Below are 1,153,433 nucleotides of genomic sequence, written 5' to 3'. Positions count from 1 at the left end.
GGGGCGGGGGGTCCCCAGATTCCAATGATTCAGTGGGGGTCCTCAGAAGACAAAAGTTTGGGAACCTCTGCACTTGGCTGTCCTACTAAGGCAGCCATTTACACTCAGATGTCTGTGCCTATGAAGCACCTTGTGATGATATCTCCCCCTGGGGTTTTCCGGCGAGTGGTATGGTCCACACTAGGGCTGCAGAGGATAGGTTCAGGGGGGTGTGGTCAGGGGAGTTTCAGGTCAGCTATTATGGCACGTAGGGTCACTTGAGCTCTTTCCTGACAGTCTTGGTTGGTCCTGTGGTAGGTCATAGAATTGTTGTGCCATCTACTCACTCAGACTGTTTAGTACTTTGGGACTTATTTGGTGTGGTGGTGTTTTAAGGTTTTCAGTTTGCGCTTTTTTTTAGGAGTATGCAAAATTCATGTAATTTGCTTTTTCATAATTTTGGAAAAATTATGCAAACTTACAAATAAATATGTGAAATGCAACACTGGCATTTGTCACTGTATTTTATCCCGAAATGCATCCTTGTGTCTATTCTGGACTCTGCATTTCACACTACAAAATAGTGCAAAAAACAAAAGCACTACGAGCAACAGGCTTGGAGTTTGAGAGGAAGTCAGGTACAGACTGGATAATGCGGTGTGTTTAAGATGAGTTTTGGTTGGTGAGCGTGGGTGGTTGTGTTGTATGGCATGCTGGGAAATGGGGTTGTTTAAGGGTGGAATAGGTGTTAGATATCTTTTGTATTGGTGAGGTGTGGGTACATCTCCTAATACAGTGTCATTTTACCCTTTAGTTGAGGCTTCTGTGTCTTTGCACCATTTCGCCTATTGTAAAGGGCAGTTCCAACGCAGTGTCTGTGAGGTCACAACCCAAGAGCGTCTGGAGCCCTTGGCTACCTCAACAGATTCAATGTAGAAGTGGCAACCATTTTTCAAAACATGAAAGAAAACACCTTAAAAAGGGTGAGAGCTTACCAGACACCTATGAAGAGGACAGAAAAAGCACTAAGGGCCAGATTTACTAATAAATCTTGCAACTCTGCAAGTAAAGTTGCTGTATTGTGTGAATGGGAGAAATCAGAACGAGCCACAGCTGCTCAGCCGTGGAGCTATTCTGCTCTCTCCCTTCGCTGGCAGACTATATGCTAGACGTGTCAATGCAGAAACCTTTGTACCATAGTGCAGGGGTACCTGCGTTGCGGTAAGTACAGATTTGATACAGAAAGGATCACTTCCTGTACAAAAACTGCTTAAGTTGTTTCTCTCTTTGTATGTGTGGTGTAGAATGCTGCACACAGGCGAAGAGGGGAAAACAAGGAGAAATGAAAGCATGTGTCCTCATTCTGCTTACCTCCAGGAGGTGCAGGGTTTTAGCATAAATCCCTATCTGCAACTCTTTGTACACAGGGAAGCACATCAAAACGCATGGGTGGATGAATGTCGAAAGACCATGCACCACTCATGAAACGCCCTCTTGATGCAAAGTAACTCAAGGAAGCACATTGTGCAGCTTCATGTTACTTTTAATATTTGCGTTGCATTTTAAATACCGACACAACTCTTCACATCAGGTTTGCGTTAAAAAACTAATGCAAATCCGATGAAAAGTCTTTGTAAATCTGGACTGAAGTGTGTTGTGAAGTGCACAGCCTCATAGGTAGTACGAGGGGATCATGTGTTAGCAATTTCTTCTTTACGTTTTTGTTTGTTAGACCCATGTCCTGGGTGGGAGGTTAAACCTCGTCATTATGATTATGAGGTGAGTGTACTTGGGTGTACTTTATGTGTATTGGCGATCAATCAAAGTACGTATTGACGTCCAAATATAATGACTTTTTTTTTATATAGAGCTCAGACAGCCCTTCTTTTGTTCATAGGCGGTGTGAATTACCCAATGCCACGGTGTAAAATTTACCAACCTCTGAAGGATAGAAAACTGAGCCAGTCTGGCCAGAATTCAAGCTTGTGATGTTTAGATCACTGCATATGTCAGCGGTGAACATTCAACTCATTGTGTCAAACTACGGCTCAACAAATGAACACAACAATTGATTGATTTGTGTAGCTCTCCCAGAGCCGACATTAGTTAAGATAGCACCCTGGGTGTGGGCAGAGAGAAATTTGGCACCCTTGCTGATGGTAGTGAATTAAATGAGGCAGTAGAGAGTCCCTTTTGTGTTCACTGATCAGTACCTGGATGAGCAGCGACTGGCCCCTGAACACAAATAATGCCAGACCTCCCCCAGCTAACCTGCATCACCCATAGCTTAGCTGCCTCACGCAGATGATGGTTTATGTGTGTCAGCAGGGGTTAGAGGGTGAAGGCAAGGTAAGGGGCTAAAGGAGTGTTAAAAACATCGCCCTCGGTATAATGAAGGACTAAAATGACTTCAAGTTGGCAAATCAGACAGAAACGAACAGGCAGAGACAAGGCTGGAGCAAGATGAGAAGGGCGCTGCCATTGGCATAACCTTAATGCACACAGCTTCATGCGCCCCTCGGAATGTTGTCACCCTGGGCCCAGCTGGCCCATGCTTAAAGGCCAGCCTGAACCCTACAATACAAATCAAGATACCCAAGCACTGACAACGCCAGATGGCGCTGCTTAAAATAGAAACGTTTGCATGGCCTTTCTGAATGACAGGAGGCGTCCAACGCTGCTGTCTTCCAGAACATTCCATTCCATGCAACCTCTGGCCAGGAAAGTTCGGCTGCCTCGTCGATACGCTCAGACATGCCTCCTCTGAAGATTTCAGTGCTACAATGGAGTAATAAGACTTTGGGGGCAGGGTTGGGCCTGCTCCTGACCAAGTCAGAAGCTCTTAGGCCGGGTGCCACCGCACGTGCAAAGTGCTAATGGGGGCTCCCTGGAGCTCGTTCCCCTCTGCATTGTGGAGGCTATTGTTACACCAACTGTACACTAGGTTACAGCAAACAGAGCCCAGATTCTCAAAGGTTTAGCGTCTGGTTAGCCTTACTTTTGAAATGCGAAACTAATGCTAAACCTTTTCTGGGATTCACAAACCTACACAAATAATAAGGAAAAGTAATGCAAAGCGCATGATGCCCTGCTTTGCTTTACTTTGCGTCAAGCGGGGGGTTACGTGGTGGTACATGGGAGAACCCGTGCTGCCACCCATTCTCTTTGATGCTAAAGCCTATCCTCAAAAATCAGTAGAAACGGTTAAGCACCAAAAATTAATGCTGCTGAAAAGCAGGCATTAAATGGAGACATTTTTTAAAGTCATGGTCTTTTGTACAGGAAGGGTATCCTTACTGTACAAAACCTATGCTTGACACACACACATGCACCATGGTGCTAAGGTGTGCGTGGCTCTTGGCACAGTGGTGTAACAAAAACTTGAGGGGGTGCCCCTGCAGAGTACATGGAGGGGCCCCCCTCTCCGGACTCACTCAGGTGATCTCAGGCTAGTGTACTGTGCTGAGGTGGCCCCTGGAACTCCACCTCCCCACCCCCCAACCTGCACCGCGGGGGCCTTTGTTATGCCACTGATTTGGCAGCTGGAATCAGCACTGGCACTAGGGAGAGGGGAGAAGAGTGTCATTTCTAAGTGAATATGGTGCTCTCCTGCTCTGTCCCTTCATGCAACGCAGTGCAGAAACTTTGGGTACACCCTATATGAATCAGATTTTTAACTGGTCTCCTCCCTCATATAAAATGTGTTTTGGTAGATGTCAACCTGCTTGATTAATATTAGGGCTTTAGGGTGTAGGTTTTTTTGTTGAAAGTGGATTTTGAGTGGAGAGCTCCCATTTTTACTTTCTTTGCCCTTCTTTGATGTGATGCTCTTTTTAAGTATGGCCTGAAAGCACGAAATGCTGTCTATCATATGCAAGCCTGTAAGTAGGACGAAATACTGTGGGGTGGGTGTAAAAGGGGCGATGCTGAAACATGTAAACTAAACATATTTGCTTCAGTGTGCTGCCTGACTGGTATTTTCTGCCCTTCTGTGCTTCTGCTATTCCATCCACAAACATAACACCACAACAGACACACACCTAAAACCAGCAAGGTATTTTGAATTTGTCAGTGGTTGTTAGCAGTATAAGATGATTGAGGAATAACAATAGTTTTGTTGTAAATACATATTATTGAAAATGTTTCAGTTCCGAAATGCTGACTGTGAATTGAACATTTCTGAGTTCTGTGGAATGGACAGTGGTCTTCAATGTCTCAATGACTCCCCTCTATCCATTCGCACAATTCCTCTGTAGTTAGACATGGGCACCCTTTGTCTCTTCACATTTTTTAACTCCTCCATCTGTTTATCTCACACTTCATCTTTTTCTTCTTCAGCACCCTCTCCACTCTGTTCTTCTTCACATCCCCTTCACTTCGCCACTTCCAATCATCAACACATCTTCCCTCCTGTAAGAGACCAATTATAAGGAAATGCCTCCTTGGCATGGTTACCCCCTGACTTTTTGCCTTTGCTGATGCTAAGTTATGATTTGAAAGTGTGCTGGGACCCTGCTAACCCGGCCCCAGCACCAGTGTTCTTTCCCTAAACTGTACCTTTGTCTCCACAATTGGCACAACCCTGGCACTCAGGTAAGTCCCTTGTAACTGGTACCCCTAGTACCAAGGGCCCTGATGCCAGGGAAGGTCTCTAAGGGCTGCAGCATGTCTTAAGCCACCCTAGGGACCCCTCACTCAGCACATACACACTGCTTGCCAGCTTGTGTGTGCTGGTGGGGAGGAAATGAATAAGTCGACATGGTCTCAGAGTGCTATGCCAACCTCACACTGCCTGTGGCATAGGTAAGTCACCCCTCTAGCAGGCTTTACAGCCCTAAGGCAGGGTGCACTATACCACAGGTGAGGGCATATGTGCATGAGCACTATGCCCCTACAGTGTCTAAGCAAAACCTTAGACATTGTAAGTGCAGGGTAGCCATAAGAGTATATGGTATATGGTCTGGGAGTCTGTCATGCACGAACTCCACAGCACCATAATGGCTACACTGAAACTGGGAAGTTTGGTATCAAACTTCTCAGCACAATAAATGCACACTGATGCCAGGGTGCCCTTTATTGTAACAATACACCCAGAGGACATCTTAGAGATGCCCCCTGAAAACATACCCGACTTCCAGTGTGGGCTGACTAGTTTTTGACAGCCTGCCACACACCAGACATGTTGCTGGCCACATGGGGAGAGTGCCTTTGTCACTCTGTGGCCAGGAACAAAGCCTGTACTGGGTGGAGGTGCTTCTCACCTCCCCCTGCAGGAACTGTAACACCTGGCGGTGAGCCTCAAAGGCTCACCCCCTTTGTTACAGCGCCACAGGGCATCCCAGCTAGAGGAGATAATGAGAAAAACAAGGAGGAGTCACCCCCAGTCAGGACAGGCCCTAAGGTGTCCTGAGCTGAGGTGACTCTTACTTTTAGAAATCATCCATCTTGTAGAAGGAGGATTCCCCCAATAGGATTAGGGCTGTGCCCCCCTCCCCGCAGGGAGGAGGCATAAAGAGGGTGTAGCCACCCTCAAGGACAGTAGCCATTGGCTACTGCCCTCCCAGACCTAAACACCCCCCTAAATTCAGTATTTAGGGGCTCCCAGAACTGAGGAAGATAGATTCCTGCGACCTAAAGAAGAAGAAGGACTGCTGACCTGAAGCCCTGCAGTGAAGACAGAGACGACATCTGATTTGGCCCCAGCCCACCCGGCCTGTCTCACTACTTCGAAGAAAACTGCAACAGCGACGCATCCAACAGGGTCCAGCGACCTCTGAAGCCTCATAGGACTACCCTGCATCTAAAGGACCAAGAAGCTCGCGAGAACAGCGGCCCTGTTCAAGAAACTGCTCTTTGCAACAAAGAAGCAACTTTTATAGACCACACGTTTCCCGCCGGAGGCGTGAGACTTTCCACTCTGCACCTGAAGCCCCCGGCTCGACCTGTGGAAAACTAACACTACAGGGAGGACTCCCCAGCGACTGCGAGCCCGTGAGTAGCCAGAGTTGACCCCCCACAGCCGCGCCTGCAGAGGAAATCCAGAGGCTCCCCCTGACCGCGACTGCCTGTAACAAGGAACCTGACGCCTGGAACCAGCACTGCACCCGCAGCCCCCAGGACCTGAAGGAACCGAACTCCAGTGCAGGAGTGGCCCACAGACGACCCTCTGCCTAGCCCAGGTGGTGGCTACCCCGAGGAGCCCCCCCTGTGCCTGTCTGCATCGTTGAAGAGACCCCCGGGTCTCCCCATTGATTCCTATCAGAAACCCGACGCCTGTTTGCACTTTGCACCCGGCGGCCCCTGTGCCGCTGAGGGTGTACTTTCTGTGCCTGCTTGTGTCCCGCCCAGTGCCCTACAAAACCCCCCTGGTCTGCCCTCTGAGGACGCGGGTACTTACCTGCTGGCAGATTGGAACCGGGGCACCCCTATTTCCATTGAAGCCTATGTCTTTTGGGCACCACTTTGACCTCTGCACCGGACCGGCCCTGAGCTGCTGGTGTGGTAATTTTGGGGTTGCCTTGAACCCCCAACAGTGGGCTACCTTGGACCCAAGTTTGAACCCTGTAAGTATTTTACTTACCTGTGAACTTAACATTTACTTACATCCTCCAGGAACTGTTGATGTTTGCACTGTGTCCACTTTTAAAATAGCTTATTGCCATTTTGGTCAAAACTGTACATGCTATTGTGATTATTCAAAGTCCCTAGAACACCTGAGTGAAATACCTTTCATTTGAACTATTACTTGTAAATCTTGAACCTGTGGTTCTTAAAATAAACTAAGAAAATATATTTTTCTATATAAAAACCTATTGGCCTGGAATCAGTCTTTGAGTGTGTGTTCCTCATTTATTGCCTGTGTGTACAACAAATGCTTAACACTACCCTCTGATAAGCCTACTGCTCGACCACACTACCACAAAATAGAGCATTAGAATTATCTATTTTTGCTACTATCTTACCACTAAGGGGAACCCTTGGACTCTGTGCACACTATTTCTTACTTTGAAATAGTATATACAGAGCCAACTTCCTACACCAATTTTTGGATGACCATGTATTCTGAATACCTTTTTAACCTAGTGACAGGCACAGTGAGAACTTCACACTGCCTCCATTGTCAACGCCAGAACTCTCAACCGTAGTCCATTATAAACACCTAGAGGGGACTCAGTTCAAAGTATGCATTTTACAAGACAAATATGCTTCACAAGAAAACTACAGAAACTCAACACCCAGGAAATAGTAAAGGCTCTTAAGAAATCGAACATTAAGTACAGCATGTGACATATAATCAGAAACTAAATCATGGATCTGAATTGCTTTAATGTTTTTAAATTCACTGTTCTGAAACAGATCAGTTTTGTGTCTGTAAAGGGTTTGATTATAGAACCGATAAGGATCCATTTTAATCATAGCTTTTAATTACTACTAGGTCTGAGGCCCAGAAGGACTCAGCCCACCTAAAGTTCTGAACTTATGAGATCAGTAGGTCTGTAAAACCCTTCTGCCAACTTAAAAAAAAAAAAATCACTGTACAAGGAGAGGGCAGGACTTTGAGATGACAGAGCTTAGTACCGAGCAGAGCTCAGCGCTTCTAGATGCCCACAACCCCTCCGCGTAAAAAAAAAAAAAAAAAAAGTTTCTAAGCCTTACTGCAACTGCCTGGGAAAGTTTCATACCCAGCAATCGACATTGACTGTGCAGGCCCTTAACAAAGATGAAAACCCACTCTATGAAGCGGTTTCCCACATCTTTTGAATCACCTTGTGATATTGGCTCTTCATCCAGAGACTGTGTGAACAAAGCTGATACCATGTGGCACCATGTGAAAGGGCAGGTCTGATTTTGTGAAGCATTAACAAAAGAGACACTTTGGCTCCACCCAAATGTTCATACTTTTGAGTACAGATTTTGATGTGAAGAAGTTGTATGTTTCTGCTAAAAAAGACTAATTGTATTGCACTTTTTGCTTGAGGGAAAGCTTATTCTCAACACATTAGGGTTCAGTTTGGTAGGCTGACATTTTATGTAGCAAGGATATAGGCCTTTTTTTATTTATTTCTTATGAAACCTTGCGACAAAGGCAGTAGGCCTGAGTTATTTATTGTGAAAACCATACCACCAACAGGAACCTAAGGGTTGATTGCCATTACACTGTGCTAAAGGTTGCAGAAAGGTATTTTCTAACAGGTAATCTCACCATCTACCACAGCGGGCAAGGGTTTTGATGTTGGTTACCATATGTGACAAACACTTGGGAAGGATTTATAGTTTGAGAATCCTTGTTAGGTCTGGTTAGCAAGGGTCGATAACGTTTTGCCAATTGTAAATACTTGTAATTTTAGGACTGTGCCTGATGGTTGTCAGCTTATGTGCAATAAAAGGCCTCGGTTGGTTAAGGCAACAAGCCAGTGATGAAAGCTACAGGTTTGATTGGTTTACTGGAAAAAGTTATGTCAGATGCCATAGGTATGATCTGTTTATTATGAAACCTTATGACAAAGGCAGAAGGCCTGACTTTTTTATTGTGAACAGCATCTGGCACCCCGCCTTAGAACACCACCATACAAGAAAAATACTATAGGTGGTACATCCTTCTCCATTCAAGCAGCCAAACTATGGAATTTATTACCCTCAAATATAAGATTCACTGATAACTATCTTGTCTTCAGAAGACTACTCAAGAGTTGGCTCTTTCCTTCATAACCACCATACTCAAGCAGTAATGGACTGCGTATGCCTGTGTTGATAAATATTTTAATCTGAATATGTGTATATTCTAGATATGTATAGTTCTTTAGAAAATATGTATCGCTACTATGTCATAACAATACATTACACACACACTCTTTAAACCTGTTTACTAAATGTATATTTACTCACGCTTAAATATGTATATATATATATGTGTGTATATGTGTGTGTATAAATAAAAATAAAGAAAATAAAATCTATAAATAAAACTCAAATTATAAATAAGTAAAGTAAATAAAATAAAGAAAATTAAAGAAATATAATAATAAATAAATTACAGAATTTTTTTTTTTTTTTTAAGTATATATATATAAATACAAATATAAATAGACATAATATAATTGTACTCTCTTGTAATCTTTACTGTCTGCCCACCACCTTATGTCATGTCTCTATCAATCTAGCCTCCATCCCCACTCTGACTCATCCCAAACCCTTTCTACTAATTTTATCTCCAAAATAATCCTGCCTAAGCTCTTTCCTCCTCTTCCACATCTAGCTCACCCAAACCTCACTTTATTACCATGATCTCCCAAACAACCCTAATAAATTCTCATTTATCTCACCTTGATTCATCCAAAACCCCTCCTGATACTATGATCTCCCTAATCCTTTCCACAGACTATTCCCACCTCCATCTCTCCTTTACTCATCCCAAGTATCATCCTATTACTATAAACCACCAATTAACACTTCTGGATTCTTCCCTCCTCTATCCCTCCATTACTCTAGTCAATCCAACTAATAAACTCACATATCCCGTGCTCAAATTAACTCATAAAAATACTAAAACTGAACTCATATTTCCCTATACTAATCCACCACTAATTCCTCTTGGGCTCCGGAGTAGCGTGCTACTTGCCGAAAAGCGCTTTGACGCCTCGTCATGGGTAGTAAGCGCTATATAAATGATATTACAATCTGTTAAAGAAAATAGGCCTATAAGGGTTGAATGTCATTGTAAGGAAATGCCTCCTTGGCATGGTTGCCCCCTGACTTTTTGCCTTTGCTGATGCTATGTTTACAATTGAAAGTGTGCTGAGGCCTGCTAACCAGGCCCCAGCACCAGTGTACTTTCCCTAACCTGTACTTTTGTATCCACAATTGGCAGACCCTGGCATCCAGATAAGTCCCTTGTAACTGGTACTTCTAGTACAAAGGGCCCTGATGCCAAGGAAGGTCTCTAAGGGCTGCAGCATGTCTTATGCCACCCTGGAGACCTCTCACTCAGCACAGACACACTGCTTGGCAGCTTGTGTGTGCTAGTGAGAACAAAACGAGTAAGTCGACATGGCACTCCCCTCAGGGTGCCATGCCAGCCTCTCACTGCCTATGCAGTATAGGTAAGACACCCCTCTAGCAGGCCTTACAGCCCTAAGGCAGGGTGCACTATACCATAGGTGAGGGTACCAGTGCATGAGCATGGTACCCCTACAGTGTCTAAACAAAACCTTAGACATTGTAAGTGCAGGGTAGCCATAAGAGTATATGGTCTGGGAGTCTGTCAAACACGAACTCCACAGCACCATAATGGCTACACTGAAAACTGGGAAGTTTGGTATCAAACTTCTCAGCACAATAAATGCACACTGATGCCAGTGTACATTTTATTGTAAAATACACCACAGAGGGCACCTTAGAGGTACCCCCTGAAACTTAACCGACTGTCTGTGTAGGCTGACTAGTTCCAGCAGCCTGCCACACCAGAGACATGTTGCTGGCCCCATGGGGAGAGTGCCTTTGTCACTCTGAGGCCAGTAACAAAGCCTGCACTGGGTGGAGATGCTAACACCTCCCCCAGGCAGGAGCTGTAACACCTGGCGGTGAGCCTCAAAGGCTCACCCCTTTGTCACAGCCCAGCAGGGCACTCCAGCTTAGTGGAGTTGCCCGCCCCCTCCGGCCACGGCCCCCACTTTTGGCGGCAAGGCTGGAGGGAACAAAGAAAGCAACAAGGAGGAGTCACTGGCCAGTCAGGACAGCCCCTAAGGTGTCCTGAGCTGAAGTGACTCTAACTTTTAGAAATCCTCCATCTTGCAGATGGAGGATTCCCCCAATAGGGTTAGGATTGTGACCCCCTCCCCTTGGGAGGAGGCACAAAGAGGGTGTACCCACCCTCAGGGCTAGTAGCCATTGGCTACTAACCCCCCAGACCTAAACACGCCCTTAAATTTAGTATTTAAGGGCTACCCTGAACCCTAGAAAATTAGATTCCTGCAACTACAAGAAGAAGGACTGCCTAGCTGAAAACCCCTGCAGAGGAAGACCAGAAGACGACAACTGCCTTGGCTCCAGAAACTCACCGGCCTGTCTCCTGCCTTCCAAAGATCCTGCTCCAGCGACGCCTTCCAAAGGGACCAGCGACCTCGACATCCTCTGAGGACTGCCCCTGCTTCGAAAAGACAAGAAACTCCCGAGGACAGCGGACCTGCTCCAAGAAAAGCTGCAACTTTGTTTCCAGCAGCTTTAAAGAACCCTGCAAGCTCCCCGCAAGAAGCGTGAGACTTGCAACACTGCACCCGGCGACCCCGACTCGGCTGGTGGCAATCCAACACCTCAGGAGGGACCCCAGGACTACTCTAAGACTGTGAGTACAAAGACCTGTCCCCCCTGAGCCCCCACAGCGCCGCCTGCAGAGGGAATCCCGAGGCTTCCCCTGACCGCGACTCTTTGAATCCTAAGTCCCGACACCTGGGAGAGACCCTGCACCCGCAGCCCCCAGGACCTGAAGGACCGGACTTTCACTGGAGGAGTGACCCCCAGGAGTCCCTCTCCCTTGACCAAGTGGAGGTTTCCCCGAGGAACCCCCCCCTTGCCTGCCTGCAGCGCTGAAGAGATCCCTAGATCTCCCATTGACTTCCATTACCAACCCGACGCTTGTTTCTACACTGCACCCGGCCGCCCCCGCGCTGCTGAGGGTGAAATTTCTGTGTGGGCTTGTGTCCCCCCCGGTGCCCTACAAAACCCCCCTGGTCTGCCCTCCGAAGACGCGGGTACTTACCTGCAAGCAGACCGGAACCGGGGCACCCCCTTCTCTCCATTCTAGCCTATGTGTTTTGGGCACCACTTTGAACTCTGCACCTGACCGGCCCTGAGCTGCTGGTGTGGTGACTTTGGGGTTGCTCTGAACCCCCAACGGTGGGCTACCTTGGACCAAGAACTGAACCCTGTAAGTGTCTTACTTACCTGGTAAAACTAACAAAAACTTACCTCCCCCAGGAACTGTGAAAATTGCACTGTGTCCACTTTTAAAACAGCTATTTGTCAATAACTTGAAAAGTATACATGCAATTTTTATGATTGAAAGCTCCTAAAGTACTTACCTGCAATACCTTTCGAATGAGATATTACATGTAGAATTTGAACCTGTGGTTCTTAAAATAAACTAAGAAAAGATATTTTTCTATACAAAAACCTATTGGCTGGATTTGTCTCTGAGTGTGTGTACCTCATTTATTGTCTATGTGTATGTACAACAAATGCTTAACACTACTCCTTGGATAAGCCTACTGCTCGACCACACTACCACAAAATAGAGCATTAGTATTATCTATTTTTACCACTATTTTACCTCTAAGGGGAACCCTTGGACTCTGTGCATGCTATTCCTTACTTTGAAATAGCACATACAGAGCCAACTTCCTACATTGGTGGATCAGCGGTGGGGTACAAGACTTTGCATTTGCTGGACTACTCAGCCAATACCTGATCACACGACAAACTCCAAAATTGTCATTAGAAATTCATTTTTGCAATTTGAAATTGTTCTAAATTCTTAAAAGTCCTGCTAGGGCCTTGTGTGTTAAGTCCCTGTTTAGCATTGTCTTTTAGAGTTTAAAAAGTTTGTTAAAAGTTTGAAATTAGATTCTAGAAACAGTTTTAGATTCTTTAAAAAGTCTTCCAACTCTTAGCAAAATAATGTCTGATACAGAGATGAATGTGGTGGAACTCGACACCACACCTTACCTCCATCTTAAGATGAGGGAGCTAAGGTCTCTCTGTAATATCAAAAAAATAACCATTGGCTCCAGACCTACCAAAATTCAGCTCCAGGAGCTGTTGGCAGAGTTTGAAAAAGCCAACCCCTCTGATGATGACCTCACAGAGGAAGAAATTAGTGACTTGGAGGCCAATGTCTCTCCTCCAGTCCTAAATAGGGAGAACAGGACCCCTCAAGTCCTGTCTCCAACTGGGTTAGTCAGAAATAGTGAGTCCCTCACAGGAGGGTCCCACATTTCTGAAATCACTGAGGATGCTCTCAGTGAAGATGACCTCCTGTTAGCCAGGATGGCCAAAAGATTGGCTTTAGAGAGACAGCTCCTAGCCATAGAAAGGGAAAGACAAGAGATGGGCCTAGGACCCATCAATGGTGGCAGCAACATAAATAGGGTCAGAGATTCTCCTGACATGTTGAAAATCCCTAAAGGGATTGTAACTAAATATGAAGATGGTGATGACATCACCAAATGGTTCACAGCTTTTGAGAGGGCTTGTGTAACCAGAAAAGTGAACAGGTCTCACTGGGGTGCTCTCCTTTGGGAAATGTTCACTGGAAAGTGTAGGGATAGACTCCTCACACTCTCTGGAAAAGATGCAGAATCTTATGACCTCATGAAGGGTACCCTGATTGAGGGCTTTGGATTCTCCACTGAGGAGTACAGGATTAGGTTCAGGGGGGCTCAAAAATCCTCGAGCCAGACCTGGGTTGACTTTGTTGACTACTCAGTGAAAACACTAGATGGTTGGATTCAAGGCAGTGGTGTAAGTAATTATGATGGGCTGTACAATTTATTTGTGAAAGAACACCTATTGAGTAATTGTTTCAATGATAAACTGCATCAGCATCTGGTAGACCTAGGACCAATTTCTCCCCAAGAATTGGGAAAGAAGGCGGACCATTGGGTCAAGACAAGGGTGTCCAAGACTTCAACAGGGGGTGACCAAAAGAAAGGGGTCACAAAGACTCCCCAGGGGAAGGGTGATGAGACAACCAAAACTAAAAATAGTAAAGAGTCTTCTACAGGCCCCCAAAAACCTGCACAGGAGGGTGGGCCCAGAGCCTCTTCACAAAACAATGGGTACAAGGGTAAAAACTTTGATCCCAAAAAGGCCTGGTGTCATAGCTGTAAACAGCATGGACACCAAACTGGAGACAAGGCCTGTCCCAAGAAAGGTTCCACTCCAAACTCCCATCCAGGTAACACTGGTATGGCTAGTCTCCAAGTGGGATCAACAGTGTGCCCAGAGCAAATCAGGGTCCACACTGAAGCTACTCTAGTTTCTGAGGGTGGGGTGGATTTAGCCACACTAGCTGTCTGGCCGCCTAACATGCAAAAATACAGACAGCAACTCTTAATTAATGGGACTAGAATAGAGGGCCTGAGGGATACAGGTGCCAGTGTCACCATGGTGACAGAGAAACTGGTTTCCCCTGGCCAATACCTGACTGGAAAAACTTACACAGTCACCAACGCTGACAATCAGAAAAAAGTACATCCCATGGCAATGGTTACTTTAGAATGGGGAGGGGTCAATGGCCTGAAACAGGTGGTGGTCTCCTCAAATATCCCAGTGGACTGTCTGCTTGGAGATGACCTGGAGTCCTCAGCATGGGCTGAGGTAGAACTAAAAACCCATGCAGCAATGCTGGGTATCCCTGAACTGGTGTGTGTGAAAACAAGAGCACAGTGCAAGGCACAGGGTGAACAAGTAGAGCTGGAGTCTGGAAGAATGGCCCAGCCTACCAAGAGAACAGGAAAGTCAGTTGGGAAACCAACTGCAACACAGCAAAAGAAAGGGGACCTCTCTTCTCAGGAAGAAGTTCTGCCCTCTGAAGGAACTGAGCCTTTGGAGCTTGAACCTTACCAGGTTGAGCTCTTAGGCCCAGGGGGACCCTCAAGGGAGGAGCTGTGTAAGGGACAAGAAACCTGTCCCTCTCTTGAAGGCCTTAGGCAGCAAGCTGCTGAAGAGTCCAAAGGCAAGAAAAATGGAACACATAGGGTCTATTGGGAAGATGGGCTCCTGTACACTGAGGCCAGAGACCCCAAACCTGGTGCCACTAGGAGAGTGGTAGTGCCTCAGCTGTTCAGGAAGTTCATCCTAACATTGGCCCATGACATTCCCCTTGCTGGACATTTGGGACAAACCAAGACGTGGGAGAGGTTAGTCAACCACTTCTACTGGCCCAATATGTCCAACATGGTTAAGGAGTTTTGCCTCTCCTGCCCCACCTGTCAAGCCAGTGGTAAGACAGGTGGGCATCCAAAGGCCCCCCTCATTCCACTTCCAGTGGTGGGGGTTCCCTTTGAAAGAGTGGGTGTGGACATAGTTGGTCCACTAGAACCTCCCACAGCCTCAGGAAATATGTATATCCTGGTAGTAGTGGATCATGCTACCAGGTATCCTGAAGCTATTCCCCTTAGGTCGACTACTGCCCCTGCAGTAGCCAAGGCCCTCATTGGTATCTTTACCAGAGTGGGTTTCCCTAAGGAGGTGGTGTCTGACAGAGGTACCAACTTCATGTCAGCATACCTAAAGCACATGTGGAATGAGTGTGGAGTGACTTATAAATTCACTACACCATACCATCCACAAACTAATGGCTTGGTTGAGAGATTCAACAAGACATTAAAAGGCATGATCATGGGGCTCCCAGAAAAACTCAAAAGGAGATGGGATGTCCTCTTGCCATGTCTGCTTTTCGCTTACAGAGAGGTGCCACAGAAGGGAGTAGGATTCTCACCCTTTGAACTTCTGTTTGGTCATCCTGTAAGGGGACCACTTGCCCTTGTTAAAGAAGGCTGGGAGAGACCTCTCCATGAGCCTAAACAGGACATAGTGGACTACGTACTTGGCCTTCGCTCTAGAATGGCAGAGTACATGGAAAAGGCAACCAAAAACCTTGAGGCCAGCCAACAGCTCCAGAAGTTTTGGTATGACCAAAAGGCTGCACTGGTTGAGTTCCAACCAGGGCAGAAAGTCTGGGTTCTGGAGCCTGTGGCTCCCAGGGCACTCCAGGACAAATGGAGTGGCCCTTACCCAGTACTAGAAAGGAAGAGTCAGGTCACCTACTTGGTGGACCTGGGCACAAGCAGGAGCCCCAAGAGGGTGATCCATGTGAACCGCCTTAAGCTCTTCCATGACAGGGCTGATGTGAATCTGTTGATGGTAACAGATGAGGATCAGGAGGCAGAGAGTGAACCTCTCCCTGATCTTCTGTCATCAGACCCAAAAGATGGCACAGTAGATGGAGTGATCTACTCAGACACCCTCTCTGGCCAACAGCAAGCTGATTGTAGGAGAGTCCTACAACAGTTTCCTGAACTCTTCTCCTTAACCCCTGGTCAGACACACCTGTGTACCCATGATGTGGACACAGGAGACAGCATGCCTGTCAAGAACAAAATCTTTAGACAATCTGACCATGTTAAGGAAAGCATCAAGGTGGAAGTCCACAAGATGCTGGAATTGGGAGTAATTGAGCGCTCTGACAGCCCCTGGGCTAGCCCAGTGGTCTTAGTCCCCAAACCTCACACCAAAGATGGAAAGAAAGAGATGAGGTTTTGTGTGGACTACAGAGGGCTCAATTCTGTCACCAAGACAGATGCTCATCCAATTCCAAGAGCTGATGAGCTCATAGATAAATTAGGTGCTGCCAAATTCTTAAGTACCTTTGACTTGACAGCAGGGTACTGGCAAATAAAAATGGCACCTGGAGCAAAAGAGAAAACAGCATTCTCCACACCTGATGGGCATTATCAGTTTACTGTTATGCCCTTTGGTTTAAAGAATGCCCTTGCCACCTTCCAAAGGTTGGTGAATCAAGTCCTTGCTGGTTTGGAGTCCTTTAGCACAGCTTATCTTGATGATATTGCTGTCTTTAGCTCCACCTGGCAGGATCACCTGGTCCACCTGAAGAAGGTTTTGAAGGCTCTGCAATCTGCAGGCCTCTCTATCAAGGCATCCAAATGCCAGATAGGGCAGGGAACTGTGGTTTACTTGGGACACCTTGTAGGTGGAGGCCAAGTTCAGCCACTCCAACCCAAGATCCAGACTATTCTGGATTGGGTAGCTCCAAAAACCCAGACTCAAGTCAGGGCATTCCTTGGCTTGACTGGGTACTACAGGAGGTTTGTGAAGGGATATGGATCCATTGTGACAGCCCTCACTGAACTCACCTCGAAGGAAATGCCCAAGAAAGTGAACTGGACTGTGGAATGCCAACAGGCCTTTGACACCCTGAAACAGGCAATGTGCTCAGCACCAGTTCTAAAAGCTCCAGATTATTCTAAGCAGTTCATTGTGCAGACTGATGCCTCTGAACATGGGATAGGGGCAGTTTTGTCCCAAACAAATGATGATGGCCTTGACCAGTCTGTTGCTTTCATTAGCAGGAGGTTACTCCCCAGGGAGCAGCGTTGGAGTGCCATTGAGAGGGAGGCCTTTGCTGTGGTTTGGTCCCTGAAGAAGCTGAGACCATACCTCTTTGGGACTCACTTCCTAGTTCAAACTGACCACAGACCTCTCAAATGGCTGATGCAAATGAAAGGTGAAAATCCTAAACTGTTGAGGTGGTCCATCTCCCTACAGGGAATGGACTTTATAGTGGAACACAGACCTGGGACTGCCCATGCCAATGCAGATGGCCTTTCCAGGTTCTTCCACTTAGAAAATGAAGACTCTCTTGGGAAAGGTTAGTCTCATCCTCTTTCGTTTGGGGGGGGGGTTGTGTAAGGAAATGCCTCCTTGGCATGGTTGCCCCCTGACTTTTTGCCTTTGCTGATGCTATGTTTACAATTGAAAGTGTGCTGAGGCCTGCTAACCAGGCCCCAGCACCAGTGTTCTTTCCCTAACCTGTACTTTTGTATCCACAATTGGCAGACCCTGGCATCCAGATAAGTCCCTTGTAACTGGTACTTCTAGTACCAAGGGCCCTGATGCCAAGGAAGGTCTCTAAGGGCTGCAGCATGTCTTATGCCACCCTGGAGACCTCTCACTCAGCACAGACACACTGCTTGGCAGCTTGTGTGTGCTAGTGAGAACAAAACGAGTAAGTCGACATGGCACTCCCCTCAGGGTGCCTTGCCAGCCTCTCACTGCCTATGCAGTATAGGTAAGACACCCCTCTAGCAGGCCTTACAGCCCTAAGGCAGGGTGCACTATACCATAGGTGAGGGTACCAGTGCATGAGCATGGTACCCCTACAGTGTCTAAACAAAACCTTAGACATTGTAAGTGCAGGGTAGCCATAAGAGTATATGGTCTGGGAGTCTGTCAAACACGAACTCCACAGCACCATAATGGCTACACTGAAAACTGGGAAGTTTGGTATCAAACTTCTCAGCACAATAAATGCACACTGATGCCAGTGTACATTTTATTGTAAAATACACCACAGAGGGCACCTTAGAGGTACCCCCTGAAACTTAACCGACTGTCTGTGTAGGCTGACTAGTTCCAGCAGCCTGCCACACCAGAGACATGTTGCTGGCCGCATGGGGAGAGTGCCTTTGTCACTCTGAGGCCAGTAACAAAGCCTGCACTGGGTGGAGATGCTAACACCTCCCCCAGGCAGGAGCTGTAACACCTGGCGGTGAGCCTCAAAGGCTCACCCCTTTGTCACAGCCCAGCAGGGCACTCCAGCTTAGTGGAGTTGCCCGCCCCCTCCGGCCACGGCCCCCACTTTTGGCGGCAAGGCTGGAGGGAACAAAGAAAGCAACAAGGAGGAGTCACTGGCCAGTCAGGACAGCCCCTAAGGTGTCCTGAGCTGAAGTGACTCTAACTTTTAGAAATCCTCCATCTTGCAGATGGAGGATTCCCCCAATAGGGTTAGGATTGTGACCCCCTCCCCTTGGGAGGAGGCACAAAGAGGGTGTACCCACCCTCAGGGCTAGTAGCCATTGGCTACTAACCCCCCAGACCTAAACACGCCCTTAAATTTAGTATTTAAGAGCTACCCTGAACCCTAGAAAATTAGATTCCTGCAACTACAAGAAGAAGGACTGCCTAGCTGAAAACCCCTGCAGAGGAAGACCAGAAGACGACAACTGCCTTGGCTCCAGAAACTCACCGGCCTGTCTCCTGCCTTCCAAAGATCCTGCTCCAGCGACGCCTTCCAAAGGGACCAGCGACCTCGACATCCTCTGAGGACTGCCCCTGCTTCGAAAAGACAAGAAACTCCCGAGGACAGCGGACCTGCTCCAAGAAAAGCTGCAACTTTGTTTCCAGCAGCTTTAAAGAACCCTGCAAGCTCCCCGCAAGAAGCGTGAGACTTGCAACACTGCACCCGGCGATCCAACAGCTCAGGAGGGACCCCAGGACTACTCTAAGACTGTGAGTACAAAGACCTGTCCCCCCTGAGCCCCCACAGCGCCGCCTGCAGAGGGAATCCCGAGGCTTCCCCTGACCGCGACTCTTTGAATCCTAAGTCCCGACACCTGGGAGAGACCCTGCACCCGCAGCCCCCAGGACCTGAAGGACCGGACTTTCACTGGAGGAGTGACCCCCAGGAGTCCCTCTCCCTTGACCAAGTGGAGGTTTCCCCGAGGAACCCCCCCCTTGCCTGCCTGCAGCGCTGAAGAGATCCCTAGATCTCCCATTGACTTCCATTACCAACCCGACGCTTGTTTCTACACTGCACCCGGCCGCCCCCGCGCTGCTGAGGGTGAAATTTCTGTGTGGGCTTGTGTCCCCCCCGGTGCCCTACAAAACCCCCCTGGTCTGCCCTCCGAAGACGCGGGTACTTACCTGCAAGCAGACCGGAACCGGGGCACCCCCTTCTCTCCATTCTAGCCTATGTGTTTTGGGCACCACTTTGAACTCTGCACCTGACCGGCCCTGAGCTGCTGGTGTGGTGACTTTGGGGTTGCTCTGAACCCCCAACGGTGGGCTACCTTGGACCAAGAACTGAACCCTGTAAGTGTCTTACTTACCTGGTAAAACTAACAAAAACTTACCTCCCCCAGGAACTGTGAAAATTGCACTGTGTCCACTTTTAAAACAGCTATTTGTCAATAACTTGAAAAGTATACATGCAATTTTTATGATTGAAAGCTCCTAAAGTACTTACCTGCAATACCTTTCGAATGAGATATTACATGTAGAATTTGAACCTGTGGTTCTTAAAATAAACTAAGAAAAGATATTTTTCTATACAAAAACCTATTGGCTGGATTTGTCTCTGAGTGTGTGTACCTCATTTATTGTCTATGTGTATGTACAACAAATGCTTAACACTACTCCTTGGATAAGCCTACTGCTCGACCACACTACCACAAAATAGAGCATTAGTATTATCTATTTTTACCACTATTTTACCTCTAAGGGGAACCCTTGGACTCTGTGCATGCTATTCCTTACTTTGAAATAGCACATACAGAGCCAACTTCCTACAGTCATTACACAGTTAATGATGTTAGATAGGTACTGAAAGTGGAATCTCCAAGATAACCTGCCTTTGGTTACCCCTCTGTGACAAACCCTGGGGTAGATTTAATCTCTGAGAATCCTTATAATGCTGTTTAGGAGAGGTTGTTGTATTGTTTCATGGTATTTCCAGCTGAAATTGTATACATAATGGTAATTTAATGACTGTATTCTGATGGTTGCTTTGTGGCAAGTCTGTACTCCATACAATAGGCCTGTGGTTTTTATGGTGACAATCAAATAATAAATGCTCTAGGCCTGATTGGTCCATTGTGAAAAGTTATGTCAGAGATTAGTGTTCATTATGAAATATTATGACATAAACAGTAGGCCTGTCTTAGTTATTGTGAAAAGCATTGCTTAAAGCCAAAAGACCCCTAAGCATGGATTATTAAACTGTGTTAACGCCTGTAAACAGGCATTGTGCTATAGAGATTTTCCTAGATTACTGTAATAGGCAACAGGCATGGTATTCATGACCAATCAGACAAAGCCCTGTGGGTAAATGCAATTCACTGTGAGAATCCTTGTTAGGCGTTACTTACACATAAGTACAATTCCACTGTAAATGCTGTGAAAGGCTACCGATGAATGAGAGGGATAAGTCGGAAGGCATTTGGAGCATAGCATCACAGATGTGCAATGGTTATACTACTGATGTCAAATTAAAGATGTTTCTCCTAACTGCAAATTTGTTTGTAAAGCTGAAGTAAATACACCAAGCCCACTTTTCCCCCCTCTTACACTGCAACATTATGGAACGGCTGCTAATTGAATCTGTTGGAGATGCGGCAATCCAGATGCAGACTTCCTACACATGGCATGGTCCTGCCCATCGATCGCCACATTCTGGCAGAGTCCCCTAAGGGAGTTACAGCACATTACTGCAATGGATCTAGATGCCTCCCCAAGAGCCGCTATAATGGGGTCTGTGGAAGAGGTCCCCAGCCCTTCCAGGAAACTTGTTGTGTAAACACAGAGGGGGTCATTACAACCCTGGCGGTCGGTGATAAAGTGGCGGTAAGACTGCCAACAGGCCGGCAGTAAAAAAATTGGAATTACGACTGTGGCGGAAACCGCCAACATAGACAGACACTTTAACACTCCGACCGCCACGGCGGTACAAACAAACAGCTTGGCGGTCACCGCCAACAGACAGGCAGAGGACAATGTACCGCCCACAGAATTACAATCTACCAATCCGCCACCTTTTCCGGGGCGGATTCACCGCAAACAAAAAACACGGCGGAAACAGGACTTCGAAGGAAAAACGCTCACCTCTGCACACCCCACGAGGAACCAGGACGCCATGGAACCAGAGCTCCACATTTTTCCAGCCTTTATCTTCCTGCTCCTCTACCAGGAGCAGGAACGCCGGCAGCGAAGACCACGGTGAGTACTGCACCTACGATACAGGGGAGGGGGGAGGGAAAAAACTGTGACACACACACGCAACACCCCCACCCCCACCCCCACCCACGACAAAACACACACTAATACAGCATGATACATTACAGTTACACCCCCCCCGCCCCCCGGAAGAATGCAAAGACAAAAGGAAATGAGGTGAACGATTGTAATATATTAAAATTCAGTATTAAAAAAATAGACATACACTATTTACAAATATATACACCAATAATATTAGTCCAAGGTATTCTACCATTAAAGTCCGTGGACCACTAGGCCCAAAATGCATGGGCGAGGCCCACACAAGATACCCGAACAAGACGGAGAGAACACTGCAGGGGCATCAGACAGAAATAAAACAGGCACCTCAGGGGGAAGGGAAAGAGTGGGCACCTCAGCCGGTTGAGTGCACAACGCCAAATCCACGAGGGGGCCCCATGCCCACTGTTCAATCCTGGGGAGTGCAAAGCCACAGTCTCTCAAGTCTCTACAGTGGGTGGTTTGCCCACTGTTCAATCCTGGGGAGTGCAAAGCCACAGTCTCAAGTCTCTACAGTGGGTGGGTTGCCCACTGTTCAATCCTGGGGAGTGCAAAGCCACAGTCTCTCAAGTCTCACAAGTGGGTGGTTTGCCCACTGTTCAATCCTGAGGAGTGCAAAGCCACAGTCTCTCAAGTCTCTACAGTGGGTGGTTTGCCCACTGTTCAATCCTGGGGAGTGCAAAGCCACAGTCTCAAGTCTCTACAGTGGGTGGGTTGCCCACTGTTCAATCCTGGGGAGTGCAAAGCCACAGTCTCTCAAGTCTCACAAGTGGGTGGTTTGCCCACTGTTCAATCCTGAGGAGTGCAAAGCCACAGTCTCTCAAGTCTCTACACTGGGTGGTTTGCCCACTGCTTCATCCTGGGGAGTGCATAGCCACAGTCTCTTGTGGATAAGTCTCCACTGGTTCTGGAGGGGGCCTTGTGCCCAGAGTGCTTCATCCTGCCAAGGGCAGAGGTAGTGGATGTCTTTCTCCACTGGTTCTGCAGGGGGCTTTGTGCCCAGAGTGCTTCATCCTGCCAAGGACTGAGGTAGTGGATGTCTTTCTCCACTGGTTCTGGAGGGGGCCTTGTGCCCAGAGTGCTTCATCCTGCCAAGGACAGAGGTAGTGGATGTCTTTCTCCACTGGTTCTGGAGGGGGCCTTGTGCCCAGAGTGCTTCATCCTGCCAAGGACTGAGGTAGTGGATGTCTTTCTCCACTGGCTCTGGAGGGGGCTTTGTGCCCAGAGTGCTTCATCCTGCCAAGGACAGAGGTAGTGGATGTCTTTCTCCACTGGTTCTGGAGGGGGCCTTGTGCCCAGAGTGCTTCATCCTGCTCCTGGCGGCCTCAGTAGCGTCAGAGCTTTTGGCGCTCATGGGCCTGCGGTGCTTGTGGCGGCGGTGTCTGTCAGCGGTGCTTGTGGCGGTGGTGTCTTTGGCAGCGGTTCAGCTGCTGGCGGTCCTGTCTTGGGCAGCGGTTCAGCTGCTGGCGGTCCTGTCTGGGGCAACGGTTCAGCTGTCTTGGGCAGCGGGCCTGCTGCTGGCGGTCCTGTCTTGGCCCGCGGGGCTGCTGCTGGCGGTCAGCTCCGTGGCAGCGGGGCTGCTGGCGGTCCTGTCTGGGGCAGTGGGGCTGCTGGCGGTCGGCTCCTTGGCAGCGGTGCTTGTGGCAGTGGTGTCCTTGGCAGTGGTGCTTGTTGCGGCGGTGTCCTTGGCAGCGGTGCTTGTGGCGGCGGTGTCTTTGGCAGCGGTTCAGCTGCTGGCGGTCCTGTCTTGGGCAGCGGGGCTGCGGCTGGCGGTCCTGTCTTGGCCAGCGGGGCTGCTGCTGGCAGTCGGCTCCTTGGCAGCGGGGCTGCTGGCGGTCCTGTCTGGGGCAGTGGGGATGCTGGCGGTCGGCTCCTTGGCAGCGGGGCTGATGGCGGTCTTCTCCACCGTGCTGATCTTCCCAGACTTGCCGGTTTTCTCATGCCCGTTCCCCACCTTGGAAGGTGTCGCAGCTGACTCCACACTCCCACCTGTACCCCTGGGAGCGGCTTTGGTGGCTGGTGTCTTCCTCCTCTCCCGCCGGGCACTGGCCAACTTTTGATGCTTGACAGGTGGGGGACTGTCCGTGCTGTGGCTCCTTGCCACACTGGCTGCCCTGCTGCCTGGTGCACTCCATAATTCGGTGACTACTGGCACCACTGGTTCTGCCGATGTTGTGGCTGAGGTGCTAGGTTGGGACCAGGAGAGTCGGGCCCTGGGAGACTGACGGGGTGGGGGAGGTGAGGGAAAGAGGACAAGGCTGGCCAGGAAATGTTTCTTAGAAACACTGGGACGGGTAGATGGAGGGGGTTTGGGAGTGGAGGAAGAGTTAGTGGTCGTAGGAGGTGTACGTTTGCTGACTTTGGGTGAAGGTGCATGGGCTGGAGGCTGTTGTGAGGTGGATGGCTGTTGGGTGGGTGTGTGGCTGCGTTTGTGGGAGGTGGCCTCACAGACACACTGGGAGTGGACACAGGGGATGTGTGAATGGTAGTGGGGGTGGTGACTGCACGTGAGCGGGGTGTGGTCGTGGGTGATGGACGTAGTGGCTGAAGAGGTAGTGCATGCAGGTGTGAGTGGAGACGAGACTGGGAGGGATGAGGGAGACGAGGATGAGGGGGACACAGTGGAGGCAGTGGATGTTGGTATGTCTGCATGTGTGTGATGCTTGCGTGTGTGCCTGTGGGTTGTGTGGTGCTTATGTTTGCCAGAGCTTCCTTTGTGTGTTGCGGTGTGTGCATGCTGGTCTGATGGTGTGCTTGGGATAGGCTGAGGTACAGGGGTGTGGGTCTGGATGGAAGAAGTTGGAGGGGGGAGGCTAGAGACAGGGACAATGGCTGCCATCATTGCTGAGGCCAGAGTCTGAAAATCTCACTGAAGGGCTGCCTGACCAGAATGAATGCCCTCCAGGAATGCATTGGTTTGTTGCAACTGCCTCTCTACACCCTGGATGGCATTCAAAATGGTAGAATGACCAACAGTGAGGGATCTGAGGAGGTCAATGGCCTCCTCACTGAGGGCAGCAGGGGTGACAGGGGCAGGGCCTGAGGTGCCTGGGGCGAAGGTGATGCCCACCCTCCTGGTTGAGCGGGCACGGGGCAAAGGCTGAGGGGCTGCTGGGAGGGCGGTGCTGGAGGGGGTGGTGGCGGCTGTACCTGTAGATGCGGGGGGCACAGAGGGGCCCGCCACCGCAAGGGAGCTCCCATCAGAGGACGAGTCCGTATCACTGGTGTCAGCTCCTGTCCCCGCCGTGGAGCTCCCCTCACCCTCCGTCCCACTGGTGAAATCGGAGTCCGTAGTCTCGCCCTCCAGGGCCATGTGGGATGCAGCTCCCTCCTGCTCCGGTGCCACTGCTCCTCCACCTGATGATGCTAATGCACACAAGTACAGGGAGACCACAAAAAGGGGGGGGCGGGGTGGAGACAGAAGAAGACATGTTGAGTGCATGCATTACCGCTACCGTTGGCGGACACGACAGACACAGAAGCCCCCTGCACTACACCGCGCACTTGGGGTCCACTATTCAATCCCTGGGACATGGCCTACAAGGCTATGGCCGATATCTGCACACATGGATGTCACAGGAGCCTGACTAGGTGTAGTTGGCACTTTACCCAGGTGGGGTGGGGTGCCACAGGGTCTGCCTGAAAAAGGAGACTTAACTAGCACACTCGCCCTGGCCTAGGGGAACCCACAGCCCACCTCCCCCACCCAGACACCTCCACTGCGCACTGAATCAGCAGAATGAGAGTGTACTCACCCCCTTGTTGCTGCTGTGATGCCGTAAAGCGCCCATCCAACTCCGGATACGCCACCGCCAGGATCCTGAACATCAGGGGGGGTCACGGTGTGACAGGCACCCCTCCCACGTTGGGAGGCCATCCCCAGCTGGGCCTCCGCCATCTTCTTGCTCCAGCGGTGAATGTCCTCCCATCTTTTACGGCAGTGGGTGCTCCGTCTGTGGTAGACCCCCAGGGTCCGAACGTCCTTGGCGATGGCATGCCAAACATCCTTCCTCTGGTGGGTGCTGACCTACAGGAATTGTACAGGGGAAAAAAAAAGGTTATTACCAACTGCACCGTCACAGTCATTGGCCCGCATCCCTACTCTTGCCATGTGGCACATGCACTCACCGTCGTTTCATGCACACCTCATTCTCCCCCCCGCATCTTTCATCCACCCCACTCCACACAGGCATTGCCCATATAGCATGCTCACAGTGTACTTACCTGTTTGTCTGGAGGACCGTAGAGTAGCGTGTACTGGGGGAGGACCCCATCCACGAGTTTCTCCAACTTTCGGGTTATGAATAGTTTTCTGAGTAAGCTGTGTTTACGTACCTCTGAGTTGGTTGACTCTGTGCCCGCTGTTGTCCCCCATAGGCACCGTCCGCTGGGACATGTGAGGAGATGGCGGCATCCTCCTGTGTACAGACCACTGGTGGACCTGTCGACAATGGAGGAAAGACATGTAATCATCACCTACAGGCTTGATCGTGCCACAGTCCTGGAGCTGTGTGCCCAGTTGGAGCCAGACCTGATGTCAGCTATCCGCCATCCCACAGGGATCCCCCCTCAAGTGCGGGTGCTGTCAGTACTCCATTTCCTTGCAAGTGGGACATTTCAAACAACAGTGGCCATAGCATCAGGGATGTCCCAGCCTATGTTTTCCAACGTGTTGTCCAGAGTGTTGTCTGCCCTGCTGAAACACATGCGGAGCTACATCGTTTTCCCTCAGGTGGAGAATTTGCCAACAGTGAAAGGTGACTTCTATACCCTGGGACATATCCCCAACATCATAGGTGCCATTGATGGGACACATGTGGCCTTGGTCCCCCCTGCAGGAGTGAACAGGTGTACAGAAACCGGAAGAGTTACCATTCGATGAATGTGCAGATGGTGTGTTTGGCAGACCAGTACATCTCCCATGTTAATGCCAAATTCCCTGGCTCAGTGCATGACGCTTACATCCTGTGGAATAGCAGCATCCCTTATGTGATGGGGCAACTATGGAGGCACTGTGTGGCTACTAGATGACCACCTGGAACCAAATCAGTGGGAATAGTTGTCTGGGGATATCCCTAAGAGTTTGTGTGTGTCTAACGGTTGTCCCTCGCCATCGGCAGGTGACTCTGGTTACCCCCAACCTGTCATGGCTACTGACCCCAGTGAGGAATCCCAGGACAAGGGCAGAGGAACACTACAATGAGGCCCATGGGCGAACTAGGAGGATTATAGAGCGGACCTTCGGCCTCCTGAAGGCCAGGTTCCGGTGCCTCCATATGACAGGTGGTTCCCTATTCTACTCACCAAAGAAGGTGTGCCAGATCATCGTGGCCTGCTGTATGCTTCACAACTAGGCTTTGCGACGACAGGTGCCTTTTCTGCAGGAGGATGGTCCAGACGGAGGTGCTGTGGCAGCTGTGGAGCCTGTGGACAGTGAAGACGAGGAAGCAGAAGAAGAGTACATCGACAACAGGAACTCTGTGATCCTGCTTTACTTCCAGTGAGACACAGGTAAGAAGACAAACCAGCCTACTACATGTACTTTAACACTACTACCTCTCTACTGTCTGTCCTTTTCACTTTCTCTTACGATTTCACAGATATGGGTCCCACTGTGTGACATCTGCTTTGTTTCCTCATAGACTAGAGCTGTGTGACATAGGTTTGTTGACATTACCATTGAAAGAGCATTTTGTCACTGTAATTGCTAATACACTAATTCGAAATCACAGACAGACTCCAGATTGTTTTGTGCTTTAAGGGTGTTTATTTAAGTGCTCAATATTGGAGTGGTTGTTAAATGGTGAGGGGTGATGGTGGAGGAATGTCCATGGCAAAGTCCAAGCTATGAGTCTCACAGGTGCATTGTCCAAAGGGGCATGGGAAGTGGAGCTGGGGAAGTTTGAGGATGGACAGGGTGACAAGGTGGGACAAAAGGATGACAGTCAGGGTGGTCTAATTTCTTGGCGGGGGTCTTGGTATCGTTCTCTGTCTTTTGTCCTGGATCTCACGGACTGTTTGCGGGGTGGTTCTCCGTCTGCAGGGGGTGGGGTGCTGGTGTGGTGGTCCTGTGGCGGTGCCTCCTGTCCACTAGCGCTAGCTAGGTGGTGGGCAGTTCATCGTCCAGGCTAGTGTCAGGGGCCCCTTGTTGTGCCACAGTGTCCCTCCTGGTGTTTAGGACTTTCTTCAGCACCCCTACGATGGTGCCCAGGGTGGAACTGATGGATCTGAGTTCCTCCCTGAACCCCAAATACTGTTCCTCCTGCAGCCGCTGGGTTTCCTGAAACTTGGCCAGAACCGTTGCCATCGTCTCCTGGGAATGATGGTAGGCTCCCATGATGTTGGAGAGGTCCTCGTGGAGAGTGGGTTCCCTGGGCCTGTTCTCCCCCTGTCGCACAGCAGCCCTCCCAGTTCCCCTGTTTCCCTGTGCCTCTGTCCCCTGAACGGTGTGCCCACTGCCACTGCCCCCAGGTCCCTGCTGTTGTTGGGGTGGTGGGTTAGCCTGGGTTCCCTGTAGTGGTGGACACACTGCTGATTGACGTGTCCTGGGGACAGAGGTATGGGCCCGCTGGGTGGGTGCTGTGCTAGTGTTTTCAGAGGGGGGAAGCTCTGTAGTGGCCTGTGACTGTGTGAGGGGAACCAACTGTCCCGAGGTCCCAGATGGGCCGGGCTGGTCGTCTAGATCCAGTTGGACAGAGCTTCTGTCATCACTGTGAGCCTCTTCTGTTGGTGGTGTGGACATGTCTGGACCCTCCTGTCCGGTGACGTTGGGTAGGGGCCCTGCAGGGGTGTAAAAGCATGATTATTGCATCTGTGTGTGCCATGGTGTGCAATGGGTGGGTGACTGTGTACCCCAGTACTTGCATTCCTGTGTGGGACCTTGTGTGATGATGGTTTGGGGGTGTATGGGTATGTGCAGTGGCCGTGCTTTGGTGATGGGTGTCCATGCTTTGGTGTTGATGCAGGGCTTGGTGTTGGGATGTGTGGTTTGTGATACTGGGACATTTGTGAGGAGTTGGAGTGATGGGGGTGAGGGCGAGGGTGGGGGTATGTGATAGCATGCAGGTAGGGTGGGGGATGTAATAGTTAAGATTTGACTTACCAGAGTCCATTCCTCCAGCTACTCCTGCGAGGCCCTCAGGATGCAGAATAGCCAAGACTTGCTCCCCCATGTTATTAGTTGTGGAGGAGGAGGTAGGGGTCAGCCGCAAGTCCTCTGAACCGCAAGGTGGTGTCTTGAGACCACGGAACGCACCTTCCCCCGTAGGTCGTTCCACCTCTTCCTGATGTCATCCGTATTTCATGGGTGTTGTCCCACTGCGTTGACCCTGTCCACTATTCTTCACCATAGCTCCATCTCCCTAGCTATGGAGGTGTGCTGCACCTATGATCCGAATAGCTGTGGCTCATCCCGGATGATTTCCTCCACCATGACCCTGAGCTCCTCCTCAGAGAACCTAGGGTGTATTTGCCGTGCCAAGGGGTGGTGTGTGTTGTAATGTGTAGGGTGATATTTAGTGGTGTGTTGTGTGAGGTGCGTGGATGTTGTGTGAGTGATGATGTTGAGTGCCTGTAGATTGTGGTGTCTCTCTCTGGCCTTCTTTCGGAATTTGTCGTAGGGGTTTGTGGGTAATGTGGGTGTGTGTTTTATATTGTATTGGGTATGTGGGAGTGGTGTGTGTATGTGTATCAGGTGTGTGTATTTGGAATTGTCCAATGTGGATGTGTTTTGTAAATGTGTGTGTATTTTGAGCGCGGCGGTGTGTACGGCCAATGGAATACTGCGGTTGAAAGACTGCTGCGTGGATTCGTGGGTCGTGATAGTGTGGGCGTATTCCTGTTGGCGTGACGGTGGAGGTTTTGTTATCGCCAGTTTATCACTGACCTTTGGTGTGGCGGACTTGTGTGGGTTTGCTATATTTTCATGCTGTAGAGCTTGCACAGTATCTTCAATATGCTGACCAGTCAGTTTTTCTGTTCACATCTGTTAAAAATTTGAAAACATTTTTTTTTTTAAATGCTTCTTAGGAGCAGTTGTATATAGTTTTGCCAATTCAAATCCAAAAATTTCAAATTTTATGATTGTTTACTTCATATTTACTTTGTAGGAAAGCTTAGGCTCACTATATTAGGCATTAGTTGGTTATTGTGATGAAACAATGATAAAAGGTATAGGGCTGATTAAGTCATTAAGAGAGTTATCTCAGATGCCATAGGTTTGATCTGTTTATTATAAACAATCACAACAAATGAAGTAGGATTGATTTATTTATTGTGAAAAACATATGTTAAAGCCCAATAAGCTGTTAAGGGTGAATTGCTATTACACCTTCCAAATGCATGTAGAAAGCCTGTTGGGTAAGTGGAATCCAGACCTGCTAACTTGAGAACAAAATCGGCTGTGTGAGGAGGGGTGTGGTCTTGAGGGGGACGGAGGTTTATGCTGAGAACTTCCCAAGAGAGCCTTCTAACCCCTCCCTGTCCCCATTGACCTCCTCCTTCAACCAAAAAAAACAATAAAAGGTTGCTGAGGCTGCTGGTGATGTCATGGGGTGGTTTCACACCCCTTATTGGACATCGCCTGCTTGCAGCCTGAAAAGACGAGCTGCAGTGCAAAGTTGAGAGGCAGATTTAATGTATGTTGGCTTTCTGATTGCCTAAGCTCATCAGTAAATGAAGAGGGACTTTCAAATATAACCCAAACATGTTGGAATTGCCAATGGTTGTTTGAGGTTTATGTGTGGTGCAGCTCTAAGCATAATATGGCTGGAGTTCAGAGTGTGACAAAAATAAAAAAGCCGTGAGTGGAGTGCTAAAACTGGACTGCCTAAACCCCCATGCCAAGAGGGTCCCGTTCACCCTGGCCTGGCTTATCAGCCAGCGCCATCTCACACTGCTGGGTATATTGTTGCTTTCCACTGTCGACTAAGATACAGTGTGGTTGGCTAAAAAGCAAGGCTTGTTGGCAGCTTTGTGCCAAATTAAAAAAGGAGAGCGGTGAAGGTTTGGACTGGAATGACCAGGGGCTTTTTACACATTCTGCCTCTTTACTCGAGGACGCTATTGCATCACATACCAAACTCACTGCTAACATTTGTCAGTTCTACCTAAGAATGCCAATAGGTATCAAAACTGCCTACTAGATAACTTCAAAACGTTATCCACCGTTATCCAAACCCTAGTCATCTCCAGTGTGGGATACTCTAACTCCTTGGTTATCAGACTACGCAAAACCTAACTCACATTAAAACCACCCTATATGCAGCTGTTTGCTATTTCTATAGTACTCAAAGTTTTAATCAGATTACTCCAGTCCTCAGGGCACCACAAAGGGTCCCTTTTAAAGCCAGGAGCACTTATAAGCTGGTATATATGGAATATAAAATCTTCCACTCTCAATCAGTGTAGTACAGTGTAGTAAACTGGTCATCTCTGGGGGACAACACAACTTCAATGCACAGACCTTGGAGGTTCCAGCCTTCAACATATAACCCTCTCAACAGTTTTCTAGTTGTGCCCCTAGAATTTAGAATTCCCTTCCTCCACCCTTGTGAGTGTTCCTGTCACACTTTCCTTTCAAGAAAAATCTAAAAAATGCTACTACTAAACCGCCACCTCCCATCTTCTTGAAATCCCTCAGTGCCCATTTCCACTCAGAATGACCCCTCTTTCCCACTTAGTTTTCACCTACTAAATATTGAGGGGAAAAAAATTGTGTGGACTGTAGGAAAGAACCCTCTTTTTGGCTTGTTACCCCCAATTTCTGTTGATGTCAGTGTGATTTTGAATGTGTCACTGGGATCATGCTAGTCAGGACCCCAGTGCTTATGGTTTAAGGCCTGCTTGTCAGTGTGTTTCAGTTTTCTAAATTATCACTGGAGTCCTGCTAACCAGAACTCCAGTGCTCATGCTCTCTTTATCTCAATTTGTCACTACAGTTTAGTGAATCCGTACTTCACTCCAAATTGGCACACTGGTCCCTCCTTATAAGTCCCTAGTATATGGTACATAGGTACCCAGGGCATTGAGGTTTCAGGGGATTCTTATGGGCTACAGCATTTCTTCTGCCACCCATAAGGAGCCCATGCAAAGGCTTCTTCAGGACTGCCATTGCAGCCTGTGTGAAATAGTGCATGCACTATTTCACAGCCATAGACACTGCACCAGGTCACTTATAAGTCATCTATTTATTGGGGCTTCCAAACCTGAATGCTGGGTGCTAAGCATCTGTGTGTGAGGGCACCCCTGCACTAGCAGAGGTGCCCCCACGTCGTCCAGGCCCATTTTCCAGGACTTTGAGAATGCGGGACACCATTTTACGTGTGCACTACAGATAGGTCAATACCTATATGTAGCTTTACAATGGTAAAACCGAATATGTCTATGTACAGTGTCTAACAACTGGGAATTGTACCCCAATACTGATTCCAGTATTGGTTTTACAGTCCCATGCACTCCACCATGGACCCCCAGTACTGCCAAACCGGCGTACTGAGGTTTTCACTGCAGCCCCAGCTGCTGCCACCTCACAGACAGGCTTCTGCTCTCCCGGGGCTTGAGCACCTCAATCCTAGGAACGCATAACAATGCATTTCCTTTAAGAGAGGGGTGTTACACCCTCTCCCTTTGGAAACAGGTATTACAGGCATAAGAAGGGTCTCCTCCCAGAGCCTCTGGAAATGCTTTGAAGGGCACAGATGGTGCCCTCCTTGCGTAATCCAGTCTACACCGGTTCAGGGACCCCTAGTCCCTGCTCTGGTGTCAAACTGGACAAAGGAAAGGGGAGTGACCACTCCCCTGTCCATCACCACCCCAGGGGTGGTGCCCAGAGCTCCTCCAGAATGTCCCTGGGTTCTGCCATCATCGTTTCAGGATGGTCAGGGAACTCTGGGAGCATCTGAGTGGCCAGCGCCAGTAGGTGACGCCAGAGACACCTCCTGATAGGTGCTTACCTGGTTAAGTGATCAATCCCCCTCTCAGGGCTATTTAGGGTCTCTCCTCTGGGTGTTTATTCAGATTCGAATTGCAAGACTCCAGCAGGACTCCTCTGCATCCTTTGCTTCACCTTCTACAGTCGGATCAACCGCAGAACTGCTCCAGGAACTCTACAACTTGCAACAAAGTATCCAAGGTGACAACTGCAACTCTGTAACTCCAGCTCCTGCCAGCAACTGCAACAGTTTACAGGTTGTGCATCCATAGAAGGCTCCCTGTCTTCAGCCTGCACTGGAGGAATTGAAGGAATCTCCCGTTAAGTGATGGAGTCACTTCCCTGCTTCAGCTGGCACCCTTCTGCAGCGACAACCAGTACTCTGAAACCCCTCTCCTGGCGACGAGTGGGGTCCCAGGAACACAGGTGGTGGACCGAAGTGACCCAGACTGTCCAAAGGTCCAGCTGTCCGAATTTGGTGGTGGTAAGAGCTTGTCTGCCCAAGCCAGACAGTACCCCTGTGCACTGCGTGCTTTGTAGCTCCTGGGGCTTCTGTGCGCTTCTCCAAGGAATCCTTCGGGCACAGTCTAGCCCAGGTCCCCAGCACTCTATCATGCGACGCTCAGCTCACTGAGTTGTTCTCCAGAGGCGTGGGATCCCTTTGTGTAGTGCTACGAAGACTGCCATTTACAACTCCTTTGTCCCCGTGTTCTGGGACTCCTGTGGGCACTGCCGGGTCTGTCTTCTAAGGGCTCTCTGAAGTGCTGAGAGCCCCCTCTGTCTCCTCATCCTGAGTTGAGACCCACCCCCCACCAGGTCTCTCCTGGGCTCGGCCAGCGCTTTTTCCCGCCAAATGGATTTCTTGCATGAGCCAAAGCTTGTTTGCGGAATTCAACAACGAAAACCAGCCTGCATTCATCTACTCAGCGTGGGACATTTCCTGTTCCAAGTAGGACCCTGCAGCTGTCTTCTTGGGTGCGTTTCTGATGTTTTCTTCCAACCAGAGGTTTCACTTTTGCACCTTTATCCGGGTTAGCAGGGGCTCCTGTTCTTCCTGGACTCTTGGACTTGGTCTCCTCTCTCCACAGGTCTTCAGGTCCAGAAATCCATTGTTGAGGTCTTGCAGTCTTGCTTGGTTTTTGCATTATTCTTTATCACGACTTCTAGTGTGTTTTTGGGAAACTTGCTGTACTTAACTTAGCTTTCCTGGTCTCTGGGGTGGGGTATTTTATTTACCGTTGGTGTTTTCTCGCACTCCCAGCGCCTCTCTACACACTACTCTTGCTAGGTGGGAAACCAACTTTTGCATTCCACTATTTTAGTATATGGTTTGTGTTCCCCCTAGGCCTATTGCAACCTATGGTGTTTTTCGCTGTTTGAACTCATTTTTAACTGAGTACATACCTGTTTCTGATTAATAGTGTATATACTGTGTTATTTACTTACTTCCTAAGGGAGTATAGCCTACAGTGTATATTTGGCATTGTGTGAATAAAATAAAGTACCTTTATTTTTGAAACACTGAGTATTATCTTCCATGTGTGTAAGTAATGTGTGACTACAGTGGTATTGCAAGAGCTTTGCATGTCTCCTAGTTCAGCCTTGGCTGCTCTGCCTACAGCTACCTCTAGAGAGTCTGGCTTCTAGACAATGCCTACATTTCACTAATAAGGGATAACTGAACCTGGTACAAGGTGTAAGTATCCACTACAAACCAGGCCAGTCTCCTGCATGGACAAAATATTGTGTCAAGAATATCAAGGGCAAAAATATCATGAAGGTAAGCTTTTATTGGAAAGCACAGTTTTACCTTACTTAACTCCACATCTATGTACCTTAAAAATACATATATCTTCAAGGTACATAGATGTGGAGTTAAGAATAGTAAATCTATACTTGACTATATTTTTTACATGATATTCTGTCCACACATTATTTTCGCAAGCAGTATTCTATCAGACATATTTTCAACATACATTGATTTTATGTTAATTCATCTTGTTTCAAGCCTGCAAATCTGACATGAACGCTTCCATCCTGGGCCTATTCTGAACTCCAGTTGTAAAGGCTCAGAATTAATGGTATGTTTAAAGATCAAGCTACACAGGATATCTACAAAAACTCTTCATACCCTCAACACTCCCCCTTCCCCCACATTCTCCACTCTGTATAGAGTAACTCTTAACAACATAGGTCTTTCAAGATGCTCACGTCTAGCACTTTGAATCAACCAATAACAAAACATGATCCATTCATCTGCCCTGCTTAACCTCACTGTGTTCACTGCTTCTAGAAATAGAAACATTTTTTTCCAAATGATGCGAGGGCAAACCATGTTTTTGTTTTCTTATTACAGCAACTAAAAATATTCAGTCCCCTGAAAATACACCCATCTCAAGGCCTCTTGTGTTGGGGGAGGTACAGGTCTGTGAACAAGCTGTGTGTGAGAGTGCAAAATAAGTATTAGCAGTTTAGTCTCCACTTGAAACTGACCTCTCTCTTGTGAATGGGGTATATGTGAAATATATCTTAAAAAATCTGCAAGGGTATTGTCCATGTCACCAACCGGATGAATGCACCAATTTTAATTTTGTTGTTTTGGTGCAAATAAACCTTCAGGGGTGGGAAGAAATAAGCTTCTCCCACAACACCTTCGGCTTCTTTGATTCTGGGGTGAAATTAAGCTAAAAAAAAAAAAAGAACAGATGCAGAGACAAGTGTATATGACAGGATAGTGGGAAACATGCATTGCGGATTATTTCGGTCAGCAGGATAGCTCTACAAGTCAAGCGCTTGCTCCTGAGATCTCTAGAGGCCACATCAGCCTTCCATCCATGATAGGGTGATAATATGAACAGTTAATTAGTGGCAACCGATGCTATTAAGGTGGTGAAAAAAAACGCCTTTAGTGACCAGGTCTACAAAAAGATTTTTATAATTACTATATCACATGAAAGACAGTATATTGTTTAAATACAATCTTATGAGCTCTGTAAGGTTGAGGGGGCCAAGAGCATCAGAGGCTAAAGAGACCCCTTTATCTCCATGTACTCTAACCCTACTCAGGTGGGGGAAAAGAGCTGTGCCAGGGCCCTGGCAACTAGACTGAAGCGTAAACATTGTTACCTGCCTCCATTTGCCTTGACCACCCATGAATGCCCAGGTTCAATAGGCACCTTAGCTGGGAAAATTGAAGGTGCAATCTCCTTGTTGTGGGTCTTAATCCTGGCAGCGTCTGAGCCCCATAAGATATCTAGTTGCAAAAGACGGGATGCTCTGGCGACTTGCCTCACTCTGTCTGCATCCCTTTCATTGACATCTGGGTGGAATTAAATCACTCTAGGGAGATCTTGGGCCAGCTGTGGGCAAATTCTATTTACATTCAGTTGCACCTTGGAGCCGGTTCACTATGTCAATCACTACTTTGTTACTGTTGGCTGATGGTGCCAATTGGCCAAAGTTGTTTTTTTCCATCTTTTTCAAATACTTGGTTTGAATTCTTACATGTTCTGCTGCCCACCTAGGCAAGATGGCCACTGGGAGTTTGCTTTCAGCCAGGCACCCGTAGAGGAAGTTGGCACTTCGAACGCACCTGGATTTACATGCTAGTCGCTGCCCAAGCTCTCATATTACAGCTTCAAATACTCTCATCAGAAAAAATGGATCAACACAACTATGAATGTTCTAAAGGTACCAAAGAGCAAAGCTGTTGTTTTGGGTCCCATCACTGGTGTATGGCTACAAGACATGGTATGGTTTGCCAAAACAGAAGAGCAAAACTGCCAGTAATGTTAATCATGCAATGATGCCAGGGCTAATAGAATGATGCTTGTGATGTTTTAGGGCTAGTGATAATAGAACCCAAATGCCACCTAGACCCTTTTGAAACCATATGATACCTCTACCATTGGAATTTCGACAAGGGATTCTTAGGACTGAGAATTCCATCAGCGACAATCCCTTAATTGAAAGGGGTGCTGGCACATGCAGATTAGATATTCTTTAGAATAAATTAGAGATTGGAGGTGGATAGCGATCTCTCAGATGTCCAACTGGCACCTGCCGCACTGATCCATGGTTGCGCAGCTGCAAGCCTGTACCACTGTATATTCTCATTGAATAGTGCAATAAGGGCCCGAGATGCAGCAGTGTCCACCCTCCTCCCCGCCTCCTGTCTACCAAGCCCCCGTCTGCAGTCAGGCGCTGCGTTGAAGGATGAAGCGTATGTAGAAGAGACTGGCAGAGTGCCAAGTCGCAGGCACTCCCAGGAGGGCGGAAAATAATAAGAAAAGAAACATTAAATATTCATTTGAAATCCACAGCATTTTCTTCACAATTTGCATATGCTCCCCATCTACCCTCCACACCTCCCCCACTCAGCGCCCATCATTACCAATGTGCCAGAGGTTGGCAGGCTCGTGGGCTGTCACATTATTTACACGTAATAGATTGTATTTGATTGCCTGGATGGGGGCTGGGAATACTTTGTGTTGCTATTTCCATATCATATTCTGTTTGTTTGCTATTTGTGTTTATTTGGGTACTGATTTGGAGACTGCCACCGCAGGCTTTAGAATCATGAGATCCAAGATGTGCCTCATGTGGATTTTTCTGAACTAGCTACATGCAACACCCCCACTACAAACCCTCCCGCCCCCAGAACTCCCTCCTTGCTTTGACACCCTCACGGCCCCAAGCCCCCACCCCTTGGAGGTATGTGAGCTTGAAACAATTGCTATCCCCAAAGTATAGGCAGGTCTCTCATTTCTCCTTCACCTGTATTCTTGATGGTCGCCCTTTTCTTATCTGAACCCCTCAAAGCGCTGTCTGAGACAAAGGACTGGGGCACGAGACAAGCAGAGCCAGCCCTTGGCTGTGCCCGGAAACCTGGCTCCCAAGGCGGTAAGTTAAGAATGACTACACTCTTAACAATTAGTCCGCGTGGTTCTCTACGGAGTAACTCATTAGAATGCGAGACGCGCAGCCAGTCGTAAGCGTGTGCAGTCTTTTCATTAGCGAAACGCAGGGAGGCACCATTAGGCATCAGCAAGATAGCTAGGTGAATTGAGTGCCTGCTGCAAAAATAATTGTGAGAACCCCATAAGTCAGGGTTTTGAATGTCTACTTTGCATATTGCCTACTTGATAGAATGAGGACCATGGGTTGTGGTAATAATAAGACCTACCACTCAAGCATCAAGAGACGATTCCCTATGCGTATGTGCCACATAAGCAGTTAGTACAATAGACTCTTAATTATTACTGGGAGATTAGTGAATGAATGTTGCCTATTGCCCTGGAAGACCTGACTACTCTCAACGAATTGAGTATTATCTGCTGCGGGTGCCTTTGTCCTTATTTGAGGAGCTGCTTGATAGCCCTTACATTCTCAAGCACCAAAGATGTTCGTGCTGACACTAAGTGATGGCACAACTGACTAGATGTATCTCCCCACACCTGTCCATGGTCCCTTTCCTGGCCGACTCCTGACAAGGTTCATTGCATTGGCACACCAACTAATTTTGTTTGACTACTTCATAAATCCAGAATCTGGATAGTTGGAAATCCTATTGTATTTTCTCCTGCTTTGTTTAGTTAATATTGTAGCCTCTTTATTCAGATGCCTAAGTTGTATAGTCTAAAGATAATTGAAATGGGTTGTCTAAAGGGTCAACGCAGATAGCAACATCAGGACTTCAACTGAAAGTAAAGCCGTAAAGTTAGCCACTGGGAGTTTGTTGTCAGCCAGGTGCCTGGTAAAGGAAGTTTGCACTTGTAACGCACCTGGCTTTTTTTTTTGCTGGTCACTGCCCAAGCTCTCAAATTAATATGATAATTTCCTCCAAATGCTGTTCAAACAGCAGCATTACTCCATCTTCAATCACAACCCCCCCACCCAAAAAAAAGGATCAAAACATCTAGGCGTGTTCTATAGGTACCAAAGAACAACGATGTTGTTGTGGGTTCCGTCACTGGTGTAAGGCTACAAGGCATGGTACTGGGTTGCAGCTCTTCGATCACTCCCATCAGAAAAAAAGGGATAAAACCAAGTAGGTGCGTTCTACAGGCACTAGGGTTCCATCACTGGTGTAAGGCTGCAAGCCATGGTTCTGGGTTGCAGCTGATGGTATGGGTTTACCAACACAGAAGAGCAAAACTACCAATATTATTAATCATGCAATTATGCCAGGGCTAGTGGAACGCTGGTTGTGATGTTATATGGCTAGTGAAAATAGGATGAATGTCTCAGAGGAAGCCTTCTGGCGATGTTGCGTGGCTACTGGCGGTAAAAGGCTGCTGACAAACGTTGCTGGGCTACTGATGTAGCTGGTCTGTCGGCAGTAGCGGAAGGCTGTTCTCGATAGCGAAATGTTGCTGGGCTACAGGCAATATGGGAAGCCTCACTCCTGGCGATTTTGCCGGGCCACTGGCGATTATGCAAGCCCACCAGCGACAGGGGAAGTCTTCGGAGCGGCTGCTGTGGGGGTGCAGGGCTGCAGACGCTGGTTCGGGCGCGCACACGCTTCCTCTAGCCCTCCCTCGTCACCTTGTGAAACCACCGCACGAAGCTCCCTCTCCCCCTCCCTGCATTTAATGAACTGCTGCTCCAATTGACTCGGCTGCGACGAGAGGGGAGGGAATATTTAATTACGGCTGTCGTGTCGCAATTATCCACGTCAGTTCCATTTCGCCTTGACGCGCGCATCTGACAGACATCGCCGCCCCCCCAACCCTCACCCTCTCAGTTTTCCCAGGCTCCCGGTCTGGCCTGGCACCTTCATTTGGATGCGCCTCTCGCGCCGAGCCTGGGAAAGAGGCTGCGGGGGGCGGGGGTGATGAATCGCGGCCTCTGTGCCGCAGCGAGACCTTTTGTTCCCGCCGCATTGTTTGTGTGGGACTTCAGGGACCAGACGCAGGCCGGGCCGCCGACGGCTGGGGCGTCGGGGTCACGGACCGCGCTGCGGGTCACGCACGCCGCCATTTTGAACAGCGGTTCTTCGCGGGTCCGCTGGAGGGTGGCTCCTTGGTCGCCATGTTTGTTTTTTTCCTGCTTTTAAATGCAGTTTTATATAGCGAGAACTATACCCGAAAGTATTGGAGCTCTTTACTTGATCATCCTTTTGCATTACACAAGGACACATTGATTTTTTTAATAGGTTGAGAGATGTTAATCGAATTGTCTAGGGTGACCGAACGTCCCGTATTTGCCAGGACAGTCCCGGTTTTTCGCCAGCTGTCCATATTTCAGGAAATGTAGCACATGTCCCGTTTTTTTTTTTTGAGGGGGTTGACTAAACTTTTGAGCGATGCCTTTTATGTTTTCAAAATCAAGGGTAGTTAGCAGCTGTTATAAAAAAGCAAATAATTAACAGGCATTATACTGGCTTTAAAAATTGCGTTGTATTTATGTTCTTAGTGCCTCTTCTGGAATTCTGTGCTGACAACCGATGTCATTCTGTGCGCTCAGTTCAAGTACGATTGTAGTCCTTCTATTTTTGTGAATGTCACGTTTTTGGCTTTACAATTCTGCTCACCCTAGATTTGCCTAGAATCACAGGATGTTGAACCATCTTAAGCTCCAAGGTCGGCAGCTCTGCCTTTAAGCCACATCCTGTCCCCTGAGTACACCCGGTGGTGACGACAAAATGGATCTTAAACCCAACAACACACCAGTGAAACACCTCGCAAAGCCTATTGTGCGTAACTGCTGATGAAGGAGGACTGGGGCAAGAGAGCAGTTCTTTTCACTTCTTTAAAGACAGCAGGGTCGGTTAATGCTCCTGCTGCCTGAGGCCTTGCGCATCCTGAAGCGGCACATCCGAGGTGGATAAAAAATATATATATAATTCTTTGGTATTGTAGTGCTAAAAAGTTCTGCAAGTGGGATCCTGTAGTATTATTATACACACTAACAATCAGAAGCAGGAAAAGGGAATGTTTTGATAAAAAAAACAATTTTGGGAATTTATTTCCCCATTGACTTGCACTGAAGTGGAGGCAAATTTAAGTGGGGAAAAACTAATTAAAGCCTGTTTGGCTTTGAAAAAGAAGTTGCTCTACTGAATCGGGTATGTGGAAATGTATTAAAAATATGCATTTTAAAGAGAAAAAAAAGAGACACCAAAACACTAGCCAAGTCTATCGTGTATAGTAAGAGTAGGTGGAGTTGTTTACGCTCCATGTGATACTAGCAACATATTGAATGGTCCTGTGTTTGCTTTTATTGGTGATTTATTAACTGAATGCAACCCAGAAGCTGCTTCGGGTCATTACACAGAACATCTGGGATGAAATGCCCTTCCCTGTACATTATAAAGATACTGCAAGGCACCAAGGAGTACCAGAGATCCTACAGAAATAGGGGAATGAAGGATAAGTTATTTTATAAGGAAGGGGCTGGGATCAAACTACTCTCAAAGACATTGAGCATTTCACAAGTAGCGAGCTATAGTTCTTCGGCACTCCTTAATACTCTTGTGCTATGTTTTGTTATGTTCTGTTACACTATGTTTTATGTAGGATGCCTTTGTTTAACTGATTCATAATGTAGAGTTCCTTTAAAGATCTCGGATTATCATTGGCAGACGTTAAAGTGGTCTGTTGATAACGTATTCAGTTGTGTTTCATACTGGTTAGGACTCAGTGATGTTGGACAGCAGCCAGTAAAGTAGGAGGTAAAGTTTAGTGATGGATTATACTGGCTCATGGCTTCCTGAATCTTGTTAGGAATTTGTGCGGGGTGATCCGGGTGTTAGTGTTATATTATAGTGTACTATTTCAAAAGCAGTTTCTAGAACTCTTGTTGAGGTCACAAAGCTCCCTCGAAATGACTGATTAAGTAGGGCCAAGTTTGAAGGCTACACTCCAAATATATTGTAGTAGTACTCTCTGCATGAAACAGAATGTAGGGAAATGAGAGAGTTTCATATGTAAATTAGGTTGTCCGTTTCACAATTTAAGAGAGCCCAAGTATTTGTTGGAAAGTTGCATTTGAGTGTCTTTAACAATCATTATTCTTTGTAGTAGAGTGATTCAAGGTTTGCATGGCGTGACAAACAAAACTGTGCAATAGTGGGCTATGTTTAGGGATGCCTATTTTCCCAGAAGAAGACAACAGCTGTTAGTTCATGTTTTAAAATTCTGCAAAGGCTCAGGCATGATACTTAAATAGGAGTTTGTATAATACCATTCATATTCATCTTTAACATTACTTTTCTGCCTTTGTTTAATTCAGCCATCAGCTATGGATCATAAAGGCAGATTTAGAACACATTTTTAGTGCTTTTTTCTTATGTTTGCTGTAGGAAGTTGGCTCTGTATGCACTATTTCAAAGTAAGGAATAGTATGCACAGAGTCCAAGGGTTCCCCTCAGAGGTAAGATAGTGGCAAAAAGAGATAATACTAATGCTCTATTTTGTGGTAGTGTGGTCGAGCAGTAGGCTTATCCAAGGAGTAGTGTTAAGCATTTGTTGTACATACACATAGACAATAAATGAGGTACACACACTCAGAGACAAATCCAGCCAATAGGTTTTGTATAGAAAAATATCTTTTCTTAGTTTATTTTAAGAACCACAGGTTCAAATTCTACATGTAATATCTCATTCGAAAGGTATTGCAGGTAAGTACTTTAGGAACTTCAAATCATCAAAATTGCATGTATACTTTTCAAGTTATTCACAAATAGCTGTTTTAAAAGTGGACACAGTGCAATTTTCACAGTTCCTAGGGGAGGTAAGTATTTGTTAGGTTAACCAGGTAAGTAAGACACTTACAGGGCTCAGTTCTTGGTCCAAGGTAGCCCACCGTTGGGGGTTCAGAGCAACCCCAAAGTCACCACACCAGCAGCTCAGGGCCGGTCAGGTGCAGAGTTCAAAGTGGTGCCCAAAACACATAGGCTAGAATGGAGAGAAGGGGGTGCCCCGGTTCCGGTCTGCTTGCAGGTAAGTACCCGCGTCTTCGGAGGGCAGACCAGGGGGGTTTTGTAGGGCACCGGGGGGGGACACAAGCCCACACAGAAATTTCACCCTCAGCGGCGCGGGGCGGCCGGGTGCAGTGTAGAAACAAGCGTCGGGTTCGCAATGTTAGTCTATGAGAGATCTCGGGATCTCTTCAGCGCTGCAGGCAGGCAAGGGGGGGGTTCCTCGGGGAAACCTCCACTTGGTCAAGGGAGAGGGACTCCTGGGGGTCACTCCTCCAGTGAAAGTCCGGTCCTTCAGGTCCTGGGGGCTGCGGGTGCAGGGTCTCTCCCAGGCGTCGGGACTTTGGATTCAAAGAGTCGCGGTCAGGGGAAGCCTCGGGATTCCCTCTGCAGGCGGCGCTGTGGGGGCTCAGGGGGGACAGGTTTTGGTACTCACAGTATCAGAGTAGTCCTGGGGTCCCTCCTGAGGTGTTGGATCTCCACCAGCCGAGTCGGGGTCGCCGGGTGCAGTGTTGCAAGTCTCACGCTTCTTGCGGGGAGCTTGCAGGGTTCTTTCAAGGCTGCTGGAAACAAAGTTGCAGCCTTTCTTGGAGCAGGTCCGCTGTCCTCGGGAGTTTCTTGTCTTTTCGAAGCAGGGGCAGTCCTCAGAGGATGTCGAGGTCGCTGGTCCCTTTGGAAGGCGTCGCTGGAGCAGGATCTTTGGAAGGCAGGAGACAGGCCGGTGAGTTTCTGGAGCCAAGGCAGTTGTCGTCTTCTGGTCTTCCGCTGCAGGGGTTTTCAGCTGGGCAGTCCTTCTTCTTGTAGTTGCAGGAATCTGATTTTCTAGGGTTCAGGGTAGCCCTTAAATACTAAATTTAAGGGCGTGTTTAGGTCTGGGGGGTTAGTAGCCAATGGCTATTAGCCCTGAGGGTGGGTACACCCTCTTTGTGCCTCCTCCCAAGGGGAGGGGGTCACAATCCTAACCCTATTGGGGGAATCCTCCATCTGCAAGATGGAGGATTTCTAAAAGTTAGAGTCACCTCAGCTCAGGACACCTTAGGGGCTGTCCTGACTGGCCAGTGACTCCTCCTTGTTTTTCTCATTATTTTCTCCGGCCTTGCCGCCAAAAGTGGGGCCTGGCCGGAGGGGGCGGGCAACTCCACTAGCTGGAGTGTCCTGCTGGGTTGGCACAAAGGAGGTGAGCCTTTGAGGCTCACCGCCAGGTGTGACAATTCCTGCCTGGGGGAGGTGTTAGCATCTCCACCCAGTGCAGGCTTTGTTACTGGCCTCAGAGTGACAAAGGCACTCTCCCCATGGGGCCAGCAACATGTCTCGGTTTGTGGCAGGCTGCTAAAACTAGTCAGCCTACACAGATAGTCGGTTAAGTTTCAGGGGGCACCTCTAAGGTGCCCTCTGTGGTGTATTTTACAATAAAATGTACACTGGCATCAGTGTGCATTTATTGTGCTGAGAAGTTTGATACCAAACTTCCCAGTTTTCAGTGTAGCCATTATGGTGCTGTGGAGTTCGTGTTTGACAGACTCCCAGACCATATACTCTTATGGCTACCCTGCACTTACAATGTCTAAGGTTTTGTTTAGACACTGTAGGGGTACCATGCTCATGCACTGGTACCCTCACCTATGGTATAGTGCACCCTGCCTTAGGGCTGTAAGGCCTGCTAGAGGGGTGGCTTACCTATACTGCATAGGCAGTGAGAGGCTGGCATGGCACCCTGAGGGGAGTGCCATGTCGACTTACTCGTTTTGTCCTCACTAGCACACACAAGCTGGCAAGCAGTGTGTCGGTGCTGAGTGAGAGGTCTCCAGGGTGGCATAAGACATGCTGCAGCCCTTAGAGACCTTCCTTGGCATCAGGGCCCTTGGTACTAGAAGTACCAGTTACAAGGGACTTATCTGGATGCCAGGGTCTGCCAATTGTGGATACAAAAGTACAGGTTAGGGAAAGAACACTGGTGCTGGGGCCTGGTTAGCAGGCCTCAGCACACTTTCAATTGCAAACATAGCATCAGCAAAGGCAAAAAGTCAGGGGGCAACCATGCCAAGGAGGCATTTCCTTACACAACCCCCCCCCAAACGAAAGAGGATGAGACTAACCTTTCCCAAGAGAGTCTTCATTTTCTAAGTGGAAGAACCTGGAAAGGCCATCTGCATTGGCATGGGCAGTCCCAGGTCTGTGTTCCACTATAAAGTCCATTCCCTGTAGGGAGATGGACCACCTCAACAGTTTAGGATTTTCACCTTTCATTTGCATCAGCCATTTGAGAGGTCTGTGGTCAGTTTGAACTAGGAAGTGAGTCCCAAAGAGGTATGGTCTCAGCTTCTTCAGGGACCAAACCACAGCAAAGGCCTCCCTCTCAATGGCACTCCAACGCTGCTCCCTGGGGAGTAACCTCCTGCTAATGAAAGCAACAGGCTGGTCAAGGCCATCATCATTTGTTTGGGACAAAACTGCCCCTATCCCATGTTCAGAGGCATCAGTCTGCACAATGAACTGCTTACAATAATCTGGAGCTTTTAGAACTGGTGCTGAGCACATTGCTTGTTTCAGGGTGTCAAAGGCCTGTTGGCATTCCACAGTCCAGTTCACTTTCTTGGGCATTTTCTTGGAGGTGAGTTCAGTGAGGGCTGTCACAATGGATCCATATCCCTTCACAAACCTCCTGTAATACCCAGTCAAGCCAAGGAATGCCCTGACTTGAGTCTGGGTTTTTGGAGCTACCCAGTCCAGAATAGTCTGGATCTTGGGTTGGAGTGGCTGAACTTGGCCTCCACCTACAAGGTGTCCCAAGTAAACCACAGTTCCCTGCCCTATCTGGCATTTGGATGCCTTGATAGAGAGGCCTGCAGATTGCAGAGCCTTCAAAACCTTCTTCAGGTGGACCAGGTGATCCTGCCAGGTGGAGCTAAAGACAGCAATATCATCAAGATAAGCTGTGCTAAAGGACTCCAAGCCAGCAAGGACTTGATTCACCAACCTTTGGAAGGTGGCAGGGGCATTCTTTAAACCAAAGGGCATAACAGTAAACTGATAATGCCCATCAAGTGTGGAGAATGCTGTCTTTTCTTTTGCTCCAGGTGCCATTTTTATTTGCCAGTACCCTGCTGTCAAGTCAAAGGTACTTAGGAATTTGGCAGCACCTAATTTATCAATGAGCTCATCAGCTCTTGGAATTGGATGAGCATCTGTCTTGGTGACAGAATTGAGCCCTCTGTAGTCCACACAAAACCTCATCTCTTTCTTTCCATCTTTGGTGTGAGGTTTGGGGACTAAGACCACTGGGCTAGCCCAGGGGCTGTCAGAGCGCTCAATTACTCCCAATTCCAACATCTTGTGGACTTCCACCTTGATGCTTTCTTTGACATGGTCAGATTGTCTAAAGATTTTGTTCTTGACAGGCATGCTGTCTCCTGTGTCCACATCATGGGTACACAGGTGTGTCTGACCAGGGGTCAAGGAGAAGAGTTCAGGAAACTGTTGTAGGACTCTCCTACAATCAGCTTGCTGTTGGCCAGAGAGGGTGTCTGAGTAGATCACTCCATCTACTGTGCCATCTTTTGGGTCTGATGACAGAAGATCAGGGAGAGGTTCACTCTCTGCCTCCTGATCCTCATCTGTTACCATTAACAGATTCACATCAGCCCTGTCATGGAAGAGCTTAAGGCGGTTTACATGGATCACCCTCTTGGGGCTCCTGCTTGTGCCCAGGTCCACCAGGTAGGTGACCTGACTCTTCCTCTCTAGCACTGGGTAAGGGCCACTCCATTTGTCCTGGAGTGCCCTGGGAGCCACAGGCTCCAGAACCCAGACTTTCTGCCCTGGTTGGAACTCAACCAGTGCAGCCTTTTGGTCATACCAAAACTTCTGGAGCTGTTGGCTGGCCTCAAGGTTTTTGGTTGCCTTTTCCATGTACTCTGCCATTCTAGAGCGAAGGCCAAGTACATAGTCCACTATGTCCTGTTTAGGCTCATGGAGAGGTCTCTCCCAGCCTTCTTTAACAAGGGCAAGTGGTCCCCTTACCGGATGACCAAACAGAAGTTCAAAGGGTGAGAATCCTACTCCCTTCTGTGGCACCTCTCTGTAAGCGAAAAGCAGACATGGCAAGAGGACATCCCATCTCCTTTTGAGTTTTTCTGGGAGCCCCATGATCATGCCTTTTAATGTCTTGTTGAATCTCTCAACCAAGCCATTAGTTTGTGGATGGTATGGTGTAGTGAATTTATAAGTCACTCCACACTCATTCCACATGTGCTTTAGGTATGCTGACATGAAGTTGGTACCTCTGTCAGACACCACCTCCTTAGGGAAACCCACTCTGGTAAAGATACCAATGAGGGCCTTGGCTACTGCAGGGGCAGTAGTCGACCTAAGGGGAATAGCTTCAGGATACCTGGTAGCATGATCCACTACTACCAGGATATACATATTTCCTGAGGCTGTGGGAGGTTCTAGTGGACCAACTATGTCCACACCCACTCTTTCAAAGGGAACCCCCACCACTGGAAGTGGAATGAGGGGGGCCTTTGGATGCCCACCTGTCTTACCACTGGCTTGACAGGTGGGGCAGGAGAGGCAAAACTCCTTAACCATGTTGGACATATTGGGCCAGTAGAAGTGGTTGACTAACCTCTCCCACGTCTTGGTTTGTCCCAAATGTCCAGCAAGGGGAATGTCATGGGCCAATGTTAGGATGAACTCTCTGAACAGCTGAGGCACTACCACTCTCCTAGTGGCACCAGGTTTGGGGTCTCTGGCCTCAGTGTACAGGAGTCCATCTTCCCAATAGACCCTATGCGTTCCATTTTTCTTGCCTTTGGACTCTTCAGCAGCTTGCTGCCTAAGGCCTTCAAGAGAGGGACAGGTTTCTTGTCCCTTACACAGCTCCTCCCTTGAGGGTCCCCCTGGGCCTAAGAGCTCAACCTGGTAAGGTTCAAGCTCCAAAGGCTCAGCTCCCTCAGAGGGCAGAACTTCTTCCTGAGAAGAGAGGTTCCCTTTCTTTGGCTGTGTTGCAGTTGGTTTCCCAACTGACTTTCCTTTCCTCTTGGTAGGCTGGGCCATTCTTCCAGACTCCAGCTCTACTTGTTCACCCTGTGCCTTGCACTGTGCTCTTGTTTTCACACACACCAGTTCAGGGATACCCAGCATTGCTGCATGGGTTTTTAGTTCTACCTCAGCCCATGCTGAGGACTCCAGGTCATTTCCAAGCAGACAGTCCACTGGGATATTTGAGGAGACCACCACCTGTTTCAGGCCATTGACCCCTCCCCATTCTAAAGTAACCATTGCCATGGGATGTACTTTTTTCTGATTGTCAGCGTTGGTGACTGTGTAAGTTTTTCCAGTCAGGTATTGGCCAGGGGAAACCAGTTTCTCTGTCACCATGGTGACACTGGCACCTGTATCCCTCAGGCCCTCTATTCTAGTCCCATTAATTAAGAGTTGCTGTCTGTATTTTTGCATGTTAGGCGGCCAGACAGCTAGTGTGGCTAAATCCACCCCACCCTCAGAAACTAGAGTAGCTTCAGTGTGGACCCTGATTTGCTCTGGGCACACTGTTGATCCCACTTGGAGACTAGCCATACCAGTGTTACCTGGATGGGAGTTTGGAGTGGAACCTTTTTTGGGACAGGCCTTGTCTCCAGTTTGGTGTCCATGTTGTTTACAGCTATGACACCAGGCCTTTTTGGGATCAAAGTTTTTACCCTTGTACCCATTGTTTTGTGAAGAGGCTCTGGGCCCACCCTCCTGTGCAGGTTTTTGGGGGCCTGTAGAAGACTCTTTACTATTTTTAGTTTTGGTTGTCTCATCACCCTTCCCCTGGGGAGTCTTTGTGACCCCTTTCTTTTGGTCACCCCCTGTTGAAGTCTTGGACACCCTTGTCTTGACCCAATGGTCCGCCTTCTTTCCCAATTCTTGGGGAGAAATTGGTCCTAGGTCTACCAGATGCTGATGCAGTTTATCATTGAAACAATTACTTAACAGGTGTTCTTTCACAAATAAATTGTACAGCCCATCATAATTACTTACACCACTGCCTTGAATCCAACCATCTAGTGTTTTCACTGAGTAGTCTACAAAGTCAACCCAGGTCTGGCTCGAGGATTTTTGAGCCCCCCTGAATCTAATCCTATACTCCTCAGTGGAGAATCCAAAGCCCTCAATCAGGGTACCCTTCATGAGGTCATAAGATTCTGCATCTTGTCCAGAGAGTGTGAGGAGTCTATCCCTACACTTTCCTGTGAACATTTCCCAAAGGAGAGCACCCCAGTGAGATCTGTTCACTTTTCTGGTTACACAAGCCCTCTCAAAAGCTGTGAACCATTTGGTGATGTCATCACCATCTTCATATTTAGTTACAATCCCTTTAGGGATTTTCAACATGTCAGGAGAATCTCTGACCCTATTTATGTTGCTGCCACCATTGATGGGTCCTAGGCCCATCTCTTGTCTTTCCCTCTCTATGGCTAGGATCTGTCTTTCCAAAGCCAATCTTTTGGCCATCCTGGCTAACTGGATGTCCTCTTCACTGGAGTTATCCTCAGTGATTTCAGAGGTGTTGGTCTCTCCTGTGAGGGAACCAGCATCTCTGACTATTATTTTTGGAGTCAGGGTTTGAGAGACCCTGTTCTCCCTAGATAGGACTGGTAGGGGGGAATTGTCCTCCAAGTCACTATCCTCTTCCTCTGAGTTGCCACCCTCAGAGGGGTTGGCCTTTTCAAACTCTGCCAAAAGCTCCTGGAGCTGTATTTTGGTAGGTTTGGGGCCCATTGTTATTTTCTTTATTTTACAGAGTGACCTTAGCTCCCTCATCTTAAGATGGAGGTAAGGTGTGGTGTCGAGTTCCACCACAGTCACATCTGTGCTAGACATTTTGCTTCTAAAAGTTGGAATACTTTTTAAGAATCTACAACTGGTTCTAGAATCTAATTCAAACTTTTACAAACTTTTAAACTCTAAAAGAAATGCTAAACAGGATCTAACACAAGGCCCTAGCAGGTCTTTTAAGAATTTAGAAAACTTTTCAAATTGCAAAAATCAATTTCTAATGACAATTTTGGAATTTGTCGTGTGATCAGGTATTGGCTGAGTAGTCCAGCAAATGCAAAGTCTTGTACCCCACCGCTGATCCACCAATGTAGGAAGTTGGCTCTGTATGCACTATTTCAAAGTAAGGAATAGTATGCACAGAGTCCAAGGGTTCCCCTCAGAGGTAAGATAGTGGCAAAAAGAGATAATACTAATGCTCTATTTTGTGGTAGTGTGGTCGAGCAGTAGGCTTATCCAAGGAGTAGTGTTAAGCATTTGTTGTACATACACATAGACAATAAATGAGGTACACACACTCAGAGACAAATCCAGCCAATAGGTTTTGTATAGAAAAATATCTTTTCTTAGTTTATTTTAAGAACCACAGGTTCAAATTCTACATGTAATATCTCATTCGAAAGGTATTGCAGGTAAGTACTTTAGGAACTTCAAATCATCAAAATTGCATGTATACTTTTCAAGTTATTCACAAATAGCTGTTTTAAAAGTGGACACAGTGCAATTTTCACAGTTCCTAGGGGAGGTAAGTATTTGTTAGGTTAACCAGGTAAGTAAGACACTTACAGGGCTCAGTTCTTGGTCCAAGGTAGCCCACCGTTGGGGGTTCAGAGCAACCCCAAAGTCACCACACCAGCAGCTCAGGGCCGGTCAGGTGCAGAGTTCAAAGTGGTGCCCAAAACACATAGGCTAGAATGGAGAGAAGGGGGTGCCCCGGTTCCGGTCTGCTTGCAGGTAAGTACCCGCGTCTTCGGAGGGCAGACCAGGGGGGTTTTGTAGGGCACCGGGGGGGGACACAAGCCCACACAGAAATTTCACCCTCAGCGGCGCGGGGGCGGCCGGGGGCAGTGTAGAAACAAGCGTCGGGTTCGCAATGTTAGTCTATGAGAGATCTCGGGATCTCTTCAGCGCTGCAGGCAGGCAAGGGGGGGGTTCCTCGGGGAAACCTCCACTTGGTCAAGGGAGAGGGACTCCTGGGGGTCACTCCTCCAGTGAAAGTCCGGTCCTTCAGGTCCTGGGGGCTGCGGGTGCAGGGTCTCTCCCAGGCGTCGGGACTTTGGATTCAAAGAGTCGCGGTCAGGGGAAGCCTCGGGATTCCCTCTGCAGGCGGCGCTGTGGGGGCTCAGGGGGGACAGGTTTTGGTACTCACAGTATCAGAGTAGTCCTGGGGTCCCTCCTGAGGTGTTGGATCTCCACCAGCCGAGTCGGGGTCGCCGGGTGCAGTGTTGCAAGTCTCACGCTTCTTGCGGGGAGCTTGCAGGGTTCTTTCAAGGCTGCTGGAAACAAAGTTGCAGCCTTTCTTGGAGCAGGTCCGCTGTCCTCGGGAGTTTCTTGTCTTTTCGAAGCAGGGGCAGTCCTCAGAGGATGTCGAGGTCGCTGGTCCCTTTGGAAGGCGTCGCTGGAGCAGGATCTTTGGAAGGCAGGAGACAGGCCGGTGAGTTTCTGGAGCCAAGGCAGTTGTCGTCTTCTGGTCTTCCGCTGCAGGGGTTTTCAGCTGGGCAGTCCTTCTTCTTGTAGTTGCAGGAATCTGATTTTCTAGGGTTCAGGGTAGCCCTTAAATACTAAATTTAAGGGCGTGTTTAGGTCTGGGGGGTTAGTAGCCAATGGCTATTAGCCCTGAGGGTGGGTACACCCTCTTTGTGCCTCCTCCCAAGGGGAGGGGGTCACAATCCTAACCCTATTGGGGGAATCCTCCATCTGCAAGATGGAGGATTTCTAAAAGTTAGAGTCACCTCAGCTCAGGACACCTTAGGGGCTGTCCTGACTGGCCAGTGACTCCTCCTTGTTTTTCTCATTATTTTCTCCGGCCTTGCCGCCAAAAGTGGGGCCTGGCCGGAGGGGGCGGGCAACTCCACTAGCTGGAGTGTCCTGCTGGGTTGGCACAAAGGAGGTGAGCCTTTGAGGCTCACCGCCAGGTGTGACAATTCCTGCCTGGGGGAGGTGTTAGCATCTCCACCCAGTGCAGGCTTTGTTACTGGCCTCAGAGTGACAAAGGCACTCTCCCCATGGGGCCAGCAACATGTCTCGGTTTGTGGCAGGCTGCTAAAACTAGTCAGCCTACACAGATAGTCGGTTAAGTTTCAGGGGGCACCTCTAAGGTGCCCTCTGTGGTGTATTTTACAATAAAATGTACACTGGCATCAGTGTGCATTTATTGTGCTGAGAAGTTTGATACCAAACTTCCCAGTTTTCAGTGTAGCCATTATGGTGCTGTGGAGTTCGTGTTTGACAGACTCCCAGACCATATACTCTTATGGCTACCCTACACTTACAATGTCTAAGGTTTTGTTTAGACACTGTAGGGGTACCATGCTCATGCACTGGTACCCTCACCTATGGTATAGTGCACCCTGCCTTAGGGCTGTAAGGCCTGCTAGAGGGGTGGCTTACCTATACTGCATAGGCAGTGAGAGGCTGGCATGGCACCCTGAGGGGAGTGCCATGTCGACTTACTCGTTTTGTCCTCACTAGCACACACAAGCTGGCAAGCAGTGTGTCGGTGCTGAGTGAGAGGTCTCCAGGGTGGCATAAGACATGCTGCAGCCCTTAGAGACCTTCCTTGGCATCAGGGCCCTTGGTACTAGAAGTACCAGTTACAAGGGACTTATCTGGATGCCAGGGTCTGCCAATTGTGGATACAAAAGTACAGGTTAGGGAAAGAACACTGGTGCTGGGGCCTGGTTAGCAGGCCTCAGCACACTTTCAATTGCAAACATAGCATCAGCAAAGGCAAAAAGTCAGGGGGCAACCATGCCAAGGAGGCATTTCCTTACATTTGCTGTTTGACATATGTAGTGATGTGAGGAAGTGCTTTTTTTAACTTTGTTAACCCCCCATTGTTTGCCTGGAAAATGATGTGGTTTTGATTGTAATGCACAGGGTCCCTGCCAACCAGGCCCCCTGTGCCAGTGCTTCTTCTCTAAAACGGTACCACAATTGGCACAACTTCAGACCTCCCTATAAGTCCCTAGTGAATGGTACCTTTGGTACCAAGGGCATGGGGACTGAAGAAGGTCCCCTAGGGACCCCTCACCAAGGCCATGCCACTGAAGCTGGTATCCCTTGGTGCAGGGACTAACAACCAAGTCGACATGGCACACTGCCTATGTACTATGTCCAGCAGCACTGCCTAAGGTATAGGTATGTTACCTCTCTAGCAGGCCTTACAAGCCCTAAGGGAGGGTGCACTATATCTCAGGCCAGAGCATATCTGCATGAGCAGATATGCCCCTAAAATATCTAAGTCTATTCTTAATATTGTAAGTGCCAGTGAAGCCGTAGAGAGTACATGGGCTGTAAACTCGACAATTCAAGTTTCCCAGCCCTAGGATGGCTTCACTGAACCCAGGAGTGTTTGGTACCAAACAACTCCTCTCAGTAAACCACTGATGGCAGTGTTAGATTTACTGCAATATGCACTCAGACGGCACCTTAGAGGTGCCCTCTGAAAACCTACCAATCCTGGTGTGGACCTTGACTAGTTGTAGCCAGTCTGCCACAGCCAGACATGTTTCTGGACCCATGAGGTGAGAGCCCTTGCTCTCTGCGGCCAGAAACAAATCCCCTTCTGGGTGAAGGTGTCACCCCACCCCACAGGAAGGCACAGTGCTCGAGGGTAATGCTTTAAAGGCCTGCCGACCTTGTAATGAGATCCCAGCCTCTTCGGCGAGTAGGAGAAGCCCCCCCAGTTTGAACCCCCACATTTGGTGGGAAAACCTGTGGCAAAAACAAGTGAGAATAGAAGGTGTGCCCCCCTTCGCCAGTTCAACCCCTGAGGTGCTGGAGGTGAAGTGAAGCACATTTTTTTGTGCCCACCATCTTGAAGATGGTAGGACTTACCCAATCAGGGCTGGGACTATGTTCCCCTCCCACAGGATAGTGGCTTAATAGTGGGTGTAGACCCCCCAGGTATGGTACCCATTGGTCCCTACCTGTTTCTCCCCTGCAGTGCCCCTACAACTAGTATTTAGGTGGCTTCCCTGGACCCTGAAACTAGCTTCCTAACAACCTAAGAAGAGTTGGACCTTACAGGGTCGCACCAGCAGAGAAGATTGTAGACAGTCTTTTGATGCAGAATCCTCGAGGGTTGCAGCCCTACCTCCCTGTCTGCAACCCTAGAGGATTCTGCATCAAAAGACGACCCTTCCTGCAGCCCAGCGACCTCCAAAGCCTTGGAAGGGCTGTCAGCCTTTGACAAAGACCAAGATCTCCTGTGGACAGCAGACCTGTCCAGAAGAAACCAACTTTAAAGAACAAAGAATAGTGCTCTGAGGAACCACAAAGCCACAGCCGGACCAACCTCTGCACCTGACACTCCAGGCCCGAGTCCAAGTGGCCCACTGGTCCTGTGAAGGTTCCCCAGCGCTTCGGAGCAAAAGTCCATTGTGGGCTGACCCCTGCCAGACTCCATAGCGATGCCTGCAGCCTCAACCCAAAGACTTCCTCTGACCGCGACCTGCCCGGTAAGACTTTACCGGCACATAAGGACACCCCTGTACCTGAATCCCCTGGGCCTTGGAAAGCATGACCAACGGTGCCCCTATGTCCCTAGCATCTCAACTTATCCGGGCAGCTGTGAGTTGTCTTCTCCCGGTCTCTTGGCTAGAGTCTTCAGCCTGTTTCGGAAACTGATCTCCCCCTATAAGATTGCATTGGGTGCCCAACGCTGTGTTGGCACTCGGCCGCCCCTGTGCTACTGAGGGTGTAAGATTGGTGCTGCCTTGTGGCCCCCCCCCCAGAGACTGGGATAGCAAACCACTTTACTCACCTGTGTGCAGCATCTCTTCAACAACCCCCTGTCTCCATTGGATAACATTGGGCGCCCAACACTTTGTTGGCACTCTGCACCCGGCTCCCCTGTGCCGCAGAAAGTGTAGGATTGGTGCTGCCTTGTGGCCCCCCTGTGCTTACCTTAATCCCTGGAGACTTAGTTACCAAACGACTTTACTCACCTGTGAGCAGCATCTCTTTGATTACCCCTTTCTCCATTGGGTAACACTGGCAAAAGATTCTGAGTTTGAACCCTGCACCTGGCTGCTCCTGTGGTGCTGGAAGTGCAGATTTGCTACTTACCTCAAGTTCGCCTTGTGCTGATTTTTCATCCTGAAAACCAAAATTGTAAGTTGTATACTTACCTACTAAACCGCATTCTTGTTTCCTCCCATAGGTTAACATTGCTGAACTAAAAATTGCACTAAGTGCCCACCTTTTTTAGGTGAAAAGTATTTTTCTTGAAAAACATACTTACCTTTTACGTATTTCTTGGTCTTAAAATAAATCTTGAATGAAGCTCATTTTTCTAAAAGTGGTATGGATCTTCTTTTTGAGTTGTGTGTCATTTAATAATGACTGTGTGTATAGCAACGGTCTTACACTCCTCTGTGTTAGGTCTAAGGCTGCTCGACCACACTACCACAAATAGAACTCTTTGGGTTCACATTGAGCCCTGTCCACTTCTGGTGGAATCTCTGGACTCTTTGTACTATATAACCAATTATTGGTATATCATATAAAGAGTCAGCTTTCTACAAATGATAAGAAAAAACATACTGCTGTTGAAGATTTTCTTTATTTTTGTACAGGCCAGGACAATAAATCGCCATCCACTCCAGTAAAAAAATTGCCCGGTGTCACCTATAGCTGTGGTCAAAGTCAAACTGGATGCAATAGTAACCCAACCTCTGAAGCCACTGTTAAACCACTAGTAACTTAATTTGATGGAGTCAACACAGGAGAAACACAGGAGAAACAGGAACCTGATCCATGGAGGAACTGTTAAAACTAGTGAATCACTTGACGCAGTCCTCCCAGGAGCAATAGGAGCCTGGCATCAGAGCACACTGAAACCCCCACCAGTAAATCACTTTAAGGAGCCCAATCTGAAGTCACAGTTAGGCAACCAGAATTGTATTGTACTGGCACTTTTAGATCACTTTCCATACCCCCCGAAGAAGTTGAGGCACAGCACAATGATTGTTGCTGCGCATAAGTGTGGCTGTAGAAAAGACTGAGAATAGACACAGCAGTTCATGCAGGTGTGTACTAGAGTTGGGTGGGTAATAACAAACATAGAAACCACCATTGATGTGTGTCTTAATGCTACATAGAGCTAACCTATAAGCATCAGAAAGCCCAAACATTGGAGACCCCTTAAAATCACCAGGGAGCTTGTAGGAGCCTTGCAGGAGTGACTTGTGAGAACTGAAGAACTACCCATAGGAGCCACTCTTAACCACAAAGGGCTGTATGGGGTTCACCCCGGAACGACCCCCAGAGGCACTGGTGAAACACCAGGAAATGTAAGTATGCCACTCACCTTCAAGCGACAGAGGAGCCCCCCACGAGAAGGACTGTTGAAACCACTGGAGAACTATCAGGGGTTGTGGCCCTAGACCTGAGCCATACCTGGAACTGCACAGTCCAAAATGTGCCACAAGGAGTCGCCCTTCTGACACCCTTTACCTGGACGTACTGGGTTGACACCGTGGGAGAGGTGGTTAAACAGATCAGAGTAGGTCAAAGGGAATGTCCCCCAAGTAGCATGGCCCTTCACGTGATCAGGGAGAAGCCGCGCATTCCAAGCCTGTCGTGTAGAAGGGCTGGGAGAGGAGGTGAAATAATGACGGATGATGGTCACTGACAGAGAAAGGGAAGAGAACAGGAAGGACGCAGCCTCAGGCTGCATTCGCCCTCAATACCCTACCAACAATGTTTAAAGTTTCTTGGCTGCAGAGACGTAACTTCATCAATACTATGTGAAAGAACAGAGATCTGGCTACTAGAACCAAACTTCTGTAGCCTTTTGCATAACTTCTGAGACGTGGTGTGTCTTCCTTATGCCCTCTTAAGGAAGGAAACATAACTTTCTACCCAAAATTATATTACTACTCATTTCAGAGGAACAAATACTCCAGGTTAACCCTGAATGACTTTGTTGTCAGAAAAAAGCCCGTTACTACAGGTTCACGTATGCAAATGAGTGCAGCAGCATCAATTATGTCACATCCTTATGGGACCAACTTGTGATCCCCAGTGGTACAGCAACCCAGTATAACAGATGGCCCTGGAACAAGGAAGTACCGGATATAGGTGGTATTACAGCGGAAGCTAGAACAGGCATAACAAGGGCCTTGGGCCCTCTTTACTTGTAATTTTCCACTAATAGATTCCGGCAGCTCAAACCTTCCAAAATTAATCAGGGTGGAAAAACCTTTAAAAGCGCAAAACGTGCAGAATTAGGTGTGTTAAATACTGAGTAAGCATGCTGTGCCTCATTTTGAAGTTGAGAACCAGGAATACAAGGCATGTACCAAATGTGGTAAAATACCCCTCCTTATGCTGTCCAAATTGGAATGAGGATGTCCTCTACCTTTGTCTTCCCACAAGACAGTGTTTTATGCTGTGAACAAGCCCACAATGTAAAGTGAATGTGAAGCGATAGTCAAGAGGTGTGTGAATGGCACATCATAAGATACTAAAAAGACATGGGGACGCTCTGAGGTTTTTCATGCCCATTTTTATGCAGGCCATTTTATAAGCAACAGTAAAGTAAATGGATTTACTCCACTGTTTTGGTATATTAGGAAGCACATGTGTTCCCAAACTTGCCAGGGGCATACCACAAATCGTTTATGGTGGAGAATGAGAAGCCAGACTTAACTGGTTCCTCTCTAGGCCAATTGATCTATCAAAGGCAGCTGGCGTGGCACAGAAATGACTCAGCCCAACAACTGTAATAAAGGCCAAAGGTTTGAAGATACTGCTAGCTAACCCATTTTCCAGACAAAACATCTAACCCACTGGGGTTTTTTGGACTGTATACTGGTAGACTAGATACACAATTATCTCTACACACTTCCTTCCCAGCATACTCGGCCAGCATCTCCGCTTCCGATACTGCTTGTGCTCAACAATATATTTCACTTAATTAATTTTTATTTCAGCCCTATTCTGAAAAATATTCACTTTCCAGATCAAGATCATCTTTGCAAAGAGAAAGATCTAAATCAAAGTATTTATGGGAAAAGTAAAGTGAATCTTCAAATCCACAAAAAAGTCAGGACCTTCAAAATGCAGCCTTCCCTATCTGTTTATGAAACAGTTATTGTTTAATGTAAGACACTTGTGCAACTCCATTTGGAAAGAATAGTGTTTAAAATCTGTATAGGTTTGAGTCTACAGTACTTCCAGAAGACTGACTACCAAAGTTCTGCAAAAGTCCCTTCTTCGTCACTTGTGCTTCTCAAGCTGCACCCTCATCCACCTTCCAGTCAATGTCCACTAAGTTCTGGTCCCCTCCTTTTCTCCCTCTTGAAAATATCTCTTCTAGCATGATATCTTCCTTGGCATTCTCTTACCGTTAATTAGTCAATGTTGAAGGTGTAGGGTGGCTCCTCAATAAGTCCTTGGGACCCAAGTATACATTGAAAAGTAATTGTCCCTTGAGGGCAGGTATCTAACACCAAGGAACATGGAAGCGTTAGTGACCTGTTTCTCTTATATGTTGTACTGGTACAACATTGAATCAATTATATGTTAATGACATGATTAAGACTCATGATAACAATAATCCCACAGGAAGAAATACATTTAATGCTTGTTATAGTCAGAGCCACTGGAATTATGTAATTCCGCGGCTGCAGCTTTTTTCACTTGGTTAAGTATTTATCACATTTGCCACATACCTGCATAGTGTGCAGATTTTATTTTTTTAAATTGTTTCTCGCTCAAATGGATCAAAAGTTACTATAAACGAGGCGGTATGTGTTTGTGCAATTTAAGAATCTTTGCAAAGGTTAACTGGTTATCTTTCAGTTGCTTATTTGTGTATTTATTTGTTAAATTGGTACTAATGAGGTGAAATCTTTCCCCAGACAATATTACCATGTGTAAAAATGACAAAATAATGAAGTAATACTATCACATAATGTGCCACATTGTACCTCATAATTTGCCTTTTCTTGCTGCATAATTTAGTCACCCTGCCTCATAATTTGGTGCTCCTGTGTCGCATAATTCCAGTGGCCCTGGTTATACTCAACAATAAGGAAAGAACACTGCATCACGATGCAGTAAGAGTCCACAAACCAGCTCTCTCTCAAATCACTTGGTGACTGTATTCCTGTCTTTTACCCTGTACGGAGCTCTGCTGCCTTTGGCTAGGGTATAGCTATACATATTTCACACACATGCATTAAGTTGTGTTTGGCTTCCTTTGGAAACAATTAGTGAGGGTAAAAAATCCAGTTATTCACCGCTGTGACATCAAGGCAATGAAAACAAAAAGTTGTTTTTTATGGCTGTGATGTCACCTTACGTTGGAAGGGCCTCTGGACACCTGTGAGAAGATGGGGATGGTAGTCTCAGCCTCCTTTGTGTCATCATGGGCTTGAGAGAGGCTGGACACACGATTCCTCTGCTTGCTAGCTCTCTCAGCTGCTGGCCGGACGAGGACACCTCTTCCTCCAGCATTGCAAGTAGTGAGTTTGTCTTAGTTTGGTGAAGAGAGGCACAGGGAGTGGTGGCAGGATACCTACTTGTTTATGTTTAGGCCAGGAAGGGATTAACATGAGGGTGGTAGAAGAGGGTGGCAGGAATTCACATATTTATTTTCAAGATATTTCAGAGGTAGACAGGAGTCTTTCAGTAATGGCTGAGACAGGGTGGAAGGATGCCGCGTACCCTTTTTAAAAATGAGTGAATACAGCCGAAGGGATGGCTTGAATGTGGGTTGCAGGCACCGGGTATTTATTATTTTTAAGATATAGTGGGAAATGAGGGCTAAGCGAGGCAAGGCTCGGGTGGGCATGGCTCCCCCAATACCTGTGGAGCTATGCGAGGGGCATACACAAAATAAATTGTAGATGAGCAGCTGTAAAAAATGTGGAATTTTGCATCTCAGGCTTCCAGGTCTCATTAGAGGCAAATCAACTTTCATTGTATTTATCTATTTGATGTCATTTGTAAAGTTTCTGTGCAACAAAAACCTGTTATTGACACTTAGCTATCCATGATGGTAGATTTTGTTGTTTCTTGCCTAGACCCGGTAAGAGATGCAGAACTGAGGATGTCAACAGGGTAAGCAATACATACAATAAAATATACCATATCCAGGGACACTGGAATTATGCAATTTTCCAGCTGCACCGTTTATCACATAATTATGTATTTGCCAAATAACCTATTGCTGATCTATCGTCAGTGCAACATGTGTGGCTGCACAGGGTACGGTCGTTCACAAAGGTTGACTGGTGACCTTTCTGTTGCTTATTTCTGTATTTTGGTGTCAAACGTGTAGTAACTCGGTAAAACCTTTGCCCAGATTGTGTTTACACATGTAAAAATTACAAAATAATGAGGCAATACTGCCACAAAATATGCTGCACTACGCTGCATAATTTGCCTTTCCTTGCCACATTAATTAAGTCAGCCCTGCTTCATGATTTGGTCCTCCGCTGCCGCATAATTCCAGTGGCCCCAACTGTAGCTTGTACTAATATTTATTTGGATCCTACACAATAATTTAGAAAAAACATAAATGTTCCCAATTGACTGGCTAGTTTGGACACCCTAAATATGCCAAGCTCCCGACTTTTCATCAGGACTAGACATTACAAAGAGGACTGATTTTTCTGATTATTGTGTAAAAATGTGCATGTGGTATTTAAGACTAAGGAATATATATGGTTTTAAGTAAGTGGTCCTATCAGAATGAAAAATACTTTACATTTTAGCCTTGCTGGCAGCAGCAGAATAAGTCTGCTTGCGAACAAGATGCAATTGTCAATGGCACGCACCTCATCTCCTCCTGCAGGGACCCCCTGCTTCCTCATGCTGGGCTAAGCCATCTCCCACTACACCCACAACAGTAGCACTCCCCACCTGTTCCGCCCGCCACTCCTGGCCATAATCAGTATTGTGCATTTCGCAGCACAGATTTTCAATTATCTTCACCACGCACCTACCCTGGCAGATCATTATATAGCTAGAACCTCACCTGAGGATGTACCCCGAAGTTTAGGGTCAAGCCCAGAGCCGTCATCTCAACCTTAGATGCAAATAGATCAGGTTCAGGTGGGAGACTCGTTATTTTTAAAGCCAAAAATGGCTTTATTTTAGCTGTCTCTCGCCTAAAATTGACTCGGTGTTCATGTTAGTCAACGAGGAAAACAAATTCCCTCGATTCTGTATTCACTTCCTGCCTCCTTCCTCTTGTATGCCCAAGGTTCGTCAGAAGTTAGGTGGTCCGCGTTCAGCCAAAACTGAGGCCCGAGTCTGTTGGACAAACACCCCTTTGGTTCACTCCTTGCTTAAACGACCCCAGCTTTCCCTGGTCTGCCCTGCTCTTGTTGGGCCGTATGGGGTGGATCTCCTTTGAGTCCACAGAGGTGATGTGGATTCTCTGGTACTGAGTTCACATCAATGGACCACTCACCACCTGTGCATGGAGATACATCAGTCTGACTACTTTTTGGAGAAAATTCAAATCCTACTCTCCAGAAGGATGTGCAGCGAAGCCCTTCCTGCTAATAACCGGGAGACTGGCTCGAATTCGCACTTACATGCTTATATCATATAAAGCAGAGAGAAGTCCTCAACATCTGTAAAACCTTACGGAAATGGTGGCAGGGAAACAGCAAGGTGGGGTCAGAGTGTTCAGAGCACCACCTATCCAGTCCTTTCCTTTACATGACGTCTGTCAGGGCGCCGTGACCCCCGAGCACTTCGGTTCTGACAGACCATGACATGCCCGACAGACCATCATGCTACCAAGGTAGCCCACTCATGCATGAGATTGGCATCAACGGCGGGAAGCGTGAATCCAATCCAGCAGCTGAAGAGGTGCAGGCAAAAGTAATTTGAGGTCAACACTGTGAATTGGTTTTGGGAGAAGAGGCCGAGAATGGAGCCCGTCCCTGCATTTCCTGGAGAGTCCCTTAATGAGCTACTGGAACGTGTCTGGCTGACATGCTTTTGACCTTGAGAGGTGAAGAAGAGGCCACCATCTTGGATGCGAGTTTGGTAGCTCTCTCGTGCTGGGCCGCATTGCAGAAACGCTGCACTGGTGCATATGCATTGAAAACATTGATATTGTTATGCTAATTCTTTGGTAAAAGCAATACTTAATTTGAGCAGGTGGTTTTCAGTGGTGGGCCCCGGCACTTAATTTTTTGGGCCGGCACTTACTTTTCTGCCTCATGCATTTAATGCGAGCTAAAGACACCTATGGGAAAGAGGGAGTAAGAGAAAAATGAAAACGCGTCATAAAGGACGAAAGCTTAAAGCTGCAAGAGTGATCTGAAGGGGTACGAGGGGCTGAAAATGGATTAAAGAGGCCCGACATGGCTTCATGATTACACGGCCTCAGTATTCTATGACCGCACATTTAATTGCAGCAGCCGCGTGTTTCAGAGGGGAGCTTTGGCCACCGGCACGTTTTTATTGACACATTAAGCACTGGGTAATTGCAAAGAAAGTTTGCCGAGGTCTATGTAACCAAAAGGGTTATGCAACAGAGTAGAAATGTGACAATAAAAGGTGAGGCTACATAGCGCTCTTTATTTTTTCTTATGAATGAATCTACTTGTGTCGTGGAGATTTTAACACACAAATCCTAGACCATGATCAGCTCTTTCTTCAGAAAATGGGCAAACTTTTTTTGTTTGATAATTATGTAAAAACATGCGTTGCCAAACATAGTAGGTCTTGTTTGCCAATGTTCTTTGATGACCTCATTATCAAAAAAGCATTTGTAATGCAATGGGTTTTGCGTTTGCCCGAGTTAGAGCTATTAGCACTGGAAATTCCTAACAGGACTTTTCTTGCCACAGAAACTTAAAATGAAAAGTAAAAGAGTTGACATAAGGGAGCCGATGCAAAGCTCCATGAGCGCAAAGGAGCGACACAAAAGGAAAAAGAAGTTCGCTCACAAACATATCGGCAAATGTGCAATTATCCATGTGACAGGGTTGATGTCCAAGACGGTAACAAAACCTCCCCAAGGAGGGACAAGCCCATGAACGAGTGATAGGCGTGCAGTGGGCGTGGTTAAAAGCCCACAAATAGATTACAACAGGCCAGAGCGCTTGCGCCCACGACCTAAAAGTCCTCACCATCGTTAAAATGAAGTGCTATCTGCTGGAGCTGTACAGTATTGACAAAAAAACGAAAAAGGGCAGTGATTTGCGCATGGCACATGCATCAGCATGCATCACCACACATGCTTGTGTATATGGCATGGCGAAGCCACAGTTTTGTTTATTTTTTATTTTATTTACCATTCCAAGATGGTTGTAGCCAATCATGGAACTATAAATAAAAAACATTATAAATCCAGGATTTGTAAAGCGTGGTAAATGACCTGTACGGGTCTCAAGGAATTAAATGTGTTTAAAAGTGCATTTTAAAAATGGAGTAACCTGGCAGGAAATGGCTCCTGCTGGGCCCTTCAAAATATTTAAAAAGGAAACTTATTTTTTTTAAAAGGCTGTATGGGAGGAGTGTGGGAGCAACAGAGGAGCTCTTTGGGAAGAAGTCCATGCAGGGAGAATGAAGCAGCGGGCAGTGGGCAGGGAGCAAGAGAGCATCAGAGGAGCTTAAGGCTCGAGGGACATAAGTTAAAAAGCAAAACATGCCAGAGACAGGCGAGGGTAGCAATGGAAGAGCTGGGGTGCAACACTGCGCTGCAGTGAGTATTAATGGGGAAAGCAGCACACAGGTGCGAGGGCAAGCAAAGGTATGCGCACCCGTGAAATGCTGATACAGAAAGAAAAATGTCGTTCCCTGGATGGAAACGGCGGAAGGACCTAAGACATCCATTCAAAATGAAGGCAAATAATCGGTGCTTCATGGAAAAGACAAGTACAAGGAAAAGAAAAAAAGCCATCAAACAGAAAGCTAGAAAATGATATTGACAAGAAAGTTAACTAGCAGCAAGCAGTGGCTGGCCAAAGGCCCATTGCAGGGTTTGGTATTGTCTACAAAAGTTCTTTTCAACAACAGACCAAAAAGTGGGGAAAAACTGTTTTACATCAACATAGTACCATCTTTTACATTTGAAGAGGGGAGAGAGTGTATTTTATCATAATCTTACCAGCTAATTTACAAAAAATGGTAAATCAGTTTGTGTCGGTGTTGTCCTGATGCAAATACAATTAGCTCAATTCGCTATTACACAAGAAAACACATGTGGAAAGATAATTGTCCTGTTCTGGTTTTTCCACTAGTTAGAAGTTTCAGCAGTACCTGGTGAGTATTGCCTCAGCTCATTGACCAGGGTCAGCAGCTGGGCATGAATAAACTGTGCCCATACTTTCCAAGCCATACATGCACTTCTGCATGCACAACACAAACAGATCCAAGAAAGGGCGCTGAACTCTTGAAAAGCGTGCTCCCCTCTCCTACCCCATATTCAAATATATTACGGCTTCTGATGATGTACAAACCTTTGGATGAAATGTGGTGCAGTTGTCAAAGAAAGTGCTCACTCTTTACCCAGAAAGCCAGAGTTGTAATTTAAAATTTGCCCCACTTGACCAAATTGTGTAATCCTCTGCAGATCACCTATCATCTGCCTTGCTTCCTTTATGTGAAAATACCACTAGCACTTTTAATTAGAGTAACTCCATTCTTGAGTCCTATAAAATAAACTCACTATTAATGAGGTCATTTAGACCCTGGTGGTAGTAAAATGGGCATAAGCGCTATTTGAGTTTGTTTTAGCATGAGCACCAGTTTAGACCTAGCTTACACTATGTTCACACATAGTTTGCCTGTGCATTTACCACCTGCTTTTGACTGCGAATGCAGTATGGAAAAATGCATGCATAAACCATTCCATTACAACAGAGCTGATTATTCCTCATTTTTCATAGATACTTAAATCAAGTGCAAAAACTCAGAATACAAATGTGCAAGCAGGGGCCGCTCCTCCGTTAGGGCATAGGAGCGTTTCCCCCCACCCACCCCTGTCTGCGTACGCCAGCAGCGGCAGCTGCTAAACCTTTACCAGAAAAACGGTAATAAACTGAGTTTATTATCGTTTTCTGGTAAAGGGACGGGGCCACGGGGTGACGAGCAGCGAGGGGGAATGAGTGCTCAGCACTCCCTCTCACTGCGCATGTATGTTTGGCCGGCCGTCTCGGGACAGCCAAACACACATGCGCATTAGGGTCTCTCCAGCCCAGCAACACAGGGCTCCCAGCCAATCCTGACGCTGCTCTGAGCAGCGTCAGGATTGGCCGCAGGGCAGGCTAGGAGCCTGTGCCTGCGTGCAGCGACAAAGGAGAGGAGGGGCGCAGCGGCAAAGGAAGGTAAGTGTTTTTTTAAATTAAATGAATATTTATTCCCCCGTCACGTCCCTTCCGCACCCCGTGAGCTGCTTCTGTGTGCAAGGACTGCTTATGCACAGTCTAATTAGTCACATCAAATTCTGTAGAAACGGGGTGCAGTGTCTTGCAAGGACACACCCCACCAGAGAGGCAGAGTTGTATGTATGAGATGCAGTGCCTATTTCTGACCTAAAATGTCAAGTCATCTTCATGTCCCCGGGGACTGCAGATCACAAATTGAGGACTTGTGCAAATTGACCCCTGTTGGGTCTGGGTTGTGTTGCTACTGCAGAAATAAAAATGGCTGTAAAAACACTGCACCTTGTATTGTGGGGCTGGTAACCAAACCCAGCCAAGGCAAAAATGTTCTGTATAGCACAGGATTGCACCATGCAAAAGAATATGGTAAGCAAGTCTGATCCTCACCCTGGAGTTTGTGGGTATACTCCTGCAAAGATTTTATTTAGGAAAAATGTGTCTAAGTGATCCAAATTACAACAAAATTGTTCAAATATATGATTTTATATGACATTTATGTAGTCAAAACGTAGCCAAAAGGCAGATGCGTGTTGTACATGGTCAAAGACGAGAATAAAACCACCAAGTAAAAGGAGAAGAAGCTGTGTTGTGGACGATTAATGCAATGTCATGTAGTGGTCTTTGAAGAGGTGAGTTTTCAACTCTTTCCTAAATTAGAATGGCATTGGAGTGGCCCTTATGGATACGGGGACTTTGTTCCAGACCATGGTTGTAAACATAAGGTCTGCCATATTGTTTTTTTCTTTTTTACACTTCATAGTCTGCAGTCTGATGGAGCCCTGAATTCAGGTGCCGAGAACCACCAGAGATGGTCAGCATCTCTGTAAGATAAGCGAGGATGCTGGTTGTGATCACTTTATAAATGATGCAGCTGGTTTTGAAGATGTGCGAGCCGTGAAGGGTAGCCAGTTAAGCTTCATAAGAATGGAGGGTGATGTGGTGATATTTCTTCAGGCCCTTGATGAGATGTGATGCGATGTGTAGTAGGTCTCTAGTGGGTGCCAGTGTTCAGTCATTCTGGCCATGGAGTAGGGCAATACTACCATCCAGATGCAAGGTTATGATGGCTTGAACAGCAATTCTGAAGTTGCTTTCTGTAAGAAACAGTTTGACTTTCCTTAGAAGAGAGTGCTGGTACCAGGCCGTGTTTATGATTTTTGGCAATGATTCTGTGTAAGTTTTGGTTCAAAGACATCAAGATTCATAACTTTGAGCCAGGTTTGTACTGTGTCTTGTTTGTTGAACTTGGCAAATAACAGGAATTGGTTGGGTTGAGCTTCAGGTAGGCGCTTGACATCCAAGTCTTGGTGATGTCTGAGCAGTGTGTGAGGCACTGGATGTCTGAATCATAGGAGGCTTCCAAGTAGAGTGGCATATCATCAACATACTGATGAATTTTGATGTTATTTGTGAGTAGAGCACTGAAAAGCTCCATGAACAGGTGGAAGATAATAGAAGACAGTATGGAGCCCTGAGGGTCTTCTCAGGTGATAGGAATCTTTTCTGACCTGAGGGTGCGTATATGAACCAACTGGTGTCAGATAGAAAGATAGAAAGGTAGTAGGAGAACATATGAATGACACTGCCAGTTAGTCCCATTCAAGGCTCCATGGTGTGTATGAGGATGACATGGTCGACTGTGTTGAAGGCAGCTGGGAGGTCCAGCGATATCAGGAGGCTGGGGTCATCTTCATTTACGGTAAATAGGACATTGTCTACAATGCCTAAGGTAGCAGTCTGCATGCTTCAGCGTGATCTGAATCCAGATTTGTGGTTGGGCAGGAGATGGTTAGGATTAATGTCATTTTGGAGTTGAACATAGACTCCTTTTTCAATGAATGGTGAGTGAGTGGGGTGACTGTACTTGGCTTGGTCATAAGGGCCTAGTGTGGGTTTCTTTAGGAGTGGGAGTATCTGGTCTGTCTTGAGAGCCTCTGAGAAGGTGCCTTGAGCAAGGGAGGTATTGACAATGGTAAATGTAAGAGAGCGTCCCCAGAGAAAGCTTTGATGGAGAACATTAAGACATCTCTATAAGATGGAGCTCGGAGGGAGATGAATGTCAGTGAGATCTGGGAGATAGGGTTTTGAAGGCTGGCCATCAAAGGATTCTATGGAAAGTGGTTGGTATAAGATTAGAAACAGCCTTGTTGTCATCAATGTGCTGTAGGATCTTCTATATTTTTTTTCCCTAAAGGAGAGGATGATGGTATTGCAATTTCCTATTGCAGAAGGAATAGGTGGGTCCAGCAGGAGCCTCCATTCTCCATATCCTCCTGCTTCCCAGAATCTTCTAGTGAGTGTTCCTGGGATAAATAAATAGCCGATTTCAAGATGGCAGCCACGCCATTATTGCCTATGAGAGTTTCCCAGTCCAACATGGCAGCATAACTGCATTTGAGGTAATTTCCTGTTTTAATGGTCTAAAAGAAGGGAACTGCTTTAATCCTTGTGTCACAACTCTTTGTCAGTCCTGTTGGTGCATTTCCTCGCTCCTGACCTTCTCTCGGTGATATCTGGTTAGTCACTCTCTAATTGTTCCTGTTCCCGGCTGTGCCGAGTTTGGATAGTGTTTAGTCTTACTCTTGGTTGTCTCCATTCATCCCACATGGAGCCTTGCTGCCACGTAAGATTTGTTTGCTCCCTGGCGTTTTTTTTCAGTTCGGAGCTCCTTCTTGAAGGCACAACCTGTTTAGGTGCTACCAAGTGTCTGCAGCACCGTTGTTACTGGAAGGGGTCTCCCTTATCTCAGGCAGACCACGACCGTTAAAACCTAGGTTTTCCTACTTACCCACAGCTCCAGGTCTCTCTCTAGACATCAGTGCACTGACATCACATAGCTTTTCAAAAAATTGCTGAAGTTGTTTAGAAGGGTGTTGACACTGCATATGGAGTTGATAGGGTGAGAGATGAATTCAAGTACTAGGTTGTCCCTGGAGACATTTTTGAAGGATGTGAAGGTTTGATCTTCTCTTTTGTGTTGGTCTTGGTTGGTTGGTAGATTACTAAGAAGAAGATAAGGATAGCAAAGAGGTGAGTCCACACTGGGGGTATCAGTGTTTTGCATTGGGCTTTTCGTGATGCGGACTCATATATATTGGCTAATCACTTTGAAGGCTGGTTTATGGCAGCACTTTTGGCCTTAAAAGCAGCCCTCTAGCTTGCAGCCCACCAAAGAAATGCCAGAGTGCCCAAATCGCCAGTCTGGCCCTGGACCACCCCAAAACAAAAGGAGCATCATTTTCTATGAGTGTGCCTTACCTAGGACAAACATATTGGTAGGCTGTAAATACTGCCATGTTTGTATTACATGTAAAGTCAGTTTAGACTGCTGCGGCTGTGCGTGTACCTGGTCTGAGATTGATGGTCACTTGCACCAGTGCTGACTGCCCTGGGCCACTTCTGTTCTGCTGCTTGTCCTAAATCTGCTTGTAAACCAGCTCTGCTTTCTGTTCTGTGTGCGTATGGGAGAGCTCAGTGCTGCCAGTTCTGTGTAAGGGAAGCTTGCAGTGTTACTTGTCCTGCGTAAGGGAATCTTTCATTGCTGTCTGTCCAGTTAAAGGGAAGATTGCATTGAAATCTGCCCTGCACAATGGAAGCTTGTACTGCTGAGTGTTGAGCACACAGGAAGATCCCACTTGCTGTCTGTCTTATGGAGGTAAAGTGTGTACAGCCGTCTGACCTGTATAAGTGGAGATTGTACTGCTGTCTGCCTCTGCCAGAAAAGCTTGTACAACTGTCTGACCTGCGCAATGGAAGGATGCACTGGTGTCTGTACTGTATAATATAAGGTTGCACTGCTGTCTGTCCTGTGTAACAGAATTGCACTGATGTCTGTCCTGTGTAATGGAAGGTTGCAGTGCTGTCTGTCTTTTGTAATTGAAGGTTGCCATGCTGTCTGTTCTGTGCAACAGAAGGTTTCAATGCTGTCTGTCCTGTGTAATGGAAGGTTGCAATGCGATCTGTCCTGTGTAATAGAAGGTTGCACCGCTGCCTGTCCTGTGCAGTAGAAAGTTGCAGTGCTGCCTGTCCTGTGTAATAGATGGTTGCACTGCAGTCTGTCCTGTGCAACGGAAGGTTACATTGCTGTAGGCCCTGAGTAATGGAACTTTGCTTTGTCTGACTGTCCAGTCACTGGAAGGTTGCAGTGCTGTCTATTAGATGGTTGCACTGCTGTCTGTCCTGTGCAATAGAAGGTTGCACTGCTGTCTGTCCTGTGCAATAGAAGGTTGCAATGTTGTCTGCCCTGTGTTATGGAAGGTTGCACTGCTGTCTGTCCTGTGCAATGGAAGGTTGCAGTGCTGTCTGTCCTTTGTAATGTACGGTTGCACTACTGTCTGTCCTGTGCAATAGAAGGGTGCAATGCTGTCTGTCCTGTGTAATGGAAGTTTGCACTGCTGTCTGTCCTGTGCAATGGAAGGTTGCAGTGCTGTTTGTCCTTTGTAATGTACGTTTGCACTGCTGTCTGTCCTGTGCAATGGAAGGTTGCAATGTTGTCTGTCCTGTGTAATGGAAGGTTGCACTGCTGTCTGTCCTGTGTAATGGAAGGTTGCACTGCTGTCTGTCCTGTCTAATGGAAGGTTTCACTGCTGTCTGTCATGTGTAATGGAAGGTTGCACTGCTGTCTGTCCTGTCTAATGGAAGGTTGCACTGCTGTCTGTCCTGTCTAATGGAAGGCTGCACTGCTGTCTGTCCTGTGTAATAGAAGGTTGCACTGCTGTCTGTCCTGTGTAATGGATGTTGCAGTGCTGTCTGTCCTGTGTAATGGATGTTGCAGTGCTGTCTGTCCTTTATAATGTACTTTTGCACTGCTGTCTGTCCTGTGCAATAGAAGGTTGCATTGCTGTCTGTCCAGTGTAATGGATGGTTGCACTGCTGTCTGTCCTGTGTAATGGAAGGTTGCACTGCTGTCTGCCCTGTGTAATGGAAGGTTGCACTGCTGTCTGCCCTGTGTAATGGAAGGTTGCTCTGCTGTCTGTCCTGTGTTAGGTAAGCCTGCACTGCTGTCTGTCCTGTGTAATGGAAGGTTGCTCTGCTGTCTGTCCTGTGTAATGGAAGGTTGCTCTGCTGTCTGTCCTGTGTTAGGTAAGCCTGCACTGCTGTATATGCTATAGAAGCATCCACCACTGTCTGACCTGTATAAGGGGAGATTGTACAGCTGTCCTGTATATGGGAAGCTGGCACTGCTGTCTGTCCTGGGCAATTGAAGATTGTACTGCTGCCTGTCCTGTGTAATAGATGGTTGCACTGCTTTCTGTCCTGTGTAGTGGATGGTTGCACTGCTGTCTGACCTGTGTGATGAAAGGTTGCACTGCTGTCTGACCTGTGTTATGAAAGGTTGCACTGCTGTCTGTCCTTTGTAATGGATGGTTGCACTGCTGTCTGTCCTGTGTAACGGAAGGTTGCACTGCTGTCCTGTGCAATGGAAGGTTTTAGTGCTGTCTGTCCTTTGTAATGTATGGTTGCACTACTGTCTGTCCTGTAAAATAGAAGGTTGCACTGCTGTCTGTCCAGTGTAATGGAGGGTTACAATGTTGTCTGTCCTGTGCAATAGAAGGTTGCACTGCTGTCTGTCCTGTGTAATGGAAGGTTGCTCTGCTGTCTGTCCTGTGTAATGGAAGGTTGCTCTGCTGTCTGTCCTGTGTTAGGTAAGCCTGCACTGCTGTATATGCTATAGAAGCATCCACCACTGTCTGACCTGTATAAGGGGAGATTGTACAGCTGTCCTGTATATGGGAAGCTGGCCCTGCTGTCTGTCCTGGGCAATTGAAGATTGTACTGCTGCCTGTCCTGTGTAATAGATGGTTGCACTGCTTTCTGTCCTGTGTAGTGGATGGTTGCACTGCTGTCTGACCTGTGTGATGAAAGGTTGCACTGCTGTCTGACCTGTGTTATGAAAGGTTGCACTGCTGTCTGTCCTTTGTAATGGATGGTTGCACTGCTGTCTGTCCTGTGTAACGGAAGGTTGCACTGCTGTCTGTCCTGTGTAACGGAAGGTTGCACTGCTGTCTGTCCTGTGCAATAGAAGGTTGCACTGCTGTCGGTCCAGTGTAATGGAAGGTTACAATGTTGTCTGCACTGTGTAATGGGAGGGTGCACTGCTGTCTGCCCTGTGTAATGGAAGGATGAACTGTCCTGTGTAGTGGAGTGTTGCTCTGCTGTCTGTCCTGTGTTAGGTAAGCCTGCACTGCTGTCTGACCTGTGTGAGGGGAGCTTCCACTGCTGTATATGCGAAAGAAGCATCCACCACTGTCTGACCTGTATAAGGGGAGATTGTAAAGCTGTCTGTCCTGCATATGGGAAGCTGGCACTGCTGTCTGTCAGGGAAATGGAAGCTTTCACTGATGTCTGTCCTATGTTATAGATGGTTGCACTGCTTTTTGTCCTGTGTAGTGGATGGTTGCACTGCTGTCTGTCCTGTGTAATGGAAGGTTGCACTGCTGTCTGTCCTGTGTAATGGAAGGTTGCACAGCTGACTATCTTGCGTAATGGATGGCTCCACTTCTGTCTGACCTGCCAGATGGAAGGTTGCAGTGCTGTATGTCCTGTGCAATGGAAGGTTGCAGTGCTGTCTGTCTTGTGTAATGGATGGTTGCACTGCTGTCTGTCCTGTGTAATTGAAGGTTGCCATGCTGTCTGTTCTGTGCAACGGAAGGTTTCAATGCTGTCTGTCCTGTGTAATGGAAGGTTGCAATGCGATCTGTCCCGTGTAATAGAAGGTTGCACTGCTGCCTGTCCTGTGCAGTAGAAAGTTGCAGTGCTGTCTGTCCTGTGTAATAGATGGTTGCACTGCAGTCTGTCCAGTGCAACGGAAGGTTACATTGCTGTAGGCCCTGAGTAATGGAACTTTGCTTTGTCTGACTGTCCAGTCACTGGAAGGTTGCAGTGCTGTCTATTAGATGGTTGCACTGCTGTCTGTCCTGTGCAATAGAAGGTTGCACTGCTGTCTGTCCTGTGCAATAGAAGGTTGCAATGTTGTCTGCCCTGTGTAATTGAAGGTTGCACTGCTGTCTGCCCTGTGTAACAGAAGGTTGCACTGCTGTCTGTCATGTGTAATATAAGGTTGCACTGCTGTCTGTCATGTGTAATAGAAGGTTGCACTGCTGTCTGTCCTGTGTAATGGAAGGTTGCACTGCTGTCTGTCCTGTGTAATGGAAGGTTGCACTGCTGTCTGTCCTGTCTAATGGAAGGCTGCACTGCTGTCTGTCCTGTGAAATGGAAGGTTGCACTGCTGTCTGTCCTTTATAATGTACGTTTGCACTGCTGTCTGTCCTGTGCAATAGAAGGTTGCATTGCTGTCTGTCCTGTGCAATGGAAGGTTGCACTGCTGTCTGCCCTGTGTAATGGAAGGTTGCTCTGCTGTCTGTCCTGTGTTAGGTAAGCCTGCACTGCTGTCTGTCCTGTGTTAGGTAAGCCTGCACTGCTGTATATGCTATAGAAGCATCCACCACTGTCTGACCTGTATAAGGGGAGATTGTACAGCTGCCTGTCCTGTATATGGGAAGCTGGCACTGCTGTCTGTCCTGTGAAATGGAAGATTGTACTGCTTTCTGTCCTGTGTAATAGATGGTTGCACTGCTTTCTGTCCTGTGTAGTGGATGGTTGCACTGCTGTCTGACCTGTGTAATGAAAGGTTGCACTGCTGTCTGACCTGTGTTATGAAAGGTTGCACTGCTGTCTGTCCTGTGTAAGGTAAGGTTGCACTGCTGTCTGCTCTGTGTAACAGAAGGATGCACTGTTGTCCTGTGCAATGGAATGTTTTAGTGCTGTCTGTCCTTTGTAATGTATGGTTGCACTACTGTCTGTCCTGTGAAATAGAAGGTTGCAATGCTGTCTGTCCAGTGTAACGGAAGGTTGCAATGTTGTCTGTCCTGTGTAACGGAAGGTTGCACTGCTGTCTGTCCTGTGCAATAGAAGGTTGCACTGCTGTCGGTCCAGTGTAATGGAAGGTTGCAATGTTGTCTGTCCTGTGTAACGGAAGGTTGCACTGCTGTCTGTCCTGTGCAATAGAAGGTTGCACTGCTGTCGGTCCAGTGTAATGGAAGGTTACAATGTTGTCTGCACTGTGTAATGGAAGGGTGCACTGCGGTCTGCCCTGTGTAATGGAAGGATGAACTGTCCTGTGTAGTGGAGTGTTGCTCTGCTGTCTGTCCTGTGTAGTGGAGTGTTGCTCTGCTGTCTGTCCTGTGTTAGGTAAGCCTGCACTGCTGTCTGACCTGTGTGAGTGGAGCTTTTTGTCCTGTGTAGTGGATGCTTGCACTGCTGTCTGACCTGTGTAATGAAAGGTTGCACTGCTGTCTGACCTGTGTAATGGATGGTTGCACTGCTGTCTGTCCTTTGTAATGGATGGTTGCACTGCTGTCTGTCCTGTGTAATGGAAGGTTGCACAGCTGACTATCTTGCGTAATGGATGGCTGCACTTCTGTCTGACCTGCCAGATGGAAGGTTGCAGTGCTGTATGTCCTGTGCAATGGAAGGTTGCAGTGCTGTCTGTCTTGTGTAATGGATGGTTGCACTGCTGTCTGTCCTGTGTAATTGAAGGTTGCCATGCTGTCTGTTCTGTGCAACGGAAGGTTTCAATGCTGTCTGTCCTGTGTAATGGAAGGTTGCAATGCGAGCTGTCCTGTGTAATAGAAGGTTGCACTGCTGCCTGTCCTGTGCAGTAGAAAGTTGCAGTGCTGTCTGTCCTGTGTAATAGATGGTTGCACTGCAGTCTGTCCTGTGCAATGGAAAGGATGCAGTGCTGTCTGTCTTGTGCAATAGATGGTTGCACTGTTGTCTGTCCTGTGTAATGGATGGTTGCACTGCTGTCTGTCCTGTGCAATAGATGGTTGCACTGCTGTCTGTCCTGTGCAATGGGCGGTTGCTCTGATGTCTGTCCTGTGCAATGGAAGGTTGTGGTTCTGTCTGTCTTGTGTAATAGATGGTTGCAATGGTGTCTATCCTGTGCAATGGAAGGTTGCACTTCTGTCTGTCTTGTGAAATGGAAGGTTGCACTGTTTGTCCTGTGTAATGGAAGGTTCACTGCTGTCTGTCCTGTGTAACGGAGGGTTGCTCTGCTGTCTGTCATGTGCAATGGAAGGTTGCACTGCTGTCTGTCCTGTGCAATGGAAGGTTGCACTGCTGTCTGCCCTGTGTAACGGAAGGTTGCACTGTTGTCCTGTGCAATGGAAGGTTTTAGTGCTGTCTGTCCTTTGTAATGTATGGTTGCACTACTGTCTGTCCTGTGTAATGGAAGGTTACAATGTCGTCTGCACTGTGTAATGGAAGGGTGCACTGCTGTCTGCCCTGTGTAATGGAAGGATGAACTGTCCTGTGTAGTGGAGTGTTGCTCTGCTGTCTGTCCTGTGTAGTGGAGTGTTGCTCTGCTGTCTGTCCTGTGTTAGGTAAGCCTGCACTGCTGTCTGACCTGTGTGAGGGGAGCTTCCACTGCTGTATATGCGAAAGAAGCATCCACCACTGTCTGACCTGTATAAGGGGAGATTGTAAAGCTGTCTGTCCTGCATATGGGAAGCTGGCACTGCTGTCTGTCTGGGAAATGGAAGCTTTCACTGATGTCTGTCCTATGTTATAGATGGTTGCACTGCTTTTTGTCCTGTGTAGTGGATGCTTGCACTGCTTTTTGTCCTGTGTAGTGGATGCTTGCACTGCTGTCTGACCTGTGTAATGAAAGGTTGCACTGCTGTCTGACCTGTGTAATGGATGGTTGCACTGCTGTCTGTCCTTTGTAATGGATGGTTGCACTGCTGTCTGTCCTGTGTAATGGAAGGTTGCACTGCTGTCTGTCCTTTGTAATGGATGGTTGCACTGCTGTCTGTCCTGTGTAATGGAAGGTTGCACTACTGTCTGTCTTGTCTAATGGATGGTTGCACTGCTGTCTGTCCTGTGCAATAGATGGTTGCACTGCTGTCTGGCCTGTGCAATGGAAAGGATGCAGTGCTGTCTGTCTTGTGCAATAGATGGTTGCACTGTTGTCTGTCCTGTGTAATGGAAGGTTGCACTACTGTCTGTCTTGTCTAATGGATGGTTGCACTGCTGTCTGTCCTGTGCAATAGATGGTTGCACTGCTGTCTGTCCTGTGCAATAGATGGTTGCACTGCTGTCTGTCCTGTGCAATGGGCGGTTGCTCTGATGTCTGTCCTGTGCAATGGAAGGTTGTGGTTCTGTCTGTCTTGTGTAATAGATGGTTGCAATGGTGTCCATCTTGTGCAATGGAAGGTTGCACTTCTGTCTGTCTTGTGAAATGGAAGGTTGCACTTTCTGTCCTGTGTCTTTCCTGTGTAATGGAAGGTTGCACTGCTGTCTGTCCTGTGTAACGGAAGGTTGCTCTGCTGTCTGTCACGTGCAATGGAAGGTTGCACTGCTGTCTGTCCTGTGCAATGGAAGGTTGCAGTGCTGTCAGTCTTGTGCAATAAATGGTTGCACTGCTGTCTGTCCTGTGCAATGGGAGGGTGCTCTGATGTCTGTCCTGTGCAATGGAAGGTTGCGGTTCTGTCTGTCTTGAGTAATAGACGGTTGCTATGATGTCTATCCTGTGAAATGGAAGGTTGCACTGTCTGTCCTGTGTAATGGAAGGTTGCACTGCTGTCTGTCCTGTGTAACGGAGGGTTGCTCTGCTGTCTGTCACGTGCAATGGAAGGTTGCACTGCTGTCTGTCCTGTGCAATGGAAGGTTGCACTGCTGTCTGTCCTGTGTAACGGAGGGTTGCTCTGCTGTCTGTCACGTGCAATGGAAGGTTGCACTGCTGTCTGTCCTGTGCAATGGAAGGTTGCACTGTTGTCTGTCCTGTGTAACGGAGGGTTGCTCTGCTGTCTGTCACGTGCAATGGAAGGTTGCACTGCTGTCTGTCCTGTGCAATGGAAGGTTGCTCTGCTGTCTGTCACGTGCAATGGAAGGTTGCTCTGCTGTCTGTCCTGTGTTAGGTAAGCCTGCACTGCTGTCTGACCTGTGTGATGGAAACTATCACTGTTGTATGCCCTCTAGAAGCGTACACTGCTGCCTCAATCGTGTAAGGGGAGATTGTACAGCTGTCTGTCCTGTATATGGGAAGCTGTCACTGCTGTATGTCCTGTGTACTGGAAGGTTGCACTGCTGTCTGTCCTGTGTAAGGTAAACTTGCATTGCTGCCTGTCCTGCAGAAGGAAAGTTTCCACTGCTGTCTGTCCTGTACAATGGAAGCTGGTACGGTGCCTGCCCAGCTTAAGTGAAACTTGCACTGCACTCTGCCCTCATAAGGGAGCCTTCAGTGCCATGATTCCTACGCAAATGAAGCGCTCCTGTCTGTCTTGAGCCAGGAAAACATGCACTGCTGTCTGTCCGGTGTAAGAGAAGCTGCGCTCTGGGGCATAATGCAGATCCCTGCAGCCTCTGCGGTGCGGGGGCCGACCCTTTAGGGGGCCCATCCCTTCAAGGAGCCCCTATTCAGCTCAAGGCCAAGGAAGAATATATGGGAGTTCTGGAAGACTCAGTAGCCCCTCAGCATATGTTACAGAGGGGAATCATTTTGCATTACGTCACTACTTTTCCTGCGTCTGTCTTGCAAGGGAAGCTTCTACTGCTGTCCATCCTGTGTAATGGAAGGTCGCGCTGTCCTCTCTCTGCCCATCAAAAGGGAAGCTTCAACTGCTGTCCGTCCTGTCTATGGGAGGTTTCTGCCTTTGCATTATAGCCCACCGTATAGCCCGGACCCACTCCATCTTTAAAGGCCCGAACTAAAGGTGGGAACCACATGGAAGTGGACCTTTGACGGCTGGTATAGCCCTGCTACGGCAGGCCGTAAGGCTATTAGAACATTCTGCCCCATGAGGGCAATATGTTATAATAAAAAAAAAAAGGCCTCACAGAGCCAGAGGGGACTGAAATCCCTCAGCCTCCTTGAGGCCTTTGTTCACAGCTGTTGCGAGAGCTCCGGGCATCTGCCAGCTATTAGAAGCCGGGAGTACTCCATTGCCTTGAGTGCTCAACATTCCAATGTTCTAACACCATATTTCCTGTGCAGGAGATGCTGAAACTGCTGTTATCCTGGGCAAGGGAAGCTTGCACTGCGGTCCATCCTGCTTAGGTGAAACTTGCCCTGCCTTCTATCTTCGTAAGGGGGCTTGCATTGCCATCTTTCCTTCGTAAGGGAAGCTTGTTCAGCAGCCAGACCTGTGCAAAGGAAGCTTGCGCAGCCGCGGCTCGCAACGCTAATAAGGGGCGGAGCAGGGGTGGCGCAAGGAAGGAGGGAGATTAGGGGAGGTACATTTAATTATTTTAAAAAATTAAAACTTACCTTCTCTGCCGCCGTGCCACTTTTCTTGCTCCTGTCGCTGCAGGCTGTTCAGAGCAGCATCAGGATTGGCTGGGAGCACCCAGCCAGGGCGCTCCCAGGCAGACTGTGAGCCTCTGCAGGCTCTCTCCAGCCGGGCATCTGTGTTGCTGGGCTGGAGAGAGCCTGCTGCACGTGTGTTTGGCCGGCCCAAGACGGCTGACCAAACACACATGTGCTCTGAGGGGGAGTGGAGTGCACTGCTAGTCACCCCCATGGCCCGCCCCTTTCAAAACGAAAGGATAATAAACAAAGTTTATTATCCTTTCATTATGAAAGGTTTTCAGCTTCAGCCCTAACGGTGGAGCTGCCCTTGCGCAGCCGTCTGTCTTGCACATGATCCCTGCTATCTGTTCGTAAGAGGTGCCTGCACCCAGTCGCGGTTCTAATCGCATGGAAGGGGGAATAAGATTTAAATTAAAAACAAATAAAAAAAATGACATTGCTCACCACTCCTCGAGTGCAGGCACACAATCCTTTGGCTGCTCAAAGCAGCTACAGGATTGGCTGGGGGTGCCCAGCCAGGAAGCTCCCAGGCAGAATGGGAACCTGGGCAGGCTCTCTCCACCCCAGCAACTGTGTTGCTTGGCTGGAGAGCGCCTACTGCGCTTGTGTCTTTGCCTGGCCCAAGATGGCCGGCCAAACACACATGTGCTCTGAAGGGAGTGCTCCGTGCACTCCTGTCACTGCCCATCACCCCACTGGCCCTGCCCCTTTCCAAGGAAACGATAATAAACTCAGTTTATTATTGTTTCCTTGTAAAGGTTTTGCAGCTGCCACTGCTGGTGGGGGGGTCGCTCCTCTGCCCTAATGGAGGAGCCGCCCTTGCCTGCACCACTGTCGGTCCTGTTGCAGTTTGATCCTTCTCATGAGACGCGGGAAAGATGGGAAAGGCCTTAGGCTCGGCAGCATCGCTGCTCAGTAATGCCTGCCCTCCCACACGCTCCTGCATGAATGCTACAGGTGGGTAGCAAATGCATCGAAGGAGTAGGGTGTTTGCATGGCCGGCTTTAGGGCAGTGCAACCAGAGCGTTCGCACAGGGCGCTCACCTGGAAGCGAGAGGGCACTGACCTCAGTGAGGGGGCGGGGGGCTGTGTCTAGCAATAACTTAATAAACACATGCTGCAGGGTTCCTTGTGTCTCCAGCTTTCAGGCAGCAATAAACAAATCAACATAACTCTTGTGATTAATGCTACTGCTAGAGAGAGATGAAGTTTTGTCCAGGGGCAGTTTTGACTCTCCACAAAGTAGCCCAGAGGGTTAATATGCCTGCTAAAAAGAACAGATCTGTATTTTAAGTAGAAAGCAGAGTGGATTAGTAAAGCCAACGTTTGCCAGCGCTTTAAAACAAATTAAGTGTGTGAGAGAGGCGGGGATACGAAGAGATGAGGTCCACCTTTGAGGGGTGGTAGTGAGGGAATCCGGGGAGGAGGTTATGAGGGGAAAGGGCGCCAGAGAAGATTGTCGCACTGAGCGCCACCAGCGCCGGGGCTCAAATATAGGCAAAATAGAGAGCTAGAAGGCGGGAGATCGCGAGTTTGGAACCAGGCAGCGTTTGCACGTCTTCGCCCGCAGGGCGCAGCAAAGTACAGACTTGCAGCTGGTCCACACTCGGAGCGCTAGGCAACACATTCCACAACCTTATCAGCTGCTCCTACGAGCGCCAGTGTTCACTATCATGCCCGCCCCAAGGTCGCTTCAAAGCGCTGCCTCATCCCCTGCACAGAATTACACTTCAGAATAAGAGACCCGTTCCAGTGAAATTATAAAAATAACATAAATAATAATGCATGCCTATGTTATTAATACTAAAATTAATAGGTTTTATGCGGTCCTCACATCTAATTGTTGGTATTTAAGGCGCTGTACGTCTTCCTGTGCAAAGGGGCAGCAGCCCTCCCCGTTTGAGATGCTGATATCTGTCTGTGATTTATACCAGCCTCTCACTCCCATCTCTCACGGGGGGGGGGGAGGGTTGGGGGTGATAAATTACATGAGAAATGGGGGTCAGGGTTTCACGAGCCGTCCCCTGCTAGCTAGGATTAATTAGACCTATACATAACGGTGCCTAATTGTGACTGATTGTGACTGTGAGTGAATTAAGGCGTACCGTGCACCTAGAGTATGGGGTGGGAGGGATGCCGAGAAGAAGGGGAGACAGAGGCCGCCGGGGGAGACCCTAGCCTGCAGAGACAGCGGGAAGCTAGACGAGAGAGCGCCGTGGGGGTGGTGGGCTCAAGGCCTCATGAGTTAGCTTCCGGGGCCAGAAGAGAGACCCCGAGGGGACGGCAGAATTCACGGAGCCTCGAACAAAAGGAGAAACCACCAGGGAATGTTACCTTTAACCACTACTTAAGCGGGATAAAAAGGTGAGGAGAGGGTCTTTAAAAAGGGGCGTGACCTACATGCGTAATTGGCAATCCTTTCCCAGTGGAGGGACCCATGTAATTAAGGGTGGGACTTTAAACATGTGAACTAAAATCCTCTGCTTCACTCAGCATGCCACCTGGCCAGTATCTGAGTGCCTGTGGGAGTTCTACTGCAGGGGCCTGGCTACCATTGGTGCAGCAGGTTCAGTGGCACCGGTGCGCAGAGCCCTGAGGGTCCAATTGAACTCTGTTAATTGCTTTATTTTACTACCCTAAAATAAGCCAATGGGCTCATTTTTTAGATTGAGCATAGCAGCACGCTCGACCTATTGCAAGCTATTGTGGGGGCTTTAACCATGTCCATTTCACGCCCATCCCTTTCATTAGTTCCTAGGTCTACCTTTTAAAAAATCCCTTTATTTCGTTGGTAAGTGCTTTCTGTTTGCCCGCCTTGAGGCTGTTTTGTTACCGCCTTGCAGACTGACCCTGTTACATGGATTATTCCATGATGGCCCATATACTTCAGTGTGTTCAAACTTCTTTTTACTTTTGTCTCTCCCCTTCGCGCTCCATGGCGGCCATGGCGCTTTGAAGTTTCAGACAGCAAAAACTCAATCAAGGAATTGGAGCTATTTGCATGCAGGAGGCGGCACCAGCTTTACAAGCACAGTCTATTTTTTTCTAAAGGAACCGTGTCGACCCACCACCTTTCTGCCTGATCTTAATGTGGCAGATGTCTAGGGTGCAGGAGTTTGGTCTACTTTATTTTCGTTCACAACCTAAAGTTAATGCTTCATGCTATATACCGTACACATTGACTGTACAGGCCCTGGCGGCAGACATACACATCAGAGAGAGGCCATGCTTGCATTTGAGGTGGATCCCTAGAAGTGGTAGTTCGCGCACAACACTTCTTTAGGAAGGAGTCGCCGGGTTCCACAAGCGCACAGCCCTTCTTCTCTTTCCTGTGAGAAAACCGGGTTCATGAAAAAGTGGGAGCTTTTGTAGTCTCAGAAGTAAAATTGTCGCAAATAGTTAGGGTGCTGCCATCAGGAGGGACGTGTAGCTTACGTTAAACTTCAGTTTTTCAACTAGGGTCACCTACATTCGGAAAATGTTGGCCCAAATCACCGCACCTTCCCCACTCAATGTTTCCACAAAAAAAGATGTCTATATGCATTGTTTCTGCACGGTTTGATGACGTTATTATTGCATTTATATAGCGCTTACTATGCCAGACGGAACGTTGAAGTGCTTTGCGTCAAGCTGCTCCAGAAGCCATGATCAGTGGTTAGTCCGGTTTTCTTAGCTATTATACTCTCTCGCAAACCACTGCACGCATTCATTCAAATTTGTTTGCGGCACATTAAAATTAATTTGAGTTTGAAGTGATAATTAGTGTAAAAGTGGGGTGGAGGTATGTCAGTTCGGACACACCATTTCATTTTTTTTCCTTCGGAAAGAGTTCATTCTTTTATGTTTACCTTTTGACTTATTTAAATGGTTTTCCTTTCCACTTGCGTTTTATTTATTATTACAAAATCATACATAGGGTGGACATAGCAGGTGTTTTTTTTCGTTGGCAGAAATATGTTTATAACTGGTTCTCCGTGTTTAAGGTAAATACAGTCTTTTGACTTCTTTGGTTTACCTCCTTTTATCTGGTAGTTCTTACGCGCTGCACCCCTTTAGGCATTCTTTGTCACTAGTACTGCTCAATTAGGTCTGTTCTCGCCATTTTAAAATTTAGTTTTTCTCTCCGCTATAACTGCTACAAGACCTGTTATGGATTTATAGCCTGTTGCTGGGTTCTGTGGTTGGCAAGTTTATTTCCTTTGCCCAGCACAAAGGTGCAGGTGAAATGGTTTTGACTTACCAAAACATTTTTAAAGTACACAGCATAGCATTAATTGTATTTACTACATTACACTGGCCAGGAAGCATTTCTGAAATGTTGTATAAATAAAGGAAAACATAACAAAGGTAAATGGAAGTGCTTTAGTTATATGCAGGGCTACTGGAATTATGTGGCACGAAAGGGCCAAATTATGAGGCAGGGCTGACCAATTTATGTGACCAAAATGTCCAATTATGCCTTTACAGTGCCAATAGCTCTAACTCTCATGAATGTGAGATCTATTGCATTGCAAATGCTTGTCTTTACTGCACCAGGGCCAATTGCATCCTTTCTACACTATTGTGTGACTGGTCTTTGGAATGTTGGAATCACTCCAGTTCTTCCTGTCACTCCACTCTCTCTGCCGTCTATAACCTTCTTAGACACTAATGCCCATTTTCTCCCAAAATCTTTCTGAAATCCTCCATCTGCACATCTCACACGTCATCACCTCCCTCACATCACTGCCTTTTCACTTTGTCCTTCTACATAAACGTCCTTGCATCACCTCCTTTTCATCATGCCCCCTGTCAATGTGGGTCTCAGACATAGTAATTAAAAAGACATTGGAACGGTTCCCTATCAGACCCTATATTCATGTCCTTAAGTTTAATGGCAAAACACTGATCGATTTCTGAACAATCAACTTAAAACACATCCATCCATGTCAGCGATTTAGTTCCTGTTTTTATTTCACCTGTTTTAGTTAATCTTGCTTTCCATAAGAGTGTTAGCTATTTCCTGGATGTTGGATTTCTGCATTTTTTTGGTTTAGCATATTCATTTTGCATGAAGCATCTTTTGAACAGCGTCACCGCTAGTTTTTTTTTTTTAACGGGCACGATTGAGATCTCTGAGGCTGAAGACGGTGCGCGTTTCTCACAGTGCCTGTCAGTGGGTCAAAAAGGTGTGAAGACCACATGGTCATTCAGTCTTTGACTTCCGTGCAAAGCACACAGAGCCATGGTCACCTGTTCCAGTTGCAATTGTGATTCTGTGCAAATGTGAGCAAGAGGTACACAGTTGTCAAAACCCTGACAAGACCAAAGTAAAAGGTAATGCAACCTGCTGTAAGTTTAGAGATGGAGGCCTGCAAGGAATAGCACATCTACATCTGTACACTCGCAAAGTGCACATTTTGTAAAAAGTGCCCAAAAAGTGCCACTTTCCCGAAACGTGCATAGAGAGGAGCACGCAGCATCCCATGAGACCACTGCCTACCCCTATCAGTGCACTCAGCTGTCCTCACAGGTACCAATTGTAACTATTCAGTGCTTTGCACCCACTGGTGTAGTCACAATCCATTGATATGTGAATCACAAAGCCAGTTTGGTGCACTGGGTTTGCTTTTCACTTGAGCATTGTTTGCCACTTTGTGCTGCGCAGACTTTGCAGATTTGAAACATTTTTAATACATTGTACCCTGGTCGGGCAAAGGCCGGAGAAGCAAGCTTCATTCACATACTTTCAAGCTTCGCCAAGCCTACTCCTACAACAGTGGCTGTCATTCATTTTGTAGGTGGTAGATGTTGTCTCCCAGGAGTTACACTATGCTATTGAAAATGTGTGGGCTCCTAACTTGTGAACCGCATGACCTGGTAGAGACACGATTTTCATGGCTTATCATTATTTTAAGTGTTTTTTAGTCTAAGTGCGAGACACACATTTTTGCAAAGCAAGAATCTCTGGTCGAACACTGAGCATTACTATGAGTAGTTTTATACTACACTGTTTTACAAGCATCCTTAACATCAGCTTCCAAAAGCCATCCTCCAGAGTTACACCACAACTACCACTGGAGAGTCAGCTGACTGAGGACAGGATTTCTAGCTTTGCATGAGATCAGAAGCACTAAGCTGTGCAAATGCTAAATAATTGTGCACCACAATATTTTAATAGTCACACACCAATGATGTCATTAGCCAGCGCGTGTACTAAAAAAAATACATTTTAGCACGATGCAAAGAATTGCACGGGGGCACAAAAGCAACCGAGGGCTGCCTCGCTTCAGATTTATACTCCAGAAACACTCTCCAGTGGAACTACTGTCTAAGGGTAACCCTGGGAGCCATGAATATTACACATGTTAAGAGTAAGAATGTCACATGAAATTCTGTTTGCCCCATACTATAGGTGTTTGCACGTTTTCTGCCCCATTACATCCTTTACAGTGAATAAGTGCTCCACAGTATAAAGCCATTATGAGCTGTACATGTGCAAACTTTTCAGCACAAAAAATATATTTTACACCAGAAAGTAGATTGGTATGTGAGCTGCTTTGCAACGCACAAGCAACCGTACAAAAAAGCAGTAAATCTGTGCTCAGGTGTCCAGGATCATGGGTTAATTGGGAAAGCATGTAATCCCTTCTATGGAGCTGCCAAGTGCCCCCTACAGCCAACAGGACCTGGAGGACAGGGCCTAAAAGTAATTTACAAAATAGCAGCATTAACAGGCACTGGACACTAATGACAGCATGGGGGACACGGAGACCCAAAGAATGTCCCCAGAGAAATTGCATTATTAGAAGGTGCAGAATCCCTGAGCAATGAAATCAAAAACAGACATTGGAATCCTGAGACAAATCCTGGAAAAAGGGCAATTGAGACAGAAGGCACTAAGGTCGTTGAGAGATGCTTTGGAAAGGCTATCCTGAAGGACACGAGGCCCTTGAAAGATGCATTGCAAATCATAGCAGTGAAGGGTACTGAGGCCCTTGAGAGATGCCTTGAAAAGGGTTGTGCTGAAGGGCACTGACACCGTTGAGAGACTCCTTGGAAAGAGTAGCACTGAAGGGCACTGAGACCTTTGAGAGACACCTTGAAAGGGTAGCGCTGAAGCGCACTGAGGCCCTTGAAAGATGCCTTAGAAAGGCCAGTGCTGAAGGGCACTGAGGCCTTTGACAGACGCTTTGGAAAGGGTGCCGCTGAAGAACACTGAGACCTTTGAGAGATGCCTTGGAAAAGGTAGCGCTAATGGGCACTGATTCCATTTAGAGATGCTTTGGAAAGGGTAGCTTTGGAAGGGCACTGTGACCTTGGAGAGATGCTTTGGAAAGGGTAGCGCTGAAGAGCACTGAGACTATTGAGAGATGCTTTGGAAAGGGTAGCGCTGAAGGGCTCTGAGACCATTGAGAGATGCCTTGGAAAGGGTAGCGCTGAAGGGGACCGAGACCCTTGAGAGATGCTTTGGAAAGGGCAGTGCTGAAGGGCACTGAGACCATTGAGAGATGCCTTGGAAAGGGTAGCGCTGAAAGGCACTGAGACCATCGAGTGATGCCTTGGAAAGGGTAGCGCTAATGGGCACTGACTCCATTTAAAGATACTTTGGAAAGGGTAGTTTTGGAAGGGCACTGTGACCTTGGAGAGATGCTTTGGAAAGGGTGGTACTGAAGAACACTGAGACCTTTGAGAGATGACTTGGAAAGGGTAGCGCTAATGGGCACTGACTCCATTTAGAGATGCTTTGGAAAGGGTAGCTTTGGAAGGGCACTGTGACCTTGGAGAGATGCTTTGGAAAGGGTAGCGCCGAAGGGCACTGATTCCATTGAGAGATGCCTTGGAAAGGGTATTGCTGAAGGGGACCGAGACCCTTGAGAGATGCTTTAGAAAGGGTTGTGTTGAAGGGGGCCGAGACCCTTGAGAGATGCTTTAGAAAGGGTAGCGCTGAAGGGCACTGAGACCATTGAGAGATGCCTTGGAAAGGGTATCGCTGAAGGGGACCTGGACCCTTGAGAGATGCCCTGGAAAGGGTAGTCCGAGAACCTTGAGAGATGCTTTAGAAAGGGTAGCGCTGAAGGGGACCTAGACCCTTGAGAGATGCCCTGGAAAGGGTAGCACTGAAGGGGACCTGAACCCTTGAGAGATGCCCTGGAAAGGGTAGCGCTGAAGGAGACCAAGACCCTTGAGAGATGGCCTGGAAAGGGTAGCGCTGAATGGGACCGAGGCCCTTAAGAGATGCTTTAGAAAGGGTAGCGCTGAAGGGGACGAGACCCTTGAGAGATGCCCTGGAAAGGGTAGCGCTGAAGGGGACCTGGACCCTTGAGAGATGCCCTGGAAAGGGTAGCGCCGAAGAGGACCAAGACCCTTGAGAGATGCTTTAGAAAGGGTAGTGCTAAGGGGACCGAGACCCTTGAGAGATGCTTTAGATAGGGTAGCGCTGAAGGGGACCTGGACCCTTGAGAGATGCTTTAGAAAGGGTAGCGCTGAAGGGGACCTGGACTCGTGAGAGATGCTTTAGAAAGGGTAGCGCTGAAGGGGACCGAGACCCTTGAGAGATGCCCTGGAAAGGGTAGCGCTGATGGGGACCTGGACCCTTGAGAGATGCCCTGGAAAGGGTAGCGCTGATGGGGACTGGCCCCCAGAGTGATTTATTAGATAAGGAGCACAGAGGAGGAATGTGACCCCTGAGATAGCACAAAGGGCAGAATTACACAGAGTCACTCAAGGACGGGGTAGAACCTTCTGATATTGAAAGGTGATACAGAGCATTGAGGCTGCAGCTAGCACAATCAGACCTGAGACTCACTGTAACGGGTAGCACTAGACCTCACCGAGCAGCCTAAGAATAATTGGAGGAATTTAGGTCACTGTAGGTGTGCAGAAAGAGAGCCCCAATGCAGGTTGTGTGTGAAAAGACACACTATTTAGTGTGAGCACACCTGGTGGGCCCCTGAGCTTGTCTTTACCGTCCATTTAATATCACAAACGTATGACACTCTTGCCTCTTTTTTTTTAAGGTTGCCGAAGATTCCTGCGCCACCGCCGTAGGAGCTGCCAAAACCACCAGTACCCCTCATGCCTCCGCCGCCAGGGGTCCCGAAGAGATCTCTTCCAGTCTTACTCAAGCAGGCATTGCACAGTAAGGACCTCTGACCCCATCACCCATTGGTTCACCTGACCTACAGGCTGAGTAAGCTGTTGTGGTTGCATTGATCCGGCCCTAGTGCCTCCTGGGCCCTCGTTACTAGCGCCCTATGATGAAAGCGACAAGTATCTCTATTTCTAAAATTTGCCACCACAGGGAGCGGAATAACCGGTGCACCAGATAACTCCTAATACAACTTTTGCTTTTTCATTTAAAAAAAAAAAATGGGGCATAACATGTATTTTTGTGCTTTGTGCACCAAAATCCGCATACAACACGCTTGCCAAGCCTTTTTCCACGGTAAATTACAGGGAATGTGATAATTAACAAACAAATTGTGATGCTGATCTCTGTGCAAACAGGAGTTTGTGCAAAGATCCCAAAAGAACGAACCACTCATGTTAACATCCTTGGTGTGAAGTTTCTTAACATGTTATTAGTATGACCTCATGTACACGCCATCCCTCCATACAACTGATGTGTGCATTCCGTGTGCAGCATTGGTGCATGTGGATTTTAGTCTCACACCATTGGTCTTATTGAGACAGTGTGGCAACAGTTGGAGTCACCAATAGGAAGCCTGCACCCAATGGGAAAATATTTTTGTAAACGATATTAAATAAATGTTTTTGCTCCCAAGAGAATAATGGGTCCAAAACCTTCAATGTGAAATAGTCTTGGTGCACGGCATTGGTTTATTTTGTTTGCCTCTGTAATATGTTTGTGGTAAATAATCTGGGGCGGCTCCTCCGTTATGGCGGAGGAGTGTCACCCCCGCCAGCAGTGGCAGCTGCAAAACCTTTACAAGAAAACGATAATAAACTTTGTTTATTATCGTTTTATTGTAAAGGGGTGGGGCCACGGGGTGACGTCTCGGGCCGGCCAAACACACATGCGCAGTGTGCTCTCTCCAGCCCGGCACTGTGTTGCCGGGCTGGAGAGAGCAGGAACAGGCTCCCAGTCTGCCTGGGAGCGCCCTGGCTGGGTGCTCCCAGCCAATCCCAACGCTGCTTTGAGCAGCGTCAGGATTGGCTGCAGGGCAGGCTGGGAGCCTGTGCCTGCGATGGAGGAGCGGAGCAGTGGCGAGTGAAGGTAAGTGGGTTTAAAAAATACTTTTTTTTTATTCCCCCCAGCCTCCCACTGCACGCCGCCCGCCCCTTCCGCGCCCGTGACTGTAAGTAATGCGGAATAACGTCTGAACATGTTTTTTGCAACTGTGTGTTATGCACTGTGTTAGCCCAACTGTATGGTTTCGACCCTGCTATTTCCTTCGGGTATAACGTTGTAAAACTACGCACCTGAAACTCAGAAAAGGAGTGTTGTTTGTCCTTATAACATGCCCAAAGTGTGAAAAAAGATTTGTGCACCTCTACGAATGATGGATCATATTTTGTTTTCTGCTTGTAACAAAACCACTTTGTCTGCACAAGTTGAGCCTGTATTCATCTAGTGACCTACTTACACCCATCTTAACCCCAGTTCAGAGGCTCCTATTCTTCCAATATTTGTCACGCTAGGGCAGCGGTCAAAGTGCATTAAAAAATGCATGGGAAGTGTGGTGCTGCTTGCATTGGGGGTGGAGTGTGGCTAAAAAAAAAACCAAAATATTCTGTAAGATTTTGGGTCTTTCACCACAAGGTAGCTACATATAAAATAGCACACAGATTAAATGAAAAATATAAAAGTTGTTACTCAGTGGGAGATGCACCATAGTACGTTATGAAACCTTTCTTATTTAATGCACAGCAGAGGTCTATGTGTGACCAGAAAGCCACAGATTTAAATCTTGGTGATAGAAAGCACTGCGAATATCTAAGTCACTATTTTAAGCTTGCATTACACACGCATAAGATAGACTGCTACAAATTACACAAAAAGGTTTAAGATAAAATGGTGCTTCCTAAGTATGGATTTTAGTACTACCCAGACTGTACATAGTGCAATTTTCTTCACATTATTGTTCCTTCAATACCTCCAGTGGTAGTAAGTGCTATATAAATAGAATTACAATTAAAAGTAGGCACTTCACAGCTCAGTTGTTAACTCTTTACACTACCACTCAAAAAAAAAATCTTTGTCGTCACAAAGCTTCTGATTTGATCAATTAATGCCAGTACCAGTTTCAAAGCATCATGTACATTTGCAGATTACCATTTACATTTGCAGATGAACTCGTTGTGCACATTTGCATTTCTTTCGTGCAAGCAGGCACCCTGGCAGGAAGGCTTGTTTAGCTGTCTGCCCGGCTTCGGTTTCACAGCATAGGAGACTCACTGAATGACACTTCAGCCACAGCATATAACTCCCAGGACAATTGTCTTTTTACAAAAAGTAGAGGAATGTTTTTTCATAAATTAAAGAGTATGGGTACATTGTGTCCCTCCGATCCCACCCACTTCGACATCTGCTCTAGAGACCATATGGTTTACACCATGAACTGGAGTTGTGTATGTCTGTATGTGTGTGAGTGGAAGGTAGGGGGCAGCTCCCAGAGAACCATGGAGTGCGCAGTTGCAAGGTTTTTGTCTTACAAATGTCCCATATTTCTCGCAAATACTACAATTTCATGTTAGAACTGAGACTTTTACAAGACTCTCTTTTAAAAAAAAATATTGCCACTATCCATCCAGTTTCAAAGTCAATGGGAACACGATGTTAAAGTGAAATCCTGAAGAAACAGAACATCACATTCAGCACGACTTAGCATTCGCAAGGGAACATTGGCACTCGTGAGGAAGTAGTACCAGTTTGCAAGGTAAAACTAGCAGAAGTGATTAGATGAAAGAACAAGTATTTGCAATGCAATAGGTCTCGCATTTTCTTGAGTTAGAACTATTTCCATTGTAAACTCAGAACTGGACTTCTCTTGCCAATTGAATTGGTCAACCCTGTCTCATAATTTTGTCTTTTCCTGCCATATTCTGGTGATCACTGGCGGCTACTGACATTAGAAATCACAATCCCTTGAGGAGACACGAGAAGGTGACTGCACTACTTCGTGTTGTGTAAACGTCTGAACAGAAATTGAAAAATAAGGCTGGAAAAGTATTTTATTTTCATTTGACCAGAATGATAAGTCTTGTGTTCTTGCCTCTCATTTCAATGAGGAGAGCAACCTGAGAAGATTTATGCTGCCGAAAAGGAGATAAGCAATGGCCTGTGTGCAGTGTCGTGAGTGTTGGCAGGGAGGACCCCTGGTGAGAGAGACTTGAGATGTGATGCGAGGCTAAACAAGTTTCACATCATTGCTTCTAGGTTTAGCTACATTCTACCAGAAAGGGCATAATGTGGTTTTGTGAGCAGTGAGCTAAACGTCCTGGTGTTTCTTTTGTAAAATAAACTTATTTTAGGAGCTAGAGGTAAACAAGGACAGCACTGGAATAAAGCCAAAACAAATGTCAGCGACGTGGGAGGAACGGAATGCTGCAACAAGGCTCAACTGTTAAAAAAACATACCATCGAACATGAAGCATGGCTCCGAGCGCGAGGAGAAAGGATCGCGGCTTGGATTAAAGGGAAAACTAAAACCAGGCGGGAAGAGAGAGGCGGGGCCATCACATGCTGGAGGAAGCGTGAGGTAGTGTGATGGGCAACAAAAATGTTCTCTTAGTGAATGCTCCCCAGGCGGGAACTTAGCGCGCAAAGGAGGAACATTTAGCACAATGCACCAATAAAAGTGAAGCATTTAAGACAAGCTCAACAAAGAGCAAATGGCACGAGTGGGCGTGGTTAAAGCCCATATACTGAACACAGCATGTCTCGCAGAGACAGCGCATGCGCTGCCTAGGCTCGACCTAAAAAATAAAACATCAACAAACTACAGGTAGACACATAATCGGGAACAAGGCATGGCTCTGGTCGGGCAATACAAATTTTATGCACACATTGAAAGTGTGCATTCATAATGTCATGTACACGGAGAGTATTTGACTGTCTTCTATTTAGTAGGGAGATAGAAAGATACCCTTTGTATAAACAGTGGCACACTGCATGTAGCAAGCAGTATTTGTGCAGTGCAGGCTGCAGCACAGAGTGCTGTGTGGTGCTAGTCAATAGTAAAGTATAAAAAATTGAAATATCTAATGCTTGTATTATTCTCGGCCACTGGTAATTACTTAGGCCGCATCTCAATCCATCATTATTTTTCACACCATGCCACTTTAGTTTGGACCCACCTATATGCAAATCAGTCTTAAACCAGCTGCAATAGGAATAGTCCAGCCTGAACTGCTGAGTCAGGTCCTCCCTGAACCAAAACACAAGCAACCCAGGACCAGCTCCGGCCTTGTTATGGGCTCATCAGCCAGGTTTAGCTTGGTTCCAGTAACAAAGTGTGCATGGAACCTGTCCACTTAGGGCGGCATAGTAAGGTTTCTTTGGTTATAGAAATACCACCAACAGAGACTTTTCTGTATCTGCCATTGGATCCACCATTATGGAGTACAATTTGAGTGTTGAATTTTGGTGCCAGAAATTCGACAGCCTGAGACTGCCACTGGCAGCCTTTTTGCCAGAGACTCTTGCAGCACAATTGACATGGCTCTTTGTCATATTTAGGGCATTATGTGTGTGTGTGCGTGTGGGGGGGTTCCATTGCAAATTCAAATGTAGGGGTGGTTGTTGGGAAGGGGAAATCTGTGTTTGTAAAGAGATGATGACGGAGGTATTATGAATAAACTCGCATCTCACTGTGTCCATCTCCCTCTGTCTCCAAACATCATCAATAGCACGTCAGTCATTCCTTTGTACCACCTCATTCAACCGAGTCTGCTGTGAGAGACTTTCTCACCAATTCAAACTGAGAACTCCCAGTAGTTTGATGTGGTGTCGTCCTGTAAGTTACAAGTCTATTTGTGACTTCTTTTCTAGGCTAGTCATCCAGGCCAACTGTAAGCTTTCAATCAAAGTCATATCAAATTGCTCAACCATCTGGCTGGACTCTGGATGATACACACACTTCTTGTGCTTAATACCGCACTCGCTCAGATAATCTTCCACCTCCATTTAACACAGCTGAGCTTCATTACCTGTCAGTATGGTTTAGGAACAATCACCTCTTTGATAGACCCTCTCCAAAAACCTAATAGCTTCTCTTGAGCTGATGTCCCTTGCCACTGGTCTTAAGGCCATATAGAGAACATGTCAATCAAGACAAAGATTAAAGCATGGCTTATCCTCCTTTCTAGTGACCAATCAACTCTAAAGCCACCTTCTCACGCGCCCTAATGAGATGACTGAAACCACACATTGGAGGATTGCTCATTTTACAAATCTGGTCACTCTTTCTACATTTGCAACACTTTCTTGTCAACCCCCCAAAAACACATTTAATGACTGGTCCCTGTCCACCCTATAATCAAGTTTATCGTCTTTAAAGTCTCTCAAAAGTCGAATCTAAGTGGTTCTGGTGACGCAAGTCTTGTTCCTCTAAACAACAGAACTTTTTGCTCTGACCTCTCTACCGTGAGTCACACTTGTTTTATTGTCTCATTTGATTTTCAGTTGTTCTAACATCACTCTCAAAGTTACATTTTTAAGCATTTATGTTGCACTCATCATTTGTCACAATCCCATTAGTTATTACACAGTCTTGTAGCCACTTTTGTTCACTCCATGCATTCTTATGCTTAACCTCGTTAGGCAATCTGCCACATTGTTTCTGCAACCATAAATGAACTCAACTTTAAACGTGAATTCTTGTATGCTCATCACCCACTTCCTTAATCTGGCTGAGAATGAATCTATTCTCTAGTGGGGGCTTTTGATCAGATGTAATAGGGAATGTAATGTTTTAACTCACAAAAAACGTTTACACTTACTAACAGCCCAACGGACAGCCAAGTCTTCCTTATCGATAAGGGCCTGATTTAGGTTTTGGTGGAGTGAATCATGTCTGCTGTATTACGATCCCCATAGGAGATAATGGTATTTTAATTCTGTGGATGGGATATCAGTATTTACCTCCGCCAAGACCTAACTCAGGCCCTAGGTAAGTTCTGCTCCTCGCAGTCGTCTAGTCGCAAAAGCTATGGTATGTTTCTGCTTTTCACCTTGTTGCATCAACAAGGTTCCTAACCTTTTGAAAGTGAAACTGTGACAACCACACACAACCGCACTGGAACAAATGCTTGAAGATTGGGAGCTTTGAAAAGATCTTCTTGTATCAACAGAAACTCCTCCTCCTCACACTTTTGTCCTACTTGAATTCCGCATTCTTTTTGACCAACTCTCTAAAAGAGCGAGTCTAAATGGATTGGTCTTCCAGTCAAAACCTATGGGTGTTTGTGCTTATCCACCCAAGTTACACTTCAGTAATGCCCCCTTGACGTAAAGTGCTAGAAAATAGTGCAAACCGCTATGTGTGCTAAGAAAATGACACATTTGAAGCTAAAACAAAATTTTTGCTCAAAAGTTGAGAGAGACAGGCAGAGAAAGAAAGTGAGAGGAAGAGAAATTGAGTGATATAAGGTAAGAGAGAAAAATGGAAATAGATGGAGAAAGAAGTTGAGAGGAGAGAGGAGAGAGAGAATGTGAGATAAAAAGAGAGGGTGAATGTGAGAGACTGGCATCTTGTTGCAGAACCCCCACACTTTTTGCCTGGTTTCTGAATGCGACTTGTACTGGAGTGCACGGAGTGCCAGTGTTCTTTCCCTAAAACATTGTAAAAGTAATTGGATACACCTTTAGCTCGCACTATAGGTCCCTAGTAAAAGGTACTTAGGTACCCAGGGCATGGAGTACTATGGGTAGGCCCCCGAGGGCAGCACCACTGATTGTGCCACCCTCTAGGGCCAGGCATCCAGATGCACTGAGCACTGCCACAGCAGGCTGAGTTTTCTGGTGCAAACCTAACACACAAACTCGACTTGGCACACTACCTGTGTGCTCTGTCCACCATACACTGCATTTACTATGGGTAAGACTCTAGCAGGCCTTACAGCCATAAGGCAGGATGCTCCATAGTATATGTGAGGGCATAGCTGCAAAAGCAATATGCCACCACTGTGTCCCTGCCAAACCTGGGACTTAGTGAGTGAACAAAGCAGCCATTTTAATGTATGTGCTGGAAGTGTCCAGTGGGTCAACACGAGTTTCCCAGCTACATAATGGCTACTCTGAACCATGGGTTGTTTGGTATCAAACAACTCAGAATGATAAATCCAAACTGGTACTAGTACTGGGTTTATTATAAAATGTACAAAGGGGTAACCTTAGAGGTGCCCCCTCCAAAAGCTAACTATCCTGGCATGGTTACTGACTGGTTCCAGATAGCCAGCCAATACACAAACCTTTGGGGAGAGACCTGTCCCTCTGGTTTGTAAAACAATGCCCTTCCTGGGTGGAGGAGCTAACACCTCCTCCCTCAGGAATGTGCACTCGCCTGGCAGTGGGCTTCAAAGGGCTACTACCTTTGAAACTCGATCCCCAGGCCTGCTGCTAGCAGCAGATGGCCTCCCTTTTTGCAAACTCACAATTCTGGAGGGAGCAAAGGGAGGAAACCAAACAAAGGGTTGGAGGAGTGGCCTTACTTAGAATGCACCACCCCTAAGGTGTTGCCTGTGAAGTGGACCCTCAAATTCAGTTTCCTCCATCTTGGAATGAAGGAAAATCACCAATTAGGTTTAGGGCAGTGACCATTCCCACAGGAAGTGGTCACTCTAATGGGTGTAGCGACCCTAAGGTAAGTGTCCCATTGGACACTACAAGGTTCCCCCTAAAACACCCACTAAATTCATTATTTAGTGGGCTCCCCTAGACCAAGAAATCATATTTGAAAGGACAAAGAAGACCAGCATCAAAGAAGATTCAAAGCAAGAGAAAAGTGGACCTGCTGCACAAGAAAAGGCGCCAAACCCTGCCTGCTGCACCCAGGACTCAAAAATCGCCGCTGGGGATGAGCTGGACACTAGCAGCTCCTGGATCTCCAACTCGGTCTGTATCCGGCCATCCTGCACCCTACAACAAGGAACCAGCTGTGCGCCACAGGTCCCCAACCCCTTGCAACCTAAACAGCCCAAGAGGACCCCAAGGCACCACCTTTAAGTTTGCACACCATCTCCTTTTCCAGGTGGCCCCTCCAAGTGGCCCTCTGCCAAGAGACTTTCCAGCTCTGCTCCTGCCGGAACCGGGAGGCACCCTAGGCTCTCCAGTTGGTACAAGGCACCCACCAACTGTTTCAACAATCCTGCAAAAGAAGAGACTGGTATCTCAAGTGAATGATTTTTAAAGCATTTTTAAAGGTGACTGCTCATTCATTTCAATGGTACGTAATTGCGCACATAAAGACTAATTTTATTAAAACTTGAAAAAGTAATAACTCAAAAAGTACTTAGTGTATCTTAAGGATCTGGGTCTTAAAAATTATATAAAAGTCTGAAGTATTTTAATAAATTCTGGTCTCAAGATATTCACTGAGTGTGTGTGGGGCATGATTGATATTGTGCGTTCCAAAAAGGCTTAGCACATCTCCTGGATTAGCCTAACTGCTCGACCAGCTACCTTAAAAATTGGAGCATTAGTCGGTCTAATTTTTTTCCTCTGGAAACCAAAATGTGGTTGCCTGGACCCTCTGCACACTGTGCCTAGTTTTGCACACTACATAGAGGGCCAGCCTCCTACAGAGAAAGAGTGAGAGCAGGTGCGAGATGGAGAAGGAAGAGAGAGAGAAAGAAATAGCAAGAAGGTGAGAAACATAAAGAGAAGAAGAATAAGAGAAAGAAGAAAGAGAGACTGAGCGAGTGAAGAGATTCCATAAGAGAGGGTGATAGAGTACAGAGAAAGAGCAAGGCGAAGAGAAGAAAAAGTTTAGAGAGAAAACAAAAGGAGTCGGAAGAGAAGAGACAGAGAAGTATAGAGATTAAAAAGCATCTAAATAGAGGGAGATAGACAGAAGAGATAAATAGAAGAAAAAAGAGGAGAGAAAAGTAGACAAATAAAAAGAGATGTTTACACATGTGACAACTGGAAAGTTCACAAAATTTGTAATCCAGCTAAAAAAGTGACAAGAAGCACAGTTGGTGTTTTTTGTACTTTTTAAAAATAAAATGAACCAGGGTGTGACTACAGCGAGGATCCATGTAGATGCGTCTTTGCAAAGCTCCAGGCAGCTGGTAGCGTTCTTTGGTATACAAAAGATGCCTATAGCGTTCCCCTGCAATTGTGGAAGCTCCTCTCTCGCTCACTGCGAAGTCTGACAAAGACCCGATGCAGTGTCAGCCCTAACGTCCAATTCCATTGTTAAACCTGGACATCAAAAATATGGTCAAAATTCTAGCCAATCGCCTGGAGACCATTTTGCCTAACCTGGTACATGCAGGCAAAACAGGTTTTGTCCCAACCCTGCCCATGAGTGACAGCACCAAATGAGCCACCCATGTCATAGTCCTGGCGCAGAAATGCCACAGGGAAGTCGTATTGCTATCCCTTCGCATGAAGAAGGTGTTCGACCGGATTGATTGATCCATGCCATCCATCGAGTAGGATTTGGAGCGCAATTTCAGGGATGGATCAAGGCGCTGTATAACTCCCCCGGGCCAGGGTTCCTGTTAATGGGATCTGGTCACACAAGATTATGATACAGAGGGGAACCAGACAGGGCTGCCGTCTGTCCCCTAATCTCTTTGGCTTCTATTTGGAGCCTGTTCTACAGAGGATCTGATCCCACAGGGGGGTCCCTGCCACCAAGACACCTTCAAGGTGTCAGCCTTTGTGGACGATGTTCTGCACACTTTGACGAACCCCGTGCACTCCATACGACATCTTCTGCCCACTCCTGAAGGAGTATAGCGCTCTTGCAGGCGTTAAAATCAACATTAGAAGGTTGGTGGAACTTCTGGTCTCGGGAGAGACCACCCTCCAGAGAATGCAGCTGCAGACTCCTTTTCTGTGGTCCTTGGACTCACTGCCATATTTAGGGGTGATCTTGAGCCCTGTCCGAGGACCATTTTCAACATCGTGCCCACACCCTTAAAGCCCTAGCTGCTTCCTGGCGACTTCATGCACTCTCCTGGGTTTGGAGAATTGCCTCTTTCAGTATGACTGCCTTTCCTAAAATCTTGAATGGATTTCAGGACCTCTCCCTCCCATTACAGAAATCGTATCTCAACCTGCTCCCTACCAAATATAGAACCTTCATTTTTGCGCATGTCTCCTGTACAACACGAGTTCATTCCATTCAAAGTGGGGAGGGCTAGGAATCCCCAATCTCCAATTCTACTACCTCGCATTGCAGGTGAGATTAGTGGTGGAGTGGCTCAAGGGGGAAATAGTCAAGCCATAGTGTTTTATAGATCGGAATATGACTGCCCAGCCACTAGCAGAGGTCCTCTTGGTATCTAGATCAAAACACTGTCATCATCTTTATGTTTTCCCGGTCACTCGGGCTACCTTTAATGACTCCCTTTCTAGATATAAATGGATCACTAGTACCCATCCTGCTTACCCCAATACATGGGAACAGAGACTTCACCCTGGGCATAGAGCGACCAAAATTTAGAGCATGGATAGATAAAGGCTGTTACCCACTTCGAGACATGTTTCATAAAGGTCGCATCTACTCCTTGGAAGATACCAAACTCACATTCTGCATCCCAGAACAGGAGAGAGTCCACTATTGCCAAATTAGATACTGTGGGTTCTGCAACCCCCAATAAAAGCAGAAGCTGTGAGGCCTCACACATACTTTGAGAAGTTTTTTTTTTAGTAGTTTAAGTATATTGTATAATTAATTTAAATATTTAGAATATTGTGCTCAATGATAAATTAGGGCATTTTGATTGTAAGAAGAAGTTCTTACGGACCCTTTCCACACACGGCCACTTAGTCACGCAAATATACTCTACACTACTTTTCAACGAACATCAGTTACTCCCCGAATACAAGTCTAGGTGGGAGGAAGACCGGGGAACCCCACTAGGTGATAAACAGTGGTGGGCCACACGCACACATACAACCAGCTTTGCAAGGCATTCCCAGGGTAAGGAATCTCTCTATAAGATTGTGTATCGATGGCACTATACTCCAGTGCAGTTGCACAGATGGGACAGCACCAGATCTGGGGACTGCTGTAGGGGCTGTAGGGGCACGGGATCCCTATTCTCTATCCTGTGAATGCCTCCATTTTGACCAGTTCCGGGGGGAGGATTTGTAAATCATCATGACCATTGAGGGGAAACCCCTGGCCAGAGACCCTGTCTTCGTCCTCCAGGGGCTACCCCAGAAGGACTCCTACAGACTCCATTCCACTAGGACAGGGTTCTGCAAAGTCAGTCCTGAAGAGCCGGGTCAATGGCAGATTTTTAGCATATCCACATTTAGAAAAATGTAGATTTCTGAAACATCTTTTTTCTAAATGTGGATATGCTAAAAATCTGGCATGGACCCGGCTCTCCAGGACCAACTCTGCAGAACCCTGCACTAGGGGGAAGAGGATGTCCCATTTCCTATTGGCAGAAAAACAAGCCATCCTGAGCCTTTGAGGGAGGGACAACTTCCTGAACACCTCCATATGGCACCAGAGAATCTGGCCCATCTTGACCAATGAAAAAATAGAGTATGGCATGCAAGGTGCCTCTGATAAATTCACCACTACGTGGGACCCTATCTTAAAGTACCTTAGTCAAGGCAATTGACATCTTCAGGGCTCTATGCCTACCATCCCACTAAAGGTGGCAAACAAGTGACACCGCTTTGTTGACCAGGTGAATAAAAATACCACAATTCTGCTGCTCTCACTCCCTGCACTAGCACTGTGGTGGCACCAGGGGAAGGGGAGGTGTTGGGGCTTAGTTCCATACCGCTCATTGTGGATTGTTTGGTTTCACTGGTGGGTATACTGATTGTATTGTTGTATATAAAAACTCTAATAAAATCAGTTGAAACTAAAACAGATACCTAATTGAGTTGAGTTCTTTAGAAATTGGAGTGAAGCCCTGAAAGTGGAAACGGAGAGGAAACCCCAGAGACATGTTTACATAGAATAAGTTTGGGAGAGCAATTTAACTTCTTCGGAAGTGGTGCTCCTGTAGGCTCGCACGTGGTGGCTCCAAGATGGCCGCCACTGCTTTCTCTCTAGCAACAGAGAACATGATGCTAGGGCAGAAAAGTTTCTCATAAGTACCTGATATGACTGAAAATAGCACACAAGGAGCTATAATTCGCTTTGGGGATGCCCCTGTTTGTGCAGTGATTACCTATTTACTTCACCTGGCAGTCTCTGGATCTCTTTCCGACCTGGGTTCGCTGACTAGTAATTTTTGCGCCAGTTCCTAATAGCATGACAGAGGCTCTACAACCTTGCAATGGGGCTGGCTACAACTAAGACACCCAAGGCCCAAAATATTTAAGAACTCCTCAGATCTCAAAACTTCAGTCTCAGCCCCACTGTTTGACTAACCAGTCAGGTCCTGAAACTTAAATGTACCAGAAACAAGCACTCATGGTGACATGGCGGAACCTCCCAGGAAAAGGGGATATTGATCTCGTGTTATTTGAGTTCAGAAAATAAATGAGCTCCCGCACACAAGATTTCGCTAAATCATTAATGGACCATACACTACAAAAATCAGTCAAGTAATGGGAAGTGGTTGTAGCTAATGGAGCACATTAGTGGGACGAGCTGGAATCTAGAATGGATGAGCTGAGGATATGTGTCAATCTCTAATAAGGTCACAAAGGCAAAAATAGGTCACAGCAGAATAATGTGACAACTAAGGGTATCTCCCAATTAATCACAAATTGAGAGCTCAGACAATAAGGGCAGGTTCTGTTTCAGTGCTTTCTGGACAGCTCAGAGGAATATGTGGTCAAGTGTGACAGAAGTCATAGAGTTTTCAACACCTACCAGGTTAAGATATACTAATGCCTGATGTACCAACCCAGATTCATTATTTTACGAAAAACAAGAACTCATGAAAGTGGCCAGACAAACGGACACAGCAGTGTTTGGAGGATCCACGATCTCACTCTTTCAAGATGTCTCTGCCCTGATGTTAGAAAAGAAGAATTCCCGGAAAAACAGCGACTAACCAATTGATCGCTGGCGATCCCTTACTGATGATGATACCCATTTAAACTACTCTTTAAAATGAATGATAAACTGGTCTTGACTTCCACCACACAATAAGCAATTGAACTCCTAAGCCTAAAAGGGAAGCAAGGAAGTATTAACAGCAACGCTGATGAAAACCGGCCAACATGGTGAAGACAGAAGTCCAAAACCGCCAAGAGGCTTAAGGTGTACAAAAGACAGTGGGAGACATGGTCGATTTGCAAAAGAAACTTAGTGACCACTTAGCCCTGTATATAGGGCCTTATGCAGCTTGTCTCCAATACCAAAGGACTTACTATATGGTTAAGCAGGCTGCTTGACTATTGCTGGTTTCAGTTCTCATACGCCTGCAGTACTGAATGAAGATGGGGTGAAAGTTGTATTTTTTGGGTCTGGTGAGATAAGATGCTTGGGGTCAGATCAGAGAGTTGATGCCCCCTACTTCTGATTCTTTCCTTTTTCTATTCTTTTTATTTTTAGACTGACTTCAAGGTAAACAGCCAACCAGGAGGGGCCACAACTCCTGGCTGTCAGGGGCTACCCTAACCAGAGAGGTGAGATGGTCAAAATACCCTTAATATTTGTGAATCCCTTCTTGCTTCTGCGCCTTTTGACATCCGTGGACCCCCACTTTATCAGTACTGGAACCCAAGGACCCCCCACTGAATCATTACTGAAATCCAGGGCCCCACCCCTGCTGAGTCATTAATTGAAGGCGGGGACTCAGGCCTAAACATAGTCGATGATTTGAACCGTAACACAATACACAAAAAATACAGAAACAAGCATTCCATCAAACATATACACAAATGATAACACATTTTATTCAATTTGTAAGCAAAATAAAAAATTAAAACTTTTAATAGGAAGTTTGGAGCTTTTCTAAATTCAACTGAAGCCACACATTGTCCATACTATATTCTGTTTGATGCACCTACACTGCTCCCACAAATCAATTTGAGGGTACTAATTTAATTTTTAGCCTCCAATTTCAAATCCCATGTCACTTACAGTACATTTTTTAATTTTCAGTTGTACATTTAGCAACTGTATTTATATACACTTTATTAATCTTTTATATTAGTTAATTTTCTAAGCAGTCACGGACCCTCTGAATAGGCTTTGCGGACCCCCAGGGGTTCCCGGTCCACAGGCTGGGAACTACTGTTCTAGGCTATTATGCACCGCATCTATCTGATTACTTTTTAGATAAAGGGATGCTTGAGATTTATGTTTTTTTGATGAAAAGTTTGTTCTTAATAAAATGTAATTTTGTCAAATGGGGACGCAGAGACGGATCCCAACTCGTAGGAAAGTCACCTACCTTCCACACCAAGGAAGAGTGGTGCATAATACTCAATGGGGAAAAAAGGAGTCCATTGCTTTGGAGGGCGTAGACATCAAAACAGTGAGGGACATTAAACAATTTTAAAAGAGGGTGCAAAGATTATACAAGAAAGAAAATAATAAATGAGTCCAGCTAACGACTGAACCCTGACCTTCAACATTCAGGGTGTATATTCCCCATTAAAACGTAAGGCGCTCCTTAGACGGTTACATACAAAGGGTGCAGACATGTTACTTTTACAGGAAACCCTCCTCCTGGCAGATGATGCCAGAAGGCTCAGATCTTCTACTAACTGACCCAATTTCACTCAAGTGCACCATTAGGGGATTGTGATAGAACTGAAGGCTGGTATTCCCTTTCAGGTAGAACCCACCCATAGAGACAATGAGCTCGCTTTGGCAGGACCTACACAATAGTTTCAATTTATGGGCCCAGTGATTACAAAGAAACCTTCTACTCCTGGTGATTCCAGTTGATATCCCAATACACAACAGACATCCTGACACTTGTGAGAGACCTAAATGTAGCAATTGACCCAGGCCAGGATAGATGTGGTCCAACTTGGTACCAAGCAGGGATTCCTCCATTGTTTTTTTAAACATATTTTATTGGGTTTCAATTAAACAATAACAGCAATTGTAAATATCGGTGCATGCAGTAATGACAATTATTGTTATCTGTTGCTTTACACCTTGCAGTTTGAATCACAGTAGAAAAGTATAGCCTTCCTGTATACCCTCCTCTCCCACGCCCCCTTCCACCGAACCGTGACTCTAGCCTTCATATTTGTATGGTCATCCTACGAGTCCATTAGGTGTATTTATGGTTCCTGCTTCTACTTGTGTCATAGCATTATCCTATTCTCAGTGTCTGGGGTGTAGGAGTAATCGTTCAGTACCTGGTGGTGGAGTAGCGTTACTACAGTGTTTACCTGTCTGAGACTTTAAGGGGAAGGAGGTGCCTCGGGGCGTTCTCTTGATAGTTCTGTTGTGTGGCAGATCAGGGTCCCTCAGGTAATCAGTTATGTATGGCCTCCCAGGCTTGAATTATCTCTGTAGTGACTCGCCCCTTTCTGGCGTCTCGCAATAGGATATCGCCCTCGTACCTCGCCCAGTGTTCCAATTCTTTACGTCAGATAGCGATTCCGGGCCCTCGGGGGATCTTCCAATTCCTAATTATTTCCCTCTTTGCCAATATGTATGCCAGGTCTTGGAAGCAGCTGGTGGCTTTATTCTTCGGGGTGTGTGGGAACTAGAGTAGGGGACAGTGTGCAGGAGGACCCAATAATCAGTGCGTTTGGGGCGTCAGTGGCAAATCATGTGGAGGAGTTCCGCTCCCACCTCCCCACATTTTGGGGAAGCTGCATCTGTGGTGTGGAAATATCTGTTAATGCACCGTGGGGTAATGTATGCCCTGTGTATTACGTAATACTTAATCAGTTCCTGGATATTTTGGGTGCCTCCTCTAGGATTGCGTCCCAATCTCTGTCTCGGATAGGGCATCCTAAGTCTTCTTCCCAGCGTGTTCTTAGGGTATCGAGTGGTTGTATTATGTCACTTCTTATCGCTCTATAGAGCCATGCCACTGCTTTAAACATTCCAGAGGATAGCACTATGTATCTGCATGCAGAGTGTGGTGGTGGCTTTGCTAACCGTGAACCCCAGTGCTTTCAAAATACTGCTATGACTGTTCCGTGCAAGAGGAAATGTGCAATTCTGTGTAATCTGAAATCCTCAAACGGGAAAAGGCTCCCCTCCCGAAACAGGTCTCCTACTGTGGTCGCCCCCACTGCTGCCCAGTCACTGAGCGCCATGTGACAGCATTTCCAGCACAGGTAAGGACATCACTGGAGAATAGGGAGTTTTAGGGCTTTTTTTCTGCAAGCATCAGTTCCTAGAGTTCCGTATGGTGCTGAATTCTAGGCTATTGTTGGGTATGGGGCAGAGAATTCTGAGCAAGGTGCTTGTCAGCTGAGAGATCTTGAGGGTAAACAGTCCCATTGCTCGCCCTAGTGTTTAACGTCCCACCATCCATTGTGTATACCACTGCAGCTGTGCTGCCAGGTATATGTCTCGAATTCGGGGACTTCTAGTCCCCCGCTGTAAGGAAATGCCTCCTTGGCATGGTTGCCCCCTGACTTTTTGCCTTTGCTGATGCTATGTTTACAATTGAAAGTGTGCTGAGGCCTGCTAACCAGGCCCCAGCACCAGTGTTCTTTCCCTAACCTGTACTTTTGTATCCACAATTGGCAGACCCTGGCATCCAGATAAGTCCCTTGTAATTGGTACTTCTAGTACCAAGGGCCCTGATGCCAAGGAAGGTCTCTAAGGGCTGCAGCATGTCTTATGCCACCCTGGAGACCTCTCACTCAGCACAGACACACTGCTTGCCAGCTTGTGTGTGCTAGTGAGAACAAAACGAGTAAGTCGACATGGCACTCCCCTCAGGGTGCCATGCCAGCCCCTCACTGCCTATGCAAGTATAGGTCAGTCACCCCTCTAGCAGGCCTTACAGCCCTAAGGCAGGGTGCACTATACCATAGGTGAGGGTACCAGTGCATGAGCATGGTACCCCTACAGTGTCTAAACAAAACCTTAGACATTGTAAGTGCAGGGTAGCCATAAGAGTATATGGTCTGGGAGTTTGTCAAACACGAACTCCACAGCACCATAATGGCTACACTGAAAACTGGGAAGTTTGGTATCAAACTTCTCAGCACAATAAATGCACACTGATGCCAGTGTACATTTTATTGCAAAATACACCCCAGAGGGCACCTTAGAGGTGCCCCCTGAAACTTAACCGACTGTCTGTGTAGGCTGACTAGTTCCAGCAGCCTGCCACACTAGAGACATGTTGCTGGCCCCATGGGGAGAGTGCCTTTGTCACTCTGAGGCCAGTAACAAAGCCTGCACTGGGTGGAGATGCTAACACCTCCCCCAGGCAGGAGCTGTAACACCTGGCGGTGAGCCTCAAAGGCTCACCCCTTTGTCACAGCCCAGCAGGGCACTCCAGCTTAGTGGAGTTGCCCGCCCCCTCCGGCCACGGCCCCCACTTTTGGCGGCAAGGCTGGAGGGAACAAAGAAAGCAACAAGGAGGAGTCACTGGCCAGTCAGGACAGCCCCTAAGGTGTCCTGAGCTGAGGTGACTCTAACTTTTAGAAATCCTCCATCTTGCAGATGGAGGATTCCCCCAATAGGGTTAGGATTGTGACCCCCTCCCCTTGGGAGGAGGCACAAAGAGGGTGTACCCACCCTCAGGGCTAGTAGCCATTGGCTACTAACCCCCCAGACCTAAACACGCCCTTAAATTTAGTATTTAAGGGCTACCCTGAACCCTAGAAAATTAGATTCCTGCAACAACAAGAAGAAGGACTGCCTAGCTGAAAACCCCTGCAGAGGAAGACCAGAAGACAACAACTGCCTTGGCTCCAGAAACTCACCGGCCTGTCTCCTGCCTTCCAAAGAACTCTGCTCCAGCGACGCCTTCCAAAGGGACCAGCGACCTCTGCATCCTCTGAGGACTGCCCTGCTTCGACGACGACAAGAAACTCCCGAGGACAGCGGACCTGCTCCAAAAAGACTGCAACTTTGTTTCAAGAAGCAGCTTTAAAGAACCCTGCAACTCCCCGCAAGAAGCGTGAGACTTGCAACACTGCACCCGGCGACCCCGACTCGGCTGGTGGAGAACCAACACCTCAGGGAGGACCCCCGGACTACTCTACGACTGTGAGTACCAAAACCTGTCCCCCCTGAGCCCCCACAGCGCCGCCTGCAGAGGGAATCCCGAGGCTTCCCCTGACTGCGACTCTCTGAAACCTAAGTCCCGACGCCTGGAAAAGACCCTGCACCCGCAGCCCCCAGGACCTGAAGGACCGGACTTTCACTGCAGAAGTGACCCCCAGGAGTCCCTCTCCCTTGCCCAAGTGGAGGTTTCCCCGAGGAAGCCCCCCCTTGCCTGCCTGCAGCGCTGAAGAGATCCCTTGATCTCTCATTGACTTACATTGCGAACCCGACGCTTGTTCTAACACTGCACCCGGCCGCCCCCGCGCCACTGAGGGTGAAATTTCTGTGTGGGCTTGTGTCCCCCCCGGTGCCCTACAAAACCCCCCTGGTCTGCCCTCCGAAGACGCGGGTACTTACCTGCTGGCAGACTGGAACCGGGGCACCCCCTTCTCTCCATTGAAGCCTATGCGTTTTGGGCACCACTTTGAACTCTGCACCTGACCGGCCCTGAGCTGCTGGTGTGGTAACTTTGGGGTTGCTCTGAACCCCCAACGGTGGGCTACCTTGGACCAAGAACTGAACCCTGTAAGTGTCTTACTTACCTGGTAAAACTAACAAAAACTTACCTCCCCCAGGAACTGTGAAAATTGCACTGTGTCCACTTTTGAAATAGCTATTTGTGAATAACTTGAAAAGTATACATGCAATTGAAATGATTCAAAGTTCCTAATGTACTTACCTGCAATACCTTTCAAACAAGATATTACATGTTAAATTTGAACCTGTGGTTCTTAAAATAAACTAAGAAAAGATATTTTTCTATAACAAAACCTATTGGCTGGATTTGTCTCTGAGTGTGTGTACCTCATTTATTGTCTATGTGTATGTACAACAAATGCTTAACACTACTCCTTGGATAAGCCTACTGCTCGACCACACTACCACAAAATAGAGCATTAGTATTATCTCTTTTTACCACTATTTTACCTCTAAGGGGAACCCTTGGACTCTGTGCATGCTATTCCTTACTTTGAAATAGCACATACAGAGCCAACTTCCTACACCCGCTTTCTGTGGGCCATTGCAGGGTTGTCAGGGCTACTCTTTGGCACCCTCCTCCCCACAGGAAGGTGATCACAATGGAGTCGAGTTCACAGAAGACTGACCGAGGGATCCATATGGGGAGAGTGACAAAACAGTAAAGAAGGTGAAGGAGGGCCACCATGTTGAGCAGGGCCACTCTCCCTGACACCGATACCAGAAGCATTTTCCAGAAATCAATGCTTGACTTCAATACTTTGATCGCCATTCCAATAGGTCAGCACGAGTATGAAAGATCCTCACGCCTAAATAGGTCAGGCATCTCGGTTCGCACTGAAGGGTGCCGAGGTTCACGGATGGGGGGATGTCTTCCACCAATGGAAGTAATCTTGATTGCTGCCAATTGACTTTCAGGCCCGACAAGGAACCAAATTTCTCTAATAGGCACCAACCCCCTCTAAGGTCATCCTCTGTGTTCTTCAATCACATTAGCAGATCATCTGCACATAAGGCAATGTGGTGAGGACGGCCCCATACTATGACACCCTGGTACCAACCTCCCCCACTGGCCTGTTCAGCCAGGGGTTCCATTGCCAGCGTGAAGAGTGATGGGGACAGGGGGCAGCCCTGCCTTGTTCCCCTGCCGACCTGGTAGCATCCGGATATGGCCTTGCCTGTCCTCACTCTCGCTGTTGTGTCGATGTAGAGGAGTTTTAACTATGAAACCCTGGCCGAGTTGCATCTGCCCCAGGACTCCATATAGGTAGTTCCATTCGAGACTGTCAAATGCTTTCTATATATCAATGGCAAGCACTGCCGCTTCCTCCAGGCCGGCAGTGTCTACTTCCATTAACGCTTGGAGCGGCCTAATATTCTGAGCCATATTTCAGCCTGGTATATAACCTGCTTGGTCTGGGTGGACCAATCTGGGCATGAAAGGTAGAAGCCTGGTAGCGAGCATTCGGCTAAGAAGCTTGTGGTCGGCATTTAGCATCAACAATGGTCGATATGCTGTGCTGTTGTGTGTCAATTTAGTGGGTTTCAACAGAGGTACCACTAATGCCTTCCGAGTGGACCCCAGTAGTTTGCCTACTTCTTTTGCTGTTTTGTATATCTCCACCAGCTTATGTTCCAATTTGTCCAGGTACATGGCATAGAACTCTTCTGGGAGTCCATCAGTGCTAGGAGCCTTCCCTCAAGATAGACCTTTAACCGCTGACCAAATCTCGTCCAGTGTAATCTCCCCTCCCAACCTTTTTTCCCCCCCTTGCAGAAAGGGTTGGAGGATCCAACTGTGTCCGTCAAAGGAGCAGAGGAAGGTGTCAAGATGCACATGCAACTCGTGTAAACCTGAGAAAAAGGAAAAATCCCTGGTCTGTTGGTGTAGCCGCCTCCAAGAGTCTATTAACCTCCATTGTGTTTTCCAGGATGTGTAGGCTCGAGCAGTGCGATTTACCAGGGATTCCCTCAGGGGTGGATAAGATCGATCCTATAATAGGATCCGCCACACAGCTGAACTCCTCCCCTGTGATAAGTGTCGGGTGAATGAGTTGCGGTGCCAGTGTGTGCGATAGCCTCGCCAAGAAGGCTCCCTGATCGATGTTTAGAGCACACATACTGATAAGCACTATATCACGCCCCTCCAGTTTGCCTATTACTGCTATGAATCTGCCCTCCGGGTCTATTACTTCCCCCAGTGCTCTGGAATGGGACTCCCGCCAGATGAAGATGAGTTCTTCCTTGCATATGCAGAGTAGGTGGTGAAGGATATTTGGCCCCTCCATCTTCTATGTAATGCTGTTCCCTCCTTTGTTGTTAAGTGAGTTTCTTGTAACATAGCTATTTGGATGCCCCGTCTGTTCAGGTATGAAAATACTTTGTAACACCTTATCATTGTGTACATCCCCCGGAACTTCCAGGAGAGGATCTTTTAGTTCATGGGGGGCACCATTCACCTGTCTCCACTTGTCAAGCCTGTTGCCAACATGACTCGTCCCACATGCCAGGGGGTGTTATTCCCCAGGCACCTGTTGGGTCCCCTTGTCCCCCAGGGTCACAGCTCTGTGATCCCCCAAAAAAACAACATTAAACACGTTCCCCAACTCCCGCTCCCCAGGGCAAGTAGATGTCACTCCTCGTACAAACGTGTTGTCTGATCGTGTCCTCTTGTGTGAGGGTGGGTCGAATAACTTGTAGAAATACTATGTTTTTGTGAGCCTCCCCGCATAGGGTGCCATCCAGATGTCCAGTAATGAATACAGCACCCTGCAGAGCTGATAGTGGATGTTCAGTTCCTTGTTTTTGCTTGGCAGCAGGTAGTGTGCTTGTCAGATAATATAATCAGACATTCCCAGAGTGACGACAGGTAGGTTGCTGCTCAGCGTTCCAGTGGAGCTAGAGTCCTGGTCCAAGTCAGAGTCCTTGTCGGCCTCAGCTGTAATCGTGGACAGGCGACTGGTGCTTCTTCCACTGATGGAAGCTACAAGTTCCATTGCTCCCTGTCTTTCTCGACGTGCTTCCAAAACAGATAGGGCAGTTTTCGTATTGCTCTGTGACCTCCCATGGAGCTGTCCCAGGGAGATCGTTCTTTGTTTCGATTTCGATTGCGGCCCATGGGGATTGAGGGGCGCCTTTCTGTCCAATCCCATGCATCCTGGGGAGTATGGAAAAACTGCACCCCCTTATCTGTGGTCACTCGAAGCCGAGCTGGAAAAATTATTGCGTAGGGAATACTTAGTTCTTTCAGTTTTCTCTTTATTGCAAGAAATGTGGACCGCTGCGTTTGGACCTTCCTGGAGAAGTCGGGGAAGATGCGTATAAATCTGTTCTCAACTTTGATGGTTCCCTTTCATCTGTCCTGATTAAGAATGTAGTCATGATCTTTATAGTGTAGTAGTCATGTCACTACTGGTCGCAGAGGTGCCCCTGGGCTGGGGAAATTTTGCCGGGACAATATGTGCTCTTTCCACGGCACAGAATGGAGTAGGACCTTCTGGTGCAACTTCCCCGCACAGCCATCTCTCCAGAAAGACCAGCATATCATCTCCTCTGATTCTTTCATGCAGCCCGATGACACAGATAGTTTCGATATGCCCTGTTTTATGACATCTGCTGCCCTATTTTCCAGTGTCTGTCCTTTTGCTTCCCGATTGGTGAGGCGCTTGCTCGTGGCTGTAATTGTAGGGGCCATGTCCGCGATGTCCTTTTTCTTTAGAGTAACCCGCTCTGCCAAGCATTTATGGTCGTCGAACAGTAGACCTAGACCTGTCCCCGGAATCTACATGAAATATTTGGGCTAAGTATAAATTGGGACAAGTGCCTAACCTTCCCGATGAGTAGCTGGATGCCTCTGCACCCCCTGGCCATGCCCCTGAAGTTCACAGACGACCACTTCAAGTACCTGGGGCTGTGGATATCCACCGAAGAGAAAGCACATTACAAGGATAACCTAGCCCCCACTCACTAAACTAGAGTCAGACATAAAACACTGGAGAGCTTTGCCACTCTCACTGATGGGCAGAACCTTTTTTAATGAGTGTGCTGCCCAGATTCACATAGATACTACAGGACAGTACACTATACCACCTACCTTCTTTCAGCTACTGAACAGGCTGCTATGATCCCTGCTATGGTAATATGGTCCGCCTTGAATAGCACTCACTACTCTCTAGCGGCCAATATACGAAGGGTGCATAGCACTACCAAATATCCTGAAATACTACAAGGCGGCACAAGTCTGCATCATCACTGAATGGGCATATGCACCACTGGACGATACGACATATCGACTGGACTGGCAGCGATGAGTGAGAAGGGCTATCTCCACGCCCTAAAAGTCAGCAGGTTTGTGTCTGATGCACTACTAGCACTGCCACGGTGGTCTGTACTTGGTGTAGACCAGTGGTTCCCAACCTTTTGACTTCTGTGGACCCCCCACTTTATCATTACTGTAGCCCAGGGACCCCCACTGAATCTTTATTGGAATCCGGGGACCCCTCCCCACTGAGTCATTACTGAAAGCTGGGGACCCAATCTGTTAATATTTTTTTTTTTCTGAGCAGTCGTGGACCCTCTGAGGAGGCTTTGCGGACCCCCAGGGGTCCCCGGACCACAGGTTGGGAACCACTGGTGTAGACTATTAAGAGAAATGGTTTGGAAAAGCAACTGACATCTAAGAATCCTCTGTGGCCTGGGAATAAACTGGGCCCAGTCAAGCACTACTGGCATTCAGGAAATGAGGCTTGATGAACTTGTCTATGTTAAAGGTTGTATGTGATGCAACCAGCATAGTTCCTTTTGAACTCTTGAGAAAGGAGTATGATATGTCACCCAGGCAGCTGTTTAAATCCGTGAAGGAGACATAGACATAGACAACAGTGTCTAGAGGGACGCTCTACAGTTCCCCTGAGAAGTGACAATACAGGCACACTTTCGCCTAATCTAACTCAAAATATTACATAGGATATAGAATGTTAAGTGTTTATGCTGTGGAATGCTGAGTGTGGATGCTGTAGAATTTTGAGTGTGGATGCTGTAGAATGCTGAGTGTGTTTGCTCTAGAATGTTGAGTGTGCATGCTGTAGAATGATGAGTGTGGATGCTGTAGAATGCGTAGTGTGGGTGCTGGGGGAAACTGAGTGTGGATGTTGTAGAATGTTAAGTTTACATGCTGTGGAATGCTGAGTGTGGGTGCTGTAGAATGTTGAGTGTGGATGCTGTAGAATGCTGAGTGTGGATGCTTTAGAATGTTAAGTGTTGATGCTACAGAATGTTGAGTCTACATGTTGTAGAATGCTGAGTGTGGATGCTGTAGAATGTTGAGTGTGGATGCTGTGAAGTGTTGAGTATGGTTGCTGTAGAATGTTAAGCGTAGATTCTGCAGAATGTTGAGTGTGGATGCTGCAGAGTGTTGAGTGTGGATACTGTAGAATGCAGAGTGTGAATGCTGCAGAATGTTGAGTGTGGATGCTGCAGAGTGTTGAGTGTGGATACTGCAGAATGCAGAGTGTGAATGTTGTAGAATGTTGAGTGTGCATGCTGTGGAGTGTTGAGTGTGGATGCTGTAGAATGTTAAGCGTAGATTCTGCAGAAAGTTGAGTGTGGATGCTGCGGAGTGTTGAGTGTGGATACTGTAGAATGCAGAGTGTGAATGCTGCAGAACGTTGAGTGTGGATGCTGCAGAGTGTTGAGTGTGGATACTGTAGAAAGCAGAGTGTGAATGCTGTAGAATGTTGAGTGTGGATGCTGCAGAGTGTTGAGTGTGGATACTGTAGAATGCAGAGTGTGAATGCTGTAGAATGTTGAGTGTGGATGCTGTGGAGTGTTGAGTGTGGATGCTGTAGAATGTTAAGCATAGATTCTGCAGAATGTTGAGTGTGGATGCTTCAGAGTGTTGAGTGTGGATACTGTAGAATGCAGAGTGTGAATGCTGCAGAATGATGAGTGTGGATGCTGCAGAGTGTTGAGTGTGGATACTGTGGAATGCAGTGTGTGAATGCTGTAGAATGTTGAGTGTGGAAGCTGCAGAGTGTTGAGTGTGCATACTGTAGAATGCAGAGTGTGAATGCTGCAGAGTGTTGAGTGTGGAAGCTGCAGAGTGTTGAGTGTGGATGCTGTAGAATGCAGAGTGTGAATGCTGTAGAATGTTGAGTGTGGATGCTGCAGAGTGTTGAGTGTGGATGCTGTAGAATGCAGAGTGTGAATGCTGTAAAATGTTGGGTGTGCATGCTGTGGCGTGTTGAGTGTGGATGCTGTAGAATGTTAAGCGTAGATTCTGCAGAATGTTGAGTGTGGATGCTGCAGAGTGTTGAGTGTGGATACTGTGGAATGCAGAGTGTGAATGCTGCAGAAAGTTGAGTGTGGATGCTGAAGAGTGTTGAGTATGGATACTGTAGAATGCAGAGTGTGAATGCTGTAGAATGTTAAGCATAGATTCTGCAGAATGTTGAGTGTGGATGCTTCAGAGTGTTGAGTGTGGATACTGTAGAATGCAGAGTGTGAATGCTGCAGAATGTTGAGTGTGGATACTGTAGAATGCAGTGTGTGAATGCTGTAGAATGTTGAGTGTGGAAGCTGCAGAGTGTTGAGTGTGCATACTGTAGAATGCAGAGTGTGAATGTTGCAGAGTGTTGAGTGTGGATACTTTAGAATGTAGAGTGTGGATGCTGTAGAATGTTGAGTGTGGAAGCTGCAGAGTGTTGAGTGTGGATGCTGTAGAATGCAGAGTGTGAATGCTGTAGAATGTTGAGTGTGGATGCTGCAGAGTGTTGAGTGTGGATACTGTATAAAGCAGAGTGTGAATACTGTAGAATGTTGAGTGTGGATGCTGCAGAGTGTTGAGTGTGGATACTGTAGAAAGCAGAGTGTGAATGCTGTAGAATGTTGAGTGTGGATGCTGCGGAGTGTTGAGTGTGGATACTGTAGAATGCAGAGTGTGAATGCTGTAGAATGTTGAGTGTGAATGCTGCGGAGTGTTGAGTGTGGATACTTTAGAATGCAGAGTGTGAATGCTGTAGAATGTTGAGTGTGGATGCTGCGGAGTGTTGAGTTTGGATACTGTAGAATGCAGAGTGTGAATGCTGTAGAATGTTGAGTGTGAATGCTGCGGAGTGTTGAGTGTGGATACTTTAGAATGCAGAGTGTGAATGCTGTAGAATGTTGAGTGTGGATGCTGCGGAGTGTTGAGTGTGGATACTGTAGAATGCAGAGTGTGAATGCTGTAGAATGTTGAGTGTGGATGCTGCGGAGTGTTGAGTATGGATACTGTGAAGTGTTGAGTATGGATACTGTAGAATGCAGAGTGTGAAGGCTGTGGAATGCTGAGTGTGCATGCTGTGGAGTGTTGAGTGTGGATGCTGTAGAATGTTAAGCCAAGATGCTGTAGAATGTTGAAGGCGGATGTTGTAGAACGTTGAGTGTGCACGCTGTAACTCTGGATGCTGTAGATCGTTCAATGTGGATGCCCTGAGAATGTGATGATACAAAGAATGTTGGTGTCTGTGTGCTGGGTGACGTTGTAGAAGGAGAATGGGGTCTTATCAGGACCTATCAGGCTGTAGCTGTAAAATCCGAGGGCCTATTGTTAAAATAGAACTCACCTTCCACCTGAGTGCTCCAGAGTCCTGTGTGAAAGCCTCGCCCTCCAACTATAACACATAGCTGCTGTGAAGGAATTGGCAGCCTGAGTGAGTTATCTGCTAAACCCAAGCAGTTGCAGTGCCCCTCCTGTGGACTCAGCTGGCACACTGCTAGGATTCCCACCGCTGGGAAACATGCAAGCTGGGAACCTTTCAGACCACAAACACCTATAAGGCCGGTTGTGCTATGTCCTGAAAGTAAAGATGGGGATTTGGGAAGAGAAGAGGGGATTCTTGAGGATGGAAAGTCACTGCATGTATATCTGCCTCAATAAGCCGGGAAAAATGTGTAGGAGGAAGATATATGTTCTGTCAAGACACCGACAACTGCCACCATGCTATCACTCATTGCAGCCTCAAATACATAGACAGGAACGTTAGGGGATTTGTACTGCAGGAGCGCGCCACATACACCTAAAAAGGCTGTTTTCAGGTCCTATAAAGAATTTGTCCCCACCACCACCAGAGCCTTACCCCCCAGTGGAAGCGCTGGCCTTCCACATTTAGTAGCTTTGCTGCTGGCCGCAGTGAGGGGAAGAGAGTTCCTATATGTAGATGGGGGAAAAGTTGGGAATGGGGAGAAAAGCATAACATGTGCCCGGACAGAAGAGAGAGACACCCAGCGCTCTTAGCTCATGCAAACATTAGGGGATTCTGTGTACTACAGCAAACATGTTAAAGGGGGACTACAACATTAGTAAAAAAAACTCTACTCTCTCTTGGGCTTACAAATTTAAGAACATTTTTGCATCAAAGCGAAATTTCTCAGATTTAATCAAAATTTCTGTGCGCAAACCTGTCCACTGCCATACATCTGGCTTCGTTGGAAACAGATGTCGTCCAATTTATTAGATTCCTCAGCTTAAATCAATTATTATTACCCCGTAAGTACACAACATCTGATATTCATTTGGTGCAATCGTTATCAGAAAAGGATTTCAAATTAAGACAAAAAAAAGATTTAACACAGCCGGAGTTGACAACTCGTTCTTTATTTTCCAAACCAAACATGTGAGAATCAATTTTCATTTCCCATAAGTCAAGTCCATTGCGGCTGTGCCTCGGTGGGTAACAAACTATTCGCTGCAGTTCACAGCGGTGGCAACAAAAAAAATCAATAGAGATTATTGATTCCAAATTTCCAGAATGGATATTGCAGGCCACATGGGCCTTTTTGTGGCCAGAGATAACCGCCTGAGCTGGCAGGCTGTTGAAGAATCAATACCGTCATTGATCCTCAGTGCTTGCGACCTGCACCCGGGGCCCCTGCTTTTGGTATCTTTAAAGGCCTTGACCTGTTTCAGCAAAAAAATGGAAATGTAATCCTTTAAGTATACTTCTACATTTGGAGCAATTTTCAATTTTGTTTGAAATTTACTAAGGTTTTCAAGGTGATGCCTGGGATGCCCGGAGTCTGGGACAGTTGAAAGCTCCCAGGAGTACTTGTGAAATACAGTTGTGAATTCTTATTTACTCCCATGTGGATGTAGGAGTACATTTACATGTGGGGAAATCTTCAGATGTGTGCAAGGGCATTCATTATTTTTTAATTATTTTTTGCTCCACCGGGAAAAAAATTGGCTGTGGAGAAAGGGCTTCCCCTATGCCTCCGCCAGGCTCGTGGGGTTTCTGACTCAATTCCTGTCTCAAAAAGCGATTTACTCCTGTCACTGACAGACGTGTTGTAATGGCTCTGTGGGCTTTTAGCCATGCCCACTGTACGCCCACACTATCGCTGTTCATGGACTTGCCTTTCAAAAATCCTTTGTTATCATTGGTAAATGCTTTATGTTTGTTGCTACTTGGGGCAGTTTTGTTAGCGCCTTGGCAATCAACCCTGTTACATGGATAACTGCACATTTGTCGATACGCTTGACTGTGAGCGAACTTCTTTTTCCGTTTGTGTCTCTCCTTCGCGCTTATGTTCATGGCAGCCGTGGAACTTTGAATCGGCTCGCTTATGTCAACTGTTTTACTTTTCATTTTTTATTTATGTGGCGAGAAAAGTCCAGTTATGGATTTGCAATGCTAATAGCTCCACCTCGAGCAAACGCGAGACCTATTGCATTCCAAATGCTTGTTTACAGCGGAATTGGGCCCAGCAAAACTTTGCGATTTACTGACAAAAACAAATGAGTGCATTTTTTTTACAAGTGTGAAATCACGTTTTGTGATTCACAAAAGTGGCTTTATAGTCGCAAAAAAGAGTTTGCATATGTAAATTGAATTTACAAGTACAAATAGTGTTTGTGACTCTGGCCCCTTATATTTCTGTGTTTGCAGCAGGAGTCCCACATAGGGCGGGAGCCTCCATCGAACAACAAGCAGGTTATAGATTAAACCTCTGTAACCACTTCTTCCCTCGTGATCTGAGGCAAGGTACAATTTGGAGTATCCTCGGGCAGGGTGAAATGCCAAAACTAACACACATGGGACAGTTATATTTCATTTTTTTCAGCAGAAAAAAACTTTTTTTTTCTTTCAGAGATCTATGTAAAAATTACATTTTGTAACATTAAATACAGATACATTATCTTTTTACCATTAGTTTACATTTTATAACATGAAAGGCAGATCTTTGAATTCACAAATGCATATTTCAGGCCTAGATGTGGTTTGTTGGCTAAAGTACTGGCTGTGTAATTTCATAACTACAAATTTTAATACAGACATTCCCACTTTCTCAACTTGTGTGACCCTGACCAACTTACTTTAATATTCAGTCACCTTTAGCCTAAGTCTCTGACGCACTCATGCACACATTACAGTGGAATCTTTTATGAAGGGCTAGAGACAGCTTTAGTTGTTGAAAAGACCATATGACATCACAAAAAATACATTACACCAGCGTTTCCTAACCATTTGACTTCAGTGGCCCCCCTCCACGTAATCAATACTGGAACCAGGTACCCCACTGAATCATTATTTGGAATCTGGGGCCTCCAGTCAGTAATCAGTGGAAGCCGATGACCCCGGCCTAAGCATTTTCAATAATTTGAACTACAAAACAATACATAAAAAATACAGATAATAGCATTCATCAAACAAATATACAAATGTTTAAATATTTTGTTTATTTCTCTAACAAATATGACAAAATCTAAATTCGAATGAGAAGGGTGGAGCTTTTCTAAACTCAGTTGAGGCCACTTATCGCCCATAATCCTTTTTTGTGCCTAGTACTGCTCCCATGAATCAATCTGAGGATACCACCTACATTTTTAGCTTCCATTGTCAAATTCCTTCATGTTTACAGATGTTTTTACATTTTCAATTGTACATTTTGCTTCTTTATTTATATACACTATGGGGGTTATTCTAACTTTGGAGGAATGTTAATCCGTCCCAAAAGTGACGGTAAAGTGACGGATATACCACCAGCCGTATTACGAGTTCCATAGGATATAATGGACTCGTAATACGGCTGGTGGTAAATCCGTCACTTTTCCGTCACTTTTGGGACGGATTAACACCTCCTCCAAAGTTAGAATAACCCCCTATATTATTGGTTAATATTATTTCATTTTTCAAGGAGTCACTGACCCCACGAGTAGGCTTTGTGGACCCCTAGGAGTCCACAGACCACACGTTAGAAACCACTGCATTAAGAAATACAAGGAGAGAGTGTAGGCCTTGGGTCACCCTCTGCCCTTTCAGCCCTTGGCTTGCATGTGTTTTACATGTGGCTGGATGGACTGTCCATTTTGAAGGTGGCAACATTGTCCCATTTGTGTTCCCACTAGGTTTTGGCCATGGGCCATCAAGTCATCCTTTTTTCAGCTGCAGAGGTGACATCATGTATTATATTCAGGGCCACTGGAAAATATGTGATTGTGCGTCCACAGCGTTTTTCACCTAAATTTGGATTTGCAGCATTTACCGCAAAAATTATCATCTGCTGCATAATCTGTAGATTTTAACGAAAATATTGTTTCCAGCTCAAACGGATCAAGATACGAAAAATGCTGCAACAAATGTTGCCTCAAAGTGGAAGGCCCTTTGCAACGATTGACTGATCACATTTCTGTGGCCTATTGCGGTATTTGGGTGTTAAAAGTGTACTATTAGGACCAAAGGTTTGCCCAGATAATCTTAGCATGTGTAAAAATAACAAAATATTTGCATCCATCAGGGAAGGACTGCAAAACTTGATCCTCCCCATATGCATATTTCCATTGGCCCTGATTATACGATATTGTAATTCAGCGGTGTAACAAAGGTCCCTGCAGCCCCTGCAGTGCGGGGGGGGCTGAGCTTCAGGGGCCCCCCCTCAGCACAGCACCTGGCCTGAGTGAGTCCGAGGTGGGGCCTTTCCATGTCCTTTGCAGGGGCCCCCTTCCAGTTTCCGTACGCCACTGTTGTAATTGCACTTACTACCCCCGACAAGGCATTGAAGCACTTATCTGGCGAGTGGCATTCTACTTCAGATTCCGTGGCTAGTGCTGAATGTAACATTTTTTTAGTTAGTGGGTTTAGTCTTGTGTACTTAGAAGAAATCCTTCCATGCGTTACTTCATTTTGTTTAGGGGGGTATTAGAGGAGCTAAGCCTAATTGCTGTGCGTCTTTGGTGTAGTGAATACATATGGTGAAGGATGGTTAGATTAATGATAGAGTGCAGGCAAGTGGTTACCAATATTTAAAGAAATGTGAACTTGAAAGCAGCGTGTGTTCTTTGCTGTATTTACTTTGCCGATACAACAAAAGTGTATTTGCTGATTTAAGTTTCTTGTTTAAGGAGTGCTTGCTATTTGAGTCCCTTAGCCTGTTGTAAAGACACAGTGATATTCACTTACAGGACTTTTACATTCATTTTTTCACTGCTGTCATAATATTGTTGTTACTGCTTTTTTCTCAGAAAGTAACAATGTGTGCACATGCTGGCATTCTTAAGGATGCAATAAAAATAATCACATTTGTCGAAAGTACCTACTATGTAATATTTTGCTTTGCATGCCTTTCGAGCTCAGCATTTACAACAATAACATAATTTTCTGACTCCTTTTCATGACACTCTTCTTTGAGGGAACAGCTCAACTCCATTAATGCCATCTTTTCAGCAAAGGGAACCCACTACAAGCATCCATATCGTAACCCAAGATGGTGCTTCATTATAGAATTTTCATTCTTGAAAAGTTGAAAGCAGCGCTCACGGATTAACCCAACTAAAGCAATCACTTATTCTAACAAAAAAGACACACCTCCTGGCTTTCCCAATGCTTGTTTTGGTAGTCTTTCAAGCTCTGCAGGCCAGAATTTGTTTTGTTTGATCAAAACATTCCAGTCCTCCTAAGCACACCTGCACAGGGCAAACAATCCAAAATGTTCTAACTTACGCAACAAGAATTTTCGATTCTATTAAGGACACATAGACGAGGATTATGCTTCTCTTTCTTTACTGACAGAAATAGCAGCCAATAAAAATTATAACTACAATACCCATGAGGTCACAGCCTCGACATCACCCCCAATCAGGGTCTACCCCTCCCTATATATAATATAACCATCAAAGTCCGTCCTCTTTCTTTGCTCTATAAGAACCTCAATAAAGAGTAAAGTCCAACCAAGAACTTCTTCAACTTTAGGAACAACCCAACCGGTGCAGAACGTCCAACTTCAAGTCCCAGTCCATGCAGATCTTTCAGGAAGTCTTCTCATCTGAAAACAGAAACATAGTGCAATAATCTCTTGCATGATGAACAAAATAATCATACATAACAAGTCTGGGAGGGATAGTCAACAATAATACAATATTTTACAATAATCCTTAATCAATGAAAAAAAACGGGTGGGATAATCCTCGCCTCAGTGTCCTTAACAGAATTGAAAATTCTTGTAGCGTAAGCTAGAAAGTTTTAGATTCTATGTCAGGACCGGAGGCTTCTGATTAGGCTTGTTTAAAGCTGATCTACGATTACCGAAGCCACATCCACAATAGGTTTATGATAGAAAAGCTTAAATGTGGAATCGGACGACCAATCTGCGGCCTTCATAATATCTTCCCACCTAGAACCCACATTAAAAGATTTGGAAGCCATAGCCCCTCTAACAGAATGGGCTCAAAGACTGTAGTGTCAATGCCCGCTTCTTGAAGCAAACATCTGATCCACCTGGCCAGTGTTGCAGTCGAAACAGGCCCAAAGGGTTTTTGAAGCAAAATCAACAATTGTCCAGTCAAATCCCTACGAAATTCACGAGTGACATCTTCATATACTTTTAAACATTTAACTACACAGAGCTTAGCGTTATCTCTAACACTAGGATAAGAAAAGCACGTTGAATGAGATTTGGTACGTTTAGAGATTCTAAAAGCGACCCTCGAAGGGGTAAATACTCTACCTGCAATATCCAGTGTTTTAACATCTGATACCCTCCTGCAGGAAATAAGACAGAGCAACATAGCTAGTTTTGCCGACAATTGTTTTCTGGTTAGACCTTCATTGGCTGGCCAAGCCACTAGAAATTTCAAGACAACATTAACATCCCATAAAACCGTATACTTAGGTTGAGGGGGCTCAACTAATCTGATGCCAAGCGAAAGGTTACAAATCAGTGGATGTTTCCCAATTGGTTTACCATCTATTCTGGGATGTTTAGCTGAGATGGCTGATCTGAAATCATTAATAGTCCTATAAGCCAGGCCTTGAGAGGCTAGATGAGATAGAAAATCTGCTATCAAATACAGAGGGGCCCCCATGGGATCCATGTTCCCTTGACTGCACCAATCGCTTCCAGGCTGAAGCGTATCTTGAATGGATGAATGATGGAATCAGGATCAAATTGTACGTTCTTTCCCATAACTGGTGTCTAGGGGTCATCGGCATGATGTGCTTTGCATTTGCCCTGAATTTTTTCTTGAACAGGGGATTTGTCTGAATTGGAAGAATCCGAGTAAGAATTCTGGCTAGTCTGGCCAGAGGGTGTAGGGAGAGACTGAAAAGCCCCATATTCATGATCATTTAAGACCGCATTAATGGTCTGGTCAAGTAGGTCGTCAGATGACCGGGCAGGCTCAGTAATATCGACCTCGACAGGGGTGGGGTTCCCCGAGCCCGTGCCAAAGCGCCTGAATCCAAAGTTGAAAATAGGTTGCGCAAAAGGACGTAAGGCTTTGACCAACGCCTTGTTAACAGAGTCCTGCACATGGAAGTCAAAGGCTTCAACAAGGCGCTCTTCCATGTGCTGATCATATTGACCAGCATCATATTCTCCACATTGGTCATCATTAAATTGTGCCATATTTCTGTGCTATAATAATATATATTGAGGTCCCAATGCACAGAAGTAGAGTGGGGGCGAAACCCCAAGTGCCTTGTGCTTGGAGTGTGCCGGTTAACTGAGGAGGAAGGCACTTTTGTATGCAAAGCTGTTCCCTAGAACCAGGCTCTCTAGTATTATTTCAGCCCCTCCGGGCGTAGCTGAAGCAATGCAGGCAATAAACTTATTCTGTTGGGAGAAGACGCATTCCCTCACCGGGAAACAAGCGTTCGCACAGAGGAGTTTGTGTGCATGCGTGCGTTCCCGCGAGAGAAGGTGATTAAAGGAAAGGCCCTAACACTTCAGGCCTCCTCTCCGGCAAGGTTATGGGATGAAACTCATGCGCGCGTGTGAGATTAATAAAAAGCAGTAATAAAAAACAGAAATAAACTGCCAGAAACATTGCAAAGATAATGTGCGTGCGTGCGGGTGCTTAAGCCCGACACACACTTAGCCGACTGTGAAACTGTCAGAAGTTTTTTTTAGCAAATAACGCGAGTGCGGGCGCGAAAGCCCGACACACACTATGCAGATCGTACTCAAAATGTCACATTGAAAGTGTAATTAAATAAAGAAATAAAGCACTTGCAGGCACTAGGCCGTGCTCAAGTCAATTATACACATTAACAGAAGGAAAGGTTGAAATAACTTAACTTTATGCTGCAGCAGCAAAGAAAGAGGACAGACTTTGATGGTTATATTATATATAGGGAGGGGTAGACCCTGATTGGGGGTGATGTCGAGGCTGTGACCTCATGGGTATTGTAGTTTTAATTTTCATCGGCTGCTATTTTTGTCAGTAAAGAAAGAGAAGCATAATCAGAAGCTTCCGGTCCTGACATAGAATTATACAATGTAATGTTGGTTACTTGCAGTGCAGGCCTGAGACAGCCTCCAAATTATTGTTAGGGGGGAGGGCAGGAGGGGCCAAGGAGGAGGGGTGGAGTCTTGTAACTAGAAAGTACTACCCCCAAATGTTCATACCACAACTACTGACGGTGTGGTGGCCCATAACAGGTAGGACCAAAAGGGGCCAGCAGTGGAAATGGAGGCAAGGGTGGAACAGAACGTCCGCGTGGGGCCAGCAGTGGAAATGGAGGCAAGGGTGGAACAGAACGTGCGCGTGGGGCCAGCAGTGGAAATGGAGGCAAGGGTGGAACAGAACGTGCGCGTGGGGCCAGCAGTGGAAATGGAGGCAAGGGTGGAACAGAACGTGCGCGTGGGGCCAGCAGTGGAAATGGAGGCAAGGGTGGAACAGAACGTGCGCGTGGGGCCAGCAGTGGAAATGGAGGCAAGGGTGGAACAGAACGTGCGCGTGGGGCCAGCAGTGGAAATGGAGGCAAGGGTGGAACAGAACGTGCGCGTGGGGCCAGCAGTGGAAATGGAGGCAAGGGTGGAACAGAACGTGCGCGTGGGGCCAGCAGTGGAAATGGAGGCAAGGGTGGAACAGAACGTGCGCATGTCGCTGTGCAGCACAAGTATCTTTCTAGGCTGGGGAGAGGCCTGGGTTCCGCTATTTAACTCGTTAAAACAAGCTTACTTGATATTTTCTAGAAAGTGTTGGAATAGTAGGACTAGTTCCACTTGGTATTTAATCCTGTACTGCAGTGATGCAATCATTTTCAGAGCGAGGGCGCTGAAATTATGATTTCAACTCACAAAATGTACACCACCGATCACAGCAGGTACTGTGGGGCATTGGTTGTACAGCACCCCTGGTCCCAACAATTGAATAATTCAGATCCAATAACATCAAAGAGAATTAGGAGTATATCCCAACTGGTTTATCCATGGATTGACAGATTATACAGGTGTATTTTCAGTAGTTAAAGAATTTGGGGATTTTCCACAAGCTTGTGCACATAATTGATTCCAATATGTTATTTCTTTAAAGCACAAGTGTACAATTAACTACAGCAAACCATGCATCTGCAGAGCCCGAAAAATAAATTGTGCAGTCAGTGCATTATGTTCCTTTTTTGCACCTTACCTCACTTAAACTAGCATTTTCCATGTAAATTGCCACAAGCGTGTTTCAAGTTGGAACAACTCCAGTATGAAACGATGGTTGTAAAATCACATGTGGCATATTCATGGTTTTTCTCACATCCTGAGAAGAAAGTGTTTGCAAACAGTGGTTAAATAGGTAAGTTTGAGTTAGGCTTCAGTGGGCTGAGTGACAAATTCAAATGCTCTTCATCAAGAGTGAAGGGATGATGGAGAAACATGTGCGGCTTCAGGTGGAACCGTGAGAAGGGGTAGCCTGCCTCTGAACGCCGTGCAGGAGCTCAGTGGGCCTGGGAATGACCCCGCAGAGACCCATCACCGGGACTCCGTCAGCGCAGCATCATCACATAAACCGGTTGACTGTGGTCGGGATGTGCTCAGAAAGCCCCTGGAGGCCTTTTATAGTCTATTACAGGACTCGTCAGCGATCATTTAATAGACGGAAGGGTTGGACTGCAGTTATTGTGGGAACAGCACCCACAAAATTGATTGTTAATTGCCAGGCATCGGTGTCTGATGGTGAACTCTGAGAGTGATGAGGCGTAAAACCCTTCTTCGCATTTGCTAGGCAAGTGAGTCAGACATCATTTAAGGAGGTTCGGATGGGTGCACTTTGCCTGAATTATATCTGCATGAATCAGGGCAAAACGGCGCATTTTATAGTACATTTTATACTTCAATTGACTGAAATTCCAACGGTTCCGAAGGGGTTCTAATCAGTGCTTAATTTGTGCTTGTTGTTTCCGGTGCTGAGCATCGGCACTTATTTTTCAGGGCTGGCGCTTATTCTTCTGCCTCAAGCATTTGCTGAGAGCAAAAGACACATATGGGGAAGACGGATGAAGGTAAGAACGAGAAAACGTCACAAAGGTAGAAAGCAGAAAGCTGCAAGAGTGCGCTGAAGGGGCGATGAGTGGCTTTAAATAGATTGAAGTGGCCCGAGATGGCTTCAGGATTACGCTGCCTTAGTTTTCCGGGCTCGCACGTTTAAATGCAGCAGCCGCGTGTTTCAGAGGAGGGCTTTGAGCACCGGCACGTTTTAATTTACAAATTAAGCACAGGTTCTAATTAAAAGATTCCGATACTTTTGTCTTGCCTTACCTTGCCAGGCGTGTAAGGACCACCATCCTTAGGAAACGGTGCTAGCACAACAGTGGACATTTCTACCTGTCTCCTACAATTTGCCTAAAATGTTTTATATTTAACAGGCAGCTTAGACAATCTAGTCTAGGTCGCATGGACCTTCTTTTTTCAAAATGTTTTAAGTGCCATTCTTCACTTCAGTTTTCTTTCCAGTCCCTTTCTAGTAACTATTCAACCATATCTAATGATTGAGACTCTTCATGAAAGGGGAAGGGTGAGCAACCACAAATCATACAAGGCTTTCAGTTAAAGCTAAACACATCTTATAGGCCGAGCAACAACCCTACTGCTCAGTTCCATAGAGATCAGGATCTGAGAGCAGACAGATTACACCAATCATACTTTATTGCATGATTACTTAAAAGCATTAAAAACAGGATGAGAAGATGCATCACCATAACAATGTAAAATAGTGGACGCAAGGTGCCACTGAATAAATAAACAAGTAATATCAAATGAGCAATACAAGACTAGATAAGGAAATGCATGATGAAAACAGAAACAGTGTAAAACAGTAGCCCAAGGTGATACTGGATAAATAAAAAGGTCACGACAGTGACTGAAAAATGAGAGCACAAATTAATTTAATAAATAGACACACATTTGAACAATAAGCAGACCGCTACCAAAAAAATGAGACGCTCTCTAAGTATGCGTAGTATCCGAAATGCAAGATTATGCTAAAATCTAAAGTGTCATGTGCAAGTGCAGATGCATTCTATATATGTGCTAGCCTTTAAAAGTGAGCCTTTTAGAGGCCTTGGGTTGAGACTGGTCAAACAGTACTAGAACAGTGCTAGAGTTGTGTTCGGAGTGCTCCAGGCAGCTGCGTGGACACCATGCTAAGGCACAATTCTGTATCTTCCTATACAAAGACTGCTCTAAAGTGTCAGATGTTTAGAGCTGATCCACAGTTCTGTAACAGAGCTAGAGTTATGTCCAGGGTGCTCCAGGCAGGTACATGGACACCATATTATGGCAAAATCCAATGGTCCTATGCAAGACTGTTCTGAAGTGACAAATGCTTACAAACAATGTGCTTGATAGATATAATCCTGTGGCTCTAGACATTGCTGAACATACACATACAAATTGTAAGAGTAGAGACCATCCTTTAGTACACACTTCTAATCATATCAACCCCCTTGCTAGACTTACGAGTGTCGAATTACAGGCTCAGGGCTCTCAGGAAGCCTCTGCTTTTGGTCTACTGATGGTGATGGTGACCTGGCGGCTTCGGAGAAAAACTTGCCAAACTGTGCCAATTCCTTAGGGGCCACTGCAGAATACAAATACGTCAGCGTCGATTTGCAAGTTTTTACCCCATATTGTACAAATAATGGCCTTACATACATTCGCCTCTGGTTTAGCAGACCAGGGCAACAGCATACAATATGGGCAGCTAATTCCGCATGGTATTTACACAGCCTGCATTGTCTGTGACCGTAGACCGGTTTCCTCCAACGACACCTATATTCCTAAATAGGCTTTGTTAAGAGCCCAGCCAACAATATATTCATAAATGCGTGTCTTCCAGTGGCTGCTTTTAGACATGGTTGGCAAAGAGTGGCTTCGTGTGAGATCGCAAGACCCTCTGCTCCTCTGATTTTCCTGATTGAGTCAATGTCTGATTCTCTTGAGACCTTCCTACTTTGCTCCTTTAGAGTTTTCTATAACTGGACTATTGTGAGGAGTGCATTTGTTAAGTACACTGAGGCCAGGTTTAGTGCAGCCTGGGCACTGTCCAGATACTTAGACCATGGAATGTTTTTATCATGGCATATTACTTTCCGAGCCCCATGCAGAGACTCTGGACCCACCCTGATCACCTGATGGTGAAACTTAATGATATCTTATTCCATTCGAAGTCCCTGTTCACCAAATTAAACTCAAGGCAGATCAATGTGCGCTGAGTGTACTTTGGGATAATAAATAATTTCTTGTATGCAGCTATATGGCAACGCTCTAGTGGCTCGGTGAGCCCACCGGCGGAAGAAGCAAGATGGACATAGTTTATTGTGGGTAATAATTTTGCCATTATGACTTTCCGGATTGCCTCTGCCGAGGGACTATGTAGCTTGTGATGTAATTTGGATAAAGCATAGGTGGTCTTAGCTGATTTTTCTGCAAGTTTGGTGCCCTGGATCATAGATTTACCAGTTTCTGAGAGCCAGACTCCAAGATAGTTGTATTTACTGGATGTCTCTACCTGCAGCAGGCCTAGTTTACTCTGTTTAACAATTGATGTTTTTTTATTCTTTGGTCGAAAATCAGAACTTTGGTCTTAGCCACATTTGCCTGCAGAGCATTTGCTGTGTTATATGAGTGTACTATATCTAAGGCCCTCTTCACCCCAATGCGAGTTTGATGAAGAAGAACCAAATCGTCGCCATATAGTATAACAGGAAGTCTAGTATGTCCCAATTTGGGTGGGAATATCGGTTAAACAAGGTGGGGGCAATGTCACAGCCTTGCTTGAGCCCTTTGTTAGTATAGATTTTCCCGTAGCATGGGTTTCTGTTATCCTGATCCATACCCAGGTATATAGTGTTGCTGTTGTCACCAATAATTACCTGGGTATGCCCAAATCAGCAAGCTTTTTTCAAAGAATGTTGTGATCAATACTGTCAAAAGCTGCATCCTAATCTATGAAACAAGCGTATAGTGGCGGAGAAGTAGTTTTCAGTGCTTTGGGGCCCAGATAAGAGAGAGTGATCACGTTATCCATAGTGGAGGATTTGGGTCTAAATCCTGTCTGGTCTATTGGTATGATGTTATTATCATTTATCCTGGCTTCAACCTCCTGTAGGAGTGCTTTTGGAAAGGCCTTGCTGTCAACATCCAGCAAGGCTATTAGCCTTTATTTTCCGGGCCTGTGGTATCCCCTTTTTTATGGATTGGATGCAGAATAGAACCTTTTCATGAGTCCAGAACAGAGGGAAAGTAAAAACATTTGTTAAACAAATTAAACATGTGGGGGGCCCAAAAGGCATGGTTGTCTTTAAAGATAGTACCAGGCAGGCTGTGTGGTCCGGGGGCCCCATCACTCCGGATGCTCTTCAGGACCCTTAAAGTGGTCTCTTCAGTGACTGTCAATGGGCTGAATTCCAAGCGTTCTAGCGTGTTACGTAACAAGGACTTATTAGTAGTCTTTGTATTGACTGGGTCCACGTATAGATTTTTACGTGCACCTCCCATTCATTGGCTGATACAGCGCTCTCCTTGCTGGAAGTCAGATTTGCCAGACTATGGACACGTCCCAAAATTCCCTGGTTTTACTTGGCGGCAACAAGACGCATATATGTTTCCATTGCTCCGCTATTTGCTTTTGCTTTAGTTTCCGGGCTAGTTTTTTATGTTGTTTCCTGGCCTCTTTCATCTTACTTTTCGTGACAATGTTCTTCTCTCGTCTATGTTTCTGCTCTGCATGATGGCAGTGGCGTTTACTCTCTGGACTCAGGGCCTGAGCGCGTTATCCTTCTTATGTCCCCAATTCACAGGTTGTGCTGTGTAATAGTGGTTAATGCCCCATGAAGATTTTTAGCACTGAGCCCCACAGTTCTTTAGTCAAGTTTATCTAATTTCCTGGAGTCGGAAGCCTTAGGTAAGTTTCCAACGTGAATATTTATCCATACAGGCTGGGCCCCATTTCACTCTTTTTGTTAATGGGCCAACGTTAGTTGAGAGCAAGTTGACGGCCGGTTTGTATGTCCTGTCTGTCCTCGCACTCAGATGGACTACATGGATACAGGATTAAGATCGTTTTCAGGCCTGTCCAGGACCTGATAGTTTATGAATCTGTTTAGCAGGTCCTTGCTTAAAAAAGATATAACCCAGAGTGGAAATGTTTTTAAAAGTGGGTATGGATATGCCCACCTTTGTACCTTTTTGGTCAGTCGAACCCAGTTCAAACTCACTTAGGCAGACTTCAAAGATAACTTGGGAGGAAACCCCATGGGCTCTGCGGTTTGACACAGAGCTCATAGATTAAAATGCCCCGCCACCACACACTCATGCCCCGGATGCCCATAGAGAAAGGTGTTTATCCGTGCGGTAATGAAACTTACATTGGCCATTTTTACCTCCCGGCGTGGATTGACATGCAAGTTTATAAACGCAATCGGAGTGGGTTTTCCATTTAATGCCAGTCACTTTAAGCTAACTGCCTGCAGGTCCCAAGACAAATTATTCCATACATTTACTTTCAGCTGTAGATCTAATTTGACATATATAGCAAGAACTCCCATAGCGCTCCCAAACAAATATTTCTTGTATGAATTGTTTGGAACCCTGGAATAAGTACTGGTGCAGTCGACTAGGTTTCTTGTAGGCATATTATATCATTACTGCATAGGTACTTCAGTGTTTTTGGATTCCCCATAAGGGATGCCAGACCTGCCACATTCCAGTTGATTATCTTTATGGTGGTTCTTGTCAATTTTGCCTTTTTCCCATCCCAGCTGAAGACTAATCTGCCCTTTTGTAAGAAGGGCTGCAGGGAGCCAAGCTCAATCCGACTGACTTGGACTTGTATGTACTATTGGCTCCTCGACACCTTGATTGTCGCCTGTACCCCTTGACAATTGCACTGTGATCTTTTTATCCCAAGACGTAAGAGTTATTTGTGGTGTTCCTTTCAGGATACTACTTGCTTCTTTGTTTAGCAATGAAAGTTGATGCCTCTGTGATAATACATGCCAACATTTTTCTTTCGCTGGCTTGTTGACAAGAATGCCCCATTCTTTGAATTGGTGAAATTCCTCAACAATAATAAGATTGGACCACTCTGTTAATGTGGTTTCTCTTTGGCTGATCCGAGGATAAGTCTTAAATTTCATGGAGACGAGTTGCCTAATGTAAGATAAGAAAGCGAGGGTATGTTGTGTAAAAGATGTATAATGTTGGACCTGTTAAGAGAGTCCCAAGTCCCCCGCATTTTTAATTCTGGAGGAAATATCAAGGTGGTTGTTGTAAAAGTTAACAAACGTTCCTCGTTGTCTTCACTGTCTTGAGGCTTTGGAAATTGGCAATTTATTCTTGTAGTATGCTCGATCTGTTGTCCAGGGCCCTGCACATTCTGAGTAGCCTCAATCAACCTAGAAGGGGTGGCCTGCTGACTAGTTCTTTGATCTACTGAAGCTGTCTCCTTATGCGCTATAATTTGTTTGGCAATAATGGTGTTATTGTGGCACTTTTCGCCATGTGATACAATGGGTAAGAGTTTGCAGCCCTGATGTTTCTCTGCCACCCTTCCTGGGTTGTTTCGCTTGGAGATAGGATGATGTACCCCCAGCTTGTTTGTACCCAAGCCTGTTACTACCTCCCATCTGGGGCACAGGTGTACATTCAGACTGATGAGAGTTTTCTTGCTTAGCAGCACTACCTTTGATGTTAGCGATCACCGCCTCTGAATAGGTTTCTATTCGATCATTCTGTACCATTTTGGCTGTTGTCTGAGTGTCATAATCCTTTTCCCCAGGACTGGCCTGAAGCAGATATGGCCCAGCAATTATTGAGGTGGATTACCTTTCTGCAACTTGTTTAGGTTGTGTAGGCTGTTCAGATGTGCTATGAGGCACTGTTTTTGTTGAAATATCGGAAAGATCGCTAATCGCTCCGACTTATTTTCTTTACCTTTATCTCTCCACTTCTCTGTTTTATTTGGTGGCGGGAGTTGCAATGGGATTTCTTGTTGCCTGTTTCGGCTTAACTTAGACCGTCTTTTGCTATTTTTTTGCAATTTCCGTAATTTCTTCTTTTGTCTCCACGTTAACTGTGACTTGGCCTTCGTTGCCTCTACATTGGTCCCACTTGCGTGTCAGATGTTTGGAGATGCCCCTCTGTGCACTCTCTCAAATTGAGATTATCAGGGGACAGCACTTGTTATTAAACTGTGTTCAACTTCCACTTCAGGCGAGTGCGCTAAAGTCAATTGTATATTGTGTTGTGACTTATCGTTGATTTCAATCGCCATGTCATCGTTGCTACCTTCTTGTATACTTGGAACCGTGGGTACTTTACAACCAATTGGTCTTCTATTATTGGTCGATGCAGTGTCTTTCGTTACTCCCACGCCTGTGTGGACTGGCAGTTCACCACATTGTATATTACTCTCATGGATAATTTTGCAGCCTTTTATCAATGTGGCTAAAAGATCTGGCAAGGTAGTTAGTTGATCAATTATTGCATTATTTACACTGCTGAATGTCACACTCTTATCATTACATTTGTTTATTCAGTGGTCTATTTTCGTATTAAGTGTGTCTATCTTCTTATCATTCGCTAGCACACTTTGGGCTAGCACAAGTGTTAATTCCACTTGAATTTCAAATTCATGTGATTGCCAGGTGAGAGCTTTAACTGCTGCTAATAAGGAGGAGTTAATGGTGTTTATGATGGAATCAGACTATCCCCGCTTGCTGCAATAAAGCTTGATGGATGTTCTTCTGCCTGTGTTGAGTTTGGTGCTGCTCTGATTCCTGCTCCCATGTAGTTGACATCACATTTGTTCTTCTGTGATGGCACAACAGTAGACTGCCAATGAGCCATCCTGGATTTGTCCAGGGGGTAGAGCAGATCTGAGCTGAGCAGATCTGATTGGGCCTCTCTGATACCAGATTATGTGATATATCATGTTGTTTGGAACCTGACTCATGTGTGATTTCCTGCTAACTTTGCAGTGTAGCCTGATTATCCATCCACAGGCCATCCCTAAGTGTATCAAGTGTATACCTGTAGGTTTGGTTAGAACAAGCCCCTAAGTAGTCCCATCCTGAGTTAGTCTGTCCAATTCTGTACTTGTTTCTCCAGCGTTCATAGTTGAAGAGATCTCTATCACCTCTATGGCTTCTTCCTCTCCCCCAGACGTGTTAACTGCACAAGTATTCATGGTATAGTTGCTTCTTTCAAGAGCAGTCTCTGCGAGCTCTACCATCTTTGTGTCGATAGAAGTTTCTAAACTGTCTGAGGATGTGGTCTCTTGAATGAGCTCTTGTTGCTTTAGTTTCAACTATTTTAATTCTGGTCCAACGGGGCCTCATGGAACTTTCTGTGTCCCAGAAGCTCCAGTATTTTCTCCCATCCCTGCCCTTGCTCTCATGAAATAAGTAGGCATCACGTTTTTGATTGCTGCGGGTCCTAATGCTTGAGGCCTTCTGCTGTTGGAGCCCACCTTACCAGCATTCCCCTCCGGGAGCAGGATGCTCTCCGATGTATTGTGGGCCTCCAGCTTATGCATATCCTGCGCGTACCTATTTTCCACTTGTTGCTCCGGGCCCCCTGCTTCTACTTCTATTGCTGTAAATCCAGCAGTATAAGTCGCTACAGATCTCTATATTATTGTGTTTTGCAACCTCCTTAGATTTACAATGCACCTGCGTGTCTCAAATATCGTATGTGCTAGTGTCCAGATTGCACAGAAAGCTGTAGACTTCTGGCGTGTTCTGTATGACTTAGATGATGTCCTTGGTTGCTTTGTGAGCGCTGTCGGGCTCTCTAGCGTGCAGCCTATATTCTTAAATGGAAAGTTTGGGGGAGCCTTAAAAACACTGGACTGCTAATGGTGAGATTGACCATAGGGCATCCTTCAGAGCTTTGTCTGCTGCTTAATAGTCATTAGCGGAGGTATTTGCTCTTCACAGCTTTCACTACTGCTTAATAGTATTAGTGGTGGTATTTGCTCTTTGCAACCTTATCTACTGCTACAACTGCATCTGCTGCAGCAATCATACCACTTCCACCACCACGGCCGCTACGGTGGGCCGGCTGATACCTCTAGTGCCGCTGATGCCTAAATAGATCCTAAGTAGACTGTGTGCTAACTATGTACGGCTGTGCATCTTGATGCGTTAATGTGATGATGGGTTGATAGGTTGGTTGCCCTTTATTGTTTCTTTTTGGTTCCTTTACAATTTCACCACTATGGCTATGTCTGTACCCACTGTGTCCTCTGAAGCGGGCAGCCACAATGGACCTCAGGAGCCGGCAGACGCCATATGTGTGCCGCCATACCCCAAGGGACTGGCCTCTAAGCTTGGGGGGCATGAACACGCACCAGCACACATGTGGCTAAATTATGTGAATTATATGGCGGTCCTGGCCACTTCTTGTCAACTCCCTGTATGTGCCTGTATATGCCCTGTGAGCACCGCCCCGCCCCTTAATATCGTTCTACAGGGAATGGGCTCCGAAGAACACCATCTGCAATTGAGGTAGGTGCAATGTGTTGTACTGAAGGACTGGAAACGAGCAGTCAGATAGATGGGAGGCGAGCGACTTGCAGCTAGGCCTTCGATCCCTAAGTGAACACTGCTCCAAAAGGTCTCTTAGCTCTGCATAGAGCGTTGAGGGAGGATAGTAATGCATGGGGTCAATGGTATCAAATAAAGCAGCCAAGCCAAGGATGGTAAAGCACTATTCGTATTGGCTAACGTTTCAAAGTTTGTTACATAAGCAAATTTGGTTTCCCTTGTGTGGAACGAAAGGAAGCCAGGCTGGAGGTGGTTACGCATACTATTATAAGAGAGGTATGGGGTAAGGTGATTGAAGACCATCTTTCCAGTATTTTAGAGAAAAATGGAAATGAGAAACTGGGAAGTAACTAGAAAAAGGGGAAGGAAAAGCAGTAGTTTGTTTAAAGTATGGGCAGGGTTTGGGGAAGAGCTTAAATAAGGGGTTACGTGGAACAGAACTTCTTCGAGGAGAACAAAAATGTAATAGGCTGTGGGGATCAGGAGGGGTGCAGTACAGATTAGCAGGTATGATTATGGAAACTAGCTTTATGATTATGTGGACATGAAATGCAAGAGTGTAGCGGAGTGAGGCTGGCGGGTTATGATGATGTGGGAGGGTGGTGCTAGAGCAGTAAGTCGTGCAAACCAGGGTTGCTCTAAAAGTGGTAATTTCTTCAGAGGTGCGGGTTGCGGAGTCACCTGCTGATAGTGAAGAATGTGCTACAGTGGTACCTGGAGTTGAGAGGAGATTTCTGATCGAGCACGAGCATCACAGTAGGTAATGAAGATATGGAAGTATGCCTTTCTGGCCTGTATCGGGTCGAAAGGAGCACGTCCAGAGTGTGACTGTCAGACTCAAGGCCTACGGTAGTAGCATTCTAACATGACTGCAAAGAAGCGCTTGCATCATGGTACTCATTGTACAAAGGTGAAAGTCTGGATTGAGGACTTTAGGTGGCTGGGGTAACGGAACATTTTTTTTTTTTTTAAATCTGTTTATTAAACTTAAAGACAAACGAGGTCTGAACATAGCAGTACATTACATATATTTAGGTGAAAAGTCACCTATCTTCTATCGTTTGTACATTGCACAGTATTGATACATTTCAGTGTACTTGCTTTCCATGAACATTCAATAACCAGTAACATTAGACATGCTGAATAGTATTCTTAGGTATGTCTTTTGACGTCCATAATGATTGTGGGGGCGTGATGTTGTGCTGCTTCCGAGGGCTACAATTCTGTGTGTATTTTTTTTTTTTGGTGTAGAGGGATGGTTGTGTCATGGGGCTATCATTGGGTAAGTGTGTTGTGGGCTAGTCCTAGTGATGTAATAGTTTGGGTCCATTCCTAGCAAATTCAGTTATTGTGTATAACTTTATGGATGGCGTATTACAAGTTTATTAAAGGGAATGGTTCATGGGGGGTATTTGTCATCCCTAGATTCAATTCTAACTACAAAGAGATCCCAATTTTCAATCCCACTTAGTGACTGACCTCTATGCTGTGATTGCCTCAGGGTTTGAGCTTCCGCCAGTGTGTAGCCATGTAGGTCGCGAAGCCAGATAGAGTGTGTAGGGGCATTTGGGGCCTTCCAATGTGTGGCTATCAGGCGTTTGTATGTCACGAATGCTAAATCTACAAACTTGTGGGTGTGCTTATCTTTTTTTTCTCGGTATCGTATATTAAGTAAGCAGGATTCTGGAGTCTGGGTAAGCTGTTGGCCTGATAGGTCTATGGTTGTGTTGACGATTTGGTTCCAGCCAGTATTGATCGTGTGACATTCCCAGACCATATGGTAAAAGGTTGCAGCTGGGGTAGCACATCTTGGACATATGGGGTTAGCTCCTGGATATATTTTATGAATATGAGCTGGGGAGAGATAAGCCTGATGCAGATAATTAAATTGCGTATATCTTAATCTAAAGTTACGTGATACGGACTTGATCGAGGTTAGGGCTGTGTCCCAAGATTTTTGTGCTATTGGTGTAGGAAGAGCGGAATCCCAGCGGAGTTTGACCTGGGTTAGAGCTTTACAGCTTCTTGATAATAGAATTTTATATAATTTAGTGACAGTGTGTTTTGCCTCTCCCATAGAAAGTATTGCAGAAAGTAGGAGGGATTCATTTGGTTCGTTTTGACCACAGCCCCATATGTTGCGTAGGAGATTGTTAATGGCATTGAATGTCAGAAAATCTCGTGGCTGCAACGCCCCCGCAGCTGTCAGATCTGCGAACTTGATTGCTTTAGATTCGCTGTGTAGGTCTCCCACATAGAGGGTATTAACCGTTTGTAAGTCATGATGAGAGGATAAGGCATGGAGGCCCGGGAGCTGAGATATTGGAATCAAGGGAGAGTAGGGGAGTGAAGGCATTTTGCCTTGTACATATTGTATTGTATTGTAATAGTATTTATATAGTGCTTACTACCCCTGACGAGGCATCGAAGCGCTTTTCGGTGAGTAGCATGCTACTCTGGAACCCAACAGGAATTAGTGATTGATTAGTATCTGGAAATATGAGTACAGTTTTAGTATTATTATGAGTTAATTTGAGCCGCGGACATGAGAGTTTGTTATTTAGATTGACTGGAGTAATGGAGGGGTGGAGGAGGAAAGAAATCCAGAAGTGTTAATTGGGAGTATATCCCTCATTTACTCATCCCAAAGGCTTGGGATGAGTTAAGGGGGATGGAGGAGGGAAGAGTCTGTGGAAGGGTTAAGGAGATCATAGTAGCAGGGGGAGATAAATGAGGGAGAATTTAGTAGGGTTGTGTGGGAGGTCATGGTAGTAGAGTGAGGTTTGGTGAGTTAGATGTGGAAGTGGAGGGAATAGCTTAGGCAGAGTTATTTAGGGGATTAGAGTAGTAGAAGGGATTTGGGATGAGTCAGAGTGGGAATGGAGGATAGTTTGATAGAGACATGACATATGATGATGGGTAGATAAGTGTGATAAGATGAGAGCAGGGATTCATAGATATCTAGTATAACAACCCACCAAGGAGCCATGCAATGATCCATGAACATGCCAAGCACAGAAACATATATATATTTATATACACATACATGAATACACACACATATATGTACATACACTACATTATTAGAACCACGGGTAAATATATAAGGTGTAAGTACCTAGGGTACCCACTACAAACCAGGCCAGCCTCCTACAACAGTACCTTCTGTTCGGTTCACAAAAGGCTACCAAGAACACAGTTTTAGACAGAGGTTTAGTGATCTTAGTTTAGAGTTTATGGGGTGCTTAAATGTCAACTCCTGGCAAAAGATTTCAAAATTACAGCACATGGTTTGGGGTAGCAAATTTAGACACGCATACAGTTTACAGGACGGATGTGTAGAAGTGTGCAGATTATATTGGCAGTTCTCACATTTACAAGAGGCTCAGGAGACTGGAAAGCCTGATCAAATACCTCATACTAGATTATCAGTATTCCCCTTAGGATTTTTATGTGGCTACCCATTCAAATTGTCGGCTTCAGCTTCTGGTAAGACTTGTGTAGACCAGAGTGACTTCAATCAGTTTAGTGCCAACATTTGCCCTAGTCATTCATTCATATATATTGCAGTTTTCTAGCATGCAGACAAGACTTAAATTGGGGGGCGTGGGTCAAATAGCTTTACACAGGACGTAATTACAAGTGAGAACCAACAAATCAAAACGTTGGACTATTATTTTATGAGGCCATTTCCATGGCTCTATATAGACTTATCACAGGTGAGTGCGATACAGAAGTATCTGATATTTTGATCCCCTTTAGAAGGTTTTGAAGAAATTCTTTTGGCACTCACTCAGGCAAGGGTTGTCAAAGTGTTCCTTTCATTTGGAAGGCTGTAGCTCAGTAAGGAGGATACAATATGTTCAGTTTACTCAAGGCTAACATATAGGCCCATAATGCACTGGGAGAAAGATTTAGTCACACTGGCTGGTGTGAAAATATAAGAGGTGGAACGAGCCAGCCCATTTAAACTTCTATGAGCTGGTCAGATAACCTCCGTTACTGTTGGACACTTGTGTACAGTTATCACCATGAATTGGAGAAACTGGTAACACCTAAGCATCCATATATGTTAGGTGATGGGCTTCACATCAGTCTGGCCTGAACAATAAGGCGGATGTACCGCAGAAGGTGCAATGTTAAATTAGTGATTGATGATTCCAAGAAGCCAGCGTATCCCAAATACTTTCAACTGTGCGCCTATGCCCGGCAAAACGTCCTTTGTTAAGCGAGTGTATTGATGACAGATCATTAGGTAAGTCGGGTAAATCCTTTACTGAGCAGCCTCGTAGTATGCAGGTAAACATGTCCGTCCACAGGTACTTCCCAGCTCCACCTACCCCAACTCCCCAAAACGTTACCTTATGTACAAGAAACATGCTAAGCACCCACAATCCAAACTCTGCACGACACATCCACATTGTACCCCAACATTACAGACACCTAGCCAGGAATTAACTAACACACACACACACACACACACACAATGCATTTTGGCCCCTTTTAGCGAATAGCTCGGCCAGTACCTTTGGAGGCTTGAAGGGGTACTCAGGCGTGAAGGCGATGTCGAGGAAGAACACGCCTCCTTCGTACACGGAGCCGGGGGGGCCGAGGATCGTCGACCGCCACTCGTAGATGTTGTCGCCTTTCGGACCCGCGCTGCAGTTTGCCTGGCCGAGCTAAGCAGAGGAGTATTATGTCGTAGGTGAGGGAGACCTGTCAGTAACCATGCCAATATCTGTGCAGGGGTTATGTAACCCAATATTGCTTCAACCTCTGTATTGGACGGCTCATTGAGCCATTTGGTGACCCATTGAAGTTGGGCTGCTGCATAATATAGCTCAAGGTTCGGCATACCTAGGCCGCCTTCCTCTTGTGGATATTGCGTGGTGTTTAGAGCTACTCTACGCCTATCCCTGCCCCAGAGTAAGTCAGTTAGCAGAGAATGTGTTTTATGGAAGAATGAGCGCGGTAAGGCCAACGGAAGTGCCGAGAAATAATATAAAAATCTCGGTAGTATTAGCATCTTGACTATTGCTATCCGGCCCATGGGCGATAGAGGCAAGGAACTCCAAAATGCCAAGGAGCCCCGGGTGGAGCGGAGGAGCCTGTCTAAGTTACCTTCTCTTAGATCTGCTATAGAGTGATACACTTGGACACCCAGGTATTTGAAGGTTTGGTACGACCATGGTAATTGATGTATGGGGGATGCTGTTTGTTGTTCAGGGGGCAAACCAGTGAGGGGAAAGATACAAGATTTAGACCAGTTCACATGTAAGCCGGACACCAGAGCAAAGCTATCCAATATATGCATTATCCTGGGCAGGGAGTCAGAGTAATTGCGTAAATATATCAGGGCATCGTCTGCATACAAAGAGATTATATGATATGTTTCGAGCTCCTTTATTCCCCATTTATGTGCATTCATCCTGATCTTAATTGCAAGTGGTTCCATAGCTATTGCAAATAGCAGTGGTGATAGTGGGCAGCCCTGTCTGGTTCCTCTGCACACAGGGAAGGCCTCCGACACAACCCGGCCGGTTTTTACTCGGGCTGTTGGTTTGGAGTATAGTGTTATGATCCAGTCAATGAAGCCGCTCCTGAAACCGAACATCTTAAGGGTAGCGAATAGATATTCCCAGCCTAGCGTATCAAACGCCTTCTCAATGTCTAGTGACACAGTCACACTTTCTGGGTCAGAGGTGTTGTGCATGATACGAATTAGGCGCCTTATGTTAATAAAAGTGCTTCTACCCGGAATAAAGCCCGACTGGTCTGGGTGTATCAAGTCAGGTAGATGGGGGAGCAATCTGTTTGCTAAGATTTTTCCAAGAAGTTTGCAATCTGTGTTCAGCAAGGAGAGTGGTCTGTATGATCTGACGTCCAAAGGGTCCCGACCCGGTTTTGGTAGGACCACTATTAATGCTTCCCTCATGGAGTCTGGTAATTGTTTTCTGTTGCGTGCTTCATTAAACACCTCCAGCAGAGGTTGCAACAGGTGAGTGCTTTGCGTGTTATAATATTCTGGCGGTAGGCCATCTGTGCCAGGGGTCTTGCCTCGCGCCATCTGAGAAAGGGCCAAGCGAAGTTCTTCAATGGTAATGGGGCCGTCTAGTATATCTGCGTTGTTGACAATGTTTGAGTTTTGGGGAATCTGAGTTAAGAATTCTGCAAGTTGCTGTTCTGTGGGAGATGTAGAAGATTGGTATAACGTATAATAATATGAGAAAAAGGCCTGGTTGATATCAGTTTGAGTGTTGACCACTCTCCCTGTTTGTAGTTTGATAGCTCCTATCGGTGATGATTGCGGCGATTGGCGCACCAGCCACGCTAATAGTTTGCCCGATCTGTCCCCCTCAGCATGTTGTCTCATTTTAAAATGTCTATAATTGTGTTTACCAAGGCTGTCGTCCGTTTCTCTGTATTTTGCTTTCAGTGATATAAGTGTTTCTGGTGATGTATTATTTGTTGAGACTTCAATCTCTGCTCTATGTATTTTGGCTTCCAATTTTAATAATTCTGAGGACAGCATTTTCTTAATGCCCACCGATGCTGCCAGGCAGTGTCCTCTGACTACTACTTTATGGGCATCCCATTCGATAGCTCGGGTTGATGTTGTATTTTTGTTTAGAGAAAAATAGGTTGTTAGGCATGTGGTCAATTCTGTGTTAAAGGGGGGATCCGTCAGGGCGTCTGGCTGTAGGCGCCATGTTGGAATGCGGGCATGAATATATCCCCACATCAGTATGGAGTAGTGTGGATTATGATCTGATATGGTGCGTGCCAGGTAGCTAGATGCAATTACCTTTGGGATTATGTTAGAAGTAGCGAAAAACATGTCTAGTCTAGTATAGAGTTTGTGTACTGGTGAATAAAATGAGTACTCGCGTAGTGTGGGGTGAGAAGTTCTCCATATTTCAGTGAGCATGTTATTGGCAGCCCATTCTATCAGGTCGAGCGATGCTCGTTTAGTCGGGGCGTGTTCCAGTGGGGGGATAGAACGATCATTCAAAATATCCAAGACGCAGTTAAAGTCTCCTCCCCATATGGCATCTATTGCAGGGTCGCTGAGCATGCTACTGCCTATTGTTCTTAAAAAGTTGCGTTGATTTGTATTAGGAACATATACGGTTATCAAGGCTAATGGGACACCATCTAGGGTACCTTCTAGAACTACATACCGTCCATTTGGGTCACACTGTTTGTGGGACACAGTATACGGAACCCCGGGGGCTATCCATATTACAGTACCTCTGGCATATGACGAAAAGGTGGTCCCATATACTTGACCTTTCCACTTTGTTTTAGTTAATGCCAGTAAGGATTTATCTAAGTGGGTCTCCTGTAGCATGGCTATGTGTATTTGGTGCCTCCTGAGGTATGTGTAAATCCGTTGTCTTTTGCTTGCGGAGGCCATGCCCTTTACATTCCATGTTAAGGCTTTATACTGTGTAGTATATTGTTTATTTTGTGATGCCATAGGGTTTGAGTAAAATAATCTGAGGGGATATCGCTCAGGGTTGTGTAAGCCCAAATTTTCTTTATTTTTTGGTATCTATGCCTAACAGCTAGCCCTCTAGATACTGAAATGTGTGCCCTGCTCCTAGGTTTTACATTATGGTGTGACGTTCTATAATTATTGCATGTCGATATACATAATAACCAAACTTTCCATTCAACTATGGCTACAAGATCCGCTATGTCTAACGACAATAGCAGGAGAAGTAAAAACAAGGAGATAGACAAACTTGTCTGCTTGGGATAACAGTCTATATAGTGTGGAGAGTGTTCCATGGTTACGGGTATTGAAGTGGTTTTAGATCCGGCCTATTTTGCGTATATAGGTGTCATTGCCAGGGTCGAGCATCGGCGGATCGGACACACGGGACAGAGAAAGCATCTACATAATTGCAAACGACTGCATTGACTAAACAGCAACAGTTAAAGAAATGTTATCCTGTATATGGGATCAGGTATTTAACAAATGTCGTCTGCTGTTCTTGGGGTGAGGCTTGGGCCCCTCTCAGTTTCCGTTGAGTCAGAATTTAACTCTGGATCAGGTTCAGCTTCTGATTGTTCAGAAAGAGATGTCGGTGATACATTGGCAAAACGCTGCGCAGATTGCAGTAGTAGCGATCTTTCCACTCGTGATTGTTCAGGGGAAGGTTTGTTACCTTGTTTACTGCGAGGTTTACGTTTGTTTCTCGGAGGTAGGCTTTTGACATTAGGAGATAGAGGATCAGCTAGTCCTTTTGCGTGCAGCCATGTCCACGCATCCTCAGGAGTAGTGAAAAATAGGGTACGAGTGACGTCTTGTACTCGAAGTTTAGCGGGGAACAGCAAGGAATATTTAATATTGTGTTCTCTGAGACGTTCTTTGACCCGGTAGAATGAGTTTCTTTTTTTTGTACCTCAGCTGTGAAGTCCGGGTAGGCGGTTATTTGCGTGTTCTCAAAGTGAATTGGGTTTAATTTCCGGAATAATTGTAATATAAGGTCTCTGTCGCGGTAGTTCAATAGTTTTGCTATGAGGGGACGTGGGTAGGCGCCCGGTGGAGGGGGTCTACCCGGAATCCTGTGAGCACGTTCTATTGAAAAGAACTTTGGGACATTGTTCTTCAACACTGTTTCCGTCAGCCATTTTTCGATAAAGAGTTCTGTATTTGGGCCTTCGATGTGCTCTGGAAATCCTACAAACCGGATGTTGTTTCGTCGCGACCTGCCTTCGGCTTCTTCAGCTCGTCGCTTAAGTGTCTCCACCTCTGTTGTTATGGCGCTTAGTTGGGATTTGACTTCCAAAATAGTTGGTTTGTAGTGCGACGTATCCTTTTCGAGTTCGTCGACCTTTTCAGCTAGCGCCTGCTGATCCGTACGAAGCAGGTTAACATCTTCTGTAATTGAGCCAATTCTTGCTTCCAGAGTTGTTTTAGTTTCCAATATGGCTTGCAGCACTTTTTCGAATTGTGCTGAGTGTGTTTGCAATGTCTCTTCCATTTTCTGAAGGGTTTGGTATGTGTCTGTGGCACCAGGTGCTAAAGGCGGATTAGTTGGACCCATGGTTTCTGGGGGTGCACGTGGGGTCTTTGGTTTACCCATCAGATGGTACACGTTTAAAGGTATTGCCAAGCTCCGAATTCAGCGTTGCGCTGTTTAGTTTTGTCACAGAGGCTAAGTGCTGTAGCGTCGGGAGGTCATCGTCTATGCTGCATAAGCGCTGAGCCACGGCACAGAGTCTGCAAACGACGAGTGGCCTCCACCTTTCCCTATGTTACGCACTCATCAGCCGGGACTACGAAGGGTTGATCCTATTTCCGCCAACCTCTGCGCCGTTTTGGTATCGGCTCCTTTTCGGCCTATCTACTAGGCACTGTTTTTCTTAATTTGCTCTTATTGTGTTGATCAAGCTCGCTCACTCTCTTAAGTTTCTTCAATCTACTATGGTTGAATCGCGTTGTTTTTGGCCCCTTGGTAGCAGTGTTACTATGTGACTATCGGTTTTTCCCAGGTTTTTATTCTATCAGCCAGGGTCGCTTCCGACCTCTAAAGGAATAAAAGAGATCTGTAGGGCACGTTGTTCGTACTGTCCAGTTTCCCTCCGTCAGGCGTGCGTCGGGACGGGGGCCCCAGGGTTTCGCGCCTACCGCCTCTTAGGAGCTCTGTAGTCAGCACGGTTCTCGCCGCCTACGATTTTCATTACAGGAGCACTCGAGTGCTTCTCAGCTTAGCCTCGCTGTAGTGGAGGGCGTCACGAGCGCCTCTCGGGACTATCGCGGATTAGTTTTCTGTAATGACTCCCTCAGGCCCATATGCGTTGCCGCCTCTACGTCATTGGTTCCCTATCTGGTGAGAAATAATTTTCCTCTCCATGGTGGTTCTAGACGATTTTGCTACTGTTTTGGAGTTCTGTATCCTTATACCCCGCGCAGCTCCTACCGCCACGTTTTTTTTTTTTTTTCTGGGCCTCAAGCACTCGGGGGTTACACAGCTCGATTGCGCGGCGAGGGAGGGTGGCACAAGCGTCTCTCAGTTCTGGTGTGTGTTATGTGTTCTGGGCTGTTCCCTCAGGTCTGCATATGGTGCCCTTCGTGTTCCGATTTTAAAAGTCTTGCACTTACTATTTCGCGGGAGCTCCGCGTTATGCAGGCAGCGCGGCTCCGGCTGGCTTAGCTTTTCAATTTTGAAGCACACGGTGCTTCACATCGCGTTCGCACGTCGCGGCAGGGCGTTGCCGGCATCCCACGGGCCCGGCTCGGATCTCTCGTCCCGGGCAGCTCCCCCAGGTCCGTGCTCGTCACCGCCGCCGCTCCGTCTGCTCCGCAGCTAGGAGGGGGTGTTTTTTTGCCTCCGCCGCTGGTCAAAGCAGCTCTTTGCAGGATCTTGAGTATAGGCCGAGTCGAAGCTGTGAATTATACGTCCGACCCGGTCGCCATCTTGGACACGCCCCCGGGGTAACGGAACATAGAAGATAATTGTGAATCTGTCATATGACCTCTCTTGCAAGGGCATAAACCTTATGTCCATCCTGCTGACCACAACGATGCCCTCAACAGCCACTTCTGTTCTTAACACCATCCACACAAGGATTGTAAGCAGTTTCATGGGCGACTGAGTCTCTTCTCCCAATCTCTGGAGGACTCATGACTATGGACCTGATTTAGATCTTGGCAGAGGGGTTACTCCATTACAAATGTGATGGATATCCCATCTGCCGTATTACATATTCCATAGGCTATAATGGAATTGTAATACTACGGAAGGGACATCCATCATGTTTGTGTTGGAGCAACCCCCTCCACCAAGGTCTAAATTAGGCCCTAAGGGCCTCATTTTGAGTTTGGCAGTTTCACTGCGGGACCGCCAAACTTGAAGGGAGGACACCACTGCCATGGTGGTGATGTCCTCCCCCCAAGTGTTTTGCAATGTTCCTGCCAGGCTGACCAGCAGGAACATTGTAATACATAGTTCCCACCGAGCTGCTCGGTGGAAACAGTGCTACGATATTGGCCTCGAGACCAATATTGTATCATTCCATCATCCTCGGAATGCGCACTGTCTACAAAGCAGACACTGCGCATTCCGAGGGTGCTGGGCAGGGGGGACTCTGCACTGTCCATGCCATGGGCCTGGGCAGTGCAGGAGACCCCCTGTGGTCCCCGGCACTGGCTTTCCAACAGCCTTTCCATGGGGGGTACCCACCAATGAAAGTCTGGCAGAAAGCTGAGTTGTAATCGGCCAGGCGGAGCTGAGTTCATCGCCACCCTGGCCGAGTACAGCTCAAGCCGCCGTCACCACATCGGGAACCATGTTCCTGGTTGGGATGGTGGTCTTTAGGCTGGTCCTCCTGTCAGAGTTGTAATGTGGCAGTCAGATTACCACAAGTGCGGCGGTCCTCGGGCTGCCACACTTGTAATGAGGGCCCAAGTGCCCTTCCACTCCATCAAACTTACATACATGCGCCGCTTCCAAATGTTCCCACATAAGCTAAACTACAAGCAATTCTCTTTCAAACAGGCAACTGAAGATTGCCAGAGCCCAGTGCAAATTGGAATGCTGCGAAACCTGGTCACGGCGGAGAATCACCATATAAATGAGATATATGCTGCAACTGCTTACCTGACAATCCGTATAGGCGTTCCAGCCTCGGATGGGGTTGGACACTGCTATGTAAATGCCAATACTGCATTGTTGGGGAAATGTTTAAAGACTGTATTCCTGAAATAAAATAATCGTTATTGGAAGCTGAATTTGTGATATGCCAGGGAAGGCAGCTGGGGCGGCTGTCAGGCTCGACGTGCACCAATCTATATTAGGAGTGATGTAGGGGACCTTAAATGCACCATCCACCAGCACTTGGGCCAATACTTAAATCCCGCTGAGTATCCCCACTTTCACAGGGTGGGGCTCCGGTCAATTTCCCTTTGGTAAATAGTCCTCAATGTAAGTGGTTCTAAAAAAATGGGAGGTTGTGGATCATTGCATTGGGGGACTACCTACACAAGATGCGTGAGGGAATAAGACGGAACAAGTAGCCAAGGCGGTGTACTCCTTGTCATGCAGTAGATCAGACAACTTATGGCACGTTTGCATGTTTGCATAACAGAATGGTTTCCTTTAACTGTGCCTGCGATATGGCTCAGACTTTAAGTTAAATGCTAGCCGCTGACATCTGCTGTGCCCTACAAGATACAATTTCAAATTAATGAAAGGCCAATTAACCCTTCTAGCCTTCTGCGGTCTGTACCTGGTGCACCATTAGCATCACCAGAAAAGGTTGAAAGGTGAGGTGATCGGATTAGTATCATGGGAAGCAAATGTGAGGATTATGAGTGTCATTAGCTTCACAAGAGAAGGTGAGAGGTAGGGGTCGAGCCCCGCAAAGCCCCACGGCTACCACTTTAGGATGTCAGGTTTCCAGATTCAGTGACGTCCTGAATCGCACAGGAAGCTCATGACATGGACCTCATTTAGGGGTCGCTTGGCTCTTGCCCCTTGGTAATCCTGACACTGCATTTGCAACCCCTGGCCTCAGAGGTGGCAAAATCCGTGGCAGAAAACACGTGGGCATCGGTTGGGGGCTTCAATCCCCTTGTTTTTTGTCACTGTTTTTATTACACTGAGTGAATAATATTCGCTATTAGAATAATAAAAAAATTGTGTACAATTGGTTGGAATGTGATTCTCAATGGCAGCTAAGGTAAGTAACAAATGCTTTTAAATGTTTGCCGTGTGCATGCGTTCAGGGGAGAGCGTGTATGTGAGAGAGAGAGTGCATGTGTGGTCGTGTATGGATGTGTAAGCAAGTGTGCGTAAACGTAAAGGCCAGATTGCTGTGATGTCTCTCCGCTACCCCTGGCTTTATGGTGAACTGGCGCTCATGAATGATTTGAACAATGAAGAGCTGTAAAAACTGATCCGAGGCGCGTGGCTTTCCGCCCCTCTGCGCTCCGCGAGGGCTCGCGGGCTGTCATAGGCCGCCGGCCCCCGCTCTCCCCCCTACTCCCGAGCCCGCACCGCGGGCGCTGCCTTCCACCGCCCCTCCCGCGAGGACGCGAGCTGCAGCGCGCTGCATTAGCGAGGGCGCGAGGCGCAGCGCCTGAGGCCCAGCGCGTTGCCATGGCGACGGCCACCGGGGCCTCCCGGGCCGGCGCTGGGGGAGGCGGCTGGGACCGGGGCGGGCCAGTGCAGGGCTTCGAGGAGCCCCACCGCCGTAACTCGTGTGTCCCTCTCCTCATGGCCAAGGAGGCAACGGGCCTCCCCCTGGAGCTCCTGCTCTGTGCCGCAGCTCCGGCCCAAGGTGTCCCTCCTGTCACATCCCTCGTACATGCCAACACTGTAGAAGAGGGAAGTGGGAAATAGAAAAAAATATATAATAATCGGGAGGATGTATTTCTCCCATTGACTTCAATTGAAGAAGAGGCAATTTCAGGCGGGAGGCAGCGCAAATGAATCCTTTTTCGGTGTAAAAAAAATCGGGAGTCTCCCGTCTGAGGCGGGTCTCTAGGCATGCATAATGTCTTCATGGAAGGATGCAAAGGCAAATACAATTGACAACTCACACACAGTTGTAAACCTGATGAAACGGGCCTGTTATGGCACAGGGCCACCCGCAGTACTCACACCAATTTTGAAATGCTGCAGAAACAAAAGGAGTGATCCAGATGCGATGGTGGGGGGCGTTTTATTTTCGTTCTGTTGCTAGCCATAACAGTGGCCACAGGGATTACACAGCACGGGAGGATCTAAGTATGCAACAGGGTTTACTAAATTATGCGGCAAAAAAGGAAAATCATGCAGCATTTTGTGACAAAATTACCTCATTCTTTTGTCACTGCTTAACATTTGGTGGCTTCATTTGACTTGCATTTGCTGCCTTGTAATTGGCCAGTGCATGCTGGCTTCACTGCCTCTCGTTTCGGCTGGAGCATGTACCAATTACTGATTGCTTCAGCTTGATTAATGCCCTTCGGCTGATTGCACTACAATTGAGGCTTTACTTTCGTTCTTTCTGCTTTCCTGTCATCCTCCTTGAAACTCCTGTCATTTGTAGCTGCTGGGCCACACGCACTTCAAAGAAGCCCTTTTCTCCTCTAAAGTGGATGTTTATTGTGGCCACCAATGTTATGAGCTTTTATTGTGACAACAGATGTTATCTGCCTCAAAATGTATTTTCACTAAAGAATGGACATGTGCCAATTGCTTTCTTTATGTGATAGGATTGTTTGCCAAAAGTCATATTTGTTTCTCTTTCACACATTGAGCGATTAACTGATTTGCTCATAAGCACAGGGATGTTGTACGAAGAGCTAACACACATTGGCAAAGCCAACAGGTCTCACCTTTGCCTTTTGTCTCCACCATTGCCTTTTGTTTATGCTGTACATACAGCATGGGCATTGCTGACTCTGGCAATGATTTGTAACTATGCTGTATAGTAGCATGGCTAAAAGTCACAATAATAATAAAAAAAGCACTATGATGCATCTCGCACTTGTGCACTTAAGAAAAAAAATCATCACATTAGCCCTGGCTGCATCATAGCACTATTTTAGATTAGTTTTAGCGACAGTGCAAAGCATCTGCACTGCTGTACAGCAAGGCTACAAAACAATGCCAAAGCCAATAGCTCTCAGAGGCGAGAACTATTGACTTTGTGAATGCTTGTTACTTGTGTTAACACTATCTGGGAAAAGGGTTGACCTCCTTAGAACCATTCTGACACCCACATACAGCAGTAAGCAACAGAAAGAAGACCAGTCAATCTTTGCAAAGGGCCTTCCACTGTGCAGCAACGTGTTGCTGAGTATTTGGAAGCTTTTGATCCGTTTGCGCTAGAAACAACATTTTACTGTTAAAATCTGCAGGTTACCCATCAAATGATAGATTATGTGGCAAGTGCAGCAAATTCATCATTGTGGGGAAAACAGGGCAGACACAAAATTGCATAATTCCACTGACACTGACTATAACTTTAAAAAATGAAAACACATCAAGCATATTGTATAGGTGTTTAAGCTATTTACTAAACAACAGTTGAGGCAATTAGAACCAGAAACCTAGGGCCAGATGTATCAGAATCTCATTTTGCATTCCGTAAATAGCAGATTTTAGGAAATCGCTATTTAGGGTGATGCAAAATACTATGTAACAAAATAGCGGTTCCCTAATAGCGATTCCTACAGAATCGCAATCGCTATTAGGGAGTCGCTGTTAGGGGTTGTGACTCTATTCGTTTCTATGGTTTTGCATTTTCACATTTGTGATTTCCTATTAGGAAATCACAAATTAGGAAATGCAAAAGCAAGGGTGCTGAGAGCCTAAGGCCCACTTTGATGCACCCCACCCAAAAATTGTGCACATGTAAAGCGCCCACATGCCCTTGGGGCATGTGTGCGCTACATGGCACTTTAAAAATGCCATTTTATTGCACTTTACAATTGCACATGGTTACCTACAACTTGGAGTTGATGGTAATAGCATTTCCTAAATGCCCAGTTCGCATTTAGGAAATGCTTGTTACATGTGCAAAGGATATCACAAATAGGAATTCCCTATTTGTGCTTTCCTATTTAGGGAATCGCAAATTGTGATTCCCTATTTGGAGTCGGAATTTTAAGGAATCGCAAAAAAAAGGATTCCCTAAAATTGGACTGCGATGTCTTTCATACACTGTGAAAGGCTATTTTGCATTTGCAAACAGTGAAATTTACCGATTTGCACGGTTTGCGAATGCAAAATCTTTTGATACATCTGGCCCTTAGCTTTGAAAATACAGATGAGTTTGCACCAATTATAATTTAAGGGACACCTCCAAGCACGTCAGAACTACAAAACATATAGAAATGGGCAGTATTTCCTCAGAGAAAAGTTTCAACCCTTGATATCAGCACAGCAAATTTTAAACAAAATGTAATCTGTAAATGTGCTAGAGTTTTTGAATCATATGTATGAAGGTCTTTCGGCCTATTAAGGACTTAAGCATTTCAGCAGCATTTGTGAAACATTAAGCTAGCTTTAATCTCCATTTTTGCCTGAACTTCAACTCCCACCTGGTAAGATATATTCTATTACTTATTTTCAATTAGTAATACTGCTGATTCAAAGGAATGTTGTCATACAAAACAGATGGGCAAGAGGGATCAGGAGAGGGGAAATAAGGGACCCTGAAAGAGAACTGAGTGAAGCCCATAGTCTATTGACTGGTAGTGCCTAAGACGCTATTATCTCACTGAATGGAGCAACAGTGCATTGTGGGTATCAGGCCTAGTTGCCATTTTAGCAGGTAGTATTGGAGGGAATTTGAGAGGCAACGGGGGCAGAGGAGAGTGCAAGAAAGGGAAGGAAGTAGAAGTCAAAGGATGTTAGCCTACTCCCTCCGGCAAGTGTCACACAGTTTACAGAGCTCTGATCTGTTGTATTTTACCCCTAAATAGAAGGTATACACTTATTCTTTGCACAGCTCCCTATTTATTTATTTACTTAATTGGGGATTTTGTAGAGCACGCAATTGTCAAAAGAGCGGATGGTGCTAGCAAATGACTGATACAAGATAACATATTTAATTAATGCAAAAAAAGCCGTGATTTGAGCTGTTTCCAGAATCTAAAAAGATTAGTCTCAGAGCGAAGGAACAGTGGGAGCTTATACCTATAATTTGTTGTTGAATATTCAAAACAGCTTTACTGCATTTGACAAATTCCTTGGACATGAAGAAAAGTGGCCATGGCAAAGCGCTGCAACCTAGGGGCAGATATGAGAAAAGTAGCGCTGCACCCAGTGCAGCACCACTTTTCTTGCGCCCCTTAGCACCCCCCAACCGCCGCCAAGTGTGCGCCCTATTTAAACAAAATGTATGCTATTGATGTACTGTTCAGGGTTAGAGCCAAAATGTTGGCGCTAACCCTGGACAGTACATAGGGGGCCATTGTAAACAATGGTGTGCCCCCTTTTAACGCCTGCTCTGAGCAGGCGTTTAAAACGCCGCAGGGAATGCGCCCACTTTAATACATTATGCCTGGTGCGGGCATAATGTGGTGCAAGGGGTTTCAAAGTGGCACAAAGCATGCATTGCGCCACTTTGTAAATCTGGTGCGGCGATTTTGGTCTTGTTGGGCCACATTAGGGTAAAAAAAAAATACGCTAATGTGGTGCAAGGAGGCGCTAGGGGCTCTTAAATCTGGGCTCTAGATGGACAATTTTGATGAAGATGCTGATGGTTAAAGGAAGGGCCGAAGTTGTCAAAACATCCCCCCTTTTTAGGTCAGACTTAATAGCGCAGCTGTCACCAGACCTAATGTTATCAACTTAAGAAGAATTTTGAGGAGTAGTACAGATAGGGGCTTTGGCTCTGCACACATGTTGGTGGACAAGAGTACATGTTTTGAGTGGGCTCAAGTTGTGTGCTTCCACAAAAAAAGTGCTTTGTCTCCACTGAGCTGGGATTATTTTGTTTGTTTATCCAGCTTCCAAAGCCAGCCGAAGTATGGCTTCCTAGACGCTTTGGGGGCATACATAGAAAAGTTATTCTGTTAAACTGTCCTGAACACGTATAAAATTTACTGTGTTTTTTTTTCTGAAGCATAGATAGGATGAGGGCAGTCATGAGGAATGTATTGCTGTTTTCCAGTCCCAGCACCCTCCCATTCTATCGTTAACTTTAGACTTCAGAGTGTATTTGTGGGCTTGAGAGCAGTATGGGATCCCAGGGCCACACTAAACTGCATGGATTTTTAGGTCTGGCTTAGCAGCACAGCTGTCGCTTGACTTCATCAACAAAAGAGCATTCAGAGAAGTACAGAGAAAGCAGCTTAGGCTCTACCTACATGTTGGCTCCTCTGAGCACAGAATTTGATTGGGCTGAATTTGTGTACTCCCACTAAAAAGAGTGCTTGTATTTGACTTTGTGGTTTGTGGAAATGCTTATATTCAATACATGAAGACTGAGCTAAGTTGGTTATGGTGGCAAGCCAATGATCATGGCTAGTAACAGGCCTGATCTGTTTGTTATGAAATATTACGGTAAAGGTAGTTGGGTCAACAAATTTATTGCAAAAAGCATATGTTAAAGTCAATAGTCATTTAAAGGTGGAATGTTATTACGCTATATTAAAGCCTACAGATAGGTATTTACATGAATCTCACAGATTCCAGAAGTAGGCATGGGGTTTGATGTTTTAACAGCCTATGGCAAACCAGGATATAGAAGATTTGGTCTCTGAGAATCCGTGTTGTCTAAGGAGAGAGGGTATTTTGCTTAGCAAACTGTAATGTTATGTACCTTTCTAATTTTATGACTGTATGCTTAATGGCTGTCTTGTGAAAAAACTTACACTCAAGACTGTAGGCCTGAATTTGGTTATAGTGACAAACAATAGTACTGATTAGTGCACTGGGTTATGTCCCATGTCAAAGGCCAGGTCTTTTTATTGTGAAATTTTATGAGGTAGTTGGTCAGCTTATTTATTGTGAAAAGCCTTTCTTAAAGGCAGTAAATCTCTAACAGTTGATTGTTACCACATAATACTACAGGCTACAAATAGGTATTTTGTTGCATGTAATCTTGCAGACTACGGTGTATGAAAGTGTTTTGGAGTTGGCCAGCCACTCTGACAAACCCTGAGGAATTTTGCTTGGATAATTGTTGTTAGGCCCCATTGAGAGGGGGTGTATATTGTTCTGCAAACTGTACTGCTCTACATACTTGTAACTTTATAACCATATGCATGATGGTTGCCAATTTATATGCATTTGAATAGAGCTGTGTTGGTTAAAGTGTAAAACCAATTGTGAAGGGGATAGGCCTTACCGGTTCATTGGGAAAAGTCATGCCAGACTCCACCCGGTTCATCTGTTTATTATGAAATGTTATCACAAAGCCAGTAAGCCTGACTTACTGTGAAAATTACTTGTTACAGGCAATCTTCTTTTAAAGATGGATTGTTATGGCATTGTGCTAAAGCCTGTAGGCATGTAATTTGTTACAGATATATATATTTTTTTAGAAATGTATTTATTCAGCTTTTATGGAAAAACAGTATAACAGCGTTGCCTAACGCAGTAAACAATACCAATAGCATGACAGGGTAGCAGTGCACTTCCAAATAGTCACATTTTTCCAGTGTGATATCCAGTATTCCTTAATTCTTCAATAACCTAGAGACTATCAGCAAGTGATTGCACCAGTAGTTTAGGGGTTTGGTGTTGGTGATTCACTTGAACAAACCGTGGGAATAGAAGATATGCACTACTTGAATTCCTATTAGGCTGTTTTAGGAGGGACAGTATTATGCTTTGTCAACTCCATTTATGTATACATCGGTGATTTTAGGACTGAATGCCAGATGGTTGCATTTTTGGAAAGCCTTAATTGGTTATGGTGACAAGCCATTAATAACAGCTGTAGGTCTGATTTCTGCAGTGGGAAAAGTTATACCAGAAGACATAGGTCTTGGCTGTTTTTTATGGAACACTATTGCAAAGATAGGAGCCATAACTTTTTTTGCACAAAAAAAAAGTTTATTTAAGCCAGTAGGCCTCTGGAAGTGAATTATTATGAATGAATGAATTAATACATAATATTTATAGAGTGCCTAGTTACCCCAGAAGGGGGTGACCTGGTGTTGTGATTAGTCTAATCTGAAGGGCATATTACAATTGTTAAAATAGCCACGTTTGTAGGACTTTCCAAAATAGATATAGGCAAGCTTCAGCCTCATGGAGGCAGGCAATGAGTTCCACAGCTAGTCCTATGATGGAAGAAAGAGTGCCCTCCTGTAGGAAGTTGGCTCTGTATGTGCTATTTCAAAGTAAGGAATAGCATGCACAGAGTCCAAGGGTTCCCCTTAGAGGTAAAATAGTGGTAAAAAGAGATAATACTAATGCTCTATTTTGTGGTAGTGTGGTCGAGCAGTAGGCTTATCCAAGGAGTAGTGTTAAGCATTTGTTGTACATACACATAGACAATAAATGAGGTACACACACTCAGAGACAAATCCAGCCAATAGGTTTTGTTATAGAAAAATATCTTTTCTTAGTTTATTTTAAGAACCACAGGTTCAAATTTTACATGTAATAGCTCTTTTGAAAGGTATTGCATGTAAGTACTCTAGGAACTTTGAATCATTACTTTAGCATGTATACTTTTCACATAAAACACAATAAGCTGTTTTAAAAGTGGACACAGTGCAATTTTCACAGTTCCTGGGGGAGGTAAGTTATTGTTAGTTTCAACAGGTAAGTAAGGCACTTACAGGTTTCAGTTTTTGGTCCAAGGTAGCCCACCGTTGGGGGTTCAGAGCAACCCCAAAGTTATCACACCAGCAGCTCAGGGCCGGTCAGGTGCAAAGGTCAAAGAGGTGCCCAAAACACATAGGCTATAATGGAGAGAAGGGGGTGCCCCGGTTCCAGTCTGCCAGCAGGTAAGTACCCGCGTCTTCGGAGGGCAGACCAGGGGGGTTTTGTAGGGCACCGGGGGGGACACAAGTCCACACAGAAAGTACACCCTCAGCAGCGCGGGGGCGGCCGGGTGCAGTGTGCAAACAAGCGTTGGGTTTCCTTTAGTTTTCAATGGGAGACCAAGGGGTCTCTTCAGCGATGCAGGCAGGCAAGGGGGGGGCTCCTCGGGGTAGCCACCACCTGGGCAAGGGAGAGGGCCTCCTGGGGGTCACTCCTGCACAGAAGTTCCGTTTCTTTAGGGGCTGGGGGCTGCGGGTGCAGGGTCTTTTCCAGCCGTCGGGAAATGGAGTTCAGACAGTCGCGGTCAGGGGGAGCCTGGGGATTCCCTCTGCAGGCGTCGCTGTGGGGGGTCAGGGGGGACAACTTTGGTTACTCACAGTCGTAGAGTCGCCGGAGGGTCCTCCCTGAGTTGGTTGTTCTTCACCAGTCGAGTCGGGGTCGCCGGGTGCAGTGTTGCAAGTCTCACGCTTCTTGCGGGGAGTTGCAGGGGTCTTTAAATCTGCTCCTTGTAACAAAGTTGCAGTTCTCTTGGAGCAGTGCCGCTGTCCTCGGGAGTTTCTAGTCTTTCTTGAAGCTGGGCAGTCCTCATAGGATTCAGAGGTCGCTGGTCCCTTGGAAAGCGTCGCTGGAGCAGGTTCTTTGGAAGGCAGGAGACAGGCCGGTAAGTCTGGGGCCAAGGCAGTTGGTGTCTTCTGGTCTTCCTCTGCAGGGGTTTGTCAGCTCGGCAGTCCTTCTTCTTGTAGTTGCAGGAATCTAAATTCTAGGTTCAGGGAGAGCCCTTAAATACTAAATTTAAGGGCGTGTTTAGGTCTGGGGGGTTAGTAGCCAATGGCTACTAGCCCTGAAGGTGGGTACACCCTCTTTGTGCCTCCTCCCAAGGGGAGGGGGTCACATCCCTAATCCTATTGGGGGAATCCTCCATCTGCAAGATGGAGGATTTCTAAAAGTTAGAGTCACCTCAGCTCAGGACACCTTAGGGGCTGTCCTGACTGGCCAGTGACTCCTCCTTGTTGTTCTCATTATTTTCTCTGGCCTTGCCGCCAAAAGTGGGGGCCGGGGCCGGAGGGGGCGGGCAACTCCACTAGCTGGAGTGTCCTGCGGTGCTGTGACAAAGGGGTGAGCCTTTGAGGCTCACCGCCAGGTGTTACAGCTCCTGCCTGGGGGAGGGGTTAGCATCTCCACCCAGTGCAGGCTTTGTTACTGGCCTCAGAGTGACAAAGGCACTCTCCCCACGGGGCCAGCAACATGTCTCTAGTGTGGCAGGCTGCTGGAACCAGTCAGCCTACACAGATAGTCGGTTAAGTTTCAGGGGGCACCTCTAAGGTGCCCTCTGTGGTGTATTTTACAATAAAATGTACACTGGCATCAGTGTGCATTTATTGTGCTGAGAAGTTTGATACCAAACTTCCCAGTTTTCAGTGTAGCCATTATGGTGCTGTGGAGTTCGTGTAAAACAGACTCCCAGACCATATACTCTTATGGCTACCCTGCACTTACAATGTCTAAGGTTTTGCTTAGACACTGTAGGGGCACAGTGCTCATGCACTGGTACCCTCACCTATGGTATAGTGCACCCTGCCTTAGGGCTGTAAGGCCTGCTAGAGGGGTGTCTTACCTATACTGCATAGGCAGTGAGAGGCTGGCATGGCACCCTGAGGGGAGTGCCATGTCGACTTACTCATTTTGTTCTCACTAGCACACACAAGCTGGTAAGCAGTGTGTCTGTGCTGAGTGAGGGGTCTCTAGGGTGGCATAATACATGCTGCAGCCCTTAGAGACCTTCCCTGGCATCAGGGCCCTTGGTACCAGAGGTACCAGTTACAAGGGACTTATCTGGATGCCAGGGTGTGCCAATTGTGGAATCAAAAGTACAGGTTAGGGAAAGAACACTGGTGCTGGGGCCTGGTTAGCAGGCCTCAGCACACTTTCAATTCAAAACATAGCATCAGCAAAGGCAAAAAGTCAGGGGGTAACCATGCCAAGGAGGCATTTCCTTACACCTCCCTTGTGGTAATGTCTGAGGTTATATCTGAATTTGGGGACCTGAAGAATCCTGGCTCCTGCTGAACGAAGGGTGTGCACAGTGAGTAAGCACAGATCTTCCTGGACAAGTAAATGGGGCCGGTGCCAGAAATGACTTTAAAAGCCAGACAGAGAACCTTGAAACCACATTTCTGCTGGATTGGTAGCCAATGAAGTATAAGAAGCAGATATTTAACTGAGGTCCTGTGGGAGAGATTAACAAAGACACGAGTTGCTGCATTCTCTACAATTTGGATCTAATCCAAACGACTATGATGGCAAACCTAGTTAGAGGACATTGGTGTAGTCTAGATGTGAGGAAATCAGTGCCTAAAGTATAGTTAAGGGTGGACTTTACAAATGGCCCATAGCATCACAAAACAATTGTAAGCTACCGTTGTAATTTGAATAGCAAATGAAAGGTCAGAATCAGATAGTATACCCACGTTTCTGGCACAGTGAGTGGGAGATTCTAAGGCACTAAGGGACATATGTACGAACACTTTTTCCCATAGACACAGAATGGGTAAAAACCTTTGCTACATCTGGCCCTAATTGCTTCCGGTCACCATTTGTAGCACCACTTAGAATTGTTAGTTCCCGAAAGTAAGACTTCGGATTTATCCGCATTAAGTTTCAGAAAACGTGAATTAATTATTTCAAAGATGGCTAACACACAATCCAAGAGTTGGCTCTGAGTTTCCTATGGATTATCAGAGATGGAAACTATAACCTAGGTGTCGTCTTCAAAGGTCATGCAGGATGAACCAAACGATCTAATAAGAGTCTCTAGGGGAGACACATATGAGTTAAATATGTGGGTTTAAAAAAAAAAGATCCCCTGGGCATCCCACATGGCAAGCTTAACTTCTTGTAGACAGATACGGAAAGAAGAACACAGATCTGTCAGAAAGAAAGGTTTTGATCCAATTTAAAGGCAGATTTGAGACTTCGATGTTCCTTAACTTTTCTTACGGCATTGATGGGCAGCTGCTGAGGGGTCCAATAGGATTAAGGCGGCAGAACCAACTTGATCCGTGATTGCTCTGATGTTCTCGGCTACAGCAAGAAGGTCTGTCTCTGTGCTGTGAAATGGTGTGAACCCTGATTGGACCTTGTCCAGTAACTCGTTCGTTTCTAAATAGGTGGTTAGCTGGAAATTAACATGACTTTACGGGAGCAAAGAGATGGGCCTGTAATTTGTAGGTATGGCCGTATCTATGGATTGGCGTTTATGCGGAGGTGCTAAAAATGCATTTTTCAAATTGGAAGGAAGGATAGCAGTTGCCAGCGATTTATCACATAATTCCACCAGTTTAGGTGACACAAGATCCTTAGCCAAGGCCAGGATACGAGGGGGCATGGATCAGCTGGCAAGCCTTATTTTATCACTAGCATCAGCATTTCTGTATACAGAAGAGGAAATTCTGACAGACAGAAGCATGAGAAGGGTAGGGGCCTGGATCACCGCCAGGAGGGATGCAGCTAGTGTTGTATGGCCTGGAGGAGGATCACATTTTCAGTATATTTTGTTTATAAAAAACAGCTAGATTATCACACAGATCTTAAGTGTGAATTACTGTGTTAAAACAGACATCCGGTGTAGAAAACTCCTGAAAATGGAGAAAACCTCTTTAGAAGGGTTCGTGGCACTTTCAAGTCTGCCCACAAAGAACTTTGCCAGAGCAGAAAGGATGCAAATGTGATATTTCTTAGTGGCTTTACAATATGTATCTTTAGCTTCAGCTCTGTAATCTTTTCTCCAATGACATTTGGGGCTTTAGCATCACAACTTGTATGCTCTGAGCTCATCAGAGTACTATGGTGCTGATGGTTTAGTTTTATGCACTTTAATGATCTTGATAGACAATTTTGTCCAAGGGATTAGATAACCAATGATTTCATTCCAGACGTCTTGAGATGATGATGCAGATGAACTCAATGTAGTATTCAGTAAGGCTGATGTCAGTTGTTCTCCATTAACCTTACGCCAAGGTCTAGTTGACCTATCAGGCAAATTAGAAGTATGGATATTCGAGCCTGAGGGAAACATAATACTGAATGAGACCAGAAGGTGATCCGTCTAGATCACCAGTACAGGCGGGAGGCAGAACAGGAGTTGAGAGGAAAAAAAGGGACCTAAAATGTGGCCTGCTGATGAGTAGGTTGAAAGCAACCTCTTCTAAGCCCAGTATCTCGAGCCCATTGATGAGTGCCAAGGTGTAAGGAAATGCCTCCTTGGCATGGTTGCCCCCTGACTTTTTGCCTTTGCTGATGCTATGTTTACAATTGAAAGTGTGCTGAGGCCTGCTAACCAGGCCCCAGCACCAGTGTTCTTTCCCTAACCTGTACTTTTGTATCCACAATTGGCAGACCCTGGCATCCAGATAAGTCCCTTGTAACTGGTACTTCTAGTACCAAGGGCCCTGATGCCAAGGAAGGTCTCTAAGGGCTGCAGCATGTCTTATGCCACCCTGGATACCTCTCACTCAGCACAGACACACTGCTTGCCAGCTTGTGTGTGCTAGTGAGGACAAAACGAGTAAGTCGACATGGCACCCCCCTCAGGGTGCCATGCCAGCCTCTCACTGCCTATGCAGTATAGGTAAGACGCCCCTCTAGCAGGCCTTACAGCCCTAAGGCAGGGTGCACTATACCATAGGTGAGGGTACCAGTGCATGAGCATGGTACCCCTACAGTGTCTAAACAAAACCTTAGACATTGTAAGTGCAGGGTAGCCATAAGAGTATATGGTCTGGGAGTCTGTCAAACACGAACTCCACAGCACCATAATGGCTACACTGAAAACTGGGAAGTTTGGTATCAAACTTCTCAGCACAATAAATGCACACTGATGCCAGTGTACATTTTATTGTAAAATACACCACAGAGGGCACCTTAGAGGTGCCCCCTGAAACTTAACCGACTATCTGTGTAGGCTGACTAGTTTTAGCAGCCTGCCACAAACCGAGACATGTTGCTGGCCCCATGGGGAGAGTGCCTTTGTCACTCTGAGGCCAGTAACAAAGCCTGCACTGGGTGGAGATGCTAACACCTCTCCCAGGCAGGAATTGTCACACCTGGCGGTGAGCCTCAAAGGCTCACCTCCTTTGTGCCAACCCAGCAGGACACTCCAGCTAGTGGAGTTGCCCGCCCCCTCCGGCCAGGCCCCACTTTTGGCGGCAAGGCCGGAGAAGATAATGAGAATAACAAGGAGGAGTCACTGGCCAGTCAGGACAGCCCCTAAGGTGTCCTGAGCTGAGGTGACTCTAACTTTTAGAAATCCTCCATCTTGCAGATGGAGGATTCCCCCAATAGGGTTAGGATTGTGACCCCCTCCCCTTGGGAGGAGGCACAAAGAGGGTGTACCCACCCTCAGGGCTAGTAGCCATTGGCTACTAACCCCCCAGACCTAAACACGCCCTTAAATTTAGTATTTAAGGGCTACCCTGAACCCTAGAAAATTAGATTCCTGCAACTACAAGAAGAAGGACTGCCCAGCTGAAAACCCCTGCAGCGGAAGACCAGAAGACGACAACTGCCTTGGCTCCAGAAACTCACCGGCCTGTCTCCTGCCTTCCAAAGATCCTGCTCCAGCGACGCCTTCCAAAGGGACCAGCGACCTCGACATCCTCTGAGGACTGCCCCTACTTCGAAAAGACAAGAAACTCCCGAGGACAGCGGACCTGCTCCAAGAAAGGCTGCAACTTTGTTTCCAGCAGCTTTGAAAGAACCCTGCAAGCTCCCCGCAAGAAGCGTGAGACTTGCAACACTGCACCCGGCGACCCCGACTCGGCTGGTGGAGATCCAACACCTCAGGAGGGACCCCAGGACTACTCTGATACTGTGAGTACCAAAACCTGTCCCCCCTGAGCCCCCACAGCGCCGCCTGCAGAGGGAATCCCGAGGCTTCCCCTGACCGCGACTCTTTGAATCCAAAAGTCCCGACGCCTGGGAGAGACCCTGCACCCGCAGCCCCCAGGACCTGAAGGACCGGACTTTCACTGGAGAAGTGACCCCCAGGAGTCCCTCTCCCTTGCCCAAGTGGAGGTTTCCCCGAGGAACCCCCCCCTTTCCTGCCTGCAGCGCTGAAGAGATCCCGAGATCTCTCATAGACTAACATTGCGAACCCGACGCCTGTTCCTACACTGCACCCGGCCGCCCCCGCGCTGCTGAGGGTGAAATTTCTGTGTGGACTTGTGTCCCCCCCGGTGCCCTACAAAACCCCCCTGGTCTGCCCTCCGAAGACGCGGGTACTTACCTGCAAGCAGACCGGAACCAGGGCACCCCCTTCTCTCCATTCTAGCCTATGTGTTTTGGGCACCACTTTGAACTCTGCACCTGACCGGCCCTGAGCTGCTGGTGTGGTGACTTTGGGGTTGCTCTGAACCCCCAACGGTGGGCTACCTTGGACCAAGAACTGAACCCTGTAAGTGTCTTACTTACCTGGTAAAACTAACAAAAACTTACCTCCCCCAGGAACTGTGAAAATTGCACTAAGTGTCCACTTTTAAAACAGCTATTTGTCAATAACTTGTAAAGTATACATGCAATTTTTATGATTTGAAGTTCCTAAAGTACTTACCTGCAATACCTTTCGAATGAGATATTACATGTAGAATTTGAACCTGTGGTTCTTAAAATAAACTAAGAAAATATATTTTTCTATATAAAAACCTATTGGCTGGATTTGTCTCCGAGTGTGTGTACCTCATTTATTGTCTATATGTATGTACAACAAATGCTTAACACTACTCCTTGGATAAGCCTACTGCTCGACCACACTACCACAAAATAGAGCATTAGTATTATCTATTTTTACCACTATTTTACCTCTAAGGGGAACCCTTGGACTCTGTGCATGCTATTCCTTACTTTGAAATAGCACATACAGAGCCAACCTCCTACATTGGTGGATCAGCGGTGGGGTACAAGACTTTGCATTTGCTGGACTACTCAGCCAATACCTGATCACACGACAAATTCCAAAATTGTCATTAGAAATTGATTTTTGCAATTTGAAAAGTTTTCTAAATTCTTAAAAGACCTGCTAGGGCCTTGTGTTAGATCCTGTTTAGCATTTCTTTTAGAGTTTAAAAGTTTGTAAAAGTTTGAATTAGATTCTAGAACCAGTTGTAGATTCTTAAAAAGTATTCCAACTTTTAGAAGCAAAATGTCTAGCACAGATGTGACTGTGGTGGAACTCGACACCACACCTTACCTCCATCTTAAGATGAGGGAGCTAAGGTCACTCTGTAAAATAAAAAAAATAACAGTGGGCCCCAAACCTACCAAAATACAGCTCCAGGAGCTTTTGGCAGAGTTTGAAAAGGCCAACCCCTCTGAGGGTGGCAACTCAGAGGAAGAGGATAGTGACTTGGAGGACAATTCCCCCCTACCAATCCTATCTAGGGAGAACAGGGTCCCTCAAACCCTGACTCCAAAAATAATAGTCAGAGATGCTGGTTCCCTCACAGGAGAGACCAACACCTCTGAAATCACTGAGGATAGCCCCAGTGAAGAGGACATCCAGTTAGCCAGGATGGCCAAAAGATTGGCTTTGGAAAGACAGATCCTAGCCATAGAGAGGGAAAGACAAGAGATGGGCCTAGGACCCATCAATGGTGGCAGCAACATAAATAGGGTCAGAGATTCTCCTGACATGTTGAAAATCCCTAAAGGGATTGTAACTAAATATGAAGATGGTGATGACATCACCAAATGGTTCACAGCTTTTGAGAGGGCTTGTGTAACCAGAAAAGTGAACAGATCTCACTGGGGTGCTCTCCTTTGGGAAATGTTCACAGGAAAGTGTAGGGATAGACTCCTCACACTCTCTGGACAAGATGCAGAATCTTATGACCTCATGAAGGGTACCCTGATTGAGGGCTTTGGATTCTCCACTGAGGAGTATAGGATTAGATTCAGGGGGGCTCAAAAATCCTCGAGCCAGACCTGGGTTGACTTTGTAGACTACTCAGTGAAAACACTAGATGGTTGGATTCAAGGCAGTGGTGTAAGTAATTATGATGGGCTGTACAATTTATTTGTGAAAGAACACCTGTTAAGTAATTGTTTCAATGATAAACTGCATCAGCATCTGGTAGACCTAGGACCAATTTCTCCCCAAGAATTGGGAAAGAAGGCGGACCATTGGGTCAAGACAAGGGTGTCCAAGACTTCAACAGGGGGTGACCAAAAGAAAGGGGTCACAAAGACTCCCCAGGGGAAGGGTGATGAGACAACCAAAACTAAAAATAGTAAAGAGTCTTCTACAGGCCCCCAAAAACCTGCACAGGAGGGTGGGCCCAGAGCCTCTTCACAAAACAATGGGTACAAGGGTAAAAACTTTGATCCCAAAAAGGCCTGGTGTCATAGCTGTAAACAGCATGGACACCAAACTGGAGACAAGGCCTGTCCCAAGAAAGGTTCCACTCCAAACTCCCATCCAGGTAACACTGGTATGGCTAGTCTCCAAGTGGGATCAACAGTGTGCCCAGAGCAAATCAGGGTCCACACTGAAGCTACTCTAGTTTCTGAGGGTGGGGTGGATTTAGCCACACTAGCTGTCTGGCCGCCTAACATGCAAAAATACAGACAGCAACTCTTAATTAATGGGACTAGAATAGAGGGCCTGAGGGATACAGGTGCCAGTGTCACCATGGTGACAGAGAAACTGGTTTCCCCTGGCCAATACCTGACTGGAAAAACTTACACAGTCACCAACGCTGACAATCAGAGAAAAGTACATCCCATGGCAATGGTTACTTTAGAATGGGGAGGGGTCAATGGCCTGAAACAGGTGGTGGTCTCCTCAAATATCCCAGTGGACTGTCTGCTTGGAAATGACCTGGAGTCCTCAGCATGGGCTGAGGTAGAACTAAAAACCCATGCAGCAATGCTGGGTATCCCTGAACTGGTGTGTGTGAAAACAAGAGCACAGTGCAAGGCACAGGGTGAACAAGTAGAGCTGGAGTCTGGAAGAATGGCCCAGCCTACCAAGAGAACAGGAAAGTCAGTTGGGAAACCAACTACAACACAGCAAAAGAAAGGGAACCTCTCTTCTCAGGAAGAAGTTCTGCCCTCTGAGGGAACTGGGCCTTTGGAGCTTGAACCTTATCAGGTTGAGCTCTTAGGCCCAGGGGGACCCTCAAGGGAGGAGCTGTGTAAGGGACAAGAAACCTGTCCCTCTCTTGAAGGCCTTAGGCAGCAAGCTGCTGAAGAGTCCAAAGGCAAGAAAAATGGAACGCATAGGGTCTATTGGGAGGATGGACTCCTGTACACTGAGGCCAGAGACCCCAAACCTGGTGCCACTAGGAGAGTGGTAGTGCCTCAGCTGTTCAGGAAGTTCATCCTAACATTGGCCCATGACATTCCCCTTGCTGGACATTTGGGACAAACCAAGACGTGGGAGAGGTTAGTCAACCACTTCTACTGGCCCAATATGTCCAACATGGTTAAGGAGTTTTGCCTCTCCTGCCCCACCTGTCAAGCCAGTGGTAAGACAGGTGGGCATCCAAAGGCCCCCCTCATTCCACTTCCAGTGGTGGGGGTTCCCTTTGAAAGAGTGGGTGTGGACATAGTTGGTCCACTGGAACCTCCCACAGCCTCAGGAAATATGTATATCCTGGTAGTAGTGGATCATGCTACCAGGTATCCTGAAGCTATTCCCCTTAGGTCGACTACTGCCCCTGCAGTAGCCAAGGCCCTCATTGGTATCTTTACCAGAGTGGGTTTCCCTAAGGAGGTGGTGTCTGACAGAGGTACCAACTTCATGTCAGCATACCTAAAGCACATGTGGAATGAGTGTGGAGTGACTTATAAATTCACTACACCATACCATCCACAAACTAATGGCTTGGTTGAGAGATTCAACAAGACATTAAAAGGCATGATCATGGGGCTCCCAGAAAAGCTCAAAAGGAGATGGGATGTCCTCTTGCCATGTCTGCTTTTCGCTTACAGAGAGGTACCACAGAAGGGAGTAGGATTCTCACCCTTTGAACTTCTGTTTGGTCATCCTGTAAGGGGACCACTTGCCCTTGTTAAAGAAGGCTGGGAGAGACCTCTCCATGAGCCTAAACAGGACATAGTGGACTATGTACTTGGCCTTCGCTCTAGAATGGCAGAGTACATGGAAAAGGCAACCAAAAACCTTGAGGCCAGCCAACAACTCCAGAAGTTTTGGTATGACCAAAAGGCTGCACTGGTTGAGTTCCAACCAGGGCAGAAAGTCTGGGTTCTGGAGCCTGTGGCTCCCAGGGCACTCCAGGACAAATGGAGTGGCCCTTACCCAGTACTAGAGAGGAAGAGTCAGGTCACCTACTTGGTGGACCTGGGCACAAGCAGGAGCCCCAAGAGGGTGATCCATGTAAACCGCCTTAAGCTCTTCCACGACAGGGCTGATGTCAATCTGTTGATGGTAACAGATGAGGATCAGGAGGCAGAGAGTGAACCTCTCCCTGATCTTCTGTCATCAGACCCAAAAGATGGGACAGTAGATGGAGTGATCTACTCAGACACCCTCTCTGGCCAACAGCAAGCTGATTGTAGGAGAGTCCTACAACAGTTTCCTGAACTCTTCTCCTTAACCCCTGGTCAGACACACCTGTGTACCCATGATGTGGACACAGGAGACAGTATGCCTGTCAAGAACAAAATCTTTAGACAGTCTGACCATGTTAAGGAAAGCATCAAGGTGGAAGTCCACAAGATGCTGGAATTGGGAGTAAGTGAGCGCTCTGACAGCCCCTGGGCTAGCCCAGTGGTCTTAGTCCCCAAACCTCACACCAAAGATGGAAAGAAAGAGATGAGGTTTTGTGTGGACTACAGAGGGCTCAATTCTGTCACCAAGACAGATGCCCATCCAATTCCAAGAGCTGATGAGCTCATTGATAAATTAGGTGCTGCCAAATTTCTAAGTACCTTTGACTTGACAGCAGGGTACTGGCAAATAAAAATGGCACCTGGAGCAAAAGAAAAGACAGCATTCTCCACACCTGATGGGCATTATCAGTTTACTGTTATGCCCTTTGGTTTAAAGAATGCCCCTGCCACCTTCCAAAGGTTGGTGAATCAAGTCCTTGCTGGCTTGGAGTCCTTTAGCACAGCTTATCTTGATGATATTGCTGTCTTTAGCTCCACCTGGCAGGATCACCTGGTCCACCTGAGGAAGGTTTTGAAGGCTCTGCAATCTGCAGGCCTCTCTATCAAGGCATCCAAATGCCAGATAGGGCAGGGAACTGTGGTTTACTTGGGCCACCTTGTAGGTGGAGGCCAAGTTCAGCCACTCCAACCCAAGATCCAGACTATTCTGGACTGGGTAGCTCCAAAAACCCAGACTCAAGTCAGGGCATTCCTTGGCTTGACTGGGTATTACAGGAGGTTTGTGAAGGGATATGGATCCATTGTGACAGCCCTCACTGAACTCACCTCCAAGAAAATGCCCAAGAAAGTAAACTGGACTGTGGAATGCCAACAGGCCTTTGACACCCTGAAACAGGCAATGTGCTCAGCACCAGTTCTCAAAGCTCCAGATTATTCTAAGCAGTTCATTGTGCAGACTGATGCCTCTGAACATGGGATAGGGGCAGTTTTGTCCCAAACAAATGATGATGGCCTTGACCAGCCTGTTGCTTTCATTAGCAGGAGGTTACTCCCCAGGGAGCAGCGTTGGAGTGCCATTGAGAGGGAGGCCTTTGCTGTGGTTTGGTCCCTGAAGAAGCTGAGACCATACCTCTTTGGGACTCACTTCCTAGTTCAAACTGACCACAGACCTCTCAAATGGCTGATGCAAATGAAAGGTGAAAATCCTAAACTGTTGAGGTGGTCCATCTCCCTACAGGGAATGGACTTTATAGTGGAACACAGACCTGGGACTGCCCATGCCAATGCAGATGGCCTTTCCAGGTTCTTCCACTTAGAAAATGAAGACTCTCTTGGGAAAGGTTAGTCTCATCCTCTTTCGTTTGGGGGGGGGTTGTGTAAGGAAATGCCTCCTTGGCATGGTTGCCCCCTGACATTTTGCCTTTGCTGATGCTATGTTTACAATTGAAAGTGTGCTGAGGCCTGCTAACCAGGCCCCAGCACCAGTGTTCTTTCCCTAACCTGTACTTTTGTATCCACAATTGGCAGACCCTGGCATCCAGATAAGTCCCTTGTAACTGGTACTTCTAGTACCAAGGGCCCTGATGCCAAGGAAGGTCTCTAAGGGCTGCAGCATGTCTTATGCCACCCTGGATACCTCTCACTCAGCACAGACACACTGCTTGCCAGCTTGTGTGTGCTAGTGAGGACAAAACGAGTAAGTCGACATGGCACCCCCCTCAGGGTGCCATGCCAGCCTCTCACTGCCTATGCAGTATAGGTAAGACGCCCCTCTAGCAGGCCTTACAGCCCTAAGGCAGGGTGCACTATACCATAGGTGAGGGTACCAGTGCATGAGCATGGTACCCCTACAGTGTCTAAACAAAACCTTAGACATTGTAAGTGCAGGGTAGCCATAAGAGTATATGGTCTGGGAGTCTGTCAAACACGAACTCCACAGCACCATAATGGCTACACTGAAAACTGGGAAGTTTGGTATCAAACTTCTCAGCACAATAAATGCACACTGATGCCAGTGTACATTTTATTGTAAAATACACCACAGAGGGCACCTTAGAGGTGCCCCCTGAAACTTAACCGACTATCTGTGTAGGCTGACTAGTTTTAGCAGCCTGCCACAAACCGAGACATGTTGCTGGCCCCATGGGGAGAGTGCCTTTGTCACTCTGAGGCCAGTAACAAAGCCTGCACTGGGTGGAGATGCTAACACCTCTCCCAGGTAGGAATTGTCACACCTGGCGGTGAGCCTCAAAGGCTCACCTCCTTTGTGCCAACCCAGCAGGACACTCCAGCTAGTGGAGTTGCCCGCCCCCTCCGGCCAGGCCCCACTTTTGGCGGCAAGGCCGGAGAAGATAATGAGAATAACAAGGAGGAGTCACTGGCCAGTCAGGACAGCCCCTAAGGTGTCCTGAGCTGAGGTGACTCTAACTTTTAGAAATCCTCCATCTTGCAGATGGAGGATTCCCCCAATAGGGTTAGGATTGTGACCCCCTCCCCTTGGGAGGAGGCACAAAGAGGGTGTACCCACCCTCAGGGCTAGTAGCCATTGGCTACTAACCCCCCAGACCTAAACACGCCCTTAAATTTAGTATTTAAGGGCTACCCTGAACCCTAGAAAATTAGATTCCTGCAACTACAAGAAGAAGGACTGCCCAGCTGAAAACCCCTGCAGCGGAAGACCAGAAGACGACAACTGCCTTGGCTCCAGAAACTCACCGGCCTGTCTCCTGCCTTCCAAAGATCCTGCTCCAGCGACGCCTTCCAAAGGGACCAGCGACCTCGACATCCTCTGAGGACTGCCCCTACTTCGAAAAGACAAGAAACTCCCGAGGACAGCGGACCTGCTCCAAGAAAGGCTGCAACTTTGTTTCCAGCAGCTTTGAAAGAACCCTGCAAGCTCCCCGCAAGAAGCGTGAGACTTGCAACACTGCACCCGGCGACCCCGACTCGGCTGGTGGAGATCCAACACCTCAGGAGGGACCCCAGGACTACTCTGATACTGTGAGTACCAAAACCTGTCCCCCCTGAGCCCCCACAGCGCCGCCTGCAGAGGGAATCCCGAGGCTTCCCCTGACCGCGACTCTTTGAATCCAAAAGTCCCGACGCCTGGGAGAGACCCTGCACCCGCAGCCCCCAGGACCTGAAGGACCGGACTTTCACTGGAGAAGTGACCCCCAGGAGTCCCTCTCCCTTGCCCAAGTGGAGGTTTCCCCGAGGAACCCCCCCCTTTCCTGCCTGCAGCGCTGAAGAGATCCCGAGATCTCTCATAGACTAACATTGCGAACCCGACGCCTGTTCCTACACTGCACCCGGCCGCCCCCGCGCTGCTGAGGGTGAAATTTCTGTGTGGACTTGTGTCCCCCCCGGTGCCCTACAAAACCCCCCTGGTCTGCCCTCCGAAGACGCGGGTACTTACCTGCAAGCAGACCGGAACCAGGGCACCCCCTTCTCTCCATTCTAGCCTATGTGTTTTGGGCACCAATTTGAACTCTGCACCTGACCGGCCCTGAGCTGCTGGTGTGGTGACTTTGGGGTTGCTCTGAACCCCCAACGGTGGGCTACCTTGGACCAAGAACTGAACCCTGTAAGTGTCTTACTTACCTGGTAAAACTAACAAAAACTTACCTCCCCCAGGAACTGTGAAAATTGCACTGTGTCCACTTTTAAAACAGCTATTTGTCAATAACTTGTAAAGTATACATGCAATTTTTATGATTTGAAGTTCCTAAAGTACTTACCTGCAATACCTTTCGAATGAGATATTACATGTAGAATTTGAACCTGTGGTTCTTAAAATAAACTAAGAAAAGATATTTTTCTATATAAAAACCTATTGGCTGGATTTGTCTCTGAGTGTGTGTACCTCATTTATTGTCTATATGTATGTACAACAAATGCTTAACACTACTCCTTGGATAAGCCTACTGCTCGACCACACTACCACAAAATAGAGCATTAGTATTATCTATTTTTACCACTATTTTACCTCTAAGGGGAACCCTTGGACTCTGTGCATGCTATTCCTTACTTTGAAATAGCACATACAGAGCCAACTTCCTACACAAGGTGTCTGTATAATCTTTATTCAAAGGAAAATTTAGATCACCCAGCAGTGTAAAGTTGTAGGATTTTAAGATGAGATGTGAAAAATATTCGGCCAAATTAGCCATGAAGATGGCTTTGGCTTCAGGCGGCCTGTTTATCAGGGCACCACCCACTGTAAACGTATCATGAAACCTTGATGGAAAATACCAGGCAATCACAGTTCAAAACTGAAGGAGCCCTTATAAGAGAGCACAGCAGGAAGTCCCTGTGGTTTATGGCTAACGCTCCACCACAATTATTAGCAGGCTCAGCGCTTTTTGGGTAGTAGATCCCAGGAATGGCAAGTGCAATCTCAGGTGCAGAAGACTGATTTAATCCTTTTAATAATGTGGGTTTGTAATCTGATAGCGCTTCCCACACCTCAGCATCATGCTTCACCAGAACCTGGTGTCTAACAGGTAACAGCGTAATATGTTGCACTGGTTAGAGCCCACTTCCTCACACAGATTAGTTGGGAAATCACTGCCTTGGAGATATATTTTGTTACATGTAATTTCACAGATTGCCTGAGAATGCAAGGGTTTTGGTGTTGGTCACCCACTATGACCAGCTCTTTGAGTAGATGATTTTCACTATGATGAGTTTTGTTAGGTCTATTGAAAGGGGCTGTACATAGTTTTGCCAACTCCAACTCTGCAGGTATTTGCAATTTTATAAATGTATGTGTTATAGTTGCCAGTTTATGTGTGCATCAGTAGGACTATAGAGTCAAACCAATGGGAAAGGCTACAGGTCTTATCAGTTCACTAGGAAAACTTATGTCAGATTCCATAGGTGTGAACTATTTATAATAAAACGTTATAACAAAGCATGTGGGCCTGAGATACGTATTGCGAAGAGCAAATGTTAAAGGCAATAGACTTTTAAAGGTGGATTGTTAGTATACTGTGATAAAGCCTTAGGATGGTATTTTGTTACTCTGCACCTCGCAGATTACAGTAGTAGGCAAGCATTTTGGAATTGGTCACCAACCTTACCAAACCTTGGGGATGGCAGATTTGCAGTATGGTAACCCTTAATATTCTCTATTAGCAGGGATTTTATATTTTTTGACAACCACAATTTTGTACATACTTGTACCGTTATTATCCTACACCTGATGTATAAAAAAGATTATGCCTAACACCGAAGATCTGAGTTGGTTATGGTGATAAGCCAATGATAAAGGATATAGGCCTGAAGTTCATTATGAAAAGTCATGATAAAGGCAGTAGGCTTGACATACTGATAGTGAAAAGAAATTGTTTAAGTCAATCAATAGGTATTCAAGGCTTAGATTATTATTACTGTGAATTAAAGCCTACAGATATTTTTTTTTCATGGCATCACACAAGTCACTGAAGTAAGCAAGGATTTTGGCGCTGATCGCTGATTACCCACTCTGACAACTAAGCTTACAGAGGATTTGCACTGTCAGACTGTATAGACCTGCTGGGAGAGAATGTATTTGGCTTTGCCAATTGTAATTTTGTATACTTTTTCTAAATTTTAGGACTTTATGCCTGATAGTTGCCCTTGGAGAAGCTTGCGCTCAACACGGGAAGCCTCAGTAGGTTATAGTAACAGACAATGGTAACAGCAGGAGGCCTGATTGGTTCAGTAGGAAAAGAAATTTCAGATGCCGTAGGTCTGATCCGTTTAGAGTTAAAAGTTACAATAAAGGCAGTTGGCCTGACATATTGATTGTGAATGCATATGTTAAAGTCAATTTAAGAGTGCATTATTATTTGTGTATATTAAAGCCTGCGATAGGTATTTAGTTGCATGAAATGTCACAGATTACCTTTCTAGGGAAGAATTTAGTGGTAGATGACTTGCACTTGCTAGAATCTCTTAGAAGGCCTCACAGGCTTAGCTGCCTGCCAGTATTGTGTAATAAAAATAACTAAGTAATACATAAATCCACATATGTAAATGTATGCCTATATATAAAAATAGAGGACCTTTGGGTGAGTTCTCTTCTGCCATTGGTCTATCTGAGTGCCACTTACACTTTGCTTCTACCCATAACAGCATACTATGTGATGTATTAGTTCAGTCCACTTCAAGCGTCGGCTCCCTTGCCCGGTGAATGATGCCAATATTTGATCACATGTGCACATTCACCTGAAAATGAGGGCTGGTTGACCAGTCTTTTAGTTTTCAGTTGTCTCCTTTTATTGTTCCGCTTTCGTCTATTTGTTTCTTCCCTTATTATTTTTAAAAGGGGCATACTACAGCTTTACGCTGTGCGAACAGGTTGCTAACATGCACCTCTTTTCATCTGCAGCGCAGTGCATCCCACACGGCCACTTCTTCTAAACCAGGAGACCATCATGGAATGGTGTTGTCCATAGCATATCACAGTTTTACTATTCCATGATGGCCAGCACATTGGTTCTAAATATGGCGGCCATGATGGAACTTTAAAACATCATTAGACTATGTACAATACAGTTGCAAGATAGACACCTGTTGCTATGTTTAGTTTCATAATTTCAAGCATACACACACCATTTATACACAGCAGTATGTTTTAATTTTTCAACTAGTATACTTTTGATTTGTCTTGCATATGTTGTTAAGTTTGTGTGTTTTTTATTATGGTTGTATCAAAGGGTGAATGCTAGAATGGGTCAGTGGTTGTGGATGCATGAATACAAAGATGATGGTCAGAGTGCATGTATGGTGATTTATTGAGTGCCTAAACCCAGGCATAAGCCATACCTATTGACATTGCCAATACCTGTTCATTTTTCTGGCAGCTGGCATGTTCCTACGTCCCATATGTTCATACACGGAGGTGAAGCTAGCAGGACACCTTCCCCTTTCCTTTCCTGCGTCTCCTATCATGTCATGATTTTTCCTTCTCATGTTCCCCATAGCGCTTTGAAGCAGTCAACAGAATAGTTAAGACTCTTCAGGCACCAACGTGACCTAACATGTTCGCTTCTTCCCCTTTCACGGCCCCTTATTTCCTACATCAATTACAGAAGTGCTTTGTAGTGCCCCAAGGGCGATGTTCAGTGCTACACAACTAATCAACAAGGCAAGTTGAAAAACTCCGTCACCACGGGTGCAGTATTCTAGTCCTGTACTTTCCTTTTACAAGTCATTTCTTTCAATTATGTAAGTTCAATTGGAAGAACTGAAATGGCCAAGACTACAACTCCCAGAATACAGTCCCAGGACTGGAGCACTGCATCCTCGGTAACCTTGTTTTCAATACAAATTTGCGTTTTCTCTGCCTCACTAAGAGCGTCAATGCACAAAACAGATTATAATCCTGCCAAAACAGATACTATTTCTAATTTGTAATACTGAGGAAGAAAAATGTAAGAATAAGGCAGGCAGAGGAACAATGGGGCTGTGACTGAGCAAGCGCCTATGATTGCAGTCTGAACACGTTTGCTTGTAAACACCGCCGCCCCTCATTGTTGAAGCCATGCCAAGGAAACGTCAAAGATAAGTCACCCCAGAGGAATTCTTTCTTGTTTGCATTCGCTTTCATTTGTGGTGTGATTTTACTGCGGCGGTTAAGGACTTCTTTGTTACAGAGGAAACCTAGGAAGTCGGCGTCCTCCTGACTGGAAAGCAGTGCCAGGTCTTGGCCACAGGCTGTGATTTGTGGCCCCTGGCCACCACAGGGCGATGCCGACACTTAGAAGTCAAATGTACTATTGTAACTCCGGTCCTAGAATATTTTGTGTAAGAAATAAGGTTATTTGTTGCAAAGGATTTGAGTCTTTCACAAGTAATAAGCCTGTGACGTCCTCTTTGCTGGGAACCAAGTACCACATTGTTGCACTTAATTCTCCGGGCAGCTAAGCGGAGCAGTCCAAGGCCTACTCAGAAGAAGAGATATGAACTAGAAATCTACATTTCCATGCATGCAACAATAACACTCAATAAATTATTGTCCAGTTAGCACTTAAAAAACAGTGAAAAAGTTAAAAAGTGCTCTTGTTATGCACATTACTAAGTACTGTGTTTTAAATTACAAATGCATAAATCAGGTAGATTGCCATGACATTGGGGACACCCTCATATCACATCTAACCTGTAGTGGGTTCTGAACTCCATCATCATAATACCCTCAGCTATACCCTATGCAACGCCACAGTATAAGAGGGTGTCATTTTAAATAAGGAAAACCTCACCAATGTTAAAAAATCAGTCATATGTTATGCTTTATCGTATAGCATCATTAGAATCATCAGAACAATATTAACATTCAAAGGTAATCATTATGGTATTCACCAACAATAACAATAAAGTATTTCTATTTGAAACACCAACAAACTTACGTCGCAGCCTTTTTTTTGATACTCTTCGGGTAGAAGGACAACCCTCATACCCCAGAGCTAAGAAACAAAAGCTCCACCTCGGCGAGTGCTTAGAAACACAAGAAACCTCTCCTGGGGTCAGGCTCATAAGGCCCCAGGAGACTTAACCATGTTAATCATTTCTGGAGTGCAGTGTTGGGCAAAGTGGGCTCTGGCCCAGGGCCACAGCATTTCAGGGGACACCTGCCAGAGACAGCTCTGTTCTGCAGAGTCTTGCCCTGATGAGCTTGAATATTTTTTTTAAAAGATTGTTTTAAATACTGTTTCCCTTTAATTTTGTTTTTAATGTGGGTGATGAGTGAGTCTATTACAAACATTTTGCAGAGAAATGTGTTTATGTTTCATGCAACATCCATGAAAACTTTATTTTAGATCAAAACAGGACCTTACACATGCAAAATGGGATGATGTCACAGAGATTATTGGCAGTAATATTAGTGAGCTCCTGATGTGGTACAATATTAAAAATAACACCTCACTATTCCCAGATATTAGATGTAAACACATTTAGAATGTTACCAATGTGCCTGTGCTGTGACCTGGCCAAAGAGGGCATGAACGAGCTGAAACTGAATCATAAATTCAAAGCTGTTCCATACAGAGGTCCCCAAAATGCATTTGGCCCAGGGACCCCCAAATCCTTAAGATGTCCCTGCTGGAGAAGGGTCTCCTGCCCTCCTCCCCCTGTGCTTAATTTATAAATTAAAACGTGCCAGTGCCCAAAGCCCTCCTCTTGAACATGGGGCTGCTGCAAATAAATGTGCGAGCACGGAATACTGAGGCAGCGTAATCCTGAAGCCATCTCGAGCCTCTTTAATCCATTTACAGCCACTCTCTGCCCCTTCAGCTCACTATTGCAGCTTTCTGCTTTCTCCCTTTGTGACGCTTTTTCGTTTTTCTCTTCCTCCGACTTTCCCATATGGGTCTTTTGCTCGAAGTAAATGCCTGATGCAGAACAATAAGTGCCGGCCCTCAAAAATAAGCACAAATTAAGCACTCCCCCTCCCCCAACACGCACACTTAGGTACAAGTACATTGGTATATGGAGCACCAGGAACAAAGAAAAACGTGGGTGTACCCTCATAAAGCATTACGTGGTGCTAGGAAATGAATGTTCGAGCAGCAGTTTGCCCGATTTTCTTGTTCTCTTTGCAGCCTGAACCTATAATCTTTCTGCTTTCTTATGTTTATGGGCGAGCACAAAGTGCTCCATCCATTCTGTAATCGCTCTTAGGGCTTGAAACCACGCCCATGCCACGTCAGTCACTTACTTTGGTTTGTGGGCTTGTCTTTTAAAATCTGTTTGCTTTCATTTGTGAAAGGCATGCATACGTCATGCCTTTTCCAGTGTTTAGCCCACCTACACAGCACCGGTAAAGTACCAAAAACATACAAGGCTCGATGTTTTCAGCCTGGAGTCCGGACTACTTTATCTGTTTATTTTCCACGCAGTGCAATCGCGCTGCATTTTACATAGCGCGATCGTGCTGCGTTTGTTTTGCTTTACAACGCTAATAGCTCTAACTCGAACAAATGCGAGACCCATTGCACTGAAAATGCTTATTTTTAAGGGGTGTTTCTGTGTGCAACGGTCCCAATGGTGCACCCAGAAGCCAGGCTACACTGGGGGCAGCGTGAGACGCCCGCTCCAGCTGCGCTAGCTCGCTCCCCGCAGGCCTGCATTGCTGGTTGTAGTGGTGGGAGCTGGCCACCTCTATCTCTTGCGCTCTCCACGAGGGCCGGGTGAGAGCTCCACGGTGGGCCCCCGACTAAGCTGTGCAGGCCCTTGGGGAGATGGAGGCCACAAGGGTAAACTTGAAGTCAAGCGCGGGGGGCACACACCCCTCTCCCTAAACAATTCAAAAATGAAAGATCCGCTGACCCCTGGCTCGGCCCACCGCATGGGGAATTATTGAAAATGCGTCAGAGCGCCACTCGCTCAGTTTTCTTGTTTGGGATTTAAAACGAGCTTGCACATGCCCCTGAGACAGAGGTAGCAAAGTGGCCCAAGGGGCTTTATGTGTGTGCTCTTGGTTAGAAGGCCCAGGGAGGAGCATAGCTGACACCTGACCTGGCCACAGGATTCCATGACCCTCAAGGTAGAACAAATGAGCCCATCAGTTGTCTCCACTTTGGAGACCAGAAGGCGCCCCGCCACGGTTTGGGCACAGCAAAGAAGCAGCAGGATTCCTGAGTCTGATACACCAGAGAGAAGCACTGTGGGTAGCCGAGCAGGCATCAAAGGCTGGCCATGCAAGCGGCCCCCAGGTAGTACCTTTCCAAGAATGCTTCTTATCAAGCAGCCCTGTGTGGAGCATGCAGAGCTGACAAATGACTGTTTCGGGATTGACCCTTTAAGGCGTGGTCCTTGATCCCACTTACACCAACTGTACTGGGGACCTTGGACATGGAGACATCAGCCTGATAAATGCTCTCTTTCTGTCCTGAAGCAGGCAGTAGGGGCTGGAGCTCCCTGTGTGACTGCTCTCCTAGTTATGAGACATTCTTCCTTCACCAAGTTCACCAAGAACAGCATGATCCCTTGACGTGTTCTCTGCTACGCCAAGGGAATTAATGAGCACTGCACAGCTGCCGACTCAGATAAAAAGCCAAACCCAGAGAATACAGGCTGGCCACTTACCCAAGCTGAAGGGGGGCACTTTAAAGGAGTGTTGTACCTATGAAATACAGGAACTAGGAAGGTCTGTGGAGCTGTCCAGCAAATATGGGAGCACCCTTCTCAACCGTATAAATCAGTGGTTCCCAGTCTGTGGCCTGGGACCCCTGGGGGTCCCCAAAGCCTCTTCAGGGGGTCTGCGACTCCTTAGAAAATTAAATATTATTAACAAATTAGGTCCCAGCTTTCAGCAATGACTCAGTGGAGGTTGTCCCCGGATTCCAATAATGATTCATTGGGGGTCCACAGGTTCCAGTATTGATAGTGGGGATCCACAGAAGTCAAAAGGTTGGGAAGCAGTGACATAAATCAAACAGTGAGCAGACTAGGCTCTTGTTAAGACAAAATTAACTACACCATAGGAGTATCTAGGAATAAGTAGAGGAAAGTTTGCTCATCCATGTACAGCAGCCTATGGTCTGCATGTTCTTCCCCCATGCGATCCCTGCTGTAACTGACACCATGGAGAGAGAGCCCTGGCCATGAGCCTGATTAAACAATAACTTTTCCAAATCAAAACATGGTGCGAGACAAAGAATGTCTCGGGCCTAATGCAGGAAACATACATAAACAATAAGGACGGACTAATGTGAGCAAGGGATTTACATATGTAAAAAATGATAACAAGTTGAAGAGAGTGTGAATACAACACTAAAGTTCTCTACAAGAGTTGGACGTCACGTTGGAAACCAGCACTAGACACTAAGGGCCTCATTATGACCCTGGCGGTCACCAGACCGCCAGGGACACAGTTGCGGTCGGATCGCCGCCAAACTGGTGGGCCGACCGCAACATTACGACCGTGGTGAAAGTGCCTCGGTCAGATCGCCGGCGCCGCCAGTCGACAGCCTGGCTGTCTCGGCGGTTGTAATCCCCAGGGCAGCGCTGCCCTGGGGATTATGAGTCCTCGCCAGCCTTTGCATGGCAGTAGCCCCGCTATGCAAAGGCTGATGGAAAGGGGATGCCGGGGGCTGCATGAGGGCCCCTGCACTGCTCATGCACTTGGTATGGGCAGTGCAGGGGCCCCATGGACAGCCCCATCACACTTTCCACTGCCCAAATTACAGGCAGTGGAAAGTGCGATGGGTGCTACTGCAAAGACCAAATACTGCTTGTACGAAGCACATTTAAAAGCCACATACACCATGGGAACACGAACCAAGAGACAAGGAGCTAGAATTTATCAGCTTTACTTTGAATATGGGCTCCTGCGAGGTAGGCTGCCGTGAGAAATACTAACAACTAATTACCAGTATGGGGTGTCTCAAAGGGCAAGCAAGCAAGCTGTACACATAACCCCTGGTCCAAACTGTCCAGGTGAACAACTAAAGAATCCTGCTCCGCATCTAAGGGCCAGTGGAAGCAGAGCCTATCACCAAAACTTGAAAAGTTAGGTCTTATTAACCAAATTAAATGCCTCCAACCAGTAGCAGTCCCCAAACAAAGTAACCAGGACAAGTTTGCCTCATAAATGACATATGCTTCCCAAGCAAAGCTTGATGCACCAAGTCAAGGAGATGTCAGACCTGAATGCAGTACAGTGTTTCCTGTGATTGACTTGAGGGACATCACTTGGTCAACCTCTTCTAAGACTCCTGCTATATTACATCATTCTCAACAGCCTCACAGCAGAGAAGGTACTGTCCCTTTTCCATCTCATCAGGTACTGGAATATTTCAGAATTAAATACAAGAATTCCAGGTGGGCCTACGTGGTGGGACTCATTAGAGCACATGTTTGTTTGCCTACTTTTCTCCCCACCAGGAGCAGACGCTCAGGGACTCAAGGCCTGCTAGCCGAGCCTGGAACTTGTCACTACCTTTTCATTCAGCTCCTGGTCAGGCAAATAAATTGAGTAGCCCAGAGGCCAGCCCGACGATGGATGCACACATCGTCACACACGCATCTAGTGATATGGCCCTGTGAGGAGTACGTTGGGTGCTTGACCACATATGTAAACAGGCCTCTAGGGCCATTGTAAAGGATGTCTTAGTCACAACAATAAAATATTTATTTAACAAATAAATATTTTTCTTTTTGGAATCACTCGCTCACCCTTGATAGCTTTCCACAAGCAAGCAAGCCCTTCCTCCGAGACAAATGCACACTAGACACGACCAGCAATAGCAAAATAATTACAGTTAAAAGGTAGGCGTTTTAAAATTCTCAAACCATTTTAAAGAAAACATTCCATTATCAAAGGTACTCAAAAATTAAGTAAGTATGATATTTAATTACAAGTTCTTAAAAAAAAAACGAAATTATTTTTTAATTAAAAAAACACAACCTGCCAATGTGTTGGCTGACGTTCGTGAAAAAAATGGGCACTAGAGAGCAGGAGTCTATTTATTTTTTGCACTGAAACAAAGCACTGTCTCAAAGTTTAAAACATAGTGGTCTGGGGAAATATATTGCCCTATGAAACTACAGCTTCACTCACTCATAGCATCCGATTTTTTAAAAAGTGCTTTTGTATCAATCCAGTTCACTATGTCTGGATTTTTAGTGTATTTCCTAGCTCCAAGAGTCCCCACATTTTCAGTGAAGGTTTCTTGGACAGCAAACTGCAGACAAGTAGGAAATGGGTTTCCCATCAATTACAGTCAAGTCTATGGCCATTAATCCTGCTAGTTTTCCACAAAGTAGATGCAGGTGCCTCTGTCCTAAGGTTCTTCCACATGCTTACACCCTCATGGAAAATATGTCATAGTAGGCATGCTTCCCCTAGTCAGGACATGGACACTATTTGTCCTTGAGTGGTCAGGCAGTGGTTAACTCCCTTAACTCTCAGACCGGCATTTCCACTTGCAAAAATTATATATGCCAAGCAGATGGCAATCCATCCAACATGTCCACATACAACAAGCAAAGTTTTAATTATCGTCTTTTCCACTCAGCTGTCTGACTACAGAGTGGCTGAACTGCAGTTTTAAAGAGGTCTCTCCTCTGTGACTGGCAATGACCCCTAAACAAATCGGAATAAAGTCCCCTTTCTGGTGCCAGGGAGAGTTTAGTACATTAACACACAGCTCTTGCAAAAGGGTTCCCAGAGTTATGGTGCCACGGAAATTCAAAAGTGTAGTTGTACGTCTTCAAGAGATTCCTCCTCTTCTCTGTCTATCTTCATCCAACCAGAGTTTACTCTGGTCACCAGTGGATCAAAAAACAATCATCTCCATCCCATGTGATAGAAGGCTTGTCTGTGAGACGCCTTCCGGTCAAAGAAGACAAGTGTCAGGTGTCCCTCAGATAGGGTGATGTTAGAGGAAGACCATTGTGTAAACATTCCTTGAAATAGTGTTAAGTGGTCATCTTCTTTCCAAGAAAAGATAGTGTGACTGGTCACGATTACCTCGAAACTTTAGAGGGTTCACCACAGAAAAGGAATTTACCAATCAGCAGAGATTTTAATCTGGAACTGTCACAATTTTATAAAATGAATTTAAATTTAATTAAAATACATTGTGACAAATTATTTTTAATTTGCTTTACCAACAGTGGTCTTCAAACAAAGGTTTTAGTGCTATTCCCATTTAAAATTATGTCTTTGGGCCCCACCAGAATGAAAATATATTTTCACAAATATGCTAAAAAATGGCAGCTCTCAATATATTCAAACATTGCAGTTATGTTCAGTTATCTTTAAAAAAAAATGCAAAATGTTTGCTATTGGCTTCCTTGTCTTCCTCAAGTGTAAAAGTATCCACAGAATATTTATCGTAAATGGTGGGGTGGGGTCTGTGAGGATTAATTGGACATCTACTTCTAGCCAGGATATAAGTGACAAAAAGATGCTACTGATGGCCTGTTACAGAGGGGGTTGCTGCCTCTCTGCTTTTCACTAAAAAATACAGCAGTGTGTTAGTAATGATGCTCCTCTTGGCCCATGCCTGGCACCCCCCTCGACACTTAGACCAATTTAGGCCCACCCGTTTGAAGAACTCTGAAATGCATGGAAACCATTACTTGTATCTGGTGTCTTTGTGTTTTGACTGTTAACTGGGTAGTGAGTGAGTGGTAACCAGATGCAGAATTTCAGCAGGCACCTGCCAGCTTAGTCATAGGTCCTGGAGGGACTCTAAAGTCTTTACGGGTCCAACATTGTCTACTAAAGATGGCAGGTGCAGACACTAACTTCCTGGGAGCACCTGAGACCCTCTTCTCCTTCTTTCGAGGGACATCCTGGGCCACACTCACTGTGCACCATGTCTATCTGGAGCATAGTGCGCTTCCTGATGGCCTCTGTAATATGGCATGAGCACACATTATTTCCTTATTTGCTTAGGGTTATGCACTCATACAAATAAGGGAATTCCTTGAAATCATTCCAACTCACATTTAACTCCAACTCAATCTGCTTTACAGGGGAGGCTGCACAAGTGTCTGTGTCCCATTCTGTAATACCAAAAATGCCTCTGAGAAGTAGAAAGTGGTTGCATACTAGCATCTGCCTCCATGTCACGGTCTATAATATGGCCCTGGGAGGTCAGAGCACGTACTGCTGCTCACCCCCCCCCCCCCCCCCCCCACACACACTTCCTATTGGCTGTATTTAGAGCTATAAAGATCTTCCCAGCCATCGAAGCCTGGAAAAAGAACTATCTGTGGTGGCCACAATACACTCATAATTTTGTGCTCTCCCTTGTCCACCTCCAAAAACCAGAGACATGAATCCACATAAACTAACTTGGCAGACATCTACATTTATTTCAAAGGTGGCAGGCATCATGATTAAACACTAATTATAATTTCAAAGTCCGCAACTTTGGATATATAAACTTTCACCCAAGATAATAGTAAGTCATTTTCACACTGGCTTCCGAAGAAGATAACTTTTCTTGGGGAAATATTGGAAAAGCACAACTGCTCCACCCTGCAAGGTGGAAGAGGAAGTGGACTGCTCTTCCTGTCTCCATAGACCAGACCTCGTGCTCAGCTGGAAGAGACCTGCAGCAAAGACGTGCATGGGAAGGAAAGAAGGAAAGGTCAACCCAAAACCAGAGGATCATCTGCCCAGCTGTCAAGTACGATAAAAAACAAGAACACTAATATTAAATAAAGGGGTGTGTGGAAAAGCCCAAGAGGATAATCCTAGCTTAGCAAGCATGCTCCGCCTCACCGCTGCTCCCTGTGCTAGTACACCTACAGTCTGCAGACCAGTTTATGGCAGTAATGTGCAGGAGTAAAACCAGAAGACACAGGATCTCACCCACCAATTAATTCCCCCCCGGTTAACTTTATCAGATGCTTTTGTGTCATCATGGACACCGCGGTCAGGTCCTGGGCTTTTCGTTTCCTCATCATTGCTTTTGGCATTAGTTGACATGTACCAGCAATGCAACTCGTACACCCTGTTTTATGCTGTGTGAACATGAAAATGTCCATCATGCAATTTCATGATAAATCTGATTCAAATAGTAAACTATTCCAGGCACGTTCTAACAATCCTAGAAACTGGAATGACATACTTTGGTCTCACCTTCCTGCCTGCTGTTTAAACTTCTGCCACAAACATTCCACGGCAATGAGAGGTAAGTGTGCTGGAACCAAAGGTAATCCAGAATGTTTAGCTGAAGATGGTGTTATCAATATTCCCGTAAAAAACGCATTATTATGATAGGAAACGTGAAGCCAAGTGAGAGTGTATCCCTGTTGGACAGTAGATCAGAGTTAATGAACCATGGGAGGTGCATAAGGGTGAGAGTCATTTTCGGGGGGAAAGCAAAGGTTATTTAAGTTTTGCACAATGCTCTGAGACTTAGTGATGGTAATGTGTGGAATCTGGATCGGATTTTTGTCACATTTAGTATATCGGATAGATTGAGTGAGAATCTGATTCGTACAGTAAATTATTACAAGCAACGATCTAACAATCCCAGGAAAAGTCAATATATATACACCTTTTTCCTACCCTTCTGGCTGCTGTTCAAACTTTCTCCGAAAGCATGCCCTAATAAAAATGGAATGTGGCAGTGGAATACAGAAAGATCACCAGTTTCGGGGCACTGGAGTGGAAGGGCGCCTTTCATACCAAGATGGTTATTGGTTTGGTACACGAATATGGGGAGCATGAACCATTTCACACACTAACTGTGGCCATCTTGAAATGAAGTAGCACCTTTGCAAAGCTGTAGCTTGTACCCGAAGCTCACAAATGATAGGCCAAAAAATGCAACTGTTTTAATTCTCTCTTCCAAAGGATATTTGTGTTCTTATACATGTTTCACAGACATACGCATAGATACGTTTAGGCATATAACCGCTGTGTTGCAATGTACTTGTGTTGCACGATTTACCTCATCTAGTCTCTGTTCCTATCGTCATCCGCTCTAGAATCAGAATGTGATCCTTGGACCTGATCCTTATTGTGGAGAGAGCTACCTGTGTTCAGGACCTTTTCGAAATATAGTGCCTAAGTCAAATATGTGGCTACCGTTTGATTCAGGTATTCCATTACAGTTTTGGCCATGAGCATGCGAACTGAACAATCCATCTACTCATACTTGTGGGGCACTACCTTTTAATGTGACTGACGTCTTTGATCTCATCTTACTTGCAGTTTCAGTCTGATATTTTGTTTCGGGTACAGAAATGTATTTTCTTTAAGGATTTTCCTGGGGTGAGTTGTATTGAGCTTACAGTCGATTGTAGCATGAGTGTTGGGCTGAGAGAATGATGCTTATGTTCTGTGTTGCATTCCTTGAGGACTTGTAACATCTAGCAGCATGACCTGACGCGTCCGCCACGATGGGGAAGGTGTTCTTTGCAGCCCAGGAAATCTCTGAGTTGATTGCTACCTAAAACCGTTTTCTTTGAGGAAAATTTGCAAAATTACCTTTGCTCGTTTCTCCACTATCTGCTGTCCTCTGTCTAAAGTACTGTTTCTTTTGAGGAAAATTGAGACATCTACCTGATATATATTTTTTTTAAAGTGTCCCATTTCCCACCTTTTTATTTTGATATTTGTGTTGGGAATTTAAAGGCTACCAACTGGGAAAGAAGGGGCAGTGAAGTAGCCCATCAACAAGTGAAGCAAGACCATACTGAACTAGTCCACTTGGTTATATCCCTATGATTTCACTTAGCCAACCTCACCCAGTTTAGCAACTTGACAGTAATCCATATATGAGAAGGTTGGAATGGAAAGAATATTTTGTAATTATTTGGCAATTGTGGAAGGAGGAAATGCTATCTTTGCTGCACAGAATGTGCTTTTTTTTTTACATTCCATTGGTCCTACAACGAAATGACTAAAATGTCAGGGAACAGTGAATGTAATTTATTTACCAAAGCTGTTACTAATTTTGATAATTATTTTGCGCCAAAAGTATCCATAGTACTATATGTTACTGATTCCTTCAGAGGAAACAATAGAAATATGAGTGAACTGAGGAGAATATTTCAGCTCTGAACAATCTGTTGCTGGACTATAGAATTGGTCATTTACAGGAGAAATTAATAAAGAATTAGGTAGTAATGCATTTGTGTGACTCTACAGTTCAGGAGAGAGTGTGGATAATTAATGGAGAGTCAGAGTTAAAAGACATTTTAGCTATCATAAGAAAGGCTGAATTGTCTGGAATATGCGCTAAGGCTGTCTTGAAAGAATCAAAAAATTGTATGAATGAATGTGAAAGGGAAAGAAGACAGCAGGTATGTTAAGCCCAGCAAAAATGAAATGGGTGTGAGAAATAAAGTTAGAGATAATGTGAAGTGTTACAGATGCGATAGTAGGAATCATCTTGCATACAGCCAGCCTTGCATACCTCCAGCCGTGAAACAGAAATGCAAATACTATGGTTTGGTGCGCCATTTTTCTACTGTTGTTCAGAAAAAAAGAGTGAGATATTTGGAGGATGGGGAGAAGATGGATGATTGTGATACTGTTGTGAGTAATGTGATGAATGTGGAAAACAAAATTTGAACAATCAGAATAAAGTGGCAGAAGAAAAAGGCAATATGCAATATGAGTTGTGAGGAGTTCACTTGGAAGAGTATGTGAATTCTGGTTTATCATACACCATTATAAATGAAAAATTGTAAAGAAAGATGTTCACTGGAACGATTGGACTGATGTTTTAGAAGTTGGATATTCTGTCTGAAGGGTATTGTGGTGAAAAATGGACAGCTTGGGTTCAGAACTTTAATTTTTAAATTTTAAAACAGAAAGCCATGGTGAAAGTTCTATGCTGCTAGCGAAGGACCATTCTATTAAGTTTCTTTTTCAGGGATTTCTAAGATGTTAAGTTCAAGCAAGGGAGCCAAATGATTTTCTAAGATTGACCTGTTATCTGTGTACCATCAAATTCCATTGCAACAAGAAAGTATGAAACTTACTGCTCTCATAATACAGGATGGGTGTTTTCAGCTCAAGTGAATGCCATTTGTTTATCTTCGACAGTCTCTGTGTTTCAGCGGATAATGATTAACCATTTTTGACAATATAATGGTGTTAGTTGTGTCCAAGATTCTATAATTACTTATGGGAAAGAAATTGGGAGAACATAATGAGAGATTGAAAAAGGTAAACAACAAAGATCATACTACGAATACCCTAAGTGGACTTTTGCAGAAAATCAAGTGAAAAATATATGTCATGTACTATGTGAAGATGGACTTAAACTTAAACCTTTGTTCGTAGAGGTCATTAATAATTCCCCTCACCCACAAAGAGGAAGTACATCTTTTCTATGCTAAGCAGAAGTTTATTCCAGGTATGTACATATTTTTGCTAAGAAGACATATCATAGTAGGCAAATCTTGAAGAACAAAAGTAAATTGTGGCTATTACAGCTACATTTTCAGCCTCTGAAAGAGAGGATACCAATTCTGTCCTGAAGTTTATGGAGTCATTTTTTATGAGCGAGAGTTTACCTGCAGTTCTGATGAGTGAAAACAGTATGCCATTCTCACCCTACAAAGCTGGTTTTTTTTTTTAATAGGTAGGGTATTAAACATAAAACAGCATCACTTTGTAATCTCATGGAAGGCATGGTTGAGACATTTAATCGAGTTCTCAAGGGTGTTAAACAATTAGTTTGAACAGCTGGTGCTGATTGGGAAGTTCAAGTGTACAAAACCTCTTGGATGTATAGAGCCAGGGTTATTGAGGCAACTCGATTTTCACCTTTAGAGATAATGCAAGGTAGGTGTGCTAGAACCAAACGTAATCCACTATGGTTAGCTAAAGTTAGGGTGAGAAGTAGTATTAGAAAAACTTTTGAGGGTACTAAAAAGTATTACGATAAGAAATATGGAGCGAAGTCAGCATTTATGGCTGTTGGGCAATGGATTAGAGTTAAGAAACCAATGAAGGTGTGTAAGAGTTAGAGTCAATTTTTTGGAGCATGCAACGTTATTTATGATTTGCACAATGCTCTAAGACTTAATGATGTTAATATTCTGAATCCGATTAGGATTCTTGCTACATATGGTCACGGCCACTGGAATTATGTGATTGTGCAGCTGCAGCTTTTTCTTGCATAATTATAGACTTGCTGCATAAACCATCGTCTGGTACATAATTTGAAGATTTTAAGAAAAAAAACGTTTTTTTTTAGATTAAACGTTTCAAAGGTTACTAAAAGTGCAGTGACGTGTTGCCGTGCATTGGAAGGCTGTTTGCAAAGGCTTACTGGTCACCTTCCTGCTACTCATTACTATATGTGGAGCCCAAACGGGCACTAATGGGTTGCAACCAATGCCCAGACAGTGTTATTAAGTGTACAAAAGACTAAATAATGAAGTAATACTGTCACAAAACGTGCTGCATAATTTGTCTTTTCTTGCTGTATAATCTACTCATTATTGCCGCATAATTTGGCCCTCCCTCGCCATATAATCCGAGGGGCCTGTCGTACGTGAGTTAACGCACGAGGCCGGAGGGACAGAACTAGTCTGTCTTCTGTGTTTAGGCGCCTCATGACGCCACGACCAATCTGTAACGAGGACGGTCGTGACGTCAGGGGGCGGCGCGGCGGAGAGGCAGAGGCGCGAACAAAGCGCGGTGTTGCGGCCGGCCGGCTGCTCGTGGGCCTTATTTCTTGTGGCAAGAATAAAAGATATTAACATGAAATTTGTCTCCATCGCATCCTTCATACTTGCCACTACAAATGGCGACGAGGATCACAGCTTCTACCAAGGCCCACGAGTGTAGCCCACCTTACCTGGTGTTTCGGGATGCCAGTGGAAAGCGCTGATATCCCTTCACTGGGGACTACATGCAACCCCTAAGGCGCTGATGCTGCGGTCTCCACACGATTGACTTTGACGACTCCTACCGTTCTGCGCAGTCCAGTAGCCTCCCGCTTTCCGGCCATGTCGCAGACAGGTCATATCTGCGTGCCTCCTCTCTTCCTGGACTCTCCTGGTAAGCCATGCATGAAGTGGAAAGGATGGCTGCGCGCATTTGAGAACTATATTATCTCAATTGATGGTCAGGGGTATAGCCCCGAACGGAAAAAGTCTTTGTTATTCGGACTGTTGGGGAAGGCTGGACAAGAGGTTTTCGATAGCCTGCCGGCATATATGAATCCCCATGGAGCCACAGCTCCGCTGAATGAGTACCAGGAGGCTGTACGGCGGCTTGAGTTGCAGTATGCAGAGGAGTGCAACATCATGGTGGGGCGCCATAAATTCGCACTGCGGAAACAAGAGGAAGGAGAGACTATCGAAGAGTATATTGCATGTCTACGTGTTCTAGCTCAAGATTGTGAATTTGCAGTGATGACTGATACGTACATTAGAGACCAGGTGGTGTTCTACTGCCATTCAAAGAAAGTGCAGGAACGTTTGCTTTCATGCAGGAATCCTTCGCTGACGGACGTAATTGCCATTGCAAAGGCAGTGGAACGCTCCATGGTATCTTCCAAGGAACTGGCGAACACTAGTCAGGCTTCAAATGTGTTCTATGTACAGGACAGCCGTAAACATGTGCCCGGAAATTCAGAAAGGGCAGCGAGTGATAGAGGGGGAGGCAGGAGGCAGCTCGTCTGTTATAGATGTGGGTCAAAAGATCACTTAGCGGATAGCAGGGCCTGCCCTGCCGTGCGCAAAAGCTGTTCTAAATGCAGGAAGTTGGGCCACTTTGCGGCAGTATGCAAAGCAAAAAAATATAATACGGGCATGAAAGTGAGCTCGGTAAGCGAGAATGATACTGAGGCGGATGCGGACATGGTGTTGTCCATTGATGGTGAAGACGGTAGAGTGAAGGGTCCCATTGGCTCCGTCATGATTGGTGTGATAAAATTGCCATTTACGGCTGATTCTGGTTCCCCCCTTACCCTGATCTCTGATAGGACATTTGATTCGAAGTGGCAAGATGTACGACTGCACGAGACGGATGTGAGTCCAAAGGCCTTCGGGGAACACGACATAGTGATGAAAGGTTACTTCTGGGACTTCCTCACCTTTCGAGGGCGCACTGTGAGAACAAAGATATATGTGGCTGAAAATGGGAGGAGCCTTGTGGGGTGGAAGGACCTGGCGAAGCTAGGTGTGATGCTAGTCCCTGGGGCAGAAGATCCCATAGTTCTGAGAGATGACTGGGTCAATTATGTGCAGCCTGATGATTTACATGATGGATTAGCTGAGGTCCTCGAAATGTTTGACTCCGTTTTTTAAAACAAGGTAGGGTGTGTAAGAGGATTTGTGCATGCTATACGGTTAAAAAAGGGTGCCCTACCAATAAAACACAAAGTCAGAACGATTCCTCTTTCAGTAAGGGGGGAGCTTAAGGCTGTTCTTGATAAGCTGAAAAGGGAAGGAGTAATAGAGGAAGCAGGTGCATCAGAATGGGTGTCTGCAATCGTGGTGTCCAAGAAGAAGAGGACAGGGGACATTCGGTTGTGTGTAGACCTGCGGTCACTGAACAGAAATATCCTGGTGAACTGCCATCCCCTGCCCAACATTCAGGAGATATTGTCGGCCACAGCAGGATCGAAGTTTTTCACCCTGATAGACCTGAAGTCTGCATACCACCAGGTATGTCTCACGGAGGAATCCAAGGAACTTACCACCTTTATTACCCCGTTCGGGGCATACAGGTACATCCGTCTTCCATTCGGCCTTGCATCGGCCTCAGGCGTCTTTCAAAAGCTAATGGACCACCTCTTCTGCGATATGAAGGGGGTTGAAGCATTTCAGGACGACATTCTGATACACACGGAAGACGAGAAGGGGCACTTAGAACTGCTGCGCAGAGTGTTGGAGGTGCTACAAAAAAGGGGGATGACAGTCTCCAAAGACAAGTGCAAATTCATGAAAGACAAGATAGAATACTTAGGGCACGTGCTTACCCCAAATGGCATCGCGCCGAAAGATGATTTAGTGAGGGCCATACGAGATGCCCCTTGCCCAGGAGACAAAGACGCCTTGCGATCGTTCCTGGGACTCAGCGAATACTATTCCAAGTTCATGCAAGGATACGCAACCACTGTGGAGCCTCTAAGGAAACTGCTACGGAAGAACGAAAAGTATACGTGGACACAGGAACAAAGCGCTGCCTTCGAATCCGTCAAACAGGCAATCGCCGCGGCCCCAGTATTACGACCGTACAACAAGGACCTCCGGAATGTAATCACGGTTGACGCTAGTGCCAAGGGAATCGGTGCAGTATTTTGCCAATTCCAAGGGAAGAAGGAGAACACTGTTTCATTCATATCGCGGTCATTGAGCGAAGCAGAGAAGCACTACAGCACCATCGAGCGGGAGACGCTCGCGTGCGTCTGGGCCGTGGAGAAACTGAGAAATTATTTGTGGGGCAGGGAGTTCGAATTAGTCACCGACCACAAACCCTTGATATACATGATGGACGGTGAAGGACGTGGCAATGGCAAAGCCAGCTCTAGGCTCCTACGTCTACTGTCTAAGTTGCAAGAATATCACTTCACCGTCAGACACATCAAAGGGGGCCTCAACTGCAGGGCGGATTGCCTATCTCGCATACCGATCCCGGATGAGGAGAATGATTCCCTGGACGACACGGAGTGCGTTGTGGCAATGGTTGACGCAACAGCCATGTGCGAGGGATCCATATCAGAGGAAGAATGGTTGACGGCTCAGGAGAAGGACGGGACTATGCGTAGGGTGATGGACCACATGAAGGCTCATTGGCCCCCTATCCGGAACTTGCACGGGGCACTCAGAAGTTTCCAACAGATTAGTCCCGAACTCACCATCGAAGGCGGCTTTGTGAAGAGACACGAGCTGTTTGTACCTCCGGAAAGTTTAAGAGACAAGCTAATCAGGATTGCCCATAAAGGCCATCCGGGCAATACCGCTACAAAGAATCTCCTCAAGCAGTACTACTGGTGGCCAGGGATGTGCAGCGATGTCAGCAGATTCATTGATCGGTGTGGACCGTGCTTAAGGGCCGATAAGCACTGGAAGACGACAAAAGGAGAGTTGCAGCTGGTGGACATACCTGCCGGCCCGTGGAACAAGATTGCCATTGATTTTGCGGGCCCATTTACAAGGCTACCTGACGAGTGTAGGCATCTCATCGTCCTTACGGATTACTTCTCCAAATGGATTCACTACAAGTTCGTCAGGGAAGTTACCACTGAACGAGTGATCAAGGCATTGACGAAAATGTTCGCGATTGAGGGACAGCCGAAGATCATGGTGTCGGACAACGGCACCCAGCTAGTGTCCAGGCGGATGACGGATTTTCTGTCCAGGTTGGGGATTAAGCAGGAGAAAACCCCACTGTACAGCCCGAAGAGCAATGGGCAGGTTGAGCGTATGAATAGATTCCTCAAAGAGGGCGTGCAACAGGCGATCGCTTCCAACATGAATGTGAAAGCGTTTCTGGCGGACAAAGTGAACACTTTCCATAACACGCCCAGTGAGGTTACTGGACACACTCCGTTTTATTTGATGAGAGGGAGAAGATGCATGAGTGAGCTTACCCCCAAATTCAATAAGTGGTATGACATGAACCGGGAAATTGAGGCAGAATCTGATGAGAGATTGAGAGTGAAAGCAAGAATAGTGGCCAAACAGGAAAACAATAAGAGGTACGCTGACATGGTGAATAGAGCCAAAACTAAAAATATAGCGCAAGGGGATTGGGTATTGGTGAAGAAACCCAACAGGGTGATGAAGGGGGAGTCTGTGTTTCAAACCCCGGTGCGTGTGCAAGGAGTGACAAGAGGGGCAGTCTGTCTGGAAGGAGCGGGGTGGCGGAGCAAGGACGACATAGTTAGGCTTAAGGCTGGGCAAGAGAAAATCATCATGAAAGATGTCCGTGTGGATGGGGCCGAAGGCACGGATGATGTTGACGAGTGGCAAACTCACGAAGCCAGGGATGTAGTCATTGATGAGGAGGAATGTGTGAATACGCCTTCCAGTCCAGGAATGAGTGGACAGGGGAGTGCGGAGCGATGCGAGAAGGCATGGCGTGGCTTGACGGCTGCCTCAGGACAGAATGGTTGCAGGCCCGAATCTGTGGAGAGCGACAGTCACAATGTAATGGGGTCAAGCCTAGAGGATGCGTGCGCCGTCAAGGCGAATTCACTTCAGTATGTTACTCCAAGCAGGCCAATTAGGCGTATCCGAGCACCCAAGAGGTTCGAAGATTTTGTTATGAGGTGAAGTTCCTTAAGTTTCTTGTTCTGTTGAAAAGGGAGATGTCGTACGTGAGTTAACGCACGAGGCCGGAGGGACAGAACTAGTCTGTCTTCTGTGTTTAGGCGCCTCATGATGCCACGACCAATCTGTAACGAGGACGGTCGTGACGTCAGGGGGCGGCGCGGCGGAGAGGCAGAGGCGCGAACAAAGCGCGGTGTTGCGGCCGGCCGGCTGCTCGTGGGCCTTATTTCTTGTGGCAAGAATAAAAGATATTAACATGAAATTTGTCTCCATCGCATCCTTCATACTTGCCACTACAGGGCCCCGCATGTGGAAATCGGATGAATTAAGTGAGAATCTGAATCGTACAGTAAATTATTACATGCAAGGACCAGGCAGTCCTAGGAGTAGTCATTATATACCCTGTTCTCACCCTCCTGTCTGCTGTTTAAATCACCCCCCCCTAGTATTCCTTAATAAAAATGTAAAGTGGCAGTGGAATATATGGAAAGATGCTACCAGATCTGCAGTTTCACACCACTGCAGTGCAAGGGCGACCTTCATTCCAAGATGGTCGTCGGTTTGGTACACGAAGGCAAGGAACATGGGCCATTTCACACTACACCGGCGGCCATCTTGATATGTAGTAATACCTTTACCTTGTACCACAACATCACAAACAATAGGCTAAAGAAATACCTATGTTACATCTAAATCCTTTGAAAGGTATTTATTGCGCTTTCACGTTTCACAAAAATAATTATGGATACGTTTAAGCACATACTATAGTCATATATTTCTTTATTTTACTAACAACAGTCAGTTTCGCCATCAAAAATCGTTTCCATCAGTTTAACTACGGCTATTGTTGCGTTACGGGTTTTGAAAACGGCCCCTACGTTAGTAAGGGGCTCATTTGATCCTCCAATGTTCGCCGTTTGCCTCAAATTGTGGCACAATCCTGCGAGCGCCACCTACAGAATCTCTTCAGGGTGTCGCAGGCGCGTGCACGGGGGTCTGCGGACCGGAAGTTGGTAGCGGCGCGCGGCCTCCTCTTCCTGAACAGCTTGAGTAGGGAGAAAATGGCGGCCCCGCCGAGCACCTCTATGTCTGCGGCGCTGCGGAGAGCGGAGTGAAGGAGCCGAGGCCGGGCCCCGAGGAGCCGCCCATGCAGCGCCGCCGCTCGGCGCCTTACATTAATGAGGTGAGGGAGGGTGCACAGGCTTCGGAGCTGCAGAGAGGGGATGCACTGCCGAGGGAGACCCCAAGACCGGGCGATGGGAGGTTGGAGGGCAGGTAGGCTGCACGGGCCGGGGTACGGTTTACGTTGCAGAGAGGGTTGCGTGCAAGGACAGGGGCACCGTGTCGCGGGGTCTGTGCTGCAGGGTGGGGTGTGGACAGGATGCACAGTTCTAGATTCGTGTTTCTGCTGCGGAGGAGCAGGTCTCTGCGTTATGCTACTACCTCTGTCCTGCGTGTACTTTTCAGTGTGGCCGCCCATTCCTTCAAATATTCATCACCCCCGTTACAGCAATCCACTTACGCCTTCCGCGCGTGCAGCCCCATTAATATGCACCATCCCTTCACATAAATCTGCAGGTTTGCGCCCCCCACAGTATTGCGTGCCCTGCACCACAAACATGGTTGCAGTGCTCCTTAAACGTTCGGGGTCGTCCTCCGCGGCACTGTACTTTCCCCTAAGAATCCACCCCTCTAAGACGTGCATGATCTATGCTCAGTACCTTGCACTGTGCTTGAAATTGCCCTCTGACCTGTGTACTTCCCTGCCAAGTAGGCATTATTCCAATTTTGGTTACCTCGGCCTCTTTTCGTCGCCTTGGATTTTTTTTTTGTCATATGTTTTTTTTAACTGCTGTTGACTCAGCTGCTGGCCCGTTTTGTCTTGCAGAGAATTGGAAGTTGCAGCTACCAAAGACGTTGAAGGGAAACATAGCAGGTAAGAAACGGTCACTACTAAAATAGTGTGGACGCTTTGCGTTGGGGTCTGTTGTGGGATTTCTCCGTGGGGTGTCTCATTGGGCCGAACGAACACGGTATATTCATTGGCCACTGTGTCCTTTGGACAAGTGACACACACTTGCCTTTTCTATAATGTTTATTGTTGGGTGTGGTGTTGTCTTTGAGATCGGCGAGTTCGCGCAGGGATACCTTTTGAGGTTTTAACTCGACTTGCGAAAGGGACGATAATTTTACACTGCGGTCCTGCTTCCACGCTAACTTTTTGCTATTTTACTGGTGAATTGCTATATGATGCCGTCTCTTCAGTGGCTTGGGGTAGGCATTTAATAACATTGTAGTAATCGGTGCTTTTGCGACGTCGCACTTATACCTTTCTTTCCAAAAGGTGTGCACATTTGGTAGGGATGACAAATCGTTTTGTCCTTTTAGATAAATCCCTGGCGCTAGCAATTTCTGCTTCTTAGTGTGTGTGGAACGAAAGACCGCTTTTAGGGTAAAGGCAGCTGCTGATTGTTGATGTGCATTGTAAAGTGGAATATGAGCTAAGGAACTAGCGTTTCATGTTCCTAAAAAGCGTTATTATGGTTATGTTGTAAGTATCCGTGGCTACCGGCTCTACCAGACCAATATTATTTGATGACCTAAGCGTGTATTCATCATCCGTATATAAACACTTGGGAGTGGCTACCATTGAGGCGAATTGTTACTCACTCACGTTGTGGAGCAACGCTCCGGCCTGTGTTGTAGTCTGTCACTTGAACTGTTTAGTTATGTAAACAATTAGAATGCGGTCCTAACTGGTTTAGGCATATGTCCCTGCTGCGCATGCTGTCAGACTTTCAAAATCGCCTCTCGTTCTGTTTAGTTCCTGTATGTTCATGCACTGTGTATGTGTAGTCTTTGAGAGCTCCCAAATGCATTCGGAAGTGTCCGGTTGTGGCATTGTTTATTGGAAGCTAGTCAGCCGATGACGAGTGTTTAATTACATTGACCAAAATACCGTGTTTTTTCCATTGGCTATACGTTTACTTTGGTGTGTGGATATATAACTCAATATGTAGGGCATGCACGTTGATTTCTCCAGATATGTGCAGCTGTTTATGTGCTTCCTTGTGATACAAGCACCACAGAAGTCAAGTCAGTTGCCACACCGAATTTTCAGGCTTTCAGCCTACACTCTTCTCCAGTGACATTCTCGCAGCATCAGTCATGAAATCTAATTTCCTGACCTGCTGCTCTACTCGTTACTATTGATAAACCTATCCATGACCCAATGTTTACTTATTCTTAAGGTAGTCCAAGTAATACCTTTATTTAAAAAGACCTCTAATTTTGAACATGCTGTACTTGAGTTTTTTTTTGCTCCATAGCCCAAATGCACTTTGGGATTAACACGGTGGGGTGGGTTCTGTCTGGCCTAAACTTAACTTTCTGCATGACTGATCATGATTGGTAGGGGCGCATCACTATGGGTTTTGAGAGATTTTTAATACCGCAGTTGTCACCATGCAAATTGTGAATAGTATCCTCAGCATACTAGATGAGAGTAAGTGTTCTGCTGGTCTTCTGTCTTTCTGCCCCTAGATCATTTGTGTGACTTAGCTTGCATTGTTTTCAGATTTTTATTTTTTACTCCCGCTTTTTTATGTAAATAGTTGTGGGTTGGTTTAATTTTCTTGGCCTTGATGCCCACCATCTGAGGATGTGTTCATCCGTCTGATCACGTCCCTTGTTGTGGGGGTGTCCATCACATGATCTTTAGGTGTCCCTGCAAGTAGACAAGCATACATTGGAGCAAACGTGCTGCTAGAGATTGGATCTGACATATTGCCTTAAGCTCCACACCAGTAAGACACAATGTATACTCTTTACCTTAGAGTTGTCTGTCCTGTGCAGCTGTGGCTCTAAGTTCTAGCAGTGGTTCGAATCACCCTACATTAGCCACACATTTGCCAAGTGCTGAAAAATGTGACGTTAAATACGAAGCAACCGTTTTTTTTTGTCAATTATCACTCAGTTTCGTTTTCATATTGAAAGCGCCAGCATTTCATTTACAAAGAGTCCTGGTATCCTTCTTTTCTGGGACAGCTACTTCATTCCTGTACTTTTTTTCTTTCTTACTGGAATTATAAAAATAATATCCGTTTTGGTTCTTCTGTTTCATAGTAGAATTTGTTTTGTTTGTTGTCAAACTTGTATTTTTGCCTTTAAATCATTGTATATGTAATTTCCTGAGATTAATTGCTCCACATCGTGGGCTATGGGTGACATAACGTCAGATAGTTGATGAAAGCATTGGTAACACACACTACGACCACCATAGTGACGCTGTACACTAAATGGGAAGCAGATTTCAACAATGTTGAATGGGAACATTCCCACACTAATCATTTACTATGTCCAGAAACTCCCAGCTAAAGCTTATACAATTTTATGTACTGCGTAGAGCCTTTCTGCCTCCAGGGAAGTTTAGCAAATTCTTTCTTGGTTTGGACTCCTCCTGTCCTTGTTGCCTGTTGGTGAATGCCGATATACAACATAGGTTCTGGGTGTGTCGAGAGTCCACACTGTTCTGGACAGAAGTTACTGATCAGATGCAAGAGTTATCAGGACATGGAAGCTTGTGTAGGTGTTACATATGCAACCTGGTACTTTTTACACGCCCCAAAAGACATAAGGCCATTTCCTGCTTCCTTGTCCCAGGATTTGTTTTTGCGCTTCGATCTGCGACTCACCTTTTGCTTTTAGTGATACGACCGATGGGTTTAAGGGTCAAGATCATGGCAATCATAGGAATAGGTTTTCTTGTCTTGGCCCAAGCCTGTATGAGCTCTGGGATTGCAGTTCTGAACCAACTGAAAGAAATGTCTTCTATAGCGATACATTGTGCAGTCATGTGAATTTGGACTTGTCAGACTGATTTGACCCCTCTCGGCAAGCGTAGTGAAAATGGAATCTTAACATCCCTCCGGGTCTTTGAGGAAAGGAACCACAGTTGCCTTGGGTAGTTGGTGAGGTCTGTAGCCACGTGTATCTTTATTTACAGAATTATTTACACTAAAATGTTGCCACCTTTTACAAGCCAACAAGTAGGTTTGAATGTATTGCCTTTCCATAGTTAGTGGCATGTTGTGATTAAGGCATTGATCAGTGGCCTGCTGGGAGTGGTAGTGAAGAAAGAGTGTGACTCACCGCCTTGACTGCAGCTTGGATCCAAGACCTGCATGCTAATCTTTCTGAAAATAGCCTTTGAAACTGAGATTTTTTTTGAGTTTGGGATCTGGAGCCCCCTTCCCCCCCGAAAAGCTTTTGTTGTAGTACTGCACCAACCTTGGGGATGTCTCCTAAGATTTCTGCACACAGTACATAAAAGTTAACTGTGGCCAGCTTGTCAGATGCTATGTTTCCAGGTTATGCCTTTGTGCAGTACTTACACGTTTCAGGACTAGTACAGTGCTGCAGACACCTCTTTCCCCGCCACACAACACACTCCCACTATATATATATATATATAAAATCTCTACCTTCTCTACTTCTGAATGTCCGATGTCCCCCAGACTTTGCTGAAAGTTCAGAAGTCTGAGTGAAATGCGTGTTTAAACAAAGAGATAACTGTGATAAGGTGTATGTTATGTCAATTATTTGCTTATAGTGCACGTTCACCAATTGTTTTTTGACACATTTTGTTAAGGCATTAACAATTTAGGACTATGACCATCAAAAACAGTATTATGTCAATTAATAGTATTGGCTAAATAGCCATGTTTTTAAAGCTTTTCTGGAATGACTGAAAGGTGACGTATTTTGTCCAGTAAAGAAGTTTAGATTGCAGGTGCTGATCTTCCAAAGCTGCGTCCATCCGATTTTGTGATATTTTGGTGGCAAGAGTTTTGATTCTGTGTGTACATATAAGATTCAGTGTTGATATGTACTTTGCCATTTTTTTTTTCTTTAGGCACAAACTTGTATCCAGGCCCTACCAAACTTTTAGAAAAACAATGTAACAAGTTTTGAACAGTGTGCATTGCTTCGCTGGCAACCAGTAGAGCTTTTGGGCAGTGGGGTGGCATGTGTAGTTCTGTGGAGCTGAAAGATAAATCTAGCTGTCTTGCTCTGAATTACTTGAGTCTGTGTAAGGTTGTATTAGATAGGCCCAGATAGACTGAGTTAGCATCGTATGTCCACAAAAATATGAATCAGGCAATCTAATCCGATGTCTAATATTGCACACCTTAAGGCTGTAAGTTACTTGTAACTCATGCATGTGGCTATAGGATCTGTATAAACGTTTGGGAGAGTGGGGCTGGCAGTAACTGGGCTGTATTTTTTTTTGGTCTAGGCGGCGCGCATGCACTGTCTGCAAGACATGCTGTATTCAATCTATGGGCCTCTAACCTCACCAGCTATTGCCATTCATTCTTTGTGGTGCTTGTCTTAAATGCTTGCTTTTTATTTGTGCATTTTTTAAAAATGTCCCATCCTTTGTGTGCTTAGTTCCCTCCCAGGCGATTTCACTAAGGGAACATTGTTGGTTATCACAGTACGTCACACTTACTCCTGTTAAAGCGTGTGATGTGACCTCGCCCCACCTGATTTCGGTTTTCCCTTTAATCCCAGCCACGATCCTTTCTCCGTGTGGCTCGTTCTGCTTTGTGTGTGGTGCTTTTTTTCGACCTAGAAGGCATTTTCACTAAGGGAATGTTATCGTTGGCCATCACACTGTCACGTTCCTCCTGTTTCCAAGTCTGATGGCCCCTCCTTCCTTCAGGTTTTGGTATTCCCTTTAAACCCAGCTGCGATCCTTTCTCTAACTGGCTTGTCCTTTGTGTCGTGTGTGCGTTTATTTATTTATTTTTTCCTTTCTTTCAGACATCTACTTTCATAGCCATTATTCAGAATGAATTAATTACAACATGTTTAGAAGGTGTTTTGTGAAAAATCAGAAATCTTGCCTTTCCCTCTGTTTAAAAAAAAAAGTCACTGTACTATAAAGTGCTGCTTCGTGTTCCTTTGTGGTGCTGTTCAAAGGCTGGTGTGGTATATTTGAGAGGAGAAATCACACTCTGAGAGCTTGAGTGCCTGGTCTCTGGCGCTCTCAGCCCTTGTCACTCAGGCCGGGACCCATCCAATCAGCACGCCTCCTTGATGCAAGCAGCCCGTCCTGCTGTGCTTTTATGTCATGCTGCAGTACATTTTTATGCATTTTTGCTGCTGCTGCCAGGAATTGAATCGAGAGGGCACAGTACAGGCTCAAATCAATAAATAAGGCAGCTGTTATAGAGTGCATTCTTGTCATCCCGGGCGGTCTCCTGATGCTGATTTGGTGCTGCAGGGTTGGTCCTTCTGGTGGTCAAAAAGCCAGGTCTTCAGCTGCTGCTTGGAGTCCTTTATGGATGGGGGCGGTCCAGAGGTAGGTGGGAACGTCGTTCCAGGGTTTGGCCTACAGGCCTCCCTGGTCTTGTTCTTGCTGCAGTGTTGTTTTTCCATGTCTACACTGCCACTGTGCCTTGTCTGTGACCAGGGGGCCCGTGTGGCACCCTAAGGCAGCAACACGAGCAAAGTAGAGGTTTAATGTGCGGCATGGCTAAATACTTACAAGGTCCCAAAGTGGAGACCTAGTGGCTATGCAAATGCTTGTTTCTCCTTTGCATCTATTCTGTATGAGTCTGTTCCAACCTGTGTTCTCAGGGAATAGCTTTGGTTGGGCTATGCCTGTGACATTGGCCAATAATTGTGGACATAGGCCTGTGTCAATACCTGGAAGACGGAGATTGCTCGCTGAGTTCTGGGGTGTTTGTGGATCTTGAACAGGAGCTGAGTAAATGCTCTTGACTCCATAACTAGGCTTGGTGCACCAAGGACCATTGTACTCTGAAGCTCGTAGGGCCTTGTGCACGGAAGGCGGGTGGCCATTTGACCCTCAATGGTATTCCAAAGGGGTCATCCCCTTAGTCTTACTTAATTGCCTGAGAATTAGTATGTTTTCAGTGCCACCTGACTAGGTAAGCTAGTCCCTGCCAATACGACAACTTGGCCACTGAACCTTGTCAGATGATGACATATCCGGCCCATGTAGGGGGTATTTAGGTGGGGTCGTTCTCGTTCTTTTCTTTCATTAAGGAAGATGTCGCCCAAAATAACATTGAAACAGTTGTGTTGGGTAGGGGGGTGGGGGAGCATAAATGGGGTAACACGTTTTCCAGAACAACAACTCCACCAGTAGTCTTGCACACCTGAAGATCTGGGCAAACTGGTAGTGGTTGATGTAAATGCTGAGCCTTAGGAGAGCGTGTGATGTTTAGTCTTTGACTCTCTTGATGAATTTTCAAACGAGTTTCCGGTGACTTTTTTTATTATTATTTTATTTTTCCCCGTACTCAAAAGAGGCTATATCTCCTCTTACCCGTTTTATGGTTGTCGTGATAGAGTAGAGTGCAGTAGGCTTCTGTTGTCTCGAGTCTTGTTGGGGGTCATGCGGTGGCGGGGAACGAGGCATTTATCATGCCATCACCAAAAGTTTTTGTCCAAGGAGCGGTATTGTTAGTTCAGAGGAAGGTGTGACGGACAGCTCGTGTTTCACTGTTGGCCTCCTCGTGTCGCAGTGATACCCAGCAGATGCTTGAGAGCTTCTCTCTCCTATTGGCCAGAAACCCGGCTCCGCAGAGAGTGATTATCTCGGTGTTTAATGGGGCTGGCGCTACAGGTACAGCTGCCTGCTATCCGTGTCGCGGGGACGGACTAACAAGCAGGTGGGAGTAAACTTCTGGGAGAAGGAATGCCGGAGAGACTTACTACAGCGCACGGATCACTGAAGACGAGTGCCTCCTAATTATATCTGCATTTCTATACCTTCCACCCTGTTTGAAATGTGTACCAAATACATAAAATAATCAAGCAAATTCGACTTTTGTTCGCCTTTATAGTGTTTAATTGCATGAGCAGCAGTTTTTTAGAGTTGAAATCAAGTGATTATGAATCGGTTACAAAAATTAGTTATTGTGGTGCTGTCATGAAAACAATGGGCATTTCTAACGTTCTAAAGCGCCTTAAACGGGATTTGCCTTAGGGTGGCATGGTGATACTACTGCATCCTCTGCAGCAGATGCTCAGTTTGCCTCTCTCGGGCCTTCTGAAGGTTACTTGGCGTGTCTTCTGACTTGTCTGCGGCATTTGTATATTTGCATGTGTACAGAGCGGCAGTGTGAATACGTGTTGCATTGGCCTCTCCTTCTTTTTTATTTTTTCTATTTCTGGACCGTGCTATATTACTAGCATACTGTATAGTTAGTTCAGACAACGAGGATACCTTTTTAAAAGCTGGACAGGTGGTGTGATGAGTGGCATGGAAGACTGTTTGTGGCAGAGTACAAGATTGTGCATTTTGGTCGGATGTTGGAGTTTAGAACGGTATACGATGGGGATTGAGGGATTTACGGCTTGTCTCCTGACCTAAAAGCGTACAAAGTGGCCATTATTGGGAGGACCAGTCACGGTGGGGTTTGTACCAAGAGATCTGATAAGCATAAAAGCAAGGCTGGTTGCAGTGCAGAGTTAACGTGGGCTCTTCAGAGGTGTTGCCTGTTTCCCACATGTGAAAAAAACAGACACATTTGAGACTGCCCAAGGATGTTTTACCAGAGTCCGCAAGGTGTAAATATATGGCAAACAAATGTAAACGGTCTACTAAGATATATGGTAAAAAAAAAAAAAAATCTAAACGGGTCAACCGTAAAAGTGAGAGTGGAGAGGTAGAACATGTAAACTCGTAAAGCGAATCACGGGTAGATGATGCAATAGCTTTTCACGCACAGACTACCTGTATGTAGATTGTGTATGAACCACTGAATGCGTTGGGCACCCTCTCATTGAGAAGCAGGTGCATGAATAAGGATTTTTACAGGCAGAGAGGAGCATCATTGACAAACGAGAGTGGCAGTGGTAAGCTTGCAAGGCAGGTAAATAGGTGGGGTGTAGTGGATCTGATTTTTTTAACTTTGTGTTACTTTTTCGTAGTTTTTGTACCCCTTAAATACTTTGACCCCTGAAGTGTAAAAAAAAAAAAAAGTTATTTTGATCATTGATCTACACATAAATGTAGAAATGTTAATCAGAATAACTGAACACTTTGTTTCCGAAGGGGCCTGTTCTGTCAAGTGCATTAGATACTGCTTCACCCATAGAACATATATTCCTGGAAACACGCTGATGCTCCACACAGTGCAACTCGGGAACCACGAACACATTATGCAGCGCACAGTTCATATCTTTTTATACAGTCGTCTCTGAGGTCGCATGCTGTGTAGCATGTGCTACCATGTCGAAACCCAAGCTATGGAAATATTTGTTCTGGCATGAGGAGCCCCCCCGTCAGGTTCATATATGTTGGGTCATATCCACGAAGGGCATACCAGTATTGTTCATGTGAAGCTTTTATACCGCAAGAGCGGTAATCGGCAGCTGCGCGGGTTTCAGGTGCAGGGTTCTGTGGGAGCCAGGTCTTCCCATTGCAGCCATGTACTGTGGTTTTGGGGTGCATGCCTTGGTAAGGGTCTCCAGGGTGGTGTTTTCTATGCGGTGCATAACACGAGTCAACCACCAAAAAACGTTTTTTAACTAATGTACTTTATTTAGGAGCTGATGAAAGACAGTCTTATATATATTTTTTTATATAACTGGAAGGCTCCACATTAAAAATACAAAATGTAGAATGGTCTTAAAATGGAAGCTTACATGTATTTTATGCACTCTACTGTGTATTTTAGCAGCCGGAGCAAGTTTCTTACATTATGAATAGTAACTCTTTCTTCTAGCATCTATTTTGTTTGTACTGTTAAGGATGTTAGTTTCAACAATATAAATAATGAATTTATTAGTCTGAATTGTGTTCAGGAATTTTGTACAGAATTGTGTATTGTACACAATAGCGATTTTACCTACCAGCTGGAGTCAAAGCGTTACCCGGGGATCCTCAGCATAGATCTAGGAAGCCTCTTTTAACATGGACACTTGTGTGTGATGTGAAGGCGCTCTCAGGCCAGCGGCAGGTGACGCCCACCCTAATGCTAATCACTGCTCTGCTGTCTCTGGTTAGTTTGAAAGCTTGATTTGCACAATTTCGTGCACTGTCACCTCTGGGACGCGGGTCGTGGTGGGTACTTGCAAATATAGGGTGGCGGATTTATCTGAGCACCGTAATCCAAGATAGCGGCCGAAAATTGTTTTTTACCTAGGGTTCTGCCCACCCTCCCCGATTAACGGTAGGATGGGCTGGCTGCACCCTGCCCTGTAATTCAGTGAATCTTGAAAAAAAGAAAAAAAAACTTTCCGAGTGTGAGGCGGCCTGGTAAACTGAGACATGGCCCGCTTGGGCTTGTTTAACATGAGGTACTTGTAATGTGGCTCGAGTCTTTCGTTTCACTTTTTTCTTCTTTTTTTTTCCTTTTCTGCTACCGTTGTCTTCTGTGATTTGTGTTGCCTACTGCACGTCAAGAAACAAGTGTGAACCTGCTAAAGCCTGCTTGCATTCCATTGCTGGTCCAACCTGGCTGTAATACAAAAGCCGGGGGCGGAAGTGTGCTTCGTTTCAAGGAATGTAAATTCCGTCTGCGCTGCCCTTTTAATAACGCGGATTATTTGACACCCCAGGGCTGGGAGCAGTTTTCTCTTGGGTACCTGGCTTTAAACGCACGATTTTAAGATGCCTGTCTCCTGGTGGTAGATGGTGAGCAAAGTAACTCGGCTTTTTGTGTAACTCGCCTCTCTGAACAGAGGTTGTGAGCTTAGCCCTTGGGGGAGGAAGAGCTTTGAAAACACGTGAAAGAGTAATATAAGCTCATTCCCCCTCGAACATGTTCATGCTGGGGAGAGGACTTGAGACTTTGTGCTCATAATATCCCGGCTGCCTATGCAGAGCCTGCCGGCACAAAGCCCACTTGTAGTTTCACGAGGCAGATGGAAAGGAAAGGCAGTTGTTGTGTCAGGAGTGGGGAGCTGGCAGTGTGTACCCGCCACAGAGTGAGGCACACGGACTCCCACCTTTTACGTAAGGTTTGCAGTGTGCAGGCGTCTCAGCCTTGGTGTTCTAGATTCAACTGCTGCTTGGTGGGGGTGAAGTAGCTTGGCACATGTTTGAATAAGTGAAGAGCCCTAAATGTTTAGTCTAGAATGCTGTAAAACTTAGGGCGGCACAACACACAAGCTTTGTGGGCAGTAATTAAATATATATATATATATATATGATACCTTAAGGATCATTAAGGCAACCAGCACTCCGTAAGAGTGAATGTTATCTACATTTTGAAATGCAGTTGTCCCAAGTTATATGTAGGAAGTACTAAACTACAAGTACATAAAAGGATACTACAACATCTAAGGGCAATTGTCAACAAAGATGAGTCCTACCCGGTTGCTCGACATGTGCACGACTTCCATGTTGGACGAGTAGAAGATGTAAAATACAGTGTACTTGATGGGATAAGAAAAGATATTCGTGGAGGTGACAGGGAGTAAAAATATGAGAAAACTAGAGTCCAGATATATACTGGCATTAGATTCAAGAGAACCAGTTGGGTTAAATTCTAGTGAGGAACTATACATACATTTGAGCTAACGTGTTTTTCATAAACGATTCAATAGATGTCTGCTATAATGTGACAATATAGCACTGAATCATTGTAGTAATATCTAGCACACCTTAGTAATATGTTTCTCCTTCCATAAAGCTTGCATCAGATTAATATCTCCACAGACCAGATATTCAACACATTTTATTACCTTTTGTTTATCATAGTCTTGTTATCAGTTCTTATTGTTGGTAAATAGATCAAGTATATGACTCAGTGTGAACCATTGAGTATAAATAGACATATGTTTCTTTAAACTTTAATAGATTTATTTTTTCTACTGAGTTCAAATTAGGTGACAAATATGTTACTTAGACATTGTTTACTTATCAATTGGCATTCATGCAGTGTTTTTTTATAATGTATTCTTTCGCCGTTTTTTCACCTACTATATTTTACATTTACTGTGTTGCTTTAAGTGAACTGATTGTAACCAAACACACATGGTATATAAAGGGGGCCAAAATGGCGGCCCGCAGGTTGATGAAGGCGGTAACGCCGAAACGCGCTCCTGTTTTGTTTAAATAAACCTTTGTTTTTCCATTCGCGGAGTGCTGGTTGCCTTAATGATCCTTAAGTTATCGTTTTCATGTTAGACGTGGTGGCACGCGTCAAATCCTGGCACCATTGGCGTTCAGGCGCGGCGAGGAAAATGCTGAATCAAGTGTTGAGAGAGAGATATATATATATATATATATATAAAAAATATGTACATGGAAGTATAAGACTTAACTTACAAACTCGAATTTTATGCTAACCTCCAGGCACTGATTTCAAGTCTGAATAGTGACATGTCACCTCTTATTAGTCGTAAGCCTACAACATGTTCGGAGGTATTTTGAATTTGATCATATCGTATTTAAGTTGCACTTATGGCCCCTATACTTTAACATTCGATATGTTTCTGGCATCCCCTTCAGAGCCTGTGTCCTTTCTCGCTCTTTTTTCCCTGGCGATAAGATCCAGGTTGCTGGTGGTTTGAGAAGCTAAGCCGGGTGTTGTGCTGTTGGATTGCCCTGTGTTTTTTATAAGCCTCATTTTCCAAACGAGGTTTAGCAACTGTTACCCTCGCGTACTAAATCTGTTTGTATTTTGATGGACTAATGCAAAACTTTAATGTGTGACTGATTGATTTGACTGGTTCCGTTGATGTGGGTTTAGATTTTTTTCCTTGCTGTTTTATAGGGAATTGTATTTGTATACTGTTTCTCTTTTCATTTGAATTGGAACATCTGTTTTCATTTTTGTGATGATTTTTTTTTCTTTTTTCTTTTTATATCCACTTTCTATAGGACCCTACTTTACTTCTGCATGGAGGCTGTACTTTACTAATTGAAAAATTAAATTAGAATTGCAATATTTTGTTAGAGCGGAGCATGTCCAAAAATGTTGCATCCTATTGCAGTACCACTGCGCGGGATGGGTTTTGAGATTGTCTTCTATCGAAAGTGTGGTTACTTGGTCTTAAATCTTGTAGGGTGAACTTGGCAGATTATTAAAGTTTTACGTCACTAAATGTAGATTGTACACATGTTTATTCTACTGCATCTGAATGCAGAACAGACACTTGGTGGGTAAGAGGAAATTTAGTACCTCTCAGGTGGTTGGAAAAAAATTATGCGCGCACACACACTCTGCTGCTACCACAATTTCCCAGTTTTAAAGAAGTTGATTTTCATGTGTTTGTTCGAACTATGGTACTCTTTTCTCTAAACGTATTTTTTCGCCTCTTGGCACTGATGATACTGGTAAACATCTTGACAAATTCTGGCCACTTGCCTCTTGCACAGATCGTAAATTGTATTCATATTGTGCATTCTACCCCTGACAAGCTTTGAAGCACTTCACTGTCGGTAGCACGCAAATCCAGAAACCATGTTTGTAGGTTAATAGTAGATTAGTACATTTTTTTGTGCCTTAGTGGTTAGGTTTATGCTCTTAATTTCCTGTGTTTTTAATAGAGTTGAGTAGGTATAAGATGATTGGGATGAATTTGAAAGGGGAAGTAGTCCATTGTTTTTTGTAATGGTGGTCGTATGTGCCAGTTAGTTGAGTGACATGACTAGAAAAAGAGGGGAAGTTTCACAATGATGCTTTGGGGGTTCATAGTAGTTAGAAAGGGTTGGGATGAGGCATTGTACAAAGGTGTAAAGGAAGGCTTTTTTTATTAAAAAAATAAAATATATATATACACACACTAGAGATTTAAGGTTTTATCGGTTGGAGGAATACCCATATGTGTATAGAAGCAGCAATAATTACATGGTCTGATGTGCGCACTTACCTTGTGGTGAAGTAATGCGCATTTTTTCATGACCGTCTGTAGTGCTTTCCTCTTAGCTAGTTTCTAAGCACTAACATAACACACCAGAAATGCACTTCTGAGGTCAAAGAAGACTTTTATTGTTGTTAATTCTTCCCCAACCCCAATTTTTATGTATGACGAATTAGTAGCTTTCAAGTCCGCGTTAATCAAACAAAATATATCAGTTTGCAATATACACAGCAGGTTATATTTATAAGATATTGAATGCAAAGCAAAACAAATACTTCACCGTGTGGGAAACTATTTACAGCTTCATCTTTCTAAGGTCTGCCAGCTGATGACCCCTGTCAGCCGCGAGAAAGAGATTCATCTACCCACACGGGATTGCTGGCAGCTGGCGCCAAGCTCCAGCACGAGGTCCGGCAGATTCGAATCTGACTCTCTGCAGCCTGTTACATTCGTTACAAAGGTGTGCCCCCTCCTCTCAGACCTGGGAAACTGAGCAAGCCTTTTGGAGACTGGCCAGGTCTCCAAGACTACTCCTGTTCCCAAGCTCAAGCGAAGAAAAACAACACCCATGTACCCTCTCTTATCAGGTCTAGTCTACTGTGAGAAAAACATCTTGGCTCTCTGGTGCAAAAACACAGCTTGGAAAAATACAGCTTGGATTCTCAACTGCAATGTCTAACTCCACGTTAAAGGCAATAGGCAGCTAACCTAAATATCAAATGCAATGTCATGTTAAAGGCAATAGGCAGCTAACCTAAATATCAAATGCAATGTCTAGTGTCATGTCAAAGCCGACAGGCATCTGAGCTGAATACAAAATGCAATATATAATATCATGTCAAAGCCCATAGGCAGAATATCTAATAGCATGTCAAAGTCAATAGGCAGCTAAATTGAATACATCATGTCAAAGCCAATAGGAATGCAATGTCAAAGCCAATAGGCGGCTAGACTGGATACAGCATGTCAAAGCCAATAGGCAGAATACAGAATGTAATGGCTAATGCAATGTCAAAGCCCATAGGCGGCTCAACTGAATACAGAAAATAATGGCTAATGCCATGTCAAAGCCAATAGGCAGAATACAGAATGTAATGGCTAATGCAATGTCAAAGCCCATAGGCGGCTAAACTGAACAAAACATACCATGTGCTACTGGTGAACATTGAGCAACTAATATGCGCAGTGGTGAAACACAAAGTCATTGGTCAAAACAAAATTTAACAAATGGCAGTACACCGTCCTTAGTTTTGATGGCTGCAATAAACTCCTATGTGCACCTTTTTTATGTATACTAATCCATCACTAATTCTTGTTGGGTTCCAGAGTAGCGTGCTACTCACCGAAAAGCACTTTGACGCCTCGTCAGGGGTAGTAAGCGCTATATAAATACGGTTACAATACAATACATGGGAGCAATTTTGACATCTTTTATATACAAGGGTATCTTGTAGTGTAATATACACTTTACTCTATAGGAATGTATCTGCTTATAACCGGAAGCACAGTTGAATGTACAGTGACAAGTGTATAACAACAACTTCATGTGCACACAGCATACTTTGTCATGGTTGAAAATACTGATGTGGCACACTTTTGTGTTTGAGTATATTTGCCATGTTGGGGAAGATCCAGCTCTTGACTAATCTTCTGAAGTTAAGCTGGTTTTCAGTGGATCTTAGGTGTGTTTGTAGTAAATTTCACAGTTTGACTGCTTGAACAGGCAAAGATGTCCCACCTTTGGGTTTGTTTCTTCCTCTTATTTTTGTATTGTATTTTATTTTTTTAAATCCCTTATATGTTGGAATGTTGAAGCGGGGAGCCATTCTCAAGTGTAGATTCCTTTGCATGTATTGGTTGATTTTCTTCCTGATGAAGAGTAGTCTCCCATGTATTGCTTTGTTGTGTGATACAAAGCAGCTTGTTGGTGGATCTTCTGGCAGCTGGTACCAATGGAGGGCCCTCAAGGTAAGGGAGGTGTTTGCTTGTTGCTTTACTTGCAGGATGAATCTGGCGCCAGCGTTCTGAATTCTTTATAGTCTTATAGTTGACAGAGGTGAGCTGTGATAGAAGACTATTAGTGTAATCGAGCTTAGATAGGATAAGTGGGGGGGGGGGGGGGGGGGGGGGGTTGGTAACTTGTGTGGGTGCCCTAGGTGAGTGAAGCTGTGTTTCAGTGTTTTCATTGTGAGAGAGCTTGATTTGGCTACTTTATCCACTTCTGCATTCATTGTCAGCTTCACATCCATAGTAATTCAGGGGTTTCTCACCTCCATAGATATTTTTGGCTGTAGATCGTCGGGCCGGTGTGATGAGGCCAGTAAGGATGGTTTTGGAGTGTAGCATGTTAGGTTTGTCAAACCATATGTGGAGCTTACAAAGGATGCGTATATTTGAGTGTATTGTGAAAAGGTTAGAGATTTATGGGGCCGATTAAGAGTTCCAAACTCCCTACGGGGTGGTTGCTGCCCTGCTGGCCAACTACCTGTCGCCCCCATTATGACTTTCCCACTGGGCTGACCAGCCAAAAATGGAGCTGGTGGCAATGCTGATGCACGCAGCGGGTACAAACACCCTCGAAATGCGCACTGTCTGCACAGCGGATAGTGTGAATTTCTAGGCTGCCGGGCAGGGGGACCCCTGCACTGCCCATGCCATGGGCTTGGGCAGTGCAGGGGCACCCCTTTGGCCCCCTGCACCTGTTCCCCGCCTGCCTTTTCATGTTGGTGGTACCGCCATGAAAAGGCTGGAAGAGAACAAGGTTGCCGTCAGCAGGGCGGCGCGGACTTCAGCACCTCCCAGGCTGAATGCAACCTGCACCTGCCATCAACCTGTCTATCGAAGATCCTGGTGGGGGCAATGGTAGGTTGGCGGGGTTTGCTCGCCGACCTCATAATGTGGTGGTCAGAGCACCAATGTCATAATAAGGCTCTTAATCTAACAATGTGTTTTAGAATGTTGCCTTAGTAGGTGGAAATCTGAAGAGGAAAGTAACATGAAAGGGTTGGGGTAGAGTTAGATACCTTCACTGGTACTGATACAGCTCTTGTAATACAGTGCACGGAAGCATTGTTTGGGGATTTAGTTCCCTAAAAGCAAGATGTCATTTAACTTTATGAAGACTTCTGGGTGTACCTCATAGCGCTGCAGCAGTGAAAATGGAAGATACCATCTTTAATCCAAAAGTGGCCAATGATGCTCGGCTAGATCTTAATTTACTTCAGTGTTTTGTTTTGTGTACTGTAGAGCCCTTTTTCAGCAACAGAAATGCATTGAGATTGCTGTGTAGCTCCCACTTGGTACTGGAGTTCATTCATTGGAATAGCTAACCTATCTGGGAATTAGAGATTTTTGTATAGAACTACGTTCCCATATTATGCCTTCTGCACGTGCAAAGTGTGCATCTTCTATTTAATTGGTTTCATAGACCTGTGGCTTTTAGGTTGGGTTTCACACGGCTTCGAGGATCACTCACAGACTAGAGTTTGACTCGTCATGAAATGGTGTATTTTTTTGTTCTGGTCCCCTCCCAAGACGTTGATGTGTCTGTTGCGTGATGTTAAGGTGGTTCTTTGGGTTATGGCAAGAGCCCCAGACGTTACCATGTTTGAGGGGTGATTGTCCGTGTCTTATTCATTGGGCTGGTGGGGTTTAATTATAGTGTTGGAGAGGTGAAAGGCTTCACCGCTAACTTAAGAATCCAGTGACTGACGATTAATGTAGTCCCTGGAAAAAAGTCTACATTCTGCTGAGCGTCATGAGCTATTTATTAAAGCAGTGCGGTGCCCTTACATCACCGTCTGGTGCCTCGCCAGTGCAGATAGCGCTCATTCTGCATGAGTGCAAACTTTTCTTTAGCTAGGCCGTTCAGTGCTGCAGTTAAATCTATTCTGCCAGTGACACGGTCTTTTTTTTTTTTTTTTTTTTTAACAGTACAAAAGCAGTCGTCGCCATTGTAAAGTGAGGGTCATTGCCGTTTTGGTTGTGAAGTTCATACAGTTGCATAATGCAGAAAAGTGTTATTTTTTTTTTTAACTGTCTGGTCCACTCCTCTCAAGAACAATGAAACAAGTCTCCATTTACTATGTGTTGTCACGCCAATGCTGATAGCTCTCATTCTGGCAGAGTGCGTGCGCGAGCGTCCCAGGAGCTAATGCTGATAATTGTAGCAGTAAGTGATTAATCGGGTATTTGCCATTAGGAAGGGGCTCACTGAAATAAGGGTGAAACCAGGTTATTTTTAAGTGAATTGTAGTGCCCACCTCCAAAAGTGGGTAGGCTTGACTCTTTCTTGCCCTGCGCTTCTTAATGCCGCACAATTAAAATTTAATTCCGCAAAGGTCACTTTAACAGTTACAGAAAACACTGTTCAGAATATATTTGTGTGTGTGTATGTATGTGTATATATATATATATATATATATATATATATATATATACACACACACACCTATTATATGTGTGTGTGTGTTAAGGTACTAATTGCCATCGTCGGAATTTCGGTAGGTGCAGAGAGGCCCGGAAGGTTGTACTGCAATTCTGGCGGCTTTTCAGTGCCTGATCTTTTGAAAGGGTCCGTTTTCCTTGATTTCATTGGGGCCCATGCACTCTTGCTGGGCCACGTACCACAGGCCCTCTTGAACCGATGTAGTGCTTCATCAAGGTTAGGCAAACAATTGGTACCCACCCATGCCTTCTGGCCGGTGGATACCATGCCCATCTTCGGCGTCGGGGGGGTTGTTCTTCTGAAGCCACTAGATAACCTTGAATGCGCAGGGTCACGACATTGGTTTCCTGGCCCTTTCGTCAGCTTGTCCGTTCTGCACTGTTATGTCGTGTTTAAGCTGCCCTTGCACAGCTGTGGGTGGAACATGGCCATCTAGAGACAGAGATCAGCTAAGCCCTTCTTATCGGTTCGTCGTAGTATCGCACGTCTCATAGTGAAGCCTTTTCTACTGATGCAAAGGGGGCAGATTTTTGCTGCAGCTGTCTGTCGTACACGAGTGTCCAAACAATGCATCGGCTGAGACCGATCTACTCCTCTCACACCAAGAGTGTCGAAGACGTGTGTGTTGTTGGAGCGACCCAGAGTAACCTCTGCTCAGTCGCGGATGCCACGTGCAGCGTGAAAAGGTGACCTTTGCGGACATTTAGTTGTGTAGCGCCGCCACTTGGAGGGAAAGCTAAGCGGATGTGTAGTCACACACCAAAATGAAGGCTTCTCCTGAAGCCAGCTCACACCCTGCATCAAAAACTGCAAATGCGGAGGCGTGCTACGAGCAGGCCCGGGAACTAGACACAAACTCGGAGGCAGGTCTCAGTCACGCCCGCAGTGAGCTGCAGGCGGGCCCCGGGTGCTGAATCCAGCCGGGGTGGTGCTTGAAGGCGCCTCCTTGACAGTGCAAGGCTTCCGCATTGGGCGAGCCCTGGCTGCACAGAGGCAGGCCTCCCTCGCCCCCAGTGGGGCTGCATTCAGGCCGGCGCCCCCCTAGCAGTGCCAGGCTGCGCATTGCGCGATCCCTGGCAGCACAGAGGCAGGCCTCCATCACAACCCCAGCGGGGCTGCCGGTTGCCCTGAGTGCTGAATCCAGCCGGGCGCCTCCTTAGCAGTGCAAGACTGCGATTGGCAAGGCGCTGGCCGGCTGCCACCTGCCTCTAATCCGCAGAGCCTCGCTTCCCACGGTGGCCCTGCGTGATGGGGCTCGGGCTGGCGTGGACAGCCCTGGTGGGGTTGATGCATCTGGTTTCACCCGTGGAATCGCTGGTTTGGCACCTGGAGTACACATGTACACAAACTGTGTGACGCTAACTACTGGGGCGGGAGACAGCCGGCGATTTTAACCTCGGTGTGACGTTTTGCATCTCAGCCAGGTGTTTGAATCACTCTTGTTGGAGCCCACTTTTTAAGTGTGTTTTCCATGATGGCGGTCGGAAGTTCAATACAGAAGTAGTCTCTTCCTAGGCCCCGGCTCTGCCGTGCGCCCTTCCGCACTTGAGAAGCTCCTTTTCGGGATCACTTAATTTGGTAATCCCGATCTGTCTGTAAATCAAGTGCCATCATGTCGGTAATTGTTTCAGAGCACGAGGCGCTGTGAGGAGGAAGGTTAGTGGTGTGTAAGAGAGGTATTTGGTGATCGAACTCGGTGCGCGAGACTCATTTAACAGATATCTGCTCAGATTTACAGAAGTAACCTTTTGAAGGGCAGAGGTTGGGCATAACTGGGCCCGTCACCCTGTTAGCAGGAGGCACCGTCTAACGAGCCTACACGTGGTATCTTCAATTTTGTGGTTGTTTTTCGGATGAGTGATTTGTTGTCGGTTCCTCATCTGTCTGCATACAGTGTAACTCTTGCATAGTATCTCGTTCGTCTGTTTTAGTGTGAACGCACTTCTCATGTTATCCACTGCAAAGATCTAATTCCCCCCTCCAGATCTGTCCTGGGCGCTGGGACTCGTGAACGTAAAGAATCGTTTATATTCTGGGTGAGTTCCCTTAGCAGTAGTGCACAGTGTGCCACCTTGCCCCCCCATCCTCGCCTCTTTGCTGGCAATGAAGAGGTGGGTGGGGGGAGAGGGGCTGTGGGTTCCAGAACACTAAAACTAAACTTAAAAGTATTTCCCAAGTGAAACTGAGCGAGTAAAACTTACCTGCCCACCCTTCTCCGCCCAAGCTTGTCTGCAGCCGTCCACCTAGCCAGGGTTCTACCCCTTGCTTCCGCCCTCTACTCTCCCACCTCCCCCACCCACATATCCCACAGCTCCATCGTGCTAGCTCCTAAGCATTGGTGCTCGTAAGCTTCTCTGGTCAAAGTCTGAGTAGCCCAGCACCTTTTTCCGCATCGCTCCTTTCTAAGAGTTCCCCTCTCCGGGCACCGCTTGTGTACGTCGGAAGCTAATGGTTATGGTTGTATCGAGGCTGCGGGAGAACCTGATATCTGTCCGCCCGGGGCAACGTGCTTTTATTTGTTTGCATAAAACGCCAGCTCGCGTGTTGGTGGTGAATAAGTGCACCGGAGGTGTCCCGTGACGAGGTATAGTAGCCGGGGGCGGGCGGCGTCCTCCGCGCCTAGAGTGAATTAGGCGCTTATTAGACGCGCGGCTGGCTGGGGCCTGATTGAGTAGGGTCAGGCACGGAGGGAAAATTAGCTTTGTGGGAGTCCATAAAAGGAGTTGGCGAATAAACTGCTCGTTGCAGTCTATTAGCGGTTTGTAAGCGCGCGCCTCGGAGGGGAGCCTGTCTCACCCTTCCACATTGAGGGCTGTGGTAACACTGATGGGTTGTGTGTGCAGGCTGTGGTATCACGGTGTGGTATTGGGGCAGGATTCACAGGGCAGGGAAGCGCCTCTTCAGGTGGTCGAATGGAAATAAAAGTATTTTAAAATATACTTTGCGGAAGCCAAAGCGCTTGGCAGTTACTTTGGTTTCTCGATTTACTGATGTCTCTGGGAAACTGATGTCCTTGGTGTGGTTTGGGGGTACTAACAGCAATCTGCTTTTAGCTATTTTCTAGACTTTTACAACGCTTGGGCGAACTATGACATTAGGAGTGCGTGATAGGTGGTTTAGACAAGAATAGCTTTTATTCATGTGACTCTAGGAATGCGTCACTTCCTGTGGTTTAGGCATGGCATTCAGCAGGCACTACCTCCCCAAATACCTCCCCCTGATTGTGGTCTTCATTTGGGTGTAGCTTGGTTCCAGTGGCCCAGTGAGTAATCCAATAATTCCATCCATCACCTTGTTTTTGTTACCATAAGTGGGACAGGTGTGCGCAGACTTTGGTCCCAGTGCATGGTCACTGGAACCAACTGATATCTGGCTGAGCCCTAATAAGGGACATACGGCTCCTGGGTTTTGTTTTCTGGTTATGGAAGGACCCGGTCTGGCAGTTTGAGCTGGTCGTTTTTCCATTGAACTAGGTCCAAAGCTGATTGGCATATGACTGGGCCAAGCTGGGGTGGTATAGTGGGTGATAAAAAAATAATGGATTGAGATGTGGCCCGCATGACTGCTAGTGGCTGGGATTAATTCAATTATACAATATATCACCTTGTTTTTTTGGCTCCTCCATTTTGTACCTGGGTGGCACCAGTGTGGCTGCAATGAGGAGAGATTGGCATTAACCCTTTAAACGCCAAGTACGTAATGATACGTCCAGTGGCGTGCTGCTGAAGGTCCTTGTACCTGCCCTCGGGGGAAGTGGTTTCCTGTCGTAGGCATTGGGCCTACCCACGCAAGTGAGGTACGAATTTTATCAGGAGACTTTAGGGAACACAGAATAGAAACACAAGTGTTATTGCCCCCTGTCTTTTTCTACACCTTTTCCTTCCAAATGTAAGACAGTGTGGAAAAAAGACTTCTATTTGAGAGATGCCCTGGAATTCTCATGCTAGTATGGGGACCCCGGGATTCAGAGATGTGAAAATAACCACTGCTTCTCAACACCTTATCTTGTGTCCATTTTGGAAATACAAAGATTTCCTTGATACCTATTTTTCATTCTTTATATTTCACCAAATGAATTGCTGTATACCCGGTATAGAATGAAAACCCATTACAATGTGCAGCTCCTTTGTCTCCTTGGGTACCTAGGGTTCTTGATGAACCTACAAGCCCTATATATCCCCACAACCAGAAGAGTCCAGCAGACAGAAAGGCATATTGCTTTAAAAAATCTGCTATAGCTGGAAAAAGTTAGAAGAAAATGTAGACGGAAATGTTTTTTTTTATTTTTATTTTTCTACCTCAATTTCAATTTGTTTTTTATTTTAGCTGTTATTTTCTGTAGGAAAACCTTGAAGGATCTACACAAATGACCCCTTGCTGAATTCTGAATTTTGTCTACTTTTCAGAGATGTTTAGCTGCCTGGGATCCTGCATTGGTTTCACACCTATTTCTGTCACTAACTGGAAGGAGACTGAAAGCACAAAAAGTAGTACAAATGGCGTATGTCCTAGTAAAATGCAAAATTGTGTTGGAAAAAAGTGGTTTTCGAATTCAAGTCTGCCTGTTACTGAAAGTTGGGAAGATGGTGATTTTTGGCACCGCAAACCATTTGTTGATGCCCTTTTCAGGAGGAAAAACACAAGCTTTCTTCTGTAGTCCTTATTCCCCATTAAAAATAAAATGCTGTTATTTTGGCTGATTTCTTGGTCTTCTCCAGGGGAACCCTCAAACTCTGGGTACCTCTAGAATCCCTAATATGATGGAAAAAACAGGACGCAAATTTGGCGACTGTAGCTTATGTGGACAAAGTTATAAGTGCGAACTGACCCAAATAGCCCAAAAAAAAAGGCCTGGCACCTGAGGGGGAAAAGGCCTGGCAGCAAAGGGGTTAAGAACAGCAGGAAGAGACTCAAGGATCAGGAAATGGGTGCTAGACAATGTCTGAGCATGGGAGAAGGAGATTGCAGTCCTCCTCTGTGAAGTGGCATAAATGAGTGAAGACCTCGCAGGATTCAAGTTGGAGCCTTTATCATACATCTCATTGTTAAGTATGTTTCCTTTCCACAAATAAACATAGAACAGGTGCAGGGAAACTGGCATTATTTTCATGAATAATACGGAGAACCCACGAACAACCTTCCACAATGCTCAGCTGTCCAGCAGCAAATGACCACTTGCTGTTGAACCTCCAAGCAGTGTCAAGAAGCCTGAATGTGGAACGCGTTGAATATACATTCTACAAAACTCGAGATGAGAACATCTCAATGCAATAACAAAAGGAGACATAAGTTAACACTTATAACACATCTTCCCCCTAATAAAAAAAAAATATATATATGTACATTGTATACATCTAACCAAAACTTACATTACAGTAAGTAATAATCCTTAAACCTAGTTGGAATGGAAACACTGCAAGAAGCTCTAGTGGTGATACCACCGAAGAACCCTCAACGTTACCCATTTCTCATGTGGAAGAGGAAGAATCAAAACTGCTCAGTGTCTGAATTGGAATTATTCTGAATGGTATTATTTACTGACTACACGTGAAGAATTGGGACATGGGTTGAAATCATGAACCCATGCAGTGCCATTATCCTTTTCTTCCGCTGATAACTAAACACTTTTTCTCCACCAATCCTTGCCATCTACTAAGATAGTACCTTTGGAAACCATTTTTTTTCTGGCATTGAAAATTTAGATTCCCCCTTTTGTTAATCCTGTTATTTTTTTAAAACAATAACCCAGTCTCTTTCTTTAAAGAAAACTTCTCTTATTTGATGTCTACTATATTAATATTTTTCTATTGCATATTGTTTCTTACATCACCCCTTAAGTTAACATGATGATCAAAACCCTTTTGCTCTTGAACCCAGTCAGTTTTCAACATCGTCCTAGGTGATCTGTTGCATAAAAAATTAAAAGGAGAAACTCCTGTTGCACTGTGTGGAGTTGTTAAACAGTTCCATGTCTTTTTTCTCAGAAAACTCTCGATATCCATTCTGGTAGACAAGGCTGTTTGTACTCCTTTAAGAAATTTGTTGACATGTTCAACCAAACCATTGGCAGATGGGGAGTACAAAGCAACCTGTTTTCTCCACAATATTGTGACTTAATAAACATCCTCATTTTTTTTTAGATTTAAAATGTGCGCCATTGTCAGTTATTAATTCTTTAGGGGATCCTTCTGTGTCAAATATTTTCATCAAAAAATAAATGTCGGTGTTCGGTGAAGCCACAAAATCAAAATAGTACCATTTAGAACAATAATCCACAAGAACCTCTTAGAACTAGGCAATAACTCAAAAGGTCCTGCAAAATCCTGTGAAACTTCAGACCAAAGACCTTAAAGCAGAGGAACCATGTGCAAATATGTTTCTGATGTCTTCCAATGCTTGTCTGACGCTAAACAAATTGCACAACCATTTACCCAACCATCCACCTTTCTGTCCATGCCAGGCCACCAGTAAAATTGTTTTAAATCCCACGCAGTTTGTCACTCCCAGATGCCCCTTATGAGCGACATCCATCCACAATAGAAAATTCACTAGTGACTTGAACATATGGTTTTAGACTAGGCTCCAAATTTCTTTACTTTGGCTGTCTGTCTTTGACAATTTTGCATGCAGAAGTTAATGTAAGATCAATTTCAATAGCCTCTAACCACGTTTCATTAGACATAGCAGCATTCTTGAAGTTGAGGTATCTTCAATCAGTGCCACAGCACACTACATCATCCTCTAACATATCAGACTCCTCACAAGCTAAGGGTACACAAGACAGGTAATCGGCTCTGGTATTTTTACCACCTAGTAATTACTGGGTGGTAAAATTATATTCTTGTAGCTTGGACAGAATCCTGACCAGCCTGTACTGTGCCTTGCCAACACCGTTACCATCAATCATGTAATTTAGAGTTTTGTGATCTGTACTTATTTCAAACATTGTGCCCCACAGATATGTTCTAAATTTCTCAATGGCCCATGCACAAGCTAACGCTTCTCGTTCATTTGTACTATAATTGACTTCAGTTTTAGTGAGTGTACGAGATGCAAAGCTATAGTCCTTTCCTGATCTTCAATCCTTTGAGAGAACCAAATTGACCTGCATCCACACTCAAAACACAAGTCTTCCCTGCAGAAAATGCTGCCAATATGGGTGCAGAAGTTATGAGGTCCTTAACCTTTTTAAATGCATCATCTCTAGTTTCCTCCCACACAAACTTCTGCCCTTTCTTAAGCGAGGACCTTCAAGGTTGAACAGTAAGCAAATAACCAGAAATGAAACGCGAATAGTATTCGCAAATCCCCAAATAGGATCAGAGATTCTTTATTTTCGGGAGGTTTTGAGTCTAGAATTGCATTGACATGGGGCAACTTGGGTTAGATTCCATGATCTGAAATGCAGTGACACAAATCATCTACTTGCTTGACAAGTAACTTACATTTTTCTTTCCATAACGTGATGCCAACTTCTTGAAATTTTCAAAGGACCCTTTCTAAAATGAGTTTGTGTTCCCTACATGTTATGGCAAAAATGAATACATTGTTTTGGAAAGCTTGATCTCCAGGAATCCCCGTCGAAATAGTGTCCATGAACATTTGAAACACCCTTGCTGCAGAAGCTAAGCCAAACGGCATACGCAGAAACCGGTAAGCACTAAATGATGTGGTGAGCTCTCTGCCCTCTCCAGCAAGTGGAATTTGGTGGATGGGCAGATCTGAGGTCAAACAAAGAACACACTTTGGACCCTCCCAAATTTGGTAACATATCTTGCACCTTTGGTGGTAAGGGATGACAATTCACAATGATGTTTTTTTTAATGTGCGTAGAGCCACACAAACTGATCTCACCAGATTTTTTCTTAAAGTTACTGCTGGATTAGCCCTTTCAGAGGACGGAGTTAGTTGGATGATACCTTCAGAACACAATTTATCCAGTAACAACTTCAATTCTTCTCTAACAGCCACAGGTACCCTGCTTACTTTGTGTGCTACAGCTGTGTGAGATTTTCTCAATTTAATAGTGTCCAAACCCACAAATGTTTCCAATATTCTCTGTGAATATGTCTGGGACTTTAGAGACTATACTGTTGACTATAAAGCACCAGGAATTGGCATGATGCAAAGTCTTGCCAAATCTTGCCACCCAATTATATTGCAACCTACATAGACTTTAGTCACAATTTGTCTCTCTAAACATGTAAGAGTGTCAGTGAAATACCCTAACATATCTATGTCCTGCTCTCCAAAGGCTTAGGGGTTTATGTCCGTCTTTAGCAAAGAAATGTCACCAAATTTGTCATTATACATATTGTAAGAAATTATAGTAATTGGGGCCCTTGAGCATGGAGAATTCACTATTCAAACAGGTGACCACTCGCTAGAGAGCAATGGTTGGAAGTGAACGGATACTGAAGTCACAATGGGCTTACTGAGCCAGTTGTGCTTGAAATATGGTCATTGTTTCTTGCAGATGTGAAGGTGTAGTATTGAGAGTTATGTTTTTGATGTACCTCTGTAATGACGTGCCATCTGTAGCTGTTACATTCCTGAATGAAGTTTGTGTTAGAACTTCTAAGTCAAGAGGTTGAGACATACATTTTTAATTTATTTCAAAAATAGAATTGTAGTCTGTGTTGAGGGTCTGTGGGATATTACCTATTCTATGGCTGTTATTTTTTTTTATTAAAGTGCTAAAGGGACGCCTTAACAGGGATAGACAATATTTTAACAGCAAAAGAAAATTCTTAAACTTTCTATATATGGACCCCAACACGTTTGGAAAGGAAAGGCACTTAACTAGCAAATCACATCCTGACTTAAGAAGTCCTTTGATCTTAATGATGAGTGTTCTGATAGTAAAAATACAAAATAATAATCAGAACAGTTTTTGTATGTATTGTTTATGTAATTTTAAGTCTCTATCTAAAATCTCATTTAATGTTGAACTGTCATTCTGTCTTGTAAAACAAAGGAAATATTTAATACCCATTTATATATTGAAAAAATATATATATTAGGACTAATAAATACTCTTGAATATTTATGCAGTCTTACATCTATAGATGTTGCGATAGGAGTTGATTTTTCTTTGTATTTTTGGATAGTTTAAAATAAATTAGATGTCTTTTGTAATGCTGTTGATAGTTGCTCTTTTAGACTTACTGTAAAAGTTTTGAACAAACTATACAGTACATGGGGACTAAAATGTTCTAATACCCAACCGAGGATCTGTCCATAAAGAGAATACATAATGGGTGTGGATTGACACTCCACTACTTTCTCAAACTCAAATATGATTTCCTTAGAGTGAAACATTTTTAGATGGTACCTGAGTATCACCAGCACGAGCGCCTGTCTATATTCTAGTACCTTATTTTTGCAAGAGTAAAAACACAACTCTCCCAATGGCCTGCACGAGTGAGGGATTAATTTGTTATACAGAAGATAACAGATGGACTGCCAGACCAATGTACCTTGCCATTTCCCTATTTGTGAATAACACTACTCCTTAGATGATCAGGAGGTAAACGTTTGTCCGGTTTTTAGGTCAAGCGAAGTGCTTTTCCTACTTGTTGGTATATATCTGGGCTTTTAACCACGCGCATCACATTCACTCGTTCATGGGCATGCCTTTCAAAAATCGTTTATTTTCGTTGGTAAATGCTTTATGCTTGTCCCTCCTTGGGGCAGTTTAGTTATCGCTTTGGACATCGCCCCTGTTACATGGCTAATTGTACTTTTGGCAATACGTTTGACTGCGAGCGAACGTATTTTTCCTTTTGTGTGCTCATTCACGCTGATGCTGTGGTGCCTTGAATCGGCTCGCTTATGTGAAATTCTATTACTCTTCCTTTTCAAATTTCTGTGGCAAGAAAAGTCCGGTTAGGAGTTTACAATGCTAACTCGAGCAAATGCGATACCAGTTGCATTGCAAATGCTTGTTAGTTCTTGTTTTTTTTTTTACAGGAATTTCAAGTAATATTTGTTTGCGTGCTTCAGTCGGTCGCTTACCTTGCGGATCTGGACTCTTGGGCTATTAAAAGCTCAACGGGGTCTTTATTATCCCATTTTAGGTTGCGCGCGCAATCGCTTTGACCTGTTCTAAGTATTGTGGGCTTTTAACCACACCCATCACTTTCATTCGTCCCTGGGATTGCCTTTTAAAAATCACTTGATGTCGTTGGTAAATGCTTTACAATTGTTACGCCTTGAGGCTGTTTTTGTCACACCTTGCACACTGCCCTTTACATGGATAATTGCATGATTGCCGATCTACTTCAGCGTGAACATTGTTTTTTTTTTTCTTTTGTCTCTCCCCTTCGTGCTGCTTGGCGGCCATGCCTCTCACAGTGCGAACAGGCACAACAGCTTGCACTCAATCCCGGCGGTATTGGAGCACTGGTCACATTGTTCACAGTTACCTAATCAGAGTCATTTCTTGTGGCTTTCCCCTTTAAAACACTTGAAATTGGTAAATGCTTTACATAAAACAGAAATCCTTAAAGTGGAAGCGGCTCTCCCTGTACAGCTTGAGAGATGATGGTAAAATATTCCCTGCACTCTGGAAAATCTCCCCATAATGCTTTTTTTGGCATTCCTTTTACAAAACATCTGTTTTGTGGTCCTAGGACAATAGGATCACCTTCAAAACGTTCACCACATTGCGCTCTTTGTCTAGATCATCTCTGGGTCCCCACACTAGGTTAGTGCGGATCCCAAAATAGCAAACCATTCAGTGTCTTTTTAAGCTCTCTTATGGCTCAAACTTATTTTACAGCTGGGAGTAGTTTGTGTTTTAAGAGCCTTGTTTGAAATAATATTCCAATAGGCCTGCCAGCTCTTTAGTTATATGCAAGGCCACTGGAATAACGTGGTAAGAAAAGCCCAGTTATGCATTTTCAGCTCCAGTAGTTTGAAGTCAAGCAAATGTGAAACTTATTGCATTGCAGATGCTTGTTTTTTGTTACATTTACAATAATGTACACCTTTAGAATAAAGGGAAAGCCGGCAGGTCTGTATTGTCAAAGTGCAAAAGCAAGACAGGTCAGCTTTGCCAGGGCTTATTTTCTACTGTTTGTTTCGAGGCTTTAATGCACTTCTACTGCCATCTTTTCGAGTTTGTAAACATGCATGGATGCTGTCTGACTTTGTGTATTGTGTGGAATTGCATGCCTTCTGTACCTAGGTGAGAGATTTTGAATAATGTTTGCTTATTTCATTAATTAATGTATTACATTAAAAATGACGACAACACTGCACTTTACAGAACTATGGTCCAGGTATACAAATGTTAGTTTGCGATTCCAAATAGTGAATGTTAGTGATTCGACATTTGATAATCGCAAAACATATGCACTGAAGTGTAGCTGACCCTGGTCCAAGTACTGCTCTATAGTGTTGCTCTAGACTAGTTTAGAGCCTGCTTCTTAGTTAACGGGTTAGTGCTGCTTTCTATGTGCCCTTCCCTTGCTGTCACTAAGCTAGGAGCAGTGTATGGTTTTGTTGGCTCAGTTCCGCTCTCTCGCTGCTAGAGGTGGGCGACCTGACATTAACAGGGAGGACAGAGCCAGAGCTGAGCCATTGGTCTTGGCTGGACCCTAGACCCCTTGCAAGAGCCGAGCCCTGGAAATGTTTACTGTGTGAATAATGCACAAACTACACAGTATAGTCTCTTCAAAATTCAGAAACATGTATATTTTTTTAACAGGTGAATTCTTTGACATTAATACGTCACATTGTAACACCGCACTTAGAAGTACTTAAAAGAGATAAAACTGATAGTGTTTAAACATGAACCATTTGTAAATTTAAGATACAAGACAGTTGTCAAGCAACCCTGTTCCTGGCCCAGCTTATTAAAGATCAGCATTCCAGATCTATTGAATCGAACACAATACAACCGGTATTATAAATTTACATATTTGAAAGGTCGTTCTTGTGTAATAATAAAGAGAAAGTTTCAGTGAAATAAAATATTTGCCTGTTAAAGCTAGAAAGACGCGATTTATCTGGGTTTCCTGGTTTCATTTTGTTCAAATTAGCTAGTAAATGGGTATCTATTTGTCTTTCCTTATGTTAAGGTTTTGTTTTTATCTGAGTTTTTCTACAGTTATTTTTGCACTTAAACCCCTTCACATTGGCACCAACTACATTAGGTACATTCATTGTCTTAAAGGCCTGGGGACATTAAGTGCTGCGCCCGGAATCACAGGATTTTGAGCTGATGTGGAGACTCTATCATTGTTCCCAGTTCCACAATCATAGCTCGTGCCTGGATAGAGAGAGGCAACCATAAGCCACGTGAAAGCCCGGCTTGTTATGGGCCCAAGGATCCAAGAGAGCCCTCTACTTGCAGTTAGCAGGTGTTTACGAGCTCTGTGTCTATTAAGTAGTGTGTTTCTGTAGCCTTAGTAAAACATTATGCAAACTTTCAAAGATTATTTAAGTGAATTTATTTCCCGAAAGGGAAACATGCAGAGGAATTATACATACATTGCCTCCTTGATTAAAGTGAAAACCATCCTGTGACGCGTAGAAAGACATAAACCTTGCGAATAGCAGACATCTGTCACTTCAACTCTGGATTGGCCTAGGTCTTAGAGTCTCGCAAGGGTTATGGCCTCAGATGTACATTTTAATTGCAGAGGAGAGGCAGCCTGAAACCCATTCAGATCCGCAGAGTAGCCTGCCGCTGTTATGGGACCTCCTTTGTCTCACCCGTGATAAGGCAGTGTGCCAGGGATCCATGGGGCCTATGTGCCCCTCGTGGACACTTGTAATAACAGTGCCCGCATGGGGGGCGGGGTGGCTGCCTTTCATGGAACCTGATGCCCCTGGATCCCAGGTGACACTTCAGCCAGGGCATGTCTCTGGCCTTCAGGGCCCTTCTGCGACAGCCGTGATCACTGGTACTCTTTGGGATTTAAGCACGACTTGGTAAAACTCGTATCCCGACAAAGTTCCGTTTACGTCCGTTCTGAAATGGTTGCTGTTCTGTGGATGCATGCTGGCGTGTCACCAATGACTGATGTTTTACTGTAGTATGGAAACCCGCGCCAATCATGCTCACTTCCGTAGGCGTTGCCGTTATCCCGCCTCAGATTGTTTGGCTTTCAGCCAGGCTGACGCGTGTGCTCTGGAGTCTAGATGTTTTGAGCGGTGGCATTAATGAGTTCTCCACTCTACGCGTGAATATTGATTTCATGCGGCTACCTGTGCAGCTGGGGCTGATGGCGTGCATACAGATCAAGCGGGTGATCTGCTCTTCCTATGAGGTTGATCGCTGCTCTTATAAACCGAAATATTGACCATACTCACCTTATCAGTCAATAATATCTTTATTTTGGCACAGGGCCATAAAAGCGCATAAAAAATGAAAGCTACAAATATTACATCTAATAAAAATATTCATATAAATAAAAACATTAGGGTATGAATTATCAAGTTACCATCTTTTTCCTCCTAAGTCTCCACGTACACGATAAAAACTTGAGACTGCAGAAACAAACATTTGCAATGCAACGGGTCTGGCATTTGGTTGAGGTTAGAGCTATTAGCTTGTAAACTCCTAACCGAACTTTTCTTGCCACACAAATTGGAAAAACAAAGAAAAAAAAGCAATAGCGCTATATAAAACCCAGCGCGATCGCGCTGCATGGAAAATAAAAAGATAAAGTAGTGCAGAAACCAGGCTGAAAAAATCGAGCCTCGTAAGTTTTTCAGTAGTTGGCGGGTGCGTTCGAGGAGGGCTAAAAACCGTGAAAGGAATGACGTATGCATGCCTTTCACTAATAAAGGCAAGCTGATTTTAAATGGCAAGCCCACAAACCAATGAAAGTAACAGGCATAACATGGGCGTGGTTACAAGCCGAAAGAGAGATTACATCAAGGAGGAGTGCTTGTGCGCTCATCCCTTAAAATGGACTTCCCGGTGTCACACCTAAGAATTCTAAAAGCATATTTGTAATGCCTGAGCCCCAGGTTATGGCACACTGCGAGTATCTCCTTCTTTCTGCACTTAAGGTATGCTGGACAAAACAGTAGAACATGCTCAGCCACCTTAACCTTATCCGGGCAGAAAGGACAAGCTGTCGATGGAACCAGAGTAGCAGCACTCCCATACAGTATTAAAGGAGCAGAGGGGTAGAATCCTAAGGCAAAATGTGAAGGACAACATTTTGGTGAAAGGTGGCTCAACCTCATCCAGAAAGGATTCCAGGGAGTACTCCATTTTAAACTCCAAAAAAGAAGCTGTTATTGTTTCCACACTGGAGATGCCCAAGTACGCTCAGCTACAAAGTGCCAAAACGTATCTTAACAATTAAAGTGCAATTTACTGATAATAGCAATCCCTTAAAAGGTTGTTTACGTTCCGCATAAATAAGGCATCACAAATCAAAGCTAAGGCACAATCCTTTTAGGTCAGCTGTAGACACCGACCGTAGCTGTTGGACCAGCCTTAAGTAATGAAAAGAAATCATGAATGGGCATTGGCAAAGTCAATGGTCATGGACTTGGCAATCTAGTTTGTTTTAAATTTTATGTAATTTATTGCAACTTCATGCCAAAAAATTGAAAAACTACCTGAATCTTTCGAAAAGTAGCAGAAGTATATTTGCAATAAATATTGAAATATAAATTAGCCTGATCAATTATTATTTAATAGCACAGAGTGGAGTGAGTGCCTCTTGGCAGGCAGGTTGACTTATATTTACATAATCGTTTACGTTTTAATGTACGTCATAGGAAACGTTGTTGTTGGAACAAAGACAAGTTGCTATTGCTTTGAATTACTGTAACCAGAGGTATCACCTTGGTGATATTTTGGCCTTGCCAGTGTGTTTTTTTTTTTTTTTTTTTTTTAAATACTTTGGGGGGAGGCAGCAAATGGCAGCTGTGGTACCCTCCAAAAATCGTTTTAAAAATGCTTAATTTAAGTACTATGAGGGGTCGGGTGCAGGCAGACGTGGAATGGCAGGGTAAGCAACATACACCCTTGAGGCTGATAAAGCATAATGAAAGTAAATTAAAATAATAGCTGACGGTGGTGCGTGGAGGGAACATCTGCGCACCTGGGGATGGGGAAGGTATTGGAGCAGGGCTATGTAATGCAAGAATAAAAGAGTGCAGGGAAGAGCAAAACACTTGCCCTCGTCTGCGATTCAGATAATACATCCTGTCTCTAAGCAAGACCTCAAAATTAACTTTCTGAATGTGAGCACAAGAAAGTTACAAGTCAACCAATCAAAAGGATGCTAAAGAAGCATGCTCCAGGGGCGGGACAAACAAAAGAAAAGCCATTGAGTAAAAGGAAGCACATGAGTGACAAGAAAGCTAACCTGTGGTAAACAACTGGCTGCCACAGAGCCGTTGTTAAGCGTTTGGTATGACGCACAAAAAGTCTTTAGCATACAGACATCTTAAAGCTGTCTGTAGACGAGACCTAAAAAAAAAAAAAAAAAAAAGCTAAAGAATACAAATAAAAAGCATTGTCAAAGTAGAATATTTGCGCACCAGCCCAGCCTTTGAAGTGCACTTCTTGAATGTGCATGTGTGTAAGAGCAAAACGCTGTCACTCAGTGCAATAGAGATGGTGCTAAAGTGAGCTACCCATTGCCCCATGCTGTAGCGGGAGAAGCAATATGTGAATGACTGTTGAACAGACCAGTGAATGAAAGACCACTGAACTAAGCACAGCTGTCTAAATACTTGTGATCTTTTATTTATGATTTTTATTTTTTATTTTATTAAATTAGGCTGGCAAGACTTACTCACATTTTACTTTTGTCCACCATCAAAGCACAAGGTGTGAGGCAATGGGTCAGCCCACTTCAGACATTGCCTGTCTTGCACCATAATTGAAGAATTTGTTCACACATGTATATTAAAGTGCACTTCAGTGCCAGAGTTGGCAGACCAATAGTTAATGTTTTTCATTACATTTTCTATCCTTTTTTCCATATTCTTGTGTTTTTATCTTTGTTATAGTCAATAAGGCTCTGGCTCATTTTCTGTTACATTATTAATAATCGTATGTTTTTACACCGCCCTATAAAACTAAACTGGAGTTCTGTCCCCGTTCTAGGTACACTTGCCTTGTAGGGAAGCCTCTTTAGTGTTTCAATAAAATTGCGTGTGTTCATTTATTTTTAAAGACACATTTTTCATTGCAAGCATCTGGTAGCCACATGTTTTATGGTGTATTTCTTTCTTGTGCTATATTATTTAAATAAACTTTGTATATACTCTCACCAGCTTGTTGAGGCCAGACCTGTTGGCTTTGACAGTGCTTGTTACTGTTACATTAACACCAGTATATACTGTCTGGATCATTTTCTCGTGTCAGTTTTTGATTCCGATGATGTGTGAATTATTTTGAGATTGTATAGAATAATTTATTCGTTTACTCACAGGCTGCTCTAGCTGCTGGTTGTTGATGACCTACTGTTGACTCTAGCATGACTTTCAGTGGTATTTGGTTTAGTCCATTACTTACCTTTGTTTGGCTTTCTTGTCTCTCGTGTTTCCTTTTTGGATGGCTTTCCTTCCTCTTCTTGTGTATGTGCCTCCACTGGAGCATTGCTTTTTTGGTCTTGACTACCGTGTTTGGCGTTTAGCTTTCTGGTTGACGAATGCCTACTATAAACTGTCCCCCAGACTTACAGTACACCTTGACCCAACTGGTTCCTTAATATGGTTGTCTATGTTGCCCCTCCTTATTTTTTTTATTTTTTTATTTTGCTTTCCTTTTCCATCAATGGTTTGTCCCTCCTCTGGAGCCTTGCCTCTTGACTAGCCTTTTGATTGGATTACTTGGACCCTTTCACCGCTCACATTTAGGAGGAGATTTATTTTTTTCAGCACTCTATGGGGGTGCACACATTATAGCTCCTTTCCTAGTGTTTCTTCCCTGCCAAATCACCCACCTCCGGCTCTGTGTTGCTCTCTCCCTGGTATGCTCCTGCTAATCCCACCTTGTGCTCCATGTTGCTCTCTCCCTCATATACTGGATATCTCATTCTCCCCCCGCTTGGCTTTAGGTTGAAAGAGAGGAGAGCACCTGCCTGGCATACAGCACAGTATTCGCTCAGATGCCTTGTGGTAAATGCAGTGCATGATAACGCTAGTTAAGTCTTTTGTATTTGCCATTATTGGTGCAGCAAGTGCCAGGTATTTCTAGATGTGAGTTTCAGGATATTGATCTCATCAGTAGAGAGTAACGCCTTACATTTGGGCATGCTACCCGTGCTGCTTAGTTTTCCGTTAGGCCTGCACTTTCCTGGTCCTCCTTTTTTTCTTTTTTTTTGAGCCCAGCTGTGGTCATCTTGCACAGCGAACATGAGACAGACACTTTATCAACCATAGGATTCCCATTAGGTAACATACTGTCCATGTTAAATTGTGCTTTGGCACCTCTTTGAAGGTATGAAGCGCTATACAGGCCTAAAAAAAACATAAAAATGTCACCAGACCTGCAGGTCTAGTGACCTGAAATATCTTCTCGACCTAACTGTAATGTACTTGATCAGTAAACTGGTCTCAAATTTTGTGATCCTAGGCAAATATTTTATTTCACCAAAATGGCCTTTTCTTTATTATCTTGAATGAGAGCACCTCAAAATATGTTAGGTCAGCATTTCTGGTGTACAGAAATCTTGTTTCATTAAATAGTCTAAACATTTGCTCCTTATGTAGCCCAAATACGAGGTACACATAACCCCTGACTTGCATCCTAATTCACTAATAGCATTGTCATTCAGGTTGGAGGAGGAAATGTTTCTCAGTTTGTTTAAAAACTCTTTTAAATAATATATTAAGCACATTGATTGATAGTGCATTGTCCTTTACAGACTCCACATTGAAGTGGCCACGCACTTTCCCAGTAACATTCATTTTTACGGATTAAACTATATGCACTGTAAATCTGTGGAAATTGGACGTCAGTAAGAATATTTATCATTTGCGCATCACTCTTTAAAGTGTTCTGATTTTGTTTTCATCCTATGAAAATCGAAATTCCAAAAAACGTGCTTTACTAATATATATTTTGAAATATTTGTACAGTTAAAGACCTACAGACTTTCATGTCACACTGTATGTACAGCACGATTGTCGCAGTGCACTTTACAAAATTCTTAACTTTGCAGTCAGAAAATGAGAAGAAACGCAACAAACTGTAGAATAAACAGAACATTGTAAGGCTTAAGGTGACATATAACCTATCTATTTATCGCAGAGTAAATGTGACAAGATAAAAACACGTTTTAAAGGCATATTTATTGCGTATTCACCTTCTAATTGATCAGAACTCCTGTTCTTTGTCAGCGTGCCTCTAAAAATAGGTTGTCCTGATAAAATGACTTGCCATAGCCAGTGGGTGATTACAGATCTCAGTCTCCTTTATAAACGCAATTACGATGCTTTGCCCTGTGGTTTCCTATATTTATCCTGAAGTATCTTATACTTACGTTTTCTTTTTAGAGGAATGGATAGGTGGCAAGTGGCTCTCTTCCTCTCCAGTAAGTTATGCTCTTTAGATGAAAATTGTCAGGAGTTGGAGAAACCAGTCATGCTTATCTGCAGATGCTAATAAATGGATCCCCCTGCCCTGTCTCACCTCCCCCCAGTCGGGCACACACACTGCTTGGTATTTTACTAATGCATGATTTTTTTGCAGTATCTGTCTACAAATCATTTGACGGAATTATGATACTTATAAACAACTCAGGATATAATAAGCATATCAGGGCAAATGTTGGATGGGCCCAAGTCGTGTTTCACCACACATCCATGACCGGTTAATCTTTTTCATACCCAAATTGTCTAGATATTGTCAGCTGCTATCCAACTCTAGGACTGTTTGTGTCCTGAGCCTAAATTATTGCAAACTATGTATAGTTTCTCCGCCTACTTTATGCGACATTATTGAGCAGTCTGAATTCAGTCATTCAGCATCTCCCCATAGCAACAGACATGTCTACCCCCTGCCCTGCCCACCCCGCACCGGTACTTTATATACCTTTAGCATCAAAAATCTATCTTATAGAGCGGGAAGGGGGTCACTTGTGCTTGTCTTCTGTTTCAGAAAACGATATACAAATAATGCTCCTCTGCAGAAGGATATGGAGGCTTTAGAAGCCACTGCTACGTTTGCCTCCCAAAACCAGCTCTACAGGGGTCATCTTCATTTGCAGCCGCAGTTACAACACGCACCCAAGAGAATTGCAAAGTTTTTTCATCTATATCCTGATGGTTCAGACAGTGACAGAAAATCTGGTTTCTAAACTGAAAACATGTCCAGCGAGTACACACTGCTTGTTATTAACATTCTGCATTTCTAGCGCCTACACCTATTACACACATTCTTCAATATTAAATGAAGTCATGTTATATGCATATGTAACATCAGGCCTGTTTTGCATGGAACATGCATTACTATTACGAATTGGAAGTTCTTTTCACTGTATTTGTGCTCAACGGTCTGTCTACTTTCTATAAATTGGTTTTATTGCGTTATCTAAAAAAAAAAAAATGTTGATGTTTGGAATTGTTTTTATCTTTCAAGCTTCTGTAATGGTTGTAATTGGGTATATTAAATAAAATATACATTTATTGTTATTTGTGCTCTGTTTCTTTGTGGCACAAAGCCTTATTGTTTGGGGGGCGCCAGAACAGACAGCAATGGTATTTTTTTATATTAATGGGGGTGTTGTTCAGTAACAACGGGGCACAGATGAAAACCTGTTCTGTGTATTTATTATTTTTGTTGCCTTTTTTTATTCTGTAATTGAACCCTGCGGTGACTGAGTGAGGAATATTTTCTCTGCCAAATAGGTCAGGTTTCAGAACTTTGGCACTCTAGGTGATGCAGCTGGCCTTAAACATCATGCACATGTGTAAGGGGGACGGTCCAGTTCCATCATGATTATTGTGATGTGGTTCAGTTTCTTCCGGCCTGTGTGGCGTGTAGGAAGCGTTCAGTTGCTGTGCTCATTTACAGTACCAGTACTTTCTCACAGCATGGCTCCTCGGGGTCCAGGGCACGTTTAAGAAATACAGGTCATGTTTGCAAATAAGAAATCGGGGACTGGCTGCAATCTGACAGCAAGTAGTGCCGTAGACATTAATGGGTAGACATTATTGAATATTTCAGGCCATTTCAGAACAAGTTAGATATGTGAATGTAGCCAAAAGTGGAAAAACATCCCCTCTACTGTATTACATCATTTAATCAATCAATCAATCAAAAAATTTGTATAGCGCGCTACTCACCCGGAGGGTCTCAAGGCGCTGGGGGGGAGGGGGGACCGCTACTGCTCAAACAGCCAGGTCTTGAGTTGCTTCCTGAAGGAGAGGTGGTCGTGGGTCAGACGGAGGTGGATGGGGAGGGAGTTCCAAGTCTTGGCTGCCAGGTAGGAGAAGGATCTTCCTCCCATGGTGGCTTTTCTAATGCGTGGCACTGCGGCGAGGGCGTGGCTGGTCGATCGTAGCTGGCGGGTGGGAGTGTAGAAGGTCAGGCGGTTGTTGAGGTACCTGGGGCCCAGGTCGTGGAGGGCGTTGTGTGCGTGGGTGAGGAGGCAGAACGTGATTCTCTTGCTGATGGGGAGCCAGTGCAAGTCTCTCAGTTGTCCGGAGATGTGGCTGTGTCGGGGGATGTCAAGGATGAGGCGTGCGGAGGCGTACTGGATGCGTTGGAGTCTTTTCTGTAGTTTGACCGTTGTTCCGGTGTAGAGGGTGTTACCGTAGTCCAGTCGGCTGGTGACGAGTGCCTGGGTGACCGTCTTCCTGGTTTCGGTGGGGATCCATCGGAAGATCTTTCGGAGCATGCGTAAGATGTTGAAGCATGATGAAGAGACGGCGTTGACTTGTCTGGTCATCGAGAGGGAGGAGTCCAGGATGAAGCCCAGGTTGCGTGCGTGGTCCGTTGGTTTGGGTGCGCTGCCCAGGGCAGGGGGCCACCAGGAGTCGTCCCAGGCAGATGGTGATGATCCAAGGATGAGGACTTCCGTCTTGTCTGAGTTTAGTTTCAGGCGGCTGTTCATCATCCACTCGGCTACGTCTTTCATCCCTTCGTGCAGGTTGGTTCTGGCGGTGGCTGGGTCGTTGGTGAGGGAGAGGATCAGCTGAGTGTCGTCGGCGTAGGAGATGATGTTGAGGTTGTGATGGCGTGCGATGGCTGCGAGGGGGCTCATGTAGACTGTTATTTGAACTGGGAAATAGGGTGAATAAGTTATTGGTGAGGTTCATTCTGGTCCACTGTTTCTACCTGTAAACCTTGGGATGGTTTCCTATTTCAGAACTTACAATGCGCCACTAGTACTGCCCTTAATTCACTGAATAAAGTTTGTCTGAGATCTGCTGAACCACTACTGCAAATCACTGCCCATAACCTGCTGGTGGGAACATGAACCACCACTTTAGTAGTACCTGCATATGAACTGGCTGGTCTTCTGCTGAGCCATGATTATCCACTGCTAGTTGGTCATGTGAATCATAGGATAAGCCCAGATGTGCACATTTTAAATCATCGCAATCACCTGCATGGTTCTTGATAGGCTATCTCCTGAACTCTGATCCACTACACCTGCTCCAATTCCTTCCCTGTGCGTTTAAGGCTAAATGATCTCTTGTGATGTTAGTAGTGCTTATATCTTTGTTTGCAACTGAGAATACTTTAATGAAGTAGCCAGGCTGTTGGCACAAAGAAAGTAGCTTTGTCAGACATCATTGGACTGCTGAATAGTTCCCTACCTTTTCAAGTACTGTTTAATCCAAGTGACCTCTGTTTCAACACGAATACCCACCCACTCAATCATGATGCTCCATTGGTTTAAAGAAGCACTTGCCTGCCAACTTCCTTTCCTGCTGTGTTCTAAATGCACTCTTTATTTGAGACCCATCCCAAAGTGAAACTTGACTGTACTCGAGTAAATCAGGAATGTCCGATTTGTGGTAGGCAATGTTATTGTTAGGTGAGACTAAAAAAACATACTTGCCTGTTGCAGTGCGTTTGTACTCAGCCCTAGACACCTGTTTCCTTAAAAAAATATATATATATATACTTTAGTTGTGTTCGTAATTGTTTATCTGAAATCTTCACCATAGTGAATGGACAGATGTTGCTAAATGGGTGTTAGGGTCGTTTGAGAGACAACTCTTTGGCATGGTTTAGAAACATGGTTAAGGCACATGTGTCTCTTGTGGCTTAACGTGCTCTGTAAGATGTCATAGGTTTAGCAAGATTTCACCATATTAGGCTCATTTTAAGGTTTTCTTAAAGTGCTAATAGGTGCTCACTGCTGCTTCAAAGCACTAGATGGAGTACAGAAGCAGTGTAGCTTCATAAATACGTAACTATGATTGTGATATGCTCCAGTAGCCCATGCCCTCAACTTGAATGTTTGAGATGGAGAAACGAGGAGAACGACGTCGAACTAGTGGGGGCTCGGTGACTTGTCTAGGGCATCTGACTGTGCTGATGAGGGTCTAGATATAGGGGACGTTACTGAGATCTGGGTGTGGGAGAAGAACGGTCAGCCTAACCAGATGACCAGGTGAATTTCATTGGCATAAGGATTTTGACTGCTCATTTGGTGTGTCATTCAGATCAAGCCTTTGCAATGCAATAAATCTCGCATTTTCTTGAGTTAGAGCTATTGGCATTGTAAATTCAGAACTGGACTTCTCTTGTCACATAAATTGGTCAACCCTGTCTCATAATCTCATCTTTTCCTGCCATGTTTTGGTTGTCATTGGTGGCTACTCACCTCAAATCACAAGCCCTTGAGGAGAGAGAAGATGACTGCACTGCCTCGTGTTGTGTAAACGTCTGAACAGAAAATGAAAAATAAGGCTAGAAAACTATTTTATTTTAACAGAATGAAAAGTCTTGCAAGCATTTTAAAGAGCAGAGCAGCATGTGAAAAAGTATGGCCCAAATAAAGGAGAAGAGCAGTGCCCTGTGTGCCTTGTCCTGAGTGCTGTGTGAGAGAGAGACCAATCTACCTAGCAGAAAATGGCGGGAGAGAAAGGCAGAACTGGCCACTTGCGAGCAAGACTTTTTAAGGGACTGCAACCAACAAATCAAATTGCTTTAATCCATAAGAAGTGTACTAAAATAATACACGAGGTTGAACTACTACGCTCAGCCTAAAAAGGATGGGACTGTGACAAGAATTGCTGAGTCCTTCCATGTCGAACCCCATTCCCAAGGTGTCTTAGGCTGACAAATTTGCTGGGGCTGGGTAAGGTGCGGTTCAAGAGAGTTTGTAGGATTCGTGAAAAAGACAAAAAGATGAATAGTTCTAAGTGCATGGCGTTTGCCGAGTTTTCCTTACTGGCTCGATGGTTGTGACAGCATTACTTTGTTATTTGAGGACTTACCAGAACAATTAAGTAACCACTCACTCAGTTAGATGTGAAAGGATTGGGAGGGGGGCGTGGCAAAACCATCGTATAAATGAGTGAGGCAAAGTGCGCTGTTTATGACCTTAAATGACACTGTAACCAAAGTGCTGTTTTCTCGGGTAGGGGGGGTGGTTGAGCATGGATTTTTTTTTTTTTTTTTCTTTCTGTTCTTGCTTTTGTTTGGATACTGAGTACCTCGACTAAGGACACTGCCGGGTAGTCTCTGCTCAGACTCGTTAGTCTTCTCAGGCGAGTGAGCTCTTGAACCTCCTCCTAGGTGTGGATTAACTGCACTTCCTCTGCTGTAGGGGGGCCGCTTAGAGTGCATGATGGCCTGACTGCAAGTGTGCAGAGTGTAGTGTCTGTAGTCAGCCCAGCCTTGGACGTGTTAAGTGTCCTTGGGCCTGGATGTTCTACAAGACTGGGTGGAGAAGAGAGCCTGTAAGAGGAGGGGGTATTCTGAACACCTCTAGATCATGCCCTTGCCTAGGAAAGGTCCTCCCACGTTCAAAATGCCGGGATAGCCCAGGCACTAGAATGGGGATTCCCACAGGAACTTGCTAGGGCATATTGTCCACATGCACATGACCTTCAGATCCCAGCCAGGGCAGCGTTGCATGTTTCCATACTCTATTGATGCAGTCCAGTGTGGCGAGGAGTATAGAAAATGCCATGAAAAGACCAACACCAGAAGATCACAGCAGAAGGCAGCGAAGATGCAGAAACCAGCATTTACTGCAGTTTAATCTACTTGCTGTGAGCGCTTGTGGCTACTTATCGTTTGAAGGTATCTCAGAAGTAGGAGCCTAAAGTAGAGGGCCATCCCGACCACACCGCTGGCGGAATTAGCGCCCCCGATGCCCTCTTGCTCACAGCCTACCCCTCACAGTTGCCAACACAATTGTCATTGCTGGTCTTCATGCGTCTGCCCTTACTGTTTCGCTGCAAACGTATCCCGGGGAGGTAGCGCTGCTACCTCCCACCAGAGGCGGCGGAGGCAGACATAGCAAAGGGTAAAATCGGCGCCGGAGGCAGACATAGCAAAGGGTAAAATCGGCGCCGGAGCAGACCACGCAGGGGTGCTACCTCCGAGGGACGAAGAGACGGGGTGGAGGCCACATAGGATGTGTCTGCAGAGCCGCGAGCAGGCTGCAGCCTCCTTGCTGGCTGTGGGGACCACCGGGGTGCCTTGTGAACCAGGGTTCTGCATGATGGGGAACAGCCGCTGCTGGTGAGGGAGGGCGTGGCCCTGGACTTTGTGTACGTCTTACACCGTAAATGCAAAAATATCCGACTAACCTGCACTTGTAACGAAGACCCTTCCCACTTCAGGGGTCCATTAATCTGTCAGTTATCCCCTCTATATGCCCCACCCCTTGACCCTGTAAGGGTGATCCCCTTGGGCGTGCTACACTGTTGCACCCAACCCCCCCAGGCTGTTTGCCTTAGGTAAAGCAGTTTATTCAACCCAGTTACTGCGTTAGTAATTCAGGCCCGAGCTGACATTGGACAGCAAACGTTGCATCTTAATATTTGATAAGCTGGGCCCCTCCGGTCCAGGGGTTATGAAAGCGCCGATCTGCGTGAATGAATACCCGCCCTGTGCGGCCCGTCTGTTTTCCTTGTATCTGCTTAATATCGGCCCTTAAGGTGGCAGCCCGTAACACTGCGAGACATTCATGCCGCCGCCGGCGTCTCCGCCGGTTTACAGAATGGGCTCTTAGAATAGCTTTCGACTTCTGACCTTTGGGCTTCCTCCCTCGGGTGCCATGGCAACCGCGATGGAAAACAAACAGCATCCTGGCCCGGCTCCACGGCAGCGGGGCCTGCCTGGCAGAGCAAGCCCGGACTTCTGGAGGCTCCTTCCCCACCCCTCCCGGGGAAGGCGGCTCCCGAGCAGCAGCACACTCCAGATCCGAGAACCCTGATCGTCAAACACATTTATGGCACCGTAAAACATAGGCTTCTTCTGTAAACAAGACCGAGCTGCATGCCCGAGAGGCTACTTCACTGCTCCACACCCACGGCGACGCCATCTTTTCTGGAGGAGCGGAAATGTTCCTGCAGAGTTAAATACACAGGCTTAAGGGGGGGGGGGGGACCACGGCACCGACAACGAAGGTTAAATGACAGCTAAGCATTATCACTGGCTGTGTGTCGCATCTGATGACCATGAAATCACACTTAAAAGGTGGGCATTTGGCTTTTCTTTCAGTGTGTTGTGAGGAAATCCACGACCAACCTAAGGCTCCGTCCAGCACGTTGTTTGAATTGGCCATTCAAATCTTGGTTAGTCTCAATATGTCTAGCGTCTAAAGGCTCTAAAGAGTGGTACTTCTGAGGCAAGTTTTCAGTTCGGAACGTCTTTATCCTTATTTTATTTGCTTCAACCTGGCCTCCTGACTTTTGAATGAATTATTTTACCATTTTATTTTCTATAAGTTTCATAACATCTGATATTTTCAATGATTTACATAAATGAGCCTCACTGGCCTTTCATTTTCATGGGCGAACTAAAATCTAAAGCCTACAAGACAGCTGAGGATCTGACAACTTCATTGTATGCAATTCTAGGCACATTATACAATTCTTTAATAATAAACAACTGATTTCTAGCTATATTGTTAGTTTCTTGTGAATGAGATCCGGCGCCCCTTTTGAATTTTTTCAGTGAGCTCTGGCATAATTAATTGTCAGATGCCCGTGGTCCTTGAACTCTCCTTATTTTGCACTATATAAGGTGTCCCTTTACGATTTGCTAATGCAATCTGTTGTGCCGTGGCACCGTGAGGCGAGAATTGGCAGGAAAGAAGTGCGGGTTGGTGTGTTCAGTGGTCCTGTACTGAGTGCTTCACATGTCCATGCTGCACTTATTTTTATTTTTGCCGCCTGCTGCATAGGGTCACCGGTTTGTGGATACTTAAAACCACCGCATACCTCTAGCAAGCGGAAGACCATAATTTTGCAGCAGCTGGAAGGCATTGAATGATGTCATTGACGACACTCAAATGATAACAAGGCACCAACCTTGGTATTTTTGTACCAGTGACACATGAGAATGAAATCCTGCTTTGAGGCACTGTATCTTTGCCACTCAATTGCTTTTTGGAAACTGCTTCAAAGTGATCCTGCACGGATGCACAGGAATTCTCTGTTCTTAGTCTCCGGTCTTTGAAGACCACGACGTGATATGTTTATCTGAATGTGCCTGTTTGATGTTACAATACTGTAAGTGTCCCCCAAATACGTGACTTCCGGTGCCACTGACTCCTAGACGTGTTGCTTTCTGGTGGGCTATTAACACCTGTTTGTTTTTTTGTTTTTTGTTTTTTTGCCACAGCGTCTACGGTTGCATGTCTAGGACTCACCCGATTTTATCATGGACTTTCACATAAAATCACTCCCAGATTGTGCTGTACTTTTTCCATGCTTCCGCATTCCATGGGTGTTGCAGCGTTTTTTTTTTTTTTTTTTTAAACCCCCAATTTGGTGCAGCCTTTTGTTTTGTACGGTTTAGCATCAAGAGTCCTCCCAGTAAAAACTAGTAGCGCAGATTAGACCCTTGTGGGTCCAGCTACTCTGATGCTCTAGTGGGCGGTGCTAGCCTCGACACTGGAGGTGAGGGGGGACCCCCTTTGGAGACATGAAGGGCACGTCATGGGCTGCCCCTCTCAGTAGAATGGAGCCCTGGGTGCGACTACAGACACACCAGGGTCAGGAAAGTGAGGGGTAATCCCAACCTTTCAGATACATTTATGTAGGAGTTTGAAGTTATTTTAACTATTGATATATACTACAGTGTGTCCAGAGTGGATACGAATACATAAGCGCGTTTCACCTTTAATGGCATAAATAGTACTGATGCCATCTGCTGAAGAGCCCAGTGCTGCGTGATAAGCCTATTGTACCCCGTGCCATCGTTCGTTCATTCATTCATTCATTGATGCCATGGTTTTATACGATGCTGTTGGCGGCTTGGCTGGGGTGTTTAGCAAGTGTACGCCGTGTTCGCCAATTTTGACTTCCCTTTTGCTAGAAATGACAGCGGTAGCCCCGGGATTGTTAGTCAGCCCGTTTGTTTTCTTTTTGCTTTGGGAACACAATCTCCCTGCCAAACACAACAGTGCACGTGGCTTTGCTCATCCAAAGCCGTTGTGTGCTCTCTTTCCATGACACCAATCTGGAGCACGCGGTCCAGCCCCAGTGTTTGCACAGAGCTGTCTGGAATGGAACAATTCATCCTTTGTGGCGGCGAAAAGCGGCTGCTCACCAAGAAAGGAAGAGCGCGGGCAGCCGGGGCTGAGCTAATCCTGTGTGCAGTTGGCGAGGGCGCAGCACGTGAGCCGGGGCCTCGCCGTTCCCTGCAAATGACCATTGGTCCCTTTGGCGGAGCCCAGGGACCAGCTTTTTCTACTATAAATAGAACTTGCTTTGGGGGGCAGCGGAATGGCTGTTTACTTAGTTCAATGTAGGTTTAGAAGTCAGAAGTTTGCCAAAGTCACGTGAAACAGAATGACGGGGGTTGCAGGAGCAGCAGCCACACAGGCAAACCATCCCGCTCTGTAAATCATCGCGGCCCTGTCTACCAGTCACCCGCCTTACCCAGGGCACCGCAGCCTTAGTGAAGTCGTCAAAGACCCCATTGGTCGTATGGACCTTTGTTGGTTGACTTGAACCACAGTAAGGAAGAAGTCACCAGTAATATACGTTGGACTTGTGAATTCGATGTGATTCCACAAGAAGAAGCAGGGGATTAATCAATTATGGTTAAACAGTTTTTTCTTTTGGATTTCCAATCAATCCTGTATATATGCAAACCAGAAATAAGTTCAAGAAATGCAGCACTACAGCAGCTAAGCTGAAATATCTTAGTACAGTGGTTCTCAACCTTTTGACTTCTGTGGACCCCCTCTTTATCAGTACTGGAAGCCAGGGACCCACACTGAATTCTTATTGGAATCTGGGGACCCCACTAGTGAGTTATTACTGAAAGCTGGGGACCAAATGTATTAATATTTCATTTTCTAAGCCGTCGTGGACCCCTCCCCCCAGAAGGCTTCGCGGACCCCCAGGGGTCCCCGGACCACAGGTTGGGAACCTCTGTTTTAGTAGATTAAATCGTAATAAGATCAGATCTCGATTAATAATAGCCACTACAATAAAGAAACACATTAAAGCAGACAGGTGTTCCATGAAGGAACTTCACTTCTCTTCTAAGCCTAAATCAATCATAGGATTATCTAATAAGGATCTCTATTTAGGGAGTAATGCGAACGTTTCAGCAACATTAGACTCTAGGAGAAGTCTCGGGAAAAGGAAATATGTTTAGTGTGAACCTTCACACTTGCAAAAATAAGGCAAACCGAAAGGTCTGTCCCTCTCGAAGTCTAAAGGGAATCTCTATCTGTGAGACCAATGATTAGTTACAGGAGATTCATAAACATCCTTATCTCCTTTCACCCCCCCCGATTACACGAGTGAGCAGCTGCTAAATCCCTTTGGTGTCCCCTATGCATTGAACTTGGACTGTAGTTGTAGGAAGTTGGCTCTGTATGTGCTATTTCAAAGTAAGGAATAGCATGCACAGAGTCCAAGGGTTCCCCTTAGAGGTAAAATAGTGGTAAAAATAGATAATACTAATGCTCTATTTTGTGGTAGTGTGGTCGAGCAGTAGGCTTATCCAAGGAGTAGTGTTAAGCATTTGTTGTACATACACATAGACAATAAATGAGGTACACACACTCAGAGACAAATCCAGCCAATAGGTTTTGTTATAGAAAAATATCTTTTCTTAGTTTATTTTAAGAACCACAGGTTCAAATTCTACATGTAATATCTCATTCGAAAGGTATTGCAGGTAAGTACTTTAGGAACTTCAAATCATAAAAATTGCATGTATACTTTACAAGTTATTGACAAATAGCTGTTTTAAAAGTGGACACTTAGTGCAATTTTCACAGTTCCTGGGGGAGGTAAGTTTTTGTTAGTTTTACCAGGTAAGTAAGACACTTACAGGGTTCAGTTCTTGGTCCAAGGTAGCCCACCGTTGGGGGTTCAGAGCAACCCCAAAGTCACCACACCAGCAGCTCAGGGCCGGTCAGGTGCAGAGTTCAAAGTGGTGCCCAAAACACATAGGCTAGAATGGAGAGAAGGGGGTGCCCCGGTTCCGGTCTGCTTGCAGGTAAGTACCCGCGTCTTCGGAGGGCAGACCAGGGGGGTTTTGTAGGGCACCGGGGGGGACACAAGCCCACACAGAAATTTCACCCTCAGCAGCGCGGGGGCGGCCGGGTGCAGTGTAGAAACAGGCGTCGGGTTCGCAATGTTAGTCTATGAGAGATCTCGGGATCTCTTCAGCGCTGCAGGCAGGCAAGGGGGGGATTCCTCGGGGAAACCTCCACTTGGGCAAGGGAGAGGGACTCCTGGGGGTCACTTCTCCAGTGAAAGTCCGGTCCTTCAGGTCCTGGGGGCTGCGGGTGCAGGGTCTCTCCCAGGCGTCGGGACTTTAGGTTCAAAGAGTCGCGGTCAGGGGAAGCCTCGGGATTCCCTCTGCAGGCGGCGCTGTGGGGGCTCAGGGGGGACAGGTTTTGGTACTCACAGTATCAGAGTAGTCCTGGGGTCCCTCCTGAGGTGTCGGATCTCCACCAGCCGAGTCGGGGTCGCCGGGTGCAGTGTTGCAAGTCTCACGCTTCTTGCGGGGAGCTTGCAGGGTTCTTTTCAAAGCTGCTGGAAACAAAGTTGCAGCCTTTCTTGGAGTAGGTCCGCTGTCCTCGGGAGTTTCTTGTCTTTTCGAAGCAGGGGCAGTCCTCAGAGGATGTCGAGGTCGCTGGTCCCTTTGGAAGGCGTCGCTGGAGCAGGATCTTTGGAAGGCAGGAGACAGGCCGGTGAGTTTCTGGAGCCAAGGCAGTTGTCGTCTTCTGGTCTTCCTCTGCAGGGGTTTTCAGCTAGGCAGTCCTTCTTCTTGTAGTTGCAGGAATCTAATTTTCTAGGGTTCAGGGTAGCCCTTAAATACTACATTTAAGGGCGTGTTTAGGTCTGGGGGGTTAGTAGCCAATGGCTACTAGCCCTGAGGGTGGGTACACCCTCTTTGTGCCTCCTCCCAAGGGGAGGGGGTCACAATCCTAACCCTATTGAGGGAATCCTCCATCTGCAAGATGGAGGATTTCTAAAAGTTAGTCACTTCAGCTCAGGACACCTTAGGGGCTGTCCTGACTGGCCAGTGACTCCTCTTTGTTTTTCTCATTATTTTCTCCGGCCTTGCCGCCAAAAGTGGGGCCTGGCCGGAGGGGGCGGGCAACTCCACTAGCTGGAGTGTCCTGCTGGGTTGGCACAAAGGAGGTGAGCCTTTGAGGCTCACCGCCAGGTGTGACAATTCCTGCCTGGGGAAGGTGTTAGCATCTCCACCCAGTGCAGGCTTTGTTACTGGCCTCAGAGTGACAAAGGCACTCTCCCCATGGGGCCAGCAACATGTCTCGGTTTGTGGCAGGCTGCTAAAACTAGTCAGCCTACACAGATAGTCGGTTAAGTTTCAGGGGGCACCTCTAAGGTGCCCTCTGGGGTGCATTTGACAATAAAATGTACACTGGCATCAGTGTGCATTTATTGTGCTGAGAAGTTTGATACCAAACTTCCCAGTTTTCAGTGTAGCCATTATGGTGCTGTGGAGTTCGTGTTTGACAGACTCCCAGACCATATACTCTTATGGCTACCCTGCACTTACAATGTCTAAGGTTTTGTTTAGACACTGTAGGGGTACCATGCTCATGCACTGGTACCCTCACCTATGGTATAGTGCACCCTGCCTTAGGGCTGTAAGGCCTGCTAGAGGGGTGGCTTACCTATACTGCATAGGCAGTGAGAGGCTGGCATGGCACCCTGAGGGGAGTGCCATGTCGACTTACTCGTTTTGTCCTCACTAGCACACACAAGCTGGCAAGCAGTGTGTCTGTGCTGAGTGAGAGGTCTCCAGGGTGGCATAAGACATGCTGCAGCCCTTAGAGACCTTCCTTGGCATCAGGGCCCTTGGTACTAGAAGTACCAGTTACAAGGGACTTATCTGGATGCCAGGGTCTGCCAATTGTGGATACAAAAGTACAGGTTAGGGAAAGAACACTGGTGCTGGGGCCTGGTTAGCAGGCCTCAGCACACTTTCAATTGTAAACATAGCATCAGCAAAGGCAAAAAGTCAGGGGGCAACCATGCCAAGGAGGCATTTCCTTACACAACCCCCCCCCCCAAACGAAAGAGGATGAGACTAACCTTTCCCAAGAGAGTCTTCATTTTCTAAGTGGAAGAACCTGGAAAGGCCATCTGCATTGGCATGGGCAGTCCCAGGTCTGTGTTCCACTATAAAGTCCATTCCCTGTAGGGAGATGGACCACCTCAACAGTTTAGGATTTTCACCTTTCATTTGCATCAGCCATTTGAGAGGTCTGTGGTCAGTTTGAACTAGGAAGTGAGTCCCAAAGAGGTATGGTCTCAGCTTCTTCAGGGACCAAACCACAGCAAAGGCCTCCCTCTCAATGGCACTCCAACGCTGCTCCCTGGGGAGTAACCTCCTGCTAATGAAAGCAACAGGCTGGTCAAGGCCATCATCATTTGTTTGGGACAAAACTGCCCCTATCCCATGTTCAGAGGCATCAGTCTGCACAATGAACTGCTTAGAATAATCTGGAGCTTTGAGAACTGGTGCTGAGCACATTGCTTGTTTCAGGGTGTCAAAGGCCTGTTGGCATTCCACAGTCCAGTTCACTTTCTTGGGCATTTTCTTGGAGGTGAGTTCAGTGAGGGCTGTCACAATGGATCCATATCCCTTCACAAACCTCCTGTAATACCCAGTCAAGCCAAGGAATGCCCTGACTTGAGTCTGGGTTTTTGGAGCTACCCAGTCCAGAATAGTCTGGATCTTGGGTTGGAGTGGCTGAACTTGGCCTCCACCTACAAGGTGGCCCAAGTAAACCACAGTTCCCTGCCCTATCTGGCATTTGGATGCCTTGATAGAGAGGCCTGCAGATTGCAGAGCCTTCAAAACCTTCTTCAGGTGGACCAGGTGATCCTGCCAGGTGGAGCTAAAGACAGCAATATCATCAAGATAAGCTGTGCTAAAGGACTCCAAGCCAGCAAGGACTTGATTCACCAACCTTTGGAAGGTGGCAGGGGCATTCTTTAAACCAAAGGGCATAACAGTAAACTGATAATGCCCATCAGGTGTGGAGAATGCTGTTTTCTCTTTTGCTCCAGGTGCCATTTTTATTTGCCAGTACCCTGCTGTCAAGTCAAAGGTACTTAAGAATTTGGCCGCACCTAATTTATCTATGAGCTCATCAGCTCTTGGAATTGGATGAGCATCTGTCTTGGTGACAGAATTGAGCCCTCTGTAGTCCACACAAAACCTCATCTCTTTCTTTCCATCTTTGGTGTGAGGTTTGGGGACTAAGACCACTGGGCTAGCCCAGGGGCTGTCAGAGCGCTCAATTACTCCCAATTCCAGCATCTTGTGGACTTCCACCTTGATGCTTTCCTTAACATGGTCAGATTGTCTAAAGATTTTGTTCTTGACAGGCATGCTGTCTCCTGTGTCCACATCATGGGTACACAGGTGTGTCTGACCAGGGGTTAAGGAGAAGAGTTCAGGAAACTGTTGTAGGACTCTCCTACAATCAGCTTGCTGTTGGCCAGAGAGGGTGTCTGAGTAGATCACTCCATCTACTGTGCCATCTTTTGGGTCTGATGACAGAAGATCAGGGAGAGGTTCACTCTCTGCCTCCTGATCCTCATCTGTTACCATCAACAGATTGACATCAGCCCTGTCGTGGAAGAGCTTAAGGCGGTTTACATGGATCACCCTCTTGGGGCTCCTGCTTGTGCCCAGGTCCACCAGGTAGGTGACCTGACTCTTCCTTTCTAGTACTGGGTAAGGGCCACTCCATTTGTCCTGGAGTGCCCTGGGAGCCACAGGCTCCAGAACCCAGACTTTCTGCCCTGGTTGGAACTCAACCAGTGCAGCCTTTTGGTCATACCAAAACTTCTGGAGCTGTTGGCTGGCCTCAAGGTTTTTGGTTGCCTTTTCCATGTACTCTGCCATTCTAGAGCGAAGGCCAAGTACATAGTCCACTATGTCCTGTTTAGGCTCATGGAGAGGTCTCTCCCAGCCTTCTTTAACAAGGGCAAGTGGTCCCCTTACAGGATGACCAAACAGAAGTTCAAAGGGTGAGAATCCTACTCCCTTCTGTGGCACCTCTCTGTAAGCGAAAAGCAGACATGGCAAGAGGACATCCCATCTCCTTTTGAGCTTTTCTGGGAGCCCCATGATCATGCCTTTTAATGTCTTGTTGAATCTCTCAACCAAGCCATTAGTTTGTGGATGGTATGGTGTAGTGAATTTATAAGTCACTCCACACTCATTCCACATGTGCTTTAGGTATGCTGACATGAAGTTGGTACCTCTGTCAGACTCCACCTCCTTAGGGAAACCCACTCTGGTAAAGATACCAATGAGGGCCTTGGCTACTGCAGGGGCAGTAGTCGACCTAAGGGGAATAGCTTCAGGATACCTGGTAGCATGATCCACTACTACCAGGATATACATATTTCCTGAGGCTGTGGGAGGTTCCAGTGGACCAACTATGTCCACACCCACTCTTTCAAAGGGAACCCCCACCACTGGAAGTGGAATGAGGGGGGCCTTTGGATGTCCACCTGTCTTACCACTGGCTTGACAGGTGGGGCAGGAGAGGCAAAACTCCTTAACCATGTTGGACATATTGGGCCAGTAGAAGTGGTTGACTAACCTCTCCCACGTCTTGGTTTGTCCCAAATGTCCAGCAAGGGGAATGTCATGGGCCAATGTTAGGATGAACTTCCTGAACAGCTGAGGCACTACCACTCTCCTAGTGGCACCAGGTTTGGGGTCTCTGGCCTCAGTGTACAGGAGTCCATCTTCCCAATAGACCCTATGCGTTCCATTTTTCTTGCCTTTGGACTCTTCAGCAGCTTGCTGCCTAAGGCCTTCAAGAGAGGGACAGGTTTCTTGTCCCTTACACAGCTCCTCCCTTGAGGGTCCCCCTGGGCCTAAGAGCTCAACCTGATAAGGTTCAAGCTCCAAAGGCTCAGTTCCCTCAGAGGGCAGAACTTCTTCCTGAGAAGAGAGGTTCCCTTTCTTTTGCTGTGTTGCAGTTGGTTTCCCAGCTGACTTTCCTGTTCTCTTGGTAGGCTGGGCCATTCTTCCAGACTCTAGCTCTACTTGTTCACCCTGTGCCTTGCACTGTGCTCTTGTTTTCACACACACCAGTTCAGGGATACCCAGCATTGCTGCATGGGTTTTTAGTTCTACCTCAGCCCATGCTGAGGACTCCAGGTCATTTCCAAGCAGACAGTCCACTGGGATATTTGAGGAGACCACCACCTGTTTCAGGCCATTGACCCCTCCCCATTCTAAAGTAACCATTGCCATGGGATGTACTTTTCTCTGATTGTCAGCATTGGTGACTGTGTAAGTTTTTCCAGTCAGGTATTGGCCAGGGGAAACCAGTTTCTCTGTCACCATGGTGACACTGGCACCTGTATCCCTCAGGCCCTCTATTCTAGTCCCATTAATTAAGAGTTGCTGTCTGTATTTTTGCATGTTAGGCGGCCAGACAGCTAGTGTGGCTAAATCCACCCCACCCTCAGAAACTAGAGTAGCTTCAGTGTGGACCCTGATTTGCTCTGGGCACACTGTTGATCCCACTTGGAGACTAGCCATACCAGTGTTACCTGGATGGGAGTTTGGAGTGGAACCTTTCTTGGGACAGGCCTTGTCTCCAGTTTGGTGTCCATGCTGTTTACAGCTATGACACCAGGCCTTTTTGGGATCAAAGTTTTTACCCTTGTACCCATTGTTTTGTGAAGAGGCTCTGGGCCCACCCTCCTGTGCAGGTTTTTGGGGGCCTGTAGAAGACTCTCTACTATTTTTAGTTTTGGTTGTCTCATCACCCTTCCCCTGGGGAGTCTTTGTGACCCCTTTCTTTTGGTCACCCCCTGTTGAAGTCTTGGACACCCTTGTCTTGACCCAATGGTCCGCCTTCTTTCCCAATTCTTGGGGAGAAATTGGTCCTAGGTCTACCAGATGCTGATGCAGTTTATCATTGAAACAATTACTTAACAGGTGTTCTTTCACAAATAAATTGTACAGCCCATCATAATTACTTACACCACTGCCTTGAATCCAACCATCTAGTGTTTTCACTGAGTAGTCAACAAAGTCAACCCAGGTCTGGCTCGAGGATTTTTGAGCCCCCCTGAACCTAATCCTGTACTCCTCAGTGGAGAATCCAAAGCCCTCAATCAGGGTACCCTTCATGAGGTCATAAGATTCTGCATCTTTTCCAGAGAGTGTGAGGAGTCTATCCCTACACTTTCCAGTGAACATTTCCCAAAGGAGAGCACCCCAGTGAGATCTGTTCACTTTTCTGGTTACACAAGCCCTCTCAAAAGCTGTGAACCATTTGGTGATGTCATCACCATCTTCATATTTTGTCACAATCCCTTTGGGGATTTTTAACATGTCAGGAGAATCTCTGACCCTATTTATATTGCTGCCACCATTGATGGGTCCTAGGCCCATCTCTTGTCTTTCCCTTTCTATGGCTAGGAGCTGTCTCTCTAAAGCCAATCTTTTGGCCATCCTGGCTAACAGGAGGTCATCTTCACTGAGAGCATCCTCAGTGATTTCAGAAATGTGGGACCCTCCTGTGAGGGACTCACTATTTCTGACTAACACAGTTGGAGACAGGACTTGAGGGGTCCTGTTCTCCCTATTTAGGACTGGAGGAGGGACATTGGCCTCCAAGTCACTAATTTCTTCCTCTGTGAGGTCATCATCAGAGGGGTTGGCTTTTTCAAACTCTGCCAACAGCTCCTGGAGCTGAATTTTGGTAGGTCTGGAGCCAATGGTTATTTTCTTTATATTACAGAGAGACCTTAGCTCCCTCATCTTAAGATGGAGGTAAGGTGTGGTGTCGAGTTCCACCACCTGCATCTCTGTATCAGACATTATTCTGCTAAGAGTTGGAATACTTTTTTAAGAATCTAAAACTGTTTCTAGAATCTAATTCAAACTTTTAACAAACTTTTAAACTCTAAAAAGACAATGCTAAACAGGGACTTAACACACAAGGCCCTAGCAGGACTTTTAAGAATTTAGAAAAATTTCAAATTGCAAAAATGAATTTCTAATGACAATTTTGGAATTTGTCGTGTGATCAGGTATTGGCTGAGTAGTCCAGCAAATGCAAAGTCTTGTACCCCACCGCTGATCCACCAATGTAGGAAGTTGGCTCTGTATGTGCTATTTCAAAGTAAGGAATAGCATGCACAGAGTCCAAGGGTTCCCCTTAGAGGTAAAATAGTGGTAAAAATAGATAATACTAATGCTCTATTTTGTGGTAGTGTGGTCGAGCAGTAGGCTTATCCAAGGAGTAGTGTTAAGCATTTGTTGTACATACACATAGACAATAAATGAGGTACACACACTCAGAGACAAATCCAGCCAATAGGTTTTGTTATAGAAAAATATATTTTCTTAGTTTATTTTAAGAACCACAGGTTCAAATTCTACATGTAATATCTCATTCGAAAGGTATTGCAGGTAAGTACTTTAGGAACTTCAAATCATAAAAATTGCATGTATACTTTACAAGTTATTGACAAATCGCTGTTTTAAAAGTGGACACTTAGTGCAATTTTCACAGTTCCTGGGGGAGGTAAGTTTTTGTTAGTTTTACCAGGTAAGTAAGACACTTACAGGGTTCAGTTCTTGGTCCAAGGTAGCCCACCGTTGGGGGTTCAGAGCAACCCCAAAGTCACCACACCAGCAGCTCAGGGCCGGTCAGGTGCAGAGTTCAAAGTGGTGCCCAAAACACATAGGCTAGAATGGAGAGAAGGGGGTGCCCCGGTTCCGGTCTGCTTGCAGGTAAGTACCCGCGTCTTCGGAGGGCAGACCAGGGGGGTTTTGTAGGGCACCGGGGGGGACACAAGCCCACACAGAAATTTCACCCTCAGCAGCGCGGGGGCGGCCGGGTGCAGTGTAGAAACAGGCGTCGGGTTCGCAATGTTAGTCTATGAGAGATCTCGGGATCTCTTCAGCGCTGCAGGCAGGCAAGGGGGGGGATTCCTCGGGGAAACCTCCACTTGGGCAAGGGAGAGGGACTCCTGGGGGTCACTTCTCCAGTGAAAGTCCGGTCCTTCAGGTCCTGGGGGCTGCGGGTGCAGGGTCTCTCCCAGGCGTCGGGACTTTAGGTTCAAAGAGTCGCGGTCAGGGGAAGCCTCGGGAATGCCTCTGCAGGCGGCGCTGTGGGGGCTCAGGGGGGACAGGTTTTGGTACTCACAGTATCAGAGTAGTCCTGGGGTCCCTCCTGAGGTGTCGGATCTCCACCATCCGAGTCGGGGTCGCCGGGTGCAGTGTTGCAAGTCTCACGCTTCTTGCGGGGAGCTTGCAGGGTTCTTTTCAAAGCTGCTGGAAACAAAGTTGCAGCCTTTCTTGGAGTAGGTCCGCTGTCCTCAGGAGTTTCTTGTCTTTTCGAAGCAGGGGCAGTCCTCAGAGGATGTCGAGGTCGCTGGTCCCTTTGGAAGGCGTCGCTGGAGCAGGATCTTTGGAAGGCAGGAGACAGGCCGGTGAGTTTCTGGAGCCAAGGCAGTTGTCGTCTTCTGGTCTTCCTCTGCAGGGGTTTTCAGCTAGGCAGTCCTTCTTCTTGTAGTTGCAGGAATCTAATTTTCTAGGGTTCAGGGTAGCCCTTAAATACTACATTTAAGGGCGTGTTTAGGTCTGGGGGGTTAGTAGCCAATGGCTACTAGCCCTGAGGGTGGGTACACCCTCTTTGTGCCTCCTCCCAAGGGGAGGGGGTCACAATCCTAACCCTATTGAGGGAATCCTCCATCTGCAATATGGAGGATTTCTAAAAGTTAGAGTCACTTCAGCTCAGGACACCTTAGGGGCTGTCCTGACTGGCCAGTGACTCCTCCTTGTTTTTCTCATTATTTTCTCCGGCCTTGCCGCCAAAAGTGGGGCCTGGCCGGAGGGGGCGGGCAACTCCACTAGCTGGAGTGTCCTGCTGGGTTGGCACAAAGGAGGTGAGCCTTTGAGGCTCACCGCCAGGTGTGACAATTCCTGCCTGGGGAAGGTGTTAGCATCTCCACCCAGTGCAGGCTTTGTTACTGGCCTCAGAGTGACAAAGGCACTCTCCCCATGGGGCCAGCATCATGTCTCGGTTTGTGGCAGGCTGCTAAAACTAGTCAGCCTACACAGATAGTCGGTTAAGTTTCAGGGGGCACCTCTAAGGTGCCCTCTGGGGTGCATTTGACAATAAAATGTACACTGGCATCAGTGTGCATTTATTGTGCTGAGAAGTTTGATACCAAACTTCCCAGTTTTCAGTGTAGCCATTATGGTGCTGTGGAGTTCGTGTTTGACAGACTCCCAGACCATATACTCTTATGGCTACCCTGCACTTACAATGTCTAAGGTTTTGTTTAGACACTGTAGGGGTATCATGCTCATGCACTGGTACCCTCACCTATGGTATAGTGCACCCTGCCTTAGGGCTGTAAGGCCTGCTAGAGGGGTGGCTTACCTATACTGCATAGGCAGTGAGAGGCTGGCATGGCACCCTGAGGGGAGTGCCATGTCGACTTACTCGTTTTGTCCTCACTAGCACACACAAGCTGGCAAGCAGTGTGTCTGTGCTGAGTGAGAGGTCTCCAGGGTGGCATAAGACATGCTGCAGCCCTTAGAGACCTTCCTTGGCATCAGGGCCCTTGGTACTAGAAGTACCAGTTACAAGGGACTTATCTGGATGCCAGGGTCTGCCAATTGTGGATACAAAAGTACAGGTTAGGGAAAGAACACTGGTGCTGGGGCCTGGTTAGCAGGCCTCAGCACACTTTCAATTGTAAACATAGCATCAGCAAAGGCAAAAAGTCAGGGGGCAACCATGCCAAGGAGGCATTTCCTTACAGTAGTTCTCAGCCTTGAGCATCTCTCTGTCCTGGTACATGATGAACAGAAGGATTTCTTTGAACCATTAATTCTCCACGTTCACTGCAAAGTTCTTCCCTCCAGGTCTCACTGTTGACCATTTTAACAAACAATATAACTTTCTCAAGCTAACAAAATCATGATAAGGTACCTGCAGAGACCGAATATGCTAGCATAGCTAAATGCATTTAAACTGAAGTCTGTAGGAAGGCTGCGTTAGACTAGCCATTAATACGAACTTCTAATACATGATTGTATATACACAGGTGTAATATCAAAAATAAATGCAAACATGAGTAAAATAGTACATTATATGTTCGAACTGGACATTTGTGTACACGTATATGCATTTCTAATCTGATTACATTTCATGAATACGTTTAAATGCTTCACACATGGCATTGTCAGTGCTCGTTTGTGTTTCTTGGTTTCACTTGTCAGCTGTCAGGAGCTTCCTGCAGACGCAGCATCTGCGCCTGTCTCACTTACCTACCCACATACCTGCCAGTTGAATGAAGCCTTTTCTGCTTCTACCCACTGGCTGTCGGTCCTCTATACCTGTGGCTACACACTTGCCTATCTGCACTTTGAGTTCTGCAGTGACATGTCATTCGAGTTGCACACTCTTACAGCAGATGCACACTGCTCTGGTGCTAAATTACTGCAAGTGAAATTGGACTCGCGCCAGCAGTGACCCTTCCTCCAGTAAAGATTTGCTCGGGTGCGTTCCCCCTGGCCGTGCTAGGTGTGTACAAGCTGCCGACCCCACGTGTTCTTCCTGCGGCTGACAGCGCCGGGTTTGCAGGCTGCATCGGACTCCGAGCTCCCCCGTGGCAGGTCTGCGCGCTTCACTTGCTGGGCCAGGCGTGCATCGGGCATCCTTCCGTGAAGAAGTCGGTTAGGCCTTCTGGAAAGCCCCACGCCATCCTTTTCCTGTGGCTGAAGCGGTGTAAGTGACTCGTTACCCTTCGTATTTCACATTAACCTCCGATTTTGAGTTGACCTTGTTTTGGTATTTTTCTCTCTCAAGGCCTTGTCCGATGGGTCTCTTGCCAGTCATGCTCTGTACTCTGAGGATGTATCGGTGTTTTTTGATACAGCGCCACGATTTTTTTTTGTAAAGCTGAGCTTGAATTTCAGCATTCCTGCGGCGACTGAGGGTGTGTATGTGGGGCACGTTGTGTGTGAGTGCACAAAGTAAAGCTGGCTAACGGTGAATCGTGTGCAGAAAAAACTAAAATCAGCGCATACACCAAAAATAAAATGTTTGAAAAGGTGGCAATTAAGCAGCCTCTCTAAAACATTTTCCAACTTGGTTTTTGCACTCCTGAGTGGCTTAACACTGCCTGGTCTGGAATGCTGCGATCGCTGAGTGTAATTCCTATTCGCCTGCAGTCTAGGTTCAGTGGGTGCAGCGAGGGGATGGAGCAGTCGGGCTGCATTGGCTTGCATCCGTTCCTGTGGTGGTTGTTATGGTAGCGGGTGTCGGTGGTGGTGGTCTATAATACGGATGAGTATTCATCACTTATTATTGCCCGTCATTCTGCATCCTCCTCGGCAGCTCTTGGCCCATCACTGTGGGGAGACCAGTTACCAGGGGCTAACTCCTTCTGCAGGTGGCGTTAAGCCCCTTGCTCCACAGCTCATACATCTGAATTGCAGGAGAGACTTTTGAGGGCGGCAAGTCATGAGTGTTAAAAACCGTAACGCAGATTTCTCTTCCACCTGCTTCTAGGGACTTTGATGGTTCACGACAGTGATGGTTCTAGGTACGTTGTGTGACCCTGTTGACTGCTGTAGATGTACATTTGTTTACAAGCGAAATGTGGGTTAATGTGGGAAGCTTGGGGTGCCCCGACTGAAACCTAACGAGGCTTAGACGGAGCCGTGGTGGTGGTGGTGGCTGGGGGGGGGCGGGGATGCTCGGCTCACCTCACCTCACCTCACCTTTGCGCGTTGTTCCCTGTTGGACCCTCCCTCACTCAGAAACATGCACACCGAGTGTGCTGCAGAAGCGGAGTGAGAGAGGGACGTAGACATCTGTTGCTATACTGGTTTCAAAGCAAAAACAACAAGTGATGGACGGAATGCTGAACATTGTCAAACATTCACCCCCAGTACAGTGATCTGGGCCTAAATCCATCGTTTTTTTGCTGCCCTGCCATTCCAGTTTGGACCCAGCCATTTGCAAATCAGTCTTGACCCTGTTCCCCATGGGAACAGTCCAGCCCGAACTGCTAGGCCAGGTCTTCCCTGGACTGGAAACAAGCATCCTGGGACCGGTTTGGGGGTTTCACCCCTCATCAGCCAGGCTAGCTTGAATCCAGTGGCATGGGAAGCACGGGACCCACGTCTGGGCATACCCTTCCCACTTAAGGCGACAAAGCAAAAACAACAAGTCCATCCAGTTACGCACATTCCGTCCATCCAGTTACAGCGTTTGTGTTTTGCTTTGCTATACTGGTTTCAGCAGAGATCCCAACATCCATCATCCTCATGGTGCTGTAGTCTGACAGCAGGTGTACTGCTTGTTGTAAACCTGCCCTCCGATTTACAAGGAGTCTCCTGTAGATCCGTCTCCAGCACTGTTGGAAGGCACTGGACTAATGCAACTATTAATGGAAGAACGCCATAAATGAAACTGATTAAAGCAGAAATCTTGGAACAAGCATTGGTAATGTCAATGCGTCTGTTATGAATGAAAGTGTCTTGTGTCAGTCAGTGGTGGGTTTAAGCACTCAAGTAATCATGCATGCACTCACTCACTCATCTTTGCACTCGTTCATTCATTAATCTGTGCACTGATTCTTTCTTGAATTCACCTTTTGAAACAGCCCCAGTAAAACGCACACACTTAACATGTTCAAAATAAATTAAAATAATCTAAGTCTCGCAGAGGTATTGAAAATACGCTATTGATGTTTTACAGTTCTAGCCTAGCCGCCACACGTAGACCCAACGTGTTGGCCATCTTGGAATGGTAAAACAATGATACTGTACAGACAGCATTCCAAATGGCCTCCTGGTTTAGAGAAAGTGGCCGTGTGGGATGTGGCGCAATGCAGAAGAACTGAGCAGCAAGCAAGTGGCCCTTTAGCATTTCTTTTAGTATCTGCTTAAGAATAAAAAGAGCAGAAACATGAATGTGAAACTACAAAAGGAGCCAATTGAAAGCTAAACGACTGCCAGCCGGCCCTTAACCACTCAGTTTCAGGTGGATGTGTACATGTGATCCGAAAATGCCACCATTCACAAGGCAAAAGTGGCAGTGTCTGATGCGGACTGAGACATTAATCTACGCACTACGCAGTCATGAATGGAAGCAGTGTGTAAATAACACTCAACCCACTGGCAGTAGAGAGCTCATCCTAAGGCCCTCTATGTATCTACATGGACATATATTCATATATGTGGATTTATGTATTATATAATGATGGTTTTATTACAAAAGCCTGTTGGATCAGCTCAGCCTGTCATGTCATCCGAAGAGATTGGAGTAGAAATGATTACAGTTACAATCTACTAACCATATGGTTTGTCAGAGGCAGTAATGGACAGCAAAATCCTTCCCTTTTCATGTAACAAAATACTTCTCTGCAAGCTTTAAATAATTTACCCTTAAATGCTTACTGATTTTAACATGTTCACGAACAATGTCAGGCCTACTCCTTTATCATCATTGTTCATTCTAAACAGTGAGGTCAGTGACTTGTCACCATAACCAACTCCTGCCTACTGAGTTGGCCATAAGCCTCCCCCAAGGCAACAATCGGGTATACCATAGTAAAATTACAAATATTTTAAATATTGTTTGTCAAAACACTATCAGCTCTGTGCTAATTTAGCTTAATAAGGAGTACTATAGTGCAGATCTATTCTCCTGGTTTGTCTGGGTGAGTGACCAGCACCAAACCCCTTGCCTACAATGGTAATCTGTGAGATTCTTTATAACAAACTTCCTACCTACAGGCTGTAGCACAGTGTAATAGCAATCAATTCCTAAATGCCCATTTCCTGTTATCACATGCTAACCACATTAAGCAAGGCCTACTTGTTTAGTTATAACCTCTTGTTATAAACTGAACACACATAGGGAATCTGACGTAACTTTTCCCAGTGAACTGATCAGGCCTCTAGACTTTGCCAATGTTTGCGCTCTAAATATAACAGGGCTGCTGAAGTGTGTGTAAACTGGCCACCATAAGGCATACAGTATAAAGTTACAAGTGTTTACGATGACAGTTGACAAAACAATAAACAACCCCCCTTGGAAGGGCCTAGAAACAACCATCACATTGAAATTTTACTCTAGGGGTTTTGTCAGGTTTGGTGACATACACCAAAACCATTGCCTGCTATGATAATGTGTGAAATTGCATGGTATAAATACCTGTCTGCAGCCTGTTACATAATGTGATAACAATACACCGTTACAGGCCTATTGGCAGTCTTTGAGATTCCATGTAACAAAATATCCAACAAGTGTTACCACAGCATAGGAACAACCTACCCTTAAATGTTTAGGGAAAGTTTAACAACTGCTTTTCACTATAAATAAATCGGGTTTACTGCTGTTATCATAACGTTTCATAGTAAGTGGACCAGATTTATGGCATTGGTCATGAACCTCTCGGAGTAGCCTAATCAGGCCTAACCCATGTCACCACAACAAACTGTTTGGAGTTTAAGTTTTCCACAAGAGAACTACGAGGCATATAACCATAAAATTACATAGTATGCAAAATTACAGTTGGCTGAACAAATACTATGCCTCCTAAGAGGGCTTACAAGGATGCTCACAGAGCAAATCTTCTATATTCTCAGTTTGTCAGAGTGGTATCAAACATAACATATCCCTACTACTTGAACCTGAGAGATTCCATGGAACAAAATATATATATATATATATATATATATATATATATATATATATAGGCTTTAATATAAAATAAAACCAATCTACCTTTCAGTGCCTATGGATTTTAACTTATGCTTTTCATAATTAGTACTTAAGGCTGTCTACTTTATTGTAACATTTCATAACAAACAGATCAGGCCTATAGCCATGATCATTTGCTTGCCACCACAAAAAACGTAGTCCTGCTGCAGTGAGAATAAGGTTTGCCACAAGCAAACAATTGCAAAACAAGCACTTTTCTTCCTAGCATAAGCAGACCAATCAGTCAAATCCTGTACCCTGGGAAATCAACAGGTGGGTCAATCCTGAGCAACTCTTAATAACAATTCTGAAAGCTTTTTCTTTTTTTTTTTGGTTTCAAGGTCCAACGAGAGCTGCACTGCCAAGCAAGACTTAAAAATCCTTGTTGATAAATGTAGTCTTGGCCACTTCATCCTGATCTCAAACACACAGCTGGAGTCTGAAGTCTAAACTTAATGATAGAAGAGAATCTGCACAAACTGTAAAACAGCAAAACATTTCCCATAACTGCCCTCCTCCCATCTGTACTGATGGAAACAAAAACAATTAAAATCATTTATCTAAGTCTTTAACAGAATGTACGTGCCTTTTGTGTGCCCTGGAAAGATCAAGATAACTATACTGCTGCCGGCACAGGCAGTTGGATACGTGTACAAAATAATCTCAGCTTTGTTGAGGAGAAGTTTCTGTGAAAGCACATACCTGCCCAATCAAAACCTGTAGTTCTGTCCACCAACGTGGGCGGAGTTAAAGCCCCTCTCTGACATACTCCTGTGTTGTGTTTTTTTTTTTTTTTTTTTTTTTTTAATTTGATCACATAAGGTATATCAACAGCTGCACTGTGAGGAAGGCAGACTTTAAAATAACTCAAAGATCAGCAGTTATAATCCTGTGCTACTCCCTTGTTAGATCAAGCGAGCAAGAGTTTTGACCTTTAAGTATTGCCTGCTTTTAACCACACCCACCTCACGCTCATCACTTTCACTTGTTCGTGGGCTTGCCTTTCAAAAATCCCTTGAAGTCATTGGTAATTGCTCAATACTTGTCCTGCTGTGGGGCGATTTTGTTTCTGCCTTGCAGACTGACCCTTTTGCATGGATAATTGTACGATTGCCGATATACTTCAGCGTGGGTGAACAATTTTTTTTTGGGGGGTGAGGGGTCTCTCCTTCGTGCTCATTGGCGTCCATGGTCCTCACAGTGCCAACAAAGCAAACTCCATTGATGGTATTGGAGCGCTGGTCACATTGTTCACACTGTTACCTAACGTGAGTCATTTATTTTGACTCTCCCCTTCACGCTCCTTAGCTTTCCCAAAAACGCTTATAATTGATAAATAATAAAATAAACATAAAAAAAGCACAGAAATCCCCAAACCCCGGTATAGCGGGAGAGCAGGTACTGCAATATTCAGTGCACTTAGGAAAAGTCACCCCATAATGCTTTGCAAGCATTATTTTTCAAAACATTTTTTGTCCATAGCTCAGCCTGTGGTGGTCATAGGGCAATGGGACCACCACCAAAACATTCAGCATGACACACTTTCTGTTCAGGTCATCTGTGGTTAATGGGGACCCCAAAGTAACCTCTCCCACCATTCAGCCCCTTTTTATGCTCTTACAGCTAAAACTTTTGTTTTACAGCTTGGAGTAGTTTGTGTACTAAGGGCCTCAGTACTGCAGTAGGCCTGCTAGGCCTTAACATGTTTAGGGCACTACACCCTCTAGGGGCTAAATATACAGTTGCACTACATTACTTTGTGCCATTCTATTTTCATGTGGTTATGCCCGCTAGGGACTAATTATATGGTTACTTGGCCATGTTTCTTACAAATTATATTTGTATTGTAGTGTCCTATAGGGGCTGTTCTGAGCATCACAGTCAACATACAATATTTGCGGCACTCTTTCGTTCCCATAATGCTTTGCTGGGCTTTCTTTTAAAAAACATTTTTGATCATAACTCAGCCTATGATGGTCCTAGGACAAGGGGCCACCTTCAAAACGTTCATCACAACCTAATCTTTCTGTCTAGATCATCTCTGGGTTGCCACACTAGGTTAGAGGGGACCCCACAATAATAACCCTTATCACCATTCTGTGTCATGTCTTTTTAAGTTCTTTCCTGGCTGGAACTTTTTGTTTTACAGCTGAGAGTAGTTTGTTTTAAGGGTCTTGTTTGCAGTAATATTGCAGTAGGCCTGCTAGCCCTGAAAATGTGTAATGCACTACGCTGTTTGAGCTAAGTATATGGTTACACTGAAGTACTTTGTCATTTTCTTTTCATGTGGTTATGCCCTGTGGGGGGGTAATTATATAGTAACATGACCATGTTTCTTACAAATGTTATTTTCATTGTGAATTAGCATGGCAGATTTAAATTAGGATGCTAAATGGCAACTTTTTCATGTTTGGCTGCAGGTAGAGGAAGAAGGTAAATGGAAGTGCTTTAGTTATTTATATGCATGACCACTGGAACTATGTTGCAGGAAAAGACCAATTTATGAGGCAGGGTTGGCTAATTTATGTGGCAAGAAAAGTCCAGTTACAAATTTACAGCGCCAATAGCTCTAGCTCCAGCAAATGTGAGACCTTTTGCATTACAAATGCTTGTTTTTTTAATGGAGCCCAGTTAGTGCCATTAGTCTTTTGAGTGTTCTTGAAGTGCAGCCAATGCTGATCAGTGGCCTCCTCCCACGTGGATTTGGCTAATCAGGGACGGTGGAAAATGTTATTGCACCTTGCACATCTGATTACTCTAAGTTGGCCACCTACTTGCCTGACTTTTCTACTCGAGTCCCACATTTCATCCCTGCGCATCTGTCTCACTTTTCAGCTTCTACCGGATCCTTAAACCAGAATCGCTGCTTCCTTGGCCTTGCGTCACACCCCCAATTAGTTTTGCAAAGAGCGTGCAAGAGCTGATAGATTGGAACTGAGACGCTATTCTGACCCCAACGTTACTGTATTGGGCTGCCATCCAAATAAGGCTTAGATCGGAGGCTGTTTTGCCCTCCTATTCATTGGTTGAGTAGATTTTAGCAGAACATTCCTTTATAGATGCTAATGTAAAATGTCTAAGCAGGTGTTCACTGTTATCAATTGCTTCGTCATATAGTAACCGTAAGAAATAATCTATTATATCTATTTTCCCCATGAACTTTTTTTTCATGAAAACTGACATTAACTAGAAAAGTGTCTCAACTGGGGGGGAAAAGTACCAATTCGTGATGTTTCCTATTAACTTTGACCTATTTAGCTAAGCACAATGTTTTTAAATATGCTAATATGCATCACATGTTAAATTACATTTAAATCCAAAATTGTGAAGAAAAATGTGTAATTGCAAACAAAATAACCCCTCAGTTTAGGGCAACAAATCAAACCGTTGCAGGGTGGTAAGCTTCTTGCACCTCAAATTCTTACAAAAATGCTAGGTTAGACTCCCAGCCTTCTCGCCACCCCTTCCCCAAGGCTTTCACCACCACTTCGGACTCCTTCAAAAGAGCAAAGGCTTTGTGGTGCCCTTTTAAGAGCCTTGCTGTCGTTAGCAGATCAGAAATCTGCCCACTTATGTTTTTTGTATGTATTACTCTAAAGATTCATCTTTTTTGAAGGATGCATCCTTTCACCTCTATGCATTCTGTTTGCTTGACAACAGGCCAGGTACTGATATTCCCAATATTGAGAAGGAAAGTGTTACTGAGCAGAGTAAAGGAAATTTAACTTATTGGCGATTAAGTGTTTCTAGTCCTTGCTCACAATCTTTCACTGTACCACGTGGCTTTTTCTATCTTCGGGCAGTATGTAGGAGCTGGATAGGGATTCCTGGCAACACGCATGGAAGGGGACTGGGTCTAGAGGGACAAAAGGACGCTTATTGTGGTGCAGTATCAAAACTTTGAAGCGACCTCGTACTCGTGTTACCTTTAATACTTACTTGCATAAAGCCACTGTAGGAAGTTGGCTCCGTATGTGCTATTTCAAAGTAAGGAATAGCATGCACAGAGTCCAAGGGTTCCCCTTAGAGGTAAAATAGTGGTAAAAATAGATAATACTAATGCTCTATTTTGTGGTAGTGTGGTCGAGCAGTAGGCTTATCCAAGGAGTAGTGTTAAGCATTTGTTGCACATACACCAGACAATAAATGAGGTACACACACTCAGAGACAAATCCAGCCAATAGGTTTTTATATAGAAAAATATCTTTTCTTAGTTTATTTTAAGAACCACAGGTTCAAATTCTACATGTAATATCTCATTCGAAAGGTATTGCAGGTAAGTACTTTAGGAACTTCAAATCATAAAAATTGCATGTATACTCTACAAGTTATTGACAAATAGCTGTTTTAAAAGTGGACACTTAGTGCAATTTTCACAGTTCCTGGGGGAGGTAAGTTTTTGTTAGTTTTACCAGGTAAGTAAGACACTTACAGGGTTCAGTTCTTGGTCCAAGGTAGCCCACCGTTGGGGGTTCAGAGCAACCCCAAAGTCACCACACCAGCAGCTCGGGCCGGTCAGGTGCAGAGTTCAAAGTGGTGCCCAAAACGCATAGGCTTGAATGGAGAGAAGGGGGTGCCCCGGTTCCGGTCTGCTTGCAGGTAAGTACCCGCGTCTTCGGAGGGCAGACCAGGGGGGTTTTGTAGGGCACCGGGGGGGACACAAGTCCACACAGAAATTTCACCCTCAGCAGCGCGGGGGCGGCCGGGTGCAGTGTAGGAACAGGCGTCGGGTTCGCAATGTTAGTCTATGAGAGATCTCGGGATCTCTTCAGTGCTGCAGGCAGGCAAGGGGGGGATTCCTCGGGGAAACCTCCACTTGGGTAAGGGAGAGGGACTCCTGGGGGTCACTTCTCCAGTGAAAGTCCGGTCCTTCAGGTCCTGGGGGCTGCGGGTGCAGGGTCTCTCCCAGGCGTCGGGACTTTAGGTTCAAAGAGTCGCGGTCAGGGGAAGCCTCGGGATTCCCTCTGCAGGCGGCGCTGTGGGGGCTCAGGGGGGACAGGTTTTGGTACTCACAGTATCAGAGTAGTCCTGGGGTCCCTCCTGAGGTGTTGGATCGCCACCAGCCGAGTCGGGGTCGCCGGGTGCAGTGTTGCAAGTCTCACGCTTCTTGCGGGGAGCTTGCAGGGTTCTTTAAAGCTGCTGGAAACAAAGTTGCAGCTTTTCTTGGAGCAGGTCCGCTGTCCTCGGGAGTTTCTTGTCTTTTCGAAGCAGGGGCAGTCCTCAGAGGATGTCGAGGTCGCTGGTCCCTTTGGAAGGCGTCGCTGGAGCAGGATCTTTGGAAGGCAGGAGACAGGCCGGTGAGTTTCTGGAGCCAAGGCAGTTGTCGTCTTCTGGTCTTCCTCTGCAGGGGTTTTTCAGCTAGGCAGTCCTTCTTCTTGTAGTTGCAGGAATCTAATTTTCTAGGGTTCAGGGTAGCCCTTAAATACTAAATTTAAGGGCGTGTTTTAGGTCTGGGGGGTTAGTAGCCAATGGCTACTAGCCCTGAGGGTGGGTACACCCTCTTTGTGCCTCCTCCCAAGGGGAGGGGGTCACAATCCTAACCCTATTGGGGGAATCCTCCATCTGCAAGATGGAGGATTTCTAAAAGTCAGAGTCACCTCAGCTCAGGACACCTTAGGGGCTGTCCTGACTGGCCAGTGACTCCTCCTTGTTTTTCTCATTATTTTCTCCGGCCTTGCCGCCAAAAGTGGGGCCTGGCCGGAGGGGGCGGGCAACTCCACTAGCTGGAGTGTCCTGCTGGGTTGGCACAAAGGAGGTGAGCCTTTGAGGCTCACCGCCAGGTGTGACAATTCCTGCCTGGGGGAGGTGTTAGCATCTCCACCCAGTGCAGGCTTTGTTACTGGCCTCAGAGTGACAAAGGCACTCTCCCCATGGGGCCAGCAACATGTCTCGGTTTGTGGCAGGCTGCTAAAACTAGTCAGCCTACACAGATAGTCGGTTAAGTTTCAGGGGGCACCTCTAAGGTGCCCTCTGGGGTGTATTTTACAATAAAATGTACACTGGCATCAGTGTGCATTTATTGTGCTGAGAAGTTTGATACCAAACTTCCCAGTTTTCAGTGTAGCCATTATGGTGCTGTGGAGTTCGTGTTTGACAAACTCCCAGACCATATACTCTTCTGGCTACCCTGCACTTACAATGTCTAAGGTTTTGTTTAGACACTGTAGGGGTACCATGCTCATGCACTGGTACCCTCACCTATGGTATAGTGCACCCTGCCTTAGGGCTGTAAGGCCTGCTAGAGGGGTGTCTTACCTATACTGCATAGGCAGTGAGAGGCTGGCATGGCACCCTGAGGGGAGTGCCATGTCGACTTACTCATTTTGTTCTCACTAGCACACACAGGCTTGTAAGCAGTGTGTCTGTGCTGAGTGAGGGGTCTCTAGGGTGGCATAAGACATGCTGCAGCCCTTAGAGACCTTCCTTGGCATCAGGGCCCTTGGTACTAGAAGTACCAGTTACAAGGGACTTATCTGAATGCCAGGGTGTGCCAATTGTGGATACAATGGTACATTTTAGGTGAAGGAACACTGGTGCTGGGGCCTGGTTAGCAGGGTCCCAGCACTCTTCTTAGTCAAGTCAGCATCAGTATCAGGCAAAAAGTGGGGGGTAACTGCAACAGGGAGCCATTTCTTTACACAAGCCCCCCCCAGCCCACAGGCCAGGAGACTCAGCCCAAGCTGGGAGAGTCTTCCTAGTCTGTCAGGCGAGGAAGAGTAGGAGAAATAGGCTGGTTAGTTGCAGGGCCTACTCTGCCTTACATCCTTCTGTTCAGGTCATTCCCTTTGGGGAACTGACCTACTTCCACAGTGATAGGACCTAGTCTGAATTGCCTCTTGTCTGCCTCTTCAATGTCTCCACCCATTCTTTCTATTTTGGTCTTAGAGGTATCCACCTCTGCTAACCTTATCTTGGCCAGGGTTACCCCTAGCTTACCCAGAGAGGTTACCCAGAGCTGGAGTAACCCCACCATGACCAATAGGGTCAGGGGGCCTAACTTGCTATTTGGCATGGGGTCAGACCACCATGCTAAGGATAGTGCAGCCATAAAGGCTAACACCCAGCAGAGGCCACTGACAGCTGTCAGTGCCCAGAACCACACCTTTAGCTCTTCACCTAAAAGGGAAGGGGCTAAGTTACAGGCTTCTTTGGGTTCAGGTTGCCTGTCTGCTGTATTAGAGTGGGGGGTTACCACATCTTGTAGTAAACACCCTTCTTCCACTCTTTCTTCTGTTAGCTGAGGAGCCACCCACTCAGGTTTAACAGTTGCCTGACTAGCCAGGACTTCTTGTGGGTCAGGTTGGACTTTATCAGGGCCATTTTTGGAGTTCTCCCCTACTGGAGCAAAATCTCCTTGGCTTGCTGTAACCTTGGCTAAAGGTTGTCCACCCTTCCTACTCTGTTTTCTTTTCGTCTTCTTCTGGGGCCTGCTTGCATTTACTGCAGAGGCAGGACTTCCAGAATCCTTGGGAGAGGACTGGCACGGGACCAGTTTCTCTCTTGGGCTCTGACTAACCTCTGGGTAGTCATTTCCAAGGAGACAATCAAGGGGGAGGTCTGTACTGACTACTACCCTTCTCCAGCTAAGAGTGCCACCCACTTCTATGGGCACTAAAGCCACAGGCCTCTTAGTGACCCTGTCTAGGCTAACTCTTACCCTGGCAGTCTCACCTGGGATGTACTGGTTTGAGAGCACCAGCCTGTCATGCACAATAGTGTGACTGGCACAAGTGTCTCTCAGGGCAGTGGTTGGGATTCCATTCACCAGTAGGTGGTGGAAGTGTCTACTTCCCTCTGGAATCTCCAACTCACCTGTTGGGCCCTGTTTCCAGTTGAAGGCTAAGAAGACCTCCTCATCTGAGGAGTCATCTCCCATGGCTACACTGGTTACCCCTGGAATTTTGTTCTGGGGTTTGTTTTTGGGACAAAAAGTGTCCTTGGTGTGGTGCCCAGACTGTTTACAGTTGTGGCACCATGCCTTAGTGGCATCCCAGTTCTTACCCTGGTACCCACCTTTGTTTTGGGTTGTGTCTTGGGGCCCACCCACCTGTTCTGGTTTTTGGGGGCCTACAGAGGACTCTTTTTCTTTGTTTCTAGTGTCACCCACTTTCTCCTGGGGAGTTTTTGTAACCCCTTTCTTTTGGTCACCCCCAGTGGAAGTTTTGGTTACCCTAGTCTTGACCCAGTGGTCTGCCTTCTTTCCCAATTCTTGGGGAGAAATTGGACCTAGGTCTACCAGATACTGATGCAACTTTTCATTGAAGCAGTTACTTAAAATGTGTTCTTTCATAAACAAATTATAAAGCCCAACATAGTCACACACTTCATTTCCAGTTAACCAACCATCTAGTGTTTTTACTGAGTAGTCTACAAAATCAACCCAGGTCTGGCTCGAGGATTTTTGAGCCCCCCTGAATCTAATTCTATACTCCTCAGTGGAGAATCCAAAGCCCTCAATCAGGGTACCCTTCATGAGGTCATAGGATTCTGCATCTTTTCCAGAGAGTGTGAGGAGTCTATCCCTACACTTTCCAGTGAACATTTCCCAAAGGAGAGCACCCCAGTGAGATCTGTTTACTTTTCTGGTTACACAAGCCCTCTCAAAAGCTGTGAACCATTTGGTGATGTCATCACCATCTTCATATTTTGTTACAATCCCTTTGGGGATTTTTAGGATGTCAGGAGAATCTCTGACCCTATTTAAGTTGCTGCCACCATCGATGGGACCTAGGCCCATCTCTTTTCTTTCCCTTTCTATGGCTAGGAGCTGCTTTTCCAAAGCCAATCTTTTGACCATCCTGGCTAACAGGGTGTCATCTTCACTGGAGTTATCCTCAGTGATTTCAGAGGTGTTGGTCTCTCCTGTGAGGGAACCAGCATCTCTGACTATTATTTTTGGAGTCAGGGTTTGAGGGACCCTGTTCTCCCTAGATAGGACTGGTAGGGGGGAATTTCCCTCCAAGTCACTATCCTCTTCCTCTGAGTTGCCACCCTCAGAGGGGTTGGCCTTTTCAAACTCTGCCAAAAGCTCCTGGAGCTGTATTTTGGTAGGTTTGGGGCCCATTGTTATTTTCTTTATTTTACAGAGTGACCTTAGCTCCCTCATCTTAAGATGGAGGTAAGGTGTGGTGTCGAGTTCCACCACAGTCACATCTGTGCTAGACATTTTGCTTCTAAAAGTTGGAATACTTTTTAAGAATCTACAACTGGTTCTAGAATCTAATTCAAACTTTTAACAAACTTTTAAACTCTAAAAAGGAATGCTAACAGGGACTAACACAAGGCCCTAGCAGGACTTTTAGAATTTAGAAAACTTTTCAAATTGCAAAAATCAATTTCTAATGACAATTTTGGAATTTGTCGTGTGATCAGGTATTGGCTGAGTAGTCCAGCAAATGCAAAGTCTTGTACCCCACCGCTGATCCACCAATGTAGGAAGTTGGCACCGTATGTGCTATTTCAAAGTAAGGAATAGCATGCACAGAGTCCAAGGGTTCCCCTTAGAGGTAAAATAGTGGTAAAAATAGATAATACTAATGCTCTATTTTGTGGTAGTGTGGTCGAGCAGTAGGCTTATCCAAGGAGTAGTGTTAAGCATTTGTTGCACATACACAAGACAATAAATGAGGTACACACACTCAGAGACAAATCCAGCCAATAGGTTTTTATATAGAAAAATATCTTTTCTTAGTTTATTTTAAGAACCACAGGTTCAAATTCTACATGTAATATCTCATTCGAAAGGTATTGCAGGTAAGTACTTTAGGAACTTCAAATCATAAAAATTGCATGTATACTCTACAAGTTATTGACAAATAGCTGTTTTAAAAGTGGACACTTAGTGCAATTTTCACAGTTCCTGGGGGAGGTAAGTTTTTGTTAGTTTTACCAGGTAAGTAAGACACTTACAGGGTTCAGTTCTTGGTCCAAGGTAGCCCACCGTTGGGGGTTCAGAGCAACCCCAAAGTCACCACACCAGCAGCTCGGGGCCGGTCAGGTGCAGAGTTCAAAGTGGTGCCCAAAACGCATAGGCTTGAATGGAGAGAAGGGGGTGCCCCGGTTCCGGTCTGCTTGCAGGTAAGTACCCGCGTCTTCGGAGGGCAGACCAGGGGGGTTTTGTAGGGCACCGGGGGGGACACAAGTCCACACAGAAATTTCACCCTCAGCAGCGCGGGGGCGGCCGGGTGCAGTGTAGGAACAGGCGTCGGGTTCGCAATGTTAGTCTATGAGAGATCTCGGGATCTCTTCAGTGCTGCAGGCAGGCAAGGGGGGGATTCCTCGGGGAAACCTCCACTTGGGTAAGGGAGAGGGACTCCTGGGGGTCACTTCTCCAGTGAAAGTCCGGTCCTTCAGGTCCTGGGGGCTGCGGGTGCAGGGTCTCTCCCAGGCGTCGGGACTTTAGGTTCAAAGAGTCGCGGTCAGGGGAAGCCTCGGGATTCCCTCTGCAGGCGGCGCTGTGGGGGCTCAGGGGGGACAGGTTTTGGTACTCACAGTATCAGAGTAGTCCTGGGGTCCCTCCTGAGGTGTTGGATCGCCACCAGCCGAGTCGGGGTCGCCGGGTGCAGTGTTGCAAGTCTCACGCTTCTTGCGGGGAGCTTGCAGGGTTCTTTAAAGCTGCTGGAAACAAAGTTGCAGCTTTTCTTGGAGCAGGTCCGCTGTCCTCGGGAGTTTCTTGTCTTTTCGAAGCAGGGGCAGTCCTCAGAGGATGTCGAGGTCGCTGGTCCCTTTGGAAGGCGTCGCTGGAGCAGGATCTTTGGAAGGCAGGAGACAGGCCGGTGAGTTTCTGGAGCCAAGGCAGTTGTCGTCTTCTGGTCTTCCTCTGCAGGGGTTTTTCAGCTAGGCAGTCCTTCTTCTTGTAGTTGCAGGAATCTAATTTTCTAGGGTTCAGGGTAGCCCTTAAATACTAAATTTAAGGGCGTGTTTTAGGTCTGGGGGGTTAGTAGCCAATGGCTACTAGCCCTGAGGGTGGGTACACCCTCTTTGTGCCTCCTCCCAAGGGGAGGGGGTCACAATCCTAACCCTATTGGGGGAATCCTCCATCTGCAAGATGGAGGATTTCTAAAAGTCAGAGTCACCTCAGCTCAGGACACCTTAGGGGCTGTCCTGACTGGCCAGTGACTCCTCCTTGTTTTTCTCATTATTTTCTCCGGCCTTGCCGCCAAAAGTGGGGCCTGGCCGGAGGGGGCGGGCAACTCCACTAGCTGGAGTGTCCTGCTGGGTTGGCACAAAGGAGGTGAGCCTTTGAGGCTCACCGCCAGGTGTGACAATTCCTGCCTGGGGGAGGTGTTAGCATCTCCACCCAGTGCAGGCTTTGTTACTGGCCTCAGAGTGACAAAGGCACTCTCCCCATGGGGCCAGCAACATGTCTCGGTTTGTGGCAGGCTGCTAAAACTAGTCAGCCTACACAGATAGTCGGTTAAGTTTCAGGGGGGCACCTCGAAGGTGCCCTCTGGGGTGTATTTTACAATAAAATGTACACTGGCATCAGTGTGCATTTATTGTGCTGAGAAGTTTGATACCAAACTTCCCAGTTTTCAGTGTAGCCATTATGGTGCTGTGGAGTTCGTGTTTGACAAACTCCCAGACCATATACTCTTCTGGCTACCCTGCACTTACAATGTCTAAGGTTTTGTTTAGACACTGTAGGGGTACCATGCTCATGCACTGGTACCCTCACCTATGGTATAGTGCACCCTGCCTTAGGGCTGTAAGGCCTGCTAGAGGGGTGTCTTACCTATACTGCATAGGCAGTGAGAGGCTGGCATGGCACCCTGAGGGGAGTGCCATGTCGACTTACTCATTTTGTTCTCACTAGCACACACAGGCTTGTAAGCAGTGTGTCTGTGCTGAGTGAGGGGTCTCTAGGGTGGCATAAGACATGCTGCAGCCCTTAGAGACCTTCCTTGGCATCAGGGCCCTTGGTACTAGAAGTACCAGTTACAAGGGACTTATCTGAATGCCAGGGTGTGCCAATTGTGGATACAATGGTACATTTTAGGTGAAGGAACACTGGTGCTGGGGCCTGGTTAGCAGGGTCCCAGCACTCTTCTTAGTCAAGTCAGCATCAGTATCAGGCAAAAAGTGGGGGGTAACTGCAACAGGGAGCCATTTCTTTACAGCCACCATTTCTCGTGTGTGAGAGAGAGATGACTGTTTTAAGAGATTTTTTTTTCCCTGTATGGTAGTTTCCGGATCTTTGAGGCTGGAATTCATTCTTGATTATCACAGCTCTATTTTTATTTATTTTTAAACTACAATTTAGTATTTTGGTAAACATTTTCTGACCTTTTTGAACTTCAAACTTTTTTTTTTTCTTCTTTTAGCTCATATTGTTTGTATAATAGCAAACATTTATCTGTACGCAACACTTGTTTTTTACTTGTGAGATAGTTTCATGGTCTCCATTCATAACAGCAAACTTTTCCAGCACCACAAGTTTGCTTCTCTTGAGATTGTAACTCGAGGATGAGAGCGGGATCATAGCGAGACTACACAGCGTCCTTTTAGAAAGACATGCCAATCTGGGATTAACAAAAAAGTACTCTGTAGGATCACAGCAGTAAAGTAGGAAATCTCAATCACTCATCTTTCAGGTCTTAATACTTTTAGTAGTCGAGACTTGTGGTGTATTGACTGTATGTAGGCAGTCTAGTGTCCTTTCGGATCCCCTCACCTTAGTTATGATGTGATACTACACAGGCGGCTGTGCTTCAGCTCTTTAAGTGCTTTTGGGCCTTTAGGTGAGGTGGGTTGGCAGTACTTCACAACTAAGAGCAGTAGTGCACCATATTACAGGGCATACTGATTTACTAATGGACATGATTCAAGCTACTGGTAGGGGAAAGTGTTACCCACTGATGATGTGAGGAGTCCTAAACCTGAGTGCTGCCAGCCGGTGGGTAAAACACTGATGAAGTATTTGGGTTATTAGAGGCAATGTTGGTGGTTCACACTGACCAGGGCTGTGCGTTGGCTTGGAAGAATTGGTCTCAGGCATAATTTTTCTTGTGTATCTCAATTTGATGGTTCATTTCAAGTGAAAACAGCTCATTGTCAGTCTTGACTAATTACTCTCCCACGGGTGCAATTTTTATCGCCTACTCTTAGCTGGTTGTTTTATCCGGACTTACGTAAAAACATTGTATTAGAATATATGCAGTTGATGTAGAAATTATTCTTTACTTTAATCGAACTCTTTTGAGCAATTAAGGTTAAGATCTCGGTTGTTTTAATTTATTGTTGTCCAAGTCTGACAGCTTCAATAAATGATGTAGAAAGGAAGTGAGGCTAGTGTGAGACATAAATTGAACTGAAATTGTCTTCCTGTTTCTTGAAAAATAGGAAGCTTGCACAAGACTCACTTTTTGTCTGAGGCGGAAACATGTCATGGCCTGCATTCGAGCCATTTCAGGTTGTTTACATGTAGGAATTTGTGCTCGTTGCAAGGTCCTCTGAAGTGCAACCCAGCTAGTAGCGAGACATAATTTGTCACTTAACGACTCTAGATATCCGTGAACGTTACCTACCCTAAAGCGCATTTGACGCCTCATCTCCCATCCCAGTAGCTGTTCTAGCACCTCATACCTACTCGGCCAAACTGCATCCGATGTTTTAGGAGACTGAAAACCTAATGTTTGTGGTCGGAAGGCTTCGGCCGAGTCGCATTTAAGCGTTTGTAGTGACTGTCAGTCGGATCATCTAAGCCAGGCCTTTTCACCTACTACAGCTTCATGCAAGTAGCTCTCCTCTTTGCAGCCAACCAAATTAATATTTGTTTCTTGGTTGTATTATATGAACAAAATTAAGAAACGTGTATTCGAGACGAAAACGTGTTTCCAGGACTGGTAAGCTGATGTTTGCAGAAAAACGGCTGAATTTCTTAAGTATACTTAAAACTGTTTGAGCACTGCAAACCATGCTGTTTAGGGGACTCCTATCGCTGATATTTGGTGCTGGGGGCATTGCAGTCGTGGCATACCACACTGACTAAGCATTTGTTTTTTCCACATTACTGCTGGCAGCTGTGCTTGATACACTGACGTGATCACTGTTGGTAATCATGCACATGGTGTTCACCAAGGTAATTTTATCTGACATGGTCGCTATTACCGCACTATTAATAGTAGCTCGGGGTGATTTTCATTGCACGTAAGTAGCTCTCATTAAAGAAAGGGGACACCTGGTCTAAGACCTCGCTTAATCACTCTGTGTTCTCCTTTCGAAAATCCTCCTTGAAGGATGACAACTTTTGCAGTGACCCATCACCAATAAGCAAACATTGGTACAGCAACATTACTTATTCCAACTTATTCCTTATGAACTGAATATTAAACCCAATATTCTGCCTTTGAAGCAAAGCTATTATATGAAGGGCTGTAAACCTTTCTATGTGAGCAGATGGCTAGAGTTTTCTTTACACCATTTGGTTCAAAGCTCTTTATAAAAAAAAAATTGTGAGCTGGTTCTAAAGATTCATTGTTTAAGCTGCTAAGAGTCTTTCCTCAAATGCACAAATTTGGTCATTGTTGTTTAAGTGATTGTTAGCCAAATAAGTTACTGGTTTAGTTTCAGGGAGTGACCGACTGAATTGTATGTAGTTGTGTGAGGTCGCTATTTCCAGGTCAATAAGTTGTGTAAATTTACACATAAAGAACAGATGTCGAAGAGTCTCTAATACAACTTGACAAGTTAAAGCAGATAGATGCTCAAGTAGCTGGAGAAGGGATACCGTTGGATTAAACATCTCGTTATGGTAGGTTTGTAGGTTAGGGGTGTTTCTCTAACCAGTCTTCTTGTAGGCCACACAATACTTAAAACCAGGTAAATTACCCATGTCTGTGCATGTTGATATGGGACCTAAAAGGATTTTTTCCAAGTTACAGTTGAATAGTGCTAATGGGATCTAAATGGACGAACTTCAATAGTTTTCTTTTTAATTATTCTTTTTTTTAAATTTAATGTTTATTATAATCTCATACATGGGATAAAAGCTCTATATTAACTTCACCTTACTGCTTTTGTGTGATATTTCAAAAATTGAGCTTTAACATTTGACGTTCTTTCTTGTCTCTTTTAATCTCATTGGTGCATCCCCTTATGTTTACTTCTTACGAGAAGGGACAAAAAATGAAATGCATAATTTCTAATTAAAACAAATGTTCTGTTGCCGCCAAACTATCTTCTAAGGATAGTGAAATGGGACTGCGCATAAAATGTTTAGGAATTTGTTCAACAGTTGGAAAATATATTTTTAGAACTAAAATCTTGTAAGGCAGAAGTTTGAAATGATAGAGTTTTAGATTGTCATTGTGAGGTTCGTGTTGGACCAAGTTCATCAGTGGTAGAATCTTTAAGTTAGAAGTGTCTCAGCAGCGACTCAGTAGCAGAGTATTTTGTTTCATGTTGCTGTGATTGGGTAGACCTACTGTGATTGTGGATTCTGATAGGGACTCTAAAAGTGTTAGTGGCTTAGTATCTTTTAAAATGCTCCAATTTGGCCCTTTGTTTAGCTTTCAGTTACAGGAGTCAGAAGTGCACAGGCCAACATTTATATATTATTATTGGAATCTTTTTTTATGGTCAAGCGCGTAAGCGCTCCGGCCCCTGTTGTAATCTCTCGGTGGGCTTTTAACCACACCCATGTACACGTCCATGAGTTTGGTTGGTTCGTGGGCTTGCCTTTTAAAATTTGCTTGATTTCATTAGTGAAAGGCATGCACACGTTATGCCTTTTCTGGTGTTTAGCCCTCCTCGAGAGCACCGGTAAACTCTGGGGCTCCGTGTTTTCCAATTGGCTTCTGGACTACTTTTTCTTTTTATTTCCTACTCAGCGCGATCTCGCTGGGCAGTAGTCGAGCGCTTTGCATGACATCGACCCTGTTACATGGATAATTGCACTTTTGCTGATACATTTGACTGCGGGCAACTTCTATTTCCTTTTGTGTCTCTTCTTCACACACGACAGCCATCTGCTCGCTTACGTGAAACTGTTTTACTTTTTTTTTTTCAGTCCTTTGTGGAATGGAAGAGTAATGAATTTGCCTAGATTTGGTCAACCAGTAAAGTGGTTAGTTGTTCTCTGGTGGACATCATGTAATGTTGGTATTTGAAAGTAAGGAAGGGATGCCCCAAATTGTTGCTCCCATTCTATCTAGCATTTCATAAATTCATGTCTGCATCTTTACTCCTTTGTTAGGGTTAAGAATAAAAAAAAAAAATTTTGTCCTTCAGGAATTTAGTGCAAGGCGAGGAAGAACGGTTGATGGAAGAAAGGAGAAAGAGAAAAGACAAAAAGAAAAAGGAAGCTGCTCAAAAGAAGGTACAGTAAAATTGCAAGCATGGTAGGATTTCCTTATGTTGCATAGGGCCGCTGTGCTTTGTTGCTCCAGCATAGGTGTTCTTGAGATTTACTTGGTGACTCTTCATTCATATAGCATTATTGTTAACTTCAGATGGAGCAGCTGTTTATAATAATTTGAGTCCCAGTGTCTTAAGTTAACTGTGTGTGTGTATGTGTGTATATATATATATATATATATATATATATATATATATATATATATATATATATATATTCCACGGAGTTAAAGACCCGTATGCAATCCAAAAGGATGAAAAAAAAAACTAACCGGTGGGTGTGTGTGTATGTGTATGTATGTGTATATATGTGTATATATATATATATATATATATATATATATATATATATATATATATATATATATATATATATATACACACACACACACACACACACACCCACCCACACCCACACCCCTGGGTTAGTTTTTTTTTCATCCTTTTGGATTGCATACGGGTCTTTAACTCCGTGGAATATTTTTATTGTCTTTGAACTTCAAAGTGTCCATTACACTTCTAAATTGGGTAGAGCGGAGTCTTCATACTCTCGCTGGTCGTCATCTAGACTACCTGTTTCTGATCAGTGTGAAGAGTCTACAGACCTTCAATACATATCAATGGGAGATATGTGCAAACATCTTGGAGTGGAAGTAATATCAAATGCCCATTGACAAACCCATTGGGTACCACCTATTGACTTTGAAAATGATCTTGTCAAATGGCATCTACAAAACAAAAAAAGAAAAGGGCGTAGTGTTCTATGCATGCATGTACACGTACTTCTGCAATTTGATCCTATGGTGGCCCAGTGGGATGACACATGCGCACACGTCCTATTACAGTAGCAATTTTATTTTAATCTGTTCTTCCAAGATTCCGTTCTGGAGTGGTAAATAATAATTTTTTTAAAAAAAGTAATGTGCCATTGTGCTTTTTTAAAGTTTTTTTTTTTTTTAATATATGCATAAAGAAATGTCAAATTGGAGCTGCTGGGTCCTTCATTTTTTTAATGCACTCTCTGCTGGCATAACTACTGGCAAATGCAGGGGTGTGGAATTCCTATAGCCCGATGCCCGGGGCATATTTTTTGGGTCAAGGACGACCGTTTTCATGTTTTATTTTGTCCTTAAGACCAGTAGACCCAACCCGCTGCTGCAAAACCCCTTTTGCTTGCCAATTTAGAGTAACACATTATGGACCAGGGAAGGGCATTGTCTGCTAAGAAAATATTTGTGTCCATGTTAATGCTGTTCAAACTTGTATTTATGGTTCATTAATGCAAAACCTTTACTAGAGTGAAGGATCTAGGGACCTGTACCTAGGTGCGCACTACTGATACTGGTTCTGTATAAAAATGTGTACACAAATTTGCAAAGTTTACCAATAGGAGGCTATGTATAGTTCTCCCAGAATGCTGTCTGATTAGATGTAAATATGTGCAGATGCTTGTAAGCAAGATTGATCATTCTTTGCTTTCAAAATAAAATGTTTGCCAAACTCCTGTGAAATTTTAGATACTGTTTCTAGCAAAATGTTATGGAAAATCAGTGTAACCAGTTTCAACAAGATTATGGGAAACATAAACCAGCATTGGCAAAGCCAATAGGTCTAAGATTGGTGGTCAGCCTCTTGGTTGTTTCAGTGAGTGTCTTGTTTTGACATGTTTATTTGTATAACTTTATTGTTGTGGGAGCTGCCAGGCCCTCACAATTACAACAAACATTAGCAAAAAAGCACAAATATTTTTGGTCTCAAAAAGCACACTATGCCACAGTAGTCCCCGGCAAAGAACAAACTACTTTGTGTGCAGATATACTCCTTGTGAAAGAGCAGAATGCTGTCCGTCACACTAAAGCTAGACGAATGATAGATGGATAGAATTTCATAAAAACAAGAGTTCCTTGGTTAACACCAGACCTTATTGGGGACCGAATTCTTAAAGAAAGTCACAAAAGTGCACCTACGGTATATGTCCTTGCATTTGTGCTTATTTATGGCTTTTATGAACTCACAAGAATTTATAGAAGTAGGCCTGGAAATTGTACTCCTAGAAAATATTAATGAACTGCATTTTAGCATGAGCGAATATACATGTGTAGATTTGCTCACACGAAAATCTGAGCGTTTACAAGTCCACTTTCCCTCCAATTACTTTTTTTTCCCCCCAACCCTAGACGAAGTTTTACTTCTGGCCTTGTCAGGAGTACATTTCCAACCTTTCTCAGTATGGAAAGGAGAAGCTTCTTTAGAGGTAGACTTTTTCATAAGATTTAATCGAGGTAGTCTTTGATTTGAGGTTTAGGCATGAGGATTATTCTTAGATCTGCGGGTCTGTAGGATACTTAGCCTCCTGGGGCCTGTGGTTTAGGCCTCACCAAATCCTGGGGATCTGTGGTTTTTGTCATAGTTAGTGACTTTTTACGTTTTTTTTTTTTTTTTTTTTTTTGGGGGGTTGGCTTAACTTTGGTCGAAGTCTAATCATATAGACTTGTATGTGCTTATGCTGGAGTGTGAAGGATTTGACCTTGGAGTTTATGAGCATCTGTTTTTTTAAGAGTGTAGGTTTCATATATTTAGGCTTCAAAAGTTTGTAGTTGCTTTCAAAGATATATCTTTACACTTGGCAGGTGGTTGGAACAAGGCAGACTGAAGGGTGTTTATTTTTTAGAACGTGTTCTTTTCTAAGGCAACATCCTGTAATCGTGTGTATGCAAGCTACAGTCTTGACTACTTTACAGACACCACATTTATGTAATTATCTGTTTAGCTGTGGTCATGTGTGAGGCAGATATACTCCAATCCCCAGCAAAGGGGCAGTAGGTAGACAAATGGATGACCTACACTGTGCTGGGTGGAATCTCGCCAAAGACCACCTTGCAGACCAATGTAACTAGTCGCCAAGGAAAGCCCATGTATTCCGGAGCAGCCTTGCACTTGAACTGTGCAGATGTTTCGAGCAAAATTCTTTGTTGCAGTAGTTTGGTGTCAGCTCCTTATCCGCACTGACTGTTTATGGAACCCCAGTGGAAGATGAAAAACCTTGTGATGGCACTTATGGCTTATCCCAGACTGTTTTACCCCCACAATACATCCAGTATGGGTTACCAACACTCACTCGCAACAAAATGGATATGATCTGTACTGGCAGCCACTTCAGGGGAGCGGTTAGCAGTGTCAGCTTGTCATTAATTGCAGCAAAAAAAATTCACCTGGTTACTTGAACCCCAGGTTGTCTAGAGTCGTCCTGAATGTTGCATCCTTTTCTGAGGCCTCTGTGGACTACAACGCCATCAGTCCAGGAACCTTCAAATTCGTTCCTGTGGGAGAGCCCTGGACTGTCATTCATGCAGTATAGGTTGCAGGAATCAAGCAGAGGTCACACAGAAGTGTGTTTAATGTAGGAGCACCCCAATGAAAAGCTGCTCGTAGTATCCCAGTGCTCGTCCAGCGAGACCATTTTACCCATTATCCAGCCTGGATATAAAGGTGTGCTGATGGATGATCTCTGCACATTAATATGGTACTGGCATAAATTTAGCTACTAAGCCATAGAAATCCCAGTTCAGTCCAGTAAGATCTAAAATGGCACAGTATGTGTCAATTTACTCCCGATATTTTGGGGGGTATCCTTTTCTGGTCCTATCTCCCTCTGGCTTCTTGCCATGTCAGAACCCCATCATCTCCCTCCCGTATCACTTTCCATTTCCCCCTTTTCTCCTTTCCTGCACTCTGCCTTCCCCAGTTCCCTTTTCCCTCCACCTGTATGTTCACCTCACTCTTCTCCCCTAACCCGCTTCTCTGTTGTCCCCTCCGTTCTTCGCCCTTGCGTTTCCTACCCCCTACACTTAAATCCCCTCACCACCCAGGGGTGTGGAATTTATTAAAATATCTACTTGTCCAGGGGACAGGTTGCTTCTCAAATCTACTTGTCCTGTAAAAAGATCTACTTGTCCCTTTGGTGCCATGTAGTGTGGCGACAAATTATGGCAGCAATTAATAGCCTCTCTGATTATACCAGGGCTACTACCATAGTAGGGCTTGAATACTTGGAGTTTCAATCCCTACTGTAACAATTTCCTTATTTTGCCACCTTTCTGCAGATCTGCATACTGGGGCTGGAGGAAGCAGTAAGCAATAGTTCCAGGGCTGGAATGCCTTTGAGTCTGCAAACCTACTAACCTGCATGTTTTAAAGATTTTTACCAGCTTCTCTCTAATATTTTCCCATAATAAGAAAGGTTGGACATTTACTCCTGACAATGGCAGAATTAGAACTTCTTCCAGGGTTGGGAAGAAAGTGGCTGGAGGGAAAATGAACTTGCAGATGCTCAATAGATTTTCACATGAGCAAATCTACACATCGTATTTACCCACGCTAAAATACAGTTCACAAATATTTTAACGGGGTACGACATATACCATGGGTGCACTTTTGTGACTTTCTTTAAGAATTTGGGGCCACAAGTAGGTAGGTTCAGATTTGTGACCTGCAAATTGCGAGTCGCAAATCCGAATGTAGGATGGTGTCCTTGACACCATCTGTGATTCGCAAGGGCTTCGCAAATGCCCACATCATGAATAATCATGAGGTGGGTCGCAATTTGCGACCCCCTCACGAATGGTGGCCTGCTGGAGACCGCAGACCACCATGTCTGTGACTGCTTTTCAATAAAGCAGTTTTTGGTTTTTTTTTTTGTAATGCAGCCCGTTTTCCTTAAAGGAAAACGAGATGCATAACAAAAACGAAAAATGAAACGTTTTCGTTTCATTTTTTCAGAGCAGGACCACTGCCTGCTCTGAATTTTTTTTTACAGTGACATTCACAATGGGGAAGGGGTCCCATGGAGATCCCTTCACTTTTGCGAAAGTGTTAGCACCCATTTGAAATGGGTGCAAACTGCGATTGGTTTGCGCCCGCGTTCGCGGTCACAAAACAATCCTACATTGCACTGCGAGTTGCAATTAGGAAGGGAACACCCCTTACTAATTGCGAGTCGCAAACCTGTTTTGTGATTCGGTAACCAGGTTACTGAATCGCAAAACTGGGTTTTGCATCGCAATGTGCTTTTTGCATGTCGCAAACAGCGAAAGTCGCTGTTTGCGACATGCAAAAAGCTACCTACATGTGGGTCTTGGTCCCTAATTAGGTCTGGTGTTAACAAAGACATTTTGTTTTTATTAAACTTCTATTTCTCTCTCTTTCGGCTGGCTTTACTGTGAGTGATCGCATTCTGCTCTTCCACAAGGAGCATATTGCCACACAAAGTAGTTTTGTTCAGTGTCAGGAACTACAGTGGCAATCAGTGACGTAACGAAACTGGAGGGTGCCCCTTTGCAAAGAACATGGAGGAGCCCCCTCTCCAGACTCACTCAGGGCAGGTGCTGTGCTGACGGGGCCCCCTGGAGGGCGGCTGCGGGGCCTTTGTTATGCCGCTGGTGGCAACGTGTGCTTTAAGAGTTCAAAAACTTTTGGTTTTTTTTTTGCCAATGTTTGTTACAATGTTGAGGGCCTGGTAGCTCCCACAACAATAAAGTGTTACAAAAGCCATGTCAAAATAAGACACGCATTGATGAAACTAAAAGACTTATAAAAATATGTCAGATCAGTTGGCTTTGTCAGTGTTTGTTTATTTTCATGCTTCCCATAATCATGTTGAAAATGGTTACACTGATTTTCCATTAGAAATGTTTTTGGGAAATACTAGCATGCATCAACACATTTTACTAAATGACACTTCATTTGCATATAATCAGAGAGCATTCTGGGAGCATTATACTTAGCCTAAACTTTTCAAAAATGTGTGTACACGTTTTTTTTTTTGTACTGGAACCAACGTCAGTAGTGAAGTGTGACCTTAAAACATTTATTTACAGCACGCACCCTAATAATGAAGTCTTTCAAATAATGAACCATAAATACAAGTTCGAACAGCATTATCTTTTGGAAACACATTACCTCAACTGCAGAGAGTTCAACTCTCTGTAAACAGGCAGCCAAAGGGTTTGTGCTGCAGGGGGTTGGGCCTACTTGTCCCAAGGACAAAGTAAACATAAAAACTTGTTGCCCTTGACCCCAAACAAGATGTCCCGGGCGTCGGGCGATAGGAATTCCACAACCCTGCCACCCCTTTCCAATCTCTCGTTTCTGTATAGCCTTTTTAGATGTGAAGTTAGCATAGACCAGCGATTCTTAACCGTCTGACTTCTGTGGCCCCCACTGAATCAGTACTGGAATCCCAGGACCCCCACAGTCATTATTTGAAACCAGGAGTTACGGCCTAAGCAATTTATTTTCTTTGAACTTCAAAACCGTACACCAAAATACAATTAACAAATGCTCAACTATTAATGTTATTTAATCCACAATAGACCAAGCTTTCACATTTTCAATGCTGCCTCTATTTGTGTATACTTTACTACTTTTTATGTATTCTTTTTAATATTTAATTTTGTAATAGTCGCAGCCCATAGTATGGGTCCTCAGTCCATAGGTTAAGAACCACTGGCCTAGTCCTTTTGATTTTATTAAAATGACATGTATAATATACTTCTGCATTGAGCTTCTCACCCACCCCTCTTTGTCCAATGGTTTCTTGTCGTCATTAAAGTTTAATTCCACCCACTGCAGCATTACTGCATGGGGCAGTGGGTCAGCCCACTTGAGCCATGACAAAGATGAGTGACATTCTGCTCTTTCACAAGAATCCCATCCACCCATAAAGTATTTCCATTAAGTGCATGTGACTAAAAAAGCAACGTGTGCTTTTTGATTTTTTTATTAATTTTTTAAATTTTTTTTTATGCATTGTTTTTTTGTTGATAATGGTGAGGTCCTCCCAACACACCCGCCCCCCAAACACACAAAAGCTTGTAAAAACTGTCAAAACAAGCATTGACCAAGCTGAAAGGCCAGTAGCCAACGCCTGACGTATTGGCTTTTCTAGTGCATTTGTGCTTGATATTTTTTGGGCACAATACACTTGAATATTTTATTTCTTGTGAAAACTTAATTATAGTGGTTTGTTATCCATATTTCTGCATCATAAACTGAGAAGACAGCACTCTCCTCCGCTCTGGCGTTCTTAAATGTGCTTTGGTGTTAAAACTGGAATTTAAAAAGAATTGCTGATTGTGTCTGTATTGACTGTGTAGAGTGAACAAGAAATCGCTGTGTTGTCTGAGCGCCTTGCCTACTCCATAGAGGACCTTCCAATGTTCAGGCAACACCTTTGTGTGGGTGGTGACGTGCCATAGCCCATATGCTTCCACCTTTTGCTGTTTTTGTTTAGCGTCTCCACTTATTGCTCATGGACCTTGATATTCCATACAGTAACACGTCTGTTTGTTTACATTTCAGGTCGTTGAACAAAAAAACAAAGGTAAGCCTCGGTTTCAGACGTTCTCGTTGTGCATTCCTCGTATCAGTGCATTCTATGATTTGATAATTCATTTTCCCAAAAAAATTGTGTTTCTCCATCAGTTAGGCGCACCCTAGTCGTGTGATTTCTGTTGCTGAAGAGTGGCTCTCAGATTGACTCTGAAATTCTTGTGAGATGGTTCCGTTTTTGGGATTATTGATAACTAGCGGTCCTCTTGCAAGAGGTCATACTCATCTGGTACATAAAAATATCTTCATTAGTGATAGCCTGCATTTGTACTGTGTCCTGTTTATGTATACTCTAGAGCCTTGGAAGTCCAATCAGGAGCTCTGGGCCATGGTGAAGGACAAAAAAGAATGTTTGGCAGCACGTAGAGCAGCATTGAGTTCGGTTATTTAGTGTCTGCTGCAAATATGAATGTGGTGTTCAAGCAGGCAGTTGTATTAATGACCCTTAATTTACAAAATGGGCGTTCCTCATTCATGCAGATGGCATTTTGAATCCTGCAGCAGAGAAGAGGTATATACCAAGCAGGATAATAAGCTGCCTGGTTATGGTGCATTTTTAACAGGTTGTCGGAGTGACCTTCCTGTCTGCCTTCCCATTACACCTTAACATCGGTTCTCTATCCGACACTAAAAGAAATAATTGCCATCAGAATTTTGCTTATTTTACTGTTGTGGTGAACGTGGTGGATCAGATCTGAGAAGTCACCTCTAGAGCCTGAACCTCGGCTTGTGCAGAAGATTTTTTCAGTTGGTCTCACCTGAGTTTGTCATTTCTGGATTCTTGTTTGGGGCAGCATCTGGAGTATTGTGTTCTTAGGGCGGATTTTGAGGCTTTGTGTTTGTTCCTGGAGGTCTATCGGTGTGCCAAGCTTGTCAGTATTGTGGTCAGGTTTGTAATGTAGTGATAAGATTGTAGTTAAGAAGCATCTCAGTTCTAGTCGTTTGCACAGTGGTGTGAGCCCCTTGCCTGACAGATTTCCTCTAGACTTTCCACCGAGTCGGCACACTTTTCCACAGAGCCCTTGTTTGGTCCATTTTAAGAATGTTGATTTCACTTTGGTGTGGCTTGGTTTCATCTGGGATCATATTAAATGTACTTCAAGCCGAGCAGCATTCAAAACCTTAATACGAGAGCCGCATTATGCAAATAAGGTTTTGTTGCAGGTAAGAATGACTGCCCAATATTTTTCGATTATCAAAGTTATTTAAAAAAAAAAAAAAAACAATGTAGACCTCTGTGTTTCTGAATAATCGGATTAGGCACTAATTTTCTTAACAATTTGAGAAATATGTGGGCTTCCTTTAAAGATGAGCATTGTGAATCAGTTACCGTGCCACTTGTTGAGCGAGTTTGTAAATTATGCAAGTCTGGAGTTCAGGGTTTAAAGAAGGTTGTGTTGTCTTTTCCACCTTATCTATCTTCAGAATACCTTGATTTGGAAACAATGTTCCTATGTATTAATCTCTGAACTGTAACTTTTTGTATGATTCTCTGATGCAATCTTCATTATCCCAGTATGGGGGTGCCCTGGCTGGATTCAGGCCCTCGGAGAACAATGTCAAAACCTCCAGTCACCTCCAGAAAAATGTGGTTTGTTTGGGCAATTTAGGACTCTAGACTGGCATTGATTTTACTCCTCCTAAAAATGTGATCTCCTAAAAGTGCGATAGTCAGTCCAGCAGTTGACCATTTTTTGACCACCAACACCCAGCTGTTTTTTTCCAGAGGCTTGAAGGTCTACAAGCCTCCTGTATTGAGGTGCTATCTTACTCCTATATCCACGTGTGTGATGTGCAGTTGCACTTGACTAGGTACTGGGGTAAGATGAGAGAGGAACAGTATAACCAGGGCCACTGGAATCATGTGATTGTGTGGCCATAGCGATTGTCGCATAATTGTAGATTTGCCACCTATTCTATCATCTTCTGCATAATCTGCAGATGTTAACAAAAAATATTTCTAGCTCAAACGTTACTAAAAACACAGTGACATGTTACTGCACATTGGAAAGTCCTTTGCATAGGTTCACTGATCACCTTTCTGTGCCGCATTGCTGTATTTACCTGTTAAATTGGAGCTGATGAAGTACAACTAATACCCAGTGTTAACAAGTTTCAAAATGGCAAAATAATGAGGTAATACAATCACAAAATGTGCCACACAATGCTTCATAATTTGCCTTTTCTTGTCACATAATTTACGTAACCCTGCATCATAATTTGGCCCTCCCCTCCTGCATAATTCCAGTGGCTCAGAGTAGAACTAATCCTGATCCACCCTGCTTCCACTGTGCTCTTGGTAAGGCCTGTTACAGCCTCCAGCTGGGATGAACTTTTTGCCTGCAGCAGTTTTTGTTTTCCAAATAACAGAAATCAACTACCACTGTACACTACCATTTTATCGAGGAGTGCAATGCTTTCCCAAAGTATAATCAAATTCAAAATATTATACAATCTAAAAAAGATGCATTTTATTTTTTTCACACAACTTTAACAAAAACATTTTCTATTAAATATTTTCTCGAATTTCAAATCTATCATTAAAACAATACATGCTCTTTTGGAATATGATGTAAGGTTCATAAGTCGAAGTTCACGGGTTACAGTCATAAAGTGATATTTGCAGCCAGCAGGTGTTTCGTGGGGACCCCTGCTTCTTCTGGGTTGAGGAACTAACTTGACCTCTGATGAAACCCATGACATCCCATTCTTGATCGTTCCTTCTTCATATGTATAATCGGGCAGAAACACGATCATCAGATGGAAGAAGACTGAACCCTTCCTTCAGGCACTTGAAAATTAGTTTCTTCCCGTCACATGCTAAGGAAGTCCCCACTGGACTATCTCTTCGTTCTGTGCTCCCCAATTTTACACTTGTACTATCTTAGATTATTGAGAAAGGTGTTTCATATTCTTCCGGTATTGGCCAAAAGACTTGTTGTTCAGGCCACAATCTTATCCAGGCTTGATTACGGAAATGGACTCTTTTTAGGATCTCCATTATATGTCAAGAAAAGACTACAAACAGTCCAAAACGCAGAAGCTCGCCTGATACTTGATGTTCCAAGATGGACCTCAGTTCGGACTGGCCTGATTGTGTTGCATTGGCTGCCAATAGAAAGGCGGATCGAATTCAAGGCCCAATGCCTGGTGCACAGGTCCCTCCATGACAGGGGCCCTCCGCTCCTTAAAAATGTGGTTACTTTCTATAGGCCGAATAGAAACCTTATATCGTCCTCCTCTGCTCTAGCCAGAATTCCCAGAGTCAAGAAAAGCAAATGGGGTGGGTCCACTCTATCTTTTCTGGGAGCCAAGCTATGGAACTCCCTTCTTGTTAGGTTGCGTCTGATGAATCGGGAACTGATGTTCCGCAAGGCACTCAAAACCTGGCTTTTCTAGTCCCCTTCCATAGTCTCTGTTTACTGGCCTGTCGTGTCCGCGAGTTCCATTAGCGCTGGGAAACCTGTTGGTAGCCATGCGCTTTACAAACTGCATAACATAACATAACATCCCGTTCCCACCGACCAGACCTCCACGGCTCCCGTAAATGAAATTGTACCGTGAAGAAGCGGGCGCCCCTGCTGAACACGTGCCAAAAATCGATGGGGACCTTGCATAATGTGGCGAGGACACCCTGATCTCTGATATTCATAGGGTCGGCAGCGTGGAGCGGGCCCTGAAGGGTGCGGACTTCTGCACATCGGGGTCCTGTGCAGGTTTATGTTGGTGCTGTATTTTGTGCTGTGTGCGCGCATCTAGTTTGCATTGGTGCGGGCTATTTGAAAATTGTTAGGTGTAAGGGAAAACATCTCCAGTACCCATTTTTGACGCCGGTCTGTTGACCTCTAGTGAAAATCCCGCAAACTTCCCGTGTGTGCTTTCTGTGGCAGGGGTTTGAGGCCTCCATATAATGGTATGCTGGGTGTCTTCTGGTGAGGCAACGCAAACCGCTTCATTGAGCTACATCGTGGGGGGAAAAAAACAAAAAAACCCTCGTCGGTGGCTCCGTCCAGGACCCGCGGGAGGCCTGCCCCTAGACGGGCTCGTGGCCCCCGGGGCTCGCGCGTCGCGGCTCTCCGGGCCCGCGGGGGTTAACCCGCCGGCGGCCCCCGGGAAGCGCCTGCGGGTCGGTGCGTCGAGCCTGCCGCCGCCATCTTCGCCCCGCGCGGTGGCCAGTCCGCGGCTCCAGCGCGCCGGAGCACGAGCAGCCCGCCCCGGGGGCCGTGCATCCAGCGTCTCCCCGAGGGAGGAGGCCGGGGGCTCGCCGGGGCCCCTGCGCAGGAGGAGTTGGCAAGCAGCGCACGGGTAGCAGTAAAATGACACCATGCTTCTCCTCCATTTTCTAATGAAATCCGCCGAGTGGGAGAGCAACAGGAGCTGGAAGCGCCTTTCCTTGGAGACTTTCGCCGTAAGTTCGGGCTCTAACTTTGTAAAGTTTGCATGTGTAAATGTTTCCTGCCGTGTAGAAGTGCAGCACACCGAGGACACTTAAAGACCGCTGGGTTGCTTGCTCCGGATGTCGCTGGTGGGGCTAGGCATGGCGCAGCAGAGAAAGTTTGTGAGTAAACACTTCTGCAGTGTTTACAAGTAAAACTAGCCCTGACTGCGGGCGACGATAAAATATTCGTTTGTTTGTCACCTTCTTCCTCCGTTTCAGCACCTAAAGGGGCCGTCCTATTTATTCCCCCAAATTATTATTATTATTATTTTTTTAAACATTTGTAGCATGCCTCGAAGTTGCCAGATCAGGCGTCCAAATCTACTGTCAATAGACCTTTGATTTTGTGTTTTATTTTGTTGGTGATTGCACAATATGTTTGGTGAGGACAGCGGTGTCTGGGTCGAAGGAGGGCGGATCGGTAACGGTGGAAGCTAGGACCTCGGCCCTCGGAGGGCCGCGCTGGAAGGGGGTGCCTTCTCGGGCTTGTGAGGCAAAAGTGGTGACGACTGGACTTGTTTCTGCTAGCTGCTTGGTGGGGGGAGGAATGCTGAGTTGAGAGTGGTGGGGCAGAGGGGAAGGGTGGCTGCCCAGCCTCGGCGTATGGCAGTGATAGTTGTTAGGCTGGGTGTGTGATGGTTGTGGTGGTGACTGGGGCTAGTGAGGGAAGCCTGGCGACTGCGAGGGTTTACGCTGACTGCTGAGGCGAGTGACGTTCACTGCCATACTTAAGATAAACCAATGTCTGAGGCAGAGCCCGAGAGGTGGGGGCTGAACCCTGCGAGGGCGTGGTTGCTGGGCCTAGAGCCCTGGCATGAAGGATGCTCACCTTCTGTTGTGATGGACAAGGGGCATTGACTGTTGGGGTCGGTGAGTGTAGAGTGGTGACTTCTCTGGTTAAATCCGACTGCTGATGTCCGTGAACGGACCGAGATTGCTGGTGTAGATTGGTAGAGCAACGACTGCTGAGGCCTGAGCCTTAGAGCTGTGAGAGTGCCGAGCCTCCTAGAGGACAGCACCTCTTGCAATGGAGGATGAGCAATGGCTGTCCATCTCCAGTTAATGCTTTCCATGCCACACCCTAGGAGAGTGCTACTGCTGAGGTTGGAGTGCGTATAGTGGTGGTTACTGACCATCAGGCCGTGCAGCATGAACTATGACTGGCGATAGAGGAGAGGCCGGAACTGACAGATGTAGAGAGCTGCGTGGATTGAGTGTTTTCTGGGAGATCTAGGGTGTGGCATGCGTAACATGCTAGGCTGGGTAGGGGGGAAAGGTATAATCTGCTAAGGGGTATAGTTCAGTTTCCCAGGCAGATGAAATCTCAGTAACAAAGTAAATCCAGTTCCTGTAATGTCATCTGGTGACCCAAGCGATGGAGGATCTCGGCTAACTTGGCTAAAGGGTCAAAGTTGAACTCTCCTGACGTTAGTTTTTGCTTATGACCCCAGAGTAGTCAAACAGAAGGAATATTTTCCACAAGACTGGCTGGTGCACAAACAACCACAGCTCATCTGGCTAAACTTTGTAGTTATCTGACATATTTCATACATTTGCATGTTCTTTACTTGTGTGCCTTCAGATTGAAGATGTGTATCAAGATGCATACAACCTGGAAAAGACTGCTTTGTATCGCTGAGCCAATCATAGATGCTTTATCTACAAAACAACAACTGCAATATGATGGCCTCACCACCTCAGCATTTACCAGTTCCAAAGACCACTTGCCTGTGGGCCGAGTCTAACTGGCTGTTCTGCGAGGAAAATTAACTGAGGACTGGAGCACATGTCACTGGCCCTCATATTATGAATCTGGTTCCTTCAGGGGAGGCAAGAGATGTCAAAAGGTTTGCAAGGTGCTGACCAAAAGTATAATTATCATTTTATGGTGGTGTGACTCAATGCCCCATCCCTCCAGTAGCAAATGTTGTTTTGCACTAATCCTTGATTTCTGATCTGTAAAGTTCATTTGACATTTATTCCTTACCCGAACCCTGTGATAGTGGAGCCCTTACAGGGAATCGGAAAACAAGTGCTATATCTAAAAATAAAAAGATACACTGAGACCTGGCAAGCTGTAGACAACAGCAGTATTCTTTTCTATACAGTGTGTTAATTTGGAGTTACAGAGAAACTGTCCAGACCTTGTTCGGGTAGTTTTTAGTGCACCACATGACGTCAGACGTTCTTGCTACATTGATGGATGTAATTCCCTTCAGCTTGGTTGATACTGATCTGTGACCTTTTACATGTTCTTCGAATAGCTCCTCCAATCCAACGCGGTTAAAAGGTCATATTTTGTCTTGGGCGTTCTGGGTTCTTGGTCTGAAAAGAATGGTTTTGTCCTTCAAAGTAACAGTGGGGAATTCAAAATCATTACATTTACAGCCTTGCATGCTTAGGTCTTAATACTGAATTAGCTTTACTAATTTACTCAGTGTTTGTGCCCACACATTTAGTGTAATCCTACATCTTTCTGGGCCATTCATCAGGAGATTTTCATGCAGCACTGTTGGTTCTAAATTTGCATTCAGATAGTTGGATAATCTTTCGTCCCATAGCCGGTGTCCTAATGCAGCCACCTTTCTGCAGGCACAGTTAAAGCTCTCCGCTGCAGTGTTCACACTACACTGGAATGTCCCGTTTTTAAGCTTTGCGAGAGGTTTAATTTTGAAATATTAAGAGGTGTCTCCATTCTAGTAATACTCACTCCCACCAGCTTTCCGAGAATTTGGTGATTGAAGAACGGAGTCGAGAAGAACCCGCTGGTTCTGTTGACACCGAGGATGGTGGAATATCTGTGCTGACAGAGGTTATGACTGATAGCTCTGGAAGGTTTTTAATATTTTGTGATGGTCCAGGAATCTGGTTTGCAGATTGCAACATTTAACCACATCTTTTGCTACAATCTCCAAATCTCCTCCCTCCCCCCCTTATTTTACTAGCACGTTTTAGAAGACTGTGATCCTTGGTTTGCCTCTCAAATAATATCACAAAGAGGTGGTACTTCTGGTGAGTTTTTTTTCTGTCTCCAGATTATGCAAAGTCCGCAATTGTATCACAAAACGAGGCCTCAAAACCTGTACTTGTTTTGGTTTGGACGAAGGTTATGCTCATAACCGGCTCTGGGATCTCTAATGGTGGAGTTCACGCAGACATCAGTCAGGTCGTTTGCTCCGTGGTGCAGGGGCAAAACAGCAAGGCAGGTACGAGCCGTTTCTGTGGCTCACCCCGCTCCATACACCTCGGCACTGCTCTAATATTTGTGAACGTTAGCTCGATTTATGCATCCTTGGGTGACGACTTTCAGGCCCCCCCCGCCCGTACGAAAACGATAACCAGCTTAGTTACTCCATTCTGATTTTTCTTTTTGGTTCTTTCTGCAAATGGTGCTGCAAAGAAAGATTGAGTCAAGCAGGCCTTTTTCTCTGTTTGCTTTGCAAATTCCTTTGAGCGGCGCTCTGCATAACGTTTGCCTTCAGTGTCCCTGATTAAGATATTGCAGCCTTCACCTTTGCCAACGAGAGATGAGCGCGCGCATCAGCAGAGCTCGGGAGGCCATTGGTGCTTGCGGAAGAGACGGCTTAGATCTGCCACGGCTTCTCCGCGAAATGTAATTAAGAGGCCTTGTTAGTCAATTTATCCAATCTAGCTGCTAATTGAATTAATGATTGAGGGGCTCCTCTTCACTCTGAAGTCCTGGACATTGAAATGGCTCGTATCTGCCGTCCTGTTTTGTCCCCCTCCGCTCATCTGTGAAGTAGAGTGGAAGTGGCCGCGCACTGTGGCCGGCGGAGGCCCGGGGAAGGGCTGCGCATCCATGCGTGGTGCGGCAGACAGCCCTTGGCTGCCTATCTTTGTCAAGCGCCGACTCGTGCTGTCTTGCTTGCTGCACCCGTCCCTCTCAAAGGGTTGTTTTCTGTCTTCATTAATGTCAAGCTCCGCCCGCCTCGCTGACAGGGCCCGGCTGCCTCGTTGGGAGGGTATCTGACAGCCTCATGTCATGCCTCCCGTCACCTGCCCCGGTCCTGTCCGCTCCCGCAGCGCACAGCAAACGGAGGGTCAGTCTGAATGAGTGTGCTGGCCCCTGATAGTTGATCAAGGCCCTCCACATTTAAACTCCCTAGCTTTTCTTTGCGTTAAACATGTAAGGCGCTTCGTGCTTGTGGAGGCCTTGAAATAGGTTTTTCACCCATCCACTCATTACATAGAGCTCTTGCTCGTGGGTGCTACTGATCTCGACTGGTCAAAAGACTGCTCTCCGCCTTGGTCAAAGCGCTTCTACAAGGCAAGAGAGAATCATGAGCCATATTGACATAGAGTAGAGCATCCCTAACTTAATGCTGTGCGAAATGTGTGTAATTTGCTTCTGTGTAATTATACAAAATTCTGCAAAAATTACATAAAACACAACCTACATTACTGTTCTGTTTTAGGAAGAAACATGTCCTTGCACCCATTTTGGACTTAAAAAAGCATTTTACGTTACAAAACATAGTGCAAATACAGAAGTGTTACCAAGAGCAGACACTTGTTTTCTGGTTGTTCGCATTGCTCTTGTTCTGCTTCCATGTTAAAATTTGGCTTGATAGCATAATTTGGTGTATTAGCATAATGTCGGGGCTTGTGTCTGTGTAACAGAAATTTCGCCCAGACCTGTGTCAAATGTGGTTGCGTGAAGGCACACCTGTAGTATTAGTATGCGAACCTGGCACTATATTACACTACATGAAGTCTTATGCCCATTCCCCATTGACAACAACTGTGTTGCGGGACCCATAATATGGGAGTGGAAGGACAAAAACAGCATCTTTTAAGTTTTTTTTTTTTCTTTTTTTGTACCAACCGATTTGCCCAGGGTTTGATGTGCCGCAACAGATCACCACTGTTCAGTGTGGTGTCGTGTTCTTGCCAAGACTAGCACTACTTCCTCGCCTTGCTCGCCACGAAGAACCTGAGGTTTCTGCATACACGACAAGCGACAAATCAAGCTTCCTTATTGGTTGCTAATGTATGTAGTCATGAAGGTTTGATCGCTACTCGCTCTGGTTTGACAGACCTACTTAAAATGATCTTAGACCAGTATCGGTCCAGGTTTAAGGGATATTTCCTAACGATAGTACATTTTGCCACATCTCCTTGGCACCTTTCATATTGGCCATCACCCTCCAACAGGGAATAAGAAACTTCCATTTGTATTTTGCTGTGGTGTCTTCTCGGCCATTGGATATGATAGGCAAGGTTCTTGTGTTTGTGTCCCTGTTAGGTGTGTCCTTAGATATAAAACTTTGTAAAACCTTAACTCTTAACGCTACACATACTTATGAGAGGATTGGTCATGTTCTGGGCTTCTTTTTTTTTTTTTTCCTTCTGTTTCTCGCAGACCTTTTAAACCCGTCTCCACTTGTGCCTCCAAAAGCAAACCAACCTGCTGGCCTCTGTGAGACAAAACAGATGGTTTCTTTATAAATCGCCCTCGTTAGCTTTGTCACCGACACTTAACTCCAAGTGTTGCAATGTGAATTGAACTTCAGTTTCGTGATCATATCCTTTCAGAATTCAGTTGAATTACTTGTCGTTGTGGTCATGGACCATTCCTTTTCTAGATGGTAATTATAGTTTTATAACTGTATTTATATAGCCCAGTCATGGATGGGTGTTTTACATGTTAAAATTTCACAAATGAAACCCATTCAGCTAGAAAAATTGCATCATGTTCCATGAAGTGTGGACCTGTGAGGATTAGAATTCACAACAGAATCACAAGAATTCCGGTCAAGTGCTGGGACCAGGATTAAAAGCAATAGGTGTCAAAGTCGACTGTTTACCACTAGGCCACATGTTCTTACCCTCTGGTCTAAGTTCCTTCCTTAAATGTAACTTCCCCACCACCACCCATGCCCCCCCCCCCCGTCAAGTGCAAATGGACTGCCCTTGAAGCCAGTTACCTAGTCAGGTGGGTCCCATTGGATAATGCTTTGCTCTCGGCTTGAGGAAGTAGCAGTGGATGAAGTCTCGGAGTAGCTTCCTTCGGTCAAGACCTGGAAGTCCGCCGCTTCATAGCCAGGACATCAGCACTTACTTTTCAGATGCATGTTTTTATTGGTACTTTTCCTGGGCTACTCCACCTGCTTACTGCAGGAGCTGCCCCAACACCAGCTCCGGGACTGAAGCCGAGTTCAACGTTTTGCATTAGTTCATTCTTGCTTCTGGATGCTGGTGCTGCTGAAATCCTGCGGTTCTGTACTTTCCTTGCTTTGTACTGCATAACAGTGGACTGCCGCGGGAATGAGGTTCTGATATACTGGAATAACCTGTATACAGTTGTGTTGGGTTGGACTTGTACTTTTGATCATTTGCTGCTCCTTCTGAATGACTTCTTCTTCCACACCGACCTCCTCAGCCCTCTCGAGGGCTTGTGCTGCTGGTTGCTGCTGGTTGCTGCTGAGATGCGCCAAGCAGGGGCAGGGTCAATGGGTAAGCCTACAAATGCATTTCTAACCTCTGTGCCCGACGTCATCAGACTGGGGAATGGGTAGGAAATGCTCCCAAATGTGGTCAGTGGGGGTGACTTGAGACTAAGTACACTAGTTTAGTAGGCAAGCAATTTATTAATTTCACAACCTCTGTTACTCTGTGTGGCCACTGTCCCCTTGGAAAGTGGAAGAGCTTAACAAGAGCGCATTGCGCAGAAGTGCATGCACTTACAATCTCACCTCGTTGTATAGCACTTGTACCGTTTTTTTGCACATGTGCCTTAAGTTTTGCATCCTTTGCTCCCGTTTGTGACCTTCCTTCTTTCTTTCTTTCTCCTGGGAGAGTAGCAGCAGAACAAACCAAGACCATAGTAAGCCAGCCTCCTCCTGCCCACTGTAATAACGGCACTTCCACTGCAACCAGCACTGTTAATAATGCCAAGAGGGCCACCACCAGCTGGCCGCCTCCGCCGCAGCCACTGCCTCGCTACCCTCCCCGCGAAGTACCACCTCGGTTCCGGCACCAGGAACAGAAGCAGCTTCTGAAGCGGGGCCAGCAGCTGCCTACTATCGCTGCCAACCTGGGACCTGCTGCTAAACTCTTGAACGGCCAATCAGGGAGCGGAACTGTCAAAAGCCAAGAGCCGGTCGCCAACGGAGAGGTACAGCCCAGCGACAACAAGCAATCAGGTACAGTGGGTGTCCGGAGGATGCTCCCTGGCAGGCATAGCTGACCCAGGAGGCTCACTGGGCAGCTTCTGTTTGTGTTCTTGTCATTGAAGCGACCCTGTGGTGTGTGTGTGTGATTTCAACCAAAGCACTTTTATATATGCAGACTGTGCCCTGTTTGAGCAAAGTGTGTGTGTCTGTCTGATTTCTTAAATATGCAGACTGCGCCCTGTTTGAGCATAGTGTGTGTCTGATTTCTTAAATATGCAGGCTGTGCCCTGTTTGAGCAAACTGTGAGTGTGTCTGATTTCTTAAATATGCAGACTGCGCCCTGTTTGAGCAAAGTGTGTCTGATTTCTTAAATATGCAGCCTGTGCCCTGTTTGAGCAAACTGTGTGTCTGATTTCTTAAATATGCAGACTGCGCCCTGTTTGAGCAAAGTGTGTGTCTGATTTCTTAAATATGCAGCCTGTGCCCTGTTTGAGCAAAGTGTGTGTGTCTGATTTCTTAAATATGCAGACTGTGCCCTGTTTGAGCAAAGTGTGTGTGTGTGTCTGTCTGATTTCTTCCAAAGCACTTTTAAATATGCAGACTGCGCCCTGTTTGAGCAAAGTGTGTCTGATTTCTTAAATATGCAGACTGTGCCCTGTTTGAGCAAAGTGTGTGTGTCTGATTTCTTAAATCTGCAGACTGCGCCCTGTTTGAGCACAGAGTACGAGTTGCGTGCCTACGATGCTCGGCTGATTATTTCACGCAGTGCATTGCCACCATGGTGGTAATTCCGGTGCGGTCCGCAGTGCGGATTAGTTGCGAGACAGTCCGTAGTTTGGATTCTGCGAGCCCCGGTGGCTGCCTTGTCTGACCCCGTACAAGCGCTGACAGCCCCCTGTGCTGAGGCGGGTTATTTTTGCCGGGGCCGCAGCCGGCGCCCTCGAGGCAGCTGCCCTTTGTGTGCTCAGCTGTCGCGTTGACTCCGGTCCCCGCGACTGAGTGGAGGGAGTCACTCGGGGATAGCACTAGCAGGTAGAGACGATTACCGTGGTTAATAGTGCAGTGTTTACGGGCACTTGTTGAATGTGGCTTCCAGTTTGTGTGGCGAGTAGTGTGAAACGTGGCGTAAACACACGCAGCGCCTTAGAGGGAGCGATCGCTGTTTGGCGAGGAGAGCCGAGACTGGAACCACTCGGGACTGGGAAGATGGCTGTAGCCCTCTTTAGCCGTCCAGCCGTTCTACATCCGTCTTTTAAGATGTGCACCTAAATGTGTGTGCGTTTTTATATTTTGCCATGGAGTAATTAAATAAAACACTTATTCCCGTCCGTATGCACAAAACACTTCTAAAACGGTGAAGAAAATCTTCCCGAATAAGCCTAAAACACTCTTGCGTAGGCAAGCTTCTTTCCATTTTTATTTTCGAAAGGGTTTTTTTTATAAATCAAACCTCACAACGTTTTATAAAATAAAAATCGCTTTAAAGCACAAAGGACTGTATGTCTCGAACCTATAAAAAACGTTTTTCTTATAAAAAATGAAAATAAAACTTTGTGTACGCATGCTGCCGAAGTACTATGCGTGGTTACACTAAGCAGGCAATTACGCCACTCTCCCTGAAGGACAGGTAGCCCCTTCGCTTGATTATCTGGTTTTACAAAAGAGATCGCGACTCGCAGGTCTCTGCAGTACTATCTGTGTTTTTTCCAGGTACACATCTTTTGTGTGACGTTTTAGGTTTCACTCCATGAATGTATTTTTGCATCATTTTCTGCTGGGGAAGTTTTGGAATCCGGCCCTATATTCACTTCCATTTCTGTCAGGGGAGTTATCTGATTTTTTTTTTTTGCCTACTATATGGTAATTTGCCCATCATTGCCGGGCAAAAATAGCTTGGTTTCTAGGCAGCGACAGTGTGTGCAGTAGCTGTACTTTTGAAAGGAATGCACTTAGGTATTTGGTGTTTTATACACAATAATTCTTAGTCCTGCGATTCTTCTGTTAAAGGAATTTATGACCTTGTTTATAAACGTCTTTAAAGAGTAATGCTGACCTTTTGTTACCTAGCTTACAGACTGCAACCCTGTAAATACCTGCTTTTTGATTCAGTCATATGAAACGGTAATATATTGTTGTGGTGTCCACATTGTCGCAAAACACTCCCGTGGTAGCGGATGGGCTTGGCATCTTTGGCAACCAACTTTTTTTTTTTTTTGATGAATCTAAAACTGAGGCTTGCAGCGGAATACCATCCTTCACTGGCCACTATTGTGAGCATCCATTATTACAGTTAGACCTTTGTAAATGCACATGCTGCTTAAGAAGACATTGTAGGTAAACCACACGTGGAAATTTAGACTAGCCTTTTAAAAATGTTTTTGTAGTGAGATTGGTCTGATTCCACTTCACTCCAAGTCACCTGGACAGTGGGTCCAGAACCAGACTTTGACAGCTTGTTGTGTCCTGAGAGTTGGAAGTCATGGTTTCTTCCATTCAGCCAAGTGGACTGAGACATGAGTTATTTCTAACCATGATTTCCAGTACTGGAGACATCTCCTCTTCTCACGGTCACTCCTTTCTTGTTGTAAAGTAGTTTTATAGAACACCATTGTTAGGATTTTAAGGAAATCCGCACAAGACTGACAATGAAACACTTTCTACTTCAAAGCTACAGTTCTTCTTGGATTCAGCCTTGTTGCCAAACATCTGTCATCGGTGGTCCTCACGTTCTTGCACAATTATGTAAACTTGTTCAGGGCCCTTAGGAAGGTCTCTGCACTATGGCTATTAAGCTGTGTGCCTTTTTAGCCTATCTCCTTGCAGTGCCAGCGCACTGCTAGATTTTGATCAAGGTGTATTTCTGTTTTTGGCATCAAGTGTGAGTGCACTTTGCTAAAGAAAGTGTGGCCTTCATAGACTCGGAAGACATGCACCTCTCCTGGAGCTTCTACTGCAAGGTTCCTTTGTAAGCCTCACATGTATGTGAGCTCTGATGCCTCGCTGTGCAATGTCTGCAGATCTTCAGACTTTAGCCTTGGTGTGAAAGCCATTCTCCCTGACTCCTAAACCATCTCATGAATCGGGCATTCTCTCTGGCTGCACTCCAAGGGGTGTTGTGGACCTCACAAGCCATCTTTGAGGTTACTCCTAACGTGAAAAAAAAGATAACATCTACATTCACAGCTTTTCAGTAAACTTAGCCATGGTTTATGGTGCATTCCCAAAAGCTAGGTTAACATCTGACATTTCTGAAGCTTCCATGCTGTAGAACCTACAGAGCGCATAAGGTATCTGCTGTATACTTCCTACTAGCCTAATGCACAGTCCTGTCAGCTGTTTATTCTCAGTAGGTTTCTTTGAGATGAGCGTTTCATGTTTTGCCACTTAACACATGTCTTCTTGGTCATGGTTGATTTCCCCCACCCCCCAATTAAATCTTTGACAATATAGTGCCCGCTACCATCCCTACTTCACTTAGGTCATTCTGTACATGATATGCTTGCAACCCATGCGAGCAGAGCTGGGTTGCCTATTTCTTTCATTGGTTAGTGGAACCGCAGGTGCCATGTAAAAGTTCTTGATGTTAAATGTGAGACATCCATTCTCTGTCCACTTGCTTCCGAACATCTGTAGTTTAACTTAATTGTCCATTAAGGTTACCCACTTACGTCTTCATAACCAATTAGCAAATACTAGGTCTAGTGGTGCGTTATATCAGTTTAGTAGTCCGTACTAAAGATGTTCACTCACTGACCTTTTTTATTCCTTTGAAGGAGCTTGCTCAAGTTTGGGAATGTCCACCCCACCACTCGCAGACATTCAGTTCATAAAACTTAAAGTATTTTAGTCCTACCTGGCTCAGTAAGCAATTGCTCTCCAGTTAAAATTGGAGTAATCAGACCAGAGGGTAACGTTCCACCCCTCTTTTAATGGTGGGCTGAGTAACAACGAAATGACTTCGCTACACTCAACCCTGTTTTCATCCCATGGGGCTCTTGCTCGCTTCTGGGTGTCATCTGCTCGTTTGCTGGATGCCCCTTGATGTCGGGGGAAGTGTTAATGGAGTCATATATTAGTCTTTAATGCTCTTCTGGGTGAAAAGACGACCGGAAGTCTCACTCTATATTCATTTCAAGGGGTGTTTTGTATTCTCGAGTTGCACTTCTCACAAGGATGTCTTCTCATTTCACAATCGACTCCATTTTCTGCTTAAATGAAAACTGTCAAATGACGCATACCTGTGTGAGGCCACTTGTGCAATGCCCAGAAGATGTGGGCTGGAGGTGATTTTTGTTTCTTTCAGTAGTAAAAGCTCAGTCTATGTAAGAATCGATGTCAAGAGCTGAGAAGTTTAGTATGATCTTGCCAAAGAAATAAAGTAACATTTTTGTAATTTCACTTTCCCCTAGGCATGCCTCCCATTCGGGATTTGGTCAACCACCCCCCTAATCAATCAGGTATTAACTCTTGCCTACGTTTCTTGTAAGCTGTGTCGAAGCGTTAAATGGCCACGAAGCCGCTGCTTTCACTTTTCATTTGCTTTTGGTTTCCAACACATGGGCTCGGTGACATTCGTTTTTTGTGCGTTTTTGGTGTTATGGCACACTGTTCATTCTTGGTGTTTCATGTCCAGGCTACTGTTAAATTGCATGTATCTCAGCCTCTACTGCTCACTAGTGGTGCAGAGTGGAATTGCTGCTGTAATTGAACATTCTGTAGATTATGTTGACTGCCACGTACGTCTGTTTCCAAGAGTGATGACCATGGTGCTGTGTGTGTGTGTGTGTGTGGAATTTCCTGCTTTGCCGGAAAAGGATTTCATGCTAAACAAAAAAAGTGACTCGAGAATGTGACTTCTGACCCACAAGAACATTATTTTGCAACCAGTGCTACTTCCATAATGTTAAAACACCAGAGATGGCAGCAGTGTGGGAATATGGCATAGTTTGTAATGTTCTCATTTTTGGGGGCATGCACCTGGTTTCCAAGCTACCCTTCTAGTGATAGTGCCACACGCTATTCATTTGGGTAGAACTACCCTTAAGCTGTCACAGTTCCTTCCACAACTAGGTTTAATCACTTAAATACTGTGAGGGATTCCTGCTACCTATTGGTAAATCCAGAAACTGCTTCTAAAGGTAGGACAAACCGTAATGTGCACCTTGCTAACATTCACAGATGTTGATATGGTTCCTCACTGAGCAAGCAGCTAACCCCATTTTCAAAATCCAGTAGTAAAGCCTGACTGGGTTTAAGGTGAACAGTGTGTGGAGATTGATGACTAGCTGAAGGGTAGATGTTAGTAAGGTGAAAGAAATTTGGTGTACTGGAGTAAATAGACTTTCCTTCATCCCACTACCTGATTCCTAAATGCCAGTATGATGGGTTACGCCTGGAAATAGCCCATCTAGAGATGGAGACTGCACATGCATTGTTTCAGAGCATTCCACGTTAGCAGAGAAGACGAGTTCGAAAAAACAAGTATTCTTATTTTAAGCAATCATATTCAAAAAAGATGACTGGCGTATCAGACATACGGGGTGATTCTGGCTTTGAGGTTGCAAATGTTGGTGCTGCCCAGCATATTACAAGGACCAGTGTAAAACAAGAATTAGCCTCCTGATTTGGTCTATCCCTTTTTGGGCTTCATAGCGGAGCAAAGAAAGGCTCAACGTCTTTACAAAGACAGATGATCTCCTGTCCGATATGCACATTGGAACCATGTTGGCATCTTATCCATTTGTTAAGCTGCTTAAAGTAGCCCTTGTGAGTCTTTAATAGCTCTGACTGTAGTCAGTCTGTCCTTTATACCCTCAAAGCACTAGAATCTTAAAAGCACACCTAACACAGGCTTATTCTTCACAACAAACTCTGATTGCTTCTCTCTGCAATGGATTTTTATTTTGGGTAATTGTAGAGCTCTTTTGGTCATAGCAATAATAATGTTGAGAATATGTGCTAAAATCTTAATCTTCCCACCACTCAAATTAGGACAGCTGAAAATGCCTCTGTGTACTGTTTTTGATCCAAATAGACATTTTAGAAATTCCTTACATTTACATGCCTTTTAAGAAGCACACTATGGCATCAGTGCAAACGTGTTGATGACTCCTTATGGAGCGAGTGCGAATGTCAAATGAGATTTGTTATTTCTCGCTCATCTCTCCAGCTGCGTCTAAAGTAGGTTTCTTTAGTGCTTTGATTGTGAGATCAGGACTGATTTTCATCCTAAAACTGTAGATTTTCTTAAACAATTTCAAAGCAAACTCGGAATGAATAAGAAATGTTCAGTTTTCACTCTGTTTGTGACAAGATCAACCATTTGACAAATACAGGGTTCACTTTCAATGGACACATGAAAAGCATTACTTTTCCACATTTTGATTTCTAAATAATACTGCTAGTACTTCTAAATAATACCGCTAGTAGAATATAGCGCACTAATGCCTGCTGGCAGATGTTTCGTCTAAACTGTAGGTCATTTCCGAAGAACAGTTTGGACCAGTTTACACTGCTGGATGATCTTCAGCCCACTGTCTTGTTTCTTACTGAAACGTGGCTGAATGAAAATAGCTGGCCAGATGTTGCGGCAGCCCTCCCGCCAGGTTATGCAATCATTAAAAATGATCGGGTTGGCAAAAAAAAAGGGGGCGGGGTGCAATTATGTTTAAAGATGTTCTTTAATGTAGATCCTCCTCACGGGATGTCTCAGGCTGCAAAACCCTATTCTCACCCACATATGTACATATACAGGCCTTCAGTAGCGTCCACCAGGGCCTGCCACAAACTTTGTGCAGATTATTCAGGAGATTATCGCTCTCCATAGCCTCCAGTCAGCTAATTTCACGCTGTTGTGGGATCTAAATATACCCCTGGATGATAAGTCATGTACACAGGCTTTAAATCTTATTCAAGACTTAGCGATTCAGTTCACCCAGGTGGTCTTGCTTCCCACACATACGAAGGGACATATATTGGACACTATTTTCACTAATTTGTCCAATATAACGGTTAAGACTCCACAACCTGTTTTATGGTCAGATTTATTTTCCGATAAAATTCTCAATTACCAATTTAAGAGATTTTCTGTCCTTATGTCCCCTTATAAACATTTCCTGACGTTTGTCTGAGCTGGACCTGCCTTGCTGGAAAGAATTCCTGAATGATTAATTTCCGAACCTGACTGTGGATATTGTTAATGCTCACCTGGCCTTTGAGAATTGGATTGAGGCTACGTTGGATGCACTTATTCCTAGGAAAGTCCAGAAATCCCCCAGAACGAGGGCCAGTCCCAAATGTTTCTCCCCAAAAATTAGGGGGCTTAAACAGATCTGCAAACTAATAGAAAGAAAATAGAGACTTCAGTACAATAAAGACAGGAAGTCTCAATATAAAAGGATGTGAAAATTTGCAAGCATGCAGTTCGTTAGGGAAGACTGGTGGACTTTGAGGAAAAGATTAAGATGTCCATACAACCCTCTAAGAAGATTTATGCAATTGTGAGCTCTTTTCTGAAGCCGAAGATTTCATGCGCAAGCCCGCCTCCTACTAAGGAGCGATGCAAGCAGTTAGCCGATTTCTTTCTCTGGGAAGTTATCCTTATTTACAGCTCCCTGGTAGTAGACTTGGATTCACCTTTCAGCATCAAAGAGCCCAGGCCAGTGAAAGAAGGCATCAACGGGCCTTCCCCCGGTGAACAGTGCCACAGCCAAAACAGTTAAGTCTGGTTGCCCACTGTACCCTCGTCCCATAGATGCTTTTTTGAAGTGAGGTGACCATCTTCAACACCTCCTAGGAAACTGGACGAGTCCTCAAACCTTGGAAACCTTCAGCAGCGGGCTGATAGCATGAGTCCTCTTTTGCACAAGATCCGATTGAGAGCAGTCCAATATCCTTGCTCCCAGGCGTCAGTAGGATCATAGAAAAGGTGGTAAATGACTATCTGAGTTCCTGGAGACTTATACCTTCCTGCATCAGATGCATATGGGCTTTCGGCCTGGTAACAGCTCTGAGACAGCCCTTTTGTCTGCTTCAGAGGAACTAAAAAAACATTAGATCAGGGAGGAACAGCTGCGCTCATTCTTTTGGACTTGAGCACAGCTTTAGACATTGCCTCCCATGTTATCCTTTGGCATAGACTGGGGGCAATATATGTCACTGGAAAGGCACTAAGGTGGCTGACCTCACTTCTGGACAACAGAAGTTTCCAGGTCAGGGAAGTTGCAAGTTGTTTAAAATTCTGCAGGGGCATATTGCTGCTTCTGCCAAAAACAGCCCTGGCTAGTCTTCATTCGCTGCCATTGAGTAGACAAATCAAATTTAAAGCTCAATGCATTGCGCACAAGGTAAATCATGCACAGGGCCCCCACACCCGAAGCCACCTTCTCAGACCATTCAATAATGCGAGAAAGCGTAGATCTAACAGTAGCTCTCTTGGTCATTCCCAGAATCAAAAGTCCGAGAGGAGGAGGCCGTTCGTTTGGCTATATTGTCTGAGCTTTGGAACACTCTGTCTAGTCACCTCAGATCCAACAGCAACCTGCTAAACTTCAGAAAGCAATTGAAGACGTATCTTTTCTCTTAAAGCAATGTTTTCTCTTTTCATGATTTCTGCAAGCGCTGGGTAGCTGTGCGCTCTACAAGATTCTGTAACATAACAATACATCTGAGATGAGGTGGGGGGTCATTTGGAGAGCATGGCCATCCATGGAATGTGTATAGCCATCATGCGTCCATTAGTTTCTGGCTGTAATACAGCTGTAATGTACTATCCTTTGAAATGGGATTAATTGGATAGGGTTACTGCATTTTCTGCTCAGACCCTTCGGAGTAGCCGTAAATACTGTTTTCAATAAAATGTTTGTTAAAATGAGTAACCTGGGTAGTAATTTGTTAAACTAATCAGGTGACCACTTTCTTGTGTTTGCTGGTGACATATGAAACCCCTGCTTTACCAAATCATATTTGCTAAAATAAATTAACAGACGAGGACTGCTATGCATTTTGAATCTATGCATTTCAAAGAAAAGTGTACAGTGGAAAAGTCTTTGCTTTGACATTTTCCCAACTGTAATCTTACGTTTAGTCCCTGTGCAGTTTCACAGCTGTTGTTGGGCTGAAGTAATGTTTAAATCTTCATTTGCAGCTCTTCCATGCTTATGTTCAAATCAACATCCATCCAGATGTGCGTCTTTGCTCCGCCCACCCTGTAAAAGATTCATAATTTGCCTGTTGAAGGGTACATGCATTGGAACGTTTTCAAAGACTTGATCCATGCATCATCCTAGTAGACCTGATCAGATGTGGTCAGTACTGTCCCTGCTAAGACCTGATGTGTTTTACCCTAGGACTACTATTTGAATGATCTCAGTCACAAGAACATCTGAGCCTGATCTAGGCATCATCCCTGCAACCCTCTGCTTTTTGCTCATATGATTCTTGCCACCTGCAGGTACTATTCCATAAAAACAGATTTTTGATGCAAACACCTTTGAAAAATCAGGAGCAGCCAGGTTACAACTTTGCTTTTATATTTAAATGGTGCTACGTAGTATTTATAATTGCAGTGTTTTCCAGTACCTCTGGCCTCTTTGCTCAGAGCAGATGTAGTTAGACAAGGCATTAAATGTGCTCGCCGAGGGTGTGATATAAGTTTTTCTAGTAGGTTGTGATTGTCCCTTGGTCTCAAACTATTCAGTGGTTATTCTGTAAGACCGACTGGCTGTAAATCATTTCCCAGAGATATTTTGATGTCACAGCTGAATCCCTTTTCTGAGATAGGTCAGAAATTGGTTACTTTTGTACAATGCTTTATTTTGCATGGATCATAGCTGGTCGACCTCTACAGTGGGAAACCACAGCCAGAAATTGAGAGACGGTGGTTTAAATAGTTGTTTAATTGTTCAGACATGCATGCAAGTTGAGGTTATGGGTTTAAATTGTGTTCCTTTGATAGTCGACACGTGATGCACATTAGTAATGTGATAGGATATAAACTGATAACCTGTAAAACTTCCAGCTTTCTCAAATCGAAACATGTTGCGATAGTTAATATGCATGCAGCTATCTAGCTATCATTTAGTTAGTGTACTCTGCTCTGTAAGTACGAAGGAGCGCCACATAATAGTCTGAAAAGCAATTTAAAAGATTAAAAAATACACTGCAGTGGGACAAGTGTACCCAGAAATTACAAGTCATGACTGAGGATGCTGTCATACTGGTTAACAAGCTGGGAGGATTAATTTGATGAGCTCTGGAGCTGAAATTTGTAGTTTGTGTCTTCAGACACTCAACCCTGTAGCGACTTGTTTAAATAACAATGATTTTATTTTCAGTTTTTAAAATATAGAAGTATAAAACTACAGACAAGAATTAGTCCGAGGATACCCATATGAAAAGGCAATGTTAGAGTTAAGTGTGAAGTTTCTTAACTATTAGTGCTTTAAAATGATTTGGGGCAAAGAAAAGCTACAACCCACTTCCCCTACATTTCGCAAAACTGCTTGTTTCAAATTTGCATAAACAAAAAATAGTACAACAAAAACTTAAATTGCGCATTTCCCGCATTTGACTAAATTGGAGATGTTTTGAATTCAGTTTGAATTTCAGCAACATGGCATTGACATGACCAATGTTTGTCATGAATATAAAGTATTTGCTCTATAGTCTTTTCCTAGAAGTTTAGAGGCACTACAGTGTGTACAGATAAACTGCGGGGATTGAAAGTAGGAGTTTAATTCATGTTATACGTTTTCTTAAATGGTGAGGGAGCTTTATGAACTAACAGTGTGTCTCCTCAGTTCAACTTCCAGGACCACTATCTAGAATTACAGTGCAAAACCATTACCTCAGAGATGAAACATCAGATGTACATTTTTCACCTGTTATCACTTTAAAATTCAGCACTATTCCTAACAAAGTTTCAGCACCATAAATTCTTACCAAAATCTATTATGTTCCTTTTTATATGGCCATTTTGTTCATATACCATTCTACTTATGTAATACAAAGACAAAACGCGCAAATTTGTAGGTGTTGTGAGTTAGACTCAATCTCTGGAGTCTGACCGGTTGTGGCAGTATTTTTCAAGGTAAGTGTGTGGGTGGTATACACTCACAGGTAGTTCTATCTGAGGTGGAGTAGCCTTCACCCTAGCACCCCTGGTTCCATACTTCTCAAGAGTGGACTTAGAAAACTTTACATCAAACTTTTTTTGTTCGTCTCTCAGAAGCGTATTTTCTTTTTTCCTTAGCATTTTTCAAAGTTATTCTCAAATATGTACACTTTTGAAATTGATTTAAACACACATATCCTGGATATCACATCAGATCCTCGTATATGTATCAGAGTGTGCAGTTAGTCTCTGTTGCGGTCTTTGTGTAGAAAGTGTCTCTGTGTCACTTGGAATTCTTTTCTGACCGATGATTTTATTTCCTATCCAGATCTGAACCACAACGGTCTAGGATCCCACTATGACAATTCACACTGGGGACCGGTCTCTTCCAACAGTGACTCCAGCACAAATTGGGACAATGTTATTGTAGACGGTTCGGACAAAGAGGCCTGGCCATCAATCACGGGCAGTGACTCGGAGCTGGCTTCAGAATGTATGGACACTGACTCTGCCTCAACCTCTGGGTCTGAGAAGAACCTCCACATTATGGCTTCAGGGAGTACAATGAGTGAAATAGATGGCAGCAGGAACGGCATTGGGTATGGTCCTCCAAGCAAATTCATGGTTGGTAGCAACAGCAATAATGTGGGCAACGGAAGTATTAATAGCCCGTGGGGTGCCTCCCACGGGGCCATCCTAAGCACATCTCAAGGTTCTGTCGACGGTCCCGAGAGCATATCTGAACGCAGGCACAACAGGATCAATGCTTGGGGCACCGTCGGCTCTTCAGCAAAAGGAGGCTTAAATCCAAGCACTTTGAATTCTAATGGTAACCACGGTGCCTGGCCCAATCCGGAGAGCAATGGACATACCCCAAATGGGCCTGTTGGGGGAACTAATTCTGGCACAAAGATGCAGCCCAGTACCATAGGTCAGGTGCCTAACAATCAGAGTATTAACTCTAAGGTGGGTAGCTCCACCCATGGCTCCTGGGGAAGCCTACAGGAGTCTTGCCACTCAGAAGTAAATGGTACAAGGAAGGTTTCTTTCAGTGGGCAACCTCAAAACCTTCACACTGAAACAACTGGACCAAATAACACTACTAACTTTACGACCTCTAGTTTACCAAACTCTGCTGGTTCCATGCAGATGAACGAGCAGCCTAAGACTCCTGGACACGGATCGTGGCGTGCGAACGGCACAAATCATTCTTCGTTTCCCACCCCTTCAAGTTCCAATGGCACTTCCAATTCTCACTTGAGTAATGGTGAGACAAAAAATGGCGCATCATATGGTACTACATGGAGCGTCTCCAGCGCTAATTACTCCGGAGACAAATGTTCAGTCCCTAACGGGCAAGCTAATTGTGACACTGTGAATGCAACTTTAATGCAGCCTGGCATTAACGGGCCCTGCGTATCGAACCAGAAAACTAATGGTGAGAAAAGTGGGTCATGGGAGCAAAGCACTTCCCATCCCCATATTATGCAGTGGGGAACCGGAAATGGGGATAGCTCTGGTGGAGATCGAAGAGGGTGGGGAGCTCCAGCACAAAACTCTGGCACTAATGTATCCAATGGGGAGTGGAGCAAATTGCCTAACAATCAGCATTCCAATGATGGTGCAAATGGAACGAAGACTAAGAAGCTAACCAATGGCTGGAAGTCCACTGATGAGGATGAGGATGCCAGCAGCCAGAATCAGCAAAACAATATGTGGGCCAAAGGTACGGAACGTGGGGGCAGCCGGGGCAGTACTGAAAGCAGCACAGAAAGCCAGCACGAGAAAGAGTCTGAAGATGGTTCTAGCCAAGAGAGAAGGAAAGTTGATCAGCAAGCATTGCTCCACAGTATTGTAAACAGAGCAGACCTTGATCCCCGCGTCCTTTGCAACTCTGGCTGGGGTCAGACACCAATAAAACAGAATACTGCCTGGGACACTGAAGCTGCTTCCACTAGGCCTGAGAACAAGACTGACATCGGAACAGAAGCCTGGGGTGGCTCTGCAACAGCACCTAACTCAGGGGGATGGGTGGGACGGCCGAGCTCTATTAGCAATGATACCTCATCAACCTCTGGGTGGGGGGATCCAAAGTCTGCTACAGGGTGGAGGGACACCAAAGGCTCAGCCAGCCAGGGTGGGTGGGAAGAGAATACTTCCACTTCTGCTGCTACAGGAATGTCAAAGGGCAATCAATCATGGGGAAATGGCAAAGAGGACAAACCTACATGGAATGATGCACAAAAGGTCAAACAGGGATGGACAGATGGACATAAGCCGCACTCAAGCTGGGGTTCACCAGCTGTTGACAGCTGGGAGGGGAACCCCCAAAGTAACCATTGGGGGGACTCTCAGAAAGCTAGCTCATCTGGTAGTGGCAGTGACAAATCGGCATCTGGTTGGAGTGACCCCAGTCGGTCAACTTCTAACTGGGGGAACAGTAATAATCCAAATCAGAGTAGTACTTCGGGTTGGGGTGACTCAGCAAAAGGCAATCAGTCCCAGTCCTGGGGTGGAGAAGCTACAAAGAGTGCTCAGTCCCAGAGGTGGGGTGGCGACCAAGCCAAGGTCAGCCAGTCACAAGGATGGAGCAGGGACTCTGCAAAAGCTGGCCAGTCCCAAGAGTGGGGAGGTGAACCGACCAAGGTTGGCCCAACTCAGGGGTGGGGGAATGACCCAGCCAAAGTTGATCAATCACAGGGTTGGGGGTCTGAGGTTGTGAAAGCTAGTATGTCTCACGGTTGGGGTGATGAAGCTGCAAAAGTTGGTCAATCTCAGGGTTGGGGGTCAGAGTCTACAAAACCTAGCCAGCCTACAGCATGGGAGGAATCTTCCAAGCCAAGCAACCCCTCTGAGTGGAGCAAGACCCAGGAAAAAACAGGATCATGGGGAGCACCACCTGCCACTAATAAACCCTCAGGCTGGTTGGGTGGGCCGATACCGAGTTCATCTAAGGAAGAGGAACCCACAGGATGGGAGGAGCCTTCACCAGAAACAATACGTCGTAAAATGGAGATAGATGATGGGACCGCTGCTTGGGGGGACCCAAATAAATACAACAGCAAGAATGTCAACCTGTGGAATAAGAATACACCAAACAGTAGCAACACTTCAGAGCAGATGGTCCAGGGTGTTCCTCAACCACTGCCTACAAGTGCCATGCCAACAAAAGAAAGCAGTAGAACATCAGGTGAGTCTTTTGTCAATAGTGGCAGAAACTATTTATCATTGCCATGCTTACAGGTAACTACCGCTGTCAAGCAGATGCCTTTATTAGAAAGTTTGTGTAAAAGGTGTGTGTTCCATTTAGGCCAAATATTTTTTCTAAAGATGCAGAATAAGAAGAGCTACATGGAAAAAGTGTCAGTGTAGCCTTGATACTTTAATTCTATATGCTGTTAAAATCCTTATGTCCACTGTGAAACTTTATGTAATGTCCTTTAGTCAGTCCCCTCTCTTGATCAGAACCTTCAGTAGACTTGTGCAAGGTGGACAGCGATCCAGTCAGTTGTTCTACCTTTTGGTGTGGCAGTAGACCTTTATTATTAGTAGTCTGACTTTCATTCCTGCCATCATCACGTGATGTCTTGTTGCATGATGTCACATTTTTGATTGGCATTACTAGTATGCGATGGATAGATTTTATTTTGTTCCTGATAGACAAATTTCATAAAATAACATACATAACCCTTGTACTCTATAGTTTAGTGATTGATGTCCAGATTTGTTTCTTATATTTTCCTGCTTATGCCAGATTTTATTTTTAATATTGTATTCATTTATCACCACGTCCCATTTAATAGAAGTTGCACAATGTATCTATTTTATATATGCCAATTCTTAATGTGCCACTTTGAATATATCGGGGCAGTTGTTGCTGATCTGTTAGATTTTCACTTGTGATGTTGATAGCCTGTACAAATTGTCATCCTCCATCCCCTGCACCCTCCCCCAGCACCACCAATCACAACCATGCCTTATAATGACCTTGGAACTTTGACCATCTTTCCCTGTATGACTTAGTTTGGTCTTCAGATACAAGGTATGCCTGCTTAATCCAATTTTTATTTTCCAAATTGCCCAAGTTGGAGATTTAATCTTGTTTTGGAAAATGTGGTTGTTGTCAGTATATTGTTTTCACTTGGTGCGTCTTGAAAAGCACTTTATTCAGAGCTTATTCATTATGTACATTGACCATGTTCTTTTCTTAAACACTTGTAATACACAGTGTTCTGAAATTTTGGCTGTCACAGATGCACTCTGTTTTCTCTCATTTTATTAAAGGTTGGGGGGAACCCTGGTCAGAAACTCCTACTCAGGCTACTCCTGTGGATAATGGAACGTCTGCTTGGGGAAAGCCTATGGAAACAAGTGGTGGCTGGGGACAGCACAACACTGATGCTCCTACTGGTTGGGGAAATGCTCCCATCGGGCATTTGGCTCCAAGCAAACCTGGTATGTCATACAATATTATTTATGCAGAGTTTGTTTAACCTTCATTTTAGCACTAATCCTTATGATGCAGCTGTTGATTGTATTACAGCTGAATTCATAGAACGCAACATAACCTTGACAGTGCTAAAATTCCTTGCTGATGGTTAGCGTTGCTACTCCATGACAGTGCTCAGTATGGAGTAGCTGGTCATATGGCCTGTACCAGTGGTGTTTAGATGTTTTGTTTTAGGGCTAGTGGAATTTGTTACTGTACCCCTGTTGCCAAGCCTTGGTGTGAATTTAAAGTGAGACTGGATGCTTAAGCACACTAGATGTAATAAATGGATAGATGTTAGAATGTGATTTGGCCTATGTTGGATATTTTATTTTATGTCCTAGCGTGCATGTGAGAAAAGATAGGCATGAAAATACAACTTCTACTTGTGTCTTCCAGTACAGACTGCACTAAATATGGTTGTACGGAGATTGCCCAGAGGTAAAAAAGAGCTACCCTTGAGTAGTGTCAACTTGCACCAAAAAACGATATGCGCTGAAGTCTGTTGTAGAGAAGCAGTTCGTAGGAATCGGCATAATGCCACCAGTCATAGCATATGCTCGGAGGAGTCATATGCAGTAGGAAACTTCCCATTGCAATGAATATTTGACCCACCAAAGTATTATTTGACCTACCGATTCCTTACAAAGGAGCAATCATTACAAGCAGCTATCCTATAATCTTTTGGGGGTCTATCCTGTTGTAACGTGGATCAACTGCTTGGAATTGCATCATATTACCATAAGATAGGCTCTGAAGGGTCCCCTAGTTGTGACTGTGACCGAAAGTAAGGGACAGCCAGCAATAGTACATTCTCTGGTGGGTCCTAAGAGCAACCGTTATGCAACCAACCAAGGAATGTCTCTTTGAAATCCACCCAGGTATGCTAGAGTATCTATTGGAATGGGTATTGTGCAACCATCATGGGGCATGCTCTGAAATTTCTCCCTCAAAGTAAACGACCAGCAATTAGGACTGGGCCTGGTACAGAATATCCCATTGTATGTATTGAGGGGCCCAACCAGGAGTAACAGTACAAAAAAAAACTATGAGAATAGGTGTTGTACAACCAGGCTAGGTATATACAATGGGGCATCCGCCCAAGAGTGGCCTAGACTAAACCATATAAATGGATATTGCACAAACGCGCTTTATTGTGCTTTGAAGAGCCCACCTAGGAGTGGCAGGAAGGGAAACCTGTAGAGTTGTGCATTCACCAACAAGTCATTTGTCTATTAGGATCCCTCCATGAGGTCTATAGTAGCAATGAATTAGAATTGTCACTATACAACCTTATCTTATGGTTTCAGTGTGGCGAGGGGGTCAACAGCTATATTGTCAGTTTTGTGATGTCAAATCAAGTGATTCAGAGGACAAAACAATAGATATGGGCATCATACAAACATCCAATCTTTATGGGATGAGGACCCTTAACTGTATTGGCAGTGGAGTAATCAGGAGAACCACCCATAAATTGTTTTGTGACCATTGAGCAGAAGTGAAAAAACAACCTAATGGTGGCATTAAAGAAACAAGAAGTCTTCAGTCTGTGGTTCTGTGGCGGATTGAATGCAGGCTTCAGAACAAGTGTGGTTAAAGGCAAAGACTTTATTCACAGAAATGTGTGTGTGTAATAGTGCAGGTGTTCTGGCACAAAAGCCTTAATTGACCTAAATAGGGAAGACTTCTTATCTTAGGAAGATGCTCTTAACCTCTGGACTTGCACGCAGTGCCTGGTCGGGACACCATGAGAAGAGACATTGGATGGCTGCAGTGAGGCAGAGTGTATGGAAACGCATGGATAGGTGAGAGGGAAGAGCTGGGCAGTGTCCTAGGTGATGATATCTAGAGTGGAATGGTGCTATATTCTGAAGGAAGGCCAAGGCTGTGGTATGAAAACCTAGCAAAATACAAATCTACCCGAGTACTTTTTGCGTATGATTTTGTGAAGCATTCAGTGTGGGTTAACCCATCAATATGATTTTTAAAAGAAAAACCTTTTCTGAAAGTTACTACTGTCTGCATATATTTCACTTCATGAATACTCTCCCGTTGACAGAAATGATACTCGTAAATGTTGTCCTGAAACACCACTCCATTGGCGCCACACAACTTCTATTGCGGCTGTGGGCCCAGATCTTTGTATATGTTCCACTAACTGGCATATTAGCGTTCAATTCCCTTACTCCACGCCTCATCACAGTGAATATGGAGCTCTTCAGAGGTCTTTAAAACCAAAATCTGAGTGAATTCAACAGTGACTAGGTCATATATCGCCTCATAAGGGCTCGTTGTTTCTACTGTAGCAGCAGTGTCGAGGGATGAGCCCAGGGCTGTCTGCAGCTGTGCAGTGAATTGGGCCCAGATGGTGTCATTGGCCCATGTATTCATGCTCTTAAGTTTTGCAGCACTCTGCTAGTAGCATATATCAGGGCAATTAAGTTTTTAACGAACTGGCCAAAATGGCCCCACCTAGAGGAGAGGAAAAAAATGCAAGTACTCTGCAAAAGGCCCAACATACATCAAGAGTAGTGCCCCAGCAGCCAGTTATAATCTCTGCTTCTAGAACGGACCAGTACCTCTATGGTCACAGGTTCAACACCAGAAAGAAAAGAGATGGTGAAAAGGAAAATTAAAAGGTCAACTGTGTATAGCAAAATCAGACGCCCCTCTAAATAGATATAGCCACCAACAGTTGGGGTAGGTGGAGCACTTAATGGAACATCTTCCAGAAAATACAAAAAAGCTAAAACCCATCATACAAGAAAGCAATCAGGCTGAACACATGGCTGAAATCAGGGTTTAGTACAACAGACGCAGCTAGCAGACTACTGTGCATGGGCACTCTTAAGAGGCGCGTGTGGGCCAGCGTCTCCTACTCCCAAAAATACGAGCCTCTATTAGAAACATGCAATGCACAGAGGAGAACCTCTTCAGAACAGCTGTAGATAAGTCACCGCAACAAATGAAAAGACAGTGACAGGGTGGAAGTAATGGGGGCCTGATATTTGAGTGCACATTTAAGACATGACACCCATCAATGAACCAGAGGATGGCTTCAACAAACTTCGACTCCACACACCAGCACCACCCAGGGAATACTTACTGCATTACATTTACAACTATGCCAGAGACCTTCCTCTCATGGCAGACCCAGAGTAAGAGGGCAAACCACCAGGGAGCAGCTGCAAACGATAAGTGACTTAAGGTAAGAGTGCTTCTGACACCAAACAACCTGTAGGGGCCAGGTTGGAAGGTTTCCTTCGGGAGTGGACAGTGATAACCTCCTCTAAATGGGTACTAATCTTGATACAACCTGGAACCTGCATAGAATTACAAGGCATAGCACCTGATGTAAAGCCAAAGAAAAGGGCCTGCAAATGACAAGGATTATTACTTTTGCAACATAAGAGAAAATAATTATTGCAAAAGCCAGCTATAGCGAAATTTCTAGTGAAGGAACAAAGTAAAAGAATATACACCTGATGCCAGGGCTCATCAATTTGCCCTGAGCACATGATAAATGCCTGAGTTAAACTTCCCGTTATTGTGGGAACGACCCTGCTATACCACAATGCAGGAAGTTTAGTCTGTGATCCCATTGACTCGTTCAGATCCAAGATGAAATAACTTGTTCTTATTCCAACAAAGCAATCTCCTAGCTAGGTTACCAGGGAACTTGTAATGGGGGCCTGAGCAGTGTTAAATATGTGGTCTTGTAAGTTTGCATTCTGCTGATCACCCTGTACCTACATTGACCATGCTCTGTTTGCAAATGTTGTGAACTCAATTCTAAGGGCTGACTAGATCATCACTGTTTGTCGCAGCACACCTGCAAGGTAGGCTTTTTGTGTGGAAACCATTGCCACTTTCTGTGGCTCTATTTTCCACCACCATAGGGGACATGAAATTGTAACTTGGTTCTCTTTGAATGCGCTCTGGCATCCCACTGTAGAGGCAGAAAGTCCATGCCATGTCAATATATTTTTTAATTGGAAAAAAAGAATAATAAAAATTCCATACATTACATTTTTCTAATGTCATGGAAGTCAGGTATCTTGAGGATGGAATTATTTCAGGTGGTGATTTTATTTTTAAAAAGACTGCATTCTTCTGGGCTACTTCAATAAAAAAAAATGCTAGGTATCAGTTTATGATCTTCATCACAGATCATACTGATTCCACTAAACAATAAAACGCTTGGTGTACAGGATTGCAGATATTGCATTGTTTTAGAGCCATTGCAGACTGAAGGGACTTCCAATCACTTCTGGACACTTTTCTGTGACTTGCAGTGCCCAAATCTATGCAAGATGGCTGGTGTGGAGAGGAAATGCCACCAACTGGAAGCCGTCATACAAGGTGGGAAGAAGACGAAGATGTTGAGATTGGAATGTGGAATAGTCACTCTACACAGGACTCGAACTCATCCCACCACGCTTGGCCCCCATATATGAAGAAAATGCCATCAAAGGTAATGGCTACTTAATAAATTAAGCGGCGATTCAGAATTGATATAAATGTAGCTTCCTCTGGGTATCCTGTTAACATGATTTTGTATTTGCTGTTTATGGTGTGTGTGTGTAATAGACTTCATAGTCTTTTTGCCTCCCACCTTGTCAGCCTTCTAAATTACACAGTTGTGTATGCTTTACTCCACTGGTAGTCAATGTCAAGTGTAGTTGACCTGTCATTTTGATTTTCATGTACATCAAAATGTTGTTACAGGGAACGATGAAAAATGTAAATAAGCAAGACGAATCTTGGATGAATCCATTCGTGAAGCAATTCAACAACATGGGATTTTCTGTAAGTATTGATCCTTTTCACAATTTCTCGCTAAAGTGAAACCATTTCACCCAGCTTGTATGGTTGTTATCCTTCTTCATACCTGTTAATTTGCTTTTCACTTATCACTGTGGTTCTAACCTTAAGCTATTTGCAGCTTTGCAAGCCCTCATCCCCACTTCACCTGCCCATCCCTGGGAAATCCAGCATTTAAACCCAGGCACCGGTGTAGGTCAGCAGGCACTGGTTTTAAAAACAGTTTGTAGGAAGTTGGCTCTGTATGTGCTATTTCAAAGTAAGGAATAGCATGCACAGAGTCCAAGGGTTCCCCTTAGAGGTAAAATAGTGGTAAAAATAGATAATACTAATGCTCTATTTTGTGGTAGTGTGGTCGAGCAGTAGGCTTATCCAAGGAGTAGTGTTAAGCATTTGTTGTACATACACATAGACAATAAATGAGGTACACACACTCAGAGACAAATCCAGCCAATAGGTTTTTATATAGAAAAATATCTTTTCTTAGTTTATTTTAAGAACCACAGGTTCAAATTCTACATGTAATATCTCATTCGAAAGGTATTGCAGGTAAGTACTTTAGGAACCTCAAATCATCAAAATTGCATGTATACTTTTCAAGTTATTCACAAATAGCTGTTTTAAAAGTGGACACTTAGTGCAATTTTCACAGTTCCTAGGGGAGGTAAGTATTTGTTAGGTTAACCAGGTAAGTAAGACACTTACAGGGCTTAGTTCTTGGTCCAAGGTAGCCCACCGTTGGGGGTTCAGAGCAACCCCAAAGTCACCACACCAGCAGCTCAGGGCCGGTCAGGTGCAGAGTTCAAAGTGGTGCCCAAAACACATAGGCTAGAATGGAGAGAAGGGGGTGCCCCGGTTCCGGTCTGCTTGCAGGTAAGTACCCGCGTCTTCGGAGGGCAGACCAGGGGGGTTTTGTAGGGCACCAGGGGGGACACAAGCCCACACAGAAATTTCACCCTCAGCAGCGCGGGGGCGGCCGGGTGCAGTGTAGAAACAAGCGTCGGGTTTGTAATGGAAGTCAATGGGAGATCTAGGGATCTCTTCAGCGCTGCAGGCAGGCAAGGGGGGGGTTCCTCGGGGAAACCTCCACTTGGTCAAGGGAGAGGGACTCCTGGGGGTCACTCCTCCAGTGAAAGTCCGGTCCTTCAGGTCCTGGGGGCTGCGGGTGCAGGGTCTCTCCCAGGTGTCGGGACTTAGGATTCAAAGAGTCGCGGTCAGGGGAAGCCTCGGGATTCCCTCTGCAGGCGGCGCTGTGGGGGCTCGGGGGGGACAGGTTTTTGTACTCACAGTCTTAGAGTAGTCCTGGGGTCCCTCCTGAGGTGTTGGATCGCCACCAGTCGAGTCGGGGTCGCCGGGTGCAGTGTTGCAAGTCTCACGCTTCTTGCGGGGAGCTTGCAGGGTTCTTTAAAGCTGCTGGAAACAAAGTTGCAGCTTTTCTTGGAGCAGGTCCGCTGTCCTCGGGAGTTTCTTGTCTTTTCGAAGCAGGGGCAGTCCTCAGAGGATGTCGAGGTCGCTGGTCCCTTTGGAAGGCGTCGCTGGAGCAGGGTCTTTGGAAGGCAGGAGACAGGCCGGTGAGTTTCTGGAGCCAAGGCAGTTGTCGTCTTCTGGTCTTCCTCTGCAGGGGTTTTTCAGCTAGGCAGTCCTTCTTCTTGTAGTTGCAGGAATCTAATTTTCTAGGGTTCAGGGTAGCCCTTAAATACTAAATTTAAGGGCGTGTTTAGGTCTGGGGGGTTAGTAGCCAATGGCTACTAGCCCTGAGGGTGGGTACACCCTCTTTGTGCCTCCTCCCAAGGGGAGGGGGTCACAATCCTAACCCTATTGGGGGAATCCTCCATCTGCAAGATGGAGGATTTCTAAAAGTTAGAGTCACTTCAGCTCAGGACACCTTAGGGGCTGTCCTGACTGGCCAGTGACTCCTCCTTGTTGCTTTCTTTGTTCCCTCCAGCCTTGCCGCCAAAAGTGGGGGCCGTGGCCGGAGGGGGCGGGCAACTCCACTAAGCTGGAGTGCCCTGCTGGGCTGTGACAAAGGGGTGAGCCTTTGAGGCTCACCGCCAGGTGTCACAGCTCCTGCCTGGGGGAGGTGTTAGCATCTCCACCCAGTGCAGGCTTTGTTACTGGCCTCAGAGTGACAAAGGCACTCTCCCCATGGGGCCAGCAACATGTCTCTGGTGTGGCAGGCTGCTGGGACTAGTCAGCCTACACAGACAGTCGGTTAAGTTTCAGGGGGCACCTCTAAGGTGCCCTCTGTGGTGTATTTTACAATAAAATGTACACTGGCATCAGTGTGCATTTATTGTGCTGAGGAGTTTGATACCAAACTTCCCAGTTTTCAGTGTAGCCATTATGGTGCTGTGGAGTTCGTGTTTGACAGACTCCCAGACCATATACTCTTATGGCTACCCTGCACTTACAATGTCTAAGGTTTTGTTTAGACACTGTAGGGGTACCATGCTCATGCACTGGTACCCTCACCTATGGTATAGTGCACCCTGCCTTAGGGCTGTAAGGCCTGCTAGAGGGGTGTCTTACCTATACTGCATAGGCAGTGAGAGGCTGGCATGGCACCCTGAGGGGAGTGCCATGTCGACTTACTCGTTTTGTCCTCACTAGCACACACAAGCTGGCAAGCAGTGTGTCTGTGCTGAGTGAGAGGTCTCCAGGGTGGCATAAGACATGCTGCAGCCCTTAGAGACCTTCCTTGGCATCAGGGCCCTTGGTACTAGAAGTACCAGTTACAAGGGACTTATCTGGATGCCAGGGTCTGCCAATTGTGGATACAAAAGTACAGGTTAGGGAAAGAACACTGGTGCTGGGGCCTGGTTAGCAGGCCTCAGCACACTTTCAATTGTAAACATAGCATCAGCAAAGGCAAAAAGTCAGGGGGCAACCATGCCAAGGAGGCATTTCCTTACACAGTTCCTTCGACTTTTATTTTTTTTAAATCTACACATTCCGTCATTATTGAGAAAATGTATCACGGTCACAGCCACATCATTTGGCTTGATGTTTAAGATGGAGACTCTAAAATGCTGGCCTGTACGTCAAGGCTACTTTTGCAAATAACTTCTGAACCTGGCAAGTCAGTCTCTGAAAGTTTACAGATTTTTTTTATTTATGCAATAGCTATTTTTTGTGGCAGAGTCCTGAGAAGGGAGTTTCTTTTTTTAGAGACTATTCACTGAAACAGTACAAATACCTGATTTTGAGACTGATTATTCTATAACCCACACACAGTAATGATGCTGTTTAATTTGAGATTTGTATCACCCAAGGTGTTCCTCTAGTTTACTGCGTTGCATAAATTTGGACACAATGTCTGCCCTTTTGAGATTGAAACATTATTAAATGGATTCAATGCTTTATTTCAGAGAGACTCACCAGAGGAAGCCATGCAGAGCAATAAGATGGATCTTTCGGGAGGTAAGCAAGTGGCCTGTGCTCCTGTGACACAGAATTAAATCCACTATATGCACAATTTAAAGTGTAGCTTTGACATATTTTGGTACTCGAACTCTCCTGAGCAGCAGTCACTTCAACATGCTTTCATACAAATTTCCTCTACAAATATCCTCTTAGAATGCCCTCTGTTCTGTTAACTTCCTCTGCGCTTTATATATCAAAAACGTTACTTCCCTCTTCATGTGTTTGTGTGAAAAACAGCAAAATCATCTCCGCAGTCTGCAGTGACTCAAGTACAAACAATGTTGGCAATTGGTGTAGCCTTTTTAGTTTGGCAATGCACATCAGACACAGCTAACAGGAACATAATTAGGGTTAGCACAGCTACAAACTTCCCAGAGCTTGTAACGTAATTTCTGGAGTAATGCAACTGCATTGCAGTGTTTGAAACATTTTGAGTTCTTCATATCTTGTTGGAATATTGGAAGTGCAAGTCAAACACTGGTAGGTTTTCATGCTGCTTCTAATGAAGGAAACATTCTGTCATAGCGTATGTTGAATTTACTTTTTAAGTTGTGCAAGCTTTAAAATTCTGAGCCTTATGAAAAAGCCCTTCCGGTGTCTATAGCTGACCTAACAGTAAATATCTGAACCAAGTGGTCGTTTGTAAGACCTCTGTAATTAGAGTACACCCGTAGTATGATGCAACTTTACCCCACCTTTACATTTTCTGGCTGGTGTTATATTTTAAGGTAAATGTCTCACCATTGCCAAAGTCCATTGTCATTTTTAAATCCCCTTTGTGATAGCAGTACAGTAAAAGCTTTCTGAAGTTTGCAGCTTGGAAAAACGATGTAAAGCATGTGAACAAAAAAGGCTTTTCCCAAGCTGCATTGGGAATTGTCTGATCTCTCTCACACACAATATTTAGGTCCAACAAATATATGTGACAATGCCACCCCAAACACCCAGTCCCCCCCAGACCCCTCCAACCAACAGACGGAAGGATTTATTGATGTGAATCTTTTCATAAGTTTTGTACTGCAAAGAACATTACAGTTAAATAACTGTTCGTAGCCGTAGGCCAGAGGTTTTGCAAACTCTTGGCATCTAGTAATGAGTGCTAGTGGATTATGGACAACACTTTCCCACAGTTTTTCTCATATGTAACTGCAAGTTCCTGTCAGACCTTCCTTAGCGACTCTGTAACCTCTGTCTACCCAGAGAATGTCAAAAACAAACATATCCATTACAGGATGGAACCTAGGTGGTTGCACTACAAAATGCAGCACCAAAGCTCTCCTGAGCCATCAACAGACAAGTTTTGAGGATGTAGAGGTAACATAATATAGTGAAAGACTCGATTTCCCGGGAGGTAAAGATGATGGGAGTTCCGAATGTGTCCTCGGAGGACTTGGAATTCAGCCACCATCAGTCTCTAGGGCATCCTAGTTAACCATACATCAGGACACAGACTGCACTTAAGCCAACTATGCAATCGGAAGGTCTTTCCTGTGGTGTTGGACCTCAGCAGGGGTCTCGACTCCCAAGCAAGCCCTCTAGAGAGCCTGTGCGAGTCTACAGTCTGTGCCCAGAAATCTGTGAGTTGGCCTTGACCACTATCCTGAGAAAACTCTGCCTCAAAAGGTAGTTTTGGCTATGGATAAACCTGGGCAGCAGATAGCAGAGCATGGACTTCATATATAGACCCATCCCGGCCTGTACACCAAGGTTGATTGCGAAGTCTGCTTCAAAACGGTCTTCGACATCTAGTAGGCCACCACCATTACTGGCATGGGCACATTCTGGAAAAGGGTCTACGTCCATCTTGTGATAGGACACATACTTGTATGTTTGTCAAGGCAGATTTCCAAGAGGCCCATAAACCCAAAGAAAAGGAAATCTTGCTTTTGAGGAGTCTATATCTGAGGATCTTAGGGTATTCCCCATATTATTGAGGCATAGGCCTCTGGATCCCAGTCCATTATCTGTCAGTCACATGCTGCGCACACTGAGTTTGACACTAAACAGGTGGTGGACATACCTGACCATTGGCAATCCCTTCCCTTAGTGCAGTGAAGAGGACCAATGGCATTCTTCTAGCATGGACCACCAAAAGCAGCCATCTTCAAACTATCGCCACTAGATGACAAACAGCATGCTCAAAAGCATGACGGTCTGCGGCTGACAACTTCAACAACCCTATGAAAACTAGAGAATGTTCAAAGCAGCGCCAGATGATCACACGTTCATTTGAGGCTACATACCTATTTGCCCATGTAGCTGGGGAAAGTGCCTTTGCATTCAGCACTGTGGCTGCACCTCCAACAGTCAAGGAGAGTAGAGAGATTGATGCAGTGTGCAAGAAGGCATGGATTAATTGCAGCCCCAAAATGGTGCTTTGCTGATTCAGTAGGTTTGTTATCCAGTTATGACGGGTACCACTGGAAGAGATGGAGCAATCGTGGAACACTTGCCACAGGCATACTGAAAGGGAGGCAGGGAGTTGGTTCAAGAAAGAAATCCTCTCCAAGATGCCAATCCACTGCTCTGCTTAGGAGATCACAACAGCAGTTTAGAGTACTGCGGTTTGGGCCAGTGACTGCTTCAGGATTAGAAAATATCTAGGAATGGTTGCAGTACATCTCCGCTGCAGTGCCATTAATGTTTTTCTGTATCTTGACAACTGGCTGAAAAAGAGCAGAAGCCAACCACAATGCACATCCTCCCAAATAATGTTCCTTTTACTCAAAATGAGATTCAACCGAAATAGCAAGAAATCACATCTTTATTCCTAACAAATACCACCCTGCTTTGGAGCCGTGCTGAGTACAGTGACGGACAAAGCACACCCCATACAATGAGTGTGATGGTGTTTTAAAGACTGCCAACTTTGCCGGACTTCACATTCACTGACTCGGAGTATGAACATTAAATGGCTGCAATGATTACATCTTGTAATACAATATTCAAGATGGTCACCTTCATATGCTTCCACTACAGGGGTGTCTGTTCAGGCAATGGGCCCAAGCTAAAGGTAAATGGGAAAAAGGTTTAGTGTAGGTAGAGCCCAAAGTCTTGGGCTCTACTTAAAATGGGTGAACAAAAATGTGTTACTGGGAAGAGTCATTTATCGACCCTCGACTGAAGATGACCGGACTTCCCTTAAAGGCTGAAGAGCGCATTTAGACACCCTGAACACTCAGGCCACTGGGACTCAACAGCTGCAACCACACATTAGTCTTTTGGATTTGATAACTGTGCATCCAGCCGTGAGAGCATTTTCCTAGTAATTTGCAACAAAACAGTGCTCATAAGACAACATGACTACTATGTAATACATCCAGCCACAGAATGGCACACTTGCGCCAGCACAGACAATATGGTGTTGGGTCATTTGATAGAAAGACTTCCTCCTAGCAAAACATGTACGGGGAATGGACAACAGCAGTGACAGACCTGTTAAGCAGGATGCAGCAACAAACACATGAAAGGCAAAAAGATTCCTCCCAAGCAGTGCTTTCAGTATGTTTGTAAATGGGAAGCACCCAGAGTAAATCTGTTAGCCACTGCAGAAAACTTAAAATTCCCAACCTTTGTCTCATGGTACCCTGCACTCAATGGGCAATGCCCTATGCATGATTTTCTTAGGGGCATTTGGTTGTTCTTTTATTTTACCACTACTGATTCCATATATAGTGAGGACAATTAGTGTTATCCATGACACACATTCCAATTGCTTCCTGCTTGGCATGGTAAAGCGACACCCCACCCCACCCCAAAAGACCTGCAGCAATTCGTTGGTTGTGCCACTTTATTACAATAACCATAAATTGATGCTGATTAGAAACAAAACAAAAATATTTATGGGAAAACCCGTGGCAAATACATCTGGCTTATGGGGGCTGTAAAATTGAACAGACACCAACAATCCAATACTGGTGTGGCAACATTGTTAGGCCAACTCTAGTTGACATGTAAAAGCACTGCACCATAAAGCTACCTATTTTCAGAGTGATCCCAGGAAGCTAGACCTGAATCTCCAAAGACCAAGGATAAATTCTTTCCTAACAGTTTCACGTCCAAATTGATTTATGCAGTGAGTTACAGAGCATTTTCATTTTGAAAAGAAGTTGTAAGTGGGAATTGAAAAGAGAATTAGCAACACAAAGTTCATTTTTGGTGTCCCCCATTTCCAGCTATGTAGTTCAGTTGAAACTAGAATTTGAAGTCGTGAACGTGGGCGGCATACTATGCATGCCGTCTCCACGTACAGCTTTCGCTTGCAAACATCTCAAAGAATCACTAAAATCATTACTCTGGAAAGAAATGTATAAACCACCTCTAACACGGCTATAATATTAGCTTTTCAGTCTCAATAGATATTACATAATCTGGAGGTATTTCAGAACCAGGTTAAGTCTCTATATGAAACCTATAAAATGGGGCAAGAGACCAAGCTAGTTACGATGCAACGGAGAAAACACAGAACAGCTATTGAGCTTGAAAAGGGAATGGGCATTGGTATTACTTTTTTTTTTTTTTTTCCTTTAGCTTGACCCAGTCAGTCTCAGAACGACCCCAACCCCCACTTTGCAAACAGAATTTGAGATTCCGTTTCTATATTTTGACTAAGATTAGGGTTGGATGGTAAGAGTTAGAAACATGTACTTATATAGTAGAACTTTAACATGTTTTATGTTTTGATATATTTGGCATGCTTTTAAGGATATTTTTTAATACTTTTCCTGCATATTTACGAATTTAGTGGGGTCGTTTTAGCTATGAATGAAAATTGATTAGTGATTTCAATGGTCATGGCTATCTGGAGGAACTGGACTTAGCAGTCAAAACAGTCTTTTCTTAAGGCTAGAACAGACAAAACATGTTTGTACAGCATAGGGCTTCATAGGTTTGCGTTGTGGGGGCGTCTTTTATTGCTTCTTTGCAACTGAAATCTGAGGTTGTGAAAGAAAGGACAATCTCTGTGCTTGAGAGCGTGCAGTGGAAATACCGGTAGCATTTGCACAAGTCAATCTATGTATGGTTAGAAAGCTTTCTGCTCATTATTTACCTCTAATTTGAATTGAAGAAAATGAGTATAATACTCTGCAAAGTTTAATATTAAATGATTTTAGAATAGATCAAATGGATCTATGCTGTCAAGGTCAATATATTCTTATCCAGATGAAGCAGCCTTACATTTTGATTTCGGGGGCAAAAAACTTTAGTTTAACATGGGGTTGGTTTATTGTGTGTTACCTTGGTCTGCTGTTGAAGAGGAACAACCTCTTCAATATTCTCATTCTTCCAGTTCATAAAAGCAAACTTAAGCCACTGAGTAGTCTTTGGTCACGGGCTAGGCATGGACATCCCTCAGTGAAACCTAATTTCTAGTCCATTGACTACAGCAGAATTTTTTAATGTTAAGTCTTAACAGCAGGAATAAAACTATTGGCCTTCAAAGGGACTGAAATCTTTAAGCAAGATCTAGTGTGCTCTGGCTAGCCCGAAGCTAAGTGGTTGTGTGCTGGCCTGGGCATGTATGAGTGAAAACTAGGTCACAAGTGTCTCTGTGTGAGTGAATGGAGTCAAGGACCCTCCCAGGTTCAGCTTCTGCACAGTGACATTCTGGGCTACAGCGCGAGTAGGATAATCCAGCTGTATATCAGGTACATAAGAAAAGAAGACAGGTCAGGGAGCTGTGATGGAGGGACTGAGAATGGTAGACTAATGAAAACACAGTAAAATTAGAGTTCCTCCACTATAAGACTAAGGTCACATCTCTATACGATGATTATTAAAAAGGTGATTTTTTTTACTAAGTAACTCATTGGGTAACAAGAGCATCACTGCATTTTTCTCTGTCTACAGGCCTCTGAGGTTGCATAATACATTAATATACTAGGCTATCTCATGCTTTCACGTTATCCTGGACACATACAAACTAAGAAGATTGTGTGCAACATGTGGCAAACAGCTAATCACTGTAAAAACTGTAACAGTAAACTGTAAACTTCGCACTTTTATAGTGCACTACTCACCCGTTAGGGTCTCAAGGCGCTGTACGCATACCGCTGTGAAACCCCTCCTGGCTTTTCCCTGTGAGGTGCCCACTCCTGGACAGCCTCGGGGTGAAGCCAGGCATCCAAGCGCTGTGAGGGCCGTTGTGGAGATTAAGCAAGCTTTTGCCCAGAGTTACAGAGTGGGACCCATTAATTAGATTAGGTACCGAAGCGAGAATTAGCTGGTCCAAGGGAATTGAGCCCAAGACCCGCTGAGGGGGAATTGAACCCTGGTCCCGGGCCAGTTCTCTGCATCAGGGTCTGCCGGTCTAACCATTGTGCCACACTTCTCCACAATCACTGATGTCCTAGTTTCTTTTTAGACTGGACACTGATTTACTCCTATATTATAGTAGCCTGAAGAGGAAAAAACTTCCCTTCCCTGCCTAAACATTTAATAGGGAAAGTATGTAGAGCATGCGACTGTGTAAAAAGAGCAAACTGCAAAACTGTTGCAGCTATGCAGCATGTTTAATCCCGATATGTGCAGCTATTGATTAAATTGCTGCAATGTGTATATAACAATAGAATCAATAGGTATTTCCTGTTGTCTGGTTAAAAGATCATTTAGTTGGACATAATTCTGTCTGTTTACTCACAGTTTTCTTCTTCTTTTTTTTTTTGTTTAAAAAAAAAAAAACCTTTTTAGGAATGATGCAGGATAAACGAATGGACGTGGACAAGCCTCCTCTTGCCATCGGAGAATGTAGCCGGGTGGTTGGGAAAGGTCCGGGGATGAGACCTCACATTGCCAAAGATTTTCCCATGGATCGCAGTCCTTACTTTGATAAGGTTTGTCTGATTCCAGAAGGTTTTGTTTCTTTTGTGTTGCCTTGTGTCATGTCATCCTATTTCCTTTACGTTTTTTAGGTCACAGAATGAAATACTAAAACATTCTGAAACCAGGCATAAGATGTATGAATGTCTAGGTAATAGAATTCCTACTCAATGGGACTAAATGGCTTTTAGTGTCCGACTGATGCAGTTACTAAGACATGCAGTGGGAGTCAATTGGGCCATAAATTTGTCGAATCAGGATGGTGGAAAGGTGGAATGCATAGCATATATATATATATGTATGTATATATATATATATATATATGTGTATGTATGTATATATGTATGTGTAAGGAAATGCCTCCTTGGCATGGTTGCCCCCTGACTTTTTGCCTTTGCTGATGCTATGTTTACAATTGAAAGTGTGCTGAGGCCTGCTAACCAGGCCCCAGCACCAGTGTTCTTTCCCTAACCTGTACTTTTGTATCCACAATTGGCACACCCTGGCATCCAGGTAAGTCCCTTGTAACTGGTACCTCTGGTACCAAGGGCCCTGATGCCAGGGAAGGTCTCTAAGGGCTGCAGCATGTCTTATGCCACCCTGGAGACCCCTCACTCAGCACAGACACACTGCTTGCCAGCTTGTGTGTGCTGGTGAGAACAAAATTAGTAAGTCGACATGGCACTCCCCTCAGGGTGCCATGCCAGCCTCTCACTGCCTATGCAAGTATAGATAAGTCACCCCTCTAGCAGGCCTTACAGCCCTAAGGCAGGGTGCACTATACCATAGGTGAGGGCACCAGTGCATGAGCACTGTGCCCCTACAGTGTCTAAGCAAAACCGTAGACATTGTAAGTGCAGGGTAGCCATAAGAGTATATGGTCTGGGAGTCTGTTTTACACGAACTCCACAGCACCACAATGGCTACACTGAAAACTGGGAAGTTTGGTATCAAACTTCTCAGCACAATAAATGCACACTGATGCCAGTGTACATTTTATTGTAAAATACACCCCAGAGGGCACCTTAGAGGTGCCCCCTGAAACCTTAACCGACTATCTGTGTAGGCTGACTGGTTCCAGCAGCCTGCCAAACCGAGACATGTTGCTGGCCCCATGGGGAGAGTGCCTTTGTCACTCTGAGGCCAGTAACAAAGCCTGCACTGGGTGGAGATGCTAACACCTCCCCCAGGCAGGAGCTGTAACACCTGGCGGTGAGCCTCAAAGGCTCACCCCCTTTGTTCCAGCACCACAGGGCACTCCAGCTAGTGGAGTTGCCCGCCCCCTCCGGCCACCGCCCCACTTTTGGCGGCAAGGCCGGGGGAAATAATGAGAATAACAAGGAGGAGTCACTGGCCAGTCAGGACAGCCCCTAAGGTGTCCTGAGCTGAAGTGACTCTAACTTTTAGAAATCCCCAATAGGGATAGGATTGTGACCCCCTCCCCTTGGGAGGAGGCACAAAGAGGGTGTACCCACCCTCAGGGCTAGTAGCCATTGGCTACTAACCCCCCCGACCTAAACACACCCTTAAATTTAGTATTTAAGGGCTGCCCTGAACCTAAAGATTTAGATTCCTGAAACTACAAGAAGAAGAGGACTGCTGAGCTGAAAGACCCCTGCAGAAGAAGAAAAGAAGACACCAACTGCTTTGGCCCCAGACCTTCCGGCATGTCTCCTGCCTTCTAAAGAAACCTGCTCCAACGACGCTTTCCCCAGGACCAGCGACCTCTGAATCCTCAGAGGACTGCCCTGCTTCAAGAAAGACAAGTAACTCCCGAGGACAGTGGCACTGCTCCAAAAAGTCTGCAACTTTGTTACAGAGGAGCAGATTTAAAAACCCCTGCAAATCCCCGCAAGAAGCGTGAGACTTGCAACACTGCACCCGGCGACCCCGACTCGACTGGTGGAGAACCAACACCTCAGGGAGGACCCTCCGGCGACTCCGAGACCGTGAGTAACCAAAGTTGTCCCCCCTGAGCCCCCACAGCGACGCCTGCAGAGGGAATCCCGAGGCTCCCCCTTACCGCGACTGCCTGACTCTAAAATCCCGACGGCTGGAAAAGACCCTGCACCCGCAGCCCCCAGCACCTGAAGGAACGGAACTTCTGTGCAGGAGTAACCCCCAGGAGGCCCTCTCCCTTGCCTAGGTGGTGGCTACCCCGAGGAGCCCCCCCCTTGCCTGCCTGCACCGCTGAAGAGACCCCTTGGTCTCCCATTGACTCCTATTGGAAACCCGACGCCAGTTTACACACTGCACCCGGCCGCCCCCGCGCTGCCGAGGGTGTACTTTTTGTGTGGACTTGTGTCCCCCCCCGGTGCCCTACAAAACCCCCCTGGTCTGCCCTCCGAAGGTGCGGGTACTTACTTGCTGGCAGACTGGAACCGGGGCACCCCCTTCTCTCCATTGAAGCCTGTGTTTTGGGCACCTCTTTGACCTCTGCACCTGACCGGCCCTGAGCTGCTGGTGTGGTAACTTTGGGGTTGCTCTGAACCCCCAACGGTGGGCTACCTTGGACCCAAAACTGAACCCTGTAGGTGGGTTACTTACCTGCAAAAACTAACAATACTTTACCTCCCCCAGGAACTGTGAAAATTGCACTGTCCACTTTTAAAACAGCTATTTGTGTTGTATGTGAAAAGTATATATGCTACTGTAATTATTCAAAGTTCCTAAAGTACTTACTTGCAATACCTTTCAAATGAGATATTACATGTAGAATTTGAACCTGTGGTTCTTAAAATAAACTGAGAAAAGATATTTTTCTATAACAAAACCTATTGGCTGGAATTGTCTCTGAGTGTGTGTTCCTCGTTTATTGCCTGTGTATGTATGTATGTAGGAAGTTGGCTCTGTATGCACTATTTCAAAGTAAGGAATAGTATGCACAGAGTCCAAGGGTTCCCCTTAGAGGTAAGATAGTGGCAAAAAGAGATAATACTAATGCTCTATTTTGTGGTAGTGTGGTCGAGCAGTAGGCTTATCAAAGGAGTAGTGTTAAGCATTTGTTGTACATACACACAGGCAATAAATGAGGAACACACACTCAGAGGCAAATCCAGCCAATAGGTTTTGTTATAGAAAAATATATTTTCTTATTTTATTTTAAGAACCACAGGTTCAAATTCTACATGTAATATCTCATTTGAAAGGTATTGCAGGTAAGTACTTTAGGAACTTTGAATAATTACAGTAGCATATATACTTTTCACATAAAACACAAATAGCTGTTTTAAAAGTGGACACTTAGTGCAATTTTCACAGTTCCTGGGGGAGGTAAAGTATTGTTAGTTTTAGCAGGTAAGTAAGTCACTTACAGGTTTCAGTTTTGGGTCCAAGGTAGCCCACCGTTGGGGGTTCAGAGCAACCCCAAAGTTATCACACCAGCAGCTCAGGGCCGGTCAGGTGCAAAGGTCAAAGAGGTGCCCAAACCACATAGGCTATAATGGAGAGAAGGGGGGTGCCCCGGTTCCAGTCTGCCAGCAGGTAAGTACCCGCGTCTTCGGAGGGCAGACCAGGGGGGTTTTGTAGGGCACCGGGGGGGGGGGGGGGACACGAGTCAGCACAAAAAGTACACCCTCAGCAGCGCGGGGGCGGCCGGGTGCAGTGTGCAAACACGTGTCAGGTTTACAATGGTTTTCAATGAGAGATCAAGGGATCTCTTCAGCATTGCAGGCAGGCAAGGGGGGGGCTCCTCGGGGTAGCCACCACCTGGGCAAGGGAGAGGGCCTCCTGGGGGTCACTCCTGCACAGGAGTTCCGTTCCTTTAGGTGCTGGGAGCTGCGGGTGCAGGGTCTTTTCCAGCCGTCGGGAAATGGAGTTCAGGCAGTCGCAGTCAGGGGAGCCTCGGGATTCCTTCTGCAGGCGTCGCTGTGGGGGCTCAGGGGGGACAACTTTGGTTACTCACGGTCTCTGAGTCGCCGGAGGGTCCTCCCTGAAGTGTTGGTTCTCCACCAGTCGAGTCGGGGTCGCTGGGTGCAGTGTTGCAAGTCTCACGCTTCTTGCGGGGAGTTGCAGGGGTCTTTAAATCTGCTCCTTGAAACAAAGTTGCAGTTCTTTTGGAGCAGTGCCGCTGTCCTCGGGAGTTTCTTGTCTTTCTTGAAGCAGGGCAGTCCTCAGAGGATTCAGAGGTCGCTGATCCCTTGGAAAGCGTCGCTGGAGCAGGTTTCTTTGGAAGGCAGGAGACATGCCGGTAAGTCTGGGGCCAAAGCAGTTGGTGTCTTCTGTTCTTCCTCTGCAGGGGTTTGTCAGCTCAGCAGTCTTCTTCTTGTAGTTTCAGGAATCTAAAGTTTTAGGTTCAGGGAAGCCCTTAAATACTAAATTTAAGGGCGTGTTTAGGTCTGGGGGGTTAGTAGCCAATGGCTACTAGCCCTGAGGGTGGGTACACCCTCTTTGTGCCTCCTCCCAAGGGGAGGGGGTCACATCCCTAATCCTATTGGGGAATCCTCCATCTGCAAGATGGAGGATTTCTAAAAGTTAGTCACTTCAGCTCAGGACACCTTAGGGGCTGTCCTGACTGGCTAGTGACTCCTCCTTGTTATTCTCATTATTTCCCCCGGCCTAGCCGCCAAAAGTGGGACCGTGGCCGGAGGGGGCGGGCAACTCCACTAGCTGGAGTGCCCTGTGGTGCTGGAACAAAGGGGGTGAGCCTTTGAGGCTCACCGCCAGGTGTTACAGCTCCTGCCTGGGGGAAGTGTTAGCATCTCCACCCAGTGCAGGCTTTGATACTGGCCTCAGAGTAACAAAGGCACTCTCCCCATGGGGCCAGCAACATGTCTCGGTTGTGGCAGGCTGCTGGAACCAGTCAACCTACACAGATAGTCGGTAAAGGTTTCAGGGGGCACCTCTAAGGTGCCCTCTGGGGTGTATTTTACAATAAAATGTACACTGGCATCAGTGTGCATTTATTGTGCTGAGAAGTTTGATACCAAACTTCCCAGTTTTCAGTGTAGCCATTGTGGTGCTGTGGAGTTCGTGTAAAACAGACTCCCAGACCATATACTCTTATGGCTACCCTGCACTTACAATGTCTACGGTTTTGCTTAGACACTGTAGGGGCACAGTGCTCATGCACTGGTGCCCTCACCTATGGTATAGTGCACCCTGCCTTAGGGCTGTAAGGCCTGCTAGAGGGGTGACTTATCTATACTGGCATAGGCAGTGAGGGGCTGGCATGGCACCCTGAGGGGAGTGCCATGTCGACTTACTCGTTTTGTTCTCACCAGCACACACAAGCTGGCAAGCAGTGTCTGTGCTGAGTGAGGGGTCTCCAGGGTGGCATAAGACATGCTGCAGCCCTTAGAGACCTTCCTTGGCATCAGGGACCTTGGTACCAGGGGTACCATTTACAAGGGACTTATCTGGATGCCAGGGTGTGCCAATTGTGGATACAAAAGTACAGGTTAGGGAAAGAACACTGGTGCTGGGGCCTGGTTAGCAGGCCTCAGCACACTTTCAATTCAAAACATAGCATCAGCAAAGGCAAAAAGTCAGGGGGTAACCATGCCAAGGAGGCATTTCCTTACAATGTACGTACAACAAATGCTTAACACTACTCCTTTGATAAGCCTACTGCTCGACCACACTACCACAAAATAGAGCATTAGTATTATCTCTTTTTGCCACGATCTTACCTCTAAGGGGAACCCTTGGACTCTGTGCATGCTATTCCTTACTTTGAAATAGCACATACAGAGCCAACTTCCTACAGTATGTATATATGTATGTATGTGTGTAAGGAAATGCCTCCTTGGCATGGTTGCCCCCTGACTTTTTGCCTTTGCTGATGCTATGTTTACAATTGAAAGTGTGCTGAGGCCTGCTAACCAGGCCCCAGCACCAGTGTTCTTTCCCTAACCTGTACTTTTGTATCCACAATTGGCCGACCCTGGCATCCAGATAAGTCCCTTGTAACTGGTACTTCTAGTACCAAGGGCCCTGATGCCAAGGAAGGTCTCTAAGGGCTGCAGCATGTCTTATGCCACCCTGGAGACCTCTCACTCAGCACAGACACACTGCTTGCCAGCTTGTGTGTGCTAGTGAGGACAAAACGAGTAAGTCGACATGGCACTCCCCTCAGGGTGCCATGCCAGCCTCTCACTGCCTATGCAGTATAGGTAAGACACCCCTCTAGCAGGCCTTACAGCCCTAAGGCAGGGTGCACTATACCATAGGTGAGGGTACCAGTGCATGAGCACTGTACCCCTACAGTGTCTAAGCAAAACCTTAGACATTGTAAGTGCAGGGTAGCCATAAGAGTATATGGTCTGGGAGTCTGTCAAAACACGAACTCCACAGCACCATAATGGCTACACTGAAAACTGGGAAGTTTGGTATCAAACTTCTCAGCACAATAAATGCACACTGATGCCAGTGTACATTTTATTGCAAAATACACCCCAGAGGGCACCTTAGAGGTGCCCCCTGAAACTTAACCGACTATCTGTGTAGGCTGACTAGTTCCAGCAGCCTGCCACACTAGAGACATGTTGCTGGCCCCATGGGGAGAGTGCCTTTGTCACTCTGAGGCCAGTAACAAAGCCTGCACTGGGTGGAGATGCTAACATCTCCCCCAGGCAGGAGCTGTAACACCTGGCGGTGAGCCTCAAAGGCTCACCCCTTTGTCACAGCACCGCAGGACACTCCAGCTAGTGGAGTTGCCCGCCCCTCCGGCCCCGGCCCCCACTTTTGGCGGCAAGGCCGGAGAAAATAATGAGAAAAACAAGGAGGAGTCACTGGCCAGTCAGGACAGCCCCTAAGGTGTCCTGAGCTGAGGTGACTCTAACTTTTAGAAATCCTCCATCTTGCAGATGGAGGATTCCCCCAATAGGGTTAGGATTGTGACCCCCTCCCCTTGGGAGGAGGCACAAAGAGGGTGTACCCACCCTAAGGGCTAGTAGCCATTGGCTACTAACCCCCCAGACCTAAACACGCCCTTAAATTTAGTATTTAAGGGCTACCCTGAACCCTAGAAAATTAGATTCCTGCAAACTACAAGAAGAAGGACTGCCTAGCTGAAAACCCCTGCAGAGGAAGACCAGAAGACGACAACTGCCTTGGCTCCAGAAACTCACCGGCCTGTCTCCTGCCTTCCAAAGAACTCTGCTCCAGCGACGCCTTCCAAGGGACCAGCGACCTCTGAATCCTCTGAGGACTGCCCTGCTTCGAAAAGGACAAACTCCCGAGGACAGCGGACCTGCTCCAAAAAGACTGCAACTTTGTTTCAAGGAGCAGCTTTAAAGACCCTGCAATCTCCCCGCAAGAAGCGTGAGACTTTCAACACTGCACCCGGCGACCCCGACTCGGCTGGTGGAGAACCAACACCTCAGGGAGGACCCCCGGACTACTCTACGACTGTGAGTACCAAAACCTGTCCCCCCTGAGCCCCCACAGCGCCGCCTGCAGAGGGAATCCCGAGGCTTCCCCTGACCGCGACTCTCTGAAACCTAAGTCCCGACGCCTGGAAGAGACCCTGCACCCGCAGCCCCCAGGACCTGAAGGACCGGACTTTCACTGGAGAAGTGACCCCCAGGAGTCCCTCTCCCTTGCCCAAGTGGAGGTTTCCCCGAGGAAGCCCCCCCTTGCCTGCCTGCAGCGCTGAAGAGATCCGTTGATCTCTCATAGACTAACATTGCAAACCTGACGCTTGTTTCTACACTGCACCCGGCCGCCCCCGCGCTGCTGAGGGTGAAATTTCTGTGTGGGCTTGTCTCCCCCCCGGTGCCCTACAAAACCCCCCCTGGTCTGCCCTCCGAAGACGCGGGTACTTACCTGCAAGCAGACCGGAACCGGGGCACCCCCTTCTCTCCATTCTAGCCTATGCGTTTTGGGGCACCACTTTGGACTCTGCACCTGACCGGCCCTGAGCTGCTGGGGTGGTGACTTTGGGGTTGCTCTGAACCCCCAACGGTGGGCTACCTTGGACCAAGAACTGAACCCTGTAAGTGTCTTAGTTACCTGGTAAAACTAACAAAAACTTACCTCCCCCAGGAACTGTGAAAATTGCACTAAGTGTCCACTTTTGAAATAGCTATTTGTCAATAACTTGAAAAGTATACATGCAATTGAAATGATTCAAGGTTCCTAATGTACTTACCTGCAATACCTTTCAAACAAGATATTACATGTTAAATTTGAACCTGTGGTTCTTAAAATAAACTAAGAAAATATATTTTTCTATAACAAAACCTATTGGCTGGATTTGTCTCTGAGTGTGTGTACCTCATTTATTGTCTGTGTATGTACAACAAATGCTTAACACTACTCCTTGGATAAGCCTACTGCTCGACCACACTACCACAAAATAGAGCATTAGTATTATCTCTTTTTACCACTATTTTACCTCTAAGGGGAACCCTTGGACTCTGTGCATGCTATTCCTTACTTTGAAATAGCACATACAGAGCCAACTTCCTACAATGTGTGTTTATATATATATATATATATATATATATATATATGTGTATATATATATATATATATATGTTCGGTCGCATGTGTAGCTGCCGATACCCATGCTGTGCATTATCCTGCCATCTAGTGTTTGGCTCGGAGTGTTACAAGTTTTTTTTCTTCGAAGAAGTCTTTTCGAGTCACGAGACCGAGGGACTCCTCCCTTTCGGCTCCATTGCGCATGGGCGTCGACTCCATCTTAGATTGTTTTCTTTCCGCCATCGGGTTCGGACGTGTTCCTCTTCGCTCCGTGTTTCGAATCGGGAAAGTTAGCTAAATATCGAAAATTCGACGGTATTGTTTGCGCTCGGTACCGGTTTAGTGTTAGTGTATCGACACCGATAGTAAAAGTGCTCCGGCGGCCCTTCGGGGCTTCCGCTCTTCAGCAGGGCCTGGTCGGCCCTCGCGCATCCATCGACAAAACTAATGGACCGGGACCCCCTTCCGCTTCTGTCCGAAGTGCCACTCGAAGTATCCCTACCAACACTTGGTCTGTAATCTGTGTTTATCACCAGAACACAGGGAGGATACTTGTGAGGCCTGTCGGGCGTTTCGATAAAAAAAGACCCTACGTGATTGAAGAGTGAGAAGACTTCAAATGGCGTTGACACCGAGAGAACAACTCGACGTCGAAGAGGAGGAAAGAATTTCCATCCAGGGGACGGACTCTGACGAATCTGAAAGCGAACGACCCCATACGGTGCCGAAAACAGTGAGTAAAACTGCCCCGTCCAAAACTCACACAAAGATCGTAAAGGCCAAGGGGATGCCATCGCCAGCAGGCCATGGCTTAACCCATAGAAAAGAAGGTGACCAAACATCGGCACCGAAAAAGAGTTGCCGAAGACACCCGACTCCGGTCGAGATTCAGGCACCGAACAATCTTGGCACCGAGAGTTCGACTCACCCAAGGTGAGAAAAGTAATGTCGGAACCGAAAAAGACTTTCTCGGAAGCATCGGTACCGAAAAAAGCAGCTTCGGAGCCGAAAAGAAGCTCTTAAACAGAAGAGCATGGACTTTCCAGCCAAATGCATGAAAAACACAGATTTGAGCAGGAAATAAGTATGGGGGAACCAGACCATACGCAAAGGAGGTTGCATATTCAGAAAGAGACTGGAAAAATACAAACTCTTCCTCCAATCAAAACCAAAAGAAAGCTGGCATTTCAAGAGTAAGAAATGCAGCCAAAGGTGAAAGTGGCAAGAGATAAAACCCCACCACTGAGGTTTTCGCCACAACCTTCCCCACTACACTCACCACAGCTGTCCCCAGTAACAACACCTCCAATGCAGTCACCTACGCATACAGGGATGACCCAGGATCCGGATGCATGGGACTTATATGATGCTCCAGTATCAGATAGCCCAGATTGTTACCCAACAAGGCCGTCACCTGCAGAGGACAGTACTGCATATACACAGGTACTATCAAGGGAAGCTACGTTCCACAATGTAGCAATGCATTCAGTGCCAATGGAGGATGATTTCCTGTTCAACACCTTGGCATCCACCCACACTTCCTACCAAAGTCTGCCAATTCTCACGGCATGCTCAAGCATGCAAAACAGGTATTCCAGGAGCCAGTTAAAGGAAGGGCTATCACGCCTAGGGTGGAGAAAAAATACAAGCCTCCCCCAACGGACCCTGTGCTTATAACACAGCAACTTACACCAGACTCGGTGGTTGTAGGAGCAGCAAGAAAGAGGGCAAACTCTCAATCGTCAGGAGACGCTCCACCGCCTGACAAAGAGAGTAGGAAGTTTGATGCAGCGGGCAAACGAGTGGCAGCACAGGCAGCCAATCAGTGGCGGATCGCAAACTCACAAGCCCTACTGGCTCGCTACGACAGGGCACACTGGGACGAGATGCAACATATTATACAGCACTTGCCCAAAGAACACCAGAAACGTGCCCAACAGGTTGTGGAAGAAGGACAAGCAATCTCCAACAACCAAATAAGGTCCGCATTAGACTCGGCAGACACAGCAGCACGAACAGTCAACACTGCGGTAACCATTCGCAGGCATGCATGGTTACGAAGCTTATGATTCAAGCCAGAAATCCAACAAGCTGTGTTAAACATGCCTTTTAACCAAGAACAATTGTTTGGGCTAGAAGTGGACACAGCAAATGAAAAATTAAAGAAGGACACGGCCAAAGCCATGGGCGCGCTCTACTCCCCACAGAGGAGAGGCACATTTAGAAAGCCACAATTTAGAGGGGGGTTTCGTATGCAAACACCAGAGCCTTCCACCTCGCAAACCAGACCCACCTCTCAGGGACAATACCAGAGAGGAGGGTTTCGTGGCTCATATAGGGGTGGACAATTCCCAAGAGCAAGGGGAAAACTCCAAACACCTAAGACAAGTCAAACCAAACAGTGACTTCACAACATGACAACAATGTATTACCTCAACAAACAAGGAGGGACACACTTGTCACAACTGTGTCTCTTAGCACAGAAAATTTGGCATTGGGCAATTCACAATCACATTCGCCTAATAGCACAATACATCCCCGGCATTCAGAACCAGTTGGCCGACAATCTCAGTAGAGATCACCAACATACACACGAATGGGAAATTCATACCCAGATCCTACAAGATTACTTTCAACGCTGGGGAACACCACAAATAGACCTATTCGCAATAAATGAAAACGCAAAATGCCAAAACTTCGCATCCAGGTACCCACACCCGCAATCCAAGGGCAATGCGTTATGGATCAGTTGGTCAGGGATATTTGCTTACACTTTTCCCCCTCTCCCACTCATTCCTTATCTGGTAAACAAGCTAAGTCAAAACAAACTCAAACTAATACTTATAGCACCAAACTGGGCTCGCCAACCGTAATACACAACACTGCTAGACTTATCGGTAGTACCTCACATCAAATTACCAAACAGGCCAGATCTGTTAACGCAACACAAACAACAGATCAGACACCCGAATCCAGCGTCGCTCAATCTAGCAATCTGGCTCCTAAAGTCTTAGAATTTGGACATTTAGACCTTACACAAGAATGCATGGAGGTCACTAAACAAGCTAGAAAACCCACTACAAAACATTGTTACGCAAGCAAATGGAAAAGATTTGTTTACTACTGCCACACTAATCAAATTCAACCAATACATGCTTCCGCAAAGGACATTGTAGGCTACTTAATACACTTACAGAAGTCTAAGTTAGCATTCTCTTCAATTAAAATACATCTCACAGCAATATCTGCCTATCTGCAGATTACACATTCAACATTGCTTTTTCGTATCCCAGTCATCCAAGCATTTATGGAGGGACTAAAAAGAATCATACCCCCAAGAACACCACCAGTACCTTCGTGGAACCTTAATATTGTATTAACACGACTCATGGGACCACCATTCGAACCCATGCGCTCTTGTGAAATGCAATACTTAACTTGGAAAGTGGCCTTTCTAATAGCTATCACATCACTTAGAAGAGTGAGATACAAGCATTTACTATACAAGAACCCTTTATACAAATGCATAAACATAAAGTGGTTCTCCGTACAAATCCCAAATTCTTACCAAAGGTCATATCGCCGTTCCACCTAAACCAAACGGTGGAACTCCCAGTCTTCTTTCCACAAACACTCAGTGGCCGAGAGAGCCTTACATACATTAGACATAAAAAGAGCACAAATGTATTACATTGACAGAACAAAACAATTTCGTAAAACAAAACAATTGTTTGTAGCCTTCCAAAAACCTCATGCAGGTAATCCTATATCCAAACAAGGCATTGTCTGAAGGATAGTGAAATGTATTCAAACTTGCTATATCAAAGCAAAAAGAGCTCTACCTATTACACCAAGAGCGCATTCCACTAGGAAAAAAGGCACCACAATGGCTTTTCTGGGGAATATACCTATGACTGAAATTTGTAAGGCAGCCACCTGGTCTACGCCTCATACATTCACGAAGCATTACTGTGTAGATGTGTTAACAACACAACAAGCCACAGTAGGACAGGCTGTATTAAGAACATTATTTCAAACAACTTCAACTCCTACAGGCTAAGTGTAAGGAAATGCCTCCTTGGCATGGTTGCCCCCTGACTTTTTGCCTTTGCTGATGCTATGTTTACAATTGAAAGTGTGCTGAGGCCTGCTAACCAGGCCCCAGCACCAGTGTTCTTTCCCTAACCTGTACTTTTGTATCCACAATTGGCAGACCCTGGCATCCAGATAAGTCCCTTGTAACTGGTACTTCTAGTACCAAGGGCCCTGATGCCAAGGAAGGTCTCTAAGGGCTGCAGCATGTCTTATGCCCCCCTGGAGACCTCTCACTCAGCACAGACACACTGCTTGCCAGCTTGTGTGTGCTAGTGAGGACAAAACGAGTAAGTCGACATGGCACTCCCCTCAGGGTGCCATGCCAGCCTCTCACTGCCTATGCAGTATAGGTAAGACACCCCTCTAGCAGGCCTTACAGCCCTAAGGCAGGGTGCACTATACCATAGGTGAGGGTACCAGTGCATGAGCATGGTACCCCTACAGTGTCTAAACAAAACCTTAGACATTGTAAGTGCAGGGTAGCCATAAGAGTATATGGTCTGGGAGTTTGTCAAACACGAACTCCACAGCACCATAATGGCTACACTGAAAACTGGGAAGTTTGGTATCAAACTTCTCAGCACAATAAATGCACACTGATGCCAGTGTACATTTTATTGCAAAATACACCCCAGAGGGCACCTTAGAGGTGCCCCCTGAAACTTAACCGACTGTCTGTGTAGGCTGACTAGTTCCAGCAGCCTGCCACACTAGAGACATGTTGCTGGCCCCATGGGGAGAGTGCCTTTGTCACTCTGAGGCCAGTAACAAAGCCTGCACTGGGTGGAGATGCTAACACCTCCCCCAGGCAGGAGCTGTAACACCTGGCGGTGAGCCTCAAAGGCTCACCCCTTTGTCACAGCCCAGCAGGGCACTCCAGCTTAGTGGAGTTGCCCGCCCCCTCCGGCCACGGCCCCCACTTTTGGCGGCAAGGCTGGAGGGAACAAAGAAAGCAACAAGGAGGAGTCACTGGCCAGTCAGGACAGCCCCTAAGGTGTCCTGAGCTGAGGTGACTCTAACTTTTAGAAATCCTCCATCTTGCAGATGGAGGATTCCCCCAATAGGGTTAGGATTGTGACCCCCTCCCCTTGGGAGGAGGCACAAAGAGGGTGTACCCACCCTCAGGGCTAGTAGCCATTGGCTACTAACCCCCAGACCTAAACACGCCCTTAAATTTAGTATTTAAGGGCTACCCTGAACCCTAGAAAATTAGATTCCTGCGACAACAAGAAGAAGGACTGCCCAGCTGAAAACCCCTGCAGAGGAAGACCAGAAGACAACAACTGCCTTGGCTCCAGAAACTCACCGGCCTGTCTCCTGCCTTCCAAAGAACTCTGCTCCAGCGACGCCTTCCAAGGGACCAGCGACCTCTGAATCCTCTGAGGACTGCCCTGCTTCGCAAAAGACAAGAAACTCCCGAGGACAGCGGACCTGCTCCAAAAAGACTGCAACTTTGTTTCAAGAAGCAGCTTTAAAGAACCCTGCAACTCCCCGCAAGAAGCGTGAGACTTGCAACACTGCACCCGGCGACCCCGACTCGGCTGGTGGAGAACCAACACCTCAGGGAGGACCCCCGGACTACTCTACGACTGTGAGTACCAAAACCTGTCCCCCCTGAGCCCCCACAGCGCCGCCTGCAGAGGGAATCCCGAGGCTTCCCCTGACCGCGACTCTCTGAAACCTAAGTCCCGACGCCTGGAAAAGACCCTGCACCCGCAGCCCCCAGGACCTGAAGGACCGGACTTTCACTGGAGAAGTGACCCCCAGGAGTCCCTCTCCCTTGCCCAAGTGGAGGTTTCCCCGAGGAAGCCCCCCCTTGCCTGCCTGCAGCGCTGAAGAGATCCGTTGATCTCTCATAGACTAACATTGCGAACCCGACGCTTGTCTCTACACTGCACCCGGCCGCCCCCGCGCTGCTGAGGGTGAAATTTCTGTGTGGGCTTGTGTCCCCCCCGGTGCCCTACAAAACCCCCCTGGTCTGCCCTCCGAAGACGCGGGTACTTACCTGCAAACAGACCGGAACCGGGGCACCCCCTTCTCTCCATTTTAGCCTATGCGTTTTGGGCACCACTTTGAGCTCTGCACCTGACCGGCCCTGAGCTGCTGGTGTGGTGACTTTGGGGTTGCTCTGAACCCCCAACGGTGGGCTACCTTGGACCAAGAACTGAACCCTGTAAGTGTCTTACTTACCTGGTAAAACTAACAAAAACTTACCTCCCCCAGGAACTGTGAAAATTGCACTAAGTGTCCACTTTTAAAGTAGCTATTTGTCAATAACTTGAAAAGTATACATGCAATTGAAATGATTCAAAGTTCCTAATGTACTTACCTGCAATACCTTTCAAACAAGATATTACATGTTAAATTTGAACCTGTGGTTCTTAAAATAAACTAAGAAAAGATATTTTTCTATAACAAAACCTATTGGCTGGATTTGTCTCTGAGTGTGTGTACCTCATTTATTGTCTATGTGTATGTACAACAAATGCTTAACACTACTCCTTGGATAAGCCTACTGCTCGACCACACTACCACAAAATAGAGCATTAGTATTATCTATTTTTACCACTATTTTACCTCTAAGGGGAACCCTTGGACTCTGTGCATGCTATTCCTTACTTTGAAATAGCACATACAGAGCCAACTTCCTACACTAAGCCACCGCTTTTAGGGGAGAATACTGCTTATTAATCTATGCACAGCATGTGTATCTGCAGCTAGACATGCCACCGAACTGAAAATGTCACTTACCCAGTGTACATCTGTTTGTGGCACGAGACGCTGCAGATTCACATGCGCCCTCCCACCTCCCCGGTAGCCTGTAGCCGTTGTTAGTTGAATAAGAATTGTAAATTTGTAAATAAATATTATTTTAATACACATTATGTACATACACACCTACTCCATTGCATGGGCACATCTAGTATACTCTCAACTCCTTCCTCGCACTCAGCGGGGAAAACAATCTAAGATGGAGTCGACGCCCATGCGTAATGGAGCCGAAAGGGAGGAGTCCCTCAAGTCTCGTGACTTGAAAAGACTTCTTCGAAGAAAAACAACTTGTAACACTCAGAAGCCCAACACTAGATGGCAGGATAATGCACAGCATGTGAATCTGCAGCGTCTCTTGCCACAAACAGATGTACACTGGGTAAGTGACATTTTCAGTATATGACAAAGTAAAGGAGGCACATGTGAATGCAAGGCTGAGGTTCTCAATTTATCTTAATGATAAATGTTCTAACTTCATTTACATTTGGGAGACATTTGTAGGGAGGATGTAGTTGGGTCACATTTTAGCAGAGGACATGCATAAGAAATCTGAGCTAATGATAGGGGGCCTTATTTTTCTAGTGGTGACTGCATTGTGTAACCTGCTGGTAAGATTGCTAGAATGATCGTTTTCAAATTAATTGGGGATTTCTAATCCACACTGTTGTCTTGTTTTGAGAATCCAAATAGCGTTAAAAACCTCTCCAGGAACTGGGTGTGCAGGGTGCTATAATCATGCACACTATTTGTAGTGTCTTAACACTCTCAGCTTGCGGTAAAATGTGCCACGTACTGGTGAGTCTGCTTCTGTAGCTGTAAACTGCAGAGCAAGTATTATAGTGTCCTAGGTGCCATGGCTGCTCCGTTGCACTGTGCAAGTTCTCACATATTCCTTGTAGGAAGTTGGCTCTGTATGTGCTATTTCAAAGTAAGGAATAGCATGCACAGAGTCCAAGGGTTCCCCTTAGAGGTAAAATAGTGGTAAAAAGAGATAATACTAATGCTCTATTTTGTGGTAGTGTGGTCGAGCAGTAGGCTTATCCAAGGAGTAGTGTTAAGCATTTGTTGTACATACACATAGCCAATAAATGAGGTACACACACTCAGAAACAAATCCAGCCAATAGGTTTTTATATAGAAAAATATCTTTTCTTAGTTTATTTTAAGAACCACAGGTTCAAATTCTACATGTAATATCTCATTCGAAAGGTATTGCAGGTAAGTATTTTAGGAACTTCAAATCATCAAAATTGCATGTATACTTTTCAAGTTATTGACAAATAGCTGTTTTAAAAGTGGACACTTAGTGCAATTTTCACAGTTCCTAGGGGAGGTAAGTTTTGATTAGTTTTACCAGGTAAGTAAGACACTTACAGGGTTCAGTTCTTGGTCCAAGGTAGCCCACCGTTGGGGGTTCAGGGCAACCCCAAAGTCACCACACCAGCAGCTCAGGGCCGGTCAGGTGCAGAGTTCAAAGTGGTGCCCAAAACACATAGGCTAGAATGGAGAGAAGGGGGTGCCCCGGTTCCGGTCTGCTTGCAGGTAAGTACCCGCGTCTTCGGAGGGCAGACCAGGGGGGTTTTGTAGGGCACCGGGGGGGACACAAGTCCACACAGAAATTTCACCCTCAGCAGCGCGGGGGCGGCCGGGTGCAGTGTAGAAACAAGCGTCGGGTTTTCAATGTTAGTCTATGAGAGATCTCGGGATCTCTTCAGCGCTGCAGGCAGGCAAGGGGGGGATTCCTCGGGGAAACCTCCACTTGGGCGAGGGAGAGGGACTCCTGGGGGTCACTCCTCCAGTGAAAGTCCGGTCCTTCAGGTCCTGGGGGCTGCGGGTGCAGGGTCTCTCCCAGGCGTCGGGACTTTAGGTTCAAAGAGTCGCGGTCAGGGGAAGCCTCGGGATTCCCTCTGCAGGCGGCGCTGTGGGGGCTCAGGGGGGACAGGTTTTGGTACTCACAGTATCAGAGTAGTCCTGGGGTCCCTCCTGAGGTGTTGGATCGCCACCAGCCGAGTCGGGGTCGCCGGGTGCAGTGTGGCGAGTCTCACGCTTCTTGCGGGGAGCTTGCAGGGTTCTTTAAAGCTGCTGGAAACAAAGTTGCAGCTTTTCTTGGAGCAGGTCCGCTGTCCTCGGGAGTTTCTTGTCTTTTCGAAGCAGGGGCAGTCCTCAGAGGATGTCGAGGTCGCTGGTCCCTTCGGAAGGCGTCGCTGGAGCAGGATCTTTGGAAGGCAGGAGACAGGCCGGTGAGTTTCTGGAGCCAAGGCAGTTGTCGTCTTCTGGTCTTCCGCTGCAGGGGTTTTCAGCTGGGCAGTCCTTCTTCTTGTTGCAGGAATCTAATTTTCTAGGGTTCAGGGTAGCCCTTAAATACTAAATTTAAGGGCGTGTTTAGGTCTGGGGGGTTAGTAGCCAATGGCTACTAGCCCTGAGGGTGGGTACACCCTCTTTGTGCCTCCTCCCAAGGGGAGGGGGTCACAATCCTAACCCTATTGGGGGAATCCTCCATCTGCAAGATGGAGGATTTCTAAAAGTTAGAGTCACCTCAGCTCAGGACACCTTAGGGGCTGTCCTGACTGGCCAGTGACTCCTCCTTGTTATTCTCATTATTTTCTCCGGCCTTGCCGCCAAAAGTGGGGCCTGGCCGGAGGGGGCGGGCAACTCCACTAGCTGGAGTGTCCTGCTGGGTTGGCACAAAGGAGGTGAGCCTTTGAGGCTCACCGCCAGGTGTGACAATTCCTGCCTGGGAGAGGTGTTAGCATCTCCACCCAGTGCAGGCTTTGTTACTGGCCTCAGAGTGACAAAGGCACTCTCCCCATGGGGCCAGCCACATGTCTCGGTTTGTGGCAGGCTGCTAAAACTAGTCAGCCTACACAGATAGTCGGTTAAGTTTCAGGGGGCACCTCTAAGGTGCCCTCTGTGGTGTATTTTACAATAAAATGTACACTGGCATCAGTGTGCATTTATTGTGCTGAGAAGTTTGATACCAAACTTCCCAGTTTTCAGTGTAGCCATTATGGTGCTGTGGAGTTCGTGTTTGACAGACTCCCAGACCATATACTCTTATGGCTACCCTGCACTTACAATGTCTAAGGTTTTGTTTAGACACTGTAGGGGTACCATGCTCATGCACTGGTACCCTCACCTATGGTATAGTGCACCCTGCCTTAGGGCTGTAAGGCCTGCTAGAGGGGTGTCTTACCTATACTGCATAGGCAGTGAGAGGCTGGCATGGCACCCTGAGGGGAGTGCCATGTCGACTTACTCGTTTTGTCCTCACTAGCACAAGCTGGCAAGCAGTGTGTCTGTGCTGAGTGAGAGGTCTCCAGGGTGGCATAAGACATGCTGCATCCCTTAGAGACCTTCCTTGGCATCAGGGCCCTTGGTACTAGAAGTACCAGTTACAAGGGACTTATCTGGATGCCAGGGTCTGCCAATTGTGGATACAAAAGTACAGGTTAGGGAAAGAACACTGGGGCTGGGGCCTGGTTAGCAGGCCTCAGCACACTTTCAATTGTAAACATAGCATCAGCAAAGGCAAAAAGTCAGGGGGCAACCATGCCAAGGAGGCATTTCCTTACACAACCCCCCCCCAAACGAAAGAGGATGAGACTAACCTTTCCCAAGAGAGTCTTCATTTTCTAAGTGGAAGAACCTGGAAAGGCCATCTGCATTGGCATGGGCAGTCCCAGGTCTGTGTTCCACTATAAAGTCCATTCCCTGTAGGGAGATGGACCACCTCAACAGTTTAGGATTTTCACCTTTCATTTGCATCAGCCATTTGAGAGGTCTGTGGTCAGTTTGAACTAGGAAGTGAGTCCCAAAGAGGTATGGTCTCAGCTTCTTCAGGGACCAAACCACAGCAAAGGCCTCCCTCTCAATGGCACTCCAACGCTGCTCCCTGGGGAGTAACCTCCTGCTAATGAAAGCAACAGGCTGGTCAAGGCCATCATCATTTGTTTGGGACAAAACTGCCCCTATCCCATGTTCAGAGGCATCAGTCTGCACAATGAACTGCTTAGAATAATCTGGAGCTTTGAGAACTGGTGCTGAGCACATTGCCTGTTTCAGGGTGTCAAAGGCCTGTTGGCAGTCCACAGTCCGGTTCACTTTCTTGGGCATTTTCTTGGAGGTGAGCTCAGTGAGGGCTGTCACAATGGATCCATATCCCTTCACAAACCTCCTGTAGTACCCAGTCAAGCCAAGGAATGCCCTGACTTGAGTCTGGGTTTTTGGAGCTACCCAGTCCAGAATAGTCTGGATCTTGGGTTGGAGTGGCTGAACTTGGCCTCCACCTACAAGGTGTCCCAAGTAAACCACAGTTCCCTGCCCTATCTGGCATTTGGATGCCTTGATAGAGAGGCCTGCAGATTGCAGAGCCTTCAAAACCTTCCTCAGGTGGACCAGGTGATCCTGCCAGGTGGAGCTAAAGACAGCAATATCATCAAGATAAGCTGTGCTAAAGGACTCCAAGCCAGCAAGGACTTGATTCACCAACCTTTGGAAGGTGGCAGGGGCATTCTTTAAACCAAAGGGCATAACAGTAAACTGATAATGCCCATCAGGTGTGGAGAATGCTGTCTTTTCTTTTGCTCCAGGTGCCATTTTTATTTGCCAGTACCCTGCTGTCAAGTCAAAGGTACTTAGAAATTTGGCAGCACCTAATTTATCAATGAGCTCATCAGCTCTTGGAATTGGATGAGCATCTGTCTTGGTGACAGAATTGAGCCCTCTGTAGTCCACACAAAACCTCATCTCTTTCTTTCCATCTGTGGTGTGAGGTTTGGGGACTAAGACCACTGGGCTAGCCCAGGGGCTGTCAGAGCGCTCAATGACTCCCAATTCCAGCATCTTGTGGACTTCCACCTTGATGCTTTCCTTAACATGGTCAGACTGTCTAAAGATTTTGTTCTTGACAGGCATGCTGTCTCCTGTGTCCACATCATGGGTACACAGGTGTGTCTGACCAGGGGTTAAGGAGAAGAGTTCAGGAAACTGTTGTAGGACTCTCCTACAATCAGCTTGCTGTTGGCCAGAGAGGGTGTCTGAGTAGATCACTCCATCTACTGTACCATCTTTTGGGTCTGATGACAGAAGATCAGGGAGAGGCTCACTCTCTGCCTCCTGATCCTCATCTGTTACCATCAACAGATTGACATCAGCCCTGTCGTGGAAGAGCTTAAGGCGGTTTACATGGATCACCCTTTTGGGGCTCCTGCTTGTGCCCAGGTCCACCAAGTAGGTGACCTGACTCTTCCTCTCTAGTACTGGGTAAGGGCCACTCCATTTGTCCTGGAGTGCCCGGGGAGCCACAGGTTCCAGAACCCAGACTTTCTGCCCTGGTTGGAACTCAACCAGTGCAGCCTTTTGGTCATACCAAAACTTCTGGAGCTGTTGGCTGGCCTCAAGGTTTTTGGTTGCCTTTTCCATGTACTCTGCCATTCTAGAGCGAAGGCCAAGTACATAGTCCACTATGTCCTGTTTAGGCTCATGGAGAGGTCTCTCCCAGCCTTCTTTAACAAGGGCAAGTGGTCCCCTTACAGGATGACCAAACAGAAGTTCAAAGGGTGAGAACCCTACTCCCTTCTGTGGTACCTCCCTGTAAGCGAAAAGCAGACATGGCAGGAGGACATCCCATCTCCTTTTGAGTTTTTCTGGGAGCCCCATGATCATGCCTTTTAATGTCTTGTTGAATCTCTCAACTAAGCCATTAGTTTGTGGATGGTAAGGTGTAGTGAATTTATAAGTCACTCCACACTCATTCCACATGTGCTTTAGGTATGCTGACATGAAGTTGGTACCTCTGTCAGACACCACCTCCTTAGGGAAACCCACTCTGGTAAAGATACCAATGAGGGCCTTGGCTACTGCAGGGGCAGTAGTCGACCTAAGGGGAATAGCTTCAGGATACCTGGTAGCATGATCCACTACTACCAGGATATACATATTTCCTGAGGCTGTGGGAGGTTCCAGTGGACCAACTATGTCCACACCCACTCTTTCAAAGGGCACCCCCACCACTGGAAGTGGAATGAGGGGGGCCTTTGGGTGCCCACCTGTCTTACCACTGGCTTGACAGGTGGGGCAGGAGAGGCAAAACTCCTTAACCATGTTGGACATATTGGGCCAGTAGAAGTGGTTGACTAACCTCTCCCACGTCTTGGTTTGTCCCAAATGTCCAGCAAGGGGAATGTCATGGGCCAATGTTAGGATGAACTCTCTGAACAGCTGAGGCACTACCACTCTCCTAGTGGTACCAGGTTTGGGGTCTCTGGCCTCAGTGTACAGGAGCCCATCTTCCCAATAGACCCTATGTGTTCCATTTTTCTTGCCTTTGGACTCTTCAGCAGCTTGCTGCCTAAGGCCTTCAAGAGAGGGACAGGTTTCTTGTCCCTTACACAGCTCTTCCCTTGAGGGTCCCCCTGGGCCTAAGAGCTCAACCTGATAAGGTTCAAGTTCCAAAGGCTCAGTTCCCTCAGAGGGCAGAACTTCTTCCTGAGAAGAGAGGTTCCCTTTCTTTTGCTGTGTTGCAGTTGGTTTCCCAACTGACTTTCCTGTTCTCTTGGTAGGCTGGGCCATTTTTCCAGACTCCAGCTCTACTTTTTCACCCTGTGCCTTGCATTGTGCTCTCGTTTTCACACACACCAGTTCAGGGATACCCAGCATGGCTGCATGGGTTTTTAGCTCTACCTCAGCCCATGCTGAGGACTCCAGGTCATTTCCAAGCAGACAGTCCACTGGGATATTTGAGGAGACCACCACCTGTTTCAGGCCATTGACCCCTCCCCATTCTAAAGTAACCATTGCCATGGGATGTACTTTTCTCTGATTGTCAGCGTTGGTGACTGTGTAAGTTTTTCCAGTCAGGTATTGGCCAGGGGAAACCAGTTTCTCTGTCACCATGGTGACACTGGCACCTGTATCCCTCAGGCCCTCTATTCTAGTCCCATTAATTAAGAGTTTCTGTCTGTATTTTTGCATGTTAGGCGGCCAGACAGCTAGTGTGGCTAAATCCACCCCACCCTCAGAAACTAGAGTAGCTTCAGTGTGGACCCTGATTTGCTCTGGGCACACTGTTGATCCCACTTGGAGACTAGCCATACCAGTGTTACCTGGATGGGAGTTTGGAGTGGAACCTTTCTTGGGACAGGCCTTGTCTCCAGTTTGGTGTCCATGCTGTTTACAGCTATGACACCAGGCCTTTTTGGGATCAAAGTTTTTACCCTTGTACCCATTGTTTTGTGAAGAGGCTCTGGGCCCACCCTCCTGTGCAGGTTTTTGGGGGCCTGTAGAAGACTCTTTACTATTTTTAGTTTTGGTTGTCTCATCACCCTTCTGCTGGGGAGTCTTTGTGACCCCTTTCTTTTGGTCACCCCCTGTTGAAGTCTTGGACACCCTTGTCTTGACCCAATGGTCCGCCTTCTTTCCCAATTCTTGGGGAGAAATTGGTCCTAGGTCTACCAGATGCTGATGCAGTTTATCATTGAAACAATTACTTAACAGGTGTTCTTTCACAAATAAATTGTACAGCCCATCATAATTACTTACACCACTGCCTTGAATCCAACCATCTAGTGTTTTCACTGAGTAGTCAACAAAGTCAACCCAGGTCTGGCTCGAGGATTTTTGAGCCCCCCTGAACCTAATCCTGTACTCCTCAGTGGAGAATCCAAAGCCCTCAATCAGGGTACCCTTCATGAGGTCATAAGATTCTGCATCTTGTCCAGAGAGTGTGAGGAGTCTATCCCTACACTTTCCTGTGAACATTTCCCAAAGGAGAGCACCCCAGTGAGATCTGTTCACTTTTCTGGTTACACAAGCCCTCTCAAAAGCTGTGAACCATTTGGTGATGTCATCACCATCTTCATATTTAGTTACAATCCCTTTAGGGATTTTCAACATGTCAGGAGAATCTCTGACCCTATTTATGTTGCTGCCACCATTGATGGGTCCTAGGCCCATCTCTTGTCTTTCCCTCTCTATGGCTAGGATCTGTCTTTCCAAAGCCAATCTTTTGGCCATCCTGGCTAACTGGATGTCCTCTTCACTGGAGTTATCCTCAGTGATTTCAGAGTTGTTGGTCCCTCCTGTGAGGGAACCAGCATCTCTGACTATTATTTGTGGAGTCAGGGCTTGAGAAGCCCTGCTCTCCCTAAGTAGGACTGGAGGGGGGGAATTTCCCTCCAAGTCACTATCTTCATCCTCTGAGTTGCCATCCTCAGAGGGGTTGGCCTTTTCAAACTCTGCCAAAAGCTCCTGGAGCTGTACTTTGGTAGGTTTGGGGCCCATTGCTATTTTCTTTAGTTTACAGAGTGACCTTAGCTCTCTCATCTGTAGATGGAGGTAAGGTGTGGTGTCGAGTTCCACCACATTCACATCTGTGCTAGACATTATGCTTCTAAAAGTTGGAATACTTTTTAAGAAACTAAAACTGGTTCTAGAATCTAATTCAAACTTTTAACAAACTTTTAAACTCTAAAAGAAATGCTAAACAGGATCTAACACAAGGCCCTAGCAGGTCTTTTAAGAATTTAGAAAACTTTTCAAATTGCAAAAATCAATTTCTAATGACAATTTTGGAATTTGTCGTGTGATCAGGTATTGGCTGAGTAGTCCAGCAAATGCAAAGTCTTGTACCCCACCGCTGATCCACCAATGTAGGAAGTTGGCTCTGTATGTGCTATTTCAAAGTAAGGAATAGCATGCACAGAGTCCAAGGGTTCCCCTTAGAGGTAAAATAGTGGTAAAAAGAGATAATACTAATGCTCTATTTTGTGGTAGTGTGGTCGAGCAGTAGGCTTATCCAAGGAGTAGTGTTAAGCATTTGTTGTACATACACATAGCCAATAAATGAGGTACACACACTCAGAAACAAATCCAGCCAATAGGTTTTTATATAGAAAAATATCTTTTCTTAGTTTATTTTAAGAACCACAGGTTCAAATTCTACATGTAATATCTCATTCGAAAGGTATTGCAGGTAAGTATTTTAGGAACTTCAAATCATCAAAATTGCATGTATACTTTTCAAGTTATTGACAAATAGCTGTTTTAAAAGTGGACACTTAGTGCAATTTTCACAGTTCCTAGGGGAGGTAAGTTTTGATTAGTTTTACCAGGTAAGTAAGACACTTACAGGGTTCAGTTCTTGGTCCAAGGTAGCCCACCGTTGGGGGTTCAGGGCAACCCCAAAGTCACCACACCAGCAGCTCAGGGCCGGTCAGGTGCAGAGTTCAAAGTGGTGCCCAAAACACATAGGCTAGAATGGAGAGAAGGGGGTGCCCCGGTTCCGGTCTGCTTGCAGGTAAGTACCCGCGTCTTCGGAGGGCAGACCAGGGGGGTTTTGTAGGGCACCGGGGGGGACACAAGTCCACACAGAAATTTCACCCTCAGCAGCGCGGGGGCGGCCGGGTGCAGTGTAGAAACAAGCGTCGGGTTTTCAATGTTAGTCTATGAGAGATCTCGGGATCTCTTCAGCGCTGCAGGCAGGCAAGGGGGGGATTCCTCGGGGAAACCTCCACTTGGGCGAGGGAGAGGGACTCCTGGGGGTCACTCCTCCAGTGAAAGTCCGGTCCTTCAGGTCCTGGGGGCTGCGGGTGCAGGGTCTCTCCCAGGCGTCGGGACTTTAGGTTCAAAGAGTCGCGGTCAGGGGAAGCCTCGGGATTCCCTCTGCAGGCGGCGCTGTGGGGGCTCAGGGGGGACAGGTTTTGGTACTCACAGTATCAGAGTAGTCCTGGGGTCCCTCCTGAGGTGTTGGATCGCCACCAGCCGAGTCGGGGTCGCCGGGTGCAGTGTGGCGAGTCTCACGCTTCTTGCGGGGAGCTTGCAGGGTTCTTTAAAGCTGCTGGAAACAAAGTTGCAGCTTTTCTTGGAGCAGGTCCGCTGTCCTCGGGAGTTTCTTGTCTTTTCGAAGCAGGGGCAGTCCTCAGAGGATGTCGAGGTCGCTGGTCCCTTCGGAAGGCGTCGCTGGAGCAGGATCTTTGGAAGGCAGGAGACAGGCCGGTGAGTTTCTGGAGCCAAGGCAGTTGTCGTCTTCTGGTCTTCCGCTGCAGGGGTTTTCAGCTGGGCAGTCCTTCTTCTTGTTGCAGGAATCTAATTTTCTAGGGTTCAGGGTAGCCCTTAAATACTAAATTTAAGGGCGTGTTTAGGTCTGGGGGGTTAGTAGCCAATGGCTACTAGCCCTGAGGGTGGGTACACCCTCTTTGTGCCTCCTCCCAAGGGGAGGGGGTCACAATCCTAACCCTATTGGGGGAATCCTCCATCTGCAAGATGGAGGATTTCTAAAAGTTAGAGTCACCTCAGCTCAGGACACCTTAGGGGCTGTCCTGACTGGCCAGTGACTCCTCCTTGTTATTCTCATTATTTTCTCCGGCCTTGCCGCCAAAAGTGGGGCCTGGCCGGAGGGGGCGGGCAACTCCACTAGCTGGAGTGTCCTGCTGGGTTGGCACAAAGGAGGTGAGCCTTTGAGGCTCACCGCCAGGTGTGACAATTCCTGCCTGGGAGAGGTGTTAGCATCTCCACCCAGTGCAGGCTTTGTTACTGGCCTCAGAGTGACAAAGGCACTCTCCCCATGGGGCCAGCCACATGTCTCGGTTTGTGGCAGGCTGCTAAAACTAGTCAGCCTACACAGATAGTCGGTTAAGTTTCAGGGGGCACCTCTAAGGTGCCCTCTGTGGTGTATTTTACAATAAAATGTACACTGGCATCAGTGTGCATTTATTGTGCTGAGAAGTTTGATACCAAACTTCCCAGTTTTCAGTGTAGCCATTATGGTGCTGTGGAGTTCGTGTTTGACAGACTCCCAGACCATATACTCTTATGGCTACCCTGCACTTACAATGTCTAAGGTTTTGTTTAGACACTGTAGGGGTACCATGCTCATGCACTGGTACCCTCACCTATGGTATAGTGCACCCTGCCTTAGGGCTGTAAGGCCTGCTAGAGGGGTGTCTTACCTATACTGCATAGGCAGTGAGAGGCTGGCATGGCACCCTGAGGGGAGTGCCATGTCGACTTACTCGTTTTGTCCTCACTAGCACACACAAGCTGGCAAGCAGTGTGTCTGTGCTGAGTGAGAGGTCTCCAGGGTGGCATAAGACATGCTGCATCCCTTAGAGACCTTCCTTGGCATCAGGGCCCTTGGTACTAGAAGTACCAGTTACAAGGGACTTATCTGGATGCCAGGGTCTGCCAATTGTGGATACAAAAGTACAGGTTAGGGAAAGAACACTGGGGCTGGGGCCTGGTTAGCAGGCCTCAGCACACTTTCAATTGTAAACATAGCATCAGCAAAGGCAAAAAGTCAGGGGGCAACCATGCCAAGGAGGCATTTCCTTACATTCCTTTTTTACTTTTGGGTTGTCAGCTTATGGCCAGTAATTTACTCTACTTTTCGTTGCCCTAATTGAGATTTTTGTGGTCCTGCTTCCTTAAGCTAGTGGAGCTAAAGCTGCAGTGATCAAGCTATAAGACATGCTGTGTGTGTCACCAACTGCATGCACAAGTTGACCTACATGATCACTGTCTGACAAACCAGTCATTTGGCACACGCCTGCACTTTTTGCACCACCCTCTGTATGAGGACCACAGATGACTTACATGCATATTAAGGATACACTATTCCCATAGGAGACATTGGTTTTCTAAGTTGGGAAAAAGGTCAAAGGTGAGTATGGGAACTCTGATTCAGCACGTGATACAGAGTATTAATTCTGCTTGTGATACATTCACCCCAAAAACAATATCTTTCTTTCAAGGGACTCTGTTATGAGATAATTCAATCGTCACAAAAGTGGTCTCATTTACCCTGGGGATGGTGATGGTGCTTTGGTTGTAGACCATCTATTTTTCAGTACCAGGCAGCTTGCACCAGCCAGATCAAGTGTTGTGATCTCAGGAAATAGCACGTACCGTGAGCTGAGGTCCCTCTCTAGTTTTGGAAATGGTTGTACCTTAGACTTGAGCTCCGCACTTTCTTTTGTTGTGGACAACTACATATATCATTGCACTTTTGTGGAGCTGTGTGCTGTGAGGCTCCTTTTAACTGAGTGGCTAAGCAAGTATCCCTTCTTGCATCCTGGTCGCAGGGCGGATTCTCAGTTCACTGTTGTGATTTTAGACTTTCATTGGATTGTAATTCCCAGCCTTCTGAAGCTGCTCAGGTCCTGTCCTGCAGTTCAGCCTAGCTCCCTTGCTCTGCAGGCAGCCGTTGAGTGTTTGCCATCAAATAAGCATAATCTCGCAACGAAAATGCAAGAGGACAGTCCTCCTCCAGTTTTGGGGCACACAACAAGCCCCTATTCGTAACAAGAGGCACAATAAAAGGCACACCGACAGTCTTGTTGAGAAATGGCCATGTATGTGAGCACCCCCCCCCCCCCCCCCCCCCAAAATAAAGCTAGAATTTGGATGAATATTAGGAGTCTCCCCTGCATTCTCAATAATATATGGTACCTGTAGTTCATCTGCTCATTATTCCTTTGTACTTCTCTTCGTTCGACCCTCCATCATTGTGGTGCCTCATATTGCACCAGACTCATTGGTGGACAGTTCACAGTTGGATCCATAGAATCTGGAGGTTGCCTACTGTAGGAAGTTGGCTCTGTATGTGCTATTTCAAAGTAAGGAATAGCATGCACAGAGTCCAAGGGTTCCCCTTAGAGGTAAAATAGTGGTAAAAATAGATAATACTAATGCTCTATTTTGTGGTAGTGTGGTCGAGCAGTAGGCTTATCCAAGGAGTAGTGTTAAGCATTTGTTGCACATACACATAGACAATAAATGAGGTACACACACTCAGAGACAAATCCAGCCAATAGGTTTTGTTATAGAAAAATATATTTTCTTAGTTTATTTTAAGAACCACAGGTTCAAATTTAACATGTAATATCTTGTTTGAAAGGTATTGCAGGTAAGTACATTAGGAACTTTGAATCATTTCAATTGCATGTATACCTTTCAAGTTATTCACAAATAGCTATTTCAAAAGTGGACACTTAGTGCAATTTTCACAGTTCCTGGGGGAGGTAAGTTTTTGTTAGTTTTACCAGGTAAGTAAGACACTTACAGGGTTCAGTTCTTGGTCCAAGGTAGCCCACCGTTGGGGGTTCAGAGCAACCCCAAAGTCACCACACCAGCAGCTCAGGGCCGGTCAGGTGCAGAGTTCAAAGTGGTGCCCAAAACGCATAGGTTAGAATGGAGAGAAGGGGGTGCCCCGGTTCCGGTCTGCTTGCAGGTAAGTACCCGCGTCTTCGGAGGGCAGACCAGGGGGGTTTTGTAGGGCACCGGGGGGGGACACAAGCCCACACAGAAATTTCACCCTCAGCAGCGCGGGGGCGGCCGGGTGCAGTGTAGAAACAAGCGTCGGGTTTTCAATGTTAGTCTATGAGAGATCAAGGGATCTCTTCAGCGCTGCAGGCAGGCAAGGGGGGGCTTCCTCGGGGAAACCTCCACTTGGGCAAGGGAGAGGGACTCCTGGGGGTCACTTCTGCAGTGAAAGTCCGGTCCTTCAGGTCCTGGGGGCTGCGGGTGCAGGGTCTTTTCCAGGCGTCGGGACTTAGGTTTCAGAGAGTCGCGGTCAGGGGAAGCCTCGGGATTCCCTCTGCAGGCGGCGCTGTGGGGGCTCAGGGGGGACAGGTTTTGGTACTCACAGTCGTAGAGTAGTCCGGGGGTCCTCCCTGAGGTGTTGGTTCTCCACCAGCCGAGTCGGGGTCGCCGGGTGCAGTGTTGCAAGTCTCACGCTTCTTGCGGGGAGTTGCAGGGTTCTTTAAAGCTGCTTCTTGAAACAAAGTTGCAGTCTTTTTGGAGCAGGTCCGCTGTCCTCGGGAGTTTCTTGTCGTCGTCGAAGCAGGGCAGTCCTCAGAGGATGCAGAGGTCGCTGGTCCCTTTGGAAAGCGTCGCTGGAGCAGAGTTCTTTGGAAGGCAGGAGACAGGCCGGTGAGTTTCTGGAGCCAAGGCAGTTGTCGTCTTCTGGTCTTCCTCTGCAGGGGTTTTCAGCTGGGCAGTCCTTCTTGTTGTTGCAGGAAATCTAATTTTCTAGGGTTCAGGGTAGCCCTTAAATACTAAATTTAAGGGCGTATTTAGGTCTGGGGGGTTAGTAGCCAATGGCTACTAGCCCTGAGGGTGGGTACACCCTCTTTGTGCCTCCTCCCAAGGGGAGGGGGGTCACATCCCTAATCCTATTGGGGGAATCCTCCATCTGCAAGATGGAGGATTTCTAAAAGTTAGTCACCTCAGCTCAGGACACCTTAGGGGCTGTCCTGACTGGCCAGTGACTCCTCCTTGTTGCTTTCTTTGTTCCCTCCAGCCTTGCCGCCAAAAGTGGGGGCCGTGGCCGGAGGGGGCGGGCAACTCCACTAAGCTGGAGTGCCCTGCTGGGCTGTGACAAAGGGGTGAGCCTTTGAGGCTCACCGCCAGGTGTTACAGCTCCTGCCTGGGGGAGGTGTTAGCATCTCCACCCAGTGCAGGCTTTGTTACTGGCCTCAGAGTGACAAAGGCACTCTCCCCATGGGGCCAGCAACATGTCTCTAGTGTGGCAGGCTGCTGGAACCAGTCAGCCTACACAGATAGTTGGTTAAGTTTCAGGGGGCACCTCTAAGGTGCCCTCTGTGGTGTATTTTACAATAAAATGTACACTGGCATCAGTGTGCATTTATTGTGCTGAGAAGTTTGATACCAAACTTCCCAGTTTTCAGTGTAGCCATTATGGTGCTGTGGAGTTCGTGTAAAACAGACTCCCAGACCATATACTCTTATGGCTACCCTGCACTTACAATGTCTAAGGTTTTGCTTAGACACTGTAGGGGCACAGTGCTCATGCACTGGTACCCTCACCTATGGTATAGTGCACCCTGCCTTAGGGCTGTAAGGCCTGCTAGAGGGGTGTCTTACCTATACTGCATAGGCAGTGAGAGGCTGGCATGGCACCCTGAGGGGAGTGCCATGTCGACTTACTCATTTTGTTCTCACTAGCACACACAGGCCTGTAAGCAGTGTGTCTGTGCTGAGTGAGGGGTCTCTAGGGTGGCATAATACATGCTGCAGCCCTTAGAGACCTTCCCTGGCATCAGGGCCCTTGGTACCAGAGGTACCAGTTACAAGGGACTTATCTGGATGCCAGGGTGTGCCAATTGTGGGATCAATGGTACATTTTAGGTGAAAGAACACTGGTGCTGGGGCCTGGTTAGCAGGGTCCCAGCACACTTCTCAGTCAAGTCAGCATCAGTATCAGGCAAAAAGTGGGGGGTAATTGCAACAGGGAGCCATTTCTTTACACCTACCATCTCCATCAGAGGGTGTCTCTGCATGCCCTCCTCCACACCAGTGCTGGCGCAGCTTCCACTCACTCTGATGGGTCACACCTTCACTTGCGCAGCTCTTGCTGATCATAGTTGAGCACCAGATGACCATCCCAAACTCTGTCTCATCTGGCACTGCCTGTTCCAGTTCACTTACTGGTACCAGTCTCATCCCAGATTTTAGTGATGGACAATAACTCTATAGATCTCTGAGTTCCTGTACCCAAATATACGCCACCTGCTGTCAAGGTCAAACTATGGAACTGTGCTGGCAAAGGCCGTCAATCTGATCAGTGGATATTTTTCACAGGCCTTATGCATTCATGTATCCCGGTTAGGTGCTCTAGTTTGGGGGTATGTTGATATATTTTTGAGCTAACAACCACATGCAACTTAAAGATTCCTTCTTCAAAGTCCTGTTTCTTGTTGGCCGTTACATTGATGACACCCTAGGACAGAGGGTGTGCCTGCTGCCTGAAAGAAATACAAATGTGTACTAAGTTAGTCTGCAAATGTAAAAGATAATCTGCAAATGTGAATGATGCTTTGGAGTCAGTACTGGCTTTAATTGATCGAATCTTTGTGATAGCAGGTAACAACTGAGCTGTGATGTGAGTGCTTTCAATTGAAATTGTATGTTCGATGGCATATGTTGCTGCAGATACACATGTTTAGCACAGTCCGCTGCCTGGTGTTGGGCTCGGAGTATTACAAGTTGTTTTTCTTCGAAGAAGTCTTTTTTGGTCACGGGACCGAAGGACTCCTCCTTCTTCGGCTCCATTGCGCATGGGCGTCGACTCCATCTTAGATTGTTTTTTTCCGCTGTCGGGTTCGGACGTATTCCTTTTCGCTCCGTGTTTCGGTTCGGAAAGTTAGTCAGAATCTCGGAAGAAAGCGTCGGTATTGTTCCGTTCGGTATCGGGATAGTTAGGTACATCGACACCGATCATCGGAAGACTTTGGGGTAGTTTCGATCCCCCATCGGGGCCTGGTCGGCCCGACCGCGTGCGACATCGAAGCCGATGGAACGGACCCCATTTCGTTTCTGCCCAAAATGTCACAGTAAGTATCCTTATACAGATCAGCACTTGGTCTGTAACTTGTGCTTGTCCCCCGAGCACAAGGAGGATACCTGTGAAGCCTGTCGAGCCTTCCGGTCCAGAAAAACACTCCGGGACCGAAGAGCCAGGCGTCTTCAAATGGCTTCTACGCCGACAAAACAACGTTTCGACGAGGAAGAGGAAACATTCTCGGTTCCGGAATCAGAATCCGGAGACTCCGATGTCGAAGAACAGCTACAAACAGTGAGTAAGACGTCAAAGTAAAACCATTGAGAAGACAAAAGCCCAGGGGACGCCACTGCCAACAGGCCATGGCTCGACCCATAAAACCGGCGAACCGTCGAAGGCGCCGAAAAAGGGCACGCCCATAGCGAAGACACCCGACTCCGGTCGAGGGACCGCCATGGAGCAACCTCGGAGCCGAGATAGCAGCGCCGAGAGGCAAAAGCAAGATGCCGGCACCGAAAAACATCGGCATCGAGACACACTGCCGAAAGCCACAAAAATCCTGTCGGCGCCGAAGCCGAAAAAAGATCTCTTGGCGCCGAAAAGTTCCACACCTTCATCATACACAGAGGAACAAGGAATAAGTGGCCAGATGCACAAATTTGGACAAGAGCTCCAAAGTGTAGAATCGGACTACACACAAAAGAGACTGTACATCCAGCAAGACACAGGGAAGATATCAACCCTTCCCCCAATAATGAGGAAAAGAAGGATCGGACTTCCAAAGGATGACGCACAACCACAAGCCAAAGTGGTTAAAAAAGTCACGCCTCCGCCCTCTCCACCACAGGCATCGCCGGCACAAACACCGCCACAAATGCACTCACCAGCGCAAACTACCATAAGTCATGACGATCAGGATCAAGACGCTTGGACCTGTATGACACCCCAGTGCCGGACAATGATCCCGATTCATACCCCACAAAGCCGTCACCGCCAGAGGACAGTACCTCATACTCGCAACTGGTGGCTAGGGCAGCAGAATTCCACAATGTCCAACTGCATTCCGATCCTATAGAGGATGATTTTTTATTTAACACCCTCTCGGCTACACACAGCCAATATCAATGTCTCCCAATGCTACCAGGGATGTTACGGCACGCAAAACAAATTTTTGAAGAGCCCGTAAAATCAAGAGCCATCACCCCAAGGGTGGATAAGAAATACAAACCACCACCCACAGACCCAGTGTTTATTACTTCGCAGTTACCACCTGACTCCGTGGTAGTAGGGGCAGCTTGCAAGAGAGCAAATTCCCATACATCTGGCGACGCCCCACCTCCGGACAAAGAAAGCCGAAAATTTGATGCAGCAGGAAAAAGAGTAGCATCACAGGCAGCCAACCAGTGGCGCATCGCAAATTCACTAGCGCTGCTGGCCAGATATGACCGCGCACACTGGGACGAGATGCAACTTCTCGTAGACCATCTTCCCCAGGAATACCAAAAAAGGGCGCAGCAAATAGTTGAAGAGGGACAAACGATCTCAAACAATCAAATCCGCTCTTCACTAGACGCAGCCGATACTGCAGCAAGAACAGTCAACACTGCTGTCACCATAAGGAGACACGCTTGGCTACGCACTTCAGGCTTCAAACCTGAAATCCAGCAGGCTGTCCTTAATATGCCCTTCAACGAGAAACAACTTTTTGGCCCTGAAGTGGACACAGCCATTGAAAAACTTAAAAAGGACACAGACACGGCCAAAGCCATGGGCGCACTCTACTCCCCGCAGAGCAGAGGCTCTTTTAGAAAAACACCATTTAGAGGGGGGTTTCGTGGCCAACCCACAGACACCACCAGCCAACAAACAAGAACCACACCATATCAGGGTTCATTCCAAAGGGGAGGTTTCAGGGGATATAGAGGGGGTCAATTCCCAAGGAGTAGGGGAAGATTCCAAACTCCAAAAACACCTCCACCTAAACAGTGACTTTCAAGTCACACAACCCCTTCACTCAACACCAGTGGGGGGAAGACTAAGCCAATTCTACCAATCTTGGCAACAGATTACAACAGACAATTGGGTATTAGCAATAATCCAACATGGATATTGCATAAAATTCCACACATTCCCACCAAACATCCCTCCAAAAACACGCAAAATGTCACCACAACATTTAGAACTTTTAGGACTAGAAGTTCAAGCACTACTGCAAAAGGATGCAATAGAGCTAGTACCAGTACAACAGAAAAACACAGGAGTTTACTCCCTGTACTTTCTAATTCCAAAAAAAGACAAAACATTAAGACCAATATTAGATCTCAGGACACTAAATACCTACATCATATCAGACCACTTCCACATGGTCACACTACAAGACATCATTCCACTGCTCAAACAGCAGGATTACATGACCACATTAGACCTAAAAGATGCGTACTTTCATATACCGATACACCCTTCTCACAGAAAGTACCTAAGGTTCGTTATCAAAGGAATACATTACCAATTCAAAGTCTTACCATTCGGAATAACAACTGCACCAAGAGTGTTCACAAAATGTCTAGCAGTAGTAGCAGCACATATCAGAAGACAACAGATACACGTGTTTCCCTACCTGGACGATTGGCTAATCAAGACCAATACAGTAAAGAAGTGCACAAACGACACCACATATGTCATACAAACCCTTCACAAACTGGGTTTCTCCATCAACTATACAAAATCACACCTCGAACCGTGTCAGACACAACAATATCTAGGAGCAACCATCAACACATCAAAAGGAATTGCCACTCCAAGTCCACAAAGAGTGCAAGCATTCCACAAAGTAATAAGTGCTATGTTTCCAAACCAAAAAATACAAGCAAAATTGGTGCTAAAACTCCTAGGCATGATGTCATCATGCATAGCCATTGTCCCAAACGCAAGACTACACATGCGCCCCTTACAACAGTGCCTAGCATCACAATGGTCACAGGCACAGGGTCAACTTCAAGATCTGGTGTTGGTAGACCGCCAAACATACCTCTCGCTTCTATGGTGGAACAGCAACAATTTAAACAAAGGGCGGACATTTCAGGACCCAGTGCCTCAATACGTTATAACAACAGATGCTTCCATGACAGGGTGGGGAGCACACCTCAATCACCACAGCATTCAAGGACAATGGGATGTACACCAAACAAAATTTCATATCAATTACCTAGAACTGTTAGCAGTATTTCTAGCGTTAAAAGCCTTTCAACCCATAATAACACACAAATACATTCTTGTCAAAACAGACAACATGACAACAATGTATTATTTAAACAAACAAGGAGGAACACACTCAACACAATTGTGCCTCCTAACACAAAAAATATGGCAGTGGGCGATTCACAACAACATTCGCCTAATAGCACAATTTATTCCAGGGATCCAAAACCAACTAGCAGACAACCTTTCGCGAGACCACCAACAAGTCCACGAATGGGAAATTCACCCCCAAATTCTGAACAAATACTTTCAAATTTGGGGAACACCCCAGATAGATTTGTTTGCAACAAAAGAAAACGCAAAATGCCAAAACTTTGCATCCAGGTACCCACACCGCGAATCACAAGGCAATGCTCTATGGATGAGTTGGTCAGGGATATTTGCATACGCTTTTCCCCCTCTCCCTCTTCTTCCATATCTAGTAAACAAGTTGAGTCAAAACCAACTCAAACTCATACTAATAGCACCCACATGGGCAAGACAACCTTGGTACACAACTCTACTAGACTTTTCACTAGTACCGCATGTCAAACTACCCAACAGACCAGATCTGTTAACACAACACAAACAACAGATCAGGCATCCAAACCCAGCATCATTGAATCTAGTAATTTGGCTCCTGAAATCCTAGAATTCGGACACTTAGACCTCACACAAGAATGTATGGAGGTCATAAAACAAGCTAGAAAAGCTTCCACTAGACACTGCTATGCATCTAAGTGGAAAAGATTTGTTTGCTACTGCCATACCAATCAAATCCAACCATTGCATGCCTCTACAAAGGACATAGTGGGATACTTACTACATTTGCAAAAAGCAAACCTCGCTTTTTCATCTATAAAAATACACCTCGCAGCAATATCTGCTTACCTACAAACTACTCATTCATCGTCTCTATTTAGAATACCAGTTATTAAAGCATTCATGGAAGGACTAAAAAGAATTATACCACCAAGAACACCACCAGTTCCTTCATGGAACCTTAACATCGTCTTAACAAGACTCATGGGTCCACCTTTCGAACCCATGCATTCCTGTGTAATGCAATATCTAACGTGGAAAGTCGCATTTCTCATTGCAATCACATCCCTCAGAAGAGTAAGTGAAATACAGGCATTTACCATACAAGAACCATTTATTCAAATACACAAAAATAAAATAGTTCTAAGAACAAATCCAAAATTTCTACCAAAAGTCATCTCACCATTCCATTTAAATCAAACAGTAGAATTACCAGTGTTCTTCCCACAGCCAGATTCCGTGGCTGAAAGGGCACTACATACATTAGACATCAAAAGAGCAATAATGTACTACATTGACAGAACAAAGCTAATCAGGAAAACAAAACAACTGTTCATAGCTTTTCAAAAACCACACATAGGAAATCCAATCTCTAAACAAGGCATTGCTAGATGGATAGTCAGATGTATTCAAACATGCTATCTTAAAGCCAAGAGAGAATTGCCTATTACACCAAAGGCACACTCAACCAGAAAGAAAGGTGCTACAATGGCCTTTCTAGGAAACATTCCTATGAGCGAAATATGTAAGGCTGCAACCTGGTCTACGCCTCATACATTTACTAAACACTACTGTGTAGACGTACTAAATGCACAACAAGCTACAGTGGGCCAAGCTGTACTAAGAACATTATTCCAAACTACTTCAACTCCTACAGGCTAAACCACCGCTTTTAGGGGAGGTAACTGCTTTATAGTCTATGCTAAACATGTGTATCTGCAGCAACATATGCCATCGAACTGAAAATGTCACTTACCCAGTGTACATCTGTTCGTGGCATTAGTCGCTGCAGATTCACATGTGCCCTCCCGTCTCCCCGGGAAGCCTGTAGCCGTTTAGAAGTAAATCTTAAATCTTAAACATTTGTACATTTGTAAATAATTATTATAAACCTTTTATGTACATACGTATTCACTCCATTGCATGGGCACTATTTATAGCAAACAACTCCATCCTCACCCTCTGCGGGGAAAACAATCTAAGATGGAGTCGACGCCCATGCGCAATGGAGCCGAAGAAGGAGGAGTCCTTCGGTCCCGTGACCAAAAAAGACTTCTTCGAAGAAAAACAACTTGTAATACTCCGAGCCCAACACCAGGCAGCGGACTGTGCTAAACATGTGAATCTGCAGCGACTAATGCCACGAACAGATGTACACTGGGTAAGTGACATTTTCATTACATAGCGCTTACTGCCACAAGTGGGTGTTGAAGGGGAAGGTATGTAAAAATAAAAAATGCATTACACAGTCGGGTATTGCTAAAACCTATACTTTGGAAGCACCATTTTATTGTAAAAAGTTTAATGCATTTTGTAGCAGTATATTTAATACTGCATGTAATGCAAGTTTAAAACAATGACTTGCATATTCACAGTGCTTTCTGTCACAGGTTGTGACCTCGTAGCACTAAAAATACACAAGTTCCTGTTTTCCACTGCACCACCCAAGATTTAGTTGTGTATCGCTCTGGTTACACACAGACCACTGCAGTGCATTAACTAATAGTGCAAGTAGATAGAAAAGATACCCTGTAACAATCTGTAGCATGTAGTGCTCTAAGTTTACATGCACCCTCCTGCCTCCCCTGAACTGATCTAAATTGTTTATCTTAAAATGGCCACAATTCACCACACATACTCCTCTTTCTGTGCTGCATTCAACTTTCATTATTCACCCCCTGAGGAAAGTCTGCTGTATTGTGGGCTTAGGTCTACTACGAATATAAGCAACTTTCAAATGTCCATGCACAACGCTATATGGCAGTTCATATTAACACACTGCCCCTGCTAAAACCGAAGTTCAACTAAGCGCTTTAGGAAAGTTGATTTTTCACATTCATCTAGCTCAGACTTGCGGTTCATCGGTTTGCACAGCTACTGCCTTTCAGTGTTTTTGGTGTGAGCGGACATATGTTTTTAAATGATTTAATCTAGGGATGCCTTTCCATTAAAGTATAATGATACTAGGACTTGCCAGGTTTGGTGCTACTCTGAATAATGCAGGGCTCAGGGACTCCTTTTGTATTGCACATCCTAATCCCTTGGTATGCTTATCCTTGTTTATTTGGTTGACTATTTGTCTATGGTGGCTTCCCCGGTACTTATGTAACTGTAGCCAAATGTTGAAAAGGGATTTTCTCTCAGTAGGTCTCAGTCTTCTTAAGCACATGTTTTTGCTAATGGTACATGTAAGCATTACCTCGGGGTTGGTTTACTTACCATAATTCTGTTTTCTTCATAGGAGAAGCTGACTTGCTCTTGATCCTATATCTTAATAATTTTGTGTTCAGTTATCATGCAGGTTATGCGTTACTGTGCTGATAGGCACTTTTGTGAGAAGCATAAGAGAGTATGTTGGTGGTCTTTAACTCTGGGAGGGAGGCTTGTAACAAAGTGCCTACACGATTGAGCCATGGCCTTCTATTTGTGATAACTTAGCATCTAAATGGTCCACTATACTTCTCATTGCCTTACAGTTTGATCTTTAGTGCTCACTGTACACATTATACTAACTCACGTCTTTTCTGTTTCCCTGCTTGCCCACCCTTCCACCTCTTGCATTGTTTTCTGTTTCGTCTGTGGCTCCACCCTCTCTTCCTTTCTCTGCGCTTGTTGGCTGGTGTTCCATGTCTTTTTGTCCATTCAGGAGGGCCTTGTAGCAGAAGAGTCCCAAAACGTCCTGTTTATGTCCACCCAAAACGCGAAGCTTCCCCCGTCCAATAATGCACTACCTAACCAGCCCCTTGGCTCCATGACCGGGCTGGGCCTGCCAAATCTGAATGCTGTCCGCCAGGTGAGTCTGAGATACTGTTACGTCACTTGAGCTACTTGAAATGACTGTTGAGACAACACCTGAATTTGTTCTTTGTGGCACCCTAAGGAGTGTCTCCTATCACTTATTGCAAGGCTTTTGGGCGCTCAGAATCTGTCTCACTAGAAAATTTAATTTGTTGTTAAAGAAAATGTTGTGACTTTTGGTTTTTCTGAAAAGGAAAAAAAAATGTGCGCTTGTTAGCACATTGGTTGTAATGCGTTTGCCCAACTCTGCTTGATGTATCTGGGTTCATGAGGTGGTTGGCTTATCTGGCATTGATGAATTGCTCAGCTCTGCTGTTCTGGCCAGACTAGTACTAGTAATCCAACCAACATGTGGCTGGTTGTACTTGTGTGAGAATTAACTTTGTCTGCATTATTGCTGGACTGTTTGTTCATGGTTTAGAGCATGTAAGAAGCCTGTTTGACAGTGCTTCTTGTGAATTAACATCCTGCTGTACTTGATGAGCAGGATGGTGGAATTGACAGGTTGTCATGGTGAGTTGGTGGAATTTTCCAACTTCCTTGAATGGGTAGGTGTTAGTTGTACTATGGAACAGAAGGGCTTTTAAAAAAAAAATTCAGGTGTGTTTTTGTCAGACTGCTTGCTTTGATTGGAGTGAGTGAAGAAGAGAATTGTGAAGAAAAGTGTGGTGTATCAGATTGGCTGGGAGTGAGGCTGAGGTTGGCAGTCAGCAAATGGTATTTTTAGATTTTCTTTTGGAAAGTGTTGGAGGCAGGTTAAAGTTAGCGGCATGTACGGTTATATATTGCATGTTTTGTACACTCCTGGCATCTAGTTTTGAAACAGATGTTGCAAGTTATGTTCTCGACTTTGCGTTGACTTACGATCCCCTTCTGAAACCCGCAATCCACAAGGCAATGGATACCATCTTAGATTTTATTTATTTTTTGGTCATCGAATTCCTTTGTACATTTTGGATCTCCAGCACAGCAATGCTGTAAAAGCATATTTTCTAAATGTCGGCACCACGATTGCTTCCACTAGACATGAGAACACAGCACGACTGCTAGCCGCTGTGGAATAAGACCAGGTCGGAAGGCATCAGGACCAGGTCATGTGAGCATTTCTTCTTTACAGAGAACATGCAATTCCAGTTCTTGAAGTAAATTTAGGAACTTCCCTTGCTCATACCAACATGGTCTGCAGCCACGAGTAATCAAACTGGTGGCCTATCAGGATTTCAGAAACAAAAAGACCAACTTCTTTAGAGAAGAACAGTGTTGAGTGTACTACAGAATGTAGTGCCAGTGCTCTTCTGAGGCTGTGGCTGGAGCTGAAGACATGCGTAGAAAAGGAAGGGCCCTTCTGTATCCTCGGTGGCCAAGTGGAGCGGAGTTCACAATACCTTTTCTGGGACAAAAATGTCTATTTCCAGGCCGGTCTGAGAATCCCAGTCCTAGGACACAAGAACGCAACTATGATTCCACATCCACACCTTCTGAGGATCTTTACTGCGTGGTTCACCCTCAAGCAGAGCCTCTGCTCCAGGGAACAAAATGTCCCCAAGAGAGCCATGCTTTCAGCTCTAAGCCTCCACAGAAAAGGCCTCAACATTCTGTATAGCTCATTTGTTCTGAATAGCCTCATAATCTATATCAGCAAAAGGGAAGCTTCAACACCACCCCAGGGCGTCTAGGTGATGAGGCCCCGTCTTGGCACTCAGATACTGACTCTTGTACCTCAGAGCTAGGGTTCATTCAGAAATCTGCTTGCAAACTAACCTAGATGCAGAGTGAGTTCCCATCATTAGAACAGCGGCCTGATGTAAAGCTAAGAAAGATTTATATTGACATAGCACATATTAGCACATCCCCCACAACCTCCATTACCTGGTCAGCCCCACTGAAAGAAAAGGCAATGTGCAGAGAGGCCATATTGGAAGAGCTTAAAACTGCACCTGTCCTAAAGAAAAACTGACCCAGAGAGAGTATCCCACTACTACAGTCACTAGCTCACGCAGATTCGGCCACCAACCCTACATGGGATCGTCTAGACCCTTTTGAGGAGCCCATCCCAAAGAGTGATGGAGATGACCCCTGGCATTACTACGGTTTAGAAGACCTCCCAGGAAGATCCTTGTTTACCTACCTCCTGAGAACGCCATTACCACTGGATGATGCCACTTAATAACATTTATTTGTCCTGTGGATTATTAACCACCTTAATGTTAAAATCCATGTGATGGAATAAAACGTCCTGCTAGAGATGCTGTCAAAGACAGAGCACTTAGTGCAGTTCTTGTTAATGCCTTAGAATATGATCAAGAGTTTGGCAGAGAACCAATGACCAGGTAAAATCCTAGGTCATCACTTCAAAGGCTGGAAGAAAAATTATAAATCTGTGCCAGAGGATCACCTATGCGTGAGGGAACTTGTTGTCCAATTCCATGGTAGCCCGTGTAGCCGGGAAACATTTTTTTGCAGGACGCGTAAGGGTCCTAATAACTTAAGTAGGTGGATTGATGATGCTGGCAATAGTGGATGGAATCTTTTGAAATAGGAAAAGGCTGGGCCCATTCAGTTGATATGAATTGTATTGTTTATATAAACACTACACAAGTTATTTAAGTGAAGTGCTCATGTGATCATACAGTGAATAGAAAGTTGTTTTTTTTCTGTAGTGCTCTGTGGTCATTTATTATCATGTATATTGCATAAAGCACCCTGGTACTGCCTAGGTATTACCTTGTTTTAGAGGTTGTAGTGGCTGTTCCAGTCTTGGCCAAGAACCTGTTATTTATCTGCAGGTCATATGATTCCTTTGTTAGGGGGTGACAATTTTCATACCATTAAAATACATGATATTTCTTCACTTAAGCATTTTGTTTAAGAAAACCCTATTCTGCAATTAACTCTTTGTTTTGTTGGCAGGTTTCAGCATCTTCACTCAAGTATGCTCCAAACAATGGGGGTCTGAACCCACTATTTGGACCTCAGCAAGTAGCCATGTTGAACCACCTTTCTCAATTAAACCAGCTGTCTCAAATTTCTCAGTTGCAAGTAAGTGCTCACCACAAATACATCTTGGTTATACTGACAGGGTTAAGATGTATGTCCTGATTGTTGCTCTTTGTACCGTAGCGTTTGTTGGCCCAGCAGCAGAAGGTTCAGAACCAGAGAGGTATGGCTCCTGGAGCTCGCCAGCAGCAAGACCAGCAGGTTGGTAAAAACATTTTCTGCTTAGCTAGATTTATGTGCCTGGTCTACATTGTGACAGTAAATAGTTACTTCGAATAATTTGCAATTAGCAATTGTCTTTCCTTTGCTGCTCTTTGTTGGTGTTGATGCTCAATCGAAGTCAACAAGTCAGTTGAATCTTAACGTTTCGCAGAATGACACTAAGTTGAGTCATTTCAATGTTATCTTCTCTTTCTGTAGTGCAGCATTTAGTCCAACTCATAGCAGTATATTGGCAACCTCCAGATGAATGCTAACAATGTTGTAGTCCAGTGAAATTGTGAAACGGCTTAAAACAAAAAAGCTTGCCACCTTCTCCACTTGCTAGGGCCAAGTGTTCCCTTGCATTAAAGACTGCTTCCTTTACTTGCATGAAGCCAATAACTGGGGTCTTAGTGCTGGACGGGAGAGTTCAGTCCTTCAAGTGCCACTGCAATCCAGATGGTCTACACATCCGCCTACTAAAGCTTCTGCCTATATTTGTAATAATGCAAAAATCTATGCCTCAAGCCACCATCTGATATTGCCTCTTTCTAAACAAGAGAACCCCAACCCCTTTTGATTTAACCACCAAGAGAAGTAGAAGAAATCCTGAGCAATTGCAAAATTCTGCTACTGCCTCCACTATGTTTTAAAAAAGCTCATTGACAGCCACAAAAAACTTCAAAATCGAGATTTCAGATTGATTGTTCTAAGGAACCACACAAAACCTTCCTTTAAACCACAAATTAGGCTGCCAATATATGAGAGGCTAAAGTTGACTTACGTTCACCATACACAAGACCTCCTCCAAACCACAAGCCCAGCACTATTCTGCAATAGTACACGTTGCCCAGTTCATTCCAGTCAGACATAGAATCATGTCTTTATGAATTCACGAGTAGTAACCTTTGTAGTGTTTACAGTAGAAGCTGGATGTTTTATTTTAAATTGTCAGTACTTCGTGGATATATACAACAGGTTTATGGACGTACTACTTTCATAACATACCTTAAGAATACATGGGTAGGCAATACATTGTCTACAATAAAAGTGAGATTTATAATTTGTGAAGGATGCATAGGAAGGACATAAGGAAAATATTTAGATATGACACCAGTGATCTGAAACAGAGTAAAACGGTGCAGTGGGATATGGCTGCCTCAGTTCATTCAGTAGTAAGAAGCATTTTCTGAGAGCCTTTTTCTTGCTCTTTCAAATCCATGTGCCTTTAATTTTATAAAACGAACTACACTATTGTGTTTTTTTTTTTTATTATTTATTTTGCAGACATTGTATTTTCATTTGTTTATGGTGTAGCAAGCTGGCTCTTTACATAGTATACCAAAGTGAGGTATACTGTGTAGAGTCCAGGTATTCCCTTATGAGTGGACAGGGGCTTGCTCTAGTAATCCCAAGGTGCTCTTATAGGTGGCAGTGTGGTCAAGCATCCTTAGGCTTATCAGAGAGGAGTGTTAGACACCTGCTATAGGCACACAGCCAGTAAATGATGCACACAACTCAATAAAGAGATCCACACCAGTTCATAAAAATGGGGGGTTGCTGCAGTCCAGCTGAACCAATGAGAAAGCTCAGATCTCGCATTACTTGGGGATGTGGTACACTGTTGGTGGTCTTCTCTTGGGGTCAGGGTGGCCAGGTGCAGAGGTGTCCTTAGACGTCGGGTCTTTGTCTCTGGGTCACTTGTTGTAGAGCCGGGCCTGCACAGAGAGGCTGCAGGCGTCATCGGGAGGTCCACAGCTGGTGATCCCAAAGTGGGCGTTGTCTCTGGAGGGTCTGTGGACAACGCTGGCACCATTGGCTGACTTCTGCTTGGGCTAGGGAGCACAGGTGCAGTGGTGCTTTCTGGTGTCGGGTTTTGGCAGTCTCGAGTCCTCGCAGTTGTTCTTGCGGTGCCTGCAATATGCAGGGGAGCAGCTCCGCTACTCCACGGAGTTCCTGGGTCTTGGATGAAGGCTGGCAGACCTCCATGGCTTTTGGATGCACAAGCGGCTGCGGGACGAGGTGACTTACGCGCAATTGTTGACTACAACAGGCAGCCTGGAAGGGTTGGTGTTAGGTCAGTTGCTAGTCTTCTGTTCATGCTTTTGCGTCTCTTCTTTGTCCTTCTTTCAGGTAAGCAGGATCAGATATTCTGGTGCCAAGGTCTCCCCTAAATACTGGATTTAGGGATGTTAAGGAAGTGTAGGGTAGTAGCCAATGAGCTACTTACCCCTAGGGGTCACTACGTTCCCTATGTTGGGGGAGGGTTGAGAACGGAAGGGGGGGTGGATGATGGGACGAAAGGGGCAGCAGCCAGAACCCAGCTTTCTACGGTGTCCACATCAGGTAGCTCACCTTAGGGGTGGAAGTAACCTCAAGGTGGACAGGTCTCTGACTACTAATTTTCCCACCTGTTCAGGCGCCAAATGGGCCCTGGTCAGACTGATCGGCATCCCCTCACCTCTGGTATGCAAATTTGGCTTCCCCCTCAAAGGCAGTGGGCTCTTTGAAGCTCCCTGTCTTGGAATGCTAATTTACAAGTCATCCTGTTGGGAGGGGTATGTAACTCCCCTCTCAGGGGAGGCTTTGTTACTGACTGCCAGAGAGCATTGGATCCCACCCCTGGGGTGGGGGGGGATGTCAAACTGGTCTGGTGACATGTTTGAAACAAGTCGGTCAGCACACTAGTAGTTGGTAGGTTTTTCATGGAGCACCTCTAAGGTGCAGGTATTAATTTAATTCATTACTTAAATCAGTGTGGGTTTGTTAATATGAGATGCATGATACCAAACATCCCCAGTTTCAGTGAAGCCGCCATGTAGCTGGAGAACTCGTATTGACCAGTGACCAGCACATGTACTTAAAATGGCTTCCCTGATCACTTAATATGTCTAAGAATCGACAAAGACATAGCAGGGGCAGATCTGCTCTTGCAACTATGTCCACACATATAATATAATTAACCGTGCCTTAGGGCTGTTATGTCTGATGTTGGGTACTTCTATATATTGCATGCAGTTAGGAGGCATGGCATACAGACTGTCTTGTGTTTTCACTTTTAACTGCATTAAGACATGCAGCCTGCAATGGCAGTCTTCAATGGCTAGGAGAAGGGTCCCTGAGGGTGGCAAAATACATACTGCTGCCCTTACTGACCACCTTTTGGTATCAGTCCGTAGGTAACTAGGATACTATTTATTAGGGACTTACTGCGGTGCCACGGGTATTGCCAATTAGTGGGACAATTGTACAGTTTAGTGAAAGAGATCTGGCTCTGGGAACCTGCTTACCAAATGCTAAGGATATTCTTGCCCTCGGGGATGACCATCTTCATATTCATGAAGACGCGTTGAAAAGCCTAGGCCTGCGACCAAGTCCAAACATAACAGATCGATCGTTACCTGGGATATCTGTGTTAAATGAAGTTATAGTAAAGGCCTATGCCAACCACCAGAAAGTGTTTACATTCCAGCGGCAGCTCACTTTTTCAGCCAAGTCATCAGCTTGTGGTCAGAACCGTGAATGCGGCGGCTTCTAGGTATAATGTGCTTGTTCACTTCCATTGTACTACACGCTGGCACCGCATGCATCCTTCAAGAGTGCCTTGCTGGACAATGGGCACAAGAAGGTCACTTGAAAGATCTAGTGTTGGTCAAGGCCTGTAATAACTGCTCACTGCTTTGGTGAAACAGCAGCAACTTGTTGTAGGGTTTCATTTCTCAGACCCACGTTTGCTTGTTACCATTATCACAGATGCCTCCCTTACAGGCTGTGGAGTGCATCTTGATGCCATGATTTAGCAGCGGGTGTAGCCCTTCAACACAGTATCGCCACATCAGTTACCTAGAACTACTGGTCTTGTCCTTAGCCCTAAAAACCTTCTTTAAGGTTATTCATGGGAAGGTAGTTCTTATCAAAATAGGGAACATGATGGCAATGTATTACTTGCAGAAACAAGGTGGCATGCACGTCCTCTAGTTCCCCGCCCTACCTCAGGGGATTGGGCAATGAGCTATCCACCACAACCTTCAACTCCTTGCTGAACATTTTCCAGGATGAACAATAATTTTTCAGAACTACTCAGACTGCATTAACAGGTCTACGAATAGGGGGGCCACCTGCAACTCCTCCACAGTTACTTCAGCATTGGGGCACCTGTAGGAAGTTGGCTCTGTATGTGCTATTTCAAAGTAAGGAATAGCATGCACAGAGTCCAAGGGTTCCCCTTAGAGGTAAAATAGTGGTAAAAATAGATAATACTAATTGTAGGAAGTTGGCTCTGTATGTGCTATTTCAAAGTAAGGAATAGCATGCACAGAGTCCAAGGGTTCCCCTTAGAGGTAAAATAGTGGTAAAAATAGATAATACTAATGCTCTATTTTGTGGTAGTGTGGTCGAGCAGTAGGCTTATCCAAGGAGTAGTGTTAAGCATTTGTTGTACATACACATAGACAATAAATGAGGTACACACACTCAGAGACAAATCCAGCCAATAGGTTTTTGTATAGAAAAATATCTTTTCTTAGTTTATTTTAAGAACCACAGGTTCAAATTCTACATGTAATATCTCATTCGAAAGGTATTGCAGGTAAGTACTTTAGGAACTTCAAATCATCAAAATTGCATGTATACTTTTCAAGTTATTCACAAATAGCTGTTTTAAAAGTGGACACAGTGCAATTGTCACAGTTCCTAGGGGAGGTAAGTATTTGTTAGGTTAACCAGGTAAGTAAGACACTTACAGGGCTTAGTTCTTGGTCCAAGGTAGCTCACCGTTGGGGGTTCAGAGCAACCCCAAAGTCACCACACCAGCAGCTCAGGGCCGGTCAGGTGCAGAGTTCAAAGTGGTGCCCAAAACACATAGGCTAGAATGGAGAGAAGGGGGTGCCCCGGTTCCGGTCTGCTTGCAGGTAAGTACCCGCGTCTTCGGAGGGCAGACCAGGGGGGTTTTGTAGGGCACCGGGGGGGACACAAGCCCACACAGAAATTTCACCCTCAGCAGCGCGGGGGCGGCCGGGTGCAGTGTAGAAACAAGCGTCGGGTTTGTAATGGAAGTCAATGGGAGATCTAGGGATCTCTTCAGCGCTGCAGGCAGGCAAGGGGGGGGATTCCTCGGGGAAACCTCCACTTGGTCAAGGGAGAGGGACTCCTGGGGGTCACTCCTCCAGTGAAAGTCCGGTCCTTCAGGTCCTGGGGGCTGCGGGTGCAGGGTCTCTCCCAGGTGTCGGGACTTAGGATTCAAAGAGTCGCGGTCAGGGGAAGCCTCGGGATTCCCTCTGCAGGCGGCGCTGTGGGGGCTCAGGGGGGACAGGTTTTTGTACTCACAGTCTTAGAGTAGTCCTGGGGTCCCTCCTGAGGTGTTGGATCGCCACCAGCCGAGTCGGGGTCGCCGGGTGCAGTGTTGCAAGTCTCACGCTTCTTGCGGGGAGCTTGCAGGGTTCTTTAAAGCTGCTGGAAACAAAGTTGCAGCTTTTCTTGGAGCAGGTCCGCTGTCCTCGGGAGTTTCTTGTCTTTTCGAAGCAGGGGCAGTCCTCAGAGGATGTCGAGGTCGCTGGTCCCTTTGGAAGGCGTCGCTGGAGCAGGATCTTTGGAAGGCAGGAGACAGGCCGGTGAGTTTCTGGAGCCAAGGCAGTTGTCGTCTTCTGGTCTTCCTCTGCAGGGGTTTTTCAGCTAGGCAGTCCTTCTTCTTGTAGTTGCAGGAATCTAATTTTCTAGGGTTCAGGGTAGCCCTTAAATACTAAATTTAAGGGCGTGTTTAGGTCTGGGGGGTTAGTAGCCAATGGCTACTAGCCCTGAGGGTGGGTACACCCTCTTTGTGCCTCCTCCCAAGGGGAGGGGGTCACAATCCTAACCCTATTGGGGGAATCCTCCATCTGCAAGATGGAGGATTTCTACAAGTTAGAGTCACTTCAGCTCAGGACACCTTAGGGGCTGTCCTGACTGGCCAGTGACTCCTCCTTGTTGCTTTCTTTGTTCCCTCCAGCCTTGCCGCCAAAAGTGGGGGCCGTGGCCGGAGGGGGCGGGCAACTCCACTAAGCTGGAGTGCCCTGCTGGGCTGTGACAAAGGGGTGAGCCTTTGAGGCTCACCGCCAGGTGTTACAGCTCCTGCCTGGGGGAGGTGTTAGCATCTCCACCCAGTGCAGGCTTTGTTACTGGCCTCAGAGTGACAAAGGCACTCTCCCCATGGGGCCAGCAACATGTCTCTGGTGTGGCAGGCTGCTGGAACTAGTCAGCCTACACAGACAGTCGGTTAAGTTTCAGGGGGCACCTCTAAGGTGCCCTCTGTGGTGTATTTTAGAATAAAATGTACACTGGCATCAGTGTGCATTTATTGTGCTGAGAAGTTTGATACCAAACTTCCCAGTTTTCAGTGTAGCCATTATGGTGCTGTGGAGTTCGTGTTTGACAGACTCCCAGACCATATACTCTTATGGCTACCCTGCACTTACAATGTCTAAGGTTTTGTTTAGACACTGTAGGGGTACCATGCTCATGCACTGGTACCCTCACCTATGGTATAGTGCACCCTGCCTTAGGGCTGTAAGGCCTGCTAGAGGGGTGTCTTACCTATACTGCATAGGCAGTGAGAGGCTGGCATGGCACCCTGAGGGGAGTGCCATGTCGACTTACTCGTTTTGTCCTCACTAGCACACACAAGCTGGCAAGCAGTGTGTCTGTGCTGAGTGAGAGGTCTCCAGGGTGGCATAAGACATGCTGCAGCCCTTAGAGACCTTCCTTGGCATCAGGGCCCTTGGTACTAGAAGTACCAGTTACAAGGGACTTATCTGGATGCCAGGGTCTGCCAATTGTGGATACAAAAGTACAGGTTAGGGAAAGAACACTGGTGCTGGGGCCTGGTTAGCAGGCCTCAGCACACTTTCAATTGTAAACATAGCATCAGCAAAGGCAAAAAGTCAGGGGGCAACCATGCCAAGGAGGCATTTCCTTACACAACCCCCCCCCCAAACGAAAGAGGATGAGACTAACCTTTCCCAAGAGAGTCTTCATTTTCTAAGTGGAAGAACCTGGAAAGGCCATCTGCATTGGCATGGGCAGTCCCAGGTCTGTGTTCCACTATAAAGTCCATTCCCTGTAGGGAGATGGACCACCTCAACAGTTTAGGATTTTCACCTTTCATTTGCATCAGCCATTTGAGAGGTCTGTGGTCAGTTTGAACTAGGAAGTGAGTCCCAAAGAGGTATGGTCTCGGCTTCTTCAGGGACCAAACCACAGCAAAGGCCTCCCTCTCAATGGCACTCCAACGCTGCTCCCTGGGGAGTAACCTCCTGCTAATGAAAGCAACAGGCTGGTCAAGGCCATCATCATTTGTTTGGGACAAAACTGCCCCTATCCCATGTTCAGAGGCATCAGTCTGCACAATGAACTGCTTAGAATAATCTGGAGCTTTTAGAACTGGTGCTGAGCACATTGCTTGTTTCAGGGTGTCAAAGGCCTGTTGGCATTCCACAGTCCAGTTCACTTTCTTGGGCATTTTCTTGGAGGTGAGTTCAGTGAGTGCTGTCACAATGGATCCATATCCCTTCACAAACCTCCTGTAATACCCAGTCAAGCCAAGGAATGCCCTGACTTGAGTCTGGGTTTTTGGAGCTACCCAGTCCAGAATAGTCTGGATCTTGGGTTGGAGTGGCTGAACTTGGCCTCCACCTACAAGGTGGCCCAAGTAAACCACAGTTCCCTGCCCTATCTGGCATTTGGATGCCTTGATAGAGAGGCCTGCAGATTGCAGAGCCTTCAAAACCTTCTTCAGGTGGACCAGGTGATCCTGCCAGGTGGAGCTAAAGACAGCAATATCATCAAGATAAGCTGTGCTAAAGGACTCCAAGCCAGCAAGGACTTGATTCACCAACCTTTGGAAGGTGGCAGGGGCATTCTTTAAACCAAAGGGCATAACAGTAAACTGATAATGCCCATCAGGTGTGGAGAATGCTGTTTTCTCTTTTGCTCCAGGTGCCATTTTTATTTGCCAGTACCCTGCTGTCAAGTCAAAGGTACTTAAGAATTTGGCAGCACCTAATTTGTCTATGAGCTCATCAGCTCTTGGAATTGGATGAGCATCTGTCTTGGTGACAGAATTGAGCCCTCTGTAGTCCACACAAAACCTCATCTCTTTCTTTCCATCTTTGGTGTGAGGTTTGGGGACTAAGACCACTGGGCTAGCCCAGGGGCTGTCAGAGCGCTCAATTACTCCCAATTCCAGCATCTTGTGGACTTCCACCTTGATGCTTTCCTTAACATGGTCAGATTGTCTAAAGATTTTGTTCTTGACAGGCATGCTGTCTCCTGTGTCCAGGACAGGTGTGTCTGACCAGGGGTTAAGGAGAAGAGTTCAGGAAACTGTTGTAGGACTCTCCTACAATCAGCTTGCTGTTGGCCAGAGAGGGTGTCTGAGTAGATCACTCCATCTACTGTGCCATCTTTTGGATCTGATGACAGAAGATCAGGGAGAGGTTCACTCTCTGCCTCCTGATCCTCATCTGTTACCATCAACAGATTCACATCAGCCCTGTCATGGAAGAGTTTAAGGCGGTTCACATGGATCACCCTCTTGGGGCTCCTGCTTGTGCCCAGGTCCACCAAGTAGGTGACCTGACTCTTCCTTTCTAGCACTGGGTAAGGGCCACTCCATTTGTCCTGGAGTGCCCTGGGAGCCACAGGCTCCAGAACCCAGACCTTCTGCCCTGGTTGGAACTCAACCAGTGCAGCCTTTTGGTCATACCAAAACTTCTGGAGCTGTTGGCTGGCCTCAAGGTTTTTGGTTGCCTTTTCCATGTACTCTGCCATTCTAGAGCGAAGGCCAAGTACATAGTCCACTATGTCCTGTTTAGGCTCATGGAGAGGTCTCTCCCAGCCTTCTTTAACAAGGGCAAGTGGTCCCCTTACAGGATGACCAAACAGAAGTTCAAAGGGTGAGAATCCTACTCCCTTCTGTGGCACCTCTCTGTAAGCGAAAAGCAGACATGGCAAGAGGACATCCCATCTCCTTTTGAGTTTTTCTGGGAGCCCCATGATCATGCCCTTTAATGTCTTGTTGAATCTCTCAACTAAGCCATTAGTTTGTGGATGGTAAGGTGTAGTGAATTTGTAAGTCACTCCACACTCATTCCACATGTGTTTTAGGTATGCTGACATGAAGTTGGTACCTCTGTCAGACACCACCTCCTTAGGGAAACCCACTCTGGTAAAGATACCAATGAGGGCCTTGGCTACTGCAGGGGCAGTAGTCGACCTAAGGGGAATAGCTTCAGGATACCTGGTAGCATGATCCACTACTACCAGGATATACATATTTCCTGAGGCTGTGGGAGGTTCTAGTGGACCAACTATGTCCACACCCACTCTTTCAAAGGGGACCCCCACCACTGGAAGTGGAATGAGGGGGGCCTTTGGGTGCCCACCTGTCTTACCACTGGCTTGACAGGTGGGGCAGGAGAGGCAAAACTCCTTAACCATGTTGGACATATTGGGCCAGTAGAAGTGGTTGACTAACCTCTCCCACGTCTTGGTTTGTCCCAAATGTCCAGCAAGGGGAATGTCATGGGCCAATGTTAGGATGAACTCTCTGAACAGCTGAGGCACTACCACTCTCCTAGTGGCACCAGGTTTGGGGTCCCTGGCCTCAGTGTACAGGAGCCCATCTTCCCAATAGACCCTATGCGTTCCATTTTTCTTGCCTTTGGACTCTTCAGCAGCTTGCTGCCTAAGGCCTTCAAGAGAGGGACAGGTTTCTTGTCCCTTACACAGCTCCTCCCTTGAGGGTCCCCCTGGGCCTAAGAGCTCAACCTGATAAGGTTCAAGCTCCAAAGGCTCAGTTCCCTCAGAGGGCAGAACTTCTTCCTGAGAAGAGAGGTTCCCTTTCTTTTGCTGTGTTGCAGTTGGTTTCCCAACTGACTTTCCTGTTCTCTTGGTAGGCTGGGCCATTCTTCCAGACTCCAGCTCTACTTTTTCACCCTGTGCCTTGCATTGTGCTCTTGTTTTCACACACACCAGTTCAGGGATACCCAGCATTGCTGCATGGGTTTTTAGTTCTACCTCAGCCCATGCTGAGGACTCCAGGTCATTTCCAAGCAGACAGTCCACTGGGATATTTGAGGAGACCACCACCTGTTTCAGGCCATTGACCCCTCCCCATTCTAAAGTAACCATTGCCATGGGATGTACTTTTCTCTGATTGTCAGCGTTGGTGACTGTGTAAGTTTTTCCAGTCAGGTATTGGCCAGGGGAAACCAGTTTCTCTGTCACCATGGTGACACTGGCACCTGTATCCCTCAGGCCCTCTATTCTAGTCCCATTAATTAAGAGTTTGTAAAGAAATGGCTCCCTGTTGCAGTTACCCCCCACTTTTTGGCTGATACTGATGCTGACTTGACTGAGAAGTGTGCTGGGACCCTGCTAACCAGGCCCCCGCACCAGTGTTCCTTCACCTAAAATGTACCATTGTATCCACAATTGGCAGACCCTGGCATCCAGATAAGTCCCTTGTAACTGGTACTTCTAGTACCAAGGGCCCTGATGCCAAGGAAGGTCTCTAAGGGCTGCAGCATGTCTTATGCCACCCTGGAGACCTCTCACTCAGCACAGACACACTGCTTGCCAGCTTGTGTGTGCTAGTGAAGACAAAACGAGTAAGTCGACATGGCACTCCCCTCAGGGTGCCATGCCAGCCTCTCACTGCCTATGCAGTATAGGTAAGACACCCCTCTAGCAGGCCTTACAGCCCTAAGGCAGGGTGCACTATACCATAGGTGAGGGTACCAGTGCATGAGCATGGTACCCCTACAGTGCCTAAACAAAACCTTAGACATTGTAAGTGCAGGGTAGCCATAAGAGTATATGGTCTGGGAGTCTGTCAAACACGAACTCAACAACACCATAATGGCTACACTGAAAACTGGGAAGTTTGGTATCAAACTTCTCAGCACAATAAATGCACACTGATGCCAGTGTACATTTTATTGTAAAATACACCCCAGAGGGCACCTTAGAGGTGCCCCCTGAAACTTAACCGACTATCTGTGTAGGCTGACTAGTTTTAGCAGCCTGCCACAAACCGAGACATGTTGCTGGCCCCATGGGGAGAGTGCCTTTGTCACTCTGAGGCCAGTAACAAAGCCTGCACTGGGTGGAGATGCTAACACCTCCCCCAGGCAGGAATTGTCACACCTGGCGGTGAGCCTCAAAGGCTCACCTCCTTTGTGCCAACCCAGCAGGACACTCCAGCTAGTGGAATTGCCCGCCCCCTCCGGCCAGGCCCCACTTTTGGCGGCAAGGCCGGAGAAAATAATGAGAAAAACAAGGAGGAGTCACTGGCCAGTCAGGACAGCCCCTAAGGTGTCCTGAGCTGAGGTGACTCTGACTTTTAGAAATCCTCCATCTTGCAGATGGAGGATTCCCCCAATAGGGTTAGGCTTGTGACCCCCTCCCCTTGGGAGGAGGCACAAAGAGGGTGTACCCACCCTCAGGGCTAGTAGCCATTGGCTACTAACCCCCCAGACCTAAACACGCCCTTAAATTTAGTATTTAAGGGCTACCCTGAACCCTAGAAAATTAGATTCCTGCAACTACAAGAAGAAGGACTGCCCAGCTGAAAACCCCTGCAGCGGAAGACCAGAAGACGACAACTGCCTTGGCTCCAGAAACTCACCGGCCTGTCTCCTGCCTTCCAAAGATCCTGCTCCAGCGACGCCTTCCAAAGGGACCAGCGACCTCGACCTCCTCTGAGGACTGCCCCTGCTTCGAAAAGACAAGAAACTCCCGAGGACAGCGGACCTGCTCCAAGAAAAGCTGCAACTTGGTTTCCAGCAGCTTTAAAGAACCCTGCAAGCTCCCCGCAAGAAGCGTGAGACTTGCAACACTGCACCCGGCGACCCCGACTCGGCTGGTGGCGATCCAACACCTCAGGAGGGACCCCCGGACTACTCTGATACTGTGAGTACCAAAACCTGTCCCCCCTGAGCCCCCACAGCGCCGCCTGCAGAGGGAATCCCGAGGCTTCCCCTGAACGCGACTCTTTGAACCTAAAGTCCCGACGCCTGGGAGAGACCCTGCACCCGCAGCCCCCAGGACCTGAAGGACCGGACTTTCACTGGAGAAGTGACCCCCAGGAGTCCCTCTCCCTTGCCCAAGTGGAGGTTTCCCCGAGGAATCCCCCCCTTGCCTGCCTGCAGCGCTGAGGAGATCCCGAGATCTCTCATAGACTAACCTTGCGAACCCGACGCTGGTTTCTACACTGCACCCGGCCGCCCCCGCGCCGCTGAGGGTGAAATTTCTGTGTGGGCTTGTGTCCCCCCCGGTGCCCTACAAAACCCCCCTGGTCTGCCCTCCGAAGACGCGGGTACTTACCTGCAAGCAGACCGGAACCGGGGCACCCCCTTCTCTCCATTCTAGCCTATGTGTTTTGGGCACCACTTTGACCTCTGCACCTGACCGGCCCTGAGCTGCTGGTGTGGTGACTTTGGGGTTGCTCTGAACCCCCAACGGTGGGCTACCTTGGACCAAGAACTAAGCCCTGTAAGTGTCTTACTTACCTGGTTAACCTAACAAATACTTACCTCCCCTAGGAACTGTGAAAATTGCACTGTGTCCACTTTTAAAATAGCTATTTGTGAATAACTTGAAAAGTATACATGCAATTTTGATGATTTGAAGTTCCTAAAGTACTTACCTGCAATACCTTTCGAATGAGATATTACATGTAGAATTTGAACCTGTGGTTCTTAAAATAAACTAAGAAAAGATATTTTTCTATATAAAAACCTATTGGCTGGATTTGTCTCTGAGTGTGTGTACCTCATTTATTGTCTATGTGTATGTGCAACAAATGCTTAACACTACTCCTTGGATAAGCCTACTGCTCGACCACACTACCACAAAATAGAGCATTAGTATTATCTATTTTTACCACTATTTTACCTCTAAGGGGAACCCTTGGACTCTGTGCATGCTATTCCTTACTTTGAAATAGCACATACAGAGCCAACTTCCTACAGAGTTGCTGTCTGTATTTTTGCATGTTAGGCGGCCAGACAGCTAGTGTGGCTAAATCCACCCCACCCTCAGAAACTAGAGTAGCTTCAGTGTGGACCCTGATTTGCTCTGGGCACACTGTTGATCCCACTTGGAGACTAGCCATACCAGTGTTACCTGGATGGGAGTTTGGAGTGGAACCTTTCTTGGGACAGGCCTTGTCTCCAGTTTGGTGTCCATGCTGTTTACAGCTATGACACCAGGCCTTTTTGGGATCAAAGTTTTTACCCTTGTACCCATTGTTTTGTGAAGAGGCTCTGGGCCCACCCTCCTGTGCAGGTTTTTGGGGGCCTGTAGAAGACTCTTTACTATTTTTAGTTTTGGTTGTCTCATCACCCTTCCCCTGGGGAGTCTTTGTGACCCCTTTCTTTTGGTCACCCCCTGTTGAAGTCTTGGACACCCTTGTCTTGACCCAATGGTCCGCCTTCTTTCCCAATTCTTGGGGAGAAATTGGTCCTAGGTCTACCAGATGCTGATGCAGTTTATCATTGAAACAATTACTTAACAGGTGTTCTTTCACAAATAAATTGTACAGCCCATCATAATTACTTACACCACTGCCTTGAATCCAACCATCTAGTGTTTTCACTGAGTAGTCAACAAAGTCAACCCAGGTCTGGCTCGAGGATTTTTGAGCCCCCCTGAACCTAATCCTGTACTCCTCAGTGGAGAATCCAAAGCCCTCAATCAGGGTACCCTTCATGAGGTCATAAGATTCTGCATCTTGTCCAGAGAGTGTGAGGAGTCTATCCCTACACTTTCCTGTGAACATTTCCCAAAGGAGAGCACCCCAGTGAGATCTGTTCACTTTTCTGGTTACACAAGCCCTCTCAAAAGCTGTGAACCATTTGGTGATGTCATCACCATCTTCATATTTAGTTACAATCCCTTTAGGGATTTTCAACATGTCAGGAGAATCTCTGACCCTATTTATGTTGCTGCCACCATTGATGGGTCCTAGGCCCATCTCTTGTCTTTCCCTCTCTATGGCTAGGATCTGTCTTTCCAAAGCCAATCTTTTGGCCATCCTGGCTAACTGGATGTCCTCTTCACTGGGGCTATCCTCAGTGATTTCAGAGGTGTTGGTCTCTCCTGTGAGGGAACCAGCATCTCTGACTATTATTTTTGGAGTCAGGGTTTGAGGGACCCTGTTCTCCCTAGATAGGACTGGTAGGGGGGAATTGTCCTCCAAGTCACTATCCTCTTCCTCTGAGTTGCCACCCTCAGAGGGGTTGGTCTTTTCAAACTCTGCCAAAAGCTCCTGGAGCTGTATTTTGGTAGGTTTGGGGCCAATGGTTATTTTTTTGATATTACAGAGAGACCTTAGCTCCCTCATCTTAAGATGGAGGTAAGGTGTGGTGTCGAGTTCCACCACATTCATCTCTGTATCAGACATTATTTTGCTAAAAGTTGGAAGACTTTTTAAAGAATCTAAAACTGGTTCTAGAATCTAATTCAAACTTTTACAAACTTTTAAACTCTAAAAGAAATGCTAAACAGGATCTAACACAAGGCCCTAGCAGGTCTTTTAAGAATTTAGAAAACTTTTCAAATTGCAAAAATCAATTTCTAATGACAATTTTGGAATTTGTCGTGTGATCAGGTATTGGCTGAGTAGTCCAGCAAATGCAAAGTCTTGTACCCCACCGCTGATCCACCAATGTAGGAAGTTGGCTCTGTATGTGCTATTTCAAAGTAAGGAATAGCATGCACAGAGTCCAAGGGTTCCCCTTAGAGGTAAAATAGTGGTAAAAATAGATAATACTAATGCTCTATTTTGTGGTAGTGTGGTCGAGCAGTAGGCTTATCCAAGGAGTAGTGTTAAGCATTTGTTGTACATACACAGACAATAAATGAGGTACACACACTCAGAGACAAATCCAGCCAATAGGTTTTGTATAGAAAAATATCTTTTCTTAGTTTATTTTAAGAACCACAGGTTCAAATTCTACATGTAATATCTCATTCGAAAGGTATTGCAGGTAAGTACTTTAGGAACTTTAAATCATAAAAATTGCATGTATACTTTTCAAGTTATTGACAAATAGCTGTTTTAAAAGTGGACACTTAGTGCAATTTTCACAGTTCCTAGGGGAGGTAAGTTTTTGTTAGTTTTACCAGGTAAGTAAGACACTTACAGGGTTCAGTTCTTGGTCCAAGGTAGCCCACCGTTGGGGGGTTCAGAGCAACCCCAAAGTCACCACACCAGCAGCTCAGGGCCGGTCAGGTGCAGAGTTCAAAGTGGTGCCCAAAACACATAGGCTAGAATGGAGAGAAGGGGGTGCCCCGGTTCCGGTCTGCTTGCAGGTAAGTACCCGCGTCTTCGGAGGGCAGACCAGGGGGGTTTTGTAGGGCACCGGGGGGGACACAAGCCCACACAGAAATTTCACCCTCAGCAGCGCGGGGGCGGCCGGGTGCAGTGTAGAAACCAGCGTCGGGTTTGTAATGGAAGTCAATGGGAGATCTAGGGATCTCTTCAGCGCTGCAGGCAGGCAAGGGGGGGGTTCCTCGGGGAAACCTCCACTTGGTCAAGGGAGAGGGACTCCTGGGGGTCACTCCTCCAGTGAAAGTCCGGTCCTTCAGGTCCTGGGGGCTGCGGGTGCAGGGTCTCTCCCAGGTGTCGGGACTTTGGATTCAAAGAGTCGCGGTCAGGGGAAGCCTCGGGATTCCCTCTGCAGGCGGCGCTGTGGGGGCTCAGGGGGGACAGGTGTTTGTACTCACAGTCTTAGAGTAGTCCTGGGGTCCCTCCTGAGGTGTTGGATCGCCACCAGCCGAGTCGGGGTCGCCGGGTGCAGTGTTGCAAGTCTCACGCTTCTTGCGGGGAGCTTGCAGGGTTCTTTAAAGCTGCTGGAAACAAAGTTGCAGCTTTTCTTGGAGCAGGTCCGCTGTCCTCGGGAGTTTCTTGTCTTTTCGAAGTAGGGGCAGTCCTCAGAGGATGTCCAGGTCGCTGGTCCCTTTGGAAGGCGTCGCTGGAGCAGGATCTTTGGAAGGCAGGAGACAGGCCGGTGAGTTTCTGGAGCCAAGGCAGTTGTTGTCTTCTGGTCTTCCTCTGCAGGGGTTTTTCAGCTAGGCAGTCCTCCTTCTTGTAGTTGCAGGAATCTAATTTTCTAGGGTTCAGGGTAGCCCTTAAATACTAAATTTAAGGGCGTGTTTAGGTCTGGGGGGTTAGTAGCCAATGGCTACTAGCCCTGAGGGTGGGTACACACCTCTTTGTGCCTCCTCCCAAGGGGAGGGGGTCACAATCCTAACCCTATTGGGGGAATCCTCCATCTGCAAGATGAAGGATTTCTAAAAGTTAGTCACTTCAGCTCAGGACACCTTAGGGGCTGTCCTGACTGGCCAGTGACTCCTCCTTGTTGCTTTCTTTGTTCCCTCCAGCCTTGCCGCCAAAAGTGGGGGCCGTGGCCGGAGGGGGCGGGCAACTCCACTAAGCTGGAGTGCCCTGCTGGGCTGTGACAAAGGGGTGAGCCTTTGAGGCTCACCGCCAGGTGTCACAGCTCCTGCCTGGGGGAGGTGTTAGCATCTCCACCCAGTGCAGGCTTTGTTACTGGCCTCAGAGTGACAAAGGCACTCTCCCCATGGGGCCAGCAACATGTCTCTGGTGTGGCAGGCTGCTGGAACTAGTCAGCCTACACAGACAGTCGGTTAAGTTTCAGGGGGCACCTCTAAGGTGCCCTCTGTGGTGTATTTTACAATAAAATGTACACTGGCATCAGTGTGCATTTATTGTGCTGAGAAGTTTGATACCAAACTTCCCAGTTTTCAGTGTAGCCATTATGGTGCTGTGGAGTTCGTGTTTGACAGACTCCCAGACCATATACTCTTATGGCTACCCTGCACTTACAATGTCTAAGGTTTTGCTTACACTGTAGGGGTACCATGCTCATGCACTGGTACCCTCACCTATGGTATAGTGCACCCTGCCTTAGGGCTGTAAGGCCTGCTAGAGGGGTGTCTTACCTATACTGCATAGGCAGTGAGAGGCTGGCATGGCACCCTGAGGGGAGTGCCATGTCGACTTACTCGTTTTGTCCTCACTAGCACACACAAGCTGGCAAGCAGTGTGTCTGTGCTGAGTGAGAGGTCTCCAGGGTGGCACAAGACATGCTGCAGCCCTTAGAGACCTTCCTTGGCATCAGGGCCCTTGGTACTAGAAGTACCAGTTACAAGGGACTTATCTGGATGCCAGGGTCTGCCAATTGTGGATACAAAAGTACAGGTTAGGGAAAGAACACTGGTGCTGGGGCCTGGTTAGCAGGCCTCAGCACACTTTCAATTGTAAACATAGCATCAGCAAAGGCAAAAAGTCAGGGGGCAACCATGCCAAGGAGGCATTTCCTTACAGCACCCGCATATCTTTTTCCCATCTCTGAAAACGCAAAATGCCAAAAAATGCATCCACGTGCCACATCCAGAGTCCATGGGCAGTGCACTATGAATGAGCTGGTCATGGATCTTTGCCTATACTCTTTCTTCTCTCCTGCTTCTCCTGTATGCAGTAAGGAAAACTGGACAAGTATCCTTGATGCTCCTCATGGTGGCCCCCTCTTGGGCCAGACACCTGGTACTCTATGGTTCAGGAAATGTTAATCAGCCTCCAGTTGACAGTTCTGCTCAGACTTGACTTTTTTCACCGAGACTGCTCAGCCTAGTGATCTGCCACCTAAGATCCTAGAATTCGGCTAGCTTAAACCTCTCCTATGAAGTAAATTAGGTTATTTGGGGTGGGCGACAGTCCACTTCAAGAAATAATCATAGTCATTGTTGGAGTGATCTGGTAAAACCACAAAATTAACCTTGGCTCAACCCTGTGGTGGTAGCAGCACCGAGCAGACAGACTAGAGCAATTGGTAAAATACTTGTGCGGTATCTAAACAAAGTCAAAATGCAAAACAATAAAAATCCCAAAGCATTTTTGAAAAATAGAGTAACATTTAATAAACTAAACAAAATTCCAATAAGGAAAATCAGAGATATGACTTAAAGTTAAATTCGAAATTTTGTCTTAAAGCACAAAATGGCAACAATAATCAGTGGTTGCAGTAGAGCGGTACTTAGGTGAAATTTAAAGTGCGATGGAGCGTGTACCGGATACACCAACCTTGTTTGTCCTGTTAAAAAATCGTTGCTTATCATTTAGTTTTTTAAATCTCAATCCAGCACATGGATACCTTCAAAAGTCCCCAATGAGAGGCATTTAGGGACTCACAGGGTGTCCGGCAGAGGCCACAAGCAGGATCCAATCCATCTTGTTGTATCTCTATAGCTTGAACAGGAATGCAGCTTTGCAATCCTTTGACTCAACTTCTTCATCCTGGGTACAAGAGGAGGCAGTTCCAGTTCTTCAGGGCTCATCTTGGCTTAGACAGCAGGTCCAGTCCTCTTTTGATCTGCTGCAGATCCAGGAAGTGTTTTCAAGTGGGTGCTTGAAGGTGCCTCTTATGCCTGGCTGTCCTTGCCCTACCTAATGGTGTAAATATTCCACCCTACACTGCCTGATAGTGTCCTCCCACATCTAACACAAAATGGCAAATTCCTTGCTGCCCTTCCAACTCCCCTTTTGGTGGAGTGATCTGTTTAACTACTAAGAAGGTCCTAAGCTAGCAATCGGCTCACGGTCACCTACAGTTTCTTTTGCACTCCGCACTGAAAGGGAAAAGAGACGTCAGCATGCAGGGGTGCACTTAACATGCAGCTCTGCGCAGTCAATTCTAGGGTGGTGTAGAGCCAAGGTGGACTCAGACAATGCCATCTACAGGAGCTTGCAAAGACTACTGACAAATGTTCCAGACCCAGCAGGGGTGTGGAATTTATTAAAATATCTACTTGTCCAGGGGACAGGTTGCTTCTCAAATCTACTTGTCCTGTAAAAAGATCTACTTGTCCCTTTGGTGCCATGTAGTGTGGCGACAAATTATGGCAGCAATTAATAGCCTCTCTGATTATACCAGGGCTACTACCATAGTAGGGCTTGAATACTTGGAGTTTCAATCCCTACTGTAACAATTTCCTTATTTTGCCACCTTTCTGCAGATCTGCATACTGGGGCTGGAGGAAGCAGTAAGCAATAGTTCCAGGGCTGGAATGCCTTTGAGTCTGCAAACCTACTAACCTGCATGTTTTAAAGATTTTTACCAGCTTCTCTCTAATATTTTCCCATAATAAGAAAGGTTGGACATTTACTCCTGACAATGGCAGAATTAGAACTTCTTCCAGGGTTGGGAAGAAAGTGGCTGGAGGGAAAATGAACTTGCAGATGCTCAATAGATTTTCACATGAGCAAATCTACACATCGTATTTACCCACGCTAAAATACAGTTCACAAATATTTTAACGGGGTACGACATATACCATGGGTGCACTTTTGTGACTTTCTTTAAGAATTTGGGGCCACAAGTAGGTAGGTTCAGATTTGTGACCTGCAAATTGCGAGTCGCAAATCCGAATGTAGGATGGTGTCCTTGACACCATCTGTGATTCGCAAGGGCTTCGCAAATGCCCACATCATGAATAATCATGAGGTGGGTCGCAATTTGCGACCCCCTCACGAATGGTGGCCTGCTGGAGACCGCAGACCACCATGTCTGTGACTGCTTTTCAATAAAGCAGTTTTTGGTTTTTTTTTTTGTAATGCAGCCCGTTTTCCTTAAAGGAAAACGAGATGCATAACAAAAACGAAAAATGAAACGTTTTCGTTTCATTTTTTCAGAGCAGGACCACTGCCTGCTCTGAATTTTTTTTTACAGTGACATTCACAATGGGGAAGGGGTCCCATGGAGATCCCTTCACTTTTGCGAAAGTGTTAGCACCCATTTGAAATGGGTGCAAACTGCGATTGGTTTGCGCCCGCGTTCGCGGTCACAAAACAATCCTACATTGCACTGCGAGTTGCAATTAGGAAGGGAACACCCCTTACTAATTGCGAGTCGCAAACCTGTTTTGTGATTCGGTAACCAGGTTACTGAATCGCAAAACTGGGTTTTGCATCGCAATGTGCTTTTTGCATGTCGCAAACAGCGAAAGTCGCTGTTTGCGACATGCAAAAAGCTACCTACATGTGGGTCTTGGTCCCTAATTAGGTCTGGTGTTAACAAAGACATTTTGTTTTTATTAAACTTCTATTTCTCTCTCTTTCGGCTGGCTTTACTGTGAGTGATCGCATTCTGCTCTTCCACAAGGAGCATATTGCCACACAAAGTAGTTTTGTTCAGTGTCAGGAACTACAGTGGCAATCAGTGACGTAACGAAACTGGAGGGTGCCCCTTTGCAAAGAACATGGAGGAGCCCCCTCTCCAGACTCACTCAGGGCAGGTGCTGTGCTGACGGGGCCCCCTGGAGGGCGGCTGCGGGGCCTTTGTTATGCCGCTGGTGGCAACGTGTGCTTTAAGAGTTCAAAAACTTTTGGTTTTTTTTTTGCCAATGTTTGTTACAATGTTGAGGGCCTGGTAGCTCCCACAACAATAAAGTGTTACAAAAGCCATGTCAAAATAAGACACGCATTGATGAAACTAAAAGACTTATAAAAATATGTCAGATCAGTTGGCTTTGTCAGTGTTTGTTTATTTTCATGCTTCCCATAATCATGTTGAAAATGGTTACACTGATTTTCCATTAGAAATGTTTTTGGGAAATACTAGCATGCATCAACACATTTTACTAAATGACACTTCATTTGCATATAATCAGAGAGCATTCTGGGAGCATTATACTTAGCCTAAACTTTTCAAAAATGTGTGTACACGTTTTTTTTTTTTGTACTGGAACCAACGTCAGTAGTGAAGTGTGACCTTAAAACATTTATTTACAGCACGCACCCTAATAATGAAGTCTTTCAAATAATGAACCATAAATACAAGTTCGAACAGCATTATCTTTTGGAAACACATTACCTCAACTGCAGAGAGTTCAACTCTCTGTAAACAGGCAGCCAAAGGGTTTGTGCTGCAGGGGGTTGGGCCTACTTGTCCCAAGGACAAAGTAAACATAAAAACTTGTTGCCCTTGACCCCAAACAAGATGTCCCGGGCGTCGGGCGATAGGAATTCCACAACCCTGCCCAGTCTGACACCTGTGGTTTATTCTAAAGATGATTAATCTATTTAGATTGAGGATCCACCTGGAAGAGAGTTACCCAAGATCAATAACTTCTCCATCAAAGAAAAATAACTTATGTCTGCTCCAAACACTGGATATTTAGGATTTTGCAGAGAATAGGACTGCATTGCGCTATAAGCTGGAAACTGGTAGTTTTAGCTTGGTGTACTGGGATTCAGTCAAGTCATTTATGAAGACACTGTCTGCAAAACAGTGATAAGCACAAAAGGTTTGGTAAAGTGAAAGACCTTTAAAGTTGTTTTAATTATTTTCAGGAGAATGGAGGGACAGAATGGATAATACGTAGCCTATACTACCTTTCATCAAATTTCATTTGAAATAATGTTTATTACAAACTGAATGAAGTATCTGTCTTCCATGTTGCTCTTTGCCTAGTAGAGCATCTTGTCTCCTGTCTTTCAGAGTCGATATCTCAATATGCAGCAGCAGATGATGCAGCAGGCCCGGCAGATGGATCCAAACCTGCTGATGAAGCAGCCTCTGCCTCAACAAGTGCATCAGTCTCCTGGCATGAAATCCTACCTTGACAGTATGCTTCCCCACTCCTCCCAGGAGCAACAAAAGGGCTCCTCGCCCATCAGTTCATTCAGCAACTTTCCTATAGGTGGGTTATTAATGTCCCCAAGGTGTGTTTGGGTTGTGTTCAATGTTGGCTCTGGATGTTTAGTTTGGAATGAGCTTATACATGGGGGAGCTACTAATGGGTGTTCTGAAAATGGATGTAGTCTATGCTGCTGTGGGATCCATGGTCAGGAGTTATTGAAAGTACACCTCTGCTCTACCTCAGTCTTGGGGAATTCCTTCCTACCAACTAGTCATAGGATATACACTGCATGGGTGCCCCTCCACCACCAGCAGCAGCAACTGCAAAACGTTAAAAATAAAAAGATAATAAACAATGTTTATTATCGTTTTATTTTTAAAGGGGCGAGCGATGGAGGATGACAGCCATGGAGGGGAGTGCACAGAGCACTCACCTCAGTGTGCATGTGTGTTTGACCGGCCGTCTTGGGCCGTCCAAACACATGCACACAGGGCTGTCTCCAACCTGGCCCTGTGTTGCCGGGTTGAAGAGAGCAGGCCCAGGCTCCCAGTCTGCCCTGGAGTGGCCAGACAGGGCGCCCCCACCAATCATACCTGCTCTGAGCATTGTGGGACCCGGGACATTTTTAATAACACCAAATAGCCTCTAATGGTATTGTGGCACTCTAAACTATAAAGAGTCACTACAGGCTTACTTCTTTATCTGATTATAGAGATGTCTGGTTATTGTATCACCTACATGGAAGCAGGGGAGGTGCATGAGGTTCTGACGTGTGATCATGTTGAAGTGAGCTTGGCACTGCTTATTTGTATTATTAATTTACAGTAGCAACCTCTTCTAGTTTCTTAACTTTGGGCGTTGACTGTATCCAACGTCCTTATCAGTCACCATGTCAACCATAAGCCCAGTTGCCCCACTACTTAACCAGCATTATATTTTTATTTTATTTTTTTGTTTATTTTTATTTAACTGGTTTGGAAATCTAGACATGGCTGGCATCATTCCTTCTAAGAATTAATACAGAGGTACAAGAGTAACCAAGGTAGAAGGCTCTGTAGTACTGCACAGATTTGAGTCTGTAGCGACATTAATTTTACTGGTTTGTCTGTTTACGGATTGTATTGTTTGGATGTCTTCAGTTCCATTTTAAGAGTAGTTATGGTGGATATTCCAGTCAGCTTCTTGTTTTTCCCAATTGCCATTGAAAATCAGCATCCAACAACACATCCAGTATTTATGCTCGGTTTGCCCAAGGATCTTATCTCAGACTGTTATGGATGCTAAAATGGAAATATCTATACAAATGTACAAGTGTCAAGTTTGTCGTAAACTGATTTTGATTTAGAGGCACTGGGTTAGAGTTGCTCGTACAAATGCCACTGAGCTTCATAGAGTGTCTAAACCCTCAGTGCCTTAGTGATCGACTGTCAAGTCCAAAATACAGCTACCATGTAGACAGATAAGCTCTCCAAATTTAAGCAGATAGGCTTAAAATACAAAGATTCTTGAGGATCAGAAGTAGCTGTTATTGGTAGGGATAAGCCAGACATGTCAAATTGACTTAAACAAGATTGATTTGTCTGTCAGAATGATGATTATAAATGTTCTTATCTCCGTTGTCATAATATAAACCAAGATGAACCTTCGAAATACTTCAAACATTTCACATCACACGTACCTACTTTCTCCATTATACGAGTGTAGGCCCTACATAATATCGAAGTGTTGGCAGAATGGTAATTAGAACGCCCCAATTAAATGCTGAGCCACATAATTATACCAGTACGCATTGGAAAGCCATCGGGTCTGCAGTTGGTTATCACTTAAGTATGACCCATTTGCATCAGTCATCATTTTTGCCCCACACACATCCTCAGTGTACTTTATACCTTCTTCAGTGACTTTCTGAGGAGAGTGGGAAGGGGGCTACTCCTTACATCTTGTATCATCACTCCTGAACACTAGCAGTATAGAAGCATAATAAAGGTAGGCAAATGTAGCCAGTTGTATTTCTTTCTAAGCCAGATTTGAGAGACTGAATGGCATCACCGTTCAGAATATTAGTTTTCTGAGCCCTAACCTGGACACACACACTCTTGATATTATTCAGTCAGACCTTGCTTGTTCGTAATGTGTATTTGCAGGAAAGCGCTTCCTTATGTACTGAGTATTTTTTCCTTTTAGATACCTTAAGCTTCATCCATTGCACATGCAAGTTCTTTGTTCTTTCCTACAGACCGCTGTAGCTGTCTTTTTGTCAAAAGACCAGTTGTGTGCAATACCAGAATTTGGTGCAGACTTTGACTCGGCCCAGTGGCTATATTGGTTGGATTTGCGTTTTCTTTGCTTTCAGCACGCTCATTGGAGTGTTAACCATCTTGTTTCCTTGTCCCCTTTGTGCTGCTTTTCCACTTTACAAACCTTCCTCCTGCGCTCTGTGGTACTCCCCGAGATCCCTTGTTGCTTCACCCACCTATCCCTGTCTGGCTCTGTTATTTTTATCCCCTTAATTAAATATGAAGCTCTTAGCCTGAAACATGTTTAAGTCAGATACGGTTCCAAGAAGTACAAAGAACAGACAACATAACATTTGGCCCAAACCAGATTAGGACAACACTATTTTACCCACTATCAAGCTGCATTTGGCACTGAGAAATAGACATACAATGAACATCATGTTCCTGGAAAACATGCATACAAGTAAGCAACTAGTTTCTTACATAAGACTTGATGGATCAAGCTTCATGTGATGTTTGAATGATGCTTCAAACACTTTTAGAACTTGATGTTAAAATTATTCTAGTTTGAAGGTGTTTGGATGGTGGGATCTGGGAATGTGCTCTATGTGGAAGCTTTTGATGTTTCCGACCTCAGTGTGCGCCCCTGCTTAGAGGATTTGTGCATACACTCATTTTTTTGCACCACATGTTTGATTTATGGTGATTAGGTTCTGGTGGTTTGTTTCTTGTATATTTGGGATAAGATGTGCTTAAGTGCCCTACAAAAGGCTAGTTAGCGCTAAATTAATGTCACACCTCAATACAGTGTAGTCATTAATGCTTCTGAGGTGTTTCTAAAGACGAATGGAATGGATTTGGCATTATTGTGAATGGATTTAGCGCGTGTAGTTTATGGTGATATTATAAAGTAGGAGTGAAATGCTGTTAGCAAGACCCACCTGTATTGTTTGAGTGCTTTAGGGAAGGAATGTCTTGAAATTTAAAAGCCCTTGAATTCAACCAATAAAAGTTTACTCTAAGATTACATGTTTTGTTTTTGCCTACTGCTGCCTGGAAGTTGTTTTTAAATGTTGTGCAGTCTCTTCTATTTATATTCACATTATCTACTTTCTAAGTGTGTTGAGAGTAGTAAAGATATGTATGTTTTTCCTGACATTTCATCATTACGGAGTTAACTGGTAGTTTCTTCTCAGGCTTGAATTCTAACTTGAGTGTAAATGTTGACATGGGCAGCGGAAAAGAACCACAGTCAAGACTTAGAAAATGGACAATGGGGGACAACAGCATGTCTAACCTTTCATTGGATCAAAACTCCAGCAAACATGGTAAGTTGAAGATAGATGGCTGTTGTATAATTAAAAACCCTACAACATAAAATAAAACATGACATTCTTCTGATAATCGCATACGAGTTGATAGCAAATCATATTTAAAACACTATTTTTGCAGGTGTTTGTGTTTTCGGTGTTAGTTCTACTTATCTTACCTCTGGAAACAATGTAGCATGTGTAGCTGTAGTTACTCATGTTCTGCCTATTCCTGCCATCTAGTGTTGGGTTCTGACATTTGAAACTTGTTTTTGTTAGAATTCTTCTGAGTCACTGGTTTTGATGTGACTTCTCCCTGACAATGTATATGGGCACCAGCTCCACTGTTAGATTGTTTTTCTCCAGCATCAGGTTGGCATGTATCAGTTGTGCTCCTTGTAAGGAAATGCCTCCTTGGCATGGTTACCCCCTGACTTTTTGCCTTTGCTGATGCTATGTTTTGAATTGAAAGTGTGCTGAGGCCTGCTAACCAGGCCCCAGCACCAGTGTTCTTTCCCTAACCTGTACTTTTGATTCCACAATTGGCACACCCTGGCATCCAGATAAGTCCCTTGTAACTGGTACCTCTGGTACCAAGGGCCCTGATGCCAGGGAAGGTCTCTAAGGGCTGCAGCATGCATTATGCCACCCTAGAGACCCCTCACTCAGCACAGACACACTGCCCACCAGCTTGTGTGTGCTAGTGAGAACAAAATGAGTAAGTCAACATGGCACTCCCCTCAGGGTGCCATGCCAGCCTCTCACTGCCTATGCAGTATAGGTAAGACACCCCTCTAGCAGGCCTTACAGCCCTAAGGCAGGGTGCACTATACCATAGGTGAGGGCACCAGTGCATGAGCACTGCGCCCCTACAGTGTCTAAGCAAAACCTTAGACATTGTAAGTGCAGGGTAGCCATAAGAGTATATGGTCTGGGAGTCTGTTTTACACGAACTCCACAGCACCATAATGGCTACACTGAAAACTGGGAAGTTTGGTATCAAACTTCTCAGCACAATAAATGCACACTGATGCCAGTTGTAAGGAAATGCCTCCTTGGCATGGTTGCCCCCTGACTTTTTGCCTTTGCTGATGCTATGTTTACAATTGAAAGTGTGCTGAGGCCTGCTAACCAGGCCCCAGCACCAGTGTTCTTTCCCTAACCTGTACTTTTGATTCCACAATTGGCACACCCTGGCATCCAGATAAGTCCCTTGTAACTGGTACCTCTGGTACCAAGGGCCCTGATGCCAGGGAAGGTCTCTAAGGGCTGCAGCATGCATTATGCCACCCTAGAGACCCCTCACTCAGCACAGACACACTGCCCACCAGCTTGTGTGTGCTAGTGAGAACAAAATGAGTAAGTCAACATGGCACTCCCCTCAGGGTGCCATGCCAGCCTCTCACTGCCTATGCAGTATAGGTAAGACACCCCTCTAGCAGGCCTTACAGCCCTAAGGCAGGGTGCACTATACCATAGGTGAGGGCACCAGTGCATGAGCACTGCGCCCCTACAGTGTCTAAGCAAAACCTTAGACATTGTAAGTGCAGGGTAGCCATAAGAGTATATGGTCTGGGAGTCTGTTTTACACGAACTCCACAGCACCATAATGGCTACACTGAAAACTGGGAAGTTTGGTATCAAACTTCTCAGCACAATAAATGCACACTGATGCCAGTTGTAAGGAAATGCCTCCTTGGCATGGTTGCCCCCTGACTTTTTGCCTTTGCTGATGCTATGTTTACAATTGAAAGTGTGCTGAGGCCTGCTAACCAGGCCCCAGCACCAGTGTTCTTTCCCTAACCTGTACTTTTGTATCCACAATTGGCAGACCCTGGCATCCAGATAAGTCCCTTGTAACTGGTACTTCTAGTACCAAGGGCCCTGATGCCAAGGAAGGTCTCTAAGGGCTGCAGCATGTCTTATGCCACCCTGGAGACCTCTCACTCAGCACAGACACACTGCTTGCCAGCTTGTGTGTGCTAGTGAGGACAAAACGAGTAAGTCGACATGGCACTCCCCTCAGGGTGCCATGCCAGCCTCTCACTGCCTATGCAGTATAGGTTAGACACCCCTCTAGCAGGCCTTACAGCCCTAAGGCAGGGTGCACTATACCATAGGTGAGGGTACCAGTGCATGAGCCATGGTACCCCTACAGTGTCTAAACAAAACCTTAGACATTGTAAGTGCAGGGTAGCCATAAGAGTATATGGTCTGGGAGTTTGTCAAACACGAACTCCACAGCACCATAATGGCTACACTGAAAACTGGGAAGTTTGGTATCAAACTTCTCAGCACAATAAATGCACACTGATGCCAGTGTACATTTTATTGCAAAATACACCCCAGAGGGCACCTTAGAGGTGCCCCCTGAAACTTAACCGACTGTCTGTGTAGGCTGACTAGTTCCAGCAGCCTGCCACACTAGAGACATGTTGCTGGCCCCATGGGGAGAGTGCCTTTGTCACTCTGAGGCCAGTAACAAAGCCTGCACTGGGTGGAGATGCTAACACCTCCCCCAGGCAGGAGCTGTGACACCTGGCGGTGAGCCTCAAAGGCTCACCCCTTTGTCACAGCCCAGCAGGACACTCCAGCTTAGTGGAGTTGCCCGCCCCCTCCGGCCACGGCCCCCACTTTTGGCGGCAAGGCTGGAGGGAACAAAGAAAGCAACAAGGAGGAGTCACTGGCCAGTCAGGACAGCCCCTAAGGTGTCCTGAGCTGAGGTGACTCTAACTTTTAGAAATCCTCCATCTTGCAGATGGAGGATTCCCCCAATAGGGTTAGGATTGTGACCCCCTCCCCTCGGGAGGAGGCACAAAGAGGGTGTACCCACCCTCAGGGCTAGTAGCCATTGGCTACTAACCCCCCAGACCTAAACACGCCCTTAAATTTAGTATTTAAGGGCTAACCTGAACCCTAGAAAATTAGATTCCTGCAAACTACAAGAAGGACTGCCTACCTGAAAACCCCTGCAGAGGAAGACCAGAAGACGACAACTGCCTTGGCTCCAGAAACTCACCGGCCTGTCTCCTGCCTTCCAAAGAACTCTGCTCCAGCGACGCCTTCCAAGGGACCAGCGACCTCTGAATCCTCTGAGGACTGCCCTGCTTCGAAAAGACAAGAAACTCCAGAGGACAGCGGACCTGCTCCAAAAAGACTGCAACTTTGTTTCAAGGAGCAGCTTTAAAGACCCTGCAATCTCCCCGCAAGAAGCGTGAGACTTGCAACACTGCACCCGGCGACCCCGACTCGGCTGGTGGAGAACCAACACCTCAGGGAGGACCCCCGGACTACTCTACGACTGTGAGTACCAAAACCTGTCCCCCCTGAGCCCCCACAGCGCCGCCTGCAGAGGGAATCCCGAGGCTTCCCCTGACCGCGACTCTTTGAATCCTAAGTCCCGACGCCTGGAAAAGACCCTGCACCCGCAGCCCCCAGGACCTGAAGGACCGGACTTTCACTGGAGAAGTGACCCCCAGGAGTCCCTCTCCCTTGCCCAAGTGGAGGTTTCCCCGAGGAAGCCCCCCCTTGCCTGCCTGCAGCGCTGAAGAGATCCGTTGATCTCTCATAGACTAACATTGCAAACCCGACGCTTGTTTCTGCACTGCACCCGGCCGCCCCCGCGCTGCTGAGGGTGAAATTTCTGTGTGGGCTTGTGTCCCCCCCCGGTGCCCTACAAAACCCCCCTGGTCTGCCCTCCGAAGACGCGGGTACTTACCTGCAAGCAGACCGGACCCGGGGCACCCCCTTCTCTCCATTCTAGCCCATGCGTTTTGGGCACCACTTTGAACTCTGCACCTGACCGGCCCTGAGCTGCTGGTGTGGTGACTTTGGGGTTGCTCTGAACCCCCAACGGTGGGCTACCTTGGACCAAGAACTGAACCCTGTAAGTGTCTTACTTACCTGGTAAAACTAACAAAAACTTACCTCCCCCAGGAACTGTGAAAATTGCACTAAGTGTCCACTTTTAAAGTAGCTATTTGTCAATAACTCAAAGTATACATGCAATTGAAATGATTCAAAGTTCCTAATGTACTTACCTGCAATACCTTTCAAACAAGATATTACATGTTAAATTTGAACCTGTGGTTCTTAAAATAAACTAAGAAAAGATATGTTCGATGGCATCTGTCGCTGTAGATACGCATGTTCTGCAATAGCTCGCCATCTGGTGTTGGGCCGGAGTGTTACAAGTTGTTTTTCTTCGAAGAAGTCTTTCGAGTCACGGGACCGAGTGACTCCTCCTTTTGTCTCCATTGCGCATGGGCGTCGACTCCATCTTCGATTGTTTTTTTTTCCGCCATCGGGTTCGGACGTGTTCCTGTCGCTCCGAGTTTCGGAACGGAAAATTAGCTAATTTCGGAAGATTTTCGTCGGTATTGTTGCATTCGGGATCGGCGTACTTAGATTCCACACCGCATTGAAGATCGAAGAGCTCCGGTGCCCTTCGGGGTAGTTTTTTCGATCCTCCGTCGGGGCCTGGTCGGCCCGACCGCGTGCTGAAGAACGCCGATGGAACGGACCCCGTTCCGTTTCTGCCCCAAATGCCACAATAAATACCCCTACACAGACCAACACTTGGTCTGCAACCTGTGCCTGTCACCTGAGCACAGCGAAGACACCTGCGAGGCCTGTCGTGCGTTCCGGTCCCGAAAAACTCTCCGAGACCGTCGAGCCAGAAGACTTCAGATGGCGTCCGCGCCGACAGCCCAACGGGAGTTCGAGGAAGAGGAAGGTACCTTCTCAATCCAAGACTCAGACTCCGAAGGATTCGACGACACACAAACCGTGAGTAAGACGTAGAAATCCACTCAGAGGAACATTTACAAGGCCCAGGGGACGCCACTGCCACCAGGCCATGGCTCGACCCATAAATTCGGTGACCGACCGTCGGCACCGAAAAAGGCCCAAACAGTGCCGAGATCGTCCGACTCCGGTCGAGACACCGGCACGCAGCCTTCTCGGGACCGAGAAATTGCTGGAGACAAGCCTCGACACCGAGATGCCGGTGTGGACACGGCTCGACGCCGAGACAGCGGCACCGAAACAGATCGACGCCGAGAGGTTTCGGCCCCGAAAAGAAAAAAAGTCACCTCGGAGCCGAAAAAACACGCAGACAAAGTTTCGATGCCGAAACAAACTGCAACAGACCCAGCTTCAGGCTCTTATACAGAAGAGCACTCGCTAACCTCCCAAATGCAGAAGCATAGGTTTGAGGAAGAGCTACAAGCAACTGATGTGGACCATACGCAAAAGCGTATCTTCATTCAGCAGGGGACAGGAAAAATAAGCACCCTTCCCCCCATTAGGAGAAAGAGAAGGTTGGAGTTCCAGACGGAACAAACACCACAACCAAAAGTGGTGAAAAGAGTTACACCACCACCCTCTCCTCCGCCCGTGATTAACGTTTCACCAGCACAAACCCCATCACACTCCCCAGCTCACACCACCATGAGCCAGGGTGACCAAGATCAGGACGCATGGGACCTATACGACGCCCCAGTGTCAGATAACAGTCCGGAGGCATACCCTACGAAGCCATCTCCACCAGAAGACAGCACCGCGTACTCTCAAGTGGTGGCTAGAGCAGCACAATTTCACCACGTAAGCCTCCACTCAGAACAGGTGGAGGATGATTTCTTATTCAACACACTCTCCTCCACCCACAGCTCATACCAAAGCCTGCCTATGCTCCCTGGTATGCTCCGGCACGCAAAAGACATCTTTAAGGAGCCAATCAAAAGTAGGGCAATCACACCAAGGGTGGAAAAAAAGTATAAGCCGCCTCCTACGGACCCGGTTTTCATCACTACACAGCTTCCACCAGACTCTGTCGTTGTAGGAGCAGCTAGGAAAAGGGTCAACTCTCACACATCTGGAGATGCACCACCCCCAGATAAAGAAAGCCGCAAGTTCGATGCAGCTGGTAAAAGAGTCGCAGCACAAGCTGCAAACCAGTGGCGCATCGCGAACTCCCAGGCACTACTTGCGCGCTATGACAGAGCCCACTGGGACGAGATGCAACATCTCATTGAACATCTGCCCAAGGACTTACAAAATAGGGCAAAACAAGTGGTTGAGGAGGGACAGGCCATTTCCAACAACCAGATCCGCTCCTCCATGGACGCTGCAGATACAGCTGCACGGACAATTAATACATCTGTAACTATCAGAAGGCATGCATGGCTCCGAACGTCTGGATTTAAACCAGAGATTCAACAAGCAGTTCTCAATATGCCTTTTAATGAAAAAGAACTGTTCGGTCCAGAAGTGGACACAGCGATTGAGAAACTCAAAAAAGATACGGACACTGCCAAAGCCATGGGCGCACTCTACTCCCCGCAGAGCAGAGGGAATTACAGCACATTCCGTAAAACGCCCTTTCGAGGGGGGTTTCGGGGTCAAAGCACACAAGCCAGCACCTCACAAGCCACACCGTCCAGTTACCAGGGACAGTATAGAGGAGGTTTTCGGGGACAATATAGAGGAGGCCAATTCCCTAGAAATAGAGGAAGATTCCAAAGCCCCAAAACCCCTACTACTAAACAGTGACTCACATGTCACTCACCCCCTCCACACAACACCAGTGGGGGGCCGAATAGGTCATTATTACAAAGCATGGGAGAAAATCACTACAGACACTTGGGTTCTAGCAATTATCCAACATGGTTATTGCATAGAATTTCTACAATTCCCTCCAAACATACCACCAAAAGCACAAAATTTAACAACACACCATTCCAATCTCCTGGAGATAGAAGTGCAGGCACTACTGCAAAAGAATGCAATCGAATTAGTGCCAAACACACAAATAAACACAGGAGTTTACTCACTGTACTTTCTGATACCAAAGAAGGACAAAACACTGAGACCAATCCTAGACCTCAGAGTAGTGAACACTTTCATCAAATCAGACCACTTCCACATGGTCACACTACAAGAAGTATTGCCATTGCTAAAACTACACGACTACATGGCAACTTTAGACCTCAAGGATGCTTATTTCCATATACCAATACACCCATCGCACAGGAAATACCTAAGGTTTGTATTCAAAGGAATACATTACCAATTCAAGGTACTGCCTTTCGGATTAACAACCGCACCAAGAGTCTTTACCAAATGTCTAGCGGTAGTCGCTGCACACATAAGAAGGCAGCAAATACATGTGTTCCCATATTTGGACGACTGGCTAATCAAGGCCCATTCGTTCATACAGTGCTCAAATCACACAAATCAGATCATACAAACCCTCTTCAAACTCGGGTTCACCGTCAACTTTACAAAATCCAACATTCTGCCGCGCAAGGTACAACAATACCTAGGAGCCATAATAGACACATCAAAGGGAGTAGCCACTCCAAGTCCACAAAGAATTCAAAATTTCAACACCATCATACAACGCATGTATCCAACACAAAAGATACAGGCAAAAATGGTATTACAACTCCTAGGCATGATGTCTTCATGCATAGCCATTGTCCCAAACGCAAGACTGCACATGAGGCCCTTACAACAATGCCTAGCAGCACAGTGGTCTCAAGCACAGGGTCACCTTCTAGATCTGGTGTTAATAGACCGCCAAACTTACCTCTCGCTTCTGTGGTGGAACAACATAAATTTAAACAAGGGGCGGCCTTTCCAAGACCCAGTGCCACAATTCGTAATAACAACAGATGCTTCCATGACAGGGTGGGGAGCACACCTCGATCAACACAGCATACAAGGACAATGGAACGTACATCAAACAAAACTGCATATCAATCACCTAGAACTTCTAGCAGTTTTTCAAGCACTAAAAGCCTTCCAACCAATAATAGTTCACAAATACATTCTCGTCAAAACAGACAACATGACAACAATGTATTATCTAAACAAGCAGGGGGGGACGCACTCCACGCAGTTAAGCCTGCTAGCACAAAAAATTTGGCATTGGGCAATTCACAACCAAATTCGCCTAATAGCACAGTTTATACCAGGGATCCAAAATCAACTCGCAGACAATCTCTCTCGAGATCATCAACAGGTCCACGAATGGGAAATTCACCCCCAAATTCTGAACACTTATTTCAAACTCTGGGGAACACCTCAGATAGACTTGTTTGCGACAAGGGAGAACGCAAAATGCCAAAACTTCGCATCCAGATACCCACACAAACAATCCCAAGGCAATGCCCTATGGATGAACTGGTCAGGGATATTTGCTTACGCTTTTCCTCCTCTCCCTCTCCTTCCTTACCTGGTAAACAAACTCAGTCAAAGCAAACTCAAACTCATATTGATAGCACCAACTTGGGCAAGGCAACCCTGGTACACAACGCTGCTAGACCTATCAGTGGTACCCTGCATCAAATTGCCCAACAGGCCAGATCTGTTGACACAGCACAACCAAAAGATCAGACACCCAGATCCAGCATTGCTGAATCTAGCAATCTGGCTCCTGAAATCCTAGAATTCGGGCACTTACAACTTATCCAAGAATGTATGGAAGTCATAAAACAAGCCAGAAGGCCGTCCACCAGGCACTGTTATGCAAGTAAATGGAAGAGGTTTGTTTGCTACTGCCATATTAATCAAATACAACCATTACACACAACTCCAGAACATGTAGTGGGTTACTTGCTTCACTTACAAAAATCTAACCTAGCTTTCTCTTCCATTAAAATACACCTTGCAGCAATATCTGCATACCTGCAGACTACCTATTCAACTTCCCTATAAGATACCAGTCATTAAAGCATTCATGGAGGGCCTTAGAAGAATTATACCACCAAGAACACTACCTGTTCCTTCATGGAACCTAAATGTTGTCCTAACTAGACTTATGGGTCCACCTTTTGAACCCATGCACTCCTGCAACATACAGTTCCTAACCTGGAAGGTGGCATTTCTCATCGCCATTACTTCCCTAAGAAGAGTAAGCGAGATTCAGGCGTTTACAATACAGGAACCTTTTATACAACTACACAAAAATAAAGTCGTCCTAAGGACCAATCCTAAATTTTTGCCAAAGGTTATTTCACCGTTCCATCTAAATCAAACAGTGGAACTTCCAGTGTTCTTTCCACAGCCAGATACCGTAGCTGAAAGGGCACTACATACATTAGATGTCAAAAGAGCATTGATGTATTACATTGACAGAACGAAAAACATCAGAAAGACTAAACAACTCTTTATTGCATTTCAAAAACCTCATGCAGGAAACCCAATTTCAAAACAAGGTATAGCCAGATGGATAGTTAAATGCATCCAAATCTGCTACCTTAAAGCTAAACGACAGCTGCCCATTACACCAAGGGCACACTCAACCAGAAAGAAAGGTGCTACCATGGCCTTTCTAGGAAACATCCCAATGCAAGAAATATGTAAGGCAGCCACATGGTCTACGCCTCACACATTCACCAAGCACTACTGTGTAGACGTGTTATCCGCACAACAAGCCACAGTAGGTCAAGCTGTATTAAGAACATTATTTCAGACTACTTCCACTCCTACAGGCTGATCCACCGCTTTTGGGGAAATAACTGCTTACTAGTCTATGCAGAACATGCGTATCTACAGCGACAGATGCCATCGAACTGAAAATGTCACTTACCCAGTGTACATCTGTTCGTGGCATCAGTCGCAGTAGATTCGCATGTGCCCACCCGCCTCCCCGGGAGCCTGTAGCAGTTTGGAAGTTACCTTCAATTATTTATATATGTATCATCTCAACCTTAAATAGGTGCATACTTAGTCACTCCATTGCATGGGCACTATTACTACAATTCAACTCCTACCTCACCCTCTGCGGGGAAAAACAATCGAAGATGGAGTCGACGCCCATGCGCAATGGAGACAAAAGGAGGAGTCACTCGGTCCCGTGACTCGAAAGACTTCTTCGAAGAAAAACAACTTGTAACACTCCGGCCCAACACCAGATGGCGAGCTATTGCAGAACATGCGAATCTACTGCGACTGATGCCACGAACAGATGTACACTGGGTAAGTGAAATTTTCATTTTCTATACAAAACCTATTGGCTGGATTTGTCTCTGAGTGTGTGTACCTCATTTATTGTCTGTGTATGTACAACAAATGCTTAACACTACTCCTTGGATAAGCCTACTGCTCGACCACACTACCACAAAATAGAGCATTAGTATTATCTCTTTTTACCACTATTTTACCTCTAAGGGGAACCGTTGGACTCTGTGCATGCTATTCCTTACTTTGAAATAGCACATACAGAGCCAACTTCCTACATTGGTGGATCAGCGGTGGGGTACAAGACTTTGCATTTGCTGGACTACTCAGCCATTACCTGATCACACGACAAATTCCAAAATTGTCATTAGAAATTGATTTTTGCAATTTGAAAAGTTTTCTAAATTCTTAAAAGACCTGCTAGGGCCTTGTGTTAGATCCTGTTTAGCATTTCTTTTAGAGTTTAAAAGTTTGTAAAAGTTTGAATTAGATTCTAGAACCAGTTGTAGATTCTTAAAAAGTATTCCAACTTTTAGAAGCAAAATGTCTAGCACAGATGTGACTGTGGTGGAACTCGACACCACACCTTACCTCCATCTTAAGATGAGGGAGCTAAGGTCACTCTGTAAAATAAAGAAAATAACAATGGGCCCCAAACCTACCAAAATACAGCTCCAGGAGCTTTTGGCAGAGTTTGAAAAGGCCAACCCCTCTGAGGGTGGCAACTCAGAGGAAGAGGATAGTGACTTGCAGGAAAATTCCCCCCTACCAGTCCTATCTAGGGAGAACAGGGTCTCTCAAACCCTGACTCCAAAAATAATAGTCAGAGATGCTGGTTCCCTCACAGGAGAGACCAACACCTCTGAAATCACTGAGGATAACTCCAGTGAAGAGGACATCCAGTTAGCCAGGATGGCCAAAAGATTGGCTTTGGAAAGACAGATCCTAGCCATAGAGAGGGAAAGACAAGAGATGGGCCTAGGACCCATCAATGGTGGCAGCAACATAAATAGGGTCAGAGATTCTCCTGACATGTTGAAAATCCCTAAAGGGATTGTAACTAAATATGAAGATGGTGATGACATCACCAAATGGTTCACAGCTTTTGAGAGGGCTTGTGTAACCAGAAAAGTGAACAGATCTCACTGGGGTGCTCTCCTTTGGGAAATGTTCACAGGAAAGTGTAGGGATAGACTCCTCACACTCTCTGGACAGGATGCAGAATCTTATGACCTCATGAAGGGTACCCTGATTGAGGGCTTTGGATTCTCCACTGAGGAGTATAGGATTAGATTCAGGGGGGCTCAAAAATCCTCGAGCCAGACCTGGGTTGACTTTGTAGACTACTCAGTAAAAACACTAGATGGTTGGATTCAAGGCAGTGGTGTAAGTAATTATGATGGGCTGTACAATTTATTTGTGAAAGAACACCTGTTAAGTAATTGTTTCAATGATAAACTGCATCAGCATCTAGTAGACCTAGGACCAATTTCTCCCCAAGAATTGGGAAAGAAGGCGGACCATTGGGTCAAGACTAGGGTGTCCAAAACTTCCACAGGGGGTGACCAAAAGAAAGGGGTCACAAAACCTCCCCAGGGGAAAGGTGGTGAGACAGCCAAAAATAAAAATAGTCAAGAGTCTTCTAAAGGCCCCCAAAAACCTGCACAGGAGGGTGGGCCCAGAGCCTCTTCACAAAACAATCCTGGGTACAAGGGTAAAAACTTTGATCCCAAAGAGGCCTGGTGTCGAAACTGTAGTCAGTCTGGACACCAAACTGGAGACAAGGCCTGTCCCAAGAAAAGTTCCACTCCAAACTCCAATCCAGGTAACACTGGAATGGCTAGTCTCCAAGTGGGATCAACAGTGTGCCCAGAGCAAATCAGGGTCCACACTGAAGCTACTCTAGTCTCTGAGGGTGGGGTGGATTTAGCCACACTAGCTGCCTGGCCTCCTAACATGCAAAAATACAGGCAGCAGCTCTTTATTAATGGAACAAGTGTAGAGGGCCTGAGGGATACAGGTGCCAGTGTCACCATGGTGACAGAGAAGCTGGTTTCCCCTGGCCAATACCTGACTGGAAAAACTTATACAGTCACCAATGCTGACAATCAAACTAAAGCACATCCCATGGCAATGGTAACTTTAGAATGGGGAGGGGTCAATGGCCTGAAACAGGTGGTGGTCTCCTCAAATATCCCTGTAGACTGTTTGCTTGGAAATGACCTGGAGTCCTCAGCATGGGCTGAGGTAGAACTAAAAACCCATGCAGCCATGCTGGGTATCCCTGAACTGGTGTGTGTAAAAACAAGAGCACAATGCAAGGCACAGGGTGAAAAAGTAGAGCTGGAGTCTGGAAAAATGGCCCAGCCTACCAAGAGAAAAGGAAAGTCAGTTGGGAAACCAACTGCAACACTGTCAGAAAAAGAGAACCTCTCTTCTCAGGAAGAAGTTCTGCCCTCTGAGGGAACTGAGCCTTTGGAGCTTGAACCTTATCAGGTTGAGCTCTTAGGCCCAGGGGGACCCTCAAGGGAGGAGCTGTGTAAGGGACAAGAAACCTGTCCCTCTCTTGAAGGCCTTAGGCAGCAAGCTGCTGAAGAGTCCAAGGGCAAGAAAAATGGAACACATAGGGTCTATTGGGAAGATGGACTCCTGTACACTGAGGCCAGAGACCCCAAACCTGGTGCCACTAGGAGAGTGGTAGTGCCTCAGTCGTTCAGAGAGTTTATTCTGACCCTGGCCCATGATATTCCCCTTGCTGGGCATTTGGGACAAACCAAGACGTGGGAGAGGTTAGTCAACCACTTCTACTGGCCCAATATGTCCCAGAAGGTTAAGGAGTTTTGCCTCTCCTGCCCCACCTGTCAATCCAGTGGTAAGACAGGTGGGCACCCAAAGGCCCCCCTCATTCCACTTCCAGTGGTGGGGGTCCCCTTTGAAAGAGTGGGTGTGGACATAGTTGGTCCACTGGAACCTCCCACAGCCTCAGGAAATATGTATATCCTGGTAGTAGTGGATCATGCTACCAGGTATCCTGAAGCTATTCCCCTTAGGTCGACTACTGCCCCTGCAGTAGCCAAGGCCCTCATTGGTATCTTTACCAGAGTGGGTTTCCCTAAGGAGGTGGTGTCTGACAGAGGTACCAACTTCATGTCAGCATACCTAAAGCACATGTGGAATGAGTGTGGAGTGACTTATAAATTCACTACACCTTACCATCCACAAACTAATGGCTTAGTTGAGAGATTCAACAAGACATTAAAAGGCATGATCATGGGGCTCCCAGAAAAACTCAAAAGGAGATGGGATGTCCTCCTGCCATGTCTGCTTTTCGCTTACAGGGAGGTACCACAGAAGGGAGTAGGGTTCTCACCCTTTGAACTTCTGTTTGGTCATCCTGTAAGGGGACCACTTGCCCTTGTTAAAGAAGGCTGGGAGAGACCTCTCCATGAGCCTAAACAGGACATAGTGGACTATGTACTTGGCCTTCGCTCTAGAATGGCAGAGTACATGGAAAAGGCAACCAAAAACCTTGAGGCCAGCCAACAGCTCCAGAAGTTTTGGTATGACCAAAAGGCTGCACTGGTTGAGTTCCAACCAGGGCAGAAAGTCTGGGTTCTGGAGCCTGTGGCTCCCCGGGCACTCCAGGACAAATGGAGTGGCCCTTACCCAGTACTAGAGAGGAAGAGTCAGGTCACCTACTTGGTGGACCTGGGCACAAGCAGGAGCCCCAAAAGGGTGATCCATGTAAACCGCCTTAAGCTCTTCCACGACAGGGCTGATGTCAATCTGTTGATGGTAACAGATGAGGATCAGGAGGCAGAGAGTGAGCCTCTCCCTGATCTTCTGTCATCAGACCCAAAAGATGGTACAGTAGATGGAGTGATCTACTCAGACACCCTCTCTGGCCAACAGCAAGCTGATTGTAGGAGAGTCCTACAACAGTTTCCTGAACTCTTCTCCTTAACCCCTGGTCAGACACACCTGTGTACCCATGATGTGGACACAGGAGACAGCATGCCTGTCAAGAACAAAATCTTTAGACAGTCTGACCATGTTAAGGAAAGCATCAAGGTGGAAGTCCACAAGATGCTGGAATTGGGAGTCATTGAGCGCTCTGACAGCCCCTGGGCTAGCCCAGTGGTCTTAGTCCCCAAACCTCACACCACAGATGGAAAGAAAGAGATGAGGTTTTGTGTGGACTACAGAGGGCTCAATTCTGTCACCAAGACAGATGCTCATCCAATTCCAAGAGCTGATGAGCTCATTGATAAATTAGGTGCTGCCAAATTTCTAAGTACCTTTGACTTGACAGCAGGGTACTGGCAAATAAAAATGGCACCTGGAGCAAAAGAAAAGACAGCATTCTCCACACCTGATGGGCATTATCAGTTTACTGTTATGCCCTTTGGTTTAAAGAATGCCCCTGCCACCTTCCAAAGGTTGGTGAATCAAGTCCTTGCTGGCTTGGAGTCCTTTAGCACAGCTTATCTTGATGATATTGCTGTCTTTAGCTCCACCTGGCAGGATCACCTGGTCCACCTGAGGAAGGTTTTGAAGGCTCTGCAATCTGCAGGCCTCTCTATCAAGGCATCCAAATGCCAGATAGGGCAGGGAACTGTGGTTTACTTGGGACACCTTGTAGGTGGAGGCCAAGTTCAGCCACTCCAACCCAAGATCCAGACTATTCTGGACTGGGTAGCTCCAAAAACCCAGACTCAAGTCAGGGCATTCCTTGGCTTGACTGGGTATTACAGGAGGTTTGTGAAGGGATATGGATCCATTGTGACAGCCCTCACTGAACTCACCTCCAAGAAAATGCCCAAGAAAGTAAACTGGACTGTGGAATGCCAACAGGCCTTTGACACCCTGAAACAGGCAATGTGCTCAGCACCAGTTCTCAAAGCTCCAGATTATTCTAAGCAGTTCATTGTGCAGACTGATGCCTCTGAACATGGGATAGGGGCAGTTTTGTCCCAAACAAATGATGATGGCCTTGACCAGCCTGTTGCTTTCATTAGCAGGAGGTTACTCCCCAGGGAGCAGCGTTGGAGTGCCATTGAGAGGGAGGCCTTTGCTGTGGTTTGGTCCCTGAAGAAGCTGAGACCATACCTCTTTGGGACTCACTTCCTAGTTCAAACTGACCACAGACCTCTCAAATGGCTGATGCAAATGAAAGGTGAAAATCCTAAACTGTTGAGGTGGTCCATCTCCCTACAGGGAATGGACTTTATAGTGGAACACAGACCTGGGACTGCCCATGCCAATGCAGATGGCCTTTCCAGGTTCTTCCACTTAGAAAATGAAGACTCTCTTGGGAAAGGTTAGTCTCATCCTCTTTCGTTTGGGGGGGGGTTGTGTAAGGAAATGCCTCCTTGGCATGGTTGCCCCCTGACTTTTTGCCTTTGCTGATGCTATGTTTACAATTGAAAGTGTGCTGAGGCCTGCTAACCAGGCCCCAGCACCAGTGTTCTTTCCCTAACCTGTACTTTTGTATCCACAATTGGCAGACCCTGGCATCCAGATAAGTCCCTTGTAACTGGTACTTCTAGTACCAAGGGCCCTGATGCCAAGGAAGGTCTCTAAGGGCTGCAGCATGTCTTATGCCACCCTGGAGACCTCTCACTCAGCACAGACACACTGCTTGCCAGCTTGTGTGTGCTAGTGAGGACAAAACGAGTAAGTCGACATGGCACTCCCCTCAGGGTGCCATGCCAGCCTCTCACTGCCTATGCAGTATAGGTAAGACACCCCTCTAGCAGGCCTTACAGCCCTAAGGCAGGGTGCACTATACCATAGGTGAGGGTACCAGTGCATGAGCATGGTGCCCCTACAGTGTCTAAATAAAACCTTAGACATTGTAAGTGCAGGGTAGCCATAAGAGTATATGGTCTGGGAGTCTGTCAAACACGAACTCCACAGCACCATAATGGCTACACTGAAAACTGGGAAGTTTGGTATCAAACTTCTCAGCACAATAAATGCACACTGATGCCAGTGTACATTTTATTGTAAAATACACCACAGAGGGCACCTTAGAGATGCCCCCTGAAACTTAACCGACTATCTGTGTAGGCTGACTAGTTTTAGCAGCCTGCCACAAACCGAGACATGTTGCTGGCCCCATGGGGAGAGTGCCTTTGTCACTCTGAGGCCAGTAACAAAGCCTGCACTGGGTGGAGATGCTAACACCTCTCCCAGGCAGGAATTGTCACACCTGGCGGTGAGCCTCAAAGGCTCACCTCCTTTGTGCCAACCCAGCAGGACACTCCAGCTAGTGGAGTTGCCCGCCCCCTCCGGCCAGGCCCCACTTTTGGCGGCAAGGCCGGAGAAAATAATGAGAATAACAAGGAGGAGTCACTGGCCAGTCAGGACAGCCCCTAAGGTGTCCTGAGCTGAGGTGACTCTAACTTTTAGAAATCCTCCATCTTGCAGATGGAGGATTCCCCCAATAGGGTTAGGATTGTGACCCCCTCCCCTTGGGAGGAGGCACAAAGAGGGTGTACCCACCCTCAGGGCTAGTAGCCATTGGCTACTAACCCCCCAGACCTAAACACGCCCTTAAATTTAGTATTTAAGGGCTACCCTGAACCCTAGAAAATTAGATTCCTGCAACAAGAAGGACTGCCCAGCTGAAAACCCCTGCAGCGGAAGACCAGAAGACGACAACTGCCTTGGCTCCAGAAACTCACCGGCCTGTCTCCTGCCTTCCAAAGATCCTGCTCCAGCGACGCCTTCCGAAGGGACCAGCGACCTCGACATCCTCTGAGGACTGCCCCTGCTTCGAAAAGACAAGAAACTCCCGAGGACAGCGGACCTGCTCCAAGAAAAGCTGCAACTTTGTTTCCAGCAGCTTTAAAGAACCCTGCAAGCTCCCCGCAAGAAGCGTGAGACTTGCCACACTGCACCCGGCGACCCCGACTCGGCTGGTGGCGATCCAACACCTCAGGAGGGACCCCAGGACTACTCTGATACTGTGAGTACCAAAACCTGTCCCCCCTGAGCCCCCACAGCGCCGCCTGCAGAGGGAATCCCGAGGCTTCCCCTGACCGCGACTCTTTGAACCTAAAGTCCCGACGCCTGGGAGAGACCCTGCACCCGCAGCCCCCAGGACCTGAAGGACCGGACTTTCACTGGAGGAGTGACCCCCAGGAGTCCCTCTCCCTCGCCCAAGTGGAGGTTTCCCCGAGGAATCCCCCCCTTGCCTGCCTGCAGCGCTGAAGAGATCCCGAGATCTCTCATAGACTAACATTGAAAACCCGACGCTTGTTTCTACACTGCACCCGGCCGCCCCCGCGCTGCTGAGGGTGAAATTTCTGTGTGGACTTGTGTCCCCCCCGGTGCCCTACAAAACCCCCCTGGTCTGCCCTCCGAAGACGCGGGTACTTACCTGCAAGCAGACCGGAACCGGGGCACCCCCTTCTCTCCATTCTAGCCTATGTGTTTTGGGCACCACTTTGAACTCTGCACCTGACCGGCCCTGAGCTGCTGGTGTGGTGACTTTGGGGTTGCTCTGAACCCCCAACGGTGGGCTACCTTGGACCAAGAACTGAACCCTGTAAGTGTCTTACTTACCTGGTAAAACTAATCAAAACTTACCTCCCCTAGGAACTGTGAAAATTGCACTAAGTGTCCACTTTTAAAACAGCTATTTGTCAATAACTTGAAAAGTATACATGCAATTTTGATGATTTGAAGTTCCTAAAGTACTTACCTGCAATACCTTTCGAATGAGATATTACATGTAGAATTTGAACCTGTGGTTCTTAAAATAAACTAAGAAAAGATATTTTTCTATATAAAAACCTATTGGCTGGATTTGTTTCTGAGTGTGTGTACCTCATTTATTGGCTATGTGTATGTACAACAAATGCTTAACACTACTCCTTGGATAAGCCTACTGCTCGACCACACTACCACAAAATAGAGCATTAGTATTATCTATTTTTACCACTATTTTACCTCTAAGGGGAACCCTTGGACTCTGTGCATGCTATTCCTTACTTTGAAATAGCACATACAGAGCCAACTTCCTACAGTGTCCACTTTTAAAACAGCTATTTGTCAATAACTTGAAAAGTATACATGCAATTTTGATGATTTGAAGTTCCTAAAGTACTTACCTGCAATACCTTTCGAATGAGATATTACATGTAGAATTTGAACCTGTGGTTCTTAAAATAAACTAAGAAAAGATATTTTTCTATATAAAAACCTATTGGCTGGATTTGTCTCTGAGTGTGTGTACCTCATTTATTGTCTTGTGTATGTGCAACAAATGCTTAACACTACTCCTTGGATAAGCCTACTGCTCGACCACACTACCACAAAATAGAGCATTAGTATTATCTATTTTTACCACTATTTTACCTCTAAGGGGAACCCTTGGACTCTGTGCATACTATTCCTTACTTTGAAATAGTGCATACAGAGCCAACTTCCTACATTGGTGGATCAGCGGTGGGGTACAAGACTTTGCATTTGCTGGACTACTCAGCCAATACCTGATCACACGACAAATTCCAAAATTGTCATTAGAAATTGATTTTTGCAATTTGAAAAGTTTTTTAAATTCTTAAAAGACCTGCTAGGGCCTTGTGTTAGATCCTGTTTAGCATTTCTTTTAGAGTTTAAAAGTTTGGTAAAAGTTTGAATTAGATTCTAGAACCAGTTTTAGTTTCTTAAAAAGTATTCCAACTTTTAGAAGCATAATGTCTAGCACAGATGTGAATGTGGTGGAACTCGACACCACACCTTACCTCCATCTACAGATGAGAGAGCTAAGGTCACTCTGTAAACTAAAGAAAATAGCAATGGGCCCCAAACCTACCAAAGTACAGCTCCAGGAGCTTTTGGCAGAGTTTGAAAAGGCCAACCCCTCTGAGGATGGCAACTCAGAGGATGAAGATAGTGACTTGGAGGGAAATCCCCCCCCTCCAGTCCTACTTAGGGAGAGCAGGGCTTCTCAAGCCCTGACTCCACAAATAATAGTCAGAGATGCTGGTTCCCTCACAGGAGGGACCAACAACTCTGAAATCACTGAGGATAACTCCAGTGAAGAGGACATCCAGTTAGCCAGGATGGCCAAAAGATTGGCTTTGGAAAGACAGATCCTAGCCATAGAGAGGGAAAGACAAGAGATGGGCCTAGGACCCATCAATGGTGGCAGCAACATAAATAGGGTCAGAGATTCTCCTGACATGTTGAAAATCCCCAAAGGGATTGTAACTAAATATGAAGATGGTGATGACATCACCAAATGGTTCACAGCTTTTGAGAGGGCTTGTGTAACCAGAAAAGTGAACAGATCTCACTGGGGTGCTCTCCTTTGGGAAATGTTCACAGGAAAGTGTAGGGATAGACTCCTCACACTCTCTGGACAAGATGCAGAATCTTATGACCTCATGAAGGGTACCCTGATTGAGGGCTTTGGATTCTCCACTGAGGAGTACAGGATTAGGTTCAGGGGGGCTCAAAAATCCTCGAGCCAGACCTGGGTTGACTTTGTTGACTACTCAGTGAAAACACTAGATGGTTGGATTCAAGGCAGTGGTGTAAGTAATTATGATGGGCTGTACAATTTATTTGTGAAAGAACACCTGTTAAGTAATTGTTTCAATGATAAACTGCATCAGCATCTGGTAGACCTAGGACCAATTTCTCCCCAAGAATTGGGAAAGAAGGCGGACCATTGGGTCAAGACAAGGGTGTCCAAGACTTCAACAGGGGGTGACCAAAAGAAAGGGGTCACAAAGACTCCCCAGGGGAAGGGTGATGAGACAACCAAAACTAAAAATAGTAAAGAGTCTTCTACAGGCCCCCAAAAACCTGCACAGGAGGGTGGGCCCAGAGCCTCTTCACAAAACAATGGGTACAAGGGTAAAAACTTTGATCCCAAAAAGGCCTGGTGTCATAGCTGTAAACAGCATGGACACCAAACTGGAGACAAGGCCTGTCCCAAGAAAGGTTCCACTCCAAACTCCCATCCAGGTAACACTGGTATGGCTAGTCTCCAAGTGGGATCAACAGTGTGCCCAGAGCAAATCAGGGTCCACACTGAAGCTATTCTAGTTTCTGAGGGTGGGGTGGATTTAGCCACACTAGCTGTCTGGCCGCCTAACATGCAAAAATACAGACAGCAACTCTTAATTAATGGGACTAGAATAGAGGGCCTGAGGGATACAGGTGCCAGTGTCACCATGGTGACAGAGAAACTGGTTTCCCCTGGCCAATACCTGACTGGAAAAACTTACACAGTCACCAACGCTGACAATCAGAGAAAAGTACATCCCATGGCAATGGTTACTTTAGAATGGGGAGGGGTCAATGGCCTGAAACAGGTGGTGGTCTCCTCAAATATCCCAGTGGACTGTCTGCTTGGAAATGACCTGGAGTCCTCAGCATGGGCTGAGGTAGAACTAAAAACCCATGCAGCAATGCTGGGTATCCCTGAACTGGTGTGTGTGAAAACAAGAGCACAGTGCAAGGCACAGGGTGAACAAGTAGAGCTGGAGTCTGGAAGAATGGCCCAGCCTACCAAGAGGAAAGGAAAGTCAGTTGGGAAACCAACTGCAACACAGCAAAAGAAAGGGAACCTCTCTTCTCAGGAAGAAGTTCTGCCCTCTGAGGGAACTGAGCCTTTGGAGCTTGAACCTTATCAGGTTGAGCTCTTAGGCCCAGGGGGACCCTCAAGGGAGGAGCTGTGTAAGGGACAACAAACCTGTCCCTCTCTTGAAGGCCTTAGGCAGCAAGCTGCTGAAGAGTCCAAAGGCAAGAAAAATGGAACCCATAGGGTCTATTGGGAAGATGGACTCCTGTACACTGAGGCCAGAGACCCCAAACCTGGTGCCACTAGGAGAGTGGTAGTGCCTCAGCTGTTCAGAGAGTTCATCCTAACATTGGCCCATGACATTCCCCTTGCTGGACATTTGGGACAAACCAAGACGTGGGAGAGGTTAGTCAACCACTTCTACTGGCCCAATATGTCCAACATGGTTAAGGAGTTTTGCCTCTCCTGCCCCACCTGTCAAGCCAGTGGTAAGACAGGTGGGCATCCAAAGGCCCCCCTCATTCCTCTTCCAGTGGTGGGGGTGCCCTTTGAAAGAGTGGGTGTGGACATAGTTGGTCCACTAGAACCTCCCACAGCCTCAGGAAATATGTATATCCTGGTAGTAGTGGATCATGCTACCAGGTATCCTGAAGCTATTCCCCTTAGGTCGACTACTGCCCCTGCAGTAGCCAAGGCCCTCATTGGTATCTTTACCAGAGTGGGTTTCCCTAAGGAGGTGGTGTCTGACAGAGGTACCAACTTCATGTCAGCATACCTAAAGCACATGTGGAATGAGTGTGGAGTGACTTATAAATTCACTACACCATACCATCCACAAACTAATGGCTTGGTTGAGAGATTCAACAAGACATTAAAAGGCATGATCATGGGGCTCCCAGAAAAGCTCAAAAGGAGATGGGATGTCCTCTTGCCATGTCTGCTTTTCGCTTACAGAGAGGTGCCACAGAAGGGAGTAGGATTCTCACCCTTTGAACTTCTGTTTGGTCATCCTGTAAGGGGACCACTTGCCCTTGTTAAAGAAGGCTGGGAGAGACCTCTCCATGAGCCTAAACAGGACATAGTGGACTATGTACTTGGCCTTCGCTCTAGAATGGCAGAGTACATGGAAAAGGCAACCAAAAACCTTGAGGCCAGCCAACAGCTCCAGAAGTTTTGGTATGACCAAAAGGCTGCACTGGTTGAGTTCCAACCAGGGCAGAAAGTCTGGGTTCTGGAGCCTGTGGCTCCCAGGGCACTCCAGGACAAATGGAGTGGCCCTTACCCAGTACTAGAGAGGAAGAGTCAGGTCACCTACTTGGTGGACCTGGGCACAAGCAGGAGCCCCAAGAGGGTGATCCATGTAAACCGCCTTAAGCTCTTCCACGACAGGGCTGATGTCAATCTGTTGATGGTAACAGATGAGGATCAGGAGGCAGAGAGTGAACCTCTCCCTGATCTTCTGTCATCAGACCCAAAAGATGGCACAGTAGATGGAGTGATCTACTCAGACACCCTCTCTGGCCAACAGCAAGCTGATTGTAGGAGAGTCCTACAACAGTTTCCTGAACTCTTCTCCTTAACCCCTGGTCAGACACACCTGTGTACCCATGATGTGGACACAGGAGACAGCATGCCTGTCAAGAACAAAATCTTTAGACAATCTGACCATGTTAAGGAAAGCATCAAGGTGGAAGTCCACAAGATGCTGGAATTGGGAGTAATTGAGCGCTCTGACAGCCCCTGGGCTAGCCCAGTGGTCTTAGTCCCCAAACCTCACACCAAAGATGGAAAGAAAGAGATGAGGTTTTGTGTGGACTACAGAGGGCTCAATTCTGTCACCAAGACAGATGCCCATCCAATTCCAAGAGCTGATGAGCTCATTGATAAATTAGGTGCTGCCAAATTTCTAAGTACCTTTGACTTGACAGCAGGGTACTGGCAAATAAAAATGGCACCTGGAGCAAAAGAAAAGACAGCATTCTCCACACCTGATGGGCATTATCAGTTTACTGTTATGCCCTTTGGTTTAAAGAATGCCCCTGCCACCTTCCAAAGGTTGGTGAATCAAGTCCTTGCTGGCTTGGAGTCCTTTAGCACAGCTTATCTTGATGATATTGCTGTCTTTAGCTCCACCTGGCAGGATCACCTGGTCCACCTGAGGAAGGTTTTGAAGGCTCTGCAATCTGCAGGCCTCTCTATCAAGGCATCCAAATGCCAGATAGGGCAGGGAACTGTGGTTTACTTGGGACACCTTGTAGGTGGAGGCCAAGTTCAGCCACTCCAACCCAAGATCCAGACTATTCTGGACTGGGTAGCTCCAAAAACCCAGACTCAAGTCAGGGCATTCCTTGGCTTGACTGGGTACTACAGGAGGTTTGTGAAGGGATATGGATCCATTGTGACAGCCCTCACTGAACTCACCTCCAAGAAAATGCCCAAGAAAGTGAACTGGACTGTGGAATGCCAACAGGCCTTTGACACCCTGAAACAGGCAATGTGCTCAGCACCAGTTCTAAAAGCTCCAGATTATTCTAAGCAGTTCATTGTGCAGACTGATGCCTCTGAACATGGGATAGGGGCAGTTTTGTCCCAAACAAATGATGATGGCCTTGACCAGCCTGTTGCTTTCATTAGCAGGAGGTTACTCCCCAGGGAGCAGCGTTGGAGTGCCATTGAGAGGGAGGCCTTTGCTGTGGTTTGGTCCCTGAAGAAGCTGAGACCATACCTCTTTGGGACTCACTTCCTAGTTCAAACTGACCACAGACCTCTCAAATGGCTGATGCAAATGAAAGGAGAAAATCCTAAACTGTTGAGGTGGTCCATCTCCCTACAGGGAATGGACTTTATAGTGGAACACAGACCTGGGACTGCCCATGCCAATGCAGATGGCCTTTCCAGGTTCTTCCACTTAGAAAATGAAGACTCTCTTGGGAAAGGTTAGTCTCATCCTCTTTCGTTTGGGGGGGGGTTGTGTAAGGAAATGCCTCCTTGGCATGGTTGCCCCCTGACTTTTTGCCTTTGCTGATGCTATGTTTACAATTGAAAGTGTGCTGAGGCCTGCTAACCAGGCCCCAGCACCAGTGTTCTTTCCCTAACCTGTACTTTTGTATCCACAATTGGCAGACCCTGACATCCAGATAAGTCCCTTGTAACTGGTACTTCTAGTACCAAGGGCCCTGATGCCAAGGAAGGTCTCTAAGGGCTGCAGCATGTCTTATGCCACCCTGGAGACCTCTCACTCAGCACAGACACACTGCTTGCCAGCTTGTGTGTGCTAGTGAGAACAAAACGAGTAAGTCGACATGGCACTCCCCTCAGGGTGCCATGCCAGCCTCTCACTGCCTATGCAGTATAGGTAAGACACCCCTCTAGCAGGCCTTACAGCCCTAAGGCAGGGTGCACTATACCATGGGTGAGGGTACCAGTGCATGAGCATGGTACCCCTACAGTGTCTAAACAAAACCTTAGACATTGTAAGTGCAGGGTAGCCATAAGAGTATATGGTCTGGGAGTTTGTCAAACACGAACTCCACAGCACCATAATGGCTACACTGAAAACTGGGAAGTTTGGTATCAAACTTCTCAGCACAATAAATGCACACTGATGCCAGTGTACATTTTATTGTAAAATACACCACAGAGGGCACCTTAGAGGTGCCCCCTGAAACTTAACCGACTATCTGTGTAGGCTGACTAGTTTTAGCAGCCTGCCACAAACCGAGACATGTTGCTGGCCCCATGGGGAGAGTGCCTTTGTCACTCTGAGGCCAGTAACAAAGCCTGCACTGGGTGGAGATGCTAACACCTCCCCCAGGCAGGAATTGTCACACCTGGCGGTGAGCCTCAAAGGCTCACCTCCTTTGTGCCAACCCAGCAGGACACTCCAGCTAGTGGAGTTGCCCGCCCCCTCCGGCCAGGCCCCACTTTTGGCGGCAAGGCCGGAGAAAATAATGAGAAAAACAAGGAGGAGTCACTGGCCAGTCAGGACAGCCCCTAAGGTGTCCTGAGCTGAGGTGACTGACTTTTAGAAATCCTCCATCTTGCAGATGGAGGATTCCCCCAATAGGGTTAGGATTGTGACCCCCTCCCCTTGGGAGGAGGCACAAAGAGGGTGTACCCACCCTCAGGGCTAGTAGCCATTGGCTACTAACCCCCCAGACCTAAACACGCCCTTAAATTTAGTATTTAAGGGCTACCCTGAACCCTAGAAAATTAGATTCCTGCAACTACAAGAAGAAGGACTGCCCAGCTGAAAACCCCTGCAGCGGAAGACCAGAAGACGACAACTGCCTTGGCTCCAGAAACTCACCGGCCTGTCTCCTGCCTTCCAAAGATCCTGCTCCAGCGACGCCTTCCAAAGGGACCAGCGACCTCGACATCCTCTGAGGACTGCCCCTGCTTCGAAAAGACAAGAAACTCCCGAGGACAGCGGACCTGCTCCAAGAAAAGCTGCAACTTTGTTTCCAGCAGCGTTAAAGAACCCTGCAAGCCCCCCGCAAGAAGCGTGAGACTTGCCACACTGCACCCGGCGACCCCGACTCGGCTGGTGGCGATCCAACACCTCAGGAGGGACCCCAGGACTACTCTGATACTGTGAGTACCAAAACCTGTCCCCCCTGAGCCCCCACAGCGCCGCCTGCAGAGGGAATCCCGAGGCTTCCCCTGACCGCGACTCTTTGAACCTAAAGTCCCGACGCCTGGGAGAGACCCTGCACCCGCAGCCCCCAGGACCTGAAGGACCGGACTTTCACTGGAGGAGTGACCCCCAGGAGTCCCTCTCCCTCGCCCAAGTGGAGGTTTCCCCCGAGGAATCCCCCCCTTGCCTGCCTGCAGCGCTGAAGAGATCCCGAGATCTCTCATAGACTAACATTGCGAACCCGACGCTTGTCTCTACACTGCACCCGGCCGCCCCCGCGCCGCTGAGGGTGAAATTTCTGTGTGGGCTTGTGTCCCCCCCGGTGCCCTACAAAACCCCCCTGGTCTGCCCTCCGAAGACGCGGGTACTTACCTGCAAGCAGACCGGAACCGGGGCACCCCCTTCTCTCCATTCTAGCCTATGTGTTTTGGGCACCACTTTGAACTCTGCACCTGACCGGCCCTGAGCTGCTGGTGTGGTGACTTTGGGGTTGCTCTGAACCCCCAACGGTGGGCTACCTTGGACCAAGAACTGAACCCTGTAAGTGTCCTACTTACCTGGTAAAACTAACAAAAACTTACCTCCCCCAGGAACTGTGAAAATTGCACTAAGTGTCCACTTTTAAAACAGCTATTTGTCAATAACTTGAAAAGTATACATGCAATTTTGATGATTTGAAGTTCCTAAAGTACTTACCTGCAATACCTTTCGAATGAGATATTACATGTAGAATTTGAACCTGTGGTTCTTAAAATAAACTAAGAAAAGATATTTTTCTATATAAAAACCTATTGGCTGGATTTGTCTCTGAGTGTGTGTACCTCATTTATTGTCTTGTGTATGTGCAACAAATGCTTAACACTACTCCTTGGATAAGCCTACTGCTCGACCACACTACCACAAAATAGAGCATTAGTATTATCTATTTTTACCACTATTTTACCTCTAAGGGGAACCCTTGGACTCTGTGCATACTATTCCTTACTTTGAAATAGTGCATACAGAGCCAACTTCCTACAAGGACTGACTGGTCTGTGCCAGCCTGCTGCTGAGAGACGAGTGTCTGACCTCATGCTGTGAGAGCCTTTGTGCTCTCTGAGGACAGAAACAAAGCCTGCTCTGGGTGGAGGTGCTTCACACCTCCCCCCTGCAGGAACTGTAACACCTAGCAGTGAGCTTCAAAGGCTCAAGCTTCGTGTTACAATGCCCCAGGGCACTCCAGCTAGTGGAGATGCCCGCCTCCTGGACCCAGCCCCCACTTTTGGCAGCAAGTCCAGGAGAGATAATGAGAAAAACAAGGAGGAGTCACTGGCCAGTCAGGACAGCCCCTAAGGTGTCCTGAGCTGAGGTGCCTCTGACTTTTAGAAATCCTCCATCTTGAAGAAGGAGGATTCCCCCAATAGGGATAGGAATGTGACCCCCTCCCCTTGGGAGGAGGCACAAAGAGGGTGTACCCACCCTCAGGGCTAGTAGCCATTGGCTACTAACCCCCCAGACCTAAACACGCCCTTAAATTTAGTATTTAAGGGCTTCCCTGAACCTAAGAATTTAGATTCCTGCAACTACAAGAAGGACTGCCTAGCTGAAAACCCCTGCAGAGGAAGACCAGAAGACAACAACTGCCTTGGCTCCAGAAACTCACCGGCCTGTCTCCTGCCTTCCAAAGAACTCTGCTCCAGCGACGCCTTCCAAAGGGACCAGCGACCTCTGAATCCTCTGAGGACTGCCCTGCTTCGACGACGACAAGAAACTCCCGAGGACAGCGGACCTGCTCCAAAAAGACTGCAACTTTATCCAAAGGAGCAGCTTCAAAGAACCCTGCAATCTCCCCGCAAGAAGCGTGAGACTTGCAACACTGCAGCCGGCGACCCCGACTCGGCTGGTGGCGATCCAACACCTCAGGAGGGACCCCAGGACTACTCTGATACTGTGAGTACCAAAACCTGTCCCCCCTGAGCCCCCACAGCGCCGCCTGCAGAGGGAATCCCGAGGCTTCCCCTGACCGCGACTCTTTGAACCTAAAGTCCCGACGCCTGGGAGAGACCCTGCACCCGCAGCCCCCAGGACCTGAAGGACCGGACTTTCACTGGAGAAGTGACCCCCAGGAGTCCCTCTCCCTTGCCCAAGTGGAGGTTTCCCCGAGGAACCCCCCCCCTTGCCTGCCTGCAGCGCTGAAGAGATCCCGAGGTCTCTCATAGACTAACATTGCGAACCCGACGCTTGTTTCTACACTGCACCCGGCCGCCCCCGCGCTGCTGAGGGTGAAATTTCTGTGTGGGCTTGTGTCCCCCCCCGGTGCCCTACAAAACCCCCCTGGTCTGCCCTCCGAAGACGCGGGTACTTACCTGCAAGCAGACCGGAACCGGGGCACCCCCTTCTCTCCATTCTAGCCTATGCGTTTTGGGCACCACTTTGAACTCTGCACCTGACCGGCCCTGAGCTGCTGGTGTGGTGACTTTGGGGTTGCTCTGAACCCCCAACGGTGGGCTACCTTGGACCAAGAACTGAACCCTGTAAGTGTCTTACTTACCTGGTAAAACTAACAAAAACTTACCTCCCCCAGGAACTGTGAAAATTGCACTAAGTGTCCACTTTTAAAACAGCTATTTGTCAATAACTTGAAAAGTATACATGCAATTTTGATGATTTGAAGTTCCTAAAGTACTTACCTGCAATACCTTTCGAACGAGATATTACATGTAGAATTTGAACCTGTGGTTCTTAAAATAAACTAAGAAAAGATATTTTTCTATACAAAACCTATTGGCTGGATTTGTCTCTGAGTGTGTGTACCTCATTTATTGTCTATGTGTATGTACAACAAATGCTTAACACTACTCCTTGGATAAGCCTACTGCTCGACCACACTACCACAAAATAGAGCATTAGTATTATCTATTTTTACCACTATTTTACCTCTAAGGGGAACCCTTGGACTCTGTGCATGCTATTCCTTACTTTGAAATAGCACATACAGAGCCAACTTCCTTCACCAGTGTACATTTTATTGTAAAATACACCACAGAGGGCACCTTAGAGGTGCCCCCTGAAACCTAACCGACTATCTGTGTAGGCTGACTGGTTCCAGCAGCCTGCCACACTAGAGACATGTTGCTGGCCCCATGGGGAGAGTGCCTTTGTCACTCTGAGGCCAGTAACAAAGCCTGCACTGGGTGGAGATGTTAACACCTCCCCCAGGCAGGAGCTGTAACACCTGGCGGTGAGCCTCAAAGGCTCACCCCTTTGTCACAGCACCGCAGGACACTCTAGCTTAGTGGAGTTGCCCGCCCCCTCCGGCCACGGCCCCCACTTTTGGCGGCAAGGCTGGAGGAAACAAAGAAAACAACAAGGAGGAGTCACTGGCCAGTCAGGACAGCCCCTAAGGTGTCCTGAGCTGAAGTGACTCTAACTTTTAGAAATCCTCCATCTTGCAGATGGAGGATTCCCCCAATAGGATTAGGGATGTGACCCCCTCCCCGTGTACTCACCCTCAGGGCTAGTAGCCATTGGCTACCAACCCCCCAGACCTAAACACGCCCTTAAATTTAGTATTTAAGGGCTTTCCCTGAACCTAGAATTTAGATTCCTGCAACTAACAAGAAGGACTGCTGAACTGACAAACCCCTGCAGAGGAAGAACAGAAGACACCAACTGCCTTGGCCCCAGACTTACCGGCCTGTCTCCTGCCTTCCAAAGAAACCTGCTCCAGCGACGCTTTCCAAGGGACCCGCGACCTCTGAATCCTCTGAGGACTGCCCTTCTTCGAAAAAGACAAACTCCCGAGGACAGCGGCACTGCTCCAAAAGAACTGCAACTTTGTTACAAGGAGCAGATTTAAAGACCCCTGCAACTCCCTGCAAGAAGCGTGAGACTTGCAACACTGCACCCGCCTACCCCGACTCGACTGGTGGAGAACAACCAACTCAGGGAGGACCCTCCGGCGACTCTACGACTGTGAGTAACCAAAGTTGTCCCCCCTGAGCCCCCACAGCGACGCCTGCAGAGGGAATCCCCAGGCTCCCCCTGACCGCGACTGTCTGAACTCCATTTCCCGACGGCTGGGAAAGACCCTGCACCCGCAGCCCCTAAAGAAACGGAACTTCTGCGCAGAAGTCACCCCCAGGAGGCCCTCTCCCAGGTGGTGGCTACCCCGAGGAGCCCCCCCCTTGCCTGCCTGCGACGCTGAAGAGATCCCTTGATCTCTCATTGACTTCCATTGAAAACCCGACGCGTGTTTGCACACTGCACCCGGCCGCCCCCGCGCTGCTGAGGGTGTACTTTTTGTGCTAATTTGTGTCCCCCCCGGTGCCCTACAAAACCCCCCTGGTCTGCCCTCCGAAGACGCGGGTACTTACCTGCTGGCAGACTGGAACCGGGGCACCCCCTTCTCTCCATTGAAGCCTATGTGTTTTGGGCACCTCTTTGACCTTTGCACCTGACCGGCCATGAGCTGCTGGTGTGATAACTTTGGGGTTGCTCTGAACCCCCAACGGTGGGCTACCTTGGACCCAAACCTGAGACTTGTAAGTGATTTACTTACCTGACAAAACTAACAAAAACTTACCTCCCCCAGGAACTGTGAAAATTGCACTGTCCACTTTTAAAACAGCTTATTGTGTTTTATGTAAAAAGTATACATGCTAAAGTAATGGTTCAAAGTTCCTAGAGTACTTACCTGCAATACCTTTCAAATGAGATATTACATGTAAAATTTGAACCTGTGGTTCTTAAAATAAACTAAGAAAAGATATTTTTCTATAACCAAACCTATTGGCTGGATTTGTCTCTGAGTGTGTGTACCTCATTTATTGTCTGTGTATGTACAATAAATGCTTAACACTACTCCTTGGATAAGCCTACTGCTCGACCACACTACCACAAAATAGAGCATTAGTATTATCTCTTTTTACCACTATTTTACCTCTAAGGGGAACCCTTGGACTCTGTGCATGCTATTCCTTACTTTGAAATAGCACATACAGAGCCAACTTCCTACACTCCTGGACTCAAATGTCTTCAACGTTTGCTGCTTCAGGCTGACCTAGCCACATCTTCCACTCTGGTAGCCAAGACCACCTTTTTAACTGATGGCTGTTCCTTTCCTGGTCCCTCAATGTACTTCGGAGACCGTTACTGAAGACCAGGGCCCTAACTCTAGAGGCTTCTCCATCCTAGACTCTGGAGAATTCAGAGGTGTAGAAGTTGATAGAATTAGACACCTTCAGGAAATGTCCTTAGTGCCTTATCAAGTGCTCGTGGTCCAATCTTCACTAGGTATTTAATGTCTTCCCAGGCCATGACAACTGCATTACATGCGCATTCTGCTTGGCCTTTAAGTGCAAGAAGACTCTGAAGAGATGGACACTGGGTGAACATCAGGATGCAGAGGTTGACGGGAGACACGGCAGACATCTTTAGCAATTTGACACCCTCTCGCCCAAACGAGAGGAAGGCAAGTCATCCGGTGTCGCAGCTGTCTAGCCCAGAGGTCATCAATTACGACTCCTGAACCTGAAGAAGGGGACCGCATCGGTCAACACCTGCCCTTACACAGTCTGCCCTGGGAGTCGTGTGTGTGTGTGTGTGTGTGTGTGAAGCTGAAGCACATAAGCTTTCCACAAAGCTGCACGTTGAGGCAAATCACTGCCCTCAGGGTGGGTTGTGCATCAGGCCCTGCGCACAAGACACTGCCAGTTGTCTGCCGCATTCAGGCTCTGGTTGGCACCAAGGCATGGCACTGGAGCAGACTAGATTTAGCCAAGAGCTCTGACCCTCATCGACCTTAGTCCTAAGCCTATTGGTACTGAAACATCCTTCCAAGCTGAAGCTCTGTCAACACTCCTGCCTCTTTCGATATCAAAACCGGCATCCGCCAAGACCACCTTCCATTACTGGCTCCAGTGGCTATGACTGGCACAACTTTCATTGGTGAGAGACAGATTTACCATTATCCATCCATGTACAGGGATGATCTCTTCAAGCAGTTCCAAGACTTTATCCAGGAAGAGGAAATGTGTCTTACCAGTAAGAGACGTGCCTGGAAGCCCCCACCCCCAAGATGTTCAGAGACTAGAGACTGTTTAGTAGGCCTCAGTGTGCTCTGATTGAGAAAACCAGCAGCAACAGTCGGGAACCATAGAGTGACAATACTAAAAGAGGCATTTCCTTACAATTGGCATAAATGACAGATGACATGCGTTATGATGTGGATATAGTATCAGAGCTTTCTTATATGCCGTCATGTGATAGCCTTACACAGCATGAGAAAAAGAATGTGGCAACGGAAGGGTGACAGTGTGGCTCCACACTCTGTAGACCTACAGCCCTGACCCTGTTAGGTTGTCATAAAATAAGCATAGTACCTACTTGGATCTAATACAGAGGGCACCTCACTTACACAGTGCTTAGCTATGCTATACCTTGGCTAGGGTGCGATTATACAAATACACATTTATATGCACGCAGCAACTAGGCCAGGAGTTTAATTCCATTAAAAAAAGTAATGAGGATTCCTTAGACCAACACACTAAGCCTACCATTTAGTTCTCCTGACCCTGAAGTTGAATTTGTACACCTTGCCTCAGATCTTTCTTGTTAACGGTATGTAGGGTGGAAGGTTCAGCTGGCCTTGCTTATCTTTGTTTAGAACACATGCAGGCCAAATAAACAATATAGTCAGACTTTTGTTTTAAACATTCTCCTGCTGTAGATGTATATTTTTTTCTCAATAGTACATTCCTTGTTTACAGTGCATCGCTGTTGCCTTTTCACAGGCCTTAAAATGGCAGATGCCTATTTGGTTTATGGTTGCAAGATTCTACCTATTTTCACGCTGATACTCTTGGTGCAAGTAATCGATGCATGTTGACCTTCTGTAAGAGATCGTACATCAGCAAGAACTGTTTTATGCTAACACTTCTCTTTTTTTCCTCAAGGTGCTATTTCAAATAATTTTCGCCTTGAAGATCCTCCTTACAGTCACTATGACTTCCTGAATAGCAGTAATTCTCCAGCCAGCCCCCCCGGATCGGTTGGGGACGGCTGGTCCAGTGCCAAATCGCCTAATGGCTCCAGCAATGTTAACTGGCCACCAGGTACCACAGTTCACTTTCTAAACTTCTAACATATTGCTCAGTTACAAATACTTAAATATTATATTGTACCAATAATGAACGATCTGCTCAAGAACGTATATTCCTCCTACGAGTATTTTAAAATGCATGCACTGTCCCTGTGTTTGCACTGTTCACAAATTCATAGTATGCAGGTTTGAAGTGTGTACATCTTCCTAACAGGAGAAACTTGCCTGCCTACATCATGGCAGTGTATGCAGCTCCACTGCTAACGCCTCATTGTTTTGGCATGATCAATGAGATCATAGTTCTGTTTTTTGCATGATTAATAATCCTAGTTATCTGCTTCCTTCCAAGCACATGCTGCACTAGAATGTTGTTGTTACTGCTTGAGTATATATATTTTTTCTCGTTTGCCTACACTGATTTAATTTTAGACTTAGTAAAGAATTATATATATTTTATTTCAGAGTTTCGCCCTGGTGAGCCTTGGAAAGGTTATCCGAACATTGACCCTGAAACTGACCCCTTTGTCACTCCTGGCAGTGTCATCAACAATCTGTCCATTAATACTGTGCGGGATGTGGACCACCTCAGGGACAGGAATAATGGTAAGTGGCTGCTTGGTTTTAAAGCACAGGAAAAAAGGACATCAACATGTCAGTTTTATTGTCAGAGGAATTCAGTTTGTAATAAGGCAGTGCATTTGCTGGTTATTTGTTCTGATATCACTTCTAAATTATTTTAGTGTCTTAATCTAGTGGCAGCATGGTACTTCAAAGAGGCCTGTAAGGAAATGACTCCTTGGCATGGTTACCCCCTGACTTGTTGCCTTTGCTGATGCCAAGTTATGATTTGAAAGTGTGCACCAGTGTTCTTTCCCTAACCTGTACTTTTGTTTCCACAATTGACACACCCTGGCGTCCAGGTAAGTCCCTTGTAACTGGTACCCCTGGTACCAAGGGCCCTGATGCCAGGGAAGGTTTCTAAGGGCTGCAGCATGTCTTTTGCCACCCTGGGGACCCCTCACTCGGCACAGACACACTGCTTGCCAGCTTGTGTGTGCTACTGGGGATAAAATGACTAATTCGACATGGCACTCCCCTCAGGGTGCCATGCCAACCTCACACTGCCTATAGGTATAGATAAGTCACCCCTCTAGCAGGCCTTACAGCCCTAAGGCAGGGTTCACTATACCATAGGTGAGGGCATAAGTGCATGAGCACTATGCCCCTACAGTGTCTAAGCAAAACCTTAGACATTGTAAGTGCAGGGTAGCCATAAGAGTATATGGTCTGGGAGTCTGTCATGCACAAACTCCACAGCACCATAATGGCTACACTGAAAACTGTGAAGTTTGGTATCAAACTTCTCAGCACAATAAATGCACACTGATGCCAGTGTACATTTTATTGTAACATACACCCCAGAGGGCACCTTAGAGGTGCCCCCTGAAACCTTAACAGACTACCAGTGTAGGCTGACTAGTTTTAGCAGCCTGCCACACACCAGACATGTTGCTGGCCACATGGGGAGAGTATCTTTGTCACTCTGTGGCTAGTAACAAAGCCTGTACTGGGTGGAGGTGCTTCTCACCTCCCCCTGCAGGAACTGTAACACCTGGCGGTGAGCCTCAAAGGCTCACCCCCTTTGTTACAGCACCCCAGGGCACTCCAGCTAGTGGAGTTGCCCGCCCCCACCGGCCACGGCCCCACTTTTGGTGGAAAGGCCGGAGGAGATAATGTGAAAAACAAGGAGGAGTCACTGGCCAGTCAGGACAGCCCCTAAGGTGTCCTGAGTTGAGGTGACACTGACTTTTAGAAATCCTCCATTTTGTAGATGGAGGATTTCCCCAATAGGGATAGGGATGTGCCCCCCTCCCCTCAGGGAGGAGGCACAAAGAGGGTGTAGCCACCCTCAGGGCTAGTAGCCATTGGCTACTAACCCCCCCAGACCTAAACACACCCCTAAATCGAGTATTTAGGGGCTCCCAGAACACAGCAAGATAGATTCCTGCAACCTAAGAAGGACTGCTGAGCTGAAAACCTGCAGAGAAGACGGAGACACCAACTGCTTTGGCCCCCAGCTCTACCGGCCTGTCTCCCCACTTCTAAAGACACTGCTCCAGCGACGCGTTCCACAGGGTCCAGTGACCTCCGAGGACTACCCTGCATCTAGAAGGACCGAGAACTCCCGAGGACAGCGTCTCTGCTCCACAAAGAAGCAATTTTGAAACAACACACTTTTCCCGCCGGAAGCGTGAGACTTTGCACTCTGCACCCGACGCCCCCGGCTCGACTTGTGGAGAACAAACACCACAGGGTGGACTACCTGGCGACTACGAGACCGTGAGTAGCCAGAGTTGACCCCCCTGAGCCCCCACCGCGACGCCTGCAGAGGGAATCCCGAGGCGCCCCCTGACTGCGACTGCCTACTTCAAAGACCTGACTCCTGGTAAAGACACTGCACCCGCAGCCCCCAGGACCTGAAGGATCCGACCTCCAGTGCAGGAGCAACCCCCAGGTGGCCCTCTCCCTTGCCCAGGTGGTGGCTACCCCGAGGAGCCCCCCCCCCCCTTGCCTGCCTGCATCGCTGAAGAGACCCCTTGGTCTCCCATTGAATTCTATTGCGAACCAGACGCCTGTGTGCACTGCACCCAGCCGCCCCCGTGCCGCTGAGGTTGTACTTTTTGTGCTGACTTGTGTCCCCCCCGGTGCCCTACAAAACCCCCCTGGTCTGCCCTCCGAAGACGCGGGTTCTTACCTGCTGGCAGACTGGAACCGGGGCACCCCCTTCTCCATTGAAGCCTATGCGTTTTGGGCACCACTTTGACCTCTGCACCTGACCGGCCCTGAGCTGCTGGTGTGGTAACTTTGGGGTTACCCTGAACCCCCAACGGAGGGCTACCTTGGACCCAACTTTGAACCCTGTAGGTGGTTTACTTACCTGCACATCTAACAAACACTTACCTCCCCCAGGAACTGTTTAAAATTGCACTGTCTAGTTTCAAAATAGCTATTTGCCATTTGTGTGAAAACTGTATATGCTATTTTGCTAATTCAAAGTTCCTAAGTGAAATATCTTTCATTTAAAGTATTGTATGTAAATCTTGAACCTGTGGTTCTTAAAATAAACGAAGAAAATATATTTTTCTATAACAAAACCTATTGGCTGGATTTGTCTCTCAGTGTGTGTTCCTCATTTATTGCCTGTGTGTGTACAACAAATGCTTAACACTACCCTCTGATATGTCTACTGCTCGACCACACAACCACAAAATAGAGCATTAGAATGATCTCTTTTTGCCACTATCTTACATCTAAGGGGAACCCTTGGACTCTGTGCATGCTATTTCTTACTTTGATATAGTACATACAGAGCCAACTTCCTACAAGGCCCATTTAGTTTTGAAATATATTACTGGGCCTTTCTGTTGCCATAAAATAAATATGTAAGGCAATGTATTATCATGGCACACTAGGTCCTTAGGATGCTTGTTCTTTTGTGTATGGGCACAGTGGCAGTGCTAACTCAGTGTTTAGCAAAGCCAATATACTAGTGAAAGACAGGCATGCTCTTTTAAATATGGTTGGTGGATGGATGTGCGTTATTGTGTAATGAAGCTGTATTCAATTTGATTTTAGGGGAGAGGAATGCTTTAGTTTCGGAATGAACCGTGCTCATTGTTTTTGCTTCATGCATTCCCATGCTGCTTGTGGGGTGACGCACACAAGGTGTTCTGCATTGAGTAATGTGCTAGATTTTTAGTTGCACATTGTAGGAAAGTGTCCCTTTTTCGACATGCCCCACACCCCCCCCCACCCACACCCACACACAAAAACACACACACTTTTTGGCCACTGGTACTAAGGTTTTTCAACTGAAGGTGCACTGGGTTCCTGGGTACTAGAGGGTCCCTAGCGGCTGAAGCATGTATTGTGCCACCCTAAGGTACCCCACCCTAAAACCTGCACACAGCCTGCCATCGCAGACAGTCATGGTACAAGCCATAAGCAAAAACACAATGGCACATGTTGTGTGCTATGCCCCTGTCACTGTATCTAATATACGTAAGTCACCCCTACAGCAGTCTTTAGACCCCTAAGGCATGGTGCATTATATTTGAAGTGAGGACACATCTGCATGAGCAGTTAAGCCCCTATGATGTCTAGTTCAATTACGCAAACATTGAAGGTGAACAGGAAAGCCATCTTAAGGTATGTACAGGGCACTGGTCAACACTAGTTACCCAGCTACCTAATGGCTTCACTGAAACCTATGGTGTTTGGTATCAAACACCTTGTCTTAAATAAATCCAGACTGATGTCAGTCTTGCATTTATTATGACATCTACCCAGAGGGCACCTTGGAGGTGATAACTAAAGCCTACTAGTTTTCTAGTGTGCTGGGTGACTGGTATCCACCACATATCTGTTTTTGCCCCCCTGGAGATAAGAGCCTACTCCAGAGGTCTTCAAACGTTTTGACGCCAGGACCCCCTCTTAAACAAATTTAGGTGTAAAGACCCCCTTCTGATAAATTCTAGAACCTGGTACGCCTCATCAAAAACAATAATAAACATCCCCATTTCCCACAGCAAATCATTTTTACTGTGAGGAAATAATATTAAACAGTGTTTAGCAAACCAAAGGTCAGTGAATGGTCAGTGAATGTGGGGGCGTGGTCAAGGGTGTGACTAAAAACAAAGGTCATCATTTATGAGGAACTGGCGTGGGGCAGTGCCACAAGTCTTCTTGCTACACTGCCACATGCCAATATAAAAGGGTAGGAATGGACTGTATTTATGAAATAAAGTGCATTTCTGTCCTTTCCCCCTGCGCTGGTGCACAATTGGTACCTAGTGCCAACATAGGCAGGATTGTATTTGTGCAGGAAGGGGCACCTTCCGGCACAAAAACAATCTAGAGAGGCATTGTACCTCTTTCTATATGTGCGGCAGATAGCAACACACATGGAAAGAGGAAAAACAAGGAGAAATTAAAACATTTCTCCTCATTATGCCTGCTCTGGGGAGGCGTAAGGTTTTGTCACTGCTCCAGTTTACGTGATTTTGTAAATCTGAGGCAGCATCAAAATCCATGGGTGTTGCATGGGTACACCCACCCCAACGCCCATGGAACCTCTCCTTGACGCAAAGTAAGGCAATGCAGTGGCTTGCGCTGCTTTGCCTTACTCCATATATACAAGGCCATTCAAAGCCACGCAGGGTGGCTGTGCGTCACCTCATAGGTATGATTGAGAGGCTTGTGCCGCTGGAGCGTCAAAAAAAGTGATGCTCCAGCAGCGCAAGTCTCTCATAAATAAACCCCAAATATTCTCTACGTTTTTTTTTGTCTTTCACCGTCAGGTAGTTACATATAGAATAACAGCCAGCTTAAATTAAAAATAAATAAAAGAAAGTTGTTACTCATTAGGAAATGCACTGTAGTGCATTTGAAACCTCTGTTAGTTAATGCACTGCAGAGGTCTGTGTGTAACCAGAGTGACAGAACTAAATCTTGGTTAGTGCAGTTGAGAATAGTGACTTGTGTATTTTTAGTGCCAAGAGGTCACAGCCTGTGACAGAAAGCACTGTGAATATGTAAGGAATTATTTTATACTTGCATTACACGCAGTATAAGATAGGCCACGACAAAAAGGTTTAATATAAAACTGTGGTTCCAAAATGTAGATTTAAGTAATATCAGAGCATATGCAATACCTTTTTTTTAATAGCTATCCCTTCAACACCTCCAGGTGAAGTAACACCCTGAGGAAATACAATTACAATCATACACTTCACAGCACAGTTGTTAACTCTTTGCATTACTGTAAGGAAATGCCTCCTTGGCATGGTTACCCCCTGACTTTTTGCCTTTGCTGATGCTATGTTTTGAATTGAAAGTGTGCTGAGGCCTGCTAACCAGGCCCCAGCACCAGTGTTCTTTCCCTAACCTGTACTTCCTACAATTACCCTTCAAAAAGAATAAATATTTGTCCTCACAAAGCTTTGAGTGATTTGATCATTTAAAGCTGCTCCAAAGCACCTTTTACATTTGCAGATGAGCTCTAGAGCACATTTGCATTTCATTCAGGAAGCAGATGCCCTGGGAAGGCCTCCTTAGCTGTCTGTGCGAGATTCACAACACAGGAGACTCAAATTAAAGTTCAGCTGAGGCATTTTGAATATCGCTGGGGGAAAGCACGACCCCCTTTCCAGGACTCCACGGCCCCCCTGGGGGTCGCGACCCCCAGATTGAAGACCTCTGGCCTACTCTGAGACTAGAACAATGGCAGTTCCGGAGAACGCCGTTATTACCTCCTCCAGCAGGATGGCTAGTGAATCTGCAGACCAGACTGTTACAAGGCTGTAGATTCAATAAATACAATAAAACAGTTGTAAGGAAATGCCTCCTTGGCATGGTTACCCCCTGACTTTTTTGCCTTTGCTGATGCTAAGTTTTGATTTGAAAGTGTGCTGAGGCCTGCTAACCAGGCCCCAGCACCAGTGTTCTTTCCCTAACCTGTACTTTTGTTTCCACAATTGGCACACCCTGGCATCCAGGTAAGTCCCTTGTAACTGGTACTCCTGGTACCAAGGGCCCTGATGCCAGGGAAGGTCTCTAAGGGCTGCTGCATATCCTATGCCACCCTGGGGACCCCTCACTCAGTACAGACACACTGCTTGTCAGCTTGTGTGTGCTGGTGAGAACAAAACGAGTAAGTCGACATGGCACTCCCCTCAGGGTGCCATGCCAACCTCACACTGCCTATGCAGTATAGATAAGTCACCCCTCTAGCAGGCCTTACAGCCCTAAGGCAGGGTGCACTATACCATAGGTGAGGGCACCAGTGCATGAGCAAAACCTTAGACATTGTAAGTGCAGGGTAGCCATAAGAGTATATGGTCTGGGAGTCTGTCATACACGAACTCCACAGCACCATAATGGCTACATTGAAAACTGGGAAGTTTGGTATCTAACTTCTCAGCACAATAAATGCACACTAATGCCAGTGTACATTTTATTGTAACATACACCCCAGAGGGCACCTTAGAGGTGCCCCCTGAAACCTTAACCAACCACCCGTGTCGGCTGACTGGTTTTAGCAGCCTGCCACACTCGAGACATGTTGCTGGCCACATGGGGAGAGTGCCTTTGTCACTCTGTGGCTAGTAACAAAGCCTGTACTGGGTGGAGATGCTTATCACCTCCCCCTTGCAGGAACTGTAACACCTGGCGGTGAGCCTCAAAGGCTCACCCCCTTTGTTACAGCACCCCAGGGCATTCCAGCTAGTGGAGTTGCCCGCCCCCTCCGGCCACGGCCCCACTTTTAGCAGCAAGGCCGGAGGAGATAATGAGAAAAACAAGGAGTCGTCACTGGCCAGTCAGGACAGCCCCTAAGGCAACCTGAGCTGAGGTGACTCTGACTTTTAGAAATCCTCCATCTTGCAGATGGAGTATTCCCCCAATAGGGATAGGAATGTGACCCCCTCCCCTTAGTAGGAGGAGGAACAAAGAGGGTGTAGCCACCCTCAGGGCTAGTAGCCATTGGCTACTGCCCTCCCAGACCTAAACACACCCCTAAATTCTGTATTTAGTGGCTCCCCAGAACCTAGGAACTCAGATTCCTGCAACCTAAGAAGAAGAGGACTGCTAAGCTGAAAAACCCTGCAGAGAAGACGGAGACACCAACTGCTTTGGCCCCAGCTCTACCGGCCTGTCTCCACCCTTCTAAAGACACTGCTCCAGCGACGCTCTCCCCAGCGACCTCTGAATCCTCAGAGGACTGCCCTGCTCTAGAAGGACCAAGAAACTCCTGAAGACAGCGGCCCTGTTCATCCAAGACTGCAACTTTGTTTCAAAGGAGCAACTTTAAAACGACTTGCGTTTCCCGCCGGAAGCGTGAGACTTGCTACTCTGCACCCGACGCCCCTGGCTCGACTTGTGGAGAAACAACACTTCAGGGAGGACTCCCTGGCGATTGCGAGACCGTGAGTATCCAGAGTTGCGCCCCCCCCGAGGCCCCACAGCGACGCCTGCAGAGGGAATCCCGAGGCTCCCCCCGACCGCTACTGCCTGCTTCCCAGATCCTGACGCCTGGTAAAGACTGCACCCGCAGCCCCCAGGACCTGAAAGATCGGAACTCCAGTGCAGGAGTGACCCCCAGGTGGTCTCTCCCTTGCCCAGGTGGTGGCTACCCCGAGGAGCCCCCCCTCCTTGCCTGCCTGCATCGCTGAAGAGACCCCTTGGTCTCCCATTGATTTCAACTACAAACCCGATGTTTGGTTGCACACTGCACCCGGCCGCCCCGTGCCGCTGAGGGTGTTCTTTCTGTGCTGACTTGTGTCCCCCCCCCGGTGCCCTACAAAACCCCCCTGGTCTGCCCTCCGAAGACACGGGTACTTACCTGCTGGCAGACTAGAACTAGGGCACCCCCTTCTCCATTGAAGCCTATGCGTTTTGGGCACCACTTTGACCTCTGCACGTGACCGGCCCTGAGCTGCTGGTGTGGTAACTTTGCGGTTGCTCTGAACCCCCAACGGTGGGCTACTTTGGACCCAAACTTGAACCCTGTAGGTGGTTTACTTACCTGCAAGAACTAACAAATGAATGATTTATTTGAGAACTGTGTATGCTATTTTGATTATTCAAAGTTCCTAAAGTACCTACCTGCAATACCTTTCATTTGAAGTATTACATGTAAAATTTGAACCTGTGGTTCTTAAAATAAACTAAGAAAATATATGTTCGATGGCATCTGTCGCTGTAGATACGCATGTTTTGCATAGCTCGCCATCTGGTGTTGGGCCGGAGTGTTACAAGTTGTTTTTCTTCGAAGAAGTCTTTCGAGTCACGGGACTGAGTGACTCCTCCTTTTGTCTCCATTGCGCATGGGCGTCGACTCCATCTTCGATTGTTTTTTTTCCGCCATCGGGTTCGGACGTGTTCCTGTCGCTCCGAGTTTCGGAACGGAAAGATAGCTAATTTCGGAAGATTTTCATCGGTATTGTTGCGTTCGGGATCGGCGTAGTTAGATTCAACACCGCGTCTAAGATCGAAGAGCTCCGGTGCCCTTTGGGGTAATTTTTTCGATCCCCCGTCGGGGCCTGGTCGGCCCGACCGCGTGCAGAAGAACGCCGATGGAACGGACCCCGTTCCGTTTCTGTCCCAAATGCCACAATAAATACCCCTATACAGACCAACACTTGGTCTGCAACCTGTGCCTGTCACCTGAGCACAGTGAAGACACCTGCGAGGCCTGTCGTGCGTTCCGGTCCCGAAAAACACTCCGAGACCGTCGAGCCAGAAGACTTCAGATGGCGTCCGCGCCGACAGCCCACCGGGAGTTCGAGGAACAGGAAGAGGAGGGAACCTTTTCGATCCAAGAATCGGACTCCGAAGGATTCGACGATACACAAACCGTGAGTAAGACGTCGAAAACCACTCAGAAGAATATTTACAAGGCCCAGGGGACGCCACTGCCACCAGGCCATGGCTCGACCCATAAATTCGGTGACCGACCGTCGGCACCGAAAAAGGCCCAAACAGTGCCGAGATCGTCAGACTCCGGTCGAGACACCGGCACGCAGCCTTCTCGGGACCGAGTAAGTGCTGGAGACAAGCATCGACACCGAGATACCGGTGTAGACACGGCTCGACGCCGAGACAGCGGCACCGAAGAAGATCGACGCCGAGAGGTTTCGGCCCCGAAAAAGAAAAAAGTCACCTCGGAGCCGAAAAAAGATGCAGACAGGGTTTCGGTGCCAAAACAAACTGCAACCGACCCAGTTTCAGGCTCTTATACAGAAGAGCACTCGCTAACCTCCCAAATGCAAAAGCATAGGTTTGAGGAAGAGCTACACTCAACTGATGTAGACCATACGCAAAAGCGTATTTTCATACAGCAGGGGACAGGAAAAATAAGCACCCTTCCCCCTATTAGAAGAAAGAGAAGATTGGAGTTCCAAACTGAACAAACACCACAAACAAAAGTGGTGAAAAAAGTTACCCCACCACCCTCTCCTCCACCTGTGATTAACGTCTCACCAGCACAAACTCCATCACATTCCCCAGCTCACACCACCATGAGCCAGGGTGACCAAGACGCATGGGACTTATACGACGCCCCAGTGTCAGATAACAGTCCGGAGGCATACCCTACGAAGCCATCTCCACCAGAGGACAGCACTGCGTATTCTCAAGTGGTGGCTAGAGCAGCACAATTTCACAATGTAAGCCTCCACTCAGAACAGGTCGAGGATGACTTTTTATTCAACACACTCTCCTCCACCCACAGCTCCTACCAAAGCCTGCCTATGCTCCCTGGTATGCTCCGGCACGCAAAAGAAATCTTTAAGGAGCCGGTCAAAAGTAGGGCAATCACACCAAGAGTGGAAAAAAAGTATAAGGCGCCTCCTACAGACCCGGCTTTCATCACTACACAGCTGCCACCAGACTCTGTCGTTGTAGGAGCAGCTAGGAAAAGGGCCAACTCCCACACATCTGGAGATGCACCACCCCCAGATAAAGAAAGCCGCAAGTTCGATGCAGCTGGTAAGAGTCGCAGCACAAGCTGCAAACCAGTGGCGCATCGCTAACTCCCAGGCACTACTTGCGCGCTATGACAGAGCCCATTGGGATGAGATGCAACATCTCATTGACCATCTGCCCAAGGACCTACAAAATAGGGCAAAACAAGTGGTTGAGGAGGGACAGACCATTTCCAACAACCAAATCCGCTCCTCCATGGACGCTGCAGATACAGCTGCACGGACAATTAATACATCTGTAACTATCAGAAGGCATGCATGGCTCCGAACGTCTGGATTTAAACCAGAGATTCAGCAAGCAGTTCTCAATATGCCTTTTAACGAAAAAGAACTGTTCGGTCCAGAAGTGGACACAGCGATTGAGAAACTCAAAAAAGACACGGACACTGCTAAAGCCATGGGCGCACTCTACTCCCTGCAGAGCAGAGGGAATTACAGCACATTCCGTAAAACACCCTTTAGAGGGGGGTTTCGGGGTCAGAGCACACAAGCCAGCACCTCACAGGCAACACCGTCCAGTTACCAGGGACAGTACAGAGGAGGTTTTCGGGGACAATATAGAGGAGGGCAATTCCCTAGGAATAGAGGAAAATTTCAAAGCCCCAAAACCCCTACTACTAAGCAGTGACTCACATGTCACTCACCCCCTCCACACAACACCAGTGGGGGGAAGAATAAGTCATTATTACAAAGCATGGGAGGAAATCACTACAGACACTTGGGTTCTAGCAATTATCCAACATGGTTATTGCATAGAATTTCTACAATTCCCTCCAAACATACCACCAAAAGCAAAACATTTGACAAAACATCATTCCAATCTCCTGGAGATAGAAGTGCAGGCACTATTGCAAAAGAATGCAATCGAATTAGTGCCAAACACACAAATAAACACAGGAGTTTACTCACTGTACTTTCTGATACCAAAGAAGGACAAAACGCTGAGACCAATCCTAGACCTCAGAATAGTGAACACATTCATCAAATCAGACCACTTTCACATGGTCACACTACAAGAAGTATTACCATTGCTAAAACTACACGACTACATGACAACTTTAGACCTCAAGGACGCGTATTTCCATATACCAATACACCCATCGCACAGGAAATACCTAAGGTTTGTATTCAAAGGAATACATTACCAATTCAAGGTACTGCCTTTCGGATTAACAACCGCACCAAGAGTCTATACCAAATGTCTAGCGGTAGTCGCTGCACACATCAGAAGGCAGCAAATACATGTGTTCCCATATCTAGACGACTGGCTAATCAAGGCCCATTCGTTAATAGAGTGCTCAAATCACACAAATCAGATCATACAAACCCTCTTCAAACTAGGGTTCACCGTCAACTTCACGAAATCCAACATTCTGCTGTGCAAGGTACAACAATACCTAGGAGCCATAATAGACACAACAAAAGGAGTAGCCACTCCAAGTCCCCAAAGAATTCAAAATTTCAACACCATCATACAACGCATGTATCCAACACAAAAGATACAAGCAAAGATGATATTACAACTCCTAGGCATGATGTCTTCATGCATAGCCATTGTCCCAAACGCAAGACTGCACATGAGGCCCTTACAACAGTGCCTAGCATCACAGTGGTCTCAAGCACAGGGTCATCTTCTAGATCTGGTGTTAATAGACCGCCAAACTTACCTCTCGCTTCTGTGGTGGAACAACATAAATTTAAACAAAGGGCGGCCTTTCCAAGACCCAGTGCCACAATACGTAATAACAGATGCTTCCATGACAGGGTGGGGAGCACACCTCGATCAACACAGCATACAAGGACAATGGAACGTACATCAAACAAAACTGCATATAAATCACCTAGAACTTCTAGCAGTTTTTCAAGCACTAAAAGCTTTCCAACCAATAATAGTTCACAAATACATTCTCGTCAAGACAGACAACATGACAACAATGTATTATCTAAACAAGCAAGGGGGGACGCACTCCACGCAGTTAAGCCTGCTAGCACAAAAAATTTGGCGTTGGGCAATTCACAACCAAATTCGCCTAATAGCACAATTTATACCAGGGATCCAAAATCAAGTCGCAGACAATCTCTCTCGAGATCACCAACAGGTCCACGAATGGGAAATTCACCCCCAAATTCTGAACACCTATTTCAAACTCTGGGGAACACCTCAAATAGACTTGTTTGCGACGAAGGAGAACGCAAAGTGCCAAAACTTCACATCCAGATACCCACACAAACAGTCCCAAGGCAATGCCCTATGGATGAACTGGTCAGGGATATTTGCTTACGCTTTTCCTCCTCTCCCTCTCCTTCCTTACCTGGTAAACAAACTCAGTCAAAACAAACTCAAACTCATATTAATAGCACCAACTTGGGCAAGGCAACCCTGGTACACAACGCTGCTAGACCTATCAGTAGTACCCTACATCAAATTGCCCAACAGGCCAGATCTGTTGACACAACACAACCAAAAGATCAGACACCCAGATCCAGCATCGCTGAATCTAGCAATCTGGCTCCTGAAATCCTAGAATTCGGGCACTTACAACTTACCCAAGAATGTATGGAAGTCATAAAGCAAGCCAGAAGGCCATCCACCAGGCACTGCTATGCAAGTAAATGGAAGAGGTTTGTTTGCTACTGCCATATTAATCAAATACAACCATTACACACAACTCCAGAACCTGTAGTGGGTTACTTGCTTCACTTACAAAAATCTAACCTGGCTTTCTCTTCCATTAAAATACACCTTGCAGCAATATCTGCATACCTGCAGACTACCTATTCAACTTCCCTATATAAGATACCAGTCATTAAAGCATTCACGGAGGGCCTTAGGAGAATTATACCACCAAGAACACCACCTGTTCCTTCATGGAACTTAAATGTTGTCTTAACAAGACTCATGGGTCCACCTTTTGAACCCATGCACTCTTGCGAAATACAGTTCCTCACCTGGAAGGTTGCAGTTCGATGGCATCTGTCGCTGTAGATACGCATGTTCTGCAATAGCTCGCCATCTGGTGTTGGGCCGGAGTGTTACAAGTTGTTTTTCTTCGAAGAAGTCTTTCGAGTCACGGGACCGAGTGACTCCTCCTTTTGTCTCCATTGCGCATGGGCGTCGACTCCATCTTCGATTGTTTTTTTTCCGCCATCGGGTTCGGACGTGTTCCTGTTGCTCCGAGTTTCGGAACGGAAAATTGGCTAATTTCGGAAGATTTTCGTCGGTATTGTTGCGTTCGGGATCGGCGTACTTAGATTCCACACCGCATCGAAGATCGAAGAGCTCCGGTGCCCTTCGGGGTAGTTTTTCGATCCTCCGTCGGGGCCTGGTCGGCCCGACCGCGTGCTGAAGAACGCCGATGGAACGGACCCCGTTCCGTTTCTGCCCCAAATGCCACAATAAATACCCCTACACAGACCAACACTTGGTCTGCAACCTGTGCCTGTCACCTGAGCACAGCGAAGACACCTGCGAGGCCTGTCGTGCGTTCCGGTCCCGAAAAACACTCCGAGACCGTCGAGCCAGAAGACTTCAAATGGCGTCCGCACCGACAGCCCAACGGGAGTTCGAGGAACAGGAAGAAGAAGGTACCTTCTCGATCCAAGACTCAGACTCCGAAGGATTCGACGACACACAAACCGTGAGTAAGACGTCGAAAACCACACAAAGAAACATTTACAAGGCCCAGGGGACGCCACTGCCACCAGGCCATGGCTCCACCCATAAATTCGGTGACCGACCGTCGGCACCGAAAAAGGCCAAAACAGTGCCGAGATCGTCCGACTCCGGTCGAGACACCGGCACGCAGCCTTCTCGGGACCGAGAAAGTGCTGGAGACAAGCCTCGACACCGAGATGCCGGTGTGGACACGGCTCGACGCCGAGACAGCGGCACCGAAACAGATCGACGCCGAGAGGTTTCGGCCCCGAAAAGGAAAAAAGTCACCTCGGAGCCGAAAAAACACGCAGACAAAGTTTCGACGCCGAAACAAACTGCAAGCGACCCAGCTTCAGGCTCTTATACAGAAGAGCACTCGCTGACCTCCCAAATGCAAAAGCATAGGTTTGAGGAAGAGCTACAAGCAACTGATGTGGACCATACGCAAAAGCGTATCTTCATTCAGCAGGGGACAGGAAAAATAAGCACCCTTCCCCCCATTAGGAGAAAGAGGAGGTTGGAGTTCCAGACGGAACAAGCACCACAACCAAAAGTGGTTAAAAGAATTACACCACCACCCTCTCCTCCGCCCGTGATTAACGTTTCACCAGCACAAACTCCATCTCACTCCCCAGCTCACACCACCATGAGCCAGGGTGACCAAGATCAGGACGCATGGGACCTATACGACGCCCCAGTGTCAGATAACAGCCCGGAGGCCTACCCTACAAAGCCATCTCCACCAGAAGACAGCACCGCGTACTCTCAGGTGGTGGCTAGAGCAGCACAATTTCATAACGTAAGCCTCCACTCAGAACAAGTCGAGGATGATTTCTTGTTCAACACACTCTCCTCCACCCACAGCTCCTACCAAAGCCTGCCTATGCTCCCTGGTATGCTCCGGCACGCAAAAGACATATTTAAGGAGCCGGTCAAAAGTAGGGCAATCACACCAAGGGTGGAAAAGAAGTATAAGCCGCCTCCTACGGACCCGGCTTTCATCACTACACAGCTGCCACCAGACTCTGTTGTTGTAGGAGCAGCTAGGAAAAGGGCCAACTCTCACACATCTGGAGATGCACCACCCCCAGATAAAGAAAGCCGCAAGTTCGATGCAGCTGGTAAAAGAGTCGCAGCACAAGCTGCAAACCAGTGGCGCATCGCGAACTCCCAGGCACTACTTGCGCGCTATGACAGAGCCCACTGGGACGAGATGCAACATCTCATTGAACATCTGCCCAAGGACTTCCAAAATAGGGCGAAACAAGTGGTTCAGGAGGGACAGACCATCTCCAACAACCAGATACGTTCCTCCATGGACGCTGCAGATACAGCTGCACGGACAATTAATACATCTGTAACTATCAGACGGCATGCATGGCTCCGAACGTCTGGATTTAAACCAGAGATTCAACAAGCAGTTCTCAATATGCCTTTTAATGAAAAAGAACTGTTCGGTCCAGAAGTGGACACAGCGATTGAGAAACTCAAAAAAGATACGGACACTGCCAAAGCCATGGGCGCACTCTACTCCCCGCAGAGCAGAGGGAATTACAGCACATTCCGTAAAACGCCCTTTCGAGGGGGGTTTCGGGGTCAAAGCACACAAGCCAGCACCTCACAAGCAACACCGTCCACTTACCAGGGACAGTATAGAGGAGGTTTTCGGGGACAATATAGAGGAGGGCAATTCCCTAGAAATAGAGGGAGATTTCAAAGCCCCAAAACCCCTACTACTAAACAATGACTCACATGTCACTCACCCCCTCCACACAACACCAGTGGGGGGAAGAATAGGTCATTATTACAAAGCATGGGAGGAAATCACTACAGACACTTGGGTTCTAGCAATTATCCAACATGGTTATTGCATAGAATTTCTACAATTCCCTCCAAACATACCACCAAAAGCACAAAATTTAACAACACACCATTCCAATCTCCTGGAGATAGAAGTGCAGGCACTATTGCAAAAGAATGCAATCGAATTAGTGCCAAACACACAAATAAACACAGGAGTTTACTCACTGTACTTTCTGATACCAAAGAAGGACAAAACGCTGAGACCAATCCTAGACCTCAGAGTAGTAAACACTTTCATCAAATCAGACCACTTCCACATGGTCACACTACAAGAAGTATTGCCATTGCTAAAACTACACGACTACATGGCAACTTTAGACCTCAAGGATGCTTATTTCCATATACCAATACACCCATCGCACAGGAAATACCTAAGGTTTGTATTCAAAGGAATACATTACCAATTCAAGGTACTGCCTTTCGGATTAACAACCGCACCAAGAGTCTTTACCAAATGTCTAGCGGTAGTCGCTGCACACTTAAGAAGGCAGCAAATACATGTGTTCCCATATTTGGACGACTGGCTAATCAAGGCCCATTCGTTCATACAGTGCTCAAATCACACAAATCAGATCATACAAACCCTCTTCAAACTCGGGTTCACCGTCAATTTCACAAAATCCAAAATTCTGCCACGCAAGGTACAACAATACCTGGGAGCCATAATAGACACATCAAAGGGAGTAGCCACTCCAAGTCTACAAAGAATTCAAAATTTCAACACCATCATACAACGCATGTATCCAACACAAAAAATACAAGCAAAGATGGTATTACAACTCCTAGGCATGATGTCATCATGCATAGCCATTGTCCCAAACGCAAGACTGCACATGAGGCCCTTACAACAGTGCCTAGCATCACAGTGGTCTCAAGCACAGGGTCACCTTCTAGATCTGGTGTTAATAGACCGCCAAACTTACCTCTCGCTTCTGTGGTGGAACAACATAAATTTAAACAAGGGGCGGCCTTTCCAAGACCCAGTGCCACAATACGTAATAACAACAGATGCTTCCATGACAGGGTGGGGAGCACACCTCGATCAACACAGCATACAAGGACAATGGAATGTACATCAAACAAAACTGCATATCAATCACCTAGAACTTCTAGCAGTTTTTCAAGCACTAAAAGCTTTCCAACCAATAATAGTTCACAAATACATTCTCGTCAAAACAGACAACATGACAACAATGTATTATCTAAACAAGCAGGGAGGGACGCACTCCACGCAGTTAAGCCTGCTAGCACAAAAAATTTGGCATTGGGCAATTCACAACCAAATTCGCCTAATTGCACAGTTTATACCAGGGATACAAAATCAACTCGCAGACAATCTCTCTCGAGATCACCAACAGGTCCACGAATGGGAAATTCACCCCCAAATTCTGAACACTTATTTCAAACTCTGGGGAACACCTCAGATATACTTGTTTGCGACAAGGGAGAACGCAAAATGCCAAAACTTCGCATCCAGGTACCCACACAAACAATCCCAAGGCAATGCCCTATGGATGAACTGGTCAGGGATATTTGCTTACGCTTTTCCTCCTCTCCCTCTCCTTCCTTACCTGGTAAACAAACTCAGTCAAAGCAAACTCAAACTCATATTGATAGCACCAACTTGGGCAAGGCAACCCTGGTACACAACGCTGCTAGACCTATCAGTGGTACCCTGCATCAAATTGCCCAACAGGCCAGATCTGTTGACACAGCACAACCAAAAGATCAGACACCTAGATCCAGCATCGCTGAATCTAGCAATCTGGCTCCTGAAATCCTAGAATTCGGGCACTTACAACTTACCCAAGAATGTATGGAAGTCATAAAACAAGCAAGAAGGCCATCCACCAGGCACTGCTATGCAAGTAAATGGAAGAGGTTTGTTTGCTACTGCCATATTAATCAAATACAACCATTACACACAACTCCAGAACACGTAGTGGGTTACTTGCTTCACTTACAAAAATCTAACCTAGCTTTCTCTTCCATTAAGATTCACCTTGCAGCAATATCTGCATACCTGCAGACTACCTATTCAACTTCCCTATATAAAATACCAGTCATTAAAGCATTCATGGAGGGCCTTAGGAGAATTATACCACCAAGAACACCACCTGTTCCTTCATGGAACCTAAATGTTGTCCTAACTAGACTTATGGGTCCACCTTTTGAACCCATGCACTCCTGCGACATACAGTTCCTAACCTGGAAGGTGGCATTTCTCATCGCCATTACTTCCCTGAGAAGAGTAAGCGAGATTCAGGCGTTTACTATACAGGAACCTTTTATACAACTACACAAAAATAAAGTCGTCCTAAGGACCAATCCTAAATTTTTGCCAAAGGTTATTTCACCGTTCCATCTAAATCAAACAGTGGAACTTCCAGTGTTCTTTCCACAGCCAGATACCGTAGCTGAAAGGGCACTACATACATTACATGTCAAAAGAGCATTGATGTATTACATTGACAGAACAAAGAACATTAGAAAGACTAAACAACTCTTTATTGCATTTCAAAAACCTCATGCAGGAAACCCAATTTCAAAACAAGGTATAGCCAGATGGATAGTTAAATGCATCCAAATCTGCTACCTTAAAGCTAAACGACAGCTGCCCATTACACCAAGGGCACACTCAACCAGAAAGAAAGGTGCTACCATGGCCTTTCTAGGAAACATCCCAATGCAAGAAATATGTAAGGCAGCCACATGGTCTACGCCTCACACATTCACCAAGCACTACTGTGTAGACGTGTTATCCGCACAACAAGCCACAGTAGGTCAAGCTGTATTAAGGACGTTATTTCAGACTACTTCCACTCCTACAGGCTGATCCACCGCTTTTGGGGAAATAACTGCTTACTAGTCTATGCAGAACATGCGTATCTACAGCGACAGATGCCATCGAACTGAAAATGTCACTTACCCAGTGTACATCTGTTCGTGGCATCAGTCGCAGTAGATTCGCATGTGCCCACCCGCCTCCCCGGGAGCCTGTAGCAGTTTGGAAGTTACCTTCAATTATTTATATATGTATCATCTCAACCTTAAATAGGTGTATACTTAGTCACTCCATTGCATGGGCACTATTACTACAATTCAACTCCTTCCTCACCCTCTGCGGGGAAAAACAATCGAAGATGGAGTCGACGCCCATGCGCAATGGAGACAAAAGGAGGAGTCACTCGGTCCCGTGACTCGAAAGACTTCTTCGAAGAAAAACAACTTGTAACACTCCGGCCCAACACCAGATGGCGAGCTATTGCAGAACATGCGAATCTACTGCGACTGATGCCACGAACAGATGTACACTGGGTAAGTGACATTTTCATTTCTCATCGCCATTACATCTCTAAGAAGAGTAAGCGAAATTCAGGCGTTTACAATACAAGAACCTTTTATACAACTACACAAGAATAAGGTAGTCCTAAGGACTAATCCTACATTTTTGCCAAAGGTTATTTCACCGTTCCATCTAAATCAAACAGTGGAACTTCCAGTGTTCTTTCCACAGCCAGATACCGTAGCTGAAAGGGCACTACATACATTAGATGTCAAAAGAGCATTAATGTATTACATTGACAGAACAAAGAACATCAGAAAGACTAAACAACTATTTATTGCATTTCAAAAACCTCATGCAGGAAACCCAATATCAAAACAAGGTATAGCCTGATGGATAGTTAAATGCATCCAAATCTGCTACCTTAAAGCTAAACGACAGCTGCCCATTACACCAAGGGCACACTCAACCAGAAAGAAAGGTGCTACCATGGCCTTTCTAGGAAACATCTGTAGGAAGTTGGCTCTGTATGTGCTATTTCAAAGTAAGGAATAGCATGCACAGAGTCCAAGGGTTCCCCTTAGAGGTAAAATAGTGGTAAAAAGAGATAATACTAATGCTCTATTTTGTGGTAGTGTGGTCGAGCAGTAGGCTTATCCAAGGAGTAGTGTTAAGCATTTGTTGTACATACACAAGACAATAAATGAGGTACACACACTCAGAGACAAATCCAGCCAATAGGTTTTTATATAGAAAAATATCTTTTCTTAGTTTATTTTAAGAACCACAGGTTCAAATTCTACATGTAATATCTCATTCGAAAGGTATTGCAGGTAAGTACTTTAGGAACTTCAAATCATCAAAATTGCATGTATACTTTTCCAGTTATTGACAAATAGCTGTTTTAAAAGTGGACACTTAGTGCAATTTTCACAGTTCCTGGGGGAGGTAAGTTTTTGTTAGTTTTACCAGGTAAGTAGGACACTTACAGGGTTCAGTTCTTGGTCCAAGGTAGCCCACCGTTGGGGGTTCAGAGCAACCCCAAAGTCACCACACCAGCAGCTCAGGGCCGGTCAGGTGCAGAGTTCAAAGTGGTGCCCAAAACACATAGGCTAGAATGGAGAGAAGGGGGTGCCCCGGTTCCGGTCTGCTTGCAGGTAAGTACCCGCGTCTTCGGAGGGCAGACCAGGGGGGTTTTGTAGGGCACCGGGGGGGACACAAGTCCACACAGAAATTTCACCCTCAGCAGCGCGGGGGCGGCCGGGTGCAGTGTAGAAACAAGCGTCGGGTTTTCAATGTTAGTCTATGAGAGATCTCGGGATCTCTTCAGCGCTGCAGGCAGGCAAGGGGGGGATTCCTCGGGGAAACCTCCACTTGGGCAAGGGAGAGGGACTCCTGGGGGTCACTTCTCCAGTGAAAGTCCGGTCCTTCAGGTCCTGGGGGCTGCGGGTGCAGGGTCTCTCCCAGGCGTCGGGACTTTAGGTTCAAAGAGTTGCGGTCAGGGGAAGCCTCGGGATTCCCTCTGCAGGCGGCGCTGTGGGGGCTCAGGGGGGACAGGTTTTGGTACTCACAGTATCAGAGTAGTCCTGGGGTCCCTCCTGAGGTGTTGGATCGCCACCAGCCGAGTCGGGGTCGCCGGGTGCAGTGTTGCAAGTCTCCCGCTTCTTGCGGGGAGCTTGCAGGGTTCTTTAAAGCTGCTGGAAACAAAGTTGCAGCTTTTCTTGGAGCAGGTCCGCTGTCCTCGGGAGTTTCTTGTCTTTTCGAAGTAGGGGCAGTCCTCAGAGGATGTCGAGGTCGCTGGTCCCTTTGGAAGGCGTCGCTGGAGCAGGATCTTTGGAAGGCAGGAGACAGGCCGGTGAGTTTCTGGAGCCAAGGCAGTTGTCGTCTTCTGGTCTTCCGCTGCAGGGGTTTTCAGCTGGGCAGTCCTTCTTCTTGTAGTTGCAGGAATCTAATTTTCTAGGGTTCAGGGTAGCCCTTAAATACTAAATTTAAGGGTGTGTTTAGGTCTGGGGGGTTAGTAGCCAATGGCTACTAGCCCTGAGGGTGGGTACACCCTCTTTGTGCCTCCTCCCAAGGGGAGGGGGTCACAATCCTAACCCTATTGGGGGAATCCTCCATCTGCAAGATGGAGGATTTCTAAAAGTCAGAGTCACCTCAGCTCAGGACACCTTAGGGGCTGTCCTGACTGGCCAGTGACTCCTCCTTGTTGCTTTCTTTGTTCCCTCCAACCTTGCCGCCAAAAGTGGGGGCCGTGGCCGGAGGGGGCGGGCAACTCCACTAAGCTGGAGTGCCCTGCTGGGCTGTGACAAAGGGGTGAGCCTTTGAGGCTCACCGCCAGGTGTTACCGCTCCTGCCTGGGGGAGGTGTTAGCATCTCCACCCAGTGCAGGCTTTGTTACTGGCCTCAGAGTGACAAAGGCACTCTCCCCATGGGGCCAGCAACATGTCTCTAGTGTGGCAGGCTGCTGGAACCAGTCAGCCTACACAGATAGTTGGTTAAGTTTCAGGGGGCACCTCTAAGGTGCCCTCTGTGGTGTATTTTACAATAAAATGTACACTGGCATCAGTGTGCATTTATTGTGCTGAGAAGTTTGATACCAAACTTCCCAGTTTTCAGTGTAGCCATTATGGTGCTGTGGAGTTCGTGTTTGACAGACTCCCAGACCATATACTCTTATGGCTACCCTGCACTTACAATGTCTAAGGTTTTGTTTAGACACTGTAGGGGCACAGTGCTCATGCACTGGTACCCTCACCTATGGTATAGTGCACCCTGCCTTAGGGCTGTAAGGCCTGCTAGAGGGGTGTCTTACCTATACTGCATAGGCAGTGAGAGGCTGGCATGGCACCCTGAGGGGAGTGCCATGTCGACTTACTCATTTTGTTCTCACTAGCACACACAGGCTTGTAAGCAGTGTGTCTGTGCTGAGTGAGGGGTCTCTAGGGTGGCATAAGACATGCTGCAGCCCTTAGAGACCTTCCTTGGCATCAGGGCCCTTGGTACTAGAAGTACCAGTTACAAGGGACTTATCTGAATGCCAGGGTGTGCCAATTGTGGATACAATGGTACATTTTAGGTGAAGGAACACTGGTGCTGGGGCCTGGTTAGCAGGGTCCCAGCACACTTCTCAGTCAAGTCAGCATCAGTATCAGGCAAAAAGTGGGGGGTAACTGCAACAGGGAGCCATTTCTTTACACAAGCCCCCCCCAGCCCACAGGCCAGGAGACTCAGCCCAAGCTGGGAGAGTCTTCCTAGTCTGTCAGGCGAGGAAGAGTAGGAGAAATAGGCTGGTTAGTTGCAGGGCCTACTCTGCCTTACATCCTTCTGTTCAGGTCATTCCCTTTGGGGAACTGACCTACTTCCACAGTGATAGGACCTAGTCTGAATTGCCTCTTGTCTGCCTCTTCAATGTCTCCACCCATTCTTTCTATTTTGGTCTTAGAGGTATCCACCTCTGCTAACCTTATCTTGGCCAGGGTTACCCCTAGCTTACCCAGAGAGGTTACCCAGAGCTGGAGTAACCCCACCATGACCAATAGGGTCAGGGGGCCTAACTTGCTATTTGGCATGGGGTCAGACCACCAGGCTAAGGATAGTGCAGCCATAAAGGCTAACACCCAGCAGAGGCCACTGACAGCTGTCAGTGCCCAGAACCACACCTTTAGCTCTTCACCTAAAAGGGAAGGGGCTAAGTTACAGGCCTCTTTGGGTTCAGGTTGCCTGTCTGCTGTATTAGAGTGGGGGGTTACCACATCTTGTAGTAAACACCCTTCTTCCACTCTTTCTTCTGTTAGCTGAGGAGCCACCCACTCAGGTTTAACAGTTGCCTGACTAGCCAGGACTTCTTGTGGGTCAGGTTGGACTTTATCAGGGCCATTTTTGGAGTTCTCCCCTACTGGAGCAGAATCTCCTTGGCTTGCTGTAACCTTGGCTAAAGGTTGTCCACCCTTCCTACTCTGTTTTCTTTTCTTCTTCTTCTGGGGCCTGCTTGCATTTACTGCAGAGGCAGGACTTCCAGAATCCTTGGGAGAGGACTGGCACTGGACCAGTTCCTCTCTTGGGCTCTGACTAACCTCTGGGTAGTCATTTCCAAGGAGACAATCAAGGGGGAGGTCTGTACTGACTACTACCCTTCTCCAGCTAAGAGTGCCACCCACTTCTATGGGTACTAAAGCCACAGGCCTCTTAGTGACCCTGTCTAGGCTAACTCTTACCCTGGCAGTCTCACCTGGGATGTACTGGTTTGAGAGCACCAGCCTGTCATGCACAATAGTGTGACTGGCACAAGTGTCTCTCAGGGCAGTGGTTGGGATTCCATTCACCAGTAGGTGGTGGAAGTGTCTACTTCCCTCTGGAATCTCCAACTCACCTGTTGGGCCCTGTTTCCAGTTGAAGGCTATGAAGACCTCCTCATCTGAGGAGTCATCTCCCATGGCTACACTGGTTACCCCTGGAATTTTGTTCTGGGGTTTGTTTTTGGGACAAGAAGTGTCCTTGGTGTGGTGCCCAGACTGTTTACAGTTGTGGCACCATGCCTTAGTGGCATCCCAGTTCTTACCCTGGTACCCACCCTTGTTTTGGGTTGTGTCTTGGGGCCCACCCACCTGTTCTGGTTTTTGGGGGCCTACAGAGGACTCTTTTTCTTTGTTTCTAGTGTCACCCACTTTCTCCTGGGGAGTTTTTGTAACCCCTTTCTTTTGGTCACCCCCAGTGGAAGTTTTGGTTACCCTAGTCTTGACCCAGTGGTCTGCCTTCTTTCCCAATTCTTGGGGAGAAATTGGACCTAGGTCTACCAGATACTGATGCAACTTTTCATTGAAGCAGTTACTTAAAATGTGTTCTTTCATAAACAAATTATAAAGCCCAACATAGTCACACACTTCATTTCCAGTTAACCAACCATCTAGTGTTTTTACTGAGTAGTCTACAAAATCAACCCAGGTCTGGCTCGAGGATTTTTGAGCCCCCCTGAACCTAATTCTATACTCCTCAGTGGAGAATCCAAAGCCCTCAATCAGGGTACCCTTCATGAGGTCATAAGATTCTGCATCTTTTCCAGAGAGTGTGAGGAGTCTATCCCTACACTTTCCAGTGAACATTTCCCAAAGGAGAGCACCCCAGTGAGATCTGTTCACTTTTCTGGTTACACAAGCCCTCTCAAAAGCTGTGAACCATTTGGTGATGTCATCACCATCTTCATATTTTGTTACAATCCCTTTGGGGATTTTTAGGATGTCAGGAGAATCTCTGACCCTATTTAAGTTGCTGCCACCATTGATGGGACCTAGGCCCATCTCTTTTCTTTCCCTTTCTATGGCTAGGAGCTGCTTTTCCAAAGCCAATCTTTTGGCCATCCTGGCTAACTGGATGTCCTCTTCACTGGGGTTATCCTCAGTGATTTCAGAGGTGTTGGTCTCTCCTGTGAGGGAACCAGCATCTCTGACTATTATTTTTGGAGTCAGGGTTTGAGGGACCCTGTTCTCCCTAGATAGGACTGGTAGGGGGGAATTGTCCTCCAAGTCACTATCCTCTTCCTCTGAGTTGCCACCCTCAGAGGGGTTGGCCTTTTCAAACTCTGCCAAAAGCTCCTGGAGCTGTATTTTGGTAGGTTTGGGGCCCATTGTTATTTTCTTTATTTTACAGAGTGACCTTAGCTCCCTCATCTTAAGATGGAGGTAAGGTGTGGTGTCGAGTTCCACCACAGTCACATCTGTGCTAGACATTTTGCTTCTAAAAGTTGGAATACTTTTTAAGAATCTAAAACTGGTTCTAGAATCTAATTCAAACTTTTACAAACTTTTAAACTCTAAAAGAAATGCTAAACAGGATCTAACACAAGGCCCTAGCAGGTCTTTTAAGAATTTAGAAAACTTTTCAAATTGCAAAAAGGAATTTCTAATGACAATTTTGGAATTTGTCGTGTGATCAGGTATTGGCTGAGTAGTCCAGCAAATGCAAAGTCTTGTACCCCACCGCTGATCCACCAATGTAGGAAGTTGGCTCTGTATGTGCTATTTCAAAGTAAGGAATAGCATGCACAGAGTCCAAGGGTTCCCCTTAGAGGTAAAATAGTGGTAAAAAGAGATAATACTAATGCTCTATTTTGTGGTAGTGTGGTCGAGCAGTAGGCTTATCCAAGGAGTAGTGTTAAGCATTTGTTGTACATACACAAGACAATAAATGAGGTACACACACTCAGAGACAAATCCAGCCAATAGGTTTTTATATAGAAAAATATCTTTTCTTAGTTTATTTTAAGAACCACAGGTTCAAATTCTACATGTAATATCTCATTCGAAAGGTATTGCAGGTAAGTACTTTAGGAACTTCAAATCATCAAAATTGCATGTATACTTTTCCAGTTATTGACAAATAGCTGTTTTAAAAGTGGACACTTAGTGCAATTTTCACAGTTCCTGGGGGAGGTAAGTTTTTGTTAGTTTTACCAGGTAAGTAGGACACTTACAGGGTTCAGTTCTTGGTCCAAGGTAGCCCACCGTTGGGGGTTCAGAGCAACCCCAAAGTCACCACACCAGCAGCTCAGGGCCGGTCAGGTGCAGAGTTCAAAGTGGTGCCCAAAACACATAGGCTAGAATGGAGAGAAGGGGGTGCCCCGGTTCCGGTCTGCTTGCAGGTAAGTACCCGCGTCTTCGGAGGGCAGACCAGGGGGGTTTTGTAGGGCACCGGGGGGGACACAAGTCCACACAGAAATTTCACCCTCAGCAGCGCGGGGGCGGCCGGGTGCAGTGTAGAAACAAGCGTCGGGTTTTCAATGTTAGTCTATGAGAGATCTCGGGATCTCTTCAGCGCTGCAGGCAGGCAAGGGGGGGATTCCTCGGGGAAACCTCCACTTGGGCAAGGGAGAGGGACTCCTGGGGGTCACTTCTCCAGTGAAAGTCCGGTCCTTCAGGTCCTGGGGGCTGCGGGTGCAGGGTCTCTCCCAGGCGTCGGGACTTTAGGTTCAAAGAGTTGCGGTCAGGGGAAGCCTCGGGATTCCCTCTGCAGGCGGCGCTGTGGGGGCTCAGGGGGGACAGGTTTTGGTACTCACAGTATCAGAGTAGTCCTGGGGTCCCTCCTGAGGTGTTGGATCGCCACCAGCCGAGTCGGGGTCGCCGGGTGCAGTGTTGCAAGTCTCCCGCTTCTTGCGGGGAGCTTGCAGGGTTCTTTAAAGCTGCTGGAAACAAAGTTGCAGCTTTTCTTGGAGCAGGTCCGCTGTCCTCGGGAGTTTCTTGTCTTTTCGAAGTAGGGGCAGTCCTCAGAGGATGTCGAGGTCGCTGGTCCCTTTGGAAGGCGTCGCTGGAGCAGGATCTTTGGAAGGCAGGAGACAGGCCGGTGAGTTTCTGGAGCCAAGGCAGTTGTCGTCTTCTGGTCTTCCGCTGCAGGGGTTTTCAGCTGGGCAGTCCTTCTTCTTGTAGTTGCAGGAATCTAATTTTCTAGGGTTCAGGGTAGCCCTTAAATACTAAATTTAAGGGTGTGTTTAGGTCTGGGGGGTTAGTAGCCAATGGCTACTAGCCCTGAGGGTGGGTACACCCTCTTTGTGCCTCCTCCCAAGGGGAGGGGGTCACAATCCTAACCCTATTGGGGGAATCCTCCATCTGCAAGATGGAGGATTTCTAAAAGTCAGAGTCACCTCAGCTCAGGACACCTTAGGGGCTGTCCTGACTGGCCAGTGACTCCTCCTTGTTGCTTTCTTTGTTCCCTCCAACCTTGCCGCCAAAAGTGGGGGCCGTGGCCGGAGGGGGCGGGCAACTCCACTAAGCTGGAGTGCCCTGCTGGGCTGTGACAAAGGGGTGAGCCTTTGAGGCTCACCGCCAGGTGTTACCGCTCCTGCCTGGGGGAGGTGTTAGCATCTCCACCCAGTGCAGGCTTTGTTACTGGCCTCAGAGTGACAAAGGCACTCTCCCCATGGGGCCAGCAACATGTCTCTAGTGTGGCAGGCTGCTGGAACCAGTCAGCCTACACAGATAGTTGGTTAAGTTTCAGGGGGCACCTCTAAGGTGCCCTCTGTGGTGTATTTTACAATAAAATGTACACTGGCATCAGTGTGCATTTATTGTGCTGAGAAGTTTGATACCAAACTTCCCAGTTTTCAGTGTAGCCATTATGGTGCTGTGGAGTTCGTGTTTGACAGACTCCCAGACCATATACTCTTATGGCTACCCTGCACTTACAATGTCTAAGGTTTTGTTTAGACACTGTAGGGGCACAGTGCTCATGCACTGGTACCCTCACCTATGGTATAGTGCACCCTGCCTTAGGGCTGTAAGGCCTGCTAGAGGGGTGTCTTACCTATACTGCATAGGCAGTGAGAGGCTGGCATGGCACCCTGAGGGGAGTGCCATGTCGACTTACTCATTTTGTTCTCACTAGCACACACAGGCTTGTAAGCAGTGTGTCTGTGCTGAGTGAGGGGTCTCTAGGGTGGCATAAGACATGCTGCAGCCCTTAGAGACCTTCCTTGGCATCAGGGCCCTTGGTACTAGAAGTACCAGTTACAAGGGACTTATCTGAATGCCAGGGTGTGCCAATTGTGGATACAATGGTACATTTTAGGTGAAGGAACACTGGTGCTGGGGCCTGGTTAGCAGGGTCCCAGCACACTTCTCAGTCAAGTCAGCATCAGTATCAGGCAAAAAGTGGGGGGTAACTGCAACAGGGAGCCATTTCTTTACAACATCCCAATGCAAGAAATATGTAAGGCAGCCACATGGTCTACGCCTCACACATTCACCAAGCACTACTGTGTAGACGTGTTATCCGCACAACAAGCCACAGTAGGTCAAGCCGTATTAAGAACATTATTTCAAACTACTTCCACTCCTACAGGCTGAGCCACCGCTTTTGGGGAGATAACTGCTTACTAGTCTATGCAAAACATGCGTATCTACAGCGACAGATGCCATCGAACTGAAAATGTCACTTACCCAGTGTACATCTGTTCGTGGCATCAGTCGCTGTAGATTCGCATGTGCCCACCCGCCTCCCCGGGAGCCTGTAGCAGTTTTGAAGTTACCTTCAATTATTTGTATATGTATCATCTCAACCTTAAATAGGTACATACTTAGTCACTCCATTGCATGGGCACTATTACTACAATTCAACTCCTACCTCACCCTCTGCGGGGAAAAACAATCGAAGATGGAGTCGACGCCCATGCGCAATGGAGACAAAAGGAGGAGTCACTCGGTCCCGTGACTCGAAAGACTTCTTCGAAGAAAAACAACTTGTAACACTCCGGCCCAACACCAAATGGCGAGCTATGCAAAACATGCGAATCTACAGCGACTGATGCCACGAACAGATGTACTCTGGGTAAGTGACATTTTCATTTTCTATACAAAAACCTATTGGCCTGGAATTGTCTGAGTGTGTGTTCCTCATTTATTGCTTGTGTATGTACAACTAATGCTTAACACTACTCCTTTGATAAGCCTACTGCTCGACCACACTACCACAAAATAGAGCATTAGTATTATCTCTTTTTGCCACTATCTTACTGTAGGAAGTTGGCTCTGTATGCACTATTTCAAAGTAAGGAATAGTATGCACAGAGTCCAAGGGTTCCCCTTAGAGGTAAGATAGTGGCAAAAAGAGATAATACTAATGCTCTATTTTTGTGGTAGTGTGGTCGAGCAGTAGGCTTATCAAAGGAGTAGTGTTAAGCATTTGTTGTACATACACACAGGCAATAAATGAGGAACACACACTGAGAGACAAATCCAGCCAATAGGTTTTGTTATAGAAAAATATATTTTCTTAGTTTATTTTAAGAACCACAGGTTCAAATTCTACATGTAATATCTCATTTGAAAGGTATTGCAGGCAAGTACTTTAGGAACTTTGAATAATTACAGTAGCATATATACTTTTCACATAAAACACAAATAGCTGTTTTAAAAGTGGACACAGTGCAATTTTCACAGTTCCTGGGGGAGGTAAAGTATTGTTAGTTTTAGCAGGTAAGTAAATTACCTTCAGGTTTCAGTTTTGGGTCCAAGGTAGCCCACCTTTGGGGGTTCAGAGCAACCCCAAAGTTACCACACCAGCAGCTCAGGGCCGGTCAGGTGCAGAGGTCAAAGAGGTGCCCAAAACACATAGGCTTCAATGGAGAGAAGGGGGTGCCCCGGTTCCAGTCTGCCAGCAGGTAAGTACCCGCGTCTTCGGAGGGCAGACCAGGGGGGTTTTGTAGGGCACCGGGGGGGACACAAGTCCACATAGAAAGTACACCCTCAGCAGCGCGGGGGCGGCCGGGTGCAGTGTGCAAACAAGCGTCTGGTTTTCTGTAGATTTCAATGGGAGACCAAGGGGTCTCTTCAGCGGTGCAGGCAGGCAAGGGGGGGGCTCCTCGGGGTAGCCACCACCTGGGCAAGGGAGAGGGCCTCCTGGGGGTCACTCCTGCACACAAGTTCCGTTCCTTCAGGTGCTGGGGGCTGCGGGTGCAGGGTCTTTTCCAGCCGTCGGGACTTTAGGTTCAGGCAGTCGCGGTCAGGGGGAGCCTCGGGATTCCCTCTGCAGGCGTCGCTGTGGGGGCTCAGGGGGGACAACTTTGGTTACTCACGGTCTTGGAGTCGCCGGAGGGTCCTCCCTGAGGTGTTGGTTCTCCACCAGTCGAGTCGGGGTCGCCAGGTGCAGTGTTGCAAGTCTCACGCTTCTTGCGGGGATTTGCAGGGGTCTTTAAATCTGCTCCTCTGTAACAAAGTTGCAGTTCTTTTGGAGCAGTGCCGCTGTCCTCGGGAGTTTCTCGTCTTTCTTGAAGCAGGGCAGTCCTCTGAGGATTCAGAGGTCACTGGTCCTTGGGAAAGCTTTGCTGGAGCAGGTTTCTTTGGAAGGCAGGAGACAGGCCGGTAGGACTGGGGCCAAAGCAGTTGGTGTCTTCTTTCTTCTTCTGCAGGGGTTTTCAGCTCAGCAGTCCTCTTCTTCTTGTAAGTTGCAGGAATCTAAATTCTTAGGTTCAGGGGAGCCCTTAAATACTAAATTTAAGGGCGTGTTTAGATCTGGGGGGTTAGTAGCCAATGGCTACTAGCCCTGAGGGTGGGTACACCCTCTTTGTGCCTCCTCCCAAGGGGAGGGGGGCACATTCCTATCCCTATTGGGGGAATCCTCCATCTGCAAGATGGAGGATTTCTAAAAGTCAGAGTCACCTCAGCTCAGGGGACACCTTAGGGGCTGTCCTGACTGGCCAGTGACTCCTCCTTGTTTTTCTCATTATCTCTCCTGGACTTGCCGCCAAAAGTGGGGGCTGTGTCCAGGGGGCGGGCATCTCCACTAGCTGGAGTGCCCTGGGGCATTGTAACACTAAGCTTGAGCCTTTGAAGCTCACTGCTAGGTGTTACAGTTCCTGCAGGGGGGAGGTGTGAAGCACCTCCACCCAGAGCAGGCTTTGTTTCTGTCCTCAGAGAGCACAAAGGCTCTCACCGCATGAGGTCAGACACTCGTCTCTCAGCAGCAGGCTGGCACAGACCAGTCAGTCCTGCACTGAACAATTGGGTAAAATACAGGGGGGTATCTCTAAGATGCCCTCTGTGTGCATTTTTTAATAAATCCAACACTGGCATCAGTGTGGGTTTATTATTCTGAGAAGTTTGATACCAAACTTCCCAGTATTCAGTGTAGCAATTATGGAGCTGTGGAGTTCGTTTTTGACAGACTCCCAGACCATATACTCTTATGGCTACCCTGCACTTACAATGTCTAAGGTTTTGCTTAGACACTGTAGGGGCATAGTGCTCATGCACTGGTGCCCTCACCTATGGTATAGTGCACCCTGCCTTAGGGCTGTAAGGCCTACTAGAGGGGTGACTTATCTATACTGCATAGGCAGTGTGAGGTTGGCATGGCACCCTGAGGGGAGTGCCATGTCGACTTACTCATTTTGTTCTCATCAGCACACACAAGCTGGCAAGCAGTGTGTCTGTGCTGAGTGAGGGGTCCCCAGGGTGGCATAAGATATGCTGCAGCCCTTAGAGACCTTCCCTGGCATCAGGGCCCTTGGTACCAGGGGTACCAGTTACAAGGGACTTACCTGGATGCCAGGGTGTGCCAATTGTGGAATCAAAAGTACATTTTAGGTGAAAGAACACTGGTGCTGGGGCCTGGTTAGCAGGGTCCCAGCACACTTCTCAGTCAAGTCAGCATCAGTATCAGGCAAAAAGTGGGGGGTAACTGCAACAGGGAGCCATTTCTTTACACTTACCTCTAAGGGGAACCCTTGGACTCTGTGCATACTATTCCTTACTTTGAAATAGTGCATACAGAGCCAACTTCCTACAACAGTCAATCTAATATAACCCAAATATTGTGACCCATAACCAAGCAAACGTGGAAAGACCTAGTGTATGGGAAGCTCCGTATACCACATGCTGAAAGAGCACCTTCGATCATCGAGTAGAAAGCCTGTGAAAAGTGTACATTCGACCACCGTGGTGGCCAAGAGAATAAAGTTGGAGAGGCCAGAGAAAACCTCCAAGAAATAAAACAATTACATTGAAAAAGGGAAAATTGCAATCCCTAACAGTCCAAACCTGGTGCAAAAAAAAAACTTACAGACCCAAGGGGTATGGTCACATGAACTAGTGGTAGACAAAGAGGGTCTGAATCAGGAGGCTCTGCTATATCAGAAAAAGAGATATTGTATAACAGTACTGTTGTACCCACATGTTGTGCAATTTAGTAATTTCATGATTTGTTAACTAATACAATATCATGTACTGTGTAAGGGCATCACTTTCCACTATTGCTTTTGCGTACTGTCTATGTACTGGGTTGCTGCTAGCAGTTTCCCATATGCATTTTGTTTTAGCAACAACTAAATGATTTATTTGCTGTTCCACTTTAATTTGATTAAAACTACTGTATTTGTTCTTTGGTTACCTATATATTACCCACACAATGGTGAAATGTACTCTGTTTGCATGGGCGTTCTACTCCTTGTTGATGTACGGCGTTCTTTCAGCATGTAGTATTCTGAGATTCCCATACACTGTTGCATTGGTTATGGGTCGCACTATTTGGCTTATATTAGATTGACTGTTTTCTTGTGGGGTAAGGTGTGCTCATCTCCGCCATCTCAAGAGACCTTGGCTGCATTACAAAGGTGTAGATGGATTTTCCTAGCTGCCTCTCAAGCCAAGTGGTAGTAGGGACATCTTAATATAGTTTAGCCAAGGGATCTTCAAGGCTCAAGGTCGGGTAATATAAAGCGCATTCTTAAATGATCTTAACTCATTAATACACCAAATATGAAGCCAGTAAAATACAGGTTAATTTGGTGAGCTCCACAGTGGGCTTCAGTAAGAGATCGAACTTTAAAGGTAATAGAAGTGTATTGTGGTTGAGATTAGTTAGGGCCATATAGAAGGAAAAAACATCTCAAATATAAACATTCCTCTTGCTTTAGACTATGTGAGGACTAATCTTACTTGGCAGATGTGCTTGGCTTTGTGGGTCAGGATTTTAACCAGATGTTCAACTAATCCAACGTTCCATTTGATGGGGAGCATTTTGTTTTACCCACAGGTAGATGAAATGTTGGCAAAAAATAACCAAAATAGTGCCTATGTAAGTTCCATGGAGGTGCTACAGTTCAACACCTTGAGGGACACTTTGCAGACCACACCCATGAGAGACTGGGAAACTACAAAAGTCACAGAGCCACAAACATACCAGCTGCAGTAGCAGACCTTTCATGACCCCCCCTGGCTTGCAGGGTACATTCTAGGAGGAGGTATAGAAGCAGTCATTGTTTCCAATCGCCTATAACCTCCTCAAGGAGGCTCACTCTGTGACCATCACTTCAGATCAGTGGCTGGAATCCAGGGATCCCTTGTAAGTGTACTCTGTGGCAGCCACTTCAGATCAGTGGTATTTCAACAGGTTTACTTGCTGTTTGTTGCAGTTTTAAGCTGCACACTCGCCCTGTCAAAAAACCTTTTGACATGCCACAATCTTACTCTTAAATATTTGTAAGTCATCCCTATGTAGACTTTACAGGCCATAATGCAGCTTATTTAAAAAGAAGATATGTTGAAATGTAATGTTAAACATGTCTTTATGGTGAAAAAGACCCCAAAACTATTTTCACTGTGATAAGGCTGCCTGTTCTGTAGGAGAATGTTGGGTTGCATTATAACATTTAACAACGCTAATTTCGGTTATGAAACAACTTGAAAAATGAATAACTGACAATTCAAATAGTTATAAAAAATCCAATTCACTGTTGAAGTCGGATTTTCGATAAATATTAGGGAAAAGGCACTTATAGAATAGAAAGTTATCTTTTTCCTACGTAAAGCCTCTGGATGCCCATTTGCGTTTTTCTCCCTCTTCTGCCTGCCAGTAATTATCATTTGAAGATCTGTGAAAACTGCATCCAGAGCAGAGTCTCAGAGGCCTGATTGTGGGGAGGAGTTGTTCCCTGGACAGAATGACCAGTGGGCTTGGGGGCAGGGTCTGGATTAACTTCAGAGGCCTTCTCTGTCACAATCAGATGTTAGCTGACACCTGGGGCAGGGTCCATCATCTGCTTGCCAGGCAGTATCCAATCACAGTGGGCCTCTTTATGGCACAAGTGTCAAATACTGTTTCAGGTCTGCAGGGGTTTACATCTAATACTAGGGATGCACGTGAAAAGGCTAGAAGTGGGATTCCAAAACAATTCTTATGTATCCACGGTCAGGTTGATGGAAGACCCTACTTTGTTTTACCATGCTTCAGTCTCTGGATTAATTAAGGGTGCAGTGGCTGTCACAAACGCCGCTTTATTGCTAGATAAGGGAGGACACTAGGATAACTATAGTAGACTCCCACATACACACCTCCACCTGCCAAGTCCACTATATCCAAAGACTTCAGCCATCTTAAAACTGCCAAAAGGAAATAAGGTTTTCCCTAAAGCAACCTGTCTGAGCCAACAACCGGACTCAGTCATCGCGATGCTCAGGGATGCGTGGACACCTTTGGTCCTCTTCTCATTGGGCTGGGGCGGCCAGTTGTAGAGGTGTCGGGTCTTTGTGGCGGGGCACTTGTAGTACAGGGAGGCCTGCACAAAGAGGCTGCAGACTTTGTGGGTAAATCAACAGTTGGAAAACTGAAGGCAGGCTGGGAGTACGGGTGCAGTGATTCTCCTGCTGCTTTCCCCCCCCCCCCCCAAACAGTGTCAGGTATTTGGTGGTCCAGGGTCCTCGCATTTCATCTTGGGGTGCCTGTAAGATGCAGGGAAGCAACTCTGCTACTCTACTGTAGTCCCCGGATCTTGAGTGAAGTTTGGCAATCCTCCCAGGCTTTTGGAGATGCAGACAGCTTTCAGGCTTCCAGGTGAGTCATCTTTGGTGCAGTTGTCAAGGACAGCGGGCAGGCTTGGAGGGCTGGCGCCAAGTCAGTTGCTGGTCTTCTGTTCTTGCTTTTGCGACTCTAAAGTGTCCATCCTCTACTTTCAGGTAGGTAGGATCTGATTCTCTGGTGCCATGGGCTCCCTAAATACTAGATTTAGAGTGGGTAGGGGAGTGTAGTGTAGTAGTCAATGGGCTACTTACCCTTGGGGTCACTACGCCCCCTATATGACCGCATCCTGTAGGAAGTGGGCATAACCCTGTCCCAGAGTTCTCTAATTCTTTTATCACCAAGATGGCAGCCTTTTAAATTTCATGTCCACATCAGTTAACCCAACTTAGGGGTGGAACTGGCTGGAATGTGGAAACGCCTCTCTGACCACTAATTTTTCCTCCTTTGTAAGTGCCAAATGGACCCTGGTCAGGGGGTTCACATCCCCTCACCTCTGAGGGAAGCCAGATATGCATACCAAAGGCGGTAGGCTCTTTGGAGCCTCCTGCCTTGGAATATTAATTTACAGGTCATCCTAATGTAACAACCCTTGCCAGATCAGGCTTTGTAACCGACCGCCCGAGAGCATGGCCTCCCATCCCTGGGGGGCAAACTCATCTGTGGTGGGAGGCTGGCTAGAAACAGTCAGCACACTAGTAGTTGGTAGTTTTTTCAGGTGACACCTCTAAGGTGCCCTCTGGGCGCATGTATTAAATCTATTAGTGGATTCGTTGTGGGTATATCAGAACAAGATGTTTGAAACCAAATGTCCCTGGTTTCAGTGTAGCCATCCAGCAGGGGAACTCGTTTTGCAGAGTGTCCAGCACATGTATTTAGAATGGCTTCCCTGGTTACTTACAATGTCCAAGAATCAACGAAGGCGTAGTAGGGACATATCTGCTCCTGCAGATATGTCCACACATTTAATGTAATGCACCCTGCCTTAGGACTGAAGGCCTGCTGTAGTGGTGACTTGCATATATTGAATGCAGTGTCAATGAGCATGACAGGCTGTGTCATGTTGTGTTTTCATTTTAGCCTACTCCACAACCTACAGCTTGCAGTGGCAGTCTGCATGAGTTAGGTGAGTGGTCCCTTAGGGGGGGATGATACATGCTGCACCTCTTAGGAACCCTGTTTAATACCCATGCCCTAGCTACCAGGGGTACCACTCCAAAGGGACTTTCACAGGTGCTAAAGTCCTAATCAGTTGGGTTACAATTTAACTTTATTTGTTTTAGGGGAAAGAGCGCCATCACTGAGGTCTGATTAGCATGCCTCAGTGCACTGTCAGCATCGCAAATAACCATCTGGTAGTTCTAGAGTGTGTAGGAAGCTGGCCTGGTGTGTGGTGGGTACCTAAGGTACTTACACCTTATACCCGGTCCAGGTATCCCATATTAGTATAGTGTCGGCATTGTCTAGAAGCCAGGCTCTCTAGAGGTAGCTGTGGATGAGCAAGCAAGCCAAGGCTTATCTAGGAGACATGCAAAGCTCATGCAATACCACTGAAGTCACACAGTACTTATACACATAAAAGAAATCACAGTGTTACAAAAATAAAGGTATTTTATTATAGTAACACAATACCAAAAATACTGTAGACAGTACTACTTTAGCAGGTGAGTAAACATTGTGTGTGTGTATATATATGTTCGATGGCTATATATTCGATGGCATATGTAGCTACAGATACTCATGCTGTGCATAGATCGCAATCTAGAGTTCGGCACAATAGTTAACAGTGACCGGAGGGGGAGCCCAAACCATATACTAAAAAAATGGAATGCGAATATGGGACCCCCACCCAGGTAAGTGGGATGTGTAGAGGGAAGCTGGGGGTACCAGGAAACCAGAGGTAATTACCCTAACACCGTCCAGAGATCAGGACGAAGTAAATCAGTGGATTTCCTCCAAACTACCCACAAAGAAGAAAAGAGTAGAAATGCAAGCCCCAGAAGAGACTGCAAGATCCTGGTGAAGGAAGACCTGTGCAGAGAGGGAACCAAGTCCAGAAGGCACAACAGTCCTGTGGGGGAGGAGCACCTACCCACCACACTGAAGATGCAGGAGTTGGTTACTGGTGAACGCAAAATGGTCAGCACTCCACCCCTAAAGATGCAGTCGAGTTCTTGGCGGATGCAGGTGATGTCCCACGCCGGATAGAAGATTGCAGACTGGGTTGTGTGTCCGGATTCCTCCAACAAGCCTTGGCAAAGACAATCTTTGCGGTTGGAGAAAAGTGGAGCTGCCGGGGACCAGAAAGGTGCAGGAGGACTCTCCCCAGGAGGGGGAGTCGCAGGGGACCCTCTGCGATCAAAAGAGTCCACAGAAGCCCAGGCAGCTCCCACAGGACGAGTACACAAAGTGCAGGAAGGAGCCCACGCAGCACTACAAAAGGGGATCCCACGCCGCAGGAGAACCACACAGAGCTGTGCTTCACGGGAAGGAGTGCCAGGAGCTGAAGATGTAAATCGCCTGAAGATCCCGTTGAGATGCAAACAACCCTTGGCAGCTGCAAGAAATGCGGTGCACGGAGGTGCTGTTCTGCGTGAGAAGACAAACGCTTACCTCCACCCAAGTTGGACAACTGGAAGAGAGGACCAAGTGGACCACTCCAGACCACCACCCGTGATGCAGGATCCACGCCGGTCAGCAGGAGAGGGGATCCACGCAACTGGTCGTTGTTGCTGTTGGTGCCTGCGGATGCAGGGCAGTGACTCATTCACTCCAAGGGAGATGCCTTCCTTTATGTGCAGGCTGAAGAGTTGCTGGGGAAATGTTGCAGAGCTGGCAGGGAGTCTTGGAAACAATGTTGCAGAATAGTCGTCCATGTGGATCTGCAGCTTTGTTGGTTCCTGGGAGGTCCAGTTGCGGTTCCAGTGGCCAGAAGTCGAAGTGGAGGATGCAGAGGGGTCCTACTGGAATCTTGCGAGTCGAATCTGAGGACCCACCCCAGCGGAAGACCCTAAATAGACCTGAAAGGGGGACTGATCACCTAACCAGGTAAGAACCTATCAGGAGGGGGCTCCAACATCACCTGCCTTGTCTGGCCACTCAGATGCTCCCAGAGTTCCCTGCCAACATTGGAATCAAGATGGCAGAACCCATGGACCCTCTGGAGGAGCTCTGACCACTACCCCTAGGGTGGTGATGGACAGGGGAGTGGTCACCTCCCTTTCCATTGTCCAGTTTTGTGCCAGCGCAGGGACTGGGTGTCCCTGAACTGGTGTGGACTGGTTTATGCACAAAGGGCACCAAATGTGCCCTTTCAAAGCAAAACCAGTGGCTTGGGGATGCTACTCGTCCCAAGCCAGTCGCACCTATTTCCAAAGGGAGAGGGTGTTACCTCCCTTTCCCCAAAGGAAATCCTTTGTTCTGCCTTCCTGGGCTTGCTCAGATCAGGAGGAGGAGGAGGGCGCCTGTCTGAGGGGTGGCAGCAGCTCAGGCTGCCCAGAAAACCCTGTAAGACTGGTGGTAGCAATGGGGGTCCTCCTAAGGAGCTCCAGAGTGCATGGAATCATATTTCCAATACTTGAAACAGAATTGGGGTATGATTCCGACATGTTTGATACCATGCCCAGATGCGGAGTTACCATTATGTAGCTGGACATAGGTAGTGACCTATGTCCAGTACATGTGTAAGATGGCGGCCGCACTCTCAAAGTCCAGGAATTTGGATCTGTAGTTTATGGAGTACCTCTGCTAGTGTAGGGGTGCCCTCACACACAGGGATCTTCACCCTGCCCTCTGGGCTGAGAGAGCCTACCATAGGGGTGACTTGCAGTGACCTGCATTGAAAACTGGTGCATGCACCTGTTTCACGCAGACTGCAATGGCAGGCCTGCAGAACCCTTTGCATGGGCTCCCTTCAGGTGGCAAAATAACTGTTGCAGCCCATAGGAATGCCTTGGAACCCCAATGCCCTGGGTACCTAGGTACCATATAATAGGGACTTACATGGAGGGACCAGTATTCCAATTGTGGGAAGAAAAAGGTACAGTTTACAGGAGAGCATAACTACTGGGGTCCTGGTTAGCAGGATCCCAGTAGACCCAGTCAAACACACTGACAACAGGCAGGAAATGGGGGTAACCATGCCAAGAAAGAGGGCACTTTCCTACTAAGTGCACCTGTTGTGGCCCTGAAACCTCACTGATAAATAACACCCTCATGTGAAAAAGCCCTGTAACGTCTGTTTGTCCTAGGAAAGGCTGTGTACTGTCAGTTTTCAGGTTTGCCTTGTAAAGTTTACCTGTGTTCCACTGAAAACTTGGAAGCATTTTTAAGATCTTACCCAAAGATTTGGTCTGAGTTTACTTATGATCCTAATTCTTTCAACATTGTTAGCTGTAATGAGGTGGTTGTATGTTCTGCTGTGAATCTAAGTGCAATTTGTTAATTTAATGTACTGTACACAAAAGCCAATATTGACTTCATTTTAATGTCGTGACCATCTGATGTTGACTAGATGATGCAAAGAAAGCCCACAAAGTCCAGTCATACTACATTTGATGCACGTTAATGTATATTGCAAGAAAGCTATCCACTTTGTTAAAGGTAAGACTTCAGTTAGTGTAGACTCCCACTCTCGCCCACACATACTGCTGTGCTGACTGTTTCTCATGAAGTAGGTGCCACTATGTCACACATTTTACATTTTACTTTCAGTTTTCAAGTGAGTAGATCGAGGCCATCCTTCATTATCCATTAACTGGTTACCCATTAGGTGTCATTGGCAGTTTGTAGCTACTAGGGTATTATGCTTTGAAACCTACATTTACAAATGAAGTGTGCTCACTGCACCAGGAATTTTGTTCATTGTGAGTCCACCATTTGTTTGAACACAGTGCATGCTGTTGGCAACAAGTTTTGATAATTCATTTTCCAGGAGTAATAGTAATATTGAATGAATCTGCATGAAGGACACTTAGAACTAATAAAAAAGTAGAATGCACTGTCTCCTCTTATGTTAGGGCTTTTTTGAAAATTATGTTCTCTATAAAGTTCCATATTTATCCTCCAGGGTCATCCTCATCAATGAACACCACGCTGCCTTCAAATAGTGCCTGGTCCTCCATTCGTGCCTCCAGCTACAGTGTCTCCCATAGCAGTACTGCACAGAGCACTGCAGGTATGTGCCGCCTTCCAGAACTACAAAGAGTATCTTCTTTGATCTCTAGCGTATTCTCTTTGCCAAACTGCTAGACATTCTGTTAAAGTTAACTCTGTTTATTCTTTATTCAGCCCGAAACAGTGATCCGAAATCCACATGGCCTCCTGGTTCAGCATCTAACACCTCCCTGGCCCATGAGCTGTGGAAAGTTCCATTGCAGCCTAAGAATCCCAGTGCTCCATCCCGTCCTCCCCCTGGCCTTACGGGCCAGAAGCCACCATTATCTACTTGGGATAATAATTCATTGCGTCTCAGTGGTGGGTGGAGCAACTCTGATGCCAGATACACCCCAGGTAAATGGATACTGTAGTATTGTTGCTTATCCTGTTTCCACCTTATCGCTGCTTCCTCCTATTGGAGGGAGTCCTTTCACTCATGCCCCTTTTGCCAGTTCTGCGGTTTGCCGTTACCTTTCTGCCTACAACAGAACTATTCTGATCTTTCACAGTTCAAACTCAATTTAACACAACAGACATGTGCATGTCTTTCTAATTCACATACCTGTGTCTTAGTGAGCACTGGTTTGCTTCTGCTACAGCATGCTTTTTCTGATCGACAGTGTGTTGTATGAGTCAGTTTAATCCACTATTAACAGGCTGTTGCAAATTCTGCCTTTGTCCAGTAGTCTGCAGTTTAGTTCATCACACATCTTACACTGTGCATGCACTTCCGTTCATGAATTGCACGGGAGTGTGGCAGGTAAGGCAGTATCTGCTCCAAGTAAGGGATGCATGTTTGACTCTTAACAGCCTCTTATCAATCTGTGCCCCAGTTTGGTCCTTTCTCAATGTACTTGTCTTTTATTTTTATCATGAGAACTGTTATGTGGTAGGTCTGCTCATACATTTCCTCCCCCCCCCCTTTACATTTTAGGTTCTAGCTGGGGTGAGAGCAGCTCAGGGAGAATAACAAATTGGCTTGTATTGAAAAACCTTACACCTCAGGTAAGAAATCACTACTATTTTAGTGTTTGCATACTTTGTTGTCATTGCCAGTTGTGTAGAATGGTGGTTTACTTCTGACTGCTTTGAAGCTTGTAGATGTCTATTTTTTAAATGGCTCTTTGGACTTTTCTTGGGTTTTCACAATAGAAGTGTTTCACAAAAACAGTTTTAAGTCTGGTGATGTTACCTAACTAGTTTCACATACTTAGTAGTATTCTGTCATTTTGTGGTTAGACCAAGTAACATTCTTTAGAATAATTATTTTTGGGGTATAGTCTGAGCCAGTAGGACAGACTAGGTTGTTGACTTAAGCTCACAGTGGGCCAGTACACAGCCACTATCATCAGATTATTTTTCCTTCTGCGGAGTTCGGATGTTCAGTGAAAGACTATTCAAGTTTTTAACACCACATACCTTGTGTGCAGGAGGGCCCAACAACTGCACGTGAGGCTGCGCTGATACCTGGTAAAAATAAAAACTACATTGCATGGTTTTGGCCATAGGTCGTCGAAAATGAAAGCTTCTATGGCTGTTTTCGACTGATCCTATGTCAGTTCAGCATTGTGGCTGCAGTGTTCAGATAAGTAGAGGTCTCAGATGAAGCAGAAATACTAGAAGGCCAAGAGGAAGTCATAACCGTACCCCCTTTTTGCCTTCAGAGAAGTCGTAATGGTACCAGCATTCCATCCAGTCTTGCTCCTCATCCTCCAAGGACCAATTCCGATATTGATTCCAATGCACCACAAATTCTCCCCAGGTCATCATTGACTTGGCAACTGATTGTGGACTTCGGGAAGGCCATGTTTAGCATCAGTGGCACTCTCCTAGTTCCCTCGGGTGTGCCTTTGGGATCCTCAGAGGCACCCAGTTTGTCATTGATGGTGAACCAATCCTTGGCTCAGTCGGCGCCCCTCAGATCACTTTAGGTTTTGACTGGCACTAAACCTTTGCCAGTCCCGTCAACATTGATGCTGGTATTGACAGAAGACCCTATACCAATTTCAGTGCATGACTGTGAGCCAAACTTGGGACTGCCTCAACTGAAGTCGTGTCTGAAATCCACATTGAAATGCCCGGTCCATATTCAGTCTGATTCAGGTAGAAATCTACCCCTGCTGAGGAGCTGCCCTTAAGTGCTTAACCAGCTTGTTTGGTTCAGTCGGTCACCATTTGGAGGTGACAGTGCTGGTATGGAATGTTACCCTCACACTGCAAAGACAGTTTGTATACAGACTTGCAGGATACCAGTGGACTTGATACTCTGCCTGATAATTAGTTGATTAGCTCCCTGAACCACCACCAGAATACTGTGCCTCCTTCACTGATCATTAGATGTATAACAAATGTTTAGGACGTAGACCTTCTCTCTGTGGAGGTCAAAACTAACATCCTTAAGAGGTCCTGCAAGCTGGGCAGGCTTCTCCTGAGCTCTTGTTGCCCTTTAATGCAGACCTGACTGATAAATTGATGGGCACATGGACAAAGCCTAGTTCATGGCCAATGGTCGGGTAGGGTGCAGAACACTACAGTCTGGCACCAGGTAAGCTTTGTTTCCTAATTTGTAATCCCACTCCTAAGAGCCTGGGGATTGAAATCTGTATCAGCTATGTGAATCCCAACTCCTCTATGGGTGTCGTCCACCCCCACCCCCCGACAGTCAGTCTAAAAGGTTTAGGCATTCAGGAAACAAATGATCCTTGAGGTTGGTCAACAAAGTTGCTTGCTTGGCTGTTATACACTCACCCTTTTATGATCTTGTCAATTAAATCTAGTGAGCAGTCTTCAAAGACATTCACATCTCCCATGTGCAAACCATTTAGGCTGGCCAGGATGCAGCTAAAGGTCATTAGGTCTGGACACCACTGATTGCTTAGGCTGAGCTGTCTGTACCGGTGTGGTCCTCCTTTGCTGCATGTGGATGATATATGCATGTTGTTCTGTGGAAGTCCTGGCCTCCTTATGGGTATGCCATTTGACAGCTCTCATGTCTTTGCGGAAGCTGATTCTGCCATGAAACATTCTAAAGAAAGCTGAGACATTGTGTATTCCTTGGACCTTTTGCCTTATACCAGACAACTTTTTCAGCAAATCTGCCCCTTAAGGGGATTTTACAGAAGGTTGGCATACCGATGACCGGCCCCACGGCTGCTACAGAATCCCAGTGCTTTTGGGGTGGTGGGGGCTGGGATCAAGCAGACAGCGTGCTGGTGTGGAGGGACACCAATACTTACCCCCCCCTCCCCTTCACACACACACACTCTCTTTGGTAACAGCCTCAAAGCAGATTCAGCTTGTCTTGTCTGCTCATGCCCACCCTCTAGGAGACCTGATTTGACTCGTTCGCCAGGTGTAGCGACAGATTACATCGGACAAATGGGTTTTCCAAATTGTCCTACAGGGGTAGGCCCTTCTCTTCCTTTTCGTCCCAATGTATCTTCCACCTGCTTCAGGGCTGCTTTAAGAGAAAGGATCCTGCTGGCTGTCCTTTTGCAGAAGGTGCATGTTCACTTGTCCAAAGGGGCCATAGAGAGGCTGCAGGCTTCGGAAATAGTAACTGGATGTTATTTATGCTATTTTATGGTGCTGAACGACAGAGGCCTTCATCCTATTTTAGATCTTCGCCATCTAAATGCCCTTACGGCAGAAGGATAAATTTCAAGCTGCTCACACTGGCTCAGGTTCTATCTGCTATGATCTAACAACTGTGTGGTAGTCCTGGACTTGCAGTATGAGTATTTTCAAATACTCATCTTGCAGTCCCACGGTCCTGCAATTAAGGCTATGCTAGGAGCACTTCTAGTTTGCTCTGACCCCCTTTAGCTTTAGCAGTGCCCCTTGGGTGTTCATGAAGGTGGTGTCTGGCACATCTTTAGAGGTGATGCGTAGCAGTTTTCTCCTGCCTCAATGACTGACTGTTGAATGCGGGCTTGCCTCAGTCAATCATAGACCACCTCCAGAGCACAGAGGACCTTCCTTCGTCTTGGGATTCATGACCAATGTACTGAAGTCACACCTGTCTCCTTTGCATAGGCTTCCTTTTATTGGAGCTATCCTGGGTATGGTGATGTTTAGGGCCTTCCCTGCACAGCAGCAAGACCAGGAAATTTGGGCAACAATCCAGATGCTTCAGCTTTGGTACTGGGTCTCATGGGGGGTAACTGAAGTTTCTTGGTCCATTGGCCTCCTGCAGCCTGCTCGTTGATTGTGCCAGGTGTACATATGGGCTATGCTGTGGGATCTGAAGTCTCATTGGGCCCAGCACCATGGTGACCTGTTGGATTCCATTCAGGTTTCGGATTGTAGGATCTCCAGCAGTGGCCGCTCAACCGCATTTCCAGCAGCAGACCCCTCTCCCTTCCACACTCGTAGTGAACAGTGGTGAGGAATACGTCATTACTCTGTTGTGTATGTCATCTGGGAGCTGTGAAGATCAGAAGCCTGGTCACCGATAGAAAACACTCAGCAATCTGTTGAAGTCCGCCCACGTAGGGCTGAAGGCCTTTCTGTTGTCCATCAGCCAGAGGTTGATGCAGGTTCTCACGTACAACACCCTGCCATATGGTACTGAAACAAGCTGGGTGGTGTCCTTGGTCCTGTGCCAAGAGGCTCTTTGCCTCTGGAGTTTGCTCGACCATTAGGGTTCATCTCTCGTGAACTACCTTGTAGGGTTTTGAACACCAGGGTGTATAAACTCAGCTGACCGTGTCAGACTAACTATGGATGGAGACTGAATCTGTTTTGTCTTTGACCTGGCTAGGACTTGCAGTGGGCATTAATAAAGGTAATCGGTTATCCTTTTTGGATTTGCCAGACTCGCCGTCCTTTATAGATCACTTGTTGTGGTGAGGTTTTTAACATTGACACGCTTCTCCCCCCCCACCCCCCCAAAAAAAGATTTTTTGTAATGCCACAGTTGAATCTCAATTTGGGGAGAAGCGCTCAATTGCAGTCAAACTATAGACCAAAAATGGGGTATTATTTCCCCATAAATTCCTCATCCGATATATAATAATCACATTGGATTTCATATGAAATTTCAAGAAGGAGATCCAATTGAATTGTTCATTCTTTATTTCTTGCTTGAAAGTTAGTGACCGGGCACAGCCAACTTGTTTCTTCCCATTACTTGACTTCTTCAGGTCTGTAAAAAAAATATGACAAAACTTGAGCCACATTCAAAACATTGATAAATGCAAAATGAAAAAGATGAAATGCATAAAAAGCAAAGTCACAATTATAAAAACATACAATTTATAGTTGTAGGAAGTTGGCTCTGTATGCACTATTTCAAAGTAAGGAATAGTATGCACAGAGTCCAAGGGTTCCCCTTAGAGGTAAGATAGTGGCAAAAAGAGATAATACTAATGCTCTATTTTGTGGTAGTGTGGTCGAGCAGTAGGCTTATCAAAGGAGTAGTGTTAAGCATTTGTTGTACATACACACAGGCAATAAATGAGGAACACACACTCCGAGACAATTCCAGGCCAATAGTTTTTTTTATAGAAAAATATATGTTCGATGGCATCTGTCGCTGTAGATACACATGTTCTGCATAGCTCGCCATCATGTGGTGGGGGCAGAGTGTTACAAGTTGTTTTTCTTCGAAGAAGTCTTTCGAGTCACGGGACCGAGTGACTCCTCCTTCTGTCTCCATTGCGCATGGGCGTCGACTCCATCTTCGATTGTTTTCTTTCCGCCATCGGGTTCGGACGTGTTCCTTGTCGCTCCGAGTTTCGGAACGGAAAGTTAGTAGATTTTGGAAGATTTTCGTCGGTATTGTTGCGTTCGGGATCGGCGTAGTTAGATTCAACACCGCATCGAAGATCGACGCGCTCCGGTGCCCTTCGGGGTACTTTTCGATCCCCCGTCGGGGCCTGGTCGGCCCGACCGCGTGTCCAACACCGCCGATGGAACGGACCCCGTTCCGTTTTTGTCCCAAATGCCACAACAAATACCCGTTGTAGGAAGTTGGCTCTGTATGTGCTATTTCAAAGTAAGGAATAGCATGCACAGAATCCAAGGGTTCCCCTTAGAGGTAAAATAGTGGTAAAAATAGATAATACTAATGCTCTATTTTGTGGTAGTGTGGTCGAGCAGTAGGCTTATCCAAGGAGTAGTGTTAAGCATTTGTTGTACATACACATAGACAATAAATGAGGTACACACACTCAGAGACAAATCCAGCCAATAGGTTTTTGTATAGAAAAATATCTTTTCTTAGTTTATTTTAAGAACCACAGGTTCAAATTCTACATGTAATATCTCATTCGAAAGGTATTGCAGGTAAGTACTTTAGGAACTTCAAATCATCAAAATTGTATGTATACTTTTCAAGTTATTCACAAATAGCTGTTTTAAAAGTGGACACAGTGCAATTTTCACAGTTCCTAGGGGAGGTAAGTATTTGTTAGGTTAACCAGGTAAGTAGGACACTTACAGGGCTTAGTTCTTGGTCCAAGGTAGCCCACCGTTGGGGGTTCAAGGCAACCCCAAAGTCACCACACCAGCAGCTCAGGGCCAGTCAGGTGCAGAGTTCAAAGTGGTGCCCAAAACACATAGGCTAGAATGGAGAGAAGGGGGTGCCCCGGTTCCGGTCTGCTTGCAGGTAAGTACCCGCGTCTTCGGAGGGCAGACCAGGGGGGTTTTGTAGGGCACCGGGGGGGACACAAGCCCACACAGAAATTTCACCCTCAGCAGCGCGGGGGCGGCCGGGTGCAGTGTAGAAACAAGCGTCGGGTTCGTAATGGAAGTCAATGGGAGATCTAGGGATCTCTTCAGCGCTGCAGGCAGGCAAGGGGGGGGTTCCTCGGGGAAACCTCCACTTGGTCAAGGGAGAGGGACTCCTGGGGGTCACTCCTCCAGTGAAAGTCCGGTCCTTCAGGTCCTGGGGGCTGCGGGTGCAGGGTCTCTCCCAGGTGTCGGGACTTAGGATTCAAAGAGTCGCGGTCAGGGGAAGCCTCGGGATTCCCTCTGCAGGCGGCGCTGTGGGGGCTCAGGCGGGACAGGTTTTTGTACTCACAGTCTTAGAGTAGTCCTGGGGTCCCTCCTGAGGTGTTGGATCGCCACCAGCCGAGTCGGGGTCGCCGGGTGCAGTGTTGCAAGTCTCACGCTTCTTGCGGGGAGCTTGCAGGGTTCTTTAAAGCTGCTGGAAACAAAGTTGCAGCTTTTCTTGGAGCAGGTCCGCTGTCCTCGGGAGTTTCTTGTCTTTTCGAAGCAGGGGCAGTCCTCAGAGGATGTCGAGGTCGCTGGTCCCTTTGGAAGGCGTCGCTGGAGCAGGATCTTTGGAAGGCAGGAGACAGGCCGGTGAGTTTCTGGAGCCAAGGCAGTTGTCGTCTTCTGGTCTTCCTCTGCAGGGGTTTTCAGCTAGGCAGTCCTTCTTCTTGTAGTTGCAGGAATCTAATTTTCTAGGGTTCAGGGTAGCCCTTAAATACTAAATTTAAGGGCGTGTTTAGGTCTGGGGGGTTAGTAGCCAATGGCTACTAGCCCTGAGGGTGGGTACACCCTCTTTGTGCCTCCTCCCAAGGGGAGGGGGTCACAATCCTAACCCTATTGGGGGAATCCTCCATCTGCAAGATGGAGGATTTCTAAAAGTCAGTCACCTCAGCTCAGGACACCTTAGGGGCTGTCCTGACTGGCCAGTGACTCCTCCTTGTTGCTTTCTTTGTTCCCTCCAGCCTTGCCGCCAAAAGTGGGGGCCGTGGCCGGAGGGGGCGGGCAACTCCACTAAGCTGGAGTGCCCTGCTGGGCTGTGACAAAGGGGTGAGCCTTTGAGGCTCACCGCCAGGTGTCACAGCTCCTGCCTGGGGGAGGTGTTAGCATCTCCACCCAGTGCAGGCTTTGTTACTGGCCTCAGAGTGACAAAGGCACTCTCCCCATGGGGCCAGCAACATGTCTCTGGTGTGGCAGGCTGCTGGAACTAGTCAGCCTACACAGACAGTCGGTTAAGTTTCAGGGGGCACCTCTAAGGTGCCCTCTGTGGTGTATTTTACAATAAAATGTACACTGGCATCAGTGTGCATTTATTGTGCTGAGAAGTTTGATACCAAACTTCCCAGTTTTCAGTGTAGCCATTATGGTGCTGTGGAGTTCGTGTTTGACAGACTCCCAGACCATATACTCTTATGGCTACCCTGCACTTACAATGTCTAAGGTTTTGTTTAGACACTGTAGGGGTACCATGCTCATGCACTGGTACCCTCACCTATGGTATAGTGCACCCTGCCTTAGGGCTGTAAGGCCTGCTAGAGGGGTGGCTTACCTATACTGCATAGGCAGTGAGAGGCTGGCATGGCACCCTGAGGGGAGTGCCATGTCGACTTACTCGTTTTGTCCTCACTAGCACACACAAGCTGGCAAGCAGTGTGTCTGTGCTGAGTGAGAGGTCTCCAGGGTGGCATAAGACATGCTGCAGCCCTTAGAGACCTTCCTTGGCATCAGGGCCCTTGGTACTAGAAGTACCAGTTACAAGGGACTTATCTGGATGCCAGGGTCTGCCAATTGTGGATACAAAAGTACAGGTTAGGGAAAGAACACTGGTGCTGGGGCCTGGTTAGCAGGCCTCAGCACACTTTCAATTGTAAACATAGCATCAGCAAAGGCAAAAAGTCAGGGGGCAACCATGCCAAGGAGGCATTTCCTTACACCCGTATACAGACCAACATTTGGTCTGTAACCTGTGCCTGTCACCTGAGCACAGTGAGGAGACTTGCGAAGCCTGTCGCGCGTTCCGGTCCCGAAAGACACTCCGTGACCGTCGAGCCAGGAGACTTCAGATGGCGTCCACGCCGACAGCGCACCGAGAGTTCGAGGAACAAGAGGAAGAAGAAACCTTTTCGATCCACGAATCGGACTCCGAGGAATTCGACGATCAAAGAACCGTGAGTAAGACGTCGAAAACAACACAAGAAAAGTGACAAGGCCCAGGGGACGCCACTGCCACCAGGCCATGGCTCCACCCATAAGTTCGGTGACCGACCATCGGCACCGAAAAAGGCCCAAACAGTGCCGAGATCGTCCGACTCCGGTCGAGACACCGGCACGCAGCCTTCTTGGGATCGAGAAAGTGCTGGAGAGAAGCAACGACACCGAGATAGCGGTGTAGAAACGGCTCGACGCCGAGACAGCGGCACCGACGAAGATCGACGCCGAGAGGTTTCGACTCTAAAAAAAGAAAAAAGCCACCTCGGAGCCGAAAAAAGATACAGGCAGGGTTTTGGTGCCGAAACAACCCGTAACCGACCCAGGTCCAGGCTCTTATACAGAGGAGCAATCACGGTCATCTCCGATGCGAAAGCATAGGTTTGAGGAAGAGCTGCAATCCACCGAAGTGGACCATACGCAAAAACGTATTTTCATACAGCAGGGAACAGGAAAAATAAGTACCCTTCCCCCTATTAGGAGAAAAAGGAGACTGGAGTTTCAAACAGACCAGGCGCCACAAACAAAGATGGTGAAAAAGGTGACTCCGCCACACTCTCCTCCACCTGTAATTAACGTCTCACCGTCGCAAACTCTGTCACATTCCCCGGCTCACACCACCATGAGCCAAGGTGACCAGGATCAAGACGCTTGGGACTTATGACGCCCCAGTGTCGGACAACAGTCCGGAGGCATATCCAACAAAGCCCTCACCACCTGAAGACAGCACAGCATATTCTTAAGTGGTGGCTAGAGCAGCACAATTCCACAATGTAAACCTCCACTCAGAACAAGTCGAGGATGACTTATTCAACACCCTCTCCTCCACCCACAGCTCCTACCAAAGCCTGCCTATGCTGCCAGGTATGCTTCGGCACGCAAAGGAAATCTTCAAGGAGCCGGTCAAAAGTAGGGCAATAACGCCAAGGGTGGACAAGAAATATAAAGCACCTCCTACAGACCCTGTTTTCATCACCACACAGCTGCCACCAGATTCCGTCGTAGTGGGAGCAGCTCGGAAGAGAGCCAACTCCCACACATCTGGGGACGCACCACCCCCAGATAAAGAGAGCCGCAAGTTCGATGCAGCTGGGAAAAGTCGCAGTACAAGCTGCAAACCAGTGGCGCATCGCTAACTCTCAAGCACTACTTGCGCGCTATGACAGAGCCCATTGGGATGAGATGCAACACCTCATCGAGCATCTACCCAAGGAACTTCAAAAAAGGGCAAAGCAGGTGGTTGAGTAAGGACAGAACATATCAAATAACCAGATACGATCTTCTATGGACGCAGCAGACACAGCTGCAAGAACAATTAATACATCTGTGACCATTAGAAGGCACGCATGGCTAAGAATGTCTGGGTTCAAACCAGAGATACAGCAGGCAGTGCTCAATATGCCATTCAACGAAAAACCACTGTTCGGACCAGAAGTGGACACGGCAATCGAAAAACTTAAAAAAGACACTGCTAAAGCCATGGGCGCACTCTACTCCCCGCAGAGCAGAGGAACCTACAGCACCTTCCGCAAGACACCCTTTAGAGGGGGGTTTCGGGGTCAGGCCACACAAGCCAGCACCTCGCAGGCAACACTGTCCAGCTACCAGGGACAGTACAGGGGAGGCTTTCGGGGCCAATACAGAGGAGGGCAATTCCCTAGGAATAGAGGAAAATTTCAAAGCCCCAAAACCCCTACAACCAAGCAGTGACTCAGATGTCACTCACCCCCTCCACACAACACCAGTGGGGGGAAGAATAGGTCATTATTACAAAGCATGGGAGGAAATAACTACAGACACTTGGGTCTTAGCAATTATCCAACATGGTTATTGCATAGAATTCCTACAATTCCCTCCAAACATACCACCAGAAGCACAGAAATTGTCAAAACAACATTCCGACCTTCTGGAAATAGAAGTTCAAGCACTATTGCAAAAGAATGCAATCAAATTAGTACCAAACACACAAACAAACACAGGAGTCTTTTCACTGTACTTCTTAATACCAAAAAAGGACAAAACACTGAGACCAATCCTAGACCTCAGAATACTAAACACCTACATCAAATCAGACAACTTTCACATGGTCACGCTACAAGAGGTGTTACCATTGCTAAAACTACAGGACTACATGACAACCTTAGACCTCAAAGACGTGTATTTCCATATACCAATACATCCATCTCACAGAAAATACCTACGGTTCGTATTCAAAGGAATACATTACCAATTCAAAGTATTGCCTTTTGGTTTAACAACCGCACCAAGAGTCTTTACAAAATGTCTAGCAGTAGTGGCTGCACACATCAGAAGGCAGCAAATACATGTATTCCCGTATCTAGACGATTGGCTAATCAAAACCAATTCACTAACAAAGTGCTTACAACACACAAATCAAATCATACAAACCCTCTACAAACTAGGTTTCACCGTCAACTTTGCAAAATCCAACATTTTGCCGTGCAAAGTACAACAATACCTGGGAGCCATAATAGACACAACAAAAGGAGTAGCCACTCCAAGTCCACAAAGAATTCAAAATTTCAACAAGATCATACAACGCATGTATCCAACACAAACAATACAAGCAAAGATGATATTACAACTCCTAGGCATGATGTCTTCATGCATAGCCATTGTCCCGAACGCAAGACTACACATGAGGCCCTTACAACAGTGCCTAGCATCACAATGGTCACAAGCACAGGGTCACCTTGTAGATCTGGTGTTGATAGACCACCAAACTTACCTCTCGCTTCTATGGTGGAACAGTATAAATTTAAACAAAGGGCGGCCATTCCAAGACCAAGTGCCACAATACGTAATAACAACAGATGCTTCCATGACAGGGTGGGGAGCACACCTCGATCAACACAGCATACAAGGACAATGGAACGTACATCAAACAAAACTGCATATAAATCACCTAGAAATGCTAGCAGTTTTTCACGCATTGCGGGCTTTCCAACCAATTATAACTCACAAATACATTCTTGTCAAAACAGACAACATGACAACTATGTATTATCTAAACAAACAGGGGGGGACACACTCAACGCAGTTGAGTCTTCTAGCACAGAAAATATGGCGATGGGCAATTCACAACCACATTCGCCTAATAGCGCAGTTTATTCCAGGGATCCAGAATCAACTTGCAGACAATCTCTCTCGAGATCACCAACAAGTCCACGAATGGGAAATTCACCCGCAAGTTCTAAACACTTACTTCAGACTCTGGGGAACACCTCAAATAGACTTGTTTGCAACAAGAGAGAACGCAAAATGCCAAAACTTCGCATCCAGATACCCACACAGGCAGTCCCAAGGCAATGCCCTATGGATGAACTGGTCAGGGATATTTGCCTACGCTTTTCCTCCTCTCCCTCTCCTTCCTTATCTGGTAAACAAATTGAGTCAAAACAAACTCACTCATTTTAATAGCACCAACTTGGGCAAGGCAACCCTGGTACACAACACTGCTAGACCCATCAGTAGTACCCCACATCAAATTGCCCAACAGGCCGGATCTATTAACACAACACAACCAACAGATCAGACATCCAGATCCAGCATCGCTGAATCTAGCAATCTGGCTCCTGAAATCCTAGAATTCGGACACTTACAACTTACCCAAGAATGTATGGAAGTCATAAAGCAAGCCAGAAGGCTGTCCACTAGGCACTGCTATGCAAGTAAATGGAAGAGGTTTGTCTGCTACTGCCATCATAATCAGATCCAACCTATACACGCAACTCCAAAGGATGTAGTGGGTTACTTGCTTCACTTACAGAAATCTAGCCTAGCCTTCTCTTCCATTAAAATACACCTTGCGGCAATATCTGCATACCTGCAGACTACCTATTCAACTTCCCTATATAGGATACCAGTCATTAAAGCATTCATGGAAGGGCTTAAAAGAATTATACCACCAAGAACACCACCTGTTCCTTCATGGAACTTAAATGTTGTCTTAACAAGACTCATGGGTCCACCTTTTGAACCCATGCACTCTTGCGAAATACAGTTCCTCACCTGGAAGGTTGCATTTCTCATCGCCATTACATCTCTAAGAAGAGTAAGCGAAATTCAGGCGTTTACAATACAAGAACCTTTTATACAACTACACAAAAATAAAGTCATCCTAAGGACTAATCCTAAATTTTTACCAAAGGTTATTTCACCGTTCCACCTAAATCAAACAGTGGAACACCAGTATTCTTCCCACAGCCAGATTCCGTAGCTGAGAGGGCACTACATACATTAGATGTCAAAAGAGCATTAATGTACTACATTGACAGAACGAAAAACATCAGAAAGACTAAACAACTATTTATTGCATTCCTAAAACCTCATGCAGGAAACCCAATATCAAAACAAGGTATAGCCAGATGGATAGTTAAATGCCTCCAAATCTGCTACCTTAAAGCAAAACGACAACTGCCCATTACACCAAGGGCACACTCAACCAGAAAAAAAGGTGCTACCATGGCCTTTCTAGGAAACATCCCAATGCAAGAAATATGTAAGGCAGCCACATGGTCTACGCCACACACGTTCACCAAGCACTACTGTGTAGACGTGCTATCCGCACAGCAAGCCACAGTAGGTCAAGCCGTGTTAAGAACGTTATTTCAAACCACTTCCATTCCTACAGGCTGAACCACCGCTTTTGGGGAGATAACTGCTTACTAGTCTATGCAGAACATGTGTATCTACAGCGACAGATGCCATCGAACTGAAAATGTCACTTACCCAGTGTACATCTGTTCGTGGCATCAGTCGCTGGAGATTCACATGTGCCCACCCACCTCCCCGGGAGCCTGTAGCAATTCGGAAGTTAGCTTCAACTTTGTATATTTGTATATATATTATTTTAGCCTTAAATAGGTACATACTTAGTCACTCCATTGCATGGGCACTATTACTACAACACAACTCCTACCTCACCCTCTGCGGGGAAAACAATCGAAGATGGAGTCGACGCCCATGCGCAATGGAGACAGAAGGAGGAGTCACTCGGTCCCGTGACTCGAAAGACTTCTTCGAAGAAAAACAACTTGTAACACTCCGACCCAACACCAGATGGCGAGTGTAAGGAAATGCCTCCTTGGCATGGTTGCCCCCTGACTTTTTGCCTTTGCTGATGCTATGTTTACAGTTGAAAGTGTGCTGAGGCCTGCTAACCAGGCCCCAGCACCAGTGTTCTTTCCCTAACCTGTACTTTTGTATCCACAATTGGCAGACCCTGGCATCCAGATAAGTCCCTTGTAACTGGTACTTCTAGTACCAAGGGCCCTGATGCCAAGGAAGGTCTCTAAGGGCTGCAGCATGTCTTATGCCACCCTGGAGACCTCTCACTCAGCACAGACACACTGCTTGCCAGCTTGTGTGTGCTAGTGAGAACAAAACGAGTAAGTCGACATGGCACTCCCCTCAGGGTGCCATGCCAGCCTCTCACTGCCTATGCAAGTATAGGTCAGTCACCCCTCTAGCAGGCCTTACAGCCCTAAGGCAGGGTGCACTATACCATAGGTGAGGGTACCAGTGCATGAGCATGGTACCCCTACAGTGTCTAAACAAAACCTTAGACATTGTAAGTGCAGGGTAGCCATAAGAGTATATGGTCTGGGAGTTTGTCAAACACGAACTCCACAGCACCATAATGGCTACACTGAAAACTGGGAAGTTTGGTATCAAACTTCTCAGCACAATAAATGCACACTGATGCCAGTGTACATTTTATTGCAAAATACACCCCAGAGGGCACCTTAGAGGTGCCCCCTGAAACTTAACCGACTGTCTGTGTAGGCTGACTAGTTCCAGCAGCCTGCCACACTAGAGACATGTTGCTGGCCCCATGGGGAGAGTGCCTTTGTCACTCTGAGGCCAGTAACAAAGCCTGCACTGGGTGGAGATGCTAACACCTCCCCCAGGCAGGAGCTGTAACACCTGGCGGTGAGCCTCAAAGGCTCACCCCTTTGTCACAGCCCAGCAGGGCACTCCAGCTTAGTGGAGTTGCCCGCCCCCACTTTTGGCGGCAAGGCTGGAGGGAACAAAGAAAGCAACAAGGAGGAGTCACTGGCCAGTCAGGACAGCCCCTAAGGTGTCCTGAGCTGAGGTGACTCTAACTTTTAGAAATCCTCCATCTTGCAGATGGAGGATTCCCCCAATAGGGTTAGGATTGTGACCCCCTCCCCTTGGGAGGAGGCACAAAGAGGGTGTACCCACCCTCAGGGCTAGTAGCCAATGGCTACTAACCCCCCAGACCTAAACACGCCCTTAAATTTAGTATTTAAGGGCTACCCTGAACCCTAGAAAATTAGATTCCTGCAACTACAAGAAGGACTGCCTAGCTGAAAACCCCTGCAGAGGAAGACCAGAAGACAACAACTGCCTTGGCTCCAGAAACTCACCGGCCTGTCTCCTGCCTTCCAAAGAACTCTGCTCCAGCGACGCCTTCCAAAGGGACCAGCGACCTCTGAATCCTCTGAGGACTGCCCTGCTTCGACGACGACAAGAAACTCCCGAGGACAGCGGACCTGCTCCAAAAAGACTGCAACTTTGTTTCAAGAAGCAGCTTTAAAGAACCCTGCAATCTCCCCGCAAGAAGCGTGAGACTTGCAACACTGCACCCGGCGACCCCGACTCGGCTGGTGGAGAACCAACACCTCAGGGAGGACCCCCGGACTACTCTACGACTGTGAGTACCAAAACCTGTCCCCCCTGAGCCCCCACAGCGCCGCCTGCAGAGGGAATCCCGAGGCTTCCCCTGACCGCGACTCTCTGAAACCTAAGTCCCGACGCCTGGAAAAGACCCTGCACCCGCAGCCCCCAGGACCTGAAGGACCGGACTTTCACTGCAGAAGTGACCCCCAGGAGTCCCTCTCCCTTGCCCAAGTGGAGGTTTCCCCGAGGAAGCCCCCCCTTGCCTGCCTGCAGCGCTGAAGAGATCCCTTGATCTCTCATTGACTTACATTGCGAACCCGACGCTTGTTCTAACACTGCACCCGGCCGCCCCCGCGCCGCTGAGGGTGAAATTTCTGTGTGGGCTTGTGTCCCCCCCCCCCCGGTGCCCTACAAAACCCCCCTGGTCTGCCCTCCGAAGACGCGGGTACTTACCTGCAAGCAGACCGGAACCGGGGCACCCCCTTCTCTCCATTATAGCCTATGCGTTTTGGGCACCACTTTGAACTCTGCACCTGACCGGCCCTGAGCTGCTGGTGTGGTAACTTTGGGGTTGCTCTGAACCCCCAACGGTGGGCTACCTTGGACCAAGAACTGAACCCTGTAAGTGTCTTACTTACCTGGTAAAACTAACAAAAACTTACCTCCCCCAGGAACTGTGAAAATTGCACTGTGTCCACTTTTAAAATAGCTATTTGTGAATAACTTGAAAAGTATACATGCAATTGAAATGATTCAAAGTTCCTAATGTACTTACCTGCAATACCTTTCAAACAAGATATTACATGTTAAATTTGAACCTGTGGTTCTTAAAATAAACTAAGAAAATATATTTTTCTATAACAAAACCTATTGGCTGGATTTGTCTCTGAGTGTGTGTACCTCATTTATTGTCTATGTGTATGTACAACAAATGCGTAACACTACTCCCTGGATAAGTCTACTGCTCGACCACACTACCACAAAATAGAGCATTAGTATTATCTATTTTTACCACTATTTTACCTCTAAGGGGAACCCTTGGACTCTGTGCATGCTATTCCTTACTTTTAAATAGCACATACAGAGCCAACTTCCTACATTGGTGGATCAGCGGTGGGGTACAAGACTTTGCATTTGCTGGACTACTCAGCCAATACCTGATCACACGACAAATTCCAAAATTGTCATTAGAAATTGATTTTTGCAATTTGAAAAGTTTTCTAAATTCTTAAGACCTGCTAGGGCCTTGTGTTAGATCCTGTTTAGCATTTCTTTTAGAGTTTAAAAGTTTGTAAAAGTTAGAATTAGATTCTAGAACCAGTTTTAGATTCTTAAAAAGTATTCCAACTTTTAGAAGCAAAATGTCTAGCACAGATGTGACTGTGGTGGAACTCGACACCACACCTTACCTCCATCTACAGATGAGAGAGCTAAGGTCACTCTGTAAACTAAAGAAAATAACAATGGGCCCCAAACCTACCAAAGTACAGCTCCAGGAGCTTTTGGCAGAGTTTGAAAAGGCCAACCCCTCTGAGGATGGCAACTCAGAGGATGAAGATAGTGACTTGGAGGGAAATTCCCCCCCTCCAGTCCTACTTAGGGAGAGCAGGACTTCTCAAGCCCTGACTCCACAAATAATAGTCAGAGATGCTGGTTCCCTCACAGGAGGGACCAACAACTCTGAAATCACTGAGGATAACCCCAGTGAAGAGGACATCCAGTTAGCCAGGATGACCAAAAGATTGGCTTTGGAAAGACAGATCCTAGCCATAGAGAGGGAAAGACAAGAGATGGGCCTAGGACCCATCAATGGTGGCAGCAACATAAATAGGGTCAGAGATTCTCCTGACATGTTGAAAATCCCTAAAGGGATTGTAACTAAATATGAAGATGGTGATGACATCACCAAATGGTTCACAGCTTTTGAGAGGGCTTGTGTAACCAGAAAAGTGAACAGATCTCACTGGGGTGCTCTCCTTTGGGAAATGTTCACAGGAAAGTGTAGGGATAGACTCCTCACACTCTCTGGAAAAGATGCAGAATCTTATGACCTCATGAAGGGTACCCTGATTGAGGGCTTTGGATTCTCCACTGAGGAGTATAGGATTAGATTCAGGGGGGCTCAAAAATCCTCGAGCCAGACCTGGGTTGACTTTGTAGACTACTCAGTAAAAACACTAGATGGTTGGATTCAAGGCAGTGGTGTAAGTAATTATGATGGGCTGTACAATTTATTTGTGAAAGAACACCTGTTAAGTAATTGTTTCAATGATAAACTGCATCAGCATCTGGTAGACCTAGGACCAATTTCTCCCCAAGAATTGGGAAAGAAGGCGGACCATTGGGTCAAGACTAGGGTGTCCAAAACTTCCACAGGGGGTGACCAAAAGAAAGGGGTCACAAAACCTCCCCAGGGGAAAGGTGGTGAGACAGCCAAAAATAAAAATAGTAAAGAGTCTTCTACAGGCCCCCAAAAACCTGCACAGGAGGGTGGGCCCAGAGCCTCTTCACAAAACAATCCTGGGTACAAGGGTAAAAACTTTGATCCCAAAAAGGCCTGGTGTCGAAACTGTAGTCAGTCTGGACACCAAACTGGAGACAAGGCCTGTCCCAAGAAAAGTTCCACTCCAAACTCCAATCCAGGTAACACTGGAATGGCTAGTCTCCAAGTGGGATCAACAGTGTGCCCAGAGCAAATCAGGGTCCACACTGAAGCTACTCTAGTCTCTGAGGGTGGGGTGGATTTAGCCACACTAGCTGCCTGGCCGCCTAACATGCAAAAATACAGGCAGCAGCTCTTTATTAATGGGACAAGTGTAGAGGGCCTGAGGGATACAGATGCCAGTGTCACCATGGTGACCGAGAAACTGGTTTCCCCTGGCCAATACCTGACTGGAAAAACCTATACAGTCACCAACGCTGACAATCAGACTAAAGCACATCCCATGGCAATGGTAACTTTAGAATGGGGAGGGGTCAATGGCCTGAAACAGGTGGTGGTCTCCTCAAACATCCCAGTAGACTGTCTGCTTGGAAATGACCTGGAGTCCTCAGCATGGGCTGAGGTAGAACTAAAAACCCATGCAGCCATGCTGGGTATCCCTGAACTGGTGTGTGTAAAAACAAGAGCACAATGCAAGGCACAGGGTGAAAAAGTAGAGCTGGAGTCTGGAAAAATGGCCCAGCCTACCAAGAGAAAAGGAAAGTCAGTTGGGAAACCAACTGCAACACAGTCAGAAAAAGAGAACCTCTCTTCTCAGGAAGAAGTTCTGCCGTCTGAGGGAACTGAGCCTTTGGAGCTTGAACCTTATCAGGTTGAGCTCTTAGGCCCAGGGGGACCCTCAAGGGAGGAGCTGTGTAAGGGACAAGAAACCTGTCCCTCTCTTGAAGGCCTTAGGCAGCAAGCTGCTGAAGAGTCCAAGGGCAAGAAAAATGGAACACATAGGGTCTATTGGGAAGATGGACTCCTGTACACTGAGGCCAGAGACCCCAAACCTGGTGCCACTAGGAGAGTGGTAGTGCCTCAGTCGTTCAGAGAGTTTATTCTGACCTTAGCCCATGATATTCCCCTTGCTGGGCATTTGGGACAAACCAAGACGTGGGAGAGGTTAGTCAACCACTTCTACTGGCCCAATATGTCCCACAAGGTTAAGGAGTTTTGCCTCTCCTGCCCCACCTGTCAATCCAGTGGTAAGACAGGTGGGCACCCAAAGGCCCCCCTCATTCCACTTCCAGTGGTGGGGGTCCCCTTTGAAAGAGTGGGTGTGGACATAGTTGGTCCACTAGAACCTCCCACAGCCTCAGGAAATATGTACATCCTAGTAGTAGTGGATCATGCTACTAGGTATCCTGAAGCTATTCCCCTTAGGTCGACTACTGCCCCTGCAGTAGCCAAGGCCCTCATTGGTATCTTTACCAGAGTGGGTTTCCCTAAGGAGGTGGTGTCTGACAGAGGTACCAACTTCATGTCAGCATACCTAAAACACATGTGGAATGAGTGTGGGGTGACTTACAAATTCACTACACCATACCATCCACAAACTAATGGCTTAGTTGAGAGATTCAACAAGACATTAAAAGGCATGATCATGGGGCTCCCAGAAAAACTCAAAAGGAGATGGGATGTCCTCTTGCCATGTCTGCTTTTCGCTTACAGAGAGGTGCCACAGAAGGGAGTAGGATTCTCACCCTTTGAACTTCTGTTTGGTCACCCTGTAAGAGGACCACTTGCTCTTGTTAAAGAAGGCTGGGAGAGACCTCTTCATGAGCCTAAACAAGACATAGTGGACTATGTACTTGGCCTTTGCTCTAGAATGGCAGAGTACATGGAAAAGGCAAGCAAAAACCTTGAGGCCAGCCAACAGCTCCAGAAGTTTTGGTATGACCAAAAGGCTGCAATGGTTGAGTTCCAACCAGGGCAGAAAGTCTGGGTTCTGGAGCCTGTGGCTCCCAGGGCACTTCAGGACAAATGGAGTGGCCCTTACCCAGTGCTAGAAAGGAAGAGTCAGGTCACCTACCTGGTGGACCTGGGCACAAGCAGGAGCCCCAAGAGGGTGATCCATGTGAACCGCCTTAAGCTCTTCCATGACAGGGCTGATGTAAATCTGTTGATGGTAACAGATGAGGATCAGGAGGCAGAGAGTGAACCTCTCCCTGATCTTCTGTCATCAGACCCAAAAGATGGTTCAGTAGATGGAGTGATCTACTCAGACACCCTCTCTGGCCAACAGCAAGCTGATTGTAGGAGAGTCCTACAACAGTTTCCTGAACTCTTCTCCCTAACCCCTGGTCAGACACACCTGTGTACCCATGATGTGGACACAGGAGACAGCATGCCTGTCAAAAACAAAATTTTTAGACAGTCTGACCATGTTAAGGAAAGCATCAAGGTGGAAGTCCACAAGATGCTGGAATTGGGAGTAATTGAGCGCTCTGACAGCCCCTGGGCTAGCCCAGTGGTCTTAGTCCCCAAACCTCACACCAAAGATGGAAAGAAAGAGATGAGGTTTTGTGTGGACTACAGAGGGCTCAACTCTGTCACCAAGACAGACGCCCATCCAATTCCTAGAGCTGATGAGCTCATAGACAAATTAGGTGCTGCCAAATTCTTAAGTACCTTTGACTTGACAGCAGGGTACTGGCAAATAAAAATGGCACCTGGAGCAAAAGAGAAAACCGCATTCTCCACACCTGATGGGCATTATCAGTTTACTGTTATGCCCTTTGGTTTAAAGAATGCCCCTGCCACCTTCCAAAGGTTGGTGAATCAAGTCCTTGCTGGTTTGGAGTCCTTTAGCACAGCTTATCTTGATGATATTGCTGTCTTTAGCTCCACCTGGCAGGATCACCTGGTCCACCTGAAGAAGGTTTTGAAGGCTCTGCAATCTGCAGGCCTCTCTATCAAGGCATCCAAATGCCAGATAGGGCAGGGAACTGTGGTTTACTTGGGCCACCTTGTAGGTGGAGGCCAAGTTCAGCCACTCCAACCCAAGATCCAGACTATTCTGGACTGGGTAGCTCCAAAAACCCAGACTCAAGTCAGGGCATTCCTTGGCTTGACTGGGTACTACAGGAGGTTTGTGAAGGGATATGGATCCATTGTGACAGCCCTCACTGAACTCACCTCCAAGAAAATGCCCAAGAAAGTGAACTGGACTGTGGAATGCCAACAGGCCTTTGACACCCTGAAACAAGCAATGTGCTCAGCACCAGTTCTAAAAGCTCCAGATTATTCTAAGCAGTTCATTGTGCAGACAGATGCCTCTGAACATGGGATAGGGGCAGTTTTGTCCCAAACAAATGATGATGGCCTTGACCAGCCTGTTGCTTTCATTAGCAGGAGGTTACTCCCCAGGGAGCAGCGTTGGAGTGCCATTGAGAGGGAGGCCTTTGCTGTGGTTTGGTCCCTGAAGAAGCTGAGACCATACCTCTTTGGGACTCACTTCCTAGTTCAAACTGACCACAGACCTCTCAAATGGCTGATGCAAATGAAAGGTGAAAATCCTAAACTGTTGAGGTGGTCCATCTCCCTACAGGGAATGGACTTTATAGTGGAACACAGACCTGGGACTGCCCATGCCAATGCAGATGGCCTTTCCAGGTTCTTCCACTTAGAAAATGAAGACTCTCTTGGGAAAGGATAGTCTCATCCTCTTTCGTTTGGGGGGGGGGTTGTGTAAGGAAATGCCTCCTTGGCATGTGTAAGGAAATGCCTCCTTGGCATGGTTGCCCCCTGACTTTTTGCCTTTGCTGATGCTATGTTTACAATTGAAAGTGTGCTGAGGCCTGCTAACCAGGCCCCAGCACCAGTGTTCTTTCCCTAACCTGTACTTTTGTATCCACAATTGGCAGACCCTGGCATCCAGATAAGCCCCTTGTAACTGGTACTGCTAGTACCAAGGGCCCTGATGCCAAGGAAGGTCTCTAAGGGCTGCAGCATGTCTTATGCCACCCTGGAGACCTCTCACTCAGCACAGACACCCTGCTTGCCAGCTTGTGTGTGCTAGTGAGGACAAAACGAGTAAGTCGACATGGCACTCCCCTCAGGGTGCCATGCCAGCCTCTCACTGCCTATGCAGTATAGGTAAGACACCCCTCTAGCAGTCTGTAGGAAGTTGGCTCTGTATGTGCTATTTCAAAGTAAGGCAATGAGCACAGAAGGTGGAGTCACTCGGTCCCGTGACTCGAAAACACTTCTTCGAAGAAAAACAACTTGTAACACTCCGACCCAACACCAGATGGCGAGCTCATGCATACCATGTGAATCTCAGCGACTGATGCCACGAACAGATGTACACTGGGTAAGTGACATTTTCATTTTGTGGTAGTGTGGTCGAGCAGTAGGCTTATCCAAGGAGTAGTGTTAAGCATTTGTTGTACATACACATAGACAATAAATGAGGTACACACACTCAGAGACAAATCCAGCCAATAGGTTTTTGTATAGAAAAATATCTTTTCTTAGTTTATTTTAAGAACCACAGGTTCAAATTCTACATGTAATATCTCAGTTGAAAGGTATTGCAGGTAAGTACTTTAGGAACTTTAAATCATAAAAATTGCATCTATACTTTTCAAGTTATTGACAAATAGCTGTTTTAAAAGTGGACACTTAGTGCAATTTTCACAGTTCCTAGGGGAGGTAAGTTTTGATTAGTTTTACCAGGTAAGTAAGACACTTACAGGGTTCAGTTCTTGGTCCAAGGTAGCCCACCGTTGGGGGTTCAGAGCAACCCCAAAGTCACCACACCAGCAGCTCAGGGCCGGTCAGGTGCAGAGTTCAAAGTGGTGCCCAAAACACATAGGCTAGAATGGAGAGAAGGGGGTGCCCCGGTTCCGGTCTGCTTGCAGGTAAGTACCCGCGTCTTCGGAGGGCAGACCAGGGGGGTTTTGTAGGACACCGGGGGGACACAAGCCCACACAGAAATTTCACCCTCAGCAGCGCGGGGGCGGCCGGGTGCAGTGTAGAAACAAGCGTCGGGTTTGTAATGGAAGTCAATGAGAGATCTCGGGATCTCTTCAGCGCTGCAGGCAGGCAAGGGGGGGATTCCTCGGGGAAACCTCCACTTGGGCAAGGGCGAGGGACTCCTGGGGGTCACTTCTCCAGTGAAAGTCCGGTCCTTCAGGTCCTGGGGGCTGCGGGTGCAGGGTCTCTCCCAGGCGTCGGGACTTTAGGTTCAAAGAGTCGCGGTCAGGGGAAGCCTCGGGATTCCCTCTGCAGGCGGCGCTGTGGGGGCTCAGGGGGGACAGGTTTTGGTACTCACAGTATCAGAGTAGTCCTGGGGTCCCTCCTGAGGTGTTGGATCGCCACCAGCCGAGTCGGGGTCGCCGGGTGCAGTGTTGCAAGTCTCACGCTTCTTGCGGGGAGCTTACAGGGTTCTTTCAAGGCTGCTGGAAACAAAGTTGCAGCCTTTCTTGGAGCAGGTCCGCTGTCCTCGGGAGTTTCTTGTCTTTTCGAAGCAGGGGCAGTCCTCAGAGGATGTCGAGGTCGCTGGTCCCTTTGGAAGGCGTCGCTGGAGCAGGATCTTTGGAAGGCAGGAGACAGGCCGGTGAGTTTCTGGAGCCAAGGCAGTTGTCGTCTTCTGGTCTTCCGCTGCAGGGGTTTTCAGCTGGGCAGTCCTTCTTCTTGTAGTTGCAGGAATCTAATTTTCTAGGGTTCAGGGTAGCCCTTAAATACTAAATTTAAGGGCGTGTTTAGGTCTGGGGGGTTAGTAGCCAATGGCTACTAGCCCTGAGGGTGGGTACACCCTTTTTGTGCCTCCTCCCAAGGGGAGGGGGTCACAATCCTAACCCTATTGGGGGAATCCTCCATCTGCAAGATGGAGGATTTCTAAAAGTTAGTCACCTCAGCTCAGGACACCTTAGGGGCTGTCCTGACTGGCCAGTGACTCCTCCTTGTTTTTCTCATTATTTTCTCCGGCCTTGCCGCCAAAAGTGGGGCCTGGCCGGAGGGGGCGGGCAACTCCACTAGCTGGAGTGTCCTGCTGGGTTGGCACAAAGGAGGTGAGCCTTTGAGGCTCACCGCCAGGTGTGACAATTCCTGCCTGGGGGAGGTGTTAGCATCTCCACCCAGTGCAGGCTTTGTTACTGGCCTCAGAGTGACAAAGGCACTCCCCCCATGGGGCCAGCAACATGTCTCGGTTTGTGGCAGGCTGCTAAAACTAGTCAGCCTACACAGATAGTCGGTTAAGTTTCAGGGGGCACCTCTAAGGTGCCCTCTGTGGTGTATTTTACAATAAAATGTACACTGGCATCAGTGTGCATTTATTGTGCTGAGAAGTTTGATACCAAACTTCCCAGTTTTCAGTGTAGCCATTATGGTGCTGTGGAGTTCGTGTTTGACAGACTCCCAGACCATATACTCTTATGGCTACCCTGCACTTACAATGTCTAAGGTTTTGTTTAGACACTGTAGGGGTACCATGCTCATGCACTGGTACCCTCACCTATGGTATAGTGCACCCTGCCTTAGGGCTGTAAGGCCTGCTAGAGGGGTGTCTTACCTATACTGCATAGGCAGTGAGAGGCTGGCATGGCACCCTGAGGGGAGTGCCATGTCGACTTACTCGTTTTGTCCTCACTAGCACACACAAGCTGGCAAGCAGTGTGTCTGTGCTGAGTGAGAGGTCTCCAGGGTGGCATAATACATGCTGCAGCCCTTAGAGACCTTCCTTGGCATCAGGGCCCTTGGTACTAGAAGTACCAGTTACAAGGGACTTATCTGAATGCCAGGGTGTGCCAATTGTGGATACAATGGTACATTTTAGGTGAAGGAACACTGGTGCTGGGGCCTGGTTAGCAGGGTCCCAGCACACTTCTCAGTCAAGTCAGCATCAGTATCAGGCAAAAAGTGGGGGGGTGACTGCAACAGGGAGCCATTTCTTTACACAAGCCCCCCACAGGCCAGGAGACTCAGCCCAAGCTGGGAGAGTCTTCCTAGTCTGTCAGGCGAGGAAGAGTAGGAGAAATAGGCTGGTTAGTTGCAGGGCCTACTCTGCCTTACATCCTTCTGTTCAGGTCATTCCCTTTGGGGAACTGACCCACTTCCACAGTGATAGGACCTAGTCTGAATTGCCTCTTGTCTGCCTCTTCAATGTCTCCACCCATTCTTTTTATTTTGGGTTTAGAGGTATCCACCTCTGCTAATCTTATCTTAGCCAGGGTCATCCCTAGCTTACCCAAAGAGGTTACCCAGAGCTGGAGTAACCCCACCATGACCAACAGGGTCAGGGGGCCTAACTTGCTATTTGGCATGGGGTCTGACCACCATGCCAAGGATAGTGCAGCCATAAAGGCTAACACCCAGCAGAGGCCACTGACAGCTGTCAGTGCCCAGAACCACACCTTTAGCTCTTCACCTACAAGGGAAGGGGCTAAGTTACAGGCTTCTTTGGGTTCAGGGTGCCTGTCTGCTGTATTAGAGTGGGGGGTTACCACATTTTGTAGTAAACACCCTTCTTCCACTCTTTCTTCTGTTAGCTGAGGAGCCACCCACTCAGGTTTAACAGTTGCCTGACTAGCCAGGACTTCTTGTGGGTCAGGTTGGACTTTATCAGGGCCATTTTTGGAGTTCTCCCCTACTGGAGCAGAATCTCCCTGGCTTGCTGTAACCTTGGCTAAAGGTTGTCCACCCTTCCTACTCTGTTTTCTTTTCTTCTTCTTCTGGGGCCTGCTTGCATTTACTGCAGAGGCAGGACTTCCAGAATCCTTGGGAGAGGACTGGCACTGGACCAGTTCCTCTCTTGGGCTCTGACTAACCTCTGGGTAGTCATTTCCAAGGAGACAATCAAGGGGGAGGTCTGTACTGACTACTACCCTTCTCCAGCTAAGAGTGCCACCCACTTCTATGGGTACTAAAGCCATAGGCCTCTTAGTGACCCTGTCTAGGCTAACTCTTACTCTGGCCATCTCACCTGGGATGTACTGGTTTGAGAGCACCAGCCTGTCATGCACAATAGTGTGACTGGCACAAGTGTCTCTCAGGGCAGTGGTTGGGATTCCATTCACCAGTAGGTGGTGGAAGTGTCTGCTTCCCTCTGGAATCTCCAACTCACCTGTTGGGCCCTGTTTCCAGTTGAAGGCTAGGAAGACCTCCTCATCTGAGGAGTCATCTCCCATGGCTACACTGGTTACCCCAGGAATTTTGTTCTGGGGTTTGTTTTTGGGACAAGAAGTGTCCTTGGTGTGGTGCCCAGACTGTTTACAGTTGTGGCACCAGGCCTTAGTGGCATCCCAGTTCTTACCCTGGTACCCACCTTTGTTTTGGGTTGTGTCTTGGGGCCCACCCACCTGTTCTGGTTTTTGGGGGCCTACAGAGGACTCTTTTTCTTGGTTTCTAGTGTTACCCACTTTCTCCTGGGGAGTTTTTGTAACCCCTTTCTTTTGGTCACCCCCAGTGGAAGTTTTGGTTACCCTAGTCTTGACCCAGTGGTCTGCCTTCTTTCCCAATTCTTGGGGAGAAATTGGACCTAGGTCTACCAGATACTGATGCAACTTTTCATTGAAGCAGTTACTTAAAATGTGTTCTTTCATAAACAAATTATAAAGCCCAACATAGTCACACACTTCATTTCCAGTTAACCACCCATCTAGTGTTTTTACTGAGTAGTCTACAAAATCAACCCAGGTCTGGCTCGAGGATTTTTGAGCCCCCCTGAACCTAATTCTATACTCCTCAGTGGAGAATCCAAAGCCCTCAATCAGGGTACCCTTCATGAGGTCATAAGATTCTGCATCTTTTCCAGAGAGTGTGAGGAGTCTATCCCTACACTTTCCAGTGAACATTTCCCAAAGGAGAGCACCCCAGTGAGATCTGTTCACTTTTCTGGTTACACAAGCCCTCTCAAAAGCTGTGAACCATTTGGTGATGTCATCACCATCTTCATATTTTGTTACAATCCCTTTGGGGATTTTTAGGATGTCAGGAGAATCTCTGACCCTATTTAAGTTGCTGCCACCATTGATGGGACCTAGGCCCATCTCTTTTCTTTCCCTTTCTATGGCTAGGAGCTGCTTTTCCAAAGCCAATCTTTTGACCATCCTGGCTAACAGGGGGTCATCCTCACTGAGAGCATCCTCAGTGATTTCAGAAATGCTGGACCCTCCTGTGAGGGAAGCAACATTTCTGACTATCATTTTTGGAGACAGGGCTTGAGAGGCCCTGGTCTCCCTATTTAGGACTGGAAGGGGGGAATTGCCCTCCAAGTCACTAATTTCTTCCTCTGTGAAGTCATCCTCAGAGGGGTTGGCTTTTTCAAACTCTGCCAACAGCTCCTGGAGCTGAATTTTGGTAGGTCTGGAGCCAATGGTTATTTTCTTTATATTACAGAGAGACCTTAGCTCCCTCATCTTAAGATGGAGGTAAGGTGTGGTGTCGAGTTCCACCACATTCATCTCTGTATCAGACATTATTTTGCTAAAAGTTGGAAGACTTTTTAAAGAATCTAAAACTGTTTCTAGAATCTAATTTCAAACCTTTAACAAACTTTTAAACTCTAAAAGACAATGCTAAACAGGGACTTAACACACAAGGCCCTAGCAGGACTTTTAAGAATTTAGAAAAATTTCAAATTGCAAAAATGAATTTCTAATGACAATTTTGGAATTTGTCGTGTGATCAGGTATTGGCTGAGTAGTCCAGCAAATGCAAAGTCTTGTACCCCACCGCTGATCCACCAATGTAGGAAGTTGGCTCTGTATGTGCTATTTCAAAGTAAGGAATAGCATGCACAGAGTCCAAGGGTTCCCCTTAGAGGTAAAATAGTGGTAAAAATAGATAATACTAATGCTCTATTTTGTGGTAGTGTGGTCGAGCAGTAGGCTTATCCAAGGAGTAGTGTTAAGCATTTGTTGTACATACACATAGACAATAAATGAGGTACACACACTCAGAGACAAATCCAGCCAATAGGTTTTTGTATAGAAAAATATCTTTTCTTAGTTTATTTTAAGAACCACAGGTTCAAATTCTACATGTAATATCTCAGTTGAAAGGTATTGCAGGTAAGTACTTTAGGAACTTTAAATCATAAAAATTGCATCTATACTTTTCAAGTTATTGACAAATAGCTGTTTTAAAAGTGGACACTTAGTGCAATTTTCACAGTTCCTAGGGGAGGTAAGTTTTGATTAGTTTTACCAGGTAAGTAAGACACTTACAGGGTTCAGTTCTTGGTCCAAGGTAGCCCACCGTTGGGGGTTCAGAGCAACCCCAAAGTCACCACACCAGCAGCTCAGGGCCGGTCAGGTGCAGAGTTCAAAGTGGTGCCCAAAACACATAGGCTAGAATGGAGAGAAGGGGGTGCCCCGGTTCCGGTCTGCTTGCAGGTAAGTACCCGCGTCTTCGGAGGGCAGACCAGGGGGGTTTTGTAGGACACCGGGGGGGACACAAGCCCACACAGAAATTTCACCCTCAGCAGCGCGGGGGCGGCCGGGTGCAGTGTAGAAACAAGCGTCGGGTTTGTAATGGAAGTCAATGAGAGATCTCGGGATCTCTTCAGCGCTGCAGGCAGGCAAGGGGGGGATTCCTCGGGGAAACCTCCACTTGGGCAAGGGCGAGGGACTCCTGGGGGTCACTTCTCCAGTGAAAGTCCGGTCCTGGGGGCTGCGGGTGCAGGGTCTCTCCCAGGCGTCGGGACTTTAGGTTCAAAGAGTCGCGGTCAGGGGAAGCCTCGGGATTCCCTCTGCAGGCGGCGCTGTGGGGGCTCAGGGGGGACAGGTTTTGGTACTCACAGTATCAGAGTAGTCCTGGGGTCCCTCCTGAGGTGTTGGATCGCCACCAGCCGAGTCGGGGTCGCCGGGTGCAGTGTTGCAAGTCTCACGCTTCTTGCGGGGAGCTTGCAGGGTTCTTTCAAGGCTGCTGGAAACAAAGTTGCAGCCTTTCTTGGAGCAGGTCCGCTGTCCTCGGGAGTTTCTTGTCTTTTCGAAGCAGGGGCAGTCCTCAGAGGATGTCGAGGTCGCTGGTCCCTTTGGAAGGCGTCGCTGGAGCAGGATCTTTGGAAGGCAGGAGACAGGCCGGTGAGTTTCTGGAGCCAAGGCAGTTGTCGTCTTCTGGTCTTCCGCTGCAGGGGTTTTCAGCTGGGCAGTCCTTCTTCTTGTAGTTGCAGGAATCTAATTTTCTAGGGTTCAGGGTAGCCCTTAAATACTAAATTTAAGGGCGTGTTTAGGTCTGGGGGGTTAGTAGCCAATGGCTACTAGCCCTGAGGGTGGGTACACCCTTTTTGTGCCTCCTCCCAAGGGGAGGGGGTCACAATCCTAACCCTATTGGGGGAATCCTCCATCTGCAAGAAGGAGGATTTCTAAAAGTTAGTCACCTCAGCTCAGGACACCTTAGGGGCTGTCCTGACTGGCCAGTGACTCCTCCTTGTTTTTCTCATTATTTTCTCCGGCCTTGCCGCCAAAAGTGGGGCCTGGCCGGAGGGGGCGGGCAACTCCACTAGCTGGAGTGTCCTGCTGGGTTGGCACAAAGGAGGTGAGCCTTTGAGGCTCACCGCCAGGTGTGACAATTCCTGCCTGGGGGAGGTGTTAGCATCTCCACCCAGTGCAGGCTTTGTTACTGGCCTCAGAGTGACAAAGGCACTCCCCCCATGGGGCCAGCAACATGTCTCGGTTTGTGGCAGGCTGCTAAAACTAGTCAGCCTACACAGATAGTCGGTTAAGTTTCAGGGGGCACCTCTAAGGTGCCCTCTGTGGTGTATTTTACAATAAAATGTACACTGGCATCAGTGTGCATTTATTGTGCTGAGAAGTTTGATACCAAACTTCCCAGTTTTCAGTGTAGCCATTATGGTGCTGTGGAGTTCGTGTTTGACAGACTCCCAGACCATATACTCTTATGGCTACCCTGCACTTACAATGTCTAAGGTTTTGTTTAGACACTGTAGGGGTACCATGCTCATGCACTGGTACCCTCACCTATGGTATAGTGCACCCTGCCTTAGGGCTGTAAGGCCTGCTAGAGGGGTGTCTTACCTATACTGCATAGGCAGTGAGAGGCTGGCATGGCACCCTGAGGGGAGTGCCATGTCGACTTACTCGTTTTGTCCTCACTAGCACACACAAGCTGGCAAGCAGTGTGTCTGTGCTGAGTGAGAGGTCTCCAGGGTGGCATAATACATGCTGCAGCCCTTAGAGACCTTCCTTGGCATCAGGGCCCTTGGTACTAGAAGTACCAGTTACAAGGGACTTATCTGAATGCCAGGGTGTGCCAATTGTGGATACAATGGTACATTTTAGGTGAAGGAACACTGGTGCTGGGGCCTGGTTAGCAGGGTCCCAGCACACTTCTCAGTCAAGTCAGCATCAGTATCAGGCAAAAAGTGGGGGGGTGACTGCAACAGGGAGCCATTTCTTTACACAGTCCTTACAGCCCTAAGGCAGGGTGCACTATACCATAGGTGAGGGTAACAGTGCATGAGCATGGTACCCCTACAGTGTCTAAACAAAACCTTAGACATTGTAAGTGCAGGGTAGCCATAAGAGTATATGGTCTGGGAGTTTGTCAAACACGAACTCCACAGCACCATAATGGCTACACTGAAAACTGGGAAGTTTGGTATCAAACTTCTCAGCACAATAAATGCACACTGATGCCAGTGTACATTTTATTGTAAAATTTCCCCCTGATGGCATCTTAGAGGTGCCCCCTGAAACTTAACCGACTATCTGTGTAGGCTGACTAGTTTTAGCAACCTGCCACAAACCGAGACATGTTGCTGGCCCCATGGGGAGAGTGCCTTTGTCACTCTGAGGCCAGTAACAAAGCCTGCACTGGGTGGAGATGCTAACACCTCCCCCAGGCAGGAATTGTCACACCTGGCGGTGAGCCTCAAAGGCTCACCTCCTTTGTGCCAACCCAGCAGGACACTCCAGCTAGTGGAGTTGCCCGCCCCCTCCGGCCAGGCCCCACTTTTGGCGGCAAGGCCGGAGAAAATAATGAGAAAAACAAGGAGGAGTCACTGGCCAGTCAGGACAGCCCCTAAGGTGTCCTGAGCTGAAGTGACTCTAACTTTTAGAAATCCTCCATCTTGCAGATGGAGGATTCCCTCAATAGGGTTAGGATTGTGACCCCCTCCCCTTGGGAGGAGGCACAAAGAGGGTGTACCCACCCTCAGGGCTAGTAGCCATTGGCTACTAACCCCCCAGACCTAAACACGCCCTTAAATTTAGTATTTAAGGGCTACCCTGAACCCTAGAAAATTAGATTCCTGCAACTACAAGAAGGACTGCCTAGCTGAAAACCCCTGCAGAGGAAGACCAGAAGACGACAACTGCCTTGGCTCCAGAAACTCACCGGCCTGTCTCCTGCCTTCCAAAGATCCTGCTCCAGCGACGCCTTCCAAAGGGACCAGCGACCTCGACATCCTCTGAGGACTGCCCCTGCTTCGAAAAGACAAGAAACTCCCGAGGACAGCGGACCTGCTCCAAGAAAAGCTGCAACTTTGTTTCCAGCAGCTTTAAAGAACCCTGCAAGCTCCCCGCAAGAAGCGTGAGACTTGCAACACTGCACCCGGCGACCCCGACTCGGCTGGTGGCGATCCAACACCTCAGGAGGGACCCCAGGACTACTCTAAGACTGTGAGTACAAAAACCTGTCCCCCCTGAGCCCCCACAGCGCCGCCTGCAGAGGGAATCCCGAGGCTTCCCCTGACCGCGACTCTTTGAAACCTAAGTCCCGACACCTGGGAGAGACCCTGCACCCGCAGCCCTCAGGACCCGAAGGACCGGACTTTCACTGGAGAAGTGACCCCCAGGAGTCCCTCTCCCTTGCCCAAGTGGAGGTTTCCCCGAGGAACCCCCCCCTTGCCTGCCTGCAGCGCTGAAGAGATCCCTAGATCTCCCATTGACTTCCATTACAAACCCGACGCTTGTTTCTACACTGCACCCGGCCGCCCCCGCGCCGCTGAGGGTGAAATTTCTGTGTGGGCTTGTGTCCCCCCCGGTGCCCTACAAAACCCCCTGGTCTGCCCTCCGAAGACGCGGGTACTTACCTGCAAGCAGACCGGAACCGGGGCACCCCCTTCTCTCCATTCTAGCCTATGTGTTTTGGGCACCACTTTGAACTCTGCACCTGACCGGCCCTGAGCTGCTGGTGTGGTGACTTTGGGGTTGCTCTGAACCCCCAACGGTGGGCTACCTTGGACCAAGAACTGAGCCCTGTAAGTGTCTTACTTACCTGGTTAACCTAACAAATACTTACCTCCCCTAGGAACTGTGAAAATTGCACTAAGTGTCCACTTTTAAAACAGCTATTTGTGAATAACTTAAAAAGTATACATGCAATTTTGATGATTTGAAGTTCCTAAAGTACTTACCTGCAATACCTTTCGAATGAGATATTACATGTAGAATTTGAACCTGTGGTTCTTAAAATAAACTAAGAAAAGATATTTTTCTATATAAAAACCTATTGGCTGGATTTGTCTCTGAGTGTGTGTACCTCATTTATTGTCTATGTGTATGTACAACAAATGCTTAACACTACTCCTTGGATAAGCCTACTGCTCGACCACACTACCACAAAATAGAGCATTAGTATTATCTATTTTTACCACTATTTTACCTCTAAGGGGAACCCTTGGACTCTGTGCATGCTATTCCTTACTTTGAAATAGCACATACAGAGACAACTTCCTACAGCATGGTTGCCGCCTGACTTTTTGCCTTTGCTGATGCTATGTTTACAATTGAAAGTGTGCTGAGGCCTGCTAACCAGGCCCCCGCACCAGTGTTCTTTCCCTAACCTGTACTTTTGTATCCACAATTGGCAGACCCTGGCATCCAGATAAGTCCCTTGTAACTGGTACTTCTAGTACCAAGGGCCCTGATGCCAAGGAAGGTCTCTAAGGGCTGCAGCATGTCTTATGCCACCCTGGAGACCTCTCACTCAGCACAGACACACTGCTTGCCAGCTTGTGTGTGCTAGTGAGGACAAAACGAGTAAGTCGACATGGCACTCCCCTCAGGGTGCCATGCCAGCCTCTCACTGCCTATGCAAGTATAGGTCAGTCACCCCTCTAGCAGGCCTTACAGCCCTAAGGCAGGGTGCACTATACCATAGGTGAGGGTACCAGTGCATGAGCATGGTACCCCTACAGTGTCTAAACAAAACCTTAGACATTATAAGTGCAGGGTAGCCATAAGAGTATATGGTCTGGGTGTTTGTCAAACACGAACTCCACAGCACCATAATGGCTACACTGAAAACTGGGAAGTTTGGTATCAAACTTCTCAGCACAATAAATGCACACTGATGCCAGTGTACATTTTATTGCAAAATACACCCCAGAGGGCACCTTAGAGGTGCCCCCTGAAACTTAACCGACTGTCTGTGTAGGCTGACTAGTTCCAGCAGCCTGCCACACTAGAGACATGTTGCTGGCCACATGGGGAGAGTGCCTTTGTCACTCTGAGGCCAGTAACAAAGCCTGCACTGGGTGGAGATGCTAACACCTCCCCCAGACAGGAGCTGTAACACCTGGCGGTGAGCCTCAAAGGCTCACCCCTTTGTCACAGCCCAGCAGGGCACTCCAGCTTAGTGGAGTTGCCCGCCCCCTCCGGCCACGGCCCCCACTTTTGGCGGCAAGGCTGGAGGGAACAAAGAAAGCAACAAGGAGGAGTCACTGGCCAGTCAGGACAGCCCCTAAGGTGTCCTGAGCTGAGGTGACTCTAACTTTTAGAAATCCTCCATCTTGCAGATAGAGGATTCCCCCAATAGGGTTAGGATTGTGACCCCCTCCCCTTGGGAGGAGGCACAAAGAGGGTGTACCCACCCTCAGGGCTAGTAGCCATTGGCTACTAACCCCCCAGACCTAAACACGCCCTTAAATTTAGTATTTAAGGGCTACCCTGAACCCTAGAAAATTAGATTCCTGCAACAACAAGAAGAAGGACTGCCTAGCTGAAAACCCCTGCAGAGGAAGACCAGAAGACAACAACTGCCTTGGCTCCAGAAACTCACCGGCCTGTCTCCTGCCTTCCAAAGAACTCTGCTCCAGCGACGCCTTCCAAAGGGACCAGCGACCTCTGAATCCTCTGAGGACTGCCCTGCTTCGACGACGACAAACTCCCGAGGACAGCGGACCTGCTCCAAAAAGACTGCAACTTTGTTTCAAGAAGCAGCTTTAAAGAACCCTGCAACTCCCCGCAAGAAGCGTGAGACTTGCAACACTGCACCCGGCGACCCCGACTCGGCTGGTGGAGAACCAACACCTCAGGGAGGACCCCCGGACTACTCTACGACTGTGAGTACCAAAACCTGTCCCCCCTGAGCCCCCACAGCGCCGCCTGCAGAGGGAATCCCGAGGCTTCCCCTGACCGCGACTCTCTGAAACCTAAGTCCCGACGCCTGGAAAAGACCCTGCACCCGCAGCCCCCAGGACCTGAAGGACCGGACTTTCACTGCAGAAGTGACCCCCCAGGAGTCCCTCTCCCTTGCCCAAGTGGAGGTTTCCCCGAGGAAGCCCCCCCTTGCCTGCCTGCAGCGCTGAAGAGATCCCTTGATCTCTCATTGACTAACATTGCGAACCCGACGCTTGTTCTAACACTGCACCCGGCCGCCCCCGCGCTGCTGAGGGTGAAATTTCTGTGTGGGCTTGTGTCCCCCCCGGTGCCCTACAAAACCCCCCTGGTCTGCCCTCCGAAGACGCGGGTACTTACCTGCAAGCAGACCGGAATCGGGGCACCCCCTTCTCTCCATTGAAGCCTATGCGTTTTGGGCACCACTTTGAACTCTGCACCTGACTGGCCCTGAGCTGCTGGTGTGGTAACTTTGGGGTTGCTCTGAACCCCCAACGGTGGGCTACCTTGGACCAAGAACTGAACCCTGTAAGTGTCTTACTTACCTGGTAAAACTAACAAAAACTTACCTCCCCCAGGAACTGTGAAAATTGCACTGTGTCCACTTTTGAAATAGCTATTTGTGAATAACTTGAAAAGTATACATGCAATTGAAATGATTCAAAGTTCCTAATGTACTTACCTGCAATACCTTTCAAACAAGATATTACATGTTAAATTTGAACCTGTGGTTCTTAAAATAAACTAAGATAAGATATTTTTCTATAACAAAACCTATTGGCTGGATTTGTCTCGGAGTGTGTGTACCTCATTTATTGTCTATGTGTATGTACAACAAATGCTTAACACTACTCCTTGGATAAGCCTACTGCTCGACCACACTACCACAAAATAGAGCATTAGTATTATCTCTTTTTACCACTATTTTACCTCTAAGGGGAACCCTTGGACTCTGTGCATGCTATTCCTTACTTTGAAATAGCACATACAGAGCCAACTTCCTACAACTGGCATCAGCAAAAGGCAAAAAGTCAGGGGGTAATTATGCCAAGAAGGCATTTTCTTACAAGATCTCATCGCTTGGACCCCAGGAGAGCTTTGTGCTTATCCATCAATCACTTTAAAGATTATTGGGTGGACGGTCAGCTCTTTGTGGGGATCGCTGTGGCAATGAAAGGCAAGGCAGTGCAGAAAAGGACTTTGTCCAGGGTGATAGTCATCTGTATTAAAGATCTGCTATGAACTGGCATCAGTAAACAGCCCCAGAAGGATTGGCTGCTAAATTCCACCAGGGCCAAGAGAGCTACCATTGACTGGTCAAGAGGAGAGCCTGTCCCGGACGTTAGTTTGGCTGCAACATGGGCATCTGTGTACATATTCACGATGAATTACTGCTAGGTCTGACGTGCAGGACTTTTTGGGCCCAAACCCATTCCACAGACCTTCCACCTTGGGAGGTACTGCTTTGGTATCCGCTGTAGAGTTGAGGGTTCTGCAGTTAGAAGTATCCATCACAAGAATCATGCTACTTAACGATTCATCATCCAGAATCTCCTGACAAGCATTCAGTTTAATGAGACCATGCAACAGAGCATCCATGTCTGTGGTATGCAAGCCCATATCCAAATAAGTTACTTACCTTCGTTAATCCTCTTTTTGGTGGATACTTTCTAACCACAGATCCCTCATTTCCCTCCCACCTCCCCGTTCTGTGGAATGGTCTCTCTTCCCATGTCCCAATCTAGAGATCTGCACTCTCAAACCGTTGATTACATTTTGGGCTTCACATCTGAGGTTTTGAACAGAATTAAGAAAGAAACTGATGTGCATGTGTGTGTGGCGTAGATGTCTGCTCCGTTTGGTCACTTCCATAGCGGAACGGGAGCACTGCCATGAAAAGCTTCAGGATCTAGTCTGGGAATAATTCTGAAGGTGAGCAACTTGTGATTAGAGTATCCACCAGAAAGAGGATTACTAAAGGTAAGTAACTTGTTCTTTGGGATGTGGACTTGCATAACAATGGCGTGGATGCTCTGCATTGTTTCGTTAAGCTGAAGATTCTGAATGCTGAATTGTGAATTTGTATGATACTAGATATGTGGTCTCCTTTAGTGTACATTGGGGCTTTCTGCTTTGAGGAGATTGCTGATGCTTTGTTTAGTATCTACAATCTCATTTTCTTCAAAGCATTTTAAGACGCATCCAGGATGTGTCCTGTACCTGTGAAAATAGGTTGTCCAATGACCTCAAACAAATGCAGTGCCACTGTTGTGTTAAGGTCTAAGAACTCTAATTGATTTTTGTTTCGTTGGGTTTAGATCGACGGCTCTACTCTGCGAACCTTGTGCATGCAGCATGGGCCACTGATAACATTCCACCTTAACCTTCCCCACGGGAATGCGCTGGTTCGTTACAGTTCCAAGGAAGAGGTAGTGAAGGCACAAAAATCTCTGCACATGTAAGTACAATGAAAAATACTGATGGCTTTACATAGACGTTAGTGCACTTACACATAATTTGCCTTAATGGGCGATGTAATCCTTTCCCATGGATATCTCCATTGAGCATGTCAGAGTGACTTTTATTTAATTGTACTTCTGCTGGCCCTTTGTTACCTCAGTTCACTTAGGACTTAATTAAAGCTCCCTTTTGATTAAATCTAGGTGCTTGCAGAGGGTTTTCGTGTTGATTCAAATTTGGCATCCTTAATTTTTAGGGCTCCTCCTACAGCCTTTTGCTGACAGTTGTTGAAGACCTTGTGTGGACAATACCAATGCATACAGAGGACTTAGGAATAGTTTCTTCTCTGTTGCTCGTCAACCTTTTCTTCATTACCCCTGTGCCCACTATCTTCCCTACCCTCCTTTCTTTTTCTTTTCTTTAAAAAAAATAAAAAAACACACTTTGGTGCACTTAGTTTTTTATTTTTATATTTACTGTTCCAAGATGATGGGAATTTCTGCTACGTTTATGATTTGAAAGGTAGACCTCACGTTCATATATCCATGATGTGATTTTGAGGTATACCTTGTCCCCTTGTAAGAAAGTAATGGATTACATGACCTGAAGAATAAGTGTCACTTAAGAGATGGAGTGATAAAGAAACTTTGTGCCAAGAAACCGACTTCTGTGTCTGGCCCATTACTGATCCTCATGATGACAACATGCGCAAGGCCTTCATTGAGCTCTAAAATGTGTGAAAGTTGAACGCTTGAATTGTTTGACACAATTTAAATTGTTACTCATGATAATGTGCATTAGGAATTTTGCCTTGTGGGTGCAAGTGTTTGTGTGCATGTATGTATTTTCGCAGATTCTTTTTCCCCCATCTGCTTCCTCCCCTTGTTTATGGTTGTATCATAGACTCAAACTCTGGGATCTCCAACAAGTAGCTTGCAAGCTACTGGTAGCTCACCAGCTACATATAATTAGTTCTCCTGTGTGTAGCCCACCGTACTAAATTTGAAACATTTTCTTGGTTGAAATGTAAGTACAACAAAATTAAAAAATATGCACTCGAGACATATGCGTGTATTTTCAGAACTCATAAGCTGACATTTGGCGAGAAATGGCTGAATTTGCCATAAAAAAGAAATGTGGGTGATAAATCATGTGGCATTGCTCAGACCTATTCCTCATATTACCTTGATGGCAAGGGCATTGGAGCTAAAGGTGTTATGTATTATTCATGTATACTTATTCTCAATTAAAAAATGTTTCCATTACTACTGGAAACCTTGCTTGATGCTGTAGGAAATTACTGCTAACAGCCTTGCATGGGGTGGTCACTGATGTAATCTTGTGATGTGGTGATCACTACAACACCTACAACATCATTAGATTGGAATAACGTTCATTCAACATAATAAGCTCTATTACTGAAAAGGTTGGTGACACCTGCTCTAACTCATTGGTCTGCCAACTAATCCTTCGACCTGGTCTTCCCTTTGGATGCCCAAATTGTCACAGTCCTCTCCTTTAGAGGTCTCTCCCACTGCACTTACCCTTTTTTTTTTTTCCATTCACCATGTTTGCGTTTGTAATGGAGTAAAATACATGGTGCAGCAAACTCATAAGCTGTATAACTTTCCCAGAACCCATCCTTTTTTTTTTTCTCTCTTCCTTTTTTCACCTTTTGGAGATTGTGATTTATAGGCACACGTGGTTTATGTGACTTCATGTTTTGTGTTTTTTTTGCTTTGTTTTAAAACTTTTTTTTGCAGTTTTTCTTCCTTCTGGTTATGGTGGTAGCCATAGTATCTAGCTTCTCCTGTGTCTCGCTAACTGCCTCTGGGTCGTGGTATTCCATTGGACAGCTACGTCAGTACATTACATGCCTTCTGTCTAGCCAATCATACTACATCGTTGGTGATTGATGTATACCTTGATCTACATAATCCCTTCTTGCAAGGTGTCTAGTCCTGTCATTAAGTTAATTGGTGGAATGTTGAAAGTGTCTTGCTGTCGCCGCTTTGTGCTTCGAAAGAGCCTAGAACCAGAAGCTCTGCTCCATCCCATTCAGTTTTTCTTCCTTCACCTTCCAACTTTCACAATTTAATTTGTGAGTCTCCTATAAAAGTTGTGTGTTCACCAAACTGGCCTCCCTGGATACCCACTCAACTTGGGCCCCCTAGTAGCTCCCAGCCTACTAAGGATTAAATCATCACTGCATCCCATAAATCCACTCCAGTAGATAAGACCAGAGGCAGCACCCCTGCCTGACTGTAGGAAGTTGGCTCTGTATGTGCTATTTCAAAGTAAGGAATAGCATGCACAGAGTCCAAGGGTTCCCCTTAGAGGTAACATAGTGGTAAAAAGAGATAATACTAATGCTCTATTTTGGGGTAGTGTGGTCGAGCAGTAGGCTTATCCAAGGAGTAGTGTTAAGCATTTGTTGTACATACACATAGACAATAAATGAGGTACACACACTCAGAGACAAATCCAGCCAATAGGTTTTGTTATAGAAAAATATCTTTTCTTAGTTTATTTTAAGAACCACAGGTTCAAATTTAACATGTAATATCTTGTTTGAAAGGTATTGCAGGTAAGTACATTAGGAACTTTGAATCATTTCAATTGCATGTATACTTTTCAAGTTATTGACAAATAGCTACTTTAAAAGTGGACACTTAGTGCAATTTTCACAGTTCCTGGGGAGGTAAGTTTTTGTTAGTTTTACCAGGTAAGTAAGACACTTACAGGGTTCAGTTCTTGGTCCAAGGTAGCCCACCGTTGGGGGTTCAGAGCAACCCCGAAGTCACCACACCAGCAGCTCAGGGCCGGTCAGGTGCAGAGTTCAAAGTGGTGCCCAAAACGCATAGGCTAGAATGGAGAGAAGGGGGTGCCCCGGTTCCGGTCTGCTTGCAGGTAAGTACCCGCGTCTTCGGAGGGCAGACCAGGGGGGTTTTGTAGGGCACCGGGGGGGGACACAAGCCCACACAGAAATTTCACCCTCAGCGGCGCGGGGCGGCCGGGTGCAGTGTAGAAACGAGCGTCGGGTTTGCAATGTTAGTCTATGAGAGATCAATGGATCTCTTCAGCGCTGCAGGCAGGCAAGGGGGGGCTTCCTCGGGGAAACCTCCACTTGGGCAAGGGAGAGGGACTCCTGGGGGTCACTTCTCCAGTGAAAGTCCGGTCCTTCAGGTCCTGGGGGCTGCGGGTGCAGGGTCTTTTCCAGGCGTCGGGACTTAGGTTTCAGAGAGTGGCGGTCAGGGGAAGCCTCGGGATTCCCTCTGCAGGCGGCGCTGTGGGGGCTCAGGGGGGACAGGTTTTGGTACTCAGTCGGAGAGTAGTCCGGGGGTCCTCCCTGAGGTGTTGGTTCTCCACCAGCCGAGTCGGGGTCGCCGGGTGCAGTGTTGCAAGTCTCACGCTTCTTGCGGGGAGTTGCAGGGTTCTTTAAAGCTGCTTCTGGAAACAAAGTTGCAGTCTTTATGGAGCAGGTCCGCTGTCCTCGGGAGTTTCTTGTCGTCGTCGAAGCAGGGCAGTCCTCAGAGGATTCAGAGGTCGCTGGTCCCTTTGGAAGGCGTCGCTGGAGCAGAGTTCTTTGGAAGGCAGGAGACAGGCCGGTGAGTTTCTGGAGCCAAGGCAGTTGTGGTCTTCTGGTCTTCCTCTGCAGGGGTTTTCAGCTGGGCAGTCCTTCTTGTTGTTGTTGCAGGAATCTAATTTTCTAGGGTTCAGGGTAGCCCTTAAATACTAAATTTAAGGGCGTGTTTAGGTCTGGGGGGTTAGTAGCCAATGGCTACTAGCCCTGAGGGTGGGTACACCCTCTTTGTGCCTCCTCCCAAGGGGAGGGGGTCACAATCCTAACCCTATTGGGGGGAATCCTCCATCTGCAAGATGGAGGATTTCTAAAAGTTAGTCACCTCAGCTCAGGACACCTTAGGGGCTGTCCTGACTGGCCAGTGACTCCTCCTTGTTGTTCTCATTATTTTCTCCGGTCTTGCCGCCAAAAGCGGGGGCCGGGCCGGAGGGGGCGGGCAACTCCACTAGCTGGAGTGTCCTGCGGTGCTGTGACAAAGGGGTGAGCCTTTGAGGCTCTCCGCCAGGTGTTACAGCTCCTGCCTGGGGGAGGTGTTAGCATCTCCACCCAGTGCAGGCTTTGTTACTGGCCTCAGAGTGACAAAGGCACTCTCCCCATGGGGCCAGCAACATGTCTCTAGTGTGGCAGGCTGCTGGAACTAGTCAGCCTACACAGACAGTCGGTTAAGTTTCAGGGGGCATCTCTAAGGTGCCCTCTGGGGTGTATTTTGCAATAAAATGTACACTGGCATCAGTGTGCATTTATTGTGCTGAGAAGTTTGATACCAAACTTCCCAGTTTTCAGTGTAGCCATTATGGTGCTGTGGAGTTCGTGTTTGACAGACTCCCAGACCATATACTCTTATGGCTACCCTGCACTTACAATGTCTAAGGTTTTGTTTAGACACTGTAGGGGTACCATGCTCATGCACTGGTACCCTCACCTATGGTATAGTACACCCTGCCTTAGGGCTGTAAGGCCTGCTAGAGGGGTGTCTTACCTATACTGCATAGGCAGTGAGAGGCTGGCATGGCACCCTGAGGGGAGTGCCATGTCGACTTACTCGTTTTGTCCTCGCTGGCAAGCAGTGTGTCTGTGCTGAGTGAGAGGTCTCCAGGGTGGCATAAGACATGCTGCAGCCCTTAGAGACCTTCCTTGGCATCAGGGCCCTTGGTACTAGAAGTACCAGTTACAAGGGACTTATCTGGATGCCAGGGTCTGCCAATTGTGGATACAAAAGTACAGGTTAGGGAAAGAACACTGGTGCTGGGGCCTGGTTAGCAGGCCTCAGCACACTTTCAATTGTAAACATAGCATCAGCAAAGGCAAAAAGTCAGGGGGCAACCATGCCAAGGAGGCATTTCCTTACACTGACTATTTACAGGTGTTCTCTGCCTTAACACTGAATGCCATTTCTGGGCAGAAACCATAGATTTATGTACAAATGGTGTCTGGTTTCCAGAGACATAAGCTCTCCAATCATTGATAGAGTCCATTGACTCATGTACATTGGTATATATTTACAGTCGTTGTGTTCTGACACCTTTCACTCATTGGTGGAGCACACTGACCCATATATAAATTGTCCCTTAACCCTCCTGGATTCTATCATCTTTAATTCCATGGTGAACTTTAGACGTATGTTTGAATTATGTCTTGATTCGTTTATGGTATATGAAGCACAGGAGCAGCCTGTCAACCCACCACAAACCAGGAGCAATAGTAAAGTACAAAGAACAATGGGTCCTTGTGGAATCAACTTGTATAAGCAGGAAATTGTTTACAATCGGATATGATAGAACCAGTGCCTAATTTGCAAATATAAACGTGCCAGTGCCCAAAGCCCTCCTCTTAAACATGTGGCTGCTGCAATTAAATGTGCGAATACGGAATACTATATTCAGATCTATTCGGCCCTTCTTGATCCTTGTGACAACTGGTCCATACTACTTCTTCTCAGATTTGTCCCGGTGATGGCCCTTGACTAATTATAGGTTGAAATGCAGCCAATTTGGGGCAACTTGGCTTTACAGAATACATACATAAATATTAAATACTGAGCATCTGCACAAACATACATCAGCTGTGCTTTGCTTCATTCTGTTTTTGTTATACACTTTTGTTTCTTGTGTGCACATTGTGAGTACTTGAACCCGAACACTGTTCTGGTCAATTAAATGGTGTAGCGTTTGCGCTGATGATGCCCAATGTTACTTATTTCATTTATTGAATCAAAACACAATATTTATTGATTGTGCCTTTTTGTGGTTATTTAGAGTATCCGGCTATGCATTGTTTCTGATTAACAAACTGGCTGTTGATGTAAGCTATTGATTCCTCCAGAAACCAGGTTTCTTCCACTTGATTCTTTTATGGGTCATAGAACCACTAAACTTCATTACATAAGGTATCTGTTCCTAAGACTCTGCATCTCCTCTCTGAGCCCAGTGCGCACACACTATTCATTGGGTTATTGACAGACCCTGTGTAAATGGTGCTTCTTGATTCTTGCGTCACAGTTCTGTACTAGTAGGTGGACACCAAAGATCAATCTACAAATTACTTTGATTCCTTGGGCATAGTTTATGTCCAGAAGATTCTTAGGGTTCTTTGTGCTAACATGGTTGTCCAAAACATCTTTTTCAAAAAATAAATTGTAGGAAGTTGGCTCTGTATGTGCTATTTCAAAGTAAGGAATAGCATACACAGAGTCCAAGGGTTCCCCTTAGAGGTAAAATAGTGGTAAAAATAGATAATACTAATGCTCTATTTTGTGGTAGTGTGGTCGAGCAGTAGGCTTATCCAAGGAGTAGTGTTAAGCATTTGTTGCACATACACATAGACAATAAATGAGGTACACACACTCAGAGGCAAATCCAGCCAATAGGTTTTTATATAGAAAAATATCTTTTCTTAGTTTATTTTAAGAACCACAGGTTCAAATTCTACATGTAATATCTCATTCGAAAGGTATTGCAGGTAAGTACTTTAGGAACTTCCAATCATCAAAATTGCATGTATACTTTTCAAGTTATTGACAAATAGCTGTTTTAAAAGTGGACACAGTGCAATTTTCACAGTTCCTGGGGGAGGTAAGTTTTGGTTAGTTTTACCAGGTAAGTAAGACACTTACAGGGTTCAGTTCTTGGTCCAAGGTAGCCCACCGTTGGGGGTTCAGAGCAACCCCAAAGTCACCACACCAGCAGCTCAGGGCCGGTCAGGTGCAGAGTTCAAAGTGGTGCCCAAAACACATAGGCTAGAATGGAGAGAAGGGGGTGCCCCGGTTCCGGTCTGCTTGCAGGTAAGTACCCGCGTCTTCGGAGGGCAGACCAGGGGGGTTTTGTAGGGCACCGCGGGGGACACAAGTCCACACAGAAATTTCACCCTCAGCAGCGCGGGGGCGGCCGGGTGCAGTGTAGAAACAAGCGTCGGGTTTTCAATGTTAGTCTATGAGAGATCTCGGGATCTCTTCAGCGCTGCAGGCAGGCAAGGGGGGGATTCCTCGGGGAAACCTCCACTTGGGCAAGGGAGAGGGACTCCTGGGGGTCACTTCTCCAGTGAAAGTCCGGTCCTTCAGGTCCTGGGGGCTGCGGGTGCAGGGTCTCTCCCAGGCGTCGGGACTTTAGGTTCAAAGAGTCGCGGTCAGGGGAAGCCTCGGGATTCCCTCTGCAGGCGGCGCTGTGGGGGCTCAGGGGGGACAGGTTTTGGTACTCACAGTATCAGAGTAGTCCTGGGGTCCCTCCTGAGGTGTTGGATCGCCACCAGCCGAGTCGGGGTCGCCGGGTGCAGTGTTGCAAGTCTCACGCTTCTTGCGGGGAGCTTGCAGGGTTCTTTAAAGCTGCTGGAAACAAAGTTGCAGCTTTTCTTGGAGCAGGTCCGCTGTCCTCGGGAGTTTCTTGTCTTTTCGAAGCAGGGGCAGTCCTCAGAGGATGTCGAGGTCGCTGGTCCCTTTGGAAGGCGTCGCTGGAGCAGGATCTTTGGAAGGCAGGAGACAGGCCGGTGAGTTTCTGGAGCCAAGGCAGTTGTCGTCTTCTGGTCTTCCGCTGCAGGGGTTTTCAGCTGGGCAGTCCTTCTTCTTGTAGTTGCAGGAATCTAATTTTCTAGGGTTCAGGGTAGCCCTTAAATACTAAATTTAAGGGCGTGTTTAGGTCTGGGGGGTTAGTAGCCAATGGCTACTAGCCCTGAGGGTGGGTACACCCTTTTTGTGCCTCCTCCCAAGGGGAGGGGGTCACAATCCTAACCCTATTGGGGGAATCCTCCATCTGCAAGATGGAGGATTTCTAAAAGTTAGAGTCACTTCAGCTCAGGACACCTTAGGGGCTGTCCTGACTGGCCAGTGACGACTCCTTGTTTTTCTCATTATTTTCTCCGGCCTTGCCGCCAAAAGTGGGGCCTGGCCGGAGGGGGCGGGCAACTCCACTAGCTGGAGTGTCCTGCTGGGTTGGCACAAAGGAGGTGAGCCTTTGAGGCTCACCGCCAGGTGTGACAATTCCTGCCTGGGAGAGGTGTTAGCATCTCCACCCAGTGCAGGCTTTGTTACTGGCCTCAGAGTGACAAAGGCACTCTCCCCATGGGGCCAGCAACATGTCTCGGTTTGTGGCAGGCTGCTAAAACTAGTCAGCCTACACAGATAGTCGGTTAAGTTTCAGGGGGCACCTCTAAGGTGCCCTCTGTGGTGTATTTTACAATAAAATGTACACTGGCATCAGTGTGCATTTATTGTGCTGAGAAGTTTGATACCAAACTTCCCAGTTTTCAGTGTAGCCATTATGGTGCTGTGGAGTTCGTGTTTGACAAACTCCCAGACCATATACTCTTATGGCTACCCTGCACTTACAATGTCTAAGGTTTTGTTTAGACACTGTAGGGGTACCATGCTCATGCACTGGTACCCTCACCTATGGTATAGTGCACCCTGCCTTAGGGCTGTAAGGCCTGCTAGAGGGGTGGCTTACCTATACTGCATAGGCAGTGAGAGGCTGGCATGGCACCCTGAGGGGAGTGCCATGTCGACTTACTCGTTTTGTCCTCACTAGCACACACAAGCTGGCAAGCAGTGTGTCTGTGCTGAGTGAGAGGTCTCCAGGGTGGCATAAGACATGCTGCAGCCCTTAGAGACCTTCCTTGGCATCAGGGCCCTTGGTACTAGAAGTACCAGTTACAAGGGACTTATCTGGATGCCAGGGTCTGCCAATTGTGGATACAAAAGTACAGGTTAGGGAAAGAACACTGGTGCTGGGGCCTGGTTAGCAGGCCTCAGCACACTTTCAATTGTAAACATAGCATCAGCAAAGGCAAAAAGTCAGGGGGCAACCATGCCAAGGAGGCATTTCCTTACACAACCCCCCCCCAAACGAAAGAGGATGAGACTAACCTTTCCCAAGAGAGTCTTCATTTTCTAAGTGGAAGAACCTGGAAAGGCCATCTGCATTGGCATGGGCAGTCCCAGGTCTGTGTTCCACTATAAAGTCCATTCCCTGTAGGGAGATGGACCACCTCAACAGTTTAGGATTTTCACCTTTCATTTGCATCAGCCATTTGAGAGGTCTGTGGTCAGTTTGAACTAGGAAGTGAGTCCCAAAGAGGTATGGTCTCAGCTTCTTCAGGGACCAAACCACAGCAAAGGCCTCCCTCTCAATGGCACTCCAACGTTGCTCCCTGGGGAGTAACCTCCTGCTAATGAAAGCAACAGGCTGGTCAAGGCCATCATCATTTGTTTGGGACAAAACTGCCCCTATCCCATGTTCAGAGGCATCAGTCTGCACAATGAACTGCTTAGAATAATCTGGAGCTTTTAGAACTGGTGCTGAGCACATTGCCTGTTTCAGGGTGTCAAAGGCCTGTTGGCATTCCACAGTCCAGTTTACTTTCTTGGGCATTTTCTTGGAGGTGAGTTCAGTGAGGGTTGTCACAATGGATCCATATCCCTTCACAAACCTCCTGTAATACCCAGTCAAGCCAAGGAATGCCCTGACTTGAGTCTGGGTTTTTGGAGCTACCCAGTCCAGAATAGTCTGGATCTTGGGTTGGAGTGGCTGAACTTGGCCTCCACCTACAAGGTGGCCCAAGTAAACCACAGTTCCCTGCCCTATCTGGCATTTGGATGCCTTGATAGAGAGGACTGCAGATTGCAGAGCCTTCAAAACCTTCTTCAGGTGGACCAGGTGATCCTGCCAGGTGGAGCTGAAGACAGCAATATCATCAAGATAAGCTGTGCTAAAGGACTCCAAGCCAGCAAGGACTTGATTCACCAACCTTTGGAAGGTGGCAGGGGCATTCTTTAAACCAAAGGGCATAACAGTAAACTGATAATGCCCATCAGGTGTGGAGAATGCTGTTTTCTCTTTTGCTCCAGGTGCCATTTTTATTTGCCAGTACCCTGCTGTCAAGTCAAAGGTACTTAGGAATTTGGCAGCACCTAATTTGTCTATGAGCTCATCAGCTCTTGGAATTGGATGAGCATCTGTCTTGGTGACAGAATTGAGCCCTCTGTAGTCCACACAAAACCTCATCTCTTTCTTTCCATCTTTGGTGTGAGGTTTGGGGACTAAGACCACTGGGCTAGCCCAGGGGCTGTCAGAGTGCTCAATCACTCCCAATTCCAGCATCTTGTGGACTTCCACCTTGATGCTTTCCTTAACATGGTCAGACTGTCTAAAGATTTTGTTCTTGACAGGCATGCTGTCTCCTGTGTCCACATCATGGGTACACAGGTGTGTCTGACCAGGGGTTAAGGAGAAGAGTTCAGGAAACTGTTGTAGGACTCTCCTACAATCAGCTTGCTGTTGGCCAGAGAGGGTGTCTGAGTAGATCACTCCATCTACTGTGCCATCTTTTGGGTCTGATGACAAAAGATCAGGGAGAGGTTCACTCTCTGCCTCCTGATCCTCATCTGTTACCATCAACAGATTCACATCAGCCCTGTCATGGAAGAGCTTAAGGCGGTTCACATGGATCACCCTCTTGGGGCTCCTGCTTGTGCCCAGGTCCACCAGGTAGGTGACCTGACTCTTCCTTTCTAGTACTGGGTAAGGGCCACTCCATTTGTCCTGGAGTGCCCTGGGAGCCACAGGCTCCAGAACCCAGACTTTCTGCCCTGGTTGGAACTCAACCAGTGCAGCCTTTTGGTCATACCAAAACTTCTGGAGCTGTTGGCTGGCCTCAAGGTTTTTGGTTGCCTTTTCCATGTACTCTGCCATTCTAGAGCGAAGGCCAAGTACATAGTCCACTATGTCCTGTTTAGGCTCGTGGAGAGGTCTCTCCCAGCCTTCTTTAACAAGGGCAAGTGGTCCCCTTACAGGATGACCAAACAGAAGTTCAAAGGGTGAGAATCCTACTCCCTTCTGTGGCACCTCTCTGTAAGCGAAAAGCAGACATGGCAAGAGGACATCCCATCTCCTTTTGAGCTTTTCTGGGAGCCCCATGATCATGCCTTTTAATGTCTTGTTGAATCTCTCAACCAAGCCATTAGTTTGTGGATGGTATGGTGTAGTGAATTTATAAGTCACTCCACACTCATTCCACATGTGCTTTAGGTATGCTGACATGAAGTTGGTACCTCTGTCAGACACCACCTCCTTAGGGAAACCCACTCTGGTAAAGATACCAATGAGGGCCTTGGCTACTGCAGGGGCAGTAGTCGACCTAAGGGGAATAGCTTCAGGATACCTGGTAGCATGATCCACTACTACCAGGATATACATATTTCCTGAGGCTGTGGGAGGTTCCAGTGGACCAACTATGTCCACACCCACTCTTTCAAAGGGAACCCCCACCACTGGAAGTGGAATGAGGGGGGCCTTTGGATGCCCACCTGTCTTACCACTGGCTTGACAGGTGGGGCAGGAGAGGCAAAACTCCTTAACCATGTTGGACATATTGGGCCAGTAGAAGTGGTTGACTAACCTCTCCCACGTCTTGGTTTGTCCCAAATGTCCAGCAAGGGGAATGTCATGGGCCAATGTTAGGATGAACTCTCTGAACAGCTGAGGCACTACCACTCTCCTAGTGGCACCAGGTTTGGGGTCTCTGGCCTCAGTGTACAGGAGTCCATCCTCCCAATAGACCCTATGGGTTCCATTTTTCTTGCCTTTGGACTCTTCAGCAGCTTGCTGCCTAAGGCCTTCAAGAGAGGGACAGGTTTCTTGTCCCTTACACAGCTCCTCCCTGGAGGGTCCCCCTGGGCCTAAGAGCTCAACCTGGTAAGGTTCAAGCTCCAAAGGCTCAGTTCCCTCAGAGGGCAGAACTTCTTCCTGAGAAGAGAGGTTCCCTTTCTTTTGCTGTGTTGCAGTTGGTTTCCCAACTGACTTTCCTGTTCTCTTGGTAGGCTGGGCCATTTTTCCAGACTCCAGCTCTACTTTTTCACCCTGTGCCTTGCATTGTGCTCTTGTTTTCACACACACCAGTTCAGGGATACCCAGCATTGCTGCATGGGTTTTTAGTTCTACCTCAGCCCATGCTGAGGACTCCAGGTCATTTCCAAGCAGACAGTCCACTGGGATATTTGAGGAGACCACCACCTGTTTCAGGCCATTGACCCCTCCCCATTCTAAAGTAACCATTGCCATGGGATGTACTTTTCTCTGATTGTCAGCGTTGGTGACTGTGTAAGTTTTTCCAGTCAGGTATTGGCCAGGGGAAACCAGTTTCTCTGTCACCATGGTGACACTGGCACCTGTATCCCTCAGGCCCTCTATTCTAGTCCCATTAATTAAGAGTTGCTGTCTGTATTTTTGCATGTTAGGCGGCCAGACAGCTAGTGTGGCTAAATCCACCCCACCCTCAGAAACTAGAGTAGCTTCAGTGTGGACCCTGATTTGCTCTGGGCACACTGTTGATCCCACTTGGAGACTAGCCATACCAGTGTTACCTGGATGGGAGTTTGGAGTGGAACCTTTCTTGGGACAGGCCTTGTCTCCAGTTTGGTGTCCATGCTGTTTACAGCTATGACACCAGGCCTTTTTGGGATCAAAGTTTTTACCCTTGTACCCATTGTTTTGTGAAGAGGCTCTGGGCCCACCCTCCTGTGCAGGTTTTTGGGGGCCTGTAGAAGACTCTTTACTATTTTTAGTTTTGGTTGTCTCATCACCCTTCCCCTGGGGAGTCTTTGTGACCCCTTTCTTTTGGTCACCCCCTGTTGAAGTCTTGGACACCCTTGTCTTGACCCAATGGTCCGCCTTCTTTCCCAATTCTTGGGGAGAAATTGGTCCTAGGTCTACCAGATGCTGATGCAGTTTATCATTGAAACAATTACTTAACAGGTGTTCTTTCACAAATAAATTGTACAGCCCATCATAATTACTTACACCACTGCCTTGAATCCAACCATCTAGTGTTTTCACTGAGTAGTCAACAAAGTCAACCCAGGTCTGGCTCGAGGATTTTTGAGCCCCCCTGAACCTAATCCTGTACTCCTCAGTGGAGAATCCAAAGCCCTCAATCAGGTTACCCTTCATGAGGTCATAAGATTCTGCATCTTGTCCAGAGAGTGTGAGGAGTCTATCCCTACACTTTCCTGTGAACATTTCCCAAAGGAGAGCACCCCAGTGAGATCTGTTCACTTTTCTGGTTACACAAGCCCTCTCAAAAGCTGTGAACCATTTGGTGATGTCATCACCATCTTCATATTTAGTTACAATCCCTTTGGGGATTTTCAACATGTCAGGAGAATCTCTGACCCTATTTATGTTGCTGCCACCATTGATGGGTCCTAGGCCCATCTCTTGTCTTTCCCTCTCTATGGCTAGGATCTGTCTTTCCAAAGCCAATCTTTTGGCCATCCTGGCTAACTGGATGTCCTCTTCACTGGGGCTATCCTCAGTGATTTCAGAGGTGTTGGTCTCTCCTGTGAGGGAACCAGCATCTCTGACTATTATTTTTGGAGTCAGGGTTTGAGGGACCCTGTTCTCCCTAGATAGGATTGGTAGGGGGGAATTTTCCTCCAAGTCACTATCCTCTTCCTCTGAGTTGCCACCCTCAGAGGGGTTGGCCTTTTCAAACTCTGCCAAAAGCTCCTGGAGCTGTATTTTGGTAGGTTTGGGGCCCATTGTTGTTTTCTTTATTTTACAGAGTGACCTTAGCTCCCTCATCTTAAGATGGAGGTAAGGTGTGGTGTCGAGTTCCACCACAGTCACATCTGTGCTAGACATTTTGCTTCTAAAAGTTGGAATACTTTTTAAGAATCTACAACTGGTTCTAGAATCTAATTCAAACTTTTACAAACTTTTAAACTCTAAAAGAAATGCTAAACAGGATCTAACACAAGGCCCTAGCAGGTCTTTTAAGAATTTAGAAAACTTTTCAAATTGCAAAAATCAATTTCTAATGACAATTTTGGAATTTGTCGTGTGATCAGGTATTGGCTGAGTAGTCCAGCAAATGCAAAGTCTTGTACCCCACCGCTGATCCACCAATGTAGGAAGTTGGCTCTGTATGTGCTATTTCAAAGTAAGGAATAGCATACACAGAGTCCAAGGGTTCCCCTTAGAGGTAAAATAGTGGTAAAAATAGATAATACTAATGCTCTATTTTGTGGTAGTGTGGTCGAGCAGTAGGCTTATCCAAGGAGTAGTGTTAAGCATTTGTTGCACATACACATAGACAATAAATGAGGTACACACACTCAGAGGCAAATCCAGCCAATAGGTTTTTATATAGAAAAATATCTTTTCTTAGTTTATTTTAAGAACCACAGGTTCAAATTCTACATGTAATATCTCATTCGAAAGGTATTGCAGGTAAGTACTTTAGGAACTTCCAATCATCAAAATTGCATGTATACTTTTCAAGTTATTGACAAATAGCTGTTTTAAAAGTGGACACTTAGTGCAATTTTCACAGTTCCTGGGGGAGGTAAGTTTTGGTTAGTTTTACCAGGTAAGTAAGACACTTACAGGGTTCAGTTCTTGGTCCAAGGTAGCCCACCGTTGGGGGTTCAGAGCAACCCCAAAGTCACCACACCAGCAGCTCAGGGCCGGTCAGGTGCAGAGTTCAAAGTGGTGCCCAAAACACATAGGCTAGAATGGAGAGAAGGGGGTGCCCCGGTTCCGGTCTGCTTGCCGGTAAGTACCCGCGTCTTCGGAGGGCAGACCAGGGGGGTTTTGTAGGGCACCGTGGGGGACACAAGTCCACACAGAAATTTCACCCTCAGCAGCGCGGGGGCGGCCGGGTGCAGTGTAGAAACAAGCGTCGGGTTTTCAATGTTAGTCTATGAGAGATCTCGGGATCTCTTCAGCGCTGCAGGCAGGCAAGGGGGGGATTCCTCGGGGAAACCTCCACTTGGGCAAGGGAGAGGGACTCCTGGGGGTCACTTCTCCAGTGAAAGTCCGGTCCTTCAGGTCCTGGGGGCTGCGGGTGCAGGGTCTCTCCCAGGCGTCGGGACTTTAGGTTCAAAGAGTCGCGGTCAGGGGAAGCCTCGGGATTCCCTCTGCAGGCGGCGCTGTGGGGGCTCAGGGGGGACAGGTTTTGGTACTCACAGTATCAGAGTAGTCCTGGGGTCCCTCCTGAGGTGTTGGATCGCCACCAGCCGAGTCGGGGTCGCCGGGTGCAGTGTTGCAAGTCTCACGCTTCTTGCGGGGAGCTTGCAGGGTTCTTTAAAGCTGCTGGAAACAAAGTTGCAGCTTTTCTTGGAGCAGGTCCGCTGTCCTCGGGAGTTTCTTGTCTTTTCGAAGCAGGGGCAGTCCTCAGAGGATGTCGAGGTCGCTGGTCCCTTTGGAAGGCGTCGCTGGAGCAGGATCTTTGGAAGGCAGGAGACAGGCCGGTGAGTTTCTGGAGCCAAGGCAGTTGTCGTCTTCTGGTCTTCCGCTGCAGGGGTTTTCAGCTGGGCAGTCCTTCTTCTTGTAGTTGCAGGAATCTAATTTTCTAGGGTTCAGGGTAGCCCTTAAATACTAAATTTAAGGGCGTGTTTAGGTCTGGGGGGTTAGTAGCCAATGGCTACTAGCCCTGAGGGTGGGTACACCCTTTTTGTGCCTCCTCCCAAGGGGAGGGGGTCACAATCCTAACCCTATTGGGGGAATCCTCCATCTGCAAGATGGAGGATTTCTAAAAGTTAGAGTCACTTCAGCTCAGGACACCTTAGGGGCTGTCCTGACTGGCCAGTGACTCCTCCTTGTTTTTCTCATTATTTTCTCCGGCCTTGCCGCCAAAAGTGGGGCCTGGCCGGAGGGGGCGGGCAACTCCACTAGCTGGAGTGTCCTGCTGGGTTGGCACAAAGGAGGTGAGCCTTTGAGGCTCACCGCCAGGTGTGACAATTCCTGCCTGGGAGAGGTGTTAGCATCTCCACCCAGTGCAGGCTTTGTTACTGGCCTCAGAGTGACAAAGGCACTCTCCCCATGGGGCCAGCAACATGTCTCGGTTTGTGGCAGGCTGCTAAAACTAGTCAGCCTACACAGATAGTCGGTTAAGTTTCAGGGGGCACCTCTAAGGTGCCCTCTGTGGTGTATTTTACAATAAAATGTACACTGGCATCAGTGTGCATTTATTGTGCTGAGAAGTTTGATACCAAACTTCCCAGTTTTCAGTGTAGCCATTATGGTGCTGTGGAGTTCGTGTTTGACAAACTCCCAGACCATATACTCTTATGGCTACCCTGCACTTACAATGTCTAAGGTTTTGTTTAGACACTGTAGGGGTACCATGCTCATGCACTGGTACCCTCACCTATGGTATAGTGCACCCTGCCTTAGGGCTGTAAGGCCTGCTAGAGGGGTGGCTTACCTATACTGCATAGGCAGTGAGAGGCTGGCATGGCACCCTGAGGGGAGTGCCATGTCGACTTACTCGTTTTGTCCTCACTAGCACACACAAGCTGGCAAGCAGTGTGTCTGTGCTGAGTGAGAGGTCTCCAGGGTGGCATAAGACATGCTGCAGCCCTTAGAGACCTTCCTTGGCATCAGGGCCCTTGGTACTAGAAGTACCAGTTACAAGGGACTTATCTGGATGCCAGGGTCTGCCAATTGTGGATACAAAAGTACAGGTTAGGGAAAGAACACTGGTGCTGGGGCCTGGTTAGCAGGCCTCAGCACACTTTCAATTGTAAACATAGCATCAGCAAAGGCAAAAAGTCAGGGGGCAACCATGCCAAGGAGGCATTTCCTTACATAAATTTAGAACTATTTTACAATAATATTTTATACATGTTTTATTTTGATCCCAGAAATGTTTTCATTAATTTCAAGCTTCTCTTTGCATCTTATTTATTTCACTTTTTGTATGTATATGTGCATATTTCCATATATATATATATATATAATGTTCTATGGTATGATGTGTAGCTGCAGATACACATGCTGTGCATATATTGTCATCTAGTGTTGGACTCTGAGTGTTGCAAGTTGTTTTTCTTCAAAGAAGCTTTTTTCGAGTCACGAGATCGAGTGACTCCTCTCAGTGATGTTGCGCATGGGCATCGACTCGTTTGTTGGATTGTTTTTTTTCCGCTGTCTGGTTCGGACATGTTCCCTCTCTCTCCGGTACTTGTGGTTCGGTACTATCTGAACTTCTCTTTCCTTTTCCTTAATGTCGGTATTGTTTTCTAACCTGTTTCTGACTACACTCGCTCCGATTGTAGCACCAGGATCAATTAAACGCCCTTCTCTGGCCTTTTCGGGCCTACTGCGTCATAGACTCATGGATCGGACTCTATTTCGATTCTGTCCTTGGTGCCACGCCAAGTTCCCCTACAACGACCAGCATTTGTTGTGCAACCTCTGCCTTTCTCCTGACTTCAAAGAGACCTGCAAGGCGTGTGTGTCCTTTCTATCAAAAAAGACCTTATGAGATCGAAGAGCATGGCAGTTAGAGATGGCGAACAAACGGCAGACATCTTTGGTGAGGAACAGACACAGATTACAGTCACCGTTCAAGACTCTGACCGATATTCAGATGAGGGCAGCCAGGTACTCACTGCGGCTCAGTACGTAAGTACAGAAGGTCTTGGGTCTACCACTGCTTGCTGGCCGTGGTTTGGCCCGAAAACAACAGATCGTCGATCGACCTTTGGGTTAGGCACCGAAAAAGGCCAAGACTCACTCCCACGAACAGACTGTGGCACCTGTTTCGGCATTGAGTCGAAAGATGGAGGCTTCCACTTCAGAATTGAGACGGCTTTATACCACATCGGAGCCAAAACATCGATGCTCCTCTTTGGAGTTGAAACATCAAAGCCCCTCTTCGGAGCCGAAATCACTTTCCCCTACCGGTCAAACCACTTTTTCGGCCTTTATGAAACATGCTGCCACCAAGCTTTCAGAGCATTCATTAGGTGGCAGAAAACAGGTTTCATCTTCAGAACAGGAGGCAGATGAAACGGACATTAGACCCATTATTGAGGTCATGGACCAAAAACAAAGGAGGATTCAAATCCAGAAAGAGACTGGAAAGATTGCCTCTCCGCCTCCAATTACAAAGAGGAAACTAGCATTCCAAAAGAGTTTGCATACTGGCCCTTCACCTTCCAATATCTTTAAACATAGAGAAGCCAAAGACTGTACAACTTTCTCCACCACATTCAACTTACCTTCCCTCTTCACCACCACCTCATACTCCACCCATTTCACCCACACAATCTCATGCCTCTCCACATGGGTCTATATGGGTGGTAGTATTTACAATATGGGTCAGGGGATATGTGTGACTGACCCAATCCCACCCAATGATCCTGATTTGTATCCCACAAGACTGTCTCCACCTGAGAATACCACAGCCTATAATCTAGTCATTTCCAGAGCAGCCGCCTATCACATTGTACAGATGCACTGTGAGCCCGTAGAAGAGGATTTTCTATTCAACACTTTCTTCAACTTACAAACAATATCAGTGTTAGCCAATGTTACCGGGTGTGTTAAAACATGCCGATTACATTTTCAAAGAACCAGTGAAGACCAGGGTATTAACACCTAGAATAGATTAAAAAGAATGTTCGATGGCATCTGTCGCTGTAGATACGCATGTTTTGCATAGCTCGCCATCTGGTGTTGGGTCGGAGTGTTACAAGTTGTTTTTCTTCGAAGAAGTCTTTCGAGTCACGGGACCGAGTGACTCCTCCTTTTGTCTCCATTGCGCATGGGAGTCGACTCCATCTTCGATTGTTTTTTTTCCGCCATCGGGTTCGGACGTGTTCCTGTCGCTCCGAGTTTCGGAACGGAAAGACAGCAACATTTCGGAAGATTTTCGTCGGTATTGTTGGGTTCGGGATCGGCGTAGTTGGAGTCAACACCGCATCGAAGATCGAAGAGTTCCGGAGCCCTCCGGGGTAGTTTTCGATCCCCCGTCGGGGCCTGCTCGGCCCGACCGCGTGTAGAAGAACGCCGATGGAACAGACCCCGTTCCGTTTCTGTCCCAAATGCCACAACAAATACCCCTATACAGACCAACACTTGGTCTGTAACCTGTGCCTGTCACCTGAGCACAGTGAAGACACTTGCGAGGCCTGTCGTGCGTTCCGGTCCCGAAAAACACTCCGAGACCGTCGAGCCAGAAGACTTCAAATGGCGTCCACGCCGACAGCCCACCGAGAGTTCGAGGTACAGGAAGAGGAAGAAACCTTTTCGATACACGAATCGGACTCCGAGGAATTCGACGATCCACGAACCGTGAGTAAGACGTCGAAAACCACTCATAAGAAGATTGTCAAGGCCCAGGGGACGCCACTGCCACCAGACCATGGCTCCACCCATAAATTCGGTGACCGACCGTCGGCACCGAAAAAGGCCCAAACAGTGTCGAGACACCGGCACGCAGCCTTCTCGGGACCGAGAAAGTGCTGGAGACATACATCGACACCGAGATAGCGGTGTAGACACGGCTCGACGCCGAGACAGCGGCACCGATGAAGATCGACGCCGAGATGTTTCGACTCCGAAAAAGAAAAAAAGTCACCTCGGAGCCGAAAAAAGATGCAGACAGGATTTCGGTGCCAAAACAACCTGCAACTGACCCAGTTTCAGGCTCTTATACAGAAGAGCAATCAATCACCTCCCAAATGCGAAAGCATAGGTTTGAGGAAGACCTGCAATCCACCGATGTAGACCATACGCAGAAACGTATTTTTATACAGCAGGGGACAGGAAAGATAAGCACCCTTCCCCCTATTAGGAGAAAGAGAAGACTGGAATTTCAAACTGACCAAACACCACAAACAAAAATGGTGAAAAAGGTTACTCCGCCACCCTCTCCTCCACCTATAATTCACGTCTCACCAGCACAAACTCCATCACATTCCCCGGCTCACACCACCATGAGCCAAGGTGACCAGGATCAGGACGCATGGGACTTGTACGACGCCCCTGTGTCAGATAACAGTCCGGAGGCATACCCTACTAAGCCATCACCACCAGAAGACAGTACTGCATATTCTCAGGTGGTGGCTGGAGCAGCACAATTCCACAATGTAAGCCTCCACTCAGAACAAGTCGAGGATGACTTTCTATTCAACACCCTCTCCGCCACCCACAGCTCCTACCAAAGCCTGCCTATGCTCCCTGGTATGCTTCGGCACGCAAAAGACATCTTTAAGGAGCCGGTCAAAAGTAGGGCAATCACACCAAGGGTGGAAAAAAAGTATAAAGCGCCTCCTACAGACCCTATTTTCATAACTTCACAGCTGCCACCAGATTCTGTCGTTGTAGGAGCAGCTAGGAAAAGGGCCAACTCCCACACATCTGGGGATGCACCACCCCCAGATAAGGAAAGCCGCAAGTTCGATGCAGCTGGAAAGAGAGTCGCAGCACAAGCTGCAAACCAGTGGCGCATCGCTAACTCACAGGCACTACTTGCGCGCTATGACCGAGCCCATTGGGATGAAATGCAACATCTCATTGAACATCTACCCAAAGACCTACAAAAGAGGGCAAAGCAAGTGGTTGAGGAAGGACAGAACATTTCAAACAACCAGATACGCTCCTCCATGGACGCAGCAGACACAGCTGCAAGAACAATAAATACATCTGTGACCATCAGAAGGCATGCATGGCTACGAACGTCTGGGTTTAAACCAGAGATTCAGCAGGCAGTTCTCAATATGCCATTCAACGAAAAAGAACTGTTCGGTCCAGAAGTGGACACGGCGATTGAGAAACTTAAAAAGGACACGGACACTGCTAAAGCCATGGGCGCACTCTACTCCCCGCAGAGCAGAGGAAATTACAACACCTTCCGCAAAACACCCTTTAGAGGGGGGTTTCGGGGTCAGGCCACACAAGCCAGCACCTCACAGGCAACACCATCCAGTTACCAGGGACAGTACAGGGGAGGCTTTCGGGGCCAATATAGAGGAGGGCAATTCCCTAGGAATAGGGGAAAATTTCAAAGCCCCAAAACCCCTACAACTAAGCAGTGACTCACATGTCACCCCCTCCACACAACACCAGTGGGGGGAAGAATAGGTCATTATTACAAAGCATGGGAGGAATTCACTACAGACACTTGGGTTCTAGCAATTATCCAAAATGGTTATTGCATAGAATTTCTACAATTCCCTCCAAACATACCACCAAGAGCACAAAATTTATCAAAACATCATTCCGAGCTCCTGGAGATAGAAGTTCAAGCACTATTGCAAAAGAAAGCAATCGAGTTAGTACCAAACACACAAATAAACACAGGAGTTTATTCACTGTACTTCTTGATACCAAAGAAGGACAAAACGCTAAGACCAATCCTAGACCTAAGAATACTAAACACATCAAATCAGACCACTTTCACATGGTCACACTACAAGAAGTGTTACCATTGCTGAAACTACACGACTACATGACAACATTAGACCTCAAAGACGCGTATTTCCATATACCAATACATCCATCGCACAGGAAATACCTAAGGTTTGTATTCAAAGGAATACACTACCAATTCAAGGTACTGCCTTTCGGTTTAACAACCGCACCAAGAGTCTTTACCAAATGTCTAGCAGTAGTCGCTGCACACATCAGAAGGCAGCAAATACATGTATTCCCGTATCTAGACGACTGGCTAATCAAGACCCATTCGTTAATAACGTGCTCACACCACACAAATCAAATCATACAAACCCTCTACAAACTAGGGTTCACAGTCAACTTCGCAAAATCCAACATTCTGCCGCGCAAGGTACAACAATACCTAGGAGCCATAATAAACACAACAATAGGAGTAGCCACTCCAAGTCCACAAAGAATTCAAAATTTCAACAACATCATACAACGCATGTATCCAACACAAAAAATACAAGCAAAGATGATATTACAACTCCTAGGCATGATGTCTTCATGCATAGCCATTGTCCCAAACGCAAGACTGCACATGAGGCCCTTACAACAGTGCCTAGCATCACAGTGGTCACAAGCACAGGGTCACCTTACAGATCTGGTGTTAATAGACCGCCAAACTTACCTCTCGCTTCTATGGTGGAACAATATAAATTTAAACAAAGGGCGGCCTTTCCAAGACCCAGTGCCACAATACGTAATAACAGATGCTTCCATGACAGGGTGGGGAGCACACCTCGATCAACACAGCATACAAGGACAATGGAACGTACATCAAACAAAACTGCATATAAATCACCTAGAACTGCTAGCAGTTTTTCAAGCACTAAAGGCTTTTCAACCAATAATAGTTCACAAATACATTCTCGTCAAAACAGACAACATGACAACAATGTATTATCTAAACAAACAAGGGGGGACGCACTCAACGCAATTGAGCCTGCTGGCACAAAAGATATGGCGTTGGGCAATTCACAACCAAATTTGCCTAATAGCACAATTTATCCCAGGAATTCAGAATCAACTCGCAGACAATCTCTCTCGAGATCACCAACAGGTCCACGAATGGGAAATTCACCCCCAAATTCTGAACACTTACTTCACGCTCTGGGGAACACCTCAAATAGACTTGTTTGCGACAAAAGAGAACGCAAAATGCCAAAACTTCGCATCCAGATACCCACACAGGCAGTCCCACGGCAATGCCCTATGGATCAACTGGTCAGGGATATTTGCCTACGCTTTTCCTCCTCTCCCTCTCCTTCCTTATCTGGTAAACAAACTCAGTCAAAACAAACTCAAACTCATATTAATAGCACCAACTTGGGCAAGGCAACCCTGGTACACAACGCTGCTAGACCTATCAGTAGTACCCCACATCAAACTGCCCAACAGGCCGGATCTGTTAACACAACACAACCAAACGATCAGACACCCAGATCCAGCATCGCTGAATCTAGCAATCTGGCTCCTGAAATCCTAGAATTCGGACACTTACAACTTACCCAAGAATGTATGGAAGTCATAAAGCAAGCCAGAAGGCCATCCACCAGGCACTGCTATGCCAGTAAATGGAAGAGGTTTGTTTGCTACTGCCATATTAATCAAATCCAACCATTACACGCAACCCCAAAACATGTAGTGGGTTACTTGCTTCACTTACAAAAATCTAACCTAGCTTTCTCTTCCATTAAAATACACCTTGCAGCAATATCTGCATACCTGCAGCCTACCTATTCAACTTCCCTATATAGGATACCAGTCATTAAAGCATTCATGGAGGGCCTTAAAAGAATTATTCCACCAAGAACACCACCTGTTCCTTCATGGAACCTAAATGTTGTCTTAACTAGGCTTATGGGTCCACCTTTTGAACCCATGCACTCCTGCGAAATACAGTTCCTAACATGGAAGGTTGCATTTCTCATCGCCATTACTTCTCTAAGAAGAGTAAGCGAGATTCAGGCATTTACAATACAAGAACCTTTTATACAACTACACAAAAATAAGGTCGTCCTAAGGACTAATCCTAAATTTCTACCAAAAGTTATTTCACCGTTCCATCTAAATCAAACAGTGGAACTTCCAGTGTTCTTCCCACAGCCAGATTCCGTAGCTGAGAGGGCACTACATACTTTAGATGTCAAAAGAGCATTAATGTATTAGATTGACAGAACAAAGAGCATCAGTGTAAAGAAATGGCTCCCTGTTGCAGTTACCCCCCACTTTTTGCCTGATCCTGATGCTGACTTGACTGAGAAGTGTGCTGGGACCCTGCTAACCAGGCCCCAGCACCAGTGTTCTTTCACCTAAAATGTACCATTGTTTCCACAATTGGCACAACCCTGGCACCTTGGTAAGTCCCTTGTAACTGGTACCCCTGGTACCAAGGGCCCTGATGCCAGGGAAGGTCTCTAAGGGCTGCAGCATGTCTTATGCCACCCTAGGGACCCCTCACTCAGCACAGACACACTGCTTGCCAGCTTGTGTGTGCTGGTGGGGAGAAAATGACTAAGTCGACATGGCACTCCCCTCAGGGTGCCATGCCAACCTCCCACTGCCTGTGGCATAGGTAAGTCACCCCTCTAGTAGGCCTTACAGCCCTAAGGCAGGGTGCACTATACCACAGGTGAGGGCATATGTGCATGAGCACTATGCCCCTACAGTGTCTAAGCAAAACCTTAGACATTGTAAGTGCAGGGTCGCCATAAGAGTATATGGGCTGGGAGTCTGTCAAAAACGAACTCCACAGCTCCATAATGGCTACACTGAATACTGGGAAGTTTAGTATCAAACTTCTCAGAATAATAAACCCACACTGATGCCAGTGTTGGATTTATTAAAAAATGCACACAGAGGGCATCTTAGAGATACCCCCTGTATTTTACCCAATTGTTCAGTGCAGGACTGACTGGTCTGTGCCAGCCTGCTGCTGAGAGACGAGTGTCTGACCTCATGCGGTGAGAGCCTTTGTGCTCTCTGAGGACCGAAACAAAAGCCTGCTCTGGGTGGAGGTGCTTCACACCTCCCCCCTGCAGGAACTGTAACACCTAGCAGTGAGCTTCAAAGGCTCAAGCTTCGTGTTACAATGCCCCAGGGCACTCCAGCTAGTGGAGATGCCCGCACCCTGGACCCAGCCCCCACTTTTGGCGGCAAGTCCAGGAGAGATAATGAGAAAAACAAGGAGGAGTCACTGGCCAGTCAGGACAGCCCCTAAGGTGTCCTGAGCTGAGGTGACTCTGACTTTTAGAAATCCTCCATCTTGTAGAAGGAGGATTCCCCCAATAGGATTAGGGATGTGACCCCCTCCCCTTGGGAGGAGGCACAAAGAGGGTGTAGCCACCCTCAGGGCTAGTAGCCATTGGCTACTAACCCCCCAGACCTAAACACGCCCTTAAATTTAGTATTTAACGGCTTCCCTGAACCTAAGAATTTAGATTCCTGCAACAACAACAAGAAGGACTGCCTAGCTGAAAACCCCTGCAGAGGAAGACCAGAAGACAACAACTGCCTTGGCTCCAGAAACTCACCGGCCTGTCTCCTGCCTTCCAAAGAACTCTGCTCCAGCGACGCCTTCCAAAGGGACCAGCGACCTCTGAATCCTCTGAGGACTGCCCTGCTTCGACGACGACAAGAAACTCCCGAGGACAGCGGACCTGCTCCAAAAAGACTGCAACTTTATCCAAAGGAGCAGCTTTAAAGAACCCTGCAATCTCCCCGCAAGAAGCGTGAGACTTGCAACACTGCACCCGGCGACCCCGACTCGGCTGGTGGAGAACCAACGCCTCAGGGAGGACCCCCGGACTACTCTACGACTGTGAGTACCAAAACCTGTCCCCCCTGAGCCCCCACAGCGCCGCCTGCAGAGGGAATCCCGAGGCTTCCCCTGACCGCGACTCTCTGAAACCTAAGTCCCGATGCCTGGAAAAGACCCTGCACCCGCAGCCCCCAGGACCTGAAGGACCGGACTTTCACTGCAGAAGTGACCCCCAGGAGTCCCTCTCCCTTGCCCAAGTGGAGGTTTCCCCGAGGAAGCCCCCCCTTGCCTGCCTGCAGCGCTGAAGAGATCCCTTGATCTCTCATTGACTTCCATTGCGAACCCGACGCTTGTTCTAACACTGCACCCGGCCGCCCCCGCGCCGCTGAGGGTGAAATTTCTGTGTGGGCTTGTGTCCCCCCCGGTGCCCTACAAAACCCCCCTGGTCTGCCCCCCGAAGACGCGGGTACTTACCTGCTGGCAGACTGGAACCGGGGCGCCCCCTTCTCTCCATTGAAGCCTATGCGTTTTGGGCACCACTTTGAACTCTGCACCTGACCGGCCCTGAGCTGCTGGTGTGGTAACTTTGGGGTTGCTCTGAACCCCCAACGGTGGGCTACCTTGGACCAAGAACTGAACCCTGTAAGTGTCTTACTTACCTGGTAAAACTAACAAAAACTTACCTCCCTCAGGAATTGTGAAAATTGCACTAAGTGTCCACTTTTAAAATAGCTATTTGTGAATAACTTGAAAAGTATACATGCAATTGAAATGATTCAAAGTTCCTAATGTACTTACCTGCAATACCTTTCAAACAAGATATTACATGTGAAATTTGAACCTGTGGTTCTTAAAATAAACTAAGAAAATATATTTTTCTATAACAAAACCTATTGGCTGGATTTGTCTCGGAGTGTGTGTACCTCATTTATTGTCTATGTGTATGTACAACAAATGCTTAACACTACTCCTTGGATAAGCCTACTGCTCGACCACACTACCACAAAATGGAGCATTAGTATTATCTCTCTTTACCACTATTTTACCTCTAAGGGGAACCCTTGGACTCTGTGCATGCTATTCCTTACTTTGAAATAGCACATACAGAGCCAACTTCCTACATTGGTGGATCAGCGGTGGGGTACAAGACTTAGCATTTGCTGGACTACTCAGCCAATACCTGATCACACGACAAATTCCAAAATTGTCATTAGAAATTGATTTTTGCAATTTGAAAAGTTTTCTAAATTCTTTAAAGTCCTGCTAGGGCCTTGTGTTAGTCCCTGTTAGCATTTCTTTCAGAGTTTAAAAGTTTGTAAAAGTTTGAATTAGATTCTAGAACCAGTTTTAGTTTCTTAAAAAGTATTCCAACTTTTAGAAGCATAATGTCTAGCACAGATGTGAATGTGGTGGAACTCGACACCACACCTTACCTCCATCTCCAGATGAGAGAGCTAAGGTCACTCTGTAACATAAGAAAAATAACAATGGGCTCCAGACCTACCAAAGCACAGCTCCAAGAGCTGTTGGCAGAGTATGATAGAGCCAACCCCTCTGTGGATAACACAGAGGAAGATGATAGTGAACTGGAGGAAGAATCCCCTCCACCAGTCCTATCTAGGGAGAACAGGGCTTCTCAAGCCCTGACTCCAAAAATAATAGTCAGAGATGCTGGCTCCCTCACAGGAGGGTCCAACCTCTCTGAAATCACTGAGGATAACTCCAGTGAAGAGGACATCCAGTTAGCCAGGATGGCCAAAAGATTGGCTTTGGAAAAACAGATCCTAGCCATAGAAAGGGAAAGACAAGAGATGGGCCTAGGACCCATCAATGGTGGCAGCAACATAAATAGGGTCAGAGATTCTCCTGACATGTTGAAAATCCCCAAAGGGATTGTAACTAAATATGAAGATGGTGATGACATCACCAAATGGTTCACAGCTTTTGAGAGGGCTTGTGAAACCAGAAAAGTGAACAAATCTCACTGGGGTGCTCTCCTTTGGGAAATGTTCACAGGAAAGTGTAGGGATAGACTCCTCACACTCTCTAAAAAAGATGCAGAATCTTATGACCTCATGAAGGGTACCCTGATTGAGGGCTTTGGATTCTCCACTGAGGAGTATAGAATTAGATTCAGGGGGGCTCAAAAATCCTCGAGCCAGACCTGGGTTGATTATGTTGACTACTCAGTGAAAACACTGGATGGTTGGGTAACTGGAAATGAAGTGTATGACTATGTTGGGCTTTATAATTTGTTTATGAAAGAACACATTTTAAGTAACTGCTTCAATGAAAAGTTGCATCAGTATCTGGTAGACCTAGGTCCAATTTCTCCCCAAGAATTGGGAAAGAAGGCAGACCACTGGGTCAAGACTAGGGTAACCAAAACTTCCACTGGGGGTGACCAAAAGAAAGGGGTTACAAAGCCTCCCCAGGAGAAAGTGGGTGACACTAGAAACAAAGAAAAAGAGTCCCCTGTAGGCCCCCAAAAACCAGACCAGGTGGGTGGGCCCAGAGACACAACCCAAAACAAAGGTAGGTACCAGGGTAAGAGCTGGGATGCCACTAAGGCATGGTGCCATAACTGTAAACAGACAGGGCACCACACCAAGGACACTTCTTGTCCCAATAACAAACCCCCTAGCAAAATCCCAGGGGTGACCAGTGTAGCCATTGGGGATGACTCCTCAGATGAGGAGGTCTTCATAGCCTTCAACTGGAAAAAGGGCCCAACAGGTGAGTTGGAGATTCCAGAGGGAAGTAGACACTTCCAACACCTACTGGTGAATGGAATCCCAGCCACTGCCCTGAGAGACACTTGTGCCAGTCACACTATTGTGCATGACAGTCTGGTGTTCTCAAACCAGTACATCCCAGGTGAGATGGCCAGAGTAAGAGTTAGCCCAGACAGCGTCACTGATAGGCCTGTGGCTTTTGTGCCCATAGAAGTGGGTGGGACTTTTAGCTGGAGAAGGGTGGTAGTCAGTACAGACCTCCCCCTTGATTGTCTCCTTGGAAATGACTACACAGAGGTTAGTCAGAGCCCAAGAGAGGAACTGGTCCAGTGCCAGTCCTCTCCCAAGGATTCTGGAGTGCCTGCCTCTGCAGTAAATGCAAGTAGGCCCCAGAAGAAAAAGAAAAGGAAACAGAGTAGGAAAGGTGGACAACCTTTAGCCAAGGTTCCAGCAAGCCAAGGAGATTCTGCTCCAGTAGGGGAGAACTCCAAAAGTGGCTCTGATAAAGTCCAACCTGACCCACAAGAAGTCCTGGCTAGTCAGGCAACTGTTAAGCCTGAGTGGGTGGCTCCTCAGCTAACAGAAGAAAGAGTGGAAGAAGGGTGTTTACTACAAGATGTGGTAACCCCCCACTCTAATACAGCAGACAGGCACCCTGAACCCAAAGAAGCCTGTAACTTAGCCCCTTCCCTTGTAGGTGAAGAGCTAAAGGTGTGGTTCTGGGCACTGATAGCTGTCAGTGGCCTCTGCTGGGTGTTAGCCTTTATGGCTGCACTATCCTTGGCATGGTGGTCTGACCCCATGCCAAATAGCAAGTTAGGCCCCCTGACCCTGTTGGTCATGGTGGGGTTACTCCAGCTCTGGGTAACCTCTTTGGGTAAGCTAGGGGTGACCCTGGCTAAGATAAGATTAGCAGAGGTGGATACCTCTAACCCCAAAATAGAGAGAATGGGTGAAGACATAAAAATCACAGACAAGAGGCAGTTCAGACTAGGTCCTATCACTGGAAGTGGGTCAGTTCCCCAGAGGGAATGACCTGAACAGGAGGATGTAAGGCAGAGTAGGCCCTGCAACAAACCAGCCTATTTCCTCTACTCTTCCTCGCCTGACAGACTAGGAAGACTCTCCCAGCTTTGGCTGAGTCTCCTGGCCTGTGGGCTGGGGGGGGCTTGTGTAAAGAAATGGCTCCCTGTTTCAGTTACCCCCCACTTTTTGCTTGATCCTGATGCTGACTTGACTGAGAAGTGTTGTAGGAAGTTGGCTCTGTATGTGCTATTTCAAAGTAAGGAATAGCATGCACAGAGTCCAAGGGTTCCCCTTAGAGGTAAAATAGTGGTAAAAATAGATAATACTAATGCTCTATTTTGTGGTAGTGTGGTCGAGCAGTAGGCTTATCCAAGGAGTAGTGTTAAGCATTTGTTGTACATACACATAGACAATAAATGAGGTACACACACTCAGAGACAAATCCAGCCAATAGGTTTTTGTATAGAAAAATATCTTTTCTTAGTTTATTTTAAGAACCACAGGTTCAAATTCTACATGTAATAGCTCATTCGAAAGGTATTGCAGGTAAGTACTTTAGGAACTTCAAATCATCAAAATTGCATGTGTACTTTTCAAGTTATTCACAAATAGCTGTTTTAAAAGTGGACACTTAGTGCAATTTTCACAGTTCCTAGGGGAGGTAAGTATTTGTTAGTTTAACCAGGTAAGTAAGACACTTACAGGGCTTAGTTCTTGGTCCAAGGTAGCCCACCGTTGGGGGTTCAGAGCAACCCCAAAGTCACCACACCAGCAGCTCAGGGCCGGTCAGGTGCAGAGTTCCAAGTGGTGCCCAAAACACATAGGCTAGAATGGAGAGAAGGGGGTGCCCCGGTTCCGGTCTGCTTGCAGGTAAGTACCCGCGTCTTCGGAGGGCAGACCAGGGGGGTTTTGTAGGGCACCGGGGGGGACACAAGTCCACACAGAAATTTCACCCTCAGCAGCGCGGGGGCGGCCGGGTGCAGTGTAGAAGCAAGCGTCGGGTTTTCAATGTTAGTCTATGAGAGATCTCGGGATCTCTTCAGCGCTGCAGGCAGGCAAGGGGGGGATTCCTCGGGGAAACCTCCACTTGGGCAAGGGAGAGGGACTCCTGGGGGTCACTTCTCCAGTGAAAGTCCGGTCCTTCAGGTCCTGGGGGCTGCGGGTGCAGGGTCTCTCCCAGGCGTCGGGACTTTAGGTTCAAAGAGTCGCGGTCAGGGGAAGCCTCGGGATTCCCTCTGCAGGCGGCGCTGTGGGGGCTCAGGGGGGACAGGTTTTTGTACTCACAGTCTTAGAGTAGTCCTGGGGTCCCTCCTGAGGTGTTGGATCGCCACCAGCCGAGTCGGGGTCGCCGGGTGCAGTGTTGCAAGTCTCACGCTTCTTGCGGGGAGCTTGCAGGGTTCTTTAAAGCTGCTGGAAACAAAGTTGCAGCTTTTCTTGGAGCAGGTCCGCTGTCCTCGGGAGTTTCTTGTCTTTTCGAAGCAGGGGCAGTCCTCAGAGGATGTCGAGGTCGCTGGTCCCTTTGGAAGGCGTCGCTGGAGCAGGATCTTTGGAAGGCAGGAGACAGGCCGGTGAGTTTCTGGAGCCAAGGCAGTTGTCGTCTTCTGGTCTTCCTCTGCAGGGGTTTTCAGCTAGGCAGTCCTTCTTCTTGTAGTTGCAGGAATCTAATTTTCTAGGGTTCAGGGTAGCCCTTAAATACTAAATTTAAGGGCGTGTTTAGGTCTGGGGGGTTAGTAGCCAATGGCTACTAGCCCTGAGGGTGGGTACACCCTCTTTGTGCCTCCTCCCAAGGGGAGGGGGTCACAATCCTAACCCTATTGGGGGAATCCTCCATCTGCAAGATGGAGGATTTTTAAAAGTTAGAGTCACTTCAGCTCAGGACACCTTAGGGGCTGTCCTGACTGGCCAGTGACTCCTCCTTGTTGCTTTCTTTGTTCCCTCCAGCCTTGCCGCCAAAAGTGGGGGCCGTGGCCGGAGGGGGCGGGCAACTCCACTAAGCTGGAGTGCCCTGCTGGGCTGTGACAAAGGGGTGAGCCTTTGAGGCTCACCGCCAGGTGTCACAGCTCCTGCCTGGGGGAGGTGTTAGCATCTCCACCCAGTGCAGGCTTTGTTACTGGCCTCAGAGTGACAAAGGCACTCTCCCCATGGGGCCAGCAACATGTCTCTAGTGTGGCAGGCTGCTGGAACCAGTCAGCCTACACAGCTAGTTGGTTAAGTTTCAGGGGGCACCTCTAAGGTGCCCTCTGGGGTGTATTTTGCAATAAAATGTACACTGGCATCAGTGTGCATTTATTGTGCTGAGAAGTTTGATACCAAACTTCCCAGTTTTCAGTGTAGCCATTATGGTGCTGTGGAGTTCGTGTAAAACAGACTCCCAGACCATATACTCTTATGGCTACCCTGCACTTACAATGTCTAAGGTTTTGCTTAGACACTGTAGGGGCACAGTGCTCATGCACTGGTACCCTCACCTATGGTATAGTGCACCCTGCCTTAGGGCTGTAAGGCCTGCTAGAGGGGTGTCTTACCTATACTGCATAGGCAGTGAGAGGCTGGCATGGCACCCTGAGGGGAGTGCCATGTCGACTTACTCATTTTGTTCTCACCAGCACACACAGGCTTGTAAGCAGTGTGTCTGTGCTGAGTGAGGGGTCTCTAGGGTGGCATAAGACATGCTGCAGCCCTTAGAGACCTTTCTTGGCATCAGGGCCCTTGGTACTAGAAGTACCAGTTACAAGGGACTTATCTGAATGCCAGGGTGTGCCAATTGTGGATACAATGGTACATTTTAGGTGAAGGAACACTGGTGCTGGGGCCTGGTTAGCAGGGTCCCAGCACACTTCTCAGTCAAGTCAGCATCAGTATCAGGCAAAAAGTGGGGGGTAACTGCAACAGGGAGCCATTTCTTTACACAAGCCCCCCCCAGCCCACAGGCCAGGAGACTCAGCCAACGCTGGAAGAGTCTTCCTAGTCTGTCAGGCGAGGAAGAGTAGAGGAAATGGCTGGTTTGTTGCAGGGCCTACTCTGCCTGACATCCTCCTGTTCAGGTCATTCCCTCTGGGGAACTGACCCACTTCCACAGTGATAGGACCTAGTCTGAACTGCCTCTTGTCTGTGCTTTTTATGTCTTCACCCATTCTCTCTATTTTGAGGTCAGAGGTATCCACCTCTGCTAATCTTATCTTAGCCAAGGTCACCCCTAGCTTACCCAAAGAGGTTACCCAGAGCTGGAGTAACCCCACCATGACCAACAGGGTCAGGGGGCCTAACTTGTTATTTGGCATGGGGTCAGACCACCATGCCAAGGATAGTGCAGCCATAAAGGCTAACACCCAGCAGAGGCCACTGACAGCTGTCAGTGCCCAGAACCACACCTTTAGCTCTTCACCTAAAAGGGAAGGGGCTAAGTTACAGGCTTCTTTGGGTTCAGGTTGCCTGTCTGCTGTATTGGAGTGGGGGGTTACCACATCTTGTAGTGAACACCCTTCTTCCACTCTTTCTTCTGTTAGCTGAGGAGCCACCCACTCAGGTTTAACAGTTGCCTGACTAGCCAGGACTTCTTGTGGGTCAGGTTGGACTTTATCAGGGCCATTTTTGGAGTTCTCCCCTACTGGAGCAGAATCTCCCTGGCTTGCTGTAACCTTGGTTAAAGGTTGTCCACCCTTCCTACTCTGTTTTCTTTTCTTCTTCTTCTGGGGCCTGCTTGCATTTACTGCAGAGGCAGGACTTCCAGAAACCTTGGGAGAGGACTGGCACTGGACCAGTTCCTCTCTTGAGCTCTGACTAACCTCTGGGTAGTCATTTCCAAGGAGACAATCAAGGGGGAGGTCTGTACTGACTACTACCCTTCTCCAGCTAAGAGTGCCACCCACTTCTATGGGCACTAAAGCCACAGGCCTCTTAGTGACCCTGTCTAGGCTAACTCTTACCCTGGCAGTCTCACCTGGGATGTACTGGTTTGAGAGCACCAGCCTGTCATGCACAATAGTGTGACTGGCACAAGTGTCTCTCAGGGCCGTGGTTGGGATTCCATTCACCAGTAGGTGGTGGAAGTGTCTACTTCCCTCTGGAATCTCCAACTCACCTGTTGGGCCCTGTTTCCAGTTGAAGGCTATGAAGACCTCCTCATCTGAGGAGTCATCTCCCATGGCTACACTGGTTACCCCTGGAATCTTGTTCTGGGGTTCGTTTTTGGGACAAGAAGTGTCCTTGGTGTGGTGCCCAGACTGTTTACAGTTGTGGCACCATGCCTTAGTGGCATCCCAGTTCTTACCCTGGTACCCACCTTTGTTTTGGGTTGTGTCTTGGGGCCCACCCACCTGTTCTGGTTTTTGGGGGCCTACAGAGGACTCTTTTTCTTTGTTTCTAGTGTCACCCACTTTCTCCTGGGGAGTTTTTGTAACCCCTTTCTTTTGGTCACCCCCAGTGGAAGTTTTGGTTACCCTAGTCTTGACCCAGTGGTCTGCCTTCTTTCCCAATTCTTGGGGAGAAATTGGACCTAGGTCTACCAGATACTGATGCAACTTTTCATTGAAGCAGTTACTTAAAATGTGTTCTTTCATAAACAAATTATAAAGCCCAACATAGTCACACACTTCATTTCCAGTTACCCAACCATCCAGTGTTTTCACTGAGTAGTCAACATAATCAACCCAGGTCTGGCTCGAGGATTTTTGAGCCCCCCTGAATCTAATTCTATACTCCTCAGTGGAGAATCCAAAGCCCTCAATCAGGGTACCCTTCATGAGGTCATAGGATTCTGCATCTTTTCCAGAGAGTGTGAGGAGTCTATCCCTACACTTTCCTGTGAACATTTCCCAAAGGAGGGCACCCCAGTGAGATTTGTTCACTTTTCTGGTTACACAAGCCCTCTCAAAAGCTGTGAACCATTTGGTGATGTCATCACCATCTTCATATTTTGTTACAATCCCTTTGGGGATTTTCAACATGTCAGGAGAATCTCTGACCCTATTTATGTTGCTGCCACCATTGATGGGTCCTAGGCCCATCTCTTGTCTTTCCCTTTCTATGGCTAGGATCTGTCTTTCCAAAGCCAATCTTTTGGCCATCCTGGCTAACTGGATGTCCTCTTCACTGGAGTTATCCTCAGTGATTTCAGAGGTGTTGGTCTCTCCTGTGAGGGAACCAGCATCTCTGACTATTATTTTTGGAGTCAGGGTTTGAGAGACCCTGTTCTCCCTAGATAGGACTGGTAGGGGGGAATTGTCCTCCAAGTCACTATCCTCTTCCTCTGAGTTGCCACCCTCAGAGGGGTTGGCCTTTTCAAACTCTGCCAAAAGCTCCTGGAGCTGTATTTTGGTAGGTTTGGGGCCCATTGTTATTTTCTTTATTTTACAGAGTGACCTTAGCTCCCTCATCTTAAGATGGAGGTAAGGTGTGGTGTCGAGTTCCACCACAGTCACATCTGTGCTAGACATTTTGCTTCTAAAAGTTGGAATACTTTTTAAGAATCTACAACTGGTTCTAGAATCTAATTCAAACTTTTACAAACTTTTAAACTCTAAAAGAAATGCTAAACAGGATCTAACACAAGGCCCTAGCAGGTCTTTTAAGAATTTAGAAAACTTTTCAAATTGCAAAAATCAATTTCTAATGACAATTTTGGAATTTGTCGTGTGATCAGGTATTGGCTGAGTAGTCCAGCAAATGCAAAGTCTTGTACCCCACCGCTGATCCACCAATGTAGGAAGTTGGCTCTGTATGTGCTATTTCAAAGTAAGGAATAGCATGCACAGAGTCCAAGGGTTCCCCTTAGAGGTAAAATAGTGGTAAAAATAGATAATACTAATGCTCTATTTTGTGGTAGTGTGGTCGAGCAGTAGGCTTATCCAAGGAGTAGTGTTAAGCATTTGTTGTACATACACATAGACAATAAATGAGGTACACACACTCAGAGACAAATCCAGCCAATAGGTTTTTGTATAGAAAAATATCTTTTCTTAGTTTATTTTAAGAACCACAGGTTCAAATTCTACATGTAATAGCTCATTCGAAAGGTATTGCAGGTAAGTACTTTAGGAACTTCAAATCATCAAAATTGCATGTGTACTTTTCAAGTTATTCACAAATAGCTGTTTTAAAAGTGGACACTTAGTGCAATTTTCACAGTTCCTAGGGGAGGTAAGTATTTGTTAGTTTAACCAGGTAAGTAAGACACTTACAGGGCTTAGTTCTTGGTCCAAGGTAGCCCACCGTTGGGGGTTCAGAGCAACCCCAAAGTCACCACACCAGCAGCTCAGGGCCGGTCAGGTGCAGAGTTCCAAGTGGTGCCCAAAACACATAGGCTAGAATGGAGAGAAGGGGGTGCCCCGGTTCCGGTCTGCTTGCAGGTAAGTACCCGCGTCTTCGGAGGGCAGACCAGGGGGGTTTTGTAGGGCACCGGGGGGGACACAAGTCCACACAGAAATTTCACCCTCAGCAGCGCGGGGGCGGCCGGGTGCAGTGTAGAAGCAAGCGTCGGGTTTTCAATGTTAGTCTATGAGAGATCTCGGGATCTCTTCAGCGCTGCAGGCAGGCAAGGGGGGGATTCCTCGGGGAAACCTCCACTTGGGCAAGGGAGAGGGACTCCTGGGGGTCACTTCTCCAGTGAAAGTCCGGTCCTTCAGGTCCTGGGGGCTGCGGGTGCAGGGTCTCTCCCAGGCGTCGGGACTTTAGGTTCAAAGAGTCGCGGTCAGGGGAAGCCTCGGGATTCCCTCTGCAGGCGGCGCTGTGGGGGCTCAGGGGGGACAGGTTTTTGTACTCACAGTCTTAGAGTAGTCCTGGGGTCCCTCCTGAGGTGTTGGATCGCCACCAGCCGAGTCGGGGTCGCCGGGTGCAGTGTTGCAAGTCTCACGCTTCTTGCGGGGAGCTTGCAGGGTTCTTTAAAGCTGCTGGAAACAAAGTTGCAGCTTTTCTTGGAGCAGGTCCGCTGTCCTCGGGAGTTTCTTGTCTTTTCGAAGCAGGGGCAGTCCTCAGAGGATGTCGAGGTCGCTGGTCCCTTTGGAAGGCGTCGCTGGAGCAGGATCTTTGGAAGGCAGGAGACAGGCCGGTGAGTTTCTGGAGCCAAGGCAGTTGTCGTCTTCTGGTCTTCCTCTGCAGGGGTTTTCAGCTAGGCAGTCCTTCTTCTTGTAGTTGCAGGAATCTAATTTTCTAGGGTTCAGGGTAGCCCTTAAATACTAAATTTAAGGGCGTGTTTAGGTCTGGGGGGTTAGTAGCCAATGGCTACTAGCCCTGAGGGTGGGTACACCCTCTTTGTGCCTCCTCCCAAGGGGAGGGGGTCACAATCCTAACCCTATTGGGGGAATCCTCCATCTGCAAGATGGAGGATTTTTAAAAGTTAGAGTCACTTCAGCTCAGGACACCTTAGGGGCTGTCCTGACTGGCCAGTGACTCCTCCTTGTTGCTTTCTTTGTTCCCTCCAGCCTTGCCGCCAAAAGTGGGGGCCGTGGCCGGAGGGGGCGGGCAACTCCACTAAGCTGGAGTGCCCTGCTGGGCTGTGACAAAGGGGTGAGCCTTTGAGGCTCACCGCCAGGTGTCACAGCTCCTGCCTGGGGGAGGTGTTAGCATCTCCACCCAGTGCAGGCTTTGTTACTGGCCTCAGAGTGACAAAGGCACTCTCCCCATGGGGCCAGCAACATGTCTCTAGTGTGGCAGGCTGCTGGAACCAGTCAGCCTACACAGCTAGTTGGTTAAGTTTCAGGGGGCACCTCTAAGGTGCCCTCTGGGGTGTATTTTGCAATAAAATGTACACTGGCATCAGTGTGCATTTATTGTGCTGAGAAGTTTGATACCAAACTTCCCAGTTTTCAGTGTAGCCATTATGGTGCTGTGGAGTTCGTGTAAAACAGACTCCCAGACCATATACTCTTATGGCTACCCTGCACTTACAATGTCTAAGGTTTTGCTTAGACACTGTAGGGGCACAGTGCTCATGCACTGGTACCCTCACCTATGGTATAGTGCACCCTGCCTTAGGGCTGTAAGGCCTGCTAGAGGGGTGTCTTACCTATACTGCATAGGCAGTGAGAGGCTGGCATGGCACCCTGAGGGGAGTGCCATGTCGACTTACTCATTTTGTTCTCACCAGCACACACAGGCTTGTAAGCAGTGTGTCTGTGCTGAGTGAGGGGTCTCTAGGGTGGCATAAGACATGCTGCAGCCCTTAGAGACCTTTCTTGGCATCAGGGCCCTTGGTACTAGAAGTACCAGTTACAAGGGACTTATCTGAATGCCAGGGTGTGCCAATTGTGGATACAATGGTACATTTTAGGTGAAGGAACACTGGTGCTGGGGCCTGGTTAGCAGGGTCCCAGCACACTTCTCAGTCAAGTCAGCATCAGTATCAGGCAAAAAGTGGGGGGTAACTGCAACAGGGAGCCATTTCTTTACAAGTGTGCTGGGACCCTGCTAACCAGGCCCCAGCACCAGTGTTCTTTCACCTAAAATGTACCATTGTTTCCACAATTGGCACAACCCTGGCACCTAGGTAAGTCCCTTGTAACTGGTACCCCTGGTACCAAGGGCCCTGATGCCAGGGAAGGTCTCTAAGGGCTGCAGCATGTCTTATGCCACCCTAGGGACCCCTCACTCAGCACAGACACACTGCTTGCCAGCTTGTGTGTGCTGGTGGGGAGAAAATGACTAAGTCGACATGGCACTCCCCTCAGGGTGCCATGCCAACCTCCCACTGCCTGTGGCATAGGCAAGTCACCCCTCTAGTAGGCCTTACAGCCCTAAGGCAGGGTGCACTATACCACAGGTGAGGGCATATGTGCATGAGCACTATGCCCCTACAGTGTCTAAGCAAAACCTTAGACATTGTAAGTGCAGGGTCGCCATAAGAGTATATGGGCTGGGAGTCTGTCAAAAACGAACTCCACAGCTCCATAATGGCTACACTGAATACTGGGAAGTTTAGTAACAAACTTCTCAGAATAATAAACCCACACTGATGCCAGTGTTGGATTTATTAAAAAATGCACACAGAGGGCATCTTAGAGATACCCCCTGTATTTTACCCAATTGTTCAGTGCAGGACTGACTGGTCTGTGCCAGCCTGCTGCTGAGAGACGAGTGTCTGACCTCATGCGGTGAGAGCCTTTGTGCTCTCTGAGGACAGAAACAAAAGCCTGCTCTGGGTGGAGGTGCTTCACACCTCCCCCCTGCAGGAACTGTAACACCTAGCAGTGAGCTTCAAAGGCTCAAGCTTCGTGTTACAATGCCCCAGGGCACTCCAGCTAGTGGAGATGCTCGCCCCCTGGACCCAGCCCCCACTTTTGGCGGCAAGTCCAGGAGAGATAATGAGAAAAACAAGGAGGAGTCACTGGCCAGTCAGGACAGCCCCTAAGGTGTCCTGAGCTGAGGTGACTCTGACTTTTAGAAATCCTCCATCTTGTAGAAGGAGGATTCCCCCAATAGGATTAGGGATGTGACCCCCTCCCCTTGGGAGGAGGCACAAAGAGGGTGTACCCACCCTCAGGGCTAGTAGCCATTGGCTACTAACCCCCCAGACCTAAACACGCCCTTAAATTTAGTATTTAAGGGCTTCCCTGAACCTAAGAATTTAGATTCCTGCAACAACAAGAAGGACTGCCTAGCTGAAAACCCCTGCAGAGGAAGACCAGAAGACAACAACTGCCTTGGCTCCAGAAACTCACCGGCCTGTCTCCTGCCTTCCAAAGAACTCTGCTCCAGCGACGCCTTCCAAAGGGACCAGCGACCTCTGAATCCTCTGAGGACTGCCCTGCTTCGACGACGACAAGAAACTCCAGAGGACAGCGGACCTGCTCCAAAAAGACTGCAACTTTATCCAAAGGAGCAGCTTTAAAGAACCCTGCAATCTCCCCGCAAGAAGCGTGAGACTTGCAACACTGCACCCGGCGACCCCGACTCGGCTGGTGGAGAACCAACGCCTCAGGGAGGACCCCCGGACTACTCTACGACTGTGAGTACCAAAACCTGTCCCCCCTGAGCCCCCACAGCGCCGCCTGCAGAGGGAATCCTGAGGCTTCCCCTGACCGCGACTCTCTGAAACCTAAGTCCCGGCGCCTGGAAAAGACCCTGCACCCGCAGCCCCCAGGACCTGAAGGACCGGACTTTCACTGCAGAAGTGACCCCCAGGAGTCCCTCTCCCTTGCCCAAGTGGAGGTTTCCCCGAGGAAGCCCCCCCTTGCCTGCCTGCAGCGCTGAAGAGATCCCTTGATCTCTCATTGACTTCCATTGCGAACCCGACGCTTGTTCTAACACTGCACCCGGCCGCCCCTGCGCCGCTGAGGGTGAAATTTCTGTGTGGGCTTGTGTCCCCCCCGGTGCCCTACAAAACCCCCCTGGTCTGCCCCCCGAAGACGCGGGTACTTACCTGCTGGCAGACTGGAACCGGGGCGCCCCCTTCTCTCCATTGGAGCCTATGCGTTTTGGGCACCACTTTGAACTCTGCACCTGACCGGCCCTGAGCTGCTGGTGTGGTAACTTTGGGGTTGCTCTGAACCCCCAACGGTGGGCTACCTTGGACCAAGAACTGAACCCTGTAAGTGTCTTACTTACCTGGTAAAACTAACAAAAACTTACCTCCCCCAGGAACTGTGAAAATTGCACTGTCCACTTTTAAAATAGCTATTTGTGAATAACTTGAAAAGTATACATGCAATTGAAATGATTCAAAGTTCCTAATGTACTTACCTGCAATACCTTTCAAACAAGATATTACATGTTAAATTTGAACCTGTGGTTCTTAAAATAAACTAAGAAAAGATATTTTTCTATACAAAACCTATTGGCTGGATTTGTCTCTGAGTGTGTGTACCTCATTTATTGTCTATGTGTATGTACCACAAATGCTTAACACTACTCCTTGGATAAGCCTACTGCTCGACCACACTACCACAAAATAGAGCATTAGTATTATCTCTTTTTACCACTATTTTACCTCTAAGGGGAACCCTTGGACTCTGTGCATGCTATTCCTTACTTTGAAATAGCACATACAGAGCCAACTTCCTACAATCAGGAAAACTAAACAGCTATTTATTGCATTCCAAAAACCTCATGCAGGAAACCCAATATCAAAACAAGGTATAGCCAGATGGATAGTTAAATGCATCCAAATCTGCTACCTTAAAGCTAAACGACAACTGCCCATTACACCAAGGGCACACTCAACCAGAAATAAAGGTGTTACCATGGCCTTTCTAGGAAACATCCCAATGCAAGAAATATGTAAGGCCGCCACATGGTCTACGCCTCACACATTCACCAAGCACTACTGTGTAGACGTGTTATCCGCACAACAAGCCACAGTAGGTCAAGCCGTATTAAGAACATTGTTTCAGACTACTCCCACTCCTACAGGCTGAGCCACTGCTTTGGGGAGATAACTGCTTACTAGTCTATGCAAAACATGCGTATCTACAACGACAGATGCCATCAAACTGAAAATGTCACTTACCCAGTGTACATCTTTTCGTGGCATCAGTCGCTGTAGATTCGCATGTGCCCACCCGCCTCCCCGGGAGCCTGTAGCAGTTCGGAAGGTACCTTCAACTATTTGTATATATATTATTTTAACCTTAAATAGGTACATACTTAGTCACTCCATTGCATGGCCACTATTACTACAATACAACTCCTACCTCACCCTCTGCGGGGAAAAACAATCGAAGATGGAGTCGACGCCCATGCGCAATGGAGACAAAAGGAGGAGTCACTCGGTCCCGTGACTCGAAAGACTTCTTAGAAGAAAAACAACTTGTAACACTCCGACCCAACACCAGATGGCGAGCTATGCAAAACATGCGAATCTACAGCGACTGATGCCACGAACAGATGTACACTGGGTAAGTGACATTTTCAATATAAAGCATAACCACCTGATCCAGTCTTTATTTCACAGCAGTTACCCCCAGATTCCATCGTAGTCAGTGCAGCCAGAAAATGGGCAAATAGCCAGCCCACAGGGGATGCTCCTAATAAAGAAAGCTGCAAATTCGATGCAACTCAGGCTACAAGTCCGTGGCGAATTGCTAACTCCCAAGCTCTTTTAGCCAGTTATGACAGGGCACATTGTGACTAGATTCAGGAGTTCCTGCAATACCTCCCAAAGGAACATCAGAAAAGAGCACAACAGGTAGTGGAAGAAGGGCAAGCCATTGCTACTAATCAGATCTGATCAGCACTAGACGTGGCTGACACGGCAGCTAGGGGAATAAACACTAGCGTCACAATTAGGAGACATGCATGGTTGAGGTCCTCAGGCTTTAAACTTGAAATACAACAAGCGGTCCTTGTAGGAAGTTGGCTCTGTATGTGCTATTTCAAAGTAAGGAATAGCATGCACAGAGTCCAAGGGTTCCCCTTAGAGGTAAAATAGTGGTAAAAATAGATAATACTAATGCTCTATTTTGTGGTAGTGTGGTCGAGCAGTAGGCTTATCCAAGGAGTAGTGTTAAGCATTTGTTGTACATACACATAGACAATAAATGAGGTACACACACTCAGAGACAAATCCAGCCAATAGGTTTTTTGTATAGAAAAATATCTTTTCTTAGTTTATTTTAAGAACCACAGGTTCAAATTCTACATGTAATATCTCATTCGAAAGGTATTGCAGGTAAGTACTTTAGGAACTTTAAATCATAAAAATTGCATGTATACTTTTCAAGTTATTGACAAATAGCTGTTTTAAAAGTGGACACTTAGTGCAATTTTCACAGTTCCTAGGGGAGGTAAGTATTTGTTAGGTTAACCAGGTAAGTAAGACACTTACAGGGTTCAGTTCTTGGTCCAAGGTAGCCCACCGTTGGGGGTTCAGAGCAACCCCAAAGTCACCACACCAGCAGCTCAGGGCCGGTCAGGTGCAGAGTTCAAAGTGGTGCCCAAAACGCATAGGCTTCAATGGAGAAGGGGGTGCCCCGGTTCCAGTCTGCCAGCAGGTAAGTACCCGCGTCTTCGGAGGGCAGACCAGGGGGGTTTTGTAGGGCACCGGGGGGGACACAAGCCCACACAGGAATTTCACCCTCAGCAGCGCGGGGGCGGCCGGGTGCAGTGTAGAAACAAGCGTCGGGTTCGCAATGTTAGTCTATGAGAGATCTCGGGATCTCTTCAGCGCTGCAGGCAGGCAAGGGGGGGGTTCCACGGGGAAACCTCCACTTGGGCAAGGGAGAGGGACTCCTGGGGGTCACTTCTCCAGTGAAAGTCCGGTCCTTCAGGTCCTGGGGGCTGCGGGTGCAGGGTCTCTCCCAGGCGTCGGGACTTAGGATTCAAAGAGTCGCGGTCAGGGGAAGCCTCGGGATTCCCTCTGCAGGCGGCGCTGTGGGGGCTCAGGGGGGACAGGTTTTGGTACTCACAGTATCAGAGTAGTCCTGGGGTCCCTCCTGAGGTGTTGGGTCTCCACCAGCCGAGTCAGGGTCGCCGGGTGCAATGTTGCAAGTCTCACGCTTCTTGCGGGGAGCTTGCAGGGTTCTTTCAAAGCTGCTGGAAACAAAGTTGCAGCCTTTCTTGGAGCAGGTCCGCTGTCCTCGGGAGTTTCTTGTCTTTTCGAAGCAGGGGCAGTCCTCAGAGGATGTCGAGGTCGCTGGTCCCTTTGGAAGGCGTCGCTGGAGCAGGATCTTTGGAAGGCAGGAGACAGGCCGGTGAGTTTCTGGAGCCAAGGCAGTTGTCGTCTTCTGGTCTTCCTCTGCAGGGGTTTTCAGCTAGGCAGTCCTTCTTCTTGTAGTTGCAGGAATCTAATTTTCTAGGGTTCAGGGTAGCCCTTAAATACTAAATTTAAGGGCGTGTTTAGGTCTGGGGGGTTAGTAGCCAATGGCTACTAGCCCTGAGGGTGGGTACACCCTCTTTGTGCCTCCTCCCAAGGGGAGGGGGTCACAATCCTAACCCTATTGGGGGAATCCTCCATCTGCAAGATGGAGGATTTCTAAAAGTCAGAGTCACCTCAGCTCAGGACACCTTAGGGGCTGTCCTGACTGGCCAGTGACTCCTCCTTGTTGCTTTCTTTGTTCCCTCCAGCCTTGCCGCCAAAAGTGGGGGCCGTGGCCGGAGGGGGCGGGCAACTCCACTAAGCTGGAGTGCCCTGCTGGGCTGGGACAAAGGGGTGAGCCTTTGAGGCTCACCGCCAGGTGTCACAGCTCCTGCCTGGGGGAGGTGTTAGCATCTCCACCCAGTGCAGGCTTTGTTACTGGCCTCAGAGTGACAAAGGCACTCTCCCCATGGGTCCAGCAACATGTCTCTGGTGTGGCAGGCTGCTGGAACTAGTCAGCCTACACAGACAGTCGGTTAAGTTTCAGGGGGCACCTCTAAGGTGCCCTCTGTGGTGTATTTTACAATAAAATGTACACTGGCATCAGTGTGCATTTATTGTGCTGAGAAGTTTGATACCAAACTTCCCAGTTTTCAGTGTAGCCATTATGGTGCTGTGGAGTTCGTGTTTGACAGACTCCCAGACCATATACTCTTATGGCTACCCTGCACTTACAATGTCTAAGGTTTTGTTTAGACACTGTAGGGGTACCATGCTCATGCACTGGTACCCTCACCTATGGTATAGTGCACCCTGCCTTAGGGCTGTAAGGCCTGCTAGAGGGGTGTCTTACCTATACTGCATAGGCAGTGAGAGGCTGGCATGGCACCCTGAGGGGAGTGCCATGTCGACTTACTCGTTTTGTCCTCACTAGCACACACAAGCTGGCAAGCAGTGTGTCTGTGCTGAGTGAGAGGTCTCCAGGGTGGCATAAGACATGCTGCAGCCCTTAGAGACCTTCCTTGGCATCAGGGCCCTTGGTACTAGAAGTACCAGTTACAAGGGACTTATCTGGATGCCAGGGTCTGCCAATTGTGGATACAAAAGTACAGGTTAGGGAAAGAACACTGGTGCTGGGGCCTGGTTAGCAGGCCTCAGCACACTTTCAATGGTAAACATAGCATCAGCAAAGGCAAAAAGTCAGGGGGCAACCATGCCAAGGAGGCATTTCCTTACACAACCCCCCCCCCCCCCCCCCCCCCCCCCCCCCCAAACGAAAGAGGATGAGACTAACCTTTCCCAAGAGAGTCTTCATTTTCTAAGTGGAAGAACCTGGAAAGGCCATCTGCATTGGCATGGGCAGTCCCAGGTCTGTGTTCCACTATAAAGTCCATTCCCTGTAGGGAGATGGACCACCTCAACAGTTTAGGATTTTCACCTTTCATTTGCATCAGCCATTTGAGAGGTCTGTGGTCAGTTTGAACTAGGAAGTGAGTCCCAAAGAGGTATGGTCTCAGCTTCTTCAGGGACCAAACCACAGCAAAGGCCTCCCTCTCAATGGCACTCCAACGCTGCTCCCTGGGGAGTAACCTCCTGCTAATGAAAGCAACAGGCTGGTCAAGGCCATCATCATTTGTTTGGGACAAAACTGCCCCTATCCCATGTTCAGAGGCATCAGTCTGCACAATGAACTGCTTAGAATAATCTGGAGCTTTTAGAACTGGTGCTGAGCACATTGCCTGTTTCAGGGTGTCAAAGGCCTGTTGGAATTCCACAGTCCAGTTCACTTTCTTGGGCATTTTCTTGGAGGTGAGTTCAGTGAGGGCTGTCACAATGGATCCATATCCCTTCACAAACCTCCTGTAATACCCAGTCAAGCCAAGGAATGCCTGTCTGGGTTTTTGGAGCTACCCAGTCCAGAATAGTCTGGATCTTGGGTTGGAGTGGCTGAACTTGGCCTCCACCTACAAGGTGGCCCAAGTAAACCACAGTTCCCTGCCCTATCTGGCATTTGGATGCCTTGATAGAGAGGCCTGCAGATTGCAGAGCCTTCAAAACCTTCTTCAGGTGGACCAGGTGATCCTGCCAAGTGGAGCTAAAGACAGCAATATCATCAAGATAAGCTGTGCTAAAGGATTCCAAGCCAGCAAGGACTTGATTCACCAACCTTTGGAAGGTGGCAGGGGCATTCTTTAAACCAAAGGGCATAACAGTAAACTGATAATGCCCATCAGGTGTGGAGAATGCTGTTTTCTCTTTTGCTCCAGGTGCCATTTTTATTTGCCAGTACCCTGCTGTCAAGTCAAAGGTACTTAAGAATTTGGCAGCACCTAATTTGTCTATGAGCTCATCAGCTCTTGGAATTGGATGAGCATCTGTCTTGGTGACAGAATTGAGCCCTCTGTAGTCCACACAAAACCTCATCTCTTTCTTTCCATCTTTGGTGTGAGGTTTGGGGACTAAGACCACTGGGCTAGCCCAGGGGCTGTCAGAGCGCTCAATTACTCCCAATTCCAGCATCTTGTGGACTTCCACCTTGATGCTTTCCTTAACATGGTCAGACTGTCTAAAGATTTTGTTTTTGACAGGCATGCTGTCTCCTGTGTCCACATCATGGGTACACAGGTGTGTCTGACCAGGGGTTAAGGAGAAGAGTTCAGGAAACTGTTGTAGGACTCTCCTACAATCAGCTTGCTGTTGGCCAGAGAGGGTGTCTGAGTAGATCACTCCATCTACTGTGCCATCTTTTGGGTCTGATGACAGAAGATCAGGGAGAGGTTCACTCTCTGCCTCCTGATCCTCATCTGTTACCATCAACAGATTCACATCAGCCCTGTCATGGAAGAGTTTAAGGCGGTTCACATGGATCACCCTCTTGGGGCTCCTGCTTGTGCCCAGGTCTACCAGGTAGGTGACCCTACTCTTCCTTTCTAGCACTGGGTAAGGGCCACTCCATTTGTCCTGGAGTGCCCTGGGAGCCACAGGCTCCAGAACCCAGACTTTCTGCCCTGGTTGGAACTCAACCAGTGCAGCCTTTTGGTCATACCAAAACTTCTGGAGCTGTTGGCTGGCCTCAAGGTTTTTGGTTGCCTTTTCCATGTACTCTGCCATTCTAGAGCGAAGGCCAAGTACATAGTCCACTATGTCCTGTTTAGGCTCATGGAGAGGTCTCTCCCAGCCTTCTTTAACAAGGGCAAGTGGTCCCCTTACAGGATGACCAAACAGAAGTTCAAAGGGTGAGAATCCTACTCCCTTCTGTGGCACCTCTCTGTAAGCGAAAAGCAGACATGGCAAGAGGACATCCCATCTCCTTTTGAGTTTTTCTGGGAGCCCCATGATCATGCCTTTTAATGTCTTGTTGAATCTCTCAACCAAGCCATTAGTTTGTGGATGCTATGGTGTAGTGAATTTATAAGTCACTCCACACTCATTCCACATGTGCTTTAGGTATGCTGACATGAAGTTGGTACCTCTGTCAGACACCACCTCCTTAGGGAAACCCACTCTGGTAAAGATACCAATGAGGGCCTTGGCTACTGCAGGGGCAGTAGTCGACCTAAGGGGAATAGCTTCAGGATACCTGGTAGCATGATCCACTACTACCAGGATATACATATTTCCTGAGGCTGTGGGAGGTTCTAGTGGACCAACTATGTCCACACCCACTCTTTCAAAGGGAACCCCCACCACTGGAAGTGGAATGAGGGGGGCCTTTGGATGCCCACCTGTCTTACCACTGGCTTGACAGGTGGGGCAGGAGAGGCAAAACTCCTTAACCATGTTGGACATATTGGGCCAGTAGAAGTGGTTGACTAACCTCTCCCACGTCTTGGTTTGTCCCAAATGTCCAGCAAGGGGAATGTCATGGGCCAATGTTAGGATGAACTTCCTGAACAGCTGAGGCACTACCACTCTCCTAGTGGCACCAGGTTTGGGGTCTCTGGCCTCAGTGTACAGGAGCCCATCTTCCCAATAGACCCTATGTGTTCCATTTTTCTTGCCTTTGGACTCTTCAGCAGCTTGCTGCCTAAGGCCTTCAAGAGAGGGACAGGTTTCTTGTCCCTTACACAGCTCCTCCCTTGAGGGTCCCCCTGGGCCTAAGAGCTCAACCTGGTAAGGTTCAAGCTCCAAAGGCTCAGTTCCCTCAGAGGCCAGAACTTCTTCCTGAGAAGAGAGGTCCCCTTTCTTTTGCTGTGTTGCAGTTGGTTTCCCAACTGACTTTCCTGTTCTCTGGGTAGGCTGGGCCATTCTTCCAGACTCCAGCTCTACTTGTTCACCCTGTGCCTTGCATTGTGCTCTTGTTTTCACACACACCAGTTCAGGGATACCCAGCATTGCTGCATGGGTTTTTAGTTCTACCTCAGCCCATGCTGAGGACTCCAGGTCATTTCCAAGCAGACAGTCCACTGGGATATTTGAGGAGACCACCACCTGTTTCAGGCCATTGACCCCTCCCCATTCTAAAGTAACCATTGCCATGGGATGTACTTTTCTCTGATTGTCAGCGTTGGTGACTGTGTAAGTTTTTCCAGTCAGGTATTGGCCAGGGGAAACCAGTTTCTCTGTCACCATGGTGACACTGGCACCTGTATCCCTCAGGCCCTCTATTCTAGTCCCATTAATTAAGAGTTGCTGTCTGTATTTTTGCATGTTAGGCGGCCAGACAGCTAGTGTGGCTAAATCCACCCCACCCTCAGAAACTAGAGTAGCTTCAGTGTGGACCCTGATTTGCTCTGGGCACACTGTTGATCCCACTTGGAGACTAGCCATACCAGTGTTACCTGGATGGGAGTTTGGAGTGGAACCTTTCTTGGGACAGGCCTTGTCTCCAGTTTGGTGTCCATGCTGTTTACAGCTATGACACCAGGCCTTTTTGGGATCAAAGTTTTTACCCTTGTACCCATTGTTTTGTGAAGAGGCTCTGGGCCCACCCTCCTGTGCAGGTTTTTGGGGGCCTGTAGAAGACTCTTTACTATTTTTAGTTTTGGTTGTCTCATCACCCTTCCCCTGGGGAGTCTTTGTGACCCCTTTCTTTTGGTCACCCCCTGTTGAAGTCTTGGACACCCTTGTCTTGACCCAATGGTCCGCCTTCTTTCCCAATTCTTGGGGAGAAATTGGTCCTAGGTCTACCAGATGCTGATGCAGTTTATCATTGAAACAATTACTTAACAGGTGTTCTTTCACAAATAAATTGTACAGCCCATCATAATTACTTACACCACTGCCTTGAATCCAACCATCTAGTGTTTTCACTGAGTAGTCTACAAAGTCAACCCAGGTCTGGCTCGAGGATTTTTGAGCCCCCCTGAATCTAATCCTATACTCCTCAGTGGAGAATCCAAAGCCCTCAATCAGGGTGCCCTTCATGAGGTCATAAGATTCTGCATCTTGTCCAGAGAGTGTGAGGAGTCTATCCCTACACTTTCCTGTGAACATTTCCCAAAGGAGAGCACCCCAGTGAGATCTGTTCACTTTTCTGGTTACACAAGCCCTCTCAAAAGCTGTGAACCATTTGGTGATGTCATCACCATCTTCATATTTAGTTACAATCCCTTTAGGGATTTTCAACATGTCAGGAGAATCTCTGACCCTATTTATGTTGCTGCCACCATTGATGGGTCCTAGGCCCATCTCTTGTCTTTCCCTCTCTATGGCTAGGATCTGTCTTTCCAAAGCCAATCTTTTGGCCATCCTGGCTAACTGGATGTCCTCTTCACTGGGGCTATCCTCAGTGATTTCAGAGGTGTTGGTCTCTCCTGTGAGGGAACCAGCATCTCTGACTATTATTTTTGGAGTCAGGGTTTGAGGGACCCTGTTCTCCCTAGATAGGATTGGTAGGGGGGAATTTTCCTCCAAGTCACTATCCTCTTCCTCTGAGTTGCCACCCTCAGAGGGGTTGGCCTTTTCAAACTCTGCCAAAAGCTCCTGGAGCTGTATTTTGGTAGGTTTGGGGCCCATTGTTATTTTCTTTAGTTTACAGAGTGACCTTAGCTCCCTCATCTTAAGATGGAGGTAAGGTGTGGTGTCGAGTTCCACCACAGTCACATCTGTGCTAGACATTTTGTTTCTAAAAGTTGGAATACTTTTTAAGAATCTACAACTGGTTCTAGAATCTAATTCAAACTTTTACAAACTTTTAAACTCTAAAAGAAATGCTAAACAGGATCTAACACAAGGCCCTAGCAGGTCTTTTAAGAATTTAGAAAACTTTTCAAATTGCAAAAATCAATTTCTAATGACAATTTTGGAATTTGTCGTGTGATCAGGTATTGGCTGAGTAGTCCAGCAAATGCAAAGTCTTGTACCCCACCGCTGATCCACCAATGTAGGAAGTTGGCTCTGTATGTGCTATTTCAAAGTAAGGAATAGCATGCACAGAGTCCAAGGGTTCCCCTTAGAGGTAAAATAGTGGTAAAAATAGATAATACTAATGCTCTATTTTGTGGTAGTGTGGTCGAGCAGTAGGCTTATCCAAGGAGTAGTGTTAAGCATTTGTTGTACATACACATAGACAATAAATGAGGTACACACACTCCGAGACAAATCCAGCCAATAGGTTTTTTTGTATAGAAAAATATCTTTTCTTAGTTTATTTTAAGAACCACAGGTTCAAATTCTACATGTAATATCTCATTCGAAAGGTATTGCAGGTAAGTACTTTAGGAACTTTAAATCATAAAAATTGCATGTATACTTTTCAAGTTATTGACAAATAGCTGTTTTAAAAGTGGACACTTAGTGCAATTTTCACAGTTCCTAGGGGAGGTAAGTATTTGTTAGGTTAACCAGGTAAGTAAGACACTTACAGGGTTCAGTTCTTGGTCCAAGGTAGCCCACCGTTGGGGGTTCAGAGCAACCCCAAAGTCACCACACCAGCAGCTCAGGGCCGGTCAGGTGCAGAGTTCAAAGTGGTGCCCAAAACGCATAGGCTTCAATGGAGAAGGGGGTGCCCCGGTTCCAGTCTGCCAGCAGGTAAGTACCCGCGTCTTCGGAGGGCAGACCAGGGGGGTTTTGTAGGGCACCGGGGGGGACACAAGCCCACACAGGAATTTCACCCTCAGCAGCGCGGGGGCGGCCGGGTGCAGTGTAGAAACAAGCGTCGGGTTCGCAATGTTAGTCTATGAGAGATCTCTGGATCTCTTCAGCGCTGCAGGCAGGCAAGGGGGGGGTTCCTCGGGGAAACCTCCACTTGGGCAAGGGAGAGGGACTCCTGGGGGTCACTTCTCCAGTGAAAGTCCGGTCCTTCAGGTCCTGGGGGCTGCGGGTGCAGGGTCTCTCCCAGGCGTCGGGACTTAGGATTCAAAGAGTCGCGGTCATGGGGAAGCCTCGGGATTCCCTCTGCAGGCGGCGCTGTGGGGGCTCAGGGGGGACAGGTTTTGGTACTCACAGTATCAGAGTAGTCCTGGGGTCCCTCCTGAGGTGTTGGGTCTCCACCAGCCGAGTCGGGGTCGCCAGGTTCAGTGTTGCAAGTCTCACGCTTCTTGCGGGGAGCTTGCAGGGTTCTTTCAAAGCTGCTGGAAACAAAGTTGCAGCCTTTCTTGGAGCAGGTCCGCTGTCCTCGGGAGTTTCTTGTCTTTTCGAAGCAGGGGCAGTCCTCAGAGGATGTCGAGGTCGCTGGTCCCTTTGGAAGGCGTCGCTGGAGCAGGATCTTTGGAAGGCAGGAGACAGGCCGGTGAGTTTCTGGAGCCAAGGCAGTTGTCGTCTTCTGGTCTTCCTCTGCAGGGGTTTTCAGCTAGGCAGTCCTTCTTCTTGTAGTTGCAGGAATCTAATTTTCTAGGGTTCAGGGTAGCCCTTAAATACTAAATTTAAGGGCGTGTTTAGGTCTGGGGGGTTAGTAGCAAATGGCTACTAGCCCTGAGGGTGGGTACACCCTCTTTGTGCCTCCTCCCAAGGGGAGGGGGTCACAATCCTAACCCTATTGGGGGAATCCTCCATCTGCAAGATGGAGGATTTCTAAAAGTCAGAGTCACCTCAGCTCAGGACACCTTAGGGGCTGTCCTGACTGGCCAGTGACTCCTCCTTGTTGCTTTCTTTGTTCCCTCCAGCCTTGCCGCCAAAAGTGGGGGCCGTGGCCGAAGGGTGCGGGCAACTCCACTAAGCTGGAGTGCCCTGCTGGGCTGTGACAAAGGGGTGAGCCTTTAAGGCTCACCGCCAGGTGTCACAGCTCCTGCCTGGGGGAGGTGTTAGCATCTCCACCCAGTGCAGGCTTTGTTACTGGCCTCAGAGTGACAAAGGCACTCTCCCCATGGGGCCAGCAACATGTCTCTGGTGTGGCAGGCTGCTGGAACTAGTCAGCCTACACAGACAGTCGGTTAAGTTTCAGGGGGCACCTCTAAGGTGCCCTCTGTGGTGTATTTTACAATAAAATGTACACTGGCATCAGTGTGCATTTATTGTGCTGAGAAGTTTGATACCAAACTTCCCAGTTTTCAGTGTAGCCATTATGGTGCTGTGGAGTTCGTGTTTGACAGACTCCCAGACCATATACTCTTATGGCTACCCTGCACTTACAATGTCTAAGGTTTTGTTTAGACACTGTAGGGGTACCATGCTCATGCACTGGTACCCTCACCTATGGTATAGTGCACCCTGCCTTAGGGCTGTAAGGCCTGCTAGAGGGGTGTCTTACCTATACTGCATAGGCAGTGAGAGGCTGGCATGGCACCCTGAGGGGAGTGCCATGTCGACTTACTCGTTTTGTCCTCACTAGCACACACAAGCTGGCAAGCAGTGTGTCTGTGCTGAGTGAGAGGTCTCCAGGGTGGCATAAGACATGCTGCAGCCCTTAGAGACCTTCCTTGGCATCAGGGCCCTTGGTACTAGAAGTACCAGTTACAAGGGACTTATCTGGATGCCAGGGTCTGCCAATTGTGGATACAAAAGTACAGGTTAGGGAAAGAACACTGGTGCTGGGGCCTGGTTAGCAGGCCTCAGCACACTTTCAATGGTAAACATAGCATCAGCAAAGGCAAAAAGTCAGGGGGCAACCATGCCAAGGAGGCATTTCCTTACAGTCCTTAACGTGCCTTTTAATAAGCAGCAACTCTTTGGACCAGAGATGGATGCAACCATTGACAAATTAAAAAAGGACTACACAACAGCAAAGGCCATGGGAGCCCTTTATACAACACTTTTATGGGGCTCATTCGTAAACCTCAGTTTAGAGGAGGGTTTAGCCACAAACTTCAGAGACATCTACGTCAAAGCAAAAACAGGGACAAGAATATTATCCCAAGGGATCTTTCAGGTTAGGGGTTCTTATAGACGACACACTTCAGATCCAGAGGTAAATCCCCTGCCGCAAGCGGTGCCTCCACCTCATCAAAGCAGTGACTTTCCCTGCACCCCAAAACAGTATACATCTCTTGGAGGAAGACTGCAATATTTCCATCCGAACTGGCAACAAATTACAACAGATCGATGGGTACTGTCAGTTATCCGCAATGGTTATTGCCTAGAACTTATCTCCACTCCACCAAATATTCCACCCCGTTCATGCAGGCTTTCTCTTGAACACATTGCTCTGTTAAAACAAGAGGTAGAGTCTCTTCTTCTCAAAAGTGCAATAGAAATGGTTCCTATCAGTCAGCAAGGGACAGGGGTATATTCTCTATACTTCCTCATACTGAAAAAGGATGGCACACTTAGACTAATTATTGATCTCAGACCTCTATATCAGTATATCCTGTCAGAGCATTTCCACATTGGCACTCTACAGGATGTCATTTCCTTGTTACAAAAACAAGGCTACATGACAGCATTAGATCTAATTGACGCTTACTTCCATGTTCCTATACATCCAGCACACCGCAAGTATTTAAGGTTTGTGATAGCAGGCAAGCACTGTCAATTCAAAGTACTACCCTTTAAATTAACAGCACCAAAGGTATTCACAAAATGTCTAGCAGTAGTTGTGGCATACCTCAGAAGACAGTACATACATGTCTTCCTTATCTGGATGGCTTTTTAATAAAAGCCAGCACCATTCGAAACTGTCAACAGCAACAATACACAATAAATACCCTACACAAATTAGGGTTCACAATCAATTACTAGAAATCTCACCTTCAACCAGCACAAATTCATCCTTTTATCTATGAACAATTCTGAACACTCAGTCTGCATTAGCCTACACAAATTCACAATGAATCCAAGCAAGTCACACACTCATATTCCAATTACAGGTCAATCAAACTTACACAGTGAGGTTTGTCATGAGGCTATTGGGAATTATGGCATCATGCATAGTAGTAGGGCCCAATGCACGTCTAAACATGAGACCACTGCAACAGAGTGTCTCGCAACAATGATCTCAGGCACAGGGTCAGTTACAGGATCTAGTATTGTTGGACCGCCAAACTTACAAAGCTCTACAATGGCGGAATCACACCAGCTTATCGACAGGTCACCATTTCAGGACCCAATTGTCAGTTCTAGCACAATTTGGCAATGGTCAATTCACAATCACATTCACCTGATAGCAAAATACAGCCCTGGGATACACAACCAGCTAGTGAACCTCTTAAGCAGGACACAGCAACAAATACACGAATGGGAGATTCACCCACAGGTAATACAATATTACTTTCACATGTGGGGAACACCAAACATAGACCTTTTTGCAACAAGTGAAAACGCAAAATGCCAAACCTTTGCGTCCAGATACCCACACCCTCCATCCAAGAATCCAGTGTCGATGCTCTATGGATCAGTTGGTCGGGGATATTTGCTTACGTTTTTCCCCCCCCTTCTGTTCTGTTCCTAGTCAACAAGATCCATAAAACTTCCCTCACTATGATACTCATAGCCCCCACGTGGGCACGTCAACACTGGTACACAACACTGTTGGATCTATCGGTAGTACCACATCACAAGCTCCCAAACAGACTAAGGCCCTCATTACAACTTTGACGGGCGGCGGAGGCCGCCCGCCAAAGTTGCGCCGCAGGAATACCGCACCGCGGTCTGAAGACCGCGGCCGGCATTCTGAGTTTCCCGCTGGGCAGGCGGGCGGCCGCCTTAAGGCCGCCCGCCAGCCCAGCGGGAAACAACCTTCCCACGAGGACGCCGGCTCGGAATCGAGCCGGCGGAGTGGGAAGGTGCGACGGGTGCTACTGCACCCGTCGCGTATTTCACTGTCTGCTATGCAGACAGTGAAATACAAGCGGGGCCCTCTTACGGGGGCCCCTGCAGTGCCCATGCCATTGGCATGGGCACTGCAGGGGCCCCCAGGGGCCCCGCGACACCCCCTACCGCCATCCTGTTCCTGGCGGGCGAACCGCCAGGAACAGGATGGCGGTAGGGGGTGTCAGAATCCCCAAGGCGGCGCAGCATGCTGCGCCGCCTTGGAGGATTCTGACGGGCAGCGGAAAACCGGCGGGAGACCGCCGGTTTTCCTGCACTGACCGCGGCCAAAGCGCCGCGGTCAGAATGCCCTGAGGGGCACCGCCGGGCTGTCGGCGGTGCTCCCGCCAACCGCGAGCCTGGCGGTCACAGACCGCCAGGCTCGTAATGAGGGCCTAAATCTATTGACTCAAAACAAAGGTGAAATCAGGCATCCCAATCCCAGTATGCTCTCCCTGGCAATTTGGCTCCTGCGGTCATAGAATTTGGATGCTTACAACTTCCATCAGAATGTATGGACATTCTAAAACAAGCATGTAAACCTACAACTAGGCAATGCTATGCAAATAAATGGAAAGTTTTTGTGTATTACTGCCACCCACAAGACATTGATCCACTTGAAGCATCAGTACAGGATATTGTATGTTACTTTCTTCATTTACAGAAAGCAAATCTTGTATATTCACCTATTAAAATTCATTTAACAGCAATATCATTCTACCTCCAAAACAGACAACATACCTCTCTGTTTAGAATTGTGGTCATAAAAGCTTTTATGGAAGGACTCGAGTTATTCCACCTACCGCTCCACCGGCTCCTGCATGGAATGTTAACATTGCACTCCCAAGGCTTATGGTTCCACCATATGAGCCCATGCAGTCTTGCGCTCTTCAATTTCTCTCATGGAAGGTTGCTTTTCTGGTAACAGTTACTTCTTTACGAAGAGTAAGTTTAATCCAAGTGTTCACTTTAGAAGAACCTTTCTCCAAGTACACAAGCACAAAATAGTACTTAAAACAAATCCAAAATTCTGACCAAAAGTGGTTTCACCATTTCACATTAATCAGTCAGTGGCATTGCCAGTAGTCTTTCCAAAGCCAGATTCAGTTGCTGAAAGAGCTCGCCACACTCTTGATCTCAAAATAACTCATGTATTATATAGACAGAATGAAAGACTTTAGAAAATCTAAACAACTTTTTGTGGCTTTCTAACACTCATAAGTGTAACCCTATTTCCGAACAAGGATTGGCCAGATGGATTGTAAAATGTATACAAACTTGCTATCTCAAAGCTAAAAGTCTTTTGTTAGTAACTTCTAAAGGACATTCTACTAAAAAGAAAGGAGATTCAATGGCATTAAGAAATATACCAATATGACACATGCAAAGCAGCCACATGGTCCACACCACACACATTTACTAAACACTACTGTGTGGATGTGTTATCTCGACAACAAGCACATGTTGCTCAAGCAGTACTTAAAACACTATTTCAAACTACTTTAACTCCTACAGAATAGCCTAGTGAGTGGTTGAATTAAGGGGGAGGGCTGGGGTAGGGGGTGAGTAAGAGTTGGGGTGGTCTAGGGAGGGGGGTCCTAGACACAAATTTCAACGTCCCATGAGGCCCTGCCTGGTCTGGCTGAAGTCCAGTCACTAATCGACTACCAGTTGTCCAGTGATGTGGTCACAGCCAATTCCTTCTCAAAGCTGTGGCTTGCCTTCAGTGTGACCAAGCTGCACTCCAGGCGATTGTTCTGTGTCCTGCAGACTTCTGAGCATTGAGTGTTTGTCCCTGGTGCTTCAAGATAGAGGAGAGCGTTGATCCAGTGATCTGGGCTACCACTCGCTCTTAGCAGGCTTCAGCTGTTGTGTAGCTGTGCTGCGAACATGAGGTCAGTCAGCTGACTCTTGAAGTTCCTTTGGTTTGGCTAGGCTCTGGAGAAGACTTATCTTTGAGCAGAACACATCAGTCACAGTCCCTCCTCTTTGATTGCACCAGGTGAAGTCCACGTCAGTGCAGCTTCTTTGTTGCATGTTTCGTGCAGCAGGGCAGTCCTCCTTTGGTCTTTCTTCCCATCTAGATGAGATCAGAGTTCTGGGTGCCACGGGTGCTTGTTTTATGTTCTGAAAATGCCCTGAGTAGTATATGGTTGGTAGCCCATGGGCTACCTGTCTCCTCCTTATTAATGACCATAATCTCTGGAATGTGGCATCTGGGTATCCCAGGATGCACCATTCTGCCAGCTCCCAAGGTGGCAGAACCCCTCTCTTGGCCTCCGGGGCTCTCTAGCCCAACCCAGAAATGTGGCTACTGAGGGGTCTACAAGGCCCTGGAAAACAGTTTTGACAGCAGGTGTCCCTCATCCTTCCCAGATGCCAGCTAATCTACCAAAACAGTGGGGCCCCCCTCTCCCAAGTGTTCCACATTTGCCCTTCCAGGGCAGCTTCAGCTTTGAAGTTCACCCCTTTGGGCAGAAGAGAGAGAACACCTCTCCCCAGTGCAGGCCCCTTTTGTCCCCTTTCCTGAGAGTCGTTACCACTTCTCTTTGGAAGGGCAGAAAGCTGTCTGTTCCAAGCTCTATGTGCAGCTGTTATGGGTGTTGGGGCTTAGTAGGCCTGCCATGGGGATGACTTACTAATGTTTCAGGGGGATAGTTGACTTGGCCATAGTTTTTAAATGGCTGGCGGATCGAAACTGCCCTTCCAGTCTGCAGTAGAGGACGGGGAGACTTGTTCTACACTTGTTGCACCAAAGGTGGCATAAGTACTGCATTCCCTGGGGTGGAGACTCTCTAACTTAGAGAACCTGGGTACCATATACTAGGGATCTACCAGCAAGCTAGTCTATGCCAGTTGGGTGTAGCGATTGTAATGTACAGGTTTTGGTGTCAGGGGCACTGACTGTGAGGTCTGGTTAGCAGTCGAAAAACCAGCAGCATCAGTCAGTCAAAAAAAAAACAAAAAAAACTGGGGATGACCATACAAGAAATGCCGACTTACACCCTCCTGCTCTTTTGATAGTAAATCACTTCAACTCTTCGGCTGGGGAAGTAAACACTATATAAATATAAATAAAAGTTGGATGACGTGTAGCTGTGGATACATATGCTGCGCATAAGCTTGCCATCTAGTGTTGGGTTCAGAGTAGTACAACTTGTTTTTCTTCGTAGAAGCTTTTTGAGTCACTGGATCGAGTGACTCCTCCTTTCGGTAATACTACACATGAGCATCGAGTCCTTTGTTAGATTTTCTCTCCGCCGTCTGGTTCGGACGTGTGTTCCTCTCGCTCAGAGTTCTCCACTCGATACAGTCCAAAACTGAATTCTTTCTGTCTCCTCTCGGGCCCTCTTTGGGCCTACATCTTCCACGTGACATCTAACTATACATCCCTAATGGAACGGACTCCATTTCGGTTTTGCCCTGCTAAACCCTTGGCACAACACATAAGGAGTCCATTCCTTCCAATGCTTCCAGGCATGCTCAGGCACGCAGGCAAAATATTTAAAGAGCCTGTTAGATCAGGGGTGATCACTCCCAGGGTGAAAAAAAGTACAAGGCTGCACTCACTGACCCCTTATTTATAAAGACACAAATATTGTTGCCTCCACTGCTTGCAAAAGGGCTAATAGCCAATCCACAGGCGACACCCTTCCTCCTGATAAAGAAAGCTAAAAATTAGATGCGGCAGGCAAAAGTGACAGTTCAAGCAGCCAAGCACTGGTGGATTGCTTATGCACAATCATTATCCCGGTATGATAGAGCTCACTGGGATGCCATAGAGGAGCTTTTACAATACCTCCCTGAGGAACATTATAAAAAAGGGGTAGAAATTGTAACTGAGGGGCAAGCAATTTCCAACAATTCCATTCGATGTGCGCTTGATGCTGCAGATACAGCACGCATTAACACCAGCGTCATTAGGCGACACGCCTGGCTCAGATGCTCAGGCTTTAAACAAAGGGGAACAGGAAGTTGTGAACATGCCCTTTGATAAAGAGCATTTATTTGGGTCATAAGTGGATACTACATGTAAGGAAATGCCTCCTTGGCATGGTTACCCCCTGACTTTTTGCCTTTGCTGATGCTATGTTTTGAATTGAAAGTGTGCTGAGGCCTGCTAACCAGGCCCCAGCACCAGTGTTCTTTCCCTAACCTGTACTTTTGATTACACAATTGGCACACCCTGGCATCCAGATAAGTCCCTTGTAACTGGTACCTCTGGTACCAAGGGCCCTGATGCCAGGGAAGGTCTCTAAGGGCTGCAGCATGTATTATGCCACCCTAGAAACCCCTCACCCAGCACAGACACACTGCTTACCAGCTTGTGTGTGCTAGTGAGAACAAAAGGAGTAAGTCGACATGGCACTCCCCTCAGGGTGCCATGCCAGCCTCTCACTGCCTATGCAGTATAGGTAAGACACCCCTCTAGCAGGCCTTACAGCCCTAAGGCAGGGTGCACTATACCATAGGTGAGGGTACCAGTGCATGAGCACTGTGCCCCTACAGTGTCTAAGCAAAACCTTAGACATTGTAAATGCAGGGTAGCCATAAGAGTATATGGTCTGAGAGTCTGTTTTACACGAACTCCACAGCACCATAATGGCTACACTGAAAACTGGGAAGTTTGGTATCAAACTTCTCAGCACAATAAATGCACACTGATGCCAGTGTACATTTTATTGTAAAATACACCACAGAGGGCACCTTAGAGGTGCCCCCTGAAACTTAACCGACTATCTGTGTAGGCTGACTGGTTCCAGCAGCCTGCCACACTAGAGACATGTTGCTGGCCCCGTGGGGAGAGTGCCTTTGTCACTCTGAGGCCAGTAACAAAGCCTGCACTGGGTGGAGATGCTAACACCTCCCCCAGGCAGGAGCTGTAACACCTGGCGGTGAGCCTCAAAGGCTCACCCCTTTGTCACAGCACCGCAGGACACTCCAGCTAGTGGAGTTGCCCGCCCCCTCCGGCCCCGGCCCCCACTTTTGGCGGCAAGGCCGGAGAAAATAATGAGAATAACAAGGAGTCACTGGCCAGTCAGGACAGCCCCTAAGGTGTCCTGAGGTGACTCTAACTTGTAGAAATACTCCATCTTGCAGATGGAGGATTCCCCCAATAGGATTAGGGATGTGACCCCCCTCCCCTTGGGAGGAGGCACAAAGAGGGTGTACTCACCCTCAGGGCTAGTAGCCATTGGCTACTAACCCCCCAGACCTAAACACGCCCTTAAATTTAGTATTTAAGGGCTCTCCCTGAACCTAGAAATTAGATTCCTGCAACAACAAGGACTGCCTAGCTGAAAACCCCTGCAGAGGAAAACCAGAAGACAACAACTGCCTTGGCTCCAGAAACTCACCGGCCTGTCTCCTGCCTTCCAAAGAACTCTGCTCCAGCGACGCCTTCCAAAGGGACCAGCGACCTCTGAATCCTCTGAGGACTGCCCTGCTTCGACGACGACAAGAAACTCCCGAGGACAGCGGACCTGCTCCAAAAAGACTGCAACTTTATCCAAAGGAGCAGCTTTAAAGAACCCTGCAATCTCCCCGCAAGAAGCGTTTGACTTGCAACACTGCACCCGGCGACCCCGACTCGGCTGGTGGAGAACCAACACCTCAGGGAGGACCCCCGGACTACTCTACGACTGTGAGTACCAAAACCTGTCCCCCCTGAGCACCCACAGCGCCGCCTGCAGAGGGAATCCCGAGGCTTCCCCTGACCGCGACTCTCTGAAACCTAAGTCCCGACGCCTGGAAAAGACCCCGCACCCGCAGCCCCCAGGACCTGAAGGACCGGACTTTCACTGCAGAAGTGACCCCCAGGAGTCCCTCTCCCTTGCCCAAGTGGAGGTTTCCCCGAGGAAGCCCCCCCTTGCCTGCCTGCAGCGCTGAAGAGATCCCTTGATCTCTCATTGACTTCCATTGCGAACCCGACGCTTGTTCTAACACTGCACCCGGCTGCCCCCGCGCCGCTGAGGGTGAAATTTCTGTGTGGGCTTGTGTCCCCCCCGGTGCCCTACAAAACCCCCCTGGTCTGCCCTCCGAAGACGCGGGTACTTAACTGCTGGCAGACTGGAACCGGGGCGCCCCCTTCTCTCCATTGAAGCCTATGCGTTTTGGGCACCACTTTGAACTCTGCACCTGACCGGCCCTGAGCTGCTGGTGTGGTAACTTTGGGGTTGCTCTGAACCCTCAACGGTGGGCTACCTTGGACCAAGAACTGAACCCTGTAAGTGTCTTACTTACCTGGTAAAACTAACAAAAACTTACCTCCCCCAGGAACTGTGAAAATTGCACTAAGTGTCCACTTTTAAAATAGCTATTTGTGAATAACTTGAAAAGTATACATGCAATTGAAATGATTCAAAGTTCCTAATGTACTTACCTGCAATACCTTTCAAACAAGATATTACATGTTAAATTTGAACCTGTGGTTCTTAAAATAAACTAAGAAGATATTTTTCTATAACAAAACCTATTGGCTGGATTTGTCTGTGTGTGTGTACCTCATTTATTGTCTATGTGTATGTACAACAAATGCTTAACACTACTCCTTGGATAAGCCTACTGCTCGACCACACTACCACAAAATAGAGCATTAGTATTATCTCTTTTTACCACTATTTTACCTCTAAGGGGAACCCTTGGACTCTGTGCATGCTATTCCTTACTTTGAAATAGCACATACAGAGCCAACTTCCTACACTACACTTAAAAAATTAAATAAAGATAATCAAACGGCCAAAGCTATAGGATGACTCCAAGCCCAGCGCACACAGGGGTACTTTCCGTCACACAGGATTTGCAAGGAGCTTTCCTTTGTTTCAGAAGCAGTCTTCCACTCAATCAAAGCCCACCTCTCAATACACCAGAGGTTATTTTAGAAGTTCTGATAGAGGCAATGGTAACAAGGGAAGAAGAAAACCATCTACATCTAGAGGCTCCTCATCCCCCACTAAGCAGTGACTTCCACCAAAACTTACCAACTCGCACCACTCCTGTAGGGGGAACTTTACAACATTTTTACCCCCAATGGTCTCAAACTACTACAGATTAATGGTTACTTCAAATTATCCAAACTGGTTACTGTCGACTTCACCAAATATACTCCCTTGGACTCACAACTTCTCGCAAGATCATCTCACTCTTATCATAGAGGAAGTACATTCTCTTCTTTTCAAAGGGGCTAGAGAACCAGTACCATTGCAATACAAGGGAACAGGAGTCTACTCCCTGTATTTCTTAATACCCAAAAAGACGGTTCTCTCAGACCAATATTAGATCTCAGACCCTTAAACCACTACATCCTATCAGAGCACTTACATATGGTCACTCTTCAGGATGTTATTCCCCTTCTACAACAAGGAGACTTCATGACAGAGTTAGATCTAAAGGACACTTACTTTCACATTCCCATTCATCCAGCCCACTGCAAATATCTAATATTGGTAGTTGCAGGAAAACATTACCAATTCAAAGTATTTCCATTCTGAGTCACAACTGCTTCGAGAGTATTCACAAAATGCCTTGCGGTAGTCGCAGCTCATCTCAGAAGACCATAAATTCATGTGTTCCCTTATTTGGACGATTGGCTCATCAAAGCAGATTCATTCACATAGTGTCAACGCCACACTTAAATCACAATTTGCTTCCTACAGTCTCTGGGGTTCACCATAAATTACCTCAAATCTCAACTGCACCCTCTCCAGATACAGCCCTATCTAGGAGCTACCCTCAACACATAATTAGGACCAGCGTTTACCAGCTCAACCAGAGTTCAGGCTTTTCAATCAATGATTGCCACATTAACAGAGAACCAAGCATTCACAGTAAGAACTGTTATGAAACTGTTAGGGATGATGGCATCCTGTATTGCCATCGTACCTCATGCCTGACTTCATATGCGTCCTCTTCAGCAATGTCGCTCTTGTCATATGGAAGATCCAGTGTTGGACCACCATACTTATCGCTCTCTGCATTGGTGCAACACCACAAACTTTATGAAAGTGGCCCTTTTTAGACCCTGTTCCTCAGATCATGCTCACAAGACTCCTCAAGCACAGCATGACTGGCATGTGCTAGCTTCAAAAACTGGCGTAGGGGGCATCTTGTCCCATCTTGCACAAACAATGTGGAAATTGGCAATTCATCCCCACACTCAGCAAGATGCATCAACAAGTCCGAGTGGGAACTCCACCTACAAGTCCTTCACCAGTACTTCCAAAAGTGGGTAACACCTCAAATAGACCTATTTACCACAAATCAAAACAAAAAAATGCCAAAACTTCGCTGCCAGGTCCCCACACCCTCAATCCAAAGGCAATTCTCTATTGATCAGTTGGTCAGGAATATTTTCTTACACTATTCCTCCTCTCCCACTCATGCCCTTTCTGGTCCAGAAGCTCAAACAATCTTCCCTCAACATGATCCTGGTGGCCCCTACATGGGACAATCAGCTATGGTTCACAACACTTTTAGAACTCTCAGTTGTTCCACATCAAAAGCCTCCGAACAGATCAGCCCTTCTGACTCAAAGATGGGGTCAAATAAGGCATCCGAATCCCGGAACCCTCAACCCAGCGACAAGGCTTTTGAGGCCATAGAATTTGGCTATTTACAATTCCTACAGGAATGTATGAATATCCTTAAAGAAGCCCGCAACTGGACAATGTTATGAGTCGAAATGGAAACTTTTTGTTTGCTATTGTCAAACACAAAACATTCACCCTCTCAATCCAACAGTGCAAGACCTTGTATTTTATTTGCTACATTTGCCAAAAGCAAATCTAACTTACACATCCATTTGATTGTTTAGCAACCATAGCTGCATATCTTTAAAATAGACCGCATATTTATTTGTTTAGAATTCAAAACATTTATGGATGGACTGAAAATAATCATTCCACTAGCTCCATCTTGGAGTCTTAACATTGTACTAACAAGGCTTATTTATGGCTCCACCTTTTCTCCTGTGTGCTATATTTCCTCTCATGGAAAGTATCTTTTTTTTTTTAGTTGCGATCACTTCCCTTAGACGTGTCAGTAAGCTTCAAGCTTTAACTTCGGAAGAACCCTTCTTTCAAATTCATAAAGAAATAATTGTGTGAACACATCCAAAATTCCTTCCAAAAGTCGTTTCACAATTCCATATGTCAGACAATACAACTACCAGTTTTCTTTCCGCAATCAGATTTTGTGGCAGAGCTCTACGTACTCTTGATGTTAAAGGGGCTCTTATGCATTATATAGATAGAACAAAAGAGTTTAGGAAAAACAAAACCTATTTTGTGGCTTTCTCGTTGCCACATAAAGGAGAAGCCTATATCTAAAGCAACTATAGCTAGATGGGTGGTCAAGTGTAATTAGACTTGCTATAGTAAAGCCAGATGACGATTACCTATACCACCTAGAGCACGCTCCACTGGGAAACAAGGTGCATCTATGGCATTTTTAAGTAACATACGTATATCAGATATTTGCAAAGCAGCAACATAGTCTACACCACATACATTTACTAAACATTGTAAAGATGTCTTTGCACCCCAACAAGCAAATGCTGGACAAACTGTACTCAGGACACTCTTCTAATCAATTGCAGCTCCTGCATGCTAGCCACTGCTTTTTGAAGGGACTGCTTTACAGTCTATGTACAGTATGTGTAACTACACATACACATGCACATGCCATCGAACAGAAAATGTCACTTACCAGTAGACATTTGTTTGTGGCATGTAGTGCTGTATATTCACATGCTCCCTCCCTCCTCCCCGGATGCGCGTGCACATTGCAATTTAATATGTAAATATTGTACATATGTAGATACATGGCATGGACATCTTTTCTATTCTATATATTTTCACTACTTCACTCTTCCGTCTACGGAGAAACAATCTAACAAATTACTCGATGCCCATGCACAGTATTACCAAAAAAAATTGTACTACTCCGAAGCCAACACTAGATAGCGAGCTTATGCACAGCATGTGAATCTACAGAACTACATACTGGGAGGTAACATTTTCCTTACTGAATGTATGTTTGTAGCATGTGTTGCTGTAAATGCAGATGCTCTACAAACTCCTGCCATCTAGTGTTGGTTTTGGGTGTTTCCCAGTTGGGAGTATTTAGAGCCATGAGGCATGTGGGGCTCTTCCATTTGTTGGCAACGTGTAAGAGCACCTACCAATTTTTTTTTGTTTGTTTTTTTCTGCCATAGAGTTTGGACATGTACTGCTGGGGATCAGTTTAGCAAGTTTTCTCTTGTTCAGGTCCAAGAGGTCTACGTTTCCTCTCAGATACTGACCCCCAAATTGCAGGGCAGCGGACCTTTTCCGTTCTGTGCACCCCTCTCTTTCAAGGACATGTGCTTGTTCCAGAATTGCCCTAAGTGTCACTGAAATTTACTATAGACTGACCACCACGAGATGTGCAACCCCTGCCTTTCCACTACCCATAAGGACACTGCTTGCAAGGTCTTCCTTGCCTTCTGCTCGAAGAAGTCTCTTTGCCAATGGGAGAGAAGGTGAGCACAACACAGGATGCAGCGGCATGCTTTGAACAACAGCCTTGATATGGTCGGAGAACCCTCTCACCTGACAACAAAAGTGAAGAAGCCAGCCCTTCCGGTTATTCGCCCCACAAGCAGTCAGCCAGCCCTATGCAACTTTCTTTTGACTCCAACCCTGAAGAAGAAGCTCCCAATGCTTTCATGCATTCATGACCTCTGACAGACTTCGGCCAGAACTGTGAGTATGGTTGGCACCAAAACACTTAGCAGGCCTACCAAACTGCCTCTAATTGAGGAAGAACACCACCTCTGACGTGGTCGGGCGTCAGCCGTTTCCACAAAGACTTAGCCTTCTGGACTCCACTGACGCAAGGCTTCAGAGCTGGCAACGCTCCCAGCAGCAGGTGCTGACTCCTCACGGACGTCAAGCCCAGAGATAATGTAAAAGGTCAGGAGTGCTCCAAGCTGAGGGCCCAGTCGATGTCCTTTATTCCTGGCTGTGAAAGCAGCCCAGGCTGCGAAGAAGACATTTGCATCGAAAACACTGTCAGATTTTGAAGTCACCATCAGCCCTGAAGAGACACTCAGTACCAAGGAAAGCTCCAACGGCAGCCTCTGTTGACTCTGATCAACACATTTTTCAGCATCTCCAGGAGGAGTTACATGTAAGACAGAAGCGTCTGTTTACTTCCTCAGACTGGAAAGATCTCCTCAAAGCTGTGACCCAGGCCCACTGCCTTAGGAAAGGACGTTGATGTTTGAGGAACAGCTGGCTCTGGAGCGTTCCACTCCACGAGAGCTATGGCCTTGGGTGAGGGACCTCACCTGACAACATGAGCCGTACGTTATGTGCCGCTGAGAAGAGGGTAGGTGTAGGAGCTACCCACTGGAGGATAACCAACTCAGTCAGCATGGTTTCCCAATACGATAGAGCATACACGAGGGAACGCAGGAGCTCATTAAGCACCTCTCAGGTGAATCCTCAAAAAGGGGGGTGGAGTTGGTGACACAGGGAAAGACTATCTAAAATCAACTATCCATTGCTTCCTAGTTGTGGCGGGCACATCCAGAGAGTTAACACTAGTATCCTTTTGGTGCTGGTGTGACCCTGCATCTTCGGTTTCATAACTCCTCAATCTATATATGTTTTTTAGGTCGAGCACACCAGTGCACAAGCGCTCCTCTGCTTGACATGTTGTGATCTATTCTGAGGGCTTTAACCACGCCCAGGACTTTCATTCGTTCTGGGCCTGCCTTTCAAAAAACCCTTGATGTCGGTGAATGCTTTGTTTGTCCCGCCTTGAGGCTGTTCTGTTACCGCCTTGGTGACTGACTCTGTCCATGGATTATTGCACAATCAGCCAGATGGCTTTGTATTGGTGCACTATTTTTTCTTTTGCCTTGCATCGCTCATGGGCGGTATGTTGTTTTTTTGTCATCCTTGGTTTCGGCATCTTGATGTTTCTTTGCGATGTCTGGGGGTGGCTTATTGATTTATTTATTTATTGCAGTTTTATGTATATAGGGCAACCTCAACACAAGTATTGGAGCACTTTTTTTTTTTTCTTTCAGTTTTATATAGCGCAAACTCTATGCAAAGGTATTACAGCGCTTTACATCAGTACCAGTTACATCACACAACAACCCATTTATTTTTTAGGGTAACAAGGGGAGATTAAGTTATTTGCCCAGAATCTCAGGTTGTTGAGCTGGTACCGAGACTCGAACCGTATTCCCCCAGCTCCAAAGTCCAAAGCTCCGTAAGTCCCTTACGCCACTTCCTCTCCAGTAGGGTTCTTTGTCTGGAGTGTATTGGGGCAGTCTTATGAGTAACTCTGGGTGGGGGGGGGGTTGGCTGCAGGGAGCAACTATTGCCTTTCTAGCAAATACTCCCCTACAAGCAATTTTCATGGCAGCAACATGGTCATGGGTGCACACGCTTACAAAACATTATTGCGTTGACATTCAGATGAACAGAGAAGCTCAAATGGGACAAAAAGTGCTAAAGCATCTTTTCCCAAGTCAATGCCCATCTTCAACTTAGCCAGGAAACTCATCCTGTTATTTAAATAGAGGAGGTTGATCCATGTGTGAACCTAAAGGGCAGACGGGTAACCTTTAACTTTGCCTGTTGCAAGGCTTTGAGCCAAGGATAAAACATACATGTCTGGAAGTTGGGCCTGCAGTGTTTTGAAATGCCAAACCACAATCTTGTCCCAGCGTATATGGACTTTGTCGAAGGGCATCTGGCTGCAAGGATATCTACTACTACTGGGACCAGTAAATCAAACATTTAACTATTGCCACTCAGTTTCCACGCATGAAGGTGTAGGTTGAGGAGACTTGAATGCAGAGCCCCTCCCTGTTCCTGAGATTGGAAATCTCCCTGAAGTAGTATATTAAAGGGCAAATGCTCAAGAGCTCTTGGTTCCCTACATTTCATGACTATTACAATTACTTGGGCCTGATCTATCTTGACTTTCCTCAGAACTCGAGAAAGGAGAGGCAGTGGCGAGAACACATACAGAAGAACCTTGTCCTATCACATTTGGAATGCATCTCCTACTGACTTTGCTGGAGGAAACTCCAGTGTACACTAAAATTGATGCAACATGCTCATCCTAACCTGGGCATACCCCACTGATAAGATGGCCATTGACACCTCAGGGAAGAGGAGTGACTTGTGTTCTGTCAGCAGACGCCTTCTCTGGCATTCAGGGAATCTTGCGAGATGGTTGGCTACCAGAAAGAAGTTCTACTGGTCCAGCCTCTTCCATAGCTGTAGGGTCTTCGGGCCCAGGACTCAACACTGCCCTACTTGTAGTCCAACAGGGCAGTCGTATTGTCTGTGAGGATCTACACCACCCTCACTTTGATGGATGTCAGGAAGGCTTTCAGGACCATACAGATCACCCAAAGCATCAAAGGTTGGCGTGGAACATTCATTTAATGCAGAGGCCTCCGGGCTCCAACCTTTTCAAGTGACCCTGCCTTCCCCAGCCTTTTGCAACCATGAAGTCTGGATGGGGAAGCAAGAGTTACTGCCTACTGGTCAGACTAGCATTTGTCTGCCACCACAGAAAATCCTGAGCCGCCTCGTCTGATCTGGATGGAGCCAGTGAGGCATCCCTGAAGCTGGGCCCACTGAAACTGGAGGTTCCAATGGCATATGCTGTCTGGTATTCAGAATGAGGAGGTTTCTCAAGTCAAAGGATGGTTAGGAATGATCTGTTCTTTAAAGCCCAAAGGAGGCAATCACAAGAACTCAAATGGTATGCCATGGGTTGGCAATAGTGGTGGTTGACCACAAACTAGGTCCAGACAGTGAGTTTGCAGCTGTACAACTCAAGCAATGCTCTTAAGATGCATCAGTGCTGGACTCGTCTAAGGTTCAACCCTGACCAGAGTGGAGGTTTTGACCGACATCGGACATGAACCCAGGCAGCTTGAGTGACCTAAAAGGTAGGAATGGCACAAGTTCTGATCTGTATAGCTGCCAGAGTCTCCCCGTGATAAGGCAGTAGAAGCCAGTGACCAGTCCCTTGGGGTCCAAGGTCGCTCCAGAGGGGACTGCCGCCTTCCTGTAGAGGTCCATCACAGGCTGCATAAAGGCTAACCGGTCCATCTCTGGGTGTGCCGGAAAAGCAAGTTCAGATGCTGTTTGAAGAAGTGGTAGTGGAGATTGGTGTCTAGTCTGGGACACCTGGCTATGCTGCAGTGCAGCTTTCTACTAACCAGCCCCCTGAGACGAGACTGGAGGGTACTTGGACTTAACTGTAGTAGTTCTTTTTTTAAGTTGTATTTGGCTGTTAAGGACGAGTGCTTTTTCTTCTGTTCCTCTTTTCCTTCGAAGGCAAGGTTTACAGGGACGACCTAGCCTGTGACTGCAAACGTGACCTTGACATGCTGTGACCCAGTGACAGTCTTCAGAGCGAACCTTGAAGTTTAGCCCCGTCGTCCTTGATGGCCTTCAGGTGCATCTGCTAGCAGATATCACCAAACATGTCATGTCTGGAAACATCAGTCCCCCTTGCAGGTTTCTGATGAACATTTGGCTGTTGTGTGGGCAACAGGGCTGAAACCAGGACTTTTTGGAGGGGACATAGCCCTATCTGCACCACATGGCAAAAATGTACGAAAATTCTCCACTGAATGTAAAAGCCAATTACCAAACCCGTCAAAAGTTTAAGAAAAATCTGAACTGATGTGAGATATCAGTCCTGGCTTTATATGCTCCTCCCCATAACTGTATTACAATTGCCTGCCTGGCAGTGTAAAGAAACCTGCTCCCTCTATTAGCCTGGTGAGCTATTGCAGAAGGTTCTGGACCAGTTTGTCGCCTGTGGAATATTCAAAGGTGATGAGCCTGCAGGTAAATAGGGTATCCAACAGAAAGATTGGTACCGAAGGTAACCTTTTCTTACAGGTAAGTAACTTTTACATGTATGGAATGAGTTACATTTACATATACCCCACCGGAGAGGGGACAGTTTTTCTACCATCACGGCCTATCTGGTTACCCGAAATGTGCTGATTTGACCTAATGTTACCATGCAAGATACTTGTATAATTCCATACCACACAGTTTCTTGAATGACAAGTGTTTCTCTTTCCTCCACTTCTGCAGGTGTGTTTTGGGGAACACTACTATTCTTGCTGAGTTTGCCAGTGATGAGGAGATTAGTCGCTTCTTTGCACAAGGCCAGTCTCTGACTCCGTCTCCCAGCGGCTGGCAGTCAATGGGCTCCACTCCGAGTCGGCTAGGATCCATGGAGGCTTCCCACAGCTTCTCCAACCGCAATGATCTCTCACACTGGAATAGCTCTGGGCTATCTGGCACTGGCACCGGGGACCTTCATGGCACTTCTCTCTGGGGAACCCCATCCTATTCCACAAGCCTCTGGGGGACTTCCAGCAGCAGTGACCCCCGGGGGATGGGAAGCCCGTCTCCCATTGGTTCATTTCTTCCGGTTGACCACTTAGGTGGAGAGTCCATGTAATGTCGTCTATGACCTCAGCAGTTCCTAACCAAGCAGCACTAATTTGGACTGTCCACCTACAACCGGGGAAGGTGGGGGGGCACTTGTGGAAAGTTTCCTTCTGCACATTTTCCACACTTTGTTTTAGCCCAAAACATATCAGTTAAAATACTTGAATTATCTAGGCCAAGATTATAATGTGAAAAATAAGTATATAGTTAACACTTCCACACAGTGCTATACATATACATATTACAAATCGGAACGCATGCAGTCAAGCTCGTTCTGTGTAATAATCATGGTGTCCGAATTCCATTTTTTATTTTAATTTTTTTTTTTCTTTGCTGATGATGTTGGAGCTTTTTTTCAACTTTGCACTGACCGATGGTGTATCCTTTTTCTCCGGCTAATAGGCAATATTGGAGAAGCAGGACAGTTTCAAGTGTGTTTTCTCCGAGATGTACTTAAGATAAACACACTCAATTAGAAAAAAAAAAGGCCTTGGTAAATCCAGTGAGGATGTTTTCATGGCCTGTTACTATGCCTTGATTGTATGCCTGTTGTATTGTGGTATTACAGAGTTCAAAGATCAAGTTGTGATGACTGACCTCTCTCAATTCCTGCAGAGAGTATTGCACCCATTTGTTTTTTTTTTCGTGTTGAAACCTAAAACAATTTAGTTCTGTGGTTTTAATAAAGAAAAGAAAATGTATATAAAAATGAAATCAAACTGTGGCCACAGCTGTGATATGTATCCCCCCCAGCCTGCGAGTCAGGAAGGGTGGGCAGCACTTTCAGTGAGTTTTCTTTCGGAGGCGCCCTGGCCGCGACCTCTTGTTTACAAAATGTTTCCTTTTTAATTTTTTTTTTTTTTTTTTTTTTTTTTTAAATGTTTACTCTTCCATCGTTTAAAAAATATGGGGGGAAAAGAGAAAGTACGGATGAAGATTATTTGTATCTCTGGGAATATCAAACAGTGTTTTTGACCGTGTTTTTCTTTCTTTTTTTTTTTCTCTTTTTTTTTTTTTCTTTGATTTCTATTCCTGTCTCCTAGATCCATAGGGTAGGGGAGAGGTGAAAGAACATGGTTCTCAGGAATAATAAATAAATAAAAAAAATAAAAAAAATCCCCATCCCCAGATGTGTTTAAATATAAGAATTCAGACCAAGGGACTTGTGTTTCCTGTAGAAAGAATCGAACTCTATAGCACTGACGCTCAAATACTTTTCTCTGCCAAAAAGAAATGAGCCAGATGGTTTTCTGGCTGCTAACGTTGCAACGTTAACTTTTCATCCTTTTAGTGACCTAAAGATGCTTTGCAAAGAATGCTGTAGCTATTTGACTTTTTTCCTTTGGTTTTGTAACCCTTTTTGTGTGGCTAAATGTTCCTGCTTGTGACTGTGTTTTAATCCAGGAGGAACCTTTGACTGGCCCCTGGAGGCAAATATTTAGTAACTATGCATAACTTGTATGCGAGCCCCACGCTTACAGGATAGTATGTTGTATAGTGGGGAGAAGAGCGGGAGGGCTGAAGAGTTTTAAATGTTTAGGAAAAAAAGTTCTTGAAAATGCGTTCTTGCAAAAGTAAGAAGTTACATTTATTATTTCTTTTGCCATAAATGGTATTATGCTTGTTTGGTCAAAGAATGGAAAAGACTAAGCAAGGGTAAAAAAAAATAAAAAAAGAAAAAAAAACTTTTAACATGCAGATCTCGCCATGCTGCCATTGCCTTGAAAACTTACTGTTTTGTGTCAGATGATGCAAACCAAGTCGGTGGCTTTTTTTAACTGTTTACAAATAGAATGTGACTGTAAATTGTACGATTTGGTTGTGTTTTTCAAATAATGAAGTTTCTACGGATATTACTAATCATGACTTTTGGCTGCTTAGCATTTAATCTTTTATTTTTGTGTGACTTACTTGGAGGCTGTATTGATGCAATCTCAAAAAAAGTTGCTGGGACTGTACTTGTGTTGTAAAGGTCTTTATTATTATTATTTTTTTTTTTTACTCAAAGGAGAAAGGAAATCCAACTTTTTTGACACGTTATCTCCTAATGTACAATTGTCCAGACTCGGCTTGGCCGTCTGAGATGCACAGGATTTTGCTTCAGCATACACTGAGTGCAGCCATGTGAAGGGAATAAAAAGGCTGTGGGGCTGTGCATTCACAGCCCCTTTTCAGCGCCTTCAGGATCCTCTTTGCCTGAGCCGCCTCTAGTGCATCTGGAGTTTGCACCACTTGTGCCAGTTAGGCTCACCACGAGAGCATTTGCAAAAGGCCTCTTCCGCACAGGAGAGCATTTAGGAAAACAAACTATGGATGTGTAGAACACTTTTAAGTAAGCTTTTAACTTCTTTATACCTCAGTTGTATCACACGTATTGAATAACGCAGCGGTTACTAATGTATATCTTCACTTTTTAGCACATGTGTCCTGCTTATTCTAAAGGTGTTGTAAGGCACAACTGGTTGTGTATTCTATTGTAAGGCTTTGCCAACTGTTGTCAAGTCTAGTTACCCGCCTGCCAGTTCGTGGGATGTGAACTTTGTTGGGTATTTTTTAAGTCATCCTTCTGTATTTCTTGACATTTCTGTGTAACTTATTACAATTAGTACTGTAGTTTACTTAACAAAAGAAGGAGAAAACAACCAAAGCTGGCTTCAGACTCTTCCCAGGAGATTAACTAGTTGCTCAAGGTTTAGCTGACAATAATCTTCAGCCTTCTGAATGGAGAATCATTTACCACCTAACTGCATTTTATTATTGTATTGTTCAAGTGTTTTCAAGCTTCTTGTTTCATTTCAGAAAGCTTGTTATGTAAAAAAATAAAGTATGGTTGCTCTTAAACTATTCACGTTGTATTTCTTCGTTTACATTTTTGTTGCAAAGGAGTTGAAAGTATTTAGTCATTATGAAGCTTTTCTCTCTGTAACCACTTTTTTTCCCCGTTGGCTTTTCTGTGTGGATGGTAGGCCACCTGGATCTCACATAATTGGGAAGGCTCACATCTGCAGTCCACCGGGTTCTCTAACATGGGCAAAGAAGTCACTTGGTCCTTTCACATGAGGCATGGAAGCCACTTGGTTATCACATGAGAAGGAAAGCCAGGTACCTGGTCGTCATGCATGGTCAAGGAAGACACCTAGTCCTTTTGCATGGGCAGGGAAGCCACCTGGTCCTTTTGCATGGGCGGGAAAGACAACTGCAAGTCTCTAATGAGCAGATAAGCCACGTGTTTCTCTTGCATTAGCATAGAAGCCACCTGGTCCCCATTTGCCTGGGCGCGAAAGTGTCTTGCTCTTTTACATCATCAGGGTAAAACACCTGGTCCTCACATCAGCAGGGAAAGCCACTTTGTCCTATAATCACTTGGGCAGTGAAGCCACCTGGTCTGCTCATAGTATCTGCATAACCCCCTGATCCTCTTCGCACACCTGGCTGCAAATTGTTTCTCTGCAGTCACGCTCTAAGAAGCATGTTGATGCCTTTGCTCGTGCAAGGACTGCTTGTTGCAACAGTCTGCTTTGGCAGCCATCTTTAATCATTCCCAGAGTCTTTGATGTCCCTTGTGTTCCAGCTCGCCTTCATCAGGGCATCATGCAGTCCAGCTTCTTTCCATGTTCACCAATTCCATCCCTTCACAGTAAGAGTGGGGTCTCCGTGTTCTAAACTGAGATTGAAAAAAGAAAAAATAAGTTTACAACCAGGAGACAGCTATGTTTTTAAATCACTCCACATGTGGCCCTGTTTTACAGAAGAATGATAAGTTATCAACACATTCTCTCATGCAATAATATCTTCAAAGATCCCACACTTTCTTTACTTTACAAAGGCCTCAGGGGTGCCATTCATTGTTTACACACTATGGGGATTGCTGTTACTAGAAAAAAATATTTGTGATAAAATTTAGGTGCTAAATTGTACATGGTTTTGTCTTGCTTCAGTGGATAGTTGTGCAGCAAAGGATGAACAAAACGTTATACAGTTCCTTGTTATTCTGATGATTCCTCACCGTTAGAAAGTCCCCAGGTGCCAGACTGAATCCGGAAATTGTTTTGGCATAGCATTTGCACTCCTTGTCAACTCAGCTCTGCCCAGGAACAGACAGCTAGTGATAAATATAAGCATCACCCAAGCGGGCTGACTTCACTTGCCTTCTCTGCACACCTTTGTATGCAGCTTGAGAAGTACCTGCTGACTTTTTTTTCTAATCAGTTGAGTTGTTTTCTAAACAATATTTTTCTCCAGTGAGGCTGTGGGAACAGGCCCCCTCCTAAAACTACAGGCTTTAAGCCTGTTGCTGGCAAATGTCTGATGGATCACCACAAGGTATATCTCTGGTGTTTGGGTTGTGTGAGGAGTCTGCCCTTGTGCGACCAAAGACGATTTGGTATTGCGGAGCCTAGCTGTATGTTGCAGAACGTCTTGTACAGCCTTTTCCTACTCTAGATCATGAGCACAGACCAGCTCCCAGGGCTGCTCCTGCAACAGATCTTCATTGAGGTCGAAGAAAACTTTAGGTCAAGGGGAGCCTGCTCCACTCTTGTCCCTCTTCCATTGAAAAGTTATGAGGATGTCAAGGTGTCCTCCTGATATCAGTCACCCACCGAGGAGCACCCCGAATGTCTAGGGTTGTCAGTGATGTTGCAACAGATAGAAGCTCTCAAGGAAGCAAAGTAGCACATCTTGGACAGTCTGTTGGCTCCCTCTGGTGCCTTTGGGTCCTATGGCTCTGCAGAAGGCCTCCTGTCGGATTACTACCCGCAGATCAGTCTTCATCCCAGTCTGTGCCTCCTGCATCCAATTCAGGTAGAACCACAGTGCGCATGCTCCCTTGGTCTCCCTACACCTGCAAGGTTTGACCCCTTTCCAGAAATCACCCGGTGTTTTACTTACAGAGCATGCCAGGTCCCACCATCCCATCAAGCACCCCAGTCCATTCAGGGCTGGGTCCAGAGACATTGTGCAGGCCTGCAGGGGCATCAACTCTCCCAGTCCCCCACCCTTCCGACAGCAGCCTTCACCCTTTAGCTTGCTTTTAATGGCACACACTCACCCTGTGTGGAGGCAGAATCCGTCCTTTTCTCCATGGGTAGCAGGCCATAACTTCTGACTGGCTGGTTCTGTTGATGGTCCAACAGGACTATGCCATGCTATTCTTTTCTGACCCGCTGCATCTTACAACCACGTCAGAGCAGTTTTCAGAGGAGCACTTGTCCATTTTAATTGGGGAAGTTCAGGCTTTTTTGCTGAAAGGATTTGAGTCCTGGCTTTGGAAATCAGAGCTTGATGCAACTCTGTAATTTCCTAATGTTAAAAGGGTGGAGATCTACTTTCTAGTTTGGATCTGACCTCTCAATTTCTTCCTGCTTAAAAAAAAAAAAAAAAAACATTTTCAAGTTGTTCATGGTTGCTCAGGTTCTGTCTGCCCTGGGTCCTGGACTTATTGGTACATTGAATCTGCAGGACTCCTATTTCCGTGTTCCTGTCAAACCCATATGGGCAGGTTGTGGTTGGAGCCTTTTCCATTTGCTGTGCTCCCATTTGGTGTCACAAGTGCCCCTCAGATGTTGAAAAAGGTGATGATGATGATGGTTTCAGCATACCTTTGGGGGTCAGGAGTACCAGTTGTCTCCTACTTTGACTACTGCTGGGCTTGCCACAGTTAGTTGTAAATGTCCTCAAATGACTGTGAACTCACTGACATTGTTTGGGTTCACTACCAACGTGCCAAAGTCACACCTGACTCCTTGGCATAGGCTCTTTCATTCATATAGTATGTTAGTCTTTCCCTCCTGCTCATAGAGTCCAGGGCATTGGGCTATAATTTGTTTCAGCCTTGGTCCTATGCCTCTGTGAGGATGGCCTTGAGGCTGTACAGTGGGACCTGAAGGGTCTGTGGGCCCAGCTCCAAGAAAACCTGTCTGATTCCATCAAGGCTTTGGAGGAGACTGCAATAGATCTGCAATGTTGGCTGCTCGACTGTAGGTGGACCAGCAAGAATAACCCTCTCCCTGCACCACTCGGAGCAGAATCCTTCCTGTTGGGCTGGAAGGTTATTTTGGAGAGTAGGAGCTCAAAAGACTGTGGTCTCCAACAGAGACCTGTCTCCACTTCAACTTGTTCGAGTTGCTGGCCGTTTGCTTGGCCTTGAAAGCCTTCATACTATCCATGAAGGGGAGGCTGTTTAAGGTTCTCACTAACTACATCACCATGTAGTATTGCAACAAGCAAGGTGGTTTCTTAGGGCCCTGTTTCTGAAGCCCCTACACCTCTGCAACTGGACGAACTGTCGGGCATTTTCCTGATTGTACACCACCGAACAGGATATTTAAAAGCCACGGCAGACATACTCTGCTTGTGATGCCTAGTGGATCATGATTGGGAGTTAGATCCAGAGATGGCACTCACAATATTCCAGCAATGGAGAGGACCCTTGCTTGATCTTTGCCACCACTGTGGATGTGCAATGGAAATAGAAATCTCTATCGGGTGCTCATTCTGCATTGTGGGGACCACAGGACGCCTGTAAGCCTCCCTGCAGCCACCTCACCTCCCTGAGTTCTGAAGAATGACGACTAGGCCCAAGTCATCCTGGTGGCTCCAGACTAGGCCAAGCGACTGTGGTACTTGGATCTTCTGGGCATAGGATCTGTCCTCTGATAAGGCAGCTGTTTTGGGAGGATCTACTGTTGCAGCAGCTAGGTATTGTCTTGCACCAGGGTCTGCACTATCTATACACCCATGGTTAGCGATTGAGAGGTGCCATTTGACTGCTTTTGGTTTTCCGAAGTAGTGAATTTCCTCCTTGTGGTCAGGTGTCCCCCCCCTTACAAAGCCTATTTATACTGGGACAAGTTTGTGGCTTGCTGGGGCACTTGTAATATGGATATGTTGCAGGCCTTACTGCCTTCTATTTATGTTATCTTTAAACCAGCAAGTACTTGCTGTCGTGGGATTAAAGAATATTTGTCAGCCGTTTTGCCCTTTTTGCACTTACTAGAGCAATCCTCCTTGTTTAATTCACTTGTGATGCGATTGCTCAAAGGATTAACATGTTTCCTCTTGAGCCCTTTGTGAGTGATCCCACAGTTGGACCTTAATTAGGTCTTTACTTATGTGCACTCCTTTTGAGTCATTGCACAGTTGTCCTCTGCCTCACTTTTTTCTGAAGATGGTCTTTCTCATCTCAATTTTAGTTTGTCCGCGTAAACTTAAAGAGCTCAGTCTAGCCACCCTACACCACCCCGTCTCAGGACAAACTTGTGCTGAGGACAAGAGAAACCTTTCAACCTAAGGCTGTGACCCCCTTTCATTTTGGTAAGACTTGCTAATTTAAAACGGTGTTTTATACTTGTGTTCAGGTTTTTTCTTTATATAGAGCACCAATATGTTTGCTTTCTCTTCAGAACACTGGTGTAGATAATCCCTAAAGGTCGTTTTGGATGACTCTTGCCTGTGTTATATGTATTTGACTTCATGACTGATGGGTCTTTAAACCAGAATTCTGGTCCACTTTACTTCCTTTGCCGACCGGGACGGACATGGTTGATCCCTTACTTTATGGGTAATAATAGTTTGGACATTTAATTCCAATAATATGGAAAGACAATCAATTTAAAGACCATGCAAACATAAGCCCTGAAGAAGGCCTTTTGTGTAGGACAAAACGCGTTGGCTGATTGCTCGTTTGTTCAAGAAAAAGCAATAATAAAAAATGAAGATGTTTAAAAGACAATGTTGTGGGCTATTAAGGGCCTGGTGGCAGGACCAAGTTTAAGTGGTTTCGGTGAGCTTTCAACAACAAAGGCACTCTGGGCTCTGATGGATCTACCTACTTCAGTCTCAGTTTACTCTTCACAAATTTTAAGGATCCGACTAGGGTCATAATCTCTGATTTGAAGTTCGGCCTGTTGCAGCCAATATTTATCCTCCTGAGACCAAGTTCATTCTTCTGTCTGTCCGTCTGTCTGTTTGTCTCTGTGTCTGTTTGTCTCTGTGTCTGTTTGTCTCTGTGTCTGTTTGTCTCTGTGTCTGTTTGTCTCTGTGTCTGTTTGTCTCTGTGTCTGTTTGTCTCTGTGTCTGTTTGTCTCTGTGTTTGTCTCTGTCTGTTTGTCTCTGTCTGTGTCTGTCTCTGTCTGTCTCTGTGTCTGTCTGTCTCTGTGTCTGTCTGTCTCTGTGTCTGTCTGTCTCTGTGTCTGTCTGTCTCTGTGTCTGTCTGTCTCTGTGTCTGTCTGTCTCTGTGTCTGTCTGTCTCTGTGTCTGTCTGTCTCTGTGTCTCTGTCTCTGTGTCTGTCTCTGTGTCTGTCTCTCTCTCTCTCTGTCTGTCTCTCTGTCTGTCTGTCTCTCTGTCTGTCTGTCTCTCTGTCTGTCTGTCTCTCTGTCTGTCTGTCTCTCTGTCTGTCTCTCTGTCTGTCTGTCTCTCTGTCTGTCTCTCTGTCTGTCTGTCTCTCTGTCTGTCTCTCTCTCTGTCTGTCTCTCTGTCTGTGTCTCTCTGTCTGTGTCTCTCTGTCTGTGTCTCTCTGTCTGTGTCTCTCTGTCTCTGTGTCTCTCTGTCTCTGTGTCTCTCTGTCTCTGTGTCTCTCTGTCTCTGTGTCTCTCTGTCTCTGTGTCTCTCTGTCTCTGTCTCTGTGTCTCTCTCTCTGTGTCTCTGTGTCTCTCTCTCTGTGTCTCTGTGTCTCTGTCTGTCTCTGTGTCTCTGTCTGTCTGTTTTGCTATTTTCACTTCTTTGAAGATTGTGGTTCATTTGGTACGGGAGTGTTGGCATAAATGGTCCTGTATTCCATTTTGCTAGCTTCCAGACTTTCCATTTACCACTGGATTCAGACTGCATAGAGCGGTTTTACCTGCCGGTTCTCTTTAGGCCTACATTTAATGTCTTGGAGCCACCCTGCAAGTTCTTGCCCTTATTGTCATGGAACTCTGTTGACCTTGCTTTGGAAAAGTCTCCCTTCTTAAGGTACTTTTATCAGAGAAAGCCATAGAATACATCATGTAACTGACTTTCACCATATTGGTAAGTGGGATTTGGGTTCATGCACTGCTCCAAGACTTGTTGCTATCCTTGGCCAAAACCTTCTCCATTGCTTTATCTTGGAATAAAGCAGCATTCAGTAACATATTGAAGATGGATCTGCACCAGTAGGTGCCCAGAATAATTACTACTGGAGCATCTACTCCAATACTGATGGTTGTACCCTCAGGCTTTGGTACTAGCTAATTTTGCCAGAAATAATGTGGCCATGTTTTTTTTTTACTTTTCACCCAGTGTTCTCTCCCAAAGAGCCACAGCAAATGTAATAACAAGCAGCACACTCGTAGTTATCCACAGACCATTTTTTTGGGAAGACTGAGTTACACAATAAGCATGTTTGTTAATGACTTGCAACATTCAGTCTGAAAATTGTTTGGACTTTATATTGAGTTGAGGGTTCAAACTTGCAGAGATTGAGCTGAATGAGTCCAGCATCTAAGAACAGGCCTGGAATGTGCTGTGGATTCCCACATTACGGGTGCTGCTGGTTACTTTGGTAGAAGAATTAGAATGCATTCCAGGATTTTGACAAAAGATGAATTGTATTGAACAACCCTGTGATTTGAGAATGAATGGTGGTGTTAGACCTGCAGGATGCTTATCTCCGCATCATGCAGTCTCACAGACACTACCTGTGGTTTCAGATAGGTCAAGAACAATTTCAGTTATCTGTTGTCCCCTTTGGCCTGACCAGGCGCCTCTGGTGTTCACAAATGTGATTGTGGTGGTTGCAATCCATCTGCACAGTTGTGAACTACCAGTCTTACCATAACTTGACAATTAGTTATGAAAGAAGGCTCACCTCAAACAATTATAAGCCAGCTCCAGATGATAACCAACCTTTTGACATCATTGCTTGCATCCATCTGCTTAATTCACACCTGACTCCTTCACAACCGCTGCCCCTTCATTGGAGCCTTCACTCGGCTTCCTGTCAGGGACATTGAGGCTATGCCAATGTTTCAAACCTTGACCTGGGTCTCAAAGCGTCTGAGGCATCTTGGTCTCCTGCATCCTACTTGTCAATCACAGCTGGTGACACATGCAGTATCTGCAGCAGAACCTTAGTCTTAGTGGGTTCAGCATCAAGGGGACCTGTCAGAATGTATTCAGGTGTTGAAGGAGACAGAGAAACAGCTACAATGGTGGCTGCTTAATTTGCATTTGGACTAATTGCAGATCTCTCCCTTCCCCACCCAGAATTAAAGGTCTTTATAGATGCATTGTTGTGGTGGGAAGGTCATCTGGGAGAGCTGAGGTCAAAGCACCCTGATCTCTGACAGAGGCTCATCACCATAACAACTTGCTGGAGTTGCAAGTAATTCACTTGGCAATGAAGGGGGTACAGGTTCCCACAGACAACACGACAGCCATGTGGTACTGCAACAAACAGGATGGTGTGGGATCATGGGTCATGTTCCAGGAGACCTTACGTTTATGGAGCATGTTGAATATTCAGGACAACTCTGTGATCACACAGAACTTGGCAGGTTCTTTAAGCGCCAGGGTGGAAGAACTCTGTGGTGTTCCCTAGTGGATTACAAATGGTGTTTACTCTCAGGTGGGGCACAGGGTGTCTTCCAGCACTAGAATAAAGGAAATTGTTGCTCTATCTATTTGCCGTAGCGAAGAACACACAGTTAAAAAGCTATTGTGCGTTTCACTTCTCCCTCAAAGATTTTGTTCTCACTGCATTTGGGATCAGGACTCCTGTATGTATTTCTTCTCCATGTTTCCTGCCCAGAGTGCTGAAAAAGATCAACAGAAAGAATGGGCCCAAGTAATCCTAGTGGCTCTGGATTGGTCGAGGAGAGTGAGATATCTGTAACTTTGGCCATGATCATGTCCTCTGATCTTTCAGCCCCTTCTGGAGGATCTTCTGTTGCAGCAGCAAAGTTGAGTTCTACCCTGACCTACACCTCCATGGGGGAGATTGAGCAGTGATGGTTGATTGCTTACAAACGTTTCCCCCCAAGCAGTTGATGTCATCTTGACAGCCAGGCATTCATCTTCCAGCGCTGTAGATGCCAATGCTGGGAGAAGGTTTTTGTTTGGTGTTCTTCATGTAAGAAACAATCCATAAATGCAGTGTGTGATGTAGTTGTGTTCTTTCTTTAGCCTAGCAAGACTTTGCTGTGGTCACATTTAAAGATTACTTTTCAGTCTTCTTATGTTTGGTTGTTCTGGCAACCCTCTTCAGGTCACTGGTTGTGATGTGTGTATATATATTTTTTTTTAAGGGCTGATCCATAGGTTTTTATTAACCTTTTTCATGCCACAGTGGGACCTTAATTTGGTTCTTCCTTTCGAACCAATGCACAACTGTCTTATGTCTGCTGATGTTGAGACTGCAAGCTTGTTGCCATAACGTGTATGAGTCAGCAAGTTGCAGGCCCGGTCTGTGGTACAGGCATACACCTAATTCCTCCCTTCCGGACTAGCTGAGCGTTCATGCAAAAGCACCATTCTTTCTGAAGGTTGGGCAATCCATCACCTTGCTGAGCTTATACACACTGCCCCATCCCTCCAATGAGGTAAACTGGCTCCAGTGTCTGGACTCCCAAGACGGCCCTGAGTTTCTACAAGGGCAGGGAGCAGAGACTGCCAATAGATTGACCAACTTTTTTTTTTTTTTGCAGTTTCTCTGGAGCAAAAAAAGGGCAGTGTGGGGACTAAAGAAAAGCCATCTCCTGATGGATTTTACTATGCACTAAGATCTGCCATGTGCTTGCTAAAAAAAAACTAAAAAAAAGCAAACAAACACACAGTGTGGGGGAGGGGAAAAAGCGCCCTCAGAGGAAAGAGACCTTAGTGCAGAAGAGGAAGAGCTCGACATAAAAGAAAACTTGAAATCAAGAGAATGAAACAAAACCTCAAAGCTGACCAGATGCCCTCATAAAGTGAGAGCTTGATGGTTTCTTCAAAAGCTACTTTATTCTTTTGAAGCCCCAAGCAGAAAAGGACCAGTAGCCACAGCTTTTGGAGCTGTAGCCCTGAACAATATCCAGCCCCTAAGAGGAGCTCCTCTATGAACAGGAAGGTCACCGGTTTGACTGGTGTTTCCTGCATGGCCCAGGGAAAGAAGGGTGGTAGGACATAGAAGCTGACTCCCCGAGGAAGGAGTTGACACCTACCACTGTAGGGTATCTCTGCAAGGTTAGAAAGGCAGCGGTCACATATGGAGCCCAGCCAGCTGCTTACTACAAACCCTCTTGCAATGCAGAGGAAAAGATTGTTCCTTCCAGTGCTTCAGTGTGTTCTAGATCAATGACAAGTAGCTTTATTGAAAAGGGACCGCCTAAGATGTAAAACCATGGCTGAAGAAGAAATTCAAGCATCCTTCAGAAGATCCCCCTTACATGATAGGCAATGTGGGATGAGACTTCATTGTGACCAAATTTTCCCGGACCTCAGCTAATACTGTTGGTTAGCAGTGTTCATACGAAAGTTGGGTCTTTTTTTTGTCTTTGAGGCTCTATCCGAGGAACAGGTATAACAAATTATCTTGAGCACGAGTCTGGGTCTCTGGCAGAACCATGCCCTCCTGCAATCATTCTGTTAATACCCAACTCAGTCGGATCACAACTAACAAAAATCTTTAATTCTATGTTTCATGAAGGTTATTTTCCCTTTAAGTGGGAATCTGCCTCAATTTTGTCTTTGTTGAAAAAGCCTAACCTGAACCCATTAGACCCCAATAACTATCGATCTATCGCCAGACTGCCTTTTCCGGCTACGCTGGTTGAAAAATGTATGAATATACAGCTAGCCGAATACCTGGATATCAATCGCTTGCTGGATGACTCTCAATTAGGATTGTGTAAGGGACGTAGCACGAAATCTGTGCTGATCGTAGCCACGGGCATCATTAAGGCAGCAGTGGGTAAGGGCTGGAATACCGGCCTTACCAGCTGCATTTGGTACTGTCAACCATGCTTTGCTGGTTGACAGCTTTGAGTGCTTGGGGCTGGAAGGAGCTTCTCTCTCCTTACGATTCAAAAGCAATCTGTATCCCTAAATGGGTTAATCCCAGATCCATTTTCCTTGCCCGGCGGGGTCCCCACAGGGCTCATCTTCGAGTCCTACTCCTTTTAACTTTTAGGTTACACCTCTGGCATCTTTCGTGAAATATTTTGGGTTGTCACTAGTTTCATGTGATAATGACACACACATTGTGATCTCTTTCCAGTAAAGGTCTGGATTTGAGTGACACTTTCTCGAACTGTATGTGTCCATACATCCATTGTCTGGATGATAACTGCCATAAATTAAATTGTATAAAAACAGAAGTGTTTCTTTTTGGAAATAATACATCTTTCTGGTCTCCTTTCTGGTGAGCAGACGAAGTTGAGTCCCCTTCTGACCCCAGTTGAGAAGGTAAAAAACCTTTGGGTCATGTTGGATGAGAGACCCTCCTACAAAGAATAAGTCAACAAAGTCATCTCAGCTTTTTTAATCTCAAAAGATCTCAGGAAAATTCAGTCATTTATTCCTGCGGACCTGCTAAAAATCTTTTGAAAAATTTGTTGCACAAGCTGCAGATCCTTCAAAATGCCGCAGCACAGTTGCCACTAAAGGTGACTAGGTTTCACTCAGCCTTGCAAGCCATGTGTAGGTTGCACTGGTTACCAGATAGGAAACGTAATGTTTTCAAGGCCCTTTGAATCGCTTTCAAGTCCCTACAGGGGACAGGACAATGTTATCTTAGGGAATGGTTTTTCTGGTACTTCCCTCTAAGAGCGCTCCGTTCATTCACAGCAAAAAACTGGTTGTGCCTTCTCACAAACTTTCCTCTTTGGGTCGGAAACGTTTTGTGGTGTGCACAGCTCGGAACGAAATCTTCCTCTGTAAATAAAATCTGCTTCCTCCTTACTGTCCTTTCGAAAACTCTTAAAAACCTGGCTTTACTGCCAGTAGGTTTTGTCCGTAACTATTTGCCTTGACGTTGGTCTAACTTCTAGCTGCACTGGTCCTTGTTCATTTAGGCCGTGATTTATACTTTTTTTGCGCCTCATTACTGTCATTTTTTTGATGCAAAAGCGGCACAAAAATACAAAATTGTATTTTGTACGTTTGCGCTGCTTTTGCGTCAATAAATGACGGTAATGTGGCACAAAAAAAAGTATAAATCGGGGCCTTGGGGCCTTGGGGCCTTAGTGCCTAGAGGCCTTCGGGCAAGTGTTTGGACTTTATAAATTTAAAAATCAAACCACCGTATGTCAGGGAACAATGCTCCCTCCACTTCCAGGCAAGGGGAGTAAGAAAGTGGAAATTGTGTCATGTAAAACGGAAACGTAAACTGCAACCTCTCTTTGGTGAATTGCCAAATAAAACGCCCTCCTTAACAGGTACGCTCACCAATAGTGGGAGGACATGGAGATACTGCACCTTCCAGAGCAACACCACAAGGCTATCTCAAACACATGCCTGAAGGCAGCACTAGATGCAGTAGACAGGATAAAAAGAAAAAGGCAGAGTGTTGAAAGAAAAAAAAAAAATAAAGAAACCAAAGTATTATCCCCTCCAGCTAAAGATGAAATAAATGTTAACAAAACCTAATTTTCAAAGGCATGAAAGAAGTAAGCTGTTGACCACAACAGGCAAATATCTACTTCTGAAACCTCTTTTTTCTCAATGTGGAAATGCTGAAAACCTAACATGGGCCCGGCTCTCCAGGACCGACTTTGCAGAACCCTGGTTACTATATTATTGTCACTTAGGGAAGTGACGTTTTTGCCCCTGTATAAAGAAAACGTAATTGTAAATTTAATAGGAAAACGGCCACTGTTCCATTTGAAGATCTAGGACATTCTGTAAGAAAATTTAAGTGTGTGTTCCTTAAATAGGTCAAAATGTTTACATAGTTTTAAACAAATCCCTCTGCTGGCAATACATGAATAATTATCCCCCTGAACAAAGTGGGTTTGCAACATTAATTTAAAGAAATCGGTTTTAAAGACCGATGCAATATTAAATGACGAAGGCCCAATATTGATACCTGGTGAAGTCATCTCTTCTCCACATACTAAGATGACATGGAATACTGCCAAACCCATTCGGTAGATGGGGAGCTGTCTACAGCTGTCATACTTGAACTAATGGTTTCAGGAAGGGGGCCACTTTACAAAAGGTGCTAAATCAGATTTTCTTCAGCTTATATTTGATTAAATAAAATTAGTTTATGCAAGAAATGTGTTTTCAGGAGTCTCCAAAGATTCAGACTATATATATATGGCCAACAACTAGGGAAATGGCGTCTGACAAGTGGACTTTTAACGTTGATTTCAAATAAATAATCAAATATTTAGAATATTTTAAACCGAATGTTAAATGTGAGTTTGTTGGGTAACTTGAGTATCCGTCTTAGTTCTGAGTAATGTTTATGTTCATAAAAGTATTGTTCAATTCACTGATTCATATTGCTCAGATGGAAGATGATTTAAAATAATACAAAGCTAATAGACTATCCATTTGTAGTTACAATAATTGCAGGTAACTTGAACCAGGCGTTAATGCCCACTAAAATGGATTCAGTATTAAGTACTCTATCTGATAGACTTCTAGTTGCAGATTCCTTACCTTAGATTCCTTACCTTAGATTCCTTACCTTGGAATTTTCCCCCAGGCATCAGACTGGATCCGGAGATTTTTCTTCGAGCAATACCCTTACCCGAAGGTGGCATTGGTCGACTCTGCAGGCATCGTGGTCGCCGTGATGATGTCAGGAGTAGTATATAGATGCCGCCCTCGTGCAGGGACGTCAGTTCTTTTCTTTCTGCGCCACGCGCTGATCCGGAGAGAGCTACCCTGGGCTATTTTTTGCCCGCTTCGACCGTTTAGTCAAGCTTTTTTGGTATGACTTTGGTGCGTCGAGAATGTCCCCAAACACCGGGTTCAAGCCTTGTGAGGACTGCCGTCGGACGATGTCGGTGATGGATCCTCATTGCGTTTCTGTAGTGCCTCAAGCGCGACCACAACCCGAAGTCGTGCTCAGTGTCTGACCATGCACCCAAAAGCATTGAGGGAGCGGTCCCTAAAGCTAATGGCGCCCGGCACTCGACTCCGCGTAGCTCCCGGTCTCACTCGAGAGGAAGGCCTTGAGATCAGTCGCAGAGTCATCACCACTCGTCTTCTTCCAAGTCCTCGGGTCAAGGTAAGAAGAAGAAGTAGTCGAAGTCCCATCGCTCTCCGACTTCACCCCAGCGCTCGGCCGATGCAGGCCTCTGTCCTCCGAGCCTACGTCTGGGTCGACTCTGCGTTTCCCGGAGCCAGAGCGACCCCCGCCCAACTTAAAGATTTTTACGAGGCCATGCGCCTCATCTTTGGGTGGGCCGAACCGATACGATGCCTTCGGGCCCAAGGGCTTCAGCTGAGGGGCCTTCAGGTTCCTCGCCGGCGGCTTTGGCCCCGGCCACTGAGGTCGCCTCCGGATCCGTGCGCGGATCTGCACTGCACCCAGTCGCACCATCAAGAACTTCCTCAGCGCCGGGTCTATTATCAACGTTCCCGACGTCGTTAGTGCCCACTATCGATGTCGACCCAATTCTCATCCTCGACGACTCAGAGCAGCGTCGGCCGCAGCCGCCATCTGCTTTGGTGGGCCCTATTCGTCTGAGGTCGGATTCAGACCCATTTTCCTATGGGTACGAATACGGGGAGGAATTGGAGGGGTCCCTGTACCTTTATGAATACCAGGATGACCCTACTATGGACTGGGCACAGGACTTTGGTGAAGCCAGGCATCTGGTAACTTCTCCTGACGCTGGCATGCTGTCTCCTCCTACCATGGCTACGGCGGAGGGAGCTACTTATAGTATGGTGGTTAGTATGGAGGCTGAGGTCCTTGGCCTAGAGCTACCTACTCTGGAAGTCAGGTCTAATCTCCTGACGGAGGTGCTTCAGCCTGGGGCTTCTACTTCGGAACCCCTTCTCCCATTCAATGAGGCCCTCACTGATGTCCTTTTGGGTACATGGTCCAAACCCAACACAGGGGCTCCTGTGAACAGGACTATCGATCGCCGCCATCGGCCCACGCCGAACGAGACAAAGTTCCTGTCCCAACATCCTACGCCTGAGAGTCTTGTAATCCAGGCTGCCTCTTCTGGCGCGTTCCCTTCCGCACCCCTGGATAGGGAATCCAAAAGGCTGGAATAATTTGGTAAGAAGTTGTTTTCTTCCTCCAGCCTAGCACTGCGGTGTAGGAAGTTGGCTCTGTATGCACTATTTCAAAGTAAGGAATAGTATGCACAGAGTCCAAGGGTTCCCCTTAGAGGTAAGATAGTGGCAAAAAGAGATAATACTAATGCTCTATTTTGTGGTAGTGTGGTCGAGCAGTAGGCTTATCAAAGGAGTAGTGTTAAGCATTTGTTGTACATACACAAGGAATAGATGAGGAACACACACTCAGAGACAATTCCAGGCCAATAGGTTTTTGTATAGCAAAATATATTTTCTTAGTTTATTTTAAGAACCACAGGTTCAAGATTTACATTTAATTCTTCAAATGAAAGGTATTGCAGGTAGGTACTTTAGGAACTTTGAATTAACAAAATAGCATATACAGTTTTCACATAAATCACATATAGCTATTTTAAAACAAAACACTTAGTACAATTTTCACAGTTCCTAGGGGGAGGTAAGTGTTTGTTAGTTTTTGCAGGTAAGTAAACCACCTACAGGGTTCAAGTTTGGGTCCAAGGTAGCCCACCGTTAGGGGTTCAGAGCATCCCCAAAGTTGCCACACCAGCAGCCCAGGGCCGGTCAGGTGCAGAGGTCAAAGTGGTGCCCAAAACGCATAGGCTTCAATGGAGAAGGGGGTGCCCCGGTTCCAGTCTGCCAGCAGGTAAGTACCCGTGTCTTCGGAGGGCAGACCAGGGGGGTTTTGTAGGGTACCGGGGGGGACACAAGTCCACACAGAAAGTACACCCTCAGCAGCACGGGGGCGGCTGGGTGCAGTGTGCAAACACGTGTCGGGTTTTCAATAGGTTTCAATGGGAGACCAAGGGGTCTCTTCAGCGATGCAGGCAAGGGGGGGGGGCTCCTCGGGGTAGCCACCACCTGGGCAAGGGAGAGGGCCTCCTGGGGGCTGCAGGTGCAGAGACTTTACCAGGCGTCGGGATCTGAGGAGTAGGCAGTCGCGGTCAGGGGGAGCCTCGGGATTCCCTCTGCAGGTGTTGCTGTGGGGCTCAGGGGGGGCAACTCTGGCTACTCACGGTCTTGCAGTCGCCAGGGAGTCCTCCCTGAAGTGATTGTTCTCCACAAGTCGAGCCGGGGGCGTCTGGTGCAGAGTGTCAAGTCTCACGCTTCCGGCGGGAAACACAAGTTGTTTCAAAGTTGCTTCTTTGTTTCAAAGTTGCAGTCTTTGGTGAACAGGGCCGCTGTCCTCGGGAGTTCTTGGTCCTTCTAGAGCAGGGCAGTCCTCTGAGGATTCAGAGGTCGCTGGTCCCTGGGGAAAGCGTCGCTGGAGCAGTGTCTTTAGAAGTGGGGAGACAGGCCGGTAGAGCTGGGGCCAAAGCAGTTGGTGTCTCAGTCTTCTCTGCAGGGTTTTTCAGCTTAGCAGTCCTCTTCTTCTTAGGTTGCAGGAATCTGAGTTCCTAGGTTCTGGGGAGCCCTTAAATACTAAATTTAAGGGCGTGTTTAGGTCTGGGGGGTTAGTAGCCAATGGCTACTAGCCCTGAGGGTGGGTACACCCTCTTTGTGCCTCCTCCTGCGGGGAGGGGGGCACATTCCTATCCCTATTGGGGGAATCCTCCATCTGCAAGATGGAGGATTTCTAAAAGTTAGTCACCTCAGCTCAGGACACCTTAGGGGCTGTCCTGACTGGCCAGTGACTTCTCCTTGTTTTTCTCATTATCTCCTCCGGCCTTGCCGCCAAAAGTGGGGCCGTGGCCGGAGGGGGCGGGCAACTCCACTAGCTGGAGTGCCCTGGGGTGCTGTAACAAAGGAGGTGAGCCTTTGAGGCTCACCGCCAGGTGTTAGTTCCTGCAGGGGGAGGTGTGAAGCACCTCCACCCAGTACAGGCTTTGTTACTAGCCACAGATTGACAAAGGCACTCTCCCCATGTGGCCAGCAACATGTCTGGTGTGTGGCAGGCTGCTAGAACTAGTCAGCCTACACGGATAGTCGGTTAAGGTTTCAGGGGGCACCTCTAAGGTGCCCTCTAGGGTGTATGTTACAATAAAATGTACACTGGCATCAGTGTGCATTTATTGTGCTGAGAAGTTTGATACCAAACTTCCCAGTTTTCAGTGTAGCCATTATGGTGCTGTGGAGTTCTTGCATGACAGACTCCCAGACCATATACTCTAAGCAAAACCTTAGACATTGTAAGTGCAGGGTAGCCATAAGACACTGTAGGGGCATAGTGCTCATGCACTGATGCCCTCACCTATGGTATAGTGCACCCTGCCTTAGGGCTGTAAGGCCTGCTAGAGGGGTGACTTATCTATACTGCATAGGCAGGGTGAGGTTGGCATGGCACCCTGAGGGGAGTGCCATGTCGACTTACTCGTTTTGTTCTCACTAGCACACACAAGCTGGAAAGCAGTGTGTCTGTGCTGAGTGAGGGGTCCCCAGGGTGGCATAAGACATGCTGCATCCCTTAGAGACCTTCCCTGGCATCAGGGCCCTTGGTACCAGGGGTACCAGTTACAAGGGACTTACCTGGATGCCAGGGTGTGCCAATTGTGGAAACAAAAGTACAGGTTAGGGAAAGAACCCTGGTGCTGGGGCCTGGTTTGGCCTCAGCACACTTTCAAATCAAAACTTAGCATCAGCAAAGGCAAAAAGTCAGGGGGTAACCATGCCAAGGAGGCATTTCCTTACACAACCGCCCCCCCCCCCCCCCCCCCCCCCCCCAACAAAAGAGGATGAGACCAACCTTTCCCAAGAGAGTCTTAATTTTCTAAGTGGAAGAACCTGGAAAGGCCATCTGCATTGGCATGGGCAGTCCCAGGTCTGTGTTCCACTATAAAGTCCATTCCCTGTAGGGAGATGGACCACCTCAACAGTTTTGGATTTTCACCTTTCATTTGCATCAGCCATCTGAGAGGTCTGTGGTCAGTTTGAACTACAAAGTGAGTACCAAAGAGGTATGGTCTCAGCTTCTTCAGGGACCAAACCACAGCAAAGGCCTCCCTCTCAATGGCACTCCAACGCTGCTCCCTGGGGAGTAACCTCCTGCTAATGAAAGCAACAGGCTGGTCAAGGCCATCTTCATTTGTTTGGGAAAAAACTGCCCCTATCCCATGTTCAGAGGCATCTGTCTGCACAATGAACTGCTTGGAGTAATCTGGAGCTTTTAGAACTGGTGCTGTGTACATTGCTTGTTTCAGGGTGTCAAAGGCCTGTTGGCATTCTACAGTCCAGTTTACTTTCCTAGGCATTTTCTTGGAGGTAAGTTCTGTGAGGGCTGTCACTATGGATCCATATCCCTTCACAAACCTCCTGTAGTACCCAGTCAAGCCAAGGAATGCCCTGACTTGAGTCTGGCTTTTTAGAGCTGCCCAGTCCAGAATAGTCTGGATCTTAGGCTGGAGTGGCTGAACTTGGCCCCCACCTACAAGGTGGCCCAAGTAAACCACAGTTCCCTGCCCTATCTGGCATTTGGATGCCTTGATAGAGAGGCCTGCTGATTGCAGAGCCTTCAAAACCTTCTTCAGGTGGACCAGGTGATCCTGCCAGCTGGAGCTAAAGACAGCAATATCGTCAAGATAAGCTGCACTAAAGGACTCCAAACCAGCAAGGACTGGATTCACCAACCTTTGGAAGGTGGCAGGGGCATTCTTTAAACCAAAGGGCATAACAGTAAACTGATGATGCCCATCAGGTGTAGAGAATGCTGTCTTTTCTTTTGCTCCTGGTGCCATTTTGATTTGCCAGTACCCTGCAGTTAAGTCAAAGGTACTTAAGAATTTGGCAGCACCTAATTTATCAATCAGTTCATCAGCCCTTGGAATGGGATGGACATCTGTCTTGGTGACAGAATTAAGTCCTCTGTAGTCCACACAAAACCTCATCTCTCTCTTTCCATCTTTGGTGTGAGGTTTGGGGACTAAGACCACGGGGCTAGCCCAGGGGCTGTCAGAGTGCTCAATGACTCCCAATTCCAGCATCTTGTGGACTTCCACTTTGATGCTTTCCTTAACTTGGTCAGACTGTCTGAAAAATTTGTTTTTGACAGGCATGCTGTCTCCTGTGTCCACATCATGGGTACACAGGTGTGTCTGACCAGGGGTTAGGGAAAAGAGCTCGGCAAACTGTTGCAGGACCTTCCTACAGTCAGATTGCTGTTGGCTAGAGAGGGTGTCTGAATAGATCACTCCATCAACTGAGCCATCTTTAGGGTTTGTGGAGAGGAGATCAGGGAGAGGTTCACTCTCAGCTTTCTGGTCCTCATCTGTTACCATCAACAGATTCACATCAGCCCTGTCATGGAAGAGTTTAAGGCGGTTCACATGGATCACCCTCTTGGGGGTCCTGCTAGTGCCTAGGTCCACCAGGTAGGTGACCTGACTCTTCTTTTCTAGCACTCGGTAAGGGCCACTCCATCTGTCCTGAAGTGCCCTGGGAGCCACAGGCTCAAAAACCCAGACTTTCTACCCTGGTTGAAATTCAACCAGTGCAGCCTTTTGGTCATACCAAATCTTCTGGAGCTGTTGGCTGGCCTCAAGGTTTTTACTTGCCTTTTCCATGTACTCTGCCATCCTTGAACGTAGGCCAAGTACATAGTCCACTATGTCTTGTTTAGGCTCATGAAGAGGTCTCTCCCAGCCTTCTTTCACAATAGCTAGTGGTCCCCTTACAGGGTGGCCAAACAGAAGTTCAAAGGGTGAGAACCCTACTCCCTTCTGAGGCACCTCTCTGTAAGCGAAAAGCAGACATGGCAAGAGGACATCCCATCTCCTTTTGAGTTTTTCAGGGAGCCCCATGATCATGCCTTTCAATGTTATGTTGAATCTCTCAACAAGACCATTGGTTTGTGGATGGTATGATGTGGTGAATTTGTAAGTATGCTGACATAAAGTTGGTACCTCTGTCAGACACCACCTCCTTAGGAAAACCCACTCTGGTAAAGATACCACTGAGTGCCTTGGCTACTGCAGGGGCAGTAGTCGACCTAAGGGGAATTGCTTCAGGGTATCTAGTAGCATGATCCACTACTACTAGTATGTATAGGTTCCCTGAGGCTGTGGGAGGTTCAAGTGGACCCACTATGTCCACACCCACTCTTTCAAAGGGGACCCCCACCACTGGAAGTGGAATGAGGGGGGCCTTTGGGTGCCCACCTGTCTTACCACTGGCTTGACAGGTGGCACAGGAGACACAAAACTCCTTGACCTTCTGGGACATGTTGGGCCAATAGAAGTGGTTGACTAATCTCTCCCACGTCTTGGTCTGTCCCAAATGCCCAGCAAGAGGAATATCATGGGCTAAGGTCAGAATAAACTCTCTGAAACCCTGAGGCACTACCACTCTCCTAGTGGCACCAGGTTTGGGATCTCTTGCCTCAGTGTAAAGGAGTCCATCTTCCCAATAGACCCTATGTGTTCCTGTTTTCTTTCCATTGGACTCTTCAGCAGCTTGCTGCCTAAGGCCTTCAAGAGAGGGACAGGTTTCTTGCTCCTTACACAACTGCTCCCTTGAGGGTCCCCCTGGGCCTAAGAGCTCCACCTGATAAGGTCCTAACTCCATAGGCTCAGTTCCCTCAGAGGGCAGAACTTCTTCCTGAGAAGAGAGGTTCTCTTTTTGTTGTTGTGTTGCAACTGGTTCCCCAGTTGTCTTTCCTTTTCTCTTGGTAGGTTGGGCCCTTTTTCCTGGCTCCAACACTACTTTTTCATCCTGAGCTTTGCACTGTGCCCTTGTCTTGACACACACCAGTTCAGGGATACCCACATGGCTGCATGGGTTTTCAGTTCTACCTCAGCCCATGCTGAGGACTCCAGGTCATTTCCAAGCAAACAGTCTACAGGGATATTTGAGGAGACCACCACCTGTTTCAGGCTATTGACCCCTCCCCACTCTAAAGTTACCATAGCCATGGGGTGTACTTTAGTCTGATTGTCAGCGTTGGTGACAGGATAAGTTTGTCCAGCCAGGTATTGACCAGGGGAAACCAGTTTCTCTGTCACCATGGTGACACTGGCACCTGTATCCCTCAGGCCTTCTACATTTGTCCCATTAATTAAGAGCTGCTGCCTGTATGTTTGCATGTTAGGAGGCCAGGCAGCCAGTGTGGCTAAATCCACCCCACCCTCAGAGACTAATGTAGCTTCAGTGTGACACCTGATTTGCTCTGGGCACACTGTTGATCCCACTTGGAGACTGGCCATTCCAGTGTTAGCTGGAGTGGAGTTAGAAGTGGTACTTTTCTTGGGGCAGGCCTTGTCTCCAGTTTGGTGTCCAGGCTGATTACAGCTACGCATCCAGGCCTTTTTGGGATCAAAGTTTTTACCCTTGTACCCAAAATTGGTTTGTGAAGAGGCTCTGGGCCCACCCTCCTGTGCAGGTTTTTGGGGGCCTGTAGAAGACTCTTTACTATTTTTACCTTTGGATGTCTCAACACTCTTCCCCGGGGGAGGCTTTGTGACCCCTTTCTTTTGGTCACCCCCTGTGGAAGTCTTGGTCACCCTAGTCTTGACCCAATGGTCCGCCTTCTTTCCCAATTCTTGGGGAGAAATTGGTCCTAGGTCTACCAGATGCTGATGCAGTTTATCATTTGAACAATTACTCAATAGGTGTTCTTTCACAAATAAATTGTACAGCCCATCATAATCATTTACACCACTGCCTTGAATCCAACCATCCAGTGTTTTCACTGAGTAGTCCACAAAATCAACCCAGGTCTGGCTCGAGGATTTTTGAGCCCCCCTGAACCTAATTCTATACTCCTCAGTTGAGAATCCAAAGCCCTCAATCAGGGTAGCCTTCATGAGGTCATAGGATTCTGCATCTTTTCCAGAGAGTGTGAGGAGTCTATCCCTACACTTTCCAGTGAACATTTCCCAAAGGAGAGCACCCCAGTGAGATCTGTTTACTTTTCTGGTTGCACAAGCCCTCTCTCTCAAAAGCTGTGAACCATTTGGTGATGTCATCACCCTCTTCATATTTAGTTACAATCCCTTTTGGGATTTTCAACATGTCAGGAGAATCTCTGACCCTATTTATGTTGCTGCCACCATGGATGGGACCAAAACCCATCTCTTGTCTTTCCCTTTCTATGGCTAGGAGCTGTCTCTCTAAAGCCAATCTTTTGGCCATCCTGGCTAGCAGGAGGTCATCTTCACTGAGGCTATCCTCCGTGATTACAGAGCTACTGGACCCTCCTGTGAGGGAAGCAGCATCGCTGACTATCACAGTTGGAGTCAGGGCTTGAGGGGCCCTGATCTCCCTAATTAGGACTGGAGGGGGGGAACTTTCCTCCAAGTCACTAGCTTCATCCTCTGGGAGGTCATCCTCAGAGGGGTTGGCTTTGTCAAACTCTGCCAGCAGCTCCTGGAGCTGTGCTTTGGAGGGGCTTATGCCAACTTTTATTTTCTTTATTTTGCAGAGAGACCTTAGCTCCCTCATTCTAAGATGGAGGTAAGGTGTGAGGTCGAGTTCCATCACACTCTCTTCTGCATTAGACATTATGTTTCTAAAAGTTGGAATACTTTTTAAGAATCTAAAACTATTTCTAGAACTTAATTCAAACTTTCACAAAACTTTTAAACTCTAAAAGAAATGCTAACAGGGACTAACACAAGGCCCTAGCAGGACTTTTAAAAATTTAGAAAAATAGCTCAAATTTCAAAAATCAGTTTCTAATGACAATTTTTGAATTTAGTTGTGTGATCAGGTATTGGCTGAGTAGTCCAGCAAATGCAAAGTCTTGTACCCCACCGCTGATCCACCAATGTAGGAAGCTGGCTCTGTATGCACTATTTCAAAGTAAGGAATAGTATGCACAGAGTCCAAGGGTTCCCCTTAGAGGTAAGATAGTGGCAAAAAGAGATAATACTAATGCTCTATTTTGTGGTAGTGTGGTCGAGCAGTAGGCTTATCAAAGGAGTAGTGTTAAGCATTTGTTGTACATACACAAGCAATAAATGAGGAACACACACTCAAAGACAATTCCAGGCCAATAGGTTTTTGTATAGAAAAATATATTTTCTTAGTTTATTTTAAGAACCACAGGTTCAAGATTTACATGTAATACTTCAAATGAAAGGTATTGCAGGTAGGTACTTTAGGAACTTTGAATTAGCAAAATAGCATATACAGTTTTCACATAAATCACATATAGCTATTTTAAAACTAAACACTTAGTACAATTTTCACAGTTCCTAGGGGGAGTAAGAGTTTGTTAGTTTTTGCAGGTAAGTAAACAACCTACGGGGTTCAAGTTTGGGTCCAAGGTAGCCCACCATTGGGGGTTCAGAGCAACCCCAAAGTTGCCACACCAGCAGCCCAGGGCCGGTCAGGTGCAGAGGTCAAAGTGGTGCCCAAAACGCATAGGCTTCAATGGAGAAGGGGGTGCCCCGGTTCCAGTCTGCCAGCAGTTAAGTACCCGCGTCTTCGGAGGGCAGACCAGGGGGGTTTTGTAGGGCACCGGGGGGGTACACAAGTCCACACAGAAAGTACACCCTCAGCAGCACGGGGGCGGCCGGGTGCAGTGTGCAAACACACGTCGGGTTTTCAATAGGTTTCAATGGGAGACCAAGGGGTCTCTTCAGCGATGCAGGCAAGGGGGGGGGGCTCCTCGGGGTAGCCACCACCTGGGCAAGGGAGAGGGCCTCCTGGGGGTCACTCCTGCACTGGAGTTCGGATCCTTCAGGTCCTGGGGGGCTGCGGGTGCAGAGTCTTTACCAGGCGTCGGGATCTGAGGAGTAGGCAGTCGCCGTCAGGGGGAGCCTCGGGATTCCCTCTGCAGGCGTCGCTGTGGGGGCTAAGGGGGGCAACTCTGGCTACTCACGGTCTCGCAGTCGCCGGGGAGTCCTCCCTGAAGTGATTGTTCTCCACAAGTTGAGCCGGGGGCGTCGGGTGCAGAGTGTCAAGTCTCACGCTTCCGGCGGGAAATGCAAGTTGTTTCAAAGTTGCTTCTTTGTTTCAAAGTTGCAGTCTTTGGTGAACAGGGCCGCTGTCCTCTGGAGTTTTTGGTCCTTCTAGAGCAGGGCAGTCCTCTGAGGATTCAGAGGTCGCTGGTCCCTGGGAAAGCGTCGCTGGAGCAGTGTCTTTAGAAGTGGGGAGACAGGCCGGTAGAGCTGGGGCCAAAGCAGTTGGTGTCCCCGTCTTCTCTGCAGGGTTTTTCAGCTTAGCAGTCCTCTTCTTCTTAGGTTGCAGGAATCGGAGTTCCTAGGTTAAATACTAACTTTATGGGCGTGTTTAGGTCTGGGGGGGGTTAGTAGCCAATGGCTAACAGCCCTGAGGGTGGGTACACCCTCTTTGTGCCTCCTCCTGAGGGGAGGGGGCACATTCCTATCCCTATTGGAGGAATCCTCCATCTGCAAGATGGAGGATTTCTAAAAGTCAGTCACCTCCGCTCAGGACACCTTAGGGGCTGTCCTGACTGGCCAGTGACTCCTCCTTGTTTTTCTCATTATCTCCTCCGGCCTTGCCGCCAAAAGTGGGGCCGTGGCTGGAGGGGGCGGGCAACTCCACTAGCTGGAGTGCCCTGGGGTGCTGTAACAAAGGGGGTGAGCCTTTGAGGCTCACCGCCAGGTGTTACAGTTCTTGCAGGGGGAGGTGTGAAGCACCTCCACCCTCTACAGGCTTTGTTACTAGCCACAGAGTGACAAAGGCACTCTCCCCATGTGGCCAGCCACATGTCTGGTGTGTGGCAGGCTGCTAGAACTAGTCAGCCTACACGGATAGTCGGTTAAGGTTTCAGGGGGCACCTCTAAGGTGCCCTCTGGGGTGTATGTTACAATAAAATGTACACTGGCATCAGTGTGCATTTATTGTGCTGAGAAGTTTGATACCAAACTTCACAGTTTTCAGTGTAGCCATTATGGTGCTGTGGAGTTCGCGCATGACAGACTCCCAGACCATATACTCTTATGGCTACCCTGCACTTACAATGTCTAACGTTTTGCTTAGACACTGTAGGGGCATAGTGCTCATGCACTGATGCCCTCACCTATGGTATAGTGCACCCTGCCTTAGGGCTGTAAAGCCTGCTAGAGGGGTGACTTATCTATACTGCATAGGCAGTGTGAGGTTGGCATGGCACCCTGAGGGGAGTGCCATGTCGACTTACTCGTTTTGTTCTCACTAGCACACACAAGCTGGCAAGCAGTGTGTCTGTGCTGAGTGAGGGGTCCCCAGGGTGGCATAAGACATGCTGCATCCCTTAGAGACCTTCCCTGGCATCAGGGCCCTTGGTACCAGGGGTACCAGTTACAAGGGACTTACCTGGATGCCAGGGCGTGCCAAGTGTGGAAACAAAAGTACAGGTTAGGGAAAGAACACTGGTGCTGGGGCCTGGTTAGCAGGCCTTAGCACACTTTCAAATCAAAACTTAGCATCAGCAAAGGCAAAAAGTCAGGGTGTAACCATGCCAAGGATGCATTTCCTTACATGCGGTCTGTGAATACCGCATGTCTTTTGGGCCGTTATTCCCACTCACTGTGGGATACAGTTGCGCAAGTCCTCCTGCAGATACCGGAGGAGGCCCGTGCTATCGTCTCCCAAGCAGTGAAAGATGGGAGAGACGCGGCAAAGTTCACTATCCATTGTGGGCTGGATACGACCGACTCGCTGGGCAGATCGGTTGCGACGAGCGTGGCTTTGCGGCGCTACGCCTGGTTACGTACTTCTGGCTTCTCAGGGGTTGTCCAACAATCACTCATGGACATGCCCTTTGATGGCACTCGTCTCTTCAGAGACAAAGCGGACTCGGCCTTGGAGAGATTCAAGGATTCCTGGGCTACGGCTCGGTCCCTTGGTCTTTCCTCTGCCACACGCCCACCATAGTCCGCTTTTCGTCCCTTTCGTGGCCCTGTCACGTCCTCAACCCAGCCACCGTGCCACGCACGCTGGACAGCCTATGCGTGGCCGTGGACACGGAATCCCAAATGGCCGTGGGACGTGGAACCAGAGGTCTGTCTAGTCTGCCTCTGCCCCCGCTGCAGCCTCCAAACCCTCCTAGTCCGTCCCCTCACTCCCGGCCAGTTAGTGGCAGGATCCGCCATTACCTGCCCCACTGGGAACATATCACCACAGACGGGTGGGTTTTGCAGATCATTCGGAAGGGCTACTCCCTCCCTTTCGAATCTGCACCACCACACATGCCACCATCCTTCCATCATCTTCCAGAGGATCATTTGGTGCTTCTCCGCCAGGAAGTTGCGGCTCTCTTGGCCAAGGGAGCTATAGAAAGGGTCCCTGTGCCAGAAGTAGGTTGTGGTTATTTCCGCTACTTTCTGATACTAAAGAAGGTCAAGGGCTTACGTCCTATCCTAGATCTTCGGGACCTGAACTACTTCCTCAAGAAGGAGAAATTCAAAATGCCCACCCTGGCTCAGGTTCTGTCTGCCTTGGACCCAGGAGACTGGATGGTAGCGTTGGACTTGCAGGACGCTTATTTCCGCATCCCCATCCCGCTTACTCACAGACGTTACCTTCGATTCGTGGTAGGTCACAAGCACTTTGTTTACTCCCTTTCGGCCTTACCAGCGCCCCTCGGGTGTTCACAAAAGTGATGGCGGTGGTTGCAGCTCATCTGCGCAGGTTAGGGGGGTCTCAGTCTTCCCCTACCTAGACAACTGGCTGTTGAAGGCGCCTTCGCCCCTGACAGTTGTCTCCCACCTTCAGACTACGGCGAACCTCCTGCACCAGCTGGGGTTCACTATAAACGTGCCAAAGTCACACCTGACTCCCTCTCAGACGCTCCTTTTCATCGGGGCTGTTCTGGACACAGTGCAGTTTCGGGCTTATCCTCCCGAAAAGCGAGTCCAAGACATTCAGGCTATGATTCCGATCTTTCAGCCTTGGTCTTGGGTTTCGGTGAGACTGACTCTGAGGCTGCTGGGCCTCATGGCCGCCTGCATCCTGCTAGTAACACATGCCAGGTGGCATATGCGGGCTCTGCAGTGGGACCTGAAGTTCCAGTGGGCGCAGCATCAGGGAAATCTCTCCGACATGGTCCAGATCTCGGAGGGGACTGCAAAAGACCTGCAGTGGTGGCTTTCGAATCCTGATTGGGTCAACGGCAGATCCCTCTCCCTTCCCCAACGAGATCTCTCTATAGTGACAGATGCGCCACTTCTGGGGTTGGGCGGCCACATGGGAGAGGTGGAGATCAGAGGACTCTGGTCTCTGGCGGAGTCAGGACTCCACATAAATATGCTGGAGCTCCAGGCGATCAGGCTTGCGTTGAAAGCATTTCTTCCCTCTCTCAAAGGGAAAGTGGTGCAGGTGTTAACGGACAACACTACCGCCATGTGGTACTCCAACAAACAAGGCGGGGTGGGGTCCTGGACCCTTTGTCAGGAGACACTACACCTCTGGACATGGCTGGAACATCAGGGCATTACCCTGATGGTTCAACATCTGGAGGGCTCTCAGTGCCAGAGCAGACGAACTGTCGATCACGAATGGCGTCTCCATCCAGAGGTGGTTCAAGGTCTCTTTCTCAAGTGGGGAGAGCCTTGGTTAGATCTGTTTGCCTCCACAGAGAACGCGCAATGTCAGCTATTTTGCGCATTGGAGTTTCCAAGGCGGCACTCGCTTGGAGATGCTTTTTGTCTCCAGTGGAGCTCCGGCCTCCTTTACACCTTCCCGCCTATCCCTCTTCTGCCCAGAGTTCTCAAGAAAATCAAGTACAACCGGGCCCAAGTTATCTTGGTGGCTCTGGACTGGGCTCGAACAGTGTGGTATCCAGAGCTATTGAGCATGTCCATCGATCCTCCACTCAGACTGCCTCTTCGGGCGGATCTTCTGTCACAGCAGCAGGGAACGGTTCTCCACCCAAACCTGTCCAACCTCTGCCTTCATGCGTGGAGATTGAGCGGCAACAGTTGACGGCATTTGCCCTTCTACCCGAAGTCTGTAATGTTATCTTGGCAGCCAGGCGTCCATCGACTAAAACTGTATACGCCTGTCGTTGGAATACATTTGTGGCATGGTGTACCAACAAATTTGTTGACCCCATATCTGCCCCTCTTTCACAGGTCCTTCTGTTCATTCTTTCTTAAGCCGAGCAGGGCTCTGCGTTGGGCACCCTTAAAGGGTATTTGCCTGCCATTTCTGCCTTTCTTAGGCTTCCTGATCAGCCCTCACTCTTTAAATCTCCTGTTGAGTATGTTCTTAAAACGGCTCACCCACTTATTTCCTCCCATGCCTTAGTTCGATCTTAATCTTGTACGTACTTACTTGATGTGTATTCCCTTTGAGCCAATGCATAATTGTCCCTTGCGGCTCCTCACTTTCAAAACTGTCTTTCTCATTGCTATCACCTCTGCTCGAAGGGTGAGTGAGCTTCAGGCCCTTTTTTCAAAGCCTCCATACGTGTCTATACACCCTGACAAGGTGGTGTTACGCACTAGAGCTTCCTTCCTGCCTAAGGTAGTTACACCATTTCATGTAGGCCAGTCCATCACTTTGTCTACCTTCTATGCACCCCCACATCCTTCCCATGAGGAGGAGAGACTCCACCGTCTGGACCCAAAAAGAGTGTTGGCGTTCTACCACCATCGTAATAAAAATTTCCGTGTGGACGATCAACTCTTTGTTGGCTATGTGAGTGCGAAGAAAGGGAAGGCGGTGCAAAAGCGTGCCATCTCGATGTGTGCTTCTTTTCATCAAAAGGTGCTACGCATTGGCTAAAAAGCAACCTCCTGAAGGCTTGCGGGCTCATTCTACCATAGCTACTGCTGCATCCACTGCGTTAGCACGTAGAGTTCCTGTCCTGGATATCTGCCAGGCAGCTACGTGGGCATCCCTGCACACGTTTAGTAAGCATTACTGCCTGGATAGTCAGGTCCGTCGAGACAGCTACTTTGGTCGTTTGGTCCTGCAGGACTTTCTAGTATGATCTTAGTTTGCAGCCCACCACTGTGGATGGCATTGCTTGGGTATCTATTCTAAGGTAAGGAATCTGCAACTAGAAGTCTCTATCAGATGTACAAGTTACTTACCTTTGGTAATGAAATATCTGGTAGAGACACATTCTGGTTGCAGATTCCTTACCGCCTGCGAACTGATTTCTAGGGACGGGGATTCCCTCTTTCAGGTCCTTAGCTCTGGCGCACCAATCACAGTGTTCTTAGTGGCTCTGCGCTCTGGTGTGGAAAGTCGTTAAAAGAAACTGACGTCACTGCGCGGTGGGCGGTGTCTATGTACTACTCCTGACGTCATCCCGGCGACTGCGATGCCTGCGGAGTCAACCGATGCCACCTACCGACGCGCAAGGGTATTGCTCGAGGAAAAATCTCCAGATCCAGTCTGATGCCTGGGGGGGGAAATTCTATGGTAGGGATTCTGAAACTAGAATATGTCTCTACCAGATATTTCGTTACCGAAGGTAAGTAACTTTTACATTAATAATACTCTGTCCTAGCCACAGTGTTTCATCCCCATACTATTACATCAGAAGCCAACTGTATGTGTAACTAGCTGGCAAAACAGAGTGATGTGTATTAATAGCCGCAGTAAGTTATACCCACTGTTCACAAATTCTACTGCACTGTAATGGATCTCATTTGTGTCCTACTGACTACATGTTCGTACCAGTTTCCAACTTCACAAGTTTTACAAATTCTACTGTGCTGTGCCAGGAATCATTTACTGTTACAGGTTACTGTTGTGGAAATTGATTACCAAACAAGTACTGCCTGTTCGGGTAGCTTACCCCCTGCAGGCTGACGGTAAATTATTCCTGCTTATATGACCGCCTTAGAAGAATGACACATCTTTAACTTGTGAAAATAAACGTGAGTGGCGTGCAAAAATTTACTTCAGGTTGTGACACAACTACACTTTTGACTTCAAATTGGAAATTACACAAGGACTAAAGCAAAATTATGGTACCAAATGATTTGATCAGTTTTGTTTAGAAAGTAAGTTACGAAAATTGCAAAGCTAGGAAAATGTGTCTTAAGTCCAAAACACAGAATAGATGAGTGCAAGCAGAGAGTATAAAGGACTTCTAAGGAAAAAAAAAAAACTCACAAATAAACTTCACTTTTCTAGCATGTGTGATACCTGACAGTATGGTGAAAGTATTTAAATAATTTGTATGGAAATCCAAAATTAAATGTTACTTTTATCCATGACGTGAAGGATAGCGCTTTGATTTAGTCATTTTCGGTAAAGGCAATAGTTCAGATTATAAAGCCCAATCATGCTGCAGGATATCACAATTTTCCTCCAATCACAATTAAAATTAACCAATGAAAGGTGAGAACAAATGCTGTCCCCTATTTTTTCATAGGGTTGCAGAAACTGGTTATATTCAGAGTTATGGAGGGGGTGCAGGGTAGTGCTTAATTTGTAAACCAAACAAGTGACAGGGGCCTTGTCACGAGGACACTTCAGCTTGCACCACCCATTGGCCCTGCCATTGATAGTTACAACACCACTTCTGACCATCGCTCTCAAAAATGTGTGACAATTCATACTACTCCAGGCCCACAAAGCTATGAGGATGGCTTGGGTGGCAGGTATTAGTCAATGTATATTAAATTAATAAGCAGCTCTTGTTGTGCTCATCCCTAAATAGGCAGACAACAGCGCAATGTGGCAGACCGTCATAAGTGCTGGTGCTGTTATGGAAGTGCAAGTGCTGAGCACCAGAAACCACCGGCTCAAATTAAGCACTGACACAGGATGAATCCCATTTATAACCAGAGCAGTGCCAGTATGCCTTCCAGCTGTAGACTCGTTAGTCTAACATATCTGCAGTTAATTTGGTTATTAGTACAGAGGGGTAGGTACCTACATCATGTAATAGACATGGTCCTTATAAGTTTGTACCACTAAAGTCACTGAATAAACCAGAGCTCAACTCTCTGGTAGTTGTGGCTCACAGCAACAGGCTTAACTTAGTGTTTATGCTGTACGAAAACACAAATAAAGTTAAAATGCAAAAAAAATACACATATTCCCAAAATGGATTTAGAAAAATAGAGTAAAATGTAATACATAACCTCCAAAATGATAAAAATCCAATAAGGGGTACCGAGAATATGATTTCTTTAAGTTTTACTGAGAAATAGTGCCAAGAAGCACAAAGTGCCTGTGAAACTCAATGATCGCGGTAGAACAGAACCGTGGGGAAACGTCGTCGTACTCACTGTAGATGGGAGTAGCACACCTGCTTTCTCTATGCACACAGCCTGGTATTTTATTTTTATTGTAATATGTGCTTGCAAAGCACATTTGGGGAGCTCTCATCTTATTGCAAGTTAAACCATGAAACTATCAGTGTTGAGAAAACAAAAATATTTGGAAAGAGTCATCACATTTTTCATGGTATGTACGCAATAAAAAAAAAAATATGCGATATATGCCTACAAGTACCTAGATCTTCATTTTCTCAAAAATACTAACATGGACTGTAGGAAGTTGGCTCTGTATGTGCTATTTCAAAGTAAGGAATAGCATGCACAGAGTCCAAGGGTTCCCCTTAGAGGTAAAATAGTGGTAAAAATAGATAATACTAATGCTCTATTTTGTGGTAGTGTGGTCGAGCAGTAGGCTTATCCAAGGAGTAGTGTTAAGCATTTGTTGTACATACACATAGACAATAAATGAGGTACACACACTCGGAGACAAATCCAGCCAATAGGTTTTTGTATAGAAAAATATATTTTCTTAGTTTATTTTAAGAACCACAGGTTCGAATTCTACATGTAATATCTCATTCGAAAGGTATTGCAGGTAAGTACTTTAGGAACTTCAAATCATCAAAATTGCATGTATACTTTTCAAGTTATTGACAAATAGCTGTTTTAAAAGTGGACACAGTGCAATTTTCACAGTTCCTAGGGGAGGTAAGTTTTGGTTAGTTTTACCAGGTAAGTAAGACACTTACAGGGTTCAGTTCTTGGTCCAAGGTAGCCCACCGTTGGGGGTTCAGAGCAACCCCAAAGTCACCACACCAGCAGCTCAGGGCCGATCAGGTGCAGAGTTCAAAGTGGTGCCCAAAACACATAGGCTAGAATGGAGAGAAGGGGGTGCCCCGGTTCCGGTCTGCTTGCAGGTAAGTACCCGCGTCTTCGGAGGGCAGACCAGGGGGGTTTTGTAGGGCACCGGGGGGGACACAAGCCCTCACAGAAATTTCACCCTCAGCGGCGCGGGGGCGGCCGGGTGCAGTGTAGGAACAGGCGTCGGGTTCGCAATGTTAGTCTATGAGAGATCTCGGGATCTCTTCAGCGCTGCAGGCAGGCAAGGGGGGTATTCCTCGGGGAAACCTCCACTTGGGTAAGGGAGAGGGACTCCTGGGGGTCACTTCTCCAGTGAAAGTCCGGTCCTTCAGGTCCTGGGGGCTGCGGGTGCAGGGTCTCTCCCAGGCGTCGGGACTTTGGATTCAAAGAGTCGCGGTCAGGGGAAGCCTCGGGATTCCCTCTGCAGGCGGCGCTGTGGGGGCTCAGGGGGGACAGGTTTTGGTACTCACAGTCGTAGAGTAGTCCGGGGGTCCTCCCTGAGGTGTTGGTTCTCCACCAGCCGAGTCGGGGTCGCCGGGTGCAGTGTTGCAAGTCTCACGCTTCTTGCGGGGAGATTGCAGGGTTCTTTAAAGCTGCTCCTTTGGATAAAGTTGCAGTCTTTTTGGAGCAGGTCCGCTGTCCTCGGGAGTTTCTTGTCGTCGTCGAAGCAGGGCAGTCCTCAGAGGATTCAGAGGTCGCTGGTCCCTTTGGAAGGCGTCGCTGGAGCAGAGTTCTTTGGAAGGCAGGAGACAGGCCGGTGAGTTTCTGGAGCCAAGGCAGTTGTTGTCTTCTGGTCTTCCTCTGCAGGGGTTTTCAGCTAGGCAGTCCTTCTTGTTGTTGTTGCAGGAATCTTAATTTTCTAGGGTTCAGGGTAGCCCTTAAATACTAAATTTAAGGGCGTGTTTAGGTCTGGGGGGTTAGTAGCCAATGGCTACTAGCCCTGAGGGTGGGTACACCCTCTTTGTGCCTCCTCCCAAGGGGAGGGGGTCACAATCCTAACCCTATTGGGGGAATCCTCCATCTGCAAGATGGAGGATTTCTAAAAGTCAGAGTCACCTCAGCTCAGGACACCTTAGGGGCTGTCCTGACTGGCCAGTGACTCCTCCTTGTTGCTTTCTTTGTTCCCTCCAGCCTTGCCGCCAAAAGTGGGGGCCGTGGCCGGAGGGGGCGGGCAACTCCACTAAGCTGGAGTGCCCTGCTGGGCTGTGACAAAGGGGTGAGCCTTTGAGGCTCACCGCCAGGTGTTACAGCTCCTGCCTGGGGGAGGTGTTAGCATCTCCACCCAGTGCAGGCTTTGTTACTGGCCTCAGAGTGACAAAGGCACTCTCCCCATGGGGCCAGCAACATGTCTCTGGTGTGGCAGGCTGCTGGAACTAGTCAGCCTACACAGACAGTCGGTTAAGTTTCAGGGGGCACCTCTAAGGTGCCCTCTGTGGTGTATTTTACAATAAACTGTACACTGGCATCAGCGTGCATTTATTGTGCTGAGAAGTTTGATACCAAACTTCCCAGTTTTCAGTGTAGCCATTATGGTGCTGTGGAGTTCGTGTTTGACAGACTCCCAGACCATATACTCTTATGGCTACCCTGCACTTACAATGTCTAAGGTTTTGTTTAGACACTGTAGGGGTACCATGCTCATGCACTGGTACCCTCACCTATGGTATAGTGCACCCTGCCTTAGGGCTGTAAGGCCTGCTAGAGGGGTGTCTTACCTATACTGCATAGGCAGTGAGAGGCTGGCATGGCACCCTGAGGGGAGTGCCATGTCGACTTACTCGTTTTGTCCTCACTAGCACACACAAGCTGACAAGCAGTGTGTCTGTGCTGAGTGAGAGGTCTCCAGGGTGGCACAAGACATGCTGCAGCCCTTAGAGACCTTCCTTGGCATCAGGGCCCTTGGTACTAGAAGTACCAGTTACAAGGGACTTATCTGGATGCCAGGGTCTGCCAATTGTGGATACAAAAGTACAGGTTAGGGAAAGAACACTGGTGCTGGGGCCTGGTTAGCAGGCCTCAGCACACTTTCAATTGTAAACATAGCATCAGCAAAGGCAAAAAGTCAGGGGGCAACCATGCCAAGGAGGCATTTCCTTACATGGACTGTAAGGGGCTGCAGAAGCTTGCGCAGTGCCTTCTATAATACGGGTTGCAGTGGTGTAGTTTGCACAGACACAATCATGAGCGTGTTCCCCCTTCTGTATGGAGCTGTGGTCCCTTGCAGCTATAGGACACTGTCCCTCTCTGCCCAGGCCTATGACAGATGCATCGCAGAGGTGAAGCTGTTGGGAGGTACACTAACTGTATGCTACCTGTATGTGGTGCACACCCTGCATGGGTGTACATATTAAAGGGAAAAATGGTGCCTGGCATCCTCCTGAAGGAGGCTCCAGTACACTGCACCTACCAGCAGGGGGACATCTGCCTCCTTTGAACTGCAGGCTGAGTTGCTGCGTCCACAGTTGGAGGAGGGCAAGCTTCTAGAAGCAGCCAGTCTACCTTTTACTGATGGCATGAGTGTATGCCTGCACTGGGGAAACAAATGCATTCAGTGAATTACCACACACAGTCCTGCTGATGGCACATACTAGGATATTGTGCCCTATTTGCGATACAGACCCAGGTGATTACTTAGTCTGCATTCCATTTCATCATTTTTGGCACACCAGGAAAACCCAAAGGCGAAACTGTCTTGGTTCTGCTTGAAAAGGGATAGGACATGACCCCTCTTGTTTAGGAAGACTTAGAAGATCCATATAGCTGTGGCACGGTGAGCAAAACCAAGTCAATGGAATGCAATGCATAGCAATTACCATTGGTTAATATTAAATTGAGCATTTCAGCCATCACCTTTTATTCTCAACACCTGAAGCGGAGCTGGGCAGGACAAAACACAGCCCCATTTAGACTTACATTGGGTGCTGCCTTATCACTGAGCATGTGAGATCTTTTTAGAATTGCAGGTATTTCTAGCTCCTGATACTCATTCTGCACAGGTTTCATAGGCCAAGTCACTGTCCCACTCTGTAAAGCCTGAACAAGGAATGCAGAGCAGCGGTCAGGGCAGAAAACTACCTTCAAGTTGTCGTGGGAGGATTGGATCACTCTAAGGGGCATATTTACAAGCCCATTGTGCCACCTTGGCACCGCCATTGTGTACTTTTTTTAAGGTAAGACGGCTTTTCAACCGTGCCATATTTATAAAGTGGAGCAATTCTTGCATTGCGCCATTTCGTGACCTCTTCCGCCACATTATTCCTGCGTCCGGCATAATATATGCAAGAGGGTGTTGTGGCACAAGAAGGCGTAGTGAAATTTACAACATTTCACTCAGAGCAGGTGTTAAAATGGGGATTATATTCAATAGGCCTCCCTGTGCTTTGCTGCACTCGTGTCAACATTTTTTACCCTAGTGTAGCAAAGCACCACAATAGCATCAAAAATGTTGACGCTATTCTGCTAGCGACCACCATGCTGCGCCGTACTATTAATAAGGTGCAACCATAGTGTCAGGTGCCGTGGGGGGCAAGAAAAGTGGCGTATCATTTATGATGCGCCACTTTCTTGCTACTATGTCCCAGAGCGAGCGCACTCATCCTGGCACTAGCACAAGGCTAGTGGTCGTATTGGTGCGTGAGAGTCTTGTGACGCAGTTTGCCTGATTTGCCATGGAAGGGTTGGCCAACGGGCAGTTAGAAGTGTGACCTCAAAAGAAATTATTTTGTCTGTATTTCATCCAAGACTACTTCCCCGAAAGATGTCTTGCGCTTCCTGTTTGTTTCCATGCCTCTCTAATTCTGCACAAAGCAGCGGTTCTTAACTTCTTGACTACTGTTGACCCTGCCCACTAAATCACTATTGGATGCCGGGAGCCCTGGCTAAGGTATTTCGACGATTTGAACTTAAAAACTTTACATAACTATGCAGAAACTAGTATTCTTCAAATACACAAATTATTAAATAGCTTCAGTAATTCACAAATAAACATTTTAGTGGGAAGGTTGTAGCTTTTCAAATGTTCTTAAAGAGAAAGCAATCTGTTTGACTGTAGCATATCAATTCATACTTTTTGTTCATAATGTTAGCTTTTTCTGATGGATACTTCTAACCTCCGATTCCTCACCTTTAAAATATTCCCAGCCGTAACTGGAATAGTACTCTAACATCAGTTAGTTTCTGCGTCTGCTTACACAGATCGGACGCTAGTGCCTAAACTTTTCGTAACATATGATGAGTTTTTTCTTGAAATAATTTTTCTTGTGTGGCTGGGAACAGGTCCCCTCTTAAAACCACAATTTTTAGACCTGGTGGTGGACCGTCGCAAGCAGATGTCATTGACCGATTTCCACGAAGTCTCTCTGGTGTTTGGAATGCCGCCATCTTTCTGAGCCATGTGGGGGAGCGTGCCTTTATGCGTCCCAAGGCACCTGCTAATAGTTGACTGTGCACATCTGTTTCTGCTCCAGTGTCTTTGTCCCAGTCTAAGATTTGGGCTAAGTCAAAGACCAAGAACAAACATAAGAAGGCCAAGCAGGACACATCCCAGTCTAAACACTCTCCCTTTACGGAAAACTCAAAGGTGTCAAGGAACCCCTTGATCCCGTTGAGCTGATTCCAATGTACCCTGAATTTCCGGGACCACTGAGGACATCATTACAGATTAAGGACTTATCCTGACTTGTACCCTATGACTCCTCCCTGATTGAGTCAGAGAATCAAGGCATTTGGGAAAGGGTTGTTCTTTCTTGGCCAGCTTTGCCATTTGGTCAGCCACTGCTAGGTGCTTGGTGAGGACACACTCACACACATTATGGGACATGGTTGCCAAAATCTTGCCAGCAGTCCTGGAAACATTCTATGCCAACCTGGATGGCCAGGACATGGCAAAATGTCATAAGATCAGGGCTGATCATGACCAACTGGTTCAGAAGAAAAGTCTGAACTAACGTGGTTCTCTGGTGCCATGCATGGAGGAGATCCACTGGCTTTTTGGGTGACGTTCATATGTAATTCATAAATATGCCTTTTAACTGGTGTCATCAATATGTAGAGAAGGCCAAATTTGCACTTGAGTCCTCCAAAGAAAGCAGAGAGACAGTGCTCATCCTTGATCTCTCTACGCCTGCAAGGCAACATTCCCCAAATGTTCGCCCCTTTGAGGGGGGTTTCACATGCAGGCAACTCCAAAGCCCACACCCCCCAAGCAAGAGGCAGCCCAGTCCTTTCAGGATGGGGGAAATCTACCAGCCAACGTCCAGGCCCACAGGGACAGTGAACCTCCCAGTCCCCTGCCCCTCTGGCAGCAGCCTCTAAGCCACTTTAGTTGTCCTTTAGCAGCACACAACCGCTATGTGGGATGTAGTCATTTTTTCCAGGTTGGCAGACCTTAACATCTGGCAGATGGATCCTGCAGAGAATTAATTTGGGATTCCCTGCTATTCCATTCTGACCCGCTGCATTTTCCAAGCATATCTGAGCAGCTTTGGGGGAAGCATTTGTTGATTTTGCAGAGGTTCAGGCTATTTAGGAGAAAGAGATCATAGGGTCAAATATGTCCTTTTGTTTTGCGACTTGCAATTTGCAATCTGTTCGGGAATCACAAATCAAAATGTACAACAGTGTTAAGTACGTTGTTTGCGATTCCGAATGGGGCCGCAAATGACCTACCTCATCAGTATTCATGAGGTAGGTTGCAGTTTGCGGCCCCATTGCGAATGGCTGCACTCACAGGGATGGTGGCCTGCTGAGAACAGGAGACAATCATGTCTGTGACTGCTTTTTTTTTAAAAAGCAGCTTTTTTTAATGCAGCCCGTTTCCTTAAAGGAAAACAGGAACGATTTCAAAGAAAAAAATAAAGCGTAGGCAGTGGTTCATGGGACCACTACTTACTCTGAAAAAATATTGGCGCTTCCATTCATAAAGGGAAAGGGGTCCTGTAGGGACCCCTTCCTTTTTGCGAATGTGTTAACACCAATTTGAAATAGGTGTTAACTGCAATTGTTTTGCGACTGTATTCACGGTCACAAAACAATCATACATATCATTCAGATTTGGTATTAGAAGGGACACCCTGAACACGCCCCTTCCTAATACTAAATCGCAAAACTCAAATTGCGATTCAGTAACAAGTCAGCGAATTGCAATTTGGGCTTTGTACATCCCCAAAAACATTTTTCTGGTCGCAAACGGGCCTATTCTGCAAATCGCCCCTTTTGCAACTAGAAAAATGCTTTTTACATGTGGCCCCATATAGTGTCTTGCCTTGGAAATCATAGGGCCCAGATTCTCAAAGGTGTGATGGAATGCAGCACCCAAAGATGCTGCGTTGTATGAGAGGGAGAGAACAGGACAGTGCCACATTCACAGACATATATATGCCTCTCTCCTCCCCTCTCCCTAGCGCAGCTGAACGTCATGCACACACTTTCGCTCAATAGTGCTAGGATGTGTGCGTCAGTCCAGCATTGCTTTGTACAGGGTTACCCTTCTTGTTCAGAATACTATACCTAGACAAGTTTAAAAGCTGTTCCTACTTTTTACGTGTGCTGTACAGTGCAGCACATATGCGAAGTCGGCAAAGCACAGAGAAATGAAAACATGACGCCTCGTCAGGGATGGTAAGCGCTATATAAATACTATTACAATACAATAAAATACAATACCATACAACACAATACAACATTTCTTTGTTTAATGCCTGCTTTCAAAAGGCGTTAATGTTTGGCACTAAACCCTGTCCTCTAATGTTAGTGAGTAGGATTTAGCATTAAAAAGCATGGATTGTAGCATGGGAACACTAATGTACCACCTATGTAATGCCCCACTGACACAAAGGGGCATTATGTGCTGCTTTGCGTTACTTTTCCATACAAACCAACGCAAATACCAATTTGCGTTGGTTTGTTCATCCCCAAAAAGGCCTTAGCATTAAGAAAGTAACGCTAACCTGACGCTAAACCTTTGTGAATCTGGCCCTATATGTGACTCCTGCTATTTCCTAGTGCCAAAAAAGGGTAGATTCCTTTGTCCTGAGGATGGCTTCATGGATTCTTACTACTAGAGACAGAAATGTCAAAAACTATCCCACATCTTTCCAATAAATCAGCACTTGATGATACATATACAGTGACAGAATATTGGACTTAGCGGTTCATAAACACCTTCAAAGAGCCGATTTATGGACTAACCTTAAGATGTGGCCTTTTTTGTTGTTTTGTGCTATACTTTGACCCTCTATGTATTTTTTTTTAAAAGCATGAATGAAGATGTGATTTTGTATTGAAAAAACTGTGATTAAAAAATAAACTTGTTTTGCACTTGACCCGGTCTTACAAAAATCAAACAAACTTTTATAAAAATTCATTTTATTCCAATGGCATTTAACTATAAATCTATCCTCATACTATATAATTCTTTCAAAATTATTTAGTCAGGGGTACTTTTTCGTAAGTTTTAATTCTACAGACCCATGCTCCTGCATGGTTGCCTTATTTTATGTCTAACCTAGCACAGGAAATGACATCGCAATAAGGGATATTGTTTGAATGCTAGTGCTGTGACACAGTTGAAGCTACTTTGCATTTAGCACCTTTTTTGTGCAGATATCCCTGAAACATAAAAAAATATAATTAATAATCCTTGTAAAAGAAGTGCATATATTTCTATTATGGGGAGGATTGTGGCTGAAGGGACCAGGGGAGGTGAGCCAGTGGGCACATCAATTATGTAATGGGTCCTGGTGCAAGCAATGTAAATTGTTCGACTGTGCCTTCCCCTTTACCCAGCCGGTGACTGATCAGTAAAATACAGTCGGAATGTGGCTATATTGGGCCATAACCCCAAATGTCCATGGTCTCACTGCGGTTGCTATATAGTTGGGTGGGTGGTGGGGAGAGAGGGGGTATTTCCCTCCTCCCCCCCTCCACGCCCTTGCTCTCATGGCTAACAGACACCTGGGAGAGGAGGCAAGTGGCAGAGTAATGGTGCTTGGCCCCTGATGCACACAAATTATGCGGGACAGGTAAACACTGAAGGAAAGTGCCCCTTTTTGGCATGGTTACCCCCCACTTTTTGCCTGATATTGATGCTGACTTGATTGAGTGTGTGCTGGGATCCTGCTAACTAAGCCCCAGCACCAGTCTTCTTTCCCAAAACTGTACCATTGTTTTCACAATTGGCACACACCGGGCACATAGCTAAGTCCCTTGTAAAAGGTACCAGTGGTACCAAGGGCTTTGTGAACAGGGAGGGTCCCTAAGGGCTGCAGCATGTATTGTGCCACCCTAAGGGACCCTTCAGCAAACACATGCACATTGCCATTGCAGATTTATGACTTGGTGGGGAGAAAAAGGTCAAGTTGACATAGCATCCCTCACAGAGTGCCATGCCCACTGCCTGTGGCATAGGTAGGTCACCCCTCTAGCAGGCTTTACAGCCTTAGCAGGGTGCACTATACCACAGGTGAGGGCATAGCTGCATAAGCAATATGCCCCTACGGTGTCTAAGTCCATTCTTAGACATTGTAGTGCAGTGTGGCCATATTGAGTACATGGGCTGGGAGTTTGTCATTACGAACTCCACAGCTCCACGATGGCTTCTCTGAAGTCTAGGGAGTTTGATGACAAACTTCTCAGCACAATAAACCCATACTGATGCCAGTGTTTGATTTATTGTAAAATGCACACAGAGGGCCTCTTAGAGATGCCCCCTGTATTTTAACCAACCCTTTAGTGCAGGGCTGACCAGCCTGCCACTAACAGACAAGTTTAGGACCCTAAGGGGTGAGAGCCTTTGTGCTCTATGGGGGTCAGAAACAAAGCCTGCTCTGGGTGGAGATGCTTCACACCTCCCCCTGTAGGAACTGTAACACTTGGTGGTGAGCTTTAAAGGCTCAGGACCCTCTTTACAGTGCCCCAGGACACTCCAGCTAGTGGACATGCCCGCCACCCTGGACCAAGCCCCACTTTTGGTGGCAGTGTCACTGTCACACTGTCCTGTCATCTGCTTGAGCATTATCACATTCACACCTCCCCCTGTAGGAACTGTAACACTTGGTGGTGAGCTTTAAAGGCTCAGGACCCTCTTTACAGTGCCCCAGGACACTCCAGCTAGTGGACATGCCCGCCACCCTGGACCAAGCCCCACTTTTGGTGGCAGGTCCAGCAGAAAATTAGGTAAAACGGTGAGGAGTGACCACTACAGCTAGGACCACCCGTAAGGTGTCCAGACCTCATTCTCCATGCAGAATCCTCCATCTTGTTTTGGAGGATAGGGACCAACAGGGTTAGGAATGTGCCCCCGCCCAACCCCCCCCCCCCCCCCCACACCCAACCCCTCCCCCCCCCCCCTCCCCCCCAACCCCCCCCCCCCTCACCCCCCCCTCCCCCCCAAAAGAGAATGGGCACCAGAAGAGTGTAGTCACCCTCAGGGACAGTAGCCATTGGCTACTGCCCTCTGACCCCTGTCACACCCCTAAATCTAGTATTTAGGGGCTCCCCTGAACCTCATTCACCAGTTTACTGGTGATCTCAAGAAGCAAGAAGGACTGCTAAACCGACCCCAGCAGTTAAGACTCCAGACAACTGACATAACCCCAGCACTACTGGCTTGTCTGCAGCTTCAAAGACCTCTGCTCCAAGAAGGTGACGCATCCTGCATGATCTCTTCAAACCCCCAGAGGACTGCCTGCCAAGCAGAAGACCCAAGAACTCCTGAATGGATGTCTCACACGTTTGAGGGCTCCTCCACCTTTGCCAGAGTGGAGCATTGACCCTGAAGTGAAGATCCACCCCAGCGACCTTTTACCACTGCTTATTGTGGAAAGTTGAGGTACAGGCGCACGTCAGGACGCTGTCAGAGGGTAAGAGTTGGTACAGAAGTGCTACAATAAAAAAGCAATGAAAGCAACAAAGCCCGCTGCCCGACGGAAATAGTTTCAGGCTCGACGGGACACCTGAGAGACATAGCCCCAACTTTCCTGAGGACCTGAAAGCCACAAAACGGAGGTACCAAGAAGCAGAGAAATAACTCCTGTGCAGTCTTAAAAACTCGGTGGCGACACAGGCGGCTGAAAATGACATCCCCGGGAATAAAGTCCAAACTAGTGAATGGAAAAATCGATTGGCGGTGCTATGCAAAGCCGAGATGGGGGAGAAGTGGTCGGCTGTGTTGTTGGTACGCAGCGCATCGTTTCGGCCAAGCGCACTTTTAAGCAACGCCACCAGGTGGCAGAAGAGTACCAAAGTGTGCGAATGGAATTAGAATTGTAAATGTATTTATATACTGTTTACGGCTTGACATGGGAATAAGCGCTTTTTCAGCGAACAGAACGCGACTCCGGAACCCAAGATTAGTTAGGTGAGTACATTTTTTGTGCATTACCTGTATTACCAGTATTGGATTAGGGAACAAAGCTATTAATTTCTCGAGACAAAGAATGACGGAAGAGAACACAGAAAAAGAGCCCAACACAAAGGTGGACATGCATATTACAAATGGAGATGCATATTACAGAAAAAAAACGAAAGCAACAGAGAACAGAAACCGAAGGGAGAATGGAAAAGCGGAGAGAGAGGAAAAAATACCAAACGGGTGAGAAAATTAAAAACCGTTTGCTTGCCTCTCACCTCACTATCTCTTTGCCCCCTTTATTTTGCCAGGATGACTTGTCCTCTTTTCCTGTTTTCTCTTTTTCCCGTAAGTGTCAGTTCTCTTCCTTAATGCCACCCCCTGTAATTCTCTCTCCAACCCCTTCCCGTGGTGTCTGTCCTATGCGCACGGGAAATAAGCATGCATGCGTGCACGATTTAATTTGTGCTGGTGGGCGCACGCGCTCATTCAAGGAGCCCGGGATTATTTTTCAGATTAAGATCGACCCCGATCAAGGGAGCCAATTAGGAGTAGAAGGCCAGGAATACAGTGACAGTGGGAAAGCAAGGGTGAAAAAACCTGCAAGAGTGAGATACAGAGACAGGTGAATCAAGGCCAGGCATCGTGTATCAGGGCCTCTGGCAGGAGGGGGCGCATGGCACAGCCAGGGGGGCGATGCTAGCCCCCGAGGAAGAAGCAGACCGCAGTAACTGTGGTGGGCGAGTTGCAGGAGCCACGAGAACCTCGCAGGGCAGCTGGGCCTAGTAAATGCAGAAGTGACATCGGTAAACAACGCTGCACGAGAGTGAGGCAGAATCTCTCCTCGTGCAACAGTAGAGCATGTGATGGGTAGAAAAAAACAACACGTTTGGAACACAAAAATGTGAATGTAGAAACTGAAATGCTGGTATTCTGACACAAGCTTTCATTTTTCCAAACAAAAGCTTTTTTGAGAGAAATGACATTTATTTGCTCGAAAAGCAAAGTTTGTATTTCTAGACTTGCAATCTGATATTTGGTGAGAAAAGTGCTGTATTTCTCATTAATGTACATTATATTGGAGGGAGGGAGGATTCATGCTAAAATGGGCAGACTTCTTGCTGATGTTCTTGTCTAGGTGTGGGAGATCATTTGCTGCTTTGGCTGCTGTTTACTTGAAATGTGTAGGAATTAATTTAGCTACATGGACAAGTAGTTATCTATCTATCTATCTATCCATCAATCTATATGTTCAAATGTGCTTAATGTATTTGCCAATTGTTACCATGGTTGTGTGTGATGTGGGGCCTTGACTAGCGACAGCTGGAACCGCATATGGATAATAATACCCCCCCCCCCGCCCCTCTCTGGCAACAGCTGTAATAAACAACATATTTCTTTGGGCAGATCTGAATATAAGGTTTATGCTCTGCCGTTGTCTAACATAGGCAGAATGAATGCACAAGGTGCTGTGATTTTAGAGGCGATGGAAAGTTATAAACTTTGCCCACAAGATGAAGAAACTTTGGGCCTCATTTACGAGGTTATGGCGCGGGTCAATGCCACAAGGATTCTTGCTGAGCTGTCCTGCGTCAAAAGAAAAATGCAGGAATGCGCCGAGTCTATGAGCCTCTTTGTGCTTCGGAGGGAAAACAAAGTCAGGCAACTGCCCTCCCTTCCCCAGGGTTGGTGATGTTCAGGTAGTCCGGCTGCCAGCAGTGCCAACGACCACTGTAAGATGGCCGGGACAGCCTGAGGCAGAACATTGTAAATGCATCCTCTTGGAATCACACTAGGCAAAAGGTGTAGCTGATCTGCTCCCAGCAGACAGTGCGGGACCGTGAGCCCTGATCAGAGGGCTGTGGAGGGGGCTGGAGCAGGGACTCCAGCAGGGGTAGGGACCTTGCTCTGGGGATAGGGGGTTCACACGCCCATCTTGGGATCTTGACAGGGGTTGAGGGCTCACAGCAGAGGACGGGGAACTATTGCTGAGTGGCACAGGCCCACCCATAGCCCTAAGCAGAAGAAGGAAACCTACCATTCATGCGCCAGCAAAATACCTCTAAAGCTGCCATTTTTAAAAATTTTACAAGTTTGTAAAACATTTTTAACTATCAGAAATTGCCAATCAGCTGACATTGCTTCTTCAAGCACCCAATCTCAGTGAATAATCATGTGATCAGTTGATTCTGTCTTCACTGTAAGATCGCCTAAGCCTGTACTGCCAGTAACATGAAATTTGACCTCTGCATTATAGTGATGCTTGTGTGAATGTAGTTGTATTAGTACACTTGCTTCCAATAAAATGTTGTATTGGATCAAACGTATTTTTGCTGATACAGCACAATCCTTTTATCTCAGTAATCTCCATTGCTGTCTGATGCCTCAGCAAGTAAGGTTGGTGTATCCTGTCCAAACCTGCACAGTCTCTGTAAAGTGGCAGGTATCTCTGTTTGAGCCTGTAATATCGGTATAACCTGCGCTATGTCTCTGCTATTTGTGGCCTGAGATCAAGGCTGGATTTAGGGCAGTGCGAGAGGTGCGGCCGCACCGGGTGCTGACCTGGATTCGGGGGCGCAGACCTCAGGCGGGCGCTGTGTTTAGCAATAACTTAGAAACTTGCGATTTAAAAGCACCTGCTGAAAAGTTCCTTGTGCGTCCAGCCTTCAGGAAGCAATTAGAATGTCAATATACCTCTTGTCATTAATGTTCCTGCTAGGGAGAGGGATGGGAGTTTTGTCTAGCAGCAGCTTTGACTCTCCATAAAGTAGCATAGAGAGTTAATAGGCCTTCTGCAAAGAAAATAACTATATTTTATGTTGATAAATGAGTGGATTAGTAAAGCCAACCTTTACAAGTGTTTAAAACAAATGATTGTATGTGAAATGGGGGCTATGGAGAGATGAGGGGCTCATTTGCTTAGTAGTAGTAAGCGATTTCGAGGAGTCGCTCATGCGGTGGGGGCACCAAAAAGACTGTCGCACAGGGCGCCACGAGTGCTAAAGCCGGCCCTGCCTGAGATTGTGAAGTCCTTCTACACTCCCATTTTTGTACAGTGTCCCTTCCAAAATATGGTTGAGGAGGTACTAAGATAAGATGGAAAAATCGAACAAAGTTGAGGCTCACAGTGAGACCAGATGCTATATCCATCTTGAAAAATGGGAGGCCATATCGACCTACAAACCCAAGGTGTTTTATCTTCCCACAAACCAGTTGATTTTTAGTCAATGTTTAGAGAGACGTAGAGGATAATGTTCTGTTTTGCCTCCATTTTTTAAAAGTTTCTTGGGGAGGGTGAACCTTAATTTCCTTATGCTGGGACAGGTTTTCTGGGCACATCAACCAAGTATTACAGTTTTTCATCAGTGCCACTTAAGAATTTATGGCATTTTAGACAATTTATGGGAACATATGTGGAAAAGTACACCATTTGGCTTAAATTTTAGAAAAAAACATTCTCAGTGAGTGAGGAACCCCAATCCCTCACTAGAAACTCCCTCAAGTAGTTGAGCCCATGTTCTTTTCCCTCTCTATGCAATTTGTGGTGGGTGTTTAATCCCCACCATTTCCAAGAGTCACCAGAAAATATTACAGACACAAGCCACAGCCACCTGCGGAAGGCAAAAGCATGACCCTTACAAAATGGCACCATTTGCACAAAAAGTCTGTTCCTTGTCAGATTGCGCTAAGTGGGTTTACCCAAGGTCCAAATTCCAGACCCCCAGTTTAAAGGAAATTCTGTCCTGTATTATGATATGTTATAGGTCTTTGTAAAGTGCAGTATCACCCGCAATGGTATCCTGGCAATGCAGAGCTGTGTGCACCTAGCCCTCAGTTGGCTAATTGAAAATCCAGGTCGTCTGCTTCTTGCCGAATTCAAGAAGATAAGAGAAGTCTCTGTTGTGAAGTGGGCGGTCGTCTCATGCTTTAGGAGCAATGTGAGAACGCCCATTCTCCTATCTATTTCTATGTACTTGTGGAACATGTGCGAGTAAGAGTCCTGCAGAGTGGTGATGCCTGGAAGTTGGTGGAAGGAGATGCAACTGTTCACATAGGTGGGACCTAAGTTGTGTATTGCCTTGAACCTGTGTGAGGAGTTTGAAGTAAGCACATTTGTGTATTGGGAGCCAGTGGAACACCGTGAGGTGTGGTGTGATGCAATGTTTTGCATGGGAGTTTGGGGTTGAGTCTCAGAGCAGAGTTCTGGGTGGTTTGTAGTCTTCTGGTGAGTAACTTGGTAATGCCAGCATAGAGGATGTTCCTGTAGTCCAACTTGCTGGTGATGAGGGATGAGGGATGGGTGATGGTCATTCTGGTGTTGCTAGGGAGCCCTTTGAATATCTTTCTCAGCATCTTCTGGGTGTGGAATCAGGATGCAGTGACAGTGTGGACTTGTGCAGTCATGTCCAATTTGTCAATGATTATTCCAAGGTTCCTGGATGGATGCTGGGTGTAGGTCCACATTCTCCTGGCCACCAGCTGTAATCTCAAGGTGAGATGTTTTTGCCAAAGATCACTACTTCTGACTTGCCGGTGTTGAGTTTGAGACAGGGGGCTTTCATCCAGTTGGAGACATTCTTCATGCAGGCAGTGAACTTGTTTCCTCTTTTGGGTAGTCTTGTTAAAGATGGAGAGTATGAGTTGGATATAGTCAGAGAGGGTGCTGGTGTCATGTGTGCAAATGTCATTGGCCAGACAAATCATGTATCTGTTGAAGATGGTGGGACTGATGGATGAACCTTGAGGCACTCCACAGATGAGCTTGCAGGCTTTCAAGGAGTGAGATGCCAGGCTAACAACTTAGCTTTTGTCTATTAGGAAGGAACAGATCCATTGGAGAGTGAGTTCTTGATGCCAATCGTGTGCAGTCATCTGATGTGGATGGGGTGTGAGCCCGTGTCAAATACTGTAGAAAGGTCCGGGAAAATGATGGCTGCCTTGTCTCCTCTGTCAAGGACCATGTGGATGTCATCTATGCAGTGATGAATGCTGTTTATGTACTATGGATGGGCCAGAAGCCGGACACTGAGGAGCTGGTGGTTGGTGAGTCAAGCTACTGCAAGACCTTGGCCAGGTAAGTTAGGAGGGAGATGAGTCTTGAGCTGGTGAACCTTGCTGGGTCACCAGATGATTTCTTTTGCAGGGGCGTGATGACGTGTTACCAGGCATCTGGGAATGAGCTGAGTCGATGGAAGCATTGAAGATGGGCATTGATGTTTCGCTGATCGGTAGGAGTCCTCTTGTGAGAGCATGTTGGTGGCAGGGGTTGGATGGGACACCCGAGCTGTTGTGGTTCTTTATGGCTTTTGGCAGGTTGCTGGTGTGCTCGGACAGGTGCGTGGAGAAGGCGGAAGCTGTGTCCTCTTCTGTGTTTTTCCAACTGTGGTGTACAGGTCCAGTGGCAGTAGGGCTGTAGTGATGCAGGATGTTTGCCAAACCTGACAAGGGTGTGTCAGCGGAGCTGGCCTGTCAGCTGTGATGTTGAGTGAATATGGTCCAATAGATGTCCAGTGTCATGGGTGGGTCTGGTAATGTGCAGGGTTTAAGCAAGTGCATAGCCCTAACCCCTCCGAAGAACTTACCTGTGCCTGGTCCTCTCATCAGGTAAGGACCTTCTGGACCCGGCTCTTAAGCCTGAAGCCCCTGCCTTGCTCTGCTCTCTCTCTCTCTTGTGCTCTCTCTCTTTTCCAGCCTCTCTCTCTCTTTGGTGCTTTTTGCCATCTTTTTCCCATAGTTTGAGGTCTCTTTTGCACCTCCTTTGTGCTTTGACATTGTTTTCTGTCTCCTTTGCACCTCTTATTTGTGACCGCTTGTGTTTACTACCCATTGTTTTTCTGTCTCTTTTGCTGTTCCCTATGCGCGTACTTGTGACTCTGCTGGTGTCTGTCCATTGCCTTCTGTCTCTTTTATGTCTCTTCTGTACCCATTGTTTCATCTATGCTGTCTGTGCCCTCTATGTGACTCTGATCATGCTAGGCCCTCTGCTTTCTCTACTTTGTATTGATTTTTTCTTGTTCTGCCTATTTTTGCCTCTTTATGCTGTTTTCTCTGTGGCTTTTTCCTGCTCTTTCCCCTATGCCAGGTACATTTTTCCATCTCACACTCTCCCATCCCCTTTGCCCCTCTCTGACCTGCCCACCACCCTCTGCTCTCCTCTGCCATCCCAGGACCTACTTAGTGACACCAACGCGTGGGCGCGCAGCAGGTGCGCTGCCGATGTACCAAAGGCAAGTACACCTGCGCCTGTCCACTCCTGGACTGCACCCAGCACTACCAACCCTGGTCCCTGCACCCACCACTGCCTTGCTGCGTACCTCCACACTCTAAACCCCAGCCACTGCACCGCTGCTGTTCTGCACCAAACACCATGGAGCTTTCACATGCACCCCCTGTGCCTTCTCAGGACCTCCCTCACGCCCACCAGCCCAGCACCTCATTGGCTCACACAAACCAGCCACCCGCTCACGCCCACACAGGCCAACCACTATTGACGCTTCACGCCAAACTCAAATGCACGCTCATTCACACCTGCTCACGAAACATGCAACGGAAATATGGGACCTGCTGCCACGTCTACACTCTAGACCTGCTCTTCCTCACTGAAACATGGCTGAACGCTTCCTCTGTAGCAGCCATCCCCACTGGCTGCAAGATCACCAGGGAAGACCATCAGCACAAGCCTGGAGGAGGAGTTGCTATCAAAGATACCTCCTGCAGCTACGTGAAACACCTCACGTTCACGCTGGGCATCACAGCGACTTCTGCCTGAGCGGACCCTCAAACCATCAGGACCGCTCAACAACTTCACCAGTGACATCACAGAATTGACATCTCATTATTGGCCATCACCTTCATTCTCCTCAGAAACCTGAACTTTCACCCAGAAGAACGCAACAGCCCCCTTTCTAGGGCCCTCATAGAAAACCTCAGCCACCTGTACGTGCAAACCCTTCCCGAGAACGGGATGTGACTCCAGACAGCGGGCCATAATGTTTACAAATGTGATTGACAATTAGTTGTGCTCTAGACCAAATCAGTTCAGAGTCTAAGGCATGTGCCATTTTAGTACATGTTCTGGGGAGTGTTTCTATTAATACTCCGAGAGGACTGCTTTTGTCATCAATGCTGCCACCTGGTGGAGCATAGAGGAGCAGCGTGCTGTTGTGCCTGTTTGAGAAAGCCATTCTGCAGCACAGGCAGAAGGGGGCTCCACACTGCAGGGTTCAAACACACTTCACAGAACAGCAAGGCTGATGCCTGGTCCCTAGAGCACCCTCTCACGCCAAGATGTACATGTAGGTGTTTGTCTCGTGAATCATTCAAAGTTATTTTTTGCCAGCTTATTTTATAACCACCCTATTTGGGCAGATGAGGGAACAGGCACAGGGAGATAAAGATTTTTTCTCAGGTTCACAATCGGGTGAAAAGCCATGATTAATGTTCAGTTAGGGCTTGATTGGCCAGTTGGGACTCAGAAAAAACATACATCAGGCTGGAGGTTGGTGGGCTACTTTCAGGGCTGGAGTTACTGAAATACCCTCGCCACATCAGCCACTGGCCAGTCCCGAAGGAGTAGCACACAATTTTCTTAAAGGCACCTATATGATTTGCTGCTGTGCAGAAATAGCGTGCCTGGGTTTTGTTATCCACATAGTATTCTGCTAGTTTCTCTTCAGAACTGGTTGTTAAACCTATATATAATTAGCCCATATATGTAAAAAATAGTGGCTAAATATTATTGCAAAGGGAGATGCTTCATAACAATCCACATGACTGCCAAGTACTCCATGTCACCCCTTATGTGGCCCTGGTTTTAAACCATCGCACTTGGCATTGTGGGACATGTAGTTTAAAAGATACAACACTCTGGACATGGATTTGCACGTGCAGGAATGCACAGTTCTGTTGGTAGGACATTGCACTGGCTGAAGCTGCTGCACATAACAAGGGGCACGTGCCAGCTATGGGCCCATGGAGACCGCCCAGAGTTCAAGGCTCACACACCTAATGAGTGGGACTCACGCTGCTTGCGGGAGGTCCACTAACGTACCGGTGACTGTGCGCTCAGTTGGTGGAGGATGGGGAACGGCGTCCACTGAATGGGCTCCATGGGCCAGCTGGACACCGAGATGGCGCTGGCTTTGCCCGAGTCGACCATGGGATCATTGAAGCTGCTGCAGCTGGTCTCCCAGTCGGAGTGAAAACTGCAAGAAAAAAAAAGACAAAACACCACCCCGCGGGTTGTTAGCGCGTCTACACAGCTGTTGCCTTAATTACGTTTACACTCCCCAAACGTGTCACACATTCACGGCAGAGGAGCTCGGTGCCAGACTGGAGACGAGGCCTGTCTTTCCAGAGCCTTCCGCGGCGCACCAAGGGGTTTGCAAGACAGCATTGAAGGGAAGGTGCAAGACAAGCACTGGCAAAGCCAAAAAAAATATCCAGTTTTGTGTACTTAATCAAAAGCTTTCCCGAGTTAAAATAAAGACGTCTTTTTTATATATGTGTCAGAATGGGTGCGAAAAGCAGCTTAGAGGTTGAAAGCGTAAAACAGATCCACCAGGAGCACCAAGGCCCATATTTATACTTTTATTGCCCCGCATTTGCCTCATTTTTTTACGCAAAACCGGCGCAAGCTTGCAAAATACAATTGTATTTTGTAAGTTTACGCTGCTTTTGCGTCAAAAAGCGGCGCAAATGCGGCGCTAAAAAGTATAAATATGGGCCCGTGTGTGTTAGTAATTGTGCCAGGATACACCTTAAAAATAACTGTGGCAAACATTGGCTTTCATTTACAGTGGCCGAGCCGGAGACTGAGTATGGCCTGAGGTTGTGATATGCAGAGTAATGGCCAGTTAGTTCCTTGTCTCCTGTCAGTGTTTATTTAGCTCTGCATTGCAAATGTCTCAACTGCGTTTCAAACTTTCCAGGATGGTGCCGGTGACAAAAATGTGAAGTCCCTCTTTGCATTTGTTCCCAGCACGGGACACTACCCGCAAATTGTATTTATAATCCATTAGTGTAAAATGAGTCCACCGTGGATTAGATTTAAATTATTGTATACTAGGTGTTGTCATGCATGTCGAAAGAACTTTTCATGGCAGCAATTCAGAATTTACTAAACTTTTCCTGGAGCTGATCTGCAGACTGTCACAAGTTCCCAGGGGGGCTCTTGGAAACCTTTGTGAGTCCCTGATGTCCATTAATCTGGGATATCTTTGTCAATCACGTTCTCTGCTTGTAGGACAAGTGATGAGCCGACACACAGCATGTCTCAGCGTGGAGGCCCCAGGGCAGCCACAACCCCTTGGGAGACAGACCTAGAACAGAAGGACAGTCACACCTTTAAATGAACTGCAGCAGGCACCTGGCACAGTAGGCCCCGCTGCCCCATTATTCTCCAAGGTGTGCTGTGCTGAACATTGGTAACTGCGTAATTGTGTTTTGTGCATTTGCATCGTGATTTACTACTATTTGTAGGGCCAGTGGTGCCTGCAGAATCTGGGGTCCTTTTCGGTTCTGCGGGACTCATTCACTGAAGTGTTGGCTGACATTTTCTTTGGTTGTGCCTGGTTTTGTTTAGCGGTGCGCCCTGTTGGTAAGTAGCGTGGGAGGGTAGGAAGGTGCGCATGGATGTGAGTGCCGCAGGGCCACATTGTGGCTTCGGTTCTGCTGGGGTGCATGATTGTCCATTGCTCGGCTTCAAGTGGCTTTTATGTTTTGAGGTATTACCTCCTCGTGATGATGCACCACTTTTCTTGTGCCACATCGCGCCCCCCTAACGACACCATGTGTGCTCCGTATTTACAACACAGTGCACCATGGCTCCCATTAGGCCAACAGTGTCAAAAATGTTGACGCTATTGTGGCGCTTTGGTGGATTAGCGCCATAAATTAAGGCGCTAATCCACCAAAGTCAAGGTAGGCCCATTGCAAGCAATGCGAGCATCACTTTAATGCCTGCCTAAGGCAGGCGGTTAAAATGATTAAAAAAATGGCGCAGGCGTAGGCATAATGTGGCAGAAGGGTTTACAAAGTGGACTAATACATTCATTGCACCACTTTGTTAATATAGCGCAATGAAAATGCCTCCTTATCGTCACATTAGCATAAAAATAATTCCGCTAATATGCTCCTTATTTGGGTTTATGCGGTGCTCAGGCTCTAGTTGACCAACTCTCGTCTCTGCTGGGCTTGTGGCTGGTGTTATGTTTGTTGTACTTGCTTTTGCTCAGCACTTGTCTCTGTTCTGCCTTTACTTTCCTTTCTTCATACTAGTGAGCGGTTATGTGTAACAGGGGTTTTTGGAGGGAAACATCACTTACATCGCGGTGAATGCAACAAAATGCATTTACCACGATGCATTTACAACGCATATGCTTTTACCAGGCATGCCTTTACCACAAATATACCTTTACCACGCATGCCTTTACGATTAATTTCAATGTAAAGGCATGAACGGTAAAGGTGTATGCGTGGTAATTAAAGGTAAGTACAGGTAAGTATTAAGTGGGTTGACTGATATATATATATATATTATATAGTGTTTAGTATGGGATATACATATATATGTAAGGGTATTTTTAGGTTTCATGGAGGGTATGAGTTTTGGGGTGGTAAGGACATTTTAAGGTTTCAGGTTGGGTATGGGTTTTGGGGTGGTAAGGACATTTTTAGGTTTCAGGGTGGGCATGGGTTTTGGGGTGGTTATGGACATTTTTAGGTTTCATGGTGGATATAGGTTTTTGGGTGGTAAGGGCATTTTTAGGTTTTAGGGTGGGTATGGGTTTTTGGGTGGTAAGGGCATTTTTAAGTTTTAGGGTGGGTATGGATTTTGGGGTGGAAAGGGCATTTTTTAGGTTTTAGGGTGGGTATGGGTTTTTGGGTGGTAAGGGCATTTTAAAGTTTTAGGGTGGGTATGGGTTTTGGGGTGGTAAGGGCATTTTTAGGTTTTAGGGTGGGTATGGGTTTTGGGGTTGTGCGGTTATTTTTAGGTTTTAGGGTGAGTGTGGGTTTTGGGGTTGGTAAGGGTATTTTTAGGTTTTAGGGTGGGTATGGGCTTTGGGGTGGTAAGGGCATTTTTAGGTTTTAGGGTGGGAATGGGTTTTGGGGTAGTAAGGTAATTTTTAGGTTTTAGGGTGGGTTTGGGGTGGTAAGGGGTGTTTAGGTCTTAGGGTGGGTATGGGTTTTGGGGTGGTAAGGTAATTTGTAGGGTTTAGGGTAGGTGGGGTTTTTGGGTGGAAAGGTGTGTATATATATAAAACATACACACACACACACTTATCTATACATATATATGTATATAAATATATATAATGTATGTTATACTTATCTCTGGTTTTGACCATGCATATGCCTTTACCAACTATTCCTTTACTATGGAATTTCATGGTAAAGTCATTTGTGGTAAAAGCATATGCATTGTCAAAACATTTTGTGGTTTTTTGGTTTTAGGGTGGGTATGGGTTTTGGGGTGGTAAGGGGTGTGTAGGTTTTAGGGTGGGTATGGGTTTTGGGGTGGTAAGGGCATTTTTAGGTTTTAGGGTGGGAATGGGTTTTGGGGTAGTAAGGGCATTTTTAGGTTTTAGGGTTTAGGGTGGGTATGGGGTGGTAAGGGGTGTTTAGGTTTTAGGGTGGGTATGGGTTTTGGGGTGGTAAGGTAATTTGTAGCGTTTAGGTGGGGTTTTTGGGTGGAAAGGTGTGTTTGTGTGTATATATATATATAAATCACCAAAAAGGTATTCACTACACCACCAACGCGTTTCAACCCCCCAAGGAGACTGTGAACAAGACTCCTTGGGGAGTTGAAACGAGTTGGTGGTTGTTAGTTTGGCATTAATAAATAGGCACTATTGAAACTTCATGGAGTGCAGTGAATACTTTTTTGGTGATTTGTATTCTTCGAGATTGGTCTTCTCCGTCACTAGCACCGGCAGTGGAGTGCACCATCCAGCAACCTTTAGACCATCTTTGTTTGAAGATATATATATATATATATATATATATATATAGTATTGTATTGTAATCGTATTTATATAGCGCTTACTACCCCTGACGAGGCGTCAAAGTGCTTTTCGATGAGTAGCACGCTACTCTGGAACCCAACAAGAATTAGTGATGGATTAGTATCGGGAAATAATGAGTACAGTTTTAGTATTATTATGAGTTAATTTGAGCCGCGGATATGAGAGTTTGTTAGTTAGATTGACTGGAGTAATGGAGGGGTGGAGGAGGAAAGAAATCCAGAAGTGTTAATTGGGAGTAAATCCTTCATTTACTCAACCCAAAGGCTTGGGATGAGTAAAGGGGGGTGGAGGAGGGAAGAGTATGTGGAGGGGTTAGGGAGAGCATAGTAGCAGGGCGAGATAAATGCGGGAGAATTTAGTAGGGTTGTGTGGGAGGTCACAGTAGTAGAGTGAGGTTTGGTGAGTTAAATGTGGATATATATATATATATAAAACACACACACATTTATCTATACATATAAATGTATATAAATATATATAATGTATGTTATACTTATCTCTGGTTTTGACCATGCATATGCCTTTACCAACTATTCCTTTACTATGGAATTTCATGGTAAAGTCATTCGTGGTAAAACCTTATGCATTGTCAAAACATTTTGTGGTAAGTGCATGCGTGGTAATGACCATGCATTGTACTTACCGCGTTGTAAAGGCAAGCGTTGTAAGTGCATGCGTTGTTCCATCATACACCCGTTTTGGGGCTTTGGTAGCTTGTCTTCACTTATTTACTCTTCTTGTTCTGTAAGGCTTGCATAGGTTTTTGGTGCCTGTGGCTGTTTTATTCTGTTGGCAAGTTCACACATTTTTGTGCACCCTGGTGTAGGGGGTGCTGGTGCCTGCTGATCCAGGGGTCTCCTATATTGGCCTCTCGTAGGTCTTGGGTGTCTATTTAGGTGCTTAATGGGCGTTGAGGGTGTCCCTTCACTTTTTCTGTGTCTATGTGCCTAGCCAGACTTCTTTTTGTCTCTTATTGTGGCGATTGTTCGACATGTGGTGGTTCCTTTCTTGGTTCATTGATGCTGGTGAGCCTCTGGTGGCACTTTCTGAATTTGGATTTGGCAGTCTGTAGTGACTGGGACTGAGATTGAGTGTAGATTTGCCTGAGTTGTGCTGCCTCCCTTTCTTCTGGGATTTGGGAACTCAGGATGTAGCTTCTAACTGTCCTTGGTTTTGGCGAGGGCTTGCTGGACTGCACTAGAGTGGGACTGCTCTACCAAGTTGTTATCCTCGATTGAGTTTCATGCTGTTTTCAGTTGGCTTAGGTCATGAGTTCTGGTTCCCTTGTGGTTATCGGTGCTCACCCTAGTGGCATTTGTCTGTTCTTCCTTGTGTCCTGGATTCTGGAGGAGATGGGGATGGGGGGACGTTCCGTCCATTCTGAGTCATGCCTTATTCCTCTTCCCTTATTGCCTCTGGCTCTTATGTTGTTTCTTTAGGCCTGTTGTGTAAGTGCAGTGAGTGGCCTGTTGTGTTCTTTCTGCTTCGCTCTGTGCTTTACGCTGATTTGCTTCAGGGTGGTTACAGTGTGGACATTGCTTCTGGTTGGGGTTTCCTTTCCTAGTTATTGATGATCACCCCTCTTTTCTGATGTATCAGTGCAGGTTGTTTTTTCTTCTCGTTCTTTGTTCCTGGAAGCGTATTTGGGGGGGGGTCTGCTGCCTCTGGTCTTTCCTTAGCCCTCGTCTCAGTGTTCCTTGTGCGCTTTTCCTTTTGGATTGTCTCACCTTGGATCTTCCTGTTGGTGTTCTCCTGGGCAGTGTTTGACTATTAAGCTGCCTGCGTACTTGTGTGCTCTGTTCGCTTTGGCGGGGTTTGTTGATTGGCCTCTGCTTTTGATGCTTTTGGAGGGATCTTTCTGCTGGATCTGGGGCATTCCTCTTGCCTCTGCTGTAGTTGGCTCTTGGGTACTGGTTATTGTGCTATTCTTCCTTGGCTCTTTTCTGTTTTTTGTGCCTGGATCTCTAGGGCTCTCACTACCCACTATCTTGGTTTGTTTCGATCTTCTCTGGTTTGTTCTGCCTGGGTTGTGCAGGGCCAGTTGGGCTTCTGTCTCGATGGCTGAGACCACATGCCTGCTTGTGTCATGGGCAGCATCCTCTGGTTGGCTACTGTCTAAGTTGACCATGGATGCTTGTTGGTCTCTGGATTGTTGGTTTGCTGTTTACTCCTGAAGCCTTTCCACCTATAACGCTGTGCTCTTACTTCTGCGGGCCTCTTGTGTAATTTACAGGCAGGACAACTGGAATTATGCGGCAATTATAAGAACGATTGACTAAATTATGCAGCAGGGAAAGGCAAATTATGTGGTTTAATGTATCACATTTCGTGATATCATTACTGCTTTGTCATTTTTACATATGGGAACATGGAATACTGAGACTGTGTAAACCTGAAGCCATCTTGAGCCTCTTCAATCCATTTACAGCCACTCTCTGCCCCTTCAACTCACTCTTGCAGCTTTCTACTTTGAGGAGCTTCTTTCGTTTTTCTCTTCCTCCGTCTTTCCCATATGTGTCTTTTGCTCGCAGCAAATGCTTGAGGCAGAAGCATAAGCCCCGGCCCTCAAAAATAAGTGCAGGTGCTCAGCACAGGAAACAACAAGCACAAATTAAGCACTGGTGGAACCTAATCACTGTGATGGGCTGTGGTGGGAAGACATGAGAGGCTGCACTGTCTGGCACGCATCCCAGCCTGTTCTGAAAATGGGAACTTTTATAAAGTTACTTTTTCCATTCCCAGGCCTACACGCCACGGCTGGTTGCACAAAGAGGGGAGCTGGGGATATCAGGGATCGACCACGTTGAAATAATAATAGAGAAATGCTTGGAAAATGGTTATCGGGGACTGATAGCTTTTCCGTTCATAAACACAAGATGACTTTATATTTATTCTAGCGCCCGGCCAGCTGCAGAGCGAAACAACCTTTTCAGCGCAGTGCGGCCTTGGTTTCATGGTTGCTCTGCACAACTCAAGAGGGGCCCCAGCCTTGACCTTGGTACATAGAGGGACAAGGAATCCTTTGGTAGGATCTGAGGTCTCCACGAAGAAGACAATAAAGAAAGGCAATATGCAGCTTTCGAAAAAATGGCCGAAAATCAGAGTGTAAAGAGTTTGAATCTCGGCAGCATCTGGAAAAGGTCAGGGAAACAGGAGCCAGCGGATGACGTCACAAACAGAGGAAAAGTGAGTCAACTAGCTCAACAACAAAACAAAAGGGGTGTTTCTTTGTAAATTAGTAAAAGGGGCCACCTATTCCAAAATGGCCGCCAGGTTTAGAACTAGTGGCTGCGTGGCATGCATCACACCGCAGATGAAATGAGCGGTAAGTGAGCAGGGCGCTGGGAACTTGTGAAAAAATGAAAGAAATTAAAAAGGACCTAAAAGGTGAATATGGAAAACTAAAGGACTCTTCCACCAGCCTTGGCATGGCCGCATGCTCATTTTTAGGGGCGGTGCACATGTGAGCACATGCAAAACGCCATCAGGCACAGGGTAATGGAGCCAGGAGATGGATTGGTTCTGGCCCACTGACGTAGATTTGGAGGAAGCAGAATCTGACTGACATGAATTTAGTTGATTTGCAAAAGCCTGGCAGGCAGAATTGTCGGAGCAGATCCAGATTTATTTTCAATATACACACCTACATAGCTTCGTGGCAAAATAATATACAACCCCTCCCCTCCTAAAAGGGCCTAACGTATTAGTACAGTGCAAATCTATTACCCTCGGGGTTTCTCAGAGCTAAAACTAGGGTAATCAGCACCAAAACCCTTGCCAAATATGGTAATATGTGAGATGCTGTATTATAAAGTACATTTCTACGGCATTCACTGTTTGTAACAATAACCCACCCTTACAGGTCTATTTCCTTTAACAAATAGTTTTCACTATAAATAAGTTTAGCCTATAGAATTTGCAGTACATTTTCATAATAAGGATGTTAGGCACATGGCGTTTGACATAGCTTTTCCAAATCAGGCCAATAGCATCTATCACAGTGGCAGCTTGTGGCAGGCAAAAGGGGTGGGAATAAAATAATATATATATATATGGAAAATGTCACTTACCCAGTGTACATCTGTTCGTGGCATTAGTCGCTGCAGATTCACATGCTGTGCACATCCCGCCATCTGGTGTTGGGCTCGGAGTGTTACAAGTTGTTTTTCTTCGAAGAAGTCTTTTCGAGTCACGAGACCGAGGGACTCCTCCCATTTCGACTCCATTGCGCATGGGCGTCGACTCCATCTTAGATTGTTTTCCCCGCAGAGGGTGAGGTAGGAGTTGTGTATGCTAGTAATAGTGCCCATGCAATGGAGTGAATACGTATGTACATAATGTAGTTTAAAGTAATATATTTACAAATGTTCAAGATCAACTTCTAAACGGCTACAGGCTCCCGGGGAGGCGGGTGGGCGCATGTGAATCTGCAGCGACTAATGCCACGAACAGATGTACACTGGGTAAGTGACATTTTCCGTTCGATGGCATGTGTAGCTGCAGATACACATGCTGTGCATAGACTAGTAAGCAGTTATCTCCCCAAAAGCGGTGGTTCAGCCTGTAGGAGTTGAAGTAGTTTGAAATAATGTTCTTAGTACAGCTTGACCTACTGTGGCTTGTTGTGCTGTTAACACATCTACACTGTAGTGTTTAGTAAACGTATGAGGCGTAGACCATGTGGCTGCCTTACATATTTCGTTCATTGGAATATTTCCTAGAAAGGCCATGGTAGCACCTTTCTTTCTGGTTGAGTGTGCCTTTGGTGTAATAGGCAGTTCTCTTTTTGCTTTAAGATAACAGGTTTGAATGCATTTAACTATCCATCTAGCAATGCCTTGTTTAGAAATTGGATTTCCTGTATGAGGTTTTTGGAAAGCAATAAATAATTGTTTTGTTTTTCGAATTAGTTTTGTTCTGTCAATGTAGTACATTAACGCTCTTTTGATGTCTAATGTATGTAGTGCTCTTTCAGCTACAGAATCTGGCTGTGGGAAGAACACTGGTAAATCTACTGTTTGATTCAAGTGGAACGGTGATATGACTTTTGGTAAAAATGTAGGATTTGTCCGTAGAACTACTTTATGCTTGTGTATTTGAATAAATGGTTCTTGTATGGTAAATGCTTGAATCTCACTTACTCTTCTTAAAGATGTGATGGCAATTAAAAATGCAACTTTCCATGTTAAGTATTGCATTTCACAAGAGTGCATGGGCTCAAAAGGTGGACCCATGAGTCGTGTTAAGACAATGTTGAGGTTCCATGAAGGAACTGGTGGTGTTCTTGGTGGTATAATTCTCTTTAGGCCTTCCATAAACGCTTTTATGACTGGTATCCTAAACAGTGAAGTTGAGTGCGTAATTTGCAGGTAAGCTGAAATTGCGGTAAGATGTATCTTAATGGAAGAAAAAGCTAGCTTTGACTTTTGTAAATGTAGTAAGTATTTTACGATATCTTTGGCAGATGCGTGTAAGGGTTGAATTTGATTATTATGGCAGTAATAAACAAATCTTTTCCACTTATTTGCATAGCAATGTCTAGTGGTAGGTTTCCTAGCTTGTTTTATGACCTCCATACATTCCTGTGTAAGGTCTAAGTGTCCGAACTCTAGGACTTCAGGAGCCAAATTGCTAGATTCAGCGATGCTGGATTTGGGTGTCTGATCTGTTGTTTGTGTTGCGTTAACAGATCTGGTCTGTTTGGTAGTTTGACATGAGGCACTACTGAGAGGTCTAGTAGTGTTGTGTACCAAGGTTGTCTTGCCCATGTTGGCGCTATTAGTATGAGTTTTTTTTGACTCAACTTGTTTATCAGATATGGAAGGAGTGGGAGAGGGGGAAAAGCGTAAGCAAATATCCCTGACCAACTCATCCATAACGCATTGCCCTGAGACTGATGTTGTGGGTATCTGGATGCGAAGTTTCGGCATTTTGCGTTTTCCTTTGTTGCAAATAGATCTATTTGTGGTGTTCCCCAACTCTGGAAGTAAGTGTTCAGTATTTGGGGGTGAATCTCCCATTCGTGGATATGTTGGTGATCCCGAGAGAGATTGTCTGCTAACTGATTCTGAATTCCTGGACTAAATTGTGCTATTAGGCGAATGTGGTTGTGAATCACCCAAGGCCATATTCTCTGTGCCAGGAAACACAACTGTGTAGAGTGTGTCCTTCCCTGTTTGTTTAGGTAATACATTGTTGTCATGTTGTCTGTTTTGACAAGAATGTGTTTGTGGCTTATTATGGGTTGAAATGCTTTCAGCGCTAGAAATACTGCCAATAGTTCTAAGTGATTTATGTGAAACTGTTTTTGCTGACTATCCCATTGTCCTTGGATGCTGTGTTGATTGAGGTGTGCTCCCAACCCTATCATTGAGGCATCTGTGGTTATTACATATTGTGGCACTGGGTCTTGGAAAGGCCGCCCTTGGTTTAAATTTATACTGTTCCACCATTGAAGCGAGGTGTATGTTTGGCGGTCTACCAACACCAGATCTAGAAGTTGACCCTGTGCCTGTGACCATTGTGATGCTAGGCACTGTTGTAAGGGCCGCATGTGCAACCTTGCGTTTGGGACAATGGCTATGCATGAGGACATCATGCCTAGGAGTTTCATCACCATTTTGACTTGTATTTTTTGTTTTGGATATATGGCCTGTATTACATTGTGAAATGCCTGAACCCTTTGTGGACTTGGAGTGGCAATCCCTTTTGCTGTGTTGATTGTCGCCCCTAAGTATTGCTGTGTCTGACACGGCAGAAGGTGTGACTTTGTGTAGTTGATTGAGAAACCTAGTTTGTGGAGGGTTTCTAGGACGTACTTTGTGTGTTGTGAACACCGTTCTAGCGTGTTGGTTTTGATTAACCAATCGTCTAGGTACGGGAACACGTGTATTTGCTGCCTTCTGATATGTGCAGCTACGACTGCCAGGCACTTTGTAAAAATTCTTGGCGCAGTTGTTATTCCGAATGGCAACACCTTGAATTGGTAATGTACCCCTTGGAATACAAACCTTAAGTACTTTCTGTGTGAAGGATGTATCGGTATATGGAAATATGCATCCTTTAGGTCTAGTGTTGTCATGTAGTCTTGTTGTTTGAGCAGTGGGATTACGTCCTGTAATGTCACCATGTGAAAGTGATCTGATTTGATGTAGGTATTTAATGTTCTGAGATCTAATATAGGTCTCAGACTCTTGTCTTTTTTGGGTATGAGAAATACAGAGAGTAAACTCCTGTTCCTTTCTGTTGGTTTGGTACTAATTCTATTGCTTCTTTCTGTAGCAATGCCTGAACTTCTAGTCCTAGAAGATCTATATGTTGTTTTGACATATTGTGTGTTTTTGGTGGGACGTTTGGAGGGAATTTGAGAAATTCTATGCAATAACCATGCTGGATAATTGCCAGTACCCAAGTGTCTGTTGTTATCTCCTCCCAATGTTTGTAAAATTTGCTTAGTCTCCCCCCCACAGGTGTTATGTGTGGGGGATGTGTGACTTGGAAGTCACTGCTTGTTTTGAGGAGTTTTGGGGCTTTGGAACTTCCCTCTACTTTTTGGGAACTGTCCCCCTCTATATTGTCCCTGAAAACTTTCCCGCAGATATTGGCTCTGATAAGTGGGCCTTGTTTGTGAGGTCGTGGGTTCTGTGCTTTGCCCTCGAAACCCCCCTCGAAACGGTGTTTTTTGAAATGTGCCTCTGCTCTGTGGGGAGTAGAGTGCACCCATGGCTTTGGCCGTATCAGTGTCTTTCTTAAGTTTTTCGATAGCAGTGTCCACCTCCGGCCCAAACAACTGCTGTCCGTTAAATGGCATATTCAGCACATCTTGCTGTATTTCCGGTTTAAATCCTGATGTACGCAGCCATGCATGTCTCCTTATTGTCACTGCTGTGTTGACAGTTCTAGCAGCTGTGTCTGCTGCATCCATTGCTGACCGTATCTGATTGTTGGAGATACTCTGTCCTTCTTCTACTACTTGCTGTGCTCTTTTTTGGAACTCCTTGGGCAAATGTTCTATAAAGTGTTGCATTTCGTCCCAATGAGCCCTATCGTATCTGGCCAACAAAGCCTGTGAGTTTGCAATACGCCACTGGTTTGCTGCCTGTGCCGCCACCCTTTTGCCTGCTGCGTCGAATTTTCGACTTTCTTTATCTGGAGGTGGCGCATCTCCTGAAGTGTGTGAGTTCGCTCTCTTGCGAGCTGCCCCTACTACAACTGAGTCCGGTGTTAGCTGTTGTGTGATGTACACGGGGTCTGTTGGTGGCGGTTTATATTTTTTCTCCACTCTTGGAGTAATGGTCCTTCCTTTTACAGGCTCCTCAAACACTTGTTTGGAGTGTTTTAGCATTCCGGGTAGCATGGGAAGACTCTGGTACTGGCTGTGTGTGGACGACAATGTATTAAATAGAAAGTCGTCTTCAATGGGCTCTGCATGCAGGCTGACATTATGAAATGCCGCTGCCCTCGACACCACCTGTGCGTAGGCCGTACTATCTTCTGGTGGCGACGGTCTAGCTGGATAACAGTCAGGACTATTATCTGACACTGGCGCATCATAAAGGTCCCACGCATCAGGGGCATCTTGACTCATCCCTGTATGAGTCGGGGATTGCATCATAGGTGGAGTGGCTACCGGTGATGTTTGCGGCGATCGTTGTGGAGATGGTGGCGGGCTTACTTGTTTAGCCACCTTTTCCTGTGGCTGCTTGTCTTTCTCCTGGAAGCCAAGTTTGCGTTTCATTCTAATAGGAGGGAGAGTGCTGATCTTCCCTGTTTCTTTTTGGATGTGGATCCTTCTTTGGGTGTAGTCTGGCTCTATTGTCTCCAATTCCTGTCCAAATCTATGTATTTTCATTTGTGAGGACAGTCCTTGTTCCTCTGTGTAGGAACTTGATTTCGGTTCCGAGGCCGGATGTTTCGGTATCGAAACCTTTTCGGCTACTTTTTTAGGTTCAGACGAAACCTTTTTTATTTTCGGCGTCGTTGTCTCTCGGTGCCGATTCATTTCAGTGCCACTGTCACGGTGCCGAACTTGCTCGGACCCGCTATCTCGGGCCCGAGATTGCTGTGTGGCGGTATCTCGACCGGAGTCGGATGACTTCGACACAAGCGTGCCCTTTTTCGGTGCCGATGATCGGTCACCTATTGTTCGGGTTAAGCCATGGCCTGTTGGCGGTGGCGTCCCCTGGGCTTTTGTGGTCTTCTCGTGAGTTTTATGTTTCGACGTCTTACTCACGGTTTTCGGCGTTTCTTCGGGATCGATCTCATCCGAGTCCGATTCCTGGATGGAGAAGGTTTCTTCTTCCTCCTCGAAACGCCCTTGTCCTGTCGGCGCCGACGCCATTTGCAGTCTTCTTGCTCTTCGGTCTCTTAGTGTCTTCCTGGACCGAAACGCTCGACAGGCTTCACAAGTATCTTCCTTGTGTTCTGGCGACAAACACAAGTTACAGACCAGATGCTGATCTGTATATGGATACTTGGTTATGGCATTTTGGGCAGAAGCGGAATGGGGTCCGTTCCATCAGCCTTGAAGAGACACGTGGCTGGGCCGACCAGGCCCCGACGGGGGATCGAAAAAACCCCGAAGGGCCACCGGAGCTTTTCAAAAGTCGGTGTTGATCTGTTATAACTAACCCGATACCGAACGCAAACAATACCAACGATTTTTCCGAGATTCTAACTAACTTTCCGAACCGAAACCCGGAGCGAAAAGGAACACGTCCGAACCCGATGGCGGAAAAAAAACAATCTAAGATGGAGTCGACACCCATGCGCAATGGAGCCGAAATGGGAAGAGTCCCTCGATCTCGTGACTCGAAAAGACTTCTTCGAAGAAAAACAACTTGTAACACTCCGAGCCCAACACCAGATGGCGGGATGTGCACAGCATGTGTATCTGCAGCTACACATGCCATCGAACATATATATATAAAATAAAAATAAATAAAAAACGTACCTTAATTCTGCCCTGCGCCACGCTGCTCTGCTCCTCTGCCGTCCACTGCAGGAACAGGCTCCCAGCCTGCCCTGTGGCCAATAGGAGCACCCAGCCATGGCACTCCCAGGCAGACTGGGAACCTGTGCCTGCTCTATCAAGTCCGGCAACACAGTGCTGGGCTGGATAGAACACACTGCGCATGTGTGTTTGGTGGCCGGCCAAACACACATGCACTCCCCTCAGTGCATGTCACAGTCCGTGGCCCCGCCCCTTCAAATACAAAACGTTAATAAACTTAGTTTATTATCATTTTGTATTAAAGGGTTTGCATGTGCTGCTGTTGGCGAGGGACGACGCTCCTCCACCAAAGCGGAGGAGCCACCCCTGATCTATCATTTGCTTATGCAAATAACAAACTTGCACCTACTGTATTTTCCCACAAGACAGCGATCAGGTGTAGAGTCATAAAATCACCTTTATGTACAAAACTATACTTGGCAAAACAATATGTAATTCATCATGAGTGGGTCTAACAAGGAGTATCACAGTGCAAATCTTCTATCCCCAGGTTCTGTCAAAGGAGGTAACAAACACAAAGACCCCTGCATACTACCGCAATCTGTGAGATACAGTGTAACAAAATGCCTGTCCAGAGACTTTAGAACAGTGCAATAAAAATCCCCACTTAAAGGCCTATTGGCTTTAACATATACTTTTTTTTACAATAAATAAGCCAGCCTTCCTGCCTTTTTCACATCTTTGCATCATATACAGCTCGAAAGTAGGTGAGCTGATATAACCTTTCCCATTGAACCAATGGCTTTCTTCCATGACTAACTCAGGCCAACTGTATTGATCGTAGTCTGTGTGACAAGCACACAGCAGATGCACTCAGCACCCGCCAAATCAAAAGCCTGTAGAGAAGTTTCACATGTAGGTGAACCTTAAAACCTGTGATCACAAAATGTCAAATGACCGCTGCTCTGATGAGCTGGACCTAGAACACAGCAAGGGCCTCATTTACATGAAAGTGGAGCAGCGCGGCACCAACATTGGCATCACAGTGTTGCGTCACTTCAGAAATGCAGGAATGAGACATACTTATGAAAATACGGTGTACCCCTGTGTTTCCCTTAGTGCTGGCACTATAGTTAGCTGCCTAGCGCCAACAAAGGCACCCTTACACCATATTGCAAGGGTGCCTACGTGGCAGGGAATGATTGTCAATGTGCAGGAAGGATCCCTTCCTGCACATAAACAATCATTCATGGCGTTTTGTTCTTCCTATGTGTGCTGCAGAATGCAGCACAAAGAAAAAGTAAAAACGAAGAGAAATAGAAGTATTTCTCCTAGTTGCTCTATGCCAGCCCTGGGGAGGCATTAGTTGTTGGCGCTGCCTCAGGTTTACGATTTATCGTAAATCTAGGGCAGTGTCAAAATGCAATGGGTGTCGCGGTGGAACGGCCACAGCTACACCCATTGCACGCCCTTTCATGCTAAGTGATGCGTGTAAGGGGGCCATATTTACAAGGCGGCGTTAAGCCACAAAAAGTGGCTTGTTAAAAAATTAACCTTGTTAATATGGTGCAGTGCATTGTGCCACTGGAGCGTCGTTAAAAGTGGCAGGCAGTGGGCGCAAGGGCCCCTTCTCATATAACCTTTAAACAAAGGTTTATTGTGCCTTATTGTATGTTCATTCAAACTGTGAACATTTGGGCCCATATTTATACTTTTTTAGCGCCGCATTTGCGTCATTTTTTGACGCAAAAGCGGCGCAAACTTACAAAATACAATTGTATTTTGTAAGTTAAAAGCGGCGCAAATGCGGCGCTAAAAAAAGTATAAATATGGGCCTTGGGGTGATAGCTTACCCTTGAATTATAAGACACACTCACTGATGGAAGAACGATTTGTGACTTTAGCCATTGGGAAATGATGAGTTGGGTACCGGTCACACTCGTAGCACAAGGACACCTTCCAGCTACTTTTGGAGGACCTGGCGAAGTTTGTGTGTTCTGAGGGGTTGGTCCCAGAGTTGGAGGCGAGCGTTCGAAGGATGATTGGGAGGGAGGGGTCCCTCTGGTGAAAGCATGGCATGTGGCCCTCAACGGAGGATCTCTTGTTCCTGGCAGTATGGCAAGTTAGACTTCACGCCAATGGTGCTGTTTCCACAGAACACTGGCAGTCCAAGGATACATTTACTTTCTGATCAGGCTTAAGTCACTTAAATAATGGAATAATAATAGTAGAATTAATTCTTCTTTATGCTGGAAGGGATGTTGCACAAGCTGCCATAGATCAAGTACACCTGAAGTACTGTCAGGGCTCCATCCTTCAAACAGTCCCCATCGCAAATCTTCTGCTCAAGACCACAAGCCGATATATATAATTTACTATCCTCATTCCAGAAAGGAGCTCAGACATACAGGGAATGTGACCACACAGGTTACTACAGAGATTGTCTTGTCTAGTCATTGAGTCATTACCTTGAGAAAAGGCAGCTCTTCAGAGTCATCCTGAATTACACGTGGTTTTGTGAACAGAGTTTGAGTTTTACTTGGATGAACGCTGAGCCTTTGCCATTGATAGCCCCTGTTGGTAATGGGCACGGCATGAAAAGTTGGACATCTATGATGGGTAGCCAATGAAGCGCTTGTATATCTGGTGTAATGTGGATACAAAGATGAACGTGTAGAAGTTGTTTCACTAGTGGCTACAGCGTTCTATCTTCTCTTTAGTCATCACAATCATCTGAGTAAAGCCGTCTGCTAAATGTAATAGAACGATGGATGTGATCGACAAGAGTTTCTGGGGGAATCTCGGTTCATCTTAATCATGGAAGGCATGTCTTGTGGCTGAAATACTGGGTTTCTCCCAGGTTCCTTACTTCTGTTGATGTTGCTTTTGGTGTTCCAAGTTCCTAGGGCCAGACTGGCGAGGGATGTTAGCTCTTCCAACCTCGGCATGTTATAATCTCTGTTCTTGATAAGTTAAAAGTAAGGTGGTTAAGCAAAATTAATTGGTCTACAATTCAGAGTAATTGGTCTAGTTCTGGCCTGTTCATCTCTTTTGCATTTTCCAGTTTAGGATGTAAGGGTTTGGTGTGGAGCTGTGTCTTGCACAGCTGATAGGATCTGTTGAAGTAGTATAGTGATGTCATTTAATTCTCCTGTTGCCTTCAGAGAGTCTCAGATGGAAGTCAGTGCATCTTCTGTGCCTCTCCTGTGGGAGTGCCAGTTTGTTGATCTTCATAGCAGGTTTTTCTGCAAGAAATAATATTTAGAGTGAATACTGCTTTTTTTTTTAACGTTTCCATGGAAAGATCCATTCGATTTAGGTCTGTATCTGGCCATATCTGCAAGAGTGAGGTTGTTCTTGATAAGTGGTCTTATGCAGGATAGATTGACTTTTGATTAGCAGGATTGTGTTGAAAATGCACATCAATGCGCCCGCATAGGGGGATATTCTAGAAGGTTTGAAGCAGGCACAGGTCTGAACGATAACTAGGCTTGACCAGCTTGTAGAATCCAAGACAGAGTTTAATGAAAGAAGTGAGTGTCAAATCTCAGTTGGCTTTTATAGTACTTTTCATCTAGGCTTCTGATGGCTGCAGGTTTCGTGACTTGTTGGTGAGATGAAGCTCTAGCATCTTAGCTGCAGCCACAACGTTGTCTAGAATTGAGTTTGAGAAGCTTTGAGACTGAGGAACGTTTGTGGTTGTGTACTGTTGCTGGTTTTCTCACAGCTCTTCAGGAGTTCTCTGAGAAGCCCACTTGCAAAAGGATCCTTTCTCAGTGGTGAAGCGTTTTTGCTTTCTTGATAGAGACATCCTAGACCCTGGTGAGTTTCTAGAAGTCGGTTTCATTAAGTGCACATCTGAATTTCTTTCACAGGCCTTAGCAAGCGGCCACTTTTGATCTTGCCTTCTTTAATACTTTGATAGTACACTGCGTTTTTGATTTGTTAAGGGTTTGTACATTATTTTGTTTTTTTTAGAACTCCTTTATCAAAGGCTTTGGAGAGCTAGTTGTACAGCTGTTTGACAACTTCTATTTGTTAGAATGTTGCTAGCACTGAGAAGGGGGAGGTTTAGTTTAGAGACATTTCGTATGATCCAGTGTGTTTAAGTGGTTCACATCAGCGTTGTGGTAGCATTGGGTTAAGAAGGATGTTTTAGCATGAAAGAGATTAGGAGAAGGTCACTCCAGAAGGCAGGTTTGTCCCCTCGATTGTGCTGAGGGCAGGCTGAGTGAAGATTATATTGACTGTGTGTTTCACTCTATGTGTATCCAACCGATTAGATTAAAGCACTTTGGAGTTTATAAGATTGTTGCGGTGGTTTTTGACTCTGGGCAGGAAGTTTTGGCGAATCAGATGGTAAAGCCTCTTGGGATGCAGAGGTTGGCATGATTTAGAGAAGTGCTGTAGACAGAGCCCAGGAGGGCCTCTGTGGAAGCTCCATTGTTCAACAGTGGTGCTTAGTAAATAAGAAGTAACACACATGAAAAGGTAGGCGCGTGGGTTTAGAGGACCAGCATGATTGTTCAGTCAGACAAGACTATGGCCCTGATTTGTATCAGGGTGGACGACCTGTCATTATGTCATGGGGATGGAGTAAATTACTCCGTCCCCATAAGGGAGGGGCTGCATGCCTAATTTATAAATGACTGCCAAGTAGGCGGTCATTTATAAAGGTAATGTCAGGAACCATTGTCCCAGTTTTGCCTGATGGTGAAAGACAGGGGAAAAATGCTTACATGTCTGCTCATCTAAACTGGGTGGGTGGACATGTGGCTATTTGTCCGATGGCCCCTGCTCCCTGGGGCTGCTGAGGAAGTTTGGTCATGACAGAGATGGAGTAGTCTCCGCTGTGGCTAATCTGTAGGTCTGCCCACATATAGATTAGGCGACTGGACCACTATGTTGGCGGGAAGGGAATTTTGTCGCCGCTGCAATAAAGTTCCCTTCCTGCAACATATAAATCAATAAATCAGGCCCTAAGTCGTTAATGTTGGAGGTTTGTAGTGTGTTTTTTTGTGGAAGATCACAAATAAGCCTCCTTCTGCCTTCCCATGGAAGATACACCTATAAGGATTCGGTATCCTAGTGGGATTGCATTTTGGGCTACAGGTGACCTGCCATCTCTGAGCTAAATTCTGAAAAGGAGGACTGATTTTAAGTCTGATAAAAGGTCCAAATGATTTATTGGTTCTTGTTCATGAACCATGCATTGATCAGCAGGTAGTCCATTGAAGGGGTGGGAAAACAAAAGAACAGGTGAGAGGAAAAGTCATTAGAAGTGGATGTGGACAGTAGGGGATAAAGGATGTGTATAAGAAGGAGAGTGGATGCTGGTAAACAGACAAAGTTGAAGTTGAAGGAGGAGAGGTGTAGGGTAAGTGCTCTTCCTCGTAAAGATTAAATAAAGACTCAACCAGGTCAATTGGTGCAAAAGAAGTTGGAGCTTCTTAGTTCAGGAGGAGCAGGGGAGCCGTAAGCTAGAAGAGCTAGCGATGAAAAAGAGAGGGAGTGGATGGATGGCTAGATAGATAGATAGATAGATAGACATGTATCGGAGGCATGCGTTTTTGATCATCCTTGTGTTAATGAAATGTTATAGTTTTTGGAGGACTATTTTTATTGTTGATCAATTCAAGGGCACCGGTGCTCCAGAGAGGTGCTTTTCATGTCCATAAAGTGGAAAATAAATTGTCAGGAGATAGTCAAGTGGATGCCAGCCTGTTTACAGAAGCTCGAACCCTCATCAAATGAGAAAAAGGGGAAAAGAGCCAGTAGAAATATTGCTTATATCGCTACCAACAACACAGTTTCCTGCTTGTATGAGTTATTCTGGAGAACTCAAGAGAAGTAGATTTAGAGAAAATAAACAAACTTGGGCCACCGGAGGAAGGTGTAAACTTTAGGAAGATCAAACTGAACACCAGTGGTGGGTCAAACCAGCAGTCGCCTACTAAGAGGAAATGTTGTGAAATGTTTTGAAGTAAGTGGGTGTGAATAGGGGTGGCCCTACACTAGCTCTCAAGAGGTGGAGTCCTAGGTAAAGAATGCAGTCGGTGCCCCCCACTTTGATCATATATTTTATTTGACTTAATTGTTCTTTGAACTTGGCACCCCAGTTAGAGTAGCTTCTTAGCCCCAGATGGCCTAATATGGACGGTTCACCGTGGTACCCAAAAGTGTGGCAGCCTGGTTCATTCCAGGTTAGTGAACCGGTTTGGATGTGAGTTGTGTTTTGAATTTGGTGTCCCTGGAATGAGTTTGGGTGAGATGCTAGTGTTCTGCATTGAGTTCAAAGTAACTTACTCCAATAGCATTTTGTGGCTTAGTGGGACACCAAGAGGAAAATAGTGCAAGGATCTAGCTTGTTTCTGAAATGTTAGGTGTAGTTAAAGGCCTGACTGGTAGTTTAAAAACCTGAAAAGCAGTGGGTTCCAATTAGGAATGAATGCAGGAAATTCATGCAGAGAGTGTCCAACAACACTATAGAGTATTGTGAGAATGTTATGTTGTTTTATTATTGTGATGGGAACTCGAGAATTAGGCCTAATCCATCTTTATGGCCAGGAAGATGAGATCTTGAAGGCATGAGACTAACATGAAAATTCAACTAAATATTTTACCTAGAAGTAAAATTTACCTTGATCTCATGACGTGTGCACCGGAGACCGCTCTATGGAGTGGACACTACCCAATGGCGACAAGCAATACGCTTCCTGCTCTCTGCAGAAGATGCAGGAACATCCCTGGCATGGTCAGCACCCCCAGTAGTCAGTCAATATCTACAATAAAGCAGGTAGAGTAAGGTCTCACCCTGGTCGGCACTCCGGCCTGCGGTGAGGCGTGCTCCTTGGGCTGCAGGTGCCGGCGTTGTCTGCGTCCTCGAGAGAGCTACCCCGCCGGCTCTCCAGTGCATGCAGGTGCAGCACCTCTTCAGAATGACTGTAGGCCAGATTGTCCAAGGAGCTGATGGAGGCGCCAAGCCAGGACTGGGACTGCGAGTGAGACCAGTAGCGGGTGGAGATGTCATCGAAACGACTGAATCGCCTGTAGCTGGAAAGCAAAAGGTTATTTTGTAATGCTTGTGCCTCAAATGCCTCAAAGTCCGCACAGTAATGTTTGCCATATCTAGTGTACCCTCAGAATCCAATAATTTACATTTCTTGGTAAGATTCCAGTTCAAGTGGTAGGAGGGAGCTGGGTGGGGGGCAGAAAGGAGAGATGGAGTCAAAGGGAGGGTTCAGTTTCCAAAGAAACCCCTGAATATTCAGTCCTTGCAAGTGGGATATAAGGGACTTCCTGGCTGGCCTTTACGTACCTGCTAATTGGTTGTTTTTTAGCTCTAGCCATAATGTTTTAATTGTATTTAAATTATATATATAATACTTTTGCATAGAGGGGCTTTTAGCAGCCCTCCTAATCCAGCGATAACTTGTGTTAATCAAATATTTCTTCGGTCAGCTACGGCATACAGCAGGGGCAGACAGTCAGACCACTGTAGCCTTTAGCTAACCTGACTGTCAGTGAGGGCATTCTGCTCTGTAACAAGGAGAACATTGCCACACACAAATTAATCCACTTCAATGCCAAGATCTAGGATGACAATATGTGTTTTTTGATACCCAAAAAATATGTTTGCTTTCAGTCATTGTCTTTTTTTGTTTTTTTTAATGTTGGTGAGGGCACCGCCTATCCCCCAACAATACAGTTTCATAACTACCAGGGCAATATAAAACAAGCACTGGCAACGTTGGAAAGGCTGACAGTCAGCACCAGACCTATTGACTTTTTAAATATTTTTTCCTTTCTTTGGATGCAGGAGGATTTTAGAACAGGCAGTGAAAGACCCCATTGATCAATGCGGAACGACTGAAAATTCATGAGTCTAAACCAGCACACCAACACTGTGTTGAGATGTCTTCGCTGTGCAGTAATTGCGGTTTTAACTGAACAAAATTGTTTGAGTTAACATTTAACACACAGTAACTAGTGAATTGCAGTGGGGCGCGTATGTGAAGTTGCAAGTGAGCGAATATGGAGTCCTTGATGCTCACTCACTCAGTATCAGTGTGAGCATCCCCTTCGCACACCACTCACGGAGGGGCAGATTCGCAAACTTACATAACTAGACATATACATTACACAATGCACAGGTTAGAATCATGGGATGATGATTCATTCCAGCTATTAATTCCCTTGAGGTCGATAACATAAGTCCCAGTGAGTTGGTCTACATTTAACATCGGTTATAAGGCACCAAGAAAGCCTTTGGGGTGAAATTTTGCTTTACAAATAAATCTTTGCATGTGTGTGTCTACAATTCATTAGTATTTTAGTACGCTCCTTATGATGCGTAACGGACGCATCTGCGTATGTGTATGGTACAGTGGTAAGTAATGCCCATCTCCCCAGCCCTATTGTTGCAATCTGCACGCAACACAAGCAATACATGTGTCAGGTCAGAACATTGTGGAATTTAAGTGATTAATTAATTATCCATCTGTCACATGCTAAGGACTAGAGAGCACTTACCCAAGCAATGTGAATTTTAAGAACTAGTACAGATGTAGTAATTGTCCATTTCGTGGGCACATTTCTGACCACTGAATGGACAATAAGAAGGAAGCTTTGTGTTGCAGCTCCACAAAAATTGTAGAGGTACTGATGAACTGATTTTTGCATTTTTACTCATGTTACATATTAGTATACCAAGTTGACCTTGGGTCTATTTTAATAGTTGAAGAACTGTGATTCGCTTTTAGTACCTTGTTCTTAAGTTGGTTGTTATTTCTTATATGGTGTTTTAAGGGTATATAATATCCTACATAAACACATTTTGATTGATTGAATTAACAATACTGTTATCTCCTGTAAAAGCACAAAAACGAAGAGGGTGGCGCACAGAGAGCCTGATTTATACTTTCTTAGTGCTGCATTTGCGTCATTTTTTGATGCAAAAGCGGTGCAAACGTACAAAATAAAATTGAATTTTGTAAGTTTGTGCAGCTTTTGCATTAAAAAATGACACAAATGTGGTGCTAAAAAAATATAAATCAGGCCCAGAGTGTGGTGATGTCATTCGTAATGTGCGCCAACAGACATGCACACTATACTTGCGTGGATCTGCAGTAATATGTGCACACAACTCAAGCCTGGAAAACGCTTTGTGAGGTAGTCGTCCTGCTCATGTGGGGCAAGAAGGCAGCCCACCTACTGGGTCATTTTTAATAATCGTATAATAAATACATGAGATTCTGCAATCCCTGTATAAACGGCAGTCACTAATTTCCTTATACTTGGCGACTTGAGACGCACCAAGTCGCCGATTATAAAGAAAAGACATCAAACCTCAAGTATTATAAGTTATTACAGCCGAGTACTGACTTCATAATGCCTGCTGACAGAGCCAGCAGAAGAGGTGGAAGGTGGGTCAGGTCACGGAGGATAATTAACGCAGCTGATTAAAGCAACAAACCGAACACTGCTTTTCTTTCTTCGGCTCTACTTTAATAGCTTCCAAAGACAAGCTGAGGGAATATGTTTTTTCTTTTGCACTCCATAGATAGAGGAAACCTTCAGCCTTTCTGCATATTTCTACACGTTCCGAGCTACTGCAGATTTTTCTTTTTTAAACTGACGTATTGAGCTGTTTCTAATATCTGTTTACAACAAATATGTAACAGGTTTATGATGTGTTTAATTTTGCACTAATAGTTTTATTTTTCATATTTGCAAACATGCTTGCTCTTTCACATGAAAGAGTTATGCACCAAGGGCCATATTTATTACCCAGTTTGCATCGCTCTTGCACCACGCATTGTAGTGCAAAATCAAGGCTACCTTGCGTGGCTTCATAAATCTCGAGTAACGCAGTGCAAATCGCTGCGGTCCCATACGCTGCGCCAAGGAGGCATTTCCATCAGTGTTGCATGGGTGCTCCCATGCAAGATCCACGACTTTTGGTGCATTCCCAGAGTTGCAAGAACTTGTAAACCTGGGTATGTGCCAAAAGAGATGCATCTCCAGGAAAGGCATAATGAGGAGATTGTTTTTGTGCAGGAACGTACCCTTTTACTGCACAAAAACAATCAAGCAGGCAACTCAGGCAATAGTGCAAGGGTGCCTGCATTGGCCCTATGCAGCCCATTATGCTCCAGCACAGGTGGAAAGGACAGGAACATGCCGTATAGGATAAATACAGTGCAATTCTGCCCTTTCCCTGTGACGAAGGGCAGCAAGGTGACTTGCTACGCTGCGCTGCCCTGCGCCACAAAGCCCATAAATCTGGGCCCAACGTTTTAAGTGGCTTCTGAGAAAAGTGATGATGTGCTCATGTATTAAATGGGATAAAGTACCACCTGGTGTATGTAATAAGGATATTGCAAGTCACCTTGGAGTTCCATAACCGTATAAAGGAACTCTGCCTTCAACCTTGTTTCTCTATATGGTTATGGAACTCCTTGGTGACTTGCAATATCCTTATAATGTACGGCAAGGGTACTTTATCCCTCATATAATAATGGTGGCAATTTCTCTAATGAGCAGCATACTTTAAATTACATTGGGTAAATCACAAGTGTTATCATTGCCCCTCTCAGGGGTCTGCATTTCAGAAGAATAAAAGCTCCTGTTAGGATTCATATCTGACTTGAGGGTTACACACAGGTTTCTGTAGCAGATGTGCAAACCACTGGGCTATGTTATCACCTCAGAGCCAGTACACACTTCCCAGTACACACCCATTACCATTAACCTGGGGCAGGACTGAGACTTACCACTTCGATACAGTGTGCTATACTCGTGCAATATAACATAACATAAAAAAATAAGAAAACGCCTAGAGACCCTGGTTAGGATTAGTACTCCAGATGGGATTAGACTAAAGGATGAATTAGGGTTAGCATCGCTTTTAGAATTAGGCTAAGGGATAGCACGTGTTAGGGGTAGTCTTAAATATAGGCTTAGAGCAAAGGAAAATTAGTGTCGGAGGCCAGCTTAGGGCAAAAGAAAGCGAGACAGTTTGTGTTAGGCCAATGGTCAGTGTGAGGGTCAGGATTAGGGCTGTTTAAGGGAGAGGGTAAGAGGTACAGATAAGTGGAGCTGCTTTGACACTCTAAATGATGTTCTAAACAGGGGCTTAACTATGTAAAGGAGCCTGTGTAAAGTTGTGACTATGAAAGGTGACTTTGTAAAGGTTTGGCTATGTAGTGGTATTACAGTGAAAGTCACTATCTAAACTTTGACTATGTTATGGTATTACTATGTAAATGTGGCTAGCGGTTTAGGGTGGGTAAGGTAAATGTGGAGATGTAGGGATATAGATTATTTCTATGTGCAGAGGTTGCTCTGTCACCAGAACTGTACCAAGGCCCATCCCAGAGTTTGACGCAGAAACCAATCTGTGGAAGCCCTGACTGATACGCAACATCTTAAATCAGGTTGTCAGAAAGAGGGTAATCTGCTGTCACCTACCTGCGTCTGTAGCCACCTACCTGCTCCCGCTATCATGGACCTGTGGCTGCATCTTCTGACCCTTGACTGTGGTGACCAGCAGCATCTGCGGCCACCTACCTGAATCTGAGGCCACCTACCGACCTCTGCAGCCGCCTACCTGCCTCTGCAGCCGCCTACCTGCCTCTGCAGCCGCCTACCTGCCTCTGCAGCCGCCTACCTGCCTCTGCGGTCACCTACTTGAATAAATGAGTGAATGTGGATTTTCTGGGCTTTACGGTTACCCATGAGCATCCTGACACTAATAGACACTACAACCAAACAAAAAGGAAACAAGACAATTCTGAGATGGAGCTAAACCTGGACTGTGTTGGAGGAAGCTAGGTTTTGATTTTTTTTTTCCGAAGAAGGTGATTTTGAGAGAGAGTTCCACAATTTCACCAACAGAAAACCGCTGCATCAGATTTTAGGAATGTCTAGTACTTGGGTCTGCGGCCACCTACCTGCTCTTCGTCTGGTTGATTTTAGTTTCAACAAGCAAGGCCTTGAAGCGTCTCATGGCGAGATAGGCAATGGCGGAGATGCAGAGCACCAGGCTGAGGATGACTCCACAGGAGATGCCCAGGAGGGCCTGCTGGGTCATCCTGTAATCGCAGCGCACTCCCATGAACCAGTAGTCGCTGCCAACGGGGCACCTGTGGCGAGACAGGGAGGGAAGGGTTAAGAGGCATGTGACTACCAAAGAGGTAAATGTTTGGTCTTTAGCAAGTTGATGAACTCCAGGTTTGGGCGCCCAGTAAGTCAGGAGCTGGAGATTATGGGCCGGATTCACAAAGTTAGCTTGCATTTTTGAGAAACTTTACACTCTTGAGTGTTACTACTTTTCAGTACTCACATACTGCACCTTTGTAATAACTTCCACTTTTGTAGTATCTTACACTTTGTAGTTACACCAGCACTACACACAGCCAACCACTGGTACTGCAACACTCTCCCATAGAAACTAATGGAGGTAGGGATTCACAACAACAGTGCAAGTTACTGCAAAAGTAAAAGTTACTACAAAAGTGCAATTTGTGAATACCAAAAAGTACTATGCTTACTCAAAAGTGCAAATTACTACAAAAGTGCAATTTGTGAATGACATTTTGTATTAGGGTTTGCAATAGTACTACTGTAGTACCGCAACACATACTACAAAGTGCAGTTTGTGAATCCTGCCCTATTTGTCAATTACCCATCCAATGGTGCGTATGACATACGCAGCTTCAAGAGGAAGAAATTCTAGTTTATACTGGCAAAAGGCTCCAAAGAAATGGATTTAAATGAGAACACCCACATATGTTCGTTGGAGGAGGAAAGAAGGGAAACTTGAGATTGGTCGCAAGGCTCATCTTAGGCCTGCTCTAGAAATACTTAATTAGCCCTCTTATGAGCACTCTTGTATCATCCCTCTTTTCGTGTCCTTCCTATCAGTTCTTTCACAACCATTTATTAATGCATCTCCATTTACCACAATGCAAAGGGTAGTGGAAGTGACATCATGCACCCTTTGGCCCATGGTGATGTCATAGGGTTGAGCCCTTTTCCCACAATTTGGTCCTCAACAGCTTCCTGTTTGAAGCCTCAGGTCTAGAATGTAAACGTTTTGTTCCTGCTGCTGCATTCATTTCCCCTGAGGCCATGGGTAGAATGACAGGGTCATTGAAACCAAACACCAAGCCAGGGGTTGCTACTGTTAATTGTAATCCATATATCTATACATCCATAAGTAACCTCTTTTTGCCATGGGTACCCCCACCTTTTGCCTGCTATCAGTGCGTTTTGACTCTGTTCCGTGGAATCCTGCTAACCAGGACCCCAGTGATTGTGCTCCCTTCCTCTAAATTTGTTTGCCTGGAACTTTGCACACCCCACAATTGGCATACTGGTGCCCCCATATAAGTCCCTAGTAATTGGTACTTAGGTACCCAGGGCATTGGGGCACCAGGGAATCCTCATGGGCTGCAACATGTATTGTGCCACCTATGGGAGCCCATGCAAAGTGTGTCTGTAGGTCTGCCATAGTAGGCCCTTGTAGCCCAGAGGGCAGGGTGCAGGTACCTGTATGTGAGGGCATCCCTGCATGAGCAGAGGTGCCCCTATGAAATCCAGCTCCATTACACTGGACTTCATATGTGCGGGGAAACTATTTTACCCGTCTACTGGATACAGGTCACTACTACCTGTGTCCAGCTACATAATGGTAACTCCGAACCTGGACATGTATGGAATCAAACATGTCGGAATCATACCCCAATGCTGTCGCCAGTATTGGTTGTATGATTCCATGAACTCTGGGTGCTCCTTAGAGGACCCCCCCAGTATTGCTCCTACCAGTCTTCCAGGGTTTTGCAAGCAGACAGCGCTGCTGTCACCATCCAGACGGGTTTCTGCCCTCCTGCTGCTTGACAAGCTCAAGCAGGGGAATGCAGAACAAAGAATTTCCTGTTGGAGAGGGAGGCAACACCCTATTCCCTTGGAAATAGGTGTGACATGGCTTGGGAGAGGTCAACGAGACTCCAGCATGCACCAAGAAGTAAGAAGGAATCTCCCTTGAAGTGAAGGAGTCACTCCCCTGCATCTGAAGGCACCAACTGCAGCGACTACCAGCTGCGTGGATCTTCTCTCCTCCGGAACTACGTGGATCCTTCATCGCAGGTGGTGGTCTGGAGGGGTCCCCTTGGTTGTCTCTGCCAGCTGTCGAACTTGAGACAGTAAGGCCTTGCATCACCTTGCAAGAAGGGTACACCTGTGCACCGCTACTCTTGCAGCTACCAAGGCTTGTTTGCACCTCCTCCAAGGGATCTTCAGGCTTCATGTAGTCCCGGCCCCCAGCACTTCTTCCTGCCAAGCTTGGTCTTCTCTCTGCTTCTCCAGCGAGGTGGGACTCCTCTTCAGTTGTGCTGAGTAGGCCTTATTGCGACTGCTGTGCCTGCTGCCAGTGTGTTGCCTGACGAGGCAGCAGCCCCCACAGGCAACTCTTTTAACTGCTGAGGGTCACCCCGGACTCCACTCCTTGAGTCGAGTCCCCTGGGTCTTGCTGGTCCTCTTCAGCCTTGCAACACTTCATCCCAGTCTACTGCATTTGCCAATGCTTGTTGGTGGTCTTCCTGCACAACTGACCCACTGCACCCTGACAGCCAACGTGGGACATCATCGGCATCACTTCAAGGACTCCTCTTCATCGCCTGTCCTGCACAGCTGGTCTTCTTCGTCCCTCGTCGACATGGTCCTGCATCCCCTGAAGGGTGGATAGTGGCTCCGGCCACGACCGGACACTCCATCACGAAATTGACTTGGTCCCCTTCCTTTGCAGATCCTCTTCTGTCAGAATCCACCTCTTGGTTCTTCTAGTCTTGTTTGGGTCTTGCACAATCTTTTTTTTACGTCCTCCTGTTGGGTTTGGGGAAAACCAGGTACTTACCTCTGCTCTCCTGGTCGCTGGGAGTCACTCTGGTACTCACCTCTTGGGGTTCCTAGTTCCTCCAGCTCCCCTCTAACGATTCCACATCCTTGGGTGGAGAAACTGTATCTTGCATTCCACTTTCTTAGTCTATGGTTTGGCCCTCCCCTAGGGCCGTCGCTATTTTCAATTGTTTTTGCCAATGCCCATTACTTTCTATGCTCTTTACTGATTGCTAGTGTGTATATGATAGTGTATTCACTTACCCCCAGTTGGGGGACTGCCTATTAATATTCTAGTATTTGTGTTACCATAATAAAGTACCTTTATTTTTGTAATGTAACACTGTGTGGATCTTTCATGTGTGATGGTGCTGTGTGACTATAGTGGTATTGCATAAGCTTTGCATGTCTCCTAGATAAGTCTTGGCTGCTCATCCACAGCTACCTATAGAGATCCCTGGCTTCCTAGACACTGCCTACACTTCACTAACAGGGGATACCTGGGCCTGGTATAGGGTGATAATACCTTCGGTGTCCACCACACACCAGGCCAGCTTTCTACACCATATATCTTACCACCTACCATCCCCATATTACGCAACTGGTCCCACGTCTCTACACAATCCATTTCTAGACCGACCCTCAAACAAAACAAATGAGACCAAGAACACTGCAGCACAGATGGAAAAAAAGAGAACTGGGCACCTGGGAAACACACGAGGAATTTAGGTACAGGAAACTCAGGGGCCTGGTACACAGATCAGAGGAATACTGCTCAGAACCAGAGGAAGGGTTACGTTTTTCTACTTGACCCAAATAATGCAGCTAATTCAATGTCTATAGTAAAGATCACGACAGCTCTAGACTTACCCAAAGAACAACTACACAGGGACAACTAGCACCGCCCCTTCACCAGCACAATCACCAGTGCTTAATTTGAGCCGGTGGTTACTGGTGCGGAGCACCAGCACTTATTTTTCTGGCTCAAGCATGTTCTGCCAGCAAAAGCCTCATATGGGAAAGACGGAGGAAGAGAAAAAACAAAAAGCTTCACAAAGGGAGAAAGCAGAAAGCTGCAAGAGTGAGCTGAAGGGGCGGGGAGTGGCTGGATTTAAGAGGCCCGAGATGGCTTCAGGATTGCGCTGCCACAGTTTTCTGTGCTTGCACATTTAATTGCAGCCATCCCGTGTTTAAGAGTAGAGCTTTGGGCACCGGCACATTTTTATTTACAAATTAAGCACTGACAATCACTCACTGACACATAAGTAAAGCACACCCGTTCCCTGCATAATGGGCTCTGGAAAGACTGAAGTGAGGAGTCACACTTACACAGCTGTCTTGGGCTAGGCAGAGGGTCAGGAAACCTACATCCACATTGCGACACACCCCAAAGAGAAAATACAGGTTATATCACCTCTGCACTTGTTTTGATGGAATGCTGCAAGACCCACACCCTAAGCACCCCATCCACAGGGTGAATCCTTCACTCATTCCACAGCACACTTACTTATTAGGCAAAGGCTTGTTTATGGACATCTCCCCCAAGAAGACAACAGAAGAACCGTTCAGCAAAGGATGACATCCAAGGGTTGAGACCTTGTATTTGGGCGCTGTTGTCATGCAGATAATAAAAACCCTACATTACATCTTAGCTTCCTGCAGTTCATTCTTGACCCCTTCAAAGAGTATCCCCAGTAGTGAAATACTTTGCAACTATACCTCCAATAGCCTCATCTCTGGTACTCTCTGAGGCCTGGGGGTATTTGCCTACTTCTTTCTGCCAGGCTCTAAAGATGGTTTCATCCCACCATCTGCATCACCATCTCAAAGATGAAGCCCTCCAAGTTCTGGGGACTCTGGACGCCAATTGAGGTAAGGGGGGCTATGAGCTGCCGCCTCTTGCTTGTCCTTACTCTACCCTCAACACTGCTCCTGTTGCCATGGCTCTAGGCAGCGGCAGGAAGAGAAGGTAAATGGGACCCCAAGATCCCTGATTATTTTCTGGGGCTTTCACCCTCAACCTTCCTCGAGAGACTCATCAGGAAGAAACAAAGTTGTTGAAGGTTTAAGGGTGGGACAAAATGCCAAGCCTGTAGTGTCATCAGTGGTCAGAGTGTGCATGAGGATCCATGCTGCAGTGGTCCCGATTACCTCACCAAAAGGCGGTCAAAGTCCTGTCTGCATTTGCTTTTTTTGCTCATCCGTTCCTTTACAGAAGAGGACAAATCATAACCAAAGAGTCAAGAATAATCTACCAGGCTAGTGCCCTCTGCACGTGAAGACCACCAACCCCAGGTACACCACAGCTTTAATGGGCCTCATCCTGATTGTGCAGCCTGGGTCTCAGTGCACAGGGGGCCCATGTCAGGGCAAACCATGCGACGGAGTGCGACTCACGTCAAACAACAAAAGTTATGGGTGGAAATACTGTATTCACTTAATGCATTACTGCAACTGCCTCGACCAGAGGATTTAAAGGTGAAGCTGGCTAACCCAACCTCTTGAGTAACTTAACATTCAATCATTGAGCAAAGTCAGGTCTAGAAAACCTTGGATAGAAGGCGGGGACACCTTGGATGGAAGTCGGGGACACCTTGGATGGAAGTCGGGGACACCTTGGATGGAAGTCGGGGACACCTTGGATGGAAGTCGAGCACACCGTGGATGGAAGTCGAGCACACCGTGGATGGAAGTCGAGCACACCGTGGATGGAAGTCGAGCACACCTTGGATGGAAGTCGAGCACACCTTGGATGGAAGTCGGGGACACCTTTGATGGAAGTCGAGCACACCTTTGATGGAAGTCGAGCACACCTTGGATTGAAGTCTGGGACACCTTGGATGGAAGTCGGGCACACCTTGGATGGAAGTCGGGCACACCTTGGATGGAAGTCGGGCACAACTTGGATGGAAGTAGAGCACACCTTGGATGGAAGTCGAGCACACCTTGGATGGAAGTCGAGCACACCTTGGATGGAAGTCGAGCACACCTTGGATGGAAGTCGAGCACACCTTGGATGGAAGTCGAGCACACCTTGGATGGAAGTCGAGCACACCTTGGATGGAAGTATACTGCATGACGCTTAGTGGAATATTAATCAATCACAGGCCAGATTACTGGTTGCTGGTTCGTATATGCAAACCTGGCTGTATATTGCACCTCTATCTTGCTCCTCTCTGCCACACACCATGTGTGAGTGCAGCTAGAGGTTTGCTGTGGTGCAAATGGAGCACTTATCCGAAGCTCACACACAAACCCAATGCTGCCCCATTCTGGCCAACTACAAAAAGCCACTCTATCAAGTAGGTCTACAATCAATCACAGTATCATGCTACCAACCAGAAGATGTTAGGGAACTCAAAATGCAGTTCTTTCTGTCTTGCATCTTTCTGCATCACTACAGTACAGCAACAGCGGTGAATCCCTCTAAACTCATGCACAAATCCCAATGCTTCCCACACAGACCTCACTATAAACCCACATCGAATCAACCAAGCACAGCAAACCGAGAATACTTCTACCAAACCATGCAGAGGTACTTTGGGGGCTGGTGCGGGAGAATGAAGCAATATACCAGTGCTAGTCTACAATAGATATACCTCTACTCACCCGCCCTTTTGATGCTGGTTTCTTGGGGCAGGGCCTCTTCATAATTCTTGTGTGGACCAACTTGGCTGTTCCCTCAATAGGCCACTCAAGACCTGAATGGATGGGCAAGGGACAGTGGGGATCGAAAGGGAGTATACTCACTGGCACATGGGGTCCTGCCCTCTGCGGTGGGTGCAAATTCCTTCATTCTTGCAAAAGCCGTCATGGCACACTGATGTGCAGGTGATGTTCCCGTTCCTATTGTGAGCACACGTGAAACCGTCAAGGCAGGTATATGCTATGGCACACAGGTCTGCCCCTCGATCTGCATAAAAACAATACCATGAGGAATACAGCAAATTGCCAGGAAGGCTTGCTTTATATTTTTATTTTAAGATAGATAGAGAGATGGATAGATAGATAGATAGATAGATAGATAGATAGATAGATAGATAGATAGATAGATAGATAGATAGATAGATAGATAGATAGATAGATAGATTATATTTCACAGAAAAGAGATCAACTGTTATGTGAATTATTTCCCATAATTCACAGTGCAGATTTAATTTGCAGGATATATAACTTCCTAACCAACACAAAAGTTAAACACAGCATTTTGATTTTCTTGCAGAGCAGCCAAAAAACACTTTCACTAGGACAGTGCAGTTCTTATTGCATTAACAAGCTCACCTTTGCAGGCCATTTCCTGATTCAAGCATCTACCAAGAATTCCTTTCTAGTGTGTGGAACCAACTTTACAAATGGAGAACTCTGTGCTATGTGGAGGAGATGCTGGCTTACCTACCTACACAAAGGAGTGGGCAAGCTAAGGTGTGACTCACATTTGCTCCTCAGAGGCAGTATCTTCTTTGAAGCTGCGGTATATGTGGCCACCACCCTCAGACCGGTCTATCAGGAGGAGGCCACAACTCCTCCCTCCAGCACACCCTTTGTGCCCCCTCCTAGCACCACTTCACACCCCTACCAAGAGGGCAGCAGGGCTGTCTCAGGTGACAACTGCTGCAGATAAACAGCAGGGGCTAACAGAACTTTGAGGCAAGAAAGTGGCGACTTTCTAAAGTCCCTTTTCATTAAAGGTTACTTTAAATCCAACTTCACCATTAAGTCAGGTTTAATGTGAGAATTAATTACATACCTTGGAGTACTTTGCTTGGTGCTCCTATATGGAAGATAGCAATTAGCGTGTTAGCCATTGGAATCACTGGCGTTGCTACAGTGATAATGGCAGCTTTAAGTTTTCACTGTCAGGAAATGTCAAACATTAAAGAAACATGCCCTTCTTTATAAAATTTAGCACCTTGCTTTGTGGGCTACTTAGATTTCCCTAGGGGTGACTTATAAAAATTAAAAAAGAAGGTTCTGATCTGTCAAAAGACTTTATTTTGCCATGTCGAGTTGACAGTTTAAAAGCCGCCCGAATAGGCTGTGCTGGCCTACACCCATGTTTTCACCTTGTCACTGTAGTCTTGGCCCAATAACTGCTGCAGTTCTCTAGGGACTTTTAACTTTCTAGCCCTGGGTACACTTTGTACCATATACTATGGACTTATAGGCAAGTTAAACATGCTAATCAGGAGTTATCCAATTGCACATACACTTCAAGGAGTCAGAGAACATGAACTGGGGCCTGGGCAGCAGGGTCCGTGCACTTCAGAATAGAAAGACCAGCAACAACTAGCAAAAAGTGGGGGTGATCCTGCAAAAAGGGCAATTTCCTTTCCAGGAAATGAAAAAGAGAACAAAAATGGTGAGAAAAAGAGAAGGAAAATAGAGAGGAAGTTCTGCAGGACTGAGAAAGAATAAAGCTAGAATTAATAGAATTAAACTATACTTGCAAGCAGAACATAATAAGAAATTAGAAGAAATGGAATAAGAACGAGGGGGCAGAACAAAAAACAATAAAATGAGAAGTAGAGCAAGAAGAGGAAATACAGTGAGAGGAGGAGTTGCCTTAATTAGGGAAACAGTGAAAGAAGCAGAGAGAAAAGGTCAAAATAACGAAAGAGCAAAAAAGATAATAAAAATAGGAGAGTGGATCTAGCAAAATGAGGATGAGAAAGAACGAGGGACTGAATAGAGGGAGAGAAGAGGGATATAGCAAAAAAGGTAGGGAAGAATTAAAAGAGGACTGGAAATAGAGACAAAAACCAAGGGGGAAGGGCAATGAGAGAAAATAGGTCAACAACAGAGAAAATCGAGCAAGGAGAGAAAACAAAATAAGAAGGGGAGGGAACAAACCAATAACAAGAAGGACTGAGGCAAGGAGAGGAATAGAGCAAGAAGGAAAGAGATTAAAGGAAGATCGGAAAGGAAACTAAGGTGCGAGGAAAGGGAATTAAGTATGAATGGTAGTGTATAAAGCCCTAGGTGAGGGAAATAAAGCTAAAAGGGGAGCGAACATAGCAGAAGGTGATAGAACAGAGCTAGGTTTGAAAACAGACCAGGAGGGGAATAGACATGAAGTGGAGGGGAGAATCAATGAATGTAACTGACCCAGAAGTAAAGAGAATAGAGCGAGAAAGCATGAGGTATGAAGAACAGGAAGAGAGGGAAAAAGATGGAGGGATTGAGTTTTATTATTTTCCTATGTTCTTGTTTGAAAGAGAGGTCAGATAGAAAGCCCAAGAAGAGGGTGACTGCAGATCCATTCTCAGCTGCGGGCGCTCCCAGACCTTTGCACCCACGAAAGGGAATGAGGACCACTCACCTGTCGCAGAAACGCCTAGTACTCTGTGTCCGGCCACCCAGAGCCCCGCAGAGATGGCATCAGGTAGTCGGCTCAGGTTCAAGAGATGTTCTGGGTGCTCCATCATCAGTGGGTTCATCGACTCTGCGTTAAAGATGGCAGCGTACTCCAGGATCACGCTGCCCTCCCTGCAGCACAGAGAAAAACCTGGTGAGGTGAGAAGACAACAGAACCAGCCTCCTTCACCCCAAGGACCCAGAGACACCCAGTTAGACTGGTGAGTAAAAGAGTGAGTTTTTGGGTCACGGTTGCTGTTTCTAATGACACTTGAATCACTTAAGCAAATTTATGAAGTTGCAATGAACACTTATTTTAAAAAAAAGACTCCTAGGGCTAGAAACACCAAGCACGGGTGGTCACCACCAACAGCCCTACAGACCCCAAAGCGTTGCACTGATTTAATCTGCTTTGGACGAAGTGCTGCTCATCGGGCCCTCGCTTGTTTTCTCAGAGGTGATCAAGAAGTTTCTGTCTCTTGGGTCCAGCGGTGGAAAGAGACTGGCTCGCCTGAAAGGCATCTTGAGGACCTTAAGGAGCTGCAGGTCGAGATTATAGGTGCACTCTCTAAAGTTAGTCCTAATGTCCCCTTCAGGGACTTTCTTATATGTTTTAGTTCTAGCCTAGATACAGCTTTAGGTGTTTCCCCAGTCTCACGTAATAAATAAAATTCATAGATAAAACCTACATACACACTTAAAGGGTTCTGAGTCAGCCCTCTTCTTCCATCGGCCTGTTCCACCGTTGATCACATTTTACTGCCACCCACCACATCCTACAAAAATGGGTCAGCCCACATCAGCTATTGGTTCGCTTGCACTGAGTGATGGCATTTACCCTGATTACACGTCCTATAAAAGATGCACACTTCAGTCTCAAGGAGAGTTAGACTCTTTACTTTGCCAATGCATTTTAGTCACTTAGGGGGTCATTCTGACCCTGGCGGTAAAATCCGCCAGGGCCAATGACCGCGGGAGCACCGCCAACAGGCTGGCGGTGCTCCCATGGGCATTCTGACCGCGGCGGTACAGCCGCAGTCAGAAACGGAAAACCGGCGGTGTACCGCCGGTTTCCCGCTGCCCTGGGGAATCCTCTGCGCCGCCATGGGGATTCCGACCCCCATACCGCCATCCTGCCATGCAGACACTGAAAATCGCAATGGGTGCAACTGCACCCGTCGCACCCCTTCCACTCCGCCGGCTCCATTCGGAGCCGGCATCCTCATGGAAGGGTGTTTCCCGCTGGGCTGGCGGGCGGCCTTCTGGCGGTCGCCCGCCAGCCCAGCGGGAAACCCAGAATACCAGCGGCGGTCTTTTGACCGCGCAGCGGTATTCTGGCGGTTCCAGCCAGGCCGGCGGCTTCTGCCGCCGGCCGGGGTCAGAATGACCCCCTTAGTCACTTGTGTGTTGCAAATATGTCTTCAATTTAAGGTAATTCAAAGTCAATAGTACCTTTTATTTGCACCATTCAGAATCAATGAAATGCATTAAACCCCAAAACAGGTTTCTATACTCGTTCTAAGTACACGTGCCAACTAGGAAGCACCTGTACTGTCATTAAAATTATATGCAATGGTTAATTATTTGTTTAGTTCCAATCCTTATTGAAACATAAGGCCCTGCCCCCACGTTTAGGTGGCAGCATGATTTATTTGTGTTCATCCTCTTTGCAAGCATATGCTTCCAGTTACAAATAAACACAAAACACTCATTGTACCAGCTTGCAAAGGCAAAAACCTATTGGTGTAGTCAATGCTTGTTTGAAGTGGACCCCTGTCCAAGCATCTGACCAGCCTCTACCTGGTTAGGCAGCAGCTTGTTGTTTTCTGCTTTATATTTATAAAGTATATGATTCCAGTATTTAAAAAAATAGCAGACGCTTGTGAAGGCCAGATCTATTGGTCTTGCCAATGCTTTTTATATGCGGAAGAATTATTCTCTCCTTCCTTAGTGTACTGGAGAACATTGGGAATTCTGAACTTGGCCATAAGAAGCTCTTTTTCAGAGTACACAGTAGAACGACGTGAAATTATTGCCTCGACTTAACAGCACCGATTTCTGAAAATATATTGGGTGGGAAGGGATTGCTTTCCCTACAGTGCACAAAAACAATTATTGGTCTGAAGTAATTGCAAGGCCGCATGCTGGGCTTCATAAAACTCCCTAATGATTAAATAAATAGATAGCCCTACTCAGGAAGTCGAGTTTCAATTTTTCCATTTTAGTTTGTACAGGATTTGCAAAAATGAAGCATGCAGCCGGGGTTCAAGTTCAGTTCACATCTTTCGTAGAGGTCACCTTTCGGCGTGTTGAAAGTAGTGAACGTGGGCGTATCAATGAAAAAGCACTAGCAAAGCCAACTGGTCTGCCCTTGTCAAGCTGTTTGCGTCACTTTTTTTGCAAGCATATGCAAGACAAATAAAACAAATACAAATAAAAATCCCACTTGTTTTCAGGTGGTTGTGCACCCGAGCGAGGTCAGGCAAAAGGCCATCACTTTCAGGACAGTGGCTGGAGTGGACTGACCGATTGACCCATATGGTTTGCTTTTGTGGGCGGAAGCAAAATTACAATGATGCTCAAACTGGCTACTAGTTGACGAATGCCGACCCAAAGCCCCTGTATGTATGTATGTGTTTGTATGATTTGTTTTATTGCAAGAGGTTTTTTTTTTTTAAAGATAGCTAAAGCAGTGAACCAGCCATAAAAAAAGGAATATCCACAGAATGGGGAAGCAACTAGAGTAGAGTGAGTAGAATTCTCCAAAGCAGATTAAAAAGTGAAGAAGGGTCCTTAATTAGACGCAAAGCATGGAGTTCTTGGATTTCGTTTTGGAATGATGTCCGGTGATTGGCTGCCCACATTGGCCACCTCCCACAAGCGCAAAAGGGGGCAGAAGAGCTTTCCTTAAAGGGGCCACTCAGAGAATGGTTTTATACAACAGGCCAAAACTCCAGATAACATCAAACAAACATCCTAGAATGCCTCCTATTGGTGATTTGTGAGACATGTAGGACTGGGCAAAGAACTGTTTTTTCCTCTCCACTGCTTGGCCCATTTAAGGATTTTAAGATGCCCACAGGCCTCAGCAAGGGTGAGAATGAGAATTTCTGAGACCTGCACGCTCGATTACTATGGGCCGGGACACATTAGCGATGGACGAACTGCGTATTGCACCCACTTTGACAATATGCTGGTCACACATTCATAAACAGGAAGTGCATGTTGTGGGTTTCCAATGTGGATTACAGTTTAAATGTGTGTGAGATTAGAAATGACCCATGTCTACAGGGCAGCTTTGCCTGGAGGAAGGCTGGGTGTGTGGCACACACCACTTTATGAGTCGGAAGTGGGCTTCTGTTGTACTTTGGACTGGCTGCCTCCTTGTCTCTGCGCCTTGGCCCACAGTGTAGCCAGAGGGCGGGTGGTAAAATAGTATCTTGCCTTCCCACCAGGACAGTGTCAAGAGTAACTGCAGTACATGCACGTGTGGTGCTGCTTGCTCCCCTGTCTCTATACATAGCAAGTGTTTTAGTGTTGAAAATTGCTACCCCTGATGTGGCTCTGTTGTGCTGTGAATTGATTTAGTGCAAGCTAGAACTTGCTTGGCAGGATGCCTTGATTGGCATATTGCAAGTTGGAATTTGTATTCCAAGCCCCTTGTTCAATTTGGTGAAGGCTAGATTTTGCACCACTGGTTGCCTTATTCAAATTTGAAGTTTACAAAAAAAGTGATGGGTGGAATGCTTGAATTAATCTCAGCCACTGGTAATTAGTCTGGCCACTTCCCAATCAATTATTATGTTTGCACACCAGGGGCCGTATTATACAAAGTGCCCCTGGGGGTGCAATGTGTATGTTCGCCAGATTTGTGGCCCCCTGGGCACTTTCGTATTACAGAAAGTGCCACACTGCGGCCCTTTCTGTAATACAGATAGCGTTGGCGTACATATAGCACCAGTGCTATCACCAGAGGGTGTTCCCTCATTTGCATGGGGGCGTGGCCCAATGCAAATGATGGAATCCCTTTGCTTCCGCATCCGCGCCTTATTATAGACACGGGCACAGTGGCAAAGAAGCTATCAGGAAGCGCTGACAATGCACCACCTAGAAAGTAGCGCACTCTCATTGCAGCCCCCGAGAACAGTCTTTTATTGTGGGGCAGGTGGTCCTGTGGACCCCCCACACAGCCCCTTGCATGCGTAAGCAGTATAAATGCAACTAGAAAACAAAAAGTAAAAGCCAGGTTGGGTTTCAAGTCCCTTTTCAGGTTTGGCGCAAGCTTGACATTGGTGCTTGTATCACCCTTGGTTAGGGTGCACTGCCTCAGCAAAAATCTGTAGGATCCTATGTCAAGAAATATCCAAGTCTGCAATGTACTGCTTGCTAGTAATATGCTTTGCATACTTTTGTGAAGGCCTGCAGAAGTCCAGGCCAAGGGTTCTTGGGCTGAGGATCCAGAAAGCCCCTGCAAGAAAATAACGCACATGTGGGGCATTATCGTGGGCATCTCATAAGTGCCTTCACTGAATCAACTGCATCAAGGTAATGCACAGTGAGCACGAGAGCCACGTCAGGGCATACCCATTACACTTAGGGCATCAAATACAACAGCAACAAGGTGATGGGTGGAATGCTTCAATTAATCTCAGCCACTGGCAATCGCTTGGCTTGCCTTGCCGTGGTCCCAAGCAACAACCTTCTGATGAGCCCCAAGAAGACCAAAACTGGATTGAAGTTGTCCATTCTGAACGGTGCTTTGCAGGGCAGTTTGGGACAGACTGTTCCAACGAGGAGCAGGGTCAGTTCTGATTGCTTAAGATGAACCTTTGTCTAGAGTGGCGTAGCGGATTAAAAACAATCAGGGGCAGCTCCTCAGTAATAGCAGAAGAACGTCACCCCCCCCGCTCAGTCAGTCATTGAAAAATAAAATGATAATAAAACAAGTTTATTCTTTTTTAGTTTCCACTGACTGAGCGAGCCATGGAATCTAGGGTGGGGCAGGGAGGAGGAGTGATGGACGCATTAAGTGCGCATGTCGGTTTGGCTGGCCTTCTTAGGACGCCCAAACCAACATGCGTGCTTACATTTCTCCAACCCAGCTGTGTTACACAGCCAGGTGGAGAAATGGCACAGGCTCCATGTAATTGAGTGAGCATAAGACCATCCCGCTCAGGCCATTCCCGGCGCTTCTCTCATGCTTGGTAGAGCATGCCAGCAGAGTCTGGATTGGGTGGGGAGCCTGTGCTTTGTGCCCCAGTGACTGCCGGAAGGAGAGGAGCACCCAGGCGGCCGTCAATGTCCGTATCAGCGACAGATAAATTTGTGTGTTTTTTAAAAATTATTATTGTCCTAACACACTCCCTTTCCCGCCTACCCTCCCACCCCACCATGTTAGATTGGCGGCAGCCGCAACTGAAAACAACGGACTGGAATGCAGCCCGAGTGACTGCAAGTGACTGAGATTAATTCAAGCATTCCATTCATCACCTTGTTGGTGTTGCAGTTTACTGAATCATGGCATGCACATTTTTCAACTTGCACAGAAAGAGATCACGTGTTAAATAAAGCATTTCTGAGTGGGCCTGCCTCTATTTGATTACGCCACTTTATTAAATAGACATTTTGTCGCTTAGGCTCAAGATGGCACGTGGAGAAGACCCGTTGGCGCGGTGGCCCTGAATGTACCTGATGCTCAGCATCTCCAGCCACAGGAAGCCCGGAACGGACTTATAAAACGGCGAAACCTGGAAGAGAGCGAGGGAAAATAATCACTGCCACGTGTGATAGGAGAGGGAGCATTCACCCACTGCCACGAACGTCACAAATAATCCCTTGTGCGGATGAGACCCTGTGCCTGCGGCGGGCCTGCAAGAAAATGTTCAAGAAAGTGTTACATCCGGGTCAAAGGTAAGACCGGAGTTAGACGTAGAGCAAGACCTGGTTTAAGGATTAGAATTAAAGTTGTAATTAATGCATAATTCATAGCATGAAACAGCCATGTTTTCTGCCTTCAAAACTCGTAAATCAATCCTTTCCACCCTCGTAATCTGAGAAAAGGGTGTAACAGACCTTGTTCTAGAGCAGTGATTCTCAAAATGTTGACCTCTGTGGACCCCCATTTTATCATTACTGGAACAAGGGGACCCACATTGAATCTGGGGACCCCACCACTGAGTCAATACTGAAAGCTGAGGACCTAATCCGTTAATATTTTCTAAGCAGTCACGGACCCCCTGAGGGGGCTTCGCGAACCCCCAGGGTCCCCAGATCACAGGTTGGGAACCACTGTCCTACAAGATACATCAATTTTACAAAACAGTGTATTTTCCACTATGGTTATGGTTGGTATGAGACTGTATCGAGGTCGTTAATATCAACCTACCATAATATCACACACATGGCAATAAAAGTATAAATGTACTACTGTTAACACCACCCATGCTACTCTTGGGAGGTAAGTATATGTGGAATTAAGAATAGTAAATGCCGTTTGATTAGTCATAATTTTTTTTTAATAGGATCCAGTTGCTAGCACAGGAGTTGCAGGACACCTAAGGGACTAGTGTGATGAACACAACAGTAGATTGCGGTTGCATGTTTGAGCAGGTGATTAGCGCCCAAACAGATTCTGTTGGTCTTAAATGGAGTGTTTAGTTAACCAGTAGAAGTTCCTATGTCTCTTTTCTATTGAGCTTTCTGCAATAGCTGGATCATGATTAAACCACTTGTAACCGATGAACTGGAATGACTATGATGCTCTGCCTTGCCTCACTTACCCCAGTTTGTTCTTTCTGATTAAATTCACCAGTACAAAGCACATGGGCACCTCACCATGAAACACCGCCAGCTGGTCTCATAGTTCTTCTCTCGCTATGCTCTTGATAGACCACTAACTTCAGGCTGGTTCTCAGGCTTAGGAGAGAGGGTGTAATTATACCAACCAACTTTTCTTTTGTAACTTACAAATGCTTATAAAATTTAAGGCCCCGCCCCCAGTGATCCTGATTTCTTATAGTTCTGGGTCTCTCAGCCTAGACAGGAATCTGTATGAGAAGGACCTCTCTTTGAGGGCCTGATTCACAAGCGTAAGTTTAGTTGTTTAGTCTAAACTTAGACCAAAAATCTAAGGGCCAGATTTATATTTTTTGCCGCACAACTGCGCAAACTTTTTTTGCGACAAAAAGAATAGCGCCGGCTTGCGGCATTCCACAGTGACAGCCAGATGCCATATTAAAGGAATGGCATAAACATGGGCTACCGTCTTAAAAAAAGATGCTAGCCGGGTGGGGGTTGTGCGTCGAAAAAATGACGCTAGCCTGGTCAGAGGCAAAAAAATGCCTCTAACCAGACTAGCACCATTTCCTGGCGCACAACCCAAAAAGAAAATGACTTCTGTCTTAGGAAAGACAGGAGTCATGCCCACCACCCCAATGGCCAGCACAGGGGACAAGTGTCCCCTGGACATGGCCATTGCACCTTGTGCCATGCACAGGGCCCTAAGTTAGGGCCCCCGATAGCAAAAAATGAAAAAAATACCCTACTTACTTGGGATGGGGTCCCCCATCCTCCAGTGTCCCTCTGGTGGGGGTGGGAGTGTTCCTGGGGATTGGGGTGGGCACCTGTGGGCCCATTCCATGGCATTTAGCCATGGAAATGGGTCCACAGGTCTCCTAACGCCTGGTCTGACCAAGCTTAGCACCATTATTTAGTTACTCCTCCCTCCAGCAGTGCGACAATTTTTTTGATGGGAATGCCTACCTTGCATCTCATCGACGCAATTAGGTTCATGCATCCAAAAAATGGTGCAATCTCCAATATGTTGACGTTAGATGTGTCTAGCATCAAAATATAAATATAAAGATAAGTGTGCGCCGAATTTGCGTTTAAAAAAAATGACACACAATCAGTGCAAACAGAGTGTAAATATGCCCCTAAGTTTAGGACTTTGGGAATTCACAAAGGGCATTTACGAGATTTATCTTTAGGTCCGTACTCAGGGCAGATCTCCACTCCAAATGAGGCCCTAAATATATTACTTGTAAATGCCCTTTGGGAAGTCCCAAAGTTGTAAACTTAGGCATTTGGTCCAAGTTTAGACCAAGCGTCTAAGTCTACCTTTGAGAATCTGTCCAGCTGTAATTTAAAGAGACCTCTCTTCGAAGCTGGGTGCTGGACATATAGGAAGAAGCACTGACCGTTTCTTCGAAGCTGAGGACTAGGGCCTGGTGCTGCAGGGAGTCCACGCTGTCAAAGGTCTCTGCGAATCCTGTCTCCAGTGCCAGCTTGAAGGTGACATTCAGTTCCTGTGCTGAAGAAAAAAACATAAAAAAACAGCATCAGAAGCTCACTGCAATGGAATGGCGGGGTTGGAGAGGGGCAGCTGGGACTCCAAGCAGAGCATCTTCCCCCCACAGTCCCTTGCCAGTGGATCTGCAGTGTAGAAGAAAGCAAACACCCACATTTGTAGGGCAAAGAGGCAGCACACAGCATCCTAAGTGCCTGGCAGCGGTGGCTGGTTCAAATGGCCAGTGTGGACTGTGATAATATAGTTTGGCTACGCAGTGCAGCTGCCATCAGTTAATTATGTGAGCATCATTAAGGAGGCGCTTTGGCTACGCATACATGTTGGGAACCAGGAGTACATGTTTTGATTGAACAGAAGTTGTGTACTTCCACAAAACTGTTTGCATTTTATTTATCCAACTGCCTAAGCATAAACTTACAGGGGCACACATGGGACATTGTAAAGCTATTTAAGTGTCTTAGATATCTAGATAATGTATGTTGTTTTTCTCTGGCAGCAGCACAGATGGTAGGAGGGCAGTCATGGATTTTTAGGTCTGGCTTGACAGTGTAAGTGTCACCTGACATTTTACCCCCCACCAGCATTATTCTACAGCTCTTTGATTTCACACAAATTAATATCTATTCCCATCCAATTTCCTTCTAATGCTTCACATTACCATACAACATTCTTTTAAAGACAGACCTATTGGCATTGCTAATGCTGGCTTCTGACAATGTAGTCTGGTTTTGAGGTGAAGATGGGCTGGTCTGTATACAACTATTATAAGAACACCAGGTAGAACAGTAAATAAAGATCGCATGAAAGCCTGTCTGTAGGTAAACAGGCTGGGGGGAAGTGCCACATGAATGCACAAACACCTGCACAAACATCAGAAACACCCAAGAACACATACACATGCCCACACCACAAGCACTTACATGCATGTACACATACCCACACACACAAATAGTCACAAATGCACGCACCATATTTAACCTTGGACTGGGTGAACTATTAGAAATGGCGTAAATAAAACAAATTGATATTAATGCCCAAATCTAATAAATCTTTGCCCGGATGGTCACATGACACATCGTAAAATGTAGTATCTATTTACTTGCTGCTGTAAATATGACGGTGTTTGCATTACTCGCACCCTGGGCAAAACCAAATTTTGCGCCGCTCCTAATCCTCACTCCCATTGCCCCCCACCTCCACATTTGCATTTTGTGAACATTATATAATAGCCGTCAGTGTGACCAGTGCTTAATATGTATGAAAATAAGTGATAGGACCTTCGTCAGGATGGCACTGCAGCTTCCACCACCCATTGTCCCTGCCAGTGGCCCCAGTGACAGTAACAACTCAATCACGAACCATCACACCCAAGTGTGTCAATTCAGATTAGTGCATGCACCCCAATGCTATAAGGATGGCTTGAGCAGCAGATATTAGTCATTTTTAATGTATATTGAATTAATAAACAGCTGTTGTTGTGTTCATCTCTAATTTAGACAAATAGCACCACCATGTGGCAGACAGTCATAATTGCAGGTGTTGACAAATAAGTGCTGGTGCCGAGCACCGGAAAGCTTAGGCTCAAATTAAGCACTGACTAAGACACTTAGCTTAAGAATGCTGCGTCTGAGCTATGCTTTCTGTTGGAATGAGAAAATCTTGCACTGCTGTCTGACACTGTTGTGTGCTGTACACATTGTTTGCCTAGCGCCAGGACACCCTCCTGAGGGAAACTCTGTGCCTCTACAAAAATCATACTTCCATTCTTCTATTTGGGAACACTACGTTTATCAGAAGATCCCTAGTAGAGTATATTGTGGAGAGAGTCTGGGGGAGAAAAGGGGCAAGGATGCTACTGACCATCTCTTCCCCCTAATGTTCCTCCCTTCAGCTGTAGGTGATGTTTTTTTGTGTGGAGGGCTTTTCGGTCTACTTGTCGGTTCCTGGCTGATTACCTCGGCAGTGACCGGCCCTTGAACACAAATTTCCCCTTTCCTCTTCACCTGAAACACCTATTCAGATGGCAAATTCGAAGTGAGAGGGGGCGTAGGTGAGAAGGAGAGGGAGGGAGAGAAAGGGAACTCCAGGGAGAGTAGCAAAGCGAGTGAAGATTGAGTTATAGAAAAAATGAATAGGCACTGTTGACCTGAAATAAACAATAAAAAATAAAAAAAACAGTTACCAAGGTCTCCTCATAGGGCGGCACTCTAAATGTAGATGCCCTCTGCATTTGCCCAGCTCGCCCATTCCCAAGGCCGGCCCTGGCTGTAAAGGCGTACATGTGCAACTGTAAGCTGTGTTGCATGATGTGTGCATCTACACACACTTTTGTCAATAGAGGCTCAATTTACCACTCAAAATTCCTACCGGATAAGCCAGATAACCCCTGAAAAACACATTCAAATACCAATCAGCTGTACATGTTGCCAGCCCAATTAAGTTTAAAATGCACCACTTGCCACAAAATTTCTAAAAAACATAAACCACCCACACTCTACCAAGTGTGCTGTGACATGTCTCATATTATAATGTGGGAAGGTGTTTTTGGTTCCCAGGCCTCTTCTCGTCCTAGTCTGAACCAGGTAGCAGACATGTTCTCTGTGTTCCCTATTTATTACTGAATCCACGCGTGGCATGGAAAAGACACAGTGATGCCTCTGTTTTAAATTGCAATTAATTCAACACTTCTTGTGTAGGTGTGAGACACAAAGTACCTGCCAGGATAAAACATCCTTTGTGTTTACAGTAACAGGTGACAGCATTAGCAGCGTTGGCATCTGTGGCACACAGAGCAGGCACCCTAGAAGCAGCTACAGGGCTAGCCTCTCTCTAATCAGAACAGAGACAGAACGGGTAACAGAAAAACAAGCTTCCCTCCCACACTCAGGAAAGATTGCTGCTACTCAACAGCAGGGTGAGTATTCATCACAAACAAAACAGGTTATGCACTGGCAGCAGTGGGCAAGCTGTTCTTACGTACAATCAATCAATCAATCAATCAGAGCATTTGTAAAGCGCACTACTCACCCGTGAGGGTCTCAAGGCGCTGATGGGAGGGGGCTGCTACTGCTTGGACAGCCATGTCTTGAGGTGTCTCTTGAAGGTAAGTAGGTCCTGTGTCTGTCGCGGGTGGGTGGGAAGAGTGGTCCATGTCTTGGCGGCGAGGTGGGAGAACGATCTGCCACCAGCGGTCGTTCTGTGGATGCGTGGGACGGTGGCGAGGGCAAGGTCGGCGGAGCGAAGCTGTCGGGTCGGGGTGTAGAAGGAAAGCCGTCTGTTGAGGTACTCTGGTCCGGTGTTGTGCAGTGACTTGTGAGCGTGGGTGAGGAGTTTGAACACGTATGGCAAAGAAAAAAGAAGTGCAATCTTCCCTCGCACTGACTGCAAACACACAGCAGCAGCGCAGCACATACTAATTGTAGGCGTATCAAAGACATCAGCAGAGTTAGCTTCCATCCTGCGTGTGGCAGACATAGAAGAGGCGGCAACAAACACGCTACTTACCTTCAATAGCTCTCTTTCTGGTGGACGCTCTTTCTGACTGCAGATTATTCATTCTGTGAACGCTCCCAGGTGCTACACTGCATTCTGACATTTCGTCTACTTTGCTGTGCCCCGCAAGTGATGCTGGAACCAGATATATGCACCACTCTCATGCGCCGGCGTCATATTCTTTCTTGGCTTTGCCCACGCCATCGGACAAGGAGCTTATTAACTGATCAGATAGTACACTGTGCAGATCTCTAATCTGGAATCTTTCTATGGATGGTGAAAGGAATCAATGCCACAGAACAGGGAGGAGGAAGGTGATGAGGAACTTGCGTTTGATAGAAAATACACCAGAAAGAGGATTACCAAAGGTAAGTAACTTGTTGTTCTTCTGATGGACACTTCTAGCACAAGATCTGTTACTTGTGAAGAAATACAAGAGTAGTACCTCCAAGGATGTCGGTGGAATGTCTGTGGATGTCTGACCCATAGGGCAAAGTCCCCTTCTCACTGGACCAGGTTATAAAGGCAACAGTGCTTCCAAAATGTATGGAGTGAAGCCCATGTTGCGGCCTGACAGACATCCAGAACAGGCACTCAGAGTGCCAGCAGTGGTGGCCGTCTTGGCTCTGGTTAATTGAGGCCGGTGCATAGTAGGTCTTTATACAGAAGAATATCCACCTTGACATAGTTCTTCTCGGCGCTGCCTTGCCCTTCTTCACTGCAGTGACCCCTATAAAAAGCTAATCGTCTATCCGGTGGTATTTGGAAAGATGAATGTGAAAGCTCAAAACTCTTTTTGAGTCTAAGCAGTGAAGTCTCTCTTCCTCTTTTGGGGGGGGGTTAGGGGGAGGAAAGAATGCCAGAGGAGAGCTGGATTTTGTGATATTAGAAGGCATCAAAACTTTTAGCAAAAACGTCGCTGTGATCTGCAGAAACAAGCTTTCTGGTAAAAAGTTGGTGTGTGATAGGTGAACAGAAAAAGCTGGTAGCTCACTCAAGTGGCAAGCTGAGGTGATGGCTTCGAGGTAGACTGGTTTAAGAGCGAGGAGATGCAAAGGTCAGCTGTGGATTGCCTTAAACGGCTTCAAGACGGCATCAGGACGGTGTAAGGCCCCACTGTGGTATTGGAAAAGGTTTGCGTTGAAACATTTGGACTAGACCATTGAGGAAATGCATCACAGCAGGGGATTTAAACAGGGACAGCTAGTCAACTAACACTAAAAGGCCAAAATAACAACACATAACCTTTAATTGTGCCCACGGCAAGTCATTGCTGGGGTAAAGGAAATACAAAAAGCAGAACATCCAACAACTTTGCTTGTAATGAGTCTCTGCGGTGGGAATTGCACCAGGCCACCAACTTGTCCCACCGCCTGACAGATTTCATAAATGGATGCCTAAGTAGGGAGAGGGTCTTGCTCCTAGTTCAATTGCGTCAAGCACGCACCCCTGCAAGTCTTTGGGAGTCTCCCCTGAAATCTGAATGGAATCCGACAAGTTCCGTAGGCACTGAGCCCACTGTGACTTCAGATCCCACTGCTGAACGTTTCTGCCATCGGATGTAGTCCATTAACATGGTAGAGGAGGACAAGAAGTCTAAGAGCCACTCTCACGGAGACCCAGGACTGAGGCCAAAACATCGCAAGTGTAGCCTTAATGTCCTTGACTCACTGATCCGGACAGAAGGCTCAAAACACTAAGGGCCTGATTTATACTTTTTTAGTGCCGCATTTGTGTCATTTTTTGATGCAAAACCGGCACAAACTTACAAAATATAATTGAATTTTGTAAGTTTGCGCCGCTTTTGCGTAAAACAATAACGCAAATGCGGCGCTAAAAAAGTATAAATCAGGCCCTATATTCAGAACTGCTCCAATGCACAAAAGCTTCTGCACGTGCATCAGTGTGACTTCAGCAAATAGATTGAGAACCCCAAAGATGTCAGGTGGTTCACCGTCATCTGGAAGTGATGGAAGACTGGCTGTGGCAAGCCTGCTGTCAGTCATCAACACAGTAGAAGACTGTTATCCCCATCTTACTAAAATGTGTTGCAACCACCAGCATAACTTTCATGAACACCTGAGGGATGCTGGTAGGCCCACAGGGGAGCCAGGCGGCCATGCTACTCCTCCAGACCAGCGTGGCAGGATGAGTGAGAATCATGTTTCAACCTCTTATGTGACTTTTTGGATTTGGACTTCTCTGACACCTTGGAATGTGAAGAGTACATTTCCCAGAAACGATCCAGAGAACGGGAATGGGTCGGCGTCCTCATCCTCAACCGACAGCGACCTGCCCTTCCACGCCTTCTGCCTCGAAGTCATGCAAAGAGCAGAGCCATACCTGGTGCATCTCTGTAACAAACAGACTGCTGATTCTGACAGTTGCTACAAGGGTTCAACCTGTAATCTTTGCGGAGACATGATCTCTTGCACGGTGAGAAAAATTCTGAGAAAAAAGTTGTCAACAAGATAAGAAAAAGGTTGAGGGTATGAGCTCTGGATCCGCATCTGAAGGGGCACAAAAAAAAAAAAAAAAAAAAGGAACATGTGTGTGCCAGGGTGGCACATTCTTGTTGCTATGGCATCACTTTTGCAACGCGATGCAGAGCTGCACGATACCATCCTCCGGCGTGCAGGAGCAACGCTGAGAACAATATCTGGATCCAATTTGGTGCTTGGGGTATTCACAAGGTGATCTGAGGTTCGAGCTGCCACATTTGAGCAATGGATTGGTGACACGCAAAAGCAGAACACGCTGTCCTCACACACAGAACAAATACAGCGCAGGCAGCAGCAGGGCGCGACTCCCTTACAGAGGATAAGGTCAGCACCAGCCCTGCAAGATCCCCATGAAAATTGAAATGATACAGCTGAAGTAACAGCAGTGCGTCAATATCCACCACTCATGGAACAGAGCAGTGCGTCAATATCCACCACTCATGGAACAGAGCAGTGCGTCAATATCCACCACTCATGGAACAGAGCAGTGCGTCAATATCCACCACTCATGGAACAGAGCAGTGCGTCAATATCCACCACTCATGGAACAGAGCAGTGCGTCAATATCCACCTCTCATGGAACAGCAGATTGTGGGCAGCAGGGTGTCAATATCCACCACTCATGGAACAGAGCAGGGTGTCAATATCCACCACTCATGGAACAGAGCAGGGTGTCAATATCCACCACTCATGGAACAGAGGAGTGTGTCAATATCCACCACTCATGGAACAGCACATTGTGGGCAGCAGTGCGTCAATATCCACCACTCATGGAACAGCACATTGTGGGCAGCAGTGTGTCAATATCCACCACTCATGGAACAGCACATTGTGGGCAGCAGGGTGTCAATATCCACCACCACTCATGGAACAGCACATTGTGGGCAGAAGGGTGTCAATATCCACCACTCATAGAACAGCACATTGTGGGCAGCAGGGTGTCAATATCCACCACTCATGGAACAGAGCAGTGTGTCAATATCCACCACTCATGGAACAGCACATTGTGGGCAGCAGGGTGTCAATATCCACCACCACTCATGGAACAGCACATTGTGGGCACCAGGGTGTCAATATCCCTCACTCATAGAACAGCACATTGTGGGCAGCAGGGTGTCAATATCCACCACTCATGGAACAGCAGATTGTGGGCAGCAGTGCGTCAATATCCACCACTCATGGAACAGAGCAGTGTGTCAATATCCACCACTCATGGAACAGCACATTGTGGGCAGCAGGGTGTCAATATCCACCACTCATGGAACAGCAGATTGTGGGCAGCAGTGTGTCAATATCCACCACTCATAGAACAGCACATTGTGGGCAGCAGGGTGTCAATATCCACCACTCATAGAACAGCACATTGTGGGCAGCAGGGTGTCAATATCCACCACTCATGGAACAGCACGTTGTGGGCAGCAGTGTGGGTTTCACTCACAGACACAACAGGGCAGATAATGGTAAGGAAAGCTTCCCGTGGGCACACAAAATAGGCACAGCATGGACTAGCCAAGTGCCAGCGTCCTTGGCACAAAAATAGACCCATAAAAGGCATCAGTAGTGCAAGCGTCCCACATTCACACACCCAGAAAGGGTAACGTGGGCATCACGAGGGGGAGCTTCACACAGACATGGAATAGAAGCAACAAACGTTTACCAGTAGATGGCGCAGGCACAACACAGGCAGCAGACAGGCAGGGCGGCTTCCCCTGAACACCTCACACGTTGGTTAGAACATTTATGCGATGATCAGACCACAGGTGAGATTCTGATGAGCACTCAGGGGATGTTCTCCTCCTCTTCACCTATAGCAAGTACGCATACATAGGGAACCTGACCATTCCTGGCTCTTGATGCCCTCGCGGAGGCTCGTAGTGTGTCGAGGGCCAGCAGGGAGAGCGCCTGTGCACCAGGGTATGCACCTTGGTGCACGAAGCTCCCTCTGCTCACAGCGACCATCTGGGAACTGCTTTGATGTGGTATTTTTGTATGCTTGCACGGGGAGCGCCTTGAAGCAGCCGCATAGCACAGTGTTAGCTTCATATACGACCCCTAAACAAACATATACATGTTCCTGCTCACAGCGTGGGGTGGGCGTGGCTTATTGACAAATTCTCCATTTGACCAATTAAGCGCATGCCATCTAAACCTCTCCCTTCTTGAAACTGTTAAATTCTGTGCCTGCTAACTACGCTGGGAGAGTTAGCGGGGCTCCCTTGAGGCTGACTGTACTGTATTTTCTTTGGAACAGGTAATTTTTTAGAACAAGCCATCCACTATCCCAACATTGCATTCCATGCCCATTCCACGCAGAGTGATTCTTTGCCATAATTTGAGGGCATGGTGACTGCGCCAGGTCCTCGCAACCAGACTGGGCCCCTTTGAGGTCACTACATCACCCTCAGCTGCCCAGGACACAGGCACCACCTGTGCTCCTCAACAGGTATAAATTACTGCAGAAGAGGCCAGTCTGTGGCATGAACAGCACTGGGACTGTCCTGGTTGAGGCCTCCAGTGGCACCAAACATTAGCTGGCAACTAAAGAGTTACACAGCAATCAGGGCATTGGACTGTTTACCTGCTCTCAATTTCTACTTTTGATGCCCTCTGTACAAGGCGTGTCCTTTCTCTCCTGCTGCATGTGCCTGGCCTGGACTCACTACACGTACCTATTGTCTGCTCCAGTAATCCTGAGCCCCCAGGTTAGTCAGACGACCAACCAGTATCTACCAGAGGCGGAGTTGTGTCGTGCACCCCTTACTAGGGTAGCCATCCAGGGGTGGTGCTACATTAAGGCACTGTAGGCAGCTGCATAATACCAGCATCACAAAGGACCTGTGATTGCGTCCAATAACGACAAAGGGGCGTTTTGCACCGAAAAGGGAGTACCCAAACAGGAAAACATAATTTTGCCTGAGACTCCAAGCACTGGTGCCGTGGTGGCCTCTTGTGAGGAGGGCGAGTGGGAAACTCCCTTTCACACCCCTAATTACCCGCATAGAGAAAACAACCTGCTACAAAAGATAATATAACTTTTTTAAAATACATCTGACCTAGGTGGGAATTAAACCGCTGATCTAAAGACAAACAGTTCTGTGTCCATGCCAAAAACCACTCTGTTGCAGCTACCCAAGAGGCTCTAGCTGTTTCTTATAGGACACCTTTGGTCAGGCTTTGGGCAACAGATGGTGGTGGATGAGCGGCAGTGAACGATAACAGAAAATGTCAGACATTAGCCCTCGTCTGAAGGCCCAGGGTAGCTACCTGCCTGGGTTTGAGCAGGACTGATTGAGTTTGAGCTGATCTTGGGTCAGAGGGAAGGCCTGCTGGTACTCAAATGTATCTACAGAAAAATGTTCCTCAATAGGCAGAGCATCCAAGCCACTGGAGTCTACAGTGATTGTGTGGAGTTGTTTCTGAAGTCTTACATGAACACAATTTGGTAGTCGTAAATGCAGCACAGGGCCCCCTCCCTCTGGAAGAAGATCCCTGAGTTCTGAAAGGTTAGCGTAAATGAGAAAACGTCATCATGGAGTATTTAGTCATGGGAAATTATATTAGAACTACATGTGGAGTAACCCAAAATATGCTGGTGAAACCTGGATATAATTACCAATACCTTTTAGCAGGAAAGTGATTTATGAGGTGGGTCTTAATATATAAGTAGTAAAAAGAAATCTCTGTGGGTGTGTACACAAACATTGTGACTTTGAAAGGTACATATCAGAAGCAGAAAAGAGTATAAGTCCTGTCCTTAGCACTGACTCCAACATTGACAGAACAACTTACCTTTCAATATTGGTGGCTGATCTTCCACAATGAAAACCCTCCCGCTCCGCTCTGACACGCCTCTGGATGTGGCATGATGAGAAGTGCTCAGGCTTGTCTTGTGCGTGGGATGTACCGTCACTGCTGAAGTGGCATGGGATTGCTGGTGATCCAGGGTAGTTCGGATGCTGATGCTGCTTCTGGTTGTCATGGTGAGGTATCTACCAGAGGGCCTGGGTGATGAGGAAACCTCAGCTCGCAAAGGCTTGGTAACCCTTCCAGTCACAGTGCTAATTAACAACTCTGGGTCTTCTGGAGTAGGACTATCTGGTATTCCTGTTCCAGCAGCCAAAGGTGGGTACCATGTCCCTGGTTCCTCTTGTGGTGTGGTGGCTCTTATTAAGCCAGTGGAGGTGGCCAGCAACAAACCATGTGATTTAGTTATTTCTGCATCTCCTGTGGGATTGGTTGTCAGAGTAAACTCTGAGCTGGTTTCGTCTGGAAGTTTAGTGTTTTGTGCAGGACTACTTGAGGACTCCTCCCAAAAGTTGGGTTCTTCTGATAAAGAAGGTTGTTCAGAGGGGCCATTCATGTGACCCTTTGAGTAGTATTGCCAAGAGGTAGAGCCTCCTTGTCCTCTGGGGCTTCCCCCTTGTCTTGTTGAAAACTCTTGCCAAGAGTTTGGCTTCTCTGTAGTGCCAGATTCTCGCGTATGCTGTGGAAACGACTCCTGCCAAGGCTTGGGTTCTTCTGATTCATGATGGCCTCTCAGAGGACCTGGCGAAGACTGTTGCCAAGAGAAGGGCACTTCTGATACATGGGGGCCTCCCCTAATTCCAGGTGAAGACTTGTGCCAGGAGCTGGGTTCGTTGGGTATCTGTGTGCCTACTAAGGGGCCAGTTGATGAGGCATTCCATGAGGTATTGTCTTCTGGTGGTTGTGTGCCTCCTTCCATACCAGTTGAGAGGTTGTGCTTTGGGGTTAGAATTTCTGGTGTTTCGGTGACACGGACTGACACACTAGGGTTTCCATTAGTCTGAAAAGTTTGGTGAGGTAGTCTCCATTGAGTTGCACCATTGTAAGCTCTTTCAGATGTTACAAATGAGGTTTCATTTTCAGTGGATGAACGATGTGTATTAGACGCACTGTCATATAATAAACTAGATGGAGAGGGGAATATGGAGGTGGTGACCTTTGGTACAGTGCGACCTGCTTGTGCTATTAATTCTGCTGTGGTGGAATTTGCTGTTAAGTTAAGTGCTGGTGTGCCGTGATGTGTTGGTGAAGCTAATTCTAATGTAGAGTTATCTCCTGGCAGTGCTGATATGGGAGTGATGTGGCCTGCAGGGGTGGTTAGGTCTGGTAGGGTAGGACTTGGTGTTGGTGTGCCTAGTTCTGGTGTGATGTTACCAGCCTGGGTTGTCAGTTCCAAAGAGGTGTAACCTTTTAGTGTGATTACTTCTGATGTAGTGTGGCCTGCTGGTGTGGTCATTTTTGATGTGTGGTCTCCTCTTGACGTGGTTAGTTTGGAAGTTATGTATACTGTAGGTCTAGTTAGTTTTGATGTGTTCTGACCTGCTGGTGTGGGTAATTCTGATGGGGTGAAACCTCCTTGTGCTGTTAGTTCTGATGTGCTGTGGTCTGGTTGTATTGATAGTCTGGGCGTTCTATTGTCTTCAGAAGTAGTTACTTCCGAACCGATGCGACCTCCTAATGTAACTAGTTCTGACTGGGTGTGACCGGTTTGTATAGTTAGCTCTGATGTAGTATGACGTCCTGTTGTAGGTAGTTCTGATGTTATGTTTACTCGTGGGGTAGATAGTTCTGATATGGCATGACCTTTAAGTGTCATAAGTTTTGTAGTAGGGTGACTTGTTAGTGTGGTTAGTTCTGATGTGTTGCCGCCATGTGTGGTTAGTCGTGAAGTGGTGTGACCATTTGGTGGGGTTAATACAGAGGTTGTACTACCTGCTAGTGTGGTTAGTTTTGTTAGGGTGTACTCTGCTGGTGTGGTTAGTACCCGTGGAGAATTACCTGATGGTCTGACTAATTCTGGTGAAATATGCATGACTGGTGTGCTTTTGTTTGCTGAAAGGTGAACGACTGGTGTGCTTACTTCTGCTGGAAAATGGTCATCTGGTGATGTTTGTTTAAATAGGATGTGATACTTTGGTGTAGATGGTTCTGGTAGATGCTGCATTGCTGTTCCTTTTTGTTCCTGAAGAGACTGACTTGTAAATGTAGTATGCTTTATTTGTGATTGTGTTGATGTCAAGTTGTTTTCTGGTAGAACATCCCTCTTTTCTGTAGCTAGTTCTGGGTGAGAATTGTGCACATTTGTAGTTTTCTCTTGTGAATTCGGACTGGTGAGATTTAATGGCAACCAGTTTGTTTGTGGTGCTTTTTTAGAGGATTCCGAAATTACAGATGTTACTGAATTAGGCACTGTGTGGTTCACTGATGTAATTGCCTCTGAATGGTGGGCAACGTGTTTAGTTAAGTTTGTGAAAGATTGTTTTTCTAGAGTGGTTTCACCATGTATGTGTTGTGTGCTTAATTCTGAATGTTGTTGCTTTGACAGTGTATTGAATGCAGATGGATGTTGGTCTTCTGGTATTCGCAGCTCTGGTAGAAAAGAGTTTGTTTGTGTGGTTAGTTCTGTTGTTTTTTCCTTTTCATGTGTGCTTAGTTTTTGTCTAGAATAAGCTGTTGACAGAATTTGTCCTAGTGGTGACAGGCCTGCTAGCGATGTTAACTTTAGGAATGAATGGTATTCAGGTGTGGTTGGTTCTGGTAGATTGGTGTTTCCTAGTGATAGTTCTGCTCGTGAATGATTTTCTGATACAGGAAGTACCAGCAGTGATTGGATTGATGAATTGCTTATTTCTGGTGATGAATAGATTGTGGGTGTCCCTTGTCCTGTTTGAGAATACTTTTCAGATTTGGTTACTTCTGTTTTGGAATAGTTTGCTGGTGTAGTTAGACCTTGTATAGAATAGCTTGCTTTTGTGCTTTTCACAGGTAGTAACTGTTGTGCAGTCATAGTTAACTTCAGCAGATGATGGTTTGCTGGTGTGGTTAGGCCAATCGGAGCATGGTTTGCTGGTGTGGGTATGCCTGGAGAATCGTATGCTGGCATTGGGGTATCCTGTACAGAATTGTTTGTTTGCAGGTTTTCTGCAGGTGACAACTTGTTTGAATGAATTGCTACTTTTGGCGTATAATGGTTTACTGATGGTAACTTTTTTACGTAATGGTTTGGCAAGGTGGTTAGTGCTGGTGGTATTTGCTTTGCTGGTGTGGTTAGTTCTGGGAGATAATAATTTGTGTGTGTGGTGAACACTGGTGGAATTTGGTTTAGTAATGTGTTTGATTCTGATGGGATATGCCCACCTGTTGTATTCAGTACAGGTGGCTTTTGTTGTGCTGGTGTGTCTGGTTCTGGAATGGATTTGTTAGCTTGCATGGTTACGGTTAGAGGGAGTTGGTTAGATGGTGCTAGTTCTGGTTGAGAATGGTCTGCTTGTGTGTTTTGTTGATGCAGAACATTAACCTCCGGCATACCTGAAGATGAGTGGATTTCTAGCATAGACGGTTCTAGCGGAGGTTGTTTAGTGGGTGAAGTTTGTTTTGGTGGAGGCCGGTCGACTGGTGTGATAGGCTCCAGTACAGACAGTCCTCCTAAACCTTTTGCTTCTAATGAGGGAGGGTTGCCATGATCACTGGCCATTGTGGACTCTGGGAAGGTTGCTTTGCGAAGCTGGAGTAGATTTCCAAAGGGCTCCTGGGAGATGCCCGTTGGAGTAGGACATCTGTAGGGCCCAGATGGTTCCTCCAAGCTGAGAGCATCTTGTACATCTCCGGTTGAAGAACAGCTAGATGTTGGTTCAGGGGTGAAGGGAGGAGTCCTTGAGCCATCGTTTCTGACTGGCAGGCGCGCCAACCTTGTGCGGGCTGGACGAGCAGATGCTTTGAAGGACTTGGACATGGGTAATGTGTTGTGCTCCACACCTCCTGTGAAGGACGCACCCTGAAGGAGGCCCAATGGCTGCGCTCTTGCGTTTACTCCTGCATTACCTCCCACGGCCCTTGAGTTTAGCAGCTTTGTGGCTTGCAGTTCTGCTTTCTGCAGTCGAAGCCCCCTGGAAGAGTAAGTTGTTTTCGCCTTCTCCTGAGCCAAGGTCTCCGACTTCGAGGCACCGGTTGCCATGCCAACTGGCTGAACGAATTCACGTGTATCTGTGGAACGTGGCAGACTATCTGCTGAGGCGAGAAGGGAGGAGGGGGCAGATCTGGAGAGTCCTTGGGGCTCAAGGAGGCCACGAACCTTGCTAGCCCTACCTGGCCCAGCTTGGGTCAGGAACTGTAGGTCATCTGTGCCCGTTCTACCATTAGCCCCCTCCAGGCGCGAAGCGCTGGCATGGTCTGTAACTCCACCATCACGGACGTGCTGCACGTTCCACTCTGGTCCAGACTGATGTGTTTTTTCGGAGCTGTCAGGCTCTTGCCTCAGACTCCTGGTTGCCATGGAAACTGGAGCATGGGTAAAGGATGCTGGTCTCGTGCTCGGATTTCGAGGGATGGACGTGGAGCCTGCACAGACTTGCTGATTGCATCCTTTCCTCCCCATCTGTCCCTGCCACCCCGGAGATTTTCTGGCTGCAGAGGGGCCTCTGCCCAGCTGTTTGGCTATATCTTTTGGTGCCCTAGCTTGGGCCGGCGCTATTTTGCTCCATTCTGAGTATTCCTGGGGTAAAGCCCCTGGCAGTGACCCTGTTCTCTCTCTCCATGGAGGGCCAGGGTGAGGCTTCTGGGCGGCTTTCACAGAGAGCTCCATGCCTGTGTGTGAAGACTCAGGGGGGGACGGCAGAGGTTTTCGTACCCACTTGTTTAGGCGCTTTCCAGGGAGATGGGTAGGTGTGGTGACCATGAGGCCGCCATGCATGTTTGCAGAAGGCAGTAAGGATGGTGCTGTCCGTCTTGGCTTTGAAATCCTCTGTGGTACGCTGATGACTTTGACTGGACCCACAGCACCCCTCAGCTTGTCCAAGCCATCTCCCATCGGTCCCTGGGCCTTGGAAGTGTCCGAGCTTCGGGCTAAACAGAAAAACAGACATTAAGGGAATTTTCTTCACTCACATATATGCAACAAATGTATTTTTTATCACACACATCCTTCCTGGTATAATCACACGATTTCTTTTGTCATAGATAATCGTCCACACATACATAATATACATATTTTATGCATATACAGCTATAATTTATTGTCCAAGTGAAACACGGCATATTTATTTCATTTTTAGATTGCCCTGACACACAATTAAAAAAAGCATTGTTGCATGACATTTTCTTATGCTTCTGTGGTTTTGAGGTAAAAAAACATTTCACAGGTGAACAGGTCTGGACCACTAAAAGGACCAAAGCAACGTCTTGCTGGAGAGTGGATGGGAAATACATGTCTGGCTTGCGCTCCTTCTGATGCTGAATATGGCACCTGAACTTCAATGAAATTGTGGCCAAAACACCATCTGCAGGGATTTATGCAGAGCACCCTGCACCCAAGTAAAGTCTTACACTGGGGGTCATGGGACCGTACGTTCTTCGACCTTCGAGCCATGGCATCTTTTCACAATTGTAAGTCAACTTAAAAGTGTGTTCGTAGCTCAAATGCACCAAAAGTTATTAAAATCGCTGCACACGGAAGGGAACGCCACAGCTAATGTGACGAGCTACTTGTAAAATGCTCAGCTTCTCGAACAGAGGTGTCCAGTGTTGGTCCAAGAAAGCTGGATCCATGACACATTTTCAGGATAACCCCTGCCTGGGTAACTGAGACTCATTTAGACCCAAGGCCTATGAATTTAGCCCTAAGTTCCACTCTTAAACAACATTTACAAGTGACCACTGGTTGATGGAAGTGGGTCTTTTGGTTTGGATTGCATATCATTTGCTGATGACAAGTTAATCTATAGGCTTAATTGACTCTGGGCAGAGATTCTGTAAATTTTTCAATCCTGTCTTCTAGAGTTCGAGTCTTGGATAAGGGCCAGATGCAGAGGCTTAATGCAGATAAATAAATATTCCTATTTTTGGGCCTTACAGTCTCTGGAATGCCCGTTTTCAGCACGAACATTGGAGAGCCACATTTCCCTTGATAGACTGGTAAATACATTTGGTTTCTGGTTTGATGGAGAGCTCCACCTCCCCTTCATTATCAGGGTAGCTCAGTAGTCTCTGCGTGTTTCCATCATTTGAAGCTGGGTAAAAATTGATTCTATGTTTGGTATCTCATTAGCTGAGGGTGCTGGTAGTAGGACCAGCCATCCTCTTATATTAAACAACAATATCTGTTAACTGGTGCTCCATGCTGGAACAAAACAAACTGCAACACCTTCGAAATATGGAATGGGGGCTTGTTTACAAGCTACACAAGACCGGTCACATGATTGAGGCTACGTGTTTGATAAGCTGCCTACCTGTGGACCAGAGAATTGAATCCACCATATTTTGTCTTGCTCATCGAACTTTCCATGCCGGTGGACCTACGACACTAGTTTCCCAATATGCTCCTACCTGTATTTTGCAACCAAGTTCTCTTTCTCATTTTAGGCGGGCTTGGCTTGGAGGCAGAGCGGTTACTGTTCTAGGGCCCTTACTCTGGAAGCAGGTGCCTGCCACACTTCACAATTAACTAACTACACCGCTTTCCGTAAAGTTCCTAAAACATATCTTACTCTTCTTTTTAATTTCCTTGTGCACAGTCCTAGTAGCAAGGTGCTCACCAGACGTATGTGCACGTATAAATCATTCGTTCAATCATCCATATGAATACTCTGTTTATCTGGCATGTGTTGGCCCCCCCCGGTCCTCCAACAGTTGTGGGTGCAGGCTCGGCTTTGGTTGTGTGAGGGGAGTCTCTACCAGCTAAAATAGGTGATCAGTTCACCCTTCATTACCAAGGAAAGCTTTCACAGGTGTGTAGAGTGGGAGAGACAAACAGCTTTCTAAGTGTAGCCAGAGAAGGCAACACAAATAAAAAAAAAAATCAAAGTAATTGCTAGGGGTGTTGAATGACCTTGAGAACAAGGAGCTGCAATTCCGAGTTAAAGAGGAGGGGGCAGCAGAGAAACACCTCTTCAGGACCCTGGGACATGATCTCATGCCTGCATTCAAGTGTTGAGCTTTAGAGCTTTGGCATACTGAAAAGCCAAACTGCGAAACAGGAGACCTGGGGCTTGTTTCCGCCAGAAGCGGCTTGTAAAGAGATGCTTTGTGGTGTGCTGCAGGCAGGAGCGGCTCCTTCGCTCTGGCGAAGGAGCGTCGCCCCACTGGCTGTGCCAGAAGCAGACAAATCAAACAGCCAGCAGTGCAGGGAGGGGCGGGGCTGGGCCGCGGGAGGGGGAGGAGGGGAGAGTGCACCTTTGTGTGCATGTATGTTTGGCCAAACACACATGCGCACTTCGGTTTCTCCAGCCCGGCTGTGTTTAACAGCTGGGCTGGAGAAAGTGCACAGACCCCAGGGCTCTGTCAGAGCGCAGTCACTGCCGTTCAGACCAATCCTGGTGCTGCTTTCATACAAGGTAGGCATGAAAACATCACCAGGATTGCTGGGGAGCCTGTGCTGGTGTCCCAGCATTCACTGCTGGGACACCAGAGGAAGATGAGCGCGAGGAGTCAGGAGGTGGCAAGGACGGAGGCAAGATAAGTGTTTTTTTATTTTTACCTCATCTCTGCCCCAACACCCCCCTGCCCTTCCCCTAGAGTTATGAGGCGGCCGCTGCTGACTGCAAGTAACCCTCCTATTGCACAGCGAAAGATTCACTAATCTTCATTGTGGAAAGCGTCTGTCCGTAGAGAGGTGAAAACTACTGATTTCATGAATATTAATGAGGCAGCAATTAGCAATGCTTCTTATTGTGAGAAAATGTAAATACTGGGATGGAGTCCTGCATGGCACTTAAATTCACAATGTACAAAGATTGCTACCCCTGCCCCTTAATGGTGCGAGTTCACAGCACTGCAAAAAGTGGTGCACAAGGAATGAGACATCACGTAGAGCAGTGGTTCTTAAACCTTTGACTTCTGAGGACCCCTACTCCATCATTACTGGAAACTGGGGACCCCCACTGAATTATTATTGAAATTGGGGACCCCCCACTCAGTTATTACTGGAAGTCGAGGAACCTGGCCTAAGTCTTTTTGATGAGTTGAACCGCTAAACGATACACAAACAATACAGAAGCAAGCATTCATCAAACAAATATACAAATGATGAAATCAATTATAACAAAAATCAAAATTGTAATTTTAATAGAAGGATGGTTAGATAATTTCTAAATTCAATTGAGGCCACTTATCCTCCATACTCTCTTCTGTATGATGCACTTGCACTGCTCTCACAAATCAATCTGAGAGGCTAACTTAATTTTTAGCTCCTGATTTCAAATTGCTTCACAGTTACACAACATTTCAAACTTTGAAATTGTACATTTAGCTTTATTATTTATATACACTTTATTTATTAGTTAATATAATTTAATTTTCTAAGTAATCGAGGACCCCCCAAGCTTTGCGGATCACTAGGGGTCCCCGGAGCACAGGTTGGGAAATCACTGGCATAGAGGATGGAGAGATCCATAGCACTATTGCACGCTCCTCCCGATGCGTGAAGCCAGAAACTGACAACTTATACTATGTGCCTTGTTACCGCCTCCCCTCATCAGCTGCTGACTATTCCACATTTGAAACCAGTGGTCACAGACACAAAGTATTGTAGCATCAGCTAGTGCTGTGATACTCAAAGTACAGACCCGGGGGTGCGTACAGCCCTCCGGACCTTCACGTGCTGCCCCCCAGAGAAGAGCAGCAGCACTGGGCTGCTGTTTGCTTACTAAAGAAGCCTTCATCTCCTTCTTAGATTCATTTCCGGTGAAAGCTCTTCCGGTGAGCAAGGGGTGACAACAGGGCAGGTAAAACAAACCAGAATGTCCATTCAAGAGATTCTTTTCTGGGTGGAGTAAGAGATTTTGCTAAGACTTAAACTAGAATTTATCACAATAATGAAGAATCAGGGAAAGAAGCACCTACTAGATCCGAATAAACTGTCTAGGCTCCTACATCCGGGACTCTTTCTTAAACACATCATCGCAGTCGGTCTACATTATCCTATACCAATGTGTTTTTTTTGCAAGTGGCTGCCTCTATGTTCTCAGTTGTCATTGTTTATATTACCTGGTGTTTTCTTGGTTGTAAAAGTAGTTCCAGAGAGGTATCTATAGCGGAGTGGCAAAAGGCACTTGTGCTAAAGCAATTCAAAAAACTTCTCGGTGTGTCGAACAAAATAGGCTAGTGATTAGGAGAAGTCACACGTTTGACTGGTTGCGTGTCAGAAGGCTGATGACAAAAAATATCAACTGACAAATCTTGCGACCTAAATATTATTTACAAACATATTGCTCCATTGGACGTAGCTATTCCATTTTTAGCTTCAATGGGATGAGTTATTTTGTAAAAGATATTAAGGACACTATGGGCCTCACTATGAGTATGGCGGTCACTAGACCACCAGACTCGCAGTGGCGGTCGGGCCGCCGGCAATGCAGTGGTCCGATTGCAACATTACAACCCTTGCAGTCGGGCCGCCAGAGAACCACCAGCTCCACCAGGATCACAGATCCCAGTGGTCTGGAGGTTTGTGGTGAAAGCAGTGCTGGCCTGGGGATTACAAACTCATTCTCCGCCAGCTTTTTCATGGCGGTAGAACCACCATAAAAAGGATGGCAGAGAACGGGTGCAGGGGGACCTAGGGGAACCCTGCACTGCCCACACCCTTGGCATGTGCAGTACAGACCCCCCTCCGACCAGCGCCATCGCAGTGTCCACTGTCTGCTTTGCTACAGCATTGCCGCCGGTTCGATTACGAGCGAAAGACAATGCTGTAGCCCCTTGACCTTCCAGGAAACTCTTAACACACCGGTGGGGAGGTCGCCGCTTAGGTGGCGACCACTCTGTCGGGAGTTTGGAGGACAGGCTTTCCCGTACGCTAAACTCAGGATAGGGCCCTATATATTTTTCTAATGATATTTAGTCCATGATATTCTGGTCACATACGTTTGACTATTTATTTAAAACTGGGGATGAATCATATTCCTACATGAGATTCCTACATGAGACTCATTTTTCTCAGGCATAATTGTTAGAAAAGATGTTTGGATGTGTAAGGTATAAATAATGGGCTGATTATCCAGATCTAAAGGAATTTAACTCCAACCAGGTTTTCTATAAAAAAAAAAAAAAGTTAGTTGCTAGTAAGGTGGGCATGGGTAGTTGCTCCTTGCTGCTGACTAGTCTGCATGCTACAGACACATTTGGTATGACTTTTTAGCCAGGTATTCTGGAAAGTATAGTCTATGCCAGTAAAAAAAAGTCTGATTTTGGAACTGGTATTCTTCTTTTTATGGATCTAATCCTTTATAGGACTCCACAGCTCTACATGCCCTTAATAAAAAACAAAAGTATTGAAACGTGTTGCTCCATTTTAGTAGGGTGGTCTCTTGCAGCTACCTACATTGAAAACAATGCAACATTGAGTGATCATCAAAACAAGAGCTACAAATACAAGCTTTGAAACTGTAAAGACTGAGGCCTTCATTACGGCAATGGTGGTAGAAACCGCCTACCATCGCCGCGGCTACCAGCCATCCACCGTATTATGACCACAGCTGGATTTCCGCCAGAAGGACGGCGGAAATCCGGCTGTGGCCATGCTGGCAGATGGCGGTAAGGTGGCACCAGCAGCGCCACGCCAGTAGTCTGCCGCCAACCGTACTATGACCCATAATACGGCCTGGCAGTGTTCTGCTGGCGGACACGGCTAGTGGCAGCAGCGCCCCATCCCGTCTCCTGCTGGAGGACCCCCTGGACACAGGTAAGTCGGGTCTCCGACATGGGAGGGTGCTCGGGAGTGTTGTGGGGGTGTGTGTGTATGTTTGTGTGTGTGTGGATGTGGGTGTGTGTTGCGTGTTGAATGCAAGTGTGCATGTATGGAGGTGTGAGTGTGTGTATGTTGTGTTTTGTGACTGCGTGTCTGCGTGTATGTTAGCAAGTGTGTGGGGGGTGTGTGTGAGTGGATGTATGTATGCGTGGATGTTTGTGGGAATGGGTGTGTGTATGTGTGGGAAGGGGGCGTGAATGTAGGGGGGTGGGGGAGCTTTGGAGAAGCGGGGGTAACTGGAGAGGGAGGGATTCCCCATCACTGATAGTGCCTACCGCCATGGTTTTCGTGGCGGAAAGGAAGCCATGAAAACTATGGTGGTAGGCGGGGTGAATCTCGCCGGCAGTACAGTAACGCCTGCCGGCTGAAGAAGGATATCTCCAGCCCAGCAGCTGTTACCACCGTGGCGGTTGGAGTGGTACATTGGCGGTTTGGCTTCAGCCAACCTGCCAATGTCATAATATGGCAGGAAGTACCGCCAGCCTGTTGGCAGTACTTCCCGCCATATTACCGCCGACCGCCAGGGTCGTAATGCGGGCCTGAATATTAGCAAGGCTCTAAGAAGGTTATTCACATACTGCTGACCTGTCTACATGTTTTGCGAAACAGACCATCTTTAAACGTCCATGAGATGGCAATGGAAAAGTCCTTTGAAAAAATATAGCATTGATATTTTCAGGAGTTCTTAAACGTCAAATGAGATAGCATGAACAATAATACAGGTTAAGCATTAAACATTTTGTTGCAGAAAAGAAAACGAAATTCTAAAGAAAAGCAATGGGGAATACACTTCAAAGAGAGTTCCTTTCATCTCAGCTGAAACTTGTGAAAGAGATCACATTCCGATTGAAATATAATTGGATAAAGGGGCATATCCGAGAACAGAGAAGAAACATGCAAACAAAATTGTCACTCAGGTCTAACGCTCTAAACTTTGTTTCCTAAATGGACCGACCTGGGAGGCCGACCTCCGTCCCAGAAGCACGGCTGGAGACGGCAGAGGTCGGGAGCCATATTGGTAGAGTATTGCAGCATTAGGTACTGCAGCCAAGAGTATTCTTGCAGACCTCCCTTATTATAAAGAATGGAACATCTAGGAGACATTGGAACCCAGGAGCATGCTGAAGCACAGCAAATAACAGTCCTCACGTCAGGATTTCAGACGCATTTTAAAACTGAAGCTGGAGGTTGGAACCAGCACGTGTAACAAATGGTGTTTTACTTCATTGCAAGCAATTACTGGGAACGTGCCCTCGAAACATATGTATTGAGATGATTTGGCTGAACTAGCATCAAAAGTAGCCAATTTGTGTGCCCAGAATTAGGATTGATTGAGCAGAGCAGGCAGATCCTTCATCTGGGGAGTGTTAGAGAGTGTGTCGCGTTTGAGACCGCAATGCTGGGTGCATCATTGAGACAGACTGATTTTTGGGTGACGAATATCTTAAAACTTTGTTGTATGCTGGGCGATGTTATCTAGAGATAGGCCACGAGAATAGCCACTGGGATAGATACCCAAAAGTGATACCAGATATCTGAAGCAAAGTTTTGGAATGTTGGTTTAAAGGATGGAAAACACATTTATCGCACTTAGCAGCAAGTTCCAGGGAGAATAAGGTAGGAGAGGTAACAAAGGCGTGACAGTTCGAACCCATGCCTAAGATGCTGAGGCGTCAGCGGATACATGCACATACGATACAGTATATAATTTCTACGGGAAAAGAGGTCCTCTGTACCAGAAGGTCAGAACTTCCTCAAAAATGGAAAAACCCCTTAATCAAACATGAGGAAGAGTCAGAGTCTCATCAACATGAGAGTTTTTGTCTGGGACTTAGCAATGAGTTATATGATGAGCTTGGGGGTCCTCATTGCTTGGCGGAAGCCAGAAGCGAGTCTTACGCCACCAGTTGCTATCTAGAATTGACCCCTCGACAGGACTCAACAATTCTGGATGAATAGATGGAGAGAGCAGGCTGTTGGCATAGTACCAGGGAGGGTTTGCTGCATAGATGGAGGTGGTACAACGAGGTACTTGCAGCATAGGGAAATCATTTTACAATTCGTTCTCGCTCTCATCAGAAGCCAGCGCTGGATTCTTAGATTTGAAAAAGTAGGGATTCCCTGTTATTTGAGGGCTGAACTGGCCAGTGGTCCATGGGATTCTTGGCGACACTGTCAGCACCAAGGTAATGTTTCACAGGTGCTGAAAGCAGGTTAAGACATTGTTTATCTTGGAAGCAGCTGTGAAGAAGCCTACCAAAGCCAGCACTGACAGATATAGTAGGTCTTTCCTCGTAGATGAATGAGTCTCCGTCTTGTGTTTTTTATAATCCATTTATGTGATACAAAAGAGGTTAATTTTAAATTACAAGTTTCAAATGTATATAAATTTAATATAAGTGCTACAAGATAAATATCTAATAACATTTCATATTTGAATAACTTTAAAATGCTTACGTATTAGCTTACTAGCCCACAAAAACACATATGGATTAAAAGAATTTCATATCTAGAGATATTTTTTTTTAGACAGCATTCACCCCTAGCGATATAGTTTCCGTAAGTCCGAGCCTCACTGAACTGTCTGCACCAATCCCAGAAACTGGGAGGGTTGTTATTTTTCCAGTTTCGCGCAATCAATTTCCTGGCAATAATAACTACATTTAGTATCATGGTATTAGCAGCCATTCCAAAGAAAATAGTGTCTAAATTTAGTTTCTTTCCACTTTATGTGATGATTTCTAATGTTAAGAATATCCTCCCACAGTGTGACTGTACTCACGACAAAGTGTGAACATATGAATCCTATCAACAATCTTTGTAGCATAATCCGGCCTGCGACAATGTCCATTTTAAACTCCTGGCAGGAGTAACATTGAAATCAAATATTGTCTTCTAGTGCAGTGCTCCCCAAACTTTCTAGAGTGACAACCCGCTCTTAGTATCACCCACTTTTTTCAACCCACCTAGCTTCAATGGACATGAGGCAGGCGATCTTTTAATGTAACTAAAGCATCATGTGGTACCGCACTGTCATTTACAGACAGCACATTTTCGATTGAAGTTTGCATTGACATACATTTTTACTAATAAAACTATATTGCGCACAAATGATAATGTGTGGAAATTGAGTTTCAATGAATATTTATTATTTGTGGATCACCAAGTAATGTGTCTTTATTTGTTCTGATTCTATTAGAATCTTTGCTTCCATCATACTTCACTATTACAAACAAATGTGCTTCAGTTTTGTTTTCCTAACTGAAGAAAGTGTGTAGTTCATTTTCAGGTATTTGCATTTTGTTGTGTATTACGAAAGAAATGACAACCTAGATCCTCTCCTTTCACACTTAATGCACCAAGGCGAGACGGCCACATAATTCACTTTTCTTTCTCTGACTGCAAAGTGAGAGGAGATTGTAAACACCAGTCCCCATGTTAAAAAATAAGCAGCAGAAGACATAGCCTGACGTATGTTCTCTGTTGATGATAAAATGTGATAAGATTGATACAGAAATGAAAGGCATCTTTATTTATTGCTTGGACTTTGACGACCCACCAAAAATGTGCACATGGCCTACTAGAAAACCTGCACTAGTACTCTTAAGCACGTTGTTGTTTCATATATGGTGTAGTTACAGGTTCTTATCGAGTTGGGTCATTTCATGATAGTTCGTCAGGTCAGTCTTCAAGTAAGCTTTCTACGAGGCTAAAAGACTTGAGAAATTCTGTTGTAAGGAAAGATTAGTGTGAGCCGACCTTTGACAGATCTTTTTTCTATGACTCGCTGAAATATGTGAATAAATGGTCTCTTAATTGTTAATATTTTTTTTAAACCCGCATCAGGCATTGCTAGTTCCTTCTTAATTGTGTTGAAGGTTTTCATTTGGTCCCCTTCAAAGAAATTTTTAATTTTCCATGTCAGTCTCTCCTGCCAGGGGTGGAAAAATGCATCAACGACAATTTTATGTAGGCCGATGTGCCCAGTCACTTAGTAGCTTCACCTATAAGAGTTGTTTTCAAAAATAGATGCATGTCCAACCAAACATGAAAAAACAAGATAATTAGAATTTTTATCTTTTTAAAATGCCGAGGGTTTTCCAAACTAAAAAGTGTGCAGCCTCTATCAGAGGAGCAGGAGACACATAAAAAAAGACTACTATTTTCTGACACATATTACGGGCATCTCACCAGGGCTGCTCAGTAATATGAACACCAGTTTGGAATAGATCACTACCCCCTCTTTACCAAGATAGTAGTAGATGCTAGGGTGATTTTCTGGGTTTCTTCGTATACCACATAAATTTACCACAGAACTAAGCTACCAGACTGATAAGCCCCAACGAAGCCCTAGCCCGTCTTTGGGTGCTTGTGTTGTTCCTGTTCAGAGAGGACCGGGGTTGGCAGTTTGGGCTACACTGTTCCTATTGGAGCAGGATCAAGACTGATTTGCATATGGCTGGATCTAATCTGAGGTAGCATGGTTGGCAAAAAAAAAAAAACGATGGACTCAGATACAGCCCGAGGGATTACCAGTGGCTGTGATTATCGCAAGCATCCCACCCATGATGTTTTTGTATACGTCAATGTTAATTCAGAAGTCAACATTTCTATGTTTTGAAAGTAGGTTCTTGATATGTGAAAAGGTAAATTTCTAAAGACGTATATCAGCTTAAGAGGAAGAATGACCATGTCAACAACATTTATTCTCCCTCGCAGAGACATAGCCAGGCGGTTCTACTTCATTAGAAGAGACACAAGTTTGTGGCTTGTATTAGCACAAGTCTTAGTTGGACTTTGCCCACAGTCTGGATCAACTCTGGGCAGGTACTAGGATGTGTAGGGCAGACAATGTCGACAAGAGAGAAGAAACGAGAAAGGAACAGGTGAAAAAGAAAGGCGGGAAATCAAGGAAACACAACAAAAGAAAAAGAAGAGGATGGGGAAAAAGGAGAATAACTTTATGGAATGGCCAGTGATAGTCTTTATATAGAGCTTACTGCCACTAACAAGGCATTGCTGAATCACGGTAGGAGAGGGGAGGGGTTATTTTCACAGTGTAGAGGTGACTTTAACCATCCTATGTTGTACTTTTTGCAACTTAAAGAGTTGGCTCAGTGTCATGAGGCTGGCTTGATGGTTTCACTAATGTGTGATGGGGTGTTCAACATTTTGGTTAGTTGATTTCATATAATTATGCAAAATTGCATTTAATCCTACGAATTACAAATCAGGTATTTTGTGCTACATTTTAACACAAATTTGATCCTTGCATGTATTTTCGAAGCGAGGAAGAATACAAAAAAACAGCAGACAGCAGCCGCTCTCATTCTGTTGTTTGAATGCATATGTGGTAAATTACCATGAATTGTTCCATTCATGGTAAATTTTTACAGCAAATGGAGTGTAATTACACTAAGTGGTGTGATTTTGTGAATTTCACGTAACAAGCGTAATGCAAAATTCCTGACATTACCCAAATTAAGGTAGAGTAATTCAGACTTATTTTGTAAAGTGCATGAGCATACTATCGGAATATTGTCCCCAATGAGTGAAGACCCATCTTGTATGCCCAGGAAGGATAAGCTATTTCTGGCAATCTTAAATTTGAAAGTTCAATATTTTACTACAGCCGTCACTTAGGATGCTGTAGGTAGATGCTGATTAAAATATACTTCCAAGGTCTTTATCTTTGGGGTAGTTAAAGTCTAGAGCTTCAGACCAAGAGAGCAGTGGTGGTGATGGTATTGCATGCTCAAATGTATGATATGAATGCTGTAGGCTCGTGTTTCGCATGGTCTGGTTGCCATGACATTTCAGGATGTTGTGTTCCACAGCCAGTGGTCGAAGGTCATAAAAAGAGTAAGGGAACTGTGATCCTGGGTTCAATGAAGGATGAGGGTAGTGACTATGAAGGCAGAGACAGACATCTAACAAAATATTCTGTCACAATTTTATTGGCATTTCACCTGCAGGTAACTTCATATATGTTATGTATATGTAATGTTTATAAAATGTAATGTAATGTCTATGTAATGCGTATGTAATGTAATGTTTATGTAATTTTTTTGTGATGTAATGTACATGCTATGTTTATGTAATGCAATGTACTGCTATGTAATGTAATGCTTACGTAATGTAATGTTTATGTAACGTAGTTTATATGTAATGTTTATATAATGTAATGAATATGTAATGTAAAGTTTATGTATTGTAATGTTATGTTTATGTAATGTTTATGTAAACATTTATGTATTTTAATATTATGTTAATTGTCTTTATAGAGCGCTTGAATACCCAAGGTGTCTTGGCACTAAGATTTACTGGCAGTGCAGAGGAACATGGAGAGGAAATGTTACATAGTGGTTCTCAACCTTTTGTCTTTTGTGGACCCCCACTTTATCATTACTGGAACCTGAGGACCCCCGCTAAATCATTATTGGAATCCAGGGACCCCTACACAGTCACTACTGGAAGCCACAGACCCTGGTGTATACATTGTCGATGATTTGAACCACAAAACAATATGCAAAAAATCCAGAAACAAGCATTTATCAAACACATACACAAAGGATAACACATTCTATTTAATTTGCAAGCAAATCTAAATAAAAAAAGTCTATTTTAATAGGAAGTTTGGAGCTTTTCTAAATTCAATTGAAGCCACACATCGTCCATATTATATATTCTGTTTGATGCACCTTCACTGCTCCCACAAATCAATCTCCGGATACTCATTCAATTTTTAGCCTCCAATTTCAAATTCCTTGACATTTACTGTATGTTTTTAAATTGTCAATTGTACTTTTAGCCGCTTTATTTATATACACTTTATTAATCTGTTTATATTATTTAATTTTCTAACCATTCACAGGCCCCATGAGGAGGCTTCGCGGACCACCAGGGGTCCGCGGACCACAGGTTGGGAACCACTATTACACAGTATTAGGCAACCAGGTTTTCAGAGCTTTTTTAAACGCTAAAGGGTTGGGCGAGTCTTTAATGTACAATGGCAGGACATTCCAAGATTGACCTGCCGTCAGCACGAAACCTCTGCCTCTCAAAGCAGCCCGCCTAAATCTGGGGATAACTACAAATTTGATTGAAGCTTGGAGTGTACCACCTAAAGCAGTGTTGTAGGAAATCAGGGCCTGAATCATGTAGAGTTTTGTAGGCAATGCAGAGTACCTTAAAGGTAATTCTCTGTCTCATTGGGAGCCAGTGCAGTGTTTTCATCGATTTAGACACAGAGTGATGTTTTGGAATCTTCAGTAGAAGTCTGGCCGTCCTCGTTTTGCAGAGTTTGCAATTTATTCGATAACCATTGGTGAGCAGGGAAAAGTAGGCCATTTCAGTAGGCTAGTTTTGCCATTATCAGCAACGTAACCATGGTTTCCCGGAGGTTCGCTGGAATGGAATGGTAATATCTTTTTTATTGTCCTGAGGATAAAAAAGCGTAGGAGGTCACCGCATTAACTTGGTCGATGTAGCTCAGTCTATCATCGATTAGAACTTCAAGATTCCGAGTTTTACTGACCGGTGTGGGAAGAGGGCCTATTTCCTGCGGCCACAAAGTAGGGGTCCAAAAAGAGGTTTGGGCTCCAAACAGTATAACTTCAGTCTTTCCTGCATTAAGTTTCAGGCAGTTCCTATTCATCCATGTGTTAACTGCCTGCAAGCAGTCCCAAAATCTGGGCCTAGTGCGGATGTCATCGTTGGCCAGAGAGACGACAATTTAGGTGTCTTCTGGGTAGAACGTAAGGGAGAGGCCAAAGGACTTTATTAGGTTGGCCAAAGGTGTGAGGTACATATTAAAGAGAGTTGAGCTGAGTGAGGCTCCTGAGGGACCCTTCAAAGGGAAGGAGAAAGGCTTTTGAAACAAACTCGCCCAGCCGGACTATCCATTCTCTACTGAAGATTGAGGAATTCATCAGATCCCAGGCTGTACCTGAGATTATAATTTTTGCTAGTCGATACATCAGCAGCCCGTGATCGACCATGTCAAAGGCTGATGTAGATCGAGCAGGATGAGAGCTGCTCTTCCACCCTGGTCAGCAATGGCGTAACAAAGGACCCTGCAGCCCCCGCGGTGCGGGGGGACCCTCGAGCTCCAGTGGGCCTTCCTCAGCACAGCACCCTGACCTGAGAGCTCCTAAGTGACGCCAAAGGGGGCCCCCTTCATGTTCTTTGCAGGGGGAGCCCTCACATTTTGTTACGTGACTGACTGTTGAGCGATATCCTGATCTCCTCGGTAGCCTTAATCAGTGCTGTCTCCGTACTATGGCCACTGTGGAAGACAAATTGAGTGGAATCCAGGAGCTTGTTTGGATTGAATGTGCCCGACAAGTTGTTTGTTCATTATTTTTCGACAATCTTTGCTGGCAGAGGTAGGCAGGAGTTGGGGTGGCAGCTGTTGGGATCCCTAGGATCAAGGGAAGCTTTCTTTAAGAGAGGGAGCACTGAGGCTTTCCTCCAAATTAAAAAGAAGGAGCCAGACTTGAACGTTAAGTGAAAGATGGACGTTAGCTTGAAGGCAATAGTTTCTGCTGCTAACATGGCGACTCTAGGAGGGCAGGGATCCTGCGGGGATCCGGATGCCGTGGAACTAAGTAGTCTTGTAACTTCCTCTGATGAGGGCAGACCGAACTCACTAAGAATTGTACACTCATCTGAAGAGCTGGAGCAGGACCGGTCACTAGATGTTGGAAGGGGCATGGATGAGAAACTACTAGACACCGCATCAGCTTTTTGTACGAAAAAGTTGGGCAAGGTATTGCAAATGATTGACTGGTGTCTGAGATTTTTTGTTGCATCCGTTGACAACTTAATGACCGTTTGGAACAGTTCTTTCGTTGAGTTTTTTGCTTCTTCTATATTTTTGGTGAAGTATTTGACCTTCTCTTCCTCCTTGTATTTTTGTTTACAATGAACATATCTTGTATACAATGAACACATCTTAAATACAAGGTCAACTAAGATGTGGGAAATATTTTGTTCTGGTAGGAAAGTTCAGTTTGAATGTTTCTGTGTGTAGCCGCAGAGTCACTGATTCGAATCCTGGTTGGTGCACTGTTCATCTTAGGGTCTCTTGGCATGGAACTAACAACCATTATCGTTGCTAAACTCAGCGGTACTCATTCTGTTGGCCTTGGTAGAATGAAAGGTTGAGTAGGCATGCTGGGATTTGAACTTATGATCATGTTATTTTCTTGTGTAAAATCGAAATTCACAAAGGTTTGCCAGGAGTGCGGTTTCCAGACATACTTCAGTAAAATGTTTCCGCATTTTTCAGCATCATCCTGAAAGCTGTGCGTCTGCACTAATGCATGGACATATGACTGCGGGTTCACGTTGTGTCTTTTTTAAAGAATTGTGGCCACAACTTATTTTCATGCTGCCCATTATGGTTTTACACTGATGCACTGATTCTCCCTCATTTTTAGGGTTGAGCGCACAAAGTGCTCTGTCCCTGGTGTAACCTCTCTGTGGGCTTTTAACCACGCCCATGTCACGCCCATCAGTTTGGTTGGTTTGTGGGCTTTCCTTTTAAAATTTGCTTGATTTAATTAGTGAAAGGCATGCATACGTCATGCCTTTTCAGGTGTTTAGTCCTACTCGAGCACACTGGCCATCTACTGAAAACATACAAGGCTCCATGTTTTCCGTATAGTTTCTGGACTACTTTTTATTTTTATTTAATAGGCAGCGCTATCTCGCTGGGCAGTAGTCGAGAACTTTGCATGACAGTGACCCTGTTACATGGATAGTTGCACTTTTTCTGGTTACATGGTTAATTGTACTTTTGCCAGTTACATGGATAATTGCACTTTTGCCAATACGTTTCACTGCAAGCGAACTTCTGTTTCCTGTTGAGTGTCTGCTTTGCGCTCATGGTGGCCGTTGGCGTGCTTATTTGAAACTGTTCTACTTTCCATTTTCAGTTTATGTGGTAAGAAAAGTCCGGTTAGAAGTTTACAACGCTAATAGCTTTAACTGGAGCAAACGCGAGACCAATTGCATTGCAAATGCTTTTTTTTTTTTTTAAATATTGGCATGCAACAAACACATTCCAATAAAATGCATTGGAGAAATGGTATCTAAAGTGGCTCAACAGTTTAGCAAAACATTTGTTTCAAGTTGCAATATTTTAAGTGTGTGCGTTACTTTGAAAGCAAAATATATGCAATCTTTAGATTTTTGCATATAATTAGGGTTAAGAGTGGTATCATTAGAAGTAGCTTTAAATTGTTAAGTTCTGCAAATAAGTGCACATGTTTTGGTCCTAGAACCACTGCTAGTAATGCACGTTGAGGCCACAGATCACATCATTTTCTAAAGGAGCTGGCCCTAATAGTAAAGGATTTGTATTCATGAATCATGTATGCAAATTTGAACCAATTATACATATAAATAGAAATCTTACTGTAGGAGGAGACAATCTTTTCCTAGATTGGTAGCGTAAGCCGACAGCCAAAGGGTTTGGGCTTCCGCGTGCTTGGCCCTACTTGTCTATCACACTCAGTAAATATGAAAAAAAAATCCCTAGACCCCAAACTAAGGGCTGCGTCACAAAGGTAAATGTACACTTTTGTGTAATATTACTATTTTTGTTGTATTCACAATCTACGAGTTTAATGGTACCAGCAGTTACAGGTCTCGTGAGGCATACTTTGATGTCCTATGAGGCCTATAAACTGGAGGGGGGGCCCCGGCAAAGAACATGAAGGAGGACCCCCTCCGGATTCACTTCGGCCAGGTGCTCTTCTGAAGGAGGCCACCCTGGAGCTCGGGTGCCCCCCGCTCCGCAGGGGCTGCGGGGGCCTTTGTTACACCAGTGATGTGAGGTTATGCTGGATGGTGAGATGCAGGGTCGTGTGGCTCGGTTTGGTGAGATGCTGTGATGGACGGGTTTGTGCGGTGTTTAATAGTGTGGTATTATCTAATGTGGTGTGATTGGTGCTATGCTATGCGGTATGGTGGGATTTTGGATGGAGAGTAGGAAGCTGTGTGGTGTCACATGGTTTCGTCAAGTGTTTTAGATGGTACGTCATGCACACCAAAGAAGTCAGGGGGCATAATACAAATAAAAGAAATACCCCTAATGTGGCTAGTATTATGCGGTAAGTCAACGTGTCTACGCAGCTGATCGTCGAAAGAAGCCTTGGAAGTACAAGGCTCAATACTTATCCCTTAATCTGCATCCCACAGGAGAATCAGCTGGTAAAATCGTCTGTGGGAAATACCGCCATTACCCTGGGCGGTTTTAAAGGCCGATATCTGGCTTCCTAGTGTGTGGTTCAGTCGTAGCCACTGGCAAAACCAAATATAATTCCGCTGGCCGCAAAAATTCCTCCAGGTAATACTTCAAGAACTTGTACGAGAGAAACTCTCCAGTTTCAAGCACAATTACCACTTAAGTCAGAGGTTTGCGCCTGGTTTCAGGATCAGAATGAGCCTGAGAAAGTGAAGAGAAGCAGAATTCTTGACAAGGGCAGTGGAAATCCTACCAGCTGACCCAATACATACTCATAGGATAACGTTGATTGGGTTTTATGCGAAACCACCCTACCTCACCCCTTCCCACCCAAATCACTCAACTAAGCAACTTCCAGGTTCTCAGGGTGGTCCGGTCAACTCTGCTATTAGTAGCAGTGGCAAAACGGACACCAAAATATGTTACACAATTAAAGTTTATATAATAAACCATGTTACCTCAAGCTCAGTTAATAAAACGAAAAATGATTCAACTGCATACCACCAAAAACTGAATTAGATTTACTGCGAGAAAATTTAAAAAAATAGCCTTTCACAATGTAATAACCCTCTAACCCAATGCATGTAAAACAAAAATGTCCCAAAATAACATTATTGAATTTTAAAAAGGTTGCGTTTAAAAAAAATACACCTTCAACAAAGATACAAATCTTGAGCACTGTTTTTAAAAAAAGTGGCCACTAGAGGGCGTCAACACCTAGTTATTAACGAGCGGCCTGGGCATACCAGTGTGTGCAGAAGGAGCGACGGGGCTCGAGCGAAGTCAGTTATAATGGTACAAGCAGAGAGAGGCACGCCACCAGGGTCTTCACAGGGCTAATAAATGTCTTAAAAAGTAAAACCTGAGCAGAAGTATGTATGTAATGTAAAGTGCTCCAACACCCTAAAATGGTAAGTGAGGCGCTATGAAGCAAATTAAATACGTGTGAGAGAGGGGCTATGGAGAGATGAGAGGCACTGTAAGAGGATGATGGTGAGGCAGTGGTGTAATGAAGCTGGAGGGGCCTCCCCTCCGGACTCACTCAGGCCAGGTGCTGAGGGGGCCCCCCTGGAACTCTACACCTCCCCCCCCCCCTCGCCTGCACCGTGGAGGCTACGAGGGCCTTAGTTACACCAGTGCGGTGAGGGAACTACGTCCATGCAATGAGACACAGTCTCACCGCACTCCCTTGCCTGTAGATATGTTACAACCAGGCAGAGAGGAGCTTACACCCCCTGTGGTGTGTAGATGCAGGTTTGGACCATCCTAGTTCCTAAGGTTTTTCCCCCAAAATTAGGATTTAGCAGATCTCCGGCCCTTCATAGCCGAGTGAGCGGAGCAGCCGCCAGAGGACGCCATGAGCCCTAATGTTAAGTTGAGGAGCTGTCTGATTCCAACCCTGGTATGCAATTTCCGTCCAACAGGAAGGGCCTGACAGGGAACCCTAAGCAGTCCTGGCAATTTCTGTGAGACCATCCCCCATAGGGTACATTGCAAGCAAGTCTGACCACTACAATGGGGCCAGGGGGAGGAGGGCGACAAAAATGGTGCATTCCACAACACATTTTTCATTACATATTCAATTGTATTCATGTTTAAAGTATAGTAAATGATGACCTTACAATGCACCAGCATACAGCTATCTTTACTGGGGTTCTTCAATGATTCTCTCACATCACCCTCTAACAGCGCCTCTCCATAGTCCCTCTCTCACATGTTTTTCATTGGTTTTATAGCGCCTCTCATACCAGCATAGGGTGTTAGAGCACTTTACATCACGCACACATACAGAGACAATGAATCATACCTGTTTAAGTCCATGTATAGGAATTGTTATATAAGACTAAGGGGCTTCAAGGTGTAGGATTCACGTCATCCATACTGGTGGGCATGTTTTAAGTGCCCATGGTCTGGGGAAGCATAAACTCAGGATTCAGAATGTAAAACAGTGGTTAGGGTTGACTTTACTAATAGCAATGTATTTCTATCCAAACACAAACTTTGTAGCAAAATTAGGATAATCAAACACTGGGGGGAAAAACATAACTAATCGATACCATGCAGTTTACATGCAGCTCTTTGATAGCAGTTCATGTCTCACTCTGCTAGATTATATTTGTAACTTATGAACTGCACAGTAACACAAGGATCTCTGTGACAAAAGTATATAACACTGAGCACCACACATAAAATACTGTGCTGTGAGCTGTATAGTACACATTCTTTGCAGCAGGCATATTAACCCACTGCATTACCTTAGATGAGTCAAAACTGCCACCAGAAAAAACTCCGATGTCTCTCTACAGCAAGTACATTAATCACCAGAGTTATCTTGGCACTTACATTGTTGCCTGAAAACTGTTGGATATACAAGGAACTCTGTAGTGCTTTTAAAACTGCTGCACTGCTACATAAATGGCCACTCCTTAACAAAAGCCCCCCCCCCCCCCACCCTTCCAGGGAAATGCTCGATGTCCAGCACTTGCCAACAAGGATGCTGGGAAGAGAGAGCCTGGTATCTTTCAAAAATCAGAAAGAGTCTTCAAGCTCCAGTATTGTAACAAGGCCAGATATCGGCAAAACTGGTGATTCTCTTGGTTGGCTTTTCCAGTTGGTGGTGCATTAAAGGGAAGCTGTGCTCAAGTTAAAGGACACCCACATTTGCAGTAGGCAGTGATAGTTGGTTTAAGATCACCGGAGTCTCACGTGAGACTAAACACAATGCATAAGGCAGTGACTGCCAAGCAAGACTCTATCCTGAGGGAGTCCCTCCGTAGGCCTTCTAAAGGGAGTCATGGGGGAAGGAAGAGGAGGATGGGTCCCACTGGTGGGCTCGGAGCTAGCAAAGATGCCGTAAGGCCAGCAAACAACAAGGGATCCACCAGATGGGCGATGAAAGACAAAGGGCCTTCCCCAAGCAAGTCCACTGGTCTATATACTTATGTTAACTCAAGACCAGGCTTGGCAGTGTGTCTTATAGTTGGATGTACTTACACTCTGGTAAAAAAAAAAAAAAAAAAAAAAAAAAAAAGTGGGCAATTTCCATCCCTGTGGTTTTTAAAAAACACTGTAAATGACTTGGAAAAGCTTGTGAGGCCAGGTGGCAGTGATATCATTAAGAGAGGCACTTTTAATAAAATTGAAGGGTCCATGTGTGCACCTTCACAACTTACCTGTCAAAACTGAGGGCCTGATTTTGATTTTGGCAGTCTGACCACTGGACTGCCAATATGGTGGTGGGGAGTATGCCGCCAAGCCGCAGCCTCCCACTGCTGTATTATGAAGTTCTTGCTGGGTCGGCCGTTGGAAACAATGCAGAGGCCGATGCCACCGCACTGTCAGTGTCTCCAGTACACTCAGAATGCGCATAGTCGCCGTGGCAGACAGAGCGCATTCCGAGTGTGCTGACAGGGGGGTCTCTGCACTGTCCATACCATGGGCATGGGCAGTGCAGAGGCCCCCGTGGCCCCGACTTTGCCTTCCTCGCAGGCCTTTCATGGTGAGGTCTCCACTATGAAAAGGCCAGGTGAAAGGCAAGTCGTGATTAGGACGGCGGTGCCGACATCGTCGTTGCCGTGCTTGACCACAGATTGCACTGCACCAATACGTCGGGATCCACGATCTTGGTGGCGGCGGCAGTCCGGCCGCCAGCATCCCAATCTGGCAATTGGAATGCCCAGGATGCGGCGGTCAGACCGCCACTGTGGGTACGCTGGTATTATGGACCACCGTACTCATAATCAGTCCCAGAGAATGTTAGAAGTGGAAAAAAAAAAAAAGAAGATGACGTTCAATCACAATGTTCCTGTAAAAATCTTCAGTGCATGGTAGGAAGACTAGCGCCATGAGCTTAATTTCACAAGAGGGCCAAGGATCTGTAAAACAGCTGCTGATCCAAAACTTGATCTCGACCTTAAAATTATTTTGCAAAAATATAAGTTAGACTTTTCAGGACACTTAACAGAATGTTGAAACTGGACAGAATGCCTGAGTATAATAAAGACAAAGGAACCTTGGGTCATCTGATGTGGTCATACAGTCAAATAATAAAATTCTGGTAGGCTGTTCTAGATAGAGTAGATCTTGTTGTTAAGCCTGTGTTGGGAAGATCACTCATGACCACACCATTTCACCTTTTACCAGCAAATATGATCTAAATCGTGGTCGGCGGAGCAGGATAAATGCGTCTCCGATGGTGGCTAAAAATCTTATACTGAGACATTCATATACCAGGTGGTCACCTTCTACAGAGGACCGGTTCGATGAGTTATTGCTTCTATCGAGACATGAACTTAGAATCTGCAAGAATCTACTGGTATAAACATAGAAAGGAGATGGAGATCAACATATAACAATATGGAATGTTTTGGTGATTCATATGTTTAGTAATTGAAACAAAGATACTCAGAATGCATTAATAGTCGACAAACCATCTATCTCTCCAATCACTTGTTCATCCTATGTTGCTCTTTGGCCCTGTACAGCGCTCCACTGCCGTCTGGCGAGGGTTTCACAACTGAAATACTACACACAGACTCTTAACTCCCATTAATTTATTTTATTTTAATCTATTTTTCTTTCATCCCAGTATTACTATATCTATCTGTAATGCTATCAGAGAGTTTTGGTTAACATATAGATTATTGCGTTGCTAGCATTATTATACATATGAGGAATGGAACATGAAAGGTTTGTATATTATATTTTGGATTGTAAATTGATATAAATAATGTGTCCAAATGCAATGGAACAAACAAAGATATTGAGCACTATTGTGATGACAGGGAATGCGCGTTTCCTCTTTTATTCAGGAGCCTCCTGGGGTACCACAGGAGCAGATCGAAGTGGCGCCTGAATACCAGCATCCCCGTCTGTTTTCCATCACTCATGCCCCATTTTTGGAGAGGAATCCCGAGTATGACCTTTGCAAGTCTGACCCGAAACGTCCTCTATTGATTAACAGGCCATAAATATCAATATCAAAGAGAATTGTAGCGCCAAACATAAGGGAGCTATAAAGTTTGGGGTTTTCTGTGTGTCTCTCCGTTTTTCTAGAAATTGGTAGGTGAGCCAGGCCATGGGATTTGCCAGTTTATACATGCTGCCACCCCTGAGCTCCTACGCCATCCCATCCATTAGAGGACCAATATCCATCCGCAAAGAGATCTGCAATCTACTACTACTCCGACTGGACTCTTGCGAGCATCATAAACTCTTCACAGCAAGAGAGTAACCAGAAAATTAAATTACTCTCCACTTTGAACCAAAGTTCTTATGGCAACCAAGCAAAGCCTAGTCACCCCAACCCTTCCAAAAGAGCTCTCTTGTCTCTTCCATCCAAGCATTCATCCTTTCATCCACCCATGCAGCTGCTGATATTCACCATTTCATTTTTACAATGTCATCAATTAATTTTTTTAATCCATATTTCAATCTTTCACCATCCCGTCCCCTGTCCATCTGTCTGTCCATCCATATCCACACCTATCCATCAAACCCATCCATCCTTTCACTCATCCATCCCTCCATTCACCCTTTCACCCCATCTATTCACCTTTCCACTCATTGAACCTCCCTTTCACTCTCTCCATCCATACTCTCATCCATCCATTCTCTTTTCACTCTATCATCCACTCATCCATCAACCCTTACATTCATCCATCCACCCGTCCATCCTTCCACTCTACTTTCCCTTGTTCTTTCATCATCCATCTATTCATCCACCCTCACCTTCACTCATCTATCCATTATTTCTCATTCACCCATACATCCATCTTTTCACTTATCACCCATCCTCCCTTTCACTGATCTATTCACTCTTTAACTCATCCATCCATTCTTTCACTCCTCCATTGTTTCACTCATCTATCCTTACATCCATGCTTTCACTCATCTGTCCTCTCATCCATCCACCCACCCTTCCACCCATCATCCATCCACTCACCCATCGTTTCTTCCCTCATCCATCCATCCAATTACTCATCATCAGTCTGTCCATCTGTCCTCCCACACTTTCTCTCATCTGTCCTTCCACTCAAACATCCATCCTTACATGCAGCCTTTTACTCACTCACACACTCAGTCACCCTCCTTTCAGGTTAATTATGAGCCTATATCTGCCCAGTTGCAGAAAGACAAGTCCCATCAAGAACCCCACCCCCGCAGCAGCTGCTAAAGCGAGGGGTTCACCACCCAACTGCTTTACAACTATGACTTGTATCAGGGCCGACTTTTTTCTTTACTCATTTAATCTAACCCATCCCTGCGGGTCGGTCTCCTGTCACTGTTCCCTTCAGGATCATGCATGGCATCTTCCTTGATGGCTGCTGCAGAGCGGAAGTGGGGTTCAGTTGTTGCACAGTTCCGGGAGAACTCTGTGAGAGGCCTACGGAACAACTCACAGGCGCCGAGTCACGCAAACTGTGCGCTCTCCATCGCCCACACTCCTGACGTCACAGCACCGCCCTGGTCACCCACGAGAGCATCCCAGAGAGACCACTGCACGAGAGCGCCTTCCCTCCAATGCAGGGTGACACCCACCCGGGGATGTGCTTCGGTCCCCACAATGGCCTACAGGAGTTTATAAATGCAACTGCTGTACAATACACGGCTGCACCCCCAGGGGCTGCTGGTGAGACCTTCACATCTGGGTCCTGGGACTCCTACCGCCCCCCGAACACACGCACTGTGTCCCCCCTGGCGGAGGGCCTGTGTGTGCATAATGTACCGGGTTAAGGATGACCCCGCATAAGGAAATGCTCAGAGGCTGATGAAAGACGCCAGTAAACAGAGGATTCCTGTGCAATGAAGGGAGATTGGAGCCAGAAAGTGCTGCCCTGGGCTGCATCAGAATCAGTGAAGAGTGCTTCCCTTAGGGAAGAGACAGCTCCCAGCACCTGCAGCAGAATCAGTGAAGAGTGCCTCCCTTAGGGAAGAGACAGCTCCCAGCACCTGCATCAGAATCAGTGAAGAGTGCCTCCCTTAGGGAAGAGACGGCTCCCAGCACCTGCAGCAGGGACAGTGGAGGGTGTCTCCTTTAGGGAAGAGACAGCTCTCAGCACCTGCAGCAGGTACAGTGAGAGTGAGTCTCCATTGACGAAGTGACACCTCCCAGCATCTGCTGCAGAATCAGTGAAGAGTGTCTCCCTTAGGGAAGAGACAGCTCCCAGCACCTGCAGCAGGGACAGTGAAGAGTGAGTCTCCACTGGGGAGAGACACCTCCCAGCAGCTACAGCAGGGACAGTGAAGAGTGAGTCTCCACTGGTGAAGAGACAGCTCCCAGCATCTGAAGCTCCACCAAGGACAGTGAAGAGTGTCTCCACTGGTGAAGAGACAGGTCCCAGCCTCGGAAGCTGCAGCAGGGACAGTGAATAGTGAGTCTCCACTGGTGAAGAGACAGCTCCCAGCATCTGAAGCTCCACCAAGGACAGTGAAGAGTGTCTCCACTGGAGAAGAGACAGGTCCCAGCCCCGGAAGCTGCAGCAGGGACAGTGAAGAGTGAGTCTCCACTGGTGAAGAGACACCTCCCAGCATCTGCTGCTGCTGCATCAGGGAAAGTGAAGAGTGTCTCCACTGGTGAAGAGACAGCTCACAGCATCTGAAGCTCCACCAAGGACAGTGAAGAGTGAGTCTCCACTGGGGAAGAGACAGGTCCCAGCATCTGCAGCTGGGACAGTGAAGAGTGAGTCTCCACTGGGGAAGAGACAGCTCCCAGCCGCTGCAGCTGGGACAGTGAAGAGTGTCTCCTTTGGGGAGGAGGCTGCTCACAGCTCTTGGGGCTGCAGCAGGGACAGTGAAGAGTGTCTCCTGTGGGAAGGACAGCTCGCAGCTCCTGCTGCAGGGTTCAGTGCAGGACACCTTCACTGGAGAAAAGGCTAAAACAACAAGATGATGGATGGAATACTTCAATTTATCTCAGCGACTGGTGATCACTTAGGCCACATCCCAATCCATCATTTGTTCGCCGACCATGCTCTCTTAGTTTGGACTCAGCCATTTGCAAATCAGTCTTGACCCTGCTCCTCAGTGGAACAGTCCAGTCTGAATTGCCACGCCAGGTCCTCCCTGGACCAGAACACAAGCACGCTATGAACGGTTTTACCCTAGATAGGGCTCTTCAGCTGGGTATAACATGGTTCTAGTGGCACAGTGAGCCTGGGACCCACGACTAGGCATATCCAGCTCACTGGAATGGTGTGGTAAACAAAAAGTATTATGGATTTATGCCCTGATCTCTGATTGGGCTAAATTTTGACATTGTTCAGCATTCCGTTCATGATCAGTTCTTTTTGAATTTGTCGCCCTAATTGGGAAGGGTATGCCTAGACATGCCCGTCCCATGCTTGCTGTGCCACTCGATTCAAACTAGCCTGGCTGATGAAGGGCGATACCCCGAAACCGGTCCCAGGATGCTTGTTTCCAGTCCAGGGAGGACCTGTCCTGGCTGCTGGGGCTGGACTGTTCCCATGGGGAACAGAGTCAAGACTGCGTTACATATGGCTGGGTTCGAACTGGAGTGGCATGGTGAGCAAAAACCAATGGAGAGTGAGTGTAGAGAGCTTTCACTGCAGAAAAAGATAACTCACAGCTCCTGCTGCAGGGTCAAATGCAAAGTGCCTTCACTGGAAAGAAGAAAGCTCCTGCTGCAAGGTCCAGTGCAGAGAGCCTTTGCTGGAGAAAATACATCCCACAACTCCTGCTGCAGGGTCCAGTGCAAAGCCCTGTCACTGGAGAAGATATACCACAGCTCCTTCTGCAGGGTCCAGTGCAGAGAGCCTTTGCTGGAGAAAATACATCCCACAACTCCTGCTGCAGGGTCCAGTGCAGAGCCCTGTCACTGGAGAAGATATACCACAGCTCCTGCTGCAGGGTCCAGTGCAGAGCCCTGTCACTGGAGAAGATATACCACAGCTCCTGCTGCAGGGTCCAGTGCAGAGCCCTGTCACTGGAGAAGATATACCACAGCTCCTGCTGCAGGGTCCAGTGCAGAGCCCTGCCACTGGAGAAGATATACCACAGCTCCTGCTGCAGGGTCCAGTGCAGAGCCCTGTCACTGGAGAAGATATACCATAGATCCTGCTGCAGGGCCTGGTGAGTGCAGAGTGCAGGGAGCCTGCACTTGATAAAAGGCAGCTCCTGCTGCAGGGCCCAGTGAGTGCAGAGTGCAGGGAGCCTGCACTTGATAAAAGGCAGCTCCTGCTGCAGGGCCCAGTGATTGCAGAGTGCAGGGAGCCTGCACTTGATAAAAGGCAGCTCCTGCTGCAGGGCCCAGTGAGTGCAGACAGCCTTCACTGGAGAGAAGACATCCCACAGCTCCTGCTGCAGGATGCAGAGTGCAGAGGGCCTTCACTGGAGTGAAGACTTCCCACAGCTCCTGCTGCAGGGCCCAGTGAGTGCAGAGCGCAGAGGGCCTTCACTGGAGTGAAGGCATCCCACAGCTCCTGCTGCAGGATGCAGAGTGCAGAGGGCCTTCACTGGAGTGAAGACATCCCACAGCTCCTGCTGCAGGGCCCAGTGAGTTCAGACAGCCTTCACTGGAGTGAAGACATCCCACACCTCCTGCTGCAGGATGCAGAGTGCAGAGGCCCTTCACTGGAGTGAAGACATCCCACAGCTCCTGCTGCAGGGCCCAGTGAGTGCAGACAGCCTTCACTGGAGTGAAGGCATCCCACAGCTCCTGCTGCAGGATGCAGAGTGCAGACAGCCTTCACTGGAGTGAAGACATCCCACAGCTCCTGCTGCAGGATGCAGAGTGCAGAGGGCCTTCACTGGAGTGAAGACATCCCACAGCTCCTGCTGCAGGGCCCAGTGAGTGCAGACAGCCTTCACTGGAGTGAAGGCATCCCACAGCTCCTGCTGCAGGATGCAGAGTGCAGAGGGCCTTCACTGGAGTGAAGACATCCCACAGCTCCTGCTGCAGGGCCCAGTGAGTGCAGACAGCCTTCACTGGAGTGAAGACATCCCACAGCTCCTGCTGCAGGATGCAGAGAGCAGAGGCCCTTCACTGGAGTGAAGACATCCCACAGCTCCTGCTGCAGGGCCCAGTGAGTGCAGACAGCCTTCACTGGAGTGAAGGCATCCCACAGCTCCTGCTGCAGGATGCAGAGTGCAGACAGCCTTCACTGGAGTGAAGACATCCCACAGCTCCTGCTGCAGGATGCAGAGTGCAGAGGGCCTTCACTGGAGTGAAGACATCCCACAGCTCCTGCTGCAGGGCCCAGTGAGTGAAGAGTGCAGACAGCCGTCACTGGAGTGAAGACATCCGACAGCTCCTGCTGCAGGATGCAGAGTGCAGAGGGCCTTCACTGGAGAAGACATCCCACAGCTCCTGCTGTAGGATGCAGAGTGCAGAGTGCCCTCACTGGAGTGAAGACATCCCACAGCTCCTGCTGCAGGGCCCAGTGAGTGGAGAGTGCAGAGAGCCCTCACTGGAGTGAAGACATCCCACATCTCCTGCTGCAGGGCCCAGTGAGTGCAGAGTGCAGAGAGCCGTCACTGGAGTGAAGACATCCCACAGCTCCTGCCGCTGCAGCAAGCCCCTGTGCCCCTCTCAAAACACAACCATCTGGCTCTGAAATCAAAAGTGGAACCAGCACATGTGCTCCCCCCAGGAGGTCTGTCCTGTTAACCCCGTGCCCCCCAAGCACTGAAGAAAAGTATTCCAGCTCACTTGTGGGGCGGGGCTAGGGGGCTCGCACAAGGCTCCAGTATTCCTGAGGTCCAGATGAAAGCGAGCCCACGGGTTCCTAATTAATGGAGATTTATGACAAAGTCCTCCACACTTTCTGCCTAGATCAACAGTTCAGCTATGTGCACGCAACGTGTGTACGCATGCGCACAATGCCGATATTCTGCATACACCAACACACAACCAGGGCCCCTGGGATTATGGGATTCTGCGGCCGCTGCGTTTGTCACATTATTATAGATTTGTTGCATTTGCCGCATAATCCATCATCTGCTGCATAATCTGGAGATTTTTAACAAAAAAAGTTTTGTTTCTACCTCAAATGGTCCAAAAGTTACTAAACGCACAGCAACACGTGTCGCCGCCCAGATGGCCCTTTGCAAAGGTTGACTGGTCACCTTTCTTTTGCTTATTGCTATATTTGGATGTTAAACTGGTACTAATGAGGTGCAAACAACACCTAGACAGAGTTAACAAGCATAAAAATTACAAAATTATGAGGCATCACAAAACGTACTGCATTACGCCCCATAATTTGCCTTTTCTTGCACTTAATTTACTGAACTCTGCCGCATAATTCCAGGTGCCTGAACGAAACTAATCCATGCACACACAGCTCTCATGGACGCATGTGTGCATAAACAGTGCATATATGCACAAAAGTAAACACAATGCATGACTACATACACGCATATACATGCACATATATATCCAGACATACACAAACAAGTAAAGAAACACATGCACTTAGGATCTGGGATGCCATCAGGACTAAACTGGTGCCTCAAACCATTACCAAGTTAGGAAAGATGCGAAGACACGTTTAAAGAACATTACATCACAGAGAAAATAGAATGACGCTTGCATTTAAAACCTACACCCCTCCAATCACGTACTGGCCGTGTCTTTGAACCCATCCAGTGCTATGCTGCCTATCTGCTAGGTTTGCGCTTACAAATACTACATTCATACATGAGGGCTGCACTAATGCATATTACATTAACAATACATCAAATGAAAAGGTCTGTGAGTATTATGGGGCATTCTTGTTCTAAGGATGGCATCATATGTGAGATAAGTATTGACGTTGGCAATAACATCACAAATCACATCAAGCACATATTTGTTAACACTTTGCGCCACGTTTGCGTACATTTTGCAACACAAATTCAGTGCAAATCTTTATTGTATTTATTTGACAAAATAAATCAAGCAAAAAGTTTTAAACCCCCTTTCAGTACAAAACCTTTGCTTAAACACACACACACACACACAATCTTGCACTATGGGCACACAGCCTTGCACTATGGTGCAAGGTTGTGTGCATTGGCACAGAGCAACCTAAAGTGTGCCAGTACTGAGGGGAGAGTAATACAGTGCCATATAATAGTAGATATTGTGCATTTTTCACTCTCCCTTTGACGCAATCAGCAAACCAACATTGGTTGGTGTGCTGCATTATGTCACATTTTAGTACATTTCCACCACACATCCAGTGGTGTCTCATGTACACGAAGGTGGTCCCCAATAATTACCAGTGGCTGAGATTAATTCAATGACTCTGTCGTTCACTCTTTTTGTTTTTTTGTAGGTCTAACTATACCAGATAAACCCTGCTACAGCATGGCATGCTTCCTGTCACTTCCGTGTGGCAATGGAAGAATGATAACTCAGGCAAGCAGCAAATGTCATCACTTTTAGGGTGCCAAGATTATTTGCTAGAGGGCCTTTCCTGCACCCTCCCAGAGTTTGCAAGAACAAGACTTAGAGGCATTTAGGAGATTGTGACCTCTTGAAAGAGTCTTAGCAGCTCCCTAAAAGAACTTCAACAGAAGATCTCTTCAGTAAGATTGGTGACCAGGATGGCTGAAGGATGTCATATCCCAAATTACTCCTTCTCACACAATTTCTTCCTCGAAGGCTTCAAATGGCAGTCTGTCCAAGAGACAACAGCAGCAGTGGAGGTCCTTTATATATCACATGTCCCAGAGGTATCAAAAACAGCACTGCATCTGCTCACCAGGCATGCAACCAATATCATTTGGTGTGGTGCCTAACATCTGGGACGTCTTCTCCCCTTCAAGCGGGAAAGAAGCATCACATGTCCAACAGCTTATCAGATGACTCCAAGTCACCAAGAACACCATACTCTTGTTCTGAGTTTTTGTTTAACAACCAAATGCATTAAGGGAGATCTGGTTCTAGGCCATCTAAGTTAATCCAATAGAACAAATGCATCTGAAAGCAATAATTAGTACCACTAATGCCAAGGAAGGTAGTACTCCATCCTTGGTGACATGGAGTCTTCTGGTAACAATACTCTTCCAGAAGCGGGATAAACTCAATAGTTGAACACTGTCAGTACTTTATTCAGGGCGTCTTGCCAAATATGGTCAAGGATGGAAAGATCCTTCCAATGCTAAATTCAGTCAACCAAGACCTTTTCTGTTACTACTGATTATCCATCTTATATTCCTTTATTTTGATAAAAACAACTGCAATCCAGCACCAAGAGCAGATAAAAAAAAACTACAGAACTACCAGTCAGGGTGGAGACTGCAGTGCAGTAGAGATGCAGTGACCATTCCAGTAGTTGATATTGTCTTCTCCATCACTAACAGTGGCTACGTTCCCATCCTCCTAGACCTCTATGCTACATCAACATCCACCATTAAACACCTTCAGGTGTCGCTGAGCTTTGCTGACATTGGGCCTGATATAGATATTGGCGGAGGGGTTACTCCGTCACAGGGTGACGGCTATCCGGTCCGCCACAATCTAAATGTTATATCTAATGCGATTTATATTTTGGCGACCAGGATATACGTCACCGTTGTGACAGAATAACCCCTCCGCCGAAATCTAAATCAGGCCCATAGTCTTTTTAAGGATTTGCCTCCCACTTGACCAACAGATGTCAACTCATCCAGATAAACTTCCTGAAATCAGAACGTATTCCAGGTGACTCTGGGATTCAGTCTATTACCTGTACCCTTCAGCTTCCGGTCTAACTTCTCCTGTACGAGAGCATTGAGATCAGCATGTGTGCTGATGACAGTCAACTATACTTGAAGAGTTCAACGAACCACAACATCATGCGCCTCAAAACTCCCTTTTTATCATTCAAGGCTGGATGTCAAAGACCATCTACCAGCTGAATCCTGGAAGAGTGTCTCCTAATCACCGGTGACAAGGAGGATTTCAGGGGAAGGACTGACTTGGAAGGAGTCACGCGCCACCTCATGGATGGCAACAAATTACTCAGCTTCTTCATGAAACCTAACCTCTAAAACTCACCTCGCAAAACATACACAGGTAGCCTGGCAGCTGCTTTCCTTAATGCACAGTAATAACTCCTATTCTGGTCAATTCAGATTCTGTCCCACTTGAACGACCGCAAAGCCTGTGTTAGCATCCCAAGAACCCATCTGGTAGAACTAAAGAGCGTTCTGCACCGCTGTCAGTTTCATCGAAGACTTGCAGAAGTACAGCCAGATCACTGCTACATTCAGGCACTGGCTACTTGCCAGCATCAATTCATGTTCTGCGTAGTCTTCGAAGCAGTTACACCCACCATCCCACCCTACCGGAAGACCAAGATGCGATCTCTGGTGACCAGCACAACACCTATAGCCACAGCATCAAAACACTAAAGTGCAAGAAGAAGGCCAGAGGACAAATCATCTCTTGCTGTGCATCAAGGAACTGCAACACCAGATCCAACTAGAAGCGTTATTCCTCAATATCAGAAGCTAACTAAAGAACGCGTCAAGGAACATCTTGTTAGCAAGAAATGTTACTTCCTCCATTGCCCGCACCCAACAGCAGTTTGAGTGGGACTCTTGAACGTGTACCCCAGTGAAGATATTCATACTGTCTTTTGAAGCACTCTGAACTGGTTTTGCATACTGCAATACCCTACAAGTATAAATACTTGCATCATACACAAAGGCAAGTGATATTGTCTTATGCTTGCCTTGCTGTGAGAAATCACACGCAAAAGCATTTAGTGAGTGAGTGTTGTGTGACGGTCTATTACAGGCATTTTGCAGAGAAATGTTGTGTTTATATTTCATGCAATATCCTTAAAAAAAGTTTATTTTGGATCATAACAGGACCTCGCATATGAGAAAGAGGGTGTCACAGAGATTATTTGCAGTAATATTAGTGAGATGCTGCTGCGTTACAATATTGAACACACACGCCCCTCTCCCTGAATATTATATTAGCAACTTAAGAATTTGAAAGAGTGTGCTTGTGCACTGTCAGTGACCTGGCTAGAGAAGGCAAGAAAAAGCAGAAATTGGATCATAAATTCAAATCTGTTCCGAACAGGGCCCCACAAAATACATTTAGCCCTGGTCCCCCTAAATTCTTAAGCTGTCCCTCATCAGACAGCAGATTTGCAGGCTGTGGCTAATAAAGGTCGGCCTATGGAGTGTTCCTTGTGCCCTCAATAGACCCATGAGAGTGAGTGGGCACAATAACTTTACTTGCATTCTGATTGGTCCTGCTCTCTACTGGCACTGAGCCTGTCAGGTGGCCGTTCAGCCTATCAGCGTACGGTAAACCATTTTCAAATGTTCTTTGAACAGTTTATCCAATGATAACTTTGGTTGACTGTAGATTGGCCTTGTATGCAATTTGTGTGCATTTTACCACAGCATTAATAGTATTCAGTGGCGGCCCGTCCTTTAGGGCGGAGGGGCCACGCCCCCCCACCCTTTGCCCCCATGAAGAGTGTCTGTCAGGCTGAACAAAGGTCAGCCTGACACACACTCTTCATGTTCAGCTCAGACAGCCAAGAGTGAGACATGCATGATTTGCACAGACTCCTGGCTGCCTGAGCTGAACTTTGCTGGGCTGAGTAGGTCACAGCTCCTATGGGCGTGACCTCCTCCGCTCAGCAAAGGTGCCTCGAGGCCCTCCCCTGGGTGACAAGGAAAGCATCATCCATTGACACTCGCACTAGGCGCTTCAGGTTTAAGCCCTGAAGTGCCCAGGGTGAGTGGCAATCAGTGACACTTCGTCACAGAGTGGGGTGGGGCCAGCAGTCTCACTGACCCATCCCACTGTGACGAGGCTGGGACTGCTGCCTTCCCTCATTGGCTGACCTCAGGTCAGCCAATGAGGGAAGGCAGCAGTCCCAACCCTCCTGGGACCTGGAGGCTGAAGGTAAGTGTGTGTGTGTGTGTGTATGTGTGTGATGTTTTAAATTGAATGTTTGGTGCGCGTGTGCATGTTTGAGTGTTATGAGTGTTAATGGATCTCCGTGCGTGCGTGTGTTTGTGAAAGAATGAGTGTGTGTAATGTTTTAAAAGGAATGTTTGGTGCGTGCATGTTTGAATGGTATGAGTGTTGTTAATGGATGTGCGTGCGTGTGTGTGAAAGAATGAATGTGTGTGTGTGTGTGTGTGTGCCCCACCTGGCCCCCTCCCTCCAAAAGCTGCCGCCGCCACTGATAGTATTATTATTTGTATACTGTATTTTGAATATTCCATCATGTATTTTAAAAGACATGCAGTTGTGTTAACCATATTTAAACCCTCAATACCCCCCCACACACACACACACACCCACACACACACTCAATCCACAAAGGCCACGTGCATTGGGTGATTCGGACTATTGTGCTCATCTCCAACCATTGGGCTCAAGGCTGAGGGAAGTTAAGCGTCTTTATCGCAAACAACACATTTTAATTGTCTTTTAATCCAGTTTATTTTTCTGATTATGATACCTTAGATTCTCGCCACATTTAAAACTGTCACGTGTAATCTCAATCCCTAGTGGGGAACTGAAGTACACAGTCTGAAATCTGGAGTTTGCAGCCAGTGCGATTATTTATATAAAATGCACTTATGGTGCAAGAGAATGCAAGGACGTGCAATGTGTAGCACATTCTGAGCGGAGCGTGGATAGTTAACTGATCCCAGAATGCGGCGCCGTATGGCGGGAAGCTGGCGAAGGATTGATCATTGTACGCACCACTGGTTGCTTGAATGGCTCAGCGGGCGTGTACTGTCTCTGGTGACGTGCTGGTGCGTGGGAGCAAAATCATGTTAACAGCGCCTTGGTGCCACAGGTTTATGGAAGGAGACAGGTAGCGCACCCAGGCAACACATTTCCACAAGCACACACAAAACAAGACCACGCACACGAAACACACCCACACACAACTTCCCACAGCACAGGACACATACACACACCAACACAGCCAAAACCAAACACACACACACAAAACACACCCACAAACCAAACACACAACCACCCACAACACAGGACACAAACAGTCATAAACCAAACACACAACCTCCCACAGCGAGGGCACATACACACATCCAAAACCAAAAACACACGAAACACAACCACAAACCAAACACACAACCACCCAAAACACAGGACACATACACACAAACACAGCCACAAACCAAACACACACCCTCCCACAGCAAAGGACACGTACAAACAACAACACAGCCAAAACGAAATACACCCACAAACCAAACAAAAACCTCCCACAACACAGGACACACAAACACACCATAAACAATCAGAAACCAAACACACACACTAAACACAGCGACAAACAAAACGCTCAACTGCCCTCAACACATAGACACACTAAACACAACCACAAACCATAACACACGATCGCCCACAACACAGGACACATACATACACCAAACACAACTGCAAACCAATCACACACACACCAAGCACAACCACAAACCAAACACACAACCTCCCACAACACAGGACACATACACACACCAAACACAGCCAAAACCAAACACACACCAAACACATCAACAAACCAAACACAAAACCAACGACTCACACAAACACCGCAAACCAAACACACAAGTGCGCACAATACTCAGCAAACACAAACGATGAAACAACTACACCAGGCACGTAGGTCCGGCATGCTCCCCCGTTCCCTTGCCCATCTGTGTAGAGCTGTCTCGCTCAAAGGCGTGCGGTGCCGTGCCAAAGTCAAAGTTCTAGGGTGCCAGATCGGTATGTCAGATTTTTAGGTAATGACCGGTTTAGTTATTTTAAATAGCGCAAATGTACACCAATAAAGAATGTACTTGGCGCAATAGAGATTAGGAAATGTGATATTAAAGCAGAACTGAGTCGGGTTATCAAAGCAGAAATTAACAGAAAAGGTTCAAAATTATGTTGGTAAAATTGTTTTTAAAAAACATGCCAAGTAATGGACTACAAAACAACTATTCAAATCTAATAGGAATGTTTTCAAATTCCCAAAATGTTAAATCACCAAGACATGTTGTCATATTTACTGTGCAGTGTCTCCAGGGGTCTTGTGATGGTTCCAGCGTCTATTGTAACCGAGGGCCAAGGTTCTGCCCAATCAGGTTGTGGCATGCTTGGCACTACAGTTAGGTGTCTGATGGGACAGAAATAAGCACTAGATGGCTTTGGAGCTGTGTTTTCGGATCTACAATGAGGGGCACATTGAGTTTGAATATTTCAAATCCAGGGCAGGCGAGTAGCTAAATTTGGAATGACGGACTCAGATGAAAGCCAAGGTTTCTAGTTTTAGCTAATGGAGAGCTGTGGGCTCCGCAGACAATTATACATACCTGGAAGCAGTGATCGGATGGACATCCCCAGTCAAGGTTGTCTCAGAAGAGAAATGATGAGCAGCTGAGACTTGCACAAAAATGACGTAGCGCTATCATGGGAAGTGCTAAGGCTGTCAAACCACAGACAGGCCAATAGGTCTCCTCTCTGGAAATAACTGGCTATGTTCAGGTCATCAATCAATCAGAGCATTTGTAAAGCGCACTGCTCACCTGTGAGGGTCTCAATCCCATCAATCCCATGAGATCACTCATGAATCCCATGTCACGTGCAGCTCTGATCCCAAATCCACACAGATGAGAACAGGGGGCAAATGGGAAATAAGCAGACCACAGACCTCTAGTCAAGTTCCATCAGATAGATGATTTAACAATGTAGAATTAATTGGTCCCTAAAGCCCTTTGTGGGTCAATCCAGGTGAGAGCTGTAAAGCAGTTGACAATTATTCAGGTCCCAAACCCCTTGGTAGAGTTGATAGAGAGAAGAATTACCGAGATGAAGAAACTTGCGATTAGGACCACCAAGTCAGAATACAGATGTGGCTATCCCTTATTAGGAACACTCAGATGCAAGTCACCCGGGTGAAAGATCTAGTAGTTAGGACCACTTAGGATAGAAATGCAGCCGGGAATATCCCAGTTCACAGATTCCTTGTTGGCTTTCATAGATGTAGGGTATCTGGATGTGAAATTCCAAGAATAGAACCATCGAGGTAAGATACAAAAGGACCAAGAATCACCCGGTCCACTTACCCCTTTTTATGTCAACCCAAATGAAAATGTGATGGTCACCTGAGAATTAACCGGACCACAGGACCAAGTCTGGGTTATCCAGATCCCAAATGTCTTTATGAGGTGTACCCAGAGGAGAGATACAGATTTAGCGGAGACCTCCTCGGTCCACGGTTATCATTCTAATCATCTTGATTCAGTGCTACTGATGCAGCTAATATTCAGGCTGCTGATCCCCTGATAGGAACCATATGCGATGGGTTCCCTGAAAGTGCGTGCAATCAATCAATCAGATATTTGTATAGTGCGGCTCATCACCCGTGTGGACGCAGATTTTGGAGCGGGACAGGGAGAGACAAACATAAATAAGAGCAACAACCCACCGCCCGCAGTAGGCTCTAAAAGAGACTCATCTTCATACAAACAGAAAGGCAAATCTGAATGCTCAATACATTCTTTTATTTATCGAATCCTTTTCATTATATTACGTTTTACGATTCATCATGATATATCCTATTCACACAAAAATATTGTCAAGCAATGTTATCAACAAATTACACAGCTGAAAAAATCCTCCCCCAGCTTAACAATCTAAAATGCATCTCACTCGTCAATAACAAACATACCATTCATACCTTCCTTAACACACTATACACCTTACAACTCAGTGGTACCCTTACACCCCCCCCCCCCCCCCCCCCCGGACTGTCCTAGCATTACGCATAAAGGGAAACAAAATTCAATCAAGAAAAACACCAAATCAGATAACATGACATGTCAACCTACCTTATCTGGCCTAATATGATAGAATGAATCTCTATTTCTGCATTTTTCTAAATCCTTTTAACCCATATAGTTCTTTACATCCCTTTTGTCCAAATATTTCTAGGGCAGTCCCGAGAGGTGATTGTGATGGACTGTTTGTACATAGAAGGGCTCTCTTTCACAGCCTATTGTTGGAGGTGGGTTGCTGTTCATGTTTGAAATTGATCCCATGATAAGTGCAAACAAGACTGGACCACTCAAGGAAGGCGAGTGTGGTAAGGAAAGTGAAAGACTTCATGCTACAGTGGTAAGGAGGGTGATCTACTCAGGCTAAGTATGGATCACTCAGCTCATGTAGGACTAATCTAGTCTGCTGAGGACATATAAAGTGTGGCAGGGCATAGTTAGGCCTCCATTTTGTATAAGAGCACTGGAATGGACTGCTAAAAGAGAAGCAGAGTACATGGAAGGAGTAACAAAATATGCATGCACAGGTCAAACAAACTTTACACACGAGGATGCACAGGTAATCTGATATATAACAATACAAAGACATGGTCTTGTGGGAGGCCGACTACGGACATTAGAGGAGTTATAAATGAGAGGGCAGGAGTTAAAATAACGGACAACATTCCACTGTAGGTTCAGATGAGCTTTGGTATGGGTGGAGACCAGTACTTCTGGAAATAATAGTTTCCGACTTGGATGGCAGGGTCCCTGCCCAGATGACCCCAGGCCGGAGCAGGGCCGTATATAACCATTATAGAAGTCTCTGTTTACAACAAGCGTCCTTTATGGCGTCATCTGATGAATAATGCCACAATAGGTCTCAAGCCCCAAGCTGCCATCATCAAATAAAGAACATTCAGGGATGCCTCTATTGGTGATTGAAAGTGATGCCGGACTAAGCAAGCACAAGAGTTTTTCTCCACTCTGCATGGTCCCTTTAACTACAGGAATAAAATGTTTGACTTGACTGAGCCTTCTGACAATTCCAGATCAGATGGCCAACATGTTGTTTGGTGATTACTAAGCTCCAGTGACACTGTGGTCTGGTCACTGAAGTCATGGTGGAAGTAGGGACCTATCAGGAAACAGCAGCAATTGAAGAGAGGACTCTCATGAAGGCCAGAAAGGGTTTTTCGCTTGGTGCTTCTAATGAACATTCATGAGGTGCAAAGCCAAAGAGAGCAAGAGCAGGCTGGGGGTGGCGGGTTATGGCTACCTGCTGTAGCTTGAGTAGGGTCTGGTCAGATGCTTGGACTAGATCCACTTCCAGCAAGCATTTGCAGAGATAACAGATCCGGCACAGGCAAGCGGAAGCAAGGATTTATTTTTACTAAAAGTATATACTTCCTTAAACAAGCATTTACATTGCAATTGGTCACGCATTTTCTTGAGTTAGAGCTATTGGCATTGTAAATTCATAACTGGACTTTTCTTGCCACATAAATTGGTCAACCTTCTCATAACTGTCTTTTCCTGACATGTTTTGGTGGCCACTGACAGCTACTGACATTAGAAATCACAAGCCCTTGAGGAGAGACGATGGAAAATAAGGTTGGAAAAATATATATATTTTTTTTTTTAAAAGAATCAAGTCTTGCAAGCATTCTTGCCTTGCATTTCAACAAAGCTCAAATGAAGTTAACAATAGCAGAGCAGACTGAAAAGATTTGTGGCCCCAATAAAGGAGATAAGAAATGCCCTGTGTGCAATGTCCTGTGTGCTGGCAGGTAGAGGCCCTGGAGGAGAGACTCCAGATGCGAGGCTAAGCACATTTTCACATCATTGCTTCTAGGTTTAGCTACATTATACCAGAAAGGGCATATTGCGGCTTTCATGAGCAGTGAGCTAACCGGGTGTTTCTTTTGTAAAATATGCTTATTTTAGGAGCTAGAGGTAAGGACAGCAGTGGAATAAAGCCAAAACAAATGACAGTGACATGGGAGGAGGTGGGAGGAACACAATGCTGAAATAAAATGCAGGCAGCTACAAGCCTAAAACACCCACAGTGAAAAGAGAACACCAAAGAAATGCCAAAGACCATCACAGCAACAGATAAAGAAACTAAAGTGGCATAATACAGTAGTTGGTCACTGCACTGAAATAGAAAAACAAGGGAGAAAAAGGCAGAACTGACCACTAGCGAGCAAGAATTCTTAAACGACACTGCAACCAACAAATTAAATCGCTTTAAGCCATAAGAAGTGTACTAAAAGCACATAGGAGTTCAAACTCTTACGCTCAACCTAAAAATTATGCCACTGTCTAAACATGGAGGCTATATACTTGAAATAAAAAATGCAAAATGAAAAAGTAAATTAACCATTGCATACAATTTTAACAGAACAGTCCAGGTGCTTCTTAGCAGTGGGGTATGCTTACTACAGGTATAGAAACCTTTGTTAGTTTTAAGGCACGTCACAAATATGCTGCTTACTGATGCGAAGAATAGGTGCTATCGGCTTTGAATTACTTTTACCTAAAAACATACTTTAAATACACAACGTTACTAAAATAAATAATGAAAAAACAGAATGAAAAAAAAACATTGCCTTGCCACTGAAGTGTACTTCTTTTTTAGGCATATTTGAGCAGGGGAAATGCTGTCACTCACTGTGCAATGAGCCAATAGCTGCAGCTAGCGGAGACAAAGGCCCCTCCATGACTGTATATACTTGTGTAGATTTTATTACTTATAGATTTCTAGACCAGACCGAAAAATGAACTGAGAATCTGAATTTGGTTTGTGCTTAAACTTATTACTAACATAAAAGTTATGATATATAAGAGAGAGAGAGAGAAAGAGCACTAACTCACAAGACACGCACACACACACCTGCACTTTTTTAAATGCTCCTCAAATTTGAAATATTTCACAGCAGTAATGCTTTTATGCCGCTGAATTTTTATATAGGGGCAGACAGTCAAACACACACCACACTGCAAAATACAGGTTTATGTTAGTACTATATTATTTTACATCTCATCATGCTGTTTCGCCCTGGTATCCTGTGCGTTAGGCTCTATTGCAGTTTGTATTTTATATTATCATTTGATGTCACTGTAGGTATTGTTTACGTGCTGTGTCATGGTATTATGTTAGTTGCTGGTGCATCAGGACATGTGTAATGCCCTGGTTGCTGAACACGGAGGCTGCCTAGCCTTCATTGCACCTCATGCCTCTTTCTTCCACCATCATACACTTCCCGTCGCTCTGTCTCACTCGTGCAGGTTGTTTCAAGTCTGCTTTCTCCTCTTGTCACTGTTTTCTCATCTTTCTCTTCCTCGCTTTTCTACCTTCTCTCTCTTGCTCAAGGTCAAAGTCTGATGATTGACTAAGTTCTGGTTTCCATAAATGAGTCAGGTGCCCATCATAGGCACCAATTAAGCACCAGAAGCCCTGCCAGGTTACCCAGGTCTGTGCGTGATGTGTGCTCCATTCCAGATTTTTTTTTTCTTTGAATTATGGGACTTGTAGTCTTGTTTTTTTTTTTTTTATCATAGAACTACACATCCCAGAATAGCAAGCAAAAACCTGGAGTTGAGCAGCACACGACGCATGGACTATGCACTAGTTACTGTCACTGTAGGCGGCTGCCTTATACCGCCACCACAAATGGCCACAGGGGGTCACACTATTGCAAAACTGTGTAAAAACGACCTTATTGTTATGGAAAGAAAGCACTAAGACATAAAAATATAATTTGTCCTGAGCTTCCGAAAATCCCTGCACCGTGTTTTCCAGCTGCCAGTGGCCGGCCCTCCCATCAACACAGGTCTGGGGGGGCTCTCGGCAGTGTCCCCTTCCACGGGCAGCCGCGGGGGCTTCCTGCCGGGACAGGCAGGCTCAGGGCTGCTTCCGCAGATCAGGCAGAGCAGGGCCGCCCAGAGGTGACTTATCAGCCCGGAAAACGTGTCCCGGAAGCAGCTATGTTTATTTACTCGGTGACCCCAGCTCTCTGGGATGGGGTGACATCAAGAGGCGGCTGCAGCCGGACGGGGCTAATGAGCTTCTAAGGTCACTTTCGCTTAGTCACAAGCTCGGCTTTATCCCCGTGTAGGCGCTTGTACCGTGCTCCGCAGCGACACCGTGGGCGGGACGTTTCTCTTCATCTTACAAGCGGGAAGAAGGGCTCTGAAGCGAGGTCAATTACTTAATGTAATATGGATTTTATGTGAGACACCAAGCTTTATTTAAATGTGGGCGCTATTCCACCGGTCCATGGAGAAATAGTGGCCTTCCTTTCTTTATCAGGGTGCTAGCAAAATAGACGAGGGCATGCACTATTTCTTCAGCAACCAAGAAAATAGAATGTCACTAATGACAAGGATGCCGGTTAAAGAGCGGAGATTGTTTACTATTCGTCTTGAACCAGGCAGATGTCGGAGACGCCTCCCCATCAGCTAGGCTGCAGATTGAATGTACTATGTGGCCGCCAATCAGGGACAATGAAACTATAAAATGACACATTTGAGTAGAAAGAGGGTTGTGTTCCACACCCCATTTAAAGGTATTGTGCTGACAGGATAGCTTTAAGCAGTGCTTTAAATGGGCCGGTACTGTCCGGTACTGAGTACCGGCACTTTTTTATTTTGAGAGGGAGAGTACCTGCACTTTTCAAGAAAAACGTAATACTTTTAATTGGAGAGTATCGGCACTTCTCAGAAACGGCCCTCGGGTACAGAGTTCCTGCACTTCTGTTTTTCCGTTTCAAGCACTGGCTTTAAGGGAAAGGCAAAACAACACATTACATTGCAATTTTATTTTTCCACAGTGGCAGGACCATGCCCTTTACCAGGTGCTCCCTGCCTCCTGCCACTGGCTCATCAGGGGGCATCAGACCCACCCTTGCTCTTTGAACCTTTGGCCCATCTGCTGAGACTGCCGCCACAGTAAGGCCGGACTGGCCATCCCAGGCATTGGCGTTTCCCCTGAGGCTGGAAGGGTGGGGGAGGTTTTGCAGCAGTTTTGAAAGCACCTGCTGCAGAGTTCCTTGTATATCCAGTAGTTTTCAGGCAACAATAAAAGTGTCATGATAACTCTGGTGATTTATGTTGATGCTGGAGAAAGATGGGAGTTTACTCTAGTGGCAGTTTTGAGTCATCTAAGGTAGCGCAGAGGGTTAATGTGCCTGCTGTATAGGGTGTGTACCATGCGCATCGCAGAACATTACTATATGTGCATAGCTCTTTGGGATACTGCTTTTGAGACCCTCTTGTTACTGTGCAGTTCACAAACTACAATCCTAAGCTACCACAGCAAGCTATGAAGTGTCATCAAAGAGCGGTATGCAAACTGCACGGTATAGGTTAGAAAGGTTGTTTTTTTTTTCTGAGTCTTTCATTATCCTAATGTTGCTAAAAAGGGTTTGTTTGGGTAGAAATACATCATTACTAGTAACCTGACCACTGTATTACGTTTGAAATCCTGAATCTGTGCTTCTCCAGACCAAGTACTCTTATAAAAATGCCTACCAGTAAGGATGACATGAATCCTACACCTTGCAGTCCGCTTTGTCTTATATAACATTTCCTACAGACTGATTTACTCACATATGATACATTCTCTCTGTATTTGTGTGTCATATAAAGTGCTCCGACACCCTAAACTGGTATGAGAGGCACTATAAAACAAATCAAATACGTGTGAGAGATGGGCTATGGAGAGATGAGGGGCACTGTCGGATGGTCATAGTGAGGGAATAATTGAAGAGCTGCAATAAAGACTGATGAATCCTGGTGCACTGCAACTATGCTTCAAAAGCTAATTCAATTGAATACATAATGAAAAATGTGCTGCAGAATGTGCCATTTTTGCCCAAATTTTCTTGGTAGGAGAACACCTTCCACACCTCCTTGTAGTGGTTAGGCCTGCTCGCTGCATTCACTATCAATCAATCACTTTTTAAGCGCGCTATTCACCCGTTAGGGTCTCAAGGCGCTTGGGGGGCCGGGGAAAGGGATTGCTACTGTTCGAAAAGCCAGGTCTTGAGACATTTCCTGAAGGTCAGGAGGTCCTGGGCCAAATGTAGTTTGACAGGGAGGGAGTTCCAGGTTTTGCATTATATGGAGGCTGGTATAACACTTGCCAAGGCTGCTTTGGGTTCCCAGTCAAGACCTGTTCCACAAAGGGGTTACTGATGCCAAATGTAACAGTGGTGTTTGGAATTACCTGTTTCAAGCAGGGCTTTAAGTGGGTGGGGCAAGCTGGATCTCAGATCTGGCAGTAATCAAAAACAGGCTTTGAAACAGGTACCTACCATGCTCTATATTAATGCCCTTAATTTTACAGGCAAAAACACTGATCATTTTTTCATCAATGACTGTAAAAATCCCTTAAGGTAATTGGTGCCAGTGATGCAACCCCTGTTTACATTTCACATGTATTTCTTTATCTCGCACTTGCAAAGATTACTTGTTCCTAATGTTATATTTCCATAGTTTTATTTGACGCAACATACTACTCTTGTCTAGTGCAAACTTTGAACTGGGTCACCACCATGTTTCTAGATGAATTCAGGTTGTTGATGAGTGTTTATGACAGCAAATGATTGAGCAGTGGCAGTTCCTCCATTGTGGCGGAGGAGCGTTGCCCCCTGCAGAGAGCCAGCAGAGGAAAAAGTGGAAAATAAAATGATAATAAATCCATTTTATTATCATTTTATTTTTCGTAGGGTGCTAGAACCCACTGAGATTAGGGCAGTGCGGGGCCATGATGGCAGCAGGAGGAGGCGGAGTTGTGCGCACAGTATGTGTGCATGTTGGTTTGGCTGGCTGGCTGGCCAAACGAACATGTGCATTCAGATCTCTCCTTCAACAGCCAGGTGAAGAAGAGGCACAGGCTCCCAGGCCCTGAGCGAGCGCTAAACCAACCCGCTCAAGCCAATCACGGCACTGCTTTCATGCTGGTAAACAGTATTGCCAGCATGTGAGCAGTGTTTTGATTGGCAGCTGGGAGCCTGCGCAGTGTGCACCAGCCGGCACATAAGTACAATTTTATTTTATTTACCCCCCCAACCCCTACAATTCTCCAACCTCTTACCCCCCCTCTTATAATTACTAGCAGCCGCCGCTGTGATTGAGAGCTCTTAAGGTGAGGCAGAAACAGTGCGAGTTTCTCACAGTGCCTGCCAGTGAGTCATAAAGGTAGGCAAACTACATGCACCTTCAATACTTGGCCTCTCTGCAGAACGCACTGAGCAATGGTTGCACAGGTGTCGGTTGCACTGGTAGAAAAAAAGTGTGATGTGCAGCAAGAATCTTTCGGAAAGATGTGAGTTAAAAAGGGTTTAAGTGAACACCAGAGTGGGGACTGCAAGAAAATATTGTGAAGGGGAGAGCAGACGTTTCGGATGCACTCTGAAGGTCACCGCCCCATCCACAGACCTTAGCAATGGTTAATTCACAGGCTCATATTTTCAGAATTTAAATATTTAAATTATTCACAACACAATCTTTATCAGATAAAGCTAACAATTGTTGGCAAAGCCAATAGGTCTAGTTTATTTTAGGAAAATGTGTTGGGTGTTTTATGACAAGTCTGTATTCAACAACAGAAGACTTGTAGAGCAGCACCTGCATTCTGGTCGGGTGGCATGCTGTGTGAAGCACATCACTTTAGTTTACATGTTTTAAGCCACTCTTCGCTGCAGAGAACACTCCTCTTGCAAGGGACACCTAGGAATGCTTCTTTGGTCACACCCTATTTAGAGCCTGGCACATCTTTTTTAGCTCACTTAAAGTACCGACATTAATACTGGGAACTTCACTTGGACCACGTTAGGCCCGGTAGTTGCAATGCACACCAAGCGCCTCGAGTTGATTAGGTTTTCATTGTAGAATGAACCTGGACACCACAATTATCTAGAACCAGCAGTATATAAGGAAAGCCAGAAGCATCTAGTCTGTCCATGCCTCGTCCTGCGGGGCACCTCAGTGTCCCCCGAGACTGGAGCTTGGTCTTAGATCTTACACTACAGGAATTGTTTTTGTTTCAGGATGTCTTGAATTCTGTAAAACACTTCTGCACTAAAGTTGAACTTGAGTCCCAAAGGAGCACTTCATGGTGTCCATGCACCACTCAACGAGGAGCCACCTTCAGGTGGTACCTGGACTCAGGGCCCGGCCGGCGGCTCACCCTGATGGCTCTACATCAGGTCGGCAGCCAGGTGGACTGCGGCGGACGGACGGACAGCGAGGCCTGCCCCAGGAGAGCAGAGCTAGGCCACTTCCAGTCCTTCTGCATAAGAGCCCAGAGCATTCTCAGGAGAGACTGGAGTTCTCACAAGGACTAAAAACCGATGACCACAAACCGCCCAGGTCAGGCATGTGTGTACATACAGTGCCAACTAAGCTACAAGTCAATGGTTTGCTGGACAAGATCAGGGCTTTGTAGCAGAGAATTGGCGCAGAGCTCTGGAGAAGAGAGAGGGGAAGTCGAGGAAACTGGTGGGGTGAGGTCAACAGTATGAATTGAGTTGTATTGTTGGAGGAGCTGAGAAGAGGCATCTCTCCAGGCAAAGATTGGCAATCGGATGGTAAGAGGGTAGTGTGGTGGCTCTGGGCGCTTTTGAACATCAGGCCCTGAGCCACCTTGCCCGACACACCACTATATAGTACAGTCTGTACTACTACCAGGAGTTGGTGTGCAGGAGACAACCCCGTAGGCGTAGGCAGGGGCTTTGTGTGTTTGTTGAGAGAGGGCTGGAACTATATCCATGAGCTGTATGGCTGGGTGGGAATTCCGCCAAGGGCTATGTTGACAAGATCCTCGTGCAGCCCCCTTCACAGACAGAACTCCTACGTGCACTATTTAATGTATGCACTGTACATACAGAAACAACTGCAGGGTCTCCTGGGGGGATGTGGGAGGGAGTCAGAGGGATTCATCATATCCATGATCTCTGCTAAGCAGAAATCATGGGATGGGGTGGTCTCCACTGGGTCTCCTGAGATCTGCCGGTCCACCTACTGGCGTGAATGTCACACGCATATACATACATTCACATATATTGTGTGTATTGTGGAGCTACAAGAATTCCTTGCGTGAGGGCACTCGTTATGTCTACTCCTACCTGGCTCGTCCCACCTCCCGGGTACACCTGGTCCTGTGACTGCCTGCTGTAAGATTTCCATTTGTATTGCTTTTCCTCAAAATCTTAGATGGAATATAATCTATTCCATGTCTGAATTTATTTTTAAAAACTGAACAAACAGAAAGTAATTTTCTTTTAAGTGCATTCATGTTATCAGCAGGCGCGGCTCCTCTGCCCTGGCGGAGGAGCGTTGCCGCCCACTCCCGCCAGCAGCAGCAGCAGCTGCAAACCTTTTATTACAAAAAGATAATAAACTATGTTTATTGTCATTTTGTAGTGAAAGGGGCGGGCCACAGGCTATGACGGGGACAGAGGAGGAGTGCTCAGCACTCCCCTTCAGTGCGCATGTATGTTTTACCGGCTGTCTCGTGCCAGCCAAACACACATGCCCTCTCTCCAGCCTGGCACTGTGTTGCCGGGCTGGAGAGAGCAGGCAGAGGCTCCCAGTCTGCCTGGGAGTGCCCCGGCTGGGTCACTGCGAGCAGCATGACAGCAGCGTTCGGATTGGCTGCAGGGAAGGCTGGGAGCCTGTGCCTGCAGCTGCAACAGAGGAGTGGTGCGGTGGCAATACAGGTATTTTTTTTTATTAATTCGGCCAACCCCCCCACCCCCTCCCCCCCATGTGCCACGGCGCCTCTACAAAGCACCACAATCTGGTCCTGGTTATCAGTCCTGACTGCCAGGGCAGAGGCAGTGCACAATGGCAGTCGACATAGTAAAAAAAAAAAAACACAGGATGTGACCCCCTAATGAATCTTAAACAGCTTCAGATGTGCTAGTACCCAGGTGAGTGTCTTGTTTCCTCCCAATAGCTGCTGAGTGCACAAACAACCAATGCACATCAAACTGTGAGTGCATGTTTGTAGGTAAAAGTGACACACAGTAGTTACAAAGTTATTTGTTTCATTGACTACAAGTAAAAGTAGATAAACTGCAACAAAAACGAGAAAGAATAAATACCATAAACCCAGCAGCCCTATCTATTGCTTTCTACCTCGTTCTTGATTCCTCCTCCTTGGACAACCGTTGATGCTTGTGTTTTCTGGTCCGTGGTGCTTAATTCTACAGTCAGAGCTCTCCTTGACCTGTTTCCTTTCTCTCTATTTTTTTTCTTTTTTTTGCATTTTTATATAGTGCAAACTCGACTTGAAGGTTTTGGGGCAGCTTCACATGAGCACTAGTTACCAGGTGCGGCTCGTGGGAGACAAAAGGGGCGGGGTGGTGCGGCACGTGGCTGGGAGGGTGTGTCTGGATGTGTGTTGAGTTGTATAATCAATCTTTCTTAATATCATAATAATACTTCTCCTTCCAGCTATAGCGCTTATTAAAGGCCCGCTGCCTCATTATAGACCCTTACCTGCAGCTTGGACCAATAACTCGGGTTGAGGGCCTTTAACAACCAGTATAGCTCTTGCAGCCGGCTATCATGGTATAGTCAGTGCCACTGGCTGGAATTGTGTGATTCTGCAGTCATGGCAAAATACACATGTTGGTAGCTCAAACAGATGAAAAGTTACTATTGGAAGCATCCCAAGTATTATCAGGATGAAGTGGTCTACCCTTTGCAAAGGTTAACGGGTTGCCTTTTAGCTACTGATTGCTGTATTTTGGCGTTAAACTGGTACTAATTACGTAAACCTCTTGTCGAGACATTATTAATGTGTATTAAAAAAGCAAAATAGTGAAGCAGTACTGCCACATAAAGTACTGCATTCGTCTTTTCTTTTCACATTAGTCATGTATAGTCAGCTGTGCCACATAATTGTAGGTCCCATTGCTGCATAATTCTACTCACCCTGACTATGATGCATCAATGCAGTGTGTTTTGCTGCTTGTGTTCCAGACACTTTGTTGACACCCACTTGCTGTATCTTTGGGCACAGTGCCCCGATGCCCTTGTGGGCTTAATTACCACTATGTAAATACATAAGCCAGATGCTAGTCCAGATTGCCATCCTGGTGATAATAGATAAGTAATGAGACCAGTCCAGCTGGGCCTTCTCGAACTGTGGGGACTTGATGCAGAACCAATCAGGACTTCTCATGCAGTGGGGACTTGATGCAGAACCAATCAGGCCTTCTCATGCAGTGGGGACTTGATGCAAAATCAATCAGGGCTTCTCATGCAGTGGGGACTTGATGCAAAACCAATCAGGCCTTCTCATGCAGTGGGGACTTGATGCAAAACCATGCAGAACCAGTCAGGCCTTCTCATGCAGTGGGGACTTGATGCAGAACCAGTCAGGCCTTCTCATGCAGTGGGGACTTGATGCAAAACCAATCAGGGCTTCTCATGCAGTGGGGACTTGATGCAAAACCAATCAGGGCTTCTCATGCAGTGGGGACTTGATACAGAACCAGCCAGGCCTTCTCATGCAGTGGGGACTTGATGCAAAACCAATCAGGGCTTCTCATGCAGTGGGGACTTGATGCAGAACCAATCAGGGCTTCGCATGCAGTGGGGACTTGATGCAGAACCAATCAGGCCTTCTTGAGCAGCGGAACTTGACGCAGAACCAGTCTTGCAGGGGAAGTTAGTTGCTTTGATAAGTAATGTGAGGAGTTCCTCAGCTGGGCCTCGAGGGCTAGTGGTTCAATCAGGGTTGTCAGAACTGATAGTATTTTAGAACAGACATTTAAACACGCCCCTCTCCGGCCCTAAAGTAAAGATGTTAACTTTAGTGGGAAAAACGATGTTGATTTCTGATCAATGTAATAAATGTTCAGGTAATCCATGTCACTGATCTACTTCCTTTTTAAATTTCATGTTTTACTGAATCTTGCACTGCATTGGAGTGTTCGCGCCTCCTATGGTGATGTGTGTTTGTATTTTTTCATGCAGCATAATACCCTTGTATAGTGCATACTTTGAACTGAGTTACCTCCAGGGGTTTGTAACATACCACGACCTAGAGGACTGTCCCGGCCTCGAGGCGCTCTTTCTAATTTGAAACACAGGTCAGAGTTTTTGGGACAAATGTCAACTCTTTCCGCAAAGTAGAATTGAAAGGTATACTCCCTGCCTATAAAGTCTTAAATAACTCACGTAAAGCAGAAGCGAGGAGGGAGGGTGGGGGTACACAGAGTTCAGAGGGAACTAGAGGGAGCCCCCCTGAAAAACCCGTCAACCGTTGCATGGGGGGTTTTCCTTGCACACGTCTGGCCAATGCGAGAGAATTTGCAACCCCTAGCACAATATTCGTGCCCTAGAACTCCTCCCGGTGAGATTTCTCAACGCGGTGGTCACAACCTGCCTTGACTGCGTTGAGACTGCGCCTGGTTGAGTACCCACCTGAGCAGCACACGGAAGCAGTGCCCTCTGCTTTTCGTACTGATTTTACAGTGCGGAACAAACTCCTGGCGCTAAAAATCAGGGGGAGCAATGTGCCCGAACACCCCCCCTGGCAGAGCTCCAGGAACTCTCCTGGAGGGTTTAATGGAATTCCACGCCTGAAAGTCCGCAAGTGTAGAAGTGTGTGTCTCAGTTTGTATGTGTGCAGTCGCACGCTGCATCCCTGTCAATATATCTGCACTTCCTTGGGGTCATTGCCATCTACCCATCCGTGCATGTATGTGCATTTAACAAACTGCAAGTACCCGAGACGTGCCTACTGGTGTTTGGAGGTGTGCAGGTAAGACACTGTGCACCTGGGATGTGTTTCATGGGGTGTGTATTTACGCCTTAGATATGCACCTTGAGCATGCATGCCGTTCTGCATGTCCGTGTGTCCACACTACGTGCACCTGGGACCTGCCCAAGCCAATGTATGCATGAGGTCATGTAACACCCTGTGTACCTGGAAACGGCGCCCCTTTACCTTGGAGCGCGCGCCTGGGCTTCCCTTGCAAATGATGCCTTCCCGCATTCATTGGATACACGCCGTGTGCACCAGGGAGCTGATGCGCGTGTTATGTACATTTAACCCACACGTGGGGGGCGTGCACCTGAGATGTGCCTATCACTGCTGGATTTCTGTGTTTAACACACACTCAGTGTACCCTGGGATCGGTCCGTTCAGCTCACACCCACACACAGGCGCGCCTAAGACTTGTGCCTGCGCGTGGTGGTGTGCGTTGAACACACACATTGTGCACTTGGGATGTGTCTATCCACGGCGAATCTCTCCGTTTTGTTACACATTAGGGAGAGTGCTGGCCCCCGGTAGGGGTCGTCCCTCGTCTGTGATCTGTGCACGCAATGCAGGTTTATGTGAAACATATGGACTCACGAGTAAAGCTCTAATGTCGTCCCCTCTACCCCCTCCCACCCAAAAAAAACCACACACACACGACAAAAACCAGAAATAAATATCACCCTCTAATTGAATCAATACAGATGCACGGGAAGGGGCGGATCGCTAAAATTACATTGTGCATAAATCAACGTGTGAACGCTGTGCGCCCTGGTACACCTTCCTGTGTGCAGAACGACATACATGTGTATTTAGCGTCCCTCGGGTACCTGTATGTGCAGCCACCGGTCGGTATACATGCCCCTATGTGGTAAAATCTATCTGTATACGAGTATGTATGTCGATATATCAATCGGTATAGAAGTCTGCATTTAATATAGGGAAGCACACGCGTGTGCACGTATACAGAAATCCATAAACACGGGTATCGGGTGTGCACAGATCGATAATCTCACATCTGCCTGTAGCGATCAATTTACAACACTTGTTTATGTACATATCTTACTCATACGCACCATAATGTACACATATCGCTCCATATACAATAATCTGTATTCGTACACTGCCGTAAATAGGATTATGTATATTTCCCAAAACCAATCGATTAAAACACTCTTCGGTTTATACATAAATCTATGGGTGCAAATATTAATGCATAGACAAGGCTGCATGTATCGAGCCATATACAATAATGTACATGGGGTTACATCGGCCTTCGTACACAATTCTGAACGCATATCGATTACAGTCATCGAGCAACCAAGAAATCTACGACTCTACATGTGCATGTAGAGATAACTATGTAGAAACGTGTATACGTCTACCTGTTGTCACACGCGTGTGCCCAGACCGCTGCGAACACAGGACTGTGTGCGTCTGTATGGAGCTGTATAGACGACACGATTCCATGCACACACATCAGTCTGTACTCGCACACAGGCACAAGTGTGTACGTTCATATACTGACCCGTGCACAGAAGCCAGCGCTATATATGATGTAACGTGCACATATATCGCCCAAGTCCGCATAATTTTACACACAGACCATGCACATTAATCTGCAAGTCTTTATCTCAACATGCAAGGACTAAACAGTGTCCGTCTCCGTATGTCGCGACAGTCACATTCACCCCGCGCCGCGCTGCAGAGCCTCGACGTGACAGTGATTGAATCGCGCGGTCTGAGAGGGCTCGACCTGGTTCTCTGCTCCGCATCTCATCATGTCAGACACCTGAGGAATGACAACCAGGCAGACAGACCACCCCTCAGCGGGAGGGGCTGCAGCGCTCTACCGGGGGCTGCAGTAACAGGGGGCGGGGGGTCGTTTAATGAAAGCACCCTGGACTCGCAGTAAAGGGGCTGGAAGGACGTATCCCCCGAGGCTGGGACTGAAATATTCACACCCCCAGGTGGCAATAATCGGGGAGCGGGGCTGTAGTCATGGCGCGCAGGGGGTGCTGTCAATGAGGGGCACAGAGTGTCCGTAACGGAGTGTGTGTGTGTGTGGGGGGGGGGGGGGGGGGGGGGCGGTAACGATGCCCCTCACCCCCTGGAGAGATACAACGAAATCTGAGGATGTAAAATTCACACCCCCGGGTGGCAGTAATTGGGATGAAAGGGAGGTGGTCTGTAGTGATGGCACACTGGGGCTGAGCAACCGATGGGGGGGCTATAATGATTGGGATATGGGGTGACAGCAAGGGTTGGGGTCGCGGGGTGGGGGACGCCTATAAGGGTGCGCCCCCCCCGTGGATAACGGCTGAGTCTGGGATGCTCACATCCTTGAGTGACAGTAAAGGGCGAAAGGGGCATCCGTGGCGTCACCAGTGGGGTCCCGGGGGTGTGAAGATGTATCGAGGATACCCCCCCCCCCCCCCCCAATAGTGGCCCTAGAGCGAGACATAACGTCTTTGGCCAGGAAAGACTGTGTGATGGGAGAGTGGGGGCTGCTTGCGTGTGTCCTGGTCCCCTACACTAAAACAGCGCCCCCCCCCCCCGCCCCTTATAGCGCCTGCTCCTTCCTCCTTATAGCGCCTGCTCCTTCCTCCTCGTAGCGCCTGGTCCTGCCCACGGACTCACCTGCCCCGAGCAGCAGCAGCAGGAGGAGGCGGCTCATGGTGCACGAAGCCGGCAGCGGAGCCCAGCGCAGCCCGGTGTGTGCAGAGCCGGCGGTCCGCAAAGCCCGGAGCGGAGCCGGGGTCCGGGGGAGCCGAGGAGAGGGAAACCCTGGCCTGGAGCGAAGGAAGGGAGCCGCGGAGGGAAACCAGGGCCTGGAGCGAGAAAAACCCGGGCCTGGAGCGAAGGACGGGAGCCGCGGAGGGAAGCCCGGGCCTGGAGCGAAGGAAACCCGGGCCTGGAGCGAAGGAAGGGACCTGCGGATGGAAATCTCGGAACCGGAGCAGGTGGGAGCCACCCCGCGGAGCAGGGGCGGGGACCGCGGATTCTGGGAGGAGGAAGGTCCGCGACTCCGGGCGCACGGAAGAGCAGTCTCTGGAGTGATAGCAGAATGACCCAGGAACAAATGGCCCGCCCATAGAAAGAAAAATACTGATTATTGTGGAGTTCAATGTAGGGATTGAGCACAGAACAGTTATAATAACTGGTTTTCCATCGGACTTATACGGTTCCCCAGCGTGTGTGCATCAGGGATAACTCCTACCCAATTTAATGGTATCGACCTCGGAAAGATGAAACGCTGAACTGGCTCTGCTGGGCTTCAAACCGGTGATCTGCTGATCATAAATGTCAGTGGGGAGTGCCTAACTCACTGAGCCATCTGCACGTTTACAACAGCTGAACAAGTAACAATGGTATGCCGGGGTAAGGAAGCTTCCAGTAGGTATCATTAAATACCCTCCGACACTGCACTCACGTGAGTAAATAGTAGAGACACGATGTAGCTACTCCCGCCATGTCTATCGTGAAAAAGAGAAACAGAAAACAGACCAGACCAATAACAGACTTTCTGATCACTGAAGGAAAGTGAAATGTACATTACATATAAACCAGGAACTACGGAGGAGGTAACAGGAAAAACAGGTACCGCAATATCCGAAAGAACTATGGAGAAAGCAGGCAGTTAGTCTCGGTGCATTCAATTCCATCATATTTTAGTTAATCTATGTCAGTGCAGCTAGGATGTGGCAAGTCGTGTGCTCTCGACGCTGGGGACCCAGGTTGAATCATGGCCTTAGTGCTAAATCTAACACCGTGTGATTCTGGGCAAATCACTTAAATTTCCAGTGTCTAAATGTGAGCAAAATGTTTTTATGTAGTCCTCACTTAATGTACATGATCGTCTCCCAAACCCTCAGGTAATATAGATCCCTCCATTGTGTCCCAGCTAAGTCTGCGCTACACCCCCTAACAGGTACGACCATTTAATACTCATTCGTTGTGGACTTCTGTTAATCACTCTTGTTTCGTCGCAGTTTGATAGTCGGGCTCTTCAGTCCTCACTCTTCGGTAAGTTTCAGTCCTGACAGCCAGTCTGTTCATGCTTGACTGTGATGGTCGAGTTTCGAGCCCTGCTGTTCCATCCCTGCATGCTGTGGTCTGGTAACCCCTAATTTAGACGTCCATTTCACAATTTGAGACCTGAGGTTCCAGCTGGAAGTATTGGACCTGCAATCTGGGCGTAGTATATATAGGTAAGACCCACACTATGGATTGGCTGCTGTAGGCAGTGTCTTACAGTGGGACCACAAATAGGAAAAGAATCAGTTTGCAACAATTGACCTAAATAGGGTTGTGTGCTTGCTTTGGGAAAGGCAGCGGTTTAAAAAAAAAAAAAAAACTCTCCTTCCCCTGGAGCTGGCCTTTTTAGGTTGAACACACCAGGCACCAGAAACAATCTGGTTGCAAAACATATTGTGGGCTCATCAAGAACTTAGAGGAGCTTACACTCCGCCTGCCACTGCTGACTATAGTTTGGCTTTATTGTCGCTCTCATTTCCTTGATTCTTATTCGATGGCGGTCCTTTTGCAGCTTGTCTGTGTTGTTTGACCCGCCCCATGAGCCTGGCCCCTTTACGATCACTCTGATTGGCTGCCTCCTGCTCTTCCACCACTCACATTGAGAGAACACCTTTGTTTTTGCTTCAGCACTCCAAAAGAGTGCATGTGTTTTCCAGCTCTCTCCATCATGTGCTTCTCCCACGCCAAATTCTCCCATCCCCCACAGTCTCTCCATATTGCGGTCTCTCACATGTTTCAAGCTCTCACTCATGTGCATCTCCACCCACAAAACTTCCTGGCGCTGCTCTCCTCCACTACCCTGTAGATCTCCATCATGTGCTGCTTCCCCCCCCTCCGCCCACCCATATTGCTTTTCACCACCCACTCCTCCATTTCTCAGCAAGTGCACCTTCTTTTTTTTTAAATATATATAGTTTTTGGGGAAGGAGGGATGGAGGACCAGGCAGCAAATTACAGCTGGTTCCTCTGGCTTAAAAGAAGAAAAAAAACATTTGCAAACTACTACTTTTTCATTTAAAAAAAAAAAATGTATCAAGCCAACTAAAATCAGTAAATAAAAAACAGCATCCAGGTCATCTGTAGTCCGGCATCCATAGCAGTGAATGTGCGCACCTACAAATTGACAGAGCTGCTTAGGCCAAACATCACACTATTCATTGTATCCATGCTGCACAGCCTTACCAAAGGCATCTGCAAAGCCAAGAGGTACCAAAGAAGTGGCCCATTGGCTTTGAAATGCTTGTTTAGTTCTTGTCCTCTTGAACTGTGTCCCATCTTCCCAAGGGCAATCTGCAGTAGCCTGTGTTGTTACTGGGGCAGAAGTGTGGCGTCCACATAGGGGTCACCATGATTTTAAGATCCCTTGGAAAGTGGTGAAGAATCAACCCCTAAATCTGGCCCCTAACATTCTGGAGGTGGCAGAGACTGGCTCATGTTGCAGCATCACAACCTGAACCCAGACCTGAAAACCTCAATTGTGGGTGGGATTATATACCGTGTGGATTACAAATGTACTGGCTTTTTAAAGTTCAAAATACTGATTTATGAAAGATGAAATATCAACACACGTTGTGATAGCACGTAAAGCTCCAAATAATTTAGCACAGGTATGTGCCTCCAGTAAGACCCCACAGTGTTGGGTAGATGCAGCCATTTCATTTTTAAATTGTGTTTTTTCCGTCTTCATTTTAACAGTTTAACAATGATCAATTGTCAATGAGAGATTATCGTTTCATTGCAAAAAATTAGTATAATTAAATTTTCACGGAGATAATTTTCTGATGTCATGATGTTTGACTTTTATTACATTTCTACAGAGGAACCTAAAGTTTTTAAGTGAAGTTGACTCTGAAAGCTACAGAATAATTCAAATTGTAAAATACCCAGGTAAATTTTCCATCAAGGAAGTGACCCCCCCCCCCCCCCCCAGTGCGGACCACTGGACTTGGAAGACGTACTTTCAAGTACATTTAAGTAGATTGTGGTAGTGCACAGACAAAGCAGCACCAAACATAACAGTAGAATCAAAAAATATATCTGTAAATCATTAAATACAGGTTAAATACGTCTCAGCCCATGAAGGTTAATATCAATGATTTTATTTTTGTAATTGAAAATTACAGATATTCAAATTTCCTACAGGTTTTGTCTATAACATCACAGATGACACACGTTTTACATTGTGAAATTAATTCTTACCTGCTGTTGAGCCAAAATAAAAATACATCTTGAATGTTTTTATATTCACATACAAAGGGGAAGCACTCTAAATGATAGTGGTCCAAAATTCTGTCATGTTTCAGGATTAATGTACTCTTTCAAGATTTGGAAGTAGTACTATCTTTTCAAATGTTTGTGGTGTTATAATGACATCACAACATTTCTTTGAATCCATCAAGTAAACTCAAACACAGTGGGTTAGGAAACATAAAATGTGTTTATTCTCCAGTCTCCTTGACAAGACAACACACCATGTCAGCCCAGCCAACGCGTTTCGTTCCCACAGGTGACTTCATCAGGAAAAGTTTCTGTTTGGTGAATAATAAAGTTTATCCCCAGCATGCTGTCGGTTGGAATAGCGAACAGATTGATTTCACAATCTTCTTGCAAGAGTTGTTATATGAAATGGAACACTGAAGGATTAATGGCGTGGATACACTTTATAAATATGACTTCCGAATCTTGGAAGAGTACATTACTCCTGAATGATATCAGCATTTTGGGGTGCCTCCCCGTTGTGGGCGTATCATGATGGACGATGTAAGTTTTTCTTCATGTTGTTGAACCTCAGGGATTAGGGCACCCACCACGATATGACGTAAATTGAAGACTGGTGTGGTGAGTTGTTCCCATTAATGCCATTTTCTAGTAATTGTTATATATATGTATTATTAGATATATAAGTAGAAATACAGTCTTATGGTATGTGGCATCTTACAAATATTTTATATGGGTAAATTGGTTATAATTTGCTAATAAACATTCCACCTTAAACCTTACTCCGAACCTCTAATCACTATTTTTCTTATACCATATATTAAACCAAATTTCATAAGGAAGGAGATCACCAAATATAAAGCACCAATCCCTGCTAATAACTACTATATACTAAGGCACTAGTCACCCGAGCATTAGAACACTCGGATTTTGAGGAGAAAAGGAAAAAAAGGCTGTGATGAAGTCTGCTTGTTGCCCACCGTAAGAGATGACTGAGGCCTTGGATTACTTTAATGTGTCCTAACTTATGGTTGTCCCCAAAATGTCTGAGAAGATGTGGTCCAAGCGACCACGGGACATTCTGCACACAAGAGCACCTTGCAGGAAAGAATCAGAAAGCCCAGAGGACTGGAATTCTGGCTCTGACACTAAAGAAACTGGGAGAGAAAAGTCTGTATGCCCCTTGGGTCTGTTGCTTGGATCCCCCACCAAACCGCTTTGGATCGCTTTGAGGTATTTGAAGTAAGAAGTTGTGCAACTTCTGCCAAAGCTGGGAAGTCGAATTTTTTAATTCTCTGGAAGGCTGGGACAAGGTACTGTGGTTAGCTGAGAGAGAGACGTGACCTAGGCACCAAGATCTACTGGACTGAGCTGGTTTGACCTTTTGGCCAGAGGTAACAAAGCTACAACAGGTGGTCACACAGAAGTTATCTGACCACACGTAGTCTTGTCTGGCCGCTGCTCCTAGCCTTTGGCCCCTGGAGGAATCTGAGCTCCAAAGAGAGATCAAGTCCAAACCTAGAACCGAAGAGCGATAAAAACCTGCAAAGTGAAAACAAGGGGAAAATGACTTGCTTTTCATGTTTGTCACGCGCAGAACCTTTGGTGACCAAAAACAAGGCTTTGATGATAGCTTAAATAAGAAATGTCCAGTCTCTTGGAGGCCTATGGTGCCAAACGTCCTTCTTTGCCATATCAAAGTATTTTTGCCTTCAGAAGAACAACTTAATAAAAGTGTCAATCTTTCACTGAAAGATTAACACTTAATACGCTTTTACCCCACAGGTACTCCTTCAATCCGTCTGAACGTACACAGAGGACCTTGTGATGTGCACCCCACAGGCTGACTGTGTGTTTGCCCTTTCCCTTTGTTTTTTGATGCTCTTTTTTCTTTACAAATTCTTTTCTGCTGATCTCTCTTCACATGTTTTGTTATTTTGGTGCCATTTTCATGATCACGTTTTCTTCCTTTTACTAAATTGGTTTGAAAGGTTATTTGCTTAACTACTTAATGTTAAAGTTGTTTGATGCTTCTTAAGAACAAGTTGCTTACCTTTGGTAATGCTCTTACTGGTTGACACTATCTAGCTTCACATATTGCACTTTAGAACATTCCCCAGGTAGGATCCAGAGATTTTTCATAGCAGTACTCTTGCGCGCTGCTAGTTGGCTCTGTGCAGCTCCATGCTAGCTCCATACCACCCCGGAAGTGACAGAGGGAAATTGCATATAAGTGACCCAACTCCATGGTATTGTCAGTTTCTTTTGTTTTGCTTTGCTGTGCGTCCTCGGATGCCAAGAGTGAACAATTGTTGGTTACAGTGTGCCAAGTACCAACTTGGGACCTTTTTGGATGTTAAAAAGAGGACACAGCACAGAGTGGGGAGGTGGAAGGGCAGTGAGGAATCAGCAGTTAGATACAGCATCCAAAAGAAAGAGCATTACCAAAGGTAAGTGACTTTTTCTTTTGAAGGATAATTCAAACTGCAGATTTCTTAGAATAGAGACCAAGCAGAACCTCTGTAAGGGGTAAGGTCTGTGGAGTGGACTCAGACCACAACATCTTGCACAACGGAGTGGGCAGTGTCCTTCCTTCTGAATCTGGCTGCCAGGGTTGTAGAGCTTTGTGAATGTATGCACTGCTGCCCACATCGCTGGCTGCTAGATGTCAAGGACAGACACTCATCCCGCTAATGCAGTGGTAGCAGCCTTAGCGCTGGTGGGATGGGCTTTCAGACCCTCCAAGGGCTCCTTCTGAGCCAGCATGTAGCAAATCCTAATGCAGAGGACTAGTCACCTCAACAAGGGGCTCTTCTGCACAGGCCTTCCCTTCTCTGCAGACCCCCACGAAGGTCTGATTGTCCATTTAATGGTATTGGTATAATTATGTAAAAGCTTAGACCCTTTTGGGGTCCAACTGATAGAGGCTCTCCTCCTCCCTAGAGGTATGAGATGAGGGGGAGCAAAGAACACCAGTAGAGTGATGGATTGTTGCACGTGGAAGAGGACACAATTTTGGGCAAGAAGGTCATCTGAGCCTTAAGCACCAACTTGTCCAGGAAAAAGGTGGTATACAGTGGTTGCACAGAAAGTGTTTGTAATTCACTCATGCAGTGAGCTGACAATCATAATGAAGAAGATAGACTATAAGGTGAGGAAATGCAGAAACCCACTATGCATAGGTTCAAGGGGCGAACACATGAGCAGTGTCAAGAACAAGTTAAGGTCCCACTGTAGCATCACAAACTGTGTAGGAAGAAAAGTGTCAAACCTTTTATGAACCTCATCACAACAGGTAATTTGCACAACAATGGGTAGTCTGGAGAATGTAGAAAGGCTAAAAGGACAGACAAATCACCTTTTATAGAGCCCACTTCAAGGTCTTGCTGGGTTAAAGAGAAACAAAAAGGCATCCAGACAGCTTAGTAAAAGCCTCTATGTCAGGCACGTTACCAGGTCACACATTTATCCCAGTGCCTAGCATAAATGGATTTTGTGGCAATGAGTCTGCTGGCGAGCATGGTATCCACCAGTTCAGAAGTCATGTGTGTCTAAGGCAGTCAATTTTGCTGCACCATCACCTTGCTTGAAGGTGTATATACAAGTGCAGAACTGTGCCCTGTTGCGGCAACAGCAGGTCATCCCTAAGTGACAGCTTGATCAGAGGAGAGATATTCATGCTCAGGAGATTCAGGCACCTCACTTTCCTGGTCCAATCCAGTGCCACCAGGGTGACTTGGGCCCGATCGTGCCTGATCTTCTTCAGAACTCAGTGCAGGATAGGAAGTGACAGGAAGGCGTACAAAAATCCATTGTTCAATTCCAGTTGGAATGTGTCTCCTTACAAGTGCACTTGCGGAAACTCTAATGGATAAAAACTGATAACACTGCTTTCAAGATGGTGGCGAAAAGATCTAGCCACGGATCTCTCCACTGGTGAAAGACACTGTACCACACGGAAAGTAGTCACAACTCATGATCGACCAGATGACATCTACTTAGTTCGTCTGCCCTGGCATTCAAGGACCCTCCCATGTGACTGGCGATCAGGAAGACACCATAGCGCTGCAACCATCTCCAGAGATACAAGGCCTTTTTAGCACAGGATCCTGCGCCTCACGCTGCCCTGCTTGTCGCAGTACAACTTGGGGGTCATTTTTTTCTGTGAAAACTTGCACCAGTCTCCCCTTGATGGACAGCGGAAAGGACTTCAAAGCAAGAGGAATGCGCCACAGCTCCAGAAGATTGATCTGGAGTTGGCTCTTCACTGGAGACCAGATGTCTTTGATCATCTTCTCCCCATGGTGATTGCCCAAACCCAGGAGTGATGTATCCATCACCACTGTCAGCTCCAGGTGGGGCAGGGAGAGTTGCCTATCCCAGGATAGAATGCGGTTAGTCAACAAGCTCTGTAGATCTTAAGCAGCTGCCTCCGAGCTCTGGATGGTGTTGAAAAGGGTCCTTAGTGTTGGGCCCACTGGGACTCCACCTTGCACTGAAGACCCTGCATGTGCCCCTGGCATTGTTTGCCAAAAGGATGCATGAGGCTAAGAGGCCTAGAAGCCTCAGAACCACCCTTAACTGGATCCAGGAGCAAGATAAAAACACCGAGATCATAGCCCAAATGTCCTGGACTCATTGCTGTGTAAGGAAAGCCCTGACGTCCACTGTAACTAGGAATGGAACACTCTGAGAGGAAATCAGGTGGGTCTTCTGCTCATTTATGGAGAACCCTGGTGATTTGAGGAGTTTTACCATCATTCGGTGCTGGTTCATGACTGACTGCATTGAGCCAGCCTTCAGCATCCAGTTGTCAAGGTATGGGATTACAGCAATTCCTTATCTCTGAAGATGAGCAGCAACCCATGCCATCACTTTCATGGGGTGCCGAAACGCCAGAAGGGAGCACAGTAAACTGAAAATGCTCCTGGCCCACCTTGAACCATGGGCAACGCCTGTGGGAGGGCCAAGTATATGAAAATAAAGCATCCTGAAAGTCTAACAACACTATCCAGACGTCCGGATTCAAAGAAGAAAGCAGGGTCAGCATGAGTATTTTGAAACTTTGCATTGAGAGGATAGAGGTCCAAAATAGGCCTGAGACCACCATCCTTTTTCAGAATGAGGAAACTGTTAGAGTAACAACCCCTACCTTTTTCAGAGTCTAGTACTTTCTATATGGTGCCTTTGGAAAGCAACAGGTACACCTTCTGTAGGAGAGTGGACTGGTGCTCCTCTGAAATCCATTTTGGTATAGAAGGAATATTGCGAAGGGAGGAAAGAAAAGGTAGGGCACAGCTGTTTTGAATAATTTGCAAGACCTATCTGTCAGATGTGATGTATGGCCAACTCAGGAGGAAAGGCTGGATCCTTCCTCCCACTTGGTGGGCATGAGCTATTGAGGGCAAACTATAGCGGTTTGGTTGGTGTACCAAGGAAGGAGGAGTTAGAAGACTGGTGCCCCTGGTGGCCTGCACGGTTTTTCCCTATCCGCATCCATGGCCTCGGAAGACAGGGTTGCCTGCTCCACTACTGATTGTGAAGGCTGATTGTGAAGGCTGCCTTTGTTGGTACTTCAGTCCCTTGTAAAGCCTCTAAATTTCCAAAATGGTATGAAATTGCTTTGCCGGAGCTAACAACCCGAAGGAACACGCTGTAGCTCCATCAAATTTGAGCATTCCAAGTCAGAGTCCGCCTTCTCACTAAAGAAGTCGGAAGCATCAACAGGCATGTCAATCAGCAAAGCCTGGAGAACTCACCGAACATCATCCAGGCATGCTGAGAAATGACTACATTGGAACCAACTGCCCTGACAAGGCAATACGTGGTATCCAAAACTGCACAGACAACATATTTGGATGAGTCCTCTCTATCATGTATTGTTTGGGCTAAGTAGGCCCTCAGATTATCAGGGTCTGCCAGTAAGATCTCGTTAGTCATGTCCCAAAGAGCCTGGCTGTAATGACCCAACGGGCAGTCTGCACTCACAGCCAAACTGGGTGAAGAAAACACGTTTGCCTAAGGTATCAATACTCAGAATCCCTACTTGAAGGAGCTGTGTGGACTGGACTGGGATTCACTTTACTGGTTGAGGCCTGCACAACAATGTTCTCTGGAGCGGGATACCTAGCGAGAAAATCTGTGGTCTCCATGCACCAGTCTACCTATCTGTTTATGGGAAGACAAGAGCATTGCTTCAACCTGGTAGTCATCAGAATATAAGTAAGAAGATCACTGAAGGGAAGGATGGGTTCAGACGTTGCTGGCCCAGGCTTAATTATTTCCCATAACACATTTGTTTTAGTTCCAAAGGAGGGTAGCTGTACCTCTGGACCACCATTGTGAATGAGCCACTTTTACCCACTGGTGGCCCATGTGGCGAAGGAAGTTCCGGCTCTGGGGAGGTGTGAAACCCACTGGCTGTTTGTAAATCAAGGTATAGGGCTTCATCAGTTTAAATGGGGAACAAGTCATCCTCCCTCACCATTATCATCAACATCCTGGAGTGCACCCTGGTCTGGCACTGGATCAGAGTCAGAATCACAGACATAATGGAGTCTCTGTTGATAGCTGCCATATGGTAGAAACACAGGATTGGAGTCAGGCTGCATGGTGATTGCTTGTGCTTTTGCAATTTCGTAGCACAACATTGGTCGATCTTGGGCTAACGTCAGTTTGGGATCTTGCAAAGGAGTCAGCACCAGGTCTTCTTCCAGTAGTCCCATTGGGGTGGTGATAATGGAGAAGCAGGTGTTGAAGTTTGTACGAGTGTTGGTATGGCCTGGTATTGGGTCCCAAGGGGGCACAGGGAGAGGACCAACCAATGGTAACCTGACCCATCTCGATAGAGTGCTACTTTGAGTCAGAGTAAGAGAATGGGGTCATGCTGACATTTGCACTTTGACTTAGCAGTGGAGCAGTCCTGGGAACCGCCCCGAGACCAGAATTGCATCTGGAATGTACGTTATGAACACCACTTCTGCTTGGCGGTGTACAGCTTCGCCTTCTAGACTTGAAACCCCTTCAGATGCATGAGAGTGCACTTATCACACAACTCAAGAGTTGTATTCCAAAACCAAGCACCTAAAGTACACCTCATGGGGATCAGTGACCGACATCTGCTACCTGCAGTCGTGGCACAGCTAGCATCCTCCTGTTTTTGGTGGGGACATTGTTCCACAGTGTGTAAGTTTGGAAGTCATCGGAAAATTGAGAAATTCAGGAACAGTGCTCCAGGTCTGCTAGAAAGGTGCAGAAAGAATGGAATTCATGCCGGTGTGCAGGGCTGGGAGTTACATGTGTCTCTACTCTCACTTCCTGGGCAGTATGGAGCCAGCATGGAGCCACATACAGCATCACCTAGTGGCACGCAGGAGCACTGCTATGAAAAGTCTTCTGATCCAGTCTGGCGTCTAGAGAATACTCTGTGCTGAGGAACCTGCATGTAGAAGTATCTAACAGAAGAAGCCTGTCAAATATGAGTAACCTCTACCAGGAATAAGCCCGGGATACCCAATGAAACGCTTTTGATCAATAATTTTGCACTCAGTTATTTAACTGTTTGAGAGGTTATACCCTGCCTACTTAATTCACCTACTTAATAAGCCAGTTTCTCAGAAATAGAACACATTGTTTTTCTGTAACAATCGTCACATAATGCAGCATAAGGTAATTAAGTGCAGCAAATTCATATTAAGTGGAAACTGCCAGTGAGGAGCAATTGTCCCATAAAGTAATGCCTCTGATTGTGAAATAACAGTTTGGAGAGGAAAACCTCAAACAATGTGAGTCACATACATGGTATTATCCTGGCTATTGAACTAGACGGTCTTTTTTTTTTTTTTGAAGAAACAAGGCTGTATGGCCATATACACATATTTTTAAAAAAATTAGTCCAAGCAGGCTTCATTACAAACTACTGAACCACATGCATAAACAATGAGCTATGTTAAGACCAACTAATAGTACCAATACCACTGCCCCCGGTGAAGCTCTTGCCACTCATACAGATTATCGGCTACTTTTTGCAACACAGACAAAGTGTTATCCATTTTTGCTATTACGGCACGTTAATATTTTGTACAACTGCTCGAAAGGTCAGAAGTAAAGATTTTTGTTTTAAATATAATTGAGACTTATCGCTTTAGCGGGCTCATTAACTCAGCTTCCCATAGTAGAGGTCACTACCTGACCTAGTCTTCTTGCGCGGATCTAATATCAAGGACACTATTCCATTAGCATGAGCCGGCCACCTTCTGAGCCTATTCTATATACTTTCAATTATTAATGAGTGGCAGCTACCTTAGTGCCCACATTAAATCCGACAGTTACTTACGTGCAATAAAAGACATTGTATCAATCACAATACCGACTCTTAATGACCCACAGCAGAAGTGTAACTAAGTGGCAACATCTGCAACTTAACACATGACCAGCAAGGTGGGCATTAAACCAAGTACACCTGGTGGGTCTCCTCTTGATGATGCACAATGCTGACCTTGCTGGCCTCAAAAGCAGCTACCAACTGGTGGAACACCAAAACTGAGCCAACCTCACACATTGTTTTCCAACCTAAACTTTCTAGAAGATCCAAAGGGCTATCACTTTTAGACAGGCTGGAGGGCGCTAAGGAACACATATTGGAGTTAGCCGTAAAATCTGTTTTCTAGGGATCCACTCCAACTCTGAGGACAGCAATATCGAGAAAAATGTAAGAGGACTGGCCACAGTACTGACGAAGCACCATGTGGCTATCAGATGGCTGTATGTGTAGGCACAGGGAATAGAGGCGTGGCTGAGAGATGTCATGGATTGGGAGGTGGGTCCACCATCCGCATGCAGAAGACATGGACGGCTGAAATATAGATGAAAACAATTGGATACCGATTGTAGGTGAGCTACTAACTATTCCAATATGTAACCGTAGAGGTGTACCAGAACCTGCCGAACCAATATGTATTGCATCTGTACTAGTTCCCTCCCCATAGGAACTCTGCTTTCCGAACTGCATAACATTCAATATTTCCTCTGTGTTTTCCCGAATATGCAATTTTATATATACTTTTAACCTGTAAAAGAGTTTAAAAAAAAAAAAAAAAACGTTTGCAAGAAAGCTACCTTTAGGCCGAAGGAAATGAATTTGGGTCCTACACCTTACCAATGAAATATTTCAGGTTAACTAAAATTTCCTAAAATCAAGTTTGCTTGCATTCAAGTTTCACCACTTCTCTTCTAGATTTTGATCATTTAAATTGCTTTTTCATTCAGAAAGCAAAGGATACTTAAGAATCTATCCTTGATGCACAGGGAAATAATTGCAGGGCTTCGGAAACTACAAAAGGGGACATAAACAAGTCTCCTGACAAAATCCAGATACATCCAAAACCACATGGTATTCAGGAAGTCATCAAGACCTGGCCCTTCCCAAGATACCCACATAACCAATGGATGGAATCGCTTGCCTTTACTAGTAGTGCTGGACAACAAAAATCCCAGGATCACACCCACCTGAAACTGGAAAAAACCCACCAAAGATTGGGAAAGACAACCACACGCACCGCTATCTCACGCTTCTCCACTCTAAGCACAAGAACAGCTACACATTAGTAGCAACGCCATGTGAACAGAATCTGATGTACATGATGGACAACATAGCATTCCCCATATAGGGCGCGCTGCATTAAGCATCTTCACTCCATCAAACATCTCATAGGCCTAAGTGTTCCTATCTCGCACTCTTCTCGCTTCACTGTATGCCAAGACGCAGTGACAAAAACACAATAAGAGCACAGCCATGGCAGTCTTACACAAAATGGAAACACTACTCACACAGGAAACATGACCAGATACAAACTGTTGCATCCAAGCACTTCCAAGGACTAGAGTGCTACTTAATCACAAATGTCCTTCGGCACCACTTCAGAGGTATGTAACAATAAATAAGTATTATCAAGGGTACATTGATGTCAATGGCTCTGTAAATACAGCAGATGGGATATTCATCAATATTTGGTGGATTTCCTGCTCCACCAAACTCTACATAAGGACTTTAATGCTCTGAAGTCGAGTTTCTAACCCTACCATTGGAAGGAACTGGACCCATGCTTAAGGACGCTTTCTTTGTACGCATCCTATTCATTTATTTGCAGCCATTGACACAGTCCACCATGCTTTTCTTGTCCGCAGACTGTCATCAGTGGCTTAGATTAAGGAGGTTCAACTTACATTTTTCTTTTCCAACAGTTGTACAGGAAGGTGTGGTCCATGCCAGTTTCTCACGATAACCACTACTCAGAAAATGTTTTCCATTTATATTCAGTGTGTTGAAAAGGAACTCATGAAAACATCTGGAAAATCCAGCATGGATCCGCCACTAGTAGACTCACATGCCACGCCCCTTTTTATTGAGAAAAACAGGTAAGGTTAGCAACTTTTGTATTCATGGTTGGTACAAGTCCACTGTAGCCTGCGACCATATCCACTTTGCTGTACTTAACATCTACTTAAGGTCCTTGATTAACCTAAAAACATATAGTCAATGCCTTCACTCCTATGCATGGAAAAGGCCACTTATTTGATACGTCCACTGTGCGCGACAATCGTCTGGTGAGGTTTCAGAGCTTCGAGGTGGACGAGCAGTGAGCTGCAGATAAGTGGTTGAAAAGTGAAGACTTGCTCTTCGGTCCGCACCATCCTTGAGCCACTTCTAGGCAGCGTCCTTTGCTTGGATAATGCAAGAAGACTAAGATTTCATTAGGACTCCCACCGGAGTACGAGGACCCTGGTTGCAGATGTTGCCCAAGTATTTTTTACAGACTTCTGAATTTGAAGAAGGAGCTCTCCTACTGTGCAGTAAACATCACACAATTTTTGTTGCGGCCCTAATAAATAGTCACAGAATTCAATGGAGTAGCTCTGGGCTTATAATGGCTGGTACAAGCCCGGAGTGCCACAATCCCAATGTTTGTCTTCATGTTTATCCATTTTTATTTTAGAAAATTCTAACCTTAGTGGGTGGAATGTTCTAATAGCCTTACAGACCATCTGACTTGGATAACCAGCTGTTAAAGGCCCTCGAACTCGTTATAGACCCTCACCTGGAGCTTGGGCCTTTCAGGGCCTTTCATAACTGGTACAGACCCCGGCAGCTATAGGCTGTATTGTTGATTTACTAAATCAAAGGTTCACTGCTGTTCAAAATACTTCTGCTCGCTTAATACACATCAAATTAAAAGGGCTTGATTGGTATTAAAAAGCGCGCACTGGTTGCAGTCAATAAACAGACCCCCCTTAAGTCCCTGTGCCTGATGTTGAAAGGTCTGCACAATGCAACTCCCTCTGATTGGAAGGGGGACATCATCAATGGGTCTTCGGACCGCCTCTCTGCGCTAGTGATCACAACTTGCCGCTTCCAAAACAGGAAGCAAAAATATTGGCAATCTGAAGATAGCAGGGGGCACCACTCGGCTATCATTTCTGCTAAAATGCAGTAGGACTACTTCCTTCAGTAAAGTTTGGAAGGTCCTTAAAAGTAGGGGTTTGAAAAATTCACCATAATTACCCAACATTTCGAGAGAATTGCTTCAAACTATAAAAATTGCAAATATTCCACTTAGTGCTATATGTTAGGGCGAATTGTGCCATGGCGTTCTGTTAGTGGGCGAGGACACAATGCTAAAATTAAAACAGCGTCAAAAACACAAGTACTGCAAATTACAGCCTTTCGTATTTTGTCAATTCATCTCGTACCCATGCTATAATTTTGCAGAGTAATTTTACAACATGGTGCAATTGTTTGAATTTTGCATGTAGGAACACAAAGTAGCCCCCTTTAGCGGCTGGGGTTACTATAGCATCGTGTGCTATTTGAGACAAAACAGTAGTTTTGCTTTTAGCCAATTTTTATCTATATATTGTTGAGGGACCAGAAGTTCCCCCAACAATAACGTTTTACAGAAACAAGTACAAAATAAAAGTAGCATTGACAGAGCCAAGAGGCTGGTGGCCAACACCAGACCTACTAACTTTGGCAATGCCTTAAATTTTTTGGATTTAATGTGCACACTCTACTACAAGGTCTCCTGCGATGGGTATTACTAGAACAGCACCTAAAATACATGAGCTTTCAGAGCACCTTTCAAGGTGGACCTATCCTTTGGTGTAGTGTAAAGGGGTTCTAAAATGACCAACCCAGGACTGAGAACCACCTGACACTTTACAAATTAAGTGCGATACAGTAGACACACAAACGCCTTACATCTTGATTTCCTAAATGCTGGTTGTGCAGTAGAAAGAGACGATGTCCTACTGTCCACAGATTATAGGGGCTTGATTAGTGGTATAATAAACAGAATTCTATCCCTGACCGGGAGTCAGACCTGGGTATTTCTGACTTGTGAGACAATATTACGCATGCCCTCTCTCCAGAATCGTTTTAATACACGGGCAAAGTGCCCCATGTCCCAGGCCCCAAGCCTTTCGGGCACCTCTGATGGAGCCAACTCTGTTCTGCAGACATTCTTGCACTGATGGTTTTGAATAATTCCTAAACAGTTTGCTTTAAACAGTTTGTTTCCTTTCATTTATTTTAAGGTGGGTGATGTGCGAGTCTAATATAGACTTTTTGCAATGAAATGTTGGATTTATGTTTCATGCAAAATCAATAAAAAAAGTTTCTTTTAGATCAAAACAAGACCTCACATATGAGAAATGGGAGGGTGCCGGATCACTCTCCCTGAATATTGGATGTAAACACATTTAGAATTTGGAGGACTGTGTCTGTGCACCGTCAGTGACCTGGCCAAAGAGGGCATGAAAGAGCTGAAATTGGATAGTAAATTAAAATCTGTACCCAACAGGGGCCCCCCCAAATTTGTTTGGCCCAGGACCCCCAAAATCATTAAGATGTACCTGCTCGTCTTGGTTCTAAAATGGCTGTGGCACTATGGTCTCAGCAGAAGGTTAGTTTGCAAGAGAGCAACCTGCATATGTGCAGTTTCATTAATCAAGTAGCGAGCACAACCACATAGCTGCGTCAGATTTATACCATGAGAGAATATTGGCCTTTACCAAGCATGTTGATGGAATCTGTTGTTCCACAACTAACCCTACATGTGCTCCTAGGGGCATCTCAGAACTGAAAAAGAAAGCCTGGTTGTTTACTTCCATAAGTCCAGGGAGATTTTGACCAACCACTTCTAGGACCCGGAGAGATTCCAGGTTGGACCTCCCTTTGATGCCGAAACTTATGAACTTAGACTTCGAGCTATTAGGCGGCCAATAGGTGCTGATTATTCAATGTTATGTTTTCCTCAGTACCCCATGTATGCCAGAACCAGAACTATTTTGTGTGTGTGTGTGTATATATATATATATATATGGAAAATGTCACTTACCCAGTGTACATCTGTTCGTGGCATTAGTCGCTGCAGATTCACATGCTGTGCACATCCCGCCATCTGGTGTTGGGCTCGGAGTGTTACAAGTTGTTTTTCTTCGAAGAAGTCTTTTCGAGTCACGAGACCAAGGGACTCCTCCCATTTCGACTCCATTGCGCATGGGTGTCGACTCCATCTTAGATTGTTCTCTCCCGCAGAGGGTGAGGTAGGAGTTGTGTATGCTAGTAATAGTGCCCATGCAATGGAGTAATGTACATAATGTAGTTTAAAGTGATATATTTACAAATAGACAGATTTTCAAGATCAACTTCTAAACGGCTACAGGCTTCCGGGGAGGCGGGTGGGCGCATGTGAATCTGCAGCGACTAATGCCACGAACAGATGTACACTGGGTAAGTGACATTTTCCGTTCGATGGCATGTGTAGCTGCAGATACACATGCTGTGCATAGACTAGTAAGCAGTTATCTCCCCAAAAGCGGTGGTTCAGCCTGTAGGAGGTGAAGTTGTTTGAAACAATGTTCGTAGTACTGCTTGGCCTACTGTGGCTTGTTGTGCCGTTAGTACATCTACACAGTAGTGTTTGGTAAATGTATGAGGCGTAGACCATGTAGCTGCCTTACATATTTCGGTCATTGGAATATTTCCTAGAAAGGCCATGGTAGCACCTTTCTTTCTAGTTGAGTGTGCCTTTGGTGTAATAGGCAGTTCTCTTTTTGCTTTAAGATAACAGGTTTGAATGCACTTCACTATCCATCTAGCAATGCCTTGTTTAGAAATTGGATTTCCTGTATGAGGTTTTTGGAAAGCATTAAATAGTTGCTTTGTTTTTTGAATTAGTTTTGTTCTGTCAATGTAGTACATTAACGCTCTTTTGATGTCTAATGTATGTAGTGCTCTTTCAGCTACAGAGTCTGGCTGTGGGAAGAACACTGGTAATTCTGCGGTTTGATGTAAGTGGAACGGTGATATGACTTTTGGTAAAAATTTAGGATTTGTCCCTAGAACTACTTTATGCTTGTGTATTTGAATAAATGGTTCTTGTATGGTAAATGCTTGAATCTCACTTACTCTTTTTAAAGATGTGATGGCAATTAAAAATGCAACTTTCCATGTTAAGTATTGCATTTCACAAGAGTGCATGGGCTCAAAAGGTGGACCCATGAGCCGTGTTAAGACAATGTTGAGGTTCCATGAAGGAACTGGTGGTGTTCTTGGTGGTATAATTCTCTTTAGACCTTCCATAAATGTTTTTATGACTGGTATCCTAAATAGAGAAGTTAAGTGCGTAATTTGCAGGTAACCTGAAATTGCTGTAAGATGTATCTTAATGGAATAAAAAGCTAGCTTTGACTTTTGCAAATGTAGTAAGTATCATACGATGTCTTTGGCAGATGCGTGTAAGGGTTGAATTTGATTATTATGGCAGTAATAAACAAATCTTTTCCACTTATTTGCATAGCAATGTCTAGTGGTAGGTTTCCTAGCTTGTTTTATGACCTCCATACATTCATGTGTAAGGTCTAAGTGTCCGAACTCTAGGACTTCAGGAGCCAGATTGCTAGATTCAGCGATGCTGGATTTGGGTGTCTGATCTGTTGTTTGTGTTGCGTTAACAGATCTGGTCTGTTTGGTAGTTTGACATGAGGCACTGCTGAGAGGTCTAGTAGTGTTGTGTACCAAGATTGTCTTGCCCATGTTGGTGCTATTAGTATGAGTTTGTTTTGACTTAACTTGTTTACTAGATATGGAAGGAGTGGGAGAGGGGGAAAAGCGTAAGCAAATATCCCTGACCAGCTCATCCATAACGCATTGCCCTGAGACTGATCTTGTGGGTACCTGGATGCGAAGTTTTGGCATTTTGCGTTTTCCTTTGTTGCAAATAGATCTATTTGTGGTGTTCCCCAACTCTGGAAGTAAGTATTCAGTATTTGGGGGTGAATCTCCCATTCGTGGATCTGTTGGTGATCCCGAGAGAGATTGTCTGCTAACTGATTCTGAATTCCTGGAATAAATTGAGCTATTAGACGAATGTGGTTGTGAATCGCCCAATGCCATATTCTCTGTGCCAGGAGACACAACTGTGTTGAGTGTGTCCCTCCCTGTTTGTTTAGGTAATACATCGTTGTCATGTTGTCTGTCTTGACAAGAATGTGTTTGTGGCTTATTATGGGTTGAAATGCTTTGAGCGCTAGAAATACTGCCAATAGTTCTAAGTGATTTATGTGAAACTGTTTTTGGTGAGTGTCCCATTGTCCTTGGATGCTGTATTGATTGAGGTGTGCTCCCCCACCCTATCATGGAGGCGTCTGTTGTTATTACATATTGTGGCACTGGGTCTTGGAAAGGCCACCCTTTGTTTAAATTTATATTGTTCCACCATTGAAGCGAGGTGTATGTTTGGCGGTCTACCAACACCAGATCTAGAAGTTGACCCCGTGCCTGTGACCACTGTGATGCTAGGCACTGTTGTAAGGGCGGCATGTGCAACCTTGCATTTGGGACAATGGCTATGCATGAGGACATCATGCCTAGGAGTTTCATCACCATTTTGACTTGTATTTTTTGTTTTGGATACATGGCCTGTATTACATTGTGAAATGCCTGACACATTTGTGGACTTGGAGTGGCAATCCCTTTTGCTGTGTTGATTGTCGCCCCTAAGTATTGCTGTGTTTGACCCGGTATAAGGTGTGACTTTGTGTAGTTGATTGAGAAACCTAGTTTGTGGAGGGTTTCTATGACATACTTTGTGTGTTGTGAACACTTTTCTAGCATGTTGGTTTTGATTAACCAATCGTCTAGGTACGGGAACACATGTATTTGCTGCCTTCTGATATGTGCAGCTACGACTGCGAGGCACTTTGTAAAAACTCTTGGCGCAGTTGTTATTCCGAATGGCAACACTTTGAACTGGTAATGTATCCCTTGGAATACAAACCTTAAGTACTTTCTGTGTGAAGGATGTATCGGTATATGGAAATATGCATCCTTTAGGTATAGTGTTGTCATGTAGTCTTGTTGTTTGAGTAGTGGGATTACGTCTTGTAATGTCACCATGTGAAAGTGATCTGATTTGATGTAGGTATTTAATGTTCGGAGATCTAATATAGGTCTCAGAGTTTTGTCTTTTTTGGGTATGAGAAAGTACAGAGAGTAAACTTCTGTTCCTTTCTGGTGTTTTGGTACTAATTCTATTGCTTCTTTTAGTAGCAATGCCTGAACCTCTAGTCCTAGGAGATCTATATGTTGTTTTGACATATTGTGTGTTTTCAGTGGGACGTTTGGAGGGAATTTGAGAAATTCTATGCAATAACCATGCTGGATAATTGCTAGGACCCAAGTGTCTGTTGTTATTTCCTCCCAATGTTTGTAAAAGTTGGTCAGTCTCCCCCCCCACAGATGTTATGTGTTGGGGATGTGTGACTTGGAAGTCACTGTTTGTTTTGAGGAGTTTTGGGACTTTGGAACTTTCCTCTATTCTTTTGGAATTGTCCCCCTCTATATTGTCCCCGAAAACTTCCCCGCTGATACTGGCCCTGGTAAGTGGGTCTTGTTTGTGAGGTTGTAGGTTCTGTGCTTTGTCCTCGAAACCCCCCTCTAAACTGTGTTTTTCGAAATGTGCCTCTGCCCTGTGGGGAGTAGAGTGAGCCCATGGCTTTGGCCGTGTCAGTGTCCTTTTTAAGTTTTTCGATCGCAGTGTCCACCTCCGGCCCAAACAACTGCTGTCCGTTGAATGGCATATTCAGCACAGCTTGCTGTATTTCTGGTTTAAATCCTGATGTACGCAGCCATGCATGTCTCCTTATTGTTACTGCTGTGTTGACAGTTCTAGCAGCTGTGTCTGCAGCATCCATTGCTGACCGTATCTGATTGTTGGAGATACTCTGTCCTTCTTCTACTACCTGCTGCACTCTCTTTTGGAACTCCTTGGGCAAATGTTCTATAAAGTGTTGCATTTCGTCCCAATGGGCCCTGTCGTATCTGGCCAACAAAGCCTGTGAATTGGCAATACGCCACTGGTTTGCTGCCTGTGCCGCCACCCTTTTGCCTGCTGTGTCGAATTTCCTACTTTCTTTATCTGGAGGTGGTGCATCTCCTGAAGTATGTGAGTTCGCTCTTTTGCGCGCTGCCCCTACTACAACTGAGTCCGGTGTTAGCTGATGTGTGATGTACACGGGGTCTGTTGGTGGTGGTTTATATTTTTTCTCCACTCTAGGAGTAATGGCCCTTCCTTTTACAAGCTCTTCAAACACTTGTTTGGAGTGTTTTAGCATTCCGGGTAGCATAGGTAGACTTTGATAGTGGCTGTGTGTGGACAACAGTGTGTTAAAAAGAAAGTCGTCTTCAATGGGCTCAGCATACAGGCTGACATTATGAAATGCCGCTGCTCTCGACACCACCTGTGCGTAGGCTGTACTATCCTCTGGTGGCGACGGTCTAGCTGGATAACATTCAGGACTATTATCCGACACTGGTGCGTCATAAAGGTCCCATGCGTCAGGGTCATCTTGACTCATTCCTGTATGAGTTGGGGATTGCATCATTGGTGGAGTGGCTACCGGTGATGGTTGCGGAGAGCATTGTGGAGATGGTGGCGGGGTTACTTGTTTAGCCACCTTTGCCTGTGGCTGCTTGTCTTTTTCTTGAAAGGCAAGCTTGCGTTTCATTTTAATCGGAGGGAGAGTACTGATCTTCCCTGTTTCTTTTTGGATATGGAGCCTTCTTTGTGTATAGTCTGGCTCTATTGTTTCTAATTCCTGTCCAAATTTATGTGTCTTCATTTGTGTGGACAGTCCTTGTTCCTCAGTGTAGGAACTTGTTTTCGGTTCCGAGGCCGGATGTTTTGGTATCGAAACTTTTTCGGCTGTTTTTTTCGGTTCCAACGAAACCTTCTTTACTTTCGGCATCGTGGTCTCTCGGTGTCGACCCATTTCGGTGCCGAACCTGCTCGGAGCCACTATCTCGAGCCCGAGATTGCTGTGTGGCGGTATCTCGACCGGAGTCGGATGACTTCGCCCCCAGCGTGCCCTTTTTCAGGGCCGATGATCGGTCACCTATTTTTCGGGTTAAGCCATGGCCTGTTGGCGGTGGCGTCCCCTGGGCTTTAGTGGTTTTTTCGTGAGCTTTGTGTTTCGACGTCTTACTCACGGTTTTCGGCGTTTCCTCTGGATCGATCTCATCCGAGTCCGATTCATGGATGGAGAATGTTTCTTCCTCCTCTTCGAAACGCTCTTGTCCTGTCGGCGCCGACGCCATTTGTAGTCTTCTTGCTCTTCGGTCTCGTAGTGTCTTCCTAGACCGAAACGCTCGACAGGCTTCACAAGTATCTTCCTTGTGTTCCGGCGACAAAAACAAGTTACAGACCAGATGCTGATCTGTATATGGATACTGGTTATGGCATTTTGGGCAGAAGAGGAATGGGGTCCGTTCCATCAGCCTTGAAGAGACACGTGGCCGGGCCGACCAGGCCCCGACGGGGGATCGAAAAAACCCCGAAGGGCCACCGGAGCGCTTCAAAAGTCGGTGTCGATCTGTTGTGACTAACCCGATACCGAACGAAAACAATACCGATGATTTTTCCGAGATTCTAACTAACTTTCCGAACCGAAACACGGAGCGAAAAGTAACACGTCCGAACCCGATGGCGGAAAAAAAACAATCTAAGATGGAGTCGACGCCCATGCGCAATGGAGTCGAAATGGGAGGAGTCCCTCGGTCTCGTGACTCAAAAAGAGTTCTTCGAAGAAAAACAACTTGTAACACTCAGAGCCCAACACCAGATGGCGGGATGTGCACAGCATGTGTATCTGCAGCTACACATGCCATCGAACACATATATATATATATATATATATATATATATATATATACATACACACATACACACACATCATCAGCACATCTGAGCTGCAACCTGGGTATTTTTCAGAATATTAAACATAAGGTCAACAGAGACATTGAACGTTGTTGGTGAGAGGAGCACTCGAGGGACACCTTCTGCTGTAAAGGCTTCCTGAGACACCAAGGAACACTTTTAGCAAACGAAACAACTCCGACCCATCAACAGTGTTATTATCCGCATGAGCTGGAGCAATTGAAGAATTGTTGGTTCACAGTTTAAATGCTGCAGACAGATCCCACAAGCAGCACAAATGGTCATCCACAATCGTAGGCTGTCACCCAAAGGCCTATTTAAAGGTGCTGCCCACCAGGGAACGCTTTAATATTAGGAGACAGGTCAAGCAATTCAGATATTAGAGGCTCTTGCAGCCAGCAGGTTCTCATGGATGAAGAAAGACTGCGGAACTCAGCAAGGCAGCTCTCTCATCAGCCTCCTTCTACTGGGGCAGGCCTATCAATTTGAAAATGGATGAGGCATCCGACTAAACCATCCAGCTTCACAAAAGCGGGAACTCATGTGTGAAAGGGAGACCCATTGCATTAACAGAAATACAAACCCTTTCTACAAATCTGGAAGCCTTTCATGAGATACAAAAAGTATACAAAAATAAATTTCTTCTGTGTCTTAGACTCCCATCATTTGGATTCATTGTGAGCCTTATCCTAGGGCCCTGGGACTATTGGTAGATACTTGGAAGTATCTTGTGGAGGTGTTGCTGTTTACAACCCATAGCCCATGCCCACAATACTGGTGCATTCCAAGTGGATATCCAGGATACTCCCTTCAGGCACTTGAGTATAGCAGTCACGGCTTACTGTAGGAAGTAATGGGGGTTGCCACCTGAGATTCAGAATGACAAAGAACATAACGCTCAACACGCTGCCCACCTAATACTACTGTAGTTTTACAGTAGAATACAACTTATTTTAGAAGAAAAAAAAGAAGCACGAAATCTGACACCTAGGCAGTACAAAAGTTATGGATGTGAGAAGCGATTCCTAACCTTTTTAGAACGCTTGCACTCTACGAGTCAGATTTTCTGTGCTATGGACCTTGTTGCCAATATTGCTCAATAGTCTGTATTTGGCCTACATGTGGGCCTTCAGGTTTTTCTGGGCGACTTACACAATATCTAAGGGAAGAGAACCACTAGGCAAAATACATCTAATGTAGCAGAACTGTTGTGATCTGACACCCTATATTAATGTTCTCTTGCCTGGGTTTAATACTGGAGCATAAACCCCAGATGATCAGTTCCAAGTTCGAAAATTGGAAAAATCAATTCCACTCACAAGGCAACCACCCAAACAAAGTCAAAGCACCCCCCCCCCATACACACACACACACCAAAAACAAGTAAAGACCATTACGGAATTTTAAGGTGACAATAATTTCAGTGAGATGAGGTCAATCAGTACTGGAAATCTGGCAGCTGGTGTCCCACCAGGACACCCTTCTTAAGACAAGTAAAAGGTACATCTGGTCCTACTAATTCTTCTAGGGATAAAAGTAACAGAAGGCGATCACTCCCCAGGGCATCTCCGCAGTAACCACATTTTAGGAGCCTGTATCTCATGACCCATTGGTCAGTATTTTTCAATGGAAGAAGCAGCATTCCATGCTGATGAGAACACCCAATGAACCACAAGCCATCACCATCTCCAACTGGGTTAGGTATCAACCATAAGGGTTAAAGGTGAAGATGACAGTGTAAACTGTTCTATGATCAGAACTACTGATTACAGCCAATGGCATACCAACCACTAGGTAGGAATGTTCGAGATATTCTGGTCTTTCTGGAGAGGCAGGTGAGCGTCACTGCAGCCTCACCGATGGCGACACAAGGAAGCATCTTAGCAGCATCACAACCCAGGTGGTGTTCGTGATCTTTGAATGTGCCTCCAGATCATTTAGCTATTGTAGTGTTGCAGTTCAAGTCATTCTCCATGCAGCTTTTCCAGGCAGCTGGGGCTTAGTCTGGCGTTTCAGCGGTCGGTGTGGGGATCCCTCTGCTAGTCCAGCTTCCTGTCTCTTATATTTAATTGTAACAAGCGCTCACACAAACTTACTTCGCCCACAGCATTAAATGAGGGACAGCAACCACCAGCAAAGGTGCTGCTTCTGGTAGCGCATCTACGACATCCGGATTAAGTCTCCTTAGTGTCAATACTACCTACAGTGCTGTAGAGGTGGGCAGTATTTAGCAGTCTTTGATGGTCAAGTCAAGAAGCCTGAAACTATCAAAGTGCTGCTTCTTTAAACTTCACGTTGTTCTCCTGGTTGGACAGAAGTTCGTCACTCTCCTTTGCATCCTATGTTTGCTGGTTGCGGTCAGGCTGGTTCCCCTGGTTAAGGTAATTTTAATTATCAGTGTCAGCCAATGTTCAAACAGGCTATGCATGCTACACACAATGGTTGGTTTCACTTTGTGGAGCAACCTATATTGCACACATGCATAAGTGGGCCTAAATGAACACCATCCTTCCACTAGTTTCAATTAAACTCACACATACACCTGTACATCCCACTCTGGATAAAGGCAAAGAATGCCAATTATGGGGACTGACCAGGCCCATTATTGACAGAGCCAGAAGGCAGTCAACCAGAGTAGTGCAGAAAAAAAAGCACTGGAATCCTGGAATAAAAATCCAGTGGCACGACTGCCAATCTCTTCAAAAGCTAGGATGGGAGGGACTGTAGCCAGACTCGTACAAGTTTCAGTCCCAGAGCACGGTTTGTTGCACAGCACCTACATGGAGACCCTCCAGCAGCACACTAGCAGACTGTCCAATTCACTAGAGGAAAACAGGGGACTGGTTCCAAAACAAAAAAAGAAAGTGCGGGACAGCACACATTTTCGAAGCCCTGCAGCGGAATTTGGCTCCAAAATGTATATTTGTGGAAGTACAAGAGGAGGTAAACAGAGAGCATTGCTGCATGGCTGTGCAAAGCCAACGAGATTCTCTCATCTAGGCAAAAATAAGGTTGTGTTACGGCCGTGCTGTTAAGTCTTGGTAGAACGTTATTGTGCAAATGTTCTTACCAGGAGGAGTTGTTTGAAGACCAGGTCAGTTGGGTCTGGTTGCTGCTGCAGTTAAGAACTTGATGGTGTATCCTTTACAGGAAATCTTGCCAAACATCTGTGGTAAGGACTTTTTAAAGGTTTGAGGGCAGTTTTGGCCCAGCGAGTCAACGGTGAGGAAAAAGTTACAGTATTTGCTTCTCTTCTTTTTGTAGTGCTGAAGATCTGGCTCTGTGATGGAGCACAAGGCATTCACCTGCCTTTGGGCAATCAAGCAAATAAAATATTTTCCGATGGAAGGGAGGGAGGGTGGGTGTATGGGTGGAGGCTCTTCCTTCTGCATTGAAGACCGATTAAAACCAGCTGTTTACTTGTAAGGGTTTGGAAAATGCTGCTCCATGCATTAAGAAGTTATGAGGTAAGTGGAAGGGTTGGAAGAGCACAAATTCTGAGTTGAATAAATAACTTGAGTACAGAATCCTTAAGCAGATTGCTTATCAAAATTACCGTTGAAGGAAGAGGAGTGTTGGATGAAGAGAAGCAATCTGTTGCCTGGCTTTTGGCATCTGCCTTGAGCAAGTCTGGAGTGCAGAATCCAATCAGGATGCTGCAAGTCTTCAAGGAAATTAGTGCTTGAAGGTGGCCCAAGAATTTGGTGGCATAATCCCAACCCCTTACAGTTTTGGAGCTGTCCATTGAAAACAGATTTGTGTAGAAGGGGGAGGTTAGTACCTCCAAGGGGTCTGAGGAGCAAAATCATAAATTTGGCTCATGAAGGACACTTGGGAAGGAATCTCACAAACACTAGGGTAAGAGGGAAATATCAGTGGCTGAAGGTAAGTAAGCAACTGGAGGTAGTGGTGGGAAATTGTGCTCAGTGCAATAGTACTGAGAAGTTCGAAGACCCGGTTCTGAGATTGTCAAGACTCCATTCTCTCTTCAACTGAATTACCAGTACGTATCACTTAAAACCTGATCCCTACCTAATAGGGCATTTAGAATGGTTAAATTGTGCAGAAAGGTAGGTTGTGGCTCGAGTAGACTACACGTCTAAAAAGACAAGTGCTAGTCATGCGACTGTGGTGACCCCCTCCCCCTCCCTCTTAAAGTTGTGATAGAGCTCCTAAGAGATGTGTTTGCCTCAAGGGTGTGCCTAAAATCATAGTCGCAGACAATGGCATTCAATTTGTCTTGCAAGAGATGAAGTAATTTTGGAATGACTTGTCCATCACCCATTTCAGAGTAACTTTTTATGCATCACAAGCATTTGCTTGAGAGTCATGCTTAAAACTTTTCTTAGGTAGAAATTGTGGACCACTAATGTACTCCTAGTTGTATCACAGGAATTTCCCCCTTTTTCAGTGTCTGAGAGGACACGGTGCCTACACTGAACTAGATCCACCAAGGATGAAGAGTGAATCTAGCAAGATTAATATGAATGATTCAATTACTGCAAGCAAGATGACAAGGCATGAGTTGAAGTACAAGAATTATGTCACGTCAAAATTGGTGCAAAGGAAAGAGGGGATAGTGGGTGAGTGCATGTATGCCCAACAAAACCTCGAGAAATGGTCAAACCTGTTTATTTTGGCACCGGATTGTCCAGATAAAAAAAAAAAAAACATTTTTTTAAAAAAATGCGGTTATATTAGAGCCTAGAGAAAGTCAAGGAGGTGGCGCTATGGACGACAAAATTACATTGAGAACTTAGCTCCAAGCAGACTGGTGGACATGGACCGCCTCAACAGAGGTGGTATGATAAAGGAGTAATAAAGGAAAAACAGATCAGTAGAAGCAGGAATCTCTCAAAGACTTAGTTCTTTATTGATCTTTGAGGGGTGAATCTTTATTACCTAGTCACCTGAGGTTAATCTTGATTTACAGGATAGTTAAACTTGAGCTTATCAGAGGGTAGTGCTAAGCATTTGTTGAACACACAGAGTAAATAAACGAGACTGACTCAAGAAGAAACTCAAGACCAATTTAGAAATACAACAGATTTTTTCTTAATTTAGACACCAAGATCAGGTGAGTACTTTCAGATAGCGATATTCCAACACTTAGAAAATACAGCTATCAGATTTGAGGCATGATCCTCGAACACAGAACGTTATATGGGGAAAACACACTGCACAGGGTCACTTGTCACCAACTTACAGGACTTTTTTCTGGACATAAATTAAGTTGGGGCCAAAGTCCTCAGAACCACCAGCAGTTTCTGGTTACTGCCCTGGTGAGTCCAGATGCAGAAGTGCTCCTAGAGGTGGTGGCCTTGGTCACTATGCGTTGAAGTCAATGGGAGCAGTACCTGTCAGAAAAAGGCTGTAAATGAGGACTGGGTGACCAGTCCGGCTGAACCCAAAGGAGGACTTTGTTATTGAGGATCTCTGGGGCCACGGGCCACCATTAGCAGACTCAGTCTTTGACTGAGGGGCTTGAGTGCAGAGATGTTTTGCCCTGCAGATCACTGGCGCTAGAGGCTCTCACTTCTTAGGGGTTGGCATGGTGATGGGGAAAACAACACAGCAAGGCCACTTGGTACTGGCCTCAGGGATGCTGGTATCTTGTCGGAAGGTCAGTCTTGGCAGCATTTGTGCCCAGCCTCGACTCTAAACAAGCCTTGGTGCTGGCAACTGGCTGGGGTATTCCGGGTATTGGTGCAGGGAGGGTCTAGGAAGGCTCAGCGTTTCACAAACAGGCTAAGTCTATGAGGCTGCACGCCTGGACACTTAGGGCCTGAATACAACTTTGGCGGAGGAGGTTAATCCATCCCAAATGTGACTGATATCCCACCTGCTGTATTATGAGTCCATTATATCCTATGGAACTCTTAATACAGCGGGCGGGATATCCGTCACATTTGGGATGGATTAACCCCCTCCGCCAAAGTTGTAATCAGGCCCTTAGGATCCTCTTCCTGGTGAGATGCTCCCTCTGTGGACCAGATGGTCAGCAAAATGGAGAACCTGATAGTTACAGTAGGTGCCTACAGGTGCAAGGAAGTGTCTCCTTCACTCCAAGGGAGATGCTGATGGGGGGGCGAAATGCTGGCAGTCCTCCAAAGCTCTGGGAAAATGTTCAGATTCAGGACGAGTCTTTGCAATTGTCTGGACAGGAGCAGACATGCAGGGCTTTGCGCCAACCTCTCAGCTGGTCCGCAGATCTCGCGTCTTCAGCTCTTTTTTGTCCTTCTCTTTGTAGTCATGCGAATCGGAAGTCTTGGTGTCAGGAGATAATTGAAATGTTCAATTTTGGGGTGTAGGTCCAATCGGCTAAGTTTTCCTGGTGTGACTACACCCCCTATATGACCACTCCCTGTGGGAAGTGGGCATAATACCTCCTAGATTCACCAACATTAAGATGGCGGAACCCCTCCTTCATGGAGTAGATCAAATAGCCCACCTTAGGGGTATGACTAGCCTGGTAGTGCAACAGGCCTACATACATAGCTAATTTCCTACCTGCCCTGGTGCCAATAGGCCTCATGGAAAGGGGTGCCACCCCCCAGGTCTGAGGGGAAGCCCGAGCTGCATATCAAAGGCAGCAGGGACTTTGAAGTCCCTGGCCTTGGTATGTAGATTCACTAGTCAACAACTTCCTCCGGAGCAGGCATTGTTTCTGGCATCAGAGTGAGGGCTTTCACCTCCACTAAGCCAGAAAAGTGTGTGGCAGCGGGCTGGTTAATACCCATCAGGCAGCATACTAGAATCTCTAAGGTGCCATCTTGGTGCATGTCATTATAAATCCAATACTGGTATTAGTATCAATTTAGTAAGACGAGACGCTTGATACCAAACACCGTAGGTTTCAGTGAAGCCATTATGTAGCTGGGTAACGGTAATGACCAGTGCCCAGTACATACCTTAGGATAGCTTTCCTGTTCACTTGTAATATCTAGTAATAGAACTAGACAACACAGGGGCATATATGCTTATGCAGATATTTCCTCACATAAAATATAATGCACTCCGCCTCGGGGCTTCAAGGCTTGCTGTAGGATGTGACTTGCATATATTATATGCAGTGACTTTGGCGTGGCACACAATAAGTGTGCCATGTTGTGTTTTCACTCATGGTTCGCACCATGACAAGCAGCCTGCAGTGGCATTATGCATGTAATCTGTATGGGGGGTCCCTTACGGTGGGTGGCAAAATACATGCTACAGCCCTTAGGGTCCCTCTTTAGTACCCATGCCCTAGGTACTGGGGGTACCATTTACTAGGGACTTACAGGGGTGCTAAAGTGCTTGCCAATTGTGTATTTCAGTTGAGGGAAGGGGGGGGGGGGGGGGGCGGGGAAGAGATTTTTTTTTTGGGGTGGTAGTAACCTGCAAGAAGCCTGGCTTCCTACATTGGTTAGTTTACATTTCATATCGGTGTGGGAATGTAAAAACTATTGTCCCCTTTTTAATTTATTATTTTCGTAGCAAAGATGCGTTATGGTCATGCTTCTTTATGTGTTGGTAAAATGTTTTTGTGTAAACCTCCTTACCTAGATTTATTGTTTGAAGGCTAGGTTAGTTTGACGTTGTTGCTACTGACACGAAGAAATTGTGTGCATTCTTTACATTAAGTCTTCCCAACATCTGTTGTGAGGATTCTTCATGTAGGAAGGACGCAACGAAATTCCAACAGATTAAAGGACCACAATTCCATTAGCTCATACAATTCTCAGGTGGGAATCAGAGCATACAACCAAATGGCTGTACGCAGTACTGGAAGTTCTATTTACATGCCAATAACAATGAAAAACAAAAAACAAAGATATAACAAACGCCAAAAAAGACAGACTATTTCGGTTGGGTTGGGGTCTGCAAAGGCATTAATAAGGTGTTCTCACACACCCCTCCAATTCACAGTAGAGCCACTGGTAATGTTGCATTTCCTTTTGGCAACAACCCCAAGAAAGGGGAGGAGCTCAAAAACAGCTTTTTATTCCAATTCAGCAGATTGGATAGAACCTAACACTGGGTGCCAGAGTCCATCACCCTGGCTCCCTAGGGAGGTCTCAAAGCTTCCTAATAGTATAGCGATTATTGTAACACTTCAATCTTTAGTAGGTTTGATAGAAGACTAAACTACTATACTCAAACGAAGTAACCGAACATAATCGGACGATGTCCTCTGCAAAGCGTTTGATTATCCCTCTGGCGCATTTCTACCTGTACGCATCTTTCAAACATGGACCACGCTGAGCCCCCAATTGAGGACTGATCACATGCAGGTCATTCCTTTCTTGCTGAGCTCTGGTCCTAAGCAGAATGTTTTCATCCAGTTGTCTAGCATTAACAGGGCTCGGGTGCGGTGGAGCAGATCTAGAAATCGGATCAGCATGACATTTCTGCTAATTTTCCCAAAATGTGAAGGTAAATTATTTCACTCAAATAAAACCAATGCTTCAATCAGGGTGTATGTACTGGAGCTCAGCTCTGCTCCAGCAGGACAGCTAAAGGTACACTTTGAGCTCAGTATCATTCCCCTTCCAATGCAATGTTAGAACACCGATTTGCAACAGTAACATTTGTATTTACCCATTACGTTTGGAGACCCCTCCCTTACATTTTTCTTCTCTTTGTGTGTTCATAAACTAGTATTTTAATTATAAAAGTCGGTGTGCACACAATGGGGTAGTTTCTTGATTGTATCTGGATTGTTCATGAAACAAGCAACTGGATATTTTTCCCTGGAGGTTGATTTGTTGTTCAGGGCAATACATCCCAGGGGTCCACAGTAAACCATACTGAAACTGTCTTACCTTGATGGGTTCTTCTGTTTTTACCTTGGGAACGATTAGTCAACGTTTGCATCCAGACTCCGGCCTCTCCCACAAATGACAGTGCTCGAGCACGGGGAAGTTGTACTGTGTGAGCTTGTGTTTAGATGCAGTTTAAGAATGGGCATGCATTTTGTTTAGCCATCTTGGTATACGTGTCAGGGGAGGTCTGTCCCTTTGCGCACCCGTTCACCTCCCAGATGTCCAGTTATTAGAGGGTTTGTTATATTGACTTGAACCACATTTGTGCTCAGTACTTGTTAAATTAAACTATCGTTAAATCCTGTTCAGCGGCCCATCTGTATAACATATCGGGGGACGCTGTACCCCCATGCCCTCCCTAACATGCAGAGGTGGGATGCGTCATCGCTGTGGTTATAAACGTCTGGCCTACGGTATTGGTAGTGTGAAATAAACATTGCCAACAGCAACGAAATGACTAGGCATGATTTATAGACTTTGGCACATTGGTATGTCGTTTGCCTGGAACTGAGCCTGGCATTTTCACTCTTAATGGATGATTTTAATATCAGCCACGCTGGACTTGGATTTCCAATTTCAGAGCGAACAGCTGGTCAGGGATGCCCGACGCACAGGGGATGAGGAAGCGCAGAGCATTGTCAGTGCCAGTGGGTACAGTGCCTGCAAGGGAACGAAGAAGCGCAGTGTGCTCGGTGCCAGTGCCACTGGGTACAGCGCCTGCAGGACGACGAGGAAGCGCAGAGCATTGTCAGTGCCAGTGGGTACAGTGCCTGCAAGGGAACGAAGAAGCGCAGTGTGCTCGGTGCCAGTGCTACTGGGTACAGCGCGTGCAAAGGGGACGAGGAAGCGCAGAGCGTGCTCAGTGCCAGTGGGTACAGCGCCTGCAAGGGGACGAGGAAGCGCAGAGCGTGCTCAGTGCCAGTGGGTACAGCGCCTGCAAGGGGACGAGGAAGCGCAGAGCGTGCTCAGTGCCAGTGGGTACAGCGCCTGCAAGGGGACGAGGAAGCGCAGAGCATGCTCCGTGCCAGTGCCACTGGGTACAGAGCCTGCAAGGGGACGAGGAAGCGCAGAGCGTGCTCCGAGACAGTGCCACTGGGCACAGCACCTGCAAGGGGACGAGGAAGTGCAGAGCATGCTCGGTGCCAGTGCCACTGGGTACAGCACCTGCAAAGGTACAAGGAAGCGCAGAGCATGCTCGGTGCCACTGGGTACAGCGCCTGCAAGGGGACGAGGAAGCGCAGAGCATGCTCAATGCCAGTGCCACTGGGTACAGCACGTGCAAGGGGAAGAGGGAGCGCAGAACGAGTTCCGTGCCACTGTGTACAGCGCATGCAAGGGGACGAGGATGCGCAGAGCATGCTCCGTGCCACTGGGTACAGTGCCTGCAAGGGGACGAGGAAGCGCAGAGCATGCTCCATGCCACTAGGTACAGCGCGTGCAACGGGACGAGGAAGCGCAGAGCGTGCTCAGTGCCAGTGGGTACAGAGCCTGCAATGGGACGAGGAAGCGCAGAGCATGCTCCGTGCCAGTGCCACTGGGCACAGCGCCTGCAAGGGGATGAGGAAGCGCAGAGCATGCTCAATGCCAGTGCCACTGGGTACAGCGCCTGCAAGGGGATGAGGAAGCGCAGAGCATGCTCGGTGCCAGTGCCACTGGGTACAGCGCCTGCAAGGGGATGAGGAAGCGCAGAGCATGCTCAATGCCAGTGCCACTGGGTACAGCGCCTGCAAGGGGACGAGGAAGCGCAGAGCATGCTCGGTGCCAGTGCTAGTGGGTACAGAGCCTGCAAGGGGACGAGGAAGCGCAGAGCATGCTCCGTGCCAGTGCCACTGGGCACAGCGCCTGCAAGGGGATGAGGAAGCGCAGAGCATGCTCAATGCCAGTGCCACTGGGCACAGCGCCTGCAAGGGGATGAGGAAGCGCAGAGCATGCTCGGTGCCAGTGCCACTGGGCACAGCGCCTGCAAGGGGATGAGGAAGCGCAGAGCATGCTCAATGCCAGTGCCACTGGGTACAGCGCCTGCAAGGGGACGAGGAAGCGCAGAGCATGCTCCGTGCCAGTGGCACTGGGTACAGCACCTGCAAGGGGATGAGGAAGCACAGAGTGTGCTCCATGCCACTGGGTACAGCTCCTACAAGGGGACGAGGAAGCGCAGAGCATGCTCAGTGCCAGTGCCACTGGGTACAGCGCCTGCAAGGGGACGAGGAAGCGCAGAGCATGCTCCGTGCCAGTGCCACTGGGTACAGCGCCTGCAAGGGGACGAGGAAGCAAAGAGCATGCTCAATGCCAGTGCCACTGGGTACAGCGCCTGCAAGGGGACAAGGCGGCGCAGAGCATGCTCGGTGCCAGTGCTACTGGGTACAGCGCGTGCAACGGGACGAGGAAGCGCAGAGCATGCTCTGTGCCAGTGCCACTGGGTACAGCGCCTGCAAGGGGACGAGGAAGCGCAGAGCATGCTCGGTGCCAGTGCCACTAGGTACAGCGCCTGCAAGGGGACGAGGAAGCGCAGAGCATGCTCGGCGCCAGTGCCACTGGGTAAAGTGCGTGCAAGGGGACGCGGAAGCACATAGCGTGCTCCATGCCACTGGGTACAGCGCCTGCAAGGGGACGAGGAAGCGCAGAGTGTGCTCAGAGACAGTGCCACTGGGTTCAGAGCCTGCAAGAGGACGAAGAAGCGTAGAGCATGCTCCGTGCCAGAGCCACTGGGTACAGGGCCTGCAAGGGGACGAGGAAGCAAAGAGCATGCTCCGTGCTACTGGGTACAGCGTCTGCAAGGGGACGAGGCGGCGCAGAGCATGCTTGGTGCCAGTGCTACTGGGTACAGCGCGTGCAACGGGACGAGGAAGCGCAGAGCATGCTCTGTGCCAGTGCCACTGGGTACAGTGCCAATAAGGGGACAAGGAAGCGCAGAGCATGCTTGTTGCTAGTGCCACTGGGTACAGCGCCTGCAAGGGGACGAGGAAGCGCAGAGCGTGCTCCGAGACAGTGCCACTGGGTACAGCGCCTGCAAGGGGACGAGGAAGCGCAGAGCGTGCTCCATGCCACTGGGTACAGCGCGTGCAACGGGACGAGGAGGCGCAGAGCGTGCTCCGTGCCAGTGCCACTAGGTACAGCGCTAGCAAGGGGACAAGGAAGCACAGAGCATGCTCGGTGCCACTGGGTACAGCGCGTGCAACGGGACGAGGAAGCGCAGAGCATGCTCGGTGCCACTGGGTACAGCGCCTGCAACGGGACAAGGAATCGCAGAGCATGCTCCATGCCACTGAGTACAGTGCGTGCAAAGGGACGAGGAAGCGCAGAGCGTGCTCTGTGCCAGTGCCACTGGGTACAGCACCTGCAAAGGTACAAGGAAGCGCACAGCATGCTCGGTGCCACTGGGTACAGCGCCTGCAAGGGGACGAGGAAGCGCAGAGCATGCTCAGTGCCAGTGCCACAGGGTACAGCGCCTGCAAGGGGACGAGGAAGAGCAGAGCATGCTCGGTGCCAGTGGGTACAGCGCGTGCAACGGGACGAGGAAGCGCAGAGCGTGCTCCGTGCCAGTGCCACTGGGTACAGCGCCAGCAAGGGGACGAGGAAGCACAGAGCATGCTCGGTGCCAGTGGGTACAACGCGTGCAACGGGACGAGGAAGCGCAGAGCGTGCTCCGTGCCAGTGCCACTGGGTACAGCGCCAGCAAGGGGACGCAGAGCATGCTCGGTGCCAGTGCTACTGGGTACAGCGCGTGCAACGGGACGAGGAAGTGCAGAGCATGCTCTGTGCCAGTGCCACTGGGTACAGCGCCAGCAAGGGGACGAGGAAGCGCAGAGCATGCTCGGTGCCAGTGCCACTGGCTACAGCGCCACATAATCAGAGTGCAGCAGTTCGATCACACATACCAGGAAAAGCATGGGTCCACCACCTCTAGTAATAGTTTAGTACTAGTGCCAGGTTTGCACAACACACACTATGCAACCCTACAGCAACTATACATCAGATTCCTCGATGTCGCACATTTATTAACTCTGCACCAGATTTCAAAGTGCACACATCTTGGGACAGTGGGAGGGGAAAAAGGTAGTAAGTGAGTACATATCAATTATTTCCAGGTACAGCTGTTGTGTTTGCGCAACTTAATGTAGGGCTGATCAGTGGGGGTGGGTAAGTGGGTTTTGTTTTTTGAGTCCCATACTTGTAAGAAAGTGAATGTGGAGGGATGATATGTTTGGGGTGGGGGAGGTGGTGTTATGTGGGAATGACTGAGTTTGGTCTGTGTGTCAAACACCAACGTCACTTTTCTTCACCCTTTCTCCCCCCCCCCCACCCCCTAAAATGCACACAACTTGTGGACGTTGCACATGGGCCACACTAAGATGGATCAGTCTCCTATGCACAAAAACAGTATGCTTTTCAATATTATTTTTTATACACTAGCGCTCACCTGTCCCTAATGTCTAACATCTCAGTTTATGGGGTATCTTTCGGTCACTTAACTCTCTGCTACTCAACTCTAGCCAGTTTATTAGTTGAGTTGCCGTTAAACCAGTTCTGACACCTAAAGGTCCATTTGTGAGCATAGAATCACTGCAAATGTGAAGTTGTGTCCCAGAAGTCTGAGCAGCAGAAGCGTCAACCCTAAAGGGACTTTCACCAAGATGCTTAAGGACAGAGTACTGTAACCGCATGTACTGACCCAGAGGGAGGTGGACAACTGCTGACCTTACAACACTGGCAAACTCTGTAGACCCAATATTCTTCATGGGCCTGAAGAAAGAAGGTCACATAGCCGCCGTCCTGATGGAACTCCAGTGGCTCCTCTTGACAACCTGCACCGTCTTCAAACTCAGGTGCATCATTTACAAAGCCATCAGGGCCAGCACACTCCCACTTATCCTGCGGACAAGCTCCCCATCTCCGTTGGCTTTCGGCACACCTTCATCCGGGACACCAGACTAGGAGGCATAAAACCAAACAAAAGACCAAACAAGGCTGCAGGCCTTTTCCGTCTATGCACTCAGGATCTGAAAGTGCATCCCTGTATCCATCAGGAAGACCCAATGCAGCTCCAATTTAGGAAAGAGTTAACTCTTTGAAGAACACTACATCACAATGAATTAACTGTCCACAACCCAGCTAAATCGGATTGTTTCACTTTGAGCTTGGCTTTGAGGCTGCCGAGCACTGCACTACCTTAGGCTAGATTTGCGCTACACAAATACCATATACGTATGAAGTCTCAAATGCCTGGCTCAGGCTCCGTGACTCGAAGGTCTGACATGTATGCACAGCAGAAAGGAGATTCCTTTATTTCACCGCACTTCTAGCTCCGAGGAAACTTCAGTCATGATTTCGCATGGCTCGGAGCTCCTGTTGCAGCCGATGCTTTTGAGACCAGTGCATCGCTTACCACGAAGATCAGAATATTTTGATTAATTAGCTGAGAATCTGCCCAGTGCACCTCTTCACACTGGCACGTCGGCATGAAATAAATGTGGGCAGCTTGGCATGCCCTGCTGCCCACAAAGTGGAGGATCGGGGTGGGCGCTGGAAGGGGGGGGGGGGGGGGAACTAAGAAAAAGTGAAACCTCCGACTTTGGCTGTTATTTCTTCGTTTGAGTCTCGTCTCGCAAACCTAGGCTCAAAGCCTTCATCCATCCTACGACTCAAGACCAGGGCGGGGATAAACCACGAACCCACGTCCACGAAGGGATGGATGCCTGAGCACAGGAAACACATCTGCCACCTCGCTTGTAACAGTGCCACCTAGTGTCCAAACAGTGGCACGGTGCTAATTAAAAAGCCCCATCTCCGGGTTTCTGAGGCACCTATATCCTGTATCGCTGCAGCGCTGACAAAGCCCGAGTACAGGTCATGAAACAAATACGTTCAGAAGGCTCCATATATACTTAACCAATAGAGCAAATGGATTAAAAACAGGACACGAAAAATGTAAAGCAAACAAACTCAGGAAACTGCTTCCTTATCATAAGGAATTGTATTTCTTTCATACCTTTCCATTGCCATCACAGTCGTTTACAGACCTTGCTTAAAGTAACCTTTTATGCAAACTTTAGAACACACAAGTAAAAGAATAATTAGATTTGGTGAATCCTATTCAGGTCGTGTACACTTATTATGGGGGAAACTTAGACATGTTTAAATACAGGGTCCAGAAGAACCGATGCAATGATGCAGCGAGGTCTCTGCATCCGCACTCTCGCGAGACTCATCCCAGAGGCCTCCGTGTGCAACTGGCTCCTGGAAAGGAAAGAGACAAAGGTGCTGAGTGGGGCAGCGGATGGGTGAGCCCAGGCAAAAACAGAATACAATAAAGTTACCTCTGAATTACACTTTTAGTACATAAGAGATCAAAGCTGCCAATCAATTGATCAATGCAAATATTTTGCTTTTGATTAGGCAGACATTCAAAACATTAACTGCAAGAAAGTTTTTACACGTAGAATCATACGAAATGATTGAAGACAAAACCATCACACACAAAATTATTCAAAAACCCGCAGCAGTGACTCCCACTCTTGGTGTTGTCATACTTAGTGCGGGTGTAAAATTGGGCCCTCTATCATTCAAAGACAAAAACCACACTAGGCAGCGTTCTATGACAGACCCTCCCACCAAGCCGTGAAGCCCAGGGGGACCCACAGAGCCTTTGCAGAACGTGTCAGCAGCCAACAGGGTCACAGAAAAACAAACTGAGGGAAGTCTCCCCACCGCAGCCTGGAACCCGCTGATGAACTAAATCAGGTCAGTTTTCACTCAAGGACGAAACACAAGGACTCACTTACATCCAACAAGGCAGCTCATTCGTACACATCCTTTTTATCAGCGACGTAATCTACGATTTCTTTTGGCGACATGAGCTTCTCACCATCCGCATCGGGGATTTCAAACCCTGAAAGAAACAACTAGTTAATGCCAACAAGGTTTTCTGGACAAACGGCAAAGCAATCGCCTGGCGGCAAAGAACAGGAATTGCATCTTTGGCAGGTGTGAAAGGGTTCAAGTGCATACTGCCCAGTTCACACCACGAAAATCATCCATGGAGGCCAAACATCCACCCCATATCCGTGACAACGATTGGCCCAGGTCCTATCCCGCGTCAGGTAACCGCCACGTTGGCCTGTTTGGGGGGGGGGAAGGCTAAAGTACAAGTGGCCTTGGACAGTCCTCCTGCGCTGCTTCGGCCAGGCCCTCGGAGACCCCTCAAGAGCCCACCACCCCCAATGGACGCGGAGCTGCCGCGGGACAAATTACAATGAAACAAAAAAACATATTGCTGAGAGGGAAAGGTGCAACATTACCGAACTCGTCTTCCATCGCCATGATGATCTCGACTTGGTCCAAACTGTCCAGTCCCAGGTCTTTCATGAAGTGGGAGTCCACGCCGAGCTGGAAGCAAAGGGACACGGTGAGACACGCGCGCCCCGTGCATTCACGGGATCAGCCCGTAGAACATACCATCAACATGTGGATTTCGATTCTGCAGATTGTACAGTACGAACACGTTTTATGAACTGCCCAGTGTGACGCAAGCGCTCAAAAACCGGTGCGTGGAGCGCCCCACCGGCCTGACGTGGTGGCATCTTCAACAATGCTGCGGTGCGCACATGTCCAGATGTGACTAACTGCAAACCAGGGCTGGTTCTCTGGGGACGGGAGATGAGGCAACCCTGGGCTGTGAGCAGTCCGGTGCCTGGAGAGCGCCAGGGCCGGGCCGCAGCAGGAACCGCGCCAGCTTAGCAGAGGCGCAACCAGGGCAGACAAGCCGGGGCTTCGGAACCTTCCTGCAACCAAATGTCATCCCTGGCAACTACTGATCTTTACCTAACCACTGCTCGAAAACCCGTTGGAGCACAAGAGTCATCGCGCACCGGCGAGGCCCCGGCAGCCCCCGCTGTGGGTGCGGATTTCCAGCCCCTACACTGCCTTTACTAAGGGGTAATGTCCAGCTATTACTGTACACGGCCTTCTCCGCGGACACCGCCGGGGTCCTGCTCTCTTCCCGCCAGGGAACCCTCTCGCAGAAAGGCTGCTTTCTGAAAAGACCTAATGTTGCCTTTTCTAGACTCAAATCGGTGACCTGCAGAATGCAAACAGCGCCCAGTACACAGACTTGATGCGCGGAGCTATCGAACCAACTGGAAGAATGAATTATGAGGCATGGTTACTGCACCCGGGGGGCTGGGGGTCTACTTAAGAATCAATGTACAAGGGGCAGCTGTGGTGTTCCGATAATGATGGTGATTTACACTCGTCGGTGTTTCCACGCGCCTCGGGCCGGCAGCGTCCGCAGCGCATCAGCGCCCAGACGCGTCCTGCCCGCGCTCCAGGAATGTCCTGTTTCCTGTCCCTACCCGATCCCTGGACACTGACCTCTGCTGCCCGCCGTCCGCCGGGACCCCTCCCTTGCATCCCTCGGTGACAAGCGGCGTGAGATATGCGGCAGGCCGCAGACTCCCACCCACGTGTGCGAGAGTGGCGCAGAGCGCTCAGTAAGGGGCTGCTGTCCCCACCGCTTCTCGGCGCCACTGTGGACACGAGCACTCCTAGGCGTGGCCACCCATCAGTCTCACCACAGACCAGGGCACGTGTGCCAATACTGCTCACTACAGACGAGAACATCACAATAGTTTCCAGTGCACACCCCGTTACAAAGAGAAGGGGGCTTGGGTGTGTCACCAGAACCCTAGAGAGGCCCGGGACAGGCACGTGTGGCTTTAGTGTAATAAAGACTTCAATGTTCAGTGGGCTGGAGGCTTGGTGTGCCTTCCCTGTACATATAACAGTTGCCTCAAGTCATGCCACAACTTTAAGACAAACTAGACCCTGTCCCTTGGTGGGATCGAGGTCTCCCATCAAATGTGTCCTCTGAAAGCGACCCATCCTTCACACATTCACTATCATCCCGTGCTCACTTCCGACAATACTGGACTCCGGACTTTTAAGTGTGCACGGGGTACCACTCTACTGGGAAATGGAGTTTCTACTGTACAAAAGTCACTGTGGCACCAATCACTTCCCACAATTTTCCTCAGATCTGGTCTCTTCACCTCCTGAGACCTGCCATTGACGAATCACCTGCTGGATTGGGAATTTGAAATTGTTCAGATGATGGCGCTTTAACACACCAAGCAAATCCTCCCACTAACTATTGTGTCTCCCTAGATGACGGCTATCAATGAGGAAGAGGAGGACCACCAGAGAGGAAAGGTGGAAGGCAACCCCACCCATCGAGCAGTGACCATAGAATTACCCCCTCCTCAAAGTTAAAGAGCTCTTTGATGAAATATCAAGATGTTCAAGAGGAGTCCTAAACCATCCTGGCATGGATTACGGATCCCAACAAACCTGGTTGAAGAACTGACGTCCTGAGAACCCAAGATTCCGTGGACAGAGTCTCAATACTGTTCACTTGAAAAATACAGACCTTGATGTGTGCTTGAGATTTTTAGAAATCACAGGTTTGGAGATCCCAAATACAAGTGTCACAACTCGAAAGCAAATGGTACGTCCAAACCTCCTACTCAGAAGTGTTTAGCTGTAAAAGAAAACTAGAATCCAAGGAGAAGCCTGGGGATAGATATTTCAGCAAGAACCTGGACCTCTCACAAAGAGAAGCCATTATGTTTGACAGATTGAAACCTGCCCCATATGTAGGACTTGGCGCTGAGCAGGGACAGGAGTTTTGCTAATGCGGTGAAGAATCAAAAGGTCATCCATTACCTTTGTTAACGGTTTAAGTCGGATACAGAAGATTATCGGGATAATTTTTTTTTTTTTTTTAATGCAACTTTTCTTTCCATTTACAAAAAAACACTCCCAGGTGAATCTATAGGCACAAGCCAATCCCCTGGGACACCTACTCTGGTCCCTCTGTTAGACATTAAAAGGAAGGGCCCGTCTACAGCCAGTGCATACAATAACAGGCTGGAGTGGAGGCAGAGATTCAATATGCAGGAACAAATACACTTTCTCAAACACATAAAACTTTCAAACATTTTCCAAACTTAAACTACAGCTGTTCTTACCGTCCCTGAAAACTTTGTTGCTGTTAATTTATTTATGAAAAATGTTTCTATTTGGCTTTTCATTTAAAAGCAAAGATAGTGTTACAATACCTTTATGGCATTCCAAAGTATTATACAACCGCCCTACAGAGACTTGAAAAGCAGGGACGCGGTGCAAGACAGAGGAGTAAGGGAGGCAACTGTCCAAACATCTCAGTGATGTGGAAGTATAAAGAGGCAAAGTTTTGCTGCCTCTTAACAGTCTGTCGTGTTTATTTTATTTTGAAGCCAGATGAATAAAGCATTATAATCACAGGTGTTCTAATCATGGCCACTGGAGTTAATGCACCAAGGGAGGACCAAATTATGCAGCAGCGTTGGCTAAACATACATCATAAAAAAGAAAATTACGTTGTGCAATGCAGCACATTCAGATAATATTACTTAATTATGGTCATTTGTAGACATGTTAACACTCTGTGGGCAAGGGGTTCATCTCAGTAGTACCAGTCTAACACCCAAATACAGCAATAAGCAACTGAAAAGGAGCCCAGTCAACCTCTGCAAAGGGATTTCTACTGCAAGGCAATGTGTTACATTAACTTTTGATCTGAGGGAGAAACAAAATATCTTGGGTAAAATGTGCATATTATGCGGCACATTGTGGATTATGTGGCAAATTCATGATTGCGCAGAAAATGCAGCCTCATCACAAGTCCAGTTGCCTTACTTGTAGATCTGGCCGCCTTCCCTCATCTTGCTAAGAAAGTCAGTCAGGGTGGTAGCTGTCCCATGATTTGTTAAGGAGACAGACACATCAGGCTTTTACCAGCAGGCAGTGATGTGCAGAGATCTCGTGTCAGCTTCATCAGCTTTTCCTTCCCTGTCCAGTAGTGTCTCAAGAGCAGAGGCAGCTCTAATCAGCAGCAGACATCATTTCTAGTAGAGAAAAAAGCCTTGATTTGCTAATAAATGCCAAGTATTGTGCAGAACCATAAATCTGAGCCAGACAATGCCCTCTGCTACAGAAAAAAGAATTCTGAAAGGACTTAAAACAAAACTTGTCATTAAACAACTACAACTTTACTCTGGGGATACATTTGCTCAGTGTTAATCTTTTCAGACGTCTGAGAAACTAGAGTTACAAAAATGTGTTTTTTGGAGAGGGGGGCTTTAAGGGGTTTTTAAAGGTTACAGTTCTCTGAACCGCTGGTCAACAGACATCCTCGAAACCAAAAATAATAATTTAAAAAAAATGTACCTGATGTGTGGGCTGATCATACCTTTTATAAATGTAGGAGGTATCACTGTCTTGTACTGTAGGCATAAGACTGTTTACGTGATTTGGAGTACAATAGTGAACAAAACACTTCCTCTTCTCAGCTTAGCAGGTGCGAGTAGTAGGCCTACAGGCTTCTCTGCCTATGTCCATGCAGCCTTCAGGGGTGCCAAGATAACCAAACTCTAGGACTCCGGGAGCCAAATCGCCATGTTGAGCTGCTCTGGGTCTGTGTATCAGACTTTGCGTGGTTTGAATGAGAAAGTCTGGCCTGATGGGGAGCTTCTTGTAAGGGAGATGGACATCTACAGCAGGATAGAGCACCATGGTTTACTGGTGCACGTTGGAGCCACCAGGATGAGGCAGAAGGCTGTTGGTCTCAGTTACCTAACCAGGTGTGTTATCAGGGGAGAGAAGGAACAGTGTACACAAAGATTCTGTAACAGTGTACACAAAGATTCTGTAACAGTGTACACAAAGATTCTGTAACAGTGTACACAAAGATTCTGTAACAGTGTACACAAAGATTCTGTAACAGTGTACACAGATTCTGTAACAGTGTACACAAAGATTCTGTAACAGTGTACACAAAGATTCTGTAACAGTGTACACAAAGATTCTGTAACAGTGTACACAAAGATTCTGTAACAGTGTACACAAAGATTCTGTAACAGTGTACACAAAGATTCTGTAACAGTGTACACAAAGATTCTGTAACAGTGTACACAAAGATTCTGTAACAGTGTACACAAAGATTCTGTAACAGTGTACACAAAGATTCCTGACTAGTTCATTCACAGAGCACTGTGCATGGACTGGAGGTGGGGGACACCTGGCAGAGAGGTCTGGGCATTTTGCATTTTTGTATGTGGCAAAAAGAACATGTTTGTGGTGCCCCAACTCTTAAAGTAAAGGAGCAGGGCTTGTGTGTGGAGTTCCTACTTGTATTTGTGCTGCTGCAGACCTGCTAGGCAGATTTGCAAAGCTGTTGTCCAGTCTCAGAAAATACTGTGCTAGGAGAGGAACATGATGGAGGATCTCTGCGCCAGATCTGCTGCACAAGGTCCAGCAGCTGAGCGAGTGTGCTCACTTGCTTCTGAAGGAAGAACATGGAGGCCATGTTGTCTGTGTACACAAGAACTGCCTTGCCTCAAATCTGCTGAAGAAAGAATGTAAGGGTTTGGGGAATGGCTAACAGTTTCAAGTGGTTGATGTGGAGACCTCGCTGATGAGGTGGACACAAACCGCAGACTGTCATGTCGCTGAGATGTGCTCCCCAGCTGGCTAGAGATGTGCCCCTGGTAATGGTCACCTACGGAACTGGGTCTGCGAAGGTCCTGCTTCACAACAGATTGTTTCTCCAGTATAGAGTGAAATGAGCGCTAACCCCGATCAATACTAGATCTTCTAACTAACCTTCCACTTGTGGCCACTGGCCTGAGTCACTCCTGAAGCAGGTGCACATGGAGCTGTGGAAATGCAGAAGGCCATCATTCCCAGGATGCACATTATTGTGCAAACAGGAAGTGGACGGGGTGGCTGAAAAAGAGCATGGATTTCAGACATCCAGGACTCTACAAAGCAAGACGCAATGTCCAAGGTCGCCTCTCCCTCCTCCAAATTTTCTTCAGCTTTGGGCTCAAATGTCAGAGCTGAAGATCTTAGGACTGAGTTGGCAAACCTGAAAGTCAGGTGAATCACCCAATTCTTCTTCTTTTGCACCAAACAGGTCCGACTTGGCGGAAAATGTCTGCCGTTTCTGAAGAAAACTTCTGCTTTCTGCATCAGATCCACCACCATTCAAGTCTATGACGCAAGCTTGTGTTGCTTCTGAAAGCCAAACAAGAATAGCATGGACTCTTAGCATGGACTCTTAGCATGGACTCTTAGCATGGACTCTTAGCATGGACTCTTAGCATGGACTCTTAGCATGGACTCTTAGCATGGACTCTTAGCGCGCACCAGCAGGAGACAATAGTTAGTGTGGAGACGGCCCGGAGCTCTTTGGAATGGTACTGTGGGCATCTTCTGAAGAGTGTCTGTTCCATTACTTCCTAAATGTCCACATTCTCCAAAGTAGGCCAGGAGAGTGCGCTGTCTAAAGGGCCTCGAGGCCAGTGTGGCTTGGCTGCGAACTAGACAAGCGAAGTGGTCAACGTAAAAAATGAAGTGGCGTCAAAACGTTTTTTCCTGAGATAGGAAGGAAGACAACAAGCTCCAGGACGTAATGGGAAACATTGAACTCATTGGGACGGAGAGCAAAGCTGATACACGTCAGAACCCGGCGGTGGAGAAAAACAATCTAACAGAGCCTATGGCCATGCGCATTCACAACTAGGAGCCGAGTCAAACAAACAAGTACTAACATTTCAAGCAGAATACTAGACGGCGAAAATATGCAGAGCATGTGTACCTACAGCCCTACATGCTAAGAATGTGCATATCTCTCTCTCTCTCTATACATATATATATATATATTCACACACACACATACACATATATATACACACACACACGCATACATACACACATATATATACACACACATATATACACACACATATATACACACAGCTCATACATTGTAGGTAACTGTTATACTGCCCAATATTAAAGGGTTAACCTACAAATTCAAAGACACATATTTGTAAATTTCACCAGAACCGGAGATAGCAACATGGGACCATATCACACATGTAACCAGTTATACATTTTACATCTTTATTTCTGGGTAGTTACCTACACTTTGAAGAGAACAGCCATTTCAAGCTAACCCCCAAACATTCCAGTAAGGGCCCATTTTTAGCTGCACCTTGAGGGGACTTCAACCTCCCACTTCTGCAGCAAGGATGCGATTTTTAACAAAGCAAAGTAATTTCTAAAATGAAACAATCTTAAAGTAAATCAACGCTATTCTCGATTTTTATTAGCTGGCCAAACTTGTACAATGTTCCACTTGCTTTCCAATAAACATTTCCCGGTTTCAAGAAAAAAGAAATCTGCATGCTATCTTACCCAAAATAACGATGTAATATAAAAAGGTGCACAACAGCAACTCTTGCGAATTATTTTTCTGGTGAAACGTGCAACCTCCCTATCTTCGGGCCTTGTGGTTAAGGATACTACCATAATCTCTTACTTGTAATAGAGGACTGGGTTACACTTTTGACACGGTGACCAAATGAAACTTCAGTCCTTTAAACTTGGCTCACACAAGAATATTCTCAACCAAAACTTCAACCACAATAAATCTAGATGGCCCTGGTTACTCTTAGACGCTAACATACAGACCACCGTACCCATAGATAAGGGTCCTGACGGAATCAGACCCAACAACCCTCCAGCCACAATTAGGCTCTTGAGAACTACCCTCCACCCCACCCTCACCTCCCCCCCACCCTCCCCCTCACTCCTTCCAATCATGTCTCATTCTAACTTATACGTCTTGAGAGAGCGGAGAGGAAAGGATACCACCACCTGATCATGGGAGCTGTCCACAGCAGACAATGCTCAACGAATTTCGCTGATCTGATCTATCCAATGAATATTGCCGATCTGCAATGCCTTCACCTGGTCTTATAGGAAATCTACAAACGTTTTCATTGGCTCCTCAGGCAACATGCGAAATCCCACTGTACTATTTATTTAACAACATGCAAATCTCTGCCGCTTCCACACAAGCCATGCAGCACTTTTTAACGTTCAAACTTCATGGAAAAATGAAATTATTCTTTTTACGACCAACATTTTAAGAAACATTTATTCGGTTGCGTCAATCTGCCGCTTAAACCATGAACCACTGTCTTAGTTTACCCGCTTATATTCAGTTAAAGACATGCCCACTGCAGTATAGACTTCAGAATCATAATACCATGACATATGAAACGCAACTTTACCAACGCGAGTGCAAGTGCTTTAAAAAAAATTTAAACAAAGGGCTGCCGAGAACTCAAAGTTAAAAAAAAAAAAAAGAAAGAAAAGAGACCGGAAAAAGGGGGGTATGCCACCGAGGGGAGAACAGGTGGGGTGGGCGAGGAAAAGTCAACGTGGGTGTAAAAAGTCAGGATTCAAGCAGCAGTGGACGACGTGGGGGTTGGGGTCCGATATTTGAGGGGAGAGTGGGCAGGTGATGAAGGACAAGACAACAAATGCACTTTGGTGGAGTGCTAAAAGATAAATTGGAAGAAAATAGTTCCTTGAATGTTACCCCGATATAAGTAATTCAATCAAAAGGATAGTTAAAGAACCTACGAACCAGCAACTGACAGCTAAAGGGCAGCTTTTCCTACACCGCAGACTCGTCCACATTTAGCTGAAACTTGCTCCCCTGGGGACGACCATGCTTCTGGGAGATGTCTGCAGACACGGTGGCAATCTTTAGTGCTGCTGAGCTCGCTCTAGGATCTTGAAGGGCAACCGCTGGCTTTGCTGTGAAAATGTAGTAAACAGTATATTTTTTCCATGCATGCGAACTATATCTGAGGTTTTTGCATTCTGCGCCTCCACTCAGATCGCGTGGCAACAGCACCACCAAGTGGACGGCATTAGACGCGAGTCCCACAACGAATTAAACTGAAAGTTCTTCAAATCCAGTCCTGTAAGGCCTCTAGAGGTCGTGTGAACTTGTAGCTCCTAAAAGGCGGCCATGCGCACTGTAGTTTGCAGTCACGTTACTAGCAGTTGGAGAGCGCACATTCTGCTGTTCAAGCTGCGTCGAGGCGCTATCGGAACCTCGTGACAAGCATCCAGAGAAGTGTGAGATTCCGCACACTGTCAATATTAACGGTTAAAACCTACTTACTTGCTCCTCATTGCTTAGAGTGCGGATATATTAAACAAAAAATACTCCAGAACACCCCCTCCGAGACGGGCATCATTCCCAGTAAAAACAGAAGTTCACCAGCGAGGCAATAAAATTCACTGCTCAAACGCACCTAGGTTTCAAGGATTTGGCTTTGTAAAATATTACCCACACTAAGCTAGAAAAAAAGCATTGGCAATGCCAACAGGCCTGGCTTTAAAAGGTGTTGTACGGCAATGTGAAGCATTTCCACGGCATGCCAATGGATATGTATTTGCGAGGAAGCAAAGAACTAGAATAATATTGGTGCAGGTTAAAAAGGGAGGTAAATGACTGTCAAGTCAGATCTAAAAATCCATGTGTAGTGTTGACGGCGGAAGTGGTCAACACCAGGAGGAGGAAGCAGGAGAGGGGGGTTTAGAGCCCGACACCTCCGAAATAGGTGCAAGGTGGTTTGCACCATTGGCGGGAGGGGGAGAGCATAAAAGGGGTATGGGAAGAGCGGGAAAGTGAGTGACGTGACAGAGTATGAGGAAGAATAAAGCAAAGTTAAAACACACGCAACTCAGTGTGTTTCATTTGAATAGGCCGCGCACTAGCCGACCAGCGCGACGCTACATTTGGCGACGAAGGTACTCAAGATCCCCGTGTGCCACGGCATGAAGAAGAGTCTTTAGCCTGCGCCCAGGCTCTCAAAAAAAAAAAAAAGAGAAGGAAGAGCGATCGACGCACGAACTCACCGGAGCGCAATACCTCGTCCAGCTGAGCCTCGCCATCCGCGAGGCCATCAGAAACTGACACGGACGTGTCAGCACGGCGCGGCTGCGCTCCAGCTCCGACGCCGGCGGCGGCCGACCGGAGGATGTCGCACCCTGCGCCCAGGGAGGCCGCGCGCGCCTGTTAAAAGGAACGCCCACCGACAGGCCCCCAGAGTGAAATTGGACGCCGGAGCACGCCAGGTGAGACGCCCGGAGCGCGTTAGGAACGCTCAAGCACTCCGCTGCGCAACTCTGCAACCGAGTCCTCTGCGCAAGTGTCCGTGAGCCCCACCAGCAATGTAAAGCCCAGACGCCCGCTGCGCCACTCTGCACTGGAAAAAAAAAAAAAAAAAAAGGGAATAAGTAAATAAAACGGACAGCCGCTCGACACCAAAAAAAAAAAAAAAAAAAAAAGGGGAATAAGTTATTAAAACGGACAGCAATAACGTTTAGAGACAAAACCACAGAAAGAAAGTAAACAAAAAGAGAATCCGAGCACTATTTTTCTCTTTCCCCGGTTTTCCCTGTATTTTTTCCACTGGCGGTGCACAAAGGACACTTGTGCATAAGCAAAAAGAAGAGGCACAAAGCGCACAACACTCCTTGCGACACCCCTATAACCAACATGGCCGGAATACCGCCCCTAGAGCCCTTCCAAGTCACAGGTGCATCCCCCACCCAAGCAGCAAAATGGAAGGTCTGGGTGGAACGCCTAGAAACGTACTTTGAAGCTCTGGGCATACAAGCAGAGAGGAAAAGACCACTCCTTCTCCATATAGGGGGAGCAGACATACACAAAATTTTCAAGACCGTCACTGAGGCCAGACCTCGCACATACGACACCCTAAAGGCGGCAATCACAGCGCATTTCGAACCATATGCAAATGCAGACTATGAAAGATTCCTCCTGCGCCAGGCTCGACAAATAACCGATGAGTCAGTTGATGTGTTCTACACCAGACTCAAAGAACTAGCGAGCACCTGCACACTACCCGATGAAGACGACGAGGTCAGAGCACAGTTCATCCAGGGGTGCTCGTCATCAAAACTCCGAGAACGCATACTACAACAGCCAAATATGATTATGAAGGACATACTAACGTTAGGGCGGTCACAAGAGCTTGCGCGGGCCCGCGCAGCACATATGGAACAACCATCGACAGCCCAACCGAAGGCCGAAACTGCAAACGCAGTAACAAAGGAGTCCACGCGACGCAAAGACACCTACAAAGGAAAACCCACAAGCAGAAAGTGCACATGGTGCGGAGGACCAGCACCACACCAAACAACTTGTCCAGCGTGGGGGAAAATGTGCAGTGCTTGCGGAAAAATGAACCACTTCGCCAAAGTGTGCAGGTCAACTCCAAAACAGTCGACTGTAGCCCCCAAGACCACGGTCAAAATGGTGAACACCACCTGGGACCCCGATTCAGAGAGCGACACCGACAACGAATCTCACGTGGTGCACATTATACACACCATAAAAGGCCGGCGACTCCCCACTTGCAAAGTAAAAATCCAAGGCACACAAGTGTCAGCGTTGGTAGACACCGGGGCATCAATAAACTTAATGGCCACAGATGTGTACGACGCCCTACCTAAACCATTGCCACCACTAAGACCCACAAACGTCCAAGTGTTCGCTTTCGGGCACAGCCAACCTTTACAAATAGCAGGGATTTTCACCACCGAGGTCAGCCATGACGACACCACAAAACCCACAAAAATATATGTATCCAAGGACGGAACAGGTTTTCTACTAGGCTGCCAGACTGCCCAGGACCTCGAACTGGTCCATTTTGCTTTCAGCATACACGCACATGCGTTACTCCAGCTCACACAAGAGTTCAAGACTCTTTTTGACGGTATCGGATGCCTCAGAGGGCCCCCCCCTACGGCTACACATAGATGAGTCGGTCACACCTACAGCGCTCAGACACCGCCGAGTCGCTTTCCACCTCCGCCCCAAAGTGGAACAGGAGCTCCACATGCTGGAGCAAGCAGGGATCATCGAAAGGGTCACTGGGCCCACACCGTGGGTATCCCCGATCGTAGTGGCAAAGAAGCCTAAACAACCCGACGCGGTCAGAATTTGCGTGGACATGCGAATACCAAACCTTGCAATAAAGAGAGAGCGCCACCTTACACCCACAATCGACGATATCCTGAGCGAATTGACAGGGTCTTGTTGGTTCTCGAAGATGGATCTCCGATCAGGATACCACCAGATCATGCTACACCCCGAATCGAGGCCCATCACCACCTTCTCCACACACAACGGCCTATGGCGCTACAAAAGACTGAATTTTGGTATCTCCAGTGCCGCAGAAATATTCCAGCAGGTGATCAAAGACGTCCTACATGACCTCCCAGGAGTACTGAACGTCAGCGACGACATTTTAGTTCACGCCCCGACTATCGAAGAACACATGAAACGACTGCGAGCTGTCTTCGCAAGACTTCAAACAAAAGGTTTGACGCTCCACAGAGACAAATGTGAATTCCTCAAGGAAGAAATCTCCTTTTTCGGATATCGATTCTCAAAACAAGGAGTCGGGCCCGATCCGCAGAAGGTCAAAGACATCCAGGACGCCCCAGCACCAACAACAGTCACAGGAATAAGAAGCTTCTTGGGAATGGTCACGTATTGCGGGAGGTTCATGAAGAATTTGTCTGACATCACGGGGCCCCTAAGGAAGCTCACACAGTCCGCCCAACCGTGGGTATGGGAGAACGAGCAAGAGACCGCATTCCAGGCCACCAAAGATGCACTCTCAGCAGACACCACCCTAGCATTCTTCGACCCTCGACGACAATCACAGCTTGTAGTAGACGCAAGCCCCACGGGGCTAGGGGCTGTACTGGGTCAGAAGCAAGATTGTGGTGGGTGGGCCCCTATCGCCTTTGCAAGCCGCACACTCACACCCACGGAGCAAAGATATTCCCAAATCGAAAGAGAAGCCATCGCCATCCACTGGGGTTGCCGACACTTCCACCTGTACCTTTATGGAAATTCATTCTCAGTAGTGACAGACCACAAACCTCTACTTCCGCTGTTCAAAGGGTCATCATCCAAGCCACCCCCTAGAATTGAAAAGTGGATCCTGCAATTACAAGAATACGACTTCACACTCACATATCAGCCCGGCACAAAGAACCCAGCGGATTTCCTCTCCAGGCACGCACGCCCAGCCACTTCAAAGGAAATCGAGGAAGCCAAAGACACAGAAGAATATGTGAGACTGGTAGTAGAAAGAGCACGGCCAGCACCCATACCACTCAAGGAGGTAGTGGAGGCAACCAAACGGGATGAGTGCCTGCAGCTAGCAATAGCGGCAACCCGCACTGGAGAATGGAGACCCCTCCAAAGGCCGGACTCATTCCGCACGCAGCAGGCCCAAGCTTGCCTGCATGCACTATTCAACGTGCGCCAAGAACTGTCTGTAAGCAAGGAAGGCTGTCTACTCAGAGGATTCCGCCTAGTTATTCCAACTAGCCTCACCGACAGAGTAGTGTCTTTGGCACACGAAGCACACCAAGGGGTTGTCAAATCCAAAAGCCGCATCAGGAACAAAGTCTGGTTCCCAGGCCTGGACAGACTAGTGGAAGACACAGTCCAGAGGTGCATGGCCTGCCAAGCCAGTGGCAACCCCGACCCCCCCGCACCCGTCATAACGGAACAAGACCCGACGGCACCATGGGAACGAGCGAGCGCCGATTTTGGTCACCTGCCAGACGGGTCGCACATGCTCATTATGATAGACGATTTCTCACGGTATCCAGAGGTTGAAGTGGTAAAGTCAACGTCAGCACAAGCAGTCATTCCCAAAGTAGAGAAGCTCATGGCCACTCACGGGTTCTTCGGCGAAATCCGCACAGACAATGGACCCCCGTTCAACAGCAGCGAGTGGGAACAGTTCCTAGAGTCCACAAACACAAAACACAGACGCATCGCCCCGCGGTGGCCACAAGCAAACGGCGAGGTGGAGAGGTTCGTGAGAACCCTCAATAAGGTAATCCGCATAGCAGTGGCGGAAGCTAGAGACATTGAAAGAGCGATCTACGTGTTCCTAAGGGAGTAAAGAGTAACACCACATGCCACCACAGGAGTCACGCCCAGCCGGCTCTGTTTCGGCAGAACAGTAGTAGACGCCATCCCGCACCACCCGTCCTGGGCAGTAAACACACCGCCACCCAGTAAATCAGCAACCAGGAGGAGTGCCGCAAATAGGTATGCATCCCGGAAAAGCGGGGCCAAGCATACAAGGATGCAAGTAGGAGACACGGTGTTAGTGAAAGACCGCCACCCGGGTAGCAAATTCCGACTACCTTTCGAAGTCAAACCGTGGACGGTGATCACAGTAAAAGGCACAATGGTGACGGCCCAGAGAGGCCAAGAAAAAGTAACCAGGAATGTGGGTTTCTTCAAGAGGCTAATCCCACAAACATCCAGCGGAGAGGGCATGAGCTACGCAGAGACAAGAGCCGAATCAGACACAGAGCCAAATGACTGGAGTCTCACACAAGATGAACCAGGACACAGCCAGGGGCAATCAAGAGACCGACCAACATCGGAACAAAGGGAAGCACAGGCGGCAGAATCAGAAACGTCTGGACCGAAAAGAGAAGGAGCACGAACATCAGGGCGGTCGGGAGCAGAGAGATACTCACTACGGCACAACCCTGGGCCTTCACGACGGTATGCAGACTTCGCATGCGACTGATCCGTCCTGCATGCTGATCGGTGGACGTTGAGCTATCCCAGCTACCCAGTTCAGTTTTGTTTGACGTTTTAATCTACACCTTTCCCCTGTTGGGGAGGGATGTAGTGTTGACGGCGGAAGTGGTCAACACCAGGAGGAGGAAGCAGGAGAGGGGGGTTTAGAGCCCGACCCCTCCGAAATAGGTGCAAGGTGGTTTGCACCATTGGCGGGAGGGGGAGAGCATAAAAGGGGTATGGGAAGAGCGGGAAAGTGAGTGACGTGACGGAGTATGAGGAAGAATAAAGCAAAGTTAAAACACACGCGACTCAGTGTGTTTCATTTGAATAGGCCGCGCACTAGCCGACCAGCGCGACGCTACACCATGTAGGTTATTAACTGTCCTCCTCCCACCTGTACTGCTGCCAGAGAAAAACACCATAAACCAGTGGTTCCCAACCTTTTGATTTCTGTGGACCCCCACTTTAACATTAATGGAACCCAGGGACCCCCACTGAATCATCATTGGAATCCGGGACCCCCGTCTGAGTCATTACTGGAAGCTGGAGACCTAATTTGTCAATATTTGTTGATATTTTTTAATTTTCTAGGCTCTGAGGGACCCCCTGACGAGGCTTCGCGGACCCCCAGGGGTCCCCGGACCACAGGTTGGGAACCACTGCCATAAACTATTTTAGTTACTAAAGACACTATTGCAAGTTCACGCTCAGGCAACTGGATAAATAAAACAAAATCATCACTTCCGTGTGGAGGGCAGTAACTTTTTAGTGGAAGCACACAGCTTCTGTCCAATCAAAACAAGTACTCCTGACTCCCACCCTATGGGAGGAGCAACAGCCCCTCTCTTGGTTATACACAATTGTCTGGCGAAAGCTGCGCTCTCAAGCCAGGCCACACCGAGCGAAGCAAGCACCATCATCTTTAAGTATTTAAGCACGTTAGGGTAAAACCGCGACCAGGGTGTATTCCTTTGTCCTGCAGTTTCTTCTGTAACCGCAGCATGCAACAGGTGACAAGCTGCCCGGCTCGCTTACTAAGCTGCACAACCACCGCTTCTAGGAGTGGGCGTGGCTTTAGGGTGCTGCAATTATCTTCATCTTAAATTTTGGCATCAACGCACATTTAAGGCGGGATTTTGAGGTCTCACAGAAGATTCATATATTCTCTCCAGGGTCTCGGAATCTCCTTAGCTTGCATCGCATTGGCGCGAGGTGATCTGCACTGTACCCCAAACGTTCGCCCCAAGCGGAGGCTGACCACACATTTACCACCGATGTGCCAATTGTAACCATCACAAAAATGAATGAAGCAGACGGCACACAAACAGATGCTGCAAGAGAAACACATTACTAGCCAAATGGGGGTACTCGGTAGCCTCAAACTAATGAAAGGGGGGGACGGAGTAGACCAAATTGGTGGGGGCCTGAGGAGAGGATTTCAGAGCCGGTGAGGGAACGGGCGTGCACCCCATGGAGAAACAGCCAGTGACGACTCCTCGCGTCTCTCTTTGCCGCACGTTTCTACTCGCTTGTCTGCACGGCGTTTCCTCCACAGAGCGTTCCGGCCGGGCAGGGCTGAAATCAAGGTCCCGCCAAATATAGCCGTAGGGTACGCATCGGACAGGAGCAGAGGCCTCCAGTAAGCTCAGTGTGCTAGAAGGGCATCACCATGGCTTGAAGCCCCCCTGTGCTTCGGTGCCACGATCCCCGCAGCTCGCTCTGGCCGCCTGGTGACGGCGTCAGTGCTGGATAAAAGCAGGGGTCCCTGGTGAACCTTTTCAATACAGGGCACCGCCGATGTGTGAACTCCGTTTACACTACAGGAACGGGCAAGGGAGCTCAAGTTCTTTCCATCGTCTACATTCTGTTTTATACTGTTTAGGATTTCCATATTTACACTCTTCTCGATTGCCTGTTCTCATTAATCCCGCCAATAGAGCCAGGCAACTCTAATTTTATTTCTCCATTGATAAATACGCACGGCCTCCCAGTGGTCCCTCCTTTCATCCATCTAGGCTCAGATTATTGTTTCCTTCTTCAGTTACATCGTTTTTCCTATTACTTTCACTCGGCAGCTTACTTCCTTGCTTCATTGGTTTACTCCTCCCTCTAACCCGACATTATTCAGAAGGCAAGGGCTCTTTAGACCAGCTTTCTGTCACACGATCACCAGTCTCCTTCCTCTACGCCCACCCTCGCGCTGCTTCCATCCCTCAGATTCACAACAAAAAGGGCAAGTCTGGAGATCTGTCCTGGTCGAGCTGGACCATTCAGGTATTTTTCTTTGGGAGGCATTTCAAACATTTGTAATCCTCTTGTAGTACTGTTAAAGTTCTAACATCTTTAGCAGGAATAACTATTGACATGATGACCCTATTTCTCCCCAATAAAAGGCTCGGACCAAAACCACGTCTACATAAGCCCTGCCAGATTTCCGTTCCAGAACAATTTTGGTTCATCCACACATCATTTATTGGCCACTTATGAGTAGATGGGAAGTTGGTGTGCCCCTCAGGCACTGCAGCACTTGTAGTGCCACCCTGAGAGGGACAAGATAAAACATGGCTCCTAATATGCCTCCCAAATTAAAATTATATATATATATATATATATATATATATATATATATATATATATATATATATATATATATATATATATATACACACACACACACACACACACACCCCCCCCCCCCTCCCAAGGTAGGCCAGAGGCCGTATGCTGGATGTTAAAAAGTGGCACACATACTTTTACATGTTCCAGCAGTAAAAACCCTAAATTGTGTTTTTTTTTTTTTAAATGAGGAAAGGTTAGTTGCCCCATTGGCAGGTACAGTTACAGACTGACACCTCAGCCTTGATAACTCCTGCATGGGACTGCTAAGGTGGCACCGTAAGGTATCAAAAGAATCAGTGCATTAAATTAGAGTTGATAGTTTACATTAATTTGATATCACCGGTGGACAAACTGCAACTTTAGAAGTTGCCACTTTAGTTGCCCAGGGATTCCAGTGCCAGTTTAATGTTTTAGTCGACGTCTGTCATTCAGACCGTTACTCAAGGTCTCCTTCAGACTGCTTTCTGCCCTCCTGGGGAGTCGTCCTAACAACTCTCAGGAAAGAAAACAATAGAGGCCTGCAACTGGGGCAGGTGTTACCTTCCCAGACACGAAGCCAGACAGGTTGCACCCCAAAAGGCAAGCTTCAATGGCAAAGCCACCTCTGATGAACAAATGAGGAAGATTCGGGATATGGGATGCTCTATTATTTGGGTAGACAGGCTGACAACTGGCTTCCTCTTTCCTGTCCCAAGTGCCAAACTGTTTTTTCAGGGGAGTGTAGCCCTTTTGGTAGCCACACCGCCGGTTTGGGACAGTGAGGAGCACCCAAAAGGAGAGGGGTCCTGTCATCTTGGAAGTGGGCACAATGCCACATCCTGGGATTCCCAGAAGCCATACTCCATAGAAAGTGGTCACCAGGAGAGAGAGAGAACCTGGTTGCCCAATGGCCACCAACCGCATCCTACCCCGAGGGCATTTTCTGTACATAAAAGCACCCTATGCGCCCAGATGTCAAATCTCAACTGGACTGAAGGACAACCCTGCTGCACCGCAGAATCAGCAAAGAGGCAGCCCCGGCATGGACTGCGCCTGCTAAACCTGGTGGTTAGCAAAGGAGAGGGACTGTGCAGTTGAGTCCTGTTCGAGGAGAAGCCATACCAAGAGCCCAGCCAAGAGACTCAAAATGGTCAGTAAGCTCGCCTCCTGTTTACTGCACAGGGACAACACATGAGACGGCTACTGGAGCAAATTGGTAGCCCAAAGTCTTCGACTAACTGATGTGCAGCACCAGGGACCAGGACCTGATGCACAAAGTAGTCTGGTGGCGACTGAGCTTCTACCAGCACAGAGAGACTGCCTCACCCCCTCCGTGGACCGAGGAGTAGTTGTTGCAAGATTCTCGCCAACCACATCGCATCCACAGCACTCTGAGCATCTTCAGCATCCTTCACCCCCTGCATCAGGACCACTTCTACAGGAAAGCCAAGCAAAGGAATGACCGAAGACTGCTTCACCTGTTGAGGTAACTGTTTCTAACTAACTTGCTGGCCTCCCCCTGACTGGCTCCCTACTCGAGCTGGTCACCTATAGGGCCTCCAAGTGACCGTATTCCAGCTAGCCCTAACATTTTGGTGAAAAAGTTTCTAAACATCAAATTAGTTGAATCCACCAATTGTTGTTTGCGGTTGAGTGAAATGCTAAGATTTACTATACCTTTTAAATTAGATATCTTCAGAACCCTCTGGTAGATCTTTTTCGTTATAGTGTCTAAAAATACATAATATAAACTAGTTTTATAAATTGGTGTCAGATTTGTTTAATGTCTTGCCAATTTCTTTGTTGCCGTTTAAATGCTTTACGCTGTTCCTTTGCAAGAGCCTTCCTACTCAGAGCCACAGCTATCCAGTTTTGAGCTGAATGTTTGAAAAACGAAACCCAAGGGCACCAAAGAGATTGGTAAGTATTACAGGGTGAGGCTGCACAACCACACCACGATGACACCATATTACCTCTCAGTGAGCATAATGACAAGCAAGGTCTACTTCATTAAAATCCAAGGTATTTGCTGTAGAACAAATACTAGACATGGTAAACAATTTCAGAGTTTAGCTTAGTAGTTTAAACAAAAAAAACAAGGTGCATTGGTGTACGTGGGCTTCTTCAGCAGTGGGGTGATAAAAGCTCGTGTTATATGGCAAGATACCTGCTACTGAGCAAGAAAGGGCTGTGACCAATAAAACAGAGTAACTCAGCAGTCCTTAAACTGGATTCCTTTTTAAAATTAGATGCAGCGGTCCTACTACAGCAGTAAAGGCCATTGAACTTAGACAATGAAGAACAGACCAGAGTTCACTCACCACAGCATTTTGGGCAACTAGCACGTACATTAAATAGAAAAAGTAAGACCCAGTTCAAAGCAGTTTTTAATGGAGGTATCCAGGAGTGATGGTTATGTACTAGGAAAAGAGACTGCTAGTCAGACAATCAGGCTTTCAGGAGTCACCCAGGTATTGGCATTATAACTGTAAAGACTTGTTGATTTTATTCATTTCCAAAAATCAGCTTTTGTCCGAGGCTCATTTAGCTTTAGAAGACCACCAAACATGCTATGGGCAGACAGTTTTTTTTGCATCTCTTGAAGCTCTTTTACGTAAGAACACATATGTGCTGTGCATCATACACTCGGATGTAGTACAGAAAAATATGTAACGACATAAAAGAAGCGTGGGTTTGGAAAATATTAAAAAGAATGAGGAAAGAAAGGATTCCTGAGGAACTAAATAATAAGACACGGGCTGACATCAGCAGGGGGAAAAACAAAAGGATTTGCACTGAATCAAGGAGATTGCTGTTAAGTCTGTAGGGAGGATCGTAAAGTTTGGGACAAGAGCTACCTCTATAGAGGACTGTATGATGGTCCCATAGACACATCAGAGTACTTGGCTATAATCAGGGCTTCATCAATAACCATCTATTCAAAACCCATCCACACTCCATCACACCATTCACTCTCACCATTCCAAACACCAGTTCAGACATATAGGGAAGGGGGACACAGGACGCTACACCCATCCACTATCACTACACTCCCCAATATGTCCAATTAACACTTATTGATCCAACAAACAAGTCATCAATATCTCCATCACCCACAGTCAACAAATTAGTCACAGCAGATCTGTGTCTGCTCGATGGAAAACTTTCTATCATATAGGAAATTAAGCTTTCCCACCCGACGTCAAAGGAAAAAAAAAAAAAAAAAAATAAAAAAAAATCAATAACTAGGTTGCAACCAACTTTATGCAACACGCGCATGTCCTGCAACATCCTCAGACATGAGGCCCTACCATATCTGTACACTCACAAAAATTCCACCTACACTTACTGGCACACAATGTACATTCAATGACAAGCAACTGTGAGAAGGAACCTCCTCACCCCCCAAAAGCTTTACTGAATAAGGCAGGTTAGAAAGAAAGTAAACTAAATAAATCATCAAGCAGTTGACCACTTAAGGATAGAATTCTTTCTAAATGTAGCTCAAGAGGCGATTTAATAAGTAGAAAGAGGCATTTAAAGCTTGAAAACCTGAATAGGCTTTGGTTTCCTACTGGGCTGTGTGGGTGGAAATAAAGAACTATAGCTCTCTTCTGGATTTGAGGAGTCCCCAAAGTGGGACAGACGGGAGGATGCTCTGCCTGATTGTCTGCACTATTAGCGGAATTGACTGCTAAATTTAAGTAATGGCAGAATTATTTTCATTGTTGAAGCATGGGTATTTGTATTCTCTGAACTACAGATAACCCTCAAAAATAACATTATTTTTTTCTGCCCAATGAAAAGCTGCGTTGAAAATCCTGATCTGAAAAGGCATGGCATCTTTGTACTGGGAGCAGTAATTTACACATTTTTGTTTCTGCACATCTGCATAAAAGTACTTCATTATTTTTGTGGACAAGTTTGATGAGGTCCCAAGGGTAAATGGGTGCAGTTTCTTTTGGATTTACTGAACTGCGATAAGCTTATCAAGGACTGCTTAAAGATTTGCCAACCTGTCAAGATATGCAATTGATGGCCTTGAGGATATTCATGCATCATTCAGGGATCGTAATGTTGAACCTACAACATTGGATATGCTCTGGGTACAGACTTGAAACAGAATGGGTGGAAGATATGGGACTATCCATCAGAGAGCAGAATGATCTTTCCAAAGTAAAGGTATGATGCTTAACTGAGAAAAATAATCCAATCTGTGTCCAATTTCTGTGCATCAGACTACACAGCAGCTGAAAGCTTAAAACCCTCAATGCGTACTAATAAACTGTAACTTTTTGACAAACAGGCTGATCAATTCTCTCTCATGCAGAGGGTGAAAAGAAGGAATATAATAATCACCAACAATTTCAGGTCTCATCCAGAGAGGGTGGTGAAGTAAATTACAATGCTAGCAATGAAAAACACCAGAGGTAGGGCGCATAGGGGAGGAGTAGGAGAGGAGAGATGCACCAATTAACATTTAGCCTCACCGTAAGGTTTGATGGAAACAAAGGCTTGAGGACAATTACAGTCTATGTCAGCCCCAAAAGACTGCCTAGCAGTTACAGCACTATTACTTTAAATAGTTCAGTTGCGATGTCAGTCACATGGATTGGCTAAGACCTGAATAGCAAGCCCATTGCTGAAAAGAAGCAGCAGCAGTCAGTAGGCAATGTGCTCAATGCAGGTTGGCGGCATACAGGTATACATTTTAGAATGAAAATAAAACAAGTAGATTTCAAAGGCAGAATTAGGAGGCACAACAGCGAAAGTGAAGCTAGGCGTCATTATGCCCACATCGCAGTGCAGCCATTTAAAGGTCTTCATGACCAGCAGCCAATTGACTCTACTGAAGTGTACCCTGGAAAGAGATTCGGAATAGATCAGAACTACAAGAAGTCTATCAGGAGCTCTGAGTGGTTTGCATGAACAAGGCTACTAAGGGAAATGTACAACAAGGTAACATGTTAGCTGTAGAAAACGATTTCAAGTCTGAGATCTCCAAGAACGAGTTATACTGTAAAGCATAAACATACAGTCGCCTTTCCTCCAAATTGTTAGGGAAATACCAACATGTATTTTCAAGTTGTACTTTTAAAATTTACAAATCAAAATTAGCTACTGGATTACACTTCATGTTATTTAAAAATGGTGTATAAAATAGCTCTTGAAATCAATTAAGATGGTTACAACATAGGTTAGGCCCAAAGATCTATTTCCACATCCCGCTGGTAGATTGTGCTAGCTGAAAGCAGCAAGAAATAATGACATTGTGCAACTATACTTCATCTAAATCATTATAAAACACCAGTTCGAAACCTTGCATTAGAACTCACATATTCTGCTAATTAGTATGGACCACATAGTATATCGCACGTCTCACTTGTAATAGCTTACGCTAAACTTAATAAATCATGATACCTTACATGCCTGTTAGAAATGGGGTCTCTAGATGGCAGTGGGTTTGCACCCTGTCCAAATAAGGACCCTCACTCTAGTCAGGATAAGGGCGATCCCAGCTCAGATAACCCCTGCTCACCCCCTTAGTAGCTTGGCACAAGTAGTCAGGCTTATCTCAGAAGAAATGTGTCAAAAATGTGCACATAACACCCAGTAATAAGTGAAAACACTACAAAAGGACACTACACCAGTTTTAGAAAACTAGCCAATAATTATCTGTGTAAAACAAGACCAAAACAATAAGAATCCATACAGTAATAAAGATATGAATTTTGTAAGATTGATCTTAAAAAATAAAGTTCCTTGAAGTCGATAGCACCACCTGGGGCTATACCAGCGACGTGATCAACAAAACCAACAGTTCAGGCCAGCTGCGGGCCGCGTGCCACCTACGGTGTTAGGAAGACCCACAAACAGTACCTTGGATTTGAAGGGCGACATGATCCTCGCGGTGAGCTCCTGGGAGCCGTGTCAGTTCCGGAGTCATCGGGCCCTTGAAGTCACACACGCTGCAGATCGAACTCCGGGCTGATGAAGTCAGGAGCTCTAGCGGGGATGGCTTCGGGGTTGCGGAGCGAAGCGGGACGATGTGACGTGCGGTACCCACAGCTCACGGTGCAGGCAGCGGCTTGGTGACGCTGTCCAGCGGGGTGGTGCGACATGGAGTGTCACCAGGTCACGGTGGAGGTAGCGTTGTTGCTGAAGCATTGTCGTCAGTAGGCCCAAGCCAGTGGTGCAGGACAGGATGGTGCTTCGTGCCCCCCACGAGCAGTGTCCACAGGCCACAGTGCAGGCAGCGGCGCTGGTGTCAGCAGGAGCATCGTCGTCAGGGTTGCCCAGGCTGCTGTGTGAGCAGACAATGCCAGAATGCAGGGCCTACAGGTTGCAGTGCGAGCAGTGACTCGGTGAAGTCATCCAATGACGGCATCGGTGAGACTAGTGTCGTGGTGCGAAGTGGAACAATGCGATTCAGTGTGGCGTCGGCAGGTCACGGTGCAGGCCAGCGGCATCGATGGCGGCGGGTCGCAGTGGTTTCTCCTCTTGAACAGCACAAAACACAGTTCCTAGGCCTTCAGGTCGAGGAAACTGAAGTCTTTGGTGTCCCAGAGACTACCAACAGGAGGCAAGCTCTACTCCAAGCCCTTTGAGAACTTTCTCAAGCAGGACACACAGCAAAGTTGACCCTTTGCACTCTTTTTAGGCAGATGCAGCAACTGCAGACCAGTCCAGCAAAGCAACACAGTAAAGGGACAGTACTCTTCCTCCAGCTCTTCTCCTTGGCAATGGTTTCTCTTGACGCCAGAAAAAATCTAAAAGTCTGGGGGGAGTTTGGGGTTTTGGGTCTTCTTCTTATACCCTGTTCTGCCTATGAAGTTGACAAACTTCAAAGCAAAGTCTCAAGTGTTTGCAAGATTCGTCCTTCTCCAGGACAGGCCCCAGATGCACACCAGGGGGTTGGAGACTGCATTGTGTGAGGGCAGACAGTCTTTTCAGGTGTGGTCGACCACTCCTCCCTCCCCTCTAGCTCAGATGGCTCATCAGGATATGCAGGCTACACCCGGCCCCCTTGTGAGTCACTGTCTAGATAGGTGCAAAACAGCCCAACTGTCAAACTGACCCAGACACACAATCCACAAAACAGGCAGAGTCACAGAATGGTTTAAGTAAGAAAATGCCTACTTTCTAAAAGTGGCATTTTCAAACAGACAATTTAAAAACCAACTTCACTAAAAGATGTATTTTTAAATTGTGAGTTCTGAGACCCTAAGCTCCACATGTTTATCTGTTCTCAAAAGGAATCTGCGCTTTAAGGATATTGAAAGGCAGCCCCCATGGTAACCTATGAGAGAAGCAGGCCTTGCACAGTGAAAACCGAATTTGGCAGTATGTCACTGTTAGGGCATAAACACACGCTAGTATATGTCCTACCTTAAACATACACTGCACCCTGCCCATGGGGCTACCCAAGGCCTACCTTAGGGGTGCATTGCATGTAGTAAAAGGAAAGGTTTAGGCCTGGCAAGTGGGTACTCTTGCCAAGACGAATTGGCAGTTTAAAACTGCGTGCACGCACACACAGACACTGAAGTGGCAGGTCTGAGCCATGTTTACAGGGCTACTAATCTGGGTAGCACAACCAGTGCTGCAGGCCTACCAGTAGCATTCGATTTACAGGCCCTGGGCACCTCCAGTGCACTTTACTAGGGACTTATTAGTAAATCAAATATGCCAATCATGGATAAACCTATCCACAGTACAATTCATATGGACAGTACTTACACTTTAGCACTGATTAGCAGTGGTAAAGCGTGCAGGGAAACTAGCAAAAACAGACCTGAAAAAACATGGGAGGAAGACGACGAAAAGTTTGGGGCTAACCCGGCAAAAAGGGCCATTTCCAACAATGCCTATATGAGAAACAAGTGTCTCCAATAACACAGAGGCATATATTCAACCACTAAAACCATTCTCTTATGTTTAAGCTTTTTGATTGTACCAAGAAAACCAGGAACTTATAGAAATAGCTTCATTGTGAATACAGCAACCAGTGCTGAACTTGGACTGATTTCATTTTCATTATTCCTTCTTCATAGGTCTTACCTTAAAAGAGAAGGGTTTGTATTTTAAAGAAATTAGCTTTTAGATTAATGTTCGTGCTTATTTTTTTACTCACTGAAGTTATTGTGTATGTCCTTAAAAAGCAAGTATAATATTGAAATAACGAAAACCCGATTCAAAGCAACAATGTGATTCACATGTTTCACTACACACATTATCTGCTTTTCTGACTAAAAAACTATGACATACAAATGAATGGGCACAATATGAAATATTTCACTCAGCAGCTATTCTGGTCTGATTTTTTTTTGGGGGGGGGGGGGAGGAGGGGTAGGGTTTTCACCACCACTCCAACAATCAAACACAGAAGCCAAGGTTCTCAGAGCTGTGCGTTTGAGGAGACAGGCAGGTAATCTATAAATTACTTCTTGAAGGGCAATTTTTTCATATTTTGCTTCCGGGAGGTACCTCCACTTATGGTTATTTTATTGTTGTTGGTAGTTGTAAACTAGGAATGCAAGGTTAACTTAGTTAAATTGATATGCATGCACTGTCAACCCCTACAGGGGCAATGTTGATCAGGAAATATGCTTCATTCCGAGATGAATACTGCTTTTAAGAAATCAGGAACAAAACTTGTGATACCAGAGCTCATTTTCTAGGAACCAGCAATCTACTAACCTTTTCTGGGTCAATCTTATCATACAGCTTCAAGACATACAAAACTCTTTCAGTAATGCTTTCCACGGTCAACGGGGGCAGGTCTCCATACTGACGACATGACTGAAGGAACTGCCCAGAGAGCTGAAAAACACAAAAGAGAGTGGTTTATATAAAACTCTTCTATTGCATGGAACAACTAGACATGCATTAAGAAAAAGTATCTCGTGAAATTGTTCTTTGGGGTATCCGACATTAAGAGGTTCTGTGTACTGAAAGACTTGTAATGGTTCTCAAATTGAAACAGAAAATGAATATGGGGAGAATAATACATCTCAGAACTTGGTACTTATTGAGAAAGAATCTGATACGCCAAAGAGGCTGCTTTACCCTTGTGGAGACAAATGGCATGGGTTAGCCCATAACTAATATTTTAATGCAGCACACATTTAACTCACGGAGGGTGGAGAAGCAACATTCACAAACATCTACCAATCAGCCAGCTGCATAGTCTCAACTCTTTTCCATCTACTAACAGACTACTTGGTTTCCAGATTTAACACCAGCTTGCCACAATGAAGAGCTCAGTTTGGTTGGTCCCAACTAGAACTTTAATTAACTTACTGTCTACCACTTACACCCTCCTCATGGGCATTATTTCAAGAAACTACTGCACTATCCAAAACACTTCATTGTGTCCAGTAGCATTATTTCCTATAAAAATGATATCTGTAGCAGCATTTAAATAGATGAGCTTTTAACCACTAGATTTGATCTCCCCTTGAGTTCAGAAGTCTCCTCTTGTATGAATAACCTTACGGATTCTTACTTTTGTACTGAACATCTATAGAAAAGCCTTACGTATATGGCTTCAGACACTTGAGTACAATGCTCCAGACTATGCATCCAACCAATGTCTGGCACAGATACTTACTTCCCAGTTACCTTTTTGGTGTCAGTTAAACCTGACTGATCTTTTATCACTGCATAACCACTGTGAGATCCAATATCACCATTCTGGGGCTCTTCCTTGTCTGGTTCCGATGGGTACCTCTACTCGTTTATGTGCCTAACCACAGTATCGTTTGAAGATCTTATTAAACTTCAATTCCATACGGGACACTCGCTATCCTACTCAACGCAAGACAAACGATTTGAAATTCCATACCTAGCGTCAACATCCAGGTAAAGTAAATGTAGTCTGTGTAGATCAACTTTCTAACAGTTCAGCCTAATCCGTTTTGTGTAAACCATTGACCAAAAGGATGCCCTGCTAGAACTCCTTGCTCCTTAGTATGAATAAAGAAGATATCTGAAGCATTGCCAGTCATGTAAACGTGCTGAAAAGAAGATCTTCAGTCCATAAGCAACAAAGTTTATCTTGTTTTTTGAGGTGCTATTACTGTAGCAGAACGAACAGTTTCAAAGCACTGTATATTTGGAATGAGCGGATCCTAATGGACTTAACAGGCCACACTATGTTGTGCAAGGTCAATTTGTTAGCCCTTGCCTCAATCTGTGTAAGGAGTAGCACACCGGTCTAGTCTATCTGAAGCAGCATGTCCCCTTCTGATGAAAATAGAGCAAACGGTTTGTTCAGAACAATGACTGCACTTCAGTTCTAAAATATCTCATACATTAGCAGGCCTCTCAAAAGAGGGAGAGTGTCTCAAAAGCTGACAAATCCACCAGAAGGAAGACAGATTGACCCTTTTTCTAACCCACACTTTGGGTATGTCCTATGGCAAGGACATGGGATCCTTAAACTGCCTAACTCGCACTAGCTGATATTTATACTATGACAATTTAATTGCACGAGCGCCAGTTTTTCACTGTATGCACCAAGTGCCTTAATAAACACCTTTGCTTACTTGTGGCGAGTATTACAGGTGCTAATATTTTTTCCTCCAAAGAAAGAGTCAACAAGTGTGCGATTTTTACAAGAAAGGAGGATGCCCTCTTGTTTCCATACAAACACAGAAACACGTACAGGATAGAAAAGTTTGTTTTGCTTAGATACTTACCCCGAATGCGCACCAGTTCTCAAACAAAACAGTTTTGTTGAACCTGCTGTAGTCTACAAGGAACAATTTGGAGATAGGCTGAAGCCGTAAAGGGGCCAGATGTGAAGCATGACAATATTCATCCTAAATCAAGTGTGAAAGAACCCTATGGACCAACTGTGCCTTGTGAGCCCAACAATAGATTCAGTGATGAAAAGCCAACTTCCAATGAAGTAAACGTACTACAAGGGGATTCACAATATCATTCAGACTTAATAACTAAGCGTCTGTTGAATGTGACGGAGAGAGGAGAGCAATGTGGTATCAAGGCTTGACAGAGTGGAGGCTCTGAAATGGCGAGGGCAGTATCAATGATCCTAATATGGGGGCAGATTTTGATTCCCACTACAATCACCAAGAGCAAAATTAGCAAAATAAGTGAAGATACAATGAATGCATTGGAAGGTAGGTGTGAAAAAAACTAATGCAGACTACCAGAGTAACAGGGAACCAGAAGAATACATTGGAGTGCCTAAGGCCTCGGATGCCTATCAGTGGCAGTGCCATCAAAAGTGCAACAACAGAGAAGAGAAAGATCAGCCGTAAACACGAAGCTGAAATAAGGTTCCGCAGAATGAGTTACGAAAAGTATGACAATCAAGATGTGCCTAACACCGACTTAAACAAAGGGGGTAAACTTGAAAAGCAGCAGAAGGGTAGATCTTTGAAAGAGAGGGATGAGACAGCCAACGAAGCTGCTGCCAAGAAAACCAAGCATCAGGAGAAAAGGAAAAAAAAAAAAAAAAAAAAAGGGGGGGGGGGGGGGGGAGCTCAAGCGACTGCATTCCCTTGAAAGTCCAAAAATCAACGACAGAGAATCAAGGGACGGACTACTGAGACAGAAGATCCTTCAAAGATCAAACTAGGGATAGTGAAGTCACAAGACATCTATCCACTTTTGCCCCAAAAGGAAACTGTGGCCTAATTAAGAACCAAATAAAGAGGGGAGAGGTACCTTAAATCCAAATCAGAACCCTTCACCCCCTCTTTGCAAGTCCTGAGACAGCACGTACAGATAGCAAAATAAATCCAGGAAAGGAATGGGTACAGCCTGTTATTATGGAAGGCTGGAGGTCCTGTACGGAGGGTAATAGATCAAGCACACTTCACAATGTGCTCTTTAAAGACATAGGCATTTCAACATATTTAAAAGGCAGCCCTACTCACAATAAGGAGATCACTACAGAGGTATTATGAAGCGTAGAGCTACCAGAGGAGGCAAAATGTAATAAGCGTTGGCAAAGCCAAAAGGTCATTTATTGGTTTTGCTAATAATTTCAGCTATGTTGCAAATGGCTGAAAGTAATGTAAAAAAGCTGTATGACACAGCCAGCACTGCTGTGTTATACTGCTTTTATTTTAATTATTTTCAGTTATGCTGCCCTGAAGCTAAGGCTGCTGTATAATATGGCTAAAAAATTGACAACGCCACTAGATCTCACATAGGTGAGACCTATTGGCTTTGCATGCAATGCCATATGGTAAGTTAAGTATTTATATAGTGTTTTCAATGGCTGAAGTGCTGATGTTATAGAATAGAGAATACAGTTGCCAAGGTGTTACTGTATCCAGATTGAGGACCATACAAAGACCGTGAAACTCGCCATATAAATGTGCTCAATGTAATATAAGTTGTAGGTAGACAGACAAGTCAAATAGGTTACAACTATTTCTTTTTTTTTTTCTTTTACAGTGATGCTTCAGTCTGTGTTACTTTGGGTGCAATGATTATAAATAAATTTAAAAAAAAGGCATTCCTAACTGTGCTTGTTTAGTAGTAAAATATAGCAATAATCGGTGTTCAGTGGGTTACCTAGAGCCTTTGGCCACTGCATCTGCTGCACCATCCAAATCATGGCCGAAGTGCTTCAAGGTAGGATTAGGAAATCATTTGCATCCAATATTGTATATGTTCCGAAAAAGGTACAGTTGCAGACGGAATACATAATTATTTTGGAGGTAAACAAACACAAAAGCTTTCAGAAAAAGTGCCTTTAAATTTATCCAACTCTCCAAAATGAGGTGCCAATGATGTCATAAATAAAAGAGATGCTTTAAACATCAAACTGAAAACCAAGCTTTGTTAAATTGTGTTACAATATGCCTGGCCCTTTTCTGTGAAAAGATCTTATCCTGTGCTTGACACTGAATGGGGCATAAACACTGCAACTTGCCCAAGATCACCATCTGTTAGGCTGATGCAGAGTCTGAATGCGGTTTGGTACTTTGCTTCTAAAACGAGACCGTTTCACAAACTAAATGGACTCAAAGAAGAAATGTTTTGCACAGAAAAAAAAAAAGAAAAAAAAAAAAAAAAAAAAAAAAAAACACGTTCATATCTTTTGTGCAGATTAAGAACAAGATACCTTTTGAGATGGCTTTGTCTAAAATAACACTTTTAAAAAAGGGCAAAAGCAGGCTTCATGGAGAAAGGCTAAATGTCTCTTCCCTATAAAGGCTGCCACTTTGTACTGAGCAGAGAGCAAAACAAAGTAACCAGGTGCCTACGAAAACACAGATTGGCAATGGACCTCGGTGACAGATAAGAACAAGATATGAAGGCCTGTTGAAAGAAAAGGAGTTTGTGGAAGTATTCAGTGAACACAGCTTTCTCATAGGGTTAGACAAACTGAACCTGGACAGCCTAAATAAAGCCAGCAAATGGGAAGCAAGAAAATGTCAGTTACAAACTACAGAGCCAATGGCAAGTGACAGGCAGAATGCATCCCCAGGTAAACTTTCTGAAACTCCACAAGATGTTTTTCGCTAACCAGACTTGTGCTGTCTGGTAGGCTGCAACCTAAAAAGCGGACATGGATTGCTGCTTCACACTCAGAGATGGAACAACTTGATATTTGCAATAGAAAAATCCCAAAGGCAACGAATTCAGATGTTGCAGTCTTTCACTTCTTCCTTTGGGTCAAACCATATCACTTTAATTAATAGACAGGAGAGGAACTGAACAAGACGAAGAACAGCCTCACAGACAACCAACATAGTATATAGTACACCCACCAATCATATTCTCTCTGTGCATCTGTGACAGCACACATGAAATATTCTGAATTTTAATTGTTCAACTGATACACCATACTAGCGCAAAAAAAAAAAAAAAAAAAAAAATGAATATCAGTGAAAAAAGACTTACTCTGATACCACAAATCAAGACAGCTACCTGAGACTAAGATTGAACGTGACATGAAGTATGAAGTAGATACTGGTGGAAAAAGCAAAGTCAGCATCAACCAGCAACAGTGATGGCTGGAACTATATCAGTCACATCTCCAGTTTGGAGTAAATGGTTACAACTCTAGAGGCATAATGGCACACAAATGTGACAGGCAACATGCTTAGTTCATAAAAATGTTTTAGAAAAATGGAGAGTCTCGAAAACAAGTCTCAAAGATGCACACCTGTGAAGGGGAAATCTAAAAGAAAACTAGCACAAGAAATTACGTAACAAGACTGCCATACCAGATGAACAATGCAGGATTTGCTATTTGTGAGAACCCACAAGGTCCCATATCAAAAGACACAACCAAGTTGCTTTCCAAGTACTATTTTCATTCATTTTGTGGATTATCAAATCAATCAGCAGGTGTTGGAGAAGGGCAGCCTTAACATATGCCTTCACACCACTAAAGGAATTTACATATTAAATTTCCACCAACTTTTTTTTTTTTAAGACTGCTTAAGTAGAGAAGGCAAGGATATGTTAGATATGAAATTGGCAGGTGCTCCTGGTTTAATAGTGCAACAATATAAATAACATTCAAGTCTAATGGAAAGGAGAGATACAACTCTGAAGAAATTGCAGATGCGTTCTAGAAAAAAGGGGAATAAAAAGAATAAAAACCAGAAGGATGTGTGTGAGTGTATACATTATATTTTCTCTATGAAAGAAATCTTGAATAAAGAACAGTTCCAACAGCTGTGAAGTAAAACCAACTCAATCCCAATATGTAGAATTAACAAGCACTATTCACAAATGGCTGTTCGCCGCATTGCTCAGTGTTAGGATTTTTTTTTTTTGCTAGTTTACAGATGATGCTGAAAGAACTTTGATCAATACTATGTCAATAATTGGTAGGTAGAGATAACACATAGTAATTACATATAGTAATTACTGGCATACATCAAGGGTCATGTCCACCAGATTCTTCCTCACAAGATAATGGATGTGGACCTGGAATCCTTGAAAATCTTCCAGAGGCCAAACAGGAGACTGATGAAGGTTGTTGGGACTAGTACAGGTAGCTTTCAAGAATATAAACAAGCACTAGAAAAGTCAAAAGGTCTGGTGTTGGTTGCCAATATTTTAGCTTTGCAAATTGTTGTTTTGTTAAGTCATAGCTTTTGCAAATCTTCATTGCTGGGGGGGCTGCTTGATAACCAGTGTGTATATATATATACAAAAAAAAAAAAAAACATGCCTCAAAGCAAGATTTGTTTTAATCTCAAGAACCACACATTTCCATAGTGGCCTCCACCATTAAGGCAACTACTTTGTGTGCAGATGTGCTCCTTTTGAAGGAGCAGACTTGTGACGTTAGCTAATGGCATAAGTGGGCAACCAACTATCACATGCTGTAATATGTGAAAGAAAAAAAAAAAAAAATGAACAACCTGACAAATTTGGCCCAAAGGATGAAGTTGGTTGGCTAAAGCTTTTGTATAAGTATAAAGTACTTTAAAGTTTTACACCAAACAAATCATGTGTGAACCCCCACCTCCCCTCGGCGCCTCTCCAAGTGATACCCCCCTTCTGTAAAGAAACATTGCACAGCCAATGAACCTCACTCCTAGTCTATCCTGACCTTTGGAGAGTTTTTCAATATTCTCCATAGCCTTAATCTTGGACGTGAACATGCGTACAACCCCTTTATGCACAATTTTCAATCGCGCTGGGTTCAATAAGTATGCTTCCACCCCTCTCTCCTTACAAGGACTAACCAGCTGCCATAATCTCCAGAGCTTTTCTACAGTAGTATGGCAGCAATCAGGGCAGGTAAAGAGTGAGACACCTTTGAAGTTTCGCTTAGAGTCAGGGTGGGCCTTCCCAAATACAGCCTGGCGCACCAAATAGTTGCAGAAATACACAATAATAGCCCTTGGTTGGGCTTGATTACTGGTGGATTCACCCCCCCCCTTTTTTTTTTTTAAAGAAAAAACAAGTGAAAACCCATGGGCCCTTTGTATCTTGCGTTTCCAATCCCAGTTCTCTAGCTCCGGAAAGGCCCCCTTGAACAACTTAACTAGAAAGGTGCTCATGTCTTGGCCCTCTGACCCTTCTTTAACCCCCGGTAACCGCAGATTATTACGACGTTGTCGGTTTTCAAAGTCCTCCAACTTCCATTGCATTTCCAAAATCTGTTTCCTGACTAGCTGCTTGTTTCGCCATGGTGTTGACATCAGCTTCTAGTGTTGTGGCACGAGTCTTGATTGAGCTAGGTGCTCCATGATGTCTGTACAAGCTTTGGCAATTCTTCGCACTGGTGCCTGGAGCTCCTTATTCGCAACTCTAGCCTTTCGGTTATCAGATTGAGTCTGCTCATGATGCTGCATCATGGTTTGATAAAATCCTTGCACCCAAGCTTCTCCACGTCTATGAGGAGACGATGCAGAGGGGTTACTTGACGACATCTCGGAGGGAGGCACTGCTAGTGTCCCTTCCCAAGACTGACAAAGATCTGGTAGAGCTGGGCTCGTACCGCCCTCTAGCTATGCTCAACACGGACTATAAAATATTGGCCAAAACCCTAGCAATGCATCTAGCGCCTATAAGGTCGGGCCTCGTGCACCCAGACCAGAACGGGTTCATACCAGCGAGAGATACGTCGTATAATATCTGGCGGCTGTTCAGTGTCATGCACTATGCAAGACGAGTCTGGCCACGGGCGGGATGTCTTGTCCTTGACCTGGAGAAGGCCTTTGATTCCTTAGAGTGGCTTTACCTTTTCAGGGTCTTGCAGTGGTTCAGCATTGGGCCTCTCTTTATTTGTATGGTTAAACTGCTATACACTAAACCTCAGGTCCGGGTTAAGATGGGGTGCATTATATCAGAGCCAGTCAATGTGTGCAGAGGTACAAGGCAAGGTTGCCCTCTTTCCCCATTGCTGTTCTCCCTTGCCATGGAGCCACTGGCAGCGGTCCTGCGTGACAGGGGTTCTGGCTGGGGTATTCCCCTGGGAGATGGCCTGCATGCGATATCGCTATACGCTGATGACCTTTTGTTGTATTTCAGGGATATTTCATGAATCCCCTCTGAGGTTGGGACCCTGCTGCAACAGTTTGCCTCGTTGTCTGGCCTCAGGATCAATTGGTCCAAGTCATACCTTTTCCCTGTTGACCCCGCACTCTCAAACCCAGAGCTTTGTTTCTCTGGGAGTACAGTTCCTTGGCAACCACACGCATTCCTTTATCTAGGAATCCGCATTTATTACCATGAGGAAGACCTAATTGATGGAAACCTTAAGAGGGTGGTGTCCTCAATTAAATCCCAGTTGGATTTCTGGCAGACGCTGTCAGTGGCAGTTAGGATAGCGCTGCTAAAAATGATAGTCCTGCCACGTCTATTATATTACTTTACTAACATCCCGCACTATATCCCTCCTAGTTTCTTTAAGAGTCTGGAGTCTACATTGAGGGACTTTGTTAGGAATGGGGAACGCTGCAGAGTTGCGCTAAGAAAATTGTATTTGCCACTGGAGAGGGGCGGCCTGTCGGTCCCTAATCTGGAGCATTACTATTTGGCCTCTCAGCTCCAATGGGTGTCCAAATTTGTGCCACTTCTGGTCCCATTCACAGAAGGGCCACATTCAGCTTGAACTACAGAGAGGTGTCTTGATCCTACGGCGGCCCCTTCCCTTGGGAAGCTTCCCACTGCAGTCTCAGGTTGCAAAGGCTTTGATCCACAGCCTGTTACATCTCCACTTGTGGCAGCTCTTGTACAGACTATCCCTTGCGCACCCTGGGAGAACTTGCGCACATCCTGCACCAATAGCTGTCCTTCGAGCGATTTGTAATCGCGTCAAACTGTTCGTGTTGCGGCCACCAGCCCATGCGCTTTGTAGCTGTAGCCTCTGCAAGACTCGGCCGAGCCAACATTAGCATGCTACAAATGCTCCTAGATCTGCAGGGGCTCAGGTACGTCTTCTTGCACAGCACAGCAAAGCTGAGAATTAGCGTGACACACAGATAGACTCCCATGCCGGAAAAATGACATCCGCCTCAGTGGGGGGGTGGGGGGGGGACAGTTCATCTTACAGACTTAGCAGTCTGGCTGTCTCACGTGGTGGGGGGACAAATACATTAAAAGCGATAGGCCTATTCAGAGTATTAGTCGGTATGATAGGAGAATGCCTAAAGTATTCCAGGCAGAGCAGACTTTGGCAATAAGTCACAAGTTGGTTGATGTATGGCAACAAATGAATGCTTCCAATCTGGGCTATATCTTTTTTCCACTGCCCACAAGAAGAATGTCAGGCTATACTCCTTTTTGGTATCAACAGAGCATTGTCAGGGATCGAGGGTCAAAAAGCACCCTAGAATATTGTCAGAGCCTAACCCTTTAGTGGCAGAAATAAGGGCTCTGATCAAAGAACAACATCCACTGATATGGTCATTTGACAGAGGGCTGCTGTTTGATCAAGGGTACATTCAGCACATCAGAAATCTGATCCCATATTTCCTAGACGTTTATTGAGGGAGTGCCCCTAGTTATGTGGTTTGGGATGCCCTCAAAGCAGGGATCAGAGATATGGAATTCCTATCGCCCGACGCCCGGGACATCTTGTTTGGGGTCAAGGGCAACAAGATTTCATGTTTACTTTGTCCTTGGGACAAGTAGGCCCAACCCTCTGCAGCACAAAGCCTTTGGCTGCCAGTTTACAGAGAGTGGAACTCTCTGCAGTTGAGATAATGTGTTTCCAAAAGATAATGCTGTTCGAACTTGTATTTATGGTTCATTATTTGAAAGCCTTCATTATTAGGGTGAGTGCTGTAAATAAATGTTTTAAGGTCACACTTCACTACTGACGTTGGTTCCAGTACAAAAAAAACAAAAAACGTGTCCACACATGTTTGAAACGTTTAGGCTATGAGGCTAAATATAATGCTCCCAGAATGCTCTTTGATTAGATGCAAATGTTTTCAGAAGCTTGTAAGCAAGAGAGAAGAGTCTTTGCTTTTAAAATAAAATGTTCAGAAAAAATGAAAGTAGGGAAAAAGTTTCGTTACCATGAAATTGTGGGTGCTATTTCTTTGAAGTGTCATTTAGTAAAATGTGTTGATGCATGCTAGTATTTCCTACAAATATTTCTAATGGAAAATCAGTGTAACCATTTTCAACACAATTATGGGAAGCATGAAAATAAACAAACACTGAAAAACATCAACTGATCCGACGTATTTTTATACGTCTTTTAGTTTCATCAATGCGTGTCTTGTTTTGACATGGCTTTTGTAACAATGTATTGTTGTGGGAGCTACCAGGCCCTCAACATTGTAACAAACACTGGCAAAACCCCCCCAAATGTTTTTGAACTCTAAAAGCACACGTTGCCACCAGTGGCATAACAAAGGCCCCGCAGCCGCCCTCCAGGGGACCCCTTCAGCACAGCACCTCCCCTGAGTGAGTCTGAAGAGGGGGCTCCTCCATGTTCTTTGTAAAGGGGCACCCTCCAGTTTAGTTAAGTCACTGATTGCCACTGTAGTTCCTGACACTGAACAAAACTACTTTGTGTGCCAATATGCTCCTTGTGGAAGAGCAGAATGCTATCACTCACAGTGAAGCCAGCCGATAAAGAGAGAAATAGAAGTTTAATATAAACAAAATGTCTTTAACACCAGACCTAATTAGGGACCAAAACCCACATGTAGGTAGCTTTTTGCATGTCGTAAACATGAATTTCGCTGTCTGCGACGTGCAAAAAGCACATCGCAATGCACAAACCCAGTTTTGTGATTTGGTAACCTGGTTACCGAAGCGCAAAATGGGTTTGCGACTTGCTATTAGGAAGGGGTGTTCCCTTCCTAATTGCGACTCACAGTGCAATGTAGGATTGTTTTGTGACCGCGGGCGCAAACCAATTGCAGTTTGCACCCATTCGCAAAAGGGAAGGGGTCCCCATGGGACCCCTTCCCCGTTGTGAATGTCACTGTAAACATTTTTTCAGAGCAGGCATTGGTCCTGTGGACCACTGCCTGCTCTGAAAAAATGAAACGAAAACATTTCATTTTTGTAATGCATCTCGTTCTCCTTTAAGGAAAACTGGCTGCATTACAAAAAAAAAAAAAAATGCTTTATTGAAAAGCAGTCACAGACATGGTGGTCTGCTGTCTCCAGCAGGCCACCATCCATGTGAGGACTGCCATTCACAAGGGGGTCGCAAATTGCAACCCACCTCATGATTATTCATGAGGTGGGCATTTGCGACCCCCTTGCGAATCGCATATGGTGTCAGGGACACCATCCTACATTCGGATTTGCGACTCGCAAATCTGAACCTACCTACATGTGGCCCCAAATTCTTAAAGAAAGTCACAAAAGTGCACCCATGGTATATGTCTTTGAATTAGTGGCTTTCAAGAGAAGTATACCAGGAAATCATACCCCTATAAAATATTTGTGAACTGTATTTTAGCATGGGTAAATGTGTAGATTTGGTCATGTGAAAATCTATTGAGCATTTGCAAGTTCATTTTCCCTCCAGCCACTTTCTTCCCAACCCTGGAAGAAGTTCTAATTCTGCCGTTGTCAGGAGTAAATTTCCAACCTTTCTTATTATGGGAAAATATTAGAGAGAAGCTGGTGAAAATCTTTAAAACTTGCAGATTAGTAGGTTTGCAGACTCAAAGGCATTCCAGCCCTGGAACTATTGCTTACTGCTTCCTCCAGCCCCAGTATGCAGATGTGCAGAAAGGTGGCAAAATAAGGAAATTGCTACAGTAGGGGTTGAAACTGCAAGTATTCAAGCCCTACTATGGTAGTAGCTCTGGCATAATCAGAGAGGCTATTATCAGAGCTCTTACATAATGAGATTGCTGCCATAATTTGTCGCCACACTACATGGCACCAGAGGGACAAGTAGATCTTTTTACAGGACAAGTAGATTTGAGAAGCAACCTGTCCCCTGGACAAGTAGATATTTTAATAAATTCCACACCCCTGAGGGATGGGGGGGGGGACTTTACGTTTCTGCTTAAACAAGGAAAGGGAGCATACCAAACAAATGAGCTGTAAGGGACGAGCTGCTATTGCATGAATTTTGGTTTGTGAGGGCCACTAGAGAAAAACTTAGCATTGACTCAGATTCTGGATAAAATAGCCATGGTAACGGTTTTTGGAGAAAGCTGCAGCTAAACTTCAGGCATGTCAACAAGATTGCTACAAATTCAGCAAGAAGGCTGGAAAGTTATTAGCTCTAAGAACCTGACAGAAGGTGGCCTATAATAATACAAGTGAAATCAAGGAGAAATACGACTAGCTTGCTAAAGGAAAGGCAGCAATTCTAGAGGTGTTCAGAGAATTTTATATGAACTTAAACCAATAGGAGACCATAGTGAAGGACTACGGGATTTTCCAGTACCTGGATAGTGCTCTGGGAAAGCAGTTGAAAGAAAATAAAAGTGAGCAGATCACAGTCCCAATGACTCTAGACGAAGTAGAGGGCACACTGGCAAACGGGAAGGCCGCAGGTCTGGACAAGATCACATTGGCGTTTTTCCAAAGTGTTTTTTCTGGAGTGAAGGGACAAACTCCTTGATTTGTTTAAGGCTGTCCAGGGCAGGGGTCAAGCCCTGGCGTCAAGCCCAACAGCAAATAATGCTCGTTTTTAAAAAAAAAAAAGAAGGACCCAACTAACCCAGGCTCTTACAGGCCTATTTCTTTAATTGATGGGGATGCAAAGCTTTATTCGAATGTTCTCGCCACTAGACAGAGTATGGTGATAAGCGAATTAGTCTCTCCAAGGAAGCATGGGTTTCTTACTGAGAGAGGGACTGATGACCATGTGAGGCGAGTAATAGCCCTGTTCAATACAATGGGGAAGCAAAAGACCCAGTGTCCCTGATCTTATTGGATGCTGAAAAAGCTTTTGATCGGGTGAATTGGTGTATTTGTGGGCAACGCTCAGGAGGAACAATGCAGACAGTGGAAAAGCATCGGATTCTAGCCCTGCGATTTGCAATCTTGCAGTGGGACTCTTACACAAAGCCTGAATAGCTCTAGACTGAGTAGGGCTATTCAGGCTTTGTGAAAGAGTCCCATGGCAAGATTGCAAATCGCAGGGCTAAAATCAGAAGCTTTTCCAATCCTAAGGGGGACAAGACAGGGGTGTCATGGCTCCCCTCTGGTTATTAAGGACATGAATAAATAATATGTCAATCAGGCCAATAGAAATGCACGGGGTGAGACTAAGACATTAACTTATGCGGATGACTGCGCTAGTATCATCTGATCACGGGGCTTCTTTAACAGAGGTTGAGAGGGAGACAGACACGTTTGGCAAGGTCTCGGATGCCTCTTAAATAAAACAAAGTGTTGGGTATTGCCCAATTAACTGGTGCACCTAGAGGATGAGCGAAGAACTGAGCAAGTTAAATACTTGGAGGTTAGGATAACAACAGATGTGAACACAATTGTGGCGAATAATTTGGCCCTGGCATTAGCCAAGACCAAGAGATAATTGCAGCGAATGAATTACATATCTTTTGTTAGTGGGCGATGCAATGTTATTAAGATGCTCTCTCTCCATGGTGTTGTATTTTATTTTTAAGGACAATTCCATTGGAATTTGATCAACTCTAGTTTAAACGGATGGAAGAGATAGCTAGCACCTTTATGTGGTCATATTCTAAGGCCTGCAGGGCTCGAAAGTATTTAGTCTTGCCAAGAGAGGGGTGGATGGGTTGTGCCTAATTATTAGGCTGCCACCCCACAATACGTGCAAATACTGATTATTCCAGATAATTCTGGTAAAGCGCTGAAGAAAACCTTACCATCTATTGACAGTATGATATGGGGCAATGCAGCGGAAGCAGTCTTTCTAAGGATACTGGAGCCAAGTTACTTTAAGAAAGTTAAGTTTAAAGTAGTAAGGGCCGCATATGGGGTTTGGCAGCAAGTGAGATGAAAAATGGGAATTGGTTGCCTCAATTATTATATGCAATTATGGAATACCCTAGTCTTACCAATTATATTTTTAACTATTGTCGGCAATGGAACCTGGGAGGTGCTCATAGGACAGGTGATTTATTTATTTATGGCCAAATGAAACCTTTCAACAGATTGAAAGAAGACTTCTCTTTGGATAATACGTTTTTTTTTTTATTTCTTCACATTAGAGATTTTGTTATGACAAATCTTAAGGGGACCCCTTGTGGGGAGAGAGTTCCAGTGCTGGAGCTACTCAGGGATACTACGGATTGTAATATTAGGAATATCTACCAGTCGTTAATGAAATCCATGCAGAATGATTTGATGATGCGGGCACAGAGCTGGGCGACTGATCTGTGTCAATGAAGCATTATTTTTTTGCTTCCTTAGAATTAGGTCAACATCATTTGCTCTCCGCTGGGCTACAAATTCAACATTAAAAGACGCTATTCCATCTATATTACTACCTAGCTAAAATAATTAAATGGTGGCGTAATGCTGAGAATGATGATTTTTGAAAATCCAGCAGTGTCAGCTGTGCAGCCATTGAGCAAACCATCTTGTACTACCTAAGGAAGGCGGAAGCTGAAACGTTGTAGTAGAAATATATTTTTGTTCTTTTGGTGAGATCTGTTTGAGTCACTTCTTTCTTGGATATTACATTTTCTTGACTCATTGCATTCTTTGGGATCCAGATTTTTGCCCTGGCTGGCTGTTTTCTTGTGATCCTTCATCTTCTATATAACAACTACATACTTGATTTCCTTCCAGAGAATTCTGCCATCTAAACTTATGAAGTCAGTTAGGGGCTCAGTGTCTAATTACCTACCCTCAATTGTAATAGTATTTATATAGTGCTTACTACCCCTGACGAGGCAAAGCACTTTTCCGCAAGTAGCATGCTACTCCTGAACCCAAGAGGAATTAGTGGTGGATTAGTACAGGGAAATACAAACTCAGTTTAAGTATTTTTATGAGTTAATTTGAGCAAAGGATATGCGAGTTTATTAGTTTGATTGGCTAGAGTAATGGAGGGATAGAGGAGGGAAGAATCCAGAAGTGTTAACTGGGAGTTTATACTAATAGGATGAGGCTTTGGATGAGAAAAGGGGAGATGGAGGAGGGAAGAGTGTGGAAAGGGTTAGGGAGATCATAGTAGCAGGAGGGGTTTTGGACGAGTCAAGGTGAGATAAATAAGGGAGAATGTATTAGGGTTGTTTGGGAGATCATGGTAGTAAAGTGAGGTTTGGGTGAGCTAGATGGAGAAGAGGAGGGAGCAGCTTAGGCAGGGTCATTTTGGAGATGAAAGTAGTTTGGGATGAGTCAGATTGGGGATGGAGGATAGACACCTGACGTATGGTCATGGGTAGACAGTAAAGCTTACAAGAGAGTACATTTATATTATGTCTATTTATAATATATATATATATACACACACACACATACACACACTTTTTAAAATCATTTTTTCTTTAATTTATGTATTATTTACTTTAATTTATTTATTTATAATTTGAGTTTTATTTATACATTTTATTTTTATACACACATATTCACATACATACCCATATTTAATTGTGAGTAAATATACATTTGTTACAGGTTTAAAGAGCATGAGTGTAATTTATTGTTACGACATAATAGCGATAAATACTTCCTAATGAACTATACATATCTAGAATATACACATATTCAGATTCAAAATATTTATCAACACAGGCATACGCAGTCCATTGCTGTTTGAATATGGTGGTTCTGAAGGAAAGAGCCAACTCTTGAGTAGTCTTCTGAAGACAAGATAGCTATGCATGGATCTTATATTTGGGGGGAATGAATTCCATAGTTTGGCTGCTTGAACAGAGAAGGATGTACCACCTATAGTATTTTTCTTGTATGGTGGGGCTCTAAGGCGGGGTGCCAATCTTGAGCGGAGGTTTCTTTGTTGAATGCATTTGGTTATTTTGTTTCTGATAAAAAGCGGTCCTGTTCCACTTATAGGTTTGTAGGTGATACAAAGCAGCTTCAAGGTGGATCTTCTGACAACAGGTAACCAGTGTAGTGCTCTCAAGGCAGGGGAGATGTGGGCTTGTGGCTTTTACATGTAATAGTAGCCTGGCAGCGGAGTTTTGAATACATTGTAATTTTTTGATAATAGATAGACATGATCCATTGTAAAGGCCATTGGCACATTCCACTTTGGATAGTACAAGAGATAGTAGCCTGCACCTTGTGGGGAAATTTGAGGTGGGGGAAGGTGCGTTGCAGTCTTCAAGGTGATGAAGCTTGTTCATGCTAATTTGTCCACTTGGGGCAGTCATAGTTAACTTGGGAGTCCATGGTAATTCCGAGCTTCAAGGCAACAAAACTTTCAGAGCTCGCAAGCACAGATCAACTCATCCTCATACTAAGAAACTCACTGGGGAAGGCATGGTCTGGATGTGGGCTTCGCTTAACTGGAATCTATGGAACTCTCCTTCAGCGGGCTCTGGGTGAAGCTACACTACACAGCTGAGTTTGTCGAGGGCTGCCATCGAGGAAAAGAAACAGACAGGAGAGGCAAAAGGGGTGTTTCTGGCTCGGAGTTTTTTTGGCAGTGGGCCGTTGCCAAACGAAAGACTGATGGAGCATCAAAGAGGACCAACGAGATGTACAGTTAACGAAGGGGGCATTTCATCAGGCTAAAATCTAAGAAACTAAAATGCCCAGAAACTGTTCGCAATTATGGTAACGAAATGCAGTATTAACCGGTCTGAAAATCACAGCAACACACCCTGCCTGCCCTTTCTAGGATACCAAGTTCAAAAGAACCACGTGCAGTATTCCGACTGTTTGTCCTCGATGACATTGGTCTCTTCTGCAAACTTTCAGCATCACTATCGTCAGAATGCTCCCCCTAAGGCCCGTTTGGTTTAAGAAGCTAGGCCTCCCTACCGACTTCAGCACGCCCCTTAGCGTTCCTACCACCACCCTAGAAGCTGTCAAGTGCCACCGCGGCACGTATGGTACTTTCTACATGTCCTTTCGTTTTTGGACAACAGCACTTTACAACATAGTATTCTCCACGCTTTCACTGTTAAACGCAAAACTAAAAGTTCCATAAATCAACACGCTGTAGCCCTAAAAGGCAGGACAGGTTGAATTAATGCATCACCCAAGACACGATGCTGCAACCATTTGGCAGCTTCGTTCATCCACCTACAAGCAGATCCCGGGCCCAACTAGGAGGTCTCTCGGGCCTCAGCAATCTTCTTCCTGCATCCCTGCAGGCCTTTCCACCTCCTCTCCCCTACCATGTTTCCTTCGCACCAGTGAGCACCTCTGCTGTCATTGACCTCTCTGGTTGACCGCCCTCCCCGGGACTCACCTGGGCTGTGAGCGGCGATCGGACCCGGCACAGGCTGGCGGAGGAGGCCTCCCTGCGGGACTCGGTCAGCCTGAGGAGCGCGGAGCCTCTGATGAGAGCGGCTGCCGGGGGGACGCGGAAGGAGCCCGCGCTGCGGACACAGCACCAGAGGGCACGCGACGCCATGACTGCTCCCACCATGCACCGCACCGGAAGAGCAAGTCAAGGAGGGCAGGCCGCCAGCGGAAGCAATAGAGAGGGAGGCGTGGACAGACAGGCGCTAGAGCGCCCACCGGGATAGAAGCAACCAAAGCCAGGTGAAATACAGCGAGACGCAGGAACGGCTGGAGTGTCTCCGGCGGAACCGAGGGGGTGTATGGGATAGCATGACTCCAATGTCCACACTGTAGTCCCCTACGACCTATCTCCGTGGCTGCCTCCGGTCTAGCTCTTCAAATTCGCGAACTTGACCGCATAAAGTTTTGCAACTTCTTGGAAAAGATAAAACATTTGTGAAATCGCCAAAGCATCAGTTCTTCTCGCAAAGGGGCGTAACGGCATAATTTCCGTAAAAGAAAGAACACGCGCCAATTTATTTTCGGGAAGAAAGTTTCCAAACTACCGAAAATGCCACTAAAACGTGAACAAAACTAAAATCCGCATACACGTTACACGAAATATTACTTTGAATGCTGACTTTCCGCACGTTTAAGTAGATAAACTGTCAGAAGACGCTACACACTTGCCTATTTACCTAAAATCGTCTTGGCCGAAAGTTACATTGCTGTACTGGAAACTCATTGGGTTAAATTTTACTCCAGTATATCTACTAAAGTTTGTCCTCCGAGACGTCAAGCCTTACTCGCCGTGCATGAGAAAATTCCTTGCCAACGAGAAAGAAAGTTTAATTCTATTAAGGACATGGAGGCAAGGATTATGCATTTCTTTCTCTACTTGTTATGCAACAGCTGGTTCAAAGGTTATCAGGAAAAAGAAAAAATAACACTACATATCTCATGGTTTAAATGACGGTATTCATGACAACCACTATCCAATCCTGAGAGTCTCTATCTAAATATATCTATATCTATATATATATAGATATATATATATATCTGAATCTTTCGTCGACGTCACTGAAGGCAGGTAAGTTCAAGCACCATCAATCATCAATCCACCTTGGAATCGTAGCCTATGGAGAGAAATCCATTTTGTTCGGTCCATTCCCCCTACTTATATCATAAATGAGAACCACGTCCAATCAATAACAATGAGAGATAATAAAAAAAAAAAGTAATTTTGTAATCCTCGATATGTCTGAAGTTACAGTCCACTAAAGTATCCAGTGGTCCCGGGAGGTACTCTGCCGACACTGAAATCTAGCGTTGGAGGAAATAGTGGCAGAAATCCTTGGCCAATTCCACCAGTGCCTTCGAGCGAATTACCCCCCCCCCCCCCCCCCCCACCATGTGATTTATGTATTGACCCGGGACACTGTCTAGCATGACACCTTGTCCAGAATCAGTGACTTAATCACAAATTACCCCACAGGAGTTTCAGGCAGTTGATATGCAGTTTGAGCACCTCTTCAGTCCATCTGCCCCCCTTCCCATTGAAAGCTCCCTGCATCTGGCACCCCAGCCCTGACAGCTGGCGTCAGATTATATGATAGAGCCCGGAGGGAATCCGAAGATCACCCTGCCTTTCCACGCATCTATGTAGTCTATCCACCATTGTAACTGTCCGCCTCCCCCGGGAGAGGAAGGCTGCATTGGATTCTATGAGAAACCACAAAAAGGTAATAGTTTGTGAGGGTGATAACTCAGACTTCTCCTGATTTATGACAAAACCCAGATCCTGCAACAAGATAAGTCCTGGTCAGGTGGGACATAAGTTGCAATCAAGATTGATCCTTCAAGAAGATGTTGTCTGAGTAAATTACTAGCCTGATCCCCCCTGTGGTCTGAGCTTCAACCACTGGTCTGAGGAGTTTTGTGAAGCACCACAATGCTGATGAAAGTCCGACAGGGAGCAATCTGAACTCAGAGACCTGACATCTCCAGATGAATTGAAGGAAGCGGCAGTGGGGTGGGAAGATCGGAACTGTGAGGTACGCGTCCTTGAGGTCCAGGCGCACCATCCAGTCCCCCTGCAGGAGGAGATCCCTGAGCAAGTGAATTCCCTCCATCTTGAAATGTCTGTATATTGTCCACTCGTTTAATGCACATACATTTATGACCAGGCGAAAGCCCTTGTCATTCTTTTCCACTAGGAAAAGATTGCTCACGGAACCTCAAGGGTGTAATACTGACCTGCAAATGGCTCCTTTCCTTAGGAGCTCCTGAACCTCTGTATCAATCAGAGCCATGTCTGTTTCTGAAAAGATCAGTTTTAGTGTTACTTAATGGGAGTTCCTAGGAGATCTATGTGGAACCCTTCCACTGTCCTTAGGACCCAGGGGTCTGAAGTAATTGTCGTCCATTTGTGCATAAAATGTCTCAAACTCCCCCCTCCCAGTTCTCGAGGGGAAGAAGTGGTAGCTTACTGTTAACTCCTCCGTGGGCGTTCGCCCTGCAGTGAGCATTGCAATTGCTTCTGTTCTTTCCTCTTACCCTGTTGGGGATGAATGCTCCCTGTCGGCCGTCATGCCATCTATTATTTCTTCTGGTCTTGCCTCCACTGGGACCTTGGAAGCTGGAGCAGCTGGAGGAGCGACCCCTGCCTCGTCTGGCCCCACCGAAAACCTTTCTGGGAAAGATTTTCCTTATCGAGATCTGCACCTTGTACAGCACCGAAAATGTGGCTACACATTTCCACAGCTTTTTCACAATGGGGATCTCCAATTAGGATGCCCTGTGCAATCGCCCCTGCTTTAGAGTTGGGGAGCTCCCTGAGCTTTGAATCTATGTTTATCAATAGGGAGCAGTGTCTCTGTGCAGAAATGGCACAATTGGCATTCCCCAGAAAGGGCACGGGGCAAGCGCTTTAGCGACAGCCTGGGACAGGAGCTTGTCCACCAGGGTGGCAGCGCTGAGGCCATTCCTCCTCAGAAGCCATGGTGGGGGAATACTCATGTTCCTGCAAGGGCATGAACCCTGGACATACTAGGTTAAAAGCAGTATGTAAATATGCCCTGTTTATTGCAAAGGGCAGCCCCCTCACTGGTTCTCTAGCCAGCCAAACTTGCCTGAGCTTTGATATCGCCAGCAGGTGGCACTGGAATGATGGAATCAGGCCTGGAAGCAGGCCAAAGGCGTAAAGCAGCCGCGGTGTCAGGCGAGGGTGGAAAGGGGTTAACCAGGCTGAACACCTTCACCAGGTAAGCTTGCAACCCCTAACACGTGTCGCAAGTTCGATTGAGCTCTGTGGCACGTGTGACTCAAATCGGCTTGCGATGCTTAATGGGCCTCACTTACGGGGCGTAAGAGCACCCTCTTGTGGACCTGCACGCTATTATAAAAAGTGCGCTCAGCCCAGAGCCTGCTGTGCGATCGGTGAACACACAGCAAACCAACAATGCCAATAACAGTACAGCGATATCTCATAGCCAGTAAATATAGTTCAATCAATTCCCACAAACTAGCGCTCTATGAAAATGTAGTGAGGCAACTTAACTGAAGCTCGGTTGTGAAGAAAGAGGAAGGACCCGGGGAGCTGGTAATATATATATCGATTATCAGACTGTACCAGGATTGGATAGTGGTTGTCATGGATACTGTCATTTGAATCATGGAATACGTAGTGTTGTTTTTTTCTGATAACCTTTGAACCTGATGTTCAATAAAAAAGTGAAGAAAGAAATGCATAATCCTCGCCTCTGGTTTGGATATAGAATAAGAATGGCATTTGAAGGTCACGTTGACCTACACAACAGGCTAAATGTCACGCCTGAAGTGAAGCTCTAATACTCACTTTCAAAAAGTTAGTTCAGAGCTCTGTTGTGTGCAACGGTTGTTTTGGAGCTGCAATACACTTGGCCAACCCTACTGCTTTCAGCTGTAGGTTGCTGCTTTCATGGTTCCTTAACACCTACTGATTTGTATTTCAGGTCCTAAACCTTTCACAAATCTATGGTATGCCTCAGTAATTTCAGTCTTTCTGTAGTTTAAAAAATATAGAAGACTTAGGTAGCCATAGGATAAATTAGATAATTCTAGAAGGGCATCTGAAGCCTCATTCAAAGAAAGTCCAAGCAGATTGGAAAGGGAAAAGGGTTAAACTCACCAGGGGCAGACAAATCGGGAGCATGGACCTATTTATTTTACTAAAATCTTCACTTTAGATAATAAGGCTGCACTTATGGGACACTCAGTTTTTTGTCTTTCCTTCTCCTCACATGCATGACAGTAATAGAATTTGATTTATTAAAATGCATGTATACAATTATGAAAAATTTCACATTTAAACAAAGCACTGCACTTTGCAAAACGAAATTTTTCTGTGCTTAAGACAAGTAGGTACAGACTTTATTTTGGATTCGGATGTATCCATAATGTGTTTTATCTCTTCTCATTCACATGTAACAAAATGTGCATTTATGAATGGTTATGTATTGAAATGCTGTTCTTGAAGAACCCCGAAAGAAGCCTTTTGCATCATTCAAGGCTCTTCCTACCTGTACTACTGTAGGCCTAGTCATGAATAAAACTGTCAATGGTTTGAGTGTAATCAGATTTGTACTGACACAACTGGTTACATTAGGTCAAAGTGGCTGATTCTCATATTCATGTTAGGGGACCGAGCTGGAATAGTGCTAGATAAAGCTGTTTTACATTTTGTTTTTTGATGGGGGAGTTTGAGAAATGATGTTTATCACCTTATGCTGACAGTGCAATTTCCACTACTATTAAAAAATCCCCGAAATTGAAGGTGGACCTGTCTTGATTTGGACTCTGAATATTTTCACTTTGCGATCTAACTTCATGTCAGAGTATTTGCTGTATCGGAGTGGGATTCATGCACATTCTCTACATTGATTTACCATGATTTTGACTAAGTATATTTTTGCCTTCTGTATTTTACTTTAATTCATTAATAAAAGTTCATGATTTAGATTTTTTTGACTTTTTCTAAACTTGCTATGCCAATATATTTGCTAGGACTACTGTTAACTGCTTGGATACATTGCCATACCTGTTATTGAGATTATCATCAACATCAAATATCTTTATCACCAAAACTGCCATAAAAGCACATAAAATATATTATTAGATATAATAAAACCATTCGAAACCACCACATCAATTAACTTAACATGACACTCATTCAATAGCAACAAAATTGACTAAATACAACCATAGTCAATAATAAAAAATCATAAGATCATCCAGTACAATACACAATTCAGAAGCGTAGCTCAGACCATTACGTCATTCAGGTGGCTAGGTTTTTTTAGACTGATTCTCTACATGTTTAACAATAAGCAGGAGATGGCAAATACGAAGGGTTGAGTTGTATTAGTTCTAAATATCCCACCTGCTGTCCTGAAATCCCTGATCCCCATGTTGCGACAAAGTAGCAAGATCCACGTCCTCCTATATATATGATATTGGGGGACAAAAGATGACAAATGTCAAATGCAGCAGAGGTGAGAGGCCTACTTTGTGGATACAAAGTCTGTGACCTAGCTCAAACCGAAGGGGAAAAGGGGAATAAAACGGGTACTAACGGGAAGCGTGGTAAGGAGACGAAGGAAACAATTCTCTAGTTTCAGGTCACTTATATTCTCATATCTCCAAAGTTCCCCTCCATATAGTGATGCTCCAAGGGTTTGCAAATTGTATATTTGGAGGGGATAATGGGTGAAATGTCAAGCCACACAGAGCCCTTGAAATGACCCCTGTGTATTGCTCCAACTTGAGTCTACACAACCTGAACCGAACTGCTCCGTGAGGGTAAACCCCAGATAATCCAATGTGCGGACTCTCTCCAGCAGGACACCATCAAATACCGGATGTGAGAGAGCAGGAATTAAAAACCATATACTTGGTTTTAGTAAGATTGATCTCCAGACCTCTCTGCTTACAGAAGACTCCAAACTGGTTCAACAGATTTTGGATTCCCATTGAGTATTTTGAAACTAGTAAGGTGGTGTCTGCAAACAAGAGCGCTAGAACCTTCCCATGACCAGACTGGGGGCATCATGATTGCACAACTCAAGTTGGGCTACCAAATCTTTGATGTATAATAGAAAAAGGGTCAGAGCAAGTGCACACCCTTGCCTCACACCCTGTGTGACTGGAATGGGGCTGTCAATTCTCTAAGACAGCTGCATCTGACCTTTGTGCAGTTGTTTAAGTTGCGCCTACTGATGACATCTGTAGGAAGTTGGCTCTGTATGTGCTATTTCAAAGTAAGGAATAGCATGCACAGAGTCCAAGGGTTCCCCTTAGAGGTAAGATAGTGGCAAAAAGAGATAATACTAATGCTCTATTTTGTGGTAGTGTGGTCGAGCAGTAGGCTTATCCAAGGAGTAGTGTTAAGCATTTGTTGTACATACACATAGACAATAAATGAGGTACTGTAGGAAGTTGGCTCTGTATGTGCTATTTCAAAGTAAGGAATAGCATGCACAGAGTCCAAGGGTTCCCCTTAGAGGTAAAATAGTGGTAAAAATAGATAATACTAATGCTCTATTTTGTGGTAGTGTGGTCGAGCAGTAGGCTTATCCAAGGAGTAGTGTTAAGCATTTGTTGTACATACACATAGACAATAAATGAGGTACACACACTCAGAGACAAATCCAGCCAATAGGTTTTTATATAGAAAAATATCTTTTCTTAGTTTATTTTAAGAACCACAGGTTCAAATTCTACATGTAATAGCTCAATCGAAAGGTATTGCAGGTAAGTACTTTAGGAACTTCAAATCATCAAAATTGCATGTATACTTTTCAAGTTATTCACAAATAGCTGTTTTAAAAGTGGACACTTAGTGCAATTTTCACAGTTCCTAGGGGAGGTAAGTTTTGGTTAGTTTTACCAGGTAAGTAAGACACTTACAGGGCTTAGTTCTTGGTCCAAGGTAGCCCACCGTTGGGGGTTCAGAGCAACCCCAAAGTCACCACACCAGCAGCTCAGGGCCGGTCAGGTGCAGAGTTCAAAGTGGTGCCCAAAACACATAGGCTAGAATGGAGAGAAGGGGGTGCCCCGGTTCCGGTCTGCTTGCAGGTGAGTACCCGCGTCTTCGGAGGGCAGACCAGGGGGGTTTTGTAGGGCACCGGGGGGGACACAAGTCCACACAGAAATTTCACCCTCAGCAGCGCGGGGGCGGCCGGGTGCAGTGTAGAAACAAGCGTCGGGTTTGTAATGGAAGTCAATGGGAGATCTAGGGATCTCTTCAGCGCTGCAGGCAGGCAAGGGGGGGGTTCCTCGGGGAAACCTCCACTTGGGCAAGGGAGAGGGACTCCTGGGGGTCACTCCTCCAGTGAAAGTCCGGTCCTTCAGGTCCTGGGGGCTGCGGGTGCAGGGTCTCTCCCAGGTGTCGGGACTTAGGATTCAAAGAGTCGCGGTCAGGGGAAGCCTCAGGATTCCCTCTGCAGGCGGCGCTGTGGGGGCTCAGGGGGGACAGGTTTTTGTACTCACAGTCTTAGAGTAGTCCTGGGGTCCCTCCTGAGGTGTTGGATCGCCACCAGCCGAGTCGGGGTCGCCGGGTGCAGTGTTGCAAGTCTCACGCCTTTTGCGGGGAGCTTGCAAGGTTCTTTAAAGCTGCTGGAAACAAAGTTGCAGCTTTTCTTTGGAGCAGGTCCGCTGTCCTCGGGAGTTTCTTGTCTTTTCGAAGCAGGGGCAGTCCTCAGAGGATGTCGAGGTCGCTGGTCCCTTTGGAAGGCGTCGCTGGAGCAGGATCTTTGGAAGGCAGGAGACAGGCCGGTGAGTTTCTGGAGCCAAGGCAGTTGTCGTCTTCTGGTCTTCCTCTGCAGGGGTTTTTCAGCTAGGCAGTCCTTCTTCTTGTAGTTGCAGGAATCTGATTTTCTAGGGTTCAGGGTAGCCCTTAAATACGAAATTTAAGGGCGTGTTTAGGTCTGGGGGGTTAGTAGCCAATGGCTACTAGCCCTGAGGGTGGGTACACCCTCTTTGTGCCTCCTCCCAAGGGGAGGGGGTCACAATCCTAACCCTATTGGGGGAATCCTCCATCTGCAAGATGGAGGATTTCTAAAAGTCAGAGTCACCTCAGCTCAGGACACCTTAGGGGCTGTCCTGACTGGCCAGTGACTCCTCCTTGTTGCTTTCTTTGTTCCCTCCAGCCTTGCCGCCAAAAGTGGGGGCCGTGGCCGGAGGGGGCGGGCAACTCCACTAAGCTGGAGTGCCCTGCTGGGCTGTGACAAAGGGGTGAGCCTTTGAGGCTCACCGCCAGGTGTTACAGCTCCTGCCTGGGGGAGGTGTTAGCATCTCCACCCAGTGCAGGCTTTGTTACTGGCCTCAGAGTGACAAAGGCACTCTCCCCATGGGGCCAGCAACATGTCTCTGGTGTGGCAGGCTGCTGGAACTAGTCAGCCTACACAGACAGTCGGTTAAGTTTCAGGGGGCACCTCTAAGGTGCCCTCTGTGGTGTATTTTACAATAAAATGTACACTGGCATCAGTGTGCATTTATTGTGCTGAGAAGTTTGATACCAAACTTCCCAGTTTTCAGTGTAGCCATTATGGTGCTGTGGAGTTCGTGTTTGACAGACTCCCAGACCATATACTCTTATGGCTACCCTGCACTTACAATGTCTAAGGTTTTGTTTAGACACTGTAGGGGTACCATGCTCATGCACTGGTACCCTCACCTATGGTATAGTGCACCCTGCCTTAGGGCTGTAAGGCCTGCTAGAGGGGTGTCTTACCTATACTGCATAGGCAGTGAGAGGCTGGCATGGCACCCTGAGGGGAGTGCCATGTCGACTTACTCATTTTGTTCTCACTAGCACCCACAGGCTTGTAAGCAGTGTGTCTGTGCTGAGTGAGGGGTCTCTAGGGTGGCATAAGACATGCTGCAGCCCTTAGAGACCTTCCCTGGCATCAGGGCCCTTGGTACCAGAGGTACCAGTTACAAGGGACTTATCTGGATGCCAGGGTGTGCCAATTGTGGAAACAATGGTACATTTTAGGTGAAAGAACACTGGTGCTGGGGCCTGGTTAGCAGGGTCCCAGCACACTTCTCAGTCAAGTCAGCATCAGTATCAGGCAAAAAGTGGGGGGTAACTGCAACAGGGAGCCATTTCTTTACACAAGCCCCCCCCAGCCCACAGGCCAGGAGACTCAGCCAACGCTGGAAGAGTCTTCCTAGTCTGTCAGGCGAGGAAGAGTAGAGGAAATGGCTGGTTTGTTGCAGGGCCTACTCTGCCTTACATCCTCCTGTTCAGGTCATTCCCTCTGGGGAACTGACCCACTTCCACAGTGATAGGACCTAGTCTGAACTGCCTCTTGTCTGTGCTTTTTATGTCTTCACCCATTCTCTCTATTTTGAGGTCAGAGGTATCCACCTCTGCTAATCTTATCTTAGCCAGGGTCACCCCTAGCTTACCCAAAGAGGTTACCCAGAGCTGGAGTAACCCCACCATGACCAACAGGGTCAGGGGGCCTAACTTGTTATTTGGCAGGGGGTCAGACCACCATGCCAAGGATAGTGCAGCCATAAAGGCTAACACCCAGCAGAGGCCACTGACAGCTGTCAGTGCCCAGAACCACACCCTTAGCTCTTCACTTACGAGGGAAGGGGCTAAGTTACAGGCTTCTTTGGGTTCAGGGTGCCTGTCTGCTGTATTAGAGTGGGGGGTTACCACATCTTGTAGTAAACACCCTTCTTCCACTCTTTCTTCTGTTAGCTGAGGAGCCACCCACTCAGGCTTAACAGTTGCCTGACTAGCCAGGACTTCTTGTGGGTCAGGTTGGACTTTATCAGAGCCATTTTTGGAGTTCTCCCCTACTGGAGCAGAATCTCCTTGGCTTGCTGTAACCTTGGCTAAAGGTTGTCCACCCTTCCTACTCTGTTTTCTTTTTTTCTTCTTCTGGGGCCTGCTTGCATTTACTGCAGAGGCAGGACTTCCAGAATCCTTGGGAGAGGACTGGCACTGGACCAGTTCCTCTCTTGGGCTCTGACTAACCTCTGGGTAGTCATTTCCAAGGAGACAATCAAGGGGGAGGTCTGTACTGACTACTACCCTTCTCCAGCTAAGAGTGCCACCCACTTCTATGGGTACTAAAGCCACAGGCCTCTTAGTGACCCTGTCTAGGCTAACTCTTACCCTGGCAGTCTCACCTGGGATGTACTGGTTTGAGAGCACCAGCCTGTCATGCACAATAGTGTGACTGGCACAAGTGTCTCTCAGGGCAGTGGTTGGGATTCCATTCACCAGTAGGTGGTGGAAGTGTCTACTTCCCTCTGGAATCTCCAACTCACCTGTTGGGCCCTGTTTCCAGTTGAAGGCTATGAAGACCTCCTCATCTGAGGAGTCATCTCCCATGGCTACACTGGTTACCCCTGGAATTTTGTTCTGGGGTTTGTTTTTGGGACAAGAAGTGTCCTTGGTGTGGTGCCCAGACTGTTTACAGTTGTGGCACCATGCCTTAGTGGCATCCCAGTTCTTACCCTGGTACCCACCTTTGTTTTGGGTTGTGTCTTGGGGCCCACCCACCTGTTCTGGTTTTTGGGGGCCTACAGAGGACTCTTTTTCTTTGTTTCTAGTGTCACCCACTTTCTCCTGGGGAGTTTTTGTAACCCCTTTCTTTTGGTCACCCCCAGTGGAAGTTTTGGTTACCCTAGTCTTGACCCAGTGGTCTGCCTTCTTTCCCAATTCTTGGGGAGAAATTGGACCTAGGTCTACCAGATACTGATGCAACTTTTCATTGAAGCAGTTACTTAAAATGTGTTCTTTCATAAACAAATTATAAAGCCCAACATAGTCACACACTTCATTTCCAGTTAACCAACCATCTAGTGTTTTTACTGAGTAGTCTACAAAATCAACCCAGGTCTGGCTCGAGGATTTTTGAGCCCCCCTGAATCTAATTCTATACTCCTCAGTGGAGAATCCAAAGCCCTCAATCAGGGTACCCTTCATGAGGTCATAAGATTCTGCATCTTTTCCCGAGAGTGTGAGGAGTCTATCCCTACACTTTCCAGTGAACATTTCCCAAAGGAGAGCACCCCAGTGAGATCTGTTTACTTTTCTGGTTACACAAGCCCTCTCAAAAGCTGTGAACCATTTGGTGATGTCATCACCATCTTCATATTTTGTTACAATCCCTTTGGGGATTTTTAGGATGTCAGGAGAATCTCTGACCCTATTTATGTTGCTGCCACCATTGATGGGTCCTAGGCCCATCTCTTGTCTTTCCCTCTCTATGGCTAGGATCTGTCTTTCCAAAGCCAATCTTTTGGCCATCCTGGCTAACTGGATGTCCTCTTCACTGGGGCTATCCTCAGTGATTTCAGAGGTGTTGGTCTCTCCTGTGAGGGAACCAGCATCTCTGACTATTATTTTAGGAGTCAGGGTTTGAGGGACCCTGTTCTCCCTAGATAGGACTGGTAGGGGGGAATTGTCCTCCAAGTCACTATCCTCTTCCTCTGAGTTGCCACCCTCAGAGGGGTTGGCCTTTTCAAACTCTGCCAAAAGCTCCTGGAGCTGTATTTTGGTAGGTTTGGGGCCCATTGTTATTTTCTTTATTTTACAGAGTGACCTTAGCTCCCTCATCTTAAGATGGAGGTAAGGTGTGGTGTCGAGTTCCACCACAGTCACATCTGTGCTAGACATTATGCTTCTAAAAGTTGGAATACTTTTTAAGAAACTAAAACTGGTTCTAGAATCTAATTCAAACTTTTAACAAACTTTTAAACTCTAAAAGAAATGCTAAACAGGATCTAACACAAGGCCCTAGCAGGTCTTTTATGAATTTAGAAAACTTTTCAAATTGCAAAAATCAATTTCTAATGACAATTTTGGAATTTGTCGTGTGATCAGGTATTGGCTGAGTAGTCCAGCAAATGCAAAGTCTTGTACCCCACCGCTGATCCACCAATGTAGGAAGTTGGCTCTGTATGTGCTATTTCAAAGTAAGGAATAGCATGCACAGAGTCCAAGGGTTCCCCTTAGAGGTAAAATAGTGGTAAAAATAGATAATACTAATGCTCTATTTTGTGGTAGTGTGGTCGAGCAGTAGGCTTATCCAAGGAGTAGTGTTAAGCATTTGTTGTACATACACATAGACAATAAATGAGGTACACACACTCAGAGACAAATCCAGCCAATAGGTTTTTATATAGAAAAATATCTTTTCTTAGTTTATTTTAAGAACCACAGGTTCAAATTCTACATGTAATAGCTCAATCGAAAGGTATTGCAGGTAAGTACTTTAGGAACTTCAAATCATCAAAATTGCATGTATACTTTTCAAGTTATTCACAAATAGCTGTTTTAAAAGTGGACACTTAGTGCAATTTTCACAGTTCCTAGGGGAGGTAAGTTTTGGTTAGTTTTACCAGGTAAGTAAGACACTTACAGGGCTTAGTTCTTGGTCCAAGGTAGCCCACCGTTGGGGGTTCAGAGCAACCCCAAAGTCACCACACCAGCAGCTCAGGGCCGGTCAGGTGCAGAGTTCAAAGTGGTGCCCAAAACACATAGGCTAGAATGGAGAGAAGGGGGTGCCCCGGTTCCGGTCTGCTTGCAGGTGAGTACCCGCGTCTTCGGAGGGCAGACCAGGGGGGTTTTGTAGGGCACCGGGGGGGACACAAGTCCACACAGAAATTTCACCCTCAGCAGCGCGGGGGCGGCCGGGTGCAGTGTAGAAACAAGCGTCGGGTTTGTAATGGAAGTCAATGGGAGATCTAGGGATCTCTTCAGCGCTGCAGGCAGGCAAGGGGGGGGTTCCTCGGGGAAACCTCCACTTGGGCAAGGGAGAGGGACTCCTGGGGGTCACTCCTCCAGTGAAAGTCCGGTCCTTCAGGTCCTGGGGGCTGCGGGTGCAGGGTCTCTCCCAGGTGTCGGGACTTAGGATTCAAAGAGTCGCGGTCAGGGGAAGCCTCGGGATTCCCTCTGCAGGCGGCGCTGTGGGGGCTCAGGGGGGACAGGTTTTTGTACTCACAGTCTTAGAGTAGTCCTGGGGTCCCTCCTGAGGTGTTGGATCGCCACCAGCCGAGTCGGGGTCGCCGGGTGCAGTGTTGCAAGTCTCACGCCTTTTGCGGGGAGCTTGCAAGGTTCTTTAAAGCTGCTGGAAACAAAGTTGCAGCTTTTCTTTGGAGCAGGTCCGCTGTCCTCGGGAGTTTCTTGTCTTTTCGAAGCAGGGGCAGTCCTCAGAGGATGTCGAGGTCGCTGGTCCCTTTGGAAGGCGTCGCTGGAGCAGGATCTTTGGAAGGCAGGAGACAGGCCGGTGAGTTTCTGGAGCCAAGGCAGTTGTCGTCTTCTGGTCTTCCTCTGCAGGGGTTTTTCAGCTAGGCAGTCCTTCTTCTTGTAGTTGCAGGAATCTGATTTTCTAGGGTTCAGGGTAGCCCTTAAATACGAAATTTAAGGGCGTGTTTAGGTCTGGGGGGTTAGTAGCCAATGGCTACTAGCCCTGAGGGTGGGTACACCCTCTTTGTGCCTCCTCCCAAGGGGAGGGGGTCACAATCCTAACCCTATTGGGGGAATCCTCCATCTGCAAGATGGAGGATTTCTAAAAGTCAGAGTCACCTCAGCTCAGGACACCTTAGGGGCTGTCCTGACTGGCCAGTGACTCCTCCTTGTTGCTTTCTTTGTTCCCTCCAGCCTTGCCGCCAAAAGTGGGGGCCGTGGCCGGAGGGGGCGGGCAACTCCACTAAGCTGGAGTGCCCTGCTGGGCTGTGACAAAGGGGTGAGCCTTTGAGGCTCACCGCCAGGTGTTACAGCTCCTGCCTGGGGGAGGTGTTAGCATCTCCACCCAGTGCAGGCTTTGTTACTGGCCTCAGAGTGACAAAGGCACTCTCCCCATGGGGCCAGCAACATGTCTCTGGTGTGGCAGGCTGCTGGAACTAGTCAGCCTACACAGACAGTCGGTTAAGTTTCAGGGGGCACCTCTAAGGTGCCCTCTGTGGTGTATTTTACAATAAAATGTACACTGGCATCAGTGTGCATTTATTGTGCTGAGAAGTTTGATACCAAACTTCCCAGTTTTCAGTGTAGCCATTATGGTGCTGTGGAGTTCGTGTTTGACAGACTCCCAGACCATATACTCTTATGGCTACCCTGCACTTACAATGTCTAAGGTTTTGTTTAGACACTGTAGGGGTACCATGCTCATGCACTGGTACCCTCACCTATGGTATAGTGCACCCTGCCTTAGGGCTGTAAGGCCTGCTAGAGGGGTGTCTTACCTATACTGCATAGGCAGTGAGAGGCTGGCATGGCACCCTGAGGGGAGTGCCATGTCGACTTACTCATTTTGTTCTCACTAGCACCCACAGGCTTGTAAGCAGTGTGTCTGTGCTGAGTGAGGGGTCTCTAGGGTGGCATAAGACATGCTGCAGCCCTTAGAGACCTTCCCTGGCATCAGGGCCCTTGGTACCAGAGGTACCAGTTACAAGGGACTTATCTGGATGCCAGGGTGTGCCAATTGTGGAAACAATGGTACATTTTAGGTGAAAGAACACTGGTGCTGGGGCCTGGTTAGCAGGGTCCCAGCACACTTCTCAGTCAAGTCAGCATCAGTATCAGGCAAAAAGTGGGGGGTAACTGCAACAGGGAGCCATTTCTTTACAGGTACACACACTCAGAGACAAATCCAGCCAATAGGTTTTTGTATAGAAAAATATCTTTTCTTAGTTTATTTTAAGAACCACAGGTTCAAATTCTACATGTAATATCTCATTCGAAAGGTATTGCAGGTAAGTACTTTAGGAACTTCAAATCATCAAAATTGCATGTATACTTTTCAAGTTATTCACAAATAGCTGTTTTAAAAGTGGACACTTAGTGCAATTTTCACAGTTCCTAGGGGAGGTAAGTATTTGTTAGGTTAACCAGGTAAGTAAGACACTTACAGGGCTTAGTTCTTGGTCCAAGGTAGCCCACCGTTGGGGGTTCAGAGCAACCCCAAAGTCACCACACCAGCAGCTCAGGGCCGGTCAGGTGCAGAGTTCAAAGTGGTGCCCAAAACACATAGGCTAGAATGGAGAGAAGGGGGTGCCCCGGTTCCGGTCTGCTTGCAGGTAAGTACCCGCGTCTTCGGAGGGCAGACCAGAGGGGTTTTGTAGGGCACCGGGGGGGGACACAAGCCCACACAGAAATTTCACCCTCAGCAGCGCGGGGGCGGCCGGGTGCAGTGTAGAAACAAGCGTCGGGTTCGCAATGTTAGTCTATGAGAGATCTCGGGATCTCCTCAGCGCTGCAGGCAGGCAAGGGGGGGATTCCTCGGGGAAACCTCCACTTGGACAAGGGAGAGGGACTCCTGGGGGTCACTTCTCCAGTGAAAGTCCGGTCCTTCAGGTCCTGGGGGCTGCGGGTGCAGGGTCTCTCCCAGGCGTCGGGACTTTAGGTTCAAAGAGTCGCGGTCAGGGGAAGCCTCGGGATTCCCTCTGCAGGCGGCGCTGTGGGGGCTCAGGGGGGACAGGTTTTGGTACTCACAGTATCAGAGTAGTCCTGGGGTCCCGCCTGAGGTGTCGGATCTCCACCAGCCGAGTCGGGGTCGCCGGGTGCAGTGTTGCAAGTCTCGCGCTTCTTGCGGGGAGCTTGCAGGGTTCTTTAAAGCTGCTGGAAACAGAGTCGCAGCTTTTCTTGGAGCAGGTCCGCTGTCCTCGGGAGTTTCTTGTCTTTTCGAAGCAGGGGCAGTCCTCAGAGGATGTCGAGGTCGCTGGTCCCTTTGGAAGGCGTCGCTGGAGCAGGATCTTTGGAAGGCAGGAGACAGGCCGGTGAGTTTCTGGAGCCAAGGCAGTTGTCGTCTTCTGGTCTTCCGCTGCAGGGGTTTTCAGCTGGGCAGTCCTTCTTCTTGTAGTTGCAGGAATCTGATTTTCTAGGGTTCAGGGTAGCCCTTAAATACTAAATTTAAGGGCGTGTTTAGGTCTGGGGGGTTAGTAGCCAATGGCTACTAGCCCTGAGGGTGGGTACACCCTCTTTGTGCCTCCTCCCAAGGGGAGGGGGTCACAATCCTAACCCTATTGGGGGAATCCTCCATCTGCAAGATGGAGGATTTCTAAAAGTTAGAGTCACTTCAGCTCAGGACACCTTAGGGGCTGTCCTGACTGGCCAGTGACTCCTCCTTGTTTTTCTCATTATCTTCTCCGGCCTTGCCGCCAAAAGTGGGGCCTGGCCGGAGGGGGCGGGCAACTCCACTAGCTGGAGTGTCCTGCTGGGTTGGCACAAAGGAGGTGAGCCTTTGAGGCTCACCGCCAGGTGTGACAATTCCTGCCTGGGGGAGGTGTTAGCATCTCCACCCAGTGCAGGCTTTGTTACTGGCCTCAGAGTGACAAAGGCACTCTCCCCATGGGGCCAGCAACATGTCTCGGTTTGTGGCAGGCTGCTAAAACTAGTCAGCCTACACAGATAGTCGGTTAAGTTTCAGGGGGCACCTCTAAGGTGCCCTCTGGGGTGTATTTGGCAATAAAATGTACACTGGCATCAGTGTGCATTTATTGTGCTGAGAAGTTTGATACCAAACTTCCCAGTTTTCAGTGTAGCCATTATGGTGCTGTGGAGTTCGTGTTTGACAAACTCCCAGACCATATACTCTTATGGCTACCCTGCACTTACAACGTCTAAGGTTTTGTTTAGACACTGTAGGGGTACCATGCTCATGCACTGGTACCCTCACCTATGGTATAGTGCACCCTGCCTTAGGGCTGTAAGGCCTGCTAGAGGGGTGTCTTACCTATACTGCATAGGCAGTGAGAGGCTGGCATGGCACCCTGAGGGGAGTGCCATGTCGACTTACTCGTTTTGTCCTCACTAGCACACACAAGCTGGCAAGCAGGGTGTCTGTGCTGAGTGAGAGGTCTCCAGGGTGGCATAAGACATGCTGCAGCCCTTAGAGACCTTCCTTGGCATCAGGGCCCTTGGTACTAGAAGTACCAGTTACAAGGGACTTATCTGGATGCCAGGGTCTGCCAATTGTGGATACAAAAGTACAGGTTAGGGAAAGAACACTGGTGCTGGGGCCTGGTTAGCAGGCCTCAGCACACTTTCAATTGTAAACATAGCATCAGCAAAGGCAAAAAGTCAGGGGGCAACCATGCCAAGGAGGCATTTCCTTACACAACCCCCCCCCCAAACGAAAGAGGATGAGACTAACCTTTCCCAAGAGAGTCTTCATTTTCTAAGTGGAAGAACCTGGAAAGGCCATCTGCATTGGCATGGGCAGTCCCAGGTCTGTGTTCCACTATAAAGTCCATTCCCTGTAGGGAGATGGACCACCTCAACAGTTTAGGATTTTCACCTTTCATTTGCATCAGCCATTTGAGAGGTCTGTGGTCAGTTTGAACTAGGAAGTGAGTCCCAAAGAGGTATGGTCTCAGCTTCTTCAGGGACCAAACCACAGCAAAGGCCTCCCTCTCAATGGCACTCCAACGCTGCTCCCTGGGGAGTAACCTCCTGCTAATGAAAGCAACAGGCTGGTCAAGGCCATCATCAGTTGTTTGGGACAAAACTGCCCCTATCCCATGTTCAGAGGCATCAGTCTGCACAATGAACTGCTTAGAATAATCTGGAGCTTTGAGAACTGGTGCTGAGCACATTGCTTGTTTCAGGGTGTCAAAGGCCTGTTGGCATTCCACAGTCCAGTTCACTTTCTTGGGCATTTTCTTGGAGGTGAGTTCAGTGAGGGCTGTCACAATGGATCCATATCCCTTCACAAACCTCCTGTAATACCCAGTCAAGCCAAGGAATGCCCTGACTTGAGTCTGGGTTTTTGGAGCTACCCAGTCCAGAATAGTCTGGATCTTGGGTTGGAGTGGCTGAACTTGGCCTCCACCTACAAGGTGGCCCAGGTAAACCACAGTTCCCTGCCCTATCTGGCATTTGGATGCCTTGATAGAGAGGCCTGCAGATTGCAGAGCCTTCAAAACCTTCTTCAGGTGGACCAGGTGATCCTGCCAGGTGGAGCTAAAGACAGCAATATCATCAAGATAAGCTGTGCTAAAGGACTCCAAGCCAGCAAGGACTTGATTCACCAACCTTTGGAAGGTGGCAGGGGCATTCTTTAAACCAAAGGGCATAACAGTAAACTGATAATGCCCATCAGGTGTGGAGAATGCTGTTTTCTCTTTTGCTCCAGGTGCCATTTTTATTTGCCAGTACCCTGCCGTCAAGTCAAAGGTACTTAAGAATTTGGCACACCTAATTTGTCTATGAGCTCATCAACTCTTGGAATTGGATGAGCATCTGTCTTGGTGACAGAATTGAGCCCTCTGTAGTCCACACAAAACCTCATCTCTTTCTTTCCATCTTTGGTGTGAGGTTTGGGGACTAAGACCACTGGGCTAGCCCAGGGGCTGTCAGAGCGCTCAATTACTCCCAATTCCAGCATCTTGTGGACTTCCACCTTGATGCTTTCCTTAACATGGTCAGACTGTCTAAAGATTTTGTTCGACAGGCATGCTGTCTCCTGTGTCCACATCATGGGTACACAGGTGTGTCTGACCAGGGGTTAAGGAGAAGAGTTCAGGAAACTGTTGTAGGACTCTCCTACAATCAGCTTGCTGTTGGCCAGAGAGGGTGTCTGAGTAGATCACTCCATCTACTGTACCATCTTTTGGGTCTGATGACAGAAGATCAGGGAGAGGTTCACTCTCTGCCTCCTGATCCTCATCTGTTACCATCAACAGATTGACATCAGCCCTGTCGTGGAAGAGCTTAAGGCGGTTTACATGGATCACCCTCTTGGGGCTCCTGCTTGTGCCCAGGTCCACCAAGTAGGTGACCTGACTCTTCCTCTCTAGTACTGGGTAAGGGCCACTCCATTTGTCCTGGAGTGCCCTGGGAGCCACAGGCTCCAGAACCCAGACTTTCTGCCCTGGTTGGAACTCAACCAGTGCAGCCTTTTGGTCATACCAAAACTTCTGGAGCTGTTGGCTGGCCTCAAGGTTTTTGGTTGCCTTTTCCATGTACTCTGCCATTCTAGAGCGAAGGCCAAGTACATAGTCCACTATGTCCTGTTTAGGCTCATGGAGAGGTCTCTCCCAGCCTTCTTTAACGAGGGCAAGTGGTCCCCTTACAGGATGACCAAACAGAAGTTCAAAGGGTGAGAATCCTACTCCCTTCTGTGGCACCTCTCTGTAAGCGAAAAGCAGGCATGGCAAGAGGACATCCCATCTCCTTTTGAGTTTTTCTGGGAGCCCCATGATCATGCCCTTTAATGTCTTGTTGAATCTCTCAACTAAGCCATTAGTTTGTGGATGGTATGGTGTAGTGAATTTATAAGTCACCCCACACTCATTCCACATGTGCTTTAGGTATGCTGACATGAAGTTGGTACCTCTGTCAGACACCACCTCCTTAGGGAAACCCACTCTGGTAAAGATACCAATGAGGGCCTTGGCTACTGCAGGGGCAGTAGTCGACCTAAGGGGAATAGCTTCAGGATACCTGGTAGCATGATCCACTACTACCAGGATATACATATTTCCTGAGGCTGTGGGAGGTTCTAGTGGACCAACTATGTCCACACCCACTCTTTCAAAGGGAACCCCCACCACTGGAAGTGGAATGAGGGGGGCCTTTGGATGTCCACCTGTCTTACCACTGGCTTGACAGGTGGGGCAGGAGAGGCAAAACTCCTTAACCATGTTGGACATATTGGGCCAATAGAAGTGGTTGACTAACCTCTCCCACGTCTTGGTTTGTCCCAAATGTCCAGCAAGGGGAATGTCATGGGCCAATGTTAGGATGAACTTCCTGAACAGCTGAGGCACTACCACTCTCCTAGTGGCACCAGGTTTGGGGTCTCTGGCCTCAGTGTACAGGAGTCCATCTTCCCAATAGACCCTATGCGTTCCATTTTTCTTGCCTTTGGACTCTTCAGCAGCTTGCTGCCTAAGGCCTTCAAGAGAGGGACAGGTTTCTTGTCCCTTACACAGCTCCTCCCTTGAGGGTCCCCCTGGGCCTAAGAGCTCAACCTGATAAGGTTCAAGCTCCAAAGGCTCAGTTCCCTCAGAGGGCAGAACTTCTTCCTGAGAAGAGAGGTTCCCTTTCTTTTGCTGTGTTGCAGTTGGTTTCCCAACTGACTTTCCTGTTCTCTTGGTAGGCTGGGCCATTCTTCCAGACTCCAGCTCTACTTGTTCACCCTGTGCCTTGCATTGTGCTCTTGTTTTCACACACACCAGTTCAGGGATACCCAGCATTGCTGCATGGGTTTTTAGTTCTACCTCAGCCCATGCTGAGGACTCCAGGTCATTTCCAAGCAGACAGTCCACTGGGATATTTGAGGAGACCACCACCTGTTTCAGGCCATTGACCCCTCCCCATTCTAAAGTAACCATTGCCATGGGATGTACTTTTCTCTGATTGTCAGCGTTGGTGACTGTGTAAGTTTTTCCAGTCAGGTATTGGCCAGGGGAAACCAGTTTCTCTGTCACCATGGTGACACTGGCACCTGTATCCCTCAGGCCCTCTATTCTAGTCCCATTAATTAAGAGTTGCTGTCTGTATTTTTGCATGTTAGGCGGCCAGACAGCTAGTGTGGCTAAATCCACCCCACCCTCAGAAACTAGAGTAGCTTCAGTGTGGACCCTGATTTGCTCTGGGCACACTGTTGATCCCACTTGGAGACTAGCCATACCAGTGTTACCTGGATGGGAGTTTGGAGTGGAACCTTTCTTGGGACAGGCCTTGTCTCCAGTTTGGTGTCCATGCTGTTTACAGCTATGACACCAGGCCTTTTTGGGATCAAAGTTTTTACCCTTGTACCCATTGTTTTGTGAAGAGGCTCTGGGCCCACCCTCCTGTGCAGGTTTTTGGGGGCCTGTAGAAGACTCTTTACTATTTTTAGTTTTGGTTGTCTCATCACCCTTCCCCTGGGGAGTCTTTGTGACCCCTTTCTTTTGGTCACCCCCTGTTGAAGTCTTGGACACCCTTGTCTTGACCCAATGGTCCGCCTTCTTTCCCAATTCTTGGGGAGAAATTGGTCCTAGGTCTACCAGATGCTGATGCAGTTTATCATTGAAACAATTACTTAACAGGTGTTCTTTCACAAATAAATTGTACAGCCCATCATAATTACTTACACCACTGCCTTGAATCCAACCATCTAGTGTTTTCACTGAGTAGTCAACAAAGTCAACCCAGGTCTGGCTCGAGGATTTTTGAGCCCCCCTGAACCTAATCCTGTACTCCTCAGTGGAGAATCCAAAGCCCTCAATCAGGGTACCCTTCATGAGGTCATAAGATTCTGCATCTTTTCCAGAGAGTGTGAGGAGTCTATCCCTACACTTTCCAGTGAACATTTCCCAAAGGAGAGCACCCCAGTGAGATCTGTTCACTTTTCTGGTTACACAAGCCCTCTCAAAAGCTGTGAACCACTTGGTGATGTCATCACCATCTTCAAATTTTGTCACAATCCCTTTGGGGATTTTTAACATGTCAGGAGAATCTCTGACCCTATTTATATTGCTGCCACCATTGATGGGTCCTAGGCCCATCTCTTGTCTTTCCCTTTCTATGGCTAGGAGCTGTCTCTCTAAAGCCAATCTTTTGGCCATCCTGGCTAACAGGAGGTCATCTTCACTGAGAGCATCCTCAGTGATTTCAGAAATGTGGGACCCTCCTGTGAGGGACTCACTATTTCTGACTAACACAGTTGGAGACAGGACTTGAGGGGTCCTGTTCTCCCTATTTAGGACTGGAGGAGGGACATTGGCCTCCAAGTCACTAATTTCTTCCTCTGTGAGGTCATCATCAGAGGGGTTGGCTTTTTCAAACTCTGCCAACAGCTCCTGGAGCTGAATTTTGGTAGGTCTGGAGCCAATGGTTATTTTCTTTATATTACAGAGAGACCTTAGCTCCCTCATCTTAAGATGGAGGTAAGGTGTGGTGTCGAGTTCCACCACATTCATCTCTGTATCAGACATTATTTTGCTAAGAGTTGGAAGACTTTTTAAAGAATCTAAAACTGTTTCTAGAATCTAATTTCAAACTTTTAACAAACTTTTAAACTCTAAAAGACAATGCTAAACAGGGACTTAACACACAAGGCCCTAGCAGGACTTTTAAGAATTTGGAAAAATTTCAAATTGCAAAAATGAATTTCTAATGACAATTTTGGAATTTGTCGTGTGATCAGGTATTGGCTGAGTAGTCCAGCAAATGCAAAGTCTTGTACCCCACCGCTGATCCACCAATGTAGGAAGTTGGCTCTGTATGTGCTATTTCAAAGTAAGGAATAGCATGCACAGAGTCCAAGGGTTCCCCTTAGAGGTAAGATAGTGGCAAAAAGAGATAATACTAATGCTCTATTTTGTGGTAGTGTGGTCGAGCAGTAGGCTTATCCAAGGAGTAGTGTTAAGCATTTGTTGTACATACACATAGACAATAAATGAGGTACACACACTCAGAGACAAATCCAGCCAATAGGTTTTTGTATAGAAAAATATCTTTTCTTAGTTTATTTTAAGAACCACAGGTTCAAATTCTACATGTAATATCTCATTCGAAAGGTATTGCAGGTAAGTACTTTAGGAACTTCAAATCATCAAAATTGCATGTATACTTTTCAAGTTATTCACAAATAGCTGTTTTAAAAGTGGACACTGCAATTTTCACAGTTCCTAGGGGAGGTAAGTATTTGTTAGGTTAACCAGGTAAGTAAGACACTTACAGGGCTTAGTTCTTGGTCCAAGGTAGCCCACCGTTGGGGGTTCAGAGCAACCCCAAAGTCACCACACCAGCAGCTCAGGGCCGGTCAGGTGCAGAGTTCAAAGTGGTGCCCAAAACACATAGGCTAGAATGGAGAGAAGGGGGTGCCCCGGTTCCGGTCTGCTTGCAGGTAAGTACCCGCGTCTTCGGAGGGCAGACCAGAGGGGTTTTGTAGGGCACCGGGGGGGACACAAGCCCACACAGAAATTTCACCCTCAGCAGCGCGGGGGCGGCCGGGTGCAGTGTAGAAACAAGCGTCGGGTTCGCAATGTTAGTCTATGAGAGATCTCGGGATCTCCTCAGCGCTGCAGGCAGGCAAGGGGGGGATTCCTCGGGGAAACCTCCACTTGGACAAGGGAGAGGGACTCCTGGGGGTCACTTCTCCAGTGAAAGTCCGGTCCTTCAGGTCCTGGGGGCTGCGGGTGCAGGGTCTCTCCCAGGCGTCGGGACTTTAGGTTCAAAGAGTCGCGGTCAGGGGAAGCCTCGGGATTCCCTCTGCAGGCGGCGCTGTGGGGGCTCAGGGGGGACAGGTTTTGGTACTCACAGTATCAGAGTAGTCCTGGGGTCCCGCCTGAGGTGTCGGATCTCCACCAGCCGAGTCGGGGTCGCCGGGTGCAGTGTTGCAAGTCTCACGCTTCTTGCGGGGAGCTTGCAGGGTTCTTTAAAGCTGCTGGAAACAGAGTCGCAGCTTTTCTTGGAGCAGGTCCGCTGTCCTCAGGAGTTTCTTGTCTTTTCGAAGCAGGGGCAGTCCTCAGAGGATGTCGAGGTCGCTGGTCCCTTTGGAAGGCGTCGCTGGAGCAGGATCTTTGGAAGGCAGGAGACAGGCCGGTGAGTTTCTGGAGCCAAGGCAGTTGTCGTCTTCTGGTCTTCCGCTGCAGGGGTTTTCAGCTGGGCAGTCCTTCTTCTTGTAGTTGCAGGAATCTGATTTTCTAGGGTTCAGGGTAGCCCTTAAATACTAAATTTAAGGGCGTGTTTAGGTCTGGGGGGTTAGTAGCCAATGGCTACTAGCCCTGAGGGTGGGTACACCCTCTTTGTGCCTCCTCCCAAGGGGAGGGGGTCACAATCCTAACCCTATTGGGGGAATCCTCCATCTGCAAGATGGAGGATTTCTAAAAGTTAGAGTCACTTCAGCTCAGGACACCTTAGGGGCTGTCCTGACTGGCCAGTGACTCCTCCTTGTTTTTCTCATTATCTTCTCCGGCCTTGCCGCCAAAAGTGGGGCCTGGCCGGAGGGGGCGGGCAACTCCACTAGCTGGAGTGTCCTGCTGGGTTGGCACAAAGGAGGTGAGCCTTTGAGGCTCACCGCCAGGTGTGACAATTCCTGCCTGGGGGAGGTGTTAGCATCTCCACCCAGTGCAGGCTTTGTTACTGGCCTCAGAGTGACAAAGGCACTCTCCCCATGGGGCCAGCAACATGTCTCGGTTTGTGGCAGGCTGCTAAAACTAGTCAGCCTACACAGATAGTCGGTTAAGTTTCAGGGGGCACCTCTAAGGTGCCCTCTGGGGTGTATTTGGCAATAAAATGTACACTGGCATCAGTGTGCATTTATTGTGCTGAGAAGTTTGATACCAAACTTCCCAGTTTTCAGTGTAGCCATTATGGTGCTGTGGAGTTCGTGTTTGACAAACTCCCAGACCATATACTCTTATGGCTACCCTGCACTTACAACGTCTAAGGTTTTGTTTAGACACTGTAGGGGTACCATGCTCATGCACTGGTACCCTCACCTATGGTATAGTGCACCCTGCCTTAGGGCTGTAAGGCCTGCTAGAGGGGTGTCTTACCTATACTGCATAGGCAGTGAGAGGCTGGCATGGCACCCTGAGGGGAGTGCCATGTCGACTTACTCGTTTTGTCCTCACTAGCACACACAAGCTGGCAAGCAGGGTGTCTGTGCTGAGTGAGAGGTCTCCAGGGTGGCATAAGACATGCTGCAGCCCTTAGAGACCTTCCTTGGCATCAGGGCCCTTGGTACTAGAAGTACCAGTTACAAGGGACTTATCTGGATGCCAGGGTCTGCCAATTGTGGATACAAAAGTACAGGTTAGGGAAAGAACACTGGTGCTGGGGCCTGGTTAGCAGGCCTCAGCACACTTTCAATTGTAAACATAGCATCAGCAAAGGCAAAAAGTCAGGGGGCAACCATGCCAAGGAGGCATTTCCTTACAACATCCACAAGGTATTTGGGAACTCCCAGGTCAGTCATAACCCTCCAGAGGGCCTCTCTTGGTATAAGGTCAAAAAAAGCTGAGCGAAGGTCCACAAAGACTACATAAAGGTGTCCACCCCCCCAGGGTAACATATTTACAGTAAACTAATTACAGACAAAATACCTGGTCACGGGTATTAGTTCCTGCCTTAAACCAGCTTGTTGGTGAGCCAACAGTCCCACAACTTCTATCCAGTCGAGCAATCTGTCCAGCACAATCTGATGAGCTTCTGAGAGTTAATGATCAAGCTAATAGGCCAGTAGTTGGTGGGGAGAGACCTTATGCCCTTCTTAAAAATCAGGATACTCTCTGCCCTGCCTTGTATCGGGACACAGGAGACCCACCCATTATAGGACTAAAGTAAAAAGCAAAGTAAGCGCTCCAGATATCCTTGTCGGCTGCCTCTACTGAAACCCATTCTCAGCATGTCACACCCATGACATCTGGTTCAACATTAGTTGTACTAATATCTGTTCCAGATACTAGAATCCTCACAATTTCCCACTCTTGATGGTCTCCACCTGTACCACATGCATAAAGCCTAGAAGTGGTTGACCTAAGCAGCTGCAGTTATATTGCAGGCAATTGGAGTGGCTTGTTATTCAGGATCTGCCAAAAAGCTTACCGATCTTTCCTTTTGACTGCTGTCAGCAAGGCTTCCCATTTGGCCTGTTCACAATATCTCGTGGCCCTCAATATCACAGCTTTGTATGCATACTTGGCTTCCTGAATTAAAATTCTACTCCCCCCCAATTGCATTCGTTAAGGCACACCTTACTGCCCTACAAGCTTTAGTATACCCAGATGCTCTTTTAGCCCTTTTAGGAAGTGGCCTAGTTTATAGATTGCATTAATCTTACACAAAAGGCAGAATCAAGAGAGTTTACTCCCATGACCTGAACAGCTTCCAGGGCAGATGTGAGCACCTCATAGATCTGTGCCCGAATGACCAGGGTATTAGCTACAACACTCCATTCTAGCTTACAACAGTTACTGGTATGTGTAAGCCGTCTGTTAAATGGTTCGTTATCGAAACTTGAAATGCTGAAACCCAATAGTCTCAGAGTGAGGTCCAAAGCATTATGGTCACTGCCCTGGCGAGAAATCACCCCATATCTATCTGTGGTGGCCACAATTTAACATCCAACAATATATAGGCCCTCATTATGTCAATGTACAGTAATGACCGCCTACTGCCACGGCCGCCAAAACACCATTGCCGCGGTTACCTACCGTCTCCCATTTTATGACCGTAGCAAGAATTCCGCCAGCATGGCGGCAGTCGGGGGTAAGACCAGTAGACCCCCGCAGACCGTATCATGAGCCATGATACGGCGTGGCGGTGTTCTGCTGGCGGATGCTGCTGCTGGCATCAGCACCATGTCCCGTCTGCTGCTGGAGGACCCCTGCAAGCGGGTAAGTCAGGTGCTCCAACAGGTGAGGGGGTGGGGGATGTTGTGTGTGCGTGCATGCAGGTGTGTGGCGTTTGGAATGCGTGTGTGCATAAATGGGTGTGAGTGTCCGTGTATGTTGTGTTGTGTGAATGTGTGTGGGCTTGTATGTATGTCAGTGTGTGTGGATGTGTGTGTGAATGTATGTATGCATGCATGCGTGAATGTGGGTATGAGTGTGTATGCATGTGTATGTTGGTGCGTGAATGTGCGTGTATGTCGTGGGGAAGTTGGGAGGGGGAGGGTGGGGAGGGGGTTCGGGAGACCCCTAGCAGTGTCAGGGAAGGAATTCCCTAGCACTGATAATGCCTACCACCATGGTTTTCGTAAACCATGGTGGTAGGCGGGGTCATAATCCGGCAGGTGGGACAGTGACGCCCGTCTGTGAAGTCTCCAGCCCGGCGGCTGTTACCGCCCTGGCGGACGGAGTGGTACATTGGCGGTTTGGCTTGAGCCAAACCGCCAATGTCATATTTTGGGGAGAGGTACCGCCAGCCTGTTGGCAGTACCTTGCTCCAAAATACCGCTGTCCGCCAGGGTTGTAATGAGGGCCATAGTCTATAAGACTCATACTGTACTGCTCATTAAAAGTGTGCCTCTCCTCCTTATCAGATGGAGCTCTTCAATTGCAGGCACGTAGGCCATTGTTCAAAGTAAAGTCATTTAACTGCAGGGCAGCAGCTGACCCTTTCCTTTTAGGTGGGAATGAGAGTGCAGGCCCAGCCCAAGCTTCATCCTCCTCACCACTAAGGGTGCCTGAGTCGATGCCAAAGGGGTTCAAAAGTGCAATTGAAATTGCTCGCCACAATTCTTAAGTAGCCAATAGGGAGCGATGATAGATGGACACTGATCAAGACAAAGGAAAAATTGGCCCTGATACTCTTGTGCCTGCAGAAAACGTTATACATACAATTGGAGTCACCAGAAGGAAACTGCAAGATGACACACAAAACATTGGGGGAAGCAAGATCAATAACTTTAGATACACATAACAGGGTGGTTTTAATCCAGATTGCAAGCACCCCCAAAGGCCTGCCTTTCTCTGATGAGGAAGCTGGCCGATCAAAGCAAGGAAAACTTGATCAAAACTGAGGTGATATGGTCAAAGTCTCCTGGAAGAAACACATATCAAATTGGTCCACAAACCTGCACCAGTCTGGGCATGAGAGTTTGTTCTTGAAGCCAGCAAGATTCCAGGAGACAATCGTTGTGTGGGTGCTGACATTGGTCAGAGGGTTCCCAATATCAGATGAGCTATGGGAACCATATAGTGAATATGTGAGGCCTCAGCTGCGGGAAATCGAAGAATATTAGAGGAGGTATCCCACTTCCATAACCTCATCATTGTCGGAGATCCTGCCCTCTTCTAGGGAAGGTGAACATCAGTCGTTGCTATCCAGGTCAGGCAGGGGAAGGTAGGGATAGTAGAGGCACCAGGGACATCCACTCGGGTTACTGGTGCCCACTTTCACCCAGCTGCAGTGGTGAGACAGGTTTATAAAAATAGCCTAACTGAACAATGCTGGCAAATGCTCCTATTCTGCCAATCATGTGAGCAGTTTTAATTAGGGGTAAAGCCATGTCCGGATGGCTTCAGTTTATTACCACATGGTCCTCTTCTATGAGCTTTGATGAATGACCTTACTAGTAGAATGTCAATATACTCGGATATGGAAAAGTCAGTGTTCTGAGACAGCCAGTGTCATACTTTATTTTTGAGCTCAAGATACAATTCCTCCCTGGTGTGGGGAAGAGATGGTGCTTTGACCAAGATCGCCACATAGGGGCAACAATTAAGGGGCAAGTTCAAACAGGGTTGGTTGCGGGTAGCACAGCACCGGGATATTGACACCTGGGGATGTAGACTAGATATGGGGCTAATAGACCCTACTTGTCCTTGTTGGCTGTGACTAACTTTTTTTTTTACTGGTTGATGTTATCAAGTGCCCTACCCCCAAAACTGTCGGGACCGAATTAATAGTGGGAAGAGATGTACTTATGGGCAGTAGAGCCCTCTGGTCGGAGGTACTTAGTAGATTGTTGTGACTGGCCCGATTAGTAGTGGAAGCCTGGGCAAGGTTTGGATCGGTACCGACGGCTACAACAAAACGCTGAGCTTGGAAGATAGATCCCAGATAGCACCCTCCAAGGAGCATATCCTGTCCACCAGAGGCGCATTTGATGAGGACACAGGCCCTCATTCTGACTTTGGCGGGCGGCGGAGGCCGCCCGCCAAAGTCCCGTCGTCAGAATACCGCTGCGCGGTCAAAAGACCGCCGCGGTTATTCTGAGTTTCCCGCTGGGCTGGCGGGCGACCGCCAGAAGGCCGCCCGCCAGCCCAACGGGAAACCCCCTTCCATGAGGATGCCGGCTCCGAATGGAGCTGGCGGAGTGGAAGGGGTGCGACGGGTGCAGTTGCACCTGTTGCCATTTTTAGCAGACACTGAAAATCATAGTGGGGCCCTGTTAGGGGGCCCCTGCAGTGCCCATGCCAGCGGCATGGGCACTGCAGGGGCCCCCAGGGGCCCCACGACACCCGTTACCGCCATCTGGTTCCTGGCGGCGAACACCGCCAGGAACAGGATGGCGGTAAGGGGGTCGGAATCCCCATGGCGGCGCTGCTAGCAGCGCCGCCGTGGAGGATTCCCCAGGGCAGCGGGAAACCGGCGGGACACCGCCGGTTTCCCGTTTCTGACCGCGGCTGTACCGCCGCGGTCAGAATGCCACGGAAGCACCGCGCCAGCCTGTTGGCGGTGCTTCCGCTGCCCTCTGCCCTGGCGGTGAGACACCTCCAGGGTCAGAATGAGGGCCACAATAAATGTAACTTTCTCCATGGCGCTATTCCAGTCCAATTTTTTGGTGCCTCACCTCTCTCTTTGTTAATAACACAATTTGGCAACTTAGCCAATGACAAGATAGGCCCTATTCTTTTGTGAAAACTATTGGGAGAATGGGCTATGGGGCCCTGCTTTTTAGTTGGCTCACAGACTATCCCTTGCTTGTTTTTTCTCTTCTTTCTGGTGGAGGGTACACAAGGGCTAATACTTGCAGAAACATTGTTTTTGGAAACCCTGCTTAAAATCGGTAAGGGGGTGGCAGCTTGTCCTTGACAGGAGATGGGCTGTTACAATTTAGGGAAGCCGTATCAGTTGTACAAGGCAGTGAAGGTGCCAGACTTGATGGAAGAATATTTTGCCCCACTCCCATGTTAAGGGACAGGTGACTCTCTGCCAGGTCTATTTCCTTGGCGATAACACCCACTGCACAAGCAAGAAATGAGTCAAGCATGGTAACAGTTTGCAGTTTAGCAAAAACACGGTTTCTTCTCCAATCAATTTCCTTTAGACAATGTTTCCCAACCAAGGGGGCACAGGAGAGAAAGCCTAAATAACAAAGCGAAATAGCCAAAGGACTCATAAATGCAGTTTGGTCGCAACAGTCAAGGGGGTAGCCCAGCCAAGCCTCTTCTGGGCGAAGATGGGCCCGCTCTTGGATAGCGATGCAGCTAACGCTAAAAAGTGCACTGGTCGTCCTTGGCCGTTCCTAGAGCCACAAACCACGCTGGGGGATGAAGTCCCACCCCAATGGCCTTCAAATGTAGAAGAAAGGGCAGGCAGGGAACGGCTTCACAAACAGGAACCCTTGAGATTAACATTGTCTCCCATCCCGCGTAGGTGGCTTATTTTAGATTACGTGATAAGATAGCGTCAATAGTTGACAGCTCTTAATTTAGGTGCTCCTTCATGATCCACTGCTCACCTCAGCCCATGAAATTTTCCAAGAGATCTCAACACACACGTCGCTCTGGGACCATTCAACTCAACATTGAGACAGCCTGGAGACCTCTGCACTTAAATAATAAAAATAAAAAAATAAATAAAAAAAAACAAGCAGACCCCCTCCCCTCCACCCACACACACTCACTCTCTCTCTCTCTCTCATATGATCGGATACATACAATGTAATGTAGATTACATGTGTAACATTTGTTATGCTTTCCTCAAATCCTCCGGCCCATGCACGCCTCCAGTAGCCCTTCCCCAGGGACAATCACATTTTCACATTGTGCTGCAAACAGCTTCTTTGCCTTTTGAACTATAGCACCCAGTTGGGCTTACAGGCCTTCACCGCTCAAAGGTTCTCTCATAGAGTATCAGAGGCTGGGCAGTGTAACAGCACTTCAGTGTCTGAGTAGACACGGTTAGATTTGTGCCCTCTTTATATACCCACTACTGTCCATTGATAAAGTTATCCAAGTTACAGGTGCAGTACTGACCTCAATTAAAAAGGCAGGATCTGCTTTGAACTCCCTCCCAAGAGCCAACATTTCAAGGGTTAACAATATATACAGTATTCCAACCCATTGCACCTGAGTGCTGCAAATATTGTATCCCTTTAAGCTTTATAATTTTCGCTATGAACATCAAAGATTTAGCATATAATGCTCTAGAACTATGTTTTGGAGTGCACTGAGTGGGCCAGGTGTGATGGGCAGCTGAAGAGACAGAAGGTTGAAAGTTTTCTTCCCATCAGCCCTTGCAAGTTTCTCAATCTGTGCGCATGGATGCGTGTATCTACTTGCATGTGTATATATACATTTTTTTATGCAACGTTGTATAACAACTTGACCCAAGGTTTTCAGCATGCTGTACATAAAGCAAAGCAGACTACATACAGAAAGAACCTTTACAAACACTTTTATAACCAAAGTACGTACAAATCTAGAAGGCAAGGGTAGAAAGGTAGACGTTGTTTGACAGTACTTTCGTTGCACATTTATATCATAATTTGCAATGAGATATTACATATCCACATTTTAGTGCCGTTCTTGTATTAACCCCTACGCTGCCAGGCCTTTTCCCCCTCAGGTGCCAGGCCTTTTTTTGGCTATTTGGGGCAGTTTGTGCTTAGGCCCTCATAACTTTGTGTCCACCTACGCTACCCACGCCAAATTTGCGTCCTTTTTTTTCCAACATCCTAGGGATTCTAGAGGTACCCAGACTTTGTGGGTTCCCCTGGAGGAGACCAAGATATTGGCAAAAATACAGTGAAAATATCATTAAAAAAATGGGAAAAAAGGGATGCAGAAGAAGGCTTATGGTTTTTCCCTGAAACTGGCATCAACAAAGGGTTTGCGGTGCTAAAATCACCACCTTCCCAGCTTTCAGGTACAGGCAGACTTGAATCAGAAAAACAAATTTTTTCAACACAATTTTGGCATTTTACTGGAACATACCACATTTTTACTATATTTTGTGCTTTTCGCCTCCTTTCAGTAAGTGACAGAAATGGGTGTGAAACCAATGCTGGACCCCGGAAAGCTAAACATTCCCGAAAAGTAGAGAAAAATTCTGAATTCAGCAAAGGGTCATTTGTGTAGATCCTAAAAGGTTTTCCTACAGAAAATAACTGCTGAAATAAAATAAATATAGATATTAAGGTGAAAAAAAACAGCTATTTTTCTCCACATTTTACTCTAACTTTTTCCTGCGATGTCAGATTTTCGAAAGCAATATACCATTACGTCTGATGGACTCTTCTGGTTGTGGGGATATATAGGGCTTGTCGGTTCATCAAGAACCCTAGGTACCCAGAGCCAATAAATGAGCTGCACCTTGCAATGGATTTTCATTGTATACCATGTATTAAGCAATTCACTTGCTGAAATATAAAGAGTGAAAAATAGGTATCAAGGAAGCCTTTGTATTTCCAAAATGGGCACAAGATAATGTGTTGAGAAGCAGTGGTTATTTGCACATCTCTGAATTCCGGGGTCCCCATATTAGCATGTGAATTACAGTGCATTTCTCAAATAGACGTCTTTTTTTACACACTGTCTTACATTTGGAAGGAAAAAAATGTAGAGCAAGACAAGGGGCAATAACACTTGTTCTTCTATTCTGTGTTCCCCCAAGTCTCCTGGTAAAAACGGTACCTCACTTGTCTGGGTGGGACTAGTGCCTGCGACAGGAAACGCAACATGGACATCACTTTTTTACACTGAAATCTGGCGTGGTTTTTGCAAAGTGCCCAGCTGTGGATTTTGGCCTCTAGCTCAGCCAGCACCTAGGGAAACCGATCAAACCTGCGCAATTTTTCAAACTAGACACCTAGGGAAATCCAGGATGGGGTAATTTGTGGGACTCTCACCAGGTTCTGTTACCTAGAATCCTTTGCAAACCTCAAAATTTGGCCAAAAAAAAACACCTTTTCCTCACATTTCGGTGACAGAAAGTTCTGGAATCTGAGAGGAGCCGCAAATTTCCTTCCACCTAGCGTTCCCCCAAGTCTCCCGATAAAAAGTGTACCTCACTTGTGTGGGGAGGCATAGTACCCGCGATAGGAAATGCCCCAAAACACAATGTGGACACATCACATTTTCCCAAAGAAAAAAGTCCTGTTTTTTTTGCAAAGTGCCTAGCTGTGGATTTTGCCTTTCAGCTCAGCCGGCACCTAGGGAAACTTCCAAACCTGTTCATTTTTTAAAACTAGACACTTAGGGGAATCCAAGATGGGGTGACTTGAGGGGCTCTCACCAGGTTCTGTTACCCAGAATTCTTTGCAAACCTCAAAATTTGGGCCAAAAATAAACACTTTTTCCTCACATTTCGGTGACAGTAAGTTCTGGAATCTGAGAGGAGCCACAAGTTTCCTTTGGCCCAGCATTCCCCCAAGTTTCCCAATAACAATGGTACCTCACTTGTGTGGGTAGGCCTCGTGCCTGCGAAAGGAAATGCCCCAATACACTATGTAGACACATCAAAATTATCAAATACAAAACTACCTGTTTTTGCAGGGGAAAGCACCTGCGTTTTTGGTCCTGGGATCAGCAGCCATATAGGGAAACCTACCAAACCCAAATATTTCTGGAAACTAGAACAACCGAGGGAGTCAGGAAGGTGTGACTTGCGTGGATCCCCCAGTGTTTTCGTACCCAGATCCCTCAGCAAACCTCAAATTTAGCTAAAAAAAAAACAACAACAAAAAACAAACAAATTTTTCCCACATTTCAGTGTGGGATCACCGCACTGGGACACATTTCGTACCACCCAACGTTCCCCTCAATCTCCCGGTAAAAATCATACCTCACCTGTGTACGTGGGCCAAGTGCCTGTGACAGGGAAGGGCCACAAACATGTCGAAATTGAGGGTGAACCAAAGCGGGTCCAAAAGGGCAGTTTGAAAAAAAACATTTTTAGGCTGACAAGTGGGGCAGAAGTTTTATTGGTATAGTTGCGTGGTAGGAATTTTGTGGATTCCTGCAGATTCCGGAAGGTTCCATCACAAAAATGTGGGGAAAAATGTATGATTTCCAGCAAATTTGGAGGATTGCAGGGCATTGTGGGTAAGAAAATGGTGCAGGGTGCTTGTGAAGCACACCACCCTGGACTCACACAGATGTTTAGTTTTCAGATGTGTCTAGGTCTTGTGGATTTTCCTACATGGCAGTGTCCCAAAGTCCAAAAGGTGCAGCCCTCACCATTCCAAGTGGGACGATTTTGGGAGCTAGACAAGCTCTCATGGCCCAAATGTAAAACCAAAACCAAAAATAATCAAATGTCCTCTTGCTTGCCATATAAAAACACGTTTTAGTGTGCAGGGGAGAGCTGAAAGACTGTTACTCCCTTCAATTGGGCTGGGGGCATAACCATGCTCATACTGGTTGGTAACCACCACCCTACTGTTTCTTATTTTGTATTAATTCCCTGGCATCCAGTAGGCTTTCTTCCCAACCACCCCTCCCCCCCACCCCCCCAGGAGTGGATTGGGAGTAATTCCCCACCTGCCCACCGGTGGGCAGAACAACTTTGGACCCTTTTTTTCTCTAAGGAAAAAAAAAAAGTCTTTCCTGGTCTCCGGTGGGCTTTCTGACCCTGTTGGGGGCAGTGGGGTCTTCCAGAAATAGGCCGATCTGCCCCAATATGGACAACAGTAATGTGCCCCCATGAGGAGCAACCCTTGCCCAATGGGCTGCCCCCCAAACAAAACACACACATACACACACACCAATCCCTGGTGCCTAAGTGGTTTCTGCCCCCGGGAGCAGATAGGCCTAATAGAAATTTGCACCCCAGGGGAATGACCCTTGCCTAAGGGATCGCTCCCCTTGCGTGAAATCGATGCAAAAAAATAAAAATCCCTGGTGTCTAGTGGTTTCTGCCCCCCTTGGGGGCAGACTTGCCCAATAAAAACACGCCGATCTGCCCCCAAGGGTGGGAAGAAATGGCCTAAAATAAAATTGTCCACCAGGGGAGCGACCCTTGCCTAAGGGCAGCCTCTGATGAGGACAGCGCACGGATGTCAGACGCCACAGGGGATAAGGGGGGTGGGGGGTGGGGAGATCAGGGGTGGAAGGGGAAGGCGATTCTCCTTCCATCCATGCCCAGGTGAGGGCCGGTAGCAGGATAAGGTGGTTACATCCCTGGCACCTGAGCACCACGGCAGCGACGTTACCACCTCGTCCCAGCACCTGAGGGGTTCACTTGAAGTGTTCAATAGCCTTAACATGCATGCTAAGTTTCATGATTCTCTCAGGCCCGGAGGCCATTTTATTTGAGGTAATAAAAGTGCAAATTTCTTACAGCTCATAGTAAAGCATAGCATCACTGACAATTAGAAGCATGAATTTCAAAAATGTAGTGAGTTCAGTAGTATACTTATGTATCTTATCAGTGTTTCGAGGATTTCTCACGTTCTCTTTGTGAGACGATCATGCCTCTAGCCCATTAGATATTATCATTGAATTCTATCACAAGTTCATGTTCCATTGACTTGTACTGAGAGAAAAATGTAGAACAACCCTCCAAAATGGCATACATTCTAGCTTTGTTAGATATGGCCAAGTTTTTACACATTTGAAGAAGTTGACCAAAGACTGAAGGCAAATACAGTTATGCACCATGAGTGCTTGAGGTAATGTGGAAAAAAAGTGGAAAACAAGATAAGAGTAGGCAGAAAGAGGTGCATATGTTTTTCCAGCAGCTGTTGGGGGTCGGAAGATCAGGAAGTGGCCCTTATGCTTCTGACTTAGGCTGGATGTTTCCAAGCCTTCTAGACCTGTCAGCTATTGGCATGGCTTCCCCTGTCTTTTTGGCTTGTGACCTCCTGTTATGATCCTGTACTGAACTTCATTTTTGCTGGCTTTAGGACTCTGGCCACTTTACCACTGCTGACCAGTGCTAAAGTGCAAGTGCTCTCTGTCTAAATTGGGTTGGTGATTGGTTTTCCATCTGATTGGCATATTTGATTTACTAGTAAGTCCATAGCAAAGTGCACTAGAGGTGCCCAGGGCCTGTAAATCAAATGTTAATAGTGGGCCTGTAGCACTGATTATGCCACTGTGTGCAGTGTCTCTGTGTGCAGTTTTAAACAGCCAGTTCGACCTAAATATGTCACCCCTGAGGTACGCCCAAGGCAGCCCCAGGGGCAGGGTCCAGTGTATCTAAAAAGGTAGAACCTGTGCTAGTGTGTTTTATTATGTCCGATAGTGAAATACTGCTAAATTAGTTTTTCACTATTGCCAGGCCTATCTCTCCCATAGGGTAACTTTAGGATTGTCTTGAAATATCTTTTAAGTGCAGGTTCCCAGTAGGGGCAGATAGAGATGAGGAGTTTGGTGTCTCTTAACTCACAATTTAAAAATACAATCTAAAAACCAACTTCACAAAAGATGTAAGTTTGAAAATGCCACTTTGAGAAAGTGGCCATTTTCTTGCTTAACCATTTTGTCCCTCTACCTGGCTGTGGAATACACATCCGGGTCCGACTAACGGTTGGGCTGGTTGTGAATTCACTCTAGACAGTCACGCAAAGGGAGCTGAGGTGGGTCCTGCATATCCTGATGGGTTTTCCTGAGCTAGAGAGTGAAGGGAGGAGCTGACACTTGCACCTGACTGGGGCTGTGCCAGTCTTTATACAAAGCAGTCTCCAACCCCACTGGAGTGTGTCTGAGGCCAGGTCAGGGAAAGGCAGGATCTTATGAACTACAAAGACTTTCCTTTGAAGTTTGCCTACTTCAAAGGCAGAAATGAGTATAGGTATTGGACTGCTGACCTCACAACTTCATCACACTTCTGGAATGAGGACATTGTGCCAGAGATAAGAGCTGGATGCTTGAGGAGGACCTGCCACTCTGCCTGTTGCCTTGCTGACCTGCTGCTGCTACTTCTGCCCTGTGAGGGAAAGGACTGGACTTTGCTTTATATACCCTGTTCTCCAAGGTTCTCCAATGGCTTGAACTGAGCTTACCTCCTGTTGTGAAGTCTCGGGGACATCAAAGACTTCAACTGCTAGTGCCTGGGCTCTTCTGCTGAGTCGTGACTTGCCAAGTGGTGCCAAATCTAGTCCCTGGGCCCTTGGAAGTGGAAGCTGGTGACCTAAAGAGAAATCCATGCACCACGGCTGTTGCTACAGAAAAATTGTCAGTGCCAGCAATGTGGCAGAAAAATCAACGCAGCACTGGTGAAATCGACACATCACCTGCTTCAACGCAGAACCATCGTTGATGTGCAGCTAGATTTTCCACGCATTGTCCCTGAGCTTCAAATCTTCAACATCAGTGCAAGGAACCAAGGCTGCATGGCTGGAAATCATCGCATCGTCTTCCTGCGGGTAAAGAATTGACACTGCGCCTACCCGGAGGGGAAAGAATCAAGGCACGCCCTCTCTTGCGAGTAAGGATCCAACGCATAACTTGTAATTCTGATATCACCTCCCCTGTGACTTCATTTTTGATGCATACCAGGTACTTTGTGCTAAAACAACGCATCCATTGATTCCTATGGATTAAAACTTGTGTGTATTGGATTGTTATTGCTTTGGTTTTGTTTCTTTCAGCTAAATATTGGCTATTTTTCTAAACAAGTGTGGTGTCCATTTGTAGTGTTTTCACTGTGTTACTGTGTGTGTGTGTGTGGGTACAAATACTTTACTCCAGTATTGAACTTTCATAGATTCACATGCTTGAATCCCTCCACGTCGTCGAGATGGGAGTCCCCGGTGTAATCCAGAAACTATGCCCAATTGCATATTAAACATTAAATGCATTAGGCCTCTAACTTAGAAACATATCACAGTCACTTTGTAAAAAAAAAAAAAAGAACCACACTCCTAAAACAACCAATCAGATCACACCACCCACTTCCTGTGAGGAGCGGTCTTCCCTCAGATTTTCCACTCCTCTGAGCTTTGCTTTGTTTTCTCTCAGATATACTTTTTCTGAGGTGTTTGGATTAATATTTTCTACAGTAATTCTCACATTTTGGTGCTTCAAACTGACAACCATGTCAGAGACACCAAAAAAGGGGCTTTTTAGAGCCTGTGCTACCTGCATGAAGAGGCTACATGTGGATGACCAGCATAAAGACTGCATATACTGTCTCTATCCTAACCATAAGACCAGAGACTGTAAGGTATGTATAACATTTTCAACTAAGACCCTAAAGGACAGAGAGGGTTGCCATCTTCTTTGGCTGCAAAAGGTAAAATATAGAGAAGACCCAGTCCCTGATGAGGACAGTGCCTCATCTTCTGTGTCTGCCACAGACACCTGTGATGAGGCAGGCTGAGGAACTGATGGTCGCTGAAGAACCCCATAGAAAAGCGACTAAAAAGTAATCCAAGGGTTCCTCAAAGTTTATTAGCCCATCAAAGAAGGAGAAATCTAAGGGGTCAAATTCCACCTTAAAGGCTAAAAAGAAAACCCTCTCTAAGCCTCCAACGCTACCTGTGCAGATTAAGCACACTTAAAAAAAAACAGCCTCTGCACCGTCGACGGCACCATCATCAACGGTTCACGCATCGACTTCTACTGTCGTCACCATTTCTATGTCGGCAGCAGCTTCAACAGACTCTTTGTTGGCAGCTTTAATACCCCCGTCGAAGGTGCGCCCCATTTTGTCACTGTGACTACAGTCCCTGTCGACGATGCTTATCTCGTCGATGATCCTCCCGTTGACGCAACGCTTGTCGACAGCTCAACCGTCGACAGCCACATCAGCAGCAAGGGCTGTTTTGTCTGCCTTACAGCTTAGTGTCGGATTTACAAGCAATGTTGGTGGATTACAAGGAGCGTTTTCTACCAATATCTACATCGGGGCAACAATCAATGATTCCGCCATACCATCGATCCCTCAACCGTTTCAGCAGCCGCAGGTTGTAACTCCTCCTCAGCCAAGGGCTTCCCCCAGTCTGTACCCACGCAAGTACCAACATCTTCGTACGAAGAAGGTGAGGAGGGTGAAATCCATACACCACAGGATGAATGGGATGAGTATATAATTCCAGCACCTGCCTCTCATGGAACACCTATGGTGGAATCTCCACCTGAAGATATCAGTGGCTTTCACAACCTGCTGGAAAGGGCAGCCACCCGATTCGACTTACCGATGCCTGCGACTCAGAAAGACTGTTTCCTGTACGATTTCAAGCAGCCTCACAGGAAAACAGTCAGGGCTATTCCGATAACTGACAATTTTGGAGTCAAGGTTTAAAGATAATGAGGAACCCTGCGACAGTACCTGCAGTGTTACCAAAATTGGATAAAAAGTACAAGTCCACGGATGATGCTACCGCCTGCCTAACGGTCACCCAAAGCCGGACTCAGTCATTTCACAGGTGGCGCAACGGTGCTCCAGAAATCCTTCTACACCGCTAACTATGCCACCAGATAAAGAAGGGAGACGCCTTGATAATATCGGGAAGAATTTTTCATCAATGTCTGCCATTGTTGTTAGAGCTGCCAATTCCCTAGCGCTCCTGGACAGATACGATAAACAGCTGTGGTCAGACATGACTCAGTATTTAGAGGAACTTCCGGGAAAGTGCCAAGATTGAGACAAAGAAAGGGCTCATGGAGGGACAACGTTCCCCTGCGGAAATTGACTGCGCGCTTGACATCGCCACCATGGGCTTTTTACTACTAGCTGGTTCAGTGGTTTTGAGGCGTCAAGGTGGCTCAAAGCCACTAACTTCCGACTTCATGTCCAGACAAAGATTTTAGATCTTCCCTATTACGGAGAGAGGCACTATTTGGGAAGCATGTCAATGACACGCTTCAGACCATAAAGTCAAACACTGAGACTGCCAGATCATTAGGCACTCTACAGTATAAAAAACTGCCTCAGGGGCAGAGGGCATCCTTCATTTCGTGGAGGATACAAGCAGTACAAATTTCCATCATAGTCCACCACCTTTCACACTACCAGGCCCCAATATCAGCAAAGGCAACCGCCCTCAGTGGCTTACAGCAGACCTTCGCACAGAGAAAAACCTGTAAGGCAATCTAAAGAAGCTACCTGTAGGCAATGACTTTCTTTATGTGCTGCCTCCCTCCAGTTCTTCCCCTTTAGTTTTTCAGGGAAAACTGAAACACCATATTCATCGTTGGCATCAAATAACCAACGACAAATGGGTACTGGATGAAATACAATATGGCCACCTCGTAGAGTTGGTTCAGATACCCCCAATAACACCACCACCCCAAGTTCTGCAAAGACATCAGCGTATGCTCAGCTTAGAAGTGGAGACCATGTTGACCAAAGGATCAATAGAAGCTGTACCTTATTCCCAGAGGGGCAGAGGCTTCTAGTCCTGCTTCTTCCTGATTTGGAATTTTTTTTGTTTATGGAGGCCAATCCTAAACTTGCGAGAGCTAAACAAATACCTGAAAAGGAAACATTCTGTATGGTCACATTGCAAGACATCCTGCAACTTCTGAACAGAGCAGACTACATGGCTTCCCTGGATATTCAAGACACCTACTTCCATATTCCCATTCACCCAAGACACAGAAAATTCCTGAGATTCGTGGTAGCCGGCAGGCATTTTCAATTCAAGGTCCTTCCCTTTGGACTCAAGTCTGCACCGCGGATCCTTACCAAATGTCTGGCTCTGGTCGCAGTCTACCTGAGAAGAAAGAGACATCAAATGTCTCCTTATCAAGACAACTGGCTAGTAAAAGCTTCAGACTTCCAGTCCGCACACAGGTCTGTTAGAGCGACTTTATGCCTTTTCAAGGATTTGGGCCTCACTCTCAACAAGAAGAAGTCACTCGAGCCTTCGACAAGGTTAGCTTTCCTGGTGGCTATATTAGACACAAAGCAAACCAAAGGCTACCAGACACTGGACAGACAAGGGAAGCTAATCTCATTAGCAAAACAAGTTAAAAAAGAAAGTCTCTTTCAGTTTGACACTACAAATCATTACTAGGGATGATGTCATCTTGTATAAACCTCATTCCCCATTGTCACCTTCATATGCGTCCAATCCAGGAGGAACTGGAGAAGCAATGGAAGCAGGCGAAAGGATCCTTTGAGGACATAATCCAGATAACTCTGTTGATGACAGCTTCTCTAGATTGGTGGGTAGTTCCCAAAAACCTTTCAAAAGGACTACACTTCTTACCACAGATTTCTCCGCTAACTGTAACAACAGACGCGTCAATGAACGGTCAATGAACGGATGGGGTGCATGCCTGCAGGACCTTCGAGTAAGCGGCAAAAGGCCTCCCTCTCACCATGCTTTTGACATCAACCTTCTCGAACTGAGAGCAGTGTACTTTGCTTTGCAAGCCTTCTACCCAAGAATTTGCGGATCAGCAGTGCTTGTCAGGACGGACAATACCACCACAATGCACTATCTTAACAAACAGGGAGGAACACGTTCCCACATGCTGTCCAGAGAAGCGCAATACATTTGGAGTTGGTGTATTCAGCGGAGCATGTTCAAGGCCTTTCAAACACTATTGCGGATTTGCTAAGCAGACTGAAAACATCTCACGAATGGGAGTTGGACCAGAGGATACTGAATGGAATATTTTCCCTGTGGAGCAAACCGAACCTGAATCTTTTCACAACCTCCCAGAATGCCAAATGCTGATATTACGCAAGTCAGCATCACCAGCAAGGGTCGTGGGCGGATGCCTTTTAGATCATGTGGTCAGGGATTTATGCATACGCCTTTCCACCAATTCCCCTCCTCACAAGGGTGATCAGGAAGATAAAGGCGGAACCCTGCCACATAATTCTAATAACTCCAGCGTGCCCACGTCAACCTTGGTACACAGAATTACTGATACTATCTTCATGAAGCAAATTCTGTAGTTGTTCACCATCAACCAGGGACAAGTAAGACACCAGGATCCTAAATCTCTAAGCTTATCGTCATGGCTCCTGAATTTAATGAATTCAGCTGCTTAGACATACCTAAGAATTGCAAGGACATCCTTGCCAAAGAACGGTCGGATAGCACAAATAAAAACGTACCACCTAAAGTGGAAACGGTTTTGTTTGTGGTGCGAATCCATGAACATACACGCTCTCTCCTCCGCACCGGAAAAAGTCTTACCATAGTTCATACAGCAAGCACGCTCCCGGCTGGCCCATGCGTCCATCAGAGTTAATTTGGCAGCTATTTCTCAATATTGGAGAATTTCAGGGAAACCATCTTTGTGTTCGCAAAGACTGATAAAACAATTATTGAAAGGTCTTTTCAGATCCTTTCCTCCGATGAGAGCCCCTCCCCCAGCATGGTAACTTAACACGGTCTTGGCCAGCTCATGAAAGAGCCATTCATAGGGCAGACATCAAGTACCTCGCCTAGAAGGTGGCGCTCCTCCTCGCTCTTACTTCCGCACGTAAGGTCAGCGAAAGCCAAGCTTTTACGATACAGGAACCCTTCTTACAATTATAAAATGACAGTTATTGTGCGCACCAATCCTAAATTCATCCTCAAGGTGCCTTCGGACTTTCATATTAGTGAGCCTGTAGTGCTGAAGTCATTCTTCCCAAACCCCCCAGACTGCCTTAGAGCAATTCCTGCATTCACTCGATCTAAAGAGATGCATCAAGTTTTATTTGGACATAATGAAAACCTTGAAAAAAACAAACCAGCTCTTTATAGCCCCTAGAAGAGGACACTCTGCAACCAAACAGACCATTTTTCGATGGATCAAAAATGCGATCATCTTTTGCCACCAGCAAGCTGGTCAACCACTGGATATGAGGGTGCGAGCACATTCCACCGAGCCGTATCCACGTCCTGTGCATTGTTCTCAGGTGTATCGATAACGGACATCTGTCGTGCTGCAACGTGGAAGATGGCACATATCTTCATGCAACACTATTTCTTGGACACAGAGTCGCTCCAAGATGTAGCGGTTGGACAAGCAGTCCTTAGACATCTGTTCCAATGAAGGTGAGCCATTTGTTGTTTCCTCCATCCGCTTGTTTTATTTCATGCCACATTTTCTATAGAGTAATAACTTTCCGTTCTCCAGACTTTCAACTGCGAACAAAAGTTGTAAAGGTTGTTCACAGTGTCTCATATATAACAGAATGTAGTTATTGTACATGTAGAAAATGTGCTAATCAATGCTTGCTATTCTGATTCGAGCACGTGAATCTATGAACGTTCCAATACTGGAGTAAGAAATAAGTTACTTACCTGTAACTGTATGTTAGAAATGGGGTCTCTAGTTGGCAGTCGGTTTGCACCCTGTCCAAGTAGGGACCCTCACTCTAGTCAGGATAAGGGAGATACCTGCTCAGATAACTCTTGCTCAGCTCCTTGGTAGCTTGGCACGAGCAGTCAGGCTTATCTCAGAAGCGATGTTTAAAGCATTTGCACATAACACACAGTAATACAATGAAAACACTACAAAAGGACACCACACCAGTTTTAGAATAATAGCCAATATTTATCTGTGTAAAAAGACCAAAACGAGAAAAATCCAACATAGTGTTAAGGATATGAATTTTGCAAGCTTTACTCAAAAATACAGTTCCTTGAAGTCGATAGCTCCACTTGTAGCTATCATGGCATTGTGATAATCAAAACCAACAGTTCAGGCCAGCCGTGGCCTTGCGGGCCAGCTACGGTGTCAGGAAGACCCGCAAAACAGTACCTTTGGAATTGCAGGGCATCGTGATCCTCAAGGTGAGCTCGGGATAGTGGCGTTGCGGTGTCGGTTCCGGAGTCTGTGCGGTAGTGGGCGGGCCCTTGAAGTCATACGCGTGTGGATTGAACTCCGGGCTGATCAAGTCAGGAGCGCTGGCATTGATGGCGTCGGGACTGTGGTGCTAAGTGGGACGGTGCGACACGCGGTTTCACCATGTCACGGTGCAGGCAGCCGCATTGTCATTGCTGAAACGCTGTCGTTGGTAGGCCCAAACCAGCGGTGCGGGACGGGATGGTGCTTTGTGACCCTCATGAGTGGTGTCCACAGGCCACGGTGCAGGCAGGGATGCCTGGTGACGACACTTGAGTCGATGGTGCTGGCGTCTGTGGACCGGGGCTGTGGTGCGGGACGGGACGGTGCTTCGTGCTCCTCATGAGCGGTGTCCACAGGCCACAGTGTAGGCAGCGGTGCCGGTGTCAGCAGGAGGGTCGTCCTCAGGGAGGCTCAGGTTGCAGTGTGAGTAGGCGATGCCGGAGTGCGGGGCCCACAGCTTGCGGTGCGAGCTGCGGCTTGGCGAAGTCGTCTGATGATCGCTTCGGTTGAGACCAGGGTCGCGGTGCGAAGTGGGGCAATGCAACTCCGTGTGCCGTCTGTAGGTCACGGTGCACGCCAGCGGCGTCATTGGCGGCATTGCGGTTGTTTCTCCTCTTGAACAGCACAAAACACACAGTTCCTAGTGCTGCAGGTCGAGGAGACTGAACTCTTTGGTATCCCCGAGTCTTCCAACAGGAGGCAAGCTCTACTCCAGGCCCTTGGAGAACTTTCTCAAGCAGGACACACAGCAAAGTTCACCCTTTGCACTGTTTTAAGGAAGAAGCAGCAACTGCAGGCCAGTCCAGCAAAGCAACACAGCAAAGGGACAGTACTCCTCCATCAGCTCATCTCGTTGGCAGAGGTTCCTCTTGATTCCACAAAGATTCTCAAAGTCTGGGGTTTTGGGTCTTCTTCTTATACCCTGTTCTGCCTTTGAAGTTAGCAAACTTCAAAGCAAAGTCTCAAGTGTTTGCAAGATCCTTCCTTGTCCAGGCCAGGCCCCAGACACACACCAGGGGGTCGGAGACTCCATTGTGTGAGGGCAGGCACGGTCCTTTCAGGTGTGAACAACCACTCCTTCCTCCCCTCTAGCTCAGATGGGTCATCGGGATATGCAGGCTACACCTCGCCCCCTTTTGTGTCACTGTCTTGAGAGGTGCAGAACAGCCCAACTGTCAAACTGACCCAGACAGACACTCCACAAACACGCAGTCACAGAATGGTTTAAGCAAGAAAATGCCTTCTTTCTAAAAGTGGCATTTTCAAACAGACAACTTAAAAACCAACTTCATTAAAAGATGTATTTTTAAATTGTGAGTTCAGAGACCCTAAGCTTCACATTTGTATCTGCTCTCAAAGGAAATATGCGACTTAAGGATATTTAAAGGCAGCCCCATGTTAACCTATGAGAGGGATAGGTCTTGCACAGTGAAAACCGAATTTGGCAGTATTTAACTGTTAGGACATATAAAACACACTAGTATTTGTCCTACCTTAAACATACACTGCACCCTGGCCCTGGGGCTACCTAGGGCCTAACTTAAGGGTGCCTGACATGTAATAAAAAGGGAAGGTTTAGGCCTGGTAAGTGGGTACACTTGCCAAGTCGAATTGGCAGTTTAAAACTGCACACACAAGACACTGCAGAGGCAGGTCTGAGCCATGTTTACAGGGCTACTAATCGGGTGGCACAACCAGTGCTGCAGGCCCACTAGTAGCATTTGATTTACAGGCGGAAGGAGGCAAAAAGACTGGGGATGACCCTGCAAAAAGGGCCAGGTGCAACACTGTAGTTCTCCAGTATTGGAAACTTTCATAGATTCACATGCGACCCACCCTCCTCCCCTAAAGGCCTTCATTCTCTCAGAGCTAACTATATTACTGCATTAATGCTTGGAAAATCTGAGGGAAGACAGCTCCTCACAGGAGGTTCTAGAGGGTGGTGTGATCTGGTTGTCTTTGGAGTTTAGTTGTTTTTTTACAAAATGACTGTGATATGTTTCTAAGTTAGAGGCCTAATGCATTTAATGTTTAATATGCAATTGGGCACAGCTTCTGTATTATACAGAGGACTCCCATCTCGACGAATCTATGAAAGTTTCCAATACTGGAGAACTACAGTTACAGGTAAGTATCTTACTTCTTACACATTGCCTCTGAAATAAGCCTGACTACTTGTGCCAAGCTACCAAGGGGGTGATCAGGGGAGGTTAGGAGTATGACCCCTTTACCCTGACTGGGGTGAGGGTCCCTAATCGGACAGGGTGTAGACTGACTGCCAACTAGAGACCCCATTTCTAACAACACCAAAAAACAAAGTAACATGGAACAAATAAGCAGAAAACTTAACCTTACATGTAGTGGCCTTTAAACCCACCTTCTAAGGTTAAATTTAGTAAGTGTTTTTCTAGTTTATCAAAATCGAATATTCAATATTTTCATCTAGGAAGCATGTCTACTCTCATGATTTTCGTTAATTTACACAATCCCAGGTTTTGGTCACTCTGAACCCAGTCAATGGAACAAATAGAAATCTGCCTTCAGGTGTTATTCAGGTTGACGTTTTCCAGGATGCTAAATTTTATATATTGTATCCTCTTAACTTGGTCAGAGTCCCATGATCTCTTCCTGCAATCTGATTTGGGTTACTTCATTAAATGCAGTCAGTCAGCTGATGTAATTTCCTGGAATTATACCAATTACCATTTTACTAACTGGAAACAGGCCTTTTGGGAATGTTGGCAAGTATGTTATAAGGGATTCAAGAAGCAATCCTACCACACGAGAGATCCCTCCTACAGACCCCTTTAGTTGATAGAGGAAGCCAATTTAGGCAGAATAGCGAGGTGCTCTACTAGATTTGTAAACCTCAGGAATATGTTAGTGAACAAGCATCTGGATAGCCTCTTGGGTGATTAGTGCAGTATACAAACCAACATAACACAACATTAGGCGTTACTTCATTTATATTACATGTATTTTGAGAGAGCTGTCAATGAATTTTAAATCAATCGAATTCTTTAATTCCTAGAAGTAAATTCTTCTAGAAATATTGCACATTGCCCAATTCATTGACATATACAGCTAAATAGACCTTTAAGATCAGCACTACATAGCATGTAATTGGACCAATTCAGGTTACACGTGCCACCAGCTTAAAACAAATACAAAACAGAATAAAAATTAAAATCTCTTGTCACTAAAATTTATTATGTGGTCAGCAGCCCATTATCCTACACATATTAAGATATTTGAAAAAGCAATAAATTAACCAGCAGTCTACAATTTATTTTGTCAACCAGAAGACATTATAAAGTGCATTATGCAGGGCCAAATAAGAGCAATTAACAAGGATCTCGTTCAGTAGAACCTCAGTAAAACCAATTTACCCATATAAAGACCGGTGTCCTAATCAGGGCATTCTGTTAACATAGTCTACATCAGCCTAATAATTCAAGACACATCCCTACCAACCCGAGAAGGGTTCAGACACGGCTCTAGGACACTAAGAGACAGAAGTATAAGATGTAATATTTTTGTGCAGCTATTGGCCAATGGCAATGGCTACATATCAAGTTCAGGCCCATTTCTCTCATCCGTATCCCATGTTTGGAAAAACAAAAAAGAAGAAGAAAAAAAAAAACAGGCCAGAGAATCATCTTCCTTTCCTCAAGGAACAATACACAACTCATCAATAGGTGGATCACAGTACTTTCTATCCCTCTTACATGGACATTGACCAAAGTTCTCACCTAATTTTGCTTTCAGGCCTGGGATCCGCCATCCAGTGGTCAATTCCAACCCTCAGCCACAGAATTTAATTTTGTAAGGCTCATCTGGGATCTTATGAAGGTACAGGAAAAGGTCCATGCTCTCCACAGAAATTAGGAAAGGAATAACTGAACTCTTGTTCTTCAGATACTGAAGGTCCTCCTTCAGCTAGTTTCAAAAGCACCTCGCCTGAGAGTACGGATTACTTGACTACTTTGAATTGCTTTGTCTACATCAAGACTACATGGTCAAGACTGATTTGCATATGGCTGGGCCCAAAGTGGAATGGCATGGCAAGCAAAAAAAACTGATGGATTAAACCCAGATCTGTGACTGGGGGTGAATGTTTGATTTGTTCCGCATTCCATCCATCATCTGTTTTTGCATTTGTTCCCCCAAGTGGCAAGGGTATGCCCTGATGTGGGTCCCGTGCTTGCTATGCCACCAGATTCAAGCTAGCCTGGCTGATGAAGGGTGATACCCTGAAACCGGTCCCAGGATGCTTCTTTCTGGTTCAGGGAGGACCTGGCCTGGCAGTTCGGGCTGGACTGTTCCCATGGATAACAGGGTCAAGACTGATTTGCATATGGCTGGGCCCAAAGTGGACTGGCATGGCAAGCAAAAAAACTGATGGATTAAACCCAGATCTGTGACTGGGGGTGAATGTTTGATTTGTTCCGCATTCCATCCATCATCTGTTTTTGCATTTGTTCCCCCAAGTGGCAAGGGTATGCCCTGATGTGGGTCCCGTGCTTGCTATGCCACCAGATTCAAGCTAGCCTGGCTGATGAAGGGTGATACCCTGAAACCGGTCCCAGGATGCTTCTTTCTGGTTCAGGGAGGACCTGGCCTGGCAGTTCGGGCTGGACTGTTCCCATGGATAACAGGGTCAAGACTGATTTGCATATGGCTGGGCCCAAACTGGAATGGCAGGGCAAGGAAAAAAATTGATGGATTCAACCCAGATCTGTGACTGGGGGTGAATGTTTGATTTGTTCTGCATTCCATCCATCATCTGTTGTTTTCGTCTACTTCAAGACACACAAGGGACTCCCAAGTGGTGTAACATTACTGTCAAAGGATACCTTTTACCGGGGAAGATTGAGATTATCAGTGCTAATTCTACGTGAGGTAATTTTTTTTGCCAGGAACCCTATTTTTATTTAAAAAGTAAAAGCACAAATCTTTTGCATTTGCCAGAGCACTCCAGGCTACAGTTATCAAAGCGCCCACCTTATAACTTGGACCGTTACAGGTTTGGGTAGATCAAGGAGCAACTATAGAGTGCTATAATCTAATCCTTCCCATGAGATCCATCTACCCATTGCCAGCACCTCCGCTCCATATAAAGCCTGAGGGATTAGTTTACTCTGTATTACTTTACTTAATGGCTCTAAGGTATACATGCAGTATCTCAGGTCAAACCTTTTCAAGCCATTCACTGCAGTTGACAATACAAGCCCCCGGGAACCCAGATGTTTATACCAACATAGATCATCTGAGAAAATCATACCCAGATACTTGTATCTTGGTACTGCTCCAGTCACACCAGGTACATCTCCCTTTCCTTTTTGCTAAAAACAGAGTTTTTATCAAATCAACACTGATTGTTAGTTTATTTTCAAGACAATACAAGTTAAGTGCATTTCATTTTCGTTTTAGCCTAACAAGCGCGAGACACATCACTACCAGATCATCTGCATACATAAAGGCAGCTAATATGGCTACCCCCAGTCTTAGGGGAAAAACTGCTAGTTGCACTTAACGTTTAGGGATGGTCCACAAAAAACAGACTAAATGAAGGGGAGCAAAAACACAACCCTGATTTAAGCCATTCTCAACTGAGATTTTCCTTGACAAGCTACCTAGCCCATCCAGATCAACCAGAACCCAATCATCACTATGAAGTTTCATCTGGAGACTTAACAGGGCCTCAGATATATTCCACTGCTGCAGTTTGTGATAAAGCGTGCCTCTGTCCACCCAGACAAATGCCGCTCAGAAGTCAACAAAGCAGCAGCAAAGGCCACCTACCAGCTCAATTGACCTCCTTGCGACTTCCCACAGTGTGAAACAGTGGTCCATAGTTGAATGCTTTGGTCTAAAGCCTCCTTGCTCCACAAGAATCAATCCAGTGTGAAAAGCCCAGGCAGCTAAATGCAGAGTCTAGAACAAATATCAAGCAGGACGATCAGATGATAGCAGGCTGCTCCGCTTTGCCTTTTTTTGTTTGGGCTTCACCACAGCTCCTTTCATGCATCTGGGAGGATGCCTGAACACGTTATGCATTTGAAAAACCCACTCAATTAGATTCCATTTCCTAGGAACGTTCTTAAAGATTACAGATGGAAGACCATCCAGGCCACCCACCCTAGAGGCTTGCATACAGCAGATTATTTCAAACAGCACTGTTGCCTTCTGGGTATTTGCGATCGCCTCTTTATCAACTTGGGCGCTGGCCGTGGTTGCCAGCATATTCTCAGGACTTTCCCCACTATAGAGTGAATAAATAAAGGTATACCAATTTTCCTCACTTATCTGTGCCTCAATGGAAGATGGTGAGGTGAACATTACAGAAGTCACCAGCTGCCAAAATGCACTATCCTTATCCACAATGGCACACTAGCTACCAATTTATTTTTGTATGCACAAATTGCGATATGCTATCTTGATAGCCTCCACGGCTGCTCTTAAGCTGGCATTACTCGGATTTATTTTAAAGCAATGATGACTCTTGTTCACCACTCTTCTACTCTCCTGACAGTCATCATCAAACCAGCAATTCTCCTTTCCTCTTCTCGTTTGATACAGGCCCCCCTTTGGCAGCTTAAAGTAGCCTAATAATTTCTTTATCAATCTGTGTTACCAGCTTAAAGCTTGATGACCTGCTTCCTAGTGTAAAGGCTTGAATTTGATTGAGGAGAGAGCCTCCAGGGCATCTTCAGTGATCAGAACTTGGATTCTCCTATGATAAACTACATCAAGGGACAAGGCAGCGTTTGCACAAACCAGACAAGGATCTTTAAACTACAATCTAAATGCGAAGTGATCACTAGTCCCTAAATCAAGCCCTCTAAACTTTCACATAATGAAACGGATGTATTGAGGCAAAACATAATCAATGGGCATATTTCTGTCACTGAAGTCAAAAGATGTGATGTCATTTCCTGGTGTATGAGAATTAGTTTACACTTCTAAGAATTTACACACATACGCCCTTTTGCAGTAAAATAAGCCTAGTCCAGACCACACTATGTTAGGGGTGGGTGAAGGAAGCCCCCTTATGAACCTTTTAACAGCCAGATAAATGTATATATTAGGGACAGGTCGATGGTGAGGTTTGGTCTGTAGACACTTATGATCGGAGGAGGTTGTGTTTTCTGCTTCACGAGACTCTTCCAGGCCTAACAGAGTAACAGCGCACCATGATTTTTAACGCTCTAAAAGATCCAATCTTGGAGACACTTTTGTACTTTTTTCCCCTCTACTATTTTTCTTCGACCCACCTCAATAAGTAGATTTACGGATGGATACATCTCTCAAAAACCAGCCAGGTCATCTCCCACACCACATATCCTCAATTGCTGCATGCTAATACATTCTGTACAGTAATTTATTCACACTCAAAATCTGCTGATCCTTGAAGATCACTCTGCCTCACTCTTCCTGCGTGTGATGAAGCAGAAAGAGGGGGAAATAAAAGGAATACAAAAATATAGTATAGAGGATAGAAGTGAACGTGTAAGCAATGCAAGAAAAATTGAAAAGGCAAGAAAGAGATTAAAACAAATAGCAGAAAATTAAGATAGAGAAGAGGAGGTAAAACAAAAAAATGTAAAAGTGCACAAAGGCTGAAAGATGAAATGAAACCATGCAAAGCAAAAGAGATACAGAAACATGAAACAATGCAATATGAAGAGTGAAAATAGAGAAAAAAACTAAACAGTACAAAATAGGGGGAAGACCAAAGGGAGAAACCGCAGACAAAAATAGGCATAGCTTGAAAAGAGCAACCAAGGAGAGAGAAAGGGCATAAATGAAGATATCAAAAAAACAAGCCGAAATTGTACATAGGCTCTGTAAATTGCAGTTTGAAAATGCTGAGTGAGATAACACATGGGCTTAATGAAACTATTGCAGAGTTATTTGTATTATAATAGGTGGATGGGTCCAATTCTTATGAGTTAGTTCGGCGGGTTAATACATCAACTGCAGTGATGTTTGTAGCGCCTGCAGCTCACAGGTTCTAATCCCAATAACAAGACTTTAGGTAAACGCACTTCCTACAAAGATCTGTTACTAACTATGCGTCACTGATTCCCAATAGGGTTAACAAAAAAAAAACAGATAATATAGTATAGCCTGTTACATTGTGAAAGTAGCAAAATTATGTGAAGGAGCTAAACAATTACATGCTCAGTAAGGAAGAGAGAGACAGTGTTGACAATACCTATTTTAAATGAGCGGCAAAGCTAGAGAAGGACACAGGATGCAATCCTAAACTCTTGCAAGTGCCCTCAAGATGTGCAGGTAAAAGTCACAATCGAGCTAAAAGAACAGTTATCAGTAAACCCATTTTCAGAGGCCGGGCAAATACAGACAGACGTGTTCTCCGGGGAAGCATTTACAGGTAACTTCCTTATGTAATCTCCATGGGTTTTCTGCTCCTCAAAGTGACTGGTGATAACAACCAAAACCTTCTGCACCTAAAACTGGGACACAAACTTTTAATTTTCTAATTAGGGCAAAACCTTTACCCCCTAACACCAGGAAAGTCCTTAATGAACTGGGACAGATAGTTACTGCATCTACTGCAGAGAAATGTTTGGAGCATATCGGCCAAAGGCTCAAAACATACAGAGGCAGATCACTGTGTTAAAATGTTAGGACACATGTTTCAATCTACCGAACCCTAATAGGTCAGGAGCAATTCCCTTGCACACCGTTTTTTCTTCTATTTTCTCTCATCAGCTGTCTGGGTTGCTAAAGACATCTTGGGGACATTTAGAAAGCTGACCTAGGAATGCATTCTGCAGTTGCTTGCTATTGGGTTTGTGGTTTGTAACTCACATTTTCTTGCTTTCCATTTGCTAGCTTTATTTTTTTTTTAGGCTGTCAGTTTGAGTATGTGCCTTCCATTGCCCAAACCTTACTTACATTATCCTTCCATCTGCTCCGTTTCTGTAAATGGGCCTCAAAATCTTGTTCTTATCTCTTCACAGTCGCTGTGCATTCAAAGACAGAGGTCAAATGTGAGGTGCTGTCTTCAGAGGGCGCTTATTTACTTTCCTTTTCTCTGACTTCAAAGTGAGAGGATGTATGTAAAAATCTTGCTGGATACTGGGGGTAAGAGGTTTTTTTCTAGCACATGACAACATTTAAATCAACTGTATAAGTATTTCAGAATATATCAGAATTAGGAACACAAATGAAGCACATTTGTTTTGGTAGTTATGAAGTATGTTATAAACAAATATTTAATATGATAAAAATAAATCATTACACTAAGTCAGGGGTCTGCAAACTGGGGGGGGGGGAGGAGAACTTCCCCAAGGGGGGTCTCAAATATTCAGGATGGGGTAGGGGGAGAACAGAGGGGCACCAGAATCGGGCCAAAAGAAGCGTTGTGCTAATAACAGGGCTTTGTTTTAAGCTAAAAGAAATGATCAGCATAAAACCCCTCTGCAATGGGTCATCACTAACTTGTTTTGCCATTTATATCTAAGCTGGGAGTGTGCGTCAAAAGGGAAGGAACTCCAAATACTCTTCATAACCCACACCCCCAATACCAACACTGTGATTACTTCTACACGTTGGTCAGGCCTGCATGACCAGAATAGTATGTTCGGCATCATGCATTTGATTGCATTTTTAAAACAGTAACAGAACTTAACTGTAATGTTGAAATAAGACTAGATATATTTAAACATTGTCAATTTAACAGAATTGTGAAACAATTGGAGATGGGCCCTATGATTTATTCTCCACTGGGGAGGGCGCAGCATTAAAATGGTTGACGACCACTGCACTAAGTGATGCAACTGTCACATTTTCATGTGTGCACTGTATAGTTTTATTAGTAAAACTGTATGTCTGTGCAAGTGTAATGGGCATTTCAATTGAAAATGTGTTGTCTGTAATGGCAGTGTGCTACCACCCCATGAATCCACTCCCCACCACTGCACTCTACAATGCCAAGTCCACTTTATACTGCTCCATACCCCTGCACTCTGCACCACTTCACGCTACGCGCCTATCTACTCCACCCTGCATCTCTCTACTCTTTAGACCTGCACCCTAGACCACTCCAGTCTAGGCCACACCAATCTACTATGCACAACTCCACTCTATGCCACAGTACTGTACACCAGTCTACAACACGATATTGTAAGCCACTGCACTCTATGCCAATCCACTGTACACCAATGCACTTTAATCTGTAACACTCAACTCTATGCCCCTGCATTCTACGCCAATCCACTGTACGCCACTCTAATCTAATCTTCACCACTGCACTCTACACCACTTTACTCTAACCATTAGTCTATGCCACTCTACGCATCTGCACTCTACACTCAAACAATCTACTTAATGCAACTGCACTCTGTGCCACTTTACTCTTAACCACTGCACTCTGCGTCAAGGCACTTGATACAATTGCGCTCTACGCAACTGCACTCTGCATCACTACTTCACTGCTCTCTATACCACTGCACTCTCCGCCACTCTATTCTGCACTACTCCACTCTATGCCACTGCACTCTATGGCACTATACGCTACACCACTCTATGCTTCTCTACATCAGTCTACGCCACTGCCCTCTATGCCACTCAACTCTAACTTGTGCCACTCAACTCTATACCACTCTATGCCTACTCTGCACTCTACGCCACTGACCCGTATACCACTCAACTTTACTTTATGCCACTGTACTCTGCGTCACTGCTACTCTACTATGCACCACTGTAAGCCACTGCATTCTATGATGCTGCATTGCACACTGCAGATTTCAATGCCACTGTACTCTACGCCACTATACACTGCAACACTACACCAATGCACTCTACACCAGACAACTATACTATAAGCCACTCAGAGTATGCCCCTCCACACGACTTCACACTATGCCACTCCAGTACATGACATCCTCTGCCACTTCAAACAACTTTACACTGTGCCACTCCAATACACAACACTCTCTGCCATTCCACTCTACAACACGGTACTCCACTCTACTACACTCCACACCACTCCACACCACTCTCCTCTACGTCACTAACTTTTAGCTATGCCGAACAGCAACCATGCTGGTATACAACATGGCTGAAACACACTGGCAAAGTCAACAGCTCTTGCACAGGCAAGATCTATTGGCTTTGCCAATGCTTGTTGCTCATTGCCCACTTCCTACCTAGTCTGGTTACACATGCTGCTCTATTTCACTGCCAGCTGGAAGGGACAAATGTAGGCACAAGCCTCTTCGGTTATTCCCTCTCCTTTGATTCCTACTTTACTTTTGCTTGGTCCGCCCTTTCCTCAACCTATCAGATAGATTATCGCACCCCCCACAACTCCCAGTGCTTTGAGCTGTTTTTCTGAACAAAAATGCAAGATAACAGTGCCATGGTTCAGTTGACTATTCACCAAACTGTGAGGCACACAGTCCTTAGAGCGCTTAAACAGAGTAAACACTAATCATGGAAGCACTTTTGAACAGCACAAATCATGCTATTTTAAAATCAGGATCATGTAAGACACTTAGTGCATAGTTGTCCCTACGCACACCTGCCTCAGCCTCCGAAAAAAAAGTTGTTTCTTGCAACTGCAGGAGATAAGACACTATTTGTGCAGCACTCACAAGTCAGCCTGGGATGTTTGTAATTTAAAAGAAAAAAAATCATGGAATAACCATTACTGAGAAACCATTTCATTGAAACCAATTCAAATTTGAATTCATTGTTCAAAATTTGCTTTTGCAAGCTTATTTTTTAAGGCATAAACCCAATGATTGCACCCATCCCTGAGCCCTAAAAGCCCTTTCTACCACTAACCTCCAGTCATCCCTAAACATTAAAAACACATCACAATCTCTAAACTCGACCGTTACTTAATCGTTGAACCTCCTTTTTTTTTTTTTTTTTTACACTGAATACGCAACCATCTCTGACAGCTTAAAACTCCTGACCACATGCAGGCTCTACCCATCCCTGAACCCTAAAAAACCCTTACGCCCTTAAACACCACACATTCATAACTTCTAAAAAAAAAACCTCACCACCCCAATAGTCTACCCATCCCTGAACCTTAAAAACCACTTTCTACAACTCCACCCACCTCAGTCCTTAAAACCCCTCACCACCCTAAACTCCACCAAATTATAGAGTATACACTCCTCACTACCCCCTAACATCTACCCATCTACCCTTTAATCTACTTAAAAGCCCTCCCCAGCCCTCAATGCCACTACCATCCCATGAACCCTGAAACCTCTCAACACCGTTACACTCCACATATTCCTGAGCCCTTAAGTCACCTCAGACCCATAAACTCAATGCATCCATGAACAATAAAAACCTCCTTACCACCCCTAAACACCACCCATTACTGATACCTAAAAACAAACATCACCACCTCTAAGTCCACCCATTCTTGACACCTAAAACACCCCAATATGCTTTCTCAGTTTAAATTTTTCCGTTCATTCAGATACATCAGCCTCTTAAATTAGAGCTCTGTGCATTTGACAGTCAGGAGTCTAGAAATTATTTTAATTTGTTTAGATCTCCAGGAAAATGAAATGTCGTATGCTCTGGCACTAAGCGCTTTACATAGGGCCAAGTTTTTATTCCGTAGTTGTTACAATTCCTGAGCTTGTTGTTGACTGTCTGAACCAAAGCTTGTGCAGGATCCACATACCCAGCCTCAGGTAATTCTTGAGAAGCTTCCATGCGTCTGTGGTCTGAGCTGAAAATTGGGCGTTGCTATCTGTCAGGTTCCTCATCAGACAGACTTCTAGTCGCAGCCTTGGACCAATGGGAAAATCTGCGAGTCCAGGTTTTGACTGTCTTTGTTGGTCAAAGATAGGGGCAACCCTTTTTGGTAGCCACACTGACAATGGAACGTCTAAGCAGATAGTGCCCTCCAGAAGGAGCCCCACAAGAGGAAAATGCCCGGAGAGAAAAAACGTATGATAGCAATTGCAGTTTTCCAGGAGGCTGATTTGGACTGGTACTAATGGTAGAAGACCAGGACTGCAGCAAGGCTCAGAAGGAGCAGAAAAGGCTAGTGGAAATGTCAAGAACCTGTGAGAACAGAACAGTTGAAAAGGGAAGCAACAAGAGCAAGAATCAATAGCAGAAAGGAAGAACACCAGCAGGAGTGAGGCGTGTTGCAACGTAAAGAGAATGACAGTTCTGTTCAATATATATGCCCCAAAACAGGATGCGACAGAGGAAGAAGAAAGGCCACCATGACGGATTGGGAAATGCTGGCAGGAATACATGATAGAGCCACCATGATGAATTGGCAAAGTAAAAACCCATCCCCATGAATTCTGAGAAGAAGAAACCGGAGAGAGAGAAAGAATATGGTCCCGAAGGAGGGGAATGCCTATAGCCCAACCGGCAAGAGAGGCGAGGAATGACCCTCCACGGCCTCTTGCAGGACTGCCTAGGTTTCAGGTAAGAGTTTAGGGCGTCCTGCGTTCTACAGAAGGCAGTGGAGTTACCCGTGTGTTGTGCTGCGACCCGCAGCATAAAAGAACTATGAGCACACAAGGAATTCCGTGACCTGATCCTACTTTTATATGTCAATTCAATGGCCCACCTTTGAGCCAACAGTCATTTTACTGACACCATTAACATATCGGGAGGTACCAGACAGGGATGTCCCCTCTTCCCCCTTTTTATTACCTTCAACCCACTGATTCAATATTTCCAGAAACGCCACCTACACAGGGGACTGCGCTTCCAGAGGGGCCCCATCCTACCCACTGTATACGCAGACAATATACTGCTCTTTGTTAGAGACCCCCGCCACACACCTCCCCCCATCATTCAGAAGGTTATTCTGTTCAGAGTCCTACCTGGCCACCGAATAAACTGGCATAAATCGGAACTCTTTCCACTCACTGAGGCCATGGCCCCTTGCCCCTCAAGTACCTCTCCAATTATGTAATGACTCACCTAAATATCTGGGCATCATTCTTCAGTGACAAAAGGATGAAGAGATCCATCGCAACTATGGCCCTGCCATCAATGCCTTACCCTCTCAAATCTACAGATGGATGCGACTCACTTTCCATTGCAGGTCACATTGCGATTATATCTGTTAATTCCTATTCTGCGGAATCTCTCTCTCTCTTTTTTTTTTTTTTTATCTACGCTGCGTGCCCTTCTGCCAAGTTTAATATGGGTTGGCGGCCGGCCCAGAATTAAATGGGAACCATGCACACTGCTGTATTCTGAGGGCAGCTTTGGGGTGCCAGACTTCCATTTCTATTACTTGGTGGCGCATTGCCACTTTTCATACTACTGGTACCACCAAGACGCCACACTTCCATATCTAAAACGCGAGAGACATCAGCCCACCTTCCCTTGTTGGCTCTCCTCTCGAAAGGACTGCCGAGAGAACCCAGAGATATCCACACCCCCTCTATAACCTGCTGGGCATGGTCTAAGCTTCAATGATATCTAGGGTACAATGTTCTTTACTCGTCCAGCATCCCGCTTAAGGATAATCCATGGCTTCTGCTCACGCGCAAGTCTTTAGTGCAGCGCGCCCTCGCACACATCAGATTCGAACCTTAGGCGACCTCATCACCAATGGTGGAACTAGACCTCTACCCTCTCTTTGAGGTAGGTGGGGAGACCTCCGCGATGGACCACTCTGTCCATATCTAACTGCACAGTAAATTACTGGAAATATTACCTACTTTCCCTCGAAGAACCCCTCGACTCTTTGACCCCCACCCCCTCCACTGTGTTTATCTCAACAACTGAAGGCACTAGGCTAGTTTCTGGCCTCTATTGCGCAAGCCTTGAGCTGAGACCACTGCACAGACCAGCATCGCAAATGGCTTGGAGCAGGATTAGAATTCCCTCATCTCTGACAAGGTATGGCAATTTTGCTGCACCTAGACTAAACCGGTTTCAATCACCTGCTGACACAAACCCCTGAACTATTGCACCAAGCCTACACCCATTCCCCCAGGCTCCTGCCAAATTTGACCAATCAAGCTCTCATAAATGCCCCAATGTGCTGCTGACTATGCAGCCTTTGCTCATTTAACCTGGAACTGCACCATTATACAGGACTATTGGCAATCTGTATTCACCCTTCTCTCCACCATGTTAAAGCACACTATGGACTCCAAATCTCTCCTTGCACTCCTGGGATCTGTCAAACCACTTGCTCCGCAATACAGGAGATTCGCAGCGATGGCGCTTTTATGAGCGAAACGGCACCTTGCCGTACTGTGGGGTAGTAAAAGGAGATCCACCACTAAGACTGGCTACATGACCTTATTTATTGCCACATGCAAACTCTATTCTTCATTCCTGCCCCCTACATCAAGACCCAAGGCTATCTGGGCTCCTCTTCATTCTGATTTACTACCCCATGATGTGCCTGTTCCATCTGATGTTGTGTCTGATTCATGACCTTGATCTTTGTATGTCTGTTGCCCAGCATTTCCGCAGGATTGGACATGCTGGTTGACTGCACTGCTCTTTTTTCGATGTCACTACTGATCTGTATGTCGCAGAATGCAGCTATGTCTGTTCTTTGAAAAGCAATAAACCATTAAAAAAAAAAAAGAGTAAACAAGGGATCCAATGAATTGTGGTGAACAGGATGGGTGCCGAATATTACATCAATTGGAAGAATACACCACACCAGCGGCCTGCAGGGTCAATTAGACGGGAGGGAATGCCTCAAGGCTGGCAATGAGGCTCCGACATGTACGTTGCCGTCTGACGGCAGCTTGCAAAAGAAGCTCTGTGCATGTAACCGTGGAAGCTGGAACTAGAAGGGCGACTATCAAGCCTATATAAATGACAGTCATCCAGAACAGTGTGAGAGATTTCCCTATGACACTTTCTCTGGACTTGTCTAAACTGTAAATCTAAGGATAACTTTTTACAGAAGCAGGGATCCATTCTAGTAAACTAATACAGAGCGACTATCCTTAACGTCTTGTCACATGTGCCATAAAAAGTGCATGGTACAGCCCCTGTGAAACTCTGCTCTATCCCATCAAAGAAACAAACAAGAAAAATCTGTCTGTGTAACCTTTTCTCCCATTTCCCAACCAACTGTATGAAGAAACATTGGAAAGATCTGCCAAGCAGTGACCTTGCACTTGAGCAACTTATGGTTGCCTTCATAAAAGGAAAGATGGCCACCATCCTCCAGATTCATCTGTTTCAAGACTCAGCCTTATTTAGAGGCTTCTCAGCCTCTTTCTGTTTCCATTTTCCACTGTTCGCTTGACTTTTAGGATATTAACTGCACTTCAAGATGGCTGCCATTCTCAGGCCCTTTTTGTTTCAAGATGGCTACTATTTATATCTAGGCTTGCAAGACTCTTTTCTATTTCGACCTCCCAGTATTCATTTCACTTCTAGGGCAGTGACTACACTTCTAGATGGCCATCGTTCTCAGGCCCTTTTTGTTTCAAGATGGCCACTATTTATATATAGGCTTGCAAGGCCCTTTCTATTTCCAGTTCCCAGTGCATGCACAGCTTCATCTGTAAGCTGCCACCAAACCTGAACTGAGAGCGGACTCTCATTGTCAGCCCCAAGTGACTGCAGGCTGTTGACATGGTGTACTGATGTAGTTTTTTTACGCCTGTCCTGCAGCCTGATAATTCATTAGATTCCTTCAGTGCTCTTAATTCAGGTAACAACATATGCATTTATGCTTAAGACACCTTATTTAAAAACAGTGAAACAGTGGGAGCTCACTTGTGTGTCCTTTTTATAGTTTTCTTTTTTTTACAGTCTCCGGCCAATCAATCCTCTTCTATCCTTGGAATTTGAGCATTCTAACCTGCTTGGCCTCCCGGGTGGGTTAGATTTACACAATTCCCCCCCCCGGCCCCCTTTTTTTTTTTTTAAGATGGGCTAACTTATCCTTGTTCCTTTGGAGTAACACTTCTCTGCATCTTTTTTTCTTTTGTCTCCTCAGAAGAACTGATACTCAATGTGAGTAATACATGTCTGTCTTCAACCACACAATTTTAAAATAAAAAATTGTAACCAAGTATACTCTACGTACTGATGATGATGATAATCCTTTATCCCTATAGGATCAAAACACTGTTGACTTTTTGGACTTACAAACCTTATTACTACTGTTATCTTGTTAGGGTATTTTCTCAGTGTGTGTGATGCACCCATTTTGCACCCTTGTTTGAGATGTAAGAGCACCGAACAAGTTTCTTTCCACCTTACATACTATTTAATATTAATTGTTCTTCACTTAATACTGATTTACTAAATAGTAACTGCTATTTGACTTCATTTGTTCTTACCAATTTCAAATATGGAACTACTTGGGAGCTACATCAATGGCACATTGGAGCACGACTGTGGAGCTAGCCACAGGACTTAGGACCAATTTGCACCAACGCAACAGACAAGCGGGAGATGTGCAAAACCTCTTTCCACCATAACTCACCATAACTCTCCAAGATGAGGAGTCAGGGTGCACAGCAGTTTCTATCAAGTCTATACAGTGAGAGTCAAATTACCAGATGATACTTTCAACAAGAACAAGAGCTTAACCCACAGCATTGCACTGTGTCCACACCTAACTTCTCATTTCACTACCCCTCCCCGGCTTCTGGTGGTTTCACTAATCTTTCTGAGAACCATGTTGGGAATCGGAGGGGAAATTAAATGAAATGCCCTGAAAGTAACAATCATACTCCAAACCTCAACCAAATACAGCTCTTAGTCCCCACGTATATAGTTACTAAAAACATTAATTTTATAGTCTAGTTCTAGAGAACAAAAAGTGCACTTACTTGGTATATTGAACAGCCGAGAAAAAGAAGCTAGGGGTGACGTGATGGAACTGATATTATGGGATCGGCGGATGAAAGTCACGTTTGTACTTTCTAGCTCCCAGCCATCACAGTACTGTACTGAATAATGTTGTACATATTTACTGGATGCTAAAATGTTACAGTAAAGAAAGTTAGCAATCTGAACTTTCTATTCCTGACACAGAATCCACACAAACATCCTTAACAAATGTACTGGTCTAATTTTAGTCTCCGTACAAATAAACCTGTCTCCCCTCAGTTACACAGTCATCAATTTGAGATTGTCCAGTGAAAAGCTGTAATTATTTACATAACACAGATGATACAGAAAGCAATAGAAACCCAAGCATAATTTCCCAATGAACATGCAAAGGTTCGCTGCTTTTATAATGTGAGAAACAAATCACTCAAAAGGTATACACAAACCTCTTTTATACAGTTTAACTTATTTAATAAACAGCAGTATACGTGCAAATATTGCACACAGCAAGAGTGATGTAACCAGGCCATCACTCACATTATACATCTGCAGAGAAACACAGAGGGGCTATTGAAATCACGAACAAAAGGAAAACAAGTGCATACAAACACAGAAATAAGTAAATGCTGGAAATGAGTCCACAATCCTATCAATTAATTTCTAAGTGTGATCTGCAGAAAATAATAAAGATGGCTTCCTAAACAGATTATTATTACAATCCAATTTAAAATGGTAGTAAGTGTTTTGAGTCAGGTGTAATTATTCAAGACATTCAGTCATTATTGATAAGTGCTAAGACTCACTTATTGTGCCTCGGTGTTGAGGATATATAAGCGGGGCATGAAGAACATTTTATATCTAGCCAAACCCCCTTCTTTAAATTACAATTGCATATCGAACATGGTCACATATCTGATTTGTACTCACACTTGTACTGGTGGCTTAGATGGGTATAAATGCAAGACACTCAAAGACTCCTGCCAGAAGACGGAGACCTGCAACCCCCTCACCCCCAATACAAACAGGAAGCTCGCCTTGCAAACATCTTGAAATCATGGACTTATAAGGTTCACAACTTAAAATGCCCAGCTCTTATTTCCACAACAAAAGTATCTCTAGGTTCTGATGAGGCCATATGACAGTGAAAAAATAGGCGATTACACTGCAATACTCGCTGTATGGTCCTGTGATGGAAGAAAGAACAGTAATACCAGTGCAAGTATGGTACTAAAGAAATATCGCCCATTAATGAACATTGTCAGCATGATTGTTTTACAGACTTGTGTTTTTTTTTTTTTTCAAATTAGACTGTTCCTAGGTGGGATGAAATACAGAACTTTGGCGAGTGTGCCAGGCATCTGCTCACGTCTTCTCCTCACAAGTTTCAGAGTACTTGTATACATACACACTGCCATCTTTCTGTCCAGCGAGCAGATGGGATTCCACCAGGCACCACTTGACCAAAGACCACTTCCCCAAGGAGCTGGGTGGAAGCAGCATAGTGCAATGTCCTAGATGTAGATCCCAGAGAGCAATACTTCCAGTCGTCAACACAGCTACTGCCATGTGGTCCTTAAGGTCTCCTTCTAGATACCTATAATCAATCGAAAACAATTTTAGAGAAGCCAGGTCAATTTTGTATGCGCACATCCAAAAATACATAATCAGGAGACTGTAGTTCGGCAGATAAATTTAACATGAAGAGGATCTGGAAATATGGAAGATACATTTTGATGAAACTAAGCCTGCAAGCAATGAATCCTGCCACTTCTCAATATTTTAAAGTTTACCATTTCTTACTATTGCACATCTGTTTCATAAATTTCAATGCATACATTCAGTACATGAATTAAAAGGAATCCGCCACCACAGAAAAAGAATAAAGGCCTTATTTAGACCCAGGTTATGTTTGAGAACGAACCATTTTGTAGACTTGTACCAGATAGTGGGTTCTTTACCTGCGTTTTCAATCAGCAAGCCAACAAAGCTGTACTCAAAGGTATCATTATGGCTGGTAGTTTTGTCTATAGGTGTGTCATCAATGGGATAGAGAGGGCTTTCTTTTAGCATCTGGATGCCATGATGACTGTAGAATTCCATTACTCCCTTGGATAGAAAATGCTTCCTCCAAGGGTCTCTATTCGACAAGAGCGCCATTTACAGGACTGAAGCTGTGGACGTTGTGTGAGAAGCAGAGCGTACCAGGTCAGCCTTGCGAAAACCTATTTTGACAGACCTGGAATGGTCGGACGAACTTACAATTTTCAACATTCTGTCCTCTGATCCGATTCTCTTTCTCTAAGGTGAGTGACAACATTTCTCTGTTAGTCTCTCCTTGCCCTGGCAGAATTATTAGGTGAAGCAAAGTATTTCTCTTTTCTGGTCATTGAGGATATAGTTACCATTATTCTGAAAGGTTTCACATTTGGGGATATGTTGAGCGAATAAAATGCATTGCTTAGTACGCTGTCATCTACAAAGACTTTCTTTTGCCCACAATGTGCTTCCTTAGGTTTCTCTTTTTTTTTTTAACCATACCAAATTATTTAAATGTAAAGATTATGCAGGATCTTGAACTCTCAAACAGGAGCACATACCAGGCAGAAAGGGTGTGTTGACACGTCTGAGTCAGTAGCCTGTGGAAATAACATATCCCAGGCACCCCATTCAAATGTCAGCCTTTTTCTGAAATTGTTTTTCCCTTATTCAAGCAAAAACCCAAGTTAATAGTCTAAAGGTTTTAGCCTAAAGGAAAATATGACAAAAGTCATTTGTCAGGTAAACTAAGCAACCTACTGGGTTGGTAGATCCTGATTATATTGGCCAAACGTGTCAGATAAATTTGCAATAAACACTTATGAAGAAACTGGTGTGAACATCCAAGACAGTTCTAAGCCAGACAAAAGTGCCTGACACAACTGCTACTGCACCTAATTTGCTGTATCTGGGACGGAATCTCAAATTGGGGTATGATTCTGAAGTTAATCAGTCACAACTTTCTCCAAAACAGTACATGCATGTTAGTTCATGTTTGCAGAGTCCTTGCTTTTAAAGCGTAGGTGTAATTTTGTCTCAAATAAAAGCTGCAGTGAACCCTAAAAAAGCAGTAGGAAAGAATATGCATAGTCTATAATGCTAGCAAACTCAAACATATAGCCTATATCCATGTCCTTTTTTAAAAAAGAGAACCAAACTTGACTTAGGACCAATCAGGCACCAGCACCCTCTAGAATATTCCAAAAAAAGGCTCATTCCCTCAGATTATCTAGTACTAGAGTGAAGAGTATGTACTGAAGAGGAAGAAGAGCCTCAAAAAGGTAGGAGGGTGGGTCACATGTGAATTTATGAAAGATACCAATACTGGATAACTGTAGTTACAGGTAAGTAACTTGTTTTCTTATCCAGTATTGGATCTTTCATAAATTCACATGCTTGAATCTGAATAGCCAGCAGTAGTCATAATGACTGTTATGCTCATAGTGGATGGTGGGTGCGAGCATTTCAATATATATATATATATATATATATATATATATATATACATACACACACACACACACACATATACACATCTCTCTATATATTTATTAATACATAGCCAGACAGTAATTGCGCAGGTGTTAGAAGCAACTGTATATCAAATTAAACATATATATTCAAAGAGGCTCACCTTAATAAAATAGATGACACAGGACCGCCTGGCCTATGACCAAATCGGTTCTTTGTGTCAATTCCAAACAGTACTGCTGCGAAAAAATGTGTAGCTTTCCACGTTGCAGCTTGAAATATCTTGTCTAAGGGGATGCCTTGAAACAGAGCAACTGATGTTGAGATTGCTCTTGTAGAGTGCACTTCAGGCTGGCTAGTTAGTGGTTTTCCAGTCTTCGTATGACAAAATTGAACGGTGGATGCAATCCATCGGCCTATTGTTGCTTTAGTAACTCCTGTACCATGACGACCTTGGCTGTAAGAGACTAGTAGTTGGTCAGTCTTACGGAGTTGTTGGTTATGCTGAAGGTAGAATTTCAAGCATCATTTGATATCCAGTGTGTGGAGATTCCTTTTGGCCACAGTCAATGGATTCGGGAAGAAAGTTCTCAATATCACTGATTTGTTTAGGTGAAAAGATGAAGGCACTTTAGGAATGTATCTTGGATTTGTTCTGAGAAAAACAAAGTCGTCTGAGAAAGTGAGGTAGGGTTCCTTGGTGGTAAAAGCAGCTGTATGCTGATGCTCCTAGTGGACGCAAGGGTTGCCACCTTCCATGTGAGATACTTCAGATCTGCTCTGTGTATGGGCTCGTACGGTGCTTTCATTAATTGTGAAAGGACAATGTTTAGATGCCACGGAGGAGGAGGTGGTCGCACAGAAGGAAAAGTACGAAACAGACCTTTCATAAATTTTTTATAAGCCTGGACGACCCAAGGGAGAGTGTATTTGCAGAGCGTATGCATGATGAAATAGCTGCCAGATGAACTTTAACTGAGGCATGACCAAGCCCAGTTTTAGATAGAACAAGGAGGTCTGATTATGTGCTCTGGTAAAACCTTTAACGGATACATATTGTTTTGTTGGCACCAGATACAAAACCTCCTCCACTTGAGCCTGTAAGTCTAGTTTGTATTGTCAGTTTGTGCTCTGGACAAAATTATTTTGCATTACTCGTCAATGTTCATGCCCTGGAACTCATGGTACTCAGGAGCCATGCGTGCAATTGGAGAGAGGCTGGATCTGGATGAAATATCTGACCTTGTCTCTTCCTTAGAAGGTTGTGCTTGCTCGGAAGTCGTAAGGGTTTGGCCACCCACAGGAGAAAGAGCTCCCTGCACCAATACTGTCTGGGCCACTTGGGTGCTACGAGTATGAGCATGCAACCCTCTGAATTCATCTTCTTGGCAAGTCTGGGGCTCAATGGGAAGGGGTAAAAGCGTATGCAAAGATCCCAGACCATCGCATTAAAAAAGCATTTCCCAACGACCCAGGGAGTGGGTATCGATTGGCATAAAACTAGCATTTGGTGTTGTCATTGGTGACAAAGAGATCCAAGGTTGGCCATCCTCAGCATTGAAAGATCTTGTCTACTTCCTTCTGATTGAGCTCTCATTCGTGTAACTGTTGTCCGTCCTGCTGAGAGAGTCAGCCACGGCGTTGTTGATACCCGGAAGGTGTTCTGCTCTCAGAGAAATCTTGTGAAGAGTGAGCAATTCCCAGAGATTGTGCTTCTCTTGAGAGGGACAGGGATTATGTTCCTCCCTGTTTGTTGACGTAGTAAATGCTTGTTGAGTTGTCTGTACGGATCAACACTGAGGATCCTGAAATCCGAGGGAGGAATGCTTTCAGAGTAAGCGATATCGCCCTTAACACTAACTTATGTGCATTTTCTTCTGAGAGTGGAACCATTTCCCGAATGCACATGTCTTGCAAATGACCTTCCCAGCCTTCCAGAGAAGCATCTGTTATAATGAAATCTGGCATTAGAGCTAGGAAGCTCCCTGAGAGATATGGCTGGTTTGGGACCACCACCGCAGGGTCTCCACCATATTTGGTGTAATATTGATTAAGCCTTCGAAGGATCCTTTGCAGTTGCAATTCCTACCTTAATGGTCTCATTCTTAGTCTTGCTAGATGGACCAAGGTGGTTGATGATTCCTAAAAGCGACTTGAATGTTCGTATGGAAACTGACTCTTTTTGAGATCCTGATAGTCATGTTGGCCAGCTTCTGCTGCCGTCCCATTGAGAGATAAGCCTTTCTTTTGACTGTGTCGAGTTCCGCACCCAAAAAGACTATTTTGTGTGTTGGAAGAGTAGATTATTTTTGGTAGTTTACTGTTAAACCTAGGTTGTGAAATAATGCTATGCTGGCGCAAGACATTTTATTAAGATTCTTGCCGCAAATTTTAATCCAAACGGGAGAACCTTGAATTGGTAATGGACACCGGCCACAGTGAAGCGGAGGTATTTGCGATGCTTTGCATGCCTGGGGATGTGGAAACAGGCATCCTGGAGATACAACGATGTCACATAATCTCCGGTGTTGAGAAGGTGAAGGATTTCTGAAAATGTGATCATCCGGAAGGATTGTTTCCTTAGAAATTTGTTTAACTGTCTGAGGTCTAGGATCGGTCTCCATTCTCCTGACTTCTTTCTTATGAAAAAAAAAAAAAAAAAGAATAGAATCCTAGACCCCTCTAGTGTACAGGGACCTCTTCTATCGCACCCTTGGAGAGCATGTGGAATGCTTCTTGTTTTAGCAAGTGAAGATGAAGTGGATGCAATTTCCCAGTAGGGTAGGCTGGTGGCTTCTGTACAAATTCTAGCGTATGACCATGAACCACTATATCCAGCACCCATTTATCTGATGTTATCTTTTCCCAATTCTGTTGATAATTGAGATGTTCGCCCCCCAATGGATGGAATTGTGGGAAACATTGAACTGCCGCTGGTACCTGGTGAGGATCATTGTTTACGGGGTTGATCCCAGGCTTGTGAAGCCAGATTTCTTCTTCCGCCTTGCCTGATGTAGGTGGCTGTAGATGGCTGTCTATACGATTGTTGATAAGTTGGCCTGTACTGTGACTGTTGGTACTGGCTAAGGTAGGGACCTCGAAACAATGAGAAACCTCTAACTCTGGCTCCCCAAAAGGGCTGCTTCTTGTACTGTGGGGTACTTTGAGATCGAGCAGTCTCAGTATCCGTCTTGATGGCTAGAAGGGCGTCATCTATGTGTTTGCCGAACAGAGTTTTGCCATCATAGGCCACATCTAATATTCAGGACTGGACTTTGAGTCTGAAAGAGGCTGCTTTCAACTATCCTTGGCGCCGCAAACTGCTGCTCCTGCCAGCTGTCGGAAGTCCGTGGAGGCCATGTCAAGGGAGCAGTCAATTATCTCTGCCAAACTATGCTCTCCCTCCTGCAGTATCTTAAGTGCCTCAGGTTGTTTTGTCTTCCGGGATGAGCTCAATGAAAGCATTCATGTCAGGCCACATTTGACGGTCATAGCGACCTAAGATAGCCAGGGTGTTGGCAGCACACACAGTAATAGCTGACATGGATGAGAACCTCTTGCCCACGTTGTCCAGACGCCTGCCTTCCTTGTCTGATGGGGTAGAAATAGGCATAGATGGATTCTTGGAACATCTTTGGGCAGCTTGAGATATGACAGAATCTTGTTTTGGGTGCCCTGTCAAACAGGTTGGAGAGTCATGTGTAGCCTTGTATTTCTTATCTAGTTTCGGTGGGACTGGCGGAACTGTAGCTGGATTTTCCAAAATTTTTAGGCCTTCACTCCAAATAAAGTCTATGATGGGGATTGGCCTCACCAACTTTCTTGCCTGTTCTTTAAAATCATGAAGGAAACATTCTGAATGCAAGACAGATGTTAGTAAATGGAAACATGTAGCAGCTCTGCCCATTAAATTATGATAACCCCCTATATCGTATGGTGGAGAATCTGATGGATAAGGATGTGGCGGTGATGGTGTAGGAGATAAATAGTCGTCCCATTCATCGGTAGGATGTTGGAGAGTAAGAATCTCTCCATCTTCGCTTTCATCTTCTGAGGAGGGGAGGGGGGAGTGGCTATTGCTGATGTAGGTGTAAGTATGGTCGTTGCCGGAGGCATATTCCTCGGTGTAGCCAGGGAGGAAGGTTGTTGCGGCTGTGTCTCAGTTGCAGTTGGAAATCTCCTTTTATTATCTTGTAACATGGATTGCAAGTCCTGAATTAAGGAAGCAGGTATTTGTACTGTGTCTCTCGGCTGATGCAATGGCTCATAGTAACATCTTTGATGCAGATAATAAGACTGGTACTGTTGCTCGTACTCATTATCAACATCCTCTTGGTATTTGACATGCAACTGGGAAGGGCTGTGTGAGTCAAACAGCCCTTCATCCTCAGACTCCTCCAAGTCTAGCAGGTGACTAGGCGGCAAGGTTGTCACCTTACTAGGTGATGTATCCGTGGGATATACAGCAGATCCAGAAAGTCTTGTAATCTTTACCGCTGCCTGTAGGTCAGGAGATCCAGAAGAAATGGGGATCACTCTGTCTTGGCTGGTAGGAACTAGTGCTGTAGTCGACAATGGTGTTATTGATGGAATCGACGACAATGGTCTTGTTGATGGTGTTGTTGATCCTGTCGACGGTGTCGCTGTTGACAGTTTTTATTTCACTGACAATGGTCTCGTAGATGGCTTTGTCACGGACAATGGTCTTGTCAACTGTGGTGATGCTGTTGAGGAGGCCCTCGTCAACGGTGCCTTCGTCGAGTGAACTGTTTACGTTGATGATGCCCTCGTCGAGGAGCCTCTCACTGATAAAGGCTTTTCTGGAGGAGATTTTGTTGACAGCTCCAACGATGAATGTCCCTTCTTATTGACCCGGACTGATGGAATTGGAGCTTTTAAAAACAGATGTCGACATTGTCGTAGATGGTGAGGGTCTCATCAACAAGACGGTAACTGTGGTAACCATCGTCGTCACTATCGTTGACTTGAATTTAAGTTGAACCTTTTTAGAAGTTGATGGTTCTGAAGAAGAATAGTGGCGGAGCTCCTTCTTGCGATGTGGAGAGGATGGCTGGGAGGAGGTTGAACCTTCTAAGGTTTTGGCACCTTTTCGGTGTGTTTTGTGGTGTTTTCTGCTTTACTCAGCCTGCCTCAGGTCAATGGATCAAGACCTTTTATGAGGCCTTGTTTCTGAATCACTCTCCTCACCTGATGTACAGGATTTTGCCTGTAACCATATAAGTCTTCCTTCTCTGTCTCTCAGGGTTTTAGCAGAGAAGGTGCAGCATATTTTGCAGTCTTTCACCTGATTTTTAGGAAGCAGACAGTATGGACAGTCCCTATGTGGATCATCCACACGTAACCTTCTCTTGCCACAGGTATTACAAGGGCGAAAAAATCCTTTCTTGGAAGTATAAGACATTTTCTGAAGTAGAAAGTTGTTTTGACAGGAAAAAACTGAGCAAAGCTCAGGGAGACTACATTCAGACGACGTGCAATGGAAAATCTGAGGGAATGATCCTCTCTTGGGAATATTCTAGAGGGTGCTGGCGTCTGGTTGTTCATAAGTCAAGTTTTTGTTTTGTTGTTTTTTTTGTTTTGTTTTTACAAAAGGACATGCAGTTTGAGCTTGCTAGCCTTATAGCCTATGGATATTCTTACTTACTGCTTTTTTAGGATAGCGTGGGACTCCCACTTCGACGATGGGGATGATTCAATCATGTGAATTTATGAAATATCAGATACTGGATAACTAGCCTATCTTCAGGAGACTACTCAAGAGTTGGCTCTTTCCTACATAACCACCATACTCAATGTACATTATATCCCTGTGCATGTAAACATTTATAAGTTGATTATGTGTATACATCTAGTAATGTGTATTTCTTTGTACAAATATATATATAACTAAGGTTTTTAAAATACATAGATACTCTTCAGGCCCGCTTAACAAATGTATACATTACTTATGGTCAAATATATATTAATATATTATATATATTTTTCTTCTGTGTTCATAGGTCATAGCATAGTTCTCTTTTATATAGGTTGTTTGATTAGATGCTTATGGCCTTCACTTTATCTATTACAATACGTAAATATCACAACTATCTACAAGCACTTCACTATTGAAATATTGAGGAAAATAAATGTTTAAAAAAAACATTGAGATAAAAGAAATATACAAATAAATCACCTTCAAGTACTGCAACACTTGAAAGTCTAACTTTATATAAAAGGACAATCTCAATATGATATCTTCCTTACACATAACCCCTTTCTATATAATCATGTATCTATATATTTATTATTTTACTCCTATACTAGAAGAGAAAACAGTACTCTCTCCAAAGCACTACTCGCCTCACCCTATACCTCTCTCAATCTATCCTTTATCTCCACTCTCTGGCTCATCCCAAACCTCATTCTACTACTATAATCTCTAGAATAACCCTTCCTTGACTCTTCCCTCCTCTATCCCCACTGACTCACTCCAAACCTTAGTTTTCTATTATGATCTCCCAAACAACCCTACTAAATTCTTCCCTCATGTATCTTTCCTTCGACTCGTCCCAAACCTCATTTTCCTGCTATGATCTTCCTCATCCCTTTCGACAGATTCTTTCCTAATCCATCTATCCTTTGCAATTAACACTTTCTAGATTCTTCCCTCTTCTATCCCTCCATTATTCTAATCAATCCAACTAACAGACTTGCATGTCCACAGCTCAAATAACTCATATTTCCCTGTACTGCAGGAAAGTGCCCCTTTTTGACATGGTCACCCCAACTTTTTGCCTGGTATTCAATGCAATTTTGACTGAAAGTGCACTGGGTTCCTGCTAACCAGATCCCCAGTGCCAGATCTCTTTCCCTAAAACGGTGCAATTGTTACCTAATTTCCAATAATTTTGCCCACCCCCTATAAGCCCCTAGTAATTGGTACCCCTGAGACCTAGGGCTTGGGTAAAAGAAGGTTCCCAAGGGATGCAGCATGTATTGTGCCACCCTCAGGGGCGTCTCCCCTTGCACATGCAGACTGCCCTTGCAGATTGCGGGTCTTAGTGCAGCTAAAAGTGAAAACATGACATGGCACACAACCTGTGTGCCATGTCCCCTATATAGTGCATGCAATATATTTTAGTCACCCCTACAGCAGGCCTTACAGTCCGAAGGCAGGGTGCATTATATTACATGTGAGGACATATCTGAACAAGCAGATATGCCCCTTGTTAGAAATGGGGTCTTTGGTTGGCAGTCAGGTTACCCCCTGTCCAAGCAAGGACCCTCACTCTAGTCAGGGTAAAAGAGAAATACCCTCAGCTAACCCCCACTCACCCCCTTGGTAGCTTAGCACGAGCAGTAGGCTTAACTTCAGAGTGCTAGGTGTAAAGTATTTGTACCAACACACACAGTAACTTAATGAAAACACTACAAAATGACAACACAGGTTTAGAAAAAAAGGAAAATATTTATCTAAACACAAGACCAAAACAACAAAAGTCCATAATACACAAGTCAAGTTATCACTAAAAATGCACAAAGAGTCTTAATGTAATTTTAAACACAACGTTAACGCTGTTAGCGTGAAAATGTACCTTGGGTGCGTTAAAAATAACCCTGCATGGGCGAGTGTGCGTCAAAAAGGGCTTGCGATGTGTTGATTTCACTCACGGGGCCTTGCGTTTTTTCTCCTTTAGTCGGGTCGGCATGCATCGTATCTTCTCTCTGCAGGAGACCGATGCGTCGATCCAGTCAGCACTCTAGGGTCTGGGCAGGCCTTGCATCGTTTTTACACGCCCAGCGGTGTTTGCGTCAGAAATTCAGCAGCACCATGGTCCGAAAACCATGCAGCGCAGGTTGCGATCTCACCAGCCTCCATCAGCGATTCGGCGTATAGTTTCTCTAGCTACGGGCGTCGATCTTCTGGTCGCGTTGCAGGCGAGCGTCGATTTTCAGCCGTGAAGCCGGAGTCGCATCTATTTTTCAGCCACAGATTGGAGTTGCGTCGATCTTTTCCTCGCGCGGCGGTCTGTGGTTGTATTTCTCACACTTGGGCTGCTAGCTTCTCTTCTCAGGGCCCCAGGAACTGGATGGGCAGCACTTGGCAGAGTAGGAGTCTCTCCAAAGACTCTAGGTGCTGGCAGAGAGAAGTCTTTGCAGTCACTGAGACTTCAAACAACAGGAGGCAAGCTCTAAATCAAGCCCTTGGAGATATTCACAAGAAGGAAGGCAACACAAAGTCCAGTCTTTGGCCTCTAGGACAGGCAGAAGCAGCAACTGCAGGATAGCTCCACAAAACACAGTCACAGGCAGGGCAGTTCTTCTTCCTCAGCTCTTCCCCAGGCAGAGGTTCCTCTTTTTTCCAGAAGTGTTCTAAAGTCTCTGGTTTGGGTGCCCTTCTTATACCCATTTTGCCTTTTGAAGTAGTCTTACTTCAAAGAAAAGTCTCTCTTGATTGTGAAATCCTGCCTTGCCCAGGCCAGGCCCCGGACACACAGCAGGGGGTTGGAGACTGCATTGTGTGAGGGCAGGCACAGCCCTTTCAGGTGTGAGTGACCACTCCTCCCCTCCTTCCTAACACAGATGGCTCATCAGGAAATGCAGGCTACACCCCAGCTCCCTTTGTGTCACTGTCTAGTGAGAGGTGTAACCAGCCCAACTGTCAAACTGACCAAGGCAGGGAATCCACAAACAGGCAGAGTCACAGAAATGGTTTAAGCAAGAAAATGCTCACTTTCTAAAAGTGGCATTTTCAAACACACAATCTTAAAATCAACTTTACAAAAATATGTATTTTTAAATTGTGAGACCCCAAACTCTACATGTCTATCCTCTCCCAAAGGGAATCTACACTTTAATCATATTTAAAGGTAACCCCCTTGTTTACCTTGGAGAGGGACAGGCCTTGCAACAGTGAAAAATGAATTTAGCAGTATTTCACCGTCATGACACATAAAACACATTACTATATGTCCTACCTTAACCATACACTGCATCCTGCCCTTGGGGCTAGCTAGGGCCTACCTTAGGGGTGCCTTACATGTAAGAAAATGGAAGGGTTAGGCTTGGCAAGTGGGTACACTTGCCAAGTCGAATTTACAGTTAAAAACTGCACACACAGACACTACAGTGGCAGGTCTCAGACATGATTACAGAGCTACTTAGGTGGGTGGCATAACCAGTGCTGCAGGCCCACTAGTAGCATTTGGTTTACAGGCCCTGGGTTCCTATAATGCACTTTATTAGGGACTTAGTAGTAAATCAAATATGCCAATCATAGATAAATCAATTACATACACATTTTGTTTAGGGGCACATGCACTTTAGCACTGGTTAGCAGTGGTAAAGTGCCCAGAGTAACAAAAACAGCAAAAACAGAGTCCATCACACATCAACAACCTGGGAAACAGAGGCAAAAAGAAAAGGGAGACCACGCCAAGGATGAAAAGTCTAACACCCCTGCTATGTCTATTGATTCTTGGACATAGTGAGTAAATAGGGAAGCCATTTTCAGTACATGTGCTGGACAGTGGTCACTACGAGTTCTCCAGATACATCATGGCTACACTGAAAATAGGGATGTTTGGTATCAAACATCTCATATTAATAAACCCTCACTGATGCCAGTGATGGATTTATTCAAACATGAGGGCAACTTGGAGGTGCCCCTTGAAAACCTACCAACTACACGTGTGCGGACTGACTAGATTTAGCCAGCCTTCCACCACAACCACAAGTCTGGCTTCAGAGAGTAAGAGCCTCTGCTCTCAGGCAGTCAACAACAAAGCCTGCTCTAGGGCAGGTGTTTACACACCCCACCAAACAAGATGAGCATTGAATCTGCTTTCCAAGGCACAGCCTGATATGGACACACCCTTTAGAAATCTGCCATCTTGGTGTTGGCAGATATAGGAACTCTGGGACAGGGTTATGCCCACCTGCCACTGGAAGTGCTCATATAGGGGGTGCAGTGACCCCAGGGGTAAGTAGCCTACACTCCCGAAACACCCCTAAATGCAATATTTAGGGGAGCCCCTGGCAACAGGAAATCAGATTCCTGCTGACCTACGAAGGACACTGAAGAGCTGCAAAGGAAGAAGCACCTGACCTGGACCCAGCCCTGCCGGCCTGTTTGCTGCTCTTGCCGAAATGCGACTGCATTCACCAAAGACCCAGGAACTCCTGAGGAGCAGCAGAACTGCTTCCCCACATCTGCAGGCCACCCCAAGACAAACTGCAAGGACTCTGGACAGTCAAAAACCGGACACCTGAAAGCACCATTGCACCAGTGTGCACAGCTAGGGCCGAAGGGGACCAATGATGCTAGCATGGTCCCCAGGCCCTCCAGAGAGAAAGGCCACCTTGAACCTGCCCACTGCAGATCCCCCGACATCACCAGCAGCCTCAGCATGCACGCCCCCTTAACTGCGAAACCTACAGTGGAGAAAGCCCGAAGCCTCAGGACACCTCTGCACCCGTTGCGCCCTGCCGAAGAAGACCATAAGTTTCCCCATGTCCCCGACATCTCAAGATTGGAACCCACTCATTGGTTTCCCCCGACTGGATTCCCAGTCCTCACCTGCAGCATCTTTTCGTCCAGACCAATCTCCATTGAGTAACATTGGGCACTCGATGCTGTACTACATCTCTGCACCAGGCTGCCCCAGTGCAGCCCAGTGTGACCTGTTGGTGTGGTCCTGACCCTTGCCCGATATTTACCCTAAGTCCATGAGATTTGCCTCATACATCGCTGTACTGTCCCTGTTTTGCCGTCTTTGTTTTTTCTCCTTATGATAACATTACAGTTCCCAAAAACGTGTCAATTTTTTTTTAACCTCTTAAGATTTTTTCCTTGAAAAACGTACTTTCCTGAACGAAGTGATTCTGGTGCCAAAATATATATATATATATATATATATATATATATATATATATATATATATATATATATATATAAAGATACTTGCTATTTTTGTAATTGGTGTGGATCTTCCTCTTGAGTCGTGTGTTTTATTTATTGACTGTGTGTGTATTTGCAGATGTCTAACACTCCTCTCTGAGAAGCCTAAGGCTGCTCAAGTACACTACCCCCTAAAAAAGCACCTTGGTATTGCTAGAGAAAGCCCCGGTCCACTAGTAAGGGAACCCATGGACTCTGTGCACCATATATCTCAAATTGATATATCATATAAAGAGCCAGCGTCCTACATATGCTAATCCTCCACTAATCCTTTTGGGTTCCAGAGTAGCGCACCCGAAAAGCAATTCAACACCTCATCAGGAGTAGTAAGCGCTATATAAATACAATTACTATATTGGAGATATGGCAGAAAATGTACACAATGCTTCTCCTGCCCATTCGACATCAAGGGGATTGCCATGAACTAGGTGCACAATTATGTTTGGCAGACCACACCCTACATATACTACTAAAGTATTCATGCATTGAATGAGATAAGCGGCTGAAGTAGCGGGGCTATTTACAAAAAATACAATAGGGGAGCCTCCAAACCGTTACAATCCATGAATTTTTACTGACTCGCCTTTGACTGATATAGCACATAACCCAGTTTAAAGGGAGATAAGTGTATGTGATACAGCAGGTAGACTTTGTCCGGGCCTGTTTTACCCACATATACACCACATTCAGTTAGGGATTGGCATCTCATTTTAGAAATTAGGGAGATGTTGACAGAAGCAATAAATGTATCTTTTTTAGAAGGTGTATAAGGCAATAACAAAGCACTGTGGTTAACAGACCCTATGCATGCACAAGCTACTGTCATTATCTGACAAACTATAAATGTAATAACGTGGCGTTGGTCGTCTAAACAAAATAAAATCATGTTCAGAGTAGCCAGGAAACATCAGTTAGAAGAGGTGATCCTCACTCAACCCTGAGAGAGAAACTCCGGGTAATGCATGTGTGCCATCCAATGGGAATGGTACCAAATGCCAATCTGTGGAAGTATAGTTGCTACCTTATACACAATTACACATGGCATACCTTTAATAGCTGTAAATTGCCTGAGTTCCTGAAGAAAATACAGGAAGAGTATTGTGCTTCACCTGCTGTTGACACATGCATGAAATTGGTAGGTAACACTGATACTTTCGCTGAAATTGTTTTCAGAAACCTAACCTGCACTGCATCTTTATTAACGATTCACTAAAGATATGCCATGACTCCACAGAACCATAAGGCAGTGCAGTTACTGAGATTATGTCAAGTTTATGTCTCCATGGGAAGAGACACCCTGAGCACAACAGCTACAGAAATACCAGTTAAAACCCAGACTATAAAATGAAAACAATCAAAAAGAAAAGAAACAGGAAACATTACAATCCGAAGAGGAGAGTGCAAAAATCCAGAGTGGATTTAGGAAAAATACAATTCAATATTACCAAAAAGATAAAGACCATAACTTGAGACATAGTCGGGAAATCAGGGCACCAGTGTGATATCAATTCTATAATGAGCTTAGGTATCATTCCTGACAGGATCCTGGAAAGAAGAGAACACATCCAAGTAGACATGCACACTCCTCCCAAGCACCTGACAAGGGGCAGACCTGTTAGCAGGGAAAGAAGATGGCCAGGGACTGGGACCACTGAAGCAGCACTTTAAAAAGAAGGAAGTAGCCCAACTAGAAGACGGGATGCCTCACAGAAAAAGGTTCCCTTTGAAAAGGTTTGAGTGGGCAGTTGCCATCCTAGACCTCACAACAGAAATAGAAGTACCCTACCTAGAGCCTAAGATGGTCTTGAATGTGGAGGTGACTAATGACTTTACCTTGGGTAGAAACACCAGATGGGGCATTTGCATAAAATAGATTTCATTTACAAAGTTCAGGTTAAAATTGAGGGGCTACTGAATGGATTAGGTAATTTATTTTGGACTCAATTGGCTGTTTCGTAGGACACAATACTAGCAGAAAAAGACTGGATCCTGCACATTTTAATCTATGGTCCTCTCAGGGGCGGGTTATAATGGAAGCTTATTCCTCAGCTACTTGAGGACCACTCTGCGACTAATGCCTCACAACAGGTCCTTCAAGGTATCAGAATAGCCCAGAGGATTTCTCAGCCTGAATTATTGAATAGTTCACATTGATTGGAGTGTGGACCCTGGGATTCGATGACATATCACAAATGATAAATTAGATGAACACCTTGAACATGTTAACAGGTAAGTTACAATACTTGCTGATGCAAGTCTGAAGCTGAACATCAGATAATCAAAAATACTTTATTCAAGTGCAATCCTTCTGGAAGATTAACTATCCACTGAAAGAAAGGGGCTCACATTAGAATTCCTGGAGAAATATTGAACATTAGAGCCCCCAAACAATCTCAAACTACAATCATTCTTGCAACTGCTGACTTTGTGAGAGTGAAACATCTATGCTAAACGATTACCCCTACAAGGACATGAAATGACTGGAAAGAAGAACTCACAAATCCTTAAAGGCTTGCAAAAAAGAAATGACAGCAACAGTGCACTTGCAAACATGAGATAAATATCTACTGATTTTGGGTGATGTCTTGGGGCTCCATTTTATCATCATCTGCAGAAAAAATAAGGTTTGTGTGACCCTTATCACTTCCTAGCACAATATACGTTGTTAGAAAAGAAGTGAGAGACACCTGCTAGTTCTCCTTTTCTCTCACAAGGGAACATTTCCTTTTGGGGCGAAGAGAATCTACTGGATGTGACCACAATAAAATGGGACGACCACGACACATGGATCCCAAGCATCGAAAGAGCTTAGGAATCAGATCAGAAGAGGCCCACCCCTTTACTCTTAAGTTGGCACCAAGGACCTCCCCAAAATTCATGCATTGTCAGTCCTCCTCCGTCACCATGAATCATAAGTTTTTCCACACTGATGACTTGCTGGTCAAAGGAAAGACATTGCAAAAGGGTCTAAAATCCATGAATTTACAAAGCTGTTCAGAAGTCCAAGTCTATATCACATTGTACAAAAATACCACCTTCAGCCAATATGTGTTCAATTCCTAGGTGCCATCTTGGATACCAATTCTGGCAAATCCTTCCCATCAGACAAGAGAATTCTTCCCTGCAATCTCTGTCACAACAAATCCAAAAGTTGCAGAAAACATCAGTTTGTCATTGTAAGTCATTACTGGGCATGATGTCAACCTCTATTCCATTAAGAATACAACCGGTTAAAGAAGATGTAAATTCCCTGCAGCTTCAGGTGTCAGGCTATTTCAACATTAACATTCATATAACATGGGGCATCAAGGAAGCTCTAACAAGGTGGCAAAAAGAAATCAAATTTAGGACCGGTTTATTTTTTTAATCGTCAGGAAGCACAGTTGATCAGGGACACATTAGTCTCATGAAGAGTTGACACCCACTGTTAGCAGCTGGGTATGAAGGGACAACACTCACATGCGGAAAAAAATCTCAACATCAACATACTGGACTTCACATCTGTCCGAAAGGGTTTCCAATCTTTAATTCCAAGATCATAAAACCTGCAGGTATTGGTATGGATGGACAACATCACCGCTATGTTTTATAAATAAAAACAGTTGAACAAAGTTACTAGCACTGATGGATGAAGCGTGGTTCCTCTGGGATTGGGCAATTTAAAGTGGCATTTGCCTGATGGCAAAACATCTTTCACAAGTCACCAACATGCGGGCAGACACCGCCAGGAGAAAACTGAATGTTCTGGGAACATTAGTCTCTAACCGATGAGGTCACTCAGGGTTATAACATTTTAGCAACTTCATCCAACAAGTATTTGGTAGTACTCCATCAGCAGGCTAAATCTCATCATGAAGGGCAATGCATCTTCAGTGTCATAGATCAAGACATTTGCTTACAACTCAATCTTCTCTCCATATCACAAGGGTTCTCGGCAAAGCCAAGAAAGAACCTTGTGGGTTAATACTCACAACCCCAGTCTGGTCTCGCCAATGCTGATTCACTGATATACTGCACCTATCACAAGCCGCCTCATACTTCTGAGCAAAAGCACTGAAAACAGCTAGAGAGGTTCTTCACATCAACCTGGCATCCCCGAACTGATCTGCATGGCTACTGAACACCTAGTGTTCACTCTAATACACATTCCACCAGATTACTGTATGAATCTACCCCAAGCCAGAGCGTCATCTACTAGGTCAACTTACTAAGCAAAGTGGAAAAATTTCTGCATCAAGTGCAATAAAAAAAATCTGATAACTGTAAAACCTCATTTAGTTTTGCCTTACCTGTTAAGAGTTAGTACAGTCAAGCTTGAAATATGCTTTTATCATAGTTCATTTGGCAGCTATTTCACACTCCTTGGAGTCTTAGCTGTATTTCTCAATGTAAATAATTTAACAGGTTCCCCCCCAAGTATTAATTGTAGCATTTCCGCAACCATGAACCATAGCTCTCAATGGGAGCTGAACACAGTCCTTGTGGAATTGATGCAGGAGAAATTCAAAACCACTTATAAGACAGAGATTAGGTTTATTTATGTCACAAAAGACAGATTTTCTCTTGCCACTCATCTAATAGAGGGGTTAGTGAAATTTGTGACTTTACTTTTGAAGCTTCTTACCTTAATTTCCGTAAAAACTATACGTTTTCCAAGTAACCCAAAGTTAATTCCAATGATGACTATGGACTTTCACCTTAAACTGGTTTTGCTCAAAGCTTTTTTCTGAAACCCAACAATGGGAACAGAAAGGGCTCTACACTCCTTGGATGTCCGCAGATGTTTAAAGTTCTACATCAGCCATACAAAGTCTTCTAGGAGATAAGATCAGCTCTTTATTTCCTTCAGTGAGCCACAGAAATTACATCTGCCTTCAAAGCAAAAGAAGAGCAAGTTGTATTGCTGCAGACAGTTTGTTGTACCAAAGCTGGTTGTTCCTTAAAGTCTATGGTATCATCCCATTCCAATAGAACAGGAGCAGTCAGAGCAGCTATGCTGGTGTTTCTCTGTTGAACATATGCAGCACGGCAATGTGAAAGATGGACCACACGTTTACTACACATTACTGCTTGATTACAAAATCTTTGAGGCATAATCCTAGACTGGCCTGGCTCAAACAATCAACATACCTACCCAGGTACCCTATAGTGTGGTTCTGATTTGCTACTTCGATTTAAGAAAGTTAAACTATGAAAGATGCAATGGTGGAAAATAAATATGTTACTTACCTGCCACTACAGTTCTCCAGCTTTGGCATCTTTTCTTGACACACATGTAGTCTTCCTTCCATCCATTCAGAGGCAATAGCTACTTCTCATGGAGATAGTGAACTCTGAACTATGGTGGTTCTAGGCACAAACCTCATTGGATGAAGTGTGTTTTTTTTTTTTTTTACTGAGGTGGTTGTGTTACTTCAGTAACGCTGATTTTTCTTGTTTTTCTCAGGGTCTTCCTTAGGACTGGTTTTGAAAAAACACTGCGGGACTGCTACATCGATTACAGAAATTATTTAAGTATGTAAATCTATGAAAGATACCAATACTGTAGTTACAGGTAACTTGTGCTCTGAGGATGTGTCTGAGGGGGGTGAGCATAATAGATGCCAGAGATTTTTGGTGCAAGAATATCGAAAGTTCATATTTGGGAAATATTAAACATATCAGACAACTCTTTGGCAGCTGGCTTAGGTTTGTGAAGTATAAAATTTTGAACAAAAAAAAATAAAGTTCACTGAGATCATATTTTATCTTTTCGACAACTTCTTGGGGTTGTTTTGCTATACATATTTTTTTGCCAAGAAAATGTACTTCTAATGGTATTGGTACCGGATGTCTCCTGCATAAAAGAAAAGTCATTACCTGCTACAGCATCAAAGAAACAGTGGGAAAGTGCTCCTTCATGTGAGACACTGCTTACATTTTTAGTTACATCTCTTCCATGGAATAGTTGGTTTTGTGGAAAAGGGATGCGTTGCTCTTACAGACATGCTCACGATAAGGTTACTGGTAAATGTTTTGCGAATTTAGGAGCCCTTGGAACACTTACCTTCCAGTGTACCCCTTGGGAAGTGCATACGACATCACATGAACACTCAGAGCTTGCTTGGGATTTGTAGCAATCAGACTCAATACGTGTCTCTGGGAGGAGTCACTTTCTTGAGCATGAGGGTGACTTAAAATCATAAATAGCAGGCCCTGGTTTAGAGAAGAGAAAGATGAACCTTTTTATACACATTAACAGAAATAAACACTTATTTCAATGCTTCAAGACCAGGAAAGAAGTCACTCCTCCAAGTATACAGTTGCCAATAATTACCGTGCCATATAAAAGAAACCTTCCTAGCAATCAGCACATTGAATCATCACTAAAAGAAAATTGATTATGTGTGCAGCAAGGAGGACATAGAGAGGTGATGAGAGAACTCAGGTAAGATGCATGTCCACAAGATAGCACCCATTCAATGAAAACACCCTTTCTATAAATAAATAGCTTTAATTGTCACCGCATGTTCCAGGAATGAGACGGGATATAGAAAAGACAGTGCATGCTTCGAGTTAATCAAGCAGTGTTCACCATCCACCAAGGAAAGAATAGAGACTAGCATAGGAGTGGAGTGCTAAACAGTAGTGGGGGCCAGTGTTTGTGCCAGATATGAACGCAGTACAATGGAGATCCATAAAGGAACATGGAAAATTTGATAAGGAAGGAGCAGCGAGTGGGCCTGCAAACATCATAAACTTAAGAAGGAAATGCTGCAGTCCTTAAAGATAAATAGGGCTTTGTTTAAAAAGCTTTGTAATTCATTGAACATAGTATGGAGGAGCACAGAAAATACACAAACCTAAAGCTTTAGAAGCATGGTTCACCTTCCATGCTGGCAACAAACATTATTGGTCTGATCTGACTGCCTTGGTGCTCCTCTCTTTCAAAGGCGTAACTGACCTACAATGACGGCCAAACAAGACTAACATCTTGCACTCCCCCCTCTGCTATGCTCAATTCCTTAGAGCCCTTGCCTTCTGCAGAGGGCAGGGCCCCGGAACCTCTACCATCATACAAAGATCATGCATGTAATCATCTACTCACTACCGACTAACCTGCCCTGGAACATCTCCCCTCCGCAAATCTCACTGTCTAGGAGCCAACTTTCTCTGATTACCTCGGTTTCCTGGAACCCATCCCCCTTGTAGTCCTTAATGCTTTCAAGATCCTTTCCTCTGAAAATCTCACTGCACTTAAACGCCCCTTCTACAGATCAAGCAAGCAGCGCTGTCCTGGGGATTACAACCTTGTTCTCTGCTGGCGGTTTCATGGCAATAGCACTTCCATGAAAAGGATGGCGGAGAACAGGAGCACGGGGGGGCCCTTGCACTTTGCACCCCCCCCCACCCCCCCAGCACCCTGGCAATGTTCCCTGCAGGCTACAGCATTACCGCTGGCTCGATTACGAGCTGGAGACAATGCTGCAGCCCAGGCTTCTCCAACCAGTAGCTCAGGAGCTACTGGTAGCTCTCCAGCTACCTGCGTGTAGCTCTCCATTTTGCAGTTCAGCATACCACATTAGAAACTTTTGCCTGGTTGAATTAATAGGTGTGTAACAAAATTGAAAAGTGTGTATCTGAGGTGAAAATGTGTATTTTCAGAACTCATGATTTCAAACATTTAAAGCTGATATTCGAATGATTCTTCATGCAGCATTTCGAGACTTATGACTAACATAATTCCCTTTGTGCTAGGGTGCATTGTAGCCACTGCTGTTTTGTATTTACCCTTGTAGAGGTATTTTGAACTGACTAAGCTTTTTGACATTATTGCTGGCAATCCCGTACTAAGGTAATCACGGATGGTAATTTTGCATAGGTCCTTGTAGCTGACCGTGGCCACTAATGTATTCTTGTCTTAAGTGTACATCACTAATGATTTTGGTAGCTCAGGATAACTTTCTTGGAGCAAAAGTAGCTCTCATTAGAAAAAGGGTGGAGACCCCTGCTGTAGCCTGTTTCCCGCTATGTCAACAGAAAACACATAATAGCTCTGGTGGGGACGTTGCCGCGTAGGCGGCGGACACCCTGTTGGGAGTTTAGCGAATGGAGTTTTCCAACCACCAAACTCAAAATCAACCCCAAAGTGTTATGCTTGTGAACCTCATTATCGTCCTTTTTTGATCCTGTATGCCACATCTCTCATTTTCTGATTGAAACTACAGTGGTGATTTGACGTTGTTCTTGATACTTTTTCTTGGCATCACTGTTCAGAAGCTTTAATTGTAACAGTTACACAATGCCTTTGGACTGTTGTGACCTTGGGTAGTCTTTCAATGCTTTTGGACGTGTTCTAACAGATGAAATTGGGCATGCTTCTCCAAAGAAACACGCCATACATGAAACAAGGAGAGTAGGATATGACTGGACATTTTCTTCAGCACTGTAACATCCTGATCTGTGTGGTATTCACTGTATTGTAGAATAAGTACTGTTTTATTTAGAGTAAGTGTACAGCTTGGTACACTGCGATTAAATCATCGGTAATCAAAAACATGTGCAAGCTTTATTTCTACTGTGATGCACAAACGCAGAGTGACAGAACTGCCGTCAAAATTTGATTATACCAATGTCATGCACAGTGGTGTTCCAGAAGCTCCATTCGTAGGAATAGTTTACCTATCCTACAATTCGTAGGCCCACAGAATAAAATAAAACATAATAAGCGCACAAAATTCAGTAATCGTTGATGCGAGGGACAAGCAAAACCGTCCTTACATGAGACTAATTTGAGTTTACTTTGATCAGCTGTTATCTGCTGCAGCCACTGCATTGTAACCTATTATTAGTATAGTCTATCAAATTCAGCATAGGCGTCTTATAACTGGTGTGCAGATATCACAGATATATCTAAGAGGTGACACATATACATCATTAAGATATTTTTCTCACCTTACAACATTATCCTTATTTGTTACCTCAGACTTGCTAGCATGCCATTTTATCCACCGCAAAATATGTTTACAGTGCAAGAGTGATTATCCTACACCAAGGAAGGACGTTTTGATATATATGGCGGCAAATGAAGAATATAAAATGGCCTTCGATAGAAAAAAAATGCATTGTGTTCCATAGCTTGGTTTCCAAGTGTCAAGAAAGTTTTAGAACACTAGCTAAATCTATACTTGTGAAGGGTACTGGTGAAGTGAATGATTTTCATGAGGCTGTTGAAAAACTTGACAAATGTTTTACACTTTAACATTAGATGGGTATAATTTCTGCGCTCATAGTGGTAGACCTAAAGACACATTTGATGAGGTTTTTTTTACAGCACTATGTGGTTTAGCTAATTCATATAATTTGGGAGCATATGTGGATTAACTGATCAGGGATCAGCTTGTGATAAATACTAAATCTAAAAGAATACAAGAACAGTTATGGATTTAAGATTATCCCAAATGGGATGATGTGATCAAAACAGCCAAATTGAAATGTCTGGGTCACGGGTGAGGTAAGTAAATGAAGTAACAGCAGAAAAGAGAATGAGTAAAATAGTGAAAACAGACTGAAGGATGAACGTTGCAGGTAAAGGGAACATTATGGAAACTGTTTGTCATCACTGTAGTAGACAATTTTATGTTGCCTCCATCAATGGATTTATTACCGCCAATAAGGAGTGCGGTGTGTGGGGAGAAAATGGGACACACCAAGGTGTGCAAAGAGGTCCAGAGAAAATCCAGAGGTTCCAAAGTGACTGAAATCAACTAACTAGTGTGGGAAGAGTTTAAGACACAGTTTTGTTTGTGAGAAGTGGGAATGTTTAGTGAGGATAGTTTTCCTGAATATCTAGTCACAGGTAATAGGGTGCAAATGGTATCAGAAGATTATAAAGAATCACAGCTGCATTGCCCCACCACTGGGACAATGGTCTAATTTAACGCTTTAATCTTTACCTGAAAAACAGTGTCCAGTTACCTCTACAAACCAATTCACTGTACATTAACAAATTAAGTGAATTACTATCAGCACAAAGAATGAGACCCCATTCTACTTCTGACGCCAGTCGTTTTTTAATTCTCATTTGTAAACAGCCTGTGCCACAATTCAGCCCGTGGTGGTTGCAGAAGTATTGGCTGGAAACGAAGCTTTTTTCCAAGTGTTTGAACTGATGTAGGCATGAAATTTCAGCTCTAACAACCAAATGGAAAGTTCTGCTATAGTGGAGGAAAACTGTCATACTGTCATTAACAGCAATATCAAAGCTGGTGGCTGGGTACTTTGTCACAACTTTAAAGGCAAATAATTAAACTTATTTACAATAAAAGCAGTGAAGAACAAAGAGTGGTGTAACCCAGGATGGCAAATGCCAAATTCAGTCTGTGTTTGTATTGGTGTGCACAAATGTGTGTCATGATGACATGGCACATCTGATGATGTGTAGTAAACAGAATGGTAGGTATTAATGTTGGAGAAAAAACCCAAGAAGCCCTAGATGGTGACACTAGTATTGTTACAGCAGATTTTATAAATGATTCTAGCCAATAACATGAGGGTGAGAACGTTTAATAGGATGGAGACATGCACTAGAGTAAGGAAACCTTTAAGGAGGGTTTTACATAGTTAACACACTTTTACCCCAAGAATTTTACAGGGCATGTAGACTGTGCTGTACCTTCTTAAAACATAACATACTGTTGTAGATGTGCAGTTTCTTTGCTATATTGTTATCTTCATCTTGTTGTCATTTGTTAAGCCGAAGGATGTGTTAAATCGTTACAACTGGGATTTGGGTTGTTATGTTTTATCAACTCTGTACCTCCTTCAAATATCCTTATCCTTCTTGCCTTTCTGTAACCCCCTCTGAATTATGTGCCAAAACGGTTGGTTTAAAAAAAAGAAAAAAGAAAAAAAAAAACAGTGGCACTTTGTGTGTTATAGGTATTTTGATGTGTGCAGAGACTTTCTTTCAGCAATTAAATCTACTTTACACAAAGAATGAGTTAAGTGATGCTTACAGCAGTCAAACTACAGTGCATCAGCTCTGCTTTGGCTTTTCCAATTTCCTCAACACTTTTATGGACTCACCAATTCAGAATAGGCCTGGAGGCAAAGGGAAGTCTGATGCGGATGTCCAATGGGAATCTTTTTCAGAAGCTGCCCACTGCTGGCATTCCTGGGGAGAGGGAAATGCACAATATTAGGTATTTTTATTTCTAAATTTGTATTTTTATTACAATCCTCCACTTCATTTTCTAGTGAAATATTCCTCTGCTTCTTCCAGGCTTTGCATCGCCTGTGGACTTTAAACAGAATTGACATCTGGACAATTGTTCTGTCTGCAGAACACACCACACTTCACCTTTGAAAGCAGGGTCCTGAACCCTATCTTCTGTCTCCACGGTGAGCTCATGTAGTAAACTAATACTCTTACGAAGGAAGGCAGAAATAAATTCTGTCTTACTGATCTTCCTTGTAACTATCACTATGGTCAAAGTACTCATCTCCTCAAGGCCTAATTATGGTAACGTTTTCTAACTTAGTCACCCACTGCTCCCTGTGTGTCTGCTACTGTAAGACTTTGTAATGATCTCATTACTCTGAAGCATGTCTCCCTCCACTGCCTTCCCATTTCCAAGTGCATTCAGGTCAGGCAGTTCTGGTTTACTATGCACTGTTCAGTGGCAAGAATCAATAACCCAAACCCAAATCCCCAATTTGGAATTCAGACAATATTTATTAGTCACACCCGTCCAGTCTGTTCCACAGAACCCTTAAAATCCTCCACCACAAGAGGTGTTGGGCAGGTGGCTATGTCCACCCTTGCTTTTGTTCTCTAGAATGGTCGTCCATCATCTATCAGGGAAATCAAAGACGACCTAAGCTTCCTAGACCATGATACTGTGATTCTATGCCAGTGGCTTTCTGTATTCCAATCCTGGATTCCTGTGTTCACCTTGTTTAATGACAAAATACCACCACAATAATGTATGCTCCATTTTATCAGGTTTCCAATAAATGAATTTAACAGTGCCAGAGCACGGAGCAGTCCAGTAAAACCTGGCTGCATTATCTGTGCACCAGGCGATGAGATGGCTTAAACATACACATGAAAGATTTGGAAATTTGCTTATACTAGGTCCAAAGGTAGTGCTCAAAGAGACCTTCCTTCGGGCACCCTTTAAAGGGACTCAAGAAAGAACGACAGAAGCTGGCAAGGGTGAGGTTTCATCCAGGAACTCAGGGCAATGAGCATGGTAACAAGGCATCATGGTGTATCACAGCACAGAATTGCAGGTGAAGATATTCTCTCTTGACGCAGGGGCTGGAAATGTATAATGAGAGCATGCAGTAAAATCGTGGCAAAGTGAATGACTAAAACTGCAATCATACATTGCAGCCCACCTCTTACCAAATAACAGCATTGTTGGCTGCAGTTGTCCCAACTAAAGCATTTCTCTCTCCTAGTACCTCAGCAAAGGACAAGATGGTCTCCTCTGGAGAGCGCAGCACAAGAGTCTCTAGGTTCCTGGGTAGGAGGATGGGAGAAGAGAAGAATGAGGTTAGTATAGAATCAGAGAAGACACAAAGTTTTGCAACACAAAGTTCTACTAACAACCAAGCAGGTCTGGCAGCAATAAAAATGAGCACCAACAAAGGTAGATAAACTGGCATAAGCATAATGTAAGGCAGACTTTTTTTCACCAATTGCAGCCTGATACAGAATACAGAAACATTTATCAATACATAGCTTTATTCGGTTACTTTCAACCATAAAAGCAAAACAACCACCGGTAAAAAGATAAAAGATAAGTAAAAATTAAGTTAAAAAAAGGAAATAAGAGGAATAAAAAAAGAACATCCTTTACGGCCTTAAAACACATAAAAACCAAACACCTAATCTCCTACTGACTGTCATTTAAATTAATCATGGGGTTTTGTTCCAGTCTAGGTGTGTGGTTAAGATTTGATGACTAAAACATTCCATTGTCAATTTTTCATATTGTCCTTATTTTTGAAGTGAGTTCCGCATCAGCAATTTTCCCCAAGCGATTAATACGTACATGCCAGGCAGCTGTAATGTACTTACTAACCGCACAGGGTAAGGGGGGGGGGGGGACTTTCCCTCATCAGAATTCTTAAGGCAACAATACAATGTCTTACCCCCATATTTCTACACACTGGCCGTAACCATTTTCGACGCGCAATCAAATAGGCAGGACATAAAAACATAAAATGTACAACGGATTCTGAATTATGGTTACAGCTCGGACAAAAATCTGATCTTGTAGTTGCACTCCACTTACTGCCATATGATTTGAGAGGCAGACAACCATACCTGAACTGGATATATAAACTCTTACTTAATGGGTCAAGAATTATATCCATAAAAGATTCAAAAGACGGATACCATTTAAAATCAAAAAATTGTGAGGTCAATCTGCCGTGAGTAGGGCACAGCAGATAGTTTTCCCTGACATAAGTCCAGTATACAGTTTTCAAATGATTCTTCTGCTCCTTCCTTATACTTTCTGGATGACTCCATAGCTCACTAAGACCCAATTTATGAAACCATTTAGAGATGTGATTAAACCAGGGAATGGTGAGTACATTTGGTCTATCCAAGATGTCTTGGATAGACTCCTTGTAAGTAGATAACTCAGGGGTGGACCAAACACGGACCCAGAAAAGCAGAGGTCGTAGGGCAACTACATCTGAGATACGTGAAAGGCCAAGGTCCCAGAACAATGGCAGCAGTGGGGTACTGCGAGGGCAGGCCAAAGTAGACCTCACGAAATTGTTTTCCCCCACTGCAAGCCTGCCAGTGTTTGAGGACCCCCAAATTTCTGCCCCATAGACCGCAGCACTTTGTGCCTTTGCTCTATAAATTTTAATAATTGGAGTAATCACTCTCTCAGAAGTAGACTTATGAAAACGAAGAATGGCTCCAGATGACTGTACCAGGCGAGCCAAACTTTTGTCAATTTGGGCCCCCCAATGCAGATTGTTGCTAATTCTCACCCCCAAGTAATCTATAGAGCTTACCAAACCTAGGGGCGTTCCATTGTAAAATATTGAATATCTCTTAGTGGGGCCACAACCCAAAGTCATAAGTTTAGTTTTGCTATAGTTAAGTTCCAGACCATAGTCACCGCAAAACGAACTGAACTTGTCCATGAGTACCTGGAGGCCCATAGGGGTTCTGGAGATCAAGAGAGAATCATTGGCAAATAACAAAATTGGAATTTTATGGTGATTCAAAGATGGGGCATCATTTTGACAGAAACAGAAACATTTAATGCTGCTAGCAGAACAACATGTTAGTCCCCTATAGCTCTTGCAGCCTCAGTGTCACAAAAAAAAAAGTTGGAGAAACACAACTGCTCTGAAGATCTCCCATGCATAGGGCACAGCCTTGGTGAGGCCTATTCTCTTGATTCAAGTTCTCCATTCTCTCCAAAACTATGCATGCTGGTGTTTCTTGCTTGGCTAATGGAGTTCCCACTAACTCACACTTTGTTCTATCTGCAATCTTATCAAACATTAATAGGGTCTGGAAAGGTGAGTCTATCAATTGCTCTTCATCCAACAGTGGGGACAGTGTAGGAGTTAGCGTTCGAGCAGCAATGTGCACTCTTATAGGGATTCTAGTAAAACGGTATATATCCATGTTCAACAGATCTAGTAAAGGTTGGTTGCCTTTGACATTTGGTGACTTGGTGCGCGCCATGGAAGGCCTGTAATTAAGGCACTCAGACACAAAGAGCAACAATGAATAAAGAGGTCAGCAACATTTCTGATAGTTTTGTTTAAATTTTGGATACAGATGACCAACATACACCAGTTACTTCAACTGTAATTCCAAACCGCCCCCTAATAAAAACACTCACCTTCCACCGTTCATTCTGGTGCTCAAGTTGCTCTATCATACCCTAGCTCAGACATTTTACAACTCACACCTGAGGCAACTCCTTTTGTGATGGTGTTAATAGGTCTCCCTCCTTTATAAGTTTACCAATCACCATGCACAACTGAAGACTAAAACCACCACTGTCTAAATACTAACTTGTGGCGTGGTAGAGTGACGACAATGGCATCATGGTAAAGTGTGCTGGCTGGGTGGGCAAATCAATAAAAGCTTTGTCATGTGATTGTGTGGCGATCAACTCATCAAAGTTGAAGTAGCTGGTCCTTGTAAGAACCCTTATATATCTAGGGATCTGACAAGCCTTTTTATTCCTTGGACGCAAACTTCTCACTTTTACATAACTTAACATAAAAACAAGGGCCTATATATATATATATATATATATATATATATATATATATATATATATATATATATATATATATATATATATATATATATATATATATATATATATATATATATATATAGTCACTGAGAGGTTTTTAACTTAATCACTGGCACTAATGTTAATCTGCTTAGTGCCCCACTAATGGCTGAACTCTGTATTCTACTAAGTCGTTTGATAAAACATGTAGTGTGACATGTGAGAAGCTTCATGCTGCCTTGGGATGCTCCCCATCTCCTCTGCCCAGGGCTGCTTACAGAAAAGTGACTGTTAAATTTAAGCACTTCACTGCTGTTGGCAGTAGAGGCAGAGCATTTTTCTTGAAGTTGGTGAATAGACTGCAGTCAGAAGAGAAGAACTCTTCCAAATGTAAATCAGTAGCTCATATCACAGCTAACATGCAGGTTACACATTTTCAATCCATTTATATTACTATCACCTTTTGACAGCTTATTTCCTGATTGTGCTTCTTTCTCCCCTAACTACAGATTGTTTTTTGAACATGCAGAGATTGTGCCTACATGTAAATAAACCCCCCCTTTTAAAGCTTCCTGGTCTAGACAAGGTACCTGTGGCTATTTATGAAAACAGCATTTAGCTGTGGTCACTGTTGATTACGAATGATCTAAACACAGATGTCATATCCACTATTTCACCTGGTTGGTCACAATCAATTATGGTTCCAATTTAGAAAACGGTGAGAGAAGATAGCCTGGATGCTATCATTCTATCTCTTTTAGAGATGCAATAGTGAAGGTGGCTGGTATGGTTTTAATGTGTAGAATTTAAGACTGGGCTTTCGGGCAGGCTTGCATATGGTGAAACAATGTCTTAATCTGCATTTACTTATCAGCAAGTACGTGTCCATCTCTGGTGGATCCATGTTGCTGGAATTTATGGACCTTAGTTCAGCCTTTGACAAAGTCAACAAGTGAAAGCTTTGATACCTCGCTACCTTCTTCCATCGAAAGATCACCGACCTACACAACAGCTTCGGACCACAGATCCAGCCAACCACCACAGAACCCACAGCCCCAGCCGTCACCCTCAACACCTGGACACCGATCAGCGCCGAAGAGACCAAAACTACCATGAACACCATCCACTCCGGTGACCCCTTGGGCCCTTGCCCACATTACATCTTCAACAAAGCCGACGCCAGCATCTCCCCCTATCTCCAGACCATCATCAACAGCTCGTTTGCATCTGCCACCTTCCTCGAGAGCTGGAAACACGCGGAAGTCAACGCTCTCCTGAAGAAACCCACGGCGGACCCCAGCGACCTGAAGAACTTCCACCCCATCTCGCTCCTCCCCTTCCCGGCCAAAGTCATCGAGAAGGCCGTCAACAAACAACTAACTTCCTCGAAGACAACAACCTTCTCGACCCCTCCCAATCCGGATTTCGGGCCAACCACAGCATGGAAACCACCATCATCGAAGTCACCGACGACATCCGAACCCTGCTGGACAACGGAGAAACAGCCGCCCTAATCCTCCTCGACCTCTCGGCTGCCTTCGACACAGTCTGCCACCGCACCCTAATAACCCGCCTCCGCACCACCGGTATACAAGGACAGGCCCTGGACTGGATCGCCTCTTTTCTCTCTGACCGCAACCAAAGAGTCTACCTCCCGCCTTTCCGCTCGGATCCCACCGAGATCATCTGCGGCGTCCCTCAAGGCTCCTCGCTCAGCCCTACTCTCTTCAATGTCTACATGAGCCCCCTCGCCAACATCGCATGCAAACACAACATCAACATCATCTCCTACGCCGACGACACCCAGCTGATACTCTCCCTCACCAAAGACCCAGCCACCGCCAAAACCAACCTGCAGGATGGAATGAAAGACGTCGCAGAATGGATGAAACTCAGCCGCCTGAAGCTGAACTCAGACAAGACGGAAGTCCTCATCCTCGGAAACTCCCCGTCTGCCTGGGACGACTCCTGGTGGCTCACGGCCGTGGGCACTGCACCTACCCCCTCAGACCACGCACGCAACCTCGGATTCATCCTGGACGCCGTCTCGTCCTCTTGCTTCGTCACACTCCGCATGCTCTGAAAGATCTTCCGCTGGATCCCCGCAGACACCAGACTGTGACCCACACACTCATCACAAGCCGCCTGGACTACGGAAACACCCTATACGCAGGAATCACCGCAAAACTTCAGAAGCGTCTTCAGCGAATACAAAATGCCTCTGCACGCCTCATCCTCGACGTACCCTGCCACAGCCACATCTCCGCCCACCTGAGACACCTACACTGGCTACCCGTCAACAAAAGGATCACCTTCAGGCTCCTCACCCGCGCACACAAAGCCCTCCACAACAAGGGCCCCGAATACCTCAACCGTCGCCTCACCTTCTACACGCCCACCCGTCAACTTCGATCCACCAGCCTCGCTCTCGCCGCCGTCCCTCGCATCCGCCGAACCACTGCAGGTGGAAAATCCTTCTCCTACCTGGCAGCCAAGATGTGGAATTCCCTACCCGCCCACCTCAGGACCACCTCGCCTTCCGGAGGCAGCTCAAGACCTGGCTCTTCGAGTAACAGTGACCCCCCCCCCCAGCGCCTTGAGACCCTCACGGGTGTGTAGCACGCTGTATAAATATGATTGATTGCTTGATTGATACATTCTGTCAGTTATTAGAGTGGATTCTAGTACCATTGATTGTGTTGTTTATATTTTAATCTTTCTGATAAAGTCAGATTATGGTCATGGGGCGTCTGCTTATGAAGCTTAAATTTGGCTCTTTTATACAAAGAGATTCAAAGATGATTTGAAGTGGAGCGGCAAGGACACCCATAGATTGAGCAGTAAATTTATATTTATTGAATGCTGATGATGTAGTTTTTAGGTTTAAGACTGAATATGGTCTCAATGAGCTGATCGACAGGGCAGGAGTCTAGAGCTTTACAGAGCAAACAGGGTGAAAAATATTTTTAGAAGTGCTTTCTTAATGTGCCTAAGGGAACTTATTTTATATACCACAACACTGAGTTACGTGGAGGATATAGTCAAATTAACACCTAACCTATAGTGATCTCAGTCTAATCCAGTGCTGTGCCTGGCCTTTATAAAGAGAGTATTTGTGACTGAGTTAGCACAAATGCTCACCACAAGATAGCATGATTAAATTACACCAGAGAAATCTGTTGTGACCTGGGTCACTCAGAGCTGCTACCACAAAGTGGAATGTTTCAAAGAAAGCAAAGACCTGAGTTAAAGAATTGTTTTTAAAGGGGGAGGCAGCTGTCTAGAGAAGGTCACTAAATTAGATAAGCCATCAGTCAGATCTTTTATTATTTAAAAATCTTCACGCTGGAAGCTGTTTTAAGGCACCTCAGTGGATTTGTACGAACAGAATCTGTTAACTAAATTTATATTAGTCATTGCACATCATCTGTCCTTTCCAAAAGGCTGCCCATCAGTGGGAAATTCTCAGAATTGTACTGAATATTAGTTGTCTGCTCAAACTATGACACATTTGATGTTTTTTTGTAAATTGTATCCACTGGTTAGATGGATCTTTTCCCCTTTTTGCAGCTTTTACTGCCGCTATTGTAACTTCATTTGGTTTGTTATATTGTGGTCGGTGATTTCTCTATACTATTGAAGATTAGGCATGATGAATTTGTTTTTTCAATTATGCTACTTAAGGTTTCTTGCAGAACACTATGCTTGTTTTTTATTGATTAGGTTGCACCTGTCTGGTAAGCTAAAGACATCTAGGGGACTTTCAAAAAGTTTTTTTTAACTATTTTCATTGGTTTTCAGAAAAATTCAAAACGGCAGGGCTTTCAAGCAGAACATATACAAAAAGTAAAAATGAGGAGGCATTAACATACACCCGTACTGCATAAATACACATTGCAGTACATCAGAGTACAGCAGTGTAATAAGCAGTGAGAAACTACTCTAAGTTAATGTCGTTATCACAAATAGGAGTAATCGTCAAAGATACAGTACATGCAAAATATACCGGTCAATCCGCCATACAAAGTAAACTTAGAAAAAACAAACAAACGACCAAGTTAACTTTTTTCTTCAGTAGAAAAACAGAAGGGTCGCTGAGGCATATTATCTTGTGATGGTCATAGGAAGTATGAGTCGATGTGCATTCACCGTGAAATGGTGGGGACTGGGGGTAAGAGGAGTGGTGTAAAAGGAAGATAGGCTGGTCGTGAGGGGAGGTGGCTACCTACAAAGTGGTGCAGGATGTTGACCACTAGGTAGTGGATTGTGGGGTGCTGAGGGTGAGTGGCACCCTGGGGACTGACCGGTGTTCGCTAGTAGATAAGCGCGTAGGGGCTGCCAAATATCTTGTGGTCTAGAGGCAGGAGGTTGAAGAGATGCATGTCCTGACACAAATATGCTAATTAGAAAATTATTAATGATTGTTTATGTGTTAACCAATGAAAAGCTTAAAGAGAATTAATCGTAGAGAAAATAAAGTGCATGTTTGAAATTGTAACCACGGCGAGTGGCAGCCATTTACCCGAAGTATGCCAAAACAATTAAAGGTGTGTGAATTAATGAAAATATATAGGAATAATGTAGTAATATGTCATATTAAAATGTATAACCTATGTTTTATATTGATTGTAGAGTTAACTTAGGTGTGACTAAGGCCTATCCTTTTTCCTGGCCCCACAAGAGGGGCTGAATCACTAACGCGCTGTAGAGAAGCAAATGCATGACTTGACCCTGAACTGCCCGATGTTAAAGTTGCTTTGCTAGAATTTTCTGCAATGTACTAGAAGACAGGAGATGATGAAAGCAATTTGATACACTGATGTGTCGAGTAGGCTAAATGTACTTTCCCAGGACTTGAACAATAGAAGCAATGAATGAAGAGGAACATGCAATACCTGATGAGGACATCGTATAGTGGACCAATCCACGTCTTTTGAAAGGACTAATATTAAAATTTATAGAATTGGTAAACTAATATTATAGGTTAAAGTCATATCTGCTGACTGACTGACCAATTGGGAATTAGGGAGATGGACTGACCCTAATAAAAAGTCATGCATGACAAGGGGCTAAGAGTGCACATGCAGGAGAATTTAAGAGATGTGAGGGGAGAATTGATGACATCAGGAGACGCTGTTTGAGATTCTATCATCGAGCTCATACTCTGAGAGCCTGGTATGATGCTGATTCATTGATGACCAAAAGACAAAGACTGACTTTGTTGCTGATCCATTCTGTGGATAGGTAGCTATAAAAATGTGACTGTCTAACTTGTGCCTTTTCTTCTAGGTACCAACTGCACTGTTTTTATAGATTTTCACTTAGAAAGATATTTTCCAAATTTGTGTTTTACTAAATTGTTTTGCATGAAGTCCCACATGCTAATTCTAATCTTGGTTAGGTAGGCTTCCTAGGGGTGACACGGACAGTGACAAATGACTGACAAACTATCTGCTGAACTCTGCTATTGATGGTGTTTATATTCATTGGCTTATGTAGGAGCATTCAAGCAAATGTTTCTTCAAGTCTTGATTAGATTATGTTATTGATGTTCATTAATGAACTAATACTGAGCTGATTAATTAAAGTTTGATCTAACTCGATTTAGTATTATAACCAATAGATAAATAAAAATTGTTAAACGTTTTACCGATTTGTGATTATTCATGAATATATGGTTTTAGCTGTTTTAATTAACTGCTGTCACTTGGTTATGCTGCTTGGGATCACTACATTATTAGGATATTCCATGCGATCCAAAAGGTTCATCTACCTATACGCGTCCCCTTGTAAGTTTACTTACCAAGGACCAGGTGCGCTAACACATGTATCTCACTGGCAGTGTTGCAATAGGTCATGCTGGTGAGCCAGTTAGTAGTGGTAGGCGCTTACCCCAGTGTATTGCGACTTCGCATTTAGCCAAGAGGAAGCACTATGGTGGTAAATAGTCAAATGTTTTAGGAAGATCTAATATAATGCTCAATAGGGTGAGTAGGAGATCAGCTTCCAGTTCAATCTCCAGCATCTGAGATAGTTTAGAAAAGATCTCACACCAGTAAGATGCTACAAATGCACAGGCCCAAGCCACATGAAGAAAATCCACTTTTCGGACAGACTGAGAAGTGTGATTGGTCAAACTTGTGCTGATCAGATGGAGTTATGTAAGTGCGTTGCAGGAACTTCAAGTGTAGAAGTTTGTGACGATAATTGGGCAACACCATTCGGGTTCGGGCACAACAAGCAGTCCATATCTTATCCGTCAGGGGCTTCCCAAGTTCTTGTTCCCAGGTTGATCTAAGCAACACTAGCTTGGTAAAGTCTGGACCCCAATCACATTACATCCGGATCAGTGTGAGAGTGTGAGTGTGTTGGGGGAGGGGGAGGGGGAGACCACCTAAAAGTCATAGGAGTTTCCTCAATGTTCAGATGGTGGTTAGTGTTTGAGCATCCTTGGGGTCCAGTGGGATCCCTTTTGGTAGTATGGATGCTAACGGAGTGGATGCAGCAAAATCCTTTTCAGGTTTGATGTATAGTAGTCTGACATCAGCATGGTACCAATGGCGGGCATATTGGCACTGCGTGGCAATGTAATAAAGTTGAAGATGGGGCAAACCAGCCCTTTTCATAAGGAAGCATTAGTATATCCCAACTGACACAGGTATGTCAACCAGCTTGTAGAAGTTTGAGGAGTAGGCTCTGTAGTGTTGAAAAGAACGAGTCTAAGTAGTATGAAAATGTTGAGGAATAGGTTGAAGGATGCGGGGGGGAGGACTACCATTTTTATGATTGCAATTCTGCCCGCCAGGAAAAGAAGGAGCCAAATCCACTTATAAATTTGGGTAGGATAGTAAATCAATGACTGGACCGTAGTACAACCACGCAGCCTGTTCCCTGTCAGGATGGATTATGAATCCAAGATATTTAACCGGCAGGGGGAAAAGTCCAGAGTTGGACCAGGTGATCTGGAGCCCAGTGTGGATTCCAAATCGTTTCAGTTCGTGCAATATTGGAGTTAGGTTCCCCTTCAGACTGCGGATGAAAAGTAAGATGTCATCTGCTTAGAGGGAGATGAGGAGAGGGCCAGGTTTGAATTGAAGGCCGCAATGTACGTGGCGCAGATAGAGATGATGGACCACAGGGTCCATTGCTATGATGAATAGTAATGGGGATAGTGGGCATCCCTGCCTGGTGACGCATTATAGGGAATGGTGCTGTGATTAACCCACTGACCCAGAGTCGAGCAGTAGGGTGCGTATACAGGAGATTTATCAAGGAGGAGAAACCCTGGAGTATACAGAGTTTACACAACACAGCACAGAGAAAAAGCTACTCCAAAGAGTCAAACGCCTTTTCAGCGTCTAATAACAATATTGCGGCAGGGACCTCTGGAGAAATTCTGTGCAATATCAAAAACACTGCCCATAGGTTCAACAATGTTGAACGATGGGGAACAAATCTTGACTGTGCAGGGAGATGATTTGTTCCATCAGCAAGAAAAAGAAACGGTTGGAGAGAACTTCTACCAATATTTTTGTGGTGTGTTACACTATTTCTTTATTGGGTTTATCACAGGATTGTTCCTCTTTATCTGTATTGTGTTTCTTTTAGTTATATCTTTCTCTTAGTTGGTTTCTGCCACTGCTTCCCCTGCTTTCCCTTATGTTCTTAGACTCTCCGGAATGTAGAATGTGAGAGTCTGGGAAGCACTGGGAGTTGGAGTGGATGCTCTTTACCTTGGTGGTGGATGACGTTTCTTTTATGGATTAAACTGGAAATAAACCAGCATCAAATCAATCCTGCTGTGTCAACTTGAATCTCTACCTTGGATGGTCCGTTTATACCACAATTTTATTATCTAGATTGGGGAGTAATAATGGTCTGTAAGAGCCACAATTTGAGGGATCTTCACTGGGCAGGGGAAGGAGGGTAATTACAGCCTCACGCATCAGTGGTGGTGGTAGAGCGCCTACTTGGAGATATCCTTTTGCATTCTGCGAGTAAGCGCGGCTCAGTATATGTTTAAAATGTTTTTTAAATTGCCCTTAGTAGCCATCAATGCCAGGGGTCTTGGAGCCGTCAAGCGAATCTATGGCTTGTATGATTTCCTCACAGGATTAAGGTCCACTTAAAAATTTACGCTGGGAAGTAGAGAGCCAGACTATAGCCACCTCATCAAAGTGATCCACTTGGGCCTTGGAATCACGGAAAGGATGGTAGTATACATACAGATGTAGTATTGGGGCAATTAATCTAGGACATTCTCATTAGAGGTAATGTGTGCCCCCAGCCACTTTCAGCTCAGTGATGTAGGAATTACCCCTCTGGGGGCAAAGAAGATGGGCTAGAGTGTATCTTGGGTGAGTCGCCCTAGCCATACTTGCGTGCACAAGCACGTTTACCCAGCTAAATTATCTCTCGTTCTCAGATAAATCCAAGTACTCAGTCAGCAGGGAGGCTCTGATGCTAGGGCAAGGTGCGTCTACTTTAAGTGTAGTCTGAAGATCCAAATCAGTCAGTTCATCCTTGAGAAGTTTGAGCCCCCACTTATGTCCCTGAGCACCCCAGAGTGTTTAGAGATGCAAATGCAGCCAATATAGGTTTCCAAAGCCTCCCAAATGGTTACCTGGGAGGCTACTGTGCCCTCATTAATCCTGAAATATAAAAAAAAAACACAGTACGTAGTTTTGAATGAAACAGTTTGTCTCGCAGTGCCAAGGTGGGGAAGTGTCATTGTCTCTCCCGATTGGCTCCAAAAGGTACACTAAAGACAGCCAAAACCGGAGAACGATCTCATAGGGTGAGAGAGAGAGATGTGGTGTGGGAAGCAACCATGGGTAAAGTGTAATGGATATAAGGCAACAGTTAATGGGGGACTACGTGTAGTGTGGGGCTGAGAGCGACTTTCAGAAAGTTGACCTAGGAATGCATTCCAACCTTTGATTACCATTTGCTTTGTAACTTACATTTTCAGGCATTCTACTTGCTGGCTTTATAAGCTTTAGAGTCTCTAGATTCAGTTTGTCCCTCCCGTTGCCTAAACCGCTTTCACTATATTCTTTCACAAAGTCCCTCTCTGGTAACAGGCCTTTAAAACATTATTATCTTGTCACATTTGCTGTGCATTCAAAGACTGAAGTCAAATGTCAGGTGCTGTCTTCTAAGAGCACTTGTTTACTTTTCTTTCTCGGACTTCAATGATAGAGGGTTTATGTGACAATCTTGCTGGATACTGGGGGTAGGAAAGAAGTGTTTTTATAGCACATGACAACATTTAAATTAACTGTGATGATTAAAACAAATCATTACGCTAGGTGATGCAATTTCCACACATTTGTGTTTGTGCACTGTATAGTTTTAATAGTAAAAAATATAATAGCCATTCCAATTGAAAATATGTTTTCTGCAATGGCAGTGCGCTACCAAACCTTGCATACTCTACACCACTTCACATTACACCGCTCTACACCACTGCACTTTATAACACTCAACTCTTTGGCCCTGCACTCTACGTCAATCCACTGTACTCCACTCTGATCTACTCTGCATCACTGCACTTTACTCCACTCTGAAAAATCTCCTCTATGCCACTGCACTTTACTCCAATCTGCGCCACTGTATTTGTAACCACTGCACTATACATCAATGCACTCTATACAACTGCACACTATGCCAAAGCACTCTGCAGTCTATGCCACTGCATTCTAATCTGCATCACTGTACTCTACACCCCACTGCTCTCTACTCTGAACCTCTACTCTGCAACAATGCGCTCAACGTTACAGCACTCTACAACACTATATTCTACTCTGCACTCGTCTCTACTCTGCACTCTATGCCACTAGACTCTCCTCGGCAATACTGCCCTCTGCATTACTCCACTCTATGCTACTTCACTCTATACCACTCGACTCTACTAACTCAGCACCACTGCATTACTTAACTCAACATCACTCTACTCTGCGCAACTCCACTACGTGTCACTGCGCCACTCCACTCTACGCCTTTCCACTCTGCACCACTCCACTCTACTATGCGCTACTCTAATCTATGCCACTGCATTCTCCGATTCTGCATTGTATGCCTCTGAATTTATTGCCACCGCATTCTGCTCTATGCTACTCTAGTTTGTGCCACTCTACGTGACTCCACACTTACTCATGCCAATACACAACACTCTCTGCTACTCGACTCTACAACACTATACTCCATTCTTTGCCAATCCACTCTACCACACTCAAAGTGAATCATACATGCCACTAGCTTTTAGCGATGCGGAACAGCAACCACCCTGGTGTACAACATGGCTAAAACACAATGGCTAAGACAATGGCTTTTGTACAGGCAAGACCTATAGGTTTTGACAATGCTAGTTTTTTAATAGTTGTTTTAACCAAAATAAATTAATATCATCAACCATTGTAGAGAGCTGAGTGAATGTAAGCCTGTAACATACATTCTGAAAATGAAGTTGGTGGAAGGAAGCGAGAGTGGGGCATATGAGAGTATTAGTTAATTAATTACAGAAACCTGAAAGCTTCTTCTGCGTTTGAGCTAGCATCATTATGGGCCTGGAAAGGTCTTTTTGGGACGCTCTGTGCCACTAGTATATGCCTTCACCACTGGAATCAGCCTTGTAATATAACACAGAATATAACTGATGAGACACCATAGGTCTGCACCCAAAATAACCATACAACAGAATGAACCACATTAGAAAAGAAACCAACACTTCACATTATTCTCAGTTGTCCCAGCTAAAACTGAATTATATTTTTCACTAAACCATCGCGGATGAACTGCTGGAATGTCTAAATAGCACCAGCTTGGAAACTGTGGACATGGATTCCTCTCTACAAAGCACTCAGAATCTTCGAAAACTTAGCTGTTCAACTACTCCACGTTACCAAAGCTATAACACCAAATAGTTTATTGAACCTGGAGAAAATCCTCAGGGCATATACCACTACACACTACAAAACACTCTCCTCAAAAAGAAATAGTGAGCTTTCACTTTATGAACCACTAAAGCAATAATTCCCCTGTAACCTTGGATTACCACAACACAGAGATGAAACCCCAACAACATTTCCCAAGTTAGTCACACTTGCAAAGTCACCACCATCTTTCGCCAATCAGACCTGAACTATTAGACAAGCCATAGCGTGCATCTGCTTACAACGATCCCCTTCAGCACCACTGAACCTTACTTAAAGGTCTGTACAAATGTATACGTTTTAATGGCACATTATGAACTTACAAAAGCAGCACAGTATCCATTTGAACAACTTTACCATGGTAAGTAATTTTCTTCACTAATCCATACCTTTCCCTCCACACACTCTTCATTGTTTAAAGATTCCCATGAAGTACCACACAATATGGATAGAATGCTGCAAGAAAACAAGCATATAGGCTAAAGCTTGTTCTCCAGCACATGGGTTCAGGCACTAACGTTTTACAAACATACAAAGTGAAGACCAAATTATTTACATTGCATGCCGAAACTTAGCCGAGTGAGAACATAGACTGCAACGTTTCCTGCAAACCCATCCATGGGGTCAAAAGTTCTAGCAAATCAAGAAATGCCTTTTCAAATGAAACACTGTCTTAACTATAACTACATATTAGCGACCACCTATGTGTAATATTTTAACTGAGAAATCAAAGGGTTAAAGTGACATTGTTAGGTGTTGACATGAGATAAGAACATTTAAAAACCGAAAAAACTGAAATTCGCTATCTAACTTTTAGTGAACTAACTATAACTTGCACACCAGTCATGCTCTGCTTATGACATCAAAATACTATTTCCACATGACATGTTAAATGACATAATTTACTGACATGACTGATGGCAATTCAAATGACATCAATGATGGCATCACTGATGAAATCATCCAGTTATTATGACAGGCTCCAATCAGGGCTGTAAACTTGAAGTTATTAAGCAAGGGGCACCTGTGCCCAATAGACTATCACCAATCAAGCGATAATGGACATAACCTTTGACCACAGGTGAGACACACAGCATGCAGGTCACGTCACCCACATTTGGTAGATGTTACCCACTTTTGATTGGTATTCAACCTTCTAACAAAAAATGCCTCCATAAACTTTAATGGAGTCTCACCCTTGTTAAACCATGAACACCCTCCAAAACGGAGTGTGTATTCACCTTAACAGGATCACCCTCAAACACTTCACATGACCTACAATTCTAAGTCAAGAGTTTGACAGATAAGCATTTGCCTTCTAGCCAGGTCAATGGGCAACTCTTGGTAGTTGGTAAAATACACTAAACACATTCCTGACATGAGCCTTGCTTACAACCCCAGTCTTGAGTTAAACCACCTCTAAATGAGTTACCTCTACATTATTCAACAATCTGCAATGATTCAAAACTTCAACAAAGTTCTGGGAATAAACATCCACACCTTATAAACGTCCTTCCTAGTTACATAGAATTTGCCTATAGCACTGTATTACAACTATTTAACACAAGTACATGCCAGACATCTACTTGAGGATAACCTATTGCCAAAAGTAGCTTTGGCTTTTCTCCCAGATGTTTTGTAAAAGGCTTTTGCTTTACATCACAGCCTACTTTTACACATGGTGGTGCAACACACATTAAATGATCTCAGCCTTTAATTTTTTTATACGGAGTACTATGTGCACCACAAACAAGGCACCACATAAAACTTTCACCATGCACAACCACACTTGCATCCAGGGATTTCATCATTTCTATGCGACCACACTTGCACCCACAGTAACTCTATCTAGTACACAACTATAGGCACTTAAGTAACAATTTTTTTTTTATTATGTAAGAGGTAATGGTATAATTTGAAGAGCAGTCTCAACGATGTCGTCATCTGATGGGCTTTGGCCATCTGCAGCTGGATTGTTGGCTGCAGGACTTGGCCTCCTGGCAGGTCCTGAACCCAGCTTCCCCCATTTTAGTAAAGTTGGTTGTTAGTTGTGAAGGATGTGGATTCTTCACAAGTAATAAGTCTGCAATCTTCGGTCTACTGGAAACCAAGAATCCTGTTGTAGCACTTTACTCTCTCAGCAACGCCGAGCAGTCCAAGGCATACTCAGGGCGGTGATGTGGGCTAGTACTTCAATCAACAGGTAAGTAGCAAACAACACCCAATAAATCATTGACCAGAAAGTGTTTTTACTGATAAAAAGGACATATACTTTAGTATATACACACTATACTACACATTAACAAGTATGTCCAAGTAAGCACGTCGAAATACCTATGGTGATAGCCTACTAACAGTCTAATCCGTAGCAAGTTTGAACCACAAGACCATGAACTAACACATATACTAGACACAATATAAAGGTGTGCAGTTATCAAAAGACTGTCCTACTCACTTTGTCAGTGTGTCACCACATTCATAAAAGCAGAAATGTACTTTAACAGACCATAGCAACACTAATACAACACAAGTAAAACATCTAGGGCTGGTACAACCTTACAATGACATTCTTTAGAACATTTAATCTAGTGATGATCAATAAAAAACATTCCTATAATCTTCATTACGATGTATAAGTTACCATTGACAATCTTGGGATTGTCAATAAAGATATACAATTTCAAAACCACATGAGCAGGAATCTTTCTTCTACTTTCAACTTGCTGCAATCACAAACTCTGAACCCACTAACAAGGATTCCCAGCACTTCAATTCCTCTGAGCAAAAGCACAAGCTCTAGTAATGATGAAAACAACATGAATTCTCTAGGTGGGGTGGAGGGGGGGAGGGAGGTCACTGATATAACTCCTCTAGGAGACTCAAGGCGAGTATAATAAAATAATTAAAAAATAAATAAAAAATCTTGGAAGGGGGCTTGAGTGGGGACCGTCACTGCCTGGCAGCCCAACTAATATCCTACTTAGCGTTGATAGGGCCCGTGCCCTTCCTAGGTACCACAGGAAAACAATCTCTACATCCGTAAGTGCTCGAGAGTACTTTCCAAATAAGTGGCATCTTGCCGCAACCTTTGTTGAGGCAAGGGACCACTGTATCTCAACCTGGCACACGCGTATATCTGAAACTGTGCAGTAAGTGCAATGCCGCTCAGACGCAGGCTCCATGCTCAGCAGACGTAGCTCTCTGTTTGCCAGCTTGGGAACTAGAAGCATTATGCTTCTTCAACGTATTCATGTGCGTGAGCGGAGATAACGCTGTGCTCCCTGGCCTCCTGGCACAGGGAGCACACCACATTTGCTCACTGCTCACCGAGGCGCTCAAACCTTTGGCCCAAAGGCACTGGGAACCTCGGAGGCTTTACAGGAGTGGGCGATGCTCATTTGTTTTCCTTTTTAGGTCGAGCATTGCAGCGCACAAGCGCTGCTTTTCCGACGTGTTGGTGTGTATCTGGGCTTTTAACAACGCCTACCTCACGCCCATCGCTACCACTCGTTCGTGGGCTTGCCCTTCAAAAAATCCTTTGATGACATTGGTAAATGGTTTACCTTTGTCCCGCCTTGGGGAGGTTTTGTCACTGCCTTGGCCATCGGCCCTGTTACATGGCTAATTGCACTTTTGCCAGTTAGTTTTACTGCAAGCAAACTTTTTTTCTTTTTGTGTGTCTCTTCAAGCTACTGCTCATAGCGGACGTGGCCCTGTGAATCACCTCCCTTATGTGAAACAGGGATCTCCCTGGGGTTCAGGAACCTTCGCAAGCACAGTGCTCTCGTTCCCGTTCTGAAGGAGACCTGGCTTCCTTTTCTCAGCCCCGGATCGGGCATTTTGAACGTTTTTAGTATGCTTTTATTGCTGGTGGACCACTCTAGCTACCCAGAGGCAACTCCTTCAGGTCTCCTGGCGCCACACAAAGCCCTTGTTGGTTAGGATGTGCCCACCCTACTCTGCTGGAAGTGTCCTTTCATTTTATTTTTGTTCAGGAGTCCTATAACGGCTGACACAAGATATTTTCCATGTTGTTGCCAGCCACTTAGGATCTACCCATCCTATTTGAATGGACTAATCACAGCATATCTCAAAACCAACAGTCTAAATATCTCTATTCTACCAGCGATACCCATTAATGCCCACCCTGGACACATTATTAATTTAAAATTTCTCAAAAATGGCTAAACAGATTAACACCAAATAACACACTTTTTGAGTGTAGTTCTAACTTTGAATAGGACAGCTTGCTATGCACTTTTCATACTGGAAGGTATTCAGTAAGTACACATATACCATATTTTCAATAGCTTTTGTGGTACTAATGGGTATAACTTTTCACAACAAACAGAAAAGGCAGAATATGAAGCATATCTGTAAAATCAACGACATTAAATATATATTATGCTCTTTTTTTTTTTTACTGGTACTGAGGTGCACAAGAAACACAATGTCTCTGTAAATGGTAATGAGATCAGCAACTTATTGAAATATTACAACTGATCAATGTAAGGAAATGCCTCCTTGGCATGGTTACCCCCTGACTTTTTGCCTTTGCTGATGCTATGTTTTGAATTGAAAGTGTGCTGAGGCCTGCTAACCAGGCCCCAGCACCAGTGTTCTTTCCCTAACCTGTACTTTTGATTCCACAATTGGCACACCCTGGCATCCAGTTAAGTCCCTTGTAACTGGTACCCCTGGTACCAAGGGCCCTGATGCCAGGGAAGGTCTCTAAGGGCTGCAGCATATCTTATGTCACCCTGGGGACCCCTCACTCAGCACAGACACACTGCTTGTCAGCTTGTGTGTGCTGGTGAGAACAAAAACGAGTAAGTCGACATGGCACTCCCCTCAGGGTGCCATGCCAACCTCACACTGCCTATGCAGTATAGGTAAGTCACCCCTCTAGTAGGCCTTACAGCCCTAAGGCAGGGTGCACTATACCATAGGTGAGGGCACCAGTACATGAGTACTGTGCCCCTACAGTGTCTAAGCCAAACCTTAGACATTGTAAGTGCAGGGTAGCCATAAGAGTATATGGTCGGGGAGTCTGTCAAACACGGACTCCACAGCACCATAATGGCTACACTGAAAACTGGGAAGTTTGGTATCAAACTTCTCAGCACAATAAATGCACACTGATGCCAGTGTACATTTTATTGTCAAATACACCCCAGAGGGCACCTTAGAGGTGCCCCCTGAAACCTTAACCGACTATCTGTGTAGGCTGACTGGTTCCAGCAGCCTGCCACAACCGAGACATGTTGCTGGCCCCATGGGGAGAGTGCCTTTGTCACTCTGAGGCCAGTAACAAAGCCTGCACTGGGTGGAGATGCTAACACCTCCCCCAGGCAGGAGCTGTCACACCTGGCGGTGAGCCTCAAAGGCTCACCCCTTTGTGCCAGCACCGCAGGACACTCCAGCTAGTGGAGTTGCCCGCCCCCTCCGGCCACGGCCCCCACTTTTGGCGGCAAGGCCGGAGGAAATAATGAGAATAACAAGGAGGAGTCACTGGCCAGTCAGGACAGCCCCTAAGGTGTCCTGAGCTGAAGTGACTAACTTTTAGAAATCCTCCATCTTGCAGATGGAGGATTCCCCAATAGGATTAGGGATGTGACCCCCTCCCCTTGGGAGGAGGCACAAAGAGGGTGTACCCACCCTCAGGGCTAGTAGCCATTGGCTACTAACCCCCCAGACCTAAACACGCCCTTAAATTTAGTATTTAAGGGCTTCCCTGAACCTAAGAATTTAGATTCCTGAAACTACAAGAAGAAGAAGACTGCTGAGCTGAAAAACCCCTGCAGAGGAAGAACAGAAGACACCAACTGCCTTGGCCCCAGACTTACCGGCCTGTCTCCTGCCTTCCAAAGAAACCTGCTCCAGCGACGCTTTCCAAGGGACCAGCGACCTCTGAATCCTCTGAGGACTGCCCTGCTTCAAGAAAGACAAGAAACTCCAGAGGACAGCGGCACTGCTCCAAAAGAACTGCAACTTTGTTTCAAGGAGCAGATTTAAAGACCCCTGCAACTCCCCGCAAGAAGCGTGAGACTTGCAACACTGCACCCGGCGACCCCGACTCGACTGGTGGAGAACCAACACCTCAGAGAGGACCCTCCGGCGACCCCGAGACCGTGAGTAACCAAAGTTGTCCCCCCTGAGCCCCCACAGCGACGCCTGCAGAGGGAATCCCGAGGCTCCCCCCTGACCGCGACTGCCTGAACTCCATTTCCCGACGGCTGGAAAAGACCCTGCACCCGCAGCCCCCAGCACCTAAAGGAACAGAACTCCTGTGCAGGAGTGACCCCCAGGAGGCCCTCTCCCTTGTCCCGGTGGTGGCTACCCCGAGGAGCCCCCCCCCTTGCCTGCCTGCACCGCTGAAGAGATCCCTTGGTCTCTCATTAAACATCATTGAAAACCCGACGCGTGTTTGCACACTGCACCCGCCCGCCCCCGCGCTGCTGAGGGTGTACTTTTTGTGCTGACTTGTGTCCCCCCCTGTGCCCTACAAAACCCCCCTGGTCTGCCCTCCGAAGACGTGGGTACTTACCTGCTGGCAGACCGGAACCGGGGCACCCCCTTCTCTCCATTGAAGCCTATGTGTTTTGGGCACCTCTTTGACCTCTGCACCTGACCGGCCCTGAGCTGCTGGTGTGGTAACTTTGGGGTTGCTCTGAACCCCCAACGGTGGGCTACCTTGAACCCAAACCTGAGACTTGTAAGTGATTTACTTACCTGACAAAACTAACAAAAACTTACCTCCCCCAGGAACTGTGAAAATTGCACTGTGTCCACTTTTAAAACAGCTTATTGTGTTTTATGTAAAAAGTATACATGCTAATGTAGTGATTCAAGGTTCCTAAAGTACTTACCTGCAATACCTTTCAAATGAGATATTACATGTAGAATTTGAACCTGTGGTTCTTAAAATAAACTAAGAAAAGATATTTTTCTATAACAAAACCTATTGGCTGGATTTGTCTCTGAGTGTGTGTTCCTCATTTATTGCCTGTGTGTATGTACAACAAATGCTTAACACTACTCCTTTGATAAGCCTACTGCTCGACCACACTACCACAAAATAGAGCATTAGTATTATCTCTTTTTGCCACTATCTTACCTCTAAGGGGAACCCTTGGACTCTGTGCATACTATTCCTTACTTTGAAATAGTGCATACAGAGCCAACTTCCTACAATCAATAAAAGTGTTTAGTTGTTCCCAGAATGAGATGTGTCTCTTAAATACCTCATCTGACTTAGAATTTTAAGTTAACTGCTTCACATCTATAAATTAGCCAATGATAAGACATGCACAACTAAGCCCTATAAAAAACCCTCTTTTATGTAAAAGATCTCCACAGATATTTCTAAAATGCAGAAACCATTTATAATGACATCACAAACCCATAAAATTTGAGGTTCAAATGGTACTCCATTTTAAACCAGGTCAAAGCAGACACACCCAAAGTAAAGTAATATTTTACTAGCAAACGTAGTCAACCCTCCCACCCCTTCCATTCCCACCCACAGGCAGCCGCCTCCCCGGAGGCAGCCACTCCCGCCATACATGTCTCTCAGGTGCGAGATGGCAGATGGAAAAAAAAGCCCTGTGACCAATCAGATGTCTCTATTACTTTAAGGTGAATGCCAGTGGGACTCGCCCAAGAGTCCAGTGAACCCAAACATTCAGATATACATACATTTTAAACATTAATTAAAAAAAAACTAGTCAATAGATTAACAACAAATCACAAAAAGCATGCTTTCAGGTTAAAGATCAACTTTCTGCCAGGATCACCCCGTTAAATCACATGACCCACGATTTTAATTCAAGAAGATAAGTTTGCATTTGCCACTGATAAAACACCTGCTACTGGCTCTATAGACAACCCTCAATAGTTTGGTAAAATACACCACAAACATTCCTGGAATTGAGCGCAATGGTGCAGAACCGTACAGCCTTGATAAGAAACCCAATGTGAGTAAAACCTCCTCTAAGGGAGTCACTCAAACTCTACACTACTCAACGATTTGCAATGCCTCAAAATCTTCAGCAAAGCTTCTGAAGTAAACAACAACACTTTATAAACGTCTTTGTTACATAGATTTTTTCTACAGCACTGTGCACAAACTGTTTAACACGCGCACATATCCAGAATTCTATTATTGGATAATGTATTGCCAATAAACGCTTTTATTTTATTCAGATATAATTTGCAACGGGCTTTGGCTCAAAGTCCGAACTTACTTTGAAATATGCTTCTGCAACCCACATACAGGGTGATCAGCCTTTACCTTGTTTAAAATGGAGTACTACTTGGACCTCAAATGGTATGGGTTTGTAAATGTGCACCATATAACTTTAAACATCCACAATCACACTTGCTTCCAGGGTTTACAATATTCCCATTCCATGCACCCACATGTGTACACACAGTAATTCTATGAAACCACAAGTGTTCACACAGTAATTCTATGTGGTATATCACTATAGGCCCTTTAGTAACAACTTTATTTTGTTTAGGATTATGTCAGGGTTTATGGAGTGATGTGAATAGTAGTATAATTAATTATATCATTTGTGATGGCAGCAGTGATGTAATAAGTGTAATTTAAGATGCAACGATTGATGTAATATGAGATATCGTAAGCAGTGCATGATGGGGGCTGAATTTACTGGTTAGTTCAATAAACTATATCTGGTGGATTTCAGTGTTTTTTTTCCCGAACTTTAAACATTAGCTCTTTTTTCTGCACCTAACTACAATGTCACTTTATTCACTGAAAAAAGGAAGAGTTAAATATATTTTGTACTTCGTCTAGCAGGAACTTTTACCTACATCCAACTAACACAACTGTGTACGTAATATGTAGCCAAAACTATTGCCCAACCAAAGGCTTATTTTCTCACCTTCCCATCTCAGAAAGAGATATGACTTCCACAAATTGATCAGGGTGTGTCCCACTGCTGCTGACCACTCTTCGTCTGGACAGGCCACGAACTGTTAAAATAGGTCCACTCTTCACCATCAATGCTGACACATCAGAGACATCAGAGGAACAGAACAAGACCCTAAAAAACAGATGTCTGCATTGTTGGAACATGTTACATTATGTGTTACATGGACACGATCTTTGGTTAAAACCCAGCACACAAGTGCTTTATGTAGAGAACTTGCAAACACTATGCCTTGGAATGTCCATCACAAATGTGCCAGCCACAAACCCAATGAACTTCGACCCACATGAAGTTAACATGCACAGAATGCCGGTCACCTATGGCTTCTTCATTAGACAAAAGTGATGAAACTCAACATTAATGGTCAAATAGACAAAAATACAGCCCTGAGTGAAAATAAAATTGGACTTTATCCAAACCTGTACAAAAGCCCTAAAAATGAAAGATACAGTATTCAGATTTTAAAATGTTAAATAAAACTGCACAAACTTCTCATTGTTTTGAACGAAGGAACTGCAAGTGTGTGCATTTTTCAAACAAGGGAATATATAGAAGTAAACATGAGTGACTTGACAGTCTGTTTTCTATTTCTATACCATGCCAAAAAAGCAACAAAGAACAAAGTAGGATGATGAACTCCGGACGGACAGAGAAGATGTGAAAAAAGCAGTAAGGAGGATTTAGGGAAAAAAAGGGGAGAAGAAAAGGGAAGGGTAGAGGGATGAGGAGTAGGGCGTAAAACAAATAAGCAGGCTGAACCATGTGGTAAAAGTGGAGGGAAGAATGAAGATGTCAAGAAAATAGGCAGGTACAAAGGTGTATCCTGGGAATACAACAGAAAGCAGCTGGAGGTTTATACTCTGAGTAGGGATTTGTAATATGACGTAGTTGGTCTGAGCAGAAAAGAAGTGTCCAAAAGGTACCTTCTACCCCAAAAAGAAATAAAAAAAGGACATGTGAAAAAACACAGGGATGAATTCTTGCAATTAAAGATATTCATCAGGTTGAATTTACTGCTGTTGCTCCGTGTAGCCTTTACCTTCAAATAACCTGTGTAAGAAGGTAAATGCTAAGTGGGATAGAAGAGAAGGATCAGCGGAGTGAGATCCTTTGCAGCATTTACCCGAACAAAATATAATGCTTTTACAAACAGCTTAGTTTATAGCCTAAAACGCATCAGTATTTGAGAAGCACAAGGTGAACACATTTTAGATAAAATGAATAATGAAAAAGTAAAATTACATTTTTGAACGAAGTAGGTCTCAACAGAGAAATGAAATAATCCTTCATCGGGTGTGAAGAAATTAGTATTCATTGAAGAGAATAGAAAAGTAATGGGGCATTACTCAGCTGCCTTGAAAATGACATCCAGAGGAGCAGGGCATTGGGAAGCGGCAGAAACTGTCTTTGTCCTCACAACAGCAAGGAACCCCTACATGTGAGACAGACCAGCAACTCTGTAATCTACTATGATAAATAACAGCTCGTATTGGAGAACTTAGGCTTTGGAAGTCACAGTTCTAGCGACGGAGAGTCTTCTCTTCAAACAAACAAATTTACATAGCATTGGAAATCAGTAGATCTCCAAAACAGCAGCATATGGGATAGAAAGGCTTCCAAACTTAGCTTCCTGCTTATCTAGGGTGGAGAGAGGGGTGGGCATTGTTCCATGCACATATTTGGTACAATATAGCAGCAAAGGACAGGGCATTCCCTACATTTCAATTTCAGAGGACCAACCCTAGCAGCTAGTGCACACTACCAAAAGGCACTAGCAATACATTTAGAGAGCCTTGCACTCTACTTCTGCTGTCAGCCAGGCTTCCTCCAGTCTCCCATTTTATGTACCACTTGCACACGGAAAACAAACATGGATTCCAGTTTGCTAACAGTAAAACCACACACATGCTTCACACTCATCCTACCACACATGTATCCTGTGAGCACACGTGACATCCATGTCATTCATGGATGAAGCAAAAGAGTCAGTAACAGGCCTCTTCAAAGCAGAGTCCAGAAGCCAACTCTTCCTCCACAGTCAGGTTAAAAGGCCGTCTGGCCATTATAACCTTTCTGTTGCCACCGCGGTCATTCCTCCACACCCCTGTGAGCTGATGATAGTCACACTCAAAGGAAGATCGCTCATGGGTCCAGCTCTGGGTTACAATCTGATTTACAGAGGCCTGCAGCGTATCTCTGTGATACTTGTGTATGTTGAGGCCTAAAAACATTTTTTTAAACGCGAGTCGACTATGAGGAGTTTGGGGCAGCGGTGAAAGCTCCGAGCCATGCAGGGAACCTTTTCAGCTTCAATAAGGAATAGAAGTGTAAAAACAGAAGGAGAGAGAAATCAGTATATAAAAAGGAAATTCAGGGGGTGTGGCCAATGTGGCAGGCGGCTACGGCGTGCTTCCCTGTCCCTCCACCACCTGCCATGCAAAGCAGCTAACGGCACCCTTCTACCTGCAGCTACTGAACCCAGTGTGACCCCCTCACCCATCTGCTACCCCAGAGCTGCCGACGCCGTGAGTGCCCCCTGAAGCCTCTCCCCGGGGATCCTGACGCCACGGCTGATGGGTGGTCAGCACGGAGCCGCCCCCCAAATCAAGGTGGCGCGGCGGGAGATGTGAGACCGGGGAGGTCTCCTTGATTGCGGTGTCGACCTCCCTCCCTTCAGCAATCACCCACCTCTGCCGGGAGCGGATGGTGCGGCGTGGCGGCCTCTGGTGCGGCGCCTGGGTGTGTGGTGAGAGCTGCCCCCAATCAAAGCCGCTGGATCCAGGGACTCCTATAATGGTGTGCCGGCGCTCGGATGCACGCGGGCAATTCCTGGGGGGCCCCAGAGCTCAATTCAGGAGATGACCTGCGTATAGCACTGATGTGGCTCAACAGGACTTTCCCAGATCAGCACGCACATTGATGTGGGATTGCATCTGGCTGGGCCTGCCTGACCAGTACGGTGGCCTGCACCCGAGAGAGGGGCCGTAGTCTCTTCCCGGGCCCCCTCGGTCACCTACCGGGAGGGGGCTGGTCATTGGTGGATCTCTTGGCCCTGGGCCTCACGCCATATAAACCAGAGGTCCGTCACCACAGGGATACCCTCACATTGTTGGACTAGACCATTCACCTGTGTGGTGCTGCTCCGGCTTCTTCGCCCGTCGGCGTTATTCGCCTAACGCTTTGTCACACTTACCCCCCACCATCAGAACAGACGCAAGACGCCCTCTGGTGGTGGTGAGCCCTGCCGGCCAGCCAATATGCGCGGGGGGCGCTCTTTGTTAGACCACTCCTCCCCCACCTGGTTCTTCTTCTGGCCACAGGAGACACGGTGGACCTCACTTCAAGTTTGAGGCACTGTAAGCTGCACAATAAAGCTGATGACATGTCCACAGCCTGGAACAAAAAACGAAAGATTACTTCGAGACGTGTTAACGAAACCCACCAGGGTGCCTCTACCGGCAGTCCTGACCACGGACACAAGGAGGACACCCCAGTGACATGGACCTTCTTAGAGTCCCTGTCCTCTTTCCTCCGGGACGATCTGCAAGCAGTTAAGCAAGACTCTCAGCCGACCTACGGTAATACTCCACGATTTGGACGACATGGGCGAGAGGGTCTTCGCACTAGAAGATAAGGAGGACACCTGTAGTGAGGAAATAGACATGCTCCCGTAAGAAATCCTTCACCTCCAGGACCAGCAATTGGAACTTCAGGCGGATACGGAGGACTCTAGATAAAATAATATTCTTATTAGAGGTGTCCCAAATTGGCGCTGCAGGATCTGACCTCCACAAATACATTACTGCTTTCTTCCAGCACATACTGGGAGACACTCATGCTGCGGACATAAAATTGGATCATATTCAGAGGGGGTTTCCCGCGACCGGCGAATGGCTCCCTCCCCCCACCAAGCAGACATCCTGGTGTGCCTATATGACTGCCACCAGAAAGAAGAGATCTTGCTGTCGCTTACTGGGCATTGAGAAGGCTTCATCTGATGCCTGCCCAGATAGCCCCGGAATCGAGACATGACAGAACCAGAGTTGCTGGAGCCGTGCAACTTGCACCACTAACATGGGTCGCCCAGATCCTGCAACGATAGCGCTAGAAAGACAAGCGGTTCTGAACTCTCTGTATGGGGGATCCTGCTGGAGCGGACCTTTCTTGGGATGGGTCCTCCACTCATATTCTTACACTGTGGTAGGGAGTTGGTGGGGATTAGTGGAATCTAACCTCTGATCCTGACACACACTGGCACCACCGAAGCGTGGTACAATTAGGGGGGATACTCCTCTTTTACAGCCCCCGTTGGGCCCACGTACTATGGTAATTCCTCCAAGGTCACTGCACTGTTATGTGTTCAACACTAAATTTTCTGTTTTGTTGTTTGTTAAGGGTTATTTGGTTACTCTGGTGCCTCCAGCTGTAATGGTTTACTCACCCACCTTCTTTGCTCTGACAATATGTGGGGCGGACATCTGATGCCTCTCTGGCATGGACTGATAGGAGCTGATGGGGTCCTCCTACGCCACCTTGCCTACTTTTTGAGGGGGGATGGAACTTAAAATCCTAAGCCTTAATATTCCAGTCCTTAATAATCCCTCAAAGAGGTTAGCTGTTCTTTCCCTTCTGGAGCAATCGGAAAGCAGTATCTGTCTACTACAGGAAATGCATCTGCTCCATTAAGACGTTCACAGGATGCACTCCTGCTGGTTCCCCTGCCAATACTAGTCCTCTGGTTCCTCCAATAGGGTGGGGTGGCCTTTCTCTTTTCGCGCAGATTCCAGGGTGAGGTTCTTTCCACAGTAACAATAACAGAAGTGAAGGGGCAGCTGCTGGCACTCACAATAAGCCCCTTCCACTTTACACTAGCGAACATCTACACTCCAAACACACATCAGGATGCCTTCATCCTAGACTCACTGGCCCCAGTGCTTCAAACATCGGATGCTGCTGTCTGGTGGTGGTGGGGGGAGGGGAGGAGGAGTGACCTGAACTTGGTAATGGACTCTAATATAGACAGAGCTGGACAGAGATCAGAACAAACAGGAGCCTTCTCAGAAGTGGGCAGACAGTGGCTCTGGGAAGGCGGCCCTTTCATGCTGCCTAAAGGGATTACACATATTACTCAGCAGCCCAAAAGACCCATGCACGCATTGATTATTTCCTCGCTACACCAACCCTGTATTCACTTGTCACAGATATCACTATCACCCTGCAATCCCTTTCCCACCATGCCCAACTAATATTCACACTTCATCTGCCTGCAACTCCTGGTGCATGCAAGATGCTCTGCTCCCCGGCAATGGTTGTCTCTCTCTCTCTCTCTCTGCCAAATCATCATTCCTACATACAGACCAACAATACCGGAGAGACACCCCTAGCTTTGGTTTGGGAGGCCCTTAAATCAGTCATTGGCAGAGAGCTGATAGCCAAATCAGCTGCTGAAAATAGAAGAAGGCGGGATAAGAGGCACAGCCTTGAGAGGACCGTCTTCGAGCTGGAAACCATACATAAATGCACGGGTGCACACAGAACTTGGACGGAACTAGAGAAGGCTAGAGATTAGATCTAGATAGGGGCGAATATACAATACTCTGTCTTCAACATAAATTCTATCTTGGGAGCAGCCGCTGCAGCCAGATGCTCATTCACAAAATCCTTACGGGCTCTATTAACGTGATCCACACAGTGTCATCAGGAGAGACTAAATCCACGGAGGAGATAGCCATGACTTTCCAATCTTACTATACCGCACTCTATTCTGTGGATCATACCCTACTTACAGACCCCCTAAATTACATTCTACCTGCCTCCCTCACCATACTCCCGGAGGCAGATGCACTAGAACAACCTACTCAGATAGAAGAGGTAATTGCAGCCATGGCTCACCTTAAGCCACTGGAATTGCCTGGTCTGGATGGATTTACTGTGTTATTTTACAAAACATTCTGCCCGGTTTTCGCCCCATTGTTTACCAGCTTATCAGTGTTTTCCTTCACGGAGACAGGTATCCTTACTAACACCATCCCAGAAGCAACCAACTCGGAGATCCCCAAACCTGGAAAGGACCCGACCCTTTGCATCTCGTACAGTCCCATCTCCCTCCTTAACATCGATGCGAAGCTCTTTATGGGCGTACTTCCACACCGCCCTAATCCTCTGAAGGTGGGATTAATCGACCCGGATCATGCAAGATTTGTCCCTACCTGGCAATGTAGTGACAACACTAAGCGCCTACTGCACTTAATTGACAAGACTCACCGCTCACACAGGGTAGCACTCCTACTGTTCATTGATGCAGCAAAGGCGTTCAATCATGTGCAACATTGCATAGCTTTGGGTTCAAGGATTGTTTCTGCAAATGGATCCAAAGCATGTATGCACTTCCAAAGCCTCAGTCCAAGTCAACAGGGTTTTCTCCCCTTCCTTCCCTATCCATTGGGGAACGCGGCGGGGCTGCCTCCTGTCCCCCTTACTGTTCACCATGCATACGAATGCCTTTGCTCAGAGACCGAGACATAACACAGAGATATCAGAGATCTCTTTTGGAGGACCTCAACATCTTATCAGCCTCTATGCAGATGATTTTATACTTGCTATTGTAAATACCATGTCCTCCATCCCCGCTCTAACCGGCGAGCTCCAGCTCTTCGGCTGGGTTTCAGACTTTAAAGTTAATCTCCAGAAGACCCAGAGCCTGAACCTATCAGTGGTACTGGACTATGAACATACTCCTTTAGTTGGCAAAAGATACCATACCGTATCTTGGCATCTCCTTAGCTCGCTCCATCCCACATACAGTGACAGGCAATTACTCTAGCTTACGCACGCAGCTCCGGAAGGACCTGTCGTCGTGGTCTCGACTTGGCCTATCCTGGATGGGAAGGACTGCGACGGTCAAGATGACTATCATCCCTCGCGTTCTCTATCGCTTCCAGACCCTCCTGCTTGCCCCTCCACTGGGAGTTATTCAGTCCCTCCAATTGGGCATCGACTGGTTCATCTGAGACGGTAAAAAAAAACCACTTGCATAGGTTACAGTTAGCGCACCCAAATACGGGAGGTGGACTTGTGTCCCCGCAGCTGCTCCGTTATTTGCAGGCAGCCCAGTTACGATATATCGTAGAGCGTAACCGTCACCTGACAGAGAAACATTGGACCTTTATGGATCAAGCTGCTGCAGGCTCGCGTATCTGGAAATAAATATGGCTTCCCCGTAAGCAGAGCGTGAGTCTATATTCCTCCCCTGTAACACGGACAACGCTCGCAGTATGCGACTCGTCGCTATTAAGGTGGGCTTTACCACCCACCCCTCCCGCATGACTCACATTTTGGCCAATCCTGACTTTGTCCCCGGGATGCAGCCTGAATGATTCACTCGCTAGCGAGAAGGTGGCTGTAAGCAGATAGGTAGTCTCTTCGACACCCAATCCCCTTCGCTCAGTTGAAGACTGATAATGCCCTTGTTGAGGCTGACTATGTATCATACCTCCAAATATGTCACTGGGTGACATCTCTATGGACCGCTCATGAGCTAGCAGGCCGCTGACTCCATTCAAGAAATGTCTCCTGTTTAAAACAAGGTAAGCGTTTAATCTCTGAACTCTATGCATTTCTAACACAAGGGAACAATTTGCCCAAGATTAAGGGACAGTTTCGCTGGGAGGCTGAATTAGATAGGACTCGGACACCCCGCAAATGGGTGGACATCTACTATGGGGTCCACCACACAACATACAACACTGCAGGTACAGACTATGCATACAAAATCGCAACTTACTGGAACATGACCCGCCTCAAATACGCAAGTGGAACACATCCCGATCGCAGGATTGTTGGCGGGGTTGTGGCGCCATCACCCTAGTACATTCTCCTATGGCACTGTCTGAATTTGACACAGTAGTGGGAGCAGGTCCTGGACGATGTTGATAAGGCATTCAAGTACCTCCATTCCTCGGTTACCTGCATACATACTCCTGGGTCTTCCCAACCCTTTGACATACCCACTATGCTCTGTGCGATGGCAAGAAATGGCTATGGCGGCCGCTCAACAGGACATCCGCTATATCTTTGGGATACCGATAGGATACCAACACACTCTGCCTGGCTACATAACCTCTGGTTTATCTTGGGGAAGAAGAAGTTAGCTATGTCTTCTGAATCAAACTCTGTTACATACGCTGAATTATGGGCCCCCTCCGTAAACCTCCTCTCCTCTGAATTCAGCGAGCTAAAATGCCCTAACTACTTGAAACTTTTGCTGATGATTCCCGATTACGCCCCGTACGACAGTACCCCCTTTACTGACCCTATGGCACAGATGTCCGCCCTCTCCTTTAGACTTGTTTTCTCCACTTCAGCTTTGCAATGTAGGCTTATGTTGGTGCTCAGGCATCAGGGTTTGAGGGTGGGTGTAAGGGTGTTTGTGTGTCTTAAGTGTTTCTTTTGCTCTTATATGTTTCTTTCTCTTTGTTATGCTGCCTCCTATAAGGATATTTGGACTCTTTGGCCCTGGGGCCTCTGCTATGACTGTATATGTTAGGTATCAATTGATTGCTATTCTGCGGCCGGCTCAAAGGGTTGTCGCTGTGTAACTATGTTCCAAGCAAAATAAAAAGAGAATTATTACATAAAAAAGGAAATTCACTTGAGGTAAATTCAAAGTGAAACAGAGCAAAAATAACACCGGGGACGAAGAACTGTACTTAAGTTGCTATCCTCATCAGGATGTGACCCAAGAAACAACTTCACCAGGACTGCAAAGAAAAAATTGTTAGATGCTGGGGAAAAAGTCTTTTTGACTCTCCTCTGAAGTGTGACCCCACAGAACTACTCCTTGCTACCTGCACAGAACATCCATCTGACAGGGCAAATTGACTGAAGACTTGACCAAGCGACAGAGGGCAAGGATACACTCATGCAAAGATGCCACTTGCTGCAACAGCAGATCTGTTCTCTGTGGAGGGGGAGCCAGCTGAATCAGACCCAGGGCATTCAACTGATTCTATGACCGTGCATCACATAAGTCCATGGCCCTCGATTAATATAGTTTCAGTTGTGAAGTGACTGAGGGCCAGGGAAAAATTTAAAACGAGAAAACTTGTCAACTCCAATGAAAACTCATCTGGTACAGACAGGTGATCAAAGTGCATCCAGAATGCTAACACATTGTATTTGTAGTTCTTTAAAGGCATAAAGAGATACTTTTTAGAAGCCCTTTGCTATGAAAGATCTGCATATTCTAGAACCGCTGAGCTCCAACTCTTGAGGGGCAAGCATTTATCTACAGGTATTGAAAGACCCTGCTAAGTGGATTACATACAGCGACAGGTCCTGTACCAAAGACTAGGTCCATATTCTGATGGTTAGAATGCTGAGACGTCAGGAGTGTGTACGGTCTTGTTTGTTTATAATAATAAAATCTGTATGGTTTGGTCAGAACACACCTGCTATAATTTGCTGCACCACATTTAAGCACAAAATAATATATAGTACTGGTCCCCGTACACTGAAGAAAACATTGTTTCATGTGTCAAACAATTGTCAAACAATTCTTGACAGATTTAAACAGTTTATTACAAACACAATACTTAACTTCAGTATAAAATGTGCCCTTTTAATTTAATTGTTATTTAAAAACAGTGATTAATATGAATACAAATATGACATCTTCAATTTAAGTTTGGAGTTCTTTTAATATTTTATAGTTTGGCACTCTTGTTTTCCCCGGGTACTAGCCAAAGCCTAGAAAACATCCTTTTGTTAAAGTGTAATAATTAAACCATGGGTGGGTATACTGTCCTCATTACATTGTTAAGGATTGGATTGTTTTATTTTTTATTAAGTTGATAGGCAGGGAATATATGAAAGACGATCTCTAGATTTCCTACATTTCCCTATTAATGAGGTCAATGCCACACCACCCTACTTTAGAAATTCTGCATGAATTAGGAGGTAAGAGGAAAAACTAGGGTTTTCCTCAAAATCCACTTTGCGTGTTATACCAGGTGACAAAACTGATCTGAGCATCTTACTTTAAGAACAAATTGAAAATCTGCAGGGCGCTCACTAATGTTTTACTTATACTTTGCTCAAGTTTTACTTACTACAAGAACTGCTAATTTTTTTTTAATTAAAATGTTTTTTTAAATAAATTTAACAAAAAGCTTGTTAACAATAAAAAACCTGAAACATGCTTATACCAGACTTTCCAGTCATAAAAGGCTGAGTTAAAGTATTATTCCTTCCATCATTCAATGTCAGTGACAACCAAAGATATTGAAAATGTCACTTACCCAGTGTACATCTGTTCGTGGCATCAGTCGCAGTAGATTCGCATGTTCTGCAATAGCTCGCCATCTGGTGTTGGGCCGGAGTGTTACAAGTTGTTTTTCTTCGAAGAAGTCTTTCGAGTCACGGGACCGAGTGACTCCTCCTTTTGTCTCCATTGCGCATGGGCGTCGACTCCATCCTCGATTGTTTTTCCCCGCAGAGGGTGAGGTAGGAGTTGAATTGTAGTAATAGTGCCCATGCAATGGAGTGACTAAGTATGCACTTATTTAAGGTTGAGATGATACATATATAAATAATTGAAGGTAACTTCCAAACTGCTACAGGCTCCCGGGGAGGCGGGTGGGCACATGCGAATCTACTGCGACTGATGCCACGAACAGATGTACACTGGGTAAGTGACATTTTCAGTTCGATGGCATCTGTCGCTGTAGATACGCATGTTCTGCAATAGACTAGTAAGCAGTTATTTCCCCAAAAGCGGTGGATCAGCCTGTAGGAGTGGAAGTAGTCTGAAATAATGTCCTTAATACAGCTTGACCTACTGTGGCTTGTTGTGCGGATAACACGTCTACACAGTAGTGCTTGGTGAATGTGTGAGGCGTAGACCATGTGGCTGCCTTACATATTTCTTGCATTGGGATGTTTCCTAGAAAGGCCATGGTAGCACCTTTCTTTCTGGTTGAGTGTGCCCTTGGTGTAATGGGCAGCTGTCGTTTAGCTTTAAGGTAGCAGATTTGGATGCATTTAACTATCCATCTGGCTATACCTTGTTTTGAAATTGGGTTTCCTGCATGAGGTTTTTGAAATGCAATAAAGAGTTGTTTAGTCTTTCTGATGTTCTTTGTTCTGTCAATGTAATACATTAATGCTCTTTTGACATCTAATGTATGTAGTGCCCTTTCAGCTACGGTATCTGGCTGTGGAAAGAACACCGGAAGTTCCACTGTTTGATTTAGATGGAACGGTGAAATAACCTTTGGCAAAAATTTAGGATTGGTCCTTAGGACGACTTTATTTTTGTGTAGTTGTATAAAAGGTTCCTGTATAGTAAACGCCTGAATCTCGCTTACTCTTCTCAGGGAAGTAATGGCGATGAGAAATGCCACCTTCCAGGTTAGGAACTGTATGTCGCAGGAGTGCATGGGTTCAAAAGGTGGACCCATAAGTCTAGTTAGGACAACATTTAGGTTCCATGAAGGAACAGGTAGTGTTCTTGGTGGTATAATTCTCCTAAGGCCCTCCATGAATGCTTTAATGACTGGTATTTTATATAGGGAAGTTGAATAGGTAGTCTGCAGGTATGCAGATATTGCTGCAAGGTGAATCTTAATGGAAGAGAAAGCTAGGTTAGATTTTTGTAAGTGAAGCAAGTAACCCACTACATGTTCTGGAGTTGTGTGTAATGGTTGTATTTGATTAATATGGCAGTAGCAAACAAACCTCTTCCATTTACTTGCATAGCAGTGCCTGGTGGATGGCCTTCTTGCTTGTTTTATGACTTCCATACATTCTTGGGTAAGTTGTAAGTGCCCGAATTCTAGGATTTCAGGAGCCAGATTGCTAGATTCAGCGATGCTGGATCTGGGTGTCTGATCTTTTGGTTGTGCTGTGTCAACAGATCTGGCCTGTTGGGCAATTTGATGCAGGGTACCACTGATAGGTCTAGCAGCGTTGTGTACCAGGGTTGCCTTGCCCAAGTTGGTGCTATCAATATGAGTTTGAGTTTGCTTTGACTGAGTTTGTTTACCAGGTAAGGAAGGAGAGGGAGAGGAGGAAAAGCGTAAGCAAATATCCCTGACCAGTTCATCCATAGGGCATTGCCTTGGGATTGTTTGTGTGGGTATCTGGATGCGAAGTTTTGGCATTTTGCGTTCTCCCTTGTCGCAAACAAGTCTATCTGAGGTGTTCCCCAGAGTTTGAAATAAGTGTTCAGTATTTGGGGGTGAATTTCCCATTCGTGGACCTGTTGGTGATCTCGAGAGAGATTGTCTGCGAGTTGATTTTGTATCCCTGGTATAAACTGTGCAATTAGGCGAATTTGGTTGTGAATTGCCCAATGCCAAATTTTTTGTGCTAACATGCTTAACTGCGTGGAGTGCGTCCCTCCCTGCTTGTTTAGATAATACATTGTTGTCATGTTGTCTGTTTTGACGAGAATGTATTTGTGAACTATTATTGGTTGGAAAGCTTTTAGTGCTTGAAAAACTGCAAGAAGTTCTAGGTGATTGATATGCAGTTTTGTTTGATGTACGTTCCATTGTCCTTGTATGCTGTGTTGATCGAGGTGTGCTCCCCACCCTGTCATGGAAGCATCTGTTGTTATTACGTATTGTGGCACTGGGTCTTGGAAAGGCCGCCCCTTGTTTAAATTTATGTTGTTCCACCACAGAAGCGAGAGGTAAGTTTGGCGGTCTATTAACACCAGATCTAGAAGGTGACCCTGTGCTTGAGACCACTGTGATGCTAGGCATTGTTGTAAGGGCCTCATGTGCAGTCTTGCGTTTGGGACAATGGCTATGCATGATGACATCATGCCTAGGAGTTGTAATACCATCCTTGCTTGTATCTTTTGTGTTGGATACATGCGTTGTATGATGGTGTTGAAATTTTGAATTCTTTGTGGACTTGGAGTGGCTACTCCTTTTGATGTGTCTATTATGGCTCCCAGGTATTGTTGTACCTTGCGTGGCCGAATCTTGGATTTTGTGAAATTGACGGTGAACCCTAGTTTGAAGAGGGTTTGTATGATATGATTTGTGTGATTTGAGCACTCTATTAACGAATGGGCCTTGATTAGCCAGTCGTCTAGATATGGGAACACATGTATTTGCTGCCTTCTGATGTGTGCAGCGACTACCGCTAGACATTTGGTAAAGACTCTTGGTGCGGTTGTTAATCCGAAAGGCAGTACCTTGAATTGGTAATGTATTCCTTTGAATACAAACCTTAGGTATTTCCTGTGCGATGGGTGAATTGGTATATGGAAATAAGCATCCTTGAGGTCTAAAGTTGCCATGTAGTCGTGCAGCTTTAGCAATGGCAATACTTCTTGTAGTGTGACCATGTGGAAGTGGTCTGATTTGATGAAAGTGTTGACTACTCTGAGGTCTAGGATTGGTCTCAGTGTTTTGTCCTTCTTTGGTATCAGAAAGTACAGTGAGTAAACTCCTGTGTTTATTTGTGTGTTTGGCACTAATTCGATTGCATTCTTTTGCAATAGTGCCTGCACTTCTATCTCTAGGAGATTGGAATGGTGTGTTGTTAAATTTTGTGCTTTTGGTGGTATGTTTGGAGGGAACTGTAGAAATTCTATGCAGTAACCATGTTGGATAATTGCTAGAACCCAAGTGTCTGTAGTGATTTTCTCCCATGCTCTGTAATAATGACCTATTCGTCCCCCCACTGGTGTTGTGTGGAGGGGGTGAGTGACATGTGAGTCACTGTTTAGTAGTAGGGGTTTTGGGGCTTTGGAATCTTCCTCTATTTCTAGGGAATTGCCCTCCTCTATATTGTCCCCGAAAACCTCCTCTATACTGTCCTTGGTAACTGGACGGTGTGGCTTGTGAGGTGCTGGCTTGTGTGCTTTGACCCCGAAACCCCCCTCGAAAGGGCGTTTTACGGAATGAGCTGTAATTCCCTCTGCTCTGCGGGGAGTAGAGTGCGCCCATGGCTTTGGCAGTGTCCGTATCTTTTTTGAGTTTCTCAATCGCTGTGTCCACTTCTGGACCGAACAGTTCTTTTTCATTAAAAGGCATATTGAGAACTGCTTGTTGAATCTCTGGTTTAAATCCAGACGTTCGGAGCCATGCATGCCTTCTGATAGTTACAGATGTATTAATTGTCCGTGCAGCTGTATCTGCAGCGTCCATGGAGGAGCGGATCTGGTTGTTGGAGATGGCCTGTCCCTCCTCAACCACTTGTTTTGCCCTATTTTGGAAGTCTTTGGGCAGATGTTCAATGAGATGTTGCATCTCGTCCCAGTGGGCTCTGTCATAGCGCGCAAGTAGTGCCTGGGAGTTCGCGATGCGCCACTGGTTTGCAGCTTGTGCTGCGACTCTTTTACCAGCTGCATCAAACTTGCGGCTTTCTTTATCTGGGGGTGGTGCATCTCCAGATGTGTGAGAGTTGGCCCTTTTCCTAGCTGCTCCTACAACAACAGAGTCTGGTGGCAGCTGTGTTGTGATGAAAGCCGGGTCTGTAGGAGGCGGCTTATACTTTTTTTCCACCCTTGGTGTGATTGCCCTACTTTTGACCGGGTCCTTAAATATGTCTTTTGCGTGCCGGAGCATACCAGGGAGCATAGGCAGGCTTTGGTAGGAGCTGTGGGTGGAGGAGAGTGTGTTGAACAGGAAATCATCCTCGACCTGTTCTGAGTGGAGGCTTACGTTGTGAAATTGTGCTGCTCTAGCCACCACCTGAGAGTACGCGGTGCTGTCTTCTGGTGGAGATGGTTTTGTAGGGTATGCCTCTGGGCTGTTATCTGACACTGGGGCGTCGTATAGGTCCCATGCGTCCTGGTCTTGGTCACCCTGGCTCATGGTGGTGTGAGCTGGGGAGTGTGATGGCGTTTGTGCTGGTGAAACGTTAATCACGGGCGGAGGAGAGGGTGGTGGTGTAACTCTTTTCACCACTTTTGGTTGTGGTACTTGTTCCGCCTGGAACTCCAACCTTCTCTTTCTCCTAATGGGGGGAAGGGTGCTTATTTTTCCTGTCCCCTGCTGAATGAAGATACGCTTTTGCGTATGGTCCGCATCAGTTGCTTGTAGCTCTTCCTCAAACCTATGCTTCTGCATTTGGGAGGTTAGCGAGTGCTCTTCTGTATAAGAGCCTGAAGCTGGGTCGCTTGCAGTTTGTTTCGGCGTCGAAACTGTGTCTGCGTGTTTTTTCGGCTCCGAGGTGACTTTTTTCCTTTTCGGTGCCGAAACCTCTCGGCGTCGATCTGGTTCGGTGCCGCTGTCTCGGCGTCGAGCCGTGTCCACACCGGCATCTCGGTGTCGAGGCTTGTCTCCAGCACTTTCTCGGTCCCGAGAAGGCTGCGTGCCGGTGTCTCGACCGGAGTCGGACGATCTCGGCACTGTTTGGGCCTTTTTCGGTGCCGACGGTCGGTCACCGATTTTATGGGTTGAGCCATGGCCTGGTGGCAGTGGCGTCCCCTGGGCCTTGTAAATGTTTCTTTGTGTGGTTTTCGACGTCTTACTCACGGTTTGTGTATCGTCGAATCCTTCGGAGTCTGAGTCTTGGATCGAGAAGGTACCTTCCTCTTCCTGTTCCTCGAACTCCCGTTGGGCTGTCGGTGCGGACGCCATTTGAAGTCTTCTGGCTCGACGGTCTCGGAGTGTTTTTCGGGACCGGAACGCACGACAGGCCTCGCAGGTGTCTTCGCTGTGCTCAGGTGACAGGCACAGGTTGCAGACCAAGTGTTGGTCTGTGTAGGGGTATTTATTGTGGCATTTGGGGCAGAAACGGAACGGGGTCCGTTCCATCGGCGTTCCTCAGCACGCGGTCGGGCCGACCAGGCCCCGACGGAGGATCGAAAAACTACCCCGAAGGGCACCGGAGCTCTTCGATCTTCGATGCGGTGTTGAATCTAAGTACGCCGATCCCGAACGCAACAATACCGACGAAAATCTTCCGAAATTAACTATTTTTTCCGTTCCGAAACTCGGAGCGACAGGAACACGTCCGAACCCGATGGCGGAAAAAAAACAATCGAGGATGGAGTCGACGCCCATGCGCAATGGAGACAAAAGGAGGAGTCACTCGGTCCCGTGACTCGAAAGACTTCTTCGAAGAAAAACAACTTGTAACACTCCGGCCCAACACCAGATGGCGAGCTATTGCAGAACATGCGTATCTACAGCGACAGATGCCATCGAACAGAGATTATTTCCAAATACAGCCATCCGCTGTATTCAATGTTTCATACTTAGAAACCAACCAAATGGAGGAGCTATCAATTACAAAGGAGCAATATTCTGTCTAAAATAAACGTAAGTGGAGGCTCAAAGAAAAACTGCATGCCTCAGTTTAAAACACAGTGCACTTTCAACACAGACTTTTACCCTCACCATAACCACTTGAGTATCGTACTCAGCACTGGATCCAGATATTGTAAGAAGACTATCTCTAATTTAAAATCAATAAGGCACTAGAGAGACCTTAGAGGCATTTGAATATAATTATTTTTTTGTAACAAAAGTGGTCAGCATTTATTAACAGGATACATTTTAATACAGTAAATTACATATGGAGACCTGTCAGGTTCTTGTCCATAAGGACCATATGGTCAACACAGAGAAGAGCTCTTGTTAAATTCAAGTGGAAATGTCAGCCAATCACCAAGGGGATACGCCGTACAGAGGTTAAATAGTAAGAAGGCAGCAGACAACACTCCTATTTCATACAATCATGACCCTCTTCCAGCAAGGTGTCAATTCAGACAAGGACAACTATGTATGTCCACATGGACCAGGGTATTTCTACTATATTGCAACAGATGTCCAGTGGAATTCATTCATCAAAATACCTCTGTGGGATTCTGAGATATTAACCATACTTTAAGTAGTAGGTGAAATATGTACAATGTGAAAATAGTGCTGATGGCGCAGTGCATAATAGTGAGAATAATACATCTCATGAAGACAATTGTCATCTGCTTGAAGCATCATAATCTGTTCTAATAAATAGGTGCTTAAAATGTCATCATCATTTCCCTGTAAGGTGTACAGAATCGCAAAAAGGTCCTTCCACACCTCTTAAAAGTCTTGATATCAAAACAATGAATCTGCAGTTTATTCACCAACAATAAACTCAATTTGCTCTCAGACAGTGTTAATACTCCTGAATTTGGTACACAGTGATGATGGCGACACTTGAAACACGCAAAAAGAAGTGTTGGTAGAGTACACACCAGCCTCAAATCTCACATCACTGGGATGTGATACTCAGTCTCAGTGCTCAACTTAGAATAAAAAAATGTGGAACAAGACCAGCATGATAAATATATTTTTGTTTCTTTTGTCCAGTGGAGACAATCTGAAGTAAAGAGCCAACAGCATATCCTTTTGCAGCCACTGCTCTATGGCCCTATGTTCCAATAGTGCTTCCACTTCTGTGAGAAGCCCTTCAGTGACTGATGTATTTGAGAAGGGGGAAATGTACCAGGAAGTATAAACCCTCTATATAAATGAGCCATGATAATAACATTCCAAGCAGAGAGTTGGATGGAACTTATTCCTCTACCAAGTCAGAAGTTCCTTGATCCCCTTTCAGTAGCCATTTCTAGTTATTTGGTTGCATTATGGGGATATCAGGGAAGATATTCTTAGTGTACATCTGAAGCGACCTCCCCATTTCACCTGATGGATTTATCATGTGGTTTTTAAATTCATGAAGCCCTTTGTGGGACCTGGTCCTATATTTGTAAGAGATACTTCTCCTTCGTAGGACCAAGTTCCAGGCTTACCATATGTTACAACTTGAAATTTAGTAGGTATGACCCCAGACATACACGCTGTAAGTTAATTGTGTTTTAACACTTGTTAGATGTATTTCCCATCAATCAGGAGGTCTACGGCCTCTTTCAGGACTATTTAGTACAGCTAAAGAGGGGGAAAGTAGATCTGGATGTTGAACATGTATTGCACTTTTTATGTTAAGGACGCTACGCTAAAGATAAACATTAGAAATACAAAAACAATACCTATGTCCACCATGTTACTTTGGGAAAGTATGAAATAGAGCAAGTCAGTGATTTCACATTTGTGGGTGTTGCATTAAACAGAGTAACACTACCAGTATTGAAAGGAAGCAGCCTATGAAGCTTCTGTCCCCCTGGCCTCGGAATATGTAGCAAAGCTGATGCAGCAGATGTTGAGCTACAACTGGACTGGGAGTAAGAAGGCAAACCGTTGTCTACAGCACTAGCTAGAGTTTGGTGTAAACTCTCATGCTAATTACATCGATTAGGAGGGGATTACTCCAGACCTTAGTGGCTGCCTTCAAAACACTGTAAAGTCAAGGATCTTGAGGTGTAACAGGTCCCAAGAACCCGCCACTCCCAGTCTTCACATAATCATGTCATTAATAAATCTATACAGAAAAAAAATCATCTTAGATAGTCTGAGAAGAAGGTCAGCCTCCCTCCTCCTCAGGATTTATGCCAACATTTCTCTTTGAGAAGACAGTGGAGAAGAAGGTGGAACTGTTGCCAAAAATACTATGGTGGTTGAAAACATAGGAGCCTGTGCTGGCATGGTAAGAGCAGTATTGGTGCCAATGGAAACAATGGCATTAGTGCATACAATATCAATACCTCATCTGTGCGAGCAAAGTTTCTTGCAGTCTCTGAAGTCTTGACCTTAGAAAGAATCAAACATATGGGGTCTTTAGATCTTATGCCTCAATTATAGAAAACAGGATTGTGGACAACTAGGAAAATGTCAATACGATTGTGGGAAAATTGAGGTATATGCCACTAAGAGGTATGGCACTTGTGAGGACTTGAAAACACAGGGTTTATAACGCAAGGGATCTCACTAGGTTCTCCTGAAGAGAAATCACAACACTGATGCACCATATAAGAGATTCACAAATAGGGTGCTGTCCAGTGGGCAATCTAGTATAGAAAATATATCATCCATGCCCCGCACAAGGACGAATCCTGGCAGCTCAGTGAGGTTCTCTGACTTATATGTTGGTCTCAGCCAGCTCCCAAGCCTCATGGGACGCATAAACATATCTGTGTTGAGGACCATAATATGGACATAGAAAGTGTTAACTGGAGCCAAATCATTTTCTGCCTCCACAACAAAAGACTGACCAGCCTCTCTGTGACACCCGAGACTTTGAGGAACTCAGAAACAATTAATGGTTTAGCACTCCTGTCACTGGGATTATCAGTGGCCTCAACAGTTGGTAGGGGTCTCCTGAAGGGTGGACTGGATATTACCATTATCGGTACTACAGGGCAATACGCTAGGACATTAGTTGCCACTACCTCACTATTTTCCCAGAATCTACATTCCTGTTGCTCCCTGTACTTCCGTACATATACATTTTTTTCAGCCCCCCTCCACAATCTCGTCTCTCTCGCATGAAGTCACCATTGAAAAGCACACCACTGAAGTCTCTGTAGAAGGACTGGCAATGAAATTATTCTGGAGAAAAAGGAAAGCCATTATTTCTCTGCTGGAAGAAAAAGTTACTTATCTTTGGCAACAATCTTTCTGGTGTGTGTTCTATCCACCTGCAGATTCCTTACCTATTGTATAGCTCCAGGAGCCAGATATCAATCCAGAATCCAATCCAGAATTCAATTTATCTCCTGCGCAGGTAGGGAGCACTCCCTCCAGTTCATTGCCAGAAGCAATGCAGGTGTCATCACTGGAACCACAAAGTGTCTATTGCAGCGCACAGACATCCATTCCCCATCCATTTTTAACAAGTCTTAGCACCTGAGATGAGGCAACAGCATCACTTGTGTCAGTGAAGTCCAGTACAGCAATCTAAACTGAAACCTTTTTAAATGGCCTATGACCATCCTTCAGAACGGGCGGTCTTGTCAAGAAATCTGCAGGTACGTAGAGTATCCACCAGAAAGATTGATACCTAAGGTAAGTCAGTTTTTTCTGGTGGGTTATTCTCCCTGCAGATTCCTCACCTATTTAATAGATTCCAAAGCACTACCTTCCTAGGTTGATGGTTGAAGGAATTGTGAGATAAGGAATTTCCGGAGCACTGAAAGAGTGAAATTGCCATTCTTTCTCATATCTTAATCCTGACAATAGCGTTAGGTGAAGGTGTGAAGAAAAACCTGTGTCGCCGCTTTGTAGTCCTCAGCCACAGGAACACTCCTAGTCAGTGTTGAGGAGGAAGACTTTGCCCTGAGCGAATGAGCACGGACTCGCTCATTTGAATCTTTCTTTGCAAGAGTGTAGCACATTTTGAAGCACAAAACTATCCATCTGGACAATGTATTCTTTTATACTGCCTTGCCCTTCTCTCTGTCAGTTTACCTCACCAAGAGCTGCTCATTAGACCTGAGGTCCTTAGTGTGGTCAATATAGAAACTTACCACCCTCCAGGGGTCCTGCTTCGATAGCCTCTCTTCCTTTTCGGTGGGATGGGGTGGAGGGTAAAAGGTAGGGTGGGTGATGGACTGTCACAGATTTAAAGAGGTCACCACATTGGGCAGGAAAGCTGTTTTAGTACAGCTTGTACATAATTAAGAATGTATAGCAAGGGCAAACGCTGAAGCCTTGTAACTGACGGACATACCTTGCAAGAAAAACTATTTTCATAGTTAACAATCTTAGTTGATCTCTATGGAGAATCTATAAAAAATAAATAAAATAAAAAAAAGTCAACAACACAAGGTTCATATTTCATTCGGGCATGCCAAGAGGAGAAGGAAACATTTGTTAGAATCTTCAAGAACCTTCTCATTATTGGAGATTGTACAAAAATATCTGGTGTGGGAGACAGAGGGATGCGGACAAGGCTGTAAAGTACCAGTTGAGGGTATCCTCCACACAGCCTTACTGGGCCAGTAAGAGTGCGAACTGGAGAACTACAGACGAACACCAAAGGGGGTCCACAACATGCCCTGCACACCAAGCAACAAACCTATTTCACAGTCCAGAGTAGGCAATCATGTAAAGGAGCGATGGGATGAAAGGATCACATCAAGCACCTCAGGTGGCAACAAATGGAAATAGGCTCAAACTCTGGGTATTAAAGTGAAGTCTCTGTTCACTGAGGAACAGTACCTGCCCTTCCAACTGGTTTAGAAGTTCTGCTGTGAAAGGTAGACTGATTTCGGGGGCACAGGAAGCAGTACAGGAGGTTCACATCACACACCCTTCTTAGGCAGTCCAATGGAATGATGATAACTTGAGCCTAGTCCTAGTGAATCTTCCTCAGAACCTGAGGAATGAAGGGTAGAGGAAAAGATACTTAGTGAAGTGGAACGTTCCATCACAATCTAAACGCTTCTCCCTGTAGCGGATATTGGAGGGAACATAACTGTGGACAATGGGCACTGCTGCGAGTGTCAAAGGGGTCACATGAGGAGTGCTACACAAGGTAAGTATGTACTATACCACCTCCAAATGAAATGCCACTAGTGGTTAGCAAGATAACACTGTCTCAGACTGTTGCCTTTGGGTTAACCAGCCCCTGCCAGAGGGCTGAAGAGTAGACAGATTTCATATTAGAGCTCCCAGAACCTCAATACTTCGCAACAGCGAAGGTGAGACCACACACCTCCCTGGTTGTTAAAGTACCACATTGCATTTTAATTTAATTTTTTTATTTTCTTTCTCGGACTTCAAAGTAAGAGCATTTATATGACAATCCTACTGAGTACCTATGTGAGAGGAGAAAGTGAAGGATATGTTTTCCAGCACACACACAAAATAAAAAAACGGTGGTGATGTTCTAGAATATATCAGAATTAGTACAAATGATGCACACTTTTTTGTAATTCTGAAGAATGGTGGAGACAAATATTTGAATATGATCAACACATACCAATACACTAGGTGATGGGGGTATGTGGCCAAGGAATATGGCTGATGGGACGTGTACCACGGGGCTCCCAGCTAGCCCGCATTAAAATCCTACTTAATCCTGCACAGAGCCTGTATACACAGCCCTCTGCAACGACTGCCAGAGCCCTCTACACATCTGATTGGAGGGTGTGGTGGGGTTATATTTGGCGAAAAGTAAGCACCATAGTTTGAGGCCTAGTAGCGGCCTGTGTGGAGCGGCGCAGCGGGTGACCTCGCCGAACTGCTGACGGGCGCAATGAGCAACAGCACCCACACCCAAAGGCCACTGGACTTGGAGGGTGAACGACAGGCCAGTCCGAAGGAAAGGTGGTAGCTGCCTGTGTTCTGACTAGTGGCGGGACGCAGGAGCAGTTTGTGTGGCCAGATTTCCCGCGGCGAAGGAGCAGACGGCCCCGGCCACGCAGGAGGGCCCCTCAGTGCAGCATCAGGTAAGGAGAGCCCCGGGGACCTGCAACACTGAATACTCGCACAACCATTACACAATATACCAACCACCCTGTCAGGTAACTCATAATAACACAAAAAGGGGGAAGAGGATACAATGGAAAGTCTACCCGATGGAGATGTCGAGCCATGGCGGGCCGAACTTTTGGAGGGCATACATGGCTCCCGGACATCAGTAGAGCACAAAATAGAGACAGTGTCAATTGATGTCAATCTCTTGCGGGCAGACCTGAGGAAGGTTGCAGACAAGGTCACGACAGCTAAGGATAACATCGCAGAACTTCAGTGTGAAACTGCGGTCCTTAAACAAGAGGTGGCCCAGATCTCCATGGTCAATGGAGAACTGGAGCACCTGATGCGGAAGGTCGTTCCCACCGGAGCAATATCCACGCGCTGGGATTCCCAGAGAAAGTGGGAAGGTGCAGCTGTGGAAAAGTTACAGGAAGATTAAGTAGGGATAGAGTTGAAACCACAAGGTTTGTTGGAATTCTTTGTCGTGTAGGGAGCACACAGGTCCCTGACCCCCTCCCTTGCATGCCCCTCCCAGATCCCTTATTGCTAAGTTCCTAAACTACTGAGATAGGGACAGTACTTTACGAGTGGCTAGCAAGCAACCTGTCCCTCTATTTGGTAACAGTCGAGTAGCCATTTACCCAGACTATACGAAGAAGGTGCAAGACGAGCGCAAATGTTTTCAATCACTGAAACAAAAAATTGAGAGCATTACATCTTCAATATATGCTGTTGTACCCAGCGTGTTTGAAAATCCTGTTCCAAGGGAAAGGGCACTTTTTTGATCAACCAGAGGAGGCGTGGGAATGGCTGGAACTCTGGGACAAGACAGCAGTTCTACGACCAGGAAACAGCCAAAGACGGACCCAAGGTTCTCGCCCCGTCGGGGTGCACGTAGTCATCGCTCCACAGGTGAGGACCCCAATACCTTGCCCTTGGGACCCCCAATCAGAGATGATGGAACGATGCAGATACAGGACTCGGAGACGCAAAGACTGGAGGCAACCATTGATTCCCAGACGCCAGCTGCTGGTGCTAAGAGAGAGACATTAGATACCCTGCCGGACTTCGTACCAGACACCATGGTGGCCTCTGTGATGGAGACCAAGGACGCCTGAGTGTTAATCTTTGAACTGGAATCTAGAGGGTGAGGAGTTGCGAGTTGCAGGGGGCTGTGCAATGTCGAGCAGTTACGTGACCTTAGTGCGCCGCTTTGCACCGGACAATATTATGTAGAACAGATGGGTGCCACAGAGGGTGTATACCAAGCCTGAGAGCCCTTGAGCCTGGCGATACCAACAGTAGCAGAAACCCAATGGGCTACTGTGTGCAGATGTGGGAGGCTGGCCGGGAGACAGACAGGAGGAGTATACTGACTGGCCCTGTTGGATGAGTTGGGAAGCAGTGCAAGTCCTGACACATGCAGTGGGTGGCATAGACAGACATTAAGTTGCACTATGTTTGTCTGAGGGCGTTGGGTGGGTTAGTTTACGTTATATAGTTATGGTTTTTGGTGAAGAGCAGTATGGAGTGTTAGTCAAAGCCCATGGGGTCGGGAGGGCCCACACAAACACATGACGAGAGATTGTAGGGGTGGGTGGTAACTACAGGTTCCTCACATGGAATGTCTGAGATTAAGTGCATATGTCAAACGATATAGAATACTCACTTTCTTGAAAAGGCATGAGAATAGTGTAGTATGCCTCCAGGAGACACATTTGGACAACACAGGAGCCGCAAGATTAGCAAAAAAGTGTCAAGCTCAAGGCTTTCACTCCTCATACTCTGCCTACGCCAGGGGCAATTTGATATCGATATCCATTTCTGGACTGGTTTGCCATTTTTAATGACTTCCATAGAAGTTGATATGGGCGGGAGATACGTCCCCTTGCAAGTGACCCTAGACAGCCAAAAGCTAAAGTTAGAAAACACGTTTGTACCAAACATTGACGACTCAACGTTTTTCTCATCCATGCAAGACCTGGCAAGGCAGGAGGTGGGGTCTCCACGCATGTGACTTGGTGACTTTAATTGTGTGCTGGCTGGCAATCTTGACAGGACACAACCTAGAGCGAGCACAAAGCCCCTCATGACAGAGGCACTTAGGAGGATCATTCACAACATGGGTCTTGTAGACATATGAGGGAAAGAAACCCAACCCAAAAGGCTTACACTTGTCATTCTACAACACATAATACATTTAGTAGAATGTACAAAATAGTAATGACTGGATTCCATTGCTTGGAGGAAACCGAAGTAATGAACATGGCACGCTTTCTCTCGGGTCTCTCCTGTGTTGTGAGGTACAATGGGGTGGCAGCACATGAAGGGTTCTGTCCTGGAGGACGTCAGTGGATATTTTGACAGATCAGAACAGGAGGGAGAAATAGTTGCAAACCTTGTATGACTACGTGAACACCAATTGGGCTCCAAAGCCCATAGAGCCACGGAGTAGGAGGCCTTGAAAACAGTGGTGATGGGAGTCTGCATGGGACTGACATATGGAGGGAGTAGACAGTTGTAGGTGGAGCTGCGCAAGGAGGAGACTCAACTGGCTTTAACACAGGTGGGGAATCCAACCCGCCCGGAATTACAGACGAAGAAATAGAGGGTACAGAGGCGCATAGTGGACATCTGGAATCGCCTGGAGAAGTACACACCTAAACAGTACAGGTAGTAGCATAGAGAGGGTGACAAATCAGGAAGGCTCCTAGCATGGATCATGCACAAGGAACACCAGTCACCAATATCAACACATTTGACTGTCCCAGAGGGTAATGCTTTTAGAACTAGAAGGGTATCTTAGAGGTGTTCCAGGAGCACTAGCAGAGGGTTTAGACTGCAGACCACAACATACACACAAGCAGACTGTTATACCCAATTCCTAGAGCACCTAGGCCTGCCCAAGCTTGAGATAGCTGCAATCAAGGAGCTTGACCTCAGATAGAACTTGAAGAGATAAGGGCAGCATTGCATATGCTTCCCAGAGCAAAAGCCCCAGGTGGAGATGGCTTCCCAGCTGAATTGTACCAGGCACACGCGGCGGAGACTATCCAACACCTTTTGGTTGTATTCCTCAAGGCACGTGAAAAAGGAGTGCTCCCACCAACCATGAGGGAGGGGGAGATATGTATGTTCCTGAAGCCGGGGGAGACAGAACAAATCCAGCAGCATACAGACCAATCAACATGATCAACTAGGCCTCCAAATCAACGGGACCAAGTCCTTGGTGTTTCCCATTGCCTCATTGGTCGGAATTCAAGTGGAAAACCTCCCGACTATGGGACTACGCTAGAAGCTGGCAAACTTAAGTATCTGGGATTATGGTGGCACACTCAGGGGCCCAACAATTGCAACATAACATGGGCAGAATACAGGACTCCCTAAGAGCGTCTATGATGTTCTGGAACACGCTCCATCTGTTCCTGATGGGCAGACTTGCCATTTCCAAAATGGTACTCCTGCCTGATGCCTGCATGTACTCCACAACACACTGTGTCCCCTCCCAGTGCAAGTATTCAGTCAACTAGACTGGCTCCTAACCTTGTTATTATGGGTGGGGGGCAGCAGGGTGGCATTGACAACACTAAATTCTACAAAGGCGGCGGACTGGAAGTGCCGCGCTTGGACCTTTGTTATGATACAGCACACCTGCAACATGCAGTACTGTGGTTGGATACAGTCAATAGTTGGGAATTACAACTGCTGGCAGACATGGTGGACATAGGCTGTCTTCCTGAACTACCAATGGAGGGTGCGGAGTTCCCATATAAAATGCGGCAGACAGGTCAGACTGTAGCAGTGTTTTGCTGTGACAGTGCTAAAACGAGTGCCATTCCATCAGGAACTCACAATCTGGAGAATAAAGTCAATCAGACAGATGATGGCCAACATCCTTCCAGCCATGGAAAGAAGGGGGATGTGAGCATTTTTGGGACTTGTACTCCAATAAAACATTTGCCTCATTTGAAGACCCCCGAGCGGACTTTGGATTATGCCCAGGACATTTTCTGCATCATGCTGGCCTAACAGACGTGGCCAGACAGACCTGGCTGTGTTATTCCCCAGCAACCAAAGACTACCCACACATAAGGGATATTATTGACCAGGGGATTGGGTAGGCAACTGATTACGCTTCTCTACAAAGCCATGAGAACAGACGCAGCGGGTACAGAACTACGAACTCATGCGGCATGGGATGCAGACTTAGTCACCCCTTTAGGGAATGAGGACTGGATGCTAATTTTTGAACTTATGCAAACAGTCTCCAGTAATGCCCGCTTCAAGCTGATATATTACAATTTCCTTCAAACACCTACTTAACCCCAAGAGACCTGCATCGCAAGGCGCAGGCCCGACCAGATGCTGGCACCCGCTGCAATACTGAAAGAGCTGGTTAGCTGCACTTGGCATAGAACTGTAGTGCAGCGCGCAGCTAGTGGACGAAATGGTACAGGTCACTCACCTACACATAGCTCTCACAACTCAATGTTTCTTGCTGGGTAATTATAAAAGGTCAAATAACTGTAAAATGAAATATAGGTTTGCCCAGCTGGCCATAGCACAAGCTTGACGTAGAGTGGCCATTACGTGGATGAGTTAGCAAGCCACAGCGATAGAACAATGTCATAGAAATGTGGCCGAAAGGTCCTTTGCAGAGGAGTTTCACATGCTACCTAGCAGAAGGGATGATAAAGTGGAAGAAGCACTGTAGGAAGCTGGCTTTTTATATAGTGGACCAAAATGAGGTACGCTGTTCAAAGAGACCAGGCAAACCGCAGAGATATCACACAGCCACAAATGACATCCCAAATGCTCTCTTAGGGGGAAGTGTGGTTGAGCAATTTGGCACATCAGAGGGTAGTTCTAAGAATGTAAGGCACACACTTCTGCAGTAAGTGAGACATACAGTCAAACAAATCCAGCACCAGTTCATAAAAATAACAGGTACTTTTATATAAATTTAGATACCAAAATCATCAGAATCAGGCGAGTACTTTACAAGATGGGAATTTTTTCTTGTTTGTAAAAGTTGACAGTGCATTTTTCAGATGCGGTAATGTTATCCTATGTAGAAAGAACAAGCACTGCATACAGGTATAGTACAGCGACTTACGGCACCAATCTCCATCTTATGGTAAGTATGGGGCAAGGTCCAAGGCCACACCAACAGGTGACCTGGACGGCACTGGGGCAGCCGGGTGCAGTTCAGCGTTGGGTGCCCCCTGTAAGCCTATTGGGATCAGTCCGGTCACAAAGTTGCTGCATGGGTGGACTGAGTCCAGTCCGGATGAACCGCAGAGGGCGTTCAATTCCAGTCTGGATGAACCACAGAGGACGTTCAGTTCTTGCTATGCTCTGGGACACCAGTGGTTCTGTTCTCGTTGTTCCGCAGCATCCATGTGCATATGTGTTTTGGATCATTTGTTTACCATCACCGGTGTCGGTCACGAGGGAGGGGGCCCACAGAAACAGGCTGCAGGTGTGGACTTGGGGGCCAGTCCGGCCGAACCAATAGGTGGGGTTTGGGTCTCACGACCCATGGGGATGTAAGGATACCAGTGGCCCTCTTCTCCTCAGTCCGGGTGCAGAGGTGCAGTGGACTGTCAGGTTTCGCTCACCAGAGGTGGTTGCGGTGAAGGGGAGTCTGCACAACCAGGCTTCAGATGCAGTTGGGAATTCCCCTGAGGGCACACTCGGGGTGGTCTTTTTTTCTAGAGGGCAGGGAACCAAGCTGGCACTGTTGGCACACTTCAGCTTGGGCTAGGCGGCTCCGGTGAAGTGGTGCTGTCTGGCATCAGGTTGTTGGCAGTCCGGGTCCTCACAGTTCTTTTTATGGGTGCTTGCAGATGTGGGGAAGCATATCCTCTGCTCCAAGGAAGTTCTTGGTTATTTACGAAGCACTGACAGCTCTCCCAGGTTCTTAGATGCTGCAGCGGCAGGACAGGTCAGTTGCTCCTCGAGGGTCAGGTACAGCAGGCAGGCTGGCAGGGTTCTCACCAAGACCCCCATGCTCCTTGGTTCAGCAGGCTTCTTGTCCACGCCTTCCTTTGTGCCCAGCAAAGATCTGTTTCCTGGTATCAGGGGGATACTCAATTTAGGGGGGAGTTAACGAAAGTGAAGGGTAGTAGCCAATGGTCTAATTGGCCTTGGGGTAACTACACTCTGTAGATGACCACTGCCTGTTGGCAGTCTACCACAATCTACTACACTGTACCCCACTAGAATCTACCACCCTGTCCAGAGTTCATAAGATGGCAAAATTTCCTAGGCTGTCTCCACTTCAGGCAGGTCACCCTACGGGTGTAACCAGCCTGGAAATGCAACACCCCTCCTACATAGCTAATTTTCCAGCCTGTCCAGGTGCCAAATGGGCCCTGTGATGGGGGTGGGGTCAAAGAGTCTGCATCCTCTTCTATATCAAAGTTGGTGGGCTTTTTAGAAACGTCCTGCCTTGGAATGCAGATTTGTGGGTCATCCTGTTAGGAGGGGTGAGTTAACACTCCTGTCAGAGCAGGATTTGTTTCTGACCTCCAGAGAGCAAAGGCTCTAAACCCTTGTGGTCATATTCTTGTGTGCTGGTGGCAGGTTGGCTAGAACTAGTCAGTAAGCCCACTAGCAGCTGGTAGGTTTTCAGGGGGCACCTCTAAGGTTCACTTTGCTTGCATGTATTAATAAATCCAATATTGGAATCAGTAAGGATTTATTTATACAAGATGTTTGATACCAAACATCCCTAGTTTCAGTGAAGCCATCACGTACCTGGGGAACTCGTACTGACCAGCACATTAATTTAAGCGGTATTCCCTGCACACACTATGTCTAAGAATCGACAAAGTCATAGCAGGGACATAACTGCTCTTTCAGATATGCCCACACATGTAATATAGTGAACCCTGCCTTACGGCCGCAAGGCCTGCTGTATGATGACTTACTAATATTACATGCAGTGTTTAAGGTACTGCAACCAGAACCCAGCTTTCTACAGGCACCCCTTAGTTGCGATAGGTCCTTAGATATCATTGCCGCAGCAGCAACAGAGACTGAAAATAGTAACAGCTCAGATGACTCAGCAAACGAAGACGTTGAGCTTGTGGGGGTTGTTGTTCCCTCTCTATTGCCCCAAAGCGCACACAGTTCTGGGTGGGTAGTATATACCTGATCTACCTGGTACACTGTGGGCTGCGGATACAACAAGAAAATGTTTTGATTGTTTGACAGTGCACTCTGCCATGTATTGCAGTGTGTGTAATGTTACTTATGCTCATACTATGACTGCCATGTTACGTTTTATTAAGCTGAAAAATAAAGTTCAAAAATCTCTAGGTGATGACGTTTGTTTGTGTGCAGCAAAAATGCATTTAGGTGCAAACGCAATAGTCATTTTAATTGAAAATGTGTTGTCTGTAATACCAGTGCACTATCATACCCTGTATATCCTACTCAACTCCAATCTACCCCAGTCCAATTTATCCCACTCTATCACAATCTAACCCACTCCAACCCAAACTCCACTGCAATCTATCCAATTCCACCACAATCTACCCAACTACAATCAACCACAATCTACCCCCACTCCACCCCATCTACCACACTCCAATACATCCAGTCTACCACACTCCACTCGGCCCAAATCTACCTCACTTCACCCCAATCTCCTCTCCAATCTCCCACATTCCACTCCTCTACCCGATTCCACTCCAATCTACCCGACTCCAATCTAACTCACTTCACTCCAATATACCCCAGTACACCTCATTTACCCTTCTTCAATCTACCCTTCCCCAATCTACTCCACTTCACTCCAATCTATCCCACCTCAATCTACCCCAACCTACCCCACCGCAATCTACTCCACCACACTCCGACCTACCCCACTCCACCGCAATCTACCCCACTCGCCTACCTCACGCCACCCCAATCTACCCCACTCCACCCCAATCCGATCTACCCCATGTTACCCCACCGCAATATACCACACTCCAATCCACCCCACCACACCCCACCCTAACCCACTCCAATCTACCCGACTCCAACCAACCCTTCTTCACTCCGATCTACCAGACTCCACTCCAATCTAAACAGTCAAATTTATCCCACCCTATTCCAATGTACACCACTCCTCATCAAGTATCACAGCAATCTATCCAACTCCACCACTATCTATTCAACATCACCACAATCTATCCAACTCCAACACCCCCTCCAATCTACCACAATCTACTCTACCCCACTAGAATCCACCACACTCACTCCAATCTACCACACCCCACTCCAATCTACCACACTACACCCAATCTACCCACTACACCCAATCTACCTCTATCTACTCCAGTCCAATCTACCCCACTCTACCCAACTCCAATCTACCCCACCCACTGAAATATATCCCACTCCAATCTACCCCAACCTACCTCACTCCAATCAACCCCACTCCACCCCATTCTACCCCAACCTACCCACAGCAATATACCCCATTCTAATCTACTCCACCACACTCCAATCTAACCCATTCCACTCTACCCCAACCTACCCCACTCCAATCTACCCCACCACACTACACTCTATCCTACTCCACTCTACCCCAACCTAACCCACTCCAATACCACAATATGCCCCATTCCAATCTACTCCACCTCACTCCAATCTATCCCAGTCCACTACAATCCAACCTACCCCACTCCAATCTACCCAACTCCACTGCAAACTACCCAACTCCATCCCAATCTACCCCATTCCACCCCAATCGAACCCAATCAACCTCACTCCACTCCAATCTACCACACTCCAATCTACACCAATCCACCCCACTCCAATGTACCCCAATCCACTCCAATCTAATCTACCCGATTCCCCTCCAATCTATCCCAGTCCAGTTTATCCCACTTTATTCCAAACTTCACTGCAATCTAACCGTCTCCACCGCAATCTACCCACACTCCACCACAATCCACCCACACTCCACCACAATCCACCCACACTCCACCACAATCCACCCACACTCCACCACAATCCACCCACACTCCACCACAATCCACCCACAATCCACCCATCCTATCACACACCAATCCACACACCAATCCACACCCAAGCTACCACACACCAATCCACACCCAAGCTACCACACACCAATCCACACCCAAGCTACCACACACCAATCCACACCCAAGCTACCACACACCAATCCACCCCCAAGCCACCACACATCAATCCACCCCCAAGCCACCACACACCAATCCACCCCAAGCCACCACACACCAATCCACACCCAAACCACCTCACACCAATCCACACCCAAGCTACCACACACCAATCCACACCCAAGCTACCACACACCAATCCACACCCAAGCTACCACACACCAATCCACACCCAAGCTACCACACACCAATCCACACCCAAGCTACCCCACACCAATCCACACCCAAGCGACCCCACACCAATCCACACCCAAGCGACCCCACACCAATCCACACCCAAGCGACCCCACACCAATCCACACCCAAGCGACCCCACACCAATCCAATCTACCCCACCCCAATCCAATCTACTCCACCACAGTCCAATCTACCATCTATCCCACCCCACTCTACAAGCTATCCCACCCCACTCTACAAGCTATCCCACCCCACTCTACAATCTACCCCACCCCACTCTACAATCTACCCCACCCCAATCTACCACAACAATCTAACTCACTCTACCCCCACTCCACCTAATCAACTCTACTTCAATCTACCTCCATCTACTTCAAACTACTCCACTCCCCACTTCAATCTACTCCATCACACTCCAATCTACCCCACTCCATTCCAATCTGCTCCACCCCAATCCGACCTCACCCCACCCCAATCTACCCCTTTAATCTACACCACTTCACCCCATTCTATTGTGCCCAAATCAACTCAATGTATCAAACTCCAATCCACCCAATCTACCCCACTACAACCTACCACACTCCAATCCCCCTCCAACCTACCACACTCCAATCCCCCTCCAACCTACCATTCCAATCTACCACACCCCAATCTACCGCACCCCACCCCAATCCACCCCCTACTCCAATCCCATCCACCCCCTACTCCAATCCCATCCACCCCCCACTCCAATCCCATCCACCCCCCACTCCAATCCCATCCACCACCCTCCACTCCAATCCACCACCCCCCACTCCAATCCACCCCCCCACTCCAATCCCATCCACCACACCCCACTCCAATCCCATCCACCACACCCCACTCCAATCCAACACACCCCACTCCAATCCAACACACCCCACTCCAATCCAACACACCCCACTCCAATCCACCACACCCCACTCCAATCCAATCCACCCCACCCCACCCCACCCCAATCCAATCCAATCCACATCCCACTCCAATCCACCACACCCCACTACAATCCAATCCAATACACTCCAACCTACCACACCAACCTAGCCCACTCAACCCCACTACAACTAACCTACTCTACTTCAATCTACCCCATAAAAATGTACCCCAATCCCAATCTACCCCTCTCCAATCTACACCTATCTACTTCATCCCAATCTACTCCACCACACTCCAATTTACAGCACTCCACTTAAAGCTATCCCAGTCCACTCCACTACATTCCAAACTATCTCTCTCCACTCCAATCTGTCCCACTACAATGTACCCCAAGCTACCCAACTCCACCACAATCTAACCCACTACACCCCAATCTACCCAATTCTACTCAATCTATTCCAATCAACCTCACCACACCCCAATCTACCCCACTGCAATGTACCCCAATCCACCCCAATTCAATGTAGGCCACTACACCCAACCCCAATCCAATCTACCCAACTCCTCTCCAATGTACCCCAGTCCAATGTATCGCACTCCTTTCTAATTTACCCCCACTCCACCAAAAACGCCACTGCAATCTATCCAACTCCTCTCCACCACAATCTACCCACCTCCACCACAATCTACCCCACTCCAAGGTACCACAATCTACCCCACTCCAATCTTTCCCATGCCAATCCACCAAATCTACCCTACTTCACTCCAATCTATCCCAATCCAATCTACCCCCATTCACTCCACTCACATCTACCCCACTCAAATCCAATCATCCCACTCCAATCTACCTCATGCCATTCCAATCCACCTAATCTACTCCTTCACTCTAACCAACCCCACTCCACTCTTCCCCAATCTATCTCACTCTTCTCCAATCTTGACTCCACTCCAATCTATCCAACTCCACTAAAATCTACACCACCATAATCCACCCCCAACCTACCCCAATGTACCACACTGCATTCCAGTCTACCCAGTATATCCCACTCCAATCTACCACACACCGCTCAAATATAACACTCCAGTCCAATCTAACCCAGGCCACCGCACTCCAAACTATTACAACCCACTCTACCCAACTACCCTACTCCAATTTACCCTATCCCAAACAGCCTCATTCCTATCTACCCCACTCCAGTCTATCCCAATCTACTCCACTCCAACCTACCCCCACTCTATCCCAATCTACCCCACACCACTCTAAAACGCCACTTCAATCAATCTAACTCCACTCCAATCTCCCCCAATCTATACCACTCCAAAGCACCCCACTTCTAACTCTCCCACTCCAATATACCCCACTTCACTCCCATCAACCCTACTATAATCTACCCAATTTACCCCACTTCACTTTCACTCCACCCTAATCTACCCAACTCCATTCCAATCTGGCCCTATACACGGCACTCCACCCTACCCCCAATCTACCTCACTCCAATCTACCCACTACATCCCACTCCACTCTTCCTGATCTATCCCAGTCCAATTTAATCTACCCAACTCTGCTCCAATCTACCCCACCCCAATTCAATCTACCTCACTCAAATCTACCTCACTCAAATCTACACTCCAATGCACCTCACTCCATCGCAATTTACCCCACTCTAATCTAGCTCCACCCCATCCCAATCTACTCCACCCCCAAACTATCCTAATATACCCTACTCCACCCCAATCCACTCTACTATAATCTATCCAATCTACGCAACTCCAATCTACCCTACTCCACCACAACTCCCCCACTTCAATCCACACCCACTCTACTCTACCCCACTCTATCCCATCCCACCCAACGCCACAAACTTTTAGCCATGCTGCACATCGCCACATTGGTGTACAGTATAGGTAAAACACATTGCCAAAGCCAACAGCTCTTGCACAGGCGAGAACTATTGGCTTTGCCAATGCTTGTTACATGCGTCACTGAGATGGTGCCTACTGGCCACCCATGTAAAGTCCCACTGCTGGGTGCTTACCCATATAAAGTGCCACTGCTGTCAGCTTAATTTGTCCATGGGCTACATCATGTTGGCATGTAGCACTGAGCAGCAAGCTTGTATTTGTGTATATGTGCTGTCATGTATGTGCACCTGTGAGTGGCAGAATACATGGAGGCCTGAGAGTTTCATATTGTAAGGCAGGTGGACGTGGAGGAGCCCTCCCAGAATGATTTAATTGCCACATTCCTGAGAGCTGGGTGGGAGACACACTGGAGGAAGGAATTGCCAGGCTCTCTCGCACACTTCAAAAGGACTCCTATTCTAAAAAGGGTCACTGGTCAGCGGGGCCTGGACACATCTCGGCAAGAAGATGGTGCTGATAAGGGAAACACTGCAGAGGAGGGGAATCAAAGAACAGGCCTGGTGGCCTGTGTAACCTTTTGGCACATATCAGTGAGGCTGACATTCAGGTGCAATCATCAAGGCACTCCTATGGCCTGTGTTGAGGGGCTATCAAGGCTGGAGTCACTTCTGCTGTGACAGACTACTCCCTGGATAAAGGACAGAACACAGGAGTAGACACTTCAAAGAAAGCAATACCCACCACAAGAATTTCATAGAGAAAAGCATCGTCTAGAAATTGATTTTAAAAAAGCAATCTTGAGTCTCTCAATTTGTCAACCGTCAATCAGTCATTTGTGAGCTGCTATAGATGTGAAGCAGCTCAGCAGGACTTCTGTGACCAGGACTGGGGACCAAGGTCTCCTTGATGGGTGAGGGACATCGCCAAGGATAATTGGGACATTTTGCCCTATAGCACAAGCATCTGCCTGCCGAGACCAAAAAAATAACATGTGAGGAGGAGAGTGCCTGGAGGGAGTGAGGTCTAGAGGTGTCAAGTGGACTCCGAAGCAGATTGTGAGATATACTGTCTTGAGGAACCTCAGGACTGATCTGCCTATCCGCCCATGTGATGCCCAAGTCAGCAAGCTTGTATGCCACAGTGGGCTGTCGTGAAGAAAGTGTTGCTACACTGATAGGGTAGCCTACCTATGTGATGCCCAAGTTGGCGACCCAATGTGCCAGAGTGGGCCACTGTGAAGCACAAGGGCTGTCGTCTAGATGCATCGTGTGAGCCTGAAGAGCCATTTTCTGACCAGTGCACCCAGAGCACTGACTTGAGCACCGAAGATCACGTAACTGACAAAGACCTATCTACAGCATCAGCATCACTGGAGGAGCACCATGGATGCCCAGCGGCCAAGCCAGCAGTGACAAGACTAGAGCTCTTCTTCCGGCACCCGCTCCAGTCCACTCCATCGCCAGACTGTCGAATGCTCCAGGGGGGCTCAGTATCGCAACACTAGCAGAAGTAAGATTATTACTGGGCAGCAGAGCCTTCAGGGAACCTGCTCTGACTAACAGCGTTACGGCACTGAGACACTTTGACTTCTAAAGAGTCACTGTGGGACTTTTAAGACTCATACTCACTAATGGGGCTGAACCTGGACGTTGACTCATGTCAATGGGGATTAACCACCGCCAGTGGACAGGGGAGTGGGACTCAGGAACTCACTCGGATAGCACTAGATGCTGTTTGTGTGTGCAATTTTTAACTTTGTGATTAAACATAAGTCCAATATTTTTCATAAAAGTGAGAAACTGTCTGGACAATCATTTATTGGAATTCCTGAATGTATTCAGAGTCTTAGGCCTGGGTACAACTTGCACCTCCCTCCCTCCGAGAAGCCTTTGACTGCTCAGCTGAGTTACCACATAATTCATGTGAGGGAATGTCTACGTGAGCAGATATACCCCTGTGATGTCTAGTTCCATTACTAGATAGTGCAAGTGACCCGGCAGCCATCTTAGAACATATACTGAAGGGGTAATACTTGGCCCAGTTGCTACAGACCCCTAGTAGGTCGGGCCTGGGACATTAGGAGTACAAAGCCTGAAAGCCCAAAGTTGGGCCCAGTAGCTCCTGTTTGCCCCATGGCCCTCTGAAAGGGTTTCTTATGGGGCTCTAGAGGCTGCAGAATGAAAACAGCCCCTGACCCTGGCAGCAACTCTAATAGGTTCCCTAGAGGAGTGATCTTCTCAAGTTCTGGTGTTGAACACGACTCCGCAGTAGGCGGAGCTTTGTGCTTACCCTTAAAACAGGCGTGGTGCTCCAGGCAAGAATCACCATGTCTTTTTTATTGTGTCATCTTGTTTTCTTTGAAGACTTAGAGGAATTAGAAGATATAGATTGGGATCAGGAGCTGAAGCGAGCCGGACACCCATCATGGGCATCGGCCATGGAAAGTTTAGCCTAGATGTTCATGTATTGACACATCATGCCTTGACATCACGTACCATAGGCAAACTTCGGGGTTCAGCCCTGGACATTTTCTTTCACGATCACAACAGGGTTTAATTCTGGAATTTAAGGGGATGACATCCCTAACCGGTGCACTTGTATGAATTTTATGAGATTTATAGGATGCTAATGTTTACAAAATGACAGAAAATGAAAATGTCACTTACCCAGTGTACATCTGTTCGTGGCATTAGTCGCTGCAGATTCACATGTTGTGCATAGTCCGCCGTCTGGTGTTGGGTCGGAGTGTTACAAGTTGTTTTTCTTCGAAGAAGTCTTTTCGAGTCACGAGACCGAGGGACTCCTCCTCCTTTGTTCCATTGCGCATGGGTGTCGACTCCATGTTAGATTGTTTTCCCCACAGAGGGCGAGGTAGGAGTTGTGTATGTTAGTAATAGTGCCCATGCAATGGATTGGATAAGTATGTACCAAATAAGGTTTAAGTAATATATTTACAAATGTACAAATGTTGAAGATAACTTCCAAACGGCTACAGGCTCCCGGGGAGGCGGGTGGGCACATGTGAATCTGCAGCGACTAATGCCACGAACAGATGTACACTGGGTAAGTGCCATTTTCAGTTCGATGGCATGTGTAGCTGCAGATACACATGTTGTGCATAGGCTAGTAAGCAGTTATCTCCCCAAAAGCGGTGGCTCAGCCTGTAGGAGTGGAAGTAGTCTGAAATAAAGTTCTTAGTACGGCTTGACCTACTGTGGCTTGTTGTGCGGATAGCACGTCTACACAGAAGTGCTTAGTAAATGTGTGAGGCGTAGACCATGTGGCTGCCTTACATATCTCGTTCATTGGAATGTTTCCTAGGAAGGCCATGGTAGCGCCTTTCTTTCTGGTTGAATGTGCCCTTGGTGTAATGGGCAGCTCTCTCTTTGCTTTGAGGTAGCAGGTTATGATGCACTTAACTATCCATCTGGCTATACCTTGTTTTGATATTGGGTTTCCTGTATGAGGTTTTTGAAATGCAATAAACAGTTGTTTTGTTTTCCTAATTTCTTTTGTTCTGTCAATGTAGTACATTAATGCTCTTCTGATGTCTAATGTATGTAGTGCCCTTTCAGCTACTGAGTTTGGCTGTGGGAAGAACACTGGTAGTTCTACCGTTTGATTTAAGTGGAACGGTGAAATAACGTTTGGTAAAAATTTAGGATTGGTTCTTAGGACTACCTTATTTTTGTGTATTTGAATGAAAGGTTCTTGTATAGTAAACCCCTGAATTTCACTTACTCTTCTTAGAGATGTGATGGCAATGAGAAATGCAACCTTCCACGTTAAGAATTGCATTTCGCAAGAGTGCATGGGTTCAAAAGGTGGGCCCATGAGTCTTGTTAAGACGATGTTGAGGTTCCATGAAGGAACAGGTGGTGTTCTTGGTGGTATAATTCTTTTTAGGCCTTCCATAAACGCTTTAATGACAGGTATCCTAAATAGTGAAGTTGAATGGGTAATCTGCAGGTATGCAGATATTGCTGCGAGGTGTATTTTTATGGAAGAGAAGGCTAGATTTGATTTCTGTAAATGTAGTAAGTATCCCACTACATCCTTTGGAGATGCATGTAATGGTTGAACTTGTGTATTATGGCAGTAGCAAACAAATCTTTTCCATTTGCTTGCGTAGCAGTGTCTAGTGGATGGTCTTCTAGCTTGTTTTATGACTTCCATACATTCTTGTGTGAGGTTTAAATGTCCGAATTCTAGGATTTCAGGAGCCAGATTGCTAGATTCAGCGATGCTGGATTTGGATGCCTGATCTGTTGTTTGTGTTGAGTTAACAGATCTGGCCTGTTGGGTAACTTGACATGGGGTACTACTGACAGGTCTAGTAGTGTTGTGTACCAAGGTTGTCTTACCCATGTTGGTGCTACTAGTATGAGTTTGAGTTTGTTTTGACTCAATTTGTTTACTAGATATGGAAGGAGAGGGAGAGGGGGAAAAGCGTACGCAAATATCCCTGACCAGTTCATCCATAGAGCATTGCCTTGAGACTGCCTGTGTGGGTATCTGGATGCGAAGTTTTGGCATTTTGCGTTCTCTTTTGTTGCAAATAGGTCTATTTGAGGTGTTCCCCAAATTTTGAAGTAAGTGTTTAAAATTTGGGGGTGAATCTCCCATTCGTGGACCTGTTGGTGATCGAGAGAGATTGTCTGCTAGTTGATTTTGGATCCCTGGAATAAATTGTGCTATTAGGCGAATGTGGTTGTGAATTGCCCATTGCCATATCTTTTGTGCCAGGAGGCACAGCTGTGTCGAGTGTGTTCCCCCTTGTTTGTTTAGATAATACATTGTTGTCATGTTGTCTGTTTTGACAAGAATGTATTTGTGGGTTATGATGGGTTGAAATGCTTTCAACGCTAGGAATACTGCTAACAATTCTAGGTGATTTATATGCAGCTTTGTTTGATGTACGTCCCATTGTCCTTGGATGGTGTGTTGACTGAGGTGTGCTCCCCACCCTGTCATGGAAGCATCTGTTGTTATCACGTATTGTGGCACTGGGTCTTGGAAAGGCCGCCCCTTGTTTAAATTTATACTGTTCCACCATAGAAGCGAGATGTATGTTTGGCGGTCTATCAACACCAGATCTAGAAGGTGACCCTGTGCATGTGACCATTGTGATGCTAGGCACTGTTGTAAGGGCCTCATGTGCAGTCTTGCGTTTGGGACAATGGCTATGCATGAGGACATCATGCCTAGGAGTTTTAATACCATCTTTGCCTGTATCTTTTGTGCTGGATACAAGGCTTGTATAACCTTGTGAAAATTTTTAACCCTTTGTAGACTTGGAGTGGCTATTCCCTTTGTTGTGTTGATTGTTGCTCCTAAGTATTGCTGTGTTTTGCACGGCAGAATGTGAGATTTTGTATAGTTGATGGAGAAACCGAGTTTGTAGAGGGTTTGTATGACATAATCCGTGTGGTGTGAACACTTTGTTAGGGAGTTGGTCTTGATTAGCCAATCGTCTAGGTACGGGAATACGTGTATTTGCTGCCTTCTGATGTGTGCAGCTACTACTGCCAGGCATTTTGTAAATACTCTTGGTGCGGTTGTTATACCGAACGGCAACACTTTGAATTGGTAATGTATTCCTTTGAATACGAACCTTAGGTATTTCCTGTGCGAGGGATGTATCGGTATGTGGAAATACGCGTCCTTTAGATCTAAGGTTGTCATGTAGTCTTGTTGCTTTAGCAGTGGTAACACGTCTTGTAGCGTGACCATGTGAAAGTGGTCTGATTTGATGTAGGTGTTTAGTGTTCTGAGATCTAGGATTGGTCTCAGTGTTTTGTCCTTTTTTGGTATTAGAAAGTACAGTGAGCAAACTCCTGTGTTTTTTTGTGTACATGGTACCAATTCTATTGCGTCCTTTTGCAGTAATGCTTGAACTTCCAGTTCTAGAAGGTCTAGATGTTGTTTGGACATATTCTGTGTTTTTGGTGGGACATTTGGAGGGAGTTGGAGAAATTCTATGCAATAACCATGTCGGATAATTGCTAAGACCCAAGTGTCTGTTGTTATCTCCTCCCAAGATTTGTAAAACTGACTTAGTCTTCCCCCCACTGGTGTTGTGTGAAGGGGTTGAGTGACTTGTGAGTCACTGTTTGGTTGGAGGGGTTTTTGGACTTTGAAATTTTCCCCGGTTTCTAGGGAATTGTCCTCCTCTGTACTGGCCCCGAAAGCCTCCCCTTTGGTACTGTCCCTGGTATGTAGACGGTGTTGATTGTGAGGTACCGGCTTGTGTGGCTTGACCCCGAAACCCCCCTCTGAAGGTTGTTTTGCGGAAGGTGCCGAAAGTGCCTCTGCCCTGCGGGGAATAGAGTGCGCCCATGGCCTTGGCTGTGTCAGTGTCCTTTTTCAATTTCTCAATTGCTGTGTCGACTTCGGGACCAAACAATTGTTGTTCATTGAACGGCATATTGAGCACCGCTTGCTATATTTCCGGTTTAAAGCCAGATGTGCGCAACCATGCGTGCCTTTTAATGGTTACTGCGGTATTTATTGTTCTTGCAGCTGTGTCCGCTGCGTCCATAGAGGAGCGTATTTGGTTATTGGAGATGTTTTGTCCCTCCTCAACCACTTGTTTTGCCCGTTTTTGAAGTTCCTTGGGTAGATGCTCGATGAGATGCTGCATCTCGTCCCAATGGGCTCTATCATATCGCGCTAGGAGCGCCTGAGAGTTGGCGATGCGCCACTGGTTTGCAGCTTGTACTGCGACCCTTTTCCCAGCTGCGTCGAACTTGCGGCTCTCCTTATCCGGAGGTGGTGCCTCGCCTGATGTGTGCGAGTTGGCTCTCTTGCGAGCTGCCCCTACCACGACTGAATCTGGTGGCAGCTGTGAGGTGATAAAAGTAGGGTCCGTGGGCGGTGCTTTATATTTCTTCTCCACCCTTGCAGTTATCGCTCTACTCTTGACCGGGTCTTTGAAGATCTGCTTTGCGTGCCCTAGCATTCCTGGAAGCATAGGCAGGCTTTGGTAGGTGCTATGGGTGGAAGAGAGGGTGTTGAAGAGGAAGTCATCCTCGACAGGTTCTGCGTGTAACGACACGTTATGGAACTCTGCTGCCCTAGCTACCACCTGTGCATACGCTGTGCTGTCCTCAGGTGGTGAGGGCTTGGTAGGGTACGACTCAGGACTATTGTCTGATACTAGGGCGTCGTACAGGTCCCAAGCGTCTTGGTCATCTTGGCTCATGGTGGTATGAGCCGGTGAATGTGACGGAGTCTGTGCCGGTGATATATGAGTCACAGGTGGAGGAGAGGGTGGCGGGGTTACCTTTTTAACCACTTTTGTTTGTGGTGTTTGTTCCTGTTGGAATTCGAGTCTCCTTTTTCTCCTGATTGGGGGAAGGGTGCTGATTTTCCCTGTCCCACTTTGTATGAAGATCCGCTTTTGTGTGTGGTCCACGTCAGTGGTCTGCAACATTCTCCTCAAATCTGTGTTTGCGCATTTGAGAGGACAGTGATTGCTCCTCTGAATACGAGCTGGCAGTCGGTTCGGTTGCCGGTCGCTTTGGCACCGAAACTGTGTCTTGGCCTTTTTTCGGCTCTGAGGAGAATTTCCTCTTTTTCGGAGTCGAGCCTTCTCGGCGTCGATCATCCTCGGTGCCGCTGTCTCTGCGTCGATCTTTTTCGGCAGCACTGTCTCGGTCCCGAGATTGCTGCGTGCCTGTGTCTCGACCGGAGTCGGACGATCTCGGCACTGGTTCGGCCTTTTTCGGTGCCGATGGACGGTCACCTACTTTATGGGTTGAGCCATGGCCTGTTGGCAGTGGCGTCCCCTGGGCCTTGTCTGTTTTCTTGTGTGGTGCTTGCTTCGACGTCTTACTCACGGTTTCTTCGACGTCGAATTCTTCCGAGTCCGATTCATGAATGGAGAAGGCTTCCTCTTCTTCTCCATGTTCCTCGAACCCCCGTTGTCCTGTCGGCGTGGCCGCCATCTGCAATCTTCTGGCTCGCCGGTCACGGAGCGTTTTTCGGGACCGAAACGCACGACAGGCCTCACACGTCTCTTCCCTGTGCTCGGGCGACAGGCACAGGTTACAGACCAAATGTTGGTCTGTATATGGATATTGCAGGGAGAGCTATGGAAAAAGTCTGTCACCTGGGGATGTTCAACAGGTGAAGAATATCCAGGTAGAAGTATCCATCAGAAATAGACTTTATAAGGATATGACTTTACTGGACCATCTTTATGTAAGATGAAACCTAATATGTAATGTGGTTCCTTTCTTGTCATAATTTCTAAATGCCACTACAAAATTATTTAAACACTCTTATTCACCATTCAGAGATGGATGAATCATCCAACACTTTGGCACAGGCTACCCAATCACTGTCCAAGAGTGAGGTACCACTGGCGAACAATATTGGAGGCAAATATCTGGTTCATGATCCACGCATTTGTGTATTTGGTCTTGTCTGTAATTGTGCTTCAAGTAAGATTTTGAGGCTTATCCACTGAAGAAACAGGTGACATCAAGGCCTCAACCTCTGCAATCAGATATCACCAGTCAGGGTCTCAGAATCTACATGGTGGGGCACAAGAAAGGTATTATTGAAAGGCACCTTGGCGATCACCTTTGGAAATTTAGGCCGAAGGATTATCTTGCATAATTTGACACTGTCACGTCATTATAATTTAAGTAGGCGCTGGTACATTTAGGCAAAAAGGCTGCCTGGAACAAGGGATGTAATAACTTTTTGCCTACAAGTCTTCTTGGTGGATGTAACCATGGATTTAGGCACTGGAGGTACCTTGAAGCTCAAGCTAGTCATAAGAATGAGGCACACCTGAATGTTTCCTCGTGGACGGGAGCTGGTATGGAATGACTTGTGTCATAAAAGGATTCTTCTTGATTCTTAAGATAAACTATGGAGGGAAAGAAATTACCCAGTAGTGGTGGAAGGCTGTGAAAACCAAAGTCCACTAACATGAGGCTGCTGGGGCCTCTCCTCTGCTTCTGGCCATAAACACAAAACATGGGCACTTTGCAAGGTGGTCAACTAGAAAATGAACAGCTTCAAGGCAGACTATTGATAAAGCCCTGTAAGGAAAGCAGGTGGCAGGTGTGGAATTTGCATTTAAAGAGAACTGCTCTTCTACCAGTACTCTGGATGCTACAGGTCAGACCTGCGAGACGTTAAAGGCGAGACATAAGGAGGACGTGGCTGTAACAGAAATGCGCTGAGGATCATGTGTTGTGCTGAGAGACTTAATCACCTAATGCCAGAAAAAGGTCTCGGCTATTGGAACCCGCAGAGTAATAAATAAATGGTATGGGTCAGAGCCTGAAGCAGCACAAGCAGCTCAGTTTTCACTCACCTTTTAATTTCTGTGACCCAGTACCATGCAAGAGGGCAGGAAAGCCAAAGAGCCTGGAGGAAGATGGGATTGAATGCTCTTCAGAAACACAGACCTTTCATATTAGCATTCTCTCGTCAGGTAAAAATGTTAGTGGGCAAACTGGAATTAGTTGGAAGAAAATTAAGTGCAGAATTTAACAGAATGCAGCCAGAATAATAAATGTAAGCACTTAGAAATGTGAAATCCCTTCTCTGTTCAAACTGTGGCACAGGACAATACAATCTTACCAGATTTCCTCAATATCCAAGTGCCCCAAAGCCACACATATGACATTATGCTGGTCAGGTAGAGGGATGAGCTGCATGATGGGAACCTGCAAGTATAAATAGGGCAGATATTAGGAAACACTAAAAAGGCATTGAGTGGATTTCCTAAAATGATTTTGCATACCTCCGGAGAATTCCAGGAGTAAACACCTTCCCACTGACACCCTTCAAGGGGTTTCCAGACTACAACAGAGGATTTGCTTGCTGTCACTGTGCACAGTGCCCTGCAGTCAACGCTGTCCCACCACACTGTGCTTAAGTCCACTGCACAGGTGCCACTGGCTGGAGGCTGTTGAGAGAGGGCAGAGGTATGAATCGCTCAGAGGTGGTGCACATATTACTGAAGTAGTCAAAACTTAAATAATGCAGTACCCGCCCCTAAAAACAGCAGAGCTGTGTGGGAGGCCTACCGTGAACATATGCTAAAACATAGAAGCTCTTTGTATATTCTTGGTAACAGGTGGTGCAAATCATGAAGAAGGGAACTCTGTGTCTCCATTACTGGAACAGCAGGGCTAAGGCAGGTCTGGGATGGGTGCACGTGGAAGGCTTTATGGATAACTTAAATTGGAAAAACAGGGAAGGGGGAGCTCAAATTACAAGTGAAATATATTGACAGGTCTGCAGTTTAGTATTGTAATAGAATTGATGGCATCTGCAGATCAGTACAAAAGGACATTAGCAGAGTCACAAGGGGTCTAATCCAGAAGTAGCAACGGTGCCGCTTGTTAGGTGTTTAGTAGAATGGATCACCTGTATTTACAAATGTTTGTAGATAATATAGCTGGGAGCTCCGATGACGGAGCTCAAACATCTGGAGCATTCAACAGCACAGAAACAGTATTGAGTCATCACTACCTCTGCTCTACAGATCTCTTTTGTAACACTTAAGCCGAAATGGTGTGCCGTTTTCAGTAGCAGGCACAATAAACACAATTGAGAGTCTTCAGTTTGAAGTACATAACCAGCAGGTGAGCTGCAGGACTGCAGTTTAGTTTATGCAAGTCGGATTGGTCGTGCATTGACAGCAGAGCTAGGGCCCACACATGGCACTGCTAGTGTATTGCAGGTGCAAATTCTGAATTGTACTTATACCTTACTAACAGGAGAATTAGAAGTGTGGGGCCACGGTAGAGATAGTTGTAGATCTCTGTACTACTGCAAGCTAGGACTAAAACACTGCACAAGCTTAATGGATGAGTTTTAGAACTGCAACAGACTTTTGAAGTCAGTAGCAGACTTTTCAAGTCAGACCTGAAACATGCCAGAAGTCTCTCGATCTCTGAAAAGGAATTAACTTAGAGCACCGTAGGTCAAGACTGGAGTGAATTTGTACAGCTGTATATTGGTCATTTTGTAGATCTAAAATGGGATTTTGTGGCTAAGCCAAATATGAAGAATAGTACTGAAATACAACATGCATTGTATTGGATTGTACTGTCTTGGTATTTATATGAACTTCTTTGCCGCTTGGTGTGGTAAGTAGCTATTCTGTATCATTTCTACACCATTGTGCTGCATGTCAAATCTAAGCTATAATGGCAGAGCTGTGTATGAGCCTTATTTAAAAATAAAAAATAAAATAAAAAAATAAAAAACATTTTTTATTGAGTTTTGCATTATACAACCACTTCCTCTATACACAGTTTGCAAAAGACAATAATCAAACCCAAAGATGTAAGGTGCAATGATAATGCAGGGGATGGTAATGGTGTTTACGTGGGAGAATGTACTGCCTATTGTGTTCGGTGCAGACTGGAATGAGGTCTGTGGCTCAGGAGGCATAAAAGAGGCTGCGTAAGAGTGGGGTTGATGAACTGGGAGGTATGAACTGGGGGGCATAAATGGAGAACTGAGGGCGGGCAATATTATTGCGTCTCGTCGAGAGAAGTTGCGGACGATCGCCTGGGTGGTCAACAAGGAGGGAGAGAGGGCTGTCTCAGGAATGTAGGTGGGTTAGGTACTTTGAGGTGTCCGATGGGCTTTGTGTGTGGGAACTCCGGAATCTGGGGTATCTTCGCTGTGCATGATCCTTATATGGTAAATTTATTAAGTATATTTATTTTTATTGTTCCATTTATGCACACGGTGTAGTGGTTTGTGAGACGCTGTTGTAGAAACAAGAGTGGCACTGTTCATTCAAGGAATCAAAGAATCGTGGACTCCTGTGAGCATAACGAGCCACACTTTTCTCACCTGTATCTGGGAGAGAAGCTGAAGGTCTACTTTCAATGTTCTTTCTCGTCCATCAGCCCGCATGGCAGATTCAGACTCCTTCACATGGTCATTCTTTAAAAACAAGGGGTTAGAGTTTATGTTATTTGTCTGTTAGGCATGAGGCATATGTGACCTGAAAGTGTTTGAGGTGTGACCTAAAGTGATCGCGTCTGTATCAAATAATATACTCAGATACTTATTTGATACAGACGCGATCAGCGCGTCACTCTTCTACTCGCTACAAGGCTTATCATGGTCATCATTGCTACATTCACCTCTTATGATTGATTCACCGCAAGTTCTACACCAACCATTTGTCTGGAACTCCTGTTTATTTCTCCGTACCTACATGTGTCTGCATATCCTAAGCCTTGACAAAGTCTAGAAGACAAAACACGTGTCGGCTTGTTTTGCTGTATGGACTTACGTTGTATATGGTCAATTTTGATTGGAACGCTGACCACTGTTTCTCATCTATAATAAAAATCCAGTATCACCTGTTTGCCGGACTTCGACTCAATTCCTGAAATACCTCTTGGATCAACTACACAGAGTTTTTACCTTGGGTGTGCCCTGGCCTCTGTGTTTTGGTTGTACAGGCAACTACTCACTTTTCCAGAGTGTGTGGTCCTCTGACACCTGTGGTGGCGGGTGTATGGCTAGCCTTGCACCCATTACTACCGGCTGTTTATAAAAGACTATCACAGATGGACACTTGACAAACCTCAGCTGATGTGCGAGCGCCTCTGACATTCACCACCCTTTTCGCTTTGACTTTACTCTAGTGGCAGAATGTTCTAATAGCCTTATAGCCCTTCGTAGCTGGGCTATACCGGCAATTGAAGTACCGTTCCCTTGTTAAAGGGCCGAGCCGAAGTGGGCCTTTAATGGTCCATTAACTATGTCCCCCTTTACTGGGCTAAATCTGACAAAACCATTGCAAGGACAGTTCTGTGACACACTGGTTCAAAGGGATTAGTTACAACTGCTTAAGCCACTTGTACATGTCTTTGTGGTCCACTACACATTCACTCTGGTTTTTTGGGATGTTTGTGAAACCCTTTATGATTCTGAGTAAAAGCTAGTGAAGAATCTTTGCTTAAGATTCATTTATACGCTCCAGACCACACGATTCTGCCAGTTGGAATTTCTAGCGAGCATTTTTTTGGTGGGAGGACAGGGTGTGGTGATGTGACAGTGAGAACATGAAACATAAAGATTGGAATTGAATAACGCCTAGCAGTACAGGTGTGGAAGTAAGTAAGATTGATCTGAATCAATGCACAGTTGGGAACAGTGTCAAATACTGGCTGCACTACTTTGCTCTTTCCCAGCCTTAAGTGAATCAAAATGCTTTTTTAATGAGTAATACAACGAGCCAGTTTCAAGCTTCAAGAGAGCTTGGGATGTTAACTGCTGTCCAATTATGAGGTATGGAATACATCAACACTTCTTAGTTCCCAAACTACTGTTTAAAAAGGTACTTTATTCCCCTGTACAATAGGCTTACCCACCTCTAATTAGATCATGAAAACAGTAGGCGGGGAACTCTTTTGTTACTGTCTTCCACACCAGTAATTAGATTCCACTTTGCTAGTAATGCCCTCTAACTTCTCCACACAAATGCACTTGGCAAGTAGGTGAGCAGCAACATCATAAGCTAAAAAATTGAAAAGAAACCTAAACTTCATAAACCTGTGGAGCACAACATCTTTACAAATAACGAACTGGATACACCTCAGAACAGAACATAATCCAAAAGTGAAAATGGCACTGCACCAAAATAGAAGGTTGTGTCTCACAAACTATGTAATGTAAAATGCCCCTTGTGAGCTGTTAAAAATATGAATTACTTGCCTGTTCAGCACCCCTGTAGCAGCTGCTCTTCAAATCTCTTTCTGGCAGGCTGCTCTCTCCAACATCTTCAATAATGATTGGAAAAATAACTGTAGGCTGACCATGTCTCTCCTGTGCAAGCTTCAACAGTGTGTTGCTGTTTTCACACAGAACTTGCTGCTCTAAAAATAAGGTTTCCTTGGAGGGTGCATCATGGGACACATTCTGCCAAGCCTCACACATAGGAGGACTCTTCTTCGAGTGATGCAAACTCATGTCACACAGCTCTGTGTTTATCTTAGCAGCCATGCTTTGACAGTGTGGTGCATTGGTCTCACACCAGCCAGATTCTGATCCACCAGGTCTCATGCCAGTGTATGGCTCACTGATTTCATATTGTGTTTGTGATCTAAGGTGCCTCTTCTCCGACAGCCGCTCAGTGGTTGGACACAGTCGCTTCTGCAAGGAGACAGGATTTTTTAGACAGCCTTTGATATCTGTTGTGTAGTGCATGAAATCATTATTCTGTTTGCTAAAGTTAACACTGTTTTTTTGGCTGCAGAAATCCCTAGCTGTCTGTGAGGTGTGTTTACAGGAAAGAGCAGATGGCAGCTCACTGAGTAGTGAAGTACAAAGAGCTGGTGTAGGCCCCAATGTGGGAAAAACAGGTGCGCTCATTGAAGCACCATTATGGCAGGCTGTGCCAGGTGAGTCAGTTCCAACAGGGGTCATCAATAGGAAGCTGGAAGTTGATTCCGACTCATCTGGCTGATGCTCAACAGATCCTTTGCATCCCAAGGTAGACAATTCAGCCATAGAGTCCCCAGAGCGAGGAAGATCATCAACATTAATTATACTGTTTGTTCCCAGTTGTTTAAGCATGGTCTCCTTATCTGGAGATAGGTTTCCAATTAGAGCACCACCGGTGTACAGCTGATGGTTCAAATCTAGCTCACTGACTTGTTCCTGAAGGAGACTGCCACTCTGGTGAGTTTGGCCAGGGGATTCATTCTCAAAATTATGTTCTTTAGTAGGGTGTCCAAATTCATAAAACTGCGTTTTTAGCTTAGGCACAGCAATGTGTTTAAGTGCAGCAACCGGACACTTACCAGCGGAAGAAAGATCTCCAGACTGCCTTGATGCAGGCCCTTCTAGTATGACTGACTCAGTTGTGCAAGACTGGTTGTCTAGTTTCCTTGAAACAGTCTGGTCTTGAACTACTGCTTCAACACAGTATGACTGATGTTCCTGCTCCCTCAAAGTTGTCTCTTTAATGATGGTTGCACCAGTAAAAACCTGCTGTCCAGGTGCAGTTCCTGGACAATCCCTTTCTGAAAATCCTGCACTTTGCATTCCATTTTCTATATCGTCCACAGGAGCTTGATCTCTATCTTGACCTCTATTAATTCGAAACGCTTCCTCTGGAAGTTGACACTCAAACGATTCTAGAGGTGGAATACAAAATGATTTTAACTTTTCCAGTTTAAGGAGACCATACTCTTCATCTGGCAAATGAAAATCTTGGACGTCCAAGGTAACTGGAAGCATTTTCAAATTAAGTTTTTCTCCAGGTGTATGAAAGAGAGAGTGACGCCCCTCCAGGGACAATTCCACTGATCCATGACTAGCCAATACTTCCGGAGACTCATTCAGACTCCAGCTTCTTTGATCTGAAATAAGGATCAAAGCATTAAATTGACTTTTCTTTCTTGTCAAATTCCTGAATGCAACATCAGTATCCCTCAAAGCCGGATTCTACAAACTGTCCTCCCAGTTTTATTTTTGAATATATATCATGCAGTTACGGACTCATTCTTAACACTAAACCACTAAGCACAACTACTGAACTTTCACTCTCGATGCAAGAGCACTGGTGGCACCCAGGGAGGGACTTGGAGACTCACACCTTTGACAAAGAGCAAGCATCTAGATTCTGAGAACACAGAACCCTCTATTAAAACTCAAATAAAGGTATGTTCTTCACTTTTTCACTCTGCTGTAATCTTTATTTTCCAAACTCTTGTAATAAAAATAAAAATCGTATTTAAGAAAAATGGGACGGATCATCACATTGCTAAAAGTGGACTTATATTCCACCCAAGTTTTGCTCTATTTAAGTTCTATAGCTAGTTTTATGACGATGCCATTAACCTTTGGATACCCCTATATTATTAGCATTACATCCACATATAGGTTTGAGACTGTCCATCTGGGCTATCAAAGACACAACATCATGGCATTACATTTAAATTGTAATTTCAGTAATAATTCAGTATATTTTGTAACTACACTGTTACACGTGCAGTGGCTAAAGTGTCCCTTATATCTTTCAATTTCTCTCATACCGTATTCACTTTCTGACACACCAAATCACTTTTATGGACGTCATGGCTATGTTTTGCCACATGCGACAATGTACATTTCCCACATACATGGAGGCCATTCTCAACACTCTTTCCATGAATGAATGCCACACTAAAAGTGGCGTCCATTCATATTTGATGGAAGACACACAAACACACGCAATGCGCACAAAGACTTGTGTGCAACTGAGAAGGTGTATCTATAATGGAACCCACCGCAGTCTGCTGACTTTAACTGCATATTCAATTATTTTCCTTTCAAGAATACGATGCTACAAGTCTGCTCACTTTCCATGATATTTCTATCATACATTTTTTTTTTTTTTTTTACAAAATGTACTTCAATTTACCTGAGACCGGCTATTGCACTTTCAACTCACTAATTTCCCTGAAAATGGTACTTCTTGGAGCCGCAATTTTTTAAAAATACATTCATTACTTGACTTTCACAATGCCCTTTATGTGATATAACGAAAAAAAGTGCATATTTGTGCATGACCGTCAACATTGACTTTTTTTTTTTTTTTGGATGGTGGGCACATGAAAAATCTTTCCTCTTGCTTGCTGCGAAAATGATGGGGTGGCCAAGTATTTTGAAAGATTCTCTCAGCATGACAGTCTCTGCCCGTAAACCATTTCTACATTTCACCTATATATTGGGATGCCCGCCCTCTGGGAAAAAAACACAAGGATCATGGCACGATCCAGTGATGTAAACAAGGTTATCCTGGCAGTCATGCATGTCACCATTTTACTCTGTAGGCTTTGTCCTAATGTGCAAAGCAGTGGTGTTCTATACTTTTATCATAGATGTTTAGAATGTTCCGCACCAATGTATTCACCCTATAAAAACAGTTAATGCGTGGTATCATCCATAGGAATTTGCAGACCAATTTGATGATCATATTTGTTGTACAAACACTTTGAGCAATACTCTATTCACAAGACTGCCATAATAATCACATTTTTTTACAACTCCTTACTTAAAAACTGATGGTTTTAGGTTCCTTTTTTCTCCTTATATTGACATTTCTTGGAGTCCGAGAATGTACTGTCACCATCATAATCTGAACAAAACACATGCAGGTAAAATATACCAGTATTGTTTACCTTTAGCCAGGGGGGTCATCTGTTGGGACCTCACACATTTTATAGTGTAAAAGAACCAAGATCACAGCCCTTATTATGTTTAAGCTTCTTTCTCTCATTACTCAGTGTGGAGTGCGTCAGGCCCCCCCCCCCCTTTTTTTTTTTTACAGTATTTAGTTTAAAAAGGTAAGAAGAGCACTCCGCATGGCTGAAGTAGCTCATAACAATCAAATTATCATGTTATATTGGCAATTTCGGCAAATTTGAGGACTAAAGAGCCTCTCCGTCACCTCTTCAGAGCTCATTTCATCCCCATCACAAAATCTTCAACGCACATATGGTTTTTACTTCATAAGTAACATCCCCGCCTTACCATCAGTCATACTAACACTCACTGTGAAACTGAGCCACTTGCTGGCTACTTACACTCATGTTAGGGTTTTATTTTAATGCAAAGCATCTCAAACACATGAACAGCATTTATGTTAAAAAACAAATACTCAAGAGAACAAACAAAAAATTCAAACAGAAGTGACCTATACCTAATCTGAATATATTCTTTCCCACTCTCACCTTTTTCTCTCTTGCGCTGCAGACAGGACAGTCGGGTGCTTTGCCGAGGGGAAGACTCTTTAACAATCAAATGCTCATCTGCCCCTCCAAGAGGTGTCCCTGGAGTCCTTGTGCAGATCCAGGAATACTCTGCTCTTCGCTTTGGAGTTCGTCGAATATTAAATCCCAATTCAAAATCGTTCAGGTCATCAGTGGGGTTCTCCCTCTTAGTGGAAGAGTTCCTGTGTTCCAGGTTATTTTCTACATGCTCCGCCCCCTCCTTTGTATTGCCACTGCGTTCCATAGGCGGTAGAGCTACCATCTCCCTGGTTGTCTCCACTCTGTCTGCAAGCAATGTGCGGCTCTCCTGCAGCAATACAGTATTCTTGTTTGGTTTATACTTTGTCTGGCTTGGAGAGAATGCCGAGCTGCTGAGCGATGAGAGGCACTGTGAAGTGGAATTTTCATTTTTACCAGGCCCATGCCCTACATCTATTTGCAATTTTCTTGTGAACCCAGCTTCCTTCCGTCCTCGTCCGGAGGTTCTTCTCCGCCCCTTTCGTCCACAGTTGAAATGATTAATTTCAGTCATGGACACATAGGATGTGGGAGTCCCATGGCTGGGTGTTTTTGCACAAGTCCCAGCAGTGGTTTCTGATCCAACATAACCTTCACAAGTCTCTGGAATCAACAACTTCGCAACATCTGATGGCACTTTTTGGTCCAAGGAAACAGGATCTACTTTCTCTGTATCAGCAATGACATGCTTCACCTTTTTACGAGAAACTTTTCTGTTTGTGCCTAAATGGCTCTGAATCACAGCATCCAGATCTACCTTCCGCTGGCAACTCGACATGCGGCGTGTTGTCCTGACATAGTATTCCACCGGAAATAGAAGTCCCTCGACCAATGTACAGGAATTGAGTGGGCTGTCTACTGTGACCGGTGGGGACACACATTCTGGCATAACAGTGAGAGATGAAGTCTCATCTTCTACTTGCTTTGGGGATTGTTCTGCAACTGGGTTACTGATCAAAGGACACCTGGGCTCAGTAATGGCTGGTTTGCACTGTGTACTTAATTGATTCACCTTAGAGTTGGGACTTCCAACAGCGGTACCTTTCACTGACCTGCTTGAGATGCACAAATATGAACCCAGCTCCACATCTAACCCTCTGCCTTGAAGGTCTTCTCTCTCTGGAAATGCAGGCACTTCCACATCCTCTCTATTTGCTGGTGAACCTGGAGTCGGGCTTATGAAAAGAGATGGTGTAGATTCCAGACTTTCAGTAGTCAAGTCGAGAGGTAATAAGGGATGCAATTCTGCTCCATCAGTGTCATTTTTTGGAGGTCCACAGACCCCTTCCTTTGAAGGTGGAACCTCTGTTGAGAAGATAGTCATGTCATGCCTCTGCTCTGCACGTAAAGTCTCTTCGACTGTCATTGCATCACATTTGGGTGTTGAGGGGCTACCCCGAAAACTGATCATGCCCACGGGCTGCAGATCCGACTCTGGATTACTCAAGCTCTTCTGGAAAGTGATACTTGGTAATGAAACCTCAAAGGAGGGTGACGCAGTGCCCACTTCTGTCTCTTTCCATGTGGATATAATTCTCCTCAATTTTAGGCGACTCCTTGGGGTGCTTTCTGGAGTTTTATCATTACTGAGTTCAAATGGTTTCTGGTCATCTTTATTTTCAGGAAGACGGCTTGTGCTCAGGCCTTCCCCAATGCAGAAGACTTCAGGCTCAAGATTGAAGGTCACAGAGGTCTTTCTCTGGGTCTCACTTTCGGAGTCACCAGCAGTGGCCTGCAAAACAGATATTACTCCATGTTTTGGATCTAAGGAGAAAAAGTAAGTGGAGAGTGTAAACATTCTGAAAAAGACAACTGTCTAGTGAATTAAGGTTCATTGTGTAAAAATGCTCTTATTAGATGTTTAGCATTCACGTTTGTCATCAAACAATACCCATTTGACTATTCATTCAGGTGCAGCAGGCCAATGTTCTTTGGAGGCAAGTACAAGAGCACTGCAGAATACAGTCATTAACTTGCATTGGGGCATTGTGTCCATGTTGTGCAAAGCAAGATTTGCACAACAAACTCCCTGATCAAAATCTTACTGACCAGGTATATGCAATAGTACCTCGGCTGTGGAATGCTCTCACTGCTAGCAGAGGGGAGGAAAACAGTTGGAGGGCCTTGAATAGCTCTATATAGCTAATAACATTTGAATGGCTGAAAGTGTAATCTCTCTACAGAAGAATCTAAACGATGACCCTTAACAGAAGTGCATCAGATGGCTCACTTTATATATAATGGCTTTTCAATGTGGGAAGAGCAACTTCAGTGAGGTTACAAAAAGCTTTCTACAGAGCTGACAATTCTTTTTTAACATATGGATGCTGACAAATTAAATCACATATTTATTAATTTCTCTTATTAGTAAAAATTTTCATTGTAGGTCTCACTGGGTGGAGCATAAGTATTTTCATACACTCAAATAGATACCCCCCAAACTGTTTAGGAAACCTAATCAAAAACACAATGCAGTATTAAAACAGTGTTAGGACTCTATGACTGAGAATACAGTACTATTAAGGAATGGAGTAAAAAAAATAAAGAAATCTATTGAAGCATCACTTAAAAGTAAATAAAAAGAACATTGAAACTTCTTTTTCATCAACAGTCAAACAACAAGACAAAACTAAGATAAGAAGTAAAAAAGAATAAAAAAAAATACAAAAAAAAGAGTAAGAGTTGCTAATAGGATTTGGGGTAGGAGTGTGGCAGGGAGGCGTATACAGAGAACATTTACAGTTCCTGTGTTCCAGGCTATTTACTGCTACTTACTTACGGGTAGTTTTGGGGTTACATTCTGGATAAGAAATAAAGTTAGGGTGGAGGTAATCATGAGTCAAAGCATCCAAAAGCATAAAAAAATATAAGAACTTGCTGCAGAAGCTATGCACTACAAAGCAATATAAATACATTGAATACCAGAGTATTCTTTACAGGGGTGCCTCATAAATATATTCTACATTCAAATAAAGATAATCATACTATGTGACTGAATTCACCCTGCATACATATGTCTCACATCCAGGTATTATTAAAAAAACAACAATGTGACAAATGGGTTAACTGAATAGGATAAATAAAGACTTTTACGATTGTAATGGTATCCATAAAAACACATAAGCAAAGAATTCTAAAACGCAACAACAAGCCATATAAACTGTAGTTATTCCAGTTCATTGAGCAATAGCTTCATCAATCATGAACAAATACAATTGTTAAAAAGGAACAAAACAACTCAGTGCAAAAGTGGCGACAGTGAAAAAAAATATAGACAAATGTTTCTCAAAGAGTCTGGATTAAACAAAACAGCAACAGACTTTGAATGAATCTTGAAGAGTAACAAATATTCAAAGTCCATCAGTATAACTGTACATGCACCTCACAAAACGTTTTGATTAGTCTAGGTTGTAGCGACATTTTGACTCTTTTATGCGCTATGGGTCATCATCACCTTGCTCAAGTACAAGCCAAAGGATAACATTCGGACAAATGCAATGAGCTTTTAAAAAAGCCCGAAACCAAACCTTACAAACAGCTTTTCTGAGTAGGTGGTCCATCATTTGAGGTTGCTTTAACCCCCAATACAAGATGTTGCTGTCTCTTCTTGGAATTACAGTTCCTGTTTGAAGCATATGTACACGCAGCTCTATGAGAGGGTGATGAATCGCAACACACTTTGGTCCCTGATTTTCCGTCATGATCGTCACTCATTTTCCACCTTAAATCTACTCTTTTCTCCTTCCTGATATCAGGAGTTTGGTGTATTGCTGATATCTCTAACATGACTCATCTTCTATCAAGGATTAAAAGCTTGCTGAAGGGTGTTTTCCTCTTTGTGGGTTTCAATCCTATGACCATCCAGAAGAGGAGACTGACATCTTTCAAGTATATTATTCTGTGCTGGCTGGCACTGTGGTTAATAAAAGGAGTATACCTTTCCTTGGCCACTTTAGAAGGGCACTCAACATACCTTTCCTAATGACTAGAATTTCACAATTATGATGTTGAAACTTGGCAAAATTTGTGAATTTGCAATTTGATGAAATTGTGAAAGGATTTGTTCCATTACGCCACATGAAAGATTTCTTAGTAAAAATGTGAAGTCTTTTTTTCAGCAAAATATTTAAACAAGGGCCAAACCCCCCCAAAAAGACTAATGCCTATTTTAGTTATAGCAATGTTGAATTAATAATTTATTGTACAGATAATAAAATCCAATACAAATAACGAAGAAGCAAAAAAGCAATTGAGAATAAATACAATCAAAAACTGAATTCATGCTAAAAACACGCCTTGATTTAAACATGCATGACACATTTAAAAAAAAAGACATTCCTGCCTGAAGATGTAAGACAATCCTGAAATATAAAAATAAAACAAACCACCCAGCCCAGAACCCCACATAATACATAAAAAGACAAAATACATAAGACACAGCCCTAAAGTGTGTGGCGCATTAAATAGTAATTACAAATACCAACATATGCCGTTGGAACTCCACGGCATGACCAATAACGGGCAATATGGCAAGAGCGTGTAAGAAATTCGGATTATACCTATTCATTGCTCGCTGTGCCACTGAATTTGGATTGTGCAATTTTAATAAATTTTGTTAATAACACATTTAATTAGCATTGGATTGGCTGGGTCCAAAGACTGGATGAAAGCCTGTCGACAGGAGCGAATTCCCAGTTCATTCCATTTGCTCCGAAGCAAGAATCTAAGCTCCTTTGGTAAAACTGGGCACAGGCAAACCATATGATCAATAGTTTAGTCCGCATTACTACAGTCTCTGCACGTCATACCTTCCCCGGAGGATAGCTGCTATTGGGGTAGATGTTTTAAAAAAAAAAAAAACAATTGCCCATCCTTAAGGCCATAAAGGCCTTTTTCAACCAAAACCCATAGGAGCAGGAGAAAAAGGTAGAAGACATACCTGGCTTAAAGGATTCAATTACTGCCCAGGCATGCTTCCGTTGAACGGGGAGGGAACAGTCAGAGTGGTACAAATACAGTCGAATAAGCCTTTTTACATCTAGTTTGAACAGAGAATAGGAGGGATTACTTGCCCAAAGATCGCCAGCATCTAGTCGCCGTTTGGATTCAACCAAGAAATAAGAATAAGTACCCTTTGATTTTGACTCACTAATTTCTTGCCACAAGACTGCCTCCAGGTGACCATCCGTGGCCTGACGCAATTTATAACAAAGCTTCAAAAAAGCACCAGCACAAATTGCCACCAAATCCGGAAGCCCAAATTCCAACCGTACCTGCGCGGGTGAAGCCAGGCGCGGAACATGAATGACTCTCTTGTAGATTTTATTGAATAGCCTATTTAATAGGCAAGAGCCTTAACCCAACAAAATCTCTTGACCATAGACCAGCGATGGGATAATCTTTGCTCTCATAACTTCCATTAAGGGAAGAAGGGTCGGCCCCTTTAAAACTTTAGATAATTTAGAGAAAGCCACCTGCAGTGCCACAGCTTTGAGCTCAATTTCCTTCTTATGTTTAACAAAACTGCCCCTGGAATCAAAGTGTACCCTTAAATATTTGTAGGACTGATCGGAAACAAGTTTACAGCTTAATAGAATAACAACTAAAGCCCAAGTGTTTTTTCCTCCCAAATGAGACCACTTCTGTTTTGAGCAAATTAACTTTCAATTGATTCACGGAACTATAAGATGCAAGTTGGTTAAGCAGCCGTTGAATGCCAATCTTAGTGCAACTTAATAATGCAAGATCATCGGCATAAAGCAGATGACTGAGCCTAAAGCCACCAATCTAGGGGGGATGGGAGTTGACAGCATCAAGAGACATTGACATGTCTGCAATGAACTGATTAAAAAGAAGGGGGAGCAAGTACACAACCCTGTTTCACACCACAGGTGGTGGGAATTTTTCTAGAGCGGGAGTACCCATCACCAAGCTTAATGGGGACCCAGGTGTTTGTATGGAGTTCTATGATAGCACACAGGACTACTGGAGGGATGCCCCAGTTTTGTAGTTTGGCCCACATGGCACTCCGATCAAATGCCGCCTTAAAATCCACAAAACAACAATTTAGCATCATACCTGACAAAATCGCCCTGTCAGTCAGAATAGAAAGCGCTAGTAAATTAGTCGAACTGCCTGAGCCAGCAGCAAACCCTGTTTGGACAATGGGAATTAAAGCCTTTTATTCTGTCCAAGCAGGGAGATCTTGCAACAAAAGGCTAGCATAGTACTTGGCCTCATTGTCCAGCAGGGCTATAATCCTAAAATTGGTGGGGTCTGACCTTGAACCACTTTTATATAGAGGATGAAAGATGGCACCACGCCAGGACTAAGGAATTGTTGGAGTCAAGAGGCAGTGCTTAAACAGATGAGCAAGACGGTTGGCCCAAAGAAAGAGGATCCTGCTTGAACAGTGCCTCAGGGAGGCCGTTGGGACCGGAGGCGCCAAATTGCTTAGCCCTCGAGATGATATGGGGGAAAATATAGTTGAAAAAACTTCTTCACTCCCTGTGAGGGAATTGAAGACCCTGTAAACAAGGTACACGTCTTAAACAAAGCAGAAGTAGAACTATGGGCCCCCTCATCCCACAGTTTCACATTGTGCTCGCTAGCGGAGAAGTGGGTAGTCAAATAAGATGTCCAGTCTCCTTCTGAAATATTGAGAGCGCCAATGGCCCTTTGGTTGCTATTTAGATTGTTGATAAGGGACTAAAATTTTGTGGAATTTGGATCTTTACGTGCACTTAAAAGTTTAACCCTAAACTGGTTAAGATAGGTCTGATGGTCATCGTAAACAGTCTTCCTATAATCTTTCACTCAGAATCGGGTCTTTTTCTAATTGTCCTTGATAGCCTATTACGTGCTGTCTTTAGATTTCTGGTTTCCCTGGAGATGACAAAGGATCTGGATGGGGTGCAGTTACGCCCAGATTGATGAAACCTTGACCATAAAAGGCAAGAGAGTTTAACCCATAACTTAATTGGGGACACACAACCCGATCCCTCAGAGTCAAAAAAGTTAATACATTCAGTCAATACTATACCGCCAATAGCAGCATTACATTTGATATGCTTTAGTGACTTGGACCAAACACCGCCACCCACTGCCCGCATGACATCTTGTACAGGAAATCTAGATTTGATGGATACAATTTGTGGACAATGATCACTCTCACTCCGGGAGGAAATCAGAAACTTTTTGATGAAAGAAACAGTTCAATATTACAAATGGTATAGTCTAAATAGGAGTGGAATCGACCATCTGATCTTGTCCACAGTGGGGGGTGAGGAGGAGAGCATCATCACGTAAACGGCCATTCAAAACTTTAAAGCCCATGCTGTTAAGGTGCATTACTAAATACTCTCCCAACGGGCAATGTAGGCAATCCTGAGGCACAATTGTTCGTGAATTAACTGGGGATTACCAAGATCGGGACCTTCAAAAACCTCCATTGTATCCTGAAACAGGTTCGTATTAAAATCACCAGTTATAAGGTAATTAGCACATGGGTATTCTTCAACTAAGTTGCCCACAATCTGCATCAATCGAGACTGCTCCTGGAACAAAGGAAAGAAGGGGCAGGCTATGTCAACATTAATTACTATGAGGGATCTGCTGCGCAATCCCGTTCCTGATAACAATCCCCTAGATCCAGTTACCATCCCGAACCAGTGGCAAAATACTCCCATTTAATTTAACAGTTACATAGATGGCCAATCCTCCCTTGGCACGGCCATTCTTGCTCGTTCTATGAGCAGATTTCCATATTTCTAACTACCCTGGCAACGGACAGCTGTGCTCAGCCCAAGTTTCCTGAAGGGTGATTACATTGTGACTGTTCAAAAATGTTAAAAGGTCAGCCGAGGCAAACTTATGCACACCCCTGTTGATGTTCCATGAGCATAAGGACAGACATCTAGGTGTTTGTACAGAACCACCCACCCGTAGGGGGTCAATGGGGACGCCCATGTGAAAGAGTAGATGGCAGCCAATCCAAATTAGAGGACCCCTGGGAACCAGACCCAGTACGAGGAGCCCCATTGAAAGTAGAAGTGCCACCTAGGGCACTTTTCAAGATTGAAAAGGGCTTCAGTACTATGGGAGCTGTTGAACATTGGGATTCTGATAGTAACATAGGATAACCAGACTCCTTATAAGGAGTGATTGTGATGCCCCACGAGAGAAATAAACCTCTCTTAGAAAAAATAGACAGAGCTGTCGGGGCAGAAAATAACGAAACCAGGGCGGAGTCCCTTGGGAAGGGCCCCCTAGAGTCCAAAAATTAAATAAACTCAATGTCCTTAGAATCAATGTAGTTAAGATCCGGGTGGCATTAAAGAGTCTTAAAATGCTCCCCCTATTCAGTATGTCATGAGGACCCCTGGAGCGATATTCTGGGGTAAACACAAGTTTAAAAATTGAGCATTCCAGTGGAGACGTGGAGGGACACAGGGGGAATGAAGGCTGTAACTGTTCCTCTACACTGAATGGGCCCACAGGGCCCCCAAGGCCGGAATATCGGCAGAGACAGACGGAGGCTTGATGGCAAAATTACAGGAAGGCTGCTTTTGTTGTCAGATGGCAGCTTGAGGAAATTGGAAGAACCAAAATCCAAAACATCACCATCAGTATTCCCAACAGTTTTAGATTCAAACAGCGTGGCGGCAGGGCAAACAGGCACTCCACTACCCCAGCGTGGGGCTACCACAACCGACACACTGCCTAAGCTGCCTTTCTCAGCCGAGATCAAATGGTCCTTGAAGAGGAGTTCAGTTTCCTGCACAATAGTGCCAGCCAGAGGATCCTAAGCAGGCTCACTCAGGAGGGGAAAGTCAGAGGGTATGGTCAACAAGGGATTAGGTGGAGAAGGTCGCCCTGTGGGCCGCCTGCAACTGCAAGAGCTGCTGCGCCTCAGGACGAACCGACGGTTGGACATTAGTTAGAAATCCTTGAGGGGGTTGGCTCCGCCTATTGTACAGTTGTTTGCAGAGTCTTTTTTTTCTCCACACTTGCTCAATAGATGTTGAGCCACAAGATCAGCTCCTGAAGGCGTTGGCTGAGCTAAAACAGGTTGTGCAGGAATGCAGGAAAAATGGGAGGAGGCAGGCACAGTGGAATCAAGTTCAGGTAAAGGAGAAATCAAGGAGCACATCTGGCCGCAGTGCCATGCTCCAAGACTCCAGTGGCAACTGACCGAGGAAGATTAAAGGAGCTTGCACTCTTAACTGGGAGAATATAATCGTCCAATGTTTTTGGTTGAGGGGGCTCCCGAGCCAAATCAGGGAGAGAGCCAAGATTCGGCTGGGGCACAGGAGCTGAAGATAGCCTCTTGATTTCGCAAACAACCGAACTTAAAAAGATGGGCAAAGATGAAAGGCTTTCAATGATGGAGAACAACAGCATGTTGGTTGCACAAAATTGGAGCTTGTCTGTGCTCTAGTAATTAGCTGGTTGAGGTTTTCGATTTTTTGATCAATACCAGCTACTTAAGAGGCCAATGTATTCAGCAGATCGACTTGGACATCCAGTTTGTCAGAGTGGTAGTTCAGAGCCAGCACAGTGGATTGGAGAGTTTGCAAAAGCTGAGGACAGGCAGAGCCTGTTACCGTGATCATAGGGGAGGGCACAGGGTTGGATTCCCTGTCAGCACCACTCATGGAATCAGATTGAAGACAGGAAAGGTCAAGGAGCAATTGGTCAGTGAACTCAATTTGCGGGCTGGGAACAGCCCCGCTAGAAGGTGAAGCTGGGCGGTGAACATGTGCTGCTGTTGTCAAATAACCCCAAGCAATAGGTAAAACATCAGTGACTGCAGGCTCCATGGGAACACTCCGACCTGGCTCCGGCTCAATCTCCCCACCCTTTGCCAAATGTTCCATCTTAGGTTTTTTCTTAAAATAAGTCAGAAGAGAAGACTCGCGGAGCTTCGAGGAGCATGGATACGATGTATGAACAACAGAAAGTTGAGACTTCAAAATTGCTGAACTAGGCGGATCAGCAGCCGGTGGAGGTGCCGCAGTAATTACAGTGGGTGAGGGGGGATAAGTCCACTTTTCAGAGGCTGATGGTGAATGAGAGGAGGCATTACCCACATCGACGCCATAGCGGAATTTCTTGCGCTTTGGAGGATTGGGGTGCTTCTTCCTTACTTTACCAGACCTCATAGTACCACAGCTCCAGAGGTCCTTCCTTCAAATCTAGGGAAGCTCAGGGGTGAAATAATGTTGCTCATTATTTAACATTATGTAACAGAGCAAGTCCTTAAGGAGGCGCTTTGCGGCACTTGTTGTGGAATATCTGTGCTCAACTTGAAGGCTGCAGGCTTAGAATGAAGAGAGGACTAAAGGAGACCCGTTTGGGTTAAATTGAACGAAAAGGGCAGGAGGAGGCAGGAAGAGCAAGGCAACAAGGTCCAGATAAGCCGCACTGGCTTAACGCCAGCCGCCTCCATCAAAAACCGATTACCTACAGCCTAAGCTACAGTTTTGTGCACTCCCCGACACCTTCACTTAGCCCTGTTTACAGGATGTCAAACACTTGCCTTAGACCACTGTCACCGTCTCCAATGTAGCCCCCACCTAGGCAGTCCTGAAGAGTCCTGAGGAGATCAATATTGGCACAGGTCCAGAATTTCTCTTGTGGGAGACCGTCCTTCATGGAGTAGCTGACCCAGATAAAAGTCCTTGCACACCCCCACCAGGCCCAGGAGTCCTTGCACGAGCTCACCAGGCCCAGGAGCCGGGGGCCAGCAACAGCTGCCCAGGGCGAGCCTGAGGCAAGACAGGCGGTGGGGCAGGGTGGCAAGCAGGAAGTCTCAGCAAGAAAATCACCCCCCCCAGCCACTGACTCATCCAGGCAACACCGCTGCACTCCCCATACGCGGTTGCTCGGGGCCGGGGGGCCGAGGCAAATGCTAAAAACGAGGGCATGAAAGGCCCTCTCGTGCGGGGGTCTGCTCACCGCTGCGCTCCCCATACGCGGTTGCTCGGGGCCAGGGTGCCGAGGCAAATGCTAAAAACGAGGGCATGAAAGGCCCTCTTGTGCGGAGGTCCTCGTGCGGGGGTCTGCTCACTGCTTTTCGCAGCTCCCGCACTGGTTCCGGCATTGCAGCGTGGCGGTGAACTTCGAGGCTCCACAGCTTGCTTCGCCTCCCGGCACGCAAATGACGAATAACATACAGACGCGGACCTAGCTGCAAAATCACCTCAAAGTAGTTATAACAATGTGCAAAACTTGATTAATTGAATCTAATAATCGTAATTTAAAAGATCATTTTTAAAACCTGTGGCAACTTTATTTTTGCCAACTTATTTTGAAGATACCGGTCTTAAAAAAAAAAAAAAAGTAGATTTGCAATGGTCATGAAATTTGAAAATCTAGTTGCACCCATTTATGAAGCATGAGGAATCGAATTACTGCAAATCACCATACAGCTGTCCTTCCTTCCACTAATTTTGCCCATACGTTATCACTTCCTCTACATAACCTTTAGAGTACACATACTTACTCTTCACATCAGTTGTTTACACCACTAAAAAAAAGACCCTAACGGGGATATTTCCCCAGATATCCCCCAAACTGATGAGTTATCCGTACTTCTTTATAGAAGACAGTCAGGAAATATGTTTTCTAGATTCTCTGGCACTAAGGACATAGTAAATATGCCTGCCTGAGATACAGAATCCAGTGGACTGCAACCACCTTGCAAAACACCTGCCACTACTAGAGAGAGGTGCATCCTAGGTAATAATCAGTCATGTGAGATTTCACAGGCACAGTAAGTGAAAGCCAAAAAAAAAAAAACAAAAAAAAAACATCTTTCTTCATGAATAGGCAGACTCATGAACACTAGGAAACTAGGAATATGTCTTTAAGATATATTAAAAATCGAAATATATCCTAGTGCACACAATATGAATAATAACTATTATAAAAATAAAGATAGTTGCAATGATACTTGCCAGGAAGCAGAACAACAGAAAATATTGTAACATTATGTTATCATAAAGCTTCTTTACATCAATATCCCATACTCCTCCCTTTCCTCAGCGAACTAAGCTAAACTTAGCACCAGAAGAGACCTATTCAGAGTTTCATAGATGGCGTTCACACCTACATACATGTTTTCTCAATAACGGAATCAATGTTCAGCAAGGAAACAGCTGCTCCTATCCAGTCCGCAAGTCTGCAGATAAACAGAGTGAAGGCTGGATGTTCCTTCCCCTAGCCTTCAGCACAGATAAAGTATTACAGCTTCTGTATGACCCGCTCAGTCTCCAATCCATGGTATGAAGTTCCTCTCTATCTAATAACACTCTGTTTTAGGTCATATATTCTGTCTGAACATTGTTGAAAGTTCAGAAAATAATCAAGCAGAAGTAACCTTATTCTAACCGTTCACTCAAACTGTGAAATCTTGTTCATTGTTTAAAAATAATAACCGAGACATTAAGAGATCAATTTCTATGGGGGAGGAGCCAAGATGGCGACCGGGAAGGACGCCTAAGTTAAGCGCTCCGTCCCGGGCCCGCCGTTCTATATTTGCAGGGCGCTCCCGGGGTGCCAAAATCCAGCAGCAGAAAAGGGATCCGCTCCGTGTGCCCCACACCCTTCAACAGCAGCACAGAGTGCAGCCGAGCGGCCGTGAGGCGCGGCTGCCGAAGAACCGGCTTCCTCGAGGAGCCGCGGCAGCCATCTTCTGCGGGGAGGCGCCCCGCCTCGGGCTCGCCGCAGCGCATCTGTAAGGTGCTCCCGCGGCGTCAGCACCTGGAGGCTGAGGGGGGACCCGCTCCGGATACCCCCTACTTGCCAATACCTGCGTCGATCCCGGGCGGGAGGCCGCCGAAGAGCCGGCTCCGTCAGAGGAGCTGCAGCCGTCATCTCCCCTGAATGGACGCCCCGAACTCCGGCCGGAGGACCGGGAAGTGAGGTGGGTGCGCGGCGGTGGGGGAGACCCGCTCTGGGGAGGCAGTGAGCCCACAGCTGGGCTCTGCCTTGCCCTCTGCCCCCCCCTCTCCCCAAGGATCCGGGGAACCAGCTGCCCGGGACCCCGGAGGGTGCCCCCTTTTCACGGGCCGCTAGCGAAGCGTGCCCCCCCCTTGGATAGGACATGGGGGCCGCAGGAGGAACCAGTTACCACGGCCCACAGGGCACCAGCGGCCGGGCTGGACCAGGCCTAGACAGGATACGCGGCGAGCGGCGCCGCCCCACAATGTGAACGCCGGATTGCTGCGGGGGACCCGTGAGCGCCCAGAGCTCGCACAGCGAGTATCCACGGGAAGATCCCTCTCCACCCCTATTCTTGTTGGAGGACCTAGGGCTCAGGATAAGCCTTCAGCGGGGGAACTGGTGCGGGCGCGCGGGCCTGGACCCCCACCCCTCCGCCTTTCTTCCACCCACGCTGGTTGGTGGGCCCAGTGGCGGGGAGACCCTGCCCGCCTGGGCCGGAACTTCTCTTGGAGACCAACAGGAGGGCTAAAATCCCCCCAAAATTGAAGTGCAAACCGACATTGACCCGAGAGGACGTGTAGACCCCCCCCGCCTGATCGATCAGGGGAACGTGAGTGACCGCGTGGGTGCAGGTGAAACGAGGACACACACGAAAGAGGCGCAGGTGTGCTATCAACGAGCTCAGCTGCTTGGTTGCACCTGGTGGAGCAGTATATCCAATTAAGGGACAACTACGGACAAAGCAAAATGGCCGGGAAGTCCAAGTCGGCGAAAAGCCAGGACCGGAACACGCACAGACCGGCACCTGGCGACCAACAATTTATATCTACCCTGCAGTCGCTGGAAACCCCACTCCAGGCACATTCCTCACAATTTGAGAAAGTGCTACAGGCAATCATGGATACTAAATCCTCACTGGAGAGCAAGATAGACACGGTGTCGCAAGACCTGAATATCCTTAGAGTTGATCACCGCAAACTATTTGAAAAGGTGAAGTCAACGGAAGAGGAGCTAAGTGACCTGGCCCCCACAGTAGCTGACAACCAAAAACAAATTCTCCGCTTAGACGCAGAAGTAAAGACACTGCTGAGAAGAGCAGAGGAGGCGGAGGGTAGATCCCGCCGTAATAACATACGGTCCCTCGGATTCCCTGAAAAATCATTGGACAAAAACTCAGAACTCTTGTTGGAACACTGGTTAATTAAAGAGGTCCTTAATGGAGCCCCATCGAAATTCTTTTCTGTAGAAAGAGCGCACAGGATTCCTGGACGACCCCCGATACCGGGCCAACCCCCAAGACCGCTGATAGCCAGGTTCCTGAATTTCAGAGACCGTGATGCTATACTGCAACAGTTCCGTAACAAAGGCCCATTCAAATATGAGGACTCAACTGTTCACGCCTATCCAGACTTCACTCAGGAAGTGCAAAAGCAACGCAACTCTTATGTCCAAATAAAGCAGCGCCTCCGTGAACATGACATAAAGTACGCACTATTATTCCCAGCCAAATTGAGAGTCTCAGTAGATGAACGCACCCACGTGTTCACTTCGCCAGAGGACGCTTGGACATGGATGCATGCCAAGGGGCTCGCCCACCCCCGTGATGCAACTGGCACCGACGTGAACTGGTCAACAACCTCGTCTCGGAAACGCTCCAAGAGGCGCCCCAGGGGACAACCCACGGAGCAACAGGCCGCAGAAGAGAGAGCCAGGGTCCTGAAAGAAACCCCCCTACTGACACAGAACTCCTTTGAGACTCTCAGGACACATCAGGAGGAAGGCTCGGAATCGGACTCGATCAGCTCGGACTCCACATTAACAGAAGCATTGAAGGGCCCGGAGCTCACCCCTAGAACCGCAGACACACTTTGAACGAGTATCACCGACCTGCCCCCGTTGGGACCGGCTGCCACAACTGAGGAGTGGAACTGAACTTCACGACCCCCACGGGAAGTGGGTGGTTATTGCACCTGAACTCATGTATCTTTTTTTTTTCTACTCTTGGAAATAGTCCCCATACCCACACTGCGCGCAGCTGGCGGCGGAGGCGCACGGGGGAGGGGAGGGACTGGCTACCCCGGGAGCGCCCCAAAACATCCGCAGACCGGGTCTGCAGAAGGATGCGAGCCCCAAAACGAGCCGCACCCAGACAGTAACATCGCTCCCCCACAGATATCCACATGGACACAGTTTTGTTCGCACCCCAAGGGGGTGTGTAGTTTGTTACGAGTTTACAGTTGGGGATGGGATCCAGTTGGGGAGGGATAGAGGGTAATCACTAGTTCGTACACTGCAGGTCTGTTCGTAATACAGGGAACATTGCCAAGACAGGGGGGCCCGACTGCTGATGCGACGGGGGTGGGTGGGAATCGGCCGGGTCCCATTGGTAGGTGGGGTGCCAGACATACCCGCACAAAATAAAACATGGCCCAACCCACAGCCTATAGCACACATAAGTATGATATAGTTACCTGGAATGTCAGGGGACTTGGGACCCCAAGCAAAAGATCCAGGGTGCACGCACGACTCAAACGCCAGGGCACACTCATCGTAATGCTACAAGAGACTCACCTGCAAGATCCGGACCTGCAAGAGCTGCGAAGTAAATGGGGAGGTCAGATAGTAGGTACATCTTACTCAACTTTTGCGAGAGGGGTTCTCATATGGATAGCGGGGAATGTCCCCTTCCTCCAAACATCACACAGGATAGACCAGGGAGGCAGGTATGTGGTAGTGGAGGGCAGACTAGACGGCAAACAACTATCACTTATAGGGATATATGCTCCCAATAACGCACTGCCCGAGTTCCTGAGTACGCTCACCCCAGCACTATTAGTGAATCCTGAAACACCCGCTATATGGGGTGGGGACTTTAATTGTACACCGGACCCGGCGCTGGACAGGTCTAACCCCCCCACACAAGCGACAGCTAACAGATACACCAGACGCCCACTGTCAGCATGGGCCAGTGATATGGGCCTCCACGACATATGGCGCATGAAGCATCCATTACAAAGGGAATATTCATTTTACTAAATACCACATAAGGTGCACACCAGGATAGATTTATTGTGGGGTACTCAGGAAATCTGCACAACAGTCAGCGGGATAGAATACTTAGCTAAGACACTATCGGACCACTCACTGCTTAAAACAACCCTGAACTGGGGAAGGAGGCGCCAAGCGATCCCAACATGGAGACTTCAAATGGAAGTCCTACAGGACCCAGCATTCACAGACACACTGAGAACAGCGCTAAAACAGTACTGGGAATTAAACACTGGCACCGCAAACTTAAGAGCAGTGGAGTGGGATGCACACAAAGTAGTGATTCGTGGCCACTGTATCTCCGCTACATGGGGGGTGAGACGTACACTCCACGCAGAGGTCGGTAAGCTGGAGATGAAATTAAGAACACTAGAAAATGCAGTGGCCCGCAACGAAACACCATACACAACACTAAAAGATGCGCGCGCAGAATATGCCACCGCCGACACCACACTACGCCTCCACGATCACAAATACCACTTGGCCCGACTACAAATGGAAGGCGACAGATCGGGTAGACTACTAGCATGGCTCCTGCGCGAGGACCGGCGACGCCCCCCGATTGGGGCAATAGAGATAGACCCAGGTGCACTGGCAACCACACAGGAAGAAATAAATGATGCGTTCAGGGAATATTACACAAAATTATACACTAAACGCACATCATGCACCACCCGGCAACTCAGGTCCTTTTTGGCAGACTCACCCCTGCCCCAACTAATACAAGCAGATAGAGCGGTACTAGAGGCCCCCCTGACATTAGGAGAACTCAATAAGGCCCTTGAACAACTACCTAGGAATAAAGCTCCAGGTGCAGACGGCCTTCCGTCAGAATACTACTCTACCTTTGCGACACACCTTAACGCACACCTCCTGAAAGTTTTTGAAGAGGCATGGGCTAACGGGACTCCACCCCCCACAATGAGGGAGGCATTGATAGTGGTCCTCCCGAAACAATGACGCGACCCCATTGCCGTTAAATCCTACAGGCCCCTATCATTGCTGAATCTAGACTGTAAACTACTTGGTAAAATCCTGGCCAATAGGTTAGCCCCCTACATGCACACCCTGGTACACGAGGATCAGAATGGATTCATCCCAACGCGCAACACTTTCCTGAACATCCGAAGGCTGCTGAGCGTAATGAGCGACACTGTCCCAAAAGCATCTGAGGAAGCGGTGATCTCACTTGACATCGAAAAAGCGTTTGATACGCTAGAATGGGATTTTCTGTTCGCCACCATGCAGCAAATGGGTATTGGCCCAAAATTCACGCGCTGGGTACGCATACTGAACACTGACCCACAGGTCAGGGTGAAAACAAGTGGAGTCATATCAGGGAGCTTCTCGATTAGCAGGGGTACAAGACAGGGATGTCCCCTGTCCCCCCTCTTATTCTCCTTGGCGATGGAACCACTGGCCGCGCGCGTTCATGCCAAAAAAGAAGAATGGGGGTAGAAAGGAGCGGGATCATCCACGCTATGTCGTTATACGCGGACGATGCCCTGATATACATACGGAGGGGAAGAGGTGTTGCCCTCGGTGATGTCGCTGCTATCTGAGTTTGGAGAGATCTCCGGCCTAATTGTCACCTGGGGAAAATCTTATATATTCCCACTAGCCATTTGGCCCTCAGCGAAACAAGAGAATGCCCCGGCAGGCCACTTGAAATGGTGCTTCGACACATTTAGATACCTAGGGGTCAACATCTACCACAGAACAGAGGACCTTAGGGATGGTAATCTGGGGAGAGCGGTGGCCTCTATGAAGGGCTCAATGCGATTCTGGAATAAACTACCACTTTCACCATTGGGCAAGGTGGCTTTAGCAAACATGCCGATACTACCCAGATTGTTGTATCACTTCGCGGCCCTGCCACTCACTATCTCCAAAAGTTTTTTTAACAGCCTGAACGCTATCCTACTGCAACTTTTGTGGGGAGAGGGTAGAAGGCGGGTCGCACTCACCACACATTACCCGGTGGCTGCGGGAGGGCTGGGCGCCCCAAACTTTGAGCCCTACTCCGCGGACGCGCAGTTGCAGTGGATACTGAACTGGATCCACAGGACCAGCTCAGCGGAATCCATTTGGCTGAACTCCCGAGAGTCCCTCTGCTTGTGTGGCTCATGAATAAGCAAGCCAAAAGCTCACGCGAAAACCTACTGATGGCAGCGGCACATGCATGCTGGAAGAAGTATATTAAAAAAAATGCAAAAGAACTTCCCTATTCTCCGCTTCTTCCGCTAGAGCGGCTTCCCCCTGTGGACCGAGACTGGATTATACTCGCCCACAACCTGGATGGATGCAGGCATATACACAGTGGGAGACTGCTTCGAAGAAGGAAAATTAATGTCCTTCGAATCCATGCAAGCCCTTACAGCAGTGAGCTTGGGACAAATCCTAGCCTACCACTCCATATGCCACGCAATCAGAAAAACATGGGCGTCTGGTGATATAGAACCAGACACCTCAGCTACCCTACATCATATGCTGAGTTGCGACACCCAGGCCAAAGCGGTCTCAAACTCATATAAACTCCTGAATAAGCCCCTGGAACCCAATTTGCTAAAAGCCTGGGAGAGATGGAACGCCGTACTGCCTACCCCGATCTCAGGGGCAGAATGGCCAAAAGCCCTGAGCCACACACGCGAGGTATCAAGAAACCCCAGATTCCGAAATACACAGTTTAATTACATACACCAGACATATTTAACACCAGCCAGGATCAAACGCATGTTTCCCGGGACTGACCCGACCTGCCCCAGATGCAAAACACCAGTAGCGCAGTTCTATCACATGGTCTGGGAGTGCCCACGGGTACAAAGGGAATGGGCTGGGGTGGTCAAAGTACTAACAGAAGTGACAGGTCTCGACCTGGACGCGAATCCCAAATCCTGCCTATTTGGCCTTAGGACAAGGATGAAAAAACACAAAGCCTTACACAGGTTTGTGGACCTAGCTTATGCAATGTACAAAAGACTGATAGCCATGAACTGGAAAGCCCCTAAAGCACCCAACCTGAAAGCCTGGCTCACCATCGCACTGCGATGGGCTCGCGCTGAGCACCAGGCACGGGGGGATTGCGACACGCGGGTTGTGAAACCTGGAGCGCATTGGTCTCAAGGCTAGAGGCAAAAAACGACGAAAAACCCCCTTGAACCGTGGATAGCCGTGCTTGCCCAGGTGGTCGCGGGCTAGAATCCGGCTACAATACAGCACTCTGCCAGGGGATGCACACACACACACGTCAACAACATCTCAACCTTACTGACGATACACCAAAGCCCCATGTGCACATGTGTTAGGCAACGCCGGTAGGCTAAAGCGCCCAATCAATAGACACTAGCATTCCCATGTTTTGCTCCCCCCAACCTCCCCCCTGCGCAGAAGCAGAGACCCCATTTTAGGTGGCGACGGAACCTCCCATAACGAAACGCGCCAATCACTTGCGCAGGCAAACCCAATCATGCTGATCAGACTGCTCAGACCCTGAAGTGTACGAATGTCTTTAGTTGTTTGTTAATCTAAATTTGTGAGAACCTAATGACCTATTGAAACCATCATCATCCTGTCACGGATAACACCTGTATAAAGTACAATGTGCGGTTCATTTGAAAAATCAATAAAAATATGTTTAAAAAAAAAAAAGAGAGAGAGATCAATTTCTATGAAGCAGTGTCAATTATATAAAAATAACCATTGGAAAAACAATTCAAAATGAACAAAAAAAAACAAAAAAACATGAATATAATCAAGCAGGCTGAACTATCCTGTTGAATGAACAACAACATTATAAATGTGCATTCATATTTAAAACCTACTCAAATAAATAAACTTGTATATTTTGAAATAGGAATGCCTAGAAAACAAAACCAATCCCTTATCTGAATGTCATTTATAAGCCACTAAAAACAACACCAGAGGGTCATCCCCTCCTTCTGGGCATGTACCAGCACAGAAACAGACCACCACTTCCACTCAGTTAGCAGCCTAATTCTGAACTTAACACTAGCGTTACAATTCACAGTCTGCCTGCGTGATTTACCCCTAACACTTAGTCCAAGAGCCCACCCCTAAGATTACAACCTCCTGATTGCCAACCAACAATGTACCTCTGGGAACTATCTAACCCCAGACTCATAGCAGCCTATGTCTGTCCAAGGACCAATAATGAAAAAAAGCCTATTCTTAAAGCCACTTCTCAGGGATTAAACAAATTAATTATGAGCCCACCCAAGCTACTAGTTCTGAGACCACAACTGCTCTTAATCACATGAAGACCCTACACAGAGATCAAGCTTGCTCTGAACAGAACAACCACCCAATGCCCCAGGTAACACAAAAGCTTAACTCCAAGACCATGTGTACTCCCCAACACTCACAACCCTGAGAACGCCACCACTCCTTGAAATGGAACAACTAACCCAGAGACCTACTTCAGTCAATAAACAAGCGATCACTTCAACAAGCCCCTTCTGCCAGTAGAGACCAATCCTTTTTTGTACAGCATGCACATACAAAGAAGAGCAAAAACAGAGGATAACATACACTTCACTCGTGCCGACCTTTTCAAAGGTGGTTGCTGGATTGTACTTTTCATTGACCAATCAATTCAGGATACTAGCTGTATAGTCAGCCACTGGAGAGGAGGCCTCTAGGCACAAGCAGATCCATAATGTTAACAATAATTTAGCACTTGGCCACCTGAATTAATATTGTGACCAACACTGATGCAGAAGTATAGTTCAGGCTGACTCTGTTTTTCTGTGTCTGAGCCAACAGTAGATTTCTTTACACTGCTCTACAACATACTTGCTCAATCTTACCCCGACATTCCCCTTAACACTTTTTGTAGGGGGCAGAGTGGGAGGTGACAGTGGGGAAAGGGTCAGGGCAGGACTGTCACTGCCTCTTCCGAACCGAACGCAAATTAAGTTGTCCACCACAGCAATAATTGTCATGAATTTGTTAAAGAACCTTTGGTCTTGAATCCTCCCCCATCTCCTTAAATAGGTATGTAGTGTGTATTTGGTTGGGCGTGTGCAGATGGCGTTTAATGGTGGCAGTCTTTCATTTTAGATTGGACGGAGACATCTGCAGTCACCTTTGGCACCAAAATGCTGAGAATGGATGTCTGAAAGTTATTATTATAATTTTTTTTAAAGAAGTAATGCACTCACCATGGTCACATGTGAAAAGGTTTATATTATGGTTCATGGTGTGAGACATTTACCCAACTATCACCAACAATTAATTAAATTCAACACCTTTAGATTCTTTTTTACTACTCAATGAAAGGACACTGTATCCAGATCCAGAATTGTATATTTACCCCACAAAGGCAGAACTTCTGCCTCAATATAAAGAACCAATCAGTAATTTTGTGCTGGTGGATTAAGAAGGGCACACTCAAGTTGTGTCGCTGATTTACACTGTAAATCAATGAATAAGATAGCTACTCCTCAACAACTATTACTCATAAAATCAAAATAGAGGCAAGAATTACTTCAGACAATAAAAATGTTTTAGAATTGAATGACACACTTTGGCAGTATACCATATTTGCTATCTTGATCTATTGGAAGTTAGTCCACGAAGGGCAAATATATACTATACAATTTGCTATAAATGCTCGACTTAGTCATTGAGCAGTTTTATCTATTTGGTGCAATGTTATACGTTTGCAGATTTATCAAGTGCTATAGTCACCTTAATTATTCTTCTTAATGAAAGAAACCCAGTAATTAGCAAGAGCGCTGCTTTTGTAGAGATATGAGCTCCCAAGATCTGGAACAAAGAGTACTGATTGAAGTGATTGGATGGTGTCCATAAATGTAGGTATTGACCTAGACTTAAAAGCTATTGAATACATTCTGATTGGTTTAATACAGTAGTATTGATTCTGTGCCCAAAAACCAGATAGTTCATTTTGTATGAAGAGAAGAAATTACTGATCTGCTTTGAGAGGGGGTGTTTGCAGATTTCTAACAACAGAAATAGCTGAAAGACATGGGGTAACAGCAGACGTTTATAACTTTGGGCCCATATATCTACAGACCAGGAAAGAAAGGGGTTTGCATTAACATTTATTACTACCTAGCTATTTACTGAAATCTTACCAAAATGGGGGGCATTCTATTATTGGTACAAATAACATATTATTGGACTGCTACATAATTAGAAATATCTGTTTATAACTATTTTCCAGAATTTATATCTGGGGAGTGATATTAACAGAAGCTGCTAAGACCGTAGAGAAAATGGTTTTTTTTGGGGTATCATGAATTATTAAAAAGTTTAATTTAGCACACAACAGTTTCTTAAACTATCTACACATGACAGACTTCTGTTAATAACCCACTTGAAATATACATTAGAATGATGTTTAATATGAAATAGTTGATATGTTTGTCCAAAAAAAGTTGAGGGATTAGGTTACTGTACCACCCAAACGCTGTGTTGACAGATTTAGAATAGATTACTCTTCACATGATGCTAAATATTTCTCAATGAAGGACATGTTCATTATCATGGGCTGATTATTTTTTAAACTAAATCTAAAAAAACACAGGAATGATTATATTAGATATATATTTATAACAGGAATAAAAATGTATAGTTTATATTGTCTACCATAAGATTCAATTATAATTTTATGATGTAAAATATATCATACTTATGCCTAAAAAATAAAAATAATTCATAGATATTTCCTTTTGCAATTGTGGAGTCTGTACTAAGTGGTAGATATTATCTAACAAAGACATTTAAGTGAAATATTTGTAATTCCTGGTGATTATGTAATTTTTGTTTTGACACATTTACAAAACTAGAACTGTGATGAAATTCTGTCCAGATCACCTTTCATTTTAAGGTCTGGCCTTGAAACAGCTGTTGCTGTCTCCCCAGTGTTGTGATAGAAAGGTTCCTCCTATACTGATGGACGTGCTCCCCAACCCCGAGCTCACCTGCGACGATATCCAGATCCTAGTGACGATCTTTTTTGTTTTGTTTGTTGGAGTCATGACATAGGGCTGTCTCGTGAACTGCAGCCCAAAGCGACACTCTCATGGCAGTGAAAGGCTATTGTCATTGCCAGGAGTGAGGACTACAGGCACATTCATGTAAAGTTCAGCTGCTGAGTGCTTAACTCACCCATGGCCTACATTAAGATAGTCTGTAGCTTTGTGTACCGTGTGTGTGGCTGCATGCATGCGCTGGTTGTATGTGTACCAGTAAGTGATACAATATATGGAAGACCCTGGATTCCATTATGGGAGACCCAGGACTCACTTGAAGAGCATGGGGAAGTAGAGAAATCCTTCTATCCAGATTTATGGATTGATACATTCCTGAGAGCTGGGTGGGATACACACACTGGAGTAAGGAAGAGCCAGGTTGTCAGTAAACTTCAAAGGGTGCTCTTTGATTCAAGAAAGGTCACTGTAAAGGGGCCAACGCTCATCTTAGAAAGGATTTGGGGGCGGATCAGAGAATCATAAGGTGTATGTTTTGGGACCTTTGATAACCCATCTATAGACATATCACTGTAGCTGACATCCAGGTGTGAACCTCTAATCACTCCCCTGGCCCACCTTGTGGGGCTATGACCTTTGGAGTCGCTCCTGCTGTGACTGAGTAATATCTGGAGGAAGGGCAGGATAGATGAGTGGGCACTTCAAAAGAAAGCAGACCCTCTGTGAGAAGGTAGCCTCTTTCTAGCCTTGTTACCCCCACTTTTGGCCTGTTTGTGAGTGTATGTCAGGGTGTTTGTCACTGTTTTCACTGTCTCACTGGGATCCTGATAGCCAGGCCTCAGTGCTCATAGTGAAAACACCATGTTTTCAGTATGGTTGTTATGTGTCACTGGGATCCTGTTGGTCAGGACCCCAGTGCTCATAGGTTTGTGGCCTATATGTATGTGTCACTGGGACCCTGTCACACAGGGCCCCAGTGCTCATAGGTGTGCATGTGTATGTTCCCTGTATGGTGCCTAACTGTCTCACTGAGGCTCTGCTAACCAGAACCTCAGTGGTTATGCTCTCTCATTACTTTTAAATTGTCACTAACAGGCTAGTGACCAATTTTACCAATTCACATTGGCTTACTGGAACACCCTTATAATTCCCTAGTATATGGTACTGAGGTACCCAGGGTATTGGGGTTCCAGGAGATCCCTATGGGCTGCAGCATTTCTTTTGCCACCCATAGGGAGCTCTGACAATTCTTACACAGGCCTGCCACTGCAGCCTGAGTGAAATAACGTCCACGTTATTTCACAGCCATTTTACACTGCACTTAAGTAACTTATAAGTCACCTATATGTCTAACCTTTAGCTGGTAAAGGTTAGGTGCAAAGTTACTTAGTGTGAGGGCACCCTGGCACTAGCCAAGGTGCCCCCACATTGTTCAGAGCCAATTCACTGAACTTTGTGAGTGCGGGGACACCATTACACGCGTGCACTACATATAGGTCACTACCTATATGTAGCTTCACCATGGTAACTCCGAATATGGCCATGTAACATGTCTATGATCATGGAATTGCCCCCTCTATGCCATCCTGGCATTTTTGGTACAATTCCATGATCCCAGTGGTCTGTAGCACAGACCCTGGTACTGCCAGACTGCCCTTCCTGGGGTTTCACTGCAGCTGCTGCTGCTGCCAACCCCTCAGACAGGCAGCTGCCCTCCTGGGGTCCAGCCAGGCCTGGCCCAGGATGGCAGAACAAAGAACTTCCTCTGAGAGAGGGTGTGACACCCTCTCCCTTTGGAAAATGGTGTGAAGGCAGGGGAGGAGTAGCCTCCCCCAGCCTCTGGAAATGCTTTGTTGGGCACAGATGTGCCCAATTCTGCATAAGCCAGTCTACACCGGTTCAGGGACCCCTTAGCCCCTGCTCTGGCGCGAAACTGGACAAAGGAAAGGGGAGTGACCACTCCCCTGACCTGCACCTCCCCTGGGAGGTGTCCAGAGCTCCTCCAGTGTGCTCCAGACCTCTGCCATCTTGGAAACAGAGGTGCTGCTGGCACACTGGACTGCTCTGAGTGGCCAGTGCCACCAGGTGACGTCAGAGACTCCTGCTGATAGGCTCCTTCAGGTGTTAGTAGCCTTTCCTCTCTCCTAGGTAGCCAAACCCTCTTTTCTGGCTATTTAGGGTCTCTGTCTCTGGGGAAACTTCAGATAACGAATGCGTGAGCTCAGCCGAGTTCCTCTGCATCTCTCTCTTCACCTTCTGATAAGGAATCGACCGCTGACCGCGCTGGAAGCCTGCAAACCTGCAACATAGTAGCAAAGACGACTACTGCAACTCTGTAACGCTGATCCTGCCGCCTTCTCGACTGTTTTCCTGCTTGTGCATGCTGTGGGGGTAGCCTGCCTCCTCTCTGCACCAGAAGCTCCGAAGAAATCTCCTGTGGGTCGACGGAATCTTCCCCCTGCAACCGCAGGCACCAAAAAGCTGCATCACCGGTCCCTTGGGTCTCCTCTCAGCACGACGAGCGAGGTCCCTCGAATCCAGCGACTCTGTCCAAGTGACCCCCACAGTCCAGTGACTCTTCAGCCCAAGTTTGGTGGAGGTAAGTCCTTGCCTCACCTCGCTGGGCTGCATTGCTGGGAACCGCGACTTTGCAGCTACTCCGGCCCCTGTGCACTTCCGGCGGAAATCCTTTGTGCACAGCCAAGCCTGGGTCCACGGCACTCTAACCTGCATTGCACGACTTTCTAAGTTGGTCTCCGGCGACGTGGGACTCCTTTGTGCAACTTCGGCGAGCACCGTTTCACGCATCCTCGTAGTGCCTGTTTCTGGCACTTCTCCGGGTGCTACCTGCTTCAGTGAGGGCTCTTTGTCTTGCTCGACGTCCCCTCTCTCTGCAGGTCCAATTTGCGACCTCCTGGTCCCTCCTGGGCCCCAGCAGCGTCCAAAAACGCCAAACGCACGATTTGCGTGTAGCAAGGCTTGTTGGCGTCCTTCCGGCGGGAAAACACTTCTGCACGACTCTCCAAGGCGAGAGGGATCCGTCCACCAAAGGGGAAGTCTCTAGCCCTTTTCGTTCCTGCAGAAACCTCAGCTTCTTCTGTCCAGTCGAAGCTTCTTTGCACCCGCAGCTGGCATTTCCTGGGCATCTGCCCATCTCCGACTTACTTGTGACTTTTGGACTTGGTCCCCTTGTTCCACAGGTACCCCAGATTGGAAATCCACAGTTGTTGCATTGCTGGTTTGTGTCTTTCCTGCATTATTCCTCTAACACGACTCTTTTGTCCTTAGGGGAACTTTAGTGCACTTTGCACTCACTTTTCAGGGTCTTGGGGAGGGTTATTTTGCTAACTCTCACTATTTTCTGATAGTCCCAGCGACCCTCTACAAGGTCACATAGGTTTGGGGTCCATTCGTGGTTCGCATTCCACTTCTGGAGTATATGGTTTGTGTTGCCCCTATCCCTATGTTTCCCCATTGCATCCTATTGTAACTATACATTGTTTGCACTGTTTTCTAAGACTATACTGCATATTTTTGCTATTGTGTATATATATCTTGTGTATATTTCCTATCCTCTCACTGAGGGTACACTCTAAGATACTTTGGCATATTGTCATAAAAATAAAGTACCTTTATTTTTAGTATAACTGTGTATTGTGTTTTCTTATGATATTGTGCATATGACACTAAGTGGTACTGTAGTAGCTTCACACGTCTCCTAGTTCAGCCTGAGCTGCTCTGCTAAGCTACCATTATCTATCAGCCTAAGCTGCTAGACACCCTATACACTAATAAGGGATAACTGGGCCTGGTGCAAGGTGCAAGTACCCCTTGGTACTCACTACAAGCCAGTCCAGCCTCCTACACCCTCCAGCTCAAACTTCAAAGACTAAGACACTAAATTACATTTTTATGACTGGGTATTGACTAAAAGAAGGGGAGCATGAGGCTCCCAAAATTGCCAAGCAGCCAGTCAGGCTGTATGTAGAGGAAGAGAAGCACTGCAAGACTTCTAACCTTTGACAAAGACTGGGAGTTATGGTCTGCCAGTCTCCCAGCTGGGTGAGGGGACTTCATTAAGGGAAATCGAGGACCATCTGCCCTGGAGCCTGAAGCACCAATACCGACCAGCTTGCCAAGACCAGTGTGCCCTGTGAGGAAGTAGAGAGCACTTATCGGGAGTGAGGTCTAGTGATAGATTCTGGCGAGTGGATCCCCCATAGCAATGTGTGCAGAAGCAGTTGCTGCACCAATTGGGCCATCACCCGTGTGCAGACTCAAGTCGGCGATGCAGGATATACGAGAGCGGCCGCTGTGAAGTTAGCTGTTGCAACAATTGGGCTGTGGCCATGTGCAGGTTAAAGTCTGCAACCCCAGATGCAAGAGTAGGGGCTGCAGCAAAGAGCAAAGGTCATCACTTGGTTTCGTTGATAAGGGAAGGCTGTCGTCGTGACCTGCGAATGACTGAGCCCCAACTGAAGTATTGGAACTTGAGTGATCATAGCCCTAGGTGTGAGGAGGTTACCGTGTCTTCGGAGGGAGAGCTGTAAACAACCAGCTACTGCCCCTGCAAAGCAAAGAGTGCTTGCTACTCACCACCAGAAGCCACTGCAGACGTCCATGACGTCAGAACGTGGAACGCTCCCAAGGACTCTGGTTGAGCCACCCCAGCAGGAGAGGGTAAGACGGTTCATAGGGCTGAAGGACCCACGGGAACTTGTTCTGCCTCGTAGCACTGTGGGTGCTGGAGCTCTTTTGATATTAAAACTTTAGAAGAGTCGGAGTGAGGCTACTAAGCCTTGGACTTTTAGCGTGGCCTAACCTGAATGTTGCCCATTGTGAATAGGGTCTAACCCTTACCAAGAGAAAGAGGAAAGTGAGATTCAGTGCCCTACATACCTCACTGTAGAATAATGACCTCAGGAGTACTCAGTGGATAATTTTTGTATGCCCTATATTTTTCTTTGTGATATACACACAAACATAATATATATATACAAACACACACACACACACACTCTTTTTTCCTTCAAAAAAGCAAGTATTTGACGGGCAATCATTTACTGCTGCTATTGAATGCATTTTGGAGTTGTTAGCATGTATTCATCCCCTGCATCTATGGTCTTCCGCCTCCCCCCACCCCAAAGCCTTGGATTGCACGACATCCGCTACTACTGGGAGTCAAGTGCTGAGGTGTACTTGGCCCAGTTGCTCACGACCCATATTAAGTCAAGCTCAGGGATATTGGAAGTAAAAAGCTTCAAACCCCCACAGATGGGACCAGTAGCTCCTGCCTGCCCAGTGGCCCAGTGAAAGGGGTTCACCCAGTGTAAGGAAATGCCTCCTTGGCATGGTTGCCCCCTGACTTTTTGCCTTTGCTGATGCTATGTTTACAATTGAAAGTGTGCTGAGGCCTGCTAACCAGGCCCCAGCACCAGTGTGCTTTCCCTAACCTGTACTTTTGTATCCACAATTGGCAGACCCTGGCATCCAGATAAGTCCCTTGTAACTGGTACTTCTAGTACCAAGGGCCTGATGCCAAGGAAGGTCTCTAAGGGCTGCAGCATGTCTTATGCCACCCTGGAGACCTCTCACTCAGCACAGACACACTGCTTGCCAGCTTGTGTGTGCTAGTGAGGACAAAACGAGTAAGTCGACATGGCACTCCCCTCAGGGTGCCATGCCAGCCTCTCACTGCCTATGCAGTATAGGTAAGACACCCCTCTAGCAGGCCTTACAGCCCTAAGGCAGGGTGCACTATACCATAGGTGAGGGTACCAGTGCATGAGCATGGTACCCCTACAGTGTCTAAACAAAACCTTAGACATTGTAAGTGCAGGGTAGCCATAAGAGTATATGGTCTGGGAGTCTGTCAAACACGAACTCCACAGCACCATAATGGCTACACTGAAAACTGGGAAGTTTGGTATCAAACTTCTCAGCACAATAAATGCACACTGATGCCAGTGTACATTTTATTGCAAAATACACCCCAGAGGGCACCTTAGAGGTGCCCCTTGAAACTTAACCGACTATCTGTGTAGGCTGACTAGTTCCAGCAGCCTGCCACACTAGAGACATGTTGCTGGCCCCATGGGGAGAGTGCCTTTGTCACTCTGAGGCCAGTAACAAAGCCTGCACTGGGTGGAGATGCTAACACCTCCCCCAGGCAGGAGCTGTAACACCTGGCGGTGAGCCTCAAAGGCTCACCCCTTTGTCACAGCACCGCAGGACACTCCAGCTAGTGGAGTTGCCCGCCCCCTCCGGCCCGGCCCCCACTTTTGGCGGCAAGGCCGGAGAAAATAATGAGAATAACAAGGAGGAGTCACTGGCCAGTCAGGACAGCCCCTAAGGTGTCCTGAGCTGAGGTGACTAACTTTTAGAAATCCTCCATCTTGCAGATGGAGGATTCCCCCAATAGGGTTAGGATTGTGACCCCCTCCCCTTGGGAGGAGACACAAAGAGGGTGTACCCACCCTCAGGGCTAGTAGCCATTGGCTACTAACCCCCCAGACCTAAACACGCCCTTAAATTTAGTATTTAAGGGCTACCCTGAACCCTAGAAAATTAGATTCCTGCAACAACAAGAAGAAGGACTGCCCAGCTGAAAACCCCTGCAGAGGAAGACCAGAAGACAACAACTGCCTTGGCTCCAGAAACTCACCGGCCTGTCTCCTGCCTTCCAAAGAACTCTGCTCCAGCGACGCCTTCCAAGGGACCAGCGACCTCTGAATCCTCTGAGGACTGCCCTGCTTCGAAAAAGACAAGAAACTCCCGAGGACAGCGGACCTGCTCCAAAAAGACTGCAACTTTGTTTCCAGAAGCAGCTTTAAAGAACCCTGCAACTCCCCGCAAGAAGCGTGAGACTTGCAACACTGCACCCGGCGACCCCGACTCGGCTGGTGGAGAACCAACACCTCAGGGAGGACCCCCGGACTACTCTCCGACTGTGAGTACCAAAACCTGTCCCCCCTGAGCCCCCACAGCGCCGCCTGCAGAGGGAATCCCGAGGCTTCCCCTGACCGCGACTCTCTGAAACCTAAGTCCCGACGCCTGGAAAAGACCCTGCACCCGCAGCCCCCAGGACCTGAAGGACCGGACTTTCACTGGAGAAGTGACCCCCAGGAGTCCCTCTCCCTTGCCCAAGTGGAGGTTTCCCCGAGGAAGCCCCCCCTTGCCTGCCTGCAGCGCTGAAGAGATCCGTTGATCTCTCATAGACTAACATTGCGAACCCGACGCTTGTTTCTACACTGCACCCGGCCGCCCCCGCGCTGCTGAGGGTGAAATTTCTGTGTGGGCTTGTGTCCCCCCCGGTGCCCTACAAAACCCCCCTGGTCTGCCCTCCGAAGACGCGGGTACTTACCTGCAAGCAGACCGGAAACGGGGCACCCCCTTCTCTCCATTATAGCCTATGCGTTTTGGGCACCACTTTGAACTCTGCACCTGACCGGCCCTGAGCTGCTGGTGTGGTAACTTTGGGGTTGCTCTGAACCCCCAACGGTGGGCTACCTTGGACCAAGAACTGAACCCTGTAAGTGTCTTACTTACCTGGTAAAACTAACAAAAACTTACCTCCCCCAGGAACTGTGAAAATTGCACTAAGTGTCCACTTTTAAAACAGCTATTTGTGAATAACTTGAAAAGTATACATGCAATTGAAATGATTCAAAGTTCCTAATGTACTTACCTGCAATACCTTTCAAACAAGATATTACATGTTAAATTTGAACCTGTGGTTCTTAAAATAAACTAAGAAAAGATATTTTTCTATAACAAAACCTATTGGCTGGATTTGTCTCTGAGTGTGTGTACCTCATTTATTGTCTATGTGTATGTACAACAAATGCTTAACACTACTCCTTGGATAAGCCTACTGCTCGACCACACTACCACGAAATAGAGCATTAGTATTATCTATTTTTACCACTATTTTACCTCTAAGGGGAACCCTTGGACTCTGTGCATGCTATTCCTTACTTTGAAATAGCACATACAGAGCCAACTTCCTACACCCAGCCTGATAATTTCCAAACCAATCATAATAAAAATATACACAACCAGGGGCTTTCAGTCAACCCCCTTTATCCAGTGGTCTGTTTAAGAGGTAATCCACATTTCGCTTCCAGCCACCATGGTATTCAATATGGCACAAAGTTTCAGCCCGGTACATACACTGGCTGTCTTGCACTGTGAGTGAAGTATTTTCACTGTTTATGTGTGCATAGCCCCCTGAAAAAAAGTCCACTTTAGTGGTAGAACTAAAATACCTGGATTGTTGGTCCACTCTATTTTTATATGCGTTAACCGTTTTCTGAATGTTTTTGTATAAGGGAACTATATATAAAAATGTTTGTATTAAAAATTGCGCCCTTGCCAAGACTTGGCCAATGCTTGTTAAATGAAGTGTTGACTAATATTTTATGCCCCCTCCAGGTAACAGTACAAAAAGGCAGACACATTTGTAAACCTATGCATTTTCAGATATCAATAGGCATATTCTCCTAGCATATTAATTTTAATTTATTTTCAATAAAACTCAGAAAGAACTCCAGACTTTCTGATTAAATCATGTCAGAGAGCTCTGTCTAGAAAACATATTTCAGCAGTCTGTGATTAGTGACGATCTGTGGCTGGTAAGGGTCTGTTCTGAACGGGTACTATATACTCCATTATCAACAAACTGTATCCTTGTCAGAGAGATTAGGAGCTAAAGTCAATATTGTGGCTATTGCTGCCAACAAGGTAGACTTTGGAATGTCCATGGGCTTTTGGTCTGTCTGCAGCATTTTATCTTTTACGTGGCTGCTTCCACAATTTGACAGCATGCCTGTGGACCCTAATGGGACATGGATGAATTGTTTGTTACATCCTCCATTAGACAATATCTGAAAACCTACCTGTGAGCCCCATTCCAGCTTCCGGTTGGCTGAGGATACGATTTTGCTCCTCTATTGTTTTCTTTACGTGTGTTTTAACCCGCTCTGCTTTTTGTGATCTCTGTGTAAAAACAATTAAAAAAGAATACAACCAACCATCAGTGTAGCTCGCAACAAAAGTGATATTTCACGCTGCAAGTTCGACTTCGAAATAAGCCTTCCACCTCCGAACGTATGCAGGGACAAATAGGAGGAAGTAGGAGAGAAGCGAGCAGTGGCATTATATTTGGATTTGGATTTGTCCCACTAAAGTCTATGCTGGAAATCAAGAATTGATTCTACTCAATTCCATCTCTGATTAACAAAGTTAATTTCTAAATGTCTAGATGATAGACATCTTTGTCCATAAATCACAATGTTTAATTTAATTAATTAGAACTACACATCCACAACAATTGCTACAACTCACTGTATATTGGACATTAAATCAACACAAACTTTCTCACAGTAAAAAGTACGAAAAAGTGCTTTGGAGATCAAAACATAAAGGCTAGTTGCTTTCATTGCTTAAGTCTAACCTCACCCGTCAACCATACTTTGACTGTACTCAATGACAAGTTGAATTACATTGACCCTCGTTCAGTTATCTCAAAATATACATGGATGGCATCTGGATAAGGGAAAGACTGCGTTCAATTTTTACGTGAGAGTTCCTCATTAACCACTAAATTAGAGAGAGCACCAACTATGAAATACAGTAATCCAAGCTTCCACACTACAGGTAATCAACACGTTACATTTCATGCCATTGAGAATATCAAATCCTACAATTCAGACTTTCGTACATGTACCAAAGCTGAAGTCTTAATAAAATTTGAACAATATCATTTTGCAAGACAATTTCCCTAAACTGGCTTCAGCTACGGGACCAGATTCTAGCAAGAATGAAGGTGAGAATAGAAGAATACTTTGCCACTCCATATCTCCCAAGCACAGAAATGTCACTCTGGGCATTTAATACACTCTTTGTTGCAACCACATATTCCCTGTCAAACCCAAAGCAATCAGCTACACAATGCCACAAAAATCAAAGCCCAGAAGCATCAATTCTCAAACAGGTACCACTCAGAAACGAGCTGTGTTTATTCAGAAGTGATGCTGCCTCAATAACGGCATAGAGGCAGCGTTACAGGACATCATAGGACTCTCGCCAAATAGGACATCACAGGAAGGGCCATCAATGACATAATACAGTACATTTTTAAAACACAATTGAAAACTTGAGGCCGCAACATGTTCACGGTTAATTAAAACAATAACATATATGTGCACAACAAGTTCTAACACCGACAAGCATAGGTTTGACCAGCAACGAACAGGACGTTTTTTGTCTTCTAGTCATCCTCATCAGTCATAAGCCCTACCAGTCACTGACCTCTATTCCTGCGTGTTGCCCCTCCATCCATGCATGCATGGAAGGGATTAGTGCCAGCTAACTGTACTATCAAGGGCAAGAGTAAACAATGAACGTTACCAACTCAGAGAGTATTACAGGAGTCTGAAGAGAATCGTGTGAAATGACCAATAGGAGATCTTAACATTCCCATATGTTATAAGCCTGTATTTCTTCTCAAAAGGTGACAGTGGAACACATTACCAGCTGTCCACGCATTTCCATTCAGGACACTGTAGATGGTACTGGCAGCTGCTCAATAGTAGCAGCAGGAAAGATACTCTGCATTAGCTGAAAAAGTCCTGCTAGTACTCACTGCAGCATTAAAAAGGCTGCAAGAAACGACATGAAGCAGGACTGCATGGCCAAGAAAGCATTCAGCAAGTCACTTGCCATTCCTGACTGGGATGAATAGAGTTCTCCAGGTTTGGAGAGAATGGTGAAGGATGTTATAAAGCCAGAGCTATATTACAAGCTTCTCCTCTAGGCGGCTTCCTTTTCATGCTGCCTACCCCTGACCACCCTCTCTAGGAAACCTGCTTCCAGAGAAAACATTCACAGAGGTCTTACTTGACAGCTAACGACGACCAGGGACCCCTATATGAAATTCAGCCTGGAAAACCCAAACAATTCAAATTACATACTCAGCTAAGAAAACCATCTGCAAAATGACAGCAGATACCAGATTGTTCTGTGACTTTCCCAAGACTCGTTTAGACTGCCAGTTGCAAGGACTTTCATCTCCTTTGCTTTAACTACCCACTTTGGGGTCCATTTAGAGTCTGACATGTTGTACTCTGTTCCAGCATGGCAGTGGAGGCATGTAGTCTATTGCCTGGGTGACCTACAGCCCACCATGTCTGCAGCTCTTGCCTACCTGGTGGAGACTTACGTGCCTTCAGAGGAGCCACTGAGTAGTCTGAAGGCACTATGTTTTCCGAGTGACTGCCATGTTTGATTCAGCTGCTCAGCACTTTTTAAAAACAAAATCACAAAGCGAAAGTTTATTTTTGAAAAACAAACTATAACAAAGACCATCTAATAGCCTGGACACCCTGCATGTTTTCACCTCATTCGTGGCAGAGAAACCAATCCGCCAAATTCTAAATAACTGCCTTAGTGCCTTCTGTGAAGCTCCTCTAATGTACAACATAGTGCAAACTTCACACTTGCTGTTACTCTTTACACATATTGAGCTGGACAACCTCCTTAATGCAGGCAAGTCGTACAGTTCTGGACATAGTAGAAACTTAGGACACTTTAGTGTGCCAGCCATCTTACACTGAGCTTGCTCTGTATAACATATCATTTTCCACTCCTGATGTTATTTATCCCTTGTGGTAATGTCGGGGCAGCAATTCATTATTACTACACCACAAAGTTACAAAAGTGCATAGAGTGAAGTTGGGTGAGTCTGGTAGGCTACAATAGAGAGGGGTTGAAGAAGCACCCTGGACAAGGAAACTCAGTGCTAATCCCAGCTGCTAAGACCCATTCTGCTTTACCCCTAGCCAGAGCTGCTTCTTATGCTATGACCTCATTTCCCTGACGTAGAGCCCTGTTCAGGGGTCCACGTTCCACTTCTTGGCCCACGAAAAGGGATCCAAACTTTTGGGGTATAACCTTCGGTGAACGGCCAGGCAAAAGCTTGCAAATTATTCCTACATCAAACATCCTAAGACCGCATGGTATTTAACTCACAAAACACCTGTTTCCTGTTATCTCCCTGCTATTGAGATGCACACAACCAAGCTGACACATCTGGAGAAAGAAAGTAGATATAAAATGCAGAAAAAATATAGGTGGCATGCAGTGAAGATCAAGTCTGAAGAATTAGGGACTAAACCGGACCCCTCAGTTAGTGCACTTCGAATCCTTCGACCATCCCGATACATATTGGCCTTTTGCTGACTCCTTGCATGAGCACTTTCAAAAATCTATTTTTAGCATATTCAGTTTTATCCTATACCTAGACACAGACTATTTCCCATAAACACAGCACATTTTCTGATGTACAACGCCCATGCCATGACCAGTGCACCTCTTTGTCACACCACTTTCTGACCTTATTAAACTAAACTCTCTGAAATGGAATCATCTCTTCTCCCTTGTGTAACTGGGTCTAGGGCCATAAATTTAGTCAACATATCAAGCATGTGCCTAAACTGCGACTGAGCAGTGGGGCACAAAAATCACAGCCTGCCTCCTGAGGACAGTTTCCGTCACAGTGGTATGGCCCTGCTCCAGGCCATAGGGGGTTTACTTTGGCATCTTTTGCAAATCACCAACAAGAGAGATACAAGTTATTTTAGATTTTTGCTAATCACATTTCCACAATTCAAAGTGATATTACAGGAGGAAAAGGAGCTCTTAGCACCCTGAAAAGTCTTACATACCTGCAGCCGGCGAAATGTTTGATGATATTCCTTTTTAAGGGAAGCCAGCTTCTCTTTAACCTGTAAAAAGAAAACGGGATTTTCTTTTAGTTTTCTATATGGGAGATAAATGGTGTCTCTCCCGGTTGCTCCCTGAGAAGTGACTAGTATGTACACGTTTCACTATAGCAGACTTCTTGAATGAGAGGCTTGATTGAGATTGCTCGGTTTGGAGGAAGTATCCATTGCCGATTTCTATGGTAACTGAAGGATAAGCCCCAATTTTTTTGCAAATACACTGTAGACTCCATACACGACTTCTTTGTCAGAGATCTATGCTACTTTACTTTGGGTGATGGCAATCAATGATTTATGGTTGGGAAGTCTATTTTGCTACTTGTGTTTTTGAAACATGAAGTAGGGTCCCGATTTCTCAATTGGAGGTGTGAGTACGTTGTTGGTTTCTACCTTGGTATTGCTGACTCCTGGGTATTAGAATACTTATGGTGATCCTGACTTTCTACATTACTCCACATGTAGTATTTCTTTTGTTTTTAAGTTATCCTTTCATGGTTTTATATAGTACTTTTACCCTAGATTTGCTGTGTATATGCACTACAGATATATGGGGTTACTGACCTTGCAAGGATTGCAGGCTACTATGACCAATGTGTGTCTTACACCAACTAATCAATGGGACAAATGTAATCAGGTAATCTGCCCCACAACTCTTGTCCTCCACACAGATGGGCAGAGGATAAAGAAGTATAGACAGTCAGCAGCAATCATACTTGCAACACACAAAATCTGTGCAAGGACTGTAAGTGAAATCCCCACACCTGAAAATCACATTCAAGCTTACTGATAGCAGCTCTGTGGAGTATCTGGAATCTAGTCTGATGTCCTGCAGGAAATGCGGAGATCAATTCTGTCTACCCCGGATTGATCTGTAAGATACTTGAAGTCTGATTTGTTGACAAACCAATTTCTCTGGAAAGATTTGGGACTCACTAATTAGCACCTTACCTTTTCTCTTTCTTCCCTTGTTAGCGTTTTACCCATTGGTTCATCCATAGTTAGTTGTGCCCTCCAATATTCAGAGGGCAATTGTTCTCATGCAAGTTGGTGACCTTCAGATACAGAGGTCCTTGTACACCAAATCCATCTCCCAGGAGAAGCATTGCCAGTTAAAAATGAAATGGTCTGTCGAGGAGCATCTGTGAAGGAGGAAAGCAGAATTAAAAATAACTGAATTACACTAAACCTCAAAGTAAGACTCCACCAGTGAAATTCCATTCATACTTATTTCTCAGTTTGTAAATTTCGGTTAGGGTCACCTGGGACCCCCAGTAGTTTTCCCACTTCTGGAGGTTTTCCTGACACTTTCCAGACCTTTCATCAATCAGCAGCCATATTAGTCACTGTACCACGATCAATGTCAAACCTAACCACACATGGTCATAACAGTTACTGCTGAGCACTGCAAAAAATGCTTTGGTACACCAGGAACTAGTTCTGTAATAACCTAAGATGCTCCCGGTCACTTACTAATTTATCACACAAGTCACTAACAGACACCAAGACATCTTGGGTGGCCCATAGGCAGGAAACAGGCCATGAGAAATCTACTTATCTGCTCGATATGGCGAGTCAGATTTTATCAGGGTAAGCTACTTTCAAGGTCTGCTGGCTCGTTCTGGCAATCTGGCAAACAGGGGTTCTGTGCACTCAGACAGTGAATAAGCAATAAAGATGCCTTTAAACCTTGTTGTTTTCTTGTTCCATTTGTCACAGTTGCTCTGCATTCAAAGACAGAGGTCAAATATCAGAGCATGTCTTCTTACAATTTGCTGCTTATTTTACCATGGAGGTTGGCGTTTACCTTACTTTCTCTGACCGCAAAGTTATAGGATTTTAGAAAGTGAACTGCCTGGGGAGTGTGAAATGGAAGACTGTGGGATTTAAGCTTTTATTTTTAACCCACAACATTTAAATAGCTTGCAAATGAACTGTACAAATATATTTCAGTAGTTAGGAAAGCACATTTTTTTGTACTTCTGTGCAATGGAAACAATTATTGTAACAAGATGAAAACAAATCAGAACATTTTACTTGATGATGTGCAAATGATAAATATGTTTGCTCAAACCCAATTTCCACAAATTATTGTTTAGAATGTCAGCAGGAAAGCTTGTGGCCATTTCTGGAAAATGTGCTGTCTAATTACCAGTAGCAACCACATCATGCTTGAGTAACATATTTATTAGATATTTGTTTTTAAACATGAACTAAGAAACATTCCTGCCCCGCCCTCAACAGGGCTGAAGAATCTACTCGACCACTCCCATTAGCGAGTTTTATGAGGAAGAGCTATTTTTAGATTCCACTTGACCCTTTTGGGAGTGGACAAAGAACAGGTGTTCTGTTCAGTCAAAAACTGAATTAGCAATTAAGATGCCTTTAAATCTTATTCTTGTCACATTTGCTTTGTGTTTGTGTTCAGAGACAGAGGTCAAAAGTCAGTTTGTCTTCTTGCAATGCAAATACATTTCCTTGTGACAGCAGAGTTCAGAGAACACTTTACATGGTGATGTGTAAATGATAAATGTTTTCTGAAACCTAATTTTCACAAATTATTGTTAATGCACTATATAGTTTTATCAGTGAAGCTGCAAGTTAGTGAGAAGGTTTCTGGACATTTCTTGGAAATGTACTGTCTGTAAGTGACAGTGCGCTACGACATCATGCTTTAGTAATATATTTATTAAAAGTGAGTGTTTAAACATAAACTGAGAAACACTCCTGCCATGATGGCAAAGCTATTATTAAACTAAGAGGCAAGTCATGCAAGGCTCGTGTGTACCCTATATGTGGGCTAGATTTATTATATATGGAGCAAATGTTTAGTGTATTTAATCAAACAAAAAAGAGGATTTTTTTTTTTTTCCACAGCAGAAATGCTTAACTCCTATATTTGTAAGTGCACTCATATGTGAAAATGAAGAAAAGGGCGACTGTAAAATACAATATTTGCCTGGGATCACACAATTTGAGACCCCTTTCTGGGTCAAGTACATTACAGTCATGTCGAGTAGATTATTCAAGTTACTCGACATGCATGTATAGTAATATTTTTATGATTTTTCGAGGCCTGCTCAAGACAATTCTATTAGTGCACAAAGAGGCAAGTCAGGGGTCACGCGTGCCCATATGACGGCTAGACTCTTATTTTACGTGAAGCAAAAGTATAGTCTATTAAATCAAACAAAAGAGCTGTTTGCACAGCAGAAATGCTGAACTCACATATTTGAAAGTGCTCTCACACGAGACAACGAATACGCGAGGATGGAGTTTCCTGAGTTCCACTATGCAGAACTCCGCGTAGTGGCCAAGAAACTCTGCAAGCGGTGGAATGCGTTAGGTCGGGCTGATTTTCAGCTCCGGGTGTTTGTCCCATACTAAAAAATCAGCACGAGCGGCACAATGCGCAGAGCAAGAGGGCGCTGCTTCTTTTCTGCCGCTTGGGTAGATTTTCTACTTGAGCAGGAGCTTCTCAACGCAAGCAGTAGCAACTATCCGTGACTGCCTGCGTAGAGAAATCTCGCTGGGAGGTTGTATGGAGTAAGATTTTCCTCGCTCACCAACTTAACATAGGTAAGTGTGAACGAAGAAAAAAACTCCGCTCTGCAGAGTTTTTCAAAACTCAGTGCTCTAAGCGGAGCAGGAAATACTGCAATCTCCGCAAGCAGAGCGAAGTTCACCGCCCACTCCTAATAATGAAGGAAAAGGTAACTCTGTAAAATAAAATATTTGCCTAGGATCACACAATTTCAGAACAGTTTATGAGTCAAGTACATTACAGTACATTACAGTTGGATCGAGTAGATTATTCAAGCCACCAGACCTCCAGGCCTGGTAACATTTTTATGATTTTTTGAGGCCTGTGACAGGAACACAAAGTGGCCCAGGGCATACCTTCTCTCCACAACCCAAAACGCACTAGGTCTTAGTCACTCATAAAACCCTGTCTTTGATGGCTAGGCACCCCTTAATGATTCTATGCCTTCCAGGTCACTGTTGGAACCCGTGTTTATGGCAGGACATGTCTACAGTCCTCGATTCCACTGATATTTCACAGGACCTCTCAAATTACCCAGATACCTTGAGACACACCAGGAAGCTGCTACAAGCACTTCAGGGACTCAGTCGGAGAGTAAACTGATCACCTCCGTAAAATAGGGCCCTCTCAGCCATGGCAGGAGTCTTTTATAAGATGTGACCCTGCTCAATTATTTTAGGGACTGCTCCGGCACACGAGGGCCCCCACCTGCACATTCTTCACACCTGTGCACTTCTCCTTTATGGATATATCACTTCTGTCACTGCAGCTTCCTGCAGGTACTCTACTCCTCCTATGAGTACTGCCTCCAAAAGCAGAAAAGGAAACACTAAACACTTTGGGGCCATAAAAACTATGATATCGAGCTATGCAAATAGCAGAACACTGAGTGTTGCATTTTGTTAACATGCGATCTTACATACACACCTTATCCTGGGGGCATCTTCTACCACTCCTGTTTCTTCTCCCTACTTCCTTTTTTGAGTACTATTATTCTTTCTTCTTCTTTTTCAGTGCTCTGACTGCAGAAGTGTACAGCCATAAAGTTTGTAAATAGTGGCTGTCACTGTAACACAATGTTTACAAGCACACCAAGATTCCATCGGTCACGTGGAGAAGTGTGGCACAATGGTTAGAGTGGCAGACCCTGAAGCAGACATCTGGCTCAAGACCAGGGTTCAAGTCCCGCTTCGGCAGGTCTTGGGCTCAATTCCCTTGGACCAGATAATTCTCGCCTCGGTGCCTAATCTAATTAATGGGTCCCACTCTGCAACTCTGGGCAATAGCTTGCTTAATCTCCACAACGGCCCCAACAGCGCTTGGATGCCTGGCTTCTGCCCAGGAGTGGGCACCTCACAGGGAAAAGCCAGGAGGGGTTCCATAGCGGTATGAGTACAGCGCCTTGAGACCCTAACGGGTGAGTAGTGCACTATACAAGTGCAAAATTTACATTTACATTTTACATTTACATGCAGGTCCATCCAGAAATCACTAAATTCAGCATTAGCCATACCCACAATCACAACTCAACGTTGTAATATACCATAGCAGCACAGAAGACTCTTTAAACTTCACAGGCATGACGTACAGAATCCACGTGTGGTACAATGCTGTAAAAGTAATGTGTTTAATGTTTTTGTTACATATACACCATAGAAACACATAGATAAAAGTAAGTGTGGTAAGAGACCGTGCTGTTGATTTGGTAGCACTCTGCCATACTATTGGTGCTGAGTAGGTTCTCTCTCACCTCTACTGCGAGGATGGCCATTTGTAGGTGAGCTTAGGACAATACTCTGTGGTGTTGATGGTTGAAACAAATGTGTTTGGATGGCCTATGAAAGCCACAAAATGGGGCATGTGCAATGATGTTTGGATTGGGTAATCAGTGTGAGAAAAAAAAAATTGTTCAAGACCAGAGTCATTTAGTGAGATTTTGGATGGTGCTCTCAGCAGGTGAGAAGGCTCCCATGACTGTCCTGTGGGACAACAGCAAAATGACATAAGGCTGCAGCCTCTATGTGACCAATTAAATAAACCACAACAGATTTAGGGGGTCATTCTGCTCCGCCGCCCGCCAAAGTCCAGCCGGCAGAATACCGCTGCGCGGTCAAAAGACCGCCGCGGTAATTCTGAGTTTCCCGCTGGGCTGGCGGGCGACCGCCAGAAGGCCGCCCGCCAGCCCAGCGGGAAACCCCCTTCCATGAGGATGCCGGCTCCGAATGGAGCCGGCGGAGTGGAAGGGGTGCGACGGGTGCAGTTGCACCCGTCGCGATTTTCAGTGTCTGCGTGGCAGACACTGAAAATCTTGGTGGGGCCCCCAGGGGCCCCACGACACCCGTTACCGCCAGCCAGGTTCAGGCGGTCAAAACCGCCAGAACAAGGCTGGCGGTAAGGGGGTCGGAATCCCCATGGCGGCGCTGCTTGCAGCGCCGCCATTGGAGGATCCCCTTGGGCAGCGGGAAACCGGCGGTACACCGCTGGTTTCCCGTATCTGACCGCGGCTGTACCGCCGCGGTCAGAATGCCATGGGAGCACCGCCAGCCTGTTGGCGGTGCTCCCGCGGTCGTTGGCCCTGGCGGTCCATGACCGCCAGGGTCAGAATGACCCCCTTATTGTCATGACTTGCCTTGTTGCAAATTTCTTTACATCAGATCTTTTAAAAAATAAATGTTTAAGTTGACTGTCAGACTCTGGCTTTCATGACTTCGCCTCTAGCGACTCCCTCTTGTCAGCTGCCACACCCTGACCCCCAATTTATGGGATCCAAGAAAGGGTTGCCACATACCCGGTTTTATACCAGCATGATCTGTATTTTATGTCCCTGCAGGTACCAAAAAAAACACAGAAATCCGTAATTTCCCCCATATCAGTGAATACTTTAATTAGTAAATGTAAGATGACAACGCTTTAAAATGTGTTCTACAGCTGACTTAATGACCACTGGCTGATATTTAAACAAAAACAGAAACACCGTGTTAAATATGAATACAGACGATCTCATATAAAGTTCAACTGGAGTATCACGTCCGGAACTTTACAGAACTTAAAACGTGAACAGATGGCCGGTATTTTTATTTGGGAATGGTGGAGAGCCTGTGTAATGTTTTTTTCCCAATTCCAGCACACTCTAGAACTGCATGATCTTGACGGTAAGGGAAAATTATAAAGTGAGTGCAGGAGTGGCTGTTAACACCACTCTGCCTGCCTCGCCCTGACATTTTATGTCTTAGTGCATCATGGCATGCTGGTGGGATTCCAAGCGGGACGGTTAGGCAAGAGAAGGGACAGAGAGGCAGGAAGTGGATGATTGCTGTCCAGGTCGGGCCCAAAATAAAAGGGAATAGTAAGTCTTGCCTAAATGTCTTCCTTACACATGGCAAAGTGATTGGTCCAAACTTACACCAGGCGTCAAGCCGCTTTCGCATTCAAATTTATTGAGCGGCACGGAAGTAAAAAATGCCACTTCAGATACTGCAAATTTACATACTACAGCGTAGCGGAGTGCAGATTAAAAAATCCTCTGTGTGATTTATTACCTAAGTAACTTAATATCACTTTACCCAATTTGAGGCGCATCATATTCAGAAGAGAGGAAACAGAACGGATCAGAAACAGTGAGCGATACAACCATACACGAGGAAACATCCATTCGTCACGCGCCTAATACTGCGTAGTAAAATTAACATGCATCCATATTGGAAGCACTATTTACATGGTGATCCGCACACCCTTGAATTAAAAGGGGAAACCGCCATGTTATAGCTGTACATGGCGAAGGCAGCCATACCCTTTCACGAGTTACAATTGTACACGCTTGCAAAGCGGATACTGTTATTCGCACGCCTCTATAAATAGTACACATTGTGAACACGGTGACCGCACACCAATCTTAAAGTATTATTGTTACTGTACGGACACAGAGATCCGCACGTCTTTTCAAATAACTTGCACTTACATTTACGGATACGGTGATTCGCACACCTGTGACAACAGAACTAAATGGAAGGCAAATAATAAAACATTGTGCATATGGTGATCCATACATCATTTAAGTATAATATCAAGTATCCAGAATAACACAACAAGTACGCACAATCTTCAAATTCCACCACCACAACCATTTTTTTATGTCCTTGAGAGCCACCTATTAAATGGCGTGGATGGAAGACTTATTTCTTAAAATATATTGCAACTTTAGAAGTCAATGGAGAAGAATTATCAGTCAAAAATAAGAAAAAAATATTATTGCACACATTGAGACCAGAGGGTTTACAGTCATATGAACAGATGAGAAAGAAAACTAGAGCCAGCGACGATACAGATGTATTAAAACATACCTCAGAAGATCTTGACCAGTATTTATCACCATCTGTACGCGTATCAGTTGACAGATTTAATTTTTTTCAACGCAGTCAAGGAACACCCGAATCAACTGATTTTGTTGCAGAGTTATCAAAATTACCTATTCCATGTAGATTTGGGAAGCTTCATGATGAATTGATGAGAAATTAAACCGTCATGTGTACAAATAATCCACAAGTTCAAGTACGACTCTGGGCCAACAGAGACTTTTCTCTTTAAGAGGCAATTTACATAGTGAAAATGTGGTGCTGTGCTGAAGCAGCGTTGAACAAACAGGATATGAAAGAAACAATTAGAATTATTAAAGGAACAATACCAAAAGGAAAAGACAATACAAACTCTAAAGGGATAAATTGAAATAAGTCACAAATTGGTTCTAGTTCTCAGCCGAACATGAATAAAGGGTTACAAAACAAAAAAAACTAATGACAGAGCATGTTATAGATGCGGGACAAAGATCATCTAGCATATCACAAGAATTGCCCTGCAAGGAAACAACAATGCTCACATTGGGGTACTGTATGCCATTTTGCAAAAGCGTGTCGCAGGAAATGGAATCCGTCCATAAACAAATGTATTGAAGATTCCGAAGCTTCAGAACAGGAGGAGGACAATGCATATTATGAACCGATTAGGATGTGTTAGGATTAGTAGATGGTATTAGGAAAAAACCCACATGTGATGTAATAATTGGGTGCGTTCATATCAACATTGTGGCAGATTCTGGATCATCCTATCGTAAACCAAAAAAGGGTGGGATGTGAAGTTTAGGAATTTTTCTGGAGCTATTCTAGAGCCATCCGTTGTACATCCAGCAAGTTTCACTGGAGATCTGATACCCATTGTAGGGTTTTTTAAACTTTGTTTTGAATTTTAAGGCAGAAAGGCTGAGGGTAAGTTATATGTAGCTTAAAAGGACTCTTCCATTCTAGGATGGAAAGATCAAGGCATGTTGGGTGTAATGTTGGACCCCCAATGGCCCAGAACAGGTCAACAGGTCTTAGTTTTTGGAAATTAATGTAACCATTTGTTGTGCATACAGTTTCTAGGTGTTTTTTTCTAACAAAACAGATTGTTTAAAAGGTTTCCAACATGAGATAATTCTAAAGAAAGATAACAAACCAGTAACACACAAGGTGAGAAACATTCTGTTTAGCATAAGAGATGACATGAAGAGGGAATAGAGAACATAAATATCTCCTTTGTTGGTGGCAAGGAAATGTAATGGTAAATTAAGGTTGTGTGTAGATTTAAGTGATATAAATCTGAACATCCAAGTTGATAAACTCCCTCTACCAAAAATTAACTAAATGTTAGCCATGACCAGAGGGATTAGCTGTTTGACACTAGATTTGACAACAGTGTATCATCAGATTCAATTACACCCAAATAGCAAACAGTTAACTGCATTTATAACACATTACGGATGCTTTCAATTTAAAAGAATGTCGCTCGGCCAAGCATCGGCGGAAGTGGTATTTCAGAGGCTCATGTACAGCCTGTTTAAGAACCTTCCAGGGGTGATGTTCTCCCAGGATGATATATTAATCATGGGAATGACAGGCAAGAACATAATGAGAAACTAATGGAAGTGTTAACAATATTAAGAGACAGTGGGTTGTCAGTAGAAATGAGTAAATGCAAAATTTATGTGAATAAAATCACATATTTCGGACATAAGATAAGCTTTTTGGGATCCTCCCAAAGTTAGAATTGTCGGAAGCCAATCGTAATGCACCAGCACCTAATTTGAAAGACAGAGTCAGGAATTCCTGGGGCTTACTGAATTTTTTTCAAAAATGGTCAAAGACTTCACCACAAAAACATTTTGTTACAACAATTATTTAACAAAATAATAACACCTTTGAATGGAATGATAACTTATAAGAATGTTTTGAATCCATCAAAAAAGAGATTTATACAGCAGTATCCATTCAAGGCTTTTGTTAGAAATGGGGTCTCTAGTTGGCAGTGGTTTGCACCCTCTTCAAGTATGGGCTCTCACTCTATTCAGGGTAAGGAAGTTACACACCTAAGACAACCCCTGCTCACCCTCTTGGTAGCTTGGCACAAGCAGTCAGACTAATCTCAGAGGCAATGTGTTAAGTATTTGTACACATACACACAGTAACATAGCAAAAACACCACAAAAGTACTCCACACCAGCTTAGAAAAATAGCCAATATTTATCTAAGTAACACAAGACCAAAACAACAAAAATACAAGCAAAGATACAAATGTTTAAAGATTAAATCCCAATAAAGCACTTAGAAACACAATGGCTTCAACTGGGGCTATCACAAAGTCATTGATAAAGCCATTCCGAACAGTCCGAAGCCACTCACAAGGGAGTGCGGCGCCCGTCACGAGTTGCTTGGACCCCCAGATACAGTACCTGTGAAAACGATGAAACAAATACGTTGCACGGAATCAGGAAGGCGAGGCGTCGCTGGAGCGTCGTCGGTTCCTTACTGCTACCAGGGAGGTGAGGCGTTGGTTCCTTACTGCAAGGCAGGGGAAGTGAGGTGTCGGTTCCTTACGGTTGCAGGGGAGGTGATGCAGCATAGGTGGGGAGATGTCCATTCCTTACGATCTGGTGGGGGGGGGTCAATGAATCCAGCGGGTCAAGAAGTAATGGGACGACTTCTTAGGGCCGTGGTCACACAGGCGTCGCAGCGGAATTGGGTGTCACGGATGTCGGTGACATGGCACTCAATGTCGTGGGACTTCAGAGGTGCTGCAGCGGCGTCAGGCCTGCGGCATCTGTCATGGTCGTCACACTCCAGAGGGGACAATGGCTTTGGTGCAGGCAGTGGCACGGAGCTGGGCAGCGGCGCTGGTTCTGGAGTCGATGTCCCTTGTTTTTCACCAGAACTGGATATGGCACCACTTGGCAAGTCAGGGCTCTCAGCAGGAAACCTTAGGTGCTGGTAGATGAAGGCTTTGATGTTCCTGAGACTTCCAACAGGAGGCAAGCTCAGTTCAAGCCCTTGGAGAACTCTGGAAAGCAGGATGTAGAAACCAAAGTCCTGTCCTTTCTCTCTCAGGGCAAAAGTAGCAGCAGCGGTCCAACTCAGTAAAGCAACAGGCAGAACGGCAGGTCCTCCTCAAGCATCCAGATCTTCTCCCTGGCAGAATTACCTCAGTACAGAAGTGTTCTGAAGTTGTGGGGTCACAAGTTCAATACTTGTGCTCCTTTCTGACTTTGAAGTAGGCAAACTTCAAAGGAAAGAATATGTAGTGCACAAGACCCTGCTTCTCCCTGTCTGGCCCAACACACTCCAGGGGGTTGGAGACTGTATTGTGTAAAGACAGGCATAGCCCTACTCAGGTGCAAGTGCCAGCTCTTCCCTCAAATCTAGACCCAGAAGACCCATCAGGATATGCAGGACACACCTTATCTCCCTTTGTATTACTGTCTAGAGTCAATTCACACACAGCCCAACTGTCAGTCTGACCCAGACGTTTATTCAGCAGGCAGAGGCACAGAATCATTAAGCAAGAAAATGCACACTTTCTAAAAGTGGCATTTTCAAACTTAAAATCTAAAAACCAGCCTTACCAAAAGATGTATTTTTAAATTGCGAGTTCAGAGACCCCAAACTCCACATCTCTATCAGATCCCAATGGGAAATTACACTTAAAAGATATTTCAAGGCAATCCCCATGCTAACCTATGGGAGAAATGGGCCTTGCAATAGTGAAAACCGAATTTGGCAGTATTTCACTATCAGGACATGTAAATCACACTAGTACATGTCCTACCTTTTAAATATATTGCACCCTGCCCATGGGGCTGCCTTAGGACTACCTTAGGGGTGAATTACATGTAGCAAAAGGGAAGGTTTGGCCCTGGCAAGTGGGTGCACTTGCCAGGTCAACATGGCAGTTAATAACTGCACACACAGACACTGCAGTGGCAAGTCTGAGACAGGTTTACAGGGCTACTCATGTGGGTGGCACAATCAGTGATGCAGGCCCACTAGTAGCATTTGATTTACAAGCCCTGGGCGCACATAGTGCACTTTTCTAGGGACTTACCAGTAAATCAAATATGCCAGTCATGGAGGAAACCAATCACCAACCCAATTTAGACAGGGAGTACTTGTACTTTTGCACTGGTCAGTAGTGGTAAAGTGCCAAGAGTCCTAAAGCCAGAAGAAATGATGTTCAGCACAGGATCATAACAGGTCAGAAGCCAAAAAGACAGGAGAAACCTGTGTTCAGGGCCCGCCTCCACCCGCCTGTGGCTCATCCCTGGTGGCCTAGGGGCCATCTCTGTCTATCTTTCCTCTTTTCCTCGTTTTGTCTGCTTTTGTTGTTTACTGTTTTTTCTGCTTTTCTGGTTATTTTTGTGTGATTGTCTCTCCTGCGCTTGCTTCCCTGCTGCCCCAGGGGCCCCACTCCCTACCCTTAAAGCGCAATCACGCCCTACTGCCTCCCAGCTTACCAATTCCTCTCCCTCCCTCCCCTTCTTAAGGGTGGCTCCTGGGTGGCCGCGCCAAAGGCGCACCACAGGCAAGCCCGTCTGTCTGCGCCTAGCGTCACAGACTCTGGCTCTCGCATCATCCACTGATACAACACCAAAACCCTCCATATTCTTAACCCTGGATGTTCAACCACCTGTCAGTGCGCTTCCCCCAGAGACACCCACGGACCTTTTACCTACTGCAACTGGCACCACACATTCTCCACACACCAAACCCCCCCCAGCCGCAGAACCGTCAAAAACCCCTCCAGACCACCTCAAGTGTTTCCTCCTCAACGTCCGCTCCCTGCACAAGCAGGGCGTGGAGCTAAGGGATCTGATAGACTCCACCTGCCCGGACATTGCCTTCCTCACCAAGACATGGACAAACAGCATCTGAACTGGACATCACCATCGCCATTCCCAGCGCCTACAAACTGCTCCGCAAGGACCGACCCTCTAAACCAGGCGCCTACAAGACCACCCTCCGACTATCAATCAACACACAGGAACACTCCTCCCTCTGGGGTATCTCCACTTCCAAGTGCATGCCACCCGAAGACCACCACCCGCTGCATCTAAGACCACCAGGCCCATGCCCAGCTTTCAGCAACTCCACTGTTGACCTCATAGCCCTCCACGCACTCACCTCCACGAACTACATACTCCTTTTAGACCTCAACTTCCACATCGACGACCATAACTACCACAACAACTCATCCCTACTCCAGAACCTGGACACAATTGGGCTCAAGGAACTGGTCACCTCACCAACTCACATCGTCAGACACACACTCTACCTCATGTTTTCCGCCAACATCACCATCAACGACAACACTGCTACACTGGACTGCCCACTACTGCATCCATTTTTCCATCACCACACCTATAGCTCATGCCCACGCTGCTCAACCCCCTCCCAACAGGAAATGGAACTAAACCACAGAAGAGCAACTCCTCAACACCCTCAGCATCTCGCCACCCCTACACAACAGATGCCAACACCTCAGCATGCAACCTCTACAAATGTATCACTGATGGCACCAACACCCAAGCTCCTCTCCGAACTACCACAGGGAAACACACCACCAAGAAAGCAAGCTGGTTCACCCCCGCCCTCCAGGAATCGAAGCGCACCTGCAGGAGGCTGGAGAAGAAATGGAGGAACAGCAAATCCCCGGAGGACCTTGCAGCCTTCAAATCCGCCACAAGATCCCACCACGGCCTCATTAGATCCACCAGGAATACGGCCCTACAGGACCACATCACTCCACCACACACAACACAAAAGAAAAGAACTTTTCAACATCAGCAAGGAATTTGTAAAACCACAAGCTGAGACCACTAACATCCCACTATCCCAGGACGGACCTCTGCATCAGCTTTGGATCCAAAGACTCTCCGAACTCACCAACAACAACCCAACCAGGATCCACCGAACCCCCAGTGCTCCTGCACACATGCAGTCCCCTTACAATGGACGAGACGCGCCCCGTCATGAGCAGCATCCACTCCAGAGCCCCCATCGACCCTTTCCCCCTCTACATCTTCAACAAGGCCAGTGGCTAGATCACACCCGAGCTCAGCAAGACCATCAACTGCTCCCTAGAGTCAGCCACCTTCCCATGGGTCTGAAAGCACGCAGAGATCCGTCCGCTATTAAAGAAACCCACAGCTGACCCAACGGATCTCAAGAACTCCTCCCCCCCCCCAATCTTGCTGCTGCCTTTCCCAGCCAAGGTCACCGAAAGAGCAATCAATGCCCAGCTATTCCAACACATCGAGGACAACAACATCCTTGACATCTCCCAATCAGGATTCAGAACTAATCACAACACTGAGACCGCCCTGCTCGCCGCCACAGATGACATCCGCTCTCTCCCCGACCGCGGCCCTCCACAACGTTGGATCCAGTTATCTCAACCACTGCATCACCTGGTACTCACCTGCCAGACCTCTCCGCTCCTCCCAGCAGTTGCTCGCCACTGTACCCCGCATAAAGAAGTCCTCAACTGGAGGAAGATTGTTCACCTACCTTGTGGCAACATTTTGGAACACCTTACCTTTCCACCTCAGACAGTCGCCATCGCTACCTCAATTCAGGAAGGACCTCAAGACCTGGCTCTTCAAATGAACCCGGAGGACATACCCCACAGCACCTTGAGACCCTATGGGTGAGTAGTGTGCTCTAAAAAAATTACTGATTGATTAGATTGAATAGTAACTACTTTTGCTAATGGGAAGGGGATGGGAGAGATACTGTTTAAATGTTTAAATCATTGGTCTTTGGAAGAAGTAAAAAAATCAACACAAAGAAAGCATGAAGAAAACACAAATCACATATAAAAAATATTATGATGATAAGCATGGAGTTAAACCCAACAAACCTAATATAGGTGATTGTGTTATGATTAAAGTGCAGAGATTAAGAAATAAGAAATGCTCCAAATTTAAAGGTCCATTCCGAGTGATTGAAGTCAGTATAAATTCTGTAAAGTGGAATAATGGAGAAATATGAAATTTGACAAATGTAGCATAATGTAATTCATTCACATGTATGGAGATGAAGATGGAAAATAAGAAAAGTTGGTTGTGGGAGTGTGCTTGGAAGGATACACTGCACCTAGGAAATGAGTGTAGTAGGATGGATAAAAACCAAAGGAATGCAGAAGTTAACTATGATAGATGGGAGAATAGAAGTGAAAAAGCATGTAGCAAAGAGGGTGGGGCAAGTGAGAACGGTACCACATCTCAGGATGAAAGGTTAAAGATAACTATGAAGAAAAAAACAATATCATCTACGAGTGGCAGAAGAGTGATAGCCCCTAAAAAAATGTATTGACTTTATTACATTGTGTTTAGGTTAACAAGTAATTTTTGGAAGAACAATAATTTAGTAATAAGATATGTGTGCATTAAGGTAAAAGAAAATAAAGTGTAAACTTTTATTGTATATTTATTATTAAGTATTACTTTGGTCAAATAGCAATGTTGAGAAGTAATCTGTTGTTATAAATAAAGGGGGAGATGTGTGATATATGTGGTTAACACCGCTCTACCTGCCTCGCGCTGACGTTCTATGTCTTAGTGCATAGTGGAATGCTGGAGAAATTCCAAGCAGGACGGTTAGGCAGAAATGGTTGATGATTGATGCACAGGTTGGGGTCAAATTAAAAGGGAATAAATTAAGTCTTCAATACAAGTATGTGGCCCGAATCTCTCTTCCTTCAGAATGCCCATTCCTATGCAGTTGTGGGTTCTCAGGTGGGGTTTGGGCCAATTTTACCCAAAAACAAAATCTGGAGAATTAAAAAACTTTGAGAGCCCACTTTGTTTACAAGTGCAGGATTCCAGATGGTTAGTAATGATTTGTACTGTAGAAATATTCCATGGAGTCCAGATTTCAGTCACACTGTACAGCTACGACTCACTACGTTGACCAGCTTCCTTAAATAGACATTAACATTACTTGTGAATTAACGCACCTGCGTAGAAAGACAAGTCGACACAGGCTGGATGGAGAGCGCTCCTCTGACTGGGACGTCACGAGTGGCGTGGGAACTAGTCCCATTCTGTGAGGGGAGCTCCTCACTTCGGTAAGAGCAGCCACTCAATGCCTTCGGCTCAAGCCATGTCCCTCTCCCCAGGTGCAACTGAAAGTTTAGTTTCCCCGCTTCCTGCCGTGACACCTCCCTCGGCCCCGCCCCCGCCTCGCTCCTGCGAAGGCCACGCGCATACCGGACCGCCCCCGACAAGATGGCCGCCACAGGGGGCGGGGCTACTTCACCTGGTTGAGGCTCTCGATGATCTGACAGGGGGCAGAGCTCATACACAGTAGTCCTTCTTCTGTGTTGTTGACCCCGGAAGTGAAACCCTTGTGGACCGAAATCAGTTAGCATCAGTAGGGCAGGGTTTGGGCTGGTCCCTTTCTGACTATTGACAACGGAGTCGCGATGGAGCTTGGAGAGATGTTATACAACAAGAGCGAGTACATCGAGACGGTGAGTAGACAGAGGAGGGGATATTGGGATTCACTCCTAATGCAGAACACTGATAAACATACCCTCCTGAAAACTCACTGGGAAACTCCCACCCTCACACCACTATAACAACACTCCTGAAGACTGCTTATGCCACCTGAACAGCAATGCAGTTCTTCTTTCGACCTTCAAAATATCAGTGCGTTACAGTGATGGTTTATTGGTTTGCCTACACATTCAACTATGTTTCAAATATTGGCGTTTCCCTTTCTGAACCCAGTACCCTCTGTTTTATTGCCCTAAATTTTGTTGTCGTAAAGTCTTCTCGTTTTAGCGGCATAATGACTGTACCCTGATTTATGCATGGTGGAGTGTTTTATGCATTGTTTTTGTATAAGACCTTTTTTCTGTTATTCGAGTATATCACATACACAACAGATATGTCCCTAAAAGTGCATGATCTTCCTCTATTACAGTGCAGAGTGGGTCCATCCTGTACGCAGACCCATCAGCAGTACATTGAAACATATCACTATTGTGCTTTATGTACTTAACATTACATACAAAAATGTTGCTTAATTTCTGAACAATGACTGTAAAAAAGTTAACGCAATCCAGGTCAGCGATGCAGTTTATATTTTACTTATTACACTTAATCTTGCATTCCCCAAGAGTGTTTTGTTAGGATTTTGAGTGTCTGTAGTTTTTTCCATGCAGCACATTACTCTTGTAAAGTGCGTAATGTAAACTAAGTCACCGCTAGGTGTTGATGGCGTTTCCACCACTTAGAAATAATGCATACTTTAAACGTGTTTTAGTTGGCATTCAAGGCCGCAGCCAACTTGCACTGACTCACTCATACTTTCAGATCAACAGTGCACGTTTATTTTATGCGTAGCAAGTCTTTTTCTGTCTGTGTGCTTCTGTGTTTTTTCCATTTCAGGCAAATCATTGAGAATGAAGCCTCAACCGTGGGGGTCTGTAATGTAGTATTTGTGTTCTTTTGGAAAAGTAAAGGTTAGGTTGCTTGCTGATGTTCTGTGTATGTCCGTCATTTGCCGAACAAACCACTGTATTGCTGTGTTTCATAAAATGTCTGTTTGTTTCCTTAATTGGTTATGCAAAGCCTAACCAGTGGAATGCATTAAGAAGTAAGTGTCCCTAGAAGTATCCTACTTACCAGAATATGGATTGGTTTACACGTTTCCAACCACGTTAGTGCAACTGTGGTATGTCATATGGTGTGGCTTTGTACCCTGAAGTCTTACAAAAGCTGCTTTATTTTGAAGAAGGCACAGTTCTTTCTGGGCCTTTTTAGGGAACAGACTTTATGACTGCCTGTCAGTTGATTTGTACGTAGTCTTTCCATGGACTTTCTTCAGAAGCTAACCATGCGTTAATCCTCTTGCAGATTTAGGCTTTGATTATTATGTTTAATGCTAATTCCTAATTGACCAATTACTTTTTTGCCTTCTGTAACAATAATAAGCCTTATAGCCCACTATCGATGCTATTCCGGTTGTTAAAGGCCTTGAACCAAAGTTAGAGGCCCGAGCTGCTAGGGAGGGCTTACAACGAGGATGAGGGCCCTTTAACAACAGGTAGCACCTGAGGCAGAAGAGCTATAAGACTATTATAACATTTCACACACTAAGGATAGAATGTTCTAAATTAAAAAGAGAGAAACAGAAAGACGAAGATTGGAATATTGGCGCTCCAGACGTATACCAGCCATTATAAGCCTGGAGCTACTCCATTGTCTTCTTCAATGGAGCTATAAACATATATGTATGTATATATATATATATATATATATATATATATATATATATATATATATTATTATTTTTTTTTTTTAAATAATCCCATGAAGTTTTAACCTAGAATCCTTGTCTAGTGTAGGTTTGTTTATTAGCATTGGACTAAATCTTAAAGCCAACAGTTAAGGCTTGTTTTTGGCATTTATCCGTTGAGTTATGTATCTGGATTCAATAACATAAAGTTTCTAAGAGGCGCCACAAAGGCACAGGTGGCACATTTTTGTGCCAATTTTGTTTGGCAGAGGCTGTTCTTGCATTATCAATTATATCTTTTTGTCTAGACTTGTCAACTTGGTCTTGCTATGTGATAGTGTAAATCTGATGATTCGTGACCATAATCCACCAACTCTCACTCTTGAATTTCTTGGCGCTCTGCTGTAGGTTGATCCGTCGCCTCTTTACCCTTGTTCACCAATAATCGTGCTCAGCATCTGGTTTCAAAACTTTCTTGTCCTCAAACATTTCTCACTATGCTTATTAAGCGCAACTTGCGGTTATTTTACAAATGTCTCAGCAAGGATAAGGCTAATATAATAGTAAGGGTACTCATGGACATTTGTATTGAAGTACAAACTAAGCTCCTCTAACCTATCTTTAAGCCAAATAACCGCACTGCCAGGTGGTTTGACGCAGCCCGCTCACAAGCAAAATATATTTTGAGGCAAGCATTGGGATGCAACCCATGGACTCTGAGAAAGTAAAGAGTTGTAGAGCTTTTTATAACAGAACCCTGCGGAGGAGAAAGCAGGAGGTTTGGAATTCCAGATTCACTGCATCAATGGCAGCCAGTAAGATTAAAGGGCCCAAGTGTAGACCGGCCTTTGTTTTTCTTCAGACATTGCAAAATTCGTTTCTTTGTGTTGCTGTACGTAGTCAAACTATTATGGACTTTTAATGTGAAAAGAACATTATTGTATGTTTTAAGTGAGAACTTTTATGATTATTTTTAATCGAATAAACTACCGTTCGATTTTAGAATTTGGATCAGAGTGTTCTTTGCTGCATTCTTTGGGTTTTCTTCATTTCTGATGAAAAGTTTCTCAAATTGCTGGGCCTTGGAATGTTTTAAATGTCTGAAACATTTCAAGAATGACTAACTGTGTATTCTTTTCTTTTAGGCATCAGGAAATAAAGTCAGTAGACAGTCTGTACTCTGTGGAAGTCAGAATATCGTTCTCAATGGAAAGGTAAGGTTTTTTTTCTCTCACTCTTGCTGTTCTTCTTTGAAGAAGTTTTAGAAAGATGGGTGTATCCCAGTGATATCTCCTTGCCAGTGCCTTTTCACAGTCAACTCATGCTTGTTGCTTAACTATCTTTTTTCAGTGCTATCTTGTGTCTGCCATCATTTTCCAACTTGGGGACCTAGAGTTGAGCAAACATTGCATACTGTCTCACTTGGTTGCAAAGAGCCATTGAGTCCTTTATTAACATCCCCTCTATTTATCCCGTTAGGCTTAATGTTCAAAATAGTTTGGCCAACATGGCAGGTTTTGGTTGTGTTCACAATAGTTGAAAGGTTCTGAAGTTCGATTTTTGGTGTTTAGCTTGCACTTCTAGAATGATTTGCCCCAGAAAAAGATGCTTCCAGTTTAATGGCTTCCCCAAACTCGATCAGTACATATGTTTAGGTGGCGCTCAGGGCCAGTTATTGTATTTGTATTGTAACCGTAACTTGCATACATAAAGTATGCTGTACCTGTCATCACAGATTAAGGATTGTATGGATGCTGATGGCTTCTCGGTATGAGACTAGCACACAAGTCCTTTTTGTTCAGATTCAAATAATCCCCCTTTTTTTGATTAATTCAGAGTGGGTTTTTGACAGGACAGTGGCTGAAGTGCATGAATAAAAAGTATTGGAAATGTGACCCTGAGTGCCTTTGGCAAAGGGATCTGTGAGTGTAGGATAGAGTAGAGTAGAGGTCTGGCTAAATGAGCAACGTTTCATGCAACTGTTTTGCGGTCATTTCACCCAGATGTAATTGCACATATGCAATATGTTATCCAACTACACACTTAAGGACACATGCTTCGTTCACGTCCTTCAAAACTAGCCAGATCCATCAATCACAAATGCCCTTGTTCAGTACCATAATAATTATCGTCATCTGATCATCTCGAGTATTTAAAGGCTCACACTGTCCCTCAGCCAAAACCTAGCGCAGTTTAACACATAGGTAACTTTCAGTGGTCACCTAAAGCTACTGGAGGGATATGGGACTGACTGAAAGCTGCAGAGTTACCTGATCCATGTTCAGTAACAGATGCACTTGGACTAATTCTCCATTAGTGCATCATCAGTGCATCAAGTCTGAAGGACTCGCTTTAGTTATCAGTGTAATTGTAATAGTATTTATATAGCGCTTACTACCCCTGACGGGGCGTCGAAGCGCTTTTCGACGAGTAGCACGCTACTCCGGAACCCAACAAGAATTAGAATTAGTGATGGATTAGTATCGGGAAATATGAGTACAGTTTTAGTATTATTATTATAATAATAATAATAATAATAAGTTAATTTGAACCGCAGCTATGAGAGTTAGTTAGTTAGATTGACTGGAATAATGGAGGGGTGGAGGAGGAAAGAAATCCAGAAGTGTTAATTGGGAGTATATCCCTCATTTACTCATCCCAAAGGATTGGGATGAGTAGAGGTGGATGGAGGAGGGAAGAGTCTGTGGAAGGGTTAGGGAGATCATAGTAGCAGGGTGAGATAAATGAGGGAGAATTAAGTAGGGTTGTTTGGGAGGTCATGGTAGTGGATTGAGGTTTGGTGAGTTAGATGTGGAAGCGGAGGGAAGAGTTTAGGCAGAGTTATTTAGGAGATTAATGGATTTGGGATGAGTCAGAGTGGGAAAGGAAGGATTGATAGAGGCATGACATATGATGATGGGTAGATAAGTGTGATAAGATGAGAGCAGGGATTCATAGATATCTAGTATAACAACCCACCCAGGAGCCATGCAACAACCCACGAACATGCCAAGCACAGAACAACATACACACACATATATATACATATGCACACATATATGTACATACAATACATAATTAGAATCATGGGTAAATATACATAGTCAAACAGGTTTAAAGAGTGTGTGTGTGTTTTATTGTTATGACATAGTAGCAATACATATTTTCTAAAGAACTATTCATAACTAGAAATATACACATAATCAGAAAAAATATTTATCAACATAGGCATATGCAGTCCATAGTTGTTTGAATATGGTGGTTATGAAGGAAAGAGCCAACTCATGAGTAGTTTTCTGAAGACAAGAAAGTTATCCGTGGCTCTTATAGTTGGGGTTAATGAATTCCATAGTTTGGCTGCTTGAACGGAGAAGGATGTACCACCTATAGTCTTTTTCTTGTATGGTAGTGTTCTAAGGCGGGGTGCCAATCTTGAGCGGAGGTTTCTTTGTTGGATGTATTTGGTTATTTTGTTTCTGATAAAATGCGGTCCTGTTCCATGTATAGCTTTGTGGGTGATACACATCAGTGGACACAGTCTCTTATGTAGCCAATGCAATTAAAACCCTAAAATATTGATTAAGAAGATGCACAACTCTAGATTACTATTAAATGTCTGACTTGTCCTAATACCCCATTTTAACATTTTCTGAAACAAGAATTTTTCTTAGAAGTGTTGTAATAAACATTCAACCATTCACTGTAACATAAAAATAGGAAATCATTAGCATTTACGATCTTGAGTTTCTTTTTCTTCCTATTTAAGTTTCTACTTGCATAATGTTATCAGATGAAACAGAGCTATTACAAAGGCTGCAGTCTGCATTCAACCTCTGCAGCCAGGATCCACACACTCTATCGTAGTCCTTCCTCTCAAGATATTTTGACTTTTTGGGGCTGGTATATCAGCCTGTTATTAATAATCAGACAATTTATAGCACTGGAAGGACACTGTAGCTCTCTGCAGACCCATTGTTACAAATTCTTTAAACCCTACATAGAGTTGACTTTTACACCACCAAGAGGAGTATCAGTCTCTCACATCATTCACTGGCTATTTCAAATATCATTCCACCACCTAGGAAGTGCTTCAGTGCACATGGGATCTTTTACAACTAAACAGTACACTGAATCAGTACATATTACACAGTATACCTCAGATGCATTCTATACTGAAACAACCGTTTTTTTCACTGCACAGGCTTTGTAAAATATTTCACACAGAACTCAAAATGCAAATCAGCCCTGTTAACTCTAACAATACTTGTTTATAATGCAGCCATTTCTACAGCATTTGACCTCTAGTAGTAGCTTTGTGTCTACTGCCTAACTTACTCTAGTATTCCTTATCCATTCCAGAAGGATGAATTGTGTTGGCCCTTGGGAAATTCAACCTTGTAAATTCAAGGTCATTCACAGATGTTTGCACATAACTTACCGAGCCATCCTAAATCCAGATCAGGCAGATGTGATGCTATGTGTCACCTGCTGCATACAACCTCGATCTTGGCATGTTAGGATCCATGTGCAGGAGATGGTCATCTGTAATTCCATGACCCCAATCTTTTGCCTGGGGTATTATTCCTTTCGCTTTTATATTGTTAGGAAAATTGTCCTGCTCCTGGGTAACAGGGACACCTCGATGTCATTTGATTGCGATTATAAATTCAGTCTGTTATATGCTCTACGTCAGTACACTATATTCTTAAATTAACTTGGCAGTCTGGTCCATTTACTGCCAAGATATTTGTGTAACCTAAAAGTCACAGATTGTAATTCGGGACGTTAGTTGATCAAATTAGTATCCTCAAGTTTGGTAAAAGTGCCACGTATTCTCAGCCTTGAGCTAATACACTATGTATTGTGTGGTTCATAGGTCATTTTTCAGCAGTTGGGCACAACCTAAATTATGAAATGATATAGCCATACCTGAATAACAAATTAGTGATTCTCTTATTTACATTAGGTGTGTTGAGCTAATCCTAGTCAGGGCTCAAAATCTACTTGACCATTCGCCATGGCAAGTTTTATTTTATGAGGTTGAGCTATTTTTAGATCCTACTCATCCCTTCTGGCAAGTGGACAAAGAACAGGTGTTCTGTTCAGTCAGAAACTGAATTAGCAATTAAGATGCCTTTAAATCTTATTCTTGTCAAATTTGTTCTGTGTTCAAAGACAGAGGTCAAAAGTCAGTTTGTCTTCTTGCAATGCAAATACTTTTCCTTGTGACTATAGCATTCCAGGATTTTGTAAGGTGAACTGTCTGACCTATGTGAAATGAAAGGCTGTCGGTATCAGGTTTTTCCTAACACACAACATTTATTTATATAGTAACTAAGTCAACTTTACAAACATTTCAAAATATATTTCAGTAGCTGTGAAAGACAATTTTTTTGTACTTCTGCGTGATGAAAAAAATATTTTAATAGGATGAAGAAAAATAAAAGCCAGAACACATTACTTGGTGATGTGCAAATGATAAATGTTCTCTGAAACCCGATTTTCACAGATGATTGTTAATACACTACATAGTTTTATCAGTAAAGATGCAAGTTAGTGGGAAGGTTTTTGGACATTTCTTGGAAATTTACTGTCTGTAAATAACAGTGCACTACCACATCATGCTTTAGTAATATATTTATTAAAAGTGAGTGTTTAAACATACATTGAGAAACACTCCTGCCCTGATGGCAAAGCTATTTGTCAACTACGAGGCAAGTCATGCATGGATCATGTGTACCCTATATGTGGACTAGATTTATTATACATGGAGCAAACATTTATTGTATTTAATCAAATAAAAGAGGATTTTTTTTTTTTTTACAGCAGGAATGCTGACCTCGCATATCTGAAGGTGCACTCATGTGAGAATGAATAAAAAGGCGTCTGTAAAATACAATATTTGCCTAGCATAAAACAATTTGAGACCCGTTTCCGGGTCAAGTACATTACAGGTAGATTGAGTAGATTATTCAAGTTACTCGACCTGCAGGTCTAGTAACAGTTTTATGAATTTTCGAGGCCTGCTAGTGGACTTCTTCATGCCAGCTAAACCTACTATGATGAGATAAAGCAGAAGTGACTCAATTTCTCATGTAATGTGATTGGTGAATAGACTTGTGATGTCACTTTTAGGCACTTACACACACTTACACACAGTGGAGGAGGTAGCACAGCAATATACAGAGATTAGTCTGAGACTTCATTGGAGGGCACTTAAGTTCAGTGACCAATTGAAATAATTCTCAAACTACGTCAGCATGTGTTAAGATGCTTCTGCTACAAAACAAAAAAACACATATTAACTAACAGTACATTTGATTAAGAAATGTGACAGCTTGAGAACCAGTATATAATTCTGGCATGCGTGTATTTTGTACTATCTGACTATACATGTTTTCTTGTTTTTTTTCATCAGTCATTTTTAATTAATGTATATTGTGCTAAATTGTAATTTATACATTTTCTGAAACAATATTTTTTTTCTTTTGCGGTGTTGTAATAAACATTCAGGATTCCATTTGGAAATGGTATTTATTAGAATTTTCAATCTGGATTCTTTTTAAGTGTTTATGGGCACAATGTTATCAGAAGACAAAGAAAGCATTCTTGTTGTAAACTCTTTAAGTGCACCGCAAAAATATAAATACCAATTAGGGCACATAAAAAGAAATTAACTGTTACAAATGTTTCTCATTATGTTTTATTCCGTCCCTCCCTGGATTGTTATCTTGACATTTTTAATTGTATATTTTTAGAGCTGTCCTGGTTTGCCAACTTATAAAATGTTTGAAGCCATGTGCTGTCCTTCCAGTAAAAGGCCTGGAAAAGTTTACAGTGAAGGAGTAGGTCACCGGTTGCTACTTTTACAGCAGGGAAATATGACCATGTATTGATTGGTTTTCAAAAGAGTCTTATGTACAATTCTGATGTAAAATGTAAGCTTTCAGTTCACCAGGTCAATAACTTCAGTGTTCGTTTGGCTAATTTAAAGCCCAAATTTAGCATTGTATAATTGTAAAAAGATCTGATAAACCATTGATGCCACTGGTTAACTATTTCTTTTGTCCTACAGACAATCGTAATGAATGACTGTATCATCAGGGGTGACCTTGCCAATGTACGAGTCGGACGTCACTGCGTTATCAAAAGCCGAAGTGTTGTGCGGCCACCATTTAAGAAGTTCAGCAAGGGGTAAGCTTCTCCCTGTCTGCTGCACCAGGTGCAAAATGAGTACTTTGATAAGAATCATGATTGGCGGACCGTGAGTCCTGAAACTGTATTTGCAGCGAATTCCACACCAGTTTCCAAATTAAGTTCACCAGGGATAGGTACAAGATAATTTGGTTACCATTCAGCCATGCAGGTTACAGAGTTTGAATACTGAGGCTGAATATATAAAGAAAACCGTGATTTTCAAAAGTATTTCACATTTTTTCTCTAAAGCACTCTCAGCAGGTTTGTAGATAGAAAATCAAAAATGCTGCTCGCTTCTTACCTCCCTGTCTTCCTTCCTCCTTATTACAAGTGGCTGATGGGCAAAGCAAGTAGTATGTGTGAACTTTTTTTGATAGCATTGATCGTTTATAGGTGGGAGAAGTAAGTGTGCTGGGGTGAAACCAGCAAACTGACCACTTTCTTTATATACAAGCCAAGCATTGTAATGCCTAAAGAATGCATGTCTCCCAATTTGTGCTTTTAGAAGAAGGAGCTTTAGTGATTTTCATTTTCAATATTAGCCTGGTAAAGACAAGTCCGGTGGACTGCATGGCTATGGATTTGCCAGTCAGATGGGGCTTGGGACACAGGTTGAAAATACTGCATGGACTTTGGATTGTATTAACATAACATTGTTGCTTGATGCCAGTAAAATCATTGAAACCTTAATATTAACTTTGAACAGACCAGTTTCATTTTCATTTATTCATTTATGTTTAGAGCATTTCTTTGCTGGGCACCAGTGTGTGTGAGTATTTTTATTTTAGCACCCTTGTCATTAGTCACCTACGTTTGGCTGATGTGAGGGAGGAGTATAGCTGTAGGCCTGCATGCCACTGACTACAAAGTTTTCAGCCTCGTTTTATTGGCATGACTAAACATTGAAGAATTGCAGAACTGAGTTGCACACACTAATCTTTTAAAACATTCACAAGACCAAATGTGCATGCTACTTGTGAGTCTCGCTGTGACTTGGACCATTTACTCTTTGTCTCTCCTGGCCATTGCTACTCCCCCCCCCCTCCCCCCCCCCATCCTCCCCCCCTCCCTCAGAGGCATGCAAAGTATGGACTGAGCACTACTTTGGTCAAACTAACAAATACTTCTCCACTCCGACTTATTCTGCAGGTGTCACCCACATTTCGAATTGCTCTGTACAATTTCAAAGGTATTTCTTACCCACATTGACGGTTGGCAGTCTCTAACGCGAGGACCAGATGCGGCACTGATTAATTGCTGAGCTTGGCAGTTGGGTAGCTCTGGGGCTTCCTTCCTTCTTTACCTCGAAAGGGTCAAGCCTCCTATGCTGCCAACGTGCATCTGTTGTGAACATTGGCAGGCATTTAGGAAGGACTTCCAGTTGGCTGTCTCTGTGGAGGGACACCTGACCTTGAGCAGAGTCTCTTAAATGACTCTTTCCCTTATGGCCAACACTCACCCGACATTGCCACCACTTCTGCCCCTTTCCTATGTTTTCCCTTATATCACCTCTTCTCTCTCACTGCATCCTTTCTATATTCTCCTATCTTTGCTATTAACCCTCTTCTCACACACACACTCTTTTTCTCTTAACACCATACTCACCCCTTGTCTTCCTTCCCTCGCGCTCCTCTTTTCTAATCTTATTCTCTCGACTTCTCCTCTCCTTCTTTAGTCCATCATTACTTACTTCTCTCTATCCTCTCTCCACTTCCTCATCCCCTTCTTCACCATGTGCTTTGATCCCACTCATTCTCTCTCCATCGGTTCTCCCATTATTTTGCCCTTTCTGCTTTCTTCTGTAGCTTCACCCGCTTTCGTTTCTCTCCTCTACCCATTCTCACTCTATCACCCTGCTCGGTCACGTTCTCTCAGCTTTGAGCTAGAGTCTGGGGCATTTAAGTGGTAAGGTGCCATGCTCATCCGCAGAAGAGCCAATGCTGTTCTGGCATAGAATGTCTCTTGTGCTGAGGTACAAGATCAAGATGTGACTGACTCGGAAAAGTGGCATGGGCTTAGAAGATCACAGGATCTAGAGACACATGAGTTGAAAGTGGGTTTTTGTTCCGAATGAGGCAACCCTTCGTTTTCTTTAACACAACATAGGATGATCAAGGAAACCGAAAAGAGTTATGTGCATTTTTTTGTTGTTACTTCCGTGTTTTGGCCATTTGTCCCCTATTTGTGATTGCCAATGTATGTGCCAGTCTTATTTGCGTACTCTGGTTGTATTTTGTACAAATCCCACTGCTATGATCCCCAGTCCAGAAATTGAGGATATACCTTTAAATGAATTGGAGGTGCGTCTTGAGAAATTGATTAATCATTTAAAGCAAAAGGTATTTTGGAACAGGAGCACAGAGAGAAACAAACTTTCAAGGGCTAGCTGACTGTTCTGAGAAGTCTGTTTTTTACAGTTTTTTTTGGCTAAAACAAAAAAATAAACACATTGTTTAAAATACAAAAATCAAGTTATTCTTTATCCATGATTTTTCTTAGGCTCAAGGAGATATGTATTCAAACAATTCGACAATATGAATACCTACTTAGTTGAAAATAAAAGAAACACCTATAAAATAAGTGTCCATAAAAATGAATAGCAGCTAGCATCACTGTCAAGCAGGAACATGTTACACGATTTTCTCTCTGTCTATAAAACATACCATATTAGCATGCTCAGAAATGTCAAATTAAACCCACCCACAAAGATAAAAACAGACTTTTGCAAACTTCCATAAAACACTTTACACTGTTGTACCTCAGGCAAAAACTGCTGTGTATTGGATGCAAACATTTACGTGCTTGCATCAAATGAAAAAGCCATGTATCTGTTTAAAAATAAAATTCTCTAGAAAAAGTAAAGTTGAAATGAATTTAAGGTTGAAGCGGTGACTACAAAGCAAACCTAAAAAGATCCCACACAGGTACAAAATGTCAAGGACACTCTGCAAACCTTTATATCTAGAGTTGGGTGTGTGTGTGTTTTTTTTTTTTCTCTTATTTCCGATGGACTATACATCTCTGAAGAGCTTTTATTTTTGTATTTTATTTTTATATAGCATTTGGTAGGGCCTGTAGCTATCTGAGCAGCTTACAGATAAACTATGCATTGATATTTACACCAGGGCCTGTGGGGACTGGCGTGAAAGCAGCAATAGATCATAGGTGCTAGCGCAGGGGCAGGCACTAAGCTTTGAAGCTGCTTTGAATCTGGTGGGTGGTGAAGCACATATATTCTATTGCGGAATTCCACTAGTGCGGGTTTAAGAGATGAAAGGTTCAAAAATGAGATGCGGCACAGGGAGGTATTCGAACAAACAGAAGGTGTTGTTTTCATAGTGGAGTGTTTGTTTCTAGCAAGAGCAAGTGTGGGGAGTGTTAGCAAGGGAGAACAGAGCTGTTCCATGAATAGCTAAAAGACGCGACTGAGAAGTGAAGTTAAGTGATGTGTAGATCTTCCCCATCGATGGGCAGATTACACAAACACTGGTGTCTACTGTGAGGGGTAGAGTGGTTAAGCTGCAGTTTAAAGAGTACCGGGGAGGCAAAAACTGTGAATTAATTTGTTTTGGAAGTTTGAAATGATTTTTACCGATGTGTCCTTTGATATTGCCACCTTGTAACATATAAACAGCAACAGTTTGAGGCTAGACTTCATCATTGGTCCAGTACCTACTTGGTTTCTTCAGTCAATGTCATGAGGAAGCAGAGGGGCCAACGCTCGCACTCAAGACGCCTCATCCACAGCCTGAGATCACTGTGTAGCTAAAGACTGGTGGGTGGGGGGACGTGCTCCTCTGGTCCTAGTTTAAATTGTCTGTACCCTAGTGCAAGAGCCATAAGCTGGCTTCTCTCATATTAACATGTAGAATTCGAATTGGTTGCCTTGAGAGAAGCCATAGCTCCAAATTACAGAACAAGTGTGTTAAAGTGGGGCTCAACGGTATGGTTAGTCCAGTCTTGTTTTCTCTCTGTCTAAGGTGTGTTGTGTGTTGGAGATCAAGATTCATTGTGTCTTTTAATTGTGTTTTCCAACTGCGTAATTATTCTGTCTTGATGATGATTTAAAAAAAAAAAGCAGGGGTCTCCCACCTTTTCTTTAGTGGGGCTGCTTATGTTCAATGAAAATTACCCCGAGCTACTAATCTTAATAACGTTGTAACAGTGACTTCATCGTATAACATTACATTACTGGCCACCATACGCAAAATTACCAATTACCAGCAGTGATCACTTTGGTGCATCAGGCATGGTTGCTGGAGGTAGTGTAAAGAAAGACTTTGCCTGTGTGTGATGCCTGTACCAGGATAATGCATAACTCCCATAGCTGCAATCCCCCTTGCGCCGAGGTAACAACATTAGTAATAAGTCGCCCCAACATGCATTATCACTCAAATACCAGTTTTAAAATATATTAGAAACTCAGTCACTTTTTCTCCAAACATCAGCTTATGAATTCTGAAAATACACATATTTTTATCTTGAATACACACTTTTCAGTTTTAGTATACATATATTCAACCAAGGAAAAGCTTCAAGTTTAGGAAGGGCTGCACACAGGAGCGGTACTTGCAGGGAGCTAAAAACTACCAGTAGTTGACAAACTACTCTTTGGAGAAGCCTGAACTAAATAGATTGTCCTACTTTGTGAAGAGGACAGCATTCAACACTGAATCATTTACACACTGACTGGAAGCCTGATAAGATTAATACTAGTCTAACTGTGGTGGATGCAATACAGTGTTAGTTCATATGCTGCCAGCAAATGTTTCTTTCTAATTCTTGTTTGGACACAATCTAAACTGCAGTGTGTGTATGGGTGGAGGGCGGTTTTGTGGGTTGGGACCGAAAAGATGGAGCATGCATGCTGCAAAGTGTTGTGGAAGCTCTGAAGTGCAGAGGGAATCTGCTTGCGATGGCGGGCTTAGTGACCGCAAGGCAATAAAGCAAACTCGCCTTAAGGTAGGTAATCTTCTGCATGAGCCTTGAGGAACGTTGCAGCTGTGTTTTAGCGGAGAGATGTGCAACTGGTCCCTAGGAAGATGCAGGAGAGGAGTCAGTTAACTCTAAGAGAATACAAGAGACAAGAGAAGGTGGAAATAGAAGGTGGAGATATGTGGTATGAGGTGTTGTGTACGTATGCCTGGTGGTAAATGAAACAGCATGGAGCCGTGCTACCTGTACGCAGATCAGAAAGTGGGGAGCGAGTGGAACGCTCATAAGATAGCTGTCTTTGTTTTTGGGGAGCGGGCACATTTGCACCTCTTCGTGATTCAGTTAATATACTCCATCAGTTCTTACCATTGTTGCATGATTTGGACAGACTAGTAAATGAAGCAGATGAACTAAATTGTGACTGCTTCTGGCAATAAAGTGTGTTCTCACTAGATGGCAGCAAACACCAAAGAGGCTTTGTTATTAAGCACCCTCGGCAAGAGACAAAGTTCCCTTCTGATTTGCTGTGTTGTGGTTACACCTTATCAGCAGAGGGTAATGATGTATTGCTGGAAGAACCATAGTAATGATATTTGGTTCCTCTGAGCCTTCAGACCTTAGCGTTTTCCTTGTTAAATCGTTGTGGGGAGTGATAAACATGTCAGGTTCGTGCACTTTAAACCCCATGCTTCAATAACGTATAGAGTTGATTGTATTCATCTATTTTTGTGATTTTATGTAGTGCAGACATTACACTTTACAACAAAGCAGACTGTATCGATAACAAATGGAAAATACACATGTAACAATAAAGGTAGAGAGAAAACCAGCTTAGCGTCCCTGTGAGGTAGAGCGCTTCATACATATTTATTGTAAAGCAAAGCACTGACAGGCAGGTGGTACAGTACCTAGAGCTGGACAACAATTGTTTGTGCCGGTTGAAGTTAATCTGCTTTTGACTGGAGCATGAGGCGGTAGTAGCTGGTGTGACAGTGTTGCCAGGACCGTGAGGGGGATTAGGCCAGGTGTCATTCAAAGAGAAGAGCTTTGAGGTCTTTTTGAAGGTGACATTATGGTGGTCAGGTGAAAGCTCAGCAGTCGAGGGTTCTAATTCTAGAGAAGGATTAACTCGTGCTTGAAGATGCAGGATTCAAAGAGGAGCTATTTAGTATTTCATGCATCTCAGCTGGCAAATGGGATTTTCAGTTTCTCAGAGATGTATGAGGGCAAAGAGGAGTGCAGAGCTTTGAGTGACGTGGGCAGTTTTAAATTGAGCTCTCACTTCTATGGGAAGCCACTAAAGGGAGCTTAGAATGGGGGATATTTGGTTGAATTTCTTCTGTCATGTCACGAAGCGGGATGCTGTGTATAGGACTGCTCTGAGTGGACCTGGGTGTATTTTGGGAATGCAGGAAAGGATGAAATTCTGTAGTTGAGACTGGAGAGTGCAAGTGCCTGGACAACAGAGTTAAGGTTGTGTGCAAGGATGAGGCTTGTCATTTCCCAAAGAAGTTTTAGCTTGAAGCGGGCCCTCTTAGCCATGGAGGAGCTATGGTTCTGGAGGTGCAGTCACCTGTCAAGAGTGAATCCCAGAGAGGTGGCATTCTGAATAATGTAAGAGTGTCCATCCGTTTCCAGGAGGACATCCAACCTTGCATAGCTGGAGTAGGCAGGAATGGCTGCATGATACAGATTTTCTTCTACTTTATACATGGTAATCTTGCTATCCATATCACTAAAATCTTTTCTGTCTTTGTGCAGTAGATCTTAAATATTGCACAGTCTCATTTAACTGGAGTTCTTTGTTCGGAGAGCTGACTCTTAAGTGACAATCTTTTTCAAGCATCCGAATTAAGAATATTCATAAATGATTAATTATGGTCTGATTGAAAGCCGCAGCAAGATCTGGAACCTGTCTTCTTGATAGCCAGAATCCTTTCTGGCCCTGGTGAACCAAGAGATGAAAACTGAATAGCCTAAGAGTCTTCCTGGGGCCCAGGTAACGTGGGATATCTTGCAATAAGTGAACTAACCAGAGCCATTTGTAATGACTGAGTGGTGAAACGAGCACTTATGTTTACGAGTGGGTGCTGAGACAAGATGTTGTTTTCTTAGCCAGTTACAAGGTGGCTATGACATCACCCACCAGTTGAACCTAAGATTTTAGGGTAGGATTCTGGTTTTTGGGGGTGAGCAAAGACAGGGTTGGGCTCTACTATTTTGGGATGCTGCTTTTAATCTGACAGGGTGGCTGCTTTTATTCCATCCCTTTGGCACCAGAGTTTTATTACAGGGCGAAGGTTAGGTCGAAAGTCACATCCTTGTAGCCTTGGATGTTAAGCTCTTCCTTCTGCTTTAGTGTCATCAACCAGGACCAGCTGCAAGCCAGTGTGGCTCTTTGTGCTCCCACCATAGATACTTAACATAATTCAAATGAGCGATATTTGCCTGGTTCATTATTCACAATTATTTTCTTAGCCTATTTAAAGCCCTCACTTTGGTCGCATGACGATCACAGACATCTACAGCCACCTCAGTGAAGCTGTACTGATCTACCAAGGTGTTGGTTCATACATTTGCAATTTCCCAGTGTTTTCTATTGAAACTTGTATTTGTTCCCCTCTTCTGACATATATCCTTGGGAATATGTGATCAGGGTTTGAAATTCATGATGGAAAAATTCAATATTAGATGCAGTAGATGAGGACTCTTTCTGCAGTTGGAGAATGGGGATTTTTTTATTTAAATAAAAAATAGCCCCACATCTCACTTTTTAAATGAAAGACCCACATAATTCTGTGAGGAGACGCACCTTGTACAGATATCCAAAATAAGAAACCACAGGAATTGAAATCTGCAGGTATTGTACCACTTATCTGTATCCCATTGTATACTGACTGTTCTTTTTGGAATGGCAGTCTTCTTGTCTTCTTGGCATGTCTTTGGGAAGCTCTGCAACCTTTCCACTGTAAAATGTTCTAGGCAATCCTGTACCATTTCTTATGTGAGCCCAACAATCATGCGAGGTGATTTGAGGTTCTCTATATCATTATTAGCAGGCCTCAAGAAATCTACTTGCCCCCTTGTTTTGGCGAGTCAGATTTTTTTCAGGGTGAGGTTATTTTAGGGCCTAGTGGCCTGTGGCCAGATGTAGCAAAATCAGAATTTGCGACTCTCAAATTGCGAGTCTGAGCGACTTGCAATTTGAGAGTCGCAAATCCGGATGCTGCATGGTGTCCCTGACACCATCTGCGAATCTAAAGGGGGTCGCAAAGACCCACCTCATTAATATTAATGAGTTGGGTTGCAATTTGCTACCCCTTTGTGATTCGCAGCACTCACAGGGATGGTGGCCTGCTGGAGACAGCAGACCACCATGTCTGTGACTGCTTTTAAATAAAGCAGTTTATGTTTTTTTGTATTGCAGCCGTTTTCCTTTACGAGTTGCAATACAAACAATAAAATGAAACATTTTTGTTTAATTTTTTCAGGGCCATTCACAAAGGGGAAGGGGTCCCATGGAGACCCCTTCCCTTTTGCGGATGGGTTACCACCAGTGGTGCACTGGTGGTAACTGCAAATTGCTTTGCGACCGCGTTCGCAGTCACAAAGCAATTCTGCATTGCGATGTGAATCGCAAATAGGAAGGGAAACACCCCTTCCTATTTGCGACTCGCATTCCCATTTTGCGAGTCAGTAACCAGATTACCGACTCGCAAAATGGGAATGAGCATCACGATGTGCATTTTGCCTGGCGCAAATAGCGAATTTAGCTGTTTGTGCCATGCACAAAGCTTCGTACATCTGGCCCCTGGTCTCAATAGAGATCTTGAACTGACAAAGCACAGGTGTTCTGCTCATTCAGCAAGTGAATGAGCAATAAAGATACCTTTAAATCTTGTTTTCTTGTCACATTTGCCTTGCGCTCAAAGACCGGGATCAAATGTTAGTTTATGTCTACTTACAAGTTGCTCCTTATTTTATCCTGGAGATTGGAGTCTACAAAATCCTTTAACCTTGTAGTCAGTGTAAGAAAAGTAAAGCTAACTGTCTGACAATCGTGTTGGGGTACAGGCAGTGTGAAATGGAGGGTTGTAGGATGTTACTTTTTTTTCTAACCCACATTTAAACGGCTTGTAAATGAACTGTTCAAACTCTGTAAAATATATTTCAGTAGTTAGGAAAGCACTTTTGTGTAATTCTGACATGTGATGGAAACAAAGATTTTGTTAGGATCAAAATAAGCTAAAACACCACTTCCTTGATGGAGTGCAAATGATTAAAAAGAAATCTGAAACCCCATTTTCACACATTATTGTTTGAGCGCTATGTAGTTTTATCAATAAAACTGCATGTCAATTGGAAAATTTGTGATTGTTACAATAGTAATTTACAGACAGTGCACTATTACAGCTTGCTTTAGTAAAGTTCTTATTAATAGTGGGAGATTTTAAACATTAACTGAGAAACATTTCTGTCCCTGTACTGATGATAATGCAGTTAGTGAAATAAGAGTCAAGTCTGGGGCCATGTGTACCCTAGATGTACTTAGTATACATGGAGTAAAGTTTAGTATCTAAATCAAACAAAGGTTTATGTACAGCCGACATGCTGAACTTACATATTTGAAGGTATTCTCATGAGATAATGAAGCAAAAGGATGCATAAGGAGAAATAAAATATTTGCCGTGGATCACACATTTTGAGACCAGTTTATAGGTCAAGTACATTTCAGTTAGGTCGAGTAGATTATTCAGGTTGTTAGACTACAGGCCTGTTAACATTCTATTTGATTTTTCGAGGCCTGATTGTTTGCTCCAGAAAACACAATCCCCGTACACTGTTGAACATCTATGCCAGACAAAAGGAAAAGGAATTTAATCCCAGTGAGCCACCCTGCAGGAATAACCCTCAGGCCCTCCCTCCTCCTGCAACTAGAAAGCACTGCCACAGCCTGTCTGCCTCTTTCTCCCAGAAAGTGCCCAATACCTCACCAAGTTGCCACCCCCTACTTCTCTCCCTCCCACATCATGAGATTGTACTCCAACCCATCCAATCCCTAAATGCCCCCTTTGTGCGGCAAATTTCTCAGTAAACCCATCCATTCCATCCATGCTCCAAGATCACTGGTGTGTCTGCCACATCGTTAGCCCCCAAAAAGGATCCACCTTGGATCCAACATGCAGCAGTTTCTTAGCTTTACACATCCAACCATCTCTGGGAAGTCCAAGAAAGTGTGGTAGGCCAGAGCAGCAGTTGGAATGGAGAGAGGTAGGGCCCCCAGGTGTAGTGTGGGCAATTTTTGACAACTCGTAGACATCAATGACATCATGTCATGACCCTGATCAAATGTCCCTACCATAATGGCAGTATTTCTTGACTTATGGACAGTCATAGTGATACTGGTGGTAATTCTTGGAATACTTTGGGCATCAAGTTAGGATCATGTCAGCCTTGCGGAAATTAGGATCAGCCTTGAGGAAATACTGACCTTGACATAAAGCTGGTGATTCCTTGCTTAGTATGGAAACCCATGGTAAGATGGTGCTCATCTTAGCTTCTGGAGAGTGGTAGTAATTCCTGGCAAATTCTGAGTACCCATGGCACATACTGCTCACCAGTGTCATGATGAAAATCCTAGCAGTATGTTGCTGATATTGACAAATTATAGGCATCTGTGACAAAAGGGTGCCCTGCATAATGATGGTAGTTTTTAGTCATTTTTGTCATACAGTGCTTCTCAACTTACGCATGCCTGGATGTCCAGGTGAAGCTTAGTCCCACCAACAGAGAATTTATGCTGTTCTTCAAGAACAACAAGCAGCATCATGTCTCGAGGACAATCCAGATGGATTTGAACCCAACTTTCCCTAGTGCCCATTGTCACTCTGACTCACCTTGGAAATTGATCAAGCCTTATGGAATATATCCCCCGGAAAACTAAGATGGACCTAGCTCTCTGTTAAAGAAAGTGAAACCTGTATTTCCAGAAAAAAACACTTCCGAACTACCATTTGAGCTCTCATACTCTTGTATCTGAATGGTGACAATACCCTGCTCCAGGACCTTCAAAGCTCTACATTGGCCAGCATTAGGGGCATCTCACACACACACACTGCATCTGTGTCCTTAAGATAATCACTTCCACCTGAATGTAACTCAGCTGGTTTTCCTTTCTAGGCTGCACCATCTTCAAAACCAGATGCATCATCTACAAAGCAGTCAGGACTAGCAACCCTGCCTATCTAACTGACATATCACTATCTTTGTGGTTCTCAAACACACACAGCCAGGACACAATCAGACTGGACAAGAAGTGCAAAAAAGAAGAGCCAAGTAAGAGGCCTTCTCCTTCTCTATACACAGGATCTGGAATAACCATCATATCCATCAGATGTGCCCCAACCCTGCTCCAATTAAGGAAACAGCTGAAGAAAACCTCTTTAAAGAACACTACTTCACAATACACTATTAGTCCAATTGTGTTTTCTTTTCCCCAGGCCATTTTTGTAGATTATACGTTTTGCGTATGTGAGCCGTGTCCAGTCAGTCTGAAAGTCCTGCACCATGAAAATCTCCAAACTCATACAAGGGTTGAATGTTAAATGAGTGGCATAGTACTAGGACCTTGTGTTTTGTGGGTGACATTCTACATCTATTAAGTCCTGCTGACTCTGTGCTCTGTGAGTGTCATAGCATTAGGTCTGATGTTCTGTGAGTGGCACAGCACACAGACCCACTGCTCTGTACTTGGTTCATCAGATGTACCAAGTGCCCTCAGAGAGGCACAGCACATGGACCAATGATGTATATTTGACTCAGCACAAACACCCGTTGCTATTTAAGTGGTACAGCGTTCAGATCTTCTGCAGTGTAAGTCGAATTTGGACCTATTGCCTTGTGACTGGCAAGGCACACTGTCTGCTGCTAACTATTTGGCTTGTCTCTTGGACCCACAGCCACGTGTAACTGTCACACGTGTATTCTGGGCTGTGCCAGGCACCCACCACTTGCCTGGAGACACATAACTAGATGTTTCCGGTTAGTGTGGTGATTGTTGATGTGACACACTTTCTTTTTATGGACAAGGCATGTTGCTTCAATTCCAAAGGCATTTTAGGTAACCTTTATTTATCTAATTTCTAAATGTAGGTTTCCTGCCCCTTAGATGCAGGGAGCCTGAGGACTGAAGAGGTACCAGGGCTGCAACCTAGATTTCCCTATTGTGCACAAATTCAGCTAATTCAAAGGGGGGTTGTTTAAGTAATGAGGAGGCGTTTTTCCACTGCTTAGAAAAGTAACTTAATCTGCGTTTCCACCTTGCAACCAAAGCACTGCTGACCCATAATGGCTCAGAGAACAGAGGTCCTTTTGAAATGAAAAAATGTTGTTTCCTAGAATGATTTTGTATTGCATGACCGACTGATTCTTGGTGATGCAGCAGCAGCAAAACTCCTCCTGATTTGCTAGCACTATTTAGAGAATATGAGGATTTAAAACTAAGACACACTGCTTGTGTTCCAGATGTGTGATCAGCCTTTGTAGGTTCTTCTAGGTCCATAGGAGGTTTTATTTTTTTTATTTTGCTACTTTACAACCTTGGACGTACGTACACACACTTTACTTAAGAACAACTTCAGCAACAAAGGGCTCAGCTTACTACGAGTAAGAGGCTACAAAACTTGAATTATATCAAATGGTGTCATATGGTTTTTAAGGGTAATCATGAAATATGAAAGTAAGGGAAGTGGGCTGGAAATGGAGCAGGTGAGAGATGGTTAGAGAAGGAAGGAAGGAACCCACACAAACTAGTTGTAGGGCCTGATAAACTCATTTAAGAGTAAGATTGCCATCTTTGGCAAAATATATTTTCTTGACATATTTTCTTTTCGACAAGAGATTTAAAAAATCAGATGGCTGCTCCTGAGATGGAGTACAGCATTAGTGATCCGATGTAAAGTGTTGGAAGTGAAATAATTTTCTATCATTCCTGGTCAGTTCTATCCCAGCAGTACCCACTGCAAGGATCAGATGAGCATAAGGCAGTCAAGAAAATTGGTCATCTTTTAAGTTGGCTACTAACAGGTAGACAGATATAATTGGGGTATATTAGAGCCCCCTGGCAGTGGCTCTGTCTCACTAAGGGTAGATACATCCCTTACCTGCAGCTGTCTCTTATCAAAATGGTGGTGTCTTCTCATTACCAAATTTCAGTTACTGTTGTATGCAGCTGCTCCTCAGTAATTAAGGATGACACAATATCAGCAACTCTTTGCACACTAACTTCCAATGAGACAAGTATCTTTATTTACGGTGATGCAAATAGCACTACACCATGCAGGCGCTACACACCTGACCTCTAGTGTTTTTTGGCACTTCTTGAAAAGACAGCTGCGTTCTAATGGAGAGTCTAGGGTAACTTACTTAAGCTGCAGAGCATATGAAGTTTATGTAACTCAAAACTATGAGGTCAAATTATGAGGAATAGTTTGCGAGGAAAATGCGTGAGAAACAATACTTCTGTCGTAGGTGATCAAAGACGGTTGTTTTCATAAACAGATTTTGGTAACCTCATGACATCAGCGGTGTAATAATACTCTCTGGTCTCTAGTGATGTGTTTATCTACAGTGCTGCAGGACATTGCTCGGTGCAGTTCTCTGACACTAATATCTGCGTGCTATGTAACCTTAGTTATGTATATTACAGCCGAAGTGCGAGACCCAGAGGGTAGTGGAAGGATGCTTGCAATAAGCCTGACCATTGGCAGCCGCTCGGGGTAGCATTTCCACCATCGTTCCTTTGCCCACCGTGCTATCAGTGTGGACCCAGCCGTGTGCACAACGGTGCTGACCCTGCTCAGTTAAAACCAGTCCAGACCGAACCGCCAGGCTGGGGCCTCCCTCAAATGGAACACAAGCAATTCGGGACCAGTTTTGGCCCTAATGGGCCTCTTCAGATGGGTGTCGCTTGAACAGCGAACAGTCTTTGGTGATAGTAGCACCTGGGCACATATTTGACCAATGCAAACGTTTACCCAGGGGTGTAGAATTCACTTGATTGCTAATGACTACCTCTCTTCCCGCCTTCCTTTCTGCCAAGGCTCTGCATCGTGTGTGGATGTAACCTCCACTATTGAACTGCCTCAGCAAGATAGAAAAGAGCAGGAGACTCCTCTCCCACCTCCATCATATGTAATCCTCCCACACGTCTGCCAGTTCGCACGGTGCCACCCTGTGCCACACGGCTTCGTGCTCTGCCAGCTTCACGCCTCCTCACACGACCACACAGTAAAAAGGCGCAGCCACACGGTGAGCTGGAAACTCTTCCCCAGAAAGGGTTTGCAGGTCAGGGGGAAATACTCTGTACTACAGGGCCCCACTTAAAACTCCCCCTGGACATGGGGACTGGCGCTGGGTGAGTTCCTTACACTGTGGGGGAGACGAGCAGTGGCTGTTAGGGCAGAGTAGGGATTCGAACTCCCTACTTGTCATGACCCCACTCCCACCCAAATCGCCCCCCACACTCCCCCCCCCCCCCCCCCCCATGAAGTTAGGACTACACAATCTGCTCCCTGTACACTCGCCCAGTGGGAAATGTTCTTAGTTTACCAGGTCTGCTACTGATAGAGGCGCATGATTCAATAGAATTTTTGAACCAGTTCCTCTGTCGCCCAGAGAGTATACCTTAATGGAGGCTGCAAAATGTGACTGCAAATGATACTGTTCTGCCCACCTTCTACACTTAGGCCAGAGACGTGTGTAAAGCATGAGCCTCCGATCAGTACAAGGGTGATACCTAATCGAGAAGCTCTGATTGAATGGTCTTGACATTCGTCTGTAATGATCCTAAGAAATGAAGTCCATCGATCGTAATATGGTTAGAACCCTTACCATGTCTGATCAAGAACACAGTGGTGTACTTTGCTTTGTTTCTCGAGGAAATAAGCTTGTTTCATGTCCCTGCCTGGTTGTCGCTTAAAATGTGTTGGTGAAACACTTATTTAGGAATTTAGCTAACACACATTTGCACTGCACATTGTGATGACCATCAGCAACCCTGACTGTTATAACTCTATAAGCTACATGTCACAATAGCAATGGAGAGAAAAAAACTGTTCTTTATTGGCCTCTCCCTTTGAATTTCTAGGTTGATATCTTGACTGATGTAGACCCCTCACGTAAGAAAATCTGAATTTAAACACAGACTTAACATTACCTTGTCACACACTCCATCCTGCAAAGCGCCGTGGACCTGACAGTCTGCATGTATTAAATTCTGGGGTTAATTCAAGTATTCGTCCTACCACTTTGTTGTTTGCTACTGCCATAGTCTCATCATTTGATTTGTCTTGCTTTAGGGTGGCATTCTTCCCGCTGCACATTGGCGACCATGTTTTTATCGAAGAAGACTGTGTTGTGAATGCTGCACAAATTGGTTCCTACGTCCACATTGGAAAGAACTGCGTCATTGTAAGTAACGTTTTTTGTCTCATGGTAGGGGTTGGGATACCACAAGGCTATTTCTCCAGGGGTGCTTCACTTAAACCATTATTTTCGTAAGCCATGCTGGTGCACATGGTGCATTTGAATCTGTCGGCCATTTTAGGCCCCCTAGAGCCCAAGCCCTAGCTGGAACACTGGGACTTGGTAGGAAAGGTAATAGTTTATAAGCGCTACAAAGTTTACGTACTGCTAAGATATAGTATCAAGTAGCATAGAAGCAGTTTTACATACATTGTTAGAAAATTATTTTAAAATGTATAAATGAGATAATTCTGAAATGAGGATCCGTAGCAACCATCATTCGTTAATCAGCTCCCTCACTCAGATAGGTGCCTTTTTGTGCTTGCTTCAAGGAGGCTCCTCTGTAAAGGACTGCTATGCCCTCAGGTTCTCGTCATAAAATAAGTCCTATATTTTTGGAGTAACTCATCTCTATCACGCTTCCAGCGATCACTAGGCTTCCCGTGGCCTTCATCTAATGCTTTGGAGCTCACATTCAGTTCAGAACCTGAGTGGGTGCATTTTTGTGGATGAAGGATTCTGCCAGGACTCATCCAGGCTGTCCTTGTCCTCTTTAGCATGCAATTCCTACATGGCCATTTTACTTTAGGATTTTGGAGCATTCATTAAATGTTGGTTTAAAGACTAGAAACGTTTTCTCCATGGCCAATCTGCTAATACCTACGAAAGTTAATAATTTCAAACAAAAAATAGCCCTTCAGGCAAAATGTTCAGGAAAAACATTTGTAATGGGAGTGGACTGCGATTGGGTACAATGAATATAGTGGTTTAGTAAGCGATTGTATGTCCTTGCAACTGATTTGGCATGCGCACTTAACCAAACAGATGCAGCATTCAACAGGCTAAGCAATTAGTTGGGGGTCATATCTGTTGGGTGCTCCATTCACAGTATCATAATCATCAGGTTGTTTATAAGGATCCCTCGGTACCTGAATTTTACTTTTACTGGCTGCTGTGTTAAGGAGCCATCCCAAAAGAAACACACTATAAGTTTAAGCAGTATAACATGTTTAATGCCTGCCATTTCATGCTACTTTCTCAAATGTCAGTATCCGCTGTGGACTTGAGGACACATCTCTAAAGCTTTGTGGCTTAGCTGCCAAAAGGATGCCAGTAATGTGAGTTGGATACATTAGGTCACAGCACCTTGGAGAGGTTTTGACTGAATTTTAACATTCATGCTTTAACCCTCAAGTAGGCCAGGCATTGGTGTATTTAATTGTTTTGAAGGGTGCTTGTTGGCTATCTTACAGTGCTTGAAGAATGTAGCTATACGGCTCACACTGTGGGATCTTCAGTGTGGTGTTCTTGTTGTCGAACTGAATGTCATTTGTCAGTCCTTCTGTAAGTAAAGCTGAGCTCCTTGGATGAATGTTTAGTATGCCCTTTAGCTTCTTTGGGCGGATGTATTTTCATGTTAGTTGACCTTTTCTTTTCATGTTAGTTGACATTTTCGTCCATGAGGTGGGTTTTCAAGACTCGGCTCAAGGCCAGTTGTCTGTTTAGGTATCTTCAGTTTGGGCTCCAGGCTTTCCACAGGTTTCCATAGATTGGTTTCCTGGCCAAGAATCTTGGTGGCTGTTTTGTTCATGGAATCCGGTTTGGAGGACAAAGTTTGCATACTCTTCTCTGAAACTGTGGCTGGATGTGCAAATACTTTCCCCACAAAGGCTTTGCAGTTGTGCAGAATGTTCATTCTGATGCTGCGCGCTTCTTAGACCCAGTTGAGTTATTTCATAGCCATGGAGATGCAGTCATATCTTTTCACATTGAAGCAGTGTTTCGCTGCTTTGTTGTGTGCCTGGTTATATTGTTTAATTTCCTTTTTTGCAGTCCAGGAACATTTTATTTAGCAGTAATCCAGCTGAGAATGAACCCAGTCAGTATCTACTCAATGCTGTGTTTCATCTGGAGGAGTGGAGTGGATGTACCCTTCTGCGCATTACAAGTTTTACATTGCTATCCTCAGTGTGTGCTTGGATCTGATGAGTGAATGGGTGAATGAGAGCTCCTGTTCCTAGGACAAGGCAAAGTGAAATATGTGAGACCGTTCATTGTGATTTTTATGTTTTTTGTGCCCTTGTGGTACAGGTTGCCCTCTTTCATACAGCATCATATGTCTTAGTCATTTGGTGATATGTGCACTGTCAGAGGCCTTGTTGCTCAGATGGATGTCATCCATGTGCATTGATAAATTACCCATGCAAATGAAGTCTCAGATATTGGAACTCAACAGTGTTATTCCGACCCTTGGGGAATGCTGCCAGTGTTGTATTTTGCCACTCAAGGAGTGTGCCAAGTCTGATCTCATGTCTTCCATCGGAAAGTGGTGAAAGGCACCATTGTGTTGTTCCCTGGCACAAGGCTGCGTTGAGAGCTTCGGGTTTTCCCGCTGCTTTTCAGATGTGTGTGACATTCACCGTATAGAGTGGAAATGGTTATAGATGTTTGAAACCATAATTTTATTTTTTCGGAGAGAAGGCTAATAGTTTTTGGGGTGCTATGGGGAATTTTCCTGGTTGTTTTATTTATGTTTCAAAGTGTTCGGGCTGCCTGATGGTCTTCTTTACCCTTTCTTATTCCTTGTGCTAGCCACAGACATGGACTTTTCAGTGGCATTTATCGATGAGTGGTGATATTTTTCTCCTGAAATTCAAGGTTACACCCATTCCTTTCAGGTTGACCAAAACTGTGCCTCAACAACATCTTGCTGAGTCCATTCAAGCAGTTTTTACTTTCTTCTTTCCCATCAGTGAGATGCAGTAGAGTCTTATGACTCCGTGAGCAAGGGGCCCAAGTCTGGGTTTACCCATCACAGTGCGTCTCACTGAGAAAAACAAAAATCTGATGTTAATTACCCTGTGCTGTTGGACCCAAGCTGTACCTCCCTGATGACGTCCAATGAGGCTGACACCAGGCTGCGGATGTTTCTGTTCCTTTTTAGAGGATGCTGCCTGCAAGTATGCTGTGCTGTTTTGTATTGGTGCAGAACCAAGGATGTTTGCATAAGGGTGGTTACTGACTGAAGTGGCACAGTCAGCATTACAAGATGGACTGCAATGTGGCCCATGTGAATGTCAGCAGATGAGATCGATTGAAGCATTCTTCCAATCAGACTTATATTTTTCACACTTGTATTTGCACCTCCGTGAAAAAATGTAGTCTAGCACTAAATGGGATGAAGATGAAGCTCATGCTGATTGGATCTGCAGCCCCTTCGCCACCTTGTGATTTCCTACCACAACTCTTGGTGTTTGAGATCTTCTGGGGTTAGTCCTACTAGGAGACTTGTATTCAGAGACAGATTTCAGCACTTGTTACAGTTACAACACAAAGTTATTTCAGTCTGTTGCCCACTCTCTAAGCTATGAATGGTTCGTATATACTATCAGAGTGCTGCCCTGTAATATCCTTTTCCAGTCTGTCCTGGAACTAATGAAGACCGATTAATAAATCTGGGCGATTTATCCCAGCAGAGCACACACCTGAAACATGGAAGAATCGCTGTTTCCTTTGAAAATGGATCTAAACAAAATGTTATTTGTTTTAGTTGGAAATCTAAACTGTCCAGTCAATCAAAAATGGTTAAACTTCAGCCATGCCAAATGCGTCGTAGACATCCACTTTTCATATAAGTTGTGCAGGTGAAATCAAACCACATTCAATGACTATAGTTACAGTCCTATGTATCTTTAGAAACCTATTCCTATAAGGAACAAAAACTTTCCATACCAGCTAATTGCTCTGAAAAGAGTACGGGCGAATCAAGTGTTAACCATGAAGATGTGATTCATTCTTCATGGAGCCCTGAGCCTAGAGTGGCAGCCATTTCTGCAGCATACAATTGTTACTTGTGACCAGTTCCGACTTAAAGATTCGCTTCAACAAAACTGGTTAACGTTGGTTGTGTTACGTCTACTCGGGCATGCACCTTGAATACCGTCCCTGACACTCCACTTTCCTCCCCACTGAGCTGTTTTGTTTTCATGATGCTAGATATGTAGATCCAATGCCCCGAAGACAAATTGTGGTGATTTATACACACTGAAATGTCTTTACCGTGATGTATGATCCATGCCGCTCTATGGGCTTTTCGTTAATAGCACTCATCATTTCCAATGAAAGCCGCTAGGTGGCGCTGTTGAAGTACAGTCTACCGACCACTGAGCTGACGCCAAGACTATGAAGCTCTGCTGACCTTGGACGTTTGCTGCAAGCTTCCATTATATTATGTCCAAAGCACCACTTTATATTCAATACAGTTATTGCTCAGATATTGGCAATGTGAAATTCCATTTAAAACATGGAACGTTCGATGCACAGAGCTTATTGTAAGAGAAGATACTTTGGGTTCCGTTGGTGTAAATGATGCGTCTCCTGCAAGGCCGTGTACCACGTGCTTTCATGTGTATAGCGCCTATAAAGTTTTGGGACCGCCTATAAAGTTTTGGAAACGCAGGGAGAGCACGGGGACCCTGCCTGAGAAGCTCTGTGAAAAGTGGAAGATTGCAGGGGATGATGGGGTAGGGAGAGTACGGCCTCCGTGACCTTGTCTTCTCTCGTCTGTAAATGGACCTCTGTGCTGCGCCAGATGAGCTCCAAGGCCCTTGCTAAACAAACAGCTCCCCCAAGGGCCCCAGCCTCCTGATGGGTCTGTCAGGTGGCCAGGATAGATTGGGCTTGTTGGTTTTGTAGCAGCCTGTCCAGTAAAACATGTAGCAAATCGGGCATCACATTGTTCATAATGTATTCACCCGCTTCTTGCCTTTTTCGGTACTGGTGGGTGGGGAGTGTTGAGTCACTGCAGGCACCTGTGAATTGGAGATGTCGGGACAGCGAATCGGTGCACTCGAGCTGAGGCACCGGACAGCTGGGGGTCTCTGCTGCAGGTGGATTAAAAGAGGGAATCTGACCTGTGATGCTGAAGTGGTCACATCATAGAAGATCGTGTCAGAAGCAGGGCATCTCAGACCATTAGTATGGCCTACTGATGTGAGAATCCATTGACCCAGTAATAAAGTTCAAAACAGTTGACGTGATCCCCTGAGAACAGTGGGCCTGATTGATGCTGAGTGGTCGGTATGTAGACGAAATCCCCTTGTATGGTAAATGTATTGCAGGTAAGAGTAGTGGAAGAAGCAAAGTTCAGGAAAGACTCAGTAAAGGAAGAGGGCAGTCCATAAGGATCTCAAAGTCCATTAGTGACAACAGCTGTGAGTGTTATTAGATGGAGAAATGCAAATGCTATTGAAGGTGTTGGGTGTTTCAAAAATACATCTGGCTCCATAGAAAGCAGCATTCAACACTGCTGCTAGACTGATTATTGCTGCTGCATGAACTGATCATATTGCTCCATTCTCCGAGAAGCATTTACAGATTGGTCTGTTTTGGATTAAAAAATCCCCAAATCTGGTACGAAGAAATACGTGCCACATAAGCAATGCATCTCTGGAGAGCTCCGCTCACTCACCACCGACTTCAGTCCATTAGAAATACCTATCCTACCTACCTACCTACCTACCATCCTGACAGACCCCTATGAGTGCATTCACAATTTAGCTTAGATGTGTCCCTCGCCAGATCTCACCTCTTCCTAGTACATATTTGACATCACTCCTACTGATCCGATCAATCCAACTTCCGCATGGTACTCCTAAGTCTGACCAAGGGTAATTTAAATCTGACTAAAGGTACTGATCCACTGGTACACCAAATATAATCTCCTCCTGGTACACCACATCTAACCTCCTACTGGTACAATCAATCCATCCTCCGACTGGTACTACTAAATCTGAACAAGGGTACTTCAAATTTGACTAAGGGTATTCTCAATCTGATCTTCTGCTGCCACACCAAATCTAATCTCCTTCTGGTACACCGCCTCATACCTCCCACTGGTAGGATCAAGCCGTCCTCTGTCTGGTACTCCTAAATCTGATCATGGGTACTTTCAATCTGACTAAGGGTATTCTCAATCTGACTAATAGTACTCTAAATCCGATCTTCTGCTGGTAGACCATATCTGACCTCCTACTGGTACACTGTGAGAAAGTAGCCTCTTTCTAGCCTTGTTACCCCCACTTTTGGCCTGTTTGTGAGTGTATGTCAGGGTATTTTCACTGTCTCACTGGGATCCTGCTAGCCAGGACCCAGTGCTCATAGTGAAAACCCTAGGTTTTCAGTATGTTTGTTATGTGTCACTGGGACCCTGCTAGCCAGGACCCCAGTGCTCATAAGGTTGTGGCCTATATGTACGTGTTCCCTGTGTGATGCCTAACTGTCTCACTGAGGCTCTGCTAACCAGAACCTCAGTGGTTATGCTCTCTCATTTCTTTCCAAATTGTCACTAACAGGCTAGTGACCAATTTTACCAATTTACATTGGCTTACTGGAACACCCTTATAATTCCCTAGTATATGGTACTGAGGTACCCAGGGTATTGGGGTTCCAGGAGATCCCTATGGGCTGCAGCATTTCTTTTGCCACCCATAGGGAGCTCTGACAATTCTTACACAGGCCTGCCACTGCAGCCTGAGTGAAATAACGTCCACGTTATTTCACAGCCATTTTACACTGCACTTAAGTAACTTATAAGTCACCTATATGTCTAACCTTTACCTGGTAAAGGTTAGGTGCAAAGTTACTTAGTGTGAGGGCACCCTGGCACTAGCCAAGGTGCCCCCACATTGTTCAGGGCCAATTCCCCGGACTTTGTGAGTGCGGGGACACCATTACACGCGTGCACTACATATAGGTCACTACCTATATGTAGCTTCACAATGGTAACTCCGAATATGGCCATGTAACATGTCTATGATCATGGAATTGCCCCCTCTATGCCATCCTGGCATAGTTGGCACAATCCCATGATCCCAGTGGTCTGTAGCACAGACCCTGGTACTGCCAAACTGCCTTTTCTGGGGTTTCACTGCTGCAGCCAACCCCTCAGACAGGTTTCTGCCCTCCTGGGGTCAAACCAGGCTTGTCCCAGGATGGCAGAACAAAGGACTTCCTCTGAGAGAGGGTGTTACACCCTCTCCCCTTTGAAAATGGTGTGAAGGCAGGGGAGGAGTAGCCTCCCCCAGCCTCTGGAAATGCTTTCATGGGCACATTTGGTGCCCATTTCTGCATAAGCCAGTCTACACCGGTTCAGGGGACCCCTTAGCCCTGCTCTGGCGCGAAACTGGACAAAGGAAAGGGGAGTGACCACTCCCATGACCTGCACCTCCCCTGGGAGGTGTCCAGAGCTCCTCCAGTGTGCTCCAGACCTCTGCCATCTTGGAAACAGAGGTGCTGCTGGCACACTGGACTGCTCTGAGTGGCCAGTGCCATCAGGTGACGTCAGAGACTCCTTCTGATAGGCTCCTTCAGGTGTTGCTAGCCTATCCTCTCTCCTAGGTAGCCAAACCCTCTTTTCTGGCTATTTAGGGTCTCTGTCTCTTGGGATTCTTTAGATAACGAATGCAAGAGCTCATCCGAGTTCCTCTGCATCTCTCTCTTCACCTTCTGCCAAGGAATCGACTGCTGACCGCGCTGGAAGCCTGCAAACCTGCAACATAGTAGCAAAGACGACTACTGCAACTCTGTAACGCTGATCCTGCCGCCTTCTTGACTGTTTTCCTGGTGGTGCATGCTGTGGGGGTAGTCTGCCTCCTCTCTGCACTAGAAGCTCAGAAGAAATCTCCCGTGGGTCGACGGAATCTTCCCCCTGCAACCGCAGGCACCAAAAAGCTGCATTACCGGTCCCTTGGGTCTCCTCTCAGCACGACGAGCGAGGTCCCTCGAATCCAGCAACTCTGTCCAAGTGGCCCCCACAGTCCAGTGACTCTTCAGTCCAAGTTTGGTGGAGGTAAGTCCTTGCCTCACCTCGCTAGACTGCATTGCTGGGAACAGCGACTTTTGCAGCTACTCCGGCCCCTGTGCACTTCCGGCGGAAATCCTTTGTGCACAGCCAAGCCTGGGTCCACGGCACTCTAACCTGCATTGCACGACTTTCTAAGTTGGTCTCCGGCGACGTGGGACTCCTATGTGTAACTTCGGGTGAGCACCGTTTCACGCATCCTCGTAGTGCCTGTTTCTGGCACTTCTCCGGGTGCTACCTGCTGCTAAGAGGGCTCCTTGTCTTGCTCGACGTCCCCTCTACCTCCTGGTCCAATTTGCGACCTCCTGGTCCCTCCTGGGCCACAGCAGCGTCCAAAAATGCTAACCACACGATTTGCAGCTAGCAAGGCTTGTTGGCGTTCTTTCGGCGGGAAAACACTTCTGCACGACTCTCCACGGCGAGAGGGATCCGTCCACCAAAGGGGAAGTCTCTAGCCCTTTTCGTTCCTGCAGAAACCTCAGCTTCTTCTGTCCAGTAGAAGCTTCTTTGCACCCACAGCTGGCATTTCCTGGGCATCTGCCCATCTGCGACTTGCTTGTGACTTTTTGGACTTGGTCCCCTTGTTCCACAGGTACCCAAGATTGGAAATCCATCGTTGTTGCATTGTTGGTTTGTGTCTTTCCTGCATTATTCCTCTAACACGACTTCTTTGTCCTTAGGGGAACGTTAGTGCACTTTGCACTCACTTTTCAGGGTCTTGGGGAGGGTTATTTTTCTAACTCTCACTATTTTCTAATAGTCCCAGCGACCCTCTACAAGGTCACATAGGTTTGGGGTCCATTCGTGGTTCGCATTCCACTTTTGGAGTATATGGTTTGTGTTGCCCCTATCCCTATGTGTCCCCATTGCATCCTATTGTAACTATACATTGTTTGCACTGTTTTCTAAGACTATACTGCATATTTTTGGTATTGTGTATATATATCTTGTGTATATTTCCTATCCTCTCACTGAGGGTACACTCTAAGATACTTTGGCATATTGTCATAAAAATAAAGTACCTTTATTTTTAGTATAACTGTGTATTGTGTTTTCTTATGATTTTGTGCATATGACACTAGGTGGTACTGTAGTAGCTTCACACGTCTCCTAGTTCAGCCTAAGCTGCTCTGCTAAGCTACCATTATCTATCAGCCTAAGCTGCTAGACACCCTATACACTAATAAGGGATAACTGGGCCTGGTGCAAGGTGCAAGTACCCCTTGGTACTCACTACAAGCCAGTCCAGCCTCCTACATACACTACACCTGACCTCCTACTGGTGTTCCACATCTGACCTCCTACTAGTACACTGCATCTGACTGCCTTCTGGTACACTGCATCTGACCTCCTACTGGTACACCACATCAACACCTCTTTCTGGTACATCACAGATGACCTCCTACTGGTACCTGCCAGTAATACACTGCATCTGAATCTCTTTCTGGTACATCACACCTGAACCTCCTACTGGTACACCACGTCTGACCTCCTACTGGTACACCACGCCTGACCTCCTACTGGTACACCATATATGAACCTCTTACCGGTACACCACGTCTGATCTGGTGCTGGTACACCGCATCTGACCTGATACTGGTACACCACGTCTGACCTCCTACTGGTTCACCACATCTGACCTACTGGTACTCCATATATGAACCTCTTACTGGTACACCACGTCTGATCTGGTACTGGTGCACCGCATCTGACCTCCTACTGGTGCACCGCATCTGACCTCCTACTGGTGCACCGCATCTGACCTCCTACTGGTACACCACATCTGACCTCCTACTGGTACACCATATATGAACCTCTTACCGGTACACCACGTCTGATCTGGTACTGGTACACCACGTCTGATCTGGTACTGGTACACCACGTCTGATCTGGTACTGGTACACCGCATCTGACCTCATACTGGTACACCGCATCTTACCTCATACTGGTACACCGTATCTGACCTGGTACTGGTACATCGTGTCTGACCTCCTACTGGTACACCATATATAAACCTCTTACTGGTACACCACGTCTGAACCTCTTATTGGTACTTTGCATCTGACCTACTGGCACATCACATCTCGCCCTCTACTAGTACACCACATGACTCTTCCCCCCCCCCCCCTCCCACACTTTTACTGGTACATCACACCTGAACCTCCTATTGGTACACGGATAATACATGGAACTGTGAACCCCTACCTTCTTTAATTTGGATTGTTAAATACAATGAAATATCTGGGTACATCTTACCCATGATCCGTCGGGGGGGAGGGGGCCGGCGGGGCTGTGTGTACCCTAACTAGTCCATTTTTATCTCCTTGTTTTGCTCTGTATATATTACAGATTTGATTGTCCCTGTCCCTATTATTGCCATAAAATATCATAAAACCGTTCCTTTATTCCGGTTTGTGGTATCTTGTTTTCCAAGACTGCTCTGATGCTGGTTAGTTCTAGTTCAGAAGTATTAAACCACAAAATAAACACATGCGCATTGCTCAGCTGTTGAAGGATCAGCGAGTCACTCTGCCTTCCACACACTGCCCTGAGACTGCCATCTTAGTCTGCCATAAACTGCCCTCTAGTGTGGAGCCTCAGGTCTGTTCTGCAGCTAGCACGATTATGGCTGGGAGCTTCTCACGTTAGGGTGCCTGGGTCACACCTGGCAGTGTTTGAGCTTGTTTCACAACCAGCTGATAGCTCTCAGTATCAGTTGTGCAAGGACTTGGCAGTCCTTTGAGTCTCAGGCCTGGTATCTGCCTGACTTAGCTATCACAGGAACAAGCTGGTCTCCCAGCTCAGTAACTGGTACTGTGCCAGCACCTTGGGCATTACACTTCTCAAAGCCGGGCGACCTTCTGATGCCACTGCAGTAATGTCTAACCTTTATTCAAATATTGCAGAACTTCCCGTTTATTTTGTGCAGCTGTTCTTTGCTGAATAAATACTTTTTCACCACTCAGCTCTTTGCATTGATATTTATCTCTGTGTTCGGCTCTCACATCACCATCAGCTTAGCAGAGGGTGGCAGTACCTTGTATAAATGTCTTCGTTCTTCTTCCTAAGAAAGAAGGACAAAGCCATTTGCACTCCAGTAGGTGTGTTGAATTGGCCCACTGTCCTGTTCTGCTGGTGGACTCCGTTTTCCGTTTCTGTGTTTTATATTTGCCAGAGAGTTCCCCTGACTGCAGATTTCTGGTGTCATTCTGATTAATTATTTTTGCCTGCAACATCTTGAGGGGCAGTTGCGTTGTCTAGGAAGTCATCACAGTCAACACCAACAGCTGTCTGGTGGCCAAGTTCACCATTTCCAGTGGCTCTTAGCATGCTCGGCTCAGGACAATTCCAGATTTCAGACAAAGTTAGTTGAATAATAAAAAAACAAGTATTTTTTCAGTCTATGCACCCAGGGTCTGGAAAAACCACACAACAGCCAGGCTTTCAGTAAACTCTTACAATTCAGTAACTATATAAAGATGCACCTTTTCAGAACACTATGGCCCTCATTACGACCTTGGCGGGCGGCTGATCGGACCGCCGGGCTGTCGCCAATGCAGCTGCACCCCTGCCGCGGCCATTTGGAGATCCCCGCTGGGCCGGCGGGCGGAAACCTGGTTTCCGCCCGCCGGCCCAGCGGGGATCTCGGCCACAACACAGGAGCCAGCTCCAAATGGAGCCGGCAGTGTTGCGGTTGTGCGACGGGTGCAGTTGCACCCGTCGCGCTTTTCACTGCATAGCAGACAGTGAAAAGCTGCACGGGGCCCTGTCAGGGGGCCCGGCGACTCACGTACCGCCAGCCTTTTCCTGGCAGTTCAAACCGCCAGGAAAAGGCTGGCGGTAGGGGGACTCGTAATCCCCTGGGCAGCGCTGCTAGCAGCGCTGCCCTGGCGGATTACTACCGCCGGGGCCATTGTGGCAAGAAACCGCCGGCCCCAGCAGTGCAACTGCAGTGCTTCCGCCGCGGTCATAATGACCTGGGAAGCACCGCCAGCCTGTTGGCGGTGCTTCCGTCATAACAGCCCTGGCGGTCTTGGACCGCCAGGATTGTAATGAACCCCTATATCTCTGTGGCTTTGGGGTCTTCTGCCTCCTCCAAATTCAGCATGCTGTCTCGCCTCCACCTTGGTAACACTCTGTGATTGTACTCTTCCTGAGGGCTCAGTACCTGCTCTGTTACTTTTGGAAGGTTGGCAGCATATACATTTTCCTTATATCTACATAAAGGTAGCACTTATAGGCGCATATTTCAGGTATGGAGGGAGGGTGATTAGCATGCACACTACTGGGGCCTGAGGGAGTGGTCATTGGTGTCTTGAGTCACTTCTGAGAGACACACCAGTTGTAAAGTCAGTCCACCTCTGTACTTGTACAGCACACACGTAGCTAGAAAGCACTGGAGCACCTTGTTATAACAAGCACACTTTAAGAGCCAGTCTAAGGAAATGCCTCATACTTTAAGGCCGGTCTACATAAGACCTCCAGCTCTCTGTATGAGCTTGAGACTTTTCCTGTATTGAGTAAGTGGCACAACCTGCATTAAGGACAAATCTCTGTATTAGACAGCGGTAACAGTCTGTCTGGTAATAACAAACTGTACTACTGGTATTATAAGGGCACATGGAAACAGTTTGTTTATTAAGGACATACAGCGGTCTGTACTGAGGACAGGCCATGCAGTCGCTGTATGAATCAGAGCTGGCACGGTCAGTCCTTTTTATTAGAAACGTGCTATGTATGGTCTGTTTATAGCGGCACAGTCTCTTTTAAGGACATCCCTCGGTTTATTATAGAGCAGACAGGTGGCGCAGTAAAAAGGGCATGTGGACAGCCTTTACATTAAGGACATTGAAGCAAGAGGCACCAGAAAAGTTAATACCAAAAAATAAAATGATGAACAGTGTGTTGAAAGTTTTCAAACACTCACCCCAGTCACAGATCTAATCCAGCGTTATTTTGCTCACCACGTCACCCCAGTTTGGACTCAGCCATATGCAAATCAGTCTTGACCTTGCTCCACATGGCAACAGTCTGGCCCAAACTGCCAAGCCAAGTCCACACTGGACCAGAAAGGAGCATCTTGGGACCGGTTTCGGGGTATTTGCCCTCATTAGCCAGGCTAGTTTTAATCCAGTGGTGCAGCGAGCAAGAGACCCACGTCTGGGCATACCCTTGGCATTACGGTGCACCTAGCAATACCACAAAATAAAATGATGGACGGAGTGTTGAGAAGTTAAGACAGAAGAGAGTGCATGATATTTCTGTCAACCATAGGGAATGAAGAATTGAGGAGAGAAGTGACGATTTCCAATGAGTAGAGACATGCTCCCTGAATTTAAGAAGCTCTTTGATATCCTTCTACTGGTATGCTGTTCTCATTGCTGCTACCACTGGATATTGTCTGTGTGAGCTCTTGCTCTGCAGACTGGAAGACAGTTTGGTCTATGTGACAATAGGCTGGCTGGCCCAGGAGTGGTTTAGGAGACTAGACTGTGCTTTTAAATAGAAGGGTCTTTGTGTAAACTACTGGTCGGGTCCATTTACTTAAAGGCAAGCAAGGCTGCTCGAGGGCAAGGCTAGGATCAGCAGCCGTATAGGATAACATAACCACTCCACCTCCAGATTTCCACTTTCAAGTCAAGAACTAAATGCTGGAAGCTGCCATTATTAAAAAGGTCGGGAGGTGAAGAATAATGATTCGGATGATCAGATTTTTTTATGGCCAGCTACTCTGTCACCAAAGTGACAGATATCCCATCCACCATATTACAACTGCTCATGGGATATCCATCTTGCTTGTGATGTGACTGCTTACCTGTCCGTCAAACTCTAGACCCTAAGTGTTGTATCTCCTTGTCAGTCCTAGCATCACTACTCTGTTCCAGGGCTATTACTGAAGTGTATTCATAAGATATGCATCCCTATCCCTTGCTTTTCTTCTCTCTTTATTTTGTTTTTGGCCTCTTTATTTCAGAGAACTGTCTCTTTCCACTGCAGTTAATGCTTCTTTTCTTTAGGGGTTGGGCGGCAGGTCTTGTGGTGTATTGTTTTTCTTTTGAGGTATGTGTTATGACAGTTTTTCTGTCGCCATTAACAATGTGCTTTGCTTTTCTGCCCCAGGGGCGTAGGTGTGTCTTAAAAGACTGCTGTAAGATCCTTGACAACACTGTGCTTCCACCAGAAACCGTGGTCCCTCCATTCACTGTTTTTTCAGGATGCCCAGGTACGTGACACCCTAAAGCCTTTCTGGTGTGTTTGACTGTGGTATAAAAGGCTACCTCTGTGGGCGCAGAAAACCGCTGTAGGGTCAAAAGAAAGCACAAGACTGAGCCCTTGCAAGGGCATAGCAACAAAAGGCTACTCGTGCAGACATAGAGTACCCCTGAAGGGTTAAAGCAGCACAAGGGAGTGGCCTATGGCAATGGTAAAGCAGCTTAAAGCATGCTCCTAAAGAAGTAACAGTACAAGGGAGTGGCCTATGGCAGTCAGAGAGCAGCTCAAGTTCTGATGGTGCAGACGTAACCCACCCCTGGATGGTTAAATTAGTGCAAGGGAGTGACCTATGGCAATGTAGAGCAGCTCAAGGCCTTCTCCTGCAGACGTAAACCACTCCTGGAGGGTTAAAGCAGTACAGGGTGTGGCCTATGACAATGGTAGAGCAGCTCGAGGCCTGGTCCAGCAGACGTAAACCTCTCCTGGAGGGGTTAAAGCCGTACAAGGGTGTGGTCTGATGCATGGTAGATCAGCTTTAGGCCTCCTGCAGATGTAAACCACTCCTGGAGGGTTAAATCAGTACAGGGGGTAGGAGGGAGTGGTCTGATGCACTGGTAGAGCAGTTCGAGGCCTGCTCCTGCTGACGTAGATCAAGTTCCTAACTCATAAGGGCCACTCGTGCTACAGTGGGAAACAGCGAAGGAAGAGTAGTCCTGCGAGGGAGAGCAGCGGGTGGCTAACCCCGCTGGCCAACGGAAGGGCTGAGTAGTGTGAAGGTTAGCCCTGCGGGGGCTGAGCAGTGTGAAGGTTAGCCCTGCGGGGGCTGAGCACTGTGAAGGTCAGCCCTGCGGGGGCTGAGCACTGTGAAGGTCAGCCCTGCGGGGGCTGAGCACTGTGAAGGTCAGCCCTGCGGGGGCTGAGCACTGTGAAGGTCAGCCCTGCGGGGGCTGAGCACTGTGAAGGTCAGCCCTGCGGGGGCTGAGCACTGTGAAGGTCAGCCCTGCGGGGGCTGTGCACTGTGAAGGTCAGCCCTGCGGGGGCTGTGCACTGTGAAGGTCAGCCCTGCGGGGGCTGTGCACTGTGAAGGTCAGCCCTGCGGGGGCTGTGCACTGTGAAGGTCAGCCCTGCGGGGGCTGAGCAGTGTGAAGGTCAGCCCTGCGGGGGCTGAGCAGTGTGAAGGTCAGCCCTGCGGGGGCTGAGCAGTGTGAAGGTCAGCCCTGCGGGGGCTGAGCAGTGTGAAGGTCAGCCCTGCGGGGGCTGAGCAGTGTGAAGGTCAGCCCTGCGGGGGCTGAGCAGTGTGAAGGTCAGCCCTGCGGGGGCTGAGCAGTGTGAAGGTCAGCCCAGCGGGGGCTGAGCAGTGTGAAGGTCAGCCCAGCGGGGGCTGAGCAGTGTGAAGGTCAGCCCAGCGGGGGCAGAGCAGTGTGAAGGTCAGCCCAGCGGGGGCCGAGCAGTGTGAAGGTCAGCCCTGCGGGGGCCGAGCAGTGTGAAGGTCAGCCCTGCGGGGGCCGAGCAGTGTGAAGGTCAGCCCTGCGGGGGCCGAGCAGTGTGAAGGTCAGCCCTGCGGGGGCCGAGCAGTGTGAAGGTCAGCCCTGCGGGGGCCGAGCAGTGTGAAGGTCAGCCCTGCGGGGGCCGAGCAGTGTGAAGGTCAGCCCTGCGGGGGCCGAGCAGTGTGAAGGTCAGCCCTGCGGGGGCCGAGCAGTGTGAAGGTCAGCCCTGCGGGGGCCGAGCAGTGTGAAGGTTAGCCCTGCGGGGGCTGAGCAGTGTAGACTAGCATCAGCAGAGTAGCAACAAGTGCTGCCCAGGTGTGGGCAGATCAGCACCGGAGCTAGTCATGCAAAGCCTGAGAAGTAATGAGGACCGCCTTGCAGGGGCAGAACAGCAATACGACTAGCCTGGCAGTGACAGAAGAGCAAAAAAGGAGGCACAACAGGTCTAAGGCGCAGCAATTAAATACATTTTTTTCTGCTGTCTAACAGCACTCAGGTGGACCAAGCATAGCACGGGATGTGGATGGTGACAGCGGTGAGATCCCTATTTGGGCATGGTTAACACCCTGTACCCAGTACCAATCCGGAAGAGCGAGAGAAAGTTTGGGATGTGGGAGAAATTATTGCATACCATATTTAATTAATAGTAAATATTGCATACCATGTGCCTGAGATGTTGCTCTTAATATTTAAGTGCTCTGACTATTTGCCCTCTCACCTTGGAATGTCTGTCCTTCTTTCCAGGTCTCTTCACCAGTGAACTCCCTGAGTGCACCCAAGAGCTGATGGTGGATGTTACCAAGAGCTACTACCAGAAGTTTCTTCCCCTCACACAGATTTAGTTGCCTTTGTGACCCTTTAAGATTCAAGAAGAGATTTAATCCAATGAGGCGCACGCATTCCACTTCCTGGTCCAACCTTCACTTTTCCTGACCAGAATGAGCAGCAGGGCAGAACAGATCTTACCCCCACTCCAGACTGATCTGATACATGTGCTCTGCACAGCAGAACTTGCCTGTGGTCCCTGTGCCTCTCCTGAGGGATCCATTGTGGTCCTTGGCCCTGAGCAGTCCAGCCTGTGGAGGGCAGGTGTGGTCCTGGGTCATACTCTGTAAGGTAGCAAGACACTATATCAGGGTTGATAATATCGACTTACAGAAATATTGCATGCATTGTCTCCCACTCCATCATGAAGGGACGTATATATTTACCATTCTTAACTCATCTTCCTCTCTAGGCTTATATGGTGATGATGCCTATTTGATGTAAGCGATATTTTTGCAACTTGTGTAGTATAGCGGTGTTATATCCACTGTACGTCTCCTGATAGTGAAACACCGCACCTCTCTTTCCAACCCCCTTCCCCATCAGGCACAGCTCGTAGACTTCTCACCTTTGTGAACATAAGGAGCGAACAGACAGCGTCATCCTTCTGGAAGAAGAAATATGTCTGCTTCATTGTCCTGCGGTCGTTCTCTTCTAATACACTCACGAACTTAGCTAAAACAATGTATGTCCCTTCCTACCCACCTTATTGTGTTTACATGTTTTATATTTATTACAGTTTCCAGGCAGTCCGAGATGCCGAATTCAGACCTGTTTTGTTTTAATTAAAGTTGGTCCCAGTCATTGTTTGGTTTCCTAACAGCGGGGTTGAGTTGTGGTCCCAGTCATTGTTTGGTTTCCTTACAGCGGGGTTGAGTTGTGGTCCCAGTCATTGTTTGGTTTCCTTACAGCGGCATTGAGTTGTGGTCCCAGTCATTGTTTGGTTTCCTTAAAGCGGGGTTGAGTTGTGGTATACACCTGCTCTAGTCTGTTCAGTCGCTCTGTGTAACACGTCTTCGCTGTTTGTTCTCAATGACAACCTTGGGTGAATGTTACGTAGGTGTGCTGCATCCCTCGAGCCAGCAGAAGGCAAATTGGAAAAAGAGCAGCATTGATCTGAATCTGGTGCCCACACTAAGCTTAAACCCTCTTTCCCTCTGGACCTCTGAAGGTGGGGACGTGGGGGGGGAGGGGAAGGGAGTCTGTCCAGCGACTGACTGAATTACTTTATCATTAGTCTGTCAGATTATCCATCCTGAACTTCAGAAAAGAGCCAACAGATGCTGCTCCCATCGCTGCCACTTCTGAACATGTTACTTCAGGGCACCAGATATAAATCTGACCAAGTATTTAATTAAAGCAATTTTACATCCTTGTCTATTGTATTTGCTTCCCTATAGTTTAGGTATTGAACCCCTTCGATATTATGTAACGAGAACAAACACACAGTCTTTGGGTCTTGGACTACACTATATCCTCATCTCTCAACTGTCTTGGGCTGAGATTGCTTGGAGTTTCCTGTTCTCAGGGTCTCACCAGTTTTGTCCTTGCAGAGCTAGCCCAGCATGTGCCAACAGTAGCCAGATGCTGCAGTCGTAGGTTGCTCTGATCGCCACAACATCTAATTTACATTGTTTGTGCAAATGAAGACGAGAAATCTAATTAGAGGGTGGGTTTTCCAGTCTCACATAGACCTTCAGTTCCACTGCAGTGCATTATGGTAGAGGCAATTCGGTTTACTTACAGTTCAGTCACAGCCGAAGTTTTAACTTACTCATATTTCAGTTTTTTCCACTCTACTACTTGCTCAATGAATACTGCAGATCTCTAGACACACTGTTCTTGATGTTTGCCATTCATCAGAAAAGAGTATTCATTCTATTCTTGGGGTATCTGCTGCAGTCAGATATCACGGAAAGTGTATCTCCATCCCCACCACTGGCATCCAGCAGCTGTGGCAAAGCCTGTGACGGACTCTTTTGTCATAGAGCAGCAGTACTTGGGCGAACTTGTACATTGCCTCTTCCAATGAAAGAGCCATATCCCTCGATGAAGGGAACGCTGCATACAGCAAGACTCAGAGTTAAAACACCCCAGTGGTTGTATCTTGGCCACTAAATACCCTGATGTGGATGTGGGATTATTTTTACAAGCTCTTGTGCCTGTCACTGCTATTGAAATATATATTTGGTCAGCTGTAATTTGTATCTGTTTTTTCCATTAAATAATGGATACATGTATTTATCTGTACCCCCAGTGCAGCTGACAATACAGCTGAATACATGTTTACGTTAAGTGCTGTTGTATGTCACACGCTGCTATAAACTACAGGAAGGACCCATACACCACGTATGTGGAACCTGGGTCGATAAGTCGAGCACAGAGTGGTCCTGTGGGTTTCTTAAAGTTAAGCAAAATGTAACCACCTTTTGTCCTCATTGGCTACTAGGTGTAATAGTAAACCAATCAGTGTACCAGAGGGCCACTGTTAGTGTTATTTTAACATCATAATACTGCAAGTCGTACACTCTAGTGCAGATAGTGCAGTGTGATAAAGTGCCCCGTCTGTGAAATATGTACAGGACAGTAATGCTACTATGGTACCTCCACTAGACAATTCACCCAAACAGTGTCCTCATAGCCGCCGTTCCTCGCTCTATGAGCCTCTCCATCTCAATTTTGAGGGGTTTGTTTCAGAAAAAATAGTGTTTCCCAGTCAGAAGAAAAGAAAAGCTCACTTAGCATCAGGATCATCCTCTCTCACACTTCTCCGATAGTTATAGCCAATGTACTATGTCCATTCTGATTCCATAGTGACAGGGGGTGCAGAGTCACTACCTACAGCTCTGGTTCCAGGGCTAAACGAATAACTGGGCAATGCTTGACTTGACTGTATGGGGGATGCTAATGACTGCACCACCCTAGGCAGTAAAGACCTCTCCAACTTAGAACACGTCTGCGTATTGTGCTGTTATAGTCCGAGCTGAAGCACAATACAAAGTCCACTGAACGCTGAGGGGGATGATTACCTCTTAGAAAGTTTTTTAAAATTTTAATATTGAGTGAAGCGCACAGTTCTTGCTCATGTCACAAATAACTCAAAAAAGCTCTTCAGAGAACTGTGCCGTAGGAGCAGAAAAAATTCAAACGAGCGCCTCAAACCCCATTTTCATTTGTGGTCTGCATAGCCATGAGAAGGGCCCTCATACAAGGCGCAGTGGACCCATTACCCCCTGGCAAAGGAACTTTGATTCTGCAGGAAAGTGCATGGCGCTTGGTGCCATTAGGCAGTGGCATATTGCCCGTGCAATGACCCTTGGATGCATACACAGGCAAAACTATGTTGCTCCTCAAACATCAATAGTAAGATGGCTTTTTGGTGGACACAAAGCAGAGCAGCACCTAAAGCCAGGACCAGCACTCCAAGGCAACTGTACCAGTCACAGCAGTCTTTTCAAGGAAGCTAGCAGTCGTCTAGTCAGGGACAATACTTCTGAGTGGCTTTCTTTAGCTGTGGCCGTTCCAATCGAGAGATGCGCAAGGAAGAGGCACCCCTGCCACCAAACAACGACCTTCCCCTCAACACTCCTGCTCACCCACCATATGTCTGAGAAAGGTGAGGTTATACCCTCCACGAATGATAGGCTCTATGACCTTGGATCAGTAGACGCTCCGCACCATTGCCCACGGTTATCGTTTGGAATTTCACATCACCCATACAAATCAACAGCCCCATTTCCACAAAATCAATGAGTCAATGCAAACTCTTGTTAGAGGTGCTTTTTAAGGGCACAGTGGAAATAGTAGCACTACACCCACATTTACAAGGGACATACTCTTGGTACTTATTAATCCTCAAAAAGGATGACATTTTGCACCGAATCTTGCATAGAAATGAGAGAACTCGGCTTCTACCTTACATCCGACCATATTATCAAAATGACAGCTGTTCAGAAGTCATACCTCCTTCTGGCATCCTGGGGATTATATGGTGACACCGTATCTCAAGCTGTAATTGTGATGCGTTTAACCCTACATTCAAGGAGCATTCATGCATTCCCAGCCCGTGATGACATTCCGGTAAAGGCGATAAGTTAAGAACATTGCCTTGCCCCCACTCAGCAGATCATTCTATTCCTCAATTAACTAGACTTCAAAATCAATGTCAAAAAGTCAGATCTTTGTCCTGACCAGACTCGGGCATTTCTGGGAGCCAAATTCAATGCAGTGATACAGAAAGCTTACCCCATTGACAAGAGAGCAATGGCACTGCAGTGGCTGCTTCCCTTTTACCAATGCCCCGTCTTCTGATGATGATAACAGTAATGAACCTGTTGTGAATGATGGAGTCTAGAATTGCTCTAGTCCCAATTGCATAGTTAACACATGCATCCTCAGTCGAAATGTTTGCCAGACAGGGATCACAGGTGACTGGGGTTTCAGAGGACCTAATGCTGGTGGAGCCACTTTTCCAGCAAAACACTTGCTAAACAAGGACTAATTGTGGCCTGGTAGATCATTTCTTGACCGACAGTTGCAGGTGACGATCATCACACGCACACATCCTTTATAAGTTGGGGAACTCACACGGGTGACCTCACACTTCAGGGTCAGTGGTCCCAGCATTAGTGCCTCTTTCACATCAGTGTGCAGGAGCTCATGGTGGTGTACTTAGTTTTCCAAGTCAGAATCTCCAACAAAGTGGTCCTGAGCTGAGTTGACAATATGACCACCATGTATTACATACAAAAACAGGAGTGCACTGTTCTCCACAGTTGTTCAAGCTGCGCCAACCAGTGTGGTTTGGGCGCTCAACAAATGCACTTGTTAGCAGAGCATCTCCCAGGAGTGAAACATGACTTTGCCAATCTCTGTAAAAGGCACCAGCAGGCTCCTGAATGGGGGATCCACTCCCAATATCTCAACCAATATTGAAGTGCTGGCGAACCGCAACAGTGGCTCTTTTGCCACCCACAGAAACAAAAATGACTACATTTGGGGCATGACCAGGAGCGCAATGCTGTAGGCAGCTTCTCCGTGCGGCTCTGGCACCCTGTGGAGGCCTTGAGGGCTTTAAATCCAGTCCCCCGGAATGGTCTACCAGAGTGTGGTGGTGGTGTTGCACAGTGCAAGTGAGGAAGCGTAGCTGGTTGGAGCGCACACCGATATGATGTGGAGCGGACGAGGCTTCCCCTTGAAGACGGTGTGGCCCAAGATGGTGATTGTCTGGGAGTGCAGAACGGCTCCCCCATGACAGCCACTTACACAGCTCCTGAAGGGCGCTCCGAGGCCAACAGGCCTCCACAGACTGTTGAGCGCGGCCCTTTGATCTGTAGAGCGGTGGCCCTGGGGCAGTAAAATACCCTCCGACGTATCTGGGAAAAGTAGAGCAGTCAACATGGCGCTGCTCGGCAGTGAGAAGCCCTGCGCCAGCCAGAGATTGGGCACGGTACCGGGGCGCAACGTGGACGGCCTATAGTATGAATAGACGGTCCCGGAGGCTGAACTTGGCCATTGCTTATCTCCCTGGTACATCCCTGAGCAATCGGTGAGGCCAGAAGGCACTGGGGACAGTGGAAGGATAGATAATAACAGACAGCTGCCTGTACCAAGGACTAGAAGCAAAGCTGACTGACAACCCTTAACATCTAGGGAAGGACATATTGCACAGCTGGTCGGGGGGGGGGGAAGGGGACCTAGCTCCAATCCCCATTTTGCTTATCTTCCCCTACCCAAAAAGCACATAGGACGTGAAAGGAGAGCCCGGGGAGCAGCTTAGGTGTACAGCGGGGGAGGACCCATGCAGATCTAGAAAGTTGAAAGAAGGGCTGCCTGCACCAGGCCTTGTGTGGAACTCATTATCCGTCAGCTAAAGCAGTGGGGAGAGCTGACAAATGTGACCTCACTGTGTTAACTGCGAGGGAGCTGATTCCACTGATTTGAAGGAAATGTTAGGACACAGGAGTACTTTCCGTCACTTGCCTCCGGGTCCTGGAACTGTGCCACCTGGGTTGGACTACGGGAAGCGCACTGTGACTGTGATGGGGAAACTTCGCTTGCTCAAAGGTAGTGTGTCAGACACTCAAACGGTCAAAGTGGGGACTGACCAAATGGCGACAGGGGGAGGGACAAACCCCTTAGCCATGCACACAACCATCTTGGAGGCCATAGGGGCCACAAAGGTTTCACTGGAAGAGCAGATTGCTGCAGCGTGAATCAGATTGGTCTCCTATGTGACGATCACAAATAACTGGCAGACTGTGTCAAAGGCGTGGAGGACCAACTGGCCACCACCCTGCCTATCATCAGGGAGCTTAAGCAAAAATACTCCGTATTGACGAACGAGGTGCAGGCATTAACTAGCAGGCTGGAAAACGCACAGGGCAGATCTCGTCGACACAACATCAGCTTGGTGGGTGTCCCGGAGAAAGCAGAGGGGCCCAATGTGGCGGTATTTGTGAAGTAATGGTTAGAAAAGACAATCTTACAAGATCACCCTTCAAACTTCTATTCAGTGAAGCAGGCGCAGGATCCCAGAACGCTCTCTGCCCCCAGGAGCATCCCCACACCCAATTATAGCCTGCCTGAGGAACTTCAGAGACAGGGACGTCATCTTATAGGTGGCAAGGACACATGGTCACCGGCGGCGTATGCAAGGCCAAGAGGTGAACATATATCTGGTCTAAACGAGTCTGGTCCAGCGGCAGGGAGGCGCATTTGTACCGGTTAAATGGGTGCTATGCCACCTAAACCTCAAATATGCACTCATCTATCCAGCCAAACTGCAAATAGTTTTGGGGGATAAAGCACACTTCATGTCAACAGCACAGGAGACTTGGTCATTGCTAGAACAGAAGGTTCTGCGTTCAAACCCCTCCTCCCCCACTCCCCTCTCCAGACTAAAAAAGACTGAATGGAGGAGGGTGTCCTCCAGGAGCCGGAGGGCTGGGCGTGGTGTGATCTTGCCAACAAAAGAACAAATAAAGGCCACCTACGATTAAACGGTAATAGAAGTTAAAAACTGCAGGGACATTCTCAGCAACAATAAGTGGAGGGTGCTGGTGTCGGAGGAGAAAGGCAGTGGCTTAGAACGGTCAGAAACGGACCAGGACACAGAAGGTGAAAATTTGCCAGTGGTGACACGCATGACAGTGTAAAATTTGGGCTGAGGGGGAAGATCGGCCTCACTTTCTGTGGGTCGAATGTACTTTGGTCTATAGTGAGACTGGAACAAGCCTCAGGACCTTGCCAGGTGTGGGAGGGAGACAATGGAGAAGTTTTTCCATTGTTTTTTTTTTTTTTTTTTTTCCAGAAACCTAGGGACAAAAGATGGAGACCTAGAGGCTGCTGCAAAGGTTGGGCCTCCGGTCACACCCCAGTTTTAGCTACGAGGCATGTTGTTACATTGTCATTGTTTGAGAACCAGACATACCATGAATGGGGGGGTTAGTTTCAGGACCACAGCATGGTAAGGTAGGGTGGAGGGCAGTTTTGGGGAATGTTTGTTGTGGTGGGATACCAAAAGACATGAGGGAATACGGCCCACACACAATCAGAGATGGGACACACAGGCAGGAGCAGGGATTTGCAACCACCTTGACTTAAGTCCATGACATGACGCTGTTAACGTGGAATGTAAATGGACTGGGAAGTAAGGTAAAGCGGGGACGGGACACTGAGGCTTTAAGCAGGCATAAAACACACATAGTATTACTACAAGAAACACATCTTGTTGGGGAGTAGATTAACAGCATGGAAAGGGGTAAATACAAATTGGCCTGTTACACACAGATCAGCTCAGGATCCAGGAGGTTGCTCATTGTTCTTAGGAAATCTCTGCCTTTCCATGTGACCTGCACGTGGACTGATGCCAGAGGGTGCTATGTGGAGCTATTAGGGGAACTAGATGGCAAACATGTTCTACTGATTATTGTATATGCCCCACCTAGCTTACCCACTGATACACTCCATACATGTCAGCAAGGTTATTTTAGAAGCTCCACTGGCCCTTATCATAGTGGGAGGGGATTTTAATCTTGCACTTGATGCCTGACTAGACAGGATGAGTAAAAGAGTGTGAAGCGAACCAAGGGAAATTGGAAGAGGCAACGAGGGTGTGTGATGTCTGGAGAGCACTTCACAGATACAAGAGGTGCTACTCGTATTACTCGAATATGCATGACATGCACTCTAGGCCTGACTACTTCCCCACTCCTGGTAGTTCCCTGCATAGGTTTCCAGTGGCAGAGTACTTGGCCAGGGGGGTAAGTGATCACTCACTGTTGCGAATAACTCTGACTACAGGCCGGCGGTAGAAGAGGGGCCTGGAGCCTGTTCAACATCAGGAAGTCCAACGACTAGATAAGGCCACTGAAATTTATTATAAGGAAAACAAGGGAACGGTACAGAGCCCAGTCACAGTGTGGGAAGCAAATAAAGCACCCATAAAGAGGGTGATCATTACAGGGGAAATAGGTGACAGAAGGGATAAACAATGGAGGATGACTGACTTGGAAGGGGAACTGACGCAGCTGGAGGGGGATTATGCGGCCTCTCCCACCCTCATTTGAAAACTGCACTAGACTTAATGAAGACTGAGTATATGACAGTGGCTAGCCATGAGGTGAAATCAATTCTTCTGGTGAAACAGAAACGTAAATATGAAGCCAGAAACAAAATCGGCAAATTGCTGCCATGGCTATGTAGTAAGGAAAGGGAAGGTATGTTTGTGCGTGAACTTCAGGGGCCATCTGGTGAAGTGAGGGATAGCTTGCCCATAGCGGAGACCTTTGAAGGTTACTTGGAAGCGTTTTACAGCACAAAGTTGCAGGCTACTAGAGAGGAGAGTATAGACTTTGTCAAAGACTGTCCCGTCGACGCCCCCACAACAAGAGAAAAATTTAGAAGTGGATATCTCAGTGGAGGAGGTATCTAAGGCAATAAGACTGATGGAGGCAGCAAAGTTGCTCAGCTCAAATAGTCTGCCGATAGAATTGCTTTGGAAGCTGTCCAGAAAAACAGTGGCACTTCTCCATGCTGCCTACAAGGCTGCATTTCAGGCGAAAGCTGCCGGAGGAAATGTGGATGGCAAAGGTCGTTTTGACCCTAAGGTGGGGAAACCATGCAATGAGTGGGAATTCTACCAGCTGATCTCTCTACCTAATACTGATGTTAACATCCTGTTAAAGGCAATTGCAGTGAGGTTATGGGGAGTGATTGTGGATTTAGTACACCTAGACAAAGCAGGGTTCATGCCAGGACAGTCAACCAGGCTGAACCTGAGGAGGCTGCATAACAATGTCGCAGGAGTGGAATCTCCAAACGAGAAATGTATTATTGTCTCACTCGACACCAGTAAGGCCTTTGACTCTGTGGAATGGCCATACTCTTAGAAGTCCTGGCCAGAATGGGCTTTGGTCCCAAGTACATCAAGTGGGTTAGACTGCTATATGATAGACCAAAAGCTAAGATGAAAGTGAATGGACACACATCCTGGGAATTTCAGGTGCAGAGGGGCATGAGAAAGGGATGCCCACTGTCGCCAATGATATTTGCATTAGTGATAGAAGCCCCGGCTGTGTGGGTGTACATTGATGCACAAGTCTGGGGTGGCCGGGCATCACAGGGTGGGAAGAGCTCATATCTCTATATGCAGAATGTTAGAAATTGTGTCTCTCGTTGGCAGGGGTATGAACCTTGTCCAAGTGGGGACCACAAACCTATTCAAGGTAAGTTACAGCACAACCTAAATTATTCTGTACTCACCCTCCGGTCTGGTAGCTTAGCAAAGAGCAGGCAGGCTTAACTTAGAAGGCAATGTGTAAAGTATGTGTGCAATAACTCATAAGGTAACAGTGAAATGAGACCGAAATGACAAAAATCCAATATGCACAAGTAAAGATATCACTTTTTAAAGGTTTAAATGAGTCTTAATCCACAAGAATCAGCGGTTGTATCCTTTTAACACACAGTACCTGGGATGCATCAAAAATAATGACGCAGAGGGCCAAGAGGAGTAAATGTGTCGGAAAGTAAAGCAATGTGTTGGTTTTTACAGCGTGGCAAAGGCAATGCGCTGATTTCCAGGAGTGCAGCCTTGGTTTCTTACTGCAGTGCAGGGATATTTTGACGCCCAGGGACAAGGCGTGGAAAATCCAGAACGCGCTGGTAGGATGGAGCCGTTGCTGCGTCGATCCGGTTGGTGATGTGGTGATTTTTCAGCCTCAAGGCAGGCGCTGTGTCAGTTTTTGCAGACGTTGCGTTGATTTTCCTGACATGCTGGGTTTTCTCTCTTTGGTGAATCTTTGATGGCCCTGAGACTTAAGAACAGGAGGCAAGCTCAGTCCAAGCCCTTGAAGAGCACTTGTGGGGGAAGGCAGAGTCCTTCCAGCAGCGTCAGGGGCCAGCAGGCAGCAGGGCAACAAGCAGGAGAGCAGTCCTTCAGGCAAAGCAGTCCAGATGAGTCCTTTGCGCAGCACGGCAGTCCCCCTAACAGAGTCCAATTGTAGGTCCAGAAGTGGGGTCACTGACCCAGTATATATATATATATATACACACACAAATGAGCCTCTGAAGTGGAGGAAACATCAAAGAGCGGTTTTGAAGTGGACAAGTTCCCCTTTCAACCCAGCCCTGTCTGCCAGGAGATCGGTGGAGGGGAGGTGATCAGACCATTGTGTGAGGTCAGGCCACTAGCCTTGGAAGTTTAAGTGAGAGTCCCTCCACACTTCCTGCCCAGGAAGACCCATCAATATGCAGATTAATGGCTGTCTGGGTTGAATGCACAAGAGGAGCTGTGAACCAGACCAGACGTGGATTGGAGACCTGCAGAAAGGCACAGAGAGCTGTGAGGGCAGACAAATGCCTACTTTCTAAAAGTGGCATTTCTGAAATAGTAATGTAAAATCCAGCTTCACCAGTAAGCAGGATTTCTCCCTACCATTCCAGCCATACCAAGTATGACAAGGCTACTCCTCTCAGATCAGAAATTACCACTTAACAGTATATAAGGGAATTTCTAATGATGGCCTATGAGAGGAGCAAGCTTCACAGTAGTGAAAAACGACTTTGGGTGTTTTTCACTAAAAAGACATGTAAAACATGTATGTCAGTGCATATCCAGCCTTTTACTTACCCAGCACCCTGCCCTATGGGTTACCTAGTGCCTACCTAAGCTGTGACTTATATGTAATAAAAGGGGAATTTAAGCCTTGGCAAGTAATTTTAAATGGCGGGTCAAACTGACAGTGAAACTGCACACACAGGCCTTGCAATGTCAGACCAGAGACATGGTTTAGGGGCTACTGTTGTGGGTGGCACAATCAGTGCTGCAAGCCCACTAGTAGCATTTAAGTAAGATGTCCTGGGTACATCTAATGCACTTTACTGGGTACTTATAGGTAAGTTAAATATGCCAATTAAGTATGAGCCAATGTTACCATGGTTAGAAGAGGGAGCACAAGCATGTTAGCACTGGTTAGCAGTGGGAAAGTGCGCAGAGTCCTAAAACCAGCAAAAACAAGATCTGAAAAATGGAGGGAGGCAGGCACAAAATTGGGGAAGACCACCCTAAAGCTGTCAGGTGTAACACAGAAGATAATCTGCTGGATTTATTGACACTGGAAAGGACATTGGCCAGACTATGGAACACCTTTTTTTTAATCTTTGGAGAATTTACCGGTTTCGCCATAAATTGAGAGAAGTCTCTGCTGTTCCCATTAGACCCCGGACCCAGGATTGGGAACTACCCCTACCGCTCAAAACAGAAATTTAAATACCTAGGGATTTGAAAAACGCATGACCCTAATACACACTATGAAGCGAATCTGGCGCCCATGCTCCAGAGCCTAGAATGGGATGTCAAACATAGGCATAGGTTGCCCCTATTATTGATGAAAAGGGCTTCACTGTTCAAGATGGTGGCCCCTCCCAGACTGCTGTACGTCCTCCAGAATAGCCTATATAGGATCTCGGATGCGTGTTTGCAAAAATATACGTCCTAAAACGCACACTCCTTTGGGCAGGGGAACAACCCGTCATTGGGCCTACGTGGATTGGGAGGATCCTACATTTCGACAGGCTGGAATAGGTATGGGCAGATGGAGCTACCTGCATGCCTTTTACGGGGGAGCATTGGCCCATGCGGCGGGCACTGCCTCTAAGATATTAATAGATATTTGGAAGAGATTGACTAGGGAGGCTAGTTGGGGCACTAGACTACCTCAGAGAATGCCACTGTGTCAAGGGACTAGATTGAGGGGGGTAGCAGCATTGACAGGATTTCCGGGATGGGACAACATTGGACTGTCCATAGTGGCAGACATCTGGGATGCCAATGGGATGGTGCCATTTGACTATTTGACAATGGAAAATCAGATGCCAGAGTCGCAATGGTTACGCTATTGCCAGTTGCGCCATGCCCTTAGGGAATGCATCTCGCTAGAGTAGGAAGACTCTCCACTGGAAGGGAGACTGCTTGATGGGAATGTGACTAGCAAACTTATTTTGTTGACATATGGCACCATAATGCGGAACTCAGAAGACCCCCTGCTAAGACTGTGGGAAAAGTGGGTAGAGGATGAAGACTGGCATACAGCATTTGGCTTCCCCCGCAGAGGTGGTAATAAAGACTAGTTTTCGCCTGATTCAACTCAAAATGTTGCACTGCACATATTACGTGAGACCCTTACTGCACAAAATTGGCAGGGCTCACTGACTGTCTTAGGGGATGCGAGATTGAAGCCACACTATTGCACTGCCCCTGCTGTCGGGCCTTTTGGGAAGTGGTACGGAGCTCATTGGAGGAGGCCATTGGGTTACCTTTGGATTTGCAGCTCAAACTGGCGATACTGGACATAGGGGGTCGCAGATATGTCATGATACCAGAAACTTCTAGTGAATCTGGGCTGTATTGTAGGAAAGAGAGATATCACTCCGAAATCGGGTAGTGAGGTTTCCTAAACTGGGAAGTAGGCACGGACCACTGTAAGATTATGGGTCAGGAGGTATTTAAGCGGCCAGGATGGCAAGAGAAGTTCAAAAAAATCCATGGCAAATCGAGCCAGGGAACCACATGAATGGCACAAATAGCGCCAGCGGATGTGACTCAATCAGACTGTGGGGAGGATGTCATGGAGTGGCTGAAAGGAACACTGCTTGCATGCACATATGTTTATGTTTCTGTACTTTAGGTCCTCTACTGGATGTTGGGCGTGTGTGGTCGGGGGGAGGGATTGGGGAATTGGGGTGAGAATCAACACATAGTTACTGTATAGCTGTTTTGTTGTGTAAAAAATCAATAAACTTTCACTCAAGGTCCCCACACCCACGGTGACTGAGCAATACCCTGTTGATAAACTGATCATTGGTTTTGCTTATGTTTACCCCCTGCTGCAACGGATTCCTTAGGGAGTGTGAAAAATGCACAGGGTTCCAATGACACTGATTCTTATTGTCTTGATGTGAGCACAGCAGCGGTGGTACTCTCTCCTATTAAAGATGTTTATTCACCCACATGGAATGTGCAGCTGCACTCATACGTGCTCAATCGGTGTTAAGATCACTTAGTGCACCCCATCCTCAAGATGCTGAACTTTGCGGTTTGGCACTTGAGTTCTTCGAATTTGGGTGTTTTGCAGCTCCTTGTAGATTGCATGTATACTCTATATAGAAGCAAGGACACTACAGGAGGTGCATGTTGTCAATCTAAATGGAAGGGCCTTGGCGTTTGCTGTTCCAGTAACAACATACATATTATAGCAGTCAGAATGCAATACATAGGCCCACATTATGACATTGGCGGTATAAACTGCCTACCGCCACGGTGACGGCCACCAATAGACCGTCACTGCGGCTACCATCCGTCCGCCAGATTATGACCACAGCTGGACTTCCACAACAAGAAGGGCGGAAATCAGGCCGTGGCCATACTGGCAGATGGGGGTAAGGTGGCACTGCTACCACCAGCACTGCCACGCCAGTAGACTGCCGCCAGCCGTCTCATGACATATGATACGGCCTGGCAGCAGCAGAGCCCCGTCCCGTTCCCTGCCGGAAGACCACCTGGATGAAGGTAAGTTGGGCTTCCAACAGGGGAGGGGGGAGGGGGAGTGTTGTGTGTGTGTGTGTGTGTGTGTGTGTGTGTGTGTGTGTGTGTGTGTGTGTGTGTGTGTGTGTGTGTGTGTGTAAGAGATTGTGTGCATGAATGTGTGAGTGTGTGCGTGAATGCGTCTGTGTGTAGTGTTGTTTGCGTGGGTGTATGCATGTGTGTGAATGCGTGTAAGAATAGAAATGTGAATGCGTGTCTGCATGTCAGTGTGAATGTGTGTACGGATGTGTGCGAGCATGACTGGATGTATGCTAGTGTGAGTGTGTGGGTGTATGCGTGGTGCATGCCTGCGGGTGTGTGCGTGTGTGGGGGGTGGGGGACTGGAAGGGGGGGAGCGTAGATGGAGGGGGGTAGGGGCGTCTGGGAAGTGTTTGGGGGGTGGGTGAGCCTCCTACCAGTGACAGGGAATGAATTCCCAGTTACTGGTAGGGCCTACCGCCATGGTTTTCGTGGTGTTGCTAACAACACAAAAACTATGGCGGTAGGCTGGCTCAAAATGCCACCGGCGGTACTATAGCAGCCGCCGGGCTTGAGATTGATATCTCCGGCCCGGCGGCTGCTATCGCCATGGCGGTCTGAGTGGAGAAGTGTCTGGTTGGTTGCAGCCAACCCGCCATTCTCATAATGTGGCGGTATGTAACGCCAGCCTGTTGGCTGTACTACCGCCACATTACCACTTACTGCCGGAGTCATAATGACCCCCATAATCTGCTACCAACTACGCCACCTGGAAGAAGAGCTAACCTACAATTTCACAAAGGTACACGGAGCGATATTACCCGCAAAATACAGAATATACTTGTCATTAAGGGGTTCTTGGAAGGTCTTAAAAGGGTAATCCCTTGTGGGCTACTCCACTCTTTTCCTGGCACTGTAATATTGTCTGTACTAGGTTTATGGAAGAAACAAGAGAGTCCAGCCGAATGACTTCCTGAGAATGCCAAATTTGTGGAGAGGTTGTGAGCCTCCCAAAAATTACTATACTAGGTTAATAGGAGGTGAGTTCCCACATCAAGAATTTCCATTAATAAGAAGCCTTATAAACACTGTTCATAGTATGGTGAATATTCAGCAGTCATTTATTTGAATTAGGAAAAGAAATCGTGAGTAGCTGCAGGATAAAACATCGCTCAAATTCCACAGATGACAGGGGTTCCACTGGTATGGAGCCCAGTTGGTTCTTGGCAAGCTTGAAGAAGGTGTTAAGTTCCAAAGATCGGCAAGATTTACAGTCCAATTGAGTAATGCCAAAATTGGAGAAAGATCAGGTTGCAATGTTCAGAGGAGTAACAGCCAACACGTGTTTCGCCCCTTTGGCGAGTAAGCAAGGGCTTTCTCAAGGCTGTGGGAAATATATATGAGCAATATGAGTCATATACCGGACAGAAGTGCTACCAAATTGGTGGACACCTTAGGTGCTTGTCATGCGAATTCTGATGTGCTCCCTTAGGGTAAGACCAATAGATGTAGAAAGTGTAGCCCAAACAGAATCCCAAGTATTGTCCTAGGACTAAAAGTCATTAAAAGGATATAGAAATAAACCCATATGTGAAATTAGGAGAAATAAACATACTACTCATTGATATGAAGGAGAATAGGAATAAGGTCCGATAGAGCAGGATAAGATTATTATTGTCCAATCAGAGTAGTGAAAGAAAGTGAAAAAGAGTGAAAAAGAACATGCTGGCACTCACATGATGTTAATGCATGCATGCTTAACAAAGATGCAAGGGAATAATTACTGTTTAAAGCAAACTATGAGAAAATCAGGTGAAAGGGAACTAGAATAAAAATACTTTAGATAGCATACCTAATTCGGTACGTATTGAAAAACTTCTGACATCAATTGTCACAATTATGGGTATAGATCTGGACATGAGATTATATATAATGTATTTAGAAAAAACTCCTATAAGGACACTATTTACAAATAACAATGATAGGAACACCCAAACATTTGTGGAATCAACTAGTGGCCCCTTCTAACATGTCACATATTAGAAAATCAACAATGCTAAAAAGACTGAATAACTACAAGCAAGTAAGAAAAATGTGTAGTGTAAATAATAAATAATGGTAACAAGCTCGCTATAAACTATGTATAGAATAACCTCATGGTCCTAAACTAGTATTCCCCGAATGTTAGCTTAAATGATCACTAAAATTAAAGTTGCGTGGCTAGGCAGGTGGAATCTAAGAATCGGTAACGGATACAGTTGAGAATGCTTTTACCTGACGAGACGGGAACTAGTAAGTAAAGCCGAGAAATCCCGGCGCGTCCTGCGGTGAATCGCTAAGACGCGCCGGAGAGCAACGCGGATTTTATGGCAAGCGTCCCTCCTCTGTTTCGACAGAAAAGAAACAGTGGAAGGACAAAAGATACACACAGCGTACAGTAAACTATCGGCGCCATTTTGAGAGAGAGCAAAACTAATAAGAAGTCCGAAAAAACTATAGTATTAAAAGAATAGTAGACGTGTGGAGATTTGGAACCAAGGTCAGAGTGGGGATTGAGGGGGGAGTAACAGACAAGAAAATGATAGCCAAGAAAAATTATCAAGAGAAAATCAATTAAAATTAAAAGCCCAAGAAAAAAAAAAATATATATATTACAGGACGAAAAATAAGCATAAGAGAAGGGAATGATAGGTCAAGAAGAAAACACCCAATGAGTTGTGAGGAAAATCATGAAAAAAATACATAGTAAATAACGCAATTCGTGAAGAAAAATGAGAGACTGAACAGAAGAAAAAAGAGTAAAAAAGATTAAAAGAACGGGTAAAGACACAGAGTAGAAGACAGGAGATAGAAAAAGAAGAAAAGTATTAATAAGTCATAACAAAGAAGATATTAACTTCGGTCCATCAAGACAAATTAAGCATTATAAAATTTACAGTAACCAGTAGTGCCATTCGTGGTCCTTATTCAACCCATTGTTCACTGTATCATACTGGATGATCATCCGGCTTTCTTCTTGGCGTAATCGTAGATGTAAGTTACCACCCCTTGGGGACGGAGTGATACGGGGAATTCCACTGAATGTGAAGGAACGTTCCTTAAAGTGGAATGCTTTGTAATGTTCCACTAAGGGCACCTTGGCATCCAATTTCAGAATGTTCTGATAGTGTTCTTGAATGCAGAGTTTTAAGGGGCGGATCGTACTTCCAATGCAAACTTTTTGGCATGGGCAATATATAAGATCTACCACATTTCTGCTTTCACAATTTATGAAGTCCTTAATCATAAGTTCCTTGTCATTGATGTGCAATGTAGTTGATCTATTAAGTCCTAATTTACATATTGAACACTTGGTACAGGTGAAAAACCCTTTTGGTTTGGGAAAGTATGGTTCTGGAGTTTTTAGTTGAAAAAAGGACGGACAAAGTTTATCTCGGAGATTGGGGGGCCGACGGAAACCTATTTGTGGGTGTTGAGTGATACATTGTTGGATGGAAGGATTACTGTTAAGGAGAGGCCAATTTTTTTTAAGAAGTTTCCGTATTGAGTGATGGCCATTATGAATTGAGTGATGAAACGGATAGTTGTATCCTCTTTGCATCGTTTTGATGTATTGATCATCTTATTACGGTCCATTTAGCCCAATTTGGTGTTAGAAGTCTTGAGTAACATTTGATTGTACCCCCTGGTCAAAAGTCTCTCGGTTATTTGTGAAGAGAAAAAATCATAGTCACTGAGATTGGTACAGTTTAATCTGGCTCGTCTATACTCGCCTTGTGGAATATTTTTAATTATACTTAGAGGATGACAGCTGGTAGCATGCAAGATTGAATTCGCCGCAGTTGATTTTCTAAAAAATCTAGTCTGCAATTTCTCATTCTCCACATAAATCAAAAGATCCAGATACTCCACCTGCGAGTCCGAAATGTTGTAAGTGATGTCTATGTCCCACTTGTTGGGTACTAGGGACTGAAGAAATTGAGTTAAGAGGGTTTTATGTCCTTGCCAAATCAACAAAATATCATCGATATAGCGTCCCCAAAAAATGATGTTATGTGAGAAACGTTCATTCTGATCACTCCACAGCCATTCCCGTTCTACTGCTCCCATGAGAATGCAGGCATAGGGCGGCGCAAATTTGGCCCCCATCGCCGTGCCCTGTAATTGTAAGTAGAAATGGCCATCAAATAGAAAATAGTTGTTCTCCAAACAGAACTGTAGCATATTCAAAACCATTTGGTTGTGGGTAGTAAATGTCACCGGCTTGGTCGAGAGTGCTTGTCTAACAGCTTCTAAACCATCATGGTGTTTGATAGAAGTATAAGTACTAGGTTTATAGTGGCACTCTTGGAGCCGCTCCATCCGTTGCACCATATGTTCTGCTCTTGGAAGGTATTTTTTCTTGTGGTTATCACCTTTCCTCCCTCAGAGTAAGTGAACTTCAGGTTTTGCTAGTCAAAGCACCCTTTATGTAGGTACACAAACACTGCGGCATTACAAACAAACCCTCATTCTTGCCAAAAGTAATATTGTCATCTGAAATGAACTAAACCATAAATTATTATTTTTTCCCCAGTGCTAGCAGAAAAAGCACTACACACTTTAGATGTGCCAAGAGCCATCATGTATTATGTAAATCATGTGTGTTTCATCTAGAAACCCAAACACCTTTTTGTTTCTATTGCACAACACACCTTGGCTGTCCTACCTCAGAAGAAGGTCTTGATATTTGTCTCATTAAAAGCATTCAAATACGCTCTACATGCCCGTCCCTACGAGATATTCAGCCAAACAGGAGCTATCCCATTAGTAGAAATGGGTAAGGCGGAGGGGCAGCTCCTCCGCTATGGCGGAGGAGCGTCGCCCCCCGCCAGCAGCAGCAGCTGTAAACCTTTAAAAATAAAACAATAATAAACAATGCTTATTATTGTTTTATTTTTGAAGGGGCGGGGCCATGGGGTGACGAGCAGTGAGTGGAGGGAACAGAGCACTCCCCTCAGTGTGCATGTATGTTTGGCTGGCCGGCCGTCTTGGGCCGGCCAAACACACATGCGCACAGGGGCTCACTCCAAACCGCCACTGTGTTGCTGTGTTGGAGAGAGCAAGCCCAGGCTCCCAGTCTGCGTTGGAGCACCCAGCCAGAGCGCTCCAGCCAATCATAACAGTGCTCTGAGCAGAGTCATGATTGGCCGCTGGGCAAGCTGAGAGCCTGTGCCTGAGCCTGAGCCAGAGAAGGTACGTTTAAAAAAAAATACACATATATATATTTTATTTTTGTACCCCTGCCCCCCCTCTTTGCACAGTCGCCAGCCGCGACTGGTAAGGCTGCTACTTGTAGGCCAAATACACTACTTGCTGTCCCTTGGACATATTCCACTTGCAAAAAAGGAGCTATACTGTCTTTAATATCCCAGTGGTAGATATTTGTAAGGCTGGCCATCTATCTGCACAGTCATTAAGCAGTATGGTGTGGACATTGATGCCCGCCAGGAGGTACAGGTCGGGCAGACCACACAAAAAACTTTGTTTTAGACGTCTTTCGCTAGCTAGTCATTGATGAAGGTTTTGGCAACTGCTATTCAGTCTATATAGAGAACGTGGTTTACAACAGTGCATGCTGCAAAGGAGAAATGTTACTTAACAATAGGTTTGCAGCTTGTGTACTGTAGATTCACATGCTTCCTACCATCCTCCTCAGAGGCAAGCAGAAGTAAACACATCTGTAACTGACACAATGTTTTCAAGTGTCTTAGTAACTAGCTGTTCCTTTTCCAGTAGGCAGACCCTCTAATGCTTTGCATCTATTCTCAATACATACTCTTATCACTGGAGGGGGGGGGGGAACAACACACAATCTGAGGTGGAGACGGTGTCCTGGTGCATTGTGAGTTTCAGAAGAGGACTCACCAGTCACCTGAAAGCTAAAACCCCCTTTTCAAAGATAAACAAAATCTAATATTTTAGTTTTGGGCAAGTTGCAGCTCACAACTGGTGATGATTATAACATTGAGCCTCAGGTCAGCGTAAGACAAAGTTGTGGTAACCATGCTGTATTTATCTCTGTGTCTAGAGGAACATGATCTAGGTGAACGGTTTTAGTTACCAGGCCCTTTAGGCACTTGCAAATTTGCAGAAGCCCTTTAAATCTGTAAAAAGAAAAAGTAAAGTCGATGTTGCCTTGCATTGCTGATCAAATGGCATACACATAAATTGGTTCATAGTCCTGGTCTGTACTGTGGACCCTCTAGGTTGGCGAAGACCGAAACCATACACCTGCCAATGAAAGTAATGTGCTCTCTTTAGCAAAGTTGCAAACTCAGCGTGTTCACACCTGCACTGGAGACAGTGTTGGAGTGAATGGCAGAACATCAGTTTCGGACTGCAACTCCTTGGCCTACCGAAGTGGGGGCACAGAATGTCTCCTGCCTGGGAGCCCGGGTACTCTCCATTTCCTTTGGTGGTGCAATAAGTTAGGACCACTTCCTAGTTTGCGCAGAGGTAGTGTACTTCTTAAGAGAGCCTCTTTGCATTAATAATATTGTACGGGCAGAAGTATCTGTCAAGCCCCACACAAAAGAGGGAACGCCTTACAAGTTATCGGGGTGCCAGGTGTGGGGACCTGCAATGGTTACTACAACAGAAGTCGTACGTGCATCTGTGGCTTTTTCTGTAATAGGGAAGTGCATCAAAGTTAGGCACAAAAGACTTCTGAATTGACCTCACTATTCAAGTGGGGTGGCTTAGGTGTTGCCTCCACACCAGGAATTTCAGTCTGTACCCAACTCAGAAAAGCAGTCAAATCCGCTATAAGAATGTTGGCACTTCGAGTAAAATCTAGAGTTTTAGGAGCACAGCAACAGTGCAATTATTGACTCTGGTGATTGTTTTGTAAAGCACTACACATTGTCTTCAGAAACTTCAGAGCATGAGTCTGTGGGTTGATGATTCTCTGGATTGAGGAGGCATTGACCACAGAATAGTGGGTCTTTAGCGCTCTCTCAGGAAGAGATATGAGTGGGGAAATGATCCCAGGAGCGGTGAGAAGCAGGATGATAACCATAATAAGAGCTATTCAGAGGTCGGGCTCTTGCCTTCTTTCACTAGACTGAAAGAAGATGTGTCAGATCTTTTCTGCTCGTGGCATTGGTAAAGTTGGACTAGGGACACTTTCAAATGAGGGCTGGCCTTAGACTGGGGGCTAGGAGTGCAGTGCCCTGAACTTAGCAGTTCTTGAGTTCTTCTAGGCACCTTTTGTGCGTGTTTGTGATGCAGTTGAAGCCAGTTGCTTCTTGAGCTGCTTTTATGCTCTTCTAGGAGCCATGTTGATAGCCCATCCAGTTCTGTTGTGTCTTTTTTGTGACAATGAACTCTTAGGAGCTCTACATTTCAGATACAGCTACAACCTATAGTAGGATATCGGCTGATGCTACAGTAAATGTTGGCTTTGTAGCACTGTTGGTGTCTCTAATCTGCGTTCTTTCTCTGTTCTGGGTTTACCAGCACCAGTGTCGTCACTGCAGAGAATTATGTTTTTTATTTAAGCATGGCCCATGAGTGATCTGTAGTCTGCTGCTTGATTGAGAAAGGAGCAGTTTCGGTGTGTGTATTCCAATTCTACCTTGCTAGTAGGGTTACCTACTAATTCCCTGTTGTCAGAAACCATATTTTAAGTCCTGTGCTTAAACCATACACTTGTGTTACTAATGCTGAAACTAACAGATAAATAACTGGGCCCACAATAGCCTTTAGATTCAAAAGGATACAATTTTATTAAAAAGCGTAAAGAAAAACACAAAAGGCGAGTCACTGTTTCAAGACAATTAATAAATGGTGTCAAAAAGTGGAGCCTATCATTACAATGATCATTGAATTAAAGAAAACTTCTTTAAGGCAAAGGTAACTTCCTAACATTGTATTCATCCTTCAATCTTCCATGGTTAACTCTCTCTGACACTTTGTTGGAACCATGAATGCATTCCCCTGCATCTCACTTCTCATAAGTGTGATGTTCGGTTGCCACATCTTGTAGCTAACGTCTGTTACTTGCTTACTTCACATTAACCCTCAGAACTAATTTCACTTGAAATAGATAATACATGATCTTCCTTTTAGTTATGTACAACCAGTTGACCCCAATGCCTAAGCCATATTCAGCATAAAAAAATATACCACCCAGCATATACACCAAGATGGCTTTGTGGGGCACCAGAATCAGCAAGTTGATAGGGCCTAATTAATGAAAAGCCCCTGCCTCCACAACATGTGTTAATTTCAATGTTAGTTTTTGTCAAGACTTTTCTCTTGACCTGTGTGCTTATGCCTCTCACCATCTCAACCTGGAAATGAGCTCAGTGCCCAGGATTACTGTTCACCGTAGTAATCTGGCTATGGCCGCCAGTGTCTGCTTCTTGACCATCTGGAGCTGTCCACTACCAATGCAGGGATTTTGTTGTTGCTTAGATGAATTATTAATATGACTGGCTTGGCTCTTTGATCAAGTAATTGGTTAATAATTGGAACAAATTGTTCCCATATCATCCCAGTCACTTCACTGTCACCTGCAAGAGTCTACGGACCTAATGTATGAAAGGATTATACCAATTCTGTGTCTATTGGGAAATGCTTTGATGTATAAGGGCCCAGGTCCCCTTCCACCCACCCTCTGCCTTGCCTGGTGACATAGGAGTATCTAAAGAGCCCATGTACCTCCATCTTATATTTCTGAAGTTCTGTAAATAAAAAGGACAGAATTTTGACTGAACCTTCACATTTTCACATGCATCACACTTTTAATGAGCTTTATTACCATCTGGCAATCCTCATGATGTTCAGCAAAGTTGCCCACTGATTCTTATAGATTATACTTGCAGGCCTTTAAACATGCCAGCTATTGGACCCTGATGGCCTTTTTTAAATCCTGAGGGCTGCCCACCTCTAGATTATTTATGTTTCATATATATGTCTTTTTCAAAGGTTTGGTCCTTTGTAGGCTTTCTCTCTCAATCTACAGCTTGGACCCAGCTAGAAAGATGAAAGTAAATAAAATCTGAATATGGGCACTTCCGGCCACTTGACTGGGTTAACCCCCCAGCCCTCGTTTGCCCACTACAGTGGTTGGCTCTTCACTCTTTCTGTGCATGTTATTAAGTCTGACCTAAAGGAAGATTGTTAGCACCATCTGATGCAAACAAATCAAAAGTTTATTAAAAATGCATACGTATTTAGAGGGGCTTAGGGTCAGCCCTCTTTATTCATTGGTCTGTTCACCTGTCATTCACATTCTCTTTACGCACACTAGCATGAGAGAGAGGGTCAGCCCTCTTCAGCAATCGGCTCTCTTGCATTCATAAGTGACTAAATTGTGCCTGATCACACATGCACAACCACCGAAAAACAAATGCACTACAGTGCCAGCACTGGTGACCCAATATTTTACTTTGACAATGCTTAATTCTGTCCAGTCAGTATCCTTTTTAGATCGAGCATAGCAGTGTGGAAGCACTGCTCTTCTCGACATGGTGTAATCTATTCTGTGGGCTTTAACCACGCCCATCACTTTAATTGGTTCCTGGGCCTGTCTTTCAAAAATGCCTCAATGTCGTTGGTAAATCCTTTACATTTGTCCCACCTTGGGGCTGTTTTGTTACTGCTTTGGAGACTGACCCTTTTACATGGATTATTGCATGATCAGCGAGATACCTTAGTGTGGTGCACTATTTTTTTCTTTTGCCTCGCCGTTTTGCGGCCATATGTTTTTTCTTCCTCTGCCTTCTTTGCGGGCATCTTGCTGTTTCTTTGCAATGTCTGCAGGGTCTTTCTCATTCATTTTTTTTTTCCAGTTTAATGTATCACAAACTCGACACAAAGGTATTGGAGCGCTTTATTTATTTATTTTTTTGCAGTTTTATATAACGCAAACTCTATACAAAGGTTTTACAGTGCTTTACATGAGCACTGGTTACATTACACAAGAACACATACATTTGTGGTAGCAAGGAGAGATTAAGTAATTTGCCCAGAATCACAGGATGTTCAGCCGGCGCTGAGACTCAAATCGTGTTCCCTGCTCCAAAGTCAGCAGCTCACACCCTTATGCCGCATCCTCCCCTCTAGGGTTCTTTGTCTGGTGCGTGTTAAGGCAGTCTGGGAATAACTAATTTTTTTATATAGCTCTAGGTAATACAGGTTCTGCCATTTCATAACGCTGCAAAGCAGGTGCCATTATTAACAAAATCACTACAATTCATTTGCATCGACCTTGCAGAGATGAAGAGGTGAACAAGCTATATCAGAATTGTAATCTGTGACATTCTCGTTCTGTCAAGACCTCTGCAGTGGGTGCATTAACCAACTGACTTGAGTAGAGCTTAAAACTAGGAGATAGCACATGTTCTTGATAACCTCAGGAGGGTCACCAACCAAGCACATAGGTTAGTTCTAGGCAAGAAGATGGCAAAAGGTGTTGTTTCCAAAATAGTGGAAAAGGAGTCATGACTCCAGACCCAAGCACTTCACAGCGTCAAGCTTGATAACAAAAAAATCTAGCCTTTGGATGCAAGTTGGGCCTCTTCAAATAGAGTTCAGTTCGTAGAGGCAGCCATTTTCCTAACCTTGTAGCACAAAGAAGCTAACACAAAGGTGCCACAGTGAGAGGAGCAGCAAATCATAGGGCACAAAAGTGGAGCAAACTCCATCACTTCCTCCTCTCAGAATTCACTGGCGTCATGGCTTTGACAGTCCCCTCACAGCGACTGCCACCTTGCAAATGCTGCTTCCAGAAGAGCTGTCTAAAACAGTGCTCAAATGCTTCCTGTTTGCAGAGGCCCCACCTAGAATACACCCCCACAGTCGCTCTCACAGGCGCAGCGTGCTTCACCATCACCCTCTGGACTCCTGTGTATAATATGACAGCCAGTCTGTAGAAATTAGGCAAAGACACTTCCAAGATGGCGGCCTTATTGTGTCATCTCTCTTGCAGCGACAGGCCATGGAGGGTTGCTGTGGCACCTGGCATACATCCACTACACTCCAAACCAAAACACATAGGTAAAAGACATTGGCCCTCATTACAACATTGGCGGAAAATCCCGCTTACTGCCGTGCAGAAGACCGCCAACACACCGCCGCGGCCGCGGAATGCCGCCACTGCTATTACGACCCACAGCTCGGAATCCGCCAAAATGCAGACACCCACACAAGTCCGCCACACCAAAGGTCAGTGATAAACTGGCGAAAAAAAAACCTCCACCGTCACGCCAACATGAATACGCCCACACTATCACGTCCCACGAATCCACGCGGCGGTCTTTCAACCGCGGTATTCCATTGGCGGTACACACCGCCGCGCTCAAAATAGACACACATCTCCAAAACACAGCCACATTGGACAAATCGAAATACACATACCTGATCCACATACACACACCACTCCTACAACATAAAACACACACCCACATTACCCACAAACCCTTACGACCCAAAATTTTGAAGAAGGCCAGAGAGAAAGCAAACCAAAGACAACACCAGCATCTAGAGGCACACAACACCTTCACACATACACATCCACGCACAAAACACCAGACACCCCTAAACATCACCCCACACATCACCCCACACATCACAACACACACCACCTCACACATCACCCACACCACCCCATGGCACCGCAAAGACACCCCAGGTTTTCTGATGAGGAGCTCAGGGTCATGGTGGACGAAATCATCTGGGTAGAGCCACAGCTATTCGGCTCACAGGTGCAGCACACCACCATTGCTAGGAAGATGGAGCGATGGAGGCGAATCGTCGACAGGGTCAACGCAGTGGGACAGCACCCAAGAACTAGGGATGATATCAGGAAGAGGTGGGACGATCTGCGGGGGAAGGTGCGTTTCGTGGTATCCAGACACCACATAGCGGTTCAGAGGACCAGTGGCGGACCCCCACCTCCTCCCCCACAACTAACAACATGGGAGGGGCAGGTCTTGGCTATACTGCATCCTGAGGGCCTCGCAGGAGTAGATGGAGGAATGGACTCTGGTAAGTCACATCTTAACTATTACATCCCCCACCCTACCTGCATGCTATCACATACCCCCACCCTCACCCTCACCCCCATCACTCCAACCCCTCACATATGTCCCACTATCACAAACCACACATCCCAACACTAAGCCCTGCATGCAACACCAAAGCATGGACACCCATCACCAATGCATGGCCACTGCACATACCCACACAGACCCCTAAACAATTAGCACACAAGCTCCAACACAGGAATGGAAGCACTGGGGTACTGGGTCACCCACCCATTGCACACCATGGCACACACAGATGCAATAATCATGCCTTTACAGCCCTGCAGGACCCCTACCCAACATCACCTGACAGGAGGTTCCAGACGTGTCCTCTCCACCCACAGAAGAGGCCCACAGTGATGACAGCAGCTCTGTCCAACTAGATCTAGATGACCAGCCCGGCCCATCTGGGACCTCGGGACAGTCGGTTCCCCTCACACTGGCACAAGCCACAACAGAGCCTCCCCCCTCTGCCAACACCTGCACAGCACCCACCCAGCTGGCCCATACCTCTGTCCCCAGGACACGTCAAGCAGCAGTGTGTCCACCACTACAGGGAACCCAGGCTAACCCACCACGCCAACAACAGCAGGGACCTGGGGGCAGTGGCGGTGGGTACACGGTTCAGGGGACAGAGGCACAGGAACACAGGGGAACTGGGAGGGCTGCTCTGCGACAGGGGGAGGACAGGCCCAGGGAACTCTCCACGAGGCCCTCTCCAACATCATGGGAGCATACCACCATTCCCAGGAGACGATGGCAACGGTACTGGCCAACTTTCAGGAGACCCAGCAGCAGCAGGAGGAACAGTATTTGGGGCTCAGGGAGGAACTCAAAGCCATCAATACCACCCTGGGCACCATTGTAGGGGTGCTGAAGGAACTCCTAAACACCAGGAGGGACACTGTGGCACAACAAGGGGCCCCTGACACTAGCCTGGATGATGAACTGCCCACCACCTCCGCCGGCGCTAGTGGACAGGAGGCACCGCCACAGGACCAACAGGCCACCAGCACCTCACCCCCTGCAGAAGGAGAACCACCACGCAAGCGGTCCCTGAGATCCAGGACAAAGACAGAGAACAATGCCAAGACCCCGCCAAGAAATTAGACCACCCTGATTGACATCCCTCTGTCCCACTTTGTAACCGTGTCCATCCATCAACTGCCCCAGCTCCACTTCCTATGCCCCTTTGGACAATGCACCTGTGAGACTAATAGACTGGACTCTGCCATGGACAATCCTCCACCATCACCCCTGACCATTTTACAATTCCCTCCACTATTTAGCACTTCAATAAACACCCTTAAATCACAAAACAATCTGGAGTCAGTCTGTGCTTTCGTAAATGTGTATTTGCAATAACTGAGGTAAAAAGCTATATCCATTGTACTGTCAACATACCTATGTCAGCAGTCAGTGATGTCTTCTTACCTGTGTCTCACTGGAAGTATTGTTGAATCACCGTGTTCCTGTTGTCGATATCCTCTTCTTCTGCTTCCTCGTCTTCACTGTCCACAGGCTCCACAGCTGCCACAAGACCTCCTTCAGGACCATCCTCCTGCAGAAAAGGCACAAATGGAGTACTGACAGGACCTGCACTAGAGGGGGGATTCCTGTGGGATGGCGGATAGCTGACATCAGGTCTGGCTCCAACTGGGGACACAGTTCCTGGATTGTGGCACGGTCAAGTCTGTAGCTGAGCATAACATGTCGCTCTTCCATTGTCGACAGGTCCACCAGTGGTCTGTACACCGGAGGATGCCGCCATCTCCTCACCTGCCCCAGTGGACGTGCCCTATGGATGAGAACAGCGAGCAGAGAGTCACCCAACACTGAGGTATTAAATAGAATATTTACTGCACACATTTGTCAATCCGCTATGTGCCTGTCTTAGCGTGTATGCAAGGCCTAGATATGTGTGACGCATTTACAATTAATGCCATGTGGCCCCCTGAAATGGCGGTTGCCTGACCTGTAAGGTGGGACAAGGGGATATGAGGTAACTGCGCTAGCGTTGTACACCGTCGCGGTAGGCGGTCGTAGCCCGCCACGCAATCCTTCATTGGTTAACATTGGGCCCTATGGGTCCCAGGAACCAATGACGATGTACGCCGGTGGTGACGGTACGCACCGCCGCGGACGTGACCGCCATTTTCTCTCTGTACACTCACTTGATACCTGATCTTTGACAGGAGAAGACCTACACTGCAAGTGCTGCTGTGACCTGTGTCTGGAAGCGACGATGGCTCGAGTGTCTGGGGAAAGGGCCCCTGCCTTCACTATGGAGGAGTTGGAGAAACTAGTGGATGGGGCCCTCCCCCAGTACACGCTACTCTACGGTTCTACAGACAAGCAGGTAAGTACACTGTGTTCATGCTGTATGGGCAATGCCTGTGTGGATGGAAGATGGTGGGGGGGAGAATGAGGCTTGCATGAAACAACGGTGAGTGCATGTGCGTCATGGCAAAGGTAGGGCCGCAGGCCAATGACTGTGATGGTCCGGACGGTTGTATCTTCTCCTTTTGCCCTGTACTATTCCTGTAGGTCAGCGCCCACCAGAAGAAGGATATTTGGCGTGCCATCGCCAAGGAAGTCTGGACCCTGGGGGTCCACCACAGACGGAGCACCCACTGCCGTAAAAGATGGGAGGACATTCGCCGCTGGAGCAAGAAGACGGCGGAGGCCCAGCTTGGGATGGCCTCCCAACGTGGGAGGGGTGCCCGTCCCACCATGACCCCCCTGATGTTCCGGATCCTGGCGGTGGCCTACCCGGAGTTGGATGGGTGCTTGAGGGCATCACAGCAGCCACAAGGGGGTAAGCACACTCTCATTCAGCTGATTCAACGCGTATTGGAGGTGTCTGGGTGGGGGAGGTGGCCTGTGGGTTCCCCTAGGCCAGGGTGAGTTTAGTAGGCAAGGTCCCTTTATAAGGCAGGCCATGTGGCACCCCAACACACCAGTGTTCAGAGCCGACTACACCTAGTCAGGCTCCTGTGACTTCCAGGTGTGCAGCAAGCGGGCATAGGCCTTGTACCCCATGTCCCTGTGATTAATTAGGGAACCCTATGTGCATGGCATAGTGCAGAGGGCTTCTGTGTCTGTAGTGTCCGCCAACGGTAGCGGTATTGCATGCACTGAACATGCCTTTCTTCTGTCCCCCCCCACCTTTTTGTGGTCTCCCTGTTCTTGTGTGCAATAGCATCATCAGGCGGAGGAGCAGTGGCGGAGGAGCAGTGGCACCGGAGCAGGAGGGAGCTGCATCCCACATGGCCCTGGAGGGCGAGACTACGGAGTCTGATGTCACCAGTGGGACGGAGGGCGAGGGGAGCTCCACGGTGGGGACAGGAGCTGAGACCAGCGACACGGACTCCTCCTCTGATTGGAGCTCCCTTGCGGTGGCGGGCTCCTCTGTGCCCCCCGCATCAACAGGTACAGCTGCCCCCCCCCCCTACCAGCACCGCCCTCCCAGCTGCCCCTCAGTCTGTGTCCCGTGGCCGCTCACCCAGGAGGGTGGGCATCACCTTCGCCCCAGGCACCTCAGGCCCTGCCCCTGTCAGCCCTGCTGCCCTAAGTGAGGAGGCCATTGACCTCCTCAGATCCCTCACTGTTGGGAAGTCTACCATTCTGAATGCCATCCAGGGTGTAGAGAGGCAGTTGCAACAGACGAATGCATACCAGGAGGGCATTCATTCTGGTCAGGCAGCCCAACAGCGAGCTTTTCAGACTCTGGCCTCAGCACTGATGGCAGCCATTGTCCCTGTGTCCAGCCCCACCCTCCAACTTCCTCCACCCAGACCCATTCACCAGTACCTCAGCCTATCCCAAGCACACCCTCAGACCAGCATGCACACACCTCAACACACAAGGGAAGCTCTGGCAAACATAAGCACCACACATCCCACAGGCACTCACACAAGCATCATACCCATGCAGACATACCAACATCCACTGCCTCCACTGTGTCCCCCTCCTCCACGTCGTCCTCCTCCCACCCAGTCTCGTCTCCACTCACACCTGCATGCAATACATCCTCAGCCACTACCGCCATCACCAGCACGCCCACCACCACACACCGCTTACGTGCACTCGCCACCCCCACTACCATTCACACATCCCCTGTGTCCTCTACCAGTGTGTCTGTGAGCCCACCTCCCAATATACACAAACGCAGTCACACACCCACCCAACAGCCATCCACCTCACAACAGCCTCCAGCCCATGCACCTTCACCCAAAGTCAGCAAACGTACACCTCCTACAACCACCACCTCTTCCTCCACTCCCATTCCCCCTCCATCTACCCGTCCCAGTGTGTCTAAAAAGCTTTTCCTATCTAATGTTGACCTCTTCCCTACACCTCCCCCACCCCTTCCGTCCCCTAGGGCACGCCTTTCCAGGTCCCAACCCAGCACCTCAGCCACCACATCAGCGGGCACAGTGGTGGCAGCAGTAACCGGCTTTTGGAGTGCGCCAAACAGCAGGGCAGCCAGTGTGCAAAGGAGCCAGACCACGGACAGTCCCCCACCTCAGAAGCATAAGAAGTTGGCCACTGCACGGAGGGAGAAGGGCAGAACACCTGCCACCCAGGGCTCTCCCAGGACTCCATTTGGGAGTGGGAAGACAGCTGCGCCACCATCCACGGGGGAGAGGGGGCACAGAAAGAAAGGCAAGTCGCCGCTAACCTGCACGGCGGACAAGCCCGCCCCCAGCACCGCTGCCAAGGACCCCGCCGCCACCAGCACCGCTGCCAAGGACACCGCTACCACCAGCACCGCTTCCCAGGACCCCGCCGCCACCAGCACCGCTGCCAAGGACACCGCTGCCACTAGCACCACTTCCCAGGACACCACCGCCACCAGAGGGCTGCCAAGGACATCGAAGCCACCAGCACGCAAACTGAGCCACCCACCAGCCCCGCAGGCCAATGAGCGCCCTGACCCCCGCCGCTACTGAGGCCGCCACGAGCAGGATGAAGCACTCTGGGCACCAAGCCCCCACCAGAACCAGTGGAGATTCACATCCACTACCTCAGTCCTTGGCAGGATGAAGCACTCTGGGCACCAAGCCCCCTCCAGAAACAGTGGAGAAAGGCATCCACTACCTCAGTCCTTGTCAGGATGAAGCAATCTGGGCACAAAGCCCCCTCCAGAACCAGTGGAGACTGTTGTCCACTTGAGAGACTGTGGCTTTGCACTCCCCAGGATGCAGCGGTGGGCAAACCACCCACTGTAGAGACTTGTGAGACTGTGGCTTTGCACTCCCCAGGATGCAGCAGTGGGCAAACCACCCACTGTAGAGACTTGAGAGACTGTGGCTTTGCACTCCCCAGGATAAAGCAGTGGACAAACCACCCACTGTAGAGACTTGAGAGACTGTGGCTTTGCACTCCCCAGGATGCAGCAGTGGGCAAACCACCCACTGTAGAGACTTGTGAGACTGTGGCTTTGCACTCCCCAGGATACATCAATGGGCATGGAGCCCCCTCGTGGATGTGGCGTTGTGCACTCATCCTGCTGAGGTGCCCCCCTTCCCTTCCCCCCTGAGGTGCCTGTTGTATTTCTATCTGATGCCCCAGCAGTGTTCTCTCTGTTTAGATCGGGTATCTTGTGTGGGCCTCGCCCATGCATTTTGGGCCCAGTGGTCCACGGACTATATAGGTGCAGTATCTGGACTTGGATTCTTGTTGTATATATTTGTAAATAGTGTATATATATTTATGTGTACTGGATTTGATTACAATTGTTACAATCATTTCCTTTTGTCTTTGCATTCTTCCGGGGGGGATTGGGGGGCGTAAATGTAATGTTGCAGCATGTATTAGTGTGTATGTTGTTGTGTGTGAGGGTGGGGGTGGGGGTGTTGCGTGTCTGTGTCACTCTCTTTTCCCTGCCCCATCCCCTGTGTCGTAGGTGCAGTACTCACCGTGGTCTTCGCCCCCGGCGTTCGTGCTTCTGGTAGAGGAGCAGGAAGACAAAGGCAGGTAGTATATGGAGTTCAGGTTCCATGGCGTCCTGGTTCCTCGTGGCGTGTGTAGAGGTGAGCGTTTTTACTTCCAAGTCCTGTTTCCTCCGTGTTTTTGTTCGCGGTGAATCCGCCCCGGAAAAGATGGCGGATTGGCCTGTTATAATACTGTGGGCGGTACATTGTCTTCCGCCTGTCTGTTGGCGGTGACCGCCACGCTGTTTGTTTTTACCGCCGTGGTGGTCAGAGTGTTAAAGTTGCTGTCTATGTTGGCGGTTTCCGCCATGGTCATGATTCCATTTTTTTGACCGCCGGCCTGTTTGCGGTTTTACTGCCGCTTTAACACCGACCGCCAGGGTTGTAATGACCACCATTGTCATTTACAATGCCAATAGCTCTAACTCTCACAAATGCAAGGCCTATTGTATTGCAAATGCTTGTTTTAGTCTTCCTTCTATGCTTATTGCATGTTTACAGGATATGGTAATTCTGAGAAAATAGTATATTTTCTTTGCACCTATAGGAGTCATATTTTTGTTGTGTTCATTCAACTAAACATAATTTCTATACCCTTTGTAAGTACTCATTCTTGTGTGGAAGAATCTAGACCGTGAGATATATATATATATATATATATATATATAGTGGTTATTTGCGTTGTTAATTTTTTTTCATGTTATTATCAGCACATGGCGCTAACTCGTAGCTTGCAGCATGTTTTTTTTTTTTTTCTCTTTTTTGTTTCATATACTTGCAACAAAAAAACAGGCCTGTTTTACTAATGCTTTTTTTTAATCATGTGTGTTCAACTAATTAATTTCATGAAAACAAACCCCAGAAGCCCCAGAACACCTTACCAATGTGGTGTCCTATCATGGACCGAGGTGACAACTTTAGTCGGTGGGCATGGTTCTCAGATGGCTGTGGTTAGTCATTTTTGCGGTTATGTGTTTCATTGTTTGTAGTTAGCAACAGAGCTACAATACATCATTAGCCAACAATGAAAATGGCATCTGTTTCCACCAGGCCCGGGCAGGTAGAGCACATTCTTGTTCTTCAGTGCACAGGGCATTAGTGATAACTTCCTTCCCCCTCGTTTGCTTGGTATCATTGTATCTTCTGGTCCTCGCCTTCTGTCCATCCGGATGTTTTTGTCGTCTGTGTTTAGACGACGAGTGTAGTGGTGACACACAGCACCAGTGTATGAAAACGAAAAAACGCGAGGTGCTTCCGCCCAAGAGGAGGTGAGAATAAAGGGCACAACCTGCCTTGTTTTTCTCAGACAGCCATACCACCCTGTCATCTCGGGTAAAGGCCAAGCAGCTGTCTGACAGAAGTCCCTATTTATAAACTGTGGGACACAAACCACTCCTGTGTGCCAGGGAAGCATGGTTCCTTGTCTAAAAGCCTTTGTCAGAAGAACATTCTCCTTCCCAGGAGCTCTATTTATTTTGTTGTGAACAATGCTTTATTGATGTTTCCTACAAAGGGAAACATGCATTAGCAAAATAAATATTTACAAACTGTACTGGCAAAAAATAATTTAGAAATAGGAAGCTGATAAGGGGGGGGGGGAATACGCTAAGTTTAGAAAATGCACATCAATAAAATTTTCCCTCTGCCTTAAAAAAAAAAAAAAAAAAAACTTTTTAACTTGGACTTCTAAAAGACTTCCTGGGCCTGATGTACTAGTTTTCCTTTTGCAAAAAGTGGTTGCAGTTGGGGCACCAATGTTTTGCGCATGGAATAGTATTTTGCAAACCGATCTATGTACTGATAGGTTGGTTCACAAAATACTAAATCCAGTAGAGTCGCAGAACGTCCTGCCTATTTAATATTCATAAGGCAGGTCGAAATGTGTGACCACCTATGATTGGCTGCAGTCACAAGGATGGTGGCCTGCATGATGCATTCCAAAACTGGAAGAAAAAAAAATTTAAAGAAAAAAACGCTGACCATCGTTGCAGCAATAGACTATTGATACATTCCTTTCCAAATCAGAAATAGGAGAAGGGGTGCCCCTTTCTTGTCCCTTCCTGCTTGCAATTCGGTAAGGGTTGCAAAAATCCTTTTAAAAGTACACTCTACTACATTCCAAACCAAAACACATAGGTAAAAGACATTGGCCCTCATTACGAGTTTGGTGGGCGGCGGAGGCCGCATTCCAAATTCGTACCGCCCTCAGGCCACCTTTGCGGCCTGAACACCACCGGCCCTATTAGGAGTTCACCGCAGGGCCGGCAGGTGGAAACAGCGTTTGTGCCCGTCAGCCCTGTGGTGAACAGGGCATTAACATTGACGCTGCTCGTAATCGAACCGGTGCCAATGTGGCGGGTTGGCAGGTGCAGCAGCACCCGTCGCGCTTTCCACTGCCAGTAATTCGGCCAGTGGAAAGCGTGACGGGGCTGTCCATGGAGGCCCCTGCACTGCCCATGACAAGTGCATGGGTAGTGCAGGCGCCCCCATAGGGCACCCTCTTTCCGCCAGCCTTTGCATGGCAGGGCTACCGCCATGCAAAGGCTGTCAGAAAGGGGACTCGTAATCCCCAGCGCTGCCCTGGCGGATTACCGGCGGTGCTGGTGGTCCGACCGTGTCCCTTTCGCCACGGTCGTAATTTTGCGGTCGGACCGCCACTTTGGAGGCAGTCCAACCGTGACCCTGGCGGTCTGGTGACTGCCAAGGTCATAATGAGGCCGATTGTCATTTACTATGCCAATAGCTCTGCCTCTCACAAATGAGAGACCTGTTACATTGCAAATGCTTGTATTAGTCTGCCTTCTATGCTTTTTGCATGTTCCAGGATATGGTAATGCAGAGAAAATAGTATATTTTCTTTGCATCTAAAGGAGTCATATTTTTGTGGTGTTCATTAAAACTAAAAAGGATTTCAGGACCCTTTGTAAGTACCTATGCTTGCATGGAAGAATCTGCACAGTGTGATATATATATATATATATACATATATATATATATATATATATATATATATATATATATATATATATATATATATATATATATATGTTCGATGGCCAATACAATTCAAACTTGTCAGGAACACACTCAGTACACTGTCAATCTTCTGTCAATTTGGGATTCACAATAAATTACCTCAAATCTCATCTCCAACTATCACAAATACAGCCTTATATAGGAGCAATTCCAAACACCCAGTCAGCATTAGTGTATCAAAACTCAATAAGGATTCAGGCTTTTCAAAATCTCATCTTTTAATTACAGGAGAATCATACTTACACAGTGAAACTAGTGATTAAACTATTAGGAATGATGGCTTCCTGTATAGCCATCGTTCCCCATGCAAGACTGCACATACGACCACAACAGCAGTGCCTTTGCCCAACAGTGATCTCATTCACAGGGTCAACTTCAGTCTCTAGTGTTGTTTGACCGCCAGACTCGCTGCTCTCTGCAATTGTGGAATTACACCAACCTATCAAAGGGACGGACCCTTCAGAACCTTTGCCTCAGACCACTCTCACAACAGATGCATCACTAATAGGTTGGGGGGGGGGTCTCATCTCAACAGCCTCACTATAGAAGGGTAATGGGGCTCCAAGCAACAGAATTATCATATAAACTACCTGGAATTACTAGCAGTATTCTTAGCACTGAAAGCTTTTCTGACACAAATCACACACAAGGTAGGGTTAATACGGACAGACAACATGACCACAATGTATTATCTGCATAAACAGAGGGGGGGGGAGACCCTCATCTCAATTGTCCCTTTTAGCACCGACCGTCTGGAAAAGGGCCCTTCACAATCACATTCAGTTAGTGTCAGAATATCTCCCAGGGATACACAATCAACTAGCGGGTCTCTTAAGCAGGACGCAGCAACAAGTCCATGAATGGGAAATTCATCCACAAGTAATTCAACAATACTTTCAAATGTGGGGAACGCCAGATGTAGATCTTTTCACCACAGAAAAAAACTCAAAATGCCAAAGCTTTGCCTCCAGGTACCCACACCCTCAAGCCAAGGGCAATGATCCATGGATCAACTGGTCAGGGATATTTGCTTACGCTTTTCCACCTCTCCCACTCATTCCGTCTCTGATAATAAAAATGAAACAAACCACACGCACTATGATCCTCATAGCTCCCACATGGGGACATCAACATTGGTACACAATACTAGTGGATGTGTCTGTCGAATCACATCACAAGCTCCGAAACAGACCGGATCTGTTAACTCAAAACAGAGGTCAAATCAGACACCCAAATCCCAGCGCTCTCAACCTGGCAATTTGGCTCCTGAAGTCATAGAGTTTGGATACTACAACTTCCATCTGAATGTATGGATATTCTAAAGGAAGCACGCAACCCCTCAACTAGCCAATGTTATTCTGCTGAATGGAAACGTTTGTCTACTATTGTGAACCCACTTAAGGCTTCAGTACAAGATATTGTCTGCTATTTGTTATATTTACAAAAAGCAGATCTGGCACACTCCTCAATTAGGCTTAATTTACCAGTTATACCTGCTTACCTGCAAAACAGACAACACATTTCCCTATTTAGGATTCCTGTTATAAAAGCCTTTATGGAGAGTTTTAAAAGAGTTATTCCACCTAGAATTCCTCCAGCTCTGCATGGAATCTTAACATCGTACTCACAAGACGTATGAGGCCACCATTTGAACCCATGCTGGCTTGTACTCTGCTGTTCTTTTCGTGGAAGGTGGCTTTCTTAGTAGCAATCGCTTCTTTAAGAAGAGTTAGCAAAATTTAAGCGTATACCTTAGAAGAACCTTTCTTTCAAATTTATAAACACAAATTAGTTCTTAGTACAAGTCCAAAATTCTTACCAAAGGTTGTTTCACCTTTTCATATCAATCAGTCAGTGGAATTTGCCAGTCTTCTTTCCACAGCCAGACTCAGTTGCTGAAAGAGCTCTACACACCCCGATGTTAAAAGGGTTCTCATGTACCATATAGACAGAACAAAACATTTTAGGAAATCAAACCAACTCTTTGTAGCATTTTTAGAATCTCACAAAGGCAATCCTATCTCACAAAATGGGTTTGCCAGATGGATAGTGAAGTGTATTCAAACTTGCTATCTGAAGACTAAAACCCCAGAAGCCCCAAAACACCTTACAATGTGGTGTCCTAACATCATGGACTGGGGTGACAACCTTAGTTGGTCTGCATGGTTCTCAGCTAGCTGTGGTTAGTCTTTTTCCAGTATATGTTTCATTGTTTGTAGTTAGCAACAGAGCTACAATATATCATGAGCCAACAATGAAAATGGCATCTGTTTCCACCAGGCCCTGGCAGGTAGAGCACAGTCTTGTTCTCCAGTGCACAAGGCATTAGTGATAACTTCCTTCCCCCTCGTTTGCTTGGTATCATTGTATCTTCTGGTCCTCGCCTTCTGTCCATCCGGATGTTTTTGTCGTCTGTGTTTAGACAACGAGTGTAGTGGTGACACACAGCACCAGTGTATGAAAACAAAAAACGTGAGGCACTTCCGCCCAAAAGGGAGGTCAGGTGAGAAAAAAGGGCACAGCCTGCCTTGTTTTTCTCAGACAGCCATACCACCCTGTTATCTCGGGTAAAGGCCAAGCAGCTGTCTGCCAGAAGTCCCTATTTATAAACTGGGGGACACAAACCACTCCTGTGTGCCAGGGAAGCATGGTTCCTTGTCTAAAAGCCTTTGTCAGAAGAACATTCTCCTTTCCAGGAGCTCTATTTATTTTGTTCTGCACAATGCTTTATTGATGTTTCCTACACAGGGAAACGTGCATTAGCAAAATAAATATTTATAAATGAGACTGGCAGAAAAATAATGTATAAATAGGAGGCTGTTAAGGGGGGGAAATACGCTAAGTTTAGAACATGCACATCAATAACATTTTCTCTCTGCCACAAAGAAACAACAACCTTTTAACTTGCACTTCTAAAAGTCTTTCCGGGCATGATGTACTAGTTTTCCTTTTGCAAAAAGTGGTTGCAGTTAGTGCACCAATGTTTGTAATATTTTGCAAACCAGTCTAAGTAATGATAGGTTGGTTTAATAAATACTAAATCCAATGGAGTCTCGAACGACCTGCCTATTTAATATTCATTAGGGAGGTCGAAATGTGTGACCATCTCTGATTGGCTGCAGTCACAGGGATGGTGGCCTGAAAGAGACAGCAGACCACCGTCCCTATGATTGCATTCCAAAACGTGAAACATTTTTTTTAAACAAAAAAAAGGTGGCCATCGTTGCAGCAATAAACTATTGATACATTCCTTTCCAAATCAGAAATACGAGAAGGGGTGCCCATTTCTTGTCCCTTCCTGTTTGTGATTCGGTGAGGGTTGCAACAGTCCCTTTAGAAGTAGATGGTCAGGATGATGCTGGTGCCTGCTCCTGTCAAAGTAAAAGTGGCATGTGCACCTCTCAGCCAAATTGTGGAATGTTTCCTCAGCCTGGAAGGTATGGGAAGTGGAAACAATGCTGGATTAACAATCTTGTTCAGTGCTATGTGTACCCAGGTGACTAACCAGAGGTGTTTTGTGGGTTTCTGTACTTATGGAGAAGGCAATGCATCTCTGTGCTTGGTGCTCAGCGTAAGACTCAGCATGGTCTCCCATGCACCTCTGTCAGTGATTTCATCTCTGTGACTGGTTGGAGGGCTGTGCCCCTGGCATAGTGAAACAACAGACTGGGAGGGTGGCGGACAGAGTGCAGGCACACAGAAAGGAAGAAGGAGGTCAAATATGGGGTTATTCTTGTGCACAAGAAGCACCATTCTTCTAAAGATAAAGGCATGTATAGTTGTGAATCTTTGACTATCCAATGTAATCATCTTTCCAGTTTTTCTTGCCTGAGGCTCCCTGTCTAAAACAGTGGCTGCCTCTTCTCATGTGATGTCATGTCCTCTCTAGACCACATATAAGGAAGTTTTGCCTTGAGATGGGTGTGTCACAACACATTAATTCCCTTATTTTTTGCCACGTTCATTGCTTACTTTGAAGGCTTTTTGTCCATCATTTTTGTTGTGTTTCTCTGGAGCTGGATTTCTTAGGTGAATTCTCTAATTCTGAAGATCGTACGCTTAGCTCTTTCTCCACCCTTCTTGTGGGTAGTTTTGTTGTCTTCTGAATCAACCCTTGTATCGTCCATCATCTGCAATCAAGAATCGATATGAATGCTTTCAAGGATTTTTGCCCTTGTGTTTTTTCCTCCTCTCCGGGATCCTCTTAAGGAGACACGTGACACCTCTCATGTGCAAATCAAGTGCAGAGTGGCACTGCGGCTTCAGGGAGGATTCACCCTTTACTCATGCAAGGTGGAAACCTGAGAGACCTTTGCAGGGTTCGGTCCTTGACATTCAGATGGCTCTCACAGTACTTTTGAATAAATGAGGCATGAGTTCTGTCAACACATCCTATCTAAAACTTTGATAAATTCCAAGGTACAACGGGTTTCTAGCTATCATATGTGCCTGGGAGATTTTATAACAATGAATAAAGCAGCATTCATTAAAATATAGCTGCTATTTAAAGCATATAAGACTATTAGTGCCTCCTGACTTATATGCATCCAATTTTATACATATATATACACGTATACCCACATGCATATGTATATGCAGCCAAATACATTCAGATTATCTCTGACTCTTTTGTGAATTTGAACAGCCAGTATTTCTTCAAACTGAAAACAGAGATAAGAGGTTAATGTCCTAAGTATTTTGAAGTCAGTCCTCGTATTGATTTTACCGTAAGAGTGGCTGCCTTTAAGCATAGTCACACCCTCAAAATAGTCACACTTTCAAATCTTCATGTGTGTTATTTACATTTCTTGTTAAAGCATCTAAAATCTGAAATATGGAACATGAAACAGTATTGTGTTACCTTGCTGCTTACAATAATCACTCTCCTTGATTTATCAATACTTTAAAAACTATGGGGGTCATCCTGACCCTGGCGGTCCGAGACCGCCAGGGCAAGAATGACGGAAGCACCGCCAACAGGCTGGCGGTGCTTCCTTCCCTATTCCGACCGCGGCGGTAGCGCCGCGGTCGCACCGCCGGGGCCGGCGGTTTTCCGCCGTTTCTGCCCCGGCGTTGATAATCCGCCAGGGCAGCGCTGCAAGCAGCGCTGCCCTGGGGATTATGACCCCCTTACCGCCAGCCTGTTTCTGGCGGTTTGCACCGCCAGGAAGAGGCTGGAGGGAAGGGGTGTCCTGGAGCCCCTGGGGGCCCCTGCATTGCCCATGCCACAGGCATGGGCAGTGCAGGGGCCCCCTAACAGGGCCCGGCCAGATTTTCACTGTCGCACGGCCGCAACACCGCCGGCTCCATTAGGAGCCGGCTCCCATGTTGCGGCCTCATTCCCGCTGGGCCGGCCGGCGGAAACTTTGTTTGCGCCCGCCGGCCCAGCGGGAATGTCGGAATGGGGGCCGGGTGAGTGTGGCCGCATGGCGGTTTCCGCCTGGCGAGCGGCGGTAGCCGCCCACCAAGGTCGGAATGACCCTCAATATGTGCAATGTTTTGAGCATTAGAAATCTCTTGAGCTCGAAAGATCTGCTAGCTTCATGTGATAGGATCTAATTGCAATGAGAACAAATAACGTGGTTCTCATTGAGAACACACAGAAGTACATGTTGATTTCCAGCTCACAACTTTTTGAAACTCAATAGTCTCCAAATTTGAACGTTTGAATTGTACTTCATTAGTACAATTGCATCCTTAAAGTAGTTTGCTGTAGTGGCTGCTTCCTGAATTTGAAGCATCGCAGAAGCAACTCTCCTCAAGTTGTTGTGAGTTTCAGATAGCAAGATGTAAGATGCAGCAACTAAGTATCTTGATTGCCTAGTAAGAATTCTGTGGACCGTGACTGAAGTTATATCCAAAATCAAAGCTGGCTCCTGCTATTACCAAATGACAGAGTTCAGAGATCATGAACAATGTAGTTTTTGTTCTTTGCCTTCACAGAGTGCTTCCTCAAAAAACACAAAGGCCCTCACTATGACATTGGTGGTAAATCCCACTTACCGCAGCGGTGACGGCCGCAAAACATATGGTCGCAGAGGCAAACCATTCGTTCGCCATATTATGACACACACACCAAACCGACAGAATACTGCCACAAACACATATCCACCAGGATAGGTAAGTGTTAAACTGTCGGTACGAACCCTCATCACTACCCCAACAAATCAATGCCCTCCACATTATGACTCACGAATCACCAAGGTGGACATTTAACGGCAGTAAACCATTGGCGGTACACACCGGTGCAATCAGAATGGCCACTCAAATACAAAACAACACAACATTGGCCAATACCAAAAACACACACCTGACACTAATACACACACCACACCCACCCACAGCACTATAAAACACCCACCCACATTACCAACAACCCTTTACGAACACGAAAAATAGCCAAGAGACAGACAAGTCCAGCAGACATAGACCTCCGACAACCACTCCCTCAACCTTCACTCCCATCCCTCCTCCCACATCCCGCCCCAACGTCCCTAAGAAGCTTTTCCTTGCCCAACTTGACCTCTTCTGTCCCCCCTCCACCAGCACCATCCTGCCCGTAAGAGTAGGGTCCCAACGACCCAGCCCAGCACCTCAGCCAAACAGTCTGCCACTGCTCCCATCAAATCATCAGCTGCTGGCACAAGGGGCACCAGAGTGTGACGGTTGCCACTCCTACTGAGGGCACACCTTCGGCTCAGAAAGGGAGGACTAGGTTGGTGAAAAGCAAGAACAGGAGACAGGGACAGTGGAGGCACCTCCTAGTCCTGGAGGCAAGGACACAAGTGACATGTCAAAGGCCAAGGGAACCCATCACAAGAGGGGACGCATGGATCCCCCTCTACCAGCAAAGAGATTGAAGGTTCCCACTCCACCAACAAAGAAAGGGAATGTTTCCATCCAATCACCAATTAAAGAGAAGGTTCCCACTCAACCACCAATGAAAGGCAAGAGCCCCACTCAACCACCAATGAAAGGCAAGAGGCCCACTCCACCAGCAGAGGGCAAGGAGTCCCCACCTCCAGCACAGGCATAGCAGACCTCACCTCCAGCAGAGGGGCAAGGAGCCCTCACATCCAGCACAGGCACAGCAGCCCTCACCCCCAGCAAGGACACAGCAGACCTCACCTCCAGCAGAGGGCAAGGAGCCCCCACCTCCAGCACAGGCACAGCAGCCCTCGCCTCCAGAACCAGTGGGCAAGTTCCCTAATTCGGGGACTGTGGCCTTGCTCTCCCCACCAAAGACAAATGGGTATGGAGCTCCCACCAGAACCAGCAGGCAAGTTCCTCACTTCAGCTGAGGTGCCTCCCCACCCTTCCCCCCTTCCCTCTAAGGTGCCTGCCCATTTCTATCATGATGCCACTGAACAGTAGATTCCGGAAGTTGTCAGGAGTCAAGTTGGGCCTTGGACTGTGCCCTGTGGCCATGTGGCCATTGTGTACTTTGGACTGGCCGTTGGCCCATTCTGCACATTGTCGCCTGCATTTGGATTCGAATGGACAATATTGTGGCTGTTGCCATCAAATTGCAGTGTTTGCTGATTCTCATGGTGGTCCTTGTTTTATTTTAATGTGTGTCCTGTGACATTGGTTTAACTCTGCTGCTGGTTCTTTGTATGGTGTGTGTGTGAATGGTGTGTGTTGTGCGTGTGTGTCACTCTCCTTTTCCTCCCTCTCTTGTGTGCTAGGTGGCTATACTCACCGTCTTCATCGGCATTGATGTTCCATGAGGGCCAGGGTGTAGAATAGCATCGGGAAGGCTTGAAGTTGCAGTTCCATGGCGGCGACAGAGTCCTCTGTGTACCTGTTAGTGAGTCTTTTGTTTTCTGTGTTATGTTTCCGCCAGGCTTTTGATGGCGTTGGTACCGCCCCGGAAATCCTGGTGGTTTGGTATGTCATAATATGGTGGGCGGTACCTTGGCTTCCGCCTGGCTGTTGATAGCTACCACTGTGGTTAGTGGTGTTGATGCCCTGGCGGTTGGTGTGGTATACTGGCTGTCTATGGGAGGTATCACCGCCATGGTCATAATTTGGCGGTACTTAAAACCAGCCTGTTGGTGGTATTACCACCACTTTATCACTCACCGCCAATGTCATAATGACCACCAAAGTCTTTTACAAAATGGTGCTGATTTTCTTCAACTCCAGTCTTTACTTCCTTTTGTCACGATTTGCACACTTCTTACCGCTGTAATCTGCCAGTCTCGGGGCACCACCTGGTTTCTTGCTTGTTCTGGATTGCCCAAGGTAAGGGTCGACCCTTTCCAGTAGCCACGGTGGTGCTGACAGTATAACGCCTAGCAGGCGATAACCTCCAGAAGGAGTCCCAGAGGAAGAAAAACAATATTGGGGAAAAAAAACTCAGATCACAGGAACTCCTGAAAAGAGGCAAAAGGAAAAAACTAAGAAAAAATAAGGAATCAGGAACAACAAAACTGCAGGCAAAAAATAGGATAGGTCCAAATCATAGGAAGCGGGAGCGAGGAGCACCACCAGGACGGAAGTGTTTGCAACGCAAGGAACAGAAGACCTGTGCTTTTCTACTGACAAACAGGAAATGACATGCAGGAAGAACTAAAGATACCATCTTGGATTGTGAAAGCCACATACAGGTGAATGGAAAAATAGCCATAGTAGAAAAGGTGGTAAGCAATGCATGCAGGGAAGGAAAAAAAGACTCCTGGGAAGAAGAAGAAAATATGGCCAGGGAAGGAGAAAAAAGATAAAGAAAGAAGAAAAAGAAATCCAGAAAGCAGATGAGCAAACTATGGTGGCCGTGAATGAGCACGGCGTGACCCAGAGCCCAAGAGAGGACTCCTGGACCACGCTGTGGCCCAAAAAGCAGGTTGCGGCCCAAAAAGGGGCCCACGGCAGGACCAGCTGCCCGAAACGCGGACCGCCAAGCCGATCGAGGCCCGTGAGGGGGGTGCCGAAAGTCTCTGCGGCGTCACACCTTTGTCTAATACAAGTACACTCAAAGCCTAATTCCTACAAACCCGCCGAGTACAGAGAGGTAAGCAATGGTTACTGATAGAGGAGGAATTTGTAGTAACTGCCATAACCTCCATGTTCACTGAGAATGTGTACAAAGCTTATCACCTCTGGAAACAGTGAATGTATGCAAGGGTGCAGCTCTTTGTGTCTCCCCATATATAGATATTTTCTGAGATAAACTAATGTGGCATTTTGAAACAAATGAAGCATTGCCATTGCACAGATTTGGTGAAATTAAGCTGAAGCCGCCAGAATGACACAACACCTCTAGCCCTCTCCGATCTTCTGAAGACCCTCTGAATCAGAGGAGTGGGAGGGAGGGGATGCAAGAATGCCCAAATCAATGAAACTCATTAATCAATCTCCCCTCCTATGATCCCTGCCCACCATCTACCCAAGCTGTAAACAGAGCACATTTGGTGTTCAAGTGAGTGGCAAATGTTTCCAGGGGTCAGTTGCTGCAGCCTTCGAAGGTGGGTTTGAGGACTTGGTGAAGAACTGCCAACTCCGGAGACAAATGAGAGATGTCTGCTCTGATGTTGTTGATAATTATAATGTGTGAGGCTATACGCCACACAGTAAGTACCATTATCACGGAGCCAGAGCCAGCAAGCAGAGTTTTAGTTAGTTTGTGCCCCTACTTCAGTGAATAGAAGTCCAGGGTATTGTCATCTGTGTGTGTGATATGATGCTTTGTTTTGATTGTTACAGATGTTCTGCAAGTTCGGGTAGCAAGGAAGAAACCAAGTTATGATGTTAGTATCGGAGCACTAAAAATGAGCATCGTCATAGATTAAGGATCCCCATATTCAATAACTAATATGAATGTATAGAAAGAATTGTTTGTGAGTGAATCAGCTGAGGAGCTAGAGAATACGGATATTAGATCGGAAGTTTTTATTGGAAAACCATAGATATGCTTAGTTACAGGATTCTTAACGTTGAATTTAAAGGGAGAAGAGCAGATTTCAAGCTGTACATGGCAGAAAACCATCAGTTTTAGGCTGGTGGGACCAAGGAGAATTAGGAATGATATTCATTCCCAGTAGCGACCACCCAGTATTGTCAGTGAGCAAGTGGGAAAATAGCAGTAGAGAGGTTTTGGAAAATTTCCCTGCTGTATTTTGTGGGAAAATCTGTATGCTCAATTGTTTAGTGCATACAATTATTGAAATATACAATGCTCAACCTTGTGCCTTAAAGTAAAGAGCATTCCTGTTGGAGTAAGAGAAGAAGTTGTACAAGGATTGACAAAGTTGGAAGAAGCTGGAATAATAGAGCAGGTAGAATCCTCTAATTGGGTGGCACCTATGCTTGTAGCACAGAGTGCCAATGGCCGGGTGAGGTTGTTTGTGGACTTGAAAGCCCTCAATAAAAGTATTGTAATTGTCAAATGTCCTCTACCTGAGATAAATTAACTCTTAGCCTTAATCAATGGGACATTTGAGTCTCTAATATAGATCTGACAGTGATCTACTATCAAGTTGCTTGGCACCCTAAAACCAAGAAATTGACTACGTTCCTTACATCTATAGGGTGTTATTGTTTCTGCAGAGGTCTTCTCCACTTAACATCTGTGGCAGCCTTGTTGCACAGATTAATGTGCAATCTATTTAAAGATGGAGAAAATGTCATGTTCTTCCAAGACGATATTCTTGTATAGAGAAAAGCAAATAGGACATGATGCAATCTTGATGACTGTTTTGATGATTCTCAAGACCAAGTGGCAACAGCTTGCAAAGTGTACATTTTCAAGAAATAGTGGGGCCATGAAGTTAGTTCTGCAGGATTTAAACCAGATAATTAAATGGTAAAAGCTATCAAGGAAGCCCAGGCTCCTAAGTGTGAGGATGATATGTTGCCATTTTTGAGATTAGCAGAATATTAAGAAAAATATGTGAAGACATTTCCAGAAAAAGGCATTTCATCAGACGAATGTGGTCCTCAGAATGTTGAGTATTTTGATAGCACAAAATATGATATTTTTAATGCAACTCCTTGAATGCTTTTGCCCCAACTTTCTGAAGTATTATCACCATTGATGCTAGTGCTAATGGGTTGGGGCCGTACTTTCTCAGTTTGACAAATCAGGCAAGAAAGGAGTTATAGTGGTTGCATCTTTTGCCTTAACTCCTGTGAGGAGAAATTTTCAATCTTCAAAGGGGAAACCTCAGGTTGTTTTGGGGATTTAGAATTTTTTCAACAGTTTGTGTGAGGTTTGTCTGTAGTGATGCAGTATGATCATAAGCCTTTAACAAAGATGCTTGCAACAAAAGACTTGTTTGAAGCATCCACGTTTGGCTATCATGTCCATGAGACTGCAGGACTACATTTATGAAGTGTAATATGTGTCAGGGGTAAGGTGGTAGATTTGATGGGCCACATGCCCTTGCCTGTTGAAGAAATGCCCAAGAATAATTGGGGGAAATGCTGTATAGCGAAACTAAATGAGAAGACCACTAAGTGTATTGGAGATGAAGAAGGACGAAGTACTATTGAAAGTGATGAACTTTGTGAAATGTGGTTGTCATGAGAGGACGAATCTGAGGCAAATTTGAAAGGGAGTTGGGAGTCAAGAAATGAATTAATAGAAAATAATTGGTAGATGAGAGGTGGGTGAATTATTCCACCAGAATCCTTAAGAAACAAGGTTTTTGACCATTTTCATGAAGGGCATTTAGGCATAGTAAACACTGCACATTCCCTTTGGCCCCATTGAGCTATTTTAACTAAATTGTGATAGTTTAGTTTATTTGGAGATACTAAGCTTTGGGTCTGTGTGGAGTAACAGCTCCAGATCTAATGAATGTTGGAAAGAGCCCTTTTATGTATGGTCCCCCCTCACCTTTTGCCACCAATACTGATGTGTATGACTCTGTTAGTGCACTGGAAGCCTGCTAACCATGTCCCAGTGCATGTGCTCTCCCCTTAAAATGTTATGTCGACATGATGATTCTCTGATTGGCAAGACTTTACCCTCTAGTAACTGGTACCCAGGGCATTGATGGTAATGGGGTCCCCAGGGCTGCAGCACGGGTTTATGCCACCCTAGGTGAACCACACAAATTACTGATGACAGGCCTGCCAGAGCGGTGTAAACTGCTCAGGTTTGACTGTGCCCTCACCATGAGTGGCACATTCCTATGCACGGCCTTACATATATTCCAGACACCTTTAAGGTAGGCTTCTGAAACCCAGGAAGTAAGGTGCATTATATTTAATGTGCGGACATATAAGGACAAGCTTATATGCCTCTATAGCATCTTTCCATTAAGGTGCTCTATAAAGGAAGTCCCGGGCTGCTAGCTCCATTATGGTATGTCGAGTTATGTGTCAAACAGCTTGCTTTTTCTCCCCCAACACGAATCTCATGTCAAGGGAAGGCTGGCATGCACCCAGGTGTCACACTAGAGGTTGCTCAACTGTTTGCCACCCTTCTTTGTGCTCTGGCCGAGCAGCCCACACTTTTTTGTGTGCTTGTTGCCACCAAGACAGGTTTCCGACCTCCTGACAGGCAGCCTGGGCTCTTCCAGGAATCAGAAACAAAGGCTGAGGCAGGAAGGAAGACACACCACCTGGCCTCCCACCCCTCCAACCCTTGCCGGGCTAGTGAATAGGGCCATCAGTCCTGTGAGCTTCAAAGGCTTCACCACCCCTGATAACGACCTGTGCTGTCCTCCAGCAGAGGAAACAGCTTCTCCCCTAAACCCAGGCACATCTGCTCATGGTCAGGGGGAAATTATCTATGCAGGTCTGTGCACACTCCCAGTAGGCTTACCACACCTCTAGGGTGTGCAGTCTGGTCTGTGCACTAAATTTTGATTTCTGCCATCTTGGGAGTGGCAGAGTAGAGGGTTCTGAATAGCTAAAGGTGACCTGCCACACTAGATGTAGCAAATTAGCTGTAGGAGCTAGCTGCCCATTGGCCACTATTCTCCAACTCCCCTAAATCCAGTATTTAAGGGACACCTCTGACACCAGAACCTCAGTTGTGACCGACTAACTTCGAAGAAGGACAAGGAGAAGCTCTGCATTGCTGACAACCAGGCTTTGCCCACTGCACAAAGGCAAAAGAGGGGTACTCCCTGTCCCTGAGGCAATAGACTGGGAACTGGCTGAAATTTTGCATCCCTTTGTCAGCACTGTCATGTAAGTGGTAAAACCAGCACAAGTGCATATCCTGTTCAGCATCACGAGCAGCCAGAACAACTCTGCACCCGGACTCCACAGATCAGATAGAAGTAAACTGACTGCTGTATCCTAGTCCCAAGACCCGTACAACCTTAACCCTGCAAACGTTCCACGCAGCACGACCTCCAAGTGATTGTTTGTCACCAGCGACTCCCTGCCATTGACTTCACCGCGAGTCCCGTTCAGCTCCATACGCAGACAGGACAACTCTGCACCTGGATGGCACGACCCAGGTAAAACTGCATTGACTATCATGATCTGGTCCTAGGGACGGCACAACCTTAACCCCAAAAGAGTTCCACGCAATCCGTTTTCTAAGTATTTTTTTTGCAATCAGTGATATTTTTCCCATAGACTTCAATGCAGCATTTAAATGTCAGTTCTTCTGTGATTTAATATTGCTTCTAAAATCTATAACTCCGGTAATACTTGTTCAATTCTGTTCATTTTGGTGTCTAAATTAAGATACAAATAACCTCTATGTTTATAAATTGGTGTTGGATTTCTTTCAAGTCGTGTCAATTACTTATTGTCCATGGTTTTGCTGTGTAAAGCTTAACACATGTTCCTCTAAATAAAGCCTGACTGCTCTTTGCCACACCACCAGGACTGAGCTAAGGATTAACTAGTGTGAGTCCAAGAACCATCTCTGGGGTATTGTGAGAGTATTACATGGTGAGGACTAACCTCCAGACCACAGAATACTCCACTTTCATACAATGAACATCCAGTGATTACTGATTGTAATTTTTGGGCTACCATTGACAGTTACTGATTAAGTTCATTTGACTGCACAATTAGCACCATGGCTAAGTGAATCTACCAAACAGTTGTAACAGACTGAGTGCGGCAAGCAAAAAAAAATTGCAGCAGATCTAAGGAAACGTTTACAAATATTTAAGTGGTGCTTCATTTTCTAAAATTGAAATGTAAAAATGACTGCACATAAATGAGTGCACTGCAATATATGTTCGTCGTTAAAGTGTGATAAACAAAGATTCAGTGATTTTTATTTTCTCATAAAGAAATGTGAAATTTAAAGCCTTGAGCGAGCAGCTCTTTTTCGGTTACACAAGTCATTTACAAATATTTGGATAGAGCCAACATTTTGGAACCAATATGAAAAATGTTCTCATCTGCCTCTCAAATACCATTCTCAGATTTTCCTCCACTTTCAATCTTGAATAGTACTCCAGTTCTGAGAATGAATGTACTCTCATTTAGATGAGATGAACTGAAAGGCAGAATAACTGATAGCATATTTTGAGGATCTTGAGTACTCAGTGTAAAGTTTCAGCCAAAGTACCGCCAATCGAAGCTTGTAAAAAAATACGCATCTAGAGTGCAGAGACTCCAAAACTCAAGCCTTCCTTCCTGAATATAAGATAAGAGAGGGGCCCTCCATTACAAACTGAACAACCCAGTCATTGATGAGAGCATTGGGCTCTGGGAAGCATCTTCCCAGACTTGGTTAGTGGAGTCATATACTTGTGTACCAGTTCATCCATAAGGTCCCATACTGTTTCCTGGAAATCAACCAACAGTAACCAGAATGTAACAAGAAGCCAGCTTTAGTTCTCAATTTCTAAACCTGTTGCTACTTGAAGGCTGCTGCCATCTTGTTTGTAGGAAAGGATTCGCTTTTTGGTCTTTGCAAAGGGAGATTTAGGGAATAACTTTATCATGATACCTACAAATTCAGCTAAAATTCAGAGTTTTTGATTTGCCGTAGTCAGATGTCCGAAGAAACTGGTGCGCTTCAACTTTAAGTTTATAAACTCAGATCGCCTTTCATCTGATGTATCAAACCGTAGGCCACAATGTTTACCTCCAAATTCTGGCCAAGAGGCAGCCACCTGGGGTGCATCGTGATAAAGTTGAGTAATGTTATAGCAGAATGCAGCATTGCAGAAAGTTTGCTTACCATGTTTTGAACTGCAATGTCTTCCGAGGCCCGCATTACACATCAGACGCAATGTTCCACTTTGTGCCTCTGGAAACCTTTAGCTGGGTGCACCTGGTGCAATATGGGACAGTAAACCAAAAATACAGAAATGTGGGCCATATTTACAAGAAAGAGGCGCATCACTAGTTATGCACCACATTTTTTGTGGCTCCCTTGCGTCTCCTAACGCCACCATGGTAGCACTGTATTTACAATACAGCGCACCATGGAGCATGTTAGGGGCAATAGCGTCTTTTTTTTATCGCTAGTGGAACGCTATACTGGATTAGCGTAAAAAAATTACGCTAATCTAGTATAGTGTTAAGAGGCCCATTCAAATCAACGGGAGTCTCATTTTAACACCTGCTTTAGGCAGGCGTTAAAAATAACACTAGAAATGGCGTAATGGAATCTTGTAGATACCATTGAGCCATTTTTAGTGACCCTCTAACGAGGGAACGCCTCCTTTGCATACATCATGCATATATTATGCATGATGTGGTGCAAAGGGTTTACAAGGTGGCGCAAACCTAATTTGCACCACCTTGTAAATATGGTGCTATGGTAGAGGCCCGTTAGCGTCACATTTGTGGCAACAAAATTGCCGCAAATGGGGCGCGAGGTCCTTGTAAATCTGGCCCTAAGTGTGCTGTTCCCCCCCAAGAGGCTGAGTGCAGCACTATTGCCTGAGGTCTATGTTCAACTGAGAAAGCTGCTAAAAGTCACCTTGTCATTGAATGGAATGTGCTGAGGCAATCCTCATGCACAATAGCCATGCGAGCTGCTGCCACTCACAATATCACTGCAGCCCCTCACGTAGACACATTGGAAACCAAAGAATAGGTATTTGGAAAGGCCACACTAGGATATACACTAGGATTTCCTCACAATGTTCTCATTGCTCCTTGTGTTGCTCCATGTGGGGGCCTTATTGCAGTAGGACTATTGCAACATGGCCTTTGCCTCAGACCTGCCACCTGGTTGAGCATATAGAGGCAGGCTTTTCTTCACGGGTTCTCCACTGCTCTTCGACTCTATGAGCGTACATCTAAACACCGACAAGATGGCAGCTGAGGCGCTGTGTGCAAAATGGGTCCATCATTGTAATGGACGACTTCCTCACTAGAAGAATAAGGTATTCCTTATTAAAGGTATATAACTCTAACTGTACTAGAGTCGAAGTAAGGCCAGGCTATGATTTGTAATTCAAGTGGCAAGGCCTCTACCCTCCTGTTGTGTTAATGGAAGAGAAAGTTGCCAGTTCTATCCAAATTCAAACCCCCACTCACTGCTGATGCTGGTGACAGCTGTAACCATTGAAGTATTTGACCACGGGTTGCAGTGGTGCCTACATGTCAACGTGGGTGGTGCGTCGGGGTTTTTACAAAAACAAAAATATATATTTATATATATATATATATATATTTTTTTAAGCGTACCTTTTATGTTGGGAGATATGGTTCTGCCTCTCCTTCCTCCTCATCTCTTTGCCGACTCCCAGAAGCACACAGGCTTCCAGACTTCCCCTCCAATCACGATGCTGCTGTCACCAGCATGACAGCAGCGTCGTGATTGGTCTGTGCAGCCTGCTTCGGCGCCCAGACAGGGAGTAGGGCCCTGTGCACTTTCGCCTCCCGGCTGTTCAATACAGCTGGGTGGAGAAATGCAAAGTGCGCATGTCTGTTTGGCGTTAGCGTCATGCACACTTATGTGCACAAACCACTCCTCCAGCCCTCCTACTCCAGCACAGCTCCGCCCGCTCTAACCCAGCTCCAGAGGAAAAATAAAATGACAATAACATTACGTTATTATCATTTTATTTTTCTCTTTCCTTCACTGCATAAAGCAGTGGGGCGACCGCTGACGGGTTGCATGGTGAACGAGGCAATTCAGCAGATGCAGTCCAGCTGCCATGGTGCTGGCCTCAGAAGCTGTAGATCTCTGTTCTAAACCTATGTTAGACACTTAAGCAAAGCCTGGGCAAACCACTTCATCTCCCTGTGCCTAAATCTGTGTAAATACTTGAAGTGAAAAAATATTTCAAAATGTAGCGGTTAGTATAATGTGTTATTCCTTTTATCACCAGGCACCTCCACCAATGTACGCGCCACTGTATGTAATCATCCGCCATCTGTAATCTAGTGCATCAATTTATTACTATGTACAGTGTTTCTGATAGAAATGCTTCATTTACAAATAAATACAAAAAAACAAATTAAAACAGGAAGAGGATTATTCGCCTCTGGTGTACAGTTATCCTAGGAAGAGAAGACAATGTAACCATATTGTCTGTAAAATGGGTCACAGTAGTAGCTGGGACTCTCATGCACTTAAGTATGTATTCACCCAGGGTAAAAAATGTTCCAGGGAATCTGATGGCTGATGTTTTAGAACCTGTGTTCGCTTTAACATGCGTCCAGTTTGTTGAAGATGCAGCGCCTGATTGCAGTTGTGTGTTCAGTGTGATCTCTTCCCTTGTGGTATCTCTTGAGAACATTCATTGCTAGTCCCCGTCATGTGGCAAAATCATTGGGATCCTGGTGGTGTTTTACAATGTTCCTCTCCACGACCATTTCCCTATAAGACATTTGTTCAGACCTCATTCGACGGCTTCGTTCACGCCAATGAGATGCTCAACCTGCGAGTTACAAAACATTTTCTTTACTGAGTGCAAATAAAAAAAAGTTTGCTCCTTATTGCTATTATAAACAAGCATTTGCAATGCTATGGGTCTCGCGTTTGCTCGAGTTAGAGCTAATAGCATTGTAAATACCAAACTGGACTTATCTTGCCACATGAAGCAAGCCGATTCAAAGCGCCAACGCCGCCATGAGCGGGAGCACGAGAGTTATCGACTCCCTGCATGAATGTCTAGAAAGGATCACAGTTGGGATGAAATGCAAACCGAAACCGGAGGAGGGGCCATCACACGCAGTAACAGGAGGAAGCGTGACGTAGTGTGACGGCCAACAGAAATGTTCACTTAGTTAAAATGCCTGGGGAGGAAACTCAGCACACAAAGAACGGACATTTCACAAAATGCACCAATAAAAATGAAGCATCTAAGACAAGCGCAACAAAAAAGGAATAGCGAGAGTGGGCGTGGTTAGAAGCCCACAGAGAGATCACAACAGGCTGGAGCACTTGCGCGCCCTACCCTAAAAACAACTGCTGATGTGCCCTCTCAATTTAGCAAGAAACAGAAGGGATCATCCCACTTTTGATGATTTCACTAAAGCACAGACAGAAACCTGAAGCAGTATCTTAAAATAGGAACATGGACATTGTGTGCTGAAAAATGTTTTTTAATGTTCAAAAAAATGCTAAATAGATCTCTGTGGCAGGCACTGCCGTATTTATTACACGTTTCACCTCCTTCCCTCATTTACTTACTTGCATAAATCACTGCCAGCTGTTGCTGTCTGGCTCTGCTAAATGTCATTCTCCTGCTTCTGTGTGCAGTGAGCTCATCTGCTGTTGGCTGTGCCACTTGCCTCTTTCTTTGCTCTATGGAAGCCTCCATTTTTGAGCTGCAACTATACCAATGGTGCCCACTTTCCCACCATTTTAACTTCTCTACTGCAGTCAAGTTAAATTCCACAGGGAGGCAACAGGGTGGTCAGCTCATTATTTTGCTTGGTGCACATTTTGAATCCTCTTGCTTTCCCCTCAGAAGATGTAAAGTCTTTGCTGATGGACGCAGGTATTTAAGTTCAAACTTTCTTTGCTACAATTTGTGGTACCAAACGTAGTAAAAATAGTCCCCTTTCATGACAAATGACTAATGAGATGGCACTGAGAAGCACTGAGACAGGGAGCAACATCCCCCCTAGCTCCACCACCTAGCTCTAATGGACATGAAACAGGGGAATATTTTACTGTAAATAAATAAATCTGCTGGGGAGATGTAAATATGTGGAAATATGTCAGTGGTTAACCTGTTGTAACATGATTTAAATAGGACAACGCCAAAAACACACAACATTGGCAGCACAAGTCACCTATGCACTGGTCTCATGTTTAATTTATTTTGTAAACAAAATATTTTGGCCCGGGGAAGGAGTGATTTACAAAGAAAGCACAAGATTTCAATGTGACTGACTCTGATTCAACCCTAGCGGCCTTCCAACAACACTGGCCTAGAAGTAATTGCATGAAATTGTCTACGTAGCCCAGTCCCCCTCTCACCCTGAAGAGAGGCACGTGCAGCTGACAAGACCAAGACACTGCATGCTGCAGCCACAGACTCAGGCTGAGGCTATATATCTGCAAAAACAACAGAAAAGCAAATGCTGGAAATTTGTTAAGGTCAGGAATATTCAAGTAGTTTCAGCGTCTGCGCAAACAGGGGTGAGAACCCATACTGTATTGTCTGTAACACAAGCCAATGAAAGTTCCTTTGGCTTAAAAAGCTGATTACTTACATTAACCTAGGGTGACCAGATGTTGAAAACCAAAAACTGGGACATTTAGCAATCATAGAAGAAGGACTACACTTTTACATGAGCCGAGGGGCACAAAATGACTTAAACGTCGGCGTGCGTCAACGTAGAAACACAGACAATGAAGCACTAAGGAACTACATTAAAAGCAACTTTTAAATCCTGCATCATGGGTGTGATTTAAATTGTGATTCGAGAAGAGCTGCTGACTCGTCCTGCCTTGCAGCACAAATAAACCTCTAAGTTGGCAGTTGATATTGCCATAAAAAAAGGGACATGAGCCAAATTTCTCAAAATCTGCTGGTGAAAAACCGGGACTATCCCGGCAAATCCGGAACACCTGGTCACCCTACATACACCAGGCCTTTTGAGACCCAACAAATATCGACTCATGATACACTAGTGGGTCACAACCCACAGTTTTGGAAACACTGTTTTATGGGATAGAAAATAACTTAAGTTTCATCTGTATAGGCCAGAGAAGTTGAGTTGGTCACCTGAGCTGCTCTTTATAAATTGTAGCTAAAATCGGATTCGATTTATACGTATCCAGCACTTAAGGTTGTGATCGGTCATCTATTCCTATAGGTTCAAATCAGGAGTTTGAGCAACAGCGGTTATGTGTATAGTTACTACACTATGCTTAGCCCTTAGGCGCCTTGCTATTAATAGCACTCGACCTCCATCCGGGCACAATATTCGTGACTTTCACAAAATCAGCCAGCAAAAACACTACAAAATTGTTGTCTGTGCAGACAAATTTGTAAACCAAGCTGTATGGAGAGACCTGCATACTTGATTCCTGCTAATATTGGTTAACATGTTCTAACAGCTCCGAAAGCAGCCTGAGGACCATATTCACTCTCACATCCTGGACCTATTATGAGGAGCTCCTCCCAACCTATGCTCCAGACACTGCCAGCTCATGAACAGTGCCAACAACCTAAGCTAAGTTTATTTTGTGGTAATAGTGTTCAAAGTCCTGGCTGCTCTTCTGTAGCACTCATGACACTGGAGCCAAGTGCTGCTGGGCAACCTCTGAAATGTGAGGTTTAAATCCCTATCGCTCCATCTCTTCTGTCGTTCTCCAGTATCTCAGGCACCATCTGCGGTAGTCTGCTCCTTCAGGAGGACAAGCAGTGTTCTGTAGCTGGAAGCCAAGGTACAGAACACCCTGTTCTCTAGAGGTCCTCCGCTGATCCCCTCCAAGTGTTGTGAAGATAATTCTCCTCTGTGGCGCCCAAAGTGCTCCTTCGTATCAATAGGAAAGCTGCCAGTCTCTGACCCGTGAAGTTACTGATGGGCATGGAGTGATCCAGAGGATGGATGCCGACATCCCAGGATTACACCGAAGACTCCTGAAATGTATTCCTGTAGGACTTTTGGAACCAATTTTATTGAGGCAATGCTTTCTGTCACAGAAACCCTGGTCAATTGGTAGGTCTTTTTTCTGATGGCTTGAGGTGCTGAAGGACTACATCCCTGACCAGTCGCAGAGACTTCTTATCCCAATGTCCCATCACCTCCGACCTTCGGGACGATTTGCTTGTGGAAAAAAAAATATGTTGGAAATTAAACTAAGAAGGATATAAAAAATGAGCTTCTAGAAAAGATTCTGGCAGCAGACATATTTTTGTTGCTAAAAAATAGGCAAATTGACCAGTGCACTACCTTCTACAAGGACCAGTTTTACCTGTTGAATTATGAAAGCCATAATTGCCCTAGTTTTGATTTAGAAACGTGGGGCCTAACTTAGAGTTTGGAAGGCTAGATGCTCCATCACAAATGTAATGGACATCCCCTCCGCCATATTACAAGTACTGAAAGATATTATGTACTTGTAATGTGGCGGACAAGATATCCATCACGTTTGTGATGGAGTATCCCATCAGCCAAACCCTATATCCGGCACAAAGTCAAGTTATGGTAAGTAATTTTTTTCTGCCATGGATTAAGATCAGTGCCAAAAATTAATTATTTTTTTTCTGTTGCAATGACGTTGAACCTTTTGAACATATTTCCCTGGAATTCTTTACCATCAGTGAATAAAATTAGCTTTTAAACATTGTATTATGTAATGTGAGGAAATTAATACGTGCATGATAGTATCACCCTTGAATTCAACGCACTTAATTCTGGAACTGATTGAGTATACTGATTATTTTAATTTGTGCCTTACGTAGTTGAACAATTATGTGTGTTTCAATGTGTACCTTTTTCAACCAAAGGTAAGTAATGTGAATGAATAAAACATTTAGAGGGTGCTTTACACATTAATGGCCTGGTGATTTCTCCTGGCTGGCTGTCTGCTGACTACTGCAGGGGAAATTCTGGAATAATTCTGCTTGTCACAAAGTCTCTGTCCTCAATCAGTGCCTCACAGTCAGTCCCTGTGTCAGTGTTCCTTTTACAGTTTCAGGGTTCCCCGTGTAAATATTTCCATATCATTGCTGCCTTGTCAGGATTCCCATGTCAGTGTCACCCAGTCAGCGTCTAAGGGGTCATTTTCACCCTGGCGGTCAGTGGTAAAGTGGCAGTGGTACCACCAAAAGGCTGGCGGTACATACCACCACATTATGACATTGGCGAGTTGGCTTCTACCACTCCGACTGCCATGGTGGTAGCAGCCGCCAGGCTGGAGATAACAATCTCCAGCCCGGCAGCTGCTATTGTTCCGCCTCAGGTATTTTGACCCTGCCTACCACAGTGGTTTTCATGGTGTTCGTAACACCACGAAACCATGGCAGTAGGCCCTATCATTGACAGGGAATTCTTTCCCTGTCACTGATAGGAGGCCCCCAACAACTCCCCAGATGACCCCCACACCTCTCTCCATCCACGCTCAGCCCCTTCCAATTCCCCCCCCCTACATGCAGACATGCACCACGCTTACACACACCCGCTCACACAGGCATAGACGCATGCATCCATTCATTCATGCACACATCCGCACCACATTCACACTGACACGCAGACATGCATTCACATATCCATACTTACACGCATTCTCACACATGCATACACGCTCGCAAACAATACTACACATACATTTGCATTCACGCACACACACTCACACACTCATGCACACACACCCACACACACACACAACACCCCCAACCCCCTCCCCTGTCCGAAACCCAACTTATCTGAATCCAAGGGGTCTTCAAGCAGGGGGACGGGACGGGGCTCTGTTACCACCAGCAGCACCCACCAGCAGCGCCCGCCTGCACAACACCGCCAGACCGTATTATTTTTCATAATACGGCTGGCGGCGGTCTACTGGCATGACGCTTCTGGTGGTAGCAGTGCCACCTTAACGCCATCCGCCAGCACGGATTTCCACCCTTCTTGTGGCGGACATCCGGCTGTTGTCATTATTTGGCATACATATGTTAGCCACGGCGACGGTCTTTTGGCTGCCGTCAGCATGGCGGTAGGCGGTACTTACCACCAAAGTCATAATGTAGGCCTTAGTGTCTATATCTCATTTCAAAATGTCAGTATACCAAAGTCATATCCAGGTGCCTTTTACATTGTGACTTGTCCTTTATCAGTGCACCATTTTCCAAGTCCTGAAGTCCATGTGTCAGTTTCAATGTCAATCACTGCTTCAGTATCCCATATCAGTGACAGTGCCTCCAGTGGTTGGGTTCCACTGTCCCTTTAGCCTTACAGTCAGTATCCTTTGTTATAGTCCACACCCAAAAGTTCTTACCTTCCCAACCAGGTGTAAATATCCCAATGCCAGTGCCTCATCGCAGAGGCCCTAGCCCTACAGAGATTCATAATCTCAGGGTTCACATGTTCATTGCGGCATAGAGCTGGTAGCAGCCTACGGCCACTTCAAAACACTTCTGATGCACAGAAGGGGGAGAGACATGCACTGGCTAGAGGGTCTCCCTGAGTGTTTGAAAGGAAGAGAGGGCAAGTGGTGGCACAAGTAGACAGATTAGTAACGAGAGCTGCTTGAAAAGATAACCTGAGAAAAATGTCAGTAACATTTTATTTTAAACAAGACATAGGCCCACTTAGAAAAATTCAAAGGAGGGCAAAGCACGTACAACAATGAATTAATCTATGCACACATCACACTTGGTAACCTTACTCTCATTAACATTGTTCAGTGCCTTATGTGTTCGATGGAAAAGGACATGTTTTCTCCTTTGGAAATGTTCTTTAATGTATAACTGGTCCTGTGTTTTAACTTACGTTTAAGTTCAAGGTGATTTTTTATTTTGATGAGATGAACATTTCGTTTAAATAGCTGGATCATGTGACCTTCCTGCTCTGCCTGTCGCCGAGAGAGTTTGGTGCCGAAAATCAAGATGGACAGCTAGGTCCCCGCACATCCCCCCTTCCCCCCTCCGTGACTGTGGTCTTGCTAGGCGGATGCTGCTGAGGACATTTCTGATTGGTTGCTTTTCCTCTCATAGCATCCCACGAAGTTGCATTGTTCATTGATCTAAGCTGGTTCCCCATTTAACCTGGAGTTTTCTGAAGTACATCACCCACATCTCTGCTTCTTCTCGGGTCTGCTCACGTTGTGGACCAGGTACATGTGTTGATGCCCGACCTGAACTACACTGGCATTTTGTGTCTTCCTACAGCTTGTGGTCATGGGTGAAGGCCAGGATCTTGTTTTTTGGAGGTCTGGCACTAACAATTGTATGATTATGACCCCCACACGACCCGCAAAATTATTGATGTGGATTCTGAATACTGTTTTAGAACATCACTTGATTGAACTAACATTCCGTGAGAAAGGCCATCTCTCAGCATGAGAACTCCCTTCCACTATTGATCCTTCTACAGCGATCTCCACAACAAACTGGCTGTTATGTCCCGACCGATGACAGACCTAGCCCCAGCGCCAGGATGCACACATTTCCTAGAAAGCCTGTCCTGGGCCAGGCATGCAAATGTTGAGCATTCTGAGAATTCTGCAAGAGCAGTTAATCTCTTGATCTTCTTGGTAAATAGAAACCTGCCTCTCTCCCGAGACGGTCACTCAGCACCGGAGGACGCCCCAGGTAGGGGCGCCTGAGAGTTTCATCTTGAAAAATTCTACAGCGAAGTGCAGGTCAGGAATCAGTGTCTTGCAATGAAAATTTGTAGGACTGAGTTGGACTGGAATTTCTGAAATTGTTGCCACTCACATCCCCCCCTGTGGATTCGGCCCTGAACACATTATTTTTGGCTCTTGAAGCCACAGAATCTGATTTGGCAATGCTTCGTCCTCATGGGCACACTTGGGGAGCATGGACATCAATTACAGCTACCCGGTTTAAAAGCCGCTGCCCACGGGTGGTTCTTTAGTAACATTAGTAGTTCCCTGGGTACCCCTGGAGGCAGGGCCAGAAATAAAGGGTTCTATGAACCATGTTTATACTCTGGCGTTTCCACTCCTTGCCCTTCCCAGTTATCGGTAGGCTACTGACAGAATAAAATTGGGATATGGGACGAGCCTTCTGATGTTACCACAGTCAGGTCAAAGAGCGCATGATGTCGCTTCCGCTGCCTATGGTGTTATAATAAACCAACATCCATGCTGGACTGGGGTGGATTGTCTTGTGAGCAGGGTGCTGATCATCACTTTGGTCCGGGTATTTCTCATGGTGACTTTTAACCAATGCATAGCAGCCTTCTTGGTACTCTCTAGAAAGCATGCTGCCTTTCAAGAGGGTGGTGGAGTTACTATGTGTTTGTGGAAGGTTGACAATTACGGAAGGTGGTGGAGGTGTATAAGGTGTTTGTGGATGACAAGTATTGAAGGTGCTGGTGGTATATAAGGAGTTTGTAGAAGATTTGACAACTATAGAGACAGGTGGAGGAATACAAGGAGTTAGCAGAAGATCAACACGTTGGAGGTTGGTGGCGGTACGTAAGGAGATCATAGAAGACTGGTGAGTACCGCGGCTAGTGGACGTATTTAAAGAGTTTGTGGGAATTTGACAATTACACAGGCTGGTGAACCAATATAAGGAGTTAGTGGAAGATCAACATGTCGGAGGCTGGTAGAGGTATGCATGTTGGAGGCTGGAGTGGTGGTATGTAAGGAGATGATAGAAGACTAACGAGTATGCAGGCTGGTGCAACTCTATAAAGAGTTTATAGATGTTCACAAGCATGGAAGGACGTCGAGATGTACAAAGAGTTTGTTGGAGATTTCAAGTTCAGATGTTGTGGAGGTATATAAGACGTTTGTAGAAGGTTGCCATGCATGGATGATGGTAGAGAACCATGAGGCGTTTGTGTTAGGTTAATAAGTATAGAGAGTGATGAAGGTACACGAGGATCTTGTAGACGGCTGCATGTATGAGGTGGTGAGCATGCAGGACTTGTTTCTGAAGAGTCTCCAAAGTATACTGGATTACAGAACCTCGGGTTCTTACGTTCTCTTGTATTATCACTATTTTTTACATTAATGAGCCGAACACATGAAACAGTGCAACTGACCTTGAATTGGATAGATCACATCCTCTGTTGCCTAATTTAGTGGTGATCAGAATGGCGTATGCACTGGGCAAGGAATGGTTGGCCCACTGCAGGTCTACCCTCCGAGGCAAGACCTACATGTACTAGCTGGAATCGACTGTACCACTCAACTACACTCTGCTTAACAGAAGCAGAATATTTATGTAAATCACAATCCCCTCCTAAAGACTATTCAGACATGATGATTCCAACATGAAGACTGCATGCCACTGCACACTGTGTTTAGGGATCAAATCAGGATTTAAAGAGAGCAACTACTCACCCGTAAGGGTCTCGAGGCGCTGAGGGGGTTTGTTCTCTGAGCTTCAGTTGAAGAGCCAGGTTTTAAGGTCCTTCCTGAATTGATGTGGCGATGGTGACTACCTGAGATGCAGGGTGTTCCAGCTCTTTGCTGCAAGGGAGGCAAAGGATCTTCCACCAGCTGAGGTCTTCCGTATGTGGGATACGGTGGCTAGTGCTTGTTGCGCGGAGGGGAGAGGTCTGGTGGGGGAGTAGAAGGTGATACGGTGGTTGAGGTAGGCAGGTCAAAGGTTTTGGAGGGCTTTGTATGCGTGGAAGAGGATTTTGAAGTTAATTCTTTTCTCGATAGGAAACACGGTCTCTTCATTGATTGGAGATGTGTTCGCAGCTGGGAATGTCCAGGATGAGTCTGGCGGAGGTGTTTTGGATGTGCTGTAGTTTCTTCAGGTTCTTCTGGGTGATGCCAGCATAGAGGACGTTGCCATAGTCGAGTCTGCTGGTAACCAGGGCATGGGTTACAGTTCTGCGGCAGTCCTTTGGGATCCATTTGAATATCTTCTGGAGAAGTCGGAGTGTGTGAAAGCAGGAAGATGCAACTGAGTTGACTTGGTGTGTCATGGTAAGGGATGAGTCCAGGATGAAGCTGAGGTTGCGTGCATGGTTTTTTGAGGTGGAGTGGGTGCTGACGGTGGATGTCCACCACGATTCATCCCAAGCTGATGTGGAGGGCTCCAGAATGAGGATCTCGGTCTTGACAGAGTTGAGCTTGAGGCAGCTGTCCTTCATCCAGGCGGTGACGGCTTCCATCCCGTTGTGGAAATTCTTCTTAGAGATAGTGAGGTTTTCAGTCAGTGAGATGATCAGCTGGGTATCTTCGGCGCAGGAGATGATGTTCAGCCTGTGGTTCCTGTTGATGGATGCGAGCGGGGCCTTGTAAGTGTTGAAGAGTGTTGGGCTCAGGGAGGAACCCTGTGGAACTCAGCAGCTGATCTCCGTAGGTTCTGACAGGTAAGGCAGGAGTTTGACTCACTGTGTACTGCCAGACAGAAAGGATCCATTGTAGGGCCTTTCTGTGGATGCCAGGTGTGTGGAGTCTGCCTCTGAGAGTTAGGTGCGAGACCGTGTCGAAGGCAGCCGATAGGTCCAGTAGGATGAGGGCTGCTGTATGGCCGCAGTCAAGGAGTGAGCAGATCTCATCTGTGGCATCGAGGAGAGTGGTCTAAGTGCTGTGGGTGCTCCTGAAACCTGATTGGGAGATATCCAGGATGTTGTTGTCCTCAATGTGCTTACGGAGCTGTGCCTTGATGGTGTTTTCGATAACCTTGTCTGGGAAAGGCAGCAGAGAGATGGGGCGGTAATTCTTGAGGTCCAGGGGGCCGGCCATGGGTTTCTTCAGGAGAGGGCGGATCTCGGCGTGCTTCCAGTCCTCTGGGAAGTTGGCTGTCTCTATGGAAAAGTTGAGGGTGTGGCAAAGCTCAGGTGCGATGGAGGTGTTGGCTTTGTTGAAAATGTGGTGATGACAGGTAGCCGTAGGGGCTTCAGAGTGGATGCTGTTCATGATGGTGCATGTCTTGTCCATGGTGAGGGTGGTCCTGCGTTGCAGGATCTGTGATGGTTTGGTCGGTCGGAGCTGGGGGTTGTTGGAGGGCTCGGAGGGTCTTGGGATCCAAAGCTGTTGTATATGTCTTTGATATTCCGGTGTAAGAAGTTGGCTAGTCTGTCACAGAGGTTTTGAGATGGAGGGATGCTTGCTGTTTCCGATACAACTCGTAACAAGATAAGGAGCTATTACAATGAAAACAAAGGTACATGGAATGTATTGATTGAGTGGGGAACCTTTAAGGCAGTAATGCAAGGTCATTGCTTAAAAATGAGATGTGTCCTAGCTGCTAGAGCTGCTGACTTTGGAATTGGAGACCCAGATTCAAATCCAGGTCTCTGATCAAACTCCTGTTATTCTCGGCAAGTCAATTAATCTCCCTCTGCCTACAAAATAATTTGTCTTGTTCCTTTGTAAAGCACTCTAATGCCAACTGGCAAAATTTGTGCTAAACAAAACTGCAAAAAAAAAAAAGACAAGAATAGGGTCAGAGAAGTGGTACCACGCGAGACTGACAGACAGCACAGTAAGCTGAGGGGCATAGACAAACAAGCATAGGCAAAGCCAATAGGTGTTGCCTTTGGGACCTACTGGCTTTGCCGGTGATGCTGTGCAGCATGACCGAAGGAAAACATTTCTTTGTCGGGGTTGCCCACATCATTTTGTATGTGTGCCATTTGCAGATTTATTACTGATATGCTGTGCTATGAAACAACTCACCTGATTCAGTATGAGCAGAGCTTTGAAAGAAGCACTCCCTGCAGACAACCTTGTCTTACATAATGCCCAAGGAGTAATATGAAAGATGCTTTACAGTAAGGCTACATGATAACTATTCAGATGTATCTTTAGCATGTGTATTCAGTGGCGGCCACTTGTCAACGTGGGGTGGCGGGGCGGTGGGATATTAAAATAAAAATTAAAAAAACTTACCTCTATGTTGGGAGAGACAGTTCCATCTCTCCGTCCTCCTTGGACTCCTGGAAGAACAAGGTTTCCAGACTCCCCTCCAATCACGACGCTGCTGTCAACTGCATGATAGCAGCATCGTGATTGGACTGAGCGCCCTGCTTTGGCACTCAGACAGGGAGTAGGGCCCTGTGCACTTTCTCCTCCCAGCTGTTCAATTCAGCCAGGTGGAGAAATGCAAAGTGCGCATGACTGTTTGGCCGGCCAAACACAGCCGGCCGCTCAAACCATCATGCACACTTTTGTGCACTCACCAGTCCACCTCCAGTCCTCCTTCTCCAGCCCCGCCCTAACCTGGCTCCCCGAGGAAAAATAAAATGATAATAATCTTACGTTATTATCATTTTATTTTTCCCTTTCGTCCACTGCATAAAGCATTGGGAGGGCGCTCCCGCTGTTGCGTGTATTATTATAAGTGAATAATACAGATCACAGAGTAATTCATCTGATTAAATATCCATAGTCACCAGCGAGTAAAAGCTATTCCAAGCGGGCTGCAGTATAATGTATGGTGAGGGAGACAGAGAGAAAGAGGTTAGGCAGATGGCTGGATCAAAAGATGGATGGCAGTGGCGTAACACATGCCCCCGCAGTCCCTGCAATGCCGGGGGCCCCTGAGCCCCAGGGGGCCCCCTCAGCACACTACACTGGGCATGGGCGGCAGGCCCCTCACGGTGTCCAGAGGAGAGGGGGCCCCTGAGCCCCAGGGGGCCCCCTCAGCACACTACACTGGGCATGGGCGGCAGGCCCCTCACGGTGTCCAGAGGAGAGGGGGCCCCCTCCAGGTTGTTCGCAGGGCTGCCCCCTCAAGTTTCGTTGGATGTATCGCGGCTGTTTTCTAGGCGGAGGTACGGAGTCTAAGAGGAAGGGGGGCATGAATGTCAGTTCACCAATATGGCAGGGAAACAAAAGTGACATCTCATCCCGTAAGACCTTCAATTTCCCTCACAAATATGCTTACACATACATGCATATTCACACTTAACTCAGACTCACATAAACACACACACACACACCCCATACATTTAGAAGCATTTTTTACTTACCTCAGAAGCCAGGGAAGCTCCTATTCTAGCTGATTATGTTCCTTATTACACTAATAGTGAATAATGAAACAGTATTCATTATTAGCGTAATAAAAACATTGACAGAAAACAAAGCAATTGAAGTCCCAACTGAGTCCATAAGCAGGAGCTGCCACTGTGTCCCTGGCACTGTTTTGCCACCTCTGAGGCCAGCAGGGGCGGAGGAGAGTCACCCCCTGCCAGCAGCGGCAGCTGCAAAACCTTTTCCTAAAAAACGATCATAAACTATGTGCATGATCGTTTTTTGGAAAAAAGAGGTGGGGCCACGGGGCTAACAAGTGTGGGGGGAGTGCTCAACTCTCCCCCTCAGAGCGCATGTGTGTTTGGCTGGCTGTCCCAGACCAGCCAAACACACATGAACACAGGGCTCTCTGGGCTGGAGAGAGCCTGCACAGGCTCCCAGTCTGCCTGGGAGCGCCCAGCCAGGCTGCTCCCATCCAATCCTAACGCTGCTCTAAGCAGCATCAGGATTGGTGCAGGGCAGGTGCCTGTGCCTGCCTCGCCAGAGAGACGGAGGAGCAGGTGAGCAGCGTGGCACGGCACAGAAGCGGAGGTGTTATTTTTGTTGTAATTTTAAAAATATATATATTTAATTTAATTATCCCCCTGCGCACGAGCGCCGCCCTACCCCTTTCCGTTAGTGCGAGCCACGACTGGAGGCCAGGGGTTGCGTAGCTACGCCCCTGTGGTGAGTCTGCAAAATATGGCTTTGAAACGCGGTGCTCTGTTGTGATCATGTTTTTTCTTGCCAGTTCCCTTCCCCGAGTTGTGGCCTCCCAAGCCAGGAAATGGTCACTTCTTGTCCAGGGAGTTTGCAGCCTGCCAGTGAAAACTCTTCCTAATCCCAGCTGCAATTTGCAAGGAGGGCTGTGTGCTGTGATCAACATTTAAGATGGAGGAGGGCGAGCCAACAAATTAACAGGGTGAGCGGGGCCAGAGCACAGCCGAGGGTCTTGTTTGGATCCTAGGGCATGTGCATGAGCCAAGCCCTAAAATTGTTTAGCATGTAAATCAAACAAACGTCACATAAAATGAGATAGTCTCTTCAACAATCAAAAAAGTGTACTTCTTTAGCATGTGGAAGCTTTGACATTAACATGTCACATTAAAACACTGCACTGGGAAGTATTTATTAAAAGTGATAGTTTTTAAACATTACCATTGGTGAACTGAATGAACTGAGAGGCAAGACAGTTGTCATGCAAACTCTGAACCTGCCCAGATTCTTATAGAACAACATCACAGACTTTTAAATCAAACACAGTAGATTGGTGAACAACTGGTATCCTGAATTAACATATTGGAAAGTGTTTTCATACGTGATAATAAAAAAAACATTTTGGTGAAGTAAAATATTAGCTTAAGATCACACAAGTTAAGTGGGGAAACGATGCTTTATCCAGGTTTCCTGGATCTGCTTTGTAGAAATCAGCCAGTAAGGATATCTATTCGTTTTCTTCAAGGCAAGGCCTTGTTTTTACCCCTGTGCATTTTTCTACAGTTTTTAGCTAGGGAGAACTTAGAGAGCTTCACATGAGCACCAGTTACTTTACACAATGCATCATTTATTGTTTGTAGGTATGGGGAGATTAGAGTGATTTGGCTAGAATCACAGGATGTTGAATTGACACCGAGAGTCAATCCTGGTTCATCAGGTCCAAAGTCAGCAGCTCTGGCCCTGAGGCTACATCCTTGGTAAAGGCAGGGAGGCAGAAGCCACATGAAAGCTTGACTCGTTATGGGCCTGAGGTTCCAACAGGACATCGAGCTGAGCCAGAGCCGGGCTTCAGACTCGAGCCTGGCTTGAGCTTTCAGTGGCTCGCCCACCTTTAATCTATGAGGGCTGGAGCATGCATCCGGTCTGCTCTCTAAATGTTACTTTCTCACAGTAGGAATTGAATTGCAGCGGAGGGCACCAGTTAGTAAAAGAGGCTTGCATCAAAGCTCCCTTTTTCACACCACAAAAGCATACATTCTCAACCTGTTACAAAGTAATAAGGGCCAGCTGTACAAAGCATTTTTCCGGTCGCAAAACAAGAATCAGGCCGATTGTGATTGGAAAAATGCTTTTTCAAATATACAAAATGCAAAATGCGATTTGGTAACTTGTTAGTGAATAGCTTTTTGGGTTCGTACCTGTGAGTGAATGCGCTAGCGCATGCGTCTCGCATGCAAGACACTGTTGTGTTCAGTAAAGGGCTTGGAGCCCGCCTGTCGCTCACCATATGGTGGCTTGCGTGGCACTCTTCTTTACAGCCTCGTAATTGGTCAAGGCATGTCTGGCATCATTTCCGTTCCTCTGTTTGGAGCACGGATCAAGCACTAATTTCAAGTTCATTAGTGCCCCTCCGCTGCTTCCAATGTAATCGAGTTACTATTTTGTTCATTTTAACTTCCAGTTCCTCGCAAACAGAAGGCTGGCGACTGGAAAAAACGTGCCAGCAGGACAAATAAAATTGCACAGTTTTATTTTTTAAGGCTAACTTTCTTCTATTTTGTCAAGTCGTCTTTTCTCAGTTTCCTCTCATGTTTTCTTTTGTTTTTGCTCATGGGCGCTGCTGTCAAAAGACGACAATTAACTTGTTCGAAATATGCAAGACCTATTGCGTTACAAATGCTTTTTGGATTTGCGATCCAGTATTTGGAAGGGGCGTGTTTAGGGTCTCCCATCCAAATACCGAACAGTATGGTATGTATTATGGTTTCGCGACCGAATTCCAGATGCAAAGCAGTAATACTTTACCACCAATTTAAAACTGGTATTAACCCATTCGCGGAGGAGATGGGATCTCTATGGGACACTTTCCCCTTTTTAAAATGTATATAATAATATTTTTTTAGGAGCAGGCTTTGGTCCCACGGATCACTGCCAACTTCAAGGTTTAGTTTTCTTCTTTTTAAACACATCCTGTTTTCCTTCAAGGAAAATTGGCTGCACCTGAAAAAAAAAGAGATAGCTTTATTAAAAAACAATCACTGACAGGGTGGTCTGCTGACTTCAGCAGGCCAACATCCCTGTAATGGCTATGATTTCTAATGGATCGTGAAGTGCAACCTACCTCTTTAATATTCATGAGGTAGGTCAATTTGCGACCCCAAGGAATCCCTACATAAAACTCAATGAGTTTCATACATTAGGAATACCAAATTCATAACTACAAGTGGGAGAGAATTGCAGTTAGGAAATCTGTGTTCCTAATGTTTGTACATCTAGCCCCTAATTGCTGTCCAGTACACCGCCACCTATCCGATCCGGATAGAACCACATGGATGGGATAGAAACAGGGATGAGGCAATAACATGGAGCTCAGGAGGTGCGCAGAATCACAGTGCTTTAGGATGATACAGAGACATGGGTGAGAAGCATACAAGGGAGGCTGCTGGAAAACACTATGCACTTGCATTGAGTGCTTCACAGGAGAGAAAAAAAGAGTTCCTGAAAAATCAGAACTTTGGAAGAACAAAGAAACCAATCAGAGAGGTGGTAAGGAGGCTATGCTTCACGGGAGTGACAAACACATGTTGGGCGGGTTACCACATATAGAGCAAACAAATAAAAATCAAGAAACTTTGGCTGCCACAATACAAAGCCAACGGCAAAGAAATGGGCAGAATGCATTCTTAGGTCAGCTTTCAGCATGTCCCCAATATGTCTTTGCAACCAGAGAGCTGCACTGCCCTGTAGGCTTTGATCTAAGAAGGCCACAGAATCCCTTGCAGCAAAGGAAGTGGTGGAAGGAAGGAAAAAGCTAGCACAGCTTCTGTAACATCTAAACTGTTTAGATTATAGATTATATTAGATACCAAGCTAGACTGCATAATGAGTGATAAACCTGTGTGACTCCCAGCTTGACTGTCAAGACCTGAAATAATGGGATCCACCATCAGGACCATAAACTGAGCTATGGTTCACTTTGAGATTAACTAAGCATTCACTGCCTATTACTCCAGCCAATACAAGCACGAACACAGTAAATGAACACAAGCGACATGAATAGATCAAGGGGCAAGATTGGTAACATTAGCACCCTGTGTGGTGAATGAACTACGGGCAGTGATATTGAAGGCGGAAATAAAAACCACAGTTAATGATCAGACGAGGAGGAAGGTACCCTGCTCCCATGGTCTGCCAATCGAATTCTGTTCCACATACATAGACCTGCTTGCACCAGTGCTGGCTGAGATGTAGAATGCAGACCTTCACGAGCTTTCCCAGCCACACACAAGGCCCTCATTATTTATTTGCCCAAACCAAGACAGGGTGTGGCAGATATGGGATGGTGCCCGGGGCCAGACTGGGGAACCAGGTGCAGCCCTGGACAAAATGTTAAAACCAGCCCTGCTACCTTCTTCCTCCCTCTCTCAACTCACCTTTACTCTCTTTCCTTTATTTTTCCCCCCATGCTCCCCACTACTATGCCTGGTATAATTACGCAGGAAGCTGGAGAAAGGGATAGAGGCGCAAGCAATGGTATCCTGCCCTTAAAACTATTGTCCAAAGGCTCAAGTGCACCGCGGAAATGCTAGGTGGTAAAAACAGATGTCCGGGCTTGATTAAAGAGACCCTTATCAATGCTTCACATTGGCTATAAAATCTTGAGTAAATGTTTAGTGGGATAGGCATCTTCCATTAGTATCTCAGATAGTACACCTTGGCCAGAGCAGGTTTATCTCAGGGCGTACACATCCATGAATATCAAGCTACTGTTCCTGGCGATGGATGCCATCATGGATCTGCCTCACCAGGCAGTGGTGCTGTCGACAGATGTGGAAAGGCACTGTCACACTTGCGTTCCTCCTCACTGTGGTAGAGCAAATTAGATTAGGAGCTGAGATCCTTAAACAGCCTACGACTATTGATGGAAATATTCTCACTAGACAGGTTTGGTAAAAGTGAGCAATAGACATTGGTAAGGAAACTTAAAAGGAAGAGTGGTGTGCACACTGAGAACCACTCCTGGAGTCTCCAAGAATGCCTGTTTCAAACTAATGCAATTTAACTTCATACAAGGAACCTATATTACCCCCAAATATTAGTATTTTTTACACAGTGCCAAGCACATTGCTCCTGAGGTGTGGGAATACAGAAGCAGGATTTAACCACATGATCTGGGATTGTCTTGATCTAGAGGTGCATTTGAGAGAGATAGTTCAACTCTAGAACAAAACCACAAACAGAACCTTCAGTTCTAAAACTGAAAACATTATTTTTATGGTGGATGTGCACATTCACTTCACAAATACCCTTTTATTTTATCACATCGGCAAGTAGACAAAGGAGCCATTACATTTGTTGTTAGTGGTGCTAATATCATGTGTCCAGGTTTGAAGTCTCCCGGTGCAAAATTATATCCTGGTGCTGCCAACATAGTAGTTGTAGCCTTTTTTTGTTACTCATTTGTCAGGACTTGTTGGTAGGGCCTATGCATAAAGAAGGTGATGCCTTGGGACTTAAATGAGGTGGTGTGACCTGCTAGAAGGGGTTTAGGACTCAGCGATGAAATGCACAGCAATGCAAGTGTGCATGCCAGTTGACAGGTATGCTCAGCTACTGCCGATCAACTCTTTTTCCTTTAGTTAATACTAAGTCATGTGGAGGGTATATCTGAAATGGGTTCTCTGTGCCTTCTAGATGGGAGTTTTTTTCGTAAAATATTTTTTTAATTTCTGTTTACTTTATCATGTGGCTGAATGTTTACAATGTTAATTGATAAAAATTTGTTGGAGAATTTTTGCACATGTGAACTAACAGAGAAACAGAAACTTGTTTTGATTATCACTTGACGGAACTACGTTTGGTTGTTGTTGCAGTCGTGAGCAAGTAAAATATTACCATTCTGGAAGTTACTACACTCCCGGCAAGGTAAAAAAGTAGAGCAGAGTTAAACAGCATAGAAATTGTAACACTGAAAGCCTATAAACTGAACTGATGCTTGACTAAGGCTGCCGATAAAGGATGGAGGTGCCCTTTATCTCAAAATAATCTCTGAGAATAGACATTGTACCAAGTAAAGCTGGATTATTGACGCACAACTATTTTTTTTCAAAATATTTATTAGAAACCTAACACGATGGCAGATGCCTCCTCTGAAAAGTTAGTTATCAGTACAGACTGTCAAAATGTATACCTACTCTACAAATGTACAATTGGGAGGAAACTCCCATTCTAGGACTGGATCAATTTTAAAAACAGTAGCGGCTCCTTTGCAGCAAGACCTCCTGTGCCTCAGGTAAGAAGTTTGATAATCTTGTGAACAGTCACTGAAATTGACCCCTTCATCAGGCATCCCTCAGACCTCCGTAAACCATGAGCCACCTCACGCTTCTTTGAGGCAGGAAAACCCAAAATGCGCAGGTTGGCAGACCTGGCATTGTTCTCTAGGTGCTCCACTTTCGCCTCCAGTTAAAGACCACGTTAAATGTACAATGTCAGAACTTTGCCTTCTACCTACTTTAATTACGACGCTAGAAAACTGTCACAAAATCCATCCCTTGTTTATTTGAGTTGCTGCTTCACCATCGCCAGTCTGCCCTTCAGATGCTTCATTTTCTTTTTTACGCATGTCACCTTTCTTTCAGGGCAGTCATCAGTAGAGCTTCTTCTGGACAAAGGTTTTCCCCAGATCAGTCTTCAAAATTATGTGAAGGCGTATGATTTCCTGTGGGACCAGTTGATCTGGGGCGAATAGAAGTGTTTTCTTGCTCTTGACAATTAGGACGGCATGACTTACACTCAAGTGCCATCTATAGGAATAGTGTGTGTCCGGGGATGAACGTTTGAGGTCAAAATGTGCTGTGCACCCCGTGATGGGCACATCATCTAAACCTTCAAATTCTTGTCACAAGTAGGGATCCACTCCCATCACTCTCAATAAACAATGTACATCTCCCCTAACTAATCCACCACAAATTCACCTTTGGGTTCCGGAGTAGCGTGATACTCACCAAAAAGCGCTTCAACACCATGTCAGAGGTAGTAAGCGCTATATAAATACAAATACAATTACATTGTGCATCACAAATTGGCATCATTAACACACAGAGGATCTAATGGTTGAAGTGGGCTGACACACTGTCCTATACTGTGGTGAATGAAAGCAAAGTATAAAAACACTTTAATAGACCAATGGAATGAGACCACTCACCCAAACACTTATATGCTAAAAACAAGAGTCTGAGGAATACTGTGAAAGCGTTCACAAAGGCAAGACCTAAAAACTGCATTTGGGAGACACCCACAGGAGGCAGAAATTACAAACTGAAAGAGGGATGCAAATCAAGGGCAGAGCGGGCTCACCATTGGCTGCAGCAAGTTCCAAAGCCTCTTGTGATTCAGACTTCAATTCTCTGAAGGTTAGCTGGGCAACACATCCTGGAGGCGCCTGGACAGGCTTTTTTCTGCTTCTCTGACCGGCAGGCCAGGTCTCAGTCAGCTGCACTGTACCCTCCGGTGGTACAGGCAAGCAACAACGGGTGGGAGAGGTTGGTGGTGGTTGGTGTCATGGGTCAAGCAACAACAACAGTGAGGACAAGGAAAAGAACAATGGCCAAGCAATGACGCTGGGGAGCAAGCAACAACAGCAACGGTATGGGAAGAAGAAAGGACAAAAGTACCTCAATCTCAACGCGAGCAGCAGAAGGACACTAATAAAAAATAAAGCAAGCAGTACTTGGTCCATGCACCACGGCAGAGAGTACCAAGTCAAGAGCGAGTGAAATTAGCTAGCCTGCACTGACCAATCAATAGCCTGAAAATAAGAGTGACAATTAAACCAACGAATGGTAAGCAGTGTGTAGGCACCAAGTCCCTTTTAGCTAACAAAATGTCTTACAAGCAACAGTGCATGTACAGTCTCTGACAGACCTAAAAATTGACAAATGTTTGCAAATTATGGCTGTTTTCAACTTTTAAAGTCACGCTGTATAAATGTTTTGCAACACGCGGAAGACTACATGGATTTGTGCTTGATGCATGCAATGTTGTTTTAATATCAGTGAAATTAACAGTAAAAACCAGCCCAGCAGAATACCCTATAGGCCAGTCCGCCCGGCCTCCATCAGTCAGATAAAGAGACAGGAGGAGCGGGGGAGTGGAGGAAAGAGGCATGAGGTGGAGTCAAGGGTAGGGAGCCTTGACATTCGAAAAGCATGGGCGCGCCAGGGTCTGGCAGAAAATCCTTGGACCCCTGCATCTATACTTTTTAAAACAAATTATGCACTGGGTGGGACACCCCTGAGTAACAGGGAGCTATTTTGAAGCCCATTTAATAGTGATCAGGCTGCAGACAGACCCCCATAATAAGGGTGCTGCTGTGGAGGGAAGACAGAATCCGGGGTAAAACCAAGGTCTGATTGAATCAGAAAATCCCCCCCCCCCCCCAAATTAGTGAATTGGGCATCTGAATTAATGCCAGTGTTTGCAAATTGGGACCGTTTGAACTTGTAAAGACACGCTGTAAAAGTGTTTTGCAAGGTAAATACGGCAATATGGATTTGAGCTTGCTACAGGCAATATCAGCTTTAACATTAAGAAATTAACAGTAAAAACCAGCCCACGAGGCCATAAAACAGGCCCACAGACAAAAAAAAACGACCCACACACTTAGATGTAAGAAAAGCCCCTCTGGCACTGCCTGGTTGCCCCGTAGGCTGGTCCGACCCTGAGTTCAGCAGGGTCGTCCGGGGTAGTGAGGCGATGCTTTGCGCATGCGCCGACCATGGGTCGGACTGACCTCGCGGACCTCAGCAGGACACTCATCAGAAGCTTTTATTCCTGGTTGCGCTTGTTTTATTTTTAAAGCCCCAGCCTGAACTGACGTCAGCGGATTTCCCAACGCAGCTGAGCATGAATATCATCTCCCTGTTCGGCTGCGACTGCAAGGAAAGCGCTGAATTATTCAGCACAATCTGCCGTGTCTGCAACGCTGCATTTCCAGTAACACCTGCTGGCGGGGTGAAAGGCTCTCTGGCCGAGGTCGGATATGGAGGATGCCCACTGACCTCATTAACACTTCTGGTCCCCTCTGAGCGTGGGTTGTCTGCTCCTCCCATCCATCCATTCATCCTTCTCTCCACACTCTACCCTTCCTTCTTCTGTCACTATTTAATAGGGACACAGCAGGCCCCGGGACCAATGGGAACCCCCACTTTAGATGATAGATTGCGGGATTCCAGAACGCCACCGAGTACGGACGTCTGGAGTGTCATTTAACGAGTGTAAACCTAGCGGGATAACAGCGGAGTTGCAAGCGCTACACGTCAATTTGAGCTTTACACTCTGCATTTTACGCAATGGTTTAAAACCAAAAACTTTTGCAATTGTATTATGTCTCTTACATATTTACAGCTTTTAGCCACAGGGAGATTAATTGAATTGTCCAGAATCACACTGATTTTAAGTCAAGTGCCAGAGCTGGGATCATAACCAAGGTTCCAAGTCTGTAGTTTAGTCACAAAACCACATCTCATTGTGGTCCACTCACATTCGCACCTAACTCTACCCTTCATACCACCCCCAACAAATTACTTCATGGCAAAACACCATGACCAGAGGAACTGACATCACACTTAGTGAGCCAGAAAGATAACACAAGATTACTTCCTGTGTCACCCTTTCCTCTTCAATAGATACTATTTGATGTTCAAAGGGTGTGTGTGGGGGGTGGGTTGGGGGGGGGGGGGTTGGGGGGGGTTCAAGGAGGGAGGAGTGGAAACTACAGAAAGCAAACGGGGCCTTTAAAACCCCATTTAAGTTTTGTCCTTGTAGCTAACTTCAGGACCCCTATGATGGGGTGCAGCTATGAAGAGAAGCCAGAATCTTGGGGTGCAGGGCGGCACACAAGATCTGGGAGTAAAGCCAAGGTAGGACTGAACCAGAAAATCGGCTGGGGGACCAAAGCAAAAGTGGCCCCCATTAGTGAATGCGGTAATGCAATTTTAGAATATAGCACAATGATAAACTCGTAAATAAGTTACTGTGCTGGATCCCCTTGTTAAACACTTCCTCATGTTAGGAATTACCCTTGTAAAGCGTGCCCTAACGAGTTTGTGTAACTTCTAAACCGTTGTGATTTATTCTACCTACAATGTAGGTAAATGTTAAGTCTCGCTCTGATGCTCCACGCGGCATTGTCCGTGCAAAAAAGAAACCTGACGAATAAATAAATACATCTCAGTACCATCTCATGCATTATTTCATTCAGCCCTCCACCACTACCTCCGTCCTTAGATGAACTCCACACTTCCGATTCTAGCAACCTATTCCACTCACCTACCTCCTCAGGTCTTTCAGGTCTCAGCTCAGTTCTGTACTAAAACAAGCCTGGGCCCTAAAACACCTGCTTCTTCTAATAATGTCACTTTCCCCTTAAAACCTTGGGCATGGGTCCTTGAAGAATTTCCTTCTAGTGACCCCCACCATGTTTGTTGCTATTACAAACTAACAATTTCTCATTTCACTACACATTAGCAATAGTCCTACCGCACCTATATTTCACTGCACAACACCACTAGACCAATCTCAAACATGGTCGCCATTTTACTACCAGAGCACCAATAGTCCTATCTCAAACATGGCTGCCTCTTTCTCTACACAGCACCAAAAGTCCTATCTCAAACATGGCCGCATCTTTCTCCACACAGTACCAATAGTCCTATCTCAAACATGGCCGCATCTTTCTCCACATAGTACCAATAGTCCTATCTCAAACATGGCTGCTCTTTCTCTAGACAGCACCAACAGTTGTATCTCAAACATGGTGGCCACTTTCTCTACACAGCACCAACAGTCGTATCTCAAACATGGCCGCCTCTTTCTCTAGACAGCACCAATAGTCCTATCTCAAACATGGCTGCCTCTTTCTCTAGACAGCACCAATAGTCCCATCTCAAACATGGCCGCCTCTTTCTCTACACAGCAGCAATAGTCCTATTTCAAACATGGCCGCCATTTTACTACCACAACACCACTAGACCAATCTCAAACATGGTCGCCATTTTACTACCACAGCACCAATAGTCCTATCTCAAACATGGCTGCTCTTTCTCTACACAGCACCAATAGTCCTATCTCAAACATGGTGGCCTCTTTCTCTACACAGCACCAACAGTCGTATCTCAAACATGGCCGCCTCTTTCTCTAGACAGCACCAATAGTCCTATCTCAAACATGGCCGCCTCTTTCTCTAGACAGCACCAATAGTCCTATCTCAAACATGGCCGCCTCTTTCTCTACACAGCACCAATAGTCCTATTTCAAACATGGCCGCCTCTTTCTCTACACAGCACTAAAAAAAATTCTAGCTTACGCATCACGAATTTTCAGTTCTATTAAGGACACGGAGGCGAGGATTACGCTTCTCCTTCTTTGCTGTTTATTATCGTATAACTCACAGCAGCCAATCAAATTAAACTTTGAAAAATCTACATTTCCCAACAATGTTACATCACAGTCTCAATGCCAATCATCGCCTACACCGTCAAATAAACACGATGATCCTCATAACTCTTCCTCTTTCTTTGCGATGATGGAAAATGTAAGTCTTAAAAGACGAGGAACATTTTTAACAGAAGATCCAGGGAATGGAATCCAAAGAAGGTCGGAGCTAGAATAACAAGGAAAGGAAAACAGGCCGTAACCTTCTATATAAGATCATCATAAAGCCAAAACTGCACATGACTAAGTATAATCATGCAAAAAATTTAATAAATGTATACAGTAGTCATAAAATTAGAAGACAATGCAAATCCTAGTGTGGAACATTAGAACATTCTTACGCATGAAAAAACGTTATAAGGGAGGGATATATAAATACTTGGGTGATATAATCCTCGCCTCCACGTCCTAATAGAATTGAAAATTCTTGACGCGTAAACTAGAATTTTTTTTATTCTATGTCAGGACCGGAGGCGTCGGATTATGCTTGTTTAAAGCTGCTGGAAAACAATAGAAGCCACATCTAAAATCGGTTTGTAATAAAATGTTGTGAGTGAAGAATCAGATGACCAGTCATCTGCTCTCATTATATCCTGTAACTGGGATCCCAGGGAAAAGGATTTTGATGCCGTTGCCCCTTGTACCAAGTGAGCACCAAACATAGAGGTGTCAGCTCCTGCCTCAGACAGAATCCATCTCACCTAACAAGTTAAGGTAGCTGAGGAGACTGGGTGAAACAATTTCTGCAAAGCAATCAACAGTTGACCTCCTGGAGATTGTCGAAATTCCCTAGTACGATCCTCATATGCTTTTAAATAGTGTACAACACAAAGTTTAGTGTCCTCAGGAAAACTAAGAAAAGATACTTGTCTGTAAAAAGTTTTCGTCCTTCTGGAAATAGAGGAAGTAACACCCTCCGGTGAAAAAGTTGGTCCAGAAATGTCTAGAGCCCTCGCATCAGATACTCGTCTACATGATACTAAACACAAAAGCATCGTCAGCTTAGCAGAGAGTTGTTTCCTGGATAGATCGGCATTGCAAGGCCAGCGTCGTAAGAAATTTAGGATAATGTTAAGATCCCATAATAGTGCATATTTTGGTTGAGGAGGGTTAGCCAAACGGATACCTCTACCCTACTTACCAAGGGATGTTCTCCCACTGGTTTGCCGTCCAAAAATGTGTGGCCTGCCGAAATGGCTGACCGATAATTATTAACTGAGAAATAGCTAAGACCATCAGAAGCCATTTCAGCTAGAAAATTTACTATAGCAGCAATGGGGGCTCCCAAGGGATCCAGACTTCGTGTGTCGCACCAACCCAGCCGTCTACTCCAAGCGGAAGCATGGCGTTTATGAGGGGAGTCAGACCATGAAGCAGAAATGAAAGCGGTAGACTGGTCCGAATGTTTTGGCAGGTGCCAACTTTGCCGGAAATGCACCAGGCCATGAGTTGCAGTCTGTCCTGACTGAGAAGAGGATGAGACCTCCCTGCAGGGTCCAACAATAATTCCAGAAACGAGGGAATCAGAACTGGAAGGTCCCTGGGCATTTCCAAAAGTATGGGGAACCAGGGTTGAACCCTCCAACAAGGAGTAATCAATATCAACTCGCCCTCTGGTGTAGTGTTTGGGTTGCGACCCTCTGAATCATTATGAAGAGAGGGAAAGCATATAGGAGGGAGCCCTTCCACCGCTGGAGGAAAGCGTCCGTGGCAAGAGCCATGGGGTCCGGTCTCCAGGAGAAGAACCAAGGGAGTTGGTGAGAGAGACGAGATGAAAATAAGTCTATTTGACATTGACCCCATCTCAGTTGAAGTGCTTGGAACACCTAATGGTGGAGTTTCCACTCACTCGGGTCCCTGAGATGTCTGGAGTTCCAGTCCGCTACTGTGTTCAATTGACCCAGTAGGTACTCTGCTGTCCACGAAATATGATTCTGAAGGCAATAATGCCACAGGGCTTTTGCTATCTCTGCCAGTACTCGCGATCTTGTCCTGCCCAGCTTGTTGACATAACGGACCTTGGAAATGCTGTCCATGCACAGAAGAACGCAGCAATTTGAGCAGGGTGCCAACGTTTTTATGGCGAAGGAGCCTGCTAACAACTCCAAACAATTTCTGTGAAGAAGAGACTCTTCTCTCAACCAGCGGTCCTCCTGTGAAGAGGGAGTTGCATCTCACATCCCAGCCCCTCCTGCTGGCGTCCAACTCTAGGATGACGTCCAGATGAGAGCCGAAGATGGCCCTGCCGTTCCACGCTGACATGTCGTCCAGCCACCATTGGAGCTCGCTGCGAGTCTCCGCGGTGAGATCGATGATGTCTGAGTAAGATAGACCCTTCTGAAGATGATGGATCTTTAAAAGTTGAAGTGGTCTGTAATGAAGAGGCGCCGGAAAAATGGCCTGTATAGAGGAGCCAGCATGCCTCCTATCCTGGATAAGACTCTGAGAGAGATTTTGTCCTTGAGGAGAGTGGATTTGATCTCCTTCTGGGTTGAGTGTCACTTCCTCATTGGAAGCAAGAGAAGAGAGGAAGCAGAGTCGATCTGGAACCCTAGTAATTCTATCTGACGAGACGGTGTTAGAGCCGATTTCTTGGAATTGATCAGGAAACCTAAATCCTGGAGCAGACCAACTGTCCAGTCCAAATGAAGTAGTAGAGTCTGGGCTTCCTGAGCCATAAGCAAAATGTCGTCCAAAAAGAGAATCATTCGAACTCCCTTGGACCGAAGGTGCTCCGCCACTGGACACATAACCTTGGTGAAGCACCAAGGAGCAGAAGAAAGACTGAAGGGAAGCACCTTGAAGTGGAAACATTGCCATTCCCAACAGAATTTAAGGAATTTTCTTGGGCGGAGGAAAAATCGGAATTGTGAGATAGGCGTCCTTGAGGTCCAGATGAACCATCCAGTCGCCTTCCCTGAGAATGTCTCTGAGCAGATGGATCCCTTCCATCTTGAAGTGCCGATAGAGGATCCAGTTGGTGAACTCCTTCAAATGTATTACCAGGCGAGACGCCCGTCTCTTTTGTTTACAGTGAAGATGTTGCTGCAAAACCCCGACGGATATGGTTGAACCAGGGCGATTGCGTCTTTGAGGAATAACTGGTGTATCTCTTGATAGATAAACTCCTGATCTAACTGGGAAAAATGGATTGGTTTTGATAGAGATGGCTGCCGGGGATCCCCGACAAATCCTAAATGAAAGCCTGGCACTGTCTCTAGGACCCATGGGTCTGATGTCAATAGTGCCCAATTGTGTAGAAAAAATCTGGTTCTGTCCCCCCAATTGTACCGTGGAGGGAGAGATCAGACTTACCTTGCAAACTGGGAGTAGAGTTGTAGTTACTCCGGTAGCCGCCTCTGTTACCGCGGGCACGACTTGCCCGTGTCCTGATGGGGTAAAAGATGTCCCCGGGTTGGGGCTGGTATCCTCTGTCTGCCAGGACGTACCCTTGGTGAGAGCTGCGAGCGGCGGAGCAGCCAGACAGACGCTCTCTACTTCTGCCGGCCCTTGCAAAAAGGCAGTTCTGGAATACCTTGCTCATGGAGGTCTGGGCCTTGTCGAGGGCCGTAAACATGTGGACAAATTTGCCCATGTCCTTGACAAACCTGTCCCCAAAAAGGAGACCATTGACTACCGGGCCCGGCTCCGCGTTTGCGAGATCCGCTAATTTAGGGTCTATCCTCAATAAGATGGACCTCCTCTGCTCCATGGATATGGCGCAGTTTGCATTCCCAAGCATGCATAACATGTGTTGGGCCCAACCGGCAAGAGTGTCAGGATCTATGGGACAGCCTGATTCTTTTACATGCACTGCCAGATCTAAAATATTGCAAATAGGGCCTGCAAGATTGAGGATTTTGTCCTTACAGGACCTCCAAGATCTGTTGATGCCCTTCTTGGGATCTTTGGTAGAGCGTTTTGTAAAAGTCGCCAGGTTAGAGTCTAATCAGGCATCATGGCCACCTTGTCAGGGATATCAAGTCGTGGGCATTCCAACCGAAGTCGATTTCTCACCTCCTTGTCTAGGGCCTTCCATAAATGCGAATGGGCGTACTCAGCTACTGCAGGGAGGGGAGTCCAGTCTGAGGAACGGGGGTGGATAATGGCATCGGGATCAAAGGTGAGGGTTGACGTTGGGTCTACAGTGTCAGGGGGAGGAGGGGAATGAAGCTGCTCGTCGGAAGAATGGCGACAACATTTGTGAGGCTGTGCGTCGTCGTCTAGCGGACTGCGAATCATCACTGGGGTCATCAGGAGGGGGAAAGGAAAGGGCTTTGTGCGCTGGTGGAGGGTTGCGCCAAATACTGATGGTCTGCTGTCAAGGCCTGAGAAAGTCGGGCCATGGGAGCTATGTGGGGCCATTCAGTGCCCTGAGGAGACCGTTCCTCCTTTTGAGAAGTAATAGGCCTGGTGTTGGGCTGCCCATATGGAGGGACCGTCAGGGCGTAGAGCTGTCGAGCTATTGGTTGCAGGGCAGCAGCTAATGCCCTGTTAACCGACTGCGTCAGGGAGGCATCTAGGGCATGGACTATATCCTCCGCAAGGAAGAGGTCCTCCTGGTTTGGGGCAAAGGAGGCATCTTCGTGGCTCTGTCTGTCTGTCATGTCTGCGTTAGTCAGCTGTGGGCCCAGAGAAACAAGAGGGAAGGAAGTCTCTCTGTGTCACAAAACAAAACCTGCTTGGTAGCACAAGTATATAGGGGTGGAACCCCAGAGAGAAAGTAGGCCGTACTGGGAAGGCATGTGTTATAGGAAGAGAAGCTTCTGCTTCTAATTCCTCTAGCTGGTATTTTAATCAGATTCCCCCTCAGGAACAAAGTCCCTGTCGTGGCCTGGTAACTGCCCTGGCGAGGGGAACGGTCTGCTCAAACCGCTTACAACACGCAGGAGCTGACTCTATCTCTCTGAGTGCAGTAGCGTAGGCGCGCTGACCAGAATTCAAATCTAGTAATAGACCTGCAGTGCGAAGCATGCGCGTGGGCAGCGAGCCAAAAAGAGGACTACCGTCCTCACCACAACCTGTTCCCCTGTTCCTCCCTGCACCCCTGCTGGATGTCAAAACGAGTGAATGGCCTGAACGCCGTTGCCGGAGTGAAGCGGCGTGTCCGCTGGTTGCTGCTGTCACTCTGGTCGGCAAACATCAAAGGTAAAATGTTCTGCGAGCCCAGAGTGTTCCGACGCCCCGCGGACAACAGAATAATACCAGAAAAGACTGCCGAAGCTGAGGAGCAAGCGCGAGTTCTATGTCAACATTAATAAAGAAAAGGAAAGTCGGAACAGTACTTATCTCTGCAACGCAGCAGTAAAGAAAGAGGAAGAGTTATGAAGATCATTCGAGCGGCTGGGAGCTGGACGATAGGTTTACTTACCGGTATTCCCTTTGATGTGAGTGTGACTACAAGGGAAACCCTCCCTCCGGCAACTCCCAGACCAGAGGCAACTCGCCTTATGCCCCGGGGCCTACCCTAATATGAACGAACTGTTCAGGTAGGCTACTTACTCTTTTCTTCACCATCTGTTGAGCATGTAGCCATGCTTTTACCCCTAGGGGATCCATGACCCTGATGAATGCCCCTGACCTTCCAGCACGTAGAGAGGGAAGAAACATGTTGGTCCTTGCTGTTTTTTAGACCTTATGAGTCATCAAACTCAACTAAGTCCCGAATATGTTTTAACCTTACCTACATACACCTTGATTAAAGTATCTTTCTAACTGTGACAGGTGACTTGTAAGGTAATTTTATCCATACCTCATCTGGATCCCTGCAAAATATCCAGTCAGATAGACCTTTCAGCACTCCCTCTGTAGTTCCTTTAACAAGGAGGTCGAGTCCGCCCAGGTAGTATCATCTTACCTGGGTGGGGCTAGGTGGTCAAATGATGAAGCATGACACTATAATGTGTGTGAGACCACCTAGTCCGTAAAGGCAACTCCCTCCTGTGGGCACAGCCATAATCACATCCACCCTACACTTAGCCCTGCACCCAGAAATTATGCGCGTATCCAGTGCTTCTTGAACAGGGTTCTTTAACCCAGTTCCTCCTAACCCCCTGCCCCACACCTTTAGTAGTATATTGACGTCCTTAGTCCTTTCTGGAGCAAGTGTGGGGTAATACCTCTCCTGTTACTCTCTTTTTGTGTTGTAGGAGTTATGAGGATCGCCATGTTTATTTGATGGTGTAGGCGGTGATTGGCATTGAGACTGTGATGTAACATTGTTGGGAAATGTAGTTTTTTCAAAGTTTAATTTGATTGGCTGCTGTGAGCTTTACGATAATAAACAGCAAAGGAGAAGCATAATACGAAGCCTCCGGTTCTGACATAGAACAATGGTCCTATCTCAAACATGGCTGCCTCTGTTTCAAACACATGCTCCTCTCTTAGTTAATGCTAGCACCACCTTCATCTCTCCAGGCTTCAAACTTTGTGTCTGTCAGCCTCTGACAAGGGCTGTCCAGGGCGGGGGCAGGTCCAACGCTTTGGAGGGACTCATCAGCCACTTAAACTTGTTATCGTTTTGGATAGTGAATTGAGTAGTGTTTGGGAATGGAGGGCTGGGGGAGAGGCAGCTGACAGTCATTCATGCTCTCATTTGTGTCATCAGCACCAGTGCTTAATTTGTGCTTGTTGTTTCCGGTGCTGAGCACCGGCACTTATTTTTGAAGGCCGGAGCTTATTCTTCTGCCTCAAGCATTTGCTGCGAGCAAAAGACACATATTGGAAAGACGGAGGAAGAGAATTAACGAAAAAGTGTCACAAAGGGAGAAAGCAGAATGGTGCAAGGGTGTGCTGAAGGGGCAGGGAGTGGCTTTATATGAATTGAAGAGGCCCAAGATGGCTTCTGGATTACTCCGCCTCAGTATTCCATGTTTACACATTTAATTGCAGCAGTCGCGGGTTTAAGAGGAGGACTTTGAGCACGGGCACATATTTATTTACAAATTAAGCACTGATCAGCACTGTTATCTGAGCAATCTACACCTCAGTACTGAGGTCAGCTGGTGTCTGCCACCAAAAGAGCGAAATGATAAACCAAGCCACTAACGGAAGCTTTTGTCTTCTTTTTAATCTTTGTAAGCTGTCTATTCAAGTGAGACCTACATATGTGAACGGTCCAGCTTTGGGAACATTAGCATCCTTTGGCATGCCAAAAAGATGTTTTCGTGTTTTAGTCTCTGGTTGTGCTTAAATACTTGTGCCCCTGCGCTAGTGATGGAAAAAAACACAACTGCAGGTACCAACAAGCACTGGCAAATGCTTTTGACCTATTGGCTAGTGAATTATTTTTGGCTGTGCTGTTCATCATCGCCAGCGCAGTGCAGCCTGGGTACATAAACAAAAGCCCATTGTTTAATTTTGTATGCGCTCATCGTGATTACGCTTGAACACACAAGGACACCGCACTTTTTTGCTTTTTATTTGCTGATCCAACTTGGGTCTAGAACCAACACAGTGCAAAGATGGGGAAACAACACAGAGGGAGTGAAGAAAGCAAACAAGCAAGAAGAAAGCAACACTGAGCACAGAGGACAGGCGAGGAAAGCAAATGGGCGAGAGGGCGCGTTCGGAGCTGGGAGAGTATACGTAGAAGCTCATGAGTGAGAAAACAACACAGAAGTTGAGAGCAAGTATACAGCCTAGGGGGATGGGCAGAAGCACATGGGAGAGAAACAAGGAGAAGCAAGAGAAGCACATTGGAGCGGCAGCTGAAAAACACATGTACTCTCTTAGTTTCGCAGTCTAGTAGGTGAGACCGAAACAGCAAAGAAATAAAAAGGTCAGGCTGAACAAGCCAAATCTGGCATGGGGCAGCAAGATTTCTGGGTACATTACATCAATCCACCCTCCATTGTGTTTAACTGTTGTCTGCGCGAGGCTTGTAAAACTTAGAGATCTCAGGACACAAGCATGAGTGCTCATCTAATCAGTGCTCTGTATGTACATTCTGGAACCTGTAGTGCTGCAGTTCAAATATGTTACTAAAACTGGAAATGCAGTCAAGGGCAGAGAAGTGAACAGGGCAGGGTGACCTACTCGTACGTCACGAGTTAAGTTTATCCGGCTGCTGCGTGTACCCACTACATCTGATTGAAGCCTAGTTGCACCCTATCCTCTGCCCGCCCTGTCTGACGTCATAGAAGCGGTGATGCGCATGCCTGTGACGTGCCTGTTCTGTGAATGAGAGAAGGTTGTACTGATGCTGCCTTGTGTTCACTGTACAAATATCCATCAAACCAGCTCAGGAGGGGACAAAATGTGTTCCCTCTACATATCTATGATGAGACTGCAAGGAGGTATCCTAATGGCACTTTTAAAAGTACAGCAACCTTGCCCAGACGTTCTAGTTCTTCCAAAATAAAGGAGCAACACTTCTGTTAAGAGGTTCTGGAACTGTTACTTTAGGAATATATCACCTCAGCTAAGAAATTCTCATACTGCCAGTTTCTAACTGACCTATTATGTGCATATCACCCCTTTTAAACAGTGCAGTCCCTTTTGATTATAACAGCCCTGCTGCTTAGTGGCAGTAATGCCCCTCTAAATGTACCGAAGTCCTGGTTAGACATTCTGAAAATGTCCCAATAAAACAGGAGATCTTTGCTCAGAATAACTAGAACTGTTCTAGTGCAATCATAGCAGTGCTGCTGAGAGCAGGGACTACCTAATTCAATGACCAGCAGACCTGCTGAGAAGTTTCAATGCAGCCACAGCTATCCTATGTACCGTGGACAGCCCTGCTAGGAGGTGCCACTGGTGCCCCATTAAGGCTGTTGGTGGCCCCATAAGATATACTACCCTGGCCGACTCTTGGTGTCTAAGCCCTGCTAGGAACTGTCAGGCCTGTCCTATTCCATGTTGAGTAGCCTCAGTAAATTTGTAACATCACTGCTATTGTCCAATAGAAATGGATACAATGTAAGCGGGTGATTCCAAATATCGATGATCAAAGGCGGAGATCATGAGTTCTAGAAGTGCAGTGTGTGATAAAGCTGAGGAGGGGTGTGGGACCCACCGAGCCCTGAGGGACTCCAGCCATTAACGGGGTGAGTGCACAGAGTGATGGACACCATTAGACTGAGAAAGAATGAGCCACGAGGAAGGAAGAAACCCAGCCTATTGTCTGGTTTGCGATAACTAAAGTGAAACGCGGTAAGGGAGGTTGGGAGCACACAGCCTCACATCCCAGCACACTTCGCCCCTTTGCATCCTGTTAAATGCAGTTAGCACTTACTTGAAAATTATCTGTAGTTTTTTTACCAAAGTTGGTGCAGACATTGCTGTATATCTCTAGACATGTGTTTCTGGGTTTAGCCCTTCATCAGTAGAGAGTAGAGAACAAAGAAAATTCATCTGGGGTTGCTTGAAATGCTGCCAAAATCCTCTCAGGTCAAGTACCACTCACAGGTGCATCTCCAAAGCTCGTCAGCTCACTGGCTCCAGGGAGGCTTTTAAACAGGTAGGGTGGTTGGGAGCACACTGCCTCACATCCCAGCACAGATCGCCCCTTTGCATCCTGGTAAATGCAGTTCACTGTTAGTGCTTACTTGAAAATTATGATGAAGGGCTAAACCCAGAAACTCGTGTCTAGAGATATAGAGCAATGTCTACACCAACTTTGGAGAAAAACTACAGATAATTTTCAAGTAAGCGCTAACTGTGAACTGCATTTACCAGGATGCAAAGGGGCGAACTGTGCTGGGATGTGAGGCTGTGTGCTCCCAACCACTCTTCCTAACTAAAGTGAAAAGTGTCAGTGTTGAATTTGAGCAGGTGGTGTCCACTGGCATTCGTTTGTGGGGTTCAGTGCTTATTCCTCATCATCAGACTTTGACCCGGAGCAACAGAGTGAGGAGCATACATGGAGGGGTTGGGGGCAGAAGCAGGAAGAGACAGACACAGACAAAGGGAGCAAGGAGGCACCGACATTTCGAGAGGATTCCTCCTTCCAGGTCAGTGGGACTCCATCTTTCCAGTGACAGGCCTTTCTCTTACAAATCGTTGTTATCTCGTCTATTAATCAAACTGGACCAAGAAAAGCAAATTAATGCGAATAAACCACAGCTCCCACAATGCACTGCGATATCAAATGAAGACCCGGGACTGGAATCATGGTGCGCGCCAGGTCGCAAGCCTACTTAGCATGGCACGTTTTAGCCTCACTTCAACACAGATGCACAGATAGCGGCGGCAGGTAAGCACAATCTGCTCTCCCTGTCAGCACACATGACGTCACAGCAGCCTTATTTACAGTCAAGCAGTAAATTTAAAATATCAATGTATAGATATCACTGACAAACTCTGCCTACACATATGTACAAAGCTGCTTGTTTACCTCTACACGTAGATTCATAAATACCGCAGAAAGCACTGCCCGAAATTCAAAATTAGCTTAACCTCCAGGTGTGCCGCAGTTCACAAAAGTACACGAGGTAGCAGTGCTGGAAAACACCACAGGCAAGTGCAGCTGGCACCAAGGCGCTACCCTCTCACGGATCAGTTGATAGTCGATGTCTGTATTAATAACCCCCCAGGTATGCTGCATATGTTCTTATTACTGGAAGATTTCAAGTGACATGACTAGAAGGTAGGAGATCAGATGAGGTCAGGGAGGGCCACCAAGAGGAGTGGAGGAGGGAGTCCATGAGAGCACACCAGGCAAGATCAAGGCCTTTGGGCATAAGCGCACAACAGATGCTCGCCATGAAGCGAGTTGGCATGGACTCATGAAACTGATTGTGATTCTCTATAACTGTGACCAGAACATCAAAATACAAACAACCATAGGCCTATTACTGAACTTAATAACAATGCTGAAGTTGACATTAACACAGAGAATCCATTGACTTGACATAAAGTACATTGTTGTGGAAAACGTCATCCCCAGCTAGCATCGCCACCATACCTCATAATGCTCCCATCCACCATGTGCTTGCCTCCTGTTGTTACACAATGTTGTATCCAACCTGTGGTCCGGGGACCCCTGTGGGTCTGAGAAGCCTCCTCAGGGGGTCCACGACTGCTTAGAAAATTAAATAATATTAACAGATTAGGGCCCCAGCTTTCAATAATGACTTAGTAGGGGGTCCCCGGATTCCAATAATGAGTCAGTGGGGTCCCTGGGTTCCAGTAATGATAAAGTGGGGTCCACAGACGTCAAAAGGTTGGAAACCACTGTTCTATCACGTTGATACTTCTTCTAATCCCCTTCCAAGTTCCAATGGTGTTGAACAATTCCTAGCTGCTCCCCCTAACGTGCCGCAGTGGCACGAGGCTCTATCTACCCCTAACCACACGAGCCACTTGTACTCATCGTTCATAATGTACCCGTCCCCTTTGACTCGTAGAATTGTGAACCACATGTCAATGTGCACTGTATTGTAATACCATGTTTTCAAAAGTTTAATAAAAATGTATTTAAATCAAGAATTGGCAATGCCAATAGGTCTGCTCATGATGTACTAGCCAGGCTTAAAAAAAGCATGTAGTTTAATGACTGCCTTACTCCCATCTGTGCTGATGCCAAAGAAAAGCACTGTAAATCATCCAGCTAACTGAGACACTTTAATAGCATTACGAGATATTAGTGCCCCTCTAAGTTCAACCTCAGGCAGCTGAATAAATAGACAAAATGATCACAGCTTTGTGGCGGGCTCGCGCTTTTTTTTGTGGAAGCACACACTTCTCCCCAATCAAATAATGCACCATTGACTCCCAGCATGTCGGCGGAGCCAAAGCCCACTTTTGTGCTGCTCACATAATCGTCTGGCATCGGTTGCGCTGTGAACCCAGACAATAAAAAAAGTGGGAGACGTAACTGCAAGATGGCATAAAAGCAATTCACCACCTTGGGCAGGGAAACAGCACTATAAGGCTTTTGCACTTGTGCATGCCAGGCTACAACATACCTGTCAACATTAGGTGACCAAGAAGAGGTAGGATATTTCTAATTTTAAAACCACTAATTATTGTAATGGTGACATCACTGGATCACTGGAAATGAAATTACCCAATTGCTTGCCCGATAACAATATCACAGGAAATCACATTGTGTGATGTGGGTTCAGGAAAACAGAAAAATGCCCTGAGACCTCTGACTCGTATGGCATCATGAGAAATAAAAGTTATTGCATAAATGACTGACCTAGGATTCACTTCTTAGCAGGCTCGATGTTCTGCTGTCCAAAAGAAGCAGGGTTATAATCCTGAGGATTCTGAAGCCAGTGTGTTTGCCAAAAAGAGGAACTCTACCACCTAAATAAGTTGGGTTGGCAAGCATCCCATGGCTATTACCAACACCATACATCATGACATGGGCAGTGGCATCAATCAGCCATTAATGCAGGCCCATCTGCTATCCATTGAGGCCTTGGTTGCTGCTCCCTGTCCCTTCCCCTTCAAGCCTTAGTTGAGAATTGGAGATTAGAGCGGGTAAAGGGTGCCCCACCTCACAGGGTCTTGACAAACAAGCCTAGGTGTCTGCAGATTGCAGTGACGTTTACAGTACACCTATGATAAGGTATGCAACTTTGCAGAACTGCAATGCCTCTCCCACACCCGGAGAAGATAACACGGGACCAGATGCAGTTGAAAAGCTTGGGTGCATGGACCATTCTCTACCCAGGATGATGGTGATGGTGCAAAGGCCGCTACAGGGGACGCCATGCAGTACTTTTTAGAATGATAATAGTGTTACTGCGTCTTGGGTTTTGTAACACTTAGCTACGGCCCACAGGTATGTGGGTGTTGCA

The 1,153,433-nt window shown here is 46.1% G+C and overlaps 5 protein-coding genes and 1 long non-coding RNA gene across 10 annotated transcripts; 3 read left to right on the top strand and 3 right to left on the bottom strand.

Moving 5' to 3' along the window:
- Positions 1-189,006: 189,006 nt before the first annotated feature.
- Positions 189,007-565,663, top strand: TNRC6A (trinucleotide repeat containing adaptor 6A). 4 transcript variants are annotated; one of them, XM_069209691.1, is made up of 24 exons: positions 189,007-189,219; positions 189,925-189,972; positions 267,930-268,017; positions 275,415-275,436; positions 286,707-287,048; positions 291,428-291,475; positions 298,460-301,321; positions 302,416-302,586; positions 306,916-307,094; positions 307,349-307,429; positions 310,813-310,864; positions 317,558-317,700; positions 356,203-356,349; positions 359,265-359,393; positions 359,475-359,552; positions 381,113-381,314; positions 384,688-384,819; positions 416,885-417,043; positions 417,493-417,633; positions 456,723-456,830; positions 456,944-457,165; positions 457,746-457,816; positions 493,513-493,652; positions 562,457-565,663. In XM_069209691.1, the coding sequence occupies exons 1-24, from the start codon at positions 189,215-189,217 to the stop codon at positions 562,827-562,829; spliced, it is 5,943 nt and encodes a 1,980-aa protein (XP_069065792.1). In that variant the 5' UTR covers positions 189,007-189,214; the 3' UTR covers positions 562,830-565,663. The 4 variants fall into 4 exon arrangements, with proteins under 4 accessions (XP_069065792.1, XP_069065790.1, XP_069065791.1 ...); XM_069209689.1 differs by having other exon boundaries at positions 189,007-189,311; XM_069209690.1 differs by lacking the exon at positions 291,428-291,475 and having other exon boundaries at positions 189,007-189,311.
- On the bottom strand, positions 563,657-726,134 carry LOC138261068 (mucin-2-like). The gene is made up of 10 exons (XM_069209688.1): positions 726,039-726,134; positions 668,640-673,715; positions 658,748-658,860; positions 656,238-656,296; positions 650,515-650,681; positions 647,946-648,108; positions 641,252-641,443; positions 636,111-636,350; positions 615,370-615,523; positions 563,657-566,483 (listed from the first exon to the last, which is right to left on the bottom strand). Exons 1-10 carry the CDS (start codon positions 726,073-726,075, stop codon positions 566,409-566,411), a joined length of 6,276 nt encoding a protein of 2,091 aa, XP_069065789.1. The 5' UTR covers positions 726,076-726,134; the 3' UTR covers positions 563,657-566,408.
- LOC138261070 (uncharacterized) lies at positions 607,272-686,187 on the top strand. The gene is made up of 3 exons (XR_011199041.1): positions 607,272-607,328; positions 656,186-656,459; positions 685,899-686,187. It is a non-coding gene; the product is annotated as an uncharacterized lncRNA (long non-coding RNA).
- A 37,549-nt stretch (positions 726,135-763,683) lies between the features above and the next one.
- On the bottom strand, positions 763,684-808,376 carry NDUFAB1 (NADH:ubiquinone oxidoreductase subunit AB1). 2 transcript variants are annotated; one of them, XM_069209687.1, is made up of 5 exons: positions 808,152-808,376; positions 790,589-790,711; positions 765,027-765,114; positions 764,511-764,617; positions 763,684-763,965 (listed from the first exon to the last, which is right to left on the bottom strand). In XM_069209687.1, exons 1-4 carry the CDS (start codon positions 808,329-808,331, stop codon positions 764,526-764,528), a joined length of 483 nt encoding a protein of 160 aa, XP_069065788.1. In that variant the 5' UTR covers positions 808,332-808,376; the 3' UTR covers positions 763,684-763,965; positions 764,511-764,525. The 2 variants fall into 2 exon arrangements, with proteins under 2 accessions (XP_069065788.1, XP_069065787.1); XM_069209686.1 differs by having other exon boundaries at positions 764,507-764,617; positions 808,152-808,374.
- A 62,207-nt stretch (positions 808,377-870,583) lies between these two features.
- Positions 870,584-1,023,044, bottom strand: PALB2 (partner and localizer of BRCA2). Its single transcript, XM_069209683.1, has 14 exons — positions 1,022,843-1,023,044; positions 1,007,932-1,008,122; positions 1,006,927-1,006,986; positions 1,003,099-1,003,198; positions 971,172-972,992; positions 967,168-968,816; positions 965,290-965,382; positions 963,218-963,382; positions 963,055-963,140; positions 918,945-919,106; positions 896,218-896,334; positions 894,894-894,981; positions 889,873-890,021; positions 870,584-870,950 (listed from the first exon to the last, which is right to left on the bottom strand). Exons 2-14 carry the CDS (start codon positions 1,007,977-1,007,979, stop codon positions 870,719-870,721), a joined length of 4,770 nt encoding a protein of 1,589 aa, XP_069065784.1. The 5' UTR covers positions 1,007,980-1,008,122; positions 1,022,843-1,023,044; the 3' UTR covers positions 870,584-870,718.
- Positions 1,023,045-1,023,192: 148 nt separating this feature from the next.
- DCTN5 (dynactin subunit 5) lies at positions 1,023,193-1,065,548 on the top strand. The gene is made up of 6 exons (XM_069209684.1): positions 1,023,193-1,023,358; positions 1,026,276-1,026,344; positions 1,032,206-1,032,324; positions 1,047,621-1,047,732; positions 1,061,768-1,061,870; positions 1,064,092-1,065,548. Exons 1-6 carry the CDS (start codon positions 1,023,311-1,023,313, stop codon positions 1,064,187-1,064,189), a joined length of 549 nt encoding a protein of 182 aa, XP_069065785.1. The 5' UTR covers positions 1,023,193-1,023,310; the 3' UTR covers positions 1,064,190-1,065,548.
- The last annotated feature ends 87,885 nt before the right edge of the window (positions 1,065,549-1,153,433 follow it).

This window comes from Pleurodeles waltl, chromosome 10, assembly GCF_031143425.1.
Source record: "Pleurodeles waltl isolate 20211129_DDA chromosome 10, aPleWal1.hap1.20221129, whole genome shotgun sequence".
Classification (NCBI taxonomy): Eukaryota; Metazoa; Chordata; class Amphibia; order Caudata; family Salamandridae; genus Pleurodeles; species Pleurodeles waltl.
This window is presented reverse-complemented; position numbering and strand designations above follow the sequence as displayed.

Bases quoted from the DNA above. Each gene is read 5' to 3' on its own strand.
- TNRC6A (XM_069209689.1), top strand. From the start codon at position 189,184: ATGCAGCGCCGCCGCTCGGCGCCTTACATTAATGAGGTGAGGGAGGGT. The intron at 384,820-416,884 runs GTAAGTTGAAGA...TTTTTCCTCAAG, and splicing joins TCAAAACTCCAGCAAACATG to GTGCTATTTCAAATAATTTT. The intron at 493,653-562,456 runs GTAAGTACAATG...CCACTTCTGCAG, and splicing joins GCACAAAAATCTCTGCACAT to GTGTGTTTTGGGGAACACTA.
- LOC138261068 (XM_069209688.1), bottom strand. From the start codon at position 726,075: ATGAGCCGCCTCCTCCTGCTGCTGCTGCTCGGGGCAG. The intron at 656,297-658,747 runs GTCAGTGCTTCT...GCTCTCTTCCAG, and splicing joins TCCTCAGCTTCGAAGAAACG to GTTTCGCCGTTTTATAAGTC. The intron at 641,444-647,945 runs GTGAGTATACTC...GTCTCGCCACAG, and splicing joins GGGCAGGACCCCATGTGCCA to GTGCCCCGTTGGCAGCGACT.
- NDUFAB1 (XM_069209687.1), bottom strand. From the start codon at position 808,331: ATGGTGGGAGCAGTCATGGCGTCGCGTGCCCTCTGGTGCTGTGTCCGC. The intron at 790,712-808,151 runs GTGAGTCCCGGG...TGTGTTTTTCAG, and splicing joins GATCGCCGCTCACAGCCCAG to CTCTCTGGGCAGTTCCTTCA. The intron at 764,618-765,026 runs GTAATGTTGCAC...TGTTTCTTTCAG, and splicing joins GGCGATGGAAGACGAGTTCG to GGTTTGAAATCCCCGATGCG.
- PALB2 (XM_069209683.1), bottom strand. From the start codon at position 1,007,979: ATGGATGAACCAATGGGTAAAACGCTAACAAGGGAAGAAAGAGAAAAG. The intron at 919,107-963,054 runs GTAAGATTGTAT...TCTGTTTTTTAG, and splicing joins TTGGATATTGAGGAAATCTG to GGTCTTGTTCTGTTCCTCTG. The intron at 890,022-894,893 runs GTGAGTCCATAA...TCTCTAAACCAG, and splicing joins TCCAGGCCTATTCTGAATTG to GGCCTGCTATTTATGATTTT.
- DCTN5 (XM_069209684.1), top strand. From the start codon at position 1,023,311: ATGGAGCTTGGAGAGATGTTATACAACAAGAGCGAGTACATCGAGACG. The intron at 1,023,359-1,026,275 runs GTGAGTAGACAG...CTTTTCTTTTAG, and splicing joins AGAGCGAGTACATCGAGACG to GCATCAGGAAATAAAGTCAG. The intron at 1,032,325-1,047,620 runs GTAAGCTTCTCC...GTCTTGCTTTAG, and splicing joins TTTAAGAAGTTCAGCAAGGG to GGTGGCATTCTTCCCGCTGC.